The sequence below is a fragment of the Cordyceps javanica genome, chromosome 1, assembly GCF_051103115.1.
Source record: "Cordyceps javanica chromosome 1, complete sequence".
NCBI classification, from domain to species: Eukaryota; Fungi; Ascomycota; class Sordariomycetes; order Hypocreales; family Cordycipitaceae; genus Cordyceps; species Cordyceps javanica.
In genome coordinates, this window is record NC_139295.1 from 2,910,346 (window position 1) to 3,854,979 (window position 944,634).

At 53.6% G+C, this 944,634-nt stretch overlaps 275 protein-coding genes and 4 non-coding genes across 279 annotated transcripts; 140 read left to right on the forward strand and 139 right to left on the reverse strand.

Annotated features, from left to right (window-relative positions):
• Window positions 1-6,115: 6,115 nt before the first annotated feature.
• Window positions 6,116-8,753, reverse strand: V2A60_000883 (origin recognition complex subunit 3 N-terminus-domain-containing protein; the record flags this gene model as incomplete). Its single annotated transcript, XM_083252249.1, has 7 exons — window positions 6,116-7,291; window positions 7,342-7,615; window positions 7,662-7,801; window positions 7,848-8,079; window positions 8,234-8,307; window positions 8,394-8,624; window positions 8,700-8,753. 7 exons carry the CDS (start codon window positions 8,751-8,753, stop codon window positions 6,116-6,118), a joined length of 2,181 nt encoding a protein of 726 aa, XP_083108375.1.
• Window positions 8,754-9,342: 589 nt separating this feature from the next.
• V2A60_000884 (uncharacterized protein) lies at window positions 9,343-11,228 on the reverse strand (the record flags this gene model as incomplete). Its single annotated transcript, XM_083252250.1, has 6 exons — window positions 9,343-9,363; window positions 9,411-9,863; window positions 9,913-10,104; window positions 10,151-10,487; window positions 10,539-10,935; window positions 11,069-11,228. The coding sequence occupies 6 exons, from the start codon at window positions 11,226-11,228 to the stop codon at window positions 9,343-9,345; spliced, it is 1,560 nt and encodes a 519-aa protein (XP_083108376.1).
• A 740-nt stretch (window positions 11,229-11,968) lies between these two features.
• Window positions 11,969-18,565, reverse strand: V2A60_000885 (ATP-dependent RNA helicase BRR2; the record flags this gene model as incomplete). Its single annotated transcript, XM_083252251.1, has 1 exon — window positions 11,969-18,565. The coding sequence occupies one exon, from the start codon at window positions 18,563-18,565 to the stop codon at window positions 11,969-11,971; it is 6,597 nt and encodes a 2,198-aa protein (XP_083108377.1).
• Window positions 18,566-19,317: 752 nt separating this feature from the next.
• On the reverse strand, window positions 19,318-20,055 carry V2A60_000886 (uncharacterized protein; the record flags this gene model as incomplete). Its single annotated transcript, XM_083252252.1, has 2 exons — window positions 19,318-19,406; window positions 19,773-20,055. 2 exons carry the CDS (start codon window positions 20,053-20,055, stop codon window positions 19,318-19,320), a joined length of 372 nt encoding a protein of 123 aa, XP_083108378.1.
• Window positions 20,056-21,440: 1,385 nt separating this feature from the next.
• On the forward strand, window positions 21,441-23,000 carry V2A60_000887 (uncharacterized protein; the record flags this gene model as incomplete). The annotated part of the gene is made up of 1 exon (XM_083252253.1): window positions 21,441-23,000. One exon carries the CDS (start codon window positions 21,441-21,443, stop codon window positions 22,998-23,000), a length of 1,560 nt encoding a protein of 519 aa, XP_083108379.1.
• Window positions 23,001-23,099: 99 nt separating this feature from the next.
• Window positions 23,100-24,406, reverse strand: V2A60_000888 (replication factor C subunit 2; the record flags this gene model as incomplete). Its single annotated transcript, XM_083252254.1, has 4 exons — window positions 23,100-23,264; window positions 23,313-24,101; window positions 24,158-24,226; window positions 24,302-24,406. 4 exons carry the CDS (start codon window positions 24,404-24,406, stop codon window positions 23,100-23,102), a joined length of 1,128 nt encoding a protein of 375 aa, XP_083108380.1.
• Window positions 24,407-25,352: 946 nt separating this feature from the next.
• On the forward strand, window positions 25,353-26,498 carry V2A60_000889 (uncharacterized protein; the record flags this gene model as incomplete). Its single annotated transcript, XM_083252255.1, has 2 exons — window positions 25,353-25,780; window positions 25,838-26,498. 2 exons carry the CDS (start codon window positions 25,353-25,355, stop codon window positions 26,496-26,498), a joined length of 1,089 nt encoding a protein of 362 aa, XP_083108381.1.
• Window positions 26,499-28,274: 1,776 nt separating this feature from the next.
• V2A60_000890 (ubiquitin-conjugating enzyme/RWD-like protein) lies at window positions 28,275-29,971 on the forward strand (the record flags this gene model as incomplete). Its single annotated transcript, XM_083252256.1, has 8 exons — window positions 28,275-28,304; window positions 28,358-28,391; window positions 28,454-28,548; window positions 28,601-28,622; window positions 28,672-28,768; window positions 28,818-28,829; window positions 28,876-29,044; window positions 29,090-29,971. 8 exons carry the CDS (start codon window positions 28,275-28,277, stop codon window positions 29,969-29,971), a joined length of 1,341 nt encoding a protein of 446 aa, XP_083108382.1.
• A 527-nt stretch (window positions 29,972-30,498) lies between these two features.
• On the reverse strand, window positions 30,499-33,542 carry V2A60_000891 (uncharacterized protein; the record flags this gene model as incomplete). The annotated part of the gene is made up of 4 exons (XM_083252257.1): window positions 30,499-31,524; window positions 31,938-32,911; window positions 33,040-33,222; window positions 33,332-33,542. 4 exons carry the CDS (start codon window positions 33,540-33,542, stop codon window positions 30,499-30,501), a joined length of 2,394 nt encoding a protein of 797 aa, XP_083108383.1.
• Window positions 33,543-36,349: 2,807 nt separating this feature from the next.
• V2A60_000892 (uncharacterized protein) lies at window positions 36,350-36,838 on the forward strand (the record flags this gene model as incomplete). Its single annotated transcript, XM_083252258.1, has 1 exon — window positions 36,350-36,838. The coding sequence occupies one exon, from the start codon at window positions 36,350-36,352 to the stop codon at window positions 36,836-36,838; it is 489 nt and encodes a 162-aa protein (XP_083108384.1).
• Window positions 36,839-38,009: 1,171 nt separating this feature from the next.
• V2A60_000893 (uncharacterized protein) lies at window positions 38,010-39,718 on the forward strand (the record flags this gene model as incomplete). Its single annotated transcript, XM_083252259.1, has 2 exons — window positions 38,010-38,420; window positions 38,531-39,718. 2 exons carry the CDS (start codon window positions 38,010-38,012, stop codon window positions 39,716-39,718), a joined length of 1,599 nt encoding a protein of 532 aa, XP_083108385.1.
• A 1,965-nt stretch (window positions 39,719-41,683) lies between these two features.
• On the reverse strand, window positions 41,684-43,355 carry V2A60_000894 (phosphoacetylglucosamine mutase PCM1; the record flags this gene model as incomplete). The annotated part of the gene is made up of 2 exons (XM_083252260.1): window positions 41,684-42,541; window positions 42,597-43,355. 2 exons carry the CDS (start codon window positions 43,353-43,355, stop codon window positions 41,684-41,686), a joined length of 1,617 nt encoding a protein of 538 aa, XP_083108386.1.
• A 2,160-nt stretch (window positions 43,356-45,515) lies between these two features.
• On the forward strand, window positions 45,516-49,132 carry V2A60_000895 (uncharacterized protein; the record flags this gene model as incomplete). Its single annotated transcript, XM_083252261.1, has 3 exons — window positions 45,516-45,881; window positions 45,989-46,685; window positions 46,740-49,132. The coding sequence occupies 3 exons, from the start codon at window positions 45,516-45,518 to the stop codon at window positions 49,130-49,132; spliced, it is 3,456 nt and encodes a 1,151-aa protein (XP_083108387.1).
• A 1,282-nt stretch (window positions 49,133-50,414) lies between these two features.
• Window positions 50,415-51,521, reverse strand: V2A60_000896 (3-beta hydroxysteroid dehydrogenase/isomerase family-domain-containing protein; the record flags this gene model as incomplete). The annotated part of the gene is made up of 1 exon (XM_083252262.1): window positions 50,415-51,521. The coding sequence occupies one exon, from the start codon at window positions 51,519-51,521 to the stop codon at window positions 50,415-50,417; it is 1,107 nt and encodes a 368-aa protein (XP_083108388.1).
• Window positions 51,522-52,605: 1,084 nt separating this feature from the next.
• Window positions 52,606-54,051, forward strand: V2A60_000897 (uncharacterized protein; the record flags this gene model as incomplete). Its single annotated transcript, XM_083252263.1, has 1 exon — window positions 52,606-54,051. One exon carries the CDS (start codon window positions 52,606-52,608, stop codon window positions 54,049-54,051), a length of 1,446 nt encoding a protein of 481 aa, XP_083108389.1.
• Window positions 54,052-54,784: 733 nt separating this feature from the next.
• V2A60_000898 (uncharacterized protein) lies at window positions 54,785-55,780 on the reverse strand (the record flags this gene model as incomplete). Its single annotated transcript, XM_083252264.1, has 2 exons — window positions 54,785-55,186; window positions 55,268-55,780. 2 exons carry the CDS (start codon window positions 55,778-55,780, stop codon window positions 54,785-54,787), a joined length of 915 nt encoding a protein of 304 aa, XP_083108390.1.
• Window positions 55,781-56,614: 834 nt separating this feature from the next.
• On the forward strand, window positions 56,615-57,543 carry V2A60_000899 (proteasome core particle subunit beta 7; the record flags this gene model as incomplete). Its single annotated transcript, XM_083252265.1, has 3 exons — window positions 56,615-56,644; window positions 56,732-56,879; window positions 56,936-57,543. The coding sequence occupies 3 exons, from the start codon at window positions 56,615-56,617 to the stop codon at window positions 57,541-57,543; spliced, it is 786 nt and encodes a 261-aa protein (XP_083108391.1).
• Window positions 57,544-58,061: 518 nt separating this feature from the next.
• Window positions 58,062-60,440, reverse strand: V2A60_000900 (glutamine--fructose-6-phosphate transaminase (isomerizing) GFA1; the record flags this gene model as incomplete). The annotated part of the gene is made up of 4 exons (XM_083252266.1): window positions 58,062-59,862; window positions 59,918-60,149; window positions 60,223-60,293; window positions 60,436-60,440. The coding sequence occupies 4 exons, from the start codon at window positions 60,438-60,440 to the stop codon at window positions 58,062-58,064; spliced, it is 2,109 nt and encodes a 702-aa protein (XP_083108392.1).
• Window positions 60,441-64,032: 3,592 nt separating this feature from the next.
• On the reverse strand, window positions 64,033-65,431 carry V2A60_000901 (proteasome regulatory particle base subunit RPT4; the record flags this gene model as incomplete). The annotated part of the gene is made up of 4 exons (XM_083252267.1): window positions 64,033-64,153; window positions 64,212-64,668; window positions 64,724-65,110; window positions 65,221-65,431. 4 exons carry the CDS (start codon window positions 65,429-65,431, stop codon window positions 64,033-64,035), a joined length of 1,176 nt encoding a protein of 391 aa, XP_083108393.1.
• A 613-nt stretch (window positions 65,432-66,044) lies between these two features.
• On the reverse strand, window positions 66,045-66,743 carry V2A60_000902 (mago-binding domain-containing protein; the record flags this gene model as incomplete). Its single annotated transcript, XM_083252268.1, has 1 exon — window positions 66,045-66,743. One exon carries the CDS (start codon window positions 66,741-66,743, stop codon window positions 66,045-66,047), a length of 699 nt encoding a protein of 232 aa, XP_083108394.1.
• Window positions 66,744-67,730: 987 nt separating this feature from the next.
• V2A60_000903 (cytochrome b-c1 complex subunit 9) lies at window positions 67,731-68,188 on the forward strand (the record flags this gene model as incomplete). Its single annotated transcript, XM_083252269.1, has 5 exons — window positions 67,731-67,733; window positions 67,808-67,845; window positions 67,887-67,952; window positions 68,011-68,059; window positions 68,132-68,188. The coding sequence occupies 5 exons, from the start codon at window positions 67,731-67,733 to the stop codon at window positions 68,186-68,188; spliced, it is 213 nt and encodes a 70-aa protein (XP_083108395.1).
• A 676-nt stretch (window positions 68,189-68,864) lies between these two features.
• On the forward strand, window positions 68,865-75,226 carry V2A60_000904 (uncharacterized protein; the record flags this gene model as incomplete). The annotated part of the gene is made up of 4 exons (XM_083252270.1): window positions 68,865-69,148; window positions 69,392-74,910; window positions 74,978-75,019; window positions 75,075-75,226. 4 exons carry the CDS (start codon window positions 68,865-68,867, stop codon window positions 75,224-75,226), a joined length of 5,997 nt encoding a protein of 1,998 aa, XP_083108396.1.
• Window positions 75,227-75,779: 553 nt separating this feature from the next.
• V2A60_000905 (chromatin remodelling complex Rsc7/Swp82 subunit-domain-containing protein) lies at window positions 75,780-77,553 on the forward strand (the record flags this gene model as incomplete). Its single annotated transcript, XM_083252271.1, has 3 exons — window positions 75,780-75,837; window positions 75,978-77,010; window positions 77,067-77,553. The coding sequence occupies 3 exons, from the start codon at window positions 75,780-75,782 to the stop codon at window positions 77,551-77,553; spliced, it is 1,578 nt and encodes a 525-aa protein (XP_083108397.1).
• An 807-nt stretch (window positions 77,554-78,360) lies between these two features.
• On the reverse strand, window positions 78,361-78,932 carry V2A60_000906 (translocon subunit SSS1; the record flags this gene model as incomplete). Its single annotated transcript, XM_083252272.1, has 3 exons — window positions 78,361-78,401; window positions 78,472-78,558; window positions 78,848-78,932. 3 exons carry the CDS (start codon window positions 78,930-78,932, stop codon window positions 78,361-78,363), a joined length of 213 nt encoding a protein of 70 aa, XP_083108398.1.
• Window positions 78,933-88,909: 9,977 nt separating this feature from the next.
• V2A60_000907 (cyclin family protein) lies at window positions 88,910-89,902 on the forward strand (the record flags this gene model as incomplete). Its single annotated transcript, XM_083252273.1, has 1 exon — window positions 88,910-89,902. The coding sequence occupies one exon, from the start codon at window positions 88,910-88,912 to the stop codon at window positions 89,900-89,902; it is 993 nt and encodes a 330-aa protein (XP_083108399.1).
• A 1,594-nt stretch (window positions 89,903-91,496) lies between these two features.
• On the forward strand, window positions 91,497-92,273 carry V2A60_000908 (N-terminal domain of NEFA-interacting nuclear protein NIP30-domain-containing protein; the record flags this gene model as incomplete). The annotated part of the gene is made up of 1 exon (XM_083252274.1): window positions 91,497-92,273. The coding sequence occupies one exon, from the start codon at window positions 91,497-91,499 to the stop codon at window positions 92,271-92,273; it is 777 nt and encodes a 258-aa protein (XP_083108400.1).
• A 443-nt stretch (window positions 92,274-92,716) lies between these two features.
• V2A60_000909 (Tim22-complex subunit TIM54) lies at window positions 92,717-94,162 on the reverse strand (the record flags this gene model as incomplete). Its single annotated transcript, XM_083252275.1, has 1 exon — window positions 92,717-94,162. One exon carries the CDS (start codon window positions 94,160-94,162, stop codon window positions 92,717-92,719), a length of 1,446 nt encoding a protein of 481 aa, XP_083108401.1.
• Window positions 94,163-95,440: 1,278 nt separating this feature from the next.
• On the forward strand, window positions 95,441-97,585 carry V2A60_000910 (serine/threonine protein kinase CBK1; the record flags this gene model as incomplete). Its single annotated transcript, XM_083252276.1, has 4 exons — window positions 95,441-96,144; window positions 96,205-96,705; window positions 96,756-97,229; window positions 97,279-97,585. 4 exons carry the CDS (start codon window positions 95,441-95,443, stop codon window positions 97,583-97,585), a joined length of 1,986 nt encoding a protein of 661 aa, XP_083108402.1.
• Window positions 97,586-98,053: 468 nt separating this feature from the next.
• On the reverse strand, window positions 98,054-98,788 carry V2A60_000911 (spliceosome assembly protein PRP11; the record flags this gene model as incomplete). Its single annotated transcript, XM_083252277.1, has 1 exon — window positions 98,054-98,788. One exon carries the CDS (start codon window positions 98,786-98,788, stop codon window positions 98,054-98,056), a length of 735 nt encoding a protein of 244 aa, XP_083108403.1.
• Window positions 98,789-99,507: 719 nt separating this feature from the next.
• Window positions 99,508-103,582, reverse strand: V2A60_000912 (pyridoxal phosphate-dependent transferase; the record flags this gene model as incomplete). The annotated part of the gene is made up of 5 exons (XM_083252278.1): window positions 99,508-100,384; window positions 100,442-101,143; window positions 102,199-102,779; window positions 102,829-103,321; window positions 103,374-103,582. The coding sequence occupies 5 exons, from the start codon at window positions 103,580-103,582 to the stop codon at window positions 99,508-99,510; spliced, it is 2,862 nt and encodes a 953-aa protein (XP_083108404.1).
• A 1,066-nt stretch (window positions 103,583-104,648) lies between these two features.
• On the forward strand, window positions 104,649-106,394 carry V2A60_000913 (RNA-binding GTPase NUG1; the record flags this gene model as incomplete). The annotated part of the gene is made up of 2 exons (XM_083252279.1): window positions 104,649-104,676; window positions 104,743-106,394. The coding sequence occupies 2 exons, from the start codon at window positions 104,649-104,651 to the stop codon at window positions 106,392-106,394; spliced, it is 1,680 nt and encodes a 559-aa protein (XP_083108405.1).
• Window positions 106,395-106,680: 286 nt separating this feature from the next.
• Window positions 106,681-109,693, reverse strand: V2A60_000914 (exosome catalytic subunit DIS3; the record flags this gene model as incomplete). The annotated part of the gene is made up of 2 exons (XM_083252280.1): window positions 106,681-109,442; window positions 109,498-109,693. The coding sequence occupies 2 exons, from the start codon at window positions 109,691-109,693 to the stop codon at window positions 106,681-106,683; spliced, it is 2,958 nt and encodes a 985-aa protein (XP_083108406.1).
• Window positions 109,694-125,271: 15,578 nt separating this feature from the next.
• On the forward strand, window positions 125,272-127,828 carry V2A60_000915 (chromatin remodelling complex Rsc7/Swp82 subunit-domain-containing protein; the record flags this gene model as incomplete). The annotated part of the gene is made up of 4 exons (XM_083252281.1): window positions 125,272-125,383; window positions 126,045-126,884; window positions 126,942-127,358; window positions 127,419-127,828. The coding sequence occupies 4 exons, from the start codon at window positions 125,272-125,274 to the stop codon at window positions 127,826-127,828; spliced, it is 1,779 nt and encodes a 592-aa protein (XP_083108407.1).
• An 8,905-nt stretch (window positions 127,829-136,733) lies between these two features.
• Window positions 136,734-137,504, forward strand: V2A60_000916 (uncharacterized protein; the record flags this gene model as incomplete). The annotated part of the gene is made up of 1 exon (XM_083252282.1): window positions 136,734-137,504. The coding sequence occupies one exon, from the start codon at window positions 136,734-136,736 to the stop codon at window positions 137,502-137,504; it is 771 nt and encodes a 256-aa protein (XP_083108408.1).
• Window positions 137,505-139,013: 1,509 nt separating this feature from the next.
• On the forward strand, window positions 139,014-140,231 carry V2A60_000917 (histone-fold-containing protein; the record flags this gene model as incomplete). Its single annotated transcript, XM_083252283.1, has 3 exons — window positions 139,014-139,369; window positions 139,456-139,574; window positions 139,789-140,231. The coding sequence occupies 3 exons, from the start codon at window positions 139,014-139,016 to the stop codon at window positions 140,229-140,231; spliced, it is 918 nt and encodes a 305-aa protein (XP_083108409.1).
• Window positions 140,232-141,417: 1,186 nt separating this feature from the next.
• Window positions 141,418-142,152, reverse strand: V2A60_000918 (uncharacterized protein; the record flags this gene model as incomplete). Its single annotated transcript, XM_083252284.1, has 3 exons — window positions 141,418-141,810; window positions 141,887-141,963; window positions 142,029-142,152. The coding sequence occupies 3 exons, from the start codon at window positions 142,150-142,152 to the stop codon at window positions 141,418-141,420; spliced, it is 594 nt and encodes a 197-aa protein (XP_083108410.1).
• Window positions 142,153-145,979: 3,827 nt separating this feature from the next.
• On the forward strand, window positions 145,980-147,661 carry V2A60_000919 (uncharacterized protein; the record flags this gene model as incomplete). Its single annotated transcript, XM_083252285.1, has 2 exons — window positions 145,980-146,244; window positions 146,310-147,661. The coding sequence occupies 2 exons, from the start codon at window positions 145,980-145,982 to the stop codon at window positions 147,659-147,661; spliced, it is 1,617 nt and encodes a 538-aa protein (XP_083108411.1).
• A 764-nt stretch (window positions 147,662-148,425) lies between these two features.
• On the reverse strand, window positions 148,426-149,658 carry V2A60_000920 (cystathionine gamma-lyase CYS3; the record flags this gene model as incomplete). Its single annotated transcript, XM_083252286.1, has 1 exon — window positions 148,426-149,658. The coding sequence occupies one exon, from the start codon at window positions 149,656-149,658 to the stop codon at window positions 148,426-148,428; it is 1,233 nt and encodes a 410-aa protein (XP_083108412.1).
• A 3,839-nt stretch (window positions 149,659-153,497) lies between these two features.
• Window positions 153,498-155,238, forward strand: V2A60_000921 (Zn(II)2Cys6 transcription factor domain-containing protein; the record flags this gene model as incomplete). Its single annotated transcript, XM_083252287.1, has 2 exons — window positions 153,498-153,566; window positions 153,733-155,238. The coding sequence occupies 2 exons, from the start codon at window positions 153,498-153,500 to the stop codon at window positions 155,236-155,238; spliced, it is 1,575 nt and encodes a 524-aa protein (XP_083108413.1).
• A 678-nt stretch (window positions 155,239-155,916) lies between these two features.
• On the reverse strand, window positions 155,917-156,858 carry V2A60_000922 (rRNA-binding ribosome biosynthesis protein RPF2; the record flags this gene model as incomplete). Its single annotated transcript, XM_083252288.1, has 1 exon — window positions 155,917-156,858. The coding sequence occupies one exon, from the start codon at window positions 156,856-156,858 to the stop codon at window positions 155,917-155,919; it is 942 nt and encodes a 313-aa protein (XP_083108414.1).
• Window positions 156,859-157,597: 739 nt separating this feature from the next.
• Window positions 157,598-159,630, forward strand: V2A60_000923 (tetratricopeptide repeat protein; the record flags this gene model as incomplete). Its single annotated transcript, XM_083252289.1, has 2 exons — window positions 157,598-157,768; window positions 157,843-159,630. The coding sequence occupies 2 exons, from the start codon at window positions 157,598-157,600 to the stop codon at window positions 159,628-159,630; spliced, it is 1,959 nt and encodes a 652-aa protein (XP_083108415.1).
• Window positions 159,631-160,638: 1,008 nt separating this feature from the next.
• On the forward strand, window positions 160,639-160,914 carry V2A60_000924 (uncharacterized protein; the record flags this gene model as incomplete). The annotated part of the gene is made up of 1 exon (XM_083252290.1): window positions 160,639-160,914. The coding sequence occupies one exon, from the start codon at window positions 160,639-160,641 to the stop codon at window positions 160,912-160,914; it is 276 nt and encodes a 91-aa protein (XP_083108416.1).
• Window positions 160,915-161,965: 1,051 nt separating this feature from the next.
• V2A60_000925 (chaperonin 10-like protein) lies at window positions 161,966-163,454 on the forward strand (the record flags this gene model as incomplete). Its single annotated transcript, XM_083252291.1, has 2 exons — window positions 161,966-163,027; window positions 163,245-163,454. 2 exons carry the CDS (start codon window positions 161,966-161,968, stop codon window positions 163,452-163,454), a joined length of 1,272 nt encoding a protein of 423 aa, XP_083108417.1.
• A 314-nt stretch (window positions 163,455-163,768) lies between these two features.
• V2A60_000926 (Zn(II)2Cys6 transcription factor domain-containing protein) lies at window positions 163,769-165,612 on the reverse strand (the record flags this gene model as incomplete). The annotated part of the gene is made up of 2 exons (XM_083252292.1): window positions 163,769-163,838; window positions 163,928-165,612. 2 exons carry the CDS (start codon window positions 165,610-165,612, stop codon window positions 163,769-163,771), a joined length of 1,755 nt encoding a protein of 584 aa, XP_083108418.1.
• A 2,514-nt stretch (window positions 165,613-168,126) lies between these two features.
• On the reverse strand, window positions 168,127-169,762 carry V2A60_000927 (uncharacterized protein; the record flags this gene model as incomplete). Its single annotated transcript, XM_083252293.1, has 3 exons — window positions 168,127-168,473; window positions 168,545-169,513; window positions 169,618-169,762. The coding sequence occupies 3 exons, from the start codon at window positions 169,760-169,762 to the stop codon at window positions 168,127-168,129; spliced, it is 1,461 nt and encodes a 486-aa protein (XP_083108419.1).
• An 11,950-nt stretch (window positions 169,763-181,712) lies between these two features.
• V2A60_000928 (thioredoxin-like protein) lies at window positions 181,713-182,696 on the reverse strand (the record flags this gene model as incomplete). Its single annotated transcript, XM_083252294.1, has 2 exons — window positions 181,713-182,047; window positions 182,144-182,696. The coding sequence occupies 2 exons, from the start codon at window positions 182,694-182,696 to the stop codon at window positions 181,713-181,715; spliced, it is 888 nt and encodes a 295-aa protein (XP_083108420.1).
• Window positions 182,697-183,550: 854 nt separating this feature from the next.
• Window positions 183,551-184,462, reverse strand: V2A60_000929 (sulfotransferase family protein; the record flags this gene model as incomplete). The annotated part of the gene is made up of 1 exon (XM_083252295.1): window positions 183,551-184,462. One exon carries the CDS (start codon window positions 184,460-184,462, stop codon window positions 183,551-183,553), a length of 912 nt encoding a protein of 303 aa, XP_083108421.1.
• A 2,799-nt stretch (window positions 184,463-187,261) lies between these two features.
• V2A60_000930 (GNAT family N-acetyltransferase) lies at window positions 187,262-187,795 on the reverse strand (the record flags this gene model as incomplete). Its single annotated transcript, XM_083252296.1, has 1 exon — window positions 187,262-187,795. One exon carries the CDS (start codon window positions 187,793-187,795, stop codon window positions 187,262-187,264), a length of 534 nt encoding a protein of 177 aa, XP_083108422.1.
• A 572-nt stretch (window positions 187,796-188,367) lies between these two features.
• Window positions 188,368-189,435, forward strand: V2A60_000931 (zinc finger protein-domain-containing protein; the record flags this gene model as incomplete). Its single annotated transcript, XM_083252297.1, has 1 exon — window positions 188,368-189,435. One exon carries the CDS (start codon window positions 188,368-188,370, stop codon window positions 189,433-189,435), a length of 1,068 nt encoding a protein of 355 aa, XP_083108423.1.
• Window positions 189,436-190,442: 1,007 nt separating this feature from the next.
• V2A60_000932 (Zn(II)2Cys6 transcription factor domain-containing protein) lies at window positions 190,443-191,795 on the forward strand (the record flags this gene model as incomplete). Its single annotated transcript, XM_083252298.1, has 2 exons — window positions 190,443-190,892; window positions 190,983-191,795. The coding sequence occupies 2 exons, from the start codon at window positions 190,443-190,445 to the stop codon at window positions 191,793-191,795; spliced, it is 1,263 nt and encodes a 420-aa protein (XP_083108424.1).
• A 1,939-nt stretch (window positions 191,796-193,734) lies between these two features.
• V2A60_000933 (amino acid permease-domain-containing protein) lies at window positions 193,735-196,074 on the reverse strand (the record flags this gene model as incomplete). Its single annotated transcript, XM_083252299.1, has 8 exons — window positions 193,735-193,969; window positions 194,026-194,757; window positions 194,811-194,871; window positions 194,920-194,952; window positions 195,002-195,092; window positions 195,140-195,290; window positions 195,346-195,584; window positions 195,646-196,074. 8 exons carry the CDS (start codon window positions 196,072-196,074, stop codon window positions 193,735-193,737), a joined length of 1,971 nt encoding a protein of 656 aa, XP_083108425.1.
• Window positions 196,075-197,540: 1,466 nt separating this feature from the next.
• On the forward strand, window positions 197,541-199,128 carry V2A60_000934 (uncharacterized protein; the record flags this gene model as incomplete). Its single annotated transcript, XM_083252300.1, has 5 exons — window positions 197,541-197,710; window positions 197,790-197,977; window positions 198,036-198,328; window positions 198,388-198,813; window positions 198,868-199,128. The coding sequence occupies 5 exons, from the start codon at window positions 197,541-197,543 to the stop codon at window positions 199,126-199,128; spliced, it is 1,338 nt and encodes a 445-aa protein (XP_083108426.1).
• An 80-nt stretch (window positions 199,129-199,208) lies between these two features.
• V2A60_000935 (uncharacterized protein) lies at window positions 199,209-200,106 on the reverse strand (the record flags this gene model as incomplete). The annotated part of the gene is made up of 3 exons (XM_083252301.1): window positions 199,209-199,643; window positions 199,697-199,967; window positions 200,018-200,106. 3 exons carry the CDS (start codon window positions 200,104-200,106, stop codon window positions 199,209-199,211), a joined length of 795 nt encoding a protein of 264 aa, XP_083108427.1.
• Window positions 200,107-200,559: 453 nt separating this feature from the next.
• On the reverse strand, window positions 200,560-202,290 carry V2A60_000936 (protein kinase family protein; the record flags this gene model as incomplete). The annotated part of the gene is made up of 1 exon (XM_083252302.1): window positions 200,560-202,290. The coding sequence occupies one exon, from the start codon at window positions 202,288-202,290 to the stop codon at window positions 200,560-200,562; it is 1,731 nt and encodes a 576-aa protein (XP_083108428.1).
• A 2,258-nt stretch (window positions 202,291-204,548) lies between these two features.
• V2A60_000937 (uncharacterized protein) lies at window positions 204,549-205,385 on the forward strand (the record flags this gene model as incomplete). Its single annotated transcript, XM_083252303.1, has 3 exons — window positions 204,549-204,766; window positions 204,824-204,888; window positions 204,937-205,385. 3 exons carry the CDS (start codon window positions 204,549-204,551, stop codon window positions 205,383-205,385), a joined length of 732 nt encoding a protein of 243 aa, XP_083108429.1.
• Window positions 205,386-207,547: 2,162 nt separating this feature from the next.
• V2A60_000938 (uncharacterized protein) lies at window positions 207,548-208,696 on the forward strand (the record flags this gene model as incomplete). The annotated part of the gene is made up of 1 exon (XM_083252304.1): window positions 207,548-208,696. The coding sequence occupies one exon, from the start codon at window positions 207,548-207,550 to the stop codon at window positions 208,694-208,696; it is 1,149 nt and encodes a 382-aa protein (XP_083108430.1).
• A 5,318-nt stretch (window positions 208,697-214,014) lies between these two features.
• On the forward strand, window positions 214,015-215,265 carry V2A60_000939 (uncharacterized protein; the record flags this gene model as incomplete). Its single annotated transcript, XM_083252305.1, has 1 exon — window positions 214,015-215,265. One exon carries the CDS (start codon window positions 214,015-214,017, stop codon window positions 215,263-215,265), a length of 1,251 nt encoding a protein of 416 aa, XP_083108431.1.
• Window positions 215,266-215,477: 212 nt separating this feature from the next.
• Window positions 215,478-217,221, forward strand: V2A60_000940 (SET and MYND domain-containing protein; the record flags this gene model as incomplete). Its single annotated transcript, XM_083252306.1, has 3 exons — window positions 215,478-215,984; window positions 216,075-216,264; window positions 216,314-217,221. The coding sequence occupies 3 exons, from the start codon at window positions 215,478-215,480 to the stop codon at window positions 217,219-217,221; spliced, it is 1,605 nt and encodes a 534-aa protein (XP_083108432.1).
• Window positions 217,222-217,659: 438 nt separating this feature from the next.
• V2A60_000941 (RNA exonuclease) lies at window positions 217,660-219,891 on the forward strand (the record flags this gene model as incomplete). The annotated part of the gene is made up of 1 exon (XM_083252307.1): window positions 217,660-219,891. One exon carries the CDS (start codon window positions 217,660-217,662, stop codon window positions 219,889-219,891), a length of 2,232 nt encoding a protein of 743 aa, XP_083108433.1.
• A 697-nt stretch (window positions 219,892-220,588) lies between these two features.
• On the reverse strand, window positions 220,589-224,210 carry V2A60_000942 (uncharacterized protein; the record flags this gene model as incomplete). Its single annotated transcript, XM_083252308.1, has 2 exons — window positions 220,589-223,550; window positions 223,603-224,210. 2 exons carry the CDS (start codon window positions 224,208-224,210, stop codon window positions 220,589-220,591), a joined length of 3,570 nt encoding a protein of 1,189 aa, XP_083108434.1.
• Window positions 224,211-230,642: 6,432 nt separating this feature from the next.
• Window positions 230,643-233,393, reverse strand: V2A60_000943 (uncharacterized protein; the record flags this gene model as incomplete). Its single annotated transcript, XM_083252309.1, has 1 exon — window positions 230,643-233,393. The coding sequence occupies one exon, from the start codon at window positions 233,391-233,393 to the stop codon at window positions 230,643-230,645; it is 2,751 nt and encodes a 916-aa protein (XP_083108435.1).
• A 1,022-nt stretch (window positions 233,394-234,415) lies between these two features.
• On the forward strand, window positions 234,416-235,040 carry V2A60_000944 (lumazine synthase RIB4; the record flags this gene model as incomplete). Its single annotated transcript, XM_083252310.1, has 2 exons — window positions 234,416-234,618; window positions 234,719-235,040. 2 exons carry the CDS (start codon window positions 234,416-234,418, stop codon window positions 235,038-235,040), a joined length of 525 nt encoding a protein of 174 aa, XP_083108436.1.
• Window positions 235,041-235,640: 600 nt separating this feature from the next.
• On the reverse strand, window positions 235,641-238,467 carry V2A60_000945 (uncharacterized protein; the record flags this gene model as incomplete). The annotated part of the gene is made up of 2 exons (XM_083252311.1): window positions 235,641-238,149; window positions 238,223-238,467. The coding sequence occupies 2 exons, from the start codon at window positions 238,465-238,467 to the stop codon at window positions 235,641-235,643; spliced, it is 2,754 nt and encodes a 917-aa protein (XP_083108437.1).
• Window positions 238,468-249,609: 11,142 nt separating this feature from the next.
• Window positions 249,610-252,005, forward strand: V2A60_000946 (cation diffusion facilitator family transporter; the record flags this gene model as incomplete). The annotated part of the gene is made up of 5 exons (XM_083252312.1): window positions 249,610-249,998; window positions 250,244-250,987; window positions 251,179-251,391; window positions 251,473-251,531; window positions 251,602-252,005. 5 exons carry the CDS (start codon window positions 249,610-249,612, stop codon window positions 252,003-252,005), a joined length of 1,809 nt encoding a protein of 602 aa, XP_083108438.1.
• A 589-nt stretch (window positions 252,006-252,594) lies between these two features.
• V2A60_000947 (1-phosphatidylinositol 4-kinase STT4) lies at window positions 252,595-258,481 on the reverse strand (the record flags this gene model as incomplete). Its single annotated transcript, XM_083252313.1, has 2 exons — window positions 252,595-258,240; window positions 258,290-258,481. The coding sequence occupies 2 exons, from the start codon at window positions 258,479-258,481 to the stop codon at window positions 252,595-252,597; spliced, it is 5,838 nt and encodes a 1,945-aa protein (XP_083108439.1).
• Window positions 258,482-259,044: 563 nt separating this feature from the next.
• On the forward strand, window positions 259,045-259,912 carry V2A60_000948 (proteasome core particle subunit beta 6; the record flags this gene model as incomplete). The annotated part of the gene is made up of 2 exons (XM_083252314.1): window positions 259,045-259,145; window positions 259,225-259,912. 2 exons carry the CDS (start codon window positions 259,045-259,047, stop codon window positions 259,910-259,912), a joined length of 789 nt encoding a protein of 262 aa, XP_083108440.1.
• Window positions 259,913-266,708: 6,796 nt separating this feature from the next.
• On the forward strand, window positions 266,709-268,513 carry V2A60_000949 (YT521-B-like domain-containing protein; the record flags this gene model as incomplete). The annotated part of the gene is made up of 4 exons (XM_083252315.1): window positions 266,709-266,830; window positions 266,883-267,013; window positions 267,352-267,875; window positions 267,938-268,513. The coding sequence occupies 4 exons, from the start codon at window positions 266,709-266,711 to the stop codon at window positions 268,511-268,513; spliced, it is 1,353 nt and encodes a 450-aa protein (XP_083108441.1).
• Window positions 268,514-270,151: 1,638 nt separating this feature from the next.
• Window positions 270,152-270,883, forward strand: V2A60_000950 (HSP20-like chaperone; the record flags this gene model as incomplete). The annotated part of the gene is made up of 1 exon (XM_083252316.1): window positions 270,152-270,883. One exon carries the CDS (start codon window positions 270,152-270,154, stop codon window positions 270,881-270,883), a length of 732 nt encoding a protein of 243 aa, XP_083108442.1.
• A 557-nt stretch (window positions 270,884-271,440) lies between these two features.
• V2A60_000951 (recombinase RAD51) lies at window positions 271,441-272,605 on the forward strand (the record flags this gene model as incomplete). The annotated part of the gene is made up of 3 exons (XM_083252317.1): window positions 271,441-271,527; window positions 271,596-271,743; window positions 271,794-272,605. The coding sequence occupies 3 exons, from the start codon at window positions 271,441-271,443 to the stop codon at window positions 272,603-272,605; spliced, it is 1,047 nt and encodes a 348-aa protein (XP_083108443.1).
• A 510-nt stretch (window positions 272,606-273,115) lies between these two features.
• V2A60_000952 (nucleoporin Nup120/160-domain-containing protein) lies at window positions 273,116-276,711 on the forward strand (the record flags this gene model as incomplete). Its single annotated transcript, XM_083252318.1, has 3 exons — window positions 273,116-273,746; window positions 273,812-275,827; window positions 275,876-276,711. The coding sequence occupies 3 exons, from the start codon at window positions 273,116-273,118 to the stop codon at window positions 276,709-276,711; spliced, it is 3,483 nt and encodes a 1,160-aa protein (XP_083108444.1).
• Window positions 276,712-277,117: 406 nt separating this feature from the next.
• Window positions 277,118-278,334, reverse strand: V2A60_000953 (retromer subunit PEP8; the record flags this gene model as incomplete). Its single annotated transcript, XM_083252319.1, has 3 exons — window positions 277,118-277,248; window positions 277,329-277,943; window positions 278,118-278,334. 3 exons carry the CDS (start codon window positions 278,332-278,334, stop codon window positions 277,118-277,120), a joined length of 963 nt encoding a protein of 320 aa, XP_083108445.1.
• A 1,094-nt stretch (window positions 278,335-279,428) lies between these two features.
• V2A60_000954 (60S ribosomal protein uL6) lies at window positions 279,429-280,267 on the forward strand (the record flags this gene model as incomplete). The annotated part of the gene is made up of 2 exons (XM_083252320.1): window positions 279,429-280,061; window positions 280,217-280,267. The coding sequence occupies 2 exons, from the start codon at window positions 279,429-279,431 to the stop codon at window positions 280,265-280,267; spliced, it is 684 nt and encodes a 227-aa protein (XP_083108446.1).
• Window positions 280,268-281,026: 759 nt separating this feature from the next.
• V2A60_000955 (uncharacterized protein) lies at window positions 281,027-282,403 on the reverse strand (the record flags this gene model as incomplete). Its single annotated transcript, XM_083252321.1, has 1 exon — window positions 281,027-282,403. The coding sequence occupies one exon, from the start codon at window positions 282,401-282,403 to the stop codon at window positions 281,027-281,029; it is 1,377 nt and encodes a 458-aa protein (XP_083108447.1).
• Window positions 282,404-283,882: 1,479 nt separating this feature from the next.
• Window positions 283,883-284,353, reverse strand: V2A60_000956 (uncharacterized protein; the record flags this gene model as incomplete). The annotated part of the gene is made up of 2 exons (XM_083252322.1): window positions 283,883-284,016; window positions 284,071-284,353. The coding sequence occupies 2 exons, from the start codon at window positions 284,351-284,353 to the stop codon at window positions 283,883-283,885; spliced, it is 417 nt and encodes a 138-aa protein (XP_083108448.1).
• Window positions 284,354-285,045: 692 nt separating this feature from the next.
• V2A60_000957 (H(+)-transporting V1 sector ATPase subunit H) lies at window positions 285,046-286,675 on the forward strand (the record flags this gene model as incomplete). The annotated part of the gene is made up of 3 exons (XM_083252323.1): window positions 285,046-285,343; window positions 285,496-286,006; window positions 286,057-286,675. The coding sequence occupies 3 exons, from the start codon at window positions 285,046-285,048 to the stop codon at window positions 286,673-286,675; spliced, it is 1,428 nt and encodes a 475-aa protein (XP_083108449.1).
• An 892-nt stretch (window positions 286,676-287,567) lies between these two features.
• Window positions 287,568-288,893, forward strand: V2A60_000958 (glycine decarboxylase subunit T; the record flags this gene model as incomplete). Its single annotated transcript, XM_083252324.1, has 1 exon — window positions 287,568-288,893. The coding sequence occupies one exon, from the start codon at window positions 287,568-287,570 to the stop codon at window positions 288,891-288,893; it is 1,326 nt and encodes a 441-aa protein (XP_083108450.1).
• Window positions 288,894-290,772: 1,879 nt separating this feature from the next.
• Window positions 290,773-292,348, forward strand: V2A60_000959 (uncharacterized protein; the record flags this gene model as incomplete). The annotated part of the gene is made up of 4 exons (XM_083252325.1): window positions 290,773-290,936; window positions 290,988-291,023; window positions 291,098-292,254; window positions 292,305-292,348. 4 exons carry the CDS (start codon window positions 290,773-290,775, stop codon window positions 292,346-292,348), a joined length of 1,401 nt encoding a protein of 466 aa, XP_083108451.1.
• A 2,825-nt stretch (window positions 292,349-295,173) lies between these two features.
• V2A60_000960 (uncharacterized protein) lies at window positions 295,174-296,868 on the forward strand (the record flags this gene model as incomplete). Its single annotated transcript, XM_083252326.1, has 1 exon — window positions 295,174-296,868. The coding sequence occupies one exon, from the start codon at window positions 295,174-295,176 to the stop codon at window positions 296,866-296,868; it is 1,695 nt and encodes a 564-aa protein (XP_083108452.1).
• A 4,336-nt stretch (window positions 296,869-301,204) lies between these two features.
• V2A60_000961 (Metallo-dependent phosphatase-like protein) lies at window positions 301,205-303,416 on the forward strand (the record flags this gene model as incomplete). Its single annotated transcript, XM_083252327.1, has 2 exons — window positions 301,205-301,355; window positions 301,408-303,416. The coding sequence occupies 2 exons, from the start codon at window positions 301,205-301,207 to the stop codon at window positions 303,414-303,416; spliced, it is 2,160 nt and encodes a 719-aa protein (XP_083108453.1).
• An 886-nt stretch (window positions 303,417-304,302) lies between these two features.
• On the reverse strand, window positions 304,303-304,794 carry V2A60_000962 (uncharacterized protein; the record flags this gene model as incomplete). Its single annotated transcript, XM_083252328.1, has 1 exon — window positions 304,303-304,794. One exon carries the CDS (start codon window positions 304,792-304,794, stop codon window positions 304,303-304,305), a length of 492 nt encoding a protein of 163 aa, XP_083108454.1.
• A 3,296-nt stretch (window positions 304,795-308,090) lies between these two features.
• On the reverse strand, window positions 308,091-310,002 carry V2A60_000963 (Zn(II)2Cys6 transcription factor domain-containing protein; the record flags this gene model as incomplete). Its single annotated transcript, XM_083252329.1, has 2 exons — window positions 308,091-309,803; window positions 309,943-310,002. 2 exons carry the CDS (start codon window positions 310,000-310,002, stop codon window positions 308,091-308,093), a joined length of 1,773 nt encoding a protein of 590 aa, XP_083108455.1.
• Window positions 310,003-312,687: 2,685 nt separating this feature from the next.
• Window positions 312,688-313,351, reverse strand: V2A60_000964 (phosphotransferase family protein; the record flags this gene model as incomplete). Its single annotated transcript, XM_083252330.1, has 2 exons — window positions 312,688-313,285; window positions 313,347-313,351. 2 exons carry the CDS (start codon window positions 313,349-313,351, stop codon window positions 312,688-312,690), a joined length of 603 nt encoding a protein of 200 aa, XP_083108456.1.
• A 1,424-nt stretch (window positions 313,352-314,775) lies between these two features.
• V2A60_000965 (DUF1765 domain-containing protein) lies at window positions 314,776-318,396 on the reverse strand (the record flags this gene model as incomplete). Its single annotated transcript, XM_083252331.1, has 1 exon — window positions 314,776-318,396. One exon carries the CDS (start codon window positions 318,394-318,396, stop codon window positions 314,776-314,778), a length of 3,621 nt encoding a protein of 1,206 aa, XP_083108457.1.
• A 6,508-nt stretch (window positions 318,397-324,904) lies between these two features.
• V2A60_000966 (6-phosphogluconate dehydrogenase) lies at window positions 324,905-326,929 on the forward strand (the record flags this gene model as incomplete). The annotated part of the gene is made up of 5 exons (XM_083252332.1): window positions 324,905-324,918; window positions 325,173-325,316; window positions 325,386-325,941; window positions 325,992-326,429; window positions 326,489-326,929. 5 exons carry the CDS (start codon window positions 324,905-324,907, stop codon window positions 326,927-326,929), a joined length of 1,593 nt encoding a protein of 530 aa, XP_083108458.1.
• A 2,162-nt stretch (window positions 326,930-329,091) lies between these two features.
• V2A60_000967 (RNA polymerase II transcription factor SIII subunit A-domain-containing protein) lies at window positions 329,092-330,345 on the forward strand (the record flags this gene model as incomplete). The annotated part of the gene is made up of 1 exon (XM_083252333.1): window positions 329,092-330,345. The coding sequence occupies one exon, from the start codon at window positions 329,092-329,094 to the stop codon at window positions 330,343-330,345; it is 1,254 nt and encodes a 417-aa protein (XP_083108459.1).
• An 821-nt stretch (window positions 330,346-331,166) lies between these two features.
• Window positions 331,167-331,723, reverse strand: V2A60_000968 (NEDD8 family protein RUB1; the record flags this gene model as incomplete). The annotated part of the gene is made up of 4 exons (XM_083252334.1): window positions 331,167-331,254; window positions 331,369-331,451; window positions 331,588-331,642; window positions 331,713-331,723. The coding sequence occupies 4 exons, from the start codon at window positions 331,721-331,723 to the stop codon at window positions 331,167-331,169; spliced, it is 237 nt and encodes a 78-aa protein (XP_083108460.1).
• A 641-nt stretch (window positions 331,724-332,364) lies between these two features.
• Window positions 332,365-333,507, reverse strand: V2A60_000969 (prohibitin subunit PHB2; the record flags this gene model as incomplete). Its single annotated transcript, XM_083252335.1, has 3 exons — window positions 332,365-332,685; window positions 332,773-333,128; window positions 333,267-333,507. 3 exons carry the CDS (start codon window positions 333,505-333,507, stop codon window positions 332,365-332,367), a joined length of 918 nt encoding a protein of 305 aa, XP_083108461.1.
• Window positions 333,508-334,029: 522 nt separating this feature from the next.
• Window positions 334,030-336,912, reverse strand: V2A60_000970 (class I SAM-dependent methyltransferase; the record flags this gene model as incomplete). The annotated part of the gene is made up of 1 exon (XM_083252336.1): window positions 334,030-336,912. The coding sequence occupies one exon, from the start codon at window positions 336,910-336,912 to the stop codon at window positions 334,030-334,032; it is 2,883 nt and encodes a 960-aa protein (XP_083108462.1).
• A 1,808-nt stretch (window positions 336,913-338,720) lies between these two features.
• Window positions 338,721-339,643, forward strand: V2A60_000971 (translation initiation factor SUI1; the record flags this gene model as incomplete). The annotated part of the gene is made up of 5 exons (XM_083252337.1): window positions 338,721-338,787; window positions 338,859-338,878; window positions 338,967-339,054; window positions 339,147-339,364; window positions 339,443-339,643. The coding sequence occupies 5 exons, from the start codon at window positions 338,721-338,723 to the stop codon at window positions 339,641-339,643; spliced, it is 594 nt and encodes a 197-aa protein (XP_083108463.1).
• A 245-nt stretch (window positions 339,644-339,888) lies between these two features.
• V2A60_000972 (Borealin N terminal-domain-containing protein) lies at window positions 339,889-341,039 on the reverse strand (the record flags this gene model as incomplete). The annotated part of the gene is made up of 3 exons (XM_083252338.1): window positions 339,889-340,495; window positions 340,546-340,804; window positions 340,853-341,039. 3 exons carry the CDS (start codon window positions 341,037-341,039, stop codon window positions 339,889-339,891), a joined length of 1,053 nt encoding a protein of 350 aa, XP_083108464.1.
• A 451-nt stretch (window positions 341,040-341,490) lies between these two features.
• Window positions 341,491-342,390, forward strand: V2A60_000973 (proteasome regulatory particle base subunit RPN10; the record flags this gene model as incomplete). The annotated part of the gene is made up of 2 exons (XM_083252339.1): window positions 341,491-341,781; window positions 341,836-342,390. The coding sequence occupies 2 exons, from the start codon at window positions 341,491-341,493 to the stop codon at window positions 342,388-342,390; spliced, it is 846 nt and encodes a 281-aa protein (XP_083108465.1).
• Window positions 342,391-342,537: 147 nt separating this feature from the next.
• On the reverse strand, window positions 342,538-343,105 carry V2A60_000974 (TRAPP subunit TRS23; the record flags this gene model as incomplete). The annotated part of the gene is made up of 3 exons (XM_083252340.1): window positions 342,538-342,874; window positions 342,927-343,052; window positions 343,083-343,105. The coding sequence occupies 3 exons, from the start codon at window positions 343,103-343,105 to the stop codon at window positions 342,538-342,540; spliced, it is 486 nt and encodes a 161-aa protein (XP_083108466.1).
• Window positions 343,106-343,720: 615 nt separating this feature from the next.
• V2A60_000975 (HRDC-like protein) lies at window positions 343,721-344,313 on the forward strand (the record flags this gene model as incomplete). The annotated part of the gene is made up of 2 exons (XM_083252341.1): window positions 343,721-343,887; window positions 343,998-344,313. The coding sequence occupies 2 exons, from the start codon at window positions 343,721-343,723 to the stop codon at window positions 344,311-344,313; spliced, it is 483 nt and encodes a 160-aa protein (XP_083108467.1).
• Window positions 344,314-344,717: 404 nt separating this feature from the next.
• On the reverse strand, window positions 344,718-345,757 carry V2A60_000976 (uncharacterized protein; the record flags this gene model as incomplete). Its single annotated transcript, XM_083252342.1, has 2 exons — window positions 344,718-345,013; window positions 345,094-345,757. The coding sequence occupies 2 exons, from the start codon at window positions 345,755-345,757 to the stop codon at window positions 344,718-344,720; spliced, it is 960 nt and encodes a 319-aa protein (XP_083108468.1).
• Window positions 345,758-347,218: 1,461 nt separating this feature from the next.
• On the reverse strand, window positions 347,219-349,339 carry V2A60_000977 (armadillo-type protein; the record flags this gene model as incomplete). Its single annotated transcript, XM_083252343.1, has 2 exons — window positions 347,219-349,047; window positions 349,102-349,339. 2 exons carry the CDS (start codon window positions 349,337-349,339, stop codon window positions 347,219-347,221), a joined length of 2,067 nt encoding a protein of 688 aa, XP_083108469.1.
• Window positions 349,340-352,868: 3,529 nt separating this feature from the next.
• V2A60_000978 (uncharacterized protein) lies at window positions 352,869-353,297 on the forward strand (the record flags this gene model as incomplete). Its single annotated transcript, XM_083252344.1, has 1 exon — window positions 352,869-353,297. The coding sequence occupies one exon, from the start codon at window positions 352,869-352,871 to the stop codon at window positions 353,295-353,297; it is 429 nt and encodes a 142-aa protein (XP_083108470.1).
• Window positions 353,298-353,861: 564 nt separating this feature from the next.
• On the forward strand, window positions 353,862-355,149 carry V2A60_000979 (TauD/TfdA family dioxygenase; the record flags this gene model as incomplete). Its single annotated transcript, XM_083252345.1, has 2 exons — window positions 353,862-353,958; window positions 354,122-355,149. 2 exons carry the CDS (start codon window positions 353,862-353,864, stop codon window positions 355,147-355,149), a joined length of 1,125 nt encoding a protein of 374 aa, XP_083108471.1.
• Window positions 355,150-356,320: 1,171 nt separating this feature from the next.
• On the forward strand, window positions 356,321-357,075 carry V2A60_000980 (RWD domain-containing protein; the record flags this gene model as incomplete). The annotated part of the gene is made up of 2 exons (XM_083252346.1): window positions 356,321-356,387; window positions 356,450-357,075. The coding sequence occupies 2 exons, from the start codon at window positions 356,321-356,323 to the stop codon at window positions 357,073-357,075; spliced, it is 693 nt and encodes a 230-aa protein (XP_083108472.1).
• A 259-nt stretch (window positions 357,076-357,334) lies between these two features.
• V2A60_000981 (ACL4 family protein) lies at window positions 357,335-358,453 on the reverse strand (the record flags this gene model as incomplete). Its single annotated transcript, XM_083252347.1, has 1 exon — window positions 357,335-358,453. One exon carries the CDS (start codon window positions 358,451-358,453, stop codon window positions 357,335-357,337), a length of 1,119 nt encoding a protein of 372 aa, XP_083108473.1.
• Window positions 358,454-358,728: 275 nt separating this feature from the next.
• Window positions 358,729-359,473, forward strand: V2A60_000982 (riboflavin synthase; the record flags this gene model as incomplete). Its single annotated transcript, XM_083252348.1, has 2 exons — window positions 358,729-358,759; window positions 358,812-359,473. The coding sequence occupies 2 exons, from the start codon at window positions 358,729-358,731 to the stop codon at window positions 359,471-359,473; spliced, it is 693 nt and encodes a 230-aa protein (XP_083108474.1).
• Window positions 359,474-359,955: 482 nt separating this feature from the next.
• Window positions 359,956-361,692, forward strand: V2A60_000983 (crossover junction endonuclease MUS81; the record flags this gene model as incomplete). Its single annotated transcript, XM_083252349.1, has 1 exon — window positions 359,956-361,692. The coding sequence occupies one exon, from the start codon at window positions 359,956-359,958 to the stop codon at window positions 361,690-361,692; it is 1,737 nt and encodes a 578-aa protein (XP_083108475.1).
• Window positions 361,693-362,042: 350 nt separating this feature from the next.
• Window positions 362,043-363,390, reverse strand: V2A60_000984 (protein-arginine omega-N methyltransferase HMT1; the record flags this gene model as incomplete). Its single annotated transcript, XM_083252350.1, has 6 exons — window positions 362,043-362,521; window positions 362,584-362,915; window positions 362,978-363,087; window positions 363,154-363,173; window positions 363,235-363,248; window positions 363,308-363,390. The coding sequence occupies 6 exons, from the start codon at window positions 363,388-363,390 to the stop codon at window positions 362,043-362,045; spliced, it is 1,038 nt and encodes a 345-aa protein (XP_083108476.1).
• A 715-nt stretch (window positions 363,391-364,105) lies between these two features.
• V2A60_000985 (rRNA-processing protein NSA2) lies at window positions 364,106-364,941 on the reverse strand (the record flags this gene model as incomplete). The annotated part of the gene is made up of 2 exons (XM_083252351.1): window positions 364,106-364,885; window positions 364,939-364,941. 2 exons carry the CDS (start codon window positions 364,939-364,941, stop codon window positions 364,106-364,108), a joined length of 783 nt encoding a protein of 260 aa, XP_083108477.1.
• Window positions 364,942-365,278: 337 nt separating this feature from the next.
• On the forward strand, window positions 365,279-365,908 carry V2A60_000986 (mitochondrial 54S ribosomal protein bL21m; the record flags this gene model as incomplete). Its single annotated transcript, XM_083252352.1, has 1 exon — window positions 365,279-365,908. One exon carries the CDS (start codon window positions 365,279-365,281, stop codon window positions 365,906-365,908), a length of 630 nt encoding a protein of 209 aa, XP_083108478.1.
• A 421-nt stretch (window positions 365,909-366,329) lies between these two features.
• On the reverse strand, window positions 366,330-370,513 carry V2A60_000987 (serine/threonine/tyrosine protein kinase MPS1; the record flags this gene model as incomplete). Its single annotated transcript, XM_083252353.1, has 3 exons — window positions 366,330-368,759; window positions 369,882-370,188; window positions 370,233-370,513. The coding sequence occupies 3 exons, from the start codon at window positions 370,511-370,513 to the stop codon at window positions 366,330-366,332; spliced, it is 3,018 nt and encodes a 1,005-aa protein (XP_083108479.1).
• A 413-nt stretch (window positions 370,514-370,926) lies between these two features.
• On the reverse strand, window positions 370,927-371,775 carry V2A60_000988 (Zn(II)2Cys6 transcription factor domain-containing protein; the record flags this gene model as incomplete). Its single annotated transcript, XM_083252354.1, has 1 exon — window positions 370,927-371,775. The coding sequence occupies one exon, from the start codon at window positions 371,773-371,775 to the stop codon at window positions 370,927-370,929; it is 849 nt and encodes a 282-aa protein (XP_083108480.1).
• Window positions 371,776-372,057: 282 nt separating this feature from the next.
• Window positions 372,058-373,719, reverse strand: V2A60_000989 (major facilitator superfamily domain-containing protein; the record flags this gene model as incomplete). Its single annotated transcript, XM_083252355.1, has 4 exons — window positions 372,058-372,358; window positions 372,410-372,652; window positions 372,697-373,414; window positions 373,545-373,719. 4 exons carry the CDS (start codon window positions 373,717-373,719, stop codon window positions 372,058-372,060), a joined length of 1,437 nt encoding a protein of 478 aa, XP_083108481.1.
• Window positions 373,720-374,068: 349 nt separating this feature from the next.
• On the forward strand, window positions 374,069-375,663 carry V2A60_000990 (M20 family metallo-hydrolase; the record flags this gene model as incomplete). The annotated part of the gene is made up of 5 exons (XM_083252356.1): window positions 374,069-374,178; window positions 374,242-374,556; window positions 374,605-374,870; window positions 374,919-375,498; window positions 375,579-375,663. 5 exons carry the CDS (start codon window positions 374,069-374,071, stop codon window positions 375,661-375,663), a joined length of 1,356 nt encoding a protein of 451 aa, XP_083108482.1.
• A 394-nt stretch (window positions 375,664-376,057) lies between these two features.
• Window positions 376,058-376,276, reverse strand: V2A60_000991 (uncharacterized protein; the record flags this gene model as incomplete). Its single annotated transcript, XM_083252357.1, has 1 exon — window positions 376,058-376,276. The coding sequence occupies one exon, from the start codon at window positions 376,274-376,276 to the stop codon at window positions 376,058-376,060; it is 219 nt and encodes a 72-aa protein (XP_083108483.1).
• Window positions 376,277-379,725: 3,449 nt separating this feature from the next.
• Window positions 379,726-381,845, reverse strand: V2A60_000992 (uncharacterized protein; the record flags this gene model as incomplete). Its single annotated transcript, XM_083252358.1, has 6 exons — window positions 379,726-380,034; window positions 380,081-381,126; window positions 381,189-381,293; window positions 381,350-381,417; window positions 381,477-381,601; window positions 381,666-381,845. 6 exons carry the CDS (start codon window positions 381,843-381,845, stop codon window positions 379,726-379,728), a joined length of 1,833 nt encoding a protein of 610 aa, XP_083108484.1.
• Window positions 381,846-383,594: 1,749 nt separating this feature from the next.
• Window positions 383,595-384,721, reverse strand: V2A60_000993 (NAD(P)-dependent oxidoreductase; the record flags this gene model as incomplete). Its single annotated transcript, XM_083252359.1, has 4 exons — window positions 383,595-383,798; window positions 383,925-384,165; window positions 384,221-384,320; window positions 384,376-384,721. The coding sequence occupies 4 exons, from the start codon at window positions 384,719-384,721 to the stop codon at window positions 383,595-383,597; spliced, it is 891 nt and encodes a 296-aa protein (XP_083108485.1).
• Window positions 384,722-385,610: 889 nt separating this feature from the next.
• On the forward strand, window positions 385,611-386,887 carry V2A60_000994 (Per1-like-domain-containing protein; the record flags this gene model as incomplete). Its single annotated transcript, XM_083252360.1, has 4 exons — window positions 385,611-385,739; window positions 385,834-385,879; window positions 386,013-386,772; window positions 386,830-386,887. The coding sequence occupies 4 exons, from the start codon at window positions 385,611-385,613 to the stop codon at window positions 386,885-386,887; spliced, it is 993 nt and encodes a 330-aa protein (XP_083108486.1).
• Window positions 386,888-387,234: 347 nt separating this feature from the next.
• Window positions 387,235-388,691, reverse strand: V2A60_000995 (basic helix-loop-helix domain-containing protein; the record flags this gene model as incomplete). The annotated part of the gene is made up of 2 exons (XM_083252361.1): window positions 387,235-387,843; window positions 387,981-388,691. The coding sequence occupies 2 exons, from the start codon at window positions 388,689-388,691 to the stop codon at window positions 387,235-387,237; spliced, it is 1,320 nt and encodes a 439-aa protein (XP_083108487.1).
• Window positions 388,692-394,124: 5,433 nt separating this feature from the next.
• V2A60_000996 (uncharacterized protein) lies at window positions 394,125-394,674 on the forward strand (the record flags this gene model as incomplete). The annotated part of the gene is made up of 4 exons (XM_083252362.1): window positions 394,125-394,202; window positions 394,275-394,354; window positions 394,418-394,471; window positions 394,560-394,674. 4 exons carry the CDS (start codon window positions 394,125-394,127, stop codon window positions 394,672-394,674), a joined length of 327 nt encoding a protein of 108 aa, XP_083108488.1.
• A 1,893-nt stretch (window positions 394,675-396,567) lies between these two features.
• V2A60_000997 (uncharacterized protein) lies at window positions 396,568-397,689 on the forward strand (the record flags this gene model as incomplete). Its single annotated transcript, XM_083252363.1, has 1 exon — window positions 396,568-397,689. The coding sequence occupies one exon, from the start codon at window positions 396,568-396,570 to the stop codon at window positions 397,687-397,689; it is 1,122 nt and encodes a 373-aa protein (XP_083108489.1).
• Window positions 397,690-398,291: 602 nt separating this feature from the next.
• V2A60_000998 (1-pyrroline-5-carboxylate dehydrogenase) lies at window positions 398,292-400,123 on the reverse strand (the record flags this gene model as incomplete). Its single annotated transcript, XM_083252364.1, has 3 exons — window positions 398,292-399,785; window positions 399,841-399,948; window positions 400,007-400,123. The coding sequence occupies 3 exons, from the start codon at window positions 400,121-400,123 to the stop codon at window positions 398,292-398,294; spliced, it is 1,719 nt and encodes a 572-aa protein (XP_083108490.1).
• Window positions 400,124-401,228: 1,105 nt separating this feature from the next.
• V2A60_000999 (uncharacterized protein) lies at window positions 401,229-403,565 on the reverse strand (the record flags this gene model as incomplete). Its single annotated transcript, XM_083252365.1, has 4 exons — window positions 401,229-402,035; window positions 402,085-402,407; window positions 402,456-402,591; window positions 402,636-403,565. The coding sequence occupies 4 exons, from the start codon at window positions 403,563-403,565 to the stop codon at window positions 401,229-401,231; spliced, it is 2,196 nt and encodes a 731-aa protein (XP_083108491.1).
• A 2,864-nt stretch (window positions 403,566-406,429) lies between these two features.
• Window positions 406,430-407,652, forward strand: V2A60_001000 (transcription factor IIF subunit TFG2; the record flags this gene model as incomplete). Its single annotated transcript, XM_083252366.1, has 3 exons — window positions 406,430-407,000; window positions 407,052-407,254; window positions 407,308-407,652. The coding sequence occupies 3 exons, from the start codon at window positions 406,430-406,432 to the stop codon at window positions 407,650-407,652; spliced, it is 1,119 nt and encodes a 372-aa protein (XP_083108492.1).
• A 168-nt stretch (window positions 407,653-407,820) lies between these two features.
• Window positions 407,821-408,654, forward strand: V2A60_001001 (HAD-like domain-containing protein; the record flags this gene model as incomplete). The annotated part of the gene is made up of 1 exon (XM_083252367.1): window positions 407,821-408,654. One exon carries the CDS (start codon window positions 407,821-407,823, stop codon window positions 408,652-408,654), a length of 834 nt encoding a protein of 277 aa, XP_083108493.1.
• A 770-nt stretch (window positions 408,655-409,424) lies between these two features.
• On the reverse strand, window positions 409,425-411,332 carry V2A60_001002 (flavin-containing monooxygenase; the record flags this gene model as incomplete). Its single annotated transcript, XM_083252368.1, has 2 exons — window positions 409,425-410,966; window positions 411,021-411,332. 2 exons carry the CDS (start codon window positions 411,330-411,332, stop codon window positions 409,425-409,427), a joined length of 1,854 nt encoding a protein of 617 aa, XP_083108494.1.
• A 1,034-nt stretch (window positions 411,333-412,366) lies between these two features.
• On the forward strand, window positions 412,367-413,430 carry V2A60_001003 (major facilitator superfamily domain-containing protein; the record flags this gene model as incomplete). Its single annotated transcript, XM_083252369.1, has 2 exons — window positions 412,367-413,289; window positions 413,349-413,430. The coding sequence occupies 2 exons, from the start codon at window positions 412,367-412,369 to the stop codon at window positions 413,428-413,430; spliced, it is 1,005 nt and encodes a 334-aa protein (XP_083108495.1).
• A 511-nt stretch (window positions 413,431-413,941) lies between these two features.
• On the forward strand, window positions 413,942-415,569 carry V2A60_001004 (luciferase-like domain-containing protein; the record flags this gene model as incomplete). The annotated part of the gene is made up of 4 exons (XM_083252370.1): window positions 413,942-414,070; window positions 414,122-414,310; window positions 414,359-414,606; window positions 414,657-415,569. 4 exons carry the CDS (start codon window positions 413,942-413,944, stop codon window positions 415,567-415,569), a joined length of 1,479 nt encoding a protein of 492 aa, XP_083108496.1.
• A 357-nt stretch (window positions 415,570-415,926) lies between these two features.
• V2A60_001005 (uncharacterized protein) lies at window positions 415,927-417,705 on the forward strand (the record flags this gene model as incomplete). Its single annotated transcript, XM_083252371.1, has 7 exons — window positions 415,927-416,022; window positions 416,079-416,150; window positions 416,204-416,257; window positions 416,332-416,506; window positions 416,565-417,193; window positions 417,254-417,320; window positions 417,485-417,705. The coding sequence occupies 7 exons, from the start codon at window positions 415,927-415,929 to the stop codon at window positions 417,703-417,705; spliced, it is 1,314 nt and encodes a 437-aa protein (XP_083108497.1).
• A 101-nt stretch (window positions 417,706-417,806) lies between these two features.
• V2A60_001006 (amino acid permease/ SLC12A domain-containing protein) lies at window positions 417,807-419,525 on the reverse strand (the record flags this gene model as incomplete). The annotated part of the gene is made up of 3 exons (XM_083252372.1): window positions 417,807-418,679; window positions 418,771-419,321; window positions 419,408-419,525. 3 exons carry the CDS (start codon window positions 419,523-419,525, stop codon window positions 417,807-417,809), a joined length of 1,542 nt encoding a protein of 513 aa, XP_083108498.1.
• Window positions 419,526-420,396: 871 nt separating this feature from the next.
• On the reverse strand, window positions 420,397-432,747 carry V2A60_001007 (uncharacterized protein; the record flags this gene model as incomplete). Its single annotated transcript, XM_083252373.1, has 10 exons — window positions 420,397-423,254; window positions 423,314-425,125; window positions 425,192-425,895; window positions 425,954-428,201; window positions 428,255-428,466; window positions 428,524-430,654; window positions 430,713-431,351; window positions 431,415-432,050; window positions 432,114-432,197; window positions 432,297-432,747. 10 exons carry the CDS (start codon window positions 432,745-432,747, stop codon window positions 420,397-420,399), a joined length of 11,775 nt encoding a protein of 3,924 aa, XP_083108499.1.
• Window positions 432,748-433,283: 536 nt separating this feature from the next.
• V2A60_001008 (major facilitator superfamily domain-containing protein) lies at window positions 433,284-434,847 on the reverse strand (the record flags this gene model as incomplete). The annotated part of the gene is made up of 3 exons (XM_083252374.1): window positions 433,284-434,108; window positions 434,173-434,629; window positions 434,684-434,847. 3 exons carry the CDS (start codon window positions 434,845-434,847, stop codon window positions 433,284-433,286), a joined length of 1,446 nt encoding a protein of 481 aa, XP_083108500.1.
• A 3,880-nt stretch (window positions 434,848-438,727) lies between these two features.
• Window positions 438,728-440,919, forward strand: V2A60_001009 (uncharacterized protein; the record flags this gene model as incomplete). The annotated part of the gene is made up of 5 exons (XM_083252375.1): window positions 438,728-438,797; window positions 438,849-439,274; window positions 439,325-439,356; window positions 439,412-440,714; window positions 440,783-440,919. The coding sequence occupies 5 exons, from the start codon at window positions 438,728-438,730 to the stop codon at window positions 440,917-440,919; spliced, it is 1,968 nt and encodes a 655-aa protein (XP_083108501.1).
• Window positions 440,920-441,240: 321 nt separating this feature from the next.
• V2A60_001010 (uncharacterized protein) lies at window positions 441,241-442,464 on the forward strand (the record flags this gene model as incomplete). Its single annotated transcript, XM_083252376.1, has 1 exon — window positions 441,241-442,464. The coding sequence occupies one exon, from the start codon at window positions 441,241-441,243 to the stop codon at window positions 442,462-442,464; it is 1,224 nt and encodes a 407-aa protein (XP_083108502.1).
• Window positions 442,465-442,946: 482 nt separating this feature from the next.
• Window positions 442,947-444,029, forward strand: V2A60_001011 (chaperonin 10-like protein; the record flags this gene model as incomplete). The annotated part of the gene is made up of 1 exon (XM_083252377.1): window positions 442,947-444,029. One exon carries the CDS (start codon window positions 442,947-442,949, stop codon window positions 444,027-444,029), a length of 1,083 nt encoding a protein of 360 aa, XP_083108503.1.
• A 420-nt stretch (window positions 444,030-444,449) lies between these two features.
• On the reverse strand, window positions 444,450-445,574 carry V2A60_001012 (uncharacterized protein; the record flags this gene model as incomplete). The annotated part of the gene is made up of 1 exon (XM_083252378.1): window positions 444,450-445,574. One exon carries the CDS (start codon window positions 445,572-445,574, stop codon window positions 444,450-444,452), a length of 1,125 nt encoding a protein of 374 aa, XP_083108504.1.
• Window positions 445,575-449,448: 3,874 nt separating this feature from the next.
• On the forward strand, window positions 449,449-451,609 carry V2A60_001013 (copper amine oxidase; the record flags this gene model as incomplete). The annotated part of the gene is made up of 3 exons (XM_083252379.1): window positions 449,449-449,505; window positions 449,562-449,993; window positions 450,050-451,609. The coding sequence occupies 3 exons, from the start codon at window positions 449,449-449,451 to the stop codon at window positions 451,607-451,609; spliced, it is 2,049 nt and encodes a 682-aa protein (XP_083108505.1).
• A 457-nt stretch (window positions 451,610-452,066) lies between these two features.
• On the forward strand, window positions 452,067-453,160 carry V2A60_001014 (Pyruvate/Phosphoenolpyruvate kinase-like domain-containing protein; the record flags this gene model as incomplete). Its single annotated transcript, XM_083252380.1, has 3 exons — window positions 452,067-452,172; window positions 452,244-452,772; window positions 452,842-453,160. 3 exons carry the CDS (start codon window positions 452,067-452,069, stop codon window positions 453,158-453,160), a joined length of 954 nt encoding a protein of 317 aa, XP_083108506.1.
• Window positions 453,161-454,055: 895 nt separating this feature from the next.
• V2A60_001015 (DUF3602 domain-containing protein) lies at window positions 454,056-454,647 on the forward strand (the record flags this gene model as incomplete). Its single annotated transcript, XM_083252381.1, has 2 exons — window positions 454,056-454,194; window positions 454,319-454,647. 2 exons carry the CDS (start codon window positions 454,056-454,058, stop codon window positions 454,645-454,647), a joined length of 468 nt encoding a protein of 155 aa, XP_083108507.1.
• Window positions 454,648-454,924: 277 nt separating this feature from the next.
• V2A60_001016 (uncharacterized protein) lies at window positions 454,925-455,491 on the reverse strand (the record flags this gene model as incomplete). Its single annotated transcript, XM_083252382.1, has 1 exon — window positions 454,925-455,491. The coding sequence occupies one exon, from the start codon at window positions 455,489-455,491 to the stop codon at window positions 454,925-454,927; it is 567 nt and encodes a 188-aa protein (XP_083108508.1).
• Window positions 455,492-456,878: 1,387 nt separating this feature from the next.
• Window positions 456,879-458,871, forward strand: V2A60_001017 (autophagy-related protein 22-like protein; the record flags this gene model as incomplete). The annotated part of the gene is made up of 2 exons (XM_083252383.1): window positions 456,879-457,170; window positions 457,229-458,871. The coding sequence occupies 2 exons, from the start codon at window positions 456,879-456,881 to the stop codon at window positions 458,869-458,871; spliced, it is 1,935 nt and encodes a 644-aa protein (XP_083108509.1).
• Window positions 458,872-460,706: 1,835 nt separating this feature from the next.
• On the forward strand, window positions 460,707-462,215 carry V2A60_001018 (uncharacterized protein; the record flags this gene model as incomplete). The annotated part of the gene is made up of 4 exons (XM_083252384.1): window positions 460,707-461,007; window positions 461,108-461,392; window positions 461,442-461,572; window positions 461,625-462,215. 4 exons carry the CDS (start codon window positions 460,707-460,709, stop codon window positions 462,213-462,215), a joined length of 1,308 nt encoding a protein of 435 aa, XP_083108510.1.
• A 516-nt stretch (window positions 462,216-462,731) lies between these two features.
• On the forward strand, window positions 462,732-464,005 carry V2A60_001019 (F-actin-capping protein subunit beta; the record flags this gene model as incomplete). Its single annotated transcript, XM_083252385.1, has 3 exons — window positions 462,732-462,763; window positions 463,020-463,480; window positions 463,593-464,005. The coding sequence occupies 3 exons, from the start codon at window positions 462,732-462,734 to the stop codon at window positions 464,003-464,005; spliced, it is 906 nt and encodes a 301-aa protein (XP_083108511.1).
• Window positions 464,006-469,741: 5,736 nt separating this feature from the next.
• V2A60_001020 (NAD-dependent epimerase/dehydratase family protein) lies at window positions 469,742-470,960 on the forward strand (the record flags this gene model as incomplete). The annotated part of the gene is made up of 2 exons (XM_083252386.1): window positions 469,742-469,946; window positions 470,035-470,960. The coding sequence occupies 2 exons, from the start codon at window positions 469,742-469,744 to the stop codon at window positions 470,958-470,960; spliced, it is 1,131 nt and encodes a 376-aa protein (XP_083108512.1).
• A 1,707-nt stretch (window positions 470,961-472,667) lies between these two features.
• V2A60_001021 (uncharacterized protein) lies at window positions 472,668-473,494 on the forward strand (the record flags this gene model as incomplete). Its single annotated transcript, XM_083252387.1, has 2 exons — window positions 472,668-472,721; window positions 472,982-473,494. The coding sequence occupies 2 exons, from the start codon at window positions 472,668-472,670 to the stop codon at window positions 473,492-473,494; spliced, it is 567 nt and encodes a 188-aa protein (XP_083108513.1).
• A 451-nt stretch (window positions 473,495-473,945) lies between these two features.
• V2A60_001022 (uncharacterized protein) lies at window positions 473,946-474,671 on the reverse strand (the record flags this gene model as incomplete). The annotated part of the gene is made up of 2 exons (XM_083252388.1): window positions 473,946-474,392; window positions 474,615-474,671. 2 exons carry the CDS (start codon window positions 474,669-474,671, stop codon window positions 473,946-473,948), a joined length of 504 nt encoding a protein of 167 aa, XP_083108514.1.
• A 2,023-nt stretch (window positions 474,672-476,694) lies between these two features.
• V2A60_001023 (Cu/Pi carrier) lies at window positions 476,695-478,060 on the forward strand (the record flags this gene model as incomplete). The annotated part of the gene is made up of 3 exons (XM_083252389.1): window positions 476,695-476,967; window positions 477,106-477,897; window positions 477,989-478,060. The coding sequence occupies 3 exons, from the start codon at window positions 476,695-476,697 to the stop codon at window positions 478,058-478,060; spliced, it is 1,137 nt and encodes a 378-aa protein (XP_083108515.1).
• Window positions 478,061-482,648: 4,588 nt separating this feature from the next.
• Window positions 482,649-485,123, forward strand: V2A60_001024 (ubiquitin carboxyl-terminal hydrolase family protein; the record flags this gene model as incomplete). Its single annotated transcript, XM_083252390.1, has 3 exons — window positions 482,649-482,687; window positions 482,823-482,967; window positions 483,046-485,123. The coding sequence occupies 3 exons, from the start codon at window positions 482,649-482,651 to the stop codon at window positions 485,121-485,123; spliced, it is 2,262 nt and encodes a 753-aa protein (XP_083108516.1).
• Window positions 485,124-485,639: 516 nt separating this feature from the next.
• Window positions 485,640-485,727, reverse strand: V2A60_001025. Its single transcript has one exon. It is a non-coding gene; the product is annotated as a tRNA-Ala (tRNA).
• Window positions 485,728-486,046: 319 nt separating this feature from the next.
• V2A60_001026 (uncharacterized protein) lies at window positions 486,047-486,220 on the forward strand (the record flags this gene model as incomplete). The annotated part of the gene is made up of 1 exon (XM_083252391.1): window positions 486,047-486,220. One exon carries the CDS (start codon window positions 486,047-486,049, stop codon window positions 486,218-486,220), a length of 174 nt encoding a protein of 57 aa, XP_083108517.1.
• Window positions 486,221-486,649: 429 nt separating this feature from the next.
• Window positions 486,650-487,211, reverse strand: V2A60_001027 (uncharacterized protein; the record flags this gene model as incomplete). The annotated part of the gene is made up of 2 exons (XM_083252392.1): window positions 486,650-486,679; window positions 486,732-487,211. 2 exons carry the CDS (start codon window positions 487,209-487,211, stop codon window positions 486,650-486,652), a joined length of 510 nt encoding a protein of 169 aa, XP_083108518.1.
• A 1,126-nt stretch (window positions 487,212-488,337) lies between these two features.
• On the forward strand, window positions 488,338-490,288 carry V2A60_001028 (dolichyl-P-Man:Man(7)GlcNAc(2)-PP-dolichol alpha-1,6-mannosyltransferase; the record flags this gene model as incomplete). The annotated part of the gene is made up of 3 exons (XM_083252393.1): window positions 488,338-488,356; window positions 488,472-488,924; window positions 489,012-490,288. 3 exons carry the CDS (start codon window positions 488,338-488,340, stop codon window positions 490,286-490,288), a joined length of 1,749 nt encoding a protein of 582 aa, XP_083108519.1.
• A 529-nt stretch (window positions 490,289-490,817) lies between these two features.
• V2A60_001029 (adenylate cyclase) lies at window positions 490,818-497,619 on the reverse strand (the record flags this gene model as incomplete). The annotated part of the gene is made up of 3 exons (XM_083252394.1): window positions 490,818-496,367; window positions 496,648-497,350; window positions 497,435-497,619. 3 exons carry the CDS (start codon window positions 497,617-497,619, stop codon window positions 490,818-490,820), a joined length of 6,438 nt encoding a protein of 2,145 aa, XP_083108520.1.
• A 2,921-nt stretch (window positions 497,620-500,540) lies between these two features.
• Window positions 500,541-501,575, forward strand: V2A60_001030 (uncharacterized protein; the record flags this gene model as incomplete). Its single annotated transcript, XM_083252395.1, has 3 exons — window positions 500,541-500,561; window positions 500,608-500,761; window positions 500,863-501,575. 3 exons carry the CDS (start codon window positions 500,541-500,543, stop codon window positions 501,573-501,575), a joined length of 888 nt encoding a protein of 295 aa, XP_083108521.1.
• A 510-nt stretch (window positions 501,576-502,085) lies between these two features.
• V2A60_001031 (glycoside hydrolase superfamily) lies at window positions 502,086-504,114 on the forward strand (the record flags this gene model as incomplete). Its single annotated transcript, XM_083252396.1, has 5 exons — window positions 502,086-502,286; window positions 502,348-502,615; window positions 502,675-503,077; window positions 503,210-503,548; window positions 503,616-504,114. The coding sequence occupies 5 exons, from the start codon at window positions 502,086-502,088 to the stop codon at window positions 504,112-504,114; spliced, it is 1,710 nt and encodes a 569-aa protein (XP_083108522.1).
• Window positions 504,115-504,238: 124 nt separating this feature from the next.
• Window positions 504,239-505,666, reverse strand: V2A60_001032 (tRNA dihydrouridine synthase; the record flags this gene model as incomplete). The annotated part of the gene is made up of 4 exons (XM_083252397.1): window positions 504,239-504,860; window positions 504,975-505,299; window positions 505,367-505,548; window positions 505,623-505,666. 4 exons carry the CDS (start codon window positions 505,664-505,666, stop codon window positions 504,239-504,241), a joined length of 1,173 nt encoding a protein of 390 aa, XP_083108523.1.
• A 302-nt stretch (window positions 505,667-505,968) lies between these two features.
• V2A60_001033 (BRcat and Rcat domain-containing protein) lies at window positions 505,969-508,286 on the reverse strand (the record flags this gene model as incomplete). The annotated part of the gene is made up of 2 exons (XM_083252398.1): window positions 505,969-507,412; window positions 507,460-508,286. The coding sequence occupies 2 exons, from the start codon at window positions 508,284-508,286 to the stop codon at window positions 505,969-505,971; spliced, it is 2,271 nt and encodes a 756-aa protein (XP_083108524.1).
• A 742-nt stretch (window positions 508,287-509,028) lies between these two features.
• V2A60_001034 (fumarylacetoacetate hydrolase family protein) lies at window positions 509,029-510,114 on the reverse strand (the record flags this gene model as incomplete). Its single annotated transcript, XM_083252399.1, has 5 exons — window positions 509,029-509,071; window positions 509,123-509,212; window positions 509,267-509,367; window positions 509,419-510,036; window positions 510,100-510,114. The coding sequence occupies 5 exons, from the start codon at window positions 510,112-510,114 to the stop codon at window positions 509,029-509,031; spliced, it is 867 nt and encodes a 288-aa protein (XP_083108525.1).
• A 557-nt stretch (window positions 510,115-510,671) lies between these two features.
• On the forward strand, window positions 510,672-511,061 carry V2A60_001035 (succinate dehydrogenase assembly factor 1; the record flags this gene model as incomplete). The annotated part of the gene is made up of 3 exons (XM_083252400.1): window positions 510,672-510,815; window positions 510,851-510,882; window positions 510,938-511,061. The coding sequence occupies 3 exons, from the start codon at window positions 510,672-510,674 to the stop codon at window positions 511,059-511,061; spliced, it is 300 nt and encodes a 99-aa protein (XP_083108526.1).
• Window positions 511,062-511,769: 708 nt separating this feature from the next.
• V2A60_001036 (uncharacterized protein) lies at window positions 511,770-513,361 on the forward strand (the record flags this gene model as incomplete). The annotated part of the gene is made up of 2 exons (XM_083252401.1): window positions 511,770-511,893; window positions 511,953-513,361. 2 exons carry the CDS (start codon window positions 511,770-511,772, stop codon window positions 513,359-513,361), a joined length of 1,533 nt encoding a protein of 510 aa, XP_083108527.1.
• Window positions 513,362-513,611: 250 nt separating this feature from the next.
• V2A60_001037 (uncharacterized protein) lies at window positions 513,612-514,237 on the forward strand (the record flags this gene model as incomplete). Its single annotated transcript, XM_083252402.1, has 2 exons — window positions 513,612-513,761; window positions 513,893-514,237. The coding sequence occupies 2 exons, from the start codon at window positions 513,612-513,614 to the stop codon at window positions 514,235-514,237; spliced, it is 495 nt and encodes a 164-aa protein (XP_083108528.1).
• A 189-nt stretch (window positions 514,238-514,426) lies between these two features.
• V2A60_001038 (40S ribosomal eS28 domain-containing protein) lies at window positions 514,427-514,711 on the reverse strand (the record flags this gene model as incomplete). The annotated part of the gene is made up of 1 exon (XM_083252403.1): window positions 514,427-514,711. The coding sequence occupies one exon, from the start codon at window positions 514,709-514,711 to the stop codon at window positions 514,427-514,429; it is 285 nt and encodes a 94-aa protein (XP_083108529.1).
• A 502-nt stretch (window positions 514,712-515,213) lies between these two features.
• V2A60_001039 (Dynamitin-domain-containing protein) lies at window positions 515,214-516,575 on the reverse strand (the record flags this gene model as incomplete). Its single annotated transcript, XM_083252404.1, has 3 exons — window positions 515,214-516,374; window positions 516,424-516,486; window positions 516,537-516,575. The coding sequence occupies 3 exons, from the start codon at window positions 516,573-516,575 to the stop codon at window positions 515,214-515,216; spliced, it is 1,263 nt and encodes a 420-aa protein (XP_083108530.1).
• Window positions 516,576-517,261: 686 nt separating this feature from the next.
• On the forward strand, window positions 517,262-518,820 carry V2A60_001040 (RTC4-like domain-containing protein; the record flags this gene model as incomplete). Its single annotated transcript, XM_083252405.1, has 2 exons — window positions 517,262-517,763; window positions 517,817-518,820. The coding sequence occupies 2 exons, from the start codon at window positions 517,262-517,264 to the stop codon at window positions 518,818-518,820; spliced, it is 1,506 nt and encodes a 501-aa protein (XP_083108531.1).
• Window positions 518,821-519,011: 191 nt separating this feature from the next.
• V2A60_001041 (exocyst subunit SEC10) lies at window positions 519,012-521,628 on the reverse strand (the record flags this gene model as incomplete). Its single annotated transcript, XM_083252406.1, has 2 exons — window positions 519,012-521,377; window positions 521,433-521,628. The coding sequence occupies 2 exons, from the start codon at window positions 521,626-521,628 to the stop codon at window positions 519,012-519,014; spliced, it is 2,562 nt and encodes an 853-aa protein (XP_083108532.1).
• A 1,183-nt stretch (window positions 521,629-522,811) lies between these two features.
• Window positions 522,812-523,901, forward strand: V2A60_001042 (ditrans,polycis-polyprenyl diphosphate synthase; the record flags this gene model as incomplete). Its single annotated transcript, XM_083252407.1, has 3 exons — window positions 522,812-522,907; window positions 522,963-523,365; window positions 523,420-523,901. 3 exons carry the CDS (start codon window positions 522,812-522,814, stop codon window positions 523,899-523,901), a joined length of 981 nt encoding a protein of 326 aa, XP_083108533.1.
• A 42-nt stretch (window positions 523,902-523,943) lies between these two features.
• On the reverse strand, window positions 523,944-524,968 carry V2A60_001043 (alpha-ketoglutarate-dependent dioxygenase AlkB family protein; the record flags this gene model as incomplete). Its single annotated transcript, XM_083252408.1, has 3 exons — window positions 523,944-524,523; window positions 524,573-524,841; window positions 524,894-524,968. The coding sequence occupies 3 exons, from the start codon at window positions 524,966-524,968 to the stop codon at window positions 523,944-523,946; spliced, it is 924 nt and encodes a 307-aa protein (XP_083108534.1).
• Window positions 524,969-525,181: 213 nt separating this feature from the next.
• V2A60_001044 (uncharacterized protein) lies at window positions 525,182-525,993 on the reverse strand (the record flags this gene model as incomplete). Its single annotated transcript, XM_083252409.1, has 2 exons — window positions 525,182-525,705; window positions 525,759-525,993. 2 exons carry the CDS (start codon window positions 525,991-525,993, stop codon window positions 525,182-525,184), a joined length of 759 nt encoding a protein of 252 aa, XP_083108535.1.
• Window positions 525,994-527,027: 1,034 nt separating this feature from the next.
• V2A60_001045 (tRNA (guanine) methyltransferase) lies at window positions 527,028-528,713 on the forward strand (the record flags this gene model as incomplete). The annotated part of the gene is made up of 5 exons (XM_083252410.1): window positions 527,028-527,072; window positions 527,144-527,417; window positions 527,481-527,582; window positions 527,631-527,708; window positions 527,758-528,713. 5 exons carry the CDS (start codon window positions 527,028-527,030, stop codon window positions 528,711-528,713), a joined length of 1,455 nt encoding a protein of 484 aa, XP_083108536.1.
• A 1,360-nt stretch (window positions 528,714-530,073) lies between these two features.
• Window positions 530,074-531,204, reverse strand: V2A60_001046 (uncharacterized protein; the record flags this gene model as incomplete). Its single annotated transcript, XM_083252411.1, has 1 exon — window positions 530,074-531,204. One exon carries the CDS (start codon window positions 531,202-531,204, stop codon window positions 530,074-530,076), a length of 1,131 nt encoding a protein of 376 aa, XP_083108537.1.
• An 8,612-nt stretch (window positions 531,205-539,816) lies between these two features.
• Window positions 539,817-541,533, forward strand: V2A60_001047 (GATA-like domain-containing protein; the record flags this gene model as incomplete). The annotated part of the gene is made up of 2 exons (XM_083252412.1): window positions 539,817-540,505; window positions 540,561-541,533. 2 exons carry the CDS (start codon window positions 539,817-539,819, stop codon window positions 541,531-541,533), a joined length of 1,662 nt encoding a protein of 553 aa, XP_083108538.1.
• A 2,081-nt stretch (window positions 541,534-543,614) lies between these two features.
• V2A60_001048 (exoribonuclease II) lies at window positions 543,615-546,737 on the reverse strand (the record flags this gene model as incomplete). Its single annotated transcript, XM_083252413.1, has 2 exons — window positions 543,615-546,610; window positions 546,689-546,737. The coding sequence occupies 2 exons, from the start codon at window positions 546,735-546,737 to the stop codon at window positions 543,615-543,617; spliced, it is 3,045 nt and encodes a 1,014-aa protein (XP_083108539.1).
• A 2,843-nt stretch (window positions 546,738-549,580) lies between these two features.
• V2A60_001049 (glycoside hydrolase superfamily) lies at window positions 549,581-551,343 on the forward strand (the record flags this gene model as incomplete). The annotated part of the gene is made up of 2 exons (XM_083252414.1): window positions 549,581-549,776; window positions 549,854-551,343. The coding sequence occupies 2 exons, from the start codon at window positions 549,581-549,583 to the stop codon at window positions 551,341-551,343; spliced, it is 1,686 nt and encodes a 561-aa protein (XP_083108540.1).
• A 1,825-nt stretch (window positions 551,344-553,168) lies between these two features.
• On the reverse strand, window positions 553,169-555,446 carry V2A60_001050 (quinon protein alcohol dehydrogenase-like superfamily; the record flags this gene model as incomplete). Its single annotated transcript, XM_083252415.1, has 2 exons — window positions 553,169-554,281; window positions 554,337-555,446. 2 exons carry the CDS (start codon window positions 555,444-555,446, stop codon window positions 553,169-553,171), a joined length of 2,223 nt encoding a protein of 740 aa, XP_083108541.1.
• Window positions 555,447-561,353: 5,907 nt separating this feature from the next.
• Window positions 561,354-564,125, reverse strand: V2A60_001051 (threonine--tRNA ligase THS1; the record flags this gene model as incomplete). The annotated part of the gene is made up of 7 exons (XM_083252416.1): window positions 561,354-561,508; window positions 561,719-562,955; window positions 563,009-563,276; window positions 563,343-563,478; window positions 563,543-563,758; window positions 563,838-563,919; window positions 564,006-564,125. The coding sequence occupies 7 exons, from the start codon at window positions 564,123-564,125 to the stop codon at window positions 561,354-561,356; spliced, it is 2,214 nt and encodes a 737-aa protein (XP_083108542.1).
• A 984-nt stretch (window positions 564,126-565,109) lies between these two features.
• On the reverse strand, window positions 565,110-566,103 carry V2A60_001052 (zinc finger HIT domain-containing protein; the record flags this gene model as incomplete). The annotated part of the gene is made up of 2 exons (XM_083252417.1): window positions 565,110-565,723; window positions 565,827-566,103. The coding sequence occupies 2 exons, from the start codon at window positions 566,101-566,103 to the stop codon at window positions 565,110-565,112; spliced, it is 891 nt and encodes a 296-aa protein (XP_083108543.1).
• Window positions 566,104-566,473: 370 nt separating this feature from the next.
• On the forward strand, window positions 566,474-566,909 carry V2A60_001053 (uncharacterized protein; the record flags this gene model as incomplete). Its single annotated transcript, XM_083252418.1, has 3 exons — window positions 566,474-566,604; window positions 566,669-566,774; window positions 566,832-566,909. The coding sequence occupies 3 exons, from the start codon at window positions 566,474-566,476 to the stop codon at window positions 566,907-566,909; spliced, it is 315 nt and encodes a 104-aa protein (XP_083108544.1).
• A 525-nt stretch (window positions 566,910-567,434) lies between these two features.
• V2A60_001054 (protein disulfide isomerase PDI1) lies at window positions 567,435-569,062 on the reverse strand (the record flags this gene model as incomplete). The annotated part of the gene is made up of 2 exons (XM_083252419.1): window positions 567,435-568,816; window positions 568,921-569,062. The coding sequence occupies 2 exons, from the start codon at window positions 569,060-569,062 to the stop codon at window positions 567,435-567,437; spliced, it is 1,524 nt and encodes a 507-aa protein (XP_083108545.1).
• Window positions 569,063-571,128: 2,066 nt separating this feature from the next.
• Window positions 571,129-572,491, reverse strand: V2A60_001055 (NADH:flavin oxidoreductase/NADH oxidase; the record flags this gene model as incomplete). Its single annotated transcript, XM_083252420.1, has 2 exons — window positions 571,129-571,683; window positions 571,796-572,491. The coding sequence occupies 2 exons, from the start codon at window positions 572,489-572,491 to the stop codon at window positions 571,129-571,131; spliced, it is 1,251 nt and encodes a 416-aa protein (XP_083108546.1).
• A 1,013-nt stretch (window positions 572,492-573,504) lies between these two features.
• On the reverse strand, window positions 573,505-574,701 carry V2A60_001056 (heme peroxidase; the record flags this gene model as incomplete). The annotated part of the gene is made up of 2 exons (XM_083252421.1): window positions 573,505-573,732; window positions 573,853-574,701. The coding sequence occupies 2 exons, from the start codon at window positions 574,699-574,701 to the stop codon at window positions 573,505-573,507; spliced, it is 1,077 nt and encodes a 358-aa protein (XP_083108547.1).
• A 1,484-nt stretch (window positions 574,702-576,185) lies between these two features.
• V2A60_001057 (uncharacterized protein) lies at window positions 576,186-578,418 on the reverse strand (the record flags this gene model as incomplete). The annotated part of the gene is made up of 4 exons (XM_083252422.1): window positions 576,186-577,545; window positions 577,901-578,004; window positions 578,061-578,276; window positions 578,347-578,418. The coding sequence occupies 4 exons, from the start codon at window positions 578,416-578,418 to the stop codon at window positions 576,186-576,188; spliced, it is 1,752 nt and encodes a 583-aa protein (XP_083108548.1).
• Window positions 578,419-579,386: 968 nt separating this feature from the next.
• V2A60_001058 (SacI homology domain-containing protein) lies at window positions 579,387-583,158 on the forward strand (the record flags this gene model as incomplete). Its single annotated transcript, XM_083252423.1, has 3 exons — window positions 579,387-581,826; window positions 581,875-582,094; window positions 582,147-583,158. 3 exons carry the CDS (start codon window positions 579,387-579,389, stop codon window positions 583,156-583,158), a joined length of 3,672 nt encoding a protein of 1,223 aa, XP_083108549.1.
• A 4,233-nt stretch (window positions 583,159-587,391) lies between these two features.
• On the forward strand, window positions 587,392-587,874 carry V2A60_001059 (uncharacterized protein; the record flags this gene model as incomplete). Its single annotated transcript, XM_083252424.1, has 1 exon — window positions 587,392-587,874. The coding sequence occupies one exon, from the start codon at window positions 587,392-587,394 to the stop codon at window positions 587,872-587,874; it is 483 nt and encodes a 160-aa protein (XP_083108550.1).
• Window positions 587,875-589,203: 1,329 nt separating this feature from the next.
• Window positions 589,204-590,405, reverse strand: V2A60_001060 (14-3-3 domain-containing protein; the record flags this gene model as incomplete). The annotated part of the gene is made up of 5 exons (XM_083252425.1): window positions 589,204-589,581; window positions 589,644-589,731; window positions 589,790-590,143; window positions 590,215-590,222; window positions 590,394-590,405. The coding sequence occupies 5 exons, from the start codon at window positions 590,403-590,405 to the stop codon at window positions 589,204-589,206; spliced, it is 840 nt and encodes a 279-aa protein (XP_083108551.1).
• Window positions 590,406-592,138: 1,733 nt separating this feature from the next.
• V2A60_001061 (Alpha/Beta hydrolase protein) lies at window positions 592,139-593,266 on the reverse strand (the record flags this gene model as incomplete). Its single annotated transcript, XM_083252426.1, has 1 exon — window positions 592,139-593,266. One exon carries the CDS (start codon window positions 593,264-593,266, stop codon window positions 592,139-592,141), a length of 1,128 nt encoding a protein of 375 aa, XP_083108552.1.
• Window positions 593,267-593,567: 301 nt separating this feature from the next.
• V2A60_001062 (uncharacterized protein) lies at window positions 593,568-594,240 on the reverse strand (the record flags this gene model as incomplete). Its single annotated transcript, XM_083252427.1, has 2 exons — window positions 593,568-593,733; window positions 593,867-594,240. The coding sequence occupies 2 exons, from the start codon at window positions 594,238-594,240 to the stop codon at window positions 593,568-593,570; spliced, it is 540 nt and encodes a 179-aa protein (XP_083108553.1).
• Window positions 594,241-596,616: 2,376 nt separating this feature from the next.
• Window positions 596,617-597,684, forward strand: V2A60_001063 (GIY-YIG nuclease family protein; the record flags this gene model as incomplete). The annotated part of the gene is made up of 1 exon (XM_083252428.1): window positions 596,617-597,684. One exon carries the CDS (start codon window positions 596,617-596,619, stop codon window positions 597,682-597,684), a length of 1,068 nt encoding a protein of 355 aa, XP_083108554.1.
• A 173-nt stretch (window positions 597,685-597,857) lies between these two features.
• V2A60_001064 (uncharacterized protein) lies at window positions 597,858-598,754 on the reverse strand (the record flags this gene model as incomplete). The annotated part of the gene is made up of 1 exon (XM_083252429.1): window positions 597,858-598,754. The coding sequence occupies one exon, from the start codon at window positions 598,752-598,754 to the stop codon at window positions 597,858-597,860; it is 897 nt and encodes a 298-aa protein (XP_083108555.1).
• Window positions 598,755-600,671: 1,917 nt separating this feature from the next.
• On the forward strand, window positions 600,672-601,194 carry V2A60_001065 (60S ribosomal protein eL36; the record flags this gene model as incomplete). The annotated part of the gene is made up of 3 exons (XM_083252430.1): window positions 600,672-600,728; window positions 600,873-601,055; window positions 601,114-601,194. The coding sequence occupies 3 exons, from the start codon at window positions 600,672-600,674 to the stop codon at window positions 601,192-601,194; spliced, it is 321 nt and encodes a 106-aa protein (XP_083108556.1).
• Window positions 601,195-601,587: 393 nt separating this feature from the next.
• On the reverse strand, window positions 601,588-603,108 carry V2A60_001066 (uncharacterized protein; the record flags this gene model as incomplete). Its single annotated transcript, XM_083252431.1, has 2 exons — window positions 601,588-602,923; window positions 602,972-603,108. 2 exons carry the CDS (start codon window positions 603,106-603,108, stop codon window positions 601,588-601,590), a joined length of 1,473 nt encoding a protein of 490 aa, XP_083108557.1.
• Window positions 603,109-603,670: 562 nt separating this feature from the next.
• On the forward strand, window positions 603,671-604,492 carry V2A60_001067 (proteasome core particle subunit beta 3; the record flags this gene model as incomplete). The annotated part of the gene is made up of 4 exons (XM_083252432.1): window positions 603,671-603,673; window positions 603,735-603,753; window positions 603,844-604,295; window positions 604,349-604,492. 4 exons carry the CDS (start codon window positions 603,671-603,673, stop codon window positions 604,490-604,492), a joined length of 618 nt encoding a protein of 205 aa, XP_083108558.1.
• An 84-nt stretch (window positions 604,493-604,576) lies between these two features.
• Window positions 604,577-607,730, reverse strand: V2A60_001068 (calcium-transporting ATPase; the record flags this gene model as incomplete). Its single annotated transcript, XM_083252433.1, has 4 exons — window positions 604,577-604,670; window positions 604,721-607,347; window positions 607,397-607,554; window positions 607,613-607,730. 4 exons carry the CDS (start codon window positions 607,728-607,730, stop codon window positions 604,577-604,579), a joined length of 2,997 nt encoding a protein of 998 aa, XP_083108559.1.
• A 4,172-nt stretch (window positions 607,731-611,902) lies between these two features.
• V2A60_001069 (ribosome maturation protein) lies at window positions 611,903-612,376 on the forward strand (the record flags this gene model as incomplete). The annotated part of the gene is made up of 3 exons (XM_083252434.1): window positions 611,903-612,066; window positions 612,130-612,253; window positions 612,320-612,376. The coding sequence occupies 3 exons, from the start codon at window positions 611,903-611,905 to the stop codon at window positions 612,374-612,376; spliced, it is 345 nt and encodes a 114-aa protein (XP_083108560.1).
• An 811-nt stretch (window positions 612,377-613,187) lies between these two features.
• V2A60_001070 (uncharacterized protein) lies at window positions 613,188-613,795 on the reverse strand (the record flags this gene model as incomplete). Its single annotated transcript, XM_083252435.1, has 3 exons — window positions 613,188-613,253; window positions 613,324-613,640; window positions 613,738-613,795. 3 exons carry the CDS (start codon window positions 613,793-613,795, stop codon window positions 613,188-613,190), a joined length of 441 nt encoding a protein of 146 aa, XP_083108561.1.
• Window positions 613,796-618,219: 4,424 nt separating this feature from the next.
• Window positions 618,220-618,825, reverse strand: V2A60_001071 (optic atrophy 3 protein-domain-containing protein; the record flags this gene model as incomplete). The annotated part of the gene is made up of 1 exon (XM_083252436.1): window positions 618,220-618,825. The coding sequence occupies one exon, from the start codon at window positions 618,823-618,825 to the stop codon at window positions 618,220-618,222; it is 606 nt and encodes a 201-aa protein (XP_083108562.1).
• Window positions 618,826-619,572: 747 nt separating this feature from the next.
• V2A60_001072 (PLK family serine/threonine-protein kinase) lies at window positions 619,573-622,593 on the forward strand (the record flags this gene model as incomplete). Its single annotated transcript, XM_083252437.1, has 3 exons — window positions 619,573-619,920; window positions 619,980-620,428; window positions 620,475-622,593. 3 exons carry the CDS (start codon window positions 619,573-619,575, stop codon window positions 622,591-622,593), a joined length of 2,916 nt encoding a protein of 971 aa, XP_083108563.1.
• A 661-nt stretch (window positions 622,594-623,254) lies between these two features.
• On the reverse strand, window positions 623,255-626,896 carry V2A60_001073 (chitin synthase CHS3; the record flags this gene model as incomplete). The annotated part of the gene is made up of 1 exon (XM_083252438.1): window positions 623,255-626,896. One exon carries the CDS (start codon window positions 626,894-626,896, stop codon window positions 623,255-623,257), a length of 3,642 nt encoding a protein of 1,213 aa, XP_083108564.1.
• A 3,506-nt stretch (window positions 626,897-630,402) lies between these two features.
• On the forward strand, window positions 630,403-632,470 carry V2A60_001074 (SEL1-like repeat protein; the record flags this gene model as incomplete). The annotated part of the gene is made up of 2 exons (XM_083252439.1): window positions 630,403-632,176; window positions 632,241-632,470. The coding sequence occupies 2 exons, from the start codon at window positions 630,403-630,405 to the stop codon at window positions 632,468-632,470; spliced, it is 2,004 nt and encodes a 667-aa protein (XP_083108565.1).
• Window positions 632,471-634,462: 1,992 nt separating this feature from the next.
• Window positions 634,463-635,308, reverse strand: V2A60_001075 (uncharacterized protein; the record flags this gene model as incomplete). The annotated part of the gene is made up of 1 exon (XM_083252440.1): window positions 634,463-635,308. One exon carries the CDS (start codon window positions 635,306-635,308, stop codon window positions 634,463-634,465), a length of 846 nt encoding a protein of 281 aa, XP_083108566.1.
• Window positions 635,309-639,165: 3,857 nt separating this feature from the next.
• V2A60_001076 (2EXR domain-containing protein) lies at window positions 639,166-640,065 on the reverse strand (the record flags this gene model as incomplete). The annotated part of the gene is made up of 1 exon (XM_083252441.1): window positions 639,166-640,065. One exon carries the CDS (start codon window positions 640,063-640,065, stop codon window positions 639,166-639,168), a length of 900 nt encoding a protein of 299 aa, XP_083108567.1.
• A 1,443-nt stretch (window positions 640,066-641,508) lies between these two features.
• Window positions 641,509-644,286, reverse strand: V2A60_001077 (DNA-dependent ATPase FUN30; the record flags this gene model as incomplete). The annotated part of the gene is made up of 1 exon (XM_083252442.1): window positions 641,509-644,286. One exon carries the CDS (start codon window positions 644,284-644,286, stop codon window positions 641,509-641,511), a length of 2,778 nt encoding a protein of 925 aa, XP_083108568.1.
• Window positions 644,287-644,492: 206 nt separating this feature from the next.
• On the forward strand, window positions 644,493-644,919 carry V2A60_001078 (vacuolar ATPase assembly integral membrane protein VMA21; the record flags this gene model as incomplete). Its single annotated transcript, XM_083252443.1, has 3 exons — window positions 644,493-644,587; window positions 644,640-644,731; window positions 644,792-644,919. 3 exons carry the CDS (start codon window positions 644,493-644,495, stop codon window positions 644,917-644,919), a joined length of 315 nt encoding a protein of 104 aa, XP_083108569.1.
• Window positions 644,920-645,040: 121 nt separating this feature from the next.
• On the reverse strand, window positions 645,041-646,258 carry V2A60_001079 (DUF2406 domain-containing protein; the record flags this gene model as incomplete). The annotated part of the gene is made up of 4 exons (XM_083252444.1): window positions 645,041-645,555; window positions 645,622-645,768; window positions 645,849-645,932; window positions 645,991-646,258. 4 exons carry the CDS (start codon window positions 646,256-646,258, stop codon window positions 645,041-645,043), a joined length of 1,014 nt encoding a protein of 337 aa, XP_083108570.1.
• A 2,951-nt stretch (window positions 646,259-649,209) lies between these two features.
• Window positions 649,210-650,733, forward strand: V2A60_001080 (uncharacterized protein; the record flags this gene model as incomplete). Its single annotated transcript, XM_083252445.1, has 3 exons — window positions 649,210-649,300; window positions 649,352-649,864; window positions 649,919-650,733. The coding sequence occupies 3 exons, from the start codon at window positions 649,210-649,212 to the stop codon at window positions 650,731-650,733; spliced, it is 1,419 nt and encodes a 472-aa protein (XP_083108571.1).
• A 333-nt stretch (window positions 650,734-651,066) lies between these two features.
• On the reverse strand, window positions 651,067-651,833 carry V2A60_001081 (60S ribosomal protein eL33; the record flags this gene model as incomplete). Its single annotated transcript, XM_083252446.1, has 5 exons — window positions 651,067-651,164; window positions 651,258-651,358; window positions 651,462-651,557; window positions 651,684-651,693; window positions 651,809-651,833. The coding sequence occupies 5 exons, from the start codon at window positions 651,831-651,833 to the stop codon at window positions 651,067-651,069; spliced, it is 330 nt and encodes a 109-aa protein (XP_083108572.1).
• Window positions 651,834-652,694: 861 nt separating this feature from the next.
• On the forward strand, window positions 652,695-658,219 carry V2A60_001082 (uncharacterized protein; the record flags this gene model as incomplete). Its single annotated transcript, XM_083252447.1, has 7 exons — window positions 652,695-652,714; window positions 652,788-652,860; window positions 652,942-652,962; window positions 653,021-654,305; window positions 654,357-654,451; window positions 654,905-655,654; window positions 655,709-658,219. The coding sequence occupies 7 exons, from the start codon at window positions 652,695-652,697 to the stop codon at window positions 658,217-658,219; spliced, it is 4,755 nt and encodes a 1,584-aa protein (XP_083108573.1).
• A 187-nt stretch (window positions 658,220-658,406) lies between these two features.
• V2A60_001083 (oxygen-dependent protoporphyrinogen oxidase) lies at window positions 658,407-660,248 on the reverse strand (the record flags this gene model as incomplete). Its single annotated transcript, XM_083252448.1, has 3 exons — window positions 658,407-659,132; window positions 659,190-659,801; window positions 659,883-660,248. 3 exons carry the CDS (start codon window positions 660,246-660,248, stop codon window positions 658,407-658,409), a joined length of 1,704 nt encoding a protein of 567 aa, XP_083108574.1.
• A 577-nt stretch (window positions 660,249-660,825) lies between these two features.
• Window positions 660,826-662,268, reverse strand: V2A60_001084 (zinc finger CCCH domain-containing protein; the record flags this gene model as incomplete). Its single annotated transcript, XM_083252449.1, has 2 exons — window positions 660,826-661,879; window positions 661,937-662,268. The coding sequence occupies 2 exons, from the start codon at window positions 662,266-662,268 to the stop codon at window positions 660,826-660,828; spliced, it is 1,386 nt and encodes a 461-aa protein (XP_083108575.1).
• A 795-nt stretch (window positions 662,269-663,063) lies between these two features.
• V2A60_001085 (FAD-binding oxidoreductase) lies at window positions 663,064-664,668 on the forward strand (the record flags this gene model as incomplete). The annotated part of the gene is made up of 3 exons (XM_083252450.1): window positions 663,064-663,129; window positions 663,188-664,337; window positions 664,385-664,668. The coding sequence occupies 3 exons, from the start codon at window positions 663,064-663,066 to the stop codon at window positions 664,666-664,668; spliced, it is 1,500 nt and encodes a 499-aa protein (XP_083108576.1).
• A 108-nt stretch (window positions 664,669-664,776) lies between these two features.
• Window positions 664,777-666,510, reverse strand: V2A60_001086 (pyridoxal phosphate-dependent transferase; the record flags this gene model as incomplete). The annotated part of the gene is made up of 4 exons (XM_083252451.1): window positions 664,777-665,034; window positions 665,110-666,251; window positions 666,301-666,334; window positions 666,388-666,510. The coding sequence occupies 4 exons, from the start codon at window positions 666,508-666,510 to the stop codon at window positions 664,777-664,779; spliced, it is 1,557 nt and encodes a 518-aa protein (XP_083108577.1).
• An 881-nt stretch (window positions 666,511-667,391) lies between these two features.
• Window positions 667,392-669,198, reverse strand: V2A60_001087 (general substrate transporter; the record flags this gene model as incomplete). Its single annotated transcript, XM_083252452.1, has 5 exons — window positions 667,392-667,794; window positions 667,849-668,400; window positions 668,581-668,833; window positions 668,897-669,052; window positions 669,108-669,198. 5 exons carry the CDS (start codon window positions 669,196-669,198, stop codon window positions 667,392-667,394), a joined length of 1,455 nt encoding a protein of 484 aa, XP_083108578.1.
• Window positions 669,199-669,876: 678 nt separating this feature from the next.
• Window positions 669,877-671,202, forward strand: V2A60_001088 (Anhydro-N-acetylmuramic acid kinase; the record flags this gene model as incomplete). The annotated part of the gene is made up of 1 exon (XM_083252453.1): window positions 669,877-671,202. The coding sequence occupies one exon, from the start codon at window positions 669,877-669,879 to the stop codon at window positions 671,200-671,202; it is 1,326 nt and encodes a 441-aa protein (XP_083108579.1).
• A 1,618-nt stretch (window positions 671,203-672,820) lies between these two features.
• V2A60_001089 (SGNH hydrolase-type esterase domain-containing protein) lies at window positions 672,821-674,746 on the forward strand (the record flags this gene model as incomplete). The annotated part of the gene is made up of 2 exons (XM_083252454.1): window positions 672,821-672,890; window positions 673,773-674,746. 2 exons carry the CDS (start codon window positions 672,821-672,823, stop codon window positions 674,744-674,746), a joined length of 1,044 nt encoding a protein of 347 aa, XP_083108580.1.
• A 551-nt stretch (window positions 674,747-675,297) lies between these two features.
• V2A60_001090 (RIC1-domain-containing protein) lies at window positions 675,298-678,565 on the forward strand (the record flags this gene model as incomplete). Its single annotated transcript, XM_083252455.1, has 3 exons — window positions 675,298-675,645; window positions 675,699-677,828; window positions 677,876-678,565. 3 exons carry the CDS (start codon window positions 675,298-675,300, stop codon window positions 678,563-678,565), a joined length of 3,168 nt encoding a protein of 1,055 aa, XP_083108581.1.
• A 281-nt stretch (window positions 678,566-678,846) lies between these two features.
• Window positions 678,847-679,767, reverse strand: V2A60_001091 (uncharacterized protein; the record flags this gene model as incomplete). Its single annotated transcript, XM_083252456.1, has 1 exon — window positions 678,847-679,767. The coding sequence occupies one exon, from the start codon at window positions 679,765-679,767 to the stop codon at window positions 678,847-678,849; it is 921 nt and encodes a 306-aa protein (XP_083108582.1).
• Window positions 679,768-680,594: 827 nt separating this feature from the next.
• V2A60_001092 (casein kinase 2 regulatory subunit CKB2) lies at window positions 680,595-681,598 on the forward strand (the record flags this gene model as incomplete). Its single annotated transcript, XM_083252457.1, has 3 exons — window positions 680,595-680,651; window positions 680,784-681,029; window positions 681,149-681,598. 3 exons carry the CDS (start codon window positions 680,595-680,597, stop codon window positions 681,596-681,598), a joined length of 753 nt encoding a protein of 250 aa, XP_083108583.1.
• A 234-nt stretch (window positions 681,599-681,832) lies between these two features.
• On the reverse strand, window positions 681,833-683,171 carry V2A60_001093 (PAP2 superfamily-domain-containing protein; the record flags this gene model as incomplete). Its single annotated transcript, XM_083252458.1, has 2 exons — window positions 681,833-682,946; window positions 683,005-683,171. The coding sequence occupies 2 exons, from the start codon at window positions 683,169-683,171 to the stop codon at window positions 681,833-681,835; spliced, it is 1,281 nt and encodes a 426-aa protein (XP_083108584.1).
• Window positions 683,172-684,505: 1,334 nt separating this feature from the next.
• On the reverse strand, window positions 684,506-685,714 carry V2A60_001094 (mitochondrial 54S ribosomal protein uL2m; the record flags this gene model as incomplete). The annotated part of the gene is made up of 3 exons (XM_083252459.1): window positions 684,506-684,610; window positions 684,664-684,737; window positions 684,793-685,714. The coding sequence occupies 3 exons, from the start codon at window positions 685,712-685,714 to the stop codon at window positions 684,506-684,508; spliced, it is 1,101 nt and encodes a 366-aa protein (XP_083108585.1).
• A 1,543-nt stretch (window positions 685,715-687,257) lies between these two features.
• Window positions 687,258-688,657, forward strand: V2A60_001095 (B-type cyclin CLB2; the record flags this gene model as incomplete). The annotated part of the gene is made up of 2 exons (XM_083252460.1): window positions 687,258-687,266; window positions 687,320-688,657. 2 exons carry the CDS (start codon window positions 687,258-687,260, stop codon window positions 688,655-688,657), a joined length of 1,347 nt encoding a protein of 448 aa, XP_083108586.1.
• Window positions 688,658-690,217: 1,560 nt separating this feature from the next.
• V2A60_001096 (WD40-repeat-containing domain protein) lies at window positions 690,218-691,689 on the forward strand (the record flags this gene model as incomplete). Its single annotated transcript, XM_083252461.1, has 6 exons — window positions 690,218-690,339; window positions 690,404-690,480; window positions 690,563-690,801; window positions 690,867-691,281; window positions 691,409-691,453; window positions 691,526-691,689. The coding sequence occupies 6 exons, from the start codon at window positions 690,218-690,220 to the stop codon at window positions 691,687-691,689; spliced, it is 1,062 nt and encodes a 353-aa protein (XP_083108587.1).
• A 372-nt stretch (window positions 691,690-692,061) lies between these two features.
• Window positions 692,062-693,270, reverse strand: V2A60_001097 (uncharacterized protein; the record flags this gene model as incomplete). The annotated part of the gene is made up of 1 exon (XM_083252462.1): window positions 692,062-693,270. The coding sequence occupies one exon, from the start codon at window positions 693,268-693,270 to the stop codon at window positions 692,062-692,064; it is 1,209 nt and encodes a 402-aa protein (XP_083108588.1).
• A 5,432-nt stretch (window positions 693,271-698,702) lies between these two features.
• V2A60_001098 (transcription factor domain-containing protein) lies at window positions 698,703-701,503 on the forward strand (the record flags this gene model as incomplete). The annotated part of the gene is made up of 6 exons (XM_083252463.1): window positions 698,703-699,024; window positions 699,085-699,463; window positions 699,515-699,784; window positions 699,832-700,495; window positions 700,545-700,787; window positions 700,841-701,503. 6 exons carry the CDS (start codon window positions 698,703-698,705, stop codon window positions 701,501-701,503), a joined length of 2,541 nt encoding a protein of 846 aa, XP_083108589.1.
• A 1,072-nt stretch (window positions 701,504-702,575) lies between these two features.
• Window positions 702,576-704,659, forward strand: V2A60_001099 (glutathione S-transferase family protein; the record flags this gene model as incomplete). The annotated part of the gene is made up of 4 exons (XM_083252464.1): window positions 702,576-703,192; window positions 703,278-704,019; window positions 704,098-704,223; window positions 704,282-704,659. The coding sequence occupies 4 exons, from the start codon at window positions 702,576-702,578 to the stop codon at window positions 704,657-704,659; spliced, it is 1,863 nt and encodes a 620-aa protein (XP_083108590.1).
• A 159-nt stretch (window positions 704,660-704,818) lies between these two features.
• Window positions 704,819-706,963, reverse strand: V2A60_001100 (major facilitator superfamily domain-containing protein; the record flags this gene model as incomplete). Its single annotated transcript, XM_083252465.1, has 5 exons — window positions 704,819-705,243; window positions 705,296-706,342; window positions 706,389-706,678; window positions 706,736-706,824; window positions 706,880-706,963. The coding sequence occupies 5 exons, from the start codon at window positions 706,961-706,963 to the stop codon at window positions 704,819-704,821; spliced, it is 1,935 nt and encodes a 644-aa protein (XP_083108591.1).
• Window positions 706,964-708,679: 1,716 nt separating this feature from the next.
• V2A60_001101 (Acetokinase family-domain-containing protein) lies at window positions 708,680-709,972 on the forward strand (the record flags this gene model as incomplete). Its single annotated transcript, XM_083252466.1, has 4 exons — window positions 708,680-708,888; window positions 708,937-709,061; window positions 709,116-709,739; window positions 709,797-709,972. The coding sequence occupies 4 exons, from the start codon at window positions 708,680-708,682 to the stop codon at window positions 709,970-709,972; spliced, it is 1,134 nt and encodes a 377-aa protein (XP_083108592.1).
• A 2,311-nt stretch (window positions 709,973-712,283) lies between these two features.
• V2A60_001102 (uncharacterized protein) lies at window positions 712,284-713,144 on the reverse strand (the record flags this gene model as incomplete). The annotated part of the gene is made up of 1 exon (XM_083252467.1): window positions 712,284-713,144. The coding sequence occupies one exon, from the start codon at window positions 713,142-713,144 to the stop codon at window positions 712,284-712,286; it is 861 nt and encodes a 286-aa protein (XP_083108593.1).
• Window positions 713,145-722,309: 9,165 nt separating this feature from the next.
• On the reverse strand, window positions 722,310-724,118 carry V2A60_001103 (U4/U6-U5 snRNP complex subunit PRP31; the record flags this gene model as incomplete). Its single annotated transcript, XM_083252468.1, has 2 exons — window positions 722,310-723,818; window positions 723,870-724,118. 2 exons carry the CDS (start codon window positions 724,116-724,118, stop codon window positions 722,310-722,312), a joined length of 1,758 nt encoding a protein of 585 aa, XP_083108594.1.
• A 234-nt stretch (window positions 724,119-724,352) lies between these two features.
• V2A60_001104 (uncharacterized protein) lies at window positions 724,353-726,389 on the forward strand (the record flags this gene model as incomplete). The annotated part of the gene is made up of 1 exon (XM_083252469.1): window positions 724,353-726,389. The coding sequence occupies one exon, from the start codon at window positions 724,353-724,355 to the stop codon at window positions 726,387-726,389; it is 2,037 nt and encodes a 678-aa protein (XP_083108595.1).
• A 789-nt stretch (window positions 726,390-727,178) lies between these two features.
• V2A60_001105 (uncharacterized protein) lies at window positions 727,179-729,281 on the reverse strand (the record flags this gene model as incomplete). The annotated part of the gene is made up of 1 exon (XM_083252470.1): window positions 727,179-729,281. One exon carries the CDS (start codon window positions 729,279-729,281, stop codon window positions 727,179-727,181), a length of 2,103 nt encoding a protein of 700 aa, XP_083108596.1.
• A 1,957-nt stretch (window positions 729,282-731,238) lies between these two features.
• Window positions 731,239-731,863, forward strand: V2A60_001106 (uncharacterized protein; the record flags this gene model as incomplete). Its single annotated transcript, XM_083252471.1, has 3 exons — window positions 731,239-731,291; window positions 731,354-731,524; window positions 731,572-731,863. The coding sequence occupies 3 exons, from the start codon at window positions 731,239-731,241 to the stop codon at window positions 731,861-731,863; spliced, it is 516 nt and encodes a 171-aa protein (XP_083108597.1).
• Window positions 731,864-732,085: 222 nt separating this feature from the next.
• V2A60_001107 (uncharacterized protein) lies at window positions 732,086-733,412 on the forward strand (the record flags this gene model as incomplete). The annotated part of the gene is made up of 3 exons (XM_083252472.1): window positions 732,086-732,162; window positions 732,230-732,641; window positions 732,969-733,412. The coding sequence occupies 3 exons, from the start codon at window positions 732,086-732,088 to the stop codon at window positions 733,410-733,412; spliced, it is 933 nt and encodes a 310-aa protein (XP_083108598.1).
• Window positions 733,413-736,015: 2,603 nt separating this feature from the next.
• On the forward strand, window positions 736,016-737,179 carry V2A60_001108 (uncharacterized protein; the record flags this gene model as incomplete). The annotated part of the gene is made up of 1 exon (XM_083252473.1): window positions 736,016-737,179. One exon carries the CDS (start codon window positions 736,016-736,018, stop codon window positions 737,177-737,179), a length of 1,164 nt encoding a protein of 387 aa, XP_083108599.1.
• Window positions 737,180-737,839: 660 nt separating this feature from the next.
• Window positions 737,840-739,688, forward strand: V2A60_001109 (serine hydrolase domain-containing protein; the record flags this gene model as incomplete). The annotated part of the gene is made up of 3 exons (XM_083252474.1): window positions 737,840-738,329; window positions 738,383-738,505; window positions 738,565-739,688. The coding sequence occupies 3 exons, from the start codon at window positions 737,840-737,842 to the stop codon at window positions 739,686-739,688; spliced, it is 1,737 nt and encodes a 578-aa protein (XP_083108600.1).
• Window positions 739,689-741,913: 2,225 nt separating this feature from the next.
• Window positions 741,914-744,106, reverse strand: V2A60_001110 (uncharacterized protein; the record flags this gene model as incomplete). The annotated part of the gene is made up of 2 exons (XM_083252475.1): window positions 741,914-742,903; window positions 742,955-744,106. The coding sequence occupies 2 exons, from the start codon at window positions 744,104-744,106 to the stop codon at window positions 741,914-741,916; spliced, it is 2,142 nt and encodes a 713-aa protein (XP_083108601.1).
• A 6,881-nt stretch (window positions 744,107-750,987) lies between these two features.
• On the reverse strand, window positions 750,988-752,130 carry V2A60_001111 (Got1/Sft2-like family-domain-containing protein; the record flags this gene model as incomplete). The annotated part of the gene is made up of 4 exons (XM_083252476.1): window positions 750,988-751,140; window positions 751,189-751,339; window positions 751,597-751,717; window positions 751,908-752,130. The coding sequence occupies 4 exons, from the start codon at window positions 752,128-752,130 to the stop codon at window positions 750,988-750,990; spliced, it is 648 nt and encodes a 215-aa protein (XP_083108602.1).
• Window positions 752,131-757,121: 4,991 nt separating this feature from the next.
• Window positions 757,122-758,639, forward strand: V2A60_001112 (uncharacterized protein; the record flags this gene model as incomplete). The annotated part of the gene is made up of 1 exon (XM_083252477.1): window positions 757,122-758,639. The coding sequence occupies one exon, from the start codon at window positions 757,122-757,124 to the stop codon at window positions 758,637-758,639; it is 1,518 nt and encodes a 505-aa protein (XP_083108603.1).
• Window positions 758,640-759,570: 931 nt separating this feature from the next.
• V2A60_001113 (nitrogen permease regulator of amino acid transport activity 3-domain-containing protein) lies at window positions 759,571-762,053 on the reverse strand (the record flags this gene model as incomplete). The annotated part of the gene is made up of 3 exons (XM_083252478.1): window positions 759,571-760,693; window positions 760,769-761,168; window positions 761,228-762,053. 3 exons carry the CDS (start codon window positions 762,051-762,053, stop codon window positions 759,571-759,573), a joined length of 2,349 nt encoding a protein of 782 aa, XP_083108604.1.
• A 2,196-nt stretch (window positions 762,054-764,249) lies between these two features.
• V2A60_001114 (kinase-like domain-containing protein) lies at window positions 764,250-765,509 on the forward strand (the record flags this gene model as incomplete). Its single annotated transcript, XM_083252479.1, has 2 exons — window positions 764,250-764,963; window positions 765,015-765,509. 2 exons carry the CDS (start codon window positions 764,250-764,252, stop codon window positions 765,507-765,509), a joined length of 1,209 nt encoding a protein of 402 aa, XP_083108605.1.
• A 10,370-nt stretch (window positions 765,510-775,879) lies between these two features.
• V2A60_001115 (uncharacterized protein) lies at window positions 775,880-780,763 on the forward strand (the record flags this gene model as incomplete). Its single annotated transcript, XM_083252480.1, has 3 exons — window positions 775,880-776,228; window positions 776,279-776,374; window positions 776,424-780,763. 3 exons carry the CDS (start codon window positions 775,880-775,882, stop codon window positions 780,761-780,763), a joined length of 4,785 nt encoding a protein of 1,594 aa, XP_083108606.1.
• Window positions 780,764-781,320: 557 nt separating this feature from the next.
• Window positions 781,321-783,399, reverse strand: V2A60_001116 (major facilitator superfamily domain-containing protein; the record flags this gene model as incomplete). Its single annotated transcript, XM_083252481.1, has 2 exons — window positions 781,321-782,802; window positions 782,857-783,399. 2 exons carry the CDS (start codon window positions 783,397-783,399, stop codon window positions 781,321-781,323), a joined length of 2,025 nt encoding a protein of 674 aa, XP_083108607.1.
• Window positions 783,400-787,330: 3,931 nt separating this feature from the next.
• Window positions 787,331-788,600, reverse strand: V2A60_001117 (uncharacterized protein; the record flags this gene model as incomplete). Its single annotated transcript, XM_083252482.1, has 3 exons — window positions 787,331-787,357; window positions 787,446-788,519; window positions 788,595-788,600. 3 exons carry the CDS (start codon window positions 788,598-788,600, stop codon window positions 787,331-787,333), a joined length of 1,107 nt encoding a protein of 368 aa, XP_083108608.1.
• Window positions 788,601-789,281: 681 nt separating this feature from the next.
• Window positions 789,282-789,367, reverse strand: V2A60_001118. Its single transcript has one exon. It is a non-coding gene; the product is annotated as a tRNA-Lys (tRNA).
• Window positions 789,368-789,699: 332 nt separating this feature from the next.
• V2A60_001119 (uncharacterized protein) lies at window positions 789,700-791,076 on the forward strand (the record flags this gene model as incomplete). Its single annotated transcript, XM_083252483.1, has 2 exons — window positions 789,700-789,703; window positions 789,836-791,076. The coding sequence occupies 2 exons, from the start codon at window positions 789,700-789,702 to the stop codon at window positions 791,074-791,076; spliced, it is 1,245 nt and encodes a 414-aa protein (XP_083108609.1).
• A 1,057-nt stretch (window positions 791,077-792,133) lies between these two features.
• V2A60_001120 (uncharacterized protein) lies at window positions 792,134-792,943 on the reverse strand (the record flags this gene model as incomplete). Its single annotated transcript, XM_083252484.1, has 1 exon — window positions 792,134-792,943. One exon carries the CDS (start codon window positions 792,941-792,943, stop codon window positions 792,134-792,136), a length of 810 nt encoding a protein of 269 aa, XP_083108610.1.
• Window positions 792,944-793,727: 784 nt separating this feature from the next.
• On the forward strand, window positions 793,728-794,273 carry V2A60_001121 (uncharacterized protein; the record flags this gene model as incomplete). The annotated part of the gene is made up of 1 exon (XM_083252485.1): window positions 793,728-794,273. The coding sequence occupies one exon, from the start codon at window positions 793,728-793,730 to the stop codon at window positions 794,271-794,273; it is 546 nt and encodes a 181-aa protein (XP_083108611.1).
• Window positions 794,274-795,454: 1,181 nt separating this feature from the next.
• Window positions 795,455-795,847, forward strand: V2A60_001122 (ribonuclease H family protein; the record flags this gene model as incomplete). Its single annotated transcript, XM_083252486.1, has 1 exon — window positions 795,455-795,847. The coding sequence occupies one exon, from the start codon at window positions 795,455-795,457 to the stop codon at window positions 795,845-795,847; it is 393 nt and encodes a 130-aa protein (XP_083108612.1).
• A 2,546-nt stretch (window positions 795,848-798,393) lies between these two features.
• V2A60_001123 (protein kinase RIM15) lies at window positions 798,394-804,163 on the reverse strand (the record flags this gene model as incomplete). The annotated part of the gene is made up of 2 exons (XM_083252487.1): window positions 798,394-803,580; window positions 803,627-804,163. The coding sequence occupies 2 exons, from the start codon at window positions 804,161-804,163 to the stop codon at window positions 798,394-798,396; spliced, it is 5,724 nt and encodes a 1,907-aa protein (XP_083108613.1).
• Window positions 804,164-806,561: 2,398 nt separating this feature from the next.
• V2A60_001124 (uncharacterized protein) lies at window positions 806,562-811,372 on the reverse strand (the record flags this gene model as incomplete). Its single annotated transcript, XM_083252488.1, has 9 exons — window positions 806,562-807,159; window positions 807,212-807,292; window positions 807,348-807,540; window positions 807,605-808,030; window positions 808,077-808,192; window positions 808,358-808,469; window positions 808,520-810,025; window positions 810,074-811,112; window positions 811,163-811,372. 9 exons carry the CDS (start codon window positions 811,370-811,372, stop codon window positions 806,562-806,564), a joined length of 4,281 nt encoding a protein of 1,426 aa, XP_083108614.1.
• Window positions 811,373-813,427: 2,055 nt separating this feature from the next.
• On the forward strand, window positions 813,428-817,795 carry V2A60_001125 (eukaryotic translation initiation factor 3 subunit D; the record flags this gene model as incomplete). Its single annotated transcript, XM_083252489.1, has 8 exons — window positions 813,428-813,432; window positions 814,019-814,218; window positions 814,283-814,370; window positions 814,424-814,828; window positions 814,880-815,243; window positions 815,878-816,103; window positions 816,179-817,418; window positions 817,495-817,795. 8 exons carry the CDS (start codon window positions 813,428-813,430, stop codon window positions 817,793-817,795), a joined length of 2,829 nt encoding a protein of 942 aa, XP_083108615.1.
• A 3,883-nt stretch (window positions 817,796-821,678) lies between these two features.
• V2A60_001126 (uncharacterized protein) lies at window positions 821,679-822,345 on the forward strand (the record flags this gene model as incomplete). The annotated part of the gene is made up of 3 exons (XM_083252490.1): window positions 821,679-821,738; window positions 822,050-822,255; window positions 822,318-822,345. The coding sequence occupies 3 exons, from the start codon at window positions 821,679-821,681 to the stop codon at window positions 822,343-822,345; spliced, it is 294 nt and encodes a 97-aa protein (XP_083108616.1).
• A 1,008-nt stretch (window positions 822,346-823,353) lies between these two features.
• V2A60_001127 (uncharacterized protein) lies at window positions 823,354-825,889 on the reverse strand (the record flags this gene model as incomplete). The annotated part of the gene is made up of 3 exons (XM_083252491.1): window positions 823,354-823,478; window positions 823,581-825,623; window positions 825,694-825,889. 3 exons carry the CDS (start codon window positions 825,887-825,889, stop codon window positions 823,354-823,356), a joined length of 2,364 nt encoding a protein of 787 aa, XP_083108617.1.
• A 1,023-nt stretch (window positions 825,890-826,912) lies between these two features.
• Window positions 826,913-827,745, forward strand: V2A60_001128 (thioredoxin-like protein; the record flags this gene model as incomplete). Its single annotated transcript, XM_083252492.1, has 2 exons — window positions 826,913-827,608; window positions 827,671-827,745. 2 exons carry the CDS (start codon window positions 826,913-826,915, stop codon window positions 827,743-827,745), a joined length of 771 nt encoding a protein of 256 aa, XP_083108618.1.
• Window positions 827,746-829,728: 1,983 nt separating this feature from the next.
• V2A60_001129 (transcription factor domain-containing protein) lies at window positions 829,729-832,388 on the forward strand (the record flags this gene model as incomplete). Its single annotated transcript, XM_083252493.1, has 3 exons — window positions 829,729-829,801; window positions 829,905-832,216; window positions 832,278-832,388. The coding sequence occupies 3 exons, from the start codon at window positions 829,729-829,731 to the stop codon at window positions 832,386-832,388; spliced, it is 2,496 nt and encodes an 831-aa protein (XP_083108619.1).
• Window positions 832,389-833,075: 687 nt separating this feature from the next.
• V2A60_001130 (dynamin-related GTPase DNM1) lies at window positions 833,076-835,638 on the reverse strand (the record flags this gene model as incomplete). The annotated part of the gene is made up of 4 exons (XM_083252494.1): window positions 833,076-833,387; window positions 833,473-835,029; window positions 835,089-835,475; window positions 835,540-835,638. The coding sequence occupies 4 exons, from the start codon at window positions 835,636-835,638 to the stop codon at window positions 833,076-833,078; spliced, it is 2,355 nt and encodes a 784-aa protein (XP_083108620.1).
• Window positions 835,639-836,324: 686 nt separating this feature from the next.
• Window positions 836,325-836,839, forward strand: V2A60_001131 (coiled-coil-helix-coiled-coil-helix domain-containing protein; the record flags this gene model as incomplete). Its single annotated transcript, XM_083252495.1, has 4 exons — window positions 836,325-836,374; window positions 836,455-836,489; window positions 836,557-836,671; window positions 836,725-836,839. 4 exons carry the CDS (start codon window positions 836,325-836,327, stop codon window positions 836,837-836,839), a joined length of 315 nt encoding a protein of 104 aa, XP_083108621.1.
• A 377-nt stretch (window positions 836,840-837,216) lies between these two features.
• V2A60_001132 (uncharacterized protein) lies at window positions 837,217-839,801 on the forward strand (the record flags this gene model as incomplete). Its single annotated transcript, XM_083252496.1, has 2 exons — window positions 837,217-837,292; window positions 837,361-839,801. 2 exons carry the CDS (start codon window positions 837,217-837,219, stop codon window positions 839,799-839,801), a joined length of 2,517 nt encoding a protein of 838 aa, XP_083108622.1.
• Window positions 839,802-840,484: 683 nt separating this feature from the next.
• On the reverse strand, window positions 840,485-840,903 carry V2A60_001133 (SUMO family protein SMT3; the record flags this gene model as incomplete). The annotated part of the gene is made up of 2 exons (XM_083252497.1): window positions 840,485-840,550; window positions 840,676-840,903. 2 exons carry the CDS (start codon window positions 840,901-840,903, stop codon window positions 840,485-840,487), a joined length of 294 nt encoding a protein of 97 aa, XP_083108623.1.
• A 2,276-nt stretch (window positions 840,904-843,179) lies between these two features.
• Window positions 843,180-846,041, forward strand: V2A60_001134 (uncharacterized protein; the record flags this gene model as incomplete). Its single annotated transcript, XM_083252498.1, has 4 exons — window positions 843,180-845,181; window positions 845,229-845,496; window positions 845,548-845,657; window positions 845,713-846,041. The coding sequence occupies 4 exons, from the start codon at window positions 843,180-843,182 to the stop codon at window positions 846,039-846,041; spliced, it is 2,709 nt and encodes a 902-aa protein (XP_083108624.1).
• A 523-nt stretch (window positions 846,042-846,564) lies between these two features.
• V2A60_001135 (vacuolar protein sorting family 37 protein) lies at window positions 846,565-847,499 on the forward strand (the record flags this gene model as incomplete). Its single annotated transcript, XM_083252499.1, has 2 exons — window positions 846,565-846,884; window positions 846,977-847,499. 2 exons carry the CDS (start codon window positions 846,565-846,567, stop codon window positions 847,497-847,499), a joined length of 843 nt encoding a protein of 280 aa, XP_083108625.1.
• Window positions 847,500-847,994: 495 nt separating this feature from the next.
• On the reverse strand, window positions 847,995-848,982 carry V2A60_001136 (uncharacterized protein; the record flags this gene model as incomplete). The annotated part of the gene is made up of 2 exons (XM_083252500.1): window positions 847,995-848,215; window positions 848,265-848,982. 2 exons carry the CDS (start codon window positions 848,980-848,982, stop codon window positions 847,995-847,997), a joined length of 939 nt encoding a protein of 312 aa, XP_083108626.1.
• Window positions 848,983-856,121: 7,139 nt separating this feature from the next.
• V2A60_001137 (F-box protein) lies at window positions 856,122-857,786 on the forward strand (the record flags this gene model as incomplete). The annotated part of the gene is made up of 1 exon (XM_083252501.1): window positions 856,122-857,786. One exon carries the CDS (start codon window positions 856,122-856,124, stop codon window positions 857,784-857,786), a length of 1,665 nt encoding a protein of 554 aa, XP_083108627.1.
• Window positions 857,787-859,160: 1,374 nt separating this feature from the next.
• Window positions 859,161-861,950, reverse strand: V2A60_001138 (uncharacterized protein; the record flags this gene model as incomplete). The annotated part of the gene is made up of 3 exons (XM_083252502.1): window positions 859,161-861,361; window positions 861,445-861,618; window positions 861,797-861,950. 3 exons carry the CDS (start codon window positions 861,948-861,950, stop codon window positions 859,161-859,163), a joined length of 2,529 nt encoding a protein of 842 aa, XP_083108628.1.
• A 1,103-nt stretch (window positions 861,951-863,053) lies between these two features.
• On the forward strand, window positions 863,054-864,440 carry V2A60_001139 (H(+)-transporting V1 sector ATPase subunit C; the record flags this gene model as incomplete). Its single annotated transcript, XM_083252503.1, has 5 exons — window positions 863,054-863,345; window positions 863,397-863,512; window positions 863,545-863,636; window positions 863,684-864,176; window positions 864,234-864,440. 5 exons carry the CDS (start codon window positions 863,054-863,056, stop codon window positions 864,438-864,440), a joined length of 1,200 nt encoding a protein of 399 aa, XP_083108629.1.
• A 260-nt stretch (window positions 864,441-864,700) lies between these two features.
• On the reverse strand, window positions 864,701-865,540 carry V2A60_001140 (adenylyl-sulfate kinase; the record flags this gene model as incomplete). Its single annotated transcript, XM_083252504.1, has 3 exons — window positions 864,701-865,066; window positions 865,187-865,439; window positions 865,533-865,540. 3 exons carry the CDS (start codon window positions 865,538-865,540, stop codon window positions 864,701-864,703), a joined length of 627 nt encoding a protein of 208 aa, XP_083108630.1.
• Window positions 865,541-866,388: 848 nt separating this feature from the next.
• Window positions 866,389-867,497, reverse strand: V2A60_001141 (HotDog domain-containing protein; the record flags this gene model as incomplete). Its single annotated transcript, XM_083252505.1, has 3 exons — window positions 866,389-866,409; window positions 866,481-867,232; window positions 867,380-867,497. 3 exons carry the CDS (start codon window positions 867,495-867,497, stop codon window positions 866,389-866,391), a joined length of 891 nt encoding a protein of 296 aa, XP_083108631.1.
• Window positions 867,498-868,298: 801 nt separating this feature from the next.
• Window positions 868,299-869,910, reverse strand: V2A60_001142 (uncharacterized protein; the record flags this gene model as incomplete). Its single annotated transcript, XM_083252506.1, has 2 exons — window positions 868,299-868,975; window positions 869,064-869,910. The coding sequence occupies 2 exons, from the start codon at window positions 869,908-869,910 to the stop codon at window positions 868,299-868,301; spliced, it is 1,524 nt and encodes a 507-aa protein (XP_083108632.1).
• A 1,258-nt stretch (window positions 869,911-871,168) lies between these two features.
• V2A60_001143 (RNA-binding ribosome biosynthesis protein MAK21) lies at window positions 871,169-874,214 on the reverse strand (the record flags this gene model as incomplete). Its single annotated transcript, XM_083252507.1, has 3 exons — window positions 871,169-872,429; window positions 872,480-873,645; window positions 873,699-874,214. 3 exons carry the CDS (start codon window positions 874,212-874,214, stop codon window positions 871,169-871,171), a joined length of 2,943 nt encoding a protein of 980 aa, XP_083108633.1.
• A 1,071-nt stretch (window positions 874,215-875,285) lies between these two features.
• V2A60_001144 (uncharacterized protein) lies at window positions 875,286-876,461 on the forward strand (the record flags this gene model as incomplete). The annotated part of the gene is made up of 1 exon (XM_083252508.1): window positions 875,286-876,461. One exon carries the CDS (start codon window positions 875,286-875,288, stop codon window positions 876,459-876,461), a length of 1,176 nt encoding a protein of 391 aa, XP_083108634.1.
• A 244-nt stretch (window positions 876,462-876,705) lies between these two features.
• V2A60_001145 (P-loop containing nucleoside triphosphate hydrolase protein) lies at window positions 876,706-881,945 on the forward strand (the record flags this gene model as incomplete). The annotated part of the gene is made up of 6 exons (XM_083252509.1): window positions 876,706-876,730; window positions 876,804-876,965; window positions 877,068-877,177; window positions 877,233-877,331; window positions 879,727-881,167; window positions 881,218-881,945. 6 exons carry the CDS (start codon window positions 876,706-876,708, stop codon window positions 881,943-881,945), a joined length of 2,565 nt encoding a protein of 854 aa, XP_083108635.1.
• Window positions 881,946-882,030: 85 nt separating this feature from the next.
• V2A60_001146 (WD40-repeat-containing domain protein) lies at window positions 882,031-883,557 on the reverse strand (the record flags this gene model as incomplete). Its single annotated transcript, XM_083252510.1, has 3 exons — window positions 882,031-882,116; window positions 882,169-882,333; window positions 882,387-883,557. 3 exons carry the CDS (start codon window positions 883,555-883,557, stop codon window positions 882,031-882,033), a joined length of 1,422 nt encoding a protein of 473 aa, XP_083108636.1.
• A 2,407-nt stretch (window positions 883,558-885,964) lies between these two features.
• Window positions 885,965-886,904, forward strand: V2A60_001147 (ankyrin repeat domain-containing protein; the record flags this gene model as incomplete). The annotated part of the gene is made up of 5 exons (XM_083252511.1): window positions 885,965-886,019; window positions 886,069-886,094; window positions 886,149-886,277; window positions 886,338-886,440; window positions 886,504-886,904. 5 exons carry the CDS (start codon window positions 885,965-885,967, stop codon window positions 886,902-886,904), a joined length of 714 nt encoding a protein of 237 aa, XP_083108637.1.
• Window positions 886,905-887,078: 174 nt separating this feature from the next.
• Window positions 887,079-889,731, reverse strand: V2A60_001148 (uncharacterized protein; the record flags this gene model as incomplete). The annotated part of the gene is made up of 2 exons (XM_083252512.1): window positions 887,079-889,447; window positions 889,524-889,731. The coding sequence occupies 2 exons, from the start codon at window positions 889,729-889,731 to the stop codon at window positions 887,079-887,081; spliced, it is 2,577 nt and encodes an 858-aa protein (XP_083108638.1).
• Window positions 889,732-890,904: 1,173 nt separating this feature from the next.
• Window positions 890,905-896,622, reverse strand: V2A60_001149 (uncharacterized protein; the record flags this gene model as incomplete). Its single annotated transcript, XM_083252513.1, has 4 exons — window positions 890,905-892,814; window positions 892,913-893,039; window positions 893,427-896,459; window positions 896,578-896,622. 4 exons carry the CDS (start codon window positions 896,620-896,622, stop codon window positions 890,905-890,907), a joined length of 5,115 nt encoding a protein of 1,704 aa, XP_083108639.1.
• A 3,608-nt stretch (window positions 896,623-900,230) lies between these two features.
• V2A60_001150 lies at window positions 900,231-900,304 on the forward strand. Its single transcript has one exon. It is a non-coding gene; the product is annotated as a tRNA-Asn (tRNA).
• A 957-nt stretch (window positions 900,305-901,261) lies between these two features.
• Window positions 901,262-901,335, reverse strand: V2A60_001151. The gene has a single exon. It is a non-coding gene; the product is annotated as a tRNA-Asn (tRNA).
• A 2,505-nt stretch (window positions 901,336-903,840) lies between these two features.
• On the reverse strand, window positions 903,841-905,941 carry V2A60_001152 (C2H2-type zinc finger protein; the record flags this gene model as incomplete). Its single annotated transcript, XM_083252514.1, has 2 exons — window positions 903,841-904,784; window positions 904,837-905,941. The coding sequence occupies 2 exons, from the start codon at window positions 905,939-905,941 to the stop codon at window positions 903,841-903,843; spliced, it is 2,049 nt and encodes a 682-aa protein (XP_083108640.1).
• A 4,564-nt stretch (window positions 905,942-910,505) lies between these two features.
• V2A60_001153 (alternative oxidase-domain-containing protein) lies at window positions 910,506-911,643 on the reverse strand (the record flags this gene model as incomplete). The annotated part of the gene is made up of 3 exons (XM_083252515.1): window positions 910,506-910,718; window positions 910,771-911,169; window positions 911,257-911,643. The coding sequence occupies 3 exons, from the start codon at window positions 911,641-911,643 to the stop codon at window positions 910,506-910,508; spliced, it is 999 nt and encodes a 332-aa protein (XP_083108641.1).
• Window positions 911,644-913,001: 1,358 nt separating this feature from the next.
• V2A60_001154 (uncharacterized protein) lies at window positions 913,002-917,459 on the reverse strand (the record flags this gene model as incomplete). Its single annotated transcript, XM_083252516.1, has 4 exons — window positions 913,002-915,814; window positions 915,879-916,112; window positions 916,176-916,455; window positions 916,515-917,459. 4 exons carry the CDS (start codon window positions 917,457-917,459, stop codon window positions 913,002-913,004), a joined length of 4,272 nt encoding a protein of 1,423 aa, XP_083108642.1.
• A 4,665-nt stretch (window positions 917,460-922,124) lies between these two features.
• Window positions 922,125-923,290, forward strand: V2A60_001155 (translation initiation factor eIF3 core subunit j; the record flags this gene model as incomplete). Its single annotated transcript, XM_083252517.1, has 4 exons — window positions 922,125-922,146; window positions 922,350-922,444; window positions 922,527-923,221; window positions 923,275-923,290. 4 exons carry the CDS (start codon window positions 922,125-922,127, stop codon window positions 923,288-923,290), a joined length of 828 nt encoding a protein of 275 aa, XP_083108643.1.
• A 966-nt stretch (window positions 923,291-924,256) lies between these two features.
• Window positions 924,257-925,958, reverse strand: V2A60_001156 (mitochondrial distribution and morphology protein; the record flags this gene model as incomplete). The annotated part of the gene is made up of 2 exons (XM_083252518.1): window positions 924,257-925,671; window positions 925,727-925,958. The coding sequence occupies 2 exons, from the start codon at window positions 925,956-925,958 to the stop codon at window positions 924,257-924,259; spliced, it is 1,647 nt and encodes a 548-aa protein (XP_083108644.1).
• A 1,007-nt stretch (window positions 925,959-926,965) lies between these two features.
• Window positions 926,966-927,836, forward strand: V2A60_001157 (pre-rRNA-processing protein PNO1; the record flags this gene model as incomplete). The annotated part of the gene is made up of 3 exons (XM_083252519.1): window positions 926,966-927,038; window positions 927,091-927,233; window positions 927,279-927,836. 3 exons carry the CDS (start codon window positions 926,966-926,968, stop codon window positions 927,834-927,836), a joined length of 774 nt encoding a protein of 257 aa, XP_083108645.1.
• A 1,289-nt stretch (window positions 927,837-929,125) lies between these two features.
• On the forward strand, window positions 929,126-930,671 carry V2A60_001158 (enolase acuN; the record flags this gene model as incomplete). The annotated part of the gene is made up of 5 exons (XM_083252520.1): window positions 929,126-929,249; window positions 929,308-929,561; window positions 929,628-929,719; window positions 929,772-929,822; window positions 929,876-930,671. The coding sequence occupies 5 exons, from the start codon at window positions 929,126-929,128 to the stop codon at window positions 930,669-930,671; spliced, it is 1,317 nt and encodes a 438-aa protein (XP_083108646.1).
• Window positions 930,672-931,065: 394 nt separating this feature from the next.
• Window positions 931,066-934,717, forward strand: V2A60_001159 (Mad3/BUB1 homology region 1-domain-containing protein; the record flags this gene model as incomplete). Its single annotated transcript, XM_083252521.1, has 3 exons — window positions 931,066-932,052; window positions 932,149-932,554; window positions 932,607-934,717. 3 exons carry the CDS (start codon window positions 931,066-931,068, stop codon window positions 934,715-934,717), a joined length of 3,504 nt encoding a protein of 1,167 aa, XP_083108647.1.
• Window positions 934,718-935,066: 349 nt separating this feature from the next.
• On the reverse strand, window positions 935,067-937,480 carry V2A60_001160 (uncharacterized protein; the record flags this gene model as incomplete). Its single annotated transcript, XM_083252522.1, has 4 exons — window positions 935,067-935,470; window positions 935,528-936,139; window positions 936,207-936,534; window positions 936,932-937,480. 4 exons carry the CDS (start codon window positions 937,478-937,480, stop codon window positions 935,067-935,069), a joined length of 1,893 nt encoding a protein of 630 aa, XP_083108648.1.
• Window positions 937,481-939,397: 1,917 nt separating this feature from the next.
• V2A60_001161 (C2H2-type zinc finger protein) lies at window positions 939,398-941,131 on the reverse strand (the record flags this gene model as incomplete). Its single annotated transcript, XM_083252523.1, has 1 exon — window positions 939,398-941,131. The coding sequence occupies one exon, from the start codon at window positions 941,129-941,131 to the stop codon at window positions 939,398-939,400; it is 1,734 nt and encodes a 577-aa protein (XP_083108649.1).
• Window positions 941,132-944,634: the final 3,503 nt, after the last annotated feature.

Genomic DNA, 944,634 nt, shown 5'->3' on the forward strand with positions numbered 1-944,634 from the left:
AAACTGATAGCAAAAGGGTTTCTCCGAGTTTCCCAGTGCTTATTCAGAAAGAGAAAAAACACTGACAACTCACCGAAACCATAAAGACTAAACTGCGAGGTGTGCGAGCATGCGAGGTAGTGACTCGACTGGCATCTTTTCCAAAATAAAAAAAAACACTGTCTCGGTCTCAAGCCCAGCTAGGGTTTTGGGCGTTACCAGTAAAAACCCCCTCTCCTCCAAACCTTTTCCCTACCCAAATCCCTACTGGTAGCATCACCGATGCATTGAAATGTCTCTTTTTGTTACCGGGCACGGGCTCTTGCTCGATACCGCCTGCCCGTCGCCTTCCCCCCAATGCCCCCCTAGTCGAATCTACCCCGTCCTTTTGTGTGTGTGAGTGTGTTCCTCCCAACTTGGTAACCCATCTACGAGGCGCCCTGCACCTTTTCTTTTTTTTTTTTTTTTTTTTACTTTTTTGCTACTTTTGCAATCTTACATGCAATATCCGCAGCGTGGGCAGCCACATGGTCATTAGCCGGGCAGACAGGGGGTAGGGGGGATTTTTAAGAGAGGGGGGGACCCTAATAACTCAACACATCACACACTTGCTCTTTGTCTCATATCACGTTGGCCTGTTTTTTTTTTTTTCTTTCGAAAGCAGCCACGCTGTTTTTGCTTGTCATGGCCGTGAGCAGCAACCAGTAGCCAGCCGAGCGTGCTTCTCTTTCATTCTTCTTCCTCTGCCTGTGTCTCTCTGTCTCTTTCTTTTGCTCGCTCGCTCTCATGCACGCCAAGACTCAATATAATCACCCCTGTCCATTGTTCTCCTTCGGCTGGAAGCCGTAAAGTGCACACGATACGCCGGCCGTTGTCCTACCACCACACCCTCCTTGTCCAAAGGGGTGTGTATGTGTCACTGTGTGCAGATTTGCGCAGCCCAACTGTGTCTCCCCTTTGTTCTTCTTCTCTTTTCTTCCTCATTACTGGGTTACTTTTAGCTCCTTGTCCCCCGATCCCCCGTAGGCCCTGCAACACACGCGCGCCGCCGCCCATGATTCAAGTAGACAGACAGCCCGGGCCGCATGACAGGCTGTGTGATTGACAGCGTCACACGGTACATTGAGGCGGCAAAGACACTCTTCGAGTCTGAGGCAACAAGATGTCGTTGTAGGACATTTTGCTTCCTTTTTATTTTCTTTTGACTTTTCGGAGATATAAAAAAAATGAAAAAAGAGACATACCCCGCGGGGAGGCTTCACTACTTAGTATACTATACACAACTACAGTGACGCAGAAAAAAAAGACAGACATGCGACTTGTTAAACACCAACCCAGACCAGACAAAAAAAAAAAGTTGGTCATCGTCTCCTCGTCTAGTCCGTACTGGCGCTGGGCGCAGAAACCGGCGAGGCCCGGCGCACCGGCTCCGAGTGAAACTAGTGAGCACAAACTTTCTCTTGTCTCAATCCCCGGTCATCCGCCCCGCGCGCGCGCCGGTGACCTCCTTTTGCCTTGTTCCTTCTTTTTGCCCCCCTCCCCGGTCCACGGCGGCATTCTGTGCCGGCGAGAGGATCCAGGTCGTCGTTTGGTAATCGTCTTGTCGCACGCACGCACGCACGCACCATTGTTAACGAGCTGTCGAGTGAGTTGAGAGCAATTTCAGAACCAGAGAAATGAAAGGGAGCTTTATTGGTTTTTTTAAGAAAATGAGCCGTTTTTATTTTGCTCTGTAACAACACGAACAATTCTCATTTGTTTGAAAGAAAAAAAAAAGAACAAAGGGGAGCTAGACTCAAAGCACAACCCTTGCCCGTGTTTCTAGATCAAACACGTTATATCGGGCTTCTTCATTTCCTTTTACTCTTCAAACTTCGGCCGTTGTCCCTCACTCTCTCGCTCTTGCGATACCGAGGTCTTTTTGTTTTGCTAAACCAGTGAGTCAAGTTAGTGGCTGGCCCGTCCGCCGCCGCTTGCGGGGGGTGCGAGAGAATCGCCGCCTGTTTCTTCAAAAAAAAAAGCCGCTATTACGACATTGGCCCAGCCTACTAAGCTAGGGCTGGCTGTGCTGGCGGCTCGTCTTTTTTCCTTTGCGACGGACGCAGACAGGTAGTGAGACATTTGGAGCCTGAGGAGGTGCCACTCTCTCTCTCTCGCTCTCTATCTCTCACTCTGAACGCACATACAACGTAACTTGGGGGGCAGGACGGCGGCGGCGGAAGACGCGAGTCTTTTTACGAATGAACTTTTTTAAAATTATTATTATAATTTTTGCTTTTATTTGATTTTTACTTGCATCTTTATGCCCAACAAGTCCACACATATCCCACCAAAATCGAACAAGGAGCTGTTTTCGTTTCGTTTCTTTCAACACGACGGAGAATTAAAAAAAAAAAAAAAAAAAAAAAGGAGGAGACGTGTTTATGCGATCCGACAAGGCACGGATGTACTCCGAAACTCGGGAAACACGATAGCGTTGGGCGGGAGGGGGAGGGGGGTTGGTATGGGGTGGGGAGGGATAAGAGAGGGAGACAAGCATGAGGATTCGCGCTGCGCATGATTAATGCCGACCTTGAGCCTTTTCCGTTCCTTTGCCCTTTTGGTGTACTCGGTACTTACATTGATAACATGCAGAGGACGGATGTAGATGGAATAAAATAATTGGGCTTCGTAAGAGGAAATGCGATGTGTGATGTGCATGCACATCATGTAGTTGTGCAGCTCCAAGACACAGGTGACATGCTTCTGCGTCCTTTTTTTTTTTTCTTGTTCAAGATGACTTGTCCATTGTTTGACCGTCTGTCCGCCCTGTGCATCTTGATGCTTTCATTTGTCTTTTTTTCTTTTTCTTTTTTCTCTCTCTCTCTCTCTCATGCACCCCTTGCATACAAGCGAGGGAAAATACTCCCATTGTTCTTTTTTTTTCCTCTTCTTCTTTTTACGTCTTTTTTCGTCTTTTCACATCTGCATGAAAACAGTCCTCGTGACAACATGGCTCCAAAGCTAGCCCTGCCACGTAGGTAGGCAAGGTAATACCTAAGGCAGGGCTCAGCTTATTCATCTGTGTAGGGCCATCTAGATTTTTTTTTTTTTTGTTTTTTTACAAAAGTGCATGCAGCAGCAGCAGCAGCAGCAACAATGACCAGGTAACAATAAGCCACACGCTTTGCCGTTGGCAGCCGTTGGACCTTGTGATGATTGCGGTCAGAGCAACCAAAGTAAAAGAAGAGAAATGCCAACGCAAACCGCTATTGACCAAAAGAAATGAAAAAAAAAAAAAAAAAAAAAAAAAAGCCCACCCCCTCACATCTCTTCTCTCTCTCTCTTACTGCCCTTTTTCCATCACGCCCGTCTCTCTTGTCTGTCCGTCTTCAGCCCCCTCATTGGTGAACTCGCTTCTAGCTCCGGCGGTTGGAATGTGGGGAGCATTACTGAAACCAACAGCATTGGCGCCCTCATTGGATGCGGCCTCGCGCGCTCACGGCCTTTTCTGGTATTTGTAACTGATATAGTGTTTGCATTTAAACTTTTTTTTTTCCTTTTTTCTTTTCTGTCCTTGTTCTTGTCATTCTTCTCACAAGAAAGAAAGAAGAAAAATAAAAGAAAGACCCTTGTCGACTCCCAAGAAGCATGAACCCCAGGTTGGCAAGTACCGGTACTGGGCTACTCCGTGCCGATAAAAACCAAGAGGGGAAATAGAGAAAAAAAAAGCCGGCCATTGGTCTATGATATCATCATCATCAGCAACATCGTACCATCTCCCTTTGTTACTTGGGCAAGGGGTGGGGGGGCACCACAAGCCAGGACCCTTGCCCTTGCTCACTCACCCGCTCCCGGTCATCGGCACTGGGCCCTCAGCTCTTCCAAAGAAGATGCCAGTAAAAAGCCCCATGCTTGGCTTTTTGGCTTTTCACTCAGCACTTGTTATGAACCCTTGGAGGCTGCTAGAGCATGGGAAAAGAGGGGGGAAAATAAATTAAAAACGACCATGCATGTTTCTGTTATAAATACATCTGGCGACAAGGGCCGCGAATACAATGGCAAAACGCTGAAAGAAAGAAACAAGGAGAAGAAATAAAACAGCTCTCTGTCTCTCTGTCTGTCTCTCTCTCTTGCTAGATCCCCTGCCATTGCGCTTGATGAACCGGAGCCACTTTCACAACGGCACGGCCCAACTTCTTGATGCGGCATCTCTTCATTTCGCGATCCCCCCTCTCCCCTCTTCAGGAACCAGAGGCGGATGGGTTCCGAGCTCCATCCAATATCAATCTCCCTCTCTCTCTTTCTCATGTACTCCGTACCCTCGCTCGTACTGAGTACAGATTAAGTACTCTGCCGAGTTTCCCGATTCAGCTTGTCATTCACCTCATCTCCATCTCGCCGCATACCCAGTACGCTTTTCATCTCTCTCTCTCCCTCTCTCTTTTTTTTTTTTGCTTTTTGTTACTTCTTCTCGATTTTTTTTAAGTTCAGAACAAATAACCCCATCACTGTCAATTTTGTCTCTCCTCCTCCCCCCCTCTCTGCATTGGGGCTCTATTTTTGGCCCTCATTGTGTCAAAATGTCTCAGTCTCATTTTACTTTTTTCTTTTTGTTGCTGAAAACTCCCCCAAAAAAACGGAAAATCCCACCGAACCCCCCGACAACGACAACGACGACGACGACGTCGACGACCGCCACCACGCGCCAGGGCTGCAAGCCACAGGTAACAGATGAAGCATTGAGAAAAGATGGTTGCATGTTTGGACACGCACACGCACACTACTTACCAGTACGCGCGCGCGCGCCTTCATTCACTGACACACACACGCACCCACAACATGAAAACGGCACGGAACAGCCTCCCCTTGGTCGGAAGCAGCAGAGGGGATTGTGATGCACAACGTGCGCCCATGTGATGTGATGGATTTGACCGTTTTTGTTATTTTTTGTTCATTTTCCTCTTTTTTCCACACACACAATCTTTGTCTCTCCTCCAATCGCATGTCGCAGCCACTTACACAACCGGCATATCCTAAAGTTCACTTACAGGCGGCCTCCTACACTCATCCTTTTTTGTTTCTCCTTCTCTCTCTCTCGCTCTCTCTCTCTTTTTCTCTTTTTCTCGCTATTCCTTATTCGTCAACTCTACACCACAGCCCTGCACCGCATACTAGTCATCTTCTTGTCTGCGCTTTTGTCCATAAAACTACGCCGATGCGGCACTGTAATTGATATTGATGCTCAAGGTTCGCTCAAGGACCAATTGCCAAAATGGGATAGCTGCTCCGAGCCGTTTGTCTCTCATTTATTTCCTTTTTTTTTTCCTAAACCCTCCCCCTCCTTTCCCTGTTCAGCCAGCATTTTCATTTTCGGCCGCCGACGCCCCAGTCTACCTCCACTTACAACTCACTCACTCACTCACACCCCTCCCCCCCCCCCCCGGGCAAAAACCACGCGATGATGCCCCCCCCTCCCCCTACTCCTACTGAGTACTACTCAGGACTTACTCCTCCCGAAAGAAGAAGGAAAAGAAGCCCAGCAGCCCCAGCTGATAACGCCACAGCGAGAAAAAAAAACCGACTCACATCCAGCAGCCAGCCAAGCAGGAAACCTGGTCCATGTTCCACCGCACTCCTTCGATCACCCTTTTGCCCAACCGCGCATGGACATGCCCCGCCGCCTGCCCACGGGCTTCAGCTGCTCGTTACCAAGTCCGCCTATGAGAATGCTTCGTTGGGCTGCTGCCTCCAGAGACAAGCATGACGCTAGACGCAGCGCCTCAACTGTACCAGTAAGTACGGTCCTCTCTCCATTTGTACATAGTATTCAGTTGGTTTCCTCCTCCTCCTCCTCCTCCTCCTCTTCCTCTCCTTCTTCCTCTTCCTTTCCTGCTGCTCTTCTTCGTCATTCTCCTCCTGCCCCAGTCAGCTCGCCAGCCTCACCGTCAATCTACCAGCCTGCGGGGGTGCTCGTGGTGACATGTCCGTGTCCGTTCATCATATACCCGCAAACCCGCGCAATGAGTAGAAAGTATAAAGACAATAATAAGTAATTATATATATACATATATTGACTCCGCCCAGTCCGATAACATGCCGTCGTCCCGTCTATGCCGCTTTGATGGATGCCATATCCCATCCCCATTGTATCCCATCACAGCCACTTGACCTTGGCTATGTGGTCCATCTTCTTCTTGCTGCTCTTGACGTAGCCCAGCGCGCGCAGCTCTGCCAGGCCTCTGTAGAACATGACCAGCGCTTCCCTCTCCCTCTCCTCGTCTCCCTCCTCTTCCATGCTTTCATTCTCGACCCGCCCGCTTTGCTCGCTGACCAGCGTGTAAAACGAAGACCACATGTCCGCTACGTTGATTAGGTTGCCCGTCTCCAGATACATCTGGTACAGGATCGCCGTTGCCGGCAACGTCGCCTGGAGGCCCTCATGGTCCGGCTTGCAACACTCGCACGCTAGATAATCATGCGGACGTGTCAGGCTACGCTCAAAGACTACCCGCGGCCGCGGCACAAACACGTCCTTGGACGGTGCCCGCGCGTCATACAGCCAGCTCTCCGACAGGAACATGCCGCTCGGCGTCGTCTCGTCGTTGCGTGTCGCCAGCAGCCCCGTCACCGCATCGATGATGTCTGTAAACTGCCTGTCTTCATCATTGAGTGTCGCCGAGTGGTGGCTCAGCTGAACCCGCTGCGCAATCACCGTCGTTCGCGCCACCTTGCTCTGTCCACTGTACCGGCTGCGCACGCTGACGCCCTCAGCTTCGGCCCGGCTAATCAGTGCCCGCAGCGCCGTGAGCTGCGTCTCCAGTTGATCCAACATCTGCTCTCCATCTTGCTCTCTGTAGGGGCCTAGGGCCAAGCCCGGCTCGCCATCGCGCAGCAACGAGACGAATTTCTCCATTGTCACTGCCAGCTGATTCATGCCCATGCGCCTCACGCTCGCCACCATGTTCGAGTGCTCTGACATGGCCACGCCCTCGCCCATGGCCTCCACATAAGCTCTTGAAAACGCGCCGTGTTGTGCACCAGCAGCCTCCAGCAAAAGCAGGCTCCGTAATCGCTCGTCCATCCACGCCCCGCGCTTCAGAATACTAGCATCCACTCGCTCTCTTAGAGCGGCGTCATCCTCCAATAGCGACCGGGCGAGCTGCAGGTTCTCGGCACTTCCAGATTCAATGGCCGCCTCTACGTGTTTGCGGAAAGAGGGTGTATTGCGTATGGCTTCTAGATGTTCTGGCTGGATCAGCTCGCCATTTTCAGCCCCCGAATGCGCCAGTACGCTGAGCGGATTGGCAAAAAAGTGACACATATACGCGTACTGGACAAGGTATTAGCTGATGAGGTTTGCGTAGGATAGGAAAGTCTCACCTTGAGGGAGCTGATAAATGATTGAATGCCAGCCACTTGGTCACGTTGGCGATCTAGCATCCATCGCAGCAAGGGAGCTCCTAGCCGGAGCGGGACATCACTCGCGGCCACCGCGCCTTTGAATACTGATTCCAAGATTGTGTCCGTCTGCACATCGTCAAACTGCCCACCATAAATCATACGACAAGCCGATTTTAGCAGTCGGGCTTGGAGCAGTTCCACTGACGTGGCAACGCCAAAGAGTAGAGTAAACGGGATGCGTGGACGCCACGAGCTGCTGCTGTCAGTGATGCACACGGAGAGGTCACCGGCCTTCGCACCTCAGAAGAGTAATTAGGTCCGATAGCAGGCTACTTTCGAAGCCTTCGCTGTCCTGAAATGCAACGAAAATTCGATCGCAGTTCTGTGTCTGGACGTAGGCATACAATGCCTCCAAGTCGTAGTCGAGATATCGTTTACCCTGTCCAGTCAGCCAAGTCCAGGATCACAAATGGTAGACTACATACATCTGCTTCCTTCTCTTCTGTTTCTGTATCTTCCTCATCACCTGTAGCTTTGGAGGTCCCTGTGCGAATGATACGTTTCAGCACAGCCTTCAGAGACCCAGCCTCTGTCGATCGCAGCCTTACGAAGCGGCCGGAGCCTGACTGCAACGTTTCCGACAACTGTTCGAACAGCAGGTCTTGTGACGCAATATTTGTTCCCGTCACAATAAACGCCGTGGGTATTTTGTCAAAGCTGCCCAATAAAGCGGTTAGCTACATGCGGTACTTCTCGCCTAGCCTGTGCTGGCAGGAGCCGCAGAGAATACTACGACATACTCCGAGAGAGTGACGCTCAAGACTTGGATCAAACAAAACGAAAAATGCCGGGAAATGCATATTCTTCTTACCAATCAGCCTCTGCCTGCCGCACAAATGACGATACTTGCTCCAGCGTGGCTGAATTCGAGTCTCGCAAGATACGCTGAGAAGCATGGTGAGCCCATTTCGTGTTCACAATAAAAGGCTGTTTATCGAACCCAAATCGTATTCACGCCGTCAAAGACATACCTCTATGCGATTGTTCACTTTGGCCCAGCTCTCTTCGTACAGGCGATATCTCTCATGGACGCACGCAGCACTCTCGGCGCCATTCAGCAGTGGTACGAATAGCGAAGAGCCGAGTGCAGACAACGATGAGCCATCGTTTGATCGATTGCTTTTTGTGCCCTTTTTGGAGACGCGCCGCCGTTTTGACGGCCGGGTTGCCGCGCTGTCTGTAGCGCCGAATATGTAGGCCACCTAGGAGAACTGGTTAGCATGGGCTGCATTGCGGGTGTACAGAGCTGATTAGCCCAGATCGGGATCCCCAGGTACCTGATGGTCCTCTTGGTTGAATGTGCCATTCGTCTTGTCGTCTTCCACGGCCATTATGCCTGACTTGCCAATACCTGTCTTAACACAGAGGTGCTGCAAACACGCGACTGGAAGTCGCGTTCAAAGGGGTGACGGTGCCCCACACTGTGCTCACACGGTAGCTACCCTGAACTGATGGGGATATCACAGAATACAGCATGCTATGAGAATTCTAATTCATAATTGTAGTTATATCAGTTTCTACCAATATCCACAGACAAGCCAAGAAGAAAAGTAGTTACAAAATGTCCATCAGTATAGACCAAAGCGTAGCTGTCAGGTAAATGGTCTCACCCAGCCACAGCAATCATCCGTTTCCACAACGCTACCCTCACCACTTTTTAGCCGATGAGCTCTCACAACTTTTTCCCCCATTGATCACTAAGCCTCAGCTTCACGCTCGCGCCGCATTTCTGAGGGTTGCTTCAATACCGAAATAAAGAGCTCCTATTTGATATATCATACATCGAACCCGCCAACCCCATAAACCCGTAACTAAAACGCAAGGAAATCAAGAAATAGCAACTTAAGCCAAGAACTCTGCTTGTGCGCCGAAGTACAAAGGAAATCGCAACTTTTAACGGGCTAGATCCCCATTCATCGTTTACTCAGCAGCTGCTGCTACCTATAAAATGTCAGAATTGCTCCAGATTATCAAACGGAATCGCGTACTGCCTCAGAGTCCTTTTCCTCAGCCTTGACAGGCTCGGAAGACTCAGTTTCAGCCTTTTCCTCGGCAGGCTTTTCCGACGAAGCCTTTCCCTCAGTGGTGCCATCGTTCGTGCCATTAGTACCTTTCTTCTCCTCAGAGCCGTTGATACCATTAGTGTTACCGGCCGGGGCAGCAGCGGCGGCGCTGGCGAGAAGTTTGTTCCACTTGTCCAAAAGGCCTTGGGATCTCTTCTTAAAGCTAAACTCCTCTTCGCGAGGAATGCTGTCCATCTTGAGGATAGCCTTGAGGACCTTGTTGATCTTGGTTTCGCGGATAATCGAGGCTTCCAGATCCGTAAATGTCTCAAGGGCAGTCAGATAATCCGACATGCCCTTCATTTCGGCCTCTACGGGGGGCGTATCCTTGGAGAGAAGACCCTTTTGAAGTTTGTGACGGAGGAAGAAGACCTCTCTCTGCGAAAACAAATTAGCACGTACTCATTCGCAGTAGCACCTTACGCACCTGCTTGCGCTCGCGCTTCTCTTCCGGAGTCATCTTGGGCTCCTTTGGCTTCTTGGCATCCTTCGCTTTCTTGTCAGATTTCGGCTTGGTGGCAGACTCGGCTTTCTTGCTTGGGGTCCCGTTGGCCTTGGGTGTCGAAGACGTGTTAAGCTTGATCTTGGGCTTTTTAACGGAATCAGAGCGCTGAGGGGTCTAGAGGTAGTTAGAAAAAAACTCTTCGAGGCAGATGGGTACGTACGCTAGTCTCTTCTTCGGCCTTGCGTTTCTTCGACTTGGGCTTGGCCGAGTCAACATCAGCCATATCGACATCATCGTCTTCAGCCTTCTTGCTCTTCTTGCTCCTTTTGGGGGTCGCAGCAGCTTCCTTTCTGGCTGCCTCGGCCTCTTCGAGCGCTTGTTGTTGCAAAAGCAGCTCCTCTTCAAAGGCGGCGAGAACCTTCTTGTAATGTTCGACTGGGTGCTGCTCCACGGCAAGCTCGAAAGCAGCACGCAGATCCTTGCGCATCTTGTCGTTGATGGAATTGCTGGCTTTCTCCGCCGTAAGCTCGGTCAGGGTGGTATTGCCAGCCCAGCCACTGTACCTGTTAGGACATGACTGCCTTGGCGGCCTCGCGAGAGCTACTTACAATTCATTCGTATAGAGATACATGACAGGGAATGTCCTGTCTTGGACTCTCTTGCCGCCGTCCGCGTACGCGTCAGAATAAGTGCCGTCGGCCTTGGCCGCGGAGACGGGGCGGGAACTAGTCAGAGCCGGGGGCAGCATGCCTTCATCGCAAATAATGACAGGCCATGGGGGAAACCCCTTGAGCTTCATAAGGAAGTGGTCGCCAGGCTTAGCATCGGTATGCGTGAGGCGAGCTTTAGAGCCCTTCCTGCTCAGTCCTCCGCCAACAGACTTGCGGCGATTGTTCTTCTTCGAATTGGGCGTCTCGGTCGCAGAGACGGCGGGTGCAGCCTCAGCCGCCTCCTTCACTTCAGCGTCACCCTCGGTGGCGGCAACATCCTCTGTCTTGGTCGCATCTATGGAGTGATGTTAGCATGCGTTGAGGGTGGCGGTGCGTCCAATGAGCGACAAGCTGGTGCTGACGGCTCGCTGGTGTCATCCTCTCGCGACAGGATGCGCATCCGTCCGCAGTATGGTTACCAAACCTACCTTCTACTTTCTCAGCGTCATCCTTGGGTGCATCGACGGTGGTCTTGACCTCGTCAGTGGCTTCGCCACCAGCTGGCGTAGCAATAGGCTCGGTAGCGGCCGTTTGCTCGGTGGCGGCCGGCGCAGCGACCTCAGGGACGGTGGACGCAGTATCGGCCATTGTTGAGATGACTGTGTCGGGATATGCAATTGACAAAGATCTGACACTAATCGCGACAACAGGATAATAAATCGCGATGGGGGTTTAGGTGAGGTCAGTAGCAACGAAGCTTTGACCGGGGTGCGTGCAGAGACTGGATAAAGAGATCCGACGCGTGAGGGAGCGCGTGTGACGGGATCCAATGGCAGTCGCAAAGCGTGTTGCGCGATGTTGGAGAGGTTGTGCGTGATGGAATGCGCGCTTTGCAAACTTGCAGCCTCACCCTTGTTGTGTTATGATGTGGGTAGTCAGAAGCAAGGTAACGACCGCTCTGGCTGGGCGGATGGGATAGTCAGGACGAGCACCTCTCACGTCACAGCATACCCATCACGTGACGCTATATGTGGAAGGTGACCGAGACCGAGAGGTTGGTGAGGATAAGAGTCAAGGGGGCGCTTTAGCCATGCGCAGCCCCAAAATACTAGTCTGCCTTAGCTGTGGGTACAGGGGATGAAGAATAATTATTCCAGAACACGATCCATCGAGTTGATGTTGGCAATATCGACAAATAGCACCCTCGGCCAGAGGCCCACGATACTGGCCTGTGGAGGTTTGGCGACGAGACCATTGTGGAGGACTTGAGCGCTCACAATTGCGCCAAAAAGACAATGATTTTAAAATGACTACCAGAAAACCGACTATTGCATAATTCTCCACCGCATAGCTTACTGTAATGTACATTTCCGATATATTTCAGCTCTTTACTCGTCATCTTCTTCCTCGTCAGAGTCAACGTCCATACCCTCTGCAGCAGTAACAGAAAACTGTCGTTCCTGGTCTACCCCGACGTAGCTATCGCTCATGAGAAGCAACTTCAAATCATGATTGCCGGCTGTGGGCACCGTGTATTCGAGACGCACATTCAGCTCGCGACCAATGGTGACTCGCTTGATCGCAAGTAGGCTGTTTGTCTTGTCGTCGCCGACTACCAGCCACCAATTCTCCATCTTCTTTGTGGGATAAAATGGTGCGTGCACCGTCGAATCGTACTCGCCATCTTCCTCCTCCAGGTTACGAGCAATCTTGATATTGAGGTACGCAGGCTCACCAGCCCGGATCTCGTCCTCCTCCAGGATCTCATGCTCTAGCTCTAGGTCGGGATAGTTATCGTTGGTAAAATTGGCGGCCTCGCCAAGCTGCTTCTGAGACAAGCCAAGACGCTTGACGAGGTTCTTGTAGTCGGCATTTTCTTCGGGGTTCATGGCTTCCATGAAGTCAAAGATATCCTTGATACCGAAGTCGTTGGCAACCTTGACAACGTCGGGTCCAAAGTGAGGGATCTGCTTCAGAGGGCTGTCACGATCCCACATGGCTTGTACAACCATCTGTGACATTTCCATTGCATTCATGGTATTCAGATGGCCGTCAGACGACAGAATGTCCACGATGGCGCTAAGTAAACTGAGCACGCGAGATAGTATAATCTCTTGGTCTTTGGCCAGATCAATGGGTAGCTGCATTCTTGAAAAGTGAGCCTGGAGGAGAACAAATGCCTTGAAATGAGGAGTATCAAAAGTAGGCTGAGCCATCTTGACAGGAATGCGGTCATATATACGACGTAGCAAGCCATCCTCGTGACGGCGAACTTGAATAGACTCAAACTCCGTGGCCGAAGTAACAATCTCGAGGATGCCTTTGAGCTTCGTACGCGCCGACAAAGACAGTAGAAATGTCTGCATCGTGATGTATGAGATGTTATAGTACGCGCCAATCATAGCAGCATTTTGCGGCGCTACAGAGCCATCCTCGTCGTCGAAATCGATAATCTTCGACTCATCAAGTTCGCGTAGGGTCGTCTCTACAAGATCTGACATGTAGTTGCTAAGGCCCTCATGAGTGGTGCTGGTGAGACCATAATAGCTGGGATTAGCCAGCAGACGACGGTAAAAGTAGGTAAAAGTCGTCCAGTTGATCGCATCTTCACCGGACTCGATCATCTTGGTGCTGATCTCTGTGACAAAGGCGTCATGAAGGTAGTTGTGCAGGTGCGACTCTACAGGGAGAGCCTCACCGAGGAACTTCTTGTAATAATCGCGTTTGACCTGTGGAAGCATGAGGACTCCGCGACCGCGACCGTCCTTGGAGGGTCGCAGAGCCTTGCCGAACATCTGCAGTACTTCGCTGAGGGGATAGTCGACATATCGGTGCTCGCGTCCTTCGAAATATTGTGTGCCCATGACAATAACAAGATGGGCGACGCTTGTCAGCTCCCAGCATACCTCGCGAGAAGCGACCAGAACTTGAATCGCCCCGTTGTCGAATAAATGTTTCACAATACGCTTGTCACTTTGACTAAGTGCCTCGTGGTAGTAACCGATACCATGGGATAGCGCCTCTGCCAGCGCCTCTTCATGAATGCGATCGAGAAGAGGCTTCATTTGTTCAGCGTCAACATGGAGGAATCTGTCCTCATCTTCGTCTGTGACACAGGCAGCTAACAAATCACGGGCCGTGCTCCTTGTCTGCTTTCTGTTGGGAACGAAGACCATGGCGGGTTTGTCTGCCGACATTTGTGTGATGGCATTGTATGTAGGCTTAGCCATGGCAAGCATAAGCGAAGGGAAGTGAGGATTCGAAAAGGACTGGATGTGCAGTTCCAAGGGCACAGGTCGGACGTGGGGGCTAAAATTGTAGATATCGTGTTTCTTCGCGTCGATCCATTCGCCAATATCACGAGCATTGGCAAGAGAGACGCTCAGAGCAACAATTCGGAGTGGCAACTCGGTCTGAGTTCTTATGTAGTGCATACGAGACACAATTATCTCGTAAACATAACCCTGAGAGCCACCTAAAAGGTGGACATCATCCGCAATGAATAGTTGTACGTTCTGCACATTCTTGCGACGCTTCCACTGGCGTGATAATACATCCCACTGAGTGGGCGTGGCAAGGATCAAGTCACCCTGTTCGAGCATCTTCAGATCAGTTGCTGTCTCACCAGTGAGTTTGACAATTTCTTTGCCGCCAGCCAAGTGGCCAAGCCGCTTGCGCCAGTCTTGCAAACGAGCATCAACAAGCTCTTGGAAGGGTGCAATGTAAACAGCTCTGCCAGAATTTTCTTGAGCCCAATGGCGAAGCAGGGAAAACTCTGCGCAGACAGTCTTGCCGCTGCCAGTTGGAGCACCAACAAAGACGTTTTGATCCGTCTTGTACAATGAGTTGAAGACCTGCGTCTGGATCTTATTGAACTGGGTCCACTCAGGATACAACTTGATGTAGCTTGCAGTCTTCAGCGCAGAGACGGGCAAGGGTTGGAGCTCTAGGAGCTCCGTGTGAGGGGGGAACTTTTCAGGGAGGATAAGTTTCTGGAAAGATACAGGAATACGCGTTTCAGAGTGCATCCATCTATCAGACACAACGGAAATGAAGTAGTTGGGAGGCATCGGGTCGGTGATCGGAACAGTAAAGTCGACAATGTGCTCACTCGACTCGGAGATGGCGTAGTCCTTGCGCAGTAGAAAGGTATCGTGGAATAGGATATCCTCACCGTCACAGTCCTCGACGAAAATCCAGAAGTTCTCCGCACCGCCGTGCACAGCATCATCCCATTCAAAGTTGGGAGTGATTGCTAGTTCAACCTTAAGCATTGACCTGGTCATCGGCTGAACCTGAGCTTGAACATCGACGCGGGGAAACCTGGCAACAAAGTTGCAAACAGTACGGCCGGCGCGGGGCATTCCGAGAAGCTCACCCATTCGGGGTGGGTCGAGATCAAAGTAATTATCCCAGGCAACATCGATACGCTCAGCCTTCTGAACAACATCACGCGGGCAGGTTGGGAATTGTCGAAGAGGGGTCATGGTAGGCCACATTCGCTTCTCGGCCATCTTACAAAGGTCAAGAGCAGTTTTCGCGACGGAGGCCCAGCCCTTCTTGAGAGCAATCTCAAAGACAGCTCTAAGAATACGACCAGCACTCTGGGTAATGTAGACCATGTCGGCCATGAGCGCAAGACCATCAAGCGAAAGACGCGAAATGTATGCTTGAAGGAGGACATTAATTTTGCAATGAGGTTCCTCGATGCTTTCCTTAACAGGAATCGGCACACGTCCAAGAAGCTTTGCAAGCTCTAGCTTCTCATCCTGTCGAACTGGAATGTATTTGAATTCAGCAGACAAAGAAAAGACGCGGAACAGCTCAATAGTAGTGATGGAAGGCTGTATCAGATTGTTGTAAGTTTCCATGGAGTTGGCAGTGATGTAGTAGTGCGAAGCAATGCGGCCGAGCTCAGTGGACTGGAAACGTCCGGTTTTTTCGTCATACTTAACCAGGTTTGTCTTCTTCAGGACCATGGCAGCAGCGTGGATGAGATCTACACGCTTCTGTTCGAGAGCAACATCATCTTCGTACTCGGCCCCTACTTGATACAATCCGGGGGATCGCAGCATACGAACAAAGAGATATGTGTATCCGAGCCACTCAACGCCTTCATCACGAGTCCTCACATTACCCAACACAATTTCAGCGTTGAGGTTGTCAACCAGTTTGCTGACAAACTGGCTTTCGATAGGAAGTTGCTGGTTGAGGAGAGAAAGGTAGTATTGGATCTCGGTCTGCGTGGTGATAATAATGCCTTCACCGTATGTGTCGAACTGAGGTCGACCTGCACGGCCAAGCATCTGCAACACGTCCTGGGGGCTGAGCTCAACCCAGGTACCCTTTTCGGGAGAGTACACCTGAGTGCCTTTGATAATGACGGTATGGGCGGGCAAGTTGACACCCCAAGCCAGAGTGGCGGTACAGACTAGGACCTGGATGGCACCGCGAGCAAAGAGATCTTCGACATCAGTTCTGTCAATGCGGTTCATCCCAGCATGGTGGATACCGAAACCGTGAGGCAAAATGTCCTTCAGATCCTTGTCTGTGGCTTGACTAGCAGCTTCCTGAAGAACCTCACGACTGCCAGCATCGTGACGGAGAATTTGATTGATCGTCTCCATCTCCAAAGCCTTGTCTCTGATGTAGCGAGCAGTCTTGGCTGTCTCTTTTCGCGAGTGAACGAAAATGAGCATCTGGTTTCTGTTTTGACCGACGTGTTCCAGAACTTTGTTATATGTAACGTCGTTCATTGTTTTGAGTTGCTTAATGGCCTTGCGGTCGGTTACGCCGATAAACTCTTGGCGTAGGGGACAGGGTCGAAAGGAACCGTCAAAGTGAAAGAGGCCAGAGTCAACGTTGACGCGCAAGAAGCTAGCGACATCGCGGTAGTTGGGAAGCGTAGCAGATAAACCAACCAGGCGAACGGGTTCGCCAGTTTGCTCCGTCTTGCGTATAGTTCTGCTGACAATGCTTTCCAGGACGGGACCACGATCGTCATGAAGCAGGTGAATTTCGTCGATTATGACGAGACGCACAAGATTCGTGTAGGAAAGATCATTTGCTTTCCGAGTGATGACATCCCACTTCTCGGGGGTAGTGACAATAATTTGAGTCTCAGCAATTTGCGCCTTGGTGAGTTGACGATCACCAGTCAACTCTGCAACTCGGATGCCATACGGTTCTAGACGCTTGCCAAAGTTGCCAACTTGTTCTTGTACAAGTGCTTTGAGCGGTGCAATGTAGACGATCTTGAAGGAGTCAAGATCTATATCACCTGTCTCAGGATTTCTATTCTTTCCAATCTCACGAAGAATCGTTAACATGGCAACATTGGTCTTGCCGGAACCTGTCGGTGCACAGATGAGCATGTTGCCGTCATCGCCAAAGGCCGTGGGAAAACACTTGGACTGGATCTTGTTCAGGAACTTGGTTGTGCCGAAAGGGCCTCGCGACCACTCTGGCATGTCGGTGATGGGAATCAGGATGTCATCAGGCTCGTTGCGCTTCTTCGGAGGTGGCACATGGATTTCCTCGTAACCCTTGAATGAGCGCTTAGTAGAACCTTCGGGCAGTCGAACCTTGGGGTTTGTCATCAAATGGTTTCCTTGGTCAAATACCAGATTGTCAAGGTTAATGAGCTTCCGTGGCTGAAGACCGCCGATAAGACGGCCCTCTGCATCCTCTTCCTTTTTCTGAACCTCTGTAAATGAAGCAGGAACATCAATGTCCATCTTCATACCCCTGCGCTCCCCATCCCCGCCAGTCTTGCCATAGAGCTCGTTCAGAATGTGTTGTAACCCTTCAGAGGTGATTTCACGCTCGACCTGCTCGCGAACTTCGGAACTCTCAGCTCGGGCCAGCTTGGTAAGCCAAAAGACCTTTTCCCTGTTTCCAACAAGCTTCTGAACGAGCTCGTGATGCTCGAAGTCGAAGAGTTCCATCAAATCATTTTCGATTTCTCTCAGGGTCTTTTCTTCACCACCAGCCTCGTCGGGTTCTCCTGAGAGAATGCGAAGTGCCTCCTTTGTTTTATCGGTCTGTTCATGAGCGTCGGGGTACAAAGCACCAATTTCTCTTTGAAGCCAAAAAGCATCGATGTCTCTGGCGGCAATAGTACCCTTCTCCATCTTCTGCGTCTTGCTACTGGATCGGCCGTCATCAAGAACCATTTCGTCGTCGTCTTTGACCTCAGCATCAGTGGGCAGTGTTTCATCCTTGTCTGCATTATCGTCTTCATCTTCACTATCAGATGACTCATCGCGCACCTCCTGAACAAGTTCGTCTTCATCTTCATCATCGAAGTCAACAGCAACACCCTGACGCTCGTCAATTTCGGCGTCGCCGGTGCCATCGCCCATTGCAACATCCTCATCGTCGTCTTGAGCATCGTAGTCTGTGATTTTTTTGCCAAGATTTATCAATTCGTTGAATTGCTTGGGATTCAGCGTTGCGCCCAGGATATCATCAATTTCCTTTTTCCTATCGAGATCCTTCAGGTCATCGTCCTTTAAGTATTCCAGAACAGCATCGGCTGCGCTTTGAACAACTTCGTGTGGTACATCGCCGAGTGTAGTGGCGACTAGAGTGAGTATTAGGTCAAACGTAGCGCGTGTCGCGAGGGTGCGAGGTCGGTAGGTGATGCCTTCAACCAAGGGCTCGTTTGCGCCGAGAACGCCATTTCCTCGGGAGTTGGCGTTATCGTTCCTACGTTTTTGCTGTTCGCGCAGGAGAACATCTCTGCCCTCTTTCATACTTCCTCTCTGAATATCTGGCAGTCCAGGCTGCTTCCTTTGCTTTGGGGCTTCGTCACGAGCGACTCGCGCGCCCATGTCGCGGATGCTCAAGCGTCCCGCGAGAGACTCTGGGTCACCAGTGGCTTCATCATTTCGTCGCGAGACAAAACGACGGTCCGCCTGGAGGACCAGGTTGGACATGGCCGAGTACTTGTATTGGGAGACATCGCGATGAGGGTCCGACATGTTGACGGATTTGTCGAAGCTCACTGCAGGGAGGGAGAACGTCGATCTGCTCGACGGCGGCTCGCAGAGCTTGGCCGCTAGTATACCATGCGCTGCTGCCCTATATTGTCGTCTAGGATGCGCGTCGGAACAAAGAAGATGCAAGCAGCGCGTCAATGTTAGAAGAATGAAAAGTCGTCGTTTAACTTGATTGCAACCGCGCCGATAAATTTCAGATCCAGCCTGGAGGCAGAAGCACGCTAGTGCCGTAAAGAGTATAGCGTCGTTTACCGCCATTGCAACAGCTCACTGGTATACGGACTGACGGAGTACTTGAGCAAGAAATTGGGCCATTGACAAAATAGAGAAAATACAAATTTTTTATCACTGATATTCTTCGGCTAGTAAGATGCACTTAGAAACTGAAGTCGCGATTAACTGGATACGGCGCTCGCATAGTAGGGTTGGCTGGAAAATGAGACGTTCATCGAACAGTGACGTCGAAGCCAGGGAAGAATGTACAAAAGTTCGCGCAATTAGGAGTCTAGGAATGGAACGACCTGATGAATTTTATTTAGGAATCAATATGCCCAAAGCAAGCATCCAGACTACACCGTATGACTCGGAATACACGGTCGATGATAAGTCTGCGTGACACGGGAAGGTTCAGCATCCGATGGCCGAAAGAATTTGTACTCAGGTTTCTGCCAATGATGTTCCGGTAAGCGGCATATTTGAACCCTCCTACTTCTCAAGAAAATACCAGTAAAACTTTAAAAGCCACTCTCGACAAAGAAACCATCCACAATGCTGTGAGTCGAAAAAGCAGACTTGCCCTCGCAGACACCGTATTCGTACGGCTCTGATAGTGTTCCCTGATTAGCACCGCAAGTGCTGCTAGACGGCGAGAAAAATGAAATTCCATTCATAGGCAAAATCTCGCATGATTCATTTCCAACCGAACTTGGAGGATACATGTAGTACTCCACAAATCCGTTACCCCATGGCCTGATACTGGTTTTTCTCTCTGGCAGAGTCCATTCACCTATTGTGAAAGACGTTCCAGTGACAGTGTCGACAACTGTACCTCGCCAAGTAAGGCCTCCATCTGTAGTCTCCACGACACAGTTATACTTATGAGAATAATCGCCGGCAAAGTCGACGGCGCAACTCACACCAGGGCCGAAGTCTGCGCCGTCATGGCAAGAAGACGATGTAGTTGTAGTACCTTCGATGAAGCTAGAGAAGACAGCATGGATGACGCTGCCGGCCCCATCATCTGGCCGCGGTTGCAGTCCAGTGTAGCCGTTTTCCTTGTAATCTTCGAAGAAGAACTGCTGTGCAAAGTATAAGCCGTCCTTGTGCGGCGCTTTGCTCATGTCAAACGGGAATGTGATGTCCTTGAGGCCAGCTCTCAACCGAGAAGAGTTGGGAAACTGCCATGCCAGACCAACTGTAGCCGAAGTTATCTTGGACCAGAGCAAGGCGATCAAAATGATGGAGAAATACATAGTATTAGAGAAGGAGGAAATGGGAAACAGTGATAGTCAAAGCCGAGTGGGTGTAGCGTTGACATGAAAGAGAAGGGGCACGCTCCTTTATACACTATTATCTCTAGCTGATGATACATATATTGTGACTTTCAAAAGTTTCCCCGGAAATGAAGCCATGACTCTTGTGCTTTTATTTGACCCATCTGATCGAAAGGCAAAGGGCCCATCCGGCATTCATAACATGTGTGACGGCCAAACGCAAGGCAAGGCCATATGGCACCAATTTTAACAAATGGGTAACTGTGAACTCTAAAATCGAAGTGCTTTGCTCCGACAGCCGGGTAGTAAGGTAAGCTGAGGAAGTTACACATGCGTCCGAGAGCAACGAATTTTCCTCCGCAAGCCACGATGCCGCTTGCTCGTTGATAGCCGGGCATCGGACGTAGCATATGATGAGAACAACAGGAGGTGCGAAATAGTCTCTAGATGCTGTTGATATAACAATTCTAAGCAAGAACTCTGTATAGTGGCTGCCAAGGGTCTAGAGAAACTTGTCAGAATTCCATCTGATTGAAGGCGCGAAGGTGGAAACGAAGATCCATGGCATTGTTGGGCCTGGCGGGCTCTCTTAAAACTCAATTATCTGCTCGAGTCATCAGCCACACACACACAAACAAACACACAAAGAGAGAGAGAGAGAGAGAGAGAGAGAGAGAGAGAATACATTGGACTAGAGAAAGTGACACGACTGCGATGCACTTGAACGAGTAAGTCTTTGTCGGTGGGCGGGGTTTGTTATAACATCCTGAAACCTGATATCACTGGTTTACAATGCCGCTAGAAGATGTCGATGGTTGTTCATTTCTGCCTACGTACTTATTTTGAAACCAATTTTCTTTCTGTTTCAATTTTGCTGTCTTTGATATTGGCTTACTGCCAGTTCGTTCACTTTACATCCATACTTTTCGATCCCTGACATACCGCCCGGAAACTCGGTCATGTCTGGTAAAGCTTGATTCTATGGCTGTTTCAGAAAACGAAAAGGATACATTTCTATCTTTATTTATATTAATGGCCCATGGTAACATGATCCCTATTTATTGCGGGAGTAATACCGTAGGAACACGGCTCACTCCATCCCTTTACTAAGTGGCCGCGCGACCTGATGGCATGCTCTCCTTGTCTGCTATTGACACCAGCAAAACAATGCACAAAATGGTAGCCAGTGGGAAAGAAGAAGATTTGTTCTACGCATTGAACAGATACATGGTATTATAACAAGCTTATTTTCGGCTCAAATGTTCGAACTATTCCGTGGCCTCCATTGAGCTGCACGTGATGGAGAAGCGTCGCGAGCAAGTGGCCAACTCTTCACCTTTGCATCAGCGAGGCACGGCACCATCATGCAAGAAAAAGATGAATTCGCAGCGAGATTACAGGGCGGCTTAAATCCATATATAAAATCTCGTGAACAGGTCAACTATATCCGGCGTATCTTGGCCGCGCACATTGGTGAATGCACGCAGAGCGGTCCCGTCAAGTCAGCGCTAGCCCTGGCCAGTGGGCGCAGGCACGGGCAGGATGCCGATGGCGCTGGCAATATCGACTTCACGACTGAGAACGGCGTATACAGGGAATATTTAGACGCGCTGAAGGACAATATCAATGCACGAGATGAGTTCGAGGCAGCGCGGCATAATACTACCCCAGAACTGCGCACGGCAGCGGCGGCGACTGGCCCGTCCGCCATGTTGGGCCTAAATGATCGAGTGGCCCTGCTGAAGCTGCACCAGAAGCGCGACTGCCTGTACGCGATACAAGAGACCCTCGACACACTTCTGGAGCAGCCAGCGGCGGACCACGAGTTTGTAGACACCAACCGCATATTTCAAGGGACGCCCGCCTTGCCCGCCGTGCCCCGAGACGTCATCAACACCATGGTCATTGAGCAGAGCTCGTCGCCGCTCGACTTACCTGGACAGATCAAGCAGCTGGAGAAGGTCGTCTTGCGCGCCAAGCTACTCCTCAAGCAAGAGGATCAGCTCCTACAAGAAGCAAGGCAGCGCGTGCGTCACGCATCGCAGCCACCGAGCCATACGGCGAAGATCATGGCGCTAGGCGCGGCGCGCGACGAGCTTATCCATTGGATTGAGACGGAGCTCGGAAAAGCATCACCCGAGGCGCAGGCTGTAGCGGATAGCGACAGCTCCATGGAAAGGGGCCGCGGCAAGACAGACGCGGCGGCCATCCAGGCACAGTTGGACATCATTAAGGAGAAGTACGCGCTCTACGTCTCAGCAAGAAAAGTTCTTTTAGAAATGGCCGTAAACGAACCACAGCTACCTGCGCAAAATTCGCGGAACACCAAATCTACAAAGCGGATGATTTACGCGTCACCGGCGTGTTTGCCAATGGATCATCTTGTAGCGCCATATCTGGCCTCTCTCGCTGACACCTCTGCAAATCAGAGAGCTACAGTGGCATACCGAACGCACATAACGTCTCTCCTCAACAAGACCTCCCAAGAGAATTGCCGCAAAATCAGAGACCTGGCCGAGGAAAGCCATCTGCTGTCGTCGATTTCCCAAAGAGAGGCCCCCCGCTACCGCTCAGGTACGGATTCGGCATCTCATACCAGCATCGCCAGCCAGGTAATGCCCTGGAGCGATGCCGCTGATGCCGCCAAGATTGCCACCTTAGAATCTGTGGCGGAGACGGTTGAAGGCGGCCAGGTTGCCCTCGAAGGACTGATGGGCACACTGCAAGGCATAGGCAAGATTACCGGAAAAGACATCCTAAGCAGCGAGGAGAACGTGGGCGAAGAAGACACGTGGCTGGGAGCAAACACGCCAAGAGCTCAGAGACATACGCGGAAAGGGAGCCAGGCTCAATTACAAAGTTCGACGGATCCGTGGGCAAAAGTGCGAGGCAACCTGGGCTTGCTGGGCCAGGAGGGACCATGATGAGATTACTGTATACACCCTTGCTCTAGATTGCTTGCTTGGTCGATTTTCAAGTTTTTTTTCTATAACTTCCAAGACTTTAAGTCGTAATGTAAGTGATTACTTTTCAGCCATAATTGAGGATATTCTCATAGACAGGTCAAGGATCGATAGATGCTCGTCAGCGCCGTCTAATAATCGCTTGTCCACCTCGGAAAAGACCATGACAATCTTGTTCTTTTGTACATCGGGAATCGTTTCGTCAAATATGAGGACTTGGTACAGCTACAGTCGTTAGAATGGGGTATGTTTGAGAAGGAGGACGAGGCTTACCTGCGACACCATTTGCCCAGCGCTCCAGCCATCCGCCACCATGTCTTCTACCACCTTGGAGACGCCAGAATATGAGCCATTTGAGCCGCGCGGGCGCAGGGCAGCAACCAGCTCAGCTATCGTTTTGTTAGGAATCACGCCAGCAATGTCCTCGATGATCTTGACTGTAACCGCCTTTTTGTCCACCTCCATGGCATCGTCACCATCGCCGTCTTTGGGCTGTACGCCAGCACCAACCAGGCGGGCTGCACTCTGCAAAAATGTGACGGCTTTACGCAAATCGCCCTCACTACAGCGAATCAAGGCATCAATTGCGCCGTCCTCGAGGGGTACCGACTCGGCGGTGGCAATCTCCTCGAGGCGCTTTTTGGCGCTACCTTGGTCGAGACTCTTGAAGCGAAACTTGCTGCAGCGACTGGCCAGAGGATCAATGATTCGGGTAACGTAGTTGCAGATGAGGCAGAAGCGGGTAATTTTGCTGTAGATTTCCATGGTGCGGCGCAAGGCGCTCTGGGCATCTTGTGTCATGGAGTCGGCCTCGTCGAGGATAATGATCTTGAAAGGTGGGCAGGGGTACTTGTCGCGATAGCCGGCAGGAGGGTTCGTGAGCTGCATACGCGCAAAGTTCTTGACCTTTTCGCGGACAATGGAGATGCCGCGTTCGTCGGAGGCGTTGAGTTCCAGGACACGGGACTTCATCATTTCGGGGCCATAGAGCTGTTTGGCGAGAGCGAGAATCGTCGAGGTCTTGCCGGTACCGGGAGGGCCATAGAAGAGCATATGAGGCAGCTAAAGGTCCACGGAAATCAATACGTATCATATCGGAGCTCGGATTGAATGCTTACGTTGGCGGCCTGTAGTGTTCGTTGCAGAACGGTGACGGTATGTTCCTGAGCAGCAACGTCGTCAAGACTCTTGGGACGGCTGTGACGTATTAGAAGCTACGTATGCGACTGGATCCCAGACCTGATAACGCACTATTTCTCAACCCAGGGTTGGACGCGGCCGTCGTTGGCCTTGTTCTGCTTCTGCTCGGAACCGCCATTGGTGGCCGCAGCAGCCTTGCGAGCTTTGAGATCGAAGAACGAGGCCATTGACGTGTTGACGAGTGGCAGTTTACGGGCGCGCAGCTATGCACCAAGGCTTGTTGGGAGATGCGTGACGTTGAGGTGGTGAAATCGAGGGCCAAGAATATGAAAATCCATTAACGCGTTGCGGGTGACGCGACAGCCGCTCTCGCGTGCTCCAGGAGTCGAGGTGCCCTGGCAGATCTGACAGTGGGCGGGGCTCAAAAGAAATACAAGGTACCTAAGGTACTTTTAGGTAGCTACCAGTACACGTGCCACACACCCACTGCTCGTCCTTATAATAAGACTTTCTTCTCTTCCTTATACTTCTTATTATTTTCTTCAGCACTTTTGATAAAGACTTTATAATAGTCCTTAGCTTATTCCTACGTAGATTTATAAATAATATAATCATTCCAAGTATTAAATACGGACTAGCTAATAGTAATAGTATAACTTAAGGCCTCTTAGGAGATATAGGAACTTGCGGATGAATATAATATTCATTCGACGGCAGTAATATTCGTGTCTGCGTGAACTCGGCGTATGTTTCTGATCGCTCTATTGACGATGGCTTTGGAGAAGTCGGCCCCATTGATTCAACAGATCTGTTAGCGACTGGACAAAGTAGCTCGAGAAACGCTTGTAAAACAGAACGGGACAACAATAATTGAGTATGGCCGCGTTGACCTTGGCAGAAAGTAATTGTAAATTGCGTTCCTGTCAAATGATTCTCTGCTGATGACTTGGCGTTTTGGCCAAACTTGCCCTCGTCACCGCGTCGTTGCTCCGCCGACGTCAACAAACAAACTGTTTTCGCAACCACACAACTTTACTTAGGTATCACAAACGTGCAAACATCAAACAAGCCATGGCTCAACATTGAGCAACATTCCCCTCCGTAAATCGAACCACACAAATAAAACCCCTTCAAGCCTTACTGATACTTTGATATTATCCAAAGAAAAAAAAAATGGCCTGCCACAGGAGCTCCATGGGTCCAGACGCGGGTGCCGCGCGGCGACTCGCGTTGGAGCACTCCCAACAGAAACGCTGGACAGCAGTATACAGCACCCTCCGCCAGGACACCACAGACACAATCTCGGACGAGAAACTAGTGGAGTTGGGGCTGCAACGCGGCCCCATGCTTGACATTGACAACCTTGGCGCCCCAAGCCCGGGCAACGCATCTTCTCACTTCTTCAGCCCCTGTGATTGGACACGGCGCAGCCTCGACTTTGAATCACACTCCGGATATACAGACTCAGAGTGGATGGACTACACGCGACGCGAGCCCTCACTTTGGCTAGCCTTAGACTCAGCACAATATCGATTCGACTGGTTCAAGACCCGCCTCTTGAGCCTCGAGAGCATTGAGGAAAACGTGTGGGAGCCCGCAGCGTAAGTTTGCACTTTGACTTCTAGAATTCCCAGTCTTGATAATGGCAACTCGTTCAGTCGCGATAGAACTGGCAGCAGTCGCTGGCATTGCCTACGGGATGCTATCCACGAACAAATCGGTCTCGAGCTTCCACAGTATGAGTTCTACTGGAACACGCTGGACAATATAGATCATGAGTACAGAGGTACTTGGGCATACTTTGCTACCTCCAGAGTCGATAAGCCTCATTCAGTCTGCGCTATGCTTGATTCGATGTGCCCTGCTGAAAGCGTCGCCGCCGCCCGGTCAGAGGTAGAAGCAGCCGTCAAGATGACAGAGTTCCAGCTACAACGGGCTTGCTTCACTCATCATCACACCAAGCCTGTCCTTGTCTGTGCCTATTTCCGCAACGAAACCGCCCGAATCACACAGGCGCACTTTGACCTGAAACTTAACCGGCTTATCCTCCGGCAGTCTCGCGTACTTGACCTGTCGGGGGTCGAGGCCCCGCCAGATGCTTGGCTCATGTTGCGCTGGATGGCCTCCGCCCCGATTGGCTCAACACTGTATCAGCCGTTTGCTCGCTTTCTAGAAGCTTCTAGCAATAATGGTGCCAGCCGTGCGCCTCACATCGCCATTTCAGGTCAATTTGACACGTTGATTCCTACAAAGAAATCTGCTGTCGCTGACCGGCGGTCAGGTGGGCCGAGAATGATCACCCTCCCACCAGCTGCGTAGTGAATGTGCGGAATGGGCTGAGAAAGCAGCGGAAAAAGAATCATGCCTCTTTTTGTGTGGTGGCTGCGGTCGTTGCACGAAGCCTGGCCAGATACAAGGCGGTTATGGGGCTTGGCAACGGAGAAAGAAGCGAGCCTCGTGACAAGTGACATTTACGAGGCAGCTACTTACGGGCTTGTGGTGAGCTTGTACACATGTCTGGAAGATGTCGGACTTCAAAAACACTGCTCGGTGTTGCAAATGCTGCGCCGGCCGTCTACGGCACTCCGCGGGTAGATATTCACCGCATGGCCGAGAGGTCGGAGCTCAATCGGCCGTCCATTGATGAAATGTACCCCAACACGGCTCTTTTTTTCTTGCTCAAGGAAGTCAGGAAAGAAGTTTCAACAGAGATGCCTCAATTCAGCTGGATTCTTCCACGAATGGGTTTGCACCTACGAGCACTACCAGAACCAGTTACTTCCAGGAAGGGGTTCCTCAACCCGAAGTATACAAACCTTATGGAAGCCCAGGTTGACGGATACCTTTGTTACAGGAATTTAGAAATTGACTTTCATAAGACTCTGGCCATTTGCGAAACTAAGCCCTTTGCGAGGAAACAACACACTGAATCAACCCCTCGCCGAGAAACCGCGGAGATGGCCAGTTGGATTGCCGAACATGGTAGCAATCGCGAAGGTCTGCTGCGGGCATCTCGGACTAGAAAGAAAAGACGACTGCTGATTTCGCAGAATCGTCATGAGATCTACCTCATTATCGGAGAGTATGACCAGAAATACGAGGAATATATCACTGGCCACCTACCTACCTACCCAAGCACTTAGGCACTTTGATGTTTTCAGTTTGCCATTGGCTCTGGCGGGAGGGAAGCTGTTAGAGTTGCTATCAGCTCAGGGGCTATATTAAAGTAGAAATGTAACATTGCAAAACAGACATAAAATAAAATCTGCGCAATTATGCATCAATGTTACGATGCTGCCTAGGTAGGATTATGGTGTACTTGGTATCCGTAGGTAAGTAGGTACCTCTTAGCCCGTGCTTTATGCTGAAGGTACTTACCTACCTTACTCAGTAGCCTGATACCTACTTAGGTAAGTATACTATTAAGTAGTTGAAGGATCCATGCCAACATGCAGCTGCAAGCCCCGCCACCAGACGGCCGCTTTGCCTAACCTGAGCTGCACCGATAGCCGCCTACGAACCGTTTTCATTACCTTGAGGGCCTACCTACTGTAATGGAGTATGGGTGCGGTCTATGATTGACGGGATAGACGTGAAATAGAACGTGGGTCAGACCTAACAATAGGGAGGGCGGATTTGCACTCGACTACTCCGTACAACCGCTTCTGTTACAGGTAGTAAGTAGTGCAAACGCCAGACACACTCGCTGCACTAGATTAATGCAGCGGTTGCCTGGCTGCCAGGTCCCGCGTCTGGCGTTCTTCCCTTGGATATCTCCCTCTGCACCAATTTCTACTTCCAACTCTTGGCCTTGATATCCTTGATTCATATTTGTTACCATTGGACACTGCAAAAAGAAGCGAGGGTCACTGTTCACGGCCCATCGTTAATCTTCGCGCCGATTGCAATCACGGCAGCCTCTGCCCCGCCCCCGCCCTTGCCGCCGTGCTACTTCGCACGCTGCCACTAGTCAAGCTCAACAATTCGTAAACCACAGTTGACAATCAGCTTGCTGCCTACTCGGCGTCTGTGGTTATATAGTCCTGTTTTGGCATTGGTTCTCTTCGATTTCCCGTGCCGCGCGCGGTCGCCACGATGGATCAGTCAATAATCCGCATCACAAAGGTGAGTCCTGGCCTGGTCTCCGTTGAGCAGCGCTCACATTTGCTGTTCTCTAGGAGTTGGCCGACATACAACGATCTTCTGATCTCGGTGCGTTTCTATCGTCCTGATTGCCATGAGGCAAAGAGCCTCTTCAACGCTAACTTACCTAGCTATCGCCGTCGCCTGCCGGGACGTTGATGTGCGCAACGTAAAGGCGCTCATTATTGGGCCTCACGAAACCCCATACGAATTCGGATTTTTCGAAGTGAGTCGTCAGCACGCCCAAAATGAAGCTCGATTTAACCCTTGAATCACAGTTCGCCATCAAGTTTCACAAGTGTATGCAATGCCCGTTTCTTGCTGCTTGCAATGTATTGACCAACCACAGCCTACCCCTCAACCGCACCGAACGTGCAGTGTGTCACCACGAACGGAGGACGCTGTCGCTTCAATCCAAACATCTATTCCACCGGAAAGGTTTGCCTGTGTGTAGCCCCATATTCGTCTCTATGCGATGTTTACTAACAGTTGCAGGTCCATTTTAGGGTACGATTCGACGTGTACGGCTGTGAACTGAGCTAACTCCGTCAAGGACTTGGAGGGGTGAAAGAGGCGAAGAATGGTCATCCGCCCAGGGTCTGGAATCTATCCTGCTATCTATCCAGAGTCTGATGTCCGTGAACCCGTACGAAAACGAGCCTGGCTTCGAAAATGCCAACAGTCCAGAAGATAAGGAGCAGCAAGCAGCTTACGTGCAAAAAGTAGGCGATATTTCTGACACCTGGGAATTTCTGCTGACAAGATAGATTCGCCATGAGAGTCTGAGAATATCTGTCATTCAGCGTTTAGAGGGTTATTTGGGTCTGAAAGTTGACGGGACTAGAATACCGCTACCTCGGCCGGGAGATGGAGATGCTGCAATCCAGGACTCAGACGTCGACATGTCGACAATACCGTTCGAACCGTTCAAAGACCTTTGCAAACGACGCTTTCTCTGGTATTTTGAGTCCTACTTGGCCGCTATTCGACTTGGTCTATCGGAGACCAATGCAGGAGAGGTTTTCACACTTATGCCCTTTGAAGCGGCCGGCAGCAACTGCATGGAAGGAAGGTTCAACTACAAAGATCTTGAGCGCCGCCTCTTGAATATCAAAAAAGCCCTGGACGATGAGCTCACTAACTGGGCTGAAGATGGCCGCCGCGCAGAGCTCAGTGATTCGACTGTGGCTGTCAACTTGCGCCATCAATTTGAGCAGATGGTTGCCTATTTCCAGCGCGGAGATGTGCCGCACAGCGTGACCTTGGACAATGATAACGCTTTCGTCTGGATTCTGACATATTTCGGGCGTCCCATGACCAATCTTGATGGTGGTATTGTCCGAGTCAAGCTGCACTTTAGCCCTTTCTTCCCCAATGAGCAGCCGCGCGTGATTTTTCAATCCAAAATTTTCCACCATCAGATTGCACCGGACGGTACATACTGCTACAACCCGCCGGCCAGCGTTGCAGGCGACGTGCGTGGCCACATTGAAGCCATTCTAGCAGTCCTAGAAGACGACCAGCCGGCCTACGACCCGCGGAAAATTATCCATCCCGAAGCAAGCAAGCTGTATTGGAGTCACGTACCCGATGAGAAGAAGCAATACAACCGCAGGCTGCGCCGGTCTTTGCAAGATAGCATGGAGTAGGTCGTTTCTCCTTGGTAAGTATGGCCATATCGTTGACACATATCGGCAGGGATTTTCCAGAATAAGGTATACCCAGGAACAAGAGAGACTTTGGAAGGCGTTTACAGGCAGATGGCGCTGTGTTCGTTGTGACTGCTACTACCCCGCGAGGGATAATGCTCTCGAGCCCCCAGTCATTGCAATGAGAAGCTGATATATAGTGTACGGGGCGAGTGGCTATTGATTTTCTTCGTCTCGGTTCATTCCTCTTCATTATCGGGCCGAGAATAGGGAGTGGGCTTTTTTTTTTTCAACGCAGTGTTGTCCAGTTGATAGGGGATGATTCGGCTTCTACGGAATATGTACGTGGATCACTCTCTCGATAGTGGATGGATACACATTAGCAGTTTAGATAGGACAAATCGATGGGCCGTCTATTTCATATATCATTCCTGGCATTCTTCTGCCGAAAATCCGCAACGCCATACCCGTTCATAGCTATAAGATCACCGAAAAAAAAAAATAGCGCATATACATGAAAAAACTGTCTATTTTCTCGCCTTGCTCGTGGCTTTCCTGTCAACCCTGTCCTTGACCGGGTTATAGGGGACCGCCACACCCTGATAGGCCTCCTGGCGGCCATCGCCGCCTCTGAACTCGTACATGCCGGCATGGCCAGGGATATATGCCGCGGGCGTGCCCTGCGTCGGCCGTGCGACCTGTTCGGCGTGCAGCTTATCGAGGGAGTCGCCGACGACGGCGTACTGCGACCAGTTGATGGGCGGGCAGCGCACGACGTCTTGCGGTCTCGGCAGCGTCGCCCACTGCTTGGTCTGCTGCCGTTGCTGTGCGGGCGTGTCCTCTTGCTCTTGCTCTTGCTCTTGGTCGCCGTCGCCGTCGCCGTCGTCGGACGTCGTCGCGCCGCGGATCCCGGCGGCGGGCTGGTTGACCCTGCCGGCGACGAGGTCCTGCACAAAGGCCTCGGGGTCGTCGACGGCCGCCTCCTTGGCGCTGCTGAGGGCCCGAATGTCGGCCGTGGCGCGCTGGCGCTGCAGCTGCAGCACGGCGATGGCCGACTTGAGCGCGATCGTGTCCGGGTTGGCGTCAAAGTCGATGGGCTCCGGCCCGGGAGCGAGAGGCAGCGTCGCGGGCGTCTGCTGCGTCGTGTGCGTCAGCGGCTGCCGCGACGAGGCGGTGCTGCCGTCGCCGGGAAGTCGCGTGGCGTGCAGCGGAGGGGTGATGGGGGACATGGGCGGCCCGTTGGGTGGCGAGGCGGCGCGTGGCTGCGACGTCGTTGTCGTGGCCGTCGTGGCCGGCGCGGCCGTCGCGGCCGTCGCAGGGGCGTTCTTGTCCGTCGGGATGGTGAGCGCAGGCATCTTGAGGGGGTCGTCGCGACGCGCGGTTCGCGCTGCAGGTGCTTGAGCGGCGGGGTTGGAAGCTTGGCGGGGACGGCCGCCGCGACCGCTGGGCGCTTCTGGGGGGGGACAGATGGCTTGCTCGTCGGAGTGCGCGAGTGTCGCTTTTGTCGGTTGTTTTTGTGTGCCGCTGTTGTGCTCTGGTCTAGAGTTGATGGTCTGGAGAGGATCGTGTCTGGTGATAGATAGCGTTGTCAAAAATTCGAGGCTGGCAGGTTCTTCGATTATTGATCAAAGGCAAATCGCTAGGCAGCACTATACAGAGGGTAGGCACAGCGGGGCAATGACGGAAACAGGTTGCCAAAGAAAGGATGTGGATGTGTGGATGCGTGGAGCGACCGTACTTACCTTTACCATAACGAGAACACTGTGTGTAATAAATCCGTATGATGGGAATTTACATTTTATCCCAAGATATTAAAAAATTATTGCATTGTAGAGGCGGTTCCAGAAAAAGTGACAAGATATTAGATTATTGGACGAATACTTCATATAGATCAGTTTATCATGACTAAAGAGCCCTGGAAGCCGAAAGCGGCAATATCGAAGATACATGGCCCGTAGGTCTATACCTTCAAAAGCACTCTAGCATCTTTCAGATACTTGGCCGCAATCGTTCCGGCGCTCGCCAGCATACAGATACCCGTGAACACCACCACCCAGCGATACGCCGGTGCACCGCCGCCAAACTGGCCGCCGCCCTTTGCGACCAGGTTGCCGCCGATGGGGCCGGCAAAGATGTTGCCCAGGCCCTTGCCAAAGTTGAGCAGACCATACACCATGGCCGCCGAGGCGACGTCGCCGCGGCACACGTTGGTGCTCATGCGCGCCCACATGGCCGTGTAGCCGGCGGCGAAGAAGCCGTACGCGACGGCGAAGCACATGAGGGGCGGCAGCGAGCGCGCCGGCTGCCACATGGCCAGGCAGGCGACGGCGGCGACGGCGACGGCCGTGGAAGCGAGCACGTTGGTCGAGATCTTGCGGTCCGACAGGTAGCCGAACGCGAACTGGCCGCAGACCTGCGCGACGCTCATGGCGGCGAGCAGGAGCGCGCCGCTGCGCTCGCCGAGCCCGAGCGCGCCCGCGTACGACGGCAGGTACAGCGCGGGGAAGAAGTAGCCGAAGCCCTGCAGCAGGTTCGACAGCGAGTACGTCCAGAAGAGCTCGCTGCGCAGGAAGCGCCAGTCGGCGCGCGGCGCGGGGCCCCGGCGCTGCGCGGCCGGCAGGCGGCCCTGGAGGAACGGCATCACGGGCCCCGTGAGCACGACGAGGGCGACGGCGACGGCGCGCAGGGTCGTCGCGTACCCGTACCGGGCGAGCAGCGCCTGCACGATGAAGGGCATGGCGGTGCCCGAGATGCCCGACGCGCCGCAGAGGATGCCAAAGGCCATGCCGCGCCGCGCGACCCAGTACTCGCTCACCATGTGCAGGATCGGGTAGTAGAAGATGAGGAACCCCAGCCCGTAGGCGACGCCCTGCGTGAGGATGAGGGCCTCGAGCGTGGTGGCGAAGGAGCCCGCCACGAGGCTGAGGATGCACACGGGCCCTAGGACAGACGGGTTTCCGGTCAGCTTTTACACGAATGCTGGGGCTTTACACGGGCAAGAAGAGAGAGCGAGCAAGGGAAAGGACAAGGTGCTCTCCCTAGGCAGCAGGTTGGGGGCAAGAACTTGCAGCCGGTCCATATCATGGGCCGCAGCCACCGCTGGTTGCGCTGGATCAGCGGCATCACGACCGGCGCGCCGATGTAGCCGAGGCCAGAGGCAATGGTGCCGACGACCCCAATGTATTGATTGCCGGCAAACTCTGGCAGGGTCGAGTAGTATTCCTGAAAGACTCCGTAGGATAGCGGAAAGCCTGCGAAATCTCATGTTAGCCACCGCCCCCATCGCCCGCATATATATATCACTGGGAACCTGTCGGCGGAGTAGTAACAGGAAGGGAAAGGAGGAGAGGATTTACACACCCCAAAGACAGCCTTCAAACATGAATGCTGCCCATAAAAGTCGCCAGGCGGCTATGCCGCCATCGACGGGCGCGAGCTGCTGCTCCACGCGGCTGTCCGCATCGTCGACAAGTATCTCGTCACCAGCGGCCTCGGTATCGGCTGCGGGCGTAGCCGTCGCCATCACCGCCTCGGCATGCGCCTGCCGCTCCGTCAATTCCACGCTCGGCATTGCTACTTGTCTGACAGAACCAAAAAAGAAAAAGAGAATTGAAGGGAAAAAAAAGTGTGTGAATAAACAGGCGTCAGTTCGGACATGTCAGCCAATGAAGAAAAAAGTAGAAAACGTGCGGACAAGTCAGCTTATACATATATAGGTTGCCATCTCCGGCGGTCGGCACATGTGTTTGCCGGGTCCATGGGCCCGATATTCTGGAACCTGGGCAGCCCAACAAACAGGGAGTCATTTATACATATTTTTATCGTTTCAACTACAGGCAATTCAAAGTACACACAGGTATTCAGTATTTCACTTGACAAGGATTGAGCCCAATGGACGAAATGTGTGGCATCCGGGCCGCACAACCCCGTTGTGTACATTGACTTGCTGACTTGTGTATTTTGGCTCTCTGGCAATTCTGTGTTAATTCATGCGTGCATCGAATAGGAAGGATAATATACAAACTCGGACGGTTGTCTACCACTAGAGTACGATAAGGTCAATAACAAGACGAGTCGCACAATATTACTGCCTCTATGGTGGCTCTGCCGTGACAGGTCGCTACAACGAAACTCCATCCGCCCGGTGAGCTTTGCCGTCACTTGGTTCGGCTCCCGGCACAACAATCCGACTGGATGATTATGTGGAGAAAAAATGTTGTTGCAAAATAGACGAGACGGGGATGAAATGGCGGCGGTTTGTAGTTCAGGCCAGACCGAGGATCGGGCGCAGACCTCCGCGATGCGCAGAAAGACGCCAATGAACGCGGTGCCATCGGGCTTTCAGAGATGGACGACCTCAAGCCCACGGCCGACGAGACCCGGGCGATCCGGCTTCAGCTATGTCCATCCCCCGATCCGTTTCAAGAAGTAGATCGTCGCAAGTTTCTATTCAGTCTAGCTTGCGGCGTTCGAATTGAGATACGCCGAGCCGTTGCTAGCTGGTTGTTCAATACGGCGCGGGACTTGTGAATAGACTTATCGTTTATGACTCAACGTATGCATTCCGAAATGGAACCGCGTAAAAGTACACCAACAGAGTATCATCCTTTTCGGCCTGTTCAGGTGTTTAGCACTGGTGGTGCGGTCTTTGCCACTGGATGGATGCACTTGGTCGCCGACAGCCACATGTTCGTGAGGGCAGACAACCGGCGCAATGTTTCATGTACATGGCTGTCCAAGAAGTCTCTGGTCATGCATGTCTTTCGCAATATTCCAACTCCTTAATATGAGAGGCTGAATACCAGCAGAGGCGCGTAGACAAACATACGCCAAGTCTACATCACGCTACCTGTCACAAACTGCGCCTCTCAGCTGTCCACAAGACAGATATGGTCTCAACGCCACCAGCTTTCCCTCTCGGGGGGAGCAAAGTGATTCCCTCTCGCGATGCGCGAAACAATATGTCACGGCTCTGTTGATTACTTTTCTTGTTTAGGAGGGGGAGGGGCTAGAAGCCGATGCGCTCACGGATTCTCTCCATGTTCTTTTTTTTGTTTCTATCTTTGTGTTTTGTCACCTTCTCTGAGAATTGGGGCTAATTATTTTTAGACTCCATTTTCCTTTTTTTTTTTTTTTTTTTTTTTTTTTTTCAAAAGCACAACTTTCTTTTTCCTGCCCGCCTGCATCATCTCCTTGTTGATGGCGTTTCTGCAAACACAGGGAGGCCGAGACCTCTTTGGGTGCGGCAAGGCAGCCCTCGAAATCAATAATTCGAAACTGCGCGCTGCATGCTGCATGTAAGCCCTTGCTCCATGTGGCTGGCTTGCCGGTACTTTGCACATGCATCCTCATTCCAAACTACTTTGCCGCGCATTTTGCAAGCTTCTTTACAGGGTTGCTCGCATGGGCTCCCTAGAGCCCATGTTTCCTATACTTGTAGCACGGCAGGGGAGTGGCCACGGCTTGTTTATTGCCTGAGTACTCCGTACGGGGGAACTATTTCTGGAAATACTGGTTGGAGGGCTCGAGTGCTGCAAGCCTCGTCTCCGTCACCCCCGCCCGCCGCCACGGTCCTGTATGATCCCACTCGCATGGATCGGGGATATGGGAGCTGCAGTGGAAAGACGCGCCTTATACGTACGTATCGTATCATTTGACTGGGCTATCCCGCTCGCGAAAGTACCTGCATCCAAGCAATGGGTAAGGTCTGCCGTCGCAGCCGGTTCCACCAAGTCGCGAGGTATAAGGGCTCGAACCATCCTTTCCATGTGCTGTCTTTTCTCCAGATTTAACCTAGACCATTTCGCCAAAGAATTGAATGAGAAAAGCAACGTGCAGTCCCTTTGACTCGGCATCCCATTCCACCACGGAGATTCGCTGGCTGCTTGGAGGAAGCCAACCACTAGCGTCGTCCCAAGAAACAGCCGGACTGTCTGTGCGAACCCGGCCAGCACCACTCGATAACTCCTGGTGTTGTCGGGCTATTGTTTTACTACTTTTGTGCGGCAAAGAGTTGGGTGTTTGTCCGCCGTTGGCCCTCCCTCGCCTGGTCTTTTGGCTGCCCAACAATCCTTCATCTGTTGTTCTGCCTCGCTCTCACTTGCCATCATTCACAACAGCTTTAAGAGCAGATCGTCTGCGTCTTGGAGATCCAAAACTACACTTGCTTTTACTGGTGTGGTGGAATTGCGCGATACAGATCAAATTTGCTGCACCCTGGCCAGTGTCGCAGCTTGCCGATCATTACCAGGTCTCGCCTGCTGGTGCCGATCCGTCAACAACATCAACATTACGGTTTGAGCCTCATTCCGAGAGTGAACAGTACCCAGACTCGCGACAGGTTATAGTAGAGTCCGTCTCTGAGGTCTTCAGAAAACGATGGCGTCGCAGAGCATGGCCCCTCCCAGCGGCTCCGGAAGCATGGCGCCACGGCACCGGTCGTCGAGGTCCACGTCGAGCAGCTCCGACTGCGAGGGCCTGCGGGCCGGCACCGAACGACGCTCCTCGGGCAGCGACAGCTGCGGCGGCGACAAGAAGACGTGGCTCGGCTCGGTCAAGACGTGGCTCTCGGTCAGCGAGCCGTCGGCGCAGGCGATGAGGACGCAGAAGCGGGAGGCGTTCCGGAAGCACGGCGTCAACCCCAAGGACCCCGCGGCGGCGGCCAAGATGCACCTGCCGCTGGGTACGCTGCCGCCGGGCACGACAACGTCGACGTCAGGGCCGACGCCGGAGAAGCGGCTCGCCCGGGAGCTACAAGACCGGCCGCAGTACCGAAAGCACGGCTCCACGCAGTCGGTGTCGAGCGGCGGCTCCTCGATCGCGCCCAGCATACGCGAGATCAACCAGGTAGCGCCGTGGGAGAATTAAGGCAGGCTGGGGGGTGGATGAGGTTTCTCACGTCGGGCGAGACGTGTGCCGTCCGAGTCGGAACTGTAGTACCGTGATAATCGGTTGTGTACATTTATTCAGATACCCGCCTAATGATGGGCTCTTGATATATTGATTGGCTAATACATGCGCTGTGGTATGCATGTCTCTTAGTGACCGTGCACTCGATGGTGCATGACGTGAGAGGTGTGTTCTAGATTGACGGGCAAGTATTGTGTGTACGTGCGCTTGCGCGTCGTTTTTTCTACCGAGTAGTAGGCAAGTGAGCTCCGTCGCTACATAGAATGCAATCTTGGCATAGATGATCAGTTTCGAGACGAGACGTTCTTGGAGATCCCCCCCCCCCCCATGAAACCTCGATGCGATTGATGGGAATGCTTCAATCGCAGCCAGGACCAAGGCAGAGAGCCGCTAACACACGCACTAATAAATTGCCTGAATCTGCCAACTCAATCGCCCCGCCCATTCCTGATTGGCTCACAAGCGGGAGGTCACTGCATGCAAGGCTGTTGTTGTCAACAAGCACCGAAATGTCGCTTCTGTGGTGGGATTCATCGAAAGGGGCGGCTCGACGGCTCGGCGCTTCTCATCACCGGCAAGAAGTGAAGACGAAATCACTAGGCAGATTTGTTTTTCGCTGATAGGGCTGTAAGTATTCTTTCATCTCTTGGTCAAGACTAAGTTTGCTTGCCGGGACGCTCGCCTGCTGGCCGCGAACGGCCCTCGCGGCCCCCACTACGGTTGAATGACGTTTACATTCTGCACAACAGCCTGTTTCGGTGAGCTGCGCACAGAGAGGATCGGGAGGGAGCCCAGGATAGCGTAACCGGCACTTTTCGAAGCGCGGCAGCAGGAACCTTAATGTCCCAGATATTGCCGTGCTTTTCGAATTTCCCGTCTTTTGACAACTCGCTTTTTACATATAATACCTACTACAAGCTTCGTGCGCTTTGTCCGGCTGCATCAACATTCAATCTTGCATTGTCACCGCAGGACATCCATCAAAAGGCATCTACCTACCTGACCTAGGTAACCAGGTGTAGGCTGTCTCTTGAGCAACGTGCAAGCTTAGTAGTAGCAGCACCTCGAACTTGCGCCGTTGCGACACCGCATACAAACTACCACAGCGCAGCTTCAGTAGTAGCCCGTCATGCCGCAGTCCGTCAAGAGCGCCGACCGCTCGCGCGGCGCCTCGTCCGCCAACGGCGACGGCGACGACGACTTCGACAGGCTCCCGCCTGATGAGCACACGCGGCTGCTGCCGAACCGCGTCGACTCGAGCCGCGGCATGCTCACGCCCGACGACCCGGCCGTGACGCCCTTCAACCTCTGGAGCATCCGTCTGCTGCGATGGGTCACCATCATCTTTGCCCTCGTCACTTTTCTCTGGTGGGTGCTCGTGCTCGTGTCCACGTTTGCCACGCTGCCGGGCTTCCACGTCCGGGGCGGCGGCTTCTACGCCTACGGCTTCGCAAGCCTCGCGCTGGCCAACATGCTCTTTACCCTCCTCTTCTTCGAGGTGCCGTCGCGGTCTGTCCGGATCCTGTCCCTTGTCATGGCAGTAAGTCTCTCTCTCATCATATCAAAACGGACACGTGCAAACACGTACGATGGCTGGTGGGCAGAAACAAAAAGGCTAACCAAGTGACCTCACCCTCTCTCTTGCGCTAGTTCGTGCTCATGGTCAACATGATTATCTTGCTGGCCGTGCAAAAGACGCGGTACGAGGAGGGCTGGGTCGGCATCACCAGCGTCGTCTGGGCGCTGCTGCTGAGCCTGTGGACGATCCTGGTCGACCGGACCGTGAAATGGGGCAAGGCCGAGGAGGAGGAGCGGCTGACGGGCCGGGCCGAGACGCGCCGCACGCTCGGCGAGTGGCTCGCCGTGCTCCTGTCCAGCGTCGGCTACACCCTCATGGTGGTGGCCTGCGTGCTCACGACGCTGACCATTATCCTGCGCGCGCTCGACGCCAAGCTCGCGCCGCCGGGGGCGCTCTACTGGGTCGACGGGGGCAAGTACCGCATCCACGTCCACTGCCGGGGCGGCGGCGGCAACGCCACGGCGGCGGCCGCGGACGGCGCGCGCCAGACGACGGTGCTCTTCGAGGGCGGCGAGCGACCGGTCGAGGACGGCCTGTGGCAGTTTGCCGAAGCGGCGCTCGAGAACGGCTCCATCGGCCGGTACTGCTTCGCGGACCGCCCCGGCATCGCGTGGTCCGACACGGCGCCGTCCCCGCTCTCGGCGGGCTTCGCCGTGGACGCGCTGAGCGAGGCGCTCGCCGTGGCCGGGGAGCGCGGCCCCTGGGTGCTGGCCTCGGCGGGCATCGGGTCGCTGTACGCGCGCGTCTTCTCGGCGCGCCACGGCCGCGACGTACGCGGCATCCTCCTCGTCGACCCGCTGCACGAGGACCTGCTCGGGCCCCTGGCGTCGCCCGGGCGCGGCTTCCTGCTGTGGCTGCGCGGCGTCCTGTCGCCCCTCGGGCTCGACCAGCTGCCCGGCGCGCTCTTCCGCGGCCGCTCCAGCCGGGACCGCGTCTACGGCCGCTCCGTGCAGCAGACCTCCAAGCACATCTTTGCGCGCCTGCAGGAGAGCCTGGTGCTCGGCTCCTTCACCCGCCGCGACGTCGGCAGCAGCCGCCAGATCCAGGACCGCTCCGTGCCCCTCGCCGTCGTCAGCTCCGGCCAGCACATCAAGGACGACCACGGCTGGGAGGCCAAGCAGCGCGACCTGACCAGGCTGACGGACGAGCTGCTCAAGTGGGACATTGTCGACGACGCGCCGCCGCACGTGTGGAAGACCGAGGCCGGCCGTGACAAGATGGAGGCTCGGCTGAGGCAGCTTTTGAAGAACAAGGCATAAAATTTGATGCTTCTATTATTCTTGTCATCATCTTGGTAGCGAGCACGGTTTGGCCTCTTTTTTTTTTTCTTTTTGTCTTTGTTTTTTGTTCTAGCTCTTTTGAAACCTTATCCTGGCCTATTCAACCCTCTCAACTTTCTCTTCTTTTCTTCCACCTTTTTATTTTCTTGATGATTTAATCTTTCGGGTGTATACCGGCGTGTCTTTTGAGTTTTGTGGCAAGGGCCGAGATTGGGCTATCAGGCAGCACCACTGTGCCACAATTGGCGGTATCTAGGCAGTAAGAGCAATAATAATGAGTCAAAAGTAAAAGCCCGCCACGTCGTCTCGCTATGGATCCGGGTGGATCCATACGAGCAACTGAAACAGAATCACTGCATCGCCAGAGCGAATGACCAAAAAAAAAAGAGGCAATTCGTGAAGAGGAGCACTCATAGACTCGATTGATTTGAATGGCATTGAAAATCTTACATCTCCTGTATGCCCCTCATAATATATATCCACGATCCTTGTTTGCTCTATTTTTGCATCTCAATTCAACCTGCATATAATATCTCGGCGGTTAACGCCTTTTAATCAGACGACTGTTCCAAGTACAGACCCCATCACACAGAGCGGTGACTAGACTACTCCGGAGATGCTTACTGATATATCGCTCGATCTATATTTAGAACACCCGGAAAATAGGGTACTCGGCCCGCAGGAGCGCCTGAATGGGATAGCGTTGCTCCGTATACTTGATAGCTTTGACCTAGCCCTTTGGGGAAAAAAAAGAAAAAGACGAAAAAGGGGGGGGTGCAATGCCGTATTGAGCTTCGTCTTTGGCCTCGCTGTCATGTTCTTGCCCCGGCAACCAGCTTTGCGATGCTGGGAAGCTTGTCGCTCAAAAGTGACGTCAGTAGTGCAGGGATTCACTTCTTAGTGGGAAAGGAAAGAGGGTGGGGAGAAGGGGGGGGGGGGTCTGGCGAGTAAAATTAAAAGAGCCTGGGCCTAGGAGAGGGCTCACTACGCTGACTGCGCAAAAGTGCAAGGAGCAAGTAGGAAAAACAGAAAACAGAATCGATTGTGCAGAACGCGGTGGCAAACTCGGCATCCATATATTTTCACGTATACCTGCACAAGTATACTGCTGCCTTGTCCTGTCTTTGGAAGGAGGGGGGCCTAAAAATAGGGAAATTTTATTAGCCATGTCGTAATCACCGGCCCAGATCCGTGGCGGATCCCCAAGGAGCCAGTGAATACGAGGCCGGACGTATGTGGTCGACAGGGAAGTCGCGTATTTTTGAAACGTAGAAATAGTAGAGTAGAAGGGAGGGGAAATTTGATTGGTTTTGTTCTTCCAAACAACAACAAGAATAAGCAAAAGGTAATAACACTTAATAGCCACTCAGATCCCCCCACCGCGTACAGGATATGGGAATCTCCCGACTCCGTCTTTGCTTGCTCACCGATGCAGAATTATTAATGACTATTTTGAAACCCCAACTACGTATAGAATTTCCTCCAAGACGGCCTCGACCACCTAGCGCAGTCTTCAAACAGGGGCTCCGGGGCGGGGTTCGTCAATCTGGCTCAGCCACCAAGTTCCTATACCAGCAGTCACAGGTACATATTATACACATGGCTCAAATGAATATCCAAAAGACTGGAATGATACTTTGCGCCAAATGTTTATTGGTCATGTTCAGTGAATGTATGCAAGCGCCAGTACGGCCACTAGTAGGTCGACGGCCTCTCGCCTCTCACTAAACGTAAGCTTGTATTTGTTCTACTCGTCATCACGAGGCGCTACCAACGCTTGGGGGGAAACAATATATAGTTAATTCATGCGACTAAAATTGTTTTGCCACGTCTTTTCTCGGCCCCCTTTTCGTGTGCAATCATACTGGCACCGTGGGCAAAGCTGCGATACTTTACCTCAATGTTCATCAAATACTTTCCAACCTCATCAAGAGCCACCATCTCCTAAGAGCCAAACTGCTTGACAATCTGCGCAACCTTGTTCGCCAGCTCATCCGCCTCCGCGCGTGAGGCAGCCTCTGCATAGACGCGGCATGCGTTCTCGGTACCACTGGCCCGAGCAAAGGATCGCGCCGCCGTGTATTTTCTAACGCACTCGTCGATGGCGTCCTGTGCTCCATCCGGCTTCGCCAGGCGACGCTCAGCATCAGTGGCCTCAAAAGCATCCTTGTTGGCCACTTCGACACGAACGAGGCGGTTGGGAAGGTCCGTATACGTAGTGGCCCAGTCCTTCAGCGTCCAGCCTCTGTGGGCGAGGATGACTTCAACCATGAGCATGTCAGAAATGGCATCGCCGACAGTCTGATTGATCAGGTCGCCAATGGCAGCCAGAGTGTCGAGGGCGTCTTTCTGGGCCGGGGACTGGGGCGCCTTGGCACCAAAGAGGCGCAAGGCATCCTGCGAAAACACGACGGTACCGTGGCCATTGGCCTCGAAGTAGACACCGATATCGTACTGGCAGGCGGCGTGATGCAAGTGCTTGACACCGGTGGGAGTAAAGACGACGGGAAGCTGCAAAAGTTTCTCGATATACTTGGTGCTGGCCCCGTTGGCGTACGCCGTTTGTATAACACCGATGCGGAGATCGTCTGCGAGACCGGCCGAGCGAACAAGCTCACCAATAAAGGAGGCGCAGAGGGAAGAAATGCGGTCGCCGTCAAGCATGAAAAAGCCCGTATCCGGGTCGATCCAGTAGTAGATGAGACGATCAGCATCGCCATCAAAAGAGCAGCATCGGGCGCCAGGAACGGGCTTGGGGCTGGGGGGGTTGCGCTGTCTCGTCTTGACAAAGTCGGCACCACACTAGACAGTCAGCATCAGTGATGGTAGGCTTGACGATTACAGATCTACTACTTACGTCGAGGTTCAGTACTTCTGGCCGCAGCACATCGTCATTGACCACCTTGACGTCGAACCCCGTGACATCCTTGGAAATCGTCTTGAGAAGCTCGGTAAACTTGGGTCCACCAACACCGTTGGCGCAGTCCACAATGAGCTGGCCTTGGATTTTGCGTCCACGCAGAGCACGGACAAAGGCCTCGGAGAGTTTCTCGTAGTATCCAGCCTCGCTGACTTTGCCATAGGATTTGGGAGTGCCCTCGGTGTTGACGCAACGAACCAGGTAGTGAAGCTGAGGGGTGGTAAGGATCTTGAAGTCGGTGTGCTCCGTCCCGGTGGCATCAAGGGCGTCAGCCAGTGCAGCAACGAGACCGTGGCCGGAGGGTCGAGTATCTCTTCCATAAATTACACGTCCAGGGGCGTTAAGGTCAACTTTAAGCTGGGTAGCGAGAGCTTTGTAGGTGTCGAGGAGCTCCTGGTCAGTGGCGCAGTTTACAAGCTTGGTGGCGTAAGCCTCCCACTCCTGCTCTAGCATCTCACCCATAGGGTCGACAATCTTGACGCCGTTATCAGGAGCGGGGTTGTGACTGGCAGTGATCATGACACCGATAGCCTGGCTGTTGAGCTTGCGACTGCGCAGGCCAGCCAGCAGGCCGACACGGAAGCTGACGCTGGGAAGCAGGTCAGCCTTCATGCGAAAGCCAGCGGTGCCATATTTGTATACATGGCCAGCAGCGATGGGATATTTGGCAGATGCCGCGAGGATCTTTCCATCCATAGCTGCGGCGGATGCTTCTTGTGATAAAAGTACGCGCTGAGGTCGGGGTCGATGAAAGCGGCGGAGTGGGACAAGGGACAGCTGGCGCGGGGTTTTGGAGGGGTAAGCAGTATAAGGTATGAAGCTACCTAGGTCGGTACCTGGACAGGTAGGCACGGAACGCAGAACAGTCAGTAAAAACAGGCACAGAAGGTATTGCTAGAACTCGGATCGGCCAATGTATGAGATGACGAAACTTACGGGAAGCGCGGTGAAGAAATTAGACAACAGATAAAGGAAAACCAAAGTTTGGAGGAGGAGAAACGTGGACCCGGCTGTTGGCTGAGTTCTACAAGCTCCACGCCCCCAGAAAGCCATGTAGACATGGGATGCCATAATAAGAATAACGGGCGCGACTTTGGCAGGCTGTACTTACGGGGCAGTTACCTTAGGTAAGGTATGGTGACCCACACATTGCCTCCTTCATAAAAAAAACAAAAGAATCTAGACATGCACGCCACACGTGCCGTCTATGTTTTTCCTTGTTGGCTTTTCTTTTTTTTTCTCGTTTTAATGACGTGTCTGGGGGGGTTTCTCGTTTTCCTTCTATCTCTGACAGTATTCATAAATACACACCCTTACCTGATATTCTACTGAGCACCTAAGGTACATACTTGTAGGGACTGGGTCCCTGAAGCCAAGCCTGTAACACACCCCTGTATCCACTACGCCAGACGAACTACAGATTACTGCGCAAGTACTGATCCCTAGTTAGGTAGGCTTCCAGCTGGCTGCCATACTGGTACGGAGTACTTACTGGAGGGTCGTATTTTCTGCCAGGATCTCTTCAGTAAGTAATAGTACTGAGTAGCAGTGCCGGAGTTCTCCGTAGTGAGTGGTATTATTACTATTACACGCTAGCACAACTAATAATAATACAAGGACCAAATGCCAGCTGCACCATTCGACGCGCCGCCATCACAGGGACCAAAAAAGGAGCGGGTTGTTACTTATGTAATCTACGGATAAATGGGCAAAAGAGGCTTCCTTACTACTGAAAGCTCTCCGTCGTAAACAAGTCCTTTGGACGGGATCATTTTCCATCAAGCCACTCTTAGACTGCTGCTAACTTCTACTACGTGGCTGCTTCTACTAGTAGTAGGTAGATACTTGGGTACCTTCGTAGTACTCAGTACGGATTATCCGTGGGTACATACGTACTTACCAGCTATTAATAAGTAAGTAGGTGCTTCAAAAGCACTTCGCAAGCAACTCCTCCTTCAGGTAAATTACCCTGGAAATTACCTCCCTACAGGTTGCAGTACCTCCAGGTACTCCCGCAAGCCACTGTTGCCAGGTACCCGCCCGCCCATACCTACTGAGTACTTACCTACCTTACCTAACCTAGGCAGATGTTCGGTACGGGGTACCTTGCCTTGCCATCAGTCTACCTGCGTAGGATAGGTACCCAAGTTTGTGTGGCTGGTGCACCAGTGGCTGCACTACCACATCACAATTGTCAAGCCACCTACCGCCAGCAACAACTCTCTCACTTCCAGAACCAACTTGGCACACCCCCCTCCTCTCTTCTCCCCAGCCTTGATTCCTCGACCCATCCACTACGTCTTCTTCTCAGTTTACATGTTTCAATCCCACCTATTCGTGCAAAAAGCTATCTTCACCCATTTGCACTTACTCTCTCGCACCATTCATTAATCAAGCCGCCTACCATCCTGGCCTCCAAAGCGCCGTGCGCCGCCCCATCGATACCCGCGTTCGCTGGTCTTTCGTCACGCGAACCACCCACGCCCGCGCAGACCTTCCGACGTCTAATTTTCGCCCTACGACTTTGTATTGATTTACTCCTCTCGCTCAGTCAGCCACCTCCGTCCGCCGGCATCCTTGATGATACAGTCACAATATTCGCAATTGGCACTGAATATTCCCAACTTCCCTGTCCTTTCTTCCCGGCACCCGCAGCCGAGCAGATGCAGACCGCTTCGTCACTAACCCCTCTCTGTACCAATCCTGAACCACTTTGGCGTTGAGCCGACGAGGAAAAGGCACGAGTTGAAGATACGGCGAATCTCTATCCTCCTTCTTTTTATTGCTACTACGACTACTGCCCGCATTGCTGGGCGTCGCGCCTTCTAATCCCGCTGCGCTTTGATGCCAGTCAACATGGCATTCGACTCCTCCAACGGGCTGCCAGCCGACCTGGCCCATGGCGACAACAACCAGCTCGCCACCGATACGGGCGACAAAAACTGGCAGACTGCCGGTCGACAAACTCCCGACAGCAACCACAAACTAAGGCTCACAAACTCGAACCCAGGCCCCGTTTCACTGCCCGGCTCGTTACCCGGTGGCTCCCCCTGGCACGATGAGCCGCCTCGCAAGAGCAGCGAGAGAAACAGGTCGCGCCAAAGAACCGGCCGCACTGCCAGCGGCCAGATTCGTATTTGCAAAAAGTGCGGCGAGCCCTTGACCGGCCAGTTTGTTCGTGCCCTCGACGGCACCTTCCATCTCGACTGCTTCAAGTGCAGAGTATGTTACTCCTAACCTTGACCGATGCGTTGGCGGGAACGCCCTCGTGGGCCATGTCCCTTTCCCTCAACCACTGCATCTGCAGCAAACTAACCAACCACGCGTAGGACTGTGGTGAAATTGTGGCCTCGAAATTCTTTCCCGCGGACGATGAGAACGGCGAGGGCCAGTACCCCCTCTGCGAAACGGACTACTTTAGACGTCTGGGTCTTCTCTGTTTTCAGTGCGGCGGCGCTCTGCGCGGTTCATACATAACAGCTCTGGACCGCAAATATCACGTCGACCACTTTACCTGCTCCATGTGCGACACTATTTTCGGCGCCCAGGACAGTTACTACGAACACGATGGCAATGTCTACTGCCACTATCATTATTCCACAAGATTCGCCCAACGATGCAACGGTTGCCAGACTGCCATTCTGAAACAGTTTGTCGAGATTTTTCGCAATGGTCAGAATCAGCACTGGCATCCAGAATGCTACATGATTCATAAATTCTGGAACGTTCGTCTCGGTCAGCCTTCGAACGATCCTCAGTTGCCTCTCGACTTGGCCGACCCCGCTGATAGAGAATTGATCCGCGTTGACGAAGAGCGCATGGAAGATAAGGTATACCGTATATGGAGTGTCTTGTCGACGTTTGAGGAATCTTCTGCAGCCTGCATCTCAGATATGCTGCTTCATGTCAGCAACGGATCCTATGTCGATGGCGTGCTTGTGGCCAAGCGCTTCATTTGGCATGTTGAGATCTTATTCCGGTCAGCTGACAGACTGGATCAACTCATCACTCAGAACTCCGAAAAGGGTGAGCCGGACTCGACTCCAACCCATATGAGAACTTCTATACTAACACTAGTAGGCATGTCATATGGTCGCGAAGCAAAGCTGCTTTGCAAAAAGATCGTGTCATTCTTTTCCCTGCTGTCGAAAACGCAGGACGCCGATGCGCGTAAACTCGGTGTTACTCAGGAACTTCTCTCCCTAGTGACAGGCTTGGCACACTACCTCAAACTTTTAATCCGCATATGTCTGCAGGGTGCCTTGCGGTTCGAACGTGAGACACAAGAGAGCAACGGTTTGCATCAGTTCCTCGATGATCTCAATGACTTCGAATCTTTCAAAAATGACGAGACGGTAAACATGATCGATGGCCGGCTCGCCGCTAAGGATTCAGACCATTGTGGTGTTTGCAGACGATCTGTCGAGGATGAATGCGCCACCACTGGTGATTATAGATGGCACTTGGCTTGTATCCGGTGTTCAAGATGTGGTCGTGAACTTGGCCGTGCACTCGGTGAAGCGACCTTTACCACATCCGACCGCAAGATCTCATGCACAAATTGCATACCCCCGCAGCACCCTGACGCATCCTTGCCACTCGAACACATCTCCAAATTACAGCAATATGTATTCCTGCTTAAGGTTGCACTTGCCCGACTACTGGACATTCTTCGAAGCAACGGCACTATACCATACGCCCCAGGTGAGAAGCCAGCCAACGGACTTGGCCCCGATCGGCCCAACTTTGGCGCAGATAACCGATCAAAGTCATACTCCGCAACGGGAGACAAGGAGCATCATCGAGAGTCGACATATGAGAATACATTAAACGAAGTTCGCCGGCTTAGGAGCACGCGTCTCGATCGACATCTCTCCTCCAGTGTCAAACATGCCCGCACATCAAGAGTCATGGACAGCGACGGACGCGGCCCGCGCGCAGTGTCTCCTGCTCCGGGCGAGAGCAAACACGCTCCCCAAAACTCTACAGATATGATGTTTGGTCATAATGATGCCATAACTCTTGATGACATCCCCCGTATCGTAGCTGTTGAACAATCGAAAGAGCAACAGCAACGAGAATTGGCACAAGAATCACGACGGCCTACCATGGCTGATACTGGCATTGCCACACGACACCAAAGAACTTTGTCCGCCAGCCAGAATCAGGATGTGCGAGCTCCAGATCCATACCAGCCGAGATTAGTTCGTAAATTCTTCCCAGAGCTCTCTGCCCTCGAGTACTTCAACGTGCGACATCTGGCTGTGCTCACGATGCAGCCCATGCTTGAACCAGAGTTTAACCTCGACGAGCTGTTGTCTTTCATCGAATCAAGAAAACAGCCTACATTCTGGAAGAACCTGGGCAAGGCTTTCAAGAACGACAAAGGCAAAAACGTGAAGAAGAAGGGTGTCTTTGGTGTACCCCTTGAGGTCATCATTGAGCGAGACGGCGCCGAATCGACGGATGGTGTCGGACCTGGTACCTTGCGAATTCCTGCCATTATTGACGATATCATTTCTTCTATGCGTCAAATGGACCTCTCTGTCGAAGGTGTCTTCCGAAAAAACGGCAACATCAAGAAGCAGCAAGAGATGGTTGATCGCGTCAACAATGAAGGCTGTGATCAAATCAACTTCATGGAGCAACCAGTTATCCAGCTCGCGGCTATCCTCAAGCGATATCTTCGTGATCTTCCAGACCCGCTGATGACACACAAACTTTATCGCCTATGGATTAGCGCGGCCAAGATTACTGATCATTCCAAGCGCAAGCAGTGCTTGCACCTGGTGTGCTGTCTGCTGCCCAAGAGCCATCGCGACTGTTTGGAAATTTTGTTTACTTTTCTTAAATGGGCTGGCACCTTTCATCAGTTGGACGAGGAGGTTGGCTCTAAGATGGACGTCCGCAACCTTGCCACCGTCATTGCGCCTAACATTCTCACCAATGCCGCCAAAGCGCCAGCACTCGACAGTGAGGCAATATATGTCATTGACGCGGTTGAGGTGCTCATCATCCACATTGAAGAGATGTGCCAGGTTCCAGATGACCTTTTGACCCTTCTCAACGACCCATATCTATTCAGCGGAAGCACCGAGATCACGACCAAGGAGATCCTGAAGCGGTTCCAAGATCGACGTGGGCAAATTCCAGCTGCTGAAATCACAGAGGTGTACAACCGTCCGGACCTCTCCAGCCGCTCTCCTCCCAAGAGGGTAGAGACAGATCCTTCATTGTGGCAAGGCGAGCGCACAGTGCGCCCCGTGCAGGATCCGCCGTCGCATTACTCTCAGTCGAATCAGGGCACGCCGCCCCAGAAATGGCGAAACCCAGACGACCCATCACCATACAGCAACAGCAACTACAACCGCTCCGAGGGTCACTTGGCGCGGACAGAGCACAACCCCCGTGACTGGCGTAGCTCTGGCTGGCCGCAGCAGCAACAGCAGCAGCACCCGGGTGGGCTTGTTTGAAATAATTCCTGATCCTAAAAGCGCAAATGAGTCAAATCAAGCTGAAATTTTTTTAAAGCGTCAACGTTTGGTTTCGTTTTTTATACATGACATACTCGGCAGCCTTTGTCGCTCTCCTGTGTAGGAGCCGTGGGAGCCTGTGTGATATTGCATTCATTAGCCATGGCGTTTACTGCATAGCGGAAAGAGGGATCGTCAGCAGACTGCAGCGTGATTGATCTGCGAGAGACATACCGGTGACGGCATGAAGATGTACCCAATGCAAGCTATGAGCCTTGAGTAGATTTCCTTGCGACTGGCCTCGAATCTCCGGATGCTTTTTGTTGAGCTTCCCCTTTTTTTGATGGAACGGGTTTTTTATATCTTTGGTGTTTTCGGTGGCGATGGAGATCACAGTGGCGTGAGGGAGTCTGTCAGTAGACTTTTTTTTTTTCAACAGAGCAGCTTCCAAACATGTCGGGATGGCCACATTTGGCGAGATGTGCCATGAAATAGACACCTGCGAACTTTTTTCTTTCATTTCTTTTTACTTCTCTTCTCTAGGGGCGGCCGGCTTACAGAAAAATGGCGGTGGTTTTTTTATTGTCTATTTGCGAGACAAGAATATCAGCATAGCCAGCGGAAACAATCATGTTTTCCCTTTATCTTTGCCAGTCTATTATTCGTTTATGTTTGTTGATTTTCTGATATACCTCTGATGTCTTCTTACATGTCTCATTTTCGTTGGGCGGCTTTTGTCCCCCCCCCTTTTTGGTATCTGAATGGATATAGCTTAGTGAAGGCCAGTGAACGGTGCCCTAGGCTTCTCACGGAAATAAATGTCGATGCGATTCACGAGACCACAGCAATGAGGCTTTTATTGCGGCAAGTCGCTAAAGCATCTGCCAATTGATATGTTGAACGGCTATTCTACAGATTTCAATATCATGGATAGAACTAGCTCGTCAAGTTACACCTTGTGCGTTGGTATGGGAATCTGCTTCATCATCAAGGTCTCACCGTCAGGCATACTGGCATCTCTACTAGCTGTTATACGTAGAAGAAGGAAAATGTTCGGCAAGTGTCGCCGGGATCTTTGCAGATGTAAACATTCCCTTGCTTGCTTTCTCCCAAGTGTCGCGATATCTACGTGTCGCGCAGCTATTATACCGCTCGTCTTCTTCCTATGTAACATAGGTGCGCACAATAATTATTTATATTACAGTTTTATGAAGTAATTCTATACACGAGGCATGATAACCGCAACTTTTTTTTTCAACCAATGTTAACTCTCACCATGCCATTATTGAGCCTTTTCGTTTTCCAAAAACCACTTGACACCACGATCGACGCCTTCCTGCAGGGTCCACTGAGGCTCGTAGCCGAGCACCATCTTGGCCTTTGTGATGTTGTAGTAGCGGGTCATGGTAGAGAGGATGGCGCGCTGCTTGGTAAAGGTGGGCTTCTTCTGGATGATGGAGTTGAAGATTTCACTGGCCGTGCCGAGGAGCAGCGAGGTGTCGCGCGAGATCTGCCAGACGCCGTCGGTGCCGGCCTGGTTGCCGGCGGCGCGCCAGACGGCGCGGGCAAAGTCCCAAAAGTAGACGGGCTCGTCGTTGGTGACGAAGAAGACCTCGCCGTCGACGCGCTCGTGGTCGAGGGGCGTGGTCGAGGCGGCGGCCGTGGCGAGCAGCAGGCGCGCGGCCAGGAGGTGGGCGTGCGCGACGTTGCCGACGTAGGTAAAGTCAAAGATGTTGTTGTTGTCGCCGAGCTGCACCTTGGACTTGCCGGTGCGGTAGGCGCCGAGCAGGCCGGCGAGCGCCTGGACGTCGCCCTCGCCAAAGATGCCGGCCGGGCGGATGGACGCGGTGAGGAAAGACGGGGCCGGCTCGGCGCGGTTGGCGCGGGTGACGAGCTCCTCGGCGGCGGCCTTGGTCTCGGAGTAGTACTCGACCTGCTGCGGGGCGCGGATGACGGGCCAGCGCTCGTCGGCGTTGAAGAGGTCGCCGCGGAAGTCGCTCACGACGCTGGCCGACGACGTGTAGACGAGGGCCTTGACGCGCGCCTGCTGGCAGGCCTCGACGACGGCGCGCGTGCCGTCGACGTTGACGCGGCGGAACAGCTCCCGGTGGACGGCGTTGTCGCTGGCGACGGGCGAGGCTGTGTGGATGACGACGTCCGGGCGGACCTTGTCCAGGAGGGCCGCGAGCTTGGGCGCGTCGGTGATGTCGCACTCGTGGTAGTCGGCGTCGGCGCGGCGGTTGCGGTCGCAGCGCAGGTCGACCGAGGCGACGTGGCGGCAGTGCCAGTCGTCGAGGGCCTGGTTGACGATGTGGTGGCCGAGGAAGCCGTTGCCGCCGACGACGAGGACCTTGCCCAGGTCACCTTTGGGGGCGGTTCGGGCGGTCATGGCGGGTTCCGTGTCGAGGGCGAAACAATTGGGTCGGCAGTGTTGAGGGCAAAAAAAAGGAATGGATCGAGGAGGCAGTATCTGTTCTTGTGTGGTTGGAAGTTCGTCGGAGCTTTTGGTCTGAAGTGCTTGGAGCTGACTATATCTGGATAGGTAGGTATCTATGTAGTTAGGGGTTGCGGCGCCCCACTACAACGTTTTTGGAGCATGTACCCCAGTACCTTGCTAGCTTGCCTGCTTGCCTTGCCTACCTGTTCACACACTACTTACCCAGGCTGAGTAAGTAAATGGTGTGATACATTTGTAGATGAAGAAGGGAGATGAGATATATTACACCTGACATGATTTCTCTATCGAGATGATTTAGGGTCAGGCATGTTTTAATTCAAGCACTCTGTTTGCAGAGGGATGAGAAAGGACGAGCCAATCACAGAGCGGCAGATTATCAGCAATGTCCTTTTTAATTCCTATTTACTGCAATCTCTACTTCTAAACATTCCCTGATGTCTTTCTCGGTTTTTCATAATAATTTTCATTACTCTTTTTGTACAGTGTACCTGTTGTTTTGCTACCTCTTCTATCCCCCCCCCCCCAAAAAAGGTTGTCACCAGCCCCACAGTGGCTCATCGCTGCCTGCATGCAGGGCATCGACGCCCCAAACTCAAAATACATCTCCGTGAACCATCAGCCTCGTCATGGACCCTTGACAAAAACCACATTCGTCGCTTCGCGCTCCGCATCCCTGCGCGTCAGCCTTGCCCTCGGAGCTCATGCGACTGCGAATAGCGGCCTTTTCAAACAACCACGCCAGGCCAACAACACGTCTCTCCGACTGCGACCTGCTGCCTGCTCGAAACCCTCCAAAAACGTGTATAAAGTATCATCGTCACGCACCAGCCTTTGCACGACGGCCTCTACAAGAGTTACACCACACAGCCGGTGGCACGCCAACCTTTTTTCTGCCCAACAGGTTCAGACATCAAGGCAGTTTCCCCTCCTTCTTTTTCTTCGTCATTCTTCTCGTCGCCATGAATCTCAAAGTTCGCCCATCACTACTACCGCTGTCCTCTCATCACTGCACATCATGGCCAGCCAGTCTTCCGGCGACGTTGAGATTTTGGTCCACGTCACTGCTCCCAGCAGGGTATCTGACGATGCAACATACCGCCGCCTCGCCCAGGCATACCTGTCCTCTGCGGCGGGCAGCTGGACCCAGATCACCATTCCCAGCTCGCCTGAACCGCAACAACCACCTCCCTCACGGCAGTGCGACGACAATGGAGGCTTTGCTGTGCCGCAGTCATTTTGCTCCGACTCGCAGGAATTGAGCTTTATGGGGGCTCTGGACAACAGACACTCGCCGCGTGTCATCGTGGGAGAAACGACCCGTACCACGCCGCCCCCGCTGCCGCAGGTACTGCCTGATGATAATGTCACGACGCCAACCACTGCAGTGCGCCAGTTGCCTAGCCAGATTGCGGATTCGTACCCCATGCCGGACTGCGACATGTTCAACGTAACTCCCACACGCGTGCTGCAGCGGTACATGGGCAATCGGCCGCTCGTCCCAACTCCCACGGCACCACCCCCAATATCGTCTGGTACGCTGTCGAGTGACGGCGACTGTGCCAAGGCCAGGAACGTGAAGACCGAAGTGCAGGCGATTGATGTCGGTATGCCTTCTTCAAAGTCTCCAACGTATCCAAACGGCACCCAAGAGAATAGAAGTCAGCGTCAGGCTACCATTCCCGCCACGCCGCTCGTATCGGGACCCTCTCGAAAGCGCAAGGCTCTATATGATGATGACGGCCATGATACATCTGCTCTAGACGTCACGCACATATCGTCTAGTATACCAAGTATACCTAGCAGCAATGCCTCGTCAATCTTTGCCCCTCCCCGGCTAGACTCCGATCCTCTGCCGTCAAACCCCCTCCGCGGACACGCGCAAGACTCTGGCGGCGTGCACATTGTCTGCAGTGCCGGCAACAACACCAACGAAACTCGTCAGCAGCAAGATACGCCAACGCTCTCGTCGTCACTCTCCTACAATGCCCTCTCCCAGGTTCCCTCCACGCATCCGTCGGCATCCTCCTCGTCCTCTCTCTCTGTGCGGCCACCGTCACCACCCGTTGGCGTCCATCACCTCGATATCACGAGCTCCGTCTCCGCCAAGCTGGCCAAGCTCGCATACGACCTCTCCTCACGGTACCGCCCGGTCGTCCACCGTGCCACCGCCCTCAGCCCGCTCGAGCGCGGCCACTGGCGCGTTGACTGCCGCCGCTGGCCGCCTGGGCAGCGTGACGACGCGTGGGCCTTTCTCACCAGCTACATCCTCAGCGGCCTTGCAGGCTGGGGCGTCTGGTGCTGTCGCACCGCCGACGGGCACACCATCAAGCTCTACGGGTGGGCGCACGTCGCCAAACACACGTACCTGCTGTTGTACTTGGCCAGTGGCCGTCACATCAAAGCGACTGGCGCACAGTGGTACGACGCCGACGGTGTTGTGGCGGTAGAGGTTGTGCCATAAGTTCAATCTCTGGGGCCAATCCATCTTTTCCAATCTGTTCTATTGTTTTTTTTTTTTTTGGATCCCGGCGATTCTGGTGTTTCTATTACTATGCTCTCTCTGTTTCTCTGTTCTTGTTCACAATAGATCAGGTTCTCTTGTTTTCGTTGGTTTCCTCATTTTTATCAGAATATCACGGTGGACTTTTCTGGTTTTTTTTCATACAGGCGTTTTATAAGACTGGTGGGCATGGCAACATCGACCCTGTTGGATCAATAACGAACATCTAGCATATGGCGGAGTCTGCGACGGGTTTTCCGTATTCTAATACAATGATGCTACTTGGGCCAAATTACACACAAAGAACCCATACCATGTGGAAGTAATTGATTAGTATCTGAATATTTTCATTTCAGCTCGCAAGTATAATTGTACACGATCTGTTTTCCAGCTGGAAAGAAGATCCAGCATCACAAGAGTACAACAGAAAAAAGTAACTTCACAAAAAGGAAAAAACCAAGCACCACCATAGAAATAAATCAAAGTTTCCCTTTTGCTCCTGGCCTTACAAGAAGAAGCGACAACAAGATTGAGAGCGGGGGGGCGATCCTGCACAACAAAAGAAATCCCTTGGTCATGAACGTTCACGAGCCCGCGAGCCTAATTTGGTCCTTTACCCTAGTTCTCTCCGCAAGCTACTCATTCAATCTATGTCCGCTGCGCTTCGCAGCGGTATCCATTGTAGACTTTCTTTTTACAGGCCCTTGGCGGTCCAGTAGGCCTTGCCCTTGGCGCGGAGATCCTCAGTGGCCTCGCGTGTCCTTTGGAGGTCGGCGCTGGCGGCGTCCTTGAACTGCTGTCTCTCGGACTCGGACAGCGCCTTCCACTGCTGGGCGAGCTGGCGGAAGGCGTCGGTGGGCGAGGCAGCGGCGACCTGTTCGTGACGGGATTTGATGAAAAGCGAGTAAGCACTGGGCGCGGGCTTGGGCAGACGATCGTCGCGGAGGATCGTGGGACGCTTCTTCTCGAGCTTACGCGCGAGGCGGCGGCGTGCTAGGTTGGCCATGTAGACGGCCTCGACGGGGTACGACTTAATCCACTCCTGCAGAGCCTGCTTGTTGGCCTCGGCGTTTTCTTGGGCGCGCTCAGTCAGACGCTAATGGCGAGCAAGTAGTTAGCACACACAAATACATACAACATCCTCCCGTTTTGTGCAGTTCTAAAGACTCGAACGTACCGTTTTTTCATGCTCAGGGAGGCTCTTGAAGCGGGCTGCCACGTCCTTGACCTTGTCCGTCAGGGCCACGCCGCTGCCGCTGGTGACGTTCTCGGAGAGGAATACGGTCCATGCGTTGGCCGGCTTGCCCTTGGGAGCCTTGGGCAGCGCCATCTTGCGCAGCTGCGCGAGCTGCTTCTTCTCCTTCTGCTCCGGCGTCAAGGCCTTCTTCTTCTTGGCCGCGGGCTTCTTCTTGGCCGCAGGCTTCTTCTTCTTGGCCGCAGGCTTCTTCGTGCTCTTCTTGGCCGTGCCGGTCGTCTTCTTGGGCTTAGCGCCGGCGCCACCTTTGGATGCCGCTGTCGTGGGGAAGCGAACCCGGGCCGACGCGGTGAAGCTCCTGGCGATCGGTGCGAGTCGACGCACGCGCGGAACCGCGGCGGCGGCGAAGACGGGAACGACGATCCTGGAGGCGGTCGGGACGGCCGCGGCGGAAAGTGCGCGCGCAGCGACGCCCTTATTCAAAAGACTCAGCATTGTGTTGAACTTGGTGGTGGTGGCTACGGCAACAGGTCGTCGGCTTGTGCTAAGCTTTGGAGCGGATGCCCAGAAGCGGTAGGAAAAGTAAACAATCGCGCGATTACGCTGTTGTTGCAACAGTGCAGTCGCAATTTATCCGCGTGCGAATCGAGGAGTCGCGGAATTATTCTGCAATTTTGATATTGGTGTTCCGCGATTGCCTGAGAAACGACTTGTTTGTGTCACGTACGTTAATGGGAGGCAGGGAAATGACGAGGGCTGGGGGGCTGTTTCTGATCGAACGCGGGTTGCGGTCGCATGTCCCCCTTCTCCCTTGACGTTACTTAATGAGTGGTACCTCAAGCTGTAGGGCGAGGTACCTGCATCTAGCGGAGCTTTTGTGTGTGGCTGCAAGTAGCGCGAAGGTAGCCTATAGCTATCTCTGATAATGCTGCGAGCGGGGGGGAGCTTCAGTGTACATAGTACATGGGCTTTCCGCAAAGTTACACCATTAATCTAAGTAGTTAGTACTTTGAAGCTTCTTAGCTTGCGCTCTCCAATGAAGTCAGTCTAGCTTATGTCATCCTCTGCACCGCAGCAGCGACGACGCAGGCTGCAGTGGGACGCGCGAACACACCAAGCCTGGACAATAGCTGTTCCAACACAGCATTCGCTCACCATCTCCGTTTCCTAATCCTACCATCGTCACGGCCTGCATCGCTCATCCTTCAGTCTCTGAGCGACGAATTGCATCTCCTGCTACATAACCGACCTCCCCCCAGCTACTCGCCCCCTCTCCCACAGATCTCTCTGACCGACGCTACATATACAAAGCCCAATTATAAATTCAGAATGGATCACCGTCCACAAGCATGGGGTCGTGTACGTCAATTCAGCTAGATTCATCCTCATATCGCACGCGTCTGAAAATCTGCCGTCAACGGCGCCTTTGGCTAACCCTCTCGCCAGCCTAGAGATGACATCTACGGCGCCTACGACCACTCATACGTCCAGGAGAATGCGCCCCGGGCGCACACACAGCAGCCTATTGTTACGGGTACCTCTGTGGTTGGCGTGAAGTTCAAGGACGGCGTCGTCGTTGCTGCCGACAACCTGGGTATGTCTACACTACTCAACCGCCGTCAACTACAAGCTAACATGCCCAACCCTCAGCCTCGTACGGCTCCCTCGCCCGCTTCACCGACGTCAAGCGCCTCAAGACGTTTCAGGGCACATCGGTCGTCGGCTTCTCAGGCGACATCTCGGACATGCAGTACCTGGACCGGCATCTGACGGACCTGGCCCTCGACGAGGCCTACTCGTCGGGCGAGACGCCCCGCCTCAACGCCGCCAACCTCCACCGCTACCTCTCCAAGCTGCTCTACAACCGCCGCTCCAAGTTTGACCCGCTCTGGAACCACCTGCTCATCGCCGGCCTCGACGACGACCAGCAGCCCTTCCTCGCCGCCGCTGACCTCCTCGGTACCACGTACGCCAGTCCCTCGCTCGCCACCGGCTACGGCGCCATGCTCGCCCAGCCCATCATGCGCCGCCGCGTCCCCGACGACGAGGCTGCCAAGACCCTGGAGCGGGACGAGGCCGTCGAGCTCGTCAAGGAGTGCATGAAGGTGCTCTTTTACCGCGACGCCCGCAGCCTCGACACCTACTCCATGGCCATCGTCACAAAGGACGGCGTCGACGTTTCGTACGACAACAAGCTCGAGAATCAGAGCTGGGCGTTTGCCGAGAGAATCCGCGGCTACGGGACCCAAACAGTCTAGTTTCGGGTCGGCTCTTGGGAAGTGGAAGAAAGGAGTTCTGATCAGGCAGCATTGTGCTGCACAAGCGCATCGGGACAATGTATCCAGAGCCATAGAACGATATATGTGTACTAATAGACGTTTTGTTCTACACTTCATGTTGCGTGTAGAGCTCGCTAAGTAATTGAGGGCACCAAACAGGCTACGAGTACAATCCCAAAACTAACGTCACATCACGTTGCGCACGCCCAAGTGTAATATCGCTAAATCATCATTATAATAGCTAGTCTCGCTTAAGCCACCTGTGGCCGTACATAATTAGAGACGCCCTATTTACTATCATCGCATGTGTCGTGATAAGAACAAGATAAACGAAACAAACACAAATCCAAATTTTTGCATCGTGCCAACTCCGTAGAGATGCACGCCCTTAGTGCACACCATTTAGTCCAACCGAAGGAAAGGCTCAAAATCACACTCAACAAACGCCAAGCCACAGTATGCACTACCAGCTCGAACGGCGAGGCCGAACGGCGCCGTTACTCAACAGTGACTGACTTCGCAAGATTTCGGGGGAAATCGACGTTGAGGCCCTCAAGGACGGCCAGCCAGTAGGCAATGAGCTGCAGGGGAACGACGTTGAGAAGGCCCTGCAAGCAGTCCACAGTCTTGGGGACCTCAATCTTGAGAGCGTCGCTCGACTTGAACTCCTCATCGCCAGGGTTGCAGATAACAATAGGCTTGCCACCGCGAGCAATGACCTGCTGGTAGGCGTTGAGAGACTTGGTGAAAATTTCGTCACGGGTCATGATCATGATGATGGGCAGGTTCTCGTCAACCAGCGCCAGGACACCGTGCTTCAGCTCACCAGACATGACAGCCTCGCAGTGAAGGTAAGAAATTTCCTTGATCTTGAGAGCACCCTCGAGAGCAGTGGAAAACTGACTACCACGGCCGAGCAGAAGCAGAGATTTCTGGTCCTTGAACACCTTCTGGCACAGGTCCTTAATAGGCTTGTCAAGCTCGAGGATGGCCTTGATCTGGGCGGAGATGTTGGAGAGACCATCCATGATCTCCTCACGGCGGGCCTTCTTGGATGCACGGTCCTCGCTCAGTGAGAGAGCAAACATGACCATGGCAATAAACTGTGAGGTGTAGGCCTTGGTAGAGGCGACACCGATCTCGGGACCGGCATTGACGTGGACACCGCAGTGGGTGAGCATAGAGATGGAGGAACCGACAACGTTGACAATACCCACTGTCAGGGCACCACGCTCCAGGCAGTAGCGGAGCGCCATAAGGGAGTCAGCCGTCTCGCCAGACTGCGAAACAAAGACGCAGGTGTCGTCACGGAAGACAGGGGCCTGACGATCGAGGAAGTCAGAGGCCAGCTCAACCGCAATGGGGATCTCAGTCAGCTCCTCGAAGATGCCACGAACAGCCATGCACGAGTGGTAGCTAGTACCACAGGCAATGAATATGATTCTGCGGCAACGACGGATGGTGCTGATGTAGGCGCGAAGACCACCAAGGGTAACGTTTTGATTGGCGATGTCGAGACGGCCACGCATGGTGTTGACGACGGACTCGGGCTGCTCGAAAATCTCCTTCTGCATGAAGTGGTCAAATTTGCCCTTCATAATCTCCTGCAGCTCAAGTTCAAGGGTCTGAATGCTGCGGGTGTTGGAGCTACCATCGGCCTTCTTGAGACGGTGGATGTTGAGGGAGCCCTCGTGGATATGGGCGATATCGTCATCCTCGAGGTAGAGGACCTTCTTGGTGTGCTCGACAATGGCAGAAGGATCGGAGGAGAGGAAGAACTCGGCAGGCATGGGCATGCCATCATCGGTCATGAAAGCACGGGACTGGGAGCGATGAAGCAGCGACTTATCAGCGGCGCCGAGGAGGTTATCGCCAGGGCTCAGAAGGCTAGAAGCGTTCTTCTTGAGAGCAACGTTCTGAGAGGCAGCATCGGCGGGAAGAGCAGTTTGGTCATCGGCGTACTCAACGTCGACAAAGTCGACCTTCATACGGCGCTGAGTCTTGACACCGATGACGAGGGGCGAACCCTTACGGGCGGCGATAACCTCGTGGGGGTAGTGGACAGACTTGATGAGCAGACCGTAGGCACCCTCGAGCTCCTGGATGACGGCCTTGGCAAGGTCGGTGAAGCCGATCTTGGGGTCCTGGTCATAAATGTACTTGGTGAGCTTGGCAATGCACTCGGTATCGGTCTCGGTCTCGAATCGGAAGCCCTTGCTCTCGAGGAGGGTCTTGAGTTCCTTGTAGTTGGTAATGATGCCGTTGTGGACGATGGCAAACTCCCAGGTGGGATCGGAGCTGTGTTTCGGTGTTAAGAGCGGGCACATCGCAGGAGCGTAGTATTTTGGCTTACCGATGAGGGTGGCAGTTGACGGTGGAGGGGGGGCCGTGGGTAGCCCAGCGAGTGTGGGCGATACCGGCATGTGAGTCGAAAATCTTGCTAGAGTCGGGGTTTTGCTCCTCGATGAGCTTCCTTAGCTTAGCAACCTTTCCGACTTCCTTGAAAGCAAGGACATCGTTCTTCTTGTCGCCGTCGATGGCAAGACCGGCAGAGTCGTATCCTCGGTACTCGAGGCGAGACAGGCCTAGAAGCAAGTCTGAGTTAGCTGGTTTGGGGGCCGGCGGCGACGGAGAGAGCAAAGTAGCGTAGCTGCTCACCATTGAGAAGAGTGTCCAAAATGAACTTGCGGTCCTTCTCGACAAGGTAGTTGATGTAACCGAAAATGCCACTGCGAGGTCGAATCAGCAAACCGGTGCCAAAGAGCCGCGAGAGGGCCGGTAGAGGTAGGCGGGGGCAGGTGCAGGTGAAGGTGCACGCATCCTCGCCATTGCTCTCACAGCCTCTGCAAATGACATGCCGGTAGTACTCACCACATGATGACGGAATTATGAACAGTAAATAGTCAAACGAATGCTTATCGTAACGAGACGGAAGTGAGGGCTGCCGCTGGGGTATGGATTGGTTTTAGGTGCGGGGTGGAAGAGCGGCCGCTGGCAGTTGAAACGGGAGCAGCAAGCGGTGATGGATGGATGAGAGACGGAGAGGGTGGAAGAGGACGGCGAGTTGGATTCTTCTTGCGCGGGAGGTCAGGAAAAGAGGCGGAGATGATACAGTATCGTTTCAGAAGCGGTGGAAGAGATTGGGGGAGGAGAATTGGAGGATGGAATGAAGGGGAGTCAGGTTTACGAGGGAAAGAGGGGAGTGGCAGCTCTATGTACCTATTATATGTATGCGTGCCTCTCTCTATGTGTGTACCAGCATGTGCGTCCTCCCTGGCTTTCTGTATTGACGTCGCTCGAGGGGCAGCCATGGTCTGAGCTTGGCACAGCGGTAACGACCTGGAGCTTTTTTGGCCTGTGAGGGTGGGTGGTGGATGCTGCCCCGGCAGCTGGCGGTGGCGGGTCCGAGCCTTGGGCTTTTGGGGCTCAGCGAGCGGCGGGCGGTGGGGACGCCTTTTGGGAGGGGTGTTGGGGGGGTGGTTTCGATTGTCATGCAACTGATACCGCGAGGGGCAATGTTGTTGTCATTGTTGTTTTTTATTTTCGTCTGTTCGATTGCAAACTCATTCTTTAAAATTGTTTTCCGAGGCTGATTGATCTCTGATCAAGGCTTCTTGCAGAACATCAAGACTGTATCTATCGTATCAAAGTGTCGGGTACCTCTACGTTAGTATGTCGGTAGGTACCTAGGTACCTGGGTACTAAGGTAACCGTACGTTGTACCATCCAGGCGGGCGGTGGATGATCAGGGCAGCCCAGTACCTAAGTGCAGGATACAGGGCGTTTAGCGGCCGTCGTTCCTAGAAGGGTCCTGTCAGGATGGGCACCCGTACTGAGTTTAGCTTTTTGGCGGTTGCCATGCCACCTCAACTACCAACCACACGTGGGCTCGTCGACATCGAGGAGGTACTTGACACTATGTATGCGTTCTCTTCTGGTGAAACAAGATTGATAAGAGCGAAATGAAAATAAGACGGCTGCTTTGTAGGCGTGTGAGAATTAACCTCTACCGGTCATTCACGAGCCTTGAACCAACCACTGATTCAAATAGTCTTGTCCTTAAGTAGCGCCTTCACCTCGCAAGGTGAGCAATTCCTGTTACTGGTACTGATGTGATGTACGTGGCGCTTGCAGGACGCGCTCACCCCGCAGTGTTGTACACGGCTGCAGATCGCAGTCGAGCTGGCAGGGACGAACCGCCTGTACTTTCAGTGCTGCAATCGCCGCCCCGGGGAGGTTACAGTGCTGGCCGGTTACCCCAAAGAAAATACCTACCTAGCTGGTGGCCACTGCAGCACAGTGATCTGTCCCGGCCAGGCCGTCTCAGTTGAACCTGTACTTTTGTACGTACACCGCAACTGTGGGAATACCGGAGCGGAAATTCTCCGAGCTGGGAATGATGTTTCTAGAAGATTTGCTTTTTCTTAATTCCATTTTTCTTTCATTACAGGTGGAAACGTCCGCATTGAATAAGTACTGATAGTACCTGGCCGTTGGAGAGCAACCATCATTGTCCAGCTACCAGTAGCTTGGTTCTGCACCAACAGGCCAGCACAACACACACACACCCGCCCACTCACTCACTGGTCTGATACGGCGAGCAACCAACCCGCCGTGTCAACCAGCAGAGCCTTACTTAGTAGGTACCTACGGATACTAACTAGGTACTAAACCTTAGATAGATCTAGCCCATCATGCATTCGGCAAGCCAAAGCAGCCGTTTGGCCTGGCAACGCTCATCAAAGCATCAGCCCATTAAGCTGCTCAAACTTCAGATGCACGCTCCAGCTCCTTCTCCCCGTGCAGACATGGACCTCGTGCCAAGACACAACTCGCTTCCGCGAATTGACAAAATAAAGGGTCCCCGTCCTCCGCCCCTCGCCCCGGTTGTGATGCCGTCACTTCCCCTGGGACCAACACGAGAAAACGGTTTACTATTCATTAGTAAAGTACTCCATACGGAGTACTTGGAGCCATCTACCTTGGTAGGTAATAATGTACCCGTCGATTTTGGCCACCCGACCATCCATCCCTCCATTAGGCGTTAGGGCCTCGGCGCTGTACAGCGCCAACTGCATATATCTGATACAAGCGCTACACCAAAGAATATTGAAAACAAGGCCCCGGCTTTCTGTCGTCATGGCTCTCGTGTTTGTCCTGGGCCCCCTCCCATCATCCGATATCTTGTGGATGCTTTCTTTTCTTCTTCTCTTTTTAGCCTTTCCCGTGTTCTCCGAATTGAGTTTTGTTGCCCTGTTGACACAATCTGTGGCACTACCGAAATCCCCGCCACTCAGCGCGCGCCGCTTCTCCCCTTTGAAAATAGGTAACTTACTAAGGTAACAAAGTCTTGTTTTTGCAATAATTCACAAGTTGGCCTGGACCGCCCCAAGCCGCTCCCCTGGCAATAGAGCCCAAAAAAAAAAAAAAAGGATCGGCCACCTGTTGTATGTACCCTCTTCCGACTCAAAGGAACGTGAGGAAGCACAGCCTCGCCCGACACCCTAAGAATAGAAACATGACCAACGCTTAAAATTCTCTCCCAGCCGTTATCCGAATGTGGGAATTCGCAATGCCCGTTCCTTGTTGTTCCTGTGCCCGCATTGCACAATGCATATCCTATCGGCATACCCGTCTTTTTTTCTCCTCTTCCATGCAAGTCAATCGTCCGGATCCGCGGGTTACTTATACGAGACCCTCTTCCGATGTCCTAATTTACATGGACGTAGGGTCTCTGCGGAGGTGGCCGCCCATGACGTAGCTGCTCTCTAAGTAATGTACCAGATCTCTTTTCACCCAGTGCCCTTTCAATTCTTGGCCGTCAAAATGACCGCATCTATTTCACCTACGCTGGTAAAACTGTCCGAACCACTATCTTGACGGAGAGCCTTGATCGGCCTCGACACTTTCCTATCGAGTTCGCCTTGCCCTGGGCGGATACAGCCTGCCATCGGTCTGCACTCTCGCTTACATCTCACGCCCAGAGCCTTGCGAGAGCCTCACATAGCTTATACCCCTGGCACTCAATCCACTATCCTGCAGCCGTGTATGAAAATAGTGTCCCGGCTTGTTCATAGCCTCCGCATGGTCTGCCCAACCAAAGCATCGTACATGCGCCGCCCACCTTCCCTGTGTGGTGAAGCCATTGGCTTATAGGCTCTCTCTACAAAATGTGGTGTGTGGCGTTTGCTCCGCCTCAAAATCGTAGGCCGCGCCCAAACATGAAATTGCGGCTCAACGGCATGGTAATTAAAGCATATGTAGCATACAGTACAGGCAAAAGTCATGACGATCAAGGCCCCAGTTGTGGCCGGCCACACTTTTGCATACATCACAGCAGCTAGTCGTACCAAAGTCCCTTCTTAGGGTCCATTTCTACTCTCCTGCGCCGAGTAGCTAATGTACAATATAACAACATCTGTCTCTCCTGCTTCTTGTTGATAGTATCCTAGTCCCAATCATCCCCCCTTACAGCTTCTGGTAGTCCAATTTGCCCTCCAGTTTCTTCGCCTCTGCCAGCTTGCGCACTGCCTTGTTGAAATCATCTTGGTTAATCGACTCACGATAATCCTTGATAGCAAAGAGACCGCTACAGAAGAACAAATTAGCGTTTTGCAAAGGTCCTATAGCTCGTGGCTTGTACTCACGCCTCTGTAACCACGTTCCTCAGATCGGCACCGTTCAGGCCGTCGCTCATCTTGACCACGCTCTCAAAGTCAATGTCGCCATCGACAACGACGCCAGCCGCGTGAATCTTGAGAATCTCCAGTCGACCGACCTCGTTGGGGAGAGGAATCTCAATCTTGCGGTCCAAACGACCAGCACGTAGCAACGCGGGGTCCAGAGTGTCTGGTCTGTTGGTGGCCATGATGATCTTGGTTTTTCCCAGGTAATCGAAACCGTCCAGCTGGTTCAGCAGCTCCATCAGTGTTCTTTGAATTTCTCGATCCGCACTAGTGCCCTCCGAAAATCGTCGTCCACCGATGGCATCGATTTCGTCCATGAAGATGATGCAGGGCTCGTGCTCCTTGGCATAGCCGAACATTTCACGGATCAGTCGCGCAGATTCACCAATATACTTGTCTACGATAGCAGAGGAAACCACTATGGTACACATTAGCACAGCGTTGCGTTCCGTACTTCCAGCACGCCCACATACCCTTCAAGAAGTTGGTTTCCAAGCTGCAGGCAACAGCTCGCGCGAGCAAGGTCTTGCCAGTTCCGGGGGGACCGTAGAGCAAGACACCCTTGGGCGGTTTAATGCCAACACGTAGGAACAGCTCCGGGTTTTTCAGCGGCAGCTCGATAACCTCTCTCAGCTCGCGAATCTGGTCATTCAGACCTCCGATACCAGCAAAGCTGACCTGGCCAGGGTCTTCCAAAGACATGTTGTATACGAGGGGGTCGACTTCGCGCGGCAGCATGCGCATAATTGTGAGTGTCGTCATGTCGAGCGCTACACGGGTGCCCTGCTTCATCTTGGCCTTGTCGACCTTTGATCGGCAGCCGACCACGTAACGAGGGCCGGACGAGGCCTTGACAATGACTACCGTCACACTAGTATTAGTCTTCTGTTCTTTTGGGAAGCCATCGTGCCCCGCCGCGCAAGCAATGGCGCTTGCTTAAGGTGTCGCGGAGGCAACGTCCGGTGCTTACATCTCTCTTCGTCGAGCTGTTTCAGGACCTCGCCGATGATTTGCCCGACACTCTGCAGCGCTTTGATATTCTCTTCTGTGCGATCGAAATCTTTTTGGAGACCTTTGATCTCTAGGCGCAGGTTCTTGAGCTTGGCCTCCCACTCGCGGGACTCGATGAGCTTGGCCCGGTACGAGTTCAGGGCAGACTGGCGCTCCTCTTCTGGCGACATGGTGGCTCGGTTGCGGACTGCCGTGTGTCTGTATGTGTCTCTGTGTTCAATTCGTCAATCTCGTAGTCCTCGCGCGTCTCTTCGTGATGTTGAGGCGTAATGAGACGGGTTTGAGCTGCGAAGTTGCCAATGTCAAGTTACGTTGTTTGGCTACAAGCTTACCTCACCGGCTGGAGCCTTGGGTTGCGCCAGTGGCCAAAGCACGGCAGAAAGTCGGCACTAACCGTATTAGGACCGCTACCCTAGAATGAGGCTCTGAAAATGGCAAATTCGATGACAGCCAACGAATGATCATTAAATTGTTTTCTTCTTCTTCTACGGACTAATCTTTTTGGTGATACCAGCTCTATTCAATGGACCTCTTTTCTCCGTCTACGCACCGGCGCTGTACTGTTGTCCAAACTCAAGTTGCACACCATCGCGGTGTCGCTTGGGGTCCAGGTTGCAAAGTCTTTCCGTAGAGGGCCAGCAAAGGGGAATATATATTGCAAAACCAATTACCAAACGCCCGAAAGGTTGTCGCTGATTTACACGCACAAAACACACAGAGAAATTTTGCCAAACTCCATCTCTACTCGATAGTACATTGGCCAATCCTTCTTGACTCATCGCCCTAAGCAGTGACCTTGTCGGGCACTGGTTCGGTCTCCCTCTTCGTCTCGCCATCATCCTCGAATCCCAAGGCGTTCAATTCCCGAATCAGCTCATTAATCTTGATAACTTTGGCAATCTGTTCTGGGAGTAGACCCTGGCCCTCGTCCTTCTTAGTCTTGAGGTCCTTGGCTTGTTTCAGCTTCTTCTTCAAGCTGCGCACCTTCTTCTCGCGCTCTACTTCTGGGTTGACCTGTTCAACCTTGGGTTGCTCGATCCTCTCCAAAGCTGCACTTTCATTCAAGGGTGCGGCATCACCTAAATCGGCAGACCTAGCTTTTTTGCGTGCCTCCCGCCGCTTCGCGTTCTTAATGCCAGCGGCAGATGTGTTAGATGAGGGCGTGGTCGAGGTGTTGTCGTCATCCCGTCTCCAGGAAAGAGTTTCGGACCTATTGTGATCTTTCAAGGTACTTGTTGCACCTGGAATATCTGGCTTCTCGTCTCTGGGCGCCTCTGCTCCAGGCACGGTCATGCGCCTGCGCTCCCGCTGCGCGACAGCATTGCGCGCTCTGTATAGTTCGATGTCCTCCGCAGGTCGAAACCCCGGTCGTATCTTGATTGCTTTTCGAGTAGTCCCGTCTGCGCGGAGAGACTCTGGTATATGGCGCTCGCCGCTCGTCGCGTCCGTCACGATGCCGGAGTTCGTGGCCGTCGGTGGCATGATCACGCTGCAGTCGGTTTGCCCCGCCAAATGCCTCTGCTCGGAGATGCTGCTTGGAGAGGTTCTTATTGCTTGTCAAATATAGCGTGGGATATATCTGGTGCTGTGATGGGGGTTTCAATGCAGTGGTTTGCAGTTTGTGGCAGAAAAAAAAAGGCCAAGGTGAAGTTTATTTATGGTAGACTTTGCAATCAAAATGCCACTTCGATAGCCATCAAGCCGGCTTGTAGAGCGTGGGGTGTTCGTGACCCACACTGGCTGACAGGCTGAGAATGCAACGCAGCGTCATACTCGAACCTGATCTTGAGAGTGATTAAAGTATTATAGCTTGGAAATGAGTAAAAAATGATGATTAATGAAGACACTGTGATTTTGCAGTGTCGCACCGCAGACCATGCGCATGCTGGCACAGGTTGGCACGTGGTCAATATCGTGGCGTTCTGCATGACATTGAGAAATGCGGAATTCAATAATTCTCAATACTATACCGAAGACTACTTTGGGTCGATAGACCGGTAAATGAACCTTATGTGTGTGACAGTGAGGTACTAATAGCTTGCAGTATCTGGGTAGTTACTCTATTGCTTCGATCCAACTACGTAGATTTCATTTTAATCACTGATATTTCTTTTGTCTCTGGCCTCTTTCATTAGCCTGCTTGTTATCCTCGTATTTCTTGACTTTTCTCAGTTTTCCTGTTCCCACCACGACTAACACATTGGAGCCTTGACTTTATCATCCATTTACATTATTGTCCTGCTTCAAAAGTTCACGGAAGCCATCGGATAGCAAGTGGAGCCGCGGCGTCCTTTCCCAAGCCAATCAGCGCTCGGCTAATGGCTTAGCAGAAGACTTCCTGAATTTCCCTGACTGCAACTCGACCAGTTATCCTACCACATCAGCCTTTTGCTTCGCCAAACGCCCGCCACACGGCCAGTTCTAGACTGTGACAAATCGAAGAGCGCTCAATCGCACAAATCAATCATCATGGTATGTACCGATTCCATCTTTAGACAGCATCTACCCGCCTACCTACCACATGTGCTAATGCCGCAACCCTACAGATCTACAGGCATGTCGGCGAACGGCCCGAGATCGAATTGTCGCCGACTCGGCGCGATTGCTAACCTGCGATAATTACAGCACGCTATTCCGCAATAACTTCACCATGCTGGCCGCTGTCTTCACTGCTGGCTTTGCTTTTGAGATGTACGCTTACCATGCCGAGAACCCCCGAATTCGAGCCGACTGCTAACGCGCAACACAGCGGTTTCAACCAGACCATGAACAAGGTTTGGGACAACAACAACCGAGGCGTAAGTCGATAGAGACTCCGAAGTGAAAAAAAAAAAAAAAAGGGAAGAGAATCACTGCTAACTTAGGCCCAGCGCCAATGGAAGGACATCCGCCACAAGTACGTCGAGGAGGCCGAGGATGACGAGTAAAACAACCTGGCGAGTTTGAGGTGGAGGCGGAGCGCTGTAAACATGTATAAAAGATTCTCAGACGGATAGAAATGAAAACCACAGTTCTTTTGTCATGCTATCGATGAGCACGAACACACAGACGTGCTTGCCAACAGGACTTGGCGAAAGGCAAGGCGGATTACTGCATCAACCCCCCTAAACAACGATTTTCATTTATACCCTAAGGAAACTTCGGCATTCATAAACTTGTAGTCACGGGTGCATCATATACGAAAAAAGTAATAAGACAATACTGCATGGTGGCTGGGCGGTTCCGCTCCTACCTCAGCGCTGACGTCGGGCGGTAGGTAGTTATCTAGCGAGGGGCATCCACCGACTTAGGCGTCGACGGTACACGAAACGTTGCTACTTTGTCTCCCACCTCCATCTAAAAAGGCAACAGTGTCACACTACAACGTCCGAGCTTACTTTGCTGTTTCTGTCTTCTTCGCCCTGTTATATACCAAACTTGAAAAGCGCAGCTCAAATTTCTGCACGCTGCCGCCGAAACTCTACGTACATACCAGCATCGAACAGGCCCCCGCCAAAACGACATTCGCCATCGAAAATCTGCTCGTGCCGTCGACGACGCAGGGCCGTCCAACGCAATACGTGGTCAAAAATACATAATGATAGCTTGAGGATGGAACAGCCGATGTCTACTCAGGAGCAGCAGCTCTGCCAGCTGCTCGCGGACCTACCGTCTCGATTCCAATACCGCTTCACTGACGAGGCAAAGAAGGAGCTGCTGCGCAGCTTGTTTTGGTCTCTAGCCGGCGGCAGGGATGAGAACATGCGCCTTTTGTTTCCGGATGGAAAACTTCCGGACACGCTAAAGCTTGGTGATGCTCAAGGCGCCCTGGAAGGTGCCGAGTACACTGAGGCAGCGAGAGGCAAACGCTGCGGTCATATCTTCAAGGCTGGCGAAGCTTCATACATGTGCAGGACCTGCGGTACAGATGAGACTTGCTGTCTTTGTAGCAGATGCTTTGACTCCACTGATCATACCGGACATATGGTTCGCATATCAATCTCTGTCGGTAATAGTGGATGCTGCGATTGTGGCGACGATGAAGCCTGGAGGACGCCTTTGTTCTGCACTATTCATTCTGATGTACACACGGGACCACAGAAAGGTAAAGAAAAAGAGCCTGCAAGTCTATCTGAAGATATCACATCCAGTATTCAAATGACCGTCGGGCGGGCCTTCGACTACATTTGTGATGTTATATCATGCTCGCCGGAGCAGCTTCGCCAAGCAAAGACAAAAGAGTCCATCGAGAAGGATGAAGAAGTTTCGAGACTTTCCTCATCTTACTACAACTCCACGGCCGAGCAATGCGACGAATATGCACTCATCCTGTGGAATGATGAAAAGCACACAGTACAAGAAGTGGAAGATCAAGTCGCTCGCGCATGTAGAAAAACAAGACGCCAAGCTTCACGCGATGCATGGGAAACGGACTCCATGGGCCGCAGTCTTCTGACTTACAGTCGCGACATCAAGGAGTTGCTGCAAATGTCGCGAATCCTGGAAGCAATTCGCATCACAGTCACCATTCGGTCCGCCCGCGACACATTTCGGGAGCAGATGTGCGGTGCTCTCATTGAGTGGCTGAGTGATATTTCCGGCTGCTCCGTGGGACCAGACCATCACATTCTGCGCAATACTGTTTGTGAAGAGGTTATGAAGCCCTGGAAACAGGGCAGTTCCGCTACTCACACGCTCGGACTTATTGATGACGAAGATGAGGATGACCAATACATGATGTCAAGAGCTCGACTTCAAGGTGTAAATGCGCACTTTATACTTGCCCTACAGGCCACAGCTGGGGGTATCGGTATTGATGAGGATGACGACTCCGACGAAGATGCTATGGATGAAGTTGAGATTGACGATTTCATGGAAGAAGAGGATGATGATGACAACGCGTCTCATGAGAGCTCAGTAGTGGGAGGTGGTGATGATGATGACGATGATGTCATGATGGTCGATGCCAGAGGTGATGTTGGTGATCTGAACATGAACTGGAGTCAATCTGATCAAGCCCTGGAAGAGGATGAAGCTACCATGGCCGGATATCCGCCGCCGCCGCCGCCACCTCCCGTGCAAACAACGACAGCAGCAGAGGGCGCAGACCAGGAACGAGAAAGAACACCATCTGATTCTGACCCTGCCGAGGCTATTCGTCCTCCGGCTGCTTACCCCAAAGCTAATCTCGACATTCCGCAAACCCCTGGCAAAACGGAAAAGGCTGTGCCACGCCCTGGGCCATACTGGATCGAGACACCAGCCAGCTACACTCAACGCGACAATGTCTCTCCCGCTGAAGATGTATTCCAGAGAGTGAGGCTCGACTGGCTTCTCTTATTTGACCTCAGGATGTGGAAAAAGGCGAGAAATGATCTTCGCTCCTTATACATATCCACTGTGGTCTCGGTGCCAGAGTTCAAGCGCGTCCTAGCGCTCAGGTTTGCCAGTCTTTACACCATTCTCGCACAGTTATACCTGGTCGGTGATAGGGAACCTGACCACTCCATTATCAATCTGTCTTTGCAGATGCTTACAACTCCCTCCATCACTGCAGAGGTGGTAGAACGAGGCAATTTCATGTCCAGTCTGCTGGCTATTTTGTACACTTTCCTCACGACACGCCAAGTTGGCCATCCATGGGATATTTCTCCTGACGCAGTCTTGGGTTTCGAAAGTGGTTCCGTGACGAATCGACGAATGTATCACTTTTATCAGGATCTCAAGTATCTCTTCGGATCCCCCCATGTTCAAGAGCGGGTGCGTAGCGAACCAAGATATTTGATGCAGTTCCTTGATTTGGTGAAGCTGCATCAATGTATTGGCCCGAATGTCCGCGCTGTAGTGGAGCATGTCGAGTATGAAGCCGATTCTTGGATTACAGCCTCTCTTGTCACCCGCCAGATCAATCTCCAGGCGCGAAACCTTGCTGAAGCTTTCAGGGAGTGTCCCCAAGACGAAATTCACTACCTTCAGCGCGCAATCCGTTTTACAGCCAAAACAGTCATTCTCAATTCAATCGGCGCCGACCGGTTGAGATTCAAGCAAGGCGAAATCAAAGAGGAGATTAAGTTCAAAACTCTTAATGATTTCGAATTTGACTTTGACTCAGCATCATACGAAGTTATCGAATTTGTGGTTGAGAAAGATCAAATCAGTTTCCATCATGCTCTACACTATACTCTATCCTGGCTGATCGAATGCGGTCGATCTTTACATGCATCTGATATCAGGACATTGATGAGCTTCACTCTGCAGGAGCTCAAGGCAAAGCCGAGACTGATGGGTCGTCCTCAAGTCCCGAAGACTGACTACACATCGGAAGACTATTTGATGGCTGCCTTTGACTACCCCTTGAGGGTATGCGCCTGGCTAGCGCAAATTAAAGCCAACATGTGGGTTCGAAATGGTATCAGTTTGCGTCACCAAGCGAGCACTTACAAGGGCGTGTTGCAACGAGACGTCTCGCATCACCGGGACATCTTCCTATTGCAAACTGCGATGGTCATTTGCAACCCTAGTCGAGTTCTTGCCTCGATTATAGATCGCTTTGGAATGGAAAAGTGGGTGAAAGGCTTGTTCGAACTCAAGTCAGAAGCACAAGACGACAATCAGCATCTTGATGTTGTAGAAGACATGATCCACCTCCTCATTGTGCTCCTCAGCGATCGCACATCACTAATTGCTAGCGAGGACGAGCCGAACTCTCGTATTTTGGCAATGCGTAGGGATATCACTCATGTGCTGTGCTTCAAGCCGTTGTCTTTCAACGAGATTTGCAACAAGCTGCCAGAGAAGTATCAAGAGCAAGAAGACTTCCACAACGTGTTGGATGAAATGGCTACCTTCAAACCTCCTGAGGGTGTTTCTGATGTGGGCACCTTCGAGCTGCGACCGGAATTCATCGAAGAGATTGACCCATACATTGCTCATTATAACAAAAACCAGCGGGAGGAATCAGAAATGGCTTATCGCAAGAAGATGGCCAAGAAGACTGGCAAGTCGGTAGAAGAAATCGTTTACGAGCCGAAGCATCACCCGATCCCCTCCGGTTTGTTCAAAGATCTCGGTCGATTCACAGGGACAGGCGTATTTGCACAAATTATTTACTACTCGCTACTTTACCCATTGGTGGCTGAGCGATTTACGCCGTCGGTCCCTGTTACACGACTCGAAACTTTCTTGCAGGTTGTTTTGCACCTCATGCTGATTGCCATACATGAGGATGACTCGAGTGAAGATGTCCAGACAGGAGATGAATCAAGTTCATTCGTCCATATTGCGCTCACCAGAGCGTCAAGGGGAAACTTTATGCCGGATGCCCACAACGCCAGAACTATTGTGTCACTTCTGCACATTTTATCCACCAAAGAGGCATTCAAAACTTCCCACCCCAAGATCTCACTGGTGCTGAAGCGATTGAAGCAGCGTCGACAGAGTGCCTTCCAGGCCTCTCTTGTTCATCTTGGCATTGCTGTTGACCGGGTTGACACCGCTTCGCCTGCCAATGCTTCTGTAGATGAGGAGAGAGAGAGGCGAAAGAAGGCAGCTCTTAGTCGTCAGGCAAAAGTCATGGCACAGTTCCAGCAGCAACAAAAGAGTTTCATGGAAAACCAAGGCGAAATCGACTGGGGATCTGATTTGGACGAAGACGAGGAGCTGCAGCCTGCCGAGGATCGTAAACATAACTGGAAGTATCCTACTGGTACATGCATACTCTGCCAGGAGGAAGCTGACGATCGCAAACTTTACGGTACGTTTGCTCTATTGAATAATAGCCGCATTCTCCGACAAACCGACTTCCAAGACCCGGAGTTGGTGCGCGAGGCTTCTCAGACGCCATGCAGCCTTGATCGCTCCGCCGAAGATATTCGGCCTTTTGGTATTGCTCGAGAGAATAGAAAGATGGTAGAGAAGCTCAACTCCGAAGGCAACACATTCTTGGCAGAGCGGCAAACGATTGGAAAGGGATTCGATGCGAAATTCTCTCGGCCTGGGCCCGTGGCCAGTGGATGTGGACACATGATGCACTTCCGCTGCTTCGAACAATACTATGACGCCACAAATCGCAGACACACTCATCAAATCGCGCGCCATCACCCAGAAGATACTCGTCGCAACGAGTTTGTCTGTCCGTTGTGCAAGGCCTTGGGCAATGCATTCCTGCCCATCGTCTGGAAGGGGCTGGAAGAGTGTTATCCGGGTTATCTGCAGCCTCAGGATGCTTTCGGAGACTTTCTGGCTAAACAAATGGGATCTGCGTACTGGTTAGGTGGCAGTAAGGCACCCGAGCTCGATGAATCCAACCTTCCTGCGCTGTATACTCCCAGCGTTCCTGGTAGTCTTGTGGAAACAATTGCACGGCCACAGCAATCTACAGACGCGTTGTGGGGCCGGGACGAAACTGAGTCGTCTCTAAGCGCAACGGTCGATGCATCGACTACATCAGGAGAAGCTCCTGTTCCCTCTAGCCATCCACTTCCGGCGGCAAGCAACTCGCAACTCATCAGCGAACTGAAGTCTGCTTACCGCCGACTAAGAGAGACACTTCGGCTCAATGACCTTGACGCCCGGCATGTGGCTGACACAAAAGCTGACGATATGGAAGAGTTCCACTTGAACGGTACTCTGGTTCATTCCGTGGGCTACACTATCTCTTCTGTGGAGATTCAGCAGAGGGGGACAGAAGCACAGCCCGGAATGACGCTTCTGGAAAAGATTCCAGAGCAAATTCTCACACATCTCCGCGTTCTGTCCGAGACTGTTTCATCGTTCATGTCGGTAATGTCCCGCTCAGAACAGCAGATCGAGGCCGAGTTCAACAAGGACTCGGAGCGTCAGCACTGCCAGCTTTTCATGTCGCGCTACTTTGGCACAGGTACGCCCCATGCTCGCAGGCCACTTGATGTCTACCCCCCGCTTTTGAGCATGGATCCCTTTATTTTCTTGGTTGAGTGTTCGTACGGTTTTGTTCACGCACAAAAGGCCGAAATCTCGCATGTTCTGAGGCTTTGCTACCTTGCTGAGCTTGTCAAGACTGTCTTCCACATGGGTCGGAACATGCCCGCCACCATGTGGTTGGAGAATCTCACCAAGAGACAGACGCAAGACCCAGCTATCAACAATTTTGCCGAGTTCTCACTGGGCGTTACAAAACATGCACTGGAGTTCCAGGCTCTAACTTCTGCGGAAGAGGCTGAGAGTGGAGAGCACCGCGGTTTCCAACAGCCTGGCGTGGACTCTCTGGAGGGCTGGTACACTTTTGCCAAGAAGTATGCCCTGACATTCTTGCGCAAGTCGTTGGTGTTCCTCCACGTTAAATACGGAGTGGATTTCAACAGTCATGTTTCGCCATCACCGGATGCCGACGAGCTTGACCGGTTGACGGAAACGCTGCGCATACCCTCTTTCGATGAGATGTGTGCGTCAATGACTCCCAATGCTGGGGCTTGCGGTTGGCCAGAGACTACGCAAGCGCTTGTTTCAGGATGGGTTAAGCATCAAGTTATGTGGCCGCGAGCATATAATGAAGTGCCGCGGTCGGGCATGATGAGCCACCCAGGCATCTTTGAACTAATCGGCTTGCCCAAGACATATGACACTTTGATTGAGGAGGCAACTAGAAACCGCTGCCCGACCACTGGCAAGGACCTGACAGACCCTGTTCTGTGTATGTTCTGTGGAGCACTTTTCTGCAGCCAAGGAACCTGTTGCCAGCGCACAGATACTTCTGACAGGGAATCAACTCGACTCGGAGGAGCCCAACAACATATGCGAAAGTACGTAGCTGGAGGAAAACTTTGCTATGAGAAAGTATAACTAACGGCCTCTTAGATGTCAACAGAATATCGGCGTTTTCCTCAACATTCGGAAATGCTCCATCATTTATCTTTTCCGACGATCCGGATCATTTACGCCAGTACCTTACATCGACAAGTACGGTGAAACTGACCCTCAGCTACGTCACGGGCGTCAACTTTTCTTAAATCAGAAGCGATACGACTCCATGATTCGTAATACGGTTTTGAATCACGGTGTCCCAAGCTTGATCAGCCGCAAACTAGAGGCTGAAATCAATAATGGTGGTTGGGACACATTGTAAAGAAGGCTATACGGATGACATTATTAGTACAAGGGGCAGCAATAGAGTGTAGTTGAATTTTATCAGACATGTATCAGGAGATGATAGAGAATTCTTTGATCTGAATGAATTGCAGCTTTGAATTCCTTGTTCAGTATTCATCCAAGCGACATAGACGCCGGCGTCGTCGTGGATGCGATACCGTGTATTGACACAGTGTATGATTATAATGACACTGTATTAGACCACCGTCCGCCCAATCATTGGAAGGCAGCAACTTTCCCTTTGCGCGGCGCGTCTCCAACCGTGGCTCGCTACGTTTAGAGAATTGCGACTTGCTAGACGAGCCAACGCCTTATGCATTGCGCGACAACGACCATCGCGACGCCCCAAAATATTACTGCAGCGGCGCGAGGTATATAGCCACACCACTGATAAATTACGCCCGATAGCTCAATATGCCACCGGGTCGCCGCTCTGGCCGTGCCGCCGCCAAGCGGGCGGCAGCTGCTCTAGGTACGATTTCGATGCTATTGCATCTTTATTGGAACGCGCACGTCACAGCATCATTCATATCGAATATATATACTGTTCCAGCCTGCTACTTCAACAGGGTGTATGGAAAGCTCCTGTTTGCTAACTGATTCAATCTTCAGAGAGCACCCCCAGAGGTTTCGCAGATGTCGAGGACGAGCCGATGCCTGATGCCGACATAACTGAAATGTCCGAGCTTGCCAACAAAGACGATGAAAAGGACGAGGACCACGAGGAGCCCCCGGAAGAACAGGAAGACGATGACAACGAGGAAGCCGTCGCTGAAGAAGAAACCAAAGAAGAGGCATCAGACAAGGAACCGACGCCGCCTCCTCCGCCCGTTTTTAGAAGAAAGCGTCTAGGACGTCCGCCAAAGAACAAGCCTCCAGGCTGGGACAACATGATTACGATCACCGAAGAGGAGGCCAATATGCCGCGCCGAAGGGGCCGTGGAGGCTGGAGGGGCCGTGGCGGCCGCAAGGGCGGTGCGCCGCCTCCTAAGGCGGAACAGGTGATTGACGCTGAAGGCACCATTGCCGAGATTGCCAACGACGAGTGTGTGTTGGCTGAAGATCCCGAGGGCGAGACGAAAGTCGACAAGCTGGGCAACCTCCAGGGCGACCGTGACTACCGATGCCGTACCTTTACAGTGCTGGGCCGCGGCAACCGCCTGTACATGCTGTCGACAGAGCCTGCGCGCTGTGTGGGCTTTCGTGACAGCTACCTCTTCTTCACCAAGCATCGCAAGCTATACAAGATTATTGTGGACGATGACGAGAAGCGTGACATGATTGAGCGCGACATCATCCCGCACTCGTACAAGGGCCGCTCGATAGGTATCGTGACGGCACGATCCGTATTCCGCGAGTTTGGCGCGCGTATAGTCGTCGGCGGCAAGCGTATTCTTGACGACTACGACGTGGCCGGTGCGAAAGCTAGCGGCGCTGTTGAGGGCGAGCTGGCCGACCCCAACGACCGCATTATCCCCGGCGAGCCCTACAACAAGAACCAGTACGTTGCTTGGCACGGTGCCAGTGCCGTCTATCACACAAACGTGCCGTCAGTGCCGGATCCTACAGGCAAGCCAGAGTATAGAAAGCGCCGTGTCAATGTCAATGACACCAACTGGATGCTGGAGCACGCTCGAGAAGCCAGGTGAGCCGTTACACAATCAATGTCCGTAATTGAGCAAGCAGCTAACTGAACAAAAGTACTTTTAACGCTGGCATCAACGCCATTAGAAAGCTCAACAACACGGGTGTCTACGACATTCACACCAACGTGATGCAGTACCCGGCATACATGCAGCCTACGCTCGCGCGTATCGAGCAAATATCACCCGATGAGGAAGAGTCGACGGCCGCGGCCGCCGGTGCCCGCTTCCCCGCCGTCCCCTACAAGGTGGCGCGCAATTTCCTCGTCACTGACACGTTCATGGACAGCCCCGTCGGCCTGCAGGTCGCCGCCGGCCGCGACAGGTCGAGCGACCCGGCCGACTTTCTGGCGGCCTATGACGGCCTCAGCGCAGTGCCTGACGACATCAAGGACCTTTTGCCGCCTGATTGCCGCGCCGCGTTCGACGGCGCCCTGGAGAAGGATGCGGCGTGGAGGAGGCAGTGGGGCACCGAGAACGAGCACGGCGCCCGGAGACTGCCCATCATCGACAAGGCGATTGTGCCGTATAGTATGCCATCTTGATCAACGTTGAATCTTGACAGAATGGGAAGGCGTTTCTTTGTTTTTGAGCATGGAAACAGACAGAAGGGGGGAAACGACCAGGCGGCTGAGGGCATGTATAATAAGCGGGCATGCTGCAGTGTCTTGTGCCTTTTCGGCTTGAATGGCAGAGACGAGGCAGTGCTGTGGCTGAGAAACTGGAAAGGCGTTATCTTTGAGACTCATTTGAAGATTTGGACTCGTACGGAAATTTTTATGAATACAATCCATCTAGAAATCGAGAGTTGCTGTCAGCGCGTAAATTTGTTGTTGTTGTTGTCGTTCCTCAGTGCTAGGTACTTCATGTTCTCACTGTGAATCTTGCACATGCAGCAATATTTTTTCTTTATTGTTACAGTCCACTCGCATGAGTAGAGATACATATGTTTGGCCACGTACTGGCCCTCCCTTTATTCCAATAGAAGCCCGAGCAAGGGTAACGAGATGATGAACAAAAAGGAAAGAAAGTCCACAATGGTGCGCAAAACTCCCTGGGTCTCTTCTCTCTCCCATTACCGTGTACCATGTCTGGTATCATGTGCCCTAAACAAAAAAACTTTGTTGGCTGTGGCTGCATCCCACCCATACCGAACATTGAGAAACTGTGTCCGTATCTGAAATGGATGGCCATCCCGCCACCTCTTGATTCTCGTCCCTATGTATGTCCCTCTCACGTTCTATATTAGATTCGTGCTTGTTGTTTTCATGATTCCAAAGCAACGCTGCGATCCCAACTCCTCTTTATAATCGTTTCTTTTTTCAAGGAGATCGACACGACGAGTGATGCGCTTATGCGCCAGCGACGAGAATGTTGTTGATGGGGATATGGACTAAGGGGTACATGTTAGCGGGTTCGAAGCAGGACGCGGGCGAAGTTGGCGAGTCTGGGTTCCAGCGTACTCAGCTTGACGAGGTAGCCGACAGTGCCCATGGCGACGAAGCCCATGGCAATGGCCTGGGAGATTTTGATGAACTCCTTACGATCGGCTGGGATATCAATGTTAGTCGGTGGATAAAAATTCGAAAGGTTTTACCTGATATCAGGGATCGGGATGGAACGGGGCTTGGACCGGTGGGAATGGTAAGCGCAGATGTCGCGAATAGCTTTGATGTATTGCGCTGTCCGGAAGAGGCGTGATGCAGGCAAGTCCTGCCAGACAGCACGAGCAAGTGCCTGGCTTCTGTGAAGGGCCATTCTCGCAGAAAAAAAAAAGGCCGTCTTCTTCCCAATTGGCGTTCCCTTGATGGGTAGGGGGCGGGGTGGATTTGTACTCACGCTTCTGGCACTTGTTCATGAACTGGATGCCCTCCTTGACAAACTCCCTGGGAACGTCGATGAGGCTCTCAACCTGGTCAGCCATTGTGGGAGTGTTGTGTGTTGTTCGTTGGGAAGAGGAGAAAGAACGAGGGGAGGCAATCGAGTTGGGGGCTTGAAAGGAGCGAGGAGGTCAGGGTCACTGGCGAGGGTAATCTGAGAAGAGGAATCGCGGCGCGCAAGGTGTATCGAGAACAGGTTGGCCACAAAGGAGGTTGCACCTCTCACGCACCAAGCAAGTAAGTAGGGCCCGCTCGCCAGCTACGGGGCGCTGCCAATGCCACGTCGCAGCAAAAAGGGTCCTTCTGCGATGGTCACGTGTAGCCTACCCTAGACCTCACGTCCGTTGCGCTTAACAGTAGGCAAACCTGCATGAGAGCTTCGCGAGTGTCGGACAATTTGTTGGCGATTATCATCCTATGCTATTCTGCGTCCTCTGTGGATATAAATCAGCCAGATCTTGGCGTGGGTGATGTGACTATTATCAGTGGCGAACAGACTTTTGGTAAATGAGTGCTGCAAGTTGATGCGAGCCACTCCAATTGTGACGTGCAAGCCTTCATGACGAGACGTATCAACCCGCCGAGAAACAGGAGGATGTGAAAAGCACGACATAGTGAGATGTAAAAAAAAAAAAAGAACAACACGTGAGCCGACAATACAACATCATTGGACTACATTACACGATAGCACGCGTACCACAGCATCACCAAGGGTTAGGTCCTACGTGTTACAGACTGGCATCCTCACCTTGCTATGCCCCGAGTTTGAAAGGCGCCTAACAGTAGCATCACCGCGGGAAAATAGATTCGTCAAGATGGGGGGGAGGGCCGGTAATGCGAAAGCAAGCTGCCGACTCGGCACCATGCAAACCGACGAAATGTCCCCGAGAACCAAGCCGGAGAGATGTATGAATCCACTGGCGCAAGATGAGGCGTATAATGCAGTTACGATGCCGGCAACTGACACGAACGCATTAACGAGAAGCAAGACAATGAATCATCATCCCCCCAGACCACGGGTACCTGTTTCAGGAAGGGAACGGGGGCCAAAGGGCAAAAAAAAAGAACCGAATCGGTATACCTGCACGGATCCGGCTCCGTCGTCCGCTGCACACGTATATAAACGGCTGGAGACGGGGGAATACAGCCGTGCTATGATTACAAAAGGCCGCTGCAGGGAGTCTGTTTCTTTTTTTTTTAAAAAAAAAATACGCGGGAATTTTTCGAGTGGTCAGAGGAGGACAGGCTGTAAAGAATGGACAGAAGGTGCCTTTACCATTAGGTACTGAGACGCACATCAAGCATAGACACACGCGCAGTACACACATGGAAAATCGCCTACAAAACCCAATCATACCAACACAATGGAGAATGCCCATACTGTGGGGGAAAAAAAAAAGTAAAAACGAGCATCATGTATTTGAACAAAACGGCACGCTGGCGCTCACGTACACGCACTCGTCGAGAGTGCCATTGTTTGGCAAGCAGTTACCAAAAACAAGGTACTCATACAACACGGCACTCACCAGTATCACAACAGACGGCGATTTCATCGATATCCAAAGAGTCACTTTGGCTTTCAAATCTCCTCACCCTCCCCCCCCCCCCCCCCTTTCACGGGGCCGAACCGGCTGCCGCACACACACACGCCCACAGACAGCATAAAGGGGACCTTGCTCGTGCCACGCGCACCCTGCCGATACTACATGCAAGGTCATGACAACGCCCCAAAAGTAGGTGGTAGGATAGGAGAACATATCTCATGTTTCTCCGTAATGTACTCCGTACTGGTAAGCCGAACCCGAACATTTTTTTTTGCATCAGGTCAACCCCGCCCATCCATCACGGGGGGGGGAGGGATGTGATGGCAGAGGGGAACGGGGAGATCCCTTCCCTTCCCACCCCTCAACTATTGAGCATGCATGATTCGCAGAGGGGGACGGCCGGTGAAAAATAAAATAAAATAAAAAATGAATAAAAACAAAGACCTCCCACGTCCGTTTCCGAATTTCAGCGCGTCAGTCGGGCCGCCAGCGGCTGGGAGCCTAAACAGAGAGAAAGAGGAAGAGAGAGAGAGAGACAGAAAGAAGGAGCAGCGTCTCATCCTGGACATGTGGGCTTGCATCCGCATGGTGATGTGCAAGCAGCACCCTGGAAGCCGTCTTCGGACAAGGTTTTTCCATCTTGGAAAAGAAAGGGAAAAAAAGGAAAAAAAAAGGAAAAGGGAGACGGGTGGTGGGAATAGCCAAAGACTTCTCTGGATTTATTCGACGAGTAATTGAGACCCGAAATTGGCCGACTGCTGACCCCTACATCTGCCATGACTACGAGAACATCTCGCCCCATGGTCCGGAGTCAAAATGTGTGCGGCATGGTACCAGGAAGCACACAACAAAGTACAGGGTTGAGGATTCCGACGAATCGTGCTATTGCGTCCTCGCCATCGATATCGGACGAAATATTACGAATATATAACCCTCTCTTCTCTTTGTTACGCAGTATGAGTGGCGTATAAAAGTGGTGGAGAATATATATGTGGCAGCCAGCGCGCGACGTCGTGGGCGTCGTCTTTCTTACATGCCTATCCCAGACAGAGGAAAAAACGACCAGTCGCCTTCTTCCGCCTGGGGTCGCTGCAGAGGAAGAATGATGGAAAAATACAAGGGCCAGAGGGCGCCACCATTATCTCGCCTGCCACTCCGCTACCTCGCGTGCATCAAGAGCTTTTCTGCACCGGTGTCGGTACCCAGCCGGTCCTGGCTCATCGGGCCATTCAGTATCTGAGTCGTTGACCATGTGCGTTGCTTGTCCGTCCACAACCCAACGCCACTCGCCGCCCGTTGAAGAGATGGATGGGCCAGGGTTGCAGTTGCCCAGTAAGGAGCTGTCTCTCGCCTCCAGGTCCGTCATGTTACGTCTACTAATAGCAGGAACATCGGAACAATGCCCGGCTTGCATATCATGGCATCTGTTGTTCTATGCTTTCCGTCTCCGTCTTTCGCTCCGCGGCGTCCACTTCCGCCATGGTCATCACGACAGCCGTCGCGCCGTCGAGTGGCGGACATGTAACAACAGGCCAGGTTTGAACCCTGAACCAGGGACCAGTACCGGGTAGCGGGGGAGAGACGATTGCTGCGGCCTCCTCCAGGGCTTTTGCTCCAGGACATACCCCAATCCTTGCCGTACCTGTATCATCCCTAAGCATGACACTGAGGTCGAGTGCCAGGGTTTGGGTATGGTCGATCGGCATATGCAGCGTTAGAATTACTATTAGAAGAGGCAATAGGGTCCTGATGTCAATGTGCCGAAGTTAAAACCAGACATGCCCACGCCGTTACTTAGTACGTGCATGTGGCTTGGCGAGCCACTTACCAGTACACAATTCATTTGCCTTGAAACTGCATCCGCGCAGAGGTCTAGTTGACCACCGTCATGGAGTTAATGTTTGGCGCTACGTAGTACCGTGAGCTGGCATTGCCACTCTCCCTTGACTTAGCGTTTTGGAGTCATAGAGATGACTAGAGCACATTGTTCGATGATTGAAATCAGCCCGAACGGATATGCGAGTGGGAGTGGTATGTTGCGGTTTCATGTGAGAGATGAGCACAAGAACATGCCTGAAATAGCGATAGTTATTCACAGGGGCCTGCCAGCAACCGAAGCTTTGAACATTGCACCAATGATACCGCTGCCAGCGCAGGTGAAGATGTATGGCTATCGAAAAAGGTGAGCCAGAAACCCAGACCTTTCGTAAAACGTGCCAAGACGAGGACTACTTTTGCATGTTGTATATCATGCTTGGTCTTATCCCTCCGGCGCTAGACCTTGCTGCATTGGAAGCTGGCTGGCAAGGTAGCTGCACCCGCATGCGACACTAGCAAACTAGTTAATTGATTAATAGTTCCTGAGATGTTGAGTGGTGGACCTGAGGCATTTCTGAAGGTGCTACGGCGTTTTTTTTTGGCTGCGACAAGGAGGAGCCAGCCGCCTGGCTTATGGACATGTCTCCATATCTCATGCACGCAGGTCAACCTGACCAAACCTCGACAAGCGGAGAAGGAGGCGAAAGGGCAAGGTCGCAGAGTAACACTGCATGCCGCGCCTTTTCTGCCCGCACTCGCGATGTGGCACCCAAAATGCGGTCACATATCCTTGTGTGGCTGCGGAGTCCTGACAAAGAAACTGTCAGTAGAAATGTATGTTGAGTCTCCACGACAGAGTGGAAGAAGACTCAAAACTCGGCTAGTAACGAGTTTGTCCTGCCCACACAGTCTTTTCCAAGAGTCCCGAATTTTCTTGTTCAGGGGCCGCAACCTGTTCAGGTCGCGAAAGAGTGGACAGATTGGTCTTGGTGGCTCGCTACTTAGCGTATTGATATTGCTCTTCGAAGCGGTCAGGGCCACCTAGACAACCGGACAAGCGCTCTGAGCCCAATTAAACTCGGGCAAATTTGACAGAAGAAAAATCGGATTGGTCACGAACCAGGGCGTGTAGCATTCATTGCCCGCACATGTGTCTTTTTTGCTTTTGCCACCTCGTTTCCTACCAGTAGGGTGGACTGATATACTGGCATGACGGTACTGTTGGCTTGGCCTCTCTGGCCTGAACTTGTTCTACCAGTATGATGCCCCCAAACGCCCCCAAATCAGGCAGAGCGACGTGCCATGTGCCTTGACGTGTTTGGACTCGCGCTCCGGAATTGTGACCGCACCAATCCCGGGGGCCGGGATCTTTTGGGGTGAGCGTCATCCCTTGGGGGTACGGCGACCATGACGGAAGGCGCAGGAATACTTACCGCAAGTAGTGCGGGCACTGCCACGCCTTCTTTCTTCGTGGTAGCTCGAGGCGGCAAGGAGAAATTTTATTTTTAATTCTTGTTAGCCTCGAGGGTCCGCATCCATGATGACGCTGGCTTGCAGATAGATAGCGCGGGGGAGAGCAACCACGAGAGGAGTCAAGGGGAGCAGGCGAGGTACGGCGAGCGCTTGAAAACCCTGCTCGTGCCTCGTTGTAGGTGAGTTTCTGTCTGCGGTGGGCCGTATGTACGACGAGAGTGAGTTATTCAGAATGGCTGTGACTGGCTGGATTAGGGGATATCCGCTTGCTTCTGGATGGCTGGAGGGGGGTCGGGCGGGCGCCACGGTGCGGGCAGGGAAGAGAGGCACGAGAAAGCCACCGCATGGTGGTGGGCTCATTCCAAGCTTGTGGGTGGGCGACAGGATTTTCTTTTTCAAGGTGTTCGAGAACCCATCTGGCCATACTGGTGAGTAGAAGTCTGACAGCGTGGCATGTGTACTGGGGGGTCTCGCGCCCCGGGGGACCGGGCCAGTAATAGTACTGTGTACTCAGTACCAGTACATGGCGTTTTCGCACCGAGCTCGCACATCCAAGCACGGCGACGCGGCAGGACTTGGTGGTATCCTGTTCTTGTTCTTGGACCGAATGAAGCCAGCCGGAGCGCGAGTTGGATTAGACTAGTGGTGATTGGTCGCAACGGCGATGCTCGACTGGACCATGTCCACCCTTTCCATGTCTCCTGGGTTGTCACATAATTTTTTTTGTCAGTTGAGGCGCGCGGGGAAGCGGGCTCGGCCTGCAGCAGCAACCGTAGCATTCAAGTTTGAGGAGCATTTTTTCCTTGACTGTCAGCCTGAGAAGGGGAGACGAGGCGAACTGTTGATGCGGATGAGTGGGCAAAGAGGCAATGTGCGGCGTCTGAGTCGGTGTTTGAGGCAGGGCAGTGCGGCAGGCAGGCACGCGGAGTGGCCAACCGCGATAAGTACCTTAGTATGCACTGGGAGAGGAGCCAAGGTAACTTAAGTAAGTGCCTACTTACCTATTTGACTTGGGTACTTGGGCTGTGTGCAGAGGTACTGGTACTTACCTGACGGTACTGGGTAAGCCGTGAGTAAGTAAGAGTACTTAGGTAGACAGGTGCCTAAGTAAGTACTTACCAGGCTACCAGCGAAGGGTACTGAAATACTTGAGCGGCCAGGCAGCCAAGAATTTAGTGCGAGAGTAAGTAAAAAGTTTTGACGACGACTGACAGATGACTTGGACTCGGTACTTTGTGTCATCTCCCCCAATGAAATACTGGTATCGCGTGGCATGGCCCCCATTTCGTCTTTTCCCGTCCATGCCCGGTCTCATAAGTAATGATGAGTGTAAGTACCAGTACGCAATGGAGCTCCATGCTGGCACTCGGCACGGATACTAATAGGTACTTGCTGACTTATAAGAATACTCATACAAACCTACTTACTGATCAAGTACTTAGTTACTTACTTATCAGTATTCAGCAGGGCAGTAAGTACCAGTAAGTACTTAAGTTGTTGTTGTTGTTGTGGATGGGGTTGGTGGTGGGGGGCGAGGGGAAGGGGAAAGGGGTCGTACTTAGAAGCCCCCATCAGGTCTGTCCACCGCTAAGTAAGTACTGACACAGACAGCAACAGCCTACCTAAGTACCTAGGCAGCTAGGTAGGCACCTCTTATCCGTACTGGACACAGGTGAGTACGGTGGCTACTCGGGCGCTGATTGCTCAGGGGGCGGCGAGGAGCCCACTATAAGGCATGCGATGCGGTTCCAGTGTGTGCTGGCGCAGCGGCAAGGAACGTGCCAGGAATAATAAGTAAGTCAAGTACTTAGGTAAGTTAGGTAGCCAAGTTGGCAAGTACTTACTCAATGCAAGTATCCGTAGATACTGGTAAGTACTTACTTAATTACTTACTGATAAGTAGGCACTTAGATGAGGAGAGCCTGCACTATACTTAAGAGGCAGGAACCTCTGTCATCACATAATTTTGCTGGGTACCGAAGTATCCCAGGACGGCTAATTTCAGGCTCCTGGCTGGGACCAGTGCTTTCTCCCCGGCCCGCTCAGCCAAGTCCGCGACCTTTCAATATTGGCTGATTTGGTTGCGTCCCGTATTTTTTGTCTTTCACTTTGGCGACGGGCTTTTTTCCCCAGTGTTTATTTTTATTTTAATTCTGTTTTTAATTACGAGCGACTCCGTAGATACTCAGTAACTTGGTTCCTTTCGTGTTTCCACACGCACCTTCCCCGTAATGAGTATTACTTACTTACTACTTACTTATTGTCGCCAGTGCAGGCACAAGGGGTTACCGCGGTGCGTGGCCATTGTGCCGGACCATTTCAGTCCGTCCGTGTCTGATGCCGCACCAAGCTGAGACGTGAGCGACGCAGCGTCTTCGTCCAAAGAGCGCGGCCCCGGCTGCGAGAATAACCCGCATGATAAATGAACCTGGCGGCTCAGACAGAGCGATTTCGATTCCGCTGTGGCGATGAATCATGGGCGTCTTTTTGTTTTTCCGGAGCTGAGACTGGGGGGAGGGGGGGAGGCAAAAAAGAAACGACACCGTTGGCTCAAGTGACTGTACCAGTGCGCCTACCAGATCATTACTGAATCGTGAGGTACCTAGTACTTACCAGAGACGTCGCTCGTCGCCTTGACGCCTAACTAAGTACTTATAATCACGACTGGATCAAGTGTCGTCTCGCCGTCCTTGACAGTCTAGCCGGCGCCTACGTACCTAGGGTCTGTTATGGTACTTACTCCGTATAGCGCCGGCGACAGTGACGACAGTGAGGACCAACGCAAACAGGCAAGCAGGCAGGCTTGGGTTCCACCAGCGGCGTCCATGTCACGGGCCAGGTGACGTTTTCCTTAGTTAGACTCTGGTCGCTGGGACCGGACACGCTAGCAAATCAGGAACGGAGGTGACTGGTCAACTGTTGAACGGGTGCGGCACGGTGGCACTCTGCAAGGTTGGTCAGAGAGGCACCGAGGATGGGACTGAGGGATGAGGAGGGCGGCGGCGGGCATGACATGGCATGGCATGGGCGGCATCGCAGACGGCTGGTAAGTGCAAGGACAAGGAAGGACACACAAACCTCTGCGTTTTTTTTTTTGCCCCAGATGTGAACAACAGCACCCAATTATGGCCCGGTATCAACAAGTACGGAGTACGTACGTACCTACTGGAACTCAGCATTCGTACTGGGTACCTGTAACCGTCCAATGCTACAGCACTGGCGCCCCGTTGATGAGTGGGGCCTTGCACTCCCAAGCCCGCCCCCCTATCCTGTTTCTGGTACGGAAGACTGTTGACTGATTTACTGACTGACCGGAACCATGTGTGGACTACTTCTGCCTAGGCTCCAGAAAAAAAAAAGTCACTAAAATTGCCTTGCCAGGGAGAGGGCGGGGGGCATCGCCGGCTCAACAGGGTTTTTGTCAGCTCTGAGTCCGACAGGGTGCACTGTGCACTGTGCAGTGACTGCGACGTACCCGGGTACTTTGCGCCAGCCACGGTCCCCCCCTCTCCCCTCCTCTCAACACCACTGAGATACCTGCTCTCCCCAGCCACTGCAGTGCCTGTTTCATGTACCCGACTCTCTCTCTCGGGCCATTGTCTCCTGTGCCCACTCCGTACGGATTACTGCGTATCGACCTCACACACAGAGCGCTGCACAGTGTCGCTAGCCACCTGCTCAGCCGAGACTGGCCCTGGCAAAAACAGGAAAGGTCCCAAAAAAAGAGAAGAAATAAGTAAGGAGCCGAAAGAAAAAAAAAACAGGCGGCCCAGCGTTGCCCCGGTAGGTACTATGGTACTTGGAAGTTTTTTTTTTTTTTTTTTTCGCCCCTCGTCCTTGCTCATCACTGGCTCGCTGCCACGGAGCGGGTGGGAGGGGACCGGCAACCCAGCTCCCAGCACCCAGCCAGTCACCCATCAACGCTCGTATGTACTTGCTGTGCTGTAACTCCGTACTTGTTGGTACCAACTCCTGTCCTGCCCTGTCTGGCCTTGCCCTGTCGCCCACTACCAGTACAGACTTGCCCGGCTGTGCCGCCCGTAGCCTCCAAGACGTCCCATACCTCCCAATCCTACATGATCCCGAGCCATCCTGATGCTCCCACACCTTTCGTCTTGCCTCTTCCTCTTCATCCTTCAACCACCCTTCCTCCTCCCCCCTCTACTCTTCCTCACGACGTATCGAGTGCCGCCGGATTCATACTCGTCAATAACCAGTCGCGAACTTGTCACCCTTCGTCGACTTTGAATTCCGGCCCCTTTTTCGTCTGAGCCTCTACTGGTGCTTCTAGCGTTTTGTTGCTGCTGGAACGCCTTTTTTTTTTCACGCTGTATCTTCGATTGACGTGTTTGCGGATGCTCGTCTGCCAAAACCACCCTTACACTTTGTCGACTTTACCGCTGCGTTAAAAAAAGCAAACCTCTCACGGCATTCTTTCTACCAGAGGTACGTTTTTGTCTGGCTGTTGTGTTCTTTATTTTGCCGTCTTACACGCCCTCGTCGTTGTTGATCCAAGCCTACCTGCAATGTTTTGATCGTTTTGCCGCCGCCCAACGCCAACAGCCCCCCCCAATCGAATCAACGCTCTCGCTCGGCTGCTTTTGTTCTTCGTTCAAGCAGCCCCTGCACAACACAGATTCTTGATCAACTGGTTCACTTTTGTGATCATGGCCTCTGTGGCTTGTCCCCAACTTACACCAGGGCTTGGGTGGATTCTCGCGTGGCTGCGGCACAGGGCAACGGCGGCTCGTCGGGACAGACAAAACTACCTTGGACATTAAACTGACCCTTCCTCATTACAGTGCTTGGGTTTGAACCTATCATATCACATTGTCTTCTCTTCTTTTTTACGAATTCGAGTGTTTCCCGCCAATTCTCTTCGACTGCCTCTTTACACTTGGCCCAGTGTAAAACCGTCGACGCCTTTTCACGTACGATATTCACGACTCGCCGTTATCGTCTAGACGCAGAAATCTCCCAATCATTGATGGCTGGACTGTCTTGCTAGACACGTCGCTCCCTTTTTTACTCTCATCGCCCTCGGTCAGCAACGACTCAATCCGCCAAGTGCCGAGACATTCTACCAGTCAGTTGTGGACTTCCGCGCTGCTGCGTCTCTGTGCTAGAGCTTCCCACCCGACCAAGGTCTCTTTTGATCTTCGTCGGCTTCTTCCTCGCCACTCATCATGCCCGGAGGCGTATGTGCCGTCCTCGATTATGAGGTCGACATGATGGCCGAGTACGTTGCGGAGATGGCAACTCGTCTGGTCACTCCCGATGCCACCGTCTCTTCACCCTTCCGCAAGTTTGTCACGCAGATTCTCACCTCGACGAGACTGCCTAGCACGACCATCCTTCTTGGCATGAACTACCTTGCTAAGCGAATCAATGCCATGAAAGGACAGGGAGGGACCTACAAGGCATCCGAGGGCCAGGTTTGGCGCTACCTCACGGTGTCTCTACTCTTGGGAAGCAAGTTTCTCGACGACAACACTTTCCAAAACCGTTCGTGGTCCGAGGTCAGTGGTATCTCTGTCGCCGAGCTCAACTCTCTCGAGTATGATTGGGTTCAAGCCATGCACTGGCGCCTCTATGTCAATCTTGACCTCAGCAAGGACTACCAGGCATGGCTCGACAGCTGGCGCGACTACCAAGAGATGAAGAAGCGCCAAGCCGCGCAGGCTTCTCGCGACAGACTCTCTTCCCACGTCCCCGCCATCGATACCGAACTCTCCCGCTACAACAGCTCCCGCCAGTCGCCCAACTCACGCTACCTTCAAGCCCAAGCCGCCGAGTACGAGAGATACCAGGCTCTCAAGGCTCAACAGCATTACCAGGGTCGCGATGCCATTTGGCAGCACAACCCCTGGAGCGCTCCCCTCACTCCTCCCGACTCGGGTTATGGTACGCCAGACTATGGCATGTCGGCTACCTCCAGCAATGCACGCTACAACGAGTGGTTCTCCAACGCTGCCACCCAGTACGCCAACCGCTACACTCAACCTGCTGCATCTAGCCAATTTTATGGTGGCCGTCACGCGGCTTATCCCACCTACCCCTACCACCACAATGGCTGGGAACACGGAATGGGTGACTGTAGCTGTGCTGGCTGTGCTGGTCCCATGAAGCCCAATTCGTACTTTGCGGCTCCTGGCTATGGTCAACCTGTAATGGGCTAAGACCTATCTCCGCGGTTTCTTTTGTCACCAAATCAACACGCATTTTGCCACTCGTTTCAACATCTTTATCATTCTTTCTTCGGTTCTACGGTATAAAAGGGGTCAGGCTTTGTGTTTTTACGACTACGATTTCTACATGGTCTTGTCGAGGACGGCATTTTTTCTTCAGATACCCCGCACACGGAAAAAGTGAACGGTTTTCTCGCAAGATGTTTTTATTGCAGCATTTATTCCGGTTCTTTTCTTTCCACCCGTCGGCAGAGCTCGTTGTCGCACATTAACCGCGCGCAGCTCGAACTTGCACCAGGTCCATCCATTCATGGGTGCCTTACAAAGCCGGCGCATCTCGTTTCACGTTACTCGTTCATAATTGATTATCGGCGCACTTCGGCATAACGGTTATTTTTTTTCTCTTTTTTTTTGCATGGGCCTCGACATTTGCGATAGATTTGGTCCAACTCTTTTTCTTCCACAGCGCAGCTCATCTGATGGATCTTTCTCTAAGGCTGTCAGCGTGGACTTTCGTCGCGTTCTGCTTTTTCTTCTTTCTATTCACACTTTGCTTTACGGATTGGATTGGCGTTTCACTGTCTGGAGTTTTCGAATTCCTTGTCGAGCAATCAACGAAGCCTCGATCGCTGTCGGCATCGCATTGTGTTTGGATGCTCATGAAATTTGGCATTGTTGCTGCAGCTGTGCGAGGTACTAGCATATCAAGCCTGCTGCGACATAACGTGCAAATCGAATGGCATCAGTACATATTTACATAACCCTGGGCTGGGTTCCACGGTCGGCATTTGCCGCCGCCAAAAAAATAGGCTTGGGAAATAACGAGACGTTATGCATTGCTTTCAGCGGGTACATGGCGACTTCTGTGTCGAATTGTTTTTGTTATTCTTCGTTTTGTATCGCAATTCTTTGCACGGTACGTTGGCAGAGTCTTTTGGTCCTGTTTTGGCGTAACCCTGTTCGAATTATTTCTTCTTCGTGTTCATGAGCCCTTTATTTTTTTAGAAAGCCTTATTCGTCAAAGGCATGCTTTAGTAGAAGGAGGCTTTTATGGATTGTCAAAGTTTAATGAGGACTTATCAAAGGCTAGCAGTGGATGCTGCGGCCCGAGACTTTCGTTCACACAATCAAGCATTCGTTGAGATGGACATGGACCTAGTTAAGGTTGTGACGCTCAAAATGTTTAGAAACTAGATTCCTGTTGCATACAAATGGAGTTGCATTGTTATATCCTGTTGTACCCTGGAAAATATTTCTCGTTCTTTCGGTCGAGTTGACAATACAATTACCAAATATTCCTGATATATTGGCTGAAATAGCGTTGTTCGTACCTGGTGCTTGAGATGCAGATGTTGGTATTTTGCCTGTTTAATGGTGTGTCGGCTAAACAGCGGGGCAACTACAATATTGTGCTTCAGCTATCAGACAATCTGGTTACAACACTATGCCATTTCAACGTCAATAGTTTCACTCCAATCAATACCTTATGACGACGCGTTTTGAGGAGCACTGCGAAGAAGGGAACCGGATATAGCCAAGGACCCAGAAGCATACGGAAAAGCCCCCGTTGGGACTGAGCGCAACCATGTCTGGCCGATTCGTGTCTGGCGGAACCATTGGCGCGGGTGACGCAGAAACCACTCCGGACAGTGACAAAGGCGGCCTACACCACCACAGCCCAAACGCGGCCCAGGCAGGCGAAGCGGCTCGCAAGGCGGCCGAGTGGGACAAGGTGCAGCAAAACCTCGAGGCCGAGCGGCGACGACGGCAAGAGGCGCGGGCGGCGGCGGCGACGGCAGGCAACGGCGGGGAGCGCAGCCTGTACGACGTGCTGCAGGCCAACAAGGCGGCGCGCGAGGCGGCGGCGGCGGAGGCGTCCAAGCTGACGAACCAGTTCCGGGCGCTCGACGACGACGAGGTGGCGTTCCTGGACGAGGTGGTGGCGCGGCAGCGGCGCGAGGAGGAGAGCGTGCGGCGCGAGACGGAGGCGGGACTGGAGGCGTTTCGGCGGGAGGCTGCGGCGGCGGCGGCGAGGAGGAGGACGAGCAGCGGCGGAGGGGATGCGGAGGGGAGGAAGGAGGATGACGAGGCGGAGGAGGAGTGGGGCACGAGGAAGAAGAAGAGGAAGACAGACGCTGGTGGTGGTGGTCTGGTGAAGAGAAAGGTGAGCACGGGTGAGAGGGGAAGGAAGACGGAGGAGGGGGAGAAGGGCGAGGATAAGGAAACCAAGACGAAGAAAACAGATGAAAAGGCGGAGAAGAGAGAGGAGAAGACGAAGAAGGAGGAGGAGCAGGAGCAGGCAAAGAATTCGAAAAAGCCAGCGCTGGCATTGGTTGACTACGGTTCGGACAGCGATGAATGATGCCAGATAATTGAACTGGTTCGGTGGCGTTTTGGCTTCTACTATATATCATCTTACATCTTTTGGCGTTGGAACTGTTCTCCACACACTTGGAGTCTCTACCAAGTCCTTGGAACATCTACTTCCTTCGATTGAGTCGTCGGCACTGTTTTTCTAATACATGCAATGAGAGCTTGGCGGCAATTCGAACACATCCCACTATTCAATCAAAATCGTCATTCAAAGTCAAAAAGTGCGCTCTTTTTATCTAACCGGAATATACGGAGAGTATGATGGTGATGATGGTGGTGGTGGTGGTGGCGATTAATGTACATGAAGATGCCTTCAGACGACCGACCCTCTCCCTAAAGAAGGAACGAGAGGCGACGCTGTTTATAATAGTACAACAGAAGCACATGAGCTTCTTCTCCTTTGCTCAGCGCCAATCGAGCAGACAATTGCCTCTACTCGTCGTCCACGTTGCCCACGTTGGGCCGCATGGGCTTGTCCGTCCAGGCCCTGACCCCCCAGCGCCACAGACCGCGCAGGCTACCTTTGATGAAGCCCTCGACGGCCTCCTCGGGCACGACGACGGCGCGCGCGGCGGCCTCGTGCTCCGGGAGGATCTCGAAGCGGCGCATGCGCTGCGCGATGCGGTCGTCGACGGCCAGTGGGCTCGCCCAGATCCTCTCCTTGGGCGGGCGGGCCTTTTCCTCGGGCGTGCGCGTGTCGTCCTCGGGCTTGGGCGGCTCCTCGGGCGCCCACACGGACTTTTGCCAGTTGCGCTCCTCGTGCTGCAGGAGGCGCTGCTGCTCCGTGGGGTCGGCGCCGGCCGCGTCGTCGTCGGCGGCCGCGGCGGCGCGGTAGTCGCGCGACGCGGCGAAGCACACGGCGGCGACCTCGCGGCCAATGTCGTCGGCGAGGGCGCGCCGGTTCAGGAACCACCCCAGGCGCACAAACGTGTGGCGGAAGCCGAGGCGGTGCGGGAAGGGCACGGCCGTCGAGGGCTGGAACTGGTCGGGGATGGTGCTGGGGAGGGCGGCGGCCTCGTAGTCCTCCGGCTTATTGTAGGGCAGGGGCTGTGGCGGGCGCTTGGGCTTGTCGTCCTTTTTCTTGTCATCCTTCTTCTCTGCTTCTTCTGGCTTGGCGGCGGGGGCTGCGTCGCCGTCCGGGTTGGTCTCGGGGATGGGCGCCGACGACACGGGCTCGGGGACCTCGACGACGGGCACCGGCGGCGCGTCCAGGGGTCCCAGCCAGCCCTCGTGCAGGCCGCGTACGTACTCCTTCCAGGCGTGGCGGCCAAAGACGACGTCGCCGTGGACGCCCTGGTACTTGGGGAGGTCGAGGCGGGCGCGCAGGTCCTCGACGACGCTCTCGCCCGTGGCGGGCAGCTCCTCGTCGGGCCGCTCCGCGGCCCTGCGCGCGCGCCGAATCTTCTCGGCCACGGCCGCGCGCACGTCACCCTGCTGCCGCCCCTGCACAAACTCCCAGTCGACGCCCGCGGCGGCCAGCACGGGCTTGGCGTACTCGATGAAGTGGTCCTGGGCGGCGCGCAGGCCGTCGCCCGGCGGGGCCGCAATGTAGACGGTCAGTCGCCGCGGGAGCTGGTTGGCGGCGCCGATGGGTTCGCGCGCCAGGGGCGCCACGGCGCGCCGCCAGCGCTCCGTCGCGCGGGTCTTCTCGCGGCGGTCGTAGATGATGGCGCCCGAGACGGCGCCGCACACGGCCCAGAAGATGAGCCAGTTGCGCGACGGCAGCTTCTTGGGCAGGTTCGGCAGGCCCATCATCCGCAGCGCCGGGTTGCCCGCCGGCGGCGGCTTGACGGGGACGGCGGGCGCTGGCGCGGCAGCGGCACCCACAGGGATAGCGGCGGCGGCGGGCACTGGTGGTGGTTTCGCAGGGTCCGCCATCTCGTGTGTAGAGGGAGGGATTGGCAGATGATTGTCAAGCTCGGTCGGAGGAGGGGGGGGGGGGGTTGGAATTGTAGGAGGTCGTCTTGGTTCGGTAGAGAGGCCGACCGACCCTTTCGGAAAAAAAAAATAGCTGCGATAAGGCACGAGCTACCAGCGATAAGCTGCAACAAATCTTGCCGCCGTTTAGCCGACTTACAGTGCCGAGTGGTCCGGACACGTTGTTGTACGACAATGCGTAACGTGAATAATGAAATACATGCAGCCGTCGAGGTTTCAATATGGTACGAGTTATGAGGGAATTTCGCTTTTGCAGCAGAATGTAAGGGTATTGCAGCGACAGTCGGCCATGACTTTACTGGTAAGGGGGGAAGGGGGGGGCACATGAGTTAGGGCCGCATGTACCAAAACCAATATCAACTCGCATACTTTATGATCAAACAATTGTGTGCAATAATCACGATTCTGATATAGAGTTTCAAGTGTCACAGGAAACGCAAAACAAAAAAAATAATGAAGAAGGAAAACTTTGAAGACGGCAGTTGGAAATGTCGACCGCTGGGCTGCCCCTCACATGCCATGTCCTGTACTATGTACTCCATACTCCGTACCTAGCTTCAGAAGGCACCATAGGCTTGGTCTGGATGAGCAGTCCAAGATCTCAGTACTGGCTCTTTGACAAGATCATAATTGGGCGCTCGAGCCCGACAGGTAAGACAATGCTTGTCATGGCAGATTTTCGTAAAAAGGCAAGCCGATAACTTATAAAAAGAAATTTGGCTTGCAAGGCTTCCAGCCAGACCCTTCCGCTCTACCTACTCAGTACTAACTAGCCCCGCCCCTGTTCGACCCTCCCTCCCCTGAACTGACCGCCATCGCATGCAAGCCAGCACAGACGGGGCCAGAAACTCGCCTCTCTCTCTTATTACTTGGACCAACCGTAGACGACTGCATTTCGTTGCGGCTCTTCTCGTTTTCCCATCGACTCCGCTGCCTGCACAGCCCTGTCCATACCCCCCAGACGACTCGTTCCGATCCGGTTTCCCAAGTACACGACGGCTCTTGTTAGTTTTGTTTGATCTGCTGCCTCGTGCCCGGCGCCCAACCGCCCGTTTCCCTCCCCCCTTTGGGCCCCGCGTTTCGAATCTCACATTTTGGGTTGCATCTCGAGCTGTCCTCTGACACGAGCTTACCGCTGCTTCGCTCCCCGGCTCCTGCAGATTTTTCCTTCTTTGGCTCCGTTTCGATACGGCATAAAGCAAAGTGACCGTCGCCAAAATGGATCCCAATAATAACCGCCTGCACCTCAACTTTGGCAACGGCAACGAGAGGCTGCCCATGCCCAACGACCGGACATACCCCACGACGCCCTCGACTTTCCCGCAGCCCGTCTTCCCCCCGAACGCGGCTGGGCAGCAACAAGCCGCGACGATGCAGCAGCAGGCTGCATATGGTGCTGCTGGCTATGCTCCCCAGGGCTACTTTGCCCAGAGCCAGTACCAGCAGCAGCCGCACCAACAGCAGCAGCAGCAGCAGCAGCCCCCGCTCTCGCAACAACCACAGTATCCCGTTCCGCCTACTGGCTATGACTACAATAACCTGCCCGCCCCTGGCGGTGCCCAGTACCAGCAGCCTCGCTCCAACACGCCCGGAAGCGATCCCAATACCGGCCTCGCCCATCAGTTCTCCCACCAGAACCTAGGTGGTGCTGCTCGCCAGGCCCCCTATGCGCCGCGTGCCGGCGCCCAGGCTCAGCGCCCCCGAACAGCCGGCGGCAGCTCTCAGCAGCCCGCCTACAGCAGCTACTCTAACGTCCCGCTGCCCACGCAGGGTGGTGCTGCGCCGTCCGAGTTCCAGCCTACCCCCGAGAGAAACCCTGACAAGTATGGAACCAATGCAAACAGCAATCAGAAGAAGTGCTCCCAGCTTGCCGCCGACTTCTTCAAGGATAGCGTCAAGAGAGCACGCGAGCGCAACCAAAGGTAGGCCCCCTGGATGCTACATGATGAAACCGGAGAACCTCTGAGCTGACCATGAAACAGACAGAGCGAACTGGAGCAAAAGCTTCAAGACCCAGCCCAGAACGCTGCCCGGAAAGAGCAGCTCTGGTCCACCGCCGGTCGAAAAGAAGGACAGTATCTACGCTTCTTGCGCACAAAGGACAAGCCCGAAAACTACACCACCGTTAAGATTATCGGCAAGGGTGCTTTCGGTGAGGTCAAGCTGGTGCAGAAGAAGGGCGACGGCAAGGTGTACGCCATGAAGTCTCTGATCAAGACGGAAATGTTCAAAAAGGACCAGCTCGCCCATGTGCGCTCAGAACGTGATATTCTCGCCGAGTCTGACAGCCCGTGGGTCGTCAAGCTGTACACTACATTCCAGGACACGTACTTTTTGTACATGCTCATGGAGTTCTTGCCTGGTGGCGACTTGATGACCATGCTCATCAAGTATGAAATCTTTTCCGAGGACATTACTCGTTTCTATATTGCCGAGATCGTCCTCGCCATTGAGGCTGTTCACAAGCTCGGCTTCATCCATCGGTGCGGACCGCCATATCACTGACTCGCTTTCCACGCTAATTTGTGTCTAGTGATATCAAGCCCGATAACATTCTGTTGGATCGTGGCGGCCATGTCAAGCTGACCGATTTCGGTCTGTCCACCGGCTTCCACCGCTTGCATGACAACAACTACTACCAGCAGCTGCTGCAAGGCCGCTCCAACAAGCCCAGAGACCGCAGCTCGGTTGCCATTGACCAGATTAACCTGACAGTCAGCAACCGGTCGCAGATCAACGACTGGAGACGGTCGCGACGTCTGATGGCCTACTCTACGGTCGGTACCCCCGACTACATTGCCCCTGAGATCTTTACTGGCCACGGCTACACATTTGACTGTGATTGGTGGTCGCTGGGAACCATCATGTTCGAGTGTCTGGTCGGGTGGCCTCCGTTCTGCGCCGAGGACAGCCACGACACGTACCGCAAAATTGTCAACTGGAGACAAACTTTGTACTTCCCTGACGACATCACTCTCGGTGTCGAGGCTGAGAACCTTATCCGAAGGTATGTTGCACGCCAACGGCTGCGGTGACAGAAGCTGACAAATTCGTAGCATGGTTTGCAACACTGAGAATCGTCTAGGTCGTGGTGGCGCTCATGAGCTCAAGAACCACGCCTTCTTCCGTGGCGTCGATTTTGACGGCCTGCGTCGCATTCGCGCACCGTTTGAGCCGCGTCTTACCTCCAACATTGACACCACTTACTTCCCTACCGACGAGATTGACCAGACTGACAACGCCACTGTCCTCAAGGCGCAGGCTCTACAGCAGAACGGCAACAGACAGGTCGAGGAATCACCTGAGATGAGTCTGCCATTCATTGGCTATACCTTTAAGCGATTCGATAACAACTTTCGATAGAGGCTGAGCGCGCACGGATGTATATAGAGGGCACAGTTGCAACATGTGGGAATAAAACGACGGAGAGGTACAATGGAGGAGTCATGACAGCCTAAAACTTGTGCATGGATGATGGATTTTTTTTGTCTAGTAGTGTTGTTAGCATCAGTTTTCACGTGTAAAAGGACGGATGTGCTTCCAAAGGTCCTAACATTGATCAGCGAGAGGTAGATGCTGTCCGTCACTATGTTGAATGTGTAGAGATTTGTGCGTGAATACGAGTTTGGCAAAGCGTGATGGCACAAGAGTAGGCGATTGCGGGTAGAAGCCGCGTGTTATTATGCTCTTAATGTACTCATTTGTATATAGTTCCCAACGCCAAGCCCGTTGCCAAATGCATAGATGTATTTACTTTCCCAATTTCGCCATAACCTCCTGAAACAAAAAGCGAGCAAATCAAAGTCTTTATCTCGATGCCATGTGAAGTTGCTACCTCGACGTCAAGCCCGGGGCGGCGTTGAAGCGGGCCTCGCGCTCCGTCATGAACATGACCTGGACCCAAAACTCCTTGGCGTCGGGGTCCCAGAAGCAGAACTGCTTGTCCTCGCGGCGGTCGAGCTCGCGGGCGGGGATCTTGAAGCCGACCGTCTCGTACGGCTCGGCGGCGACGAGCAGGTACTGGAAGCTGCGGTCGGGCTCCTCGACGCGCTGCGAGTAGGCGTTCATGACCTGCCACTTGGGGCTCGTCTCGGGCGTGGCCTCGGGGTACTGCAGCTGGAACAGCAGGCCCTGCTGGCGCGAGGCCGGGTCGCGCACCTTTGTGATCTTGTACCCGGGGCGGCCAATCTTGACCATGTTGCGGCGCGAGCTGTGGATGCCGACGAGCGCCGCCGCCGGCAGGCCCGTGACGGGGTCGATGCCCGCGGCCGCCGCCGCCGCGGCCTTGCCCTCGCGCTGCTCGCGGGCCGCGCGCCGCGCGAGGTTGGTCTGGTGCTTCTTGCCCTGCGTGTGCGCCAGGTACGAGCCGTCGTTCTGGTGCACCGTCAGGCACAGGCGGCACTCGAAGGTGCCCACGTGGTTCTTGAAGAAGTAGGGGTCCTTGTCGAGGTCAATGGTCTCGAGCGCGAGCTTGCGCAGCCGCTCGCGGCGGTCGGCGTTGGTGGCCGAGTGCGACGCGACGCCGCCGCCGCCAAACTTGGAGCCGGCGCGGTTCTGGTAGTCCATGCTGCAGAGGGAGAGAGAGAGAGAGAGAGAGAGAGAGAGAGCGCTTTGAAAGGGGCCCGGTGGTGTAGTTGCGCGTGGGCGTGGGCGTGGGCGTGGGCGGGAAGAGTTGATGGATGATGGCCAGACCGCAGCAGGTCTGAATCTTCTGGCGTTGAAAAGTTGACGTCTGCGAGGCTGATGTGGGGCCGGCAGCCTGCCTTTGTTAGATGGTGACCGTTTGAAGAACAGAGATCCTTGGCATGTAAACGTGATCGACTATGCGAGGCAATTGAATAAAAATAATGGACCTTTCTATGATATTCGATGTCTGAGATATTTATTTGGTATTTTATATTTGGCTGTGATAGCTGGTACGTCTGCGTATGTTGATGTACTTGAGACCGGCGCACCCCGATGCTTTCTGGAGCGACTAATTACGGAACACAATAGACAAGAGCGTAAAGCACGCTCAAAGTTGAAGAGCAGAGCTAATTCCTGTCTACCCCTGTCAAGCAAAAAAACAACAATCATTCTGTGTGATCTTGGAAAAATTTAAAAAAGCCATGAAGCTTAGTGGCTAGCCGTATCCAACACCCCAAGCGGCTCCTTCACGCCATGCCAGTCCGCAATATAGAAGCAAATATTGTGTGTTTACACTCCCAAAATAGAACACACACACACTTTTGTAATAATGTGGCCACCGAAAGCATCATAGAATTATGGCCTTCTTTTGACTCATGTCACCCGAGTGTAGGAGACACGCCGTAGGTTTCCTTCTCTCCAGCCATGATAGCGTGTGCCGTTTTCGCATACGCCTCGAAATGGGCGAGTTGATGGGCTATCGAACCACCGACAGTGATAAAAAAATGAAACCTCGACCGCAACGACTGCACTTGAAAACAAATACTTTGCAGGGCCATGATGCTAGACATGGCAGCGCTGCTACAGGCGCCCCATTTTCGAATCTCGATCGCCGCTGCGTTTTGAGGATCGTTTGCCGCGCCGTCGGCGAAAGCGAACCCTCCAACCTCCAGCGCACGAAGCAGCATCGGCGTGGCTTCAGCGCGCAGTCCACACCGATGAAGTGCCTCACCGATTTCATAGTACGCGACCTGGAGCTCGAGTTTGAGAGCTTTCTGCCCCGACTTTTCGTAAGTCTTGTCAACCTGCTTCAGCAACAACTGTGCACGGTGCATGTCCAGAATCGGCTTTTCGGCGAGCTCACTCAAACTCTGTAGATGAGCTTCTCGCTGATGCCTGTCAGTGCTAGATGTCTTGATCTTCATATCGCACAAGTAGCAATCGCAGCAAAAGTCCAAGCCGGTAAACCGTTTCTGAGTTTCGCCGTAGACACCCCACGCGGCGGACTGCACATAATCAATCTTGAGTTCAGTGCCGGCGGGCATGTCCTCCGCTGCGCGAATGATAATCATGTCTCCAATAAAAGTTTGAAAACAGTTGTTAACACATGAATGGTTCATGTACGAGGCCGTACACCATATGCCGCTAGTAGACCGTGTCCATTCTTCGTCCCGGTGCTGCCCGTGTATATTGTACTCAAGAGATGACCTTGGAGCGGCCATGGAGTTGAACCGAATGATGTTGGCAACGAGAAAACTATTTTTATCATTAGAAACATGCTTGAAATGAAAGTAAGCAGATCAAGAAACGTACGTATCAACTACAGGTTTAGAATCGACTTGAAGATCCTTCTGTGGTGTAGGGTGACCACCGTCATGCAAATCTAGAAATGAAGCGGCCATTTCTGGTTCATGATATAGATTCTGAACAACTCGTGACAAGAGTCCCGTTTGGCCGGTTGTCAGGATCTTTGTTGTGTTGATATCCAGGAGGATAGTCTCTTTCTGCTCCGCATCTTTGTCTAAACCACAGTAGGCAAAAGCCTTCTCGCAGAGCAGCAGCTCGCCTACGGCGACGGCCTTGGCTGTAAACAAGCCGCGTCCTTTTCCGGGGGATTGCCGTACCTCGACGTTGCGCGAAAAAGTGCCACAGTCAACAAGAGGAGGTGAGTTTTTGGCTTGCCGATGCATGTCCTTCCAATCATAGATGCCTTCGTTGCATTCTCTCAGCTTCGCGGTGGCCTTTACAATCTCAGACTGGACTTTCTCGTTGTTGGGGTACAAGAGGCGCAATTCTTGAAGCTTGGAATAGCATTGATCAAACTTCTTTAGCTTGTACAAGCAGATTGCCTCTCGGAAGATGCCATTCTCGGTCGGCTCAAGCTTGGACTTCATTGCAACCACATCGTCGAGTGCCGAACTAGGCCTTCCGAGAAGAAGATTGACATGGGAACGGCTGTAATACGCAAGTCCAGAATCGAGAGGAGTTTGTGCACTCGCAATCGCTTCGCCGTACCTGCAAAGCCGTTAGTTTTCAAAAAAATATTCTGGGTGAAGACATCCGTATACTTACTGTTGCAAGGCATTGCCCAATTTACTCTTCCTGACATAGTTGTCACCCGCCAAGCGTGCTTTGGTACTGTCGAATCCGATATTTTGCGGTTTCCAGGCGAAAGGGATACGCACGTCCTGTCCCTGAAGCCAAATAATATCGCTGACATGGTCCACTCGCAAAACATGTTCACCATCGCTGGCTCGCTTGAAATACGGTTCTTTCAAGAGCAAGATTGTTCCCTTTCTGAGTAGCTCTCTGGCAGAAATGACCTTTTCCTCTGGCTGATGCTGCAAGTGCAAACTAATCGCTGCTCCATATTCGTCTTCAGCGATCATCCACAGCCCAGTCATACGACAGATCTCGGTACACACGCGCAGTAGAATTTTGCAGCCACGGTGATGTGTCTCCAAAGTCAGATCGGAGATGAAAATTGGCTTAAGTTCGGCGCTTGGGAAGATACACGGTAGGTAATAAACCGGGAGGATCGCAGTAGAGGTCGATATGGAACTTCGCTGGGCCTCCATGCGGATCAATCCTGTCATGAATCGAGCAATCACCTGCTCTCGAGCCGGCCAGGGCAACACTTTTTTGCCTTCATATTGCCTGGCCTTGAGGTGTGCAGCTTTGGCTCCCTCTATCATCCTCATGTAAGCGTTCATATCGAAGCTACCTCGAGAGTCCATTATGGCTCGCGCAACAGAAAGCGTAGCACGGAATACTTGAAAGAAGCAAACTAATGATACGAAGAATGTTGGAGAGAGGGAGAAGATAACGAGATCAAGGTGATGGGTCCAAGAAAATTCTCTGTACTTGCTCGTCGAGTGAATGTTGGTTGGTAAGCCTTCGCAGTCCCACCGGCGCGTGAATCGCCTCCGTTTGCAAATGCGGAAAAATGAAAGCCAAATTGGATAAATGGCGCAATGATCCTTTAGATTTGACATGCACACTTCATTCTAGACGGACTGGCATCATGGTATAGACCTTATGCAGCATCGACCCTAACCAAGGTTGCATACTTGGTCAGGAAGTCCTCCACGACTCCAACGAACCGATCGAGCTCCGACTGCGGTGTCCCGAGTACCAGGGCGTAGAAACCACGCCGTGTGACCCAAAAGCCATTTTCTAACAGATGGAACCAAAAGAGATCTTTCAATTCACTGATCTCTGCCACGTCTAGCGCGTCTGCAATGCTCCGCGGCCCGTGTGCCACAAAGTGACTGGTGGCGACAGACCCGGTGCCAGTGAAGCAAAGCTTGGTACCTTTGCTCACCGCATTGAGCCGGGAGAGCAACTCATCTCCCGTCTTCGTGAAGGCCTCGGCCACTTCTGGAGTGTACACTTTGGTGAGGCCTGTGTAGCCGCAATGAGTGACAAAAGTATTGTTATTGAACGTGCCTGAGTGGGCAACCGATCCATTGATACGCGGATCGTACACAGACATGATGTCCTCGCGGCCTCCAAAAGCTCCGAAAGCGACACCCCCGCCGAGGTATTTGCCAAACGTCTTCATGTCAGGTTTGAGGTCATACACGGCGGATAAGCCTGCACCCGAGATGCGTGAAGTCATGACTTCGTCTACAATGAAGATGACACCGGCCTGAAATATGTTAGTGATAAGTATATAGATGATTTTGTGAACCACTAACCTCCTTTGCAGCTCTCTCCACGCCAGTAAGGAACTCTGGTGTGCCGCAGATGCAGCCACCAGATCCCTGCATAGCTTCCAGGATGACTGCAGCGACGCCGTCGCTCTTGATTGCCTTGACGGCACCTTCGAGATCATTGTACTTGGCGACAATCCAGTCGGCCTTCTCCACGTTGTTGCCCGCAACCTTGCCATCTTTGAAACCAAACACTGCGCCGTGGTAGCCGCCACCAAACACCACAACCTTGCTCTTTTTTGTATGGAGCTTGGCAGCAGCGAGAGCGTGCAGATTGGCTTCGGTGCCAGAGTTGGTCAGGCGAATACGCTCCAGATCGAATCGGTCACACAATGCCCTGGCAAAGAGCTGCTCTTGCGCCGTCGTTGCGCCTACATTGAGTCCAACATTATGTATAACGTTTTGAAGAGCGGCAAAGATATCAGGATTGGAATGGCCGTACAAACCGGCTGTAAATTCAGCCGTCAGGTCAGTATACCTTGGTGATCTCGTTAGCAGACGCGAGTCTAGTCTACCTGTGGCTGACGAACGTGTCACCGTCTTCGGAGACGACCTGGAAGCCTTTTCCCGACTTCATACAGATGGGGAAGGGACTCGTATGGAGTACAGTCCTAGTGTTTCCGCCGGGGAAAGTTTTCAGGGCTTCCTCGTGGAGAGCCTTGGATTTAGGGTTGCGAGCGATGAAGTTGTCGTTTGCTGCGTCGAGAGCGGCTTGAAGAGATGAAGATACAGAAGCCATGATTTACGGATTAGAAGTAGTAGGTTCAATAAGAGTTTCTAAGTTCGAGGAGTTATCCCATGTAAGCTGTTGGTGGCTTGAGCCGACGTGGGAAGTAGGTAGCAATCAATGGAAGAGCTGATAGTGGCCAGATGTAGAGGGAACAAGTGCCAAAGGCGGCTACTTGTGATTATATATTCTTCATGAATGAGCCCATGGATATGCCCATGGATTTGGACTCAATGGTTCCGATAACGCAAGATACTTCCACGTTGCATGGACCTTTGCTCTTACTACTCGCTCCGGTTGGCGGCCTCAGCGGGGTCGGCTGGGGTAAACCGGGGCCCAGACCGGCCTTGGCGGAGCCGGCACGAAGATCACAAAACAACTGCGGTTAAGACTTGGTATTCGACTCATTTTCACTATTATTATTGCACCATGAACTGGGCATGTTAGGTTGTAGCTGTAAGTAATATTGGTTGAGGATGTTGGGATTGGGCAAGGCAGTGGGGACCCATACTGTCCACATGCCGAGATGTGAGACTTCCCTGCAGAATATTATTACTTTCTATCAACGCTGTCCACTTACAGATTTCGGGACACTTTGAAAATAAACTAACATACTTTGTCAATATCAATCCAACTTGCTCCGTTGCTTTCAATGAAGAATCAGGTACATAGGCAGACCAAAGGCGGTGTAATTGGCCAGAGGCAGAAACAATGGTGGGGTTCCAGATGAGGCGTTTCGCGGTGCTGTTTTTGCTCACATCGGTTCGTACACTTGGAAGTGTTGCATGTCGGGCCGCAAAGGTGAGAATTGCAGAGGGTGAGGAAATCAGTTCTTGAGATCCATCTCAGAAGGGTTTCTAGTATTGCGTCCAAACTCTTTTCGTTCACAGCCAAGGCAAATATTCTGTACTCGAGGCGCAAATGAGCCTCGAGTAGAGCTGGGTAAAGCAGCGGTGCGCCATGCCTAATTTGGTCTATCGCTGCAGCCCACTTAATTTTTTTTCTGCCGTCCACCAAACGGTCAAGAAAGTCGTCTTCTCGACGAACAACACTGTTCAGCAACCCGACTATATTCAAAATGGCGGGCTCGATTAATAAACCAAAGAGTATGTCCATACTGTACCCTGGAACTTTTTTAATGGAAAAGAATTATTTTGGCTAACAAATACTAGAGCCCAATTCGAAGCGAGGCACCTCTCGCCTTCGCCACAAAATCGCAAAGGCGGCCTCTGCCAAGCAGCGAAAAGATCGCAAGCAGGCGAAAAAGAACCCCGAATGGCGATCCAAGCTGAAAAAGGACCCGGGTATCCCCAACCTGTTTCCGTACAAGGAGAAGCTCCTGCAGGAGATCGAGGAGAAGCGCATGAAGAAGCTGGAAGAGGCCCAGCGCCGCAAGGAAATGGCCAAGGCCGCGAGCACGGGCACTGCGGAAGAGGCTGCGGATGAGGAGGCCATGGAGGATGTCGAGGGCGATGAAGACAGCGACGACCACATGGACGACGAGGATGACGACGAGGATGGCGACGAGTCCAACCCCATGGCGGCCCTTATTGCCAGTGCCCGCAAGGCCGCCGCCAAGTACGAGAAGGACCTCGCCGACGACGACATGGTCGAAGACGACGACGAAGACGACGACGATGACATGGAAACCAACGAGATGTCAGTCGGTCAGGCGTCGTCCCGCAAGACGTACGACAAGGTCTTCAAAAAGGTCATTGATGAGGCCGACGTAGTGCTGTACGTGCTCGACGCCCGCGACCCCGAAGGCACTCGCTCCCGCGAGGTCGAGCGCAGCATCATGGCCAGCGCCGCCTCGAGCGGCAAGCGTCTGATGCTGATCCTCAACAAGATCGACCTGGTGCCGCCCAAGGTGCTGCGCGACTGGCTCGTGTACCTGCGCCGGTACTTCCCCACGCTGCCGCTGCGGGCGTCCGGCGCGGCGCCCAACGCCCACACCTTCAACCACCGCGAGCTGTCGGTGCAGAGCACGTCGGCGACGCTGTTCCGCGCGCTCAAGAGCTTCGCCGCCAGCCGCGACCTCAAGCGCGCCATCTCGGTCGGCGTCATCGGCTACCCCAACGTCGGCAAGAGCTCCGTCATCAACGCGCTGCTGGGCCGCCTGAGCGGCAAGGCGCCGAGCTCGTCGCGCGCGTGCCCGGCCGGCGCCGAGGCCGGCGTCACCACGAGCATCCGCGCCGTCAAGATTGACAGCAAGCTGACGCTGCTCGACTCGCCCGGCGTCGTCTTCCCCTCGTCGTCGTCGGTCCAGTCCGCCGGCCTCGTCAGCCTCAAGAACGCCGCCGAGGCCCACGCCCATCTGGTCCTGCTCAACGCCGTGCCCCCCAAGCAGATTGACGACCCCGTCCCCGCCGTCGCCCTCCTCCTCCGCCGCCTCGCCGCCACCCCGGATCTCCTGCAGAAGCTCACCGACGTCTACGACATCCCCGCCCTGCTGCCCAGCCGCCTCGACGGCGACGTCTCCACCGACTTCCTCGTCCAGGTTGCGCGCAAGCGCGGCCGCCTCGGCCGCGGCGGCGTCCCCAACCTCAACGCCGCCGCCATGACCGTCGTCACCGACTGGCGTGACGGCCGCATCCAGGGCTGGGTCGACGCCCCTGTGCTCGCGGTCGACGAGGGCAAGAAGTCTGCTGGCGCCAAACCTGCCAAATATGCCAAAAGCGCCGCCAAGAAGGCCGGTAACGACGAGACCATGGCTGATCAGAAGCAGATCGTCACTGAGTGGGCGGCCGAGTTCAAGCTCGAGGGCCTGTGGGGTGACGATGGAGGCGCTGCTGGCGCCGAGGACGAGGCAATGGAGCAGTAAAGAAGGGCGAAAAATACATCTCATGGAACGACACGAACTATAGAAAAGGTCTTTCTTCCGTCACACAGGGTTTACATCATCTTTTTTTACGTAGAGTTTGGCGTTTAAGGGGCACTTGATACTGGCAGAAAAGAAAAAAAAGACAGAATGGACATGTAGCTATTCCAAGAATCATGGATACAATGAGCTTTTTTGTATTATGTACATACACGTGAAGCGCTTCCTTTTTCCCTTCTCATGCAAATGCTTTCGTAGTCGTAACATGGGCACCTTTTCCCCCCCTTACTCACGCACTAATCAGCTCCATCTTGACGCCGCGCTTGCCCGTCTTCTCGTCCTTTTCGTCGTGGACCCGGACCTTGACTTTTTGGAACAGCTCGACCTTGAGCTCGCGACTGCCCGTCGTCGTGAGCGTAAAGGTCTCGGCGTCAAACTCGCTCGCGGGCTCGGGCTGGGCCAGGTCTCGCAAGCGAATCAAGCCCTCGATGCCGAAGCGCGGGACCAGGACGACGAGGCCGTTGCTGAAGACGCGCATGACGAAGGCGTCCTCCTCGGCGACGCGGCCTTTGAGGGCCTGGCCGACGTAGTAGGCGATGGAGGCGCGGCCGGCCATCTGGGCGTTGCGGTGGCGCACGTTGATGTTCTTGCAGACGGCCTCGAGGCGGCCGCGGCTGCGCACCGCCGGGTGCACGGCCTCGTAGTCGATGGCGGCGGCAAGCTGCCGGTGGGCAAGCAGGTCGGCGTAGCGACGGATGGGGGACGTGAAGTGCGTGTAAATCTCCGAGGCGAGACCGTAATGTCGGAACTCGGGGTACGCCTGTGTGCCAGAGCAAAAGTACTCGGCGCTCATCATGCAGCGTGTGGCCATGATGCGCACCAGAGTGTTAAAGAAAGGCTCGGCCGGGTCGGTGCACGCGTCTAGGGAGTCGGCAAGCGCCTTGCTCGTGTCAGTGCGGAGCTCGAGGCCACGCTTGACACGCAGCTGCTCGGCGAGCTCGTCAAAGTTGGTCTTGGGCGGCGCCGCGTGGCGGCGGAGAATGGCTGTCTGCGGGAATGCCTCGTAGATTTTGGCGGCGACAGATATATTGGCGAATAACATAAATTCCTCCACAAGCGAGTTGGTGTCGAGGAGCTCCTTGGTCTTGACGTCAATGGGGTCGGACGTCTCCGACTCCATCTGCACTTTGACCTCGGGCGAGGAGAGGCTGAGCGCGCCCGCATCCATGCGCTTCTTCTTGAGACGACGAGACAGCGCGAGAAGCGTGCGCATGCCTTGCGTAAGCTCGTCCTGCTGGGAGGCGTCGTCGATGCGAAGCTGTGCCTGTTCGTAGCTGAACGCCTCGCGAGACTTGATAACCGACTTTGTGAAGCGGACGTTGATGATGTCGGCATTGTCGTTGAGCTCCCAGAGAACAGAAAAGGCGTAGCGCTCGACGTAGGGCTTTAGCGAGCAGAGATTGGTGCCCAGCAGCGGCGGCAACATGTCAATACGCTTGTCGACGAGGTAGACGGTGGTACCGCGCACACTAGCCTCCGTATCCATGGCGTTGGCTGGCTTGACAAAGTGCGAGACGTCTGCAATATGCACGCCAACTTCGTAGTTACCGTTGGGGAGCTTGCGTGCGTGCAGGGCATCGTCGATGTCTTGGCAGCCGACAGGGTCGATGCTGCAGATGAGCAATCCACGCAAATCTTCGCGGTCTCGCCAGCCGGGATCCTCAGTGCTAGTGGGCACGCGCCAGTCATGACCCTCTTTAGGCAGACAGTCAAGAACGGTTTTGGGGAACGGGCGATATTGCACATCCCACTCGAGAAGCAGTGCCTCAGTCTCGGCAGCCTTGGTCTCCAGCTCGCCGAGCGACCGCACAAAGTGGCCGACCGGGTGTCTCGAGTCGCGGTCCCACGCGTCAATGGTCACCAAGAGTCGCTTGCCCAGCAGCTCGGACACTTGACGCGTGCGTAAACGAATCTTGGGGATCTTCTTGTCCATGGGGATGAGGAAGACGTTATCCAACTTGCGGCCTTGGCTTGGGCCCTTACTCGCGGACGATGGGTCGATATGGCCAACATACTGTCGCCAGTTGCGTTTGATAACACCGACAACCTTGGCTGTGGGCTGTGGCTGGCTTTCTGAGCCGCTCTTGTGTGTTCGCTTCACCTGTTCCTGGAGCGCCTTCTTCTCGCGGTCCGAGACAAAGTCTTGCTGCTCTGCATCGGCATCCTCATTCTTCGTTACCGTATCCTCTTCGACAATTTTTGTAGATGGCTGCTTCCACTGCTCTTGCGGCAGGAGCTCCACGACGACGACGTCACCATCAACAGCTCGGTTAATGTTTTCCCTCCCCAGGATAATGAGAGGCTTGGCAAATGCCGGCACTTTGATGGATCCTTCAAGATAGTTGTACGGCGAGACGTTAAAAATACCTTGATGCATGAGACCAGCCTTGACGCCAGTCATCATACGCGAAACTGTAAAGTATTCTGGGTATAGTGGCTGGAAACCCTTGTTAATGTCTTCTCGTCCTTGACTCTGGGACTCGGGAATTAGGTCGAGCAGGCGGTCGCCATCTGCCAAACTGCTAATGTATTCCCTGAGCGTAACTGCCTCGATGCCGCCCTTCTTTGCCTTGCGAATGTTATCGCGATCATCGGTCAGCATTATGACGGCGGGTGCGGTGCCCTTGCCGGCTTGCGCCTCTAGATGCTCGCCGTACCACTTGACGGCCTGCCGCACAGCGCGATCGTTCCTGTCGTTCACAGACTCATTGGGTTCTCTTTGCACATAAGTCTCGACACGGAAGTCGTTAAAGAAGACATAGAAGCGCTTGTCTTCGCTTTTAGTTAGTGATACGAGGCGGTTGTACAACGGTAGAGAGCGGTTGCGGAGCTCCTCCAGCACAGTCTGCAAGATGACGACATCATAGAAGGCAGAGCTCTGCTCAAACAAATCCATGGCATTGAGCAGTGCGTTGGTGTCGGGCACCAGGTAGTGGCCGCGCGGAAAAGACTTGGTGCCCGCAGGCTTATCGGAGAGGACAAACGGCTGGGCTATTTAGTTTAGCTTGCTGAGCGGCTGCGGCACTGGAGATGAGAAGCATCTTACTTTGACCGGCGGCGTTACGAGGAGCAAACTCCAAGCACGCCTTGCATAGCTGCGACGAGCAGGGAATATCTGTTCTGAGGTAGACTTCTCTCACGATCTTTTGGACCTTGCCACTGCGGGTGGACCGGACGTATGTTTTGCTAGAAATGTTGGCAGCCAGAGGCCCGGGCTCATGCGCCCTCTTGAGGCTTGTCATTATGCAATCGTCCAGCAGTCTTCCTGGAGAAGAAAGTTCTCAGCAAGGTCGCCAGGCAGGTGTGTGAAGGTGTCTTGCGGCAGAGTTCTTCAAGTGAAGTTTGCCCAGATGCGCCTAGTCGGCGAATCAGAAGCTGCAAAGCACGCTTATCGATTAGCGTATTGCCAACGCATACATGCAGAAACGCAGCCAAAGGGTGGGCAGACTGAAATGAGCACTTGGCTAGAAAAGGCTAGAGGGATCTAGAATGGAAATCTTTGAACTGACAACTATTTTCTCTAATTATTCGCGATGATCTAAATGCCTGGCTGAGGCTTTATGGCTTGTCTGATAATCACGTGATTGATCACGTGCTACTACATGTAAAGCTCTCTGCTCAAAGACATTGAAAAGAAACAGAAATGAGGAATTCAAGATGAGTTAGAACTTGCCTGAGTAGTTACCTGCCTGATATGACAATTGAGGCCCAAAATATGTGTCGAGTACTTTGTCGTGGCAACCGGGCTGCAGGTGCCAGGTTGATACGCCCGACTTACAAGGAAGCAATTCCACTTTCTAGCCAAGGTAGCATAATCAACGATCCCTTCCAATTCCTCTCCAAGAGTTACTAAAATTACAACAAAGATACGGATCACGCAGCTGTGCTTTGACGTTCCATGCAGAAGCCTATGCTTCTGCCGTACCCTGCGAGCCACTTGTTTCAAAATAGGCTCGGATGGAGCTTAGCAGCCAGACAACCCCACAGCCGTTTTGGCTAGATGGTACTGAGATGCTTCTCTCTAATTGCGCTCAGATTTATGCCTGAAAGAAGACTACCGACAATCGTGAATAGTGAGTATTGTCGTTTTCGGGGTCAGCTTGTGGACCCATGCCCTGCTTGGGGGCCCCACGATCTGCGCTTTTGGGTAAACCCATGGTGAATCACCATGGGGATGTGCCGCGCGGGGGGTAGAGAATATCAAAGTCTAGATCATGTACTGTTCTAATTAATCCATGGTTTCACGGCGTCTCTGCGGTGATTTGGTCCCCATAAAGCTCAGCCCATGTTCAAACATCGGTATAATAGAAGATCCAGAAAGCGAAAGCAACAACAGGCCCATTGCCTGTACTTTGGGTGAAGACCTGGCGATGGGCACGTCGTTATCGGATCATTCATCATTATGGAACGGGAAGCACGGGACAGGCACGGGTCAAAGCTGTTTGCTCATAGACCCCGGTCTACAGGCACCTTCGTAGTGACCTCCACGAGGTGGAAACATCATGTCTCTAGCTGATACGACACTACTGCACAAGAGATATCTGAACTACGATATCGCATAATCGCGACTGTGTAGGCGATGGCAGGCAGGTATTTGGGTATGCTATTCAGTGTGTGTTGCGTCTAATGTGGGCGGCACACCTTTGCGAACGAATACGTGGGAGCCACGCACCCTTGTAGCATGCGGCTTGGGCAGTTGCAAGCAACTGTGCTGCCTTTGATGGTGTGATTAGCCCATGGTTCTTTGGACTCTTTGAGTCTAGCAAGGATGGCGGGCAGCATGATTTTTGAAAGCTGCCCGGCGCGGAGGTCTTTTCAACTTGCGAACCCGCTCTCTAGATAAAAGGTGGCGTAGAGAGCCGATGGTGAGAGCAGTGGCCGGAGAAGATGTCATGACGGTGCGATCGAACCGTGACGTCCGAGACCATGACGACCGAGGCTTCGAGGTAGGCAACCGCATTTGAAACATGTCCCATGGCATAACTCGTGTAGCAGCGCCTTTGGAACGTTCTCGAATACATCATGTGGACGAAAACATCGTTTTTGTTTTCGCTTTTTCCCGCACGACGTCATTGCGCATTCAACTCCCCTGCCAGTTGTGCACGAGGGACAGATCAGGTCATGGTACTCACATGCTCCCCAAGTTGGGCAGAACTACCCAGTATTTACAACACACGCCCTGGCCTGTCATCCCCGTCGAGTATCAGTACAGGGAGAGACTTGCGCAGTAAGTATATGCCTGTACAGACGAGCCAGCAGCGAGACTGAAGGAGGGGGTGTCGCCCTCAAGAGAGCATGACCTTTCCGAATGACCTGTGCCTCTTGTGTGCATCAAGACACGCAAGGAGTGGCGTCTCGACTGTCCTCCCCCTTCTGTATAGTATGATGCCCAAGCTAGTCACCTTATCACTGGTCGTATGTTGCTCTACCAGTAAAATAAAATGGAATAAAAAACAAAGCACGAGCCTCTCTCGAGTTTGCAGGTTTTCCCCCTCTCTCTCTCTCTGTGTTTCCGGAGTTATTGTCCCGAAAAGACCTATAGTTTTGTGCATCATCATCATCATCTTCTTCTTCTTCTTCTTCTTTTCTTGATCGCACTCTTATATCCCATTCCTTACGCAGTCCGTTGCCGTTAGTCGAATAGTTTCTTTCGCTCGGGCTCAAAAACGCTGCAAAAAGAAGAGTCATGACTTGGAGAAGGAAAAAAAGACGTAAACGCCGGAGGGCAAGAGAGAGAAAAATACAATGTAAAAAACAATTTAAAAAAAAACGGAAAAAGAAGACTTGAAAAGCGGAGAGAAGATGCTGCGCAATGATGTCAGGGATGAAGTTCAACACCCCCCCTCCTTCGCTACGATCATATCGCAGACGAGCCATACCGCACATCGGTACGTTGCCCGACAACTCAGGAGGCTTAGTTTGCCGAGTTCTTGAGAGACGGACCAGCATCATTATTCATTTTCCTCTTCTCTCTCTCTCTCTTTCTCTCTCGTGTTTCTGTGCAGGACAGGTTCCTGCGTACAAAGATTGGCGGGCGGCCAGGGTTCACCATGTGCCAACCTTGCGCCTTGCATAATGAGGCGTTACAGAATTTGTTTCCTTCTTCCCGGTTTCTTGTTTCTTTCCTTCCTCTTGCCATGGGACCATGTTTAGTTCAGCAACCCCTCTCTCTTCGGTTATCACGCTAGGTTCGTCTGGTCTCTCATCGTCTTTTGTGATTTGGTTTGGTTTTTTTTTTTTTTTTTGCCCACGACGCGTCTTATTCTCAGTGTCTCTCTCTCACCACTTGTACCCCAATGTTCAGGCCCCCGATATCGAGCGTTCCCGCCTTACAACGGCACCGCGGCGCTCACAGCCACACACACACACACACGCACACATACATGCATGCTGATGAACCAACCTCTGGCCAGCTCGGCCGATGGCTTACAGCAAGGAGCTCGACTACTTGCTCGCTTGCTACCTGCTTCTGCTCTCACTCAGCCCTGCCCTCTTTGCCAGTGTCGCTGGATCCGGCGCTATGCCGTCTGTAAAGCAAAAAGCCAACCTACACGCTATTGTACCGCATAAAACCGCGTGTCATGGCAAAAGTTCTTTCTCACTCGTTTCTTCGCATCCCCCCAAGTCGTTCGAACCGTTGATCTATTTCAAACACGCCTCCAAATTGTCTTCATTGCCCAGACGCAACACCTGCCTCGCCATTCTCTTTCCAGTGCACCGCCAAACCACACGCCCTTTCGCGCCTCTTTTTTTCTTTTCTTCCCGCCTTGCGCACCCCTCCTCCGTCGCGTCCCCCCTGCGCGCACCCGAAGAACATCAAACATATCCGTACTCAGTACTGGTACTCAGTACTCAGTAGTAGTAGAGACATGGATTAGGCGGCGGCGCGGGCAATGTTTGACCCATGATGTGCAGCTGCAGGGTGGGTGTGGAGAAACCGTCCACCCCAACGACCAGGCCGTCGCGCCGTTTGCTCGCTTTGCTCTCCTCAAGGGCAGGGCAGCGGGAAGTGAAGAAGAAAAAAAAAGGGAAGAAGAAAAAAAAAAAAAAAAAAAAAAAAAAAAAAAAAGAGGCGGCGCCGCTGCACCGCGGGACACCTTTCTAGACCTCATGATCGTCGTCTGCTCCCCCTCTTTGGCCCCCCCCGCCAGAACCTGGTCAGCCACTTGGCCAATGACGTTGCGAAATCGTGGCCGGAAAAACTTGCGAATGAGAAGGCGGAGGAGCAGTTGTTATTTTTACATCTGGGTCACTTTTATTCACGCTTAATTAAACGGTAGTCTCGGTGGGGGGGCGATGAAGAAGAAGGCAAGGAAGAAGGAAACAGCTATATGTAGAGAGAGAAGGACAACGGAGCGCTGTTACACCTATCATTGGCGCTTTCCAGTGTCTACACCGGCTTACCAGTATGGTACTTATGGACGGGGAACCTTTTGGAGTCGGCGAGTTTTTATTTTGTCAGGTGAATGACGAATGCGCGGAAATGCCACATTCGACCGCGTGCATAAGAAACCCGTTGCATTGAAGACGACCTCGTCACTAGCGAGTAATCACCTGAGCAAGGATTGGGCGGCTTGCCATGGAAGAGCGACCTCTACTGGTACTTACTCAGTATGTTCCGTGTTTATTTCTGGTGGTACCGGCGTTTTTAAGTGGTGGACATTCTTTTAATAGAATCGTAATCCATGCCCGGCAAAGTTTCTAATATGTACCATCGTAGCCGAGTTTCATCTAAAAGGTCCGGGCCGGGGTCCGAGGAAAAACCATTCGACTATCCAAAGAGGGAGGCAGTTCTTTGTCCATTTTGCCAAGAGCCTTATTAGCTAGCTGCTCATGGGGTAGCCTCGAAATCATGTTTCCCTTTTCTTCACGACTTATTAGCTCAGCTTACTCACTACTCACTTCCGCCAATGTTCAAAGATCCCTGCCAGCGCGGGATCAACCCTGTAAATACAATGGTTTACGTTCCGCGGTAGGCAGTAGGCCGCATGTGGAATGAACCAACCTATTCTAGAATGACGGGTCAGCGACACAGGTGGCAAATTGGTAGGGCAATGTTAAGAGCGAGGACTTCGGGTTGAGACTGGAGTTTTGCGAAGCTGCTTCCGTCGGCATAATTTCCATGTAAGGCGATTGGCAGGGTCACGTCTAATAAAGCCATCTTTCCCTTGTCAATTCTGTAACTGCAGACACACACACACACACACACACGCTCTCTCTCTCTCTTTTCCTCTCACACCACACCAACCCGCGATCTGTACAGGGCTGGCAATCGTACAAACCGGGGGGAGGGTCAACAACTAGTGGTGTGAACACCACGATGCACACCCCGGTTCCCATCTTCAACGTCTGGTCGGCTCGCAGAATGACCGCCGTAATCTAATTTCAACGTCTTCCAGTTCTTTTAAACGTCACAGGAAAACACCTCTCTGGTTTCCAAACTGCAGAATATCGGTTGACATTCAGCCAAGCACCTGCAAGGCTCGCTAATGTGCCACGGCTCTAGGCTCTGGTCCTGCCGAGGGATGGCTCGGATCAGCACAAGTTATGCAGCCAGTGCTCTGCTGACATGTCGTCCCAACCATGCAACCCTAGCGACTATACGCGCGTCGAGAGGCCTCGGCATGACTTTGTGCTTGACATGTAGCCCTATTGCTCCTCCCGCCTTCGCGCCGGTAAGAAGGATGAGGAAATATGTAGGAAGTATTCGCGTACTGCTCAGTTGTTGACTATCAACAGCACACAGTAGCATCGCAATATATGCATGCCGAAATGAATACGACGGTGCCAATACGGGTTCAGCCTGGGCCGAGGTTTGCGCAACCTAGTCGTTTTCATTGAACATTTGAATTGCGACATGCATACGTAAATTTGCAAGTCGCACGGCATGGATATGCTGCATATTAATAATATGTGATAGTACAAGGCTACTGCGCCTCACCATGATCTTTGAGGGTCGCGTTTTCAAGTCGTAGCAAGCCGCCTATCGTTACTGTCAACCCGCAATGCGCAACAAGGGCGTCTTGACGCAGTTGCAATGGCCTGATATCATTGCCAGAAAAGGCTGCTGACGGCATCTCTCTAGCTTTACGAATATCGGAAGACCTTTCTTTCTTTCTTTTTGATGCTCTAGGATGTCGCATAGTAATGAGTTTTCACCAGCTCCTTGGTGAAATCAAGCGTGTACGAGGTCCTTGACACGACGGTTGACTTACCGAGAGGCTGTGAAGATACGGGCCGGGAAAGGAAGTGTTGCAAGGATACCAGGTAAAAGGCGTCCATATTGACTAGCGATTCCGGCCAACAAGACACGAAGAGTGCGAGGCAAGTTGCTATCTCGGCAGACGTGGTACCACAATAACCTCGTACATGGCTTCGACAAGCCGCGACAAAAGGCCGCTTGACTGATTGGGGGATTGGCAGTGACAGGCCAGCCAGGTGGGCCGCGTGGTTGTCGTTAGCGTTGAGAATGGGTCAGTGGTGGTTTTCAGAGCTGTGCCAGCCCAAATCGGGCTCTCAAGCCAGCGGCGACTAGTGGCTGAAGCTGACAAGAGCAAGTGGGTTCAGCGTTGAGCTATAGCGGCCGCAAGGCAATAACCATACGACACCGAACAAGGCAGCGTTTTGAGAGTTTTGGAGCGCTTGGAGCGCGGGCTTGTATAGAGGCCCTAGAATGCGTTGAACTTGCCGCAGTCTGCGTCTAGTAGTCGAGATGAATCTAGATCTGGCCGGTTGTTATTGTCGATGGCAGCCGCCTATGCGGATCCTGAGAAACAGATACGCAGGTGTACCAAAGACGGGATGGAGAACCTAGGCGCAGAGAGTGGGCATGCCGCTGGACGATCGGGGCGGGCGTTGGCGTGCACAATGCACAACAATCGCCGCCCTCGGATAGCGTAGCAGCGTGCAGCTTGGACCAGCCACCGTGTGAGTGCGGGGTGCGCCATGCCATGAGCTCTTGCGCACCATTTGTGAGGTGTATCAGTAGCTGATGTATGTTGCAACTTCTGGCTTCGAGCCTCGCCAACTCTAGACCAACCTCAAGGCCCTAGCAAGCGATTGCTCATTCACTCCAGACCAAGGTGGGAGGCTAGGAAGAGAGAACTGCGACAGATGTATTCTTAGGCACTGTTGGCCCAGGCGGATGTGTGCAGCGCATCGACTTTCGGTGCAGAATGGGTCCGGAGAGAGGAAGGACTACTATTAGTGCGATGGCGTCTTAGTTGCGGGCTAATTATCCATGTGGATGTCGGGGGGTGTGTGGCCAACCACCAACTGGATTGCGAAACGGACGAGGCAACCAGGGTTTTGAGTCAGAATCGGAGCTATGGACATATTGGTCGTTAAGTGCCGTCCGGATATGGTGGGCAAAGCCCGAAGGTAAAGTAACGCGGAACAAAACTTACCATGATGAGGCAACGAGGTTGAAAAGTTTGGAGTGAGACGCTCCTATGCTTGTACCCAGTGCGGCAGCGTCTGAGCTATTTATTGCCAAAGAGAAATTTGTCAACTGTTGCCAGAACCAGTCAGCGGTAGGTGAGATCATCCAGTTGAGAAGTCTGGCTTGCAACGAAACCAAGAGGACTTGATACAATTGGAAATACTTGGGCGTGATAATCGCCACTTTCCCCGAAGGAGATGAATTGTCATAGCTGATCTGCATTCATCGGCTGATTCAGTCTGGAACGATGTACTATTATGCTTTCCGCCGTCGACCCCAGCTCATGGATGAGCAGTGCGGCTAGGGTGTAGCTCCAAGTAACTACGGCGAAGGTAGCCAGGCAGCAGGCCCAAGTCATAGGGCGAGAGGCAAGCAAGCCAGGAGATCAAAGGATCAGTGTCCAAGCAGACGGGGTGACTCGGGCGTGCGAGTACCAAGGTGTGAGACATGGGAGAAAATCCATCTGTTGGTGCGGTCAAAAGAAAAGGAAGAAAAAAAAAACAAAGCTGGTTCAGAGTGTGTATGATCTGGCTTTGTTCCCATGGATTAGAAAGATGACCTGGACTCACTGGATGAGGCAAGGCCTCGCCCAACATGAACGTTGCATAGCACACTGATCTGTCAGGAAACTGATAATTCCACGTCGATGGACGATGGTAGCAGTCACAGTATGATGGATAGCTACCAGCACTGGGTAGGTTAGACATGGAGGTTTGCAAAAGTTCAAGAGCACCTAGACATGCAGGGCACCGGCAAGGGCAGGGCAGCCCGGGACGCGGGAGGCCTTGGCGGCGCAGGGAGAGCTCGGCTGGAACTTTTGTGCGACTGGCATGCTGACAGAGACATTGAGGCGGAAAACGGGCAAGAGTCCGATGGTAATGCAGGCAAGATGAAGTTTGTTGGGGGGAATACAAAAAGATGAGTCAATCACGAGAGGAGGTCTTTGGGTGATTAGAGTCGGCAAACGGGCCGCTGGCAGTGCACCAGTACCAGGTCGGGCAGAGTTTGGCGGTTTTCAGCTCGACGGTTGGCTGTTGGCTGTTGGCAGCTGGCAGCTGGCAGCTGGCAGCTCGAGCAAGGATTTTGATGGTTGGCCAGTCCTCGTTTGTCACACCACCACTGCCAATTCATTACCAGACATCCAGATACCCGCGTTTGCCCTTGCAACGGCCAACGGCCAATGTGGGAGGGACGAGAGCCGTAGTGGTGGTGGGCGTTTTTCTTTCTGTACCAGTCAGTCAAGTAACTACTTACTTACTTGCCTGCTTACCTATGAATAATAAGAGATGGACGCCGTGCAAGCCTTGTCTACATGCCTAGTGAGGTACCTACTCAAACGCACCTAGGCCCAAGACCCCCCCCCCCCCCCCCCCCCCCCCCCCCCAAGGACCCATGTTTATGGGCGCGCGGAACTCGGGTACCTGCGCAGGAGTGAGGGCTGCAGCTGCAGCTCCAGATATCGCCATAAAATAGCCGGCTACTCTACTTGTACATGACTCGAGTTGCTTTTACAGCTTTCAGTAATGCCAGTACTTATGAGCCAATGCAACTCGGCGAGATAGAGGGTTCCGCGGATACATATGAGTGTGTGTGTGGACTGGCTGAATCTGTCAATCAGTACACACCATCTGAAAATGGCACCATGTTTAGGTACGGCGGGAAACCGAAAGCCGAACTGTATTTCTCTATCCAAACGCCATTGATCCTTCCATCTACTGGTCATGCAGAGCTGAACAGAAAAGGAAAATGACGTGAACACCGAGTCTGATGAGTCGTTTCTCAAAAAGCGGAAGAGGCGGGGCGATGCCGGAAGTGGATGTCGGCTCCGAGGAAACTATCAGTATCGTTATAATTAGCATGGCTTGTCGAACCCGCAAGCAGACAAGTTGGCAGGAGAACAGAAAAAGAGAAGAGAGTCAAGCGAAATATATGTAATAAAAATCAGAAATCAAAATCAAAACGGTCGTCTTTTCTTGTTGCCAATCAGTCATGAGCCATGCCACCTTTTCTTTTCCTTCTCTCCATCCTAAAATTATGGATCTGGATTTCTTCACTTTACTCAGTACAGTCGTGTCGCGGCCATTACTGGGAATAGCGTTCATGGGTAAAATTAGCAATTGACCCAGAAGGCGGCGCTAACGTCTGCTGAAGGGGGTGGTGAAAAGAAGAGAAAATGGAATAAAATAAAATAAAATAAACACACACAAGGGCAGATGTGGCAGCGTGCAACACACTGGAGCCTTTTAATCATGCGGCGTGCCGCCCATCTTCCCAAGGACTGCCCACCCCCTCCCTCTCCTCTCCCTCTTCCATTTTATTGGTTTGGTCGAACATACTGGCAACTGGCAACTGGTAAGAACGGGAGGGAGGAAGACGGGGGGAGGGGCGCGCTACCATGGTGATTTGGCCGGCGATGGAGGGTGTGTGGGTGGGAGAGCCTTGCCCCCCCCCATTTCGTGCAGCAGTGCGGCGTACGGTAAACGTCAAACTTGGTGATGGTGGTGGTGGTGGTGGTGTGTGTGTGTGTAAGTATGTCTTGATTCCCTTTGATTTTGGTGTCTTGCCTTTTTCATGTCTTGCTTTCCGACAATGCAAGAGGATGCTTGGATGCTTCTCCGAGGAGCTGAGTCATGTCAATAGCAAGGGGGCAATAACATGAATTCAAACAAGAAAAATAAAGTAGAATAAAAAATAGAATAAAACATAATGTGTCGGCTTCGGCTTCGGCACCACTTCCCAAAGGGCAGCTGGGTTCGGCCCTTTTTTTCTTCTTCTCTGCCGTCGCTGGTTCTAGGTAACCAGCATGATTACTTACCTATTACCAGCATGCCAGTATACGGAGTAAAGAGCAAGCCAATATACCTGAAATTCTACAAGTTCTACGCCAAGCCCCACCTGAACTTTTTTTTTCTTCCTTTCTTGTGCAAGCCTTCAGTCGGTGCTTTTCCTTCCGTCTTCTGTAGGGCATGGGTAATTTAATTAAAAAAAAAAACGCCCATTTTTCGATGGTGTAGATTAAAAAAGGCATCATGGCAATCTGTACTTATTATTAGAAACCAATAGTCTCAAACTCTCTCAAGTAAAGTGAAAATTTTCTTCTATCCAATTCAGTCAGTACGCAAGATATACTCGCAAAGTAAATGAAAATCAGGTTCTGAACCGCCATACCCCCCCCCCCCCCCCCCTCCCGTCCCACCTCGTACTTGCCTCCGTGCTTCCGCCCTTTCGCAAGCGTAAACTTTATTGCCACAAGATGGATAGCTGCACAGGGCCCTGCGTCGAACGTTTTCTTTTTTGTTCTTTTCGGGGTTGAGGCAAACGGGATATTTACACTCTCAAAAACAGGCCATGGACTTCCGAGTTAGGGGCCGGCGAGAGAGTTAAGCTCGGTGAGAAACACCCCAAGGTCGGCGACCAGGAAGGACAAAATGTATCCGCTCAGGGCCAAAGGCAAAGTGCTTTCTGCCTTGAAAATCCCGCTGCGCCATACCATCTCAAAAGTGGTCGCGTTACTTGTTCGTAGATGCCCTCTTCCTTTGTCCGGTGGGTGGCCGGCCCCTTGTCCGGAAACGGCGCGCGCGCGACCTCTGAAGTGTTGCTACTTGTAGATGTATAATGCCCGTCTTATCAGGCAATCGACGATCAGTCCGACATGGGAGGCCCATTGGACGTCGGCGCACAATGCCGTGTCTCTGCTACAATGGTGATTGGGTGTGATAATCAAGTAGTGATTCAGGCGTGCCAAGTTACACTGCTGCCTCTTCCAGCTCACCGAGTCATCCGTGGTTTATGTCTGTTACCGATAGTAGAATACTGATAATAAGTAACTCTGTGGCACAGCAGCGTTGGACTAATTATTGTTGTTGTTATTGATATTACTGTTATTACTTGCATCATTGTATTTTCCCGTCCTACTCGTCTGCATCCAGTAACTTCTTTCTTCTTTTTTTTCTTTTCTTTTATGTTTTATGTTCTTATTTTTATTTTTTATTTTTTGGTTTTCGATTTTTCTTGGAGGCTTGGCAGATTCCTGCATTCAGCTTTACTGAAAAGGGCGGGACATCTGTGTGTAATCTGTATATATCCGCTTATTACTGAAAAGCTGGGCACTATCGGCACAATCGCGCGCGCAGGGGAGGGAGGGTTAAAAGCGCAGGCAGGCAAAGGCAGGCTTGGCTAGTAAACGAGGCTGGAAAAAGGCGGCCCCCGTCGTCGTCGGATAGTTAGCGGATGGTCCTTGTCTACTAGCATGGGGGTTGATGACCAGCATATTCGAGCTAGGGAGTTGGCGTACTGGTAAAGCTCGTCTGCCGCATCCTTGGACGACGCTAACAAGGAGAGGAAACAAGGCCAGTATGAACCGGTCCGGGATACGCACACCCATAAGAAGACGGAGTAGCGGGTTGAGCCTTGCTTGGTGAATCTTGACGGGCGATGCAAGGTATGGTTGGGGAGGGGGAAGGGGGGAGGGGGGGATTGGGGGCCATGTGCGAGCGGGCAAAGTGGGAAGAGAGCATGGCAGGCTGCAGCCGGGCCTGCAACGCACGAATACCTACCTACCTTAGTAGGTAGCTACCAGTAATTACCAGCACTTGGCTACCTAGCTAACAGTAGGTACCTACTAACTTATCCTCTTAGCTACCCATACCTAGGTAGGTACTAATACTGGATAGTCCTGTAGTATCTACCCTAGCAGTGAGGGAGGGGCGGGCAGGCGCAGCGGCTTTTAGCACTGTTAATGCTAAGTACTGGGGGTGGGCAAGTTTGTCCAACGACAGGGCCAGCCGCCTGTCCGAGAAGCCTCTTTGTTTTCTTCCTTGTTCCTTTTATCCCTCACTTCCAGGTTCGGTAGGTAATGCCCGGTACTTCCTTGGTCTGAACATGTTGGGTAGGCAAGGTAAGTAAGTACCTGTAAAATAAAAGGCGCGGAACTTGGGCAACGAGCAAGCAGCTTGGTAACGGCATGTATCAGATACTTGCACCCCTAAGGCCTCACCCCCTCGTCTAGCCTCACACGCCCCCTCCCACCAGTTTATTTACCCCAGCTTTGCGAGGTCCCAGCCCATCCATCCCCCCCAGCCCAGCCTACTGAGCCCAGCTTATTAGCCCGGCCTGTTAGCCCGGCTTAGCAGGCCAGTTTTAGTGAAGTAAGTACGGATAGGCGACGGTGCTCCGTGGTCGCATCGGTTTTTTTTTTTTTTTTTTCGTTTCTGATGTCCGTGTGTGTGTGTGTGTGTGTGTGAGCGCCCCGGACGTTTGATTCGCCCAAGGCAGGATGGGCTGGACGGCGGGATGTCAGTAAGCCGGGCAGCATTGCGGCGGCGGTGGGGTAAAGGGTCAAGCAAAATGAAAGATGAAAAATAGTACAGAATAAAATAAAACAAAACAAAGAGTGAAAAATGTGTAAGTAATAAGCAGCCTGCAGATGAGCATGGAGCGTCGCCTCTCGGGCGGCTGTTGAAAAGCGTTGGACCTGCGTGGCTGTCTTTGCTTAAGTATTATTCGCCGTACAGATTACCTAGGTACGTATACCTATCCAAGTACCTATAGTACCTACTTAAGTAAGGATATTACCTGTTCTTGACCTCAGCCCCAGCTGCGGCTGCCCTGTCACCATTTCGGGGGTTTTATTAACCTTGTCACACTGGCGCGTGCTACCTCTGTGTGCGTGCTTGCGCGTTCTTTGCTGTTGTAAATGAGCATGTGCCAAAAGAAGCAGCATATGAACCAGTCTCCAGGCCTTGATGGAGCTAGCATCGGACAGATTTTTCCCCCATCACCTTGTCAACGGCGGAGAGGAGGGGAGGGGGGGCGTTTGGAGGCAGATTTCAGAGAAGAGGGCTGCGATCTGACATGAGCATGGCGGCAACCCCTGCGTGATTCGTGCTGGTTGTAGAATTCTGAATATCAGAGGTTATAATGATGGGATGGATGGATTGGATATTGACGCCGAGCTGCGCGGTGGGCAAGGAGACGTAGAGAAGAGCAGGATGGTGCTGGAATCAAGGATATAGAATACAAAATATGGGATATTGGACATAGGACATGGGGTATACAAAATACGGGATATGAAATATAATTTGCAACATGGAATAAGGCACACGGTTCCGTTGGTGATTGGAAAGGTGAATGAATAGCTGTGCTGTGCAACAAGCATGCCTTTGGCGGTCTACGTATGTGTACCGTGTACTAGATCAGGCGGCAAGTGTGATGCCTTTATTGTTATTTTAATAGTATTGTTCTGGCATTGTTTCATCTCATTTTTAAATGGTTGGGCGTCATTCGGCCAGCGGCGGGTGCAGATTGCAGGTTCAAGGCCGTGCTACGGATTACATGGGCAAGCATGCAAGGTACTCATCTGGACAGGCGTGTTTGTATCGGCCGCTACTGAGTAAGTATTCGTAGATGAAATGGGCAGCAAAAACTTGTTCAGGGCGTGCTGGTATGGGCAGAGTCATGCTCCATCATTCATCCATGCCTAGCTACGGATTAAGTACTCAGTAGTTAAGTAGCTGCTCATAACACGCCCCATCCGTGACGCACCACTGATACCAAGTGGTACTCGGTACTCAGTCAAGTAGGTAGGAGGTGGTGGTAGGTTCTTGGTAAGTAGTGACGGTGATAGGGCGACACCCTCACTTGGCCTCCATGACTGAGTACGCAGTACCAGGTACCTTATCTTGGCAAAAGAGCAGTCCAGTACCAGTAAGTAGGTACGAAGGTACCTGGTAGAGAGCACTGATACTTCGTTGCCGCTGCGCAAGAGTACTCGCGCGCGTGGCTACCTAGGTAAGTAGGTATAGTAGTAGGTAGTAGTTAGGTAAGGTAGGCACCTGTGACCTGCCTGCCTTCAGGTAAGAATGGCCCTTTTTGGCATGCCCTTTTTTTTCCTTTACTTATCATGTTCCTTGAACCATTTATATTTCCATCCTTGCATGTACATGCACAATTCTCGCTCCCCTCCCCTCCTTCTTTTTTCTCTTCTTTTTCCTCCTCCTCCTCCTCCTCATCCAAATCCTGCCACCCACCCAAGTTACCTGCCTACCTTGTTACCTGCCTTGCTAGGCAGACTACTCCTGAGTACTACTGGGTACTTACAGAGCACTACTGAGTACAGACACTCCTACTACTAGGCAACCTAGCCAGCCAGGTACTCCGTACTTTGCTCCTCTTTTGCCTCGTCTCCATTCCCATTCATCCCCACCTTGACCACCACCACATCATCTCATCCGCCACCCACCACCACCACCACCTCATCCTCCTTCTCCTCTCACATCCTCTTCAAGACCACCCTCCCTCCCTCCTTCCATCCCTCCCCTCCCTCCATCCCTCCCTTCATCGTCTCCAGCCCAGCCCACCACACGCCCTCGCCCACGCCCTCGCCCACTCTACCAAATCAAGCCCAGTCAACGCCCGCCGCCTTTTTTTTTCTTGCCCATCCATCCCGCGCTATACTGCCAGGGTTCCTCCCACACGGCCAACCGAAAAGCATCTCGCACGCGCGTAAACTGCACGCACCCTCTCTGCATCACCACACTACAAGCCAAGCTTCCCGACAGCTTCCTCTGCTTCAAACCAAGTCGCCAGCCACCACCATCGACTCACGCAACGTCTTGCCGCTTTGGTCGCTTCTTAATCTGCTTTGCGCCCGTATCGTGCTCGTCTCTCATCCCGCGCCGCTCGTTTTCTGGATTGGTTTCCTACAGCGCGCCTTTGCGACTTTCACTGCTGTCTCGCCGTTTGCGCCGCTCGCCGCCCGCGCGACAAGACGTATCCTTCGTCCGTCTCTCATCCCCACGCGCCCGTCGACAAAATCGCCAGCTTCCTCTCGTCCTGCTTCTCGCTATCCGGCTCACCCGGCCGACTTTCGCTTCTTCCTGGTCGTGTCGTCACTTGACTCGCGCCTCTACTACGCGTTGCCACCAACAGGCTTGTAGTACAGCACCAGCTTGCGCCGTTTGTCACAGCGCTCGCAACCTCCTCACCAGGTAACTATTACGCAGCTTCGTACCATCCCCGCCGCTTGCTCTACCCGACTCGTTTCATCATCTTCTCCTTCATCATCTGCCTCTGCACCCTTGACTGTCCTATCCAACAAGACCATTCATGGCCCTGCCCGGCCTGTCGCATGTATTCAACCCGCGCGCATCGCCGCCTGTGTTAGCCTCCAAACCTGTTAGCTCACGCCCGCCGCAACCACCACGGCCGTTACCGCCGCACCACCCAGACAGCGCCATCCCCGTGTGCCCACCTCAACACCATCTCGTTGCCGCTGCCACACCGCATACATGCATGCTTAAATCGCCTCGTTCGACTTGACTGCCCCTCGACTTACTTCTTTCGACCTTTGCTCCCCGACTCCATCCTTCTTTCTCTGCCATGCCACCACTCCCCACGGCTTCGGGCGCCGCCGCTGCCATGTACGCCAGCCAGCCCATCGCCGTCGCCGCCGAGGGTGCCACAATCAACCCGGCGGCCCTCAACTCTCCCGGTAAGCGCTCCCACTCCTGGATTTGCTTCATCTGCACTCTCTCCCGCTCGCTTGCCTCGTCGCACAGCTTTTGCGACCGCGACTCTCTTATTTGCTCGCTTTGCGCCGTCGCGCGATGAACCTCCTCACCGTCTGGGCTGCAGCAGCTCTCACATCAGTGTCGCGCGACGCCACCCCTGCAGCTCCCCAGCCAGAGAGCTCCATCACTTTCCATTCATCGCTTGCTCTTTTTCTCTTTACTCGGCTAACCAGTCTTTCCTGCAGCCCCCCTTCCACCCCTTGCTACGAGTCGCGCGAAACGAACCCGATCTCCAGATACCTTCAACCTTGTGCAACCCGTCGGTGACGGTATGTTGTTGCAGATTCTGTGGCCACGTCTTGCAGCAACCGCTGCGCCTTGCTCCAAGCGCCCGTGTCGCGTACTCAACAAGCCTGCCCTACCCGCACGATATTCCTGATACAGGATCACTTTCTGGTATCCTCGTCTGCATGCGTATCACCTTGGGTCAGGCGAGGACGTCAGCAGCGCACATTGCGTCGGCGCGAGCTCAAGCTTGGCAGGCACGGCGCATTCGCTTGTTCTCAGCACTCATCACATTTCTCTTGAATATAAAAGGCGGCTAGAGCGAGCTATTTGCTAACGTGTTTGTCTTTGAAGTAGGAGCCTCTCTGGGCCGGTATAAACGATCCAGATCCATGAAGCCTCAGTCGGGAGACGTTTCTGAGGCGGCGGTCCAGCCTCCTGCTGCCGCCACCGCCGCCCCTGCTCTTCCTCCTCCCCAGACGCCGCAGTCCCAGGCTACTCCTCTTCCCGCTCAGCCCACACCGGCATACACTGGAGGTGCTGCTCCTCCAAAGACGACTCCCACCAAGTCAACCCTCAAGGCCCTGCCGACTGTTCGCGACCACACAACCGACCAACTAAACCAAGCTGGCGATGAATACATTCCTCGAGAGGTCGACGAATTTGGTGAGAAAAAGGTCATGGCCAATGGTCAGCTTTTAGGCAATCGTACCTACCGCTGCAGAACTTTCCTTGTACCGAACCGTGGCGACAAGTTGTTCATGCTGGCTACCGAGTGTGCCAGAGTTCTCAGTTATCGAGATTCGTACTTGCTCTTCAACAAGAATAGGTCTCTATTCAAGATTATTGCAAGCCAGGCCGAAAAGGACGACCTCGTCCAGCAGGAGATTCTCCCCTTCTCATACCGGTCCCGCCAGATCGCTATTGTCACAGCCCGCTCCATGTTCCGTCAGTTTGGAAGCCGCGTCATCGACAACGGCCGTCGTGTGCGTGACGACTACTGGGAAACCAAGGCCCGCAAGCAGGGCTTCACCGAGAATGATCTTGCCGGCGAGAAGCGCCCCGGAGCGGCCAAGGCTCGTGAAGCAGCCGAAGCTCAGAACAACGCCATCATCCCCGGACCTCACACCGAGATTGTCTATAACAACGCCCCAGGGCCGTATCCAGGCGCTCCACAGCCTCACATCGTCCAACCAGGTATGATGGGAGGCCCCGGATCTACCACGAGGATGCCCGCGTTAACAGTCGCTCCAGACCTTAATGATAACCGCCCCAGGGACTATTCGGGAATCGTCAGGCGCGGTCCGCGTCAGGAAATCACTGGACCGGCCTACCAGGATCAAACTCGGCCCTCTCCCGTCATGGAGCTGCACTCACAGACTCACCAGGCCGCCGAGTTTAACAGGTCCGTCAACCATGAACGTGACCTGCGTAGCAACTATCTCCAAGGCATCTGGCACCGTCCCCATGAGCAGCCCCCTTCCAGCCTGACACAGCCCGTCGGGACTTCCGAGGCCGTTCCTACCTCCCGCGCCACTGCTTCTCCCCATGCTGCCGCTGCAGGCTTGCCCCAGCCTGGTGGAGTCCCGTCTCGATCCCCTCAAATGATGATGACTGCTGCACCTTATTCTCAGGGTATCAGTGCCCAGATGGGACAAGGCATGAGACAAGGTATGTATTCGACACTATTTCTCCCACGCTCTCCAGCATTAACAGCTTTAGGATCCACAGGCAGCATCAGTGCCGGACAACCCGGCTACAACTACCAGTCTGGACAAATGTGGCAGCAAAATCCCCAAGCTGGCCAGGGCACCTATGCAAGCTACACCACTCAGGGCCAGCAGCCGCACCCTTCGCAGTCCCCGGCCTCTATGCGTCAGCCTGGAAGCGGCCAGATGCAAAATATGCAATTCCCGCCTATGGGAGGTATGCCGCAATACGGCGGCCAGCCAAGCATGTATCCGACGGATCAGACGCCTAGGCAGTACATGCAACAACCTGCTGCTGGCCAGCCAGGTGTTGGGCAAGCGTGGCAAGGACAGCACGCACCAGGCCAGCAGCCACCACCACCACCACAGCAGCAGCAGCAGCAGCAGCAGCAGCAGCAGCACTGGTGGAATCCCTCTCAGCAACCACAATAATCGGATTTGTGCCAAAGTTGATCAATTGCAACAACAAGTACCGAGTCAGCGCGGCCGGGCCGTGTCACATCTTCAATGGTCTCTCTCCCCAATTCACCGCTTCGAAGCCCATCAAACATTTTGGTACTCATGGTGGCAGTTTCTGAACTGGTGCAACAGCAGCGAGGGCGTTGACGTTTTCTATTTTGTTGTTTTCTGGAGTTGTTGCTGTTGTTCTTGGATACCCCAACGTTGGACCTTGTTTTTTTTTTTGCCGGCATTGTCCGTTGTACTTGACGCTTTGTTGTCTTTCTGCCCCGTACCGGAATTCACCAATCATCCATTTTGTGCTTTAATTATTCGGATGCTGGGCTCTCCCAAACCTGGATGGAATAGAGGCGTCTAGGGCAAAAAGAAGGAAAGAAAAAGGAGGGAAACAGAGGGGAAAGACGGAATGATGGCGCCCATCTTTTTTTGTGCCAGACGGAAATGCCTCGGAATGAGAATAATGCTCATGTGCAAGATCTTGTTTATCATCTTTAATTATTTTGGGCAACGGCCCTGTATCTATGGAAGACGGGATACACTTTCTCCCATGGGTTCAGAGGTGTACGTCTGTGTTTGTTATCTTGGGGTTTCTTTTATGAGACAGGTTGTTTTGTTTTCATTTTGTATCTGTTGGGTTTTGGGGCAACGGACGATGGAAGTCTCTCCCTCCAGTGGGTTGTTGTCGTTGTTTTCATGCGGGGTCTATCTAGGCTGATTCAAATTGTTGTACAGTTCTTCCGTTTTGATTGGTCTTGCTTCTTTTTGTTTTCCATCAGTTTTGTTGTTCCTTTGATCCTCATCTTATCCAAATGCTGTTTAGGACTGGGATGGGGTGCTCGGGTTACGCACATGGCTACTACTCGTTACACCGATTCCCGATTGTGTCGGGTTTCCTTTTTCTTGCTTGCTGGTTGTTGTTTTTTTACTATTTTTGGTATTGGCTGGTTTCGATTGCATTCAGGTTCTGGACTCAAGGGTCGTTATTCTTGGCATGGGTTTAACTGGTTCAATTCTTTTTAATCTGTCTTCACCCTGTTGCTATCCTTCCTGGTTTTATTTCTTAGTCTTTTGTTATCTTGTCTACTCTTGTAGTTCTTTTGACTCTATAACCCCGTTGGGCATACTATATATGAAAAAAAATCAACGGTTTCTTGTCTGATTTCTTATTTATACTATCTGGTCTGTGACTCTCCTCCCCCTCTCCCTTTCTCCCCCTTGCTATCTCGCTATCTCGCTATCTCGCTATCTCGCTATCTCGCTATCTCGCTATCTCGCTATCTCGCCATCTCTTTCGCTTCTAATCTTCGCCAGTAACATGCTGTGACTATTTCTCGTTGAACTACTCCTCGGGTCATACTTATTAGTCGAAGCAGCCAGCATGTATCCTACGCGGCACGCACGCTAGCTGAGCTTTCAGCTCTCTTCTTTCCACCAAGAAAAGAAACAACCCTCACGTATTGGATGGGGCGTAATTGCTATAAGTGAATCGGCGCGCTCGCGTCGATGCGGCGCACGCGCTAGGAGAAAAGGGCTTCCCTTTCGTCGGTGACTAATAAGACCAAATTGAGCCATTCACGGATCCCCATTTTGTCTCGCCCGAAATACCAAAGGGAAAAACATCAACATAGTGAGCAAAATATGGCTCATGTCTTTCAGAATCTCCAACACGCAACCCTTATTTTTCTTTCCCGGACTCGGATAGCCCACTTTGCCTCTCTTTACGTACACGCTACGTACGCTCTCGGGCTCATTTATACGCCGCCAGCTCGGCATCGCTTGACAATGAACTTTAGCTCGTTCTCGGTAAGATGTAATCCCACCCAGTACATGTGAGGGTCTCGTGCTAGAGTGAATCCTTCAATTTTCTGTTTTGTTCAAAACAAACATGGCGTCGGGACTTGCCTCTCTTTTGAGAAAAGCTTCGTTTTGCCTAGGACGCTGGATCGCGCCCCGGGGTGGTTCGTCCAACTCTCTCCACCGCCCGTGCCACGCCGGCTCACCTAGTTCGGCCAGTAAGAGAGTACTGCAGCGCCGAATCAAATCGTCGAGGCTGCTAGGCTGCCTCGTCCTCGATTTAGGTCCCCCCCCTCCCATCTCGAGGCTACGCCCTCCCCACACACCACCTCCGTGAAAGTAAACGATGGTCTTTGAGACTAACTAGCTGGGCCGCTGCTGTCCAATCCCGTTGTGAGGCAGCAGTTGCTGGAACTCTTGGCTCAGCTCAGATGCCACATGTAGCGCACGACTAACGCTAGAAGGCTCGGCAGCTTCGACATATCGATTTTGGTGTTTTTTCTTCGTCTGGATGAGCTTTCCGGAAGCCAAGAACCGTGCGCGCTCGGAGTGGCAGGCCTCCGGCACTCTCACCGTCGGATACATTGCTGGTGTTTGCACTGGCAACTAGAAGCTGTCTCGACAAAATCTCTGGTGAGATGGGGTTTCCTCTCTTTCCTCTTGTGTTTCTGGTCCTCTACAATGCCAAGACTGTGCAATAGAGAGGGAAAATGGAACGGTAGACAAATCTGACCATGGTGTTGGCTTTCGATCGTATACTTGCCGCACCTATTCATCGGCGCAAAACACCTCCTGTAGCTGCCCTCCCGATATTGCTTTCCCTCGCAAAGGCATTAGTGGTTGCCGCGGCTTTGATCGACGCTTCTTTGTGATTGAAATATCGGCAGAGGCGCCCCGTGGGCGAGATCTACCAGTTCTCCTGCGTTTTTGATGGCGAGTGCCCGGCGCACGGACAACCCCCGGCAGCGGCGGTCATGCCGTGAGTTAAGTGAAGCATTGACCATTCTTGCCGGTAGGCTCTTGTTGAGGGAGTTCTGGTGTCTTCGTGGGGGTGTGTGTCTTTGCCTTGTGAAGTATTGGGCGCGGAGCTCAAATGGTGCGAGGTACACCAAGGCAGTATTTCGTTGTTGCGATTTTCTCATTTACTCTCTGCGAGGCCGAGGCTGTGTGATGGGACGTTTGTATCCCATGTTGACAAGTCGTATTCATTTTTATCGCCCGTCTTCCAGTCACTTTTCCGATGTCTGATGATGGAGTGAATGAATATATAGCTAACCCTCATTTTCCAAATGAAGAAGACCATCTAGGAAAACAGCAAGAAACGTCGCTACCCTGTATCTAGGTTTGATGAGCGAGCTCTGTGGATAGGCAAGGCTCCGCACAGAGGGTCCGAACTGCCGACGAGTTGTACAAACGAGCCTTCTCTTACTACAGTGCCGGATGCAATGGCTCATTTCATCTCCTACAGTTGAGCACCGGCCAAGCGGGCCGTCCCAGGGGCAGAGGCAACTGTGGGAAAGGCAGAATTGAATTGAGTTTGGGTGAGACGCCCGGGCCGACCAATGCACTCGATGTTATTCGTCGTATTGGTTGTTTGAGAGGATAGAATTTAGAATGCACGACATCAATTGAAACCTCAACCATTAAGTCAGGGTTTGTTCCGTCATGTATCCTTTTGCCACACCGTTCTTGTGGATGAGAACCCGGATTAGAAGTCAAGTCGTGGCGGGCGAGAGCCACGGCGCAGCCTTGCGAAAACGTACGACCAGCAGGCTGGTTCGGGTGAGAAGCTGAACCGCCCAACCATATTTTACCAGGAGTGATCTCTATGATGATGTACTACTTACGTACCAATGACTGAATAAGCCGCAATGGCCAGCAAACTAGGGATGGCAGTTTGCAGAGGACTTTTTATGGAGCATCCTCTGGTCTCACATTTGACGGCATCGTACTCGGTACCCGTGGCGGCTCGGTCAGCATCCAAGCAAGTCATTTGCAGAATACACCAAGTATGAGCTAGTGTAAGGCTCTGTCTGATAGCATTAATAACATGATGAAATGAAACATACCGTTTGTACGTGAATAGTGGTGCGTTGGTTCTTCGCGGCCATGTCTGTGCCTGCCTTTGTAAATCGAATGAGTTGGTTGCAACTTGCTGCAGCCTCCCGCATGAGCCGAGGACTGGCGTGTTTCAAGTGCTCCAGGTTGGGGGTGTCGGGTTACGTCGTCTTGATTACTAGCGACGGGCGCTGAAATTAGATTGCTAGCTGTTTTGTCTGTTGTTTGAAATGTCCATCACTTTGAGCAAAATGACGTGTATCGGATTTGCGCGTCACGAGGAACATGCCGTGTACCCTGCAAGCGGATGCGTCGCAGCCATCACCAAACGCGCACTTTGTTTCGACACAGAGCCGTTGTCTGCATTTGGCAGGATGCGAGAACAAAACCCTGCCTCGATATGGCCCTTGCACAACATATCTAATGGGGTGATCCGCAGCGCCAACCGGCTGAGATCAATTAAAAAAAAAGAAAAAGAAAAGTTGCGGTGAAGTTGCGGAACAAAACGCATACCAGCCCCGAGCATTGAACACTGCTTCCGCCCACGTTTTCGGGTTAGCAAACAAGGGCCGCAGCTGACCCACAACGTGACGGGGTCGGCGATGCTGCACATGATCATTTTAACCAGGGGCAGCAGCGCCATGCAGGCCGTTTTTCCCATATATGTGATGTTGGTGTGCAGTTGAGGCGTGCGCCGCGGCGCTCGGTTGAATCGAGGCATGGGTGGGGTGGGGAAGACGCAGAGGTGTTGAATATGTGTCGCAAGCAAACCGTACCAGTATTTGAAAGTGCTGGTGTGGTCTTGGCAATGTTAAGTGACTTGGAACCTGTCATTCAGATGTGGACGAGACGCACCAATGGCAAAGATTGCCTGGTCATTTCTGTCTCTGCGGAAGCCGCTTCATGACTCGACATATTCGTACTATTTCCCGGCGATTGAAGCTGACAGCAGAAGAACAGCCCGACCGTCCACTCGAGTAGTGGAAGGCCTGCCATCGTTTGATAGGTGCCGGTGGCGCTATCTGTGATGGGAAGAGAACCATGTTATCTTCTTTGAGATGGGCGTTTCGTGCCAATTCAGAAGGAGCCATTCGCCGTGAGCATCTCGGACGAGGATCTGCGACTTTTGAACTGCGTCAATACTAATAGTCGTTTTTGCGAGTCTCTTCTTGTCTTGGCATGCTTTCTTTTGCCTGATGCTGGTTGGCGATCCTTCTATTGTGTGTGCGCTAAGGTCTGCAGAACACGCAAGAGTACGGATACAATCGAGGTACCTGGTGTTGCTGGATGCATGGTGGCGACGACCAGGGGGCTGGCAGCGCCTGAGTAGCAAACGCAAACTACTGAGTAGGTACAATACTGGGGAGCAGCTACTTACTCAACATTCTGCTCCTCCTCATTGTGGCTGGGCTGATGAGTTAGTGCGAACGCGGGCACTTCGTTTGGGTGGGAAGCCAAGGGCTGGCTTATTACCAACGCCATCTCATGGCTGGCGTACACCATCGTGTTGGAGGGTGAGCAAATGCTGATGCTATGCGCAATGAATACTATTAATAAGCTCCTGGGATGTGAACCGAAAGGACTCCTCCTTGATGCCAAATTTCTGCGTTTCTGCCGAAATGTAGATTGCCCATGGCAGGCTCCGTGTCTGAGATGGGAAGGGTGTCACGACGATGTATTGGGAGAGACAAGACAAGGTGAAGGAAAAAGGAAAGGGACAAGGGAAAAAAGAAAAGCAAACATGGCGCCGGTATGTACAGGGAGTCAAAGCGGATAAAAAGAAACGAGACATTGGCGATGCTACTCGAGGTGCGTGGTAGTGGAAGAGGAGGACGATGTGGCACAGTGGATAAGGACGAGTTGAGATTAGGTAGTACCTGGGTTATGTCCTTAGGTAGGTACGGAGTACTCCGTACTTAATAGCACCTTGGATAAGTAAGTATTTGGCGTACTTGCTCTACGTGCGAGTCTGTCGCCTCGTCTTCTACCGTTTGGTACCACTCCAACGTACCAGATCGCAAAAGGAGTGTAATTTTGTACTTATGCGATGTATGAGGAATTGGAAAAACTGAAGCTGAAAACATTGTTTCCCTTACATATTCAGAGCTAATGCAAAAAGGTACCTTCCATTACTTAGATAACCTGCCTGCCTACTTGCCTAGGTTCCTAGCTAAGTACTGTACTTAGCAGTGTAAGTACAGACACCCCAGACGGCGCAGCTTTCCACTTCAATGCTAGCCTCGCCGCCAAAGTGCCACAGCAAACGACCGCGCCGTACGCCGTCTGCTGGAGCACTGTGGAGTAGCACTGTGTTTACCAATTTGCACTATCCCACCTCCCCTCGTCTGCCATGCTATAGATCAGACGACTTCAAGTTAGAGATGTCAAGTCACTGCTACTCAGCAGTTTCCCGGCAGACGTTGTCGTAGAGTGAATTCTTAGCTGCCTATATTGATCAAGACGCACCAGGCTTCATTGTCTACCTAGCACTAGGAACCGAGCCTGCAGCATGTGCTCACCATCAAACAGATACCGCCCATTAAATCCGAATCGAACCCCACCGATATTCTGCGCGGCACGCACGCTGCATGTTCCTCGACATGCAATCACCCATCTCTTTTGATGCTGCATTCCTTCTTTCTCTATATGTTTTTTTTCTTTTTTCGTTTTATCTTTTTCGTCGCGTATTTCCTCGGCCTCGTCAAAATGGGAATCCGGTCCCGATCTTCGATCCGCAAACTCACACCTTTCCGCGGTCGCTCCGCCCTGTCTCAGACATTGAGCCAGTGTGCATGCTACCTAGCCTTCGATTTACAGAATCAAGGACTAGCACGCAAGTACCGATGAATTCTTGACCTGAGATTCGCATTGACAGGCCGCCATTGCGCTCTGTACTAAGTACTTCTCAGCCTAGCAACGGCAATAAGACAGGTACGGGACACCAGTCGGAACTGTGCCGCGCTCTACAAACTTGGTCCATGTACGGAGCATCATTAGTACGGTATTCCTGGTAGCCGGAGCAGTCTCCAAAGCAGGTCGCAGCCATGTTGCCTCCGACATCTGGTTGATTCCTGCAAGGAGTCGTTCCATCCAAGCCAGCTTGGTCGCATCCACTGCCAAACAGCGCCGCATGTGGAGTCGTCAAGGACCAGCCAAGTAGCCAGGTCGGATACACTCCGCAGCTACGAAACATTCACTGGGCGCTTATTATACTTGGCTATTAATAACCAGAAAGGCGAGACAACATAGCTCGGCCAGTATTCCGCCAGTCGTCACTTGCTGCCGAGCTGAATTGCCTCTTCAAAAGCCGAAAAAAAAAAGACGGGTACAGAGAGAAAGAGAGACAAAGAGACAGAGAGAGAACAAGAATATTCCCCGCCAAGAAGAGATACAGCGGAGTCTATTTATTGTTCCTGACATGGCGGCCTATTATCACGGCCTAGTGGCGTGCCACTCTGATGCTTGGTCGCGCCAGTCGTTCGCTACAGGTATCAGTAGTTGTGTGACCGCCTGCATGATGATTGCAAGAGACAGCGTAACTTGGTGACCACGCATGCCACGGGTTATGATCCCTAGCTTGCTTCACAAGCAGACTCAGAGAGGTGAATCAATGCCCGCTGCTGCCCGGCAACATTGGCGGCGGAGGCCGGCAGGGTGCGAAGCCAAATTCTACAGCATGAGTTGTTCCAATCACCCGCAGAGGACGTGCAACGAGCCGAGCCTCTATACAAGGGGCATTATTACTGGTATACATGGAGCAGCCAGTGCCGCAAAGAACCACTCCTCCGATGGTCACATCTCATACTTGGACAACACGCACCACTGTTGTTAGTTCGGGTGATAGTTCGAATCCCAGACAACAAAAAGACAAGCTCGATTATGCCGAGCCTCCCCTCCCCCACTGCCCGCCGACCGGCTTCCAGCTAACTGACCAAGGAGCGTATTGGCGGTATGAAATAGCGCAGCCCAAGTATTTACGGAGTTGCGATGGCCTCGAAACGTGCTGGCCGTGGCTAGCTTTGCTTCTGGCCCTGAACCAGTTCCCGCCAACCCGCGTCCCGCTACTCTTCTCCACACCACCACGAGTAGCCAAACCGCCATCACCCCTGATCCTCATCAAAAATATGGGCGTTGTTCTCTTCGACCATCCTGCGGAGTGCAACGCCTCCAGCCCATATTACTTTTTCTTTTCGCCTGTGCGTCACGCTTGCACCGTTACGACAGGCCACCTGCAGCTGCGGCGCTGCTCCCCCACCACCCGACCCCTGCCACTGCTGCAGTTTGTACCAAGCCTTTTGGCCTCGGCCAGTGGCAGGCTTGCTGGCAGGCTTGCTGGCGGGATTGCTTCGTTCTAGTCTGTGGATGGTACTTTACTTGTACCTTGAAGCCGTCCAGACTAGCTCACTGCCGACCCCGCTGGCAGTTGGTAGAGATGGTGTCCACGATGGGCCGCCCCGGCCGCCCAGCGCCCCTCGCCCTGAGCCCGCCGCTGCTCCTGTCTTGTATATAGAACTACGCCATCCTCCCCCCTCCCGGAGACTCGCTCTCGCCGTCTCTTGCTGCTTGCCCGGGCGAATCTAGCCTCACTGCTCTCTGTCTTGCAGATTCGTGTAAGTCTTTGTCTTCCCTCATGTCTTTTAGTGAAACAGTCTGGCTGTCGGCTTGACTTTAGCCTCTACCTAACTTCCTTGATCATGGCTCAGTGCCAGGATGCTGACATGCTGACCGCCACTGCCTCTAGATATCACGACGACGCAGATTCACTTCTCATGCCGACTTGCTTTCCAGCCCCAGTGACCCTCACACCGCATCACCTGCACACTTTTGGTGAATGCTAAGCTCATTTGCATTCTATTCTTTCTTTTCCCTTCACGCCAATCGAAGGATACCTTTCTCAGACGCTTTTCTCTTCTACACCGGCTTCTTCACGTAACGATCTTCATGGAATAAAGTTCAACCCGTCTTTCTTCCTTCAGCAACCCTCACCATTCTCGTGTCCCTTTTTAAGACTGCAACTTTATTCATGATGGGGGATATCCAGATTGTTGACAGGAACCTGACCATCATTCTCGCCTCGGTAATTCCTGGCGTTGCAGCCCTTCTGCTCTGCGGCGTTCTCTTCTATCAGATCCAAAGACGGAGAGCCCGTCTTTTTCGCAGAGGCATCACTCCAATCGGAGAGGAGGAAATCCAGTCATGGAAAGTCGACAAAGATGACGAGCAGTCCGAGGTTCTCGAGCAAGGCACATCACATCATCGCGGCAACTCGGCTTCATCAAATAAACCTGCGAGCATCATCGTCTATAACACGCCAGGCCGAATCTCTGAGGACCAGCAATTCAATTCTACCTCGCCATCATACCGCATCAGCGCTGATATTCCCGCCACCCCGGTGGTCGCCCGCGCGCCCAATGCTCGACCTGGCTTGACCGATGACACTATCCGAGGAGACGATGCATTCATTCTTCAGCCCAAACGACAGACACGTCTTGCCAAGCACCCGCCTGTATCTGCGTCAAGCCGCCATCATCGTGCATGGAGCACACGATCTCTATCCCGTGGGGCCTCACATGAGTGTTGGTACGGTGCTGAGCAGGACAGCACGCTGCCGCGCCACTCTACGGAGACGTCTACTCGCGCTCGAAGTCGATCGATGCACCAGGCCTCAAACAACAGTACCGCCTACTCGACTCCTACCAAGCCGCCCAGAGCATCCTTTGACGATGAAATGTTTCTAGGTGGACTCTCACCACGGCCACCCGTCCACAAGTCTGAGATTGGCCGAGCTATTGGCTGAAAGGCAAGACAGGGGGTATTCGGAGGAAGATCCTGTTCTTCCTTTCAAACCCATTCATGTTAATTACCTTACTCACGGCCTAGCTGGTCAATTGCCGGCTCCCTTGCTCATCCATTTCGCAAGGTGTATAGCCCCCACGATACGGGGCTCCGCTGGCAAGTCGGCGAGCTGGGTCTGCTTTTCAGCCAGTTGAACGAAGCGTTCCCTGGCTTTGAAGGTGCTGTTCTGCCGCCCCTTCCAGAAGGCCGGGTTGCCTGACCAGGGGTTTTTCACTACAAGCAAGGCTCTGATGCAGATATATTATCGCTCGGACGTCGTAGCCCCTGAAGTGGAGAAGTAAATTTATTTTTACCGCCCACATACAAGGGCATATTTTGGCGGAAGATCTATTGCCTATCATGGCAAACAGCACACATATGCCGACATTTGTCGATATTTTTCTCTCTTTTGCTCTCTTCATTCTTGCTTCTGGAACTCGTTTGCTTGCTTCCTTTCTATTTCTTCATGTACGCTCTTGTTATGATGTACGGAATGGCTGGATATACCCCGGGTGACTTTGTCCATGGTAGTACCAAGGATATACTGACCCGTAGACCACTGGGTTGGTAGAAATGGGTTGGAATGGCTTCCATGCTTGAGTAGAGCTCAGCGTGGACATACCCGAACCGACGGGTACACGGAATACGAAAGTCAGCAAGACTGACGACGTGCTGCCAAAAACCTCAATGAATATATATTCCACGATGAGTTGGACATGATCCAATTAGTTGGTCTCGAATGTGAGCGACCAGGCAATCATACTATCTCCATGACGTGGATTGATGCACGTAGTATGTTATAACAGCGTGAGGCTGTCGTGGAACATAGATGTGATACACCCGGAATCTGCTGGCTAGCATAACGCTTACGCGATATGCATAATGTGTTGGACTGGAATAGTAGATGGTACTTTCCATAGCTTGGTGGATACTTACTTGTTTCCATGTGGTACGGAGTAGAGACTAAATATTTTACATTCTCTACTGCGTCGACCAAGAAGCCTTGCTTGACCACTTAACGCGTGGTCAACGCAACGATAGTGTGGAAATGTGGGGTCCGCTGCCGAAAACGCGTTCCCAAAGTATGCGGCGGACAGAAACGCGCCTCAATCTGCTGAGCTTCGCATAACCTAGCATTTTGCTCTGTATCTTTTTAATGCTCCCTTGTCACTAATTGACCTTCACACTTCATACTAACATTAAAAAATTCTTCACATCATACCGTTGATCCATTGGGATTGAGAGCGACTTCTTTGGGTGCCAACGACGACCACGGGCGCTTCTGGCAAACTGTTCAAGTGACCAGATAATCCCCCCCCCTCTTCCGGCGCCAACTCTTGAGCACCGAATCGAATTGGGGAGTCCGCGAGCGGCTCTTCTCTCCCTGTCTACGGAAACCCTTCGAATTTCGCCGAGACGGTCGTGGGCAAACGTCGCACAACGCACACGCACGAACACACACCCACACATAATGCCGGCTCGCAAATCAGACGCGCGCAAGAGCGACGTCTCGGCCGTCACCGCCAGCGTCGCAGAAACTTCACATACTGCCGGTGCGGACGACTCCATCATATCCATGACGACGACAACACAAGCGGGTGGCGACAAGCCTACAGCCGAGGCGACGAAAAAGGGCAAGGACGGGGCGGCAGCCGCCGCCGCTGCCGCAGATCACGACAAGACGACGATTGAGGACCTGACGCTGCCCAAGTCCATCATCACGCGGTTGGCCAAGGGTGTGCTGCCAGCTAATACGCAGATCCAGGCGAACGCCATTACGGCAATGAGCAAAAGCACCACTGTGTTTATCAGCTATCTCGCGTCGCAGTAAGCTTCTCACGCACTCGTTTTTCCTTCTTTCGTCGGCAAGATGTCAGAAAATTGGGGCAGAGGCTAAGAATTGGGCAACACAGTGCGAACGAGATCACGCTCAATGCGAATAAAAAGACGATTATGCCGGCGGACGTGTTCAAGGCGCTGGAGGAGATTGAGTTTGACTTTCTGAAAGAGCCTCTCGAGGCCGAATTTGCGAGTACGTTTGTTGCACAGAACCCTTGCGAAAACCACGGAAGTAGAAGACTCGTACGGGCAACCTTTGTCACATCTCTAGCCACTCGGAACGACCACCGACAAGGCGGATGAGGAAACAAAGTTAATCCGTGTGTGTACGGGGGGCGGGGGCAACTATTTCATGCCATGTGTTGTTTTCTTGATGACTTGTTTCTATGCTGACGGTTTTGTTGCAGAATTCAACGCCATCCAGACGGACAAGCGCAACGCGTACCGCCAGAAGGTCAAGGCGGCCACCAAGTCGACGAGCGAGGACACCGAAATGGGCGGCGGCGACTCTTCCTCCGTGCTCGCAGACACGACGACGGCATCGGCAGCGGCGAGCGGCGAGGGCGAGGACGGCGACGCCCCGCGGTCGAAAAAGGCACGTGTAGAGGCTTCGAAGGCTCCAGACGCCGAGGAGACGGAGGTGGAAGATGCGGAGGACATGGATGATGATGACGACGACCACGACGACGAGGAAGAGGAGGAGGAAGAGCAAGAAGAAGAAGATGATGATGGAGAGGAAGCCGAGGAGGAAGAAGGGCAGGCGAGTGGTGACGAGACGCAGGATGCGCTCGAGGAGCGGGTGGACAGGGATGAGGCGGACGAGGCCCTAGATGGCGACGAGAGTGATTAAACTACAAGCATGTTGGGGGCATGGCAAAACCATGGCAAAGGTAAACAAAAATCAGTCTCTGCCGAGTTCCAAGGTAGTTCGTTCGAGGCTTGCTCGATGATGAGGCGGCATGTAAAAACAGTGTCAAGACAAAATTTGAATAACACCAGGCGGAAATGGTAATCATGATGGAGTTATTACTTGTACGGAGCACTTGAGACGCGCACACACGCACACACGCGCACACACACGCACACACGCGCACACACATGCACACACTCTCTCGTATCTCCTACTTGGGACCACAACGTTTGTTTGCTCTGATCTGGAGGATGACACGAGGAGAGGAGAAAAAAAAGGAAGAAAATATTGGAATTCATGTGTGACTGGTTTCGCAAGAGTCATGTCTCGTCTGACGAAACTTTATATTGACGACGACGTCGACGACGACGACAATGTTTGCAGCGTTGCCTGATGACAATGGATGAACGGGCGAGCCCGCTTTTCAAATCGTAGAATTTCGATGGACTGAAGTGCGTTTCCATCAGATCAGTATGCACAGACGTGTGCGGCAGGGTTTTGGCGCCGCCTCAACTGGGCACCAGCTCAGCCACAACAACTTCCAATCTTGGATGTTCGTTGGTGATGCTAGCGTGGCGATCGACAAGTCCACCTCCACAGCGCTCTGATGATCCTCTTCAACATGGAGCCGGAATAGGCAAGTATTCAACTACAGGTATTCACTCCTTGGCAGCGGCAAAAGGCAAGTCCGAATAAACAGTGTAGTAATTCTAAATTAATTAAGAGTATCTGCCTACTCCTTTCGCCTCTGCTATGGAATCATGAGTTGAAAAAAAAAAAACACGCCGGCAAAACAAACAACAAGATTCACGTCTTCGACTTCATGATCTCTTTGCTGCACTCTCTGAATCGTATCCTTGCCTCGTGTGGAGGACTAAGATGATTGGTGCAATGTGGCGGGATAATGCCACCCTCAATGACTAGACCATCTGAAGCCATTCGACCATTCTCTTCATCTTTCGCATTCGTCAAGTTATTGCATCGTCGGTGAAAATAAATCGTCAAGGCCAAAAGGCGTACTGGTCATAAAATCGGTACAGAGAAGTGAAGTAGTGACGGGCCCATGAGGCGGCCGCCGAGCCAATCCGAACAGGCTGCTCAGCGCTCGATCTCAAAGTCGCAAAGCTTAGATCAGATAGGCAAAGACACCGACGGCAGCGGCAGCGGCGGCAATACCTTGGCCAGCAGCCATGGTGGGAGCGGCCAGACCGTGGCTGCTGCTGGTCGAAGAGGCGGAACCGCTGCCACCTGTCTGGCCGGTAGCCTGGGGGGAGGCAGTAGTAAAGGAGCCGGAAGCGCTGCTGGAACCTCCCGTGGTAGCCTTAGTAGGGTCCTGGGTACCGCAGTGCGATCGGATGTTGGTCTCGCAGGCAATCTGGTTGTTGCGGTTGCCGACGTTCTGGCTGTTGCAGATGTCAAAGAGCTTCTGGCAGATGAAAGTAGGCATCGTCTGAGTATAATACTGAAGAGCGGGAGCGCTGCTGTTGGAGCCGCAAATGCAAGCGTAGTCGAGAGTGGACTGATAAACAGGTTAGTATGGTCATGCCCGTGTTCGGTCATGGATGCAAGGATGAAAGCTAGGAAAAGAAACCTACAGCAGAGCAGTCATTCTTGGTCTCGGTGTTGCCGCAGAGCTGGGAACAGCTGTTGGTCTCGGCGCTGCACCACTGGGCTAAATGGGAAATGTTGTTAGCACACCAAAGCTAGATGCAACGAGCGTCGTCAAGGCAGGCTTACCGCGCTCTTGAGCAGTGGCTTGGTTAGGGTCGAGCTTCATATCGAGCGAGCTGGTGTAGTTTTGAACCTGAGCGGTAGCAGCACCAGCGGCGGCGAGAGCGAGGAGAAGCGACTTGGCGAACATTGTGACTGTGTGGAGGAAAATGTTTGGGCTGCGAGCAGGAGAAACAATGTTAGCAAAGAAGCGACGATCAAAGCCTCAGAAAACAGCGCGCGTGCGCAAACGGTGAGAGCATCGCAATATTTCGGAATGGGTGAACGGGGGAGACACAATTAATTACCTGGAGAGAGAATGGGGTATGAATATACAATTAAACAGTTATTGAGGCGGGCGGCGAGCAGACGGGCAGATTGCTGAAGCAGAAGCGGATTGGGGAGAGGAAGGAAGAAGAAGAGGTCCGAGGCGGAAGCAGAAGGATGACGAGGGCTTTTCTCAGTTTAAAAAAAAAAACAGGCCTGGGCTGGGCAGCAAAAGGGCCAAGCTCGTGGACGGCAAGAGCTGGCCGAACAGGCAGGGTTTATAACTGGAGAAGCCGACGACGGGGGAGAGGAGAAATGGGCGCTAGTCGCCGGGGCCACTAGGAGGAGGAGCCAGGGCCAGTGCTAATATTTACAAAGCGGCCACGTTGGGACTAAGTTGATTAGTACGTCAACAAGTACTGCATGGTGCCTACTTTAGTGCGTAAATAAATGGTAAGAGCCGCTGTAAGTACTCAGTAGGCCAAAAAAAAAATAGAGGCCGTTTCTCATCGTCCTTGCTCTGTACCGGCGTAGCTGTCCGTAGCTGTCGTCTTTAGCGTCTAGCTAAGTACCAGTTTCATGTGGCTGGTGAGGAAAGAAAGATGAGCGGTTGGGCGGGCAGGGCGGGCAGGGCGGGCGATGGGGGGAGAGGGGCATGAACCAAACACGGTGCCGACAGATGGATTCTCTCGTCACAGAAGAAGAAGAAATAAATTGCCCGCCGAGGAAAAAGAGAGAGATGCTGTTGCGGCATAATGCCGTGGTACGTTATCAAAAAAAAAAAAAAAAAAAAAGTGGTTGGGGGCTGCCAAGACGACGCTAAGTAGGCAAGTCTCTCTCTGTTGGACTGCTCCTCTTTGCAGGCAGTTTAAGTATGCAGGCAGGCAGGGCCAGGTCTAGGAACCTCCTAACCTAGGAGGTAGGTGCAATGATAGGTGCTGCGTACTATCTGTTCTGTGGAATATTGGATGACTGTATGGAGTGCTGCGTGCAGATATACAGGTACCTAGGTGGGCATGACGCAGGTCATCTCGTGCCGGGGCGAACAGTAAGAGTACCGTACGGAGTAGGGACTCCATGTCTGGCGCAGCACTGTTTGTTTACAGGATGGGCCGGACGAGCCAAGGGAATAACAAATTGCGACGATTCAGAATGGATTTGTAGGTGTCTTCTGGTGAGATGCCTAGTGCTTGCCGCTGAGACTACTGACTGGGTACCTACTTACCTACTACTTACCTACTTAACCTGGCCGGTTTACTTACCAGTACCTCTCTTCCCAGACATGCACCCAAGATACTTACATATCATGCCTAAGCCACAGCTCGTCGGCCCACTGTAGCTTCCCGACAACCCTCTTCTCCTCCAGGCGAACCGGCGGCGGCCGTGGCTCTTTTCAGCCGTTCAGGCCGTTCAGGCCGTCTAGGCCGACCTTAGCGCGCCTGTCAACAGCCGTGCCAGCCGGCTACCCAAGCACCAAGCAAGTTAGCACAGAGTATCCGTAACAGGTACTGAGTTCTCCGTAGGTAGGTCATCTTGCAACAGATTACTACGGATTAGTCGTGCAGCCATTTGCCATGTCCTCTCGCCACACATGCGCTGTCCCGATGCCAGTACGAATGCGTGCTAGCGAGAAGGAGGCGCCTGTAACTTGCCAAGCCCTACAGGGCTCTCGTATCCTGGCAGCCTGGCTCTCTCCGGAACTTTCACTCCCACGCTTCTGTTGCCCCATTGCCACCTTCGGGGGGGGGCACAGGGGCCTGGGGCTGGCTCCCTCGCTATCTCTTTGCCCAGTTGCCAGGGCAGGTAGATGGCGCCTCGGCCTGCGTCATGGCCCATCAAATTTGTCACACAATCCTCAATCACAGCTTTCCCATGTCATCCATCCATCGCCTTTACTCAGTCCTAGCCGTGTCCTCGTGTCCTCATCAGTTTTCTTTTCCTTTCTTTTCCTCTTCTTCCCATCTCCATGCCGTCTCTCCTCTCGCCCCCTCCTCCCGTGTCGCATAACAGTGTCATGCCCCGGCACTGCAACAACTCGTTCCCGCTGGAATGCGTCGTACTGGTTACATGATTTCTGCGAGTGGGCATCTCGTGCCGGGCGCATTGTCCACCGACAACATGGTCTCATGCATTTGAATTGTCCCCACTCCAGAAATGGTCGATGCGATTCAGACGCTACTTACCGGCAAGCGTGCAGCATGTAACTAAAACCCATGCCATGCGCTGCCCTTCCCATAATTGCAGCTTGTATCCCTTGCCCTTGTTGTCTTCACCACTGTGTGGGTTCCAACTGTGGCGCAACCCTCCCAGCCACCACTCTTCAACAAATCCACCTCTCCAGCCACCCAAACTCCTACCCCAGGGACTGAGTAGCCGAGTGCAAGTCAAGTCAAGCCACCAAACCGCCCCAACATCCACCACCTTCCCCCGACTGTCGCAAGTTGAAAGTGCTAATTAATTAATAAAAGAAAGAAAAGAAATCAACATGATGCAGGTCAACCCGCCAAACCGCCAAACCGCCAAAATCTCACCAACATGCGCCGCCACACCAGCTCTCCGCACCGGCTACCTGCCTAATTGGTTGGTGCACAGTAACTCTGATGAATATTCCGCCACCGCTGTGGCTGGGCATGAGAAGAGATCCTTGCACGGGCCGCTGCTCCTCCAATACACTTTACTCGTGGCAATCAAGTCGCAACCCAGTCAGCCAGTGCATCATTGCACTCCTTGACGGGCAATCGCCCCAGATCATCCCAGGTTAGACAAACACCTTCCCCTCCACCCAATCCCCTTCAAGTATGGCCATTTCTCCAGACTGTCCAAATGCCGAGTCCACCCTGATTCGATGCGAAATAGCACAGTTCGGGCTATCTTCGTGCGGCAAGTTATGTACGGATCACACCCGCACAATTCCCACGGTACTGGTCTCCGCACCTTGCTTGTTCTCGCCTTGGGCAATCACTGGCCATATTATGTTGTACCAGCCAGCCGAGCCGTCACGCCGTATGACCTTACACGACTACTGCTTCTCCGATGCTACACAGCGCCAATTGAGTCACTGGCAACCTCCGTCAATCTCTTTTCGGTGTCACACTTCAAGGTGAAAGTGAAGGGGCGCACAGAAAGCCAATATTCAGCAGAATCTACCGCCAGGTACTTGTCCTGGTTGAGACGCCATGCCACACTGCTACTGTGCCCGTGACTGAACAGTTCATCACCATAGCTCACACAACATCGCATAGCATTCTCTGGGCGCATTGATAATCCCTCCCCAAAAATGGCCAAATTTTTTCCATACTACGAATTGCTTTTCACAGCCGACCACCACACTTTGTACACTATAAGAAAGACGCCGTCACGTGAGGCGTACAAATGTCACTTTGCCATAATTGAATTGTTAACGGCATTCTCCATTAAACACAGGCCAACGGTGCACGATATCATCTCCTCAAATCTGCTCGCTGAACCTCGTTGAACCGAGATTGTTCACATATTGTTTCCTGTCCTATTGACTGGCCTATTTGCAAGGTTGCGCCGGCCAGCTCCCCACACCAGCTAGCGCCAACTGCCGCCGCCTTTTGTTGGACCCCGATCCCCGAGCTTCGACGGAGTGACGAGCCATCAACCGCACGCCATCCCCTGTTTCCCGTCATTGGCCAGCTTGGCGCTGGCGGAGGGCACGTGGGAAGCAGCCGAAGAAGACGTCTGACGATGGAACGGCTCCCTCGCGAGCTGTTCGAAGCGATTCTCGTCGCATTTGTCAACATTGCTGCAAAAAATGACGTTTTAGACAAGCGGCTCGTCTGCCGCGACTTCAACCAGGTCCTGCGGCCCATGGGCTGCCGCACGCTCCTCCTGGAATCGACGCGTCTGAATAAGCATCTCAATGTTGCCAAACCTCGAACCGAAGCCCTGCAGACGATAGGCCATCGCTGCAAAGCTCTGCATATCGACATGTCCGTCTTGCGAGACGACTGTATGAGAGCCCGCGCAGCTTCCCCCTTACACCCTCCCGCCGTACACTGACAACTGCCTTGGTAGACGAAGTTGAGACGCTGAGTAGCATGCTGCAAGGAATTGCCAGACTGGAGTGCTTCTGCCACGACCTGCGGCATCGATACTCGTTTAGCGACTTGTCATTTACAGAGCTCGACTTTTATCAAACCACTGCCGAGATTCTTTTCTACTGCCGCGATGTCGATCGCGTGCGCATCTGCCTCCCATTCCCCATCATCGGCGTACAGTGCAGCGCCGCCACCCGTGTCCTCGCCAATGCGCTCAAGGCGCTGGCCCGCCGGCCTGAGGAGGACTCGGTGCCGCTCACGGTGCTCGTAGTCGAGGGCGTCGCCGACGACACATTGTGCGAGCTCTGGATGAACCCCTCGGATGTTATGAACATGCAGGCCTTGCTGCCGTCGATTGAGACCCTCGTGCTCAATGTCCGCCGCCTCGGCGCCGGTTCCTACTCTGCCGTCATGTTTGGAGTCGCCCTGTGGAACACGATTTACCACGCGGCCACCCTCCAGTCACTATGCTTGATAGACTCAAACTTTATCAATCCCAAGGATGGTTTTTTGGAAGTGATGAGGCTGGCGGACATGGACCATGCGCAATGGCTCGGGCGAAGATTTCCTGGGCCCAGCGCCGGACTGACCCTGCCCAAGCCTACATATCTTGAGCTCAGGCATATTTCGATACTGCCAGACGATTTACTTCACATTGCGGCTGCCTTGGGGCCGTCATTAGAGGAGCTTCACATGTTTAATGTTTCCATCATGACGCAGCAATCCGCAACGGAGAATATGCATTCGGATATGCATCTCTGGGTTGGTCTTCCAAACCAAGATCCCGGCGACCGTCAATGGATGGCGATGCGTTTCCGCGCATTGATGCCCAAGTTGCGCGTCTGCCGCTGCTCAAGCCTCAACTATAAGCTCCTCATCGACGTTGCCAACCCAATCTCTGTCGCCTTTGACTATGACGATCCGACCGGTCTCGGCCGATCCGTCTCGCAGCGCTTCGTCGAGGTGGTCATGGGCTTCCGCCAGCCTCCCCTGCGGTCTGGTGAGCCTATGTATCTGCGCCCACAAGGGGCAGAGGCCAGCCATCTGCACCGTGTCACGGACCGGCGGTCGTACCTCCCCATCACGGAGCACGACTACCACGCGCACAGGCTGCTGGCCCTTGGGGTCAAGCGGCCGGACTACCAGTACAGCCTAGACGGCCTGTTCCGCAACAGCGCCGCCAGCTCGATCCGGGAGCTCCAGAACATTGCGGATAGGGTCCAGGAGGGGCTGCGCGCTCTCAGGGGAGGGCAGCCAGGAGACGATGCCGAGTCCATTGTCAATTTCGTGCCAGAGGTGCTTTCGCCGGACCCTGCTACGGGTGGGTGAAGAAGAAAAAAGAAATGTACATACATTACAGTTTAAGGGAGGGGGGGTAGAAAAAGAGGAAGGAATCAAGCAAACATAATCACGACATATTTTTTTTTTCTTGAAAAGGCCACAAAGAGAATTGATAATACATTGCAAAAATCGAGAAGAGGAAAAAGAGCAAATCAAGAGCCTCTTGCCTGTGATCCAACAGTACGACAGCCAACGCATAGTTGCCATTACTTGCGGGCGGAATGTGGAAAGCCGACTTCTCTTGGTCTTCTTTGTAAATGAAAGAGAGACAGAGGCAAAGAGAGAGAGAGAGAGAGAAAGAGAGAAAAGAGTGCAAGTTTCTTTTGAGAGACTTGGACATGTTACAGTCTACAGGGTAGGTCAGCTTCCAAATCGTCGACACCGCGCTTCACATGATAGCTTTGACTACGTTGAAGACTTCTACAGTGGGCTACTTTTCCAAGGCAAAAAAAAAAAAAAAAGGAAAACATCACAAAGAATACGAAAGTGACGAAATCATGGTAAAAACCCGAAAACGTAAAATTTATTCAGTTCCAAGATGCGTTGTGCCCTCAGTGGAACGTCAAGTTGTTTAATCTCTCTGGCTTTGGCCGCCCGCTACAAAAGAAACAGCCCAGACATGTCTATAGTAAATGCATGTTCCGTCACAAAAGTAAACCCTTTTTCGCTTGTTGCTCGTATATACGTAACCCTTCTCGCCCCCCCCCTTTTTTTAATGCATACGTTCATCTGCCCGCTATTGCTGGTTGCCTTTAGTTCTTGGAGCCAGACACGGCGGCCTCGAGAGCCTGCAGGATATCGTTCTTGAGATCCTCGGCATCCTCGACACCGCAGCTGATGCGGACGAGGTCGTCAAAAACGCCAACGGCCTCGCGCTGCTCCTTGGGGATGCCGGCGTGGGTCATGCTGCTGGGAAGCTCGACCAGCGACTCGACACCTCCGAGGGACTCGGCCAGCGTGAATATCTTGGTGAGGGAGCAGAAGCGCTCGGCGGCGTCGTGGCCGCCCTTGATGCGGAAGGAGAGCATGCCGCCGCCCATGCCGTTGCGGTGCTGCTTCTTGGCAATGGCGCGATGAGGGTGAGAGTCGAGACCAGGGTAGTTGACGGCGATGACGTTGGGCGAGGCCTCAAGGGCGGTGGCAACGGTGGTCGCGTTGTGGGTGGCCTCACGGGCGCGCAGATGCAGCGTCTTGAGGCCGCGGTGCGCGAGCCATGAATCAAAGGCGGAGGGAACAGCGCCGATGGCGTTTTGCAGGAAGCTCAGGCGCTTGTACAGATCATCCGAGTTGAAGGCGGCAACGCCCATGACGACGTCGCTGTGGCCGTTGATGTACTTGGTGACGGAGTGCACGACGATATCGGCGCCGAGATCCAGCGGGTTCTGGACGTACGGAGACAGGAAAGTGTTGTCAACGACGACCAGAATCCCGTGGCGGTGGGCGACATCGACGACTTGGCGGATGTCGACCAGGCGCAGGGTCGGGTTGCTGGGGCTCTCAATCCATATGAGGCGAGTGTTGTCGTTGATGTGCTCTGCAATGTCAACCTCAATCTCCGGCGTGAAGGTAACCTTGACGCCGTGCGCCTTGGCAACCTGGGTGAAGTAGCGGTGGGTGCCGCCGTAAACGTCGGATACGGAGATGACGTGAGAACCGGCAGCGAGGCTCTGGAGGATGTTGGCGGTGGCCGCGGAGCCGGAAGAGTAGGCGAGCGCGTAGCGGGCATGCTCGAGAGCGGCAACAGCCGTCTCGAAGTTGGTGCGGTTGGGATTGGCCGAGCGCGAGTACTCAAAGACGCCGACAGGCTTGCCCACGGCGGTCTGGGCAAAGGTTGTGGACAGCGAGATGGGCTCGATGACGGCACCGGTGGAGGGGTCGTGAGGAGAGCCGGCGTGGACCGCCAGGGTGCCGAAGCGGTGCTCAGGCGTCGGCGGCCGGGGCGGCGTCTGAACAGAGGGCTGGTCTGTGGTAGTGGCTGGAGACATCTTGGCTGGCGTGCAAGGTGATGTATGTGGGTGTGTGATTGTAGGTGATTATTTTTTTTGTAAAAAGGAAGCTCTCCAATGATCAAGATCGGAGTAGCAAAGATGCAAATGCACAGATTTTACTCCGAAGAGAAGCGGGCAACCCTATTATTAATAGCGAATCTGAGCTAGATTTTGTGTGTCCCTCTTTGGATCCGTAAACGTAGCAGGGGTCGGGGTTCGGTTTGAGACGGGCTGAAGTGTGTGAAACCTGAACAAAATTGTGGATAGCTCAGACGGATACCGGTCGTCGTGAGATGGCTGGTGGGATAGTTGAGGCCGTGGTCGGCAGCTGGCGGCCGGCTGTCGGAGAGGATGAGATGGCGTCGAGGTGATGGTCACCTGGGCACAGCTTTGCTTGGAGCTGCACGGGATGTAAGGAGCGCAGCGTGTCTCGGATGCGATTGTAGTGAAATCGCCAAAGTCTCGAAGTCTCCAGAGTCGTTCACTCAGTATATACTTATACCAATGGCCCTAGATTTCCACAGTGGAGAGGGGCCCGGCAAATGGAAGGTAGAAAAATTCTTTCGAGAAAAAAAAAAAAACAAGCTTGTAGCGGTCGCGAGATACCCACTGCCCTTGCCGTCTGCGCCGAAGGTCCACTCGAGTCAGTTGGGAGTATAGGTGAGAGATGGTGTCATTCAGGCAGATGCTTACAACAGAACCGTGCCAAGGAGAAGCTCGTGTTGTAGACTGATGGAGGATACCCTGAGGTTTGACGCGGAAGTGTCCGGGGTAGGCAAATGAAGTACTTAGTAGTGGAAGGCAGGTATAAGTGCGACGGATGCGGGTGCGATGGTTGAGTAGGTAGGAACGGCGATGTACGATGTAGGTTGGGGGATGTAATAAGATGTGCGATCGGGCAGCCTTATATAGCGGCAAAGTCGAGAAACAGATGACGGAAACGATGGCACATCCGATAACTGAAGGAAGCTAAACCGATGATGACATTTGGACGATGGAATCTGTAATCAGGTCATGTCAAACAAGGGCGTTTGTCATCACGGGCGGTCAAAGTGCGTTTTCCGAACTGGCGGCGGCGCGCGCCAGAGTGTTTGCGGACTGACAGCGGCCAGTTGCTGGCTGGCTGCCAGCTGCCAAGGGTTAGGTGACGGACTGGCAGGCTTAGTTCCGTACTCGGTACCTCCGCCAAAGCCGACGAGTTGCGTGAAGCCTCTTGTAGCAGGTACCACTCTGCGCCTAGCTTGTGGTACGGAATGCCCCGTTCACTGGCCAAGGTCACGCTTGATGGCGCCATCGCCGGCCACATTTCGCATTTCGCATTTGGCCGTATTTGTCCATGGAGGAATTGTTTCCATTTTCCATGATCCCTATTGCCCACTAGAGGCTTCCATCGCACAGCCTGGCTTATGCAAGCTGCGACACCACGGCTCGCCCCCCCTTTCGTGTTGCGACCTAGTCGGCTGCCCAACGAGGCTGGGCCTCGTCTCCTGCAAAGAGCACCGCGCGCCGTCGGCTGGTCATGGTATTTGTGTGCCATCACAATGCAATAGGCGCATGACTACCGCGGCGATTCTGGCAGCCAAAGTCGCGGCTGCTATCCTTGCCACAGAAAAATATTAGTAGAGGATCAAGCCGTCCGACCAGCACCGGGGCGAGCTGCGCTGTCTGATTGGTAAGCCTACACGAAGCTCGCGGCGTCGTTGGCACCAACTCCAAATGGCCCAGACTACCTACCTCGCACCAGACACAAGCGTCGAATTCTGAGATTCAAACACGGCGAAGCAGCTGGTGTTGCTTACTAGGGCAGATGGACCGCAGCTGGGCTACCGGAGACGCCCGGGTCGAGGTCATAAGCATAACTGGTTTGGCCGACGTGTGCAGCGTTGCAGTTGGTGAATTTTGCGAGTCTTCATCGCCGACGCCTTTGAAGAAACAAAATTTCACAGAACCAAGGATGTGGCTGGGTGCTGTTGTCAATTACAGCCCACATTGGAGTAATAAATTAATTTATACGTAAAAGTAACGTCGCACGCCATCGCGGGCCATCGGCCAAATGGACATGGATAACAAGAAATCGGGCGGCGACGCTCCGAGAAGCCAGTCGCAGCGTGATGGACCACGGGATTTTCTGTCTGTATAACTGCTACTGCACCAACACTGGCCCGAGATTTCGAGCATGAAGAGACGACTCAACGGCTCGAGTGTTGATCGCCACATTCTTCGCGCATATAGGAATCGTTTTCATGGTGAAGAAAGGGATGAGATGCCCAATCTAGTCTATGTGAAATGAAGGGAAAGATGGGCAAATCGGTATTAGACACACAGACAAAAAAAAGGACGAAAAATAAATGAGAAATTATGAAAGCGAAAGAACAGCAACAAAGAAAATGCAATGCTGCAGATCGTAGCTGACCGAGCCTCGTTGGAGATTGCTCATGGCAACCGACGCTCTAATAGGCCGGCCGGTGTCAAGATATAGATACGGGAGCAGCCAAAGCCACGTCGGCACGGAGCAGCTATATATACGAGTCCACAGCCGGACTCATATTGGGATCGAACCCGGGGCGTCGTACTCGTATCAGTCCGGGTCCGAAGTCGATCACGGCCGGCCCAAGCAGACGGCAGCCGTGTCCGAGCAGGGGGGTAACCTGGTTTGCCTGGGGCCGATCTGGAAGGGGGGGGGGACCAATACTACCCATTTCCCTACTGCAATCTACGGCCGCACGCAAATTCTCCGAATACAAGCCTACGTCATCTGCGTAGCTCGAGCCGGGCGTGGTTATACTGTAGCCTGCAGCGGCGAGAGAGTCGCACGTGGATAGCTTGGCTGCCTTATCTGAGAGCAACTCATTGTCCACTGTCCGTTGTCAGCTGTCAGCGCTCGGGCGGATTTCGCACCGACACCTCGGCGACGTTGGACGGACGGACAACAAAACATGATGCATTGGTAAGGGTACTCGGTACGGGGAGGAATTGTGTGATTCACCAGAGCGACTATTGGCTGGCTGGTGTCGCGGACCAGGAACCTTGTGACGGTCTAGGTGGTGGCAGCGTGGGCGGGTTTTGGAACAGGATAGGCACGGAGCACGTACTTGACTGATACGCCTGTTCCATGGAGGCTGGAAACTCCGCCAGCCAGGAGGACCGACCTGAAGGTTTGGGAGGAGCCACTGGTGTGGCAGCGCGTTCTAACTTCTGCCTATATGCCCGGTAACGGGGCTGTAATTTGGCTAGGTAGGTTCTTAATAGTATGTGCCTGTATCCAAGTATGTGTTCCCCAGCAAGATGCTGATTTACAATACCGTGGTAATACCGCGTAGCGGCTTTCTCGTGGCCGGACCGCCCCCTGCTTGCTCGGCCGGGCACTAAGTTACCTAAGTAGGTACCTATCTAAGTAAGTTAGTACTTACCTAGGTAGCTGGTGGTCACGGTGGTCAAGTCAAGTGCGAGTTGTGTACCTTCCTGCTCAAATAGCCTGGCGGAAAAAAAAAGAATAAGCAAAAAAGCAAAGCGGCCCACCAGACTCAACGCTGACCCTGTCTGCCTGTCAAACCACCACCATCTTCTCCAAGCCTGGCCTGGGCCGTCTGCTCTTCCTTTCTCAGCGGCCATCTCATTTCCCAGCGTCTTGGATTCATCCCGCGTCGCCATCCCTTCTCCTTCATCTCTTGACATCTCGCCTTGCTTCGTTCAACCGTGAGCATACCCCGTCTTGTGGCTATGCTCCAGGAGAGCATTCAACTTGCTCTCTCAAACAGCGCCCGAACAGCTCAACGACGCCCGCCGGACCAACCCACCACCACCTCCTCCATTGCACGCGGCCCTGTCAAATCGTGATGCCGCCTCGCCGGTCTCACAAAAAGTCGCGCGCCGGGTGCCGCCGCTGCAAGAACCGCAAGATCAAGGTAAGTTCATCCCTGCGCCCCCGCAGGCCGCTCCTCTTCCTCTCTTCCTCTCTTCCTCGGTCAAGCTGCTTCCACGACACCCGCGCCAACCCCAGAACGCTCACAACACACCCGCCACCTTTGTTTGCGCCTAGTCCGCTGACGCCATTACGCGCACCTGCTCCAGTGCGATGAAGTCCACCCGCGATGTGGCAACTGCGTCAAGCATGGCGTCATGTGTGATTTCGAAAACCCCGAGGTTCTGGATGAGCTTGCTTCCGCTGCTACGCCCGCCGCCGCGCGAAGCCCACCAGTTCCCTCGCCCACCAACCTCCAGAGCAATAACCACCACAACGGCCACGCCGCGACGACCAATGGCAACGGCGTGAACGGATCACGGCCGTCGCCACGCCGACAATCGCCTATCCCTCCGCATATCCACACGCCCAACCCTCCACCGCCCGTCCTTTCACCGTCTGTCTCGGAAAGCCTCCACAACTCGGCATCACAGAGCGTCCAAAACGGTCCGACAACCTCATCATCCTCAGCACCCACACGCCCCGTCGATCGCATGCTTGAGCTTCGCCTCTGGCACCACTACACAACGAGCACTTACAAGACACTCCTCCACAACGTACCCGCTGCGAACGATATATGGCAGTTTGAAGTCCCAAAGTTGGCCTTTGCCGGCAAGACATACCTGGCCGACGCCATCCTCGCCGTGTCTGCCCTCCACCTGCGATCGCTCAATCCTGATGACAAGAACCTCGTGCAAGCCACTCACGCTTACTCCGCCTCGGCTCTGGCGGACTACTGCTCTTCATTGGCTGGTGGTATCCACGATGAAAACGCCGAGGCGCTCTTTTTAACAGCCTGCCTCATTGCTTTTCAGGCTACAGCCTCTCGCATCTTCATCAAGGACGATGGCGAGATGACTCCCAGTACAGGCAAAAATTCGTCCCGATACCCTCTCCCCTCTGCTTGGTTCCATGCTTTTCAGGGTGTAAAGACGATAGTCGCAACGTCGTGGCAGTGGATTTTTAACAGTCCGACCGTTGTCGCCGTTATCAATTCGCAGCCTAGCTTCCAGCTCGATATGAACCCTCTTGGCTCCAGTTCCTTCTTCGGTCATCTTCTCGAAGGCGTTGAGGATGAGATATCTTCAGAGGATCCCCAAGTGAATCTCCTTTCGCAGCAGGGCTACGTTCATGCCGTGTCCGTTCTCAACTGGGCCCATCAGAACCCATACCCCCCCGCAACGCTCGCATTTCCCGCCGCCGTTTCCAAGCGATTCGTTCAACTCGTCGAGGCGAAGCGTCCGCGGGCGCTAGCCATTGTCGCGTGCTTCTTTGCCCTGCTGAAGCGCATGGATAACGTCTGGTGGTTAGGAGACGTCTCGCGACGCGAAGTTATGGGCCTCGTCAGTCTGTTCGAGCCCGGATCCGGCTGGTGGCGGCATCTAGAGTGGCCCGTCCGCATCGCGCTCTGGGATGGCGATGCCAATGCCATTCCCGCCGCCGTGTGGGGAGCTGAGTGCGAGGAGGAGCCCACGGGCGAGTACGGCCTGGTCGAGACGATGAAGAACCACGTCGAGCTGCTGGCGCGCATGAGCCACGCTATCCCTCAGTCACCGACGGCAGACTTGGCCGACATCACAGGAGAGCTGGGCTTCACAGCCGTGCCTTTGGACTGAGTGTGGATGCTTTGTGGCGAGGCGTTTGCCAGCGCACCTCCAAGACATTGTTTCTGATTTTCAAGCGTGGGTGTAACGGAACGAAAAAGTAACATTTTCGGGGCTCAACAAATCATGGAGAAAAGGCGTTGTCGTGGCCATTTTGCCACTGGAACAATTATGCAGAAACGTGATGTTTCAATATCCTTGTTTTTGCTTAAACGGCGGTTACTGTATTTTTCCAATTTTCGGATTTTTTTACGGACATCTTTTCGCATCACCTTTTTGTATATAGATGCTATGTTTAGAGAAGATTTTGGCACAGGTTTGGTTGGGAAAAGAAGGTATTTGAGGTAGAACTGCGGGTTATGATTTTTTCAAGATTCACCATGTCAAGTACGACTGGTCAGCTAGTTTTCATGTCGATAAACAGGATTTACAAGCTCATCATGTCGATAGACTATATAAATAACAGCAGTGTCGACCCGCAGTGCGAAACTTTTTGTCGTGTGGGAGGAGCCCAACTTTCATAGTAAGGACTACTCTCGGCCAACTAAATAGATACCCAGATAATGCCAAATAAACGCCAAGCCCATTATGCACATTTTGATAAATAAGACGACGCATGACACCGATTTTTTGTGGTGCTTTTGGTCGTTTTCGAGACAGTGTTCCCTTTTTGTTTGGCCCGCTCGTCATCTATTGCTTGGAGCGCTTGGACGTGTCCTCGTCCTCGACGTCCTCGACGCCGACCTCGTCGTCGTCGAGGCGGCTGCGCTTGAGACCCTTCATCTTCCTCGTCTGCATGGCGCCGAGGTCCTGCTTGCCAATGTGGACGCGGCCAATCTTGTCGCCCATGGTGTCGGTGGTGATGTTCTTCTTGGTGCGCTCCTCGAGGCCGCGCGGCGTCTTCATGGCCTCCTTGAGCATGGCCTCGTCGGGCTCGCGCATGCGGCCGACGCGAAAGTCCATGCGGGGACCAATCTCGTCGACCTCGACGCGGGGCAGCCGCTGGCCGCTGCGCTTGGTGCGGATAAGGTAGACGCGCATGCGGATCACGGGCTTGCTGGCGGCGTCGGCGGCGGCGGCGGCGGGGGAGGAGGACGATCCCTGCTCCTCGGCCGTGAAGCTGATGATGTACTGCAGGCCCTCGACGTCAATCTTGTCCGCCGGCTCGCCCTTGAAGAAGTCGGTGAGGAGGCTCTTGGCGAGCGTGTGCTCGTTGGCGACGGGGCTCTCGAACGCGGTGCCGGCGAAGAGCAGCATGGGCCGCAGGCCGATGCCGAACTTCTTGTTCTTGAACTGCGCCATGGCGCGGAACGTGTCCGGGTCGAGGTGCAGCTCGAGCATGTCGAGCACCTTGTAGCCAAAGGTGCGGACGAGCGTGACGGCGTGCGGGCGCTTCTTCTGGCTGCTGCCAAAGAGCAGCATGCTGGCGTCGTTCTTCTCGGAGAAGAACTCGAGCGAGGTGGCGTCCTCGAACGGGTGGATCGGGTTCTTCTTGGAGAACTTCTTGGCGTGCGGCTGGTGCATCGAGTACAGGTCGGCGAGCGCGTCCTGCACCACCTGCGAGCAGTTGCCGCCGCGCAGCACCAGGCAGGTCTTGGGGTTCTCGACGGCTTTGGGCTCGCGGGCGGCCATGGCGCGCTTTGAGCGAGCGTTGCGAGGTTTTCTAGGCGGGTTGTGCGAAATCGTGTTAGTCATTGCAAAGTGTGATAAAGGCTGTGAAGTACCAGTTTGCCATCCATGGATACTCACACTTGACGAAGCATCTTGACGTTGTAATGCGTGTTGACAGTGTGCTTGTACTCAGTTATCCAACAGCCTCTCTATTTTTTCTTCCATGGTGGTTTGGAGAGCCAGAAAAAAAAAAGCATTATCGATAACAAGATTAGCGCTAATCTTGAGTGGGCATCTCTGGTGGATACCCCAGTCATCCTCAGCAGTTCTGCAGCCTCCTAGGCAAATAGGCAATCGGTAAAGGCCGTTCCCCGCAGTCACGTGGACTCTCAACTCCGATGCTTCATAATCAGAAAAAGCCCGCCTTGCCCGCCACTGTCGCTGCCAAATGGACGGGCCGGAGACCGGCCTGCCTCGGTAGATTCCCCCACGCCCAGGCCGAGCCACAAGCCTTAGCCTAGCACCTTTCTACTACTAACCTTGCAGTCCGTCCCGTCATTACGCACTACCCCAACATCTGATCCTCTCCCATCTTCCATCTGCCCCGTCACCTTTTCTTTTTGCATCCTTTCTTTCTTTCAGTGAATCCGCGAACCACTGGCGCCGACCTTGAAAACACGAGCGACCCTTTCCGTATCCCTTGTCCACCGCTTCTGTTACCACCCCGCCTTGCGAGATATTTCTAGCCCCTGCCGTCATCATGTCGTTTATGGGTGGCGCCGAGTGCTCGACCGCAGGCAACCCGCTCAGCCAGTTCCAGAAGCACGTCCAAGATGACAAGACATTACAGCGCGATCGCCTTGTCGGTCGCGGGCCCGGCGGCCAACTAAACGGCTTCCGTAGCCAGAGCGCCAACGGTGCCCAGGACGAGGTAGGACACGCGCATCTCTCCTCTCCGCCATGAGCTTGTGACATTACTAATCGGTTCATACTACCAACGTCCAGATGATGAACGGCTTCCTCAACGCTGGTCCGAATATGCAGCAAGACTTTCCCATGCAGGGCCCGGCCATGAACCCTGTTCAGCATGCTCCCATGCGCGCCAGCTCTACGTCACCGACGTGGGCGCACGACTTCAACAGCCAGCCCGGCATGGAGTCGGCATTCAAGCCTCCCAGCAACGCACACTTCAGCGCCGAAGAGTTTGCCCGCTTCAACATGAACGGCCAGGGTTCCTCAGCCAGATCCAGCCCCATGCAGGCCAACATGTCCGGCAGCCAGATGCAGCGCCCGATGATGAGCGGCGGCATGGGCATGGGCATGGGCATGGGAATGGGGTACGGCATGGGCGGCTCCATGATGCCCATGTACCAGCAGCAGCAGCAGATGCGCAATCAGCAGCAGCAACAACCGCAAGATGTCAAGGGTAAGGGCAAGCTCGTAGAGCTTGACGAAAGCAAGTGGGAGGAACAGTTTGCCCAGCTCGAGCTGGAAGACCAGACCGAGGCCGCCGAAAAGGCCAAGGAGAACGAGGAGGCGAGCGCCGCCGAGCGCGAGCTGGATGAAATGGACCGGGCTATCCAGTCCGAAACGAATGAGTTCGGTGATTTCGAATCCCTTTGGCGAGGAATACAAGCTGAGACGGCTGCTGCTAGGTCCCTGGTTCCAGACGAGTCCCTATTCGACCAATTCGACAACGAATGGACGAACGATATGATCCCCGACCTCCAAGGCCTCGGTGACTGGGGCCGCTTCGGCGACCCCGTCGTGGAGAACTACATGTTTGAGCAGGAGAATTTTTTCAAGGACGAGAAGAACGCTTTCGAGGAGGGCGTACGCGTCATGAAGGAGGGCGGCAACCTGTCCCTCGCCGCCCTGGCCTTTGAGGCCGCCGTGCAGCAGAACCCCGAGCACGTCGAGGCGTGGGTGTACCTCGGATCGGCGCAGGCGCAGAACGAAAAGGAGACGGCTGCGATCCGGGCGCTGGAGCAGGCGCTCAAGCACGACCCCAACAACCTCGACGCCCTCATGGGTCTCGCCGTCTCGTACACCAACGAGGGCTACGACAGCACAGCGTACCGCACTCTCGAACGCTGGCTGTCGGTCAAGTACCCGACCATCCTCGACCCCAAGGACATCCACCCTCCCGCCGACATGGGCTTCACGGACCGGCAGATCCTGCACGAGAAGGTGACGGACATGTTCATCAAGGCGGCGCAGCTGAGCCCCGACGGCGAACACATGGACCCGGACGTGCAGGTTGGGTTGGGCGTGCTCTTCTACGGCGCCGAGGAGTACGACAAGGCGGTTGACTGCTTCCAGTCGGCGCTGCACTCGTCGGAGCTGGGGACGATGAACCAGCAGGAGCAGCTGCACCTGCTGTGGAACCGGCTCGGGGCGACGCTGGCCAACAGCGGGCGCTCCGAGGAGGCCATCGCGGCGTACGAGCAGGCGCTGTCGCTGTCGCCCAACTTTGTGCGCGCGCGCTACAACCTGGGCGTCAGCTGCATCAACATCAGCTGCCACCAGGAGGCGGCGTCGCACTTCCTGGCCGCGCTCGAGATGCACAAGTCGATTGAGAAGTCTGGGCGCAGCAAGGCGTACGAGATCCTCGGCGAGGGCAGCGCTGCCCAGGTCGACGAGACGCTGGACCGCATGTCGGCCCAGAACCGCAGCAGCACTCTGTACGACACCCTGCGCCGCGTCTTTACGCAGATGGGCCGCCGCGACCTTGCGGAGAAGACGGTTCCGGGCGTGGATCCAGACGTGTTTCGTCCCGAGTTTGACTTTTAAGTCGAGTAGGTGACAAGGCCAAAGTGGAGAGGAGAGGGGGGGGGGGGCGCGTGAGTTACTCAAAAGAGAGATTACATTCGTTTTCTATTGAGGTGACTTGGAGAAGGAAGAACCCGGGATACCAAAAGAGGGAGGCATATGGACTACATTTCCCCCATGTACATGTAGATTATGAACGAGTTTTTTTTTTGTTCTTGGTACGGATATTGAAGGATGAATAAGAGTGGATGGCATGCATGGGCAGGAACGAACGACACCAACATGGTGCACATGACAACAGATACAATATATTGCATTTATGGTATGACTCTTGTTTTCCACGATGACAGCGGACAGTAGATTTGGCAGTAAGTGAGAGTATCTGTGTATAGATGATGCAAGCAGGAAAGGAGATGACTCGGCTTGTACTTGGCAACCTTGCTACTTAAATAGCGAACCAGATTGCCCATCTGGTTCTGGGCATGTGGGACGAATAAAATCGCGGAATAAAATCGCGGGGGTGGGACAGACAGATCAACTTATTGACGACAACCTCTGAGGGGTCAGGATCAAATGGCGGATGACGTTGACCATGCTTATCCATATATCCAGAGCAGGGCCTTTGATACTATCCAACCCAACACGTGAAACAACACTCTCTTGACATTGCTTCTTTCGCTGCTGGTAACTAGTACTTTGTCAAGCCACATGATTACATTGGGGGGCTTTCTTGTTGCGCTAGTTCTATTCTCCCTCACCAGCGCAAAAAGCAGGTCGCCGCTGAAGGGCCCCCCCCCCCTCTCCGTTTCAGCTCTTTGGCGATCCAGACCGACAACAATCGAATTTACCTCACAAAACACCAGAAACCTTTCCATCTTTCCAAACCGCACTGCGTCAAGCAGACTATCGAGATTCAAAACCCTGCAGTGACTGCATCACCTTTTGGGTTTCCCTTTCATTATTTTTTTTTGCTATCTGAAAGTCCCCTTCAAGTACATAAACCCTCTCTTTCGCCCCCCCCGGTCCATGATGCGCCGCGAATCAAACAGCTCCGACGCAGCCTCGGTCGTCTCCTTTGAGACGACGACGACGACGATGACGACGAGCCCCCTCATCAAGGAGGATACCCCGGCGGACGGGAAGCGTCGTGGCGCAGGTAGACTGCGGCAAAAGGCTCGCCGCGTGCTGGCCGACATGGGCGCGCCGCCCACCGCCCGCCAGGACGCCAAGGACGGCAAGCGCACGCTCAACTACGCGGACCCCGGCGGCCTGGTCGACGCCATGTCGAAACCGGTCAGGATTTGAGAGGACGGTCTGTTGCGCCCCTTCCCCCCTCTTGGCGTCTTTGGGTATTTTCTTTTCGATGGGAAGGATGGTCTGTAGAGGAACGGCGGCGGCGGCGGCAGCGGCGGCGGCTGGCGTGGACTGTATACTGTGTGTGTAAGGCGTACGTGGCTCGACATGCCTCTTTTCAAATTGAAAGGAGGATCATTTCAAGGAAAACAACGGACCAAGGAGAAACGTTGCGCCATACAAATGTAGGTCAGCATACTGTACATGGTACAGCGAAAAACGACGGGGTAGAGGGGTCAAGAGGGAGGGAGGGGCAAAGCGGCTGCTACGATTGATCAACAGTCCATTTTTGCATGAAATTCTGTACTTTATCAATGTATTGCGATGCGTTCCAATTTGAATAGTTGATAAAAAAACTTGCCCCTCTGAGACTCTAGCACCAATCTTTAATGCCCGGGCATAGCTTGCTGCATTAAACACAGGTGTACGTATCAGCAACAGCCTCCGTTGCAGCCCTCGCGGTCCCCGCTGCAGAGTCAATTTCTCCCGAATATCCTTTCTGACACATGCTGCGGCTACAGCATACTTCTTTTTTCCTCTCCTTCCCACATCTTTTTTTTGGCACGAAAAGCTCGTGCCGTGACAAAAAGTGCATCTTCGTCAGCTTATCATGTTCCTCTGCTGCGCATCGGTGACGTGACGGCGGATTCATTCACTTGCCCAATTCAGAAACGAGCGGGACCCACTCCGCTTCCGTGTCCGAGACGCCCGACGACTCACATAGATTGACTGACGCCTCTATCCAATTGCTAATCATTTTTCTTCTAATCTTGTCGTTGGCACGATGCCAAAAGCTTGGAAATTATGGACATAGACGTACTCTGAAAAAAGATATAAGAACCTGCCGCCAAGCCCACCGTCCCAACTTTGTCCCATCTTCATTTACACACAGACACACACACAGAGCAAAGCCTTTGCCGAGTCCTGCTTTCCTCATCACATCCCCAAATCGTCCTCTTTCTTTGTTTCTTTTTTTTTAAAAAAAAAAACTTTCCTTCTCAATATGGCGCTCCCCAGGTACCAGACCTCCATCGCCATTGCGGCCCCGCGGCAGCCCCTCACGACGGTGCGGTCCCCCGTGCACGCGCCGCCGGCCGGGCACGTCGTCGTGCGCGTGCGGTGGGTCGCCTCCACGCCGCTGGACCTGCACCGTGCCGACGGCGGGCTTCTGGTGCCGTCGTACCCGTCCCTCACCGGCAGCGGCGGGGCCGCCGGCGTCGTGGTCGACGTCGGCGACGGTGACACCAAGGGGCTCGCGGTCGGAGACCGCATCACCAGCTTCGCCTTTCACGGCGGCGCCGAGTCCAACCACCAGGAGTACATGACGGTGCCCGCGTACCTCGTGTCCCGCGTCCCGGACAGGATCCCGCTGCGCGCCGCCGCCACGGTGCCCGTCAATCTCGTGACCGTGTTCCACGCCGTCGTCAAGGACCTGGGGCTCGCGCTGCCCTGGCCGCGCCGAGCCGCGGACGCGGACACGGAGATGACTGCGACTACCTCGCCGCCGCCGCCGCCGCCACACGAAAACGACAACATCCTCATCTGGGGGGCGAGCAGCAGCGTCGGCGTCTTTGCCGTCCAGGTCCTCCGCCACTGGGGGTACAAGCGCATCCTGGCCGTCGCGTCGGCGCGCCACCACCAGTACCTCGCCGGCCTCGGCGCCACGGCCTGCTTCGACTACACCGACGGCGGGGTCGTCGACGCCCTCTGGCGGTACACGCAGCAGCGCGACGACAGTGACAACAACGACAACAACAACAACAACAACAACAACAACGGCGGCGGCGGCGGCGGCAGGGGCGGCGGCAGGGGCGGCGGCAGGGGCGGCGGCAGGGGCGGCGTGCCGTTCATCCTCGACTGCATCGGCTCGCTGCACGGCTCGCTGACGCCGCTGACGCGCGTCGCGACCCGCGGGTCCGTCGTCGCCGTCATGCTCCCCGTCATCATCCGGGACGCGAGCGTCACCGAGGCGCCGGAATACGAAATGGACGTGGCGAGGTGCCTGCCCGGGCAGTGGGCCGACGGCGTCGAGGTCCGCGGCGTCAGGACACACTTTTACCTTTCTGTAAGTCTTTTTATGAAACCATCCTCTCCCCCCCCCTGTGTCCTCTTTCCTTTTGAAAGAAATGAAAACTCCCGCTCGAGTCTTCTTTTTTCCCACTGCGTTACGCACAATCAGACGTTTTATTATTATTGTTATGATTGTTGTAGTGTTTGCGTCGCAAAGAACAAAACCTGTTGGCTGACCAGACTGTTTTCCATCTTCTGCCGTGGCATTGCAGGACCCGGATTTCAAGGAGAGGCTGCAGCCCGAAATCATCCCGCAGCTGCTCGCGCAAGGCATCGTGCAGCCGAACCGGCAACGCGTCGTCGAGGGCGCGACGATGCTGGAGCGGGCGCAAAAGGCGCTGGATCTGCTGCGTGACCGCGCCGTGAGCGGCGAGCGTCTCGTGTGGCGGGTATCGGAGGAGGAGGAGGGGGAAGAGGAGTGAGTGCGGCCTGTTCGCAGGTAAACAGCAGAGAAGTGGGCAATATCAAAATGTCAAAGCATGTGCCGTATAATGAGTACTTCAAGCCTGTTGATAGATAAGAGTCGTGTTCATCCATAGTGCATATAATATATATATATCCCGCTCTGCATTGTGCCCTGCACAAGAGCCATGATTCCTTCAACGCCTGAAAAATAGACTAACAATCGTGCATGACATGACCAAATATATAATACAGTGCAGCCAAGGTACCCAATTGTTTTTGGCTGCTATATACAGATGACGCATTCCAATGCGGAGAGAACCAAGCGCCCTTTTCACGTGGCAGGCACATGAGAGAGATCCTCTCCCGCCATGAAGTGTTCCAAAACATCCATTCCAATTTGCCTGTCAAGCAAACAAGTTAGCATATCGTTCCCGAGTTCTATTGCAGCGAGGAACAGAAAAGAAAAGAAAAGAAAAGAGGCACAACGTACGGCATAAGCATCGTCTTTGTAAACTCGTCCATGTCGTCGGCGCGTGCGTAGGACCAAAAATCCTTGAAGTCAAAGTCGCGGATAAAGTACTGGGGCTTGTCGCGCCAGGCGCGGAAAAAGTCGACCGACGAGGGCGCCTCCCAGAGGTGGCGGGAGGCGGTGAAGCGCAGGTTCTGCCACATGGCCTGGTTGACGTCGAGGTTCTGGAGGAGCTTGTTCATGCAGACAAAGGCGCAGCCAAAGAGCAGCGTGCGGCGCGCGCTCTCGAGCAGGACCCAGGCGTCCCAGGACTTGGGCGGGCGATCCCGCGCGGGGTACGGGGTACCCTGCGCACCGGCGGCACTGCTGCCGTTGATGCCGTCGGGGACCGCGGCGGCGGTGGCGCCGACGACGCTGCTGGTCTGCGCGTGCTGCACGGCCTCGGCCTCGAGCGCCTCGGTCACCTCCTGGAGCTCGCCGATCCAGGCGCCGAGGACGTGGGCCTCGCGCTCGGCGGCGGCGCGCAGGCCGACGTCGCCGTCAAAGATGCGCATCGAGTCGAGGATGACGAGGGCCTGGACGCGGGCGAGCTTGTCGCGCGGGGTGGCGGCGCGCTCGCCGTCGCGGTGGACGTCGGCGGCCGTGTCGGCGAGCAGCTTCATGACCCAGGCGCGGTTGTGCGGCGACCGGTTCGCGTAGGCGGTGGCGGCGGAGAAGACGGCGAGGACGGGCCGGGGCAGCTGCACGGCCCAGAGGCGCTCGTGCAGGAAGGGCAGGGCGCGGGTGCGGGCAAAGACGGCGTGCATGTCCGTCAGCGCCCGGACCGTGTAGCCCATCCAGGACCGCGGGTCGTGCACCGCCAGCGGGTCGTGCCCGCTGCAGGCCATGTGCCGGCGGAGCAGCGAGACGTCCCGCACCGGGTGGCGGGTCGGCGGCTGCGGCACGAGGGCGCTGCTCATGAGCGACGACGGCAGGGGCGGAATGTCCAGCTTGGAGGCGGCCGAGGTGACGCCGTCGTCGGCAAAGCTGGTGGTGGTGGTGCTCCCGAGGCTCTCAAAGAGGCTGGCGAAGAAGTTGCTGTTGGAGGTGGGTGGGGGAGGTGAGAGGGTCGACGAGGTGTGCTGGCCGGGGACGGTGTTCATAAAGTCGGACACGTCAAAGTCCAGGCCGGGACCGAGATGAAGGTGATGATGGTTGCCAGTCGCGTGCGGCTGCGGCTGGGCGCGATGGTGATGGTGATGGTCAAAGTGCGGAGTGGTGGTGGAAGTAGAAGTAGTGGTTGGGTCGGGGATGTGGCACATGCTCTCCGGGCTTGTCTCGGTGCCCAGGCTCTCGTAGTCGAAGCCCATGTCAAAGTCCGGCACGTCCGCCATCTCCGGCGACGTGCTTCCGCCGGTGGACTGGCCAGGCGTGAGCTGCTGGTGCTGGTGCTGGTGCTGTTGCTGCCGTCTCTGAGCAGTAGGAGTGGCGGCGCTGTTGCCGTTGCCGTTGCTGCTGCCGCCGCCACCGTCACCCTGAGCGGATGGAGGCATCTTGTGATAGACGCATTCGAGTCCCTTGGCGGCGCAGCGCGTGCACCTGGGCGTGCGCTTGTCGCAGCGACGCTTGCCGCGGACACAGGCGTTGCAGCTCTTTTGGCGAGAGCTGAGCGACGAGGCTGCGTCGAGCTTGGTCATGCTGAGCGGATCGATGCCAAACGAGTCCATGCTTGTTTCTTTTTCTTTTGAGAGAGAGAAAGAGAAGGAATTTGTCTGGGAGCGGGCGAGATGTTCCCGGAGTTTGGAGTTTGGGGAAAGAGACGAGAGGGGGGGGGGGGGGCTTATTTGTTGTATATTGAACAAAGGAATTGCGATTGTTTCAAACGTGTATTTTTCCTTCCTCCTCTCATTCGGAGCAGAGGAATGTCTTGGGACTTCCGGAGAAGAATGAAGAGGCCTTTCAGGTTACCAGATGATTGAGTTGAGCCTCGATGCCAACCAGTAGTAGTATACTTGTCGAGTTGGTGCCAGTTCAACAAAAAACACGATCAAGGGTATCCGCTTTGGTGGGCTAAGAAGAAGAACGGCTGCTTGCGGGTTGCCAGCGACGCCGGGGCCGTTCTTCAATGTCCGCAAAAAAGGAGGATGTGAAGAAGCGGCACATGCACCAAAAAAAAAAGAAGGACAAGATAAGTGTGATTATGAAAGATTTGGGAATGTAGATTGAGATGATAAAAAAAAAGGCAGGTAATAGTGAGAAGGGAAAGAGAGAGAAGAAGCATAGGTAGGTAGGCAGACTCGGGACCGAAACTTGGGTCCAATGTCCGCAAAAGCAGAAGCACCATTAGGCTAACAGGCAACGCGTCTTCTGTACTCTGCGTACTGGGGCTACTTTTGAGGAGAAACTCTCTCAAAACTTTGATTCAGCCCTTTCTTTCTCTCTCTCTATTATTTTCTTTATTTTTTTTTTTATTTGCCTTGCACACCTACTGGTAGGTGGGCCGGCAGTTAACCCCCCTCCAGAACCGTTACGTATGCTGTCATCTCAATCTCTGCTGACAAACGGACATACCGGCAGTAACCAAACTAAGAAAGAAGAATGGGAAACAAAAAAGAAAAAAAAAAAAAAGACAAAAGGTCAAAGCTGGCTTCTTTTGCAGGCGCGAAAAGTCTCACCTTGCAGAAGTCCGCCGGCCTGCCTTACTTACTGGTCAGTGTACTCAGTAGTAAGGCGGTAGGGGTCAGCATCCCCCCCCCCCCCCCCCCCGGGCGCCAAACTCCGCAACTCCGCCCGACCCTAGAGACTGGAGAACTCCGCCAGCCAAAGGCTGACACTGAGTCTGACAAAGACAAAAAACGAATGAGATAAAATGCAAATAAAATAAAATAAAATAAAATAGATTGTTCCAACTACTTGTAATTTCATCTTGTTCAGATCCTCAAGTATACAATCAGATCTCATTTGCTACCCCTCTTGTTAAGTCACATGCAACTTTAACCCCCCCCCCCCCCCCCTCCTCCTCATCCCTCCCTTTTTCCCCTCCATCCTCATGCTTCTCAACCACCCCCTCCCCTCCCTGTCGCTGCCAGGAACCACACCTCGCCACACATCTTTTATGCATTCCCACGTGGCATAATCTCCATTACGTTTTTTTATCCATGCCTACTTAGTAACTTGTGGCTAATCTAGATATGAACCCGTACTGATGCGTTTCACAAAAAAACAATCGTCTTGACAGTTGAAACAGCACGCTAGGCCATGGCTTGCTTTATTACCGCCCTTGTTGTCAAACTTGACAACGTATACACACTCGCAACTACACGCATACACACACACACATACACACACATACACATACACACACACACACACACACACACATACATACACACACACACACATACATATACACACAGTGACGTGATTAATGCAATTGAAAAGGCGCTAGCAGCCAGTTCGATAGGCAGCCATCCAGATGATTACTTTCAGGAGAACCCCAGCCCAATTCCCCCCGTCATTCCGTCCTATATAACAGAAGCGGCCCATCGATCCGAGCCCGCCTTGCAAAACGAAAAAAAAAAAATGAACAAGATAGTTGGGTATATACAGCCCTTTCTTTGCCAAACACCTTTCCCCCTTTGCCCTTGCCTCACACGCCGACTCCTAACATCTTCGCCACTTGTCGTCTCCTTCATCCCACCCGACATCATATGTGATGCTCGTCCGAGCGCTCGCTGCACTTTTGTTTCGCGAATGAACCCCAATCAGCAAAATTGCAAGAAAAGAAAACAAGAGAACAAAAAAAGATTTTGCCATTCCACGCCCATCATTTTAGACCGAAAAAAAGTAAAAAAGAAACATGTGTAGAGATTGTAGCAGCGCTGCAACTGGCAAACGCTATGGCTCAGGCCGTCGTACATTTCGGCTTCCTTGGTCAGGTCGACGTGGACCATCGTTTCCGCAAGAGCCATGAAATATATTTTTGTGAACAACGGAGAAAAAAAATGCAACAAGAAAAGAATGCCAAGCTCTTGCTTCGGAGCGCAACGAATCATACAGAAAACCACCGCTGTATGGTGGGATATATGGTAACATGGAGCCAAGAAATGGACCCTGTCTTGTTCAGGTCAGGAGCAACGTCAGCAAACGCGCCGCGTCATCATGATCGCTCATCCAGTCATGTCAGTAGCCAAAACAGCAAATATGGCAGCGCAAGCTACAGTCTCGCGTGAGGCGGCAGACTAGTATCGCTCATTGCGGTGATACCCGTTGGTCCTGGGACCATCGTACTGGACGCCCGTCATCGAATCAGGGCCATTGGGCATGCCGTTGTTGATAGACCGTAGTGGGGGCAACTCGGTTCCGCTCGGTGTCGATTGGTAGTGCTCTGGAGGAAAAGCGTGCGCAGGAGCTGCGTGGTTCTGCGACTGAGACGGCGCGGGAGGCTGGGCCTCACCACGAGCCTGCGCCAGCTCCATCTTGACACTCTGGAGCTCACGTCGTAGAGACTCAATGTCCGACATTGCATTGTTGTGATGCATTTGAAGGATGCGAATGTGGTCAGTCTGTTTTTGGTATTCGGTAATGGCTTTTTTTTCACAAGGGTAGTCAGCATCGGCATGTCGCGGCCTGCTATTCCGTTCATCAGGACTTGCTCACCTTTGGTCAAAATCTCCCATTTGGACGCCTTTGATCCACGCTCCTGCGGCATTAAATCTCTCAGCTGATCGAACAGCTCCTTCATTTCGGTGCGACGCTTGCGTTCGGCCAATTTGTGACTGACGCGCAGCTCTGGTGTGCGGCTGTACGGCTGAGCGCCGGGGCCGCCAGCTCCCTCCTCGGCCTGCAAATCGCTGAGCTGCTTGTGTTGCATGGTGTGGTGGTGGACGGACGGGAAATCGGACGAGTGCGCGGACATGCGAGCAAATTCACTATCCTCCAACCGGCGCTGTCCCGATGGCAGACGCGACTCAGTCGTAAACTGGCTGCTTGCGAGCGAGTCGGTCACGCTGCTTCTCCTCGACTCGTCATAGTGGCTAACTCGCTTGATCTCTTCTTCAGGAAAAGCCCAAGCCTGGCCCTTGGTGGGCTCAGCGGCGCGTGCAATGTTGCCGGTAGCAGGACCAGTAATGGCCGGTGCGGTGCGGACCGCCTTATTCTCTGGGTTGCGATCGTTGTTGGGCTGGTAGCCATTGGAGATTCTGTGGGAGGCATAGCTGTCGATGCCACCGCGCGGATTGCGCTGGTTGTGCAGGGTGCTCTGAATAGACGTGGTCGACTGGTTGTTGCTGGTGTAGGGGGATCCACCCAGGCGCATGTCGCTGAGGCCCTGATTGATTCTACTGTCGACACTCTCGCGACGCATGTTGGAGGCTGGGCCGAGGCCGTCGCCCAAATGCCCGGGGAACTCGTGGGAGCCAGGGCGGTCAAATCGGCGATCGGCGCCGACAGACGAGCTTGGTGATACCATGGCGGCGACACTCATGTTGGCTGCGGAGGTGGGTGAGAGTTGCGGGTGAGGGACGGTGTTTGCGGCGATTGGCGAAGGCGTCTTGTCGGCGGCTGAAGATTGATATCCAGAGGTGGCGGGGCTCAGTCCAGCGGCATTGAACGAGGCACCAGAGTTATCTAGAGAGAGGGGAACGAGGTCAGCATTTTCAGCATTGCTGGAGAGCAACGACACCACCGATAAGGCCGGGTCCGCCGCGGAGGGAATAGAAGGGTGGACGGACGCTTGCTGGAAGCCTCGGCGGTGGAGTAAAAGCCAGAATCTCGCAGCTGAGGAGGCGGCGCACTTTGGGCAGATGGCTCATCCTTGTTCAGAATGTTGGTCAGGCCAGCCGCATTGGCTGGTCTCTGCGCCGCGGCGGCGGGCATCTTGTCGATTGCGTGGGAAGGAGAGGTGGCAGAGGTCGGTCAGAGAGCGTTTGAGAAGAATCGTATGGGAACGTGAGCCGTGTGTGGTTGTGGTGCGCGGGTATTGGGACACAGGCCAACAGCTGGTCAAAAAGTCGCGACAAACAGGGGTCGAAAAAAAAAAGGCCCTGTGGTGCGACGGGAGACGTGGCAAGGGCTGCGATTCGACAATGAGAAAAAGAGGCTATAGGCGGACAAGAAGGCTGCGGTTGTGCGATTTTCCCCTGTTGAGAGGCAATACCAGGTGGAACGAGATGTTTCTTCAAGTGCGCTGGTCAATGCCGTGGACCAGTAGGGTGTATCGTTGAAGCAGGATGTGCGGCGTTTATGTTGAGGGATGGGTATCTAATGGGGGGTCGAGTAGATGTGAAATTTGGAGGAGGAAAAGAATGCACGAGAGCGAAGGAGAAAAAAAAAGAGAGTGAGCGATAAGTGTTGAGAGGAAAGAAAAGAGATCTTGGACGGGAAGAGGGAGGAGGTCAGATTGAGGAGGGAGGGGGGGCGCGGAAGTGGATTAGGTGGGACGAGCCAGTGTGTAGGTCAACCCGCAAAATACGGCGTGGCTACAGGCAACTAGGATGCTAGTGGTGGTGTGCAAGCAATGAGAGAGTGAGAGTGAGAGAGTGAGGCGGGCCAGCACTGAGCGAGCACTGAGAGAGAGGGACGAGAAAGGCAGTCGGGAGGCACTAGGGAGGAAGAAGAGCGTGAAAACGCGCTGCATGTGGGTTCGGGGCAAAGCGAGCACATGGGCGGAAGACAAGATGCTGATCTGCCTATTTATTAGCTGGCGGGGGAGAGGTGTGTGTGTAGGAGGAGCTGGTGGTGCACTGGTGGTGGTGATGATGGTATCACTGTACGGAGTAGTGCGGTGCGCATGGTGTTTGGATGGACTGGTGTACTCGTAGTGAATGCACAGAGAGGCGTGTTCGGTGAGGTGTGTCCAGTGCTGTGGTGTGGCGTGCCAGGCAAGGTGTTGGAATAAACTACTCAAGGTAGAGGGGCAACTGGGGCAAGAGGATGCTAACTACCTACGGATAGGTAAGTACCAGTAACTTGGTCTTGTAGAGGACAGAAGAAGGGAAAAAAAAAAAAAATGGTGAGGGGAACATGTCTCGACGCGGAATATCTAGCCTCTCTCTCTTGTTTCTGATTTCTTTAAAAAAAATGTTTTTTTTGGCCTGGCTTGTTGCTGCAATTGATGCGTTCAGGCTAGGCTCATCACGAAATAGCGCAGAGAGCGCCATGTGCTCATCAGTGATCACATCTTGTAGGCGGTTCTATAGGTACCATGTGCCAACATGCCTACACAGTGGACAAAAGCCAAGTAAGCAGCCTCCCGGGGGTTCGGGCTCGCGCTGCATGGAGATGTGTTATTTTCGGGGACGTGCTGGTTGATCACCACTCTGTTCATCTTTGTTCATAGGTATCACTCTCATTGGCAAATTTCACGTATGCTGGTACATACAGGTGGCAGCCAGCTAAGATAGGTAGGCAGGTAATTGGTAGGTAGGTAGGCAGGAGCCTGTACCGATCCGGGCTCTACGGTGTACTTACTCAGTATCTCACCAGCTAGATACCTAGGTATGATATAGCGGTACGGAGTACAGGCCCCAGCCTTTTCCGGGGGGGCGTACTGATCACAACGGAAGCGTTACGACAAAACCGGCGGTCCGCCCGTTTGAACTGCCAGTAATGGTACGCACGTTCAAGGTTCTCCGTTACCAGGATTATATTTGCGGGCAAGATAGTCAATGGGTTGAATAACGAAGTGAGAAAAAAACACCAAGTTACTTACCCATGAGTCTGGAAAGCGGCAAAAGACAAGGAAGAAAAAAAAGGGAAAAGAAGAAGAAAAAAATCACACAAACAGGGTTGGCGCCGCCTCTGGGGGATATGATGACGGGTGACGGCAGAGCGGGCGCTACTACGATAACCATGCAGCAAAGAAAAAAAAAATGGGAGAATGAGAGAGGGAAAAAAAATATAGGAAAAAATAATAATCAAGAAAAAAAAGAAACAAACAAAAAAAAAGAAAAGAAACGAACCCACTTTGCACTTGCATGGCCATGCCGTGGCGGCCACACCTTTGCTGCGGCCACCACGAGGCAAGCGGGGCCATCTTTTTCGGCCTTGTGCGCACCACTGAGTCCTGACCAGTGGTTGCTTATTAGTACCGGTACTAAGTACCAGGTATGTAAGGTAGGGAGGAGCCCCAAAGTACCAGACACCCTGCTGATACTCGGTGAGTTACTTTTATTACTTGCCTAAATTAAGTAGCAAGGCCAGCCCAAAAATAAATCACCAGGAACTCCGTTACCGAGATGGAGGTTACTTGCCAGCTTGCTTGCTTGTTTGGTCCAAGTACGGATAACTTTGAGTGGGCTGTTGAGGACCAAGGTAAGTACCGACCAGCAGCAGCCTGTGCTAATATGTAAAAAAGTTGTGTCCTTGCGTGCTCCCTCCTTACCCCCGTCTTCCCCGATAGCCTACGGTAGCTGAGTGCTCCGTACATTACCGACTATCCTGCTGAGGGACCGAGGACCGAAGCCAAGCCCATTCATGTAAGTACTTAGTTGGTCTGTAAGTACGGAGTACGGCCGCGCGGGCGCGCTCTGAAGCCAAGGAAAGAAGAAGAAAAGGGGATGGAAATCTTCCAGCTCACTGGATTTTCGTTTACCGGGGTACTAGTCACTTACTTACTCGCCCTCCCGGTAGATAACCTAACCTACTAAGCTGGCCCAGCGTTCGTGCTGGGTAGAGAGACTCGGTAACTACCAGTACTTACTTACCGGTACGCAGGCAACAGGTAAAAAGTCAGCCCGCCCCAACTTGGGGAGCCTCCCAGAGCCTCCCTGCAAGGCGTTGGTTGTTGGGGGATTGGGCGTTTCCGCCTTTGTACTGCCAAAGTGACTTTTAGCTACATGGCGGGCTCGAGGCAGAAGCAAGCAACCGCACCAACGCCACTCCCAGGCGGGCTGGTCTCTTCTCCCCCTCAAAACTACCCCATGCCAACGTCTTTGTCTACAGAGTATGAGCGTTGCAAAGTGGCTTGGGATGTTTAATTTTGTCACCCGTGGATTCCTTGTGCTTTTTTTTTACTCTTGTCCGTCGCATCTCATCCATTCATCACACTTGTCAATCATGCCAAAAAAAAAGTACAAAAGAAAAAAAGAAATAAAAAAGGGCACCTGCATAATCGAGTCATCATCGGAATCCGACATCGCTCTTACTTGCTCCCTACCTAAGTTACCTACTGACTGAACCCCTCCAACCCTCCTCCTCCTCCTCCTCCCATGCTCCCCCCCCCCTGGTCTAAAGCTCATCTCGGTGAAGAAAAGACAGTTGGGAAAATAAAAAAAAACCAAGCTAAAGAGTTCGGACCTCGCCACCACGAGACAGAGAAATTGTCTTGGAGCGTCGCGGTGATCCCCCAGAGTCCCAAGTCAGCCCGGATCTCGCCAAGCTGCTTACAGCAAGGCTCACCTCTGCGACATTGACTCTCTCTATGTATACGCCTTTTATTTTTTTTTATTTTTTTTTTCGTTTTGCAGCCTTTTGTAGAACTTGTCTTCGTCACCTTTTTGGCCTTCTTTCCCTTCTTTCATTTCTTGTTTTTTTTTTGCCCTTCTTTTTTCATCAAAATCGGTAGCCTCATGACAATCAATCTACCCAACCAATCGCCGACTAATTCCAACAATCTGGCCTACCCAAATTATGTCCGTGCCATATATTAAAAAAAAAGAAAAAAAAGGGGGAAAAAAAAGGCGTGCCTGTCCCTCACTCTGATGGTGGGGAAAATGAGCAACTCTCTAATAATAATAATGAAAAATGGTAAAATCTATCAGCGGTCCAGCGCTAATGCCCATCACTAAATCTAATCTGTACACTTTCTCCTCTCCGACTCTCTCTCTCTCGCGCGCGTGCGCGCCCATTCCAATCGTGCTGCTTCACCTCTTATTTCATTTTGATTGAAACGGGGAACAGAAAAATGGCATGTACATTGTAGCGTGGGCATTGCCGTCCGAGCTGTTGTTCCTCCCTCCAAACCTAATCAAATCCCCGACCGAGACGACTGCCAGCCAAGGCCTGTCCATGTCCGGACATGGACTTGCGTGATGGCCCGGCCCTCCCCTCCCCCATTCGCCAAGCTCTCTCTCTCTCTCTCTCTTCTCCAGCAGCCTATTGAACATCTGTACAATAGTTGCTCACAACGTCAACGAAGCGCGAAAGCATCTGTTCTATGATATCAGAATGGCCGCCCAACTGGCACCCGTCTGTGGTCCGTCACACTCGGGGAGCAAGGTCAGTAAGTAATCTTGTTAATCTGTAATCCGCACTCCGTACCTTGATCGAGACCAAGAGCAAAGCGGCAAGTGACCGTCAGACCCGTGTCACTTGGTTGCAATAAAGTCCAAGCTCAACAAAAAGACATGACGCCATGTGTCAGTCATTTTGCCAAACCACTGGGACAGGTCGATTTGCCATCGATATGCCCATGCTCTTGTCTTTTTTTTTTCTTTTTTTTTTTCTTTTTTTTGCTTTTGATTTTACATTCCTCCCTTTCTTAGTCGGATCCTCGCTGCATTCAGCCACGCCACTAGTTATGCTCGACACATGGTTCGCCATGCAGCACCGCGCCCCTCCTCTTTTTCCCCCCTAGTCAATGCAGAGCACAAGAGACACACATCTGCTGTTCACAACAGTGAACATTGCTCCTTTTTTCTTTTTTTCCCTCTCTATTTTTCGTCCTTGGCTTACTGCATGGCACAAATCATCGCCACAGCTGTTTCGTACTCTTCACTGCGCCTACTTTGTACCCCATCCTCATACACCCCAAAGTGGAAAACAAGATGCAGGCCGCTCTGGGGCTCCAGTAGCTTGAACCTAGTCTCTGTCAAACTTGACCTCATTCATACTACCCCATACCGATAGCTCGATATCTGTCACAGTGTAGTCTGTAGTGCACCGGCTAACAAGGTCCCCGTGCGAGCGAGCGGGCCGATTGTCCCTGCGGGAACCATCGTTTTGCCAGTTCATTAGGCGTCTGTGAGCAAGGCAAATTCTACTACTGGTAATGGAGAGCTTGGTGGTGGCTCGCCCCCTACCAATCTGCCAGTCAGTCTACTACTGAGTACTAGACTCATCCATTGACGGCCAAAAGACGCTCTGGATTTCCGGTCACAGCACACGCACACCCACCCACATGTGATATCGCGAGCTGAACCCTGAGGTGGCCCAAGACAACCGTCACGCTGGGACGGCCATAATTTCCACAACTCGTCGAAGAACGTTGGAGGCTAGAACCACAAGGTCAGACCCGCCAGGGGCTTTTTCTTTCTTTTTCTTTCCTTTTTGGGGGGATTTGATATCTCTCATGTGGTAGCATATGGCCGTGCGTCGTCGCGAGCATGGGGCGTACAGGCGGGGGAGTTTTTCGTTGTTCCGAACGCCTTGCCACCTATTTTTCTTCTTCTTCAAAAGACGCTTTCGTGAACAACAAGTGGCGATATTATGTACTGCATAAAATCAGAAATTACGAATGTCGTGCTCTTCCTCTGATCCTCGACTGGTCCGCCCGTCCCTTCCCGAGCCACGCACAATGGCAGACGTATAAAAAATATATATAAATAAAAAGTACACCACCTTCAGGAGCGCGGAGAAGAACGGTTTTCACTTTTGGGTTTGGGTTTATTAGGAGGAGAACCGACGGCCGATCTGTCCAATGCGCCGAGAGCTCAAGCGCCACGACGCCCAGGGCGCAAATTTGGACAAAAGGGGAAAAAAAAAGAAAAGAAAAGAAAAGAAAACCCGGGAGTTGTCGCCGCGGAAGGTGGGATTGTGGGATGGTAATAATATCAGGCCCCCTGGATGTATATAAGAGGTCAATTTGGGAAGAAACTCAATACTTATGCCGGTACTGAGTAGGTTGGGAAATACAAATGCTCCAAGTAGCCAATTGGGCTCAAGGTTGACACCCATATTGCCAAAATGGGATTCATTTGCCACCAGGTTCTGACGCAAAAGAAAAAAAAAAGAGATAAAAAGACAAAAAGGAAGGAAGAAAGAAGAAGAAGAAGAAGAAGACTGCTGACATTTTTGCTAGCATCATCTTTTCTAAAAACATTTATCCCTTTCACGGCAAGGAGCTCGACGCAATTCTTGTCCTTTGTAGGTTGGGATATTGCTGCTGACTTGGCCTCTATCCGTGAGTTGGGACCGTAACTAGAGGCACACCTTGCCCGGGATTTGGATAATTCTAAATAATGGAGGTGCTCCACGGCCGCGGCCCAGCAAAGCAGGAGCCGCCCCCCAACAAGCAGCGCCAGAAGATTTTATCCAAGGTGATCCGCAAGTATCAGTAGTGTACAGAACAGATTGCATTTCCGACAACACATACACAGGTCCAAACTCTATCTCGGTGGGAACCCGATGCAGTGTGGGTGGGTGGTGAGTGAGTGAACGAGCGTGCGAGCGAGCGCGTCGATTCACCTTGCTTAGTTTACTGAACTTGTAACCCCCCCCCCTCCTTTCCATCGCATGCGTATTCGGCGTTTACAAGTAGGAACAAAGAGAAGTGGCGTTGCGCCAAAAGAAGCAATGCAATTCTCGTCCACTCGTGTACTAATCAATAAGCGGCGGCGGCGGCGACGGCGGCGGCGGCGCTGGCTAATCTTCTAATATGCCGGCAAGATCCACAGACACATGGCTCGCAAGCTCTCTTTAATTTTTTTTTTCCTAGTCAAATCTCATGTAAGTAATACGGCACAGTAAGCCGCTGCGGGGGGGGGGGGGGGGGGCCTGCTGCTTCCAAGTTCCTGCTGCTGCTCCTCCCTCCCCCTGCCAGCCGCTTTTTCTGGAGCCCGAGGGTCCTGCAGGTTTTTCGTGCTTTGGCGTCTTGGGGCTCCATTTTACCTATAAGACGGGAGAGTTATGCCGACAAGCCCTGTTGGACAAAAGAGAGGGAAGGAGAGAGAGAGAGAGTGTGTGTGTGTGTGTGAGTGTGAGTGACGGAGAAAGCGAGTGAGAGAGGGAGCCGTGAGAGAGAGGGACTACTTAGACTACTGTCCACATGGCGGCTCGCAGAGGTTCCGCCGACTTATTACTTTTCTGTTGTGAGGGTGGTTATTTGGCACATGGCGACAGCCATGTGTGTGGCTAGCTTGCAGGCTAGCACACGCCCGCCAATCTCTTCCTAGATAAAAGAGCCTTACTGCTACTCCGTACATGGACGACGCTTGCTGCACGATGGTGCTGCTGCTGCTGCTGCTGCTGCTGCTGCTGCTACTGCTGCTACTGCTGCTACTGCTGCTACTGCTGCTACTGCTGCTACTGCTGCTACTGCTGCATTCGTCCATGCCTGCTGATGGCCGTTGGACGGGGCAAGGCAAGGCCTGTATACTAATAGCTCTCTAGTCTGATCGGGTAGGCTTGATCCGGGGGATCTCGACGTGGCTGCTTTACACGAACATTTCGGCTTCAATTTCCATTTTGCTGGGTTCGTCGTCGTCTTTCTCTCTCTCTCTCTCTCTCTCTCTCGCTCTCTCTCTCTCTCTCTCGCCTCGCCCCCTCTTCTGTCCTCGACTCCCTTGTTGTGCTGCTTCTCTGTAAAACCCTGAAAGAGATACATAGGTAAAAAGGGGGGGGAGGGGGGGGGGGGACTTGGTTACCCTGTATACTGGTACTCAGTACATGGTGCGACCACATGCCGGGTTTGCTCGTATGAGCTGGATGGAGCTGGAAGGAGGAGGGCGAGAGACGGTGGACGTTCCGCTGCCGCCATGCGCCGCCGCCGCCGCCGCCATGCGCCGCCACCTCCAATATTATTGCCTTTGATCCCTCCCAGGCCCTTGCAATCCGCACAAACGTGGCTCATCCAAGATGATGGCTCACGTGCGACGAGCAGCGCCAGTGTAGTCAGTAGCAGGGGGGGGAGAGGGAAGCAGGATGCTGACGCCGCCGACGTGGTTTATTCCTTTATTTACTTATTTATTTATTTATTCATGCTCTCGAGCTCATGTTGGGGAGACAGTTTTGCTTTTTCTTGTTGCTTTGCTTTCTTTTTCTGCTTCTTTACCTACGCGATATTCCACCAGGGGGGAGCTGAAAAGAGTTTTTTTGGGGGGAGGATGAATTGGCGTAAATGGGCGTTTTTTTTTGGAAGAAATTGGACAATCTGGTTTGCCCGCCCAGCATGAACTGGTAAAAAAAAATACTATTCTGTCGTCGAGCCAATGGTGTTTCGTCACTGCCAGCCTCGAGGCGCTTTTCTTCTCTCTGAGAGCCCTCTCTCTCTTCTCATGATCAGTAGTGCAAAGCCCTCAGTCTACCAAGTGGCTTTGCCGGTATTACTCGTCACTTTTATTCCCTTCACCCCTCTCACGGTGGACTCGGCCGTTGGCAAAGTGACCTTCTGTCCTGCATTGTTGGGGCTGTCCGTCACATACGGGGCTCGCTACTGGATGCACATGGATGTGATGGCTACTTGCGGATATTTCCTTTCCTTTCCTTTGCATTTTTTTTTTCTTTTTTTCTTTTCCCTCCCAACAAGTATCTACTGGTAATCTGCAAGTTACAGTTCTAGCCGTCCAGACTCGCGGTCCACCTACTTGCAGCAAAACCCCATCACATCCTCCCTACGTCCCTCCTGGCCTGCCTGCCTGCCTGTTTATTATCCATTGATCCATCTATCCACACATCCATCTACCGGCTTCCGCTGGATGGCATGCCGGAATCCAGACCGCACCAGTTTCCCAGAACGGGCTCGGATCATGGGCTGGCGCTGTCTGCCAGCCTCACACACCCCCCTCCTCCCCCTCCCACCATGTCGGTGATGAGAATCGATTCTTTGCCTTGCGCCCGGCGACTCTCTTCACACCCCTCCTCCGCTACGTCAAATCTGTCCGCTAGCAGGGCTCCCATATGCACGCAAGCACCGCTGCTGTATCTTGTGTCTTGTACGCCTGTTCGACGCCGGCTCATTTTTCAATCCAATTCTTGTTTCAGTAAACCGTCCGGACGCTCTGCACGCCACACTGCAGCTGCCTTTGTTCTTTTTCTCTCGTTTTTTTATTCAAAAAAATAGTAAAAGATAGTAGAATAAAATCACATAAAACAAAATAAAAACTTTCATTTTCCTCCCTACCTTTTTTTTTCTTTGAGCGGAAAGCCAGGGATCCGGCCTCCCCCGCAGACTACGCCGCTGAATTGCATCCGGACGTCGGCCGTCTTGGGGAGTGCGCGCTGGGCTCGAGAACCAGACTGCTTTGAGTACCAGTATCAGGAAGTACTTGCAGCCCTCCCTTTTCGGTCCTTGTCGTGGCATCCCGAGAACCTGCTGCCTGCCTGCTGTGTCCAAGGTGATAGTGATTCGTGCCACATGCCGCCAGGCGACTCCAAGACACGGCAGGCAATCCGGGGCTCGCTCACGTACAGGCTGCGTCGCGCGGAATGACTTCCGCCTCCATCGACGAGGGATGCCACATTACATTCCAGTCCATCGGTCTCGCTCCGGTGTCTGCAGAGATTCCCTTGGTCATTGGGAATAAGCACGAATTTTTCGGATACCTCATTTGCCGCCGTGTTTTTTTTTTTTTGCCATATCAGTAGCAGAGTCAGGATGAACCACCGCTGGTATTGAGCAGTTGCTAATCACAGAGCACCACCCTGCCGCCACTCTATGCGGCTTCCGCACAGGTTCCTTTCTTTCGTTTCAAACAAGGGAAAAAAAAAAAAAAAAAAAAACCTCCCACGTCAATTGCGTGGTAATGTTTCAGTCAACGGCGTTTGCCGTACTCGCGGCAGGCAGGGTAGTATCCAGCTACCGGCTCTAACCAGCATCATGGGAAACCCCCCCCCCCCATATGTGTCTCATTCATGTGCCGTCATCGTACGTTTGTCGCAGCCAGAACACTCCACGCGGCTCGGAGAAAGGGGAACAGCAGGGAAAAAAAAAACCAAGACATTGAACTGCGTGCTGTCCAGTATTTGTCATGAGCGGAAATAATGCGCGACACATACTGGGTTCGGTCTCCCTTGTCGCCTCGGCTGGATTTTGTGTTCGGATATGTGTGGGTTGCATGTTCCAGTCCGCCATGGGACGGAGGAACCCTACCCGAGATGTACGATCGAAAATGTGACCTGCCAAGCAAACACCCATGCCGTCGTAGCAATTAAAGGTGAACACTTTTTTTCTCGTGTAATGTTGGAAATCATCTGTACATGATTAACCCCCTTTCGATATCCGGATTGCTCAGCTCCCGAGGGGGCTTTTGGCAGCTCAGGCGAGCCATGTAGCAAGAAGTGGTCGCTCAAGTACAAAAAGCAGATGACGCGGCAATTGTAAAATCAATCAAAAGTGTAGGCCAGAAGGTAAAACATGAAAAAATCTGGAAAATCTCATATACCTGTCTGGCTCAAGGCGAAACAGGTGCAGTTCATTGAGCCCATGACATTTCCTGGGCACTTCAGCGATTACTGCCACGTTTGGGCAGCCAAGTACTTGGACCTCACGCAGAATAAACGTTCCGCAACCTCTACCAAGTGATCGAGCACCACGCCGACCCGACCACGTTGTCCGTTGAACTGACCGCCCAGACAACTGATCGTCCGGCGAATTGATAGCCGAGCACATGCCCTCGCAAGTCTCACGCATGGGCCATGTCGGGTCGTAAACGTGCGGCCAAAACTGACAACGACATCGGGTCAGAACACCTGGCCGCCAAGCTTGACTGCTTGGGTACAAATGTTGAGCTTGTCTGACAAGAGCAAAAGATCCCGTGTACTTTGCCACGGAGGGTTGAGCGCCTCCAGTATCAATAGCCCGTTTGTATAGGTCCTTCATATGTTAGGAGCCTGGGTTACTCGGCAATTGAAGCGAGGAGACGTGGAAGAAGAAGAACCCCTGATCATGAACCCGCCTTTCTCGGTCCCCAACTGACAATCGTGCCATACACCTTGCCCATAAAACAATGTTGAGCAAGAACCTCCTACGTCACTGTCGCTGATGCGTTGCAGGGCTGCCCAACAGAAGGGGATATCGCTTGTTCGTGAACAGCTCTTGCGCAATAGGCCGAGACCATGCCAAAGCTCTCGACAATCTCCTGTATATAGCATCAAGGCTAGAGGAATTGAAGTGGCCTCGAATGCTTGCCGAGTTGTATGGTACGGATTCCGGGCTGTTACGCTTGATTGCCGTGCATCAACTCCAAGGTTGATTGGCAGCTTCAGGTATTTTCAAGTAGAGTGCCTTTGAAAGGCGGGCATTGATCTTCGACAAACTGGCGGCTTGGCCGAATGCTGCTGTGTTCTCATTATGCTAGATCTTTTAAGAACTTCGAAATAGGCAGCGAACTGTTAAAAGCTGTCTCTGTCATGATTAGAAAGTGCTGATTTGGAACTAAGAAGGAGTACAGGTCGAATCACAGGAGCCTCTTGACCGGAGTAAGTTGTAGCCCAAGGCCTGGCAATTACAGTAAGGTTTTTCTACATGGCTAGTTATCGCTGTACCTAGGTATATAGACCGGGTTTTATCATCGTTGCTTGCGCCTGGAGCTGTTGTCGGTTGGGGATCTGGACAGTGTGCTCACCACTCGTCTTGCTAGCCATTACTTGACGGGCAAAAAAAGAAATACTTCACGGCAAATCTTGTGGCAAATCTTGTGGCAAAAGTGCGGTGTCGCCATTATAGGTGAGAGCAGCCGGAGCGACGATTCAAAATTATACAGTCTATCGAAACAAAAAACACCCAAAACACCTTTCCCATGCCCTTATTAAACATGGCTTATTTTTAAAACCCCTCACCAGCCGTCCCGTGCCCTTGGCCCCCCGCCAAAGTACCCCAAGTAAACCAATACAGAATAGTAGAATGCACGTTTTCAATGAGTATTATAAGCACCACGGGGCTCGAAGCTCGCTAGGGCGCCGGCGCCGCACCCTTGACCTGCTCGGTCGAGAAGCGCTCCGACACCGCGACCTTGCGCTGGCCCAGCTCCTGGATCTTGCCGATGAGCTTGTCCGTGTTGTCGAGCTCGACAATGTCGTCGGCGCCGCCGATGCTCTTGCCGTTGACCAGGACGTTGGGCACCGTGCGGCGGCCCGTCAGGCCCAGCAGCAGGTCCTGCAGGTCCGAGCCCAGCGGGTGCTCGTCGAGCTCGACAACCTCGGGCCGGGGGTCGATGAGATACTTTTCGAGGAGGATGCCCTTGGCGCGCCGCGAGTGCGGGCAGTACGTCTTGGAAAAGATGACAACTGTCGTGCATGGTCCCCTTGGTCAGCATGAATTCATCACATTTCCGTCTTGAAGGGACACGAGAAATTTGAACGGGCGGTTCGGGGAAAACATACCAGGCCCCTTTTTTAGGATACCGTGGAGAGCTTGCTCGGCGGGCGTCTCCGGCACCCTATCCTTCTCCTTGCCCTTGGAAGCTGCCTCGTTCTCCTTGGCCTCCTTCACCTCCTTGGACTCCTTGGCCTCCTTTACCTCCTTGGACTCCTTGGCCTCGGGGGGTTTGCGGTTGCCCTCGGCCGAGTTGCCCACGCCGACAAGCTTGCTGGGTGTGTCCGGCTTGGGGCCGGCCTTTTTGTTGGCGTTGTCCTTGGCCTCCTGCGCCAGCTTGCTCAGGTTCTCCTGCAGGTTCTTGCCCTGCTTGTGATCGTCCTCGTCAATGTCCCCGTCGCCGTCGCGGTCCGCCGGTATGTGGCCCGTCTTGAGCCCCGTCTCCGCATTGATGACGGACTGGCCGGCCGGCGCCCGTCCGTGCATGGCGTCCATGGTCTTGTGGTAAAAGTCGGCCGACTGGCCGGCGCCGCCGCCGTACCCGGAGGCGTAGAACAGGACGAAGACCACCGTGACCACGGCGGCCAGCGTCACCAGGCGTAGTCGGCGTGCTGACGGCATCGCAATATGGGATCCGGCCTTTATTTATTTTTTTGCGTGATTCTGTTCGCGACAGCTTTTTGTTAGCCCCTCCCCTCTCTTTGCTTTTGGGGACGGGCACGCGAGCGAGGGGCGAGCTGCGTTGATGTACACCCTGGCAGCTCTAGCTCGGATTGGGTCGGTGCTTTCGAGGGATAGGCGGCCGCGTCGTGATAGGCGTGTAGCACGGAGTTGTTGAGGCAAGATCGTCGAAGATGGATGTGGGCGTTGCACTGGCTCTGATGCTAAAGAGTAATTTCGCCCGAGTTGAGATGCAGACGGAGCAACCTACTCGTCTGTTTCGCGACAAAAGGAGACAAAGTCGGGGTGGCTTGAAAGTGTGGGTCGACCACAGGCCTGAGGCGCGTCTACTGGTAGAATCACTTTCAACAGGCCAACCTACAGCTAGGCTGTTCTCGGCTCAAAACACATTAAGAAGAAACAAAAAATACAAACCTTTTTGCCACTCTATGCCCTCTATGCCTTCTTTCTTATTTCGAAAAGCACCCGACTCTCTTTGACAACCTTTTTTTTGCCGCACTACCTGAATGCGGTGTTCCAACTCATGCCCGCCGGCGTCTATGACGCCGCTACTGATCAGATTGCCATGATTGGCGCAGTGGATGTCGATCAAACGACACCGATCATCTCTATCTGGAGATATTAATCACGAAAGTGGAGGCAGCATAATATTTCTTAATTTACAGTTTAATTGATGCAGATGCTATTATCATAACCGTGCGCGCTAGACAAAGGAGACGTCTACCTCTCGAGGAAGAACATCGATGTGAATGAAGAAACGGCAAAAATCATGCAAGGAAACAGAAACGAGGCCTCTATTTGAGAAGAAAGTGGAAGAGAGCATCCTTGTATCCCCCGAGAATCGTAAAAATACCAAAAGCGGAGGCACCCTTGACGGCGCCAAGGAGAGCAGCCGTGCCAAGAGCAATGATGCCGAGACGGATGGCCAGGCAGGTCAGGACAGCCTCGATAGTGCCGTTGCGGAACTCGAGGACTTCACTGCGCTCGTTGATGTGAGGGAAAGGGACGTCGGGCACGGGCACGTCGAGGAACTTGCAGAGCGGCTCCCAGCCCTGCTCGAGGCGGAAGTCGAGGAGATTCTCGGCAGGGACGGTGGCGCGCATCTTGGCGTAGTGGGAGGTGTGCAGCTCGCGGAGGCGCTTCTTGGCCTCGGCGCCGGTGCGGGCGCCCATCCAGCCGGTGTAGACGTCGCTGATGCCGATGACGAAGGGCAGGCCAACCCAGGTGGCGAGCTGGAAGCAGACGAGGTCCCAGAAGCCGTACAGCCACGAGTCGGTGAAGACGCTGTAGCTGCTGGCCCACTTGTCGAACGGGCGCTCGACGAGGACGACCTTGGCCTCGGGGTAGGCGCAGTAGATCTCGCGGCCAAAGTAGGCGGCGACGTCGGTGACGGCGCGGTAGGGCCCGATGAGGCGGTCCCAGTCGCCGCGCGACCACGGCAGCAGCGGGTCGTACGGCGACAGGTAAAAGGCGCGGAAGAGGCGGTGCTCGCGCAGGTACGGGAAGTGGCACCACGCCGCGCGGCCCCAGGCGTACAGCTGCGGCCAGTCGTCGAGCTTCATGACGTGGTGCACCGGCGTGATGCCCAGGATCTCGAGGGCCTTGCTGAGCGAGGCCGTGCCGCTCCGGGGCAGGCCGGCGCAGAGGATGCCGTGGCCCGAGGCGAAGTTCTTGGGCGGGCCGGGTGCTACGGCAGACTTTTCCATTGTGACAGAGGAAGAGAAGCTTGTGGTTGTCTAGTAGCAAATAGGGATAGAGAGAGAGAGGGAGAGAGAGAGGGAGAGAGAGAGGGAGAGAGAGAGGGAGAGAGAGAGAGAGAGAAGGAAACAGAGAGACAGAGAGGTAAGGACACTGGGTACCGAGTCGAGGCAGGCAGAAGTAGTCAAGGTAGATGCGTACAAGGAAGGTCAAGTATACCAAACCGAACCTGCGGTGCTGTCTTGCTGGAATGAAACAAATCGACCAATTCCGCCAGAAACGAGAGCAGAGCAATCCATCTTATATCCTCGCTCACAGCACATCAGTCCCTCAGCTCTTCAGCTCAGGCGCCGTGATCTGATGGGCTCGCCATAACACTCCCCGAATTACCCCTTTAGGAAGCCATTCTCAGCAAAAAAGGGTTGCTTATATCTCTCGACGCTAACCACTTCATATCACGCTCTTCGCACATTGGGATCCAATCTCCACACCCCCGGCTCGGTCTGATCGCTGGCCCGTCGCTGGGTTGTCACTGGCACCTCGCACGACCCCCCGATGGCCCTGACACATGGGTCGACGGCCCAACAACCCCAACCTGTCAGCAGTAATAAGAGCTACACTTGGAGGTTGTGATCCTTTCGCTGTCCTGGTCGGCACAATGCTATCCCGCCATGCAGTGAACGACGCCATGTTCCCACAAAGGTCGCCGAGTTGGTCTAAAGCGTGGGGTTTCGGTCGTGGCGTTGCGGGTAATTGTACCAGGCAGGGAAACCGCTCGCGACCTGTCTCTGTGAAGGCAGCCGGTTCAGCCACAAACCTTGTGGGAAAAGAAAAAAGTTTAAAATAAGAAAAGAATAGAAACCAAAGTGACGCAAAGGCAGAATCAGTTGTCTTGTTTTTGCAATCACAAAAAATTCGTCCCTGTCTCTGGCCTTGCTTTTCCGTAAACTCGATTAAGCGCCTCGTATAAGCCGACATGAGGATGAAGCCGCCGCCCAACTGATCACCGCTACCTGCGTGAACTGTCCATTAAGCTTAATGACGGTGCTGGCACAACACGTCAGAAAAAGGTACGGCCGTAGCAGGCAAGGGAATAAAAACTTGCCTGGTGCTCCCGCTCCTTGATTATGCAGCTACCGCTGCGTGGAGTTAGTCTGTTGATTGTCAACTGTGCCAGTAAGCTGAGTAATAAACGGGTTAACAATGGAGCTTTACAGGGGCTGAACGATGGCGCTGGGCCTGTGATGGCTTCACGAGTGATAAAACGGATCAATACAACAAACAATTAATGTCCCTTATTACTTTGGATCCATACTGATAATTCGAAAAAGCTGGTTGTGGTCATGGCTGCGATGCTTGGGATTCGGGAACTGCCGAGACAGGCTGGCCAGAAATGGCATGCAGAGCGAACAACAGGCAAAGGCAACCTGCAACACAGCAGAGAAAATTGCTCCCGGTGTCTTTAATAGACCACTAGCCTTCTAGAGATTCGCAGCTGAACCTGTTAGCATCTCGTAGATGTAAGCCGATCCGCGCCCAGCAGAGAACCGTGCTGAAGTAAGCGAACGGCGCAAAACAAGATCAATGCAAAAGTGCCCCTTGGGCGAATGAATGACGCCAATGAGTTTCATTCTCGCATTGAGCTCTTCCGAGTCTCGTTTAGCTTGCAGGATTGGAATCAGAATAGACAATACCAGTCCGGCTGCTTCCTGCGCGTTCAAGATGATTCAGACTCCATCTCACCCATTTACATCCACTGTTCACGATGCAACCGCGCTAGGTAGCCTTGCTCTGCGCACATGCCGCCCTTGTCTAGGGATGTCCCAAAAAAAAAAAAAAGGATGGATACTCAGCGCCAGCCGATGCATATCTTGGGGAAATGTTTGGGCGCAGCTGACAGCGAGGCTTGCAGCGTTGCGCTGCCGATTCGGCCCCCTTCCTATCGTTCGCGTCGGCGCTGACATGGGCGAGGCCCCGAAGAGGGGGCTTGAGGGGGTGGAAGGGGCAGGGGGGGGGAATATCAAGTTGGCAGCCCAATTCTCGAACAGCTGACCCTTGCTTCGGAGGCCCTTTGGAAAACCCTTGCAAGGACTGCCGTCCAATATGACGTCGGGTAAAGGGGAGTGGTCCCTGCAGTGAGAAAATGTAAGAGCGTATGGTCTTGGCACTGACTGTGCGGCGACGACCCGGAGTTGTGGGGCCGGCAGACCGCGGTGTTCGGCTCCGGGGCGAGCCCTGCTCAGCGAATGCCGTTGGTAGTTTGGTGAGCACCTGGTGGCCTGGAAAGGGCCCATGTTCTCGTGGCGAAACGCTCATCTGTGCACATTCTTCTGTAACCGTGACAGCTGCCGTTCCAAATGTTAAGCCGGCGAAGCAGAGCGTCCATGTTGGTAACAGGAAAAGGCAGTCGCGTGCCTTTGCTTGTTGGTTAACGCGTCTACAAATACGTGCACAGCCTAATGCATGGTTCAGTAGCTAATCTCGATATTCACTCATCTCCATAGTGCTTTATTACCGGATTACCACGCGGCTCTAGCTCTGCTTGGAAGATGGCTCAGCTAATCGTAGACAAAACCCGCCGACGGCGAGTTGATGCAAATGAAACCAAAAAATTATATATAAAATACTTGATTTCCTATCAAGAAGAAAGCTGTACCATCAAATCTAAAGTCAGAGCGAAAGCTACGAGATAGACGTCTGCCTCATGTGAGTATCTGGTACATGTCTTCTCAGCGGACCTGGCTCAGCACCACACAAAAAGCTCCAACGCCCTCAAAAATGCATCAATAAACGGGGCAAAGCTCTACTCAGCTGTAGTGGCTGCCTTTGCTCCCATAACGTGGGTGACCTCGGCCCTTGCGCTCCATGGTGACGAGGCCTGCGCCGGGCTTGGACTCCACCACCTCCATGCCCATGAGCTTCTCGTAGAAGGGCACGGACTGTTCCCAGTTTGACGTGAAGAGCATGCTCCTGCGGAGATGCGGCATCTCCTCGACGACTTGCTGCACGCACCGGACCAGCCAGCTGCCCAGGCCCCGGCCCTGCACGGCCGGATCGACCCAGACGTCGGTGAGGTAGAGGAACGTCGTGTAGTCGGTGACGCAGCGCGCGAGGCCGAGAAATGCGCTCCCGTCGCCGGCGCTCCGGAACAGACCGAAACAGAGCGAATTTTCCAGCGTGGCCTTCATGTAGTCGAGGGGCATGGCGTTGGCCCAGTAAAAGTCTCTCGAGTTGTAAATGTCGACGAGTCGGTCCAGGGGTATGAGTGACGAGTCGGTCGAGATGAAGCACTCGTCGCGTCGCCAGCTGCGGCTTTGTAATTCGGCTCGTATAGTTGACATTTTTTGAAATATAGGATAGCTTAATGATTGATTTGCCGTGAAAGCCGTTGGACAAAGTGTTTGCACTCCATATTGAATTAAGTAGGTTCTGAGCCGATATGAGTCATGGAGTGTCAGTACGCCCTTTGCATCAGCTGAAAAATCACGGCCTTGGACAATCGGCAAGTGCAATTCCCAAAATAGAAATACACATCTACCAATGGTTTTTTTATTTACTTTGTTCCAATCCAGTGTCTATAGTAGACCGCGTACGGCGGTCCTTGGTCTGTGGCTGACAAGACAGTCAAAAATAGGCACATGTCGGTGTCCAGGTACTTTGGAAAAAACATTGGCCAGCCCAGTAAATCGGGACAGGGAAAGTCTAATTGCGAAGACGAAAGCTTTTTCTGCCCGGGTTACACATTCAAATAGGCAGTATAAGCTCTGATGGATATTGTGGCGTAAAATCTGGCTCAAGTTTGCTGCCTGGATCTCGTGTGTTGTTGCATGTGCGTCGTTCTTCTTGCCAACCCTCATGTCCGCTATGGTCCTTGCTCTTTTGATTTTGTCTACTTTGGTGAGCAACAGTCCAAATGACGACCCTAAAAGCGAGTATTCTCGCGACGCACTCGAGCAAAGAGATTCTAGTCCAATCCTTGCATGTGGGCTGCGTCGTCTCAACTGCGTCAACCTATGCTGCGCACAATGTCTTGTCCAAGCCCGATGAGCTCCCGAGAAGCACAGAGATCGGACGAGGCTTCCAAGGCGCAGTCTTTGAGGAACTAGGGAGAGAAAATGTGCTGAAGAGGGAGCATCCTGGAAATTCCATCCTTCCAACGAATATTCGGCACGGATACCTCATGCATAAGCTCGTCGCGGCAGCCTTTGACCGATTTGGCGTCGGTTCTGGCTGCCAGGTTCAAGTACCACGGCCCCTGCGGTTCCTGGAGGGGGCAGATCTCCAAGGGCGAAACTTCGCCAGATTCTCAAAAGACGATCGGATTTTGGAGAATTCTGTGGAAATGGAAAGAATTTTACCCATGCCAAAGGTTGTGCGAAGGGCACTCGTCGACCATACCCAAGAACCACAAGCAGCGCAGGACCTCTTGAATGTCGTGGCGAACAAGCACTGTCTACTCCGCACCTATCTGGGGCGGCTCTCATTCAAGAAGAACGTCTCTTCGCTTCGAAATTACCCTCTGGATCTGGCGACGATGGAGTCGCTCAACGTTGACATTCATGGCATAGCGGATTCCGTGGGCGCAGCCTTCGCCATTATGCATTGGGGGGCGGGGGTCGACGGCGACGACGTCGAGTTTGTTCTGGGGACGAGGCTTCTGTCGCAAACGCCAGAGTGTGTCCAAGAGCGACAAGTTGGGCTATTCCTGCTCGATTTTGGGCAGTGCGACGCCGTAGACCTGGTGGCTGAGCCCGCTGCGGCGCGTCAGCACTTCAAGGGCGCCATGGTCACGGGGGACAACCAATTGTTCATCCCGAATCTTGTACAGCGCCCTGATCTATACCGGTCCTTCAAGAAGGGGTATGTCAGGGCGGGCAGACATGTCTTGAGTCAACGAGCCACGGGGCAAGCACTGGACGTGGAGACGTTTCTGGAAGAGTATGAGGAGTATGCGGAAGATTTCTTGGAGCCGAGACACTAGCCGCACTATAACAAGGATTATTGACGAGCCTGATTCAACCGTGGGGCTACAAAGCTACGACCTTTGGCGTTTCAATGTGCTTCTGCGGTAATGGGCGCCGAGTGACTTGCCGCCTTTGCCGCCAATATCCCCGACAAGGTCACTCGGGCAGCACTTGTGCTGAACTGGAACTTTGTAATCTCGATTTCCTCCACAGTGAGGCGCATGACTCCATGAGTCTAGGAAGCTAAAATCTAGTAGTCAGTCAGCACGTGGGGTCAGCCAAGCGTTGCTTGCTTCATCAAAGTTCACGCTTCAGTGTCAAAGCGTGACAACCAAGGCGGTGCCTGCCGCACCCCCTGCCAGCACCATCAGTAACTGTGTGTTGCAGTGATTTGAAAGTCAAGCGATACAGGCTGCTCAAAATTGGCTACGGTCGTCGGTTCACAATGTCTTTTTTTTTTTTCCTTGAAAAGGCCCTCTGGCAGAGACTGACTGTGCAGGGTATGTACGTACAGCCATACTTGGCATCACCGCAAGAACCTCATCAGCCACGCAAGCCACAAAATCAGCGCCACGCTTAAAGGCAACCACTCCACTCAACCACTCAACCATTCTCACGGTCGCACCTCCCCTCCCCTCCCCCCCCATCTTCTGTGTCCTCCCCGCCCTCTGTACAATCCGCCCCGCCAGCCTTACCGTCATGCATGGTCCACCAAACCAGTACTTTCCAACATACCTAGTGCCAGTTGAACCGCACCTCGGTCGATTCACAACCCTCCATCCCTTCTTAGCGGTGCGCCTCAAGCACTTCGACTTCAGACTAACCTCCGACACCATCGCCAAAGACGAACGAACCCTCTCTCCATGCGCACCGCCGCGCCGCCTCTCCAGCAACTTGCTGCGGCCTCCTTTGCCTTTGATTTTTTTTTTCGCAGCGGCATGAGCGCGGCACCAAGTACTGCTCTGTGATAGTCGCGTGTTAGTCTACGGCCGCCGCCGCCGCCACCGCCGCCGCCGTCCCCTCAATGAAGCGCAAGGCCCAGGAGAGGCTGAGCTCCAGCAGCAGCAGCAGCAGCAGCAGCAGCAGCAGTCCCCCCGAAACCTCTTCGCCGTCGTCGTCCTCGACCGGAAACAGCCGCCTGCACCATCCCGGCACGACCGCCGTCGCCAAGACCGACGGCGCAAAGCCGGCCACCAGCCGCCGTGGACACTCCAAGTCGCGCCTCGGCTGCCTCAATTGCAAGCGCCGCCGCGTCAAGTGCAACGAGCTCCGGCCGACATGCTCGCCGTGCCGCCGCCTCGGCCTGCTGTGCGATTACGCCACCGCCGCGCCGCCGGGCTCCATTCAGCCCGCCCCGTCGCCCCTCTGCCTCGAGGACCTCCGCTTCTACTACCAGTTCCTCAACATTGCTTTCCCGTCCCTGCCGCTGCGCGCGGACCAGGTCTGGAAGAAGTGCGCCGCCATGTCGCACCAGGTACGCCCACGAAACCCCGGATCGGGCCTCGCCTCGAGCTGAGGAAACAGAGACAAGAGCTACACAGTACAAGCTGACCCGTTGTTGCAGTCGGAATGTCTTGCGCACGCCGCGCTAGGGCTGGGGGCGCTGCACCTGAGCAAACATGGCAATGTGGACTATTCGTCACAAGCCCTCTCCCACCGCGTGTCAGCCCTCAAGATCGTCCACGAACAGTTTGTCAAGCCGCCCAGCGACCAAGACAATGCGGATTCTCTATTCGCTGCCCTCATCTGCCTCGCCGCCCAGACGACGTTGCTCCCCGACGGCATCGCGGAATACATGACCATCACAAGAGCCGGTGCGCTGGTCTGGGCCTTTGTCATCCCCGCCCACGGCTCCTCCGTGTTCAAGTCCTTCACCAATGAGAGCCATTCGGAAAACCTCTCCAAAATCGTGAGTGAGGAGCCCAAGGACTTTGATCTCGTCGACGAGTTCCTCGGCTCTGTCAACAAGGTCAAGGAGATCTGCAGCGGCGCCCGGGAGCTGTACTACTGCCAGCGTGTTGTCGATGCGGTCGAGGGCCTTCGTGTCTCATCTCTTCAGGCTTGGCTTTCACATGCAGACTTGTGGAGAGCGCATTGCTACTTTTCCAATGACGATTTCCAAGCCTTCATCGCCCCGGACAATTATCCAGCTAGGCTGCTTATTGCGCACATGCTGCTGGCTGACTATTTTCTCGGACAGTTCTGTCTCAAGAACTCGGAGCAGTTCAAGTTCACAGCGCGAAGACAAGTCATCATTTCCTGGGTCAGAAACGCGATTCGCGAATTGCCACAGGACATACGTCCGTATGGAGAATGGCTCAGAAGCTATTGCGATGTTGTCGAGCAAAGCGATGGGAGATATCTTCTTACCCCTTGATCCGTCATTTTCAGGCCGTGGAATCTGCCATATCACACTGTCTTGATCCTGTTTTGACACTGCACAAAAAGGTCTAAACGATCCGAACTGCTTCATCATGAAGGGGAATTCCCCAGAAATCATATTAGTACTCTGTGCGCTTCACTTCAAACTGTCGCCACCACCCATTCCGCAACCGATATTCCTCATCTAGTTTCAAGACTGTCATTGTGTGGCCAGCGCGCCCGCAATTATGCATGCCCGCGCATCGACATGCGCCACAGATGTTCAACGTTCCTCCGTTGCACATTCTGCAATTCAGTACTTGGTAGGGAGTCACAGATTGGGTGCAAATGCTACAATACGTCAAGTCTGGGTTGACAGTTCTCATCCAACTTGCCGTCGCACTCAAACTCTGGTCGGTTTTGTGCAGCCATCCCCGTACGGTGGTTCGATCCAGACGCTGAGACCAGGTTTGCAAGCTTCGTCCAAAGACGTCGGTCACTGTAAGAAGATGAACTCTTTGCCGGAACTGGAGGGTCTTTAAAACTTCAACAAAACACCCGCGGCTTTGGTTTATCAGTGCAGCATGCGGGATTGTCGCACCAGTTGTATCTTGGCACCGCACATTAGCCCCTCGCTCTACCAGCAACGAACAAAGGGTTGTGTGGCCCTGCCAGCATGCATAGAAGAGTGCAGTCCTGGCCTGGTTGTCTGATATATCTATGCCACTGTTTCTCGTTCGACACAACAGGGCGCTGGCTGCTTCGAGATTGCCATACCAAGCGGCAACATGCAAAGGGGTTGGACCAGTGTTGTCTGTTCCGAATGGATTCGCTCCGCTGCTTATCAGCTGGTTGACCATCCTGGCACCAGAACTGCGAGCTGCCTCATGAAGCGCAGTAGTACCCATTCGATCGGCTCTATTGATAGAAACACCGAGATCTTTCAGAACCTTGACCACATGCTCATTGGACCAGTGCATCGCTGCTACATGCATAGGGGTTGACCCTCTCCTGTTCCCTGCATTGGCATTCGCGCCTTGTCGTATCAAGAGCTGGATCATACTAATATCACCACGCCAAGCCGCAGAGTGAAGCAGTGTTTCTCTCGTTTCCCAAGTGCTGTTGATGTTTGAGCCACCACCAAGGCACCACCGAACCAAGCTCTGGTCTCCGCGATTCGCCGCACAATGCAATAGTTTATCCTGTGCTTCTGAGCCCCTCGGGCGTGCGCCGAACGTGTAGAGAATTTTGACTATCTTCAAAGACGCAATATTCACTGCTCCTAATAGATAACGGCCGTCAAAGCATAGATTAGGACATGCCCCGTTAGCAATCAACAACTCAGCTACTTTGAAAGCATCGAGAAATATGCAGTCGAACAAGTATCTCCTCGTAGAGGCATAATTTACTCTCAGCTCTTGGCTATGCTCGACCAAGGTTCGGAAAACAATTGGATCATCCAACTTTACTGCTTTGGCACAAAAGTCGAGGTCGTTCATTGAAAGAGAGGCGCCATATCGGAGAAGTAGCGCCGCGACATCCAAATGACGCCGAGCGATTGCCGCGCTTAGCAACATGTGACCGTTCGGATTTGCGCCCCGGTCCAGCAATAATTGCGCATTACGTGCTTGGCCAAAACGAACAGCTTCCTCATACAGGTATTGGATGTCTAAAATGCTGTCGGAAAGGCGGGCGGCGTCTAGCAGAAGTGACGGTCATCTCGTGCGGAAAGAGCCACCGTCAGTAGTATCGACATTTCCAAACATCTAAAACCCTAACATCTAGCTAGCTCCTAGTCGAATGTCGTGTAGTTTTCTAATTTTATCCGCCACTCGATCAGCAGTATTTAAATCTACTAGTGACCAACTACCGCCACGAAATAATTTCAGAACAATGCACACGACGAAGAAGACAAATTGCTGCGACCGAGTTAGGTGGTGTAGAATACGGATTGATTAAGGAATCTGACTTACAAGGAGAAAGGTGGAAAGAAAGGGCGTTGGATGGAACTTCTTCCACAACAGAGCGCTGTTGGCCACCACCAGGACAAAGAGACAGCCCGCAAGCGCCATGTATCCTAGAAATGGCTGCATATGGCTTCGGTAAGGATAATCTCGGTAATGCCTCTGGTCCCAGCGGCGCACTTGTGAGAGTTCTAAAGCCTCCAGCGCTGCCCGATGTTTAAAGATGCTGCGATTGCGTCAGCCAAAAGGTTTCATGGCGCCAGCTATGCAGTTGTGACTTACCAATGGTAGTACCTTATAAATGCCCAGCATTCAAACGCCCAGACTATGATGACGGAGTCGGAGCCCATGGTCGTGAGGACCTCGATGAACATGGAGATGTTGGTGGAATTCTTGTGCAGCTGTAGGAACGGCACCCAGCAAAATGACAAAGCGGAGAAGATCATGGCGCGCATTGGGACCCGGTGGCGGTTTGTCTTGCCGAACCACGCGAGGAACCGCAGCAGAAGCGGCTGGCCGGGCGAATCGTCCAGGCGCGCCGTGAGGCCAAAGAGAGCGCGCGAAGCGACGTAGAGGTTGGTACCCGCGCAGGTCAACGCCGTGAAGACGAGGAAGACGTTGAAAACGTGATCGAGCGGCGGGAGACCGGCTTCGATGGCGATGGCGACGAAGGCTGACGTGGTGCTCCCCGTGCCGTAGGTCGTGTGGTTATTGCTCGGGCTGGTGCTGTTGCACTCCTTGCTGTCGACCCAGCTCAGCCGCGGGAGGCGGCAATCATCGCGACGAATATTGAATGAAGCTAGCACCCCAGCAAGGACGTAGGCAATGGTAGCGAGCACGGGGATGTAGACGGAAGAGAAGCGGACGGTCTGCCCGATGAGCAACTCGTCGCTGGAGCGCTCGCTGAGGTCAGTGTTCGTTCTTGTGTTGGCGTTGGGCCAGCGGGCCTCGAGCGCAGACGCAGCTACGACTTCAACACCGACGTAGGCGAAACTGGCGATTGAAATGGACATGCTGTAACCCTTGTCAGTCAATATGAGCATAAGATTGAGGCTATGCATACTCACGCTAAGCTGTTGAACCAGTTTTCGGCTGCGTTTTTATCGTATTCGACCGGATTATTCCAAACTATACATGTTAGAATTGCATGTTAACAAAGTATGTAAAACACCATACATCCGGTTCCAGTCGCTTCGTGACCATTACCAGCTATTGTTTCGTCAGCGTTGGCTTCCTCATGCAGGATGGAGCGTCAGACCTCCCACATTAATGGCGACCATGAAGCATATAACAATGAATAAGAATATCAGCTTAATGCTGCTGCTTATGACCTCGAACCACCCGTAAATCTAATATACGTCAGCCAGTGTCGTGTCAGACGGCGCCCTTCACTCACGTCGATCCTGAAGCAGTTTAGAAATATGAGGAAACAGGGAATTAGAAAGTACAAGACGGCGCCATCGAAAGCTTTGTCGTCTTGCTTCCAAAAGTGAATTTCTGCAGCAGACGTTGCGACAAGAGCCGCAAACGAAGCAGCATATGTGAACCTGCCGGATATTTTAGCCATTGGCCGCAGTGGTCGTTGCAGATGTTCGCACGAACCAGTAGGTTATTCCAACCGCAATGCCTAGTTCCGGGTCTATGAACTCGCTAACGTATACGGATAGAGCGCCTGGTACTGGCCAGATGCAGAGCATTTCTGTGATGCACTGCATGACAGCCCACGCGAGAATACCGGGCAGCAAGAACGCCAGCAGAGTCGAGAGCGGCCCGCCCAGCTCCAGAATCTGGCCGCCTCTCCAGTACAAGCCCGTCCCCAACGTTGCATTGACAGCAATCATCTTTGAGACACTCGTGTCAGTCCTCGGAACAGCTCTCGACACGTTTAGTCGCTCTCCTTACCGACAGATGGATGCCGCGAAGCTTGCGGTGCACAAGACGATCTTGACTCGGCGTGACAACCACTCGCCGTTCCCGGCGTCTGACAAGACGTTTCGGCTCATCATTCGCCCTTGTGGCGTTGGAATGATCTGTAGTGACCGATCTAGAATCTCTGGATTCATGTACAGAGGTGGACGCGTCCCAACTATTCGGTGTGCTTGGCTGTGAGATGCGCGAAGGATCTGGGCTCAGTCGTGATGTGTCGCGGCTTAGTACAGGCTGAACAATCTGCAGAGGATCTACATTGTCATTCTGTACTGCTTGTCTCTCGTTGCTGGGCCCATTCTCCTCTGGCTCGTGTATGCTGGGCAGTGTGCTGAGCGCTACCTCGCCTTGGTGATCTCGTCCATCCAGCAGATGCTGCACCCAATCCGGCCACTGAGAAGTCATTGCCACGACACGACAAGGCGGTCGTCACGAATGATCATTTCGGTCCGTGTACAAGGCGGTTGACACGTCCAAGTCTGTGACGAATAGGAAAAAGTCGTGGGTCTTTCTACATGGGAGCATCTACTATCCGCACGCGATCGCGGGACGGGGCGAAACGCAAGGCTTAATACGTGGGATGGCGCAGCTATCAGTAGACTTTTACCAGCAGAGCCGACACTTTTTGCAAAGGCAAAATTTGCGAACAACAGCCTCACTTTCGCTGCCAACTGGAATAAAGCGCCTGTGTAGGTGAATGATCAGCGCGACTGGCCTCTCTCGCCGCGCCCGAACAAGGATCCGACGTTCAGCTAGTCAACGCCACCGCCCAGCCGCACACGTTAGCTGCAGTAGCCACCTTCCGTTTAACTGGCTGCAGGCTCCTGAAGCTGCGATAGTCAAGCTCATCTTGCCACATTAGTGCGGCCGCGCCCCCCCGTGATATCAACCTGCGCCACCTGGAAAATGTAAGGTTTGACCGCGGCAGAGACTCGCGGGGGGTGCCTGGGGTGACCCCGTCTGTAGCCGTGCTGTCACCCTCTCGGTGCGGAGAATGTCTAGAAATCTGGCGATGTGGCCAAGGCGACACGTTGAAGCAGCTTTCTCTCCGAGAGGGCGCACCCTTTTGAAACTGACATCTGCCAAGCAGTTACCGGAAGAAGAACAACATCATGGACCAGCAAACTAGCCAGAACTCATGCAAGAAGTACCTGAAGAAGACAAGCCTACAGTCACTTCTGGAGAGCCTGTTCCCCCCACAGACGGAATTCAATATTCGAGTGAGGGTTCCCCCTTGCCGGGGGTCGGTCCTCCAATTACAAAGAGACAACTGACTCCGAGGATAGATGCGCGATGACCAGTGGACCTTTACTGCACCAAGAAAAGTATTGACTGTATGTAGTTGATCTCACTCACTTGCTGTCTGATCAAGTTTGGAGACTTTATCCCGGCTAACGAATCCAGCATGAGATAGAGTGCGGGTTCGACCACACCCATATCAAATTGCTTGCTGATGCTAACAACGACTCGCAGCGCCGTTAGGGACGACTGATGGCGCGCCTGTTCAAACCCGACAATATGCCCAGTCCAGTTGCATAGATGCGGAATGGAGAGATTGTGTGGATCAGACTTGTGGCTATGCCGTGTCGCAGTCCGCGAGGGCACCCCGCGAGGCAGACCACCAAGTGAGACGGCGAACCCGTGGCAGGGGAAGGAGGCTTATAGGCCATGGCGCAGAGGGGGGAAGTCTTTTTTGTTCATGAAATACCACATTATAGCGCCTTTGTTCTAGAATAATTCCATTTGCATTCGTCATCTTTTCCTTTTCCTTCTTCTAAAATCCGGACCAAGATCGCGCTCCATCGTCCTTGTGTCTGTCACTAAACCGAGAAACGACGACTCCCAGTGCATAGATCACGGCGTCCTCGACCATGAATGAGTGCTGCGTCGCCAGCGTCAAGGAGCCGGTCCAGGTGCTCTCGCTTGCAACGCCATCTTCATCGCAACAGGCGTCAAGTGACTGCCAATTCTTCTCCGACGGCGCTAGCCTCGATGAGTATCTTTGTAGCAGCACAGGTCAAAGCTACAGCTGCCGTCTCATGTACGTTTGCAAGAGTCCAGCCTCACAGGTGGCTGCCCAGCCAGCCAAAAGACGCCCAGCGCTCATCTCCAACATTTAGCTCCATCTGCCAGCGCAATTCCTGGCGCCCGCTGCAGTTGACGAGCTCCATGCTGTCACTCATCATCGACAAGCACGGTTTCAGTGCTAATCTCCGAGATCTTACCTCGTGCTATTATACCAAGAATAATGATCTGGAAGACTCCTTCTGCGTTCCGTTTACTCTATCTTCGGATGGACCATGGCTGGGTCCGACACTTCTATATGCGCCCCCCCCCCTCATGTCTCCTTTCTAACAATCATGTAGAAATTCTATATACCATTCGGTACCCCGAGTTCAAAGAGAGCGAGGAAGAATGGTCGATCCGCCAGACGGGTATCTGCCATCGCATCAACACCGAAACACGACAAAGTATTGTCCTGCTTCTCAGCCCCAAACCTAAATCCAAGTCTCATGAAAAGGTCTATGAATATTTGACAACTCCGAGCAACCAGTACACTGGCAATACCTGGTTTGCGCTACACAACGTTTTACTAGAAGCCCATCTTCCTGCTTGGCGATCTTTTAACAAGACTTGCGAAGCAGAGTTTCTACCCATCGTGAGTGAAACCGGATACAACTGCGCAAAAAGACACTCGATTTAGCTGACAGCCTCCAGTCAAATACCACCTTTGCCACTTACATTGATGAGCCTCTCCGCATCGGCTACGACCAGCTCAGTGCCCTGTCCAGTCTCGAGGCCCGCTTCCTCAAGATTACCAGCCTCGTTTCCAGCACCGCCGAGCTTCTGGACGAGCTTGTCGGCTTCCTCCACGCAGTCCCCGACGTTGCCAACGACAGCAGACGCCAGAACGCACTCGGCCACAGCTTGAAGAACCACCGACGACACTGCACCTCGTACCTGCGGAGCGCAAACTTTCTCAAAGAACGGGTAGAAGCAGCGTCGCAACTGCTCGCGAATACGCTGTCGTTCCGCGACCAAGTCATTGCGAATGAACAAAACGGAAACATGCTGCAGCTGAATAAGAGCGCAGTGTTCATCACAACGTTGACTCTGATATATGCGCCGGCTTCATTCGTCGCAGTAAGCTTACAAGCACTACTGTCCTCGGGTTAACATCTAACGACCATGATTCAGACATTTTTTGGAATGAACTTCTTCGCCATGGACCAGCCCAACAGTCAAATTGTCTGCACAGCCATGATTTGGATATATATAGTGACCACATTCGTCTTCACAATTGTGACAGTCATATTCTACTACTGGCTGCTGCGCCACGACGGCGTCCTCTTCGGCCGCCTCGCTCCGAAAGTGCCTGTCAACGCAGACTGGAAAGGGTTCGTGCGGCGCTTGACGAAACTTGACAATTCTGTTGAGATGCAGGCATATCATTCTTGATTGGGAAACAGTCTTCTTGCTTCGGCTCTTTCTTGTTTAATTTTCTTCTTTAGATAATTGTGTAATACAGCGCGTATGGGCTATGACTGGCCGTGCTTAGGAACGGATATCTTGTGGATGACGCGACGGCTTGCCCCGGTCAGCGACGCGACAATGATGAGAGTTTTGCCTGTCGACTCGACTGCCACAGCAACCACATCGTCGCCAACTACAAGACCAGGAATCTTGACAAGCTCTCGGACCGCCAACGTCGGCGAGAGGCTCACCTCCATGAGCTTCATATTCTGCTTGGAAGCAACGTTTCCGATCGCAAACAGTCTACCAGTAGGACCACTATTGAAGAGCTTTGCTATACGGTAGTGTGGAATATCTCGCTGATCATCAGCGTGAGCACCATACTCGTCAAATCTCTGGAGGTGGAATCGTTTGCCGCGGGTGATGAGTGCGCAGGAATTTCTATCATTCACAACGCAGAATGTCGTGAAAAAGCCCGACGTCGAGCTTCCATCGAATCCCTTTTGTCTTGGTTAGGGACCATATCACTTTACTGTTTCCACTGACTGCTTACAAGAGACACAATGTTGAGTATATCGATTGTCGGGCATGCTGGAACCGACGAGTCATCCATCCAAATATGAGCGATGGGGATTTTGTGCTCGCGGGTCTTTGCCGTCAGCTCAGGTCGAACGACAACATACGCATCGTCAGTGTCCGATACGGAAAGATGCTCTATGTCCGCTGCCGGCCAATCCAGTTCAATAGCGTTGCGCAGTAGTGCATGAGAGCGCGAAATTCGCACAGAATCCTGGGAATGAGAGTCGCTGCTTTCGGACAGATAACTGAATACTGTTAAAGATTTATATCGCGAATAACCAAGTTTGCCAAATACCTCAGTTCTTGGCGTATAAAGGCAATCATGCCAGGCAGGCTGGCATAAACGAGCATGCCCGCTCCACGCACATTCGTCTCGTTCCTCATGACGAAAACGAGCGTTTTACTATTTGGCGAAACTGCAATGTTTCGTATTGCCGGAACGTCAAGAGAGATGCGGTACATGCTGGTCAGATTCAAGTCAACTTGCCTGCCGCCCTCCAAGTCGAAAACATAAAGCTTCTTCGTATTAGCACCCGAAAAAGGTTGAAGGAGAGCATCCTCACAGAATTCTTTCCCATTGTCGAAGCGACAAGATATCTCTTGGTCAAACATAGACTCTGTAGGAAGCAATCTGTATCACCCAAGATCCATTCACTCGGGGGGGTGCTGGCGTGCCCCTCTGTGACTGAAAGGGACTCCGATGTATAAAGAACAATTTTGCCGTTAGTACAGTATGCCAGGGAATTCGCGTTTGGCGATATAGCCAATCCCTTGTAATCCTCTGATGATGAGAAGCGCTGACTGGCAATTTTGATGGCGGACGAAGACTTATTTCTATCACAGGACGTTAGTCAAACAGAGGCGCACGGGGTACATTTGGATTGCTTGCTTTGTAGGAAGGAGTTTCTGTTTCTGCTGCTGTATAAAGTTTTGGGAGACTGCCTGTATAACGGACGGGCGCCGGTCGTTTAATGCAGCTTGAAGTATTCTATAGGTCGTCTCTAGCTCGAACTTGACGGTGGCTGCAGGACAGCGTTGACTTTGATCAACCTTGAGCACCGACTCTTGTAGAAAGGTAAGCATATGAGATAACGCTCTTCGTTCTTCATTATGACGATGCGCCGCCTCCGATATAAGTCTTTCGTGTCGTGACTTTATTTCAGGGTGAACCTTGGCTGACTTGAAATGAGCAGCACGCAAAAAGAATCGGTCAGAGCCATCCGCCCGGTGGTGGTTCTGGCGAGCATCGGCGTAGTCATCGACACCAGCGGCACCACCGCCGAGGTAGGCGAAAACAACACTCAAAACGCATCCAAGGGCCCATACATCAGCTCCAGTCTTCATCACGGCGACGGCAGCGATTGATTCGGGAGGCAGCCAGGTGCCCTCCCCTCGACGGTTCAAGGTAGATGGTAGCGATGGGTCTTGTAGCTTCTTGCGGCGAACAAACAAGCTATTGAAGTCATTCTCTCGGTAGCTCAACTGTCCAGTCCGTGTTTTTACGCGCGCCATTCCGAAATCGCTGAGTTTCCAGACGTTGCGGTTGTTTTCGTGGAAAATCAGCACGTTGCTGGGATTCAGATCCATGTGGTAACAGACAAGCTCCTCCAACTCTTCGGTCTGCATGCCGCTGTGTAGATAATGTAGACCACTCGCAAGACCAGCAGCAGAATATATCATGTCTGCTTTATTCTTTAGCTCCTGGGGGGCATTGCGGTGCTGCACCATCATGTACGTATGCAGATCGCAGATTGCGACCGGCATGAACAGGCTGTAGCTTGACTCAATCTGTAAACAGCCCCAACTTTGCACAATGTTGTGCTCCCGTTTCTGGAAATTTGCGCTCAGTATCTTCTTCATGATTGTGTACTCCTCCCGCGCACGATTCACATCGGCGATAATGTAGTCCTTCCGCGCCATATACTGGGGCTTGCCATTGTAAGCCTTGGCGGCTTCCGCAAACGCGTCGAAGAAGTGATTCTTGGCGACCTTGACACGGTAGACTTTTCCAAAGGAACCCTCTCCCAGGAAGTCCTCTGCGAGATACGGCAATCGCTGGCAGCTCGCGTCTTGCACAATGACCTCTTCGCGATTGCGCAGCACCACTGCACAAAAGCAAGCCTGGTTGCTGAAAAACCGGTCTGCTTCGACATGATCTCCGAACAAATCATTGAGTTGCGATCGACTCAGTGGAAGAAGACCTAATTTCTTGTCATCGACGTCGAAAACCGGCCACGAGTCTACCGCGACCAGCCGGTGCAGAGCAGTGACGGCCGCGTCGATGCTGCACGAGGCAAATACAAGAGTTCCCCAGAAGTTGGAAAGTTTTCTAGCCTCTACCCGATCTACAAACTCATCCTCCAACAAGGTCACGCCATTTGACGCTACCTGGCCAGCCGGCACGAGACAGCGAAATAGCTGTCTCAGAAGAGAGTGGTTGTCGCGTTGAAACAAGAGCTTGACAGTGCCACGTGGTGCGAACCTAAATCTCCCATCGTCTTTTCTCTCCAACTTTTCAAAAATTTCTCGATATATAATTTTGCGCGTCTCCTCGTATGACGACGCCATGCCACATGAGCATGTATTGGGGAGGACTGGGAGGGGACTCGGCCGTAACGCAGTGAAGAAAATGGGACTGGACTATACTTGCGGTCGCTTGGCGTGGATAGCCCCCCAGACGCCCGAGTTGAGACAGAGAATGAATTTGGGAAGTGATCCAAGAGGCATCTCCTCGCGTGCTGTTCCCGAGGCCGCCGAGACATGAATAGTGAGGCGGCGGCCTCGCGCGCTGTCAGCCTAACGCCACTAATCTCAACACACAGCGAGAGCACAGCCGAGGCACCCCTGAACAGCTGGCTCTGGTCATAACAGCGATGGAGGATCCGCGGCTGAATGTCCGCTGCCACATTTGTGATGATGAGTTATTGAGTATGGGTGCGCTTCAGGCTTACGCGATCATTTTCTGCACGTTGTTTGCCTTAGCCGAGGAATCAAGATCGATTCGATGGCTCAGAATAAAAGCCGTTGAGACTATCCGTACTTCGGACTCAATAGCAACAAACCCCTGACACACATCCTATCCACAGCCGAGTCCGGACGAGACAAGTGCTTGGGGCATATTGGTGGATGAACGGAATCTCGGTGGTCTGTTCGCCAACGTACGATCTTTTGGCTGCGTATTGACATGCCATTGATAGTTCTCTAGCTCTCGAAGACAGGGTGACATGTCATGGACAGACGGCGCGAGGTCCGAGCGGGCCTCGAAAGCCAGAAACGGCCGGGCGGGAGTTAATCTGTCAGTCTGTCAACTCGGGCCCCCGGCAATGCCTGAAGCTTGGCCGCTTCGTTCCGTGGACGGACCAAGTTGCCAAGTACTCTGGCTGTGCATTGACACTGTATTATTCACCGATGCAACTCCCAATGCGGACACCTTACTCGTTACCAATGGTAGTGACGACCCACGTTACCACGCCGTTGGAGCTCTTGGTTGGTCTCGCTTCAAGATGGAGGATCGACGGAAAATCACAAATTGTTGCCACTTTGGTCAGTAGGTTCCGGCCCGGGAAGAGGGTCGGTTACCGTTGGCAAATAGGCTAATGTCAAATAGCCTTGGGGGAACGAGTCATGTCTTAGCTCCTGGCCTGCTTTCTGTTGATTGGGAAATGCGCTGTTGTTGTAAACGCTACGTGTCTGAGACTGCCGAGCAAGAAGTTGGCGGCAGCACATAGAACGACCTGTTTTCCCCTCTGGGTTGCTTCCCATAGTTCCACGCAGGCGGGGACCAAGTTGATTCTGCTGGAAACTTGCCCACACATAGGTTTGCCCCCTCCGGAAAATCGCGATGTCGAACTGCCGTTCACAGGGAAGACCCTTGTTCACCGCTGCCACTAGGCCAACCCCTGAAGTGGGCTAAGACGCTTATTCAGTAGCTACCCATCCCAATAGTGTTGATCCATTCGACTGTTGGCCTTGGAAATCTCCCGGCAAAGGCACAGAGCTTGTTTTAGTTGGGGGGAGACAATGCGCGCCAGTGCCGGCAACAACTCTCCCCCAATCACGTGGAGCCGTTTGACTCCGGTTCATTTCCTGTGTCAAGTCTGATTTTTGCGACTTAGCCTCTCAACCATTGTTGTTCTCCTCGATATATCAGAGTTACGTGCGTCCTTCGATCGGAGTTCTGTTCGCAAACATTTCCTCGCGCTCGCCCTCGCCGAATCATGTAAATCACTGCGCCGCCCGCCTCACACCCCCGACTTCGCCCGCCTGTCTACGCGACATCCAGCACAATGGCCGCTAGCCGCGGCAACGAGTTGCTGGGGGTCAATATTGCTTTCTTCGTCTTGGCATCTTGCGCAGTCTTGTTACGATGTTATACCCGCGCATGCATTTCCAAATGTTTCGGGCTTGATGATTGGCTCATGGCCCTGTCTTGTGTACGTCTGGATTCTGGCGGCCGGTTGGCCAAGTTGACCAAGTTGACCCGTCTGTTAACACTTGGACAGACATTCTTTTTGGGTTACGTGATTTGCTCGAATGCCGGAGTCCATTATGGGACAGGACAACACCGCGACGACTTGACTCCCGAGAACTACGTGATTGCGAAAAGAGTGAGTGCTAGACTTGTATGCTTGGACGAACTAGTAAAAACTGACGAGTGCTAGTTCTGGTTCCTTTGCTACATCTTTTTCGGATTAACAATGATGACGGCAAAACTATCATTTGGTTGGCTTTTGCTACGCATAGTCTGCATCCCACAGCACAAGTGGATTATCTATTTCACCTCGCTCTGTGTTGTCGTCGCCGGAGTTGCGTATTTTTTCGTAACAATGTTCCAGTGCCATCCTGTTGCGCATTACTGGAATGATGCTATCCCTGGCCACTGCATCTCCATTCACAGCTACGTCTCCTTAGCTTACCTCTATAGCGCCGTGAGCGTCGCAACGGACCTGATTTTTGCGCTCCTGCCAGCCTTCATCATTTGGCATCTTCAGATACGGAGCGATATCAGATTGGTGCTGATTTTCTTGATGGGATTGGGCTGCGTGTGAGTTGTTTCATCGCTGTTACAGGCTGCCAGTTGCTAACGCTGCATCGATCCTAGAGCGAGCGTTGCTGTTTTCGTGCGCGTAGCCTATCTTCATACATTTTACGATGCCGATTTTCTATGTGAGAGATGTTTCTTTCGTCAGTATTTCCAGAGCTAACCGAGCGCAGGGGCGACGACGGATATTGCCATCTGGTCTACCATCGAGATGGGACTGGCGCTTACCGCAGCCAGCTGTTCTACTCTACGGCCGTTGGCACGGTCTCTGGGCCTCAATATTGGGTTTACGGACTACGCCTCGGCAGCCAGCGAAGACGCACAGAATCAGTTGCGACGGCCCTCGCAGCCAGTCAACCGTCGACGGAGTGAGCTCGGCGGCGGGGTTCTCAACACGCCCGGGACCTCGCAAGATACGCTGAACCCTTACCACACACGAGACAAGTCAGACAGCTCACAAGTGATTGCAAGCTGTGTCGCGCCCAGAGTCGAGCATGCAAATGAGACGGGCAACACAGATGCCGATCTTGAGCGGGCTGCGGGTGGTATGGAGCTGTCGCCAGTCAACAGAACGATGGATTACAGCACATCGAGAAAATTTGAGAGTAGAAATGCATCCTGACAGAATACGACGGAACTGGGACCTTGATTTTTTTTTTTCAGCATTATACCCATTGCCATGCTTGGCATGCTTTTCCTTTACCTTGAGAACATTGCAAGTCGGAGGCAACAGCCACATAAGTTGGCCACTGCATCTGCATCTGGATAATAAAAGTCATATTGTAATTCATATTTGATCATCACCAGTTGCTGCCCGATAATCAGTGGTGCATAGAGAGTCGGAACGAATGCATTGCGCTCGCACATAAGACTCGCAGGGTCCTTGCCGACGAATATCTACTCAGTATGTTTCGGCATGGCGGGGCGGCGGGGGTGTATGCGTTTGTGCATGTTCGAAACACATCTACCGTATCCATCGACACTCGTCGATTGCCATTATACCCCGCGTCGGATCACCATCAGGCATGTTGCGATGAAGAGAAAAGAAAGTAGCGGTAATGGTCGACGGCATGATTCAACGCAACGCAGCTGACCGGCGTGGTGCATCATCGGCACCCACCCTTTAGCGTTTGGCAACATTCCTCGCCAGCGACAGACAGTTGGAGCCGCAGCCGCAGTGGTGCCCAACAGCTGCGCCGTCGGCGTTGGCTGGATAAAGCTATCGCATGATGCCTTGCTTGGCGCGCTCGAGACTACAAATAGATTGTCAGCAACGCCACGGCTCAACCAGCCATGACAGAACCTCGCTGCGCCTCCATTCCTGGTCGCAATTGTTCACAAGCGGCTTTTCCATAACCAAGTCCTACTTACTGGTTTGGCGATTCTAGCTGGCACGCGGCGATTACGGCCTGGCAAAAAAGTTACATGTACGTCATGCAATCGGCTCAAGTTACTCTCAGCACGGCACAAGGAGACGCCTTTGGATGGGGTTCACAGGGCACATGATTCCGGCAGATCGACGCTGCCGGACAAACTGCTACATGCATGGTAAGCAAACTTCTAAGGAAAAGAAACACGGCCTTCGTTTCGGTCCAGAAAAGCGTCAAGGTTCTCCACTGCCAGTCCCAGCTTGCGCGATAAGTTGTTGTCCGTCCAAACCATGTGCAGTAGGGATGAGTAGCGCCTATTGAGTGAGGACTACACCGAAACGGTGTCAGGGACAAAGGATGACAGCCACCACGCCTCTGCTCGTGATGTTCGCACAATGCTTTGCCAACAAGCTCGTGTCAGTTTCACTCCATTCGAATGAAGCTGCCTCCGCACTTCAGTCACATTGAGGAAGGAGGCAAGGAGGCAAGGAGGGCGACATGAATGAAAAACCGAGGAAAAAGACCAGCATCAGGTTCCCTTGCAGCCTCACTGCCTTTACCCTGTCTCGGTGGCAAAGGCGCCCCGGTCCATGCTTTTTTTTCTTCCTGTCGCTTTTAGCTGAAACACTGAGGCAGTCGAACGTTGCAGCGCCATTGGCCGGCGGCAACCGCCAGATCCCCCCTGGGCTTGGTCCACCATGGGCCAGAGTTGACAAAAAAGAACGGATCACTCAGGGGAGTCAATGGACGGGCGCTGGCCCCCCCCTGGACGCTAGCCTTTAATCGGGATGCCATTGCTTGCGGAATGCCCGATTCGTGGTCACGATTGGCCAGAGCGCAGCGGGCGCCCCTAGGAATGTGGCCCTGCATGAGGAGCTAAGGGAGCCCTCGCAGATGGGGTTCAACAGAGAGTTTCACCGTCAGGGGTATTGCAGAGGGCAAGATGACGATAAGGTGGAGGGCTTGCGAGCAGGTGGACGACCCATGGAGGGGTCGTCCGCAGAATCTGCCTCGAGGTGACCAGGCCCTGAGGTGTATTTATCTTGCGGCTTCCCGCCTCAATGTTCGTCTTGTTGTCTCTCTATCTCTTCATCCACTTCAGAACAACTCATTCTCTTTTCCTCGCAGACGGTCCTGGTGCCCGGTCTAAGAACCTCTATTCACTCCTTCTATTCACAACTACGTTCCTTCTTACGGACTATCATTGCTTGCGCAGGTCGCCTCTCTCTTCGATCCTAAGCTTGCTATTGTGTTTCACACGCACCACACACACAACGTTGATCAGTCGATACCTTTCGACACGCTACTATCCTTTCTACGTCACCCCAGGCACCAGACCAACTGTCAATTCTTAAATAACCGCTGTGCGGCCCCGACCTTCACTTTCCACACGTGTACATCCTTCTTCCTCAAGATGAAGACGTCTACCTCGTTGGCTCTTTTCAGCCTTGTCAGCGGCATCTCGGCCTATCCCGCCCTCAAGAGCATCTATGTCCGCAACTGTCAACCTGGCCACCTGGTTTGCCAGGGTCAGTCGCAGTTCGCTATCTGCAACCTTGACAGCACCGCCATCTTCATGAACGTCTCCAAGGGTACCCAGTGCGTCTGCTCCGGAAGCGACTGCACGATTACTTCCCTCGACGGCGACGCTCCAGCTCAGCCTTCTCAAGGCGCTCCCGCTCCCGCTCCTCCCTCCCAAGCACCGGCTCCGTCTACGTCTAAAGCTGCTCCCCCGGCTCCTACTTCTGCTCAAGTCCCCGCGCCAGCTTCGCCGCAGCCGACCTCTCAGGCACCGCCGCCGCCTCCTGCTTCTCAGAGTGCTGCCCCTTCTCCTTCCAATGGTGGCATTTTCAAGGAGATTCCCACCGTCACCCTTCCTGGCTCGGATGCCCCATCAGCGACGCCCTCCTCTGGCGCCGGTTCTGGCTCCGGCGGCATCGACATTGGCGCCGGAAAGAGCTACTTGAAAACCTTCCTCGGCAAGGGCGACGCCGCTGCTGGCTGGCCCCAAGAGACACAGTGGGCTAGCTTCGCCTCAATGTGGGAGGCCAACGTGAAGAATATCATTCCCAAGTCTTGCACTAGCTTTAATCAGGCCAACAACTCGCCCGAAGAGATCGCTGATCTCAAGTCCGCCATCGAGACCGTCTCCAAGTCATCTGGCGTCGATGCGCGCTTCATCCTTGCCGTCGTCATGCAGGAATCCAACGGCTGCGTTCGTGCTCCTACCACCAGCTACGGCGTCACAAACCCCGGCCTTATGCAGTCCCATAACGGTGCCAATTCGTGCTTCAACGTCAACCCCTGCCCCAAGGAGAAGATTCAGGCCATGATTGAGGATGGTGTCAACGGCACCTCCTCTGGTGATGGCCTCAAGCAGCTCCTCGCCAAGGCTGGCGGCAACGATGCCTCCTCTTTCTACAAGGCAGCCCGCATGTACAACTCGGGTTCCATTGACGCCAGCGGCGATCTTGGCAAGGGCATTGCAACTCACTGCTACTCCAGTGACATTGCGAACCGCCTGGTTGGCTGGGCCGACGGTGCCGGTAGCTGCCACCTGTAAGCGCTTTCTTTATGCCGACATAGCCGTCTACGGGTTGCATCGCGTGGTGTTTTTTTCGGTGGTCTCATTCCTCTTCTCTTCACTTCTCTTCACTTCTCTTCTCTTCACTCTTTTAGCCCTTATATTGACCGGCACAGCAGCCCGCTGGGTGCATAGCCTTTGCAATGAAAATTTACATGATTTCCACTTTCAAAAAACAAAAACAAACAAAAAGAAATAAGCTGTGACACAGAACCATTGTAAAATGCCCCATATTAAGCATGAAGAATATCAACATCGGCTGAGTCGCGATGCGAGACTGTGGGCCTGTAAAAAAGCTGTATTGGGCTTCCCTTGCATGCCGCGGGGAGGCTGGAGGCGTGGTTCGCCAAACTGCGCGACGCGATCACGAATCACACGGCGCCAATGTCTCACTGTGGAGGATTTACGTCAGGTCGATTCTATATATACGGATGTCACGAGCACAGGGGCCTGTGCGATGAAAACTTTTATTTTTTAGGGTCGGTCATCGTGACCTGAATTGAGGGTCGACACCCAGCCATCAGCTCTCTGCACGGCGGTGCAAACCGCTGGGCCCATGCAGTGCGCGCGGCTGTATGAGTAGCCAAGATGGCTCTTCCGAAATAGTGCCAAGTATTTGCGTGTTTGCCCCTTGGCCTCTCCAGCCACCTTGTTTTCACCTGGAATTCTTTTTTTGGGTGCCATGTGCTCCTTTGCGCAATCGACGGGCTCACTTGTCGCAGACCAACTCGGAAATGTGTCACTTGAACCTCATCTGGAGAAATGGCAAAGCCGCTCCCTCCCCGCCCTTTATGACCGGCTTGAAGATACATTAAAAGTCACGTCATCGACTGAAAGCTAATAGTACGTGAGAGAAAACCAATAAAATGCAACGTATCAAGACTGCTGGGGGTATCGGGCCGTGTGCGGCCACCTAATCAATGCGGCTCTGCATCTCGTCAGACTGCCTGCCCCATTACCCAGTACTGATAAGTAATGAGCTGCTGCTGACCCAGCAGAATTCACCAACCAGAAAGATTTTCGTGTACGAATATTCGCCGATACTCCTCCGCCAATAACGGTGAGCTGCTATAAGTAGCACAGCGACGCTATGTAGCAGGCGTGGCAGGGCATCGTCGAATACGCCTTGTGGAGAATAGAGGGTGGCCAATATACAAGAGCAGCATCCAGGATCAAGGACCGTCGTATGCGTAGAAAAGGGGCCATTGGAGGCCGGCGGCCGGGCAAACATTCTCAGCCCCTGGAATTTTATCTCTAGAATTTTGAAATGATTTATTGGCATCTCCCCGGTGTTCAAGCCGCTCTCCCTCAACGGCGAGGTTTGCACTGATGTTATGATGCTCGCATGTCCACAAGCGTTCGTAATCGGCATTGGTGAAGCTGCCACTGTTCATCAGTGTCTTATTACGGTCCTCTAAAAATGCCAAGACATTTTTAACTGTGTTGATCGGACGCAGTGCCGGCTACGAGCACGCATTCATAATAACGGAGTAGAGCTCACGCGAGTGTAAACATTCAGTACAACTTCATTCCGAGCATGTCAAAGGATTCAGCTGCATGGATCGTCCCGTTGAGAGTGTCTCGACTTTCACAGAATGCGAATTGTTGTTGTACCAGGGCCGATCTTGGCGCGAGACATGGGCGGACAGCACTGTCAACATGCCAATACAATACACAGCATCAGTAGAGATGGCCTTGAGAGCCGGCAATAAAGCCCAAAAAAAAAAAACCCGGCCGCGCTCAAGCGGCTTCCTGTGGTGTGTAGGCGCACCAGGAGGTCTTTACCCCTTGTGCGCCCGCCGCCGGTAAAGGAAAGGGGGTAACGTCTAATTCATATCAATATGGAACTATGCCGTGATAACCGCTTCATTGTTTCAAGGAGGGATGGCTTTCGAATATTTTCTTATTGTGTTGTATTTTTTTCTTCTTCTTCTCTAACTTTCTTTTTTGGTCAAGAGCTTCATGCCAGTCACGCGTATATTATGAAATAAGCACGTTGTTTCAAACACCAATTTTCCCCAGTCGAGGAGCCCTGGTCAAGCCACAGTAATTTCCTCTTTGATTCCACTGCGTCTAATGGAAAATCATTGTGATGTCATTTCCCAACGGAAGATCTCTTTTAGAAAATAAGGATTCATTATTACTCAATACCAATCGTAAATTAGGATGACACATGAAGCGCCAGAACGCGAAACTAAGAAAGAAGGAAAGCAGCGGCACATGGAAAAGAACATGGAAAACTAAAATCCAAAATATGAAAGCTGAGTCAAAGACGTCAAGACGCAAAGAAATAACAATAACAAGCAAGCTCAAAATATTGATAGCAAGGACAAAAAAGGCCGCCAACGCCAGACATCCAGCACCATAAGTAACAGTCCCATATTTCAATTGGCCAGCCAATCAAGAGCGAGTGTATGAAATGGGATACTTAACCTGTGTGACGGAAAGGAAAATATAGGTCTTCATCAAAAGAGCGCGTGATAAAAGTCTTGTGGAGCAAAGTCCTGAAAGGAGCGTGAAACAAAACATGGTAGGTGAGCTTCACAACAAGAGAGAGAGAAAGAGAAGGAGTGTGTGAGAGAGAAGGAATGTAGCGTCAGGGAAATGAAACATATTTTGTCATGAAGATATGTGAAAGGAGTGAATATAAAAGCTTCAGTGAGCGACGAGCTGATGCATGCCCGCGATGTGCTGTGTAGGTGGGCGGTAAGGACTGTGGGAGACGGACGACCAGCGTAGAGAAGTAGGCAGGTTTCGGCGCGCCGGGCTGCCGTCCTGCCGTAAACTTATCGAGAGAATATATGCAGTGCACCAGGCAGCAAAATGTATCAAGGCTGATGGTTGTTAAAAAAAAAAAAAAAAAGACACCATCGCGCAAGTGTCAATGATTGGAGTGCAACCCTGTGCGGCGCGGCATGTGTGCCGATGTGCCGGACATCGGGAGGCGTGGTAGGACCAAAGCAAGGTCTGTAAGTCGTCAAGTGGTCTTTCCACTTTATTTGCGCAACCGGGCGCATACATGTATTCGGAGAGAGAGAGAGATGATAGCCAGTGACCGGCACCGTCTTGCGGTTTGCGATTCGTAGCCTTTGTCGGCTGTGAAGGAGCGTCGTCGTGTTTGACGTATCGGGGTCCTTGGCCTCGATTGATCTTTTGATGGCGGTGCTCAGCACCTTTGGAGGGGGAGAATTTCTGCACCAGGCAGCCATTGTTGGTCGAAGAATGAATGTTCCATGTTGTCTTTTTCTGTCTTTTTCCGAGTTTTGTCTTGTTTCGTCTTCTTTCTTCAGCCGAGCGATGCGCTGCATCAGTAGGCTTCAATAGTTGTTTCATTATTCGTCAAGAAATGAGTGTTCTATGTTGTCTTTTTCCGAGTTTTGTCTTGTTTCGATTTGTTTCGATTTCTTGTTTCGGTTTCTCTTTAAGCCCAGCGATGCGCTGCATCAGTAAGCTTCAATAGTTGTTTCATTATTCGTCAATAAAATGAGTGTTCCATGTTATCTTTTTCGTGTCTTTTTTCAGAGTTTTGTCTTTTTTCGTTGTTTCGTTGTTTCGTTTTCTTGTTTCGTCTTCCTTTTTCAGCCGTGCGATGCGCTGCATCAGCAGGCTTCAAAAGCGGTTTCATTATTCGTCAAAAAAAAAAAGAGTGTTCCATGTTGTCTTTTTGCCATCTTTTTCCGAGTTTTGTCTCGTTTCGATTTCTTTCGATTTTTTTTCCAGCCCAACGATGCGCTGCATCCGTAGGCTTCAGTGGTGGTTTGCCGCCGACAGTCTGGACATGGCGCGGCCGCGTCTCAGCTGATGCATGACAATATGGCTCGATGGGTGACTGCTCAACGGCATTGCCTGAATGCTAGTGACGGCCAGCGTCAAGAACAGGAGTCCAAAAAAGGAAGAAAGCAAAGTCATTGGCGATGTCTTTTTATCTTTCACAAGCAGAGAAGCAAAGTCAGAAGTAAAAAAAGGGAGACCATGCAGAGATGTGAAGGGATTCCCGACGTCTTGTGGCGTTCTTTTTCTTCGTTGGTTGTTGCTTTGACTGAAGAGTTGTTGGTGTTGTGGTTGTGTTGTGGTTGATGTTAAGAGCAACTGACTTGTAGAGAGAAGACGAGGGTCTTTATAGAAACTGTGATGCCACATCCTCTCCCGCACGAGCAAAATTTTCCCGTTCAATTACGTCCTGCCAGCCTCCTGTGATATTTTTCTCGACATCACGCTGGCTGGGCTGCTGCAATATACCTGGTTGTGGCGGGTAGATGGGTGACAGCGACTGGAATGTTGGCGTTCAAGCCCCCAGTGTTGGTTGCACCAGCCTCACTCAACGATGGCATTTGCGCACGTCTGGGGTCTAGATGACTGTTTTTTTTACTCTGACTGAACCATTTTGAGCTTAAAATTCGGGATACGGATCAATTACTCGCTCATTGTCTTCTGAACCCTGTTTAACATGCCCGGCCAGCTCCGAGCGCGCAGTTACCGCCAGCCTCGCCCGACTTTTAACGTCCGCAACGGACTCGTGCCTGTGATAATTCACATTACTGCGGCTGGCATAGGAGAGTAGCGGGTTTCTACGGCTAAAGCCTCACGTCCATTCTCTGGTGTGGAAGGCAAGGGTGATTTCCCATGCTTGTTGTGGTGTGCTCAGCGTCTGCCTACTGCGTAGCTGGCTAGGAATGCAGGGTATGGAAGGTCGTTCCCTTGGATTTACAAGCACCAATTCTTTTGGGATTGACACCACTTGGCAAGAAGGATATTACCCTGCAGTCAGACTGGAGAGCGCGGCATCTCGCCGTCGCTGCATCTCTCAGACCCCCGTGGTGGGTTTCACGAGGGAACAGCTAATATCAGGTTTAGGTCGCCAATGCGACTCATGGATAGGCCAATGCAGGCCTTTTTACCGCCTCACGAACGTCAAATGCATTATCATCTTCGTGATGCTTCGTAATTATCGTGTGCAGTGAAATGGACAAGTTGTTTGGTTCTTTCAGCGTCCGTTTAGAGTCACGCTAAGGGCCTCCCTGGAAGGCGTTTGATATGACTAAGCAGTTCCAGCCAATCAGAAACTGCCATGCAAGTGGTATTGCGCTGGCTTCCAAGATATTCTACACACATACATATCAAGCTTACAACCTGTCCTTTCGGCAGAAAGAGTCATACTTAGTCGACGGGAACGCTTTTGGAAATTATAAATCAGAATCGATCCTCTCTCCGGTCTGTTCGGCTTTTCATCTTCGTATTGACTGCTCCATCTCGTTCCCCTCATTCCCCCAGTGGCTTTATACCAGCCATCCTCTGCAATGCCATCACAATCACGACAGCTGCGGCTGCCCACATCACTCGCCCTCCTCTTGAGCACAGCCTTCTTGGCCCTCTCTACGCCTGTTTTGGCAACTTCTCCCGGCGCAAAAGAAAACTCAAAACCAGACTTGATATGTCATACGAGTGACCTCGCGGACTGTTACCCACGCGTCTTTGAAGCCACGGAAGAGTTCCGAAAAGTCCATGACGACCAGGAGCTCCCCCACGGTCTCCACGTGCGCCTCAACATGAACACGGGGGAAAAGGAGGCCAAGATTAACGTTCCGGATGAAGTCGACGCCTCACTCGAGGGCTTGCCTGTGGAGCAGGACATAGTAGTGGTCGAACCCGAAGCTCGGGATGACCCCGTCGCTCCCGAAGGCGCCCCTGTCTATGAGTCGGCGGGCAAGATCAAGGCCCCTCAACACGAAGCCAAGGCGTTTGTCGATGCCATGAAGCTCCTCAAAGCCGAAAGAGGCGAGCATGACCCAAGCTTCGATGCCTCGCTCGAAGGCCTGGAAGAATTGGCACACGACATGTACTACGGCCTCAAAATTGCAGAGGACCCTGACGTTGTCAAGTCTCTCGTTTGCCACATGATACAAGAACCCTTCCCCAAGGCTCAAGGTGCGGAGAGTCTCCCGCCAAGAGACCAGCAGGCGGCTGCCATCCTCGCCGCCAGCTTACAGAACAACCCGACTGCGCTGGCCGAAGTCAGCAAGCAGTGGCCTGGGATCTTGAAGCACCACTGTCCTCAAGGCATGGCGCCTCTGTCGAGCGAACTCTTCCGGAGCATTGGGCCGCGTCCCGTCAAGGACAACGCGGAGCACACCGCTGCGGCAAACCTGATGAAGGCCAGGGTGGCCGCGGTCGGTGGACTCATCAAGGATCCCGTCATCCGCGCCGACTTTTTGCGTTCCGACCTCATGGGAGAGCTGGCCCGCGTCCTGGCCCGCGAGGAGAAGGAATGGGCGACGGCGCAGCGTAAGGCTGGTCTGTTCGCCGTGGATAACTTTCTCGACCAAGACATGGGTGCCGTCACAGGCCAGTGGCCCATCGCTCCCAAGCTGACGGACGAGCAGTGCGAGAAGGCAGGTTGGCAGACGCCTGAAGGCTGCTGGGACTACCATGTTGCTCGCATCGCCAGGGCGAACAAGGGCGACAAAGGCCACTGGAGCAGAGATCTTCAGGCGCGGCTGGCGGCGGCGCGAAAGGGTAATCCGGCGCCGTCTCATCATGTGGAGCTGTAGTGTACAATAAATATACCCATATAGTTAGAAATGTAAAATTAAGGTCAGAACCTTGGTATTGGCGCGAGGCGGCGGCATCTTGTAGAACAGGCTCTTAGACAGTGAGTGGCAGCTTGGTGGAGCTCCTAGCACCAGAGATTTCATACCTCATGTGAAGGTTTTACGGTAGCAACACTCCAGACAGCGTCATCTTTTCACACAGTCCATCAAAAATGGCGCCTGATGTTCGCGACGGCGTCGCTATCAAACCTCACAAGACCAAGGGCCGCGCCCTGCATATCACCAAGACGGTCGCCGCCGGTGATGTCATTGCCGTCTTCACGCCGCTGCTCCTCCTGCCCTCCCGCTCACACCTCACGACCGTCTGCTCTTACTGCATGCGCGCCGGCACTCCGCGGCCGTGCTCGCGATGCCGTGCGGCCTATTACTGCGATGCGCGCTGTCAGACGGCCGCATGGTCGGCGGGTGGGCACAACCTCGAGTGCGCGGCGCTGTTGCATGCCGTCAAGTCGTCCAAGAAGAGGCGCGAGATCCCTACGCCGGTGCGCGCGCTCGTCAAGGTCCTGCTGAGCCACGGGCAGCAGGAGGACCTGTGGGAGGGAATGGAGAGACTGGAGGGACATGCCGCGCAGAGAAGGCGGGAGCCCGGGTGGGCGGACATGGAGATGATGGCGATGGGAGGCTGCGCGTTTGCTGGCCGGGAGACGAGTGAGGACTCAGTACGCCAAGCTGTCGATATTTTATGCAAGGTGATTTATTTATTTATTTCTCAAACTAAGAGGAGTTCAAGCATTCTAATCTCTTCACAGCTTCAAACAAATGCATTTCACAGATTTGACGCCGATCTGGGGCATGTAGGCATCTTCCTCGAGCCCACGCTGGCCATGGCCAACCATTCCTGCATCCCCAACGCCTTTGTTCAATTTGTAGGTAGAACTGCCGTATTACGAGCCGAGTATCGCATACAAAGCGGTGATGAGATTGAGATTTCGTATACAGGTATGTCCTGCATCTCCTCCCCGTGAAATGACTACCAACACAATTCCAGACTGCACGAGCTCACTTGGCAGGCGCAAGGCCGCGCTCGCACCGTATAATTTTGAATGCCACTGTAGGCGATGCGCACAAGATTTATGCGTCTACCAGGCCAGCGCGCACTACCGCGATTTTGCGCTCAACGACGACAGCATTCTCGGAGACGGCACCAAGCTGCAGACGCACCCGGCGGTCAGCACGCCCGAGAAGCAGGCGACAGCCCGCGCAGCCGCGCAGCTTCACTTTCGGCCCATGCTCACCGAGCTCTCCGACCGGTGGCCCGTCCTATCGAAGCAACTGTCCGACTGCAAGAGCCTCGTCGACGCGGAGCTCTGGGCCGTGACGCCGCTGCCGCAGACCCTCACGGAGCTCGCCATCTACTACGCCGAGAAGCAGGACTACGCGTCGGCGCTGGCCGTGGCGGCCCTCGTCGCGCGCGACTGCGACCCCTACCGCTTCCCCGCGCCGTTCCACCCCGTGCGCGCCAAGAACGTCTTCATGATGGCCAAGCTGCTCTCCAACACGGCCGCCGACACGGCGCTGGCGGAACAGCAGCAAGGGGGGCGGGCGGTGCAGATTCCCGCGCGGGCCATGGAGTCGGCCGACGTCGGCCGGCGGCTGCGCGACGCCCTGCGCGACATTGACCAGGTGTCCCTGACGCAGATGCTGCTGTTCATGGTGCTCGACACGGCGCCGCCGCCGCACCTTGCGGAGTGGGAGCTGGCGCAGCAGGCGCGCGAGGTCATGGCGGGCATCGTGGAGCTCAAGGGCCGAGACCAGGAGCTGAGCTTGATCGGATTATGGCGCAAAGACCCCAAGAGTGATAGAGCGCAGGCATTTTTCGAGTATGGTGTTGGACAGCAGGTGGATATACTCGCGGACTTGGGCCGAGACGTGCTCAAGGAAGAATTTGGGCTGTAAATCTGACTAACGAAATATCATAATGCAACATGACTATTCATTGCGATGACAAATTCGGAAGCAAACTTTGTATACATTCTATTGGGAAAATTTTAATTTGTAAACGTAGTATGGCAACTAACTGTGCATTACCAGATTTATTATTACTTAGTAGGCTTCGAGTGCAATGCGGAGTGGGGCCGATCGAATAAACTGATCCATAGATAGCTTGACTTTTTCCGTCTTTCTTGTGATCTCCATACATCAACACAACCCAAATTTACATCTTGTGCGCCACTGTACACCTTCTTTCCATGATATAGTATTCGGCATCTCTCATGTTTTTTTCAACTAATGGTAACATACCTACAAAATAAGATCAGACGAGCCAAGACAGTTGCACGCAGCTTCCTCGGCCTGTCCCTCAACGACAGCGCTGCGCAGCCAGCCACGCCAGCCATGGCTGAAGACGAGAACAAGGCGCCGGCGCCGGCGCCGGCTCCAGACATCGCCCCTGCTACCGCCGACAATTCGACGCAGCCTCCCAGCGAGCGCAGCAGCCTGAAACGCGCAAGCCCCCACGACGGGCATGACGACGCCGTCGACGACCAGCACAAGCCCGCAGCCGAGAAGAAACCCAAGACTGGTGCTGACGGGGCCGCGAATGGCGCTGGCACCGACGCCGAGTGGCAAACTGTCAGCCGCTCGTCAAAGAAGCAGAAGAAGGCACCGCGGCCGGGAAAGAACTACCCTGCCATCACATTCTCGCCCAATGCGCGGCTGCAGTCGCGGATTGGCGTCAGCCACCTGCGCGACCTGGTGACGTACATCTTCGCCGACGGCACCGGCCCCCAGTGGTGCGCCGTGGCGCACCGGCCAGCATTCCGCAAGATTGTCGCCGTCATGGTGCCCGGTCTGGAGGAGGCCATGTTCAAGCCGGGCGTGGACCTGGCCACGTTCAACGAGACGCGCGACGACGACCTCGCGGCCCCACCGCCAAAGGAGACGCAGCAGCAGCAGAAGCACGCCTCGCCTGATGACTACTACCCGCGGCCGCTGAAGAAGGAGAACCTCACGGAGGCGCTGCAGCCTTTTGCCGACATGTTCCCCCACCTGTGGCCGGTCAAGACGCCGGGCGACGACCGACACGGCAAGATGCACTCCCCAATGGCAGCGTTCCTCACTACGCCTGCGCCAAAAGACAAGTCCAAGGCGCAAAATGGTAATGGTAATGGCGGCGGGGGCGGCGGCGGGGGCGGCGTCAAGCCCGCCCGCGAGCCCTCAGGATGGAAGAATGAGCGCACTCGCATCACCAAGTACATGGCCACGGCGACGGAGCTCGCCGAGAACGGGTACCTGGTCCACCCGGCACTGCTGCCGGCGGGCACGGCGGCACGCGACGGCTTCGTCCTGCCCGAGGGCTGGGTACGCACAGCGGTCGAGGATGCGGAGGACGGGACCGTGGCCGAGGCGGATGTGCAGCAGGGCAGCATGACGGCCGGTCGGACGGTGCTGGCGCTCGACTGCGAGATGTGTCTGACGGGCACCGACGAGTTTGCGCTCACCCGCGTTAGCGTCGTGGACTGGTCCGGCGACGTGGTCCTCGACGAGCTCGTGCGCCCAGCCAAGCCCATCACCGACTACTTGACGCGCTTCTCGGGCATCACCGAGGCGATGCTTGCGCCCGTCACCACGACCCTCGCCGATGTCCAGACGCGGCTGCTCGCGCTCCTCACGCCGCAGACGATTCTCGTCGGGCACTCGCTCGAGTCCGACACCAAGGCCATGCAGCTCACGCACCCCTTCATCGTCGACACATCGCTGCTCTTTCCGCACCCGCGGGGCCCGCCGCTCAAGTCGTCCCTCAAGTGGCTCGCGGAGAAGTATCTCGGGCGCCACATCCAAAAGGGCGGCGAGGCCGGCCACAACTCGATCGAGGACGCCCGCACGTGCCTGGACCTGGTCAAGCAAAAGTGCGAAAAGGGTCGCGCGTGGGGCACGTCGGACGCGCAGGGCGAGAACCTCTTCCGGCGGCTCGCCCGCGCAGGGACCGCCTACAAGGCGCAAGGCGGCGACGCGGCCCTCGGCGGCGTCGAAGTCGGCCGGACGAGCGCCGCCGTCGACTGGGGCGACCCGGGCAAGGGCTACGGCGGCGGCGCCACCGTGCGCTTCGGCTGCGCGTCCGACGACGAGGTCGTCGACGCCGTGCTGCGCTGCGTCCGCGGCGACCCCGACGGCAAGGAGGTCCGCGGCGGCGGGGTCGACTTCACGTGGGCGCGGCTCCGCGAGCTCGAGGCCCGGCAGGGGTGGTGGAACACGAACCGTACCGGCGGCGGCGGCGGCGGCGGCGGCGGCGCGCCGCTGGGAGAGGACAAGGCGGGCGAGGCCGACGAGGCCGAGAACCAGGACGACGGGGGCCTGGAGGGCTGCGTCCGGAGGCTGACGGAGCGCGTCGCGCGCATCCACGCCGCGCTGCCGCCGTGCACCGCTCTCATCCTGTACAGCGGCTCGGGCGACCCCCGGCGCATGGCCGCGCTGCAGGCCGCGCAGGCGCAGTGGCGCAAGGAGTACAACACGCCGGGCCGCAAGTGGGACGAGCTGAGCGTGCAGTGGACCGACGTCGAGGAGCAGGCGCTCAAGCGCGCGGTACAAAAGGCCCGGTCTGGCATCGGCTTCATCACGGTCAAATGAACGAAATCAACACACAGACAGCACACACTTGTACACACACACTCACACACAATTCAAAAAAAGGGGAAGGAGTATGTGGGCATTTTCTATCTATACCGTGGCATCAGGGAAAAGGAATAGAGCAAAGGGCCAAAAGTTGTCACTAGCCATCTGGCATCAATATACCACTAGCGGGCGGTCAGTTAGAAGCTGTTCAAGGAATGCATATACACACTTGCACATGTTCACAGGGTTACGAAAAAAAAAAGAGGTCGGACAAGGGTTGAAATGATCGCTATATTCATTGGCCGTGCCTAGTCTCGGCCTGGAGCCTTGCTATTACCAGTATAATCCAACCAGGAGACAAGGAAAAACCTATTCATGTCCCAATTTGTATCTCTCCCGTGAGAGTCAATATCCAATTAGAGGAAAAATAAAAGACAAATGTACACTTTGTTAAACAGTCCAAGCAAGCCGCTAAAAGTTCAAGTGAAAACAAATTGCAGAATATCGCCCTCATCCGTATTAACGTCCTTCTATCAAATGGACGCGCATGCTTTTAAGATTCCATATGTTTTGAGTGTGTGTGTGTTCTCTGTGTGTATGTGTGCGTGTGTGCGTGCGTGTGTGCGTGTGTGCGTGCGTGTGTGCGTGTGTGTTCTATCAAAAAGAGTCGTCCATCACAAAACGGTTCAACGAAAGTCGTTGAGCATTTGTTTTACCGGTGCATCTTTGGCACACCATTCTCGTCCACAAGCTCTGCTGAGCTGCTGTGTAGAGCAGCCTCGGGATGCGCCGGGTCCACTCTACTGATTGGGTGCTGGGATACCATGCCGTAGCTGGCGGGACGCTCGCTGGTCAGGTCGACGGTGGTAAACCCTTCGTTGAACTCCATCGAGGACGTGGAAGACAGGCGCTTTTGAGACTTGGTGCGCTCAAATGGTAGACTGGGCAGCTTGGGAGGATCAATCGAGAGTGAGCTGACGTGCTTTTGAGCCTGCTCAGATCTATCGTCTCTGACGTGAGACGATGACCCGGCATCTTGTGAGTCGACGATGCTGAGCGACGGCATATGACGGTGTGAGGCATTGGTAGAGTCACGCTTCGAGCTCTTGCGAGGAATATCAGGCGCGTCGTAGTACATGGAGTCTTGGCCGTCGTCGTCATCCTCATCGTCGCTTGTCATGGGGCTGACGGGTCTCGATTTGCCAGGCTCATGGGATGGCTCGTCTTCGTCCTCGTGGTCCGAGTCACGAGCCTCTCCTTCTGTTGTAAGCAGCGTCGTGGTCGGTTTGGGCGCGCGATTGGGTTGCAAGTTGTCGTCCTCGTCTTCATCATCGATGGGGCCATTTCTTAGCACGCCAAGAGCAACAGGAATACCCTCAGGCGGCGTCTCATCGCCAAAGCCAGCATTGCGGGCCATGGCAGGTGGCATCCTCGAACTGCGGACGACTTCGAACCCCTTGCTCTTATCTTTACTCTTTCCACCCAGAATGTTGCGGAACCAGCTCGTAGCAGTGGCAATGGGACCGGTGGGATCGGCGGGTCCGGTACCAAGCTTCCGACCAAGGCCATCAGAATTGAGCGCCGGGCCGCGAACACCATAATAGAAATCGACCTCACGCGTTGAATAATCCGGCCGGTTTGGTACGGCGTTTAGAGCGGCGTTGGCGGTGCCTGGTGGGCCGAGTCCCGTGCCAGGCGCTACTGGCGTTGCACCACGAGAAATGTCAGCAGCAATGTCGCCAGGCTCACCCAAATGGCCAGATGGCTGCAAAAGGCCAGGCTGATCAGCTATGAAATGCCCCGAAATAGGCTCTTGCGGCGAATTCTCGTTGGTCGATCGACGCCTGCGAGGCGGTCGGTAATACGGATCAGCGGCTTCGAGAGCGGCGAGTGTTGGGGGATGGCCCGGAGGGGCATGATTAGGTCGGGCGGCGGTTTTAGGGGAGGGAAGGAATGAAAAGGTGCTTGTCTCGCCTGGTGTTCCAGGTAGATACGAGGCCGGGCTCTCCGCGGGTCGCTGTGGGTTGGCATAGATTTCGGTGCCGTCAAGAACGGAGCTGCTGCGATGCCTGTTTGCGGCCATGATGGTACCGAGGCTTGCTCCTGAGCTGCTTCGAACTCGTCCGTTGGCGAGCATGTATCCTGCTCGGTTTGCCTTTTCTGTGTCAATCATTGCCGAAGAAGAGAGCTGACTAGTTCTCGACGGGATTGCGCGATGGGACTCGCGCTTGTTGAGCTGTCTCATGCCAAAAATCTTGGACAATCCTCCTCTAGTCGAGCCAACAGTGCTATCGCGGCCGGCCCCCAGCATGCGGGCAACGACCTCGAGGATTGTCTGCAACGCGCTGATGAGGAACCCAAAAATAAGGACACAGCCATGTACGACAAGAATAGCATAACCTATCCAGCCTTTGGGTCCTTCTGTGACGCCAAGACCAGGCACAAATGCGACCATGAGTAGAATGGTGACAAGCCGCAGACAAGAGAAGACGGTGTGGTAGGCGTTCATCGAGGTTGGGGACTGAAACGGCTTTACAGCGTTGAGGGTGAAGATCTGTATGACTTCACAAATGGCGAGAATGACAATCTGAGCCAGGCCGCTCGGCTGAACAGCACCAATAGCCAGACCGCGACAGATTTGCAGCACAAGCGGGATGAAAGCAAAGGTAGCAGCCTCGTCCGAATACGTGTTGTAGAGAGGGCCGAAACGGAGCACGATGGGCAAGTCGTCAAACAGAACAGATTTGGGCCGCGTGGTGACAATCAAGAACAGCAAGTATGTGGCGAATGCAATCAGTACAACCAGGGTCAAACAGGCCAGGACAACGCAATAGACTGGGGCGGATCCGGCAATCACGAGTTGGTAAGCAGAGAAAGCGACGATGGGCAGCAGCATGTAGTTGTAGAGAACGCGGACAACGTTGCCGATGGAAAAGGGTATGTTTTTGGCGCGAAGATCCTCCTCTGCTGTCTTGGTGGAACGGCGGTAAATCCACTGTACGAGAAAGCCAAGCTGCGCAACGACAAAGACGGCAAGGACAATTACACAGAGCCAGACCATCATGCCGGCCCAAATGTCCTGATGATCAGCCATGCCGACGAGCTGGCCCATGTGCTGCAGACCGTATTTGTTGTCCAAGCTTGTGACGTAGATGCCATCAACGACTTCGCGCCAGCCAGGCTTGTTGGTGACGAAGCTCTCATTGAACATGATGGTGGACCAGGCGGCCTGGCTGACAATTGGTTGGTAGAATCCAGGGTATCCGATGCTCAGAGCACCAGTCAAGACGGCGAACTGGATGTACTGAAGGCAGTCTCCAAACCCGGGCGTCACCAGTCTCAATTGATCGGCATCTCGGCCATAGTTGGAGGACCATTGAAAGATGTCTGTAGAGCCCCATGGGCTAAAATTGCCGGCGAAGACGACAGCGAAACCACAGATGATGAGAATGACGAGTGGCAGGAACTTGACGACGTTGCGATTCGAGCCGAGATCCGGGGTTATGGTGGACGAGATGCAGCCAATGTTGGTGGCTCCTTCGTCACCGTAGAGCAGCAGAAGTGTGGAAGCAAAGGTGGAGAATGAGTACGAGGAACCGAAGTCGTGAGTAAGGTTCATGTAGGGAAATGAGGAAAGGCTGCGTGGGAGGGTAGTGATGTTTGCGGGAAAGTCGCTAGATCCAAAAGTTAGCGCGCGACATGTAACGAGTTGCGGATTCAACATACACTGGCGTTGTGTTAAAGTAAGGCCCCAGCGGGCATTGGCCGCCGTTGAGGGCCTGGGAGCAGAAGAAGACGCGCTCGTTGACCGGGCGGTAGGTGAGGACGTCTACTCTGCGATATAGTGTAGTGGCATTAGGGTGCGCAGCATCGGGATTAGCCGTTTGAACGATCTTTCCGTTTGTTTTGGCATCGTCTTTCCAGTAGAGACGGTTGGGATCATCTCTGAGGGTAGGTGGAGGGTTCGCCGGGTCTTGGGAGCCGGTGACATTGCCCCATACGGTGACCTCGAGCGTATGTCTCGGATCGGTGGTGTCGAATCTAGCATCGGCATAGACGGGCCGCCATTGCAGCCTGTGGGCGGAAATGTACTTTTCGTCGAGGCAGTTGGTGAAGGGAATCCTAACAGCCGAGACGGGGACGGCGGCAAGCAAAAGCGCCAAGACGGCATAGATGAGGAGCGTGGAAGACGGCGTGAGGCGGTTGAGCAGGCGCTGCCGCGAGCGGGCTGGGCTAGCTAACTGTGTGAGGATGGGCCGAGAAGGACGGGGAGTGCGGGTCGAGGTCGAGGTCGAGGTCGAGGTCGAAGTCGAAGTCGAAGTCGAGTCCTCCATGGTGAGCGAGCGAGGGTAGCAATCATCACCCGGCGGGCTGTGACATCGACTAGCTTGCGTTTCCAGACGGGATTTTTTACCACGAGAAACACGTCGGCAGCTTGTTTGCGAGTGAAGTTGGGGCGGCTCGAGGGCGGTTGGACGAGCCGCACCAAGGCGCGGTTTTCGCATCATGGAAATCTGTGAACGGGATGTAATCGCGAACAAGCCGTAGAAACAAGAGCGTCCGGCTTGCGGGTTTGGAACCGCGCAGAGAGACCAGGCAACAAGAAAAATTCAGGAACAGGAAAAAAAAAATCCGGGGAACCAAGGTCAGAAAAGACGCATCGTCACAGAGTGTTAATGGGGGCTGTTTATCGGCAGGCAACGGCAATTCGTTTCGTATTTGAGTTTTTGCGGTTAACCGGTGTGGTGGTCGAACAGAGAAAACGGGCGACGGTTTCGCAAACGGGGTGGGACGGGTAGATGGGAAGTGCGCGGTGCAGAGAAGAGCGGAACGAGGCGTGGTAGAATTAAGATCAAAAGGATTACATGTGCGAGCGAAGGTGCTGAATAGAAAATCAATGCCAACGAAGGAGGCACAAGAGGAAGAAACGATGGTGATGATGGAGAGGAAGAGGGGGATGGATGGACGACAGCCTCACGGCAAGTAGAAACAAGAGGAGGGTTTGGTGGTGGTGGGCAGACAATAGGCAAGGCAAGCAGGCAATGGCAATGGCAGTGCTGCTTGAAGTGGCTGGTGGTTTTTTTTTTTTTTTTTGGTCCTTGTCATGGGTGAGCTTCGGCGCTGTATCCGTACGGGCAAGGCCAGAAAAAAAAAAGGCAAGAGAAAAAAGAAATAAAATAAAATAAAAATGGGAACAATGGCTGGCAGTGCTGGATATTGGCTGCAGCGGCAGCCTGTCTACTGTCAACCTGCCTAGCTGCTAAGTACCTAGATAGCTACAGTGGGGAGGTCGTGCATCAGCACTGAGAGCAATGTACCTCAAAGTACTCCGTACTCCGAGCCCTCGTCGTCAAGTCCCTGGTCATCCTTGACCATATCCATGCTCGATGGCGACGTACCCAATAAGTAAAGAAGTGTAAGTAGCTGATGGCGTTTCAACAGCGACTTGCAAGTACTGACAGGCTGCCATTTGCCCATGCCAACTGCCTGCCAGCCTGCCAACTGTCCCGACCGTCGGGCGCCGCTAATCAAGGCCCAAAAGGACGCCGTCCAGGCGCTAACAACCTGGCATCCAACCACACAAGCCCTTGGGGAATACGCGGGCCCAATAACAAAGATGAAGCCGGTTGGGCCAAGTTGCTCAACGTATTAGCACCCGGCGTCATCACCGGCGCGACGGAGGGAGAATGGAGAAAATGGATTCTCATTATATTGCAGGAAATGAAGAGGATGCTTTGTAAATTTCGGCATGCGTTGCTGAGTGGACGGTTGTCTGGTTGATATATGCATGCATCTTATCGACATACATGTCCAGCCAGCCAGGCAGCCAGCCACTGCAGATGCCAACTCGAATGCGGTACCAAGTAAGGTACTACGTAGTTAGGTAGGTACTCAGGCACTAAGTACTGCAATACTTACTTACTGGTAGGTACTTACGGATACTGCGTACTTACTTGGCAGCTCGGCAAGTTCTCAGTTACAGTGAGTGGGCACTGGGTAGGTAGTTACCTCTTAATAAGTAGTTCAAGTACCGGTAGCTACTTACCTGAGTAACCTGCACTGAGTAGGTACGGATACTGAGTAAGAGATTGGAGGGCATACACGGATAAACTTATGATTTATTACGCACTTGTAGATTCGTACTCGAGTATCCGTAATACGTACTGCTTGCGATTGTTACTTAATACAGGAAGCCAAATTCGTTGCGACCCATGTCCCTAAGTAAGTAGAAAGGGTCCCTGCTTTTACTTTGGTAGCTCCCAATGCAAGTACATCTAGGTACATCTTTGGCCCCGACACACTGTCCCTACCTCACCGTCAGCATCACAGCCGGATCCGGCTTTGCCTAATCATAATAAAGCCATACTAAAATCATCCATCCCACGCCAAAGCATCAATACTCGTCTGATTCATCCTGCTCATCTCCCTCATCTCTCCAATCCTTCCCAAACTGCGTCACGTCTTCCACCACCGTGCAACGCAAACATGCTGCCGTGACACGTCTGTTTCTGCAGCAACATCTCCTTTGCACAGGAAGCTCGTGGCTCCCTTTCCGTCTTCTCTTCATCAACCTACACAAAGCTTCGTTCATCCTTTTGGCTCTTCATTCACTCACCCTTTATCCGCAGGCCCTTCTTTTTCTATATTTAACATGACAGAGACACAAACCCACAGTCCAACGCAAGGGATATGTGGGCCCCTGCCGTTTCTGCTGGCACCTTTTGGTTCAGGCTTGTCCTATCAGTACTCTCTGCCTGCCAGCGGACTGCCTGTCCTGCCCTGCCCCCTGCTAGCCTCCCTCCCTCTCATCTTTTGCTGCGCCGCCAACACCAAGGCTTTGAGGCAGTGCAAGGTAAAAAGAAAAAGAGAGCAGAGAAACCTCCAAGATACTGCCATCATGGTCTGTACTACGATCAGCTTAATGACAAACCAGAAAGAATCTTGTGAAAAAAAAAAAAAAAAGAAGAAAAAAGAAGAAAAAAAGGAAACCCCCTTGCTTCGGCACTTCTCCATCTTGATCCGGCATCAAAGCCTGCGTCATTCTAGAAACCCCCAGCAATATCAACACCGTCGTCCCAAAACCCTGTTCCCAATCTGCTCGCCACATCGAGTCGTACCCCGGCGACACGTATCAACCGTATCAACCCCCCTTTGGCATGACCAAAGTATGGTCCCTTGCAAGTATCTGTAATCCGTATCCGTACAGACAGCCATATACGGGCTTATTATTAGTTCCCGACAGCCCCAGCTAGCCTGCCTGTCACCTGCCTGGCCAGCCAGCCTCCTGAGCCTAGGAACTAGAGCCTCTTGATGATATCTCTTATACCGAGCCACCCTTGCCTATCGTACGCGGGCCGAATTCTCCGAAATCCATTCCACATACGGAGTACATCATCCCGCATGGTATTGGCGCGGCTTGACTTGGCCAAGATTCCATCCATGTGCTTTCACTCTACTTATACGGGTATCCAGCGTCGTCCACCCCCCACTTTGTCGCTGAAACGCTATACTGAGTAAACATGGGCAGATCGCGAATCTTTGCCAGCCCTACCACACCATACCGACGATAACACCCTACTCTTCCGTACATTGACATCGTTTTCAAGACGTGCTTCTCAGTTTTTGAGAGCAATACCGCCTGCAGCTGCCTCTTACGTCAAGGGCTTCATGTTACGCCTCTGATGGGTATGCGCATCACTCCTGGCGCAAAAGCAAGCCTCGACGTCCCCTGGTCTACATAGACACCACAAGACACCGTAAGACGTCATAACAAGTATTTTGACCGTCACAAGTTTGCAATTGGGCAAACAAGGTAAAAGTAGACAGAGGCTCCCAGGACAGCATCCCGTGTTTTCTTGTAGTACACTCCCAAACTGTCTCTCCCTCCCACGACCAAAAAAAAAGAAACAAAAAATGTACAACACCCGGTGTTCGCTGGTCGTCACCGACCCAACTACTAATCTGGCGCTCAAGTGGTTGTCGTTCGGAGATCAGACGGGATCCAGATTTTTCACTCGGCTATGGTCGTACATGGCAAGAAGGTTGGCATATTTGCCTTATATATCACAGCGCGCCAATCGTCAGCGCACACACACATCACGACGTCTGCGGCGCGCCGTGAGTAGTAAGTAGCGCGCCGCCAACCGGGGGAAGAGAAAAAGAAAAAAAAAGGTGATAAAAATATATCAAAACAACCAGCCGTCCACGCCCTACGACGCCATCCGAGCGCCACGTCTCCTCCCCTTCTCCACTGCCAGCTTCTTTAATTTTCGGCCGGCCTGATAATCAAGACCAGCCCACTGCTGGATACGAGAAAAACTAGTCCGTAGACAGCCGCTACTGCACGCCATCGCCGCTACTCTCTCCCGCACGGCCTTGGTTTCCAATGTGGGCAACAAGCAAATGCTTTCCAAGGTGGCGGCGGGTGGCCGTGTTCCCTGTCGCTGCGATTACCAACCAGTCCATGTTGCAAACCACGTTGTATATTACTCGAGGCTCTGGCATCCTTCATCCGTATACGGCAGTCGTATCCTTCTCCGGGGTGCGGGCCATCAATAGTTAGCATCTCGCGCTAAACTTTGACTCGCCAAAGTACACAGGCAATCGGGATGGAGCGGTGTTCTCTCACAGGTCGACGCCATGGACCACAGCGTGTTATATATGATGAGCTAGACGTCAAAGGTCACAGGCAGCTCGTCTCGTGCTTTCTTCTTAAATGTACAGACAACGTCGAATCTGGCTTGTTCTGAGGCTTGTCGCTTGTCCTGATATCCTCATTTTGACTTGTACGGACTTTTGAACTCTGCTAAGGCTTGAGCCAACCGCGCGACATCACCCGCGTCCATCAAGCGCCGCGTCACGTTGCTGGCGCGCGCGCACTCCTCAGGCTCGTCGCACTTTTAAGTACAGGCTTAAAACAAAATGCAGCCTCCCGGATGCTAGCCGGCGCGGTGCTCATTTTCTGCGCGGCGAGACAAGAGGGCGAAAGGTAGGGAAGAGGGCGCGAAGCTCCCTTGGCGTGGGAAAGGCTTCATCAGCCTCTCTCGTCTTGGCGTTGTCCGTCATCCCGGTTTGCAGCTGCCAGGCGTCGACTGAGTGAAACCAGGTCTGAAAGGCCCAGGGGGGCAAATTAGCCGCCTTGCACAATCGTGGTTTTCATCCCGGGAAGATGGACGGGCAATCAAGGCCAAGAAGGGGAAAGATTTAGTACCACAGTTTACTTTGTTGTTGGTTTTCCCCCGTTGACCAAAACTAAAGAAACAGCCTGCCGGGCCAGTCGTCCAGCATGGCGGCTGATGGCTCAACTGCGCAGTGCTCGTCGATACTACTGATGCCACGATTCAAGGCAATCAATGCATGGCGTATCCGTTCTCAAAGACTACGCAAGAATATGGGAAAGTAGCGCGAGGCGCTTTCCGGTGAGCGCGGGACGCCATACTGATAGTCACAACGAGGAAAGATGAGGCCTTGCTATGGAACCAAACGATCACATCACCGAACGCTGCACCATCGGGATGTGCTAGGCGAGAAACGCATCACAATGGTTGTGGTTCGATGCATCGTCAGACCGCCCAGCTCATCCCCTCCCCAGGACTCCCACGCGAAATATTGGATCAGCATCATAGTCCTTTTGTGCGGACCATTGTGAACAAACGTGCTCCTTTCATCTTTACTTTAGCCTTTGACCTCCTCACTGCTTTAGCTGCCTTGCAATATCCACCATGCAACTGCTCCTATTTTCCATCATCAGCTCTGAAGCGAACGAATTCCATTGCGAGTATCGCCTCCTTCCCGGATCCAACTTGGAGAGGTGGCGGGAGCTCCCGGCGCTGGCTTCAGATGCATGACAGCAAGTGGCGACGTCGGAGTTGAACCCTCTCTCTCTCTCTCTCTTTCTCTCTCTCTCTCTCTCTTTCTCTCTCTCTCTCTCTCTCTTTCTCTCTCTCTTTCTCTCTCTCTCTCTCTCTTTCTCTCTCTCTCTCTCTCTTTCTCTCTCTCTCTCTCTCTTTCTCTCTCTCTCTCTCTCTTTCTCTCTCTCTCTCTCTCTTTCTCTCTCTCTCTCTCTCTTTCTCTCTCTCTCTCTCGCTATTTTTGTAAGTGTGGGAGGAGTTGGCTCAAGGATTCCCAACGTCGATTTCTTTTGTTTCCGCCGTGGACAGCCCTCCGCAGGTCTTATCGGCTGAATCGGCTTACAGTTTCAGCAAAATCCTGTTGATAGCAGTCCGTTTCACTCATATCACGCAGATCGACGCCAAGTTCTCCGATTCTCTTCACTCTTTCGAATAACTGGCGGTATACAAGAATACTACCTTTGATCCCTGCTGTTGCTCCTACGTTTGCGAGCTTTTTGCCCCCCAATTGCAGTATCTGACAATCATGCACATAGGAGGAGACAACTTCGGCAGGGAAGGCGACCATAAACACAAGCGATATGTGACCAATCAGTGTGGGTGTTCCGAGACCGTACAAGTGCAGCCCTGCCATGCTCCGTCGCATTTAATCTCCGGTACACAAGTAGTCAGGGCCTACTCCTGTGTCTCCCTCCTAGATTTGAACTCGCCAACAACTCCACTTCACCAATGCTCGTCACTGCGGCTGACACCATTGGGTCGGAAGCATGCATCTTCCTTCTTCGGAGCTATGATATGGTTGGCGAAATAGTAGTCATTTATTCTCTTGTTAGCTACCAAGAACGCGAATTTTCTAGCCAGTGTACTATAGCAAAAGCCACCTTTTCGTAGATAGACATATATATTCATGGTGCCTCAAACTCGGCAGAGTCGCCTCACACGAGACTCCAACAGCACGGCATCGTGCCTCGTCACACCTCTCAGACCCAGTGCCAGGGTCCCGCTGGTAATGTACAAGTCGAGTTGCCTCTCCATGCCCATCAATATCCTCACATCGGAAAAGTCCACGTCTGTTGTGAGGACGTTACGCCAAGTAGCCATGTCTGGGGGTATGCTCTCCAACGGCAGCACCAGTCTCTGGTCCCCCTGTTTCGCCGGCCTGACCTGGCCGGCAGCGTCCTGGCCACGTCGTCGCTTTGGCCGTGGCGGCGTGTCCACGCTTTCCACATCACTCGTCTGGTCGTCGGCGGGATTGGCCTGGCGTAGTAGTGGCAAGTCTGCCGTGCGACGGTCACAGCCATGGCCCATGAAGCCCGGGCGCCCCAGCGACCCTCCTTCGGGCGTAGCGGCGTTGCCATTTCCTTCGTATTCTTGCCGCCGCGCCAGGGGCCGTCCTGCAGTGGCGATTTGCTGGTGCTGGTGCTGCCTTGGCCGAGTGGCTGGCGGCGAACGACCCAGCGGAGCGGGAGCCGTAATCACGCCGGACGCGAAGCCGCCCCTGTAACTACGCTGTCCATTTCTTGTACTCGGCAAAGCCTGTAGCCTTATTACCTGCCCTTGCTGCTGCTCGGTAGCCCGAGGCTCCTCGACTAGAGCACTTCTCCCGGAGGTACTCGAGCTTGCCGGCGAAGGCTGCAGCCCTGACACTTCGACGTACGAGGCCGCAGGCACGAAGAACGGTTCGTGCCGGATCACAGGATCAGAAGAAGAAGGCGGCGTCGTCGAGCGAATCGGCGTCGTCATCGGCAGTTGGGGACGCAAAACGACCCGTCGCCCGACCTCGTCGCGCTGACCTCGTGTTTGTGGAACCGGGCTGGCCGACATTGTGGTGTTGTGGTGGCTGCTGCTGTTGTTGCTGCTGCTGCCCCTGGATGGCACGTCCAAGACACGCTGCTGTAAAAGGTTCCGTATGCTCCAGCTCGTGCTGTGCAGGTCGCTGAGGCGAGGCCCGTCGCCTTGATGGCTCGAGTCGTCACCCGACGGCGACGAATCACGGATGCCGCCGGCCAGGGTATTGAGCGCGGAGTCGGGCACATCATTCAGGGGCATCCGCTCAAACGCGCCGCGGGCCGCTCCTTTCTCTCTATCAAGGCTACCGCTACTAATGCTGCTTCGATTACTACTAGTCTCCTCCCTAGCTGGTGGTTGTGGTGGTCTCTCGGGTGTGGCAGTCTCGTCGGTGGCAATCTCGAAGTCGGTCCCGATCGGCTCAAAGTATCGCTCAATTCCACGGACCAGCTGCTTTGGCGCGCTATTGGTGGCTAGGTGGGGTTTTTTTGCCTTGTATCTCGCGCTCTCCTTTTCCTCGGATAACGGCCGCCTTTCTGGGACAGTCACCAGGACCTCCTGAAAGTCGATTCCTTCGTCGGTTGTGTTGCTGTTGGTTCGGCACATGTTGACGCTGGACGTGGTGCGCATCTGCACTGACACGAGCGTTTCCATCTTTGCTGGCATCATGGAACAATCTGTAGTAGTCGCATTGTCATTCTTGTTCTCCTGATTCGTCGCTCTTGGCCCGGTGCGCCCCGGCACCGCGGCGATTTTACCATAGACCGTTGAACACAGCTCCTCGAACGTCCGTAGCAGACCGTCCGCATCCACAAAGAGTACATCGTCCTTCAAAGTCGCTGTGTTGGCGTCATACTCTGAAAATGGACAGGAAATTTCGAGCAGCAGGAGCGGCTTCTGCACGGGCGGCTGTCCGCGCTGCTGCCAGCTCTGTTGTATCTTGGCCTTGAAGACGCCCGCGAGCGCCTTTCCGATCCCCATCGTGGAGCTAAGGGGTCGCCCATTAACGGAGATGAAAGATCCCTTTCCCGCCATGGCTTTTTGGTCGCCGTCCGGGTTTGGCAGAAACGCCACCAACGTAAAAACACCGGTGCTGCCGCCTATGTCGGCAGTCCCCGATGCCGCACTGCCGCCGCCAGCAAATCGGTGCGTCTGCCCGTTGGCGGCCACCGACACGCCAAACACTTCGAGGACCGACTGCTTCATGTCGCGTTCTCTCGTCTGGCCCAGCCAGCAAGACTGCTTGTCATCTCCCAGCACCTTGAAGCCGATGCGCAGGTTCGCGTTGGCCAGCACATAGGCCGGCAGTAGCTCTTTGATCCTGGTCATTGTCTTTTTGCTCTCCTTGAGCAGGCGCTGCCTCCTCGGCGGCATGTTACCAAAGAGGCCGGCGGCGTGCACCTCGGTGCCCGTGGGCGCAGACACGGGCCCGAACCGCCGCCCGACGCCCTCGCCCTCGCCCTCGCGGCAGCCGGCCGCCCCGGCCAGCAGCTGGACCTTGGCGGCGACTGGCTCCTCGGACGTCCTGGTAACGACATGAACGCCTCCGGCGGCGGTAACTTGGATAATGTTAGCGAGCCCGTAGCCGCGGAAGCCGAGCGTGGGCACGCGGCCGGCGGCCAGCTCGTCAAACGCGGTCAGCTTGGAGGTATGGCCCGGCCGTCCGAGGGCGTCGAGGTCGTCGAGAGAGACGCCGCGGCCGTTGTCGCGGACGCGGATCTGGTCCAGCGTGTTCGGCGAGATGAGAATCTCGACAGTGTCGGCGCCGGCATCGATGGCGTTCTCCAGGAGCTCCTTGACGACGGCGTACGGCGATGTGATGCCGGCGGACGAGCCGATGAGCCGGGCAGTCTCAGGACCGAGTTTCGCGATAGGCATTGCTTCTAATACATCCGCATTTGCGGAGCTTGATCTTTCTCCTCTTCTTTTTGTAGAGTTCAAGTGGTCTTTTAAGCAATAATGGTATTCTTCATCCCCCTCTGTTTGCTCATGGAACTGCCTAGCCAACGTTCTGTCTTGGGCTTCCGTCTTCCGACTTCTGCCAGCTGTCAGTCATTCCGGTTTGACAGCTGGCAAAGTCGCCAAAGCCTTCCCCTCATTCGGCGATCTACCTAGGCAGTTACAAGCGATGTCGGCTCAACTCTCCATATCCGTCTGCCGAAGGAGAATACGACGATGAAGCATCTGCTTCTACTAATGTTGCATCTACAAAGGACCAGCTTACCCAACGTCCCACCAACAGCTCACACGCCTACTTAGGCGCTAACCAAGCACCGAGGTGCCTACCCTTAGTTACACTCAATAGCGCATACGAATCAGAGAGACGAAATGGCACAACATGATGTAATTACTATCCCTTGAGGTATTACAAAGGGAAGTCCAACAAAGGCAAGTCTAACAAAGGGAAAAGATACCTATTTATATGTGCAGACGCCAGCCAAATTGATATATCCCTAACCCACCATGTGATAAATAGAGCCAGGCAACCAGGTCACAGCAAGGTGGCTGGGGCACCCACGTCAATGCCTAGGTACTCAGTACTAACATATCCCACTCATTAAGTACACCGGTCCGCCCGCCCCGCCCTACAAGTCCCCTTTCTCGCCTTTGCTGCCCCGCGACCGAACCAACCGACCCCTCCATCACGAGCTCTCGAAAACCAAAGCTTTCCCGCAACCGGGCTCACCGCGGCTAACGATAAGAAAAACCACATCACGACTCCTTCTCTCCAACAAGACACATACACATCCGCTCTCCCTCTCCCGCTCTCGCCCCATTCTCTCGAATTTTTCGCCAATTTTGACCCAACCTAGGTCCGCGAAATTTCCACCGACAGACAGACGGCAACTCTTTCTCGGGAAACAAATTAACCTTTTTTTCGCTGCTTTATTCTTCTCATCATGTCGCTCAAGGGCCCGACCCCCCAGCAGCACGACGGCTCCGCCCTGCGCATCGGCATCGTCCACGCCCGCTGGAACGCCACCATCATCGAGCCGCTTGTCGCCGGCGCCAAGGCCAAGCTTCTGGAGTGCGGCGTCAAGGAGTCCAACATTGTCGTGCAGTCGTGCCCGGGATCCTGGGAGCTTCCCATTGCCACGAAGCGGTACGCACGCCCCCTCCAAGATCATTAGATTGCACCGCATATACGAAAAAGAAAAGCAAGCAAAGATCCAACTAACCGTCTTCCCTGCCCCTCCTTACAGCCTCTACGTCGCCTCCAAGTACCAAACCACCGGAGGGTCGCCGGCGTTTGACGCCATCATCGCTGTCGGTGTCCTCATCAAGGGCGAGACGATGCACTTTGAGTACATTGCCGATTCCGTGTCGCACGGTCTCATGCGCGTGCAGCTCGACACGGACATCCCCGTCATCTTCGGCGTTCTGACAGTCCTCAACGACGAGCAGGCCCTCGCCCGCGCGGGCGTCGACGGCAAGGGCCACAACCACGGCGAGGACTGGGGACTCGCCGCCGTCGAGATGGGCGTCAAGCGCAGGGAATGGGCCGACGGCAAGATTGAGGGCTAATCAGGGGCGGAAGCCTTCGAGTATCTGACCCACGACGAGGAAACGAGGCCATATAAAACAGAATTCATTTCATAGAAAAAAATCTACAGTACATGACATTCACCAAGACGTGATATCGGGCGTTTGTGTCTAGAATCCACATAATAGTGGGATTTGATTCGAATTATTTCCATTATCACCCTTGCTATAAACATCTGCCACAAGTCTATCATGCAACATGAGATGCGATTGCGAAACATTCAAGCCAGAAATGCCGGCTCAAATGCTTGAAAAATAAAATATGAACAAAAGTACGTCGCTTCCCAATCAAGTAATAAAAATTATTCCATTCTCCCAACGATCCTGTAAATGGCTGGAAAGTGCAATAATAAACCAAGAAAAAAAGGTGGTTTACATGGAAATAAAATATAAAAGAGGTATCCCAAAAAGAAACATGAAAATGATGTGGGGCAATGGTTCAACAGCTCTCGAATTCTGTGTCATTTTTCTCCAAGTGCGTTGTCGATTTTTTCATCTTTTATATGCAAAAAACAATCGGGTTCAATGAAGGTCGGTAGTTGATTGGAATGGAGGTCGGCAACATGAATGACTCGCAGTCGCCTAGATACCTGCGAGCTGCTCGTTGGTGAGGTCGCCACTGAGTGGCTCCTTTCTGTGCCACAGGGTTCGCTTCTTGTCACGTTTCGCCTTCATGGCTGCCCAGCCGGATTCGTCATCATCGTCAGATCCATCAGACAACCTTCGGCTCATGTTCAGAGACGAGTTACCCCTGTGGCCGTCAGAGATAGCGAGACCCGCAGGCAAAGAAGTGGACAGGTGACCTGCAGCAAGGCTATTCTGGCTAGGCTTCTGCGGCGGCACGGCAAGTTGAGATACCGGCCTGTAGCGCCCAGGGAGCCCAATATTGCTGCGTTCAGAAGGTGCAATGGAGGGGGCATATCCCATGCCACCAGAGATAGAGCCGTGGGTAGAACCAGCGTAACCAGGATGGTTTCCCATAAACTGTGACGGGGGTTGAACCATGCTCATGGTGCGCATGTTGGGGTCAAAGCGGTCCATCATCGGCTCCGCGCCCATGACAGATTGTCGCGAGGACAGATTACCCGCGGACTGAGTCGCACCATAGCCTCCGTGCTGCTGTTGCATTGGGTAAGGGTTGTTGGGCATATATGGCATCTGGGGCATCCCGGGCATCTGGGGCATTTGCGACATGCCTGCGGGATTTTGCTGATTCTGGTTCATTGCCATCATCTGCATAAACTGCATCTGCATTTGCATAAACTGCTGCATCTGCTGAGTCATCTGTTGTTGTGCTTGGTCCCCAGAGCTCATTCCTGGCATTATCTGCCCGCCACCCATGCCGTTCATGCCACCCTGGCTGTACATCATCTGGTGCGGGATACCAGTGACGGGGTCATAGCCGCCGGGTCCAGCTTGCTGGTACATGTTTGAAGGCAGAGGTCTGCCAGCGTCCATGTTCGGACTACCACGACGCATGGCCCTCGAGCGTTCTTCGTTGGCAATGACGCCGACCAGGCCACCGGGATGTAGCGAGCCCTGGTTATGACGTGATCCCTCGTGGAAGGAAAGGGTTTCTCGCACGGTCGGCTTGTGGATGGAAGCCCCGACAAAAGGGTCCTGGGGAAGGTTGCGAGCAAAAGCGGGCAGGGTCGAAGATCGTCGGTTGGCGGAGGACGTAGAAGCGTCGCCCATGACGGACTGGGGGCGTGCGATTGGTGGCTGGTAGGAAGTGTGGAGGTTTGGGCTGGAGCCGGGCACGTTCAACATGGTCGGAGGCCTGTTCTTAGCAGGGAATCCGTGAGCTTGAAGAATGGCCAGCGGAACTTCGTCATCCTCATCCTCGTCCGATGCGCCAGAGATGGGGATCGCAGGGGTCTTCGTCGTCGACAACTGAGGGGCGCTAAACGTCGTAGGCAGGCTAGGACGCGCGGGGGTAATGGGAGGGGCGGCATGCTCGCCAGTAACCTTCATCATCTGCTGGCGGTAGACGGCCATGTGAGCTTCCTGCTTACGGCGCTGCTTCACTTGCTGTCTCGATTTTTCGGCCTCATCCTCGTCGTCATCATAGTTGATTTCGTCTTCGTCGTCGTCGTCTTGCTTCGATGTCGAGGCAGTAGTAGTAGCACGGCCAGTGCCAGGGGCAGGGCCGGTCGTCTTGGCCGTCATGCCTTGCTTCTCCTTGTCCTGCCTGTACTGCTCGAACTCGGCAGGAGTCATGACCTTGTTTCGAGGAGGGTGAGTGCTGCGCTGGCTGATATACCTGTGGTTGTTTCTGGCAAAGGAGTATGTACGGCCTTCAAACAGGTTGTCTTCCTTGTCCTTGGTGAAGCTCTCGGCAATGGTGACCGGCTTGCGGGCAATGGGATCCTCCCGCGGGGTTTGCCGAGTGTAAAAAGATTCGGTGACGGACATACCGTTGCCGGACGCGTTGCCGGATTCACGGTTCTCAAGAAACTTCATGGCAGTGAATGAGTCTCGGAGGAGCTTGGCATCCTCGTCCAGGACAGGAGAAGGGGTGGATTTCTTGTATTCGGGGTAGGTTGGCGTAACGGTAGAGTCTGAGCGAGCGAGGGGCTCTGACATCGAGGTAGGCAAGGTGTTATGTCGAGCGCCGGTGAGAGATCGGGGGTTTGAGGGGGTTTCGCGGACGGTGTCGAGAGGTCGGCTGGAGAACATGGCACCAAAGTCACCCCCAAGATCCAGCGCCTTTTTCTCGGGGGTGTCAGGGCTGGAGGGCGGCCTGGCTGGCTCCGTTGGGACGCTAGCCGAACCAGTTTGAATCGTCAACATTGGTGGCAGGTCAGGAACAGCAGGCTCGTCTCGAGGAGGCGGGATAGAGTGCTTCTTCTGTCCTCCAAAGGACCAGGTACGGGGGGCCTTGAATAGCGACGCGCCGATAGATTTTGTTGATGGTCCGCGAGCAGGCCCATCATGCTCCGGAGGTGTAGGGGCCTTGCTGGCCTGGCGGGTCTCAACGGGTGAGGTGTTGGCGTGCATGTCGGCGGAAGAAGGTGCAGTCGATGCATTACTGTGGCGGGATGAGGTGTCGGTCGAAGTGGCCTGGGTAGTGTTGGAAAGGCCGCTGCCCCTGAGGAAAGGCGTGATTAGCATGACAAGGAGGGCGAAAAAAAGCGCTACCATGTTTGGCAAAGTCAACTCACCGGCTGGTTTTGAAGTCGGCAAACATGTTGTCCTCATGCGGGTCATGTACGGGCCTGAGAGACTGCTGCTGGGTTTGGGGTTTGGGCATGGCCATCTTAACACCGCCGTCGAAGGACCGGGTCGCTGTGTGTGTGTTGCGTTCCAAAACCTTGAACGAGGGCTGAGCTGGAGCGTTCAGGTCGACATTTTCGAGATTGTCGGCGACAGACTTCCGCCTACTGAAGGCGCCAGAAAATCGAGGCATCAGGACGTAGAAGAGATGCTGCGCGGCTCTTCGCACATAAAATGGCGGTGCGAGGAAGCGAGCAGAGCACAATCAGTCGAATTTCAGCGCAGTGCTTGGTTGTTGTTCCTTTTTTTTGTCTTTTTTTTTTCTTGGTCTATTTTGCAAATCTGTCGTCGTCGTAGTCGGACGGGGCGATACGAGGTCCCACAATGCGGCGTAGAGGGCGCTGGCGCAGTCAACGTGCAAGCGTTGGGGCCGTTCAAGGGGAGGCTGAAGGGGCAACGAAAAAAAAAACCGGTGATGCTCGCAAACGAAGGGCGACGTCGTAGAGGACGAGAGCGTCGGCTAAGGGGGGGAGGAAGAATGTCAGCCAAACAAATCGTTGTTTTATTTTTGCTTCTTCTTGTTCCTCTCATGGGGGGCAAGTGTGCATAAACAACTAGCCACGTCGGTGGTAACCAGGACTTTTGGGATGAATTGTTCGAAAGCAGCTTGTCCCGAGACAAGCGGCCGAGGTGGCTTTGAGGACGTGGCAGCGGTATGCTGGTGGGGAGAAGGTGTGAAACTTACATAGACTAGGCAAAGGAATCTGAGACTCTAGATATTGCAACGGGTATTGATGATGTAACGAAAGCTGGTACGGTTGCGTAAATGTACGCTGCGGCGGCGCTCAATCGTGTACGGGAGGACTTTTGCGTTATCCCAAGCCCAAGAGGGGAGAGCGAGAGTAGGGGGGAGAGCAAAGTAAGGGGTCCTCGGTTGAGAGTGCAGCCAGGCAAAACTTGATTGATTTTCTTCGCACCGCAAGTTGAAGCGAGGTAACAAGCGATGTCAGAAAGATGCAGGGGCCAGTGACGACTGTGAAGAAGAACAAGGAGGAGGAGGAGGAGAGGAAGAAGAAGAAGAGAGGTGTACAGATATTGGGCAGCGTATGGGTTAGGTGGGCAATAAAAAAGCCGTTCGAGGTTCAGGGACCGTGGCGTCGAGAAAGAGAGAGAGAAGCGGAGATATTAGCGGAGTAGACAAGGCCCTCCCTGGTATACTGGAGGCCGAAGAGGAAGAGGGAAAAAAAGGACGAAACGGGAATTAAGGAAACGACAAGGAAAAAGTCGAGGTTCAACCGGGGAAGACCTCTATGTTGGGGGATGGAGGAACGCGGCAACGAGTGTGTGGGATGGGAAGAAAGAAGAGGAGAGGAAAAAAAATACAAAGAAAGGGACTGCGAACGGAAGAGTGAGGACCTGGCAGGGAAAAACAGGCTGGCAGGCAGGTAGGCGGTTAGGCTTAGCGGCAGGGGAGTCTAGGTATCCGTAGCGAGAAGAGAGAGACGGAGAGAGAGAGAGAGAGAGCCAAAGCGGAAAAGCGGACAAGGACGGGACAGGCAGGCTGAACTGTGTGGGACAGGTTTGGACAGCGACGGCGACAGCGGCAGCAACAGCAACTGAAAGGCAAGGAAGGCAATGAATGAATGCGCGGAACAGCTGTGAACGCTGATGAATGAACCGCCGTGGCAGGCGAGCGACGGTAACGGGGAACGGACGGCCGACGGCGCGCGCCACGGATTACCCAAGGTCAAGGTACGAAAACTAATCTGTACGGGGGGTGTAATGAGTAGGTTAGTACTCCGTACTGGGCATCTCACCAGTAAGTACTTTGAGTAAGTACCTACCTTCTCAGCTGGGTACCTTGGTAGGTCGGTACTAGACAGGTACTAGGCAGGCACTAAGCAGGTACTCACTAAGTAGGCCAGCAGGTTCGTTACTGGCGCACAAGTGGACTTGGGCAGGCCCGTCGAGCGGCGAGCCAACAACCGGCTATGGCAATCGCAGGCAGGGATACGTGTTCCAAGTACCAGTACGGAGCACAGGCAAAGGGGCCTATCTAGTTGCAAGCCAACAAAGCTTGGTAGGATACGTGGATACCTACCATGTGGTTGGTTCGTGGTTCGCGTTTCTATACGGATTACTTATGAGCTAAGGCCTCAAGATGGCTGCATGGCAAGATGGCAAATGGGTAGGTAGGTAGGTATGTTAGGAGGTAGGTGCACCTAGTAAGATACCCTGGTCACTGGTATTCACACAGTGGTGCAGCAAGACTCATCCAAGCAAGCAAGGCTCACAGGTGCGCCCAGTTGGCCAGGTACGTTGGCATGCAGACAGGCAGACACGACGCAAGGCCAGCATGGCGCGGGCCTCGGAGAGACCCTCACCCTCCTAGCAGCCTGAAAATAGCAACTTGATGGCCTTCCAGGGGGTATCGGGGACGGCGGCGGCCACTGGCCAGCACTCGACACAGCCCCCCCTTGTAAATACCTACCTACTAACCTACCATAGGACGTAGGACGTACCCTAAGCAGGTACCTACTGACTTACTTGGGTAGGTACCTGCCAGTGTGCGTACCAACGATCTGCCCGAGTACCTAAGCACGTAGGTAGTTACCTAAGTACTCAAGTACTTACTTCTATACCAGAAACGGCATGGCACCCCCTAGGTATTTACGTGCCTTGCTTGTGCAGGCACTTGCTCCCCTACTAGCCTACCTATCAGTAGATCGAGGTACGTGCCTGGCTAGCGGTTCGCCGTTTTCGTACAGTTGAAACTGGGAGAAACGATTCGGGCCCTTAGCCAGACGCCCGAGTTTCCCGTTACACCTTTGACCAGTGGTGATCTACCAGCCCAGACGTAACTCGAGTGGTTTCCAGCGTTCTGGCACGCGCGCGTGTGCGAGCAATGCTCTCACGAGGCCTGACAAAGAAGGGGGGGCACAACCATGAAGGGTCCCACGCCAGCGGTACTTTCCAGCACGTAGTAGTACGCACTTACAAGTGTGCTTTGAAATTTACTGGCCGCAGGCAACTAAGTACCAGTTATACACCCGCCTAGCTACGTACTTACCGGGTCACAATAACACGCGCGGTATATCACAAAGGGGAACAAGACCACCCACTGCCCCGTCGAGCCCGTGCAGGGGAAAGGGAAACGAGACGGGCTTGACGGCGTTTGCGTGGATCAGACAGGCAGAGAGGGGAGCTCCACCGCTCAGCGCAGAATGGGAAGGACGTCCGCCCCCAAAAAAAACTGCCACGAGGTAAGTATTTGATTGATAAAATGGACAAGAAGAAAACATCAAGACATCTATTTGGAGCCAGAGACGGAAATCGGGTATCGTAGGTGTGTCAGTTCCCCTTAGCTACCGGGCTGAACGGTGTTTAAAAAAATGTATAAAGCAAAATAAAATAAACGGAAAAAGCAAGTCGAGTCCGGGAAGCAATGCACCAAGAATAACCCATCACCAAAAATATATATATATACACATGGATATATATCAGACCAAAGCTGATCGTCCAATCCATATACACCCATATACAGATGACTCCGTACCGGACATTCATGCCATTATTATCCAAGGGGATCGATTTCTGCACATGAGCAGAATCAACCATGCCAAGTGCCCAGTCAACCACCCACTCGCCCTGGACGCACACGCAACGACCAGACCACACGACACGAGCGTCGTGATGTCATTCCCGTATTGCTAGCATGTCATTCTGCCTTGCAAGTTAAGATGCATTTCATTTTTTTTTTTTGGAGGGGGTTGTTTCTTTGAATTCCTGTGCCATCCTTTCTTTTTTTCTGGTCATTATACAATTTCCACAACAACGACCGCAGCAACGACAATAACAACAACGTCAACATGAAGCAGCTCAACAATGCGCCACTGACTCGCCCATGACTGTTGCCCTCCCCCCCGTTTTGCTATCCTGCATTTTCCATCCCCCCCCCCCCTCCTCGGACGAGAAAATCAGGTCGCTAATACTGGTACAGGTACGTTCAGGTACCAACGCTCACCCCCGGTTGAGCGGCGCCGCCATCCATAGCCATAGCCTATAGGTAGGTCCGTTCCGCCGCCACTTGGCCCCAAGCGTGAGTAGCCCGCAGTGCTGTCATTTCTTATTCTGTTTTATTTATTGTCTTTTTTTTCCTCGTTTCCAAAAGTCATTGTTCACTACATGTGAAAATGGCACCTAAAATGGAACTGTAGTCTCAAGTATCAGCCTACTAATAAGGAAATAACCAGTCTTCCAAGTACCACTCTCTCTTTTCTTTTTCTTGTTTACTCAATCCCTCCCCCCCCCTTCACTTCAAGGATTCGTCCGGCTCGGACATCTTCACAAGACAAAAGAAGCCCTCTTTTTTTCGCTTTTCCGTTCAAAACCCGAAAAGAATACCAAATACTCCGTGTACATGGAGACTCTCACTTTCCAGACCATTCCGCAACCACGCCATTACTAAACACCCCTCCCCGCCCCTCTCATCCCCCTAAGAGCGGGCCGTTCAGCTCACTCGGTCCGTGGAGTTTCTCTCGGCCCAGACGAGGTTCGCTTTGGGGGGGGCGCCTATCTCGGGAATGGGGTGAAGACTTGGCCAGCGAAAAAGAATAATGTTGAAATATATATGTACGTCACTTGAAATAGGGACACGTATTGCAGCCTGTACGGTAAGAAGAATATGTACCAGTATTATAGCAAAAGGAAGCGGGCCCCTGGGGCGACGCTGCCAAGTCATGGCTCCGAGCACATGTAAACATATATCCGTACGTACACACACATATATATACATATATATACGCGGAGATATAGATGTATACGCACTCCGTTCTGCATGACCTTGAAACCCTGAAAGTAACCCTCCCGAACCCTTTACGGGAGGGGGAGAGGGGGGGTCAAGAACCGCTTGATACAAAACGTGCCAAGCAAAGAACAGTACTACGTACCAGTAGAAGAAAAAAAACCAAGGCTCTGCATGATTCTTCTACGCAACAAGCTTCTTTTTCCACGTTTGGGATCCAGAGGGGGGGGGGGGGTGAAAAGGAGAACCCACTGTAAGTAGCTTGTCCCCCCCTGGCTAGCTGTGGTGAGTGGATGCGTACGTGCGCTGGACGCAGCGGATATGTCGGGTGGTTGTTGTGGTGGTGGCTTCGCAACAACTGGCATCACCACCCTTTTCTTTTTTTTTTCTCTCTTCTCTTTTCTTTTTTTTTCCAATTCGCAGATTGGCCCAGGAATATCCCAAGTGACTGTTTGCCACCGTTTCTTTTCGTTTGCTCTTTTATCTGTTTAATCGTTCCCATGCCAGGCCAACAAAAAAGATGTAGCTGTCCTTGCCTGCCGATCACTCCATAATAAAAAAGCTTTTGGTTAGCTCTCTCATCACACACACACATACGCATGCGCGTCAATGGCACTAAGAAAAAGCTTGAATTTCTGTCCCTTTTTTTTTTCGACTCTAGTCTCATGTGCTAAAGTAATTGTCAGCATGTTTGTTAGTGCACTCGGATGCCATCTTGTCCGTGGACAAGCAAATGCGGAAAGCGACATGAGACTCTGCCAAAAACAAAAATAAAAAGTGAAAAGAAGACGCAAGAAATGATGAAAAGGTCGGTAGTCGGTCATTTCAACAATCAAAAGTTAACAATCAAAAGTCAACAATCAAAAGTCAACAATCAAAACTTGGCCTTTTTTTTCCTTTTTCCTCTTAAACAAGTCATCTAATTTTACCTCGCAGCCTGCTCACCTCGTGCAAATACAGTTGGCTCAGAGAGCTGCCTGCTGGTCCTTCAAGGGGTGGCTCGGTGGAGAAGGTACGAGATTGCCTGAAAGTCTAACCGTTTGCAGGAAACCACAGAAGACAGAGTGAGAGAGACGGTCGGTGTCTTTGGTTCAATACTTGCAGTCGTCATTTCTTTCTCTCTCTTGGTTTCCGTTCCGTTTTTTTTTTTTTTCAAATCTCTTCTTTACTTAGGAGCATTCTCGAGGCAAAATAAAATTCCCCCTTCCGAGCTAATTCAGTTCCAAGGTCCAGCATCAGGAACGCCTACTGAGTAAGTAGCTCTGGAAGCTAACCCCGTCCGTCTGCCCGAATACTCCGTACAAGAAACCTGATCACCGATCCATCACTCTCAGTAGGCCGGCATCGTTGCCATACAATCAGGTGCGCGCGCCCGGAACTCTCAACTAAAACCCCCCTCTCTTGTGATCCTCATTCATCCTTGTGCCTGTCTCTCTTTTCTCTTCTTTCAAAAAGAGGAGGGGGGTGGGATGGAGGGAGGGGAGGGGCCGCTGGCGCTACCCTTTTTTTTAGCACGAGAACCCAAGTACCAGTACAGATGATCGGACGATGGCTATGACGATCGAAATGCCACAATAACCTTGGCTAGTATTGGCATTCCAGCTCCGAAGGGATGAGAGTTGAAAACAAAGGGAAAAAAGGAAAAAGAAAAAAGGAGAAAAAGAAAAAAAAAAGGAAGTAAAAGCAGTCAATCTTTATTAGCCGCCCATTGTCATTGAAATGATAAAGTATCCTGCTGGTATGGAGTAGTTGCACGCGAAATCGGCAACTTTGATGCCCAGAGTCGAGCTCTTTCTGCAAAAAGAAAGCCTTGCTCTCCAAGAGTATCAACAAAAAGCAAGAATGGCCCCCGATAGCCCGACTGATAATATTCCTGTCGTTTTCTTTCAACTTTAACTCTCGTATAAGTAGCGATTCTCTCCTAGCGGGAAATAAAAAATAATAAACTCATCATAGAAAAACCCTTGATCGTATCGGGAGATTAATATCCCCTTATGCAGCGGACCTATCTACCCATAATTTTTTTTTTCTTCTCTTTGTAACAAGAATTTAAAAAGGAATCGTGCAGCGCCACAACCCTCCCGCTCGTATAAGTACTCCTCATGCTCTCCACAAGTGAGTGCCCTTCCATCTCTACTGGTGGGCGGTGTTGAAGCTTGTTTGTTGGCTGTCCCTTTTAAAGACAAAAAGAAAAAGAAAAAGAAGAATAAGTAGAAAAATCAAAAACCGTACCCTCGCATCTAGCTCGACAGAGGAGAAAAGATTAAGAGGCCAGAGAAGAAAAGGGTCAATGCTGGCTGAATGAATAATGGATGGACCCTGGCTGGCAGGCTGTCACTATTGGCTCTCAGTACGCGGATTTGGGAAAAAAGGTGGCGCACACACATTGCGCCTACAGGCAACAGGCTACAGCCTCATTGTGCCGCCATCTACTGGTAATATCACCCCTCGGCATGTAGCGATTCCACATAACAGGGGAGGGGTTTGCCAATATTCAATTTCCAACAAGCAGCCACAGGGTCTAGTTTTTCTTTTTTCTTCGTTTTTCTACTCTTTTTTTTTTAATTCTTGCAACCATCTGATTTACTCAGTATAGGGTGGCTGAGTGGCTGAGAAGAGGATTGGGGGGGGAGCAGGCTTGCTTTCATTCCCGAGCGATGCATTGTCTACAAGACGGAGTTGTCAAACGAGTACAATGCGCGCGCGCGCGCGCCTTGATCTGCTCTGCACGACATGTCTGCACGCAGCCTGTCTTGCCCGAGGGGGAGGGGGGGGGGGGCTGCTTTCTTTTGGGCTGCTCCAAGCCATTGCATCACGTTGCATTGGTAACTCGAGCATTGGGCAGTGCGACGATGGAGAGCGCCGTCACGGAAAATTGAGGCTGAACCCTTCTTTTCCCCAACGCCTCATTCTCGAGTATATGGAGAAAAATCAGTATGATGCTGCGCGAGTCCATCATGCACACACACTTGGATGCTTCGTTTCTCAATCTCTCTCTCTCTCTCTCTCTCTCTCTCTCTCTCTCTGGCACTAGTCAAAATTGCGGCAGGCAATAAGAGACCGACCGACCCCGCGTGGCTGGCGAGGCGACGGTGCCGCATTCCAGTCATTGTTCTCGAACCCTGTTGAACCCGCGATGGCACCGACCAAAAGAGAAGCGCGCGCACGATCAATACCAATCGGGGAGCACCATCATTGTGTAGGTATGTAATGATGACGAGGCTTGACTCTCTGGGGACAGCTACTCATGTTTCGCCGCCCATGTTGTCTCGGTTTCTTAGGTCTTCTTGGGAGAAAAGCGCAGCATTTCGACCGGCCTACAGCAAAACAACAAAAAAAAAGAAACCATCAGCACTCGTCTCGTTTGGCGGTGGGCTCGCTACAGCACTGTGTATACCATGAGAAAAAAGTTGACCAGATGACACATGTCATGTCGTGTTGGAACTGCGGGCTCCTCTTGCGTCATGCAGTGTAGGGTAGCTGGCAGTCAGCTCCCAACACAGGGCAAACACAAACTCCCAAGTTTCCGTACATAACCCGAACCATTGGCCCCAACCGGCCGTCACCTTTTTTTTTTCTGATTGCGTCTGCAGCAGGTGAGGCGGAAATAAAATCCCAGACATGCATGACAGGCCATGAGGCTGGCGAGACATGAGTTGGCGGGCCAAAAAAAAATCCTGGCCCTAGTTTCCATCCTGAGTCAAATTCATCACACTGGCAACGGGGTCATGTGCAGAGCCCCAATCTAGTAGTTGCTAGAACAATGTACGTGCATGCCTGCCGTGTTCTGCAATTGGCAGACAAAGAGAGACACGGGGGGGCAATGGGTCGGAAGGGCAACAGTCTTCCTGGCCGATGACATGCAGACTGACCCGTCTCGGCGGCCGAGGCTGAGATGCTGAACATTGAGCAATCTGTACGGATACAGATTATTGAGTGATGATACGTGCTGCTGCGGATAACTGCCAGAACTTGATTTAACAAAAAAAAAAAAAAGTGGGCGAAGCGTATGCTCGGTTGTCTTTATAATATCTGGATCGCGGATGGGCTCGCGGATGGGCGCACCTGGTGTTCCGGGAGGCAGCCAAGTGCGGGCCAATCAAGTCAACAACAGAACTAGTTCTTTTCCGGTATAACGACCCCCGGCAATAACTGGCGGGATGGCCAGCTTGCCACTGCCTCGTGCCCAATGCTCGCAAGCAGACCTCTTTCTTCAGCGAGTGCTGATCACGGCGGTTCCGAACGTCGCGCTTCCAGGGTCTTTTGGTAAGTACCTAGGCCATGATGAAACAGCACAAGTGGCCGACCTAGTCTTGACCGCTACTTGGATTGGCGTCAGCGTTGAAGCGGATAGCGAATCGCGGGGAGCCAGAAAGTTGACCAGGCTATTATATAGATGGGTGATTGTGTGCCTGGTGCAAGCTGCTGCTGGTAATCCCAACTCCGTACCTACTCATACAAGAGCTGCAAACATGCGAGGAGGAGCGAGACCCGGCGCTGGGATCTGGCTAATACATAGTTATATACTCAGTAAGTTGTGATTGTGTTCTGGCGCCGCCGAGAGAGCAGCACCCCCATATCTTGTGCCGTTATTTTGCCTGTTGCAACAAATCATGTCATTGGTCAAGGTTATTCTCTTTTTGAGCTTTGGCCCCCGCGAGTCTTTTATGCCATCTCGCACGGTAGGTTGACAAGCCGAGCCTGGCCCACATAGAGAGAGAGAGGGAGAGAGAGAGGCAGGAGGACCCTGGGTGCGCGAACGACAAAATTTCTCAATACCGAGACTTGCAGCGATTAGACTGCACGCAATAATATAAAGCCCGCATGCACAAAGCACGCCAGTAAAGTCGACGTCGGGGTACAGTTAGTTCCCCATCCCACCACCTGCCCGGCCGGCCAAAGCCTACATGTGGTGACGCTGCGACGGTGCTAGACTGGAAGCGGCATCGCGCTGGTTTGCTGATGCAATCTCGGTGGGTGGGTTGAGGAGAGCCGGAGATGGGGCCAAACAGCGAACTGCATCAGGGTCGCGCCGCCGGCAAAAAAAAAAAAAATTAATAAAAAAATGGCGTCGAGACCCCTACTTGGTTACTGAATGTTACTCGGTCAAAGCTGGGAGGGTTGAAAACTGACTCGAGTGGGCGGTGATGGTGAGGGAGATGAGGGGTGATGCGGTATCATGATGATGGCAGACGAGCGAGAGAAGAGCAGAAGAGGAGGAGAAGGACGAGGAAGAAGAAGGAGAAGAAGAGGAAGAAAAAATAAAAGGAAAAAGGAAAAATGCCAAAGAAAAAAAAAACCAAAGAAGAAGAATGAAAAAGAAAAAGAGCCAAGGCGATGGACGAGTGCGGGGGTTTGGGCTACGCATAATGAAAGATTGTAATGCATAAAGTTGGGCAAACTCAGGTGTGATGCATACGGAAAAATAGCAAAAATAAATGAAAACAATAAAAACAATAAAGACAAGGTAAAAAAGGACAAGACAAGATGACGAGACAAGATGACAAGAGGAAAAGCTCTCTGCTTCTTGTGCTTTGACCGAGCCGATTCCGAGGGGGGGCACGAATCAGGGTGTCTCTTTTTTTTGATCAAGAAAAGAATATTTTTAAACTCGTCCTTTTTGCCATCTCTATACTGGTATACATCTCGTCATTGGTAACACAAAGAAAAAACTGCTCCGCAGCGTCCAAGCGTAAAAGAAAAAAAAAAGGCCAAGACCAACCATTGCGGGGAGTGAGGCAGCCGGCTGAACGCAACCCATCCATCCATCCTAGTCAGTTCAGTCAGACGGACATAATATTTTACCTACTCTTTTTTTTTTCTTGGTTCATTTACTTGTAATTGACCAAGCTGTCAAAAGCACAAATAATCGCTCTGCAAACCTCTTTTTTTTCCCCTTCTTTCTTTGCCTTTCTTCCATTGCAACCCTCCCTCCCCCCCAATCTCACATCAATATCATTGAACTCTTGACCAAGAAAAGAAAAGAAACAAAAAAAAAAAAAAGAAAGAAAGAAAAAGAAGAGAAACTTACTACATCTCAGCAACGGGGCATCAATCAGACATTCCACGAAAAAACCCGTTTCGGTCGGCGGCTACTTACCGAGTCTCTTCTCCTGGTCCTGGTTGTACCAAGTATAATCAATCTTCGTTTTTAGCCTTTCATCTATCCTCGTGTCGGCTAAGCTCGATCCTCGCGGGTCCCGCCGTTATCTACTTCGCCGAGCTCGGGGGAAAAAGGCTGTTCTACTCTTTTTTCTTTTCTTTTTTTCTTGCATCGAAAACGAATTGTCTGCGCCGCCGCGCCCTCGCTATTCCAAGCATCGCCCTTTTATTCGATTCGTCTTTTCCCTTTTCCCGCTCCCTTTCCTCGCCGCATTGAACCTTCAACCCTGCGTGGTTGTTTGTGCTTTGCTCGCCTTCATCCATCCATTGATCCATCCATCGCCGTCAGCTCTCTCGCTCTCTCTCTCGCTCTCTCTCTCACTCTCTCTCTCGCTCTCTCGACCAAAGCCCTTCCCCTCCTCGTCCGCCATGAGCTCGCCCAGCCCCCGTCCGCCCCAGCACGGCCGCAAGCCGTCGCTCGTCCAGCAAGACGACGGCCTCTACCACTCCGCCGTGCCCACGCGCACCGGCATGCTCACCTCCATGATGCGCTCCCGCTCCCAGCAGAGCCTCCACTCGTCCTGGCGGAACCACCACTACGCGTCCGACGACGACGAGCCTGTCCGCGGCCGCTCCCGCGCCCACCCGCCCGAAGACGACGAGCTCGAGCGCCTCCTCCACGACGAGAACCGTCTCAGCCAGATTCTCCACGGCCCCCAGAACCGCAGCATGAACCTCATTGGCAAGAGCAACCCGAGATATCGATGGGACTCGTACTGGAAGTCCGACGAGGAGCTGCAGGGCATGTCCACCAAGATGTGAGTTGAGAAAATCCAAGACATGCAGCTCTTCTCCCGCGCCGCGCCGCGCCCGCACCCGCGCCCGCGCGACGCAAAATGCACGCTGCACCCTTTGATTCGTATCATTACTTTCGTACTTCTTTTCCAGTATCTGTCTCATGCTTGCTGCCGGATCCGGCCCTTCCCCTTCCGCGCCCCCTTCCGCCCCCCCCTTCCCTTTGACCCCCCTGTCTGACTCTGACTGACGTCGCGTCTGCTGCCAGCCGCGAATACTACGAGCGCACCAACGACCTCGTCCAGCAGTACATGTACATTGACTGCCTGCTCGATTCCACCATCCCCCACGAGCTGCTCAACGAGTACAATGCCGAGCTCGAGGCTTCCGCCTTTCGCGGCGTCGACATCCCCAACACCATCTCCGAGGAGCCCGACTCGTCGTCCTTGTCCGGTTCCACCACGGACCGGCCCAACAACGCCGCCGCGACCACCACCGCCGCTGCCGCGTCGTATGGTTCGACAACCACGACGCCCCCCACGGTGCCGTCCTCGGACAGCGCCAGCAAGACCCCGCCCCTGCCCGCCAAGCGCACCCCCAAGGACATCTTCCGCTCTTCCGAGAACCTGACGATGCTGCCGCAGAACCAGGCCGCCGACGAGGAAGAAGGAGAGACGCGAACCTTGGTCGCTGATGAGAGACGGCCTCTGCTGCAGGCCAACGCCAAGGATCTGGAAAACGGCCCCCGTCCTCTGCTCCCCTGGCTTGAAGATGGTGAGGTCGACAGCGACGACCCCATTGTCACCCTCGCCATTTACGTCAACCTCATTGCCAACGTTGTGCTTCTCGTCGGTAAAATCATCGTCATCATCTCGGTCCCCTCCATGTCCGTCCTGGCCTCTCTGGTCGACGCCGTCTTGGACTTTTTGAGCACTGCCATTGTCTGGACCACGACCCGCCTCATTGCCTCTAGCGCAAGTGACCACCATCGGTATCCTGTCGGTCGTACTCGGTATGTTCCTAATCTCTTACTTCCCATATCACCCCCCCGCGACTACTTTCTTTCTGCCTCCTTCTCCAACGCTGCTGCGACGGGATCGTGGATATCCTGCGGCTTCCTTCCAGCGCCGCCGACTCCACCAGCCCGCTAGTGTCGCACGCCACCAAAGAAACTCAACGCTAACATGCCCTACTTTACGATAGCCTCGAGCCATTGGGCGTTCTCGTCTTTTCCGTCATCATGGTCACCTCCTTTTGCCAAGTCGCTCTGCAATGTATCGAGCGTCTCATGGGCAAGGAGCATGAGCTGATTGAGCTCGGCGTGCCGGCCATTGCCATCATGGCCACTACCGTCGTGATCAAGGGCGCATGCTGGGTCTGGTGCCGAATGGTCAAGAACTCTAGCGTCAGAGCCCTGTAAGTGTCACCCCAGCCTCGGCCCCTCCTCACCTCTCGATACCTGGCTCGATGGAATCGAAGCACTAACACGCAACTTAGGGCCGAAGACGCCAAGACAGATGTTATTTTCAACGTTGGCTCCATTCTATTCCCAATTGGTACGTGAACCGCGCAAAACATCGTCAGATGCAAAAAAAAAAAAGCTGCTCACACACCTTTACCATTTAGTCGGCTTCTACGGCAAGGTCTGGTGGCTCGACGCCACCGGCGGTCTGCTGCTGTCCCTCGTCGTCGTCTTCACCTGGAGCCAGACGTCGGCCCACCACGTCCGCAACCTGACGGGCTTCGGCGCCGAGCCCGACGAGCGCAACCTGCTGCTGTACCTGACGATGCGCTTCGCCACCGCCATCCGCAAGATCCAGAACCTCCGCGCCTACCACGCCGGCGACAAGCTCTTTGTTGAGGTCGACATTGTCCTCTCCGCCATCACCCCGCTCAAGGACTCGCACGATCTCAGCGAGGTCCTGACCTACTTTCTCGAGTCGGTGCCCATTGTCGACCGAGCCTTTGTCCACGTCGACTACACGAGCTACAATGCGCCCACTCACATGCTCAAACAAGCCTCAGCATAACAAGTAAGAGAAGAAGAAAAAAAGAAGGAAGAAAAGAAGGAAATGGTTGCAAACTCATCCAAAAACCCGCTGTATTCAATCAACAAGTCTCAAACCCTTGTTGTTGTTTCTTGTGTACTGTTAATTTCATTCATGTTTCAATGCTGTCCCCCCCCCTCTCTCATCTTGGTATATTGGCAGTCGAGTTGTAGTCATGAGAATATTTGGCAAAAAACAATACCTGGGAGTAGAAAAACAAAAGGGCAAAAAGAGGAAAGCGAAAGGATTGTATTTGCTGGGCGTCACGACAACTTGTCTTTTGGATCACATTTACATACATAGTCTGATATTTCAAGATGCACATATGAAAAAAAAAATTACCTTGTTTAAACAAAAAGGGGCAAAAATCATGTTTGATAAAACTATATTACGCATTCATTTAATGAAATAAGGGGTCGAAATACACGGATACTACATTAATGATACCGGCAACGAGGGAATGAATGTAGTGTAGCAAAGGGCAGTGATGCCAAGATGGCGTCGAGGCAGACAAAAAAAATTAGCAAGCCGAGCTGGATGAAAGGGGACAGCAAGACGTCTGTCTGCCCGTCTAGTAGGGAATACCATTGGTCAGGAGCTGGAACTGGTCGTAGATGCCTGTGCTGTAGCTCGAGTGGGACTTTTTGACCAGGTCGCGCATAAAGTCTGCAGCCTCACGCTCCGTCTTTTCCAAAACGAAGCGGTCCTTGAAGTGCTTGACGGACTCGGGCTTGAAGCACGGCAGGCCGCTGTCCATCATGAGCTGGACAACCTGCGCGAGTTTGTCACGGTACTGGCGGGCGGCGAGGAAGGCCTTGACGCAGAGGGCCTCAAAGGCGTGGAAGCTCTGGTGGTCGGTCGCGCCGCCCATGACGGCCACCATCTCGCTCGTCAGCTTGAACGGGGCGCGCTCAAACTTGATGCCGCCGGGCGCAATGTCGAAGCAGAAGCCAAAGTCAATGTGCAGAATGTGGCCCGCGTCGTCAATCATGATGTTGCCGTTGTGGCGATCCTTGAACTGCAGCAGGAACGAGATCACCGAGTAGGCTGCCATCGACTTGACAAAGTTGCTGCGAGCTGCTTGGAACCGCAGCGAGTCCTCGTTGCCGTACTTGGCCTTGAAGTACTCGTACAACCCGTTGACAGCCTCGCGGCCCACCATGTCACGCGAGATGGAGTTGGGCAGCACGTCAATCACGCCGCATCCGGGACCCGTCGCCGTCACTCGGTTCGGAAAGACATACACGTCCAGTCCTACATTGTGGAAGATGCTGCGGAAGGCGGAAATCATCTGTAGCGCGAGCACGTCTTGACGCACGTCGTCGCCAACCTTGAAAATCGCCGACTGCCACACCTCGATATAGTTGTCCTGCGCATCGGCGGCTTGCTGCTGGGTTGGGATATGTTGCACCTGCTTGTCTTCATCGTCATCGGCAGGCGTGTCACCCGCATGCCTGTTCTTGCGAACGCGGAACGTAGCCATGTATGGCGCCTTGGCGTGACTCTGTAGTGGCTTTCCCGACTTGCGATCAATGCCAATGACAATGCCCTCGGGGTTACTGGGGAGATACACGCCGACTTCAACCTTGATCTTCATCAGCTCCTCCTCAATCTTTTGCTTCTTCTCGGGCTTGGGTCGCTTGATGTATGGCTTGAGCTTTCCGGAGATGCCAGTGACTTCGTCAAAGAAGGAGAATTCACGCTCGTAGAATTCGCGGTCCTCGGGCATGAAACTGTCGACCATCTTGGTCATGACATTGTCGAGCGTGGGCTTGATCTCGTCGGGAACCTCGGCATCATCGCCCTTGTACGAGTTGGCTTTCATGTTCCAGATAATCTGGTGAGCAAATAGCTGCGAGAATTGCGCCGTCTCAAGAATGTAGCGCTCGGCATACCCAAGATTATCGTGGCGAAGCGATTGCACAATCTGAGGCACGTAGAAGAATGTGACATCCACGGAGTGGCTTTCCAGCGAGCGCATGGCGTACTGGATGATGAAAGGGTGATCTCCATACGCAGGTGAGAGCAGAGTCACGGCAGTGATAGGATTGACAGGCTCCCAGAATAGAAGATACTTGAGCTGCGACTTGACATCGTCGGGGAGCTGGCTCCCGATCAGGAGTGGTATTGCCTCGGGCTCATCGATAACCTTTTCTGGAGAAGTAAGGATCAGACGGCGAACGTCACTGCGAAGCCGGGGATAATGGAATCGAGTGGCCAGCTCCACGGCGATAGCAGGATCCTGGTACCAAGCTGTTCGCACCAGGGGAAGAAGAGCGTTCTCGGTTGCATGCTTCGAAGGGTAGTGGCTTGGGAATTGACTTCCTGCAAGATTGCGGGGATTGGCCCAGACCACAAGGCGGGATTGCTCGTGTTCGAGAAGAAGCTTCAACAAAGCGTCCTTCGTTTGCAGAGACGTGACATTACCGACAGTATGCGAGCCAATGTGCGCCACCAGATTCAATGAGGCAATGATGTCAGAGAGGAGGCGGATTTCCGTCTTCAGAGAGAGCATGTTGCTGCCAAAGGACCAGCGCGGCGAGTGGCGGAACCAGCTAAGGCCGGCGGATAGGATACGATCCTTGAGTCTCCACTGGGCGGTAGGACCGATGGTGGTGCTGTTTCGCAGCACCTTTGCGCTGAACAGAATGATCTGGAAGCGGATCTCGCGAGCCATCGGGTGTGGGCTGCAGTCCTTGAGCGCGTCAAGTGTGAGATCCAGGAGGCGCAAAAAGACTCGTTGGATATCTGGACTGCCGAGGCGAGTGGCATTGAAGTGGCTGGTAAAGAATTGAAGCAGGCGGGTATGGGGAGAAAGCATGTCATGGACCTTTTGCTTTTGCTGATTGATCATGTCCCAGTCGCTAGGAGAAAATTCCTGCTTCAAGAAGAACGGATCCGGGTGTTCCAATGACGGATCAAAAAGACCAACACGACGCGAAATAGTAAACTCCCACTGCTGGGCAATGGCATTAAGCAGCTTAGACTCTAAACGAGGATTCTCGTTCATGACGCCGAGCCAGAGGGAAGTACCGAGTTTGATTGACTGTTTGGTGAAGAGAGCAAAAGGAATGCTCACAAGGTAGCGCGCAACTGCAGACTCGTCATGTTTGCTACGGCATAGGAGTGCTGCAGCTCTGCGCATAATGTCACGCACCTCGTCGATGGAGGTCGCCTTCTTACTAAGAATGCGCGCCTCGACATGAGCAAGGGCAGTGGCTGCGTTGGCGCTTTCCACCACAGAAGACTGGGAGAATGAGGGTCTACGATTGCTTTGCATGAAGCTCATCAGCTCCGTGCCGCGATCGGGAAGTGTTTCACCATAACGGTATTCTTGGCGCGTGGTATATTGTGCAATAAGATCCGAGGCAGAGTTGATGCCATATTCGCCGACCTGATCCAAGGATTGGAGGCGGTTATCAGTGCTGGGGATGGTTGAGCCGAGCTCTAAAGCAAAGGAGCGACCCAAAGAAATGTGACCATAGGTACCTTGATCATCAAATTCGGACAAGTACGTCTGGAGCAAGCCCTTGACATCGAGCGGTGCAAGATTGATAGCTGTGTTGACCCATGCACGAGCCTTTTGATGTAGATGCTTCAACGTCAAACTGCGGAAATCGTAGTCATCTGACAGCCTCACAGTCACGTTGCCACGTTGAGATGTAAATGTAGATCTGTGGCCATACATGTCGGTCTCGGCTTCCAGGCAGCTGGACCACATCAGAGAGAGCAGTTCAAGTAGCGCAAAGAGCGAGGTGCGGTAGCACAATGACGAGGGAATGTCTCGTACGACCTTGTCGGCCAACGCAAAAGCAGCTCTCTGGACACGCTCGATGCGATGGCAGCACAGTGAGAATATTGTGGCAAGCTGTTTGGCGGCGTACTGCGCCGAGAAAGCGGGCTCGGTACCACTGATAGTCTTCTTGACATATTTATCAACTACCGCGCTGGAAATTCCCTCCATGACACTGCACACCTCTTTCTGTAGCATGCTACGCTCAGCAAAGTAAGACAGAACCTTGGTGCAATCTCCGGAGTCTGCGCGCAAAATCTCAACGAGATAGGCAGAGTGCAAAAAGATAACTTTGCGGTAGCTGAGGTTCTTTATCTCTGAAGCCTTGCTGGGAATGAGCTCGCTCAAGAGCTTCTTCTGCAAAGACTCTCTCTCGCTGCTGTTACCGCGACGCAAGACTGTGTTGAGTTCGATATCACTCTCGACTTGCTCACCACGCTGTTCAGCGGCCAGCGGAGGCGAGTGGATGGCAATCATGCGCAACTCGTTCAAATACTTCTTTCCCCGTTCCGTTGAGGTGGAAAACCCATGAACAACAATGTTGAACCAAGCATCTCGCAGCAGAGCGTAGGATTCGTCATTCTCCAAGGGCCTGGCGGCCAGGTCGTTTGTTGACATGAGTACAGCAAGAGGATGGAGCAACTCTCCAATCTCCTGGGCAGCCAGGTCAACGTCGATCTGCTTGGTCTGGCCTTGAGAGTACGCATCACCGAGGGCAATGATGCTATCGAGCAAGTGCTCCCAGTAAATGTCAAAGAGCGGCGAGTCTCGGCGAATGTTTGCAGAAATGTGAGTTCGGCCCTGCAAAACGGCCTGAGAGAAGAACTCCTTCTTTTCAACCACGCCAAAGTGGCCGAGTCGGTTGTACATTTTCAGTAGAGATCGAAACTCCAGCTGACCACCGCTGAGAGCCAAGTCAGCAGCGCCGGAAATGACTTGCGCATCAACAGTGGCATTGACCTTGTCCAACTTTTGAAGAAGGATAGACTGCGCAAGCGCGGTAATTTTTTCATCCTCGCACACAGTAGCGATGCCACAGATGGCTTGCACGACGTTACGATACACAATAGCAGCCTCCTGCTCACCGTCCACGTCGACGGAAATGGAACTAGCGTTAGATTGGCGACGCTGATACACGGGGTTCAGACCATTCTCTCCGTCAACAGAGCCATTGGCGTGACCATTTGCAAGTCTCTCCTCAGTATCGGGGCTAAGAACATTGCCAAGGGAGTAGAGGGTGCTAATTACGGCATCCTTGGACAATTTCTTAAGCACAAAGGCAAGGCTTTTGGAAGCGACAGCGCCAGTGCCGGCATTCGTCACATCCTGAACAATAAAGCGAGGCAGCGATCGGATGACAGTGTGCGAAAAGGAGGGAGTAGTGCGACAGAGCAGAGCCATACAGCGAAGAGTTGTCGAAGCAAGGGTCTCATCGCTCATCTGCAGAGGGTCATCCAGGGTTTGCTGCAGCCAGTTCATCAGGACCTCGGGCTCGGCAGCGTCCTCGTTAAGCACGGTGCAGTTCAAGAAGGAGATCATGGCAGCCGACTTGACAGCATAGGCAAGCCTTTGCTGCGAAGGGGAGCCAAGACGAGCAAAGTCAGCACCAGCTTCGATGTAGTTCATCTGGTCAATAGCAAAGTTGGCGTGGAGGTCAATGGATCGCAGGTCAACATCGGCAGCAAATCCATCGACGCGAGGTAGAAGGTCACCGTTATCCATGAGCACATCGAGGATGTGCTGCTTGCGCAGATGTGATCCATCGGTGATCATCAGAGAGGTGCTAGCAAGGACGAGCCACATGAAGCTTCGTTGTAAGAGCATAGCACCAAGCGGGCGGCCAGCGGCAGAATAATGACGCAAATGTCGCTTCCACTCTCGCACATCGCGGTCGTCACTATGGGCATTGCGAATTGTAGACAAGGCCGTCTCGACAGCGACTAGGAAGGGCTCAGAGAGCAACTGCTTGGCCTTTTGAATCAACCCCAGTCGACCGCCAGCCTTCCAAAAATCAGCCTGAGCTGCCGCAGCGTCCAGGAAACCGAGTATGGCGACGGCAATATTGAGGGTTCGGATAGCCTCGTCGATATTGAGGTTTTCTGGGTCACCCGTACGAGGGGAAAGTACACTTTCGGTCGTTCGGCTACAAGCATTGGTAAAGGCCCAAATGCCGTCCGACACTGTCTCTTTCAACTCGGTGTAGTTGATTCCAAGAGAGAGCAGGGCAGCAGTGACATGAAAAGACAGGGACTCGGTCGGACAAGGGTTAAATTGGCGAAAGAATGGCGAGGGTACAAAGGTCTGCGAGTGCGCCTCGAGAATGTACGGAATGAGCTGGTAGGAAAGCTTCTGGGCGCTCTGGGCAGACAGAATATTGGGCGCGTTCTTGCAAAGGGCTAGGAGGACCTCGAATTCGCGAATCGACTACGTCGGTTAGCCATGGAAGCGTGTGCCATGTACTGGGCAGCATTACCATGGGAATGCGGCCAAGAGAGCCAGCTTGCTTCGAGTTGTAGGCGCCATGGTTGTATTCGCGGCTACGGCCACTGGCGTTGCAAGCTCGGCAGAGCCTGTCAAGATCGGACTTGTCAAAGGAGGTATTGGTAGACGACGCAGCTAGCGATGCTATCTTGTCAAGCGCTCTCGCGCGAATGTCACCCGTCATGATCGGTTGCTCGTACACGGACTCGCCAGGCGGACAAACAAAGGCGAGATGGCAATGGCAGGCGACAGAAGGAGGGGGGTTGCGGCCAAAGAGATGTGTCTGCAGAGACGTGCAGACGAATAAGATTGTTGCCGAGGTCACAGGTGCCAAAATCGACGCCCAGACATTCGTGGCGCTCTACGGCCAGCCAGGGGGATGGGATGCTAGCCTAAAGAGAGGATAGCCGTACAGAGCGGCTGGAGGGGACAGGAGAAGCTTCCCAAGGTCCGTCCGAGAGTGCGGGGCTTAGTCATTTTAGACGTGGCTGAGATGGGAGAGCTTGCTGGTGTGGCTGGCATATGTGTGGCGCGGGCACCGACAAACGCTGCCGCCGTGGCAAGGCTCCAACCGTACGCGTGCGCTAGCCTGAGTAGCCTCACAGGTGCTGAGCAAGCTCTCCTGCCTGCCAACACTATCGCATTCCATCACGAAGTCATCGATTCTACTCACACCGCACCTCGATCACAGCCGGCCAGTATCATCCCCTGCTCAAGAAAGCTCCGGTATCCGCGCACACAGTCACAATGGCCATGTTTAGCCAAAACCCGGTCTTGAATGGCCCCAACTATGCCGTGTCTGACGTCCCCAGACAAGCTGGCGAGCCGCGGGAGCACCGTTTCAACCCGTAAGAGACTACCGACAGACAGCATCAAGATTTTTTGGAACGATTCTTCATTTCGTGGCTGACCCTGTTTTGCTCGTAGATACACCGATAATGGTGGCTCAACCCTTGGCATCGCCGGCGCCGACTTTGCCATCATGGCCGGCGACACACGACACACGAGCGGATACAGCATCAACTCGCGCATGTCGCCCAAGGTTTTCAGGATTGGCGGGACCAACGCCTCGCAGGACGACGCCACCATTGTGCTCTCGGTCTGCGGCTTCGCGGCCGACGGCGACGCCCTCCGTGACCGTCTCGACACAATCTGCAAGATCTACCGCTACCGCCACGGCAAGCCCATGACGCTCAACGCCTGCGCCAAGCGCCTGTCGACGATTCTCTACCAGAAGCGCTTCTTCCCCTACTACACCCACGCGCTGCTCGGCGGCCTCGATGAGGAGGGCAAGGGTGCCATCTACTCGTACGACCCCGTCGGCAGCTACGAGCGCGAGCAGTGCCGCGCCGGCGGCGCCGCGGCCAGCCTGATCATGCCCTTCCTCGACAACCAGGTCAACTTCCACAACCAGTACATTCCCGAGAGCGGCACCGGCCACGACCTCAAGGAGCGCCCGCGCGAGCCTCTCACCCGCCCGCAAGTCGAGACGATCATCAAGGACGCGTTTGATGGAGCGGCGGAGCGCCACATTGAGGTCGGCGATGCTCTCCAGATGCTCATTGTCTCCAAGAACGGTATCGAAGAGGTATTTGTGCCACTCAAGAAGGATTAAAGGTTGAGATGCACATGTACAATAGCTGCGCATAGATACGTCTAATAACAATGGATGTTTGGGAGCTGTCAGTCGTGCCAATTTCAGGGGAATATTGTATCTACGTTCCAACAAGTTTGGAAAAATTTGGACGACCCGTATCATCTTGATTGTCTCGTTCTAATCCAAAGTTACAACTTCGACCTGCGAACAGTATGATGAGCTGGGCATTGAGAGAAGCGGCGCCGTGAGTTGACCTAGGGTATAACCGCGTGTCCGGACCCTGGCAGCTGCAGGAGCAGATTCAGACTCACATTCTTCCATTGACGCCGCCTTTTTGTTTGGAACGTAACGGCAGAGTGTAGGGTAGTAATCTTCATGTAGTTGACAGCATTGCGTTCGTTGAACGAGGGGCAATGAAAGCCAACGACACTGCAGGGCCCTGACTACCGCAGCTCACGGCCCCCAATGCCCCCTTTTTTGGTTCCAGGCGGCGATGCTGATCAGTCCAGACTCTTTGGATTACTCACACGGCTGGTTTCTCCGGACTATAATCCGATGATTTCCTCCCACCTGGCCGTGACCCGGCGACGGAGTTACGCGGATCGCGTCCGCGAGGGGACCACTCCCTCTCTGGTCCGGAAACTTCGGCGTCGGTGCTTTTCTGTATCAGAGTCGCGAGCTCATGGTTTCTCCGTGGCGACCACCACCGTGTTACATCGTGCCACGGGGCCTCTGGGCTAGTCTGCGTGGCCAAGAAGAAGCGGAATCTCCGCGGCAGATCTGGGGCGTGATCGGGACGGCGATGGTTTTTGCTACAGCCCTTTCTTCGCTACCCTATACCACGACCCGCAGAAAAAATCGACCACTTTCGGCGGGCGCGCGTCTTGAGGAGACGCCGTGGCCACAATGGTGGTAATGTTTTTTCTCTCTTTGGTCCTTTGTTCCGATGGAAACTTTGATGGGAGAATTACAAATTATCGTATTATGACTCGCGAAATCGATAGGTTTACCGTTAGCCTGAAGCCGTTCATGGTTTTGTAATCACTGTGTTCCGCGTTAGCGTAGCTACGTTGGCTGTTAGGTTCCGTTATTAGCGGGAAGTAACGCTGTTGCCTCCATGTAAATGACTTGGTAACCGCAGCGAGCTCCGGTTCCGAAACATGTTAAAAGGTAACTAAAAAAAAAAAAACGGTAGAGGTAGTGTTGTCCCCAGCCGTTATTTCAAATCACTGTAGCTAGCCAGCACGGGCTTTATCCGGCAGGGTGTGTGATTCGAAGCTTTTCATGGCGTGTCCATGTAGTGGTTGCCATGATGGAGGTTTACATAGTACGGCGCTACTTAGTACAACAGGGAGCACACTAAAGCACGCTCCTCCGTGTCTGCTATGGAGTATTATTGGCGGATAACGAGGCTTCCAGCTTCGGGGGGCCCTTGCGCTCCTGCTGGGATGTGGGAGAACCGTGGAGAAGCGGACGAGCCGCGCAGATAGTGAAGGGTTGGAAGGGTTCGCTTTCCTGGTTCTCGGGCCGACGATTGGAAGAAACGGGAAAGAAACAGAGACGTTTGTATTTGCCACCTTGCGGGAGCCAGAGCAAGAGTCCGGTATTAAGGTTTTTGGCCCTCCCCTACTGGGTGCTCTCTCCTTCAGCCGTGTCAAGCAAAAAACGTCTCCGCCCACGCAAGGTCTGAACCGGGGGCCGGCGGCCAAAAGTGGGGCCAGAGGCAGGGCCTTCCGTACCGAGGCCACTCTGGGCTCCTCACCTTTGTTTTTTCCTAGGCAGTGGTGGGCATCTTTTTGTACCGGTACATTACTTACACTGGGCCGTCGTTTTCTGTCCGATTCTCTGTCCTGTCCCAAAGTACCAGTAAGTAGCGCCAAGTCGGCTTCTTTGGTTGACCCCCTGTGATACCAAGAAAAAAAGAGTGCAAGGGACCCGGAGACTAAGACGTTCCAATCGGAGACATGATTTGGAAGGCAGTCAAAGATTACTTATTGTGCAGAGCCTTCCGTAAATACGCTCGATTCAAATCCAGTCAGGGTAAAAAAAGTTCTGTTCAAATTTCATAGCCCGGAAAGGGACGAGAAGACTTGGGCTGTCAGTGACTGTGGCGGTGTACCCCAACGCCTTTTGTGGCTTGCCCTCCTGCTGTGGCTCAGGCCTCTTCCATGGGGGGGGGAAAGGGCTCGAGGTGCAGCAATTGCGTAATGGTGACTCAACATACAAGAAAAAAAAAGCCAAGTGTGGCGGTGCGCTTGGGGGATTCTCGGAAATCGGATCGAAATCTTGGATTTCCTCATTTTATTTGGGATTGAATTTTTTTATTGCTTTTAGCTCACGACGTTTTTCGGGGTCCAGGGTGTGGAATGCGTCCAAGAAAAAGTCAATGTCGTCATAGCTGGAAGGGGGGGGGGGGGGGGGGGGCGTGTCCCCAGCGCCTGGTGGATCGCTTGGTCTTTCTTGGGCGGGAGACAGTAAAAACGAACGACGCCCAGGTGGTCCTGGAACGAACCCGCTCCAGCCGTCTGAAAATGATTATTTGAAATATATTTTGGAGGTTTTTTTTTCCTTTTGTTTTCCCGACCTTTCTCTTTTCTTCTTTTATTGGTCCGCTTTGTGGAATCACAGCAACGGGGGACCTCGACTAATTGAAACACTTGCACCCCCCTGGTTCATCAAGACAAATCTCTGGTGACGGCTCTTTTGCTGCTGGTGCCCAGTCTGGGCCTCTCTGACACGCATATCTTTCTCGTCATGAGCAGCAGACTTGGTTTTATTTGCTGTGCGTGTCATGAGTAAAAAATGTGCTCTGCTGATCATTTGCCGGCTTTGGGCAGCACTCTATTGCCCATTCGTCATGTGCTGCCCAGTCGTCAATTCTGTTCGCAACGGACCCCTGGCTGCCCTCTGCCTACCCATGGCAAGCCGGATTCTGCTTGTTTCAACTCTGGATTGTTTTTTTCGTTCAATTGAGTGCCGGAGCTTTCTTTCCGGGTCAACCGAGATGGCTTGCAGACTTTTGGCGGCTCGATTCTTGGTTTCCTTTCCCTGACCAGAGTTTTGGCAATAATCGGCACCCCTACTACAGCCCTGGCGCCAGGCCCCAAATTTAAAAACAAAGTCCAAGGGTCCAATCCTCTTGGAGGGGGCGTGTAGCCGTCAACCCCCCCAAAGTACCCCAGGCCATGCTCCAGGTCACAGGCCTCGCTGTCAGCCCGCTACGAGACTGTGCATTCGCGGGCATTGAGTCGCACATTCGTTGGGGAGCCAGACCCTGGAGGTGGTTGCGGTGGTGGCCAAGGTGCTTCGAGAGTTGGTGAGGACAAAACCCGGGGTGATGTCAGCATGCGAATCTTTTTTTGACAGATGCGTTTCAACGATGATGATATCATGATCGACGCCTCAACACCTTACCTTGATTCAAACATTTGGCAAGATGCAGCTTTTGACTAGAAGACGATGGGAAACTGCCGAATTCCCCATATCCAGCTAGGTGTACGGTATGTGCCGAGTTTGCAACAGTCTATAGAACTACAGTCTCCAGGCCAGCCACCCCACCAGGCTGTGTAAACCAGTATCAAGGCAGCCGGTGGCAGACTCACGTACGCTCTCTGTCCTGGCATTTTGTTTGAGACCAATAAACCGCTATCGATCAGCGAGCATACACACGTGACGGTCCTCAACTGCCTTTGTTATTAAGCCGCCCCGAAGTAAGGGCGAGCACGAGACTCGAGCTCTCTCCAGGGCCCATGACCAGCTGCATACTGGTACCAGGCGATATGATGCCAGTTGGGCTGATCGCTAATAACGGTCCGGTGCCAAACATCCAGAGTGCCACACACAGCATTACCTTGCACGGCGCAGCACTACGTCAGGGAAGCACTTGGGATCGAGTGCGCTGTTTGGCTGCCAAGCAAACAGCGTCGAATGATGACCGATGACCGATGCCCAGGATCAGGGCCTCCGCACGACTTACTCGGCGCCTGCCTTTCCGATGCTGTGTCTTGGGCTTCAGCCACACCTGTCTCTCCCGCCCCTGTAAACGTGCTACCAGTACTACTGAGTAGTTGGTATTTTACTGCGTTAGTGTTTGCCGCCTGTAGAACCGCACTCGCCCACCGATCACTCCGATGTTGTGCAGAGTGAACCTCCTTTGGTTGATGTAGAAAATTACCGTCCGATTCAATGGGAGACGCCGTGGGACGGTCGCCGGTCTGCTTCGGTGCACCGAGCATTACGATACCCTTCTACGCCTGTACTTGGCTATACTTGGTTTGTACAGGGGATGTTTTGATTCGCTGGATGGAACGGTCCAGCCACAACTACACTCTCTACTATGAGCCACCATCACCCTCTCTACAGGGCCACCATCGGCTGCGACGGGTGAACACTAAAGTCGCCACCCGTCCGCCCTGCCAAGTCGTGCCAAGTCGGGGTCGAGGATACTTACTTTGCACAATCGCACGAGTCGCTCTCCGCCTTGTACCAGGCTTGAACCAAGCCCCAACTGGTAAAGCCACAGGTGTGTCCCGATGAAAGGAACACTTGGCGGAGCCGAGGGTAGCATCAGTCACAAATCAGACGCCTGGGAGCTAGGTCCCGCCCGGCGACACGCGTTGCTTTTCGTACGAGAGTGTCTCTGCATGCTCGTCTGCTACTATTAGTACTGGGTACTAATAAGTAAGTATCAGTAGAGTGCGGGCTCGAGAACCGGTTTTCGTGTGGCTTGTCTTGTCTGGTGGAGACCCCTGGAGTAGCACCCCCCCCCCCCCCGTCTTGCCCAGAGATGTTCCTGAATGGGCACAAGTGGCAAAAAACAGTGAAAAAAAAAGTAAAATATAGCCCAATGCTCTGAAGCTATTGGGCAGAATGTCTTGAAGCCTTGCTGGTCCCTAATTATGGAGTCTGTGTTGCATTGGGGAGGAAAGGCTGCGGTGTACCAGTACCTGTGACGCGCCTTGCCTCCATCGTAGTGGGTGATGGGGTGATGGTCGAAGCTGGTACATACATCTGATAATTGCTGCATATAGGTACGTACTTTTCCTAGCTAGGAAATGTACTTGTCGATTGATGCCATTCATAGTATCCGTCCATTATTAGTGAAGCGCCTTACACGGGGCTACGGCCCGCCAAGATCCTGTTCCCTACATCTACCTACCGGCGTCCAATTGACTCACATTATACATATTCGCCAGTCTCTATTTTTCACTTACTTACTCTACACTCACGCCTCCTAATACTCGAGTTGTCGTCATCATCAATTTCTATTTGTGTCCAGGCCCTGGTGCCTTGCTATCACCAAACAGCCACTCTACTGGCACACCTTACTCCTCTAATCCTTACACATTCGCTCACCTACGACAAACATTCGGGGCATAACCTACAAGCTCGGAAGCTTGTGGCAAAGTTGTCGTTTTCCCTGTTCCCACGCGAGCTGGCACACCACTGGCTTTTCCGTCCTTGTACAATGCTATAGGTGCTGGGACTGTCGAATCCAGTTTCTGACACTTTTCTTGGCGTCGAAAGCCACCCTCGGGGAGCTTCATCACTACCTGTACACCTCTGGCCCGCTTCAACTCGACTGCATCACACTCGGCCGTTAGAAGGAAAAAAAAAAATCACCCGGCCGCAGAACCAGGGCTCAAGCCGGGGCGGACCATCTCCAGCTCAGAAGATCCCACATTTTCATGCGCATATCCCGTCGCCTTCCCGCACTTCCGGTAATCCTTCCTTCTTTCGATCTCCAACAGCGGCTTTCCAATTGCCATCTGGTTCTTGGTCATACCTTATTTCATCGACACACTTCCAAGGGCATGGTAAAACACTCTTCATCCTACCCTCCTTAATATCGCCTATCAGGCGCTCCGCCACAAGAAAAAAACGGTATTAGGGTACCTGGGATTATTACAGCGACTCAGAAAAGGGACAGGCACTTCTTCCACTCTACCATCTCTCTAGTGGGCTGACACAGCCCTACCACATCACAAAACCTCCCGCTCCGGAGTTGCCACTGGCCCTTTTTGCTTACACCTTGAAAAAAAAAGCCCTCCGAGCCAAAGCTATTCCAGCATTTTCGTCTACCGGTTCTCTCAGTTGAATTTTTGTCTCACAAAATCTTTGGCGGCTGTGCAGAGTTCTTGGACAACTGCCAAGGCTTGTCGCCAGAAAGCTACTGCAACTTGCTCAAGCCCCAACTTGCATACCATCGGCCAATTGGACGCCTCCCCACGTTTGATACTCTGCTTCAAGAGCTTCAATACGTATACCTATCACGCAGAGTGGCAAATCCTCTATTTATCATACCACACCCTCACCAAGCGCTGCTGTCACTTACACTATTGTCCGGCCTGACCGACGCTCTGCTTCCCGTCCTGCGAATCTCGCCGTTACTCACCACTTTCACCTAGGATATCTCTAGATACAGCACGAACTGCCTCGAGGGAAACCTCTCGCAACATACACATTGCTCTCGCGGGTCGTTAGCTACCTCTGAGCTAGCAATATCAAATCTCTCTCTGGCAGAATCCATTATTTGTTTGTATAACGTACTCTCGAAACCCGACACGCAACCATGGGGGACATTTCATCGCCACAAACCGCTTCGGTGCAAACTGTTGAGCACCAGGATAACAAAATTACCCCATCAGGGCCGGCTTTCCCTCCTCAGAAGTCCCTCACAGCGACTGCGCCATCGCGTCGACGTCCTCCTTCGATTCGACAATCTTCCTATGGACACTCTGCCGCCTCAGTTCCTGAACAATTCGAAAGAATAAATGTTGTTTCATCTCCAGTGGGCGAATCCGGGCCTTTCAACATGGCACCGATGGCTAGCGCCTTGCCGCACGGAGGCTACCAACACCCGCCTCAGCCAGGGGGTCATCGACAGTACAACCAGCAGCCTCCGGCGCCATTTTTGCAGCACATGCCACAAAACCCGTACGTAGGCCATCACCCTGGTTCGATGATGGTTGCCGGATACTATCTTCAGCAACCCCAAATGCCTCAATACTACGCGGCGAACCATCACCCAAGTCATCACGGCCCACCCACTCTGCAAGGACGGGGCAATCCAGGCTATTACCCAGTCCCATTCGTCGTGGAACATCCACAGTCTCCTGGGTATTATCCCCAGCAGCCTCAGTTTCCTGATCCAAACAGCCAGAGGCCCGATCACATGATGAATCGTCAATACAGTCAAGGGCATATTCAACACGAAACGCGAAGCCAACCTCGAAGACCACCGTACAGAACAAACAGATCCTTCCGAGATCAGACATCACCATCAGGTCCGCTCTATTCTTTTCTTTAGTAAAAATCTTTGTTTATTAACTGAATATTCAAGTAGATATTAAACGTCAACCATCAACCACAGTCCGTGGACCGCCACGAAAGCCTTTTCAAAGTGGTAAGGCGCATCGTTCCGAAACAATCTACTTCGTGCTGACCGTCTCATCTAGGGCATGCGATATGGATCGGAAATCTTCCTCCACAGACCGAGTTGATGAGCCTTGTGCACCACGTTTGCGAATTAGCCCCGGGACTCCAGTCCCTGTTTCTGATCTCGAAGAGCAACTGTGCATTCGCCAACTTCAAAGAGGACAAAACCTCTACCGAGGCTCAGAAGGCCATACATGAATCCAAATTTCAATCTGTACGACTGGTATGCCGACTTCGAAAGAACAGCACGGAAGCGGCAGCCCCGGAGAACCAGATCGTTATTGCTGCGGGAACAAGCAATCCCACATCACCTGTGCTTGCTGGCGATCTGCATGAGGAATTTAAGTCTCCTCAAGTTGAAAAACCGGATCCACTCGAGGCCATCGAAGCACACGTGGATAAGAAGGACGCCGCCACATATGCCCACCGAGATCGTTTCTTTGTTCTCAAGAGCCTTACCAGAGAAGATATGGAACATAGCGTCAAGACGAGCGTTTGGGCTACGCAGTCGCATAATGAGGCACTTCTTAATAACGCCTTCAAGGTACGTGAAAACCATAAGCCTTATTAGACATGGGAGCTCTCAGATCACTGACTACATCATAGTCTACTGACAACGTATATCTGATATTCTCCGCCAACAAGTCCGGAGAATATTTTGGATTTGCTCGAATGACATCAGAAATCAATCAAGACCCAGACGCTGCAATTCAGTTCGCGCCGCAGAACCAGTCGGCCAACGAAAGCGAGCTACCACAACCCGTTTCGATCGAAGCGAAAGGCAACATTCCGAAAGGGCATATCATTGATGATTCAGCGCGAGGAACAATGCTGTGGGAGATTGAAGGAAATGAAACTGAAGGGGAAGCCGAGGACGAAGGAGAAAATATGGGCAACAAGAACGCTGAAGACGCTGAAGAGGACTTGCAGACGTGGGGTAAACCATTCAATCTGCAGTGGCTGTCCATTGTTCCTCTGCCATTCTACCGAACCAGAGGGTTAAGGAACCCGTGGAATTCAAATCGCGAGGTCAAGATTGCTAGGGACGGAACAGAGCTTGAGCCTTCCGTCGGGCGCCGGCTGATTGGCTTAATGAACCATAACTCCAACGCGGGGCAGTCGCGTTCTTTGAACGACCCGAGGAATATACCAGCATTTTTTGGTTCTGGTGGGCAGCAGTGATTGAATGGAAAGCGAAAGAAGTGGAAATTTGAGACGACCTTGGACAATATGGCTCGACCCCGAACAAGACAACGCAGCGCGAGGCACGAAAAACAAAGTCGATAAACCCAATCACGTTCACTCCGTATCATGAATATGATACGAGAACAAAGCACATAAACCATCTTGCAGACACGAAAATATGATTGCTACGATCACATCGGATGATTGAATACGATGCGCGATACGCAACATATTGATACAGGCGAATTGATTTTGGTGGCAGAGGCATAGCACAGGCGAACCAATAATTGAATATGGGAACTAGAATCTTCACGGCCATTTTGGCGATAACGCAATGAATACGATGTGTTGCAGAACTACTCTGCTATTTGGTTTTCTTGGTGTACTCCGGTTGCTGATAGATTCGTACAGGATTGCTTTTTGTTTGAGCGTTGACAGTGGAACCCGTCTCACGCAAATTTACCAGCGCTCAGCTGCAGGCTGCAGCGCCGCTTCGAAACGATAAGTCTATGACGAGAATGATGCCATAGACGCACGAATCGGCTGGAGTCAGGCGATGGCAGAAGAGTCTTTCCAGGCGTAAAGATGGGACGACGTCAGAACAGGTGTGGCTTGACGGGTGGAGGAGGGGGAGGCAAGTGCAACCACGCCACGACCGTGCTTGGACGGCTACGCTGGAACGGGTGTTGTTGCTGTGGCTGGAGGTTGTGTTGTGGCGACGCAGTGCGGTAAGTAGCTGGGCTCTTACAAACGAGAGGGAAAAAAAAAGGCACATAGGCCATCGCCAGCGATCTGTAGATCGCAGGACTAAGCTATCAAGCTTGAAGACGTTGTTTGTCTCGATTGCGAGCGCGTAATAATGACGCACTCAGAAGGCCATGGCACGTTTTTCATGCCCAGAACGATTCAGAGGCTGCATTTAATCGACACCCCCCCCGGATCCCCGCCATCTGTACTTTGTGTCGAAGCAAAAGGGACCAAGTTTTCCACTCGCGGTGTGCGACTGTGACGTCATTGCGCCACAAACCCGCAATTGCCTCTTTTGGGACATTGACTGATTAGGTAAGCGTCCACGGAAAGTGACTATCGCCCATTGCTTTTGTAGACTCGAGGCGGGGGAAGGGGAGGCGGAGATGACGATTGCTAAAGAATTATGCTGCAGTGTCTTGTTCGTGCATCTTCCCCAACGGCTGCTCGAATTACTGCATCCGCAGAGGCTGCTGCGCCTCCGTTGCTCAGTACCAAGCACACTGCAGGTGCCGGAACCATGCTGGGGTTAGCGGCACCTTACCGATCTTTGTGGAACCTTCCAGCACCTTGTACCAGATTCTAGCGGCTACAGGCGACTTCTGGCGCGACCCAGCATGCTTCGAAATACAGCCGCTTTGTAAGTCGCCAGCATCTTCAACATGCTTCTAGAAACCGATGCCATGACGAATATCAGCTTCAGCCTAGAGGGTGATTGCTGCCTACCCAACTATAAAGATCTCGCTTCATTCCTATCAAGTCGAAATATTTTTCTCATCACACACACACAGTCAACAAACAATCAACTCTTCTTTCCATTATTATATGCACAGTTCCAGAGTCTCTCGCAGAACCCCGAGAAACAACCACCATAGCAACTCAAACAAAATGGCCGCTTTCTTCCCCCGCACCGTCTACAACACCGAGGCTTCCTTCACGCCTCTCTTCCGTCTTCTTGACGACTTTGACTCGTACTCGCGCCAGTGCCAGCCCGCTTCCAACAACAGCAGCAGCAGCCGCCACTGCAAGAAGCAGCAGCAGCAGCAGCAGCAGCACTTCCGCAAGCCCGCCGTTTCCCACTGGCAGCCCAAGTTTGATGTTCGCGAGACCTCAAGCGCCTACGAGCTCCACGGTGAGCTTCCCGGCCTGAACAAGAACGATGTGAGCATCGAGTTCACCGAGCCTCAGACGCTCGTCGTCCGCGGCAAGGTTGAGAGGACCTACACTGCCGGCACCTCGCCCAACGCAGAGGCTGCGGCTCCCGCTCCCGCAGTGGAGGAGTCCCAGCCCGAGGAGGAGCACGCGGCTCCGTCGCACAAGGCCACCGTCGCCGACGAGGATGACGCCAGCATTCAGGAGGAGAACGGCTTCGAGGTCGTTAGCGAGACCTCCAACACCGCGCCTGCAACCCCCGAGACTGAGGCCGCTACCGTGGCCACTCCCGTCGACAAGTCCAAGTACTGGCTCACGGAGCGCAGCGTTGGCGAGTTTGCCCGCTCCTTCAGCTTTCCGTCCCGTGTCGACCAGGACTCCGTCACTGCGGCCTTCCAGAACGGGATCCTGAGCATTTCTGTACCAAAGGCCAAGAAGCACGAGACCATTCGCATTTCCATCAACTAAACTGTCTTCATGCAATCTTCACATACTCAAACGTTTCTTGCAATGGTTGACTGCTTCTCATGATTGATTACTCAGCACTGGCTGCATTCCTTGGCGTTGGGAATTGGTACTAGACATTCATTAATAATGTTTTTGTATACTAGCTATAGAAAACAAATATACAAAGTCATTGACGAAAAACAATGTCCATATATTGCAACTGTGAAACCAGATGAGTGAATGCGCGAGAGGAGGTAAAAGAAGATTTGGAGCGCAACATGGAGAAATTAGACCCTACCTAAGCAACTAATGATTCTTGATAAACCAACGAGTCATTGACTTACGCTTGAGAATTTTTTCTATTTCTTTTGCATCAGAATCGGAAATGTTGGCATAGAGTGCTGCAACGGTGCACGTGATCTGGCGTTTGACAATTAGCGTTGTTGCCTGACCGGGCGCGTTCCAACGCGTTATCTCACAACACGGCTGATTAATTCACAGAGGCGCACTCTTCTGGCCAATTCGATATCGCCTCTGCACGTCAAAGACCTAAGACTACACATCAAAATTTGCCCATAATGGCTGAAGAATATGATGAAGCCCAGACGGGCGAGGAAGGCCAAATGGGTGGCCCTGGAGCTCCCACTCCCCTCAGTGCACTCGAGGTATGACTCCTCACGGCAACAATCCCCCCATCGTGGCCGATTCAATGACACTGACAGTCTGGTTCTAGGGCATTGCTGGGCTGACGAAGCGAGATATTCAACTGGTCATTGACGGTGGCTTCAACACCGTCGAGGCTGTGGCCTACACCCCGCGCCGAATGCTGGAGCAGATCAAGGGCATTTCAGAACAAAAAGCTACCAAAATTCTTGGAGAAGGTAAATGGTGCGACGGTTACCGATTCGATATCAGCGCTAATTGTGTACAGCCTCCAAACTTGTCCCCATGGGCTTCACCACGGCGACTGAGATGCACCAGCGACGAAGCGAGCTGATTTCCATCACTACGGGCTCCAAGAACCTCGACACACTTCTTGCCGGTGGTATTGAAACCGGCTCCGTGACTGAGCTTTTTGGCGAGTTCCGTACTGGAAAAAGTCAGATTTGCCACACCCTAGCCGTGACCTGCCAGCTTCCCTTTGACATGGGTGGTGGCGAGGGCAAATGCCTCTACATTGACACGGAAGGCACATTCCGTCCCGTCCGACTGCTCGCCGTGGCGAACCGCTTCGGCCTCTCCGGCGAAGAGGTGCTCGACAACGTCGCCTATGCGCGAGCCTACAACTCAGACCACCAGCTGCAGCTGCTGAATCAGGCCGCCGCCATGATGTGCGAGACCAGATTCTCCCTCCTTATCGTGGACAGTGCCACAGCTCTCTACCGCACGGATTTCTGCGGCCGCGGTGAGCTCTCCAACCGCCAGACGCATCTGGCCAAGTTTATGCGCACTCTGCAGCGCCTGGCGGACGAGTTTGGCGTGGCTGTCGTCATCACCAACCAGGTTGTGGCCCAAGTAGACGGCGGCCCTAGCGCCATGTTCAATCCTGACCCCAAGAAGCCCATTGGCGGCAACATTATTGCGCACGCCAGCACGACGAGAATCAGCCTGAAAAAGGGCCGTGGGGAGACTCGCATTGCCAAGATTTACGACAGCCCCTGTCTGCCCGAGAGCGATACTCTGTTTGCCATTGGCGAGGATGGTATTGGTGACCCGGCCCCCAAGGATATGGAAAAGGATTGAATGGTGACCAGAAGCGATATACACGTGCCATTTTACTTATTTTGCATGGTTTGCTTGGCGTTGGCCATTGTGCTTGGGCTTTACACTGCTTTTAGAGGTCTCTGGATGATTGATATTAGACTGTACGAGGACGGCCTTTTCTGTAGATATTGCTAACGATTTAATAATGAAAGCGAGAAATCATTGTTTCATACTGCAATAAATTCAAATTCGTGACATGTTTGCACAATCATCAATTGGCTGTGTGAGGTAGTACGTACCTGAGTCTGAACCTGAGCTAGCTGTGCTCCACAGAAACAAACCGGGCGCCGCCAGAAGTAGGTGCGACGATGAAATTCTGACCAGCATAACAGCTCTAATAAAAAACAGCTTCGCGCCCACCAACAACATTTTACAGCACCAGACGCTCTGCATCGTCGGCCTCGCACGTTATCGAATCGCATCCCACCCCACTCTATCTAATCCGCAGGGACGCACGACGCATGCGCTTCTAGAGCTCCCGGAGGCGAGATGGATTCGAGCGATACGCAGCTTCTCTTCAAAGAGACGCGCTTGAACCTCGAGCCTCCCGCCGCGGCGTCGATTGTCACGATCCGCGTGCCATCGCTGTCTGGCGGTAGCTCGCGCAGCAACACCAAGACTGATGGCGCGGCCGAGGACGAGACGGCGTTTCGCCGCAAGAACCTTGCCAGCGCGACGTCCATCTACCACCGCCAGCATCACGACACGCCCCGAAACTTTCTCTGGCGCGTCCTCGAGGACGGCTTCCTGCTGAGCGTGCGCGCCGCTGATGTCTGCTGCCACAGCAAGGCCGCCGACGCCCCGCTGGTCCTCAACTTTCACTTCGCGGTGCCCATCCAGCCGGGCTGCGTGGCTCTCGCCGATCCGCAGGAGCACGACGCGCTCTGCCTCTTCGTCCTCGACACCTCGTCCCACCTCTACACGTTCACGCTGCGGCCCGACCTATTTAGAAAGCGAACGGCAGTCGATGCCGGCCTGTCAGATCTGGCTAAGGTCCAGGCGCCTGCCGGGCTGGGCTTCAAATATCCGCATCGCATGGTCGCCGTGTCGGCCAATACCCTTCTGGTGACAGTCAACGATGGTGGCATGATTCGCCTGGATCGAAACCAGGCTGACGATGGTATGTCTCTATAATCAGCAGCTGAGACAAGTATTTTGCTCAAGCAGGCTAATAACGTGTTGCAGGTGGTGTCTGGAAAGAAACTTTTTTCAACGTTCAAGGATGGAAGCAAAATCTCCGAAGTCTCCTGCCTTTCCAGGGCAATCACACAATCCGGTATGGCCGAATCAATATGGAATATAGTGCTGCCACTGCGGTTCAGGTAACATCCCTGGGACTGGATGGTTGCCTGTTTGCTATTACTGTTTGCCTCGACCACCGCATCCGTATATGGAACATCCAGGACGGTCAGATTCTATTCACCGGGGATTTGCTCGGTGCCGACAGATCACCCCAGGAGATTGGTAAATGGACCTTGGATCCTTCTCAAGCCAACCTAGTACAGCTAGTTGGACGCAGCCCAGGGCAAAGAATATGCGCCACATACTCGCCTATTGGGCCTGGCGAATTCAAGTTCTGGAAGATTGTAGCCAAGGGTCCTCATACACTCACTTTCGAGGATCTCTTCCCCAAGCTGACCCTTATCCCCGAGACACCTTCGTCATCAGATATATGGACCCTCGCCGATTTTGTGCTCACATCGCCCGAAGACGGCAGTATTAGCCTCTGGACATTGTGGAAGAACAACATGACATACCGAGTTCAACGGCTGGAATTGGATAGAACAAACATGTCACAGGTCTGGCAACGAGGATGGGAAGGTGTTCATTCCGATACGAATCTGCTCACCACCGAATCCTCTGGACCTTGGGATCCGCAAGACGTCACAGAAAAGTGGCTGCAACTGATTTTAAAGCCCGGGAGGTTTACCAAGGCGACCCTTGAAGTAGCCCTATCGATTTATGAGAGGGGCCTTGGGAAATCCAGAGAAGGAAACAGGGGACGCGGTCTTGCCGAATCTATTTGTTCAGTTCTCGGTGCCGCCGCGTCACTAGAGAGAGGAGCCACTGGTGCCATGGACTATGAACAGTTCAGATCGTCGAGCGAAAGTCAATGGCGCCGATTCTACAGACTGCTTATCGAATTGGATAAACAGCGCGGTGAAGCAGTGAGCCTAGCTTTCGATCCCGAGTCTGACGTCGCCTGGGTTGTCTGCGCCGACCTTGTTTCGGCTATCAGGGAGTGCAGCGGATTGGAGCGTATTTACCATAATCTCAGCAGTCCTGAGCAGAACCGACAACAGGAGGCAGCCTTAATCAACACAGCACTGTCATTCGTCGACGGATTTTCGGACAGCTATTTGCAGCTCTGCAACGCGGCTCTCCGACCTGAACTGTTTGGACAGTCTCAAAAGACGGACCTTGAGCGCATTCAATTCTTTTCCGACAAGGCTGGATTCTGGCGTGGTATTACTGATGACGACTGCACGCAGATTGTCGACGTTCTTGGTCAAAATTTCAATGTTGTGACAGATGATTTGTACAATGACGTCCTGGACTTATTCGCCACTCCAGCTACGATGCGGAGTCGAAGGCTCAACAATCCCGTTACCGAGTTTGGCCGAAAACTTGTCATGGCTGCAACACAGGACTATTTGACGATGCAATGGAACGTGTGCTTCAGTCAACTGGTTCTGCTGGTTCACATGGAATTCGAGTTTGACAACGAGGAGGACGCTCTTCACCACCGTGTAGACGTGGGTAATGTGTTCCGCGGTTTGATTGCTGCTCTGCGTCGGTTGGAGCTACTGAAAAGCCTAGGTCGAACAGAGCTGTCTGTACCATTATTCAAACCAGAAAGGGGTGTCTCACCTAAGAAGAGCGGTGATGACACGCAAGTCGTCACGGCTTTGGAAGCCAATGTTGGCCACCTGCTTGGTTTCAGTAACAGGGATGAGGTGCTCAGTAAGAGCATCACCGAGATTGCGGCCTCTCTATGCGCCGTGGATAGCGATATTGAAGTATCGCCGGCATTGATCCAGTGCTCACTTATTAAGAGGCAACGTGCAGATCTGGCCAGCGCCCTCGCGCCATTCTGCGGCGAGGATCCGTTTTCGGTATATGTTCAGGGCCGTGTTAGTCTGTCGCTGAAGGACTACACCGGCGCGGCAAACTTTTTCAGGAAGGCTGCCATTGGAATGAGTAAGTCCCACATTGTGTTAATGTTTTTGCAGTGACTAATTATATCAGGTACCGAGAATCTTGCGCTTGACCACCATAGCAGTGGCTTGCTAGACGACACAGAATGGGCATTATTTAACAATGGCCTGCCTTGCTACTACTCGCACATTGTGGCACTCTACGACAGCCAGAAGGCGTACTCCTACGTTGTGGAGTTCGCGCGCCTAGCCATGCAGTTTACATCCGCACGCCCTAGTCGCGGTTCCGTCAAAGCTGAGATGCTTACACGGCAATTCAGCGCCGCGCTTGCTACCTGCCAGTTTGAGCTTGCACACACCACCCTTCTCTCTATTCAGGACAAAGCGCTTCGCTCATCTAGCTTGCGCCACCTCGTGGACAAGATGTGCGAGACCAGCCACAACAGCGAACTTGTGGCTCTGCCCTTCCCGGGAATGCAGCAAGAAGTTGACGAGTTCCTAGCCAAGCGCTGTCGTAACGCTGTCGATGTAGTGCACGGTGCGCACTATCACCAAGTACTGTACGCATGGCGCATCAAGCGCCAGAACATGCGCGGTGCCGCATGGGTGCTGCTTGATCGTATCCAGAAACTCAAGCTTGCAGGTGAGGCCGACAGGATCACCGGTGACGATGTGCTGGATACTCCTGTCACGCGGCAGTACCTGCTGCTTATCAATGCCCTCAGCTGTGTCGACCCTAAGCAGGCATGGGTCTTCGACGAGGGTGAAACTGGTGCTACTGAAGAGGAGACGGGGCTGCCAAGGAAGCGTACAGTCGTTTCGCTCGCGGATGTGCGTAAGCAATACCAGGATGAGCTGGACAGAATCGCAGCGATCCAGAACAACCAGTTTGGATTTTCAGCGGATGATGTTATGGATCTGGCATGAGGAGATACCTTGAGAATTCGGAAGGTCAAAAAGCCAGGAAGTGGCAGATATAATGGATATTGCGGATTTGTAGATTAACCATTTTAGTTTCCTGCCCTTGTTGTTTTGATTGTATGCTTGGACACTGGATAGGTGATTTGATCGACTTGCGCACTTGGACAAAAAAAGTGTAGCGACCCTGTTAGTTTTCAGTCTACGCTTGCTTTTGGTGTGAATGGTCTTGTTTTTGTGTGTCTTTATATATAGGGATATTTCGGTCCAAAATGGACGCTGCCCGGGCGGTCTTTATCCCCCATAGCCCCAATAAACGCCAATACGTATGCTAAAGCAATTTTCAAAGAAGGAAAAGAGAAAGGCTAGTAATCAGAACATTAGATATGGCAAAGCAAGAGGGCCGAGACCGCCGCTACGCCTCCGCAACCAAGGCAGGGTTTTCGGGTGGCGGGGCAGCCAGAGCGTGGCTATTCTGCTCAACTTGCTGGTCAGGAGCCTGGCGGTAGAGGATGATCTCGGACTGCTTAAAGTATCGGCGAGCGTCTGCAAACGTGTCAGTATCAGGCCATGAGCACAACTCCGCCCACCCTATAGAGGCGCTGAAAGCGGTGAATTTCCCTTACCTTCGTCGATGAGGACGAGACTGAGGTAGTACCTCGTAGAGAACTTCTTGTTGACGTCGCGGAACGTGGGGGTGAGGTCGAAGCCGCCGAGGAAGAGCCGGATGGGGATGATCTCGCCTCGGGAGGGGGAGCCGTCCATGATCTCGAAGCGCACAAGGGTCTCGCTCTCGTTGTACTGGTTGGGGGCGGCGCCGGTAGTCTCGCGGCGGATGATGGACAGCTCCATGTGCTTGATCTTGAGGCGGACGAGGAGGAAGTAGATGCGGCCGACGATGACATCCTTGAGATGGTACTTGCTCTTGCTGTACTCGAATTCGATGTGCAGGCAGTCCTCAATGCCGACGTCCATCTTGATGCTGCTGTTGACCTCGGGCGGGATGCGGTAGCTGTAGACCCAAATGTCCTTTTCGCGGATCACGTCGGCCATGCGGCGCGAGACCGTGACGCGCACAAAGTAGCGCAGCTTGACGTTGATGCCGTTGTACGACTCGTACTGCTTCTCGACGTTTTTGAAGTTGAAGTCGAACGTCTGCGGGTGCTGCAGCTCGCCGGGCGCCGCGAGCTCCTGGTTCAGGGAGAGGAATTCGTAGTGGTTGCCGCGGTCGAAGAACATTTCTGCAAGGTTCCCAAGAGGTGGTCAGCATGGCTCGGACGTTTCAAGAGCAACGTTGTACAGCCGCTCTGCAAGAATCTGGGAAGAAGCAGAGGTAGCGGCAGTAGGGGCTTGCGCGATAACGTGTCGCTAGAGGTTTGTAGTGCGGGTAGTGATTTGCGGAGCGTCGCCCGTACCTATCGTGCCAATGAATTGCACCTTGATGCCCGTGTGCTCGAGGCGCTTTCCGTCCTTGGGCCGGACCGTCACGCCGCCCTTGACCGACTCGCCGTCCATGTAGAGCGGCGCCTTTTCACGGCGGTTCTTGTCGAGCTTGACATCCACCATGGACCGGTCGTCGGCGGCCTCGAGGACGACGTCAATGTCGACGGGCGTGGAGAAAAAGTACGACATTTTGTATCAGGTGAGAATCTCCCATGCGCTGTCGCAGGTCGATCAGGATGCGGAAGAAGGTTGTTGTGCTGGTAGGGGTGAGGGGAGCTGCAACAGTCGTGAGCTAGGAGGGTCGGGAGGTAGAGGTAGAGGTGCTCGGAGGGACGTCGTCGTTCGTTGCGAGCTGCGGCTTGCTAGGTACTATTGTGGAGCCTTGGGGAAGCTGACGTATGGTTGTGCTCGTTCTAATACTGATAATGCGCCAAAGACTCTACTAATATGAATGAGTGACGGCACAGCACGTTCCTTTTCATATTGTAACATGCATTAAAAGAGGAGTTCCCTGGTACATTTTAAATCTCATTTTCTTGTACGAATTCCTTCTTTTACACGACTGAAGAAACCCACCCTCAACATTGTTACCGTTAGCCAGCAATCTTGCTTGTTTCTTTCTGGTTTCTCGTCTAATTGTAAACTTGTTATAAAGAATATCAATAGTGTGACTCAAGAAAAAATCACCCAAGATCTTCCTTATCACCAGTGAAGATGGTATCGCTCGGTGCAGAGTTCACATTCTCGGACCTGAATTCAAGATCACGTGGTTCTTACGCCCCCACCTTGCTAGCCCAACTCATCTGTGTTCTTCGACAAGACGACAAGTGGGGTCGCCTGGCTCGCCTCGGGAAAAGGTCGGGACTGCCATTTTTGCCCTCACGTGCACCGAGCCCTAGAACTTTTCTACCCACAACGATTTCGCTAAACATTTCGTTGTGTGTTCCCGCCGCCCAGTCTCTAGATACCCTCAACCTCACGCCAATCCCACCCCATCAAATACCGGCAGGATGAAGTACATTCATTCCCAGGAGCTCCTGGAGATTCCCCAGGGTGGTACGTGAACGAATTGTCAATTTTTTTCATTCCGGTCTTCGGCGCAGGAGGAAGCTTGGACGATGTGACGACGGACGAAGAAAAAAGTTTTGAGATGTATACCGAAGCCTGCAATTCCACGACCGACACCACCGACGACTACTACGATGAGTTGCTCGCGCCCGCGACGATGCCGCATGCAGGAGTTGTTCACGAATCTGCGATCTAAATCGAGAGAAAGCTGCGACATGGCCACGAGAGGCAACATCTCAAATCTTCTTCTTCCTCAAACACTACGTCCGGTCCTCGTCAACTTCCTGCCCGTCTACCGGAACCGAAATGCACAAGCTCCTAAACGGCAGGAAGAATTTTTCGCTGACATTTTACCGCGCATTACAGTCAAGGTCGGCATCAAGACCCGCATCGTCACCGTTGAGGGCCCCCGCGGCAAGCTCGTCAAGAACCTCGGCCATCTTGCCGTCAACTTTGGCCACCCCTCCAAGAACACCATCTCCATCGAGATCCACCACGGCAACCGCAAGAATGTCGCCACTCTGCGAACCGTCAAGTCCATCATCAACAACATGATCACTGGTGTCACAAAGGGCTTCAAGTACAAGATGCGTTACGTCTATGCGCATTTCCCCATCAACGTCAACGTCGACAAGAGCAAGGAGACTGGTCTCTGGGAAGTTGAGATCCGCAACTTCATCGGCGAGAAGATTGTCCGCCGCGTAGTCATGGCCGAGGGCGTCGACGTCGCCATCTCGACCGCGCAAAAGGATGAGCTCGTTCTCTCTGGCAACTCGCTCGAGAACGTCTCGCAAAGTGCCGCCGACATTCAGCAGATCTGCAAGGTCCGCAACAAGGATATCCGAAAGGTACGATTTCTATGCGCAAGCGGAGGGGGGGGGGGAAGCTGTGCAGGGACAGACTCTGGGTCGTCTTCCAACCCTGAAAAATTCTTTGCACGAAGTCTTCTCCCGCACAGCTCCGTCAACACTCAAGTTGGATTCTTTGCTAACAAAGGCGCTAGTTCTTGGACGGTCTGTACGTTTCCGAGAAGGGCAACGTTGTTGAGGCGTAAATTATGGACACGGATTCTTGTTTCTTTTGCGTTTCTGGGTCTTACAGGAGAGGCGAAGGTTTACACTTGCATGTCATGTAGCATATGGGCTACATACAAAAAATACAAAAGCAAAACAAAATAATCTAACGTCTACTTTACGTCTACATGATCTGTGTACCCACAGTGACAAGAAGAGTTACGGGCACATGCGATTGAGGGAGCGAGGCGTTGATGGTGTGCTGACGGTGGCAGCAAGTCTATTGAGGGTATGTATATTTGTTGAAAAGAAAGACTTTCCAATTAGGTACAAAGGACCATCCTTGATCGAGGTAACGATGCTCGTCATCAGATTTCTTTTTCTTTTTGTTTCCAAATTCTATCAAATCGTTAAAGTCGTGTCCGTCAAATTCAAACGCAAAAAGGTATGCGCAACAGGGGCAAGTAGCAAAGCCAGCCAACCAGCCAACCTCACTCACACCATGTATATATATATCATGGCATCATTCCCCTCTTTCCACCGCAATCTGTCATTCACCTAAATTAAAACATGTCAAATATTGATAATCAATCAAAAACCCAACGCCAGTTTCTTTGTCAATGAGCCAAGAGAACAAACAAACGCAAATCAATGCACATGCAACTCAAGCTGGCGAGTCTGAGACAGAATGGCCGCGGCAAGCAATGAATTTTTTTTCTCACTGTATATCCTTGGTGACTCTGCGCCGCACCCGAACGGACAGGGCTGACAAGCAACAGCTATAGCTTTGAAGAGACCGGCTAGCCACGTTGAGAGGGTGATCTGGCCGTGTAAGCAGATCTCGCTATGCGGCTGTCGATCCGGCTCCGGCTGTCCATGCGGCTCCGGCTGTCCATGCGGCTTCGGCTGTCCATGCGGCTTCGGCTGTCAAATCGACTGCGGCTGTCTCGGCTGGTCCTCGAGCGTCCGGATCGCGCGGTGCGCGCGGTCCGAGCCGTCCGGGTTGTCCTGCGGCCGGAGCTGGCGCTGCTGGGATTCGTGGCAGTGTAGTCGGAGTAGCTGTAGTAGGAGTCGGTGTAGCGCGAGGTGCCCTTGCGCGAGGGCTCCTTCTTATCCTTCTTCTTGAAGTTGAGCAGGGCCAGGAGGGTCGCGGCGGCACCGGCAATGCCCAGCCACCAGGCGCCGCTGCTCTGCTTCTTCTCGCTGCGGCGGTCGCTGGCGGACGCGGGACGGCCGCCGCCGAAGCCGAACCAGCCGGTGTGACGGTCGCGGCGCGAGTAGGCCGAGTTGCTGTACTCGTCGTACTGGTCGACCTTTTCGCGCTTCTTGCCGAAGATGGCGTGGAAGAGGCCGCGGGCGATGCAGCAGAAGCAAAGCAGGATGAGGAGGCCGGCGGCGGCCAGGGAGCCGATGACGATGCCGGCAATGGCGCCGCCGCTGAGCTTGTTGTTGGCGGTGCCGGGGGCCTCGCCGCCAGCGCCGTCGGGATCCTGCGTGGCGGTCGAGGTGTGACTGCTGCTGGTGGCGGTGGCGGTGCCCGTAGTCGCGGTGACGACGCCGCCGGGGCCGTCGGTGGTGCGGGGACCGGTGCCGGTGATGGTCGTGACGCCGGTGACACGGTAAGGAGCCGAGTACTGCGTGGTGACGACGCCGCTGGTGGTGACGACGACGGTCGTGGGCTCGCCGTAGCCGGGCTTGGCCGAGCACTGGCCCTTGAAGGCGCACGTCTGCCAGCCGGCGCAGCAGATCTCGCCGCAGGCCGCCCACTCGGGACGCTGGGGCACACAGTCGACGCCGGCGGTGGGCGCGGGGGGCGGCACGAACCACGTCATGATGATGCTGGTGTAGGTGCGCGTCTCGGTCCAGGTGGTGGTGTAGAGCGGCGAGGCGACGGCGCCGTTGACCACGCAGGTGGCAACATTGTTGGGGAGGGTGGTGCAGTGCTCATTGCCGCCGCAGCAGTACTGGCTGTTCTCGCCGCAGTAGCTCGCGCACGTCCGGCCAACGAGATAGGCGTACCGGGAATCGTGGAGGATGTCGCCTCTGGGGTACGGCGAGGCGGCGACCAAGGTGTTTGTCGTGGCGGTAGAGCCGGCGAGGAGGAGGAGGCGGAACGGAGACAGTCGTATCCGCCGTGACGATGAGACGGTCGACTGAGAAGGAATGTGAATTCCCATTGTGCTATTTTGGGATCTGCGCAAAGCAGATGGCACCAATGGAGGTCAACCTGGATGTGGTGGTTCGCCCTCTTTTTTTTTCCGCCTGTGTCTCTGAGTTGGTCTCCTTGCGCTGGAATGCGGGAGGGCGGGCCGGTGCGAGGTCAGTGACGCAGGGCTCGATGTGGTAGGTACTAATAAGGTAGCAGTAGGCAGGTGTGATGTGGTGTAGATGCGCTTGTAATTGACTCTCTGCGCCCGACAACACAGGACGAGATAATCCAACGTCGCTAACGTGCGATGAAAAGACAAAACTTTATTGTATGACAGAAACTCGGTAGAGCAAAAATGAAAAGAGGAAAAGTAGCATCGTGCTGCAGCGTTGGGCGTCGTGCATACTAATGACTTTAAAGAAGGTTGGGGGGCTTTGGACGCTAAAGTTGCTTCCCAGCCTCCCACTTAATCAACCACGACGGGCCAGTGACTACTCAGCACATACCAGCCCCTCCATTTCACGAAACCAAGGCCTGACCGACCAGCCAAGATCTACAACACGGGAGGATTGACATTTAACCAGATAACATGGAAAATTTTTCCAACTTAAATTTTCTTCTTCTGTTTGTTCCTGCATTTGTCCCGTCGATCCCTGTCTGTCTAGCGCAGAGTCGGGATCCAGGAACAGGGTCAGCCACTGACAATTGGTACTTTTAGGTACCTAGGTACCTACTAAGGCACTGTCCGGAGTACCAGCGAGGCCTTAAGCCATCCATATATAACGCACATAACCCGCCGGTCTGGTGTTTTCTAGGTGGGTATGTAGGCTGGTAGGTAGCTGGCGAAGGCGTCCGGACCTCGTATTCGAGCCATTTCTTTTTCTCTTCCATCTTTTCTTGATTATTCATTTTATCGCTTCCATATCCTTCTCGTAAACTGCCAGCGCAGCAATCGCGTTTACATCATCGTAGTAGATGACATATTCCTTTACTACAAATATTACCTGCCTCCCATGGCAAGTTTGCTTTACTACCTTGCCCGTCTCAAGACACAACGGACCGCCATCCCCACCTTTGCAAATTGGGCTCTTGCAACTGCGCCCAATGAGTCAATGCAGAACAAGGCATGAGTGGCATCCGTCTTTTGTCGCCCAAAATACACATTAAGCCGAACCCGGGCCAACGGCTTTCGTCACACTGTTCATGGCCGGTCCGGCTCCGGTCACACTAGCGGTGGTGGGCTATATGCGTGTCTCGATCCGCGCCACCTACCCTGCACTGCTGCCATGAACAAGACAATGCGTTCGTCACGCCAAAGCTCGGTGTTACGGGAGCGAATCTTGCAAGAATTAGTCCTGATTGGCTCGATTTGCTGGGTTGACTGGCGAGAGTTTCTTCGGCAAGCAGGGATGACGCTGCATCCATGCCCTACCGAGTCCAACATCATCCACCACCTATACACCGCTACACTATTTCTGCATCGATCCTCAGCGGTTACAGGATGGAATTACATTGGCGGGCACCAGGCTCGATAGGCCTTCCAAGGCTTGCCGTTCCAGTCACCTCCGGGACTGTTGCATCCACCCATGTCGGTCAGCTCCTTGATACCGCTGATGCACCCAGCATCAGTATACATGTAGACTGGCCCCAAGCTTATTAGTTATACACGTCAATGTCTAGCGGTGGCATACTCACGGTTGCATCCCTGGATGTTCGTCCACTGTGAAATGGACAGCACGCCGTCCTGTTCCAGCTTGTGGCAGCCTTGAGGCTCGCCAAAGTTGTGCTCAGCAAGGTCCGTCATGCACACCCGGACGTTGCCGAGCCGCTTGCCAGGTCCATTGTTGGCACAGTCCTCGTTACCGAATAGGTAGAACTGAGTAACAGGGGCGAGGTGATCGGGGCACTCTTGATAGTCTGCGATGGCGGGTGCGATGAGTGCAGCCATCGCCGACGGGAACAGAATAGAGACACGCATGATTTGTCGAAGGAGAGAGGCCAAAAAAGCTTTGGCTAACTACCAGACCCAGCGTCCTATCGACAATGCGCTTTTATTTATACGTTTTGAAAACTCTCCGAGCGGCTCAAATTCGCACCGACTGGTACATGGCATAGCCTTAGCTCGTTCCGAGAACTGGTGAGAGCATGGTAGCACCGCAATCCTGAAGGATTGTCATCGGAGGGTTATGCGACCATCCATGGCAAGACCGAGGTGGACATGAGACTCAACGGCTGGTCGGGAAGGGAAGCGATGTGGGATTCCCGGCTCCATATGTCAGCCAATCGCATAAATTTGCGTAACTTCTATATATTCTTTCCAACTTCTTTTTTCCCTGGCGGCATTCGAGCTTAGCTTGGAGGGGGGGTTTGCCGGTGGCTGGAGCTCGCACAGCCACACCTTGGTCTGGCTGCCTCAACCCAGTGGGGGTTCCTCTGTGGCTTGACATTACTACATGCCCTCCCGTCCAGTTGGCGCTGGAGCGTAGCGCTGGAGCTCTCTATGGGCAGGCTACATCATCACCGGATCTAAAACCTCACTGTGTCTCTCCGCTGGCGTCACTGGCCATCCGTCCCCATCACCCCAATCCGCTGCCGAACCCCGACCGGCCGTCCGTTCCTCGTACTTACCCCTTTCACCCTTACTCCTTCCGCCGCGACGCGCCCGTCACCATGTCGCTCGATCCGCCGACGTACCTGGCTTCCCTCCAAGGCAACATCCGCCAGCGGCCCATTCCCTGGGAGGGAGCAGTCCGTGCCGGCACCCTTACTGAGGACCAGCACGCCAAGATCCGCGCCGTGGACAAGGCCAAGAAGGCCGAGCAGCGCAGGGAGATTGTCGAAGGCGATCTCGATGGCTACCGCTTGCTTTTCGTCGGCGGCGATGGCAAGCCGAGCGTTCTCGAGACGGCTGCCAAGCAGGCCAATGTCATCCAGTATATACTTGTCCTAATTGCCGACGTGTTGGATGGTACGTCGATACTTTGAGCAGCAGATCTACATGAGGAAGCAGCGGACATGTCACAACAGCCCTGGCTTTTCTCTACTGCAAGCTCCTCAGCTCTCTTATTTACAATAACTGACATTCACCTCTTTTTGTATCCTTAGCTGTCCCATCCCTAGCCAAAGCCCTCTTCAAGAACCCCGAGCCATATACGCACTTCCTACCACTGCTTCATTCCAATACTACCGAGGACCACATTCCACTGCTCACCTCTCACGCATTGACGACGCTGATGGCTCTCTCGCGCGACGACTCCGAGGCGACGCTCCGGGCCCTGCCTGTCCTCTTCACATACATCTCCGGCCTGGCCAAGAGCACCGATGCTGGTCTGCAAGATATCGCCGTGCAAGAATACTCGACGCTTTTGAACGGTCACGCCTCTCGCGAGCAGTTTTGGAACCAGCGCAGCGAGACGATTGCGCCACTCATCAAGATTCTTCATAGTGCTGCGGGTGTCAGCAACTCGGGCAACGCATCGGCTTCCCTTTGGAGCGGAACTACCAACGGCCGCTCTGCGGGTGTCGAAGGCTCCGTTGGTGGTGGGGTTGGTCTGCAGCTGCTGTACCACGTCCTGTTGGTCATGTGGCAGATGAGCTTCGAGGCTGATGAGATTGGAGACGATCTAAACAAGTAAGTTGATTGATTTCGCACGAGTAAATGTAGACTCACACTGCTGTTAGCGAGTATGACATTGTTCTCTTGTACACACACCTCCTGCGGCTATCGCCCAAAGAAAAGACCAGCCGGCTCATTCTGTCGACATTGTACAACCTGCTGGTCAAGAACCAAACAACACTGTTGCCTACGGCGGTTCTCGCACGCCTACCGCCTCTTCTGGAGACACTTGGCGGTCGCCATCTTAGCGATGTCGACTTGCTTGATGATCTCCAGAACCTCAAGGATATGCTCGAGGAATACACCAAGACCAAGACGACATTTGATGAATACGTAGCCGAGGTGCAGACTGGTCACCTGCGCTGGTCACCACCCCACAGAAGCCAGGTATTCTGGGCAGAAAATGCGCGAAAGATCCTGGAACACCAGAACGGCGAAATTCCGCGCCAACTGGCCGAGATTATGAAGAAGCCTTGGGACAACGACAAGCAAGTACTGGCTATTGCGTGCAACGATGTTGGCTGTCTAGTCAAGGAAGTACCCGAGAAAAGATGGCAGCTGGAAAAGGCCGGGCTCAAGACAAGAATCATGGAGCTTATGCAATCGGAAGATGAAAACGTGCGATGGGAGAGCTTGCGAGCACTGGGAGGCTGGCTCAAGTATAGCTTTGAGCAAGCGGCTTGAGAGGGCAGCATGGACAAGCACGACTGACTTTTGCGGAAGATAGACGCAGCACAGCGGATAGGCACAGCGAAGTATGCTTGTACGTGCCGTGTTTTAATTTTGGGTTTGTTTTGTATGAGCAATGCTTAGTTGTAGATGTGTGAGGTCAATCATTGATTGCATGTACGATGGGCTGTGTGCAATGCCATTGAAGAATGGGCTTTACAAAGGTTGCCCTTTGCGGTTATGTTTAATTGTCAATTGCCTCTTGTTGTGTATCTGCCATTGTATGATGAGGTTTAATTTGCACCTCAGACGGTGCATCTTATGGCTCTCCTACGGCTTGCCGTGACACGACATGGTTGGCTACCTGTGAAAAGTATTTATCAAGTGCGGATTGAGTAACTGTTTGGTAATGCATTTTCGTATCTAGATATAGGTACCTACCTACCACCTACTAATGTAGCGGCTCCAGTGAGCGCAGTAGGCGTGCGTGGCGGGCGATTTCGCAGCACCATACCTACCTACCTGCCTCTGAAGAGGTCAGCTACAGCGGTGGAGGGCCCTTACGTTCCCTAAAGCCCGCCTGCAGCCTCCCAGACCCCGCTGCTGTCGCCCGGATCCGTCGTCGATATCGGAGGCCATTTAGCTTCAAGTCCGGGGGTACCCGAGCCCCACTACAGCTTGGGCTTTTACGTACCAGGAACTGATAAAACATGCAATTGACGAAAACTCCCAAGACTCTTTTCTGCCGTGGAGAAGACGCGCTGCATCTTTCTTCTTCCCTCCACCACTCCTTCTCCTCCTCTCCCCTCGCGGCGTCTGTGTATTATCCTGCGTGGAAGCTCGCATCCTCGGCCCAATTGACTCGCCTCTCTCCTCCGCCAAACGCCCACGTACACACACGTACACCATGAAGGGCATCGCCATGCTTGCGCGGGCTCGTCCTGCCACGGCCGCCAGCCGCCTCACCACCGTCCGCCTCGGAGCCCTCAGCCAGCGCGGCGCCGTCCGTCACGGCTCTGGCGCGGCCCCCGGCGGCGATCTCAAGAAGACGCCGCTCTACGACTTCCACGTCGCCCAGGGCGGCAAGATGGTGCCGTTTGCCGGCTACCACATGCCCGTGCAGTACAGCAACCTGTCGCTGGCCGACTCGCACCACTTCACGCGCAACCACGCCTCCATCTTTGACGTCTCGCACATGGTGCAGCACATCTTCAAGGGGCCCGACGCCGCCGCCTTCCTGGAGCGCGTCACCCCGTCGGCCTGGGCCACGCAGGGCCACATGCAGAGCAAGCTGACCACGTTCCTGTGGCCCGGCACCGGCGGCATCGTCGACGACACCGTCATCACCCGCCTCGGCGAGGACGAGTACTACGTCGTCACCAACGGCGCCTGCCTCGACAAGGACACCAAGTACATTGACGAGCAGCTCGGCCAGTTTGGCGGCGCCGTCGAGTGGACGCGCCTCGACAACTCGGGCCTCTTTGCGCTCCAGGGCCCGCAGGCCGCCGAGATCCTCGCCCAGGTCATTGACAGGGACTACGCCGACGTCGACCTCAAGAGCCTCTACTTTGGCAACGCCGTCTGGGCCCAGCTCAAGCTCGCCGGCGGCGCCAAGACGCACCCGGTCCTCATCTCCCGCGGCGGCTACACCGGCGAGGACGGCTTCGAGGTGTCCTTCAACGGCAAGTTGTACCCGGCCTTTGACACGACGACGCCCGCCGTCGAGGCCCTGCTCGCCGCCGCCGGACCCGAGCGCCTGCAAATGTCGGGGCTCGGCGCGCGCGACTCTCTCCGCCTCGAGGCCGGCATGTGCCTCTACGGCCACGACCTTGACGACACCATCACCCCCGTGGAGGCCGGCCTGAGCTGGATCATCCCCAAGGAGCGCCGCGCCACCGACGCCGGCTTCCACGGCGCCGAGGTCGTCGTGCCGCAGATGACCCCGCGCAGCAAGGGCGGGGCCGGCGTCCAGAAGCGCCGCGTCGGCCTCGTTGTCGAGGGCGCGCCCGCCCGCGAGGGCGCCACCATCCAAAAGGACGGCGAGACCATCGGCACCATCACCTCGGGCGTTCCCAGCCCCACCCTCGGCAAGAACATCGCCATGGGCTACATCAAAGACGGCCAGCACAAGTCGGGCACCGAGGTTGACGTCGTCGTCCGCGGTCGCAAGAGGAAAGCCGTCGTGGCCAAGATGCCCTTTATCCAGACCCGTTACTGGAAGGGCGATGCTTGAGCGATTCATTAATACCGGACCAAAAGAAAAAAAAGACAAAACGTATTAAATCAACATTTTTTTTTGTTTCAATTGACGATTTTGGATATCTCGATTCTGCGTCTCATGTTTGTTCCTTTCTTTTCAACATGACTGCCTCGATGGCAAGAGATCTTTAGGTTTCATTAGTTTCAACATGTACTCTTTATAGGACTGGCGTTTTTTCATGATACGGATACCAATCACGACTTTGGGGACCCGATATGTCGCTCGCAGCGACCTCTATATACGAAAACAGCGAGACACACAGACACACATTAGATACCAGGTTTAGGCGTTGCAATGCCATTTGAGGGCAAAGTCGACTTGACTGCCACATCCCCATGACTATTGCGTCCATCGATGATGTCGACACACTGCGGGCTGGCCAGAAAGCCTGTCACGAAAATGACTTTTGCTCATTATGAAGCAGAGTTGGCAAAGGCACAAAGGAGGGAGTTCAACAATTCCAACGGGAAATTGCACCGTCTGCAACTCGGAATCATGGCACTCTTGGTAGGCCATTTGTGCTTCATCACACTATAGGTCATACCGACACTGTGCCAGTTGTATCGCGTAGGTCTCGCAACGTATGTGAAGGATTGGATAGTATCCTTGACGGTTTACTGTAGAGAAGATGAGTCGGGTCAACACCCTATTTTGTCAAGGGCCGATGAGAGTCTCATTGCAACAACCAAACTCTGGTCATTTCAGGGTACCCTCGATTGTGGAGGTACAAGAAATTACTTAACAACACTCTCGTGGTTTGCGTATTACAGTCGACAAGCTTGACAGTTGAGGCCGCTATAAGCTCAAGATACTTGATACCGCTTGGGGCAGCAGGCTAAGTAGCAAGCAGACAAGGAGCGTTTCCGGGTTTCCTCTTGGCCTGGCGATATGAGATTTGCCTATTAGGGAGCTGCCAACATGACTGCACGAACGAAGGTTGTTGAATCCTTCTCTGGGCAAACAAAGGCTCTGCGCCCGAGACTCGGCGTCGCTTGGCCAATGAACAGGGGGCGAAGCCGATCGAGATCTTGCGCCATGAAATGTCGGGCTCAGCCAATTGGCTAGCTCCTCTCTTGCATCTTATTAGTGCCGACATGCGATACCACCCTGAGGGTTCCATGCTGCAACTTGCCCGAATCCCAGAGTGCCAAGTTCCTTTTTCCGTTGAAAATGTTTTTCTGATTGCATACAGCCACGGCGCCCTGTTACATATTCTGCGCCTTCTGAACAATATTACGCTGCAATTGGCACCTAGTCGCGCCCTCTGGCGCCCACCGAACATCTTACGACCCCATTCGAAACACTCTAGCGCCAACTTAGCCTGGTGTCCGCGGTCGCCGGCGGCCTTTGTTTGGCGGGATCTGGAGATGGCATTTTCAAGGATCGAGGACGGGCCTACTGGTATGTACGGAGTACAGCCTGCAGGTCTTGTCTCGCCACGGCCGATGGCCATGTGCGGCGGGACAAGACCTCCACAGCGACCATTTTTCGACTCATGATGAGCCCTCCCACCATTGTTTCGCAAAAGGAAATTTCTGATTCCGAACAGCTCCAATTCCGTGTATCCATTTTTGGCGTGGGGACGGCCGGCGGCCGAGTGACCACCGCCCAATCTCACTAAAAATAAGCAAACCCCAGTAAGTAGCCGTCGAGGCTTATCAGTCAGGCAAGGCCCCGTTTCTCTGCTGATTTGTACTCTGAGGATCGGACAGAAACTTGTTTCCTTCAATAGAACACCTGAATTGAAAAAAAAAAGCAAAGGGGAAAAAAGAGAAAAGAAATGCTATCTTCGGTTCGCGCAGGCGCGCGTTGCCTTCCTCGCCATGTTAGCAGGCTACATGCCAGGCGGCTCATGACGACAGCTTCGTCTGTGTTCCACAACGAACCTCCGAAGCCGGCCGTCCAGACCGCGATTCCTGGACCGCGATCCAAGGCCGCGTTGGCAAAGCTGGAAAAGGTCTTTGACACGAGGAGCATGAATTTCGTGGCTGATTATGACAAGTGCCACGGAAACTAGTGAGCGCACTTGAATTTCCTTGTGGTGTGATGTCGGCTAACAATTGAAAGCATTGTCGACCATGATGGCAACGTTCTCTTGGACGCGTGAGTATTGAATCGCGAAAACAAAATTAAAAAAAAAATACAAGATAGAGAGGACGATGCTGACTTTATTCAAGATTCGCCCAAATCGCTTCCATCCCTCTAGGTTACAACAATCCTCGCCTGCTCGAAGTCGCGGACACCCCTCAGATGAAGAGCGCCATTGTCAATCGTCCTGCTCTCGGTGCTTTCCCCTCGTCCGAATGGGCGGACATCCTAGAGACTGGCCTTCTCAAAGCTGCGCCCAAGGGATTCAGTCAGGTGTTCACCTCCATGACCGGCTCTGACGCCAATGAGCTGGCATTCAAGGCCGCCTTTATCTGGCGCCGCACGCAGGAGCGCAAGGGTGCCGAGTTCACAGCCGAAGAGCTCTCGTCCGTCATGAAGAACGAAGCGCCAGGCGCGCCCAAGTACTCGATTCTCTCGTTCGAGGGTGGCTTCCACGGCCGCCTCTTTGGCAGCCTGAGCACCACGCGCAGCAAGGCCATCCACAAGCTGGACATTCCCGCCTTTGACTGGCCGGCGGCGCCGTTCCCGCAGCTTCAGTACCCGCTCGAGGAGCACGCCGCCGCCAACGCCGCCGAGGAGGAGCGCTGCCTCGCCGAGACGGAGCGCTTACTGGCGAGCTGGCCGCAGCCCGTCGCGGCGCTCATAGTCGAGCCGATCCAGTCCGAGGGCGGCGACAACCACGCCTCGCCATCCTTTTTCCGGCGCCTGCGCGAGATCACGGCCGCGCGCGGCGTGCTGATGATCGTCGACGAGGTGCAGACGGGCGTCGGCGCCACGGGCCGCTTCTGGGCCCACGAGCACTGGGACCTCCCCTCGCCGCCCGACATGGTCACCTTCTCCAAGAAGGCCCAGGCCGCCGGCTTCTACTACCGCGACGACGCGCTCCGCCCGGACAAGCCGTACCGCCAGTACAACACCTGGATGGGCGACCCGGCGCGCGCGCTGCTCTTCCGCGGCATCTACGACGAGGTCGCGCGTCTGGGCCTCGTGGAGCGCACGGCCGAGGTCGGACGCTACCTGTACGGCAAGCTGGAGGCGCTGGCGGCCAAGTACCCGGGCGAGATTCAAAACCTGCGCGGCAAGGACCGTGGCACGTTCATCGCGTTCGACAGCCCGCGCAGGGAGCAGGTGCTGGCCACGGCCAAGGCCAACGGCCTGAACATCGGTGCGAGCGGCGACAGGGCGATTCGGCTGCGGCCCATGCTGGTTTTTGAGGAGAAGCATGGTGAGTGATGCCGGTGATTCTGCCTTGATAAGCATGCTAATCTACTGCAGCGGACATTCTGATCGACATCCTGGAGACTTCCATTAAGAAATAATGTCTGCCACATCACTCGTCACCTTTCTTGATTGAGCAACCAAGATCATTGTTTTTCTTTCTTGAATTTTGCTGCGACTGCCTATAAAAAGGAGAGTGTTATCGACTTTGAGCATTTCTTGGCCGAAAGGGACGCGACCCATGGGCACACCGAAGCTTCCGGCCGAACCTACCACATGATTTCCTTGACGATTCGGTAACGACATGTACAATGGAGGTTCCTGGACATGTTGCGCATTATATATTAATATATGAGAAAAATGCACTATTACTGGTATCTCGCGGAGCCGAGGCCGCCTTCCCCGTACAATACCTAGCACAGGTGCACCATTCGATAATTATGACTAGTTTGGACACTCAAGCTTGCCCTTTGCCTCATGCATGTCTTTCGAACAATCGACATGGTACCACTGACACCAAGACCCTCTGATGCAGCTGAAAAGGGCCCGGAATGAATTCAACAGCTGGATGAGAATATGGAATCGAGTTCGCTGCTGTTTGCTACGGGGGATAGCATGTGTAGTATACTAACATCCGATTCCTGTAATCCGCTGTCGAGAGACAGTCTCCTGCACACATGGACTAATACAATAAACTCCCCCATGGGATCTCGTCCCCCAATGACCAAAAATAGCACAAGTCCTCAGCGTTCGGTGTTCCCAAGTAGCTCGGTCGCCTCGGAGGCCGGCGCAGGCTCGGTGGGGGTTCCCAGCCAACGCCGGCGGGGTTCATAAATAAGAGCAGAGGAAAAGGACGATACGGGCCGCTAAAAAAAGGCTATGGAACGGAAGCTTACATCGAAGCCATTTTCTGAACTTTAGTTTGAGCTCATGCAGATGCAACAATTCACCCGAGACAGTATACATCGTCACACATGGCAGAGTCTGTTTCGCTAGAAGCGCCCAATGGCGTCAAGTAGACGCAGCCAACAGGCCTGTTCATCAACAATGAATTTGTGGCTGCTCAGAGCGGTGAAACAATCACGTCCATTGATCCCACGTGGACACCTCTTGTACTTGCAGCCGTCTTTATTGTCTAATGCAGGAATAGCACCGAAAAAGGCCATTGCCACCGTGCGCGCCGCCCTCAAGGACCCCTCGTGGAAGCGCGCCTCTCCGCCACGGATCGCGGCGTCCTCATGGCCAGGCGGGCGGAGCTGCTGGAGTCCAAAAGGGAGCTGCTTCGCCACCATTGACGCCTGAGACAATGGCAAGACGCACGCCGAGGCGCTCGACGGCGACCTCGCCGAGGCGGTCGGCGTCATCCGCTACTAACGCCCGGATGGGCGGACAAGACGTTTTGGGCAAACCATCAGCACGACGCCGGACAAGTTTGCCTACTCCACGCTGCGGCAGCCTGTGGGCGTTGGTGGCGCAGATCATCCCCCTGGAACTACCCGCTCGCCATGGCGGGCGACGTGGAAGCTGGGCTCCCGGCGCTCGCGTGCGGCAACACACGGTCGTGCTCAAGGCCGCCGAGCAGACGCCGCTGAGCGTGCTAGCGCTCGGCGAGCTGGTGCGCGTGGACAACGCTGCCTTTACGGGGTCGACGCGCGACGGCGGCCCGCATCATGGGCATGGCGGCCCGGAACGCTCAAGAACGTCACGCTCGAGTCGGGCGGCAAGTCGCCGCTGCTCGTGCTTGGCGACGCGGACATGGAGCAGGCCGTCCGGTGGGCGCACTTTGGCATCATGTCCAACCACAATGCTCGCAAGACTCATCTCCACTTGCCAGAACTTGCCCAGCTAGCTGGTCACATAAGTACCACACAGGATGGAATGCGTTCCTTGTCTCGGGTGAGTTCCGTCCTTGTTCCAATTGGACTTGTTGGCGGAAAAAACGACTCTTTCTCTGCCTGTTCAATGGCTCGTTAATTTCAGTATTGTTCAATATTCGGATCTCCTCGGAAGGGACGGAAGCAAGGACACACCAGCCAGGCCTCACTCGTATTGAGGTGGACGACGTGGCACTGTTACTGACAGGCCAACGTGGAACAATCCGCCCCGTTACGAAAGCCGAACAATTGTTACATCAGTAGCAAGGTTGTCCAAGCGTTCCCGGGGGCTGCCGAAAAGTGAGGGGTGATTGTTGGAAGCGACTAGGAGAAGAAGCAACCCCTGGGGACCGGGGATGTATTTGATTACTCAGTATGATGTAGAAAAGACACCAGATATATACCATACCGAACGCAAGAAATCACAAGCAAATCTCAACAATCATCCAGATGACTAGAAAATCCAATCAAGAACTTCACAAATGCTCCTAGTATTTTCGCAACCTTGCCTAAAATCCAATTTCCAATTTAAAAGAAAGTCTTGGTGCTTCTTCTAGTCTGTACTGAGTAGGTGGCGCACGGCAGAAGAATTTTAAGTGTGGCGTCGCGCGGATCTGGATCCTGTCAAAGCCGAGCGCGTGGCATCATGCCACAACATCAGACCAACGACTTGCACGATGCTGCAAAGATCAATATTATTGCGTAACAAATTACTGCAAAGACGGGAAAAACAAGAAACACTGTGACATTGACTGTTACCGTTCTGCATGATGCGGATGCCGCGCAAAACCGGGAGCGGGCCTCCCCGGCACTGAATGACTCGATACGGAGACTCCGACCCTGCGGGCTTCATGCAGGCTTCGATTGCGGCCCCAGAAAAGAGCTATATCATCAATGACTTTCTCCCCCACATTGCCATGCTATTCAATTGACTTCTTCTTTCATCATCTTTTTTCCTTTCGCCGTTTGCGCCCTTCTTGGCTTCTCACCCCCCCTCCTCCCCTCCCCTCCCCCGGTTCCTCCATCCCCCCCAACGAGAGAGAGAGCCCACCATGAAGGGCGACGACGACCAACACGCCGTTGCGGAGCTTCCCTTCTCGTCGCTTGCAAGCCCCCCTAGCTCCGAAAAGGTCCGCCGCGATGACGAGGAGGAGCTCGGCAAGCCGGCGAGCTCCCACGGCGCGGGCACCAGCGAGGAGGAGTCGACGCGGCGCGGGCTCAAGTCGCGGCACGCGCAGATGATTGCGCTGGGCGGTTCCATCGGCACGGGCCTCTTCGTCGGCTCCGGGCAGGGCCTCAAGATGGGCGGGCCCGTGTTCCTGCTCGTCTGCTACACCATCATCACGCTGCTGCTCTACGGCGTCGCCACCGGCGTCGGCGAGATCAGCGCCTACCTGCCCGTGCGCGGCTCCGGCGTCGCCTACTACGGCCACCGCTTCGTCTCCCGCAGCCTCGGCTTCACCCTCGGCTGGCTCTACTGGTACATCTTCTCGCTCGGCATCGCCGGCGAGATCACAATCACCACCATCGTCATCCAGTACTGGGAGTCGCCCGTACCCACCGCCGCCTGGTACACCATCATCGCCGTCGTCATCATCGCCTGCAACTTCTTCCCCGTGTCCGTCTACGGCGAGACCGAGTTCTGGTTCGCGTCGACAAAGGTCATTGCCATTGTCGGCCTCCTCATGCTCACCATCGTGCTCTTCTTTGGCGGCGGCCCCTCTCACGAGCCGCTCTACTTTACAAACTGGTCGCACCCGGGACCCATCAACACATATCTTCTCCAGGGCGGCGTCGGCTACCTGTGCGCCTTTGTCGGCACCCTCACTTTTTCCGTCTACGCCTTCATCTTTGCGCCCGAGATGCTCGTCGCCACCGCCGGCGAGATGCAGTCGCCCCGTCGCAACATGCCGCTGGCCACCAAGCGCTACTTTTGGCGCCTTGTCGTCTTCTATCTGCTGGGTGTTCTGGCCATTGGCATCCTCGTCCGCAGCGACAACCCGGGTCTGCTCTCGCCGGGCAACACGGCGGCCGCATCGCCGTGGGCGCTTGGCATCAAGGCTGCCGGGATTCCCGTGCTCGACTCCATCATCAACGCCGTCATTGTTCTCTCGGCATGGTCCACGGGCAACTCGTTCCTGTACATCTCCAGCCGTGCGCTGTACTCGCTGGCGCTCTCAGGCAACGCCCCCCGAATCTTTGCGCGCTGCACCAAGCATGGCATCCCTCACTACGCCACGGCACTAAGCGCTTGCTTTGCAGCCTTGGCATACATGAACCTCGGAAGCACAGGCTCCGTCGTCTTCAACTGGCTCGTCAACATTGTCAATACGGGTGCTTTCCAAAGCTGGATCTGCTGCTGCTTCATCTACATCCGGTTCTACAAGGCCACGGCGTTCCAAAACGTGACTGTGGCCAACGGTCAACTTCCGTATCGCTCCAGATTTCAGCCATACGCGGCTTGGATCAGCGGCATCATCTTCTTTGTGCTGTTGCTGCTCAATGGCTTCAAGGTCTTTGTCAAGGGACATTGGGACACGGCAACGTTTATCACCTCATACATTGGCATTGTCATTTTTGCCGTATTATACCTTGGGCACAAATTTACCATTGGACGCAACGATCCATGGATGGCACCCTTGCATGCGATGGATCTTTACACGGGCATCGAAGAAGTGCTTGCTGCCGAGCGGCCACCGCCGCCGCCTATCAAATGGTACCAGGTGTGGAGGATCATGTTTGAGTAGATGGCATGGACTCGCGTACATAAAATCATTGTATATAGATAGACAAGCATCAGCTGGCGTTTGGTTCACAAAAATGGGGTATTAATTTTTCATGACTTCAAGTCCAGCTTCGAGATGGCGAAGCCTCGTTGGCCCAAGGTTTGGCACCGCCTTTGAAATGTCTTTGAATCACGCGTTCTTCGTAGTGTACTGAGCAAGGCGTAATGAGCGAGCACCTCCGCGGCTCGCGACACTCGCCCTGGTTGCGGCGAGTGTCGAATCGCCGCCCTTGCACATCTGCATGGAAAAATGGTGGTGAGATTAAGCAGTCTGTGAAAATTTACGAGCCCTTGTTGGGGCAGGGATGTAGCCACGAAAAACCATGGGAGACCGCCACACGTAAAACGCAGCGCAACCTCCCTCAAACGAGCGGCTGTCTTCCTCTGGCAACTAAAAGACCCAAAATGCGTGACGTATTCTATCGGGGCAGTAGAAAGCGCGTCGGTGTCGCTGAGCGGAAAACTCGCGAGGTCTTCGTCGTTGCGTAGAGAAGAAAGGGAAAAGGAAAAAAAAAATGCGACGTTGGAAAAATCGGACACTAAAGACGTCCCTGAAGGTGGGGCGACCAAATTGCTGATTGGCTGCGGTCGGCAGTGCCCGTGTACAGTGCAAATACGGTGCTGCAGGGGGCCCTTATTTCGTACCGTACCTCTCCTTCAACTGCAGATGCAGGTACAGTGAGGCGCTGCAGGCTGACTAGATCAGGTTATCTTGATCGCTGCGAGGCGTACTGCGGGTAGAAGGATCGACGTATTCTCGCGAGTCGGCTCTCGCTCCGGTTCTACCGCAGCGCGAGATTCTGCCAACGCTCTTTCGAAGGTGGGTGGGTGGCTCTGTGGTAAGCTTGTGATACCAAGGCGTTGAGAGTTGGTGATGTCTTGGTCATTGTTCGGAAATAGTCGTGTCTCACTATTTATCGGACGAGCACCATCTATTTCCTTTAGGTTGCCAATTTTCGGTGCAGAGTATTATCTCGATGTCATTAAGCATGTAAAAGCACTGGCTGACTAAAAGCCACCGAATGACGATCCTGTCTGTTGTCAAGTTCGCGTTTTCGTTCAATTTCTCCGGTCCCTTTTCTTTCTTTCCTTTTTTTAAAAAAACCCAATTCGACTTTGAGAGCAAACTTGGACTTTTGCGGACCTTCTATATTCCTGTTCTGGCCGTGGCGTGGCTTGAGTTGGTAGTACAGCCGATGCGTTGTCCACGTATCACACTTCTACAGGAACACAAAGGAAGCATCGGGCGCCCTGGAGAGATTTGCTCCAATCGTCTACCTTCGATTCTTAGAGTGGAGGTATAGCTCTGGCCGAGTGATCCCGACGTACTGAAAACCTTCCTGACTTGCGGTGACCATGCACCTATTCCTAAAGAACCGAGCCTATGCCGCTTGAGTACCTTCGGCCCCATCATGCATTGGACTGGCCCTGGGTCTATGCAATGAACTTGCGCCCCAAAATGGGCGTAGATCGAGGATTGCAAGCCGCTATATCGCGGTCACTTCACCCAAATCTGACTGTCGCTCCGGTTGAGCAGCTTCTCATCGATAGCCAGGCGGCGGCGCAGGTGATGGGCTCGGTTCGCCGAGCCTCTTCGAGCTCAGGATCCGGAATTTTCTTACCAGCTATCCATCAATATTTTGATATTTCCTCCTATGATTGTCAAGGCCGGAAGGTTCGAGATTCAAGACTCTCAAGTCGTGTGGAGCTGGGATAGAAGGGTCCTCGCGGAGTAGTCTCCGAATGAGGTTCCGTGAAACAAGTTGACGGAGGAGATGTGCCGTCTCTATGAATTGTAGCTCAACAAATTCTAGTTTTATAGTCTGCCGAGATATAAGAAGCTGTTTCGTCCTCTTAGAAACCGGCTTTGGTGCGCTGACAATAAGTAGCTGTCTTACGATGACCATTTACTCTCCTCTAGTCTGCTATTATGGGATTGCGGATCGTTCTGGCTGCGGCTGTCTTCGCGACCACCGTATCTGCTAGTCAACGCAGTCTCGCCTACATCGATGGAATTGACATCAGCGGCTTCTCCAGGAGCCAAGTCTCGTGGCTTACAACTGGGACAGCAGGACCAACGCTGACATCAACTGCGATGAGTTCGTGCCTGTGCTCTGGGTTACACAAAAGAGTCGTACTGACCAGTGGCGTCGCAACGCAAACTACTGGCTTATGCGCTTCCTGGACCTGTGTCACGGCTGCAACATTGACGTTATTCCCGTGCGCTAGCACAACGACCAGTCGATGACTTGGCCGTCTTCCTCTTTGGCATCTGCGCAAGTGCCACCAAGAGAGGCGTAAAAGTCTGGCTAACAGAGATACGTTGCGAGTCGTCGTGTTATTTCTCATCTCTATGGCCGAACGTGTAGTCGTATGCTGGCACAGGCGCAGTTCAGGGGATCCGGGCCCGAGTACCATGGGAATGACTTTCTTGAGCAAGCCATGCTATTTCTTGATGGCGTCAACTGCGTTGAGCGCTACTTTTACTCTGAAATTAACCGTGGAAACAAGAGTATGACTCAGGGTAACGGGCCGAACCCGACGAACCTTGGACACTAGTATGGTAACAAGTAGGAGCGTGGTGGCCAGCGACTACTGTTTGTACAAAGTGGACTGTTCATTGAACGCCTCTCAGCAACTTCATACTACCGGAATATTTTCTCTTCTTTCATCGTATATATTTTTTTTCTCTTGGAATAAGTCGTATTGAAAATAGATACGGTTGTGATGTACGTTGATCTTCGCAGCGTGCAAGTCTTGGTAGTGTCTGCTTGATTTTCTGGCAGTAAAGCCTTCGCATGCAGTGTTCACAAACTAACCTGCGCATATGATTTGCCTTGACTAGGGGAATTTTGCTATTTTCGTGTGCCAATTTTTCCTGTTTTGTTTGTCAAGTGAAAATGGGAGCGACTCGTCGTAATGCTGTTGCGAGTAGAGCGGGCTGGTCTTGCGGCCTTTGTACATAAAATATCTTTACATGCTGCATTATTCTAACATTCGGCCCGTGATTCTTGCATACTACTGTGATTTGTTTCGACTCGGGTCTAGCAGATTCTGTCAATGGTCGCGTGCTCATGCCCACAGGCTCAGATATGAACTTGCAACACAATGGCGTCTAACAATAACATATTCATTGTTGAGCGACGTTATTGGTCACAAACAAGCTTCTATATTTGCATATCTGGAAAACTAAGGCCCTCGTTACGTGAATGCTGATTCTAGCAGGCTGGCGAGGCGAGAATATAGTTATTTCTCGGTGCTGAGTTAGGCGTCAATATAGATGGAAAGGGGAAACCCCGGGCCCTGCTGATTGCAAGTTTGTGTTTAGATGAATGTAGATGAAGTTTACTACTCACTCCTATTTTTGGTCATTTTCTTGCCCGCTGCATTTCTTGATCGGCTTTTTCTCTCTCTTTTATGCCGCTGTACGTTCTTCCTGCAGCCTGTCAGCCAACCTCTCCTCCCCTCCACACCACCCACACTTCCCCTCCGCATGATGCCCACCACCATCCGAGAAAGCGACCCAAGAAAAGCCACCAACGTCCCATCTGCAGCCCGTCTGTTCGCACACATGCAGGTGGCGCTACCCTGCTGGCCACTCCTGCATAAGCACGTGTGGCTATCAGCGACCCGAGATTGGTCCTGCCAGATAGAGTGCCTCCCATCGTGGAGCAGCTGGACGTGTTTGCTGTCACCAGCAGTCAGTCACCAGGCAGTACAAGCCAACGCAGCCCAGCCCAAAGCCGTACCGCAACGATGAGCGCGACTTTTTTTTTCTGCCGAAGCCTTTCGTAACCCGTGCGCTCCATCGCCCTTTTATATGCTCTTCTCCTGCCGCTGGCTTGAATCCGAATCTCAGAGCTGAAACGTCAAGACCCGGGTAGAACTACGCCAAATCCGCCGGAAACGACGTAGCGTCCAGGGTCTATCGATCTGCGCCACCCATCTCAAGCACCAGAAACGCAGCTAATTGCAGCGTCTCCAGCTCTCTAGAGCGGCCTTCAGAGTCTTGACTAGGTAGCTTTGTCCCAGTGTTTTGCTGCGCCTGTCTCGGCCACTGGACTACCAGCCTCGACCCCACTTGAAAGCTACTTTTCGACTTGATGATCTGATTCGCGCCGACGATACCGAACCGGTCGGTAGCTCGTTGAATTCCTCATCTACACCAGCCGACTCTCGCCAGAGAATCGCTGGTCCAAAGAAAATCAACGGACGAGCCGTCGTCCGCCGAGCCACGCGCGTCTTCTGCGGCGTGACATGCTGTGCGATTAGACTGCCACGCATCACGGCTTGTCACCATGCTCTCGACGGTGCAGCTTCCAATGCTGCTGGCATTGGCCGCCTCAGTCTTGGCTGCCCCTGGGCTAAAGGTGTTCGATATTGAGAAAGGCACTGTTGCACCCAGCGACGCGCCGCGAAAGCTGACCGGGCGATTTTTGCACATTACAGGTTTGTTTCTCTGGCTGCAGCAGCGGCAACAGTGTCACTGACGACCTGTCAGACTTCCACCCCGATCAGTTTTACAAGTTCCATGCCGACATCGACAAGAGCTGCCACAGTGGCAAGGGACTTGCCGGCACGTTTGGCGCCGAAGTTTCTGACTGTGACTCGCCGATATCTCTTGCCAATCACACTCTCGATTGGGTGCGCGACAACCTTCGCGACCAGATTGACTTTGTCATTTGGACCGGTGACACTGCCCGCCATGACAACGACGAGAATCACCCTCGTAACCCGGAACAGGTACTCGGTACCAATCGCATTGTCGCTGCCAAAATGTTTGAGACGTTTGCGACCGACACACCGCTGGGGCCTAGTCTCGAGCTCCCCATTGTGCCTACTTTTGGCAACAATGACTTTCTACCCCATAACATCATGGTCCCTGGTCCCAATCGATGGTTCGTCGACTATGCAGAGATTTGGGGCCCCTTCATTCCTGAAGAGCAGCGCCATCAATTCGAGTACGGTGGATGGTTCTACACCGAGGTTATTCCCAACAAGCTAGTTGTTTTCAGCCTTAACACTATGTTCTTCTTTGACCGCAATGCTGCCGTCGATGGCTGTGCGCTCATCTCGGAGCCCGGGTATAAACACATGGAGTGGCTGCGCGTTCAATTTCAGCGACTGCGCGCCAGCGGTATGAAGGCTATTCTCATGGGCCACGTCCCACCCGCGCGGACCAACAACAAGCAAAACTGGGACGAGACATGCTGGCAGCGCTACACGCTCTGGCTGAAGCAATATCGCGATGTCGTTATCGGCTCTCTCTTTGGCCACATGAACATTGACCACTTTGTGTTGCAAGACACGAATGACATTGACGAGGACAGCATCCTCGCCAGGGGCGAAACCAACTTTCGCCAGAGCATGGACCTCGGCAACGACAAGTCCGTTGGTATTTCCGGCAAAACAGACTATTTACAAGATATTCGCCAGCAGTGGTCCAAGCTACCCACATCTGCTGGTAAAGCCACTGACAACGATGTTGAAAGCTCAGAAGAGGACGGCGATGAGGAGGTGGAGGAAGACGACGATGAGTACGACATTGAAAATTTGTTTGGCAACAAGAAGGGTAAGGGCAAGAAGAAGAAGGGGGGCAAGAAGAAGAAGAAGAGAAAGGGCCTGAAGAAAATTGGTGGCAAGTACGCCGAGCGGTATCAAATCTCCATGATCGGGCCGAGCGTCATTCCCAACTACTTTCCGACAATGCGTGTATACGAATACAACATCACTGGCATCGAAGACAATCCCGTCTGGAAAGATGTACATGGTACACCGTCCACCATCCAAGGTATGGAGTTGCAGCGTCCGCAAGAGGATGGGTTTGTGACTCAAGAACTCAAGCGCCGCTCGCGAGACGAGCCCGCCATGACCGAGTCTGAGTTTGAGGCGCTGTTTCCCGACCTTTTTGAGGATGATGATGCTGTGCACGATGACGGGAAGAAGAAAAAGAAGAAGAAGAAGAAGAAGAAGAAGAGAAAGGGCCCTGGGCCGCCATCACTCGTTGTCCCTCCGGGACCCGACGAGAGCTCGCTGCCAGGCCCAGCGTACATGCCACAGACACTGTCCTGGCTGGCATTTACGCAATACTACGCCAACCTCACGCGCATCAACAATGAGGCCGAACACAAGGGCGACCACCCCGTCAACCCGATGAAATTCGAGGTCGAGTATGATACGCGCGACGACGACTGGTACCAACTCGCGGATCTGACGGTGCGAGAGATGCTCAAGCTGGCGCACAGTATCGGCGTGGACGATGATAACTTTGCTACGGCTGAGGATGCCATGGACATGGAGGAGGATGAAGAAAGCTGTGGGGATGATGACGATGAAGATGACGAGGAAGAGGTGGGTGATGTAGACGCATGGGGTAAGAAGAAGAAGAAGAAGGGCAAAAAAGGCAAAAAAGGTAAGAAGAAGAAGGGCAAGAAGAATAAGCTGTGGATCGAATTTCTGCGGCGTGCTTTTGTTGGCACCATGGACGACGACGATCTAGAGGACTTTTAAGGCCTGTGTATTGCTTGCCTTTTTATTTTCTTCTTCTTCTTCTTCTTCTTCTTCTTCCCCCTCTTTATTTCTCTTCTTGTCTCTTTGTTGCGTCGCTTGTTTTACGTTTTGCTGCATTTGCGCTACTTGCTCATTTTCTGTTTCTGTTTGTTCATTTTTCTCCAAGCTAGCATATTGTCGATTAGGCGTTGTCATGAATCGGATGATTCTGGATATATATAGGCATTGGGACCGGAACAGGCAAGGTCAAAGGTTCTTAGCATACAGAAGAACAAATTGCATGAATACACATCATATCAAAATGGAAATTAGCGGGCAAGTCAAGTTTTTAATGATTGCTACCGAAGCGAAACGTATCAAGAACGGAATTGACCGAAAAAGAAAGGAAGCAAAAAGTAAAAAAGAAACATTAGCATCCTCATTAATCAAGAGTCCTCTGCGTTTTGACTCTTGCGCACCCCCTTGAAGCCCGCCCGGGTATATATATGGGGCTAAAAGTAATAAAGTTAAGCCAATATAGCGAGTGTTGTGTACATGGAGTTTACATGAAAAAACCACCAATCCTGAAACGCCAAGGCCGCGCCCTCGTAAAAGGGCATGTGCCGTTTTCTGTGAACGTAGTTGTATGTTGAGAACACGTGGTATAAGTATATTGTAGGTTCGTGGATTGTGACATGAAGAAGGTATTTCGTAGAGGGGTATGGATGTGTGTATGTGTGTGTGTGTGTGTGCATCAAACGTTGACAGCACCAGGCTGGGGTATGTTGCACATTTCAACGAGTTGCTCATGGTGCAGTCGTGAGAATGAGTAGTCCGCGGCAGACGCGTATTCGTAGGCGAGACATGAATGTAGCTGGGAAGGGAAAGGGAAAAAGGGAGGTCCGCCTTATTGAGAGTCCGGGCTGACCACATTGACGGCGGGAATGGCGATGCGTCCGTGGCTGGACTGGCGTTTGGCCAGGGCCGGGCGGGGGGCCAGCTTGGTGTACCAAGGTCGCGAGGCCTGCTGGTTCCCTACAATGCCGCGACTGCCTGTGGTGGCGGAGGTGGCGTCGTCGTCGTCGTCGTGCTCGGCAGAGGCATGCTTCTTGGCGGCGTCGTCGCGGACGACGAGGTAGGTGTCGTCGCCAAAAGCCACGTCGTCCTCGAGGCCCATCTCGCGAAACACGGACCGGCGTCCCTTTTGTATGTTGCTCGCGCGAACGGCAAAGGGCGGTAGCCGCAGGCCGGCGCCCTCGCGCAGGCGATCCGAGGTGAGCTGCGAGTTGAACTTGGGGCGGACCGGAACCGGCAGAGTACCGGCAGTCGGAGAAGGGCTGGGGCCGGAGGGAGGAGGAGGAGGGTGATGAAGCGGAGGTGCCAGAGAGATGGTTGCCATTGTGGTTGGTTGGTTGGTTGGTTGGTTGTTGATGCGAGTAGTTGCAGAGGGATATCAATGGACTGCGGTGGGTTGGGATGACAAGGTCGATTGAATTGCAGAGTTGTGATATCCGGATCGTGAATGTCTGTACGGATTTTGTCTGCGAGACAAGGTGGCAGTTGTTGTAGCAGTGGTATGTATGCAGCCGGTTGAAACGCCGAGTATTAAAAGGATGTAGATGTAATTTGCCGGCAAAGACGGACTGGTGGTTGAAACAAAAACTGCAAGGATAGAAAAACAAGTAGATAGAAACAGACACAAGGAAACAGGGGGGCACAGATGAAGCTGTCGACGCAAGAAGCGAGGAGTTGTGTGTGTGTTTCCAAGACAAGTCTGGGAGAGAGAGAGGGAGAGGGGCGGCGGACGGGAATAAAAAGAGTCAGTTGGGTGGGTAGGAAAGGGAAGAAAGAAGCCAATCTCCACCCCTGGTTGTTCGACCTACCCTTTTTAGGTTCAGCAGTGCGCTCATACGACACAGGAAGGGAAAAAAAAAGGTCCCTGGGATTGTCATTCTCATTCGTCGTTGGTGAACCGATTCAAAAAGGCCCAGTTTCTGGTTGGGGGTGGCGTGGGGTGGATGGTGGATGGATGGGTGGGTGGTGGCGTTGCGGAGATGGCAAAGGGGGACATCTAGTGACTCGTGAGTAGTGCCGTCTTGGCTGGCGTAAAGGTGCACTTTTTTTGCCCATGCCAACTCCCCTACTGGTACCTTTTAGCATGCTTAGTTACCACTTAGTGCTTGGCCACTACCTACATTCCACCACATGCTGCCTAACCAGGCTACCAGGGACGCTAAAATCAAATCTGCTCCAAAAACTGGGAAATGCCCATCCAGGATTTTTCCCTCTTTGTCTAGTAAGCCGCCGCCGCCGCCTTCCGTCTCCAGACCGGGTAAAGTCTCTGTTTTCTAATCTTTTTCCCGTTTGCTCATGAAAAGAGGAAAACGGGATTACATCAAGAAGTAGCAGGCTGATGATTGACAATGGTCGACAAGTTTCTGCGATTGTCTACTTGGTTGCCGAGTACAAACGAAACGAAAACGCATCGAGACAAGCTGAAACCTGCTCGTGTACTGGTACACGCTTCCGTCATCCGCTGCTGTCGATCTGGGCACAAATTCGTCAACCAGTACGGAGTAATCTGTGCTTAATCACTTCGGGTCCGGTCAGGGTGCAGGGGTCCCAGCAGACACGGGTGCTCGTATGTACCAGTATGACCTCACAGCGGCGGCGATGCACGCCACGGCTTTCTCGGCCACGTTACATGGCGCTTTGCCGGGCGGCTTGCCCTCATCCACCAACGCTCCCGCTAACCAAGCAGTTTGGCGACGACGACGATGACGGGCTCGCGTTAACCCGGCTTCGCCCCCCCCCCCCCCCCCGTTGTAGGCGGCTTGGCGGCCCAACTGCCCGTTGTTTGCTCAGCCGCCGCTATGAAGCGTTTTCAAGAGAGAGGGACGGGTTCACCAGTGGGCAACATTGCCCAGGGTCAGCCCTACAATGCTGCGCCCCCCTTAGGTCAAGTCGTATTTCTCATTGAATCGCGGCTCTACCATGGGCACGCACTGAGCTGCACCCGGACCCGGCAGAGACAATCTCTCGCATACTGATATACTACAAGTGAAACAAGTTTGGGTTATATCAGTAACAACCAAGCGTTGTTGATCCTTGCTACGGGAGGAGCAGCAAGTGCGAAACTTTATTACCATCCGCGCTGGGCCATGATCGCCCCTCGAGTAATTGCCAGTACCACTAACCACTGTACCTGCAATGCAAGCTGTACTTAGCAGTCGCGCCAAAAGCAGGGCTGCATAGTCAATCTCTCTCTGCATTCAGGCAACACATGTCTCACCCTTGCCGACTTCAGCACCAAATAACTACTTACTCATTGCCTCTTTTGCAACCCTTTTCTCGGAGAGCCGTATTCTCAAAAGCTACCTCGCAATCTGCATTTTGCTTTGCACATGCATCCCCAAAGGGAGAGAACCAAAAGTGTGACGTCACAGCGATCCGAACGCGGATCCCAGGCGAGAATCAGCAGCAACAGCAGCAACATAAACAAACCTCAGGAACCAAAACCCGCATGCAAAAGGCTCAGTGGCAAAGTCGCGGGAAAAAAAGGGAAAAGAAATTCAAAAAAAAAAAAAAAAAAAAAAAAAACCATTAACGCCTTTTGGACCGATTGTCCTTCCGGAACGACCACCAGATGGGGCCGCGCACAGCCGACCTTTTGCCCCAACAAAACCTAGGTACGATCAACCAAAGGCAAAAGAAGAGGTTGAAGAAAAAAAGGCCCGATGCAAGAAATACGAACAACGACTCCCCTCCCCACTGAAAAACCAGGGAAATAGCGCTTGCCAAGCGCGGGGCCTTGTCAGCAGCCCTGCGGAAATAGGGTCCGGCTGGTTTATCTTTTTTGTGGACATGGGAATTTTGGAGAATGTGGTAAAAAAATTTGGTGTAATTCTGTTTCCTGTCCCGAAAACGGCTACTCAGTACTTGCGAGCAGGACGTGTAAGTAAGGATACTAACGCCACACCAAAGGGCTTAAGAAAAGGAGGGGAGGTGGTGTTCACTCGGCCGAGTAAGTTAGGGGTCCTACGTCTGCCAAGAGCTTATCGTCCAAGACAAGACAACCGAGCTAGACACGAACGAGTAGAGGGGTCTGATAAAGGTTTGTCTACGACAGTTTCTGGATTTTGGTGTATCTATCTACATGTAGCAAGTCCAACACGTGGACGTGAGCATGTCGGACGCGAACTGGTAATAGATGTGTATGTACATGATTTTATTGGGACGCGCAACAACATCAATGGAGGCGTACAAATCGTAAAGCGCGTCAGTTCCGAGGTCGTGGCAATATGAGTTGCTTGACCTATGGAAACAAAGTCTTCCGTACCTCGTGGCCAGAAACGACGGCAAACATGTGTCGTTCTTGGCAGATGATCAAGAGTCTTGTCAACAAGACAGCCCCCCACGGTATCAATTGCGTCCATGTCTTGCCGCGCAGCTGCTCTCGTCCGAAAAGAGAGATGGAGTAAATCGATGTATCGTTCAGGGCTTCTTCCCGAGAGGCCCTTTTCTGGATGAAGATCAGCGCAGGCAGGGAAAGGCCCCGGATATTGCAATCATGCTGTAGGCTCGCATGCTGGCAGCCAGACAGCGGTTTCAGCTTCGAGAAGCGGAGCATCTACCCGCAAACCCCCAAACTCGGCCCTCCGGCCTCGCGCCGCAACTCTCGGCGGCGCGCGCCTTTCAGAACCCCAGAAGCGAATAGTCCCGCGGCGGCGGCGACACCCACGGCGGGTCGGCCAGCAGGTCATCGTCGTCGGTGGCCAGCGGCGCGCGCGCCTCGCGGGGCAGCGGCACGGTCGGCCCGTCGTCGTCGCCGCTGCCGCCGCCGACGAGCGCCTGCCGGATGCCGACCTCCCTGCCGATGAAGGCGAGGGCGCGCAGGGCGACGTCCTTGTGCTCCTGGCGGGTGCTGGGCACGTGGGCGACGAGGAAGAGCGGGAAGACGAGCCGCATGGCGTCGAAGAGCACCTGCGGGCTCCTGAGCACCGTGGCGCGCGCGAGCGGCGCCATGGCGGCCGGCAGGCTGTCGACGACGGCCTGCGCGCTCTCGTTGACGCGGTGCAGCGCCTGCCGGCGGTGCGCGAGCAGCGTCGCCAGCGGCACGGGGCACGGCGCGTGGTGCGTGAGCAGGTTGCAGAGCATCTGCATCTGGTGGTGGCTCTTGATGACGGCCGCGCGCCGCACGTTGTGCATGTACACGTCCATGGTCATCTCCGCCGCGCGACGGCGGTCGCCTCCACCGTCCTCGTTGTTCACGTCCTCGTCGCTTATGTAGGTCCGCGCATCATCATCATGCTCGGCAAACGCCGCGTCGGCGTCGAGCAGGGCCTGGCGCAGAGGTAGGTAGTCGGCCGAGGCGCCGCGAAAGTCGGCCGCGCGGAGGTGGCGCATGACGCGCGACTGGACGGCGCAGACGCTCGCGACGTACTGCGCGATGCGCAGCGTCAGCGCCTCGCCGCCGCCGCCTTCGGGCCGGTGGTGGTGGCGCTCGCAGACGGCCAGCCACGCGTCCGTCTCGGCCGGGCACGCCGCGTTGACGATGAGGGCCTGCAGCTGGACAATGTTGAAGGCGGGCCAGAAGGCGGCGCGGCCGGCACTCGTGCGCAGCGGCGCGGCGCCGCGCGCCTGCAGGATGGCGTAGAGGCCGCGCGCGTGCAGCTGCCACGTGTTGACGGGCTGCTGGCGCCCGATCGTGCCCGCCAGCACCTCGTAGTTGGCCAGGACCCAGACGGTGGCGAGGATGTCGTCGCGCGCCGCGTCGCCCGGCGCGCCCAGCGCCCGGTTGACGGCCCGCAGCGTCTTGCCCATGTACATGGCCAGCTCGCGCTGCGTCTGCCCGCGGAGGCCGTCGGCCACGTGCGTCGGGTACCGCACGTTCATAATGTACGTGCGCGTGAAGATGTGCGCCGACCACAGCAGCGGCCCGCCGCGGCTCCCCGTCGCGTACACGTCCCGCAGAAAGTCGAGCGTCGAGTACACGTCCAGCAGCAGCGGCACCGACTGTGCCGTCCAGTGCTCCGTGACGTGCCGCCCGAGCACCATCGCGCCGCCGCCGCCGCCGCTGCTGCTGCTGCTACCGCCGCCGTCTTCGGGGCCCCGCGCTGCCGGGACCATCCCGGAGCTCGTCACCGGCACCTCGTTGGTCTCATTGTCCTCGGAAGCGGCGACTGCCGGAGCGGACAATGACAACGACGACGACGACGACGAGTTGTGGTCTCTAGACGCGGCCGTTATAGCGGACGCTACCGCGCCCTCTCCTGCTTTCCTTTTCCTGCGACGCTGGAGAGTGGAAGGGTCGGCGTTGCGAAACACAAGCGCCTGCTGGTCCCGGTAGCCCGGACACACGGCGCCGTACTTGGCGCACCGCTGGCAGGCCGGCCTGGCCAGGTCGCACTAGGAAGTCGTCGGGTCAGCGAAGCTGCCTATTATCCATCGCTTGCAAATCGGCCACGTTTCTTGGGAAAGCCGAGTGCTGCAGACTAGCTCTTCCCCCTTCCAAGCTCGGCGGTCCTGTTCCGCAAACTTTACTTACCTTGACGCGCCTCTGCCGGCAGAGGTGGCAGTCTTGGCTTGGCCTGCCAGTGTTTGGCATGGCGCAGCCCGCAGACCCAAATAGCGAAGAAGAAGAAAATATAAACGGGAAAAGGCGGCGGCGATCCAAAATTTTGACCTACATGCGCCTCTAATATTAAACTACTTGGATGGTGTGCACGATACTCGCTTGCCAAGCTTAGCAGTCGGTCCAAGCCCAACCAAAAGCGGAAGCATAGACGCAGTAAGGCGGTGGGATCGCGAAAGGGGCGCCAAGAGGATTTAAGCGCAAAATGGCCGCTATGTGGCCAAAGAGGACACGGCGGCAGTCGCGGATAGATTAGGATAAAATTATACTCTCCTAGGGGAGCTTGCGACAGGAGAAGGGGAGGGGAAAGTGCACTACGGAGTGGTGTTACGCGTTTTGTTCCGCCAGCCCCGTATTCTCTCATAGCGTATGATGGAGAAACGAGCTATATGCAAAAAGTTGATATTTTCCATTCTGTATACATAGCAACTATCTAATCGTTCTGCAACTGTTGACAAAGTATTATCATCTTGATTGCCCTACTGTTGAATAAATTATTTTCAGATGGAGACATATAACAACGTTCAATATAATACGCTGGGAAAGATCAATGAAAAAAAACATGGGAGTATTCATACAAGCTGATAATATTCATATTCAAGAGGCATAAAAAATGTCTAGGCTTGGAAACGACTTTTGCAATTGTATAATATGCCCATTTTACGCAAGATATCGGAACCAGACAAGGTTGGGCCAATCGCCTCAAGTGCTACAAGTGGAAACAGAAATGGAAGAGTGCAGGAAGTGGACATCTGCTAGTTATAGGTTGCAAGGGTTTGGCAGTATGTTATGACTAGAATCCTCAGCCAGAATAGTGTAGCTAATTTGAGGATTGAGGATTGCCATGCTCGTTGCACTGCATGCCTCTCTATGCTGGCACACAAGGCACAGTGCGCTGGCTGAGCTGCTGCGGTGGAACAGATGGAGTGAATCTGATGAGGATTATGATATTGTATCAAATCAGGAATATCTTGGTACAAGTGCACTGAAGGCCTTGCAAGTTGAACATTGGTCTTCAGGCGGTGGCCTGATCAAAGGCCAAAGCTTCTCTATTACACGACGCTCTTGGAGTAAAATCCGCGCTATATTCTGCATCTAGATCAGACAACAGATCGATTAGAAGGGCCCATGTAGTCTCGCTTTTTTTTGCAAGCGCCGATTTTAGACTTGAAATCGAGCCCGGTGCGCCAGCTCTTGACCAGAGATGGCCACGCCGACAACCAAGTTTTGCGACTTTTGCAGAGGCAAGCCGCAAAGTCGGGGCAGTTTCGGCTCACAGGCGCCGTCCATCCGCAACCTCAATCTAGAATGTTAAATCTCAATGTGATTTCTCGGTTTTCCCTTCCATGCATGACTGATTAGGTGACGCACCCGTATGCGAGATGCCGCCCGACGAGTTAATAGACCTTCAGCGCAGCGGCTACAGCGCAAGACGCTGGAACAGAAAACGCATAAATTCGCGCTCATTGCGATGAAACAAGAATCAGCGGATTCAATGACCGATGGAGCTCATGCCAGGTTCGAGCCTCCTTGGCAAGTATGCACCTCGAAAGGTTGACCTGTGGTACGATTACCACCCCGCTTCATCAACATCCGCTGTTTCGTCCTCATCGACCAAAGCCCCGTGACATCAGAACAAAGGAATAGCTGAAATCGAAATGATTCTGTTTTGAATAACTTTGTTTTGTGCACATGGTATTCTGCAGCACATTCTTTTCAAGGGTTAGATTCTGACTGACTACCAGATATATACACCGCATTGCACGCTTTACGAACATGTCCAAGAAAATCAGTCGCGCTAGAATCGAGGAGCTCCAAGAAAAAATCAAAGAGCGAGAGAAAATAGTAGATAAAATCAAGGCTACTCAGGCAAGAATGCAGGAACTGAAAGACAAGATTACCGACGAAACGGAGATGCAGCTCTTGGCCTCGTCAACTGCGGCAATGAGAATACGTAACAAAGACAGGGTGACCCTCACCTTCCAGAACGAGATAGATGCGCTTGGAATCAGGATAGAGAGCCTGGAAACGGCCAAAGCCAAGATTGAAGAGGAGATTGGTCTACTTAGGGGATGGGGCTAGACCGCAGTCTTGACAAGATCGGATCGCAGCTGTCACAATTGAGGCTGCTATAGTCGTGCCGATGATACCGGCACTGTTTGAAATACTTTCAAAATAAGCTTTCCAACTTGGTATCCGCGGGTTCGTTGCATCGTTTTGACCATGTTGCGCATCATTCTCGGACTGAAGCAATAATTCCAAGTCCTCATCATATATGCGACGGTCTCGCTCCTTCAGCTCCGCAAGCAGAGAGCGCAAAGGGTCATCAGCAGCGAACGCTACCAAAGCGGCCTCGGCATCTGAGGTGACCTTGCCGTAAGAGCGTTGATAAATGAACCAATCCACCTCGGTCCAAATTTCGACGGCATTGGCAACCAACGGCTCGGCACGTTCAGTGATCTGTCCTGACCATTCGTCGTGAAGGAGGTTGCTTTGATACATGTCCTCCTCCCGCGATTTGACGATTTGTAAAAACCTGGCAAAGAAATTCTCACGAAATATTTGCCACGACGCAGGATTGGCCAACTGGACCGCATCTCTTCTGCTCAACCACAGAGGCGGCGAAAAATACTGAAGTGGTACAACACGGCTCCATTCTCAATCGAGCAAACCGACAAGGCGACATTCGTCGTCGAGTATTATGTTGGACAAGTGCAAGTCCCCATGGAACAGCACAAATGGTCCCTCGTCAAGGCCGGGCTCTACCCAGTCCTGAGCGTGCTTGGTGAACAGGAAATGATTGTACAGGGTTTCCAGGCCCATTTCTATCGTTATGGCATTACGGCTCTTCAAAAAAGCATTGTATCCAATGCTCAATATCATCTTTATGTATGTGTTGGCAGATTTGAGGAGTCCCGAATCGTCATGATGAGAATTTTGTATGTCTATTGGGTCTAGGCCCTCGAGCTGCATCATGTTCATCTGTATGAATGCCGTTTTCTCACCAACGCATGCTCCACGCACGCCTTTCGTAAGCCTGCCGATTGACGGAAATTCCTGACGTCGCAGTTGAACGTAGACATCTGCTAGAGACTTGTATAGCTCGACTCTTTTTCCGCTAGATAAATCATAAGATTCAGGAGGCGAGAGGCGCTCTCCATCAATACATTCGAGAAGCATAAACGTGGACAGTGGATCAGCGGTACTGTCTATACAGTACGATAGAATTTTAGGGACGGTGCAGTTCGCCAGGTGTCTGACGATGATCAGCAAACACACGATGGCATGCGACAGGCAGCATGGGCCGAAGGGCGTACTGCATTATGGCGATCTCTGATTCTATTTTGCAGCGCGTACAGTATGCGATTCAGGGCCGTAGCGGGATGCGAAAGACACATTGGTTGGCGAGCCTGATGAAGAATGACAGGTTATAGCTGCCGCGGGTGCAATAGTCGCCACAGATCTCTGATCGGAAGAAACGGGCTGTAGGTTGGCCGCATTTCGTTGCCGCGATTTGGAGGATCTCATTTTCGCGGGTTCGTAATTGTGTGATGAAGTCATCGCGCTGCCGATGCACCGAATGTTGTACTATTTCATTATTGAAATGTTGAAGCCTGGCCATCTTCTCGCGAGCCAGGGTGCATGATAGAAATGGAAAGATTTCCCCCCTTTATAAGTCTTGCATACCGTAGGTGTGATAGAGTGCTGAGTCAGCCAGCTGTCCCTAGATACGAATGGCAAGAGTGTTCATAACATGATTCTGCCAATTTTGCTTCTCTTTCTCTTTGCACTTCAATTTCGTATTGCAAAGAGAATCGGCACCGTTCATCTCCATTTTAGTCTGCGGAGCTCGGCATCGTTACGCCGGTGGAGGATTAGCACCGTGTTTGGTGCGAACTAGTGACGGATCGACGGGCAATGCGTTTATTATTAGCAATGTCGTCTCATCGTATAGAAACGCTGCCCATCAGAGCGCTAGGCTACGCGCAGCGCCGAACCGACAGACACTGCGCCACTAGGCTCGCTTGCCAAGGGGACGACCGACTCGGACGGCTCGTGGACTATGCAAGCTATATGCGGCGTCGATTGTGGGATACAGACGACCGCGGGCATTGTGACGGGACACATGTCGGTGGAATCGCGCACTGTGCCTGCCACGACTCGACGGCGGAGAGCAGCGCCGCCAGGCTGACCGACGAGACGATGCACGTCGCGAGCGGGTTCCAGGTGACTTGGTTTCCGCACTTGCTGGATTGGCAAATGCCAACACCGCGCCAACCAGTCTTTCTATACTGTCGAATCGGATAGAGGGTAAGACAACGTAGATGAGACCATCTTTATGACACCTTGTGTATTCGTTTTCGAAAGACATCACGCAAATAGAGTCGATCAAGAAGCGTGCGTGTGAAGGGAAAAAAAAAATGTTGGTATTGATATGCAACTGACGTGCTGATGTGTGGGTATCATCTCCCTCGCCTAAAAACAACAAAATGATACATTCCCAATGCTATATACGAGTTTTGTTTCGTGGCTGCATAGAACAAAGAACACAGCCTGCAGTATTAAAAGGATAAAAAGTCAATCCTGCCAGTTCATGCTTTCGGATAGATCGAAACTATACAAAAAAAAATGTCAACTCCCAGAGTAACGCCGTATATGTAAAACTGCGGAGAATGAAAAATGTGCAGGTGAAAGAGGAACAAGATGGATGCCATCAGGGATGGAAAGTTGGGGGAGGTCTTATGCCTAGCCTCCGAGTTTACGGAAACCCTCGACATTCAGGAGCGGAACTTCAATGTCGCGCAGGCGATCGATGCCTTCGTCGGTGCGTCGATCGACGAAGCTGTTGCACTCGCTCACGACCTGCATCCACTCCGCCAGCGCTTGGCCAGAGTAGACCGCGTTGCGAGCGAAAACGCCCGACGGCTTGCTGGCCCGAACATCTTCGGTTGTGAAGTAGTCCGTGTTGGGAGTCGCCGTGCGCGTCGCGTCGCTCTCCTCACTCGGGCTCGAAACGCCAGTGCAGGTCGCCGGGCCATCATTTCCATGCACCGACTCGGAAAGAGAGAGTTGGCGCGTGCTCTCCTCGAGTGGCGATGAGAGAGGCGTCGCGTTCTTGGCACGGTCAATCAACCCGGGCTGCGATGAGCTCGAGACCTGGCGGAGCGTATCGAGCGGCATCGGACGCTTCGCAGAACCCGGACCATTTATGCGATATTGCGCGGGGCCAGGCAGTAGCGGCAAGCTCAAGATGCGCTCACGATTCGGACCATTCTGCTGCTGCCAGGCCAGGATGAACTTGAAGATGAACCCTGGTTCGTCCAGCACGGGCGATGAGCAGCGAGACTCGGTATCCGACGTCGCGGAACTGCCACCAATCTGGAACATCTTTTGTGAATGGTTAGACGACTGCGTGGATGGGCGGGAACGTGTTGTAGCCGTCTCTCGTCGGCCGAGCTGCAGGCCATCAAAGGAGTGGCTCTTGGGCAGGCCAGCCGGGTTGGGCATATCCGCTGCGGAAGTGACGTTGGTAAATGAGAGCACCTTGCCGAGCAGCGACCACCGCTTCTTGGGGTCGCTCTTGGGTTGATGAGACGAGTCGAAATAGTCTCCCATGGCCGCCAGATCGGTGCCAGAGGGTGACCTGGCGAACGTGTCGAGTCCCATGACGATGCCTGGCTGAGGGGGGTGCACCTCTTGGCGGATAATGATGAACCGTTTACCCACGGTTGGGGACATGGGCGTGGACGACGGCCGAGCTCGCCCAGTCTCGTCGGCTGTCTCCTTGAGATAGAGATAGTGGCTCCAAACAGCTCTCAAGCGTTTAGCCGCGAGCCGGAACACAGCAATGTCAACGTCGCTGAGCGATCCATCGTACCGGCAAATTCTCCAGCACAAAAGCCGGTGGTAGTAGGCGCGCACCATTGGGCACCAGTTGTTGAAGAACGAGTTAAACGTGTCCTCTGTCAGCAACCAGTCAAAGCAGAGCTCAGCCTTGCGCGAGGGTTCCTTTGCAGCAATATTCCAGACAGTATAGAGAAACGACAGGGTACGCACTTCGGACATTGTGTTCATCGAGCTCATGACGCGCTTGAAGACCTCCATCCAAAATGTCCAGTCGATGCACGAGGCTACATCCTCTTTGACTTCGTACTTGTCGTAAATGACTAAAATCTCTTCCAAAAAGTCGCAAAGCGTAAAACACGCAGCATTGTTAAACTTGGAGGTCCGCTGCGTTGCAGCTTTCATCAGAGCTGCAAACGTTTCGGCAAATGTGGCTTTGGCGCTAGCGTAATCGGGAAAGTCATCTAGTAAAAAGTCTTTGAGCAGAGCAACCAGTCTGTTCTCAGCCATGCCTTTCATCAAATTTGATGGAGGCAAAGGCATCGCCATGGCCGACGCATCGGCGCCGTGCATCGAGTCTACCAGTGGTGGGGCGTACGCCTGGCCGAGAGCAGTATGACGGTGAATGGTAGAGTCTATGATGGACAAGAGCTGCGCCTGCACAAAGACAAATGCCGGTGCGCGGGCTTTGAAAGCCATTGGCAAGTCGGGGAGAAGAAATTGGTCCGTCAGTACGTGAAAGTACTTGCAGAAAATGAAGAAGAGGTCCGTATCACGCCCCTTCCATCTTGACACCCAAGGACCGGTCCAAGGAATTCTAGCCACCAAGACGGACATTTTTGGAATCTGCTTCAAATTATTCCATGCAGATCGTGGCGAGCTCCAGCTATAAGGACCAAGTTTAGGTGGGAAGAGGGCGGCAATGTCTTCACCATCACCAGCGTCACTCCGGGGCAGGCCAAGCTCATCCGCTGCTCTGCGGATGAGCTCAGGTGTGAGACCCCACAGACGCAGCAAAATGTCAGCTACCCCAGGCGCGAAGAAGAATGCGTACGCGCATGTTTTGCCGGCAAAGTTGACCAATGTGATGGGCGCGTGTCGCAGCGACATTTTCTCGACGACGAGCGACATTTGGCGAACCAAGTTACCGACAAACATGGTTCGTACACTATGCTCCGCAGTCTCGTCGAGCAGAATGGAATTCTGGGAGTCTAGGGAAGAGCTGGTCCATGATCGTGAGCGGATCTTGTCTGTAGGGCATCGGTCAACCAGGGCTTGGAAAGCCGGCGTGGCCCGACGCCACTCAGGTCGCATCATGACCATGGTTGCGGCCTCGAGCAGGATTGGGCGGTCCACTCCTGGAATGGGTTGGTTGGCCTGTGAATCAAGCATGTCGAGAATGGCATTCCACCACTTGTTGAGAATAACAGCTCGGCGGTCGATATCCTCGGGCTGCAGCTTGTGCGTGGATGGGTGGTGCATGGTGGCGCGGAGAAAGGGCAGCACAGTGGCCTGAATTTGGATGATGCGCTGCGCCATCTGCTTGAGCGTGAAACTCTTAAATTCCAGCTCAAGGGTCTTGAAAGACGACCACAGGCTGTCGCGAACCTGCGGCGTCATCTCGTTGGAGGAATCATCAGTAATGGGAGTCGTGTTGCTCCTTTCTGAGCTCGTCGACTGTGAAGTACGGCTGGCCACGCTCTGCGGCCCAGTCTGGCTCAGGCTGGCAGCTGACGAGGCGCAGCTGTCGGAATCGGCACCCCAGTCCTGGACCGGGGTCGACTTGGGTTTGAAAAAAAAGGCCCCAGCCTTACTGGAGCTGTACGGGGCGGCTTTCTGAACATTGACCTCATCTCCCGACCGTGCAGTGAGCTCAGAAGCCTTGACGTGCGCCAAGGGTTGCAACTTGCTCAAGGTGCTCCTGGAAGTGGCCTTGGGTGTCTTTTCAGACGCATCGTCCATTGGTGGTGGGGTGACAATCTTGGGAGATGGCGTGCGAGAGATCCAGGAGCGTCGTGCAAAGTTCGCAAAGCTGTCCGTGGCGGAATGACTGCGCTCCTTGAGCGTAGGGTGTCGCGGCATTGCGCCATCATTCGCCGTGGACGGTATATCTAGATACTGTGCCGGCTGGGCAGCATCGTCCTTGTTCGATTTGAAGCTCGGCAGCCAAGATTTGGGGCGGCTCGTGGTTTTTGACCTAGAAATACCAATCTTGAAGCGGCCGGGTGGCTTTTCAGTTTCTATATTTGATATCGGAGTTGTCGCGGGCGTGATGACCGGGGAAGAATCGAGTTTCGGGGAGGAGGTTCCGGGAAGCGAAAGCTTGGCATCCAAATCACGAATAGCATCGAAAGAGGGGACCTCGAAGGATTCAAAAGACGGGAGCCTGGGAAGTTCCTTGTTGAGCGACGGCGAATTGCGCGGCAGAGGTGGACGACTCAAGAAGGGTGCCGACTGGAGGTTGGGCGACGAGTGAGAGCGAGGAAAATTGGCGGGAGAAACCGAGGTGGCGGCGGGAGCCATGGCTGGTCGATGGCACCTCGTCAGAGCGTGCAAAGTACCATGTGTTACCGATTTAGACTTTGCGCTTGGTATGGACCGAGAGGGACGGCGCACGGGTTGGCGGGTTGCAACGCAGAGCAGCTAGCAGCTAGCAGCTTGAGCTTAGGGGGCGTTGCGAGGAACTCGGCGCAACGATGGCCGCAGGAGATGATTCAGGCGTAGATCAACATGAGCGAAGGACCAACAGGGTAGAATTGTTGTTGCGTGGACGGGGGAATTTGTTTGCGTCTCTGTTTGCGGCAGAGGGGTTGAAGCGGACGGACGCTGGGGGCGTTGTCGACTATAACAAGACAGGCGAGGGATGAATGGGCGAATCAGGGGGGGAAGAATGCGAATGGCCGTATAGTCGGAAATCAAGGACAGAGTCGGTGTGTAGGATTCCAAGATGGAAAGACAAAAAAGACGGGGAGATGAGCAAAAGAGGCAAAAGAGAGGGCAAGCGAACGGCGGCCAGAGGGAGGAAGAGAGGACTGGCGTGCAAAAATGTGGTCTTTTCTGGAGCTTGAGCTCCGAGATGTGTAGGCAGGTGTGGCAGTTATACACAAGCGCGGAGCTAAAGCGAAACAAGCGGCGGAGGATGCGCGATATGAGCGAGTGGTGTTGGTATTTGAGTAAAATCAAAAAAGTGTCGAGTAAAAAAAAACAATAAAAACCAAAATAGAAGTGTGCAAGGTCAGGGAATCGAGTCTTTGTGGTTGTGGAGGTGGTGGTGGTGGTGGTGGTGAGGTTCAAAAAGGTAAAGTGGCAGATACAACGACAATGACTTAGCACAACCCACGACACCGCATGACAAGCCAATTGAAAAGCGAGAGAGGGAGAGGAGGGGAGAGAGAGAGAGAGAGTAACGAGACGGGAAGAAGAAGAAGAAGAAGAAAATGAACAATGAAGGAATTAGAAAAATAATAATTACAGGGCCGACAGGGTACATGAACCAAACAACGTCACAGCCCAGATCAAAGGAGGAGAAAGCGGGGATTGCGTCTTGCACGGGGCCATCGGCTAGTTAGTTGGCTAGTAAGCTAAGGTAGTTTAGTTACTCAGGACCTACCAAGTCAACTGGCTAGTTCATGAGCAAAGCACCGGCCAATTTACAGGGAGGGCCCAGCATCAGCTCTCTGCAAGAGCGTGGCAGGTGGGAGCCTGTTGAGCCTATCAGCCCATCAGCCCATCAGCCTACCTAGGTATTCAGTAATCTGGTCTCAAGTGCGGACTACTAGGGTAACTAACTACATTGGCTTAATTACTCGACTGGTATGAGTAGCGAGGCTCTGCAGACGGGTAGGTATAATACTCGGACGAGCCCGATGGGCAGGCAGCCACGCCGCCTACCTGATAGTACCTTATGGGGCGGTTTCGATGCAGGGGAACACGCCCACCAGCAGCGAGTGAATCCCAGCGCACGAGCAAAAAAAAAAAAAAAAAAAAAAAAAAAAAAAAAGACCGAGTCGGGTGGAGGAGGATCGAGCCCTTCCTTCGAAGCCCTCTTCATGTCTCTTTTGTTGGTGACAAGTTGCAGCCAGCTTCCCCCCCCCCCCCCTCCAAGTCAGTGCCAGGAGGAACGGTCAGGAATATTGTGCTACATGGCCCCCAACGCGTTGACGCTGAGTTGGGCGAGGAACGCGTATCGCCCGGGTACGCAAGGTAGTTGATTCCGGGTAGAGAACAAAAAAAAAAAGAAACAGGTTACATCAATCCAGGCCCCTTTGAACTGTGCCATGTGTGACCAGCGCCAACCAAAAGGGGAGCCGGGGAGAGCAAAGACACTTTATTAGCATCGTCAAGTATGACCGTGGTCCTCCAAGGGAGAACAGGACGGACGGCCTTGCTCGGCACGACCCTCTCAGCCTCTCAGCCTCTCTCTCTCTCTCTCTCTCTCTCTCTCTCTCTCTCTCTCCCAAAAGGTGCTGCGTACCAATAATAAAAAAGGGCGGACGGCCGAGGGAACCGTGAAACTGTAGATCATGCTAATCTGCACAGCGCACACCATGGGCTTTTTATTTTCCACCTATTTATTGTTTTATTAATTTTTAATATCAGGATTATTTTTATTTTGGGGCATCGTGCCCGCCACCCATTGCCACCCAACCAACCACCATGCTGGTATACATTGGGTGCGTACCCCTTTGGGGAAAGCGTCTTTCTCCTGGCGAGATGCTGATATATTACTTTGTAGGGGTCGTCAGGACCCATGTATAGCTATCAGTACTGCAGTACCAGTAAGTACATTGCGTCGCAGTGGGGAGAGCGAGAGAGAGGGGGAGATCAATTAAGTATCAGGCAGACCGGCCCGGGCTGCTATAGCATTATCAGCAACTATAATATAATAATAATGCAAAGAACAAAAGGCTTCAGCCTTTCTATCAGTATTGCATCCTGCTCGAGCATCCGGAGCCGACGGGCGGGCTGCAATTTTGTTGCGGCGGGCGCCCGCACAATCGTCTCTCCTCCTCCTCCTTCCCCCCCCCGGTCTTCCGATTCACCGATGACCAAACTTTCTTTTCTCCCTTTTCAATTCCCGCCTATATGCGGACGGGGGGGGAGAAAATCCGATCCAAGGGGAAAAAAAGAAGAAGCTTTCTGGGGCCAATTTGAATTTGAACCTGCGCAAGCAAACCACCATTTCAAAGGCACGGAACAGTTCCATCTGTAACAGCCGGATTGTTGCTGTGGAAGAGGGGGGGGTAGACATCTTGGCTTGGCATCTTCCTCTCTGCGCTGTCACCTGCTTTCTGGCTGGCTGATGGCTGCGCTGCGGTCAATCATGCATACAAGGGGGCTGGACGTCCAGCTGGACAAGCACCTCTGCGCTCTTTTTTTTTTTTTTTTTTTTTTTTTTGGCGCGCTGCGGAGAAGGCTTCTTCCGTCCCATCCGTTGCAGTAAACTGATGGGGCCCTGCTGGCACTTGATAACGATGGAATTTTTTTTATTTTATTTTTTTTAACAGTTTTGGTTTTTCTTCATACTGACTCTTGTTCGTTCTTTATTCTTCAGTCCCAAAACCTCTGTTTCAAACAGTCAGGAGCAAATTCGCGGTGCGCAATTGCAGTTACAAGTTGTTGGGGACTCTCAGACACCGCTCAGCTACAACGGGGGTTCGAGAGCAGCTTCTATTCCAAAAGATGTAATAGAACGCCGGCCCCCTCCCAATGACTGACTGGCCCTTTTTTTTTTTTTTTTTTTTTTTTCTCTTGGCCCCGGCTCGTCTCCGACTAGTGAGTTCGTTTCTGTGTGTTGGCATTGAAAATTCGTTAGGCGAGGCTGGCGCGCCGGCTACTGAGTACTTACTGATCTTGAATACTGGGCCATGAGCTTTTTTTTTTTCCTTTTTTTTCTTTTTTGAAAAAGCACCGCCATGGCGTTGGCCGCCCATCATCGCCATGTGCCCATCGTTGTTCCTTTTTTTTTTTTTTCGCGGCAGGGCTAAACAATCATTTTAGCTGTTCGCAATCTAACCGACTGGTGCAAATACGTCACTGCCAAGCCTGCCTCCCTTTTATCCCCCATCCCAGGCACACCGGCAAACTACAAATTGGAGTCGACAAAAGATGCAATTTACCACAGTCCACAGAGTACGGTTTGCCTTTGACTTGACCTTGTGACTCTGTTTTTTTTTTCTTTTTCCTTTCTAAAAAATCTTTCCCTTTTTGGGAGCAATGGCCGAGAAAGGTAGCATGCATTAATGAGACATCACCAAAGATAACGCATGCATGGTGCTGGCATTACGCCATACAGGCATAATCTCCAATTGCATTATGACTGTCACCACCCGTAATCAGAGCTTCGCCACCAGCATCGACGAGAGTCTACAAAGTACATCAGAAGAGAGGGGAGTGCTTTGAATTTGACTCTGTGACCTAACAGAAGCTATGGCAAAACAAAAATGGGCCACAATATAGAGATCTCTAACCGGATATTCACAAAAGACATCAACAAATCGTACGAGCCAGTCAGCTAACAATCCAACCAATTATCGTCTAGTTCGAACCCATCCTCCACTCCATTCTACCTCTCTGCTATTCGTAGTACATTCCTTTCTTCTGCCGATGCGCACATGCACCGTCCCGGTAACAGGGTGCCGGCAAGCTCTGTAGGAACCCGTCAACTACTAAGTAGGTGCGTAGATGCCTAGATGCAGGGCTGCCTGTTGGTGGGCTGTTGGAGGCGCCCACATGTGAATATGGTAACTAATGAGTTGCTGCCGCTGAGGCGCAACGCCGGCCAATTGCTTTGCAGGGACGACTGTAGCTGAAGGATATAAAATCATGATGGAAGCCATTCTATTTATAGGATGCTTCTTCCTTGACATGTAATAAAAAGTCTGCCGTGTTGTGCATAAATTCATTAATTCATAAACCCGACTTAATTTGCTTGCAGACTATATATTGTTCAGGTCACCGCAGCCACTTTTATCGAGTACCGGGTAGAGATCACCGAGCTCGTGTCCACAACTTCTTCCGGCGTACGTGTTGGTAGGCAATGGGTGCTACCAGTACGACGACCAAAGACAGGGCGCCCTGACTTTGGAGAGATGCAGGCAGAGCCGTAGCGGTGGGCAAGGTGACTGTGATGGGCAACACAAAGCGGTCCTTCCTACCTGATTGAAAGACTGCGTGGGCAAATTGGGCATCATGGCGTCACATCACTCGCGCCACGTCGGCTTTGCCATTGATACAAACGGAAAAAAAATTAGACGAGGGATGTCAGCTGGTGGCGAGATGACAAGCAGGTGATTCTATGCTTGGGTTGTACAGGCACGTCGCGGAGGCCGGCAGAGAGAGGCTGAAGCGCCGCAGAGATGCTGGCGCTTAATGCCTGAGCAATATAGGAAAAGCGTGAGGGGCAAAGGTAAAGGCGTTCTAACGAAAACGAACAATATGCTTACATCCAGACCCGCAGAAATGAAAGAAAAGAAAGAAAGAAAGAAAAAGAATTCCAAAGAGATGAGTAAACAGCCACCAGCCAATTGTCAAAGGGAATATGAGCGACGGGCACGGCCAAGTACTGAGTAGCATGAGACATGGCCCAAAACGTTACACATTCACCAGGCTGTGCTGACAAACGTGGTGTGGCTGCTGAGGCACACTTTATCTAATACTAGCCTAATAAAACTAATGAGTAGGCCCGGCCAACGGTGTGGCGGACGATGATGCAACAACAGCTTCGCCACGGGCCACATTATGGCATATGGAAAGTGTAATTGCAACACGTATTCACGACGGGAAAATGTGCGTCAACCGGGGGAGAAGAAAGAAAAAATTGAAAAGATTTTTTTTTTTTAAAAAAAAAGACCGAAATCATTCTTTGCCGCCCAAGTCAAACTCGTACCATGATTTCGTCGTGAAACAAGGAGCTCTCTGCCTCTCTTGGGAGACGGACGGACGGACGGGGCGGGCGGGCTTTTTGGGACGGGTTTGAGAATTTGGGCCATTTGCGCACGGCGATTCCGGAGCTGCTGGGTTGGGTGTCGTTGTTCCGCAGGAGCGGCACCCCTAAACGGCAGGACCGCCGCCACAGCGACCGCCACAGCGACCGCCACACCAACAACAGAGAAAAGCCAGGGGCCAAAGGAGGGCCGACTGTCACAGCCCAAGTTCGAATCTGTAAGTTACTGAGTAAGTAGTTGGTTACTGATGAGGGCCTTCCGGTGCTGGAGAACGGAACAAGTACAGCGCCGCCGCGCGCCCGCGCGCCCAATGCGTCATGGAAAGAGGGGCGGGGGGATGGATGGCGTCTCCGTTCGGGCGGGTTCATTTCGCTCGGCGAATGGATGATGCGTTTCGTCTTACGGCAGCAACACGGCGCATTCTGACACGACATGTTGACAGCCGTCTGGGGGGAGGGGGACATCATGTCAGAATAATGTGTCAAGCGATATTGAAGAAAGGAAAGAGTTGAATTGACTAAAAGCGTGGACAATGTTGGACCTTGTGTCTACTCGGGGCCCAGCAAGTAGTTGCTCATTGTCTTTCCATCTCTCCCTATCTACTTACTCCGTAATAAGTAACGGATAGTATTCTCTCATTCATCAGTATTCCCACAGTGGAGTGACGTAAATGTTGGGACGAGATGACCAAGAAGAAGTCCAATCAACCCGCCAACATGGCCTCCAGCCCGTCCAGTTCCCAAGCTCAATCTCTCTGCTTAAAATCTCTCAATCCATCCCAATTTACTCAGCCGGCGTGCCGTAGCGTGGAAAAAAAAATATCTCGCCCGCGATTGTGATGACACTCCTACTCCCTCACTCTCTGCTGCCCCGCCAATCCAGTGCCCCCATCGGTATTTGAACCCGCTTTTTCCTTACCCAGCACGGTCATACAACCTCAAGCTCGCCAACCTTTTTCTTTTCTCTTCCCCTTCTCTTGCTCCCTCCTCCATCTTCATCTCGTCCCTCTGGAATCTTGCGCTTGTTTGCTGCTTGATCTCTATATACCCCTCCCGCATCGTCATACATCACATCCCATCATCATCATGTCTGGTCCTGTGTAAGTCTCTACCCATCTATCCTCCTCCCCTCGTGCTATCTGCTCTTATCTCGACTACCCCACCACCCCGCCGAGAGCTGTTGAAACGCTCAATTTTCCCGCACTCGGCATTTGCGCACATCGCCGGATTTTTTTCTTGGTGTTTTTGCTTCTCTGCTGCTTCGCGGGTGCGGTTCTCGTGCTTTTTCTGCGTTGCTGAGCTGCTTTGCCGGCTTCCCTGTCCTCCTAATCGCCCGCTCACTGCTGGCTGGTAGTGCTCGACTCGCCCACATCAAGCTCGGCTCGGACCACAGCAACAGCCCCTCCTCTGCTTCTCCTGCCCCTGACGGTGCTTCTCGTGTGCAAAATGCTAACAATGCTCCAAGCGCGGATCTCGGCCTCATCGGCCTTGCTGTCATGTAAGTTTTTGGCCCGTTCCGGAACCCCCGACCGCGCTCCCGCGAGCCGCCGCTGACCTTGTTGTCCAGGGGACAGAACCTGATTCTCAACATGGCCGACCACGGTTTCACCATCTGCGCCTTCAACCGAACCGTCTCCAAGGTCGACCGCTTCCTGGAAAACGAGGCCAAGGGCAAGTCCATTGTCGGCGCTCACTCCGTTGAGGAGTTCGTCTCCAAGCTCAAGACCCCCCGCCGCGTCATGCTCCTCGTCCAGGCCGGCCAGGCCGTAGACGACTGGATTGAGAAGCTTCTGCCCCTCCTGGAGAAGGGCGACATCATCATCGATGGCGGCAACTCGCACTTCCCCGACTCTAACCGCCGCACCCAGTACCTCACCAGCAAGGGCCTTCGCTTCGTCGGCTCCGGTGTTTCCGGTGGCGAGGAGGGTGCGCGCTACGGCCCCTCCATCATGCCCGGCGGTGATGAGGAAGCCTGGCCTCACATCAAGGACATCTTCCAGGGCATCTCTGCCAAGTCTGACGGCGAGGCCTGCTGCGAGTGGGTCGGTGATGAAGGTGCTGGCCACTACGTCAAGATGGTTCACAACGGTATCGAGTACGGTGATATGCAGCTCATCTGCGAGGTACGGCCCGTCTCAACCCTCTGCACAAAACTCCCAGCTAATATTCCCAGGCCTACGACATCATGAAGCGTGCCCTTGGTCTCTCCAACAAGGAGATTGGTGACGTCTTCGCCAAGTGGAACAAGGGTGTTCTCGACTCCTTCCTTATTGAAATCACCCGCGACATCATGTACTTCAACGACGACGATGGCACTGCCCTCGTGGAGAAGATCCTCGACAAGGCTGGCCAGAAGGGTACCGGCAAGTGGACTGCCGTCAACGCCCTCGACCTCGGCATGCCTGTCACACTCATTGCTGAGGCTGTCCTTGCCCGTTGCCTGTCTGGCATCAAGGAGGAGCGTGCTGTTGCCTCTACCAAGCTCCAGTACGTCTCCCGCGGCAGCGGCAAGTTTGAGGGCAACAAGGAGCAGTTCCTCGATGACCTTGAGCAGGCCCTCTACGCCTCCAAGATCATCTCGTATGCCCAGGGCTTCATGCTGATGCAGGAGGTACGTAATGCTTTTCGTGTCTACAATGCCAACACCGACAGCATCTAACAAAATTATAGGCTGCCAAGGAGTACGGCTGGAAGCTGAACAAGCCCTCCATTGCCCTCATGTGGCGTGGTGGCTGCATTATCCGCTCCGTCTTCCTCAAGGACATCACCGCCGCCTACCGCAAGGACAACGACCTCGCCAACCTTCTCTTTGACGACTTCTTCAACAAGGCCATCCACAAGGCCCAGCCCGGTTGGAGAGACGTCGTGGCCCAGGCTGCTCAGCTCGGTATCCCCACCCCTGCCTTCTCTACCGCCCTGTCGTGGTTTGACGGCTACCGCACCAAGGACCTGCCCGCGAACCTGCTCCAGGCCCAGCGTGACTACTTTGGTGCCCACACCTTCCACATCAAGCCCGAGGCTGCCAACGCCAAGTACGAGGCCGGCAAGGACATTCACGTCAACTGGACCGGCCGCGGTGGCAACGTCTCTGCTTCCACCTACCAGGCTTAAATGGATATGGAAATGGAGATGCAAGAAAACAAAAGATAATACTGTAGAGAATGACGAAAACTGGCTTTTCTGAAACTTGTCGAATTTAATATACAAGAAAAAAATCGAAACGATTCTCGTACAGTTCTAAATCACTTGTTTTAGAAAAAAATGTCTCCCTAGCTTCATGCACCATTGTCTTTGAAATGGAAGACCTCAGGTGTTTGGTAATAGTAGGGTTGTTCAATCTTGGCACGATGAAAATTTCCTTCAGCAATTGGAGCACCGAGTAAGAAGCCCACTGCTGTACACACTAATGCCGTACAAGTTTTGCATCACACATTCACGGTGCACGTCAAGCCATGGTCACCGCCCGTCCGTCGGGCCGATGGCAAAGTGTTTCGTTTTTTTTGTCTACGGCGCCATCAGAAGAAAACCAGCACCGTTGTTGCCGTCTCTCTCAAATCACAATTATACTTTGTCGTGTCTGTCGCTCAGCGTCAAGTCCCCTCTCTCGGCCGTTGATCTGCCCCGTCTTTGTTCGCGTGCCGTGCGTTGTCATCCATGGGCGGCAGCAGCAGCTGCAGCAGCAGCCCAGTAAGGAAAACAAAACGGACGCTCACGCAAATGGGCGATGATGGGGCCAAGTTAGGAAGAAAGTAAAACGCGGCTGGAAAAAACAACAACGAGAGAGAGAGAGGGCGCGCGCGCAGAAGTGGTGCTGATGTTGTTGGGCGATGGAGAAGAAAAGGAAATGGAAAAGAGTACTGGCAAACGTCCTCTGAGGTTTTTGGCTGTGGAAAGTTTTGGCGGCCCGCTCCAGCTGGTGGGGCGGTGAAACGTAATTCCGCAACAGCTACCGGGTAGCTGAAGCGTTGTAAGGGAGGTGCACGGCAAAGGTTTCCAGAAATTCCCAAACGATAGGAAAATCAAGGTGAATTGGATTAGGGTGTGGTCTTGCTTTAACTACATAATGGATGGTGATTTTTCCTTCTTAAAGAAAACCAGAGAGGGGGTGTCAGCTATGGAGTGTGGGGTCGAGAAAGAGATACTGTCGGTTTGGTTTGGCTATAGAGTGGGTGAGAGTGACGCAGTGATTCTGGAGGCAACGCAGACTACCATAGCTGCGTGATCAAACTTGCTTGCTGCGAGAAGTGTTTCCTCTCACTGTACTGCCAGGTTTTGGGCCGTATTATTGGTTTCGGCATGTTTGTCCGGTGAAGAAACGTGAAGCCGAGAAGAGCGGGGGCCGGCTCGCAGAGTCGAAATCCGACAGTGGTGCTCAAAAGTCTATCTATATTGGAGCAGACGAGTCAAATATGGCATCTCGGGCTAACTTCAGGGTAGTAAAAGATGTATATACCGCGACGAACCGTAGGCTGGTAGGACGTTGTACCTATGAAAGCGTAAGTTGCATCAAAGACACAAGGATTGACCGACCGTGAGGCTTCCATGGCACGTTATCAAGTAGATCAAATATAAAGTGGAAGCAAAATAGAAAATAAAATCACGTTCTTATTCACCATCAATAGAGGCTGCTTTTTGAGGCTGGTACGATAAGATGGGGTCTGGTAGTAGTGGTGTGAATCACTTTCGTTGCCGCCCCGCAGTTGACGAAACTACAAATGGCCTTTGCAGATCAATCAAAGAGAGGGAAAATCAAAACTAATAAAATACGCACCCAGTTGTCAATTTTCCGTAGTCTTTCAATAATGGTGTACTCCTGAAGGATGTGGATCAAACGCGGCAACACGCTAGGCAAGGCACAGTGTCCACACTACCCGCCGACACCACATGTTTAGCGCATCCAGCAAGTATATCCAACCTCGTTCTGACATCAACACCAATCACCCTGTCAACGCCACGAAGCGAATTCGCTCGCCAAATAATGCCACGTTCGGATACAACAAACTCTAACTTTACCGATGACTGATCCACGGCCTTTCGAGAACTATTTATTTGAATAGGGGTCCTTTGTCCAACTTTTCAACTCTTCATCTCTTCAACTCTCTTCACTATGCTCTAAACTTGCAACTCGCACAGCTTTCCATCCGAGCAAGATAAACAGACGTTCTCGCACGCGATCTTCCAAGAAGGAGCTTCCGTCCCTTTTCGCCAGACTCTCCGCACGACACTGTTCGGCACCTGCCACAAAACAAGATACCAATCATACAAGAGCCACCATGGCCCCTCCCAAGTCTCTTCACGAGATGGCTACTGCCGTCGCAACCAAGAACATCGAATCGATCATCAGCGTTGGCTACCTTTCTTACTCATCCGTCCGTCACATTCTCATCAAAATCACCGATGCCCGGCAACTCCGTCAAATCGAGCTCAACTGCCCACAGCTACAAGGCGAGACGGGAGAGCTCTGGCTCAAGCTCATCGAGAATGATTTTCCCATGGAGTTCAAGGCCAACGCATACATGCCCAAGAGCCAAGACAGGTGGTTCAAGGTCTGGGAAAAGTACAAGGCTAAGCACGACCGCTCCCTCCAAGAATCAGAGGAGCAACTCCGCGCCGCCCTCATGGGTCTCCGCCAGGACAAGGAAAAGAACACGAGCAAGATTGTCGAGGGTCGCTTTCTCCCCTCGGATGCCATGCGCACCAAGAAGCGCCCCACGGGCCCCAAGGATAACTCCTCGAGCGTCCTGACATTTGGCGGGGGCAGCCGCACCAAGACGCTCACCGGCGCGGGAGTCATGCGCAAGGCCCGCCGCGAGGCCAAGGAGGTCCGCAACATCCAGGGCTCCCTCTCGCGCTCCATCGTCGCACCCATTCGCCTCCTCGAGAAGCAGCACCTGAAGGCACCTCCGCCCGCCATGGTGCACGAGGCGCGCATTGCGGCCCAGCCCGCGTTCCGTACCCCAGAAGCTGAGCAGCGCGAGCAGCGCCGCTTGGAGCTGGAGAAGAAGCGCGCGGAGGCTCTCGAGGAGCACTCCCAGCGTGCCGCCTACATTACTGACTCCGAAGATGATTCGGGCTCAGACCGGGAACCTGCGAGAGAGCCATCCAAGCGGCCTCCTGTGACTGCTGGCGACCCAGCTGCCCTGGCGGCGGCCAAGTCGGCTGCCCCCGGCCGCAAGGCCTCTAGCTCTGGTGGCAGCATGTTCCAACGCAAGTTTGGCGCGGGCAAGAGTGTCATGCCGCCACCCAAGCCTCAGCGAGTCACAAGCATCACAACCACCTCATCGACCCCGGTTAAGAAGCGAACCAGCAGCGAAGCCAGCCTGGCCGAACCCACCACCCCCTCCAAGCGGCCGGCCATCCAACCGGCTCTGCTGTCACCCAGCAAGTCTCTGCCGAAGGATATCAGCCCTCCAGAAGATATTGCCAGATCGCTGTCGCCCCGGACGTCACCCGAGCCAGCGAAGGTGCTTGTCCGCAAGAAGAAACCCGTCAATGTCTTTATGAAGCGCCCTGTCAAGCGCGGCTAAAGGCAACCACGCGGCCAACAAAATACACACACACACACATATACACTTACACAAACTAGCGTGTACGAGACAGTACAACACAAATGATTTGCATAGCGATTTTGAAATTTTGAAATTGGAATTTGACATGGGATAAGAGTCGTTTTTGGTTGGAATTTGTTGAATTTTCTCGACTCTGAAGCGGGCTGTTTTTTTGGGATGTGTCTCTGGCACAATGAGCCAGAATGACTACCTATGTTTTGTTTGGGCCGTGTAGCGTGTCGGTCTGAGAAGCGATTTTTTTCTTGTCTTTTGCTGGATTTGCACCTGGTATAGAGCGTCAGCGTGATGGAGTTTGTCTTTGAGGCATGTATGGCGCGCCTTTATTTCGGCCGCCCAGCGATGATTTTTCTGTTGTTTACATGTTTATTGGCGTCGGGCATAGAGTGTCAGCGTGTTGAACCTGTTTTCTTGAAGCCTGATTCCAGGCGGCTAGCGACGTTTTCTGTTTCAACTTGAAGCGTTTATCATTTACATATACCACAGCGAATACAGCTCGATGCTGCGTATCTCTCACTTGAATGATACTGGATCCTGTTCATTTGTTCATTTATTCATTTGTTCATTTGTGCCTTTTTATTCTTGTATATCGAATGGGCTAGCCGTGCTACCGCACGAAGGTCCAGATGCACTACCCGTATTTGCCTTTCGCCACCTCCCCTTGTGTCTATAAATCGCTAACTTTCATGAATCCGTTGTTCAAGGAAGGAATCTTTGTCTTCTTTATTATGTTTCTGGTCGCTCCGGAGGGACATTTTGCACGAATGACACGGTCCTCTTTCTTATTGGCGGCCGCCTCGGAGGGCCAGAACGAGATGCAGGGTGTCGCCGCCCTTGAGATCGTAGTCGGCGGCGGTCTTGTCGTCGGTCCTGCGGTTTTTTTTGCCGTGTCAGTCGTGGGAAAGGAAGCAAGAATGGAGGCAGGGCGCCGCCCATGGAAGAAAGCCGAAGTAGCGGAGGCGAGGAAAAAAGAAGAGACCATACATTTGTTTGCCACCATAAATGAGGCGCTGCTGCACGGGCGGGATGCCTTCCTTCTCCTCGACCTTTTCCTTGATCTGCGAGACCTGGTTTCGACGGCGTTAGAACACACACAACACACACAGACGTCAAGGAACATCCCCCCCCCCCCTTCAAGTTTGCCGTAGAAAGGAATGCAAGGAAAACAACACAAGAAATCAAGAGATCGAGGGGCGAACGCACTTTGTAGCCAGACTCAATGTCCAGCTCAATCTCCTTGCCGGTCAGTGTTCGCACCCTGTCAGGTCGCAGACGGCGGGGGTTAGCTTGGCAAAGGGGACCTTGCGACGACGGGGAGGATTCCCTACTTGATCAACATGGTGGGCTGCGCCTGTGCGTGTGTCTGTGTGTGTATATATATATGTTGCGGGGTGGTTGAAGAGTGGTGAGTGCTTGTCTTGTTTCGCCTTCCGTGTAATCTGCGAAAATGCAAAAAGTTATGGAGCGTGAACAAAGATGGAACAGGGTCACAGAGTGAGTGCGAGAGAGGTTTTGACGACGGGTTTCGCGCGGGCGGCGGGACCGTCATCGAGGCGGGTAACAAGGCGTGGTGGGGTAGCTTCGTTGGTACTTGCTTGGGCGGCGGCGTCGTGACCACCTGCTTGGTGCTGTTGCCTACCTATTGAAGGTGCCTAGGGAGTTGCACCATTTCACCAAACAAAAACAATGTCAAGATGCGGCAGCGTTGGAATGGTGCAGGTTTTTTTAGCATCTCATCTACTGTACGATAACACGCAAAATACCGCCTTTACAGTGCGGGCCGCAAAAGTATGGTGGTGGGAATGGTGGCCACGTGCAGAGGGTATACACTTCGAGTTTTCTTCCATGCATGTTATTGCTATTATACACTCCATACGTTTTGACAAATACAGTGGAGATTCAAGTTGAGTGAGAGAGCCAAGAGGTGCACCCGAGGCTACTCTGCTGTTCCTTCCGCGCCTTTCAACTACCCACAGCGCCCTATTTCTTCTCATCCGTCTCAAACACGTTCAGGCCGAGGCCGTCGGCGTCGAGCATCAGTCTGTTCTTGGAGCCCGAATCGTGCATCTGTTGGGCGATGAGGCGGGCGTTTTCAATCTTCTTGAGCTCGACGTAAGACTTGCTCTTCTTGATGGCGTCACCAATCAGCTCGGCGGAGCGGGCCTCACCCTGGGCCTTGACGACCATGGCCTGCTTCTCCTGGCGGGCCTTGTCGACGACGAAGGCGGCGCGCTGGGCCTCTTGCTGGGCGACCTGCTTGGCCTCGACGGCGGCGGTGAACTCGGGCGAGAAGGCGAGGTGCTGTTTTTTTTTTGCGTGAGCAGGTATGCTTTCCGGTTACGGAGACGGAGGAGGGGAAGCGGGACAAGGGTGAGAAGCAGAACGTACAGTGAGGGAAACATCATCAAGGAGAATGTTGAACCGGGCCGCGCGGCGCGACAAGTTCTCGCGGACGAGCTTGGCTACCATCTCACGCTGTGTGATCAACTGGCTGGCGTTGAACTGGGCCACCACGCTCTTGAGCACCTCGTTGACGATCGAAGGCAGCACGCGCTCGTCGTAGTCGGTGCCGAGCGTGCGGTAGATTTGCGGCAGCGCCTCGACCTGCGGGCGCGAGAGCACACGGCAGGTGATGTTGACCATTTGCAAGTCCTTGGTGCCCGTCAACGAAGAGACGTTGCGCGGCTTGGCTCGAACGTCATAGACGACGGGCGTCTCGAACCAGGGAATGTTGATGTGTGTTCCTGCCAAACTCGTCAGTAAATTGTCTCCCACTCCGTCCGTTTGACAAATGTAGCCAGATAAAAGAAGGAATTCGCGGTATAGTCTTCCAGTCCATGCCAGTGTCGTCCTTCATCTGATGGGGGAGTTGCAAGGCTCACCTTCGTTGTAAATCTCCTTGCTCACGCCGGTCAGCCTCTTGTACTTGATGGCCCGGTGACCACCATCGACGTTGAAGAGCGCATTGGAAAGCACCATGGCACCGCCAATGAGCAGCGCGCCGCCGAGCAGCGCAGGGCCGCTGCCGCTTGGCAGCTGAGGACCTCGTCCGCCCGCTCCGCCCGACGACTGCTGCATCTGGCGCAGGCGGCGCATGGCCTCTTCCTGCCAGTTGTTGGACATGGCTATTCTTTTTTTTTTCGTGCCTGTGTTTGGTGTCGGCTCGGCCTCGGGGGTATCACACGGGGAAGGAGTTTGAGGAAGCAAAGATTTCAAGTCGGTGTGAACAGATGGCCCGGTCCCCTGCGTTGCTTGTCGATGGAGATGGGATGGGATGAGATCGCGGAGTTTTGGAAGGCGAGCGAGCTTGACGGGCCTGGAGCTAGGACGGCCTGAGGCTGGCTGGTTGCTCGCAGGAAAATGGGGCAAAAAATCTGATTGGTTGGCTTGCCATGGGGGTGAGTCTAACCGTATTAGGCGTATTGTGATGGCCTCTGTTGACAGTACAAGGAGAGGAGTAGGCAAGAAGAATCATGAACGGAAACGTAATTCTTGTAAGTGAAGCTCCTGTTTATATATCGAGCACTCATTATGTAGATATGACGTAGAATCTAGTCGTACAGTTCCAAAGCATTTTTCCATGTATCACAACTTACAACACCTATGTACACTTGCAAAAGTCAAAACAACAAATGCCATAACTGCTCATCCAGAAAACCCAATAGAGATAGATGCAGACTCAACACTGGGCTTCCGTGTATATCCATTCAGCATCCTGAACCCGGCCCGGCAGCTCCGGCCTTCCTCCATTACATCATGAACTCCCTTTAGGCACTTGGCCGCCTCTCTCATCGTCTCTCCTGCCGTCACCGTGTCAACAAGGCGCAGCTCTCCTGCAACCTTTTCCATCTCACATCGCAGGAGCCAGCGTTCCCAGCTCCAACCTCCAACAATGCTGCACACACCTGCAATGCCGGCAGCGCTACCCATGGTCATGGCTTCCATCTGGCGGGCTTGAGCCACCTCATCTAGTTTTCCGGTCTTGCCGGACGCAGCAGGCATCTTGTAAAAGTTACGCTGGGCACCCATAGGCAGGCAGACCCAAGCGCGGCGCGTCTCGGTGAAACCGGCGCGCGCAAGCCTTCTCAGCCAAAGCTTGGACGGGTTGGGATCATAGCCTAGAGTATTGAGGGAGAAGCCAAACTCGACGCTCTTTGCTAGACCAAGAGGGCCAGCGTTCATGATGTCCGCGTCGAGGATGGAAAACTCGAGGTAGCCGCCCGGCTTCAAGATACGCATGCATTCACGTACGCAGGTCTCCCATTCATCCTCACCATTTTCGCCGACGAACTTGAGAATGCTGTGAAGCTCGCGGGCGGAAATGAGATCAAAGTGGTTATCGGGAAATGGTAGATGGCTAAATTTTTTCACGGCAACCTGACGGTGGTTGGGTGGCCCGCGAATATTGGCGTTGGACAATTGGCGGATAGCCTTGGTTGTGACTGTGTAGATCTTGGTGTTGGGGTATTGAAGAGCACAGTGCCAAGCCCAGTCACCAGTGGCCTGTCCGCCGAGGTCGAGAATGCGAGACCTGTCACACTTGGTGCCATCCTTGCTCATCGTTGCCATCGAGATTCTGGCCAACTTCTTGGTGATGGGAGCACGAATTAATTGCCCGCCGTTAAGAAACTTGAGAGCGGCGACGTGCCAAGAGGGCATCGACAGCTGATCCATGGCCTCTAGCTCCTTTTCTCGCCGAATCTTTTCAGGGTCGTCTGTCAAATTGAGATCGCCTCGCACAACATTGGCGCTGAGACGCTTCTTTGCTGACTGAGGAACAACACTCAACTGGTACTTGCCGAGGAGCTGATTCAAGTGGATCTCACGGAGGCCAACGCGCTGCGCCTGGAGAGCTTCAAAGCGTGGGAGCTGGTGGATGAACACGTCCGAGCGCTGTGTGCGCACAATGTAGTCCTGGAACGCGCGGTAGTATGCGGACTCCTGACGAAGAAGGGTCGGGGGAAGCCGCTTAGGTTGGGCAGTCGGCAAAATGTGAGAAAACCGCACAACTTTCTTGAGTGACTCCGAAACCATCTTGTCCTGGTGCTCTGGTTCCTCCGCATCAACATTCTCGGCAATGGTCTGAAGAGCACCATTGTCAGTCTCATCCACACCTTTGAGATATGATCGCTGGGCCAAGAGCCAGAGCTCGGTGCGGTCGAAATTGGAAAGAGCAGCCTTTTGTTGTTTTCGAGCGTAGCTAGGATCGTAGTCAACCACAATTTCGGTGGGAGCCTCTTCAACATCAGGAGACGGTGGAGTCGCATCAGCCTTGTTGAATTCGGACGCCTTGGGTGTCGGAAGTATGGGGCGAGCAGTTGGCATATCATCCTCCTCGTCATCTTCATTAGCATGGACCTCGATGACTTGCTCTACAGGCTCAGAAGAGTATCCGGAAATACGGTAGAAACCCTCTGCCGAGTCGGGTCGACTGGGGACGGGCGGAACTTCTGGATCGACGTTCCATGGGCAGCGGTAAAATTGCTCCGCGGTGGTCGAGGTAGGCGGGAGCATGCCCGCGGGAGACAGGCTTGGCAGATTCCATGTGCTCCGGGTTCTTGGAGACAGGCCAGAGAAGAAGTCACCGGGCGAGGGAATATCCAGTTTGCTCAGCTCCAGGAGGGACTGGCGGGTTGCATTTGCAGTACTTGGGCGAGGTTGCAAAAGGTCCGTCATGACGCGTAAAGGAAGTTGTTGCGAAACGGGTCGCATCTCCATCTGTGTCACCTCCAAGGGTTGGGAGGTCTCATCCTCCGAGTTGCCGTCATTGGAGGATAGGGTGTGAAGGGTGGCAAGTGCACCAGGTTGCAGCCGCACACCTGTCCAGTTCTCTTCCTGAGTGACTTCATCGTTGCCAATGACAGGTGTTGGTGGTGAGCTCATTGCTGCCAACTGCTCAGAGGTCAAGCTGCCGTCGAGAGACGGTGGCGCGGAAGGGACATGGAGAGCTCGCTGTTGTCCCATGAAGCTAATTTGAGCCGGAGACATTGGGAGTTGCGCCGACGGCGTCAAAGGAACCGGCGATGTTATCTTCTTGAACTCATCAACAGCAGACCATTCCTCAATTTGGCTTGGGGGAATAATCAAGCGATGTGGTAAGTTGGTCACCCCCTCGGTCGACTCCTGATCTTTCTTGAGAGATATACTTCGACGCAAGCCTCGGGGCAGGTCGCCCTCTTCGTCAGAGACGTCGTAGATATCCTCGAACTCAGTATTGTCCGTAGCGATGCTAACACGATTCCATGGGTTCGAAGATGTCATCGGGGAGCTATCGGCAGAGACCGTGGAAGGAGATGATGGAAGAATTGGAGCAGAGAGAAAGTTCACGCCGCGGGGAGTCGGAAAATGGTCGCTCATGGGGGAGAACCAGGCATGAGCCTTGATTTGCGGGTTCTGACAAGGCATATCGATTCGACCGTCATCGCTGTCCTCCTCTAGAATAGGATTAAGTTGCCTCTTTTGCCTTCGACCCAGCGAAGACTCAACAGGCTGAAAGCTGCCTGGGGACGTGCGGAGAATCTGGGCCATCTTGAAAGCGCACTATGCTATACCGGATAGCAGACAAAAATGATCCCGTCTCGTGTCACCCAAGACAAAATAAGAAACAAAAAGAACAAAGAGTATGTTTGGTATCGTGAAAGTGTGATCCGGCGGCCGGCGCCAAGTAGGACGAATAGAACGACAGGCTGCTTCGGTCAACGAAGCGTCTAGTATTGAAGCAACACAAAGCAAAACAAAGGGAAAAACAAATATTAAACGGAGGATGAAGAAGCGAAGATGCAAGACCAGGAACTGTGTCGGCAGCGCGCTGGGGTGACTGGCCGACTTAAGCACTTGCACAACACAGTTAGGCGCCGACCGAGCCAAACCCCAGCAATTCGTACGGTGGCATCCATCATGGGGTCAGTCGCATGCTGGATGGGGATCCTATACGGCCACAACAACGTCAGCGCACATTCAGTAGTGCGAACCAGAGCAAAAGTGCAACAAGCCTTGCCCATGGCAGATGGGATGGTGTGGCTCGCCGCTGGGGCATCCGCAGTCGAGCAGCCAATTGCCAACGCCGTCGAAGCGCCTGAATGTCGTGAGGGGTGGGATGTAGTCAAGAGCCACAACTGGGCTCGACAGGAAGGTTGGAAGGGTTGGGCGATGTGGCTGCAAGGATATGGGACACCCATGCATGTGTGTGACCAATGAGTGGTGTCGTGAGGGAGCCCGGCGCTTAATTTTCTCTTAGGATGACTGGTTATTGGGCGGGGTTCGACATGAGTGAGGCACTCTCTAGTAGATTTCTGGGTCTAGTTGAGCCGAATGTATGAATCCTGTGCCGAAAAAGGAATATGACCTGGGCAAAGAATCGATGAACTCGTCACACAATGCCGTTCCCTGCATTGCCGCCCGTTTGTTGATTGGGGGCGACACATTCCGCCCCGTCCGCCAACCGGTTCTCTGACTGCCTGGGACGTGTCAGTTGACAGATGTAGATTTCTGCAATGTGTAGAATAAATTCTCAGAAGAAAAGCGTACTTATAGCTGCAGATGTGTTGATGGTTTGCTGTGCAAATTGCCTGTCTATCATCAGGTGGCGTAAGTGGCACGTTGGTGTAGAATGGTGGGGAGGATCTTGGCGGTTAATACTGGCGTAGTTGCAGGCCATAGCTGGGGAAAGGACGAACTATAACAAAGAGAACAAAAAACGCGGACTATTCGTAAGATGTATGAGAAATACCACTGGCGGCTAGGTCTTCTAGTCAATATCGTGATTTTGGCAATAGCTGATTGACTACCTGAGGCAGAGAAGGCTCCCACAGACTATCCCGTGCTTTGTTCACGGGCTCGACAAGTCCTTTCTGGCGTGCCGGGGTTTCTTGAGGCGACATGTATAAACACACTGAATTTCGAAGCTGAATGGAGGATTCCTATAGTTGCGATATCAGCATCGACTGGGAACAAAGATGCTTCGGCTAACGATGAACAGCTATGCCGCCTAGGTGGTACCGACGAGTGGCGAGAGGTAGTAACAGTGGGAAGAGAGGTCTGGTGGAGCTCCGGTGCAGCTTGAGCACCGCAGGACATGCTGGCATCACACGGAAAAAATTCCAGAAAAATACAAGTCATCATGAAACAGATAAAAGTAATGTAACGAATTGGATCAAAAGCTTTTCGATTCATTTTGGACCATTCTTTGCGTTTGCAGCGTCTGACTTTGCCATTGAGGCTGCCCCACGCGCAACAACTGCCCCTCCAAAACTGATTTTACCCCGCGATGGGTGTCGTCGGCGTGAACAAAACCTGCAACCAAACACAACAACCAAGATCCCTGCTCAACCGACACAATGGCGGACGCAGAGCAAGGAGATACCATCCTGGAACCCCAGGCACGGGTCGTCACATATTGCGGAGGTACGTCGCCCAAACGAGCGCAGCGTTACGCGCAGCAAGTCACGCGCCGAAATCTAACGAGCTTTCCACAGTCTGCACTCTGCCGCCCGAAGTACGCAAACCCCCGTCCCTTTGGCCGACCGCAGACTCGAGTAGACATGAAAGAGGGATGTCGGTATATTAACAATGCGGATGCGTAGTACTGCGAGTATGGCGGCACGGTAAAGAAGTGCCAGGATTGGCTGCAGAGCAACCAGAAGGAAATGTACGACAGGATATGGTCAGCAGGTTCGTCTTGCCCGTCGCCCACGCAAAGGGAGAGCCAGTACAGCCCCCGGCCAAAAAAAAAAAAAAACTTGCTTGCTCACACACAGAAAAAGAGGCTCTCGAGGCCGCCACGGCGTCCTTGTCGGTCGAAGCGCAGAAGCGCGCCGCCAAAGACGCACAGAAGAAAACGGCCAAGGCAGAGGCCGCCGAGGCCAAGCAGGCCGACAAGCTCGCCAAGAGCGTCGTCACCATCAAGCGCATCGAGCGCAATAAGCGCAAGTTCGTCACGGCCGTCATTGGCCTCGAGACGTTTGGCCTAGACCTGAAGAAGGTAAGTTTGCACCTTCGTTTGACTCGGCATTCCCATCACACATGACTAGGGGCTGACATTGTTCAACTCACCGCGCAGTGCGCAAAGGACTTTGGTAAAAAGTTCGCCACCGGCTCGTCCGTTACAAAGGTTCCTAGTGGCGGCGAGGAGATTGTCGTGCAGGGCGACGTGAGCGATGAGCTGGAGGAGTTTATCCTGGAAAAGTACAAGGACATACCCGAGGACAATATTGAGCTGGTGGATGACAAGAAGAAGAAGAAGGCGGCCGCCGCCAGTTGATGAACTCAAATCACGCATGATGATCCATATTTCAAATTCTTCAGAGCAATGCATAAAACAGTTCCATTTTGCTATGACGCCAACCCGAATGAACCAAACTGGCTGTGCTTCCCAGGTAAAAGGTTCCCTTCTCCTTCCATAAAACGCCATGTCATGCCCCAAGAAAAAGACAATGTCAAACAAGAACGCCGATTTCAACCCATCTCCGAATATGATTCATCATGTCAATCCCTTATCCTGACCCCTCACGTGCGCTTGCGAAGAACCCTGCCAGAACTGCTCGTTGTAGGCGCCGTAGCTCTGCTGCTGGCAACGCCTTTACGAATGCTACCTATGACCGACTTTTTCGTAGTTGCAGTGCTCGCCTTTGACGCAACCGGCTTGCGCACCACGGTGCCATTGCTTACCTCGCTTGTTTCACTGTGAGCACTGACTCGGCGTCCCGTGCGTGTGGCTGGGCGAGAAGGCTGCTGCCTTGCAGGAGCAGCTCTTCGTGTCTTTGCCGCGCTGGCGGGCGGTGCAGCGGCACCTCTTGAGCTGGCAGTGGACGAGGTAGTAACCTTTCTGGTGCTTGCAGCGCGTGCGGCCTTGGCCTTTTCCACCATGTTGGACAGCAGAGTCGTAGCTGAAGCGGCGGAACGCACACCACCAGCTTTGAGGGGTGATCCGGGCCTGAGGTACGACTTGGTGGGTGACGCCGGGTTTTCGCGGTTGCCGAGCCGAGAGTTGGACGACGTCGGTGACAAGATTTGCGTTGGGCGGATGGGGTTGTCTTGCATGGCGGCGCGAGCACGCTTCTTCATCGTTTCGCCATCGATTTCGTTTTCCTTGTCTCCGCCGGAAATTTCAGTGCTGCCAGTGTTAGGGTTTTTTACGAGATGGTGATATAACAGAATACGTACCTCACACGCTTGTTGCTGCGGGCCGTGTTTGGGCGCGAGCCTTGTTTCTGAGCAGTGCTACGCGACAGTGGACCATCCTTGGCCGGTACAGGAGGCCGTAGAGCGGCCTGCTCTTGATTGATGTACTTGAGAAGAAGGTCCTCCATCTTCATTTTTCGTAGCGCCGTAGGAATTCGGTTGACGCGGATTTCTATTCGCGACCGAAGTCCCTGGGCTTGGAGGTTGTACTGAGCGCGAAGCCGTCTAGCCCTCTCGGTAACTACATCATTAGAAGAACATCAAACCTTGTCGGGGATATGGCACATACTCTCTAGTTGCAAATTCTCAATCAAGGCCTGCTTTTGATGTAGTGTGATGCCTGCCCGTCTCTTCTTGATGGGACTGCGCTCTGTGGGTGTGGTCGGCTCTTCTTTGACAGGAACCTTGACGCCGCGCTGCCGTGTCGAGGCAGCAGACTGGTCAGAGACTCGCTTCTTTGATTTTGTAGGAGCCATGTCAAACAAACAATTAAAGTCCTTGCGCTGTTGCGTGGCGAGATATATGCAAAGTTGGGAAAGCAATGTAGATGTGTACTGCTGGATGCTGGATGCCAGTCGCGCGCTGTGAGTGGCTACTAGAGCCAAAGTAAACAAACGGTCGGGTTTGGTGGATTATGTCAGCTTGCGGAGCTCTGAGGTGGTGCTGGCAAGCCAAAGTAGAGATACAAGGAGAAGCACCGTAGGCCCCGCAAATTATGCACTTTTTAAAGTATCGGATACCAGGCTTCAGTTAAGCTCCAGGCTGACCATCACTGACGACGGCGGCGATTAGCATTGCTTCCTCGACAACTATCTCCATCTGCGGCCATCAGCACCGATCCTCGGCCAATTCAGTCACCACCGTCCTACAACCACGACAGTTGAATCGCAGAAATAACTTCATAGCCACCATAAATACACCGTCAAGATGGTTCTCGAGGCGGTCATGGTTGTCGTTGACAACAGCGAGAGCAGCCGAAATGGAGACTACCAGCCCACCCGCTTCGATTCACAAGTGGACGCCGTCAGTGTCCTGTTCCAGAGCATCACGCAGGGAAATCCCGAGTCATCTGTTGGACTTATGAGTATGGGAGGCAAGGGACCCGAAGTTCTCGTCACTCTGACGACAGAGCATGGCAAGATCCTCGAGGGTCTGCACCGCACAAAGAAGAAGATTGGCGGCTCATCGCATCTCAAGACGGGCATTCAAGTTGCTACAGTATGTATATACAATACAGATGGCCATTTCTGGAGCTATTCTGACCTTTTATAGCTCGCTCTTAAGCATCGACAGAACCGATCGCAACGCCAGCGGATAATAGTCTTTGTTTGCTCACCAATTGAAGAGAGCGAGAAGGAGCTCAAGACCCTGGCCAAGAAGATGAAGAAGGGAAACATTTCTGTCGACTTTATTCTGTTCGGCGACCTTGACGACGACGAGACGAAGACAAAGCTCGAGAAGTTTAACGAAGAGGTCAAAGGCAGCGAGGGCTCCCACTTTGTCGTTATCCCACCGAGCAGCAAGCTTCTCAGCGACCAGCTTGTATCCAGCCCTATCCTGCTCGGCGAAAACGCCGGAAGCGGCAGCGGCGGCGGCATGGGAGAGGGCAATGACGAGTTCGAGTTTGGCTTCGACCCGGCGCTGGAGCCCGAACTGGCGCTCGCCCTGCGCATGAGTATGGAGGAAGAAAAGGCAAGACAAGAAAAGCGCGCGCGGGAGGAGCAAGAGGCCGCCACCAAGGCATCACTGGAAGGCATCGCAGAGGAAGGGCAGGGTAGTGGAAGCAAGAAGGACAAGGATAACGGTGACAAGATGGATACGTCCTAATGCCGGGCACGGGGCGCTGTACATTAGACCGAAACTATGGGGAGATTTAACCAAAATCATCATTGGAAGCGTCATGCTCCGAATGACTTGTATTCATTCAGAGTATTGCTCATTCGTTATATTCATGTCTCCGGCTTGCGCCGTGCTTTAACGGTTGTTTATCTCTCTGATGTAGGATAATAGTTTGCGGTCAAAAATGTCACACCGCACGGGCATCTCCAGCGAATAAAACGGGTTCTTCATGACATAATCAGCGTAGAGGTCGTATATCCTCCTGATGGTGACGTCCACGTTGGTCTGCGTCGTGTCCGTGAACAGCAGGAACTTGGTCCCCGTCATGGTATTGAAGCACTGCATGCGAAAGTTTTCCGTTTCTAGCACCTCGAGCCCAGACGACGGCTCTGGCCTGTTGGCGATGCCGCCCGGCGCAGTAGGCGGCGCTATAGGCTTGATAGGGTTGAGCCTGGCTGTGATGGCGTGGACGCTGCAGTCGTGAGCGAATGTCGTCGTCTGTGCAGCAGCCGAAACACACTCACCCGTGGAACGTACCCGCGAGAACGAGGTAGTCATTTGTGCTGATTTTTTGAAGCCCCGTCTCGTGGAATATCTTGTTGTAGATTAAGCCACCGGCCTTGTTGATTATGATGAGGGCAAACACAGTCCTATGACGGTTAGCTGACCACTGCCTACACGCTATCGAGATAAAAACATACATATTCTCTGGTATTCAGCGTGCCTTCTCCTTTGAGTCACTCTTCGTTTTCTCACGTTGGCTCCTAGCTCCAAGGCAGCGATGAACGGTCCACGCCCCTCCAGCTGGTTGCCGAATTGCGGCAACAACCGCAGTGAGAATACGAGGTCTAGCAGCTCTATGAGAGTACTGTGTCACCCAATGCTACTGTGTCACCCAATTTTACCGAGTATACAAGATGGTCTTTCGTCGTAACACTCGAGGGAGTATAAGTATGAATGATGAGCAAGGGGAAGTTCAGTGTCGCTGCCACGCCACGGGCCTTGTTAGGCCGCTCTATGTAGCAGCTCGCCCCACTAAAACTCAACCCAGACAACTTCGCCGGACGCTGAACAATCGAAGCAAATCGTTCAGCGTTCTTCTCGCAACCTTTTTACCCTTCCCACGCAGACCTCGCGCCTCTCCACCACGGCGCTATTGAATTTTGAATACGCAATACATATATATACCCGAAGCGACGACGCCATTCTCCCGCGGTTCAGCTTTTTCTCGCCCTAGCGCGCTCGCGTGCGACTGATCCTAGCACTCCAATTCTTTTCCCCCAACGCCGTCGCTACATCTCACGCCATGTCGAACAAAATGTCACGGCCAAAGCCGCCGCCTCCCGGCACCGAGGAAGCTTCGGCAACGCTCAACCTCGGAGAATTCCAGAACGTCGACACGCTGACGCTGTCGGAGGCATCGCTCGTCCTGAACGCGCTGGTCGCGAAGCGTCGTAACGACCGCAAGAACGTCAACGAGACCGAGTACGCGCCAACCCCTTGTCGAGAAAGAAATGAAAGGGGCACTGTGAATGTTTCTTGTGCGACTTGACGACAATTTTTATTTTTTACTAATTCGAATTTCGAAACGGCAGGATGCTGAACCAGACGCTCAACTACCTCGACCATTTTGCGCGGTTCACGCAAAAGGAAAACGTCGAGGCCGTCGAGCGGCTGCTCAGCGCGCACAAGGACCTCGCCAAGTTTGAGCGCGCCCAGCTGGGTAAGGGGCACCGCCACGCCGCGACTGTTCTCAATATTGTACACCCGAGTCTGACTGAGTGGCTAGGATCGCTGTGCTGCATAACTGCCGACGAGGCCAAGACGCTCATTCCCTCGCTCACCGACAAGATCAAAGACGAGGACCTGCGGGAGCTGCTCGAGGAGATTTCCAAGCTGCAAAACCGGTAAGCGCTCTGTGTGTTTGTGAAACGGTTACGCAACAACAGAGCACAAGATGTGCCTTGCAGATACGCGACAGGACCAGTGGGGTTGTCGAGAGCATGCTGGAGGCATAGAATCTTTTTTTTGGGAGTTTTATTTTTCTTTCACAGTGCTGGCGCAACAAAAAAAAGGTATAAATCCGACAAGGGAATATCAACGGCGTTTTTTTTTTCAGGTAATAGGGGAAGAGTATGGGACTATCTGTAACTTTAGACTGTTATTCCTTCCTCACAGTTGGGGGGGCCATGGCAACGAGGGGCGAGCGAGTTTCGCAGAGGAATTTTTTTGATATCGAAATAACAAGAACAAAAAAAAAAGCATGAATTCATCCACAGCACCGGCCGTCCCATCATTGTCCTGGTTCGTCATACCTATCTAGTACGAGCGTCCCCAGCCAGCATCTTATACTGGCTCCATTGGTTGATGTAGGCCGGCCGTCCATCCACTCGCGGCAGATAGTTGAGGGTTGCTCGCGGATCGGAGCTAGGGCGCTGCTTAACCGCACCTACGGACCGCGTACCTCGTCTCTCGGCGTCCACGGCCAGGCGGCCATTAGCCGTTGTCATGGCCGTACCGGGCAGTTCTGCGACGTGAATCCCGCGGCCATCCATCTCAAACGTGTTGGGCTCCGGCGCTGGCAACGTCCTTGCCGGTTGATCGGCCCTGCCTGGGGATCCCCTCCCCTGTTAGTGCGATTTCCTGACCCGGATCGGATGCCGGAAGCGTTTGCCGGATGATTTGGCTTACCTCCGAATGGTGCAAACGGGTCGTACCCGTACCCTCCTCGCTCGGAGGCCTGACGCGGCGTAGGGTGCCTCGGCAGCGAGGCGGACGTCGGCCGTCGGCCGAATATGCTGTCATGCAACCTCGATTTATCGACCAGCGCGGGCTCGTCCCCGTCTGCCGTCTCTTCTGCTGCTGCTGCGCGTCCGCGGCGCCTTCTCCACAGCCAAAGCAAGACCACAAGCAGGCCGGCGGCGGCAAACACGCCGCCCACCGCGATGCCGATGACGGCTCCTGTGTCGATGCCACTCGCAGGCGTCTGGCTTGTGTTCCCGTTTGGGACAGAGGTGTTGGTAGCAGGCGGCGTCGGGGATAAGAAAGTCGACGTCGAGCCCTGGGCCTCCTCGGTGGTCGGCGGCGGCGCTGGGGAGTCTGTCGTGGTGCTGGGCAGCTGCCGGGTTATGGTGGTATGCCTCGTCACTGTGACGGTGGACTCATTGGGGATGGTGTGTGTAACGCCAGAGTCAGATACCGAAGGCGATTTGCTGGGAGGGAATGAGGAGGAGGGAGAGGAGAAGGGAGAGCGGGGAGATGGCGTCGGGGTGGACGCTCGTGACGATTCTGTGCTCGTTTCCTCATCGGTGGCATCCGTGGTAGTTGCTGGCGGACTCGTCGAACTGAGCGTCATGATTGGTTCTGAAGCTGAAATTGTTGTTGCTATTGAAGTGAGTGATGTGGCTGACGCGGTTGATGAGCGCTTCATTGCAGACGAGAATCCTGTTGAATATGATGTCGAAATATCTTTCCATGGGGGAGGGTTCGGGCAGTGTTGGAGGTTGCAAGGGTTGACGCTGCAGCAGGCTGCGTGCCCGTTGGGGCAACTATGCCACTGCTGATTGTTTGGGCAGCTGGTATATCGTCTCGCTATCACTCTCTCCATGGTTCCGTTTTGAAACAAGCGTGGCGAGGGAGCTGTGAATTTGCTGTTGGACTCTGTTGCACCAAGTGAGGACGAGGTGAGATCGTGTAAGTGGTTGTGGAGTGTGGCAAGACACAAGCTCGGCTTCAATCTTTTCTTTTCACATGCTAGCTTTTATTGAAAAGCCTCATCATCCTGAACTACTGATATACAATACAAGATAAGAAGGAATAATTGGGAGAGTAGGCCGCCAGCAGAATCATATATCCCTTTCGTTGCATGTCCCGCAGGCGCCGGCCCGACAGCCTGGGTGTCTGCCATCCTAACCCGATCCCAAACTACGGCTGCAGCTAGCACACATGCTCATGTATGCTGGGAAACCAACCAGAAACCGCCTCAGATCTCTCTACATTTGCTGCGCGGCCGACCCTGCAGTTGCGCGCCCAAGGTCTGCCACATGGAACGCGTCGTACACGTCCAGGACCAACAACAACAGCGCATGGACAGCACCTTCTTCTACCCACCATTTCATAAACGTGGGCGGACGACACCTATTTTCGGAACTGACGTTTCTGCGATTGGCCTCATACAAAGGGGCTAGAGCGAGCGAGGTAGCGAGCGAGCGAGACGGAAGACGCATCTTGACGTATGCTGCTATTTCGGGGAGCCGGTCGCGGTCAGGCCGTTCACTCTCTTCTCTTACTCAATCACCTTCCATGAAAACATGCAATCTCCAGCGGTCTCACGGAACATCGACGGAAGGCCTGGGCGGTTAGAGTATGCAGGGTGACACACCGGTATGGAAGGCAAGCAATCGCAGTAGGGGGGGGGCTTGCATTACCAGACGCGACAACCGGCCTTACCCCACGATATTGAACCCCAAAAATACAATCAGTATGCCCTTACAGGCTCATAGAAGGAAGGATGGCGACAGCCTCTAGACCTACACCATATTTTTGCAGCTTCGGTATAAACGCAACGACGGAGACAGCGCGGGGCCGGCATAAAGTCGAGAGGGTGGTCAGCCAGCTACCAGCCGCCGATGCCGTGGTACCTCACACGGCCCAACAGATAACAAATAAGCAGAGACAAAAATGCATCAATTGTACTGTAAATACAGATGAAACCAAACTTCCTATCGAGGACGCCTAAATCTTTCCATGTAATACACAATGAATCCCGACCGCTAGACGCAGCACAGCCACGACTGCGTTTCATGTCAACTGTTTCCTACAGCTTCTCCAGCAGCAGCTTGCTGCCGCTGTTGCCTACCGCCGGCTCCGACTTCTTTTTGCCGGCACTTTTCTTCTTGCCCGCTGACTTGTCCGCTTCGGCCGCCTGCTCCCTAGCCTCTTGCGCTGCCTTTTGCTCCGGCGTCTGCTCCTTAGCCGCCTTGTCCAGAAGCTTCTTGTTCTTTTTCAGCGTCTTTCTCACAGTCTCGGCGTTGCTGAACTCGCCGGCCTCGAGAAGCGCCACCACGACAAAGGAGCTGGGACCTGTCGCCCAGTCCATGATGTAGTCTGCAATCACAGGATATAGTATGTTAGAGAAACCCAGCGCGGGCTCCAGGGGAATGATTTTGCCGGCGGCCTTGTCGAAACGGCCGCCTTGAATAAGAGATTTCAGCATGCGACCGCCATGTGGTGTCTTGGAAATATGAGTTTGAGGCTGGATCTCGTCCTCTGGTACCTCTTCGCTGGGATTTCCCTTCGCAGCCTGTGCAACGGCTTCCAGGGCAGCAGCCTTGTCGCCAGCGTTGGATAGGAGAACGTCTGCAATGAATTGGCAGCCAAAAGCCGTAGACATGAGGTCCGACGGTGCCGTAGCAATCGCCTCGAGAAGATGTGGGATGAGCGTTGCAACCAGTTCTTGCTGGCGGGCGTCGGCGTCCTTTTTACTCGTTGTTTTGCGAATTTCATGAACTTCGTTCAAGAGGTCTTGGGCGAATGTGGTGCCGGGAGGGAATAGAGACTTGGACAAGCCCTCAAAAAGGTACATGAAAGCCAGTCTAGCGTGTGGATTGTTAACGGCGCCGACAATATTGTCGACGACCTCCTCAGTCTTCTCGCCAACGAGTTCGGGGAAAATGGATTTGGCAGTAAGCTTGGTATCGTCAATAACATCGTATGCGGTAAGGATGACCAGATGGGCATATTGGTCGCCGGCCATGGTCATGAATGTATCCTTGTAGTTCTTTAGCAGCTGCTTTCTGTCCTTGGCGGTTCCATAGGCCAGCAGAAGGCAGACCAACCGCGAGCCTGAGCGGGTGAAAGCCAGATTCTTGAGCAAGTCCCCAGTTTCATCGCCCTTGACAAGCTCCAGAAATTCTGTAAATTCTTCCGAGCCGGGCTCCGTAGCCAGGTAGTACTGAAGCATTGCGTCGTGCAACATGGTGAAGCCGGTCATGCGCTTCTGCACCAGTGTGTTGATCATCTCGAGCAGCGATTTCATGATGGGTCCGCGCTTATTGGGGGTGTCGGCGAGAATCTCTTTGAGGTCGGCCGTCACCGCCTTGTCCTTGGTGAGCTCTTTGAGGGTAAATTCGGGACCGTACCACTCGCGTAGCAGGTAAGCCTTTTGCTGTTTGGTGGCAACTGTGCGGTAAATATCGTCCAGGATCCACGAGGCTTCGGCATGGTTGATCAGTTTCCGGACCCGGCCATAAAAGTTGGGAATGACGAGGTCTCGAATCTCGTCGTCGTTTTGCACCAACAGTTTACCGATGAGAAACTTGGCGTAACGACTCTCGGCCAATTGTGCGTAGCTACCATCGAGCTCGCGGGCGATCTGTTTGCGCTGCTCGGGGGTGGCGTACTTGATGGCGGTCTGGACGGCGCGGACGGCATCGTGCTTGAGGACAAAGTCCTTCATGCGGCCAGTGATAATGGTGAAGAGCTCGGCAACGAGCTGCTGGCGCTCTTCCTTGGGGACGTGGGACTTTCGGCGCAGTCGCTCCCAAATCTTTTTCGTCCGTTGTACTTCGTCGGCAAGCGGCTTAGCGGCCTTGCGCTCGGCGGCAAGCTGCTTCTGTTTGGCGTGCGATTCGCGGGAAGATAGACCTGAATGTCGATGTCAGCGAGAGTCCTCAATGCACTGAATTTGTTCCGGTATACCTGGTTCAAAAGTCTTTTGGTAGCCCTTGACTGCAGGCTTGTTCTCTTTTTTATTGGCAAGCTGGACACCGCCATCGTCAGAATCGGAAAAGTCTTCAGAGTCGTTCGAGTCTGGGTCGGCAGGCGCAGTCTTTTTGTTGCCATCAAGACGGGCTTTCTTGGCCATGGCGCTTGATTTCCCCTTGTCTCCCGTGGTAGCCTTTCTCTTGCTACCCACGGCGGCAGATTTGGTAGCCATTCTGATATGATTGCTTTTCAAGATAATTGTCGCGGGAAAGGCATGTAGCAGAATGGACTTTTTTTTTTTACAGCGGACCTCAGCGTCAGACCAAAAAGTTGCAGGCCTGCAGTACTTTCCAATTTTTTTGCCAATCTGCCAGGCGGTGAAGGTTATCTAAGCCTAAACGGGTGCGCCAGACCCCGCGACGGCCGTGCATCGCTGCTCCAGCGGGAGGCCCTCTGTAAGTCGTGTTTGTACCTATTACTTTAGTAGTACTCAGTACATCCGGCGATGGGTACCCGCCCTGAAGTAACTGTCTCGATAGACTATTACCAGGTAAACTTATGGTTGAGAAATAGGACTTTGGATTAAGACAGATATTTTTGATTGTTACAATCCTAATCTCGATTTTGATGACAAGACTCAATACTAAGGCCAATTTTAAGTCGGAAAGAGGTTAACTCTGTAATCATTATTAGCGAATCGGTTGTGTAGGATACTGACAAATTTATATCGCTTTTTGATTTTCTATAATACGAACTATTTACAGTAGTTTTTCATATTGTTTGTCTAGATTTGTAATTGGCCGTTTAGTTTATGCACATGGCAGCGTACTGTATGTGCCAAACATAAAAAGACCCAAACATTTCACCAGTTGGTGTGGTGACCACCTTTTGCTGACCAGTAACGCGACAGTATGCAGATGGCAGCTTAATCTATACACATGGCAGGTTCGTGTATGATATGGCCAGTAGCTGCATGGGACTACATTGTCATTAGGCTGTGAATATTTGGCACTAATATAAGACAATACCAGCCAGCATCATTATTGGCCGACAATGATCACATCAGCTAACGGCAATTTAAGTAAACTTCGTATCAGCCCTCAACCTCGCCTCCCAGCTCCCAAGTTTGTGGTTGTTGGTAGGCCATGATTGTAGCACATGACGCGAGACATTACCCCGCATCGGAATAGCAAGGCTGGCGGCCTAAATGATGTATTTCCTGCAAGCGACTCTGGGCGAGACACCTTACCTCGTTACCAGAGATTGTCGAAACAACACCTCAGTTGGCCAAACACATAGCCTCACTATCAGAGCAATCGCTTCTATTATAGCTACTATTTGTGGCAGCATTCTATCAGTTCTTGTTCCCAAAACACTCCTCCAAGCCGTCACTATAAGCTGTCACACGATGGCCAACGACTTGGAAGCATCAGGTATACTTGAAGTCATCTTATAGTTCATGTCGTTCCTAACCGTTGCTAACCCTTATTTCTGGCCCAGATAAGAAAGCGGAGCCGTCGAACGTGATAGAAAAAACGTCGGCTACGAAGCAAGAAAAAGAAGGCGGCGAGCCCGTCCCAGACTGGGAGGTTGTCCACAGTGGCGAAGCCAGAATAGAGGGTGCGCAACAAGGCGGAACCGTTGAGCCACAGCACGCTTGGTCCAGGAGAAGCCAGTTCAAATGGGACTTCAACTGGGGAGGTCGGAAATACAACATCATTAGCTGGGATTTTACAGTCAAGTTCTAGTATGTTACTGCTGGTCGTGCAGGTGGCGAGTAGTAGGCTGGCCGTCGATACAGCACGAGTTTACATTGTACGATAATTGATAATTAGTAAAGAACCCATGCCGGTGAAGTAATAGTGCACCTGGTTAGCGCAAAGCATGAGTCCTACTTGTCATCTGTTCCAAGGCGAACAATCCCCGATTTTGAGGATACTGTGGACGAGCTTGTTGGCGCTTTTCACAGCTCAAATTGTCCGTATATGCATGCGCCAAAATAGCTTACGCAGTTCGACTTGATACGCATAGACCTGTTTGAGTGCAGAGAAAGTTCATAAATATCATGGGAGGCCCTAAAATCCCCCAAGTCGATGGGATACAGTCAGGCCTGCAATCTGATTTGTGTTGGTTACCGGCCGGTTGAGTCTGCACGACTATTGCGCAAAATAGTATTTGCCCCATGTTTTTTCCACCACAAAGTTCCATTCTATCGCATCAGCAAAGCCATGCGTAATCCTTAACTCGAAGCCGCACTGCCAGCCATAAGTTCTTCGGGGACGTGTCAAGGCGAATACGCCGTCGCGCGATGCCCGCGCTGTGAGTTGAGGCGATTGCCAGGTCAGTTGCACTCACTGAAACAGGTTTCCGCGGGACGATTTATTCACTTGTCTTGAATGCGGCTGAACGGTGCTCGATTTACGGGTTATATGCCATGCAGAAAATGCTAGATGTGTGACTAAAAATCATGTCATGACCAAAGTCTTATTGTAGCCGAAGGTCATGTTGTGACCGAAGGTCGTGTTGTAGCTAGAACGTCTGATGGGTAGCTTCACCTCTGGGCCAAAAAAAAATGTAAATCTGAAGAGCTTGCGCGCGCCAAAGACTTGCCATAATATGGCGACATTAGCTAGCATGGTGTATTATGGTGTATTGCTGCTCTGGCATTGTGGCAAAAATTTGTGTTGTGGCCAAAAGTCGTGCTGTGGCCAAAGAGTGCTGCGTAAATATCTCTTTGCCACGGCTTTCACCAACCCTTAAAGACACAGTGACGCTCGGCCAGCAATGAAGCTTTGATTTGATTTGATTTGATTCGACTATCATGTCCGTTGGCACCCCAACTCAGTCAAGGCTTTTCTGTTAACTTTTGACGTAGTCAGAGGCTCGTCAGTATTGACCTTCCAGCCACGAGCTGGGCAATTCTGGCGACCTTCCCAGGTCTAATAGGTAGAAAGAGGCTATCAAATAAGAGGGATGAGAAAAGTGCGGGCACAAGGTTATAATAATTTTGTGACCTGGCCTGTTACCCCTATTTATCATGGAGTAGGTCAGGGGTACATCAATTTAGGTAGGGTCTACGCCTACAAATAAGTATCTTTTCCCTTTGTTAGAATTCTCGTTTGTAATACCTCAAGGAACAGTAATTATACTTATCCTGTTGTGCCATTCCGTCTCTCTGATTCGTATGCGCTATTGAGTCTATCTATTCACATTGGTATGCTCAAGCCCCGCTTCAACGTGACACGATTAAAGTCCCTAGTTGTAGGTCCTTGGGTCAGCCCGTAGCAGGACATTCGGGCGTAGTTTTGGCACGTGTATTATGATCAGTCGCAAGCTGCCTGTTGTGGCAGAAGGCGGGGGAGTTTGCCTACCCTCCTTGTCACCCATAGGATAAAGCCGCCAACTGTCCTTTACCATAGCATTCTCACCTTTCTCCAGCACATCCAGCACATTGAGCCCAGGCATCTCCCTCCATGTCCGCCTCCAACGTCGAAGAAGAAGGCTGCATAGCCACAATATTTGAAAGAAAATACTATCAGCGGGGTCCGGTGTTCATCAAGAGAAGTCTACGACCGAGGGAATACCGGACTGGGTATCGAGGGCTTCACATTCCTCCACTTGGCAGAGAACGCATCATGAACGAAGCCGAGTCACTGCAATTTATCCGTCAACATACTGATAGTCCTGTACCGACCGTGTATTGCCATTTTCTAGATGATGATGCATACTATCTTATAACTGAGTTCGTGGATGGCATCAGCATGGCTGATCTCTCGGAAGAGCAGAAGCCTATTGTGTTTGAGGAGCTTGAGCGCCATAGGGCTAAACTCAGGACTCTACGGTCATCCAGGCTTGGAGGCCCCTCAGGAATTGTGATCCCCCCGTATCGAGTTCTAAAGCTTGCAGAAACTACCAGATGGAATCTGCAGCCTTCTGCTACTGACGACTACGTTTTCTGTCACAACGATTTATCGCAGCCAAATGTGATCGTCGACCCCAAATCTCTCAAAATCAAAGCGATCATCGACTGGGAGTATGCCGGGTTCTTTCCGCCATGTTTTGACTACCCCTTCTACCACAGACTAGGGCCATCAACTGCCATCAATGGGGAGACCGACGACTCCTTCGCTCTGCTCCAATTCCTCCGCTCTCAGACCAGGAGTGACGAGACCAGCAGCGTGACAATATGAAAAACAACGAAAATTTAGTAGATGCTACGGCAAGCGGTTTAGCTGAGCCATATAGTTGAAGTCAGTATCGACGCCGGTGTAAGACTGGAGCCGTTGACGATGGTTAGCGGAGCGATCGGGAGCTGCGAAAAGTTCCCGCACAACTCTGCTGACAACGGTGTCTGACCAGCTAAGCCCGTGGCCTGCCTCAATCTGGCGGCCAGCTTATCCGCAAGCTGAGCGTAGCTTGTATCCATTGAGATGAGTTTGATGATGATACACATTGCGGGGCACATTACCGTTTTCAGAGATAGACCTTGGGGTTATCGGACGCTGCGTCCTTACAAAAAAGAGACGGGTCCAAAAAGAGGGTCGGAAGAATCGAGCCAACAGAATCGAGGATTGGTCCAGCCAGGAATACGATAAGAAATCACCTACCAACTTGGTTATAGGGCGATTATCTTGAGGTTGAAAGCAAAGCGACACACCAATCACAAGGTGACACAGAGTCCTACATAATCAGACCTCTCGCCAGTTCCAGTAATCCCCTCCCGTTCAACTTACTCTTCATTCAATTCCTACAACATGTCGCATGCAACTGTTCAGCCGTTCCCGCCGACGCCCGGGTCAAATGTCAACTTTGGTGCCGAGGTCTCTAATGTAGACATTGACAACCTGCGAGGTGAGCATTCAGCAATCTGATGAGTCGATGGGCTCGACACAAAAACTGTTGGGAGAATACCCGTCGAATCGGTAACCTCCTTTGGTAAGCTCAACCCTACTATCGTGCTCGTTTACTCGGCAGGCACTGCCATCGGAAGCCGCTGACATCAAGCGTCCTGTAGATGGCGATTTTGACGTGATCCGCCATGCTCTCTTCACCCACCAGGTGCTCGTGATCAAGAACCAGGGCCACGTCTCCGCCAGAGCGCAGTATGAAATCACCAACGCCTTTGACCCCGAAGCTGTCGGCCGCTACGGACACGGCAAGACAATCGACGCCAAGCGATCGGTGCTGCACCCAGACCTCAAGACCATTCCGCACCAGCCGCAGGTTCAAGTCATTGGGAATGGCTTCGTGAAGGAGTACGAGGGATTAAAAAACATCCATCTCAAGCACCCGCACCACCGAAGTTTTCACGCCACTGTCATCCCGGACCAAGATGATCTAGTGGCAACCCGGTTCTACAGATGGCACATTGATGCTGCGCTGTACGGCTTGGCGCCACCCGTCGCCACCACGCTGATGGCTGTCCGGGTGCCCGGCGGTCGCCACCAAACCGTACGCTACGACGACGGCAGCGGCGATGAGAAGACCGTCCCGCTAGGCACCACGGCCTTTGTGTCTGGCTACAGCATGTACGACAACCTGTCGCCCGAGGACCAGGAATTTGCTCGCACGACCAGAGTCGAGTACGCGCCGCACCCGTACATCTGGATGTCCCAAGCAAAGTCCCGCTCCGATGGTCTCGGGCTCGTCTCAGAGGGCAAGGAGCTTGCTCTGTCCGATCTGCCGCCTGTGGAGTGGGACAAGGTGCAGATTCTGCCCCTGTGCTGGACCAACCCGGTGACGGGAAAGCTCGCCTTGCAGGTTCATCCGGCTGCTATTCGCAAGCTGCACCTCCAGGACGGCTCTGTCCTCGAGGACCTAGAGCAGGTAAGGGACAGGATTCACCGTCTTCAGCGACCAGGCATTGCACCTGACCTGGTCTACGCGCATGACTGGGAGGAGGGTGATTTCGTCATCTTCCACAACCGTGGTCTTCTTCACTCTGTGGTTGGCGCATTTGCAGAGGATGAGGTGCGAATATTCCGACAGTGCAACATTGCTGGCAGCAAGTTGCCAACAGGACCACAGCATGTACTCGCATAAGGCAGAGAGGCAAAGAGAGATGCCAGTATAAACACCAAAGATCTCTTTCTTGCGCTGAATACCAGATCGGCATGCAGCAGGCTTCCCACATTTGGTCGCTAAGACTCGGACTGTGAAGAAGCTTATTTAGGCATCAGTGCGGTATTCAAGGCTTAGAGTATTCTAGCTTATTCTTAAAAAAAAAAGAGCCTGTTATACTCTAAGAGAGAGTGGAGAGATCGGAAGGCGACGCGATGTCAACGGGCGGCTGATAGCAGTGCGGCAGTGAATTTTACCTCACAAGATCAGATTGGTGGCCTCGTACCATTTATTATGCAGCTATAGTGCGAGGTTGTGTGAGGGACCCTGTTGATGGGGTCATTTACTTCACAACGGGCGACAGCACATGTTAGTTTTATCACGCAGCATTATGTTACGGCGTGACTAAGAATACCGGTACCGGTACATACTCTAAGCTAGTTTTAAAAAACCTCTTGATTAATATTTATACTCTAACGAGGCTCTATGGCCTAAGTATGTAGGACTTCTACTTAAGTAAATCCGTGTATCTATTTGTAAGGACTGCCCTGTCCCCCTACGCCACCTAGCAAAAGATCGGAAAAGGATCGCAGGGACTGCGGTTACCCAGGGTAATAATACGCCGTATCTACACTCTCTGGCACATAGCGGAAGCCTGCCAGAGCCACCTAGGGCACTACAGGGCACTTCCTTACACTATTAAAAAAACACCAGCAAGTATAAGTAGGGTCAGTAAGTAAGTGAGTTAGTAATATAAGTTTTATAAGACCCATCTATAAGCTTATATTATAAAGAAAAAAAATTTAGGGTAAAGCCCTAAAAACAGTAAATATATAAATAAGGGTAAAAAGCTCTATCTTAGAGTAAGAGGAATCAAGGTAAACCTTACCTTGACCTTAAAATAATATAGAAAATTATTAGAGACTTCTTTATATAAAATTAGCCTTCGTTAAATATAACTAGGCTTAATAATAAATTAAGTAACTATATGTAATTCACAAGACGGGAGGGCGAATTAGAAAACGGATGCGCCGACAGCGACATGGGCAATAACCAACCTACCAGCCTACCCACTTTAGACCTTGCGATGGAGGGGCAAATTCACTTGAGAGCGTGACGCACCATTCGCTGTTTGGGTTACCGATTCTACATCATGGGTCGCGAAGAGCAGGTTGAGGAGCGAGAGGTGCTCGACTCCATTTTCCCGGAAGAAATCACAGGTGCGACAACCTCAGACGACGACGACCCATCCCCCACTGCAAGCAATCCTAACTCTTCGCAGATGTCTCGGAGACGGAATTCAGAATCTCCATCGCACTAGATATCCCCGACTATCCCGAAGATGAGGAGCCTCCAAAATTTCTCCTCGCTGTCCGCTATCCGGAGGAGTACCCGGACGTGGCGCCCGGCCTCGAGATCATGGCCGCCCCCGACGGAGGCGCCACCGAATACTTTGACACGGGCGACGACCGCGAGCATCTCCTCGCCAGCGTCGAGGAGACGATCCAGGAGAACATGGGCATGGCCATGGTCTTCACCATCGTGTCCAGCCTCAAGGACGCCGCGGAGCAGCTGGTGCAGGAGCGCAAGGACGCCGTGGCCCGGGCCGACGAGGAGCGGCGCGCGGCCGCCGAGCGGGAGGAGAACAAGAAATTCCAGGGCACGCCAGTGAACCCGGAGACGTTTCTCCGGTGGCGCGAGGGCTTCCTCCGCGAGCAGGAGGAGCAGCGCGCGCGCGAGGAGGAGGAGAGGCTGGCGGAGCTGAAGAAGGCCAAGGTCAAGGAACCTGTCAAGCTCACGGGCCGTCAGCTGTGGGAGCGTGGCCTGGCCGGCAAGGTTGACGAAGGCGACGAGGACGATGATGCCCCCGCGGAAGAAATGGAGAAACTGACCGTTGAGGCGGCATAGATGAAGCACAAAAATGAAATAGCAAAAAATCGTAAAACAAAAGTTGACGCTTGCAGATTCGAGGGGCGTGGTATGCATCACATGTGCATGACCAGAAGTTCACGCAGTCTTTGACTACATTCTTGCTCGTTATTAAAGCCAAGTATTGTATCATTATAAAAGGCTGCCTCAACGCCGTCTAAATGCGCAATCAAGTCCTAGTGTGTCCTTTTGTGTATCCGAGCCCTTTATTGTCATGTCCAAGTTCTCCCCTTTGTCGTCAACCTTCCATTTCTTCATCCTCTTCCTCATCGTCCTCGTCATCACTTGCAACGTCCCACTCATCCTCGCCCTCCTCGGGCTCGCCGATTTCCTTATTTATACTCAGCACCAGTTCGACAGCATGCTCACCCAGCCTCTCATCTTCGTACTCTTGGGCCTCGAAAAGCTTCAGACACTGGGCCAGCCAGCGTCGTGACGATTTCCAAGTCACTTTGAGGTCCTCCGAGGGGTCTACGCCGTTGGCGCTACCCTTGGCACCGCGAAGCTTTTCACCAGCCAGGTACAGCGCCCACCCGCCGAGATACCAAGCCTCGATGCTCTCATCGTCGTCGGTGACGAGGCGTTCGAGAACGACGAGCGCATCCTCCATCATCTCCGTCTCCAGAAGCAGACGAGCCAGGGCAATGCGGGTCGGGAAGTCGGGCACGGCAGGGTCTTCGGGGGCGAGATCCTGCCACAGCTCCAAGCTGCGCTTGAGGGCGGTGCGGGCTTCGTCGTTGCGCTCCTGCGAGATGCGCACGTTGGCCACGGTCTGCCACGTCTCAGACGAACCTGGAGCGATCATCATGGCCTCTGTAATGAGCGCCTCGCACCTCTGCTCGGCGTCTTCCTCCCACGACAGATCCGTCATGTAAACCTCGGCGACGGCGCAGAGTACGCCGCCTAGCTTCTTCTGCTTCTCTTTGTATGCGTCCTCTTGCTCGGGGGTCTTGTTGCTAATGGCGTCGAGGGTTTGGATCTGCTTGCGCAGCGCCACGGCACCGCGGTCGAACCACTTGACAGTATCCTGGCCGCCCTCTTCGCTGAGCTCGGCAAGGAACAGAAACTTTTCGGGGCCGCCGCCAACTTTTTCGTCCAAATCACCATTTTTGTCGATGCTCGCCGCTCTCTCAAAGAATGACCGGGCCTCGTCCACCTCGCCGTCCTCGATATGTAGCAGAGCGAGGAGGTTGACGGCGCGAAGCTCAAAATCGCCCCCTTCGCCGGTTGTCGTCAAGGCCTTGTCGGCGAGGCCAATGGCTTCTTCGATATTCCCGACTTCAAAAAGAGTCTCGGCGTCGTCAAGAAGAGAGCCTGCGTCAGGCTTCTCCTTCCGCTCGGGTCGACTCGGCGCCATTTTGAAAAGAACTATTGCGAAAAATCAAAGGTGTTGCGCAAAAGAGAGACGAGCTCATCTTGGTCCCCTCAGTTGGAGCATTGGGCTAAAATTTTTGGGTGGTGCTAATCGATAAGCGGACCTATACCAGAAAGGTCGCGGGGCTTCCTTCACCTATCCCATTCGAACAAGCCGGACGAACCGAGGTATAATTGATATAAAATTCAAACCATTCGTTCGGTTACTTCTTCATCCATATTTGAACTGTCCATCTTGAAGTCAACTCACCTGTCACCATGTTCACCGGTATCGTCGAAGACATCGGCCGTATGACCCCTCATTCACAGGCTTTATTAGCGCATGACTAACTGTGATGTAGTTATCACACGCCTGGACAAAGATGCCGCCACTGGGAGTGCTGAGATGACCATTACGATTGCGCCCGGTTCATCTCTACTCAAGGACTGCCGGGATGGCGACTCCATCGCCGTGAACGGCGTCTGTTTGACCGTGACATCCTTCAAGGACAACCACTTTAACGTCGGGGTTGCTCCCGAGACCCTGCGGATCACCAACCTTGGTGGTCTGTCCGAAAATAGCCGCGTGAATCTGGAGCCTGCCGTTCGTGCCGATACCCGCATGGGTGGCCACTTTGTGCAGGGCCATGTCGACACAATTGCCGAAATTCTGCTCGCCGAACAGGATGGCAACGCCATCACCTTTCGCTTCCAGCCCAAGAACCGCGATATGCTGCGCTACATTGTCTACAAGGGCTTCATTGCCATTGACGGCACCAGCTTGACCGTGACCCAGGTCAATGACAAAGAAGGCTGGTTCCAAATTATGCTCATCTCCTACTCTCAAGAAAAGGTTGTGTTGAGCCAGAAGGCTGCTGGTGACAGTGTCAATATCGAGGTCGACATGATGGCCAAATATGCCGAAAAGTCGCTGGCGGGTATCCTCGGCTCTGGTGAGGGTGAATCTATACCACTGCTCGAGAAGATTGTAGAGAAGATTGTCGCCAGCAAGTTGAAACAATAGACCGGGACAAGGAAGCTCATATGGACATTCTAGACTAACTGTGATGCAATGAGACAACACCTCTCTAAGCTGTTAGCGGGCCGGCCGTAGGACGAAGCTAGTGAGTGATACGACTGATGATATGCATAGTAGCTACAACAGTAGGAAACTGAAATAGGAAGAAAATGTACCAAAATTATGTTCACCGGCTGTAGAACTACAAACTGTTTCCAAAATCGAGATCATGTATTTAAATTTGTAAAGGACCCTTTTTCGTTACAGGTTCAGAGCACAAGCTCACGTGAATGCGCGTATACTTGGCGCTACAGAACGCTCCACACGCGTCCCGTAACAAGCATCATCCAGCAATCAGAAAATGCGCGCTGGTCGCTATGCGCTTTTTAGTGAGGAAGGCGAGACCTTTGCTCTATACTTGAAACTTATGGCGCATACTCTAAGAAACTCCTATAATCAGAAATTGAAACACCGTTCAAGTCAGCACGATGGATGAGGACTGTGCCAATCCCCAACTTCTTGGCTGGGTCAAAGAATGGCTTGATCTAGCTAGGGAGCGCAATTCCAAAGGGATCACGACCTATAAGCGCGCCTATGATGCTTTGAAGGCATGCCCCCTCACATTCCAGCATCCCTCAGAGCTCCAGCAGCTCAAAGGCTTTGGTCCCAAGCTTTGCGAGCGGTTGGAAGATAACCTCAAAAAGCACTGTCAAGAAAACGGCGTGCCCATGCCAGAGCATCCGCGTTTGAGAAAGCAACGCGCGCAAGAAGCGGAAGGCGATGCACCACAGGATATTAGCAGACCTAAGAAGAAGCGCCCACCAAAAGCATACGTGCCGACTCTTCGTTCCGGGCCTTACGCCCTCATTATTGCGCTCGCCACTCTTTCCGAGGACGACTCGAGCGGTCTCACCAAGACGGAGCTCATCGAAATCGCTCAGCCGCATTGCGACGCATCATTTACCGCTCCAAGCGATACCACCAAATTTTACACGGCATGGAGCTCAATGAAGACCTTGATCCAGAAAGAAATGGTTTACGAGAGAGGTCGCCCTCTTCGCCGCTATGCGCTAACAGACGAGGGCTGGGAGGTTGCGAAACGTATCAAACGAGCCAACGGAATGCATACCGAAGCATCTGGTAGCAACAGCCTCACGGGAGATATCCCTCCGCTACCGCCTCCAGCAGAGCGAACACCATCACTCTCGCCAGAGCTAACCATCATATCCGAAGCTCAACGACTCGTCCGCGACACGGTGGCAGATGGCCCGCAGATAGTTGATAATAGCTCTATCCCAGAATTCTCGCCTGTACGGCTCGCACCCGGTTCTTTCACTGTGCACCTCCTTCTCGACGTGCGTGAAGTTCGCGCCAAAACGGATCGGGACTATATGCAAGAGGAGCTCGCCAAGCAGGGCGTCAAGGCCATTATGCGCAACCTCGAAGTCGGTGACGCCCAGTGGATCGCCAAGTGCAACGACGCGTCGCTCCTGACTCGCCATGGGGCGGAAGGCGACGAGATTGCCCTGGACTGGATCGTGGAGAGGAAGCGCCTAGACGATCTGATTGGCAGCATCAAGGACGGCCGATTCCACGAGCAAAAGTTCCGGCTGAAGCGGTCCGGTGCCACACGCGTAGTGTACATTATCGAGGAGATTGCTATGGACGCCGCCTCGTACAGCCGCTACGAAGAGGCCGTGCAGTCGGCCATTGCGTCGACACAGGTCGTCAACGGGTACTTTGTGAAGCGCACGGCGAAAATGGATGACACGATCAAGTACCTCGCGCGCATGACGCAGATGCTCAAGTCCAGATACGAACGCAAGCCGCTGCACGTCATCCCGACCAAGGTCCTCACGGCGCAAAACTACATGCCCCTCCTCACGCACCTGCGGGCCAAGGAACCCGAGGTCCACTACTACATCACGTACGCGGCCTTTGCGTCGCTGGCGTCCAAGTCGGAAACCATGACGCTCAAGGATGTCTATCTCAAAATGCTCATGACCACGCGGCGCGTGACGGGTGAGCGCGCGCTCGAGATTCAGCGCAAGTGGAAGACGCCGTATGCGTTTGTCGACGCGTACCGCCGCTGCGGCCCGGGCGAGACGGGCAGGAAGCGAAAGGCAGACTTGGTCTTTACCGAGCTCGGCCATCTCGTAGGGAAGAAGAAGTTTAGCAAAAGTCTCAGCCAGAGCATCGCTGAAGTCTGGGGCGACTATGCCTGAGACAGTGTTGATGACCACTCGCATGTCTACAGTCCTGCAAGATGAAACGAATTGCATGTTGAAACAGATGTATTTTTCTAAACTCTGCATCGCGCACACATGCGGCACCTGTTGTGGTCAATCCCGTCCCAACAAGATGTAATAAATTAAAAAAAAAAGATCATCATCCATGCGCCTCTAGTTTTCTACCCTTGACGTTTCCAGTACTGCGAGCCGGGGCCACTCCGCGCCTATTCAGAATGGGGTCGCGACAATATAAGAATCCCTCACTTTTTTTTTGAACCGGTAATGATGGCAAGTCTCTTCTTCTTCCTCTTCTCGTAACATAAAAAAGTCATTCTGTCATTCGCTTAGCTCATGCGGTAGTCGCACACGGCCTGGGCTGAGCGCTTGTTGTCGTTGCTTTGGAAGTTGTACGCAATGTCAATGTCGAGATCGCGGCGGTTCTTGCTGTTGGGCTTGACCTTGACGTTGCACTGAATCTCCTCGCCCTCTTGGGCGGTGAGGACGTCTTTGAGGTAGAAGACGGTCTGTTTCCAGTGGGTGTACTTGGTGTGCGGGCCGGTGGAGAAGCGAATGGGTTTGTGGCAGGCGGTAAAGTCAATGTCGAACCACGAGACGAAGGCGTGGATGAAGTCGTCGCGCTTGACGGTGAGGTTGAAGGCAGTCTCAAAGGCAAGGTCGGCGACGGTGCAGGTATACAGATCCAAGGTGAGGACGGCGGTGGGGTCCGTGACGACCGTCTTGACGTCCACAGTGTCGACCAGAGGCTCAGAAAGCGCCGTCTTCTTCATGGCGGTATAGTCGAAACCATAGACATTGTCCCAAACTGCTAGATGTCAGACTTTGGTTCACATGCAGGGGTGGACGGAGGAGTAACATGTAGCTTACATCCAATCTTCTCCTCCTTGTAGTCGCCATCCTCGATGCCAGCAAAGAAAATGGTGGCCTTGTCGGGGAAGATGAGACCATCTTTCTCGAGGTAGGTATCGCGGGCGTAGAGGACAGTGTCAAGCATAGATTCGTAGAGGAGGAAGTAGCCCATCCATTCGGAAATGATAATGTCCACCTTGGGGAAGGGCAGCTTGATCTCCTCCATCTTGCCCTGGATGAGGGTGATCTTGTCGGACAGGCCGTTGGCGGCGACAATCTCGCGGGCCTTGAAGATGATGGTCGACATGTCGACGCCAATAACGTGTTTGGCGCCAGCCTTGGCGGCGAACCTGCGCCGGCTTAGTACGCGTCGTCGCGCGCGAGAGACAGCGGCGGCTCGGTGAGGACTCACATGGAGAGGATGGCAGTGCCGCAGCCGACATCGAGAACGACCTTGTCCTTGAAGAGGTGCTTGTTCTGGATGATGGAGTTCATGTAGGATCGGGTGCGAACTTCATCTTTCTGCCAGCGGTTGTTAGCCACGTCTTGGTTGCAATGTGACCGGGCACGTGTAGGAGGGCTACATACCAGCATCTCCTCGTGGATGCCTGTTTTGCGCGAGCGGGTTAGCGGGTGTGGTTGCACAAGATGTCAGCGATCAACTCATACCATGGTGGTCGTAGCTGCCGGGTATCTATTAGCATGATTTCTTTCGAGATTTGCGCGGCCAGAATGGACATACCTTTTGAAGTAGTGCTGCTCGCTGTGCTCCATGGACTTTAGGTTCTGCTCGGCGAGCTCAACCTCCATCTTGTCGGAGCTCATTGTAGCGGCTCGGTACGGGAAAGAGTTTCAAACAAGGCGAATACAGCAGCTTTGCACAGCGGAGTGAATCACAAACGTCTCGAACGGAAACTTTCAAAAGGGACACAGCGGTACAGCGGCGGGGTGTTGGATGCAAGTTGCTCTGTTTTGCGGGCAGAAAATAATTTATCAAAGTCACCGCCTGGCGCAGGGCGACAACACAGAAACCCCACCTTGATTGCCCCGCCTCAGGTCCCAATCTGGGAAAACATTCTGTTCTACATTTTCTAGTGCTGGTAATATGCTTGTTTATGTTTAGATTTCTTAGATTTTCTCATAGCAGATTACTTGTCAAGTTTTGTCTAAGCGTTTGAATATTCTTTTGTGCATATTGCCGCCCTATTCTTCCTGGTAGACATGCCTTTTTTTTCGGGACGATGCAAGTTTTTTTTCCCGTTCGATTCAGGGACTTTTCTAGCCGGCCTCGCCGCACGCTAATAAGTGGTTCTCACAGATGGGTCAGTCCAAAGAGTTCGTGGTGAAAATACAGCCTTTGCAATGTGATAGATTCTACTAGCATTTGAGTTGATGATCTATTGGTCAAACCATGGCCTGTCTTGAGCTTCTGCTCTCTAAATCAGCCTAAGCAAACACCCAAACGCCTGTACATGCAATCAATAAAACAAGCCGTCCATCTTTCATCCCCGACATCGCTTTTCTACTTTAATTTTGTCATTTATACCAGCAGGACACTATTGATGCAGCCCTCGTTCTCGGGGTTGTTGGTGACCTGGGCATAGCGACCCCAGACAACCTTGCCACCAGCGGTGACGAGACCCAGCTCGCTGACATTGACCTCGATAACGGTTCCCTTGGTCAGAACGCCCAGCTGCGTATACATGGGGTTCTGCGGGTTCTTCTTGACGGAAATGATGGGAAGCTGAACGGTGACGCCGAGCTCGGGATGCGTGACGTTGGCCTTTTTGTAACGCAGACCCATGGGGCGGATGAAGCGCTCAAACTTGGGGTTGCGACGCGTGAAGTCGGGGCCGACAAATGTGGGCTTGGTGACCATGCGCTTCCACGCGCGCTGCTGGATCTTCTTGCCCGTCTTGACCACCTTGAACATCTCCTCTTCGCTGATGCCGCGAACCTTGGGCAGCGGCACGCTGAACTTGGCCGCCTTCTCGGCACGCTTGTTCTTGATGGCACTGCTGAGGGCCTTTGCGTTTTGCGGGTTCGTGCGGTCGAGCAGATAGGCGGGCATGGGCGTCGAGGGCTCCTTCTCGTCGGCAGTCTTGACGTTGCGCTCTTCGTGGGCCTTGATCTGCTTCTTCATCTGGATCTTCTCATGGTGACGCTTCTTCTGGTACAGCTTGGCACGGAGACCACGCAGGTTCTGCGCGTCCTGCGAGGCCTTGTGTCCCTCACGGGCCGTCTTCTTGCGCAGTCGCTCCTCGTGGTCGAGACGGCGGCCATGCAGCTTGCGCCATCTCTCCATGTACTCGTTCTGAGGCTATTTGAATGTTCAGCAGGTCTGTTGTCTCAAATTCGGCATTGTTCACGTACCATGATGTCGATATTGCGCAAAAATCGTACAGATAAACGGGTTGTTGAGCGCTACCGCTTGAACGTTTTTGAAAATTCAGAGTGGAGAGTTCATGGCGAGAAAAAAAAGTTGGAGGCACTGTGGCGGGTAGCCCCACTTGACTCAATGTTGGTGGCTAGGGGCCGCCCATACTTCATCGGGCGGCCGGAGCTCGGAGCTACACTAATCCGCCAAGCTGCTCTCTTGAAGCATGTTACTTCCAATGTCCCTATAACTTTTTAGCTCGCGTGCGTTTCTGAAAAGACCTGGCACCAGTCTCGGCCCAAACGCATCGCCAAGTCGGAGCTGCACAATTTCATAATGAGCCGGGCACTTTTCCGCTCCCTCCTGGAGCTCCGGGCCCCTTCGCAACGTCTTTTTACCAAACCTGCCGCCTCAATCGTCTCGTCCGCGCGAGCCTTCAACACCACACCCCCAATCGTCGAGCCCGTTTCGACAAAACACATCAAGAATGCGACCAACCCGTCCGAAAACCAGGCTCGGCCCCTTGCTCTCAAGAAGAGCCATCCTCTGCCGCCTCCCAAGCCCATTGACGACTCGGTCAAGAACCTCCTTCCTTTCCTAGCCGCGCAGCCCGGGCACTACATCACCGTTCACATTCACGGCTTTCCCTACCTCGTCCAGGAGGGCGATCAAATCCGCTTACCGTTCCGCATGCCCGGCGTCCTACCGGGCGATGTTTTGCGCTTGAATCGTGCCAGTGTTCTGGGAAGCCGCGACTACACCATGAAAGGCGCGCCGCACATTGACGAAAACGTTTTCGAGTGCCGCGCAACAGTGCTGGGCACCGAATCGGAACCCCTACGCATCAAGATCAAAAAGAAGAGGAGGACGCGTCGCGCACGCCGAGCTACAAGCAAGCACCGCTATACCATTCTGAGAATATCCGACCTAACAATCAAGACTGCTGAGGACATTGAGGTTCAATGAACGATTCAAGTCAGTGTGCCGTATATCCGGGAAACCCCGATTGTACCATTTAGACCAGACTTTTAGGGTCCAGTGTATAACAATTACAAGCATGCAAAGAAAAATCATGCTACCATTCTATCTGTGTCCTTTGTAGAGACGAGAAGCAGTTTATTTGTCATTTGTGCAAAAATCATCGCTGACAGCAATGGTATAGTATAAACGAGTGCGTTTGAAGTAAGAAAAAAGAAAGAAACCCCCAACTCCAAGCTGAAAAATAGACGGTCGTGCTATGCGCGTGCCGGAAAAGAGAAGATAGTACAAACGCCCACCACAGTAAAGTGAAGAAACAAAGTAATCATAAAAACACCATCCAAGAATAGTTATAGTTTGCAATTCGTTCAATCTCAAGGTTGCATGTGGTTGCTGGTTTTGTCGCTTTTTACATTTTTCCAATCATAGCTTTGCGAATGCTGGCCCAGTATGCTTGAGGCCAGACACTGGAGGCTTCCGCTTCAGTTGGTATGCGTTCGCGGCAGCGAGCAGCAACGCTCCGAATGATGCGGCCGAGGAGCTCCTCATCAATGGGGAGGGCTTTGTCGCTAATTTCGGCAGGGTAAAGAAAAGGATCGGAGTAGTGGAGAAGTTCTTCGCAGGTAGGACGCATGTGCTGGTCGCGCATAAGGCAGCGTCTCATGGTCCGGATCAGAGAAGGTGGCACCAGGGAGCCACCGGTGGCGCGGGTCGGAAACTCTATGGTGTGATCCCAATTGATGATTGCCTGACAGCGAGCCATTAGGTTCACAATATGACCAAAGGGTGGCACACCGTAGACCATTTGGTAGAGAATGCATCCAAGCGACCAAACATCGCTGGGCTTGCCGAGCTTCATCAGCTTGGGACGGCCAGGGACACGTGCTCCACGAGCACTGTTAGAATCCATGAGCGACTCGGGCGACATGTAGTTTGATGTGCCTATCTGTGTCTCGCGGTGGACGTTGACAGTTTCGTCGGTTTGAATGGCATTCGCAATGCCAAAATCAATCAGTTTCAAGCGTCCCTGCACAAGAACAAAGTTGGCAGGCTTCAAGTCGGAGTGAACAATGTCGTGATTGTGAACAGACTGAACACATTCCAGCATCTCTTTCCAGTAGAAGCGAATGAATACGGGGTCCAGTCTGGCCGATTCGGCAGACTGATGGGTCTGGAGGACCTTGTCGAGAGCCCTCTCGCCTATTTCCATGACCAAACTCAGCATTTGCTTTTCGTGGTTCATTTCCGAGTCAAATAAATTGACGACACGTTCAACACCAGTAAGCTTCTTGAGCAAGTCAATCTCCCCTAGAAATCCACTGATGGTCGACTCATCCGCATTCTCCAGCGAGACCCGCTTCAGTGCCATCATGGTCCCATTCTCTGCCATTACACGGTAGACCTTTCCGCTTCCGCCGCGCCCAACACATTCAAGGCGGGTATATACTTTATTATTAACCTTGAGAATGTTTCGACGTTGTTTCGTCTGGGTAGTTACCGCGGCGCCAGTAGTCGCTGTGGCGGCCTCAAGGACATGCATCTTGGGTGGCGGCGCAGGCGCTTCTCGATGAGGCACAGTGTTGCGAGCGATGGCTGTGAGTGGCTTGCGTTCGGGGGAGGCCGCCTTGTCAATAGCAATCTCGATACGAGCAGGTGCGATAACTGGCTTGTCAGCTCCAATAGATGACTTGCCCCATTTCTGGTTGAAAGGGACTTCGTTTTCCTTATCATTGGTGGCGGGCATCTGGAGGCGGCCAACGGAGACAAGGTGGCCAACATCCCCTATACGGGAGGGCTCGGGTTGACGCGCACCACCGTTCTCCTCGGGCTGGGGGGACGCCTTGGCAGAGTCGGCACGAATCTCGACTTTGGAGCCATTTCGGCGGTGGCTGCTGCGAACAGCGCTTCCACTGATAGGGCTCCCAGAGTTGAAGTCCGGATAGTAGCCGGCGTGTCTAGGTTCCTCCTGAGCTTGACTCTCGGGTTCTTGTGAACCCATTTCCCCGAATCCACCTTCTTCCTCGCTTTGCCGACGGCGACCGCGGCGAGCAGGTCCGCTCAGGAAGGTGCCGGATAGCTTGCCAACACGCTTGATACGTATCGAGCTCTGGAGGTCCGGGTTATCCTCGCGGCCTCTCGTTGAAGGATAGCGAGATCCGCTAGTGCTGCTGATTGCCGCGTTGCGGGCTGCTGTACCATGGGCTTCAATGTGCTCAACTTCCGCCTCCACAGCAGAACGGTCCATGACTGAGCGGTTGAAGTTGGAGCGACCAGATGAGGGCTCGGATGATCCGAGGCGGCTGCGGTTCCCAGACGTGCCGGTGACAATGCGGACAACTCGCCCCTGAGCAGGGGTAATGGCACCGGCCTCCGGTTGTTGCCCATCTTGCGTGCCGTCGGAGATCCCTCGGGGAGAGTCTGATCCAGGCCTAATGGTTGATTGGGGCTGAGTACTGGACGTAGAGCGACGCTTCGACGTAGAACTCCCCAGCTGGTTGAGGCTCTGGGGGGTGTTACTCAGACGCACAACCCTTTTCCTTCCCGGACTGTGGTCGCGCGAGGGGCTCGAGTTTCTGGAGGCATCATGCACCTGGGAGTTGCTAGCTCTCGTGCTTCTTCGAGTGGCAGCAGCCGGGCCAGCTGCGGCTGTACCCGCTTGGCGACGGGTTCGGGGTGGTGAGGGCGGTGCGCGAGCATCTGGGGCATTCTCTTGTTCACCGCCGTCATTGAGCAGTGCTTTAGTGAGAGCACTGAGCTTCATGGGGACAGGGATTTCATCTTCGGAGCTGTCATCCTCGTATTGGTGTGATTGGTGCTTGGACTGGACTGCAAGGGCAGCCTGTGCCTGTGCCTCACTCCGCGTCGCGGTAGTCCTTGGCGGAGGCCGTCGGAGTTGGCGTTGTGAGGTTCTTCGGATTGGCGCGGCGGCCATTGGGGTCGGAGAAGCCGTCGCCATAAGAAAGGTGTAAAAAGCGTTGTTGTTAGTGTAGCAATAGCGAGCTGCAGAAACGCGTTCCGGCCGGTGTTGTTGACGTTGTCTCCGGGAAATATTGCGAAGCAATTAAACAATAAGCAAGTTCGGAGCAAGTTTTCACGCGTTGGGCCGCTGCATATTCCAAGGATAGAGCGAGAATTGGCTTGTTCGAGCGGCGCGTTTATGTATGTATCATGAAGGAAGGATGAGAAGAGGAGCCGGTATTTTTGGCGTTGTTGCTTAACGGCCAATCAGCGCGGCCCCGGTTGCCCCGAGCAACGCGGGTACCTGCCAAGGTACAAGTTACATACTGTCCAAATCGATGGTACCCGCTGATACAACAAAACAAACGAAATTGTGTTTCGTTCGAATTTGCGTGATCAGTTTATGACATTTTGGTTACTGTTGTTGACAATAAGCTTTACGTTTATCAAGTGCGTCGTTCACGCCCAGCCCTGGTTTATGTAGTGCGCCGGCATCTGCCGAGTACATTACTGGTATACTTAGTACGTCTTACCTGCGCAGCTTGCGGACTTACTTCATCCAGTACTTGGGCAAGCTACCCTGGATCTACATTTGGACCAAGTGTAAGTAGGAAAGGCCGAACTATGTTTAATAGTTTCAGTCTGGATCAAATCCATGTTGATATTCTCGAGTGCCCTGTAGTAAAAAGACATCTACATTTGCCCGCCTTCCCCCTAACGCCAGATCCCCACTAGGCCATCAATGCTTCTTGCTCGTATGGTCCATCTTCTTCCAAAATACAGCGTCCACCTTTACAACGGCAAATCGAAGCAGGGGCCACGACCCAACTCTTGATCGCAACACATTCCGCCATGTTGCAAACAATTCTCTATCGCCGGGCAAGCATTGTGGTGACTGTTTCTGAAAGCAAAGCATGTAGCAAAACAAGCCAGGATAACAGAGGCAGTGCCGAGTATATGCTGGCCAGAAGGCGGAGATGTATTTGAGATCAAGATTTCGTACCACAGCGATCAATGCCCTCATGAAATCACGAGACTCTTGAAGTATCCCGCGGGAAGTACCATGGCTCGAAAACCTCTGGCCAACTATTGGGCGCAAGAGCACTCGGTAGAGCAGCACATGTGCAGTAAAGTATGCAATGTGTAGAGACGCGCGACTGTCGGGAATCTCGTCGGTTGCGCCAGGCTCCTGATCTAGGCAAAGGCACGACGGTAAGGTCTCTAGCCAGAGATGGAGAGCGCGTTGCAGCGGCCTTGCCCTTTCTACGACGTCCTCTAGATCTTGAACCTGGGACACAGCTCGGAGGGTGCTACGGACGTTAGCGATGGTAGTGACTGGTCCAAGGCGGCTTACAAGAAATTGCGACATATCTCGCTGACAATGTTTGTCAGCGAGCAAAAGTTGATAAAGTAATCCGCCGCACTGCGAGCTGTACCGACACCCGAAAAGTCGGTGTGCGAGATTGGCGCAACGTTGGAGTCGTCCTCGCGCAGCATAGTTGACCGACCGTGTGTGACAGCGCGCCAACTGTGCTCGACAACGACAGTCCACCATAGTCGTCGGCGTAGTCGTATCTCGTCTTGTGGGATTTTCCACCGACTTGGATCAATATGAAGACCTAGCGACTGTGCCATGGCGAGCATGGAACAAGCCAGAGACCAAGCAAAAGGGGTTTCGACGGCGACCGGATCAAACGTGGTAGTGTTTAACAGTAAAAGACTCATCTGTACCGTGGATAGGCCGGGAAAGTGTAGTTCTCTTTGCAAGCAAGTGTACGAAATTTGCCATAGCTTGCTTGCATCTGGCTTTGAGTAGGCGCTGTCGAGACAAAACTGCTCGTCCCAGGAGGTGAATGGCATTGCAAGAGCATACATGCCTGCCAAGACCCCAGGCGAAGTGGTATTCATGAAACGCTCTTCATCCTGCAATTTTGTTCTTGATACGATAGGAAGATTTTGGAATATGAAACGTAGGTAGCTGGGCGTGTTAGCTGATACTGGTAGGTACAGTTTGCCACCTTCATCCCACATGACAAGGAACGAAAAGCTTACAGTCGTAGCAGAGCCACGCCCATGTCGAAACTGACAAGTGCATTCAGTAGGTCCTGTTCGTTCTTGAGTGCAATACAACCCGACATTGCTTCTTGGTTCTGCAGCGGTGCTTGCGGCTTTGACTGTAAAAAATGAATTGGCGGGTAGCCGGCCGAGACCGGTTGAAGTGACGGCCGCCGATATGTCACCATGAAAAAGTCCAGCTCATCAGCCGTATTATAAGGATAGTGCTCCAGCAAAAAAGGATCCGACTCATTCGAGTAACCAATAAATGATGTCGAGCGATCATGCCTATCGAGGGTTGCTTGCAGTTCCGGACGAGAGGAAGCGTCGGGTCCGAGACTGGGTTCAGCATTCTCCGTAGTGTCCACCACGGAAGTGTCATCGTACGACAGGGGCCAAAAGCTTGGAATATCCTGCATGAATACTTCATTCCGCTCTAGCTGTTCCAGATCTGGCGGCCACTGAGATGGCATCATGTCTCCAATTTGAGGTTCAAAAGCCGGAGACAGGCCGGGCGGATCTCCCCCCGAGGCATGCTGCGTGTTGTAGGGGATTGAAGTAGTGTACTGTCTTTGATCCCCAAAGCCATCCGCCCCGTCAGCAGAATGGTGACCCGGACTGGAGCGCGTCGGTCTGCTCCGGGTCCCGGTGACAAATGTGCATGGCCTTCCTGTGCGGTCGCACAACTGACACGGCTTTTCTGGGTCTGGAATATTGCACAAGGCCTTGCGAGCCCGGCAGAGGTCGCACGGCCGCTGAGCCTTTGAACGGTACCGCCGGCTGCCCGCGGCCGGGTGCTGGGTGATCCGTGCAAGAGGCGGCGATGTTTCTAGAGGCGACATTGATAGTTGTTGAACCAAAAGAAAGTTCGTAATGCCGACGCAACTGGCCTACGCTTCGAATTTTTGTGGCTGATTATAGGAGGCTGCCCGAAGCCGGGCTCGGTGCGCCAACCCCACGAATGGACTAACTAACTAAGTAACTACCTTGTTAGTAGAAGGCGGCGGCCAAACTGGGAAAATACAAGGACATGCGAAACATTGCAGAGCGGAGATGGTCCAAATTACGGAAAAGCTAATCAAAACAAATGCCGTTTAATAAGCTGTGTATAGATACCTTACTGCCTACATAACATAATCAAAGTCCAGGCTTTGGTCTCCTTCTTTACCGTTGCTATCTACACCCTGGCTAATCAATCCCTCTTTCTGCCTGGTCCTATATCGCAAGAGCATGTAGATAAGAGCCACGCAGGCTAGTGCGAGTGACTCAAAGCCGAGGGAGATGGAGTTTCCCACGAGATAGCGAGGCGCGTCCCCAATTGGATAAATCTGGGACGCAGCCAAACCTGCTGCGTTGCCGATCGAGACAACCATGGCAATGGCAACAGAGCGTTTGTAATCAGGGTGAATATTATTTGACACCCAGCTGCTGCTCGTTAGCAAGTGTGGTTGTGCATGCGATTGATTATACGCTTACGTTAGAAGAACGGTGTTGAACGAATAAACACCGGCGCCTACAATAAACATGCCAAAATACCCGGCTGATTTATTGCTCGAGCCGATGCCAATCGCATATCCTACCATGACTAGAATTGGCGAGTGAATCAGGCATATCGCGCGACGGCCGATACGATCCGAGACGAATGTAGTCACGCCGGTGCCTATTGATGCCAGAACATACACGGGGATGCTGAGATAGTTCGCCTGTAGTGAGGTATACCTAAGCAATTAGTATCGAGTCGCGCCTCGAAAAGTTTTACGTACTGCATGCCCTTCAAAAGCGTGGGCAAGAAGGTACTGAAGCCAAACATGGCAATAGACGAGCAGAACAGCGCAATGGATGCCAGCCACACCAATGGGTCAGAAACAGCCAGTCCGACTTGCCTCCACGAGAATTTGTCTGTGGACTCGTAGGGGTGGTCTCGGAGTTTCAAAAGGGCCATGGTTTCCCTTTCGGCCTCGTTCAGGAACCAAGCCGCCTCGGGCGTGCCGGGGAGGCTAACCCAACAGGCAGCCCCGATGACGAAGGAAACGGCGCCTTCGATGATGAAGAGCCATCGCCACGCCGCAAGGCCATGCTGCTCGCCCATGGACTGGATGCCGTACGCGATGAGGCCGCCGAGGGCCCCAGAAAGCGCAATGGAAATGTAGAGGACCGCGATGCGCTTCCCCTGGGACGCGGCGGGGTAGATGCCCGAGATGACAAAGGTCAATGCCGGGAACAGGCCGGCCTCAAAAGCGCCGAGAAGCACGCGACAGGCAATCACCTCGCCGTAGCTGCGCACGAAGCCGGTGCCCAGCGTGACGGCGCTCCAGCAGATGATGGCGACGGCCAGCACTCGGCCGGGCCCGAAGCGCCGCACAGCCATGACCCATGGCGTCTCGAAAATGATGTAGGGGATGTAGAAGAACATGGATATGTTGTTGAAGTCGGTGCCCGACATTCCGGTGCTCTGTTCGAACCCGAATACTCGTGCATTTCCTGTCAAGTCAGCATTGAGAAGATCAATAGCGGTGATGAATGATTAGGACGTGGATTGAGGAAGGATGGTGGGTGGGAGGGATAGTGAGAGGGAGAGAAAATTGTATAATACAAAAGATTATGCACATACCTATATTGGTCCTATCCAGATATGCAAAGAGCACAAGAATTGACATTTGTGGCATCACAAACCAGTCAAACTTGGACAGCACCCGCCTCTCCGCCTCCTTGTCAATCTGGACGGACACACCAATTGCTCCAGAGGCATTGTCGCCCGAGTCGAATTCTTTTTCAGAGTTTCCCATGTTCAAAGGCAAGGCATGTCTTGCTTCGGAACTGCGACTTCCCCAGTGGTTTGTTCCCGCTATTTATGCAACCTTCTACGATCGCCCGACCCCACGTTTTCTAATGCCGACGGCAGATAATCGCGAGGGTGCGGTGCTAATCAATAGGCAATAAAATTAAAATGTCCGCCGTCGGCCGTCCGCCGTCGGCCGTTGTCTTGGCCGTTGACCCACCCCCGCACTATGGCCGGCCACAATGCCGCACTCGGACGTATATAAGGCCATTGTCCTCCGATAAGAGAGGCATGTTTGATGAATTCTGAGTGTGTCTTTTCCGAGTGTGTCTTCATCGCCAGCATTGTAGTTCGTCATGCCTGCAGTCAAGGAACCAGAACCTCCGACTCTTTGTGTCAATTCCGACCGCCTAGCGTCATCACTTCACGAGAGTTGCCAGTATGGTGCAGATCATCGCTATGGAAAGTAAGTTGGCTGTTGGCTAGTCTTTCTGCGAGATTGGGAATCACAAAGCTCACGGAAAACTAGACAGTCCATCGATACCGGCATGGCCAGACTTAGCTTAGATGACTCGGACAGAGCCGTGCGAGACTGGTTCCTCAGAAAAGCTCAGTCGCTTGCCTGCACTACGTCGATCGATGAAATGGGAAATCTATTTGCTATTCGCCGCGGCAAGAATCCAGATGCACCCCCGATTATGATGGGCTCGCATCTGGATACGCAGCCAACCGGCGGTCGTTATGACGGCATCCTGGGAGTGTTGGCGGGGCTCGAGGTTCTGCAAGTCTTGGAAGAAAATAAAATCGAAACAGAAGGCAGCATCGGGGTTGTTAATTGGACAAAGTCAGTTTCAAAGGAACCTTTCATGAAATCCTACTAACACTTTCCAAGCGAAGAAGGTGCGCGCTTCCCGAAAATGGCCGTCTCGTCCGGTGTGTGGGCTGGTGCCATCCCAATTGAAGATGCGTGGAATCTCGAAGAGGTCACTCCACACGAAGGCAAGGCCAAGACGATGCTGCAAGAATTGGACAGGATCGGATACCGTGGCAAGTCGCCCGCATCCTACACATCGAACCCTTTCGCGGCCCATTTCGAGCTACACATTGAACAAGGCCCAATCTTAGAGGACGAAGGCCGAAAGATTGGAGTCGTCCAAGGTACGTACTTCAAATCGAGCTCCAAAGAAGGAAACTCATGGAATACAGGTGTCCAAGCTTTCAAATGGTTCAATATCACTGTCCGCGGCCGAGACAGCCATGCTGGGACCACACCACTCTATGCACGCAAAGACTCAGTGCTCGTGGCTGCCAAATTGATTGTTGCTGCCAACTCGGTTGCAAAAGCTTATGATGGCCTGGCGACGACGGGCATATTCAATGCCGAGCCCGGAACGGTCAATACCATGGCGCACACATCAACATTTTCCTTGGATCTGCGCCACACCAGCAACGATGTTCTTGAAAAGATGGTCAAGGAGTGCAGAGATGCGTTCCAGGCTATCGCGCGCGAGACTGAGAAGGGCTGCGAGGTGGACTGGAAGCTTCTCGTCGACAGTCCTGCCGTGGTATTCCACAAGGATTGCATCTCTGCCGTCCAAGACAGCGCAGAGGCTGTTTGTGCGCAATTACCTGGAGCCTCGTCTAAGCAGTTATGGAAACCCATGATTAGCGGTGCTGGCCACGACAGCTGCTACACCAATCTGCGGTGCCCAACGAGCATGATCTTTACACCCACGCGGGAGGGCATCAGCCACAATCCAACGGAATACTGCTCAGCAGAAGATTGGTGAGTAAAGTTTCCACTCTGTTTTCTGCCTTTTTCATTTTGGCTGCCCCTTCCAGTTGAGAAGCTACTGACAGAAATAGTGCGCTCGGTGCAAGCGTCCTGCTTGGCGCAGTTCTCCGATACGACAGGATGCGCGCCGACAGAGGTGACTTTAAACATGCGTAACAATTCGGGTAGCCGAGCTGCAGTCTGAGATATTCGAGTCACAGATCACAATATTAGTTTGAAACATGCAGATTATGTGCTCTGCAAATTAAGAAATATGGAGCCGGTGAAAGCTGTTGGGGTAAGTTGAAACCCTGATACTGCATGCATGCCTTTCTTTCTGTAGATGGAATAGCTATCACAATTGTAAACCTTATTATTCGATTATATGACACAACTTTGGAGCTGGAAAAGTTAAGAGCAAGGCATAAGTATATTGATCCAGCTGGGTGCTATATACAAAGATGACTGATTCCGTCACGCGTCCCAACCTAGGCTGGCTTGCTTTATGTAACTGTTTCACTTTGTCAGGGGAGAATTTCGAAAAAGCGACCAGAGAAGTACCAACATGTATTTAGCAGACGCAGTGGACGTTGTTGCCGCCGCCCTGGCAGCAGGTAGGACCACCGCACTGGGAGCTGAGCTGCCAGCGGCCAGAGGCGTTGCAGATGTAGATGGCACCGTCAGGACCGGGAGCACCACCGCGGTTACCGCAGCGGAACTCTCCACGGTTGCAAGCCTCAACGCCGAAGACGGCGAGGGCGACGATGGCGAGGGTCTTGGCGAAGTACATTGTGATGAGTTGAAGTCGAACTGAGTTGTTGATGATGAAGAGGAGAGAGATGGAAGAGGAATCGCGCAGTTTAAATACTTTTTTTTTCTCAAGTTTGCTCTCCGTATCAATATAGATACATATTGACCAAATAATGCAACGACGTAATGAAACAACGTAATCATGTAGGCAAGGCGGAGACTTGTTCGGAAACTGCCTGATGAGTTATCGACCGTGACTGCGCTGGAGGAGCGCGCCAGGTCGAGGCTTTGCCGTAGACCTCGGGCGCTTGGCACAGCTTACTTTGGGTCGAAGGATTTCCCCAAAGCGAAAAGAAATTTGAAACTTGCAGGAGGTAGTTTGTGCAGGTCCAAGTGGCTAGCTAGACATGCCCATACTCGGTGTGGATTGACAAGGCCACAACGCCACTCTCTCACCTCGGCAGCTTTGCCCACCTATCAACAACTCTGTCTGAGCAAAAACTGCATTTTTGTATACAAGCATACACCTCTGACAGGATTTCATGAGGCACACGCGGACAATCGACATCCGTCTGATGTGGCGTGGTCTGCTGCCCCGGTGCAGGATGGTGGATGCGGCGTCTTTCACGAGCTCTGACATACGGCCACCTACCGAATGGGAAGATGATAAAAATCCTACTTGATTTAGGCAGGATCTGTAGAATTTTATAATGCAAAACTAAAACCCTGGAATACCCTGGATGTTTGTACTACTAGAGCCTTGCACATGATTTAGCCCATCGAAGCCACCAGATGCTTATGAACGGGTGGCGCTAAACTTGATCAAAAGGCTGCGGGGAGATGCAGAGATGCCCGGCCGGCTGCAAATGGCACAACGGACGAGGTGCTGTTGATTGTACGACTGCGAATCGTTTAAATCACTGAGGTCCTCAATATGGGCAAAGTATTTCGCCTGCATAGGCGACGTCTGCTTTCTCGACCCGGACCGTCGACCTGGGGATCCACGGTCATCCCACCAAAACCTTGAGCATCATCGAACCTAGGCGATGTTCCGCTGCAGGTTATACAGCCTCGTCTGTTCGTTCAATTATCGAGCTAAAATATTCCAAGGATTTTTTTTTTGCAATTGTAAGCTGCATATGCCCGCGCCCAGCCCAGATGCAGGCTCATCATTGGCTTGCTTGCATCTAGAACAGGCCAACGCCGAAAGTGATTTGGGCACATGAGGAGAAAATCACCGCGTAGCGGGGGTTGAAGAAGTGAAGCAACTGCGTGCACAGTATTGACGCATGAGGGGGTCCGGCAATAGCTTAATTCGACTTGGGGTCTGATGCTGCACTTCAGCCGCAACCCACACATCAGGCCACGCATATACCCAGTACTGGGTACAAACTCGTCAATCTGGCCCTCTCGGTGGCAAGACCATGATTGTTTATCCACGAACCACTCGTTCCAAGGCCCATCGGCCGCGACAGCCCGGCTCGAGATCTGCATCCGTTGTGCTCACATCCAGGCAAACCGGGCACATCAGGCTGGCGGAGGAGCAACTGATAGGGCCGGCTCTTCCGCGCCATCAACGGCCCCAAGTAATCCACAACCCTTATGAGGGGCTGACCCGGACTGGGGCGGTCTCTTTGGGGCCATTCCAATGTATTCATTCGATGGAGCGAGGGCACTACTTTATTTTTCGCGTAGTTTGGGGTGGTTCTTTACCAGTCATGCCCAGAATATTTGCCGATTATAGACAATAGATATATAATGTATCCTGAGCATCATGTAGTTTTAATACTACTATAGATATTCGCTTTGTTGGTTTTCCTTGCTATAAAAGAAAGATTGGTAGGGTGTTCATCGCGAGAGATGCCTCCGAATCTGGCCTACTGCCTGCATAGCGCTACCACCATTCTGCCCAATATGCTCCCTCTAATCGTGGGGGCGACTATCAAGCTCTCTTCCTCTATGATGAGGGGCGGCTTCTTATGTCTTTATTTGTATAAGACCGTAGACCGCGAAGGCTTCAAGTGCTTTTATGGGTCTTATATTTAGTAGGCGGAATCAGAATAGTCCATTCATGGTATTAAGCTAACTTGGCGTCATAGGATTCTATAGCGAATATTCCGTATTATATAGATGATTACGTTCTCGATAAACTAGCAAAAGAGGCGGAAACCAACTAGGGTTCAGCTCGAACTTGATAGTTGCCACCGGACCAGACAATTACGATAGCGTGCCTCGTGGGTATTCCCGGTGTACGTAGAATTCTACTCCACTGGGGAGGAGAGACTTCGTCTGAGCTGATTCTCTTGTGAATACAAAGAGTCACGGGCAACCGAAGAATCTTGTTATGGTGAATGGTGGGCCAATCTCCAGTCGCCACCCATGTTCAGACTCGAGTGCGACTCTTGTGCTCCGTAAGTAATTCCGTTATCTGCACTTGCTAGGAAAGCAATGATCGACTGTACTGTGATGAATTGTGCGGTAGACTCTGGTAGCCTGACCGATATTCCTGGGCGAGAAAATCAAGAAAAGAAAAAGAGCGATATATATCGAATCTTGCAGTTCGGGAAACTTTTGCCATAAGCAGCAGTTTTCTCTTCCAGCAACCAATGACCAGCATGAGGCACAAGCACAGCCAGGGCAAAGAGCTTCGCAGCGGATGCTATTGAAATCGTGTTTTATGGCTTTCGGACTATGCGTGCCCGCGGATGCGCCGAAGGAAACCGCTCCGGCGAGCGCTGATGTTGGATACCGCTTCGTCATCGTAGATGAGATTGTTGGCTGGCTGCGTCCTCAATGAGATGGGTCGTCGTTGGGCTCACAAATACGGTACCATATTTTTCTGAAGCGAAGAGAAACACGCTGATGATGACGAGATGACAAAGCGAGCATGCCACCGGAGATCGAGGCCGCTTTTTCAGGTCGTGTTGGGTCACCTGCTGCACCCTTCGATAGTCTCGTCACGTTTTGCCCCCAATCGAAGAGACTACGTATTCCACGCAGCGGTCCTTTGCAATGGCTCAGTGGAGTAATTTATATCATATCTTGGCGAGACTAATCTCTTGTGGAAAAGTCATACCCGAGTAGCTTGATGGAAGTTGGTTGAGAACAGCGTTGACCTTGCGCATCGAACGAGGGAGCAACTCGCCAGTGATGACTCCCATATCAGAATCACCTACGCCATGCCTCTGTGCCAGACTCTATTGCGAGCCTGACCGGATAGCATACCGGGTTCCCGCATCTACTGATAGTAAATAGTGTTAATCTTGTTGCGACTGCAGATCGCATCGAGCGAAAAATATGCGAAAAATATGCGAAAAATATGCGTCGCTTTGGCAATCGGCTTCGCGTAACATGTGTCCGATCTTTCTCTCTAAGCAATCACGTGCTGCTCGTCTTTGGAGACGCATCAGTACGGCCACAAAAAGAAGTTGGTATTAACTATTCGCTATAAAATGATTGATTTTCTGAAACTCCATCGCGTTGCAGTTGCTACTTGCGTGAACGCCACTTGAGGTGGCTAGAGTTGAGTTTCACGCCACCAATGTTTATGTGCGTCAGAATGACAATGGCCATCCAGACAAAGCACAAAGTAGGCATGACCCATGGTGTTTGCAACCATTCAAAAACGTCCTCGCTATTGAACCATACAATGGTCGCCAGACCAGTGCCGAGAGCAAGGCAGAAAATGATGATTTGACGGATGATGCCCCAACCCTTGGGAATGTAACCGTCAGTCAGCTGCTTGAGAACGAGAACAAACAGAATCGTGCACGCGGCACTTATATAAGTGTAGGCAAACTAATTCACGTCAGTCAAAGTTCTCCCTATGCAATGGTCGACTTACCACAAGGCCATAGCGGCGCCAATTGTCCTCTTGCAGCTTGAACTGGAAGCCCTGGCGATCCTGCCCCTCCAGAACCTTATTCTTGGCTTCAATCTCACCAGACACCTCAGTGTTGAAAGCCCGGAAGACGTTGTTGGCCATGGACACGGCAAGGACGGCGCCTGCGTTGTAAAGCTTGTCAAAGTCGCCCAGTTGGTTATCGGTCCAGTTCACCATTGTGTTTGTGCTGTCATCGTTGGCCACTTGGGCGACCAGAGGCCAGAAGCTGTCTGGGAGCGACGAGATGTTTCGGAGCGCTGCGTTGATGACTTGGTCCGTGCTTTCCAGCTTGGACGGGTAGTCGACGATGAATGAGTTTACCGACGCGTTCACGCTCGTGCTGACGGAGAGGGTGGTGGCGTGCCCGCCCAGCACGTCGGCGTCGTTGGTCGGGTCGGCAAAGTCAAAGGCGCGCTGCAGCTGCCGGGCAATCTTGCCCCAGATCAGCATCTGCGTGAAGCCCTGCATGAAGAGGACGAGGGCGAGGTGGAACGGAAAGTGCAGGGCGACCCAGAAGCTGCGGCGGATGTGCGGGAGGTGCGTCTTGGCACCCAGCCAGTCGAAGTAGACGAGGAAGATAAAGTACACGGTGGCGGCGGCGGCGGTCACGAAGCCAATCGTCGTAGCGTCCCAGGCGTGCTTGTGCCTGACGATGACGAGCACCTTGTTCGCGATCGACTCGATGCCGTTGCCGAGGATCATGACCGTCAGCAGGCCGAGGCGCTTCATGAGATGCGTCCTGCCGACGCTGAGGATGGGCGAGTAGTTGGACAGCAGCAGGCTGGCCACGCCCTCGGCGGCCGAGACGCAGTACCACGTCACAAAGGCGTGGCTGCGACGGCCCTCTTCGAAGCGGAACGTGATGCCGAGGTAGACGGCGCCGGCGACGGTGTAGATGGCCATCTGCACGAGCAGCGGCACGCGCGTGGTGCGGTACCGGCGGACGTGAAAGGTCATCCAGGCATACTGGCCCATGAGGTTGAACCTGGAGATGGCCAGGATGATGGCTGCCCAAGGTTAGCACCGTTAAAAGTTCAACGGGTCGGCGGCGGCGTCGGGCATCACGTACACATGGCGCGCATGGTGTGCGCATCTTGCGTGGTCGGGTTAAACTTGGGGGCAACAACGACGAATCCAATGAGAACGCCGAGCTGGATGGCCGTGTTGAGGCGTGCTGTTTTGCTTGTTAGCAGTGTTTGTGGGTGAGGCGGACCGAGAGAGAGCCTGTACAGAAGATGGAATCCGTGGCGTAGCGCACATCGAACAGCGTGACGTTGAACCATGTCAGCCACAAGAGGCTAGCAGAATTAGCACAATTTATTCCCGCGATGAAGGGGGCTTTCACACAAGCCCTTACCAGAAGAATCCAATCGAGGCTTTGAAGCTCGCATGGTTGGTCACTTCCTGGACGTCGCAGTAGGCGTTGTAAGTCGCGGCAAAGAACAAATCGTAAAAGATCTCAAGCAGCGTGGGCTCCTCGTGCTATAAATACCCGTCAGTCTCTGGGAAGCTTTCCGTCTCTGGTCGCCGGCTTCTTCGCGCATACCCGTTGCAGCTGCGGATAGTTGTCGGGGTGTCGTCGATGGTCGGGCGCGTATCGGCCATCGTCGATGCTGTGATTCTCCTCGTCATCGTGGCTGTGGTGGTCCTGGGCCGACTTGATGGGTGTCGAAAACACCTTGAGGCGTGACGAGGGCACCGGCTCATAAAGCGCCTCCTTTGACATTTTTGTTTTTCCCTTGCTTCTCCCGCCGCTGGGCTGCTACTCGACGTTTTTTGGGGGTGGGAGCTGTGTTGATGGATGTGAATAGGACAAGTGACGAAACAGAGCAAAGCCAAAGGCGATGTGGCGACGCGCCTCAGGTTCATTATATGTAAATCGAGGCCAGGGCCCCAGTCCAAGGTGTGGGAACCGATTTGCCGACTAATAACTCGCTCCGAATCATCTCACCCACTCAGCCTGACGGAGGCACCGCCGCAGCCGCATCAGAGTTGTGTGTCGGGCTATGCACTAACTGCGGATAGTTGGACTAGTGGTTGCCGTCCATCCGTCCCACATTGGCCCAGAACAAGAACTTTGTCTCAAAGCCTCTCTCGCACCAAGTCCGTCCATGAGATGGATTACTGAACGGTCAACTACAAGGCAAAGCCCAGCTGCCCATGAGGGGTACCTGTTGGTGAACTACTGTTGCAAAGACCTGTTATGATCAGAAGCCGAGATCGACTCGGTACCAAATGCCGCGGCAATGACGAGGATAGTCAATGTTCGCGGAGAGTGCTGGGATGCGCAGGGCCCTTGCCAATCCCGGCACGATGTGGCATTTGGCGCGTGCGTGCTTACGGGGTTGCCATGGTCGGGTTTCGCCCAAGATAACAGACAGTAATCTCGGGGGAGGATGACGAGTCCCTGCAGGGCATTTGGCATACCTAGTCGACGGAGTAGAGTGGATAGACGAGGACAATACGGTCAACACGGCACAAACAACGTGTTGAAGAAATACCATGTGTTGCTGCGTGTCTCAAGCCCAAGCCAACTCAACCCAGGCTCTAACAAGGAGGCGCAACAACTTCCTAAACAGGCAACCCACCGCGGTTCTCAGTTCCTCTTGATTTTTTCGGCCAACAAGGCCTTGACTGGAGTTTTGCTGCCCCTGCGCCCTGTGGGCTTTCTGCACTGCCCCCGAGTCTCAACGCCGAGTTATCATTCGGGAACTGGCGAAAGTTGGACCCCAATCTGGACGTGAAATTTTAATAATGGAGAAACATGACGCAAGCCCGAGCGACGGCAGCTCTGCCGAAGCAAAATAAGGACCAGATAAACGACGCTACCATCCGTAGGGCTAGTTTTCGTGGCGCGTTGCGAAGAAGAAAAAAAAGGGGGGAAGGGAGTGAGTCTTGTGGCGATCGCAGCCCTCTCGGCACGCGGAATCATCGCTGCTGACAGTTTTGATAGTTGAGCCTTGATGAAAAGACGGCGGCGAAAAGATTAGTGATTTTGCATCTTCCATCTGATGGCTTTCGCCAGAAGTGTGTCAAAGGACAGCCCTACTACTTACAGAGAGACGGGATCGGGCCCGAGCCCCGACCAGGGCCGCGGGTGCCGTTGGCCGACGGTAGCTGGTCCAACCCAAACCCTGGCGCCACAACTTAGTAGGACTGACTTGCGTGCCAAGGGGACGTGTCAGTGGTGCGGTTGAGTCACGGCGGCAGGGTGGCTATGAAGCAACATTCCAAGGCCGATCGATAAGCTGTGGACTTGCAAGCCACACGGAGTGAAAGTAATAGTTGTTCCAAGTCCAGATTATTCAAGGGCCCTTTTAGCAAAGTTTTTTCCCCCTGCAAGGCATCTATCTATCTGCGGAATGCCTCTTCCGCAGGGCCTGCAAAGCATGGACGAGGCGCCGATTGTGGTATGCGTTGGGAGCAGATTGCCTGTCATTGGCCCGCCCAACTACTGATCTGACACCATGCGCTCTCAGTTCTTGTCGAATGGAAGGCCATTCTCCTCTCTAATTGACCCGTAAATAGCAAGCAACTTGGCATCTGGCCCTCTCATCTCGTTCACACGCTCTGCATGCGCTGTTACCGTGTCCAGCGTTCGCAGTTTCGCGCCACTCCGCCCAGCAAGATCATTCAGGTAGCTGTTTTCTTTGAGAGCCATGCTGATTGGAGCGAGACTCTGTGGGGAGAATCAGTTAGTACGACTCGGTCGCGGCGAAGAAGAAGAAGAAGAAGAAGAAGAAGAAGAAGAAGAAGAAGAAGAAGAAGAAGAAGAAGAAGAAGAAAAAGGAAAAAAAGTACGCACCGTGGCGAGATTGTTGTACTCTCCAGCGTGCAGCGTCGCGAGTTGTCCAGCGCTAGGGCCCGGAATCATGGCCTCGACAAACTTGGCCAGCGTCTCCTCTGGGAGCCCAATCTTTTCGGAGAGGACACTGGCTTCGCAGAGGACTTCGATGGCGGAGAATCGTACAAAATTCCCGACGAGCTTGAGCATTCCGGCCTCCCGAAGCGGCTGATTGGCGAGTTTGATGATGTCCTTGCAAATGCTTGGTCTGGTCGTTAGATGGGCTGGTCCAGCGCAGATGCACCCTCTTCACTTACACGTATTTTGTAAAGGGCTCGAACCTGTCAATGGCATCAGAGGGCCCAGCCAAGACAATGGTTATTTGCCGCTGAATGGCCAAGGCGACACCCCCAAAGACTGGCCGTTGTCAGCCATTGCGTGCGTGCCCCATTGGAATCCGAGCTGCACTCACCAGGACAAGCAATATAGGTAGCTCCGAGTCTTTTCAACTTGTCCGCCTGCGCTTGACTTGTATCGGGATGCACAGTCGACAAGTCGGCAAACAACGTGCCCGACACGGACGCTTCTGCCGCCGCTCCGTCCACCACCTCCCCTACAGCCCGGTCGTCGGCCAGGCAGAGGCACACAATGTCTGCTCGCGAGACGGCGTCGGCGAGCGAGGGCGCCGCTTCCATCTTGCCATTGGCAGCAGCGGCCAAGCGCTCCGCCTTTTCAACGGTGCGGTTCCACACCAGCACCGGTTCCTCCAGCGCCGCGTGCTGGGCGAGGTTCTTGCTGATGGCCTGTCGAACAGTCATGGTCAGCCATCATGTTTTTTTTTATATTTTTTTTTGGCGCATCATTTCATGTGTGCATGCGCACCTCGCCGATGCTGCCCAACCCAATCCAAGCAATGCGAGGCATTTCAAAATAAAATGTTGGAGTGACGAGAATTGCAAAGATGAGACTGGAGATGCCGAGGACGGCGGCGCTTGGGAAGAAGACATGTTCAAGCCTCTTCGGAGGGCGGCCCCGTTCCGCGCCACTCGGTGCATTCCGCTACCAAAGCCGACGTGGTGGCGCGGTCCAGACACGATCATCATTGAACGACCAAGAGCAGATCAAGAGGTAAGTCCAGGCAGGGCCTGAGAAGGCAGTTCTTTGCCAAGCTCTGGAAATCGCCCGGGTGAGGCTCATCTTGATGTGAGTGGCTGGCATGCTGGTGTATAACAGTAGAGCAATATAACTTCCATAGTGTGCTACCTTTCAATTTAATTTCCGCTTAAAAGTGTCCAGAGAGTCAATACCACAAAGAAGAATCAAAGCCGCTTTCATCACGTTGGCGGCACGGAGCTCTCAACAAGGCCAAGCCAGTGTATAAGACATTGGACATGAAAGAAAAGGTAATTAGGCACCTAGCCGAGTCTGTATGGCCACAGCAACAACGACAACGGGCTGGTGTCAGCGCTGCGACTCGGCGTCCTGTATCGCGACGAAAGGGGCCATGGGGCTAAATTAGCCCAAGCCACATTTACATGTCCAAAAACCCGTCCCCTCCGTAGCTTCTTCCATGGCCCCTGTTTCCGACTTTTTTAACCACATCAACAATTCATCGCTCGTCCCTTTTGTTGTTGCTTGGGGAGGAGGTTTTTTTTTTGTAGTTTCTTCTTTTCTTTTCTCGACTGGCCATTGGATGCTTGCATAAAAATGCCCACATCAAGAGGGAGGATACGGGCCGGCGCGCCCTTGCTGGCGCTCCTCGCGCTTATGCTCTTTGCGGGCGCCGCCAAGGCGTCGGTGGGCGACCGGCTTCCCGAGTTCAGAAGCTGTGTTGAGGTGCGTTGATCATATATGGCCTCCACTACAAATTGTGACGTCGAACTCGATGGAATATGACGACGGGTATGCTAACGGACCGCACCGCAACCAGGTCTGCGAGGCTGAAAACTGCCGCGACGGAAAGCAAACACCAATCCGTAGGTTGCGCGACGACTGCCATTCCCCCAAACCCCCCCCTTCCGACCCGACAACGTTTTGAGCAGCCGGCCGGCCGAATAAAATGGAAACCTATACGATGCCTTGAAAGCTCGACTGACGCCCTGCCTCTAGCTCTCCTCCGTCGTCTCCTCCTCTGGGACTGCCCCGCCGAGTGCGACTACACGTGCCAGCACATCATCACGGCGCAGCGCGTCGCGGCCTCGGAGGACGTCGTGCAGTTCCACGGCAAGTGGCCCTTTTGGCGGCTGCTGGGCATGCAGGAGCCGTGCTCGGTGCTCTTCTCGCTCGGCAACCTGTGGGCGCACTGGGACGGCCTCGCCAAGGTGCGCGCCCGCATCCCCGCGCGCTACACGCTGCGGCCCTTTTACGTGGCCCTCGCCCACGTCGGCATCGCCTCGTGGGTCTTCTCGGCCGTCTTCCACACGCGCGACTTCCCGGCCACCGAGCAGCTCGACTACTTCGCCGCCGGCGCAAACGTCCTCTACGGCACCTACTACGCCCCCGTGCGCGTGTTCCGCCTCGACCGCGCCACGCCCACGCGCCGCTCGCTGCTCCGCGCCTGGACCCTGCTCTGCGCGCTGCTCTACTGCGCGCACGTCGCGTACCTCAAGGGCGTGCGCTGGGACTACACCTACAACATGGCGGCCAACGTCGCCGTCGGCACCGTCCAGAACGTGCTGTGGACCTGGTTCAGCGTGCAAAAGTACAGGGAGTCGAGGCGCTTGTGGACCACGCTGCCCGGTCTGGTCGTGGCCTGGGTCACGTTCGCCATGAGCATGGAGCTGTTTGACTTTCCGCCGTGGCTGGGCGCGGTCGACGCGCACAGCTTGTGGCATCTGTTGACGATTGGTCCCACGATTGTGTGGTACAAGTGAGTGCATCCCCGTTGCGTCGTCCTGAACGAATGAACAAGGGCTAACTGTGGCAGTTTCCTCGTCATGGACGCCAAGGCCGACATGGCTTCGACCGAGAGACTAAAGGCATAGAGCCCATACAGATGCGGGGCTTTTGCAGCAGGAGTCGGCCACGTTGATACATTGCTGCAATTATACACTCAATTTAATATATAATAAGTTACATTGCGATCATTTGCTGAGCAATTCCAAGTTGCTATCAAGCCCGTTACCCAATCCCGCCAACGCCAATAAATACAAGTCCCAAGCAAAAAGTTTCCGAACAAGGAGCCGCCGTTATCAAGGTATACTATTCATCTTCTCATTGACATGTACGCCCCAGACCAGAAAGAAAGTGAAAGGAAAACAAAAAGACAAGAAACAAAAAGCCGCAAAAATTTTAGTTGGACAAGTTTTTCACTCATTGCCACGCACAGGGCTCAGCCGCTCAGCAAGTCGCGAACCGACAGCCCGCGGGCGTTGACGGCGGCGGCGGCGGCGGCCGTCCCCCGGCGGTCGTTGTTGAGCATGAGCAGCGCCGCGGTGGCCTCCTGGTCCAGCTCGGTCTGCGGGTTGAGCGCGGGGCTGGTGACGGTCGAGGCCGACGTGGACGTGCTGCTGCGGGCGTAGGGCCCGTGGCGCTGGGGCCCAAACGCCGGCGACGGCGTGGCGGACAGCGTGAAGCTGTGGTGGCGGTACGTATCGGGGACGGCCGACGAGTACGAGTGGTGGCGCGGGCGGGCGGCGGCGGCGTCTTGCGCGTGCAGCGCCGGCGACACGGACGCCTGACGGTGCTGCTGGTGCTGGTGCGGCGGCAGCGCCGGGTAGACGTGGTGGTCGGGCCGGGCGGTAAAGGTGGGCGACACGGCGTCCGAGTCGGACATGTCCACGTCGGCCGGCTCGCCGTGAAAGGTCGGGTGGAATTCGCGAATCGACGGCAGCGGGTTGCCCGAGGCGGGGACGTCATCGCGGTGCTCGCCGCCGCCGCCGTGCTGGGCCTTGAGCTGCGAAACGCAGTCTTCGAGGTAGCGGATGTATTCAATCGAGGCCTGTGACTTGTTTATTAGTCGTCTCTTTTTTTTTTTTCCCCTTTTTTTTCTTTTTTGGTCTCCTTCCCGCCGTCTGTGTAGGTGGAGGAAAATATGGGCATTGTAAAAAGCCCGCGCGCACTCGCCGTTTTACGTACCTGCAGAATGGCCAGCTTGTGCATGTCGCCGGTGCAGGCGGGAATCATGTTCTTGAGGACGGCAAACTCCTCATTCATCTTGCTGCGCCGTCTTCTCTCAATCAGGCTGTGCGCCGTCTTGCGGGCAATCTTGCGTCCGGCCGCGCTGGTGGCGCTCGGCTGCTTCTTGCCGCCCTTGGCCGCGCCGGCGCCGGCGGCCGCGCCGCTCCCTGATGCGCCGCCGGCCGTCGACTTGGACGCCTTGCTACCGGATCCTCCTTTCCCGGTGCTCTCCTTGCCGGCCGGGGTGTCTGCGGCGGCGGCGGCGGCGGCGGCGGCGGCAGAGGAAGAGCTTGCGTCCTCGTGCCGTGGCTTCATCTGGATAATCTTGCGCGAGCGCGTGGGCGGCGGCGGCAGGGCAAAGGCGGCGTTGCCATCCCTGGCCTCCTTGTTGGCGGCGGAGGACCGGCGGCGTGCCTTGACGGTCTCGGCAGCCTGCATTGGGTACGAGGGAGGGCTCATGTGTTGGTGGTGCTGGCTCTGCTGCGTGGTGGTGGTGGTGGTGCTGGCCGATCCGGGGGAGAGCTTGTCCGGGGATGTACGCGCGGCGTCGTGAAGGGCGGGAGGGGGCAGCTCGAACGCCAGGTGGAGCGAGGCCATTTGATTGACGCCGTCCTTGGCTTTGAGATCGGTGGAGGATCCGGGGGTAGGGGGGAGTCCAGGTCGAGGCATTGCGATTCGTGAGATTTTTTTCTCCCTTGGGTGTCGTGTGTGTGTCGAGCAGCTCGTGGTTTGTATGTCATGCACGTTGCTGGTTTCGTTTACTAGGCTGGCACACCGTCGGCGCGCCCTGAGTAATTCGTCGTTGAACGAGCCGGCTGAAACGAGGCGCAACGGCTTTGCCCGATATAATTGACTTTTTGAAGTCTTTTTTTTTAAAGGGCTTGTGATGGTAACGGCGTCGTCTCGCGTGTAATCAGGCTGCGATGGCGGGCCAATGGGTCGAGACTGGCGCTGGACAAGTATAATGACCACGCCCTGTGAGCTGAGTTTAGTTTATACAAGGAAATTCTTGTACTATTGTCGGAAATCTGCAGTTCTTGTCGGTCAAGACTCGTCCTTGACCGTGAAATCAAAGTTTTTGGAAATGTCACGCGGGTGGCGTGACTCGGTGTAATGCGTGCGAATGTTGGATTATCTGTATGCACCACCGCACGTCGTCGCTCTTTGGGTAGGTTGTGCGAAGAGCGAGTCAGTCAACAAGGCGATGATGGGGTAATGAAGAGCAACAAGTTATCAATGCAGCTCTTGCGTGACCAAGAAGAGCAGGCGAGAGCGTGACAGTTTGTGGGGGGGGGGAGGGTGGGCGCCAAGTATGTCGAGCAAGATAACGAGTGTGACTGGTGGGCGCGACTAATGCACACGACAGAGTTGGGCTTATCTCAAGATACGAGTGCAATTCAAATCAGAAAAAAAGGCGAGCAGCGAACGAGAAGGAAGAGAAAAAGAAAATCACCTCGGAATACATGAAACGGTAACAGTAGTGAGAGAAGAGAAAGGGGAAAAAGCAAGATACATGGAACGGGGGGGGGGGAAAGGATCACGTTTTGCCGCTTGGCTTCTTTGGCATCAATCTACGGACGGGGGGGGGGACGGTACCAGGGCCGTGCCAGTTTAGATTTGGGCGAGTAAGAAGGCTTGAAAAGGGACCACGAGGGGCAAAAGCTTGATTTTTGATCATACAGTGAAGAGGGTGAGAGCGAGAGAGAGGAGGAGGAGGAGGAAGAGGCGGAGGAGGCGGAGAGTAGTGCGCAGGGCCACGCGCCGGTAGTGGTTGGTAGAAGAAGATGTAAAAAAATAAAATAGCAAAAAAAGGAAAAAAAAGGAAAACCCCAAGCTGCAAGAGGCAAGTGATGAGTGCAAAAAAAGAAAAGACGGGAGGGAAAAAGAGGATTGACCAAGCAGCATCAAGCAAATGGTCGCGTGCTCGCCAACACTGGCCGGGCAGCGCAGCCAATAGCAGCACACGGTTGGGCCATGTGCATGCCAGGAATGGGTGAAGAAAATCGAGAGCATCAAGTAGCGCTGCAATGGTGGTTAGTTGGTTGACATGTGTGTGTGTGTGTGTGGTCCCTTCAAGGCTAATAACACGAGTAGACTGTACGGATAGATAGCAAGTCAAAACTCGAGCCGCTTCAACTCACCCCCTGGCCCAAGCACGCGCAACTTCAAACTCATCTAGGTCACGACTCTCGAGTCTCCTCTTCGACAATTCTTGTTCATCCTTCCATACCTCCATCCATACCTCCATCCATAATAGTACATCCACCCCCCCCCCCCCCCCCCTCCCCCGTCTTTTTCTCCACACCCGCCAAGTAAAACCACTCGGTCGATTGCAAATCGCTCGACCAGTTGCGCTCCGCCAAAGAGCTCGCGTGCTTGGCCTCGTGCTCGGTGCTCGTGTGCTCGTCTTCTCAATGTCATTTCTCCCTCTCACCACACACACACCCTTGTCCTGAAAGTTGATTGCGACGCCGCGCCACCTGTCCACTAGCTACCATCGGGGGGGGCTGTGCTTTCGGAGCGGCGCGTGTCCGTCGGCTGTCGAGTCATCAATCTCCCTCTTCTTCTTCTTTTTATTCTGCTGCTCGTTTTGCCTTGCTCAAGATTGTAAATGATGCTCTACACTTGACTTGTTCCTTCACATGCCATCATTCAGCCCCCTCCCCCCCCCGTGGCTTCCGACCTCCACCATGCAGAAACGTGGGCTGCTGGGCTGCCGCACATCAACCAGTCCACTTTGACCCTTTTTTTTCCTACTCCGTACTTTTCCCCTCTTTACAAATCTGCCGATGATAATTCCAGATTCGATAACTGCTTGGTGTTTTTTATATATATATATATTTTTTAAATTGTCTCGTCATCTTTGCGCCTCGTCGATTGTGCCGTCGCCGATCAAATGGACGCGCTACCCCTGGCTGCCAAAACTCAAAACTTTTGCATCAACTTGGCAGCTCGTCGACGACAACTATTCCCGGTATAGTTCATGTCTTTGGACCCCATATTATATCTGTACTCCGTACCTCTCAGCCTGAACCCTTGTCTCGTGCTTCCTCCCGCCCGCCCACGGTGCAGCCCACCTCGTCAGTATTGGTCAGTTTGCCTGCGCCATCACGTAAAATCAAATTGTACAAGACGCCCTCGACAGCTCGACACCACCGCTTGAAAAGTATTCCTCAACCTGCCGTTGGAAATAGAACTAGGTCAATTACGAATTCTAAAAAAAAAAAAATTGTCCCCCCCCCCAAAAAAAACATGAATGACATTCCATTAGGAAAAAAAAAACCCCACACCCAACTAGAAGTATTCGGCGTCTTCTTCGCCATCTCATAATCCACCAAATCTCCATGATGAACAATCCCCTTGCTGCATTTTTGCATATCCGTGCACGGTTTTTGAGGAGACCAATTGATGTATAATATGCCGCATCGGCATGAGCAGCTGCGCAGTTGCATCTTGGACATTACCACGCACCACCACTAGGCCTTGAGCTACCCTATTGCCCTACGAGGCCGCGGGACGGGAAAGCAAACGTGCGGACGGTGCGCGCACGTAGCTATACACAATTGACAAGTACAGCTGTCATTGGCGTGATATCGGACGTCGAACTTGCCGTTTTTCTGCATCCATGTCTACAAGGTCTGGACACGAACCGGAATACATGGCATAGTGCGAATTTCAAGACAACTACTCACCTCACACGACGTGTTCCATCATCATTTCCTCGGTATCAAGAAAGGTGAGCTCTGTTGGCTTGATATCACCCCTCTGGACAAGCTTCATGGGCAAGTTATCGACAGGCAAGGCCATTGATGGATTATCAATGTATTCCTGCCTGCTCGTCATGCTGCCAAGTTTACATTGCTCAGAAATGGCGTTTTTCATCAGGCGCCGAGGGCAATAAACTGTCCTGCCGTGTTCCATGCAGTGACAACTCATCGTACTTCCTCACACCTATCCGAGACGAGCTCCCAGACGGGAGCATGTACGTCTGGTGGCCGGGGTTCATGGTAGCGTTGTACTATTACGTAGTCATGCAGCCACGCATCTTCAGCAGAGGCTGGACCCTGTTGGTACGTCCCGCTCGTCACAATGTTTGAGCAGCATGATCCGTCTGCCATACTCGCCCGCTGCGAATACACACTGAGTCACTCATTGCATTTGAACCCCATCTTTGACATCTCCTTTTTTTTTCTTGTTTCGGAGCTGGCGATCATAATGGCGGTGGAGTACTTCAAAGAAAAGGATGAATGGTCTTGGCTGTGGTTGCGCTTCCGCAGCACCGCACCGAGCAGGGGTCGGCTATGGCCGCAGCCTCCCGCTAATAAGTGAGACACCGTTATACCAGTAAGCTTGAGATGCAGATTTGATACTGCATATGACCTGCCCGGCCGGGCTCACAAGAGTCTTACCCGTCTAAATCGAGGGTTCGCCCAGATGCCGCTACTCCGTTGCTATAGTGTCTCTGGTGATTGATCTTTCGATAATACTGGAATGATTGGTCCGACGCCGAGTATACTCTTGCTCTTGCTCAATGGTTACCTCTATAGCACCTACTGCAGCACCTTTTGGACAATATGTAGGATTCCTGACGCCTCGAAACCTCGTGCAGCAGCACCGCCACAAGCACCACCATCACCAGCGATGCCCAAAGATTGCTGTCAATCCCGCAATATAATTTCTCACTTTGTCTCGGACCAATCACGACTATTCCGATAGCGGTGCTGGCTGCTATGCACTTTGGGCTCGGCGCAGCCACAGTCGAGATGCTCAGAGTACCACCGTTGACCGGGGCCCTTTTCGGGCTGTGGTCTCGAAGAGCTGCGCTGCAACCATGAGTGTCTGGGCTTGAGTCCTCCCAGCGGCTATAGATGTGGCGTGCGTGCATGCTCCAACGAAAAGTACGAGACGCAGCTTAACCCTTCAACCCTGGGTCTGAGCATCCTCATCTGCCCCTCGCCGGGCCACTGTGTCAGCATCCAAATGGATACGCCGGGAACGAGACGAAGACACCGTTTGGCCCAAGAGATGCTTTTATGGCTCGCAGCCTGGATATTTGACTACCATATGCCTGGCTGGAGGTCACTTTATGAGCATCAAAGGACCAAGATGACCTCGTTCTTGTTGAAACAAGCGGTTGGCTGAGCAAAGACTGGCTTATCACTTCTCTTCAGGAGGATGCACCTGTCTGGCAAAGAAGTCGCTACTGCACTCAGTAAGACAGTCAATGACAACCATTGCCTCGGAATGTACCACGCGGGTGAATGAATATCCTTTACAGCAGCACGGTGCTTGTCAATGGCAATCTTTTGTGGCACTGTGGTATGCCAAAGATGACGTCCCATCGTGGCATGAGGGTTTTGAAACATATAGGAAAGCTGTGTTGGCATACTTTTCGTAATAGCCGGCCTACGATTTGAAGCGCACAGAGTGAATCCTCTCCATACAATGCCCCTCTATCGTTACTGTATACGAGATGGGAACGTATGTGAGCTCAAATGGTGTAACATTTTCGAATCTACTCAGCTAGTATGGTACCGAGCCTTCGGCCGCCTTGAGCATCGGTGCCTGCGATGATCAAGCAGATCTGCACGTCGCACTGCATGGGCGCGTAATCAATAACCCGATGCTTTGCAGCCTGCTGAAAGAGCCACATGTACTCACAAATACGCATTAGCCTGTCCCTTGTGGCTTGAACCTCTACAGCTGAGGTCGCCTTGCCCCCGCTTTCATGCCGTCGTCACCCTCCGAGACACCGCATTCGCGGACCATACCATGTTGGCACACACGACTCCGAGAAACGAGGTGAGAAGCACGGTTTCTCTCGCCTTTGGGCACACAATGAAAAACACATCGACACATCTCTGGGCATCAAGAGCGGGGTTCACTGCAGGCGGAAGTAAGTGCAAGCTCTGACGGTTGGCAAGTGAATAGACGGCATGCCGAGCCTCAGGACGCACCTGGAAAATTGTATATAAATATCGGGCGTCCATCCCATCCAGCTCATACACGACACACATCAAACTTTACCACATCAAGTACTCCAGATTACTATCAAATTCAATTCTTCTATACTAGCATCACCCGATCTAGCGCTTTCCAAAAATGACCACTGTCGCCCCGGAACCCGAGCTTATGAGCGAGGAGGCCTTTGAGGGCCCTGCTCCTCAGGAAACCGTCTGGGTATGTCTGTGATTAGAGAGACTGAAGCCATACAAATGCCATGTCAAGCAGACGATTGACGACTTGTCATAGGTCAAGTGGGACGTCGATAACGGCAGGGACCGCCCAATGGACGTGCCTCTCAACACAAGCTTTACCTTGGAAGGCTCTCCGTAAGCAAAGAAAAAAGAAATTGCCTCCGTCAGCTCGGCCACACACAGCTGACCATGATACAGCAAGATTCAGGGCATCGAAATCAAGGGTCGGCGATGCACGCTCCACGCTTGGGCGTAAGTGACCAGAATTCGAGCCACAGGCTGCGCTTTTTTTTTTGCGTGAAGATTGATGAGACTTCTCCAACTAACAAATGACCACCAGCGATACCTGGCCAAACGGCAACCCGAGCCTCACGGTCGAAGGGCCGACGGGGGGCAAGAGAAAGGTTGATCCCAAGAGGAGGCTCGGCTCGTTCCGCGTCGAGCCTCGTGCCTAATAAAACTGCTTTCCCTTCGGATCTGGTCTCGTCTCATCATCCGGGTCTTCTCTTGATGGGGGAAAACGAAATCGGATGGGCAGCAACCAACGAGCCGGATTCGCAAACGTCAGCCGTGGGTTGATAATGACGTTGCCGAGGATGGACTCCAAATCATTCGGTCAGGAATCGTCTTGGCCTCGTTTACTTAGCTAGACCGTAGGGCTACGTACCTTGTCATAATTTATTAACCCGCTTCTGAGTCCCATCCGTAGTATTCGTCATCTTTCCCGAGCGTAGATCTACATTATGTTCCTTCCTTTTTCTTTTCTTCACTTTTTTGTTTCTTCTATTTTTCCTTTCTTCTCTTTTTTTTTTTCTCTTCTTCTCTCTCTCTCTTTTATTTTTTTTTATTTTTTTTTTCGGGTGAAGCTACAACGGCGTGTTTCCAGTCTCAGCCAGACCAATTGTAGCCTTTGCAAACAAGAAGAATAGCTTGATGAGCGCATGCCGTCGTTAGTTGTGAGTTTAACAAACTATTGCGACGCTCCGGCAGAATTATCGGAAAGCACGGCGAAGCTCGTAAACAGACGTGACACAGCATTTCCTGTTGTACTTGTAGCGTTGTCTGCACCGTTGTGCCCTCTATCGCCGTAATTGCGGCTAGACTCTCCTCATCCTGTAATTGGATACGTAAAAATAAAAATAAAATAAAATGAAATGAAAGTATAAAAATAAAATAAAATCAAATAAAGAAGTAAAGCAGCCCTCCAGCCAGTTTGACGAGTGATTCCTCCGGATATACCAGTAAATAGCATGGGTGAGGGTACCCTGGCCTGTAATGGCTGGCCCCTGTCCTATTACTGCGCTGATTCATGCCTCAGTGCATCTTGAGCGTCCCCCAAAACATGACTGACTCGCACAGGCGATCACGTCACTTGTTCGACCCCTCCCCCACGGAAAGTTTCCTGTCATGATACATGCTATAGCAGCCTGCAGCTATGAAAAAAAAAAGAAGAAATCCTGGAAACACGCGCAGTAATTTACAAATGGGGGGCTTCAAATTAAACGGCAATGTATTCTTTTTAGATCGGCGACGATCGTGCCTCTTATACCCGACGTACAGTCCATATAGATCTGCACGTGATTGCGCTCCGAGATGGGCCGAGTTGATGGACGAATCCACACAAATCGAGGAACAAAGAGAACAAACAACCAACGGATCGAGAGGGGACAATACAAGGTCTCCCTTGAGCCTTTTAACTCGCAGCAGATTACGTTACGGAATACAAAAGACAAATCACCAGCCCACGCACACATGAGTCGAAACAGACCAACTCGCCGCGGAGATTGCCTATTCGAGGGCATTGCGGTATTACAAGTCAACCTTGCGCGATATCTTTTGTTGCCGTAGCTATTTATTTTTTCCTTTGTCAGTTCAGCCGCGCGTCCGTTTCGGCCTGTCCTTGTCGAAAAATTACACGCGGCGGGGAAGAAAAAGAACGCCAAAACGCCAAAACGCCAGAAGAGTAGACAAGACAGCAGGAGAGTAAGGGAGAAAAATCCACAGCAATAAAACACCACCATATTGAAAAGCAAAGAGGCCAAACAGTAGCGGGCCTCTTTTGCCTCTCTCCCCGCTCTCTGTTCCTCATCTTCTTCTTCCCTTCGCCCTCCCCCCCCTTTCCCCCCTCCTCTTCCTTCCCTCTGCCTTTGTCTGGGTCAGGCTTTCGATGCGGGCCAGACAAGCTACACCCCAACGGACGGCAAGGAAGCTCTTGACTCGAGAGGGGGCAAATCGACCCCGCCAAACCCAAAGGGAGATTTGCGCCCACTCGCGCCCGCCGCCGCTTTAGCTGCCGCACTCCGCATCGCTGGGCCCCCCCCGTCGGTTAATCAAGAGGGACGAGACCGATGGATTTGCAGATGATGCATCCCGATCTTGCCGCGCAGGCGCACGCCGTCGCTGCGCAAACACCAGCCGTCGGAACAGCAGCGACAGCCATGCACGGCACGCCAGAGCGGCACGAGCCTCAAGGACCCCACGGCGGCTACCCAGGTGCTCTGCAGCCGTCGCATCAACCGTCGCAGCAGCAGCAGCAGCAACAACAACAACAGCAGCAGCAGCAGCAGCACCAATTTCAACAACAATTACAACACCACCACCAACATTATCCGCCGGCCTCGCCGCCCCAGGCGTCATCATTACCACACCCGCTCTACCACAACGCCACCACCCGCTCGCCGACCTCGTCCTCCGTGTCCTCGGCCACCGTCGGTACGGTCGCCGCGCCCGCGGCTAGTCCGCCGGCCGCGCCCGCCGGCCGCCTGGGCCACGTGCTGCACACGATGCAGCAGACGGGCTTCCACGCGTGGGGGTTCGTCATCTACCGCGGGTGCGCCTACGCCGACGAGGGCGCGTGGCAGCGCTTCGTCGCGCACATGAAGCAGGAGGTGCACAACGCCCTGAGCGCCACGCCCCGGCTGCCCGGCGGCGGCGGCGGCCCCGGCGGCGGCCCCGTCGACACGTCTGGTCGGCAGCTCGCCCCGTACCTGGAGTGGACCGTCATGGAGGACCCGAGCCTCGAGGGCGCGTCCAAGGAGACGGTGCGGCGGCACTTTGCCGCCTGGGCCGCCGCCCGCAGCCCCCGCCGCGACGGGCCCGGCGCCGACGGGCCCTTTATCGAGTCGCACGTCCCGCGCTTCATGTACTGCGTCTACATTGACGCCCGCTGCCTGCGCACCCTCGCCGCCTTTGACGACTGGCTGCGGCTGGACCGCAACGGCCCCATGCAGTACCTCGCCTGCGCCCTCATCGACAAGAACTGCCCCCCGCACGGCGAGGGCGACGCCGGCATGACCCCCGTCGACGGCTGCGACCGCTACTACACCGGCTGGATGTACGCCCACGTCGGCTCCCTGCCGGAGCTCTACAACACCCTCGGCCACCAGCGCCTCATCTCGGGGCCCAACAACTACGCGCGGCCCCCGCGCATATACCCAGGCCACCTGTACGGCGCGTCGGTGCCGCCGTAGAAAAGAGAGGGAGAGGAAGAGAGGGAGGGAGGGAGAGTGGGACAGAGAGGGAGAGATTGGAAAGAAGAGATGGAAAAGGAGAGACTGAAAGGAGACAGATGTAAAGAGATGTAGAGAGAGAGAGACAGAGGCACAGAGGTACAGAGAGAAAAAGTTTATGCTGGATGACGACGAGACGATAACCGCCCGAGGCAAGGCGGTGCAAATATCACGTTTTTCATGACAATACCAGAATTCCCGGCGCATCTCGGCCGGGACTGGCGGATTTCTGTTTGTACTTTCATATACCATAGTTTAGCATGCGTTGATACGTTTATACAAGCTGCCCGAGTTTTGCGTCATTAGCAGACCGCGCACGTTTCATGCACATGATGAGAAATACGTGACGAGAAGAGTGCAGCTACAGGAACATTGTCACACAAGAAAAGTACGGAAAGCGCTTCCACAGATACAAACCTTGTTATGGGTTTATTGCTAGGCACACACAAGCACGCCCATGGCATATCCAAATAAGTGGTACTGAATTGCAATTAATTTAATCTGCATACGCTAGTGCTCATAATACATCTGGGTGTGTCCAAATCCTTTTTTTTTAAGAATCTTCAAGCCTCGTTGGAGGGGTACTCAACCTTGGTAGTGGCGTTGAACTCCTCCTTGATGATGCGAATATTGGTGAAACGGGTGATGATGTGGCTGCTGCCGGCCTTGTCATCGGTACCCGAGGCACGGGCACCACCAAAGGCCTGCTGGCCAACCACGGCGCCAGTGCTCTTGCAGTTGACGTAAAAGTTGCCGGCAGCGTTGCGGAGCTTCTCCTCAACGTCGCGGATGACGGTGCGGTCGGCGGCGAAGATGGAACCGGTCAGACCGTACTCGGTAGTCGTGTCGACGAGCTCGCAGACCTTGGCCAGGGCATCAGGTGCGGCGTCGTCGTAGACGTAGGCGGTGATGATGGGACCAAAGAACTCAGTCTTGAGGAAGCTGTGGGTGGGGTTGGTGGTCTGGTAGACGGTGGGCTTGACAAAGTAACCCTTGGACTTGTCGTAGGAACCACCAGTGACGAGCTCGAGCTCCTTGTCCGTCTTGGCCTGGTCAATAGCACCGGAGAGCTTCTTGAACGAGCCCTCGTGGATGACGGGTCCGACAAAGTTGGTGTGGTCCTCAGGGCCGCCCTGCTTGAGCTTCTCCGTCTCCTCGACGAGAATCTTCTTGAACTCGGGCCAGATGGACTTGGCAACGTACAAGCGCGAGGTGGCGGAGCACTTTTGGCCTTGGTACTCAAAAGCGCCACGGACAGTCTGGATAGCGGCGTTGTGGACATCGGCAGTCTGGTGCACAACGTGGAAGTTCTTGCCGCCAGTCTCACCCACGATGCGGGGGTACGAGCGGTAGCGACCCTCGCCAACACCCTGGCCAATGGCGCCGTACAGCTTGCGGAAGACGGCCGTGGAACCAGTGTAGTGGAGAGAGGCAAACTCCTTGTGGGCGAGGACAGTCTTGGTAATCTCCTCGGGGTTACCGGGAATGAACTGGATGACGTCCTTGGGGAGGCCAGCCTCGAGAAGGATCTGGTAGACAAGCCAGTTGGAGGCAATGGCGTAGTCGGAGGGCTTCCACAAGACAACGTTGCCCATCAAGGCGGGGGTTCCAACAAGGTTGCCAGAAATGGCGGTAAAGTTGAAGGGGGAGACGGCGTAGACGAAACCTTCGAGAGGGCGGTACTCGAGGCGGTTCCAGACACCGTTGGAGTTGTGAACGGGCTGCTCGTTGTAGAGCTCATTGGCGTAGTGGACGGCGAAGCGGAAGAAATCAGCCAGCTCGGCGGCGGCGTCAATCTCAGCTTGCCACGCGTTCTTGCCCTGGCCAAGCATAGTGGCAGCCATGATGTCGTAGCGGTACTTGTTGGCGACGAGGTCGGCGGCCTTGAGGAAGATGGCGGCACGGTCGGCAAAGGGGAGGTTCTCCCAGGCGGGCTTGGCGGCGAGGGCGGCCTCGATGGCCTTGTTAACGTCGGCGTTGGTGGCAGTGTGGTAGTTGGCCACGACGCTGGCGTGCTCGGAGGGGTTGTTCTGGGTGGAGAGGGAAGACGATCGGATCTGAAACCGTTAGAATAAGATGCCAGAGACCTCTCAAGGTAGTTTCGACTCGTACCTCCTTGCCATTGACGACGACAGGAACGTCCAACGGCAGCGACTTTTGGAGCTTTTCGAGAGCGGCCGTCAGGCCAGCGCGCTGGGCAGAACCCTTGGCGTAGTGGTGCTAGAGGAAGAAGACAAATGTTAGGTCCAGTCCGGCCAATGACCATCAATTGACATACGTTGGGCTCGTTGTAGACGGCGGGCGACTTGAATGAGGCCATCGAGGCAACGGAGCGAGCCTGGACGGCGCGGCCAGCCACGCGGAGGCCGGCCTTGCGGAAGACGGCGGATTGCATCATGTTCTGGTAACTGTAGGAGGATAGCAACAAAGACCTCGACAATATGAGAAGAAGATGCAAAAGAACAAGGAGGAAAAGGAATGATGATATGATGTGGAGGAGGGAGGAAAGAAAAGGAACAGGCTGGGGTGTGTTGAGTGTCGGAAGCACAAATGTTTTACTCTCGTAAGTACCACCCGACATCGCCACACCCCCAGCTTACCAGGTACTCAGCTACAGTTAGCTTTGACTGCCTCGAGCTGCCCGAAAGAAAAATAATGTACAGTAAAGCTGTTGGTGGACCCGGCTTAGCACGGTCTAGCAGCAAGTTGCGGGGGTCGTAAGCGGGGCGGGATCCAGCCCGGAACGCCTGTATTTTCGGGGGAGTTGGAGAGCGGCTTTGGGGGAGCAACCGCTGGCGGCGACGCCCTGGGCAACCGACCAACGCTGGACTGTGGCCGGCACAGGGTTTCAGCGCTCGCGCCCGCCAATGGCTGGGGCAGGGAGGGACAACGGCCGGTCTCGCTCCCCACCTCGGACACTTAGCTCGCCGCAGCCACCCGACTAGAATTCAGAATGATTGAAAAATAGGGTAATGAAATGAAACCGGATGTCATGGGGAGGAAGAGTTATAGATGCATGCCAGAATGATGCAGCGACAAGGTAATTGATGAGATCAAGTAATATTTACTGAGAACGGCCGCTATCAATACATACTGCACACAGCGGGGGTACGTTAGTAAACAAGTGCTGAGACACTCTCTGACAGGTACCTCTACGTTGCACTCCCTCGACTTGGAGTTGACACGTCCTCCGAATGAAATTAGCCTGCGAAATAAGTATAGCAAAGCGGGATTGGAATAGTACAACGAAATACAGGACAAAATACATGACAAAGAAAATAAGCAAGGATCAAGGTCTGAGGTATCTCAAGCTCAACAGCAACTCCCACAACCCACATCAAGACCAGGGCCCGCCCGGAACACCTCACCGACCGACCCGGACACCACCTCCGGCCGCCCACCAGAAAACTCAACCAGGTCACAAGGGCTAGCGTCATGTCATCTCCATCGGCCCTGCTGCCATCATTACTTATTACTTTTTTCATAACTGGGGACATCTTTCACGTCGCGACCCCTGCCGCCCTTTTGCGCAGCACCGGTACCGTTAGACCGTATGCCTGCGTGGGCCCCTCGGCGTTGTGCTGGTCCTTTTCGACGTTGATGCGAATATCGAGGCTGCCGTCGTTGCCCTGGCCAAAGGCGTCGCTCGCCGCCTTGTGCTCCGTCCCGGCCCCAACCTCGCCCTTGTGCAACTGCGAGTGCCCGCCCTTGCCGGCGAAGCTCCGCGTCTCCGTCTCTCCGTTCGTCATCGGCGCCGCCCGGTTGTTGGGTGAGTTTTCGGCAATCATGGCAAAGTTGCGGCTGGGCATCGTGCACTTGTTGTGTCCGGCCGTCTTAGGCGTACTGCCGGGATCCCTGTCAAAGAGGTCCAGCATGGTCTCGTCCGTCTCCGCATTCATATGATGAATCTTATTGCGGCGCGCCAGCAGGTTGGCAACGGCCTGCGGCGGAGGCTTGTTCACAATGGCCGACGACACAATGTTGGCCATGTATCGGTTGTCCTCTTCAACAGGAATCTTGAGCTTGGGGTTCGAGTAGAAGCGACCGAGCGCCGCGAGATGTACATCGCCGCCCAGGATCGTGACGCGCACATTGTATTCCGCAGCAATCTTTTGCATGCTCTCGATGAGCTCGCGACGCTCAACCTTGTGTGTCTTGGCCGTGTAGTGGTCGTCGAGATCGTCGAGCAGATCAACGCTGCCGTCAAAATGGTTGAAGAGGCCGCCACCGATTCCGAATCGCCGGCTCATAAACTTGATAGGTCCGATGATGGGGCTTCGCAGAATGTTTTCCAGCCAGGTGAGACGCTAATCTGTCAGCTTTGTCGGCTGGGTTGGAGGGAGGAGGTATACGAACGGGATACGCAATGGGAATACCCAGCAGCAAAATCAGATGATCTATGGGCTGCTCCGAGCTGGCCGCAGCCTGCAGCTCATCGCGCAGACGCTGGTACAGGAGCTTGTATGTCTCGGGATAGTTGACTTGGTGGCGCGTGCGCTCTGTGCGTGCGTCTATTCCGAGCATGGCCATGCGAGCACCTAGGCGCGCATACATGTTGAAGGATCGCTCGGCGACGTACGGGCCCGCCTTTGCTCCGATAATGTACTGCGAACCCGGGGTCTGTTCGGCGACAAACGTGTCCACCTGCTGCGCCGGATCAGCTCCCTCGCCGCGGAAGTCTTGTATTGTTAGTGCAACGTCGCCAGTCTGGAAGCGAAAGGCCTTACCGGATGTGTATGTCGAGGGGGGCGGCGCTAGGTGGTGCTGGAAAAGCATGTAGTACTTGTGGGCGGTACCACCGATGCCGCGAAACACGTCGCAGGTCATGAAGTCGTTGACGTAGGATCCAAAGCCGTCGATAATCTACACTGTCAGCGTTTTGTAGCGCTCGGGAGCTTGACACCTACGTCATGGTCGTCCCAGATGTTGACCTGGGGAATCTGGCCATTGGCGATGGCAAATGGCGCGGTATTGTACCAGCGAAGGTAATTCTTGAGGTAGTAGTCGTCGCATTCGGATCGTAGCTTTTCAGAAAAGGGAAAGTCGCGCCTTTTTTTGGGATTGGAGATGTCCGTCCAAGGTCGCAACGGACCACTGACGCGAATACCGTCGTTGTAGATTTGGTCACCGCCGCCGAGCATGACGTGGAACGGGGCCGCATCGTGCTTGCGAATGACGTCTTTCCACAGAGGCGTGCCGCTGTAGGCCTCCTCGTCGGTGCCGACACTGAAGCCGTTGCAGGAATGGAACATGAGGCGCATAGATTCGCCGGCGGCGGGGATGGAGAAGCGGTTGACCTGGGGCTTGTCCGTGCTGGAGAATCGCAGGCCAGGGAGCTCGTAGGCGTACTGGACCTCGGCGGGCTCCATAGGCACGCGGAGGTCGAAGCGCCAGAAAGTGTTGCGCGGGTCCGAGTAGAGGCGGACACCTGGGATCTGTTTGGCCGGTTCGGTCGCAGTCTCTACGACATCTTGACTGCGGGCGCCAACGCGCTGCAGGCTCAGCGTCGGGACCGGGCCTTGCTCCTTGCCGCCGCCGTTGAGGACGATGAGGACGCTGCCCTCCCAATGGCCGTCCTGCATGTGACAGTAATTGAGTAGAGGGCCGCATACGACTTCGCTGGCGTCACCGTCGGACACGGGGCCGTCGCCGTTGAGGCCCTGGGGCGCGGTCGCGTCAATGTGCGCCTGCGCGGCAGCGGCGTCGGGATGCTGGTGCGAAACGGCGTGGCGGGCAAAGGAGGAGGATTCCTGGTGACGCCAGCGGCTAGCGGACGAATATGGATTCTGGGGCGTGCCGTGCGCGTGCTGCGCGACCTGCTGCTGGGAGCTCGCCATGATGGTAAAGTCCTGCGAAATTACCGTGGGCAGGGCAAGAAAGGGAGCCTGGCAGTGGAAGTCTCTTGAGCTGTGTGGCCGGCGCTGATGCACAGCGATTGAGGCGGCGCAAAGTACAGAAAGCTGCAGCTAGAAAGTCTGGAGGAAAGGGGAGAGAGAGAAGAGGACGAGGGGCAATACTCAGAGAGAGGGGGGGAAAGACAGACAGAGAGAGGTACAACGCGAGGATCTACAGGAACGAGCGACAACAACAGTGCTAAGAAGGCTGGCAAATGGTGATGATGTAACCGGGCTTGCGTAGCTACCTACCTACCTACCTAATAAGTGGTTTACTTGTTCAAATAAGCTCACCTACCCACCCATCCACCCACCCGGCCGCCCAAGGCATACCGGGAAGAGTGTAATTACAGGGAGGGAGTTTGGCTTTTGTGCCGGGGCCCTGGCAAGCAGGTTTGACGCTAAAAAGCATGTTTATTGGGCCAAAGCTTGACAGTTCGGGGAGATCATGGCCAATGGAGGCGCAGTGCTTTGTCGCAGGTGAGGTTTGGGCCGCATCTGATTGGTTCATAGTCTCGAGTCGCCAACGCAGTGGGGCCCACCAAGTACGTAGCTTGAGGGTGGGACGGGCTGATCTGCCAGTTTTTCTCCGGTTCTGAGCCGTGCGCTTCCCACATTGGACCTCGTGTTGCTCCAGGAACACTTTGGCCAAGAATGATTTTTCTTTTAAATAAAAGTAGGATAGAATAAAAAAGCGCGACTCATCAACGAAGCTTTCTGGGATTAACATCTTGGCAAACGCAGGTATCGGACGGTCGGATGGCTGGCTATTCCTTGGCGGCTAGTTGCTCGCCAAGCACTTCACGGGTGCTCCCGAGTCGTCATGTCCGCGGGACCAGGGTCGTCTGGACGGTTCTACCCATTGACACGCACCGCGCGCCTGACAGCATCCAACCACAGGCTGTCATTCATCATCTTACATGAGAGCGCTTCTTCTGCTACGCCTTCGATCTGGCAGCCGTCCCTGACGCCCACGGTCGATATTCTCTCTCAATCTTGACATCTCCCCGTTCGGCGACAAACGAAAAGCAGAAACAGGCGTGATTGAAACCAGCCTGTCGCCGTCGCACAACCTCGCTCGCTCCGCCTTTGAGCCTGGCACCAGTCCCTCACTAACAGGCGTCTCAAAGGACCTTTCGCTAAAACCCACCTCCACCGTTGTTTACTCACAGGCTTTGAGCCTGACGACTTTCCCGCCGACCGGCCTGGTCGGGTGCGGACCTGGCGGCGGCCCCGTGCCGCCCCCAAGACTGCACACCGGGCCTCTCACCAAAACGTAGAGTCTGGCCTGCCCCCATGCCGGCGTTTGCAGCAGATGCCCAGGATGACCGTGCGAAGCACGATCTGGTCCTGCGTAGGCTCACCCCTCGATTCGCGAGCGGCCCGCAACTGCGCTTCCAACAGGAGACGATACATGCAGCCACGCCAGTACGCCACCCGAGCGCCGTGAAATTCTTTCGGTACCTCCCGCGGGAGTTTGTGAAGATATCCGCCGGTGCAAGACAATGCAGAAGACAGGTCAAGTATCCGACAAACGTTCTCGACACCCCGAGTGTAGTGGATATATATTAGCAATGCCTGGGTCTTCGTCCACATTAGAAGAGCAGCACAGCCCACCGATGGAGTTTTACCAAGATTTGATAGAACCTCTGTTCGGGTATCCATCTGGCTCGTTACTGGGGTATGCTTAGTTCTTCGAGAACCGTCTTCTTCGGGGAGGTTTCCCTCAAACCAAATCATTCTAGCGTGACATTCCCATCCCTCTGGCATCTTCAGCGTCACAAGATTAGGAGAAAGAATTTATCTTATAATCGAGAGCATGCTGAGTTGAAACAAGGTTTGTTTCCTCTGGTAATGCTTCTCGCTGCTGATCATAGGCGAGCCTTCCCAGTATTACTGTATGAAAAGTTAAACATTGGCTGCAGCGATAATCCTAATTGAATGCTAACCCCCTAGTAAATACCCTATTTACCACTTCTTAAGCACCGACTGCTTCACTTCGCTAAATACACTTAGGGCAATATTATTATACTCTGAATCTTGCACCTAACATCGAAGCCCAGTAACAGTTACAAGTCGCCTCTAGACACTGCTGCACTATTAGCACTGGTTACGCTGATAGTGGTAGCTCTAACTCTTATACGAATAGTAAAGCATTAGACGATAGATATAGGATTATTTTCTGGAAGTATAAGGCATATCTTTCGGCGGATTAGCTTATACATGGGTGGAGGACGGTTTAAATGTGCTTACTTGGAGAGAGGGCTGTTTAATTACTTATCAAAATGAAGTAAGACTTCCTTGTAAATCGCAATAAATACTTGAAACTGATCTCATTCTTCTCGGTTCTTACAGAATTATAGGGAAAGAATCCTCTGGGAAATTTCAACTGGTAAGCATCTCTACTAGTCTTCTTCTTAGGCTCAAGAGTAACGCGAATTTGGCGCTGTTGATTGAAATCAGAGAAAACACAAGAAAACCACAACATAGTTGATCTACCATGAGACGAGTATCGTTAATTATCAGTGCAACATAGTATTAGCATTAATAGTAGAAAAAAATAACTTTAATATGAAGTTTGGCTGGCGTTGCTATGAAGAGAAGAAAGTCGGTGGTCTGATGACTAAGCCACACAGCACCCTCTTCGCGCACGAAGGCGCATGGCTATCCGCCTAGCCTCTTGCGTCACTCACAACCTCAACATCGCCCATCACCAACCACGACCTCACGCTTCATTCGGCGCTCCGCTAGACTACGCTTGTGATGCACATCTAGAATCAACCAAAGCGATCATCTCCATCCGCAAAATGGCCGACACCGGCTTTGTCAAGCCCGAGCCCGGGATGGAGCCCGCTCCTATTGACGAAGAGGACCTGTTTGAAGACGCAGGCGACCTAGAATTCTATGACAAAAGCCAGGGACCGACATTCGAAACGCTGTACCTCGCACGAATCCCCCGATACATGTGGGAGGCCTGGCAGAAGCTCAGTGACCGCCTCGACGACGACGAGGAAGTTCAGATCGGCACCCTTCGCACCTGGAACGAGCCCGGTGAGACGGACGAGGACGGCAACGTGGGACCTGAGACTACCAAGCTGCGCATGCTGCTCGACCCTGGCTGCGGCGAGCACCATGCCCTTCCGCGCGAGTACGACCTCGATGTCCTCGATCGCGACGTGCGGAACCACTTCATCTTCACCGAGGAAGACCTGCCCAGCTACAAGGCCAAAAACAAGGAGCGCCAGGACCAGCTCAACGCTGGCATCCCCGCGCATATTTTGCGGCAGAAGGAGGCCGCTGCCAGCGGTGGCGGGCCGCAGCGCAACACATACGACCGCAAAAGCCGCTTCCAACCATACTATCGCAAGGCGATTCCCAGTGAGTGGCCCCATTCTGCATGGCTGAACGCCACCATTGACCAGCTCTCAGAAAAAACAAAGGTGTTTGGCAAGATTCACTACGACGTTCGCGTCGAACCGCGCAACACGGGCGAAGAAGCACGATACCTCGGACAGCAGCTTTATCAAGCCGAAAATTCAAGAGCCAAGCTCCAGATCATCAGCAGAAACACAGCTTCGTCCATCATCAACCCTGGTACCGCTGGCGCTGTTGGCTGGGCCGGCAACTTTATCGTACGCGATTTCTCTCCACCGTCATTGCTTGTGCTCACAGCTAACTGCTTCAGAAAAACACACCGTCCCTCGTCAAGCCGAAGAAGGGCGAGATTCTCAAGGCTGCTCGTATTCCCAAGAACCAACTTCTCGATCTTATTTTCGACTGCTTCCGCCAGTATCAGTATTGGTCCATGAAGGCGCTCCGCCAGCGCACGCAGCAGCCCGACTCATATCTGCGCCAGGTTCTTGACGAGGTGGCCGTGCTCAACAAGTCTGGCCCCTTTGCCAACCACTACTGCCTGAGTGAGGCATACAGAGACAAGGCAGGCAGCGAATCCAGGGAGGCTGCCGCTGAGACGGTGGACGACGGCGACGACGACGAGCCTGAGGAGATGGAGGACGTTGTGCTTGCGTAAAAAAAAAATGTACATCGGAGTATGGCGTCCGGGCAGGATTGTATCAATAGAGTTTTTTTTTTCTGACTTCTGTGACAAGAATGATAAGTGAGAGTTTAATCGTAGCCACTGCCCCATTTTGCCACCTACATCAGCATGCTGCGCACACATCTCCGGGCCCTGTCCAAAATGCATCTCATTTTTGACTTTGACGGCACAATTACGACCAAGGACACGATCGGGCACCTCGCCAGTGCGGGCATCGCCGCCCAGAAGCTTAGCCGTGGGGCCAATCTCCAGCCGGCGTGGGACGCGCTCGTGCAGGCGTATCTTGCCGACTATGATGCGTACAGGGCGAGCTTCACCCCAAAAGAGGCCGAGCGCACCACGGCGGAGCAGGAAATTCTCTTCCTCGGCGGCCTCAAGGACGTGGAGCGGGCGTCGCTGCGGCGCGTCGGCGACGCGGCCATCTTCAAGGGTCTCGGCGTCGCGGCCATGCGGCGCATCGGGGCCGACGCTGTCCGCGACGGCCACGTCAAGCTCCGGCCGGGCTTCGGCCGTCTCGTGACGACCGCGCGGCAGAGGGACTGGACAGTCAGCGTCGTCTCGGTCAACTGGTCGACGGATTTCGTCCGCGGCGCCGCGGGCGAACAGCTGCGCGGGGAGGACGCCGTCGTCGCCAACGGCACGCGCGAGGAGGACGGCGCCATCTGCGGGCCGGACGCGCTGGGTGGCGACCTGCTCGTCTGCGCGCCGGACAAGGCGCGCGCGATGCGGCGGCTCCGCGGCGGCCCGGCGGCGGCGGCGGCGGCGGCAAAAGTCTACTTTGGCGACTCGACGACGGACTTGGCGTGTCTGCTGGAGGCGGACCGCAGCGTCGTGCTGGCGGAGGGGGAGAGCGCTCTGCTGACGGCGCTCCGGAGGCTGGGATTCGAGGTACCGCACGTTGGAGAGGCAAAAGGGAGGATCGTTTGGGCAAGAACCTTTGACGAGGTGCTGGAAAGCGACTTTCTAAGAGAGTAAGCCGCCTCTTTGTTGGGATGGGTGAAAAGATCAGATGGTTGGCACCACAATGATTTTTCATCAAAGATACGTTTTTTTTAAGTAAAAAATGTGACTGCCATGGCTGCTTGTAACGTACTTTCTCCCGTACCGTCTTGCTGAACCTTGCCATAAAGCGAAGCTCTACAACCGCGACAGCCTCTCTTAGGCCGTGGCAAGTCTCTCCATCCAATAACCTGCTGTTACGGAGACTAACGACATCAAAAATATGTGCCAGTACGCGCCGTCATATTCGTTCCTCTATTCCCTGGGTGCCTTCTTAACAACGTTTCGCTCGTTCGCGTAGTGAAACTTGACCCAGTCGAAGTCTTTGCAGCATCTCTAATACGGATGGCTATTTTGCACGGAAGTTGGGGTATTCCTGATTTCATCGTTTGAGTAAAACCAAAGTAAAGATATAGATCTAGACACGTAGGCTCATATAATAGAAAACAATTACATCGAGAGGAAATGGGAAAGAATGAGCACAGTAAAAGAGAAGAATGGATGAGTCAAGGACAAAGATAAATAATCAACATAAACTGATCATCTTTTTCTCAGCGGATATTTCATTCTCAGGATAGAGATATAAGCCTTAGAATGCTTGCATTTATTTTTGAGGCGGCGACTGTGATATGGTCTGTTCCCAAAGCCTACAGATGGCCTGCACGCAAGAGACACCGCGACCTTTGCACAACATACACACACGCTGATGAGTCGCGTGCTTCTGCCTAGTTGATCAACTTTATATTTCAGGGGAGATCCCACCATCCCTCATGGATGTCTTTTAGATCCACATCTCCGGGCAGCTTCAGGTATGATGTCATGTCTGAGCTGGAATCGCCTTCAGCCTTTGTCCATCCGTTGCCAAAATACCACGCAAATCTGTTCCCCGTATCCGAAATGTATTCGTATTCCCAATCCTCCCACCTGGGCTCGCGACGGACTATTGTAACATGACCAGCGCTACCTGGCCAGACTCCATGGATACGTGCCCCAGGTCGACCGCCGTTGTACCAGGAGCTACAAGAGTCGGAAAGCACCGTCGTGGCGAAAAAGTCGTCCGCGTACTCGACAAAATCGTCTGCGGCCCTTGTGGTCGGTGCCATGGATTTGATACCCTCGCGGGCGACCTTGCGCAGCACTTTGGCAAAGTACGTCAGCTGGTTCTCAACGCTGTGCGGAACGGTCCCGGAAGGGCCAGTTCCGTGGGGGCCGTGAATAAAGAGAAGATTAGGAAACCCAGGAGTTGAGAGCCCTAGATAAGTATACGGAAACCCGTACTCTCCATCTGCTTTCCATACATCTCTCAAGTCTCGACCATGTGCTCGGATAGGGAACTGAGGGACCATGTCGACGTTTGCGCCCGTAGCACAAAACACGGCATCCACATCCCGCTGGACACCATCCTCAGTTTCAATACCGGAAGCAGTGAACCGTTTAATGGCCCTTGTAACATACTCGACGTTATCCTCCGTGATAGCTTCGAGGTACCCTGGTCCCGGGGTAAGACGGCGGCAATTTGGCGAAAAGTCTGGCACTAGATGTTGTAGTAGTTGGGGCTTTTTTGCCAGCCGCTTTTCCATGATCTCAATAAAGTTGCGTCGTAGATCTTGGTTCGATTCTGAATTGCGAAAAAAGCTACTAAAGCGACGCCAGTATTTATCCTCGAGCTCTTTTCTGAACTGTAGATATATTTCTGGATCCTGGAATGACTCTTGCTGTTGCTCTGATATTGGCTGGGGTTCGAAGGTACGATCATCACCCGCCCAAGATGCGGCTATCCAGGTGGGATTTCGAGCGTAATGGTCTAGTCGACCGACGGTCTTTTGCAGATTTGCGACCAGCTGGATTCCACTGGCTCCGTTGCCAATGACTGCAACCCTCTTACCAGTTGGATCGAATGAAGGATCATAGTCTGATGTATGCCGGAGGAATCCTTTGTAGTCAGAGATGCCAGGATAGTTTGGAATTTTCCATGCATTGAATCTCCCCGTCGAGGTAAGCACAAAATCTGCTGTCTCATGACTGACCGATCCAGTGGCGGTCTCTTCGACGCTGAGAGTCCAAACACCTTCGGTGGCATCCCATGCTGCATCCACAACGCGACTGTTGAAATTTGCGAGCTTGTAGACGTCATACTGCCTGGCAACGGATTGCCAGTAGGCTAGAATCTCTGGGCCTGTCGAAAATTGGTCAGACCAGTCGAGCTTGGGTGCAAACGTGGATTGATACACATGAGATGGAATGTCGCATCGAACTCCAGGATACACATTTTCAAGCCAAGTTCCACCCTATTGACCTGTTAGCTCTACTCGACTTAACTATCAGCAGAGTACATTACCTACGAAGTCTGCATTTTTCTCGTAAATTGTCAGCTTCACATTTGGTACTTTGGCGGGTAGTAGTACGCCAGCCAATATTCCTGCCAAGCCGCCTCCAATCACAGCCACTCTTAATTCCCGAGGCTCGTCAATAAATCTGTCAATGAGAACCCGCCCAGGTTTCCTATACGGGTATTCACTTTTATCATTTCTGGATGAAGGGCTCCTGGCCTCGGTTGATACTCCATTCGGGACCTGTGTTGTTGGGGTGGGGACATTCTGGCCTTGATCCGCAGAGTTGATGCCGCTCGTCGAGCCCTGAGGTCCGGATGCCATGTTGCCAAGCGTTTGAAAAAATGATATTCCCGAGTCTTTGAATCAGTGACTCTCCGGAATCTCGGGTCTACTTGGTCAATGACTAGAATAACGAAAGTCCTAATGATCAAGGTCTTTTAAGATCGAATCTTTATTCGATGGCGTGATAATGGCTAGTTCTGAGTCAAGGCCTTGAGAGCACGCACTTGCCCCGCACTATTCCAGCATATATGTTGAAGATTGACATTGCAGTACGAGCAGTTCGATACTAGTATCCTGTTATCTGTTATGAATTTGCTCCTCGATGGCGTGACGACTCCAATGGTGTTGAGCCAACATGAACGGTGCGGCTCTGTTGTGGATAGTCTATACAAATACAATACAGTACAGTGCTAGTTCCACTATGGACTCGTTATAATTTGGACACTTTGGAACCGTATTGGTCTCTGGAGAAGACATCTCCTCGCGAGTATTGCGAAAGACTGACGACGCGCAAGTTTAAAGCCCAGAATCGTGGCCGACACTGTACGAAATGGCAACAGAGAATAAAAGGCGCTATCAGATCAAATGGTTCGCAGATTCTGATACGAAGGAAGATCGGAAGCTCATTTGCAAGCTAGACTTGCTCATAGTCCCGTACGCCTTCCTCGCATATTGGGCCAAGTATATTGACCAGGCAAATCTTAGTGAGCACCAGCCTGATACCGCTGACAGTGCACACATTGACCACCGAGATGCTAGACAATGCCTATGTTTTGGGCCTCAAAGAAGACTTGGGGCTTGATGGAAATGACCTTGTCCAGCTCCAATCGCTCTATATTGTTGGGGCGGTTGTAGGACAGCTGCCCTTTCTCTTTTTATTCACCTACATCCCCATGCATTGGACAATCCCTTTTCTAGATATCAGTTGGGGCATATTCACTCTGTTACAATATCGAGTCAATTCGTTTGCCGAGCTAGCTGCGTATAGGTTCTTGGTTGGCTTGTTTGAGGTACGTTTTTGATCTTGTTGACGACTTCATACTCACTTTTGCTAGGCAGCATTCTTCCCCGGAATGCATTATATCTTCGGCTCCTGGTACCGCGGCAACGAAATTGCTCGACGAGGTGGCGTATTTTATGTTGGTCTCACGTTAGGGACCCTGACTGCCGCGCTCATTCAATCTAGCGCGTCGGCGAGACTCGATGGTGTTAATGGCCTCGCTGGATGGCGATGGATGTACATCATTTGCTCACTTATAACGATTCCAATCGGAATTTTAGGGTACATCATTCTTCCGGGAACGCCAGCTCAGCCAAACAAGCTCTTTCTCAAGGAATCGGAGATATTGCTGGCCAAAGAAAGGCTGCAGCGCGCCGGTCATCAATCCTCTGGAAAAGTCACTTGGGATACGGTCAGGCGATTGGCTACTCGGTGGCAAGTATGGATTTTGGTACTTCTTGATGTTCTTTTCTGGAACGGCAGTATCAACACCACGACTGGTGGCTATTTGCTTTGGCTGAAGAGCCTTGGTAGATATAGCAACTCCAAGCTCAACGCTCTCGCTGCAATTTCTCCAGGACTCGGCATCTTTTACACGCTCTTCATATGCTTTGCGTCAGATCTACTCATTGGGCCAGCCGGCGCCATCACAGTGTCCCATCTGTGGAACATAATTGGTCTCATTATACTCATCATCTGGGACGTGCCGGAGCGCGCAAAGTGGTTCGCCTTTTCAACCACGTACTCGGCAGTAGCAATGTCAAGTGTGCTGTACGGATGGGTGAACACTCAACTGCGAGCGTCCCCTGCCGAAAGATCATTTACTCTCGTGCTTATCAACGCGCTCTCGCAATCCACAACAGCCTGGACACCGATTCTTGTGTTCCCAACTGTCGAGGCTCCACAGTTCACCAAGGGATACGCATTTGTATTAGCCAATGCAATATGCTTAATTATACTGTCCAACGTTGTTGCGCGGTATCGGCAAAGGGATGGGTATGTCAGAACTTTACCCTCGATCAGACCGGAGTTCTTCGCTAACAGGCCTCGCGTAGATTGGCGCATGATGATGAATCTGTTGAGCAGCAAGCTGGTGATGGACTTCGAGAATCAGAAACAGTCAATAAGATTGAATGAGTGGTTCCAATGGCCTGACACACCAATTCAAAGACTTGCCGCTGTTCGAAGTGGTTTGAGCTACGCGTTCATCAGACAGTTAATACAGTGTAATTGGCCTTTTTCACATATTGCAATGGGAAAAAAGAGGCAACAAGCATCATGAGTGTAGATATTCTAAGATTTTAGGGCAATTATTCGAAATATCGCTCTAGCATTGATATAGTCACGCCATAATTGTTATCATGATATGCGAGCGGCACTGGCCATCGCCAGTACTGAGCCAGCACGCCATAGCGGGTAGCTATCACTGCATAGATACACTCCGCTCAGCTACCAGAAATTGGGAAATAGATAATCGGTATTGCGTGGTAGAATTGATTCCCTTGCGGTAGCGCAGTTATACTACAATATGCGGGGAGGCCTGTCTTTCCAACGAAAAAGCTATGTATATGGCCAAAGACGCTACACAAGGGTTTGCGCACATGCGCAACCTGCGATCAATTGAATCTATCTGATCTTCTGCAATACCATGGCTGAAACCGCCCCGAAACCGAGCTTTCATGTAGATAGCGACAGGCTGGGGAATGGAAAGAAGAACATTCTGCTTAATGCGTTTGATATGTCGACGGTTGGCCACTTGTCCCCCGGTCAGTGGAAGGTGAGTACGGCGGCAGATGTCCTTGTCGTGATTGAAGCTGAGGCATTGTAGAATCCGGTGGATAAATCTGCGACCAAGCGTGACTTGGAGTACTGGATTGAGCTCGCAAAGCTTCTCGAGCGTGGCGGCATCAATGCACTATTCCTAGCCGATACCTACGGAGGCTACGATACTTATGAGGGCAGCCTGGATAACTGCATCCGACGAGCTGCACAGTGGCCGATGACGGACCCTACCATTGTAAGAATGTCGGCACGGAAATCGCAATAGATGATCTAACGTACATAGCCCATCTCAGCAATGGCAGCTGTGACCAAAAACCTGGCATTCGGCATCACAGCGTCTACATCATTCGAGCCTCCATTCCTTCTCGCAAAGCGGTTCTCAACACTTGATCATTTTACAAAGGGTCGGATTGGCTGGAATATCGTCACGTCTTGGAAAAAATCCGCCTTCAAGGCTATCGGATTAGATAGTCCAATTGACCACGACGAGCGCTACCTACAGGCTGACGAGTACCTGAGAGTCTTGTACAAGTATAGTCGAAGAGCTCAACGAACAAGAATTGAGGCTGATTTTTGAGCAGATTGTGGGAAGGCTCCTGGGCCGAAGACGCAATTACGGCGGACCTCGACAACGACAGCTATGCCGATCCCGACAGGATTCGTACCATCAACCACAAGGGGAAGTATTTTGAGCTCAACACCCGACACATCGTGGATCCATCACCGCAGCGCACCCCGTTCCTGTTTCAGGCTGGAACGTCAAGCGCAGGCTCTGCATTTGCTGCCACTCACGCCGAGGCCGTCTTCGTCTCCTCACACTCGCCGCAAGTCTTGCGCCCCAAGGTTGACAACATCCGGAAGCAGGCTGCCGAGCTAGGGCGCGACCCGCGCTCGATCAAAATATTTGCGACCTTTACCCCCATCATCGGACAGACAGACGAGGAAGCCGAAGCCAAGTTCAACGAAGTCAAAAAGTACGCTTCCACCATTGGCGGGCTAGTGCTCTTTAGCGGATGGACTGGCATCGACATATCGAAAATCCCACTGGACCAGGAGATTACAGCAGCAGACTCTCTCGAAGCGCACAAGGTCCGCAGCATCCTGGACTCCTTCACAACAACCAGCAAGGAGATTCCAAAGTGGACACCGCGCGTTGTCGCGGAGCGTGCCTCGATCGGCGGACTCGGCCCTGTTTCGGTCGGCAGCGCCCAAACAGTGGCCGACGAGCTCGAAGCATGGATCCGAGATGCGGACTTGGACGGCTTCAATATCGGTCATGTCACAACGCCGGGCACCTTTGAGGAGGTGGTTGATCTGCTGATTCCGGAACTGAGAAGGCGTGGGATTTATCCAGAGCCACCGAAAGAGCCACTTACCGCCAGAGAGAAGATATACGGTCCAGGTCAGAGGGGTTTGAGGGAAGATCATGTCGGCAGCACGTACAAGTATTCGGTATACAAGGAAGACCCGCCGTACCAGAAACTGGATAATTAGACTTGCATGCTTCATCATATCGAAATATGTTACTGCGTCGAATAGCGCGCTCATTTGTCAGAGATTTGTTTTGCTTTATAACTGCCCGACTGGAGTCAGTACCATAATACTGTGCAATAGGGGGCCAGACACCCGTCATTGGGTTGACGGTTGCTGTCAGGATGCCTGCATCTGCGGATTAGGGATCGTAGTGTTGGTAATTGTAATTGAATTATCAGACTATTCCAAAGGAACATCGCAAGGCCTTTTGCCGGTCGTTACACGTGACAGCACACCATGTTGCACATTTGTGGCTGCTCAGACAACTGCAACGATTGAGCGGCGAAAGACTGATATTACTTCCATACAAAATAAAAGATGGATGCGATGGACGATTATGTATTTAAGCAGCACCTGGAAGCTTGCAAAACTTTGCTTGAGAAGACAACATGTCTAGAGATATTCAACTACTCGGTAAGAATGTGGTGGCTTCAGTACGTTACCAGACTTGGCACTAAAAAATGAGACAGGAATCACTATACAATGTCAATGATGAGCGCTCACTCCCGGAAGAGGTCATCGACGATTTCCTGCATAGAACAGTATATATCCATCCACATATTTCCTGAACTTGACCCGTACTCAAACTCGATAGGGTGAATTTGCACCCCCTGATAATATGCCTACCGATCTAAAGTTGCTCTCGGGCGTACGACTCATGTACTGTTTCGATCCGCAGGATTCCCTACCAAGTCACCTTCACTAATGGAAGCCAGTGTGCAGAAAGATGCGCTTCACGCGGATACCTTTATGGACAGAACCTTGTCGCTCAACAAGAATGTATACGAGTCCATGGTACGCACCATGCAGCTTCCCACCAAGCATATTGAGTCGACCGCAGTTGTCGGGCCCTTTTTCTGGCACCACTACAGTCGTCACAGCGATGATCCGTGTCTTCGTAGGAATCAGCAGACCGAATGAGACAGAAGCGACCGATTAATAACATGTACGTCTAGAAATTGTCTACCGCAAGTCCGATGTCCGTAAGCATGACAAGACGCGGGGCTTCGAGATGGTGCTGTCCCATTCGTTCCGGACGAATCTCACAAGCGGCTTCATCAAAGGCACGCCGACTTCGGATCTCGTCGAAGTGCTGCAGCAGATGCGCGCCTGTCCGGCCGAGGCCGGCCATCCCATGGTGCTGCCTGTCGCGCTCTTGGCGCGCGACCTGTCCGAGCGGAATGACATGAGGCAGCGCGACGCGCGGACGTGGCTGCGGCGCATCGAGAACTTCACAACGATGCGCGAAGGGAGTGAGCAGGACGTCATGTTGGCGCTGGACGGGATCGCCAGAGACCTGACCGAGTGCTACGCCCATGTGCTCTGGAGGCCGCCAATGCTATACTCGTCCCTGGTGGACCAGATGCGCAAAGCGATGAGCTTGTTTGCGAACCTGGCGAGCCTTGTGCAGGAAGAGGACCTATACTTTGCTTCAACGGACTCAATCGCCGATTTTGGGAAGGGCGACCTTCAACACAGGCATGATAACCTCCTCTCTCGCCTAGACTTCACGCAGGCCAAGCTCGTCGGCTTAGAGCATTACCGAGAAACCACGCTGGAAAGGCTGAAATTGCAGCGCGAATCAGTAACAAGATCCCACAAGCTCAGTATATATGAGCTTGAACTAGCTGACATTGAAAATTAGCTGCACAATATCATCACTCAGCGTGATGCCCGGCTAAATATTGCAATGGCCAAAGTAGCGCAAGCCAGTAAGCGTGATAGCACAGCGATGAAGGCAATTTCACTCATGGGCACACTTTTCCTACCCGGGACTTTTCTCGCCTCCATTTTCAGCATGACATTTTTCAATTTCCAAAACAGCATGTGGCCATCCCTACAAGTTTCGCCTCGCAAAGGCTAACTCGTGAAACAGCCGGCCGCCCAGTCAGCTCTAACGTATGGATTTATTTCGCCATCATGGTCCCCATTACTGCAGCTCTTGTTGCCAGCTGGATCTGGTTCGAGCGTCACCGGCAATTTCAATACGCCCAGGATGACGCCGACTTTGATAGCAACATCATCAAGATGGAGAGTTCCATCGTTAAAGTGATACAGAGGAAGACCGCGGTGAGGTCGGTTTGGTCATACGCTTAGATAGCATGTCGGAGCGCGCTTTTATTTCACGCTACTTGACAAAGACGACCGAGAACTTGACGACCGTTGTTTTCCCCTTGCTGCATTACGATTGCTTGAACCTAATGTGAGATCTCTGCGCTGAGAGAATCAGCTGTGGCCACCGTCATCTTTTCGTGTACAGAAATCAGGTCAACTTTTCCTGCTGGAATAATCCAGGCGTGAGTTCTTCCAACTGTAAGCTTGTGACCAACATATAAGACAATAAACAAAACTGTGCCGATATATGCAGTCAAAAAGTCCGAAACGTTCCATTGTCCGGGGAGGAAGACACTGAAACCATTCAGTAGCCCGATGAGTGTAAAGTAGACAATGCACAGATAAGCGCCTGGGTTGCCAAACCGAGAAATGTAGGGCAGTGTCGATCGATCAATGCTCTGCGCCTTCATGGCCGCACGGAGCCGGATATAGGCGCATGACATGACGATCCACGAGAAGAAGGCAGCCATGTTGATCATGTTGACAAACCAGTTGAAGACTTTACCAGCACTAGAGCTCACATTCAAGTAGGCGAGCAGGGTCACAGCCGTGCAGCTAGTGACCGCCCAGTACGGCACGCCCCATCTGTTGCGCTTGGTGAATATTCTGGGCGCGTTGCCGGCCACCGCGAGTGAATAGATGGAACGCGACGCCAGATACATGTAAACATTCCCGGCAGACCATGCAGAGCAGAGAATGACGGCGTTGACAATGTGGTCTAGTACGTGTATGCCCGCCGTCTTGATGCCAATGACAAACGGAGACGACCCAGCACCAGCACCTCCCGATGTAAGCTGTGGCGCGTTGGATGGGCATATCAACGTGACGCCGAAGATAGGAAGCACTGAGAAGCATATGAGGCGAATAATCAGGGCTTTAGAAGCTTTAGGAATGGATTTCCGCGCGTCTCCCGTCTCGCCTCCGCATATGGCGATCATCTCGCCGAGGAACGACAGCTAGAATCCGATTTAGTGGAAGCATTTACAGGGCATTAGTCGCAGACTCAACTGGCAGAACAACGCTGACGAGGACGCCAATGAAGCTCACAAATTTCCCCTTGCCCCCCTCAATGATCCATGCATTCGCGGGGCCAGGATCGCGCCAGTACCGAAAACCTACACGATCGCCCGTAGGCCCGCCTCCCGCGGCAATGACCACGGACAATATCATGATGCCCGTGAGCATGCTCAGCTTGACAGAGGAGAAAGCAAACTCGGCCTCTCCCGAATGCCCGACCGGCAAGTAGTTCAGGCCAGTAATGACAATGAATAGGATAGTAATGAAGACGGCGTCGGAGACGGGCGGCTGCCAGTATCCCACCACGAGCGCTGCGGCGGTGATTTCGAAAGGCACAAGCATCGCGTAGGCGTACCAGTAGTTCCATCCCATGGCAAAGCCAAAGGATTCGGATAATAATCGTGTGGCGTAGGTATCGACACCGGCACCGTTCAAGGGGAGAAAGGTGGCCATTTCGAACATCAACGTCGCAAAGACCCAGACGACGGAGCACATTGTGACAAAGCCGGCAACAGTAAGAGTAGGACCTCCTCTGCTGAGCGTTCTGCCAGAGCCAACAAGGAACGCAGTGCCGATGCACCCTATTGATTCATTGTGTGTCAGCTAGGCACCTATGCATCGGATTGTACAAATTGGTGGTAGGAATAGGGTTTCCAGGGTTATTTACCGCCCATGGCAATCATGTACAGGTGCCGATCTTTAAGTTTCGGTTGCTCTGCGACATCTTTTGCCGTTTCTCTGACCAGGGCATCGTCAGCGTCTTTGATTCTGCGTCGGTCCGACATGGATAATACACAGCTACGGAACGTCCGCAGTGGAAATGCGTCGCGTTGCTACCGGCTGGGTACGGCCGTTTTAACTATTTATTCAACTGTGCCATCGACCTAAAAGAATCGGGAAGGGACCTAGAACCATTCTGTCACTGCACGGTTCATCTTGCCCGCCCAGTCACTCCTTCCGATTGGTTCGACCGGGTGATAAGACCAACAAGTGTCTCGGCTGTGGGGCGTCGATACTAGGATCGATGTATTAGTATGGTTGGGATGAAGATCTGAGTTTCAATGACGTAGCATGGATTCCAGTCTTGCAGTAGCGCTTCCACGTCGTCTTGCGGCCGTAGTGAGTGGCCCACGTTCACCGCTGGTTAGGTGTAACGGCCGAGAACTGCCATCAAAGGTCTACGCCCGCACGTTATCTAGAATATGACCAATTTTTTTGCGTCCTTGCGGTGGTGTAACTCCAACCAACGTCACAAGGAGGACTCTGTCCGACACCAACTGCAGGAAGCTCCGTTTATGGTTGTCGGATGAGGGACGGCTCAGCAGGCGACCAGCCCGGCGGCGATTAAGTGGTGTAAAAGATTTAGGTAAAAGAAAATACATTAAAGATTGAAATAAATGATTAGATTGAATGATATATTTGATTTGAAGTGATAAGTGAAGAAGTATGGGTAGTCTTTCCGATACAATAGTTTTAAATATCTACTTGAATATCAATAATTAACAGACTAGTATCATATGAATTACCTAGAATTGATGAAAAAAATCTAAAAGCATAATATGAATGAGTTGTAATAAATTCTTCAAACCTCCATCTTCTCTATTGAATAGAGTAGACACAAAAGAAACCACAAGTGCTCGCCCCATACATCACTCATCACCTAACGCTCACCACCTCTGTCTCACCATTTCGCATTCTCAACTCTTGTGCTGTAATCAAGTACGTGAATCCCGCCCTCTTTGCTTCCCCAAACCAAAGTAGCGGGTCCATTGCTGGCAAAGCTCCAAGTCTCGCGTCGCCCCGAATGATGGCATCAAAGTCTTGGATATGTAATCGGCACTCCCCTGGATGCTCCATGACACCAACATCGCTGCCGCGGCTCGCGCCCAGGACGGCTCTGACGATGTTCTCGACCACGCCTTCGACGGGCGCGACATCTATGAAGCCACGGACCGCTGCGAAGTCGGGGCGCTTGCCAAGCACACCCAGAATGTGTACAAGGTCACTCTGAACCGCAGCAGACTTGTCGCTCTTGTTAGCGGCGCCCGAATACTTTACGGGACGGTGGATGTGAGCTGAGATGCCGACTGCCTTGCTTGCATTGGCCAGGAAGCGCTCGGCACACCATTTGCTGGCCACGTAGCCATCGCTGCCGTCCGTCGGCGGCTCGCTGCTGTCGTAGATCTCGACGGCGCCAGATGACATTGTGTGCAGCGGCACTCTGCCGGCGCAAATTGAAAGCTCTGCGAGCCCCTTGACCGCCTCCAAATTGACGGGCTTGAGGGTTTCGTAGCTATCCCAGAAGGAACGATTCGCCACGCAATTGACAATGACGTCCACTTCTTCTGCCAAGGTCGCAAACTCAGCCTCTCCAAGCCCTAGGCGAGGGAGAGCGAGGTCTGCGTTGACGAGCGTAACTTTGGGGTTGCGTGAGCTAGCAGAATCAACGCTGCTGGTGCTGCGCGACAGGCAAAAGATCTTGGCGATCTCAGGCTTCGAAATCAGTGATTTAAGAATATGGCGGCCGAGGTAACCGGTTGCGCCGGTGAGGACTACCGCCAGCTCGGAACTCTTTGCGAATTTCGTCGCCGGGTGTTTTTCCGCCAACCGATGCAGGGCTAACGATACACTGCTCTCAGCCTCCCAGTCAATCGCCGAGTTTGATATCTCCATATTGGCCGCGACGTGGCGCGACATGCCATCCAGTGTACTCGAGTTCATCAGGTCGATCAACGAAGGTGCTGATTGGAATTCGCGTTGCATTGCAGCCTTGAGCTTGATGAGCAGGATAGAGTTGCCGCCAACGTCGAAAAAGTTTGTCTCGGGCGTCACGGTGCCGATGCCGTGTGGAATCACGTCCTGCCACAGCTGAGCGATGCGGCTTTCCGTGGCGGCCAAGTTGGCTGTGACTCCGTCTTTCTCTGGCAGTGGAAGGGCCTCGATCGCGCGGCGATCGACCTTGAAGTTGTTGGTGACTGGAACACTATCAAGAGTGGCAATGACAGAGGGCTGCATGTAAGCTGGGAGAGGGAGTTTGGTCATCAAATTGTGGGTTATCACATCTTTATCTTGCTGTGAGATATCGGATGAAAAAGCAATGTGGGCGATGAGCAAGCGATCCTCACCCACTCCTCTCGTGGTGACCACAGCGTGCGACAACGCGCCCTTGGCAATTCGGCGAATGACCTGCTCAATTTCTTGCAGTTCAACACGGAATCCACGAATCTTGACTTGGGTATCGCCCGTGATGCGTCCATCGATATAGAGCGCTCCATCTTGGCGAAGTCTGCCTCGGTCGCCAGTGCGGTACCATGTCTCTGCCGTCTGTGCCGCGAGTGGATGGATTGCATCGCCGCGGATGAACTTTTCTTTGGTCAAGCCATCCATCCCAAGATAGCCTGCAGCAATGCCCGATCCTCCAGCAAGGACCTCACCAGACGTCTCAAAGGGAACAGGGTCCAGGTTTTCGTCGACAATGGCGACGGCATAATTGGGCATGATCCAACCGGCGGGGACGTGGTTCTCGAGATCTTTTGCGCTGTGCTTGACTTCGCCCTTGGTGATGGCGAGCGAAGCCTCGGTGGGACCGTAATTATTGAACAGCCGAAGTTTGGGAACGTGCCGCTTTGCAAGCTGTGCGAACTCCTTGATGAGGCCAGTATGCAGATGCTCCCCGCCACCAAACGCATAACCCCATGATGTACACTGGGCCAGGTTGCTAGAGCCGTAACGGATCCAAGTCTCATACTCAGAGGGTGTGGCCACGGTGTAAGTCACACCCTGTTCGGCCATGATCCTGGTGACAGCTTCCGGGTCACCGCGCTTCTCCGCAGGAACGACGTAAAGGCAGCCTCCTTCGGTGAGCGCAGCAAATATCTGGTCGAGAGAAATGTCAAAGTTGTAAATCGTCTGTTGCAGAACCATGTCGACCATAGCTGACAGTCCAACCATGCGCGAGTACCCTTCACATTGCGTGCGCAGATTCTCATGGGTCAATATCACTCCCTTGGGCTCGCCTGTGGTTCCACTAGTGAACAAGATCACGGCTGTGGTGCTTTGTGTGGCCTTGTTTGGGTGACCAAGACTCGCAGCAGCCTTTGAGATTCCAGATACATCAATGATGGCGGCATTCTGTGCTCGGACTTGGCCGACGATTGGTAATGTGGACTGATCAACCAGAAGGGCGTCTGGTAGTGCAGAGTTGGCAATGCTCACAATACGAGCCATCGAGTTGCGTAGGTCCAAGGGAATGTACGTTGCCCCCATGCGGAAGATGGCCAGCATTGAACATATCCAGTCAGCCGACGGGGTTTGAAACACACCCACCTTTGAGCCTGCTGAGAGCCCGGATTCAAGGAGCGCGGAAACAATATTGTCAATGCGCAACCTCATTTGGTCGTACGTATACGAGACTCCTAGTCCGTCTTTCAAGGCAGGCTTGCTATTGTGCAACTGGGCAATTTGGTCAATGCGATGAGACACCGTTTCTGGCCATTCAAGTGGCAAGATAGGACCTTCAGTCAAGGCAGTCAGCTCTGGATCGGAGAATTACTGATAATCATCTGAAACTTACCCTTGCCAGTCTCGAGGGCTGCTTCGACGTCAGCCGCCGCGAAGCGCGGCAAATGACGGACCTCTTGATCGACACCCTTGGAAAACGATTCCAATACATTCACATAGGCCCGTAAAAGCATTTCTGTACTTTCCCTTGAGTACATCTTCTTTTGTAGTCTCAGAGACAGCAGAGATTCGCCGGTAGGGTTGTCTGTGATGCCCAAAGTCAGGTCGTAGCCGTTTCTTGCATTCAGCCATTCCTCATCGCTGAGGCCGCAGCCACACCACTGAGCTCGCTCACGAGCTACCTGGCGGTAGTCGACGAATAGCTGGAAGATGGGCGCTTCTGTGTTGGTACGCGGGATCTTGAGCTCGTGGAGCAACACGTTCCACGGCACGGCAGAATGCTCCAAAGCCTTGTATGCTTTGTTGCGCGTGTCTTTGATAATGTCGCTGACTTTTGTTCCCGAAGCGCTTCGATCGAATCGAACAGGCAGCAGATTGAGGAAAAAACCGAGGCTGTCCATAAATCTCTTGTCAATGCGGTTCGCATCCGCAAGGCCGAGATAAAAGCTCTCCATATCCGGCAAAAGGTTAAAGACGAGAGCCTGAAGAGCCGCGAGGTAGAGATGGAACATGGTGGCGCCATTCTTGCGCGAGATGATCTTGAGCCTCGAGACAAGCTCTGGTGGCAGAGTCGCCTTGGCTTCAAACTGCTCGAAATGATCCAGCAACGGGCGGGTTGGAGACCTGGCAAAAGGGAATAACGGAATGGCCTTGGCCTGCGGGTCGATCATTGGCCGATAATAGGATTCTATGGAGGTTTTCATCAACCCTGACTGGTAGGAATCTCTCTGCCAAGTGGAAAAGGCAGGAAATTGGCATTCTGGGCCCAGCGGCGGCACAGGCCGTCCGTTGTATGCAGCGTCGAGATCAACAAAGAGCACGCTGAAGCTGTACCCATCCCAGGAGATGTGATGGCCGCTGACCATAAAGTAGTGGATGTTATCGCTAACAGTGATGAGGACCATTCTCGCTGCCGTCCAGGAGTTGAGATCCCAGACGTGCTCGTGCATCTTTGTCAGTTCCTTCTCCACGTCTGCCTCGTCCACCAGATTGACATGCTCCAAAGTAATGGAAGAGTCGGAGAGAACGCCTTGCATTGGAACTCTGTCATCACCCTCCCCGGACCAGAAGAACCTGGTTCTCAGAGCATCATGGCGCTGTGTGACCTTCTGGACCGCGTTTTCAAGGCGGTGGACTTGGAGCCGCCCGGTGAGCTTGAACATGACGGTCATGTTGAAGCTGGTTTTGTCTTCAAGATAGTCGCTCAAGAACCAAAATCGATCCTGCCCATACGACATGGGATAAGACTTCTCTGTTGCTGTTGGAGGGACGCTTGACTTGTCTCGTACAGCCATGACTGGAGGAGTAGAGGCTTCCGTAAATTCTGCTGGCGTTGTCGGTGTTTCACTGGCTGGGGGCGAATGATCCTCACTACGCGTAGAAAATTTGTCGTCCGAATCGGTGGATGAATCATTCGACACAGCCATAGGGGCTGGGCCTCCGCCAGCTTTAGTACTCGATAGGGCGCTGAGGTCAATCACAGCGACCGGAATGCGTTCCATGGCTTCGGCGAGTAGATCGTTGATGGAACTTCCTCCGAGAATCTTCAATACCGGAATGTCCACGTCGAGCTCCTTTAGAAACCACGAACGCACTTCGACAGCCATCAGGGAGTCTATACCCTGTTCGACCAAGGAGGCAGTCTCATTCAGTGCGGCGTCCGCCGATAGCATCAACGTGCGGCAGAGTCGCGCCAGGAAACCAACTATCAAGACGTTAATTTGGAACTGATATACCATCACTAGTGTGGCGAGATTTGATGTTTGCCTACCTTTGATCATCTCCCGGGCGTCGTCTGCGGTCTTGGCTTCAGCCAATTGCACGCGCATAGTCACATCCGATCCCCGGCTTTCGCTACTCTTTGCATCCTGTCGTTCCAGGATGAAATGGTTGAAGCGAACATCCTCGAAAAACTGTGCTTTTGTGTTTGCGTTTCTCTGGGGGTGAAAGGGCTCCAGTCCTGTCGTAATTTCGGAACTTTGCGTGCAGCCCGGCCGCCCGACGAGAATGGCTTCGGCAAAGAGTTGATGCAGCTCTGGCTCGGAAATGTTTCTGTATCCGAGGTTTGCAAAGTAATCGGCATCAAACTTGGAGGAGCGCTCAACGTAGCCGATGCCGATGAGTGAGCTGATTGCAATGGACGAGCCCGCGACGCCTCGTCTGCGTCGCTGCTCGGCGAGCGCCACCATGAACATGTTGGCGGCAATGTAATTGCTTTGACCACTGTTTCCAACCACGGATGTAAGTGAGGACATGACAATAAAAAAGTCCAGAGGAGCATCATAAAAGAACTCATCCAATAGCTGTGTGCCCGTCACCTTGGGCTCTAGGACGGCGGTCAAATTCTCGTATGTTAGCCCATCAAACATTGAGTCTCGCAGAACCATGGCACCTTGAGCCACTCCAGCAATTGGAGGCATGGTTTTGCAAATTTCTTCGTAGCACCTTTGAAGAGACTCCCGTTTGGTAATGTCCCTTTCGAATGGTTAAGAAAAGTGTCCAAGCACTGCCGTTTGGGGTAAAGGATACTCACAGAGATGAAACATTGACAGTAGCGCCGAGGCTACTCATGAATCCAATGAATTTCGGGTCAACATTGGGGTTTCGACTTGTCATGACAACAAATCTTGCTCCGTGCTCAACCATCCACTGACAGAGGGACTGGCCGACCTGACTAGTCATACCGACCAGGAGGTAAGTCTTGTCGGGGCGAAGGATGACGCCAGCATCGATAGCTTGAACGTTGGTAATAACGGATTCTCGGTGATCTGAACAATCCACGACTGTGAGTGGAGATCTTGGTACAGCATGGCCAGCGATATCCTGCATGGAGATGGTTGATATCTGAGCGGACCCAAGTTCACTTTCCGCAGCAGCTGAGCAGGCGGACGCAAAAGTCTCGGCTATCTCTCTCACCGATGCTTCAGAATTGAGACTTGCAGTGGTTCCATAGATATCCCCCAACGTGTAACAGACACAGAGCGAGGGCATGCAGTCTTTGATCAGCTCTCCAGCGGCTGCCCCGGCAGCACTGGTAGACAGGTTGACAAACGTCAATACAGAAAATGGAAGATTTTTCTGAATCACTCTCCGTGACAGGTTGACTGGTATATGTATCGAGCCGTGTTTTACGTCGTCCTTGACCGAACTGGTTACCACAACTTGAACTAGATACTGGCACGCATGTTTCTTCAGTGCCGTCATAACGTCATGGCTGGGTTCGTGCACAACCAGAGTGCCCCCTTTACTAGCAAGTTTGAGAATCCCAATTGCAGTCAGATGACTTGCCACGGTCATCATGAACTGGGAAACATCCTTGCCCATCATGTCAAGAGTGACGATCCAGTCGTTCCAGACGGTGGGATGAGTTTCGGTGGACTGTGACAGAGCAAAGACTGGTTTTCCCGATGGTCGTTCGATTCCTGAACACAACATCAACTTCCCCAAGGAGCCTATCGCAATAGTCTGAAGTAGAAAGTGGTTGAGTTCCAGGGAAGTGGTGTCCTCGCGATCCGTCATGTTGCTGATGCGAAGCGGAGATGGCTTCTGCAGCTCGTAGTACTCTCCGTTGGCTACAAGCAACACATTTTCGCTGAGACTCGAATTCTCGGCAACCAATCTTCTGCCGCTATTGTAGCGCCGGTTTGCGGATTCGCATGCGTACAGACGAGGAATCAGTCGGGTGCTGCCCTCGAAGCACACCTCGGGCTCGAGCGACCAGAGAAATTCCGCCTCACTTTGTGCTTCGGAACGCCAAGCCTTTAGCATCTCCAGTCTGAGCAACTCGGAAGCCAACAGCTGCGAGGTTGCATCGTGGTTGTCGAAGCCGTCCAGGTCGACAATTTGGAGTGCGATGTGCGGGTACTCGTTGGTAACGGCTCTGCCGAGTCCAAGCATCATGGAGCAGAACGGCTCGTCGGCGCGAGCGCCTCGCGTTACCCATAGTACCTTTGCAGATTGACGCCAAATGATTTTGAGAGCCTCAAGCTTGGATTCGTTGAGATTCTTAAAGGTCGGCTCATCAAGCTCGACAAGGGAAAGAACCGTGCTCAGGTACGGAAGCGCATCCAGATCAATGTGCTCCAAAGAGGCAATGCGGATAACTTGCTCGAACCTCCCCTTGAGCATGCCTGCGATATTCTCTGCTACTCTGTGTGAGAACAAACTCTGGCCGCCAACAATTACCAGACGTGGTGCGTCAGTAGGTGGGAGTGCGCTTATAGAGGCCAGAGGCGATCTCAACAAGGCAATCCGGTCGTCAATGGCCTGCGCCGCAAATACTGTACACATATCGAGTCCATGATGAAGCGGTGTAGTCGTATCGATGCCGCCGAATCCGCACTTCCGCAGCAAAGAGTCCCAGTTGACCGGAGTCACGGTCGGCCCCCAAGGGCGTCCGTTTTCTGCGCCAACCCACCAGCCGGGCAACGCACCCATAGGCAGACCAACGCGCATAGCATCATTGCTAGTCAGCTCTAGACACAAGAGGAACCCTCCAGGCCGAAGGAGTTTTCGTACATTGGTCATCATCTGCTCCAGCTTGTCTGTAGCGTGCAGAACATTGGACGCAATGATCACATCATACGAGTTGCTGGCAAAGCCTTGGTCTGTAGGATCGCGCTCCATATCAAAAGTCTTGTAGATCATTCGACTCTCATAGTCCTTGAACCGCGACTGAGCGGCTTCGAAAAAACCGCTCGAAATATCCGTATACGTGTAGCTGGAGAACATAGATCCAAGTAGCGGCAAGATGGCTCTCGTCGACCCGCCAGTTCCGGCACCTGAGAAGTCAGTGAGGGAGACCATTATAAATTTTACCAGCAACTTGACTTACCAATTTCCATAATCTTCATCTGCGGATATCGATGTCCGATCTGAGTCACCATGCGTGCCAAGTGCCGGTTTGCCTTGTCAAGCCCGAGACCTTCGTCATAAAACTCGAACAAACCCTCCATGTGCTCCAGAATACCGGTGCCGTCTCGAATCACTTGTGGAAGACCCTTACCAACAGACTCAATAAGACGGATATCGATGCGATCACGATCGCTGAAGCTCAGTCAACTTCCATTCTCCCGAGGGGGGGGGGGGCTGGGGCTCACATACCGTTCATAAAGCGCTGCAATGTCGGCTTCGGTATCCGTCTGCCAAGCCTCTGGGACGAAGCGATTTCTTCCAGCTTTGACACGTTCAACAGCATAGCTTGCCCAATTTAGCAGATGGCGATAGTGCGGCAGGGCATTGTCCCTCTCCTCATCCGTAACAGCTTCGAGGAGCTTTCGCAAATAGTAAAAGGCGACCCTCTCACCCTTGACAGCGTCCGCAAGCGCGCGGTCAGACGGTCCGTCGTCTAGAGCGACAATCTCACCATCCGGTCTGTCTATGCAGTACTCGAGCTTTGAAAACAGTACCGAGTCATCCTCGGGCCGAGCCGCAGTGAAAGGCATCAGTTCCAGCCCCTCCACCTGAATAAATGTATGAGCGTTATCTTGCGACAGAATGTTGATGTCCATGAAACTTCGCGTTCCCTTTGTCGGGCGTGCAATGGCCTCCCATGGAAGAACCTCCTGCTTTTCCCTTATTGCAGACGCATCAGATGACGAAGCGAAGAAGGGGTTAATGGTGATAGATTCTATGCCGGCAGGGATGTAAAGCCCCCACATCATGCCATCTCCAGGACAGCTAAAGGCTGCAGCAGAGGACTGAAGAGCAGTGTCGAGCATCCCAGGGTGAATAACGAGCTGATCCTCCCATGAGGATCCGGACTGGTCTTCAATCGTTCCATGTGCGTGTCCTTTCTTGCGTCCAATTGAAAGCATGCCCCGGAAAGGAGGCGAATATTGATACTCGAGTCTTTCGAATTGGGTATAAAAACGGTCTACTTCAATATCAGACATGTTGAAAAAGTCTGGCTCAGAAAAAGGAATAGTGTCGGGCTCAGGTTCTGCAAGTGTAATAGTCACGACACCCTCCGCGTTAACTTCCATGGGGGAGCTCAGTTCCTGTGGATCGCCAGAATAGCAGCGAAATTTGGCTTCAATACTACTTGCGTCGCGTGATATGATACTGACGCAAAATAAAGACTCAACCGACGACGTCTCATCGTTGAAAGATATCGCTCTGCCAATAAACAGGTTGCTGATCTTGATGAGACTGACGGTGGTGGCTTCTGGCGTGAGCAAATACATTGCCTCTACTGCCATTGCCACAAAGCCTGCAGCAGGAAAGACAATACCACCTTGAATCCTATGGCCTTTGAGCCAGGAGATCTCTTTCGGGCTCAGAATGTTGCGCCACTGAATCTCGCGCGACGTCTCCCTGTCCTTGCATCGTTTGCCGAGTATCGGGTGCGGAGGGTTGTGGTCAATCAACTGAGAACCCGCTGCCCGGGAGACGGACCAAAACTTTTTGGAGTGGTCAAAAGCGTACTTGGGAAGGTCTGAAATCATTTGACGCTGCATTGCATCTCCGGATAGTTTCTTCTCAAAGGCGTCGAATGAGACTGACACGGCGCCCAAGGTGCGCCAGACGAAGCCAAGAGTAGTGGAGAGTTGATGTATGTCATTTTGCCCCCTGGCGAGAGTTCCAGAATAAGGAATGCTCCCACCCTGAGCCTCTGCCAATGTGTCGAGGCATGGGCTTTTGAGTGCCGGGTGAGGGCCGACTTCCAAGGCGAGGTTGAACGGTCCGGAACTAGACACTGCCGTCTGAACTGCGGACGCGAACTGAACGGTGCTTGTCATGTTAGAGACCCAGTATTGAGAGTCCAACGTAGTGGCATTCATAGCCTGCCCTGGTATGACGCTGGAGTACCACACCGGTTTCGGCCCTTCAGACACTGGCGCTGCATTGTCGCTGGCGGTGGCCTCAATTGCATCCCGGTATGGTTCCGAGCAGGGCATCATATGGATCGAATGGTATGCAGTGTCAACTTTGAGCAGTCGAGCAAACTTCCCTTCGTCTGTAAAAGTTTGGACGGCATCCGCAACGAGGTCTTCGTCACCGGACAGAGTAATGCTTGATGCGGAGTTGACCGCAGCGATTTGGATGCGGCCCTCGAATTCTGGAAGGTTGCAAAATTCATTGGCATCCTCTACAGAGGTTCCAACAGCCATCATGGCACCGATTCTTCCTCCGGGCGACTTTGCCAACTTGGCGTAGAAGCCGCGAAGGTAGGCGATGCGGATGGCATTGCTGGCGGTCAGCAGGCCCGCCGCATACGCAGCGCTGATTTCCCCTTCACAATGTCAGTTTTTTTCTTTCATGGCAAATTGATGCATTCTTTGACTACAAACCGGATGAATGTCCAACCACAGCATCTAGTCGAACAGAAGCGGCATTGAGCATGTCAATCAACAGAATCTGTACGGCGGTGCAAAGTGGTTGCGAGACTGCAGCTTCTGAAATCCTGGAAGACTCCTTATATGCGAGCAGTTGCTCCTGAAGAGTCCATACCGGGCGGACTTCTTCGGGTAATGAGGAGAGCGCCACGTCCAGCTCTGCAAGGCGACCAGATGCGAAAGGCGAGGCCTCAACGAGCATCGCTCCCATGCGTGGCCACTGCGCACCCTGTCCTGTAAAGACACCCAGAACCTTCGGTGACGCAATTGCAAAGTGTTTTGTTCCCAGTTCGGGGGCATCATCAGCCTCCAGGAGACTTTCGATCATTTCCACAGCCTCGTCTGTTGTTGATGCAGCAATAGCGGCCCGGAAGGCCAGCGTAGAACGTTTCTCTTGCAGAGTGTACGCAATGTCTCGCAGGGAGCTACTTTTGTTATTTTGAAGATATTCAGAGTATAAAGTAAGCGTAGCACGGAGGGATAATTGAGTTGCTGCTGAAAATGTCAATGGGGAAAAGAGCTGACCAACGGACGGCGCCGCTGGCGGCATCTCGTAAGCCTCGATAATAGCGTGAGCATTTGTACCACCAAAGCCTGCATGGAGTCGATTTTCATTAGTTGTTGCATCGCAGAATCTGTGCTGATTGCCCGACTCACCGAAGCTGTTCACACTCGCTCGACGCACACTGCCCGTAGGCAGACTGGGCCAGGGCTGGGCCGAGGTCGGGACATGGAGGTTTCTATAATATGGGGCGATTCTGGGATTAAGCTCATTGAAGTGCATATTTGGGGGAATGACTCCGTGCTTCAGTGCAAGCGAAGTACCGATGAGACTCGCCAGTCCTGCGGTACCCTCGGTGTGGCCAATGACAGTCTTGATCGACCCGACGTAAAGTGTGTCCGACGCATTATTGCTGTAGAATGCTCGACTTATTGCTTCAGCTTCCTGAGGGTCACCTGCGGGAGTTCCTGTGCCATGAGCATGGAAGAACTGGGGGCGGTCTTCGGGCTTTTCGAGGTCTAGCCCAGCCCGGGCGTATGTAGTCCGGATAAGCGCAGCTTGAGCAGCTGCGCTAGGCATGGTCAAGCCCTGGCTTCTTCCATCTTGATTCACTCCCGTCTCACGGATAATGCAGTCAATATGGTCTCCGTCGCGAATCGCGGCGCTCAGTGGCTTGAGAATGACTGAAGCTACACCTTCACCACGCGCGTATCCGTCCACGTCTTTGTCCCACATCCTCGACCTTCCCGTCGGAGACAGCATGTGCAGGTTTGCCTCTGCAATATACATTCCTATATACCGTGGGTCATCAGGACACAGCATCTCTCAGTCTGTAGGTATGTAGTGAAACTAACCTGGGCTCAGGAGTAGGTTGGAACCTGCGGCCACGGCCACCTCTGACTCTCCGTTACGCAACGCTTGAATGGCGATGTGCACAGCTACCAAGCTGGACGAACAAGCGGTATCAATAGTCATAGATGCGCCGTGCCAATCAAAAAAGTATGAAACCCGATTAGAGATGATGCTACGACTCGTACCGGTGGCACTGTATCGAGGGATGGTTTCGCAATCTTTGTACAGAATACCACTCCAATCATCACACATGGTGCCGACAATCACAGCAGTAGAAGATCCACGAAGCTGTTCGATAGTGTGTCCGGCGGCGCATAGCGAATCGTACACAGTTTCCATCAACATTCGCTGTTGGGGATCGATGGCGTCGCACTCTGACGGCTGAATGTTAAAGAAGGCATTATCAAAATCGGCGGGATCCTCTTCCAGAAAGTACGACGTCTGAACATTCGTGGTTCCGTGGTGCTCTGGTTCCGAATGGTAGAACGCATTCGGGTGCCAGCGTCGACGAGCTGATACCTTGCTTACAAGGTCTCTCGGTTCTTTGAGGAGCTCCCACAGCTTGGAGGGTGTGTCAGAGCTTCCTGGAAACCGGCAAGCGGTACCAATAACGGCAATTGGTTCTGCGACAGGCATTTTCGTCATGGTGCGGACGCGGGAAATGACCACAATGGAGGTGAATCAAAAAGCAATAACAATTGTTCTAGTCCATTGTTGATCAACTTTTTCCGCAGATGAGTCTTCTTTTTAGCCATCATGTTTTGTTTCTGCCATGACGGTCAATCGAGACCGAAATGCGCCGAGCAGCAGCTGAGCCTGTTATACACTGGGGCAGCCCGGCCCCAAGCCGTGGCCGAACCCAGCCGAAAATCTCCGTATGAATGCGTTTCTGTGTGTGTACGCTCATGATTATGGCAAAGGGAGAATACAATCGTAACTTCATGAGACATTGCACGTAAAACCACAGAACGCAGGCAATAAATCGACTGTTGCCTCGACTCATTCTGGCAGAATAATACACTAATTATGTATCTTGTATAGATCCCAACGAGTAAACATCCAAAGTTAATGAGCTATCTGAGAACAATTGTCTATAAATAGAGAATAATACAACTAGCACGAGGCAAAAGTACATCACTACCATATCCTCTTGCCTCGGTTTCCAGGTCAATTTATAAATTGAGGGGAAACTTTGTTCTGAGTGCCTCTCCATATCGATAGAACAAGAATGGAATTGGGCAGAATCCCAGAGTAATGAAAGCCAGTAAACTGTTGCCCCAGCCGAGGCCGAGAGTCTCGTACATTGCTGGCCCGGCAAGAGGGAGCAAGGCGCCAAATAGGCTTCGGAGGACCGTATTGGCAGCCAGTGCCGATGCCGCGGCCTCGGCCCCGAACGCATCTACCAGATACAACTGGGCAGGCATGAGGGTCAAAAAGGCGCCAAGCCCGATAACGAGGGTGCCCAGTATCGGAACGATCCAGTGTGCGGCCTTGTCCGCGCTCCAGCCGTACCAGAAAAAGCCGACCGGGATCACGGGCGTGGACCACATCATGAGAATCAGCCGGAGTTCCGGCCGCTCCAGAGTTCCCTCGCGCGGTTGGTGCAAGAGCTTGTCGCTGAAAACGGCAAAGAGACCGATACTGATGATCATGCCAATGCCGAGACCCAGGTATGCGAGGCCGGCGATTTCGGTCGCAAAGTGGTAGGTCAATCCAAAGACTCCGGGAAATGTGGTGAAGAGAAGGTAGATGAGGCCAAACATGAAGGCTGTGTAAAGAGACAAGAGAAAGACGACGGGAGACAGGAAGAGCATCCTGAGGGGTCGAATCGCAGCTCGCACAAGGAGCTGAGTCGGTGTTCTCTTGTTGTCAAAAGTTTTGGTCTGTAGCTCCGTATTGCCGGTCGACTTGCGCAGTGATGCAGCTTTGCGCTCAAGAAGAACGGGTTCGAACGTCTCCCGCATCAGGATAAACGCCGTCACGGTGACGATGCCCGCCTGCAATCATATTTCACGGTCAGTTTCACGGCGTAGTGAATAGGTTCACCTCGTTGTCACCTACCAAAATGAGGATGATCCAAAAGGTCCAGCGCCATCCCAATCGTTCCGTCACGAAGCCACCAATGACGGGACCAATAACTGGCCCGAGAAGTGGTCCGAGGGCAAATATGGCCATGGCTTTGCCACGTTCGCTCGGGATGTAGAGGTCCGCAATCGTTCCTCCTCCGACCGTCATCGGAGCAGAGGCAGCGCACCCACAGATGAACCGGAACACCAGAAACATGGCGGTGTTTTTGCTGAGAGCGCAGCCAATCGTGAACGCCATGTAGAGAATATTGCAAATATGGTAGATTACGAGACGCCCGTAGAGCTCAGACATGGATGACAAGAGCAGAGGTCCGAAAACGTATCCCAGAATGTATATCGATACCGTAAAGGACGCGACGATGGTGCTGGTGATGCCAAATTCTTTTGCCAACTGGGGAGCACCCGGGGCAAACATGACAGCGGCAAGGTTCCTAAATACACGGTGAGTGCACAATTCTCATTCACGTTCCGCCAGTTGAACTCACGAGTAGAGAGTGAAGACGCTGATTATGAGTACATGCATCTGCTTGCTGCCCTTGGTCCAGTTTCGTGGGTGGGCAGGGTCGTCGGGGCCATCCCAGTCCACATACTCTGACGTGACTGGCTTTGATTCGGCTACCGTACTCGACTCGCTAGCTTCTGGATTCATTGTGCAATTCAAAAGAAGAATTCCACGAGTTGTCGTCACAGGTGCGCCCGTGTAAGGTGTGTTGGAGAAAAGGAGCGTGCTGGTAAGAGTTGAGCGGATGATCAATTTGCATGCGATGATACATGTAGAGTAGAGACGAGCAAAATGGTTCAGATTTTAAAGGACCTAGTCTGCTGATAAGTATTCAAGTTCAATCTCTTTCAGTAGCGTTGTATCCGCGGTGTTGGGTGATGCTCCGCGATGCTCCGCGATGCTCCGCGGTGTCCTTGCAGGTAATAATGTATCACATATTGGACAATCTCCGCCTACCTTCCGTGGCATTAGAAAAGAACCGAAATTAACACGATATTTTCTTTATTCGAGCCCAATGTAGATGAATCAAAGGTATTTCGGATAAATAGACGCGGCGAACGATGTCAAACGCCAGAAAAGTCGAAGCAGCCTCGATCCATCGTCTGCCCTTACTTGGGCCTACGCCAGCACTGCTCACCACATTTGCCCGACGCAGTACAAGCTGCTGGATTTTATCGCTGGTGAACTCGTCAATACCCAGCGTACCATATCGAGATGGTCCTATATATCCAATCTTTTATTGATTCGACTTTGTATGATGCGCAGCGCTGTCAATGGGCTTCCCCCCACCCCGCCCTGCTTTCTACGGCAGTCTATAGGGCAAAGTGTCTAATTCAACTAGCCAGTATAGAAACACGTACAGTAGTATGTGTGTAATCTTCAAATACATGTTACAATAACGAGGGACGTGAGCACATTATATAAGCTCCGTATAGTACGTCTTCTTCCTTATAGCATTCCGTATAGCACTCCGTATAGCCTGCTGGCAGTGCCGTATAGCCTACCGGCGGTGCCCTGAATAGTCTTATACTGATGCTAGCCGCACCCTGTTTTATATACCAGCTATGCCTGTACTGACGTTAGCCCTGCCCTAGTTCATTCACAGGCGCTCCACGAACTACTCCGCGGCGACTAAGCCAAGGACACAAGGCAGTGCATGCAGAAGAGGCTACGCAGATGTCTTTGCACCCCGGGACCCGGACCAGCCGCGAAAAGCCTTCGTCCCACCCGCTACGCTTCAAGATTACGCAGTCTTTTCGCACCTTGTTATAGCAAACGCACCAGGAAGAAGCAGATTGATCCTAAACACACTCTACCGTCAGACCTCAGCCCGCTAATTCGAGTACTATGATCAAGTAGAGCCTTGGGCGGCACGAATGTCACGGGTTCCAAATAAAGTGGCCGCGTGGCAAAAGCCACGAAAATAGCTGGGATCGGCTACGGATAGTAATAAGGACAAGAACATATTCCTGCCTCGCTGCTACCCCGCCATAACAGTGCTTCTCCAACCCCAACTTTACGCAACAAGAGGATCAAGACAATACTGAGTACTACTTGAGACGTTCATAAAGCAGCTCTCCCAGCTCTTCACACCACAAAATGCCGGGGGAAGACACTACGGCCAACACTTCGGCCGTTACTGAGGCCCAGAAGCAACCTATTCCACCAGAAATAGCTGCCTTGTACAATTCACTCGCTGTTCGTTCTACACCCTGCAACTATTGTGAAGTCGAAGGCGTGGGGTACCATGTCAGTACGAGCGGGCCAGAACGTGATCAAATTATAGCCGATTACGAAAAAAGCGCTCAAGGGAGCTTGAGCTCTGAGGATTTTGCGGCTAAATGGGCCCATGCAAGAGTTCAGGACTGATGCCGATGGCGAACCTTGCCGCGGTACCTATGCTTACCGGCTGTCTACTCAACCGACGTCAGCCATTGCAGGATTTCCTCAAGTCGTCACTTGCAATGATCTTGACGAGGTTTCCAGTCATCCTCTTCATCGACGCACTCGATGAATGCGGGAAACAATCAGTTGTCGAATTGGTGGAATATTTTTGAGGAATTACGCTATATATATAGATATATATTGAGGTTTTGACGATATTACGACTTTACACTGTCGGACCAAAGTCCCCACAGACGCAACAAAGCCAGTAGTCTTTGGGAGAGGGCAGTCGATCAGCTTGCGAGATGCTGGCAATCAAAATGTCACTGTACTTATACCAAGAGTACAGCCTAGCGCATTTCTGTATTGATAAATTGAGTGAGCATTCGTGTGTCTGGCCACTATATCCATAACACCTATTGCTTGGCCAGATTGTCGAATTAGATATGCTGCTTTTGAGTTCCGCATCATATACTAGCGTTATCCTGCCCTTTGCCTTATAGCTTTCTTCAGAACATTTATAACGAGGCTGAGAAACTGCATCGTTCATTAAAGTTCCGCACAGCGGTTGGGCAGCATGTCATGTCCCCGAATTCTTACGTGGCTACATGTACTACTAAGTGGTTAGCATTGCAGCGAGCCACAGGCAAATAACTGAAGAGTATTGCCATGTACATACGTGCACAGCACTGCCACTTTTCTCCAGGCTCGCCCTCGGTTGTTCATCCGGAGCGTATTTCCCAAGGTACCTATATTCATATGTGATTCCCTCATATTAATCATCAAGGCCCCGCTGATTTTCTCCGGACCCCGATACTACTCAAAGCATGCTCATGCTCGGCGATCTTAGCTCGAACTGCTGTGCATACTTTTCCATCTTAAGCTCTACTTCAAGCGGCATTACAGGCGTAATGCCGCCAAGGTGAAGGTGATAAACTATAGCCCAATACAGGGCGTCAGTATAGTCCGAGTGGTGATGCCCAAAGTTGAGCTAGACCCTTTCTCTGTCCGTCGCGTACCCTATAGGATGCTACTTGACGTATATGTTCCAACCAACCAACGACCGTAGTCAGTAGGCTCGTTTTACTCATGCTGTTGGGTGAACAGCTTATTACACAGCATTTAGCTTACGAGTTTTTCCCCTAGATGGCGTGGAAGACGTTTTGGTATACGTTCGATTCAGGAGCTTGGCATCTAGCCACATCAGCTGCCAGATTATCCAATTTAATGGCCGGAATTTCGGGCAGAATTCAGCCACTGCTTCTAAGTAGTTTCTTGACCCAGAGAGTGGCAGGCTCCAGCGAGCTAGCTCTCAGAAGCGCGGTGACTGGCTCATGATCCACGACTAGCGGATACCAATTCGATGATTACGCATAGTTGCATACCGACATAAAATTTATACATTTTTTGTAAAAAAAAAAAAGAAGAATGTTTGTTATTCGCTCTGCTGTAGTCAGTTCTGGCGGGTGCTTGTCGACGCGGACAAGGCAGGATGGATATGTCGACCCTCCGCGGAGGATCGGAGGATCCGAAGGTGGTGCGGAAGCGTGGCTGCGTAGGCTGCGTACCGTGTAACACATTGGAGGGGTTCCAAGGGCTTCAACATTCATCAGCCTCGCAGCCGTCTTTGGCTCCCGTCCGTTTTGAACGAGCGTTTCTACAACGGCTTGGCTCAAGTAGAGCGCTACAGAACTCGGCGATATATTACTGACCAGACCTCTGGCATTTTATCGAGAGAATGAATGTGCGGCAGCACTCGCGCGAGCATCCGCCGCCGGGCCAGTCGGAGGCGCCGCCCTCCAAGCCGCCAACTGCGGCCTCACGACGCCGAGATAAGCTGCAACTCAGCTGCAATGCGTGCCGGAGACGCAAGTAAGTTGGCCGTTTGCACGTTTCTCCTGTGGATTTCAGTTTCGGCGCTTGCCCCCACGAATATCACTGGGCGGTATTGCACAAGCCATACGCATCTGGCTCAAACAGCTGACGGGCTCCTCCAAGAATACGCTGTGATCGCTTGCTCCCATGCAGCAACTGCTCAATACGAGGCCTCGGACCTTCGTGTGTGTACGCACATACAGTGGCCTCAAATCCGTCCGCTGCGCCAAATGACGCGGCCCAGGATCAGGTCCAGGCTCCAGCCAACATGCAAGATCGCATCAACAAGCTGGAAAGCCTCGTCTTGGATTTGATGCACCAAGGCAGCTCGAGCTCACGTACGTCATTACTTGTAAGATCCTGCAATTGAATTCACTAACGCTCATAAGATACGTCACCGATGCCAATCACGCAACATTCTCCCGATCCAGGTTGTCAGCCAGGCAGAAGGCTTTCCAGGTCGGATGCAGATTCCGAAACCGTAGTCGTGTCCGAGTCATGCCGTGATATGTCGCCGTCGCCGTCGGACTATGGAAGCTTCAGGCATAAGGAAAAGGTGGTCAGTTACGTTAGCAGTTCGCACTGGGCTGCAGTGCTCGACAGCATTACCGATCTTCGTAACCACCTTGCGCAGGAGGATACTACGCTGCCTGTTCCAGAGTCGATGCGACCAAGAGCCGAAACCGTGAAACCGCAACTATTTTACAGCGGCCAGTTGGAAGATACGCCCGCCTCCATCATTGGCTGTCTACCCTCTCGTTCTACTGTTGACAGGCTTGTATCTCGGTACTTTAACGACCTTGATATCGCCCCTGGTAAGAGTGTAGACGACTCTATACACTCAATAGCTAATAGCAGGTCGCAGGTGTCGTGCACAGTGGGCAGTTTCTGACCGAGGTGAGTAACTATTTTGCAACCCGCCACAAAACATGCTGACCAGTTTTGTAAGTAGTACGAAGAGTTTTGGCGTGCCCCAGAAAATGCGCCAATCGCGTGGATTGGTCTCTTGTTCAGTATCATCTGCCTTTCGATGCATCTCCAGCAAACGCCTCCAACGCAGCCTACGGCGTTGGCTCCGTCAGATTCGGGCCACCGAAGGCAGAATTCACAGCTCGTCGAGAATAAGCGGCTGATTGATCTATACAAATCGCAATCCATAAAGTGCCTCTTACTCTGTCAATGGACAAAAGGCGGGCCGCACGTTTTGGAGACGCTCATTCTCTACTTTTTGGTGGAATGCTTTCACCTCAAAGACATGGAAATCGGAATCTGGATCTTGGTGGGCAATATTGTGCAGATTGCGATACACATGGGGTTCCACCGAGATGCGAAGCATTTTCCATCAATCTCACCGTTTGCGGGCGAAATGCGCCGGCGCATCTGGGCCATGATCCTACAGCTTGACTTTAGCGTTTCGACGCAGCTCGGCCTGCCGAGGCTCGTCAGGGAGCAGCACGCAGACACGGAGAAGCCGAGGAATTTGACTGACATGGACTTTGATCTCAACATCTCGGTATTGCCGGCGTCCAGACCTGAGACCGAGGTCACTCCAACTCTATACGTTCTGGCCAAGCTGCGCCTGCTTGATGTTGGCGCCAAGGTCTCCGACGTGGCGACCGAACCGCAACCTCATTCGTACTCTGACATTCTGAAGCTTGACAAGGAGATTGAGACAGCCCGAGATGAGTTGCCGCCCATCTTGAAATGGACCGGGCTCGCGCTTAATGTGTCCTCTCAGACCATGGTACAGAGAATTTGGCTGGAGGTCATTTGCCAACAGCTGCGGATCGTCCTGCACAAGAAATTTCTAGACCCTTCTCGGCCGCAGCAGCTGTTTGGGCACTCCAAGTCGGCATGCCTCACTGCTGCGTTGAAGATACTCGAGCTACAGAGGCTGGTTGACGAGGAAACTCAGACAGATGGGCTGTTGTACCAGAGTCACTGGAGAGTATCTTCCGCGTTCAACAATGACTTTCTACTAGCTACCAGCGTTCTCTGCTTCTATCTCAAGTCACACAAAGGGAGCGCGGAGACGGGACCTGCCAACTTGGATAATATCAAGAGATCTCTGCGGCAGGCACAGCAGATTTGGATCCGCCAGTGCGCAGATTCAAAGGAGGCCAGGAAAGCTGTGACAGCCCTGTATCACGTCTTGGGACCGACAGGCGCAAGCTCGGAACTGCAGTCAAACTACGACACGCACGGAACCCCGGCACACTCTTCCATGCCAGCTACAGCTATATCATATTTCCCAGGTATTTACTTTCTCGCATTCGCCACGACAGGCCTACAGATAGTAGAAGTCTCACTAACAGTGGAAAAGAATACAACTTTAGTGATGCGACATTTGGTTCTGTGGATGGATTCAATTGGCAGAATTTCCCAGCTGAACTTGTCCCCGGCAATGAACACTGGGTCGGGACAGGTGACATGCAGCAGATGGACTTCTCGGCTGGGTAATCTCTTGAGGATTTGGAGCATCGATGGGTGCAATTGCGAATTAGGTTGAAGGGAAGACTTTGTATGCGTTGTTATACAAACGTCCGTGTCGTCAAGTCAGACCGCATCATGTGGCATGGCGGCTATCCAATCCATGCTACTGGCAGGCCGCAGCATACCATTCCGCCGAAATTCTCCGGATGTAGAACAACACATTAACTATTGGGCCCTGTAGTCCCTATCCTTTAAAAAAGGAAATTTTAACAGTGTAACGAAAACTGAACTCAACACCGTTATTGTAGTTCATACCACGTCCAACCACCACGGTCACCGTTACTAAACATGTCATCCCGCGCTTCAGTTTTCGATATTCTCGCGGATTCCGTGATCCCGGGCCCTATTACCACTCATGAATTTATACCCTCATCTGCAAATTTATTCCCCAAGATGCCTCGTTGCATAAATGACGAGGCGTGGGAGTTGTGGGAGTTTGAAGCTTTTGGCAGCGGCGGCACGCCCGCGGTCGGTGTCTCCTTGTACCGAGATGCTCGCGGCCTGGAGCAAGGGGGATTCCACGCCGAGCTCAATGCGGTATGGGAAGACGGCAGCAGATGGGGAGAGACTCTCTACTTCCCGCTGTCTGTCATCACGGCAGGAGCTGATAGTGCCGACGAGGGGCGGGTGACGGGCACCTGGGCGTCTCAAGGTGCCAACGAGCAGGCCGAAGCAGAAAGGAGCATCACTTTCGCCATCGACTCTCGCCTCTCGTCTGCCCAGCTTCAGTTCAAAGTCCCCGGGAAAGTCGTCGGCGAGATCCGGCTTCGGCGCTCGTCGGAGTCGAACGGCAACAGTCGGGCCAATCTCGCCACCACGGAGCATCGTGCGTCGCTATACCCCTCGATATACTACCTGTTCCCAATGGGGCCCCTCCAAGCCACTGCAGACCTTACGTTCACTCTGCCGGACGGCTCTGGGGAGGAGCAGAAGCTGCTGCAAATTGGCCTGAGCGAAAACGGCAACGAGCAGGGCCATGGAGGCATGGTGCGCGGCTGGTCCACCCTGAGCTGGCCGCTGTTTATGAACGACGCCTACTACACCGTTGCACGGGTTGGGCCATACACACTGCAGCTGCTGCGTGTTCTCGGGTCTGCCGCCGCAAGCCATTTGCCCTACGCTGTTGCCCGATTGCACCACGACGCTGAACTAGTTTGCGCCGCCAACGACACGTCCGACCACGCAGCGGAGGACCACGCAGCGGAAGACCGCGATACAGTACGTGTAGACAAGATCTTTCTCAAAGACGACGAAAGCCCAGAGAGCGGTCTCTTTGGTGCCTTTCGCGACAAGAACATTGGATACGTTGTCGAGTTCGTGTCGCCTCAGCGACAGCAGCGATGGCGGTTCGAGGTGCGTCACAGGCTGCCGATATGGAGCGAGCCGACGAGCGCCCCGGGTCCGGAGGGCTGCGGCAAATCTGGATGGGTGGAAGAGGTATCCGGAGGTTTAGAGAATGAAGAGTTTCAGGGGGCCGGGGTGGGCGGCCAGCTGCAGATTCCTGTCCCTTGATCCAGCTACTCCTAAATTGCCTACTCTGCTACGCATAGGTAGTTAATTGAACATCTGACTAGGCATCTCATTGCTTTTTCTACCAGACTGTCCAAATTCTCAATAGTATTCTCAAATGCCAGTAAGCTTACGGTCTAATCTACCACGTCACTTTTGAGTCTACCGAATAGTAAGGAATCTCACCAAGTCGGACTTTTTCGGTGCGCCATGCAGCCTCAGGACCCCGCCTCGCAGCGTCATCAAAAACATGTTAATCTACGAGACAAGGCTGTCAGATTCCGGGATAAAATTCGGCATTTGAAACTCGTTTTTTTCCTCTTCGAATTTGCTCTGTTCGGCTATGGCGGCACGTATCATCGTTTAACTTCTTTAGGCAGTGCTCAACCTATATTCAATATCGGCCTAATCCCAGCTAGCCCTCAACTTACACCAGGGGCTCTAAAGTTACCTGCTTTTTTCCAGTCATTGCTGCGGCTTCACCGATGGGCTCGCATACTCGCCGTGAGACTCAGACCGCCATCGTCGGTGACAATGACGGCGGCGTTCAGCTTTCTCGAACCGCACCCGTCCCCAAGGCCGAGGGCGATGTAGTCCTGGTGCGTACTGCTGCCGTGTCAATCAATCCGGTAGATGCCAAGATGCGAGACGCCTACGTGACCCCGGGGGCAATCGCAGGGTGCGATTTTGCCGGCGTCGTGGTGGAGATGGGCCCTGATGCTTCTGCAAGCTCCAAGGTCAAGGTCGGTGACCGTGTGTGCGCGGCCATCATGGGCATGAATCCCCTCGAGCCAACACACGGGGCTTTTGGCGAGCTTGTGGGGGCGCCCGCCTCTGCACTCTTCCACATACCAGATTCTGTCAGCTTTGAGAGTGCCTCTGCCCTGTGTACGTGCTTCATGACCTGCGGCCTGGCACTGTTCAGCAGTCTGCAGATACCTGGCCGGCCACTGTCGCCCGTCGCCGAGTCGACTCCGGTGCTGGTGTATGGCGGCGCCACCGCATCTGGCACTGCTGCCATTCAACTACTCCGATTGTCCGGATACTTGCCGATCGCGACGTGCTCGCCGCACAGCTTTGACCTCGTCAAGTCGTACGGTGCCGAGGCGGCCTTTGACTACCACGACCCGGAGTGCGCAGCCCGGATCCGAGAGTATACGAAGAACGGGCTCTACTTTGCCCTAGACTGCATAACCACCACGCAGAGTATGAGGATCTGCTACGGGGCTATTCGAAGATCCGGTGGCAGATACACATCCCTCGATCCGTTCCCTGCGACAATCGCTGCCACTCGAAAAATGGTAAAGGCGGACTGGGTAATTGGTCCGACCATGCTTGGTCTCGACATCGGGTGGCCAGAGCCGCACAATCGCCGGGCGGATCCGGACTTGTTCAAGTTTGGGCAGCAGTGGAAGGAGAATGTGCAGCAGCTGTTTGACCGAGGCTTGATTCGAACTCACCCACTGACTGTATATGACGGCGGGCTTGAAAAGATTATCGATTGCATGGAAGCTATTGCGGCCAAGAAGGTGTCCGGCACCAAGTTGGTATGCACTCTAGCAAAATAGCAGTGCCGAATATGAATGACTATACAAAGTTGAAGCAATCCTACATTACATCAAGAGAACCTTGTGGGGTTCTCACTGCCCTTATTATAAAGCCATTGCTCTTTGAATCGTGTGGCCGGTCGATAAGTAAATACCCAGAGAATGTGTGCCACGCGGTCATTCGAGCGGCCCAAGTCAAGACCATAACTAGAACAGAAGAATCGTATGTTTTAAAAGTCACTCTTAGCCAGTCCCTGGTATGTCTTGTTGTTTGGATTAATTCTTTGTTACGTGTACTGCACCCTGCGGCTCGCTTTAACTAGATACAATACACGGCTTTGCAGCCAAGGCAAACAGGCAATCAAGAAAGAGGCTTCCGAAAACAGGGCATGGATTGCTAGCTAAACATTCATATTTTATTATTGGTTTCGCCAGACTAGGCTAAGCTGGGGTGAGCTCGAGAACAGCAAACTCAGACCTGGCATCCTCATGGACGCCACTCACCTCGAGACCAGCTTTGGCAGCCAGTTCACGCCACATGGCTTCGCTGCGCCTCTTTCCTCCGAAATTCATCACAGATATGTCCTGTGCAATGGCAAACTTGGCACGACCGGGCTTCACAAGCTCCTCCACGAGGACAATGCGCGTGTCCGCCGCACCGGCCGCCCGCGCCTGCTCAAGCGCCATGACAATGTCCTTGTCCACAAAGTCGCTGAGCACTCGGCGGAAGAGATAGACCAGCGCGCCTCGCACTTGGGTCGGGAAGGCCTCGAGCATCGTGCCGGGGTGGAAGCCGACGCCCTTGTGGATACCGCTCGCCGCCGCCTTCTCCCTGGCGGCCGAGACGGTCTTGGGCAAGTCAAACACGGCGCACCGCGAGGGAGCAATGAAGGGGTTGTCGGCCACGATTTCCCGCAGTGCGAGTCCGTGGCCGCCGCCGACGTCGACAATGGCGGGCCGCGTCGGGCCGCCGCCATCGTCCGGCTGGCTGCTGCGCAGCTTCTCCTCCATCCAGGCAAAGTCGTACACGCCTTTCAGCGAGTAGATGCCCGCGGAGCGTTCCTGCGCCAGGTTGAACAGCCGAGCAAGCTCGGGCTCCGCATCGAGGACGCCGTACAGATCGAGGTCCGGGTGGCCCGTCCCCAAGCCGAGCGGGATGGACCGCGCATCGCTGGGCTCGGCCAGGCCGTGCGTCTCAAAGTACGAAGACCACACGGACATGGGCCGCAGAAAGAACTGGTAGACGTGGGTGATGAAGTTGGCAGCCAGCTCGGTGCTCCGGTAGGACGTCGAGCGGGCAGTGTGCGCTACTTCATCGACGGACGGCGCGGCAAGCACCTCCGATGCAACCAGGTAGTCTGCGAAGCGTCGGAGCAGCTGCTCCTGGCCACCCGTTTTGTCGGCGAGATCGGCAATGGAGATGGCACCATCCAGTGGAATGTTGTCAAAGATTTTGAAGTCTATGAAGATTTTGATGATGCCAAATTCAATCAGGTTCATGTAGTGCGCGCCGGCAGACTCGAGTGCCTGTCGAACGCTGCTTGCGCGTTCATCTGGGGCAGTCATTGTTGCTTAACGTTACGCTGCCACGGGTTGAGGGTGAAGGGAAAAATGGAACGCGGTGACAAATCTGCATCCGTTAATCAGCACTAAGATGATTTCTGAAAATAAACCATGGGGCTGTTAATAATGAATATGTAACAGCGAGTGGCTGGCGTGGCACAGTTCTAGTCCCGACTTTCGGACGTCCGCGCGGCTGGCTTCAGACGGACGGATGCCGGCCTTGCATCCTCCATAGCCCGTGTCGTTAATTTTCGCCGCTGTTAGCCAATCGGCAATTTGCGGACACATAAATAAGATGAAGACTACCAGGGTTCTTTTTTTTTTCTCAGCCGCCACATTCCCTCGCTTGAGCAATGGTTTTGCGGGTGAGATAAGGCAATCTCCCCTCCCCCCCGCGGCCCGGGCGGTGCGGAGGACGACGGTGCGGTCCCACTAACTGTTCCGGCACAAGCGCCGATCGACTCCGGCCGATGCTCCGCGGAGCAACTCATGTTTTTACCACCCAAAGAGGCAGTGCTAGACGGAAGGATCTCTAAAATTAGTCTTCATGACCCCGAACGACGCCGAATCGCCGGCTTTTCGGTGACTAATGCCCCCTCTATTTGGGTGCAGCTGGACCCAATCTATGGTCACGTCCCGGCTGCATCGAGAACCAGGTGCCCCTTGGCAAGTCGTTACATGGTGGCGCCGGGACCCTGCACGTACGAAAAGCGCTCAAATAGTCCTGGGCATGGTCTCGAGGCCGTCGGTTAAACGGCTCTGTCCCGCCAATATTCATGCTACTTGGCCCACAAGAGACCCCAAGGAATCACGCATAGCCAGGGGCGCAGTTCTGGAATGGTTGCGCAACATGTTAGTTCGAAATGTTAGTCGCGGCGCGCCGCATCTGCAAAAAGACACACAATGCATGCGCGGCTACCCAATCACAAAGAAGAACACGGCGCCTTGTCACCCTGCAAAACTCTCCGTGGCTTGACTATCGCGAATAGAGAAGCCGTTTATCCCAGCCTTGCGCTGTCTTACCCTTCTTCACACGTTCGTAAACTATACATGAGCAAACGACGCGGCCGTAAAAGACGCAATCAGAGAGAACCGTTCCTGTACTCTCTAACATTGTAAAGAAATGCGCCAATGGCAGGCTAAATGCATTTGCTCAATCTCTTTCTTGTTGTTCAATTAAATCCCTTCTTTTTTCGAGTGCAGCCATAATCTTGGGCCTGTATTGCCTGCGGCACAATACCTGGCAGTTTGCTAGGCCTCCATGGTGTGTTGCTGCTGTGTCACATCACATCACAATATCCGCGGAACGAGCCAATCCTCGGATCATCCGCCTGCGGTCTGCCCGTGTGTCTGAGTGGTAGAATGAAGCTCCATGCCGGATGCAACGCGCCCGCGGATAAACCATGACCACCAAGACGAACGAATCGAGACTGAAGATAGATCCCGCCGGCCATGGGGGGAGTCCGCAGCTATCCATGCGCGTGGCATGCGACCGGTGCCGTATGTTGAAGCTCAAGTGCTGCGCAGCGATCGGTGCCACCGAATCCTGCCAACGCTGTACCAAGGCGCGAGTCACATGCGTGTACGGACGGCGTGAGCGTGCCAATAAGCGTCGAAGGGTCTCGGAGCACTATAGCGCCTCGGGTGGCGAGGAGACGGTCTGCTCCCCCTCCCAGTTAGGGGATAACGACATCGCCGATACTGCCGCCATTCCACCAGTTGGTACCAGTTCAGTGGCCAATCATGACATCAGGTCGCCTGAGGCTGGTGGTTCGCCAGGGGCGTTGGCGACTCTCACGCCCCTGAGCTTGCTTTCTTGCCAAATCATGGCAGAGGACCGCCTGTTTCCCCAATGCGATGGAAATGGCCTCCTTGAGGGGGTGGCCGATCTGGGGCCTGGTTCGTTGGCAGATGTTCCGTTCCTTGAACTCGAAGGCTACGATCCGGCAACATTATGGGGAGCATCTGATGCAGATAATGATGAAATGGTATCTGGAGAGAAAGACATCGATTATAGCGTGGAGGATTCATGCATTGGTATGCATTGTTCTGCCACGGCGGCCTCGTACGGTCAAATTGGCCTCAGATCCTCCGCCGCGGATGTCAGTCCTTCGGGGCGGACTCATGCCAGAGAGAGGAGGATAAGCGGAGTCACTCCGGCTGGCCCAGCTCAACAGTGGTCTGGAGTGGGCAGAATCACTGAATTACAGTCGAGCACTCATGCCTCCGTCAGTCATGAGCTCTTGGGATTGGTGACCAGGATACAACAACAGCTCTCAAGGCTTGAAAACGGACCGTGGCGCAAGGATAGCACCAAAAACCTTGACGATTATCCGGTCGGATATATCATTCAACTAGCGAAGAAGTTGGCTCACGTGGCAGAAGCAGTATTCGGTCAAGATGAGGCGACTGCCGACAGCATCTCCCTCAACTTCAGACCTAGTCCAGCTTCAATCTATAACAGCACCTCGTTAGATACACCGTCAGCCCTACTCCTTCTCTGCGGGTACACATGGTTAACTCGCCTGTACAACGTAGTTTTGGACCATTTCCAAAGCCACGTCAGCCGCATTTCAATCACAGTCGGCCAGAGCCAACAGAGCCCGCATAGCTTTCTGGCATCCACCCTTTGCGACCCTGAACTAAAGCTAGGCGAATTCCCCTGCGTCAGTTCTCTCTTGGAGCTTCATCGCATATACGCCGCTATTGGCTCGTTATGCGATGCCCTAAAATCTGTAGAGTATCAACTTGGTAGCGGGGGGATCGAACTGCGTGACACCGCCTCGGCGGCGCTGCAGAACTGGGACGATGGCCACAACAGCAATTTCAATAGTATTGAAAAAAGGACAACTCTAATGAAGCTACAGCTCAGAGATAAGATAGGCTTTTAGATACAAGATATTGATGAGGTTTTTGTCAACATTTCGCTGCTTTGCTTAGCCTAGAGTCCCTGTGGTCCATACAGATGGTACCTACCACTACGGGCGAGAAGAAAGGCCAAGCACGGCAGCAAAACCTGCGCGCCGAATCTCAAAGGTAAGTAAGTCATCGAAGAAAAAAAGTTTGTTTTTTGCGATTGACCAATACTTTCAGGTGTTCACACACGGAGCAACTCATGCAATGCCGGACGAGATTCTCTATACATCGAGCAAACATTAGTCTTGTTGTGCGAACAGGCTATTACCTGGCAGTATCGAGTGGACTTGTTTTCTTTTTTTTTTTTGTCAGGCCTTCAATAGCTGGTTTGGAATTGCGCAGAAAGATGCTTGCGTACATGTTTTAATTCGGGGTTCCAAACGCACCGCTTAAGGAGGCCCGGGAGATTTGAAGAGATGCAGTAGAGGCCTGTTGCATATGGCAGCGGCGTGCTCAGAGCAGTACGTTATATGCTCTGAGCTGTCTTTTTTGTGTCCCACTGCTTTTACATCTACTAGCACAACGAGGCGCAAAGGTGGCCGGTACCGGTAGCCGGTGGTTCCTCCAACATCTGTTCGTCATCGCCGAAACAATAACGCGGGAGAAGTCCAAGACAAGACGGTATAGCTATCCCTGCGGAAGTACAACATGTAATGAGAGAACGTTGGGGAAGTATCCCCGAAAGGCATAGTACATGTTTCACGGCTGCGCGCCCTACTGAGTACAATGGTGCAGGACGACGCCCCAGGTAATTAGCCTTTAGAGGAAGGTATCTGCGTCTTGTCCCATGGGGTACCGGTCTATCTATCGTCAGTCAACCAACTTGACAAAAGCTCAAAGTTCTAAATTATTGGTATCAGTATTTTAATTCATTGAAAATTGACATTGAATGCTACATTTTGGCTCTCGATTCACATCTTCGCTACTATAATAGTGTTCAAACCGCTTTTCGCTTATTGCAATGACTGTCACGGCCCCTCACCCATTGGACCCTTTGACGCCCGAGGAGATAACCAGGGTATGTACACCATTCATTTTTAAAAGAAAGACGAAAAAGCGCTGACGGTTTGGTAGGCTTCAAAGGCTGTTAGGCCTCACTTCGGAGGCCAGGATCCCAACTTTCGTGTTGTGACTCTGCTCGAGCCCTCAAAAAAACAAATGGTTCAATACCTGGAGAAGGAGCATCAAAAACAGCCCATAATTGACATCCCAGCTCGCCATGCCCGCATCGAAGTCATCGTCAAGGGTAGCCATGACGAGAACCAACTATTCGAGCTCATTGTGAACCTCGACAGCGACCAAGTTGTTCAAAAGCAGCATCACCGGGGAAAGCATTCATACATTGACTCGGCTTACATGCAAGCTGTTGAAAAGGTCTGTCTCGCAGATGAAAACGTTCAAGCGGAGATTCGTACTCTCAAATTGCCGCCCGAGGCAACTGTTGTCGTCGAAGCCTGGGCATACGCGACAGATGGCCTGAATGACATGACTGAGCGATTGACAATGGTGAGCAAGGCAGCGACGAGAGGGATTGAACGAGTCAATGCTGACGCAGGCTGCAGTGCTGGTTCTACATGCGCTTCTTGGAAAGTCCGGATGCAAACTACTATGCCTACCCCCTTGACATTTGTGCCGAAGTCTCAGAGAGCCTGCAAATCACAAAAGTGTACCGTCTGCCTACCAAGCCAAGCGAGAGAATCAACGAGGAAAAGAGGCCGTATGACCGCCGCAAGATGCACTCCACGGCCTCGAGCGAATACCACCCTGAGTTGCGCCCGAGTCCCAGAGCAACCGTCAAGCCGTATCAAGTCGTACAGCCCGATGGCCCATCATTCCAGGTGGAAGGCAACCGGTTGGAGTGGGAGAATTGGAGCTTCCGAGTGGGCTTCAACTACCGCGAGGGTCTGACGCTGCATGACATTCGCTATGATGGCCGCAGTCTCTTTTACCGCCTGTCGTTGAGCGAAATGTTCGTCCCGTATGGCGACCCTCGCGCTCCGTATGCCCGCAAGGCTGCTTTCGACCTTGGCAACGACGGCGCGGGCATCAATGCCAACAATCTTCAACTGGGGTGCGATTGCTTGGGTACCATCAAGTACTTTGACGCATATCACAACACGCCTGCTGGTGGAGCCATGAAGATGCCAAACGTCGTCTGCTGCCACGAGCAAGATGACGGGATTCTGTGGAAGCACACCAACTTCCGAACCAAGAACCCAGTCGTCGCGCGCTCTCGTATCCTAGTCCTGCAAACCATCATCACGGTCAGCAACTACGAGTACATTTTCGCGTGGCATTTTGGACAAGATGCTTCCATCTTCTATGAGATCCGAGCAACAGGTATTCTATCTACTGTCCCCACGGACATTGACGTCAATGAAAAGATTCCGTACGGGACTGTCGTGGCACCAGGCGTCCTGGCGCCGTATCACCAGCACCTCTTTAGCTTGCCCATCGATCCTGCGATTGACGGCCACGCCAACTCCCTTGTCGTCGAAGAATCTTCTGCAATGCCCGTTGATGACCCATCCGTGCACAACCCTTTCGGCATTGGGTACATGACGGAGCAACAAATCATCGAAGAAGAGGGCGGTTTCGACCTCGACTTTAATAAGAATCGCACATTCAAACTTGTCAATGAAAACGAGATCAATCCCATTACCGGAACGCCAGTAGGATTCAAGCTCGTGCCATTCTACAGCCAAAAGATCCTATCGCATCCCACGTCTTTCCACGCGAAGCGCTCCGAATTTGGCGACCACGCCGTTTGGGTCACTCGCTACCAGGACGGCGATAACTTTCCCGCGGGCAAATATACAATGCAGTCAATGGGCGGCGACGGTCTGGCCTCAGCCATCGCGAAGCGCAAAGAGGCGGGCGCCGCATGTTCCGTCCGTAACCAGGACATTGTCATCTGGCACACATTTGGGTCGACTCACAATCCACGCATAGAGGACTGGCCCGTGATGCCGAGTGAGAAGCTCATGGTTGGCCTGAAGCCGGTCAACTTTTTCTCCGGGAACCCTGGCTTGGACGTCGCTCCATCAACACAAGACAAGAATAAAAGCGTCATGTATACAGGGGGTGTCTCTGATGGGGGCTGTTGCTTATCTCAGGCATGAATCTGCTGAATTGAATATCTTGGCTCGTTTTCTTTAGACACACACAGCGCATGTTGGTCCGTTTCCCGCGCTTAGAGGCATCGCAATGTTGACGAACGGCAACTGTCGCTCTCCTCATCGGTATGATTCAAGATGTGGCAGAATACAATAGAAAAAAATGAGTCACATATACGGCTTATTGAATGAAATCAGTTTGAAAAGTACGTTGGCAGACCGTTGCGAGTAGAAGTCAAGGCAGGGACCCCGCACTGAATTCGGCAGGCGGTGGCGCTCCAAAGAGACCAGAGGCAAGCTCCGAAGGCGGCAAAACAAGGCTGGTTCTAGAAGATCCCACCCCTCCAGCACCACCAACTTTCGACAAATCATTCGTCAACCAACCAACAGCTGCCAAGGTTTACGACAAGCTTCAGCTGGAAAATTTACGAGCAGTGAATCGCCGCCAAATCAATCGCACGCAATGGCGGGAAAGTGTGTGCACCAGGGTTGTGGCAAGCTCTTTACAGACGCCGCTGAGGAGTGCAAATACCACCCTGGACCTCCCATCTTTCACGAAGGACAGAAAGGTAAGAGATGGACTCATGCAGCCGGAACCCTCAGATGAAATTGGCAATCACGGAGCTAATAGCATGTCAAGGATGGAAGTGCTGCAAGCCTCGCGTCCTTACGTTTGACGAGTTTATGGCTATTCCACCATGCACGACCGGCGTCCACTCGACAACAGACAAGCCCCCCGAGGTAGAGGAGAAGCCCAAAGAAGACGATGAAGCACTGGCCAAGAAGATTGCTGAGCTGACGGCCGCGCCGCGCCGCACACCTATTCCGACCGCCCAAGCCGCGCCCACGCCACCGCCGCCTCCGCCCGAGTCCGAAGACGACGACCCGAGCCTCGAGATCGCTGACGGCACGACCTGCCGCCGACGCACCTGCGGGCAGCAGTACAAGAAGGGCACGTCGCGCGATGGCGAGTCGTGCGTGCACCACCCAGGCGTGCCCATTTTCCACGAGGGCAGCAAGGGCTACAGCTGCTGCAAGCGGCGCGTGCTCGAGTTTGACCAGTTTATGAAGATTGAGGGCTGCGCGACCAAGGAACGCCACCTGTTCATTGGCAGCGGAAAGAAGAACAAAGGGGGTGCCAGCGGGGAGGAAAAGCTGGAGACGGTCAGGTAAGACTACTCGTCGACTGCTTTCGCCGTGATTCTTTTGCGGGCTGTGAACTGACGTGTGCTCGTTAGACACGACTTCTACCAAACCCCGACGAGCGTGATTGCTTCGTTTTTTCTCAAAAAGATCGACAAGGAGACAGCCAAGGTCGATTTCAAGGACAAGGCGCTCGCGCTGGACCTCGTCACCACGGACGCCTCGCCCAAGCGATACACGGCCGAGGTACCACTGTACGGCGCCATCGACACGGCAAAGTCGACGCACAAAATCCTAGGCACGAAGCTCGAAGTGAATCTTGTCAAAGCCGACGGCGCATCGTGGCCGGTGCTCCGTGGCGACGAAGCGCTGACGGGCGAGATTCTGCAGATTGGTAGAGCTGGTAGGGCGTGAACAGGGGAGGTTAAAAGTAGATCCGATATAGCATTGATGCTGTGATGATGAGGCATGAGCAAAGAGCGTTGAAACGATTTTTCATTTTCTAGAGGAGCAGGGGTACGGGTTTGCAAAGACAACGGAGTATTTTCAGGACACACACACACATACTTAGAGGGGCGAGAAGTCGGGGAAGCAGGTGCTTTAATTTATTGACCTTGTTTTTGCCAACGGAACTGGGGCCGTCTATACTTTGTCAACGCGAGGGCCTTGTTGGCCTGAGAGCAACCCCAGACTACGCAGACATCGTCCGAGAACGGATGGAGCTCTTGCGTTGTGGTAATATGGGGCATCCCAGTTACTCGCCAGGATAGCCGTCGAGCAATCTGTCGGACTCAGTACCAAGCCCATGACTACTCAAACCAAGAGCCAAATTGGATGGATGCATCCTGAGATTCGCATGTGACGGCATCGCTCGCTCGGCTTTTCCCACCAACCCACCTACCGTTCACCCCACCAAAGCGCGATAAGGCCAGCGCCTGATCCATCAAGTAGCCTAGTCTTATCTGCGCAACAGCGAGCCACGAGAGGATGTGAATGGGCTGTGATAAACGCAGAGGCTTTTCGCTATCTTATCGACAAAAACGCCAAACGAGTAATGTTTAAAGGCGAGCTTCTTGGCTTTTTTTTTTCCAATGCTTGCCGCTGCTTGTCTATTGAACAATTTGGAGGTAGTGAGTGGCGCGAGGCGACTAGCAGACGGCAAGGCTTATTATAAGCTTCAGGGTCACCCTCTTTTTCCCGACGTCTTTCTCTCTTAAAAACGCGACGATAAAAAAAAGATCAAGCTTCTTTGTTAAAAGAAAAGAAAAAGAACCAACACAAGTCTCTCAATTCAAAGGTTGATACAACAATGGCAGCCGAAGTTTCGCATGGCCGCGGCGGCGCGGGCAACATTACCGCAGACGACACCCGCTACGTCGACGGCGAAGTCGTGCGCGAGGGCGTCATCGGCAGCCACGGCGACGGAGTCTATAGTGCCGGTCGCGGTGGTACGTTTCCATCGAATCTTTCTCTCTCTCCGTCCCTTTCAAGAAAAAAAGAGAAAAAAAGAAAAATAAATCAGCATAATACTAAAAATAACCTCTTATTAACCGTGCTTTTCTTTTCACGCAGGCGCCGGCAACATTGGCGACAAGGGCCACCCGGCTACGGAACGCAAGGATCGTGACATCATCCCCGACGCGGCGGTCCGCCACAGCACCGACACCGGCGATTACCACACGGGACGCGGCGGCGCCGGCAACGAGCACACGAGCGGCGCGCGCGCTCACCACCAGCAGCACCACCACCACCTCCCCCATCTCGGGCATAAGGACAAGGACAATGAGAATACCGGGGAGGGCCTGGCGCAGGAGGGCGTCAAGGACACTGGGGTTGGTGGGGAGGCGCCGGTGGGCCTCGCGGACAAGCTGAAGCACAAGCTCTTTGCAGCGTTCAAGTGAGAATGAGCCGAGCTGCGAGGCAAGGCGGTAAATAAGTGTCGAATTAGAACGAGTATATCGTCAAATCTGTACAAATTGGTCCTGGCGCTGCGCTTGAGCAATTAAATAGAACGGAGCGGAGCGCCGTGAGTCTCTGAGCTTTTTTAGAACAATTGATACGCTGAACTGAAGTATTCTCCTGCCTGGCCATAAAACATGCCCGCGCGATCCCGCAATCAGCACAGCCGTTTGGGATTAATAGCACTGTTCTCGATCGCTACTTTGCTCTTTTATAAAGCTACTGCTCCTCGCCGACTTTTATGAATCCCCACAGCGTGCCTTGAGGCTCATCTGCCTTGATTCCAGAGCCATCAGAGAGCGCCGCCAGTGGTCTAAACTTGTAATAAAACGGGCTCTGGATGCCATATCCTTTCCGTCGTTTGATCAGCATAAAATGTTCCCATCCTTCCTGCACAGTGGCTCGGGCAACAAAGTTCCACCATATATCATGGCCGAGAAAGCAGTCTCCGGCCAGATTGCGGAACCCGATGAAGTTGTCGCGCTCGGTGCAGAGCCACTTCCACCGCTCAGGTATGGCTTGATTCATGTCATACTCGGCGAAGTTGTCGAGGATCAAGTGGCCGCCCGGGTGACAGGCCAGGACGCGGCTATAGGTTTTGTCGACAATGATGAGGATGTCGCCCGGCGTCGGGTCATGTGTCCGGTCATCGAGAAGGGCTCCCGATACTTCGAGCCATATCCTGATGAATTCGGCGTCCTCGACTTCAGTAGTTGGTGTGGACAAGCCCCCTGGTGTCGGCGTCGCTGTTGATTCGGCGCCATCAGCGTGAGGGAATGAGTTCATTATGCAGACGAGAAAGAAGAAGCAGCAAGGCGAGAGGCGAAAATCAGCACGGCGTTGAGGGTAAGTAGTCCTTTTCAGACAGCCATGCCTGAGTGGAATGAGTGAGGCAGCGGCACCTTTTTGTTGCACTTCGTCTAGGTGCGGGGCATTAACCTCGTTTTGACATTGCCTACAGTCAAGCTCTTGCCTCCTTGCGACTGCCTAGGGATTGAGACTCGAGGACATAAATTTAATCCAACTATGGCTTTAATTGCATGTTGATACTTGCACAGATACACATGTATGTGCATGCCACTAGAGTTGGTAATAGTTGGTTGTAGCACGGGAAACGGATTAATAAGTTCGAGTTGAAAAGGTAAAGAGATAGGCCTGTTTGTCCAGACCCCACCATCCAACACTAGCCAGATCTACAGTTGGGCGAATGCATGATGGGACGAGTGACTAGGGAGATACCTCGAAGCTAGCTGTGACGCCAACAGAACCGCGCTGCTGGTTCAAGTCACGACACTGTCGACGAGTCGGTGGCGCGCTCTTGCTCGCCGTAGCACGCAGTAGTTAGCCGTAGATCTGTTCTACGCGGCCCTGCCTCTTGCGCCGTCATCGTCCTCCCGCCCCGGCTCAACCTGGAATGCCGAAACGGCCCATGACCGCCGCTGGACCCTCCCCCAGGTCAGTTGATCACAGGGTCCTGCCTGCCAGAGCAGGGCACTAAAAGCCAGGAGCCCCGTCGAATGTTTCTCGGAAGCCCGTATTTGGCGTAGCATCATGCCAAGGTGGGCTTCGCGTGTGCACCAAGTGGTTCCTATGGCGCTCATTCAAGCATTCATTGCCTCATTGTGCAGCTCGACCAGAGCCCGCTTCAGCTTGTTTCTTGCTGTATTTTGCACATTTGCAAGGGATGGTTTGCATTTCTCCCGCCCCTCTCCGGCTTAGCGAGGGTTCGTTGTAGCTGACGGGCGACAAAGCGCGAAAAGTAATATGTATAGCGGAAAGTATTTGTACAGCCGGGTTCCCCTCCTTGTGGACTCGGATTGTCGTTTGATCTATTTGATTTGGGCAAAACGACCGTCCTTGGATCTTGCCTGTGAGCTCCGTCAAGCTGCAGCACAAGCGGTACATTGCTTCGTCCCATCCGGGCCTGCCGCCGGGACCATCTCTCTTGCTCTACCAATAGCGAGGTGGCATGTTGATCGTCGGTTTGGCCACTGGTCTGAGAAAGCATCCTTTGCAGCCGTATGCATTGACGGATGGATTTGGGCTTGACTCGGGTAGGCAAGCTGTTGCACCTGTACGCCGCTGAAAATCGCCTGGCGAATCACGTGTAGGCGGCAGCTGTCCCACGCTGACCCCGGACCTCACGGGACGCTGGGCCGCCCAGCTCGCAGGCATGCCGCCAAACGCGTGTCGCCCCAACCTTGCTGACAGACGACTCTTGTCCGGCATCTCCATCGCCTCAAAACGCTCATACCTCTCCTTTGCCACCTCGTCTTTTGAAGCAGACGATGAGCGTTCCTCCTCTGACGGAAGCATGAGTTCCGACGACAGCGACGACTATTTGGCCTTGCCCGGCGCCGTTCCCCACTACAGTGGGCATGACGCCCGGCCGACCAGCCTCAAGGAGATCAAGGGCTGGTACATGTATGCATTCGCGGCAGAGACGTATGTTATTTGTGGGATAGGTTAGTTTGCGTCTCTTTTGGAAGAACTGCGTCGCTTTGCATATGCTGATCCCTCTAGGTTCATTTATCCCCATCCTGCTAGAGTCGCTGGCTCGCGAAAATGGTGTGCTCATGTCCGATCCCACTATTCCCTGTGGCAGCAGCGATAGCAAGAATGAAGACGATGGACAGTGTGTCGTCTACGTCCTCGGCATGCCCATCAACACTGCCAGCTTCGCCATGTACACGTTTTCCGTCAGCGTCCTAGCCCAGGCGCTCCTCGTGGTTAGCATCAGCTGCGCCGCCGACCATGGCAGCTACCGAAAGAAGATGCTGTTGACTTTTGCCTGGATCGGTAGCTTCTCCGTCATGGGCTACATCTTTATTAACAAATCAGTGTACATCCTCGGCGCCATACTCACCATCATCTCAAACACATCATTTGGTGCATCCTTTGTCCTGCTCAACTCGTTTTTGCCCCTACTGGTTCGCAACCATCCGACGCTGCTCGCTGCAACAGCGCCCACCAGGCCTGACGCAGGCGCCTCAGACTTTGCCACGCAGCCACGACGAGATTCTGCAGATGCTTTGGCCAACTCGACCTCGGCGCTTCTACCAGACGAGGCTGCGATAAACGGCAGACCAAAATTGGGACTGGCACACGCAGACATTACTTCGAAAGAGCTTAAACTATCCACCAGCATTTCTTCCAAGGGAATCGGCATTGGCTACATTGCAGCATTGTTTGTTCAATGTGTTGCTATTGGGATCATCATCGCAATGAAAAATACGACCTGGTCACAGCGGGTAGCCTTGTTCGTCGTCGGCTGCTGGTGGGCCATCTTCACCATCCCAGCTGCGCTATGGCTTCGCCCACGACCTGGTCCGCCTCTGACCATCAATGGACGCACTGAGGGCATTTCTTGGATATCTTATTTTGTATACTCTTGGAAATCGCTCATAAAAACTGTACGCGTGGCACGTCGACTGTTGGACATTATGCTCTTTTTGGCAGGTTGGTTTCTCCTCTCGGATGCCATTGCCACGACAAGCTCCACCGCCATCCTCTTTGCGAAAACCCAGCTTCACATGAAACCATGGGCACTTGGCATGATTAATGTTATTTCTACCGCATCAGGCGTATTTGGCGCCTTTGGCTGGTCGTGGGTCTCCAACTTTTTCGGACTCAAGCCGCACCAGACCATCCTCGTCTGCATCGGCCTCTTTGAGCTCATCCCCATATATGGGCTCATGGGATATCTGCCCTTTGTCCAGCGCTGGGGCGTGCTGGGTCTGCAGCAGGCCTGGGAAATGTACCCTCTCGCGGCGGTCTACGGCCTTGTCCTTGGTGGTCTCGGCGCATATTGCCGCTCGCTCTATGGCGAGCTGATTCCCCCGGGCTTCGAGGCGGCCTTTTACGCGCTGTACGCCATTACAGACAAGGGTTCCAGTGTGTTTGGGCCGGCGATTGTGGGACGCATTATCGACAAGACGGGCAACATCCGGCCTGCATTTTGGTTTCTAGGTGCAATTGTCGGGTTGCCGGCGCCGCTGATTTACATGATCAATGTCGAGCGCGGCAAGCTAGATGGTGGAAAGGTGGCAGAGGCATTGGAGGGCGTGGTGGGAGATGCGCATCATGAAGAGGGAGAAGACGAGGAGAGACGTGCCATGCTCGGTCACGATGAGGAGCAGGACTCAGAAGAGACGGCAAGAGGATAGAGACGTGCGTGTTTATTTTGCATGGGGGATGTTTATATATAATATTTCATTTACGGCGCTATGGCGACAATACTACGCTCAAAATTGGCACTCATAATAGCAGATATGCTACCGACTGTTCTCGCGCTACGTATCTACGAGTGCGCCAATCGTCCTCTCCCCCGTCCGGCGGCCCCAGATAGTCCAGGGTGATAAAACTACATGCATCCGAATTCGGCTGAGACAAAAGCCTACATACTCCCAATCAATCAATGGTGGTCTGAATTTTGAGCGTGTCGGGGTCGACAATGACGTTGCGCGCAGAATCGTCGCCTTTACAGAAGACGAGGTCGCTGAGTGCTGAGCACGGCGCGCGGCGTTATTTGGTGTTGGTATGTCACTACTAGGGACAAGCTTTCAAAAATATTCCAAGAGATTTATAACATGTCAAACAAGCTTCTAATGCTGACAACATGCCTTAAAAAATCTTTCCAGGATAATGAATGCTGTTTAGGGTATGTCAGAATACACCCACCCCCCTCCCGCCTAATAGTAGTATGTAGTTCTATCAGCAAGGTAGGCAGTGCTGCCGGAATCCACAGTAACTACCTAATTTCTAGCAGATTGGCCGCATCCCGAGGTGGGGTTGTGCTAGTGGCTCGCTTGCAGACCCGGGGACCTTATTCAGCTAATCCGGGCTAAATGATCCGTCAGTTGCGACTGTTGTCGGTGCCTGTAGGTTAGACTACTGAGTAGTTCAGCTTAACAAAGTAACGTACCTTGACCACCTATCCAGGCAGCCAGGCACGCCTGGTTAGTACTACGTGATACGTAAATAGGAAGTTGGTGAGCCTCCATGCACGTTGGAGGCGAATCCGTGCCACCGCCATGCTCTTCTTATTTGCGCTGCAGCGTGCCTCTACTATATCAAGTAAGTACCTAGACACTGTTGGCACCACTACCGACGGGTGAAGGGGTGGGCTCTGGACATGCATTCTAAACAGGCAATCGTCCGACTCTGACCCAGGATGTTGTTGTTTTAAGGTTCATCACAGGAACATGCGTGCACAGCTCGCATACCAGTCCAGTGCTGCGGAGGCCAAGTAAAATTAAGGACAATGGAGAAAAGAAGCACAGCCCAGTTTCCCTCCCCCGCCTGGAAAAGCGATCACGTTTGATTCTCTGGCCAGAGGGTACATGCACGCCAGAGGTTTCTACTGGCAGTTAAGTGGCTGCTGAATGTCCCCTGGGTACGTGCCTGGCTAGGTAAGTTACCTATATTGCGTACTAATTTGTATTTTAGGTAGGTACCTAGGCAGGTTAGTACTAACTTAGCCACGGAGCTGCCATCACTGCCACTACCGACCGGCCCGCCACAACTGGAGCTGCCAGCTCCTTTTTGCTTACTACCTTACCTAACTTACCTAGGTATTTACCCACAACCATCCATCAATCCATCCTTCGCGACAGGTCGCTCTCCGGCCAAATTACAACGAATCACTGCGAGCTTCTTTATGCTTCTTGAGGAGTTGGTCACTGACTGGACTCGTGGCGAGTCATTTACGGCACTATATTTCAATCCTGTTAATTTATCACATCGACTTCTCGCAGCTGGACTTCCGTAGCCCGCTGAGCGCCACCGACACGGCGTTTTCTGTGGCGCGATCATTCTTTGCCCCCCGCCAGGAGCCCGACGTGTTATTTTTCTACTCTTTTGACTCGTGTAACGACGCCGTCCCTGCCTAGCTCGTGCAACGACGATCGACCATTTATAATATCATTCCTGCCGCTTGCCGCTTCAAGCTCAGCGTTTCCAACCCCCTCCCCCCCGCAGCCCGTCATCGCCTGCCACAACCATGAGCTCGAAGCCGAAGAAGCGGTCGCGCGCGACCGTCGAGGACAGGCGGGCCGATTGTCCCTTCGAAGTCACCATAGTACCGACGCCAGTTGCGCGCAATGACAGAGACCCCAAGGCCGCGAAGCGCCGCAAGACTGAAGGTGGAGGTGGTGGCGGCGAGGAGGACAAGAAGCCCTTCTTCCAAATCTCGCCGTTCGAGCCCGTCGGCAAGTTTCGCTCCCGCGAGACCATGGATATTCACTACCATGTAGGCCAACGCAAGAGGTGGACGGACATGACGAAATACATGAGCTTTGTCTGTGAGTTGCCGCCCACCCGTTTTTTGCTTGGGCACAAATGGTCCATCCATCGTGTCTCTGTATGACTTGACGACTGACGCGACCTGACCCCACCTCGCAGTAAACGGCAGCAAATACTTTAGCGACGAATTCATCTTTGTAGCAAACGACGATGCCATCGAACGCCAAAAGTCCGGCAAGATACCCAAGCACCAAGTCGGCCCCGGCGATTTCTGGGTTGCGCGCATCTTGGAAATTAGGGCTTCTGACGAGCACCACGTCTACGCCCGAGTGTTCTGGATGTACTCGCCCGACGAGCTGCCCGCCGCCACCATGTCCGGCAAAAAGACGCCCGCTGGTCGTCAGCCACACCACGGAATGAATGAGCTGATTGCCTCAAATCACAGTACGTACGACTTCGACTTGTCCTGCCGACCAAGGCTAACCGACACCAGTGGACATCATCAACGTCGTAAGCGTTGTCCAGCATGCACGCGTCAACCAGTGGATCGAGTCGGACGAGGAGGAGATACAAGATGCTTTGTATTGGCGGCAGGCATTCGAGTGCCAGACATCGCAGCTTTCGGTAGGTTGCGGACATGCAAACGTTGCGAAGCAGGCCACTAACAGGAGTCCAGTCTATTGATCTTTTAGGCTGCTGCCAGATGCCCGCGAACCCCGATAAAACCCTGGTAGGATGCACGAACGGCGACTGCGGAGAATGGATGCACCTTGAATGCCTGCGCCAAGACGTGCTCAAACGAGTCTATCAACGCCTGGGCACCGACCGACCTCATATCCCTGAACCGCCAGCCATCAAGAAGGAGGAAGAGGACTCGATCAAGAGGGAGTCGCCACAGGCGCCCCTCAGCCCGCCCAAGGGAGACGACGATCAACTACGAGCTACGATTGCCGTTCACGGCGACGCCAACACCGATGCGGCCGTGAAGCAGTCGGACGAGGGCACGCCTAAGCTTCCAGAGCCAACACCCCCAGCAGCGCAGCTTCCATTGCCAGAGATGCCAATTAGAGGTCTAGCCAGGAAAAAGTCAGCCCGAAGTCGCGGGCCCACTTTGAAATCCTGGCTGGACTTGTTTGAAGCCGACCTGCGCATGAGCGATGGGCCCATGGTCTGGGAGGTGAAAGACCTCAGGCAAGGCGTGACTGGCGGAAGCAAGACGTGGACCGAACCTGCGCTCTGTTTACTCTGCGGCCATATCATCGAGTAATAAGGACTGAATATCGAAGTTGAATTCATCATGCTGGTGGAGGGAGGACGGGGTTTGCTCGAAGTGTGCGAGCTTGGTTTCAAATAACATGTGCTTTGTACAGGTACTAGGGATCTCTGTTGAAAAAAAAAAAGACACAGAATGGGATTTAAAAGCGGTTTTATCATTTGGGGAGTGGGCTACTATATCTTTATTTTCTTGGCGTTCGGTGAATATGGAGCTTGTACGAATTGAATACCCTGATGTTGAGGCCTCTATTCATGTTTTCGGAACCTTGTGTCATTCGAGACCTCGTCCTGTCTGGACAATGCGCTTGGCTGCGACGATCCATGCCGTGTCTGGTACGTCACCCTTGGACAGCGCGGGGTTGGCATCGCACCACTCGGGCCCCCACTCCTCGGACAGCTTCCACCCCTCAAACCAACCAAAAAAACAGACCCCAATCCAGACAGTCCATCTACTGCATCCAACCCCTCCCCCCGTCCATTATAGTACAGCGACTGCAACTCGACTACGATGGCGGAAGTCGACCCTTTCGATTCGGCCCTGTAAGAAGAACTTTATTCTATTCTTCATCTTCTTCCCTCGCCTTGCCGTACCCATTGCCCCGTTTCTAACCCCCCCTCCCCTTCCCCTGGCCCTTGTTCCTCGCTTTCTCGATTCCAAAGCTGCCTCCCTCCCCTCTCCGCTCCTCAATACGGCAGCAGAAAACGAAAAAAAAAAAGAAAAAAAAAAGAAGGAGAGACAGAAACGAGAACTAGAACAAGGCAAGCTAACAACTCTCTCGCCCGCCCTCTTTATCAGGGACCTTCTCCGCCGGCTCAACCCCAAGCACACGGCGGAGCACCTCGCCGCCATCATCGCGCTCGCGCCGGACCTGACCGAGGACCTGCTCTCGTCGGTAGACCAGCCGCTGACGACGCGCCGCTGCAAGCAGACGGGCCGCGACTACCTCTTGTGCGACTACAACCGCGACGGCGACAGCTACCGCTCGCCCTGGTCCAACCAGTTTGACCCGCCGCTGGACGAGGCCTCGGCCGGGGGTGACGGTGGTGGAAGCGGCCCTGGCCCCGGTGGTGTCGGCGCGGGCGGGAGCGAGGGCGCGGGCGAGGGCGCCATCCCGAGTGAGAGGGTCCGCAAGATGGAGATCAAGGCCAACGAGGCGTTTGACGTGTACCGTGAGCTGTACTACGAGGGCGGCGTGAGCAGTGTGTATTTCTGGAACCTGGACGACGGCTTTGCCGGCGTGGTCCTGCTCAAGAAGTGTATGTTCCTTTATTCTGTTTCCTTTCGCGCGCGACGTTTAGGCTTTCTTCTGCTTCTACTTCTTCTGCTTCTCTCACTCTGTTGCTAACTACAAACCACCAAAAAACACAGCCTCACCCCCCGGCGGCTCCTCCGATGGGGTCTGGGACTCGGTCCACGTCTTCGAGGCGATTGAGCGCGGCCGCACCACGCACTACAAACTCACGTCGACCGTCATCCTCTCCCTCGCGACCGCCCCCTCGCCGCCGGCCGGGACCGCCGCCCTCGGCGACCTTGACCTCTCGGGCAACATGACGCGTCAGGTCGAGCAGGACCTGCCGGTCGACACGGACGAGAGCCACATTGCCAACGTGGGGCGGCTGGTCGAAGACATGGAGCTCAAGATGCGCAACCTGCTGCAGGAGGTGTACTTTGGCAAGGCCAAAGACGTGGTCGGCGACCTGCGCAGCGTCGGCAGCCTGAGTGACGGCGCGCGGGACCGCGAGACGCACCGCGGCATCATTGGTAGCATGCGCCGGTCATAAAGTTTGAAGTGTAAGAGAGAGAGAGAGAGTGAGTGTGTGTGTGTGCGTGCGTGGGAGACAGGCGAGGGGAGGAAGAAGGGCGCGAGGTCAAAGGGGATCGTAATGCTGAATCAAACAATTCCCCTCCAACAAGAGTCAAAGCAACAGAGAAAAAGCGCCTAGAAATGAGGAAGGAGGGGGGATAGGGAGGAGAATCAATGCGAGATGATCAATCTATTGCAATAGAAATAGAGAAAAGCAGAGGGTGCAAATGACTTGATGAATGCATGCTGGTTTTGTTTCTTTCATGAAGCGTGGCTCACCGGACTAGAGGATGTCAAGTCATCACAATGGAAAGCGCAATCATGGTTGAAGTCGCGAAAGTCAATCATGTGAGTATGGGACACGCCCTTTGTGTGTGTATCATAACACTGTATGTATGTGCGCGCGTGTGTGTGTGGCCGTATTGTTCCATTTTTGCCCATTTTGCCCATTTTGCCCAACTTTATTTTTATCCGTTACAACTTACGACGACAGCAACAAAAGCCGGGTCAAGGGAGCCAGAAAGCCTGGGCAAAACGGAGACCAGAGACGCGGGCGCAAGTCGACGCTGTCTCTCTCCAAGCATGCATAGACAAGGACCATCCCCTGCCCGGCGCCGTTGTATTGTCTTGGAAGCAGGGGCGGGGGTTGTCTCGCTCCGGAGATGGCTTCCTAGCCAGGTCAATCTGTCGCCCCTGCCGAACCTTTTTTTTTTCTTCGGTGACTGGGTTTATTAGCCCGATTTTACTTGATTTTTAGCATCCGAGAACGCCTGACTTGCCACCCGGTAACTGGGTGGCTCCTTGGCAGAGGAACGGTATGTGAATCTTACTTGGTGAGGAAGTCAAGTTGACAGAGCCTGCGATGCTTTGCCGAGAATTCATATCCCGCATATTGGTGCTACGAGACAGAAGAGTTGAATTGCTGATGAGTGATGGCGTGCTTTTGTCATGTACTACCTCCCGGGTTCTATGCGTACTAAGTTGCCGATTTCGTTCAGGCCCTTGCCGCTGGTCTTTATGAGTATCAGTTGCAGCCACCGGGACCTCCCTAGCTCGGTCAACTTTGTCCCGAGTGCTCTACGGAGGAAAGAAGCAAAAGCAAGCTTGACAACGGTAATAGTCATGAAAGAAGACAATGGAAATTGACGTGGCTTCGTGGAGCGGCCACAATGCCGCGCGCGCACGCGATTGTGCAAGACTGAGACCCCCCCCCCAAAAAAAAAACCAAAAGCCGACGTGCTCGGGATCTGGGGGCGGCATCCAGAGCCAGGACCAGGACTACCCGGGTCAATGCCTTGATATTCTCCGGGGCCGACAACGGGCAGAGCACCCAGGCCAGTGCAAATCGACGCCGGGCGTGGGATCGGAGGCACCGTCTTCTGCTGATAAGGGCATAATTGTGAGAGAAAAAGCAGCCACGGCCAAGACCGGTGGCTCCCCGGCGCGTGGCAATAGTGGGCAAATGACTGGACCGACACCGGGCGCCACGGTCCGGTTTGTGGACTTTCGGGTGGTGGGAGAGGCAAATGGTGATGTGCACTTGTGCGCGCGCGGCGTTGTCAAAGGAGACTATTTGCGTTTTTTTTTTTTTTCGCTTTTCTTTTCCCGGCCACTTACTTGTCGGCCGAGGCGAGGTTACTGAGTCAATTTCCGGGCAAGCCACGCCGCGCAGAGAAAATGGTTGTCCTCTGCCAAGATAAGACACGGGTAGAGGAAAGACAGCGACGACCTGTAAAAGAGAGCTGCAACGAACGGTATGCGAGGCAGATCAACAGCCACCATTTGCCGCGATGCACATGTTGACATGGTGCGATACATGTCTCAGACAAGACACTATAGGTGAGGCCCGGAGGCCTGGGCAGAGACAACGTTGTCGCAGCTAAGTAGTTAGTTGGTGACCGTGGCGAGGCTTAGATCGTGACAGGTCCGAATACGAGGGTTGCGCCGAGATTTGTCGTTGGCAAGGGCTGGTACACCATTTATCCAAGACAGACGTAAAGCCAAAAAAAAAAAGAAAAAAAATAATAATAGAGAAAGTTTATGACTGTTTCTTTGACTTTTGTTGTGCAGCGGAAAAGCTCTGCCGCTTTACAGGCATGCGCGCAGCAACCGTGTTTTAGTTTTCTCGCTGTCGGCGAGCGGTATGGCAGGCAGACGACTCCGCCGCGGCGCCAACAATACTTAGGAATCATGCTGCAGCGACAGCGGCATATAGGCATGGTCTTGTGATAGTTGAGCAACTGCTGTCGCAGGTGGTGAAACTATGAGACGGTCCACTATGCAGAAGAGGCGTCTGCGGCTGAGAACTCTTGAATCGAGGTTGATCCGCGGGCTGGCCACATGTGCGTCAGCATCAAACAAGAGGAAGGTGGCCTCATCCGCCACGGGCATCCTTCTAGAACGCCGGATCGAAGGACAAGGTGGGTGTCCTGACGTGGTACCTGCAGCGCCGAGCACTGCCAGCGTCGGGTTGGGCACCGAGCACCGCGGAGCGTCGCCTCCCCAGCAGAGACGGAGAGATGGTGGTATGATGCTGCATGATGGACAAGATACTTCTTTACCAGGCACAAAGCGCGCAATGGACAGCTGCATTTACAGTCCGTGTGATGCTGTCAGCTCTACAGGGAGTGCAGCCAAGGAGGGAGTGCGGAGGTCGAATCAAGAAAGGCATGCGGCCAGGCCAGAGAGTTGAGGGGGACGGAACGACTTCCGTTGGCATAAAGCGGATCCGGAGACAATTGGAGCGATGTTATATCAGTATAAGCGAGTAATGGCATTTCAGTCGTATTGAAAAGATGCGCCAACCGTGATGAAAAGCGCATTTGCAACCGTTGGCGGGAGGCCCTGGGAGGTGTCTTGGTCGGCAAACCAGATGACCAGCAGGTCAGCCATGGCGGGGCCATGATGGGTCAGTGGGAATCAGTCGAGCGGATCATCCAAGGACCATCGAGTGGAGACGGAGCCAGCGACAGACCGTTCTCCACGGGGCTTGAGGAGGCTTGCGGAAGTTGACAACAAGTTTTGAGGAGACGAAGGTTTGTTCGTTGGGGAGTTGAAGAGGAGCGCATCCTTGCAGTGCTGTAGGGCGTCAAGGGAGGGGTTGGGTTGGCTGGTCGGTGTCGGACCTGGCTGAAACCACCGTGCCGCCCAAAGAAGATGCAAAGAGAGAGAGAGAGAGAGAGAGAGAGAGAGAGAGAGAGAGACAGAAGGGAGAGGCACGAAAACGCTCGACATGTATGTCTGACTTGGAAACCAGTAAAAGGTACGCCACACGCGCTGCACCTGCACTCTGCAATGCGAGTCTAGATTGCAGCCGAGTCGACAATTCCGGGCAGGGCTACATATGAGGATGCACAAACGAGATGCAGGTCAAGATACAGAGTACAAGGACAGGGGAGAGGCGTAAGGGGGTGGGGGGGACCCCTAAGATTTCCCGTTAAACAAAAGCGAAGGAGGAAAGGAGAAGGAAAGGAAAGAAGCCGAAAAGTAAAAACTACTAATCCAAGTGGTTGCGTTCCTGTCAGTCAAAGGCAAAGCCACTGGCTCACTCACCGACAAGAGCTGGGTGGAATATAGGTACTGATGGCCAGTCACTAGCATCTTTTTTTTTTTTTTTGTTTTTTACTCTGGTGGGGGCGGTGGTAGGAGGGGCATAACACAAAATTTAAACTTGGGTGTGCCATGTGCATTATTTTTTAAATCATCAAGGTGAAGAAATGATGCCAAAATAAGCTAGAACCCAAGTACTGAGATTGCTTGGAAAAAGAAGAACAGAAAAAAAGAAAAAGAAAAAAAAGAACGATAACAGCCCAGGTCTGGTGACTGGGCCGGCCTATCCACAAGGGCTCAGCGGGTAAAGGCAGCGGCCCGCCCTTGGTAAGCGGAGACTCGAGGTTTAATCTCCTGCTGCTTGCAGAGTTTGTCGTCATAACCAGGCACAGACAAGCCATGGATTGATGGAGGGGGCGGCGGCGCAGAGCGGGAGGGAGTGGGGGACTGCACGACAAACCATGTTGATGGAAAGTCAAGCAACGTGATGAGATGAATCACAATTAAAAAAAAAAAAACATTCAGCAAAGTACCACTTTGGGAACATCGCATGAAGCCTTGAGAAAGCCTCATTCTATTTTTGTCTCGTCTTATTTTTGTTTTATGGCCTCTGGCCAGACCCGGCCCCGTGGCGCGTACCAACTCGTGAGACGAGAGGCGGCGAGCAGAGAGTGGCCCTGGACACCGACTCTTTCGCAGCCTAGGTACCAAAGGGCCTACCTACCTACCTACCTACCTACCCAGGTAGGTAGGTACAAGTGCAGGTGAAGACTTTTTAGGGGCTACTAGCGTCCCTTGTGAGTTTAGAGCTGGCAGGCTACCTAAGTACTGGTATTAGTAGTATGGCCCGTTACAATCCGTTAGTACCTAGATACAAGCCCAACGGCGCACCTTTTCCTGTCACTACCTACCTACCTAGTAATAAGTCGGTCAGCCAGTCAGTTGTCTGTCGGGCCGCTCAAACGGGCCTCTTTGCTCACCAGGCCAGGTAATTGGGTCCCTGGATTAGTACTCACAGGTGCAGACAGGCCAAGCAAGTTATACACGTCGCAGCCTACCTATACTATTGATTTGCCAGTCTCAATGGAGCCGCCATCACCACATTATTACAGCCACCACAACTCGCACACCACAACCGACAGGGATCCCCCTCCCGCTCCCTGTCACACCCCTAAAAGCAAGTACCGCGGCCCGCGACCAAAAGTAAATCGAGAAAATCGACATGCCAGGTGATGGAATGAGTCGCGTACTGTTCTCTCACGTACTGCATCCCTACAACATTTCGACCGCCCTGGCCGTCGTATCTTACCATCTCACTGCGTTGTCGTTGTTGTCGTTGTTGTCGGCGTCCTTCTCCTCCTCCTCGTCGCCGCCGTCGCCGCCGCCGCCGCCGCCGCCTCCATCGCTAACCCGCCTGCCCGCCCGCTGAACCGCACCTGCCGGTTAATAATAAGACGCTCGGCTGCCCCTCCATCCTTCCCTGCCAACCTGCCTCGTCCCTCCCACGCACCACCCATCGTCCTTTGGTGTCTGCCTGCCTACCTACTTACCACTTGACAACCTCGACAACATTTCCGCCTCTTTCTTCTACCTGGTTTCCCTCTCCAACAAACCTCCCCAATCCCATTGCAAAGCACGCGCGCAATTGCATCGGCTTCCCCCTTCCCTTTCTCTGACCACAGACTCGACTGGCTCCGTCTCGTGTGCTACCGCCTCGTTCAACACCGGCCGTCACAAGCGCCAGCCCTTGCTTGCCCCCCAAAAACCTGTTAGTCTGTCCCGCCATGTCCCGACACTTGGATTGTCGCATAAACCGAGGCTTTTGCCCGGTTGCTTGTTGACTGCCGCAGATTTAACGAGATTCATCCCTCATCCCTGTCCTCTTTACCTGCCACATTCTCTAACTAACCAAGCCCGCCCAGAGTAGTCTCGATTCTGAACTCGACCCGATTCGCCATTGCAGCCTGCTCCGCCCCGTTTCCAATCGTGCCCAACTTCCAAAAGGAGTACACACAGCGCCAGAATATTTGGTTTCAGCCCTGGGCACATCGTCTGTTTGCTCCACGCCACCTTTGTCTGCTTCGAAAGGGCGTCTTTCCTCACATTACAACTGCCAGAAAGCGCTCCTCACGACAATCAGAAGCCTCACAGCGCCCCCAGCGACATGGCCGACGCCAAGTCCTCCGTCCTCATCGTGGGCGGCATGGGATATCTCGGCCGATTCCTCGCTCTTCACATCCACAAGAACAACCTGGCGTCCCAAGTGCGCCTCGTCGATAAGGTTTTGCCTCAGCTAGCCTGGCTGGCTCCCGAATTCTCCGATGCGTGCTCCCAGGACAAATTTATGCAAGCAGATGCTAGCAAACCTGGTAAGCTCTGCACCACCGTTGGCCCGAGTGTCAGCTATCTGCCCTCTGTTACCCGTGCCTTGAGTGCTAACCGGAAACTGCGCCGCAGATGGTCTTGCCAGGATCTTTGATCGCCCCGATGGGAGCGAATGGGACTACGTCTTCAACTGCGGCGGCGAAACGAGATACTCGCAAGAGGACGAGGTGTACAAGCTGCGATCGCTCAACCTCTCTGTCGAACTCGGCAAAGAGGCCGCCAAGCGCGGGGTCAAGGCCTTTGTTGAGCTCAGTACTGGCATGGTCTACAAGTCGGACTCGGCGCCGAGCAAGGAGGGTGATAAGCTCAAGCCTTGGAGCAAAATTGCCGTCTACAAGCTGCAGGCTGAGGAGGAGCTGGCCAAGATTGACGGTCTCAATCTCGCCATTGTGCGACTCCCCCACGTCTACGGCCCGTATGCCTCGCAATGGGTCGCCACGGCCCTGTGCATGGCTCGCGTGTACCAGCATCTCGAGGAGGAAATGAAGTGGCTCTGGACAAAGGACCTTCGCACAAACACGGTTCATGTTGTCGATGCCACACGAGCTCTGTGGGATATCGCGACCTGGTTTGACGCTGGCAAGAAGAACTGGGACGATGCCGAGATGGGCAAGGTGCCCACGTTCAACGTGGTGGACAAATCGGCCACGACACAGGGCATCATGGCCGAGATGATTGGCGACATTTTTGAGATTGAGACTGGATTCCAGGGCCAGCTGGTGAGCACATTTGCCCGCATGAATCTGGATAGTGTCGTCGATGATGTCAACGACGAGGTACTCGGACCGTGGGCAGACTTGCTCAGCGATGCCGGTATTACTCGTCCTGGCCCCCTGACGCCATTCATGGAAAAGGAACTTCTTAAGGATACGGACCTGAGCATGGATGGAAGCCGGTTAGACAAGCTGCTGGGATTCACATACGAAAAGCCCAAGATTACCAAGGAGCTGGTGGAGGAGGTGATTGAGAGCTACAAGCGAATGAAGTGGTGGCCTTAGTGGCTGCGAGGCGCATGATGGACACTCAATTTAGCGGCATTGCGTTTACGTACCTGGGACGAATGCTCGAGGGGAGCACGCAGATAATGACGAAGAAGGATGGGCATTTCAAGACTTGTCGTGACTGTTATAGCAGTAGTGTGCCACGAGCATGGCGGCAATGTATTATTAGAAGTTATCACGAGTGGAGCAAGCCATTTAGGAGGGCTTTGCACATGAAACGAGCAATTCAATATGGCGTCGAGTCAAGCAAGTAACGTGCCCGCAGGCAGCTGTGCTCGTGACGGTTTATTGAGGGGTATATATGTTTGGCAAGCATCTTGTGGCGGTCATCAGCCGAGACCAGCCAGGGGTACCTGCAGCGGTGCAAGGATGCATGGTGCAAAGACAGACGCAAGGAGCAGGCAAGCATGACGCAAGGAGCATGCAGCTGCGATAGTGGTGTCAGCATGGCAACGACGGATCAGCCAAAGTCGTGAGAAGTCGCCAAGCAGCTTATAGAATATATGTACTCAGTAGGGGAGGCAACAATGTTGAGAGATTGACTGTCAATGGGCGAGCCAAAAGAGTGGGTGTGAGGCGGATAGTATCCGTACAGGTCAATGCTATCAATTTTATTTATCGAGATCCGGGGATAGTCGAGTCATGGTAGAATCCAGACGAGACACGTTGTATACGGCTTTGTCCGGGTCTGACTGCAGGATGCCAGACTTGCATCGACCATACGAGAGAGCTGGGCCGTCTTTGACGACCCCCCGGGAAAGAGGGGGGGGGGGGGGGGGGGGTGATATGGAAGCAGAGGGAGGGGATTGTGGTTCCCAGTACCAGTTGTTCCCAACGGAGACGGGAATCCGGCGTAGGGATCCTCGGAAGCAACTCGGTAAACTTGGCTGAAAGTGCGTAAAGGGGGTATCTCGAGGTTATGCAGACTTTCTCGTCATTCGATCCCCTCCCCCCTTTTTTTTAAAAAAAAAAAAAACTTTATGTGGCAGGGTTGGGGGCAGAAGATGCTGCATGGCCCAGGGTAGGTACTGTGCCTCTATAGAAAAGACGAAGCCGAGGCCCAGTCTCCAGCGTCCGTGGCGGGCGACGGCACTCGAAAGTTACCCCTCACAGCGGTCTCCGGCGGGTTAGCGTCGGGGGGGGGGGGGGGGGGGGTTAGGGGGGGGGGAGGAAGAGAGGAGAGGAGGAGGAGGACGGACTAGTGTCGCGCTGATGAGGCTGGAGAGTTGTTAGTTGGGTATATGCGTCGACTAGCTACTACCAAGGTCGATGAACCAGAGGTAAAAGATTAGATGATTCCTTCTGTTTGTTGTTGTTTTGTTTTCTCCCTCTCTCTCCTTTTTTTTTTTCTTTTTTCGCTTCGCAAAGTCGAGACTTGCCTTTGATCTTCTGTCACAACCTCAAGACCACGCTAATCGCTCATTTCGTCCTCGATTGAGTACTTGGGTATTAGTTATATACAAAGGTCTTTTCTTGGCCTTAGCTGACGCCCTCATCAAGTCAACGCCCCCCCCCCCCCCTCCTCCTCCCCTAGTTTTACCCCGCCATACAGCTGCTTCCTAGCTTCAGCTAACATCACCCATCATCATCTTCCTCCTCCTCCTCCTCCTCCTTTTCTTCTTCTTTTTTCTTTCTCCTTCTTCTGCTTCTTCTCCTTCTTCTTTATCATTTGAAATACAAGTTTCGCACAATTTAGTCGCAATCATGGCCGCACCTCCTGAGAAGACGACCAAGAACCTCACTGGCAAGTGGAATGTGGTATGTCGTGCACCCAGAGAAACTCACACACACCCACACCCACACATATCATCTCCCCCCTCTTCCTTTCTACACCTTGTCCTACGCTTCAGGAACAAGTAACACGGTCGTCATTTTTATTCTGCTTCTCCTTCTTCTTCTTCTTCTTCTTCTTCTTCTTCTTCTTCTTCTTCTTCTTCTTCTTCTGTCGGGTAGTCTCTCTACTTTTTTTTTTTTTTTACTAACACAAAACTCGTCCCTCCCCCGTCTCGCGCAACCAGAACTACACCTACTCCGACTCGAGCGAGCCAGGCCTCATCATCCAGGGCATCAGCTACCTGGTGCGTAAGGGCATCCTGGCGGCGACGCTGACGCTCGAGACGAACCAGTACGAGGCGGCGCCGAACCCGCCCAACGAGGCGGAGCCGCCGTGCTGGCACATTGACATTGTGCAGTCGGCGTCGGGCATGAGCACCGAGGAGCGCCGCTGCCTCGATGACACGTACCGCCAGCACTCGGACTGGCTGTTCGGCAACGTCCGCGGCCGCTCCACCTGGGTAGGGCCCGAGGACATTGACGACGAGTACCTCGCCCGCGGCTGGCTCGTCGAGGGCGAGGCCGGCGCCAAGAACCTCATCCTGTCGCACGTCGAGAGCGACGACTACGGCTGGGTCGCCGACCAGATCTGGGGTTTCCAGGAGGTCGATGGCCAGAGGCGCCACTGCCGCAACTTTGTCGTGGCAAAGGACGGCCAGCGCGCCGAGTTTCGCTTCGTGTACGACTATGAGGAGTGAAAGAGGGTAGGGGTGGGGGAGAAGAAGAGAGGGAACAAGACCAAGGACGGGCAAAGCTTTTTGCATCCCGGGTGTTGATGAGCTTGGGCAGGCCCGAAGTGAGGAAACGATGTGCTCTAGAATGGGGGGAAAAAGAGGTTGGCAGGGTCGAGACAATGCACGGCTCCATGTACCTATGTGCGTTTCGAAAAGGTAGCGACTCGATGCGGCCATCATGATTTTCTGGTGGTCCTTTTTCTTTTATTCTCGCTATATACAGTCTTGCAGTGCAGCATTCTTGCAGTGTAGCATATCCTACAGTGTAGCATTCCTATGGTGCAGCCTTTTCTTTGATCATTCTTCTTATCCGTGATTGATGATTGCCCTTCTGTCTTTTGGTGAGGTGAATGTTCTCGACCAGAGTAACTTTTTTTTTTTTGTAAATGACGTATTTTCCCTCAAACCAAACGATTCACGCAGGCCGTCTCTTGACAAACTCCTCCAAGTCCTGCACCGTCGCGACGCCCAGGACGAAGCGGCGATTCTCGTCCGTGACGACGGCAAACTCTTGCGCCCATTCGCTTCCGGTGCCGGTGCCGGTGCCGGTGCCGCCGTCGCCTCGAAAAAACGCCTCGAGCTCCTCCAGAGGCGTCTGCATGGTGATGACGCGATAGGTGCGGCCGCGGCGCTGGAAGCGCGTCATGGCCGTCTCGAGTCGGTCCTGGGGCCCGACGCGGCCGGCGTCGAGCTGCGCCTGCAGGTGCGGCATGGCGATGTAGCCGAGCAGGGCGCGCGTCGCGCCGTCGACGACGGTCAGGTGCGTGTAGTCGCGCTCAAAGGCCGAGAGGAGCGCGTCCGAGACGCTGTCGGCCGGGGTGAGGGACAGCGCGGCGGGGGGGTCGAGGTCTTGGACGGTGGCCTACCGAGGGAGGGGAGGGTGGAAATGACCATGTTAGTTACGGTGACTGTGACTGTGACTGCTTCCTTTTTTTCATTCTTTCTTTTTTCTGGCATTCTTCTTTGCCTTTGTATTCATTTCTGAGCGTAAAAGAAAAGGGAGGACGAGAGGGGGATTGGCAGTGGATAGGGTAAGAAGAGAGTGGTTGTTCCGTCTTGTTCGTCTCCTTGTTCGTCAACGTACCCCGCGGTAACGCGCCGCCCACTGCGACGACGACTTTCTGGACGGTTGTGAGGCCATCGGGTGGCAAATGGATATGTGGCGAGCAAAAAAAGAAAGACGCCCCCGACAGAACTGTGCCTGGGAGGAGGAGGAAGGGCGTGTGGGAAGGGCAGCTCTTTCAGAAAGCTCAGGGTTGGTGAGTGGAATATTGGCAGCGTTGCAAAATCCATCATGGTTGCTGCTTGAATTTTGACATTGGGGGGGTGGGGCCGGCAGCTGCAGCGCGCCTGCGAGTACGGGATTGGTGACGGTCATTGGGGTTTGCAGCCAAGAAGATTTTTTTTTTCACTTTGATTTTCTCTTTCCCTTGTGATCTACTTGATTATAAGAGGCCCAAAATTTTTGGAGTCTTCTTTTCGACTACAATTTGGTGGCATTGTCCCAGTCGGGAGCATGTGACTAGATGGACGGCGTGTCTATTCAGTGCGAGAATAAAACAAAACAATCATGGTTGGATTGGCTGGAAAAAATAGTTTTTGCATTGACTTGACTATATACATGGTGCAGGATATGCTTGGTAAAAAACAAAAAAGAATTGAAAAATGAAATAAAGCAAAATTGAATAAACAAAAACCTTCGCCAGTTTGCCTCATATACAAGACCTCCTCGTCATCCTACTCCTAGTCTCCTGCCATAACCCAAGCAAGATCCACAGTGCTCTCAGCCGCCTCGTCAAACGCAGCCTCGCGCAAAAGACACAGCACGGGCGGCCGAGCAAAGGAATCGAGGTAAACGAAGCTTGGTCGTCGCCGTCCATGAGTCACAGTCCAGCTCAGGCACACACACACACACACACATACGCTCTTTACCAATCGACACTTTTTCTCACAAGTATGTAGTTAGTTTTCTAGAGAAAAAAACAAAACCCGCCCCGGGCGGCGCGCCGAGGTTTCCCTTCTCTCTCTCTCCCTCGGCGACGGTCGGAGGCCCATCCGGGGCTGTCCGGCGCGCGCGCCCCACAGGAGCTCCGTTGTAATCTTTGGGAATGGCCTCGTGAAGCTGTCAGACGCCTATACTCTGGGGGGGGGGGGTGGAGGGGTTCCGACCAGATACGAGCGGTCTAGTAGCAATCGTCCTGTTTTTCTTTTCTTGTGTCGGGTTTTGAGCTGGTAGAGACGCAAGATCAAGTTGCATTTTCAAGGCCCAAAGTTACCAACCGGGCCTTGATGGGGGTTGTCCATTTTCCCGTCAAGGAAGCAACGAAAACAGATACACACCGCCTGAGAATAGCAGGAATGGCAGGGCTGGACATTTGAGAATTCACTTAAAAAAAAACCACGCTGCAAGAGAATAGCAAAAATATCCACCATGGTAAGCCGTCCTGCGCCTAGGCCAACCAGTCATTGATGTCACAAATGTCAGGCATACAATGAGGGCCGTCCGTAGCCTTAACTCCGGGACGCCGGCGGCGCCTGACCTTGCAGGATGTGGCAGCCAAAGCCATGTATGTATGCAGCCTCTTTTTGTTCTTCCCCGTAATCCCCTTTGAATCATTTCCATTCTATACGTTGTCTTGTCCAACTTTCCATCTTCTTTCATGCCCATTTGCTTTCGCCGACCATTGAAGCGCCTCAATTTGACACCCATATCGCCAAGACACCCCCCTCCCCCAAGCCATCCATCCAACCCTTCAAACCATCGCGACAACCAATATTTTGGCCTCAGGTCCGGCACGACGCAACAGGCAAGACAGCTCCCCCCCCTCTCTCCCTCCTCGATGCTCTCCTTCTCCACAAATCACCTCCGGCTCGTACCTGTTTCGCACCCTACCTCTCTCATCGCCGGAGGTATTTATTGATTTCACCTCCTGATCCTCCTCATCATCATCGTCCTTCCTACTTGTTTTTTCTTCTATATATAGCCTAACTATTTACCAGTTACTTCAATTCCCCCTCCTCTCCCTCCTCCCATCCCTTCCAGGTATCGGGCCTCAAGTCACCACTCACTACTCTTTTTTTGTCTTCTTCGTTGCTATACAACAATTTTCCATTCTGCTGTCCGAGAAAAATAACAGAAACACAAACACACACATACACACACAATGGTGTCATACCACCCTTCCCTCGATGCTGTCCACTCCGCCGGCGCCGCCGCCGTGTACACGCCGCCGACGCCGTACCAAGCCCGGCCGGAGCTGTACGGCGCCGCCTTTTCCGTCGTCGACGACGCCAAGGACAAGGCGAAACAGTTGAGCGCCCAAGCGCAAAGGGAGTTTGACAAGGCTGCCGTCAAGGCCAAACCCAGCACTGGCAAGATGGAGCTTTACTCGGGCTCGTACTATGCTGCCTGCACCTTTGGCGGTCTCCTCGCTTGTGTATGTGCATACGTCTTCTACAATTACCCTTCTCTCTTCTCCTTCCTCTACGACTTCATCCTCCTCCTCCTCCTCCTCTTCTTAAAAAAAACCCCCCAACGACTAACATATTGTTACACCTCCCTCCCCCCTCATCAGGGCCTCACTCACGCCGCCGTCACGCCGCTCGATCTCGTCAAGACGCGCCGCCAGGTCGATGCCAAGCTGTACACGAGCAACACGCAGGCGTGGCGCGCCATCTACCGCGCCGAGGGCGTCCGCGGCATCTTCACCGGCTGGTCGCCGACGCTGCTGGGCTACTCGGCTCAGGGCGCCTTCAAGTACGGCTGGTACGAGTACTTCAAGAAGACCTACGCCGACCTCGCGGGCGCCGACGCCGCCGCCCGGCACAAGACGGGCCTCTACCTCGCCGTGTCGGCCTCGGCCGAGTTCCTCGCCGACATCGCCCTCTGCCCCTGGGAGGCCGTCAAGGTGCGTGCCCAGGGCACCATCCCCAACCCGTACGCCGGCGGCGCCCTCGACGGCGTCCGCCAGATCCTCGCCAAGGAGGGCGCCGCTGGCCTCTACAAGGGCATCTACCCGCTCTGGGGCCGCCAGATCCCCTACACCATGATGAAATTTGCCTCGTTCGAGACCATTGTCGAGATGATGTACGCCCGCCTGCCCGGCGCAAAGGCCGACTACTCCAAGGCCGCCCAGACCGCTGTCTCCTTCTCCGCCGGCTACCTCGCCGGCATCCTCTGCGCCGTCGTCTCCCATCCGGCCGACGTCATGGTCAGCAAGCTCAACGCCGCCCGCGCCCCCGGCGAGCCCTTTGGCGCCGCCGTCGGACGCATCTACAAGGACATTGGTTTTGGTGGTCTCTGGAACGGCCTTCCCGTCCGAATCGTCATGATTGGCACCTTGACGGGTCTGCAGTGGATGATTTATGTAAGTTTCTTTTCTTTTCTTTTGTTTTTCCTCTTGTTGGTGTCTGCGCGTCTGGTGTGTGCCATATGTATACTAACACGCGGGGACACAGGATTACTTCAAAATCTTCATGGGCTTCCCTACCACAGGCGGTGCAGCTCCACCCACCGAGCAGAACGAGTAGGCAATATGATTTGTTTCTATTACCTTTTGTACTTGTTAGTCCTAAATTGCTGTCTGGAATACTACCATGGAAGCTTTGTATTGTAGAAGCATAACCGGGTTTTGTGCCGTGACCTCGTTTGACTCACGGATAAGCAGTGTCGTACTAGTCGGTCCCTGTGCAGTCGGAATACCCTGACTCGAGGTAGAACCTGCTGACAACATCGAGCGTGCTGTTAGATGGCTTTCTCAAAATCACCGGATTTGCTGCAGTCTCTATTCTTGATCGTCACATACAAGTATGTAGCATTCTACATGTACCAAGATTTAAAAAACAGGCTTTGTGCCTTGACCTCATGAGCTGACAGGAGTCAAACGGTTGTAAAGAATGCGTCATGCGCAGTCCCCTTCAACTCTTTTTTGAATTGTATCGCCGTGTAGATCAAGGTCGTTTTTTTGTGTAACTTAGAAACTCCTCGTCTGGAGCTTTCACGCCACAACCGAGCCGAGCTACATGAGCCCACTTGATTGATCGCCTACGGCCCAGTTGGCCCGAAAACACTCAACTTTACCGGCGGTGTTTAAAGGTGTCCGGGTGCGAGAGGCCAAAGACTCGTTTGGCAGCATGACAGTCATTCCCGTGACAGGGCAGGTGGGCATGATATGACTCGCATAGTATTGGATGAGATGGACCAGAAATTTGGGCAGCTGTCGAACTGCGGGCGCTGATTGTCGAGACATGGTATTGATAGTCCGACTGATGAGCCGCCGTCAAACATCGTAAGGAGCTGGCCGACGTACAAGTTGAAGTGTCTCATGCTTTGCTTGTACCATGGTGATGCGCAAGTTCGGTACTATGAGTCTGCATGACCATCATATGCTGTTGAAATGGAGAACCAGAAAGGTTGCTATTGGAGGCAGCAACAACGAAGAGGCCAGTCTCGGTTGTCATACACGGCTGAGAGCGGACATGAATGAACTGCTAATCCGCGTCTCGTGTTACAAGCCACAAATATCGAGACGTTGGACGACTGCCGTCGCATGCGATACTTGGACGCGTCAAAAATATGAGCATTTTTATTGCGAAACTCTTGGAGCAGCGTGGTTCCTTAGGGTCAACCAGCAGCAGGTAGCGTTTTCATTATACCACCAGTAACAATTGCACCAGGCGTATGGCAACGATCCGGAGGGCATTGGTAGTCGATAGTTTGCTGTGACTGGCGGTCACCGAAACTTGGCAGCTAGCTCGAGTGGCCAGTTTCTTGGGAGACAATCCACCACCGACGTCGATGGCTTCTAGCGGGCAGGAGGACGGGCCGAATCAGTCACGGTAGGGCATTTGGGCCGACACACTGGTGGGGGTGATTTGGCCACTCTTATGAAGCAGCATAATCGAGGGTTGCCTCTGGCGCACTACTCAGTATGACCAGCCAGATAAGAACAGCAAGTAGTTGCCAACTTGCCATGAACGATTTAACAGCAAGCCTGGCAGGGAATAACTAGCGGCAGGGTGAACGTTGGTCGCATGGCACCACCCCACAGCTGTTTGGCGTACGCTATCGAGTCGCGTGGAGTTTTCGGGATGGGTCCCTCGCAGCTGCCTATTTTGACGAGGAACGAGAACATGGGAGCTTTTTATCTAGGGGATGCCAGTGGCTTCAATGCAAGAGCGAAGTCAGTCTACGCAGCCACAGGGTGGGTGAAGCATGGACGTGGCCCGTGAAGTGGGCGCTGTCCCACGTTGCCGGCGGCTTATGGCGTGGCGAACATGGCGGAGAAGCAGAGCGTCGAGCGGCAGGAAGGCCAGAAAGGAAATGTGTCAAAGAGCGTTCCGAGCCGAGCTGTTTTGCCTGGTATCGTAGTCGTTGGAAAGGCGGGGGAGAGGCACTTTGAACCAGGTCTGCAAGCGCGGTTGCGACGCTAGCTAGCGAATGGTGGTAGGTGGCGCGGTGTATGCAGGATATGGGAGAGCAGCAGAGTGGCAAACGAGACTATGTGGTCTTTTGGCCCTTTGGATTGATTTACTTATTTTTTATTGTTGCCCTTGTACTGGTCGCTGCACCGCGAGGGGGGGCACTTTCATGACGATTTTGTGGTCGTTTGGTGACGAACAGGACTGACTATCTGCTTGATGCACCAAGCCAGTATACATACAGGCAGAGAGGGACTTCGTCATATCACATAGCGGTAAGTAGTATCCGGGACAGGGGCGCCGCGGGAACGCTGGCAGTGTGGTATCGCAGGACGGGCTGGGCTAGCGGGCGGCGGTCACGACTGGATGGTTGGATATGGCTGGATGGTCGGATGGTTGGATGATTGGGGCTGAATCGGGTGTGTGCGGTGATGTGGGTGGTGGTTGATGGGCGGAGCGCAGGGGCTGATGAGTGGATGGATGGACGGATGGATTGATGATGTGTTTGACGGGACGAAGTGGTGGTGTGAGAGTTACTATTATTACTGGCAAGTAGGCAAGACGGGTTGACGGGTTGACGGGGTAGGTACCTGTTTCCTGGGCCCCAAGGAAACAGACAAGTACTTACCGCGCGCCGGGGTCCCGGAGCACATGAGGTAATTCTTAGTGCCCCGCAGAAGGCTGGCAACCCTGAGTACTTGTTTGGTTAGTTGGTAAGTCCCGGTTCAGAAACCTAAGTGCTTTTGGGCCATTTAGTATTGGTGCCAGCTGGTCAGCTGGCAATACTAAATACTAAGCAATTGCAGTGTGCCTTGGGTAGGCTGGTAGATTGCTAGGTACTAAGTAAGGTAGGTGGATGAGGTAGAGGGATGAGGTAGGTGGATGAGGTAGGTATGTATACCAGTAAGTGGCAGTGGTGTTGTGCTGGATTGCAACGTGACGGCAGACCACCTTGATTAGCAGCCGGCATGATGGTGGCATTATGCATACCAAAAAGCGACGAAACAAAAAGAGAGCCATGTAATTTGTGTAGGTTATATTACCAGAATGCTATTTGATGTTATTCTTAGCAGGTATACATACTGCATGGCCGCGTGGCTTGTGTTTCGGGCGACACAATACTTGGTGCGTTGGTACCTACATTCCGACGTCTACCTAGCCCGGATGACAAAACAGGCCGTGGGAGCACAAGATCGAGTGTACGTTTTATCAACGCAAAATATAAGCTCCAAAAGTCCGTTTTGAAAACATATACTGGTATAATCCTATAAAACAAGATGGGGATCATTACCATATTTACTACAAATTTATCATATCAAAGCAAGATCTCGTATTGTAGCTATTTGGGGCTGTATGCTGAATAAGTATTTCCGGCGGTCTGTTTTGTCACCCACCTGCCAGCCTACCTGACTTGGAGGTACCAACGCAATCTTCCCCACTGAATGCCCCGTGGCTCCCCTGTCAAAGTTTTTCCGAGTCCCTGCAAAAGTCCCCCAGAAACCCCCAAGAACGCCTCCCCTGCGCCCCTCCCCGGCCCCTCCCTACGCCATACTCAGTACCTAGGTACTAGGCTACTACCAACTACTCGACGGAGTGCCTAGGTACTGATACTAATCCGTACAATTAGCACGCCAAACAAACCCCAAAAACGGCCCTAGTAGCCCCGTCCAATAGTTCTCCTTCAGCACTCGCGCAGCGCCCGCAGCGCCCGCAGCCTGCCTGTCAACCCGTCTCTCGTTGGTCTTTTGCCGCGATGCCTCGTAATCGTCAGCTGTCATGCTCTCTCTCTCTGCCTTTTTCTTGATCTTTTTTTCTATTGTGCGAATAGCTTCTCCGCCTTCTCTTCTCCTTCTTATTCTTCTTCTTCTTCCGCTTTTCCTCTCCCCCGGCTTTTTTTCTTGTCTTCTCCTCACCATCCCGCCCCTTCGCCTTGGCAAATTCAGGCACACCCCGGCCCGCTGTACCAGCACCCCAACTAATCCAAGCCACAGCCACTCGCCAAACAGTGCTTGACTTGGTCTGCTCTCCCCTGGCCCCTCGCTGCCTCCTCGTCTCCCTCTCAGAGGCCTTCCGTAGCCTGTCCCCTGTTATTAAGCAGTACTGGCGCTCTCTCTCTGTTTCTTGCTCTTTTCCCCTTCTCTCGAACGCCCCCCCCCCCCCCCCCCCCCTCCCCAAACCAGCTCAGCCCAGTCCAGCCCCAGCCCAGGATCCAGCTCGCCTCCGCATTAGTGAGTTGCCAACTCCGCTCACCACCCACCACACACCCACCACACACACACACACAGAGCGCATACTCACATACGCACTGCCAACGACCTAACCTACCCTTCTCCCCATCGTCCGCTGACCACCCCAACAACATCTTGACCACTCCTCCAACCGTCCGCCTTCTCGCTTCTCCTTCTTCACGCCACATCCATGCCCTCGCTCTCCTTTCGACCAAGCCTACGAATGCCTCTCTCTCGATTCTCCTAGCAATTGCCCATCTCCTAGAGCCGCCCCCCCGCGCGCTGCCTGTTCCCCGTCAGCCTCGCCTGGCCTCGCCCCAGCTGAGGTCTCTCGCTCACCCACCACCAACCACCAACCACCGACTCCCTCAGTACTGCTTGCGACGCAAACACCACGCCTCCGCCCCAGACTCGCCTTCTGCATACCTACTTCCCCCCGACGCTGTGCGCCCTCGCGCTCGCTTGCCGTCATGCCTAGCCTCTTCAATAAAATCAAGGGCTCCGGCACGGTATGTCTACTCGCTCCCCAATCTGCCAATGCGCCAGCCCGCCCCTCAGTTGCCCCAATCCCGCATTGCGCTTGGGCCGGTCGAAGCGTCACCATCATCACTTCCGCCAAATGCTGACGAAAACGTACCCTCTAGCCCTCTGCCACACCCGCCGCCAAGGACCTACCTCCCAGGAAGAATGATATCACTACAGAAGTTACGCCGCTGGAGAAGATGCTCCAAAATGCCGGCGCCCTCACTCAGGACGGCCGTGACAGGTTTCTAGGATTCGAAAACGTCAGTACATCTCCATCCGAGACACCACATTGCCCCCCTCCCCCAAACTCTCCAACTAACGAGTTCATCTCTGTCGCCGCAGTTTGGAAATACTTGGTAATTACGACCGCTTCACTACCACAAACTACACTGTTAACTCTGTCCAGCTACTGCAACTCCATTGTCCAAGCTCTCTTCCACTCTGACCAGTTCCGCGAAGGCGTCCTCAACTACCCTTCTCTATCTTCTATCGACACTCCTAATCAATCCCCGTATAAGCCCAATGTCACCATTCGACCGCCCGTCACACCTGCTACGCCTGTCGCGCCGCAAAAGCAGCCCAAGTTGTCCACGTCGCAGGTCCTCAAGCAACGCCAGGCCATCAATTCCGGCCAGCCACTACCCGGCCAGCAGCCCGTCAAGCCAGAGGATAAGCCCGACACGCCCGAATACAAGAAGAAGCAGGCCATGCTCAAGGGCCCCATTCTCGAGCTCGCCCAGGAGAACCATGTGCCCTTTGGCATGGACGAATGTACATTTACCGGGCTCAAGGACATCTTCATGGCAGTTACCCAGAGCAACTCCAGAACCGGCGTCTTGAGCCCCCAACGCTTCTTGGAAATTTTCAAGCGTGACAATGAAATGTTCCAGAGCTCCAATCACCAGGACGCCCACGAATTCTTGCGCCTCGTCCTCACAGACGTCATTGCCAGCGTCGACACTCATGCCAAGCATATCCAGGATCAGATAGATACAGGTGCTACCACAAATGGTGCATCCGAATCTCTGCACAACGGGCTCTCTGTGGGACTTGGATCTGGCTCACCGTACAACTCGCCAGGCACCGGCTGGGTGCACGACGTTTTCGAGGGCGTTGTGACGTCAGAAACGAAATGTCTCACTTGCGAGACGGCATCACAACGAGATCAGACCTTTTTGGACCTGTCCATTGCCCTGGATGAGCACACTTCTGTCACGTCATGCCTGCGCAAATTTTCTGCCGAAGAAATGCTGTGCGAGAGGGACAAGTTTCAGTGTGACCATTGCGGTGGCCTGCAAGAGGCCGAAAAGCGCATGAAGGTAAAAAAGCTGCCCAAAGTTCTCACCCTTCACTTGAATCGTTTTAAATACACAGAAGACTACAGCCGTGTCCAGAAGCTGTTCCACAGAGTTGTTTACCCTTACCATCTCCGTATGTTCCATACCGCCGACGAGGCGGAAGACCCAGATCGCCTCTACGAACTCTATGCCGTTGTTGTTCACATTGGTGGCAACGGCTACCACGGACACTATGTCTCCATCATCAAGACCAGAGACCGCGGCTGGCTCCTTTTCGACGATGAAATGGTAGAGCCCGTGGACAAGCATTTTGTCCGCAATTTCTTCGGTGACAGGCCCGGGATGGCCACAGCCTACCTTTTGTTCTACCAAGAAACAACATTTGAGAAGGTACGTGCCGAGCAAGAGGCTGAGGGCAGAGAAGAAGTTCGACTTGCCACAGAAGCTGCCAACATTGCACACGAGGAAAGCGACAAGGCCGACGAAACACCTTTATCGCGGCAAAAGACGCAACCAACCCCCGTCATACCCGACCAGGACCAACTGTCCAACTTGGCCCACGCCAAGACAGCACCAGACCTGACGCCGCAGTCGCCCATATCAAACCAGGGCCCTGTCCATCCAACACCAGCTGTCCCACCAACACTATCGTCAGCCAAGTCAAAGGACGAGCTAAAGAGAGAGAAGAAGGAGCGTGACGCTGCGGAAAAGGCCGCTCGCCAGCAAGAAAAAGAAGAGCTCAAGGCCAAAGATAAGGAAATGAGGGAGTACGAGCGAAAGCGTCGTGATCAGGCCATTACCATGATCCAGGCTCGAAGGCAGGAGCAAGATCAGCTGGAAAAGGTGCTGCAGGCTAGCAAAAAGTCGGCCGCCAAAGAGGACGACGCAAGGAAAAAGGAGGAGGGTAATGGCGGCGCTTTCGGCTTCCTCGACCGTTCGAAGCGCGGCAGCAAATCGGGCACTCGCAAAGCTTTTGGCCTGTTCAGTAAGGATCGAAACAGCGAAGACGCTGCTAGCGAAACGATAGTCAACGGCGACGCGCCTGAAAAGGAAAAAGAAAAGACGAAAAGTCGTCTGAGCATGGGCCTGGGCCGCAAGAAGAGCACCAATCTTTTATCATAGCGTCGGAGTATTGAGCTTGCAAATTTCGACGGGAGCGAACCACACATCACGCTAGGGGATGTTTTGTATATTTCGGATGCTTGTTTTTTATTTCTGCGACACTCTTTGTTCAACCTGTTTGTTTACGAAGCTCGGCGTGTTGCCTGGGTCATGTAAAAATTGGTCGGCGTTGGGGGGGAAACATGTCACAATATTTTGGGAGCGATTGGCTTTTGATCGAATCTTAACCCTTTTGAATTTTGTATCCTGTCGAGTTACATTGATTTCTCTGCCAGATCTACGAAATATAGGCAAGCGAAACATGGTTTTATATGCCGACTACCTGTCTCGTGTTGTGTATGTTACCTGACCACTTGGACTACCGGAATGGTCAGTCGATGAAGAGACATGCACGCATTACGTCGCAATCTAAATGGTCCAAAAAAAATTGCGAAAAGCTATTCAAATAAAGCATTTTCAAAGTTTTTTGAGGTGAACAAAAAAAAAGTAGATTGCACCTGCTAAGCACAGATAATCTGGACTAACCGCGGATTGAACGCGGGACCTTTCCGAGTTACACGTTTAAACATGCGAACGGAAAATCATACCACTAGACCATTAGCCCGCAACACAGTTACTTTAGCGTGCCTTAATTTACTATATGATCTCTTGACTCTTCTTAGATGCACATTGCCCGGTCATATTTGGACATGGTGGACTCTCGGCGTTTCTCTTCACAAAAGAAATGGAAACATCTTTCCATAATAGCCCGCAGCTATTCGTTTTTGGTGCCCTTTTTTGGTGCCAGAGGGTGGCTGAAGCACCTCGCAGATCGGCTCCCGCGGCTACTTACACGCCGACATCTGCCTTGTCATACGAGATGAATGTAGACTCGTCGAGGGACATGTTCACGTAGTGGTCCCGTTGGCCACATTCTGTCCGTCATGATTCAGGCCTTCAAGACCTCGGGCTCCGCCAGCCAGTGGCAGGAAGCAGCATCTTCCGAGTATCCGTGCTTTCAGAGTCCACCGTACACGACAAACAACCTCTCCCTGCATGTCACCGCCGCGCAATCCGCACCATTGGAGACTATGGAACACGGTGCGAGAAAGCGGTGAGATGATGAAAAGCACAGCATAATTGTACCCATAAGCCTTGGCAGCATCGAAAATGGAATGGCTACTTGTGGTGAGATGCGATAGCATGGTGCAAGTGAAAACTGGAACAGATACATCTGAGGCTTTAGCCCATTCTATTTCTCCCATTCTATAGTAGTACCAGCCACAAACATAACCACAAGCACGGCTACCCTTCTTATCAGTGGACCGGTGGCCTGGGTCCGACAGGTTCGGGTTTTCTTGGGGAGCAACGGCCGTGGCATTCCCGCAGGAAAAGCTTGCCGCACCCGACTTGAATTTTGGGTCAGATGAGTTAGCGAGTTGTGCTTTTTCTTTTTCTTTTTTTTTTTTTGGTTCATCATGTGGGACGAAATCAAGACAAGTAAAAGAAAGCAGGAGGAGACTCACAGTTTTGAACTATGCAATCATTCATCCGAAAATGGCACTTGCATGCAGGAGCTATCAGTTTGGTGAGCTTGTCGACGTTGCAGGTGCAGTCAATCGGGCGCACTCTGTCTTTGTCGTCCCGGAGCAAGCCCTTTTGCGGCTGCAGCCGCCTCTCTTCCTCTTCTTCCTCTTCTTCTGCTGCTGCTGGTTCTGCTCTTCCTCCACAGCCATCGGGATTGGCTGCCATGAGCTGGCAGTCCTCGGCGCCAAACGTCTCCTCGCAGAGCGCCTCGACCGCGCTGCCCTCGGCCGCGTCGGCGGCCGCGACGGCGGCCTCGGTGCGGTCCAGCAGCGCGATCTGGACCGCCGTCAGGGTCCCGGCGCGGAGGGCGCGGAAGGCGGCGAGGCGCTCGAGCTGCCGCGGGGCGTACACAGCGCGGTAGGCCTCCCTCGCCGTGTCCTCGTCGACTCGGTCCTTGTCAAATGAGTAGAGAGTGGACGGTATCGAGGACGAGGGCGAGGACGAGGGTGCGGGTGAGGAAGCGGCTCTGACGGCGAGGATGGCGCTGAGGGTGCTGGCGAGGAACGCGATGGTGAGAAGCATGGTTGCGCGCGGACGGGGCGGGCAGGGACAGGACGGACAGACGGACGGACGGGCGGATTTCGGAACGAGCAGACAAGCGGTCTCGTAGGGAATACAAAGCAACTACTCTGGCCGGTCTTTGGGGGGAATGAGGGACGCGAAGTGAGTCCACGATTTGGAGGCACGTACGTTAGTTTTATAGAAGACACTGTTGCAAGGCCACGGTGTCCGAGTTGGCCTCTAAATGTGACTTGTGATCAGGTCTGAAGGTTTCCATAGAGAATCTAGCCCTATTCTTCTCGGAAAGGATAAAAACAAAGATCATTTCTTGCTTAATTAGACTCTGCTCTAAACGTGCACTACGACGGCGGCGTGTAAGTCGAGGCCACTCATTTTAGCTTGCCTCTGTCCAACACGCCAATTCTAGTACTTGTTGCGGCTCCAGCACTCTCCCGATAGTTTGGGATACTGCTTCCTTCCTTCTCCTCTCCCTTGTTGGCCAGGTCTTTTTATGAAATTTTTAACTCGCTGACTGAACGCAGGTTTCTCTGCTGCGGCTGCTACTCCCAGCGAGATGCGTTGGGGACTGCCCTGACTCTGGTCTTTATGTTAAACATTCCTGGTCAGGCACTCTTCTCGATGTCGCGTAAACTTGGACACCAAACTGCTACTCATGTCTCTGTTTTTAGTTCTGTGCGTGTTTAGGTCAAGACTGTTAGTTGCCGTGTGTTGGTATCTAGGCGGCGCGATCTCGCCAAGCTTGGCAAGCCGAAAAAGGGCACGCTACCTGGGACCTATTATATTCCTCGGAAAGTCAAACCATTATTTGAATTCAAAAAGTCTACTAGAAACCTTATCTCCCTTTAAATCAGCAAAGGCTCCCACTCCAGAGCAATGAGAGCTGGCATTGTTGGTTCAAGTTGAAAGCTACTCCACTAATTGACCCCTTGCTTTTGCTTCACGCCACCTAGATCAACTCAGATACACGTACCCTCAAACGCTTTCAAGCGACATTGTACCAGCCATCCCAGGACACGAAAACCACGAACCGGATCACGCTCGCCTCAACAATCTTTCAAAGGTCTGGCCATAACCAGCGCATCCGAGAAAACCCCCGGCGGGTCCGCCTAGCCAGCCCGCTCCCATCATGGCTCCAAACCCCCTAGGTATGAAGCATCTCCGTGTCCAGACTGCCACAAGCACCACGCGCACCATTCCTCATCATCATCATCATCATCATCATCATGGACGTCATCACTGTAGACTGACCCACACTCGCAGATTTGGCGCTCAACGCGCTCCTCTTCGCCGTGCCGCTCGCGCACCTCCTCCTGGCGCCGCACACAAAGGTCGAGGAGTCGTTCAACCTGCAGGCGGCGCACGACGTGCTCGTCTACGGCACGCCCGTGGGCGAGGGCGCGGGCGCCGCCCTCGCCGCGTCCTATGACCACTTTGCCTTTCCCGGCGCCGTCCCGCGCACCTTTACCGGCGCCGTCGTCCTCGCGGGCCTGAGCCAGCCCCTCGTCGCCCTGCTCGGCTTCGGCCGCGCGCAGCTCGTCGTCCGCGGCACCCTGGGGCTTCTCAACGCCGCCTGCCTCGTCGCCTTTCGCCGCGCGCTGGACGCGGCCTTTGGAAAGGCCACCGGCCGTTGGTGGGTTGCCCTTGTGGTCAGCCAGTTTCATCTCATGTTCTATCTGAGCAGGACGCTGCCCAACATGTTTTCCTTTGGCCTGAGTGAGTTCTAGTCTTTTTTCCTCTCCCGTGTCCCCCACCCCTCCCCCCCCCCCCCGAGATGGACGCTGCTGACAAGAGCGCGTATAGCGACGCTGGCCTCTGCGTTTCTCCTGCCCAAGGCCACACCCGCGCTCGCGCGCGCGCGCCAGAGACAGGCCCTCCTCCTTCTCGTCATCTCCGCCGCCGTGTTCCGCTCCGAGACGGCCCTGCTCCTCGGCAGCGTGTGCCTGATGCTGCTCGTCCGCAAGCGCGCCTCCCTCGGGCAGCTCATCCCGCTCGTCGCGGTCCTGTCCCTCGGCGCCCTCGCTCTGACCGTGCCCGTCGACTCGTACTTTTGGCAGCGCATGCCGCTCTGGCCCGAGCTCGCGGGCTTCTACTACAACGCGGTGCTCGGCTCCTCCTCCGACTGGGGCACCTCGCCCTGGCACTACTACTTCCTCTCCGCGCTGCCGCGGCTGCTGCTGAACCCGCTCGCGCTGCCGCTCGCCGCGTTTGCGCTGTGGCAGCCGGCGACGGCGCGCCCGGCCGCGGACCTCGTCGTGCCCAACCTGCTCTTTGTCGCCCTGTACTCGGCGCAGCCGCACAAGGAGGCGCGCTTCGTCTTCTACGTCGTGCCGCCGCTCGCCGCCGCGGCAGCGCTGGGCGCCAACTACGTATTCGCGCGTCGCACCAAGACGCTCGCCCACGCTCTCGTCTCCCTCGCGTTGCCGCTGTCCGTCCTCGCCGCGCTGGCGGGCAGCGTGGCCATGCTGCTCCTCTCCTCTCTCAACTACCCCGGCGGCGACGCTGTCGCGCAGCTCTTCCACCTATCGCGGTCCGCTGCCGCGACGGGCGAGACCGTCTCCGTCCACGCCGACGTCCTCACCTGCATGACGGGTCTCACGCTCTTTGGCCAGAACCCGCACGGCCTGCCTCTCGCTCACGGCGCGCCGTCGCCGCTCCCGCGCGGCATCGCCTCCCCGCCCCCGCCGCTGCTGCTCTTCGACAAGACCGAGGACGAGGCGGAGCTGGCCCGCGCCGACTTTTGGACGCGCTTCGACTACGTCCTCGTCGAGGACCCCAGCAAGGTCACCGGCGGCCAGTGGAGGACGATTGGCGTCGTCGAGGGCTATGACGGCATCGAGCTGCTGCGTCCCGGCGTCGCACCCGGGGGCAGTGACGGCGACATTGACGCCGAGGCTAACCCGCAGGTGGCCAGCCTGCAGCCGCCCGTCCTCGGTCGGGGCCTCGTGGTGCGCAAGGTTCGCAATCTTGTGCGGAGCCTCACGCGCGGCTGGTATGTCGGTCCGCGCATGGCACCGCGCATAAACATCATGCAGCAAATCATGACGCGGCAGAGTGTTGGAATAGAGTCGACAGCATAGAAGCGTTTATAAATTAAAACAAAATGTACCAATAGCAACTCTTTAATCCTGTTTCTACCCTCAGGCGCTTCATCGATTTCGTTGACAACTTTTCTGTATTGTATCGGCAGCGGGCGGTATATATGGAAAAGCAAAAAAGAAAGAAAAAAATAATAACAGAACATGAGTATATATATGTATATACACGCCCAGTTTGAATCGCCCTCCGTCGAATAGGCGTGAAACAAACGTGAACGAGAAAAAAAAACGCCAGAGCTGTCCCGGAACAAACAACTATAAAAGGAATGCAAATAAAAGAAAACTAGGTGCAGGGCCGTTAAATTGACACCCCGTGTCGCTCATCAAGTGAAACCCTCCATCCTGCCCAGCTCCTTACAAGGGCAAATAAGAACCAAAAATCAATCAGAGTACCGCCGACGCACCGCCAGAAAAAGAAAGAAAAGACAAGGCTGCATGTCCAAAACAGTTGCGTGTAGTTCCATGTGCAGGTGGTATCCAATATATCATGTGCCAGGTATTCAAAAGGTGTTCAGGAGCTTCGTCGTAATGGTAAGTCATTGCTACCTTCAATCTGCTTGGTATTTCTGTCGGGGAGAGGGCCATAGAGGGCCTTGTATCGCGCAAGCTCGTCTTGCTGCTGCTTGAAGTGGTCAAAGATGGCCGCCATAGGCGCCCGCAGCTCGTTGAGTTCCTTCAGCACAATGTTGCCCTTGGCTAGGTGGCGCATCGCCAGGGTGGACACGCACGTTTCGATCCTGCTGACCTGGTGCTCCATGAAGTTGACGAGGAACCGCTCCGTTACTTCGCCGCCACGTGATTTCAGACGCTCCATCAACTCCGTCTCCGGCGGCTGCAGGCCCGGGCCACGCACCTCTTCAAGCGTGCTGCATAGCATCTCCAGGCGTAGGCTAATTTTCCACAGCGCCCAAATGTTTTCGGGGTCAAAGGACAGCTCGCCGCCAGGGACGACAGCAGCGGGCTTCTCAAGCTCGTCGCGCCGTTCGTGCTGTGTGTGGTATTCAGTGCGGCCAGCAAGTGCATGGGGATACAAAGAGTAGACGATTTCAGGGTTTTCGAGGCCCTTTAGCTTCTTCTCGCCCATTTCCTTGACTTCAAAGCCTTGCGAACTTAGGCTTCGAAGATCTTTGCGTATACCACTGGCATATGATTCATCGTCGTATCCCTCTTCTGATCCTGCAGAACCAGAACGGTCGACGTCTTGATAATTTTCCAAGCAGCGTTGAATCTCGGAAATAAAGTCAGATGATACGGTAATCTGGCCGCCGTCTGCTACCGCTGAAATACGGGACGCCTTGTTGACCATGGGGCCGAAGTAGTCCATGCGGCGGGTTACTGGATCAGTCTCGCTCACGCAGTCACCGAAGTGGATACCCATACGCACTGACAAGCCCTTGAAGATCAGGGTGTTGTCTTTATCGTACACTGCCTGACCGGACATGGAGCTGAGAATCTCGGAGGGCCAAGTGACCTCAAGAAGCTCGTTCTGCACGGCAAAGCACCAGAGCAACGCGGATGTGGCGGTTGGAAAAGATACCATAAAAGCATCGCCTTCTGTCTTGACTTCATAGCCACCAATACGTCGCAATTGTCTTCGCATGACTTCGTTGTGAAGCTTTATGCCCGATCGCATAGCGCTGGGGTACATTTCCCAGAGTGTGGTAGAATTCTTGATGTCAGTGAAGACAATGGACACATTGCCGGTCGGTGCGGGAATTTCGGCTTCCAGCCGGTTAAGTGACGAATCAAGCACATCCCCTTTGGTTTTGCGGCCTCTTCTCGTAGACAGGACCTGCGCATCATCGGGGACGCCAGACGGGTAGAGCGACATGCTAGTCCCACGGTGCAGTCTGGATCGCTCCATTCTGCGCTTTAGGTCAGCGATGCTGATCATCATGACCATAATCTTGCCCGATGAGCCATAAGCCATGGCTAGATCTCGCAACTTCTGGGCAGCACGCATCAAATCTTGGCGCTCAGACCTAGCAACATCCGTGATCAGGCCGGGGGCGAGGTACTCCCAGAGTTCACTTGTAGCGATGAGGATTATCTCATCGTGTTCTTGAATCGTCATTTGACGAACGTGCGGCGCGGCTTGTACAGCAGGCATCAAGTCGACATATCCGAATGCACGGGAGACTTCCAGCAAGTCGTTGAGGCGGCCATTGCGAGACACCCAACCACCGGCCTCACGGATGCGGGAGCGTTCGCTCGGCTCAGCAGGATCGTGTTTGTGCGTCAGTATTTGATGTTTGCCATCAGTCTGGATGACCATGGCCTGAGCATTGCCAATATTGGCAACATAGAGATCCATGCCTTGCAGATACAAAACAGTGGCAACACCTCCAGAGTTGAGGTCTTCCTTGCTGAGAACAACTGGTTGCGCAGAACCTCTGTGCGACTTCTTGGGACGGTCTTCCGCGTGCTGCACGGCAATAGAGACGAGATCTTTGTTAAGAGAAAGAAACGCTCGGCGCAGAGCGTCTACCGGGGTTTCACTTTTGCGTGTCTTGAGAGCCTTCAGCTCCATGGCGAATATATGGCCAAAGTTCTCATGTAAATACTTGGCAATCTTAGACCCGCCACTGGACAGTGCTTGGCCGTCAAACAGGCCGAGAAGCATTTCCGTGTCTGAAGAGTTGAATCGGGGTACAACCAGATCCACGGTAGACAGGTGCTCGTTCTTGCCGAGAGTATCGGCCATACCGTAGGGGAGGTGCCCGGCCAGAGAGCCAGATGTACGCACTCGCTTGTCCTCGCTTTGATCAGGAATACTGGGCTGCGTTAGCGTAACATCCATCAATCCCAAAACTCGGAGATTAAGCAGTCTGCTGAAGTCGGTGTACTCCTCGCGATTCACAGCTCCAGGGCCGCCGGGACCCCACGCAGTTTGTTTGATCTCCAGTCGCTTGTTGCCCGACAGGTTGAGATATCGCAAGTTCGGGTTCAAGTTCCAGTTCCAGTCATACGGAACGTTGGAAATATTGTATTTGAGCGAGTTATTGCCACAGTCGAGAACAGCCAGCTTCTTGGCCCTGGAAATATCAGCTGGTAGGTTGGTGAACTTGTTTCCGTTAATATATAGAGCTTGGAGCAAACTTGTTTCCTCCAAGTCATCGGCCGGCAGCGTTGTCAGGCCATTGCCAGAAAGATACAGTTCAACGAGCTGCGGCCAGCTCTTGATGGATCGTTGAGGCATGTCGCCAATCTCTTCATTGTAGGATAAATTGAGGACGCGGAGTTCGTTGAGCATCGTAATTTGGTCAAAAACGTCGTCATCCAATCGATTGTCCGCAAGAGACAGGTTACGAAGCGATCCCGCAAATGTATTTGTGAACCTCGATGACAGTCCAGAGTCCTTTCTAGAGGTGGACGGCGGAGGTGTAACAGTGGATGAAGTAGTCTGCGAAGCTGCTCGTGAGACCACGGACGTTTTACGCCCGCCCTTGCCATACACAGATACTACAGAGCTCTTGCGATCGGGGCCGCTGGGGGCTGGAGACGGGCCAACACTCAGCAGAGTGCTGGAAGCCTGACTTGGGCGTCGATCGTCCACAAGTTCCTCTGTGCTTGGTGTGGACGAGAGTGGCACAAGTGGGCCTGTTCTGCCGTTTTGAGAGGGGGGCGGTCCTGCCGAGTCTTCACCAGGAACGCGAGGCGGACGGGACGCTGGTTTCGGAAAGTTATCCAGGACGTTGGACGATGCGTTTAGAATTTCAAGCTTGTTGGCCCACCAAATTTCCATTGGAAGTTTCGAGATATTGTTTCCTCGTACATCCAGCACCCTGAGTTCGGTGAGACATCCGATCTGCGGGGGCAGCTCGCCAACAGAGTTGTTGGCGATGCTGAAATGCTCCAGTCGGCTTAACGCTCCGAGCTGTTGTGGCAACGACACGAAATAATTCTTGTCAAGCACCAGCTGCTCTAGGTTCATCATGTGCGCGAATGCTGAATCAATGCTTGCCAACTGGGCGTGAGAGAGGTTGAGGGTCTTGAGAGTAGGCACAGGTGCAACAATTTCGAACTTATTCAAAGGATTGGAGTTGAGCTTGAGTAAACGAATGCGTTCAAAACCACCCACAAAGGATGAGATTTGGTTGTGGGCAGCGTACAGAATTTCCAATTTCGGTAGTTCCGAGATGACATCAATGTTGGTGATGTGGTTGTACTTGACGTCAAGCTCACGCAGGCTAATCAGATCCCGGAACGTCTCAGGCACCTCGCTGCCCAGTCGGTTGTTGGTGATTAGCAGCTTCTCGAGATTCTTCAGCTGCCCAATCTCGTCAGGTAGTTCGCCGATGGAATTGAAGCTAAGATCCAGGTCGACCAAGCTCTGCAGCTCGCAAATGAAGCGTGGAAAGGTATCCAGAAAGTTGGAAGAGATGTTGAGGGTTCGAAGAGCCTGGTAAGCGTTGAAGTACGGCGGAATATGCGTCAAGCGGTTGTTGGCGAGGTTCATCTTTAACAGTCCCGTTAACGTATCCAGCTCAGCATTGTCCAGTTGCTCCACGCGGTTGTTGGAGACGTCGAGATACGTGAGTTTCGCTGCTCTGCAGAGGCTGAGAGGCAGCTTTCTCGCTTCATTATTGTTGAACTTGATGTCTCGCAATTGCTTGCACGACTGGATAAAATCTCGCGGTACATCGAGCGACAGGTTGCGCGATAGATTGAGGGAAATGATATCTGCTGCTTTGAGGTAAAGAGAAATAGGAATTGTGACAAGGTTGCGGGCAGACAAGTCGACATAATTGAGTTTTTGTTGTTGCGACATGCCGAGATCCATAGTTCTAGCGTGGAAGTCGCTCTCACGTGCTGACAGGAACATGAAGCGGCATAGATAGCCGTTGTCCTCTCGGCCGAGATCCTCGATTCTATCCTTTTCTTCGTAGCCAACTTGCTGAAATAGGCGCTTTTGAATTAGTAATGGCCTATCTTGCGGCGTTAGAACGCGAATCAAGTCGTGCTTTTTCATTATAATGTTATAGTTCTCGAGACCGTCGGCAACATAAGTTTTCTTCATGACTTGGGTGATGACGTCGCTGACAGTAGAGTCAAGAGGCATTGCATGCGTCAAGAAGGTGCCGTCGGATCGGAATATGCGGATACAATATGGCGAGAGCTTTTCTTCCGGATGAGGTGGGCACACGACTTCTTCAGCCTCAGGGGCCTCCTCAGTTTTATCCTCGGTATTGCGACGCACCGCCCAGCTATCAGGCGCGTCCCACTGCCCCTTGGGGTCAGGTGGGCTACCAGTGTCGATATCCCCTTCCAAGCTCTTAAGGAAGGACGCATCTAAGGGTGTAAGAGGGGGCGGCTTGGTGAGAATGCCTTCCATGTCGTTGAGATTAGTATCGAGATGATAGACGTGGCCGGCGGCCCGGTGCTCAGTCGGTCCGATCGGCTCCTCGTTGTAGTCAGGATGTCTAAAGTTTCGACTCTTTTTGGAGGAGAATGGGAATTTGTTATTGAATGTGGTCGATCGGGGGGGGCCGGCGTCCGGCGTGCCAGCGCTCCATTCGGGCGGGATCGGTGAAGGCGTTTCGGTACGCCCAAAGTCAGCCTTGGAGCGTTTGTTGGACAGAGACTTTGTCGATTGAGGTAAATCTCGCAACCTGGAGCCGTTCTCATCCCTGTCCTTGTGCCGTCGCAGGCGCCCCAAAAAGCCGCGCTTGGGGTGTCCGGGCGATGCATGACCATCTGTCTGGCCGGTGCGTGAGGGGGGCACACTGCTGGCGCTGGGGGTCGGGCTTTGGGCCCTCGATCTCGTCTTGTACATGGCCGAGGCCATTCCCCGGTCGCGGGTGTGCTGCAGACTAGTGGTAGAGTCTTCTCGGCTTGTTGTCGGTCTCAGCGTGCGGGGATCATCGTTACTCTTGTTGTTTCGGTGATGATTATGGTGGTGGTGGTGGTGGTGGTGGCCTGGCAAGATGGAGTGACCAGATCTGGCGGAGGAGGAGGATTTGGGCGGGGGTTCGCGAGAGGAACCTTCATTGATGTATCGCTCCCGATCAGGCCCAGTCATAGTATCCCTTACGGGGGCTTCGCCATAACGTGCAATATCCTGTTTGATTGCGAGTCAGAAGTTGTGATAGGTGTCACGGGTGCCACGGAAGCTAGAAAGGTGCAAAGGAGAACGCAGCAGCAGCGGATGGGCAATTTGGCGGTTCGCGCCAACTGGGTCAGGAGTCTGTCGGGGCGCAATGAGCCGGCGAGGGGCAGATTAAGCGCCTGGCGGACCTTGCTCGCCGGCATAATAATATGGGGAAATAAGGACTAAAAAAAAGGCCGTCCTTTTGGACTGGATTTTCCTGTTTCCTGATCGTTTTCAAGGTTGCACTTACCGTGTTATCTTGATAGAGAAATGGTACCACCTCGGGCGCGGGTACGGGGGTCCTCGGACGGGATGAAGTGGGTGACGCTTCTCTGTCGGTAGCATTCGAATGCTGGCGCTCCTGGCCAGGCCGCGTGTGGCTATAAGAGCGCGAGCGCTGCTCTTTTGCTATTGAACCTGGCAAGCTGCTTTCTGAACTATCGCGGCCGGGGAACTCTTCGCCAAAGAAACCCTGGAGCTTACGAAATCCGCCCCGTGGTACGCTAGCTTTGGATCCTTGGCTGCTGGCCGTGGTTGCCACGCTAGCTGCAGACGGCCTCCTTCCATCATGATTATAGTAAATAGCATCGGGCGCGTCGTAGCTGACTGACAGCTGGCCTGTGCGAGAGGCCGATGGGGGCAGAGCCGGGGACGCTTGGTGGGACGCAACGGAGAGGCTATCGGTAGAATCGTTGTAAAAGCTCATGGGCAGTGAATTAGAGTGGCCGCCAGGCGCGGAGCTGCTATGGGACATCCAAGGCGCAACATGAGAAGCCGGGGCGCTATTGTTGGGAGTCGAATTGCCGGCTCGGGGTTGGTCGAGGACGGCTAGGTCGCGGCGATAATTGTTGAAGTCGCCGAAACGGCGCTCGTTGTTTGAGTTGGCGGAGGCGGACGACATGGCGCCTCTAGAAGCGACAGTCGACGAGGTAGGCGAAACTTGCGAGTCATCTCTGGAGGGGGGGCGAGAGGGTGTAAGTAATGGATGGTTTTGCGAGGTTGGCAGAGTGGTAGTTGAATATTTTCCACCTTCTTACCTGGATAGAAGAGGGGTCCTGTCGATGCTGAGACGCGAGGGAACGTTGTGGCGCGAACCGCCAGGCGGGATAGGCGTTGGCGTGGTGGGAATTATCGTGACAGAGGAGGAACGCGTGCTGCCAGAGTAGAGACTGTTGGTTGAAAGGGAGCCGTGGGCAGTCGCAGAACCGTCGTTCTCGGACATCATCACAAGCCTGTGGCAACGGCCAAGGCCATATCCTTGAGATGAGCCGGGCCCAGGGTGGCAGCCGGGGGGGTCGTGCGTCTCTGAAGGCGATTGACTAGCTAAGGGAGCTACGTCGACATGCTGGTCAAGGGTTGGCGACAGGGCTGGAAGAAGCCAGGATGAGGCGACGTTGAAGACGGGAGCACGAATCGCAAGGCGAGTGTTGAAAGGATGGTTTCGGGCACGACGATGATCAGAGCCGATGGGAAGAGAGGCGAAGACGTGGTATGCAAGTTTTTGCTTTTCGGCTTGCCGGGGTGTTTGGGGCGAAGAAGCTATTGATGGATGACTGGCGCTTGGGGTGGGCTGGAAGCGGGCAGCGGGCAGCGGGCAGCGGGTGGGCAGGCGAAATTTACAGGCTACAAGACAGCTGGAGCAGGATGTGGTATGCCTTGTTTGCCTACCAGCACAGTTTATTGCTTGGGCGAGTTGGCGAGTACGGCTGGCTTTACAGTGATTGACAGAGAGTGTCAGTTGGCAGGCAGGGAGCTGGTCTGGTGGGTTCAGCAGCCAAAGTGGGTGGCGGGCGCTAATAGTTAGTGGGTAATCCGCCAAATGTAAGTAGTGGGCAGCCTGGTGAATGGAAGTCAATGGATCATCCGGCTATTAGCACTTACCTAGCTCAAGTACCTACCTACCTTAGTAGGTACCTTCGTGCCAGGTTGCTGGGCACATTGGGTACCTAGGCAGCTAGGTAGCTTGAGCTCTGCTTGATGAACGCAGCCCTAAGCAGGCAAGTACCTAAGCATCCCCAAGATTGATAGTGCAAGGGAGAGGTACCTGCCTAGCAGCCGTAGCACTTAGGTGTTACCAATCATATATACTCGATGGAAGTGAAAATGTAGCAACAAGTAACCGGGGAAAAAAATTCTCATTTGAGATGCAATTGCCCAACGACCCCTGACAACTATCAAACAAGGGTGCCATGATGGTGAGATGGCCTTATCTCACTCACCCAGTCGCACTACTCAGTACTCAGTAAGTAAACGAAAAGAAGAGAAAATTCCTGCCAGGCAAGCAAGTACCCCCCTGTCGGAAACACGCCCCTCTCTGCCCGGTTGGTAGCCGAGCAGCTCCCTTACCTTAGAGTATGCCTACGGATAGGAGGTAGGCTCTTAACCTACACGCCTAGCCCAAAAACGGTCCTCACAACTCAACCACCAACTCGCACGCAAACGCCCTCATTTCTGACTACCACGATTACCACCCTACCAACCAATGAATGCCTCCAGGCTTTCCTGCAAATCACATCATCAATCTCCCTCCATCCAGCATCTTGCACCCACCAGACGGCGTTCAGCCACTCGCATACTTCACCTCGCGCAGCCCGATTTCTCACGCTACGCGCCGGGTTCGCTGCTTTTGAGTCGGTTTTGACACGTTGCTATTCGAGATGCCCTTTTGACTCCGTGAAACGTTGGCTGCTTCTCACTCTGCTGCCTCGGTAGGTCGCCGAACGTTACCGCCGCTGCTGCTGCGACACGGGCGAGTCTATGCACACCGAGGCCCGAAATAGGTCGTCCCTCCATTCTCCCTCGTCTCTGCGCTGAGTGCACCTCAAGTGCCGGGTTGAGAGCGGTACTTTGTACTTCCAAGGAGTAATGTCTCGGCCCGCTGGTGGTTAAAATTGGAATCGCCGCAAAATTGGTCTCTCTACTCGTTGTACTCGGAGGGGCGGGCCAATCGCGGAAAGCTTGCTGACCACCCCCGACAGCCAGTCAAACTCCAGTTTCCCACCCTCGCCGTCACGTCGACGACAGCAGGCTGAGCCTCCAGCGCCCGTTGATACCATCTCGGCGCTCTGGCCACCATCGGATTCGACCTCGCCCGACAGCCTTCATCGTTACAGGCCCCCTTTGCCCCTCTCTCCTGCAAGTCGGCTAGGCAGCCATTTGACTAGCGGATTACTACTGGTGGAGAGCCGATGAGGGGGCGATCGTGGAGCGACATTGGTGCGTGCAGCTCGGGTTGGGCAGACTTGACCCGTCTCCAGGGTCTCCTCCGACCTCCTCTGTACCACAATACGGGGCTGCTGAACCGCCAACTCACAACCTGCCGAGCACCAAGTGACTTGCCGCCACCGTCCGTATTTTACGTCTCAGCTGGGCCCATAAGTAAGTAGGTGATCACTTGCTTTGGCTGGGTGGCTGGCTCGCGTCGAGCTAAGCCAAGCCCACTTGGACAAGTCTGTCCATCAACCGGAACTACCAGTACTGCTTCTACTCAGTAGCCGCGCGGACCAAAACTTTGTGAAGATGACATTTTCGTGCTCCACGATTTGTGTTAAAAGTGACCTATGCAACAACCTGTACTCTGGAGTACGTATATACATCTGACAAAATACTACCTGACTCAGGTGTCGGACTCCAATTACCCTACACTAGCTTCACAGGATTGAGCCATAGCTGGCTGTTTGCTGTTATCCCTCGTGTTTACACGAGACCTTGTGTCAGATAGTGTGTGAATTTCCAGTGATTTTATTAAAGTCCAAACGTGCACTAGGTTCAACCTTGCACCTACACCCCATGACCAGCGCGGAGATGGTGCATCTTAACTCACCGACGGGGGAGAGCAGAGTGACCCCTGCAGCCATCATCAGACAGAGATGAGAAAAGCTGCGTATAAGCAATCCACTCAACAGATTGAGCAGAACTTGTACACGCCATAGTGTGAGGATTGTACCCAGGGTTGCGTTCCTTTTGGTGACTCAACAATTCATTTTACATTTGAAAACGCTCATTCCAAAACGGGATTGCTATCGACGGCGGGATTATGATTCGATATATTGCATTACACGCTATTTCGTCGAATAGTCAAATCTGCAACTGCTGTTCTGGTCCCTGAAATTCTGCCACGCCAAATGAGAAAAAGCATTCATCATGGTTGACTATAGCAAATGGGTACGAACCGTATACTTGGAAATAGCTTCAGGCTAACAACCAACAGGATAGCATTGAGCTCAGTGATGACTCGGACACGGCGACACATCCCATACATAGCAAATCGGCGCTCAAGCAGACAAAGCAGAAGCGAGTGCATTACCTCAGGCGAGAGCGCAGCTCTCGAATCAATAATTTAAGATGTGAGGAAGCTACCAATAGTGAGCTTCTTCGACGTCTACGAGGAGCAGCAGGCATCCTGAAAGAAAAACCCCCGGGTGCACAGACATGCCAAGAGATGCTGTCCCTGGCTGTTGCACAGACAGCACCCGCCTCTGTGAACAAGATACACCACCTGGGCCAAGCACGGCCGGCTCACCGACCATTGCCTCCTCAGAAACGCTGAAATCGATCGTCATCAGAACTGCCCAAGCCTCTGCTGCGAAAATGGTGGAGAAGCCGGAATTCTCGCTGGCCATCTTGGAAGCAGTCGAGTTGCACTGTAAAGGCATAGTGCTTCGACAGGAAGCAATCGCGAAGCAGCTCAAACGATGCGAGTCTACCAAGATTACTAGTGAGTGTTATCGTGTTACAATCGACGGTTCAAGTATTAGCAAATTTGCTGCAAGTTCGGCGCCGCCAGCTCGAAGCGTCGAGACTGAACGAGGGCCACCGGATCATGGGTCGCGCAGCTCTTTTCGGACTTTGAATCTAGTTTCGCAGTTTGCACAGGTGGATTCCGCGAATTATCAAGCGAGCGAGGCTTTCATCGTCTTGCACCGCGAAATTATGCAAGACCAGGCGATCCATGAGTTGCTGCGCCGCGCCCACGACGCCAGCGGCGCGGGCCAGGACGCGCTTGCGTACCGTCGTGTATGTCGGGCAATGGTGTTGCAATGGTGCCGCTCGCTCGGCGGAGATGGTGTGGCCATCTTCTTTCGTCGTATTGCCACCAGGCACCAAGCGCGGGAGAGCTTCCTTAAAGAGGTGGCTGACAAGTTCCGTCGGATGCGAGCAGCCCCGGCCAAGTGGTAGCCAGCTGTGTCTACAGCCTTGGCAGTGCAGCAGGCGGACGGATAGTTCACGCTTAATGATACAGGATCCTAAATTTTTGCAAGATACGCCTCCTCAGGAACACGTACCGCTTCTCGTGAACTGCTCAACCGGTCCTTGACAGCATGTCGGTCCGGGATGCCAATTAGCGGACCTTAAACTGGGTAACAAATGCGGAGAGAGAGCCTAGGGCCGCCATCGCAGAGGATCAATTCTTGAATTCTGCCCAATGATAGGGGGATGAACGAAGAAAATCAAGGTCATGTAGGCATTGCATCCAAATGGCCCGATGACCCTTTGGGCCCCGACGCCACGGCGAAGCTCTCCCCGCTGCAGCATGAGGGGCGACCGGCTCCGGAGCACGATGCGGTTCTAGCTACCCACCGGCGCCAGTGTTTGGTATTTAAAGACGGCCCTCCTCCCGTGTTACTATTTGATGAGGCCAAGCTTTTTATTTTTTCAAGTTCCAAAACAAGACCAAGACTCCTTGCAATGCCTGGACAAAACGATCAGCTCAGAACTTGGTGGAAGGAGAGCTCCGTATACCAAATTTACCCGGCATCTTTTCAAGACTCTAACGGGGACGGTGTCGGAGATCTCAAGGGCATAATTTCACGCGTAGACTATCTCAAGGAGCTCGGCGTGGATATTGTATGGCTGTCTCCAATCTTTAAGAGCCCGCAGATTGACATGGTATGCGCATGGCACCGTCTCAAGAGAGAGAGAGAGAGAGACAAAGGAGCTGACAGATCAGGGCTACGATGTCAGCGACTACCGTGCGATTCATCCGCCGTATGGTGACATCTCTGACGTCGATGAACTCAGGGATAAGCTCCACGAGCGCGGAATGAAGCTTGTACTGGATCTAGTCATGAACCACACCAGTGACCAGCACGAATGGTTCCAGGAGTCCCGCAAATCCAAGGACAACCCATACCGCGACTGGTACATCTGGCGCCCGCCGCGCTACGATGCCCAGGGCAACAGACAACCGCCAAACAACTGGGACAGTCACTTCCAAGGTATGCATGAATCAAAGTGCCTTGGCCGGCTTAGACGCCCCGCTCACATGGGCTTGCAGGAAGTGCTTGGGAGTACGACGCGGCGACGGAGGAGTACTACCTACGCCTCTTTGCCCGCGAGCAGCCCGACCTCAACTGGGAGAATCCTGACGTGCGCAAGGCGTGCTACGACACGACGCGCTTCTGGCTCGACCGCGGCGCCGACGGTTTCCGCATCGACGTCATCAACTTTATCAGCAAGGACCAGCGCTTCCCGGATTCGGACAAGAAGTTCCTCAAGGGCACCGAGTACTACGCGTGCGGCCCCCGTCTCCACGAGTACCTCAAGGAACTGGGCGCGATCCTCAAGGAGTACGACGCGTTTAGCGTGGGCGAGATGCCGTGTGTCCACGACGAGAGGGAGCTCATCAACGCCGTCGGCGCAGACCGCGGCGAGCTCAGCATGATTTTCCACTTTGAATTGTAAGTGGTACACATTGGTCCAGGGCTATTGGGCACTCCTCCTCCTCCTCTTGCGAGCTTCTTTCTTTTTCTTTTCTTTTCTTTTCTTTTTTTTTTATATTTTGACCTTGTTGTTGACAACAATACCCGCAGCATGGATCTCGACCACGGCACAGATGGCAAGTTTTCGCCCAAGGACATCTCGCTCGGAGAGATCAGGAAGACGGTCAACAAGTGGCAACGATTCATGTACGACAACAACGGCTGGAACGCCCTATATCTGGAAAACCATGACCAACCGCGCGCCATCAGTCGCTTCGCCAGCGACGCCCCTGAGCACCGCGTGGCCAGCTCTAAGCTCATTGCCATCTTCATGGCATTCCAAGCCGGCACGCCGTTTGTCTACCAGGGCCAAGAGATTGGTATGACCAACGTACCCGAAGACTGGCCAATGGAAGAGTACCAGGACATTGACTGCCTCAACCACTGGAAGTGAGTCACTGCCGCCCCCCTCCTCCCCCAAGCTCGTGGATAGTAGAAGTCGACTGACAACCACCAGCCTCCATAAGGACTCGGCCAACGAGGAGACAAAGGCCTCTTTCAAGAAGGAGTACCAGCAAAAGTCGCGCGACAACGCTCGCACACCCATGCAGTGGGACGGCACCCCGCAAGGCGGCTTCACCACCGGACGGCCCTGGATGCGCGTCCACGACAACTACCCGCAGGTCAACGCTGCCGCGCAGGTCCGCGACCCGGACTCGGTGTACAGCGCCTACCGCGAAGTGCTGCGTCAGCGCAAGGCCCGCAAGGACATTTTTGTCTACGGTGACTTTGCCGTTCTCGACGAGGGCCACGACAAGGTGCTCGCCTACACTCGCACCGCCGCCAACGGCGACACGGCGCTCATTGCCTGCAACTTCTCCGCCGCCGCGGTGACGTGGCCGATTACTGCCGGCAGCCCGCGCGAGGTTATTTTCTCGCCGACGGGCAAGACGACGACGGATGTCAAGGGACAAGTCCAACTCGGCCCATACGAGGCCATTGCCCTTTTGTTGTAAAAAAGCCCTCCGCCCGACAACGACGGGAAAGAAAATCATTATAGAGTAAATTTTAATCATGACTCATCTATATCATAACTCCTCTGCCATTCCCCAGAGAAATGAAAAAAAAAAAGACGTACAATTAGAACAAATCTCGCCGTAGGCCTTCGGTCTGACCCTTGTGCTCCGCAATCTTTGCGTCCAAAAAGTCGACGAGCTCTGTCACGTCCGTCATGAGCGCAAACGCCTGCCTCTCCTTCCTGCTCAGCAGCGCGCTCTTGTCCGGGCCGAGCCCCGGGGCGCACATCTCCTGGACGTGGTGCACCGCGAGCTTGAGCGGCAGCGGGGCGCGCGCGGCGCGGCACATGAAGCGCTCGACCGCCTCCCACGGGCAGGCGGCGTGGCCGGCGAACAGCGCCGGGTTGGCGAGCAGGCCGCGCGCCGACATGAAGCCGGAGAGGTGCGTGTTGCCGGGCGTCGGAGCGGCGGGCGGGTCGTCGCCGTCGCCGTCGCCGTCGCCGTCGTCTTTGGTGGTCAGAGTTGGGGGGAGCGTGGCGCGGATAGGAAGCGCGTGGAGGTCAAAGACGTCTCCGGAGAGGAGGATGGGCAGCGTCTTGGAATACTTTTCCGTCAGGATCTCGAGAGCCTCTGTGCGGATCGGCGTGGTGGATGGCGTGGAGCGGGTGCGCGGGTGGATAGTGAGCCAGTCAATGTTGCGATGGTGAGGGTCCCCGATGACGGTGTCGATAAAATCCATGGTTTTTCTTCGTTATTGGGCCAGGCGCTTCTTGTCAGCTCGCTTCTCGTGCTTGGCAAGACAACAGCCCGGGGAGGGCAGGCAGAGCCCCTCTTGGAAACCAAAGAGAAAACCAACTTACCTGAGGTCGTCGTGCACCCGTATCTTGACGCTCACGCTGCGCCCTCTGGGGTTCTCGGCGTCGGCGTCGAGGCCGACGGCCCAGCCCTCGCGCGCGAGGCGGTCCCGCGTCCCGACCACCATGTCGCGCACCAGCTCGCGCTCGTTCATGAGCGCCGCGCCGAGCGTCTCGGCGCACGCCCAGCCCTGCGGGCACCCGCAGTTGAGGTCCACGCCGCTGACGTACGGGACGGCGAGCGACGACGCGCGCGCGAGCTCCGTCGGGTCGTTGGCCCCAAACTGCAGGATGGTGACGGGTTGCGGTCCGACGGTACCGACGGTGAGGTCTTGGCAGATGGCGCGCAAAGTTAGCCCGAAATGAAAACAGAAAAAAAAAGAAAAAAAAAAACGAACCGCTGTCACGCGCAAAGCTGCTGCGGTTAAACTCTTTGGCCAGGATCATGGGCGTCCAGCACAGGTCCACGCCGTAGTGGTGCACCGTCTGGCGAAAGGCGAGCTTGCTGTAGCGCACCATGGGTGCACATGCGTAGACAAATTTGTTTTGCTTCCGACATGCGTCGAAAATCTTCAATGGGCTATGTCCGGAGCCGTCAGTATGAGGCAAGGCCAGGGACTGCAGACAAACGGTTCCCTCATCGGCTCGACTCACTGCGTTGTGGGCAGCATGGTGCTGTCCGCATCTATGCTTCCCATCTTGCCCCTTTCGGCTATAGACACACTACACAACGACAGTGAGACTTTCTCTCAGATATGTGACTGATAGCGTGCTGTTACGAGTGTCATATGTGTTTGAAATAGTTCAAGACTCATCACCGCAGAACTTTTCGACCGATGCCAAAAGTGGGCCTCGCCGCTCTCGCCGACTTACACACATCGCCAAGTCCTCGTCCTCGCACACTTGGTGTCAAATGCTATTCATTCAGGTCTATAATCTTACAAGAGTCTAATTCGAGATGATTTCAGAAACGCCAGAAATGCAAATGAAAAAGTCGCCATCAAACAGCCGTCCCGATACCGGTCGGCGTCTCCGGCCGTGGCGCGTCCAGGTCGATGCCGAAGAGGCTATCGGCGTCGCCCACCATTTCCGCCGCCTCGGCCGCCGCGAGCAGGACGCGCCGCTCCGCAAAGACCTCGCGCATCCACCGCCGCTCGGCCACGATGCGGCGGGCCAGCTCCGCCTCCATGTCCTCGGAGCGGCCCTTGAGGCGGTGCAGGGCGCTGTACATGAGCTCCTCGCGGATTGTGAGCTCGTCCTGCAGCTTTGTCCGGTACGTCTCCAGCTCGCTCGTCTTCCAAGCCTGCCAGAGCTGATAGCCCTGGTCCATGCGCTGCCTCAGCGGCAGCATCGCCGACTCGATCTCGCCCGCCGCGCCGTCCCTGTCGGCCCAGTACTCCTTGAGCTGTGCCTCGTAGTCGTCTTCAATCTTGCGCTCTTTGGCCGCGCGCACGGCAAACTCGGCGTCAAGCTTGGCCTCCATGTTTGCGGTGCGGGTCGTGATCTTTTCCTTGATCTCGGATAGCTCCTTCTCCTGCTCCTTACCGAGAGCTTCTTCCTTGTTTTTGGCATCAGTGGCGAGGTCCTTGCTGTCAGCTTCTTGCTGCCATTCAATGATGCTCTCTTGCGTCTCGTGAAGCCCGTCGAGTATGCGGCCGAGCTGCTGAAACTTGACCTCCACGGTTTGGCGTCTCAGGATCTCGCCCCGCGCGCGCTCTTTTTGCATCGCGATTCTGTGCTGCTCTTGTATCTCGGCTTCTCGGCGCTCCAGCTCTTCAATTTGTGCGAGGATCTGTCGAAGCTCTTCGGACTCTTGCTGCTCGCGTCGACGACGTTCATTTCTTCGAACCTCGGCCGAGGCTTTGAGTTCGTTCAACTGTGCCATGGTGCAGGAGCAAGTGCACCAGCGCCGGCAGCAAACGTAGCAAAATTGATAGCCACATCTGCAAGTCATATGCTGGCACGCCTCACGATGCTCAACCAGCGCGCGGCATCGGGAGCACCGCTTCCAGCCCTCCTCCTCGGCCAAAATATTCGTCATGTTCATTTCTTGATCTTCAGGGCACTCATTCTTCCCGTGTGCTGGCCGACGGCAAATCGTACATGTCGAGTGCTGCTGTGAGCACCGCGCAACTCGCTTGGCGAGGTTTATATTCTTCGGCGGGATCATGGCTGAGCATTCTGGGACATGGCAGTACACCCGCTCAGCAATGGGAACCTCCCATTCGGATCTTCGCTCTTCAAAGGTCTGCTTCAAATCGCTGGGTATGTGTTGCAAGACTGTGCGGAAAGGTATTTGGTTAAGGCAGCACTTTGGCGGCCACTGCTGCTCGTTTGCACAAGCGGCCGTGATGAGTCGGACGAAGCACTCGTTGCAGTAGCTGTGGCAGACAACTCTGACAACGTCCTTCTTGACAAAATCGTCAAGGCAGGAGACGCATTCACTGATTCGTGTTAGCTGAGTTATCGGTTACGGTCAAGCCCTACCTACACTAATTCCTGAGTCTCCGGCACGCGGACCGTTTTATTTCGCCGAAGTTTTTGAAGAGTCTCCTGCGTGTCCGGTGCAGTGGATTCGACGTTGGCTTTGCTGAGGCGGTTTTCAAGGTCTTGAAGAATAGCTTCGCGGGCCGCGCCGGCGGCAGCGCTCTCACCTCTCTCGTAGCTGCGCTGGAAGAGTTTTCGAAAGCCAAACTTTCGGCGCTTTTCCACTTGCTCTTGGATGAAGCTGCGGCGTGAGAAGAGCGACGCTGTATCACAATCCGGCTTGATATCCACTGACACATTATCAACATCTTGATCCTTGTTCGGTCCGTCCATCTTAATAGGCAGGTATGGCTCCTTATTCTTGGCGGCTTCGATCGCCTCGGCTTCCTCCGCTGCCTTGCGCGTATCATTTTCTTCTTTCTCCCGTTGTAATTGCAGCTCGACCCGCTCTTGCACATTCGTTATTGACTGAGGGATAATCTCTGTGAGCGGCTCCGAAAACACCTTGGAGGCGTCGGCTAAACCTGGTGGTGGGCTATACAGCCGCCAGTCAACCTCATCCCCGTCGGCGACTGGCGCTGCCTGCGTTGAATGTATTGCATCGTGGTGTTTGCGTAGCCATTCGCTCTGTAGCCTCGCTAGATATTCCTCGGGGTTTTCTACAATATCGGCCAAGGCTGTGTCGTCATATGCGCCGGGGATTGGGGTCACCGACGAAGACGGTGCCACGCCCATGGGAGTACTGATCTCTGCTGATGAGCTCCCTTCTTCCGCAGGGGCAACCAGCGAGTTTCTGTTCGCTTTATTCTTTCCCAGAATGCTAATTTTCATGGCGGAAGAGCGACAGTCTGAATCGGCAAGTAGCCACTGGCTCCGGGTAGCAGTTCGTGATTATATGCGTGCGTTCCGCCCGCGCAGAGTGGGCTTACAACGGATCTGCACCGTGGGCACACGAGCTGCATTGTTTCCATGGCAAAAACAGCCTTGCGGATGGGCATCGATGATGTATATTCGAAAGCTAAAAACACCGACGCGCCAGGCTAGGCTACGCCCCGGAGCGCCTCACTGCTTGCTCTGGGCAATGGCAAGGCTGGTCGCCCAATCCTGACGGGGCGTTGGGGAGCGTGCTTGTGCGGCTGAACCGCAATGCCCACTCTGCTCTGCTCGCAAAACGCCCGTACAGGGAACAAGCACGATGTTGAAGGCCGCTATTAATGGAAATGGATATAAGTGGCTTTTTAGGGCCACATTGCACGGGAACTATTCAGGCGGCAGCTTTGCGCCCGGGAAGGCAGTGCAGAGCTTCTGGAAAGCCAACCATGTGATGGGTTCCTCTGATTAGCTAGTACACCGCAGTCTGCAAGACTTGACCTCTACAGTTTAGAATTCCTACATCGAAATGGACCTTACGCTACGATTTGTACGATCTGTCCATTCCCGATGTCGACCAAGCCCGACGGGGGCTTCTATTCTTGCCCGTCGTGCCTGCGACACCACATCTCACACCGCCGCGAATAAGTGTATTGACGTATGAAATTCTCGTGATAAGCAATGTACATCGATCGATCGGCACCTATATTTTGGCATAATTCTTTGCAAACTCGACCTTGTTGACACTAATGCGGTTAGTATGGGGGTATAAGGTGGCTTGGTGTTGGGGTGCTTACCAAGTACCAACATGGTCGAGCCCGACTTCAACAACGTCGCCGTCCTTGAGCCACAGCTGGGGAGAGCGTCCCATTCCCACTCCGGCGGGTCTTGGTTGTTAACTTGACTTCTTTTATGACGGGGGAGAACAATGTGAGACTTACGTCCCGGTAAAGATGAGATCACCTGGCATGAGGGTGACGCCGCGGCTCAAGAGCGAGATGGTCTCCTTGACGCCAAATATCTGGTCGGCTGTATTACCGTTCTATAAAGGTCAGCGTGGCTCTTTCTTTCTCTGAAATCTATTGTTACTGACCTGTAACGTCTCGCCGTTGACCTTGGTCCAAATGGCGAGGGATTGGGGGTCCTCAATCAACTTGGATGATACGATGCCTGGGCCATACGGCGCCCAACCGTCAAAACCCTTACCATGAGCCCATTGGTTGCCGTGCTTCAGCTGCCAGTCTCTGTGAGATAGATCATTGCCAACAGCGTAGCCAAGCACGCAGTCGAGAGCCTCCGACTCGGGCACGTCCTTGCATTGTTTGCCGACGACAATGACCAGCTCACACTCATAGTCGAGGCCATCCATCTCCTGGGCCATGTGAGGAACAGGGATCGGGTCTGTAGGGCCGGAAAGACTGGTTGGAGGCTTAAAGAAGAGGACAGGATATTTGGGCTCGGGGAGCTTGTTCTCTTTGGCGTGGTCGGCGTAATTGAGGCCAAGGCATCGGACGGTACCAGAGTGCGCAGGTGCTAGGGGTGGGAGAAGGGTCCGGATTTCGGCAGCTTGATCTGTGACTTTGTATTCTCCAAAGATGTCTCCCTCAATGATGCGGGCACTCTGAGCCTTGGACATGTCGCTCTCTCCGTCGGGGAGGATGGCATCGCCGTAGTATGAACGTCCATCATGGGACAGAAATCTAACAAGCCTCTGTGGTTGGCAGCATCACTTAGCAAGAGTAAAGTTGAGAGTGTATTAAAGAGCTAGACTCACTGAAAAGGAAGACATTTTTGCTTCTTGTTACAGTGAAGAGGATGACTGATGAGGAGAAGTCGAGGCATGAGGGTTTGGGGAATGGAGATGCTTTTATACTGCAAGTATTGTGTAGTAGATGAGGCACTTACAGCGGGTGTCTGGTAGCAAATGCTGGCCGGAGATGGCTCGGCGACAGTGACTGCAGGTGGTGGTGAGGATGCCTGTTCACCTCCACTGTATTTGATCCTCCTGCGCCATCAAATTGGACCACCTCAGCGCTCTAGCCACTATAACTTTGGCGCTAAGGCTCACCAAACCACGAGCGCAGGTAGCCCGCTAAGTGCGCTAATAGGGTGCCTAGAACCAACCGCTGACTGGGCTGACCAACTCTACATACAAATTACTGGAGTACTCGGCACCTCAGGCCAAACTTTCCCCAGGCCAGCCTACTAGCGCTGACAGGCACATCACTCATTACTGACATTGACAGCTGCAAGATTACCATCTTGGGTGTCCATTTCGACATTTAACAACCACTGCCTCCATCACGACTCACGGCTATACCGGCATTTGCCCGCCGCCAGTCAGCAATGCGTCTCTCCGGCCTCCAAAAGGAGGTTCTGGGCCTCTACCGCCATTGCCTGCGCGAGAGCCTCAAGAAGCCCGAGGTATCTGCGATGCCCCCTGTGCCGATGCACGCCAATCCGGCTACCTTTCCGGCTGCAGCACCATTAGTACGCCTTTACTAACATGGCATTGTTTACCCTAGGCCACTAGACCGCATTTCAAAGATTTTGCGAGGTGAGCTCGTTTGCAGCTTCTTGTTCGCCTCAGCGTCGCTAATAGTCCCTGTTAGGTCAGAGTTTGCAAAGAACCTGAGTATTGACAAACGGGACTTTGCGGCCATTGAGTTTCTACTACGGAAAGGAAAACGCCAGCTTGAGGTGTATTCGTCTCCGGGGATCAAGGACATTCGGTAGACGTGCTCTTGCCCCCGGCATGGCCGTACTCATGCCGTGGCTCGGCCAACTGTTGCCCTCTCCTGCCGTGGCAACTCTCCCCCTCCGCCTCGCCGTCATGTCGCCATGGCCGCCTGCTCATGCTCTCTGTCAAAACTCGCATTAGTGCTCTCTGCACGACTTTCGTGCTATTCCATGCTTAGGTCCCGTTATCTCCCAACATACTTCACCGACTTCGTCTGTGTGTCCGTGGCGCTGAGCCTACCATGGCTCCACTGGCTTCAATTCCTGAAGGCAGCAATTCTCAGTCCTTTACCAATTTCAGCAAATCAAAAGACATGAAAAGTACTTGTACCAATACACATCGGCCTAACTCTAGAATCTTTGCTGCATCGAGACGTCATACACGCACCCGCTATCAAAGACCAGAACGGACTGAATCTTCGGCAGCCGGGCCCGGCTTGTCCTCGGCGCATCACGTACAAGGACAGCCGTCCAAAAGCACATTTGAAAATATCAATACAACTTCTGAGGCTACGTCCGAGGAACATGTTGAGCCTTCCGACTCTTCGTTTGACTTGGATTCTTTCCCTATTCCTCCATCCACATCGTCTACCCTGTCGGCCCGCGGTACCAGACCACCGACAAGCTCTGGTTCATCTGCATCCATAACAGCACATGAACGATATTTAAACCATAGATATAGGACATCCAAGCCCCGACGCTATCATGTCCAAGTCGATGGCGCAAAGGATCCTTCCAGCTCATCAGCCCGAACTTCCGTGGACTCGGCATTGGTGGATGCAATCACCCGAAACATTGTTCAACAGCTCCGATTATCCTCTGTCGGACGGTGCAGACAGCATCAAATGAATACAAATGCTCCTACAGATCGTTCTAATTAGTCGCGAGATTCGAGCCAGCAGGATGCAGTCGACCGCTTCGCCAAGGACCTGGAACGATATGCCAAGCGTCGCAGGGAAAGGGAAGCCACGATTCCCAGAAAGCGATCTGCTGCAACACTCCGAACTGTATCGGCTCTGATGCCGTTTCGTTCCGAGTTTGAAAGCGCCGGCCTAGCCGTAACCTCTAAAGACCAAGCCAAACGCATCGACAGCTACATCACCAAAGCTGTAGAAGCGAGAGCGCGGCCAAAGCCGGGGCCGTCTGGCAAGCCTTTTCATCCCAATCCCAGAACAGGAAAGCCTTCCCAAGTTGACGGGTTTGATGATACAGATCCCAGTGATAGTCCCAACACTGAAATTTCCTTTGCGCCGTCCAATGGCATGGATGAGTGGCGGTATGCGATGATCGAAGAGGTTCCGAAAAAAAAGAAAAAAGCAAAGGTCGTCGCCGGCAAAAAGCCGAAAAAACACTGCCTTTCTTGCTTTGACCATAGTCCTTCCACGGCCACAGAAGTTGGCAGGACTCAGCCCCAGAAGCTGCCAACTGCACCAATACCAAAGTTCCGTGGCGGCATTGGCCCTCCTCCACCAGTTCTGCCACCCCCGGTGCCACCTCAACGACCGCCTCGGCCAGAGGTTGGTTTGTTTGACACCGACCGTGCAGAAGGGCTACAGGCAGCTCCGGGAAACTTGACCTCTAAGAGCCATGCCCTCAGTCCCAGAATGCTACCTTCCCACCCACGTCATAAGCAGAAGGGAAAGCCTCCAAGCCTGCCCAGACGAGGATCACCGCACCCGCGTATACTAGCCACGAAGATGGACAGCTCTCCAATGCTCAAAAAACGAACCAGCTCTAAAAGGCACGTACCTCATGAACTTACGTCTAAACAATATGATCGGACTTTACGGCCAGTGGCTCCCGCGGACCTGAAGACAACCTTCAAAGACGCCGGCAAAAATCCAAAAGCCGACTTGGACTCGCTACAACCACCAGAAGCACGCGCCGATACGGTAGATCATATCGGTATTTGCTGTAGGAGCAACAGAGGTGTACCATCACGAGCAAATGCCAGACCAAACATCCCTCGCCGTACTTCGTCCATGTCCCAGTTGATAATTTCATCCAACTTTGAATACGATGACAGGGAAATTACAGACCGCGATGTACTTCGGGGGCTTCATATCGCAGCATCGGCTGCGTGTGACGAGGAGGTCGATGCGTTTGTGCGGAACCAAACTGGCTTGCGCATTCGCCGGTTCTTGGCGGACCTCATGACTTTGGAAACGCTAGCAGTCAACCCACCAGTAGACAAGAAGCAATGGGCGCGTCAGCGAAGAGCAGACATGCGAAAGCTGAAGCAGCAGATGCGACGCTCTCGCGAAATAAACAGCATGGGACAGGCGAATCATTTATGAGTTTTGTCACTATTTTCTTGAGTAGCCGAGAACGGCGGCGAGTATGAATAGGCACAGTGGCGCGTGAGCTGTTGTTTGTATAATAGGATGGACATGCTAGCGTCAACGGTTATGAATATAATATCGCGATTGCATCTGAATGGCGGTTGTGCCCAATGCAGCTGTGTGTGGCGCATTGTACGAAGCCCCGCACAAAAGCCGTTTTCGAGACGATCGCCGCGTCACTCCCACCATCTTTCCATCAATCATCATGGACTCCTCCATCAGCCTACAGGTTATAGAGGCAGCGCGCAACAACTTTACAGTCGCCAAGGGCGATTTTGAGCATTTCCTGCGATGCTGGGCACAGCAGGATTGCGGTCGTTGCATCAACACGGCCGAGTGCTCCTGGTGTCCCTACGTATGTTTTGCTTACACAACCCACCCCAGCACTAGCACTCGCAGACAACAAGACTCATGCATGATACGGTCATCTATCCAAAAATGTATTGCTAACATGGGGTTATCATGCCGAAAAAAAAACAATGACAGTCATGGGCATGCGTTCCCAACAAGCACGAACCGGCGTTCCTAGCGCCCGTTTACCACGAGGATGTCTGCCCGGCGGCCGCTGAACGGTGGGAGCTGCGCTCGCGGCCGTTTGGGTGTCACGCCTCGACCTACACCGTCCTCAGCACGGCCGTCGCCGTCAACGCGACGCTGCTGGCGGTGCTGCTGCTGTGGCTACTGACGCTGGCGCTGCGGCATGTGCGGCGGAGAAGCAGGGCGGCGTCGCGGCACAGGTACGCAGCGACGTGGTGGACGGCGGTGCCCCCTCCGGACGGCGGGCAGCGTGGAGGCGGTGGTGAGACGCAGCCGTTGCTGGTAGGCCGATGAGTGAGGGGGATGTCATAATTTAGCCCACGAACGGCTCGTGGGCCGACCGACCTCGGCTGATTCTATCCGAGAATTCAGAATGTAAGCCGGCAAATCTTGTGTGTATGTTTGCATGGTTTTTTTTTTCGTCGAGTTCTTTTTTATTTTGATTGGGTTGACTTTGGGTAGGCCCGTGATATTTTGGCGCCATCAGCCGGAGCTGACGGGCGGAATAATGGCCACCTCGTCAGCCGCCTGGATGACCACGCCATCGTCGTCCGTTTTGGGCACGTCTACGTAGTCGAGGTTCACGGTCACAAGGCACGAGTCAAGAACGCGGGCCCGGATGCCCGGGTAGCGCGACTCAAGCGCGGCGAACAGCTGCCCAATCGGCATGGGCGCGGGAAAGGCCTCGCTCTCCTTGCCCGTGTAGGAACTGGCGCCCGCAAAGTACAGCACCGTGCATTGGCCGGTCGAGAGTGGCGCCGCTGCCATAATGATGATGATGACTACTATCGAAGCGGGTTTTCTTCTCTCTATTGTTTCCCTATAAGCTACCGCTTCTTGGTCTCTCTGTTAGCAAACATGTTTTCGACGCAGCGAGGTTTTTTATGCGAGACAGGAAAAAAATGAAACGTTTGGATCAGAGATCTTGGTGATAAAAAATTGACATCAGTGGAGTCAGGTAATACATGCTATTAAGGCATCATTCCAAACTAAAGGAGAGGGCATGTGCAGTAAAGAAGAAAAAGTTGCTTCTACTTACAATTCAAAACGGTTGGGTGTGTAGAGAAGAAAGAGAGAAAAGTTGGCGGAGCTGTTCGGAAATTTAAGTCGCCTGCAACCCATCACGTGGGGCCGCATGCTAGTACGACCAAACACTGGAAATGAGGGATGTAATTATGTAAATTGTACTGTTTCCATGAAGAAAAATGTAGAAGAATAATTATCCATCAAAAATTGTCAATGGGTATCGCTAACGCTCTCGCTACCAAACTCAGGCCAGTTTGGCCATGCGCTCCTCTAGGTCCTTCACCCAGCCCTCCATGACCGTCATGTTGCCTTTGACCGTGGAGTCGCCCTCTTCCATGGTCTCCTCAAGTTTCTGCAGGCCCTCCCGCCATTGCTTCAGCTCCGCCGTCATGTCAGCCTGTCTCTGCTCAAGCTGTTCCAGCGTCTGGCTGGCCGTGGCCGCATCGGCATGGATGGCGCGCAGTGAGCGCAGGCGGTCAAGCAGAGGCGGCAGCAGGGGCGCGAGGCTCTCAATCGTCGGCAGCACGCCGTACAGTGCGTTGATCTTGGTCTCCTGCTCGGCGTCTTCTCCGGGCTGTGATTGCGCGGATGCCCCGCTGCCTTTGCCCAGTTCCTCTCGTAGTGTCTTGGCCTTCTCACGAGAGTCGTTGAGCTTGTCTTGCTCCGACGCCAACGTGCGCACGCGGCGGCTGATGATGTCGAGGTTTGCGGTTGAAGCTTGCGCCAGAGTAGCAATCTGCTTGTCCATGTTGTCGAGTGTAGGCAGGATGGCACGCGGCAGACCGCCCGCGCCCGCCTCAGCCGACGAGTATGAGCTAATGCCCAGGCCCTTCTCGAGAGCTAGCAACCGGCGGTCAAAGTCGGCAGCTTTTGCGAGGGCATGTGTCTGTTCGTATGTCGGTGCGTACGTAATGGTATATGTCGAATCCCCAACTTCTTCCTCCACCGCATCCTTTTCGGCTGGGGTTGTCTTGGCTGTCGTGGTCTCGAAGGTAACACCGCTAGGCATTGACATGTTGGCGAGCAAGTCACTGAGAGACTGTAGTCGCGTGTCTTCTTGTGTCTCTGGCGACGCCTTGAGCTTGGCGTATTCGTCCTTTGCCTCTTGCACCTCGCGTGTCAAGCGTGCAATGCGTCGTTCGAGGCTCTCCTCGTCATCGTCATCGGACAGGTCGCCCAGCTCGGTAGTGCCATCCTGCAAGATGCGCTGGCGACGACTTGAGGCTTTGTATGACTTGCGCTTACCATCTACACGATCAGAAAAGTCTACACCAGCTGTGTCGACAGCTGTAGGCTCGAATCGAGAACGTGCGTCGCCGATGCGTAATCGGGTGCGAGAGATGCCCTCCGTATCATCTTCAACGTCGTAAAATTCATCGTCCGATTGCGTACGCGCAGCATTAGTCTGTAAATGATCAGGAATGCTCCAGCCATCTATCCAGGAGTTTACACACAGGTATCGTCGAGTTGTCGTCTGTCAATTCCGGCGTTTCGTAGATGTCAGGAGCCGAGAGGTCCTGGGGTGCGACCATTAGCTCCAACCCGGCGGTGGTGGCTATCTCCTTACCAGATCTGGAAGATTCGCATATTTTCGGTTGAGCGCCATTGTGCCGCACGCCAATCTCTCCGATGTGCAAGTGTTGATGTGTCGTCGAAGCTCTGACGGAACGACTATAGCGGTCTAGGGGCTGCAGCTCCCAACCCCACCACATTAAGCTAGGTGATGCATACGGCAGAATGTAGAGAACACCTTACTGACAACGCAGATGAATAGATGAAGAACAGGCACTAATTATTTTGTAGTATTTCTACTTATTTCATGTTAGATAAACGCCAGAAATGTAAGACTTCTCATTTTTGCGCTTGGTCTTCTTCATATCAGATTCCAGTCAGCAACGTCAAATGATGTTGCTTATTAGCCGGGCATTTAGATATAGTATCTTTTACACATGAAATGAGCAATTGAGCTTTGGCGGATTTCCGCCGATTTCGCTAGATCTGCATCATTACTGACTCGCTTCATCGGCAGCGTGTGATCCAAATTGTCTATATCTGGTTCTGTGATGCAGGAGCTGTGGTTTGTTCCTCGATCATCGTGCGGTAGGTTGTCGCCCCACCTGTCCTCATACGCACGACGCGTCTCCCAGCGCGCATAACGACAATCATTAGCATTCACTTGGTGAGCGACCATCAGCCACGGCCAGTCCGCAATATGCGAGAAACGAGAGCTGCACATACGCAACTGCGTCTATCATTCTGAGCCACCAGCAGTCCCCTCCGCATTCCGCAGCCATGACAAGACGAGTAGGGCTGACCGCCAACGCTCCCGGCTTGCTCAAGACTGTACGCAATCGTCCGCGACAGGCGCCAAAGGCGCCGAAAACTCCAGTCGCCGACGATGCTCCACCACTGTCGACAGACGACGAGGACGACACCTGCAGTGAGGGGACCATCCAGGCTGCTAAGGACAGCGGCCGAGCCGTCTCCCCCAAGCGCAAGGCCTCCGGCAACCCACGCCCGCCGCCTAGCAGCGACTCTGAGACCGCAGCGGATGAGAGGTCGCAGCGGGCAGCCATCAAGCCCACTGCATTCACATCACAGCAGAAAAGACAAGATGTGGATACTTTGAAGAAGCGGCGAAGGCAGTCAGAAACTCTCGAACCTGAACGACCAAAAGGCAAAGAAAAGTTGAAACCGGGTAACCATCTTCAGGCCAAATGGTCCTTGCCAACACAGAAAAGGGCCAAATCTACATATGGAAAGCAGGCAAGAGGCACACAAAGTAGTCAATCAGGTCGGTTGCCGTACCAGCCACTTGCACCTTGCATCGCTGACAGGCAAGATCAGGCTCATCACAGGGCAGCAACACGCTGCGTATTCCCAGTTCAGTAGAAAGCCCGCGAAAGAAGAAGCCCTCCAAATTGATTCTACCGGGGAAGACTATACCGTCGTCCCCTTCCAGCCCCCGCAAGAAGCTGCTGACCAATATGAACGGCGATGACGATAGCGACGACGACGACAGCATTCTCGCGCCGCTAAAATCCAAAAAGTTCTCCAAAAATAGGAAAAAGAAGTCGTCATCACCGCCTTTGACGCCACGAGCGGTGTTCAAGCTACCAGAAAACTTTCTGGATAAATTGCCAAGCCAGGCACTAGTAGATAGCAGCCCTGCAGACTTGTCCAAGCTCTCTTCCGACGAGAGCAGCCCGGACGACACACAGCCCAAACTCAAAGTGCCAGAAGCGTTTCCCGAGTTGCCGCCGCCGCCAGCGGCCGCCAAGTGCCCCTGGTGCGGCGAGGAGGTCGACAAGGCGGTCCTCGACGACTTCGCCAAGGGCAAGCGCCTCAACGTGCGCATGCAGACGCGCTTCTGCCAGCTTCACAAGCAGCGCCGCGCGGCGCAGACGTGGAAGGACCGGGGCTACCCGGATATTGACTGGGACGGCATCGAGGGGGCACGCTTCGCCGCGCACCGCGACCACCTGCGCGCCATCGTCGACGGCCGCGGCTCGCACTTTCGCAACATTCACGCCAGGAACGTGGAGGAGGGCCGCGCGCGCGCCATGAAGCGCGAGGAGAACTTCAACCCGGGCTACTACGGCCCGCGCGGCCTCAACGCCATGTGCGACTACCTGGTGGGCGAGTTTGGCGACGTGCTGAAGAGGCGCGCCGTCGACGACAGGGTCATTGCCGGGCGCGGCTCCGCCGCGTTTATCCAGGCCGTGCTGGTCGCGGAGCTGGGCGTGCGCCTCATCATGGACGACCTGAAGCTGTCGGAATCCAAGGCCAGGCAGGTCATGGAGGACAGCAAAACCCTGGGCGACCTTGTACAGCCAGAAATAGACAGGTAGCTTGCGTATCGGCAGTGCTGGTTCCTATAGGTCTCTACAAACCAGGGGCATGTAAAGGTGTATATCTGTGTTCATTCACGAGAGCGTCACGGCCAAATATCACGGGCTTGCATTACATTATTGGTCCGAGTTTCCATCTTTGCATTCATAATCGTACATGTCCCCGAAAAAATAAAATACCCCTTCGTTCATCATAAACCCGCCAGCATGCTCTGTATACCGACCGACGAGGCATCATCGCGCCGCTGCACGAATGCTTGAAAGTCCGCCTTGGAAAGCTTGCCCCGTGCCGTCGTCTGCCCCGGCGCCAGGCCTCTCGACTTTTCCCGCAGCGCCTCGGAGCCGACGATGAAGAGCGACCCGATCTCGGTGAGCAGCTCAATGGCCAGGCCAATGTCCTTGGCGAGCGGCCAGTCGCGCATGATGGACACGTACTTGGCAATGTCCTGCGTCACCATCAGGCCGCCGGTGGCGTTGACCTGAAACTTTTTGAAGTGGTCAAACAGCAGCCGGTGCAGCTCCGTCGCCAGCTCGCTGAAGAACTTTTCGGCGTTTTGGCCGTCAATGGCGGCCGAGGCGTGCTTCTCGGCGCGCCCGAGAAAGTTGCAGATGGTCAGGCAGGTGGGCGTCTGCAGCGACTCGAGCTCGACGTCCTTGGGGCGGAAATCCTGCTTCCTTTGGCCGCCGAGTGTCTTGGCGACAAAATTGACAATGACGTCAATGGAGATCTTGATGACGGCATTCGTCTTCTTCTCAATGTCGTCAATGGCCATCTTCTTTTGTGCCTCCATGCTCTTTCGTACAGTCGTATTGGATTCGGCGAGACGAATGAGCACGGTGCTGATGAAGCGGTCCATGATGGCTGAGATGGTGACGGCAGGGCGGATAGCTGGCAGATAGGACATGTCAGGTTCTGTCTTGGAGTTTTCCAAGATGGTGGCTTGCATATGGGCGGCATCCAGCGCCGTCTGAACATATACTTGCCCCATGTTGGTGAGCAACAGATTCAAGAAGACACTCATCTCTTTGGGTGTCTCGACCGCAGTGCCCAGCTCCAGTGTACGCTGTACGCTCTCAGCAAGCCACTTGAGCATGCGTTTGGCATTGGAAACGCTGAGTGTTCCGTCGTCTTCGGAGAGCTCAATTTCATTCTTATTGTCCTTCTCTGCGATACCAGCGACGCGCAACATGGTTGCTTTTTGTGTGGGTGTCAAATCGGACGACTCGAGACGCTCCAAGTAGGCGTCTTTTGCTGACGCCATCAATTGGGTGCCCTGCTGAGCGAGAGACGCCATGAAACCGGTAGGCGCCTTCTTCTTGCGTGAGTGGTACATTGTGAATTTGAACAGCAGCGAACTATACATTTCCTCGATACTCTTCTTTTCCCTTTCAATGTAGAGATTGCCAACGAGATACGGGACAAACAGCTCGTCCACTTGCTGGTCGAGAGTCTGTGCAATCTGGCCAGAGCATGGCTCCGGATGCTCAGTAAGACCATGTGTTTTGAGGTCCTCGATTAAGGAGCTGATATAACTGCGCGAAGAGTGAAGTGAACGCAAGAAGGCAAGCAACGACACAGTGTCTGCCTTGTCCAGCACCTTTTCCAAGCGCTGTTGGATCGACTGTTGGAAAACACGTTGTATAAATTTGATCAAGACTGTTTCATAATAGGGAAACGCTCGCTTGATGATGAAGGACTCTTCTTGCATGACAATCTTGACCTCATCAATTAGCGACTGCAAGCTGGCTTCGACACTGGGGGGAGTAGCGTCAGGGTCCGCAATGGGCTCCCATATGTCTTTATCAGCAATAACTTCGTCATTCATCAACTGGTCACGATCAATAAAGAACTGGTGCTGGTTGACAAATGCTGCAATGACACTCGCTCCACCATTGAAGTCGTACAGCACCCTAGCGCATTCCATCATGTCGTCGAAGTTCTGCTTGCGATAGCTGTTGTTGAACTGCTGTAGAAGATCTTGTTCGAGCGACTCGCAGAACTTTTCGAGAACTTCCCTCGTATTGTGGTTTCTTGCCCCGTTTCCGTTGCCATGGCCGTTGCCGTTTCCATTGCCGACAGAGCTTCTGCGATGACCGTTGGCGTGGCCCCACGACGAGGGGTCGAGCTGCTGGGAGATGCGCATAAGCTGGCGGGCAATGACGGCACAACGAATTTTATTCTCAGCGCCACCTTGTCGGCGAATTTCCTCGAGCGACGCAAGGAGACCGGTGTCGCTGACTTCGCTCCAGCACTGAATGAGAAACTGGGCATCCTGTGCGCGTCGTCGCTTGCGGTCCAGGTCCTCGAGCTTCTCACCAATCTGAACGGCGACGTTGCCTTCACCATCGGCCTTGTTCTGTGTCTCGTAGTTGTTGGTCCTGTTGGGTGCCACAGTTCGGTCGAGTGCCTCGAATGAGCTCATGGACTGGTCGAGCTTTCTGCCGAGAGTATCCAAGGTCTGGTCGTGTTGTATTTCAGCTCGTCGCACCTGTGAGAGAAGTTCTGATTCCTTTTCCTGCAGCTCATCTCCCAGGACAGCTAACTGGCTCAGGGCATCTAGCAATTGTTAGTGGTGGCGCAGGTTTTGGGGGAACGTGTCAATGCGGCATACTCTCAAAGGTTCGAATGAGCGGCTTCGCATCAAAGGCAGGTTGCGCCGGGCCTGACCTTCGATTGATTGGCACAGCGCTCTCCGCCAAGCTATCGACAAAGTCACGGACGATAAAGTCCTTGTTGGAGAAGTTATCGAGCGTAAAGCTGGGGCCTTTGGGGAAGAGGCTCTTGGCCCCGACGCTGGTTCGGTCCATGATGAGACGCGGCCGTGGGCGCAGCCCGACTGTCTACATATGCCAGGTCGTGGATGTTTGATTCGATGCTGCCGCAGCCGTCCCAGACCTGGGAGTTCTTTGCCGCTTGGCGCTGTAGTGTAGATGCGAGTGACACTGTTTCTTGCAGTACGGAGGCGCGTTGAAGGTTCAGCCCCACCACCAAACAAGGTGGGCAGGGAGGGAGAGTCAAGACTCACAGGCTACTGGTACAGCTACCTAGCGCTGCGACCTACTAGTTGCCGGGGTTTTGGATAGTGTCGCATATTCATACCATGTCCCTACAATTGCCCTGGTAATCTGTATAGCTATGATGGGAATAACCATGTATCGATATCATAGCTGTGTATTGATTATGCCTTTTTCTTTGGGCGTGGGCCAAGCTTAACACAATGTTGAAGCCAAGGATTTCATACTGGGATACTTCATCTTGAGGATGGAATTAGCCTTTTTTTTCGAAAATAGGACACATCAATGGAGACGATAATCCTTGCCAGCTTAAGAGAAACGGGATCGATTCTCGGGGGCTGCCCAAGTATTGATCAACTGTCTGTTTGCGACCGTTGGTGCCTTGACGAAGTAATGGCGATCTGATCCGTGAAATGAGTTCTTACGGGTATGGGTAGTTGGTGCGCCAAGTGCATGTATTCCTTTACTTGGAAATGGCTAATTTGGTCCTATTTCTAAAAAACAAAATAAAAAAAGTGACCGTCTATATAAACTGCTCCTCCCCTTCTTCTATGTAATTCTTCATGACACTTTGTGATTATGCTCCCCAACAAGACAAGTATTCATGTATCTACTCTTCAAGATGATTAGAATATATATATCTATATATACATTGATGGGAATATTTCCACTATATATATGTATGCAGGGAAATAAAAACCTGTAATATATCTCTGTAGCTACCCTACATGTAGCTTAGTTTCAGTACTGACTCCCAAGTAAGTAGTGAACGTATGAATAACGGGTCCTCGTGTGGCAGCGCCTGCGCCACACCGAGCGGACGCAAGCACATGCTCAGCTCGCTGCTAAACTTTTGGACAGCAGGCACTTTTTGTTCTGCATCCCTTGGCCCGTAACTTTCTGTCCTTTGCCCTCCGTTTTTCCCTTGTAACTTTTTTTTCCCTCTGTCGATACCTACCTCTCTTCCGTACTCGCAATGCCCACCACCGCGACTGCTCGCAAGGCGTACCGCGCCGACGAGAGATCCAACCATACGCTCTTGAGCGAGCAGGAGAGAGCGCGGTTGATCAAGGTATGGCCAGCTCGACGTCATCGCGAAGGGCCCCTGTGTGCTAACAGCGCAAAAGTCTCATCTGCCGCCCGTCAACGATAGCCCGCCCGTTTCGAAGAAGAACAAGCAGCAAAAGTCGCACCTCGGCGTGCGCCGCTTCTTGAAGAATGCGCTCTTCGTCTTCGTCTTTGCCGTCATGCACGGCGTCTTCTCCCTCTACATCCGTCTTCGACAGGCGTGGAACATTGTGCGCTACCAAATATCCTCCGTCCTCTACTACCACCACGGAACGCCGGAATATATCCGCAGGGACGTCACCGGACTGCCGAAGAAGCCGAACCACCTCAGCGCCGTTCTGCGTGCCGAGGAGGACAAGCGGCCCAAGGCCGATCTTGAGCGTCTGATCGACGAGGCGGCTGAGCTGGCTACCTGGACCGCCTGCGCTGGAATCCCGATGCTTTCCGTCTACGAGAAGTCTGGTAAGGATGAGATATTCTGTTTTTTTTTTTACGCTAGCCGCTGACAGTGTCTAGGAATCCTCAAGAAGCACATGCCTCGCATCTACGAGGCCATCCTCGCCAAATTCGCTCTTTACTTTGGAACACAACATCCGTCTCTTTCCGTCACCTCACCTCACCGCGAGACTGTCTCTTCTCCCGCTTCGATGAGCGCCAACCCGGCCGGCCAGCTCCGAGTTCACCTGATTTCCGCGCAGGACGGCCGCGAGTCTGTGGTTGACCTCACCCGAACGCTTGCCGACATGTCGCAAAAGGGCAAGCTGTCACCTCGCGACATCTCTACGGATCTGATCGACGCTGAGCTTTCAGAGGGCATTATGCCCGAGCCCGACCTGCTGATTCTTTTCAGCCCCTACGTCGAACTCTCTGGCTACCCTCCTTGGCAGATTCGTCTCACCGAGATCTTCTGCCTTCAGGACAACGAGTCGTTTGGCTACCAAGTCTTTGTCAAGGCTCTCCGCAACTTCTCGAATGCCCAGTTTCGTCGCGGAAAATAGATACCCCTCCCATATCCGTTCATAATACTCGGTACATTATCTCTACTGCTCGTTTCTCTGCCGCATTTCTCGTCGTACCTTGTCCCACCGGTATACAGGCCCACGCCCAACATTGTAGTTGTAATAATTTTCCGATCCGTCTTTGGTCATGGCCCGGCGAAAGGTGATGTTGATCCTTCCTCCATCTTCTTTATTCTTGCCGGTTCTCTTCGGAATCGAGTGCAGCCACCGCGATTGCGTTGTCCCGCGCATCAGGATCATGGCGCCGCTTGCCAGTGCGAGCTTGAGGCTCTCGGGCGCCGTTTTATGCTTCATCAGAAAGTCACGCTGAGCACCCAAAGAGAAGGAAGCGATTGCAGGATCCGGCCCGAGGAACCTTTCGTCATCGCTGTGGTAGGAGATGCTGTCCGCGCCAGAAGCATAGTAGTTGACGAGGCAAAAGTTAAACTGACATCCCGTAGCAGCCTCGGTAGATTTGCGCAATCTTTCAAGGCATTGCGGGATCGGTCGTGGAGGGTACCGGTCGTACCTACCGTCCGCCACAGGCACTTCAGACTTGGCGTCAACAACGCGTCCATCTTTGAATCGCGATGTCTCGTCTAGGCCAAAAACGGTTGTCCATCTACCATATTAGCGGGACTTTTCCTTTGATTATTCTTCGACAGACAAACCTAGGCGTCCGTATGTCCGTTTCTATCCCGCCACGCTTGATTTTATACTCGACTCTGTAAAACGGCAGTTCGGCTCTCAGAAACTCAAAGAGCTGACGCGCCTGGGGCTTGGGCACAAAAGGGTCAAAGTAGAGGAGATCAAGCTCTTGCTTGTCGTCCATTGTCTGACCAGGTTTTTCCGGTATATTTGGTGGCGACAGCTCCTTGTCCAGAGACGCGGGAAGATTGGCAATGTCAAATGGATACGCGCTGTGCTTTGAAGTGGACGCCTGCAAGGGTCAGTGACGAACGAGACGGCGTCATGTTGGACGTCCGACGAACCGGTTCGGGATCAGACTCGCGCGTTCTCTTCGGGGATGGCGCGAAAAAAGCCTCCAAAGTGCGCTTCTCGGGCATTTTTACAGATCAAATCATTGAGAGAGTGGTGATGTAAGTGAGAGCCTCGCTGGTGGGGGCAAGGTAGTTGTAGATAGCCCGGTGGGGTGAATCTCGCCACGCATCGCGCCACCCAGATCAGAAGAGGGCAAAAAAAAACTTGAACATTAAAACTTCGCTATGCTCTCATAGGTACGGTTGCTACTATCTCATATGTCTCTAGCACATTGTGTGCTATTGTCCCAGTTCATGCACGGGCTGAGGTGGCAGCTCCGCCGCTCTCTGTTGAGCAACGGGGCTAGAGTATGAATACTGGCTAGGACTCTGGGCCTTGTTGTCGTAGCTGGTCGCGCCGCCCGCGTTTGGGTTCTTATATCCGTTCGATCGTCTCTTATAGAGAAAGGCCAGTGCGGCGAGCGACGCCAGTAACGCGGCTCCCAGTGTTCCGCCGACGGCGCCCCCAATCACAGCTCCGTTGCTCTTTGGGCATTGCGCTCCGGACGCCGACGCCGACGACGAATTCACACCCGGCGCGGCCCCCAGCGTCGTTGATGCAGATGTGGTTGCCGATGCCGCTGCCGTCGTCGCTCCCGAAGACACCGTTATCGTCTTGGCGGCAACCACGAGCTTTCCCAGGCCCGTTGTCAAGAGCGCGCTCGACACGGTGCAGCAGTTTCCGGACGTGCCAAAGTCTCGGCAGCAGTACACTCCTCGGCCGCACTCGAGCACGTCCAGGCTGTTGGCGTCCTTGTGGGAGGCTGTCGCCGATCAGCACGGAGAGATGGCCTCGGCTGGGCCGTGGAATACTCACGAGGGTTGCACATTTGCGCGCATTCCTTGGCCTTGCCCGTCTTGTCCGTGCATCCGTTGATGTACATGTTTCCCTCATAGTCGTCTGTTTGGGAGTAGCAGACCCCCGAGCCCATGCAGACATCGGGGTCCGACTTGTTCAGGGCGCAGCAGGGACTGTTGGCGGCATCCGGGTTGCAAGGCCCAAAGTCGGGGGGCATTTCATTGCCAGTGATCCAGTAGCACTTTTTGCTCATTTTTATTTTTTCCAAATTGTGGGAAAGTATTTGGACAGACGCGGAAGAAGGCGATGATCAATCGTGCAAAAAACAGAATTGTCGGGTCAGGGGCGGCAAGCGATCAGGGTCACTGGGCGGTGTTTAGTTGGACAGACAGCGAGGAGGCTCGGAGACTACTATATTATTATAAACAGGCATCTTCTATGCAGCTCTGCGACAGTGTCCATCACAGGCCGTCTCATTTCGCAGAATTGAACCAGGCTGGAGCGATCAGCGCCGCGCGATCCATCGGAGCCTTGTTCGATAGGGGGGCGAGTCAGCTCCGCTGCACAGAGTGGTGTAATTCAAGTTTTCGGCGCAGAAACGTGGGCAAACATGTCAATCTCTATATGAATCAAGCGTACATGTGCCACTCCCTGTCAGTTGCGTGACACATCGAGTTTCTTTATCCCCTCAACTCTGAGTTCAGCGCTGTCAAGTGTTGCGCAGATGACCAATGTTGAGTCTGTCATAAACATGTTTGCCGACATGCGTAAAGGCTCGAATACCTTCATGAAGAATGCTTCATGATACATTCATGTATTGGGCGAGAAATTGCAGGAGCACAGCGGCAGTGTCCTCGCTAATGAAATCAGGCTCGTTCGTCGTATCACCAGCGCGAGCCCTGCTGCATATTTAAGAAGCTGCTGGCGAATCAGTTGTGCACCCTGGCAGCCTACTTTCCATTCTTCAGCTTGATCAAATAGGTCACATTTTCCGCGGGATTGGAGCGTCTGTGCCAAATGTTTCATTCGCTACGGTGCCAGGCGTACATTGGACGCCTTCCTGCAAGGCGGCCAGCAGACCTGCCGCGTAGCGATCCGGGTACCTGATTCATCCTCCCCCAGCGCCGGCACTCGAAGCAATTCTAGACGCCGATACGATTTGACAGCATGATCTACTTCCCTCTAGTCGCCCAAGTTGTCAGTTGCAGCTATTTGCGATGGCTACATATCAGGATTTGTAGGTGGTAATATTAGGTGGGGCCTGAGGCAAAAGCTGCGGCCTCGCCAATGGAAATTTCAGATTCATCCCTGCAAGCATTTGAAGACATGGAGGTGAGCAAATGTCCACGGCTCAGACCGCAAGCCAAGAAAAAGGTTAAAGGCGGAATTCTAATGCTTCTCAGGACACCTCGGCTCCAGACATGAACCTGTTTCGCGCCCCCGCCGCGGCCAGAGCTGCCAAAGTTCTGGATCGGGCCCTGTTCGCACGCACAGTGCCCTCGGCCGCTGTTTCTGTGCGGGAGAACAAGCTGCTGTCAAAATATAGAAAGGAACTCGAGCTCACAAAGGAAATCTTTATCCTGCAAAATTTCCAGCAGGTAGCCCCGGACCCGGACCCTGCGCTGGCCGCCAAAGGCAATAAATGTCTTGTTCTCAAGGCTCATATCAAACCCCAGGGTAGGGCTCAGATGCGGACGTGGAGAAAGAAAAAAAAACACGGTCAGCTGACATTTTGCGTAGAGCCGTCAACTTGGAGTCAAGAGCTTCAAGAGGCTTCGAGGATAGGAGATCTCAAAGTTGTTCCATACAATATCAATATTGACTACAACTTGTGGAGTTACGGTATGAAACTTCACTTGCCCCTTTGCGGACTCCGCTGACTCTGAACAGTGGATGTTATGAGAAGCATCCTTCCTGAAGAGTTACAAAACGAAATTCCCACTGGCTTCAACACAGCTGGGCATGTTGGTATGCGCGTTTCTTGACTCTAGCGCGGCGCAAAACACTGACGAGGCAGCTCATCTCAACCTGCGAGACCAATACCTTCCCTACAAGCACATAATTGCCCAAGTCATCATAGACAAGAACCCCGGCATCAAGACCGTCATCAACAAAATTGACAATGTCGGCACCGAGAGCGAGTTCCGCACCTTTGCGTACGAGGTGCTCGCCGGGCCAGACGACCTCGAGGTCGAGGTCAGCGAGGCCGGCTGCCACTTCAAGTTTGACTACTCCAAGGTGTATTGGAACAGCAAGCTCGGCACGGAGCACCAGCGCATCACGGCGCTCTTCCGACCCGGCGAGGTCGTCGCCGACGTCATGGCCGGCATCGGCCCCTTTGCCGTGCCCGCCGGCAAGAAGGGCGTCTTCGTCTGGGCCAACGACAAGAACCCCGAGAGCTACCGCTACCTGACCGACATCATCAAGCGCAACAAGGTCGGCGAGTTTGTCCGCCCCTTCAACGCCGACGGCCACGACTTCATCCGGCGCGCGTGCGACGAGGTCCTCGAGGCCTCGCGCCGCGGCGAGGCCGCCACCCTGCCGGCGCCCAAGGTGTCGCGCACCGCCGCGCCGCCGCCGCCGCCCGGCACGCCGCGCCCGGCCGCCCCGCGCGTGCCCCTGCCGCCGACAATCGCCCACTTCGTCATGAACCTGCCGGCGTCGGCGATTGAGTTCCTGCACAACTTCCGCGGCATCTACCACGGCCAGGAGGCGCTGTTCGCGCCGCACACGGCGACGAGCCTGCCGCTGGTGCACACGCACTGCTTCGCCGTCAAGGCCGACGACGCCACCCCGCTCGACGACATTTGCGACCGCATCGAAAAGGAAATCGGCGTCCGCCTGGTGCCGGGCGACGCCGAGGTCGACGGCCAGGTCTCGATCCACGAAGTGCGCGACGTCGCGCCGGCGAAGCGCATGTTTTGCGCCAGCTTCCGCGTGCCGCCATCCGTGGCATTTGCGCCTCGCTCCTGAGCGTGTCTCTTTCCGTGATCACATCACGCCATGAGGAGTGAGTCCCGTACGGGGAGGGGGGCACCAGACCTGCCGTGGCGAATCCGTACGGCAGCGAAAATGAAGCAATCTACTTTTATTCATTTTCCGGGCACGTCAGATGGCAGTCATGCTTTGGACCAAGTTACATTTGATTCTGCCATCCCACGCCATGTACGGTTCGGGAGCTGCACAACCCGGCGGAGTTTGACACAAAAAGACAGCATACTTGATGGAGTAGTCACACGATTTCAGAATTATATGTAATAACGTGAGGAGTTCTATAGGTGGTGCGGGAGCACAGTAGAAGTGGGCACGGCACCCACATGTTCTGCTGTCTCGGAGCAAGAACAGAAGAGCCGTAATTCCCACGAGCATGAGAGGCTGTTCCTGTAGGTTTCGGGGAGGGTGATGCAGGATACTATACTGGGTAGATACAATCCCGGGAACTGCGGAGCGGACTGTGACAAAGGATGATGACGGAAGCCGTGGCTTGCTGCATTGTGTCAACGGAGAGAACGCATAGGAGGAAACGTCTTGAATTTGGGCGAGCTGAGATCTCCGATGCAGGACGACTCTGCAGGGATGTGGTGCATCAACGCGGCCAGTTCTGGCATTGGGGGGGGGGGGGTTATGGAAACTAGCCTTCTTTCAGGTGAACGTCTGCATATCAAAATTGAGTGAGAAGGGGGTTGAATATAAAGAAATATAGAGGGCGCATATACCCGTCTACGAGGAACAAACAATGCAGAGCTGGCGGGCGGGCGAGCGGGACGTGTTGGATACAGTCGCAGCCACGTCTTGAAATGCACACTTCCCGTCCGTGTATCCTTAAAATCCCGATCTGCATGCATCCTTGGATGACTCTGCCCCCCCCGGAGTATCGTTCCTTTAGGAAAGTATGAAACGCATTCTGCTCCGCCGGCCCGCGCGTCCGGCCCCTCTGCCCCCAAGCAACTGCCTGATCCGCTGCAGTCAACCTCTTGGCTGATGGGGGAGGTTTGCGCGTCATGGCTTACGACACTACTATGTCGACCTACATGCACATTTTGGCTACATGACGTGCTTGTGATAACCAGTAGTTTGCTGGTACGGTTGACCTTTCTTTTTTTCGTTTTCTCGTCCTTTTCCTGATTTGGCAGCACCGAACCCTGCATAGCGCAATTGACAAGTACATTGGCATGGTTTATCCATCTCTGCGAACTAAGTCAAATGTAGAGCAGGCAGTTACTGGTAGCAATACTCCCCCCCCCCCCCCGCTTTCTCAGTATTGTTTCCGAGGGCATCAGTCATATCGATAGATACTGTGCACCAAAAGAACAAGAAATCAAACCTCAACCTCCTAGTCTGACCCTACTGCCCATGCCGCCTCCTCCTCCCCCTCCTCCTCCTCCTCTCCCGCCTCCTCCTCCTCTCCCGCCTCCTCCCTCCTCCGTTGAGTTGACAGGCATTTCAAAGCGCCGTCAAAGTCCCCCTCATCCAGCGCCGCCGCCGCCTCCTTGAGCCTGGCCGCACCCTGCGCGTCGTCGCGCAGCGACGGCACGTTGTCCAGGCACCATCCGAGGAGCGATCCCAGGGCCGCGGCGTCGCCGGGGTAGTCCGGCGCCAGCGTGCCGGCGTCGATGAGCAGCAGCCGGCCCGACGGCGCGAGCACCGTGTTCCAGTACTTGATGTCGCCGTGCAGCACGCCGAGCCTGTCCAGCTCCCGGACGCCGCGGACCAGCGCGCGGAGCTGCGCGGGCGCGATGACCCGCAAGGCGGCCCCGGGCGGGGGCGGCGGCTCGCGGCGCGCCAGCATCTCCAGGTCCGGGCCGCCGTAGGGCATCACGAAGCCGGCCACGGTGCCCGGCTTCCACGGCGGCCGGTTGGCGATGACGACGGCCAGTATGGGGAGCAGGCAGAACCGGCGCTCCATCTCGGCCTCCGTCTGCTCGGTGGAGGGAAGCTGCGCCGCGGTCGTCGTCAGCGCGTCCATGAGCGTCTCGCGCACGCGGATCTCGTCTCGGATGACGTCCACGTCGATATCAAACTCGATACGCTTAAAGACGCAGTCTCGCCCCTCCCAAACACACCGATCGGCTGAGCGACTAATGTACGTCAACTTGTGCAGGGCGTCGACGGTGGTCGTGCGCAGCTTGTCCGTCGGCCCGCCGCCGTACGAGACGGAAGACAGAATCGGCCTCCCGACTCTATCGTCCGACGCCTCCTCAAATGTGGCCTCGGCATCCTTGCTGTCCGTCTTGATCATGTTCCATGCCGGAGCGGTTCCGTGCTCGGCGTGGTGCCGCCGCAGATGCTTCCCGACGACGGCCGCCAGCCAGTCCCAGTCGTCCACTACGGCATCGTCAACGTTCAGCTGATACCAGCGGCGGTTGGCGAGGTCGTACACGTGAGCGGAACAACGCACACCAGGCGTTATCATGTTGCCGTATACTTCGACGACAGGATCGTGCCAGTCACGGTTCGGTTCCATCGTTGGTCGCGGTCCTTCGGCGGCCGTTTGGGCGGCGACGCTCCCAGGCAACAGATCGATAGCGGAGCGGACGCAGACTGGTCTGCCAGCAAGCCCCCGGTTCTCTGCTTGGGAGAGTGCGTTATTCCGGCATAAGTATAAAATCCAGAGTGAAAGGGAGCGTGGCGTCAAACGAGAAAGAGGATGGTGAAGCGGCACAGCAACTTGTATTGCGCCCAACGTTGGCCCCACTGGAAGTCGTGAATGCGACGACGTTACCTCCCTCCGAGACGCCATGCATGTACGACTTGAGCCCATCACGACACTTGGTCATTCGCCCTCTTTAAGTTTCTACGACCACATAGAGTTGAGATTCAGTATCAAGGAAATAAAGAAATGAGATGGCATGTACAACGTTAAATGGCCACGCGAGCTGGTGGCCTCTATGCTGTGGCCATATACATATACATCTGAACTTGCTCCTCATCATGCTCAACAATTCTCGATTTGCTGTCTGCTAGTTTCTGTTTCTCGGAGAGAAATCTCGTTCTTCGATATTATCCGTTAATTACCCGAAACCCCGTTCATCATGATACCAGCGCCTTCGCCTCCCGTTGTTGACCTTATTCACTTCCAGCCCATGCACTATATGGTGCCGGTACCTTTAAACTCCGACGATCCACGACCATGCATTTGTGGCAATTGGTTGTTCTACTCGGCGACATGCAATGGTTTATATCAGAACATGCCAAATGAAGTGCGGACTGACCAAGACGCGGCGTGGCATCATTACGACCTTCTGCCCAAGAAAGTCTTTGCGCACCTTGGTCGCGCAAGTTTTGGTAAATGCCGATTGCCCTGCGAGACATTCTCACTATACATGGAGATTTGTGCAAGTGATGAAAAGAAAGAAAATGCTATACTCAGCGCTGCCTGTTGGACTGTGGTCGAATCTTCGAAAGAGAAGACGGTAAATCCTTAATGTTCATGGACGTTTGTTCATCCTAGGCTGGGGCTTTGCAATCACCGATGGCGGAATGGAGCATGCATCGTTATTTTTTAGATCAAAGAAGCGATATTGTTTACCGAGACATGATTTGTCCTTTCATGATATGATATGTAGCCAAAGCGCATTTCACCGATGGCGGGATGGAGCATGCATCATGATTTCTTAGATCAAAGAAGCGATATTGTTTACCGAGACATGATTTTTCCTTTCATGATATGATACGTAGCCAAAGCGCATTTCTTGTGACAAGGGAACGGTAACTCAAGGTGTCCTTTCAAGAATGGCCAGCGCTCATCCGTTGTTTCTTCTGGGTGAACGAGCAACAACCAGATAAGCTCGTTCGCGTTTTCGGCCGTAAGTCTGTTCATGTTCACGTCAATATTGAACCATCAATGTCCATCACTGGGGTCGTTTGGCAAATCCTTGCCTGGCAGCGGTTTCTTGCCGATCTCGCCTCGGAGCCCATTCATCTGCAGAAAAACGCCAGCCCCCGGGAGGAGGGGCAGGAGGACCCAGATTAAATTCCCTGTCTTGTGTATATACATGTATAAAAGTTATTTAATGTCTCCTCTGCTGAGCTTTTAGCCCCGTTTTACCTCCTGCTGTGGCTTGCTTGTTTGCTTGGCATGGGCAAGACGCAATGGCGAGGCTGTATGAGTTCCAGAACCGACACGTTGTGGTGGTGGCTTTCCCCGCGTCCTTGTGCATCATCCATTCGGTCATACTTGAAAGAAAGTCAATGGCTGCCTTATCTTTCTTTTACGTCCGTCTACGCGCGTCGCTTTGCATTTGAAACTTGATCCGCATATCGGAGCGTTAGTGCAATACGCCAATCTGCCTGGTTTCTTATCATGATGCGTCAAAAGCCTGTCTAGCCTCCTTTCCCCGGGCCGACCACTTAGTAGTTTTGGCGCGTGTTCTTAGTATATGTGCGTACGGGCGAGTTGTTATCTTTAGCGCACACACACCGCGGCGCCGAGCCAGTCAGTCATGTCAGTGCCTATCAAGCTCCCCGGGCTAACTTGCGCCGCAATATATGTCGCATAGATGAGCCGTCCTTGTCCTTTTACAACAAAGGCCCGAGTCCAAACTGGATAACCTTGCTTTGCGACACTATTGGCATCGCCCAGCACCGGTATATGCACGCAAACGGAAACGCGCCACAATCCATCGGGCCAGCAGTGCACAGTCCATTGTTTCCTCCTTGCTGTTGCGCGTGGGACCGCATCTGAGGCTCCCATCGACCCACCGCCGACCGCGTGCCGGGTACGTTGCGCCGGCGGCAGGTCAATCGTTTTCCTCGTCTCAATGAGGGGCGTCCAAGGGCGAATGCAGGGGGGCGTGTGGTATGGAATGCGCGAGAGACTGGGTGGATGGCGAGTGGGTGCATGCCAATTGCGTATGGGAAATTGTGGTTTGCGAGAATTTACGATATATCGCTCAAAAAAAAAAACGAGTAAGTGAGTGGTTTCACCGTGATTTCCCAGCAACCATAGAGGCCGTCGGGTTCCGTGAAAGGTTAGACCGTCCGCCGCGGCTTCTATTCCATTTTGGCGAATGAGCAAAGTGTTTTTATTAGTCGTGGACGGGAGGGGAGTGATGGAGGAACGAGGCGGGAGAAGAATGCATGGCGTAGCTTGGCTCCAGCGCAAGTGCATGATACACATGCAGGCGGCGTTGGCCATCCATGTCGTTAGCAGCGCCGCAGAGAGCTTAAAAGATGCATTCGGATTGTCGTTACTGCAAGGCTCAATTGGCGGATGAGTAGGAGGGGGCGGAAATGAGGCTGATAGGTCGAAATTCGTGCCATGGTGCCTTTGAAATCATGAAGCGAGCTCCTACACACTGCTGACTGAGTTGCGGTGCTTGGGCTGCACAATCTGCTCGTACCGATAGGCCAATTGAAAGCTGTACAAGATTCTTTGCCCTGCTGATGCAAGAAAACCGGACATGGGTCCCAAGATATCAAGGTATAAGCGGAGTTGCTGAGTGGGCTATATGCACATCAACATTGCATCGGTGTAGCACCAGTTTTGGTTTGAGTTGGGATGAGCAGAGCTGTCGTTTATTGCCTTTGACCATTTTACAAATGTACTCGTAATGCATCATGATTGGTAACGAAAAAAATGGATGCCGTGGCTGAATATCTTGTCGCTCGAGACCGCAAACTACTGTAGGATCTGGTCATCCAGCTGTGGCTGGCTAGGCTTGTTGGAGGTTAGCTTTGGTGAAGATCAACAAGCCACGACGGCGACTTGCCAACGAAACAAGGACGTCCAATCGCAGGCCAGTTCATGATAGAAGACGCCACACGCCTTTGGGCGGTGCACAAACACTACTTGGTAAGTATACCTCGAATTCTAATCGGTCTGCCACACAAGATGGTCGTCACACAATCCCCATTCTGGTGCGGACGGGAAGCAGAGAGGGCCGGGCCACGGCGAAGGGGGGGGGGGGGGACTACTGTGCCTAGAAGCTTTGCACAGAAGCTTGTCCGAGGGCAATGGCAAGGTTCCGTTGCAAAAATCCTCGCCGCCGGCTGCCATGAGACTTGATCAGTTCATACACCCTGGTTTTTGGATCCGGCAATGGATGACTCGGCGCGTTGGCGGTGAGCAGCGCTAGTTTGAGCGCAACACAGACGGCTACAATCGTACACACGCACACGGGGTGCGATGGCACCATTCATTGGCACAAAGCGCGAGTCTGAGCAAGGTGTGCCTGGCGCGGGTCTAGCAAGTAAGCCATACATGAATGGTGCCTGGGCTTTTCGCTAGCCAACGTGTCGTTTTGCGTTGGAGGTGAGAAGAGTATTGAGCCCGCCTTTTTTTCTTCAATGAGTTATAGTCGGCTCGTGTTAACGTGACGCCGTGCGGTGGTGGTAGTCCGGATGCGTGCATCGACTTTTGTGGAGGAGGCCAAGGACCGTTTGCTGGGTGTGACGCATTGGTAGCGCGTAAAAGGAGGGGGATGGTTCGAGCGAAGAAGGCCAGTTTCGATATCAAGACGTGAAGAGTGATAGCAGGCAAGACGTAGCGTCGTCCGAAGAGTGCACAGTGAGGCGATTGCGGGAGAAATCGGGGCCCGGTGAGCAAGACGACCACCCCGCCTGCCGGCGCCGAGGAATACGGTATACGGTATGTGGACCGGGCTGGAGCCAGTTGAACGGAGCTAAATGCAGTGTAATGTGTAAAGAACAGACATGTACATGCATACTGGTACAGAACTGGGGCCTTTAGTGCAGCCGTCTGCAAATCGGAGATTTACAGCTAGTGGGAGCTGGTGCCGGTCTTGATAGATAAGTGCAAGGTGGGGTGCTGTGATGGCAACGAGGTGCTTTAGGACCAGGAATAAGTATGGCGGATATCACAAGATGAGTGAGGCGAGATGATGAAGGAAAACGGAGACTAGCGACTGCGGATCGCTTCAAAGATGACGTTGATGCTGAGGAGTCGACGAGGCGAGAAAAAAGGGCGCAGGGACGAGGGGAAAGCGAGACGGTTGTTAAGTATGGCAACGCACCGATATTCTGAGAGAGATGTCCAGATGAGGGATCGCCGAGGACGGTTCTGGACGGGGTCGAGAAGAGATGGCAGGCCCAGGGGTGGGATTTTGTGGGTGTCGAGATTGTAAATATTGGAGTGAGAGTAGTCCAAAGATTTGTGGTCGAAGAGCGGAGATGTGTATAACGAGACGTTGAAGAGGGGAGAAAGAGGAGGAAGCAAACAAGACGGAGGTCAGGATGCCAAGTTTGAGAGGTCCTGGAAAGGTATGAGGCTTTGGAAGGGGGGGGATATTTTTAGTGAACTGGAGCCGCTGTAGCGTGGCAGGTTGGCAGGTACAGCAGGGGGGTACAGGGGGTGCATTGGACAAAGGCGCTACTAATACAAGGCTCTCCTGTTAAGTATGGCACACACCCAACTGCTGGCGGTGCTAATTAATATAGGTAGGTAGGAACCTAACTAGAAGCATTCAAGCATCGTAAACAACGGCTGCAGGCTGCACCTAGCAAATTTGCACATCCACTACTTTCTATTGTTTTTTTTTTTTTTTCATTTTTTTTTTCATTTCTTTTAGGCTCGCCGAGGTACACTTGACGGACAAGCGGAGACGAGAAAGACGGACCGGCCGACTCGGTTGCGTTTGTCGTGGCATAAATACCAAGACATGCAAACAGTTGGAGGGGGGCTTACAAGTCGTGATGAAGCGGGTTTGGGTTTTTTGGGGGGGTTTGAATTATGGATTCAGTGACAGCTCGCGGCGGGCCATTCGGGGCGGCCCCCTTGTCCGCGCCACTACTTAAGAAATGAGATGGAAATGAATGGTAGTTTGGGGTATTTTTGCTGTGTGGCGGCATAGACTGACTGGTATTGAGAATGGGCAAAAATCTCCAATTATAATTTCGGATTTTTTCTTTCTGTTGTTACCCATCATCTGGTATTGTGTTGCTTTGCTCTTTTTTTCTCTTTGGCTGTTGGTCATTGTCTCGATGACCAAAACATACCTAGTCATTGTACCCTGTAGACTCCAAGATTGAGCAAAACACGTACGGAAGATTCAATGCACAATCAGCAAATAGGAAAAGAAAAAAATAACATGGAATGAGAAGTCGGCAAATTGACCAGTTCCAGCTCCCCACACTGTCACGGAGCAACGCAGAATTTTCAACAACCTCCTCGTTACTATTCCCGCGTGCGCCCAGTGTCTGAGCCACACACCAGTGGCAAGAACGCAGGGCCGTAGCAAAGCGAACTGCGCCAGCCTCGCTCTGTTGGCAGCAGCGGCGTCGGCGGTCCCCGCCAGCCTGCAGCAGGGCACAGCTGAGAGGGCTCACCATACCAGCCATTCCGGGTACATGGAAAAGGAGATTGAGAGCGATTTTTTTTTTACAAAAAAAAAACGGTTCTTTTGATCATTTTAATTAGGAACGATCTATCCCTGCTAGCGTAAGGCCTTTCTTTTTTTTTCCCCCTTCCCTGGCTGCGAACTGACCAAGGCTAAGCTGCCCCATGTTGGCTGGAACTAGGTTGATACGGAAGTGCTCTGGTCCGTTAAATAAGTGCAACGAGGGGAAGAAGGTGGCCATGGCGTTGAACGAAGAGTAGAAAAAAAAAGAGGATAGAAATGAGAGAAAGAGGAAGAGGGGGAAAAACAGAAGGAAAAAAGAGAGAGTCATTCGTGAAAAGAGAAATGATCATCTCGACAAAGAGGTGTATCGATGAGTGTTGTTGCAATGTCATTGAGAACCTGGTAATACCGGTATTACTACTGATATGATAACCTGTATCTTGGCTCAAGCCAGCAGTACTGAGTAAATGGGCAAGTATGAAATCAAGTATCCGTACCCGAGTATCAGTACTGGTAGATAGGGCAGCAGTGCTCCGTACGGGTACTGAATTATTGTTTCTTGCAAGTACTTATTGCCAGGTACTCGACGAGTCAGGCACCCATTTTGGTCGGTTTCGTTTGCGGCCAGGATTCCCCGCTTCCGGGGGTGACACTGTGTGTGACTGTGAATTTTACAGGGCATGGGTGTGCTGGGCGCGCCGGGCGCCGACAGGCATAGGTCGACGGGTACTTGGCCTAGCTGCTGCAACAGGCAAGTAGACGCTGCCGATTTGCCGTGTACCGTGTGTCGTGTGTTGGTGTGCGTGTCAAATGTGTGCCGAGTACTCTTGTCAAATGTCCTGTGCGTGCGCAAACAGTCGCCAAGAAACAACAGGGCGAAACAGATTGGACTTGTTGGACTCGTCGTCATGGTTGAAAAACGATGACGGCCCGGACGGCAACTCTCTGGCTTATCGTGCAACGCCCTGGACATTCGGTTGCCGCGTCCATGCCCCCCCTCGCTTCCAAGTGGTATCAGGCCAGGCCAGGTAAGTCAAGTACGGATCGGTTAGCTGGGTTGGTACCTACCTAGGTAGGCTGCATGCACCGAGTTGCTGCAGCCACTTTGTACGGCAACAGGAACGGACGGCCTGCAGACGAACATCATGGCAAGCGAGAGGGTACGAGTCCTGTGCAGAGCACCAATGCTACTTAGGCTACTTGCAGCATGATATCGAAAGACACAGAGGCATCATACTTATTAAGTACAACCAGCACTCCACACAGTCGTACTTTTTTCTCTTCTTCCTCACAGGCCCACACACACTCTCTCGTGACTAGAACCTCTTCTCTGGCGCACGTTAGCAGTCAATTCAGTCCCTGTCAGTCCTAGTACCTGGGAAGGGAGCCACCAATTCTTTTCCAGCGATATTCGTAGCACCACTCGCTAGCCCACGATGCTATTGTTTGGCCTCGCGTCCAATGCGCTATAAGTCCTAGTGTCGAGTAATGATGAAAAGGAAAAAAAAAAACGCACAACACATCTGTACATTTTGCCGTCCTCATTGTACTACGGAGTAGTACATAGTACTACGTTTAGTCCATCTTTGTCTCTGTCCCCGTCCCTGTCTCTCCCTACCACTCCCTCTCTCTGTCTCTCTGTCTCTCTGCCGTCCTCTAACCCAGCTGCCCAGCAAAGGTGCCGCCCGCCCGCTCGCTCGCCATGCCCAGGATGCGCCTGCGGTCTAGCCCATGGCCTCTCCCCACTGTACCTACCTACCTAGGCAACAGGTAGTTAAGTAGGCACGTACCTAGTTGAGGTGCCTGCTAACCTTACCGACCTAACGTATCCTGTATTATCCTGGCTCCTGGCACTAAGTACCGCCTGCAACCCCTCTTCCTCCCTTTAGCCTGTTTGCCCACTACTTCCAGGCCCTGTTTTACTTAATTCTTGCATCCGTACCAGTCGCCCCCCCCCCTCTCCATGGTGCAACGCCACGCCAAGGTACTTCTCAGCCCCCGCCGTAGCCTACAGCTTGCCAAGTATCTCCCTACCTCCCTTCTCTGACCCTGTCCCTTCCACCCAGTCCCCCCCCCCCCCCCCAACGCCTCTCTGTCACCCGCTGTGCCGGCATTTTATTTTTAATTCTTTTTATTTTTCGCTTGTAACCCTCCCCCCTCCCCTCCCAGTCCCCTCGCCCCCGGAAGCCCCCCGTAGTCCGCGCCCCCGAAATCTCTTCATCCTCTCGCCTAACTACCCTCTTCCTCCAAAATCTCTTTCGCCTCTTCCCACCTCTTCTTCTTCTAATCCTATTTCCTCCTCTTCTTCCTTCTCCATCTGTCCCAATAATACACGGCCATCGCCTTTCCTCTCATTTGTCGAATCCGTCTTTTACTCTATCACCTTTCTTCTTCAACTTGCCGATTGAATTCTCCACAAGCACCACTACAACACCAACACCAACAAACACACCCCCGTCGCTGCGCCGTGCGTCACAGCCTGCATACACGCTACAACTCTGCCAACCTCGCCGCTTCTGTAAGCGTCCACGGCCTCGTCACCAGTGTGTGTGTGTGTGGTGTATGTGCAAACCGCCTTCACATACCCGGCTGACGACAATTCACAACGTTCTTGTTTCTCACAGCGTTTGCGCATCCTGACACACATTCACCATCATACTTCACTTGTGCGGCCGGCGGCCCTGCGTCGACGCTCTCCGATGATTCTCTAAACGCTTCAGCTCTCCCATCCACGCTCGAACCCGACGTTTCCTTACCTCTGGACCCCTCTCTCGCCATGGCCGTCGTAATTTCCTCAGAAGACAACTACTTTTCGTCGTCTTCTCTGCGACGCTCTGCCTCCCAGACAAAGTTCGACACGTCGGCCTTCAACTCTCCGTCACGCAAGATACCTCCACCATACCATCCATCCTCCAAGTCCTCCTCTGAATCCGACGCATCTTCCGCGCCATCATCACCCAGAACTACCCATGCTGAATCCGTCGATCTCTCCTACTCATCCACCCCTGCCACCAATCTCTCAATAGCTTCCGACTTTGACGACGCCCCTCCTCTCGACGACTCACCCGAGGATCACTTTGGCCTGCCGCCTTTTTCGCATGAAAAGTACTACATGCATCCTCATCTCGGCTACGACAATGACGAGGACGAAGGTGTCATCGACCAGCCTACACCTGCCCAAAACTACTGCGCCGTCGACGACTCGTCAGAGAGCACGTCTCGCCCCGAGACACCTGAGCTCACCAAGCACGCCGAGGATGATGCTACCATTGCCAGCAAGCCCTCGAGGCAGGTCGACTACCTCTCACACGACTGGAAGGAAGAGGACATATGGACCTCGTGGCGCTACATCGTCACTCGCAGGGGCGAGGTAGCCAACTCAGCCCGTCTCGAGAATGCCTCGTGGCGAACCTGGATGAAGGCCAAGCATAATCTCAAAACCATTTCCCCAGAGTCTCTCAACTGGTGAGTCGCAACGTCGCAGCATGCGCCGCAAACTTAGTGCTAATCATCTTCCAAGGCTCAAGGATTGTGATGTAACATGGCTCTACGGCCCGCTGCAGTGCAAGCCTGGGCATTTATACGGTACCCACACCGAGCCCTCCAGCTCTGCCCTGTCCAAGACGGACTCTCTCGTCAACTTGCAAAAGAAGCCCATTCTCAAAAAGAGAAGCATGTCCGAAGTCATGCTGCAGCGTTCCATCCTCTCCGCCTCCCTCCTCAAGCAGGCTGCTGCTGCAGTACATGCTCAGGAGCGCAGAGGCATCCTTACCAACAAGCCCAAACCGGATGACTATATTGCCGTTCCCTTATCCTCCCGCCATCTCAGTGTCACTAGTAATAGCACTGTCGAGTCGGTGGACTCGTCTGGTCTGTCATCGCCCTGCAATGAGCGCAAGCACATTCACTTTAATGAAAAGGTCGAGCAGTGCATCGCCGTAGAAATCAAGGGCGACGATGAGGACATGGACATGGAGACGTTTGACGACGAACAAGACAGCGATTCAGACGACGGTTTCATGATGAAGCGCGTGAAATCCAAGAAGCGCGGCGTCCCCGCTCGCAGGATCAAGACCAAGCGCAATAACACCTGTGAAACGATCGCCACGCTGCCCCCGACGACGCTCAAGTACCGCGGGGATACGCCAGAGCCCCCCGAGACGGCCATGAAGCACAGCCGCAGCCCGATTCTGTCGCCTTCGTCCTCTCAAGAGACGCTCCGACCTACCAAGCAGGCTAACCGCTTCTACTTTGGTGAGGAGGACGAAGACGACAATGACATCTCGGTGATTGGTTCCGGCTGGCGCTCACCTCCCATGGAGAGTGCCCCGACCGAATCGACCGGCCTGCACCGCACGTCATCGGGCATGCTGATGCCCTACGAGGCTGTTGAAAACCCCACTGGGGAAGGTATCATTGGCCGTGTCATTGATACCGTCAACACGGCACGCGACATTGCTCACGTTATCTGGAACGTTGGCTGGAGAAAATAGATGCCCAGCTCGGCAATTTCTCACGAGGCTGCACAAAAGCAGCCCCTCGACTAATATCATTGTGTGGTCCAAAGGCCTGCACGTTTACGACCTTTTTTTTTTCTCCCTTGCATCTTCATTTCATTTCCCGTCTTGGATACCAACAAAATCGAGCTCGGCGAAGCGGCTGGTCTATTTGATTCTTACTGATTTTTTACTTGTTGATTTCGGTGTTTGGTTACGGTAGCATTTCGGCAGCCACTTGTTTACATTATCACTATTTTTTTTTCTCTCTCTTTATTTGACCGGAATTTTCCTACAGACCTCTCTTTATCGGACTATTGGGAAAACGACAAAAACAAGACAAAGTCGGCGACCTCATGTTTTAACGATTACGGGATACACAGAACGAATAACAAAAACAACTACCCATGGCTGCTACATTTTCTGGACTAGGAGGACACGAAAGGGCCGGTTGTTGAGCGGTCTGGTCTGTCTGTGGGAGAGGAGCACCAAGGGAGCAAAGTGGCGGTCACGCGCGTTATTTTTCTTTTTTTTTTCCTTGTTTGATTGTATTTGGCTGGCATTATTAGTATTATTATTCCTAGTTGTTTTTGTTGAGGTGCGGGGAACTTGTCTCTGGCCAGGGCGTGGCGCAGGGCGCTGGTTTATTTTTTTTATTTCATCTTGCGAATTCAAGAGATATAATTGCATCATACTATACAAGACCTGGGGACCAGTCTGTGGCAGTGACTTAGATATGGACTTGCTACGTGGTCTTGTTGCGATGATGACGTTTTTCGCTACACATGATTCACAAATACTGAACTGTTGTCTCAAGTCGCGTGTACCTGACGCTAGGTGGGCGAATCTCGTCTTCACCGACCCTTTTTGATGTCACTTGGCAGTTTAGTGTGTGTGTGTGAGTGAGTGAGTGAGTGAGTGAGTGAGTGTGTGAGTGTCGTGTGCCAGTGTATTTGTGTGTGTGTGTGTGTGTGTGTGTGTGTGTGTGTGTGTGATGAGAGGTGCATCTAGCACGCACATAGCACAGCCAGAACGTTGCGTTGGCTGGTTGGGTGCGGGCAGGGGAGATGAGAGAGAGCAACGATGCGTACCCCACGGTCATGCAGGCCCTGATTAAGACACGAAGGAAGGGGAGGCGGGGAAAGGGGGGGTCGGAGCGTGTGTACTTTGCCAAGTACACGATAGGTAGCTGCCTACCTAGATAGGTACTCTGCAGTTACTGGGCAAGCAGCTGGCTGCTGGCGTGAGGGGCGGGAATGAATATATTACGTGCCGAGGCTTATCGGTTACAGAGGTAGATGTGAAACGGTCCAGCCCAGATCCATACTATGTGATGGTATACAAGAAAACCTATAATACATGGTGATATACATTTTTTTTTGCCCCCTTATTCCTGGTATTACATGTGTCTTTTTTTTTCCACTTCTTCTCCAGAAAATCATCCGTTCCTCCGGTTGTCTAGTGAATCCCTCCCAGGCTCCTTTACATATCATACAGTGTCCGTAATAAAATTGTACAGCGAGAAAAGTCCCCTTTGCCCCATGGGGCAAGAGAGGGGGGGGCTGACCCTCCCCCGCAAAAAGTACCTTGACCGCACAGGTGGTACCAGTTCAGTACCTACCAAACCATCTACCTGCTGGTAGTAGAAATTTGGGTTAGGGGACTTTTTCTTTAAAAAAAAGCCCCCTCCAGATTGACACACCCCCAATTTTTTTCCTTCTCTCGTAGTTGAGTGATAGTCGCATGACCCTCTTCCAAAACGTCATCTTTTCCAGGGCAAAGTGGCGAGTTCTGATTCGCTAGTTGGAGAAAGGTAAAAAAATCCAACCAATGAAAAAAAAAAAAGATTGTCGGATGTCATTCTTGGTTTTTTTTTTGTTGGGGACTGCAAAAGAAGAAAGCAGGGACGTCGGGGCAGATGACGAAAAAGCTTGGACCCTTTAACTTGGCCAGGTGACGACGCCTTCGGGAGGCTGCAAGCCGTGTCGCTACTGTATCGGTACCTGCTTTGGCTTTCTGTTGCCCCCGTTCGATACGGATGAGCAGCAGCATCCAGCCACAAGACGACGACCAGCACATCACTGCGCCGCAGGTCTGCAGACTTGCCCTTGATCGTCACCCTGTTGCTGCTCGGCCGCTGGGCCGATGCGGCGCAGCGCCCTGACCAGAATCTGGCCCGCGTGCACGTTGATGTCGCTGAGAGCCACCTCGAACTGGTCGGCCACGCGGACGTCTTTGACCAGCATGCGCCCATCGAGGCCGTCAACGTCCATGATGGCATCGAGCCCAAACAGGTCCAAGTGACCCAGCAGGCCCTCGCGCAGCCGCGTGTCTACCGTGAAGACGATGCGCTCCGGCAACAGCGCCTCGGATTGCTGCTGCTGCTGCTGCAGTGCGCGTGCCACTGCCATCAGCATCCAGTCCGACACAGCACGCCCGGCCGCCCGGCCCAGCTTCTCCCGGAGCTGTAGCAGCGGCAGCGTGTCGGCAAGTTGGCGCCGCGAAAACGCCAGCACCGTGTCCAGGTCGTCCGCCGCCACGTCCAGCCGCCGGCCCGTTGCCCGCTCGTGCGCCAGCGCCGCGTGCACCTGCCAGTGCACCAGCAGGTCCCCGAAACGCCGTAGGGGCGACGTCGCCTTCGCGTACATGTCCAGGCCGAGCAAAAAGTACGGCCCCGGCTCCGCCGCAAGCTCGATCCCGCCCGTCAGCCGCCCCAATACCGCCCGCTGCGACATGCTCGGCTCGATGCCCTCGCGGATGCCTGGGTACAGCTCGCCCTGCGCGTACGCCAGTGCCTCTTCGTGCTGCGCGCCCATGTACGCATCTCTGCGATACGGCACGCTAATTTGCCGGTCCGCGCACCAGCGTGCCGCGACTTCGCCGGCCAGCACCATGGAGTTACTCACCAGGGCGGATCCGTTGCTTGACTCCATGCCCACGTGGATATAAGGATCGGCTGGGATCGAAATCTCGTCCGCGCCGGCAGTCGGTGGGGTCTGGTCAAACTGCACTGAGACGGCCGGCCGCGGGAAAAAGTACGGCCATGCCCCCTTCTGAAGCCGCCTGTTTTTTATTGCGCTTGTGAGCTCGTGCAGAAGCAGCACGTCGTCTTTTTGCGCCTGATCTAGATCCTTGGCGAGCACCATTTTGCGCTTGGGAACATAGTCGGAGCCTGTACGTTTTTGTCCTACTTCAAGCTCTGTGCCTCGGGAAAGTTTCGGCCGCGGCTCTAGGCAAAATCGCGACACGTCCTCTGGCTCCATGAAGATGACGTTGCGCAGCGTATTAGGCTCAATCTTGTAGTCGAGCACATCGCCATGACGATTCACCTTGGCGCTAAAGGTGAGTGCAGGGCAGTCTTGCTGCAGTGAATACTCCTCCACGAGGCTCTTCGACACGTAGTCGACATCCCTGTGACCGAGCTCGGCCGGCAGCATAGCTTGGAAGTGACCCGGCAGGTAAATGTTATCCGGTATGAGTTCCATGTACTTGCAAAGCTCCGAGTTTGGCTTGATCCCAGACGCCGGATCAGCTGCGTGTATGTGAATCCAAAATTCGTCCTTTACGTCAGTCCTTTCCACCGAAATGCCATCATCAATGACTCTTGTAGTTGTGGCATCAATGCAAAAGACCGCAGCAGTTATATCTTGACGGACACCAGCCGCAATATCAGGCCGCCTAGACGCCTCAATGCTCGGTTCATCTCGTCTTAGCCCTCCACCTGGTACGATTTCGGTGCCCGGAAAGCGTACTTTGTAGCGAGATGGAACTTCCCAAGGCATGATGTGTCCAATCTCTTGCAGGAATGTCCACGCGGTTGCCTGATTGAGGGGCATGTCGTCGTACGCTCCAAGTGCCCTCAAAATCATGGTTCCATTCGAGTGCAGACGTGGGCTTGATTCGAATAACCCGTAGCTAGCCCATAGCTCAAGAAATAGTATGACATCTCTGCTTATAGGCAGCCATTCCGTTTTCGGTATTGTACCGCCATTAGACGACTGAAGAACTCCGAATGATGTAACTTTACGGATTTTACGACTATTTTGCACCGCAATGCGGGCTTGTTCGAGGAATTTGGCCAAGGCTGTCTTGTTCAGCTCAGCATCGCTGCCCGTGAGCGTACTCCTGGACATGGCTATAGTGTACTGCCGTACCAGGAGAGTTACCTTGTCGACGATGTTAGTTTGATTAAGTGGAAGGACTTCGTAGAGCTGATCACGCCTGTGCAGCGCACGGGAAGAGCTGATCGGCTGGAAGCCGAACTCGTTGCGGGCCAACGCCGTATGTACAGCGTACAGAGCCGCTGCCGGAACTTCTCCATCCACTTGCATGGACTCAGGAAGCAGCGTGTTGGCCATTTGGAACAGGCTCATATATCGAGCACGACTGGTTGTAGAGAGGACTTTATGTGCAGCATCAAGATTTGCCAGGTTTCGCTGGTAAACAGCCTCGGCTTCAGCCCGAAAAGCGTCCATTTTTTCAATGAGAGCTTTGGCATCTTCTCGCGACGGACCGGTCTCTTCCTCCTTCATCTTTTCAAAGTCTTCGACAGTTGCGTCTGCAGATAGCTTTGATAGAAGGGGTTCAAGCTCTGCTGGCTTGACAAAATTAGAGACTGTGAAAAGCGAGGAGAAGCCCCTGGACATATTCCAGCTGCCATTGGAGGCGTAGAAATGGTTTCTATCTCCATAGTAGCCGAGATATATTGCCAACAGCGGCATGCGAGAACTAGAAGTTCTAAGCTCGACTAAATCTCCCGGTTTGGATGTATCTGTTCCAACAATCGAGTGTTCATCACGTCCAAGATTGAATTCCGTAGCCGAGCCGGTTTGGGAGCCGGCTGGTGCAGCTTTGAGATTGTTCAAGTTTGTAGCTCTCGAAACCTGAGTACGACTCATATTATTGGACATGGCTCCATAAAGGTTGGCGTCTGAAAGCATCTTCGGTGCCTTCTTGCCGTCATTTTCTTGCACCCAGTAATGCAACCTTTCCCTGACCGGTAATTCGGCAATGCGTTCCGCACTGGGAATTAGCGTTGGTGGGATGTTGTCCTTTCCAAAGCGCTGGCTCTTCTCTTCAGTTGACCGCGTGGCGAACCATTTCTACATAGCAGTCAGTTTCATCCTTCCATGCAGACCTGGCGCAAACGTACTGCCGAGAGTGTCACCAGAGATGGCGATTTCGCAGCTCTGGGTTGCCATGGTGGCAGCCGGTATAGCCGACTACATGTCTGGCAAACGAATTGCCTACCAGATATGCGTAACATGTCGAGTTGGCCAATAATGTGACCTCGCGCTGTGGAGGATAGTTTGGAATGCCGTCAAAAATCTATCCGCAAAATGCACGACATGTCACGAGATCACGTGATACAGTACTTTCGCGTTTGCAGCGGCAGCCACCAGCAGCGTCTACCTCTCATGTTTTAACAAGGAATACGAACTTGTTCTAATATCATGGCCTGTATTCCTACGATATTATCAGCATCATGACTGCAGGAGTATATCTCGAATTTTGTAAGTGCCGTTGCTGAGCACTTGCCCCTGACACAGCGCAAATGTGATTGCAGCCAAGCCGGGTTATCTCCTGCAATAAGTATGGAGCACGTTCAGAAATTGTCGCCTCTTGGTCATATTTGAAGTGGATGCGCAACGGCTGACATGTTTCACAGGCACATCAAGATGACTGGTAGAGATGAAGAAACCTGCGCATGGGGTTGCAGCTTTTAGCATAATACCCGGACGGGTTCTCGACCGAGCTACTGATGGCAAAAGGGCCACTTTGGCTGGCACGAGGATCAGGGGCGCGTGGCTCTCGATCGGAAAATGTCTGGGGGCTCATTCCATGGCGAGTGGGCTCAAGAACCACCCCAGCTACGATTCAAAGCCTGGAAGAGAGTAATCACAACAGGCTTGAACTACTCAGTAGCAGTACCACACGAATGGTGGTTTAATTTCATCCTGAGCTAGGTCTTCGAGCTTGCATTTCCGAGTGGGGCGCTCACGCAGGTACGAGGTTGAGGACTTGCTACTGGGTAGCTGGGACAAGGCACTAAGTCTTGTCATTTCGCTGTGCCGAGTTTCGCGGACAAGTGGCCTCAGTCCTGACGTCTTTGATAATCTGCGAGGAATGGCGGCTGGCGCTGCTGTACATATCACACACCAGCGAGGAGAGACAGTCACGGTGCGAAAGAGCAGTTCTCCCTATCCGCATCGGTATGCCACATTATAAGCGAGGCAGGCCGACCAGAGGCATACTGGTAATACGCAAGTATTTGCCGTGCCAAATATAGCGCTGGCCCAGCCTTCCCCGGTCGCAATGCCGGAAAAACATAAAGCCACAGCCAGCACCCCGGCTTGGCTTGCCGGGGTATTACTCAGTAGTATGGAGTACGAGGAACCACGATTGAAAAAAGCTTTCCGCAGTACAAAATCTGCAGCTGAAGTTTCACGCGCGACCGTGCGAAAAAAGCTGCCGGGTCTACAGGCTGCCTCGAGTCATGCCTGTAGATCGATTTCGGCCGGATGCTCAAAGTATCAGCAAGGAAGCTCAAAATGACAATGTACGATAGCAAGCGATTTTTAGAAATGGGTTTTGACCGCCACATCGGGGGCTGGATCGATGGCGCGAGGTGGAATTCGGTGTTGGCATTTATCAACACGAAATACTACACATTTCAGAATGGTGGTGCAATTCACCGAAGACCAGCTACACTACTTACAGTCACCAACAGCAAAGACGGACGAGAGAATTCATGAAAAGTATGTTGGAACAAAGCCGCTACTTGGAGTCCCACTACTTAATTAAAATGAATACCGCCCGAGGTGCCCACCAACGAGAGGTCGGGCGGATCTTTACCCAATAAGGCACCGCGTTGCACGCTTGGGCAAAAACTTGTTCCTGACTTAACCACGTTAGGCACGCTAGCAATGGTTGTTTTGGCACGAGAAAAGGTTGGACGGGCTGGCTGGCACGGGGGGGCAAGAGACAGGCGGTCGGTAGGGAGAGAGGGTGTTGCGGTCAGAGGCCAAACACAAAAGCAGGAGGCCGGATCAGGAACGCAAAAACAAACAGCAAAGGAAGACGGACACTGTGATAGAAAGCCGATAGAATATGCTCGGCACAACGCTCCTCTGTATCCGGTACGCAGCCAATGCCTGCCTGTCAAAAGGGGGATACAAGACGCTCGATCCATCCTCATTTCCCCAGGCAAATACAGCCTCCGCCGACAGCCAGCCATTCATTTCAGCGGCTCCCCTGGCTGATCACAGAGTCGCAACGAGTGAGAGAGAGAGAGGGAGAGGGAAAAGGTGGGAGAGGGGCTTACGAGTTGCGGCGCAATCTGCAGCAGCGGGCAGCAGCAGCCAGGCCAGGCCAGGAAGCCCCTTTCGAGTGGCGGCGAGGGCAAATGAGCAGATGCCCGGCTGAGGCCCACCCCCTGATTGGAAGCAACGGGAATGTGGTTGCAAGTCAACAAGTCTCTCTAGCATCTTGGCTAGCTTGCAGGCAGGCAGGCAGCCAAGCTACAGGGCCGCGGTCCCATGCTTAGCCATGTCTTTGTTCCTGGACCTGGGTCAGCCTGATAGGCTGGGCAAAACTTGGCGCCGGAGCCAAGTGGGACAGAGACACAATACTCCGTACCAAGCATGGATGGATCCGTCTTCTCCGGCCACCAGATTCGTGAACCACACGCGCCCACTCTCTCTGGCCCATGCCACCCATCCTGTTTAGACTGGCAGCAAGCCGGGGCCTGGGAAATGGCTGAGTGAGGCCGGAGGGTCGCTGGCTGCTGGCTGCTGGCTGCTGAACAGTGCCCACGCCGCTCGGCCTAGAAAATAATAATAATAATAATCGCCCACCTGCCACTTCTCTTTCGTCTCTTTCCTCCCTTCTCCTCTTCACGAACCGTATACACTTCGAGGTCGTAACTGAAAGCTCCCTGCAGCCTTTCGTCCTTTCGTTCAATTCCTTTCTACCCTTTACCGCTTCACTCCTTTAGCGGGCATTCTTTTTTTCTTTTTAACGACTCGAACCGGTTTCAATCACAATGAAGGCCACTTTCTTCGCCGCTGCCGCGGCCATGGCTGGTGCCGCCAGCGCCGCCAACCACCGCCACGCTCACCAGATGTTCGCCAAGCGCGGCCACGCTGCCAGCACCGGCTTCCCCTTCCCCGTCCCGACTGGCGAGGTTTGCCGTCCTGGCTGCACCACCATCTATAAGACCATCACCGGCGAGGCCACCCGTACGTCCTGTCCTGGCCTGATTGTTACCTAGTCCGAGAGAGAGAGAGAGAGAGACGACCCAACTAACACGCAACAGTGGTTCCCGTCCCCGTCACCACCGTGACCTCGACGTCGACCAACTACTCGACCGTGACCATCACTCGCAGCCCGACAGTGGTCCCGTCTCCTGTTCAGACCACGACCGTCGTCGTTGTGCCCACTCCCGAGGTCCAGCGCTGCCCTACCCCCGGCACCTACACCTTCCCGGCCACGACTCTGACCGTCACCGACACCACCACTGTCTGCGGCGCCGCCAGCACCTCGGTTCCCGCCGGTACTCACACCATCGGCGGTGTCACGACTGTTGTCACCACCCAGACCACCGTCACCTGCCCCGTCGCTACCGTTGTCACCTCGGGCGGTGTCACTACCAGCACCATCGTGCAGACCGAGTACGTCTGCCCTACCGCCGGTACCTACACCATCGGTGCCCACACCACCGCCTGCGCTACCGAGACCGTCATCGTTTACCCTACGGCCACCACCATCGTTCCCGGTACCTACACCAAGCCCGAGGTGGTTGTGACCGCCACCAAGACCGACTACGTTACCATCTGCCCCTACACCAGCTCCGGTCTCCTCACTAGCACCCCTACTCCCTCCGCTGTCAACACTCCGGTCCCTGCCCCTGCCAGCAGCACCGCCACTGCCGTCCCTGCCGCTCCCAGCTCCTCTGCTCCCTCTGCTCCCTCTGCCCCCGGCAACAGCAAGACTGAGGTCGGTGGCGACAACGACCACTACGCCATCACCTATGGCCCGTACGATGGCGCCACTGGTCAGTGCAAGTCTGCCGACCAGGTCAAGAAGGACATTGCCCAGATCAAGGCTGCCAAGTTCCAGGCCGTCCGCATCTACGGCACCGACTGCGATACCCTCGTCAATGTCGTTCCCGCCTGTGTTGAGCAGGGTCTCCAGGTCATTGCCGGCATCTTTGTCAAGCCCGGCCAGCAGTGCTCCATCAACACCCCCGAGGTCAAGAAGCAGGTTGACGACCTCATCGCCATGAACAACTGGGATGCCGTCCGTCTGCTCGTCATCAGCAACGAGTCCATCATGAACGGCGTCTGCTCCGCTTCCGAGCTCGCCCAGCTCATCAAGGACGTCAAGACCCAGTGCTCCGGCTACCAGGGTCCCGTCACCATTGCCGAGACCCTCAACATCTGGCAGCAGAAGGAGGTCGCCGCCACCATGTGCCCCCTCGTCGACGTTGTCGGCGCCAACATCCACGCCATCTTCAACCCCAACGTCGACGCCGCCGGCGCCGGTGACTTTGTCAAGGGCCAGATGGACATCCTCAAGGACATTTGCGGCAAGAACGTCATCAACCTGGAGACTGGCTGGAAGAACGAGGGCCCCTGCAACGGCAAGGCCTGCCCCGGTCCCTCTGACCAGCAGAAGGCCATCAGCTCCATCCGTGAGAAGTGCGGCAGCACCTCCGTCTTCTTCTCCTTTGACAACGAGAGCTGGAAGCCCACCCCCGACCAGCGCTGGGGTCTCGGCGCCATCTTTGGCTTCTCCTCCCAGTAAATAAAGTCCAGTTGCCGACAAAATCACATAAATTGACATGCCTGCTACGCCCTCTGTCTCCCCCCGAAACCAGGACCACTTTCCTGCGCATGTTTTTTTGTTTATAAGAGCGCAGCAGCCTGCACATTTCTTCTGGATACTTTATTTCACTGCCGATTAGTATAGGGGGGGGGAAACCAGCCTCGTCAAGCTACATATATATATAAAACTTTTTTTTTTTTTCAAACCAGTCACCATGATTGTTTTTTCCACTTTCTCACGACGGAGCCGGGCTCGACTGGGGGAGAGATTCTAGTGAACTTGTTTGTCGGATTTTAATTTTACACAACAAATTTTTTGGCTTGCAAAGTACCTCTCTGTGTTCCCCTTTGCCAAATGTACTTGCCTGTTCCGACTCCCTGACCAAGAATGTGATTATGCGGCTCTTAGTCACTTACCAGAGCGCAACAGGGAAGCGTCGTGGCCGCAAGGGGGGGTTTCCCATCTGTAGCGAGCACTACCCTGTAGTAGATGGAAGTCACGATGGTTGCGGGATAGCTATATTTACGAGACTCTAGAAGTGAACATTGTGTTGCTTTCAATTATAACTATAACTACACGTCTCTCCTTGTAACGTTTGGTGTGTTTATGGAATTGTGTATAACAACCCTTCTCTCGCGGGTAGGCATTGCGGGTTCTCTTGGTCGCAAGGCCTGTACGTCCTCTCACGCAGCCACCATAATATGTCTAAAAAAAGATATACATTTTGCACGGGTTTGCACATAGTGCTCGCCCGACACACTGTCTCTGATACAGGCACAGGCTTACCTTCTCTGACAAGTTGACTGTAGTATGCTCACAAATCCCCAACGTGCCATCAGTATACAGCTAGCTGCCCAGACATCATCGCCCGCCGTCGACGACACGCGACGTGAAGTACTCAGTAAGCCGATCTGCTCTCGCAATGTGCGACAAAAGAAGGGGGTTGTCTTGACAGGGGTGGTGCGTGTCCTTTTTTTATCACACCATTGCTGGTTTCCCCCTTTGCCAATCGACTTTTTGTCGAATTTTCATCTTTAGCCCTCTAAACATCCGTCTCTATTCTGCTACCAGTATGGTCTCGGTAGAGGGGTTTTCCTGTGGCTGCCAAGGGGGGGGGCAAGGGAGCGCGCCCAGGTAGGCCGCCTCCCTCGCATCATACTGATCGAACTGAGAATTACACACCGGACGCCATTAGTTCCCTCCCATCCATCCCTGCAGATGACCACAGGTCAAGCACTGTCAAACAAGCGGACATATGAAAAAAAAAGCAAACGTAAAACAACTGCACTATACCCACGTAGGCCTGCATGTGCACTGCATGTGCCCTGCATGCCCGGTGTAGGATGTATGAACGGGTAAAGAGAAAAGGCCACCTGCCAGGCTAGCCATATATATAATTCATGAGTTTTATCCAGTTTGACCCCTACAGAGAAAGAAAAACTTCGTTCGCGCCAGCTGCCTCAATCTCAATACACTCGATGTAACCTGAAATCTAAATAAAACGGCGAGGTAAAAAAAGGGGTGCCGGCAATCCAAAGAAACAACAACAGCCAGGTGTGTGGAAATCATATGATAGTCGCTCCCATCAGATGCTGCAGAAGAACATGGGTAAAACAGGGCTCCGGCGGCCTCGCGCTGCAAACAACTCGTTCCAACCTCAGAAAGACAAGAAAGGGGAATGGGGGGTCAAAAGGAACCAAACGCCGGGAGAGATGCGTAATAACAGGTAGACACTATCGTATACTTTGTCTTCCAGGGGTATAGGTGGTAATGAGATAATAATACGTGTTATATGATCGTGAACTCAGAACAATGCGGGAATCTTTTGCGTGGCGGGCGTCGCATCTGTATCCGGAAGCCACGAGTGACGGTTCGCCATGGATTCTTCGTCATAGCTACGCAGAAAGCTGCGCCTGCCACGGCAGCGCTGTAGTTGCAAGAGGCCGCCACGATGCGTGTCGCAGCATAGCACGTTGAGGTCCTGGCCGTCATTGGCAAAAGCAACGCCACCAATCTCGCCAAAGACATCAATTTCTTGCTTGTAGTGGAACATCTTGGCATCAATAATGTTGACAAAATCAGCCTCCTCCGCAGCGACTAGCACAGGCGGGCCGCTTCCAAGAGGAGAGAAACGCAGGCTTCGGGCTCCCGCCATCTCGGTGCGAACTGTACAAAGCGGCATCGGCACGCCACTCGAGTTACACCAACGCCTGGCATCCCAAATCTTGACAGCCATGTCTTGAAAACCCGTGGCCACGGTCCAACCGTCATCGGACCAATCGCAGGCGAAGCCGTAGTCGCGATGGCCACCCAGCTCCTGCAACACCTCACCCGTGTCGGCATTGGTGATGAGGACATTGAAGTGATCGCCTACCACAGTGCGTAGTCGTCGATCTGGTGATACAGCGGTGCAATTGAGGGCAAAAGGGTACTTTTTTTCCTGTACAATCTTTTGCGTCTCCAGATCCAGCAGTCGAAATCCGTGGTCATTACTCGCTATGGCAGCCGCAGGCCCGCAGGAACGTCGTGGCTTGTGAATCTTGATGTGATTGGTGATGCCTCCGGGATCCGAAGTGATCTGGCCCTCCGAGTAGGCTTGCTTCTCTGGAGCATCAAGGCTTTTGATGTAATACTCGCCATTAAAGGTGCCGCACATTAAAACACCGCAATCAGCATCCACGGTGGAAATGACAGCACCGGTAGCCGGGAAGTCGCGCGTATTCATAAAGGTTTCCGATTTCCTAGATGCTAAATTCATACGCGCGATGCCCTGAGGTGTAGGATAATAGGCGTGGGTGCGGGTTGGACAGGCGAGAACACTACGAAGCTGAAAGTGAGCGAGGCAGACATCTTTGCGAATGTTCATCCTCTTGAATCTGTAAAAGCTCTCGCGGGAAGACAGCGTTTCATGAGACAACTGCAGCAAAAAGTAGTTAGAATCGAGCTGCCACGAGGCATGGAGGGGGACTTGCCATCCATTTGTCAGAGCCCATCCTGTTGACATAATTTCTGTAAGTATACTGTCGTCGTAACCGGGCGGCCCTGCGTGTGGTCTCCATGGACGTCCAGTCCAAACCTTGCAAGTCATACTGGTCGCCTTTGAGTTGGGTAAACTCGATTTCATCAGGCTGCTCTTGGGTTTGGCGCAAAAGCTCTTCAAGGGCGGGAGGTTGCGATCGCGCGGCATGGCCATAACGGCCCTGATAGGCCCAGTCGCGCAAGAAATCGGCCAGGTCAAAGTTCTCAGACCCGAGTATACCGGGAACGGGATTGCTGATGGCCAAGTTTTGGTCGGCAATGAAGGCCGGGAGAGGGACCCAGTTGGGTGGTGGTTGTGGCAGCGGCGGCAAGTTGGCCAGATCGGTAGGACCAGCAGGCATGCTCAGAGTCATCGGCTGGACCGGCATTTGCGGTTGGTCATGTGTGTAGGGAGAGCCATTCTGGAAGAAAAAAGCACCATACAAGGGCACAGGTGCGACTGGCGGCATTAGCGGCAGGGAGTTGAGATGTTGGTGCATAGGGTGCATGCCATTGTCACCATGGTCGTCCTGTTGGTTATCATCGTCGTCGTCGTCGTCTTCGTCGTCGGACTCTTCCTGATCCGCATCGGATAGATATTCGGGATCTGATTCAGGTGTGGGCATGGTGGCTTGGTGGGCGCGGGTCGGGGCCACCAACGCCAGCGGAGCGCCACCAGGAGCGCATTCGGGGTCGGACTCTTGAGCGTCACTGTCAGTCATGTCCACGTCGGACTGTGTGTAGTGTTGCGAATGCGAGGATGGCGTTACAGTCGGGGAACGGCGACTGGAGGAAGGCACACCAGGCCCATCTGACGAGGTGGCCGTCATGCGAGCGGTGCGATTGGCAGAAAATGACGCGGGAGCAGGGCGGCGGGAGACAAGACGTGGTGGACCAGGGCGGTATTGCGACAGCACGTTGTCACTACTGCTGGTGGAGGAGTTGGAATCCGGGTCGTGTGCGTCGTGGTTTAGGAAGTGCGAAGGTGGGCGAGAGGGTTGGCTGTCATCCTGCCAAGGGTCGTCGGGCGGCACTTGAGTGGTATGCGATGACGAAGTTCGCATGGCCGGGAGGGGACAAGGCAACCCGAAAAACGCAAACGGGAGCAAGCAATGGCTTTATGTCAGGCAGCTGCAAGGACGAAGAGGGTTGGTTGTGGTGGGTTTATAACGGTTGAGGCCGACATCCACGAAAACCAAGACGGCCGTGGTGGCTAAATTTAGAAGAAGAAAGGAGGAAAGGACAAGAAAAGAGGGAAAACGGCACGAATTGGCTGCATGTACGTGTGTCGAGTAATATATCAGTGACACGCGGAGGACAAGGCGTCTGTTGCCGGAAGAAAGGTAAGTAAAGCTGTCTGGTCGATAGAAAAAGGAGGATGGATAATGGTGTTGGGTCGAGAATGGCCTGGGGTTAGGCTGGCAGGTGGTGGCAGGCTTCTTTTTTGATGTCTTGGAATACCGCGGGGGAGTCTGGGCACGGAGCGGGAGAGGCGTACGTGTGTTAGAGTGTGTGTGCGGTGAAAGGGTGGCGTGAAGGCATGGATGGTGGTGAAGGAGGCCAAAATCGACGTTGGGGTGCGATACGATGGTGGTAGGTTAGTAGTCGAGACACAAGCAGACGAGGTAGGAGAGAGGGGAGCCGCGAGAGGGACGTGGGCGGAAGAGGGAGGGGTGGAGTTGAGAGGAGCGGACGCTAAGTAATACTTAAGCAGGTAGGTCAGTAAGTAGCTGGGCAGGTACCTACCTACCTGGTTGCTACCCAGGCACGCTAGGATACCTGTAGCTCGGTAAGTACTTAGGTGGGTAGGTACCTGACGTTGGAAGATTGATGGTGGCCAGCGGATAAGTACTGAAGTACCTATAGGCTATACCTACCCGTCGAGCTACTTGTGTTCGATACTTACTTTTAGCTCCCTTGGTGCCTTGCCCGGGCCTATCTAGTCTTGTTCAATGGATGCCAGCGAACGCAAGGATAACAACAGTCAAGGCACGCGAAGCCCGAAGCCACGCACAGCCTACTTTTCTTCCCCGGGGCGAGTGCATCAGGGAGTGGTGGGCTGGCTTTTTGAGCCACTGCGAGGAGGCGTGTTTTTGGGGGCCCTACAGGTGCTGGGCCGGGGGGCACCTACTGTACCAAGTAAAGTTACAGGAATAAGTGATGGGTGCCCGTCGACCTTTGGAGGGGTGTCGGTATCAGTCTGCCCAAGGGCAAGGCCGGTCAGCCTTTGCTTGCTGGTTGTATCTACCTAGGTACGTAAGTATCCAAAACGCACCTCTGCACCTGGCAGGTATCCACGGTAGGTGAACAGCTTCGCCCACCGCCTACCGAGGGACGTGGACGCCTCGAACAGCCACCAAGCGTGCCAAACGAACGAACCGAGACCAGTTCTCCCGTCGTGGTCGTTGTTGTCCTGATCGAGGGTACGGAATCTAAAAATCTCGAGATGCAATTATTTGTGAGCGGCCTCCACGCATCTGGTAGTTGCCCATAGCAATACCATTTCCATGGCAGCGAGCCAACGAGCTGTCAAGAGATCAACAAGTCAGCCAATCAAACACCAATGCTCCAGCTAGATGCTGGATACTCGAGACTACCCAACGAGTCAACGACATGAACCCTGGCGCGCCGTCAAAAGGAGATGAGACCTCTTCCACTTTGCTCGGGCTCGGCTCGTGCTGGCTCGGCACCGGCCGCCATCGCCTTCTCCCGACCAATTGCCAGATACTCATACCATACTGATACTATACCCAGTAGCCTCAGCTGCTTTGTACAGTATATGAATTAGACCACCACCAGCCTAACCCATTCGAAACGTTGGCACCCTTCATGAGAGCTTGACAGTCAAACAGTCAACAGCCTGCCTGGATACCCTGGTCTGTCATCCCACTACCCAGCTGGCCTGCTTGCCTGCCTCCATACGAGTGCCGCGGGACGCCTTCAAAAGGCAAGATGCTCTGTCAATCTCTTCTGGTGCCGAGTGCCTACAGTGGCGAAAAAGAAAAATCAAACAGACACCCTGATCTGTCCATGACCCAATGCACTCTGCTGTACGGGCAAATGCAAGCAATGACTTACGTGCAGCTGCCACTGTGAGGCCAAGGCCCGCGCCATGCACCTCCAAATGACGCCGCATGACGTTAGTCAATTAATAACAGCCAGTCTAGGTGCCGGGTGAGCGCCAACAGTAAACGCCAGCCTCCACTGCATCAGAGACGATCCTGTATCGTCGTACTGCGCTTTCGGTCGTGCATTGAGAGAGCCAGCATCGCCGGCACATTCGCCCTCACGACAGAGTCCGTCCATTGACACGCCAGGCGACCCATCTTCTGCGGTCCGTTACAGGGCTCGACAACCGGAAACTGCTCGCGTGCTGCCAAGCCGTGCTACAGGTCGTTTCCTCGTTCATCATACAACCCAAGCGCGCCCGAGGGCCGCCCGTAAAGAAACACCGCAAAACTTACACATCATATTGCTGCGGCGGGCCCGCTGTCGAGTGAGGACGCCGCTCACCGTCCTCGTTTCTGACACGTCCCATGGCGTCCATACTGCTCGTCCAGACCAATGGCGCCTCACCTGTGGGGATGGGTTGGTGGTGGTGGTGGTGGTGGTGCGGACTGGTAACTGGCAGCAGAGTGCTGCATCTGGGCTGACAGACGCTGTTTGAGAGGCCTGAACTAATTGGCACAAGTGATCCTTCTTCAACCGTGGTTATCCTGGTTGCTCCGACGGTGCTTTTGCTATCGTGGTGCTACATCACTGCTCTCAAAGGCATTCGCACACGGAGACATCATGCCGACATGTTTGTACAATCGACGCCTTGTCCTTTTTTACCCCATCCCGTAACAGGTGTTATCTCGATCACGCTCTAGCGGTTCGCTCTCTGCATTCCCCACGAGCCGTATGAGTGATTCGCGAACGTCCAAGTTGGCCCCAGTCTGGCGGGGGCTGTTGCGCTGTGGGCACGAATGCGCACACCTGCCGAGCAGTCATATTTTTGATGGATGAGCATTTTTCTTTTTAGCTCGGCCTTTAAGTGATGCACTCATTATTGAGCCCACTTGGGGCTAGAGATGGAATGCGGTATGCACCGTCGGCCTTGCTGCGCGAAACGGTCGGCCCGGCGAAGCGGCGACACGATAGAATCTGGCCAACACACCTAAATCATCGAGTCAGACGGACGATTGCCCTATAACAGTGCTCTTTATTTTCTGCAGGTCAAATGAAGGCCCGTCCCGCTGTCACGTTGAGAGATGGGCGGCTTGGACTGGCAAGGGCAGGCAGTTAGGTTCTCAACGACCGGATTGTGAGGATTCCCAAAAGCTGCGCTGGACCGGTGCTCGGTGCCGAAAAGGCCACAATTGTTCCATGTCTCGCCGCGCCACAAGCTGTGTCTTGTCTTGGTATTTTGTGATAGATGATCTATCCGCGCGCCCGTGTCTGCACGCCCCCGAGTCAGGCCCACTGCACCTGGGGGGTGAGCGGGTGAACAGGACCTACTCGGAAGTTGAAGCAACAGCCAGACCGCCCGCTGTCTGGCTTAATAATGAAGAACAGCATGTCGGAGATGCCTACTATTATGGTGAGTAAATGGGAAATTCACGATGCGATTTTGAGTAGGGACCTGCCCCTGCTTTCATTACACCCCAGGCAGCGCAGCAGACTGGGGGTGGCAGGTCAGCTCCCCTCGACGGACTACTCACATCTCATGTCTGAGGGCGGACGCTTCCCTGGGATAAAAGACAAGCCGGCGGGAACTCATGTGCCAGGCGAGTACTTATGGTGGGCTGTCATGGACGGGCGAGCTATATACTGCTGCGTGGCACTCAACAGCCGATGCGGTGCAGCATAAGTACACGACGCACCTCGAGCAAACATGCAAAACTGGTAGTACGACTTGTTAGCCAGCACGTTACGCACAGGTAGCGTGGTGATGTGACACATCATCAACTTGGTGCTACTCAGTATTCGTATCAGCACGCAGTTGTCAAGCCCTCCATCGCCACCACGCAACTTGTGCAGCCACTGAGTGACCAGGTTATACAAGGACATCTGTCCAGACCCTGCACCTCGGTGTCTACATGTATACAAGATGTGCTTCTTATGCCGAAGTGATGTGTGAGTGAGTGAGTGAGTGTGTGTGTGTGCGATGAGCCCACTCCATCCATCGACTACTTACTTAAGTACTTACAAACCAGCCCAAATCGAGACCCCGAGCCAATTGTGCGTCATCTGCTTTGTCTTGACTCCTTTGCCTGCTCTTTGCTCGCCTCTTTAGCCTCCGGCCCGTTTGAAAAAAAGGAAAAAGTAAAAAAAAAAAAAAAAAAAAAAAAAAAAAAGATGGCGCGTTCAACGGTGTTGCAATTGGAGCCCGGCTCTCGCCAGAGTACAACCCCAGGACAACAGCGGCGTTCCTCCAGCGCCGTTGGACGCTGCACACTGTAAAACAGTCAAGTGTGTGCGCGTGTTTCTGTGTGCAGCCTTTGAGCCCTTGCTTGGTCCTTTGGTCCTCCACTCACGCCACTCACGTCCACGCCACTCACGCCACGCCTCCCACGCCTCCCACGGCACACCCCTCGCCTTTAGCTTTTATCATTCTTCCTCACGTAGAGTCCCTCGCTTGGGTGCTGAAGCACGTGGTAAACATGACTACCAGTAGGCTGGTCATCTACAATCAAATTCGATGCCAGGAAAGGCGTACAAAACGTATAACCAGAATCTCTCTCACTCCCCAAAACCACTGACCGAGGTATCGTCTAGAGGTTGGGGTTGGGGGTGGGCGGTTATCCACGCCGACCTGCATAGTACTGATAAGTAGTTCCTCCTCCTCCTCCGCCTCTTGGCCCCATGGATATTGATTCCCCGCGGGGGGGAAGGGGGTTTCCTGCTTTCAAACCTCCGCTCGGATCATACCAGCTTTTTTTTTTCTCTCTCTCAACGAGAGAAACAAAAGGAAAAAAAAAAAAACCGCTGCACACCTCACAGACCCCTGCCGGACCGTTTCGAGACATGGCGCACGCACTAATAACACCTCTTCAAGACAACGGACACCGAGACAGACAGACAGACAGCGACACGCCCCCTCTCCTCCGCTCCCTTCCTCTATCCAGCCAACCAGCCAGCTTACTGCTAACTGTTCTGTACTGATGTTAGTACTTAGTACTCCGTAGATTGAGAATGCTTTCTTTTTCTTCTGCTTCGTAGGGCAAAGACTGTAATCAAACGGGCGGACTGACTACTACCCGTTTGGGCATCTACAACCGTTGTTGCAGCCCAATAACCCGTCTCTCCTCATCGAAGGAGAACCCCCCCCCCCCCCCTTCTCTCTGTCTCTCTGCCTCTTCCTCCCTCCGTTTTTGCCCGACGGCATGGCGTCAAGCCTCTCGTTTAGCTGTCCGCGTTTTTCTTCTTCACGTGCCCAAGATTATCGGACGGTTGCCAGGGGGGCGAGGGAGGGGGGGGGTTTCCTTTCTTTTTTTTTTCTCTCCTTCTTTTTCGTTGAAACCCTGGCAAGAGGGAAAGGATTCCGTTTCTCCCAAGGTTGTATGGAAATCTCATTCCGCTAGTCCCGAGCAGACACCGTCCGTGCCATTGTCTTAACGGGGAGAACGGGAAGCAAGAGGATGAGAGAGAGAGAAGGGGGGGGGAGAAGGCAAAAAAAAAAGAAGGAGAGAGAGAGAGGCACAGTGAGAGAAACAGAGAAAACAAAGGGAGAGTGAGAGTTTACAAGGGACAGAGGACAAAGGGCGGCAATCATACTGCATCAAGTTCCGTTCTTCATCTCCTCGTATCGTAAAAACACCTCTTTTTTCGTCTCTACTCCGTACATGCTAAGTGGTTCTGCCTGTTGCCCTTGATTTTTGTGGCAAAAAACAGCAAGTAGAAAAAAAAACAATCATGAAATATCCATGTCCTCATCTATACACACACGCACACGTATAGCTCTTGCTTCTCGCGCCCTCAACTGTCCCTTACAACTTGTTGATGCGTCTCCTCTCCTCCTTGAGCTTAATCATCTGATCCAGCGCTTCCTGCATCGGAATCAGCTCGCCCTTGCTCTGCGTGGCCTGGTCGTCACGGTTGCGAATGTTGACGGTGCGCGACTTTTCCTCTTCGGCGCCGACGACTATTGAAAGAGAAAAAAAAAAGTAGGTGTTAGTTGATTTGTCAAGTATTCGCCTTCTAAATGTATACCACAAGAGAGAAGAGAGAAGAGGGAAGAAAAGGGCAAGGGAAAAAAAATAGGAAGCAAACAAATGGGTGGAAAGAGTGCGAGACAGGCAGAGAAGAGAAGAAAACACAGAGAAAGCAAAAGAAAGAGGCGAGCGAGACTTACCAAAAATAAAGTTGTACTGTTCCAGCTGGCCGGTGCGAATCTTCTTCTGGAACGTGTTGCCGCTGAGATCGACGTCGACGTACAGCCCCTTGGCCTTGAAAACAGACTGCACCTCGACGGCGTAGTCGTTCACGGCAGGCATGATGGGGACGACGAGGACCTGGCGAGGCGAGAGCCAAAAGGGCCACTTGCCGGCAAAGTGCTCGGTGAGGATGGCGAACATGCGCTCGACGGAGCCGAGAACGGCGCGGTGTACCATGACGGGGCGTGCGTAGCCGGCGGGCAGATCGGGCTCGGCCTCGCCGCCGCCGGGCGCTTCCTCGTCCTTGGCAGCGACGTACCGCAGCTTGAAGCGCTTGGGCAGGTTGAAGTCGAGCTGGATGGTGCCGCACTGGAACTCGCGGCGCAGGGCGTCGTAAACGGTAATGTCAATCTTGGGGCCGTAAAACGCGCCGTCGCCCGGGTTGAGCTCCCATTTGCTGCCAATCTTGCTGGTGAAGGAATCGAGAGCCTCGGTGAGCTTGGCCTCGGCCATGTCCCACACGGCCACGTCGCCAATGTACTTTTCGGGCCGCGTGGATAGCTTCAGCTTGTACTCGAAACCGAAGAGGCTGTAGATGGAGTTGAGGAAGTCGAAGCAGCCGACAATCTCGTCGCGGATCTGGGCGACGGTGCAGAAGATGTGTGCGTCGTCCTGCTGGAAGCGGCGCACGCGCGTGAGGCCCGACAGCGCGCCTGAGAACTCGTTGCGGTGCAGCACGCCAAAGTCGGCCATGCGCCACGGCAGGTCGCGGTAGTTGACGTCGGCGTGGCTGAAGATCTTGCAGTGACCCGGGCAGTTCATGGGCTTCATGCCGTACTGCTCCTTCTCCACCTCAAAGGTGAACATGTTCTCGGCGTAGTGGCCCCAATGGCCCGACGTCTTCCACAGCTCCGACTTGTACACGTTGGGTGTCATGACCTCTTGGAACTCGCGCTTGCGGTACTCGGCCTTGATCACGTCCATGAGCGTGTTATAGATGCGCGCCCCGTGTGGCAGGAAAAAGGTCGACCCGGGCGACACCTCATCGAAGAAGAAGAGCTTCTGGTCCGTGCCGATCTTGCGGTGGTTGCGCTTGGCCGCCTCGGCCAGGAACGTCTTGTGCTCCTCGAGCGCCTTCTTGTCGGGGAACGACACGCCGGCGATGCGCTGCACCGACTCGTTCTTGGAGTCACCCAGCCAGTACGCAGCGGAGCTCTGACATCGTTAGCATACGTTTTGTGGCCACACAGGAAATTGCGCAAGCATACTCGGAGAACGGCAAAGGCCTTGATGTTACCAGTGTTGGGCACGTGAGGACCACGGCACAAATCGATTAGGGGACCACAGCGGTAGACGGTGGACTTGGTGCCGTCGGGCACGCGTTGCTGGATAAAGTATTCCTTGTACTTGCTGTACTTGAACATCTCGAGCAGCTCGTCCTTGGTCATCTCCAGGCGCTCAAAAGGCTGCTTCTCCTTGATAATGGACGACGAGAGGGTCTCGAGGGCCTTCTTGTCGTCGTCACCGACAACCTGGCTGCGCCACTGTTAGCAATCTTCTTCCGCGCCACGCTTTATACAAGCTAGATGGTAGCACACGCACCCCTCCATGTTGGCCATGTCGTAGTAGAAACCGGGCGGATTTTCGGTAGGAGGGCCGTTGCAGAGGTAGCAGCCGAAGCGGCGCTCGCAGGCCTCGCCCAAGATATGGGCCGATGAGTGCCAAAAGACTTTCTTGCCTAGTAGACGAGTGTTAGCACCAGCAGCGCCGGAAGCCTTGTCAGAAGAGCATGTGTCGCATACCCTCGGTGTGGTCAAAGTCGAGCAGCTCGAGCTTGCAGCTCTTCTCCAGTGGGCGGGTGAGGTCCCACAGCTCGCCATCGACCTGGGCAATGACGGTGCGCTCGACGAGGCTCTTGGAGATGCCCTTGGCAATGGCTAGCGGGGTGGTTTCCCACGAGGTGCCCTTGGTCTCGTTGCCATTGGGCATAGTAATGATAATCTCTTCGCGCGGCTTGGCTGCAACACCCATGTCAGTCACCATAGGCCCCCCCTTCCTCTCTTTCCCGACTTCGTTACGTCACGGGCTGTCGCGTACCAGCAATTTCGGCATCCTGTCTGGCCTTGATCTTGTCGAAGAGGTCCAGACGAAATTGGATAAATTCGGCGGGTTCGGGGCGCTGTCACTCAACCGTTAGCATTCTTTGCCACATCTTCGAAGCCCGTCCTCGGAACGAGCCGCCGGGGAGGGGAGTCTGCCAAGTACCTCGAGGCCGGCGTTCTTGTTGGGCTTGGGGGCCTTTTCCTTCTTCTCCTTGGGCCGGGCAGCGAGGTCCTTGGGAGCGCCCTCGGCCACCTTGGGCGCGTCTACCTTCTCAGACGACATGGCTGGCAAACAATGACGGTGCGAAGGACAGTCGGGAGCGAGAGCGAAGGAAAAAAAGCGGTGGGTGTGCTACTGTTGCAGGACTCGTCAATCTTGGAGGGGCAGACAGCCCTTTTTTTTGGGAGGGGGAGTTACGAGGTGGGGTAGTGTCGTCTGGGAGTCACACGGTAGATCCTCGGCGAGGGCGATGTTGATGCGAAGCAACTCTTGAATGCTATTTGGCATGGTATAATTCCAATATTTAAATGGACGGATTTATTGTTTTCCTGTCGAAAGTGGTTGTTTTGATGTCCTGTGATGGCCAGGGGTTGAGTCAATGTGCCGAAACCGGTGTGACTGCATAGGCTAGGAGATGAGTCGTGACAGCTTGCTATAATTCAACAGGCAGCATCGTATCCGGAATAGGCTCCCAATGAAGAGATGACCGAGATGATTTTGACGCACTCGATAGCGGGCTGTGCGTAGGTCTAGCCATGCATCGAAGGGGAGAAACACTGGCGCCACGGTGGCACGAGACACTGCTTACATGACAACGAGCGCTGCCTGCAGAGGGGAGAGTGAATGATTGACTCCTTGTGAAAGCTCTAGCAGATGAGAATCTAGAAATGCATGCATTGTCAGATCTCTGAGCCGTGTCGATGAAGCTAGCTTCCATGGCGGCCGTCACCAAATGCTAATGACTCTCCATATACAGTTTGGGAAGTAAAGGATGGAACAAAGTCGACAAATACACCACTCACCAACAGTCGACCCGTTTAGGACCCGTTTTACGATTCTCATCACCTCCAAACCGTCACCGCTACAAGCCGAGAGAGATATCCTAGATTCGACCACGAGGTCAACCATAAATATTGTAATTATCATGTTGTACATTGGGTATCATATAAAACGCCATGCTCGTGCCTCCTCCCCCACCAATAAAAAAGGCCAAGGACCAAACCAGTACTCACACTCTCAAACAACGTGCGCCTCTATCCTTCCCCCCTAAATTCCGTACCGGGTCACGCACTCCTCTCGGTGCGCCTCCAGGCACTCGAGCGCGCACACCCTCATCCCGCACTTGAGGCAGCGCACCCTCCCCCAGTAGCCGCAGACCTCGCAAAAGACGCGCACCGGGTACGTCGCGTCCCAGTTGCCGCGGGCCTCGCCGTAGCTGAGGGCCGGCGCGGCCAACAGCCGGCGCATCTCAGCGTCGGTGGGCAGCGGCGGCACGCGGCTCACGAGCAGCGGGTCGGCGTCGCCGGGGTGCGCGGCCGGCGGGGGTCGGTACGGCGCGGCCAGAAGCGTCGTAGTCGTCGTTGTCGTCGAGGGGGTGGAGGTGTTCTTGTGACTCGTTTTCCGGTCGCCGTCCGCCGCCGCCCTCGCGACCGTCGCCGCCTCGTCACCCGCGTCGGGCATCGGCGTGTCCCCGCCGCCCGGCGTCGCGGACGCGTCCTTGTGGCGGGCAGCATTGCCAGACCGCTTGCTGGCGGCAGCGGCGGCGGCGGCGGCGTTGGACTCGGTCAGCGCCTGCAGCGCGAGGAAGTCGTCGAGGTGGTTGGCAAACGTCTTTTGCGACTGCAGAATCTTGCGCACGTTGGCCGTACGCTTACCCTGGGCTGTGTCGGCGAGAGCCATGAAATCTGTTAGCAAAACCACATGGTCCCTCTGTTGAGCGGTGTCGAAGCTCGTAATGGGCCGCAATGCGACGAAACTACGTACTCCGTCCGCTCTTGCTCGCCAGCGGGATCGTGGCGTCGCGCCCGCCGTCGCGGTCCAGCGCCTCGAGCTCCTTTCGCATCTTGTTCTCCTGCCGCGCCGTGAGGTCGCTGAGCGTGAGGCCGCCGCCGGGGGCGTTCCTCGCGCGCTTGCGGTTCGTCGTGGTGTTGGCGGCGGTGGACGTTTGCTGCGCGGCGAGTCGCGTGTCGGGGACGTAGGCCCAACCGGGCGCCGAGGTAGTTTTGGCCCCGGCGAGCTCGATGACTCCGAAATCATTCATCTTTTTTTTTTTCGTGTCTCAGATTCGCATGATTTTTTGTTTTTGTTTTTTGCTGTTGTGGTATAATTCTTCGAGTTGCCGTTGGAACCGGTTTTGAGTGTGAGTAGAGCGCAATTGTGGAAACCTTCCCGCCAGCCGGCAGAAAAAAGGACGAGCAACCATTGTGGAGAGCTTGGACGAGCCGAAACCCCCAATCAGGTTTCGTTGCCACCACAGAACCCGCCAGGTCGCCCTATGCTCGCCGAGACTCCCCAGCATCACCTTTCCCGTACTTAGACCTCCCCCCCCTCAAATTGTACCACCCACCACCACTGCCGCCCTCGTCCGTCGAATCGGTCTTCCCTCCTCGACTTCACGTTTCGCCCAAATCATGTACAGCACCGCATCGAGAGTCCTGATGGGCCGCGCCACCCTGGCCGGCCGCGGCTTCCACACCACCGCGCGTCGCATGGCCGATGCTCCTCTGGCGGCCAAGAAGCCCATGGGCGCATTCCGCGGCGGGTTGGTCATCTCCCGGCTGTGTCGTTCAATGGCAAAAAGGACAAGGCTAACCTGACTTTTGCAGTCTCTTTGGATTCCTCCTCGGATGCACCGTTGCCGGCAGCAGCGTCTACACCTACCTCGTGCAAGAGTACAAGACCTCCAACGATCTGCTTACCGAAGATATTTACGTGCGTCGAATGCTCGTGCCATGGATAGGAACTTGGCATTGCTAACATGGACAATAGACACTGCAAGCTTCCGTCACGCGATTGACCAACTATGTCAAGAATATTGAGCAAATAGCTCAGGAAAAGAAGAAATAAGGGCGCAGCCGGGATAAAACGGACAACAAGAACAATCTTCTGCCAGGCGGCCTGAAATAGCACGATATGCAGCCATAAAAGTTGCGCAATTGTACAACATTACTGCAGAGAATGAACAATATTTGATCACACCATCACATGAGAGGGCCGTGATAGAAACTTGAACGTGCGATTTGAGTTGTGGCCTATAAGTTACTGAGGTCTTAATTTAGTCTGGCTTGTTGAACCGCCATCGCAGACGTGGATGATTACGGCAGCATCGCAAAGCTGCAATTGAGTTGCAGTACATGACCTACATGGAGCCTCCATATAGTTTGGCATGCTGAGCCATCGTCTCAAGGATGAATAGGACATCGTCACGAGAATGCACTTGAATTTGGAGTATATGATCTATTTCGATCGTGGATATGGTTTGACTCGCAGAGAAAACTATAAATCATCGGTGCAACTGCGGCAACCGTGTAGTAATAACAAAGAAAAAACTCGTAAACATTCCCATTTTTATGATTCACTAATACATGACGTTTACAGCTCGTCGTGCTCATCCTCGTCCTCCTTCTCCTTCTCAGCCTCCTTCTCCTTGGAGGCGGCGGGGGCAGCCTCCTCAGTGGCATCCTCCTTGATGGTGACAGAGGCCTTGTGCTTGCCGTTCTCCTTGATGAACTCGGCGAGGTCCTCGGCAGTGCGGGCACCGTTGTAAGTCACAGGGTTCTTCTTGTCGCCGGCAGGGTAGAGCTTGATGGTGGGGAAGCCAGAGATGTCATCAGGGACATCGTTGAGGGTGGCATCGACCTTGGCGATGGTGACCTTGTCCTTGAAGTCGGACTCCTGGAAGGCGGCGCCAAGCTGGTCGTACTTGGGGGCGAGAGCCTTGCAGTGACCGCACCAGGGAGCGTAGAACTCGACGAGCACGTCCTTCTTGTCGTCGAGGACAATGTCGTCGTAGTTCTTGGCAACAACGACGGTGACGGGGCCGTCCTGGGCCTCGGGGATGGGCTCCGACTTGATGCTGGGCTCAATCTTGCCGGCAACGTAGTCTTCGACAAACTTGGCAATGTTCTTCTCGGTGATCTCCTTCTCCTGGTCAAAGGGGAACTTCTTGTTGCCCTCAATGTCCTGGATGGCAAAGGCAGGGAACTTGTCGGTCTTGAGGTTCAGGTTGCCGGCGTGAGCGCCGAAAGCCTTGGCATCGATGAGGCCGAAGTTGACCTTGCCCTTGTGCTTCTCAGCGACGGCCTTGAGGGTCTTGGCGAGCTCGGTGCGCTCCTCCTCAGTCTCAGAGAAAATGTAGGCAAGGGGGAGGCCGGCGGACATGTAGCCGGCATAGGTCTCAGGGCCAATCTCGCCGATGAGGGGAGTGGCAGCGGTCTTGGCGAACTCCTCAATGGCCTCAGCCTCGAACTTCTTGCCCTTGAAGATGGCCTTGCCCTCATCGAAGCTCTTGTAGAGGACGACGGCGGGGGCCTTGACACCCTCGGCCTCGGCAAGGGCGCCGTCAGCGACAGAGCCAAAGAGGTAGTCGTTGCGGAACTTCTCAGCAACGGTCTGGAAGACGTCGGTGGAGGTCTTGTCGTCCTCGGCAACGTAGGCGACAACGACGACCTTGTCGGCCGTCTTGAACTCCTCAATGGTATCCTTGTCGAGCGGGGAAACGGCAGGCAGGGACTGCTTGACCATGTAGGAGGTGATGGCAGCGGCCTTGCGCTGACCACCGTAGGGGGAGACGTTGTCGAGGCCGCGGAAGACCTTGAGGGTGGGGTAGCCCTCAACACCGTGAGTCTGGCAGAGATCGGCCTCCTCGGTGCAGTCAATCTTGGCGAGCTTGATGTTCTTCTCCTTCAGTGTGGTGGCAGCCTCCTCATACTCGGGGGCGAGAGCCTTGCAGTGGCCACACCAGGGGGCAAAGACTAGATGCGAGGCGACTTTGTTAGCTGGGTGTGCTTTGGGGTGCTTGCCAGGCGCGGGCAGGTGAGGCAGGATTTCTCCCAATTTCAATGTTGTTGAAACTTACACTCGGCGAGAACAAGGTCGTTGGCCTTGACGAAGTCGTCAAAGGTCTTGCCAGTGAGCTGCGTGACATCCGAGTCGTCGGCGGCGGTGACGAAGCCGGCAAAGGCGGCGAAGAGGCCGAGGCAAATGCGCTTGTGCTGCATCTTGATGTGTGTGAGGTGAAGTGAAGGAAGAAGGGGAAGGGGAGGGGGTATCTAGAAGCAATGTACAGACAGATGGGCGACACTGAACTTTTTGGCTTCAGATGTTGCGTGACGAAGGAGGGAAAAAAAAAAGAAGAGACGGGTTGATGATGGGGATGTTTGATGGTAATGTATGGCCTGGCCAGGGCGTGGGGAGGTTGGCAAGTGTGGGGAGCTGGACGAGGCGCTCAATTGAACAAGTGTCCCTTTCGTGAGTGGCAGATCAGCCTGCAGGGGAGAAAGAGAGTTGGCCAGATAGGCGGAAGGGAGGGTCCAGCTGGGCCTAGCAGCGGCGGCGGCGGCGGCGGCGGCAGCGACGGCGGCGGCGGAGGAGGAGGAAGAGGAGGCCAAGGTGGCGGCCAAGCAACAGACGACGACTTGGAAGAGGTGGCACTGTGAGGTACCTCTGTTAGTGGTCCAACTCGCTGTTCGCGCGGCCCGCTACTTAGCACCAGGCAGCCTGGAAGGTGTCATGTATCAAGGTACTTGACGAAAGCTGGCCTGTAAAGGTACCTGCTAGGTTAGTAGACACAAGTGCGACTTGCAGGGAGCCACAGGGCGCTACAGGTAGCTATAGGGAGCTAAATGCCAATTGTGACCCCTTGTTGGCAATATAGTTTAGACAGAACAGTGATCAATACAACGAAAAATAAAAGGGAAAATTGATCGGAAAGAAACAAGATAAGTAGAGTGCCAAACAACACAAGAGTAGATGAAGAGAAAAAAAAAAAAGTCAAAAACAGCCAATGCTTTCGCCCATCTTACCCATGACATCTTGCCCATCACACGCCCATTTGCCATCCCATCTCACAGTTGACAGTCAGACAGTCAACTCTCTGCTCTCGTTGCTACTGAGTACCTTTCCTTTGCCACTGGCACCCTGGCCTAGTGGGTCCCGCTAGCACCTGTAGTTCCGGCCGACCCTGGCCTGGATGCCAAAAATGCCTGGGTCCCAAGAACAGATTGCACCACTGCGACCTGGCTAGGACGGGCGGTACCTGACCAATCGTGGGGCTTCCATGCCATCTACTCAGTACAGCCTCCATGCTTCAGGTACCTGTCGTCCCTCTACGCCTCCACTGACAAATCAATTTTAAGCTGTCATCACTGTATTCTGTAAGTACCAGTCGTCAGTCTGAAGGTTTTCAAGGGGCCAAGTATTGGTACCAATGATGGACAAATACATTGCAAAGACGCCATTCTTTTCTTATTGATTCTCTTGCGCCACAGCTTCTCCAGAAACATTTATTTGCCACATCAAGCATCAGTCTCTTGTCTGGCATTCGCCGTGGTGGGCTGGGCTTCCCCCCCCCCCCCCCCCCCCCCCCCCCCCCCCCCCCCCCAGCCTCGCCCATTGCTACTCACTGTCCGGCCCCCTCTGACCTTCTTCTACGCACACGTAGTTATGGCATTACAAAAATTCCCAACACAAGGTCTCAAACCCGGACTGCATCTTGCGCATTTCAGCTTTTCCCATCGGCCCTCCAATATAAGTAGCCACCACAAAGCTTTTCTGGGGAGCACGCCGTCCCGCGCCAAGCAAACCTTTGTGCACCGTGTGGATCTCTCGGAGACAATTGCGCACATCCTTGGAGATATCTGGCCACAACGACATGATGTCGGCATGCCACTGATTCAGGTCGAGTTCCGAAGCCGGCGCCAAGACAGCCTCGCCCGGTCAGCCTGCAAGCCAGGATGTGCTCGTTCAAAAATATTCCTCGGACACCTTGTGATTATTCTTCGCATCTAGAATACCGTGTCTTGTACGTACGGTAGCAGCTTTCTTCAGCTCTCAGCCGCACAATGCCTCAAATGAACATGGCAGCGCCACCTACCGAGCAACACGTGTACAATTTCAAAAAAAAAAAAGTGCCAATTCATATGAATTCTATGTACTTCGTGCATCTATTGTATCCACCAAATCGGTGAATCGGGCCCCCGATTTGCGCCCCCTTTACCCCCCCTTCCGTAAGGTTCCAACCACTCATTCCACGTCGTCAAGCACCTAGCAATTGCGTCGTCTCTTCTCAAAAGTGGCGTTCAAAGCTCGCCGGCGGCCCGGCGCGGTGGTACTGGTTCGGCCACTTGGCCTTGACCTTGAGCTCGTGGGCCGCGCGGAGCACCCACTCGGGCTCGCGCAGGAACTGGCGGGCCAGCAGGGCGAACTCGCCCGCCTGCTTCGCGGCCCCTTCCTGCACCAGGTCCGCCGCCGTCTGGCTGTCGGTGATGAAGCCGACGGTGCCGATGAGCAGCGGCAGCTTCTCGGCCGCGACGGCCTCGCGCACGGCCTGGGCCAGGTCCGACTGGAAGCGCTTGTTGTCCATGGGGATCTTTTGCGCCGCGTTGTTGCCGCCGCTGCTGATGTCGAGCACATCGACGCCCAGCGCCGGCAGCTCCTTGGCCAGGCGAATCGTGCTGGCCAGGTCCCACGACGGCGCGCCGGACGACTCCATCCACTCGGAGCCCGAGACGCGCACCCACAGCGGCATCGTCTCCGGGATGACGCCGCGGACGGCGCCAATGACCTCCTTGAGCAGCCGCGTGCGGTTCTCGAAGCTGCCGCCGTAGTCGTCGGTGCGAGTCTGCGCTGCTGTTAGAATAATGACTGGACTAGGTACTACGTATAGGTGAAGAAGGAGAGGCAGGAAAAGCAGAAGAAGGAGAAGAAGAACAGGGGCAAGCCAGTCAACTTACGTTGCTCAGCGGCGACAGCGAGCTGCTCAGCAGGTAGCCGTGCGCAGCGTGAATCTCAATCGTGTCGACGCCGGCCGCGACAGCGCGCCTGGCCGTGTCGGCAAACGCCTGCACAAGACCTTTAATCTCGGCCACCGTCAGCTCCTTGGGCGCTGCGTGGTCGTCGGCGAACGGGATCGGGCTCATGGCGACGACGTCGTCGGGCCAGCCGTTGGCGGCGCCGGCGTCGGCCAGCGTCTTGTTGGCGGTGCCGCCGAGCCACGGGGCGAGGGTGCTCGCCTTGCGGCCCGCGTGGCCGATCTGGATGCCAATCTTGGCGTTTTGGCTGTGCGCAAAGTCGACGACGCGCTTCAGCGGCGCAATCTGCGAGTCCGCCCACAGGCCGCTGTCCTCGGGGCTGATGCGGCCCCGCGGCTCCACGGCCGTCGCCTCGACAAAGATGAGGCCCGCGCCGTGCAGCGCCAGCTGGCCCAGGTGCACCAGGTGGAAGTCGGTCAGGTGGCCGTCGTGCGCGCTGTACTGGCACATGGGCGACACGACGACGCGGTTCTGCTGCTCGAGCCCGCGCACCTTGATCGGCTGGAACAGCGACGGCACCGCCGCTGCCTCCTCGGCGGACCCGATTGGCGGCTCCTGCGCGGGGGTGTAAAAGGGCACGCCCGGGGCGGCCTTGTTGACGGTGCTAGACGGGCTCATTGCGTTTTCTGAGGCTACTTCGCCGCGGCGGTGATGCTGGTTTCGTAGAGGTGCGGTGTGGTGGATGGCTCGTACAGGACAAGGTGGAAGAGTGCGGTTAAGACGGTGCCAACTAGTACGGACTGGTGTTGTCGTTGTCAATGATGATGACGCTAATGAAGAGTAGGAGTAGCAATTCCTCGGTAGCTTCCAAAGCACAAGTCGCATTGTGTCACAGCAATCTGATACGAGGGCGGTGATGGCTTTATATCGTCCCACGGCATTCGGGATGGAGGGGTTACAACAATCTATTCTAACTTTGATGGTTGGATGACGCGAGACCCCTCTCCTCTCTGCCGAGCCTCCCAAGAACACACCAATTGAGCGCAGATAGCCCGGAAATAATACAATGGAAAAATCTCGGGGAGTCCTAGAGGGCAACTCTATTGCTGAATAATGCCAAGATTATAAAGAAACACGGGCGCTGTATTATCAATTGTGAGAGAAATTCTGGGTGCACCTTGATGATCGGCAGTGTATTTATCAGCAAGGCGGGGCACGGCAGGGCCAAAAAAAAAGTTAGCAAGAGGCAGATCCGGAGCTTGGAAAGGGTGTGCGCAAAGCGTCATGCAGGCTAAAAGATGCGATTATCTAGATTTCAGCTTCGCAACACGCCCGTCACAATGCCTTGGCCGATCAATTGGTCCAATTTGTGCCAGATGCGGCAGCACGCGGTCTGAGGGGGCCGCGGCGGAGGAGGCGGCCAGGAACCTACCAGTAAGCTTTTCTACGCCACCATGCGTCATAATGCCAGGGGCAAACGGAGCTATAATAAACATTGTATTGAACAGAAATCGTACCTTGAAAAAAAAAATGATGGCCTGTTGGCTCTGCTTTCTCTAACATAACAAAAACAACCGCTCGGGCTGAAGGCCAGTCTGGCCGTCTATCGTCTAAATTTCTATGTCTACACATTTCGCCTTGTCGGACACACGCACCCGCGCACATGCTTCCTCCTCCTCCTCTACTCTCGCCTATTTGCTCTCGTCCCAGGTGGGCTTCATCGTCCAGCGCTGCGACTCGGTGCCGGCGGCAAAGGGGACGCCGAGTTCGAAGAGGCGGAGGACGACGGCGGAGAAGTCCTTGAAGAACTCATCGTTGCTCTTGGCATAGCGCTCGACGTGCGGGCGGAAGCCCTTGTCCTGGACCAGGGCCATGTCCGTGGGCAGCATCATGAGGCTCTTGGTGCTCTTATCCTCGTACTGTGTGGTTTTAACCATGTTAGCGTCGCCCGCTTTTCAAACAACAAAAAAGAAGACGAGGAAGAAGGGGGGTCAAGGGAGAAAAGAAACGAGGTCGCGAATCTTGTTTGCTTCACATACCTGCTTGGGACCATCCCACTTCTTCCAATCCCACTTCTGCTCGAGAAGGAGAGTGTAAAAGTCGTTGGTCAGGACGGTGGGGGAAAAGGTCCAGGGACCCTCGAAGCCGGAGCGGTCGCGGTGGCAGCGGCCGAGGGCGTGAGCACCCGAGAGAGCGACAATCTCCTGGTCATTGAATCCCATGCGGTAGAAGATGTTGCGGAGGTGGTCGCCTCCCTGGGTGGCGTCGGGCAGACGGCCGTCCGGGGTGCAGGCGGCGACGTCGCGGTCGGAGCGGCCGGGACGGTAAGGGACGATGGGGCCCTGCATCTCCTGGATGGCGCAGACGCCGCCGAGGATCCAGAGGTCCGAGTAGGTGATCCACGGGAACTTGGCCTTGACGGGGTCGAGGAAGTCGCGGGCGGCGATGAGGCCCGCGTTGGCGCCGTGGCTCGACTCCGGGTGGAAGCGCATGGTGGCGCCGTTGCTGCCGCCGGTGCCCGTCTCCTTGTCGTAGGTGCCCGAGGCGTGCCAGGCGAGGCGCACCAGCACGGGGCCGAAGCTGCCGTCGTCGTAATCGTCCTTCTCCTCGAGGCGCGACGCGATCTCGTCGTAGACGGCCTGGTAGTCGGCCTTGGTGGGGTTGGCGAGCGCGGCGCCGGTCTTGTTCTTGTTGGCGTAGAACCAGTAGCCGAGACCGCTCGCGGCGGCGGCACCGCCGACGTACAGCAGACCCGACGAAGACGACTGCTTAGGCGCCTCGGACGAGTAGAAGCGGCGGCCGCTGCCGCGGAACGCCTGGCGGGTTGCGGCCGAGGCAAAGGTGTTGCGGGCCGCGACGCGGGCAAACTGGCGAGAAAAGGAAGCCATCTTGAAAAAGAAACACGAGAGCTCAGTCAGCAACCGACACGTATAGCGGATGGCGGAGATGTGTCGAATGGATGGAGAGAGAGAACGGATACGGACAAGGAAAGAAGAGGAAAAAAAGAAAAGAAAAAGGAAAGGAAAGTGAGGGAGAGCAGAGCGTTTTGCACAGGCTCGGCAAAGCGTCCGTGGAGCTTATAGAAAGGATTGCGTGATGGCTCTCGGCGATGACTCGGGAAGGGAAGGGGGGGGGCCAAACTCACAATGAATCAAGAAAACTGTAGTCTGATACTGATTCCTGCAATGAAAAAAAAAGAGAAGACGAGAAAGAAAACAAGTGGCAACGGTTGTGGGGGAGGGAGGCTGAGAAATACAATGCAGAAGAAAGGGCGTGCTGGAGCAACAAGAGGATCCTCTGGGCCAAACGTCCTCTGGCACAGAGCCGAGGACCGCGCGCTCATTCTTTTTCGTCACACGGGTTGCGGCTCTCACATTCTAGTCACTGATAGAAAGAAAGGTGCCCCCGCCGCCTCTGGACCCCTTTGATCACAGGCACAATTGAAATTGCGAGAACCTGACTGGTTTAGAACGGGCGGGTCGTTCGTTGGCTGTGAGAAAATGGGTCGATGTGGAACGTAGAAAGCCGAGCGAATAAGAGGGAAAAAAAAAAAAAAAAAAAAAAAAGTACCCGGTTGGCCATGTGGTAAACGAGTAGGATCCGATACAAAAGTCAGCGAACAAATAAGTAGAGGAAATCTGATGGACTCGGTCCCGATGTTGGGGACCCGGCACGGTTACTTGGCCGTCTGCGGCTATCGTATAGGAATAAAAAAAAAAGAATACAATAACGTGGAACAACATACTACACGAGGACCAGAATACATACATTACACAATCTGGGCATAATTAAAAAAAAAAAAAAACAGGGATCGTTGGCCGCTGTCGGTTGTTTGCTAACTTATCTAGAGTTTTTCCTCTACTTTTCTCGGGTGGCGACGCCCGGTCTCCGATGGGATGGGCAGAGCCGGAATCGGGCCATCTTGAGGCTCAACCGGACCGTGAACCGCCGCACACCACATAGCCGGTCCAATTCACGCTACCAATAGCTCTACACCATGTTCCTTGTTAGCCCGTCCACGCTCACATGGGGCCAATGGAACCTTTCTTGAAAGTTTGGTCCCTTTTTCTTTTTGGCCCCCAGTTTTTTTATGTCAGTCACCTCACCAATCACCGGGCCGCTCCCTGGCGGTTCACTTGCCCATCACCACTACAACAGTCATAATGCTGCAAAACACCAAAAGGGAGAGAGAAAGAGAGACGAAAGAAACGTACACTCAAGATTGTTTCACCTACTCCAAACAGTATAGCCACCCTAATTTTCTGGCCTCGCCGGACCGCTCAGCTACAGCCATAACGCCAACGTACATTGTTGCTTCTCGCATCATCTGGTATACCAACTGTCTACTGCTACACGTCTTCTCGACCCAAACTCAATGGAAGTCCGCCGTCCCCGACGCCTCCGTCGCCGGTTCAAAGTGCGCCTCGTAAAACTTGAGCCACAGCGTTTCGGCCTTGCGCCTGCTCGCCTCGTCCAGACTGCCATCCTGTTGAGCGCCATTCTCCTTGCTAGACGCCTTGGCGCCCACCGACACCGGGCCAAACATCTCCCGGTCCACCTCGAGGAACCGCTTCATCGCCTCTTTGCCGCCCTGTTGCACCAGGTAGTTCATATAAGACTGTGCAAGCTCCTTCTTCGATGCTGCAGAGAGCCGGCTCTTGCCGCGAAGCTCCTCAAACACGTGCTGTAAGCGCTCAGCTTGGTCCGGCGCCGCTCGCCCGTCGACCTGCTGGTTGAGCTCAAACTCGAACCACTTGTCCCAAAAGTACCGGCTGTCCGCGTACCACTGCACGTTCTTGACGTAGATGGCGCGCGCGTCCTCCGCCGACCCCTTGCCGCGCCACACCAGCAGCGCCCACTCGGCTACCAGCGCCGCTTTGGTGTACAGGTCCACCGTCGGCGCGTCAATATGGTCCTTGTACACCTGGATGGCAGCGTCAACGCCGTTTTGACGGCGCTCCATGTTTGCCCACGAAACAATCACCTCGATGCAATCATGTAGCTTCATCAGGATAGCCTCGTGGATGGCCAGCGCCACGCCCAACCGTCCTGTGCTTTCTTCAAAGTACGCCCATTGCAGGCGGATGCCTGGCCGGCTCAGCGGCACAAACATGGTGGCTGCGCGTATGAAAATGTTCCTCGTCTCCGACTCCTTTCCTTCTTGTGCGAACATCCATCGTGTGTAGCGGAACCAAAACTCGTCATAAAACGCGCATGTCGTCAGACACCTCTCGTACAAACACACGATGCGGTTGTAGTCACCTTCAGCCTCCTCAAAGTCGAGATACTTGCGCCAGTTGCTGAGCTGACCATGCTCCAGCTCGGTAACATGAAAATACGGGCGTTTGATCTCGGATTCGTACGTCCAGCGCTTGGACACCTCGTTTTGCGTCGATTGGAACAATTCAAAGTACATGCCATCAATCTTGGCCCGCACATCACGCTCCACTTCGAGCTCTGGTCGTTGACCGGCGGCTTCTTCAGCAATCTCAGCCTGGAACTTGGCGAGCGTCGCTGCATCGACGACCTCGGCCAACGGCCTTGTGTGAGCGAGCGCGCGGAAGCGCTCGTAGTAGCGTGCATACTGGTGCATGGGGATGCGGACTATGCGGGCCAGCAGCGCAAAAACGCGATCCTGCGCCTCCTGCCTCTCTTCATACTCGATGTACTTGTCCCAGAACGGGTGAGCTAGAAAGTCTAACCCGACAAACGAAGCTCCCCGCTCAAAGAGTCTATGACACTTGTTAGCTGCAACCTCGCAAGACGGATATGGAAGGGATGTGGGAGCGAGGGTAAATACAGGGGCCAGGACAAGACGGTATCCAGTTTCAAGGCTGTGTATCCGGCGAGGGAAGTGATGCTAGGCATCGGGTGGTTGACCATTTCTGAACCAGGGAAGAGGTAGGTTGCGATCAGATGCATATTCACTGGCAGAGCGTAAGGGAGCATCCAGAAAGTTGGGGAGCACCGGATATCTCACCAGCAGACTGCAGGGGCAGGGTCTGTCAAGGCTCGAGGCCGTGGATCGATGCGCAAGGCATGCTGCGTTGAGTGATATGTTGGCGGGGAAAAAGACGATCAACTTACTCTCTGACGAGATGTGGATCGTGAGTAGTGTCCATGGTGAAGGAGCAATAATCCGTCCACAAGTCGACAGAATTGGTGATGCTGGCGCATCCTTTCTCGTACACCTGCGTGCGGGCGGTTAGCAGCTGGATTTCGCCTGTCCTGTATTTTTGCGACATACCATCTGGGCGGATTCGGGTCCCGCGATATTAAACTCCAGATCGGCATATTTCTTCCAATAGCCAAAGAGCAGAGGAAATTTGAGGAGGAATCGGTCGTAGGCGTCGCGAAATGTGGCGAGCGCTTGGGGGCTGGAATTGCGATTTAGACCGCCGTCGAGGGTTTCGCATGCCTTGATGAGGTTTTCCCAATTTTCAAAGCTATCCGAGTCGGCCTCCTGCGCAAATTAGGGTCAGTAACCAGTCAAAACCCCACCGTCACAGCGTTCCTCTTCGCTGACAACTTACCACCAAGGCGTTGTGCTTGCGCACCGAGGCGTACTCCTCATCGGAGCCGCCGAAAGAACCAAAGTCGCTCATGACAATCAGAGGACCAGTCGCGGAAGTGATGCGCAGCCGGTAGATGAGGTATTGGCTGCGGGCATACGCGGGCGATGAGGGCTGTGAAGACTGAGGCGATAGTGAGCCAAGATTCCGGATGGCAGATGGCTGGAAGATCTTTGGACGAGCGCGGCGCCGAGCAAAGTATCCACCCAGCGACAAGACGCGTGCAAGCAAAAGCGCAAGGTAGCCCCACACCGGCAAAATGAACAAAGGTGTATTAGGTAAGCAGGATCTAGCCCGCTGTATTTTATCTGAATTGTGGCACGCATGGAATTTTTTCTGCTCTCCATCCTAAAAATGGCTGGTGATGATTCTTTACAAATAATCATATGATAGGAAGAGACTGAACGCTCTCCATTGGAGAGCATGATCTCAATGTCGAATCTGAAGTCACATTATTACTGTTCTTCTCTTTGAGCGCGTTGCTCGACGTCTTTGCACCCGGGAGCTGGGAAGCCTGGACTTGCCGACGCAAGCTGTCCAAGTGGATGGCGCAGATACATATGAATAAACACATTCGATGCCAGTGGATGAAGACACCTTTCACAAGTGCAATCACAATGGAAAGCTTTCTTCACCTTGGCTCCTTTGGCGGGTTGTGGTTTGGCCTATGCACGCATTTGGTTCCAAGGTATGACCATGGAAAACCCTTCGATTTGTAGAGAAAAAAAAAAGAAGAAGAAAGAAGAATGAAAGAAAACAAAGAGCCTCAGAGAATGGTCATGGGCGCTAGAAAATCTTTGGCAAGGACCAACATCATTTACGTGTGAATGTTCATACCAAGTAAACGGTGACAGGTAACATCCGAGCGACGTCATCCGCCGGCGCCTCCTCTATCCTGCATCAACACCAACGATCAATCATGCGCAACGTCTGAATCTCGTCCTCATCTCCTGAGCAGTAGTCCCTCGGCGTGCGTTGATGCGCTCTCTAGTCCCACGACAATGGACCACCAGTGGACGCCGCAGCCGCCGTCGCCCGAAAAATCCTGCGAGCTGTACATCCGCGACCACCCCTCCCGCGCTATCGCCATTGTCTCGTCGACGCACGCGCTCATTCTACGATACAGCGCCTCGGCCAGCGACGTCGTCCCCAATGGGTCCTACACGTCGCTGCCGGCCACCAACAAGGCTGCTGTCGCCAAGTGCATGGTCGAGTTTGCACCCATCACTAAAACGCTGCTGAGGGACTATCGGCCGCTTACGCACCGGCCCATCTACGGCACCCTCGGCCTGATTACCGCCAACAATGAAGTTTTTCTATCCGTCATCACCCACGCGACTCGTACGGCGACTGTGCGGCCGGGAGAGACGGTCGAAAAAATTGTCAGCGTGGCATTTTACTGCCTCAGCACCGACGAGTACGATGATGTTGTGCCCCTCGAATCGTACGAAACCGACCCATCCGATGCCTCCTCAGTATACAGCTCGCAGTCCTATGGCCAGAGCCTTAGCCACCGCGACGTGGTTATCGAGCATCCTTGCCATGAGCTGCGCAAGATTTTAAGCAATGGCTCGTTCTATTACAGTACCGACTTTGACGTGACGAACAGACTCCAAGAACGTCCAATCAATGCGGACTCGTTCCATATCGACAGCTTCAACGACATGTATTTGTGGAACTCGTTCATGATTAGCCCTTTGGTCAAGTTTCGTTCTCGACTGTTGCCACATGAGCGGGAAGCGCTGGACGAGTCCCGAATTCTGACTTCTGCTATACGCGGGTTCTGCAAGACCATGACGATCCCACAGAGTGCCTCGCCACTTAAAGGCAACAATGGTCGGGCATCATATCTGACACTTATTTCTCGCTTGTCTTGCCGCAGAGCTGGCACTCGCTTCAATGCCCGCGGTATTGACGACGACGGCCACGTCGCCAACTTTGTCGAGTCAGAAACCATATTCTGGAGCGCCACGGGCACAATATTTTCATATGTTCAGATCCGTGGCTCTATTCCCGTATTTTGGGAGCAGGCAGCTGATCTCATACCAGGGCGACAAAAACTTACCATAACAAGGCCGGCAGATGCTACACAACCTGCCTTTAATAAGCATTTCGAAGAGCTCGAAAGCATGTACAGTGCGGTACACATAGTCAACCTGCTGAGCGACACAAAGCCTGGTGAGGTCGAGCTGGGCAATGCCTACAAGACAGGCATCAAGTATTGTCCGCTGAGTCGCGCCCGTCAAGGGGGTGGGACAGACGACCATGCCATGCTGCGACAGACGCACTACGACTTTCACGCCGAGACCAAAGGCCCTGGCGGGTACGAAGCTGCGCGCGACATTCGTCGTTATATCGAGCACTCCATCGACGGGTTCGCCTACTTCTTAGCGGAGGAGGCCGACGACGAAAAGCATCTGCGTAGCAAAGACGTGAGGATGATTGTGGTACTGCAGCAAGAAGGTGTATTCCGCACAAACTGTCTCGACTGCCTAGACCGAACCAACTTGATTCAGACGCTCATTTCGCAAATGGCAGCGGAGGCGTTTCTCGGTCATCGCGGCGTATACGCTGCCTCTGACTTTTGGATGCGGCACTCGACGCTTTGGGCGGACAATGGCGACTCGTTGTCCAAGATATACGCCGGCACGGGTGCACTCAAGTCATCTTTCACGCGCCACGGAAAAATGTCGCTTGCCGGTGCTGTGGCCGACATGCGCAAGTCGGTTCAGCGGCTCTATCATAACAACTTTGTCGACCCGTCACGGCAAATTACCATTGACATGTTGCTGGGCCGGTTGATTGGACAGGCGCCGGTGCACCTCTTTGATCCCATCAGCGACTTCATCTCAGCCGAGCTCAACAAGCGCAGCGATGAATACACTTCTTTTGCCAACATTAATCTGTGGGTGGGCACTTTCAACCTCAATGGCAAAACGGAAGGCATTGGTCAGGATCTATCATCGTGGCTGTTTCCGCCAGATGTTGGCAAGGAGCTTCCTGATATATATGTGGTGGCCTTTCAAGAAATTGTCGAGCTTAGCCCGCAGCAGATCATGAATAGCGACCCATCGCGCAAGTATCTGTGGGAGCAAGCCGTCAAAAATGCCCTGAACGAGCGCCAGGACCGGACTGGCGGCGAGCCGTACGTGCTTTTGCGCAGCGGACAGCTTGTTGGCGCGGCACTGTGCATATTTGTCAAGGCATCCAGCCTACCCAATATAAAAAATGTTGAGGGCAGTGTGAAAAAGACGGGCATGTCTGGCATGGCGGGCAACAAGGGGGCGGTGGCGATTCGGCTGGACTACGCCAATACGCATATCTGCTTCGTCACGGCGCACTTGGCGGCTGGTTTTGCAAACTACGACGAAAGAAACAGAGACTATGCAACGATTCACCAGGGGCTGCGATTTCAGCGGAATCGTGGCATTGACGATCATGGTACGTCTTTTACCTTGGCCAGTCCAGTTGGCAAACTAACAGACGTAGATGCCATTATTTGGCTTGGTGATTTCAACTATCGCATTGGGCTAGGTCCCGAGATTGCGCGCGGTCTGGTGCAGCAGCAAAATCTGCCAAAGCTGTACGAAAACGATCAATTAAATCTCCAGATGGTTGCCGGTCTGGCGTTTCCGTTTTACTCGGAAGCGCGTATTAACTTTATGCCTACTTACAAATTTGACGTCGGAACTGATACATATGACAGCTCGTACGTCACTTGCACACCTTGTTTTACTATCACGTTCCCTGACAGTGTACAGTGAAAAGGCTAGAATTCCGGCATGGACAGATCGCATTCTACGACGGGGCGCGAACCTGCGGCAGCTCAGTTACAACTCGGCACCACTTCGCTTCTCGGACCATCGCCCCGTGTACGGCACGTTTGAGTGCACGGTCAGCATTGTGAACAAGCGACGGCGTGATGCCATCAGCGCAGAGCTGTACGAGCGGCGCAAGGCAGAGCTGAGCGACACGGGCGGTTCCATTACGGGCGACCTGGACACGGAGGACGAGGACCTGATTGGGTTCGACCCGCTTGAGCCCGGGCTGCCCGCGGCCAGCTCGGATCGGCAGAAGTGGTGGCTAGACAACAGACAGACGGCGCGAGCGCACATAGCGATCCCGAGCGGTCAAAACGGTCAGCCGATGAGCCTCAACCCGCACCGGCCGTCGAACCCGTTCCCGAGTACGGACGAACCCGATTGGGTGTCGGTATCACGCGCCTCGCCGGGAGCAGCGAGCAGCCTCTCGAGCTCGCCGTACGAAAAGGTGCCGATGCCAGGAACGATGCCGATGGCATCCAGCGCGTCGCCGTCGAGACGGGTGGTGCCGCCATCGTTTGACGTGGCCAGGCTCCCCGCACAGGTCGGCAGGCTGGCCGTGGCGGATGACCAAGCGTCCATGTCGTCACGGCGGAGCACCGACTCGGACCGTCAACAGCCACCACCGCCTCCGCCGCCGCGACGAAGGGCCATGGGGCAGCAATCGCCGGCGATGCCGATGCCGCCGCCGCCGCCGTCGTCGTCGCTACCACCCCGGCCAGAGTCGTCTGCCTCTCAACAGTCGCTGACCAGGGACGGCAGCGGGAGCCACAACAAGCCGCCGATTGCGAGGAAGCCGGCGCACCTTTCGGGGTCGTCGCCAGTGGCAGGGCGGAGCCCGACACTGCAGCAACAGCAGCAGCAGCAGCAGCAGCAGCAGCAACCGCCACTACCTCCTAGGGGCGAGATCTCGCGGAAGCCGCTGTCTCCGCCTACAGAGTCACTGATATAGAAGTGCGGGAGGGGAAAAGGGGTGGGGGTATAAGTGAAACCCAAAATTATGAGTTTACGAATAAATAGCGGCGTTTTCCCGGGCGGGAAGAAATCTACAGCAGAAAATATACAAAAAAGTCAATCATGTGGATGTGCCATTTTAGTGTCGCCATGACGCAGAGGAATGGCCCGTTGAGTTCGTCTTGCCGTGTGTACAACGATGCTGGTTGGTTGTAGATTCATGCAATGCGACGGTCGTTATGAATAAGTATTTGCCGTCGTCTTTATTGCAACGGTTGTTGTATTTGCCAAGGTGCCAACTGCAAACGTGCCGGTGCCAACATGCAACGACGTACATTGCCGACGCCTACGGCAGAAGGTATCGGTAGGTTCGTACCTTGGTAGACAAGTTCCGTGATAAAGGGATGATCCGGGCCAGCGAAGCGGATGCTGAAGTGGAGGAGAGATCTAGGGGTTTGTGTCAAGAGCCACATCTATTTTCGTCGTTCGGCAATGAATCGCTGTGAACCAAAAATATTTTTTACAGTGCCTTTTTGTACTTGTCAAGCTATCTGTTCAATTTTCACTGGCTTTGCTGCATTCGTCGTGGGTAGAATGCGAACAGCGTTGGGTGTTTGTTGCCCGCATGCCGCGCCCCCCTCACCCCTACAGTTCATTCCCCACGCTCAAGGCAAACGTTTTTTTTTTCTTCTTCTTCTTCTTTTTTGTGTGTCTAGTTGTTGAATGGCGGGCACAAAGAGAGAGAAAGAGAGAAAGGGAAAATGACTGGACAAGAAAGAAAAGGCGGTATTTTGAAAGGTTCACCGCTCCCCCCCCCCCCCGGCTGGCTGCGTGCAGCTTGCATCCACAAAAAAAAAGAATATATATATATATATTTATGTTTTATGTTTTATTTTATTTTTTGCAGTTTCCCCCAGCCTCCTGGGGACATTGCGCCAATAATCTGGGCCGTGCGGGACGGGAAGCCGGGGGGGGGCGAGGAGACGGCCGGGAGGATGGAGCGGAGAAGGCAGAGAGAGAAAGAGAGAAAGAGAGAAGAAAAAGAAAAAGATTTGACACCTTCTGGGTGCATGTACATGTTTGCGTTGGAGGATGGACGCATAGGTAGTCAAGAAAGGCTGAGTGGTAATGCTGAGAAGGCAGCCAGCTGCCAACAGACAAATAATTGAATAGAAAAGACGAGCCGCATAAATAATAGTAAGTATCGTACATGACCTTTCCCCCCTCTCTCTCCTGTACTGATATGTATTCATGTACATACTCGTGCCACACACCCACTGCTCGCGCAGATGGTACTGATACTGGTAAGAAAGGTGCAAGTAACTTGCCGGCCGAAAAGGCAAGGGTCCCAAGTGCATACGTCCATCCATCAGTATTGCTCCCCTCCCTCTCTCTCTCCCATCCGTACTCCGTACCCGGCACGGCAATATCCGCTCTAAAATCGGTTCATGTGTGTGTGTGGGTTGTCTCTGTGCCTCTGCCGGTTTCGATGCAGGGTTGGTGATTGATGGGCGCTTTCGCAGCCCGTGCATCTTTAAGGGGGGGGGGACGTTTGGTGGCGTATTTCTTTCGACATCCTTTCATGATACGATGGGTTCTTTTTTCCCATCTCACGCCACTCACATTCACACGCCATGAGCAAGGAGAGAATACAAAACGATGGGATAAGCTCCGCAACAGCTCACGATGGTGGTGGTGGTGTTGGTGGTGTGTGCGTATGCGTGCGTATGCGCATGAGTGTGCGCGTGCATCTGTGTTTGGTGGTCTGTCTTTTTACAGAGTACGGAGAGAGATAAAAATAAAAATAAAAAATGTCGTAATTGTTTCTCCCCATCTTCCCCTCCCCTGTCAGTCTGTTTGACATGTCCCGTCCCCTGCCCCCGGCCACTTTGTTTGTTGCATCATCCTCATCAGCATCATCATCACCGCCAAATGGAAATTACTGAGTACTTAGGTTCCAGAAACGGCGGCCGAGTTTGCAGTGGGTACAGTGGTGGAAGCCAGGATTTGTTTTTCTTTGGTGTCAGTACTCAGTACACCGCCAAACAGAGGGGGAGGTTTTGGTTCCCTATGAAGACCAGATGGGCTTGATTCATGGTCTATTATTCCGCATCATTGTGTGAACCGAGTTGGGAGGGGATGGAGCCAGTTCAGTTCATGTGGTGGTGACCATTTTTCTTTTTTTGTTTCTTTTTGTTTCTTCTTTAACTTCTTCTTTTTAAGCTGGTATTGGCTTACCCTTTTACTGGTACCTCTCGCTCTCTGTCAGGCAAAAAGCGATTTCCCCTCACTTTTCAGGCACCACTTTCACCACTTGCCTTTTTTTTTCTTCCTCTTTTCTAAATCATACGCAGAGTACGGATACACATAATATGTATTCCTCACAGCAAAATCTATTTTCCATCTGGTCATGCGTACCCCTCTCTTCTCTTTTCTTCGCGCATCCTCCTTGGCCTCTGTGCATCAATCAATCTCTTTTTCGCCCACACCCGCCGCCACGTCCCGCGTCTCCATCCATCACGTCCCCTCTCTCAGCCCGGCCCAGCCCAGCCCATCCCAGCCCCCGGTGTCTAACCAACCTTCAGTCGATGACGCTAGTGCACTGCTACCTTGGCGAACAGTTTTCTTTGGTCCGCCCCGTTTCGCCTGATGGCCTTGATAGGCTGGTTGGCTGGCACCTGGTTATCCTGAGTCGCGAGCACATCACCTGCCCATTGATGAGTGCCGGCTCGCCGCTGCATTTGTTATCCTCTGCGAGGGAAAAAGCCACTTGGCCACCAAAGTTAATACACCACAAGCAGCCCACGCGCTAAGGAATCATTGCCATGTCCAGCTGGGACAGGTCACGGATTACAACCGACCTGGCTGCTGCCGAGTTACAGACTACCCAGTTCAGCACTGCTGCTGTGGTGGCGTATCTCTCTCTTTTTGCCAAGTTGCCGCGCCCCCCCCGGTAGTCTGCACTCCAGCACGAATAGGTCTACTCAGTACGGACTACGGAGTATACCAACAACTACTGAGTTGCTGCTGACCGTAGTCCTCTACCTAGCAGAAGGGGGGTGGAGGAGGGGAGACGGGCGAGCAGGAAGCGGAGGAGGGTGTCATCGTCGCCGCGGTGGCCTGCTTTGGCTTGCCCTGGTCCTGGCCTGCTGCCACTTTTACTTTTTTGCTATCCTGAATCTGGCCGCCGCCCTGCAAACTACGGATTACGACGCCGACAAATAAATTGGCTTATTCTTTTTTTTTTTTCCAATTTTCCCCTGTCCTTTGACACGGGGTCTCGTGCACCAAACCGAAGAGAGAGACCAGGGAAATAAAAAAAAAAAAGACTTTTGCCCCATTTACATTAAAAAGGATCCCCCCAAAAGCACCACCCCTCCAAAATCACCCTTACTGGTACGCCAACCTTCAAAAGCGGCTTGTCCCATCGAATCTGTATTCCTCCCTCCCGACTGTATTGTTGAACCTTTTTTTCTTTTCTTTTCCCCCCCTCCTCCTTCTTTTTCCTGCAGACCTGTTCCTCTCCAATCCACGTTCCCAAACAGTCTTCATCAATTGCCAACACTCAACGAATTTTTTTTTTCTTTTTTTTCCCCCGAGGAACCGTGTCGATCGACTTGGCCATCCCATTTCCCTTGCCCAGCCCCAAAGAAAACCGCACTTGGGACACACGATCAAGGTTCCGCTTTCGGCACACGGTCCATCGGCCGCCCCAAACACAAAGAGAGACGACCGAGCACCAGCAAGCAAGCGAGCAAGCAAGCACCCAGCAGCGACAAGCGGCCAGCGACCAACAGCGCTCACTTTCTTGTATATACATCTGTATACATCTTTGCACAATCACACATTGCTCAGTTGCGGGCGCGGGCGCGACCACTAACCCACTCTCTGTGGGTAAAAAAGAAGAATCCAACTTCTTGTACCTGCTTCAGTGTTCTTTTTATCGCGAAGCAGGTAGTCCTGATCAGAAAAGGAGAAAGGAGAAAGCTCTCTTGCCCCGAAAAAATCCAGGAAAAGGAAAAGGAACGCTCGACAGACGACACTCAGTCCTTGTCTCACTCACCTTGCTCCTACTACGGCTCGATATATATATATATACATGTATATATCTTTACCTACATATATCCCTACCTCCAAAAAATACTCCAACTCCTGTGCTCTATACAAATCAACGACACATACTCACCCTTACACTCACCCTCGCCTTCACGCCCAAGCGACACACATTGCAATGGACGCCGCCGAGCAACTGCTTCCTCCGCCGTCGTCCATGTCCGCCGCCAAGCAGGACCGCATCCTCATCTGGCGCAGCGAGGTCGAGCTCGCCACCGCCGCCCTCGAGCCCGACGTCAGCAACGACGGCGCCTCGTCCCGCCACGGCGGCTCCTCGTCCTCCTCCACCACCGCCGCCTCGTCCTCGTCCTCGCGCTCCGCCCTCGTCCTCGCCCGCGGCCGCCAGGTCCTCGCCAAGGTCATCCGCCGCCTCTCCTGGAGGCCCTGGCGGGGAGCAGGCGGTGATGGTCCTGGAGGAGCACCGGCGGCGGCGGCGGCGGCGGCGGCCATGGCCGGGCACGAGGGCCCGACGAGGACGGCCATGTACGCCACGCTCTCCCCCGACTACCGGCCCCCGCCGCCGCCGTCGCGCGAGGACGAGCAACACGATGCCGATGCCGATGGTGCTCCGTTTCCGTCACGGACGGAGCGTCAGCATTGATGCGCGCGGGGGCAAGGACAGAACAACGTGTTGCAACTACAGCAGCATCTTCATTAGCAGCAGCAGCAGCAGCAGCAGCAGCAGCAGCAGCATCATAATTTCCACGCCGTCATGAACTTTGGCGAGACTGCGGGCGCCTTTGATTCAGGAGTTTATCTTCTTTTTCTCTTTTTCTTTCTTTGCGCTTTGCTTTCTGTTTTGTTTTGTTTTCCTTTTGGGAGCCGTTGTCTCGACCTACTTTCTTCTTCCTTGGTGGTTCTCTCTTTCTACTCTCTCACTCTCACTCTCACTCACCTCCTCTTTCTCTCGCAAAAAACATATTATATACCCTCTGTCATATTTGTACAAAAACAACTCATATCTAATATCCTCGTCACTTTTTCTTTTTCATGACAACGACTAGCTATACAATTCTACAGTCATGTTTCATACTGAGCTGTACCACAACCCATTTCAATACAGTACATCAAACGCCTTTTTTTTCGTGGCCATAGATCCGTAACAGTTTGCCCTTTTGCCTCGGGTTTCATCATTTCGTCAACTCGGCAAAGCTGACATGTTCAACCATGTAATGAGTCACGATACACCAATCGCAAATCGCAAATCGCAAATCGCAAATCACAAGTTACAAATCACGCAACACCAACGAGTACAACATACATGCACACATAACACGCACGCACACAGACAACAGAACAGACACATACATACACCAACACATGTTATCAGATGTTTTGCCATTTTTTATGTACTGCGGTTCCATCCCGAGTCCCCTTTAACCTGCTGGGAAACAGAGCCTGGAGCCCTCTCAATGGGGGCTGTGCCGTCCAGGTATTTTCTCTCCTCCGCAAACAGGTTCCATGTCGACTCATCAACCTTGCGCAACGACAGCTGGTCAAAAGAGGTACGCCGGAGGCCACTGCAGAAACTGTGGGGAAAAAAAAGAGTAACAACAACAAACAACAAAGAAAGGGGAGTTTAACAAGAGTGCAGCAGAAACAACATTTCCGTAAAGTAAAAGACGAGATAAGATCCATAAGAGAATTCCGGATCGGGGTCAACTCATTTCAGTAAAGCAGCCATGATGGGAAAAAGAAAGAAACAAAAAAATTACCCATGGCAAGACCATGACGATGGAGGTAACGTTTGTCTTTTTTTTTGCCATGACTGTAGACACAGCCAGGCGCGAGGAACGGTCGTGCTCCTCTCCCAAGCCGAAACCATAATAAATTCTAACCCACCCATTTGCAAAAAAAGCAAACGCACCAGCCAACCCGTTTCTTCGTGAGTCAACTGCACCGCACCAATCCGGCCAAGGATGGTGCGGATTTAGGAAGCACCGGCAGCGGCGGCGGGCTCGGTCGTAGTGGCCTCCTCAGCGGGCTTCTCGGCCTCGGCGGGGGCAGCGGCAGCGGCCTCGTCCTTCTTGGGGGCATCGGCGCTGGGCTCGGCCTCGGCCGTGTCAGAAGAGGTCCACAAGGTGAGGTTGTCACGGAGCAGCTGCATGATCAGGGTGCTGTCACGGTACGACTCCTCGGACAATGAGTCGAGCTCGGCAATAGCGTCGTCAAAGGCTTGCTTGGCGAGGTGGCAGGCACGGTCGGGCGAGTTGAGAATCTCGTAGTAGAAGACGGAGAAGTTAAGAGCAAGACCCAGGCGGATGGGGTGGGTAGGGGTGAGCTCAGTCTGGGCCACATCGGTAGCGTTCTGCGGTCTTGTTAGTTTGGGGAGAAAAGGGAGGGAAGAGAGGGGTTGAGGGGATAGCCCACCTTGTAGGCATCGTGGGCAGCAGTGGCGGCAACCTTGCGCTTCTCGCCAGAGGCAAACTCGGCAAGGTAGCGGTGGTAGTCGCCCTTCCTGTGATGTTGTTAGTGACTGGTGCCGAGTGTTGCGGTTCCGATTCTGGGGCACGCACATCTTGTGGTAGAAAACCTTGGACTCGCCAGTGGCGGAATTGGGGATCAGGCTCTCGTCGAGAACGTCGAGAACGTCCTGGCAGACCTTCTCGAGCTCGGTCTCAATCTTCTGGCGGTAATCCTTGATGGTAGGGACGTGCTTGTCGGTGCCCTTGGACTCCTCCTTCTGCTCAATGGAAGAGATGATGCGCCACGAGGCACGGCGGGTGCCGACGACGTTCTTGTAGGCGACGCTGAGCAGGTTGCGCTCGTCGACAGTGAGCTCGCCACCAATCTTGGCGACCTCCTTCATGTAGGTGACCATCTCATCGTAGCGCTCGGCCTGCTCGCAGAGGCGGGCGAGGAAGGTCTTGCTGTGGGAAGTGTTAGCAGTGTGTGCGTTGTTGGAGTGGTCATGGTGGCGGCGGGGCCAGGAAGGGCGAACCTTTCACGCTGGGAAAGACGAGTTAGCATGTGTCCGTAAATGATTATTAGAGGTTATCGGGAGTAGCCACGGGCAGCATCTTAAGAGGGCCGACCCGTGTTGGCTCGGTGCATTGACGGGATAGGGGCCTTGGAGCGGTGGAGGAGGGGGACAGGGAAGCGCAAACGGAGCAGTCATACCTCAGTAGCCATTTTGAGAGAGAGGAGTTGTTCTAGAGAGATTCAGAATGGAGAAAAGAACGCAACAAGCTTGTATATGAACAAGAGAGAGAAGAGAGAAGAAGAAAGTAAGTCAAAAAATGACTAGGGGGGCAAGGCGAAATGATGGATGGAAGAGTGAGTGTTGATATTTTGATGTGGATAAGTGGTAGATTTGAACTTGGGTTTTAGGCGCTTGGGGGGGGGGGAGGAGGAGAGAGGGGGGGGTAGAAAGAAATCAAGGGCCAGGTTGTGCTGGCGGGAAGCTGGTTGAGAATCACAGACTGGCACAGTCTACGTGTGAAGCCAGGCCCTGACTGATACGCAGCGGTTTTCAGTTCACTCACTGGCGGCGGGGCCGTTGGCAACTGTCCCGGCAGGGCCTTTTGCCCGCTGGAAACCGCCCACTGTTGCCCGCCCATCAAGTCAGATAAAAGGCAACAGCAGGATAGGCCAGCTGCTACAGTGGAGTTGGCTGTTGATTTTGCGAATTTTTTTTTTCTTCCCACTTCCCCCGCTCCCTCCCAGGGCTCTACACGCTTCACCTCCCTTCCATTCTCCGCGTGTCCTTCCATCAGGTACCATTTAGCAGTGGGACTCACCAAGGAGATACCTCCATCGTCGACGTGGCGGTGATGGCCACCGGACCCAAGCCGCAGCATCCGTGGAGGGACCGTAAGCTTGCATGGGTTGGATCAAGGACTTTTCCCTTGTCTGTTTGTCTGTGCTTGTATACTCCTTGCCATCTTTGTTTCCCTTTGTTTACCTATTATCTTTGTTTTTCTTTTTCCTTTTTTCCTTTTTTTTGCACTGATCTGTGGTGCATGGCGTTCCCGCCTGTAATCTCCTCGCCTGCTTCCCCGTTTGTCTGTGTGCCTATCTCATTCCTATCATCGCGGGGTAGCTTTAAACCCTCAATTTACCAACCAAAGAAGACCAAGCGCCGCTCCCTTTGACCCCTCCCTCAATAACCAGCACCGCCCGAAATGTGACGACGTATCCCCGTCGCACAAGATGGCTGCCTTGGAGCTTCTTTTCTCTTCTTTTCTCTCGTGGCCTTTGTCTAGTTTCACCAGCACTGCCACTCCACCCAGGCTAGTGGCCACCACTGTCGACCGTGACGCTTTCAACTAACTCATCGACTCCTCCCGCCCCGGCGCCTACCTAGCTCGGTCCATCCCCCTCCCTCCCCTTCTTTGGGCCTCGTCCTCGTCTTCCGGTCGCCGCCAAGGCGTCCAGTGCCTTGTCAGCCCTGGCCCTCGCATGCAATACCTGCATCACGACTCTTCCCGACGCTTTCCCACCCTCTCCCAGACCAACGAGCACCATCTCACGACCATGTGATGCCGTCACAATTCCCATCAACCAGTCCTGTAATAGGAGCCATGGTTGCAGCGGCCCCCCTCTTCTGTGATGCCAGCCTGGAAGAGCAAAAAAGAGGTACATCATCCGTCGTGATTCAGCTTCCCCTCACTTGGGTCCCACCAAGCGCGCCCAATAGTCTCTTCGCCTCAACGTTGTTGGCACCTGAATGGCTACAAGATCATCGCGTGGCATGCGGAGCCTGCGCCTCGAACTGATTGATTCTCAAAGGACCATTCATTAAATTACTCTTATCAATGCCTGTTGATACAATCTACTACATACATACGAGCGCATGACACTTGCAGTCACGGACGCCACAGCCGCCGACGCTGTTTCCTGACCTGTGCCCATTCCCGTGGTACTCACAACTCTTGGTTCTCCATGTCCATGTCCACCATGTCCAACTCAGACACTTTCCCGCGACCCCAGTCAAACGGATCACCACCCGGAAAACACAGTCCCAGCCTCCAAAAGTAATCTCGGTGCGCGAAAAACAGCTGCCACAACTTGAGCCGCGTGGGAAACCCCCGTTTCCGTAGTGGACTTGTCGCCACGCTTTCATAAAACGCCGTCAAGCGTGCTAGGGTCTGGGAAGTGCTGTCTTGACCAGCGCTGCATTTTTCGTCATGATCGCCGAGGCATAGTTGCAAGTCCTCTTCGTTCGGCGCGAGATCCGACTTGGTAATGTGAATCTCGCCAGCGTGCGACTTGTATCCCCATTCCCCCGGCGGCAGTAGCGGCACAGGGTCATTTGTGTGCGTTAGTCGTCGGTAGCCGCGCTTTTCCAGGTTGGTCGCGTCGTTCAAGTCGAACACACGATCGATAAAGTCAACAAGCCCATCGTTGCCTACGCGCGGCTCGCCGAATGTCGTGACGACAATGTTGTCCAGGCCCATACTCGTTTTGAGCTCTAGAGCAGCCAGGCACGCCACGGCACCCCCAAGACTATGGCCGACGAGATGGATTGGTTTTGATGGGTGCATCCTCCGTAGCTGCATGAGCTCGGGAACGACCGATTCCTTGGCACCCTCCCATGCCTTGAAGAAGCCCATGTGCACAGTACAGTTGGTGCATTTGTGCGCTGGCCCGTCGCCCTGCGAGGGGTATGGCACGTATTCCTGGGGTACGGTGCTGAGGTCGATGACGGTGTCGGCGATGCTGTAGGTGCCACGAAAGGCGACAATGATTGCCCCGTGTGAGTCCACAGCGACGCCGGCGGTGGCCGGCGTCTCATCGACGGCAATGTAGCCACAGCTGTCGGTCATGAAAAGGCCGGTGCTCCACGTCTTGGACAGCGTCACGTTGGGAAACTCGGTGCATCGCGATAGGCAATTAAATGGCTTGCTGATGCCCGTGCTGCCGATGCAGTAGGAGATGTCAACGAGCCGCGCCAGACGCTCGAGCGATGCAAACAGGCCAGCCGACACACTGGAGGTCTGCCGCGCAGCAGCGGTGACGTGCAGCAAGCACGCAATCAGTATGGACAACATTCTTTGATACACTGACGGCCCGCCGTCACTGCAAGATTGAATGCCGGTGTCTTGGTTTATTGATAGGGCGAAGAAAGAAATTCGAAGCGTAGGATGTTGGGGATGACTTCAAACAAGAAAGGGCATGATCACGAGGATTGGGCTGTTGAGGTGGGCCTAAATAATCTGGGGTTACTAGCGCCATCAAACACTAAAAAAAGGCACGGGAGGGGCACCACTGCATCGTGTCGTGTACTCTATTAATTTTTTGAATGAAGAAAAAAAAAGTCTATCTGTTTTTGAATCGTTCAGGTCGTATTATTTACTCAATTTCCATCATTTCATAGGCCATCTTGTAGCTGGTCGGGTCTCGGACAGGCTGGAGGCTGGAAAAGACGCCATGGTATTCTGTCGCGTTGGCGGTGCAGCTGCCGCCCTTGCAGGGAGCCGAGATGATGATGGTACCAGAGGCCTCATAGAGGGGAGTTCTGTGAAAGATCAGCAGTTGTTTTCTTTTTCTTTTCTTTTTCATCTTTGCTTTTCAATCCATAAAGTGCAGAGGTGGAGAAAAAAAAAAGGAAGAAAAGGGAAAAAGAAAAGAAAAAGAAAGACAAAACTCACCCCTGAGGAGAACGGCAAGCTCGCTCGACAAGTGTCAGCTGCTTGTTCGACGGTGTCCAGATGAACTTGACGTCGCGGTTCTCGCAGGCGAAGCGCGGCGTCAGGCCCTCGGGCGTCGTCGACGTCGACGTGGCGTTGAGCTGGCAGCTCGTCTCGACGCTCGTCGAGTTGTCGGCATAGGCAAAGGTGAAGAAGGACGGCGCGGGCGCGTCGTCGGTACCGTTGGCATGCCCGGCAAAGTCGCGAACCTGGAAACCCTGCGGCAGGTTGCAGCCCTGCTGTTGAGCGGCCTTGAGCATCATCGGGGGCGCGGTGTAGGCGGCGGCGGCGGCGACGATGGGCAGCGCGGCGACGGCAAGACTGAGGAGGCGCATCTTGAAGTTGCTGTGGTGATGATGATGACGGTGGTGATGGTGGTGGTGGTGGTGGTGCGGTGGTGGAAATCTGGTGTAGATGGCGTAGGTGACCAGAGTTGCAGAGTCGGAGAAGATGAAGAGTAAATGAGATGTTTCTCGGTTACTGTATGCCAGATGATAAATAGCGAAAGGGCAAGAGCATTTATTAAATTGTTCAAGGGCAGGTTCCACATAGAGAACGAGCCGCCCCTGATAGACTTTTTAGACTCCAGCCCAACCCAACGATCACCGCCGATCCCCTTGTTTCATCTTTTGGTGGTTGGCTCGTTCCTGGGCTCGCCTTTGCTTCTGCCCTCTTTTTCCCCCCCAAGCAACCAAGGCAGAGACGCATACATACCAGTCAGAACATTGGGGGCCCCAAGTTCCACCGAGACATCATTGCTTATTCGGGCTGGACAATGCGGGCCACTGCCAGAGCACCCGAAAGGCAAACAAGCACTGCCACCGTGCACAGGCAGCGGCCTCAGTGCTGGGTCGTGAACACGAGGATCTGGGATGAATTCGTAACAATTCTGCCGGCATCCGTCCGTGTATCGTGATAGATGATGGGATGGCGGCCCTACGAGCGTTGCTGCTTTCGCTTCACCGGTGCAACATCCGACTTCCTGCAGCCGTTTTTGTTCATTGGCTACACACCTTAGAAGTGGTTACCGAGCTTATCGAAGGTAGAGTCTGACGGTCAGGGACCTCAATTCAAACCTCGTAGGAAAGTTGAAAAAGCGACGATCGCAGACCAAGTGGATGCATGGGCCGAGTCCCCATCATTCAGCACTTAGATTGACGTCATATCCTTTGTGCAAACTTTCGTCTCGACTAGGATAAATCTGTCATGGCGTTATTGTGTTCCTGCTGCCCACCCCCTGCGTTGCGATACCCGAGCTATCGCTCACCGGTAAGTTTGTCTTGATCAGATGGTGCCCAGGGTCGGACAAAGTGGTAGTCGTGGCGGACTCGACTGCGATAGACTCAGCATCGCCTGTAATGGAGCACGCTGCGGGGGTATATCATGCGAAGCAGGCAATAGATAGATGTAGTCCTCAATGATAAAAGAACCTTGCAAGTCATGTGTCCTGACAGCGAGATCGAACATCTGCCCTCTCCCGCGATCTTCCGGCAATGGTGCGGGAATAGTCACCAGCCGCTCAACGGAGATTCAGGCACAAGCGTCACGAAATATACCCGAGGTGGTTCTGCGGCCAAACGCCATGTGTACTTGAAAAACATGGAATCAAACCTTGGTCTATCCTTCCAGCACTACTGGACCGAGGTTGTCGCAGCCGGATGCATCCCTATCATCTGCGATGCTGTCCATCTCGTGTGTAATGCCGACGCTATAGATTTCCTCCGTGGTGGGCGAACACCAAGTCACAATACGGCGATACTTTTGGTTTTGGTTCATTTTTCAATGCCTTTGGAGTTGTGCAAGTAGCATCGTAGTACAGAGCACGCAGGTCTGCATTTTCGGTCGACTACCAAGGCGCGAAGCACTACGGAGGCGGCAAAGTAGTCGGGATATTTTACCCAGAGGCCGCCTCGAAGACAGCGAGGTCACCCAACCCCTCCCTAATGTATCCATTCCGAGTCACTAGAACGGATACTGGGGGACGAAAGCCGCTCTGGTCATGGGAACAGCTCTTGCAGTAGCTTGTACAGCGAGGTCACCCAACCCCTAATATAATCCATTCCGAATCACTAGAACGGATACTGGTGGACGAAAGCCGCTCTGGTCATGGGGACAGCTCTTGCAGTAGCTTGTACAGCGAGGCAGGGCAACCTGCGGCCTGACCCTGATGGTTACAAAAGTCCCCTTGGCTCGCGACGAACAAGCCATTGTCAGAATTGGTCACCAACTATGGTCGGCTCCGCCTCAATGTGGCTGCAGGAGGATGCATGCATGCATTCATTCCGACCCAACCCCGACGGCGCTTAAACTCAGGGGACGAGAGCGCAACGTTGGTCACAGCGATTCATCAAAGCTTCAGTGAAATGTAGTATCTAAAATCCCGTCGTCGTTCGAGACTCAATGCCCGTAATTTACCAGATTTCATTGCATGAATTGTCTCTTTTTCAAGACGGTGCGAGCTCTCGCCGGGATAGTGCTCGAGGCTGCATGTAGTGTGGTAGTGTGGCTGCATACTGCGTCGAGGCTGATGACCTGTAGTATGCAGGCTGTGTCTGGAGCAGAGTGATAAAAATATCCTCGCCATGACGATAGTTTATAGTTGCAGATGTATTCAGCCTCGCCCCGATGGTTACTTAATGTAGAAATCCCCGCCATTCTGGCGATATTCCCGCCCATCATTAAACTCGGTTGCCACGGTTTCCACGATCAATATGCACGCCACTTCTCCATTCCTTTGGCCCAACTCGGCCGATAAGCTGTGCGAGGCACTTCATGTCTCCGCCAAGGAGCCCCTCCGGTGCATTGGGCACACCTCAAAGAGCAAAGGCTGTACGAAGCCCATCAACAAGGTCAACAGGGTCTGCATCCAACAGCTGCTCGACGATGTTGTGGCCGCCGGGAGCTGGGGTGCTGCCCAACTGCTCCTCGAGCGTCTGTCAAAGCTAGTTCTATGCCAGGGAGAGCGATATGGGCATCAGAAGCAGGGCAACGAGCTTCTGCGCACATGGAAAAAAGCGTTTGAAGAGGCGGAGATGCGTCATGCAGTAGCCGAATCCTCAGCCAACCCCGGCACAACTTTGAGCTCGACCAACAGCACAGCATTCAAGTCCGAGTCAAACTATATCAACACGTATGCAGTACCAGCGTTTTACCCCGAAGAGACTACAAAATCCGAGTCTGATGAAGACTCGGACCTTTCAAGCTTGGCCACGACAGCACAGGAAGAGGTCAAACCTTTGCATACCTTTGTTCCATACGGCAAGCTACGCACCCAAAAACAGATTAACAAAGCCATCAAAGGCATTATCGGAAAGCCTCTCTCAGAGCACGAGAAGAAGTCCCTCTCCACTCCTGGCGTCGTCTACATCTATAAGCACGCCGACGCGGCGGGCGGTCACGGGCGGCCACACCTCAAGATTGGCTTCACAGCCGACCTCGACCGCCGCATCAAGGACTGGCAGCGGCGGTGCGGCTACGACGCCAAGCGGATGAGCCACACCGAAGCGAGCCTGTACATGCGCGTGGAGCGTCTGGTGCACGCGCAACTCTGGGCATGCCGCAAGCGCGAGGAGCAGTGCCCCGGCTGCGGGGGCTCCCACAAAGAGTTCTTTGACGTGCGGCTACACGAGGCCAACAAGGTCATCGGCCTCTGGGCGGAATGGATGGAGCACGCGCCGTACGGCAAGGACGGGACGCTCAATGCGGAGTGGCAGGAGAAGCTGCGGGATGTTGACTGCACCGATCCCGATTGCTGGGAGCGCTTTACGGCCAAGCAGTGAAGGGGAGGAATCGACGAAATTGTAATTTTATTGATCTAACGATGTCCATGCTAATGAAATCTAATCTTTGTTTTGAACACTGCGCGGATTGTACCGTAGAGGACCGGGCGTGTTAACATACGGTATCGGTATAGAGCTTCTGTAGAGCTTACATATGTGGCAAGTACTACTATTCACCCAGCCTCTTCGCGAGCTATCTCAGCCGTCATCGACTCTATATCCGCCATGATTGCCACCTCGACCGGATACTCGCTCATGATGCTGACGACGACCTGGCGCCACCAGCTCTGCTCGCCGCGCGGGCCCAGCAGCGCCATGTAGTACTCCCACCACTCGGGCCAGAAGCCGGCCGTCTCCCAGTCGGTGATGCCCGTGACGTCGCCGGTGGCCTCGTCGACGAAAATGTTGGCCCACGACAGGTCGCCGTGGGCGAAGCACGCGCGCCGCCGGGGGGGCTGCTGCTGCTGGTCCCCCGCCGCCGCCGCCCCCATTCCCGTCCCCGGCCCGGCCGCCGCGACGAACCGTCGCCGCAACCGCTCCGCCGCCTCGGGCCGCCGCGCCTGCAGGTGGTTGGGCAGCGACGCCTGGAACCGGGCGACGTCGGCGTGCGGCCGCCACAGGAACGGCCGCCGGAACTCGGCCGCCGACGTCAACGTCAGCGACGGCGCGCGGCTCGGCGGCTCGCTCTTGCGGTGGTTGTAGCACGCGCCGCCCGAAATGGCCCGCACCTGCGACGTCCCCGGCTCCGGCTCCAGCCCGTGCAGCTGCTCCAGGTAGGTCCGCAGCTGCTGGCACGTCCGCGCGCGGCTGGCCGGCGACATGGTGGGCCAGGCGGCGTCGAGACGCTGGCCGGCCACCTTCTTCATGCGAATGTAATTCTCTTCCACCCTCGCAATGGTTTTCGCCTGCTCGTCCAGGCAAAACCCGATGATGGTCGGAACTGGGATGTGCGTCGGTATGTGCGTCTTGATGTAATAGATGGCTTCCACTTCCATCCGCAAGAGATGCGCGAACCCGCGCTTACGCACGGCATAGTCCCCTTCAAACACCAATGTAGATTCCGGCGACATTCCCTGGAGCTCAGTTTGCTATCATGTAAGTTGCCTTTCTCTTTTCGCATGTGTACTTTATCAGTCGGCACTGTTGTCACTGAAGGAAGAAGGAGTCAATTTATAGTCTCACGACATACAAGAAATCGGGGTCTAGGGACTTGTAGCAGCTTCACTATTGGGGACGGTCCTACAGTTTCAGCTTCTTTGGCAGTGGGACAAGAAAAGAACTGTGTGGTTGCGCCGCTGAAGAGCTGGTACCGGAAAGCTGGGTGGCTCGTCCATTGGTTCATATTTGTGCTTGTAGCTACGCAGGTGGTGCGTCCTGGTACGAGTGTAGCACAGTTTATATTGCAAGTCAGTCGACCCAAGTAATAACATCTGAGTGGTTGATAGCAATCGTATTATGAAAAAACGGGCACACCAAGCGAGCAACACTGCAAGCGAAGCTAATTTTGGTCAGCTCTCTGTGACACGTATCCACCTTTCATCAATAGATTCCATCGCATGATAAATAAATATGCAGAATTTGTCAGATGCAGAGGAACGCCAGTTCTCTCACTGGCTTGGCGTTACCAGTATGGAGCAGCCATGTGATGGGCGTCGTTGCCGTTTCCCATGTCATATTAGTCGGCGAGAAAATTTCAGTACGGCAAATCCCACGACCTGCACGGCATCGTCTCAAGAACTTATGTGACAGTAGCCCTTGTGTTGTCGTGAATGCACTATTGCGTCAACGCGGTAGCTTTATGTTGAGGGTACTGATGGATTTGTTAAAGCCATGGTGCGAGAGGACCTGTCCCACGCAGTTGTAGTACAAGCCACCATTTATGTTCTACTTATAGGACACTCTGAATCGATACCCAATAGAATATGTAGTGCATCGGAGGACGCACTATCTGTTTGTCAAACTCGAGCGATGTCTCTTCCAGCACATGCTCGAAAGCAACTTAGTGGTGGGATGGGGATTACTGCCGAATTTCATTACGGCCGCGGGCGGAGCGCGAGGACGAGGACGAGGCCTTTATTTACTGACATTTCAACACCAATATTGACGGTTTCAAAATTCTCGCCCATCATGGCTATGGTACCCTCATCATAATAGAATCCGAGGCTTGGTGCCACATACAGTTGGCAGAATTGCAAGTTTTACCTGATCAGGGTGCTGCGTCCGGCGATTTCAACGTTGTGCGAGCAGCATGAAGCCATGTTCTCGAACAAAACATATGGGTTGTACCAGAACCAATGTTTTCATGCGCATCTAGAAATGCAGTGCAAGTGGCAGCCGCGAGTCTAGAAGCTAACTTCACGTTGTGTGTAAAAGAGAATTCGAATAATAAATATGCCCTCATACAACGCAATCGAGCTCTTGTGCTGCCAGAGTTCTGCCCACAACCATCCTGGTGTAGGACACTTACTATCGTAACTAGGTCCAAATGCGGCATTGGAGTTTAAGGTGAAAATTATTGGTGATACATGGGTATTTCGGAGGTTTATTGCAAGTGCTACTGATACTTCACTCCATTTTGTTTCAGGGCATGATCGGCATGCTCTTTCACAGCCAAGATGTTGTCAAATGCATTGACGGGTGCACTGTAGAGCAGTCGATAGCGACAAAAAGATCGATCTATCTATGCTGAAAGAACAGATTTCTTGGCGATTCTTCACATACAGTGATGTTAATTTTGGCCTGTACACCTTTGGAGTTTCTTATCGGGCTACGATAGCGATAAGATAACAGATTGATTTCACCCATCAGAGCACTCGCTTACCCTGCGCACGTGACGCACAATTTCGAAAAATCTATTCGCCCCACACCACCCTGCGAATTTCGAGTTCCCCAGGTAGCCCTCGAATTTTGCGATCCCTCAACCACCGACCGACGACAAGTTCCTTCGACAACCAACCACCCCCCGGACCGACGGAATATCATACAAAATGGCCAAGGAAGCCACTGCTAAGACCGGCCTCGCCGTTGGCCTGAACAAGGGTCACGTACGTGTTTTGTCATGATGCTCTCACCTCGTGGAGGATCTCTGCAAAGAAGCTTTTCTTCACGGGAGTTGAAAGGGCGCTTCTCAACCCCCTTCTCTTTGCAGACGATGGACGCTGACATCCGACTTTTTCCACCGAATATAGAAGACCACTGCTCGCGTCGTCAAGCCCCGTGTTTCCCGCACCAAGGGCCACCTCAGCAAGCGCACCGCTTTCGTCCGCGAGGTCGTCAAGGAGGTCGCTGGCCTCGCTCCCTACGAGCGCCGCGTTATCGAGCTCCTCCGCAACTCGCGCGACAAGCGCGCCCGCAAGCTCGCCAAGAAGAGAGTACGTCGTTCCCAGATCCCAGCTGCACAAGGGAAGTCTGCTAACCATCATCGCACAGCTCGGTACCTTTGGCCGTGCCAAGAGAAAGGTCGACGAGCTCCAGCGCGTCATTGCCGACTCCCGCCGTACCGCTCACTAAATTATCTCTGCTTGTGAGGGAAAACGATGGAGGGAGACGGACGCGGACGATGAGGAGTACGCCTACGGAACGATAGTCTGTTCGGCGACACCCGACACCACCAAAAGCCCCGGAAGCATATGAAATGAAAACTTTTTTAAACTGTAACGGCGTGGGATTTTCATTTTGGGATTTACAACAAAAAACGGCTTGGACGGATTTGATCGAGTTCGGTCGGGCTACATAGGCATCTGCCGCATTGTACAGAAGACATGCGCTGAATACCACCACTTTTACGATCAACATCTGGGCGCTGTTCCGGTGTGATAGGATTCAACGATGTGATATTGAAATAAGACTTGTGAAGTTGGTCTAACAGTAAAAACAAAACGCCGTTGATGCATCCATGCATTGCTATTTCTTACCCAACTTTAACCATTTCGGTACCTTGGAGCCTCCCTTGCCATCACCCTCCTTCTTAGTCTCGCCGCCCTCCTTCTTCGGCGCTGGCACCGGCTCCTCTGCTTCATACGTTGGCATCTCTGGTATCTTGATCGCCTGACCCTGCTTTGCGACATTGGCCCTGAGGAACGGCAGTTTGCGCTTCGCCGGCGGCACCTCGTCGTTCCACACCAGGTTGATGAGGACCCGGCCTTGCAGTTTGTAGCCGGCAATGAGGTTGTGCTTGGGGCCAGCGTCGTCCTTGATAACGTTCTTCCCACTACTCCCAGGCAGCACGAGATGGAACGCCAGCGCCGGGTCGGCCATGACGTGCCGCACAGCGCCGTACAGAAAGGCGCCAGTCGATGTATGGTCGATTTCCCAGTCGCCACTCGTATTGTCCGGGAAGCGTACCTTGATAAGCACCGACTTGATGGCGGCGACGCGAGCCTGCTCGTCTGCCGCCTTTTCTTCGAGCTCTTTGTCTGACAGCAAGCGCTTGTTGCGGGCGTTTTGTTGCAGCTGGCTCTGATGAAGCTTGGCGTGCGCAACTGTGGGGGTAAAGTCGGATTCTTCCGTAGGTGCCAGCGCCGCGGCTGGCGTGCTATTTGATGGGGCTAGGTAGACATTGACAGGCTCGTAGGGATCCTTTGGCTCTGATGCGGCAGTGACTGTTAGTGCTGGTATTGTTTCCGAGGCTTCTTGCGCAGCGGATGGTGCGTCAGCCATTGTTGTATCCGGAGCCGGTGCAGACGGTGCTTCCTCAGGTGCCGCTGGCGCAAGTGGTTGCGGCGCAGGTACACTTGGTTCCTCTCTTGTCTCTTTGAAAAACTGGCTGATCTGCTCCATGGCTTCGAACAGGGTCTGGTCCGTCGTCTTGAACGTTAGTCGTATCAGCACGCTGCCTGAGTTGTGTCCCAGTTGCGCCAGCGTCTTCTGGAAGTCCTCAAACGTCGTGTAGTCGCGGCCCATAATGTTGAGAACGGGCGACTCGTAGTACAACTGGCCCGACCCGGACGCGGTGCCGGCGCTCGTCCTGGCGACGCCCCGCGCCGTAATGTTGATGTTGCGCCCCGCGCTCGCGTCGCCGCTCTCCAGCTGCCGCAGCACGCCCCATAGCGTGAGGTCCGAGGGGAGCTTCTTGATCAGGCGGCCACCGGGGACCTCCTTGGCCTCGGGCTGGGGCAGCTGCAGGCCGATCTGCACAGCTGAAGGTGTGTTGGACTTTTGGACGAGCTCGAGCTTGGCGCCGCCGACGAGACCAGAAGTGCGAAAGGGCACAGTGAGGTCGACAGTTTTTTGCTTGTGTCTGCGCGGTCAGCAACGGACGAGATATCTTTCTGAGGAGAATGCCCACTTGAGTATATATCTCTCGCTTGAGATACTGAGCTTCTTGCAAGCTTCCTGCAATACATCTATCAGATAGGTACCTGGCGTGACTTTGATCGTAGCACGACGCAGGTCTGAGCCGATTACGACGACATGCGTCGACATGGCAACATGGATTTGTTAATCGATGCAGAGCAATCACAGCCTTTTTCTCGCGAAGAATAGGTGTTATAAGTCGAAAGCGACAGAGCACACTGGCGAGATGCAACAGTAAGCCGTGGCGACCTTCTCGAACAATCCGCAGGCAGCTGGGAAGCTTGACGTGGGGTTGTAAGTGGCGGTACAAGCTTGGCGCTTCTGAGCAACCAAAATCATAGCCCGCTATAATTTCAGAGCACTCCAGCGCACTCCAGCGCTGTGTCAGTGGTCTTGCTGCTCGCAGGCAGCCACAGTGCGGGCGCCTGCTTACGTGGTTGGTTTAGGCGGGGATTTGCCGGTCCGGCCGCGCCAGTCGTGTTGCCTTGCGCTACCTATGCTTGATCTGGCTGTGCCTGCTGGGGAAGCTCTAGCTTCATCAAACCGCGAGAGCTGCATTCAACCTCGCCCTCTCCCGGCTCATCAAATCAATCGGCATCGCAGACCATCTGGCAGAGCGCCTCTGTCTGCAAACCCATCAGCGCGACATACAGATCCTCGTTTTCCGCAGCCCCCATTCAGATAATCCGCCATGGTAAGCTCCCGTTGTTCGCAGTTCGTCACCGGATTGGATGCTAACTATCGCGGCCCAATAGTCGTCTCCCTTTTCGATCAGTCAGTGATACCCTCCTCGGTCCCCGGGCTGCTTACACATGCTAGCCGCCGAATGAAAGATGGATCGACTTTACTAACCCCCGGTCATAGATGGCGGTGCCTGCGTCGCCATGGTCGGCAAGGACTGCGTCGCCATTGCCTGCGATCTCCGCCTCGGTCTCCAGGCCCTGACCGTTTCCAACAACTTTCCCAAAATCTTCCAGTACGGCGACGTCTTCCTCGGCCTGACTGGCCTCGCCACCGACGTCAGCACCGTCAGCGACCTGTTTCGGTACAAGGTCAATATGTACCGCCTACGTGAGGAGCGCGACATTGCGCCTCGCACCTTTGCCAACCTCGTCTCCTCGTCTCTTTACGAGCGCCGCTTCGGCCCATATTTCATCTCGCCCGTTGTCGCGGGTCTCGACCCCAAAACCGGAAAGCCGTTCATCTGCGGCTTTGATAGCATAGGCTGCATCGACTTTGCCAAGGACTTCATCGTCGCTGGCACTGCTTCGGATCAGCTCTTTGGCATGTGCGAGGGTCTATACGAGCCTGACCTGGTATGTTGATACCCCGGAGACGCCGCCACCCTGGTCGCTGCTAACGAACTCAGGAACCCGATGCGCTCTTCGAAACCATTTCTCAGGCGCTGTTGTGTGCCGTTGATAGAGATGCCTTGTCCGGCTGGGGTGCACACGTGTACATTATCGAGAAGGGCAAGATTACCAAGCGCTTACTAAAGGGTCGCCAGGATTAAGGAATGTACGAATAGATATTCAAAAACTTTTATATTCTACCGAATGTGTTACTGTTTATGTCCCCAGCTTGTGCTAGTGTATGTTTACAGGTCCTTCTTGGCCACTTTCTCGGCTACAGGAGTAATCTTTTGCATGAAAAACTGTCGCTCGAAAAACTTGAGAATCTCATCAAGAAGACTAGATACAATTAGCAAGTACGTAACTGTGAAGAGGATTGGGAAACTTACATGACGGGCGCGCTGATGACAATCACAGCCTTCCACTCAACCCAATTGAGGGGCAAGATGGCAAACAAAGACTGCAGGATAGGAGTGTAGAGCAGAGCAAAGTGCAGAGCCATCGACAGAGCAATGGCATAGACGAGCATCATGTTCTTCCACAGAGGCAAGGTCAACAGGGACTCGCTTGAGGAAAGAGCGTTCATAGCGTTAAACATTTCAATCGTAACCAGAATGGAGAGGGAAACGGTAGAGCCAGACTTGGCCATGTCATTGGAGAACATCTGGCAGCCAATCTCGGGGAACTCGGTCGAGCAGTGGTGGAAGCGCGAAAGCTGCGAGAAGCTAATCTGGGGGCCAGCGGGGTAGTACATAAACCACCAGGCGTAACCAGCCACTGTGGCAAGCCCAACGTAGGTCCCAATTATCAGGTAGCGGAGGAACAGCCAGCCACCAATCAGCTTCTCGTCTCTCTTGCGAGGCTGGCGCTTCATGATGTCGTTGTCAGGAGGGTTGAACGAGAGAGCTGTGGCGGGAAGGCCATCAGTAACAAGGTTAACCCAGAGAAGCTGAACGGGGATCAGAGCCTCGGGCATGCCAAGGGCAGCAGTGAGGAAGATAGAGACAACTTCACCAATGTTGGAGGAAATGAGATAACGGATGAATTGTTGGGTGTTGTTGTAGATGGAGCGACCCTCCTCAATAGCAACCTCAATCGTGGCGAAGTTGCTGTCAGCGAGGACCATGTCGGCAGCCAACTTGGAGACATCAGTGCCGGAGCCCATAGCAACACCAATATCGGCCTTCTTCAGGGCAGGCGCATCGTTGACGCCGTCGCCAGTCATGGCAACAACCTCACCAAGAGACTGGAGCAGATCAACAAGACGGGACTTGTGGCCAGGCTCGACACGGGAAAATAGAGAGGCGCGCTTGGCGGCCTCGAGCTGCTCGCCGGGGCTGAGGTTGTCGAATTCACGGCCGGTGTAGCTCTTGCCAGTGAGGTCTTCGTTCTCCGTGAAGACACCAATTTGTCGGCAGATGCTCTCGGCAGTGTTGCGGTTGTCACCAGTGATAACGATGATGCGAATTCCAGCAGCCTTGCACTGCTTGACAGACTTGGGGACTTCGGGGCGGGGAGGGTCGAGCATACCGATGAGACCGAGAAAAGTCATGTCTTGCTCGAGCTCAGCGTACTGCTCAGTAGTCTTGGCGGTCGAGGCAAGTCGGTTCTTGGAGACGTCGTCAATGCTAGCCAGTGCAATAATACGCATGCCACGGTTGCCATAGTCGACTACCTCCTTCATCAATACCTCAGAGATGTTGCTAGTAAGGGGAACACGCTTGCCATCGGCACCGACGATAGCCGAAGTACAGCGATCAATAATAGACTCGGGAGCGCCCTTTACAAGGAGCTTCTTCTTCTTGCCATCGGCGACAATGACAGACATGCTCTTGCGATCGCGAGAGAATTCAAAGGTGGAGAGAACAGGAAGGGCTTCTTCAAATCTGGTGCTGGCGTAGTGGAGAGCCTCATGGACATCAGTACCTGCAGGGGCCACGGGACCCAGCTTCTCAACAAGGACACGGAGAGCACCTTCGGTAGGCTCACCAACACTCGAGTAGTTGCCGGTCTTGTCATCGTAAGCCAGGTGGGCATTGTTGCATAGAGCACCAACCTCGGCCATCTGCTGGATAGTGCTCAACTTTTCAGTCAGGTTGTTGACAACCTTGCCGTTGCTTCGGATGTCACCCTTGGGGGAGAACGTAGTACCCTCGACATCAAGCTCGATAAGGTCTTTGCCAGCGTCGTTGAGGTAGACAATCTTGTTAACGCTCATCTGGTTGGTGGTGAGAGTTCCAGTCTTGTCGGAGCAAATTACGCTGCAGCTGCCAAGAGTCTCAACAGAGGGCAGACTGCGAACAACGGCATTCTTGGCGGCCATCTTACGGGTACCAAGAGCGAGACAGGTAGTGATGACAACAGCGAGTCCTTCGGGGATGGCGGCGACGCCGAGAGAGACGGCGATCTTGAGGTAGTAGATAGCACCCTTGGTCCAGCTTCCGTGGCTTGGATCGTTGAAGTTGGGAATATTGATGAGCCAAACCAGGATGCAAATGACGGTAATGACCTTGGCGAGGTTGTCGCCAAAGTCATTGAGCTTCTGCTTCAGGGGTGTGGGCTCCGAGATTTGAGCTGTAATCGACTCATGGATGTCACCAATAGCAGTGTTGGAGCCCGTCAAGGCAACAACAGCGCGAGCGCGGCCAACAACGACGGTGGTACCGGAGAAGAGCATGTTGACCTGGTCCTGGAGGACGGCCTTGTCATCCTTGACAACGGCAGTGGCATCCTTGCCGACGCTCTCACTTTCACCAGTAAGGATGGCCTGGTCGACAGAAAAACTGTTGCTTTCAATAGCAATGACACGGCAATCGGCGGGGATGCGGTCACCGACAGAGACAGAGATGATATCACCGGGAACCAGGTCATCAGCTTTGACGCGCGAGACGTGGCCACCGTTTCGGATAACATTGGCTTCGTTGGCAGAGTATTCCTGGAGGGCAGCAATAGCTTTCTCGGCGCTGCTCTCCTGCGAGACACCGACGACGGCGTTGAGAATAAGAATGGTGAGGATCTGAAAAGTTAGTTTGGCTTTGACGCTGGCGGGCCGAGGAAAGACTCACAACAGCAGGGTCAACAAAGGCGCTCCAGCCGCCCTCGTCCTCAAAAAGGGCGAGGACGAAGGATACAGCGGCCGAGCCGAGCAGAATCAAGACCAGCTGGTCCTTGAACTGCTCAAGAATGAGCTCCCAGAGAGGGGTGGGCGGGTCCTCGGGGATCGCTACGACGGTCAGTACAGGCGGCGGAGACGATACGAATCTGGGGAGAGAAGAGCATACAGTTGCGACCATGTTTGGCGCGGAGCTCGTCAACTTGCTTGTCAGTCAGACCATCGTGGTCATTGACGTTGAAGTTGGCGAGCACCTTTTTAATTGGTGTGGCAAAGGCGCTGTCCATAATGTCGATGTCGCGGACGAGTCGGCCAGTCGGCAATGGTCAGCGGCTTTTGGGGATGCGTCGGGTGCGGCTCGGGGCCAATTGTAGTAGAAGCCTTTGACGTAAACGAATGAATCAAAGGCTGATTGACGATGAACGAGGAAAGAAGAAGAAAGCTGGTGTCTGGAAGCGTGAGATGCCCAGGATTTGTCAGGCTGCGTGCCCCACGTGGCTGTGTAAGGTATGCAGCATCCGTGGTTTTTCTTGGACTTTGGCTCCCAAAACTTTTACCCCAAGAAAGTGCTGTACGTGTTCGTTTGAGCTTGGTGCTTGACCAATGAGAAAGCCCACCCGGGGTTGGCCTGGCGCAGATTACCCCCCGAGACGCTAGCCCATTCCAGAGGCCCTAGAGTGCCTGGAAAGGCCTGGAATCGTGCCGGGAATCGCCTGTAGGTGCCTGCAGCAAGCGCCTGTAGCAACTTGATTGTCCCTGTACCTGGAAAGGTAAGCCGGTGGTTGGCTGGCAACCCCGAGAATCCCCCGCCCGCCTACCCCGTCCTAGTTAGCACCTACCTAAGTACCTGTTACCCTGTCCTGTTAGACAGAACTCTCTCGGCAGTAGCCGTAGAATCGAGCAGTGACCAAGTACTTGTTCGGATTGGGAGGATGCGCATCGTGGGTTGCCAGATGTGGCGGCAGACGCATCATGCAAGATGCATGAGGAAGCGCCGCGGCCAAGGCATATATTTAACGGAGAAGGGGGCACTTGCATCGCTGCCCGGCCGGCCCTATCTGTAGGTACCTACTTGCCTGGCTAGGCACTTAGGTACCTGCCAGGTCTTCCTTGCTTTGCCGCGCCTGCCACCACTGGGCATCTTTGCAGCATCGCGCACTGTGGCTCGCCGACGGCCCGTCCACATCATGGCCGTCAGCTGCATCATCCATCCCCTGCAGTCTGTGACATGCAATTTTGGCTTTTTGGGGGTTTTTTGAATCTTGATTTTCTTGGGCCAGAATGACTTCTACAGGCTCCTCCCTTGAGAGCTCCTCGGACGAAACCAAGCCATCCAGTGAATCTTCTCTTGAAGAGCCATGCCATTGCAGCTTTGGCCAAGACTGCAACCCGCAGTCAATCGCATTGCCAGAATCAACCGATAGCGAAGAGTCCTACCAAGATGCATTATCTCGATTCAGCTCCGAAAACGCAAGTCAGATTGTTACCCTACAGCCTGCCCGACGCTTTTCGAGATGGATGTCCTCACTGCGTAGACGCACCATCCAAAGACACATTCTAGCTGCTGAAAAGCCCGTTTTTCTAGTTGATTCAAATGGTCGGCCGCAGCTCATTCATCGGGATTCGTCATCAGGCTCATCTTTTGGTTTCGTATCCGGAGTGAAAAGTGCCACTGTCAGCATATCGAGCACACGGATCGCCAGGTCTACTGGACGCTCTATCCGCACGCCTCTAGGAAGATCCTCTGAAGAGAGTGCCGACCGCTTCACACCAACAGACGGGTTCTCCATCGAGAGAGCCCTTCGCCGTCGTCACATATTGGAAGAGCTCATCCATACAGAAGAAAGCTATGTTGGCGATATCCGTCTACTGATGAATGTATATGTCACGACTTTTGCTGCATGTCCCGACCACGACTCCCTCCGGTTGGCCATCCACCAAAATCTCTCAGAAATTCTACGCCTCCATGACGAGATCTTGGGAGAGCTTCACCGGGCGGTCCCGTATTCTGAATACTCGTATGCTGAACCTCGGCCCAAGAGCCAACGACGTTGGACAAGCTTCGATGTCGGACGACAAGATATCTTGGCCGATCCTCAGACTTCTGCTCAAGTCGCCAAGATATTTTCCCAAAAAGTGCGCATTTGATCATAACATGGAGTAACACAGTTTCTAAGTACTTCATAGGTCAAGCGATTCTTTGTGTATGAAGAATACGGTGCACGACACGAGAAAATGCTGCAAAGCATACCAGACGCAAGTCAAAACCGCCGAGGGATTGAGGCTTTGGCGTCTACGCTACATCCTATCAGACATCGCGAACTACGAAAGTCTTATACCCTTCACGACTTAATGATCAAAGTATGAGCTGCCAAGAACGTTTCGCAGCCAAAGCTGACCGCCTAGCCCATACAACGTGTCTGTCGATACCCCTTGCTCTTTGCAGAGCTCCTCAAGAACACACCTGTCTGTGACTGTCCAGACTCTCACATGGAAGTCGAGAGCTCTCTAATTCGCCTGCGTGAAGCTACCTGCATAATCAACAAGGCCACTGATGACGCAAACACGAAGGCCCGGCTAGAGCAGACGTGGATTCTGCAAGATCGGCTTGCCTTTCCTGGAAGGGTATGTATCGCAATTCCCTAATCACTCTTGTGCTAACTTTTCAGCAACCTGATTCCTCTTCCAAAAGTCACATTCGTTCATTCGGGCAGATCCGACTCTGCGGGGTGCTGCATATCTGTTGGCAAGGGCCAAGGGCCATCGATGGCATGTACATGATCTGTCTGCTTTATCGAGATGTTTTTTGCCTTGCCACTGCCAGCAAAGTGGATAACGTTTACGATATCAGAGCCTGCATCAATATTCACAAAGCAAAACTCGAAGAGACAGACGATGGACGAGGTAGGTTCTCTCGAGTTCACGATAGCTGGTGCTGACTCTGCAGGCTTGCAATGCCATACGGCACCTTTTTCTTGGAAAATAGTATTCGAATGCGATCATCAATTATACGAGCTTATAATGACGGCCTGCACAGCACGTGAGGAATCCGAATGGCGAGAACACCTCGCAAGCCGCGCCAATGACGAAGACGAAGGGGCTGTGGATGCATACACCACTTTGGCATTAGATATTAAAGGCTTTGGATCCATTTTTGGAAAGCCAGGTAAATACGACGATGATCAGGGGGTGTGACCATACTGACGGACTAGGATCGGTTGCACGGCGCATCTCGATTCATCGCGCTACGACGCTTGGTGCGAGACTGCCGCATAATCAAGTCATTTTGAAGAATACCAGTGTCAAGGACAGCACTGCGCCTACCTTGCCGATCAATCGCTCCCAGTCTCTGCTCTCGACTCAGAGAACTCTAGTTCTCGCGCCTGATCGCAGCGAACGGGCCCGTCTAGAAGCGCTGGTGTCGGATGTATGGAGCCGCTAGGCGCTGCCCTTTCCAGGCATGTCGACACGAACGCGATCAGAACAGCTGATGAGGGTGTCGGCGTCCTCTGTAATGCGAAAGTTTGGCGCATCAGGGTTTGCCAATTCCATAGGTAGAAAGTCGAGCGGGGCGAAGCAACGAGCACGATCAGATACACTCTCGGGGGATGACGCCACCACCGACGATGCAGACGCAGACTCCAAGTCAAGTCTCAAGCTCAGGCCGAATGAGGGTAGGCCCAAGGCCTACAGGTCAAGGTCACTCAAGACCCGTTTGGGTAGGTCTGAGAAGACGGCGGAGAAGAGCGGGCGGGGTCTTCGGCGCGGAGAGCGAGACTGCAGTGGTCGCAGTCTTCGTGGTATATTTGGATGAGGTCTGGAGCTAGAGCTGGAGCTAGAGCTGGAGCTGCCAACAGAGCACGATTGTAGACTAGCGAATGAAAACAGCAATAATACGTTGAGGAGCGGGTATTCTACGCAGCATCTTCTACCATCTTCTACCAAGAAAACATGTCTGTGCCTGACAGGGGTCTTGGAATTGATTTACCTTGTCCCTGGCGGGTGAGGGGAAAGTGAGGATGATGACGTTGTTTGCAACGGCGTGGGCAAGCTGTGCGGTACCCGTCCTTGGCGGGGCGGTTTGGCTGCCAAGCAAGTACCGGTGAGAAGTATCTAGCCGGCGAAAATGGCGGTGGGTGTACTTTGCCCAATGCAGCCGTGACATCTCAGGGTCCCCACTACAGCAATCACGATGACGTCGACACCTGGAAGCAGCTCCCCGCTCCGACAAGCTTTCAGCTCTATAAATGCGTCTTCTTGTCGGCCGATTGAGCTACTTTTTCATCCTATTCATCAATTCCATCCATTTTTCTCCATTTAGTGCGTGAGCTGTACAGTCAACAACCCTCGCATCACATTCTCAACTTCCAAACAACTCGCAAACAACAACACAACTCGTGCATCACACACCACCACATCACGCGACCATCCCCCCCTCAACACCAAATACATTTTCAAGATGACTCGCGGCGAAACTGTCCAGACAAAGTGCCACTACAAGGGCCAGGCTGACGATTTTATCGTCTTTATTGACGATGTCGACACATTCAAGAAGTGGCAGACTGACAAGAGCGTTCCCATGGCTCACTTTATGTCGTCTTTTAGAATCTTCCAGACCAACAAGTAAGAGATATAGAGAACACCCTGCGTGTTTCTAGTTTTTGACTAACACTTATTCTCTTTCAGGCATGGTGCCCAGGGTCAGCTTGATGCGGCCCCCAAAAACATTCTGGCTACGGAGTTTGACACAGAGGATGAGGACGAGGTGATTAAGAAGATTCTTGCAAAGGGTACCCTGCAGCAGTCCGAGGTAAGAGAAAACGCACACGATGTACGCGCAGACATGAGGAAGCTGACACCGGGGTCGTTTTAATAGATGCCAGCACGTCAAGGACCCAAGAACGACTCGATGAGCTCCATGAACGCCAAATAAGCGACACATGTTGCCTGAGAGCCGGAGCGGCGGGGGGGCGGGGGCGCTGCTTCAGAGAGGGATTTGAGAAATGTTTCCGCCCACAGCAAATTAATTGTGGTAGCATGAGGGAGTTGCGGTAGCTTATTCAATGTATTTTTATCATGATGAGTTCTTTCATTCCACATTTTAGCCGCGCATAGAAGCGTGGTACAAACAGGCCGTGTAACTAGGCGGGTAGCATTAAATCCACCAGCGCAATCGGCCGATAATGGGTAATTTCTTTTTTTCCTTTTGCAACCATGGACATGTGCGGAAACCTATTATTCCCAGCTGAGAGCCCTACGGGGCACATTGGGGGCTGTGCGCATGACTGTGAGCATGATTGTGTGTGTGGTGCGACGAGGTTGAGGCAAGTCATGTTTCAACTTGGCGCTGAGGGCGGAGCACAGCACACAAGAAATTTGTCAACTACAGTGACGAGAGGAAAAGAATGGGGACTACTTGTCACGGTGGGCGAAACTAGGAAAAGGAAAGAGGTGAAGAAGATGGAAGGAAAATTGGTCGGTTTGTCGGACCTAGGTCTAACGCTGGCTGTACACTGCTCGCACATTTGCCGTCTACAGATAACCTCACCCGCCAAAAAAAGACTCCGCGCGCAAGAGTTGTCCGCTATCCGCCCGAATTAACAATAAAAACGCCCGAAAATGCAGCATCCCACAGTGTCCATGTTGAAACAAAGTAAAAGAAAGTGGTGTAGTTTATCAAGGGAAGACATAAAAAAAGGGGGGATAGAAAAGAGAAAACGAGGTAATATAAAAGAGACAAGATTTCATGCTCGTGAGAGGCCATTGCGGGGAATGCGCTGAGGCAGTGTCCAAGGTTTGGCACAGATAATCTATAACGGTTGTTAGTTTTCTCCCAAGTTCAACAGAAACATGATATAAAAGAGAGGGGTAAAAACGTACCTCGCCTTCGCTATAGGCCCAGAAATAGGCGCCCATGCCAATCATGTAGTAGATGGCCGGGTTGGTGGACTGATACATGAGCACGGAAGCGAGGATGGTGAGAGGCAGGAAGATGAGGCGGAACTCGAGGGAGCGGTGCAGGCTGGTGCCGGCGACGACGCCGAGAGGCCATTCGAGGGCGAGCATGCCGAGGCCGAAGAAGAGGTTCAGGAGCTGGAGGACGGGGATGGGCTTTACGGCGGCATCGAGGTTCTTGGTGGCAAAGTCCCAGAAGATTTTGGGCCAGAGGAAGCCTTCGACGGCGGCGGCGACCTGATCTGTGGTTGAGGCGTCGTGTTAGTCTGTGGTGGTCTTGCTGAGGCAGGCAGACGAGGCGACGATGTAGCGGCAGAAGGCAGAAGAAGAATAACTTACAAGTTGCTGCCGTCAACATGATAAGGCGTGCCCAGTGGTTCTTGATGAGTCGGCCCATGTTTGCGATAGTAGTAGCGGTGCACTTTTCACTAGCGATTACAGTATTTCCAACAGGAGGAGGCGTAAGATCGAATGTTCGGTGAATAGAGAGAAAGAGAGACCGGGCGAGACTGAGACTGAGAGCGACGAAATCGACACGAGGGACCAGCCCAAGCTATTAACCAGAGAAACCCAAGAAAGGAACGAAAATGGACGAGATACGAAAAGAAAGCCCGCTCTGCGGTATTCGACTTCTGAACCTTCTTCAGACGAGAGAGTGTGAAGGAAAAGAAAGTACGGATGAAGGAAGAGCAGACCAACCTTTTCCGATCTTGGGGCTGGGGTCCTCTGAGACTCTTATTAGAGAAGAGACTCGATAAAAGGGCCAAGGGGGCGGTTCGTAATTAGATTGGGTTGGTTTTTCCTGTTTGAGATTTGTCCTTTCTGGCGCTGTCACGGGTTGGTTTGGCCTCGTCCCTCCACTTTCCCCCCCACGGCAATGGTTGAAGCCGGTAACGATGGGACGGGAAAACTGGTGCAACGCGGAGGGTTTTGGTGGGAAAGCCTCTTCCCGTGAATAGTTTTTTTTCTTCTCTCTTGCTTTGTTCTCGATCCCGGGAAAGAACAAAACCGGAGGAACCGTCAATCAATCAACAGACCCGCCTCTAAAATAGAGAGGCGAGAGAGGATGTAACTATCCCCGGCGTCGAATGGGTTCATGCGCAGGGGCCGCTGGTTGCCCTACTAGCGGAGAAGAGCGATGGTGGTGGTGGTGGCGGCGATGGTGATGGAGATGTCGTCTCAGGATAGTAGACATGTATGCGACAGGATGGGCATTTGCCAATATTTGCGTTACTGCTCTTGATTTCTGTCTTTGTTTTTTCCTTTGCTGATGAATTTTCCTCTTCTCCTTTGCGTTATTCCCTTTTTATTCTGTTGTTTCTTCGCAAACTTTGAGTTTTATTCGTTTGTTATCGCGGGAGTGTCGACAAACAAGCCAGATAGGACCAGCGGGGCCGTTGGATGAGGCGGAAAACTGCAGGGAGAAAAACCAAGGTCGAATTGATTGACAGTCGAGTTTTTTTTTTCTGAGGCAGTAGTCTGGTCGCAAAGATGTTTTGGTTATTCGTCTCGAAACGGGATGAGAAGCGAGAGGAGAGAAATCGGGGCGGGGGTGCAGTATTATGCAAGAGTGAATAAGAGGATAAGAAGGACAAGGCAAAGAAGTAAGTGCGGAAGAGAAGAGCGGGGGGGGAGAGGAGTAGGAGGAGACTCTCCAGGGTCGTGTGGCTAAAATAATGCGGGTTGTAGAGCGACGGCGGTATGAAGGCTGAGGGAGTCGGTGTTTTAGGAATTGTAGAGAGAAGAGAGAGGAAAGCGAGGTGTGCAGAGAGGCAAGGGCCCTGGCCGGAGGAGGAGGAGGAGGAGGGCGAGGAGGAGGACGAGATGGATAGGGACAAACAGGAATCAGGCACAGGCTCGTCGTCTATTTTTTTCCCTTACTCAGTAGCGTCAAAAATAGAAGGAGAAAACGAGGGAGAGAAATTAAGTATTGGTCATCTATCCATATAGCCACTTCTTTTGTTTTTTCGCGCTTCTTGGCGAAGGGCCCCATACGAGAGAGCAGAGGTTCAAGAGAACCGGCCGCTGATGTCGAAGGCCCGGGCGCGTAGCATCCCGATTTGGAAAAGAAAAGAAAGGCAAAAAAAAAAGCCCTGGCGTAAACCAGGTACATGATAATTCTTGTACAGATTAGAAGAGGAACAGAGGACAATATGAAGAGCAACCGGAGAGCTGAATTTCCGTAGTCGGTGGCACTCACTCACTCACTTACCCCCCCCCCCCCCCCCTCTCTCTTCTCCCCGAGCCTATCCCAGGAAACCATGGCTTGCATTTTTGATGTTGGAAGTTGCCGGGCGGTTACACGATGGGGCCCGGCACCAATCACATGGCCTCTTCTAGTAGGTTGTGGCTTCGGGGGGGGGTGGTGGTGGTGTGTGTGTGTGTGATCAAGGAACATGCAGTAGGTTGATGGTGTGGTTGTATGACAGGGGTCGAGGTGGTATTTCTTCCTTTTCTTCTTCTTTTCTTTTCTCTGATGAATTTACTCAGTATACGTTTGACAAGGCCTTGTTCGGACCTGTGAGTGGCCACGGACGGGTGGACCGGCCGAGTCCCCATTCCCCCCTCCCCTCCACCTCGCTCAACCTATCAGAGCTGCGAGTAGGAGTAGGGAAGGTGGGGGGGCCCAAGGGAGGTTGGTCAAAGAGATGTGGAAGACGGTGCAAAAATTACAAAAAATAATGAAATAATAAAATAAGAATAGTCTGAGAATAGAGAATTTTCTTTTTTTAGATCAAAAATGAAGAAAAATGAAGAAGAGGAAGAAAACGTGCTACTGGTAACCGCCCACACATTTCTCCATCTCTCTTTTTCAGCCGCAATCGAAGAAAGCCTTGTCCTCTTCGCTTTTCCGTCTCGGGGACTACTCGACGTAATCCGTTCCGTCATCTTTTTTTTCTTTCGAGCAAGAATTCAAACGTAACACAGGTGAGGCAGTTTTTTTTTTCCTTCTCACTCACACACTCTCTCTCTCTCTCTCTAAAAAAAAAAAACACCCAATTTCCAAACGGCAACTGCCTGGGCTTGAAGCATGCCATGTTTGAGCCCAGCCACAACAGCTGGCGTGTGGACAGTGGAGGGGGGGGTCTCCTGTTAGTCTCGTCGCGGCACTAAAATCATCGACCAGGGTCCTAGGAAGGGGGGGCCACCCGCTGGCGCCGCCGCCACCGCACCAGAGAGGAGGACTGCAACTGCAACCCTCCTCTACCAGTAATAAACTGCTGAGTGAGGTCTACTATTAGTACTCAGTACGGAGTAGTCATCAGTAAGCTGTCCATGCAGTGAGTGGCCTGGCTTGGTTCGGTCTGGCTCGCCACTGTTGCATTGTCTGAGTCGGACTCCCCTCTCGACAGAGACCTGTTTCTCTTTGTCTCTCAATTGTTTTGGAGCTCTCCTGGCGCAATTGACTTTCACGGACCGAAGAAACGCCATATCACGTCTCATCTCTCGATGGCTTTGCCCTCTGTGTTTGCAGTGGATCGTTGTAAAGAAGAGACAAGCGAGAACTGGGCAGCTGTCCTCCCCTCCTTCTTCTCTGATAACAACAAGCCTGCTATCGACCGATTCAGAGTAATGCCGAACTTGCTCACCAGCCCATGAACCATTGCGCACGCACAGGCTCCCAAGAATAAATTCCAATAAAATCAAAGCGTCCTTGAATAGTCACCGCCCATTTTCCCACATGGTGGTTTCCCCGGGCCCCCCCCTCATTCTTCAAGTACCGTTGCCGACCATCAGGTCTTGCTCGCCCCTCTTTTTCCCGCCAGGCCATGCAAGCGGTCGCTGTGTCTGCCCGATCGGGAAGTCTGGCGGCTGCATAACGCCAATCATTGGTCCGTACTCCACATTCTCCACCTGCCACTTCAACCACTACTGTCACTTAACCCGACCACCATTGATCAAGCACCCAAGCAGACATGCAGATTTGACTTGCCCCCCTTCCCTACTTGACTACCTACCCAGTACGCTACGCTACGCAACCTCTTTTTCTTTCCTTTTTTTTTCTTGGCTTTGTTACCAGTATTTCTCTAATTTTCCGGAGCGGAGGGGGGGGCGTCAAGATGTGATTGGACTGCATAGTGGCGTTTTCTGCACAAATCTTTTGCCTAGTCTGCCATCATGTGGCGTGCCGCGCGCTGCTCCTTGCAGTCTACGGAGTAGCAGGAGCAGGATCCTCCCATGGATCCGACGGGAGACAGGCGATAGGGGACGACAAAGTGCATGCAGGCAGGCCTCACTGCGTGGAACCGCTTCCAAGTTGCAAATCAGCTCCTTTGTTCGCTAGTGCCCTTCGTTCTTCTTGGACGGAGGAGGAAGAGAAAGGCGGAGGAGGAACCAAAGTCAAATGACCGTGCGGTCCTCCGTCCCTCTTCCTGGTCCCGCCTTCGGTAGTTGTTGCATCTGTTCCTACTTCCATGGCCCACCAGGGCCACCCAAATTTAGATCGGGGGACCCTGTTGCCTGCTAGATCTTGTATCACCACGCACACCATCATGTCATTGTGTCTCTCCCTCCCCTCCCACCGCCCTTATCATTGCCCCAATATATATTATTTTTGTTTCTCGGTCGCTTTCCTTTTCTACAGGGGAAAAAGGCACTCGTCTTCCGATATACGCAGAGTAGATTTTGTGTTCCTTCTTCGTCGATTATCGCCGTCTATTCGTGGTTTTGCCGAAAGAGTTGGGTGCTTCGCACTCTATGTACAGGTTGGTTTTGTTACAGATAGTCCACATTCCGAAAACGCCAGGTAGTCCCAAAGAAAAGTTCAAATGGGAGTTTTGATTCAAACCTCCACAGAGGCCGCAGCTTCCCGCCTCATTATCATGTCGGAGCAGCTTCTTGCGGCGACGGCAGCGCCGGCTTCTTTCTGGATATCGGTGTATGATCCCGCAGCGACTGTAGCGCCAGCTCGAGCTCCTCGATTCGCTGCTTTTGCCTGGCCTCGGCCTCGCGCAGTGCTTCATCCCGCTCGTCCAGTCGCTTCGTCAGTTCCTCGATGCGCTCTTTGTTGCTGTCCGGCTTCTGTCCCGATCGCCAGTACTCGTACAGGATCAGAGCGACCGCCACTCCGAGGATAAACGTATCGCCCACTACATCCGCGAAGAGGTCTACGGCCTTGTCTTCGGGCAGTGCCCGAAACTTGCGCGTCCAGATGTTTTGGAACGGTTGCCGCCTTGGTCGATGCTTCGAGGTCGCCGTTGTCGTCGTCGAGGTCGCCGCTGTACCCGTAGCCGTCGCCGTCGCCGTCGCCGTCGCCGTCGTCGTAGCCCCAGCTTTGATCGTACGCGCCTTCTTCTCCTGTTCCTTTGCCTTGGCCTCCTCCTCTCGCCGTGTCTGCGCCTCCGTCTTCACCGTCGGCGCCTCCGCCTTTTCCTTGGCACGCCGCTCCGCTTCGGGGTCGCGCAGGAGGGCCACCGACATGCGCATGTTGAGCTGATGCATCATTTGTCCGTACCGCGCCGCGAACGCACGAAACCGGGCATGGTCGTGGGCTTGCTTCTTGATGTGATTCTGTCTCCTCTCTCTGGTCAGCCATATTGTACGCGTTTCGTCTGCGGGGTTTAAAAAAAAGCCCCCGGGGTTGTGTCCATGGAACGTCGCGTCCAACGTACCGCGCCATATTTAGAAATGTGCCTCAGAAATAAAGATCCGAGCTTAAACAACGGCAATGGCACCATTCTCGATCCTTTTCGTCATGCAATTGCTCAGCGAGATCCAAGAATCCTGTCACCAAACAGGCTGTACTGAGAAGTCATCTCCTCAAAGTGGGGCCGCTTCATGCCAGCTGCCCACCCATTTTCCAAGACGGCCCGTCCCATAAAAGTCAAACTGTCAGCCAATCATATCCGCTCAATTTCGTTGCCAACAGCAACCAGCTGTCGAAAAAGTACACAAACCACGGGGCAACCGCTACAACAATTGCTATTGATGGTCTACGAAAGTAGCACGCGGCCATATGGTGATCCACACACAAAGTCATCTTCTAGACTCTTTTTTATTTTTCCCATCTTTGCTTCCAGCGCTTGTTTGACATCTTTTTGCTTTGAGCCCCCGCCGTCGTTCTCCCTCTTACTGCGACGTTTATGCCTGTCATACGTGCCTCTGCAGTCGCTGTCTAAACGCAACTGCAAACCGACGACCATTGCCCGCGAAGCAACGCAAAACGGCGCAGCCATGGCCCATCGGCTCGCAGCTAGGGGCACCGACCTCGAGGCCTTGTCACCTCGCGATGCCAACGCCCAGCGCATGCCCAAGCCGCCGACCAAGCCCGCCGATGGCGGCAAGACCAAGACGGCCGCCCAGCTCAAGGCGGCCAAGGACAAGATGCACCCCGCGCCGCCGCCTCCCGAGGTGCTGGAACCTTCGTCCAGCGAGCATCCAAACGGCGCCGTCTACCAAGTCGGCAAATTGCTCGGCAAGGGTGGCTTCGCCATCTGCTACAACGCCCACCTACAGCCCTCCAACAAGGTCTACGCCCTCAAGATTGTCAGGAGTCACATGCCGGCTAAGATGGAGCAGAAGGTTTGTTGCACATCCCTGTCGCGGTCCGTCAATAACAAGTACTAACAACCGTTTCTCAGTTCCAAACCGAACTTCAAATTCACTCCAAGATGAAGCATAAGAATATTGTCCAGTTCTGGCGTGCCTTTTCTTTCCAGAGCAGCACCTACCTTGTCCTCGAGCTCTGCTCCAACGGCTCGCTCATGGACATGGTCAAGCGCCGTAAGGGGCTGACGGAACCCGAAGTGCGCTTCTATTCCGTCCAGATTACCGGCGCCATTAAATACATGCACAGCAAGGGCATCATCCACAGAGACTTAAAAATGGGCAACATCTTCCTCGACGCTCAGATGAATGCCAAGATTGGTGACTTTGGTCTTGCTGCGCTTCTTGTTACGGGCAGGGATATGCACACCATTCGTCGCACGACACTCTGTGGAACGCCAAATTATATCGCGCCAGAAATTTTGGAAAAGGGAAAAAAGGGCCACGATCACATGGTCGATATCTGGTCCCTTGGCATCATCATGTAGGCTCTCTCATCCCATATCTCTCCGACTTGACTAACTTTGTAGGTTTGCCATGTTTTCTTCCAAACCTCCTTTCCAGTCTTCAACTACAGATGAGATTTACCGCCGCGCAAGAGAGCGTGACTACGAATGGCCCGTCAATGACGCAACACGCTACATCAGCGAAGAAGCCAAGGATCTTGTCGCCACTATGCTAGAAGATGCCGAACAACGACCTGAGCCGGACGCCATTATTCAGCACCCTTTTTTCACAACCGGCTACACCCCAAGAGAATCTGAAATGAGCCCCCGCCTGCGGGAAACGGCGCCTGATAGACAGGAGTTCTACGGCCGTCTGCCGACAGCCATGCGTGCACAGGCATTGCGAAACTTCAAGGAACTCTGCCGTGAGTGCTGCATTGGCACAACGGCCAATGTTCAGGTCCTTCACACCCAAATCTGGAAGGAAATGGCCGCCGAGGAAAAGGCTGGTCTTACCCCTGTCATTCCATTGGCTGATGACATTGTCTATACGCCATTTGACGATTGGATCAAGGAGCAGCAGCAACTGCGCTTGAAACATTCGGCATCTGCGCCGCCTACAGTTGCCCCCGCGGCTGCGACTGAAAGAACAAGCCTTCTCCGTCAACCGCCTCAAAGTTTTGCTGCTCAACAAAGGGCCCAAAACCGACCACCTGCCGCGCCACCGGTAAAACCCATCTCTACAGAGGCACTCTCACAAAGCACACGGGTCAAAAGCCGCGCAGACTCGCTGGCACTACGCCCTAAGGAGGCACCCGATTCCATCAGAAGCGTGCGCCCGTCGATCCGCACTGCACTTCCCTCTATTCGTTCCGCACCGAATATCCACGTTGTCGAGCGATCGGCTACTCTATCATCTTCTGCATCGGGAAGCCTCGGCCACTCGAGGCAGAACTCTGATTCTATTCACTCAGCCACCCTGTTCAGTCCCTTGGAGAAGCCCAATCAAGTCGCTGGAACTAACCCCGATGTCGTTTTAGAACGACTTCGCCGTTTAGAAACGGAACTGGACCGTGCCCTCAACGCGCGTTCCATGGCCATTATCTCTTCCAGGACCGTGACGCCCCCTCCGCCGCACATTGTTGTCAAATGGGTGGACTATACCAACAAATTCGGTCTTGGCTATATCCTCAATGACGGTGGCGTCGGCTGCATTCTTCGCGACATTCCCACTACCGAAGGTAGCAAGACTGCACTTCTTCCACCCGCCGGCGTCTTTATCCGAGGTGCGGAGAGACATATTCTCCGCCGCCAAGACGAGTCATATCTGGACAGAAACCAACCGATTCCCATGTCCCAGTCGATCACATTTTTCGAGAACAAGGGCGAGGCAGGATTGACTGAGGTCTCACTCTCACCTGAGCAGTTCCGCGTGGCAGTCAATGAAGATGGTACGGCGGGCAAGATGAACCCGGGCCGCGACATTTACCAGCACAGAAAGCGCGAGAGGATTATTCTGTGGAAGAAGTTTGCCAACTACATGATCGCATATGGCCGCGACGAGGCAATTGCCGAGGAACCCGTCGTGAAGAGCCAAAAGGCCACGCCCTCCGAGCTCGTCACGTTTTACCAGCGCTTTGGCGACGTGGGCTGCTGGGCCTTTTGCGACGGCCACCTCCAGTTCAACTTTCCTGACCACACAAAGATTGTACTCGACGCGACGGGCACGTGGTGCCACTTCTGGCACCTGCCCCAGGACGCCGCCGAGCGGCTAGCAGAGACGGGCACCATTGGCGCCGCGGCCCTCGACGACCGCGCGACGCTCTCGTACCCGCTGCAGACGCTGCTCAACTTTCAGTCCCCGTCCCGCGCGACCAACAACCCCACGCGGTCGACCAGGAAGCGACCCGAGATTGATCCGGCGCTGCAGGGCATACCTGCAGCCAACGACTTTCGACGCAAGATTGACTTTATCCGCTCTGTCGTCAAGGAGTGGGTGGCCAACGGCGGTCTAGGGAACAGCTCCATGGCGCGCGAGCATCGCCTGCGCTGGCGCGGCCACCGCGAGACCATCCACAGCACCGCGCCCCAGAAGCACGTCTGGGTCACCATCGGGTCGCGCTGGGGCGATCAGCGCATATCGACCCTGGTCGATCCTCTCAAGCCGTGGGAGCTGGGCGACGAGGTGGAGGCTAAGAAATGATGATGATACCCCCCAATCCAATGAATATTGATGTTATTGTCTTTTCAAACAAAGCCGGCGTACATATATTCTTCCTTTGCAATAATATATTTTTTTCCTTTCTTTTTTATGATAAACCTGAGCTTGCCAATGACGATGAAACTCGATTGCCACTGACATGTAGGTACGATGCAATCTTTCTCGACTTTTTTTCGCTTGTTTCCTCCTCGTCACAGCGTATGTATATCACAAACATGAGTTCGCCTACGACCTCCATCTTGTTTGGTTGCTTTTGATTGTTGTCTCATCATGTCGGCAATGGTACAAAGGAGTGTTGGCAATATGTATGATATAACTGTAGGCTATGCTAAGCTCAATGAAAACGCTTCCCAAAAAAAGGTAAACAAATTAGGGGAAACAAGGTACTCCGCCTCTGCCCTTTTTTGCCGCAAATCACCCAATTTAATTACAATGTCGTTTGTCTTTCTAATGGAAAACAGAAAACCAATACTACTAGCCCAGAAACATGTAAAGAAGAGAAGACGAAAAAAGTTCCAGACTGGTAACAGAAAAAAAAAATCACTAGCAAAGAGTTATCAAGACAGCGTGAAAACAAACAAAAAAACAAACAAAAAACTTCCACCGACCCATAAGAGTGTATTGTTCGTTTTACATTGTTGTCTTAGGCGTCCGAGTAATACTCGTCCTGCCCGGGAGCCGGTGGTAGAGCCCAGCCACCACCCATCGACGTCAGGTTGTCGCGGGAACTCGAGGCCCAGTATGCGCTCTTGGAACGCTTCTCGCGTTCAAACTCGGCCCAGCGCTTCATGGTAATTTGCGACGAGTCGAACTCGCCGGCGGCTTCGTGACCGGAAGCTCCGCCCTTCTTCGTCTCGCCGTCCGTCTTGCGCGTCTCTCCCCAGGAAAAGTCATCAAACTTCCAAAAGGCGTACGTGGGGAGCACAAAGTTCCAGATGGGCAGAGAAATGAGGTAGATGATCATCCAGATGACGTAGGACCACGAGTGGGCAGTGACGATGATGAGGGCGCCCGGCAGGCCGAGGATGATACCGAGCAGCACGAGCGGAATGACCTGCACGGGCTGGTGGATGATCGACGTGATAACGACGTAAAAGGTAAAGGCAATGGCGGCGGGTAGGACCAGGGTGCCAATGAGCTCGACAAAGATGATAAACTGCATCGAGAAGCAAAAGGTACCGCAGAGGTCGCGGACAAGGATGAGCTCCATCAGGTTGTGCACAGTCGAGTTGATCCAGCGACGGCGCTGGGAGAGCAGCACCATGAACTGGTCGGGGACCGTCGTTTTGCAGACAGCCTGCGGTACAAAAATCTGTTTGCGCTTGGGAAACGTCCGCAGCATGAGCGTGGTCAGGTAGCGATCCTCACCGAGCAGGTACAGGTTCTTCTCGTGCAGCGTCTCCACCACGTTCTCCGAGTAGTGCTCGACCACGTCGGGGTTGGCCAAGATCGGCACCCAGTAGTTTTGGCCACCCTTGGGCGCCTTGATACGGTACATGCAGAAACAGCCCGGCAGACAAGTGACACCGCCGAAAACTGACTCGAAAGACTTGGCGAGATGGTGCGAGATGAAGTACTCAAAGACCTGAATGGCGGAAACCCAGCTGGCGCGCTTGTTGGCAATCTTGGTCTCGCCGCAGAGACCCATAATCTCTGGATCTGTGACCATGGCCGACACCATGTGCGTCAGACTGTCAGGGAAGACTTTGGTATCGGCGTCGACCATGAGCACAATCTCATAGTAATCTGGCGATATACCCGTCACCTTCCACAAGCCGTTGAACATTTCATACTCGAGCTCCGTCATGCGCTCGTCGAACATGACCTTTTGCAAAAACGACATGAGAATGATCTGACTGTCACGCTTACCACGGTTGCCAGGCTTGGGTTTGCCAAACTCGCTGGGCGTGCCACACTTCACAATGACCATCATGGGGACTCGTTGCTGACGTTCCTGGGGAATGCGAGAGTCGTTGCCATAATCGTAGAAACCGCAGTGTACCTTAGCCATATTGTGTCGCTTTGAGCCACTAGCTACGGCAACGTACGAAAATGGCTGGACAAGCTCCGGTGGCGTGGTATGATCCTTGAGCATGGACAAGCAGACGTCCGGTGTGGACACGAGCTCGCCCTGGCCCTTGATGACACCATCGCAGATAACGAGGATGACCTTGTGGCTGTTGGGGTAATCGGTCATGGCAATCGAGTCAAGAGTGGTGCGGATGCCTTCGGCACCCTCAGAGTAGGCAGTGACGAGACACATGGTATGAGCGAGAGGGAAACCAAAGGGCATCCAGTCAGAAGGCGGCTGAGGAACAACAGCGTCGTGGATGAAGCCAGCGGGGCCTGGCCCCTCGGTCGAGTTCGTGTTGCCGTAGGACTCTGAACGGAGGAAGCTGGCGCGGCTGTCGTTGCTCTGCTTATACACAGAGTTGGGCTGGAGCAGGGCGCTTCCACCTTGGCTGGCCATGGTGGTGGGAAGACGGCCACGCGCGTTGAGAGTGCGCTCGGCTGGAGTGAGGGCAGAGAATCGAGAGGTGGTCGGTAGGAAAGAGGGACCACGTTTGCTCGGGCGCTCTGAACCGGCTACGGTGCTACCGGGCTCGCCGGGAAGACGTACAGGGGCGCGGTAAATGTCTTCCGACCAATCCTCGATCTGCTTGTTGCGCTTACGGCGGTCAGAGCTCTGCGAGGTCTTGCTAGCAGCATAAGTGCGGCTGATGAACCACTGGAAGACGAGGGCGAGACAGAATCGGGCGAGGACGACGGACAGAATTAGGGCCAAGGCGCAGTAGAGAACAACCTTGGAAGCGATGCACCCGACGGTTTCGGTGTCGACAGAGCCGACCTTGATAATCTCCTCAAAGCACTTGGCGTACTTTTTGTCTTGGGAGCTCTGAAATGAGCGAGTGACATCGCGGCCACGAACGGCCTTGTTGGCGGCAGAGTTGGTATCACGAAGCTCCTTGAAGCGGTCGGGAATGCTAACTTGGGACTCGTTGAACCAGTTGAGGACGTTGAGGTCGAGTACGTTGCCAGAGTACACCATAAGATTGCGCGAATTGTTGCGGATATCATCCCAGGAAAAGTAGACGTCGGCGGCACCCCTAAGTCCCTTGTAGAAGGCGTCTCGCGCAGGATTGGAGGTGTGGCAGGCGTAGCCAAGATAGTAGGGAATGGTCAGGTTGGGTTGCGTCGAGCCATCCTGGTTGGTCGTGGTGCAGGGAAAATACCAGGCGATGTCACCGTTGGAGTTGGTAGGGACATCGGAGTTGGGGGCTGCAGTAATGATGTCCTTGCAGGCGCCGTTGACGTTTTGGAAGAGAAAGCTTCCGTCCTGGCCGGCGTGCTTCTGCGGCAAGTCAAACAGGACGTTGGCACCAGTGCCGTCCGCACGGCGGGGAATGCCCTCGGCGGGGGGGTGGTGAGACTGAGAAAGGTCGTAGGCGACGCCGTGGAAGATCATGTAGCCGCCTGATACCTTGTTGTTACGAAGCCGGACCGGGGGCGCGCTACAAACAGCGGCCGTGAAACCAAAGGTAAGAAAACCAACGACGGCCATAATCATGAGAATGATGCTAATCAATCCCATCTTTTCACGCCAGGCACGCTGCTGGGCCTTCGCGGGCATGCCACAGCAACGCAGGATGAAATCGGGACACCAAAAGGTGACGAGGGAGCAGTAGACGTTCCAGACAGTGGGGGGCCGCAACTTATCCTCGGCGACTTTGTGCTTGCGTCTGGGTTTGATCTTGCCCTCCTTTACAATCTTGCCACGCTTGCCACGCTTAGGGGCGGGAGCAGACGGCCTCGCCTTTTCGCGGGGACGGGACTGGTTGTTCGATTTGTCCGAGACGCTCTCGTAGGCGTGGGAGCCGCCGGATCGTTCCGTGGAGGCGTCGAGGTTCTCGAGGAGGGGATCATTGCCCGTGGAGGAGGGCAGGACATTCATGTTGGCGGCATGCTTGTGGTAGTGATAGTTGCGATGGTCCTTGCTGATGCGATTGCGCTCGGGGCGGATTAGGCTGCGTTTTCGCGAGATTTGGTCCTCGGCGCGAGGGGAACCGCTGCCGTGTAGAGGTGCGGTGTCGGGATTGTTATGTGTGTTGGATATAGTCTCGGCAAGGGACGAGTTGGATTTGCCGCGGCGGTGGCTGTTGTGAGGGACATTGATAGTTTGGAACTCGCCCGTCTCGATGTCGACGGCTCGGTGGCGCCGCGAGTTGGAGTTTCGGAAGGTTTGGCCCCTGGGCGACTCGGGGCCGGGCCTCTGTGGGAGCGACATTTCTTACGGGCTCATAGATGCAGGATAAATATATGGACAATAAGAAAATGAAAGACGCAAAGAATAGAAACGAAATGGACGTGAGCAAACGAGTGATGCTCTGCTGGTGATGCAGAGTTTGTGTTGTCAAGGGAAAAGGGATGTGGGTTAGACGCCCCGCTGGCGATGGCCACGGCCTTGATGCAAGGAGGTATCCAGAAGTATCTGACTCGGCGAAGGGCCACTGGCGGGAGGGAAAGGGTGCTAGGAAAAAGCAAATGCAGCGTCTTTCATTGGTGGGTATCTTGGGGGAGGGCAGGGAAGGTACATGGAGATACTTGGTTGTCCAGGCGACATGGCGTTTGGACACCAGTCGATGGTGACGGGAGCAAAGCATTTACTTGCTGAATAATGTAACAGACCTCCAGTCAAGTTTTGCTGTACGAAGACTGAAGGCGGCGGTTTGCGTAAGTATACTGAGTCGTTGGAGCCTCGATTCTCCATCCCGACGTGCATTACATGCATTTGATACCGTTATATTTAGCACATTGTCCTAAGGGCCTGGAATGCAGGTGGACCTCTGTCAATTGTGCAGCTGTGTCATGTTTGGCATGTTGTGCTCACAACTGACAACAAGCTCACAATGACGACGTCTCGCATGTGTTTCGAAACATTTCCAGTCTAAAGTTGACGGTGAGACTATACGTAAAGCCCGAGAACTGACTACAGACAGGACAACAGGGTGAAACATTACAGCGCACCAGGCGTGCCTCACCGCCAACGTGGTGTAGGGTAAGTTTCTGATGGTAGGCGGACCAGACGCACCATCTACTGGTAATCTTACGGGGTGACGACCCAAATAATGCCGGTAGGGACATGAGATGCGGGTATTGCGTGTCGAGGAATCGGCAGCAAGTGTACTGGTATTTGTCGACTATGCACTGAGGGAAGGACGTACCTGGACGAGTACTGAGTATGTATTCTTGGTTACTGATCGGTCATCTACATAGTTGATCATGGGACGCTAACGGTTCCAGGCAAAAATACGAACTGCGCGTCACATTGTGGAGCACGGCCAAGCACAGGGCAGGAAGGGGAAAAAAAGAAGAAAAAAGCCAGACTGACAACTGAGTAGTAGTCGGGGCGAGGCTGAAAGGGGCTGGAACTGGGCAGATGAGGTTGTGCTCGTCGTGGACTGCTCGGACGTGGAGCTGAAGCGGACAACGGCAAGATCGGGTGGCCCAACATGGGATAGCAATATGCTCAGACTGCTCAGTACAGATTACCTAGTACTGATAGGGAGACAGAATGTGAGTACGGATTACGGAGTACGGATTAGAGGTTGCGAAATTGTTGCAGAAGGAGTTGGGCTAGACAACCCTTGCTGGCCTGCACAATCTGGCCTGTACGGGCAACGTGCCTGGATGCAAGTCAGCAATGCAACGATGCAACTTTCGGGCAATTGGGCCAGGATTGATTGGGGCAGTCGGCGACGAGGGCCTGTCTATTCGTGACGGGGTCTCTGTCTCTCCGTCTCTCACCCACTCTCTTTCCCTCCCTCTCTCTCTCTCTCTTCCCTTTTTTCTGGCTAGCATAACGGATCAACCGGGCCCCGCAGTGCTTGGCGTCGGTGGGAGGTGGAAGAGGATGACGGCATAGGGATGCAGGAATACGAGAGGTCTTGGGTGTAGTGTTGGCGAAGCGGACTGGGTAAGCGGCGGTGCGCTAAGTAGATGGTAGAGTACGGATAGAAAGATTGAGTGGATTTTTGCCAAAGAAAAAAAAAAAAAAACTGGCAAGATTCTGCTGAGTTGGAAATTGCATTGTCTGTCTATCCGTACTACTCAGTCCGAGCCTATGTAGAGGTGGTCGGTGGGATGGCTGAGCAGGGGGGGGGGCTCAAGAAGACGCTAGGGGGATGGTGACGAGTGGCGTGCGCGATGTGGTGCAAGGAGATGAAAGTGTTTTTAATTTTCTTCTTGATCCCTTTTTTTTTGGTGCTATTTCGTTGGCGAGCTGTATGCGGCTGATTCGAGGCAACCAGCCAAGGCAGAGCTCGAGGGCAGAGCGCATAGAGACGGACAAATTTTGACTGGCTGAGAAATGTAAGGGTACGTATGAGGCTCAGCGGCAAACGAGCTGCATTGTAATACCGCCAACGTGCGTGACACCCGGGAAATGTACGGAGCTACGGAGGTACAACTGTACCTTGCCTACCTTAATATAAGGGGTCGCTGCCCGTTTGTGGCTACGGGCTAGTCGCTAGGCACCTACTGGGTTTGCAACGTGCAGCGTGTTGGGTGGTTGATCTAAAGACACATCCCCATCTCCGAGTCTATTTCGATAGGCGCCTACGGAGTACAGACAAGTGATTCATGTCCATCTTACCACAAGTAAGTGGTGGCCAGCACAATTTGCTCCATTGCAGCAAGCATTCAGCCAGCCATTCAGCCCACGACTCTTCACCCACCGTCACCCTTCCGAATTCCCACACAAGCCCACTATTCGAAGCCCTGAACCCGCTCCAACCCGCCATGGCTAAACCTGACCGGTGGGCTGCCCCGTTTGGGTGTGGCAGCGCTAAAGCCACCAGTAACAGCCATACATCCTGGACCCTGCGTCGCTGTATCTGCCTACCTGTTGCCTGTGTAAGTACAGGACCTCAGGTACTGGTAGGTACTAGGACAGCCAGCTCGTCGCTTTTCCAGTAAATTAGTACCTACCCAGGCACCTACCTACTAAGATAGTATGCGATGCCTGCCTTTGCCTCTGCCTCTGCTTCCATCTCTCCCTACTCCTTGGGTACTTATTACTGAGTTTGCCTCTGCCTTTGCCGCTGCCTTGCCTTTCTGCCTTTCTGCCCATCCAAGTAGATCACTGTCTACCCATCATAAACATGTGGGAGGACTAGGCATAGCATGGACACCTCAGTCAACCTAACAGATTCCAGTCCTCATCTCCATTGTGCCGGCAGAACCAGCTATAAAACAAAGATACCCGGCTGACTTGCCGCTGAGTACGACGTACACCTTCGACACAGACAAACCGCCGACTCGGGTACAAACCTAAATTACCACTTACTGACTGGTAAGAGGTACTTACTGAGTAAGTAATCTGAGGTGTTAGGGTACTCTCAGGTGGAGGTAGCCACACACCACTGGTCGTACTGATAGGCAGGCTACGTCGCTTGCTTGCTTCGTCCACCAACAACTTCTTCTCCTACCTGTCCGTATTTGCCGACTGACCCATTCTCCCGGTCCCTTCATCATCATCGTCGTCGTTGTCTCTCGCTAGAGTTCTTTTTTTCCCACTCCCTCCAGTTTCCCATCATCCCCCCCCCCTTTTTTTTTTGGATTCGTTTTTTTTTTTTCATCTTTAGACATCATTGTTTTCCTTTCTCTCTTCTTCCGAGATCCCTCCCCTCCCCTCCCTGCCCGCTGGCCGTTTCCATCCTTCTCTCGTTCTTCTTTCTGCTCCAACGGTTCAACGGCGGATTCACTGCAGGCTCAGAGTTTCCAATATCCAATATGGCTGCCGTCACCACTTCGCCTCCCATCTCGCCTCCCGCCATACCGCCGCCTGCAGAAAAACAACCGCCGTCAGCTGCGTTGCCCGTCGACAGCTCGGCCCGCCTACGAGATGCTCCCATATCACCTGTCCGCGTCGACTTTCAGGAACACGCATGGTCCAAGCCTTCCAATGTCAACATTGAAGATGCCGCACGCCATATCCCCCAAATTCAACTCGCCTCCATGACCCTCGACTCCAATCCCGTAGACGATGCTGCCCGGAGCCATCTGCGAACCCAAGAAGTCCACCGCAGCTCTCGCGAGTCCGACGAGTCCAACGCCACATCCCAGGCCCCGGCCTCGCTTCAGTCCTCGGCGCCCACCACCACAAGCTCCGTCTCGGCCACCCAAGAGAACCCGAACTGCGCTCCCCCCAACCACTCCTCAGCCTCCTCCACCACCGGCGATGCCATCCCGCCCAACCAATCGGTGCCTCTCTTTCAGTACCATCACCAGCAAGAGACGTCCTCGAATCCTAGCGCCTCCTCGACACCAGATCCCGTCGACAATGCCGCGCACATTCGCCGCCACCTTACCCCCACCATGCAGGCCATGCGCCGAACCTCGATGCCTCGCCCGCAGTCCTCCTACTCGAATTACTCTGACTTTGGCCCTCGAGGCCTCTCGCCTCTACCGGGCAGCCCGCACATGCGCCCGCCCTCTGGTCAGGCGAGGAGGTCGCCCGACAACCGCCACTCGACGTATGCCGAGCTTCTCAACGTCCCGTACCCTCAGCAGGGGCCCGCGCCTCTGACCTGGGACAACTCCAACCTGCGAGGTGTCGTCGGCAATAATGCGTCGCTTCTGAGCGCCCAAAAGACGCTAGAAATGTACCGTCAAAATGTCAAGAAGACGACCGACTTTTCCATCCAGTACTCGTTCGCCGTCTTCCTCATCTCGACCGCCCAGGAGCAGGGTTTGGACTGGACTGACCCCAAGAAGAAGCCCGCGGCCCACCGCGATCTGGACAGTCCCGTTGTGGAGGTGTCGGTGGCGTCGCCCATTGAGCTTGTTCGCGAAGCCAAGCAGATACTTCAGCGCCTCGCCAACGGCGGCTATCCGTTCGCCCAGTACTACCTGGCAGACGGCTACGCCTCTGGTCTCTTCAACAAGGGCAAGGCAGACTACAATTCGGCGTTTCCTCTCTTCGTCCTGGCCGCCAAACACGGCCACGCCGAGTCGGCCTACCGGACGGCCCTCTGTTACGAGTTTGGCTGGGGTTGCCGTAAGGATCCCGCCAAGGCCGTCCAGTTCCTGCGATCCGCCGCCTCCAAGAGCCACCCCGGCGCCATGACACGCCTCGGCAAGGCTTGCCTGTCGGGCGATCTCGGCGAGAAGCGATACCGCGAGGGAATCAAGTGGATGAAGCTCGCCACCGAAGCCGCCGATACTCAATACAATGCCGCGCCGTACCAGCTCGGCTGCCTGTACGAGACGGGCTACGGTGACGACATTTTCCAGGACTGGAAATACACCGCCGAGCTCTTTACGCAGGCGGCCGACCTGGGCCACCCAGAGGCCAACTACCGCATGGGCGATGCCTACGAGCACGGGCTGCTCGATTGTCCCAAGGACCCTGCACTGAGCGTGCACTTTTATACGGGAGCCGCCGAACGTGGCCACGCCGCCGGTATGATGGGGTTGTGTGCCTGGTACATGGTGGGAGCGATCCCTATATTAGAAAAGGATGAGGAGGAGGCGTACGAGTGGGCGAGAAGATCAGCAGATTTGGGTAAGTTGGAAGAATCATGTTCCTGACTGAGCAGGGAATGAAACCGGCTAACAAGGGGGTCCAGGTTACGTCAAGGCACAATACGCGGTGGGATACTTTTTGGAAATGGGCATTGGGTGTCGGAGAGACATTCTCGAAGCTAATGTGTGGTACGTCCGGGCGGCGGACGCGGGCGACAAGCGCGCGAAGCAGCGCCTGTCGGTTATCCAAGCGGCGATTCACGGGGGCACGCCGATGGAGGTGGCGCCGCGCAACGGTGGGAAAAAGGACGACAAGGACTGCGTCGTCATGTAGGATATGATGGAAGAAGAAAAAAGGACGTATAATAGCATTTTTGATTTAGCATTTGTCTAGCGCTAACGCTATATTAATACAGCACATCCATACCACGTTGCTATATTTGTCGTCGCTGTCGTCGTCATCGTCGTGGGGTGCAGTTGACATGGGCAGGGAAGCGGGAAGGGGCTGTGGGTGACTGGTGGATATATATTGCTCTGCATCATATTGCAGCACATCGTCATGTGGCGGCGTTGGTACGCGGCATGGGCTGATGCGGCCGGATATACGAAGTACTCATCAGTCCTTATCGGACAGGGGGGATTTGGGCGGGTTAGGTTCTGCGCATTTGTCATTTTTTCTGTCCTCTTTTTTCGTGTTCTTTGTTTTACTTGTTTATTTGTCTACTTGCTTATTTTGCACGTTGCTTGAAGCGACAACGCAACGAGGGCTTGCCCTGCCAAAAGTAAGCGCCCATCCAGATGGCGGTTTCTTGTGGTGCGGCGCGGCAACAAGCCAAGGTTGTCGAATGTAGCCCTTTTCTCTTCTTCGTTGTCCTGTCTTCTTCTCCTGTTTTTTTCCCCCCTTCCTTTATTTTTTTTCTTTTTCGATTTTGTGATTGATTTGCTCTCTTCAACTTGTTTTCTTTCCTTGCCTCTTTTGCATGTGTGCGGAGTACGCGTGACGGTATAGGGATGCAGGAATACGAGAGGTCTTGGGGTGCAGTGTTGGCGAAGCGGAACTGGGTAAATGAACAACGACAAACACACACATCTGCTCCTCCTCGATTGCTTTACCCTTGTCGCTCCGGAATAAGACAGAGGGTAAAATAAAATAAAAAAAACCGCCTAGGAACCAATTGAGGTACTGGCTTACAAAAAACAAAAAACAAGTCCTTCTCCCTTTATCGTGCCCTCACCCCCCCCAACGCAAAAAGTATTGGTAGATGACATTGTCCCTTCGCTTGGTTGAATTTTCACCGCCCATGTACCATGTTTTTCGAGACCCACGACCAGGGGGTTGGGCTCTGTCGGTGGTGGTCCTTGTTCCTGTTCATTATCCTCGGAGTTGTGCATGTGCTGGGTCAAAAGAAGCGAAATGGGCCGTCTTGGCGCACGCGGGGGCGCCGCCGCCGAATAAAAGCCAAGAGCGCATGTGATGGGCGAAATGTAATGTTACCGTTCGTAAGAAAAAAAAAAAAGTGATCATGCTGATTGTGCATAGTACATGATTTCCAGTCAAGTAGTTTTGAGCAGCGCAAGAGTACTTACCCGCCACCCCTTGATCTAATGCTACCAGAGGGCTCTGTCTCCGCCTTGGCAAGGGTATATTTCTTCTTTTATTTTTGATTTCAAGGCAACAAGGAGCCGTCCAAAATCGAAGAGATCTTGTGTATTATATCCTGGAAGCCAAGTCTGTGGCAAAAAATAAACTAAGCAGAGACTTGTAGACGTGCCGACCCCTGTTGACTTGATCGTGGGAAAGCATGGGTGCTTTCTTGTGTAAGTCGGGAAGGGGCAGGGGCAACGTGTTGGCCGCAGCGGTGGTGTGGTGAAGAATGCGTGGTGGCAGACTGGCAGTACGATGGGATCGGAGACATACATATGCACGAAATAGCGGCGTTGTGATTAGATAGTAGGTAGGTAGTAGACTGTTAGATACACAAGCCACGGCATGGGAGAAAAAGGCGAAAAAGAAGAAAATATCTTGGATACGAGACCAAGAGTGAATATGTTATGTTTTAAAAGTGGTAAAAAAGTGATTGAAATAGATTATGATAAGAAATAAAGGGACAAGGGGGAGCTCTGTTGCTCGGATATCTTATAACAAGGGTCCAACGCCACGCAATGCCTATGGTGAATACACGAACAAGATGCGTCTGATGCAGCAATACAAATCATGCGTCATTTGTAAAGTGCAGTGCGCGTATTGAAAACGCGTATGGAAAACAAAAAGGAAACCTCGAAAAATAGGGAAACAGAAAAGAAAACGTAAAGACAAAAACCTCCATCACCTCCAGGTAGAGGGAACCCTGCGGCGTTTGAGGCCGACGTCATCGTTGAGGACGAGGCTCTTCCAACGGCGAGACAGGACGTGGCGGTCCTTGCCTAGGGTGCGCGCGCAGTCCTGCCAATCGGCTCTGGAGAGCTTGAGCTTTTCGAGGACGAGCTCGACGAGAATGCGGTCGTCTTCTGCCGTCCAGTCACTGGCAGCGGCGGCGGCGTCTTGAGGTTGAGCCTCGTAGAGGTTGTGAAAGTCGGCGCGGGCGAGACCGAGCGGCATGCGCTCCGGGGCGATGCGGGAACGCTCTGGTGTGGTGGGCGGCCCGGGGCTCATTCTGTTGTTGCTGTTGTTCTTGTTGTCTGTGGCAGCCTCATTGCTGTCGCTGCCGGCGCCGGACAGATGAGGAGCGCGCTTGTGTCGAGGCGACGCGGTGCGCTTGACGACGCGGCGGGTTTTGGATTCCTCGCGGGTATTGCTGGTGTTGGTGCGCAGCCGCAGCTTCATGGGTGACGGGGTGTGGGCCATGGGCGGCGTGGGCAAGGGCCGAGGTAGCAGGGCACCGCCAAAATAGGATTGATCTTGTTGTTGTTGTTGTTGTTGCTGCGCATAGCTGTGGTTGTGGTTGTAGCTGTGGTTGTAGTTGTAGTTGTGATTGTGGTTGTAATATTGTTCTTGTTGTTGGTGGTATTGGTACTGTTGGTTCTCGGTGGCCGTGTTGGCAATGAGGCTTTGCAGGCTGAAGCAGCTTGAGGCAATGTTAAAAGTGGCGGGTGTCGACAGCTTGGGAGGGCTGGCCGGTGGCGAGACCATGCCCCGGGTGCGATCGCAGGGGAGCGCGGAGGGGAGAAGCATGGCTGGTGATGTCTGGTGATGGTGGCTGTTGGTGATGGATTGAAGGCTGCGTTTGCAAGGGAAGCCGACAAGGTTTCAAAGAGGGATGAATTGCAGATAGTGTCGATTGCAAAAGAAGGAGAGGCGACCAGGAAGCAATGCAAAAGGTGATAGCCAAGAGGTGGTTTGGAGGAGGCAGGAATTCAAAGGAGTTGGACGGCTGGGAGACTATTGCCTTGTATATCTGATGAAGCGGCCAAGTTGAGTTTGGTGTGGGTGGCTGGCTGGGGCGGATAGTGCGGCGTGACGAGAGCCTAGAGGTACCTAGTGACGACTTTCGCTTGTGTGAGGAGTGAGTGAGGAGGGTAGTGGGGTTTCTGGCTGGTCGGGTTATTGGCGGGTTTGTTGGAGGGAGGTGACAGTCGGAGGGGGCAGAATGATGGAGCTGGGCAGGCTGAACTGGGGGGCGAGGGAGGGAGGGGGCTTCTAATAGATGTGTTGAAAAGAAGGAGAATTAAAAACAAAAGATGATCAGATGGGCCAGGCAGGACCTCCCTGAACTTTAGTAGGGGGGGGGGATACACTGATGACTGGCAACTGGGTTAAGAGAAATAGTGGCCCTGGAGAGAGATCAAATGGCTGTTGGCACCTTGCCCAACTCGGTTTGTTCCTTTTCTATTCTGGTAGCTAGTCCTGGAGCGTCTGTGTTAGCGCAGGCACAGGTATGCTACAGGTACCTGAACCAGGTCACGCTAGGTACCTTGCTAGGCTGCTAGGGCAGGTAGTGTCCCGTAAGTAGTGGCTGCTTTCAGACCATCTGAAACCCAAACACTTGCTTCTGGCTCTTGGTCTGGGGGCGGGCACTTGCTATCCTCTTTGATTTTTTTTTATAGATGACTGGAATGTAGAGCACGTCTTCGATTTTGTTCTTTTCTTCTTTAGAATATGGAATCATAAACAGAAAAAGATTCACATCATGAGGCCGTCATCCGTCGTCGCCGATACTGGACATCATGTTTGCCTGCTTATTCACTTGGCCACCTTTGCACTCAGCACAGCAGCACTCTCACATGCAAACGCTTCTATCCTCTCTCTCTTCCCCCTCCCTTCCTCCCACTCTTCTTTCACTCTTCCTTCACTCACACTTCACTCCCTCCCCTCCCTCGCCAATCCCACACTTCTCCTTTATTGAACCCACGCCTCTCCCTTGTTCCCTTGTCCCCCATAATCCCGAGATCCACCCCTGACCAAACCCTTAGCCGACGTTGCCGCACGGGGCACCAGCCTAACGTGCCCAGCCACTTGAATGGAAATTCTGCTAAGTATTGTCCAGACGAAAGAGGCCATCTACAAACGCATCAAAGAAGCAGCTCCCAACATGCCAAACAGGGGACGGTACATGCATCAAAGAAAGACTGTTTTTTTATTCATTCATCCGACAGACCACCGATAGATACACCGCCCCCGATGCGGATCACAGTAAAGGCATCACCGCCAACTGTGATGATACACCGTCTCTCCACCAAACAACCACACCCGCATCATCCCCCATCTTCATCGCATGCAAGCACTTTACAAATCTCGACCCCACCCACGTACGATATATTGACCAAAAGGACGGAGCGTTCACCCGTCCTTCTACTTACTGCCGCCACCTTGCCTCCCCTTGCATCCGTTAAATCGACTGCTCCCATCCGACTAGCGACCCTTGGCACCAACCCTTGACCCCTAGCCTACAGCCGCCATAATAGAGCATCATGCGGTCCGTCGCCAAAGCAAAAAAATGAATCAAAAAAAGGAAAAAAAAGTGACGAACCAGTTCGCCGTAGCAGCCCTGCATGTTCCGCCCTTGGATCTTCCGCCCCCTGCCCTTCTTTCTTTTTTTCCCTTGCTCCGCGCGACCGTTTAACTGCCAAATCTTGCTCAGTCTGGCTGTATTGAGAAGAAGCTTCTTCGCTTGTCGCTTACTCGCATTGACTCGCATTCTTTGCATCTGTCAACCCACACACCTGTCGCCGTCCCCGGTCTCACCGCCGGGGCCCCCCTGTACACACCATCTGTCTTTCTTTTGCCCACCGCAACATTTGAGCTCAACAAGGTCTGAAAACGTCATTCGGAGAAATCCTTGAGTCAAACACAGCTCAGTGCCACCTTGCCCATGTGGCCATGTCCCTGACACCCATTCCAGTCGTGAGTCAACATTCCCGCGCGCGGCGCGAGTCGCATCCGCCGCACCAAATTCTCTGAGTTCCGTCTTTTCCAGGTCTTGTCGGTCTCGCCTATCGCCTTGCTGACTCGGCTGACGTCTTTGGCCTCTTAATCTATTTTTCTCCGGGTGGCGCTCTCTGTGCATTGGAAAGCTGACAGCCCAACTTACATCATCCGCCACCACGCGTACGCGACGCGCCAAAGCGCGTAAATACTCAGTACACCAGCAACTTTGTAGACGTCGCTTCCTTGGTTGGGACTAAATCGAAACGGCTTCGATGACGAATGGATCACCCATCATTACGTCCGCGTGTTCGATGTCACTGTACGAGTTCCGATGTAAAAGTCTTTTATCTTCACGCTACCTTGAGCGTAGTATATATGTATATACATATATATATAAGCGGCCGCTACTATACTAGCAACGTCAGAATGATGCTTGTATCGATAGCCTACTTGCTCAAGATGGGGCCCTCTGGCGATGATTCTTCCATATTCAGGAAGTACATGTGCTAGTCGAAGCAGCCTAGATGCCCCGTTAGTCAAGAAGATCCGTCATCGATCAACATCCATCAAGGGGAATAGCTGTCTCTTCGCCACAATTTGGCCTCGGGCACATGCTTAGGAGTACCCTCGTGCCCAGGGATAGGTACAGTCATAGGGACAGCAACATACCCGAGAACCAGGTACAGCCCGCATAGCAAATGCACATGCGGATAACTACACATGCAACAGACACAGTTTAGCACATGACAGCCTACCCCCCCAACAATGTTGGCCAGCACCGCCAGCGTGATGCCCAGTGCGTTAGCATCTTCCACCGGGGCATCCGTCGCTGCAGTATCGCCAGCGTCCTAGTCTGCTTTCTTACTTGGCCCCGTTCCGTTTGATGTCGTGTTTTGGTAATCAACGGCGAGGAAGAGGCGAGAAGGGAGAGAAGGCCTAGAAAAGAGAAAGAGAGACAAGGAGACTAGAAGAGGAAAAGGGGGAAGAGGAGAGAGGAAGTCATGACGTCCCATAAGACGACGCCGTGTAGAGCTCGACGCCTGTGAGCATTGTCTCCATACTTGATTTTTTTTATCTGGGACCGTCTGATGTTATCTCGTCGTTGATGAAAGAAAAAAGCCCATTGTATCCATGTCAAACGCAGAAGGAACCTGATGCTTCTTTTCTGTTCCTAAAGCCATCGTCTCACCCCTCTCCCGCACCAGACTCTCTCTCTACTCTTTTTTTATTAATTCATTTGTACTGAAAAGCTCCTGCCGCTGTAGCCGACTTTTCGTTGTATACCGACGACTTGATTATCGACAAGAACAGGCATTGGCTTACACATCTCCACCGAGCTGAGGCGGATTGTTGGACCATGTCGCCTCATTGCGTGCAAAAGACGGTCTTGTGTAATCACGACAGACAAGGCCCATGTGGTGAATGGAAGTTCGTCATCAAAGAGTATGTTCATTTAATACGTCTCTTCAACATTTCGAAACGACAAGTTTCCCGCGACGCCTGATGTGATCAAGTCAAAGAGTGACAAGTGTAGAGCATGTCTTGGAATAATCAGAAACCCCCAATCCCCCACAATGATGAGCTTAATCGATAAAGTATGCAAGCAGGCCACCAAACGCCGTGAAATGCGTCCCCCCTTCCCAAGTAGGCTTCACGCGATAGTTCTAGTACCGCTGCGCTCGGAGCGTTGCGTGCTGACACTCGCAGCCGACGTGTTTCCACCCGGCATCATTCTTGGTGTCCCACGCCGTCCAGACCTCGGCGTCTGATAGCGTGTAAATGTCCAGGCCAGCAAGATCCGAGACCTCAACCGGTCTCGTCCCCGCCATGCGGCGCCGAAAATTGGCAGCCGTCAGCACGCCCAGTTTAGGGCTTCCAACGTCGATGACGCGGACGTCGAAGCTGACAGGCCTGCAGGTAGCGTAGCAGTCAATCATGACCCCAAACGCCACAGCCGACCACCGGTCGACGGGGCCGTCGCCGGGGTCCTCGGTAATCAACATCGCGGTCTGAAGGCGGGAGAGCTCGAAGAGCGCAGCTCCGTGCCGGAAGCAGCGCCGCCGCGACGTGTAAAACAGTCTGTCGCTGAGGTTGCACAGCACCTCGACATGACGCACCAGGTGGCGGCGCGGGCCGAGGGCGAGCACCGGAAGCTGCTGCTCGGCGATGCAGAGCACGTCGTGACTGTAGTCGACCCAGGTGTACGGCGGGCCGCGGACGACGGTCGCGGTGGCGGTGGCGCTCCTGGGGCCGGCCGCGGACGACGGGGACGACGGGGACGACGAGGATGACAAGGACCACAAGGACGACGACGAGGCCGATGAGTCCGACGGGGACGCGTCAAAGAATGCCTTGTGGTAGCCGGCCATCATCATGCACCGCCGCGACTCGCGGCAGGCGTGCAGCAGCGGAGGCACAGGCGCGAGCAGCGGCAGCCGCAACAGGGACTGCGCGGGCCGCAGCCGGTGCGTGCGGACGAGGATCCGACGGCGCTCCCGTGCGAGCTCCCAGATCCTGGCACGCAGCTCGGGAGGGAGGTCCTGAAACTTGTCAAAATGCGACATGGTTCGGTGTTTGTTGGCGCGCGGCGCGCGTGCGCGTATGCGGGCGGCGGATGAGGTGTGAAGGACGGGGTGGTTTGCCAGAGAAGTGCCGACGACACCTGCTACTTGCTCGGAACTCGTGGGGGGGGGTTTGCTTCAGGTCGAAACGAAAAGAGAGGAAGCAGGTAGCATGCAGCAAAACCTTCAGCACCAGTCGCACCTGGATACTTTTGCGACTTCCATTGCCGCTTACCTGGCAAAGTAGCCATACTTTGTGTCTCGAATTGTAACTTGATGCCGAAATTCCCTTCTTCTCAACACATTTACTTTACGGTTTGCTGCCTCATGTCGCGTGTGTTCCTCGAAGCTCCCATATAACTGCCATCTTAACGATGGACTTTTGGCGATTCGCCCCCCCCCCCCCCCGCCAGAGTTGTGCCGACTTGTCAGCGGCTGTCCAACCGCAACTGGTCCCTAGAGAATGTTTCAAGGCCTCCCTCTTCCGCTCTTTCTATTGCAAGACCTCGTTCTGTTTTCCATGTCTGTCGAGCAGCCCGCGCAAGCCTCCAGGCCGAACAACAGCAAGTCTTTGCTGGACTGTTCTGGGCCGACTGGTGCCCGTACGCATGCACCGCGCTGCCTCTGTATGAGACGGAGTCGGTGGCGGAGTAGACTCTCTGGCACAGGCCACCTCAGCCGGCAACAACTCATGAGCTTCTGTTGTGACGGGACGGTTATCGGGCATCCGGAACTATTTCGTGTTGGCAAGTTGGCTGGGGGGGGCAAGATCTAAACTACGACCAAGTGACTTATGGTCTTTGACTATGAATTTGATTACAGTCATTTCACTCAAGGGATTGTTTTACATGAATGTATCTTGCGTGCAATCCAAAAATATATATGCATGGATACCACTACCTAGATAAGCACGTAGTGGTACCAATTTTCGACAGTTAGTATTTATACGTGGCGAAATAATTGAGGCCATAAATCTCGAAAGATTCGGATTTACTCGACTATCAATGGCAGTTGAGCGTTGAGAGGTACAATGGCTTGCATGATGGAGTTGTTCACTGTTCTAGGAGCACACCATCGACTTGGATATCACATCAACCGACTGACGCATGCAGAATCGTATCATCCAAGGCCGACCGTGTCACAGAGTCTTGGCCTCTCTCGAGCCACGTATCAGAAAGTTACTTTAGCAGCCTGGTTCTCCGATCAGTTCCGTTTCGTATTCTAATTGTTCTTGGCTCTACGTTTCCTTGGCCTAGTGGAGAAGCAAATTACAAATTGCATGCAAAACCCAGAGGGTAGGTAACCCGTGTTTTTAAAATCCAACCTAGCCAGGAGAGAGCAACATGCTAAATTCTATTCCGTCAGCATAAGATGGTCCATCATTATCATAATCTACATGCAAAAGAATGAAGAACAAGAATAAAAAAGAACAATCCTTTCCCACTTCTACTTGCTCGTCTTCAACATCTGCCGCACCTCCACCTCGAGGTTCATGCCAGCATCTTCCGCGCCGTCGACGCCTGTGACCTTGTTGGCCAGCTCAATCTTCTTCTGGCAGGCCTTGTAGATGAGTTCCTCGACGGTGCTCGCGGAAATGAGCCGCAGGACCTCGACGTCACGCGTCTGGCCTAGGCGGTGCGCGCGATTTTCCGCCTGGATGTCCTCCTGTGGGTTGTCGGACTGATCAAAAATAACAATCTTGTTGGCGGACGTTAGATTGATGCCCGTGCCGCCCGCACCCGTCGTGAGTAGGAATACCGGTATATCGGCATCGCGGTTGAACTCATCAATGAGATCCTGGCGCTCTGATACGCTGGTACTGCCCGTAAGGACGCGGTGGTCGATGTCATGGTTCGCGAGGACCTCCTGCAGCAGCTCAATCAGGCGCGAAAACTTGGAAAAGACCAGTACGCGGTCGCCATTGGCCTGGTACTGTCGGATGAGCTGTAGTAGCTTTTTAACTTTGCCGCTGTTCATCTGCGCCGAGGGTAGAATGTCAAACTCTTTCAGGAATGGATAGTCGCGACACCACAGATGAAGCTCAAAATCAGACGCGTTTTTGAGCTCTTGAATCAAGTGTTTTATATCGGGCTGATGAAGTTCTGATTGGGGAATACGGTCCATCAATATCTTGGCCATCTTCGTGACGACTTGATCTGTAAAGTGGCGACGGAAAAGCAGTGGATGAAGGGCAGCCTTGCGAAGCTGCATCCACACATTGTTTTGGTCATTTTGACGGCCGCTCGACTTGCGTTGCGAGGGAGCAGTCCTGAAAAGCTCCTCGTATTCGCCATATATGGGCTTCTGATCATCCGTCATTTCGCAGTGCACCACATTAAGAATCTTGCGTGGCAGATCCGACAGAACCTGGTCTTTGCGACGCTGGAGGATAAATGGCTCCAAAATCGTACGAGCACGCTCGACGCGCTCGCTATATAAAAATGCGCCGTTGGAAACATCGCGAACGGTGACCTTTTGACTGAAAATGTATTGAATATGTTGCATGTAACCGTCAAACATTTGCGGGTTGATAAAGTTGAGGAGCGACGTCATTTCCAGCAAATTGTTTTGCACAGGAGTGCCAGTAAGTAGCATTTTCCATGCCGCAGGTATGCGACGCAAATCTTTGTACACCTTTGTTTCCGGGTTCTTCATTTTGTGCCCCTCGTCAAAAATGGCCGCGTTAAGCTGAAATGACTGCATAGCCTCGAGATCGGCCTCTGAGTTGATTTGCGAGTATGTGGCCAGCACAACATGATAGGCCTCGAGATCTTGTTCAACCTCGTAGGCAATGGCAGCGCGCTCCGACTGCGAACCGCGATAGCCAATAACAGACAGCCCGGGAGCAAACTTCTCAAACTCGCTCAGCCAGTTGTTGTATGTGCTCGGCGGCACAACCACCAGATTCGGCCATGGCCGCGCACCGTGCGCCGCCGATTCGACGAGCTGGCAGACGAATGATATGACTTGACAAGTCTTTCCGAGACCCATTTCGTCAGCAAGAATGCAGCCAATCTCATAGTTATTGAGAAGAGTCATCCAGTTGAGGCCGAATAACTGGAATGGCTTCATGCGACAGTGGCCGTCCATGAGAGCAGGCTGTTGCGGTACAAGAGGCGCGACAAAGCTGGATACGCTGTTGGGTGTCAGAGGCGCTCCGTCATCGGGTGTCTTTCTGCTCTTTGAGTGTCCGAAATAATCGAGATCCCAAGTGTCCATGACGCTCTTGACAGTGCGAGCCTTGGCCTCGCAGGTGGCAACAACCTCGTCGATGGCAGTGACGGCATCCAAAAATACTTGCACGGCATCAACGACAGTCTCGCCAATGCTCACCCGCCCGCCTTTACGGGACCCTGGCTTCTTCACAGTGAGTCTTCGAGCAGCGTACAAGTCAACAAAAGGCCGATGCTCAATAATTGGCTCCAACAAGTTTTCCTTCATGCCGGTCATGGCAGCGAGTTCCTGCAACGTGCTATTGTTGATTGATTCCAAGACTCGGTCGTCCTCATCAGGCACAGACTCAGCCTCTTCTTCGTAGTTATCCTCATCATCTTCTATCAAGATGACATCTTGTTGAATGGGTGGCTGTGACTTGGGTGGAGAGGATGATGGCGGAGGTGGCGAGGACTTCTTGGGTGATACCAGGCTTGGCCGCCGCCCTTGCACAAGCCGCCTTTTCTTCTTGCGCGTTTGGTCTTCGAGATATTGTATCGTATCCTCCAAGTCATAGTTGCAGGCGCGGAGCGCCTCGCGGGCCTGCTCCGGGGTCACCCTGTCGGCGAACACATCAAAGATTTGCCTCAGTCTAAGCCTCATTCGGTTCTGTTCATCGTCCGCTCTTGGCTTATAAGCAAAAGCGGATACGTGCGCTTTGAAATCCGTCGGTCTGATGTCGCCCCTGGGGGGCTTCAGACTGTCCTCGTCATCATCCGAGAGCAGCACAATGGTATCGGGGTTGGGGCGCTTCGGTGACGCCACCGGCCGTGGCAGCGGCTGCCGAAAAACGGTGCCGGCGGGCGCCAGCCGCATGCCGAGTCTTGGTTTTTGAAACGGTGACGATGCAGGCACCTCAACGATGCTGGGAGAGGAAGTGAGCGGTAGTATCTGCGTGGGTTGTGTGGTCCTCATCAATGCACCAGGGGAGCAGGGGATGGTGTCCTGGTCAGGGTCGGGTGTGCGAGCGTTGAGCTGCCGAATTGGCAGAAGAGGAGATGAATCTGCCATGATGAAAACTGACCAATGGCTGCAGCCGGAATTGGCGAAGTGCCTCTGTCGAAAGCAGCTCACGGTGCGGGTGAAAAATCACCTACAAGTGACCCGCGACTGGAGCGCGATGTCATCACGAAGTCACGTGTACACTTTAACTCAAAGAAGCTCATGAGAGCAGGAAAGCCCCATGTCGTCGCATAGCAAACTTCATCATCAGCGCAATGGCTACAAGACGAATCAACGCGTCCGAGAGGACAATTTTGGAAAAGGATGACACAGAAAATGAGAAGAGCAACATTAGCCCTGCAGTGCCACAGTACGCTCAATCTGCTTCAGGGCAACTGGGTCATGTTTACTAACGTTGCCAGACACGTAATTGCTAAGCTGCTGGGCTTCACTTTTGCTATGATTGTGGTTCCCATAGGATCCTATTTCCTGACTGTGCATACTGTTTTCAAAGGTACTATACTTGAGTCTTATGACTACACAGTCATTTTGTGCTGACTTTTTTTTTCCCCAGGCAACTCCTCATGGGCCGGTGGCTTTGCGGCGTTGTTGGCCAACGTCGTGTTGTTAGGCTATGTTATAGTGGCTATGAAGGAGGACGATTCAGAAAATATCGAGGCCAAGGCGAAGAAGAATGAGTAATCGTACGGCAATAATGAACAGAGTAGGAAGAATGTTAAATTAAGCCGCGTAAATCAAAGAATAATCCCAATAATTAAACTAGTACGCTACCAACGCCGACCATGCACATTACGCATTAATATTAGTTCCTGCTAAAGCGACGCGACAGCCAACTCTTCCTCTTTTCCTGGGTGGGCTGCCGCTTAAGAAGACTGCCTTTGCGCGGAACGGGTGGCGGCGCTGGTTCGTGGCCGGCAACAGGTGGCGGGGGAAGCGGATGCGGTTGCTGCTGGGGTTGGCTGAAGCCAAGGTTGGATTGCTGGTGGGTAAAGCCAATACCATAGTCGTTGATGGGTTCCTGACGCTTGATAGGGGACGCCCGCCGGATCGAACTATTGTCACTACTTGTAGGATCGGTTTGATATCCAGCGGGGTCCGTATGCCCGCTGCCGGCGGCCGAAGTTACAGTTTCGTAAGATCTGTCCTTGTTGGGCAGAGGGTACACGTTTTGTTCATACTCTCTCCGCGGAGGTCGGAATCCTTGGCCGTCAAAGAAGCCCGAGTTACGACGAGTGCTAGGAGCCGTTTGGGAGTCGCGATATGAGACAGGGCGGCTGTTACCGTAGTAGCTATCCTGAGGGAAACGTGGTTGGTGGACTAAGGAGGTGGTTAGTGGGAACAACGGAAAACTGAAAAGCAAGCAAAACGTACATGTCGACATACTGGTGCGACGATTCCAGTTGGCCGCTTCATCACGCTGAACAGAGGCGCGACGCTGATAGCCACCATTGATGGCGGCTTCGAAACTACGAATAGTATCGAGCGGTCGCTCCCAGCGCGATCGGGTAGGATTAGAACGATCGGGGTCAGCTGGAAAGTGTTAGCAGTGTGGTGGCAAGCGTGGACGCCCGAGGGACGGCGAGAGAGGGAATACAGTGCGGTGAGCGTACCAATGGGATTTCCCTGAATATCCTTGTGCTGAAACGAACGCAGCGAGGCCGTGTTGGTGTCAGCCGCCATGGCGGCGACCATTGCTTTTCAATCGATCAGCAGGGGAACGGGGCGGGCGGCGTCGAGGGTAAGTTTACTCACATGGCTCTGCTTCGTACATGGCAACGAGCGGGTCGGCCTTGGAGTGAAGGCGATGAGTTTCTTTTTCCGCAGATGTCTCGTATTCCTTCTGCGACGAAGCGCTCTTTTGAGACTTGTGAGACTTGTGAGACTTTTTGGAGTGTTCAGAGCCGACACTAAAGGTGCGAGGTTTGGAGCGTTCGTTTTGATAGTATTGAAAGCCAGCAGGAGGCTGTTGGGACCGGTCTTGAGGAGAAGAGAATTGCTGCTGACCCGCGGGAGCAGCCATGATGACGGTAGCGGGCTGGGGACCAAGCGAGTATTTGAAAACTGGGCTGAGATGGGCGCAAGGCGCTGGAGGCGGGAGGGAACAAGGCCCGTCGAAGTTGCCAGGGGGGTTGTCGGGCACGAGTGGATCAAGCGATCGAAGTATCAATATCAACGGCGCACGATGGAAGGCCCGAGTGCGTGTTTGAGGTTTGAATTGACTTGGGTGGGATCAAGAGCGGAGAACAGACGGAGATGGCTGTTGGCGAGCGAGCAGGAGGCGCTGGGATCAAGTGGAGGAGGTTGGGGCACCAGTAAAACAGGTGGGCCGCCGCTCAAAGAGAAGACAAAAAGATGGGATGCCAGGGCTGAATTGGCGTACAAGAACAGGCGGCAACGAGCGACGGGGGGCAAGAGATGGAAGAGGCGGCAAATTGATGAAAAAATGCTGCTGGTGATGGATGAGAAGAAAAAGGCGATGGCTAGCGACAGGAGGAGGAGAGGCAAGTCGATGATTGGGGAGTTGCGATGCGAACGGCAGGAGTTGCCACCTGACTGACGTAGGTGTGAATGTATTTCTTTTTTTTTGGGGGGGGGGGGGGGGGGGGGGGGCAAGACGGTCGCCGGGGCACCCGAGTATAGAAAATTTGTGAGGGACAGCAGCTACCTAAGTAGGCAGGAATGGAGCGGTATATATGAAGTCGGAGCGTGTAGCCCAGCCCGTACCGAAAATAGAGCAGAAAAGGTGCAGCCTGCAGGTTGGAGACAGGTGGTTGCGGACACTTGTTGACTTGGCACGGCTGGTATGCGCGCTGGACGGAAAATACTGGACTGATGCAACGGTACTGCACCTACAGAGTCGTGACTCGTAGGTATGAAAGTACCTAAATCCGTACCCGTGCTACCTCGTAGCCTGTAAGTAGGTACTAAGGTATGTATTCGTACAGCCCGGCAAGCCCCAGGTAGTGAAAAGCCGGCTTAGCGGTATGTCGGCAGGCGGGAGTGGGTTGTGGTGGCGTCGTTTGCAGGCCCCCTAGCGTGATTTGGCCCTGCAAGAGGGCTGCGGGATGCAATTGTGCCTGTTGTAGTACCCCGTATCTAGGTACTTGGCATGTAAGTACCTAGACGGCCAAAGAGGCACTCGTAGCCAGGCAAGTCGGCACTGATGCTAATGGTCTGCTTGGTCAGTCATGAATCTTAAAAGCAAGGTGATTGGTTTGGATAGCAACAAGTGGTTTTTTCTTTTGTCTCATGCTTGATCAGGCGTACCAAGACCAGGACAGGGTTGGTACCGTATGAGGCTGGTGGTTACTAGACTGAGGTAGGAAACTTACTCAGGCAGTTGGCTGGCGGTTGGCTGGTTGGCAATGTTCTGCGTACTAAGGTACCTACCTACAAGTACCGCTAACTTCTCAAGTTAGTTGGCTTAGCTAAGTACTTGGGTAGGTACGTGGGCGGGGCTGGTCTTTGAACCGGGTTGTCGACCCGCAACCTACTTACTGGTACGCCTTGTAAAGATTTTGGCAACGCTCCTATGCCCAAATTCGATGCCGAAAATGACAAGTCGATACGAGCCGCTCGTAAAACTTCGATCGGATGATGCGGAGCTCGATACGACAGCAACTGCCAGCAGACGCAGACGCAGACGCAAGAGACAGGCGGGATGGCAATCGTGATAATAACGGCCTTAAACAAAACCGGTGGTGACGGGTAGGATTGACGTGACCAGTAGTCGTTTCACACCAAACAGCGTTGAAACGAGCATAAACGTGAGAGTCGATCAGGCAAGAGAAATTCCAAATGGCCCCAACCCGGACACGCACCTTTATAAATTTATCAAATCCCCAGCAGCGCAAACCCTGCTCTGCGAATCGCCCTGTGACAGCCCCGCCACACAGCCTTTGCACCACTTATCGCACTTGGCATCCTTCATGACGCGTCGCTCTGCCCTCAGACTTGACGCCGCACTCTCTGCGTGTCTCTGTAGGTTTGCCTAGCGTCAGCTCGACTATGCACTACCAGTAGCTATTTGCCATGGTGCCATATCAGCTTGCTGGCTTGTGCCAATTGTACCAATGCCCATGGGCCAGAACACAGCCGAAAAACCGGCACACTAACCGCTCCACTGCGAGCCACCACCAGCTGCTGTGAGCCAACGAGCTACTACGAGCCACAACTCATTGACTGCTTGACTTGGCGTCCACTGCACATCACCGCCTCCTCTGCCATCCCATGTGGGTGCTCGCCTTGGAATCAGCGCACATCACTCCTGGCTGGCAGTCTTGAACAGGCAGCCATCTGCAATCGTCCGGAATACCTGGTCCTGGCCAGCCACGCCACTGACATTTTCCTTTACTTTATTTATATTTTCAGCACAAGTGGCGGTGGTGGGGTTGCAACCACACCACCAGCCTCATCCGACGCCGATCTGGCCGCCGCTTGCGACAGCACATGGCTATCATTGTTCATCACCGCCAAGAGCGGACCTCTCCCTGAAGTTGTTCGCGACAATGAAAAAAAGCCAAACCCAAAACGACTGCGACGCGCGTTATGATTTCTCTTTGGCAAATACATTGCCTAAACTATCGCACTCCTGAGTTGTAATCATCGCCCTTGTTTGCTGGCTGCCTTATTATTCTAGGGCACACACACACGCACTGTTTCTGTCTCTGTCCCGCTCTCCGCACAGCACAAACTTGAACCCTCAATAAATCTTTATGCTCCAGGAACGCCATTGTATCAAATTTGAGCACATGGGCCAAGAATCGCGACAATCCAGAGAGCACGGCGCCGCAATATTACGTGGCTGCAGCAGCACATTAACAGCCCCAACAGCCCTCAGCAGCCTCATTTCAGCCGCTCCTTTTACCGAATTGCAATTCTCAATGCTGTGCCTAATAAATGCCCGGCTTGGCCAATCTTTATCCGAAATGATCATGACGGATAGAGACTGTAGTAAACTCCATGGTCGCTATGAAGCACATCCTCACGCCTGAAGAGTATGTGCACTTCCCGAACCTCCACAAATTTTGGGCCAAAACTGGCTTCTCTTGCAATGGGAAGAGTACGTCCTCAACGCCCTCAACGGTCGTCTCCTTTGTGCTCACAATTGTAGCTCGCATTCATCATGTCGAGTTTCTGCATGACGGTCCTCGCTGCCGTAGCAATATCCAGCTGGGCGACACCGACATCAACACAACGCAACTCTTCATCATTGAGCAGCCTGACACCGCTACACTGCGCTACCTCTGGGATTTCTACGTGACCGAGAAGGAGTCCTTTCTGCAATGCCTGGACGATTTCTTCCATGACCAGCCCTCTTTCAACTTTACCGACATACGGCCAAAAGTATTGCAAATGCCCTCCGTGCTAGCAAAGCAAAACCACTTGACCTTCAACTACGTGCTCGCGCGGGAGTTTGATAAGCCCATGCGTATCGACTATTGCATGATTCAGGAAGCTGCCAAAGATTTCGGCACGTGGCGTGACGACCGGGATTTTGGCCCGATGAATCCGGTCCAGCGTCGCGAGCTCGGTGGGGAGACGACTGCCTTTCCACCGCTGGCCCTTACGCGTACTTCGGCCACGGCTTGGTTTGACAGCCGCCAAGATCGACCCTGGAGAATTGGTATGCCCCAGCTACCTACATGGCGACCACTGCCGCCCCATACTAATTGACCAGGCATCATTCTACTTGATCGACATCCGGAGTTTTGCGGTCTGCCGTGCCAGCTGCAGGTCCCGTTTGCCATCGTCAACGGCAGATACTATGGGACCATTCACACCCGCTCACCGGCCGATCTTCTGCTAGAATGTATCAGGCACAACGACTCTTTCGCCTCGGCTGCGATCCCGGCGCCGCTGGCCGTCTTGGAAGATTTGTACAGGCTCGTCAACCACGAGTGGGCTCATCTGGCCGCCTTTTTCACACGAGATCTTAATGCCATCGAGTGGGCCTTGCAGCGTGGCGGCGGTGACGACGATAACGACGTCAAGCAACTGCGCCGCGCCATGCGCGACATGTTCTTCTCCCGCCGGCGCATGTCGCACTACTGCGCCCTCATCAAGCAGAGCGCGGAGTCGCTCGCCATCCAGGGTCGCCCAGTGTGGTGCACGATGCGGAACTCTACGGAGGCGCAGCGGCTGACAACAAGGCAAACCGCAGCGGAACTGCAAAAGGATCTCGGCGCGCTGGAGCACACAATGTCGCAGATCCATTTACGTTTGCAGAGCACAATGACACACATCACGGCGGAGACGACGGTCATGGAGGCCGACCGTACACGCGTCCAAAACAAGATATTGCTCGTCCTCGCCATCATCGGCACCATCTTCCTGCCAGTCTCCTCACTGGCAGCCATATTCAGCATGGGTGGTTCCTGGGCGGCTGGTGAGCGAAACTTTGGGTGGTTCTGGGCCATATGTGGTCCGGTCGAGGTTGTGCTCCTAGGCCTTCTGCTTGGCGTGAGCTATTGGGATATAATCTCTGGTCCATAATGGTCATCATTCGTTTTTCCTTCGTAGTCGTTCAAACCTGTGCTTCCCACACCGTCACATCGTGTGCTATGCCGTACTTTCCGTCATACCCTGGGCGCGAAACCGTCGAACGTTCGAAACTTCCACACTGCAAATTTCACATGACCCAACGCGTTTTATCGAGCCTCACGCATCTCATCGTTGCAAATGTCCGTGTCGTAGAGGAATAAATGATTTGGACGTCTTTTTAATTGAATGCCTCTTTAACGCAAGGCGGTATATTTTTTATATCCTTGCCTCCAATGCAGCCAAAAATCAAACCGCCTAGTACCAACTCCATCCCGAAACCTTTATTTATATCGAGGAGGGGTACAGCATGACACGAACCGAAGCGCCGAAAGACTTAGCGGGAAGGGGGGAAGAGAACTTGGCACGGACAACGCCAGAGTTGCCTAGAGAAAGGAATAAGTTAGAATGACTGCCGCGGAGAATAATAATGTTTCTGTTTGCTTGTCGATTGGTAGTTTTCCGGTTTGTACACGTACCGTGAGGGCGGGTGACCTTGCCCCAGATCACGCGGATCTTGGTGCCACGGATCTCCTTCTGGCCGCGGTAGACGAAAGCGACACGCTTGCCGAGGTAGAAGCTGCGTTTCACCCTGTTAGTTCAATGTTCTCTGCATGGCGCGCGCACACGCAGACACGCGGACTTCGACCGCGGAATCTCAAGAGGGAGGAGGGGAAACATACTTGGCGCCCTTGACGTCGTCGACACCCTCAATCTTGATGAGGGAGGTACCGGGGCGGGTGATGTGACGAGAGCGCTGGTAGCTCAGGTGACGTCCCCTGCAGAACATGGTCAGCGCAACATTCCTTCGACCAATGACTCCAGTTTGCCATTCGAGCCGTCTCGTTTCCAGAACATCGAATCTCCCAAACAAATCGGCCGAAATCGAACATGATCGCACTCACTTGACGTATACTATGACAGAAACATGTTAGCACAAGAATTCACATTCATCAAGGCTTCCTCAAGACTGCATCTCTCCATCCTCCAACTTTCGCGACATCGGGCGTCCTTGGCGGAGAAAACGTACATCTGTGACCGGCTTCGGAAGGCATCTTGTCTGTTTGTTTCCACCGCTGCCGTTATAAAGAAAGTCGTAGGAAAGACGTCTTAGCGAAAAGACCTGTCCCTCTGTTCAATGTTGTCGTCGGTGGTTGTGTCGTCAAGTCGGACTAAGAGGTTCCAGGTGGATGCGATAATGGTTGTGTGGTGGACTCGCAAAGCCCGAAAAATTTGTGCCCTGCACGTCACGTGTAAGCTTAGGGCACCCTCAAACTTGGGATTCCACTTGTTGTTTCTGCACCGCCACAGAGCCAATAGTACGTACCATGCATTTGAGTGGACCCAAGCTTCACAAGCCACCTGCGCCACATCGGCAGGTTCGGACCAGGTTGAAAGTACGCTACCAGTTGTACCTTCCTACATGGCGAAAGCAGACGCTGAATGCGGACGCACCATCAGCTTACATGGCTGATGTGAGGTGCCTCGCAGCCATTCGGGGCGGGCAGAGAACCCAGAACTTGATGCGAATGATTTCCATACACAGGGTCTAGAGATCCAGACCAGCATAATATCGAGTCCAGTCATGATACCTAACCCCCCGGGGATCATGGAAATCCCTCGTAGATACGGCCGGCCAAAGGCCCGGGGTGGGGCCTGCAAAGTCCGCTGTAACGTAGAGTCTGACATAGCATTTGGTTATCAGCGCATCATAGCTCAGCGATAGCATTAGTGAGCAAAGGCCCGCCCCAGAAGCTGGACCTCCAACAACTCAACAGTCTTTCCTCGACCAGCTCCCTTTCCACTTCTCACCACCCCGTCACTTTTTTGTTTTCATCTTCTCGCGGACAGCTTGATCTCTGCGCCAATCGTCCACTTGCACGTGTTTCGCTTTCGACACAGCCGCCCCCGCTGCCATGGAGCAAACCTCTTCCTCGTATGTCGCCGGCTTGCCAGGAACCCCACCATCAAGCTCCCTTTACCGCTAACAACAGCAAACCACCCTCCAGAGCCATGGAGCTTAAGGAAAACACCACAATCGTCGTCCTAGGCGCCTCTGGCGACCTGGCGAAGAAGAAGACGGTATGTTCAACAGAAGCTTCTGCCAGTTTCTCCTCCTCTTCCTTCTCTTTCTCACGAGGCTTGAAACGCTAACCAAAACAGTACCCTGCCCTCTTTGGCCTGGTAAGGACGCTCGCTGGCGAACCAAACCACGTAACCTGATTTTAACATATTTTCTCAGTACCGAAACCAATTCCTTCCCAAGGATGTTCGCATCGTTGGCTATGCGCGCACGAAGATGGACCACGAGGAGTACCTCCGCCGAATTAAGTCATACATGAAGACCCCCACCAAGGAGATTGAGCAGCAGCTCGAGGAGTTCTGCAAGATCTGCTCCTACGTCTCTGGCCAGTACGACAAGGACGAGTCGTTTGAGGCTCTCACCAAGCACATGGAATCACTTGAGAAGGGCCGCCCCGAACACAACCGCCTCTTCTACATGGCCCTCCCACCCTCTGTCTTCACAATCGTCTCCCAGCACCTCAAGAAGTGCTGCTACCCCAGCAAGGGCATCGCCCGCGTCATTGTTGAGAAGCCGTTTGGCAAGGACCTGGCCAGCTCCCGTGAGCTGCAAAAATCTCTCGAGCCCGACTGGAAGGAGGAGGAGCTCTACCGAATCGACCACTATTTGGGCAAGGAGATGGTCAAGAACATCCTGATTATGCGCTTCGGCAACTCGTTCCTCGGCGCCACCTGGAACCGTCATCATATCGACAACGTCCAGATCACCTTCAAGGAGCCATTTGGCACCGAAGGCCGCGGTGGCTACTTTGACGAGTTTGGTATCATCCGTGACGTCATGCAAAATCACCTGCTTCAAGTTCTGACTCTCCTGGCAATGGAGCGCCCCGTATCTTTCGACTCTGAGGATATCCGTGATGAAAAAGTGCGCGTTCTGCGCGCAATTCCTGCTCTTGAACCTAAGAATGTCATCATCGGTCAGTACGGGCGTTCGCTGGACGGCAGCAAACCCGCTTATAAGGAGGACGATACTGTTCCTCAGGACTCGCGATGCCCTACCTTCTGCGCCCTTGTCGCGTACATTAAGAACGAGCGATGGGACGGCGTTCCCTTCATTATGAAGGCTGGCAAAGCTTTGAACGAACAAAAGACGGAGATCCGTATCCAGTTTAAGGACGTCACCTCTGGCATCTTCAAGGATATTCCTCGCAACGAGCTGGTCATGCGCATCCAGCCCAATGAGAGTGTCTACATCAAAATGAACTCGAAACTCCCTGGCCTCAGCATGCAAACTGTCGTTACTGAGCTCGACCTCACCTACCGCCGCCGCTTCTCCGATCTCAAGATTCCCGAGGCTTACGAGTCGCTGGTCCTTGACTGCCTCAAGGGTGACCACTCCAATTTTGTCCGTGATGACGAGCTCGATGCAAGCTGGCGCATTTTCACCCCTCTTCTCCACTACCTCGACGACAACAAGGAGATTATCCCCATGGAATACCCATATGGTAAGGACATTTCCCCCCACTCCTCATCGTGCTGTGATACTAAAAGGATAGGTTCACGTGGCCCTGCTGTCCTCGACGACTTTACGGCTTCATACGGATACAAGTTCAGCGATGCTGCTGGCTACCAGTGGCCAACAACATCTGCTGTGCCCAGCAACAACAACAGCAACAACAAGTTGTAAGTGAGCCTGCATCGCTGATGGGCGCGCAGGCTTACAACCAGCTAGTTGAACGACGGGGTAGGCAGATATGATAATGTATAGGCTATGAAAAAAAATCAGTTGATAAATTTTGCGTGAATAAAAAAGAGATGATTCAGATCAAAATTGTATAGCATCGCTTGAAAAAGAAGATCTGCAAATGCATAGTCGTACGGAGAATTGGTTAATGAGGTTCCAAAATTGAGTTCGTATCGGCGGGCGTTATAGTCGTACAAGTGGCCCGTGCACGCACGCAGCCTCACAAGCCTCACATGACTTTGGCACCCTTGCAAACAATCTTCGAGCTGACATCACATCGCGCACCTGCATCGCGACAACCATCGATCCCTCCGTGTCACATTTGCGTTTGGTACTCATCGGAATACTGCTCACATATAGTTTCCTGTACGCGTGCGCGACTTGCGATGCGACATCGCCCGGCGCCTGCACCACGAACAACACCGATTCAAGAACGAGGCGGGCCGTTCCGGTTTTGTCGAGGGCCCGGCGTCCTCGAAGATGGAAAATGGCCAAGGCAGTGGGCGCACCGATCATGACCGGCCGAGCAACGATGCTACAGATGTCTTTGATCGGTCGGGTGCGGCGAACGGCAAAGCCACGGCCACGGCCGCCGCCGTGGATAGCGGCGGCTCTGGTCCGCCACGCATGAACGACCTCCCCGACGGCATTGTCCACATCACGCAGGGCTTCATCCCCCTGTCAGCGTTCCTCACACGCCTGGCACAGGTCACCCATAACTCGCTGCAGGACAAGGTGACCGAGCTGGCCAAGATGCCTATCCCGGCGTCGGCACTCAACGGCGGCTCGACCAATTTTACATCGAGCGCGCCCGACGACACATCGGCCGAGAACTTGCGGAAGAAGGCAAACTTGCTACACTTCACGCAGGACTTGCACGCGAAATGGGTCAAGGCGCTTGTTATCACGGAATGGAGCCGCCGCGCGCCCATGGTCAGCAAGCTGATTGACCTAAAGTTCCACATGGACCAGCTGCGCGTCCACTACGACATGTCTCTGGAAGCCATGGTCAACGTCAAGCGAGACCTGACGTATGCGCGCATGCCTGCCCCGGATTTGAAAACGGCCCTACAGGTATTATCGACCGGTAGCGCTCCGTGGATATCAGATGTAGGTTTTCATTCAATCTCGGCACCAGGTGAAAGAATTTACTAACAGGCGCAGCATAATTATATAGAACCTCCCCCACTGACGGCCAAAGAAAAACTCCGTTGGATCAAAGACCTGAATACGCGCTTGAGCCTGCGACTCAACCTGCAAGATTACGATAAAATACCGCCCCAGTTCCGCAATTATGAGATTGGCTCCGGTCGCGTCGTCTTCAAGGTCCCTGACGAGTTTGAGGTGGAGTTGACGATAGCCGACGAAGACACCGACAAGCAATTCTGGTTTATCGATTTCCGCTACGCATTCACGCCTTCGGCCCTGTCTCTTTCCGATGGGCTGCGAAACTATATGGAAAACTATGTCAACGATGCGCTGGCAAGAGGCGGTCTGACGGGCTGCTACCAGTTCCTGCACGAAATGGTGCTGACGGCCAAGATAACCGAGCTCAAGCGCCAGGCCTTGCGGCTCAGCAGAACGTCCTGGGACGGTACGCTTGTGGTTGAGCCACTCAACCGTGCCTTGGCGATCCAATACTGGTCGTCACGTGCCTCTACTACCAAGAGTTGGATTCTCATTGCTATTAACAGTGGGAAAAAGAATGGTAAAGTCGACGCAAAGGCATCAAGCTACCTCGTAGCAAAGTGGTATAGAGACAATAAGGAGGTCAAAGACGTGCAGCTGGCTCTTGACGTCGGTAACCTCTCAGCCGAGTCTCTTCTCAAGGAAGTCATTGGAAGACACATTGGGTATATCTTGCAGGGCATCCGCGACAAGCTGCTCGAGGCGCCTCGCTTCAAGCTACACGAAGCAGCCATGACTCTGCACGTTTCAAACAAGAACCCCAGCGACTGCATGCTTAGAACGCAAGTTAGCCACAACGACTCCACGACACTGCTGGTGGAGCCGAGGACGGGCATATTCGCCGTGAAACCGCAGTCCAAGTTTTCGATTCAGTATGAACATCAACTCAACAATGGCAAGAATACTGCCGATGACGGCGTTACATGCTTGGAGAATGTACGCTGCGCCATGATGGAGGATGAGCTGCACCGCCGCGGCAACGCGAGCGGCTGGCAGACGCAAAAGTCGCCTCTGTCATTGGAAGAAACGAAATCAATCACAAAAACGCGCGACTGGACTCGAACCATCTGGATGCGCAAGCAGGGCTGGGGAGGGAGCTGGTACCTGGCCATCTTCCTCGGCATTAGCGGCGATGAGTGGTGGCTGCTGGAAGTAAATCGTGATGAGCCGGGACGCACCATCAAATTCCAAGCCAGGTTGCCTCTGAGCAAGGGACACCCCGATCTCTCCAATGCCTTCTGGAGCAACCTTACTGTTTTCGCCACTGGCATGATTGCGCAGGCGGTCGACATGCGCGAGCTTCATCGTCTTCGTATCAAGAGCCGGACAAATGACAGCCTCAGCGAGACGCTACCTCAACAAGTTCACCTACCCGCTATCCAAGTCGCTCTATCAGCCATGTTCCCTAGTATAGTTCACGACGGTGGGACCAAGTCGGAGTATCGTCAGCCATGGGCAAACGATGTTGTCACCATTCGATTCAAGGGTATCGAATCAATTGATGACAGCCTGACGTGCGTGTCCGAGGCTGTTCTCCGCGTGCGCAAACCCTCAAAATTTGCCGCGCTCAAGGGAACCGTCGACGGGAACCTCTCATATAATGCTAAGCTTGGCGAGTTTTGCCTACGTGTGCAGCACGCCGTAGGCGAGCCTGTATTGGCGCTACTGAAGTCACGAATTAAGGCTATTGACCGGTTCGTTAACTTTGTGGAGGCCATGGACAAGTCTAAGGGGACGATTGTGGGCGAGTTAGTGACGCTCAAAGAGATCCGGTTCTTATACTACCAAGCTGGAAGTAGCGATGGCGACAGCAGGCAGAAGTGGCGCATCACGCTGGATCTATCCAAGGACGATATCGCCATCAATATTGATCGCGGTAACCCGCACCTCCGAGTCGTTGATCTCATGCAGCAGCTTGTTAACAGCGACGGTGGCATAGGAGCCCTTATGGGGTGGCTCCCCGCGTCGCTGCAGGCACTTGAGGCCATCAGCAGCATCGAGACCCGCTGGGAGGAGCTCCAGTCTAACCGCCTCAGCCGAGTCGAGTTTGCCATGAAGACGCTGTCGTGGCTCAGTCTTCAGTACACCATGGCCGCGGCAGGCCCGTCGGCGAAGGAGCATGTTGTCCTCCTACAGGTCCGCACCAAGACGCGACGCGGCGAGGCCTGGTGGCATGTGTGGCGCTCCTTTGACGACGTTGCCTTTGGCGACCCCGGTGACGACGACGACGCTTACGCGACGGCGCTCAAGACTGTGTGGAGCGGCCGCGGCCCGGGGTGGATGGGCTTGGCGACAGGGGCGGCGGCGCGGTCTGAGGGCGGCATTGTTGCCATGCTGCTCGCGGTCGACGATGCACTGCGCTCTGTCATTGTCGATGATTCGTCTTACGCGCCGCCGACGCAGTCCTCGACGAATCGAACCTTTCCTACAGAGACCACGATGCAGAGCCAATCCAGCAGCAACAAGGATGTGGTGATTTTGGATTAAACGACTTGTATACCGTTTTCTTTTAGCATGCGATGAAAGCCAGCTGCAAATATGATACCAAAAGTGCTTAGATTCAATAATGGAAATACAACGAAAGAATTATGTTTTTTTTACAAATGCTATTCTAAGAAAAAGAGTAGGTCATTGTCTATATACGTGCAACTTTTGTTTTCCTTGTTCCCCTTTTCTATCTTGTAATCTGAGGTTGGCGACAAGGGATCTCTGTTATGGGCACGTCAGCGATAACGGGATCCCGAGTAAAGTCTTCTAGGCCCGAGGACTTGTGGCCAGAGACGACGGCGTGCGCAGCGCCGTGGGCGTTGCGCAAGGCCCCCATGGCGCCGATGCGCCCGTAGGAGCCGTTGGCCACCGTCAGCCGGCCGCCAAACGCCGCGGTGAGCTGCTCGTCCCCGCACCGCAGCATCGCGCCGTGGCCGACGTTGTGCTGCGGGATGCAGCCGCGTGCGAGGCGCGCCATGGCGTGGCAGGGCGTGCCCCGCGGGATGCCGAGGTGGCGCTCCAGGAGGGACCGGGCCTGGGCGACAGCCTCGTCCTCGGAGGGCGCCGCCGCCGCCGCATCGCCGTGGCTCCCGTAGTAATGGCCACCCATGAGCACGAAGAGCTTGGTGCCGGCGGGCTCGTCGGGCCCGCGCTCGCTGATGACGTCCGAGTCGAAGAAGACGCCGAGCGCGCGCTCGGGGTTCTGCGCGGCCGGTACGGCGTGCGGGATCAGGTAGCCGAACCCGGGCGGCTTCATGTTCTCGATGGGGTACCAGAGATTGACCGTCATGATGGAGACGGACTCGATGTCGGCGAGGGTCGACAGGGTGTCGCCGGTGGATTTGACGAGCTCGTCGCTGGAGGAGGTGGAAACTACGTGGTCGTATAGCTGGGACTGATCCTTACTTGTCACCTAATCATGTGTCAGTATTGTCATCATCGTGGTCAATGTCGCAATGATCCCTTTTACCTGGACCTTGTCTTCCTGCTCCAAGTAGGAAATATTGGTGACCGGAGTCTGTCGCCGAATAGTCACGTTGGACTGCCCGGCGAGGGCATCCTCGAGCGCCTTGGGCAGCGCCTCCATGCCCTGCGCCCCAAAGTGTATCAACGATCCCTTGGGTCTGTTGGCCGCGGCGCAGACCATCTCGTCTTGGGCCATGCGCTCCACAAAGGCCAGCTCGTGGGCGGGCACGTGGCGCCGACCCGAGAGCGCCGGCGGCAGGTGCACGTTGTAATACATGCGGTCGAGGACGCTGCGCGCGCTCAGCCGCTCAATGTCGCCACCGTAAATCCCGTGGATCATGGCAGACACGAGGTTGCGGCCGACGGTACCCTCACCGGTGACGAGGCGCAGCCAGTCGGCCACGGACAGGTCCTCGGCGGGGAGCGCGCCGCGGTGCCGGCCCGTGAAGAAGGACGCGGCCGTGCCGAGCGCGCCCCATATGCACTCGCGGAAGAGGGGCTCCCGCAGACAGTCGAAGACGGACGCGTCGGGTGGCATCTTGACGAGGTGGTCGGGGTAGTAGAGGTACCGGGGGAGATCTTTCGGATATGCGGGTTTGAGGCCGAGGTCAAGCATCTAGTATGGGAGCCGGGCCAGGTCAATTGGGTAGCCCTAAAATAGAAGAAATTGGAGAAAGTGAAATGCGGTAGATCATACCAGTTCGTATAGTACGAGATCGTCGTATCGCCAGGTATTGCCACGCAGAGACGAGAGCGTTCGCGGGCCACGTTCAAAGGGCACGACCCCCCGGGTGCCGTTGACGTTGACGCGCACCCGGTCGGTGCGGATCCAGCCGCCGAGGCGGTCGCTCGACTCGTAGAGGGTGATGCGCGCCGACGCTGGGAGCTGCTTGGCGAGGAGGTAGGCCGTCGTCAGGCCCGTGAGGCCGCCGCCGACAACGGCGACCTGCCTGCCGCCGCCGTGCTGCTCGCTCGCGTGGCCACGGATCTGGCGCCCCCCCCGCGAGATCAATGGCGGCGACGCTCGTCGCGCGGCGACGGCGGCCCGGCTCAGGAGTGCCATTGCTGTCGCTTCTCGTGCACAGCGACTCTTGCTCATGACTCAATGGCGCATGACCCCGTGGGAGCTTTCAAGTTTTGGGGGTTTGTTTTTACTATTAGTGGTGGTGGCGTGAGGTCTGGGTGAATGACACGGCCGCAAGCTTGGTGTGGATCGAACTAGCTGCGTTGCCGGAGACGGATCCTCCCGTGCAAGGAAACCGCAGCTGCGGCGCGAGTATCCGAGACAATGCGGCTACTGGCCAGCAGGGATCTGAATGTCAGTGCAATTCATCTACCAGTATCCGTAGCTTCTCCGTATCAAGCTAGGTTCAACAGTGACCTACTAACCTGACCCGCACCGAACAGCGTCTTGGGAAAGTGGCAGCATCTGGGATCTGACTCCCAGTCAGGAAACATGGACGCAAAGTTTAGCAAACTCGCATGCACAAGATCAATGACAGCAGAAAGTATAGCTCCAGACACCTTTTTTGTGTCCGAAATAAGACGCGCAGCTCTATTAAATAACCGTTTGAAGTAGGCGCACTCAAGTATATACAGCCCAACCCGTAACGCCATCCAGTAAGTTTTTATGTTGTACACTAACCAATTACATCTTCCTGCGCCTCGGCTTCGACAGCCTGGTTGGTATCATTCTTCATCTCGTCGTCTGGCTTGACCAGTTCCTCGGCACCAGCGTCATCCACAAATCTGCGATCGCTGACGTGCTCGCCCCCTGCCGTCCACACCTTGTCCTTGAACCCGCCTTGCTGGCCCTCCTCATGCGAAAAGGCGCAGTGCGGATTCAGGCAAGGCTTGAACCTGCACTTGGTCTTGACGTGCGTAAACTTGCATCCCTCCGTGGTGCACCCCGCACCGTTGCGGCACAGCGGCATCGACGGATGCTTGAATGGGCAGTGCGCGTTCTGGCAGTTGGGAAAGAACTTGCAGTCCTGCTCGCTCTGGTGCGCCAGCTTGGTCGCAGGCGAAGGATGGCGGCCGACGCACTTGCGATTCTTACATGCAGCGCCAAAGGAGCACGGGTCATTGACGTCGACTGAGGCGCCCGGCGGTGCGGCTGGCGACTGGTGCGCAAACTTGCATTCTTTGTTGGTACAACGCAGGTTGTATTTGCAAATCGTCTCGTCTGGGTTCGGCGGCTCGCGGCTCGACATGTCCATGTCTTCGCCGCCCTCGGCGTTGTCGCCACCGCCTGCATTGTCCTGGTGGCCGTTTTGCTGTTTACGCTGTCTGCGATTCGGGTCCTGGACTCGGTCAAACAGAGATTTGCCACCCTGCCCGCGGCCGTAGCCTCCTCCGTTGGGCACGCCGTGCATCATTTGTGACAGCTGGAACATCATCTGGTTTTGATGCTCGAGCATGCTCAAGATGTCGGCCTGGGACTGTGGCCCATTGGGATTCATCATCCATTGTTGAGGACCAGCGGCGAGACCCGCCTGAAGGTTTCGCGGGTTCATGCGGCCACCGCCGCGGCCGCGTTGCCCCTGACGGCTGTGAGTATTGATTCTTTCGCTGCCATTTTGGCGAACACGATGGAGGACATCTGTACGGTCCATCGCTCGGTTGACATTGCCGAGCACACGGCCACCTCTGCCACCACGCTGTCCGTTTCGCATCGCACGAGGGCCAGTGGGACTGCGACGGGTTAGTATGGATCAAGGTCTGTGCAGATGAAGGGGCCTGGCAACATACGCATTCAGTGAATCAGTGTCCATGTCAACGTCACCCTCGCCGGGCGCGGCGGTTGCGCCGTTCAACTGCGCATTCAGCTCGTCGATTTGTTGAAAGAGCCACTTGGAGAATTCGCGCGCCGTGGCATCGCCCGGTTCGAGGTGCAGCAAGTCGCCAGCCATCTCGGTGGCGATTTCTTCCTCTGACTTGCCGTTGGCGAGCATCAGGACTATCAGCTCGGCTAGCGATGAGGCATCCGACTCGCTCGCCCATCCTACTTCTTGCAGCTTCGGTTGGATTGCCGTGTTGATGGCTGTCGCCAGCGGCGAGTCAAAAGCGACCTCGACAGGCATTGCGATGGGGTGTTGTGCTTGCAGGACGCGTTTCGTCGCAGAGGTCGAGGGCTTGGAGCGTGATTTTTATCGCGCAATTGTCGCGCCTTGAAGATGGAGAGTTTGCTGTTTCTTGTCTGCCTGTTTGCAAGGTACTGTGTATGCTTTATTGGGCGGCAAGGTTAAAAGACGATTGCTTTGTGCTGGGGCAAAGCTCTGATGCATACCCCGGTCTGCCTTGACGACGAAGAATGGGGCGAGCAAAAGACGGTCACGTGATTTGTTCCTTCGCGTTCCATATCCAGTTTTACCAAAAAAGGCAAGTTTGTCAGCCAATCTACACAATAAACTCTCTCGATGTGAGACCCGAGCAAACATGACCCGGGTTCCCCTCCCCCCTTGCCTATGCAATCTACTTAGTTGCTGCATCATTGATTACTGCTCGCGCCCGTGCTACCCTCAGTGCTCCGACGCATGGGACTGCAGGCTGCGTCTAGAATCACTCTGCATGTACGACGGAGCCTCCGTTGCCACTCACTCAGCCTGTCTGCCCAAACACTTGTCAGGTTCTTAATAACGACAATGTAACCCAACACATATTCTCGGCCAAGGCCACCCCAGTACTTAGCGGACAGAGTGGTCTTGCAGGGCTAATGGAACTTGCCAACGAGACCATGTCCCAAATTTCCTATACCAAATCAAGCGACATGCATTATAGCCAGCTACCTCAATAATAAAAGGGCGGCCTCGCCCGTCTATGTTGCCGCAGAGTTTTCCCGGTCTATCTGTTTCTTGGCAAAAATAAAGCATAGTATTATGAAGTCTGTTGTGTTTGCCCTACTCGCCGCTTTTGCGCGGGCTGCTCCCTCTACCGGCGAATGCGTACGTTGACAGCCACCCGCAACTCTCTGTCTCCATGACCCATACTAACCAACAACAGTGTCAAAGCCTGGCTGCCGTCTTGCCATCCATCTACCATGGTCCCTCGGCCGCAGACTATGATGAGCTCGTTACCTCTCGCTGGTCCACCACCTCTATGCAGCACCCGGGCTGTGTGGTGACGCCGTGCTCGGCCCGAGACATGTCCGTCATCGTCAACCTCCTCGCAACACGGCAATGCCAGTTTGCAGTCAAGTCCGGAGGCCATAATCCCAACCCCGGTTTCAATAACATTGACAAGGGCGTCTCCATTGATTTGAGGAGCCTCAACTCCACGTCTCTGGCCCGCGACCGCTCTTACGTCAGCCTCGGCACTGGTCTTTCTTGGGGGCGTGCGTATGCTGCCTTTGAGAAGGACAAGATTGCCTTTACCGGAGGCATCTGTGAGGACGTCGGTGTTGGTGGTCTTGCAGTTGGCGGTGGACAGTCGCTCTTCCAGGCCGGCATGGGCTGGGTCGTCGACAACGTGATCGATTACGAAGTAGTTCTAGCATCGGGCAAAATTGTCCACGCCAACCAAAAGAACAACTCCGATTTGTACAAGGCCCTCAAAGGTGGTAGCACAAACTTTGGCATCGTCACCAAAGTCGACTTGGCGGCCTTTGACTTTGACGGCATGTGGGGAGGTCAAGTGTTTCTCGCCCTGGAAGGCCCTCAAGCCGACCGTGACAGAATGATTGAGACAATTAGCAACACTACTGTCGACTTCGTGGCCGATAACCACAGTGATGTTGACTCGGGCATTCAGATTGTGGCTACCTATCTTCGCAACGGCACCAAGGTTGTCGACATTGCAATGTCCAACACGGCCAACGTTGCAAACCCTCCTGCGCTGCAGCCATTCCTCAAGCTACCAAACCAGATTGCCAATACCAACAGGCATGCATCTCTGGCTGAATTAGCACACGAGACGAGTCTCGCGATTCCACGTGGCTTCCGCTACGTCACCGCCAGTGTAACTGTCACCAACGACAAGGAGACCCTCCTCGACTTCTGGAAGGCGACTGACGCCGTGTACGACAGCCTCAAGGTCAAGGATCAAATTGATTGGCTAGTCTCAGTTGTGCCTCAGCCCGCCCTCCAAGAGACCTGGGCAGAGGCTCGTGGTGGTAATGTTCTCGGACTGCAGAATGTCAAGGAAGACCAGCTAGGTACGTACAAGATATTCATAACTTCATAAGCGATACTGACGAGTTAGTTCTTTGGCTCGTCTCCCGGTGGAATGATGCCAGCCTTGACTCCACCATGGAGAACGCGCGTCAACAGTTTATCGACGCTGCAGTCTCCGCCGGCAAGAAGCACAATACCTACTCCCCATTCATCTACCTAAACTATGCCAGCCCCAAGCAGGACCCTCTCTGCGGCTATGGAGCTGATAACGTCGCTTTCATGAAGAAGGTCGCCAAGAAATATGACCCGACTGGCGTCTTTCAGAGGCTGCAGCCCGGAGGCTTCAAGCTCAACCACGCTCAGTGCGCTTAGATGTATATAAGTGAGCACACTCGCGCATCATTGGCGTGTAGTAACGTTGAAGACAGTATCTCGGTTATACATATATAGACGTGATATTTATTATGATGATGATGATGCCTAGTCCAACTTGAAGCTACTACGAACTGCATCGCCAAAGCGTGATGTAGCCATGTCCATGTTGTCGGGGCTGGCCGTCGCAAAGGTTATGCGAAAGTAGAGGCCAGACAGTGGAACATGTTGTTCAGCGCGAAACCATGAGCCGCGGGCGACCAGCACACCTCCGTCAATACAAGCATCAAATATATCCTGCTCAATTTCCTCGAGGGTGCGTGTGCCGTGCTCGGGGTGCTTCGAATGGTCTACAGTAAGCCAAATCTACAAACTTAGTAAGAAGCCGCCGATCTCGTTTTTTTTTTTCTTTTTTGCAAGGCTGAAGAGGGATTTACTTACAAACATGCCAGCAGTCGGGGGAGTCCAGCTGACAATGTCACGCGGGAGATGCTTCTCACATGCAGCAAGCAGCGCGTTGCGCTTTTGCGTATACTCTGAGCGCAAATTCATCAGCCATTTGAGATAGCCCTCGTGACCCCATGTCTCGTCCAAAAGCTTGTGCAGGATGACCTGCGAAAACCCGCTTGGGCCCTGAGAAGCGACTTCGGCGTGGCGTTGATACCGCTGAATAATCTGTTGCGAGGCCACCACCCAGCCGAGTCGCGAGCCAGGGGCCAAGACCTTGGAGAACGAGTCGAGTCGCATCACGCGGCCGTCCACATCGATGCTGACGTACGGCGGCACCAAAGATTCCATAAATTCGTCGACAGTCGTGGGCGTACTATTCTGGTCTTGGCCATATGGCTCCATTTGCAAGAAGTAATACGGTTCATCCTCTATGATATACAAGTCGTGTTTCTGGGCAACGGCGTACACAGCCTGCCGACGCTCTGCACCCTGAGTCGCACCGGTGGGGTTCTGGCCGGACGGGACAGTGTACAGGACGTGAGGCCTGCGGAAGCCTCGAGAGCCTTCGTCCCAGTTGCTGAGCAGTTCGTCCATTGCCTCTGGGACGATGCCTTGGTTGTCAATCGGTGTGCCAAAGACGCCAATGCCCAAGGGCTCAATCGTTTCCATGGCAGTCGAAAAACCAAACTCCTCTGTGAGCACGGCGTCACGGCGACCCTTGTCGCAGAACATGCGTACCGCTTGCTCTAGTGCTCCGGTGTTGCCAATAGTCTGGCAGATGGCCCAGTCCGCATACGGTGGTTGGCTGACAATTTCTGTAAACTCGGTGAGAAACCGCATCATCTGCGCCGATCCCGTGGCCTGGCCATAGTTGAGCGCAATAGACAAGTCATAATCGGCCTTGCCATCCCGTATGTCGTATTTTCCAATCGTCTCATGCGCTCCGGACCGGGCAGTGGCCTGCTCTGAAAACTCGGGCACTACGGGAATCTTCATGGAGAGCTCTGCAAAGGGAAACACTTGGCTAGAAGGCAGCCCGCTTCCCAGCGAAATCAGGCCTGGTTTCTTGAGGAATTGTGCGGCTTGCTTGAGAGCGCATGGCTGACGCAGGCGGCTTTCTTCGCTAAGGTGATCTAGTCAGATGTTAAGAGGGTGGCTCAACGCCGTGTGCAAGCGACTCACGATCCCAAATTTTTGCCTTGGGTTTTCCGTCTTGCTTCTCGGAGTAAGTCTGGTTTCTCGGCGAGTCTTGTTGGATCGTAAACATACCGGCCCCTTGAACATGTCACTGTTTGACGCCGCAGCAACGCCGGCCACGAGCTTGCCAGCATCGGCACGGCGCTTCTGAATCTCACCAATGATCTCTGTAACCGGAGCCCGCTTGCACTGCATTTTGACGAATTCTTGTACAGCTGCCATCGCCACAGACTGGCCAGTCTTTGAGCGAGCCTGACGGTTGTTATATCCAATGTTGGGCTGTCAAGTACAGGGCGTGCGTGGGGCAACTCTTTCGTCGAACCCCCGGCATCGCTCCTCGGCTTGTTCGCGCTGGCAAAACTCGTAGTCACTACAGGGCACACAGGTGGACTGGTGGCTTTCAGATCATGTTTCTGGTGGATATACCGTGTCGTCTAGTGCCTTGTGTTGTACAGGCTTCTACTAAGTGGCTTGTCGGCTCCGATCGGCGGTAAGCCGGGCTGATGTCGATGGCCTCATCAAGCATAACAACATTGAGCCCAGAATATCCTAAAATTACGACTTGGCTATACGAGAACGTAGACAACAAGTTGAGGCGCTGAGCTTACATTTACGGGCGTAAGGCTCTGTATTTTGATTACGCTTGTCTTCTACCACTCTAACATGATTGGTTACATCGCGTCGCTAGAATTCTAATCATAGCAGCGGTGAGGAAAACAGCATTTACACGTCAAGCTAGCATCAAGGCATAATACTGTTAAAACAGGGAGTCGACTGAGCCATAGTAATGCAATATTTGTATCGTTTCTCTCGCCTGCGTTTTGGTTCTGGCGTGACAACTCCGACTTTGACGTACACTGAAGCACTTGACCCCCAATTATGCCATTTTAAATACAAGAAAAATACTAGTTTTGAGCACCGACTGTGACATGCTATCGTTGTGAGTTTTGGCAGGAAAGACAATTCATAACGGGTCAGGGTCATCAGATTCCAGGTACGCCAACAACCATGTAACGGAGCTCCGTACTTTCGTGTTGAGTCTGTCTAACAGATTCATCCAATGGCTTGTCATAATCTCATGCTTTCATGTTGCGGACTTGGACCTCATCCAGCAAATGTTTGGAAGCCATTGCTACGTCACCGCCAGCGTCCTCGATGCGTTGGCGATATGCTTTCATATTCTCGCTCACCAGAAGGCTGTCACTGGTAAATAAAAGGTTCATTTCCTCCAGAGACCGTTTCGCAACCTCTGGATACAGGAACCAGACAGTGGGCATTGCGACAATATTCATAGCACCAAAGAATATGTATGTCTTGTAGCCGAGGTTTTGGAGCATAATGGGGATAACAAATTGCGTCATACCACATCCCGCGGCCCAGCCGAAAATGGTGAAGCTATATCCCTTGGCACGTATCTCTTGAGGCCAAATTTCGGTACCATAGATCCAACACGGTACAATATTGAACATGGTGAAGAACCTAGCACCAGTCAGCCGGCTAATCAAGCGAGCCATTGCACTCTGCTAGACGTACCAAATGTAGACAAAGACAAACGATGCTGCAGCGGTGCCAAGCTGGACTGACTTGACTGGGTCTGTGGCCGCAGAGTCCTGGGATGTTTTGACAAATGCGGCAACCAGAAATAGAGCGACCCCCTGCGTGATAAAGGATATCATGAGGGACTTTACTCGTCCCACGCGATCAATGACCAGGGCTGCAGCCGCTGTTCCTGGAATACCAAGCGTGTTTGCCAGGCCAGCTAGCCACAGTGACTTGTAGGCGTCAAATCCAGCAAGACTAAAAAGCTCACCAGCCCAGCCCACGATGGCAAGGATACCTGTCCACTGCTGAATCCACTGAAGAGCACAGCCCATGGCTGCTCGCCGGCCTAGGTGCAGTCTGCCGGAGTATCGGCCTCCGAGGAGCAAGTTTATAAACTGACCCCGTTTTTGATATCTGGCTGCCAAGGTTGCGTCCAATTGCTTAAGCTCTGCTGCGATCTTGGGATGGTCCGGCGAGAGGTCGCCTCTAATTTTGCATAGATTTCGAATACAATCCTGCCGTCTTCCCTTTGAGATGAGCCACCTGAGAAATGTCAGTATAATTTAAACGTCATTGTACTAGCTGAGACCGCTTTTACCTCGGTGATTCTGGCAAGAAGGGGAGTGCAGCGCCTACAATAAGTAGCGGGATGGCCATGAAAGCCAGGGGGAAACGCCAACGGAACTCAATATTTGTGTTGCGAATACCAAATTCAGCCAGTACGCCATGACAATACCAAGAAAATTGGCAATAAATATGAGTGAGAACTTGGCGCCGCGGTCATGAGACTCGGAGACTTCGCTGACCCACGGCAGGACAATGACGTTGATGAAGGCGATGCCCAAGCCTGCAACTATACGTGCGCAGAGAAACATGTTCGAGTTGATACTGCCAGACATGAGGCTTGCGCCCAAAATGCCCAGAACCACGCCGATCAACGTGCCACGTTTGCGGCCAATCTTGTCACCGATCCATCCTGTGCAGTCGAATGGTTATTCTTCCGGCTCAGTCCATATAAGTAAATGGAGGCAAAACTGACCTCCGAGGAAGCAACCCCACATTCCTCCAAAGTAGTATGCTGCAATGAGGCCGCCCTGCTTCACAGAATTGGTGACGATGCCGTTTGAACCGATTTTGGACATTTCGATGAAGCCAGGTGTTGAGCTGACGGTGCCCATGACGCCCTGGTTGTAGCCTAACGTAGTCGTAAGCCAGCGCTCGTGCTTGAATACAAGGAATCTAGCATTGACCTTCAAAAATCAAGGCCGTCGCCGAGATGACATCGGTGAAGAAGAGTACGGCCCTTCCAGGCGCACGCTGCCAAAATTGAAGTTTGGCCATGCTGATGAAGCCAGATGAGGAGGTACAATGGACGAGAGCGCAGCCTTTCGGAAGCTGAGAGGTTGTATCGAATGGATGTAGACTTTCAACACCTGAAATGCAGAAAGCTTCAATTCCAAGCCACAATCTCATACCGATGTTGGGAGAGGTGACTGTTCCGCCTCGTCCCTGTGCACCTGGAATAGAAGGATATCATGTACAGTGGGTGGCAACAAGTATTTGCCCCCCCCAGGGTACCATTACTCTATGCCGCTTGCCTAAAAAGGCAAGACTGTATTTGGACATTTGCGGGGTTGGATGAGACTGCGGGGTCTGCAACTCACAGGATGTCTGCACTACTCAGTAAAATAGAGACGAGAGAGCAAGGAGAAGAGGAATGAATCATCATTTTCATTGGCCTGGTGTATTGTTGATTAATCAAAGTTCTGTTGGGTGGAGAAAGTCCTCTTTTTGCCACCTATTTTTGCCCACCAAAATGCTCCTATTACAGCACGCAGCAATGGTTAGCTACTGAATTTCTTGTGCATTCGAGCAATCGGGCAGGGACTTGCGGTCCACCTCAGGGTGCATATACTACCTAAACAAAGTGACATAAACCAGTAGGCCAGGTGTCTCGGAAGCAATTCAAACTCTCAACTCACAAGCAATTCCGGAACAGCTAGACAGTCTACCATCAGCATGGCTGCACTTCAACAGCCTCTATCCCAGCCCTTGGATATGACAGTCCTGGGGTTGAATTCAGGAACCTCCATGGATGGCATCGACTGCGCGCTATGTCGCTTTCGACAAGCATCGCCCGAAGATCCTATACACTTTGAGCTTCTAAAGTACGATGAGGTACCCCTGGCGCAAGGTATCAAGAGCCGTGTGATGCGCATCATCCTCGAAAACTCCACGACACCTGAGGAGTTGTCCGAAGTCAATGTCCTTCTGGGGGAAACGTTTGCGGACGCTGTAGATGAATTCTCATCGAGGCACAATATCGCGCTGTCGTCAATCGATGTAATTGGCTCGCATGGACAAACCATTTGGCTGCTCAGCATGCCTGGGCCGGGCCGTACAAAATCGGCCTTGACAATGGCAGAAGGTAGCATTCTCGCGGCACGGACGGGGATCACCACCGTTACGGATTTTCGCATTTCTGATCAGGCCGCTGGTCGTCAGGGCGCGCCTCTCATCGCCTTCTTTGACTCTTTAGTTTTGCGCCATCCGACCAAGTTGCGTGCATGTCAGAATATCGGCGGCATCGCCAATGTGTGTTTTGTGCCTCCCGACGTCGACGGCGAAGTCAGTCCGGAATTCTTCGACTTTGATACTGGTCCCGGAAATGTCTTTATCGACGCTGCGGTGCGGTACTTTACCAACGGCGACAGAGAATACGACAAGGACGGTGAGATGGGCAAGGCTGGCATCGTGAACCAGGAGATTGTCGACAAGTTCCTCGCCACACAGCCGTACTTCTCACTCGACCCCCCCAAAACCACAGGAAGAGAGGTTTTCCGCGATACAATCGCGCATGAGCTCATCGAGGAGGGCATCCAGAAGGGCCTCTCCCCCAACGACATTGTCGCGACCATCACACGTATCACGGCACAGGCCATCGTCGAGCATTACAAGCGCTACATGCCGACGCGGTATGGTCCGCTGGCAGAAATCTACATGTGCGGCGGCGGTGCAAAGAATCCCAATATTGTGGCGTTTATGCAGCAGGCATTCCCGGAGACGAGGATTGTCATGCTGGATGTCGCGGGCATTCCGTCGGATGCCAAGGAAGCCATCACGTTTGCCTGGCAGGGAATGGAAGCGATTGTGGGCAGAAGCATCCCTGTGCCATCGGGAGTAGAAAGCAGGAGAGAGTTTGTTCTAGGTAAAGTGAGCCCTGGGCAGAATTACAGGAAAATCATGACAACAGGAATGGGGTTTGGAGCGGGCAGAGAGTATCTCGCACCAGTAAAGGAGTTGATCACCTATGTTGGCGGCGAAGTGGTTGACAACAAAAAGTAGGTAGTCGGAGCTAGGTCTGGCCTTCAAGTGTAATGAGCGGAGGCGACATGTATTACCCTGTAATTGAAAGTGTGAAATACTCAATACAGCTGCTTCGAAACAACTTGATATTTTCCCAATAACAACGGCGCCCCTCAGTACTATGCTAACTCTTGGCCATGAAATGTTGTCAGATTTCAAGACCCCGGATGTGACTTGGGCGGAATACGAGCTTGGAGCTAGATGCCGCCATGGTGAAAAAGGTTCATTGTAATCAACCTTGTCCAAGAATCAATTCTGACGAACGGGGTGTGAGAGAGCAATTCAATAATGCTTTTTTTGGTGGAGTGGGCAGGCTACGGCAGCAACTATCGCAGTCACAGCAATCGGCAGCGGGAGCCCTTGTCTTCATGTCTATATTGATGGTAGAGTCAATTCATTGATACGAAGAGCTACATTTCGCGACCCAAGAGCGCTACACCACGAGTATTGGCAACATATATTGAAGGGCGAGCTGACTATCACAGAAGGAACGCGGCCTCGTGTTGAGATGGCCGTACAGAAATTATCTATGATAGTTTTCAAGTTCTTTGTGCACAATACTACTCGGGTCGACTTGGGACTTGTTAATCACCCTTGAAAACAATTCGATCAAACAGGTGTTGCTGCGAGAAAGGGCTTCGCCGCCGATTCAGCAGCAGCAACCGCAAACACGCTAAAGTTCGATTAGTGTTTGTTCTTCCGGAGCATCAAGGGCTGAGGTATCTAGACTTACTTCCCAGTAGGGGCAGTTTCCACTGCGACACTTTTCCGCAATGTCTGTTAGAAGCGTCTCAAATCTGAACTGAAACCGGCTGACTTACGTTTCCAATGCAGCTAGCAGGAACACAGATCTTGCTGCTGTCCACTTCACGGCCTTTGTTGCCTCCGCTTTCCGGCATAGCCACAATGGCAGTTGCCATGAGAGCTGTAACAATGTAAATGAACTGCATCATGGAGATATTTGCTTGTATTGTTTCAAGTGTGAGCTTGGTTTGCTCTTGGATCCTTGGTCGGGATCAAGGGCCAGGTGTATTTATATGTGAAGCAGCCCCTCTTCAAAGATGGATACGAAATACGAACATTTGCTTCATCACTCTTGTTTCTGTATCGGATGGTAAATGAGTGAAGCCAGTGGCTGCTACCACGCAACTGATCAACCTGGCCGGACGTTGTGGAGGGTGCAAAGTGCCAGCGAGATATTGGCAGGCACAAGCGGAACAATTGACCCTCTTCTAGCAGCTTCATAGGATTCCAAGCTGAAATAAAATATGCAAGTAATTAATGTCATGTTAAAAGGCTTGCCGACGCCCAATCAGCTACAACTGTATCGTGCTACACGGCCGCTGATCATCTGCGGGATGCAGGGAGATTTGGCAGAGTTTAATTGCTCGCCAAGGATCAATAGCAAATACATGTGAGTTTTCTCGTCAGCGAGTTGAACGACGCTGTTTGCGTGCTTGTTCACTGTATCCCATCAGTCTCAGGCCTCCCGCGTGGCATCAGCATGGCTGCGATGCTGTGAACCTCTGGGTGCTAACTCCGGCTTAGGACCGTCTGATGATTAAATTCCCGTGTTTTTGGTGGAACTTTGTACGGCATGGCGTCCACGACCGTAGACGATCCCGACGCTGACCTCGAGCAAGCCGACGACCCGTCTGTCACCTCAGGTGCGCCAAGTATGAAGTCGAGCGTGGTTTGGGGGAGGGCATGCTGTGCGCACCAATGATTCTCAACGTCGGGACACTTCATTTATGTAAAGGATGGGCTTCATGCAGCCATATCAAATATTCATACAACCAAGCGAATGATCAGCCCTGATGTGTTGCAAGGCTACGTCCAGCCCGTGACCTGGGCGGGGTCATTGAGCAATGAAAAGTGCAGGCAGTCGAGGAGATGCGACACAAGCAGGACTTCTCATCCGTATTGCTCAACATCACCACCATCTTGCAGTAGACGCTGTGCACTTGGTCCACATGTTTATTGCAATGCGCCGCACGTACGCGTCCGGTCTCGGTCGCAGGCCGAGCATGCAGATTTGTAGGAGCGGTACGTCGGCAACAGTGCGACCATCCAGAACAAGTTCATTATGCATAACTGTAGGCAAAGTGGCCAAGTACCTAGGTATTGGTGGTGTTTGGCTGCGTAATATGACAGATGCGTATATGCACTTTTGTTGCTCAGAGTTTCTCCTCGGAAGCCCCCTCCCACCTCTGTCCAATAGCCTACCTTGATCCTCTTGCATTCTCGTGTGCAACCGTTAGCATTGAGAATTATACTTTTCAGATTCGCAGATTTTCCAATGCTATTCCAGTGCAGTCACGTCGGATTTGTTGCAGAGCTAGTGTTGTGGCAGCTAGCTATAAGCTGGTTGCTACTCACCTCAGCAACACCATTGGCCAATGTACTTTGCCCTATTCGAATCCTACCTCTAGGTGACTCTCTCACTCTAGGTACTGGAAGCTCCGATTCAGGGAGTTATCGTCGACCCCTCTTGCGCTTGCTACATAGCCAAGGCTACGATGTGGATTTTGTCGGGCCAATACACACAGGAAATACTTCTGGCGACCCCGACAATGCTGGCTATTTCGGCTACACCGTTCTTGAAGTACATGACGAGGTTCTTTCTCAACAGATAGTTTCAAAGTTCCAGCCTCACTACATCTTTCTCCTCGTTGGGGCCAACAATATGGGCAATGACGAGCTGGCCGGCCAAGCACCAGCAGATCTACGGAAACTGCTTGCCGAGCTGTTCCACCAAGGACCCCGAACTAGTGTCCTGGTTGGAACGCTCATCCAAACTGCTCTAGCTGAGATTAACACAAGGGTGGGTGCTTTCAATCCGGAACTCGAGGGAATAGTATCGGAGCTGAGCGTTGCCGGTTACCCGATCTCGTCATTGGACCTGTCGACTTCAATAGATCCAGCCAGTGATTTGAAGGATATCGTGCACCCAAACGACAAAGGATACGAAAATATGGCGGCAATTTGGTTCAAAAATCTGAAGCACCGATTGCCCGGATCTGGAGTGAGACTTGTGCAAGATAATCCACACTTCCAGACGACATCTGTTGTACCTGCGCGAAGCTTCGACGTGAATTACATTGCGATGTGGCGCAATCATGGAATGGTTATTGACCTCGCAGACAGTGGCAGCGACCTTTATGCTGTAAGCCCGCTCTCTATGCACGACGGGATATCAACAACTTTTGGCATCCAACAAAACATCCCAGTCAGTGTTACTTTTAGAGTCAGGGATTGTCCCGTCACGCAGTTGTGCCCAAAAACAGGTCAGCAGCTGCACGTGCGGTCGAATGTTGATAACACGGGTCTATACATCAACACTACTGTAGGAGATTCAACTTGGAGGGCATACCAGTATTTATTCACGCCTAGAACTAACATGGCCACCCTCACTTTCCAAGCTCTAGGCGAGGTTGAAGTATGCGGGCCGTCTATCGCTGATGTCATTGTTCAACAAGACAGCTCAATAGAAGGGTTCGACAGAACAATTTCGATAGGATAAGATAACAGAATATCTCAACAGGAAGCAGACATAATTCTGTACTCCCCGAGTCAATTAATTATACAACCCCGATTCTTCGCATCCAGTTAGTCTAGATATGCAGCTTCATCACTAGTCAGAGGCAGCAATACAGCTAAGCTTCCGCTCTCTTTACAGCAAGCGGCTAGCCAGAAAATTGTTCAAATCGCGAGGTGCATTGACAGGCAAGTCGGGCTCCGACGCGTTTGGCAAACTCGGGCTTCTCCGATATTTATAAGCCCGCCAAACGCTCGGCCACCATGAGGATCAGGATTGTAACAGCATGTCACTCACTGACGCTATATTATCCCACGCAAAACCACGGTCGGAACGTAATGAATAAAAATGAAGGGTGAAAATACATTTAGTGTTTTCTCAGTATTCTACCATCATTTTTAATCTTTCCGAAATTCCATTTTGGGTTTGCCAACGGCAGCCTTATGTAAGCTATAAGCTACAGCTTGCACCTATGAATAGCGTCCACCCTGTCAAGCCAGCTAGCTACTCCTCATAGCACCCTCGAGGCTGTCGCTATGTACTGGCCAACTGGAACGCCGCGCATTTACGCTACGAGTAGCAATCGCGCGTCCGGCTCCCGTCTGTATGTGTCGCACGATGACGTATCCGGCCCGGACGAGGCGGAGCCCAAACCCGTGAAGGAGGAGAATGGCATCGGTGCCACGCCCCCTGCGACGCCCGCCACGCCTGCCACGCCCGCGATCCAGTCGGTCGAGATTGGTGACGGACCATTCGAGCCTTCGTCACAGAATGAACAGCCAACAATACCTCTGAAGGACCCAGTCCTGGCGCTCGGCGTCTCACGGTCCGGCAACATGTTCGCTGTCATCACTGCGACATCGATTACACTGTGGCAGACCAAGGTAGGTCGCTGTTCAGACCATCAAGTACTCATTTCTAACCCAAGGTGACGCAGCCTACCGTGATCCTCGCTGTTGTTGTCCGATCGCAGTCCTCTCTCCAACTGTACGGCCGAAATGTTGACCTCCTTCTCCGACCCGATTCGGCGATCCTCGTCGTGCGCACCAGTGAAGGGTACCTCATTACCTATTCAATTGCCACCGATGGCGAGTCGCGCGTCTATAAATCCCACTTCCCAAATCATCATAACGTACAACGACGCCGGCAGAGCTTGGTTGGCCCGCAGACTGGGTTACGACCGGAGCAGTATCTATGGGGGCCCGGGGAAGGCACTGGCGTGCTAGACGTCAGTGTAAGGTTTCGCATGGTGATCAAAGTCGACGCCGGCATCGAATCCGCCCTCGCGCTCGACGACGAACTCATTGTTGCAACTACCAAGCCTGCTGCCGTTCAATGCATCCGCTGGACGCCAGACAGCACGGGCAGCCAAACTCGTACCGAAATTCTGAGTCGCATGGGCTGGGTTGAAAAGAAGGTCTGCATATCAGAAATGACGTATGACCGACCAATGAATCTCTCTACATGGATCACGAGCGACGGCCGAGTCTACGCTGTGCAACGACACAAAAGCACGTCCGAGGACGACGACCCCAAGAAGTTGTTCAAGGGCCACTGCTTTCATACACCAGAGGGAGCTCGTGGGCGTGCCGTCCGTGCCGTCATCAATGCTCGTTTCTCCCTCATTGCTGTTGGCTGCAGTGACGGAACTGTTCAGGTATATTCTGTCAGAGACTATTCTGGCAACATCACACTTTCGCACAGCCAAATCATCCCCGCTACGACGTCAACGGCTGGTGCCCTTACAAGCCTCAGCTACTCCCCAGATGGATATTGCCTTTTCGCCGGCTTTGAAAACGGATGGGCGACGTGGAGCATGTTTGGAAACCCCGGCAGCCACAGTTTCAGCGCTGAGCGCTCTACTGCGGATGAGCCTTGGCTTGCGGGAGTAGACTGCGCATCATGGGTGGGCGGGGGCTCCGAAATTCTCATGATAGGGCGCCGAAATGAAGCCATCTGGTCTTTAGAAATGGCCAAGAGCGCCGTGACAGGCTGCTACAACGATGCCAACGTGTTCCGCACGGTTCTGCAAACATCCACAGGCATCATGGTCTACCGTGGCTACGATCTTCCAGACATGACCTCAATCTCGGCAGAGCCATTTCTTTGGCACACAGCAAGAATTCCGGCTCTCTACCTACTACATCAATGGCCGATTAAACAAGCCGTCATTTCCCCCGACGGACGCTATGTGGCAGTGGCAGGCCGCAAAGGCTTGGCCCATTATAGCGTAAACAGTGGCAGATGGAAGACATTTGCCAACGAGGCACAAGAAAATGAATTTCAAGTGCGTGGTGGTATGTGTTGGTACCAGCACATCCTGGTTGCCGCGATTGAAGGCAACAAATCATATGAGATCCGCCTATATTCGCGCGAAACGGCGCTGGAGTCGTCGCAAGTCCTCTTTTCGCAAAAAGTTCCTGCTCCCGTAGTGCTGGTCACCACATCTGGAGAGGATTCCCTTCTTGTTTACACATACGAAAACCTCCTTTACCATTTCATTTTTGTCCCTTCGTCCGACTCGGTGCGCCTGGTTCAGGTTGGCCAGATTGCATTTCACGGTATTGTCCGATCACCTGCTAGGGTGCGCGGTCTAAGCTGGATATTGCCCGAGAATCAATTGAGTGACGGCGATCCCTCTCAAGACGTGGCGGTCGCTTCCGTCATCTTCCTCGTGGACGGTAAGCTCGTGCTTCTCAGCCCCTCGCTCAACGACGAGGGTCAGCTCAAGTACGATATGCGCGTCATTGCGCAGAATGTTGAATACCATGCCAGCATGCGTGACCAGCCGCTGCTTAACGTGGAGCGCGACGAAACGCGCGGGCCGCCTGCGCTACGTGATTCGCTGTGGGTGTTTGACGGCATGCAAGTAAAGGGCTGGGCCAGTATTCATGACGTGCTCAATGCGGCGTCAGACGGAACCAAAGAACTACCAGCGCCGGTGTCGTTCCCAGTCGACTTTTACCCGCTGTCGATGCTACTAGAAAAGGGCATCATTCTTGGGGTCGAATCGAACCTTGTACAACGGCGCGATGTAAATTTTTCGTTTTTCCGCTTCACCATCCGAGTAAGTTGTCCGTCACACGCAGTTAACCTCGCATACTAATCAGGTAGACGCATCTTGTACTACCCGATGTGCTACGCTTCTACTTGCGCCAGGCAAAGACAGCAGAGGCGGTTACGCTGTCAGAGCAGTATCAAGACTTGGCCTACTTTTCACACGGTCTCGAGATCCTTCTGCACCGCGTACTCGAAGAAGAATCCGAAGACTCGCCGGCGCCCGAGGAGGCCGTGCTCCCGCGCGTGCTCTCGCTCCTGTCCTCGTCCAAGGACTACCTGGACGTGGTGCTGCAGTGCACGCGCAAGACCGAGGTGCGGCAGTGGAAGACGCTCTTCGCCTACCTGCCGCCGCCGCAGGAGCTGTTTGAGGAGTCGCTGCTGCGCGGCTCGGTCAAGACGGCGGGCGGCTACCTCATGATCCTGTACACGCTCGAGGAGCTCGGCCAGTCGACGGAGCAGAGCGTGCGCGTGCTGACGCGGGCCATCCGCGAGGGTGACTGGGAGCTGTGCAAGGAGCTGGCGCGGTTCCTCGCCGCGCTGGACCAGACGGGCGACATGCTGCAGCAGGTCATGAAAATGGCCAATCTGGCGGTAGCTGGCCAAAACGGGGACGCCGTCAGTTCTCGGCTCGAGATCCCGTCCGGCGTGGGCCGATCGCGCATACCCAGTGATACAGAGTCGGACAGGCGGTCCGTGAGCGACGGAAGCATAAGCTCAACCATCAGCCCGGTTGCAAGCCCATAGAGATAATAATGTAAAACCACATGCTGGGTTCGGCTTATACTGTGTTGAATTCTTCTTTCGCTATAGATTACGTATGCAATGCGTGACCAGAAAGCATTCATGGCCAAGCTATCCCATTCTATGCCTGACGGCGTCGTCGTCGTCTATGTTCATCGCTGTGTTGTATACCTGCGACCGCTTCATCCATCATTCCGCTGCATTGAGTTCTATGTCGTATCCAGAAAATCTATTTCGTATCCATACCCTGCGCCCTTCTGCCGCCGTTTCCCGCTCCTGTCATGTCATTGCACCACCCCGTTCGTCTTGGCATGGCCCGTCTCCTCATGGTAGAGGTCGTTGGTCTTGATATATTCGTACACCGGCTGCGCGAGATCCAGCACGCGCTCGCCGTTTTTAAGCTGCGCGCGAATCTTTGTGGAGCTGACGTCGTTTTCAAACGCGGCGACGACCCAGATCTTGTCGTCGTACTTGTGCAGCGATGCGAGCGCCTCGTCGATGAGCGTTTGCATGGGCCGCTCGATGACAAAGGCGCCGTATTGCCCGAGGATAGCGTCCACATCGGACGTCGGCCACAGCTTGGGGTCGCCCATGGTAGCAGCGACGTCGGCCCCCATGAGTAGCACAATCTGTGCCTTGACACGGCCCAGACCGTCCGACGTCTCGATACCGCCGTCGCGGTTGATCTCACAGTCCACGTGACGCAGGACGTCGACGGTGCTCGTGTAGACGGGCTCGCCCGTGTTGGCGTCGCACCGCAGGGCCTCCCACGGGTCGACCATGATGTCGGTGCGGGCAGCCGCGAGCTCGCACATGGCTAGCCGATGGTGCGCCGCCGCCAGCGCCGGCTTCTTGTAGGCGTCGCTCACGGGACTCAGGTAGCTGCCGACCACCTCGAAGTCGACAGCGGCGCCGTGCTGCTCGCCGGCCGGCCGCTGCTGCGCCGACGACTCGACGTGGCGCTCGGCCATGGAGAACATTTGCACGTGCAACACCGTGATGGGCGAGTAGCTGCCGCAGGCCACGAGCACAAGCGGGGTTTTTCCGGGTCGCGTCAGGCGCTGGCGCAGCTTGTCGATGGGAAAGGTGTACGGGCTCATGGAGGTGATCGGGGCCGGTGCCGCATCAGTGGCATGGTGTGTGGTGCCATTGGTGGCAGTAGCCGCCGTCGGGGTGCCGTTGGTGGTCGGGTTTGGGGTGTCCATTATGAGGAGCAGAGAAGGAGAATGTGTGCGGCGATGCCGTCCATGCGTGAGGTGAGAAGAGGAGAACTGGGAACCGAGGTCGTGGATTTATAAAGGCTCGGTTCACGACGCCTGCCTGCGAATCCTGACTTTGGAGGGGCTGATGGCGCCTGCAGGCGGCCCCGCCGAAGCCTGGGGTGCGTCAATACTAAGGTAGTACCAGGCAGTTGTGGGTGACTCAGTCGGCAGAGCCTGATGGTAAATCTCTCGCAACATGAACAAGTATTCATGAATTGGTGCATTTCCAGTCCAAAATTCGTACTCGGCTGCTCATCAATTTTAGAATGATTACTTGAAATAAACATACAGTCTGTAGAACACTGTGTTCGCACTGTACATCTATCGGGGTTAGGGTCATGGTCGATGAACATTTATCCATATTGTACTTATACTTTATTAACCAATTGATGAAAGTCAAAGTAGCAGTTTGCTAACATTTTTTCCATCTAGAAATGATTGAGTTCTGATCGTGAGATTTGTTTCTCGTGTAGATACTCGCATTAAGAAAACTAAATAAAAAACAAAAGTTGAAAAATTATCGAGATACTATTGCTACTATTTAATAACCATTTACGGATGTAGTCTCCGTAGAATTCAATTTTGTTTCAACCGGAATCATTTGCCTTGCGAGTCCTTCCTCACTGCCCCACTGGAAAACCACCCCGCCACATCTTCGCCTCGCTATCCAACTGCACACCCGCTCTGGCAAAAATCGCACCAAGCCCACGATTTTATCCTTATCCGACTGCAAAAAAAAACTGTGCATGGTGGCGGGCCTCAAGCGCAAAATGGACGACTACGGCAGCGAGACGGACAGCGACTATACGAGCTACTGGCGAGACTGGGTGCGTTTTTCTAGGAGCGGGCGCGCCCCGTCGTCCTCGCCGAATTATCGTGATGGAAACCCGAAACGATTATTCCTTGTTGCATCTTTCTCTATTTGTTCGATGGCTAACCTCGGGGGTCTCTGTGAACAGTTCATCTCGTCTCGCGGCAATGAGTATTTTTGCGAAATCGACGAAGAGTACCTGATGGACCGCTTCAACCTGACGGGTCTCAACACAGAAGTGCAGTACTACCAGTACGCGCTGGACCTTGTGACCGATGTCTTCGACCTTGACTGCGACGATGAGATGCGCGAGACAATCGAAAAATCGGCGCGGCATCTGTACGGCCTGGTCCATGCGCGCTACATTGTGACCACGAGAGGCTTGACCAAAATGGTACGAGGATACCCCCAGCATGCGGCCTCCCCAGCCCCCCAAGGGCCAAGCGAAAATATCGCCAGAGAGGACCGCAACTCGACTTCTTCTCAAAAGCTAACCACACGGAAAACACGCAGCTGGAAAAGTACAAAAAGGCCGAGTTTGGCAAGTGCCCGCGCGTCGACTGCCTGCTGCACCCGCTGCTGCCGATGGGCCTGTCCGACGTGCCCAACCACCGGCCCGTGAAGCTGTACTGCGCGCGGTGCGAGGACATTTACAACCCCAAGTCGTCGCGGCACGCCGCCATCGACGGCGCCTACTTTGGCACGTCGTTCCAGAACATCATGTTCCAGGTGTACCCGGCCCTGATCCCCTCCAAGAGCCTCGAGCGCTACGTGCCCCGCGTCTACGGCTTCAAGGTCCACGCCGCCGCCGCGCTCGTCCGCTGGCAAAACGCCCAGCGCGACGACATGCGCCGTCGCCTGCGCCAGGCCGACATCGAGACGCGTTTCCGCGACGACAGCGCCGAGGAGGAGGACGATGTCGAGTTTGAGGGTGTGGACACGCGGGTCGCGCGGGTGCATTGAAGAGAATGGGTACAGCTGCCAATGGTAGATGGCGCGGGAGGAAGGTGATTCTTTTGTATGGCGTTGATGGGTAGTTTTTTATAATGACATGACAGCAATCAAATGAATTATTTTTTTCGCTAATGAAACTTGTATGGTGTCACTGGCATAAGAATGCACTATCTTTATCAAGAATGAAATTGATTGGGATATCATAATACGACTACTTATTAAATAACACCATCTGGCGGTCAACTACGCTCGGTTGTCGCCATGGTTTAATCTCTGCATTTCAACATCTTCGAATCGTGTGCCATATTGTCCGTTGTACTGAGTGTTCGCCTCAGGCTGTTGAACAGTACGCAGGTTTGCACCGCGCGAGATGGCGGGCTGGGAATAGGCCTCTATATCGGCAGATTCGGCCACCTGGTCCGAGTTGGGACTGCCATAGCCAACATTGCCAACACCGGCCCAGAATGCGCGTGCAGGATTGCGAGGGCCCCAGGCCCAGCCAGCACCGTCCTGGATCGGCATATGGTAGTAGCGGAAACTATAGATGGCACAGATGGTCCCGATGAGATAACCAAAGAGAATATCGAAGCCGTGGTGGCGGTAGTTGAACCACCGAGACGCAGAAATCACCATTGACAGACAAAATGGAACAAGTGTGATGACGAGGAGGAAAACTGGAGGCGCAGCGGCGCGCATGCGTGCACCGTGGAGCTTGCTGCTAGAGCTCCTCTTTGCGCTGAGTGGCCAGCTGGGATCGTTGCCCTCTTCGTAACCGTTTTGCGCCTGCGCGTCCGCTTGTCCTTGGCGCGAGGGGAATGCAGCATGCGAAGCAACATTGTCGCTGGATCCAGGCATAATCCATGGCAGCGTAACAGCAAACTTGCTGGCCAAGTAAAGCGACAAGTAGATCAAGCCGCCAGCGGAGGCGGAGGCGTGGCCGCTGGGATAGCTTCGGAAGCCGTCCCAGAGCTTATACTCGTCCGTCTCGGTGCATATGGCAGCCGAGTAGAGTTGGCCGTTGGCACCCTGGATCTTGAAGCCACCAACAATGTACTTGTCCGCATTGGTCATGTCTGGCTTGCAGCGGGAAAGCATGTCGGGGCGTGGCTTGCCGCACATGTTCTTCAGGCCGCTAACAAAGAACCAGGCTGACCCGACAGCCATGAGCAGGCCGAGCAATGTAATCTGCAGCTCCCAGAGCTTGCGCTTCCAAATGAGTAGCGCGGGAGTACCTTTCGGGACAGTGCTGCCGGGGACGAAAATAAGGGTGACAACGACTATCACAACGACAGGTACGACGCCACAGCAGACAAAGAGAAGCTTGTTGGAAAACGTTTCATGTTCGGCGAAAGGAAACCTGTCGAGTCAGTCAGCAAGAAGGAAGCGCCGTCGTGGTTCGAGAGAGAGGCACGCACGCAATGTTAGGATCGGCCAGCGAGAAATTGCGAAAGTTGGGTTTGATGTTGCCCAGCACGTAGGAGCCTATCGCAAGACCAGCGAGAAGGATCCAGTCGACAATGTACGAAGCTATGAGGATGACTGAGAACTGCTGCCGCAGCGAGGCGGTTCCTGTGGCCGCCATCTTTTCGTAGGTTGGCATGGGATGCAAGGTGAAAAAGGGAGCCCGGTGCGTCGCCGGCGAGAAATGAGACCTCGACTTCCAGAATGGAGTTGCTAGCGTATGTGACCCTGTGTAGGTTTGGAGGTGGCGGGAAGCTAATACTATTTTATAATGATGATGAAAGAAGCAACCAGCGACTAGTTAATTAGCGGACGACGTAAGCTGGCGGCGCGAACGGGCTATGGCAATGATTAGCCAAGACCTCCTGAAAGGGTCCTGTAATGGGCGCCAGGACAATAGGTCGCAAAAAGGGAACCCACTCCGGTCGCCGGAATGAGGCTGTGTGTGAGCATGGCGCAGTGAAAAGACGGCGAGACATTGGGCGTGGCGCCAGCACATACCTACCGACGGCCATCGACCAATTACTCTTTGCCAAGCGTTCGTCCGCTAGGCCGGAATTCAAACCCAATCCACTGGTGAACGTCGAACGATGGCTGTGACAACTTTGCTCTTCGGCGCGACGAGGTCCAGCTTGTGCGGAGCCCTGAGCACCCGAGTCCCGCGCGGCCCCGGCACCTAGGTGCAAATCGCACAGGTGAGGCCCTTGGCTGGCGCCCATCGTACCGCATTAATCTATTTCGCTTGAAAGGGAAGTGGATCGTGTGCTTGAGCTGCGCCACACGGAACAAAGGGGCAGGGAAGTCGAATAGACAAAGACGGCGGCAAGGATGGGGAATGGCGAAATGAGGGCCAAAGACGTCGTTGATCGATTAATGGTGATGTATTCTCCAAGTACATTGTTTGGTGTTGCAGCTCGCAGCTCGCAGCTCGCAGCTGGCAGTAGAAAGCAGTCGCCTGTGCAAACAAGCCCCACGTGCGCGACAGATCGTACTCATTGTCGCACCATCTCGAGGGTTATGAAACTGACATTTATGGTATTGACTATATCTCTTCTCGAATGTATCGTTTAGCCTGTATCTGTGCTTTTTTCTGTATCCTTTCCAGTCTTTCTGGATGATATTGCTGTTAGCAAAAGTTGTTCTTTGTTCATTACGTTGCAGAAGTGGCAAGTCTTTAGAGCCGAGGCTCGATAAAGACGTCGGAAGGATGCTGAGTACTAATGCTTCAACATGAACTTGGAGTGGTGCAATCGACCGGAATAAATAATGGAAGCGTGCATAGAAAGGCATGCCAGACTCTGCATGTGCAGACACCCAGTTACGGGTGCCGCCTGCACACCGCTTGTATACTTGAACAATGCTGATATTTTGTGGCTATGATACAGGACATAATGTACACGGCTCTGCCAGTAGCCAATGCCCATCTAAAAATACACCCTTCATCCTCTTTCCACACTAGCCCGTCTTCTTGTTTCTCTGCACGCCATGGTTGCGTGGTCTCGGTACTGTCACCCATTTGTTGATGTTGTTCTTGCGGCGCGTTTTGTAACCGCTCTTGGTCTACTGGGGGTTAGTGATTTCTTCGCGTATGAAAAGTTACAGTCGCAACATACCGGTCGGCCCCAAGGTGTAACAGGATGACGATTACTCTTTGACTTGCCTCGTCCACCACCGTGGGGATGGTCAACTAGATTACGTTAGATGCTACATTTTGATTCATTCGGAAAGAAAAATCGGCATACCTTTGTTCATGGCCAGACCACGCACCGTCGGCCGGATATTCAGCCAACGACTACGCCCAGCCTTACCGAGTTGACGGTACTGGTGGTGAATGTTGCTGGCAACACCAATGGTTGCGCACGCCTGCTTGCTGACCTTGCGCACCTCACCGCTCTGAAGGCGGACTTCGACATACTTGCCTGTAACAACCTTGACACCATCGGCTCTGGTCTCCTCGTCTTTGTTTACTACCGTGGCGTAGGTACCGGCACTGCGGCAGAATACGGCACCTCGCTTGGCGGCAGAACCAACACAAAAGACTTGGGTGCCCACGGGGATCATGTGCATGGGCAAACAGTTGCCGCGGAAGGCGGTTTTTGCGGCAAGGATACCGGGGTCGACAGTGCCACCCATGCTATTGAGCAGGTCCTGAGGTATGCCGGAGCGGTAGCTGTGAACAACGTCGCCAGCTCGCAGACCATCAGCTGCAACAATATATGACTTGCGTCCGGTGGCTTTTTCCGTGACCAAAGCAATATGTGCGCTGCGACCAGGGTCGTATTCGATCCGCTCGACGAGATGAGGGCCCGGACGATTTCGCACAAAATCAACAATTCTTATTCTGCGCTTATGACCGCCTCCGCGGTGTCGAACTGTGATGCGACCATAGACGTTGCGACCACCCTTTCCGTGACCCTTTTTCGGTATCGTCAGAGGCAAATGAGCGCGGCCCTTCCAGAGATGGTCGTTGATCGGTCGTCGCAAATGACGCACGCCGGGGGTTCTCGGCTTGTAGGTGCGGATGGTCGAGGACTGTGACTCGGCTTTGGCAATGCTAGGGCCCGGATCCGGGGTGGCGGCGGTGGCGAAGCTGCGAATGGGGAGTCGAATCGGCGCAAAGCGAACAAGCGCCCTGGCCACGACAGGAAGTCGTGGTTGCAACATCATGGGATGTGCCACAAGCGCTTAGATCTGGAAGAAAAGGAGGTCGGAAATGCAGAGCCGGCGAGCGAATCAATCTACTGCTCGAGCATGAATTGCTGGCAAACGCACAGCAATGAAACAGGCAAGCAGCACAACAGAATTGACTCGGGTCTATTGCACAATTGCAACCCCGACAGCAGCTCTCGCGCAGATTGATGGCTCTCTCATCCGACGGTGGTGCAAGGAAGCTCAAGTTTTAGCAATGGGAAAACGTTTTGCCGACAAAGAATCATCGACGCCACAGGTACTATGGCCCGCGCCACACTTGTGGCCGGGGTTCGCGTCAAGCCACAGCAGCAACGCTCGCATAGACCCGCTACGGGAAGGCAGGCCAATAAAAAGACCGTTGCCTGGCCGTTGCCACTGTTGACAAGCTACTGTTCTAGGCGGTACGTACCTTGTGGCACCCGTGGCTGCATGGGCTCGCGAACAGCGGCATCCACCTGTCGCGTTGTGAGTCGTTTGAAGCCCTCGCCCGGCCTCCACTGTCGCCAAAAAGCACGTCTTCCCGCAGGCCTGTTGACCGGGTTGCCCGCGCTGACCCTAGTAAAAATCTTTGTGTTCAATATTGTAACCAGAATAGAGGCTGTGATGATCACGAAAGCAAACGTGTGATGTACTTATTTGGGAGACATGCGTTTATTGGCCAATGTTTACCGCAGCAGTATCCGGCCTCGCACCGTAAAGTACATGTCCAAGTAGTAGCACGTAGCAGTCGGAGCACCAACGCAAACCCGGCCTCTCGAAGCGTGTCGAATCGCAAATCTCCCTCCAGGAAGCGTCTCGCATCCCCGCCCGCTGGTGGGACAATGCTCTCTCCGACATATCTTACTGGCCCTTGTGCCCGGGCGACCAAGCAACCAAGCGGCGTCGCGAACCGCGCCAGTGTTCCGTGGAGGTACGTACCTGCGGCGGCGCGCCTGGCCCACCACGCTGGCTGGTACCAGTACCTTTCTACCTAAATACTGGCCGCCCACTCACGTCTCTCCCTGGCTCTCTGCTCTCTGCTCTCCAGACTCCGCTGAGCTCCGCCGTCAAAACACCTCCAACGCCCTCAGCGGCCATCCTTTTAACATAAACATCACTCCTTCGCCCTACTCGCCCGTGCTATTACTTCTAGCCCGCTCATCTCTTCTCTCTCTTTTTTTGATACTCTTTGCTGCATCAGCATTTGCATCTTTCTGTGGGCAGAGGCACCTGTTACCCCCTTCAGCATAACATTTGCTTCCATATCTCGTCGCCAGCATTCCAATCGCGCTGTTGTGACCCTACCTCATCTATCCCCGATCCAAAAGGTGCGTTGGCAACCAGTCTGCTGCTACTTTAGACTCGTTCGACTGTCTCGGAGTTTCCTACTTTATTCCCTCGTTCCGTGCTCTACTTTTTCCCTTCCTCTTCTTCTTCGTCTTCCTCTTCATCTCGACGCGTATCAAAGACGGCGCTGACAGTTCCGACCGAGCAGAATAGCATCTAGTTACGTGCTACGCGCAGCTACTGGATCACCATGCCTGTTGTAAGTTTTGATTCTGCCGTTCTCAAATCGTGACGCGTGCTGACTCGCCCCAGGCGGCTAGAACAACCCGTAGGGCAGCGGTCGCCAATGAAAACGACGAGAACAGCAACACGCGTATGACTACCAGAGCCGCCAAGTCCGTCCTTGGTGATGAGGGCAGAGTAACCAAGGGAGCTCTCCAGACCAAAAGGAGCACTGTCTCCGCCGGCACCCGCAGCGCCCTCAATGATCTGAGCAACCGTGCCAGGACCGAAACGGCTGTCGGCAAGAAGCCTGTCGGCAAGGGTGGTCTTGTTTCCAAGGCTCAGACTGCCTCACAAAAGCCCACGACGCGTGTCACTTCAAAGGCTGCCCCCAAAGAGCAGTCCAAACGCGTTGAGAAGCGTCTCTCTGCCACCAAGAGGAAGATCTCGGAGCAAGAAAAGGATGCCCTTTTGGAAATTGCCAAGGAGCCGGTCGTCGAGATCAAGAACCAGAGAAAGGCCGAGAGCAAACCCGAGAGCAAACCTGTCAAGGATGAGCGTCCACCCTTTGAAGATATCGATGACGAGGACCGTGACGACCCTCTCATGGTTGCCGAGTACGCTACCGAGATCTTTGAGTACCTACGCGACTTGGAGTGCAAGTCTATCCCCAACCCTCGGTACATGCAGCACCAGGATGAACTCGAGTGGAGCACGCGTGGTATCCTCGTAGACTGGCTCATCGAAGTCCACACGCGTTTCCATCTCCTTCCCGAGACGCTTTTCCTCGCCGTCAACATTGTCGACCGCTTCCTCTCGAAAAAGGTCATTCAGCTTGACAATTTTCAATTGGTCGGCATCACTGCCATGTTCATTGCGTCCAAGTATGAGGAGGTTCTCTCTCCCTACATTGGCAACTTCAAGCGTATCACAAACGATGGATTCACCGAGGAGGAGATTCTGAGTGCCGAGCGCTTCGTCCTGAGCACTCTCGACTACGATCTCAGCTATCCCAACCCTATGAACTTCCTCCGTCGCGTGTCCAAGGCGGACAACTACGACATTCAGTCTCGGACGATTGGCAAGTACCTCACCGAGATCAGCCTTTTGGACCACCGCTTCATGGCCTTCCGTCCCAGCCATGTCGCAGCCGCTGCCATGTACCTATCCCGCTTGATGCTTGACCGTGGTGCTTGGGACGACACTCTCGCCCACTATGCCGGTTACACCGAGGACGAGCTGGAGCCTGTCGTGCAGCTCATGGTCGACTACCTCGCCCGACCCGTCGTGCACGAGGCCTTCTTCAAAAAGTACGCGAACAAGAAATTCCTCAAGGCTTCCATCATCTCCCGCCAATGGGCCAAGAAGAACGCCGCCGTATTCGGCATCACCGACACCGATCTGTCGTTATATCACCTTGACGAGTAAAGATGATACAATTTCGATACCTCTCTCTGGATAGCATTTGCGATGGGATTGCGTTACACGGCAGTAATTAATAGCATGGCCGCTCACGCTCTGGAGCACCGGCCCTACATGAAGGCAGCATCTCGGACCTGTCTGGATTAACGAGCAGTCTTGTGGCCGAATGATTCGGCTTTTTTTTTTCACCAACAATACCTTTTTGTTGATTACACTTTTTTGCGGCACGGATTTGTGCTATTCTTTTCATACAAGGCGCTTGGAGTCAATGGCAAAGGGCTAACGGATTTTTTATTTCGGAGTTGTTGATATTTTGGTTGAGCCGGACTATCTGTAGATTTCTCGGTGCCAGCCAGAAACACGATGGAAAAAGTGTACATATCCCACGATCGGACTACGGCGGTATTGTTTTTAGGAGTAATGAATTGCATTGACATGAAAGCTGTTGATAAACTTTGAACTGCTACACCTATTTTGTTTATTGATTTGTTGTGACGCAGTCCCCACAGGCCGGCCGCTCACTGCGGCGACATGGCCAAGCGCACGCAGCATGCATGCACCCTTGAGATTGATGAGTGAGCTGGCTTTGTTTATGTCGAGCACGATTGATATTGCTCTGCGGCGGGTTCGTCATTCACCGGCCAAGGGGGAGCTGGGCACGAGACTACTGAGTAGTTTGTTTACATTTAGCCGTATGCGGCAAGCCCCGGTTTGAGCTGCCAGCTGTGTACGGATTAGCTGAGCTTACTTTGCACAACAACAAGATTCTACATAACGGGCAGGAGAGGCCAATTGGAATGGGCCGATGAGGAAATGAAGACAGTGCGGACCAGTTAGATTGCGCGTCCCACAGCCAACGTTCCCCGACATCCCGTTACTGATTTGCATGGTGATGACAATAGGGTAGCCAATCGACAAGGAGAGCTAGGTGACCAGTAGTGCCTGGGCGTCACAGTTGCATCAACCTGCCCCAGATTTACCGACAACTGACCTTGTATATGTACGTGACGATTAATGTCGCGCCGTTTCAAGTTGCGTATATCGCTAAACTACAAGGACCCCGTTCCCGCCATCCATGGGCGAACCAGCAGGCGGTGTTCGGTGAACCACACCAAGTAAATCCACCCGACGCTGAATTCGTATCATCATTAGCTTGCCAGACAGATTACCCTGCTGACGGCGTAGAGCATCTACTTTCAGCAGCTCGCTCTACAGGCCGAGTTCAACTACTGGATAGATAGCAGCATGCTCACTGTACCATGAACGATTGAAACGCATAATTCAAAAAATACATAGTGGAACCAAGCTGGGATCTCGTACGTTTCATCGAATACATCATTGTTGTCTCAATCAGTAGCAAGCCTTTTACACGCGCAAGACGATGCTGTGGTCCTTGGTCCTTGGGCGCGCTTTATGTGGGGCGCAACTTTGTACCAGCGCTCGACGTCACACTGTCGCCAACTTCCCAAACCATCATCAGTCTGTAATTCTCTGCGATTGAGCATTGCACGTTAGCCGAAGCCGACCTGGGAAAAACAAGACGGCGGCCGTCCTCGCCCAGACACGATGGCGCCCGTCCTGCGGCCCCGGCAAAGCCTTTCCAAGGAGCGTTTCCCTACATACTTTGGAAGCCTGCGCAGCCAGCCATACTCTGACCCCAACTCATCGCGCGCGCCCGGCGCCAACAAGTAAGCTCACGCGGGCGCTCAATCATCTCAAGTCTAGAAACGTGTGTGCTCACTCTTCCCCTAGCAACCTGAGGTGCATCGCATGGAATCCGCTGGGGACGCTGATAGCGACGGGATCGAGCAACAAGACGCTGCGAGTCTGTAGGTATTTTTTACTTTGTTTCGCAGAAGTCGGTCAGAGGGAGATGATGAATGAGATGCTAAACGCTTACACAAAAAAAAGGGAATCCGGAAAAGGCGCACGTCAAGTTCTCGACAGAGCTCAAGGGGCATACGGCGCCGATTGAGAAAGTCGCCTTCAACCCGACAAAGGATGCGGAGCTGTGCAGCGTCAGCAGCGACGGCGTGGTCAAGTTCTGGGATGTGCGCACAAAAGCCTGCTTCAACGAGGTGTCTGGGCTCGGGGACGCCTTTACGTTGGCGTGGGCGCCGGACGGGCAGACGCTCATTGTCGGCAACAAGGTGAGAGGAGGCGGCGACCCCCCCGGGCGTATCTGTTTTTACCCACTGTTTGCTAACCATTGCAGGCCGACGTGATATATATCCTCTCCCCCACATCCTCCACGCCCATCTCGTCGCACCAGCAGCCCGTCCAGACGAACCAGATTGCGTTCTGCTGGAGCGGGACCAAGGTCTTTGTCACGACGGGCGACGGACGCACGCGCATCCTCGCGTATCCGTCTTTTGCGCCGTTGCTGGAGCGGCCGGCTGAAAAGGGCGACGAGTACGATGGCGGCGGCGGCGACGGCGACGAGGAGAGATGGAGGAAGCACGAGTTTGCGCTCAGCGGGCACACGTCGTCGTGTCTGACGGCGGAGATGCAGCCCACGGCGCGGTACCTGGCGACTGGCGGTTCCGATTCCATCATTTCACTGTGGGACACGACAGACTGGCTGTGCACACGCACGCTGACGAGGATGACGGGTCCGGTGCGGAGTTTGAGTATGATTGCACCCTTTCTTTCTTCTTCTTCTTCTTCTTCTTCTTCTTCTTCTTCTTCTTCTTCTTCTTCTTCTTCTTCTTCTATCACGAGACACCGGAATGTTTCAGCTAACAAAGTGACTTGCAGGTTTCACATTTGACGGAAGCTACGTTGTCGGCGGCAGCGACGAGGGTATGTATTCCTTGTCCGGACCGAGGAGCGCTCAGTGATGTCGTAGTTGCAGGCTAACAATGAGGTGATTAGGCAGTGGATTGGATGTTTGCCACGTCGAGACGGGCGAGCTAGTACATACATTCAAAACGGCCGGCTCCAGCCCCGTGGTAGCGTGGGCTCCAACACGGTACTGCTTGGCATATACAGATCTAGGGATGCTACGTATTGTTGGTGTGGATGTAGATAAGAAGTAGTTTTTTATTGGTGAAGAAATCTAACATGACAGAATATTACACAGTTTGAAGCGAAACATATGTGAAATATATGTAGAAGAAAAAAAAAAGAAAGACGCAAAAATGTAAAGAAAGATCCCTCGAAACAAATGATGAAAAACTGAATATATACCAAAGAAAACGAGAAAACGAGAAAATGAGAAAATGAAAAAGAACAGAAAAGAAAAACGCGCTTGAGGTGCGTAACCCATGCAATATGCTCAACTCTGTCCAGCTGCCGCCATCCAGCTCATTCATGTAATGATATGTTCATCGTCCGTAAGACTAGCGCTCCATGTTATCCAGACAACCTCCCTCGGACAACACACACACACACACATATATATATGTTTTTTAGTCGATGTTAAACTTGTAAGGATCGTCAATGTCAATCAGGCCCTGCTCAAAGAGCTCCTTGGCAACGGGATAGACGGCGCGGGCCATGTTGCTGCGGCGCTCGAGGATGTAGCGGGGTGTTATGCGGTGGAAGCCGGGAATCTCAAAGTCGCCCTGGTTGTGGTTGAAGGCGTGCAGCATGTACGTCTTGGACCAGTCCTGGGCCCAGACGGGCCTCTGGACGGCCTGGGGCGCGGCCCAGCGCGTCATGGGCTCGTCGTCGTACTGGGGCAGGCGGCCGTCGGGCGTCATCATGTCGAGGGCGGGCGTCTCGTCGGCGTGCACCTCGAGCAGGCGGATCGTCTCGTCGCGGACCCAGCCGCCGGGGGCGAAGGCGTTGCGCTCCATGATGAGCACCTCGCCGGGCTGGGAGACGAGGCGCTCGCAGATGGTGGTCAGGGCGCCGTTGCTGTGCGCCGACCACTCGCCCGTGAAGGCGGCGTTGATGCCCTCGCTCCACAGCTCCATCATGCGGCTGTGCGGCCGGCTCATGAAGACGCCCGAGTTGACCTCGGCGTTGCTGTCCCCCGCCTGGCGGCCGGCGACGGCGCTGAAGCCGCTCTCGCGGAGCGTCCGCACGTCGCGCAGCGGGTGCACGTCAAAGTCGAGGTAGACGCCGCCGTACTCGCGCACGGCCTCCACGCGCACAAAGTCCGACTTGTGCTCCATGAGCGTGATGGCCTTGCCGTTGCCCGCGTGCGTCGGCACCGTCACGGCGGCGATGCGCAGGTTGGGCACCTGGAACAGCAGCCGCGTCCACTTGCCGGCCGCGCCGCTGCGAGCGCGCTCGAGCGCCTCGGCCGGCGCGTTGGTGTGCAGGTAGATGGCGTCGGGCTGCCAGTAGCGCCATGTGGCGTAGATGGAGAGCACCTCGGAAAAGGCAAACGAGAAGTCGCCCGTCACGTTGGCGAGGATGTAGACGTAGTGCGCCGTGTTGGGGATGTGCTCCGGTGTCGTGTCGGTGATGAGCGTCTGGCCCGGGACGGACTCGGTGGAGGCGGCCGCGGCCGAGTCGTCGCCCCCGGCGACGTCGACCGTCTTGGTCGAGGGGATCCGCACATACGGCACGTAGTCGCGGCCGAGGCTGAGGAGGAGCCAAAGGAAGAGACCCGTGCCCATACACGACAGTATGAGCACGGTGTTGTTTAACCGTAACGAAGACTTCATTACGGAAAAACAAAGCAGATGTGTGAGACGTGGGCGGGCGTGGTGCGTGGTATAGTCGATTTCAGGTAGAGGTTGTCACGAGGGAGTTGCGCATAGAGTCGGTATGAATCGATGAATCAACGCTTCGTTTAGTGAGAAAAGAAAGTAAATACGAGTGAAAGGAAGAATAAGGAAAGGAAGAAGAAGAAGGAGAAGAAGAAGAAAAAAGAAAGTATTAGACAGTCAACGACAGACGAGGGATCGAGTCAGGCTTGCTGAGAGGGAATACCAGTACGGTTCCATTCAAGCCATGTTAGTTAAACTTTGCACCAACACGAGCTTTATTAGGGGGGAGGGATGTCGAGGCTTATCAGGCTTCCGGCTGAGAACGGGGTCTTTTTATTTTTATTTTATTTTATTGTATATTTTTATTTTTATTTTTCATCATTTTGAATATAGAGTGTGGCGTCGGTATCAGCAGACTGTGCGTTGAATATATTTTTTCATTTTTTTCGAGGGATCCGGCCGAAGCAGCCAACCAATGCGACCCTGCAGCCTTGCCGGACGTTGCGTGGTCACACAATTTTGGCAAGGGGTCAAGGGTGGCCTAAGAGAAACTTACTCGTCTTGGAACCGGGATCCGCGCAGAGCCTGATTTTCCGGGCCTCGTGCTACTGGCCTCGTTCACGATTGGCTCCAACGCTCCTCCTTTGTTGTCTGTAAAAGGACTGGCTGCGCCCACCTCCTCTGGGAAGATTCGGTCCTAACCCGATCCGTCTCGTTACAAATGAGGCTGGTGAAATTACTCCGTAGTCTCAGAGACTCACTCACGCCAAGGAGAAGAGAACGCATTCTTACTCGCAGGAAGAAGGGACTTTGGCGGGCAGCTCCTGGGTCCCCTTATCATGAATGCAACCTCTGGCGCCGCCACCTGAGGCCGCTATTGGTATAGTCAGAGCACACAGAGGGACGGGATTAATCACAAGCCTTGTGGCGTTGCATGAACGAGTTACCAGTAGCTTGCTCATGCGGCTGAATAGGGGACGGGAACCTGGCGCCAAGAAGGGGAAACGACAAGTACCGGCACATTATGAGCAAACGTGATCTGTCTCGAACCGGCCTGCGTGTCGTGTGTCCGGGCTGGGTATCCATTCATGTCTCTGAACCCTGGCCATTGCCCTTCACACATTGAGCCACTTCTGCGTGTCTCTTAACAATGAGAGACGGGCAATGAGAGACATGACTGATTGTCCAGAGCCCAACAGCCATCCATTAGCGTGAAAGCTACGGATTAGCCATCAACGGAACGGGTATAAACAGTTGGGCGTACGAATGATGCTAAAGACGCCTACAACTGCCAAAAGTTTAAACCAATGACTAGCCGGCATGCCTATGCATCAATAGCGTCGCATAGCCTGGGTCGCGACGCTTGCTAGCATTGCAGCGATTTCCAATGAGAAATGGCTTTGGAAAGTAAGTTTTGACTACTGCGAAGGAGGCTTGGTGGCTTGACGAAATTCCTTTGTAGCGACTTGTCCTGTTTGGATCCATGGGTGCCGAGTTGCTATTGATGGAAGAAACTATCAAATTCAAAGTTCAGGTGAGCTGAACAGAACTGACGACGGCGGAGTCCTCGCACATGTACGGACAGAAGCAGGGAGAAATACTGCAAGGCCCAGTACTACCAGAAAAAGCCAGCGTCTGGGCTGCAAGGAGTGTCTGGTGGTTGTGTCCACGAGACGGGCCGCCTTGGTCCAGTTCACTTGACCCAGAAGTGTGCACTTTCAGGGAAGTTGTCTCGAAAAATTTCCAGTGTCACTCTGTGTCGAACATGTCAAAATGTCAAAACTGCAAAGCATCACCCGGTTCGTCGGATCCGTAGCTTGCCGATTCGTGCCCCTTTACACTGCATGTGTGAGCCTACAAGGGAGTGTCGAACCTGCCGATCTCATTGAGCAAGTCGACGGGTTGTCGACGCGGGCCGCATCAGTAGATCGATTCACCTCGGTGAGTTGGTGGTGGCCATGAACAGCATGCTCAAGACTCGTGCCCTGCACTGGCGGATAAACGCCTCCAGATGGCATTGTAACAGCAGTAGTGGTAAAAGGACGAAGTTTTTTTTTTTTTTTTTTTTTTTTTTTTTCGTAATGCTGAGTTGAGTGTTGCCATGCAAATTATATATAATATACTCCGTACTATCGCTACATCTCTAGCTGCCGACAGCAGTGATCGATCTATGGGTCAGCTCCGCCAAAGGGGCACCAGGATCAGTACGCGGCCCAGTACATTGTCTCGCGGTTGATGGAAGAAGAAAAAAAAGAAGAAGAAAAGAAAATTTTTCATTTGTATTTGCTTTGGCAAGATCTCTGAGTAATTTCTGTACCGTGGCCGCATTCAATCTCTCAGGCTTATTGTTATGTTTCACGGAGGATTTCTTCAGTTTACTAAAGGACTATTAAGATTCACATGCCAATCAGAAACTCAAAAGGAGTACGACTTGTTTTGCGCAGCCATCTCTCATCGTGACTAAACAAACACCCATGAAAAGGTAGCATGGGGCCCCTGTTGCGCTGGGACGCAAGGGTTTTCGTGCTGGTAGAGGGGCAAGAGGCACGAGAGGGATAAGAGGGGACCAAGGGTTGAAACTGTTGGGGAAGCATATCCTCGGCTGTAGATGAGGGATGACGAAGGGAGGGAGGGGTTTTTCTTGTATGGGCATGGTGCGTAAGTAGATGTATTATTCGTGTGTGCGCAAGCATTCTGGCCTGTGATGGCTGTGTACTAGGCCAGTTAGTGGTTGGGTAGGGTGCCAGCGGCCCACGGAGAGGCCGGGCAGGTAGGTGGCAGAGAGGAGGAGAGAGGGAGGTAAGTAAGTAGTGGAGAGAAGAAGGAATTGGCAGTAAGTAACGGCTCTTGCACAAGAGAATTGGCAAGCCGTTATTGGTGCGGGCAATTGAGAGGACAATAAAGGGAGACGTGGTGGTGTAGGGAGTCGGGATGGCGCGAGGGCGGGGCGGCAACGTTAGGCGAGGCACGCGGGTTGGGGATAAGGCTCATGAAAAACGTGGTACTTAAGGTGTGTTACACAATGACGCGTCTGTGCCAAATCATGTGAATGGGCGAGGGGAGCTTTGAGATGGAGTTTGCGATGATGGAAGAAGAGGACCAAGCAGGATGGCGGTGGCATCACGGGCTGTGAAGCTCAACAGAAACGGTTGGGCTGGCGAATTTGCATGTGCAAATGGAGGAACTTATTACGGAGTACCTTACGTAGGTAGTCTTCATGGAATACAGTGGCTGCAGTGGCTACTTACTGAGTACAGTGTATGACATAGGTACCTTAGGTTCCAAGTACCTAAGTAGTGGGATTTCGCCGGTCGCCATCGAAATGACGGTTAAGTATAGGGCGGCATACAGAGTACACGGCGCTGCTAAGTAAATACTACTGATAGTTGCCTGCTTGAGTACCTACCTATCCAGGTACCTGCCTACTTACCTAGTTTGGCGATGAGTGAAACAGATGCCATGGGCCAGAAACAAAGGACATATCAGCATCAACATCAACACCTTGCTAAACGCAAAAGCGCAGGCCTTCATCGTGTCGCATGCCGCCCGACACAACGGGGCCGGCAGGGGGTGCGGAGGAGCCTGCTGAGTGGCATGACCGGGCAGTGCAGTGCAACGGTCCCAGCCCTGGGCGAACACTACTTAGGTTAGCAGGTTGTTGGCAGGCAGGCAGGTTAAAAGTAGAGTTCTACTTATAACTTTTTACTGTTTTTTTTTTTTGCGTATTCGGCACGGTTTGTGTGATCAACGCCACGATGATACTGTCGCCTTACTGCATATGGCCCGGATAGGACAAAGCTAGAAAATGACGAATGTTGCTTGCTGTAATCTCTCTCTCCCTATTATCTATATTGATGTGCTTCTTTTCCCCATTGAATTTTTCCTGTCGCTGCCGACGCCTTTAGCCTCGTGCGAGCATGACATGACGCGGCCAGTGGACTTGATATATACGCTGCCCATGCGAATACGGCAAAGACGGGAGCTTGTAAGCGGGCTGTCCGCGTCCGAGGAAAGAAGGGTTTTTATTTATTTATCGATTCGGTTATTTTTTTTTTTTTTTTGGCGTCAAGAAAAATCGAATCATAGTGACTCGCGTGCGCAAGGAAGATGCCCCAAGCGGTGATGGGACACAGATGTGGCTACGAACCCCTGATGATAGATTGACTGATTGATTGATTGATTGTTGGATGGAGATCGCGGCTGTCGCATCTAATGGGTCGATGGCCATGTGTGCCAGTTTCAGGACATTCGTCACCCTTGCAACCAACTGCCGCTGTAGGTCATGTCCTGCCGACATCCCAACTCACGTGGAAATAAATACCTTAAGTACTGACACTGGTCGACTTGTGCTTGGCTCAGGTACTTGCCGGCTCTAACCCACACACCGTAGATGAAAGGTACCACGTCAATGTCTCGCATCGCCCGAGTCCGCGCATCCATGTGGCCCTGCCAAAAGGCTGAACTGAGTTATACTCCGTCATCTGTATCCGTACTCCGAAATCTATAATCCGAACCGAACAAGTACTGGCTGCGGCTTATCAGTAACTGTGCATTTTTCGGCATAAATCTTCTGACTTTTAGGCACAGCACCAGTTGCGTGTCCTGCCCCCTTCCCAGCTGCTCCAGTGCTGTCAAACCCCCCAAAGTACCCCCAACCCAAGAGGTGGGCAGGCACTTCGCCTTGTCAGCGGAGTCTTGGCCGGCCCCGAAAAACTCCCCCTCTGCTGAGTCAAGGGTACCTAAGTTACCTAGGCAAGTACTTACCGACCTAGGTTTGTAAGTAGGCACGCAGGCAGACGTACGTCTACGATATAGCGAGATCGAGTGTGTACGGCAAGGCCAGGCTGGTTAGCCAAGCAGATTTATGAATAAGTAGCAGTGCACGCAAGTAGGCAATAGAGAGGTAAGTAGCTGCCAGTATGCTCGTGGGAGAGGCATCTAGGTACCGAGTACCAAACTTGCACATCTTTCTAACCATAGTTTAGCCTCGCCAAAGTACCCAGTACCTGCCTCCAACCCTCCTCCTCTCACCCTCTCACCTCCTTCACCCCCACAGACACCAACCAGACGCAACTCCGCTTCCCTACAGACAACCATCCTAGACCTGATGCGCCGCTGCTGACCTCTTTTTCTTCGCAACATCACCACGGTGCCTTCAATCATCGTCCACGTCTCGGCCCTGCAAGTTAGCACCATCTGTTCTACGCCGATCGCCTATTTGTCTCCCCTCCGCCTCCCGCCGTGCCTGCGGCGTCTGGTTGTGCCTGTCGCTGTGGATCCATTCATACCATCCATAGCCGGCTCGACGACATCTGCTCCGGCCACCAAAGCCACATTTCCCTCTCCTCGCGATATTTGCTTTGCGCACCCTGTCCTTGTGACCCGATATGGCTGGTCCCGGCGACAATGGCCAGCCCAATGGCAGCCCCGTCGATGACCGCGCCGCCAACGGCAGCCCCGTCGATGACCGCGCCGCCAACGGCAGCCCTGTCGACAATGCGCACGCCGATACCGTCCCCGACAACTCGGCCATCCCCAAGCCCAAGCGACTTGCCTGCATGATCTGCCGCAAGCGCAAGCTCAAGTGTGATGGATTGCGGCCCAGCTGCAGTACTTGCTCTCGCCTTGGCCATTCCTGCGCATATGATGAGCAGAGACGAAAGAGTGGCCCCAAACGTGGCTACGTCAAAGCCCTCGAAGAACGACTAAGTCCGTCTCGACTGTCATCCACGTCACTATCCAACCACCAATGCTAATCGTTCGATACAGAGCAAGTAGAGACGCTGCTGAAAACACAAGAACCCTCGCAAACGCCCCAATCTGCTTCCGTCGCGCCCAAGATACCCGCTGCGGCACCTGCGGCACCACCACCCCCCGCCATGCCCGTTGACCCAGAAATCGACCGTTGGAACCTAGCTGCTGACTCCCCGCGCGCCGGCGCCGTTGAAGATTTCAACTTCAACTCAAACATGAACATTCCTGTCAACCCGGATGGTAGCAACTTTAGCTGGGAAATGATCGGCCTCGGCCTAGAAGAGCCTCTACCCGCCCAGGAAGCCATTGACGAGCTGCATCAAATTTATTTCGAAAAAGTCCATCCTTCCATGCCTATGATCCACCGCTATCGCTACCTTGCCGCTATGAATCTGTAGGTTGAACTTGCGCTCTGAGAAATACTGTACGGAGGCTGACCATCTAGGGCACCAAACCAACGGCCCCCCGTCTGCCTGCGATACGCCATGTGGACAATGGCCAGCTCCATCACGGACAAGTACTCTGACTTGAAGCATCTTTTCTACGCTCGCGCTCGCAAATACGTCGAGGCCGACTATGTCAAAGGCTTTGGCGAGCACATGATTTCAGTCGCCCACTGCCAAGCACATATCCTGCTGGCATGCTACGAGATGAAGATGATGTATTTCCCGCGTGCCTGGATCAACACCGGCGCCGCTGTCCGCTTAGCACAAATGTAGGTACATTTCATTCCGCACTTTGATCTTCTTTCTGACCAAGCAGGATCGGTTTGCATCGACTTGACGGCGCCGGATTGGACGTGAAGCAGTGTCTTCCGCCGCCCAAGGACTGGACGGAACGCGAAGAGAGGCGGCGAACATTTTGGATGGCATTTTGCGAGGACCGATATGCGAGTATCGGCACGGGCTGGCCAATGACGATTGACGAACGTGATATTCTCACCAAGCTTCCCGCCTCGGAGGAAGCCTTTGAGATGAGCCGCCCCGAGCAAACACAAACGCTCGACGAGTGCACCACCCCCAGTGGTGCCGCTAAGCTCTCGTCCTTTGCCGCCATTGTTCTCCTGGCGGCCATTTTTGGCCGCAATCTTGTGCACCTGCATAGACCTGACAGCGAGGAATACGATGGCGACGTCAATGGGCCTTTCTGGAAGCGCCATCGCGAGATGGACAACATTCTTCTTAACACATCTCTCGGTCTACCCTCCCATCTCAAGCTTCCCGCTGGCTTATCCAACCCCAACATCGTCTTCATGAACATGTCCATTCACACCTCTACAATCTGTCTGCATCAAGCAGCCATCTTCAAAGCAGAGACGCACAAACTACCTGCATCACTCAGCTCTGAAAGCAAAGTTCGCTGCATAACGGCAGCCAACGAAATAACTGGCGTCATGCGGACTGTTTCGCACATGGATCTATCAGCCGTAAGTTCCCCCACCATACTCCATTCATGCACGTCGCTAACCGGAACAGATGAACCCCTTCATCTCTTTCACGCTCTACGTGGCCGCTCGCGTCTTTGTGCAATATCTCAAGAGCCGGCCCGACGACGATGTCACCGCCGACTCGCTCCGTTTCCTGCTATCTGCCATGAACGCGCTCAAGAAGCGGAACCCACTTACCGAATCCTTCCTCGTACAACTCGATGTCGACTTTGAGGCGCTCGCATCTAGAATACCCAGGCTAAAGAACGCGTTCCCTCGAAGCGCTGACAGCGTAAGTGCCATCATTTGTGCCACCGTGACCGAAGCTGACCTTGCGTTCCGCAGCCTGAACAGAATGGAGACGACTCGCCCAAGATTTTGTGCGATGACCCAGATAATGTGAAGGGTATTCTATCGTACCGCGACTGCGACTATTCCAAGGACGACCATGCCAAGCCGCCACCCGTATCCGAACCCTCCGGCATGGGCCTGCCGGGCAGTGCGGCCTTTGGTGGGCAGGCGTGGCTCTCTGTAGACCAGCAAATGCCCATGCTGACGCCCAACTCAGGCAGCATGTATGACAAGCCGCCCAACGGCAGTGGGCATATTTCCAGCTTTGGAGATGTGAATGGCGAGAGCACAGAGTCGCCAGATGGCCAGTCCAACGGCCGGACGCCAAATTCTAGCAACGGATCGGATGGAAGAACGCTAAAGCAGGTCAGCAGCGCAGCTGCGCAAATGTTTGCGTCGGGCGCCTCGCCGCAATTCCCCAGCACCGGAGCGCACTTCTTCAGTCCCGCACAGCAACCGTTCCAGATGCAGCAGCAGCAACAGCAGATGGGGGGACAAGCCATGCCGTACGGCAACGGATGGGATAACATTACTGCAGCACAGCAGGCTGCCAACATGCAAAATGAGGGTGTTTTGCGCGCCCTGATGAACATGGGACCCATGGAGGCAATGGATCTATCGTCCTGGGATACAGGCAATGAGCCAATGCGAGGATAACTGATGGCCTGTTCACAAAAAACAAGGGCAACGTTATAAACACACACATATTGACGACGTTTCTACTTTTGATGATGACGACTTTGGGTGGCGTTGGGTTGTTACTTTTGGTTGGTCTCTTTTCTGTTGGGTGTAATATACGGATTTACCAAATCCTCGGCTGGTGCGGGCTTCTTTTGATAACTGGCAGAATATTTAACATAATACATATCTAGCGAATATTGAAAACACAAAGGGCTTTTCCTATAAAAATTTCGGATGATTGAACCAGGAGTCGGGTAGACTTGATGTTTTTTTTTCCTCGCTTCGCTCGACGTGGGGGAGCGAAAACATCCTTCTTTCGTAGCGAATATTGAAAACACAAATGGCCAAACAAAATGACACATCATTGCTAATGTGGCATATTTTTGGAGATCCAATCGTGATATCCAAACAAAAACATTTCGGCATTAAAGGTACGGTTTCTGATGGCCCAGGTACACCACGCCCAATCTTGCCCCCCCAAGACTATTTGCGCCGAGGCTATCTGTTGTTTGCTCTTTGAAAATTCTGGCGTCATGTATAGGTAATCTGATTCCACCAGAGATTTTTCCATCTTGGGCGACCATGGCTCGATTTGGCGGCCTCGTGAGTCCAAAACGGTGCTGGTTATATGGCGCGAGCGATACCAGCCAAGGTGGTGATGCTGCTATACACTGCCACAGATGCGCTCACCGTGAATAAAAGTTGCTCAAAATAAAATTCCAATCGCCGCATCGAAATGTCCTCCTCTAGGTCAACCCATGATTTTATCACATTCTTGTTACTTGTCTATCCAATAAACAATACCCAGCCTATTGCGCCACATGGCAGAAGTCGGCTAGTGGTCCGTGCACGTCGCTCTTTTTGACGTCAACCGGCAGCCATTTACCCACTTGCCGCCCCAATTTGCCCTCACCACTCTCCCCATCTTCTAAAAGCAGCGAGCAGAAGGGCCATCCGTTTGTGTTAGAGAAGCATCTCGTTGATTGCGTCCTTTGAATTGGAGAAACGCAGTTTAGCGCGTGTCGCGCGACGGTACAACGCCAAGGCCATGGCATCAGGGTCGTTTGCCAGCGGCCAGCCACCGCAACCATCTCCTCACCAGCCGCCGCCGCCACCGCCGCCGCCGCCGGAGCAGCAGCAGCAACAACAACAGCCGTATGCTATGGACATGGGACTCGGGTATCCCTCAGCAGCGGCGGCAGCGGCAGCCATGGGCGAGGCGTACCGCGCGCAGGGCAACGTCTTTGGGAGGCTGGAGTATCAGCCACAGGCGGAGGAAAACCGGCAGCCACAGAGACGGCGACGGCAGCAGGGCGGCGGCGGCAGTGCGCCGGTGCAGGCCGCGCCGCAGGCGTCGATGGGACCGCCAGCCAACAAGCATCAGCATCATATGGGTCAGTTTGGCATCCTGGCGCCGACACCGGTACCTCTTGCGCACGCGCACGGGTCGATGGCCCCGGTCATGGGCCAGCAACAGCCGGCGCTACATTACCCCCCGGGCACGCAACACGCCGGGGTCGCGGGCGCAGGTGTCGAAACCGCGGCGCCCGCTGGAGAAGCCCATGGCAAGCTGGGAGGCAAGATTGTCATTGATCCACCGGACTTGCAGGCCTGGCGGGAGAAGCTCTTCAACGTTGACGAGATGATTGTCCTCACGCAAGAGCAGTAAGTGATTTACCTGCAGCCTCTCTCGTCGACCCATCTCTCCCTCTCTCCCCGGTAAATTGCAGCGACTGACTTCAAAACCCAGATTCGAGACATACTTCCCCCACGTGGACAACGTCTACTCTCACAGATCTACGCAAAAGTACAAGCGTAAACCTTTTGTGTCTCACTACTGGGACTGCCGCATGAAGGGCCGGCCGCCCGGCACCCCCAAGACAGAGGACCCAAACAAGAAACGTCGTCGGCGCAGCGCGCGTGAGCGAGACCTGTGCGACGTCAAGATCAAAATCACCGAGTACTTTCCGAGCTCGGAGCCGCTGCAGCTCGACGGCAGCGGCGGCGGCCCCGAGGCGGCAGCAGCCGCCGCCGTCGTGGCTGCGGGGTATCACGGACAGCGCTTCTGGACCGTCCAGCGCGTCAACGGCAACGGCGGCAACGGCAAAGGCGATGGCGTCGCCGGCCCCCACAAGCACACCCTCGCCAAGAGCGACGAGATCAAGAAGAACAGCGTCCAGCGGCACGTTGCCGCCCAGGAACGCGAGGCCAAGCGCGCCCAGCCGGCCCCGCGCCGCGCCACCGGCGCTGCGGCCGCCACCGCCCGGAAGCACGCCCGCGAGGGCACCGGCGGCGACATCAAGCTCTACGCGGCGTGCTACTGCCCCTTTTCCCAGCGCGTCTGGATCGCCCTCGAGGCCAAGGGCGTGCCGTACCAGTACTGCGAGGCGGACCCGCACCGCAAGCCCGCGCCGCCGGCCCTGCTCGAGACGAGCCCCAAGGGTCAGGTGCCTGCGATCCGGCAAGGCTCGTGGGCCTGCGCCGAGTCGGCCGTGATACTGGAATATGCAAGTAGCCCCCCCCCCGTCCACCCCTCGAGTAAGCACCAACCTGCTGACAATACCAAACAGCTCGAAGACGTGGATTCGCGTGTGCCGCTGTTGCCCTCGGACGGCCAGCTCAAGGCCAACTGCCGCTTCTGGATCAACCACGCAAGTTCACCTGCCCCATTGTTGATCTCTTGCTTGCTGTTCCAAGTGAAGAAGACGCATATATATGAGAAAGAAGAACAAGGAATTACTGACACAGCACCAGATCAACACGGACCTCTTGGCCGCCTTTTACGCGCTTCTTCGAAACACGGACCTCGCGCGCCAGGCGGACCTCGTGGCGCGCCTGCAGTCGCAGCTCGACCGGCTCGCGCAGGCCGCCGACGAGCGCGGCCCGTACTTTCTCGGCCTCGCGCTCAGCCTCGTCGACGTGCACCTTGCCCCCTTTGCGGTGCGCCTGCGCACCCTCATGCACTCGCGTCGCGGCTGGCCGGCCGCGCCGGCACCCGCCACCTCGCGCTGGGCGCGCTGGCTCGACGCCTTGGAGAGGGACCCGCACGTCAAGGCCACGACGAGCGCCGATGACCTGTACGCGGATACGGCGGATATGCTCATCAACGACAAGGTCCTGGTGCCGCTCTGACAAATGACAAGTGGGACAAAGGGGAAAAATGAAGTAAAGTAAAGTAATGCATTATGCCTGTACATGGACTGGATATATTATAGCGACTTGCAGCGTTCTATCATCATATACATCAAAAGCAACAAACTGATTTTGTACAATCCGCATCATACATGGGTATTATGCCACCGCCTGTCTTGGTCTCGGCACGCGTCTCCGACTACGCAGCTCACCCCAGCGTTCTTTAAAGGACACCAGCTCCCCAGATTGCCTGGCCCGCTCCCTGCCCTCTCCGAGCTCTTCTAGATCCTTGGTTTCGAGGAAGCGCTTCTCGCGGCCGTCGCCCGTGGGCTCCACGACCCAGCGCTGTGAATCGGGCAGGTAGGCCCACGAGAAGAAAGCCCCGACCACGGCGACGGAGCCAAAGAGCAGAAAGATGAGGCCCTGGCGTGTGTGGCTCTTGTAAGCCTTGTTAATACCAAACACGACGAGCACGGCGACGATGCTGCCGAGCTTGCCGGCGGCGGCCGAGATGCCGTGGCAAGTACAGCGATAGCAGGTCGGAAAAATCTCGGCGGGAATGATGAAAGTGAGCGTGTTGGCACCTTTTTTTCTGGGTCAGCTGGGCTGTGGTATGTATTTTACAGTGTAACGTACCGAAATTGAACAAAAAGTGACAAATGGCGACACAGACCACGGTGGCTGCCGCCGCATTATCTCGGTGGACACTATAGTAAACGCCACCGGTAATGATAAATACCACGGCCAGAATAATGAATGATGCGGTAAGCCACTGGCGTCTGGGTATGCGATTTGCAAAAATAATGAAGCAGAGGCTGCCTGCTATCGAAGCAAGCGACACAGTCAAGAGATACTGCTTGGTTTGCTCGACTAGGACGTCGTAGATGGTATTGCAAGGATGTGTTGAGTCGGTTTGCCATGTAGGCAGGCCCGTCTTCCGCCATCCCGGGACTGTGGATGTCCCGCCTGGTAAACTTGAATTCCAGCATTCGAGATTTTCATTAATTGGGACCGGCGGTGTTGTCGCCCACATGTCTGAGAGCGTACCCTTATTGTCAAGGGATAAGCCGTAGAAACTTACATCGAGGAAGAACCATGTTGCAGCCGTTCCCAAAAGGTAGACCCAGTTCTTGTCGCGGATGAAGTAATTGTGTAAATCCTCGCGAGAAAATTGCACTGGCATGGGCCGAGGTGAGGACTCTGGATGCAAGTTGCCATTCGTATTCTGCAGCGCAAACGAATTTTGATGATGCATGGTTGGAGAATGCATATTTTGATTATGGATAGTTGACGTGGCCGGTGTTCCGTATACCCTTTGCGTGTTCATGATTGCGATATCTGGCTTGTTGCGGACTTCGAGACTGTATAAGCCGCAGTCGAATAGGAAGAAGCGGAAAATGATGGCAAGAAGGGCGGGTATAGCACCGGATCCGATGACAATGCGCCATATACCGTCCACAGCTCTGCGACATTCTTCCTCGTGCAAGGTGTCCAAGCCGCAACGAAGGTCCCTCAGCTTCTTGCTGTCTTCGAAACCAAGTAGCACCCACAACCCAACAAGTTGCGCCAATGCCTGGCCGACGGGCTGCATGAGAAATACGCTTGACAGCATGGTTCCTCTTGATTGTGTGCTGGACCATTCTGATGTAATGACCGCGCTGAGCGGATATTCGGCACCAATGCCTACCACTATTAGCTCAACACATTGACAATGCTTGCACCAACGTACCAATACCCATGACAAAACGCCACCATATAAACAGGCCCAGGAATGACATGTCATTATATCCATGGCTACTGGTTGCAACGCCAATGGTTGAGACAATAACGAGCACCAGCTCGATCCCATAGAGTCGCGTACGGCCATAGTAATCAGCGAGGAAACCAAACGAAAGCTGGCCAATAACGGAACCGAGGAGTGTAAAGAGATTAATGAGAAGACCGGGCCATTCGCGTCCATGCGGGTAATACACAAACGCAATGGATGCGAGAATGACGTTGGTCGAGAACAGGTTATAGCTGCCATAGTGTTAGCGAGACGCCGGTCTGCGGGACACGGTTCGATATGAGACGCACGAGTCAGTCAAGAAGCCCGAGGCAGCGACGCCCCAAATTCGAAAATTCCACGAGTTTAGATCCAACTCATATCGCAGTTGATGGCGGTCCTGCAAGATTAGCGAGAACTGGTGCGCAGATCAGATCAGGGCAGGGCACGCATACCTGCAGATCCTGAGTTGGCAGAGCAGAGCTGTCTGCTCCGAGAAAACCACGATTTCTAGGTCCGAAAGATGACCCGAGCGGCATTGTCAATGTAGCATGCACCAGGCATGAGGAGCGGCGAGGCGATACGATTAGATGTCTGGTAGAAAATTTGCAAGACTCGTGTGCTCGAGACGGAGCGCAATTTCAGCCCGCAACGCCAAGGGTTGCAACGGCTCTTGTTGGTCTAGCTATATCTCGGCACGGGCGGGGGTTGCTGTTGGACAGCTGACGGCGAAAAGTGCTTCGCACTGTCTCGCATGACGTGACAAGAATCAAGTCGCAAGATTGTCACTGTTCAGGAGGCCGCGACGAATTGTCAGGCAGGCAGAGTGATTGCGCCGCCAATCAATAGTGTAGGCGGGACAGGCGAGGCGCCCCTGTCAGTGGGCCGGGCTGGACGGGCTGAGAGCTGGAGGGCAGGATGGTAACTTGGCGGCGAGGCAGCGCCAGTTATGGCAGAAATCTGGTGACGGGTGATGACCCCAGACACTCAAGGCTAGGACTATATCCCACACCTGGTCCAAGATGCAGCTGTGGCTAAAACGTGATGCCTGCGTGGTGTTTGTCTGGACATGTCGACGATGGTGGAGTTGAAGTGGCGTTGCCAATGTGCTGTGAGGGCAAACTCTAGCGGGTTCGGGCAGAGGGCCTCGAGCGTGCGGGTAATTCGAGAAGACGAGAGGGCTTCGTGCTTGAGTGGTGGAAATTGGGCCAAGATGGCGATTTGATTATGCTTGTCGCAGAGCATGTAGCTGGGATGTCTTACCGGCGGGGAAGCATGAACCAACCGGAGAGACCGTATCAGAAGGCTCCGTTTGCCGTGATGTTGGCAAGTTGGCAGTTGGAGTTCGCAGCTGGCAGAAATTGCCCAAGTAGGCAATGTAGAAAAACCTTAGCCCACCCATTGCCAACCGCCATCGTGGGACCAATACAGGCACCTACCTACCCAAGTGCCTGGATACCTACTTGGGGTACCTCAACTCTACCTTCTGCTTTCTTCTTTGCCCCCATCGCCGTCTCCTTGGTACATCATGCTCATCATCGCCATCTCCATCCTCACTTCGCACACAATGCAACACGCCGCTATTCCTTCAGCCATGGTCCACACTCTCTTCATCTTCCCCCCACCTCCAACGGCGCCGCACCAGCCCATCACAGGCCGCGCTCAACCCCCGTGCCTGCCGCTACCGCCGCTAGTGGAACGGCTCTGGCCGCCCCCCGCCAGGCCGGCTTCGACCTCCACCTCCAACGACTTTAGCACGCTCCCAACGCCGTCTTCTGCGCTGGATGCTTCCGCGCTGTACTGACAAATGGCGCGCACATACACCGGACCTGGCCAGCCAGCCGCTCCCGTGTCTAGATTGCTGCTTGCCCGGTCGCAGGTAATTCGCCAGCTTTGTAGCATTGAGCGCCGTTCGCCAGCGAGCAGCCTGCCAGCACATTGCGGTACATCATCGACAGCCCGTCACCTCTTGGATGGCTGCGTGGACCTCTCTGCTCGCCTGCCCGCTTCCTAGCGTCCATCGGACGTCGATTTTCACCAAGGCCAACATATTCTTCTAGACATTGGCCTGCTGTCATAAAACCTGCCGCTCGTGTCGCCGCTGCTCGCTCAGTTGCGATTCGGCGCAATCTCGCGTCTCTGCTCGGCTCTCTGCCAACGTCAGCCTGCGCCTCGGTAACCATTTTGGTATGCCAGGTTCCCCTCCCCCACCGCCGACGTGACCTGATCGTCACGCCTCGAGCTGCTCCTGCAGCATGTCCTCTTCGGGCTCATCTTTTACCTCGTCTTCGCTCGGCCGTCCGCCTACCTACAGTCGTTCCTACACCAGTCCCGTCGATTCTACTTGGACACCAACTTCTGGCATCTCCATCGCCTCCGCGCCGTCGTCCATTGGAGGCTCCTTCGTGCCTCGCTCCAGTCTGCGTCCCCTCGACATTGGCCCCCCGGGGTTCCAGGCCACAATGTACGCACTGCCGAATTGATGATTTATCACCGCCTGCTGACTGGCCAGAACCCTCTTTCAAGACACCCCAGAAGAGCGAACAGTATACCTCGGCCCCTGGGAAGTAGTGGGATCCGAGCAGCGCCGGGTGTTGTGGCAATGTAGCTACCAAAATGAGCTTCTCGAGCACTACCGTGAGCCTCCAATTCCCCATGAAGCGCAACGCAGACGCCTCGCTAATCGTGCAGTGCCGTCGGATGTACCGGCCGAAGTGTTTCCTCACACGCTGCATTCGCGCCACAGACAGTACCACGACCCGTCCAACATGGAGCGCTACGTGACCTTTACTGAACCGCATCGCATACGGTACATTTCCGACGAAGGCGTCTGCGTCCACGATCAGTACATCTCCGTGCGATACGAATTTACATCAGTAGACGGCTCTTTTCTCTTCCAGGGCGATGTGCGCCGAAAGGATCTGATTGACTTTTACGACGTCGACGTGGTCTGGACGAACGTACACGGCCGTACTGACAGTTACGGCAAGGTGAAAGGCATTGGCGCAATTCAGCGACTCAAGCTCTGGCGTGATAGATACACGACTTGCCACTCGCTGTCTGTGCTTGCCAACAAGACGGGCGGTTCGTACCGCGAATATGATGTGCACACTTTTGAGGGAGAGCTTCGTGGGAGGGAGGACCGCACGAAGCAAGTGCGTCTTGTTGTTCACGGTCGCCGAGGAAGTGCACCGGAAAGTTCCCGGCGTTCACTCGCGCAACGAATGCGACCGCGGGTACGTTCCGCTGGTCAATCGGCAGACGCGGGCGATCACGACATCAGGTATCTGAGCATACAATTCACTCATGGCGAGGGTATGTGTGATTTCTTGTCTCGGAATCTACCAGAATCTGACGTCTTTAATCTCGCAGGGTATCGGCGGTTCTTGGAAACCTGGTTGTACGCGCATAGCTCTGATCGGGAGTTCAATGGGGTGCCATTTCCGCAGCACCACTTTGAGCTGCCGTCACCACAAATCCTCCCTGGCCAGGGAAGTGATGCGCCATATGGGCAGCTTGGATCAGTCCCCGAGCGACCAGATGGATGAAGGGATGGCTTCTTAAACGAGGTGTCGGAATAATATCACAAAGAACACCCCTCTTGGTAACAAAGCGTCGTACGACACCTCGCCGGGGGGGTTTAACCCTTGTTCAGCTAAAGGAATGCGACTTTCTGTAGACTGTCAACTGCCCACGACGGCGGGCATGGAGTGGAAATGAACCCAGCAATTTCATATCGCCTGGCCTAACTCGGGATGAAATAAAACAAAGGCAACGGACCTTGAACCTTGCATTTGAGACACATTCCCCACCGTTGCCGCCCATGCGTTTGTCGCACCATGGCCGAAAGGAGAGTTAGGGAAGGGCGTGCCCGAAATGACAGGCAAGGACAAAAAAAGGGCAGGATGAAAATTGCACGAAAGCGTGGATTTCAAATTTCGGTACCAATGTCTTGGATCGTGAAGGGCGGGATGTCTTGGAGCACAGCGTCGGCCGAAACATGGCTCGTGTGCGTGTCGTGTCTCGATGCAGGGTCCATTGTTGGAGAGGAGCGGCAGCCAGAATAAACAGCATGTACACGCCACAATTGCTAAGAGGACGGCTTGTTTCTGACGCACGATCCAGCCTGTGCGCAACAGCAGAAACAGAAGAGAAAAGAAAGTGAGAGCTCTCGGTCCTAGCGTCATGCGGAGAGACTGCGACTGTTTCTGAGGTTTCGCGTCGTGGCCATCTAATCTACATGGGCAGCTGCAGAGCTATACCGACACAGTGTCGGTAGGCAAAGGTGCCGGCAGTCGCTGATTAGTTATCCCTGCTCTCCTATCATTCATAACAAACATTTGCCAAATCCAAATCAGCATCAAGGTTTAGAATAACGGGCGGGTACAGTGTTGCGTCTGACAGGTCACAAATTTCTCGTGCACGATTTGCTTATTGACACCGGATTGTTGTCACCCACCTCCCTCCCCTTCTCGCCAGTATCGTAAATTGATCGCCATGTCCATCACATCACCCCAAGGGCAGCAGGCAAAGGTCGACAGGGGACGTGCTGGAAAGACCACGGACCTGTCGGAAACTAGAAAGAAGTCAAAAGGTCAAAAGAGAGAGAGAGAGAGAGAGGTGTCTCACATAGCGCACCCTCCCCCACTATATACAATGACTGGGAGAGACAGCAAACAACGCGAGTTGAAGGGCAAGAAAAGAAAAACAATGCAATATTTTGTTTCTTTGAGGGGAAAAAATCACACATGCGTCTATGATGACGGGTCGCGTTTGCTACTGGGCTTGAGAGCGTAGCGAGTCGTAGAGTGATTGGTAGGTGGGTTGTAATCGCCAATGAACAAGCAATGTTGCTCGAGACTCGCCGCCGTCTACAGGTGAATTGGAGCTGTCAAATCTACTGATAGCGTGGTGCCGCAAAGGGAGGCTCAGGTGTAAGATTCATCACGTCGAGCAAGACATGGAGCATAAAAGTGTGAAAGAGAGACGTTTCAAGACTCGATAAGCCGCCCAGTGCGGCCATGTTGGCATTCCTCGTATGCTTCTATGCCATAGTTGGGATATCACTAACAGGATATATGAAAAATAAAGGGCAGTAACACAAAGAAATGTGTACCAGTCCCCAAATCGGAAGAAGATTGTAAACGAAAAAACAAACATCTCCGCCAACGCGGTAATATACCCATTTCGCGATAACATGTGATGGTAAAAAACAGTATCCCCTATCACGATCAAGCAAGAAAATCAAAAACTCTTGTTCCACCACTCCCGCCCCGAAAAAAAAAAAGATGACGCCAATTCGTATACTTTGCGTCTATAATTTGCGCGAATGCTGGTTCCCGTTTGCCGTATATGTTGTGTATATGTATGCATAGATATGTTCAAGAGGAAAAAGAGGAAAAAGGAGGAAAAGTCTGGGCATCAAAGCCATAGAATGTTGACCGGTTTTGTGTAAATGATGCGGTCATAACAATGTAAAAAAGGGTCATGGGGGAATCAAGGTATTCCTTTCGGGAAGACGTAGTTTCGCAAGCCCCCTGTCGAGTCGTGTATTGAACGGGATTGTGTTTACCAAAACATAAACGCCAGATTCTCCGATTTCACCATGCTAGACTGGTATAAGACTCTGTTCTTCGACCGCAGAGGACAAGACAGAAGTCATAAGGAGCGTATATAGAGACATCAAAGAAATCATTGGCGCACCGCTCCTTTGCAAAAGTGTGACCGCATTAGAGATTAAACAGGTGAAGAAAGCAGAGGATGTCGATTCTGCAGAGAGTATCCAGATATCGTGTTGCGAGTGGAAGGAATGGTATCATAAAATGAACAAGCGTGGTGTTTTGTACGATGTTGAGCACATCATGAGCTCTCTTGGCAGGCCACAGCCATGGCGAGGGCGTCTAGGCCGCTCTTGGGGGCGTGCACGGGAGCCGGGCGGCTGTGCAGGGGAAGCGTGGTGCCCGTCACCTCCCAGGCCGAGCGGCCACCGCTTGCCATGACGGCAGGCGAGCGCAGCGGGGGCGGCGTAGGCAGCGCGTACTGGCGAACATCCAGCTCGGGTCCGCTGAGGGACGAGGAGGAACGGCTGCGTGCAGTGGCGGCGGTCGGGCGACGATGATGCTCGGGACCCGACTTGTGGTGATGGGCGGCCGTGGCGGCGCGGTGGCTGCCGGAGCTGCGGGACTTGTCCTTGTAGTGCGTCTCGAGGTGCTGCTTCATGTTGTCGGCGCGGGTAAACTTCTTCTGGCAGCCGGCAAAGGTGCACTGGACAGCCTTTTCGGCGGTGTGAATCTTGGAGTGGCGGGAGGCGTGGCCCGAGGTGGTAAACGTCTTTTCGCAGCCGTGAGAGTCGCGGAAGCGGCACGGGTAGCGCTTGGCGGGGCGATCCTGAGCGGCGCCGGCAGCGACGGGAACGTCATCCTCGTTGGACGTGGAGCGGCTGCTGGCATAGTGCAGCGGGCGCTTGGTGTTGGATGCGCGGCTGGAGGGCTGGGACGAGGTGTAGGCGTAGTCGAGGGCCGGCGTCAACGGGGAGACGGCGTCGCTGCCGCTCACTTGCGAGTCGTAGGAGCTGGAGCGCCAGATCTGAGGGCTGGTAGGCGAGGAGGCGCCCGAGGGAGGGGTGGCATAGGCATGGGCCATGTTGTAGGACGATGGTTGGCGAGGCCCATCGTCGTTGAGGAGTGAGACTCTGCGGCCGGCGGCGTTGAGAGTTTCCATTGCGGCTGTGGTGTAGGTTTTGATGGTGGTGGTAGTGGTGTAAGTGGCAGCTGCTACGTTGACGAGACTAGAAGAGCCGCATCCAAGAGTGGTGAGGCGACGACAAAGTTGCGTGTCTTGTTGTAATTGAGAGTGCTAGGAGCGATAGCCAAATGTTGAACCTTTTTGCTGGTGGAGGTGACAATGTTGTTTGGTAAGAGACTCTTGATGGTGCATATGGGGGAGGAAATAGAAGGGGAGGACAGGATGGAAAAGAGCCGGCGGAGGGGGTAGTAAAGTAGCAAAAGCAGGATGAGCAGGATGAGTAGGTAAAAGGCGTAAACTGGAAGTGGAGGAGGAGGAGGATGGATAAGTATAGAAAGGGTCGAGGAGGAGAAGGAGGGGGGTGCGAGATGGTGAAGAGGAAGAGGAGGGAAACAGGATGGGGATGGGATGGGGATTTGGGCAAAGCCGCCGTTTCTGTCGAGCATGGGGCGGTCGAACGAGGTACCGGATGCAGCGGGGGCAGGGCGAAAAGGTACATGTTACGGCGGGGGTACCTGGCCAGAGGGAGTGGGTGGGCGTGTGCTGCTGTGGGTGTGTGGAGTTGGACAGGGTGTGTGTGGCAGGGTGGTGTGGCATGGTGTGGCACAGCAGGGGCCTCTTTACTCAGTAACCCCCCCCCGCCAGCCAGCCGGCCGAGTGAGGAGAGGAGCCAGCCCAGACAGAGCGAGGCGATCGAAAAGGTAAGTAGAGGGATCGAGGAGTTGGGTGCAAATTTTTAATCATCTTTTTATTTTTCCAATTTCCTTTTTTTTTTTTTTCAAATCTTTTCACGGTTTCGTTCTTCTGGCAGCATCTGCGTAGTATCTGCAGCGGGTTAGCTTGGCAGCAGTGTTTGCACGTATGTATGCACCTGCGTATGTCTGTCTGCTGTATGTATCAATTTGCTGCACAATGGAGCTGTAGGCAGGTAGTTGGGGAAACCGGCTTGCCTCTTTTGCTGCAAATGGTCTCGCCACAACACCGTTTGAACATGTGAGGCTCCAAAGATTTCAGAGGGTGTTTGCATGGGAAAAAAAAACAAAAACAAAAAAAGGGGACTCGTGTTTTCTCTCGATTCCCCAGCCTGAAATGCCCAGAAATAAAATAGGGAAATCGCGACAAGACATAATATGGTGATGGTACGATTGAACCATCAGTCGAGCGTTTGCTTGCACTGACGTTGGAGGTAGCACCTCGCCAAGTACCTCACAGCCACTTCGCTTCCCGCCCAAACCCGAAAACAACGACCCAAGACCAGCTGCACACGGATTGGAGCGCCCACCACCACACGTAATATCCACTATTTTATGCCCCATGGTCCACTGTAGCTTTGGGGGCCCCGTTCAGGGTTACAGGCCGACAGGGGTTCTCAGGCTGTGCTTGGGTGGGGAGGGGGACTGGCAGTCTGGCAGCACGCTAAAAAAAAAAGGGAAAAAAAAAGAAAAAGAAAGTATTAGAAGCTTGAGATGAGCGCGCACCAATTGGAGCTGGGCAAAGTGCTCGGTGATGGCACCAGCTTTTTTGCTTTTTTTTACTCGGGTTACTTTTTGTTTTCTTTTTCTTGTTGTCTGTTCTGTAATCTTATTCCCTTGTTGTAGTTGGGCTGTTTGGGATGAACTCGCATGGGACACTGAAAAGTCATCAGAAACACGCACAGTACCGAAACAAGTGTCGCCCGTTTGCTCGGGCTTTTTTGCAAACGCCTCCCATGTACATAGGTAGGTATTGTTGTTGGCACCTTTTTAGTAGCTACCTGCCTGACTTGCTGCTACCAGCCGCCAGCTGCCAGCTGCCAGCCAAACCTCTTATAGGTACTAAAGTACAATACATGCGAGCCTGATGCTCTGTGGCTAGTGACGTAGTCAGAACGAGGCGCTCTGCACCGCCAGCATGACTCCTGCAGCCACGCCATATAGCCTGGCTGTTCTCTGCCGTCTGCGCAGTGCATCCGCCACAGACCGGCGGCCAATTCGCCTCGTCCCTTGCTCGCTATTTTTCCCCCCTCCTCTCCATATTATATTGCTCGATGCCGTTTTTCATCTAATCCTTGATCAAGGTCAAACGATGCGACGCTGCAACGCTGCGACGCTGCCTGGCTGGGCTGTCCCTTTCCATCTCCGTGACTCGCCCTCGTTCAGAACTCGACCCTTTGACAGCAAAAACACGGTAATACCGGTACCCTCTTCTACCCACTACGCCCACCCCCTGGGTCCCCTTCCCCCCGCCGCCCCATTGGACCCTGAGACCCTGTCCCGCTTTTTGACTGATGCGCAATACAAAATCTCGATCCCCAACTGGAATCGTCTCCATTGCGTGTCGACTCTCATCAGCATCAGGTGTATCTGTATTATTTTCCCGGCCCTTTTTTTTCTCCTTCTTCGCTGCAACCGAGAGCTTTCCCCGCAAGGTCAGTATTTTTTTTTTTTTGCCGGCGGGGTTTTTTACTACTAATACTTTCCTGCCTACTGTTGAGTAGAAAAATCCATTATTGACCATTCCTTGTTTCCGCGCATACCCGTTTCGGTCGACGCCGCCCCAGACATTAACTCGCGACGGAGGTAACTCTCCGCCCACGCTACCGTGACGTCAGGTTCAAAATGTCCGCCCGTTGCGCCCGACAGCAATCTATTCTCGCCGATCCTTCTGTGAATCAAGAATCTTTATTTATTACATTTGTTTCTCTCTGAAGGACTCATGGTAGAATTCCAAAAGATCCCCTTTTTTTTCTGCATCGGCGCATGTTTGTCGTATTCTTGAAATTACCCGATACTTTCTGCATCTCATTTTCATCTTCACCCCTGCCACGATGCATTGCCAAGCAACCAAGTTCCTTCTTCGCATTGTGAATCCAGGCGCATTGTCATGCTCAGAAAAAAAAGTACTCGCAAGACGGATGACAGCTCGAATTTCTTGTAAACTGTCATCTCAACCACTTTTCCCTTTTCGGGTGTGTCACCGCCGCTTTTTGTCGGCCAACTCCCACCCCCTCGTCCCCTGTTCCTTGCTTGCTTCTCGAGGCTACCCAGAGGCTTGGTACGAGTTATTACTGGCTTTGCTTTTCCCTATAGCTTACAACATTCCCAATTTAATGTTGAATCTGGCCGGAGACGTTGTTCCGCACGCGCTAGCGAAACAAGCCCGTTGCCGAAGTTGGGTGTGAACCCTCTTCGTGGTGCTCGCAACTGGCCTGGGCGCGGGAATTGGCATACGTTGCTTGGCCATAAAGCCGCGACAAATCGTCGACGTCATGGAGGCTGAGTAGACATGCACCGCACACGCCCCTAGCTAGCTAGTTGGGAAGGGTCGTAGCTGCCGAGCGCCCGATGCAAAAGAAAAAAAAATTGAAGACTGCATGGAAAGAGAAAAGGAATACATGGCTGGCTCAGTTGTGTTGTAAAACTAAACATGAACAATCTAAACAAGGCGCAAAAAGACTAGAACAGAAAAATCGCCAGCAGGCTATCGACCCTTCGTCTATCAGTACAACCCCGGGTACGGTATCATTATACCGAGTCCGTCATAACAGCCTTGCCACCCACTAGTTAGTGGATGGATCGCCCTCGCTTGCACGACAATAGCGCTTCCCACCAAAGTTTCAAACCGCCATAGGACTTGGCTGGCGTGGCTGGCACCTTGCTGACGAGTGTATTCAGCTATCGATAACTCATCAAAGAGAAAAAGGGTCCCAGGCCACTGCATCAGGGTCTATTACTAGCTTATCGCGCCCTTTTTTTTTCTGCTTCTTTTTTTTCTGCTCGCTTTCTTTCTCTCGGCTCTAATGGCACCCAAGCCGCCGAGACTGTGCCCACAAAGGTAGACGTGACGGCACTCGCACCGTTCTGTCGATTTACCGTCTCGTTTCCCCCTCCCTCTAACCACCGCTGACCAATGATTGGGGGCAGACAATCTTGGCCGTGTCGTCCTGCTTCTTTCATTGGTGTCACGATGAACTGCATGTGGCAGCCACTTTTAAACCGGGGGGTGGGTGTCTAACCTGTTGCATCCTTGGCCAAAAAGCACAAGCACGCCACCCGCCACATGCTTGTTGGTACAACGGGAGTACTGGGGTCAAGGGCAAAAAAAACATGGGATTCTCAACTTTGCCATCTTGGCAAAGACGACTTTTGTGGATGGCTCAGCTTATGTATCGCTCAGCCAATCACAGTAAGGCCTAGATTGTTCTACGCCCGTCTGGTCAGTCCACCCGGTTTCGCATGTATTACATATCCGTCATGGACATTTTCTTGGTCTTTTCTCGTCGACGTCGTATTTCCTCAGGTGGAGGGGGCAGGAGTTTCCGTTTTGCGGGAGTTCTTGAGGGGATGAGAGAGAGTGCTACCTACCTACCAAATGACTCGACACTGGACCGAACTGAGGGGGCCATTGTCCCGGGCGGGGGGGTGGGGGTGGGGGGGGGGGGGGGGGGGGGGGGGGGGGGTTTGGATCAGACCGGCTGCGGAGAGAGCCAGTTTGCAGCGGGCTTGGAGCGGATTACTGAATGACTGCGGTTGACACTGCCTAGTCAATGGCCAGCCTTGTGTGGGCTGCCGGGACTTGGCTCGCATGTCAGGAGCGCCTGGAAACCTCGCCTGATAACTGCGTGATGAAGACTCGATGAGGAGTATCAGGAGCGGTGTCGGTTGACGTCTAGAAAGGCCAGTGTTAAGTCGTGACGACATAGATTTTAGCAAAACAGCTCATGTCTATTCGGTGCGCCGTCATGTTTCAATATATCGTTCCCACCTCCAGTCCGGTGGCGTCTATAGCTGGCCATGGCCGCCAACCGGTACGGAACGGCGGCTTGTGTAACCAAGACGCCAAGGTCCCTGAATTCAAGGCTGCGGGGAAAGCTGTCCCAGCACAACGCACCCCGAAACGAGAAATGAAAAAAAAAAATAAGCCCTGCCGAGAGGCAGGAAAGAACCCTGGAGAGCCAAGGCGAGGCAGTCCACCCACTGTGGTGTGGCGCCCAGTCAGCCAGTCAAGCTTGGTATGGGCGGCCGTGTTGGGGGACTTGGTACCCAATAGTCTGTCATGACGCCCAGCCTAACGGATCCGGGCGACCCGGGCTTAGGAAAGAGGGCATGGAGGGGTCATGAAGAACCGAGGGCAAATGTGAAAGGCGGGCATCTATATTAAAGATGGCCGAAAAGAATTATTACGCGATCACGGTCTCGTCACGTCGACGTGAGAGACTATGAACTTTTGCTATCCGGTGGCGGCGACACACTGCGTTTGGACGGCATTACCAAGCGCAAAAAATGCGGCTACGTGGGAAACGGGAAAGGGGAACAAGAAACGGAAAAGGAAAGTTTGGTTTTAGCGAACCGACGGAAAGGGATCGGAAAGAAGAGAAGAAGAAGAAGAAGAAGAAGAAAAAGGGTAAGAAACTTGCGCATCCCAACGTGGGCTTGTCAGAAGAAACGACAGTCACGCGATTGCCCAGTGGCAAGAAGAGCAGCAGCATCTCGATGCAGCCAGACCAACATCTCGATGGTGAGATGTCGTGCTTTGGTGGAAAGAAGGAGGCTCGTTATCAATCACAGGGTGGGTGGTGACCTTTTGTTAGTGGTTTTCCACGGGGTGCAGGCCATGGCAAGCCGCCGCAAGTTCCGCGCCATGGGTTGCCAAGGACTTGGATAACTAATCAGTGGCGGAGGCTTCTGCCACGAGACTATCCATCCACGTTTCCAGTACATGGTAGCCTCGTGGGTGATGGTGGGCGGTGATGGTTTTCTGGACACGACGACTGACAATGTGTTGGCCGACTACAAGTTGTCCTGCATACATATGCGGCGGCGATTATGTTGCGCGCCTCTTGAAGGAAACATGTATCTTGGTTTTCTGCAAAGAGACGAAAATCAACGTTTTCGCTAGGCGCTCAGGGCCAGGGCCCAGGGGCCAACAAGGAAAGGGGAATCCATGGAAAAACTTGGTCCCTGCAAAACTCAATCCCGGCTCTTTTTTGGCACTTGGGCTCCTTCGAGGGCAGAAGAAAGGCTGCAATGCGTGCGTGCGTTTTGGGTGTGTGTGCTTTTTCCACAGCAGGCTCAGTCGGCTGGCCTCTTCTAGTTAGCACCCGACTCTTTTCTGAGATCGGGACTTGGCTGGTGAATCGGGAAAATAGTCGAGCCTTACTGAGTAGGTACCTAGAGTGCACATCACTCATGGGAACCCGTCAGACGGGGTACCTCTGGCGCCACAGGGGGGCGGACTTGTGAGTATTTTGGGTTCTCTTCTACAGCCACACCTCCAGCCACGCCCCCAGCCACAGGCGGCTTAAACGGCACTGGGCAATGCAAACGAACAAGCAGGCCTGAAGCAAGTACTATTGTACGGATATTTGCTCTTTAGATGCGGGCTTTGAATATTAATAAAATTTCATTTAGCCTCCAGATTACGGATTATGGATTACGGTTCACTCCTATACCCCTTGGCATTATTCGCTGCCCATGGGCGGCGCTGTCAAGCTCAACTCTGCGCCAAACGGTGTGACTGGATCTTTATTCCGTCCCAGTCACCGTTCATGTTCTTCTATTAGCAGGGTCCAGCCTGAGCACTGCATTTTTCTTCTTTTCGCATCCGACTGTTCCGATTTTTTTTTCACTGGATAATAGTGATTATTTTCCCGAGAGAAGAAAAAACAAAAAATACAGCTATCGGCATAGCCTCTCAAATTGACCGTCTCTGCCCTGCACTCGGGCCCCTCCCCGCCACGTCCCTTCATACCTTCATACCTGGAGCCCCCTCTGTACGGATTAGTATCCCCCAATCCCCGTACCTTGCCTGGGCTTTGCCCCTCATCGGCAGGCCCGCCAGCCTTGCCCTGGCCAACCAAAGCGGCCAAGGAAAAACCAAGATAAAAATAAAAATAAAAATAAAATAAACTGGAATATGTAATAACCTATATGTTTATAATCTCACGATCTCGATGCCTTCCCGGTCACAGCACACCTCAGTGCTCTCACACATGCACACCCCCCCTTCCCGGTACTTGCAGACATATGATGGCCGCCCAGCATCGTCAGGTATTCTCTCCCGCCCCCCTTTCTCACCCATCCTCAATCAGCTGCCAATGCTCACGCCTCCTGCCCTTTCTTATTCCCTCTTCGTACCCCGGTCGTAATTCAAGTAACGTGGGACCTCCCTTGCCATTTAAAAAAAAAAGGAACAGGAAAAGCAACGGCACAAAGGGCCATCTACGTCATAGATCCCTTGGATAGCAACGCCGTCAAAGGTGGCTTTTCAAGCCCGAACAGTATATCGAAACAGACACCAGAAGCCATCTATCCCAAATCTCCAGTGTCTCGAATCGGGTTATTTGGACTTGTTTTTTTCTCGCATCCATCTACCGTGCATCAAGATCTAGGGAAATCTCATCTTTGCTGAAGAGGTGAGGAAAGACAAAAGGCAACCCCGCTGCTGTCACTTGGCATGGTAACCAAAGCCTGGTCCAAAGGCATACCCTGCGGAGCAAACTGCACATCTCTCTCCTACCCAACGTCCTTACTCCATCGTCACGTAGGCCATGTTCTTGCTCCTCTCATCTCGTAACTTTGCGGCTCCGCTTGTAAGCAGCCCTGCTTTTACGTCTTTATTACATTGAACCAACGCCCCTCCACCCCTAGACCGCATTTTTTTTTTGGTCTATTCGAGTCCTTTTTTTTTTTACCGAGGTAGACGAGGCAAAGAAGAAAAGAAGAAGGAAAAAAGAAAACAGACCCCTCCTTTGCGTGACCGAAAAGAAAAAAACCATCTCGACCAAAACAGCGGGCATGGTCACGCTACCCTGCATTTGCGCGCTACAACTGGCCTCAAACTGTGAGATCATCCATGCGATGCAAGGCAAGACAAGACAACCAAAAACGCCACCAGCGCCGACACCAAAGAAATTCAAATAAATGGAAAAAAAAAAGAAAAATAGGAAAAAAAGAAAAGGAAGAGGAAAGGAAAAAGGAAAGAGTCTGCGAGACCCAGAAGTTGACAACTCTTGACTAATACCGGGGGTTATTATTTCACTCAAAATAATAGCAGATTTTTTTTTGGGAAATAAGCTAGAGGCGGTCAATATAATCAGTAGGCCGCTCTGGGCTGACTGATGTCAACGACTTTTGCCAGAAACAAATGTCGAGCACCAACACACAAAACCCGCAACGTGGTGGACAGTGGACACACCGCAGGAAAAAGCCACACGACAGTTCTTCCATATACGCCATGCCTTGCTTTTGTGAAATGAACATCAACGGGGATCCTGACTTTTTTTTTGGGGGGACGTATGTACCTGCCGGTAGAGGAAACATGTCCGTGTCTGTGATCATTTGTGGCTGGTGACGTGACCATCGAGATCTCGCAGTCTCTACGAGCCACACACCACTTTTTTTCTCTGTCTTTACTACACACACGACACGCTGAAGCACACTCACTCACGCCACACACACGCATTCGGGCACACACATGGATTTTGGCAATGTTGTGCCAACTTGTGCATGTACTCTGCCATTGCCACCCCGGAGAAACCCCATGTTTGTCGTGACGGACTTGTTGTCCCGCAACTCTTTTTGCGCTCTTCTTGCCCCTTGGCGCGTGAACACTACTTATTTCGCCTCTGGCTTATTTCGCCTCTGGGCCCAAAGATTTGCATGCCAGTCGTACATGGATTGTTTCGCGCGGCCCATTCATTATTTTGAAAGCAAATGTATACACACGCAAATGCACACACACAAACACACTATATCCTCGTAACTGGTCCATGGTTCATCTAAGCTGGTACAACAGAGAGCATGTACATGTACCCCGCGCGGGGCGAGGGGATTGATATCGAGGTACTTGCCGTCGCCACTGAGTGAAAATCATTACCCGCATGAATCGCAATCTTTCATCACACGGAAAAATCCATTCGGACGCATGCCGAGAACTCGCAAGTATGGGTAAATCTTTGGATGTACAGTTGCAAAGTTACATGCCTATCTAGTGCATCATGATATAGCCATGACATAACATGGGCGGCCCATTCTCCCGCAAACGCCATTCGCCGAGGAGTCCAAATGAAAAGAACAAGAAAAAAAAACCCAAGCGCAGCCTACATCCTACCACTGCTAGCTACTTTGATTTCATGGTAGATCCCGGAACTGCGCCATCTGTTCACTTCCTCGGCGGCGGCGGCCCCATGTTGCCCGCACCTGTATTTTGCCTCTTAGATGCTGGCAGCTCCGGAATCTTGAACCCATTCGACGACCCTGAACTGCCGGCGCCGCTCAACTGCGTAAACGTACCGCCCTGGAACCAACGGTCCTCTTCCGCCTTGCGCTTCTTACTCAGCTCCGGCTGCATCTTCGGGGCCACCAGCTCCAGGCCCTGCACCGGCGTGAACGCCAGTGATGACGCCGTGCCGGTGCCGGCGCCGCCACCGCCGAGAGTGCTTCCCACGCCCGACGTCCTCAGGCCTTTTCCGCGCAGGTCCATACTGTTGGTCTGCCCGAAGCCGCTGATGGTCGACGCCGCGCCTCCGCCGACAGTGCTCGCAACGCCCCAGCCCTTGTTCTTGGCGCTCAGCTTGGCGCGCGTACGCTGGTCAACCTGCATCGCGCGGATCCGCCCGTCGTTGGCCTGCCCAATCATGCCCAGCCCGACGGTGCCCGACCCCGTGCCGAAACCCACCTCGTTCTCCTCCTTGCCAAACGCCATGCGGTTCTGAGCCTGCCGCAGCTCTGTCATGGCGAGTGCCTCCTTGGCCTTGCGCGCCCGACGTCCACCGCGTTTGCGCGAGGGCTTGTCGTCGGGTACGGGCAGAGCGCGCGCGCCCTTGTTAGGCGGGGGTTCCGTGAGCTTCTCCAGCCGCTCTAGACATTGTGACTTGAGGTTGTCGCCTGTAGATCCATCAGGACTTGAGTGGATGCGGTCGACGCGCGCGGCCAGAACAAGCTTCGCCGCGACGATGCGCATAGCTTGCTTCTTGAGATCGTTGGGTATGCCACGTATGATATCCGAGTTGTAGAGAAACCCTTGTTGGCGCACACCAATGTTGGTCGCTAACCCGGCTTGGCGCTTCTTGGACCCCCATGATGGCAAGTTGCAGGCTGGAGTCTTGGATAAACCCGTCAAACCACCGGCAGCATTGAGGAGTTGCGCGGCAGTAAGCGACCCAATCAGCGCCGTAAGGTTTGGCGCAAAGATGTTCATGCGTGACTGTACGTATTCCGTCAAGTTCGTCTTGGCCGCGTGGAGTGCAATCATCATGTCGCACGCCTGGCGCACTCGTGCAAGCTCTTCCGGCGCCATTTCCTCGCCTTTTGATGTAGTAGCTTCAATAGTAACAATCATGAGCGACGGTCCGTCAAGCACCGCCTTGAGGCCCACGCCCAGCGGGTTGTCCGTCGATGTTTGTAGCGCCTTGATACTCTCCGAAGTCATGGGGCAGTTGCCTATGATGGAAACGACCTTGGCATATTGCAGCGGCGTCGTAACGAGTCGCTCGAGTTCGGGGAAGCGCGTCGAGTAGTGATCGCGGATAAACTTGTGCACCAGCGCCACCTCACCGTCAATCTGCGTAGATAGGCTGTTCGACTGCGTTAAAAGGTGATATTCCGGGTGATCCTCAATGTTTCCGACAGTCGTTTGCGTGGCCGGTTGCGATTGGTACTGTGCAATTTTCTAAACCAGTTAGTGCCATGAAACATGATCGCATCCAGGGCAGAGACTTACTTCTAGGATAGGTTCCAAAGTTGCCATCAAGCTGGCTACGCTGCGCACATCCTTCACACCACCAAGTTGCATCCTTTCGATTTTGGCCTTGGATGCCTCTTCATCATCCAAGTCCTCCTCTGCCTTGTCCTCAGACCCGTCTACCTCCATGACGTCGCCGTTTGTGGTTTCCGGGCCATTTTCCACCTCCTCGGCTTCATCACCCGAGCTGCCGAAATCGTTGAGCAATTCGTCCGCAACAGTAGACATGGCTGCGACTGTCAAACTATTGACTGCTGACAATGCGCGTCGCGATGGAAGGTTGAAGGTGATGCTGGAGGGTGGCTACTAAATATTTTGGCCGCCAGCCACAGCTGCCTAGGGTGGTCCGTGCACGATAAATCTTATCGCGCCGGCAGCCAAATTTCGACCACGCCATCCCAGCAATGAACGCCGTCCAACGACATCAATTCAAACAGCCACGTTAAACCCCACGAGCCGCCAATGGAGTCGACACGAGGGCCCCCTCGGGTCAAGAACAAGGCCGCCGCCCCTGTGCAGATCTCGGCTGAGCAGTTGCTGCGCGAGGCAGTCGACAGGCAAGAGGGCGGGATCCAGGCGCCGCAGCAGCGCTTCTCAGATCTCGAGGAGCTACACGAGTACCAGGGCCGCAAGCGCAAGGAGTTTGAGGATTATGTACGGCGCAACCGCATCAGCCTGCGCAACTGGACGCAGTACGCCGCGTGGGAGTTGGAACAAAAGGAGTTTGCGCGCGCGCGGTCCGTCTTTGAACGCGCCCTCGACGTACACCCAAATTCAGTGCAGCTATGGGTACGCTACATCGAAGCCGAGATGAAGACACGCAATGTAAACCATGCGCGAAACCTCCTTGACCGCGCTGTCACCCGTCTACCCCGTGTCGACAAGCTATGGTACAAATACGTCTACATGGAGGAGATGCTGGGCAATATTCCCGGCACCCGGCAGGTCTTTGACCGTTGGATGCAGTGGCAGCCCGACGAGGCGGCCTGGAGCGCGTATATCAAGCTTGAGAAGCGATACGGCGAGTTTGAACGAGCGCGCGAAATCTTTAGCATGTTTACGCAGATTCACCCCGAGCCGCGCAACTGGATCAAGTGGGCCAAGTTTGAGGAGGAGTTTGGCACGAGCGACCTCGTGCGAGACGTGTTTGGCAACGCGGTCGAGTCGCTGGGTGACGAATTCGTCGATGAGAAGCTCTTCATTGCCTACGCCCGCTTCGAATCCAAACTCAAGGAATACGAACGCGCCCGAGCCATCTACAAGTACGCCCTGGACAGGTTGCCACGCTCCAAGTCGGCGGCGCTACATAAGAGCTACACAACATTTGAAAAGCAGTTTGGCGACCAGGATGGCGTCGAGGATGTAGTGCTGAGCAAGCGCCGCGTGTACTATGAGGGGCTGGTCCGGGAGAACCCCAAAAACTATGACGCCTGGTTCGACTTTGCGGCCCTGGAAGAGACGTCCCGAGACGCCGACCGCGTGCGCGACGTGTACGAGCGCGCCGTCGCGCAGGTGCCGCCTACGCAAGAGAAGCGCCACTGGCGGCGGTACATTTACCTTTGGATCTTCTACGCCATCTGGGAGGAGGTGGAGGGCCAGGATGCGGAGCGCGCGCGCCAAATCTATACGACGTGTCTGGGCCTGCTCCCGCACAAAAAGTTTACCTTTGCCAAGATGTGGCTGCTGGCGGCGCAGTTTGAGATCCGGCAGGGTCAGTTGACGGCCGCGCGCAAGCTGCTGGGCCGCGCCCTCGGCATGTGCCCCAAAGACAGGCTCTTTGTCGGCTACGTGGACCTGGAGCGGCGGCTGTACGAGTTTGCGCGGTGCCGCACGCTCTATGAGAAGCACGTCGAGTACAACCCGGCCAACTGCACGACGTGGATCCGCTTCGCCGAGCTCGAGTGCGCGCTCGAGGATATTGACCGCGCGCGCGCCATCTACGAGCTCGCCGTCGGCCAGGACCAGCTCGACATGCCGGAGCTCCTCTGGAAGGCGTACATTGACTTTGAAGAGGGCGAGGGCGAGTACGACAGGGCGCGGGCGCTGTACGAGCGCCTCCTCGACAAGACGGACCACGTCAAGGTGTGGATCAGCTACGCGCACTTTGAGGTCAATATTCCCGAGGGCGGCGACGAGGGAGAGGAGGATGAGGAGGAGGAGCAGCCCGTCAGCGACGAGGCCAAGGCGCGCACCCGCGCCGTCTTCACCCGCGCGCACAAGAGCATGCGCGACAAGGACCTCAAGGAGGAGCGCGTGTCGCTGCTCAACGCCTGGCTGTCGTTTGAGCGCACGCACGGCGGGCCAGACGACATCGAGGCTGTGCAGGCCCAGATGCCCCGCCGCGTTAAGCGCAGGCGCCGCGTTGAGGGCGGCGACGACGACACCTACGAGGAGTACTTTGACTACGTCTTCCCCGCCGACGACAAGCAGGCCGGCAACCTGTCCAACATGTTGGCCATGGCGCAGAGCTGGAAACAGACGGGCGGCAGCCTGTCGTGAGGAGCCAGGGACTGTGGTGGTAGTGTTGTATATTAGCGTTCTTTTTTTTCTGAAAAAATGATTTGTTTTACAGTCATGTATACAACATACAGTGGGTGGCTGTAATGGCTCTTTATTACTGCACTCGTTTCTGATTGGTCTCCAACTACTGGGACAGGCAAAGGGTCTATGCGCCCACTCAACGTGACTGTAGAGCCCTGATTTTCTTGGACAGCTCGATTCAAGTGGTGATGTCATCCTTGCACCACAGCTGCAAGCCATGCCCAACTCCACTGCATTAATCGAAAGTTGTTCACCGTTTTTCTGCACACCATAGTTCATAGTTCCTATGACTTCCAAAATGAGGAAAAAAATAGAAAATTTCCATTCAGGTATCTGTCTCTAGTGGTAGCACTCATTAAATCATGTAAAGAGATTTTCATGTAGCATGAAGCCTTTGAATTGGCGTCTCTATCGCGTCAAGTTCCATAAATCCTTCTCGGATAGTCGGCATCCTCATGCAGGAAACCCCCTGTATTTGCATCGCACACTGTGGCACTCTCCCTGCTTTTGGCGTCGTGGCCACGCCCCGTTGGTCTGTCGCAGGCGGTTCCACCTAGTATCGACGATGGTCTATCACATCACGTATTAGTCTCAGTTCCTGGACGGTTGAAAACAAAAAAGTCTTTTGGTGCAACGCTAATTGGACGCCACGAATATCCAGCCAATAGAGTTTGTATGCGGGAAAGCTGCATTAAAGGCAAAGTAGGCCGTATCATAAGCAGTCAGGCGGCCATGGCTGACTGCTGCTTATAATGGGCGATGCGGCATCATCGGAGCTGCAGGGCGCGATGTATAATACCCGTCGTCGTAGTGAGGGATGCCATCTTCCCAGTCAATCCACCTCTGCTGTCGTGGCGGAGGCAGACTACCGGATCGACGGCGTGGCCCCAGTTCCTGGCGCTTACGACGCTGTTCTCGCCTCTCATGACGACGGGCCTTTTCCTGCTGAAAGTTTTTACACTCGTGCTGCATCTCCTTGGCTTCCTTGACATTGCTGAGGGCACCTTTGATCCCCATCGCGGCAATGCCAATGGCTGTAGCATCTTTCATGATGGCCTTCGTCTTGAGCTTCTTAGCGTCGACCTTGGACAGCTGCCCAGACTTGACAGCCTTTTGCCTTGCTTTACGCTTTTCCAGACTTTCAAAAACCTCGTGTGCAGCGTGGATGGTGGCAACACCAGCAAGACCTGAAGTGATCAATTGCTTACCTCTCATTTTCTTTGCCTTTCTCTCATCGTCGTCCGAGTCTCCCAGGTCTGTGTCCGACCCGTAGTCGGAACGTCCCCCACGGCGGCGGGTTCGCGAAGCCGACCGGTCGCGACCGCCTCTGGGTGCACGTGCGTAATCTCTGTCATCTCTATCATTTCTGCTGTCTCTGTCGTCGTAGTCGTCCGAGTGGCGCCGAGATCGGTGGCGGTAGCCATCGTCAAAATCGTCCTGGTCTCGTCGTCGGTGGTCGTCTACAGCACCAGCACCAGCACTGCCGATTCCGAGCTTGGCAAGGCTGTTGCGGGCACGGTCGACAACGCTGCGGCTTCTGCTGCGCTGTCGGCGGCGGTCAGGAGATGCGTCTCTGGAATCATAGGAATCCGCACGACGGCTGCGACTGCGGCTGCGAGATCGTGAGCGATCAAGAACCTTCTTAGCACCAAGAGCGCCAAGGCCAGCAGTAGCGAGCGCAGCAAGTCCAGCCCCGCCGCCGCCACCACCGCTCTTGGAACGGGCCCTGGATCGAGATCGGCTGCGGCCAGTCTTTTCGTCCTCCTCGATATCTCTCTTGGAGCCGTTGATGAGACGGTTGCCGACGAGACCACCGATGACAGACTCGGCAAGGCCAAAGGTGCCCTTGTCACCGCCGTGCGCAGCATCCACAGTGGCTGCACCGGCAGCGGCGGTTAGCACACGCTTAGCCTTTTCACCTCTCCAACCACCGGGTTCCTTGGCCACGCGGAATGCCTCGGTGGCACCGGCCAGTAGAGAAGCCATGGCGGCCTTTTGAATCTTATTACCCCCCGCACCACGTTCCTTGGAGCCGGCGCGAGAGCCCGCTCGCGATCTAGTGGGACTGCCGCGGCGGGACTGCTTGTCGTCACCACCGCCTCCCGTAAACTGCTTTACAGCAGCACCTAGGCCAGTGGCAGCGAGTGCGCTTTCGAGAAAGTTTTTGTTTGACTTCTTCTCCTTGCCATCCTCTTCGTCCGAGTAGTATTCATTGAGCTGGCCATCTCGGCCGCGCTGAAGAAGAAGATTGGCCTTTTGGTCCTTTTTGGCTTGCTGCTTGCTGTAGAACTCGGCACCCTGATATCCTGCGAGAGCGCCAAAGCCTGCGAGGGCCGCCGATGAGAGCGGGTTTCGATGAACATCGCTGCCGCCCTCCTTGGCCTCGTGACGATCGTATAATTCTTTTCCGCCGACAAGCAAAGCGGCGCCGGCGACTGCTGCAATAATCTTTTCCTGCTTGGATTTGGCCTTGTCCTTCTTGGAGCGCTCCTCGTCTTGGTAGATGCTGCTGCTGGGTCCACGATGATGACGGCGGTCATAATCTCGGTCTCGTTCGTGATCATATCGAGGGTCGTAGCGATCATAGCCGCCGTAGCCACGAGGGCGACCGTAGTCGTCGTCCCAGGGACCGGCGGAGCGGGCGCGGCGTACATCTCTGCCCGTGGGAGGTGGAAAGTCGCGGCGAATCTCTTCTACGGAGAGGTCACTGTCTTGACGCGGAACTAGATCGCGCGAGTGCGTCTTGGGAAGGTCGCGGGGGTCGAGGTATCTGTCCCGAGCAGTTTCTCGACGCTCTTCGCGAACATATTGGCGGGGATAGTCCCGGTCATAGGGGTCGTACGAGGCCATGGGCAGTAAAGGCCCTTGATCTGGTGATGTGGACTGGGTAGGTTGATGCTGTTGAAAGAGTTTGTATATGCTGTGCAAGTCGAAAAATCGGAGGAGACCTGAGTTGAAGAGGACGAGTTGCTAGTGGAGAAGCGGGCGTTTTGAATGAGGCGAAGCGTCAGACAAGCAAGTGCCAACGAGGGTGGCGCCGAGCCCAGCGAATAACGAAGTGAGTACGAGTGGGCTGGCTCGAACCAGGGGTCGGTCTGAGCCTGGGATTGAGCTAACGTATGTGGTCTCGGGGTCTAGGGTGTGAAAAGAAGATTGATGACTCGCTGTCAATTGGGTAGAAATTCCTTGGACAAGATGGCTCGGGCGGTAAAAAATACAAGAGGCAGGCAGGGCAGGGGAAGACGGTAGAAAAGATTGGCGGGGCATGAGGTTGACGTTGAGGAGGGGCAGCCATGACGGTAGATGGGGGGAGAGAGGCGGGCATGGCGGGCACCGGGCAATTAGTGGCAAGGAAGAGGCAGGCGGCCAAGCAAAAGTACACGGGCCACAAGTACCCCTACCCTGGTCTCTGTCTCGCCATCTAGTTGGCTCTGGAAGAAGCGTATTATGGCTCTGCAGTTATGCTATTGATCAGGCCCATTCATTAAAGTGGTGTCGAGCTCTTGTTTCTTGATTGCTGACTTGATTTTGCAGGTTCGGGCTGTGATGATGGGTATGCCCGAGGCAGTTGCTGCGCCACGGGCTATCACAGTACAAATATGCTGCTCCCCTATGTTGTCATGCTCTTCAACTACTCTGCGGCCTACTATGACTCAGCAGGGATTCTCCGCTGTGGCAGAGGCAACGGCTAGAGCCCTGCACGATTCATCCCGCTGCAGACTCTGCTACCATTGTCATCGGCTGCCCCGGGCTCCGGCGCACTGGTGTCGCTCTACCACTGCCACGACCGCTGCAACCAAGTCCCTCACTCCCGACAGCACAAGGTTTCATCCGAAGACCACAGCCTCACTGTATCGATCCAAGGGGGGACGTAAATTTACGGCCATATCCGCGCAAATGTGTTGAGTGCCGTCAGACTCACAACAGACAGACTGCCCGGCAAAAAGCCTCGCCCAGTCCTGTCACCAGCCCCACTGCGCCACACTCGATACCAGCCTGGCAAGTACTCAGTACTCTTCTGCCAATGATGTCACCGTGTGTCGTCCATCTCGACCGCCCGGCCGTCCACGTTTGTGGGATTTTGTTTCCCTGAATTGTCGGTGGAAATGTTCAAAATAAAACAACTTCGAACACGCCTTCTTATCCCTTCCTACAAACAGTAATGGGCGCCAGCAAGGCTCGTCCCGCGCCGGGACCCATAAACTACTCCATGCGGCCAAGACGACGCATTTGACCACAAAACTGAGGACAGAGTATTGTCTTGGCCTTTTATCTGTACAAGCCTACAGCCCGCGGGATTGTGGTCTGTTGCCCGTATCTGCAGTCATGTTTTGAGCGAATTCGACAATATTGCCCGCCCACACGCCATGTCTTGACCCGTCCTTGGCGGCCGCTTGAAACCAAAATAGTACAACTATGATGGACATGAAACCAAAAGATCTTCGCACATGATGCCGAATCTCATCATGGCCTACGCGTATCATCACCATGTTAACATATCCTTCACCTAACAGGCAGGTTACAATTTGCCCATCTCGTATTCAGGGTATCACCGTACTGTGCATTGTACAGTGCGAACAGATATTCCCGGGGTAAAGTCCCCGAATCGCACTGTCTCCCCCGCAATGTCAGCGGGGCGTCCGAATTGGGCAGGAGCGCAACCATCGCCACGGTCTCGATCGCCAGAGTGCCGCGTAACCAGTTTGCCAGCTTCTCTTTAAAATCTCGTCTGCATCCTTTCCAACACTGGTGTAGACTTTCTCATACTCTACAGATCGCAATCAATAGCCCCATACGAGCCATCACTATGAAGTTTGCTCTCCTCTCACTCGTCGCTGTCGTCAGCGCGGTTGGTCCTCGGTAGGTCCTTGTCGTACCGTGTATTGTAGTCCTAGTTCAGCTCAGCTCACCAGTGCTGATAGTGACGACCCCCCCAACAACACCAATCCTGTTCAGACTGGAGGAGAGACGACCCCTACCGGCAGCCTCACAATCATGCCAATCGTCTCCTTCACCCCCTTTCCCACTAGTGGCTCGGATAGCATCACCATCCCAATCATCACCAGCGATTCGACGCACACTACGCATCCCTTGTGAGTAATGGCAAATCTGCAGCATTTCCAATGCTAACAAACTGTAGCCCTACCACCTCGGAGTCTTCTTCTGTGTCGACTTCCATCTCGTCCAGCACTGAAGGCTCGTCTTCCTCGTCTAGCTCGCGCCATTCGAGCAGTTCCGCGGTCACCAGCCACAATTCTACGACCTCGGGCACTACAACCTCGGGCAATACTGGCACCAGAACGTCTGGATCTACTTCTAGCTCTAGGACGGCTACACCATCCACCACACCGTCCAGCGCCGCTGCCGCCGCCGCAACGGCCAATATCGTGGCTGGTATTGCCGCTATTGCTGGTCTCGTTATGGCTGCCTAAATGACCAAACCGGTTCAATGATATAATGAAGTTGATCTAATTGAATGGATAATATAGTAGTACGAGAAATATGTAAATTGAGCCCTATATTGAAATCAAAGTAGCTTGCTAGGGTGTTGTCGTGTGAGTGACTTGAGCAGCATTTTAGCCGACCTCATGCTAGAAGTACTCTAGCTTACCCCTCACATTTCGCCACCTGCATCAACACTTGACTCTATTCAAATGTCTTCAACTATGCACACAAACTGTCAAAGACTCATACAACGCGTGGGAGAGTTTCTATCTGAAGTTGAAAATCTGTAAGTGGGCGCATACCCACTCGCGGTCGCCATGCCCGCTAAGCCATGATCTGCGATCTGCACACAGCACCCCTGGCCGCGATCTCGAGGAGCGCCTGAACCGCGAGTACGGCCCCGGAAACGCCTTTTACGATGAGTTTGCTCGTCTGATTCGTGAGGGCCTCGAGAAAAATGAGGGATGGGTCGCCACTGATGAGGTGCAGGGCGCACACTACCGTCGCACACGTATCAGCCCGCCCACCGAGGCCACGCGCTTCTGCAGCATCACCACAGTCTACATGGACCCCCGTGCGCTCAGTGAGGACGACGGAGGCATCCTGCGCGGCCAGTACCACTTGCACCCCTATGGCGAGATAAACTGCGTCATTCCAATGGCCGAAGGAGCGCAGCTCAAGGGCATGAGCGGCTGGCAAGGTGCCGGCTGGACGTCTCCCGGCCCAGGCACACATCACTATCCAGAGGCTCGCGGTGCTCCCGTCGTGGCGCTATTCTTTCTGCCAGCTGGGAGGATTTCATACAATGCGACCCCGGCTGCGCCACAGCCAATTTCTATATAACTGTGCGGGGTCAGTGATCAACGATGATGCCGGTTGTTCGACTTTGCACGCTACCTCGCAGTGCTCGTGAAGTGAATGCTGTTCTTCCATCAGGACCGTTTCTACATCACATGAAAAGTGAATCTAACTTATATGCCACTATGTGTACGTAAAGACATTTTGAATCTCCCTTTTGGGCATCGGACACTGTTAAAACGAGGCTCTGGAGTGGCGCTACACTACCCCTTTTGTGCAATCTGATGCATTGAGCGGTATTGTGATGTGAGCACTGCCACCGTTTACCTGCCCTTGTATCTTGGTTTTCGCGCATCAACCGATGGCGTTGACCTGTCCGTGACCGTCAGCCGCGGCGGCCTGGACCTCTCCCAGGGACAACGCCAGCTGATCCGCCTCGGGCAGGTTCTGCTCGCCGACCGCCGCCTGGTCTTCATGGACGAGGCCACGATCTTCATCAACGCCGATGCAGTTGCAATCGTTCAGCACACGCTGCGCAAGAGACTGGCCGGCAGGACGCTCCTTGTGGTGGCGCAACGGCTTGCGAGCGTGGCCGAATTTGATCAGCTGCTCGTCCTGGACGACGGACGGCTCATCGAGAGCGGACCGCCCGCGGAGCTATATCGGAAGTACGGAGCGTTTTCGAAGGTGGCGAATGCGAGCGCGGATAGGGAGGCGTTGTCGAGGATTATCTTGTAGAGGCTTCTTCTTGGTGGTGCTGAAGCGATCTGAAGAGGTGGGCGACAGTGGTGGCGTTGTGATAAAGGTTGTGACAGGCCGTTCCAAGCCTGACTTATGAGATGATATCGAGCAAATTGTCGAAGATTCTGTCGCAGCAGATTCTGTTCGCATGACTGGTCTTGGGCCTATTGTGGCTCGATATGCACAAAGGTTTGCAGAACCGAAATGGATCTTTTAGAACAGTTCCGCGTTTGCACAGCAGCCTCAATAACTGGCGGTACAGCCACCAGCCCGCCTACCCCTGAAGATAAATCTTTTTGACGCTGAATTATAGTATTGTCGGTTGAAGCGTTTTCGCTTATTACGATCATTCTAGCCACTTTGTTTGAACAGGGTTTCGAGGAGTCTTTACCGCATACGTGGCACTTTCTATTCTTTCTTTCATCACCATTGTCCGGATGCCACTTGTTCTTCCTGCCAGAGTCCTATGCTTTTGTTCCTCATACAGTTGCGTGTTTTGGAAGCATACAGCAAGAAGAAAATGTTGATTAGTACTGTGAGCCTGTCAAAGCAAATGCCAAAATCGTTCAACGCAGCGGGCGCGATTTCAGAAGAACATGAAAAAAGTGAAGAGAGCGAACAAGAGAGAGGCCCCTCGGGATGCATCCCAGACTGAAGCTGCAGAAACTTTGTTACCAACGGTCGCCTGTTCTGATGGCGGCTTTCAAGGGATGGGCTGCGTTGAGCATCGCATATTGCGGCTCGCTATACTACAACAACCTGACTGAATCCTGAGTTTGCCAATGACAGACCCGTCTCTGCCAGAAGAGCTGAAAACGGAACCAAAAATAGCAAAGTATTGGAAACAAAACCGAAAGTTGAAGGGAATTGCCCCAGTTCTCAACGCTCTTTGCCACATGTCCGTCACCTGGGGAGGGATCAATTAGATGGCGATTTTAATTCTCTCTTCTTTTCTGAAACTCCAATGTCCATTCACTTTTCCAGCTGCACCGAGACCCTACGGGCGTTTTTTTTGTGAGAAGGATTCCGACCTGGTTCGTACGTTCCAGTCACTTGGAAGCACCTGGCGTGGAAGCTGAATCGGCTATATTCAGTTGGCGACGCCTATGTGCTGTGTGGCGCACAAAAACGCCATTACGAAGGTACGAGAGGTACTACTATACTGGCCCAAAAAATTATTACTAGACAACCTGGTACGATGGTGGAGCGATACTGGGTGGCCAGACCGGAGAGAAGTATGCCCAGCCCACCATTTCCACGTTTGACAGCGTCTTTTCGAATGGTATTGACAAAGTACCTGTTTCTGTAATAAACTGAGCTTTATAGAATATCCAGACCAAGGCCTGGTTCCACGAGTTGAGACACAGCTGTTGCTCCGGCGCGTCAAGTTATAGAAAGCCATCCGGGCAACGCTTTCTGGTAATAAATCTCATAATTGACTAGTCTGCGGGGATAGGCCAATATTACTAGTATTACTCCTGCTGCGTGCGGGTGAAGAAAGTAAAAAAGAGGCTGAGGGGTGGGGACTCATTTACGTGGGATTGGCCTGGCACGGACGTTGGCTACCAACGACGATTCCTCGGTTCTTCCATCCCACCCATCGCACGTCGAGCCGGGGAGTGAGATTCCTATTTGTTCAATTCTCGTAAAAGACCACATTACTTTTTCTTCGCAATTGATTTGATAGACGTGGTTTGCGGGGTTGGCCCGGGGGCGGGGAAACAAGAGGTCGAGGCTCTTTGTGGGGAAAAATGCGGAGGCGCTTTGACCTGAACTCACCATCTGCCTCGGCACTGCACTGCGCAAAACATCTGACGGCCACTACTTGGCACGCTTCACACCATCCCAGGCGCCTCGGAACACATGGCGGTGGCGTTCATATGAAAGTCGACGGTCAACAATGTATCAGGCTGGAGATGGGAGGGGAAGCCGATCAGGTTGGTATGTGCCGGACGACTGTTGAGTGTTTGCATTGTCCCTACCTGATGCCTCATCTACAACTGAGTGTACTTACCCAGTAGGTTTATATTTAGGGAGTCAGAATCCGTCAAAGCGAAACAAGAAGCGGGCCACAACAAGCGATTGAACAAAAATTTGCTGCGAGAAAAACCTTTCCCCCGCCCTGGGACTCGCACCGGAGCTGAGGCTCTGCAAGCGTAGAGTCTAATCCCCGCCCGAGCCCGGTTTCCGCAGCACCAACCCAGCTCTTGTCCTTCAGGTCAAGTCACTAGCACGAGTCGGTCCCGCCGAGTGGGCTTATTGTTTCCCACTTTTCTCACCCAACTGTTGTGGGCTAACAGGATCGACCGTTCGCCTGCATGACGCGCGGTGCGGAGCAAGCTTGCTGTTCCGGAGCAAGATCAACTTGGCTGGTCCGGGCGGGTCAATCTTCCTGGCTCAACATGCGGAGAGAGAAAGAGACTCCAGGCCCATGCTGGGTCCATGGCACCCATGTATAGCGGCCATCCTTTTTCTAGTGCTCTCTCCTCCCGCCTCTGTCGGTTTTGGTTCCCACTCCTCTCTTCTCCTTTCCCCCCTAACCTGCTTCTTCTTCTTCCTATACAAAACTTCCTTGTATCTGTAAAGCAAGGTAGTTGAAGATGCAGACCAAGGGGCTTCTGCTGGCGGCTCAGTTGGTGGTGCTCGGCGCCGCCTACGACCGCAATGCCTACGCCCCGAGACAGGACGGTGAGATTGTGTCGCAAAACTGGAGCAACTTTACCAACACGACGACCACCTCCTCCACGACTACAACCTCGTCCACGACAACTACCACGTCTTCAGAGTCCACGACGACGAGCACAACGACCATTCTCACCACATTGACAACCTCACTGTCAACCACCACCGACTCGACGACCTCGACGACCTCGACGACCTCGAGCACCACCGAGGACAGTAGCCTCCAGTCCACCGACAGCACAACCACTTCTGCCGAGAGAACCACCAAAGCCAACTCGGCCGCTGCCCTGACGACTCCCTCCAGCCGCTACGCCAACTCGACCACTGCTCTGACCAGCAACTCGACCACGGCCACGTCGCACCACTCGTCGCCGTCCTCGAGCTCTGACCTCACCCGGCACAACACCACCGACTTTCGCATCCCGCTGGCCACCGGTGTCTTGCCGTCAAGCTCGGCCAACGCCACCACAGCGCGCAACCAGACGACGACGACTCGGCCGGCCGTGCTGCCCACCAGCGGCTCGCTTTTCAACAGCACCACCGCCAGCCTCAACAGCACGGCCACCAACACGACCACGTCGACGAGCACGCGGTGCGGCGTTGCCGGTAGCTTCGTCACGCCGCCGAGCCACGCGACCAAGGCTGACAGCATCGACGAGTGCGCTTCGGCATGCCGCGCCCGCGGCTCGCTCTGCAAATCCTTCGAGGCCGGCACCGTCGACGGCGACGGCAACAACTGCTGGCTGTTCCCGCACGCGCTGTCCGAGATGGAGATTGGCGGCGCGCAGGACGGCTTCAGCTGGAACTTTTACGACCGCGACTGCGACGTGCAGTCGCGCTGCGGCCTGCAGGGCAGCTTCATCACCAAGCCCATCCAGAGCCTGCGCCTTGAGACGCTCGGCGACTGCCAGCAGGCGTGCAAGGCCGACGCCGGCTGCAAGACTTTCGAGGCCGGCTCGCTCGACGGCAACGAGCACAACTGCTGGCTGTTTGATTCTCCCATCACCTCGCTCAACATTGGCGGCGCATACACTGGCTGGAAGTGGTCCTTTTTCGACCGCGACTGCGAGCTCGCGCCGTAGATGGGGTTGGATCGGGTGGGAGAGGCCACGGAGGTATGACGTGCAAGACGATGAAATTCCATCGTCTTGCACGTCATATCTCCGTTGATAGTGTGCATCACGAGTTATTGATATTACGAGTTACAAATTTCCGGTTTAGACGGCTAGTTGTATATATGAATTCATTTATACTATTTATCCTCTAGAAACAACTATTAACCCCTTTCCCCTCCCTCAATCATAAGCAAGTGACGGAGGTGTCAGTGTCGGATTGCTTCGGTCGCATCGGGCATATTGCCTTAATTCGAACGTATGCCCCTTCAACGCCATCTGGACCTGATACAACCGGGAACAATGCATCGCATAGGGCGTATTTTTCGATTTTAGCGCGCTCCCGACCTATTTCAGCTATTCCCTGCGTATTTCGTATCGCTTTTTGCTGGGGCCCGCTGAAGGAGATCGGCCTAGGGGGATTGTAATTGGTCAGACAACCAGCGGGTCGGCGTAATTCGTATTGCACTAAAATTGGTGCGTGTAAGTCGACGCTGAAATAATACAGAACGTTTGGTGTAAAATGCTAATGTATGGTATATATATATAAATATCATGTAGATTACTGTTATTGAACAAGGATGAATGCGTAGAATTCTGTCCATTTATTTCTGCCCATCACCCGCAATAATGAAGCTCTTTCCCCTCCTCTACTCCACGACTCTCGCCTCTTGCGCGCTCGACTGCCGCCCAGAAGGTCCTGTCCTGCCCAAACCATCTCGCCTCGGCGACGCGGCCACCTTTCGCCGCGCCGCCATCGGCCTCGCGCACACGTTTGACGCCATTGTCGCCGGACGGATCGACGTTCCTTGGGCGACGCACAACCTTTCCTTTTCCGTGGCCGTTGTCTCCGCTGACCAGGCCGACGCCGACGCTGCCCCGTTGTGGGAGTACCACCACCGCGCCGAGGGCAACGTTGACGGCACCGACATCATCGACGCCGACTCGCAGTACCTCGTCGGCAGCATCACCAAGGTGGTGACCGACTACATCCTGCTGGTGGCGGGCCTGGACCTGGACGTGCCGGTCAAGACGTACCTGCCCCTACTCGACGGCGCCGAGTGGGACAGCATCACCCTCCGGATGCTGGCGTCACAAACGGCTGGCGTTCCAACCAACTGTACGTCAATGTCAAATCCCTGATCCAAAGATCCCATTACTGACTGAGGACAGACGGCTTCTCCGACTTTTACTTTCTCAAAGACGTCTACCTATCGCTGGGGTTCCCACCCATCCACGAATCCGACTACCCGCCGTGCGGCGTCCTCGGCCTCAACGGTGGCTGCACAGCCCAACGTGCGTTCTCCTGTTTCCCCTATATATGGTTATTGTTCCAGGAAACTGAAAAGTCACAGAACTCCAAACTGGTCTCCGAGATTCCTACCCTGTTGCTCCGCCCGGTGCTCGCCCGGCGTACTCCAACGCCGCCTTCGCCCTCATCGCCTTGGCCGTCGAGGCGCACACGGGCCTCAACTACACGCAGCAGGTGCACTCCCTCGTCGCCCAGCCTTTGGGTCTTACCTCGACACGGCCCTCTCCGGGCAACGCCGCCAAGGCCGTGATCCCGCCGGGCGAGAGCGGCTGGGGCGCCGACTACGGTGTCAACGCGCCGCAGGGCGGGCTCGTCTCCTCGGCGGCCGATCTGTCGCGGCTCGCCCGCGCGCTTCTGTCGCGCACGTCGGCGCTCTCCCCAGCGCAGACACGCCAGTGGCTCAAACCCGCGTCTTTTTCCGGCAACGTAGCCTCGGCCGTCGGCATGCCCTGGGAGGTCCGCCGCTACACGAGCCTCACGCCTGACCATCCGCACCCAATCGCCGTGTACGCCAAGAGCGGCACGGCACCGCTGTACCGCAGCCAGCTGGCGCTTGTCGACGAGTACGGCCTCGGCCTCGTAGTGTTGACGGCGGGAGACAATGGCGCCCTCGAATCCATCTACGACGCGGCGCTGTCGGGGCTCGTCGGCGCCGCGGACGCCGTGACGCGGGAGCACGCCAAAGCAGAGTACGGCCGGACATTTGTCGGCGGCGGCGGGAACAACACAATGGCGAATGAGACGGTGAGGGCTAGGCTCGATCTCGATGAAGACTCGCTGCTGATGTCGTCGTTGGCCAGGGGCCACGCGGACATCCTGGCCGGCTGGGTCAAGGTGCTCAATGAGTCGCTGGGCATGTTTGGGCCCAAGGTGTCGGACACGGTGCGGCTGTTTCCCACGGAACTGAGTGAGAATGTCACCTTTGAGGGCGACAGCGGTGTCGTCAAGGAAGTCTGGCGCCTGTGGCCAGATGCTCTTGTGCCGCCCGCCGTGGACATGCCCGGCTCGGGACTGGACAGGGACGACTGCTTGGGCTGGATGATGGGTGATTGGGTCCATTACGGCGGCGAACCTCTGGATCGCGTCATTTTTTATCGGAAAGGGAACAAGGTGATGGGTTTCGAGGTGCCTTTCCTTCGATCAGGGATTATGAAGGCTCTGGAGTAGATTCTGTAGCAGGCAAGATGTTGTGTTGATTCCGTTTGCAGAAACGAATTTTGAGTACCCACGTCGGCTTAAATATATACAGCTCTACCCCGGCTCAGATGTGTATACGGCTTTGATTATATTTGCCGTGTTTTAGGTATCTATTTCATTTCGGAAACTCCACGTCTTCTCGAATATCGATTGTTTGACACCTACAACTTTTTCCTCTCAACAATACAGCAGCGAGGCGCCAAAACAAACACGGCCACGAAACTTGGCAACAACTTTCCTCCTCTGTCCTTCTAGGCTCATTATCTGTTCGTTGGTCGAAAAAAAAATTCGGAGAATAGAGGCCAACTTCCCCTCATACTCAACACCACACCAACAATGCAGTCCCAGCGTCTAAATGTGCGCTCCTGGTCAACCAACATAGGAGCGGAAATTTTTACTCACATTTCTGTTTTCCATCAGCACCCAATTTGCCTTTTTTTCTAAAACTCTTTCTGGTCCTATTTCCCATGTCCAGAGAACAACTTCCTTCTTCGTCTCCATTAGCGCCCCAGGTTGCCCTGCCGTCAATGTCGTGTGCCTCGTTGCCTCTCACGGCGAGACAATGATCCACTGATCGACCAGACGGGCGCGGGCGCGAACGGTTTCGTTTGTCCCAGTTGCTACCGATGTACCCTGAATATCACCATGGTGTTTTTTCTGCTTGTTCTTCTCCTTTTCTCCCCTTTTCTCTTTCAGACCTCTCAGCCGAAGAAAGCGCAGGCAAAAACGTGCCGGCCGGTGATGCGCACATAGAGAGTATCGCGTATAGGCATCAACTCGTCAATAGCTATAAAAAAAAAGCCCTTGCCAATGTCACACGTGACGATCCAGAATTCGGAATGTATTAGCAGCATGTTCCCACAAGTTGTTTATCTTGCAATTCGCTATAGCTAGCGTGATATGGGCTAAACTGTCAGACGTTTTGACCCAACAGGAGGGAAATGCCGTTCATCGTAACTTTTTCAACCAGCCACGACCCAGGGCCTCCAAGAGAATTTAAACCCACTCATGTACTCTCATTCTCAGTGATCAGACGTTTTTTGGATTAGTTCCTATATCGTACAATACAACACCACTTTCCCCTTCCCATGGCTAATGAACTAATCAAGTCCGCCTAAGAAAAAAAAGAGACGTAAACTAAGTTGAGAAACGCAGAAACAACAAGACCATGAGGAAAACAATCATCCAAATCAAAGAGAAAAAAGAGAGAAATTTTGGGCAACTTTTTGTAAATGTTGTGCCCAAATATTGTTGTGTCAGCAAAGAGGGCTTCGTATCCCACAACTCGGTATTCTCCCAGTAAAAAAAAAGAAAAATTCCAAAAAGGACCAAAATGCATCGTAGTGATGAAATGGCAATAAAACAGAAAGGGGTTTTTTTGGTTTAAAATGCGTCAAGCGATAAAGCGTCGCAGAATGAAGCAGAAAAAGCAATTCGTATCATAAGAAAGGAGAGGCAAAGCGCACCAGCACCCATAAAAAAGTCATATTGAGCGCAATGCTCTCGGTAACATGCACGTCTGGCGTCTCAACGGCAAATCTTCTCTCTCTTTTTTTGTGTGTGCTTTTTAATATGTTGAAGTCCACCGTATATGTTGACAGGGCAAGTCTGGCGGTAGTCAAAATATCCTTCTGATATCACGCCTCTGCTGTTCCGATGCTGATGTTCTGAAAGTGTCGAAGCTCTTTTTTTTCGTTTGTCAAGAAAGAAAAAAATATATATACCGTAAAAGAATCTGACCGAGGTTCGTCGTCCGTCGCTCGATGAAATGGTTAAAAAAAAAAGAAACAAAATCCCGAAAGAAAACCAGCCAAGGGGTCGGGATCTCAATGATACTGTCCTTACTAGAACTCGGAAGCTCATGTAATCGATGCAATGACTCGGTTTTCAAAACAAGCCTGGTGCAAACGCCGTGACCCTTTTCCATTTTCAACTTTTGGTACCCAAATCCCTGGGTCAAAGCATGTCCATATTCGGAGCACGAGACTCTGAGTACTCCACATACTGTCTATCAAATCCAAAATGCACAAGCCTCGTTCGCTTTAACCATCATGCCAACAGAATACAAATGAAATCTTGTTCAAGAGCAGCTGCGGGTCTGTCGCAGCTCGCTCTGCATGCTTGCTTTGCGATGCCGTTTTTGCGGTGCTCCATCGCAATGCACCTCTTCGTGTCACAGGTCAGATAGACCGGTCTTACGCTTCAGCCGCGGCATGGACACCATTCGGCTTCTCGTGGGTTCCATTGACGGCACCGTTGGCCTTGGGTGCGGGTACCGGGACGGCCCCCCCTGGCGAAAAATCGGGCACGGCAGCAGAGAGCTGCGAACCCTTTTGACCATGTCCGTTGACACCATTGACACCATTCATGGCGTGGTGATCAAACTGCTGAAACTGGTCCTGTGGGACAAACGCAGGTGGAGAAGGCATGCCATAGGGCATCTGCATGCCGTTGTACTGAGGCGGTGCGGGATACGGCACGCGGCTTTTGAAAGAGAGCTTTACGGGGCCATGATTTCTGGCGAGGTCGTCACGATCCTCCAGAGGCAGGACAAAACTGTCCCAGCCCTCACTTCTGCGCACACGCTCGATATCGTCCTCGCCAACAACCAAATCAACCTCCATGGACATTTCGCAAACGGCACGAAGCATGCCAATGTCGGCCGACAACTCGCGAACACGCTTAAAGGCGGCAATGAAATGCAGAGGAACGAAACCCTGAGAGTCCATCCTTTGGCGGAGATACATGTCCTTGCACAGGTTTTCAATGGAGAAGTAGTATTCAATCTGGTTCTTGAGGACAGGAACCATCATGTTGTCCCAGTACGGCTGAGGCTGGAACGGCATGGCGCTCATGGGAGCCATGGGGTATTCGTATGAGGCAAACTGCGTCTGAACCGCGGGTAGGCGGCCGTTGGGCAGCGACATGCGGTGGAAGTTGGTGGCACTGCTGCGGCCACCGCGGCCTCGTTGCGAGGGGGGGATAAACATCTGACCATGGCCACCGCGAGGAGGTGGGCTGTAAGGACCCTGAGGGCGGCCGCTGGCCGGGCCGTTGCCGTTAAAGGAGGTGGCGTGCTGATGCTGCGAGTGGGAGTTGGTGTGGTGGCCTCCGCGTCCTCGGTACCCGCCGCGGCCTCTGTCGGCACGACCGTCGGCACGCTCGCGTAGTGGTAGCGTCTGCTCCTGCTGAAACGTATTAGTCGTGTTTGGGTGGAAATGACGGGCCCGACGTACAGCAGACGCAGCAGGAGTGTCCTTGGCCTTTTCGCTGGCGGTGCTGCCAGAGACCTTGCGCTGGTCACGGAGGGCGCCAACGTCGACGGAAGCTCTCTTGCTGGGCGGTTGGGAGCCGGTGCGAGGAGCGCCGTTTGCTGTGCTCTGTCGTCTGTCATTGTTCTTGGTAGCGGGGGCGGTAGAGGCCGCCTTGTCGCCAGACTGGCCCAGAGCACTCGGACGGCCGCCATTCACATTGCGGGCACCACCACGAGGCTTGGAGTTGCGCATCTGCGGTAATTGCGTCTCAAAGTTGACAGTAGGGACGTAGTCATAGGCAACCCACCTCTCCTTAGAGCGGGGTTTGCCAGCATCCTCCTGAGTCTCCTTGGGCTCAGGCTTGGCGTCACTCTTCTTCTTGTTGTCCTTGTCTTCCTGGACAGCAGTCTCGGGTGTAGGCCACAACATGGCGTCTTCAACAGAGGGTGGGAGTTCGGCCTTGCCGTCTCTGGCGTCCTTGTCGGCAACTCTTGCGCCACGGCTGGCACGCTCTGGACGAGGGGCATCCGGCTTGCGGGTGCTCTTGTGTCCGTTGACGGCGCCAGCAAAATCCGTCACTCTTGGGGGCGGCTTCACGTCCTCCGGAACAGCAGTGCTGCCAGTCTCATCAGGCTTGACAACTTTGGCGGCGGCGGCCTCTCGGCGCTGCTGCCAGATGTTGACAGACGGGACTGGAGCTTCGGTGAGCTCAATCTTGGGCTGCTCCTCATCGACGGACTTGTCAGTGCCCTTCTTCTTTCCTTTTCGGCGTTTCGTGTCGGCGTCGTCGGACCGAGTCGAGGACTGGGCTTCCCTGTCGGTTCTACGCCAGGGGCGCTCTAATCTGTTCAGTTCTTCTTCCTTGCGGCCATCTGTACGTCGAGAGAGGGCGGACTCGGAGCGGACATCACTCTCGGAACCGATTGTGCTGGCGGCCTCGTGCTTGTCAGCAGAGGCGGCGACGGAGCCTTGATTGCCAGAGTCGGTGACGGAGGCGTTATCCAGAGAGGTGGTCGCGGAAGCGGGAACCGCGGAGAGCGAATCGGTAGCCTGAGAGGTAGACTGGGGAGATTCGGGGTTGGAATTTTGGCCCTTGGCGGCCTGTGCATAGGAGAAAGCTGAAGCAGTAGCCATGGTGACGGAGCAACTATGCAGCGGACGATCCGGCGGAGCTGAACTCGTCACGGCAGTAGAGAGGAAGAATCGGACAAGCTTGGAAGAGCCTACGGGATGAGCGTAGGGGGTGTAACAAGCCTAAGTTTGTCACGGGTCGTCGCCGACCAAGATGAAGGGATTCAGTGATCTCCCGAGTGAGCAGAACCCTGGGGGTATCCGGCTCTCGATCGTCGACCAGGACAGGAGGGTTCTAGGGCCGAGGAAACCGGCTCTGTCGCGAGGGCGCCAAAAGGACGAGAGGGCGGGTGTTCAAAGGAGCCGAGGGGTCGACTGAAGCAGGCGAGTTTTTTCAAAAAGCGAAGTGGAGAGGCGAGGAGATGTTGTGATCGCGCGGCAAACGGAAAAATAAGTGACGGCGGCGTTGGTCGTGCGTCGGGCAACAAGGACGGGTGCAACCAAAACGAACAACAAACAGAGGCGAGGGTGGTCGAAGGCTTGTCGTCTGTGGTCTCTGGCGAGAGAGTACGGCGGCAAACGACGGATGGAGAGTGAAGAAGAAGAAAAAAAGGGACGGCAAAAAAAGAAATGAAGAAAGAGACAACGGATGAGGATGGAGACTGGAAAGTCACTCAATCTCAGGTTGTGTTGTTTTTTTCCCTTAATGTCTGGCTCTTCTGGGTGCCGCGGGTAGCAGGGGCAGAAAAAGTTGTGGTGGGAAAAAAAATAGGCCAGGTGCGGTTCCTCGTCGGGGGATCGGGTCGCTCCAAAGAAAAGGGAATTTTGTATGCCGAAGCGCAGGCGCAGGGACTAGGCAGAATTCGAGATTCCTGACACGAGGCTAGAAAGGGACGCAGTCAGGAAAGGTGCGAATTGGCGTGGTGATAGGGCAGAGAGGAAGATGAGGGAGGGAGGGGGATTGCGTACAAACAAGAGACGAAGAGACGGGTCCGTCGGCAGGGCTAACGAGGGTTTGGGGGAGGAGGAGGAGGAGGAGAGAGGAGGTACCTGAGGGGAGGAAAAGAGAGAGAGGGGAGAGGGAAAAAGAGAGCCAGAGAGACAGAGAGGCTGTAGCCAAGGCAGGCAAGCAGGCAAGCAGGCAAGCAAGCAGGCAAGCAGGCAGGCGAGAGAGCACAGGCAATCAGGCAAGCCGGTGAATAATTTTTACTGTGTGGAAGTAATAAATTTTCCTGGGCTGGGCGCGCTACCGATGTAGGTAGGTGGTACGTTAGGCGTAGGAGGTTTTAGTTCGATAGGTTAAGCAGTAGGTCGACACCTAGGCTAGTTGGCTAGGTAGGTAGGCTACCTAGGTAGGTAGGTACTTGGCGTAGTGGTGTTACTGGCATGTCTTGGGTGGTTTTTCCTCGTCTTTTCCAGGGCCTGAGACCGGCTGTGCCGTGCCAGAGGGATTAGGCTCATGTCGTGCGTAGGCATGTACCTTGTACAGATTATATAGGCAGGTAACAGGTACGTAGGCAGGCATGAAGGCATAGAAGTATATAGGTATGCATGTCATGTAGCCCATGAGCCCAGGCAAGTCAGGGTAATCTGTAAGCATGTCAAGATACATATGGGTACCTACTTGGGCAAGTAGGCCAGTAACTCAAGAGCTCAAGAAGGTACCCTCTACTTACTTGTATAGTCGACCTTGTCTGAGCCTCTTGTCGTGTTTGTCTGGCCTCGCCATCTGTGTCCTGCTCTCACTCGCTCAACCTTGGCTTGCATGCCCGACGTTGTGTTGTACTGCCTGCTACTGTCCTGTTTAACCCTCATTACCCACTCCCCCAGCCAGCTGCTAAGCACCCAGGTTGCCGGCAACTGCAACGCAAACCGCACTTAAACACGCCAAGTTACAGAAACCCTCCAGCCCGACGTCCCCCTCTGCGATGTCTTCGGGACGGGGAGGTAATTGTGTGGGATTGGCCGGCCCGCTAATAACGTAGGCCACTTTCCATCCGCTGGCGACTGGGCTTGGCACCCTGTAACTATTTATATGGGGCTGGAACGCCGAGGCACCAACACAAGACGGACAGGGAACGATGGCATTGCAGACAGCCCTTGAAAACATTTTCAAATTTCAGAGCTACTCAGTATACTTGGTAGAGAAGAGTATCAAAATAGGAAGCAAAGATTCCAAGCCTGGAGAAAAGAAGTGAAGCGATGAATCGCCTCTACCAGGTAGTACCATGCACGATGCGCACCATGGCCTGCTCTACAATTGCACCGAGCGAGGAAGTCCTTCAGGTAAGTACTTGCTTACTGACTGATCTGCTTGATGTTTACCAAGGTACCCGGTACGAAGCTGTTGCCTTGTCCGTCCCCTCGTGTCTTGCCCCAGGTGCCACGATCCACAGCACACCAGTCCAGCACTGCAGCACCTCCAGGCGGACTGTTGCAGCCTCCCGCTAACTCTCTTGCCTGCTGGCTGACTGGCTGACCGGCTTCCGGGGCGGCATGTTTGGCTGGCTTTGCCGCGCTAACACGGGCCAAAAAAAAGAGAAAGAAAAAGAGTCGCATCCTCCTTCACACTCACTGCAACTCTGAATAGCTACGGATACTTTCAGGCCACTTACTGTTGCCTAGGTACCTACACAGGTACATGCCGGCCAACCAGCGTACGCACCCTGACCAAGGTAGTTACCGGTAGAACCATTTCCAGCAAGGCCCGCCACTCCACGCACACCACATGCACCACATGCACCACGGACACCACATAATAAACCACATAAACCACATTAAACACACGCACCAAAGCCCTCCTACTTGTAACTCGACGTGTTCAACTCCGTGGCTGAACGTTGAAAGACTGGCCGATGCGTGGGTAAGTACGGAGTAGCTGTAGGTACATTGTCCAGAGCTTCTCCCATTGCCTACTTGACTTGTATCTGTACATGTCTCATCCTTTCCCCTCCTTCCCGCCGCTTCCATTCTACTTTTGTACTCAACTTTTTACAACGCATCCCGCCGCACACGCGCACAACCCCCCCTAGAACGGTGGCGGGCTCGGTATGACGCATAATAACCCCAAAATCAAAACGAACGTTGCCATTTACAAGCCTGCCTCGCAACCGGCAGCAACCTATTAGCATGCCCCGTCTGCAGCCTCCGTGCTGCAGCTTCACCAGCCTAGCTCAGCCTGTCTCTCTCGGACAGCGGCTTCTTGCCGAATTAAATATCGGTGGTCCTTTGGCCACGAGAAAAAAAACCTAATAATTTAAATCACAAAAGAGCCCATTTGTGCTTTTCTCGTGCCCACACGACGACTCCACACGTTCTGGATATCCGTCAACGTCCGGTTGTGGGGGCAAAAGCGACCCAAATTGAAAAAAAAAATTGATCTTTCGGAAACAAATGCTGCAAAAAATATTAGAAACTTTTCGATGACGGACTTGGCACTGTCTTTTCTCATCCTCTGCTAACCTCACGAATAACCCGTGATGATAACCCTACCATCAGTCCACGTACCAATGATGTGGTCAGCCTCAGCACTCCCTCGTCATTTTCCTTTTATTAGTCGACTCACACCTCGGTCACACCCTAAACCAAGCCTTGGCCGCTTCTTTTAGCATTATTGTTTACATACTTATTACGAGCATGGGGGAACAACAGAAAGGGCCCTATGCAAGCCACCCTTCCTTTCCCGCACCTATGCCGAGCACTGGCAACGAAAGATGGGAAGTGTAAAACCGAAAAAAAATATAGTAAATAAAAAATAAAAAAGCCACGGCCGACTACCCATGGCCAAAGAAAGCAGTTGCTCCCACGTTCTCCTCCTTCTCCCCCGAGGTTGGCGGCTTAATATAATACTATAGATGGCTTTCCGCTTCCGACCTCCCTGAAAAGTCGATAGCCCGATGAGTCGTTTTCTCCTCCTCTACAGACTAATCCTCCTCCCTCCACATGACCGGTCCGGGGACGTATATGCACCAGAGCGGAGGGCAATCCTGTAGAAATAAAAGGGAAACTGGTGTTACAACGTACGAGGGTTGCTGGCGATACCCACTCCGAAAAGATGAGGCATCTTGCCGGTCCATCCCTCCCACCACCACGTCAAACGCACTACACCAGACAGCACCGCGAAATAGCAAGCCTTCACACCACACACTCCGTCCATTCGCCCACCCAGGCAATGCACCCGTGGCGCCGTAGTGCATGCATCAATCAGGAAGGCCGTTGGGGGCTGGCTCCCATCTAGCGCCGCCGGTCTTCTAGGACAAGGTGGCACTTTTACACCACGCCTGGACCAGACCATTGCCCGGTCCAGGTAAGACGCAAGGCTTGCTGTCTGGCCTTGAATCTCACCTCGCCATTCTTGACTCGGCGCAAAACGGCGTAGAGAGGGGTCGTCAAATGCAGGCGGCCAGACTCTGCCGGTGTTTTCCCCGTTGGCGAAAAATGGTGTATAGTCGCAACCAGTCCCCTCTCTCCGCTGTGGTTCTCTTGCTGCAGGTAATTTAGAAACCCGCTCGCAGGCATCCACATGAAGAGGGAATACATACATGAACGGCGGCTACGATTCGGAGCCGACGTCATGCGGCCAACCTCGCTACAAAAAGGCGAACTCTGCCGCCCAGGATGAGCTGGGCGAACAAGAGCGATAGGTACCTTGAGGACTCTGGCTCCTGCGGGCAGGTTGAGATTGGCCACGCAAAACGACCAAAAGAGGAAATTGAATCGGACCATTCGTTTCCCTCGAATTGCCAATTTCCCTCTCTGTGGCGCGCACAACAATCTTGGCTCATCGCGCAGACCTCGGGGGTCGGTATAGTGTGCTACCCGAAGCCACAGGATGTGTCGGAACATCACGGCTCTCACCGAGCCGTGCATACCTACTACGAACCGTGGCCATTGCGTCTATTTTTATCCTTGGTTTCTTCCGAGCAGCGGCATAGCATGCATGGCCCGCCCCTCTGCCTCTGAGCATGGCGGCCGTGCTTCAGGCCGTAGGACATCTAGCGAGCACTCAACGCAGAAATACCGCACGCGCCGGCTCCTACTAATATGCCGGCATTTTTGCCCGGTTGGTGATGTCTGGCCAGATCTCATCATCTCGGCACCCCTCCTTTTCCCCAAGGCTGTGGCGATATGTCAGAGCCGCATGCCACATGGCAGTTCCGCCCGCGGCTTGAGCACTCGTCGCCCTCGACCGTGGGGGCAAGGCGTCAAGGTGCTTTTCGCGCGTTAGCTAGCCATGCTTTGGGCTCGCAAGACGCGGGCAGATGTGTGCAGAGGATCCAGGTGTCTTGGCACATGTTGTGCGTTGTAATGTGTGCGTTTCGCGTGGCCAGCTGGAACAAAGCTCTGCGCATTGACGACATGCAATCTCAACCCGGGCCTCACGACCATGCGGCAAACGCCGGCGGCTTTCCGAGAAATGCGTTGCCGTTGTTGCTGGTCAATCATGAGAGATGAGCAGTAGAGTCTGGGTGGGTTTCACATTTCGATTTGGTATCTCAAGGGCGAGTAAAGACACGGGGCGGCGAGATGACAAACGTGTCTGCGATGGACCAACGAGGTAGTCGTCCACGTTGCTTCAGTGATTTCCGGTTCTAGCTGGGGACGCTTTTCAGCCCGCATAATCGCCCAATCACATAGCAAAGACTTGCCGTCGCCAAGGTGTAGTCAATCGGAATAGGTCCCAACGTGCCTCACTCTCAGGCACTCGTCAAAGCGGCCGTCTGCACCGAGGAGACTGGGCTGCATGTGTCAAGGCCGACTTCCAAGGATAATTCTATGATGGCTGACGATGCGACGACGTGTACCTCATTTCCAAAGAAGGTCGGGTTTTCTACGTCTGCCTGATCTCCCCGCTCGTATCCATTCTCGCGAAACCGGCGGCTAGTTAACCCCATTCCCCGTGCACAAACAGGCAACCAGACTCTGTCGATGACGTGCCTGGCCAACGGCCAAGATTCTATTCCCGTTTCGTATACTATGAGCATCGTGTCATCTTTTTGCCAGCCTTGTCGTATTCTTTACTGTCTGTCCTTCTTCTCCAAATCTCCACACTTGATCCTATTCTTAGGGTGGCAGCGCGAATTCTCCAATCGGCGCAGAAAGCGCGCCCTTCCCTCCCGTCTGTCAACCAACCATTCGGCGGCTAACCAACTCTAAAATAACCCGCCAATCTCACCACCACTTCTACCACCTTCACAAGAGTACTTGCAACAAAAAACCCACAATGAACATGTTGCTCCTTTCCCAGCCAGCACTATATGGGTTATATTCCATTTATCATTAAAATAATCCCCCCCCCCCCTCTCCTCCCTTTTCAGGAAAGCAGACAAGAGTGCCAGGTGAAGCAGTCTCAGATGTAAGAATTTCTCGTTGGGAGTTTCACGCGATATAACTCACCAACCGGGGGAATACTTTGGGGGCATACGGGTTTAGCTTTCTTCCTGTTTGTCATGAGTTGGTCACCTGCCGCGATAAATCCTAGACTTTGACCACTTTGCCGATCTTCTCTTGCTTGTTCGCATCGGCCTCTTCTCTTGAACTTTCTCGTTGATGTACGTAGCAGTGGCGGTTAAGCTCCCGTCACATCGGGCTAACTCTGTTTGCGCTCTCACCTCTTTTTACAGCAAATAGAAACCAGCGTGATTACAAAAAGGAAGGATGAAAAAGCTTGATACTTCATCTCACCATGCCATCGCAAATCTATCGCATTCTACGTCAGGACGTCGCCACATTTTTATTATTCCTTTGTATTCATACATTGTTCGTTTAAAGCGTAAGCTTGCTAGTACAGATTTGAGAGTACGACGCTATAGGGCAAGAACTCAACGTCCGTCGGTTCTCAGAAATTAGAGAAAAAAAGAACTCGCTTATATCGCATGGACTATTCAGATTTTACAGTTTGCGCTGGCAGTTGCTGGAGCTGCCGCAGAGTTTCCGCACGCAGATCAGCCGCTCATCCAAGACGCTGCTTGCCGGGCACCAAATGTCGTTGCCATGCGCAGACCAGCTGAGCCCATGGGAAAGTAGCTGACAAGATACCAAGCAAGGGCTGCGAGCTGGACAAGAGCAGAAAGCAGCGTGAGAAGCGTGTTTTGCAGCTGCACGAGTTAGCATGGACCGTTTTCATAGGGGGGTCATGTGCTCACTTTGATGGCAAAGACCAACGTCATTATAATGGAGCCAAAGTAGGCCGCAGTAAAGGGCAGTCTAGGCGCGGAGAAAAGGTGATAGACATAGTTCATGGGGCCCATGACGGCCGCAAAGGACGCCAAGAACAGGCCGGATCCCACGGTCCATCTGCAGAGGTTAGCATGCAAGATGCGGTTCAGCTTTGACGGGAGCAAGGTAGGTGATTTATGACGTGCATGTCTCACGCGCAAGGTCGGTGAGCTGCCCAATAAGGCAACAAGGAGGACTGGCCCTCTACGAGACCAGCCGGCAGACAAGGCGAGTGGTTGGAGCAGAGTAGCTTCTCAAATGGGCAAGGTTGCAAGCATCGGAGCAGGCATGGGAAATATACAGGAGTCAAGTGCCGAAGTGCGGGAGGGACTTACAAGAGAACAAACTTGCGCGGGCGAGTGGCAACGATGGGGAAGAGAGTAAAGCATATGACGAAGCATGCTAGGGCCGCAAGGTTGCAAGCAGCAAAGACCAAGAGTCTGTCCCAGCGACTGACTAAAACGCAAAGAGTTAGCCACGGTAAGCCACGAGGCGTCCCATCTGCATCACATGCAGAAATCGTGGGAAGTGGAGGGGGACTAGGCATAAGAGAGGCAGAACAAAGCGCGACTCCGCCTGCAAGGGCATGGGTGGCTGGCCGGCGCAGGCACCGGGCAATCTGGGATATGATAGGATTTCTACTCACGGACAAACCAACCCTCTTCTTCCTCGCGACGACTTGGGGCAGGTAGAGGTGCGCCGGGCGACGCTTCGTGTGTAGGCAGTTGCAAGTATCCACGATCCTGGAAGGGATTCAAATTCTGGATACTGGAGAAGAAACCTGTCTCTCTGGAGGTATTGGCGGGCTCTTCGGTAGCGCGCGACCATCCCAAAGAGTTTATCGAGTCTCGGAACGATGAGGAAGCCATGGTAGCGGTCAAGGTGGGCACCCGGCGACGGTACGGTTACTGGCGAGACGATCGACGTAACCCGGTGACTTGCTTGCAGCAATGAGCGGGCACCTTTTGGTTTCTGTCGCAAAGGGAGAAGTCGAACAAAAGGCCGAGCGAGGAGCGAGATGGGGGGTCGAGTCGCTTCGTGGGGGGGTGCGTGTGTCGAGACTAACTATTCTGTTTGGTCAGTCCAAGGGGGCGAGGCAAGTTATACAGTTGCAGAGGGCCGGATGTGGCAAAAGGCGAGGGAGGGGTGGGAAGGGTGGTGGGCATTGCGCAGCCGGCCGCGCAACAAAGGTAAGAGGCATAGGCAGCAGCAGAGCATCACGAAGGCGACCGCGCGTACGGTTTGGCCGTGACAGGATGTGCGGTTCGAGCAAGCCGAAGCAGCGATGGGCGATGGACGACGGGAGCAGTGGAGCAGTGTGTCTCGCCAGGCGGGAGGAAAGGCCCGGAAGGCGGTGGAGAAGGGTGTGAAGAATGATGGCAGATGGCGGGCGGAGCTATAGAAATGGGGGAGATGGACGCACATGGAGCTTGGTCGCAGCAAGGAGAGAGAGAGAGAAAGTCGATATGGATAGAGAGATACGAAGTCAAGAAAGCTGGTGGTGTGCAAGAGCGAGGTAGAGAATGTGGAGAGAAGGTGGCACATGATTGGCAGATGCGGGTCGGATGCTACAGTAGAGGCTCTTTGGTGTGGGCGGCTTGTGAGAAGGAAAGCCGCTAACGACGGCTAGAGACAGCCAACGACCGCTACGAAGCGGATAGCTGGGCGCAATGCAAGTCACACCGCGCAAGTACCGGCCCGCAGGTCCCAGGCATGCAGGTTGACAAGGCGAAAGAAGGTAAGTAATCCTATTTCTGGATTTGCTATCATGACCAGGCGCGTCGACCTAGTGGCATAAATAGCGGGCGGTGGTAGTGGTGAAGGTGGCGATGTTGACAAAGTGTGGCTAGTGGCCTGGTACGTATACCCTCCACCAGCCGCAGCCAGCAGCACGCACCAGTCGGGAAGACGGACAGAAAATACAAGTTTCGAGAGAACAGTACAGACTGATACCTGCGCTTCCGGTCATTTTTACTCACAAGTGTAGAAAATGGGCTGAGAAACGCCCCACTGCGGCCGCCTGTTCTACCGGTCCATGGCACCATGCGCTCTTCTCTTGACAGGATTACACAATGGTTGCGAACCGTGTACTGCGATTCGCCCATGCACGATTGTGGGAATGCCGATTTTGGCGTCGGTCCATGCAGGCTATGGGAACGGGTTGGCGAGACATGGATCGACGACGATGGGTTGTGTTACGAGGGAGGCTATCCTGATAAGGCCGGGGTGCGCAAGTATTACATGCAAGCTCGACCAGAGATGTATCAGTCTACTCACTGGGTCGACGTACGATGAGGTAGACGAGTCGACCACGTCCAAGGCTGCGAGGCCTCCGCTGCTAGCTTTACCAGTCTTTTACTCTCCCAGTCTGCCTGCTGCTCTCAGTCTCTACTGAAATCTCATCTCACTTCTTCCCCCGCTGCTCTGCCTATCGGCATCACGGTTCACCCCCCGGTGCCTTACATGACCGCGTGGTCCGCCGATGGGGAGCCCGCAACGACATGCCCACGACCCATGACCGCCCAAGTTCCGGCGATGTCATGATGCACGGCGATTACAGAGGGCAAGAGACGAGCGCGACGACGGGCCTGGTGTCTTAGAGTCGAGTCACGTTCGGCCAGACTGCCCACCATCTCGGTCACTGATTGGTGCGGGCACTCGGTGGAGGGCCACCACCACGCTGCGACGCCAGAGCAAGTCAGACGACGCGTTCCGGGCAGCATGGCTCCGGACCTTCTTTTCTGAAATGGAGTTTTGTCCATGGGTAACTTTGAAAAGTCGTCCTCGTAACGGCGGTGCATGCAGCCACGGTATCGTATTTTTAGATGGTAGTTGGCCAAGGGTGATCTTGGTAAAGGGCATGACGTCCGTGGATGATGGCGCATTGTCAAGGAAAAATAGTATAAAGAGCAATGCCCCAATCTGATTCGCGCGCAAAAGCGAATGTGATTTTCTGCCTTGAACAAATACATGAGCCATCTTCCTTCTTCCTGCTAGACATATTCAGTCAAGGCTTGATTACGCAAACCTCGTTACTTGCCTTTCTAGTGCCGTCTACTTACACGCCAAGAATCAAGATACACCGGCTACACCGGTCTACACCGTCTACACTCACCCGTACTCACCGACGCGCGAACGCCAAAGTCAAAATATAAACTCCGATCGAAATACAAACCGAACAGCTTCGCATCCTTCCACCAGTTCTCGTTGGCTGCTAGTCTCATCGCGGCCGCCATCGGCATTCCAGCCCCATACACCATCCACCACAGGGACAGACCCGAGCCGAGAAGGGGCACCTACTGGTATACACAGACGGTACGGCTAGCACATACCCTTCCCCCAGGATCCCCTCCCCCTGCAAGGCCCGTCGTAGCGGCAGATGGTTCCCGCACTCTGTTTTGCATCGAACGGCTGCGGGCGGATTTGCTGCTCGGACGAGGGGGTCACCCATGCAGTGAGTGTGCGAGCAGGCGAATGGTTGCTAATCCTGCCCGTCTCTTTGTCTAGCTGCAGCGAACGAAAACGCCCACGTCGCATCGCGCCCCCATTCCTTTTGCTAGTTTTCTTTTTCCATGTCGCCAATAGCGCAAGCGAAGCAACAATACCAGCATTATTGCAGATACAGATAAGAACGATCTGTCATTTCGCATTTGCGCGCGGCGGCCCTTTACGGTAAGCAGACAACGACAGGTCGAGCAAAGGGGCGAGGTAGCGAGGCCGGCAAGTCCCCACTCGGGCTACGCCACAGGCAGCGCCTCAGAAGGGGGCACTGACCAGGCGGTCTGAACTATTGAGTCTGTCAAGCAGGTATCCTTGTATCGCTACTTGGAAGACTTTGGGGACTTGACGAGACTAGCAGAGACTTGGATCGACTTGCCGCAACTCGCAGCCTAGCCAACTTGCGCTCAGATATAGTGGTTGCAGATTTGACTGACATGCCTCTAGCTCCATCACCGCTTGAACTATCCAAGATAGATAAGAAGGCTTCCGGCAACCCACACCACGACGGCTCCAAGACAACATAAGCTACCGCCCTCTGTTACCTATTTTGCCTAGGTACCGACCATTTAGGTACTTGGTACGGATTACTGTCCTTAGCACCACCTTAGGTACTGCTACCCGTCCAGCCACAGTGACGGTCGTGCTAGCGTCCCTCCCGCTGCTACCACACTGTCGTAGGCTGGCTCCAAGGTCGCCACCTCCACAATTGCGACTTTCAGCTGCCCGTGCTCGTCGTGAATTACTCAACGACGTCGGTTTAATTCCAGTTTCAAGGTTTGTTCTATCTCGAGCCCGGTCGCTGCCTGCTCAACGTGTTTGTATATTTACATGCCCCAAGTAAACTCTGCTGCCTTTTCGCTCAGCCCGAGCCTGCTCCACCCGCGGCACACCCCGGTCTGTAAGTAAGTCTAAGTCTCAAGTTTTCTGTTCATATATATCAAGCCTCATCCCTCTTCCCGCTGCATGTCGCACGACGCATCTCTCGACTCTCGCCGCAGCCACCACTACCACCACCCCAGAAAACGAAACCTGGCTTTATCCCACCCTAGCAGGTGCTAATCATCCCAGCCTATAACAGATTCCCACCAGCGTCCAGAGGACACAACAGCTCGTCCTCCTCGACACCACAACATCTGTTCTGTCATCCTGTCAACTGCCAGTTGCCAGCTGCCAACCACCAGCCGCCAACCAGGGCCCTCTCATCCCCAAACGTCATCGGCCGCCAACTGCCAACCGCCACCTGCAAACACGGCCTGCCAGCCCTTTGTAAGTGCAACCCCCGGCTCTGCCGCGTTCTACATTCCTCTCGTCCCTCCTCCTACTCCCCTTCATCCTCCCTCTTTTCTCCTTCTCCTCCATCACCGTCCCCTTCGCCAGCGCATCATCGCTGCCTGATTGCTCTCGCGTCATACCATCCTCACCTGGCCTTTGTCCTGGTAGACCGACTCACAGCTACCACATCTGTCTGGGCTCGCTACTCCGTATACATATTCCTTTTTTTTTCTTCCTTTTTATGGGGCTCCTCGTCCGCCGCTGCTGCCGATCCCCTCAACTCCTTCGCACGGTTGTGGTGCGCATCACTGCAAGCTGCTACTGCTAGCTGCATTGCTTCTTTCCCCTCATTCCGCTTGGCTGACCACATTCTTTTTAGCGCCCAACAGGCCTGCACTGCTGAGTCGCACACCATCACTCCCAAGGCACTTGCGACGCTCCTTGCGACGACTCTTAGCCCACCGTCACCGACACCGCCCTGTTACCTATAAACCTACCCTACCCATTTGTGTCCGTGGCCAAAAAAGGACCCTTGGCGCCCGTCAAACTTGCCGCACCGCTCCTGGCTCCGCCCTACCATTATTTGCTCTCTCTCTCCCTCTGTCAGAAAAGCAGCCCCTCGCAAGTCCCGGCAACCATTTCTGACGTTGCACATCTTTGCCCTTCCGCATTCACATCCCGTGCAACCTGACAACTCACAAACTCACCCGCTCTTCCGGTACCATATGGCCCTGCGATAGCTCTGCTACCTTGCCATTCATATATCTGTCACTCGTACGAGAGGTAAGTCGCCGACCTTAGCGCACTGCCTCAAACCCTCCACACTCGCCCGCGCTCCGCCCGTGTCTCGTCAGACAGAAGCTCGTCATCAGGCGTTGCATCCTCTCACGTCCCCGCGCCTTTCTCTATCTCTCTCGCGCATCGCAACTAACAACCTACATCAGCACTTTGCTCGACGCCCGATTTACTCTTTTCCGGTCCTCGCGCGTGCCGCCTGCTGCGCACCCGCTACCCTCCCCAATACAGCCCTCTGGGCGTCCACAAACCTTTCACATTTGTTGAATCTGAGTTTACCAACACAACCGTCATGGCTCAACACGGCTTCGCCCAGTTTGCCTCGACCAACGGCGGCAACATCGACCCCAACGATCTTGCCATGGGAGGCGCCGCCTACTCCAACGCCAATAACTTTAACACGGGTTCCAACCAACCCAACGGCTTCTCCAGCGGTTCCGCCGTCTTTGGTGATGACGAGCTGCTCGATGGTCTCGCCAGCCCTGGCGACAACCAGCATCTCAATCAGGACTTTAGTAATATGAACATGGGCTTTCCCCAGTCCAATTTTACCCATCGTGGCTCCCTCCAGATTGACCCTACCAACGGCTATTCCAGCACCCCGGATGGAGACCCTATCCAAAGCCCCTACGGCCACGGTTTTAACAATGCACAGTTCCGCCAGATGGGCACCTCCCTGCATTCTCCCATGTCCTACAATGGTTCCCCGCTGGCCGCCGGCGATATGGGTTCCGCCAGAGCCCGGATGTCCCAGGAGATGCAAAGGAAGGCCTCCAACAACAGGACCCCCATGACCCCCAAGACAAACAGCATCCACGGAATCCCCATCGGCTCCCAGGAATCTCCATCATTTGGTCCCCAGTCCATGCGCAACTCTGGCAGCCATGACAAGTCCCCCGGTCACTGGCTGAATACTCCCACAGGCAGCATTCCAGCCTCGTACAACTCGGGCTTCTCCTCACCCATGCAGCAAGGTATGGTACCCATCAACGAGGTCATGATGAAGGGTGGCACATCCATGCCCGCCAAGCTCAGCGGCCCTCCCGGCGGACCCGTATCTTCCCAGGAAATGAAGCGCAAGCGCCGTCGCGAGTCGCACAACCTTGTTGAGCGTCGCCGCCGCGACAACATCAATGAGAGAATCCAGGATCTCAGCCGTCTTGTCCCCTCGCACCGTCTCGAGGATGAAAAGATCCGCAAGCTCATCCAGAACGGAACCCCCCTCTCCCCCACCCTTACTGGAATCTCCAACCCGTCTCAAGCCACCTCGGGTCTCGCCGGACCTGGCGCCAGAAGGGCCACCGGCGGCGCCGCTGGCAATATCACTACCGGACTCCCCATCGAGGACAAGGATAAGGGCCCCAATAAGGGAGATATCCTTAATGGTGCCGTCAGCTGGACCCGCGATCTAATGTGGATGCTCCACCTCAAACTTCAACAGCACGAGCATCTGATGAACACCATTACGGACCTCGGCGGACAGTTTCCTTTTGAGCTGACTGACGATGAGAAACGCATGCAGTCTGAGCTCGCAGAGGCCCTGTCGCGCACTGAGAATGACAACATGACCTACTCCCGTACATCCGGCTCTGGCCTTCGTGTTCCTGACCACACCGACTATCGCGGCGAGCCACTCAACGGGGCCGGCCCCAACCTTGACACCATTGGCATTACTCCTGATGCTACTGGCGTCATGGGTGGCGACATGGGAGACGCCGGCCAATTTTGGCATGAAGACCACGATGACGGCAGCGGCAATGTCCCACTCAACTTTAAGCATGAAGATGAGTATGACATGGACCTCAACTAACTGACCGCCGCGTGTTCGTTCTTCTATGAATAATGTTTATGCATCGGCCGCTTGCCAACAGCATACAGGGTCTTTGCTTTCGCCAGCAGACCCTTGGAGCATGATATACTGGCGTATTGGTGTTTTTCTGTCGCGTGCCCACCACGCTTTCCCGCGTCCTTTGCTCTTTTCTTTGGCAACGCAAACTGAGTCGCCGCTGGCGTCTCTCTTCGCTGCTGGCGTTTCGGAATTCACACTATGGAATGGCGATATGGAGCTGGCTTTACTATTGTCATAGGTTCCGTGGCCCTTGGACGGCAAGATTTGACATACACACGCTTAACACGGGGCACAGCGAGTCCCCATTCGATCTCGACCTCGAGGTCTCTTTTCCCTTTTCTTATATTTGGACTCATTTTCCTGCAAGATTCTGGTCTTCTTTTCTCTTTCCTTTCCTATTCTCCGTCAAGGGTGCTGCGCCTCTTGTCTATTTCCTTTTTCCATTTATTTTCTTTATTCCTGCGCGTTATACACTGTTTCAGTGAGCTATATACAAGGGCATGTATCTGCTTTTCAGCACACGTTAGAGAGTCTTTGGTGGACGTTTTGCCATTTATCATGTTTAATCCGATATACTTGTCGATGCTTTTGATACACTTTGTGAGGGACATTTGCTTTTTTTCAGATACCACAGACTACCTTTTTTTTCCTTTTTATGTTTTGTCATTTTCTTCTCCCCTCTCTTATTAGTTTTACAGTTTGGGAATTTGAACCGCTGTGCTTGATACTGTTGTCATTATGTGACGTTCTTCGATGTGCATTGACCTCGAATCACAGTAAACCACTTCAGCTGCATTGCGGACAAGGCAGCTTTGCTTCACAAATGTACCTCTAGTTCAAGGCGAACGGAGCGCGTCCACCGTAATATACATAGTTTCTATCCTTGGCATCCTCACCAATGCCTGGTGCAGATGAGATACTCGCTCATGGCAGTGAGAAGCGTCCAAGCTTCCTTACGCTTCATCTCCTCCTGCAGGGCAATCCTCTCGAGGGCTGAGTGGCCGTCAAAATAGCGGCACATGGTGGCCCAGGCCTGGCGAATACGGTCGTCGCGCAGCCGCGACGCGATGGCGGCCAGGTACCGCGACTCGGGCCCCGTTGTCTTCTTGGCGTCCAGTATGATGTGCGGCGCGATGCCCGCGAGGTGCGCGCTGCGGTTGGTGGAAGGGTGAGCCGTGACCTCGGGGACGACTTTGCGGGCGTGGGCGGCGGCCTTGTCGGCGGCTTCGCGGGACACGCGCTGTGCGATGCGCGCGAGGCGTGCGGCCTCGGCGGCGCGCTCCGTCGTGCTAGGTATGGGCACCGCGCCGGCCGTCGAGGGCAGCGAGCCACTGGCGGTAACGTCGGACGCGGACGCGGACGCGGTGCTGGCGATGCTGGCCTGCCGGCCCTTGCCCGGCTCGCCAGCGTGGGCGAGGGAGGCGGAGAGAGCGGAGCTCGTGCTTGCTGGGGACAAGACGGCGGCACCAACCTCATCACCGTCCTGATCAGCGTCGTCGAGGCGGCTGAGTTGGTTGTGTGGGCGCGTCGGCACGGCGGTCGACATGGGCGAGACCGAGGATACGGCACCGGCCGAGTGCGGCGACGTGGAGGGTGTCGGCCCCTCGAGTTCCTCGGCCTCCATCTCGTAGTCGACCTGGTAGACAATCTCAGGCCAGACAACGACGTAGGCAAAGGTGCAGAGCTGAGTGACCCAGCCGCCGCGGACAAGCCAGGCCAGCATGCGGAGGTACAGCGGGCGGTGGACCTTGCTCGGGCAAAAGGTCTTGTATGGCCGCGGACACACAGACATGTCGGATAGCAGGTTGGCGAGCGGCGGCGCCAGCGGAAAGGCGCGCTGCCAGCTCGCCGACGCCTCGGGCAGCCGCGACAGGTCGCAGTTGGGCGACACGACGTAGGTGTCGCGCGCGTGCAGTGGCGGAATGGCGATGGCGCGCCGCCAAAAGATGAAGTGCTGCGCAAACTTGCGGACCTGTGAGAGGCTAAGGATGTTACTCTGGCCGACTTGGTAGAAGCTGTGATTATTTTCCGTGTTAGCCATTATACACACGTGCGATTTGTTGATTGACAGCACATAGAAAATGCCTCACCTCATCGTCGGCTTGGAAAGCCGCACAAACTCCACCATGGGCAGCGCGCTCGGGTCGCCGTCCGCCTGCAGCTCAGCGACGATCTTCTTCTCATCCTCCATGAGTAGCAGGCCAAAGTTGCGGTCGAGGAAGCCCGGCTCCTCGAGGGCGTCCTGCGTCAGGAAGGCGTTGGCAGTGGTGAGCCACAGCCCCCGCGCGCGCCGGGCCTCATCGGGTAGCGGCAGGTCGGCCACGTAAAACGGCGCGGGGATCTGCACAGACGGGCTGAGGACGCCGGCGGCGGTATCGAGATGCAGCGTGGCGATGCGGTTCTGCGAGACAGCCTCGAAGATGTCGTGCACCGATGCGGCGAGGGAGTACTGTTGCAACAGCTCTTTCCAGAGCTGGCTCATTCGTTTTCCTGCATTTGCGAGTTAGACGGTGCAACGAGAAGTGACAGCGGGTGGATGGTGGGCGTACGGTCTTCGCGTGCGCGGTCCTTGGTGGCCAGGATCTTCTTAGACTCTTTCCACACAAAGTCGCTGTGCTGCTGGCTGTATTTGAAGGCTTTGTTGACCTTTTTCGCTATATTCGCGTAGAGAGCGTCGACTAGCTCTCTTGTCTGGTCCTTTTTGGGCTGCAGTATAAAAACTAGGTTGAACATGGTCATGGAGCTCCTCTTCTCTTCGTCTTCCTCCTTTTTGTCCTTGTCTTTTTCTTTGTCGACCGCACCATCTGAGTCGGTGGGCGCGGACGGCGCAGAGACGGCAATGGACGGCGCACGCGACGTAGCCGGGATTTCATCGTCCGCGACCGATGACGGGCGGCCGGGTTTGTTCTTCTTGGCCCTCTTCCACTTGCCGCTCTCTGGGACGTGGATGGGGTAGGAGACGCAGAGAAGGGGGTCGAGCGAGAGCTGGAAGAGCTTCTTGTGGTAGGGCCGAGCGGGCGTCAGAATACTGGCGAGGTCGCGCGTGGGGAAGCCGGCTACACTCTCCCAGGGTACGGTCTGGGTGCCCGAGTCGGACATGGTATGTTCGTCGTAGCTATGGCGGTTGTTGCCGCCGCCGCCGCGGGTGCCGCCGTGCTTAGACAATGACCCGTGGTCATCGGCATCGCGAAAGAGTGGTCGTGACAGCCGCTCGAGCAGCATATCCTCGGAGTCGGCGGCATCGCCGGGGTAGTCGGCGTCGGCGCTGACGGGGAGGACGACGGGCGGATAGTGAAAGACAAAGGCCGGGCCGTCGCGCGATCGGTTGATGACGAGGGCAACGGCGATGAGGTTGTCTGGGTTGACAAAAGACATGACGATTCACATTGCGCGGGGCGGCGGTGGACGCGCGTGGGCGTGGAGGACGGCTACGTCTGCACGGCCAGGCAGAGCATCGCGAAGGGCTAGTGAAGTTGGAGAAGCTATGTGCTGAGTAGGTAGCTTGGTGGAGTGCCGGATCTGATGGCGATGCGGGGCAGTTGTGGGACGATTGGTCGTGTACGATTTGCAACAGATACTCGCTGAACCCCCCGGAGAGGTGCTTTTGATTCGTATCCGATAGGTGTTTCGATTAGTGTTTTTTCTCATCTTGCTTGTTGTTGCTCTACTTGTCACCAGCTCTGGCTTGGGTTGCGGCTGATTTTACTGACTGCTGTTCTCTGTCTGGGTCCGTTTATGACCGCACAGTCGCGTCGTGTCAACTCTACTAACTTGATATCGAGCATACCTCCTGATTTGTTTTCATAGCTTTACTTGTAGCAAAACCACCAGGCTACACTACCAAGAGTACTAAAGTACGGAACTGCGAAAGCAACAGCAGACAAGCATGCGTGCAGGTCTTGGGGCAACAGCTACGTGTAGGGTAGCCACATATCCGATAATAAAAAGTGACGAGGAACAAAATGTTGTAGTCACGAATGGTCATCCGAAAGGACACAAAGAGAAACGTCCGCATGCTAAGTCTGCAATATTATGGGTATCTTCTGATTCTATACGTTCTCATGCCTAGCATGTCGCAGCATGCTGTTGGCGGCCAAGGGCGGCCACGTACGCTTCTGATGCACGACACAGAAAGCACACTCTGGAAGTGACCCATGAGGCAGCCCATGAAAATCACGCAAAATCTGATTCGTTCGACCATATCAAGTGATGGAGGTACTGTGTTTGTATCGAGGTCCGGTGACGTGGTGGCGGTGACTGCCTGCAACCCTACGGACTGAGGTGGCTACAGTCGGTATTGATGCATTACAGGTCCAGTTTACCTGACAATGGGCAAGTTGGGGGCTGCATTGGTGTGCATAGTACCAATAAATCGATGGCCATCTATGCATTTAAAACCACAGAAAACGATTACAGACGTGGCGATTGTTTGTCTAATACATTAAAGAAATTGAGCCGATAGTAGCACATATGTTTCAAAACTATCGAATTCGTGTTGTGGTTGTTGAACAGGGAGAAGACTGTAAGTAAGTACTATTGCCAACTTTGTACATGTTGTACTCGGTACCTCGGCCTTGGCTATCAGCTACCAGATTGCAGGTACCCAGCTTGTTGAGGCTGAAGCGCACTGGCCCAGGCACATGCTTTTGCTAGCCCAGGTCCAGTGAGGCAATCTGAAAACGGCACCACTGCTGCAACAGATTAGTAGCACGGAGGCAGCCAGGCGGTTTGCCTCATGACGACATTGCGCGTCGTCTCGACCCTGCTCAGGACGACAAGGCGGGAGCAGCCGGCGACCGAAACGCAGAACAAAGTCAAGACATACTGGTACTTTAATATACAATGAAAAACAAAAAGAGTTGAATCCCCGGACATCTTCTTCCCAACCGAGCTCAGGGGCGCTCAGTCGGAGTAAATTGCCTGCCCAACAAAATCAACATCCTCGGTTCCATCTCCCAGTACGGAGTACAAGCAACTACGTAACTCGACCTTGTACCCTGTACATCCCCCTCCTGCTCCCACCCGGCCAACCCCTCGCTGTGCAAAAAAACTCCAAACCACCAATCCAAACAAAATAAACTTGGTATTTACCGGCGTGTATCCAAAGCAATACGAGCCAGCGCATTAGCTCGCGTCAACTTGGCTTGCTATTTTTTTTTTCGCCTACCCAGCCTGCTAGCGTACTTGTCCGACCGCTTGTCCCTCTCAGCCACTGACCCCCTGCAACGGCTCTCACATGGTCCCTGGCCGCCTCATCACTGGCTGGCCTCCCCGCCCTCACCAACTCGCCCAAGCTACAAACAGCAACAGGTCTCGTGCTTTCGCCAACTTCATCTATTCTGACCGGTCGTGAGATTCTTATCGTCTGCCCGCACCGCGCCTTGATTCGCCTCGAAAATCACATCTCGTCTACCTCAGATCCGTCACCAGATCCTCCCCTGCCCGATCTGGCCACCGACACTTGCTTTGGTTGCCACCCTTTGGTCCCAACTTTTCGCTCCCATCCGCGTCTCTCCTGAATCGCCCCGACTTCCTCCTCCTTCATCTGAAGCATCTACACCTGTACAAGTCATGGCTCCCGCTGCCGTCAGCACTGGCCCCGGCCATGTGCGCTTCATTCCCTTCACCTACGACCCCGCCGACTCCCAGGCCTCTGCCCTCAAGCTCATCTACGCCATTGCGCCGCACTGGGCAAACGACGATAGTGTCGAGTTTGTCCGCTTCACCGACGGCATCACAAACACCCTTCTCAAGGCCGTCAACCGCCGTCCGGGCCTGTCCAAGGAGGAGATTGACCGCGAGGCTATCCTTCTCCGCGCCTACGGCAACGGCACCGACATTCTCATCGACCGCGAGCGCGAGGCCGCCAACCATGAACTGCTCATGAAGTACAATCTCGCCCCTGCTCTTCTCGCCCGATTCGCCAACGGCATGCTCTACCGCTTCATACCCGGTGGCGTCGCCCAACCCAAGGACCTACCCGATCCCGTCCTCAGCAAAGCCATTGCCCGTCGTCTTGCGCAATGGCACGCCACAGTCCCTTGCCTGCCCGATACTAGAAACTCAACCGCCACTATCGACCTTACCGGCACCAGCAACAAGGCCAAGATTGCCAACGCCGCGCCTGGAAAGCCCGTTCCTAACCTGTGGTCGACTATCCAGAAATGGATCCTCGCCCTGCCTGCAGGCACTGAGGCTGAGCGTGAGCGCCAGGCCAAACTTCAAACAGAGCTGGAGCTTCTTGTCAAGCAGCTCAGCCAGCGCCCAGGATTTGGCCAAAACGGAGTACGTACCATCATTGCCCTCCCCTAATGTCCATGGCTAACTTTGGAACAGCTTGTATTTGCACACTGCGACCTGTTGTGCGCCAATGTCATTATGCACGACGAAGCCGACAAGCCCTTTTCCGTCAGTTTCATCGACTACGAGTACGGCACCCCTTCGCCCGCTGCCTTTGATATTGCCAACCACTTTGCCGAGTGGGCTGGTTACGACTGCGACTATGCTGTCATTCCCAAGCGAAGCCAGCGCCTAGCATTCGTTCGCGAATACATTGAGACGTATGCTCAGCTCTCGGGAGAGGATCTCGATATTGAACGCGAGACTGCCAAGATGATGCAGGATGTGGACGATTTCCGCGGTGTTCCTGGTTTCTACTGGGGTATCTGGTCCTCGATCCAGGCCACAATTTCCAAGATTGACTTTGACTATGCTTCGTACGCGGATCTGCGTCTAGGGGAATACTGGGCGTGCAAGGCCGAGCAAGACGGTACCCGCGCGGTTTCGGGCAAGGAGAAGCCTCTGCGCGAGGTGACGTGGGCCAGCGAGTAAACATTCGCAAAAATTGCCAAGTCGGCGACATACAACCGACACTCGCTAACCTCGTTTGCAATATCCGCTTTGTACCTCCATCAGCTGGACTTGGCCGAGGTTACTCGCGATACATCCACGGCAATGCTTACCTGTCAAGGCATCGACCAGACAGAGGTGGTTGAACCCCCATTTCCCTTCGTTATAATATCGGCGGCTTCTTTATTTTCTTTGCGTGCTTGCATGGCCATGGCCCATGGCGGGCGTTTGAGCCAACCCGCTTTCATTGGCCAAGTTGAGCGGGTTTTGTCTACTTTTCTTTCAATTCCACATACTACAAGGAGCAACGGCGTACACGTATATATTCATGCGGAAGAATTTTTTTGATGGAATTTTAGACGGGAATCAGCGGAAACGGGGAGAGAGAATGATTCATTCAACATGGCAAGGACACGAGCAAGTTTGTTTTCATCATGGCTGCCGTACACCGGGGTGCAAGTCCACATTGACAGTTGTTTTATGCTCAATACTACCCTGGAACTATTTCCTTGCTTGTACACTGATCGTGATTTGAGCCTCGGTGGCTATCGAATTAGGCGCCTTGTTTCTTTACGTCTAGGCCCTGTTGGAAAGTAACTGCGCCACCAGTAATATGAATAGCAGTGCGTAGTCAAAGTCCAGAAATGCTACTTGTATGAACTCTTGCACAGCCATCATTCGATTCATCAGTCAAATGCCGGAGAAATGGTTGAGAGGTTCGTGGTAGACCCCGCCATCAGAGCATGGAACGTTCTACCGCGCGCTTAACAACACGATTCTTCAGACCCTGATCAACGGAGTCATCATAGTCGTCTCGCAGATTACTCCACCGTATCCCGCGCGCGGGCCAATATTCTTGAGCCTGCCATCCTTTCGCGCCTCAATATCGACAGCAAACGCCTCAACGAGCTTGACGCCATGATGAGGAGCAGGAGAGGCCTCTACACTTGTCGCCAGCTGTCCGGAGCGTCTCGCGGGCAGGAGCCTCTGCAAGCACCGATACAATGACTACATATTACTAGACGGCGCTTGGCATGATGTGGATTTTGGGAGGGCCGAAACACATTAGATGATCTGCAAAATTTGAAAGTGTTGTGAGGACTCCGAGCATACGCCATGAGAGTGCAAGGCCGCGAGTCGCAGGACTTGGGATGGCAGACTAGAATATGACATGGACGTTGAGCATAAAATTTCGCGTAGAGGTCTCTGTACTTCTGCTTATTGCGTACTTTGAAAGAATAATACTGAAGAGTCTTTAGTGCGACTCTATCGGCACTGTCGGTCATGATGTGGCATGGAAATAGACGAGGGGTACGAGCTTGCTCTTCAGCCTCGCCATAATTACGTTCTGGTCCGCCTCAAGACACGGAAACGACACGCGAGAGCTTCCACATATTTCAACCTACCCAATGGGCAAACAGCAAGAAATGCCTTTTCCTTATCATAATTGAACACAAAACATGGTTGAACAACTAGCAGTTCCTTCGAGCGCGGCTTGGCCATAGCAGATCCGATGCAGCGCCTCCGACGATCCGTATAAAGTCCGGTTCGCGTAAATCCACAAGACGAGAGACGAGAAAATGCAGTGACCACATGAGGTGTAACGTTTGGTTTCTAGCTTTGGCTGTTTTGCAGTGCCTGTGCTATCCCCGTCCATGAGTGACGAAAGGCCGACGCGTCTCGCAGTAAACGAAACGAACAAGAAACGCCCAGTCGCCATGCAAGACAAGCCACGGATCGACGGCACCTCGGAGGTCTATAGCTTTTGAATAACCTTTTCAAATCCCTCGACCGGCGTCTTCGGAAACGCTTGCCTGGATGCCGTTCAGCGCGCGATAGAGTAAGGCTTGGGTTAGGGCTTGGAGAAGAGGGGCGTGTGCTTACGATAAACGAACTTGTTTTTTTTTTGCTCGTTCACCTTAACCTTTCTCCCCCTGCTGTTGATCAAAGGATCAGGGTCCGATTACACAGCGGCTCTATAGCCCGGGAGAATCAAAGTTGCCAGCTCCCTGCTTTGCCATCGGGCGGCAAGGCTGAAGCGATTTTCTGGCGGCGATGCGCACGCCAAACGTCATTGGCGCTACGTTGAACGGGGTAACGAGATACCAGGCTTCAGATACGCGTAATCAAATTCAATGTGAAATGTTTGTCCGTATTACATGCCTGGGGCGATCATCTTTCTTTGGCCAGGTTCAGCCGGACCCGATGCTGCGGTAAGCTGAGCCGCAGGCTGCGAGGGCTGGCAACCTGACCGCGGCTCTCGGGTGTGAATCGGGAACGTGAGCTGTCACGGCAGCGAGACTGGATGGGAGCTGAGTCTCCATAGATCATTATAGATGCGGGAGAGCAGACCCAGCGCGCGGCGCACATGACATAGACTACAGCTCTTTTGGTTTTGGTTCGTTCAGCTGGTAAGCAGGGCCAGAGACCAGGGACCAGCAGCAGGGGGGTATGGACTACCGAGTTATTCAGTGCTAATCTGCCGCAAGAAGACTTTCTTTCTTGCGGTTCACCTGCGAATTAGGAAAAGTCGCCGAAGTCGCATCGAGTCTACTGCTACATGGGTCTTTGACGAGTCTCTGTTCGTTTGACCGGGCCCGCAAGAGCCTCGCCTCTAGCCTCGACGCTGGCTCCGAATCGTGAACGAACAGCGGTTCGGCCTTGAGAAAACGGCCGCTGCCGATTTTGACATTTCCAGGCGCTGCCGGTGACAGCCTCTGCTTCATCTATAGTCCGGGATTCAACAAGGCCTATCAATGTTAAGGTCCGTGGCTTTTGAAAGGCTACGTGTGACGGCGGTGGCTGGCGCAGTATAAAGAGCTTCTCCGCCCTGCCCGCAGCTAGTAGACCGACTTGGATGTGGGGGAAAATGAATCCTTTGCAATGAAGAAGCGAGACACGAGAGGAAGGGGGTGCTTCCTAATGTGGCAAGGCTCGGGATAGGAAGAAGAAGAAAAGTCGAAGCGCAAGCTTGAGACGAGAAGCAGTGTTTTTTTGGCGCTTTGTGGCTGGCATTCTAGAAGTCGTCCTAGACTGAGCGAGTGTGTGATGATCTTGTTTAGCTTGGTGGCATCATGGCGTGGTGGCAAGCTTGGCTTGCGTTCGGACAAGTACAGCGACCCGATAAATGACTTTCCGTTCTCAGGTGTACGGCTGCTCGCCTGTCCAGCAAGCAGGCTCTAGCTTTGAACAGCAAAACGGCGTGCTGCTGTCGCAATCCCATCAAGCGAATCGCTCATCGCCGTTTTTCGTCACCCCCCCCGGCACAACAAGAACGGTTTTCTTTCCCGCGTCATGAGTTGCCAGGTGAGAGCATTGGGTGGAATACCCGTGCCGATCATCAAAAATTACGATTTCTCTCTTCAAAAGCACGGGTACGGTAGGCTAGTGACCAGAGGCGTGATGCATTGGGTTGTAGTCTGCGACCCGTGGACTCGTTGGAAGGATGCAGAGTGGTGATGGGCCACTCTTGGCTAGATTAGGAAGGTCCAGAGTGTGGGAGGTGCGCCACACTTTGCGGGCACTGGCCTTATCACTGGGCCACTTGTCGTCGTCGTCGTTCGTGTCCAAGACACCACGGTACCAGATGGTACAGCACTGATCCTGGAAATGGTACCTGTAGGGCCCTGTGCTGTATGGCGCGTTGCCAGTAATGCGACCTGAGGGAGGCACGAGTCCATGTGATGTGACGGCGGCGAGAACTATACAAGAGCTGCAACAATGAGACAGTCAGTGTCAAAGGAGGCGGCGCAGCAGGACTACAGTCCATGAATGATACGGGGGCACCAGCTACCACGTCGATTTGCACTCTGGACATTGATTCCCGTCGGCAAACCGCCAGCGCCAGCGCCCTGCTGGGCGATGGTGCATCTCGTAGCCACCGCCATCACGAAGCGGGGGAATACCGGCTCTCCCGTAGATTGTATGCAAGGGCGACGCGCCGGCGAGTGCTGTCCTTCGAGTATCGCAGAAGGCACCTTGGAGTGAAGAAGCAATCCATGTTGTTTGCGGTGTTTGCTCGTTAGGGCATACCAAAAAGAGGCAGCGTGACGAGAGCCCGATGGCGTCAACGTGAGACCAAGGGCCAGGTGGGAGGGTGGGCGACTGCGGTGCGTGCGCAATGAAACAAGCCTGAGCCGATAAGTATATTGCCATCTATAATCAATTGACCAGACTGCAAAAAGAGCTCGGACAGCGGCAGTGAGACTCGGTGAGTTGATGCTCCTACCCGAAAGAAGCTTTCGCCTCGTCGTGGTGGGAAGCTGATACAGTGTGTCATGTTGATTTGCACTGTGACGCCACAAGTTTGATATACATCACACCCCCCCTCAAGAAGTGAGGCTTTGGCCACACCCCGGCAGCCTTGATAACCTGTGACACTGCAAAGACAGCAGGTCAAGAGGCCTGGGGAGGGTGAGTCCCGCGAAACGGAAGGGGCGGGGAGAGGGCGCAATCAGGAATCGGGCGAGAACGTGAATCGAAAAGGACCCAGGGGGCCGAGACGGCGGCGATTGTATTCCCCTGGAGCGCATTGCGAAGCCGTACCCGCACAACTATTAGTTAGGCCGGTCCGTATGGTCCACGTTCCCCAAGATAACGTGGACTTTACCGTCCATTTGGAGAGGGGTCGGCGCGTCCGGCATTACTCGTGTGTCGTTAGTTTACAGACGAGTCCAGAGATGATGGGATTGAGCGTGCGACTGCCGCCACCCTGTTCCAGACAGGAGGAAGGGGTCCATTGGGGCGAACCGGCGAGTTACATCGTGGCTTGGAAGGTAGGGATAGATTATGAGCATCACCCCAGTCATCAACTCTAGGCAGCCACTCACGCAGGATGAGCACTACCCAGCACGAACAATACTTTGTCGAGAGGCAGGAGAATTAGCTGGCGAGGCGAGCACCGTTTAATGGGGCTGACGCCCTCCCCCCCTCTTCCATTTACCTCACTCAATTGATATGCTCGTTGTGCTGATGCATACGGGTCGGTACTTGGAAAGGGGGCTTGTTTTGCCTTGTGCGCACAGAGCTGAGGGTATATTGCTGGTAACCAGGATGTTTTATTAAGCCGAGATGGAAAGCGCCAGAGCTGTAAAAATCTGTACTAACTAATCACGGCTATAGCTGTACTTGGAGGCGGGAGACATGCGTAGTAGTGTCTTTCTTTAATGCAGAGGACGACGGTGCGAAGCAAGCGAGCGTCGCGAGATAGTACCTGAAAGTTGCACGCAGGATCATGAAACCGGTTCAACGCAGATTAACAGACGCCGACAGATTCGACAGAAATACTACGAACCGATGCATACATCATGTCCAAAGCCGTCGCTTGACGCATCATGCCAACCGCAAACTCCCCGAGCCGGCAGCCCTGCTAGTTTATAGGGGCGTGCATTAGCGGCCGTCGAGCGCTGAACCACCCTCAAGACCGGCCGTCCTGTGGTCCACTGGTCTTCGTTATGGTACTATTGTGCTCCGTACTGAGCATGAATGCTCCTCCTCGTCGTGATGGATATGACTACTCCGTACCATTATCTGGCTCGTGTGGGGGAATGCCCACGTTTCCCGCCACTTTTTCTTTTATTTTTATCACCAAGTACCGAGATGCATCCCGACGGCTACATCGACTGCATGCTATGGTACCAGTGGGCCGTTTATTCCAGCATTCGTTTGTTTACTTCCTTGGCCAGGATGTCCAGTTCTTCAGCAGCAGTTTCAAAAGCCTCATGACCTGGGTCTTTGATGGAATACCAAAGCTGTTCTGTCGCAGCAACAATACGAGTTCCACCAGAAGGGGAACGGAGCCGGCGGAATACCAACCTTGCGATGGCGGGTTCTTCACCTGGGGTGGATTCCCCTGGCCCTCTGTCTCGATCTCCCGCTTTGGGCGCTCTGGCTGGCTTTGCAAGGGCCTGGCAGGGCGAACCCGCTTGCGATGCAACCGAGGCAGTGTGATGTGAGACGCTAATGTAGAGACCTGCAGCGCGCACTGGCACATGAGAGACGGTGGGGGTCAAGAAGACGGCCATGACAAGCTCCGGGAGGGGGAATCGATGAGATCTCTTGGTTCAAGAGCCAGAGGCCAACATGTTGCTCATAAACGACTACTGACTGTTGACTACTTGCTACTGCTGCTGCTGAGAGATTGACACGAGTCAAGGAGGCTGCTTGGCTTGACGAGGGATGGGCGGACTATCAGCCGGCTGTTTCTTACCAGTCGCGAGTCGATAGGTCTACCTAGAACGGATGGACATTGCACAGTCCCATACTGCAGCCAAGTGTTACCCATCAAGGTTCTCACTGGAAGCTTGGGCCAGTGCTTTTTCTGGTCTTTTCTTTGCATGCCGCCTCCCTCCCGCTTACCATCTGGGCAGTTACTCGGCATCGGCCGTCGTTTATTTACTCAACCTGCTTTTGCATCGCCCTTTTTACACGCCCCTAGCCATTCCTGCGTGACCAATCTATAATGTTACAATCCCTCCCGGGGGGGCCTTGACAATAAGCCAACGATTCGTCAAGTTGGCCGACTAAGACCCAGCTGAAGTGGCGCGATTCTTGGACGGAGCGAGACATGACGTTCCGTGCTAGCCCTATCGGCGCGCCGCTGTGAGGCTGTCTTGTCATTTTTTTTTTTTCGCAGTCGGCAAGGTACAAGACGATAAGTGTGTCGATGGAGTCTCGATTCACGAAACTCCAAATCGAGACACTTTCTTCTCCGCGGAACGGAACTGCGGGATTCCTTCTCCCCTCTCTTGAAAGCGCCTGTGTATGTGTGAGGCTACTGATACATAACGTCGGCCGAACTGGGCTGCGAAACGCCTCGGCCGAAAACGACAAGGGTATGGAGCGTATGCAAGCCAGCGCAGCCACAACCCGGGGCTCAACGGTGTGGTGCACAGTGTACTCGGTATGATACTACAGTCACCACTACTGAGTACTCATAAGTTCCAAGACGATAGATGGTATAGTTCGTAATTCATATATGGGTGTCAGCTACGGTTAGGCGAGGCTTGAAACGGAAAACTTTGCTTTTGCAACTCGACCCTAATCGGGCCGTAGCCACGTTGCAATTTCCACAACAAAAAGGAAAAAAGAAGTAAACACGAGCTGCGCCAAGTGGTACTTTGTCGTACAGTGCATAAATCGTCAGGATGGACTTTTGGGTTGCAGCGTACTTGTCAGGCAAGGCTCCTACTGTCCACTCTATGTGCAGCCCAGCTGGCCCGCCTCGGATCCAAGTGGCACAGGTGCCGGGTGGCACACATACCAGTACACGCACACCACGCACACACACAAACTTGCCCGTGAGGTAGCGAGGCGGCGAGGCGAGGCTGCGCACATGGTCAGAACGGCTGGGGGGGGCCAGAAGTGGAAGAGTGTGGGAACATTTCGTCGTGTGGCGTGTCTTGACAGATGGAGTCGAATTGGAGATGCAATTTACTTAGCAGAGAGATATTCAACTGTTGCGTGCTACCCGACACGAGTTCTACTGGCTTGCGAGTGCCGGTGCTGCCACCTAAAATCAGGTCATTCCGAGTGCAGACCTGGTTCGCTTTCCCTCTAGCACCTCTACTAGGTTATGATCGGCCGACGGATAACTAGGTTGAGGTAGTGTGGATGGGTGGTGCTTCACCTGCCCTGTCGGCATTGGAAAACCAGTCCTCTGGGGGGGGGGCTCATTTTATTACCCCATTGGGCCATAATGAGGAAAGAGGAATTTGCTGTTAATTAAATACTGTGCAGCCGCTTCTGTCCCCCAAGCCAAGAGCAGAGATGGCAAGATGGGAGAGCTACTATTATAAGATGTGGGGGAGAAGGCTTTGTACCTGTTGCAATCGCTGTCACTGGTAGAAGAGAGACGTCCGGTTGCGAGCCAAGCAGAATCAAGAAAACACGACAAAGGCGGGTCCTTATTCACCGGCGGTTTGCCCAGCCAGGAAAGTTTGCGCAAAGCCGTGGGAGCATCGCTGGACCATCTGCTCGGATGGCTGCACAATCCAGATTAGCCCAAGGCACAGAAGGCGAAAGGGCCGACCGACGATGGCGCTGACAAGAGCTGGCGATGCGCTCGCCGTGAGGATGACTTACAGTGTGGCGCGACACTATACTAGCTAGCGGCTGATATGTGTTGCTGCTGAGACGGTGCGGGACTGTATTTGTCGTCTCTTTTCTTCTCAAAGGAAAAAACAAATTACTTTACTTCAATCTATTTCGCCTGCATTCTCTTCCCAACGACCAATGCTTCATGCTGTGCCCGACTGTGGCAGGCTTACCCTCGTTAACAAGACGCCCCCTGTACGTACCGGAAGGCTTGGTGAAAGCCCCAAGATGCAAGAGGCCGAGAAGGAATGGAAAAACTAAAACTCACTCAGCTAAGGCGCCATAGATGCCGACAGCAAAGGAGCATGCCCCATGCCCAGCCAGGGCTGACGGTGGAGCCACCATTGCATAGCTGGGCTCTACCAACAGTTCTTTTCTTGCTACCAGGACTCCATACTGGCACTACTTAGCATGGCCACTTGAGGCTTTAGCCACTCTGTAGGTCGACGGTCGGCGTGGTTGGGGCGGTGCGCAAGTCATGGCCCTCGCCGGCCCAATTCAGGCAAAGGCGCTGAGGGGGAATGCCGACCCCAAGACATGACGCCCAAGCACATCGCCTGGAAAGCCATGCTTTAGCAGTATAACCCTGGGCCTGTCTCTCCATCGTCGCGTTTTCGCTTGGCTGCACGGTTGCGCCCTCCTACCTAGCTGGGCCATGGTGTCTGATGCCCCAGAAAGCCACGCATGCCAGCCCGTGTCAGCAGATGCTGGACGACCACCGCCCTTCTTGTATAACAGGTTCGGATCGACCATTCAGTATATGTATAAGTAGACCAGGAGGAAAAGGAAGATAGGAGGAGCACGCCTGGCCGTGCGCCGATGGTGAAATTTCGTGCGACAGCCGTATAGGTAGGCTCTGCAAACCATTGCCGCGCCCTCGAGTCCATGGCGCTGTGACTGGTCCCCGTCATTTTTCTGGTGCTTTTGGCTGGCTGAACAAAGACCAGCAGAATAAGACATTCACCCCCCCTTTTTAGTTCGCTGCTTGGCTGCCCCGTGCGAGATGTCTTGTCGCTCTCCATTCCGTCCAGCTGGTAATCAGACACTCTGCTTCAGACTGGAACGGCGCCGTTCGCCTTCCAGCCAGGGCTACCGCCCATGCGCCCCCCGCTCTCCGCCCCCTCGACATGGTGTGTGCCCACCAAAAAGGGCCTTTTGCATTTGTTCGTTCGCTCGCTCGTCTGCTGGCGGCGCCGAGACGTGCCCACTGCGCTGCGCGCCGGTGTTGGGGCTGGCTGGGGCTGGCAGGTGGCTCGGCGAGAGCATTAAACAGACACATACTCAGTATGCTGAGGTGCATTTGTCTCGTTGGCCTGGCCCGTGTCTCGCTCGCCTCAGTTTTCGCTCCAAGGGGCGTCGGTTTATCCGCCGATGTGCGTTGCCTGTGCATGATACGATGCCGCTGCAGGAAGGCTGCTGCTGCTCATTTGTCTAGTGAGCCCCCGAACGGTTGACTGCAAATCGTGTGCGTCAATCAACTTGCCTCACGGCCTGTCACCGAGCCTCTTTGCCTTGCCCGCTGTTTCGGTAGCCGTGGACGAGCACACGAGATGGGTGAAGACGCCTTTTGTCGCACTGTACGGAGCTTAGGTACCTCTTTTGGCAGTCAATCCCCTCTTTCCACCTGCTAGCACTGCACGGCACCAACTCCAGCGTGCCCGAGCACCCATCTTCCCTGTAACTGGACTCCCTGCCGCTAACTCGCCCTGGCTCGCTCGTCCCACCCCAGCTTCCACTGAACCTTTTTATGTCCACACCCTCCAGACCCCCCCAAACTAGGTGACCCCCCCCAACCCCAGCGCAGTCCCAATCCTTCCATCTCTGCAGGCGGCGCTTCCTATTGTGAACGAGCATCCCGCGACCTCATTTTCTTCCATTTACTCTAAACAGCTCGACTGCACAGCGTTTGGTGCCGTGCATCGCTCAATCTCCGATTCTATTGGTCGGTGCATCGTCAAATCTCCTCATCTTGCTATATTTTACTTATTTCGCAATTCGTCCATCTCAAAACGCTTTGGTACTTTGTTTTACCGTCGCAAAATCTCAACCCGCTGGCACGACTTGAACGACGTTTGGAGCGCAGATCCTCAACTTGAAGCCTCATTTCTTGACTCGCAAATCTTGTACGCCCAGCAAAGAATTATTTGTAACAGACGGCGCAACCCCACCGTCGACGGTCTTGATGCTCGCTTAATATCGCCCGTCTCGTACCACGAAAGGATGCTCTTGGTTCTCTTCCGCATCAACCTCGCGAGACGATGAACACCGTGACCACCGGTCCACGCAGCTTCTCGCCGCCGCTCAAACTCCGCTACGCTCATTCTCCTGACGGCGGCGAGTGGCAATCCTACAGACACCACTCCGAGTACCGCTCTAGCTACCTCAACGGCTCTCACGGCCCAGACCCTACGGACATGGAGTCGCTCAAAAGGTCGGCCGGCAAGACGCCTGCTTACAGCTGCAGTGATGATGCCGCCCGCCGCCTCGACCTCTCCAAGCTTTTTGACAGTGTTCCCATGAGCCATAAAACGTTTCTCGACCCAGAATACGAGGCCGAAATGCTCAGACACAAGCGCGACGTCCTGCAATCCGTCGTTGACTCGCATGGTACTTGCTTGCAACCCTAGCGTATCGTGGAGAATCTAACTCGTCTCTAGACATGGCCCACGGCGTACCCGTGCTTTCCCATTTGGACGAGTGCCGCATGTTGCAATACATGTGCGAGTGTCTCGAAGCCGCCTGCATGCTTAAAGGTAAGCTAGATCCCGTCGCTGCACATTCCACCATAGTAACGCTTTGCAGGTATCGATGCCAACCAGCAGCTCAGAGCGTCCTCCGCCAGCGCCCCCGCAAGCTTCAGACCCTGGCTGTCCCGTAACCTCACCAAGCAGGACCCTGTCTTCGCCAGCATTATTGCTGGAGGTAAGAGCCTGGATGACCTTCCGCGCACTCTCAAATGTCCCGTTCGCGACTGTCGCCATTACGTGTATGGTTTTGCCACCAAGGAGGAGCTGCAGACACACACCCGTACTCACTTGATCGCTGGTGAGGAGCTACTGCAGGATCAAGACGAAATCAATGCCCACCGCACCAGACAGTACCCCGACAGGCCTGAGATGGACCCCGTCCAGCAACCTCGCACGCCGCCTGAGCATCGCGAACTCATGGAAAGAGACTATGCCCGCGCCGACGGCACGGACCACGACGGCATCCAACCGCACGCCTATATGCGGCCCAAGTCACCCACTTTGACGGGCACCACTCTCTCGCCCAATCCCGATGGCACGGCCTACGGCGAAGTCAGCCACCATCGCTATTTCCCCCCTTCGGAGTCTCATTTCTCCCCACGGATGCGCCCGTCTGAACCGGAGCCGAGACGCGACTCCATGCAGTTGGACTCCCGTCGCGAATCTGCACAGCACGATACCCTACCACCTATTAGACAACTTGATCTGCCCTCTGACCAGGGCTCTCAGCACCACAGCTACATGCCGGCATCGCAAGCACCCACCCCAGCCAGTCACCTACCTCGTCTCGATACCCTCACTGGCTCCTCTCTCCGCTCCGAGGCTCCTTCATCCCCCCGACACCGCATCCGTGTCCCGGAACGTGGCCCCTCTGATCGCGGCAACGTGGACGCTCAAACCTCGTTCAGCGGCCAGGACTCTTTACCTCCGTTCTCTGCTCTGGATCCCACCACCAACTCGATCCCTGCTCGCCTCGAATCATTCCGGGGAGCAGATAGAGTTGAGGTCAAGAATGAGATTGTACGGATCAAGTCGGAGCCCAAACAGCCTCTCGAGGAACCATGCCTTCGCTGCGCCGGTCAAGAAGCCGGTTCCTGCAAATGCATTGTTCCGCTGCGCGACGATGACTCGCACTGGTATCGCGTAGACACGTACCGAGGCACGATTGCGTCTGTCGCCAAAAGCCTTGTGCCAGGGTCCCCTATTGGCGAGCGGCCTGCCAGACGCGGCACTCTGCTTTCCGGCCCCGTTCGACAGACTTCCGCACGTAAGCTTCGCCGGGATGTCGATGACTATCTCCGATCTGTTCTTCGCTTCCCTGACAACATTCGGGTCGGTATTCGTGACACGACTGATTTCAACGACTCCTTTTGGCGCATGGGCGACCTGAGCCACGAGAAGAACATCATTGAGCAAATCGTCGCCACCAACGCCTGGAACATCTTTACCCCACCGCCCGCGATTCTCTGTACTCTTCTCTATACCAGCCTTAAAACCCAACAACCTTATAACATAATCCACCTGATTGGCACCAGCGGAAAATTCTCGGCCAGCCGACGAGACGAGGAAGTCACTAATCCTGCCCTCTACCACGCTAAGCACCTGCTCCGCGAGGTCACTTTCTACGGCCTCTCCGGAAACAACCCTTTCATTGGCGCGCCTTTTGCAGAACGCCGTGGACCGCCATTCCCCGAGGATGCCGTGCGAGATGACCAAGCCGAGGTTGTCGAAAATTGCATGGCTACTTTCCTCCGCGCCTTCGAGGCCAGCTGCCGAGACGGCAAGGAGAAGACGCCGAAGCAGTGGATCGCCCTGTTTTCCTCCCTTGTCATTTTCAACCTCTCCGGAGTGATTCTCGGCGGAGCCGCCAGGGCCTCTCTGGAGAACCCGGTCAATGCGGACGACCACTCGTTCGCCTTTGCGTTCTGGGACAATATTCGCAGTACCTTTGATGTCCTGCTTGACCTCTTCTTTGATCTTGGCCCCATGCTCTTCGATAGAGTGTCCCAAGATTGGGAAGAAGACGACATCACGGCATATGACATGACGGCCAACGCCCTCTTGTATGCGGACTGGAAGGATCGGGGAATCACCAACTCTGAAGAGTTTTTGCTGGCTCTCTCCTCCTTTACCTTTGAGGAGTCTATCGAATCCACCAAAACGGTTACCAAGACGTTGAGCATGACTCGAGATGGGAGAAGGCGAGACTCTCAAAGATCCGAGTCGTCACGAAGAACGTCGCATTACGGCGAGTCTATATCGAGGGCGTACACTGATCGCAGCGAAGATCGCCCTGGGCTGACAATGAATGCGGGGCTCTCGCGCTCACAAACTGACTCGTACAGAATTGGCGTCAACAGAGGTGCGGCCGACTACAAGTCGCGTGCCTTTTCAAGGGATCAGGGCTCGGTTTCGGCACGCAGCGACTATGCCTTGTCCGAGGCGGGCTCATCCCGACTTCACGAATACCTCCGCTCTGAACCCGGCTCATTGCGAATCAACGACCACTCGTGGCACTCTATCCCGCCTTCTGTTCCCTCGCGCCGTTCATCACCGGGGCCGACGGAACCAGACTCGCTATCGCCTACCGGCGTTGTTTCTCCCGACGGACGGTCGCCAATGTCCATGGCTAACCTGATTGGCAAGGCTGGCTCGACTCATGCGCCCGGCAGAGCACTCAGCCCTAGAAGTGAAATGAGCAGAAGTGAAATGGGCAGAAGTGAAGTGGGCAGAAGTGAAGTGGGCAGAAGTGAAGTGGGCAGAAGTGAAGTGGACAGAAGCGAAGTGGGATACGGACTTTCGAGACATGATAGCCGCACCACTTCTCATGGTCTAACATCCTTGGCTGATCGACTGGATCGTCGCCCGTCATTTGTCGGCTCATCTCACTCAGTCTCATCATCCCGCCGGGACAGCAGTGCCCCGGTTGCCATTCCCTCGGGACCACCCAACATCAAACCCACCTATCAGCGACCGCCACTACGCCGAGTGTACTGCACACACTGCAACGACTACCCAGAAGGCTTCCGGGGTGAGCACGAGCTGCGACGCCATACGCACGCACGCCACGCGGCTCTGGTTCGCCGCTGGGTCTGCCGGGAGCCCCCCAGGAGACACCCCAACCAACCCTGGACGTCGGTTCCCCTCAACACTTGCAAATCGTGCATGGCTCAAAAGAGCTATGGAGCCTACTACAACGCCGCGGCTCATCTGCGTCGTGCACACTTTCCGCCCACGCGCAATGGCAAGTCTGCAAGTGACTGGCCGTCCATGTCAGTCCTGAAGGAATGGATGCAAGAAGTTTGCGTCGCGCCGGACGCAACAAGCGAGGGCAAGGGAAAGGGAAAAGGCAGAGCCACCTCTGACGGCCAGCTCGTCGACTTGGACAGCGACGACGAAATGGAGGACGTGAACGGCCAAGAGAACGGTGTAGAACCCGGCGGTCATGCCAACAATGAAAGTGCTCCCGCAGCAAGCAGCGCCAACAGATCCGGCGACTCCCCAGACGAGCCAGCGGGCGGGCAAAAATGTCCATATCCAGAGTGCGGACGTGTTTTGCGCGATCTTGCTGCGCACATGCTCACGCATCAAGCTGAGCGACCGGAGAAGTGCCCAGTCCCCTCCTGCGTGTACCACACCAAGGGCTTCGCGCGCAAGTACGACAAGAACCGTCATGCGCTGACACACTACCGTGGTACCCTCATCTGCCCTCTGTGCCCGACCAAGGGAGAGAACAACGTGGAGAGCGTGTTCAGCCGCGCAGACGTCTTCAAGAGACATCTTGCGTCGGTCCACAGCGTCGAGACCAGTACTGGCCCCCAGACCAATGGTGAGGAAGCTTCAGCATCTGCGGCCGCGGCTGAGAGCGCCATGTCAGCATCCATGATGTCTCGCCCCGTGGCGGACCCAAAGACTTTGCAGAACGAAGGTTGCTGCTCCATCTGCAATCACTACTACCCGTACGCGCAGGAATTTTACGAGCATCTGGACGAGTGTGTCCTGGCGGCCCTTGTCGCCCCCGAGACGCTGGCCAACGGTCAGTCGAGCATCGGCGGCCGAGGCAGCACGTACACCTCGATGCCGCCGCCGCCGCCGCCGCGGACCGGCTCTCCGACATACTCGGTCGAGTCGGGCCGCTCGCAAAACACCCAAGGCAGCCGCATGCATCACGGCCCACCGGGGTCGGTCACCTCGGTCCCCTACGGCTACCGTCAGTACTCGGATCACGGCTCGCGGCCGGGTAGCGCGGCCTCGGCACGAAGCTTTGACTCGGCCGGGCGTCGGCCGGGCCTGATCCATGTCCACGCGCACACGCAACTGCACGCGCCGCGACCCATGGGGTTGCCTCTACCTCCGCCGTCAACTTGTGGCTCGTTTGACTCGGACCTGAATTAGGTGGGTTGGACTGATGATGCGTCTAGCCGGTCTGCTTGTGCTTGTGATGGGAGAGCAAGGTCCACAGCACATGACAATTTCATGGCACGATATGCTCTGCCGTCTCAATACTTTTTGTAAATAACTAGCAATATATGAAGGCGTTTTAACGGGGGGTTCTTGTGGTTTTTGGGAATGATCCTTGGGGGATATATATTATTTGCTTCTAGCGGACACCTTTTCGGGAAACGTGTTCTAGGGTTGGGGATATTCTGTAAAGTATGGAATGGATCAACTTCTTGCCAAACGATTGATTGTGATGTTTGAATACGAATTATTTCAACACTTTTGCGTGACTCGATAACTACATATTGGCTTCACGCTTAGTGACGTCACAAATCAGTTCCGTTGTAAATTTTGGATTGGTATATTGTATGCATCTAGAAGCAACCAAACTCCATGAGCCGAAGCAAACACAAGCGCCAAATATTCATCATGCTATATGCCATGATATAGCCAAAGTTCAAAGCAAATATTCATGTAAAAGGGGTTAATAGAACACTCGAGAGCCGTCGTCTCTATTTCTCAGACTCGTGAGCAATCTTTTCACCGAGGACACCACGGTTGTGGAGGCCAGGAGGAGCGGAGCGCTTGAAATACTCGTGGATCTCTTGAGAGAACTCGCCGTCGTCACCCATGCCGTGGTCAGCGTCGTTGTTCTCTGTCTCCTTGGGACCGCGGGCGGCCTGGACATCCTCCCACTCCTTGCGCATATCGGCAACCTTGGCCTTCCAGTCCTTTTCGGGGTCATAGGACTTGGCAAGACCCATGAGGCGCTCCCAGACGGAAAGATGCTGCGGGTTGACGGCAACACCGTGGTACTCGTGACCGCGGTTCTCGCGAATATAGCGCCAGCGACGCTCCTGCTCCTTGAGGTCGAGACCAGTGGTATCAGGGAGGAAGAGGTAGGTGAGCAGCATACCAGCGAGACCGAACCAGGGAACGACCAGGAATTTGGTCTTGGTGTCAATGTAGTTGTAAAGCACCGAGGCGAGCAGCGCACCAGCCTTGCCCATGCAGGCAGAAAAGCCGTGGGCGGTGGCGCGGATGGGTGTGGGAAAGACCTCGCCGGCAACGAGGAAGGTGACAGAGTTGGGACCAAACTGATTGAAGAAGGAGGAGAGGAAGTACATGGCTTGGAAAGAGTGAATACCGGCAGGGCTGGTGTAGTAGTCGTACTTGAAGGCGGGAATGACAAACATGAGGAAGCACATGAAGAAGCCAACCTGCTGCATCATCTTGCGGCCGTACATTTTGTTATCGATGAGGAAAGAAGCCATGTAGTAGCCGGCAAGAGAGACGACAATGTTGACCAAGTTCCAGCTCCAAGAGGTGAGAAGGTTCGAGGGGTTGTGCGAGATGACGCTGATGAACTGACCCTGGAACAGCTTATTTCCGTAGAAGAATACGTCATTGCAGAACCAGGCACCGGCAGTGGCGATGAGACGACCGCCAAAGTGGGTGAAGCAGTACTTGAGAGCAGTCACATCATAGCCAGTGACGGAGGTGCGGGCCTTGGCGGCGGCGAGCTGCTTGGAGGGGTTGGGCATCTTCCAGGTTCTGTAGTAGACGAGCCAGAGCGTGCCGATGGCGGGGAAAGCAAAAGACAGGCGGAAAGCGTACTGGGCGGCGCTGTGGCTGTAGGGAGGGGCACCGGAGCCAGAATTGAAGATGACAAGGAGGACGATGAGCAGGACCTGGTTGACAAACTGGCCCCAACCCTGCATGAGGAATGCCATGGTGACGCGGCGACCACGATGCAGTCTATCCTCTCTGGTGGAGAGACGACCGGCGGAAGAGACGTTTTCGAGGGATGAGGTGGCGGTGATGGGGTACTCACCACCAACACCGAGGGAGTAGAAGAAAAGAGACCAGGCGTAGCAGATGACCCATCCCTGGAGGGTCAGACCCCACGATGCGGTGAGCATGAGCAGCCCGATGAACATGATGACGGCGTCTTGAATCAGACCCCAGCGACGACCGATCCAATCACCAATGACCTAGGTTCGAGTTAGTTACCACAATGGACACCAGAATGTAAGAATGATACATACACCGACAAAAACCTGACCAACCATGATGCCGATAATCTCAAGGTAGGTGACGGCGGCTAGCCAGTTCTGGCTGCAGACTTGGTGAGCGCCCTTGCCCCAACACTCGGGCCAGACCTGCTTGAAAAGAGGCTCGAGGTTGCCAATGGAAAAGAGGACGTAACCCTCCAGACCGAGACCAGCACCGGGGATGACTGCGTGGCGAAAGTACCAGCCGAGAGGAGAGAGGGGATCCTTCTTGACCATGGCGCCAATGGTAGCAAGCTCCTCCTTGGCAGCCTTTCGGTCAACGTCATTGACAAACTTGAAGCGCTGACCCAGAGGTAGATCAGCCCAGTAGACGCCCTCGGGAGTATACGAGTCGTCCGGGCGGGTGACGTGACTAAAGATGCGACGCTCCTCGGGGGTTGTTCCGAAGACGGAGTCGTCACCACTGTCACTGGCAGGAGGGCCGTGGGGGACGGGAACCTCGCCTAGTATGGGGTGATGGTGCTGGTGATGAGGACGAGCGGCGGGCTCGACCTGATCGGGGGCGTCGGAGGCCATGACGAAGCGTTTGGTCAAGTACTTCTTGGCCAAGTAATTCTTGGCGATGTGTTTCTTGGCGATGTGCTGTTCCTTGTGTGCTGGGCGCCGCCGCCTGAGATGCACGGATCAAACAGAATGAAATTGTATTATCCTGCAGAGGCAAGGATATGAAGAAAGAATGAAAAGGCCGAAGCAACAAGTAGCATGGGGAAGCGTGCAATTGGGCCTGGCGGAGATGGACGCAAACGGTGGTTGCTTGGGAGGAATGAGAGAAGCTCTGGGTCTGAGGAAAGCGGACGAGGCGAAAGGGCTTTGTTATATCTGGCCGGGGCAAGCTTGGACCCTGGGGCTGCCGGATGGGAGGGAAGGAAGCACCCACATGAAATATGGAACTAAATGGCAAAGCCGCATTTTTTACTCCGTACTCTGCTGATAGTCTAGCTAGAGTATAACTTTGATGGTGGCTCACGGCGACGACGAAGTGTATGCAAGCATTATTTTTTTTTCTGTGGCGGCGCCGCTTTTAGACGTGGCGCTGATCCCGGTCGGGGTGACGGCATGGCCTGGGGTGTAGCCGAGGGGTGTGTGAGATGGGGCTAGGGTCGCAGAGGCCGTGATGTAGCAATGCAGAGTGCGCAGCTGAATATTGCAAAGAGGAATAAAAAAATCGAGTCAATCATACATGGTGAGCTGCTCTGTGAAAAGATACCGCAAACACTTAAAAAAATCAGAGCCTTACTCCCGTGCCCAGCATCCCCGGGCAAAGAGACCAAGAAACTGCTAAAAGCAGCCACAGGTACCTCCGCACCCGACCGACCGAGGGGAAAAAAGCTTGAAAACAAAGTACCCAATCAGAGGCCGTAAATCGCCCACGCTCTCGATCCCTTGGTCATGACAGGCCGCTGATGGAGATGCCACCCACTCCATCCACCCTCCACCCTTGTCCGTCAGGAGAATCACCAACTGCAGATTCAGACCACCAGACGACAACCTCAGCCGTGCAAGCACACGACACCGGCCCGCTCCAAACGTTGCTGCGTATCCAAACACGAAACTATTCTCTCGAGTCAAGGCCCCCATCTATTTATGTCGGCATTATAATTTATTGTCCGCCCGCACAGTCTGCCGTTGTCCCTCCGTCACCATCTCCCATCCACTTTGCAAACCATCATCCACACACACACACTACCTTGCCGGATCCTTTAGCCCCAGTCTCTTCTGAATCCTCAGACTAATAACCTTGGAATTCACAGACAGTTGTAATATCCCGCTCTCGCCGTTGTCGAATATCCACGGCCCTTGTGTCTCGTGTCTTCCCCACGCCGTCTCATTGGGCACTGACCCGACTCTGCATCTCAGACAATGCCAATTGTCCGCCAGCTCGGTTAGGGCGGCAGAGCACGCTCCAAGACCAACCCTGCCGATCACTCAGCGCCGCCGTTGCTTCGGCCTTCTATGCTTAATCCAGTCACCGAGTCTTAAATGAGGCTGTCAAGCTGGCTCGCCATTTCCGTCTGCTCCGTCGCTCTCGGCATCGCCATTTCTTCGTCCTCCGGGAATGATGCACCGGGCAGAAAAACCTCTCAAGGAAACTGCTCGCGTGACTTGAGCGCCACGTCGTAGCCCTCATCCACTTGCCATCTCTGGGCACTTGGCAGTCTGCATTCTGCAAGCATCGTGTCTCGACCGCTGCGAGCTCCTGGTCTATTTTGGCTTGCGCCCCGCCAAGACCAGGGTGCACGACACCGACCCCCAGTAAGGCGACACCCCTCGCCGCTTTACCACGCGCCAAATACCTTGAACCCGGGGAGCGCCGACGATGTTGCACTCCAGAACTGCCTTTGACGCTGCCACCGACGCTGCACCGACGCTGCACCGACGCTGCCACAGAGACATTCCCCAGTCGCAGCATGACGATTTTCGCCATCTTGTTGCCTTTGTCCTCTGATGCGGCCCGTCAAGGCGCGCCGCTACGCCGGAAACGGGCCCACCTTGATACGCGACCATTGCATCCCAATCTGTCGACCGACGTGCCGCCATCTTGCAGTCGATTCTCCGCGATATTGAATTACACGGCAAACCGGCAAGAAATGGCGTTTTCAATTTTCTGCATGAATATCTGCGTGCTGGCCCATGTCGTGCATATTATTGTCCCGTTGCAACTCCCACAGTGCAGGCTACCCTTCCAGTGTCTCACCATCTATTTTTATCTCCGCGCCAAGTACAACGTCAAGTGATTTCTTGTCCTCGCATTAAAGAGCGACGTCTTTCTTTACTTGGCTCCGCAAGTGCAGAGGGGATCGTCACGGCGCTAGTGTTTTCCAATGCATACGCACCAAGCCTCGCATTGGCTGCATCACTTACTTTTGCGCTAGTAAACTTACTTGCCATGTGCCTTTGGCACTCATCATTACAGGACGACATCGTCGCAACCAAGAAGGCGTTTGATGCTTCTTCCGCCGCTGCCGAAGCCAGTCTCAGCTGGGCTGGCTTTAGCTTCGCGATCCTGCGATGTGAATATCGGCACTTTTTAACTTTTGCTGCGTCGCCAACGCATCCCACGTGCTTGAAATGGGCCAACTTGTGGTCGCTGAACCACCAATGCTAGATTTGATCTCATATCATGACCCAGTCACTACTGTTTGGACAAGAAACGGTTGTTCCAGGCTGCACGTTGTTATTTGTGTGGTGACTATGCTTTTCGTTAATTCACCTATACATTTCAAGACGGCACATGGTAATAGACAGACGCTCATCAGGGACGTGATGCCATCGAACAGATTTTTGTTGGTCGAAAAGTCGACTTAAGCATATTTTGTCTCAATACTGCTCTACGAAGCTGTCTTGTTGGGGTTTTCACAAGGCAAGTATTGTGACATTATAGTAGGACAATGCATAAATTGGAGAATTACGGCCTGGATGTAAATCGCCCTTTTACTGATAGTAATTGGTTCATGAATATTCAGTGATTTGAACTGGATGGATGCCCAGGCATCGCGTAGGTCAAGCATTCAACCACGACAGGTTTCATTCACAGTGGGATCGAAAAATTATCAATTTAGCTCTGTTCATAATTAAGCTGAAAATCTACTCCATCAGGGATCGGAATGTTTCCGGAAGCCTGAAAGCGGCATCAATCCAGAATCTCTCGTTGTTGTCGAGATGGGAGGGCAAGGCTATTGAGTCCCGAATGACAATGCCGGCAGACCCGCGATCGAGATGTCTTGCCGCGACCATCAGTTTCCTTCCTGCCCCCGGATGTTGGAGAGCCAATACATCCATCAGCGGGTCACTAGCACTCTGGCTAACACCTGTTGATCGCATAGCCACGATATCAACGATTTTTTGACGGCCTTGATCATCACAGATACGGAAAACATAGTTTTGCCAGGCGATGCTGATGGATGACTCTATGTAGTTGCAGTCGCGGTCCGACAAATGCAGCCGCATGCGGCGGTGAGATAAATGTCGCTCACCCGCTCGATGAGTTGTAGGCTGCGCAGTATGGGCATCATATCAGTGCGCGAGATGATGATCTCCTCAGAGTCGGAGAATGGGAATCTATCCAACTCTGGCCTGGGTTCCACCAACGACGGGTCTTCCAATAGTGTTGCATGAAGAGAAGCCATCTGGATCCAAATGCCCCCTCTTAGCCACATGTGAAAAGGAACTCTGACATAGGTATCGAAAATGGCAGAAAATTCCGACCCAACGTCTCTCACCCCGCCATTTTGCAACATATGCGCAGTCCTGTTCAGAATGAGACAGATACCGCGCCTGCTGACAATGCTCGACGTCCCGAGTGTGGTAAGTTCCGAACCACATATTATGGAGATGTAAGCCATAACCTGCAGTGTATTCTCAGTGACAGAATCGTCAACAAGTGCTCTTGCAAGAAACCATGCCGCCGCGAAATCGAAATGTAGGGGGTTGAGCAACTTCATGGCTGTCACAACCACTTTCTCGTCTCGGAAAACTACATCGCAAAGGGTTGGGTGAGGTTTCCATACTCCCATAATGTCTAGCTGTTGCAGAGTCGAATAAAAGGTTGTCTGGTATCGTACAAGGCAGCCACCGACTGCCAGAAGCTTGACATCGTGCCCCTCTAGTTCGACGACAAGACCAAATAAAAATGCCCAGACATGGACATTTTCGACTTTGCGAGCTGGCTCAAGAGGGCGCTCAGTAACCTCGGAGGGGTGTACAATCCAGACACGTGGATTCTCACTTTGCTGGGCATAGGAAAATGCTTGACGAATCTCACGACGTGATATCGATACATCCTCGTAGATGCAGCGACCTTCGTTCCATACCGCAGAATAACGGTTGGGGCTGATGAATATGGCTCCCAAATTCGGCATGATCATTGGAAACTGTGATGTTCCCACGACCAGGTAGAGCACTGGGGGCATGTGTATTCGATCAAGTCGCAGACGAATGATCTCCTTGACTGACTCAATGCTCGATTCTACATTGAAAATTTCTCGAGGTTGGCTGTCATGTAATATTTCGTCGATTTTATTCCATATTTTATTACATTCAGTAATAGTGCCCATAATGATGACAGAATCATTACACTGGAGCGAGTATACTGCATGCGGAATGACAAAGTCAACGAAATCTTGATTCACATCGAGTGAATGTTGCGTAACAAGGCTGCCCTTTTTTTTCTCTGGTGATAGCCTGATACGACTGAACTTGCTCTGTGACATATGAAGCTTGAGCATGCATGTCCAAAGCGAGCAGTCAACCTCGTCCGAGTCGGACAAGATGATTACTCGCCATGTTGCTGAGCCACGGGGCCTTTTAGCAAGCAGCATCAAGTGCAGCAGGCAAAGGCAAAAGGGTGCAGAAAAGTGCAGATCAAAGTTGAGGACAACCGTGACGTGCTCTTTTTTCCATCCTCCCCGGTCATAAATCGAACGCAGATCATCATAGAGTGATCCGTAGTGTTCGATGCGCAATCCGTCTTGCTTGTTCTTGAGCAGGCTCTCGCACCTCTTTTCCATGTCAGCCAGCAGCAACTCTCTTTCGAATGTGTCAGCCACAACAAAGATCAGTGTATTGTCATCTTCGAGTAGCTGATCTACATCCTCAGTGATGTGAATAATGCGGTCGATGGGAGACTCGTCGGGTGCCTTGGCGTGGGCAAACGTAACGGGGCCGGGTCGAGTAAACCAGCTCGCAAAATCTTCGACAGGAGAATAAGGTACCGACATTTTAAAGATGAACTATCAGCGCTGTTAGTGATGTTGCAATAAGTCCAGCCCTGTTTACTTGCTCGTATTTTGTTCCTGTTGATTACTGTTGGAGGAACGCGGATGTGGATGGAAGATTGGAGCCAATGAGGAAGCAGCTCACATGTGAGTCGGTTCTCACAAACCTTGCCATCCAACAGGTCAATTCACTGGAGAGGGCATGGTAAACAATGTGGTCGGGGTGTCATGCAAACAGACTTCAAATCCACTTCGGCGCGGCCAAGTTGGAGCTGGTGCGAAGATTCCTTGCAATAAAGAAGTGGTAGGATATGCTTCAATCTAATTGAGCCCATCATTATGCTCAATCATAGATCTTCATTAGCATATAAATTCAACATCCAAACACAGATAAAGGGTCCAGGGCAATCTCTTGTTCTTTTGCCCGTCGCTGGTCTATAGTGATTACTTGCAAAGCTGGCCGACAGGTTGCGGTACCAGCCGGTTGACAGGTCAAAAGGTGAAAAGGTGCCCAGGCTTTTATTAGGAAGAGCGGCTCAGGGTGGTGCCAAACAGCGTTGCTGTCACTCGCGACCACTTTCGTCTTTCGTCTAGGCTATGTTACGTGAAATAACCTGCTGACCTTCTCCGAAAGACAGGAGGTAAAAAAAAAATTAATGGACTCAAGGAACATGGTATAGGAAAAGCCCGATGCGGGGGTCGAACCCGCAACCTTGAGATAGTGAACTCGTGCTAAGAGTCTCACGCTCTACCGATTGAGCTAACCGGGCACACAATAGTGTGAGTTGCTCCCTGGCGGCGTAAATCGAGCTCATGAACGCAATACAATTATCAGCCTAGCCGGTCAATCTGGTTTGTATTGCCTCGTAGTACTAGTTGACGCCAGGAGAATGAGTCGCCCGTGAGGGCTACATAAATAGTACGGTATTGACGGGGGTCACCAGTCAACATGAGCCCTCAGCAAATAAGTGACATAAATAACCATTTGATCAACGAGCTGCATTGTGTTTGCAGACCAAGTCTGAGGTGTCTTCGTTTGCATGTGTTCACCACTTACAACCTACAACCCGCACACGACATCAAACAGCATCATCACGTCGAAATGAGTACGAGAACAACAAGTGACGATTTTGCGATCGGATCTCTCGAGACGCCCTGCGAAAACATATCTACTAGAATTTTGGCCCGGTTCAAGAATGCAGACAACGACCCGACTCATGTCTTCATGTCGTTTGCAGAGTTCATCAATGAACTTCGCACACAAGAAGCAGAGAATAGGTTACGTATGGCGCATATTCGGGTGGGAAAAACGGTAGAAATGCTCCAGAAGGACGCGAAGAGGGAATTTACACTGTCGATGCTAGTCATGTCAATGAGTCCTTTCACGCTGCAGTCCGTAATGATGGGTACTGTGGCAAGGGACGCATTCGTGACAGGTCACAGACACTGGCCTAGCGAGGATGGCCCAGGGATCTTTGCTGTCGGAATAGCTGTCAAAAATCGTTTCGGTGCATTTTTGACGAGCAATGAACTCGAGGCTTTGGCCAGCAACGTTGATAAGTACGTAGAGGCATACAGAGCTCACAAAGTGCGCAGCAGCCTACGGACTGTGCCACAAATTACGTCGATTCAATTTGCAAAGGCTGTGGATAGTAATATCCGTACCTTTCCAAGAGATGGATGCCGTTCCATTACTTGTGACGACGACGCTGACCGCGCTGCATTGTTTGCCGAGCGACTGCGGCATCGTGCCACCTACGCAAAGCTACTGGACCCAAGTGGCAACAGTGTGCAGATGCAGAGTCCTCTGTATATCGGATGCTCAAACAAAGTGAGCGAACGGATCAAGTCGTATGACCCTCCCAGATTCGACAGAATCAACAAGTTACTTGGTTTGACTCTCAACCTGCTGTCTCACATGGGACTCCAGTCGAGAGCGATAGCTCGCTCGGTGATGCCAATATGGGATCACAGACATCTTGATCAAGCGGAAAGACTGGTGACAACATTGGCAAGCTCATTAGTCTCTCAAGAGGGCTTCAATGCCACAGAGGCTGGCGGCAATCAAAGTACAGCAAGCGGATCGACATTTCGCGAGAACCAGATGCAGGTCTTCGTCAACAAGCCATACTTCAAAGACAATCTTATCAAGGCAACAAATACCCTCAAAGCTATTGAAGATTATCAGGAAGAATTGGTCACGCTACGTGACAAGTTCCGTGACCAGGAACGATCATTCCAGGTGCTACGCGACAGACTCTCTGTACTCCAAGCGCTTCATGTACGGACGTGTGATGAGATGTGTCAGGAGATGCACGAAAAAAATGAAAGGGAGCGCCGAATGATCAAGCAGATTGAAAAGCAGGATAAGGAACTGTCTTCTCTTGTCGAAATGTTTGAATTGTTACGGTATGCGTATAGACCGGAAAACGACCAGCAGCTGAATATTTTACGTAGCGACGACTTGGATGTTGATTAATTAGTAATAGAGAGATTGTACAATGTAATATTAAGGCCACTTTGTGAAAGGTTACATTTTTAGCACTTAGCACTTAGGCACTTAAATTCATAATTCGCTCTAAGGCTGTAAGCAGCCAGCCCGGTTGCTGGAAGCCAGCCAGGTTGCTGGAAGCCAGCCAGGTTGCTGGAAGCCAGCCAGGTTGCTGGAAGCCAGCCAGGTTACTAGCAGCCAGCCAGGCTGTCAGCAGCCAGCAAGCCAGGTTGCTAGAAGCCAGCCAGGTTACTGGAAGCCAGCCAGGTTGCTGGAAGCCAGCCAGGTTGCTGGAAGCCAGCCAGGTTACTAGCAGCCAGCCAGGCTGTCAGCAGCCAGCAAGCCAGGTTGCTAGAAGCCAGCCAGGTTGCTGGAAGCCAGCCAGGTTGCTGGAAGCCAGCCAGGTTGCTGGAAGCCAGCCAAGATACTAGCAGCCAGCCAGGCTGTCAGCAGCCAGCAAGCCAGGTTGCTAGAAGCCAGCCAGGTTACTGGAAGCCAGCCAGGTTGCTAGAAGCCAGCCAGGTTACTAGAAGCTAGCCATTAAAAGCCAGTGTTAGACCTGGGAAGGTCGCTAGAAGTGTCCAGCTAGGAGCTAATAATAACCAGTAGCTCGTTAGGATTAACGGGCCTCTGTTCTCTGACTATGTCAATACCTAGTTAACAGGATCGCGGTTCTACAAGCATGTCGCTTTGCATAGTATGTGGTTAGAAGTAGCATGTAGATAGTTGATTCTGTCAATCTAGTAGAAATGGTAACTATCTTAAATACTTGCAAAACCTCACGTGTTCGCAGTCAGGATTGACTGCGCACATGTAACAGCCAGCTAGGTTACTAGTAGCTAGCTACTAAAAGCTAGCTACCTAAGTTACTAGTAGCTAGCCAAGTTACTAGCAGCCAGCCATTAAAGCTAGCTATTAGTAGATAGCTAGGTTGCTAGCAGTTAGCCAAGTTGCTAGCAGGATCAGACAAAGAATGATAGGGGGCCGTAGCCGCAGCCACAACAACAGCCACAGCAGCTGCTGCAGGATCTGGGGGGCCAAGCTCTCACACAGTTGCCGCATCCTCGTTGCGGGTTGCTGGTCCCCGGCGGCGGCGGCGTCGGCGGCGTCGGCGTACCCCTCTAGGTCTTGCCGGTTGTGTACCAGCAAAACCAGAGCCGGACGACGGATTGGCCGCCGGAACTCTACGAGGCAGCTGCTGCTGCTGTCGAAAAAATGTACGGTCAGCTTGGCTCCCCCGATCATGCAGCTGCTGCTGTTGTGGCTGCTGCAGCTGCGTAGACACACCAGACATAGGCAAAAGCTGCGGCTCCCTTATTATTCTTTGTCTGGCCTCCATTGCATCAATCTGGACCGCAGGTACCAGCTGCTGCAAACCCCTGTATGTGTATGTTACCTCCCATACAGCGTCCCTAGGCACACCAGGAATGCTCTGGATATCTCTCACACGCTGATGCAGAGCATCCGTGGTTGAGAGATACGGCATCTGGCCCTGGTAGGTATCCACCTCTACCAGCCTCGACTGCTCGTTGAGTGGTGGCCGGGCATGAGTGTCTGGCACATGGACAATGCCATGACCACCACCGTCACTACCATGGCCAACACCACGGCCAATTCCACTCCATGACCCCCTGTTTGTTGGAGCCATGACACGGCCTCTCCCTCTCTGTCCACCGGCGTTCCCACCTCCTCGACCGGTGGCCTGGGCATAGGCACGGCCAATAGAGCGGCCGCGGACACCATGATTGGAACCACGACCACCCCGTTGGTTCTGGCCCTCACCACCCCCCATGTTATCGTTGCCGCTGCTGCGGCTGTTGTTGTTGTTGTCGTCGTTGTTGTTGTTGTTGCTCATCTTGAAAAGAAAATGCGTGTGCGTGTGCGTGTGCGTGTGTATGTGTATGTGTGTGTGTGGAATATGGGTTTGTGATTGAAAATGTTGTGGATGTGAGTAGATGACCGTCACAACTTGACGCTCACTTTCTGCTCACTTTCTGCCACTCTGTATCTACCACACAATCTCGCCGTTGGCGAGAGAGACTTTGTGCACAGCTTCCAATTTCTTTTCAGGAGAACCAGATACAATCGACCGGCACTATTTCTACGACACTAAGAATTCTGCAAGTGGAATGGATAACAGCGAAGACATCGACGGGGGGGAGAGGCGGCCTATCGAATTCGCCTGGCCGGACGGTGACAATACTCATGGTTCCAGTGCGACGTCAGGCGTTCACTGTCTATTAGTATTGATGAAAGCCATCCGGGTATCTCTTGAACAGGGCTCTTTTTCAAACAATTTTGATTTGAACCTGTTTTTGAAAATTGATGACGACTGGTCTGAGAGCGGTCCTGACCTGGATGCTTTGGCGATGGAAGTGTGGCACCGGCCTTTCGACGAAATTCCTGCCACCGAATTGTGTTTTTCAGCACTATTATCTCTTCCATACTGGGAGAGATTTTGGTCTGAGCCAGCGATGCACCCGTGGCGTCCTCCTCTTTGGAGTTACACGACAGACCGTTGCTGGTATAAGACGACGGATAATGACACTCCATGGACAGTCATTCAATTGATTAGAGAATTTGGATGCAATGCCACAACCATTGGCCCAAATTCCTTTCAGTTTAATGCACTCCCAACCATGGATATAGGGGAAGCAGTCGGCGCGCGCTTTGGGGTACTGGACACTCACGAACCCAATGTCGTGTTCCCGGCTGTGCACTCGCTATTTTTCTATGCAATGTTCAATGTGTGCAATGTCAACGACGAGGCACGATTGGACTTTGACAAATTTCGCACTTTCGATGTCGAACCCGTTGACCCGGTGTACGGGGACATGAGGCGGATGCGCTTCAACCTCATGGCTATCATCAAATTCCGCTCGCAGCACGATGGTGTCGACAGTATTCGTCTTTACCATGTTGACGGCCATCATATATGCCCAGAGTCCTCACTTCCATATGCGAACCCGGAATGGAAATTTGCAGACTTTGTCAACGGGGACACATTCTTCGCCTTATACGCTCGCAGTTGGTATAAGCCGAAGGAAAGCCCATCATTTCCGGAAGTGTCGATGATGGGGGATGAAGATCCAGATAACAACCAAGACAACATGAGATCTGTAACCCATCTTCGCACTTTCGACTATTTGATGAACCGTGCTCAGGAATTCGCAGGCTACAACTAGTGGTGCTACATATGGATGGCTATTGAACATGTAACTACCAAACAGTTAGTTTTTAATAGCATCTTGTGCTCTCGATATTGTTATTTGATCGCTTCTATCCAATTATCAATTGCTAGCTTGGAATTGCCCAGATGCTAAGTTCACGGTTCGCTCACAGGTGACTCGCTAATTGAAGATCTACATAATTCGAGCTTATTAGTAAGGATCATCTTATATGTTCTGGTAACATTTGCAATGCGGTATCTCTCAACCACGGATGCTCTGCATCAGGGTGCGAGAGAAATAGGCTGTTAAAAGCCAGGCAGGTTACTATTAGCCAGGTCGCTAGCAGCCAGGTAGCAGCCAGCCAGTCTGCTAGGAGCCAGGTTACTAGCAAAAGCCAGTCAGGCAGTTGAAAGCCAGGCAGTTGAAGAAAGCTAACTAGGTTACTAGTAGCTAGCTAGGTTACTAGTAGCCAGCCACTAAAAGCTAGCTCAGTTACTTTAGCAACCAAGTCAGTCAAGATTGTTGCGGCGCATCAGCTCAAGAGCGGCGACATACAAGTTTTCACGAGCACGACCGCCGAGGCTGCACAGCTCAAACAGAACAGGGAGTGGACTAGCAGGTTAGGAGCACAAGCTGAGCTCCTCGTGCCCACGTACGGAGTTATTGTTCATGGCATCCCTACCAGTTCCATTAATGTCAAAGACCAGAAAGCGACCATTGGTCAAATGCTCGCAGACAACCACAGTCATTGCCAACGCCGAAATATCGTACATAGGATGGTTAACAAAAGAAGGGAATCTCAAGCGAGCATCCTCGATTGTACCCTTTTGCCTTTGCCTGCTGCACTTGATGCTGCTTGCTAAAAGGCCCCGCGGCTTAGCAACATGGCGAGTAATCATCTTGACCGTGCCTGCAGAATCAAACAGTGCTTCCGGTGCTACCAATACGGACACGTTTGTTGGAGCCATGACACGGCCTCTCCCTCTCTGTCCACCGGCGTTCCCACCTCCTCGACCGGTGGCCTGGGCATAGGCACGGCCTCTCCCTCTCTGTCCACCGGCGTTCCCACCTCCTCGACCGGTGGCCTGGGCATAGGCACGGCCTCTCCCTCTCTGTCCACCGGCGTTCCCACCTCTTCGACCGGTGGCCTGGGCATAGGCACAATAGAGCGGCCGCGGACACCATGATGGGACACCATGATTGGAAAATCCATATATCGACACAACCCTGGCCTAGTCCTAGCGCTACAAATGCTAGGTGAGGTCTCACAAGCGGGCGCATGTCCCGGCCGCTGTGCTATCTTTACCGACAACCAGGCCGCCATTCAAGCGATACAAAACCCAAAGCACCCATCCGATCAGTATATCCTCGCGGAGGCCATACGAGAATTCGAGAAAATCCGGACCTTAGGATGGGATGTGCAGCTCCGATGGATCCCGGCACATGTAGGCGTACCCGGCAACGAAACCGCCGATAAGGCAGCGAAAGACGCCGCCCGACAGCACGGAGATCCATCAGAGCCGGATTCCCTGCGTACTCTCATGGCACCCATCAAGACCGTCATCTGCAAGACTATGCGAGCCGAGTAGGCGGCTTCCTGGGAAACAGCCAAGCACGGAAGGGAGCTCTTCCGACTTGGGGTTAAACCAGGGAAAGCGACACTCGACTTGCGTCGCGGAACGCACAGGGCCATCAGTTCCGTGATCACGCAAATGCGTAACGGCAAGATTGGCCTTAATGCGTACCTCCACGCCATCAACAAAGCGGACACTGATGAATGCCAGTGCGGCTATGGACCTCAGACCGTACGGCACATCCTGCTCGAATGCAGGAACTGGACAGAAGAACGACAGAAAATGTGGGCAGGCAGACACCCTTGCGTTGACATCAAACGCATTCTCTGTAGCTCGCCAATGGCGGCGCAGGCAGCAAAAATGATCCTGAGGACGGGCCTGCTAGGATAATTTCGAGCAGTTCCGTCCACCGTACTCGAATATACAGCGTAGACGAGTGATTTTGGTTATACAGAAGATGAGGAGGCCAGGACAGGCCTGACAAGTTCAAAGACACAGAACAGATAGAATAGCCATATGCAGAGAGCAACCATAGATCTTGTCGCTTGACAGGGAAAAGTCTTTCTCGCAGTAACGGCCTGGCAAGCATAGTTTTCCTGCAAGAGAGACTGATCCCAGATTATGGGAGTAATTTGTATAAAGGTGTGCGCTGCATACCTAGCAGCTAGCTACCAAAAGCCAGCCAAGTTACTACTAGCTACCTAGCTATTAATAAAAGCCAGCCAAGTTACTAGCAGCTAGCCAAGTTACTAGCAGCCAGCTACCAAAAGCTAGCTAATTCACTAGCAGCTAGCCATTAGAAGCCAGCCGCAGCCAGGCTATTAGCAGCTAGCCAGCCAGGTTACTATAAGTCAGCCAGGTTACTGCAAATAAGCCAGGTTGCTGCAAGCCAGTCAGGTTACTGCAAGCCAGTCAGGTTGCTGCAAGCCAGTCAGGTTGCTGGCAGCCGGCCATTAGAAGCCAGCCCTAGGCTGTTGGCAGCTAGCCAGCCAGGTTACTGTAAGCCAGCCAGATGGCTGTAAGTCAGCCAGGTTAGTGCAGCCAGGTTACTGGCAGCCGGCCATTAGAAGCCAGCCAGCAGCCAGGCTGTTGGTAGCTAGCCAGCCAGGTTACTATAAGTCAGCCAGGTTGCTAGAAGTCAGGTTACTAGAAGTCAGCCAGGTTGCTGGCAGCCAGCTATTAGAAGCCAGCCCCAGGCTGTTAGCAGCTAGCCAGCCAGGTTACTAGAAGCCAGCCAAAAAGCCAGCCAGGCAGTTAAAAGCCAGCCAGGCAGTTAAAAGCCAGCCAGGCAGTTAAAAGCCAGCCAGGTAGTTAAAAGCCGCCAGGCAGTTAAAAGCCAGCCAGGCAGTTAAATGCCAGCCAGGTTACTAGCAGCTGGCTGAGTTACTAGAAGCTAGCCTCTAAAAGCCAGCCAAGTTGCTAGCAGCCAGCCATTAAAAGCCAGCCAAGTTATTACCTAGTAGCCAGGCATTAAAAGCCAGCTAGGTTACTAGCAGCTGGCTGAGTTGCTAGAAGCCGGCCTCTAAAAGCCAGCTAAGTTACTAGCAGCCAGCCATCAAAAGCTAGCCAAGTTACTGCCTAGTAGCTGGGCACCAAAGGCTAGCTAGGTTACTAGTAGCTGGCTAAGTTACTAGAAGCCGGCCTCCAAAAGCCAGCCAAGTTACTAGCAGCCGGCCACTAAAAGCCAGCCACTAAAAGCCAGCCACTAAAAGCCAGCCACCAAAAGCCAGCCACCAAAAGCCAGCCAGGTTGCTAGCAGCCAGCCATCAAAAGCCAGCCATTTAGCTAGCCAAGTTGCTAGAAGTCAATCAGCCAACTAGCCAACCAGCTAACTAGCCAGGTCACTAGAGCCAGGCTTTAAGCGTAGAGACGTGGCTCACGAAATATATCCTGTGAGAGTATCACGCCGTAGTAATATACTAAATAAATAAGAGCGTGCATGAAACGAGGCAGTGTACGCGCCAGGGCAGAGTTCTCAGGGCCACCCGACTACAGTTATGTGCAGAGATTCAAAATAGTGCAACAAAATCGAGCGAGCAACAACTCAGACTCGAGATACAACGAGCAACAACTCAGACTCGAGATACAACGAGCAACAACTCCGACTCGAGATACAACGAGCAACAACTCCCATACTCGAGATTACACTCCCATACTCGAGATACAACTACAAGATGTTGAGTCGACAAGCACCAGATGTCAGTCGAGCTGGTTTTAAACTTGCAAGGCATTCATCTCGTCCTGGCGAATCACGGCAACGCAGTCATCAACATGTAAACTTGCAAGGCATCGGCCCGGCAAATCACGGCAACGCAGTCATCATGTGCAACGTATATTCATCGGCGTCGAGGCATCATCCCACGGCATGTACAAAGATGTAAAAAAACAAATCCCAATGCGTCACCGACAAGCTGCCTCGCCTAGCTCTCCCACATTGCTAGTTCCTAAACGCCGCGCTGCAATCGTTCCGCCCGTGGGTGGAGATGTAAGTAGAGCAAATAGCAATGCAAGATCAAAAGAAATGGAATGGTAAGAAGACGTGTACGAAATCATGCGCTAGCTCAGTACCTGGCTACCTGAGAACTGCCCGGACGCGGGGTTGGCTCATCAAAAACATGAGACGGCCGCGGAGTGGCGTCGACCTCGCCCGTAGTGTCGATCGGCGGCGTGGTGATGGTACCCCGGTCTTGTGCTTGCCCGTGCAAGACGGGCGGCTCCTCTTGCGATGGCGTCGTGGCGACCTGCGTCACCGTCTCGGGCGTGCTCTCGGATCCCATCATGCTGTCGTGGCTGTTGGCGCGCATCATCTCGATGCCAAGCTTGGAGCTCGGAAGCGGCGTCTTGCCTGACAGCGCTTTGCTGCCGCGTCGCGCGTGGTGCTTCTCCTTTTGGTGCACCTCTTCGTCCTCGTCGTCGGCAGAGTCGGTGCCGTCTGAGCTGCGGCGCTCAGAAGACTCTCGCTTCGACTTGAACTTGTCCAGGGATCGCACGGCCTGCTCCATCTGGCCAGGGGCGGATTGCTGCGTCACAAGATGAGGCAGCTTGTGGGAATCATCAGAGCCGAGAATGTCGGATTCGGCAATGCCCAGGCCGCCTTCCTCCCAGTCGCCGGTCGCCTTGCGACTAATGAGAAACGGAACATCATCCGTCATGACGGATTCAGAATCACCAAAGACGCTCGACATGGAGTCTTCGCGGCTGGACAGGATTGCTGAGCCTTGTCGGCCGGCAAAGGCTGAGACGCTCGACGTCGGGCTGTCGTCGGATCGGGGGTTGAGCTTGCGGAGGTTGATGGGCACGGGAGCCGGTGCCGCCGAGCCGGAGCTGGAGCGCTGGGGCGACTCGGGACGCCACTGGCAAAGCCCGCGAAGTACTTCGCCCAACTTGGAGGAGCTGATGGGCTTCTCAATCAAGGAATCAAAGTAGTGAGGTGCCTGCAGCTCCTTCAAGTAGGACGTGATGGCGACGATGGGGGTATGCGCGTTTGTATTCTTCGTCTCGCGAACCATCCGTGCCACGTCGGCGCCGTTGATCTGAGGTAGCCTATACTCTAGAAAAATGACGTCAAACTTGATTTCGCTCATGGCGTACCGTACAGCTTCGGAGCCGTTGGATACGGAAATGGTGCGGCAGCGGAGCTTCTCGAGCAGCTTTTCCATCACCATCCTCGACACGGGGTGGTCTTCGCAGATGAGCACGTCGAGTGGTCTAAACGTCGGGGTGCCACCGTCAAAGGCAATTTGTGAGAGACGGCGTGAGCTCTGCCGACGTCTCTGCACGCGCAGCAGAGCGTTGTGCCTGTCTCCTTCATTGTCCGACGACGACGGCGACATGTCAAAGACCTGGCTTCGGCGATTACGGTGGTGCTGGTGGAGCATATCGGTAGCCACGGGGCTCGATTCGGCGGAGCCGACAGTGAGGGAGCGTGATCGTCCAGAGCTGCGAGGTGTGGACAGCTTTTGAGGCGAAATGGCTAGCTGCTGTGGCGTGGAAGTCTTGGCTTTGACGGGCGAAGCGCCAATAGTCGTGGATGCCTTTTGCAGGCTGGGCGGGACTTTGGGAATGTCGATTGGTGGTGCATTCGGCTGCAGTGCGGAAGATTGGTGAGAGAGGCTAGAGGCGTTGCTCGAAGCTTTCCGGCGACCGTCTCCGCCGGCTACAAAGGACACAAGCAGGGGCGAGGAGGGTTGGGAAGCCCGGCTGGGCGACGAGGTCGCATGGCTATATCCGGACGGGGACTGTGGGCGATTGCTACCCTTGGCGTTGGACAGGGTCCTCTGCAAGTGGTTTGCAAGCACCGGGCTGCCCTCCAAGGAAGGGGCTGGCGACCCGACACCGGCAGAGCCGCTGCTCGAGGATTGCTTGTTCTGGGCCGCCAAAGCCTCGGCGCGCAGCTTTTGGATAACGTCCTTGTTGGCCTTTTCAAGCACCGGCAAATTCTTGAATGAAAAGTTGCCAAAGTCGTCAGAGACTACGGGCTCGCTGAGACGTCGTGACTTCATGTCTCGCACATGCGGTGGAATGTGTAGCGGCATCAGCTTGCGGTTCATCGAATTAACCTGAGACCTGACGCGCGACAGAGCGTCGTGTGGTCGGTCGGGGTAGTCGGACCCTGAGGCTGACTGGGGTGACATTTGGTCTTCCATCTCTTCGGCAAAAGACTGCAGCACGGCTCCCCGGGCGTCAAAGTATTCAGTGTCCTCTGGGTTTTCGGGCTGGGGAACAAACTGCGCCTCGTCTTCGAGCAGCGTATCCCAGTTGACGCCTGTGAAGAACGGGTGATGACGGATTTCATCGCCGCCAGACTCGTACTTTTCGTCACGGTTGGAGCCTAGACGCTGGAGAGGATCGATGCAGAGAAGCTTATTGATGAGATCCTTGGCCTCTTCGGATACAGTCTCCAAGACTGTCTCGTCCGGCCACTGGATTTTGCGCGCCAGGATATTGTCAAACACTTGCTCGGCCTCGCTGGCATGGAACGGCGGAATGCCAAAGAGAAACTCGAATAGGATGCAGCCGACGGACCACCAATCCGAGGTCTCGTCCTGTTTGTCACCGTTGATGGTTTCCGGGGCAAGGTAGTCGGGCGTGCCGACGAATCGCCGGTTCGTATCTTGGGGGCCAAAAAGCGCCATGGGTGGCGGCATCATGGTCTGCGGAAGAGACGGATGTCGCGCGTGGCTGTCAATGCTGGCCCTAGTACTAGGCAGACTACCTGGCATGTCGGGCGAGCCGTGAATCATGGCATCATCGTCCACCGGTGACTTGACCAGGCTCAGGGTTCCGGGATCCGAGTCGTTGAGCGAAAAGTTGGACAGCATCTGCGAAAGGGATTCACTACCACCGCTGTCGCTTCGCCGTCCCGCCGATGTTCGTCGGGGCTCGGTCAGCTGGCCCAGGCTAAAGTACGACGGCTGGGACATGCTGCCGACATCCGGGGTCATCTGAGGCGTCATTGTTGGGGAGTGGACTTGGCCTTGGAGGTCCAGAGACGTGGAACGTGACGACGCCATGGATGCGGATCGCACAAACGGCCCTTGCTTGAGAAGATCAGGTGTGGTCTCGCTGGCTTCACTGTTCAAGGCTCGTTTCTGACGGCCAACCAGGCCCATTCGGGAGAGACCAAAGTCGGTCAGTTTTAAATGTCCCTTTTGGTCGATGAGCAAGTTGTCCGGCTTCAGATCACGGTGGATAATGTCGCGTTCATGAAGGTGCTTGACACCAAGAATAACTTCAGCAAGGTACTTTTGAACCCAATCCTCTGGAAGGCCTCCCAAGACCTTGATCAACGCGGCACAGTCGCCGCCGTTGAGATATTCCATGACAAGATATAGGTAGTCTTTGCTGGAAAATGTCCAATAGAGCTTTGCGACGAACTCGCTCTGGCCCTGCCACATCATGATGGCTCTTTCTGCCTTGACATTGCCAACCTGGTTCTTGGCAACCATGTCTGCCTTTTTCAGCACCTTGATGGCAAAGTACTCACCGGTAGATTTCTTCTTGGACAGGTAGACGCTTCCGAAAGCACCCTTGCTGATGGGCTTGATGATTTCAAAGTCTTTGATGGAGGGCTGGTTGGATCGTGCCTGCGGCGGCGCTTGGCTGGCTCCCAGACGTGGAGACGGTGGTGGTCGCATAACAAAATCCGAAATGGCAGCCGAAGATTGCCGCCTGTGGTGTCGCGTAGGGTGAGCGATGGGAGAGCTAAACTCGCTGCTGGGAAACATGGGCGACGCTTCCGGGGAGACCATGGCATCGTGAGAGCCTGGAATCATGCGCGGTTTGATCCGCAGTGGCGAGGATGGCTGTGTGGCGCCACGAGATGGTGATTCCTGGCGACGGGGAGAGGTGGCTCCAGGGATAACGAGGCTTCGTCTCTGGTGTTGGCGGGCACTGGCGGCACGTCTAAGATCACCGAATTCGGAGATTGGCGAGTCGGTTCTCGGCATGTTTCTTGATACCGAGAGCGATCGAAAACTTTCCTCGGAGTCGCCCAAGTCACTTTCTAGCCAGAGAGACGAGCCTCGGCGCCCGTCACGAGACTGTGTCGAAGCGCCGCCAACGTAGGATCTCGGCGTGAGGCATTCCTTGGGGCTGGCGGAGCCAGTAGACCCAACGACGGAGCTTGGTCGGGAACCACCGTGTACGGCAGCCGACAAGTTTACTTGGCGTAGGGCAGCCGCGAGTGCAGAGGGGCTGGTGACGAGGTGGCCGGAGGAGCCGGCCTCGGATCGCCCTCGAGAGCGTGAGCCCGAGACGACACTTTTTCTTTCCAATCGCTCATATTCGGCCGGCTCCTTTTCATCGAGTTCGGGTGCATTGTATTGCTGTTGCTGTTGGTCATCGGCGTCGTCGACGCTAGAGTCTGTGAGCTGGCCCGCGGCAATACGGGCAGCCTTTCTCATGGCCTCCTCGACGCAGTCTTGAACAAGACACGAAAGTTCAATGCGAATACGTTCCGAGTACTCGAGAATCTTGCGGTGACGAAAGATGGCATCAACTTTGTTGCGGGCGGCCTTTTCCGTATCCGCACATAAAAGAGCCAGGCCCTGCTCCTGTTCGAGAGTATTGGTACTCGGGGACTGCCATTGCAGAACTTGAGATATGCGGGACTCGGATTGTGGAGATTGTGTTCGAATCTCACCGTCATCGAGGTGCGTCGGGTGATCTTTAATGGTCGGGTTGCTGATTTCGAGCGCAGTGTCGCACAGATCCATCAATAATTCGACGATTCTTGCCTGTGGTCGTCGAATGGCAAAGGAGCGTCCTCTAGAATGCCCGAAGCCACTTGTGCGATCTCGAGAGCGGGCTAGTGATGTGCTCGGCGATGATTGTGTGGATGGAGGCGGTCCGATGGGCAGTCCCTTGTAATCAGCGAGCGGTGCGGACTGTGGTTCGAGTAGTCGACTCTGGCGAGTTTCGAGAGCATCGAGGACTTTGACAATAGCATGACGGTGCTCGTTGAGACTCTCTTGCGCCATCTGCACGTCCATCTCGGCGCGGTGCTCCTGGAGGCAAAGCTCGGTGTGTTTCTCGAACCACCATGGAGGGATCTGGCGCTCGCAGATTCGGCAGAGGACGGGCGGAGGGGGGTCGAGGGGTTCCGAGTCCTCCTCCGCCGACTCGGCGAGCTTGGTGAGGTAGCCGGCCAGCACCTCGGCACCGGAGCCGAGGGAGTCGACAATAACATCGGGAAGGTCGATTTGGATTTCTTGGGGAGGTGTCCAGGGACGAATCATCCACATAGTCTGGGCAGGTTAGTTGGCTGCAGCGAAAAAGGGTCGGTATCCTTACGTGGCTCTCGCCTCCAGAAGCACCATCGTAAACCATGATGCCTTGGGCTTCGAGTTCGGCGAATTCATCTTGATCTCGCGGTGGAGCTTGTTCCTCTTCGGTGGTTTCTTGCTCGGGCTCATCTGGAGTGGCATGCTCGGTGGGGACGTTGACACGAAGCTTGGAAAGGGGACCCAAACGCATGGCAAATTTGACACGATGGCTCTTGGAGTCGTCGCGCTTCATGGATTCGACAATGTCGGTAAAAGCAGTCTTGTTGTCGCTGGCAATGAGGTCGGAGAGTAGGGTGCCGTCGAGGGAGTCGTAAGGGGTGCCGACCACGTCGCTCCACGAGGGACTCACCCACTTGATTGTGCCGTCGAGATTGAGGTCGACAATGACATTGAGGGTCTGAGAAGCAGCTTCTTGAAGTTCCTCTCTCTCATTTCGAATGTCTTGGCTCAGGGAACGGGTCATGAGGGTGGAGTCCAAGGTGCGAAGGGTCGTGAGGGCCGGAGGCGCCAGCGACGGCGACGGCGACGGCGACGGGGGGTCCATGGCTGTTTAGTTTGTTCAATCGGGGCAAGGTGTGGTATCGAGATATCGAGGCGTAGACGAGGGCATGTGGCGGCGCCGAAGAAGGGCAGGTTTTCGAGGGCTTGCCGCCACGGCGTTGGTTGTTTGTTGGGTGTATTCGACTTGGTGTTTGCAGCGGGCAGCGGCTCTCACTGGGGAGGAACTGGCAGGGGCGCCAGTACTAGAGACGCGGGAGAGTCGAATGCATGGCTGGCAAGAAGCTCGGAGCAGAAAAGTTGCTCCCGAAAGAGTTGTTGGGGAGAAAATGTCGGGAGATGGCAGGACGGAGGCGCGGCAAGCGTGACGAGGGCGGCGGACAGACGTCGTCTTGATGGACGATGACGGCCGCAGGCCAGAGGGTGGGTGTACAGGCTCCTCGGCGAAAACGGGGTGGCACGGGGCAGCTCGTTGACAACGCAAGGGCGGGATGAAGAAGGCCACAGACCAAATATGAGCAGGGAAGGGTCAGTATTGAAGAGACGAAAATCGTGCGTCGAGAAAAGGGCCAAAACAAACACAAAAAAAAGACGGGAGATGCAGCAGAATGGATTTGACCCTCTCTGGTTCACAATGGCTGTAGTGCCACAGCAGGTCGTGGGCAGTAGTAGTGCGTCGGTAGGCGGCGCACCAGGTCGCGTTTCCTTTTCCCCCATGACACATTAAGCGGGGGGGAGGACGGTAAGGCCAATGGGAGCAGCTGAGTCGGTGCTAGCAGAGGTCTCCACGGGCATCTCCTTGAAGCGGCAGCTGTAGGTTCCAGTCTAGACAATAAGTAAGGAGGGGCGGATGGTGGTGGATAGTGAAAGGCACTGTTTATTTATTTTATTTTATTTTGAGATGTGAGGTTGGTGCAGCACAGTCGTCCAACTTGGCAGAAGAGACAGTATCTACGGATGATGAATGTATGGTGGTGGATACACGGAGAATAGTCGGGAGCTTTGTTGGATTGGCATAAGTCTACAGTCGCAAGTTGCAAGTTGCCAGACGAGTATCTGAGTGTTGGGTAGGTGGAAACTTTATACTTGATCATAATTATCATAATTATAAGCAGGTAAGAAAAGGTAAGGAGATGCACAAAATCCCAGTAGAATAAGCCAACTACCTTGGCTTTGTTAGCGTGATCTGGCACGGGGTCACATTACCTCGCCAGAGGTATATCTGGTACTAAGGCACTAAGGTTCCGTACTGTAGGTACCCATACGGGCAACCAGGTAAGTAGCACTTACCTGTCTGCCTGTTTATACCCCTAAAGTAAGTAGTCGTCCACCAGCAAGTCCACCGATTCACGGCTCAACATTGTGCCAGTTCATCAATGCACCAATTCATCAATCCATATTGGTACCTGCAATTCCAACACGGGACCACGAACCATCCTGTTCTAGACTGCTACACTGCAATTTACCAGCCGCTGGTGCCTGCTGCGGGTACCGTCATCATGACTCTAGCTTTTCCCTCCTCTCCATCACCTCCGACCACCACACCCGCCTTTGGCCAAATGCGGCAGCCATGCTCGTTTGACAGAACTGCAAGCAACACACCACCAGCGTAGCAATACATCTGCACACACGGATACAATGATACGCTGCGGCTGCGCCAGACATCATTTTTCCCCGGGTCACGCTAAAATCTGCCCATCACGCTCCCCCAAGGGAGGATGCGCTGGCAAAAAGCCTCCAAAATCGCACCACACTCTGGCTGGTCCAACGCCATCAAACTCTGCCCATTTGCTCCCTGCAAGCCGAACAAAAGCAGCTAGCAACAGCCCAGCTGTAAGAAAGGAGAGAAAATGTGCACGGAAAAGACGAGTGCGCCACTAGGTCCATGGCGATCCGTAAGGATTTCAGTGAGCAGGCTGGCCTTTATGCGTTTCGCATATACCATCATCTCCACTGTCCAACGCCGCCACATCTGAAAGAGCATCTTCCAATGTTTTCCTTTTCCCAAACCATCCTTCAACAGAAATACCTCGGCGTGTCCTCCCACCCCCCGACAACGCCCTGAAGGCGGGGCGATGCCGTTACGTGCGTGTGTGCCGGCTGATCCTGCTCCATTCCAAGCCTTGGAGCGAATCCGGGAAAGCAGCCCTTTTGCGCCCGCCTTTGGGCTAGAACAGCCGTGCATGCCAGCCGCCTTGCGATTTCGGCAGTTTCAAAAGTTTCCACCTTGTCAATTGTTCCCCTCGATGCGCTGGCCTCGCAAGTACACTACATGATCTGCACACAGGGCCCAGCTGACACCAAACCGGGTTGGCAGATCTCGCAACTAACACGCCCTACGCTGAATTACGGCCACCGCGACCTCAACAAATAAAAGGCATAAACGTCTCCGATATGAAACAAGGGTACTGTTTATTCGAGCTCTGCCATAAGTCAAGAGTCTATTAATGGCTTGCGTCGCGCACTAGTTGCGCAAAGTGCCCATTTTGCCTCCGCACCAGCTCCTCGGGCGCACCCGCCTCCACGACCTGTCCGCCCTCCATAACCACCACCAGGTCGGACCCAGGATAGATTGTGTTGATGCGATGCGCTACCGTAATCACTGTGCACCGCTCAAACGCCTCGCGTAGCACCTGTTGCACCGCGCCGTCCGTTGCTTCATCAACACTGCTCGTAGGCTCGTCCAGCAACACCACTTGCCCGCCTTTGAGCAGCGCCCGCGCAATGGACAGCAGCTGTCGCTGCCCGTGGGACAGCGAAGTCGTCGTCAACTCCGTTTCGAGCCCTTTGCCGCCCTCAAATAAGTCCCAAAGGCCAACGCGGCACAGCACGGATCGAATCTGCGTGTCGGCGTGCTTGCCGGCGGGATCTGTGTTGAAGCGTAGCGTGCCAATCAAGACGGGTGCATCTTGCGGCACCACTACAAGCCGTTCTCTGATAATGTTTCGTGGTATGGTGGCCAAGTCATATCCATCAATTTGGAGGACCCCGTTGTCGATCTCGAGTAGCCGTGCAAACGTAGCCACAAACGAGCTTTTGCCACTACACGACAATGATTAATACACGCTGCACGTGACGGGATGATACAACTTGCCTGCCCGTACGTCCGCAGACACCAATTTTGAGGCCTGCTTCGATTTCGAGGCTGGCGCCCTTGATGCCAACCAACCCGGGTCTGCCAATTGTTAGCAGGGTTGCGCCGCCCAAGTTATGGAGCCAGGACGTCGAACCTGTGTGACGCGGTCACATCGCGCATCTCTATTTTTCCCTCGGCCGGCCACGATGCCGGTGGCTCGCGCACTTCTCTCGGTTGGTCTTCCGGCTTGACATTCTGCTCAAAGGCGCGAAGTCGTGCAATCGCGCCCAGTGACGTCTCAAACAGGGTCCAGCCTCCAATGACGGACGCCAGGCTTGCATTAAAAGCTGCGGGGAGCAATAAGTCAGCATGACACCCAATCAATTGCCAAGAATATTACCGAGTACCTACACAGAATATTGTTCAGGGATACGCCTAGAAGAGCGGGGTTGGTGGAGGATCGCAACAACAATGCCAATAACACTACAATCGTTGCCTCGGCGGCGACAATGAGATCAAGCACCATGTTAAGCCAGGTCTGTATACACATCAATAGGTATGTCGGGCGCTGCGATCGGTCAAGAAATGCCTGGCAAGACTTTTTGCAGCTCAGTCCCCAACCAAAGGCGCGGATCGTCGATAGGCCTTCTAGCGTCTCGAGGAAGTTGGAATACAAGGGGCCGCGAGTCTCCAGCTCCAAAAGCCGAAGTTGTTGTGACGTTCGAAGGTAAACTTTTTGCAGCACATAGACGGCAGCTATGAGGAACGGAACGGTAGCCGCCATGTAGGGAGACCCTGTCGCGATCAAAGCTGCCTCGGCAGCCGCACCTAGCAGGTCTGGACATGTCAGCCATGGCTCTCCATAAGCTTGTTTTACGCTTACTTGTGACCGTTACCAGCGTTCCAGTAGCTAGTTGCGTTTCAACAAGGGACATGTCCTGACTGAAACGATTCAATATGTCGCCCGCTGGCGTGGCCGTGAAGTACGGTTGGGGTGCGCTGTCGACGAGTCAGAAAAGGCTGGTATAAGACCCTTGCTATACTTGCTGCATAACTGTTTTCAATAAAACATAATGAAAGTGCCGCGCTACCGACGGTGTGATTTGGATCAACATTGACCTTGTCGTGTCAGCTGTGACTCATTTATGCCTCCATTATACATACCAAGCATAGCCGGCAATACCGACAACATTGAGAGCCCCAAGTAGGAGGTAAACGACAGCAAAGAGTATTGTCTGCGCGCCGTGTCCATTGACCCACCAATTCAACCATAGATCTAATAACGTCAATATAGTATCGACTGGTGGATACCGTCCCATAACGTACAAGTGAAAGTCGCTGCAAAAACATGGACTGCGGTGAAAGCGATAAAGGTGGACGACTTGAACCAGCCAATTGACTTGAAGTAATACCGATAAACCTCCAAGTCGCCAACATGGCGACGCAAATCTGCTCTCTCGTTTGCTTCGGCCACATTCTCTGAAGCGGCAGCAATGTCGGATTCTTTGGGCGTCTCACTTTCGTGGTATTCGGAGGCACCTGCATCTGGCACGTCCTGGATTACGCCGGCCGAAACAAGCTGATTGTAGGTCCCCTCTCGCTCTATTCGACCGCTGGAGAGTAACAATACCTTGTCCGCATGCTGAACCATGGATGTGGCGTGCGTCGCGAAGATGACGGTGCAGCCGCGCCGTTTGAGCCAGCCTGTCTGACCAAAAAGGCTTTGCACAATGTGCTTGCGAGTTTTCCCGTCGATTGCACTGACAAAGTCGTCCAGTACGAGCATTTTGGGACGGGAAAAGAGTGCTCGGGCTAGTGATACGCGTTGTTTCTGCCCACCGCTAAGAATCCCACCACCACTCCCTATCTTGGTATCATCGCCGTCCGGGAGGAGTGAGAGGTCATGTTCGAGGGCGCATACATTCACAACCTCTTTGTACAATTCGGTGTCAATGGATGCGTCTTCTCTAAGAGGTCCACAGATTGCCTTTTGGACGGTCGTGTCAGGTAGCCACGGCGACTGTGCGCAATACGCAACAGATTGATCTTGCATTGAGACTGTTCCTCGCTCCAGCTCTGCTTCACCCAGAATGGATTTCAGCAGTGTGGATTTACCAGAAGCAACACTACCAATCACAGCAGTTATTGATCCTGGTGTTGCCGAAAAACTCACATCGTGAAGCACTGTTTTGTCCGCTCCGGCTGGCCGAGCGTAGACATCTTTGAAGAGCAGAGCCGGCGTTTCAGTGCTCTTGCCTTTGCCGTCTTTTCCCAGCGATGGCTCTAGTTCGATACCGGAAGCACCACCTCGGTCTTGGTCATGCAGCGAGTCAAGGTTACTAGTTGGTAAGTTTTGTGCCTGCAGCGGCTGTCGATAATCCTCTCTGGGCTTGGACAGAAGGAATGCTTGGATTCTGTCGATGCAGCCGAGACTTGATGCCGTTGCTGGGATGGCACTTAAAAGCTTTGCCGCGGGATCCGTCAGAATCGTAATAATTGACAGACTGGTGAAAATTTTAGCAGTGTCAAGGGATTCTGCGCTGCTGAGTGCGACCACAGCAAAAGTAGCCGCAGGGGCAATTGCCCAAGGAACATTCTGCATCATATTCTGCCACACAATGTACCAGCGAAACTTTGACATCTTTTCCGTCTCGCAAATTCTCTCTTTCTGAATGCGATCCATGGTGATTTTCCCGAGCCCCGCCATTCGAATTGAACGGATATTGAGCAGCATGGAGCTTGTGAGTGCAATTCGTCTCTGGACTGCATCTACCCAAATCTTTTGGCTAGCCCCAATTCCAGATGCGATCTGCTTGGCACCGAAAAATGCAACTAGATAGGTCAGTTCTGGTCACAAAGCTCAGACTTTGCATGACATACGAACAACAAGGGCCAGTGGCACGACGCAAACCCAGCCGAGCTGCCTCGCCAGCATAGTCAGTCCAAGAGCCACTTCCAAGACGCGCGCCCAGCACTCGTTCAGCTCAGTCAAGCACTCGGTGATTTGATCCACGTCGGTGCTCATCAGTGTGACGGCAGAGGATTCATCATAAACACCGTCGCGAGTTTGCAGGGCTTTATCGTAGATGAGACAGACAGATGCGCCACGGAACATGGTCTTGAAGCGGTTCACTTTTTGGTTGTAGTTCAAGCGCAGAACAGCCAGACCCATGTAGACTATCAACGTGGCTCCGACGAGGCCATAGGTACTTGTCAGACTTGGCGTGACAGCGTCGTTGGTCAACAGTGACAGGATCGTGTGGAACAGATATGGCTGCGCGAAAATGAAGCCAATGAGACAAAGGCGAGGAGGGATCATGGCAAGAAAGTCGTACATGACTGCGCGGGCTACTGCGATTGGAAACTCCAGCCGGCGCTCAGGCTGTCTTCGAGACGCCCAGGCGCGGATCACGGCCTTGTTCAGACCATCCGACAACAGCGCATCATCCAAGCGATCCAAATCCTCAACGGCAAGGGCTTTGTAGAAGCCACGACAAAAAGTGTTGTTGATCCACCACAGGAAACTCCGATTGACAATGCCGCTTGTGGCTTCGGGGGGCAAGTTCCTATGTACAGAAAGAAGATGCGCCCGTTTGCCTTTATTCTCTACAATGAGAAATAACGTTTTGAGAGCAACTGCAACGGTGGTGGTGCTGGCAGTGACATCAAGACCCCCACGCAGCCATAGTGTTCGCAGTTGCGGCAAGTCGAGGAGAACCGTAATGACTAGGTACAGGCTGAGCAGAGTTGAGGGTCGGACAGAGCGTACGTCCTCTATCCAGGCCAGGGCAATCATCTGCAAGGCTACCAAGACATTGACAGTCGCTGCTGCAATCGACACTGGGGTCTTGAACTCCTCATCTAAGCTCCATAGAACGACCAAGGATAGCTCCAAGCATGCAATCGCGCCGGCAATTGTCTATTGTCAGGTTAACATGAGGTGCGACCATGTTGAGCTAGACCACGGACCAACTTGTAAGAACGTAACCGGCTCGGCCGAGCCGCCGTTTTGGCTCTCGCGAGGACTGAGATGCGGGCGGGAATCACCAAGGAGAAGACGGCAGCCGGGATCAGCGCAAAGATGGCTTGCTCAAAACCCAGGGTAAAGTCCTGCGTTCGACAAGCAGAATCCGTCAATGGACCGAATGACGCGTCGGCAGCAGTGCAATTGGGAGGCATTGTGTATTTCGCACAAGCACGACCTTTTGATGCTTTTCAGCAGCGCCCAAAGGCAGGGACCATCGGTGGCTTTTATGGCAACTGCTGGAACGGGCTAGGGCGCTGTTTGGTGAGATTGTGAATTGCTGAAGCGGCGTGACTCACGCTAATCTTGGTCGCGGCTCCGACATTTCCGCTACAGAAAGTCAAGAAGCTCCCGCACTGGAAGAATTAATGGGCAATTTATCCAAATTCATTGCGGTTTCGAAGCGGTAAGCGAACAATAGCGGCGCTTGGTAAGGTGGTGGTGCGAGTAATTATTGTGGAGGGGAAGCAGGACAGATCGCTTGTCATCGGTTCGTACAGGAGCACGCGGCTGGGCAGGGAAACCTAACAGTAGAAAGCTGTCCATTTGGGTAATACGACTTGACATTCATAGTCAATTTAGCGTGAAGCAGGAGAAATAGTATGGATACCTATAAATAGCTCTCGAATTATTCCCGTTGTTCTGCTCGCACTGGCACATCACGGATACTATGATTCGGCTTGTCGGCACCTACCAACTCCCAGCCAATCGTTGTCGGTTGCACCCTCAGCTGAAGCTCGTGTATGCCGAGTTGGGGTCATCCTTCGAGCAAACTAGTACCGAACCTGCGTTGAACGCGCGAGGCAGCTGAGGGATAGATGATCACCGTGCGAGCAAAAGTATAAATCGTATAGGCCATCCCCCCGTCTTGCATCCCTCGCAAGAGAAGCAGCTCACCAACATGAAGTTTGTCTACGTTGCTTCCGCGTTTGCAGTACCGTCGCTGGCCAAGGCTGTCCAGGGCCAAAAAAGTATGTGACTAGTCAAAGTCCACGTCGTGAAGCTTTCTAACAAGCAACAGGGTATGCCAATGGCATAATTTGCCCTCCTTGCCCCTCTGGCCATTGTTGCATCACTGGGGCGAGTTGCGCACCAGTGCCAGGCCTCGGCCAGCCCTGCACCGGTACGTCGGCTGGGCGTTCTCGTCCGCAAAACTAAAGCTAAAACCAGACAGATAGCACTGAAGCACCGTTCCCTGGTGTGTGTCCTTGCTTTGGGGATATGATGTGTGTCGGGGGTATCTGTGTGCAAAACTGAGCCTCACATATGTCTGTATTGAAATCTTGTCACTTGGTCGCAAGCTAGTGCTCTCAGATTCACTGCCGCTATTGGTATTTGAAGTGTCTCGATTTATCGTGGAATTTCAATCACTTTCGTGCAAGCGTGCCATTGCCCAGCTAGTCGCCTGTGGCAATGCGTACTGGTTGGCGAAGCTGTCAGGGCGACGCGAATAGCCTGCGCCACATCTAGCAAGTTGTTATATTCCGGAATCTTTGCAGATATTTGTCACGTTTCTCACGTCGACTACTATGCTTTCCTCGTACATCTGCTGTCAGCTGTGGCAGTGCAGGGCGAGTGGTATGTTTCCTGTCCGTGACAACTGGTGGTCTCCAACGCTAATGGGGGCCGAAAAGCGGATGGGAGTACTGGGAGAGTGCCGCTGGTAATAATTTGAACCGGGTTCTGGAAAAGGCACAGCACACCACTGAAAGTGCGACGCCGGCCCCGGCAAGGTGACGTGGGTGTTGTGTTGGCCGCCAGAAATCGGGCCATTCCTGTAGCTACTGAGTACTCCGTACATGACTTTTTTTTCACGGATCCATGCAGCCCTGCAGGGTCTGGCGAAGCGCCCCTCGGTGCCTTGAGTTGGACTGGTCATCTCAAGTCTCAGACAGCGCCTCGGGACGGTGTCTCAGAACGGCGCCAAGACGCACTCGTGGCCCAAAGGTGCAGCTTGGAATAGATTGCGCCAATGGCTGTAGTAGCGAGTTAATTGTTGAGGGATGGTTGTGGCATCTGTCGAGGCCAGTTCCTGGTTATTCATGCGGAGAGTGAGTCGGGCCAACAGAGTGCCGGCTGCTAGCGCGATTCGGAAAGCTAGTCAGTCGGCCATCGGCAGAGCCGGGATGGAGGTTGCAGCTGTGAAAGCCATGAGCCATCGCTGCTTCTGACCTGGTGGGCATTTTCCTTGTAAGCCCCGAGAATAGGCAATGAGGTAGACGGCGTTCCGGCATACATAGTGCACCAAGACTACCAAGTTAAAGAGGTTGGTATACTTTGCCCGCCCCACTTCTCTCCGCTGCCTCGCCGCTTCAAGGCACCGCACATTTCGATTCGTGCCCGTCATCTTGTGCACACCGGGCAATAAAAACCATTCTGGGCGCCGTTTTCGCGTGCTGCTCTCGTTCACCATCGCACAAACCCTGACGGACGATCCTGCTTCTATTTTTACTCGCCAACAATCTCCTCCCTAACCCCTCTGCGTCCCGTCTCCGGGCCTTCTCGTACCCCGCCCGCTACTCCCTAACGCCAATACACGTCCCCAACCGTCAGCGCGGCTGTCGCAAATCGACCTGGTGAGCGACCCCACGGAATCCGAAACGTGCCTACTTGAGACGATTACCTCGTCGTCCCGGTTTCAATCTGCGCCGCCAAGTTGGCGGGATGGCCTAGGCGACAGGTATCCAAAATGCAATGACCTGCTGGTCCCAGCCCTGCAACCCTTGCTCCTTCTATCGCCAAACTAGCCTCATCTAGCCTGTCAATCCACGTACCAACTGGCTAACACAACACCGTCGCAGTATCCTGGCTCTTGGCCGTGATTCTTCTGCACACGACATCAATCTTCCCTACTCGTCCGACGCCATGTCCGCCTCGCTCTCTCCAGAGCAGTACAGTTCTCACCAGTCGCAGAGCCCGCCCGATGGCTCCGAGGGCAAGAGTCCCGTGGGATTGAACCTCGACTTTTTCAAAAATCTAAACGACAAACGTTCCAACCGGGGTATGCAGAACACCGTGTATCGTGATGATTTTAGCACAAAGTTGACGTTGACTATTATGATTAGATGGTAAAACGCCCAAGCGTCGAGGGCCGAAGCCTGACAGCAAGCCAGCCCTGACACGCCGACAAGAACTCAACCGACAGGCTCAACGGTATGCTTCTGTCCGCCCACATCGAGCTCGACCGTTTCTAAACTGTTTTACAGCACGCATCGTGAACGCAAGGAACTATACATCAAAGCCCTCGAGGATGAGGTTCTCCGGCTGAAGGAAATTTACAGCTCCGTCTCGCGCGACCGCGAGAAGCTCGCCGAGGAAAACCGTCTGCTCAAGGATACGCTGGTTCGGAATGGCATCAACGTGCCCGGTCCCAGCAACGGTCGCGATGACAATAACAACAATCCTAGCGCTGGCTCAACGGGCTTCGGGGGCGGTTCTCAGAGTTCATTCTCCCCGCGGCAGACTCCGTCACATGGTTCGGCCCCGTCTGCAGGAGGCAATTATACCAATCAATCACAATTTCGTGGCAACCAGTTCAGTGCATCTCCACCACAACACATCCCAGCAACCCAGCTGGACGTCGAGCAGGCTGGGATCGACTTTGTTCTAGCGTACGTTTGCCCAGGCACCGATCCGGAACTCGACGCTAATCATCATTCCAGTTTGGAAAAGCCTTGCATGGCTCATCTGCCGTTCCTCATGGATAGAGCGTCAGGTGCAGAGGGGGAACCATGCGGTCACGCCCTGATGGCATCATGCCCACCTGCCCCGTTCAAGGATTTACCCCAGTCGACACCTTTCGCTGGCACGGATGGTGTGGCCATCAAGAAGGAGGAGGCACCGGGTCAAGGAACATGGCAGGTAAACAAGGCTGACCTCTCTACCCTCATGGATCTTAGCAAGCGACTTGATCTCGATGGCGAGATCACGCCCGTCATGGCATGGGGTATGATTATGAGCCATCCACAGTTTGCGGCGCTTTCAGCGGCTGATGTTCAGCGCATCGCTGAGGACCTCGGCCGCAAGGTCAGATGCTACGGGTGAGCTTTCCCTTTTCATGGTTCTCTTTCGTTCCTTTTCAGTATGCTAATTTGCCAAGCTTCGGTGCTGTGATGGAAGATTTCGAATTGCGGGACGCTTTCGAGAGCGTGTGCTCAAACAGGTTGGAGCAAATGGCGTTTTAGAGCGAATGATGTATGAGAAACGATACCAGTCCTTGTTTAGTTTTAGATTTGATTTCAGTAGGCTTGATTCTGCATTCTTTCTGGAGCAGTCGAATTTCGATTTTCATAATCAGGTTTAGGGCCTTTGACGGTCAGCAATGGGATCAACAGCCCGTCCATGTTGCACATTTTCAGCGAGAAATGGAACGAAAGTAGATGATCAAAGATGCTTCGACCCCTCTAGAGAAACCCAAGACTCACAGTCCATGTTTCTGCAACCTACAATCGATCTTCTTATCGCTGGCAGCGTCTCTTGGTGGGGGCTCACCAGGCAGCCAGTCATGAAGCGGTGTTCCGATTTTTATGCCCCACACCCCACCACAAATTCGACTCAACTTCAAATTCAAAGTGTGGGACAAGCGAAAGTGCAGAAAGGTGGACGACTACGACGTCTTTCTTTTTTTCACGCAGCTCTGACAATAGCTTACCGACCATAGGACAAGCTATACATCATGGCCGACACAATCGACTACGTGAAAATTTGTGGCAGCTGCCCCTCTGGCGATGGCTGGGGCCCCGTAGTCACCACTGAGACGACTCTCGACGGCGTGCCCTATGCGCCCTTCTCCAAAGGCGACAAGCTCGGCCGCATGGCTGACTGGACCGCCGAGGGCAAGGACCGCGAGCGCGGCGGACGCAATCAGTACAACCGCAACTTTAGAGGTGGGTGGCCTGTCCAAACATGCGATGCGGGCCGCAAACGAGTATGCTAACAAGTGCCTTTCTCCCCCGCTTCAGACCAGCAAGTCTACGGATCTAGCCACGCCGTCACCTTCAACGCTCCTCCCGCCGAGGACGAGTCGACCTTTTCCGTCGTCAGCAACGCCCGCGACTCTACCAAGTCGAGATACGGCCGCGGCGCTGTCTTCACCCGCGGCCGCGGTGCCCGCGGTGGTGCCCGAACCGATACCCGCGGCGGACGTGGCGGCGCTGCTGGTGGTCGCCAGGCCGGTGGTCGCCAGGGATACGGTGGTTACGAGCGTGGTGGCCGTGGCGGTGGCCGCGGCGGCTCTGGTCGTCGTTTCGGCTGGCGCGACTATGACAAGCCGACGCGCAACCGCGATGCCAGTATCAACATCAAGGCTGACTGGGGGCTGCTCGAGGAGATTGACTTCAACCGTCTGGGCAAGCTGAACCTCGACGCGGATGCGGGCGAGGATCTCGAGGACTATGGTTTCCTCTACTACTACGACCGCTCGTACGACAAGCAGCCCGTCAAGGGCGCCGAGAAGAAGCTGACGGCGCTCGACCGCGCCGCCTACAACGTCACGACCTCATCGGACCCCGTCATCCAGGAGCTCGCCGACAAGGACGAGGCCACCATCTTTGCTACCGACACGATCCTGTCCATGCTCATGTGCTCTACGCGCTCTGTTTATCCCTGGGATATTGTCATCACGCGCCAGGGCAACAAGATCTTCCTCGACAAGCGCGACAACGCCTCGCTCGACATGGTCACGGTCAACGAGAACGCCATCGACGCGCCTCTTGACGCCGCCGACGGCGGCCGCGAGACCATCAACCAACCCCCGGCCCTGGCCGAGGAGGCCACCTATATCAATCACAACTTTGTCAACCAGGTCGTGACCGAGAGCGAGACGGCCAAGGTCGCCATGGCCAACGCCAACCCCTTCTACAACGCCTCCGAGGACACGGATCCCCCGGCCTCGCGCGCCTACAAGTACCGCCGCTTCGATCTCTCCACCAACGACGAGGAGCCTGTCTACCTAGTCGTCCGTACCGAGGTCGACGCCGTCCAGAAGAACGCCATCAACGGCGAGGACCAGCACATGACCATCCGCGCCCTCAATGAGTTTGATAGCCGTGCTCAGGGTAGCGGTGGTGCTCTGGACTGGCGCGCCAAGCTCGTTTCTCAGCGTGGTGCCGTTGTTGCCACCGAGATGAAGAACAACTCGTGCAAGCTTGCTCGCTGGACTGTGCAGAGCATCCTGTCCAAGTCTGACATTATGAAGATTGGGTATGCCTTTTGTTTTTCAGTTTTCAGTTTGCTCAATTTCAGCCATTGCAAGTTTCATGCTAACGTGGATATTCAGTTTCGTCTCCCGTGTCAACCCCCGCTCCAACGACAAGCACGTCATTCTGGGCGTTATCGGCTGGAAGCCTCGCGACTTTGCCGCCCAGATGAATCTGTCCCTCTCCAACGGTTGGGGTATCGTCCGTACCATTGCCGACATGTGCTTGAAGCACGAGGGCGGCGACGGTAAGTTTGTCCTGCTCAAGGACCCTAACAAGTCCATCCTGCGTTTGTACGACGTTCCGGCGGGTAGCCTGGATGAGGAGGAGGAAGAGGAGGAGGAAGATGGTGGCGAGGATGGCGAGGAGAATGATGAGTAAGGGAACGGTGAGAGATGGGAGTGGAGAGGCAAAAGCACATATGAATGATTAAAGGAATTCAGCCCTTGATTTTTGACGGGATGGGGGTCAGGAATATACAAAAGCTAGGAGGTCATTGACAGCTTAGTCATGAAATCATGTAACGAGCAGTAGAATGAATGTAGAAGTCGTTAATTTGTTCAAGTCTACAAATGTCGACAAGCCGTTGTGTCGGGTCTTGAGAGCGTGTCCCAGATTTTACCAGAGATGGACAGCCCTCGATTTACAAGTCAAAGCGTCATTGTGCGTGGGAACGGGAGACTCTGCTGTTGAATTGTGATCGGTACATTGGTAGTACAGACTTCCGCTAGGGAGATTTGTTGGAAAGTCGATTCATTCGGCGTCTAGAGATTACCTTCCACAGCATGGTTTGTGAACAAGATGTCGAGTTGCAGAGTCTCCCTCAATGTAGAGCGATGCGGAACACTGGTGTTGAGCGCTCGAGGAGAATGTCCAGTAGCACTGGCTACGTTCATCTGCAGGAAGAGCAGCTTACAGGTCGTTCGTATGATCGCAGGGCCATATCGGCTATGATGCTACTAGCCACCGTCGAGGCAACAAAGAAGAAGTCGCGCGCCGAGGAGCTGGGGTAGCTTGTACCCGTATCTGGTAAGCAGGCAGTGTCTCAGGCTCAAGCAAGGCTGGTATCGTCAGCTGCTCATCGTTGCGTATAACCAGTTCCTCGGCTTTCTTTGCATATTCCCGGAAAATTCAAGCTCTTGTCAACTTGTACTTGGGAGCACCGGCGTCAAATGAAGTGTGGCCCGGGACAGGGCAAGCTCGCTGCACCGCACCTTCGTTAAGCTAGTGAACGGCTGAAGCAGAGATACATAAGTACATATAAGCGCCAGCACTGCCTCAAGCGGGCCAGTTTCACCTGCCTGCAGCCCTTTACGTTGTTGCCCAACCACTATCCCGTACAACCATCCAGTTGTTTGCGTGTCATCCTCTCGGATGCATGCCAAGAACGACGCCAGAACATAAACTGGAGAGGCCTGCCCCCCTGGTCCCCGGTACACCCGCGGGATTAGCCACAAGTAGCGGGAGCCAAGAACGGGAAGGATGGAGGAAAGGGAGGAAGGGAAGATAACAGCCTGGCGGTGAGTATGTTTGAGACTGTCAGCGTCCAAACAGAGGGGGGCTGAAAATGGCGATGCTACGGCGGGCCACCAGAGTGAACGTTGGCGAACCGATCCTAGGAACACACAGGGTAAGCCCTCATTCATGAGATGTTGCGGCTCCTCGGTTCTTTCTTTTTCCTTTTTTTTTTTCCTGTGGCAATGTCAGAAGCTGTTGTCCGTACCAGCGCCCTGCCTATGTCGCGGAAATACTGAGTAGGCTGATACTCTGACAGTCAGTCTGCCGTCCAGGCCTACCAGATGCTGCCACAGAATATGCCTCTTTCATATACCAACGCAGCTCCTTGTTCTCTACCATTGCTTCAGCCGGACATTTTTAGTGGAACGTGCCACATGTCGTCTTTCATCATGGTCCTTTCAGGGCCCCAAGGTGGCTTTTCTTTAATCTCCCAGAGCCTGGACAGTGTCCCACCAAACTATTGGCCGCGGGCTGTGTTCTGAGCGAGTCAAGCTGCTGATCAGAACAAACTAAGTACAGTATAGAGTCGCAATTAAAGACCCTCGGCAGGCGCCGTTGAAATGTCAAGGTGTGGACGTGGTGTTGTGCTCGTTTGGCTTTCGGCGCCTTGCACCGCCTCTTTTCTCGGAATTCCGGCACGTTGACCGTGCAGGGCAGTGCGTGCGTTGTCAATGTGCGTGTAATAATAGTGATCTACGCAGTTCCTGTGTTTCAAAGGTGTCAGGTAGCAGCCATGTTACAGAAGCACAACGAAATGTTGCTCCACATTGGCTGGCTCGCTGCTCGCCTGTTCTATTCGTCATGTTCGGTGGTTGATATCGGATGACGGCGCGAAGTCGAGAACAGACGAATATGTTGGTATACAAGAACTAGTTACTTGCCTAGATTCTGTAGCGCCTTGGCCTGAGAATGGGTGCGCTAAATTGATGGTATTTCCCTTGCTTGAGGGATCCCCCACTTGCCGCTTCGTGGGCTTGGCTGTTGCTATGTATCAGCACCGGCATTCATCGGGCAATTGCCTGTCTGATATTCATCAGTTGCTGACAGCGTGTAGTAATTTTCGTCATCACAACGCGTTCGGACTCTGGTAGTAGTTGAAAAGAGGAAGCATACCTGCAAGCAGGTGAGTACTCCATGTGCTGACGATAGACAAAGAACCCGAAGGAACTTGCAGGCAGCCCCATGATGACGATCCGACAGTAATTCTTTATCCATCCAACAAATCTTGTGTGGTCCCTGCCTACTTACGTTATCCTGTGGCTGGCGCACATCGCATCCCTACAAGGTCCGTCTCGGGAACCCTAAACAAGACCTAATCGAGAAGCAAAAGAGAGAAAAGCATTGCACTGCAGGTCGCCGCAGATGGCCGAGTAGAGCGATGGCGGCCACACCGGGGCCCGTGGGTGCCCGCTGGAGACAAGGCTTCCCGCCAGCATCGCCACTAGGCTGAATACAGGAGCCTGGATCCGTGTGAGGTTGACAGGACCTTGAAAGGAGGCTCGTCAACGGATGAGTACGTACGTAGTGACACCCTATGGCGAGGGCAGTGTTTCTTGACTCGCCTCTCGGCTCCGTTTGGCTCAGTGTTCATGTTTATTGTGGCGGCAAGCTTTGCTAGTGGCAATGACAACGCAACGACGTACGCGTCGTAACTGGCAGGGCTGGGCCACTATTGTAGCTTCAGCCACAGGACAAACTCTGCTGTGGTCCTTTTCTGGCGTGGCTGTGGTACAGTGAGCCAAAGACCCATATCGCAACTCGATCAAAGTTCTGTTGAATAGAGTTCTCGATAGGCGCTTCGTCGACAGACAAAGAGGGACGAGGAAATAGCCTTTTTCGCAGAGGTACCAGTAAGTAGTTGAGGAACAAGACTGATGTTTGCTACTACCATGGGGACACAGCCTCATCCGCCTACGAAAGCGTTGTGGCCGAGCCACCGAGGTACCAGTGCCTGTATTACGTCTTATTAAGAGCCCCATGTGTGGTGCTACGCTCAGGTAACTCTAAGCAGCACTGTATGGCTTGTGGGTGATGATTTGCTCAAAGGCTCCCTACTCCGTGGCAGCGGCGAACAGTGCCAAATGGTTGGCCATTGAGATAGGTACCGGTAAGTAGCTAAGGTAGCTAGCCTAAATAGGTACCAAAGTAGAGGTCTTATTCCCCTCTAGACCCTGGATTAACCGCTAGGTAAGTACGTACTGGGTACCTTAGTACCTGCAACAAATCCCCACTGGGGAACACCCCAGCAGAGGTTAGTAAGTAGGCCGCTTCGCCGCCCGCTAGGGTGCCCAAGTACAAACATACCTACCTACCTAGGTAGATGGTATTAGTAGGTAGGTACCAGGTACAGGCTACCACACCTAGTGAAGGAACGCACAGCACCTGAGGCCGGCCAGCCAGCAAGCCAGCCCCCTCCCCCTTCTCAGGGTCAAACGCACCCCGATTCCAGCGCTAATACCGCCGTGGCCCCCCCCCTGCCCACACCCTCGAACCCGCTAATCAGCTGCCCAGTGTACCCTGCCCCTTCCAGTAAATCTACCGACCTGCCGCTTTTCCGGACCGCGCCCTGTCTAGCTAACAAGCACAGATTACTTGTACTTGCACCCACATCTCCCCTGTCCATCTGCTCACACTCGCTCTTCTTCCCTTTCCCTTTTTCAACATCTCCCTTTCTACCATTTCACTGAACCTTCGACCTTGTTATTCTTCTTCCTCACCACACCTTAACGACTCTCATTACTTGAAAATGTCCAACCAGGATTACTACAACAACCAGGGCGGCCAGTACCCCCAGCACCCTCAGCCCGTAAGTGACAATGAGCCTCAATCAAAAAACAAAAAATCGACGTCCGCAATCAGCCGTGTCAACGCCCTCGTCGCAACAACCGCACGATCCGGTTCGTGAACCCAGGCGATGATAGGTTTCGCTGTAGAGCCTCGGCATTGGCAGATCTAGCGGTATTGATGAGAGGAATAGTGGTGGGTTGGATGCACAATGGAAGCTGCACCGGTGCAAACCACGGCTCACTGTTGCGACAACGCACGCGATTCTCTCATGTTACATTTTCGATACGGTATTTTCAACCCTGAAGCAAGTTCGCTAACACGCCTCTCTAGAGCTATGGCCCTCCCCAAGGGCAGTACCAGCAGGGCCAGTACCAGCAGGGTCCCTACCAGCAGGGTCCCCCCCAGGGCATGCAGTACCAGCAAGCTCCCCCTCCTCAGGAGACCCGTGGCAACCGCGGCGGCGGCTCCAACTGCCTGATGGCCTGTCTTGCTGCCCTCTGCTGTTGCTGCGTTGTTGAGGAGTCTTGCGAATGCTGGTGAGTCGCGTCCTAAATCGTCGCGCCGACTGCGCTAGTTGCTAACACGGCCGCGTTTCTAGTCTCGAGTGCTGCGAGTGCCTTTGCTAAACGATGGTACCCACTTCCTGGAAAATGAGGACATGTCGGGGAATTAATCGCGACTGTTCCCTGCCGATAGCCCGTTAATCTTCAGAGTCAGCGAACTACTTGGATACAAAGATGGCCTATTGTTTGCAAGGGGCACCATATCCCCGTATATATGCCCACGACGACCAACTCGGAAAGCGATCATCTATGTCCTATTGCAACTCCGTTTTCAGCTACATTTACCCAACCAGACGTTGTTAGTTTGGGTTTGACCTTTACGGTCCTCTTTTTGCGCCGATTTTTATATCACGTCTATTCGATCCCTCCACGTTTCTTTGCGTTCCCCTACTACCCTTTTTCTCGGCCTTTTTTTTTTCAATAGTTATGTCCATGTCAGCCTGGTTTCTTTTCAAGGATTAGATCGGAGGGTTTAAAAAGGTTCCCGTGCGCGGTTTTTGATACAGCTCTCGATTTCAACTCGATGGTCACAACTTGCACTCTCATCCACTACGCATGTGATTGTACGTATGCCTATCGTTGTAAATTATGCAAAAATGCGAATACCGCATAGCTTGTGTCGAGTGTGGCCAGTCTCGAAATCAAGCTTGAAATGGGATGTCACGATCGTTATTTAACCAACACAGGCGATAAGTTGGAGACATTGGGGTCCGCAATTGCCCTCATATCATCGGAGGATATCGGTCTTGATTACTCCCTGAATTTGGCAATCATCATTGCCAGGTAGATTGGCGGGCCAGAACACCAAAGAGGGGGCAACGAAAGATACATAGACTCTGAGGATGTAGCATAATACGAAACCAGGCCAACTAGATCAGCTGCTATAAGAACAACATAAAAGGCAAAACCAAAGGCAAACAAAGTATGCAGCTTGTGCCCACATCCTCCACAACTGGCCTCATTCATCTCACTTCACGTTTTTTTAGTCAGGTATCAGCAGAATGATACAAGGACCAGCCAAGAAGCGCCCTTCTTCCCACATCATCGACGACGGCCTCTTGCACGACTGCTCTACTGGTTCAACTGGACATAGTTGGCGGGGAAGAGGCCCGAGTTACCCTTGTAGTGTCCAAACCACCAGTCGTCGTCGGGGAACTCGAGGTTTGTGATTTGAGCGTCTTCGGGGAACGCAAGTTCTGTGTTGAGAGCGCTCATTAGTACTGGGTTGTTTTCCTTTCTTGTTTTTCTTCTTTTCTTTTTTCCTTATTGCCCAGGGATCGGGAGGGAAGAGAGCTTACCATTATCTTCGGCGGCTTCATAGTCGTACAGAGCGGTGGCAGTAGGCCCAGATGAAGCGGCAGCCGGAGCAGGAGCGGCAGGAGCCGGCGTCGGAACTGGAGCAGCAGCGGGAACTGGGGCATTCGGGGGTGGCGGAGCAGCGGCAGAGCTGGCGCCATCGTCTTCTATCAGCTCGACGTAGCTGCTCGGGAAGAGACCGTTTTCGCCGTGAACGTTGGTGCCTATCCACCAGTCGGGGTCCACTTGATCGATATCTGTGACAATTTCGCCTTCGACGAGGCTAATCTCGTTGTCCTCGTCCTTGTCGTAGTCATACAGGATGACGGCACGCTGGGAGGCTCCGCCGGCTGCGGGCGACGGAGCAGGAGGAGGCGCGGCTTGGTGAGAAACCGCGGCGGGAGGCGGCGCAGGCGCAGGTGCAGGCTCCGGTTCGGGCTCCGGTTCGGGTTCGGGTTCGGGTGTAGGTTCGCGAGGCGCAGGGGCGGCGGCGGGCGGCGGCGCAGGAGCGCGAACTGGTTCCGCCTCACGGGCGACGGGCTGCGCCACGCGGATCGGTGACTGTTCGCGCTCAGGCTCTTCCTCCTCTTCATCATCCACAGGTGGCGGGCGACTGGGCAGGCCAGGCAGAGCAAATCCACCAGATGGACGAGAGCCTGGAGGTGGAGGGGGGGGCGCCGCGTGCTCTTCCTCTTCTTGTTCGTCCTGTCCAGCAGCAGCGGCAGGAACAGGTGGCGCTCCGCCCATGGGTGTTGCGCCTTTGAAGTGATCGCGCAGGGCTGAGACGCCTCCAGGCGGCTCGTCTTGTCCACCACGGGTCTGGTCATCCTCGGGAACGGCCTGGTCATTCTCACGAACAGCCTCGGCACCACCACGTCCAAAAGCTGGAGTCTGGACCGTCGCCCAAGACTTACCCGAGTACCCGCTCTTCCACTCGTTACCGCCGCTCTGCTGTTGGCTAATCGGCGGGGGCGATGAAGGAGATGCCGTCCCGGCGCCAGGACCACCCTCTCGCGCCTTCTTCTCTGCCCAAATCTGGGCAGGAGTCTTACCACCTTCATTAGCAAAAGTACGGCTGGTAGTAGTGACGGGCGCTGAGGATGCGTTGGCAACGGGACCCTGGAGGCCAAGAGCACCGGGCGTGGGCGCCTTTGTGGCGGAGAAGCCGCCGCCGCCAAACTTGTTGGCAACCTTGGGCTTGGGCATTGATGTGAGCCTTTCAGATGGGGCCGGCTGGGAAAAGGCAGCAGCGCGGTCGGCAAGAGGCTTTGAGACCTCCTCCTCGGTGGGTTGCTCAGAGGGAGGTCTCTGTGCCTTGGCACGAATGGCAGCAATATCTACCTTGCCAATAGGCTCGTAGGCACCCTTGACCGGCGTCGGTCGGTCGTCACGCTGCTCCTTGGCCTGGGCGCGAATAGCGGCAATGTCAACTTTGCCGACGGGTTGATAGCCACCGCCGACGACATCCCTGTTCTGTTGTTGGGCGGCGGCAGGAGCGTATCGGGAGGGCTCGCTCTGGCGAGAGAGGCTAGGCATATCAACTTTAGTAGGCTTGTAGGCGGACTCGACCCTCTCCACCTGAGTTCGGGTGACGGGAGGCGCATCGGCACCCCAACCGTCGTCATCAACATTTTCATCTCTGCGAGAGCGAGCAGCAACGAGGGGGTTCGTGGAGCGGCCAGCGCTCATGTTGGATGGCGAGAAGACGGGCTTGGACTTGATGGGAGGGGGGGCTCGAGCAGCGCCGGTGGCGGGACCGCCGGCATACTTGGCGCCAGAGGCATCGGCGACCTTGCGCATGAGGGAATCGGCGTCAAGATCATCGTCGGACCGGGCGGTTATCTGAACATGATAACCGTGGAGGACCTTGGAGACGGCATTGAGGTGGCTGGTAAAGTATCCCTTTGTTCGCTCGGGGACGCCGCCGCCGCACCAGGCAATGAGGACATGCTTAGGCAAACCAGAGTTGGGGTCTTTGACCTTGACAAAGCCGAATTGGACGCGACCTTCGCTAAAATCTTCGAAGAGTTCGCCGAGCTCGCCCTCTGCAGACGTTGCCGTTAGTATGCGCGCAGATGTGGTTCGGGCTCGTCGGATCGTCGGGGGCTGCCTTACCGCCAGTGCCCTCTACTTTGAGCACGCTCTCGTTGCTTCCGGAAGACTCAAAGACGCTGACAAGAGGCGTCTGTACAGCGAATAGAGCCCATTTGGCAAAGGTAGGAGAGGCTGAAGCAGGCACGATAGTGTCGACTACCGAGCTGTACTCTTTCCTGATGGACGGACCGTTTATGGAGAGGTTGAGGGAAGCCATCATGTACTGGCAGGTTGTCAGTCATCAATGAAACCAGGACGTGGAGAATTTCTTAATTTGAATTCAAGTGTTCCCTCCTTTCCTTCTTATCATTCGAGGGCGCACATGGCGTCGAAACGTACCTACAAGGCTGGTGATGAGGCAGCCTGCGAACAAGTTTCCACAGAAGCTCTAGAAGCTTTTGGCGCAGGGAATGGTGGGATTGGCAGGGGCTCAAGATGGCAGGGTCGAGACGAGGGAAATGAGGACGGGGCCGGGGGAGAAATACAAGTGCTTCGTTGGCGTGCGTGTGTGCGTACGTATCGTCGTGAGTCCCGAGCGGTCGGACGGGACAGGAAGCAAGATGGTTGGGGGTCGAGAGAGTGAGGATGGAGGAGCTCCTGAGCTTGGCGCAAGGTGCTGGAGAAGATTGACGTACGCTGGGCACGAAGAATGAGCCGCAGCAGTGGAAGCGGGGTGGCCGGCTGGTTCTTACGACGAGCGGGCTGCAGTCGTCGCAGGCGAGTTTCCAGGCTGCAGTTTAGCGGCACGGCTGCTGAAGAGACAGTGGTCGCAGAGCTGGTGGGGCATTGTGGCTTGAGCAGTTGGCAAGAGGAGTAGAAACGTACATTATGTCATAGTGCAGTGGCGCATTCTGAGGCTGGACCAGCCCAAGTAGTTAGGTACTTGCCCAGACAACCAAAGTACTGGTAGCAGTTGGCTATTGGCGTCTACAGCATACCACAGCGCGCCACAGCATGTCCCTACCAGCGCCGCACAGTAGGTAGACACCCAAAGCGCCAAAACCAGCCAGCCATTCATAGCGCAACCACCCTCCCAAGTGACGCAAAATGGCCATTTTTCACTCTCGCCCCTCTCCGAACGCCGGCAGCTGCCCCGCCATTTTTTTTGCAACCACTCGCCAACCCAGAAGCATCTTCATCGTCTTGTGCCGTTGCCATCTCTTCTGATCTCCTCAGCACACCATCGAATCCGCGTCGACTGCTTTTCGGTTCAATCTTCTCCTAACGTCTCTCGCGCAACATGTCGACCATTACCGAAGTCTCGAGCGTGGCTCAGTGGGAGCAGACCCTCAACGCCGCGGCGCCGTCGACACTCCTCGTCGTCTCGTTCCACGCGCCGTGGGCCGCTCCGTGCGCGCAAATGGCCACAGTCCTGTCTACCCTCGCCTCTGAGTACCCCGTCACCTCGCCGCCAAGTACACAATGGTTCTCAATCAACGCCGAGGAGCTGAGTGACATCAGCGAGACGTACGACGTCACGGCTGTGCCCTTCTTGGTGCTGGTGCGCGGCGGCCAGGTCCTCGAGACGGTCAGTGGCAGCAACGCCGTCAAGGTGCGCAACGCCATCGAGTCGCACGCGGGAAGCAAGACGGAGTCGGCCGGCGCCAACGGGGCTGTTGCCGCCGCCGCCGACGCCGTCGCTGCCACCAACCAGCCGGAGCCCGACCCCGAGACGAAAAAGGCGGATCTGTTTAAGCGGTTGGAGGATCTCGTCAAGGCGGCCCCCGTAATGCTGTTCATGAAGGGCACGCCCAGCTCTCCGCAGTGCGGCTTCTCACGACAGATGGTCGGCATCCTCCGCGAGAACTCGGTCAAGTACGGCTTCTTCAACATTCTGGCAGATGACGAGGTCCGCCAGGGCCTCAAGGAGTACGCCGAATGGCCGACGTACCCTCAATTGTGGATGGACGGCGAGCTTGTTGGCGGCTTGGATATTGTAAGTGCCTTCGTCCGCAGTACTGTGCTCCATGCCACTTGGCTAACCAGCGTTGGGTACAGGTCAAGGAAGAGATGGAGAACAACGGTGAGTTCTTCAAAGCGTACACGGCGGCTGCGGATGTCGCGGTCGCATGAAGCACACGCCGATGAGGCGAATATACTTGCCGCGAGCTACTTGCAGTGCCAGTCACAGAAGAAGCCGTCGAGAGAGGCGGCTCTGCCGTTTCGCATGCGCACAAAAAAATGGCGTACTAGAAAGACATCACAGAGGTGGCGGTGCGCCAGACGAGCCCGCATCGAGACGGATCGGCAGGGCAAAAAAAAAACGCTTCACAGCCGGTTTTTTATTTTTATGTTTATGACTAGAATACCCCGAATAGGTCACTTTGCGTTCCGATTTCAGGTTCGAGATGACGAGAAAAAATTGAGAAAAAAAACTACTCGAAATATGCAAAGAGTTCAATACACTCTGAAATGCTCCGGGCAATTTACTGTGGCGTTCGTTGGTGATGGAGTGGGTGACAAGGTAGCCCTGGGGCAGATTGATAAGTAAGGCAGGCGACAGCGTAACGTTCGTATGTGCTGGATACCTGGACGAGCTTCACCAAACCAAGCCAGCAGCATTACTCACCAGCCCACCAGAACTTGGAACCAGGACAAGATACCTCTGTGCTGCACCAGTTATGTACCTTCACTGTGGACGTTACTGACGACCCGCTCACAGTAATAAGTGAGCAAGTACTGGTAGAGGCTGGCTGACAAATGAGACTCGTCGACGTTTTGCTTGGTGCTGCTGTCCGGCTAGCAATCTGGGTCTGGGTCGCGGCCAGGGTCCGAATAGACAGGTTTGGATAGGATTGACCTGCAGCTGTGACTCACCTCGATTTCTGCCAAAGGCTAGTGTCCCATTATCCAGCATGCGTATACAGTGGTAGCCTTGCGCCAGTACGAAACCCGTCAGTGGTATTCTCGGGATACCCAGCACGTACTCATAGGCTCAAGCCGATACAGCGCAGTGGTTGTAAGCTGATCATTTTCCATGAGAATAATATCCGAGAACTTTCAAAATTGATTATATCGCATCTTCTCTGTCGTGGCCTGATGATTGTACTGCTCGTTCATCCCCTAGGTCCTTGCCTACCAGGTAAGTTAGTAGGCGTAGATACTGCCCGCCATCACAACTTCAGCGCTGGATCCGGAGTTTGCGGGCGAGTGGCGTCCGACATCCGTCTAGTGTCAAAAGTCAAACCCTCGCCCTTGGTCCTGACGTTTGAACGCACTGGGCCTGCACTCCTCTATAGCTCCCTTTGGACTCCACTGAACAAATCGCCTGCGAAGCTGCGTTTCCCCTCGCAGCTACTTCGCCTAGTCCCCAAAGTACTCAGTCAACTCGTACGAGCCGCATAGGTCGATAGGTACCGGGGAGGTACCGCTTATAGTGCCTTCCTAGGTACGTGCCTCAACCCTGCCATTCATCGGCTGGCGCTGACATCAAACACTTATCTTCGTTTTTCTTTACCCTGCTACTCACATATCTCCAAATTCTCCTCTCAAATCTCATCTCCATTGGAGTCGGTCTTGGCTTGCGAGTTGAGCCTGTCTACTTCACATACTTGTCTTGCCAACAATCGCCTTGGCTGTTCGTCCTTCTCCCACCACGCGGCCCCAACCAACCAAAGTTAGCGCATAACGTTGCGAACCTTCTCTCCCACGACTGCACCAGACTCGCCTCCGACAATTCGCGCTGCGCAAACTCTCAGCCGCTCAGCCAGCCATTGTCAGATTTCTCTTCATACATATACACATATAAGAAGACCTGTCTCGTTACGCGCAGGCTGTTCTCGACCCGAATCCGTGCTTCCGTTCCATGCCGCCTGTAGCCTGTTGTGCGTGAAAGCTAGAGCTTCTGCCTTGCACAAACTGGCGAGGCTCCAAGGCGTTTGGAAACACTTCTGCCGTCTCCCAATACACAAATAACCACTTCATCTCGCCATTTCTCTGCTACGACGACTTGAACTCCGATTTGCATCTCGTCGTACTCTTTCCTATCGGCCCCGCCTGCCGCAGAGCCTCGACCCTCCACCTACCTACACTTACAGTGTGCTCAATACCGCCAAAATGACACCCACCCCGCCCTCGACAAACTCCTCCACTGGCGCTCGCTCGCCGGAAGAGACGTACAAGGTCGTTCGTAAACGCAACCGAGTGCCTCTGAGCTGCTATCCTTGTAGAACACGCAAGCATGTCTCGTCCTCCCCCCCCTCTCGCCTTGCGCCATGCTAACCTGCTAGCAGATTGTAAGCTACGACAGCTCATCAGCCGCCTCGTCCCCTCACTGACTCCATTCAGGAAATGCGATCGAAAACATCCCTGCAGCAACTGTACCAAGCGTGAAGGCAACGACACTTCATCATGTACTTATGCCGCCCCCGCCTCGCAGAAGAAGGGCGCGAACCAAGCAGATCTCAGCCCCGATGACATGCAGAATCGTATTGACCGCCTCGAGAACTTGGTCCTTTCTCTCATGCACACTGGTGGTAGCGACCCAGCATCAGCCGTCGCAGCAGCCCGCGGCCAGTCGATATCGCAGACAACTACCGACAGTAGCGCGTCTGCCAAGATGGAACAGGACGACGCCACTAATGCTGGCGATGAAGATAGCGACGATGATGACGGCTTGACCGCCTCTCTCGGTATGCTAAAAGTTGATGCCGACAAGGGAAAATCAATGTACATTGGTCATGAGCACTGGCACTCCATCCTAGCCGACATCTCTGACGTTAAAAACTACTTTACCTTTCATCGGAAGGAACTCGAAAGTAGCTACGAACGCGTCAAAAACTCCAAGCCAGCGGCCGCTCGCGAAGGCCCTACTCTTTTACTTGGCGCCCAGCCTGCCTCGGAGATTGAGTTACGCACCTCCTTGCCGCCCAAGACGCACGTTCTGGCCCTCTGCAGCCGATACTTCAACTCGATGGATAATGCCGTCAGTGTCATTCATGGGCCGACATTTCTGCAGCAATTACGAACGCATTGGCAAGACCCCAATAAGACCCCCATCATGTGGCTGGGGCTGTTGTATTCCATTCTCTCCCTCGCAATGCTGAGCTATAACAAGGTCGGCGATGAGCCTCCTGAGTGGCGGAATAAGAGCATGGCTTTCGCTGATGAGTATCGCTTACGCACTGTTCAGTGTCTGATCAAGGGAGATTACACAAAACCCGTCGACCACACGGTAGAAACGCTGCTGTTGTATGTTCTCGGCGAATACACTTCTCGCTGGGATGCCGATCTGGGCCTGTGGCTCATTGTTGGCATGATTGCCCGCATTGCCATTCGCCAGGGATATCACCGCGACGCGAAATGGTTTCCCTCGCTCAGCCCGTTTCAAGCAGAAATGCGACGTCGAACATGGGCACTCATACGCATGTCAGACATTGTCTTCTCCCACCAAGTCTCGCTGCCTAGCATGATCAATGAGCGAGACTGCGATACGCAACTACCGAACAACCTGTTTGATGACGACTTCCACCAGACGATCAAGGAGCTCCCGCCATCCCGGCCAGCATCTGAACCGACTCCAATCTCTTACATGATTGCAAAGGCGAAGCTTTGCTTTGAACTCGGTAACATTCTTCAAGCTACGAATCGTCTCGGCAAGGGACTGCCCTACGATGAGGTTCTTCGATTCGACGCCAAGCTGAGACAGATTGTGCAAGATCTGCCACCTCACCTTAGGCTCAGTTCCTTGCAAGGCTCCAACGATCCTGTGACCCTGATTGTCGCGCGGTTCAACGTTAATGTCCTGTACCAAAAGATTATGTGTCTACTGCACCGCCACTATATGGTCCGGGCGAGGCAGAACTCACGATATGCCCACTCGCGCCGCGCCGCAATCCAAGCATCCATGGAGGCCATGGGTCATCTTTCTACACTTCACCGCGAGTCTCAGCCTGGTGGTAAATTGCGCGCCGTCAGCTGGTACGTCAAGTCGATTGCGACCAAGGAGTTCATCCTCCCGGCCATGCTCATCATCCTGGACCTGCACTACGATAACATTGCGATGCAGAACAACGCCAGCCACGATGCGGACGGCTCCTTCGTGTGGGACAATGAAAAGCGCGCGACCATGGTCAGCTCCTTGCGGCAGGCCGGCGTTATCTGGAGCAGCCTGGCCGACACTTCCATGGAAGCGTTCAAGGCGTCCAAGATTCTCGAAATAATGATGGACAAGATCCAAACCCCCGTCAGCAGCAGCGAGAACACGCCCGAGTCACGTAACGACTCTATTTCCATGGGCGTGCCATCCTTCACCTTTGACATGGACGCGCTGTCGTCGGATCCGCAATCTGTCCTCTCCTCGGCCGGCCTGGGCGATCTAAGTAGCCCAGAGAGCAATAATGCCTTTTCGGGACCACTGGATACCGCCCCATTCATCGGTATGGACTTTGGTCTACCGCCTGTGAATATGGACATGTCCATGGATGGTTTGAATCCGACAAACACGACTGGCGGGCCCATGTCGCCATTGAGCATGTTTACAACGGTAGGCAACGGTCTCGGCGCCGATGGAGGCGCGGCCGACTTTGCTGCTAATTTTGACTGGGTAAGCATGGAACTTGGTCATCAACCAACACTTTCATAAGGCTGATCTTTTTTTCTTCTAGAACACGTTTGAAAATTACACGCAAATGGCAAGCTGGGGTGCTGATCAGAGCTTTCAGATTTACGCCGAGCAGCCTGACCAGCCTGATGTTATCAACCCAGCCAAGATGTAGCTGTTCTCTTCCTGTGGTCTTTTCAGACCACCTTGTACAATTCGGATCTTGTTTCTGCGTGTTTGATCTTGGTATTATAGTTTTGCAGTGCATTACGGATTTATATTTTGGCACGTTTGAAGGGCAAACACCGGTGGCGGAGATTATGAAAAGCGGTTTCTTGGTTTTTATTGCATTTCTAGATACACACATGCGAAACGACGCCCTACTCAATATAGTTGCAAGACAATTTTGAACAGCAAGTGCGGATTCAGTTGTCCTTGTTCATTACTTGATTTTTTTTCCCATTTCCCACTGGTAACAAGTGAGAGAAAAGTGGCAACTTAAAAGCCGAGTGAAGGAATCAAGAGAAAAAATGCAGAAAAGGGTTAAACGTAGAGAATTTTCTTTTTACATGACCAGCGTACACACAATACAAAAAAAGAAGCAGAGATGAAAGCCAACAACACAACGCAGCCTCTACTGAAAAGTGGTTACTTCCCAGATTGTACTTTCCGTCTTCTTTTCCTTCCTCATAACCGTTCCCATCCGTTTGCTTGTTCTTTTTTACAAAGCTTCTCTACTCTTCCAGATAGTATTTCGTCTATCAATAATCCACAAAAGAACCCGGGTTGGGTTCCAATACACAGCCCAAGATGGCCATTGTCAAGCTCTCTCCCCAGCCTCGCCGATCCTCCTTCTGATAGCTTACAGCACCTCGCCGATGATCTTGGCTGCCTCACGGTAGGTCTGCAGGAGCTTCTCGCACTTCTCGCGCTCCTTCTTGATTCCGTCGTCCTCGTAGAGGAGCTCCTCGAACAACGACTCCTTGTACAGTTCGCTGACGAGGCGGTTCTGCACCACCTCCTTGCAATGATTGACCAGCAGGTGCATCACGGCCTTGGGCACCTGGTCGGCGATAGACTCTCGCACAATGTTGAAGTAGGACGAGATGAGCGCGCGAATCAGCTCCGTCTCCATGGCCTCGCGGTCCGTGAGAGCGGGCTCATTGGACTCGCCCTAAATCTCTAGTTAGCAAAAGACAACTCAACTACCTGAATGCTCCGACAAGCGCCATGCAAACAAGACGAGGGGCGAAACTTACGAGGTGGGATGCGAGGCCGTAGCTGCGCGATGTGGGGTCGTATTCGTCCTCGCGTGACGTTGATGTGGGTGCCGGACGGACAACAATCTTTTCCTCGCGACGCAGACTGCTGGAGAAGCTAGGTTCGATGTGTTGCCGGCCATTGGGAAGACCAGATGTCGATTGCATGGGTGAGAGACCTTCCTTGCCAAAAAAGTAATTGAGAAACGTGTCCTTGGCGCCACCAAGACCCTGGCCATTCATGGGCGAATGAGGACGGCCGTTGACAGCCGCAGCAAGACTGTTGTGTCCTTCGTGCACAGCAGGTGACAGGCTGCGCGAATGCTTGTTGTGCTTTTGCACTTCCTTGTCCCCCTCTTCCGTCTCATCAACCTCGCCGTTGGTGCCAAGCTCCTTGAGGCGCTTGCGCTCTCTCCTCTCACGCTCGTCCTGAATCAACTTCTTGCGCTCGCGCTCCTGCTTGGCGTTGACAACGTTGCTCATGGCTGCCGCGGCACCGAGAAAGTTGGGGTGGTTGGTGTTAATGTAAGCACGCTGGATCGAGATGAGCGACTCGACATAGGTGGACGAGGGGCCCAGACGCTCCCGCAAGAGGTCAGACACAGTCTCGATCAACTTGGCTTGTAGTCTGGGGAACCTTGACAGCTCTGTTGAGCCGCATGTGTGGCAAATCTTAATAAGCTCTTCATACACCAGCTCAACGCAGCGTTGGCTAGGAATCTCAAGAAGCTTGATCTGAGGCTTCACCAACAGATCGAAAGCCATCTCGGGAACAAACAGACTTGGTCGGGGACCGGTAGAATTTCTAATTGCGGTTCTGATATCGAGAGCGGTGAGATTGGAAGTCGGGTCAATCGATTCCAGAGAGCTGCCAAACACGGAGTTGAAGATATAGTAGATGCGAGCACCACCGCAAAGCTCCTTGGTGGAGATTTCCGTCGAGGTACCGTCAATTGAGGATATGAACGAGGTTGCGAAGCGGGTCATGAGCTGTAGGATAAGCGATCCGCGATGTTCCTTGCCACTAAAGTGCATATCACCGTAGCTAGCAAGTTCCTGTTGAGTCTGGCCCATTAGAGTGTTGAGGCGGGCCTTGATATCTGGCAAACGTTCGCGGATGTGTCCCATGAGGGTAGTGTTGAGTGTCTTGGCCAGGAATCGCGTGCCGCATCGGGTGGCAATGTTGCGGTAAGCGGGGTGGTGTTTAAAGAAATCTGTCTCGTCGTTGAGCGCCTCCTCCATGGGCTTGTTGCCTTGAATGTCTTGCTGCGAGCGGTTCACGACGCCAATGAAGCCAAGCTTCAGAGGGTATACCCGTCCAGAAAGAATATCCAAGGCGTTTGTTCCATGGTCCATCAGATCAAGCTTGGTGAGGACACCAATGGTTCGGCGGCCGAGGGGGTCGACGTGGCGGGCTAGCTTGAGCGCTTCAGAGTTGACAATGTCGACGTTGGCGGGTGAGACGGCGAGAACGATGCTGTTAGGCTTAGCAATGTATTCGGAAATCAAGTTTCGAGTCTGCTTTTCAATGTCGGTCGGTTGATCGCCAATGGGAACCTGTGGAATGGGTCAGAGTCTGAAGCGGGATGAAAAGTCTTGTTGACAGTGCACAGTACCTTGGTCAGGCCAGGGAGATCAACCAGGGTCAGGTTGAGAACATGAGGCGAGTAAATTTTGAGATTAATGGGCTGTCTGTTAATTCCCTTATTGGTGCCGGCGACACGAGAAGTCTCGTTCTCAATCTCGCGCTTGACATCGGAAAAGTCGTTGAACCGTCGATTGGGGATATGGTGGAACTCTGCCCACTCGGAGCGTCGCGCAGCGGCGGGAGAGCGGAAGCGGTCCTCGACTGGCTCGGGAGCATTCTCATCTTCGGGGACATTGATGAGCTGCAGGATAAGAGGGCGACGGGTGACGATGCCACTGCCTCGGGGCAGGAAATCTCGGCCGACAATGTTCTCAAGGACGGAGGATTTGCCTGCGGATTGAGAGCCGACGACAACCTGTAGAAGCATGGTCAGCGGATGATCAATGTTTGCAGCGCGTTTCATGACACTATCAGCATACAATTTGCGGGAGGTCGAGAGAGTCACTGCCGATGGTGTTGAAGACGAGATCTTGCAACTTGTTGACAGTTATGAGCAGGTCCTCGCCGAGGGCTGCCATTGTAGCGGTTGTAGCGGAGGTATTTAGGCCGGAAATTGAATGCGACAGACCGTAAGCGGCGTCAAGTTTGGATCATGAGATGTCCGTTGGCCGCGAAGACACAGATGATGGATTGCGCTTCGCTTCGCGTCGCTCTTGAATTCCTTGGACTGATGGCGTAGACTTGGATTCACGTGTAGCCGTAGTAGCCCTTGCACTTCAGCACGGGAGTACGGGAGTGCGCATTGTGTGGCGCGGCGCTGGTGCTCCTTGCAAAGTATCCACTTATGAGAGCAGAAGCCACAGCAAGGTTCTGCGAGTACTGGTAGATACCAGTAGGAAGCAAGGCATAATAAATAGAGGGGCACTATGCCACTTTGGGCTGGATCGTTGTATAAACTTGTACGGGTCATAATTTGCATAACTGCAGCGCAGCAAGATGTAGCGCCGCTGGGGATTCGGTATGGCGCAAATACATCATTTGAGTTAAAATTGCATGAAGACTTGAATGTTGGTTTTGAACCATCGCTTCGTTTCCATGTCCCAGTAACGCTATTTATTATTTGGTGCTTCATGAATCCGCTAAGCACCAGCCACACCATGAGCCACACCAGTCACCACCAATAGTGGCGCCACAATCCTAATCCCATTTTGTCCAGCATTGACGCTCATTCCGTACATATCATGCAGCTTCTCACATCAAAATCATGAGTACTTTCGGCGCCCCTGGACAGCTACCATCGACGAAACCGACACCGTATGCTCAATCTATACTCTGATAGTACTTGGTGCTGCTCGAGACGCTAATTCTATGAGCTAACATGGCAAATCTGGCAGGCCACAGCGCGGAAGTTTCCCACTCGATCACGATGGTAAGTGGCTCTCGCAACGGTGGAGAAATTGCCTCGTGAACTGGTGCTCATAATGTTTTCACGTTAGGCGAGTGCAAATCCGTCATGTCAGAGTATCTCGCATGCATGAAAAAGGCGCGAGGCGTCAATGAGCATGAGTGTCGCAACCTGGCCAAGTCCTATCTTTCTTGCAGAATGGATCGGTAAGTTGCCGTTGAATAGCACGGTACGAAATACCATTGCTGACTAGTACCAGTAATTTAATGGCACGGGATGAATTCAAAAACTTAGGCTTCGCAGACGACAAGTCCAAGACGTCAGCGACGGGCGGCGAACCAGAGCAAGGCGTCAAAGGGGAGCTACGATGGTAGCGCAACGCTTATTTTTGTGAATTGTATAATGACCTGTATATTAAGACTCATTTCTCCTTCGTCTTGATTTTTTTCCTCATCCTTTTCCGCTGAGCAGCCCTGAAACTTACTACCTCCCTTCTGATGGTTGCCGTGGAGCTGGCAGTCGTCAGTGAGCCGACCGCAACCCGCCACATATAACCCGTTGCCTAGTCAACCCCACTGTGACAACCCTAGTCGGGCCAGCCAAAGTACATAGTCATTATTACCCGACCTCGCTCCGGTTCACGATCGTCCAAACCCAACTGTCAACATCCGTCTGAATCACTCTTAGCCATCCGTTCCCTCCTACGCATTATCTTCTAACCTTGACGCCTTCTCTGATCCTGCTAGTCGCGATGTGGAGTTCTCGCGAGCCACGGCCGCGCAAAGTGACGCCTCCGTCACCTTCGTACATGAGCAAGGACCAGATGGGTACGACGCCCGCAGCAAATAGCGGTGGCCTTCCGACGCGCATTGCTAACCAGTCGTCTCAATTGCAGCCAGCTATCTTGCCGACCTGCGTACTAACAGAACGCCGCGGCCGGGGGGTGCTCGACCCCAACCCTCGCATCCCACAGAACCGTCACGATCGCTCGCCGGCCGATTTAGCTTGGATGCTTCCTCAGCCCAGTTACCAACTAGCAAAACACCTGATCATAATCGCATACCTTCTCATACACCGAGTGTCGGCGCCTTCAGCATGTCGTCTCGATATTCTACCGTGAGCCGTCGGGGTCGGGATTATTATCCCAACAAGCCCACCGCCACGGGTCCCCTCAAGCCGTCAGAAGTTGTGCCCACAGCCACCTACATGGAACGAGGTCAACGGTGGATGGAAAAGGAAGAAGCGTTTTCTCTGCGCGACGCTATGGAGCAAATGGACGTGCAAGGCAACAAGGGCCGCGAGACCCCGGACGAGGAGAGCCGCATATATCAGGCTGCCCTCGATGAAGCTGCGGAGCTGGTTTGGCAGCATGAAAATGGTGGCGGTGAGGCACCCCGTCCAGATGGGCCTTACCGCTACCGCCCTCATCTGAGAAAGGACAGCTATGCTCATGCTCGCACCGCTAGCATTGGTACATACGGCAGCGACATTGCTGCTACGGGCATGCGACGAGACGGCGGCTACCGCTCTGTAAGCAACAGTTCAACCGAGAGCGAGGGCAATAGCTCCAGTCTCCGTCAGTCTTCAGATCTCAGTCAGACCACCGTTAGTACCGCTGGTCCGGGCAGTCAGCGTCGCAAGACGTACGGTGGGATTGGGCTCGGCTCCTTGTCCGGCACCCAACGCAAGAGCAGCAGAAACCGCAACATCAGTGGAGAGGTGAACAATCCCTTCTCCGCAGATCAGATCTGGGAAGAGCCCGGTGCCACGACAAAACGGCCAGGCTCAAGTATGGCTTCTCTGCCACGTCAGACACTTGGCAGTGTGACGCGGAACCCAGCAAGCCAGCGAATGCCCCCCGTCGTTGCAAAAGATTCAGTCATGAAGCCTCGCAATCGGGTTGAGATTCATCACAACCCTCCCAGCCAATCTCACAATGGGCTATACACGACCAATGCACGGGCTGCGACGCGGGCTGATGATCAGGTGGAGCGCAAGAACGGAGTTGAGATTCGCAGTCAGGATATTCGCGAGGCAACGAGCATGCGGCTGAAGGATCGGAGTGCTAGGCTTCCCGAGCCTACTGCCGTTAGCGACAGCCCGGGGCGACCCATTGTAAGCTTTGATACTAATTGGAAGCCTCCGGGCGACAACACTGATGCCAAATCAGGCAGCCAAGCAACCGCGACGGCGACGGCGACATTCGACGGGAAGCAATCACACTCGCTCCCGGGCCGTAAGCTTGTGGATGTCCCTTCGATCCTTGTTCCTGGCCAAGGCTCACCGCGTGTCCAACCACGCGTCCAACCACAAGCTCGCGCGGAGATCCCTACCATCAACCTAGGTGGTGATGGCAGCCCTCCAAGCCATGCTCCCATCTCAACGATCAATGTACCAACCATTTCTGTGAGCGACGATACTTCCAACAACGGCTCTGTGCCCTCCATCAATATCCCGACCATTTCAGTGGGTGACGACGACGCCGCGATTCCTAGCATCCCCGTGCTTGTTACGCCTGGGGACAAGCCGGCCACCAACAACTCAAGCGGTAGCAACTCGACTGACAATGCAAGAGCACTTCCTACACCCTCATCCCGCCAACTCAAGCAACGTCTGAACCCAAAGCAGCGTAGCCATTGGTCTCCTGCTCCGAATGCCAGGTTCCGGGACAAGACGTTGTGTCACGAGTGTTCGTTTCCAATCGAGGGGAGATTTATTGCTCTGGCCGGCGTCTCGGAGCGCTTCCATCCACAGTGTTTTACGTGTTTCACGTGTAACATGAACCTGGAAGCCATGGAGATTAGCCCCGAACCCGAGGTGGCGAGAAACGCGCGCCTGGACCGCATGAAGCGCCGACAGGGGGGCGAGGAAATTGAGGAGATACCCGGCGAGACGGAGGAAGAAGACGGTGACGAGCGGCTGCGTTTCTATTGCCATCTCGACTGGCACGAGCAGTTTGCGCCGCGATGCAAGCACTGCAAGACGCCGATTCTTGGGGAGCACATTGTCGCACTGGGAGAGCATTGGCACTACGGGCACTTTTTCTGCGCCGAGTGCGGGGACCCCTTCGAGCATGGCATGACACACATTGAAAAGGACGGCTACGCCTGGTGCATTAAATGCCAGACAAGACGCACAGAGCGCCGTGCCCCCAAGTGCAGGCGCTGCAAAAAGGGCGTCGTCGGACAGTACGTCCAAGCCCTAGGCGGCGAGTGGCACGACGAGTGCTTCCGTTGCGCCGAGTGCAAGGGGGGTTTTGACGATGGCCAAGTGTTTCCTCGTGACGATGGTAGCATTCTGTGCACGAGCTGTCGTATGATTGAGCTGAAGCGATGATTTGGTAATGATTAACGTATCCGCTCTTGAACGTTCATGATTCGTTATTAGCATGCTGCGGTTGTTTGTTTTGCTTGGAGTTGATGCGATCGATTTGGACTGGATCATCACGGATACTATGGATAGAATTTGTTTTTGATTGCCACTTTTTACATTTGAGCTCTTGTCTAGGAAGTTGTTTTTGTTTTCTCTTGGTTTTAGACCAAACGGTTCGAGAAACGCATGGAGTTTCGTTTGACATTGAATGCAAGCTGAATCATGGGTTATTGGTGCACAAAGTTTGATACAAGTAAAGCCATTGTGTATTAGATGTGACTTTGTCTATCTTGGTGTCCAAATGGCCTCCGAAGTTGCAATAACACAGTCGTGGAATAGAGGGAGCGAGCGTCGTACAAGGGGCGGATCGAGAAGTTGGTGACATGGCCAAGGAGGAATATTCGTGTTCCGAAGCCCTGCGCTTTTCGAAAGCAAGAAAAACAAGGGATAAAGGAGAGAAAATAAGCAGTATAGACATTGTGGTCCAAAGCTGGCTGCAAGGACCGTTTCCCCCAAACGCCGCGTAATAGAAGTAACGTCAATTCATACATTTTTAGTTGTTTTCTCTTGATATTCGTTACGTGCAAACAGTCAAGCGCGTAAAGGGATATGAGGCAAGAAGGAACTCCCAAGATTGCTTTCGGTGTCTAGAGAGCAGCGCCGCCAACCTGCTCCTGGTGGACCTCGAGCGTGTCACCGTCCGCCATCTCGAGCTGCGATACGAAAGTTAGTGATAATCCAGTCTGGAGACTTTCGGCAACTTTCAAGCTGACAAGAATGTCCAGGGCAGTTGGTTACAGGGTACGCAACAGGTAAAGGGTCTGAGATGCAAACGTACATTGTCAGGCGTATCGGTTGGCTGGACTCGCGTGCCATCAAATAGGAATCGAACGGCCGTCATGGACTTTCCCTGACGATCGCAGAACGCAGTCATCAACTTCTCAAGCTTGGTGGTGCGCTTAATCTTGAAAAAGACCTCGTTGTTGTTGTCCGTAACCTTGATGTTGAGGTGCTCAGTACCGACTGCAGGAGCATCGCCGGGAACCCCGCCGTTGTCGTCGGACATGATGTAGTTTTTTTTCTTGTTTCGACGATGACTTTGAGTGATCTATGCAGCGACGTGCGGTTGCGTCGATAATTTTGGAGAGCGTTGTAGTGAAAAGCAGAGAGGTGAAGGATAGAAAGAAATCACGTCCGTCTCAGGCTGGGGCCTCGTCGTTTGGCTCGGCGGCGAGAAACGACCACAAAGACGTAGGGTGGGGAAGCGCGCACCTCATTGGCTGCGTGAGTGCATTTTAATGGGCAGAGGCAGGCGATTGGCGCTGATGACTAACAAGGGCGGGCAGGATACAATCGAGGGCAACTGGAGGGATGCACGTCAGCAGTCGCCCAGCGTTAGGTACGGACTGTTTCAGGCGCCAAGGCTGCATGCCACAGTGATCTTTAGCGCTATCCTGGAAAGTCGAGCCGCACAATGGCGTGCGACGCTGTGCAGCAGCGGAGCATTTGATTTTGCAGTCTACTTGAATTTCTTTTCTGACTTTATGTCATTTCTGCATACCTTGGTGAATTTTTCGACTTTGTCAATCAAGTGGCCGAGAAACGATACTTGTCTCTGCCTACCGTGTTGCTCTCCCATGTAACTTGTAGTGGAGTATCCTGCCCTTGCCAAGTCTGACGTCGTCCAACTACTTTTGTTTCTTCGCAACTCAACTACGGCGCGTCTTGACGGTAACCACGACCTCTGTTCATGTCAATCAACTGGTGATGAGTACATCTTTTTCACATTAGACTGATTAGCTCTTTTTCCACCGCATCGCGCATGTGTCATGGTACGTCACTGCGACAGGCAGCTATTCGGGGCTAACTATCTGGCAGGCTGGAGATGATGTTGAGGCCAAGCCGCCTTGCCATCCTCGTGCAGTAAGTTGTCTTTCCTCTCAAGCATTCAGTAGCCACGAACTGACTGTAACAGTGTGCAATTCAAGGTATGTGCAGCCACAATATGCAGTCAAGCTGCACAGGCTTCTGCTCATACTTCTGCTCACGCTTCCAGACTGCTTGACGAGAAACAACTACAACGAGGCTAGGTGCCAGGACGTTATCAAGGCTCTATATACCTGCTGCGAGTCTTTTTATGAACGGCATGGAGACAACGCGTCGTCGCCTAGCTGTCCTAAGCCGAGTCTGCTTCGGCTCAAAATGAAGCAGCTGAATGAGAAAGGATGACGTCTCTTGACATATAAAGTTTACGATCAGTTGAATGACAGGATGCCTGACCATCTCCCATAAATCCATGCTTTGAAATTATACACTTTGACATGTGACGCGCATCTTCGTATGTCCACCGGCAGAAGGATCGGGTAACGTTTTGATGAGCGCCTGGGGATTTTTCTTGGCGATCATTGAGCACGCTGGAGATCCTCATGGGACCTGAACAAGAATTGAAAAGTCCTGTTCCGAGACTCTAATATGAATGCCGATGACATTATGTGAAGAAGAAAAGAGAAAAGGCCCGCAGCGGAGGCACGAAAATTGCAGTGCCTAAGTACAAGTTGACACTCGCTTTGTTGCATATTGCTGTAGCGGGCCGTTACCCTACACTGATCCGTGATGGGAAAATCTGCGTTTCGCAGAACGTGAAATCGTATTTTTAGTGACGTGTATTTTAGACTATCTTGATTTCATTGTTCTATCGTATTGTGAGAATTTACCCATGATTATTGGGCTGCAGGTAAATGTGTTGCGGTTGGACAGCACTATGGAACCATTTGCGCGAGCAGTGGGTGCGTAGCACGAGTAAGTAGAACACAGAACCTGGCGATGCCTACCAGCTGATGATGAAAACAGCCAGGCCTGTTGACACCAAAGAAGTATAACGCAGAGCACTGCAAGTAAAAACGCCAAAAGCCAAAAAACAAAAAACAAGAAAACAAAAAAAAAGAACATCGGCAGCTCTCTCAGTATTGTACGGTAATGTGCCGTCAGGATTCGTCTAGTGTTACTGCGCGTGTAGTCGTTGGACCCACTGGCACCTAGCTCAAAGTGGCTGCGCGCCCAAAAGTGATTATCGCAACAAGTCCAAGATTCAAAAGCTTTGTAGCAGACCGACGCAGCGGGCGAGTTGAATGACAACTCGCCACAATAGATAGCTCAAAGAGCATACAATCAGCGGTCTGAAAGGTTCAGATCACCAAGCGCGCATAACTGCCTACACACAAGAACAGACAGCCCGCTCAGACGAGCTCGCGCAGCAGGCCCAAAGGGCCGCCAGCAACATCGCGCTGGCACAACGACGACGCATCGTGAGGCATCGAACTGGTACCAAGGCCCTGAAATAAAATGGAAGATTTGGATAGGAAAATGACGCGATATGGGGGGCCGGTAGAGGCGGGTCCAGAGATTGAAGAATTCGCCAACGCTCTCGACGAATGTCTATCACCATTTCTTACACCGTCGGAGAAGAAAGAACGGCTGTTAGATTTGCCCAGCAGGTTTTTCGAAAATGCCGTTCGACGACTAGCAAAAAACAAACCGAAACGCGTCGGTGCTAGTCACGATGACTTCGACATGGACATTGACGACACCGACGAAGCTTCTGCTCTCGGCGCCGACGAGACAAAGCGCTTAGAGGGAGAGGTCCAGACGTGGGATCTCATCAGACGACTCATACCGCTCCGATATGCTGCAGCAAGAACGAACCCGTTCGACGAAGGCCAAAAGAATGACGGCTCGGGAGATTTGTTGCAAGACTTTTTACGACGGAACCCAGTTGCGCAGGAGCGTCATGCCGTTCTGCAATGGTTGCAGACAAATGCTGCCGGTGGCCCGGACATCGATACCATGGTAGAAAATCTGCAAAAACATGCCGATCGCGGAGATGTCATCGCTCACGGCTGGCTACACACGAGATCCAAAATTAAGCTGCGGAAGAGCATGACGGGCTGGTCTCACCTGCTCGAACACCAAACACCTAGCATCGCCGAATCACATGTCAACTCGGATGGTGCGCCTCTTGTCACGAACCTTGACCCCGATGCCACGACTCGCCAAGATCGAAAGCTGGAGCCCCAAGACGAGTACTTTGAGCGTGCAATTTGGCTGGGCTGCTTTGAGCACCTGCGACGAGGAAGTAGCTTGGACGAGATCCGTGAATGGTGCCAGGAGCGGACGGAAATGTGGCGAGCCATTTCCATGTCTGCCGTTCTGTTTTCCTCAGATGAGCATCAGGAGAAGGTTGATGCAGCCCCAGAATCGCTGGCACTGTGGCGTCGCATGTGCTATGCCCTCGCCCGCAACCGTGGTTCTGACGAGCATGAGCGCGCCGTATACGGCATTCTCTCAGGCGACGTCAGCACTGTCGAATGTGTAGCACAAAAATGGGACGATCATCTCTTTGCACACTACAACGCATTACTACGAACCCAACTGGACAGTTTCATTCTCGGAAAATGCCCGCCGGATGTGGCCTCTAACCTCACCCAGTCCTTCTCGGTGTTTGACGCGGTGCAGTTTCATGGCGACGAAACAGTCGAGAAGAGACTGATGCGATCATTGGAGTCAAAGGCCGCCATCAGGGACGAAGCCCAGCAACCCACCAAGGCTCTCCAAGCAGCCATTATTGCCAACGATACGGGACACCACTTGTTCGAGCAAGGCTTGCTGATTGAGCTCAGCAACCCCGCCAAAAGTTTTGCAGCAGCAATGGCTGGCGATGAGCTCGTTGAGCGCAAATTCTTTTCGCCGGAGCAGCATGACGGTCTTCGAATTGCTACGCACGTCTATATCCTTCACTTCCTCATGGAGCAACAAGATGCCGACGACAACCTGCAAACAGAAAAACAGCCCCAAAACTGGCGTTTCACACAGGAGTGCATCGTTGGCGCATACGCCGAGTACCTGCGTCGGGCTAGTCTACAAGAGCTCATCCCTCTATACTGCTCCATTGTGGAAGCTCCGCGATGCTACAAGATCCTGTCCCAAAACCTTATCCACGAAGACGAGCATAACCAACGCCTGATTCAGCTCAAGCTTGTCAAGAAGGCCGGCATCGATGTTTTACAATTTGTCGAGGAGCAAGCCAATCTCATGTATCATGAGCTCGCTGTTGACGCCGAGCTAACACAGCGGCCACCACCCGAGATTCGCTTCAGAATTGTTGACGCCGGACGCCCGACATCGCGTCAGGGACGCGCGATCAAACCTGACTTCTTTGGCGAGGAAGAGGACGCAATCGGAACCAAGGATGAGCACCTTATTCGCTCTATTGAATGGCTGGCACTCGTACACGAGAAGTGGCCCAAGGTCTTTTCGATGGGCACCAAGGCTTATAAATATTTTTTGAGTAAGTCGCCCAAGTCTCGACCCAGGGAGCTTTGTTAACATGCGCAGCACACATGCACCTCAATGCAGCGAGACAGCTTATGAGGCGCGTCCCGTTTGGTGACATGCTTCGTAGGATAATGGAGCAAGACGAATCGGAGGCGCCGCAGATTGAAGATGTACGATTTTGGGAAGATCAGCTGGAGAGGAGTAACATTCTCGACGAGAAACCAGAGCAGGTTGTGTCTGACGCCCGCAACTTTCGCGATCTGGAAGCGATTGTTGCAGCGCTCGACAGCCTGGAGACGATAGCATCGCTGGTGATCCTCTCAGCAGAGTACGTAACCTGACATGTGAAGCATGATACCCCCTACTAATACCTTGGAAGGATGCCCACAACGAACCGTAAATTTTGGGCTGGTGTTGGCGATGGCATCAAGGCTGCCAAAGAAAACATGCAGCCTCTCTTGAAGGGCTGGCTCGTTACTAGCATTGCTGGTAAGCTCCGACATTCTACCAGTAAACGTATACCACTGACTAAACAATCGAACAGAAGGTGATGACCAACTGAGCAAAATTCGCCGCGAATATCTTCCCGAGACGATCCTCGCCTACGTCAGCGCACTGCATTTTGCGGGCACGGGACTGTCACGCGACAACCTGCTCGAGAGCATGGAGCTGGCGACGGTGGTGGCAGAACGCAGTTCCGACTTGACATCAGTCTTCTCGGCGACGAAGCGCATGACGGAGCTGGTCGAGGCGCTGGCGGCGTGCAGCAAGGCGCTGGCCATTGCCACGGGCGAGAAGCGCGCTACCGGCGCCCCAAGCAAGAAGCTGCGGGAGATGGGGTGGTCGCGGGATATCTGGTCTGTCAAGTCCTGATAGGTCCTCGATGCGATGAAAGAAGCTGCATCTTTTTCACATATTTCAGGATGGAGGGAAGGGGCGAAAAGTAGAGGACGCGGGTCAAGAATGTAACAAGGGACATGAAATCTTTTGCGTCATGCTGAAGAAGACTTTTGTAGTCTTGTGTAATATTTTCCCTTACTTTTGATGGATCTATTTGATTCGCAGTTTAGTTCTGATATAATCTTCTCATACAAAGAAAGCCAGAACCAGTTTGGGTCTACCCGTTCATCTAGTCACTGCATCTTTATTCATCGTTCTTCGGTGGTGATGGTTGGCGTGGCACCAGTCCCTGTCACTGGACCAGCAAGCCGGCCGCCGGGGCCCCACGCGTGCCAAGACCGCCGCGCCGACCTCCAACATCCAAACCTCAAACAGCATTCTCACTCTCTAGACATCAGCATTTACAAATCCCACACTCTCTCGTATAGCACATAAACCAGCCGAGAAGAGAACATACTATATTCGTACGTGCAGGAATTTTGCAGAACAAAACTACATGTCCGGATACCACTCGGATCAGGGCGCCACGCCGCCCGCACCACCGCCGAAACCAGGCAGCCACGAGGCGAGCCGCATGACCACGCCCAGCACGAGCGGCGATGGATCCGTGCCGCCGCCGCCTCCGCCGCCTCCGCCGCAGCAGCAGCATCCGGCATACGCCGGCTACAGCACCCATGAGCCTTCTCCGCTGCAGCAGGCACAGGTAGTCGATGCAGACGGGGCGGCGACGGGTGCGCTGCAGCAGCAGTTGGAAGTGCCGCAGCCGATGCCCGACCCGGGAGAGGGCTGGCTGCCCGAGACGCTGCAGGACAAGTCGTGCGTTACTCGTTTCCCATATTGAATTCTCTTTGGCATTGGTTTTGGTTTGCCTTGAATCAGTTGAGACTAACTCCCGTTCCTTCCTGCAGAATCCAAGACCTGGCCGCAATCCTCGCCAACCCGGCGATGCTGCAGGCGCTGACGCACGCGCCGGCAGCAGCGCACCCCTCACTGACCAACTCGCACGCGGCGTTGTCGTCGGCTTTGTCTTCCAACGCGGAGCTAGCCACGCAGGTGAGCTCTCTGGGGGCGCGGCTGGCCAGGGCGCGGTCGGCGACGCAGGCGCAACTGCTGTCGACGCACGCGCTGGAGCGGCAGTGGCGCCAGCGGCAGTCGGACATGGACCACGCGCTGGCGCCCTTCTCCCCTGCTGCTCTGTACCAGACGCTCGCGCACGGCGTGCAGGAGCAGGCCCAGGTGTGCCAGGCCATGGAGGACAGCTTCCTGGACGGCGGGCGAGGCGGAGACGTAGGAGACGGCGGAGGGCAGCTGCTGACGGAGAGGGACGTGGCGGAGTGGGTAAAGGGGTATCGAGAGGCAAAGGTGCTGTACTATCAAAGGCAAGAGAGAAAGGAGAGGTGGGACGAGGGGCGTGTTGGAGGGTGGCGATGAACAGAAAATGTCGCTCATCGTGTTAAGAATGGGGTGCGGTGGATATTATAAAGGCTACCGTTGAAACGACATGGCTGGTCCTTGGTAACTGGCAGACAAGACTATTCCAGTATCCTCGCAAATGTATGTACATATTATGACAGCGACATCTATATCCTCCTTTGTTTCTCATACTCAATGTCCAGGAATAGTGGAACAATTGCGATTCTTTGATTGTTCATTCATTCCTCCGAATTTTCCCTCGTCCACCTATTATCGAAAAATCTCATCCGCGCGAGGACCGTACCGCGCGCCGCATCTATTAAACGTGTTTGTGCGTTCTCACAGGGAGAAACGCGTAGTCCTTTGTCCAATGCGCAAGGCGATATGTTGAAGCCTAGTCACGGACAGAGAGAGCTGGGGGAAAGCAACGCTGTTCATGGGAGATCGTTATTTGTTGAGCCGAGACCGCGCCATCGTTCACCTCGTTTCTGTAACTAGCCTTTAGTGGCGACACTAGAAAACACCAAAGGGGTTCCTCTTTATATCTGGAGAGCGTGGGCTCATGGGCAATGCAAATAGGTCGTCTTCTGTATCTGCCTGATGGCTCTTGGGCCCGGCCAAGTCGCCTCGCGCAGCGGCGTTGAGTGACATTGGTGCAAAGGAAGGCACAGCAATATCATTTCCGTCGGGGGACAATGTGAGTGAGGGAGCATTTGATCCCATAAACGTATTGGCTGCTGCGGATTAGTTGCTAGAGCTCCTATCAATGAATACTTGGCGTACCGGTTGGACTGGGTAGCAAGTCGTCGGGTGACGTTGCCAAGCGTAAACCTTTGAGTTTCTCGCCGAGTCGACCGGTGATGGGGGAAACGGGCGAGAGAGGGAACGTCATTTTGGGGGCTGGTGGTGTTAAAAAGGTCTCGATGATCCATTGCTTTTCAGAATAAGCCATTTGGAGTCCAACACTTTCAGAGTTGGCCCTCATCTCGGCGTCCATCTCACGATCCAGTTCTCGTAGACGCTTCTTTGCCCATAGAGTGTGAAGCACACCTCGCGAACCAGGCTCTGCATCAAAGCCTGGTGGGAAAATGGCAGGCAGCGGTTTCAATGTCAAACTGGACCGGCCGCGGCGAGCGATGGTGACGGTTGGCGGTATAGCGACATCTTCGGGCAAGAGAAAGTACACTCGGCGTTTGCTGCCATCTTGATCTGCGTCTCGTGCGGGCAGCAAAGTAGACTTTCCCGGCCAGGATACCTCCCAACCGGCATGCGTATCGGGCCGTGGGATATCGCGAGGCTGCGCGTGATCAGAGTTCAAGGGGCCGGAGTCGGGACACGGCGCGGCGGCACCAGTGGAGTCGGCGTCTGGCTGCCACTCAACCATGAGAATCTTTGTTCCCTCGTCGCTGAATTCAAAGCGGGCCAGGTGAGTAGTGGCGATGGCCGGTAGATGGTCCGACTCGGCGGCATCAGACCGAGGAGCGACCGAGTCTGGATCCATGACCACGACGACTGCAACACCACGGGCGGGGAGTGGTAAGGAGTTCCAGGATCGTTTGGGGGGTGAGCGAAGACGCACGCAGGGTTCAGATGCAGTCAAAAGCTAATTTGTGGCAGAAGAAAAAAAGTATGCGGACAGGGTTGTACTCGAGCTGCGCTTGGCCAAGTGACTGTACAAGCTGCGGCGCATGAAAGCAGGAGCACGGAGCGATGTTGAGCAGCGGGGGAACTTTTGTTTAGAGGACACGGCAGAGCGACGGTTCCACCAGCCTGGCGGCCCGAAAAGAAGACCGATATGGGCGTGCGCGCGGTTGTGTAGAGCTACCTATCACGAAAGTAAGAATACGGAAGCGAAGAGCGTCCCGCGGTGGGATGCGGCCAACGTGCGCTGGGATCGGAGCTCCTGATGAGGGTGATGGTATCCAACACGACGTTTGCAAAAAGGGCTCGGCTGCTAAACTATTAAGGGCTGACAGGACGGATCGGCGGCGCGCAGAGGCTCACTGGCTGGTGGAGAGGCGAGAGGTAATGAGAGGGGGGAGGCGCTGGACAAAGATGGTGTGATTGGGGAGGGCCTGATACGGGCGTGGCGGGCCAGGCGTCAGGGACGGGACGGAAAAGGCGCGTCCTGGTTGAAGGACTTGGTGATACTGAAGAACTGCTGAGTCGGGACAGCACGATGGTAGTTTTGGAAGAAGAGGTGGAATGATGAGTGAGTGTTGACATGCGAGCCAAATTTTGAAATGTGTAGTAGGTTAGGCCAAGAAGTAGGTCAAACAGCGTACGATTCAAGACTACTCATCTAATTAGGTGGGCGGCAAGCTGCCAGCTGTCAAGTCAAGAGGTCCGTTTGTGAGTCGATTCGCACCGAGCAAGGCCTCTGAGATTCTTTGTGACAGCCCATCATCACCATTACCATCACCTTATCCAGTCTTCTTCACAAATACTTCCTACGTTGGTCACGATACCGGCACGCCGCACGCCGCACGCCGCGACCCTTGTATCATTAATCTACACCAAACGCTACGCCAGTCGCCGCATATAAAAACACTGTACCCCACCGTTGGCGAAATAGGTGCTCAAGTCTCGAACACTTGAACCTCTACCTCTTGAAGGATTAAACAAAGGACCAATGGTAATCGGCATATCGGCCTCTTGTGTTGTCTTGCCCCTTTCTGCAGTCTACTCAGACCAAGCAACACCAGAGCCATTTTGCAGTTTGATTAACAAACCCCGCGTGGACTCTTCATTTTCAGCCGCCGCAGCAGCACCACCGAGCGAGCAGTGCCCAGCCTTGCCCCCAGCCAATCAACCACCCCCTCAATACCGCCGCGAATATCCCCATGCGGCCCCCAGATCGAGAAGCGACGACACCAATTCGGCCCGGACGGCCGTAGTGATGACACGAGGGGCTTCGCTAGCAAGTTGCGCAGCCTTGTTTCATAGAATCCGCCCAGGTCAGCGCAAAATCCATGGACAATCGCCTCGTGACAACTGAACAATATCTTTGTTGCTACGGACTGCGATATCTGCATTGCTCTCGGTGAATGGAGTTCAGGCCCCACATATCTTGCTTGTTCCTTTCTATTCTCGTCGCTTTCGAAAACCGAGCCCTGCATGCCCCGGAGAGGCGCCGCGTCTCTGTCCAGTACCCCAGCTTTAGCCGACGGAGAAACGTACAGGAGTTGCCCAATTCGGACGCCCATTACAGCTCATTACGTACCGGATGCAACGGCCACGTACCACAACTTCCACAACGCCTCCCCCGGGTGCAATGTAGCGGGTTTATCTCAATGCCACCCAAGGTAGCGATGAATTGGCGTGGAAGGTTTTGCCATAATTTGAACTGCCGAAATTTTGGAGAAGAGTGTTGAAATATCCTTCTCTTCGGGCCAGTCACAACGGGCCATTACAAAGTTAGATTCATTCAGTGTCCCATTAACAACAAAGTCTATTCCTCCATGTAACGGCAACACTGAGGGCTAATCTTGCAACATAACAGTGGGTTTAGTAACCCCTATCGCGCCACGATCGACTCTTGCGTGGTCACTTCGGCAAGTAGACTGGAAGATGGATGGAGACTGGGACTCCATCGAGATACCAGCGTAGCGGGTAGGTTATAGTGTTGGCGCATGTGCCCAGTAGATTGGAACCTTTCCAATCACAGTAGGCATTTGTCAAAGTTCTGGAGGGGATGAAAATGGAGAAGGCGAAGAGAAAGTATACCATGACACAAAGCTCCTTCATAGGGTTGCTCGGCCCCATCAGTCGCCTCCCCTAGCCTGGTTCATCCCGGGATCAAGCTAGGCTTGTACTAATAGCCAAAGTATGGAGCTACCCTCGACCAGCCTGCCATATGGCTCAATCTTTGGCCCGGCTCAGATACCGCCAGACAAGTTGCCAATGCGGCATGCAATAGGCACCAGTATATGCATCGACTCGAGACTTCTGGCTACACCGTTGACGGCTTTGCTAAGATCATATAAAAAGCCCCTAACGGCCTCGTAGGGTAATAAATGGAGCCAGAATAGACGTCACCGCGCACTTGTTAAGCTCCACCAAAATCACCATAAGACGAAAAACATCGACATCACAGCCAAATAGGTATGGGGCATGACCACCAGTAATATGTGTCCGGCCTCTTCTCCTCGACTGAATCGAGCATACGCGACCGGCAAGACCTCATTCCAGCGCTTACCGATGTACGTAGTAGGGTTGGGTGACCAAGGGCGGGCGGAGAGCAGAAGCTGCCCGATGATCTGCAAATTGGTCAACGGAACGCAGAACGCTACCCAATAACATGGAGTGGCATGGGGAAGAGGAAAGGGACAGCCGGCCTGGCCGGATTTCCCCACGCAGCGAGCGATCATGATGATTTGCTCCAACTGCCAATGAGTGGCGGGTTTATTCTTGCTTTAAGATGCATTCATCTTGGCCCGTGGTGACAGGAATGCCACGTCCGGGTGTATTGCACTTTATAGCAGTCTGTTGTCCAGCCAAGGGTTGACAGGAATGAGCATTTTAAAGTTCTCTTCACTTGAGACGACGTATTGTTGTTTCGGAAAATAAATGAGGCGTGCGGTCTCTACGCTGTCTTAAATGTTGTACTTCCAAGTTGACTGAGAGGGGCGGGTTCTCGTGACGTGGGTTTCGGGCCGCACGTTGTTTGATTCGTGTTGATGCTGAGACCACTGGTAGCAAGCAAGTTGTCAAGTAATCATTGTGAATGGAGGGCCCGACACTTTGCTCACGCTGAACAAAGCCGCTGAGAATTGTGACTTGGTTCGCGGTGAAGCTGAAGAGGAAAAGCTGTTGCTCGGCACAGCACAGACGGTGCAGTACAGTGCAATCTGCCTCTCACTTGGATAAAGTCATTCTCATCTTGTTGTTCGGATGAGCGTTCAACGTCGCAGAAATAACCGCGGCTGCTGCAGTCATCAGAAATAATTTCAAGCGGGCATGTCAGCTGCATAAGAAAAGGTGACAATGGTGGTAAAAGGGTTTGAAAAGTTCCAAACAATCTAGCATTGGCAAATATCGTGGTGGGGAAGAGGCAGATGGCAGGCGGCAGTTGTCGGAGCCAAGACAGGTGTCTTTTATTGTGCCTGTCCTGGGCGTGAGATGGAGGGAGGGTTACATGGCGCAGTTTGGTTTTTGGTCCCTCTCCGGGGGTATCGCGGTGCTAATACGGTTCGATGGCGCGACTTTGATTCTCAAGTTCCGAGAAGAAAAAAGGAAAAAAAAAAGACCCTCAATATGAATGTTTATGACAACGAGGTGCAGGAAAAAAAACTGATTTGGTAAGAACATGATTGTGAGCTCAGGTCCAAACTTGGTCTGCAGTGCCGAAAGGTCCTGCTACCGGATCTACGGCGCTTGAGACACAGGTTCGGACGCGGCGGAGAATGACCGGAGTAGGGCCGCTCATGGTGGTGGTGGTCTTTTTTTTTTTTTTTTTTTTTTGCTGCAGTTCATTGGTGTGGCGCATTCTCACGCCATGAAGCATCGAATTTTATTTGCATGGAAAATTTAGGCGATTACTTCCCTTTCTCTCTCCTCTTGCTGTTATCTTTGGGAGGCTGCATGTAGCAGCAATATTTGATGTATAGTTGAATAGGCGGCATCTGCCGCTCCACGAGATGGCACATATTTCTGGGCCCATGCGCGAACAGGGCCGATGTCCCCGGTAAAAATAGATTGGCGCAGAGGACAAAAAAATTGAAACGCGAAAAAGGAGCTGAAAAGAGAGGATAAAAGTGTTGGTTTAGGTGAGGCGTGAGAGCTGTGGATATCGCTTCCGGGAAATCAACACCGAGAGCACGGCGATAGGCACGATACCGTGGAAGCGACCGCGTGCTTCCGACGCCATACTTCTCTCAGATAACGCTGCACCAAGCCGGGCCGACAGTTGAATCAAGAGGGGTCATTCTATCCTACTCTGTTCTCTACTCTTTCTTATCTTGGTTTTTTTCTTCTTTTTTTGGACTGCTCGCTTTTCCATTGCTTGTTGGAGGGGCAAGGCGTATAGCAACGCAAAAAGACTGTAGCAGACAAACGTAGTAGCATGGCACCGCCAGGCGAATTGCCAAAAGCGACGTAGAAGAAAGAGAAGGGAGAAAGACGACCCTTGTCTATCAGCGAAAATGTTATTGCATCACCAAAGTTGCAGACTGTGCCTGACTACTCAGTACTTTGTATAAACCCGAGATATAAGCAATTTTACCTGCTCGTGCCATGCGTTGGACATGGTAGGCTGTGAAGTTTTGACGAATAATTTTTTCTACTTGACTTCCTTGTCACTGGTAAATGAAACTGATTATGTTGTAGGATGACGTATCATTTGATACGAATAAGTAGAGTGGCTACGACTGTTCCATTATCATACTGCGCCGAAGCGGGACTATGGGAGATTGGAAAGTCGAGCGGTGTGATAGCGGAGGATATTGAGGCAAGAGGAGCTAATGTTGTTATCAACAGAAAATTTTCACAAATCTGAAAGATGACCACGAAGCCAGCAAGACTTGTCTTATCTATGAAACTTGTTTTGCGTACTTGTATGCGTTGAAAAGGGCCGAGCAGGAAGTTGAGATGGAGTATGGAGGGAAACGTTACTTTGTTAAGCTGGGTCTAGAATGTCATGTGTTAATTTGCGTATAGAGCACTAAACCTTGACGCAAAAGGATATGCCGCCTGGATCTGAATGTGTGTGACGATGCTGCGAGCTTCATTGCGCAGATGCAAATTCCGCGCCGGAACGTATTCTTGATTGAAGGATTGGGCTGGGCAAGATAAGTTGTAACTACTCAGTACTTTTCAAGGTGGGTATGGCAGACGCGGAAATTTTTTGCTATTATTTCAGAAGAGGAGCTCATGGTGTTGTGGCGGAAAAAAAGGGTCGATTGATACAAGAGCCACAGATGCAGGGCTGGTTTGATGGTGCCAGGGCAGGCAGTGTTGGTGGAGTGTAATAAGCAAACGCTCAATAATACTCCGAGTCGTTGGCGGAGCCAAGACTGGGTAGGTAAGGACATGCGCATATCCGTGGTGTGAGTAGGCAATGAGCATACACCTACTGCAGTGCTCAGTAGCGGCACTGCAACGCAACAGTAGCATATTGATTGATACGTAATTAATGGTAGGTAAAGACTGACATCCGGCCCTTTAGGCTAAATTGGAGACCACGCCCACCGGAGCTGCGAGACAGTGCTGCAGCGGCGCATCATTGGCACTGTAGCAAAAGGAGGGCCGCACGGCGAACAGGTACCACCAGTCGGAGGGGACTCGTACCTTGTCACGGCCGGAACATCCTAATACGGTCAAGCCGGAAACGCAGGCCAGACACTTGTCGCACTGTGTTTTGTGCGGGCTGGAAGGCCGGGCAAGTCTTGTACCTTTCGGCTGGGCGGCAGTGAGCATTGGTACTTTGGAAAACGAGTATGGGGAAGAGGGGGGAGAGCCTCTTTTTCTGGAGGGGGGAGCCCGGCCGGCTTGGACGCACCCCCACTATTACGCCGGCTAACGGCCGTACTGGTCAGTTTTTTGGTGCGTTGCGCCCGCTGAAGGACCCTACTGAGTAACTATCAGTGCTGCTGGACCCGCCTTGGGCTGCTGCTGCCACCCCCCCCTTTTCTTGATGCTCTCACTCGCTGCGCAAGGCCTGGAGAGCCTCGCAACCTTGCCCGCAGCTAGTGATAGGCACTCCCACCCATTGAAGATTCAGACACCCACGCCCCTTTCGTCTCCCCCATCTTTTTTTTCATCTGCATTTTTCCGGGCAGCGTATGCTCGCCATCGCCGCCGCCGCCGCCGCCGCCGCCGCAGCGCTGCTTCCCACTCCAGTGCTCTGGCCCAGCGTCCTAGTTCCAGCCCCAGTCCCACGTACTCTGAAGTCTTCCACCACCAAACCTGCCGGGGAACTTGTTCGCCGCTCTCTTTCATCTTCACATCCACCAACAAACAGCAACACCGTAACGAGAGGCTCGGTGAATTGCCCCCATCTTTTATCTGGATTCCTCTCCCCCTCCGCCGCCGGTCTCGTTTCGCGTCTCTGGTGTGTACTCCATTCAGCACACCCCCTCACATAGATAGCGACCTATTCCGCCAGTCTCGCGCAGCCGGCTCTCTTCCTTTCTTCAAACCTACTCTGGTCTCTTACAGCTTTTCTCGCTCAGTCGGCCAAACATTCTTTTCGCTGCCTGGTCCCAATAATCACAATCAAAGGCTGGTCTGATCTAGCCATCGCTCGCGCTCGCGCCCGCCGCCCGATACCATCATCTCCGCTCGATAACATCGATCATCAAACCAGTGATTCAGCCCTTCCTCCGCAGCCCGTGTATCGTGAACATTCGTTGCATTTCCTCGACCGCATTGCCGGAGCCGATATCCTTGACTTGTGGTTGATATCGAATCGGTCTATCCCCGCGCAGGGCCAATATGAACACCTTGGTTCTCCGTCTCCAACTGTAAGGAAGCGAACGTAGATTCGCTTTCGAGCCGGCCTGCGCCTGGCCGCTCGTCTCGTCGGCACCACCCATCACCACATAGACGTCCGTCCTGGCATCACCTCAGGTAACTTTGTTACCTAGTCGCTCGCTCAGCCGACCACACAACATCGACAGGCCACGGCAAAACCCTCCCGCCATGGCCGAAACACAGACTCCGGCGCGCTCCGTCGCCATGGACCCTCCACACATCACAGAGTTCGCCTCGAAGCGCTACTTTGAAAAGCTCAACCAGCTCAACGCCAACCGACCACAGACAGAGGAGGGCAAGCCATCATCATCAGCAGCCTCGACGAATGTGCACGCACCAGCGACATTGCCACCGTCAACCTTCATTCTACCTCTTCGCGAGTCCAAGATTGCCGATGCCCTGTGCAAGCCTGTAGAGCAGAAGAAGGATAAAAGCCGATTTTTCAGCATCAAACAGCGCGTCTCTTTACGGCATTCCAAGACGGCTGTCCCTGGCTTCGTTCCTGGCATTGTACCCGAAACTGTTGGCATATCTCGACCCGCTGCCGTCATCGACCCCACCACCAAAATCATTCCCTTCGATGAGCTATTTCTCGCCCTGCCCAACGAACTGCAGATACAAATCATCTCGTCCCTCCCGCTGACAGATGTTCTTAACCTACGTCTCGCCTCCAAGTCCTGGCATACCCTCATCACCCTCAACGAGGGCCCTATAGTCCGATACCACGTCGAAAACCACATTCCCGCCTACGCTCTCCGCTTGTACCCCATTGCCAACCCCACCGACTATAACTTTCATTCTCTTTGCAGTATATGGCATCGTTTACACGTCGCCGCCAAGCTGGCTTATCTTATGTGCGAGTGGATCACCAAAGATATTTTCCTGCAACAGACTGAAGGGCAACAGAAAGCATTCGCACCACAACGCGAGATCATGCGCCGTCGACTCATCCCCTTACTCTTCACCGTATTCCACTTTTTCGAAACCTATCGCAAACTCCACCTTGAGTACATTAACGACAATGGACACGGATTGCAACGTGAACCTTATACGCTTAACCCCATTGAAAAGAAGGTCATGGACATGTACGACGATCAGACACTTCTCCGAGTACATGAAGTGTTCCCTCTCGTAATATCATCGTTTTGCCGTCGTCTGCGGCCCCCGACATATGTTGGCCGTGTCGAAAGGTCTCTACGGGGTTATCTTCGCGAGAAGCCTGCTGACGAGGTGCACGTTGCCATTCTGTGCCTCGGCGGCTTGCGACAAGTGGAGAGGTTGTGGGAAATCAAGGGATACAACAGCCGAAGAGCGGCGGTTGATGTGTGGTGCAGCAGTCTGACAAGGGAACCAGTTGCCGAACCCTACACCAAAGCCCGTCTCGCGGGGCTGCGAGGATTCGGCCGGAAAAGGTCGACGAGCGGTGACCGTCCCGTGCATCGCTCATCGTTTAGCGAGTCCCTCCACAAGGTGCGCAGCCCGTCGGGGTCAATTGATGCCACCAACTCTGGCTACTTTGATCCCAACTGGGTTTTCCATACCAGTCTAGCCGCAGATGTTCCCATGGCGCCCCTGGACCCCGAACAGGCTGACAAGCTTCTTCACGACCTGCCAGTGCTACAGCAAATCTGGCTCACGACCGCCGAGGCTCTTATTCTTGAACGCAAGATTGTCCCGCGCACCCAAGATATTAAACGCAACCAGCAAGTCATGCTCGATCTGATACGCCAAGATGGCATGAAAGAGGAAGATGAGTGGTGGTATGGGCGACATAACCCAGAGTCTGTCCGACCTCCACCCGCTGGTGGTGCCGCCGAAGACGACGCGGACTAGATACTTTTCAAAGGAGCACTAGCCAGACTGGTAGTGTCCGAAACCTTTGCTTGTACCATGTCCAAACATTTGTTACTAGCAAACGTTTTGGGTAGTACTGCATCTCTTTCCGCAAACAGAACCACTTTGTTATGCGCTACCATGTTTATACAATTATATCCGCTCTACCCGCTCTATCCCCAAAGCTCATGATCGTGGACTTGCTTCACCATCACATCACTTCTCTAACAAGAACCATCTTCGCATTTCCCGGCGTCTTGTCTTTCTATCATGACCGCTTTTGTGGAATTGTTCTCCAACGTCATCTTTTTTCCTTGTTCAACGTCCCTTTTCACACACACACTGTATCTCTTCATTTACTTTTTTTGTTTTCATTGCTTGGACATACAGCAAAACAGCTACATTACGACGACACCAGACTACCCTTCTCTCGGTAGTGGAGCTTGGATTTTGGATTTTTCTTTCCTTTAAGCGTGCCATCTTTTCTTGTTTCTTCTTCATCTAATAGACATGACGGCAATGATCAAAGGCATCCTGGTCAATTTTTTTCTATCGCAAGGTGTTGTTGCTCTGGCTTCATACAAGTCTTGCTGGAGAGCCTTTTATATATATATTTCTTTGTTTTTCTTCTGGGTATCTGGGTTGGAGGCAAGGAGACTTGAGCTGGATATTAGTTTCTGGGCGAAAGAAACATGGGCGGAGAATCAAAATATGAACTTTCATAAATGCCAAATACCGTCTCATCTTGTGTGCATGCTTGCTCAACTTCTTCAACTTGCCTGGAGGTGGACTTGGAATTGCGTTGTACGTAACGTAAGCCGCTACCTACTTGGATGCACCTTGAGGGACACACGTTGGACCCAAATTACTCAATATAATAAATAGTAGTTCTCGCATCAACGCATAATATGTATAGATAGACCTAAAAAACAATACACCATATATCAAGCAGGAAGAGGAAAAAAAAATCATCGCGTCCCACAATGTCCCATGACAGGCCCGTCCATAGCACCTCCTCTTCTCTCCCCTATTCCCCTTCCGAGGCACACAAACCTAGTTTTCCCACCTACCTTATTTCCCATATAATATAATCAACCCAGAAACCGTTGCGAATAGCTGCCATTGGCTCCCATTCGGCGAAAGCTCTGAGAATAGAAGGAAAAACGCCACTGCAGAAGCAAATTCGAACAATAGAAAAGTTGGTATCTCGTAGCTCCCCCCCCCTTTTTTTGGTGTGTTTCAAAGCAAAGCCAACTTGAAAAGTATCAAGATAAATCATCGCTCACCTCCCAGGCTGGAAAATACAACATTGCAGATAGTAAATGTACAGTTGGTGACGTTTGTGATGAAGAAATCATCCGGCACCAATCATGGTCATTGTCGTTGCTGCTGTTGCTGCATAGATTGGTACATCCGATGCCGCATATTGGCCTGATCAGTATTGTTCATGTTATCCATTTGGCCCGTAGAGCCGCCAAAGGAGTGGTCTGTAGCATCTGGGACTCGCGCACCGCCCATGCTGCCGTAATTCATGCCCATGTAGTTCCGCGCTGCATAGTTGGGGGGAAAGGGGCTGTTCATCGACGGTGATGCTCCTGCCGACGTCACCGGTGGAGCTCGTCCCGCGAAGGCTGCCTGACTCATGCGAGACCCATCATGGTTAAGCTGCGCACTTTGGCTTGCAGGTGACGGTCGTTGTTGGTGCTGCATACCAGCATCGCCAGACGGCGCTCGTACCATGTGGCCTTGAAACATCGGACTCTTGCCGCCGCTATTAGCCTGGCCGAACTGGCTAGGCGGGTTCGTTGCCGGGTTCATATCTACAGAGAGCCGCTGCTGATTCATAAAGTGCTGAAGCTGTTGCTGCTGCTGTTGATGCTGCTGCTGCTGGTTGTACATGACACTGCGTGACAGGTCGATGACACCAGAAGATTGCTGAGGCTGATTGCCTCCGATGATTGGTGACTTATGCTGCCCTGGCTGCTGTCCGAATGGTTGTTGCTGCGACTGAGGTTGGTGTGCCGATTGCTGATTGAACTGTTGCTGCTGCTGTTGCTGCGACTGAGATTGTCCAGGACGGCTGGGAGGCTGACTTCGGATGGCGGGTTTGCGATTCGGTGGCTGCTGTGCAGGATCAAAGCTGCCGGTAGACACCATTTGTTGAGATGGACTCTGGAAAGTAGAGTTTTGAATCGGCGACTCGGACGAAGTCATCCTAGCCTGACCGCTCATCTGTGGAAAAGGCGCCCCGTCCTTAGAGAAGCGCCTCCGTTTACCGTTGGGGTCCGTGGCTTGGGCATCATCCTGCTGGATTCCTGGAGGCATGCTTGCGTTGCTGTTCGACATGTCGGGCTGTTTATCGCTTTTGCGCTTGCGACCCGGTGCCGGGCTCCCATCTTGGCCAGCTTGCATCCCAACCGTGGTCCAGCCACTCTGTGTCTGCGAGCCACCAGGCTCTATCATGTTAGAGAGACCCAAAGGGCCCGAGGAGGGACGGGTGCTGCCATCCTGGTTCAAGGACATGGAATTGGGCATTTGACTCATGGGAGACATGAATGAGTCCTGGGACTCTTCGGCATCTTGGGTTGTAGCCGGCTCTGCACCACTGGTAGTGGGATTCTTGGGTTTGTTCTTTGAGCCCTTGGGGCGGCCTCGTTTCTTCCCAGGTGTTCCTGTCTCCGATTGGCCTGGCGTGCCTTGTTGTGATGCGTAGAGTTGTTGACTGGGCCAAGGGCCACCCGCATTTGGGCCTCGGGAGCCTTGCATCGTCATGGGGTCGGCGGCGTCATTGGTGGACTGGTCTTTATTTTTCGGCTTGCCCTTGCTGCCCTTTGGCCGGCCGCGACCTCTCTTAACCGGCGCTGCGGGTGCGTTTGGGTCGGCGGCGACGTCGACGGCCGCATCCGCGGTTGGGGCACTGGGATTGCCATCTTGTTGTGTTGCGTTATACTTTGAGGGTGGTGGTTGGGCTGACACCGGGGGTGTCTGATTCTGCGCGGCATTAGGATTCGTAGGGTTGGAGGCCGGAGGTAGCGATGAGGAATGGTCGGCCGAAGCTGGGAAAATTTCGGCCAACCAAGAGATAAATTGGGAGCCGGATCCATTGGATTGGTTACTTTGGGGGAAATGAGCCCTCGTCTCGGGGGCAGGGGCACCAGGGATGCCTCCAAAGAAGGCCACAGCTTTACAAAGCTGGTCGGCGACGGCGACGGGATTTACAGAGCGCAGCAACGTGAGCAGGCGCGCTTGCTCGGTCTTGGCCTCCTTGGGAGCCAGACCGGCCGTGTTAGAGGAATTGGATGAGTCGCCATCTTGAGGCGGCCAGGCGAGCTTGGAGCGCTTAACCGACTGATATCCGGCCTGGTTCGCAATTCGAGCGGCAGCCTCTGTTCCTTCACTTGTGCGCTTGGCGGCGTCGTTGCGCATGGATTTTTCTGAGCGGCCTAGGTCAATATGCATGACAGCAAAGTTGCCATTTTTGTTGTCGGCCATGCCCTGCAGCTTGCTGGGGACAGGATTCTTGACGCGCCCGTCGGTAGTTAGAAATGACGTCTGGCCATTGAAGTCGGCGATGCCTGCGAGAGGGGAAAAGGATGAGCGACATGTTAGCGACATGTGGTGCGGCGGGAAGGGGAGACGAAGCGAAGAGTGCACGTACGGCCATGTAAGACGGAAGCCGACTGAGCCTCGCCCTGGGAAGAAGGCGTCTGATGGAGGCTGGGTGTCGGTATGATGGCGCTTGGGGCTGGGCTTGGAACGGAAGCCGACTGGTGAGGCGTTGTGGACGTCGCGGGCGCGGGCGCGATGCGAGGATTTGAGTTGATACGGGTAGCTAGTCCATCAAGTTAGGAAGGGCGGGACGCGGCAGACGACAGACGGGCAAAGGGGCAGGTCGCGAGATGGATAGGCGATGACGAAGCAGCGTCAAGAGGGAAAAATCGATGCGACCAGGGGAGGGAGCAACCAACGCGAAACAGAGGCCATGGCTCTGGGATGGATCCCGGTCTAACGCGACAGCCCAGCGAGAAAGCCCCCCGCTATAATGATGGCCTGAGCCTGCTTAGGCCGGGAGCCTGAACGTGAGCTTGGGCCTTCGGTGGCTAAAATGAGTGACGGTAGGCCCGGGTTGTGGGAGATGATGTGCGACGCCGGGCGAAGAGTCATGCCATTGCGTGGGAAGAGATGCCAATTGCAAGGTGGGAAGTGCGCTGGCGGCTATCGTGTAAATTTTTCTTGGGGTGTAGGCTGACGAACGATGGGGAGACGGGAGGCGAGAGACGGGAGAAGTGGCAGGTGTAGCACTCGGGCAGGGGCAGTCAAGGAAAAAAAAAACAGCAGCAACAGTAGCAGAGGCGGCGCTGGGTCAGGCTTGACCTTGGCCCTTTCTGCGGTTGAGAATTTTTCTCGCTCCTTGTTTACAGTACTCTTTGCAGAGGATGGCTGGAGCCCCGACCGAACAGGCTTAGACAGAAGGCGTGCCAACTTTGTGATGTGCAACGGAGCTAACTTGGGCGGGGACGACAAGAAGCCAATGGGTGAGGCTGGGAACGGCGTGGCTGGTGCTGGCTGGTGCTGGCTGGTGGCGCGGCCAAGGTTATGGTGGGCACAACTGCGAGTAACTAGGTACGAATCGAACGGCACCTGCCTGGGGACTTTCCACCTACTAGGTAGGCACATTTTAAAAAATAACGCCGGTGGCTGAATGCTGCGGGTGGGCTTCTTGTTGTACTTGCGGGTTACGGTCAGAGTAGCACTCAAAGCACTGTACGTTACTTTTACCCACGTACCTAAGGTATGTTAAAGACCTTCGTGTCTAGCTCGCTCAGCTGGTCACCCTGCAACATGATCTGCTTGGTGGGCAACTTGATAGCATTGACGGCTCCCAATGAAACTACCTTACTAGCTTCCTGCCGAGTGATCATCCCCCTCCGCGGCTACTCCGTACGTTGTAAAGCTTTCCGGGCGCGAGCTCCCTCCCACTCGACACAAGCCAAAACTGTCCTTGTTGCCCCACCTCTTGCTGTCCATTCCCAAGCGCCGCTGCTGATTGGCAGCCGACGGCAAACTACCCTCTTCGTCATCGTCCAAGCTTCATCTAGACCAGCGACGACGTGGATTCCTGGTACCGCACGCCATTCATCCATCCATCTCTCCCGCAACGCCTACCGGCCGCCGAACTTGCGGTCACAGACAAAGTCTTGCTGCACCTCCTCCCGGGCCCCGTCCTTTCATCTCTCTCTGTCCTCGCCCACCTGCGGAGCGACACAATGTCGGCCAAGTACGCCGTAGTCTCGCTGCCCCTCAGCGCCTTTGACTCGAGCGACCGCGACGACGCCCTATCATCTCTCCGCGGCACCGTAGCTGACAATGGCAACGTTGTACCCTTCAAGATCCCCGACTTCAAGATTGGAACCCTCGATGGACTAGTGCAGCACGCCGACGACCTGGCCAAGCTTGAAGCCAACTGCGAGGCCGTGGTAGCCAAGGTCGCTGACTCTCTACGCTCTGTACTCGATGGCGACGCAGACCGGCTAGCTTCCTACAAGATGGTCAACGATAGTAGGATCTGCCGATGGCCATGACCCTGAAAGGTGCTGACAAGTGCTGCAGAGCCCACCGACCACTATCTTAGCAACTTTAGCTGGAACAAGGTCCGATACCGTTCCGACAAGCCCCTCAGCGAGCTCATCGATACTCTACAAAAGGTTGACCACCATCCGGCGACTGTACGCATGTGTGCTTGCTAATACCCCAGCAGGAGTTGATCACCGTCGATAACGATGTCAAGACCAAATTCAATCAATATAATGCTGTCAAGACAAATCTCGCTTCTCTGCAGCGAAGACAACAGTATGTTGCTCGCGCACGTGTTCTTGCGTCTCCTAACATAGTCACAGGGGAAATCTCGCGACCAAGTCGCTAGCTCCCATTGTCGATCCCTCATTACTCGTAACGGATTCGGAATACCTCGAAACCCACCTGGTTGCCGTGCCCAAAAACTACAAGAAAGACTTCCTCAAAGAATACGAGACGCTGGCACCCATGGTTGTGCCACGATCCTCCATCGAGATTGACCATGACGACGAATTCGTCCTGTTCGCCGTCACAACGTTTAAGAAGCACAGCGCCGAGTTTCTACAAAAGTGTCGTGAGCAGAAGTGGACGCCTCGCCAATTCAAATACGTCGAGGGTGGTCGCGAAGAGGAGCAGCGTGAGCTGGACCGCGTGACCAACGAGGAGCGCAAGGTTTGCGGCGAGGCTCTGCGCATGGGGCGTACCGGCTGGAGCGAAAGTGTCATGGTTTGGGTGCATGTTCTGACACTGCGCGTGTTTGTCGAGGCGGTCCTCAGATACGGTCTACCTTTAGAATACCTGTCCGCGTTGATCAAGGTGAGCAACTCGGTGTTTGCTTGGTTCTATGTGCAAAGTAAAGCTAACACGACGTAGACAACCTCAAAACATTCAGACAAAGTCAAGACGGCATTGGACAACAAATACGCATTTCTAGGTGGCAATGCGTTTGGACGGGACAAGCGTGGACGAGTTACAAAGGATGACGCCGCATTCAGCTCCGAAATGGCTGCGGCTGGACTGGCGACCGGCGAAGGCAATGAATACACGGCATACGTCTACTACCAGGTAGAATTTCCTTAGTTTTAGAAATTGAGCGCGGAGGCAACTGTATTGTATGGTGCAAGGCCAAGCCTGCGGGTCACAGCTTCTTCCAATTTACCTAGACTTTTTTATCACAACCCGGCTTGTCATGTACAAAGAAAAGGTGCACAACTTCTATATGAATGTGGTGGAATACTTTGGCAAACTTGATGGTATTTGAACAAATTTGTGTCTCGATGTAGATGACGGATACTTGTCCCACACTTCCTTTTTGCGAATAACTTGCCCCAGCTATGCGATTACACCGTCTTGATGTAACCCTTGTTCGAAAGCCACTTGGTGATTTGGGCCACGCACTCCTCGACGGTATTCTCATGTGTCTTGATTATAATTTCGGGGTTGGACGGCTCCTCGTAGGGGGCAGAAATCCCGGTAAATTCCTTGATCTCACCCGCGCGGGCCTTTTTGTAGAGGCCTTTGGGGTCACGCTGCTCAGCAACCTCGAGGGGCACATCGACGTAGACCTCGACAAAAGGGAGGGGCTCGTCGGTGCTGCCGGGGGCGACGGCGGCGTGCAGGGCGCGGGCCGAGTCACGATCGGCGCGGTATGGCGAGATGAAGGAGGTAATGGCGATGGCGGATGAGTCGGCAAAGAGCTTGGCGACCTGCGGATTCGTCTTGTCAGAATTTACTGTTCTTCAACATGGACCGCGTTTCCACCCGCAACATGCAAACTACATGTAAGAAGCGAGCGGAGCGAGGACTAGATAAAAAATTATACTCACTTCAGCAATGCGGCGAATGTTTTCGTTGCGGTCCTTTTCGGAGAAGCCGAGGTCCTTGTTGAGGCCAAAGCGCACGTTGTCGCCGTCCAAACGGTAGGCCGTGATGCCCTGGTGCAAGAGGTGCTGCTCGAGGGCCGTGGCAACAGTCGACTTGCCAGACGCAGAAAGGCCGGTCAACCAGAGGGTGAGGCCACGCTGACCGCGGATCTCACTGCGCTCGGCGCGCGAGAGGGATGGGTGCCAGGTGATGTTGCTGTGGCCATTGCTGTTAACTGGCAAGTCTAGTCGTGGTGATGCTGAGGATGCATGTCACTGCGGGGTGGTGGAGGGGCACTGAGCAACGTACGTAGCCATTGTGACGACAATGTGTGTAGGGGAGGTCGGGGAGGTCGAGGCGAGGTAGGAAGATTGGATGGTGAAAGAGGAGGGGGGAAATATGGATAGTTGAATACATGGAAATGTGCAAGCTCTGTTGTGGGTTTGGGCTAGCTATTGCGTGATGAGCGCCAGCCAAGAACGACAAGTCGAGGTGGTTGTGGTGGACTCGTCAGATGTGATGGTGTAAGACGAGACTATGGGAATGACAACACAGTAAGCCCGTGAATTAAACCGCCCAGGGCTTTTTTCTAGCTATTATGCTGCGCATTTCCGCTACTTGATGATCTGGTTTTACTTTGGTATCATCTTGAATGCGCGAGCCTGCTTTGACGCCCTGAGATCCGGGGTTCAATTGTGTCCGGGTAAAGAGCGAAAAAACTAATTTGGCGCACCGATGGCGACATTCCGACGCACCGAGGATCCGCTCCCCACATACAATGGCTGCAACATGACTTTGCGTGACTGCGGCGCGGTCACAGAGGTTGAGACGACTTTGATGAAATTATACATGTTGTGTTGATGTATTTCTAAACACACTTATTTCTATCCCTCCTAGTCTATTGTATGTCTATATCTGCATCCTGTCGATATGCATCATGGCTTCTATCGTAAGAATGGCGAAATCGCTTTAAAAAAAAAGAAGAGGAAAAGAAGGGAAAATTGCACCGTCGTTGCAAAGACGACTTCATTTCTTGGATATGGGGTTTTGGGAGTCCCATAATATGCCCTTGTCGCTGGCATTGCCGATATTTCCTCTCGAGGTATAGTCTCGTCTGTCGTGTACCGGCTATCAGAGTTGAGGTCTGAATTTACCGTTGCAAGGTTTACTGGATCTTGGGCATTACCTGGTAGCGAAACAATCACGTTAGCGACCGAGCCGTGCTCTTCCTCACCATGTTCCGGCTTTGCGACTTACCGCGGCGTGCTTGGGCGACACAAACATGGCCGTGGCCTCGGCAAAGATGACGGGCTCGGCGCCCTCATCCTGGAGCAGCTCAATGTGACCCTTGACCCAGGCCTTGCGGCCGTCGACCTTTGTCGTCGTGGCGCGCAGCACCAGGAAGCTGTTGGCGGGCATGGGCTTGCGATAATCAATGTTGAGGTTGGCCGTGACGCCAATGTTGTGCGGCAGGGCGCCGAAGCAGCAGCGCGCGAGGCCCTCGTCGAGCATGGTGGCGATGAAGCCTCCGTGGACGATGCCGGGGTGGCCGCACAGCTCAGCACCGACGTACGACAGGCCGACGAGCGATTTGCCGCCGTCCTCGGTCCAGGAAAAGGGCGGCACCACCATCTTTCCGGGGCCTAGCAGCGCGCCGCCCGTCAGCGTGTGCTGCCGGTATGACGATGGCATCTTCATGTGCGGCCGCGACTCAGTCATCTCGGGCCGCGCGCGCAGCTCGGCGACGAGCGGGTGCGCGTTGATGGTCGCCTCGATCTGCTTCGCGGCCTCGTCGCCGTGCGCCTCAGCGTGCGCCGCCGCCCTCGCGTTGCTGTCTTCGTCCGAGTAGAAACCCATCCCGGCCTGCGTCATGACTTTCCAGGTGGCGGTTGCGCCGAGGGTCGTAAATATGAGTCCGTAGAGGGCGATCCTGCCACCAGAGTTGCTTCGCGGCGGAGGAGGGGGCGGAGGAGGGGGCGGAGGACTGGTGGTGGTGATTTTCGAAGAAGCTGGGGAGCGTCAAAGGAATTTTTTTCTGTTAGCAGGAGACATGGCTAGGTGAGATCGATTGCGCGAGCGTGGGCTATTAGTACCCAGCTCTCCATCTTGGCATACTCGTCCCAACAAACTCTCACGAAAACTCCGGTCCGACTCACCAGGCGTGGAGCTGGCCTCTCCGGCATAGCCTCGTCTTAAGGCGCCGTTCCTGGCTGTGGATCGAGTCGCTGCCTGCGCGAGTCGACGGCTAGACTGAGCAATTCGCTGGCTGAACATGTCGAGGGTTGCGGAGTGTCCGGTTTTGACAATGTGCGTGGGAGACGACGAAGAATATTGTTTGCGAAGACGCCCAGATTTGATGCTTACCCCCTCGGGCTGACGGCCTTTTTCTCACCAGGTCAATTGACGGCTTGGGCCGAGGCAAGGCGCATACCAAAATTTAAGGCGTAACAGGGGACTTCCAGCCGTCCGGACCCACAGCCCTCGCCGGACTTGTTCAGCGCCTGGCTCTCCGTCGTATCCGCTCCAACCATCATTTCGCTAATAATAACTCCTATTTGGTGAGCGTTGAATGACAGCATCTTTGATCTGTTGGGCGAGTGCTTCGTACGCCATTCGTCAATGTCACATTTATTCCAGTGCTCGCCAGGGGGCCGTTTGTGAGATTTGTTGAATGGCACGGCACCATCGCAAGGCTCTTGATGGGTGAGTGGACGGTACAAGAGACAAAGTGCATCAGTATCGCAAAATAAAATTAGTAGCATAATCCGGAAGTCGATTCCTGTTTCGAAATGATTCAACCAATTAATGCTTGAAGGAAGGATGAGGGCCGTCATGTCTATCACTCTCCATCATGCGCGCTACAGACCATCATCAGGCTTACCTACATGAAATGCCGTCGGTTGCAGAAATCCCACAAAAGCAACGGTTGAAATGTAAATTTCCATAATATCTTTCAAACTAGAGTTGCACTGGTTTGTAATTAACAATTCAATAGCCACTATGGCGGCAGCGCCAACCACAGACGAGACCTGGTAACCGATATGCTCCTTTTGTTCAATCACGTAGGGGAATCTGTCAAATTGTCGCCACAACCGCCACTTCTGTCGCTGTAGGCTTCGCAACCAGTAGCACAGCTTGGTCTCCCACCTCCATTGAGTTGTCGCTAAAGTGTTCTTCTAGGACCGGCAGGATAGCTGCTTTCATGTCCTCGACTCTCGGATGGTCCTGATACCAAAGGTCTATCAGCACATTGGCAGCAGCCTTGCTGCGAGCGGCTTGATGTTCTTCTAGAAATTTGCAAGGGACATGTACGCGTTGGAGTTGAACATCGCCAAACCCATGCTGTGTTAAGACTCGCGCAGCGGTTGCGAGCAACAGACCCTGGTGGTCAATGGCCGACTCACCCTGGGGCATACTCTCTTCTACAATGCCTGCACAGGCCTTATTGACGAGACTCACAAGTTCATTATCAGGAGCCCCTTGTATAAGGACAATGCGTGCGTTTGGCGCGGTTGGGTCGACCACTCGCGCCATTTCCTGGAGAGATTTCTCAACATCGTCCACGTAGTGTAGGATCCAGACAGCCACCGCGGCATCGAACTTGCGATCTTCGAATGGAAGACTCTCTGCCGTTCCTTGATACACTTCAACAAGGGACCCAGTGGTATTCTCTATCAAAAGGTCATTGCGATCGTGGTTGGGTTCAATAGCGTAGGCTTTGCCAATCAGCTCCGCAATCGAAACTGAAAGCTCTGTGAGCAAAAGAGGATTGTCAGTCTTGGCTATTTGTGAGGGGAGCTGGGGGAGAGAATATGATATGAAAAATAAGTATCAACTCACGACCATGTCCGCTGCCAACGTCAAGCACTTCTTTATTTACCCTAACAGCTTCTAGGACAGCCTTATGGTCATGGCTCGTGAGACGCTCAACTAATGGTTTCCAAGCGCTCTCGCTAAGTTGGTGCGGCCGTCGCCTGACTGGCGGTAGAGGGTACGGCCCGAAGAGAGGCTCCAGGTGAGTTCTCTTTGCCGTGAAAAATATTTGCCTCTCAGTATAATCGAAAACGCTTACTTGGAACTCGTGTCGGTCGACGGACTGGATCAGGAAGCCTGCTTCTTGCAAAAGTCGCAGCCATTCTTTGGTAGTGAGAAGCGTGCAAGGCACAACGCGGCCCATGAATTCAGTATCGAACCTCTCCACATATTGCGTCTGCTGTAGCTTGAATAGTTGAGCTTCATCCCGAACAACGCGTTCCGCCTCGAGGGTTGCGATGGCAATTGTGCCACCTGGTCGTAGCCAAGAAGCCATTTTGAAGACCATCGAGTAGATGACCGCGTGAGAGACATGGAAAAGATTAAAAAGAGACAATACAGCGTCAAACTGAGTTTCTGGCTCAAAATCTGTCATGTCTATCCTCAAAAAATTCCCGTCAAAGGACTTTTGGCAATAGTCAACCATCTTCTGGGACAGATCAATGCCGGTAACATCATACCCGGCCTCGATCAGGCGCGATGCCGGTCCTCCGGGGCCACATCCGACATCTAGGACCGAGCAGCCAGGCAGATGAGATTGTTTCAATCTCTCCAATGCTTGAACTATCCCTGGGTTACCCGAAAAGGCGTCATTATACGATTCGCAGATATCGTCATACATGGCTTCAGTCGTCAGCTTCACATTGACATCCATCATTGGTTAAGAATACTCTGGATCAAGAAAGTGATATTTTCGCTCCATATAGGATATATATATATATATCAATCGAAAAGATTCAATAGCTTTTAGAGCGCGACCACTAGCGGACCACCAGGTCGCAATATTTATATGTGAGATTTGCCATGCCAGCTATCAATGATGGGTAGTTGTCAGTTTGTGAAACACCTTAGATTGCTTTGCGCAGCACATAAAATTGATGAACTGCTGCATGTAAAACGTCGAAAATATTTTACCATGCATGGTTGGATCATGTGTTCGCTGCCGCTCCTGCCTGTCTCAATTTTGTTGATCCGACAGGGCCCCGGCATATTGAGGCCGCACCGATGTCCACATCATGACCCTTGCCTGCTGAGAAATGGGGGCAATTGAGACTTCAGATGTACTACGAGTGAGTTTACAGCTCCAAGCGGAAGTTTAGAGGTGTATACGAGAATCAAGGTGTGTTCTCCAAGGAATATTACGCACGTACTCAATAACGGCAGAGATCGTGATCAACGTCGGGCAAATCGAGCTACAAAATGGCTCGTAGATCAGGCAGTTTAGCAACGACCTTGGAGCAGCATGGTAGTTGGCACACCTCTATTCTGCTTGCTTGACAGTCTAGCGCAGGGCGATCGAGCTGGGGCAACTGCCATGCTCTGCCATGGGGAGCTTGCGGACCCCATACGCCATGAGCAGGATAACAAAGCCATCAGTAGTACATCAATCGTCCAATAAAAGCTTCAAATGGTATTTTGTGAGCCACGGTTCAGTAGAAAAAAGCGACGAGTGGCTTGCGTCCTACATGGCTGAGCTGCCCACTGCATCTGCAGCCATGCTGACTGCAGTTACTGCCATGCACAGGTTATACCAGAATATTTCTCTTGCTGCTTATCCACCAAGAAATCCTATAAATATCCTCGTATACAATTGCTCCACGTTGGCACGATAATGAGTATCAACACGTACTCTGTGAGCCGGCGGCATAAAGAGCTGGAATCTGCGGCCTGGGTTTTGGCTTTGAGAAAACAATGAGAATATGCCGCGTGCAATTTTTAATTTCAGGAGAGTGAATATTTGCAATCCATTTGCCGAAATGAATCAGACGGTTGATCAATATCGTCACAGCCGAATAGGGTGCCAAGGAGGCTGTTTGGGACGTATGTTTGTGCGACGAGTTGGATGAAGCCTGGTTGAATTAACTCTTCATCAAGATCGAAATTACATACATTGTAGCTTTTAGTTGTCTTGTTCAAATGTCATCCTCCTCGTTAGCCAAAAGCTCTGCATAATCGTCGACCGAAGCAAACGTTGGCAAGCCCTTGAGCATTTTGCGTCTCGCCGATTTCTTCTTGTTATCCTGCTTCTTGCTATCCTCCCCTTCCTCACTGTCCTCATCATGGAATTCTACAAGACCATCTGATCCGTAATCATCATCATCATCGCCTTCAATAGAAACGCCACCATCCGACTCGTCATCATCCAGAGACATTGCCGGTGACGATCCGTCGAGAGAAGCCATTTCTTCTTCGTCAAAGTCGTCAAAGCCTTCATCGACATCGGAACCATCACCATCGATATCAGGCTGGGCATTAACCAGGGCTTTCCAGACTTCATCTTCACCGGCTTCCTCCTCTTCCTCCTCTGCGTCCTTGTGATCACCGGGAGTCTTCTTCTTGTCTTTGGAATCTTTGCTAATATTTTGGAAGTACTCATGGAAGAAGACGTCCTCAGCAGCAACATCTTCGACCTTTTTAGACCAGAACGCGGCAGTGTTGACTTGGGTACCGATAGCACCGGCACCCCGGCTACCTAGCCAAATGTCGCCAGAGTCCTTTGTGGCTCTGAGGGGCTGCATGATAGATACACCCTTGGCACCGTCTGTTGACTTGGCATTGCGGTACACAAACTTGTCGAGGAATCGGATGAGTGAATGGCTATCCAGATCCGGTTTTTGCATCTTCGCGGCCTTCTCGAACAGCCCAGCCGCGAAAACAGTTACTGAGGGGTGATAGTGTGTTTGCATCGGGATGATTTCCCACAGGCAGCTTCTTTGTGCGTTGCTATGTTCCGGGTTTCGTTTCCTACCATCATATACAGGGCGCTGGATATCCTCCTCGTCATCATCAAAGACAGACTCTTCCGGTTGTTCAATGAGAGTAGACAGGTCAGGGAAAGTCTGGCGCAGATGCCCAATAACATAAAGCAGCCCACACACGAATGGTGGCTGATGCAGAACAGCAATTTGCAGCATCCTCTTGGCGAACGCTTTCACGCGCCGCACATCAACATCGTTCTTCAGAGATCGGAGCAAAAGATTGAGGTACAAAGCTTGCTTTGAGGAGGTGACGAGGCGAGGGTCTAGTAGAGATTCGTAGAGTGTGCGGTAGAACCTGTCGGTGGCTATACTTCTGGCAAGGGACAGGTGCTGAATGAGTAGCAACGCCTGAATTCCAGTATTGAAGTTGGCGGAGTGGGCGATCCGGAAAAGTGTGTCTACATGGGTCTCCATACTGTATTGATTAGCAGGAGAGCAAGTGACGGCGAGAAAAAAAAAACTTACACTCCATCATTTGTACCGACAAACGGCGCGGCACGGTTGACGCCAGTCAACAAAGCAGAAACCAACTTATCAGCAGCCTCTGCTTCTGGAACTGCTGGAGCGGACTTGGCAGGTCTTCCGCCTTTTCTGGGGGGGCGTGCTCCAGGCTTTCCTGGTCGGGATTCTGGCTTCTTCTCCACGTCATCCTGCTCCTCAGTTCCATTTTGCAAGGGAATACCTAAACTCCCCGATTTTAACATGGCGACAAAAAGCTCAAAATATATGCGAATAAGTGACTCGGCAACTGCTGGCTCTTTGCTGCTCAGAATGGTCTGGTTTAGAGTGTTGATGGCATAGTACTTGGACCGCGAATCCTGGGATGGGTGCAACAGAATCTCTTGCTCCACGGCGCGAACAATCACAGGCTTCATGCCAGGATGGGAATTCTGTAGCTGCAAGAGGAGATAGGAAACGCGAGACGCAATCCTCTTTTCTCTGTCGCCGAGCTTGTTGACGAGTAGCGTCAAGAGATTTGTCTCTTGTTCCGGCTTCTCTTTCAGTAGGCCGTACACAAAATCGACTGCCTTGATACGAGAGTATTCGATTTCGTCAGAGCACCAGCCTTCCAAGAGCTGGATGATCTTAAAGTACACCGCCTTTAGCCAGTCTTCGAAAATCCATGAAATTAGATGCTCTTCTGAGATTTTGCCAGGAAGTGGCTGACCCGGGGTCCAGACTTTGATGGAATGCTTTTGAAGCGTACCGAGCAGACCAGGCTGGTTCTGGAAAGTGCGAAGACGTCTATCGGCTGGTAGAAGGGTACCAGGGCCAAGCAAATCGACCAGGGCACCGATTGCACCAATGGCTTGGCCTCTGCTCTTTTTAGAGGCCAAATTCATAAGCCCATCAAATGCGCGGATGTTGTGTACAGGAGATTCTTGAACAGCGAGGGTAAGTGCAGAGACTTTATCGGTCAATGTACCAGTGGTCATGATAGTCGATAAGAACTTGTGCGAAGCCGAGGCAAATACACTTGTTCGATATTTGTCGGCGTCTTTTTCCAACAGAGATTGGGCGTATTGCTTGAGTGCTTGCATGGGGGAGAAGAAAGGGCCAGCGTCGTCGGTGATGGGAGAGGGCAACTTTGCAAGTTTGTAGGCATGCCAGTCGGCGCGAGGCTCAAAACTCTGTCTATTATGTTAGTTGTCAGACATGCTTCACTTGATTGTAGCGTACGTACCATATTACCCATCTTGCGGCTCTCGGGAATCTTTTCCTCTTCTCGGTCGTCCTCATCGTCCTCGGATACTTCCTCCTCGGCCTCTTCGTCGACGTCCTCTTCACTCGCCTCTTGAGGTGCAAGTTCAGAAAATCCCAGCTCTTTAGAGAGAGCTGCAAGCTCGTCTCTCAGCTTTTTGTCTACTGGCGCCTTACTCTCGCTCACTACCTCATCGTCCGAGTCGACGCCGTTGATCAGCTCCAGGTCATCTTCGTCACCTCCTAGGGCAAGAATCTCCGCGAGAAGAGCCTCTTGCTCAGTTTTGGAGTCATTTGTCTCGGTAGGGGTGTCAGGGTTGCGCTGCTTCTTGGCTGCCTGTGCAGGCAAAGCGTTCGTGGGCGGTCGCTTGCGCTTGCGATCGTTGTCGGTCAAGCTCTGGTCAATTTTTGAGGTGAGCTTTTCCAGAGCATCTTCGTTAAAAGAAGGACCACCACCCGAACGGCTGGCGCCTTTTCCCTTTTGCTTTGATTTCGCCATTTCCAGATGTCCTGCAAATACGAAAATGCGTCTTGTTGCAAAATCTCCAGAAAAGTTGAATGCTTTTGCAAGTCCAACTTGAACTTTTTTTGCGGGTCTCTTGTCGGTCCCACTTTGGAGTGCTCGGAGGCCCCGCCGTGCCTGAGCTAGTCGCGAGACCTCGACATACATTTCATCGCGAATTGTCCCAGAGTGCATTGTTTCGTCTGCGCAGTGACTTGGGCGTCGCTGGGTATCTGCTTGGGGTATAATGTACTCGCTGACACGGGTGGCGCGCGGTCGTGGTCACTTTGGCACTTGTGTCGCCACGCAGCGCATTACAAGTATCTGCAGGGCTCGCCGATGCCGATCTACTCTCTCGAAAATATGGGTGCCGACTGGAGGGATCGCTGAAACGGAAAACGAATGTGAGAAGAAATCGTCATGTACATGATGGGGTATACTAACTACTTTTAGCTGGGCATGATAAGCTCATCCGTGCCGGATTTATACGACAGGTAAAGTAGCCAACGCCTATGTGAAGTACCTTGTCAAGTACCATATCAATTGACTCCAGCAGTCTCAGGCAGGGATCTTTCAATTTCTTCCATTAGGTGTTCGCGTGCAGAAGAAGATTGAGAAACTGATTGATAAGCATATGGAGTCTATTGGTAGGTTTTCACGTCATGCCAGTCACGTACTCCTGCTCATTCCATCAATAGGGGCATCGCGGCTTTCATTATCTACCATTACATCTGAGGACTTATGGAGAAAAAGCAATCGTCTAGATGCTGTTGCACAAGAAGTGAGATGATTGGCCCAAGAAATCATTTGCACGCCTAACTTTGGACAGCTCTTCCGCCTTCAGGATCGTAAAGAGGTTTCGCTCATGCTCGCTCCAACGCATGAAGAGGAGATAACAACATTGGTTGCAAACACGGTGCAATCGTATAAAGACTTGCCCTTGCGACTGTACCAGATTAGTGAGTCGAATGATACCCGAGCTCAATTTCCGACTGACATCAAGAAGCCAGAAAGTACCGTGACGAGATGAGGCCGAGGCAAGGTTTGCTTCGTTCTCGCGAATTCGTCATGAAGGACCTTTACACATTTGATATATCCCCAGAAGCTGCAATCGAAACATATCAGCAAGTTCAAACAGCCTACCAGGCCATTTTTGACGAGATGAAAGTACAGATTCTAGTTGCCGAAGCCAGTTCCGGCGATATGGGTGGATCTCATAGCCACGAGTACCATCTCGCTGATCCCGCTGGAGAGGACACTGTTGCCCATTGCACTAGCTGTGGTTATACGGCAAATGACGAGGTCGCTGCTTCCAAAGCTAAACAAGATCATGCTGCCAACACAACTTCACCGTCCAGCTATGGGCTATGGAGAGGAATCACAAAAGACCGGAATACACTCATAAATGCGTGGTATCCCAAAGAGAATGGCGGTCATCTCAATCTACATGCCATTAAGAATCTCGTTCCGGGACTAGACACGAGTGTGCACGACCCTCTGCCGCTTTGGGAGCTCGCCGTTGAAAGCCCTGAGACTGCGCTGGTGAATATTATTGATAACCGGCTTTCACAAAGTTTTGAGAAGATGCATTCCAAGCTGCCTCTTCTCCCGGATCAGTTAAAAGATGATTTTATTGGGCCTCAATTCGCAACAAGCACATCTGCGAATGGTCAAGGATTGAATTTGCTGGCTTTGGCTGATGGAGATGGCTGTCCCCGGTGCGAATCCGGAACACTCACAATCAGTTGCGCTCTAGAACTTGGACACACTTTTTATCTAGGCACGCGGTATTCCGATCCCCTCAAGGCTCTTGTATCACTCCCGGAGAACCCGTCCAAGCCGATTCCTATACAGATGGGTTGCTTTGGTATCGGCGTTTCGCGCATTTTTGGCGCCGTTGCCGAGAACAGAGCCGACAATAGGGGCCTCAACTGGCCTAGAGTCATTGCACCGTTTGAAGTCGCCGTCATTCCATCTTCGGCTGTTACTGATGAGATACTCGCCTTCTTTGACGCCCTTGTTGATGGTCGTTCGTTTGATGCAGTACTCGATGACCGAAAGAAAGCCTTTGGATGGAAAATGAAGGATGCCGATATAACGGGTTATCCTGTTGTTGTAATTCTTGGTAGAGCATGGAGGGAACGTGGTGTCTGCGAAATCCAATGCCGAAGCCTGGAGCTCAAGCAAGAGGTTTCTTCGTCAGAGCTCCCGCAGTTTTTAGAGCATCTGCTGCAAAAGCTGTAAGAGCATTGCGCTTCGCAGTGTGATTCCCAAAAAATGTATTTGTACAATGTATACTCAATCTAAAATATCATGGTTATCAATCAATCTCAATTTACAGATGAAAGAACATTTGCTTGCCATTCTTGTTCGAGATATGAGTAGTGTGGGTCTGATTCACTGGACTGTCAAAATATTGGCAAGCTCCTGATGGTGGGGTTGTTCGCCGCCTCTACCTCCCACCCGCAAGCTATACATCACAGTCAGTATGTCGTCAAGCGAGCGAGAAACAGGTAAGGAAGGTCTCTTTTGCGAAACATGGCTTCTTTTTCTCTGTGAGCGGCGTTAACAAACCATGCGCAACAGTCAACCTCGACACTCTAGAGCCGCAGCAGCTCGCGCAGGTCAAGAAACAGCTTGACGAGGAGCTCGAGCACTTGACGTCGTCATTCTCGCAACTCCACGGCGCTCAAGGAAAATTCAAGGAGTGCTTGAGATGTGTAAACAGCCGATCTGAGTCATCAAAGAGTAAGTTTCATCGCCGTGGCGGGGATCTGCGAGCACAGCGGTCGCGAACCGGGCAAGCCGCATGGGATGATGCGCTAATGTGGGCGATTGTTTGTGTCACAGGTTCGAATGAGGTCCTGGTACCGCTTACCAACTCTCTTTACGTCCGAGGCGAATTAACCAATACCGAAACGGTGCTCGTGGACGTTGGGACTGGTTTTCTTGTGGAAAAGGTAAGCCACGATGGATAACTCGCCAAAACTAGGCGCATCCGCTGACGACAGGTAGAAACTGAAATCGGCCGCGACTTTTTACGAGAATAAAATCAAGGAGTTGACAAACAGTCTGAAGGAGCTTGAAGCCATAATTCAGCAGAAGCAGATGAATGTGCGAACGATTGAAGAAGGTGCGAAAACCGGCAAACGATCTTCTGTGATGGATGCTAATACTATGCTGCAGTGCTACGACAGAAAATGATGGCGCAACAATCCAGTCAATCTCAATCATGATTTCAGCAATGTTAAAGATAAAAATAAAAATTCGTTTTGGCCGGCACCTCAAGACTTCAACTTTGCAATGGCGGTTTGTACTGAAAAGACACATTCAAGGAAGTCTTTCAAGCGCTCCTCAAGTGAACCTTGCCCAGGCCATAGTCGACTGAGTATGGCTTCTTCGAGCCCGTTCGACCATCCTCCGCTCTTGCGTTCATTAAGAGCCTCGTCCCAGTGAATGCCATACACTGAGACGGACCAACTTTGGCGATCAGGTTTTGCGCTGACTGGCATTTCAGCCCAATGCTGTGTTGTAGAAACTTCCATCTCATACGGCGTGTCCTGGTACTGAAGCCTGGCATACGATCTGACTCTGAATTTGCTCGGCATTTGACTCAGTGCTCCTCGGATTGGGGTTTGCCACCTGGGGAGTTTAAAGTGTCGCCTGGCCTCGTCGGCCTCTTTGCTCGGTGTGCTCGGTTCCGTATCAATAGTATCACCGTCTATCGTAAAGGCAAAAGATTGCACGAATCTGGTAGTGGAGACGAGCAGTTGACCACTTCTGTCAGCAAGAAAACTCCGGCGGGAGCTCACCCGTAAGTTCCAGTCAATATTCCTACGGCGGAAATGTCGTCAGTAACGTGGGCCCGTCTCTCCTGCACTGCCGCAGACTATTATACTAACATAGCCGGAGCTGAAACAATCCAATCCAACGGCAGATGGCCTTCAATTTCAGCACATTTTGAGGAGTGCGGTTTGGCGATCCCATCTACAACCTGTAGATCTGCGGAAACTGTTTGTTTGTCTACATCGAATTGGACCTGATGATGAAATACTAGATCCTTTTTGTTTTTGACAATTTCTTCGTTGTCTAGAATCGAGGAGAGAAAGGTATCGGCCGCTTCAATATTTGGAATTCTATTGTTGATCGTCAACAATGTGCCTCAATCGGTCGAGCATTCCACGTACTCTGGTTCAATGCGCACTCCCCTTCCGCGGCTGGTATATGAATCAAGAGCAGATTTGTATTCTTCCAACGACACGCGGTTTGCCATATTCTTTCGTTTCGTCAAAATGTTTAGGTGTCCAAAATTGATTTGCATCCTCAGGCCCGGCACGGCCACCAGCGTCTTCAATGACGGCGGTAACGCCGCTGCAAACTGGGCGACCAACCCGTCGAGAACATGTTCAGCTTGGTGCGAATTATATGCAGGATCTTCGATACAGGGCCGTTTGTTTATTTCAAAACTGACCATAATCTCTCCGTCTTTTTTTGGTGACTGCACAAAGTAATGTGCTGTCAACGATTCCTCTGACAGCCGTATGTCGTGTATCTTCTGGCTGATCGCGTCGAGGGCTGCGTGAAGCGATTTGACATTGTTTGACGTAAGATCAAAAAGTGTATCGGTCCCTGCTTCTCGGGTGATCCAGACTTTGTGTTCTCTGCGTATATCGTCGAGAACTCCAAGATCACGCAAGGCCTTCGGAACCAGTTGTTCGCCGGGAATGACAAATCGCGCCTGAGTGAAACGTATCAGCACTTGTCATCAAATCAACAGTCGGACATACTCGAACTAGATCTTGCCTCGCCGGCGGTGCACTACAGAACTCAGTTTGTGACAAATAGTTCGCGTTTCGGCGTTGCATATCGACTATCCGCTGCGCAGAGTTCATGACATCGCCTTTGCCAAACTTTTGCTTCAATGTTTTGTTACCATATGGCCCAGAGAGTCTTTTTGGATTGGACTGCTTCGGCTGTGGTTTTCCTGGTTCGGGCTTATCTGGTGATGCGTCGTTTCTGGCTGTGTTGTGGCCAGTGCGTCGGCCACGGCCGGGGCTGCACTTGTTCTTTTTCTTCCTATTAGATACCATATTAGTTTTAGAGAAGGGCGATGAAGGTTGCTGATTTCTCCATCTCAGAACGCATCGTCCCTATGGTATTTGAGAGGCTGCCAGCTCTTGCCAGCTGGCGGCCATTGCAAACGGCGAGGCTGTGAACTGCATTCACAGCTTCATCTTGGTGCTGATTCACTTCTCCTCCTCTCCAAACATACTGCCAAGATCATAACAGAACATAACTGGCAATTGAGAAATTCCAGTAAACAGCATTTTGCCCCAACGGCGTTCCATTGCCCATCGCGACTTATATGCATATATCGGGGTACATCTGTCTAAGAGTACGAGTCGCCAACGCGTCCTTCGAGACGCGTAGAGTGGCAGCCGCTAAGTGATGTCAGTAGAATGGCCAGGGTGACTGGTGTGGCAACGGTTGCTAACAACTTGCGACGTAGCCGACGACCTCGATGCACAACCAAATAAACGGCAATGAGTCTCGTACTCGACGCAAGCGATCGGTTTCAGGAGTTTCGCGAGATGATTCGGACGACGAGATTGGCACTGAAGAGATTTCTTGGGAATGGATCTACGACGACGACGTGGCCGCCAGAGACGTTAGCGAAGAAGGCGAACGAAAGCGACGCAAACTGTCTAGCAATCCAATTGTGGGAGCCCGTCTCGGCACTTTCGAGTGTCATATAGGTGATATTGTTCTTCTCAAAGCTGACGGGTCCAACGAAGCTTGGGTAGCTATCATCTGCGAATTCGTCGAGGACGATGACGAGGGTGACAAGGCGGCCAATTTTATGTGGTTTTCCACGGAAAAGGAGATACGCAACAAGGATAAGAAGCGCAACGACTTTTACTGGAATGAATTATACCTTTCCCCGTCTTGGGATGTGAACCCCCTTGCTTCCATCAACGGCAAAGCCAGAGTCATGTCGCTAAACAAGTTTCTTTCGCGACACCCCTCTGGCAAAATTCCACGAAGTTCCCCCGAATATGGCAAAACATTCGTGTGTCGACGCGGCTGCAATACTAGAACAGCCACCTACACGAATGAGTTTCTCTGGGAGGATGTTTACGCTGGCGTTGATAACCTCTTCTCTCTCATGGATATGATTGAGAAGGATACCAAGGCAACTCGAAAGAAACGGCGAGCAAAAAGCCCAGAACCTGGCGACGGTGTCTACTTTCCACCACAGACACCGACAAAACAGCGAATGCCAACAGCGGCAACGCCTCATTCTCGAGGCCGGACGCCACGAGGAGCAGGCAAGAAGCTAGAGTTTACACCATTGGCGATGCGAAAGCTTTCGCCGAGCAATGTTGAATCTTCGCCTTTTCAGATTGCACGGTCACGGTTGCATGTTTCCGCCGTTCCTGCTAGCTTGCCCTGCCGTGAAGGGGAGTTTTCTCTTGTCTATTCGCATCTCGAAGCAGCTATCACAGAAGGCACAGGAAATTGCATTTATATATCTGGTACTCCAGGCACAGGCAAAACAGCAACCGTGCGTGAAGTTGTTTCACGGTTGGAAGACGCTGTGGTCTCGGATGAGCTAGATGACTTCATTTTTGTGGAAATCAACGGCATGAAAATTACTGATCCCCATCAATCATATACACTTCTGTGGGAGGCGTTGAAGGGGCAGCGTGCAAGTCCAACGCAGGCGCTGGATCTCTTGGAGCGTGAGTTCAGCAACCCCAGTCCGCGACGTATCCCCTGTGTGGTCTTGATGGATGAACTGGACCAGCTCGTCACGAAGAACCAAGCTGTCATGTATAACTTTTTCAATTGGCCGACGTTGCGACACAGCCGCCTTATTGTTTTGGCCGTTGCCAATACCATGGACTTGCCGGAGAGAACATTGAGCAACAAAATCAGCAGTCGTCTCGGTATGGATCTTGCTGCAAGTACGCGCGGCCATCACTAACTTCTACGCCAGGCCTGACTCGAATCACATTCCCCGGCTATACTCACGACCAGCTTATGAAGATTATACAGTCACGTTTGGAGGGCGTTCCCGGAAATATTGTAGATGCAGACGCGGTTCAGTTCGCTAGTCGAAAGGTTGCTGCTGTCAGCGGTGATGCCCGACGAGCTTTGGACATATGTCGCAGAGCTGTAGAGCTTGCCGAGGCAGACGTACCGCCCGATCCATCTACACCGAGCAAGAAGACCCCGGGGGCCGATACTGCCGAACTGTCACGCCGCGGCCGCGTTACCATTGCCACCATTAAAAAGGCTATCAACGAGGCCACTTCGAATCCGATCCAACAGCACCTACGCAGTCTGCCTCTGACCAGCAAGCTCCTGATGGCGGCAATGCTCTTGAGAATCAGAAGGACAGGCCTTGTAGAAACAACATTCGGTGACACTCTCGACGAACTACAGCGTGTATCTGCATATGCGCCACGCGCTCCCTCTGGCATGGCCCAAATCCTAGGCACAAACGCCAAAGGCGCCGGGCACGGCGGCTTGCATCAGCTTCATACTGGGCGGCCTGGCTACGTCCACACGGCTGCGCTCGATCTTGTTGCTGCGGGTCTTATCAACCTGGAAGCCCAACGAGCCGAGAGGAGCAGCAAGCTGCGCTTAGCCATTGCAGACGACGAGGTAAGAATGGCGCTACGGGAGGATCCGGAGCTGCGTGCTCTCGGGATCGGTATCTGAATTGTACAATATTTGAAAGAAAAAAGATTAGAAATACACCGTCGAGGCATGTGGTATCATTATTAATTTGGCCGCCTATACTAGTCTAGAACTTGCGTCGTCCGAGTGATGGCGTCCACTGAAGCGGATGGGTCGCTTCGGAGGCGTTTTCGTCCTGTTTCCATATTTTTACTATTCAAAACGTTAGCTGAAGTAGGCATTGATACACAGACGTCTTGCTCACTAGTCTTATCAGCCTCACCACAGATGAGACGCAAGCCAGAGCGATCAAATGTTGAGCTCATCACCCCGGCTTCGGCATCCAGGGAACCTGGCTGCGCTGTGGTATCAAGCGCCTGAAACCTGTGTCCAGATTTCCAATCCCAGAAGCTCATAGAGCCATTATCAGCTAAAAGTAGAAGTTAGATCATCGAACATGTCAATGTCGGCCATCAAGCATACCTCCAGAAAATAGGACATTATTTTGATTAACACTCATAGTGTTGATGATGGCATTCTGGCCTTCAAAATTTTGCATGAACGCACCCTCGGGGCATTTCCACTGCTTGATGCTTCCTGTGCTTCCACTGGCAAATGTGAACTCCTCAGGATGCACCGCTAAGGCGCGGACGCCCTTTTTATGGTGTGTAAGAACGCCCATTGCCTTGCCAGCCGCAAGATCCCACAAGCGAACGGTCGAATCGAGAGAGGCACTGATGACTTGGGGGTCTGCCTCCTGACACTTCACGTCGGTCACTGTGCCCGTGTGGCCAGAAAGTACGTGAATATTACTTCGGGTGCGCATATCCCAGACACGAGCCACACCATCACGACCACCCGTCACCAGTACATCAAGAGTAGGATGCAGTGACAGGGTGTAGACACCACTCAGGTGGCCATGATAGTGGCGGATAACCTTGTTTGTTTCTAGGTCCCAGCACTTGACCATCTTGTCCTCACCGCAGGAGAAGAGATAAGGATGCCGTGGTGACACGGCAAGCCCGCGCACAGTGCTGATGTGGCCGGTGAGCGTGAGTTTCAGTCCACCCGTCGCTAGGTCCCAAATTTTAATGGTGCGGTCTCCAGCTCCACTGGCGAACCATTTGTTGCCGGGCTCGACGGCCAGCGCGCGCACCCAGCCCAGATGGCCGGAGATGACGCGCATCAGCTTCCACGGCGGATGCCATTCCGGCTTCACTTGTTGTATCGTGTTGGCGCCCAGGCCGCTGCCACTTCTAGTCGTCAGGCTTGTAGTCTGTGGCTGCGACATGTTTCCGCCAGCAGCCGCGGCGGCGGTCTTCGACCCAGGGCCTTCGAGGAGCTTCTGGGGTTGGCCGGCGCGCTGCGCGACGACCATGGACTTGGAAGAAGTGCCCTTCTTCTGCGGCTTGCCAGGCTGCTTGGCGGCTAGGGACGGCGGCAGCTTTTCTGACCAGGAATACTCGATCTGGAAGCGGCGCTTCATCTCGGCGTCGTCGAAGTCGTCAGCGACCTTCTGGCGCTTCCCGGTGCCGCCTGGCCTGTCTAGCGATGTGGCTGCCGAACGCACATAGAGCTGTCGGGCGGCGGTTGAGTTTTGCGCAACCATGGCGCTGAGCTGCAAAGCATCCTGCGGGACTTGCGGTGTCTCCATTGTCGAGAGGGCTGAAGGAGACCAATTGACTGCGACCGACGATTGCGTTGGCGGGATGAAAACGATCAACAGCTGAGACTCGGGAAAAACCAAGGTAGAGGTTTGGCGCGCCATACATTTTGAGTGGGTCGGCCGTCAGGCACGGCCCAGCATACAGTCAAGCTGCAATTTTCGATGGAACCCGATTCGAGCTTTTACTTGGACAGACCGGGCACAATTTTTCCCGCCATGCGATAGCCATATACCACGTTCTTTCGTTTGTTTTATTTGACTCATGGTCAACCAGGGTAAATGCCCGGGTCAGATTCCAACGTGGAACGTGGTCAGTGGCTTATCTGCAAAGCCATGGTAGCTAAAAATATTATTAGGTGTCACCTGCGGTCACAAATACTCACCTAATACTTATCAGAGATCAACGACGTTACCTAGTACCTTCGGTTGCGCGATGTTATAAGTAATGGCAACCCCCTTCCCTTTGTTCTTCAACTAAAAAGACGAGTCTTGTCATGTGCTATAGAAACATGGTTGCTTGTCATGAGCGCCTCAGGTTGCAGTGGGCTGCGGCAAGTGAATTTTAGAAAATGCGGCCAAGGCCCTTGCAGACAGAATACTTGATCCCCTTGACCTATATATGCAGCTCTAGCCAATAGTCTGTTTCCTCGCGAGTTTGTTCATGCATGCGCAGGGTCCTCAGTGAGACCCCATTGTGCACCGAGGCACCTACCTATCCCACAGAAGCAAGTCGTATCATTTCCATCCATGGGATATTTCCTCGAATACTGTTGTCGTCTATGTTCAATACATAAATCGGACCGAGGCTGGCAGAAAGAGCTCAGCGTTATCATGTCTAAAAAAATGCTACTACATGAACGGCAATGAGATGGTATCCTCTTTCGGCCCGTGTAATCCGGACTCGAGTGTTTCGCCTTGCTGTGAAATGTACAAAACACAGCCCGATATCTGCACCGATACAGGACTGTGTATGTCTCAAGAAGAAAACTATCAAGGCTACCTGTACCAGAATGGATGCATGGGCAAGACCTGAAAGACAATGCATGCCCTCATTTTTGCACCTGTCAGCCATCAAAACTCCAAAGTGGCGAATTCGGTTCTCAAGGCTAATTTCCGGTCAAATTCAATTCTACCATTCCCAGCATGGATGTTCTGCAATGCCGGCGCGGCGAGTTTTGCGGCACACCTTACAACTCGGGCAGGGATTGCTGTTCGGATGCTTCTCGTGTCATGACCAGTCCTATGGGGAGACTGTCCGTAACGGCGATCAAAACAGCAACTATAGTGGCCTCTTCGCCAGATTCTTCTTCATCCGGAGTAATCCCTATAGCCAGTAGCTCTTCAGCAGCAGCAACCTGCGCAAAAGACAATACGGCTGTGGTTGGCGGTGCCCTTGGTGGCACTCTGGGAGTTGCTCTCTTGGTATGCCTTGCGGTCTTCTTCTTCGTATTTAATCAACGACGCAAAAATCTAAACGGGCCAGAGTACGAAGGTATGCCGTAATGCAACAGTACGGCCACACGTAGCTACCTTCCAAGGCATATTCTCCCCAGGAACTCCCTGCTCAAAGCGCCCAAGCTAGTTGATGATGAGCAATAATTCACAATTCGTCAGTGACGCCTCGGCTTGGTCGACTCGCACCCAATGGTGTCTCTATTGATGCTTGGTTGTTGGCTACTTAGCGTTGGACTTTTGTGCAGATGAATTCAAACATACCCTTACCATGCTTCTTCAGGTAGCTTCCACGCGCAGAAAATGGCTCCCATCAAACTCACTCTTACTTGCCGAAAACAAACCAGAGTTAGAAAGCCCAAACTTTAGAGAGATCGAGTATATTCTAATCTTGGCCCATCTTGCAGACTAACTTTTACGCTGGCAGCCCTATTGCTCATGTTTATAGCGCCAATACTCTACTTGCTTCTGTAAGTCTGGTCAGGTTAGCCGGATTTTAATCATTTATCATGCTCTGCAAAGCATCTTCTGGAAGTGAATAAAGCCGAAAACGAATCAACCTCCCTTTTTTCCCATACTCGTAGGCAATCGATAATTGTGGCTAGCCTACGCTATCAGTCAACGTTGTGGTCGTGAAAGTAATTAGTGTGGGAGAAGCGCAGCGTTTTGAAGAAATCTATCCCAGTGCTCCAACAGATGATCATATAAACGCTAGTTCTTAGTCGGTGGTCCGTGGAATGAAATTATCAAACATTGCTGAACGCCAGATCTTTGCTGCTTTCTGTGCAAGCCAACGCGTTCTGGATGCCTGGTGGGGCGCCTTCGTGAAGCTGGTCTGAGCCACCCAGGCTTCCATCAATCCTGCTCTTGAATAACTCGATTATCCCTACCTTGCACCAACTTTGGAATCATTAAACCTTTCATAATATCTAAATCTGTAACAATGGTCGATGAGGCCGATCAATTCCCGTTGCACACAGCTGCGCGCGAGCGTAAAGGTGCGACAACTGGTTCGAGTCGGTTTGGGGAGTGCTAACGGCTCGATAGTTGCCATTGCCGAAGGGCTGCTCAAAGTACAGTCTTGGCCCTGTAGAATCAAGCGCGATCTGTTCTGACTCTCTTGAAAGACAAACCCCAGGCTATCACAAAAGAAAGACGATGATGGCCGTTATGCTATTCACTGGGCAGCGTCGTCCAACTGCTTAGATATTGTCGTCATGCTAGCCAATCAGTCGTCCTTTGACCCTGATGTTCAGGTATGCCCGTCCCGATTGTCGAGTTCTTTCTCTCACAGTTATTCATGAAGCATGCAATAGGATGAAAGCGGATGGACGCCACTCATGATTGCCGCCAGCGTCCCCGAGAGCGACGACGTCGTCAACGTGCTCATTAAAGCCGGCGCTGACGTGAACGAGAAGAGTCTGCCCCATCTCCGTCTTTACCCTACGATGCATAGCTAACACAAATGGCTCTTTTCCGCAGACAACGGCGGCCAGACCGCCCTGCACTTTGTCGCGTCCAAGAAGAACCTCGACACGGCTAAGCTACTGCTCGAGCACAAGGCCTCGACGCGAGTCAAGGACCGCCGCGGGCAGTACCCCCTGCATCGTGCCGCCGCCGTCGGTGCCGTCCCCATGTGCCTCCTGTTGCTCAAGAAGCTCAGCCCCACGAATCCGCAGGACGCCGAGGGCTACACGCCGCTGCACCACGCCGTCGCGGAGGGCCACGGCGATACCGCAGTGGCGCTGCTCAAGGAGGGCGCGGACGCGACGATCAAGAACGCTGAGGGCGAGCTGGCACTCGATCTGGCGCCGGACAAGGAGGTGCGTACGTATATCTTACGCGGGGCGGAGCGCGAGGGTATCGAACTGGAGGGGCAGTAGGCAAAGAAAATAGGCACGGGAAGAGCTCAACGTACATGGAAGATTTAAGAAGTTATGGTGATAAAAGAAATTGAAAAAAAAAAGAAGGCTTTACAAAAGCTCGCCCAAGTCTACATGCAAAAGGTGTAACGGCGTTACAAGAAGAAATCATTCCTACATTTGTACATGGCAATTTTACTTCATCGTCTGCTCGACAAGCTCGCGGTACATGGCTTTGACGTCCTGCACATCTGCGCGCAGCTCCTCCACCAGCTCGCTCTTCTCACCCAACATCTCCAATGTCGTTTGGTAGCGCGCGTCGAGGTTGTCCACCTGCTCCTGCAGCTCTGGCACGCGCGCTGCCGCCGTCTTGGCGTCCTCCAGCTCCTTCATCAGGCCAACCATATCGGTGCGGGCCTCGTCACGCTGGTTACACACGCGCGTCATCTCCTCTTTGGCGGCCACCTTTTCGGCCTCGAGCCGGCGAATCGCTGCGCTCATGCGCTCGACGAGCTGGACAGAGGGGCCTGCGGCGACAGTGGACATGGAAATCATGTCCGCGGCCGGCTGGCGTGGGGAGGACAGGGGGACGTCGTCAACAGCCAGCAGACCCCCATTGTCCGCATCTTCCTCGACAGCGGGCGGGGAGAGCGGGTGGTTGCTGCCCAGCTCGCTGGAATGAGGGAAGGGTGAGAAGGGGGTTGGCGGCGCACTGGGGTTGGGGCTCACCGAGCCCAGTCGGAAGGGTGGCTGCGCCGACGGTTGTCGTGAGCGCGAGCGAGGATTCGTGTCCGGGATGCTGCCTGACAGAGGTGTCATGCGCTGACGGTGGGGGAGTGGCAGACCGCCTAGGCTGGCCAGTTCGGTGCTGAATGTTCGGGTAATGCTGCCGGGAACAGGCGACTCTGGCCGGCTGTCTATCTTGTCTACGCGAATGGCAGTTTCTGTCCACTCGGGCTGCGGCGCGGCAAGCTCGCGGCTCTTGGAGCGCTGCTCTCTTTCAAGATCAGAGCGTGCTTGGTCAAGGGCCTCTTCGGTGGTCTTTGCCGATGTCTTGAGCGCAGCTAGTTGATCGCGGACCTTTTCAAGCTGCTCTCGCGTCTTGGTCAGCGCAGGTTGAACGTCTTGCAGCTCTTCGTCGAGCATTCTAGCTCGTGTCGTTGAGTCACGCGCCTTCTTTCGCATTTCGGACTCGCGCTTCTGTGCCTCGTCTCTTTCTTTTTCGAGGCTTGACAGCTTAGCTAGCAACGACGACTCCATCGATTGCCAGTTGCTACTGGCAGACGCATACTGCGATTGCAAAGTCTCAATCTGGCGGAGTAGCTTGACTTGCGCCTCGCCGCCAGAGCCGGATGTCGCCTCTTCGGCCTGCGTGCGCATGACTTCGAGCTTCGCCTCCAATGCCTTGATCTCGACTCGCAGCTCATTCTCCGCCTTGCGCCCACGTTCGACTGCGCGGTCCAGCTTTTCGCTCCACTCGATGCCATCCTGCTTGGCCTTTTCCTCCAGGATCTCCTTTCCGACGCGCAAGGCCGTGTAGCTTTCTTCCTGCGTCTTGAGCTTCTCCCGCTCGGCAGCAAGGTTCTTGCTGAGAGCTGGAACCTTGCTGGCCTCTTCGGCCTTGATTCTGATTTCGCGCTCGAGCTTGCGGACTGTCTCATCTCGTGTTGTCTTTTCCTTCTTTAAGCTGTCAATCTCTCTTTGCAGACCGGCGGTTGCCTTGCGCATTTCTTCTTGACGTTTGTCCTGCTCTTCGCTGTTATTGAGCCGCGTGCGCAAAGCGTCAGCCTCAGTAGCAGCTTTCTCTTGAGCCTTTTTGAGTTCTTCATTCTGCTTCTCCGAGTCGGCAAGTTGCTGCCGTAGCCTCTTTATTATCGTTCTGTACTTCTGTTCTCCAGTTACAAGCCTTTGACCCTCCTCCATTAGCAGGGCAATCTTTTCGTCCTTGCCGGCAAGCTTGCTTTCCATGCTACCAGCAGGAGCGGCATTAGCCGCCTTTTGAGCAGATTCAGCCGCCGACTTGGCCAGGTATTGCAGCTTAGACTCAAGAGAATCAATTCGTTCAACGTATTCTTGAACCTCTTGCTGATGACTAGTTTTCAATTGTTCAATCTCCTTGAGCGAGAATGTGGCTTCCTCTTCTGTAACTTCCCGGCTTGTAGATTCATTCTCGTGACGGACCTCGGTGGCAGGTTCCACTACTGCCTCCGTTCGTAGGTCTTCTATTGCAATAGATTCAGTATTTTTACTTTCCCTGGGCGGTTCTTCCTCGGTAGTTGTCTCAGATATGGGTTCGGCCCCCTCGATTGGCTTGATCTCGTCTGTCGATGTCGATGCTACCGCCTCCTTTTCTGTTTCGATGACTGGGGAATCTGAAGCCGTGGCATCTTCTTTTCCCGCACCGTTCGAGTCTGTAGTTTTTCGTTCTATAGACGGCCGGCTCGCATTGTCGACGGAGCTACGTGGAGAGCCGCCGCCTTGCGCTGCCTTGCCGGCCATGGCCTTGGCTAGCCTAGCTTGTAACCTATCGTTGGTTCGATTATTCGACGAGGAACGTGAAGCGCCTGATATTTGGGTCGAATTAGTCACAGCCATGGCGCGTTTCCGATATTGGCCTCTCGCTGGGAGAATGTGCCTTACTTGGGGTGGCCTTGGTCGCCGCGGGCACAGCACTGGCCGGCGTCTGCGCTTGCATCTGCGATTGAGGCTTAGGCTGCTGTTGTGTCGCCGGTGCATTGTTCCCGCCATCCTCTTCGGACAGAATATTGTCGAGCCGCGACTCTACGCCCGCAACGGCTTGCGACAGAAATGAGCCCCATCTCGACGTCGATTTGTTTGGCGCGGCCATGGCGGCTGTGCGAGTCTCGGAGTGCAGTGTTTGTTTCTGTCGCCTTCACTTTCTCTCTTTTCTAGACTGCTCTCTCGTTTGTGTCGTCTTGCTGAAAAGCAGTGTCGTCCTCGTCGTCGTGGCTACGGTAAGCCATCCCCTCCTCGACAGACCTAGCCCCTTCTTCCCACAGTCCCTGGCAATCTCCCTAGCGCTATCGAGAGAGCATTACAATGCCCAAGATAGATGAGACAAAGCAAGAATACGGAGAGTGTCTGTCGAGAAAGCCGCGTATGCCCGCTTCGCAGTATACAAAGTGACAACGTGTGTCGCAGAAAAAGCTACGGTGGTGGGTTGATGCGGGATGGCGCGCAAGCCTTAAAGCTGAGGTGACCGCAACTGGGTCCTTGGGGGCCTGTTTAAGCCAGCGGCGCCACAAAACCGTTTACGGTCCAAGCGGTCTTACCCGGCGTGCCGAAGGTTATTCCATTGAAGAAATTGGTATGTTTCATGTTTATAGTATCTATGTACTATTTCCTCCCGTAACAGGCGAAATGGTCTATTACAATCGCGATCCGTCTCCAGTTCCATTCGTTTTTCCCTAAATCAAAGACAAATTTGGCGCAAACAGGGGGTGTTCCAGGCGTCCGTTCCAGGTACCGTCTGGTATGCGGCTCGTATATGCACCGCTTGATAAATATGCAGCCTTCGGAAATCATACTCCAGGCCTCCGCTAAATATTATATCGCTCACACATCAGCAAAATAATTTGTAACCGTCGAGTCCTCAACGACCACGGGAACGACGGCTCAATATTTTGAAATGATGCGGCTCCTATAAGTGCGCTAATGCAACGGAAGGCTATCAGAGAGAATCTGCAGCCCGGAGCCATGTTACCTGGAGCCAAATCAGGAACTACCACAGCGTCGCATTGTCCATGGCCATTGCTGCTATAAAGGTATACAGAGTCGCTGCGTAGCTATTGTACCCTTGCACAAATTATCCCGTCTCAAATCCCCCATTCAGAAGCAACTATCCAAGGAGAATGGTTCCATTTAGAGCGGGTATATACCATCGCTGATTTTTAATTTCCACACATATTTATCTCTCCATATGGTATCAATCAAACACAATACAATTTATATAACAGCAAACGGCATCAAAGAAAAAACAGAGGCCAAAATTAGTTGGCAATTACCCAGTAATCTTCCTCCACCAGCTCGTCCGCACAGGAGGCTCGATGAACGCCGAGTTGCGACGGCTTGTCTGGCGGTCTTCACTCGCATCCGAGGGAGGCACGCGACGATCTCGCTGTCGCTCTTCCTTTCTGCGGCGGCGTCGCTCGTCGTCGGCTTCGTCCGCGGTAGCCTCACCGGCCGGCCTGGCGCGACGCCGAGCGCGTCGGTCACGCCGGGCCTGGTCATCGTCCCCATCACCACCATCTGGCGGCGGGGGCGCATCAGAGTGTTCTTTCACCCAAGACGATGTGCCCGAATGTGGCCAGGTCGTGCCATTCCTATCTTTGTCGCGGCGACGGTCCTTGTGCGGATAGACCTGCTCATCTTCGCTCCGGCGGCGGCTGCTCTTGCGCTTGCCGCCGTCTTCGGCAGCCGCGCGAGCTTCGCGACGAGCTTCACGACGCCGTCGGCGCTCTGCGTCATCCTCGACACCGTCGCCCTGGCGCGACCTGTGCCGTTCCTTTTTCACATCGCGCTCGGTGTCTTGGTTTTCCTTCTCGGCCGCCATTGCCGCAACTTCTTTCTCCTTGCGCTGGCGACGGCGTTCTATTCTGCGAGCTTCACGGTCCTCGACTTCGCGGCGATCTTCCTCTTCACGCCTGCGTGAACGACGCTCGGCCCGGCGTGCCTCCTTGTCATCCATCTTGGCGTCGTCGTCAGGGCGGCGCGTTTTATCGCGACGCGCGCCATCCTTGGAGCCATCGCTAGCAGTGTCCCGCCTGCTCTTACGACGGTTGTCGCGGTCAGTCTCCATAGGTTCACCGTCGTCGGTAACTTCGCCTTTGCCCTTGGACATCAGACCACTGAAGAGACCTGAAAAGCCAGACTTCTTGGCAGTAGAAGCACCACGCTTCAGGGGCGTCTCTGAGGGGCCACCAGCATCTACCATGACGATGTCCTCATCCTGCAGCTTTCTACTACGACGGCGTTCTGCCCTCGCTGCATCACCATCCAGAGCGCCGCTCATGGTAATATCAGGGTCAGCGCGGTTCTGCCGTTTCTTGCTCGAAGACTTCCCTAGACCGAGGATTTTGGCCGCTTTATCCGGCATCTCCTCGGGCGGCGGCGAGGCAAGGCCGTGCGCCCCCAAGGAGTGGCGGCGCGAGTGGCTGCTGCTAGTCTTTCTGTCGCGTGTAGACATCGACCGGGAGATGGGGGGCGTGCTCACGGCAGCGGAGCTACGCGACCTTGGAGGTTTTTTCGAGGGCTTTTCTTCGCCCTTGTCTGACCCTGAGCCTTTTGAAGAAGACTTGTCAGCAGATCGCTTCGACGATTTTTCAGTCTTAGATTTTGATCTTCGTTCTTCTTTGCGCTCCTCTCTTGTACGCTCTTCCTTCCGCTCGTCTTTACGAGAGCTCGAAGTACCCCATGCGCCCCAAGACGACGAGCCGTCACGGTTGATCTTGGGGCGGTCTTTCTTGGAAGACCTTTCAGGCGGCGGTGTCAACGGTGCGTCAGGGACAGGCGGCGGAGGAGGGGGGGCGTCTTCATAAGTTTTGGCTTTGCTCTTCTTGCTCTTTTTCTTGTCCTTGGGGCTCATGTCAGCAGTAACAAAATCCAAATCCTCATCGTCGATGGGGAAGCTTCCAGGGAGACCAGATTCCTTGCGACTCTTCCTAGAGAAAGAGACGGCAGGCTCAACAACTTCAACAGCCTTGGACTTCTTCTTCTTGTCCTTCCTTTCCTCGTCTTTTGGCGGAGACGGCGGGGGTGGAGGCACCAAGATCGCTTCTTCCTCTTTGGCAGCCTCGAAAGACTTGAGTTTGTCGGCGATTTTGCCCCCGACAGGCTTGCGCTTCATTGAAGAGGCCTCATTTCCCTTGGAAAGGGGTGTCGCGTCGGTGTCTTCAGTAGCATCTTCCAGAACTATGGATGAGTCAGCACGTGTAATTTCGTAGTCAACAAGGATCGCGTGTTTGGGGCAATCTGGGGTAGACAGGGGTGTTGCAGAGCGCTAAACCAACCTTTTTTGGACTTTTTCGATGAGGACACCCCCCAAAAGTCAAATGCGTCAGTCGTTGACTTGTCCTTGGGCGAGGAGAGAAGCTCCTCAATCTCATCAGGCTTGAGTTCTTCGGAAAGTTGTTGAGTCTCGGGATCAGCACTCTTGGATTTCTTCTTCTTTTCCTTTTCCTTTTCCTTCTTTTTCTCCTCCTTCTCCCGCTCCTTTTCCTCATTCTCTCTCTTCTCTGCTTCTTCCTTTTCCCTTTCTCTCTCCTTTTCTCTCTCCTTTTCTCTTTCCTTTTCTTTCTTCTTTTCCTCCTTTTCTCTCTTTCTATCCTCCTTTTCCTTCTTTTCTTGCTCTTCTCTTTCTCTCTCTTTCTCTCTCTCCTCCTCTTCCTTGCGCTCTTTCTCCTTCTTCTTCTCTTCCTTCTCTCTCTTCCTCTCCTCCTTCTCTCGCTTCTCAGCCTCCTCTCTCTCTCTCTCGCGTTCTCTTTCCCTTTCCTTTTCTTTCTCCTTCTCCTTAGCTTTAGCAGCCTTCTTGGCTTTTTTAGCAGCAGCTTCTTCCTCAGCCTCGCGCGCGGCTTGCTCTTCAGCTTCGCGGGCTGCTTGCTCCTCAGCCTCTTTGGCAGCTAGCTCCTCGGCCTCTTTGGCAGCTAACTCCTCAGCTTCTTTGGCAGCTAGCTCTTCTGCTTCTTTTGCAGCTAGTTCTTCGGCCTCCTTAGCAGCCTGTTCCTCAGCATCTTTGGCTGCCTGAGCTTCGGCGCGCATCGCAGCTTTTGCTGTAAGAGTGTTAAACTTTTCCAACTCCTTCTTCAAAAGCTTGCCCTTCTTATTTTTCTTCGCTTTTAATGCTTCGAGTTCCTTCTCCTCTTCCAGAATCTGTGCCTTCTCTTCTTCTTCCAGACGTAGCTTTTCCTGTGCTTCCTCGGCTTCCTTGGCTGCGGCTTCCTCAGCTTCGCGGACGGCTTGTTCTTCGGCTTCCTTGGCGGCTTCCTTAGCGGCTTCCTCAGCTTCGCGGGCTTCCTGTTCGGCCTTTTCCTTTTCGGCCTTCTTCTTTTCCTTCTCGAGCTTCTTCAGTTCCTTCGCGCTTAGTTTCGGTTCGTCCTTGGGTTTCGATTTCGAGTCGGCTTCTGCTTGTTCATCCTTAGGCTCAGTAAAGTCCACACTTGGGGGGTTGGGCACAGGAGGAGGCGAGTCAGTCATGAGGCCCTTTTTGGCTTTTGATTTTCCCTTCTTGGACGTCGACGTCCAGGCCAAGGTGTCATCGTCCATGATCCCATTGACCGTAGTCACCTCCTGCACGTTTGGAGGTTCATCTGTCTTACCAGTAGCATCGAGTAGATCGTTGGACTTATCCTTCTTCTTCTTGTCCTTCTTGGAAATGGTACCCCAGGCGTCGTCCTCGGCTCCTTCAGTGGGTGGCTCCAGAGTTCCATCGGTCGATTTCGTCTTCTCCTTTTTGCCGGTTCCAAAGGAACTGAAAAAGTCGTCGTCGTCCTTCGTATCGGACTTCTTGTCTTGTTCACCGAGGTCAATCAAATCGCCCTTCTTCTTCTTCTTGTCCTTTTTGCTAGTCGCGCCACCCCAGCCGCCCCAGAGGTCATCTTCCTTTGTTTCGTCACCCTTGGACTCTTCTTTTGGTGGATCATCAGGGATTTTATTTTGTTCCTTGTCCTTTTTGGGAGCACTCGAATTGCCCCAAGGGTCATCATCGTCTTTCTTACCCTCAACTGGCACAGGCTCCGATTCCGGCTCTGGGTCGGCGCCCTTCTTCTTCTTTTTCTTATCTTTCTTGCTAGTGGTCATACTGGTCCAGAAGTCGTTCTCTTCAACTTTCTCCTCTTTCTGTGCAGGTGCGGATTCGGATTCGAGCTCCTTCTTATCATCTTTGCCGCCGAGGCTATCCCAAAATCCACCGTCGTCGTCTACTTTCTTGGTATCTTCGGCAGGAGGGGGTGGTGTTGGCTCTGGGTCGTCGAATAGGGCAGCCTTCTTCTTCTTCTTCTTGTCCTTTTTACTAGATGTAGCAAAGCCCCAAGGGTCATCTTCCTTCTTCGCTGGTTCGGGCTCGGGCGAAGGCTCGTTTACGGGTTCCGGTCCCGGATCCGGTTCGGCGTCTTTCGTCTTCTTCTTGTTCTTGGCTGCAACACCCCAAAAGTCATCAACGGGCGCAGGTTCTGCAGCGGTTGTAGGAGTCGGGTCTGAGGCCATTGTATCGTCCAAAGCATTCTTCTTTTTCTTCTTGTCTTTCTTGCTCAAGCCCCAAGTATCCCAGCCATCGTCTTCCTTCTTCGATGCCTTGGGATCTGGCTGAATCTCTTCTTTCGGGTCTGGTTCGACGACTTCGACGACACCGTTTTTCTTCTTGTCCTTTTTGCCAGCTGGCGTCATCCAGTCGCCGGCGGCAGGCGCAGTGTCCGGTTCCGACTCATCCTTCTGGCCCTTCTTCTTAGTCGTAGTCGCACTCCAGCCCCAAATATCGGCATCAGGTTCCTTGGCCTTGGGGTCTTTTGTCTCCTCGACAGGGCTCATTCCCCAAGCACTGGCTGTCTTCTTCTTCTTGTCCTTTTTACCGACGGCAATGAAAACAGAGTCTTCTTCATCCTTTGTTGCAGGCGCGTCGGCAGATTTCCCTTCTTCCGCTTCATCCAAAGAACCAAAGGAGAACGAGGTGCCCGCTTTCTTTTTCGAATTCTTGGTGGTACCCCATGGATTTGTGTCGATCTCGTCTTTCTTTGGCTCAGAGGCAGCTCCATTGGCCCCGGACCAACCCCAGGCGCTGCCGCCAGTGTTCCATTTGGTACCCCAAGAGCCGAATGTATCCTTCGTATCGGACGCGCCGAAATCTACGTCGAGTTTCCCGCCATCATCGCCGAGCTTGATCTCGTGAAAGGCATCGCCACCAAAGTCGGCATCTGCAATCTTGGGGGCAGCGTCTGCTTCGGCTTCAGAACCCTTCTTTTTCTTCTTCTTGGTCTTTGCGCTGGTGGCGTCGGCCCAGTCATCAGCAGGGTCGCCGTTGCCGTCGCCACCGTCGGCTTTGTCATCTTTGTTGTCTTTGTCTTTGTTGCCATCGTCGCCGCCAGCGCCAGCGCCAGCTTCGCCGCCAGCTTCGCCGCCAGCTTCGCCGCCGTTGGCGCCGCTGTTGTCGCCGTTGGTGGGATCATCCTCTTTCTTACCCTCTTCACCCCAATTGAAGGTGTTGCTGTTGTTATTGTTGTTATTTCCACCACCTTTCTTCTTCTTCTTTCCGGCTTGGATGACGTTATCCAGATATTCGAAGTCGATCGCAGTGGTGGGCCTGGATGGATCGGCGAACAGGTCGTCGGGAGAGTTGCGCTTCTGCAGAGGGGCATCTGAAGACTGCGGGAATGAACCGAGATCCGGTGTGGGAGGTTGCTGTCGGGCAGCGTATGTGGAGGAGGGCTCGTCACGGCAAGCTGAAGCTCCCGCAGCTAGTTCCGTTTCTTTTTCCTCGCAGAGATGTCGTAACCTGCGATGCCAGCAAGGAGAAAGATCAGGAAGAATTAGATGCTTCTCTTTAGATGCGCCGGCGTATAACGTGTTCTGGAAGCGATTGTGGTTAGTAAGAGATATGAGCTTTGAGGCCGCAGATTCATGGCAAGCAGTTCAATTAGCGCCACGACTAGCGACAAGGCAAGCAACTGAGTTTGGCGGCGCCAACTGTCCGCAGCTCGAGCTCGTGTAAGAGACAGGGATATGCATACATGGTTCGAATTCCTGTTGGTTATCCAAGCACTAGAAATCAGATGCAGTTGCCGGCGCAGGGATCTTTCATCCCAACCAGTCGTCGGATAGGTCTGGGTCGGAGAGCAAGCGAATACGCTTCCTCTCGGGCTTTCGGGCAAAGCTAACACAGCAGCCGCAGCCATTTTGCAAATCGGGGCTCGTATGATGGCAGGCCAGCGTCAAAATCATGGAAGCTATCGGGGCGAGATGGGAATCGCAGGAGTCGCGGGGTCGATAGGATGTAGCGAGTTCGAGGGGGAAGTGAGACGAGTCGAGTCGAGCGCCGTATTGTCAAGCCGAGGGAGTATCTTGCCAGAAATAACCGTCGTGTCGTCATGAACTATCGTCAGTGTCCGTCGAAGTCGGATTAAGAGTCGCTGAGGAGATATAGAGGCCGTTTCGTTCGTCAAGTGCCGCAAATCAAACAAAACAAAGCCGCTGGGGAAAATGGGGACACCAGTGTTCGTGTAACAGGATCAAGAACACAAGAGCAAGGCAACAATATGCGCAGTTGGTTCACGCAATCCAGAAGGCCACGGGTCTGACAGGTGGTGCGATTGCACAAAGAACGCCGCGCGACGAATATGTGAGGCGACTTTTTGCGCTTTGAAAGACGAGGAGAGCTCTCTATGCCTCCCAATCTGGCGGTGGAGAGTGAATAACGAGTGGAGGGCGGGCCGGGTAGATGTGGGACACTCTGTTTTCCTGGACTTTTTTTTTTCTGTTCTTTGGGATTTCACCCGACCTGGATAAGATACCAAATAGCTTTTTGAGGGGGTAGTTTATTAGGATTGGTTTGGTTAGGCTGTCGCAGCTTTGTTTAAGGGCCTTGGGGCCTCCCAGCCACCGGGGGATGGCGGAGCGGGTGCGGGACACTAGTAAGTTAGACCTGGCCTGGAAGAGGAGTCGAGTCCAGGGAACGCTGTGGATTTGGCTTGGTTTGGCTCGATCAATACTGGCCTTCTTGATGTTGTATTTGCTGTCCGTTCTATTGCTGTGTGGCGTGGTTGGTTCTGACGAGCCTGCGTGTCGCGTGGATCGCAAGTCGTACCGAGTTATCCAAAGGGTGTCCGTACCTACTACAAAGCAAGACTGTCTCTGCAGTGTCTTGTTTAAGTGGAATATCGCCGGGCACACGATGCAATGTTTTGGAAGGCTCAGTCGCTGGGGGCCAATCGATGTTCGCTGTGTCCTCCCTGAAAACCCGTCGCGGGACAAAGAGGAATCCAGTCGGCACAGAACACGAGGGAGAGCAGAATCAACCCCTTTCAAGGAGAAGAGGAGAGGAAGAGGTCAAGGTCCAGCGGAGAAGGTGCTCTGCCAAAGTCCATTCGCCATCCAAGAATGACCACCTTCGTTGTTGCCTTTGGGACGAAGAGCCGTCGCACGAGGTCTTTCCGGGGTAGCGTGACACGCGAGTGACGCTGAGATACGGCCAGAGGCTCCGAGGCTTACTTTTTGGTACAATCACGCGCACACGGATCCAACACCGCAAGCTGTGTTTCCGTTGGTGAGCCGTCACCTTGCCGTCTAGTATGGATCTACCAATAGGCCCCTAGAACAGCTGACTTGCAGCAGAAGTAGCAGCAACCTTGCGCGTCATCTGCGCAAGGGGACCGTTGTCGCGTAGAGTGCGGTGGTGTTTAACAGTAGGGGTGTGGGAGGGCGGATGGTGCAGGTAAGTACGGAGTACTATCCAAGGTGGACGGGAATGGGCACGCTGCACGAATTATCTACATGGTCTCTTCGCATCTGACCGCCACTTTGGTTATTCGACGACTGCATAATAGTTATTAAATACTAAGAACGCAGGATTTTAAAAATAAAATGAAAACGTCTCTCCCCTTCCACCAGTCATCTTCAGGCGCCAGCGAAGAAAAAAGTGAGATGGATGGCTGGGGGTGGAGCCAGTTGGGCAACCACACAGACTGACTGACTGACCATGCCGTCACCAGACCCGTTTCGTGAGAGGGAGGGGGGGCCATCAACTGAGTTGTGAGTGGATGTCGTCCAAAGGCGAAATGCAGGCCAGACGCTCTCTTCCTCTTGTAGCGAGCCATCTGCCGTATTAGCTGAGCTCTGTGAAGACTGTACTAGGTAGCCACTCATCGGGACAGACCGGTATACTGGTAGATGGTTGGCTGGTGTTGCTGCACGAAGGAGAAGGCTGCCAGGGACATTTTATGCGCAGATACGCAGGGAAGGGCCAGCATGGCTTTCTTTAAAACACGATGATGCATTACCCTCCCTCCTCCGGAATAGGGGATGTTTATCGTGTGCCAGCACATCCTTTGTGAACCCCTCGCCTAAGCGACTGCGGCTAAACATCTCAAGCACCTGAGTAGGACAGGCCAGTCTGTCAGCACGTCGGTCTTCATCAGGGGTCTAGGCAACCGAATACGGAGGACGGAATACAGATCACTTGGTTGGCATCTGTTTTCGGCTCATGCGATGCCATTGCAGGCCCGCACAACCCTTATTACTAGTTACATAGGTACTTTACGCGGTCTGGTGAAGCCCGATTGGGAAGGCTCTCTAAGTAAAAAGCGGCTTGTTCCCCCTCAGACCCAGCTGTATCAAACAAATGAGACATGCTCGCGAAGATTGGACAGCGAAACTTTGCATACTCAAACTTTCCATGCGCTATTCTTTTTTTTTATGGCGATCCGTTGTGTATCAGCTCGGCTCGGCACCGCCGCAGGACGGCATACCAACTTACCCTTATCCTTTAGGGCAAGGCAAGGGGCATTTATTTTCTTGCAGTTGACGTACATTTGCAGAGTCATGATGGGCAACTCTCAATTTCGGACCTGTCCAAGTGGAAACCCGAAACACTTGCAATGGCAATTTCACTGTCAAATCACCAGAGTCAGCGCCACTTTAAGGCGCACACGCGTCAGCGAATAGATACCTTGCCAATTGGTCTCGAACAGGGAGGCATGTCCGCCAGTTTGGTGGGGGGCCCCGCGAAGACCTGGCCTGCTTGCCTGTGTCCGACGGCTATGGCATTTAAGCTTGAGCCACCACCGAGCCCATCATGAGAATTTGCGCATGCAGCTGGACGGAGCGCCAGCTATGCATCGCTGCCCAGTTTGCCAACTTGAAATGATGCGGGCCGTTGCATAGCCGCACCGCATATCAGTGTTGCTAGCATCCAACAGCAGTGTGAGCAGCAGCGATAGCGGGGATGTAAGGCCGGTGATGGACGTATAGACCGCAGGTCCTTCTAAATGAACGCAGCGATTCAGCGTCGAGTCGGTTTGCTATCGACAGGCGGCATAGAGACGAAAGTCCTTCGCTTCGGCGCGGGGCGCTCTTGTCAATTTTATCAGCATCCGTCTGCAGTGCCATGGCGGAAGCTTTCGGGTTCGATTCGTCGGAAAATGTAAAATTCAAGTAGCCATCATTCTGCTCGACAACTTTTGTCATCTTGATAGCCTTGGCGGGGGACCACATTCCCCCCCCCCCCCTCTGATAAGCTCCGTATTGACTGCTGCGTCGGTTGAGCCAGCTCCAACAACGGAACTACACAAGAGCAAAGGATTGTTAGTGATTAATAAGCTCCCCGACTTTCATCCAATTAATTGGTCCCCTGTAGCTCAGTTGGCTAGAGCGTCAGACTGTTAATCTGAAGGTCGCAAGTTCAAACCTTGCCGGGGGAGGACCAACAGCCTCTTCAATTTTTTTGTTTCGTCCTCCTTGATAACAAGGAGATGCTCGTCAAAGCTGGGTTGGTTGATCTGCTGGTTTTTTTTGTTGTGGTGGTGTGATTGAGAGAAAATATCAAGGCGAGGATGTGTGTTTTTTTGTTATTAGATGTACTAGCAATGTTGAATCTCTATCCCGTTCAGTAGGTGGGTTAGCCTCTGTGATGTATTTCTAATATGAACATCAGCAAGTGAAAAGGGCATATGCAAAGGTTTGGTAAAGCTAGATTTGCAGCTACTGTATACGTTAAGCTAACCACACATTATGGGCGCTATACTTTTCGTGGTAGGAACAAGCATAGCAAAATGTGTTTGGTTTTTGTCCTTTTAACTATTCCTCCACGGATTACTGTGCAACAAGATCCCACCCAGAGCTAGGTATCAAACTACATACTTGATACCCTGCGGTCTCCCGGGCTAATTCGTGTTCTTGTGTTGGTTGGTTCACATATGTTAGACAAGCACTGTTATTCTGATTTTCCCCTTCATAACAAATCAGCAGGTGTCTCTTGCGTGGCGCTGTATCATGTGTCTCCCAGGTCGGTTCAGACGCAATCTTCACACGCGACCAGCAAATACAGCCCTTTAAACAAAGAGGCGGATTTCCTACGCGCGAACCGAAATGCAATGCAGCGCGAAAACTAATAAATAAAAAGATAAAAACAGAAATTTGCGGCTGGCAAGAAATACCCAACTACAAAGAGAATCACAGCCTAAGCCCGTAGTCGTGCAGGGTAGCGATTGCATCCGAGGCTCACAACAAAGGGAACACATGGCCAAAACAAAAAGGCGCCGAGACGCGACATAGATCTGCGGACTACCTAGGGCTGGGGATTACCAGCGATTGTCAAACAACATGGCAACGTCTCGAATGAGTACAGATGCTTGCAAAAAAAGAAAAGGAATGTGGTCCTCCCCCGGCAAGGTTTGAACTTGCGACCTTCAGATTAACAGTCTGACGCTCTAGCCAACTGAGCTACAGGGGACCAATTGTTGAAAACTGGATTCGTATTTTAGACTATATATTATGGAGCGCATGGCTCGCTTTTAGCGGCACCAGTCTGACGACCTAGCTGCGTCGCAAGACACGATCACATCCGTTCTATTGCCAAGAAATGCAAATGAATGGCTAAAAATCCTACTCGCTATGGCATACATAGACCAAGGCCCGAGTTGAAACACTTGACAGCGGCGATACCCAAAAGCGCCCATACGAGTCATTCGTAGGCTGCAACCCCCCCAGGTATCCATGTCCCGGGTGATGGCTGCCACTTACGATGGCGCTGGAATAATGCATGTGTTGAGTTGAGAATTTACGTAGATCTGTGTACAATAATACCTTTCGTACGCTATATGATGTAAGTAGTCGTCTAGGTTTGTATCAGTGTATGAATTAGCGTTTCGAAGATGCGTCGCCTTCAGCAGCTTATCAGAGACCTCAGTGAACCTGCCCAGACGCGTTGACCACATGGATCTTGCAAGTAGTAGAGGTAACGTGTATTCACAAAACACAGCCAACAAAAGTCCATACTGCCATTCAAAATTGCCGCCTAAACCTCGATAGCAACTCAGCGCTGACAAAGCACTTAGGCAGGCTGTCGCCTAGGTCGCCATGGCCAGACGATGAATCGCTTTTCAGTTCCACAAGGATCACGGCGAAAAAAAAATAAAAATCCGTAGGGCAGAGTTACCGAGTGGATGATCTCTTGATCCCCCAGCTTCAGCTTCTGCCGCTGGTTGTCTCACCGCCTCTGCGAACTGGGCCAATCGCAAGCATCAAGAAAATCAAGGCGCGACTAAGGTCTCGCGTTTTTTTTTCAGCGTCAGCCTGCAGGAACAAGTCCATACGCCAGTGCAACTACCTCCATTTCCCAATAGAAACGAGAAAGAGAGAAGAAATTCCGTGACCTTCCGTGGAGGTGGATGGAAGCGGGGATCGCAAGATGGGTATTTGGGCATGCCCGTGTTGGTCCACCTATACAGCGGTCAGACCTGACTTGTTCAATTTTCTTGGTAATTCCTTTATTTCTCTTAATTACGGGCTACTCAAGGCGGAAATTTCAGTCAGATTGGGCTTTCCATGCATTTCGGGCCGCCGTGAAGGCGGCAAAGAAAGGCCGAGGCTGGGCGGAGACTGGGCTGGCAACGGCGGCGTTGTGAGTCAATTACGGAGTTGTTGCCGTGACTGGACTCCAATCGATAACTCAAGAAGATATGAATGGGCTCGGTGTTCTGTGAAGACTGGCACCGAATGATGAAGAAGACGTTGATTCATGGTTATGCCCGGCCGGCAAAGCATGACCCGGAGGTCGGTCAGAGAGCGGCCCCACCTCTCCGTTGGCAACCGCGTCCTTCCGGAGGAGGCAGAACCCGCCGCCAGCATTTTGATGTATTCAAGCGACAGACTGGAATTGGGCGATCCGCCGATATTAAGATCTGATTTATGCCGGAGGTCTCTCGCCATGTACATGGTTAGATTCAAAAATTTCGCAACGCAGATATGTCGATTTCCGTTCGCGGCCCTTACTACCTCATTCAATTTGGAGACGTCATTTCTTCTATTCAACATTTTCATTTCGCCAAATTGCCCTCATTGAGATTATTCAAAATTGCCTGTAGCAGTGACCCTCTAGGCGTCTTTCTAGCCCTTGTCCAGCTGAAAGCCCTGCCAGCAACGACGCAGAGGACGCGTAACTATCGTGGCTATGCCAAATTACGCCTTCCACATGCGTCTTCTTGCGGCCTCCCGAAACGAGTCGCCGGCAAGGCTACAGGAAACAAATGCGCAATACCCCTGCTGCGGACTCGAACAAGCTGTAGGAAAATGCCCCAATATCCGAATCTCTGCCCGCAAGGCGGACTCGTTAAATCAAACATGCAGACGCCCGCCCTACACCCCCCCTCCCCACCCAAAAGAAAGAAACCATCTCGATGGGGTAATATGCAGACAACGTGGAGTTGGGTCTATTGCAGGGACAATCCTCGGCGTGGTTTTACTTGCAACTTGTCTCCTGATCGAGTAACTCTGGTCCGAGATGATGGAAATGCCTCCGTCATGAGAGACACGGCAGTTGGCCAGGTTGAGGAAGATCTGCCTATATCAGAAGTCACGATAAGGGAAATTGGGTTGTTTTTGTGATAGCTGGAAGCGGTCATTGTGATGTATCCATGCTTCAGTCCGCCGATAGCCAAGTTCCTTCTTGCCTATCCCAAGATTGCCACCAAGCAAAATATAACAGAACACCAAATATTGATAGAAGAAAATAGAACAGGAAGTGCCTCACAGAAAAGACCTTGCATTCAGGTTGGCACGAGGAGTTCATTTAGGAGGAGCAGGTCATTTCACACCACAAAGAGCGGTAGCAAAACACGCTATAACAACAGTTGAAAAACAACAGAGATCATTATGATTGCTACAACCATACAGATCCTTTAAAAAGAAACGCCCCGTGAAATCCAAGTACAGATTACCCAAGTAGAAACATAGCCCTTCAACGCCCACCCATATCGCTGCTGTATCCTACTTCGCCGAAATTTTGCGACATTCCGCCTTCTCCGTATCCGGTACCCGGACCGCTCATATAACCTCCATCGTCGCCGTCGTCGTAGTCGCTGGCATCAAAAGACGAACGCCCACTAAGATCGTCTTCCATGCCGCTCATCTCTGGCGCGTTCCAGTTCATTCCTGCCAATGCAGGGTATTGCGCCAGTAGAGCCGCAGGCAGAGCATAGTTCCCGTTGCCATCTACGGGATAGCCAGTGTTGGCATCTAGTGCCATGCCAGGACCAGACATGATGTCTTGTTGCATGCGCTGTTCGTGCCATTGCCGTTGCCGCTCAATCATTTCTTCGTCTAACAGCGGCTTGATGCAGATACGACCTGCTTCTGATCTAAAATGACGACCCAGGGCATCGGCACGCGCAAATCGTCGCCCACATCCCCATTGACCACCAGCCTTGAGCTCACCCTTGCAAACAAACTTCTTCTCGCCAGAATGCAAACTTTCATGCCTCTTCCGATCATGTTGTCTCGCAAAAGCCTTACCACAGACTGTGCACACAAAAGGGCGCTCATCCGTGTGAGTTCGCAGATGAGAGCGTAGGTTGTAGGCTCGCGTGAATCGTTTTGGGCATAGGGTGCACTGGAATGTGGCAGGGTGCTTCTGCACTCGCTTTGGCCCCCCGCTCTCTGACCCGCCTTGATATTCGGGATCAGCTAGGCGTAGGGCGATTACGTTATTGGGTACTGCGGAGGTGGATTGTCGTCTGCGGGCGGCGGAGGACTGTCTGTCGGCGGGCGAGAGGGATCGCGAGACTTCCAGGCGGGTAGCTAGGTTGGAGCCCAGGGTTGCGTTAACGCTGCTCGGCCTGGGCTTGGCAACAGATCCGGGCTGGAAGGGGTCTGTCACAGATCGAGGGCGTGACTTGGGACGGCCTGCGCAGGATGTTAGCTATGGGTATCGGCGGAGTCGCCCGAGGAGGCATACCTCTGTCTGGTGGCAGCAGTGAATCCTGGTCCAACTGAGACTTTGTAGCATCAAATCCAACAAGCTTGGCAGTATTGGTAGGTGCAAAATCAATATTAATAGCAGGGGCCATTTGCGGAATATCCTGGCTGTTTCCAACAAAGGTGCCGGAAGGATCTTGAATGGTAGGATAGGGTGGGATGTTATAGCTAGGATTCGATGATGGTTGGTACTGCATGTCCGGAAGGTGTTGAGCGCTGATGCGAGGGCTGATGGCAGGGCTGTGCGAGGGACTGCGACCATCGCCGAGGTTGAAGGCGCCCATGCTAAGCACCTCTTGGTACACGCTGCCGTCGGAAGCTCGTTGTAAAGGTGAATGGCCGGAGCCATCATCGAAGCTGTCATGCACATTCACATTTGGCGAGTGCGTGACGGATGATACATCGGAGTACTCGGAGGGTGCTCGACGGTGGGCGGTGAACTGCGCACCGCTCCATTCGTTGATCTGACCGGGTAGGAGGGCCGCCTCGGGGCCAAGAGAAACATTTCTTGAATGAACATTGGGCGAAGAGAACTGGTGGTGCTGGGTAAAGGAGGGCGAGTGCTGTGCGGAGCGGGGCGAGTGTTGCGACTGGGGAGAAGCCATATTGCTGAGTTCGGCCGGGCTGAGGCTGGAAGATTCGAAGAGCGGCGCGTTGAAATGGTCTCCTTGGTTTCCCGAGGCCGGGAAGAGGGAGAAATCGCCGTCGGCGAGGTTGGACGCCAAAAAGGTCTGCTGGGGTTGGGAACTGAAGGCCAAGGTGTTTGCGCCCGAAACTGGTTGCTGGGCGAAGCTGGAGGAGGGGTCAAAGGCGGGCGCGTTGACCGTGTCGGGCTGGAACGACTGCGACTGCTGCTGGTGGGAGGGCTGAGAAGTCATGAAGCTATCGGCAAAGGACGAGTCGAAGCTCGAGTCGGCGGCAAACTGCTGCTGTGCTTGCTGATCGAGGGACAGGTCAATGTTGTCGGAGTCAGCGGTCGGCGCAAACTGGTTCGGCGACGGCGAGTGAGGTTGATTTATAACAGACTGCTGCTGCTGGCCGGCAGCAGCCGCTGGCTGGCCGTCTTGCGACGACTGGTGGTCCATGCCGGGAGGGTAAGAGAAAGCGGAGCGCCGTTGGAGACGCTTGGGGATGTTCCGGAAGCAAGAGAGAATGTACCTGCGTATCGGGAGATGGGGCTTGACGAGGAGGAGTTGCTAGCAGCACCAAAATGGCCCGAGGGGGGTGAGGGGGGTGAGCAGAGGAAAGATTCGGGAGTCGGGAGTCGGGAGAGAGGGGGGGGGCGTGAGTCTGAAGGCGATGACTTGTGTGGTGAGGCAGATTTCCGAATCAGCCTTCTACGGCGCGCGCGCGCCGCGGGAGTTGGGTGTTTTGTGATGTATGTTGGAGGAGGCTGTGCAAAAGCAAGCGTGGTCGCGGCAAGCGGGTTAGTGTCGAGGTGAGTCTTGCTCGGTGGTTGGCTCACACAGCCCAAGGCCGCGTGGAAGGGGGAGGGGGTGGTCAGGGACGAGGTTGCAGTGAGCGTCGATAGCGATGCGGGATGACTGGGGGGGAGGGGTTATGGCTTATTTTTTATTCACGTTGGAGGATGATGAGAGGAAACGGAGATGAGACGAGGTAGCAGAAAAAAAAAGAAAATTACTGGTGGCTCTTGAAACGTAAGGCTGATGGTAGCGCAACAGTTCCGAGTGGTGAGGGGAAGACGTGGGCTGGTAGGAGGACAGGCTCAGACAGCGCAGATACATAGAGCCAAGTAGAGCCCGATTTGTTTACTTATGAGCCTTATCAGCAATCAACTACCGAGTAGTCAGGACCAGAACAGAGACGTGTGCTGTCAAATCTGGCGACTGTCATACAATGACGCAGATTTACACTGAACACCTGGCTGCTACGGTTGACTGGACCTGTTCTGAATGCGGCTCATCAAGTTAGCGAGAGGTGCCTTGTTCGGGTTGTCGATGCTTTACTACAGGGAGGGGCCAGTGAATGCATAAAGAAATGTGTGGGTTATGGGATGATGGAGGCGATGGAGGCGATGGAGGCGACCCGCGAGGCTAGAGAAGAACTGGAAGCTCGGTAGTAGAGCCGGGCAGGATAGAAAAAAGAGGCTAGATTTGGCCCCATGTTCATGTTGACGGTGGATGGATGGATGCTGGTTGCATTGAACACCCGAGAGAGTTCGTTTTGCACGTTGCGATGGCGGTACCTAGCGAGAAAGATGGAACTTGGGCGGCGGGGCATCCGCTGTGGCAACTTGACAGCTTGTGTGCCACAAGAAGGTACTAGGATGTACATTCACACCAAAGTAACCAGAAGAGGCACCTTGTTTTACGTTGGATATCATCTACACTTTTACTCCGTACTACCAAGTACAGAATGCAGACCAAACAGTGAGCACCAATGTTAACAGACAGGGCGCCATGAATAGGCGCCCGGACCAACTTCCAATGCGCCGCCTGAGCCTGCGACAGACAGGGCTGCGTCCTGGTCCTGTACGCCTCTGCAACACCCTCTACTCGCCTTGTCCGCGCCAGTTGCCCATGATTAAAGGGCGCTAAGTAGCGGGCGATCAAAAAAGGCCCGACAAAACGATAACTTCGTGGCAGGCGTAGGAATGTCAGAACTGTGTTCTCAGTACTGGGTAGCTAAGCAACTCCGATAATTGTCCATGCACAAGTGCGACAATGGATGAAACTGCTTGCCCCCCCCCTCGTCTTTTTTGTTTATGGCCTTCAACCCCCCATCTCCGCGATCCCAAAGACCTAGCATCAAAACAGGCCGGACGCACTCTGCTAGCCACTTGCTTGCCATCCTTGAAGTTCAATTAATACGGGCACCTTGGCGGAGCACTTGAGACAAACCTGCAGCAGCGTCATCAGTTGCCCTTTGGCGAGTACTGACTAAGTGTGCATGTAATTCGTGGGCAAGCAGGTAGGTAGGTAAGAAGAGACAACGCCACAACGCATGCACCAGTTTACAAGTACATAACGTGCTCCAGCATACCAATGACAGTGCGCTAGCTTCAACAGGACATTTCGACGTATCCTGCTCATGAAACTAAAAATTCAATAGTCATAAACGAGCACCCAGGATGCGCAGGGTAAAACACCGAAACGCCAAAAGTCGACGGCACTACGGCTCCCGACGGCCCCCGGTTCCAGGACAGCGTTTTCTTGTCGCTGTTGATGTAGCGCGCTACTTTAACCACCTGCCTACCCTAGTAACTACGCCAAAAAAAAAACTTTTGTTTCCCTTCTCTAAAGCGTTGATGCCATGACGGCCCGAACAGTAATTTTCCAATGTCCACTATCGAAAATCCTAGTACCCTGTTCAAGCGAAGTCGAGGGGTGTGCCTAATATGCACAAGTTTGGCATTTGACAGGCAAGCTGGGACTGCGCCACCTTTTTGATCTCTCGGCCTCGCACGTCCTTTGGGATGAACGAGAGAAAGGCACGTCCATTGCATCTGGTCTTGTTCGCGGTTGTGGCGTGTACAGCAATCTGACCGCAAGCCTCGTACGCCATATTTAGAACCACCCACGTATAGTTGCGCAATTTTTTTTTTAAAAAAAGCGAGGGCTGCTCCTCTACCACGTTGTTCTTTTCCGTGGCCCGCTTATACATTTTTTGGTCCCCGCTATGGAGGACCAGCCCTATCGCATCTCGTTTTGACACGAGAGATTGACTCTCAGCGAGGCAGACTTGGCCGAAGGGTTGCGCGTCTTTTTTCCTCTTACCCTTGTTCTTGCGCGATTGATCTTGTTTCCATGTCTGTTGCATGTTTCTACACCCACGCACGGTTCCCACACTACAAACATGATCTCATTCACTGGATTGTCTTAATTGAATAAAAAAAAAAGAAAAAAAGTAAGAATAACAAATTACACAACTGAAACGCATCCGAGGGCTCCACGCAATGACGCGGCCCTCCCCCCACGATGTCCACCTTGGGAAGCCGCCAAACGCCCGGCTCGCGGGCTCCCAAAGGTGCGAGTAAGTTGCGCTATACAAGTCCAAATGTCGTGGGGATTCGTGCACCATGTAATTTGCTAATTTGGCCGAGATTTTCGGCCAATAGGAGCTCACTAGTATCTCAGAGCACCCAACACCAATAACAACACCGATAACAAAGATGGAAAAGAGCCTAAGCGTCTACGTTCTCCGCGTATTCTACGAATTGTGTCCAAGTCAGGAAGCAAATGTCCGCCTTCTAATCTGTACTGTACTTACATTCCATCATGGATGGTTGATCACGGCCAGCATCCACACCAGTCTATTGAGTAAGTTGTCAACTTGTCATCACTTGCTCCTTGGCACAGACACTGTCACCGTCCTGCATGTTGGCTAACTCTACACGTCTTGCTGGCGTCGTTCCATCTAAGTAGTTTTGATCCAAGACTAGAGTTCCCATGAGCGCAGATCAGTACACGGGTGTCGCTTGTATGTCAGTATATTCAGTATATTGGCACGTGCCGTATTGTTGTCGTGATGCTTATTATAGAGCGATTTCCAGCTCCCGTATCGCCTTGGCGCGCCTTACGAGAAACGAGTCCTGCACCACATGTTTGCGAGTGCACCGTTTCTGCTATAGCGAATGAGTGTACCACGGTTTTCTCGGTCCCAACGCAACGCGAACCACGTAGCCCTAGCCATAACAGCGTATCAGTGTTCCCCACCAGCACAAGTACCAAGCCGGCCTTCCCGATGTGCATGCGCATCTCATTAAAACAAAATAATGCAGAGGAGCGCCCTCTCACGCGCCTCAAGATGACAGACGAAGCTGCAGCATGCCAATGTATCCTCAATATAATAAGTATACAGACCGATATTCATACCCCTGTACAGGCCCCAAACTGAACGTCGCATCTCGAAACCGGGGAACTCGCCATGTGCAAGTCTTGCCGGGGGATGTGGTACCGCTGCGGGGCCTACGCAGGTAAGGCTTTTCGCAAGGCATTTCAGCGACCCTGGCCTTGCCGTCCCCGAATCTACCGGGAGGCCGCCACCTTGAACCAGGGTTAACTGTCCACTAATATCCTGTACAAGGGGGAGAAGAAAAAAAAGAAACTACTGGGTAACCACCGTGGTGATTTTATTTCCCTCTTCCGCCCTAAGGTTGATCTTAATCGGGCCCTGAATCACCTTGATGCTACCCCCATTGCCCCATTAGGACCTGGCCGGTGTCCCCCACCAAGCCGGTGTGTTGGTCTCTCCACGGCACCTTGCCTCGGAGACAAGTGCCGGAGCAGTTCTCGACCCGTCCGTGACCAGGAAAGACGGTTATGTCCCGATCGGGCAAGAAAAGATTAAAGAGACGGTTGACAGAGAAGATCTTTTGAACTGATGACGCGTATGTAAAATGAGACTAGGGGACTTGGAACAAGAACTGTGCCACCGGGAGTGTAGGTCGTGATTTTGCACGCCATGTCTTGGCTCGGGTTGTCGTAAAGCTAGGGTGGAGTGTAGTAAAGTTGGGTATTTTTTGGGCTGTACGAGTCTAGGCCTTTTTCCTTGACTCATCTGGCAAGAAATGTTGTGCTGTCTAAAATTCTATCCATCGACCTCACCAGCACATGAAAGCATGCCTCTCAAGGCAAAAAAGCGTGAGCAGGGCTATCAATGTCCCTCCTAAAACAAACAAATCTTCACTCAAACAACTTCGTCACGCTCGAAACCGGCCGGCTTCAGGCTGGGATTCGGTGTCTCCTTGTGGTCCTTGAACTTGCTAACAAAGGGGTTGGGGTCTTCCTTTTGGTTCAAATTTCCGAATGTGTGGTTGACGCCCCTGTGGCCGGCTTCATCAGCGCGGATGTACAGAAGAAGATCCTTCATGGTCTGGTGGCCTTCTGGCATCCTCCAGTACTACATCAATGTTAGTACATGTTTCTGATGTCAAGGACTTGTATCAACCAACCTGAACAGCGATGTCCGGAATGCGAAACTTGGCGTCTGCCCAGCGTGGCAGATGACCTTCTTCGATTTCTTTTATCGATCTCGTGTATGTATGCACGGCTTCCTCCTCAAGATAGCCAACGAAGCGATGCACAATCTTGGGATTGAGTAGATACATGAGGAACATGCCGTTGAAGAAGACGCCCTGGGCGCCGATAATCATGAGCTTCATGAACCAGCCGGGCTCACACATCTTCATGAATGTGAGAAGGTGCATTCTTTCGTTGTAGCTTTCTTCGAGAAGAGTCTCGATCCAGCCATTATCACGCTTCATGCGTCGCAAGCTGCCGAGATGTCGGAGCATGCCGCCGACCATGCCAGGTACGCCAGCAATGCTCTCGAGAAAAACGAATCGGATAAGCTATTGTCCCAATGTTAGCGCTGTTCGCGATGTTGTACAGAAAAACTACCGTGGTGGTGTTCTGTCTTTTCTTGTTGGGGAGCATACCCATTGGGCTTCGGTCAACGGCTTCTGTGCTTCGACAGCGGTAGTGGGATGGGCCTTATCAACCTGCTGCTCGCGGTCCATGCCAGTGGCCTTGTCCATCCAGTAGCGCGCGAAGCGAACCGTCTTCCACGCCAGCCAGTCGCCAACGGTGCGTGGCTTGCGGTGCGCGGGCACGACGGCCTTCATTTCCTCCAGGGTGTACCCTGGATGGGGCCACGCGGCTGGCGTAGTCTGGATAAGGTGCGTGTCCTTGGCGGGAAAAAAATCCTTGAGCTGCGAGACGGGCGTCGTCGAGAACGAGCGGCAGCCATGACAGCAGTACGGCGTTGCCGCCAGGCGCAAACGCAGACCGGCCTGCTGCGAGATCGCGCTGGCATTTGCGGACATGACGGCCGCTTTGGCCAGCTGCGCAGCCTGCCTTGAAGTGGCTGGCGCTCTTGTTCGAGCGGTGCTAGACAGCATTGTATGTGTGACGGATGTCTCGTAGTAGTAGTAGTAGTAGTAGTAGTAGTGTAAGGGGTGTTGGGCGGGAAGATGTCTTGTAGAATACGACAGTGAGCTGTTTGGGAGCCTGAGGGCTGGTGTTGTCTTTGGGCTACCCAGATGGTTGGGCCTGTTCGTAGGGGAGGGAAGACAGAAGTGGTATTTCGAGTTGAGTTTGTGGTAGTTTGTGGTTTGTGGTGGTGAAAGTTGGCGGCTACTTTCTTGGGTATAGTACTCTGAGACAGCAAGACGCAGGTGTAATAGTAAGTGAAAAAGAGGGCAGTAGCATTTATACCATTCTACAGAATCCTCCCTCGGAAAAGCACAAATCAAGCAAATGAACCGCAACGGGTCTGAAAGTCAATACGAGGGTGAAAAAGTCAACAAGGTTGGCCTAAGGACACAACCGGGATAAAAAAACAGGAGCAAAAGAGCAATCACGAGAACGTTCAAATTTCAGCACGGTGATGCTTGGAACGTCGCCGAAACCAGGCCTGACCAAGACACCAGCACCTATTGGTCGACTGCACTGCCAGCCCGGGTTGATCCGGCGCTACCTACCTGTACCTACCAGGTGCCTACTTCGTAAAACAGTGGCCCTCTGACTTATGACTCGACTCTTCCGTCCTATTTTCGACGGCAGTTCCTTTTTTTTTTTGGGCGACCTGAGGCTGCCAGGAGATAATTTGAGCTGATAATTATCGCAAATGGATCATCTGACCATGTTTGATTTTTTTTCTATTCCCATACCACACCATCGCGTGCGAGCTTGATCCGTCTCCCGGACCCTCCACGCCCACTGGCCCCCTAGGTACCTTTTGGCGGTCCTGCCAGCTTGTACAGTACAACATGGACAACCCGTCGAAAACCCACTTCACAACAACCCACCACACATTTCATGTACGTGATGCATAAGCAATCCCGGCCGTTCGGAAACTTTCGATTACATTGCGCAATCGCTCCGAACCCAGGGCGCTTGTTTCCCCTCGGACGCCATGGTTACAGCGTTCCGCTGCGAGAGATATCAACTCAACACCCCCACTCCATCGGGGAAAACTACAGACTCTCTTGCAGGACTGTCAAGGCGCAGGACAGAGTAGTGAAGGGGGAAAGTTGCGCACCAAATGGTGTAGAGTTCATTCAGTCTTCATCGCTATCAACGCCATCTATGTATCTGGCCCGCCAGTATCATCGTTCCCAGACCGTAAATCATAAAATATCAAGATATGTACATTTTATACAGCTGATGAGCCAGCCACGAATTAGCAAGCCGGTACCCATTGCCCAGACCTCGAGCTGCGTCGCAACACTTCAACTACTTCTCCGGTACTCAATCCAATGCTCAGGTCAATACCATCATAAGATTCTCGTCCGTGAGAGATGTGTACAACCGTGCAGTCGGCAAACGATTCATCCATCAAATCCTGAATCTGCTGGTCCATCTCCGCATCTAGGGAACTCGTCGCTTCGTCCACGAGCACAATCTTGGTGTCCATGATTTCGCGATGCAAGATGGCACGAGCAATGAAGAGTAGCTGCTTGTGACCGTGAGAAAGTCGTACGTTTACAATATCCGCATCTAGCCCGCCATGCTTTTCGATGTGTGCCCACAGCCCGACTCCCTCTAGCGCCGCTACGATATGGTCATCGGCAGGCATAGGCGCGTCAAAGGGAAACATGTTGAAACGGACAGTACCCTTCAATTCCACGCCGTCCTGTGTCAACGTTGTAATTCGAGAACGCAGAACATTGTGCGGCACTGTCTTGATTTCCCGATTGTCCACACTGATGCTGCCGGAAAACTCGATCAAGTGCAGCAGGGCCAACATCATTGAAGTCTTGCCGCTGCCCGTGCGTCCAATAACGCTGACTTTTTGCGCATGCTGAATGCTTACTGTTGCATTGTTCAGTGCTCGGCGCACCTCCCCACCGGGACCTCTATAGCTGGCGGTTACGCAATTGAAGTCAATTTTTCCCGTCTTCGGCCAATCTTCCTCCAACTCCGGCATGCCATCACGATCCTCCTCTTTTGGCGTCTCCGCACAGAATTCCTTGATGCGCGAGAGGCCACCTAAACTAGTCTCCACACGGACCCAGACTGAGAGGAACAGTGAAGCAGTGGCACTGAAAGAGATGAGATTGAGGAGGGCCAAGCCGATCGCACCATCCGAGGTAGAATGCGGGAAGACTAGGGAGATGCTGACCAGGGTGACAGCGGATACGAAGGTCATGGCATCAAGCACGAAGGTAAGCCATTGCTGGATACAAAAAAGGTAATAATATGGCTTCTGAGAGGAATCAAGGCGTTGAATAAATTCGCTCTGAAAGTAGTATTGCCATCCGAAGCTGCGGATATGTGCCATGCCAGAGCTTGACTCGGTCACATGTGTGATGAGTGGCGACGATGTCTCGAGTTCCAGTAGTCGCAATTGACGCGACGTCTTGAGATAATAGTGCTGGACAGCGTAAAGAGCAACGATGAAGAAGACGATAATAGGCGCAGCGTACTTGGCCCCGGATGATATGACGCCGATGTCCACCAGAACGTTGAAAAACATGGACACACTTGCCATGAAAAGAGTTGGCAGTGTCTGTGAAATCAAGGCAATATCCTGACTGAAGCGATTGAGGAGCGAGCCCGCATCGGTATGGCTAAGAAATGACAGCTTCGCTTCCAGCGTAGCCTGTAGCAGGCTCCAGTGGAGCGCTGCCGACGTCTGTGGGACAATTTGCTTAAAAAACTGCACGCCAACGATGGAAATGGCAAGGATATCCGAGACGCTCAGAGCAACGAACCCGGCAAAGTACTTGTTGTTGTTTGCGTCGATGCTGAGCCATATGCGCATAAAGATTTGGGGCATCCTCTCGAGAGCCGATGCAATCGCGATGCCCACAAACCACAAGAAAAGCATGAGAACGCTTGTCGAGTTGAAGAAGTAACGGTAAAGAGACCAATCGCTCTCCTTTCTCTTATTACCGTCGGTGACTTCCGGGGTTCTAGTGGTGTCAACGGTTGGTGGCCCTTTGACCTCTGCTAGAGACTCTTCTTCCTCCTTGGACTCTAGCTCAGGACTTTGGTCTCGTAAGCGCAAAGGTTTGAGCGTGTTGTAGTCGGAATTTGGGCGAGGAAGTGGCATTTGAACCAAGTTGCCGTGCTGGGAGACCTCGAATATCATGTCGGCGGCGCCAAGAACGTCCAGATTCTTGGTCGTCATGATAACTGTCGAGTTCCAGCTGCGCAACAGACCATTGGGACCTACCAAGCGCTGAACGATCGTTGTAGCGGTGGTTTCATCCAAAGAGCTGATAACATCGTCGAGGATGATTATGGAGCATCGCGAGAAGAGCGCCCGAGCCAGTCCTACGCGCTGTTTCTGTCCTCCGCTAAGATTGCATCCATTACTTCCCGTCATGGTTTGGTCGCCGTCGGCAAGATCATCTAGATCTTTGGCAAGGTCGCATGCCTCGATAACATCATCATATAGTGACTCGATAAATGGGAATGCGCCGATGATGTTGTCTTGGATCGTAAGATTCTGAATCCACGGCGTCTGGGCGGCGTAGGCAATATGTTTTGTCGATATATTAATAGTGCCAGTGTCAATAGGTAGTTCTCCGAGGACAGCACTCAAAAAAGCCGACTTGCCCGTACCGAGCCCACCATGGACCATCACGACAGAGCCTGTCGGGATTCGAAGAGTCACGTCTCTGAGAATCGGCCCGGTCAGATCAGATGTGTAAGAAACGTGGTTCATCTCGATGGCATATGGTTCCGACTGCAACGGCAAGCGGGGTTTTTCTTCGTATCCAGCGCTTTGTGGAGTCGGTAAACCGCGTGTGTCGCGCTTGTCAGACATCTCAGGGAGCAGTAGGAACTTTTGAATGCGCATCAGACAGGCCCATCCTCCAGCATAATACGGGAGATAACCCAGAAGTTCACTGATGGGCAGCGAAACAATTAAAATGATGGCGTATGTGGCAAAGATTTCGGGTATCGTCATTGGGTCGGCGACTCGTGTCCAAAATCGAGCGCCTGCAAAGACGGCAACTGGCGCCATGGTGTTTCCAAAAGCATCTGCAGTCCACGTCAGTTTCCAGCATTCCCCATGTCAGGTCAACAGTAGTCAATTTTTCCTTACAGATGGCAAAAATAAAAATGCGGGCATTACGTTCGTTCATGGATGTTTCGATTTCGCTCAGTCGCTTTTCCTGCAAGAAGTTGGAGATCGCAGTAGTTAGGCCCATGGCTTTGATGCTCTTTAGCTGGGCTAGAATATTAGAGGTAGAAGCGACACGCGACTGGATCTTCTCGTTCCAGACGGTCCTGGCTCCTTGCATCTTCTTTGACGTATAATATGTTGCTACCGAAGCGACTATGATTGGCAAAGGTTAGCAGGATAAGCACATGAGCGTAACAGTACTGCGACTACACGTACTAATTGTGGGTATAAAGATCAAAAAACAGGCCGCGCCGACGAACTTGTAGAGAACAAAAATTCCGAGACCAAGTTCAATACATGAAGCCCAGGTGGCGTGCAGTCTGGTCAATAACTGGTCGAGGCCAGCGATATCTGCTGTCATCAGAGAAACTGCAGCCGATGCTGCTAGGTCTTCCATGCCCAACCGTTGGATTTTGTCATAGATAGCAACAACGAGGATGCCCCGTACACAGGTCTTTGCTTGGTATTGGAGTCGTTCGGAAATTGCTCTCGAGATCTACGGAGTGCCAGGTTAGCCAGTGACACCATGCTCGCTGATGAGAAATGGCAACTTACCGCCAAACCGCCAAAAATCAGAATCGTGGCACCAATCAGGCCATTTGTTTGGGATCGGGAAGTCGCGCCACCGCTGATGATGTCCATGACCTGTTGCATTAAAAACGGCCGTCCGAAGGAGAATCCAATAAGGCATAGTCTAGGTAGTACTGGACTGAGAAGCTCCCAATAGAGTGTTCGAAGTCCGGCTCTAACCAGCGGTCGTTTAGATGTTTTGGATGCCATGGCTCTCTCCCAGAACGGGGCAAAGCGGTCAAAGAGCTGTTCGGAGCTGAATTCCTGACCGATAGGGGGAAGATCTTCCACTCTGAGGTTTCTTCGAGCGCCTTCTACCACGAGACGAGTAACCCATATAAGCATGGAGCGGTTCCAGAAGCCACTGCATTGTTCCGTACCCGCGTTGTCGCGGATCGTGTCCGAATAAAGCAGGTTGCGTTTTGGCAGTTCTTCCAAGATGGCAAGCACCATCTTCAGCGAGGCAATCACCACCTGTAGAGCGGCGATGGCGGCTAAACCACCCCTCATATAGTAAGATCTAGCCATGGTGATATCGAAGAGCATGGTGATGGATAAGAAGACGCTCAACAGTGCTGAAGATTGTACCGTATAGATGTGCGTGATATATATTACTGCGAGAACGCACAGCGAGGCGGCAAAAGACATGACGGATGCCGCGAGTGAGACAGGTGTACGAGCGGCATCATGCCAGAGAACAAGACTGGCCAGCTGGATGGCAACGAGGGTAACGCTGACGGCGAGCTTGAGCCAGAGTAGAGTACCTGGGCGAGCCTGGCGAAGGGCGCGAGCAGCTTTGAAGAATACCGGCAGAGCCAGGATAAATATTCCTGCAGGCACCAGACCGAGCATGGCATGCTCGAACAAGATGGTAAAGTCGAAGCGGCCGGTGTCGACCGGGCCAAACTGAGTATCCATCTCGTCGAGCATGGTGACGCAAGGTCCGAGCTGGACGAGCAAAGGACGATGAAGACGACAAAATGCCTTCTTCCCAGAGTATTATCCGAGATACCCCTCAGCAGAAAGCATCTGCGCCACTTTGGCTTTTGAGATGTTGGAGGCGGAAAAGAGGTGCACCCAACAGCGAGACGATGTGTTGAAGGTAGCGCCCGCAAGTGCCAGGGATATAGAGCATGGGAAATGGGCGGCGGGGGATAGTGGGCTGGGGCTTTCCCTGTAAGCCACACAGTTGAAACGGAAATGTCGGCCGCAAGCCTCTCGCATCGGTCTGTGTCTTTGCTACTGATAGGTTCGGTGGCACATACCTGCGGAGAAGCATCGAAGAAACGGGGATGATCGAAGCGGCCCGGGGGAACACTGCTTGGCCTTTTTGGGGGCACAAAAGCGGCGTGGCCACCGGTGGGGATGTAGAGAGGATCCTGGGCCGTGAGCAACCATTGCCAAAGAATTAAAATTAAATGGAACATAGAAAAACACTTTGGTTAGAAAAAAAAGTTAAAAAAAAAAAAAAAAGAGAGAGAGAGAGGGTGACAGCCTTGGTGGGGGTGGCCGTGTTAGCTTGGGTACTTGGGTGGTAGCCAGGTGGTCAGCAGCGCAACGCTGACGAACCAGACACTACTACCACATTGAGCTGAAGATGGGCATTGACTTTCTAGCCGGCGTATAACGACTCTTTAGTTGTATTATTGTTATTTTCGCTGTTAATATCACTTGTTGTATCGCCACAGCACGGCAACTACCTGCAGAGAGCGAAATGATGGTGTGAAGGAAATTATGCCAAAGCTGGTGTTGACGCCAGGTTTCCACTGAACTGCGTCTTTCCACGTGGATGGGAAGCAGAGAAGAATGGGATGGATTTGTTGGCGTGTTGGGGGCCAGAAATGCGAGCAGAAGACAGGGGTTTCATTTTGACCACGAATACATGGAGGCAAGGGGGGAGGGGTAAGTGAATCGACACCAGGGAGGCTTGAAGACACGCACGGGATCAACGAGACTCGCAGGATCGCTGGCAGTCGAAGGGGTATGGACAAATGATGGCGAAGCAGAACGCGATGACCACAGGCAGTCGCTTACAATTAATGCATGATCGACTAGACTGGCAGACCGACTGGCTGACTGGATGACTCGGCAGCAGGGTATAGTAGGGTGGGTGGACTAGAGAGATGGTGCCGAAACATAGCGGGCTGGCAATCCTGTTCACGTATCTGGTAGTCCCATGGAGGAGAATTTGTTTTAATATTCATTTTTAGTGCAGACGAGGGCCCGTTTTTCAGTGCCAGCACAGGGATAGGCTACAGATGACTGCGTGTCGCAGTTTGTTGCTCAATAGATAACTGCGCACACCAGTCTGTGTTAGGCAGGTACCTCTGCATTAGTTACATGACTGCAGGGAAGTCTGCGTGCTAGTACAAGGAAAATACCAGACTTGTTTAGAGCGCAGCGAAGTCATGTTTGCTCTTGTTTGATTGCATTCTACTAAGTATGTATCTTGATTTGCCTTTGTACGGATACGGCATATCTAACTTAGTCTCGCGCCCGCTGCGCACATATCTTTCCTTGCCCTGTAGCGTAGTATCAGGTCGATGGGGTAAACGAGCTTTTGATTGCACCATTGATGTCTCCCTCATAAACGAGCAACATCTCAACCTTGAATAATTAGAGGGTGCAATTGGCTCTTCTGTCCCGCATCTTTTTCGACGAGGACTTAAACGAGGTTGTTGGCGCCACAAAAAAAGGAGCGGCGCCAGTCAAAAAGTAGCTAGGGAAACTAAAAGTACACATCACAGGGGAGCCCCGCTGTCACCGGAAACTTCCCATCTAGGTCTAGTCGCGGTCGATCCAGCAGCATCGTTCGGGCCTAGATATGCACGTACACGACGAGCTGGCAGGCAGGATGGCAGGGTCTTCGGCGCTGGTGGCGACCGTGTGGTGCGCGGTGCAACAACTACGTGTGTCTGTAACTTAAGATGGGCATTGCGAAAGACGGAACTTGGAACTGCATTCGAACGGAAATTTGATCAGTAAGTAGTCGCGCCGTCAAGCTTTTGGCACACCATTTGTAGTGTAGGTAGCCGATGAGGACAGGCAACCCGCATCCATTTCCTTTGCCGTCAGGCCACCAACTCCGTCCGACGCACGGCGCAGTGCACTGCCAGGCCGAGATCATGTCTTTGGAAGAGTGGTATTGTCGGCCAGCTTCCGTCGGTCAGTCGAAACAATACCAAGAGTGTGCATGGCTGGGCTGAAAGAAACCTGGGGAAACAGGAATGGCGGGGGGACACGACATGATCTGTTGCTATTCGTAGACTAGCACAACCCGGTTGACTGGGACCGACATTTGGCGGCACAACTCTCGTTTATAATATGATACAGATCATGCCGGCTGTCATTTGTTCCATGGCATATTCCATGCAGGCAGTTCTTGGCCGTGTGCGGCAGCTGCAGCCATATGTGCTTGCTTGCTTGCTTATTTGCTTGTCTCGGTGTGTCGTGTGTGGTCGGGTGGGTGGGGTGCTGGAGTGACGCACCGCCCAGAGCCAATTTTCCGCACATGCGTCGCGATGGCCGACGATCATGGCGAGCGCTGCGGGCTCTCACTGGCTGGCCACGCCGACGCGCCACAAAGTGAGCCCAAATGCCCGGTTCTTCTCCACCACCCCCAGTCACCCACCGAAACTGGTAATCAGGTTTGTGCATGATAGTAGGGAAATTATTAGTATTGTATTCAAGACGTCTATTGGTGCTGCTGCTAATAGTTGTACACGCAAATATGTGCTCATGTGTGTTTCGATTTGTTGGGCCTCCCATGTCACTCCCTCGACTTGTTGCTCTCGTGTGCTTTCCTCAAGTTGAACTCCCGCCCATTGTCGCGTCTCTGTCCGCTGCCGACGTTTCTGGCTTGTATGCATCATGGGCTGCTTTGATTGAGAAGTCGGATATGGCCATGCGGCCTCTGAATAGAAGATTGCGGCTGCCAGTGTCCACTGTATGCGTAGGGTTGCACTTGTTAGCAGACCGGCACTCGCTCTCATCATAACCACCACGGCCCGAATCATCAACTGGGCAGAAACTTACTTGGCTGCGCTTGCACAACTGACAACAGTAGCAGGCAAAAGATGATTGTTGCGCGGGTCATCTTTTCTCTTTGCCAAATGGTCGCAAGATAATATTTTGCGCTTCGTTTCTAAGGACGAGTCGTTCGTTGGTGTTTCTGAAAGTAGACGGGCATCGCCGGCATTTTATCACGTGGAGTTTGCCTTCTCCATTTTTCTTGATGCCGTCCGCTTTGTTCTCTTTCTCAAGCCTCGTTCGACGGAAGCCCTTCGTCCCAATCCACAGGAATGGAGAGGTATGGAGGAGTGCCAAGGACTCGCCTAGCAGGGCTACCGGACTGGTGGGCTTTCCACGTTGGCCAGTGGCTTACGTGTGTAGGGTTCTGAGCTATTGGACCGGTTCGCTTTTTTTATTATAGACCAGGAAAAGCCACACGGAGCGAGGGTGGCGTCGTTGAGTGGTGGAAGGGGAAAAAGTGATAGAAAGCTGGTGTGCCGACGAACGACCGTCTTCCTAGCCACCCACTGTTCTGTTTAGCGCGGCGCTCGGTCTCGAGCACCACCGTTAGCAGAGAGCCCGTCGGAAATTGGGAATTGGTGCTGGTCGACAAACAGTGAATGCGATTCAACGCCAACAGATGTGGCTAGGCAATGCCGCCTGTAACAGCCAACATCCTGGTTATTACCTTGTCAATGAATCGTATCACCGAGACTTGGGAAGAACTCTTGAAACCCGATCGTGGACAACAGCAATATTCAGTGTCAAGACTCCAGGACGCAATAAATAAATCGTACCATATCCAACGCACCACGACACGTGCGTGATCTTCTCAAGAGTAACTCGTCCGTGGACATTATTGTTCACGTTCAGCTTTGTCCCATTGGACTGGCTCCGTGGATCCGAAGTGATCGTTAAAACGTTGGCGAGCACTCTAGGGTAAGCTGGCACATCGCGCCTCACGTTTTTCGTTGGAGGGGTAATTTGATTTTGACCCCTCGCTGTGACGTCTTTGACCTAGCCCGACACATGCCTGACAAAAGAGGGAGGGGTTACTTGAGGCACATGGCAACTCCAAGTGCAACTTATATTAAAAAGCTGCCAATCCCTCCAGAGTCGCAGTCTACCACCGAGCAAAGCCAGTAGAATGGTGAAAAGGTCCCAATATAGTCTACCAGAATTATCTCCAACACGTTTGTAATAGCTGTTCATTATAGCCCAAAATTATCTACGGGAACGTAGGTACATGCCAGGTAGTAAGGCCTGTCAGAGGTATTAGGTGCCTAGGTAGGTAGGTAACGTAGGTAGTGCCTTGAGGAGACGCCACCGGCTGCCCGTCCAGGCCCAAGCCGAACCCACGTTGGGTGACTCTTACCCCTCTGTCCACTGATTTCTCCTCAAGACCAAGGCGAAAAAAAAAAGGCCACAAGCTGCTGAAAATTAAAACTGATCCCTCATTTTCGGCCACCAACCTCGACTACCAGCTTCGTCGTCGTTCCAACTTCCTAGCCCGGCCTTTCGACCCGACAGAAACAGAGTATACATAGCATTTGTTTTCTTCCCAGAAATCGATAGTTGATCATCATGCCTCCAGCAAAGCAGTGGGGTAAGTATTATCGCGTGCGTGGACTAGGTGGCCTTTTTCGTGCACGCGAATTTTGCGCGAAAACCGAGTGCTGAAGTCGTCGCATACTCATCGCGATACGGTTTCTTGCCTCGGCGCACGCTTGTGGAGCATAGAATCACCTTCAAATGGTCTACCTTCATGCCATCCGTCGCCATGCAGCTGGCTGACCGCTATTTCCTTAGACGACGAGGACAGCGAGTCCGATACCCCTTCTACCTCACCAGTGGCTACGGCGCCCCGCCGACGACAGTTTGACGACGAAGAGGATGACGACGATGTAGGACTCTCATCCCGAACCCAATCCGGAGAACTGACCGGTTATATACATAAAGAGTGTGTGCTAATCATTTGGTATTCAGGTCCTCGACTCCTGGGATGCCGCCGAGGATTCCGAAGTAGAGCGCGAAAAGGCCAGGAAGGCCACCGAAGCCAAGGAGAAAAAAGCAGTTGAAGATGCTGCGAACAAAAAAACGAAACTCCAACGCATCGCCGATCACCAGAAGGAGCGCGCGCGCATGCGTGCCGAGGAGGATTCTTCTGACGAAGAAGAAGAAGACGAAGCCGAGCGCCGAGCGCGGCTCCGCCGCACCGAGCAGGAGGCGGATCTTCGCCATGCTGAGGATCTCTTTGATGGCATCGGCATCAGCAACAACCGTTCCAAGACCATCCCAGGATCCAACGTCGTTGTTGACTCCAAGGATCCCGGCAGCACTGTTGACCTTGCCAAGCTGCCCATCTTCAATCCACAGACCAAAAAACAGTTTGAGCAGCTCCGTCAAGTGCTTGTCCCCGTGATTACTGCCAACGCCAAGAAGGGTCACTACTGTCACTTCCTCGAGGAATTTGCCAAAGAACTCTCTAAGGAACTGGGAAGTGAACAAATCAAGAAGATCGCAAGCTCCCTTACCCGCGCTGGTAATGAGAAGCAAAAGGAAGAGAAGGCTGCCGACAAGACCGGCAAGAAGTCCAAGGCTGCCAAGACCAAGACTTCGCTCGTAACTACCCGCGCCAACACGAATGATATGGAGACGTACGATAATGACGCCTTCGGCGAGTGAGTACATAAAACTGCGACAGCTTTTCAAATATAACTAACAGCATCTCCAGTGACGACTTCATGTGAAGCGAAGTCGCGACTCATCTCATTTCTGCAGGCCGACTGGGACCTGCTCCGATAACTCTTCAACAACACCAACAGCTTCCTTGGAACGGGCATGGTGCCATTCTTATTAAATGCCGCGCCAAGGAAGAGAGTCGCTCTGCGGTGAAAGAAAGGGGCGAGGGACAAGAGTTGCTGGAGCTGCCGGAGCTGCCGGAGCTTGCTCTACTGTCGAATCGCTCACCTCTTTTGTCTCGATTTTTGATGAGAACCTCCCTCGCGTTCTTATCGTTTAGGACATGGGCTAAAATACTAAATGGGGGAGAGGAGACGACGACCCACGACATGGCTGAAGGAGATCACGGGAAGGGAACTTGTTTCGCTCCTATTTTCGCATTGCATTCTTAGCATCTGCCCGATTTCGTTTACTTATTGTTAGAAGCAGCCCTCAGAACGCCTTCTAATATCACTGCTTTTTATATATCCTCTAGTACCACTCGCGAACGCCATCTATTGGTATGCTTTGCGTTGTTTTGCTCTCTAATCATATCTGCTCAACGGTATCATTGAAGCCGTGACTGTTCCGTACCCTGCATAGGCCATCGTGGCAGATAAGGATAATGTAAATGACACATCTTGCTTCCTCGCTCCAGATCCATGCTATCCACCTCTCTGTACTTACTCCCCCCTAAGCTCTAAATTCGGCCATTACTAGGAAGTCACTACCGGCCCAGAATTGGCCAAGCTGGGCAAAAGGACAAAAGACAAAATATTCCGAAAAAAGGGACAAAACTCCTAACCGAAAAACGCCCGTGCCGAATGTGTACGCTGTATGGTTCTGTTTCTACAGAAGAGCCATGAAGCAACAGTGGTTTCAAACGCTAAAATCGCCGAAAGTTCCCCACTACAATCGTTCTGAAAGTAGATGTGTTCTTTATGAAAGATTCGTCGTGGTAGCCGGTCAACGCATGTTCCCGTGACGCAAAAGAGCTAGACGACATTACCTGCCATACCCATAAACAGGGCATGGACAGCGAGTGACAGGGTCCAGAAGCCCACCTTCTTGAAGCGTCGGATGCGCGAGTGACGGTCTTCAATGTCCTGCGCAAAGGCCTCGTACGTCTCGGCGGACGCGTCGTCCATCAAACCGCAGTCAAACACGGTCCACGAGCCGTCAAAATCGCTGACCCGCTTGACGATGCGGCACGATATGGGAATGTACGTCTTCTTGGCGTTGATGTAGGCCACAATGGGACGAACCAGCGCTTGGTTGACATAGGACATGTCTTTGGTAAATAGGGGCATCGCGGCTTTTACGTCGTTGAGATGGATTCGGAGATCCATGATGAAGAAGCGTCGGTCCTCGTCGCTTGTAGTTGAATTCGTTGCTTGACGTTCCTCCTCCAGGGCCGGCGATGCTGTGGCAGCTTCTGATATGTGGCCTGATTGGACCATCAGAGGCTGAGTATATTCCTCTCGAACCGTGTTGCGAAGGAATCGGTTCCTGTTGGCCACGACGACTTCTTCGAGCTGATCGTAAAAATCAACCATGACCTTGGTAAGGCTCTCATCATTTTTTGCCGGAAATATGACGTCGGCAACGATGTCAACATCACCCTCGTATATCCACCCAAAGGGACCTTCCACGCCACGGTTTAGATGGTCAATCTTGAGCCCATCTATCCTGAGGCGGCTCGACTTCTTCCAGGCTGTGGATTCACCAGCGTCCATAGGTCCTCCTTGGTAATGAGTAGACGGAATGCCATGGACTTGACGAGGGTGTATTGTGAAGAGAGACCCGTCAAAGGAACCAGACACATGGGTAGCAGCCAAGAAATCGTAAAAGAGCCACTGCTTCCGCAACTGCGGCAACTCGCATGAGTAAATGCTCACGGAAAATGGCCGAAAGCCGTTTGGCTGGTGTATGGTTACAAGCAAATCCTCAAGCTTGAACGATTCGATCTCGAAGTCGCCTGGCTGATGCTCATGCCTGTATGAATAAGGGTCCAAAGGTACAAGTGGCCATCGTACAGACGTTCGATCAACCACACCTCGCACTCCGTTAACCTCAACATCCTTCAGCAGACCTTTCCCGTTCCACCAATTTAGAAAGGAAAGGGTCACATTGACGTTGGCAATCGTCATATCAAACTGAGTATAGTTGCCGTCGTCTTCCGCATCTTCAAAGTGAGTAAGCTGCGCTTGACGACCAGCGGCCGCAGCAGCTGCCTCGTTGTATGAACCTTTGCTGACAGAAGACTTAAGTTGTCCTGGACGACGAGAGACGAATACGTTGCGAAATGCGATTACCCCATCTCCCCATTTGGGAACAATAGCTGATTCGAATACGACGGTGACACCCGCAGACTGAGTTAAATAGTCTCCGATCCATTTCGCGAGGGTTTCTAGAAATCATTCCCATTAGTAAGATCGGATACCAGAGTAGGAGGCACGACTCACCCTGAGCAAAGACGGTGTTGATAGAAAGGATAAGAAGAGAGAAGAAAGTCGTTGTTCCCACCAGGATCCAAACAATATGGCCGAATAAGAACCATGAAACAAATGCGCCCCATTCATCTGCGTTCCACGGCCGCATACTTCTAATGGACATCCACTTGAAGCGCACTCTCAAGCGCTCCCAAAAGCCGTTTGCTGCAGCTAGTAATTCCTCTTTTGTAGGGCGATGAGGCATTTTTGGCAAATGCAAATATTTAGAGACAGAGGCAGCTAATGATTCGGCTTGGCTCTCCATCTTGGGGAAATCCCCTGAGCTTGGGATGTCATATTGTGTTTCGCCATCGCTCTTCGGTTGCTCGGGATTTGCGTTTTTGCTTTCTGTCCCGTTCGTACGTATGTTCCTGTCCTTTGGGTGATGGCTGCTGTATGATCGCCTTGATAGTGTCCATACGATATGAGGGTATCGACCGTTGTAGTTACATGTTCTGAGAGCTGATGGTATTGTGGTAGCGCCAAACTGCGCGCCGTGGGGTACCTGGCTTCTATTATCCTGCCTGTTGTATGACAGCGGAGAAAGAATAGAGACCGCACGGATTGGCAGTGAGAATGAGACGGCCTCATGTTGTCTGGAGCTCCTCGACGGCCGTAAAGCCTGTCGAAATATTCCCAGCCCAGCGGCAGAGGTAGATGGCAGTCCCGATGCGCCGAGGCGACCCCCAACGAGCCACCACGGAGTATATCTGGACATATTATCGGATCATTGCGCTCGCAGCCGAATAGCGAAGACGCCGCAGTGTGAGAAGCGATGACTCCGACACCAAAGATCTGGATGAGTGCAGCTTGCCAGAGGCCAAGGGCTGCTTGGACCAGTAACAGGTCGCAAATCTCACATTCCATGACGCGCTATAGTGCCGGCGCCGCTTTACCCACAGCTTGGTTAAGCACTTCGCACCACGCTAGTCACCACCTATGGAAACCTGGTCTCTTTCGAATGGCGACGGCGCTAGACCCAAGTTGGTACATTATGATTATCCAATCGATAAGCTGGAAGAGCCCACTAGAAATTTTGGCAAGCCTGTGTGGAAAAGATTACCAGCGATCGTGTGAGAACCTCTTTCGCCCGCTTCAGGTTTCAACCCGGCGAATATACTAAACTCCACGGATACGAGACTGCTTAGTGTCGAAAATAAGCCATTTAACAAAATCCCTGGTTGACTCGTCGAAAGACTCGAATAACTCACCATGCCCGCGCCAACCGCCCTGAAGCAGGCTGATGAAGCCCCGCTTCCTATCGAAGCAAATGTCGTTGAGCAGGGTATGCAGAAATTTGCGGAGGGTTGAAGTCGCTCCGCTGACAGTTTATCTAGATGGCCAAGACGAATTTATTCTTGACGCTTCCGAAGCTATGACTGGCGAGGAAGAGTTCATGATTCCTCAAGACACCGAGGTCGACGAATCCATGGCCATCGACGAAGAGGGCCGACCTCGATTTGCTCCCGCCAAGGATATTGTATGTCGATTTATTAGGAATGGAAAGCAAATCTAACTGTACCAGGACCCCGTCACACGAGTTGAAACTCGCAAAGTTCCCATCCCACCGCACCGAATGACACCGCTCAAACAGAACTGGCCTACCATCTACCCTCCCCTCGTCGAACATCTCAAGCTCCAGTGTCGCATGAATGTGAAGCGGAAGACTGTGGAGCTGAGAACATCAAAACATACAGCCGACTCGGGTGCCTTACAGAAGGGAGAAGACTTTGTCAAAGCGTTCACACTGGGATTCGACGTCGACGATGCTATTGCGCTCCTGCGTCTGGATGACCTCTATATCGAGACGTTTGAAATCAAGGATGTACGAACCATGCATGGAGATAGCCAAGCGCGAGCCATTGGACGAATCGCGGGCAAGGATGGCAAGACCAAGTTTGCCATCGAAAACGCAAGCCGTACGCGAGTCGTCTTGGCTGACTCCAAGATTCACATCCTGGGAGGCTTCAAGAACATTCACATGGCCCGTGAATCTATCGTTAGCCTTATTCTAGGAAAGCCTCCAGGAAAGGTGTACGGCAATCTGCGCACAGTGGCAGCGCGCATGAAGGAGCGATTCTAAAAGACAACATAGCATGGAATAATTTTTGCGAAAGCGATATAACGGCGTTCTGGAGTGTGACATTTACTGGGAGGAAGAATCTAGATGGCAGTATAGACTGATGACATGAATACAAAAAGTATTGAATACCATATGTAGAATGCCTGTTCGACGCAGCCGCTTAACGAGCCGGCTGCGACACCAGCGGCGACGGGCAAACCGCGCTCGAGGGATTGCGGTCCATTTGGCGAATGTTACGTATGATTTATGTGAAATGCTATCCATAGCAATGAGTTATACAACTATCATCAGACATGGGGAGGGTGCGCCTTTTTACCCCAAAAGGGCCGATGCGGCGAGCGATTTTCTGCGGCGAGCGACCATGTCTAGGCCCTAGATGTAAGCATAAGTAGAACCGTCCTGGCTGTGGTTGGAGGATCCTACACAAACTGCGTGAGCTAATCAAGAGCTGCGCAAATACCGCGATACTGAGAGATCCGAGTCTCCTTTGGTTTTGGGAGATGGACTGGCCAGTCGCGGTCGCAAGCAGCGAGATCGCCAAGGCTCTTTGGCTGGGAGCGTCAAGTCTCCGCGCTTTGTCTAACCCTGACCTGTTTGAAATGCTGAGGTGAAGCAGACCCACTCTCTCATACAAGCGGCGCGCATCTGCGTGAAGCTGGTGGATGATGGGCGAAGATGGCAAGGTGCCGCCGCCCACTGGCTTCCCACTAACAATCAGTGCCCACTGGTTGCACCGGGCACTGGCTTTACCTCAGCTGCATGTTGCGTGTTGCCCCTCCCTCGCCCCTCCGTGGCCACTGGCTGATAAAGAGCTTCCTGACCATTCTCGAAACCTTTTCCCTCCCAACATTTGCTCTTCCTCACCATCTTTTATACCTGTACCCGAGGTTTCAGGATCGATCTCTATCAGTACAATCCCACGGTTAGTTCCTTCTAATTCGGTGCCTTTCAATACTTCCCTCGCATCTTACCAAGACGCCCATGTTGCACCTCGTTGGCTGCCCCGCCATATGAGCTCATCCTGAGCTCTGCAAAAGACCGTTGTTTGTTGAGGCATATTCTCGGGTAGCTACTTTTCGAAGCACAATGGACGCAACAATATCTAGTGGTAGCCAGCTCTACTTACTGGGGATGTTCTAGCATATTTTTCGTCTCTCAAATGCCTGCACACTGCCGTGCGCTCCTCATTCCCGCCCAATCGCGGGGCTCCCCTTCAAGCTTCCCGCCAAACAAACCACTGACCAATTTTGTACCGCAGAACAACAACGAAGCCGTTTCCACTGTCAAAAATGGCTATCACCAAGGTTCACGCTCGTTCCGTCTACGATTCTCGTGGAAACCCCACCGTCGAGGTCGACCTTGTCACTGAAACCGGCTTGCACCGGGCTATCGTCCCCTCTGGCGCCTCTACCGGTTCGTCCCGACCATTCCCCTCCTCTTACCGAATCCACGTTGTAACCGGACGTCACAGGCCAACACGAGGCTGTTGAGCTCCGCGATGGCGACAAGACCAAGTGGGCTGGCAAGGGTGTTTCCCAGGCCGTCGCCAACGTCAACACTGTCATTGGCCCTGCCCTGATCAAGGAGAACCTTGATGTCAAGGACCAGTCTAAGGTTGACGAGTTCCTCAACTCAATCGACGGCACCGAAAATAAGGGAAAGCTAGGCGCCAACGCCATCCTCGGTGTTTCCTTGGCTGTCGCCAAGGCTGGCGCCGCGGAGAAGGTAAACACACTTGCCCAGTAAACTCACAGGACGATACCGAATCGCAGGCTAACATGACCACCCTAGGGAGTTCCCCTCTACGCTCACATTTCCGACCTCGCAGGTACCAAGAAGCCCTACGTTCTCCCAGTTCCTTTCATGAACGTCCTCAACGGCGGGTGAGCTTTGAAAATGACCGAGTCAGTTACAATATCACTAACCGCCATTCAGCTCCCATGCCGGTGGCCGTCTCGCCTTCCAGGAGTTTATGATTGTTCCTTCGTATGTGCTTCGAGTCGAGTCATCTTCATAACTGCAAACTAACTCAGTGATAGTGAGGCTGCCAGCTTCACCGAGGCCATGCGCCAGGGCGCCGAGGTCTACCAGAAGCTCAAGGCCCTTGCCAAGAAGAAGTATGGCCAATCTGCCGGCAATGTCGGTGATGAGGGTGGTGTTGCCCCTGATATTCAGACCGCTGACGAGGCTCTTGACCTTATCATGGAGTCTATCGAACAGGCTGGCTACACCGGCAAGATCAAGATTGCTATGGATGTCGCCTCTAGCGAGTTCTACAAGACCGAGGAGAAGAAATACGATCTTGACTTCAAGAACCCGGAGAGCGACCCTAGCAAGTGGCTCACATACGAACAGCTTGCCGCTCTCTACAGCGAGCTGTGCAAGAAGTATCCTATTGTGTCTATTGAGGACCCCTTCGCCGAGGACGACTGGGAGGCCTGGAGCTACTTCTACAAGACCCAGGACATCCAGATTGTCGGTGACGACCTGACTGTTACCAACCCTCTCCGCATTAAGAAGGCTATCGAGCTCAAGGCTTGCAATGCCCTTCTTCTCAAGGTTAACCAAATCGGCACCCTGACTGAGTCTATCCAGGCCGCCAAGGACTCCTACGCCGACGGCTGGGGTGTCATGGTTTCTCACCGGTCTGGCGAGACTGAGGATGTCACCATTGCTGACATTGTCGTTGGCATCCGCTCCGGAGAGATCAAGACTGGTGCCCCATGCCGCTCTGAGCGTCTTGCCAAGCTGAACCAGATCCTCCGTATTGAGGAGGAGCTTGGTGACCTGGCCGTCTACGCCGGTGCCAACTTCCGCAACTCTGTTAACCAGTAACTTTGCGATTACGCAGTGCAGCTAAATGACATCATGGGCCATGGGTATACTCAAAAATAAAAAAACTGATTAGTTTACGAATGGTACGCTAGTCCAGTATATGGACAAAAACAAGATGAGATTTTCTAGATATCGTACTAAGTACTGTGACCCATGAAGAGTAATTGTGAATTGTAGTAGCTGTTGTGCAAGGGTGGTGGGTGGGCCAGGGGTGCAACTAGCATCACCACAGCAACAGGCCGCCAGGGGACAAAAACACGACACTACCTTGCAAGCACAGTTAGTTGAGTAGAATGTGCATTGTTTTCCACTCTAAAATACCCTTTTGAAGGCTACACTAACCCAACAGCAAACTCGACGTCGAAGTCACCTTCTGGTTCACGCGCGTATCATCATGGCGCCCTCGGAGGAGCTCATCAATTTTGACGTGATCGAGGATCAAAAGGAAAACATTCAGTCACTTCCTGGCGGTCGCTCAGCCAGGAAGCTTCATGCACTATATTCACCTGCACCGCTACAAGGCCTTTCAACACCTACTCCTACAGACACCAGGAATGTTAACGACTGCATCCGCGCAGAGTATGAGGCGGAGGTGCAATGTATTTCCGAGTCTGACGACCCCCTCGATGTCTATGACAGATACGTGCGCTGGACGCTGGACGCATACCCCTCTGCGCAAGCTACACCCCAATCGCAACTCCACACGTTGCTCGAGCGAGCGACCAAGGCCTTTATCGGCTCATTACAGTATAAGAACGACCCGCGCTATTTGAAGCTCTGGTTGTACTACATCCAATTCTTTGCAGACACCCCACGCGAGACGTACATGTTTCTGTCCCGTCATGGTATCGGCGAGGGCCTAGCCTTGTTTTACGAAGAATATGCTGCATGGCTCGAAGGTGCGGGCCGATGGGCGCAGAGCGAAGAGGTATATAAGTTAGGGATTGAGCGTGAAGCTCGCCCAGTCCAGCGACTGCTTCGCAAATTCAAAGAGTTTGAGGAAAGGCAAGCACAAGTACCCGAAGCAGTCAATGCGCCTTCATCACCGGCTCTACCCAGCATTCGCCCAGCACTGGCTGCAAAGGTTGACCCGTTTGTTGCCGCTGCCCGCGCAGACCCCCAGGCCCCGCGACCTACAAGCAGTGCTAGCGGATCATCAAAGCCAGCGAAATCCAAGTTGGCCATTTTCGCAGATGCGGACGCCAAGCCCCCCGCGCTCTCCTCTCGCGAGGAGGGGTCAAAAGGTTGGGAGACGATCGGGTCCCTCTCGGACCGCAAGAAGGAAAACACAATGGAAGCGAGGCCTTGGGTCGGCGAGACATTGAAGGCGGGTGGCAAGAAGCCTGCAGTTGCAGCAAAGATGGCGGTGTTTAGAGATACGGTAAGCTGTCCTTCCATTGCAACCCCCTGTATATTCTTCCCATTGATGGCCAATTAGGACTAATGTATTATTTTAATGTGTACTTTGTGAACGCAGTCTCTTGCTCAAATACAAAACATCGTTGTTGTTCCTTCAAAACATCAAGTGACAGTACACCCTCAGACAGGGAAGAAGGAGTATATTTTCGTCGATCTCGCAGCGCTTTACCCTACACCAGACGACCCTGGCACAGAAGTCAGCTTTGAAGAGATCAGAGCGGCGAATTGCGGCTGGTTAGATTGTGCATGGGAGGACGATGAGATGGAGAAGGTTCGAGGCGTGACCCCCACGCAGATGGATGAGAATATTCATATGCAGCTGGATGAGATTGAAGAAATCAGCAAATTAGTTATACACCGGGACACCGTTATATACGACGAGAATGGTGCCATGCTACAGCAATCTCATGTGCACAAGCCTGGCAAGAAGAAGAAGCCCATGGATATCAACGAGACCCAAATTAGTGAGTGCTGGGCTTAAGGAAATTCATGATCAAAAGACTAACAATGGGAAAGTCAAAGCCAAGTTGGATTCACCGTCAAGACCGAAGATGAAGAAACGAAACACGTCCGAGCCGACAATGACCCTGCATACAAGGGCAGCGACGGACGACATATATGACATCTTTAATGCTCCAATCAAACCTGTTGTCGAGAATCTGAACGAGAGCGCGGATGAGTACGAGTACGAATCAGATGGCGACTACACTACTGATGCGGAAAGTACTGTGGCGACTCAGAACGTCGCCCCAAGCGAGAATGGGGATGAGGAGATGACTGACGCCAAGAGTCTGAGCGAATGGTCAGAATTTTCGGCTCAAAGGCAAGTTCCGGACATAAACGGCGAAAGCAACTATACATCTGATGCGGCCGACGCTCAACATGAAGACGTCACCCCGCAGACTTTGGATCCTACGAGGGACGATGAAACAATGGAAGAAATTAATGGACAGCATACCACCGAGGAAAACTCGTCCTTACTGACAAGGACAGTCTTTGTTCCTATTCCGCCCGAGGATTACGACCCTCCTACACGTCCGTATAGAGATGCGGCCGAGGTGGCCAACAACAGACTGCCGTTTATGACACCAATCACGGAGCGAACCGAAATCTCTCTCGACCTGGATGAAGATTATGAAAATCGTGTCGATCATTTCAAGACCCCGTGCAGACGGGAAGATCACCAAGCGGCAGGCCGTTTCCACACTGATTTGGAGCCGCTCAGTAGTCCGCTTCAGGAAATTCCTGACGATAGTTTCGCGGTGCCCAAGATTGCTACGGCGCTCAAGCAGAAGCCTGCCCCTCTTTCAGCAAAGCCAGCTAAGGCGCTGCCTAGAAAAGGCCCTATTATCCACGATGTCATGTGCAACCCCATGGATGCGAATGTACGCACTGAAATCCTGGCTAATATTCAACCTCCCCTGAGCTCTTACGCCGGTTTTTATGACCAGCGACACGACCAGTCTGATCGCAGTGGTGCTATCCGCAAGTTTGTCAAGGCACTCAACAGCAAGCCAGGCAAGACAAGTAGCGAGCGTGGCGCGTCACTTCCGCCCCAAGTCGTTCTCGAGTTTGCTAATGTTGATGCATCCTATACGCTGAAGAGAGAACTTGGGGCTGGTGCATTTGCTCCCGTCTATCTTGTTGTCAATTCAAATCCAGAAGAGCCAGCTGGCGATGAGAATGCAGTGGCCGTCATGGGTAAAGGCGCGTTTGCTATCAGCCAGCGGGCCAGCCTAGAAGCCTTGAAAATGGAGAGCCCCCCGAGTCCGTGGGAATTCTACATGATGCGGCTTTCGCATGCTCGTCTAGGGCCTCAGCACCGCGTCTCGGCATCCCTCTCATATGCCCACGAGCTTCACCTGTATCGTGATGAGGCATTTCTGTTTCTGCCCTATCACCCCAACGGTACTCTGCTTGACGTGGTCAACCACTTTCGTTATGAATGCTCTGGCGTAATGGATGAACTTCTTGTCATGTTCTTTACCATTGAGCTTATGCGTACTGTTGAAGGTCTCCACGCCAAGCAGCTCTGCCACGGCGACCTGAAGGCCGACAACTGCCTGCTTCGCCTAGATGAGCTTTCGAGCACCTCGCTTCTTTCCAACAAATGGCGGGCGGATGGTAGCGGCGGCTGGGGCGCGCGAGGCATTACGCTGATTGATTTTGGTCGTGGAATCGACATGCGGGCCTTTGTGCCGCACGTCGAATTCTTTGCCGACTGGAAGACAACTGATCAGGACTGCTCTGAGATGCGAGAAGCGCGGCCCTGGACGTGGCAGATTGATTACTATGGGCTTGCGAGCACCATTCACTGTCTGCTGTTCGGTAAATACATTGAGACAGTACGCTGCGATAGCGGCGGCATCGGCAAAGGTCGCAAATATAAACTTCGTGAAGGCCTCAAGCGCTACTGGCAAACAGACATTTGGACTGACTGTTTTGAAGTGCTGCTTAATCCTTCTTCCTTTGTTGCCGGCGAAGAGGGCGGTAAAATGCCTGTGCTCAAGTCGATGAAGATGATACGAGAGCGCATGGAGGCGTGGCTCGAGGCGAATAGCGACAGAGGTGTCGGACTCAAGGGCCTCATTGTCAAGCTGGAGAACTATACCAAGATGAGAAAATAGCCGCCGGACCGTTGCAGGTTTTAACGATAGATTTGGCTGATTTGGCTGATCTGTCTTTTTTTTTTCCAAATTCATACTGCTTTGTTGTATACGGAGTTGAGCAACTTACTGAGGCATTTCTGTTTATGATACCACATCAATTCATACTTCATTATTTCATACGTCCTTGATAATGAGCGAAAGACAAGTCAGGATGCCTATAGACAAACACTGTGTGAATGTTCAATCCATGATGTATTTTTGTGTTTGAGTTTGCTTTCAGCTACCCGTACATGTGTCTTGATAGACGTGTGACCGACCCGGAGCCTTCGTCAGACACAAGGATGTAACTCTTCATACATGTCTCCTTTCAGTTGCTCTCATCATCAGTATTCGCAGACTTCTTCTTCTTCCCTGCTGCAGTCTTTTTACCGCCGCTTTTGGCACCCTTCTTATCAACTTGGTCCTGAATTCGCCGTCGCTCCGTCGCACCACGCTCCTTGAGCTCCTTCTCTAGCGCTACAAACTCTTCGCTTTCAGCATTCATGCCGATGAGGCTCTCGAGGAGCTTGATCTCGTCGGCCCAGACCTGCTTGTTCTCAATGGTCTTGCCGTTGGCGTCCTTTCTGTCAATGGGCGTCTCAAGAACCATGGGCATGCCACAGAAGCCGTCTTCGTTCATGAGACTGTGGAAGGCACGTAAGCCGAGAAAGCCGGTGCCAATATTGGCGTGCAGGTCTCGGTTAGAGGCAAAGGGCGCCTTGCTGTCATTTACTGTCGTGTACAATGTGAGCATGATGAAAGCAACCGTCGACCTTGATATTCACTTACAATGGAACGCTTTAAGGTAATTGATACCGACAATCTTGTTAAACGCGTCGAACGTCTTGCTGAACGTCTCTGGCGTGCGCAGGTCGTGGCCGGCGGCGAAAGCATGGCATGTATCGATACACACGCCGACGCGTGACTTGTCATCAACTAGAGCAATGATATCACGCAGGTCTTCCCAGGTCGAGCCAATGATATTGCCGCTACCAGCCATATTCTCCAAGACTGTGATGACGCTGCTCGTGGCCTTGTGCGACTTGTTGAGCTGCGCCGCTATGCGCCCGATGGCAGCATCGCGGCTGTCGCCAAGTGTGGAGCCAGGGTGGAAGTTGTACAATTTGATCCCGAGCTGCTCGCAACGGATGAGGTCATCAAGAAACGCGTTGTAAGCCTGTGTCGCTTTGGCTGGATCCGACTGCGCGAGGTTGACGAGATATGAGCCGTGTGGGAGGGCGTGCTCTGCTGCTTTGTAGCCATGGTGCGAACAGCCACTAATAAAAAGATCTTTTGCCTCGGAGGTAATAGGCGGGTTGTCCCATTTGCGCTGTGACTTGAGAAAGAGCGCAAACGAGTTCGCGCCAATGTGCACGGCGTTCGTAACGGAATTGTTCACACCTGGAGGTGAAGGTTTAGTTTGCGTCGTGTCTATGTTGCTGCATAGATTGAAAGAGGGCAGTCATACCACCAGCCGCGCTCACGTGAGCACCAATGTACATTGCCTTCTTCAGTGACGAGACAGCGGTGCGGTTTCCTAGCGGCATCGTGTCCTCGTCTTTTCCCTTGGCTGTCTTGCGCTTTTTGGGCTGTGGTGCCTCGGCTGCGGGCTTCGTCTTTGGTGCGCTGTCGTCTGAGATTTTGCGTTTCGGCTGGGGTTCGACTGCGCGCTCGGTTGCCGCCGACCTGCGCGATCCCAGAGCTTTGCTGGCTGCGGACGACTTCTTCACTGCCCGATCGTCTTCCTCCTTGTAGCTCAAACCAGACCTTTTGCGTGGCGATGAGCGTGTCATGTTCTGTCTGTCAACGTCAGTGATGTCCTGTGAGAAAATACTGAGATACGCCAGTGTTCCAAGGAATTTCTGCTCACAGATTGGCTAGCTGATGCTGTGCCAGTGCTTGAGATGGTCGTGGAATCGCGACCCACGCGTGCGGCGTTTGCGATTCTCGCGCGGTGTCATGTGACGTCACTTGTCGCCAGGTAGTGTTTTTGATAACGCGCTCGAGCATTCAATAGAAGTTCAAACTTATATTCTGAGTCCTGTCGTAGTAAGTGCTATTAATATGCTGCTACAACATTAACAAACAGCTCAATATGGCTGCAGCAAAGCTGCAGCTATCTGGCATCCCTCCAACTCGACATAGTAAAAGCGCACTCAACTGAACAATTGGTTCAGCGGCAATTTAGTTTACAATCTCCAGTTCGCTCACACGACTTGGGACAAAGTGATCCTTGTACGTTTCCCAGAGGCTCTCCAGCTCCCGAATATAGAGTTCATGATAGTAATCGATTTCGTCTGATGTGGGCTGATGGCCAGGAGCTGAGTGCACTGCGATGGGCTTGCCGATCACGACATTGACAGGCCGGCGATAAGGCATGAGGCCGACGTCGTAGTTAAGGAGGCCGCGTCCATGGAGAGCCGGCAAGGTAAACTTGAAGACTTTGAGAGTAAACATTTGAAGCTTGTGCACCAAGGGATGGGTTTTCGGGCTTAGCTGATCGTAGATATCGTTCTCGCCAAAGCCAATCACGGGAACAAGGTCAGCACCGCTGCGGAGTGCCATTTTGACGAACCCCTTGCGGCCTCTGAGGATCAAACGAAGGGTGCCGGGCTGCGCCTCAAGAGACTCGCGAGCTCCTCCGATGACGATAGTAACAGCACGACCCTGACCATCATTCTTGGGGCCGCCCTTGCTCAGAATATTACGAATAGATTCTTTTGAGACTGATCGAACACCCATGGCCAAAATCCAATCCCTGTAGAATGGAATTCGAAAGTTTGAATCTAGAGTGAGAATGCTGTTTGTGATGCCGGGAAACTTTTCTCGAAAGTCAAGGGCATTCGTCGCGAAAGAACACCAAGCGCCATGAGAAATTATTCCATGCGGGTGATAGCCAAGTATATATCGTCTCTTCGGGTCAAGATCGAAGGTCTTGTGCAGGCGAATAGGAAAGTAGCCCGCGAAAAGCTTCCACAGCCGCAAGGAACGCAAATACTCTGAGCGATAGGACAATTTTCCATCGACTGCTGCAGTAGAAAAAGTCAGGTGCAAAAGGTATGGTATCAATATCGGCCACATGAGAGGATTGGCGCAAGTGAACCAGAACATAGAGACCAAGACGACAATGGACATGCAGTGGAAGAGTACTGCGGCTGTTTGTAGACGTCGGCGTAGAGGCACTCGCAAAGGCGCAAAACGAATGCCACCGGCTTTCCAGGCATTTGCCTCGCTGTTACTCATGGACTTCTCGCTCTTAAGCGCTGGGTATTTCGTCCTGGCCGGTTCAACGCCGTTGACGGCTGGTTTTTTTGCAGCATCAGCGTACGATTTCGAATCGCCGTTCGAATCATGTTCGTCGGTATTATTAGTAGCGCCGAGTACGGATGTTGAACTTTCCCGAGTTAGAGACAGCGCTGAATCTTTTGCGTCCTGCATCTTGAATTAGTGAACAGTTTTCGATGGACAACGAGTGGCTTGACATTGCCAAGTACCGTTCTATTACTGTTTTCCGGGTTTGGGACAGTTTGAAGCTTGCCCAAGTCGTCATGGGTAGCTATGGGCAATCCTTCAAGTTAGCATTTCGTTCTGTATGTAAACTCCAAGCCCCTCGTCGGGGGGGGGGGTGACCAGCTGCTCTGTCCATAGCACAGCGGGCAGAAGCCTCAGAAGACGCCGGCAGCGCGGCTCATCAAATGTTCGCCCTCTGCGTCAAGAATACATACCGCTTGTAGGTAACCCCATTAATGCGCTAGCCATGTTGATTTTCAGAGCGAGTACTGTTCCGGTTTTCGACGGTGGATGACGAAAAAGAGGTCTTGCAGTCAGACGGACGAGCGCAGCCGTTCCAAACAGGCTATGAGGGGTGGGTGGCGGGTAGCGTTACAGGGCTCCCGCAATAACCAGAGCTCAACACAAGTTTGCAGTGGCCCTGTTGATTGCGAGAGAGCGCTCGCACGATCAGCGCCGGAATCTTTGCCCGAGTATATGCACTGAAGGTTCAGGCAATTGGAAAGGAAAAGTTGCCGAAATTTCCTCGCTGCCTTTGACTCCCTTGAACGGCATAAGTGGACGGCGCACCAGTAAGCCACCTGGGTACGGATAACAATGACGTTGGGAGCTTGTACCTACCTAGGTACCTAGGTAGGTAAACTAGCACGTGAAATTGGTAGGCGCTGTTAGTACCTACCTATGTACCTAATAAGCAGCCACAAAACCGACAGCCTTTTGCAGACACAAAGCATTGAGTTCAAATGGCATTGCCTACAGGATTCGGACCTGGGCCATGACGGGTATCCCTCGTATTGGGATAGCTTTCACGAGACCGAAGGTAAAATAATGAAATCAACATTTCAGCTTTGCTCTGCCTGACCTGTCCCGATGGGAGTAAGATCTAAGAACGGCAGCAGCAGCGTATATAATACAACATATCGAAATCGATCATAAGGAAGATATCATCTGTTCGTGGTCCCATAGCTTTGCGCAGGAACACAACGCAGACCTTAAATCAAACCATCGTCCTATAACGCCATTTTCCCATTCTTAAAACGTGTCGTCTCCATGCGCTTAACGATTGCTGACCGTCAGGCCCCCCAGCTGCTTTTTTGTATTGCATGCACATAAACGGATACAGATAGGCGATCAGCCAACCAAACTAGTTCAATTGCCGGCGCCAGACTCAAGCAATTCAACGCGTTTCTTAAGAGTATCCACCTCTTCAACCAAACCCTTGACTTTCTCTTCCATAGACTGGATATAGGCCCAGACACTTGGGTCGCTTTGAGCGAACATGTTAGACTCTGCTGGGGATCTTGCATGGTTGTAACCAGCTGATGTTTGGGGGCCGGGGAAGCTAGGGTGAGACAAGCCCGGCAGCTTTGGTCTCTGCCCGAGAGGTGGTGACTGACGCCGTGTAGGCTGTGCTTGTTGATTTTGTTGAGGAGATCGAGGGCGACCGGGAACAGGCGGCTCATGGGTTGGAAGCGCCGGGCTCAGGGCCTTGGGACTCTCTGTCATGGTATTATGCGAGTACAGCCCAGTATTCCCACCTCCAGTGGCAGCGGATGACACACTTGTATTCCCAGTGCGCGCTGTGGCCATGCTATTAGGGACTGACGAAGCCGTGCTGTTGCTCGATTGGGTTTGGCTCGCATTGGGCGGGTAAAGTCCGCTGGCCATGTTAGCAGCAGGTCGGGGCCCGGATGGAGGGTATGAGCGCGACTGCGCCGTGTATTGCTCGGGCTGGTGGCCACCAGTGGGAAGACTTTGTCGACGCAGCTCCTCCTCTTCGCCGTGATCATAGGTCATGCCGGACATTGCAGAATCGTCGCCTTCGGCCAAACTGCCATCCATCTCATCTCCTTCAGCGAAACTGCCTAGGCTAAATCGCCGACCTGCACAGCCACCGTTTCCTTTTGCATGTCTCGCCAGAGCATCACCTCTGGCGAACTTGCGATCACATTTGGGGCAGATGTGGGGTTTTTCTCCGGTATGAAGCTTGCCATGGCGCTTCAAATCATGCAAACGACGGAAGCGCATTTGACATTCGGTACAAACGTAGGGTTTTTCTTGGCTATGGGTAAGCAGGTGGCTTTTGAGGTTATGGTGCCTCGTGAATTCGGTATTGCAGTAGGGGCACCTGTGTTTTTTGGTGCCCGACGATGTTGGCGAGCCTTGAACAGGTGATGGCAAGGGGTAGGTCAGTCCCCTGTGGCTTTCACCAATATGAGGAGTGGTGAAGGATGAGCTAGGGTATGGCATAGGCCCGGTTTGATGTCGACCTTCTTGACCATCAACATGCTCGGGGGTGAGATGCTTTCCTTCATCAACGTCCATGGGGCCTGGGCTGGCGACAAGCTGTGGCGCAGCGGGATTTGATGTTTGTTCCGAGGTGTTGTCGGTGACGGTCTCTTCCAGGCGAGCAGCACTGTTGGCTGCGGCGGCGAGGGCGCTGGCCGCTTTGGCTGCCGGCTCCATGTCAGCCGTGGGCGCAAAATGCGGTGCGTCTGTTGGGCGGCTCATTGGTTCGATTCCACCTGACATGAGTGAAGTCAAGACTTTGTGGCTCGGGTTCTCCGTTGTTGATAGTGCTATTATGAGACTGTCCCGTTCTTGGAGCTTCCAACGTTGGAGGTCTTCTATGGCTGCCGCGCCGGTCAATTGTACAGGGGCGTGCACGCCGGCCAAAGCAATGCGAGCGGCCTTTGCGGGGGATTCGAGAGGATCGGCTCGACCAGATGGCGAGTTCAGAGATGGCGAATCGCGGTCGCGCTGTCGCTTGGTGCCTGCCCGAGCAGCCGGATCAGAAGGGGGAGCGTCGGGCAGAGAAGTCTGGGGGGGAGGCACGGTAGAAAGAGCAGATGTGGCGTCAATGTCGCCTCCAGTCGATGCCATAAGACTCAACTCCGAGAAAACAGTACAGCGCGGCGGAAAAAAGAAGCGCAGAAAGCATTCGAGTGACACACGCCAGAGCAGGACATCAAGCGGGCATGTCGTCCGCTCTCTAGTGTTTTTTTTTTGGCAAAGCGAAACGAACGTGTGGCTGATGAACGTGGCGAGAGCTAGAATAAGGTAGATGATTAATTTTTTCTGGCCTACCGGACCGGTTGACTCGCGCACGGGATGCACGTCAGAAGGAAATGCGACTAGTCGGTTGCAGCACGTACAAATGGTGGCAAGCGAGACGAGTCGTCGAGGTCGTGTCGATGAATGGGCAACGAGGAGGATATTTGGAACAAGAGGTCGGGTAGTGGCGCGTTGGATGTAGGTGAAGAGCAACACCTTTAGTGACGATGGGGAGGAGGAAGAAGAGGCGACGGTTACTGGGGCTGGGTACTGGGCAGAAAGCCGCTAAGCAGGGCTGGCGCCTGGGAGCTGGCTGGGGGGCGGACTGGGTGGGACGTCACTCGTGAGCGCTGTGCAGCACAGCGCAAGCAAGGGAAGCGCAGTAGGAAGCCCGAGGGAAGTGCCGGTGTGGCGAGGCTGTTGCTGGGACACAGGCACGGGCATATTTCTTGAGGGTGCGATACCATTTTGCTTACAAGCTCTTGCTGGTGTGAACTATAGTTACGAATTGGCGGCCGTCAGAATATGTCGGACCGTTTGCCTGCACCAGCTGCCGAAGTACACTTGCAAGACCAAGATGCTGTCGAAAACATAAGTAGTTGCTAATATGGCACTGACGTTGTAGGCGAAACATGCCTCGGCGTCCCATTGATCACATACCTGTTGCAAAACATATTTTGTGGCTGGCTGGGTGGTCGTTCCGTCGTCATTGTCCATCTCTCTCGGCTTCTAACAGTAACTCGTGGTGCCGTTGTATTGAGGTAGGTATCTTGCTTGGCTTTACCACTTGAGTATTAGGGAGAGGGAGGAAGGTACCTACTGACTGCAGGGGGTGGCCAGCTGGTGGCCCACCACCGATTACACTGCCCGGCACTCAACCAGGGTGCTGCCCTCTCAGTCCGCATCATTTGTCGTCAATGATACGAAGCATTTACTTCTTCTTCTTTTTCTTGAGCAGTGCACCGACTTTCTCGCTTGCCTGGTAGTAGTTTGGACGTGAAGGAGCTTGCTGTGGTGCAGGCAGCTGCACTGCTGAGTGCGGAGTACTACTTGACTATCTGAACAGATTATTCACTGGCTGGTGAGTTGTCGAGGTTGGAAGCCAACACCTCAGTAACTAGCAGTCGCGCCTGGTACCTTGCTCACCTATGTATCATCATTGGAATCCACTAAAGTACAAGCCACTCTCCCTAGAACATCTTTTGCGCTCCTATGCCTTTCCTACTCTCTTCTGATTCCGCCGCGCGTCCAGCCTGAGGCGCAGTCAGTGGACCAGCCAAACAAACATTGCGCCCAGCAAAGTGATAGATAGGCATAGCGCGTCGCTGACCCTGGCCTAGCACCAGCGTCAGCAGGGCCAATATGGCGGACACGGCCACCAACTGTTCCTGGCTGCCACCGCAGTTGTGGCTGGACTGCTTGTGAGCAACCGGCAAGGCTGCCAACTCCAAACCGCGCTGGCGAGGCTGGGTGGCGAGGGCATAAACAGCTTGTCGCACAGCCCCCATGCTCTGGAAGAAATCATACTGGTACACATAGCTCGTATCTACAAGGGGAAGCCGATTCCCTGTTTGAAACCATCATGCCCTTGTCCATGGCCAACTTCAAGACCAGTTGACAAAAAGTAGAAGTTCAATGACTCGCAGGCTACATCTCAACAGCGATGGCTCACACATGACAAGGTAATAATCGCCTTACCACCGGAACTAGCTCTCCCCGGCCTGAATCCTGCCTTTCCAAGGATTTTGTGCCCACCACTTTGCAAAACCATAGCTCGTCATTGATCTTCAGATTAATATCATTTTTGTGATTACACTTGTTGTGTGGGCGGCGACCTGTCGTTGAAAACTTATGACGTTTCGTTGCCATCAGGAGCAAGATTGTGTTCCATGATTTGCGCTTTACTACCTCGATAGAGTTCAGCCTTTTTTTTTTTCATTCCCACAGAGCAGTATTCGACGAGACGCGCAGGTGGCATGGCACAGTACAGAGAGTGTCACACACGGACTCGAAACTAGCAAGAGATGTTGACTGAATAGCATCAGATATGGCACACGTTGCAAGCTTTGAAAATGCTGCAGATAGGGTTCCGCGAGGCATTGATTTGGACGGGCCGGAACTGTTAATCGGCCATCATTCTAGGTTGAATCGATTGGTGCTGTCCTGGACTACACCAACGACCCAACCAAGGCTTTGCTGATGACGTAGTGGATATGCGCCCCGTCTTGGTCAATTTGCTACTTACAGCCACTACACTAAGTAAACCACACATTCCTTGCTTCCCAAAGTCTTCGACTGGGTGGCCAACTGGTACCCCAGACTCCCAATCATCAACGTGCTTAGTCTCTACGCACGCAGGCACGAGTGGATTTCGTTACAACTGTCTACCTCTTAGGATGCTAGCTTGGGGCCCTAGACCCAAACAGCCATAGCCCACTGAAGGTATGACGCGTGATACCAGTCACCGTTTCCAACCTCCCCCACCGGATCGGCGGGTAAAGAAAGAGACAGGTTGACAAGTGGTCTTTACGAGGTTGTTAAGGCAATCAGGCTCTCAAAACTGGTTCGAAACCTGGAATCAGTGAATGTGGCCAAGCCCAAGCAGGCTTTCATGTATCAAAAAGGAAGGGCCTTGGCCCAGCGACAAGCTTTTGATCCAAACGCACCGGGTCTTTGGAGAACTTCTGAGCGATCGCCGAGTGAAACTGACGGATCTTCGCGTCAGAGATTCGAAAGGCCAACGATGCTAAGAAAGTAGTCTGATATTCCCGCAACTCGCTCAACGTCTTTGTGAGTGGTCTCCATTAACGAATCGAATTGAGGCCGATGCAATCGGCGCATCAGTCGTTTTATGGAGGCAGCGCAGCTGCAGCCAGATAGGCATACAACTAGTAGGCTATGGCTATGCAATGGCTTGCAAACGAGAGCCAGTTATCTCACGAGTATGAGCTTCAAGAGATAGCAGTTAAACCGTAATTGACGCGGGTCAAGTATGTAAATTTCGATGACAAAGAAGAAAAGGTGGGACAGGTCATTATGTGGTGGTCTGCCGTACATATCTTACAAGGTCGACACTGAACGCCAAGTGCGAATTTCAATGGGGTTGTGATGTTGAGAGGGAACAGGGAGCATTGCACTATTCCTATAGCCCATGGCCATAGGTGCGCAAAAATCTTCAAACGAGGACGAAAGTTAAGTAAGCCGCTGTCCGAAGTGGCCAGAGTCAATTTACTGGAGAAAGGATGCTGCATATTACATATACTCCCTTCTCTAACTCAACAATAAACAAGAGTCATCTCCGAGACCGTCAAACGGGCTGACAGTGTCAGTAC